Genomic DNA, 1,153,433 nt, shown 5'->3' on the forward strand with positions numbered 1-1,153,433 from the left:
CTTCACTACATGAGGAGCTGGAAATGTAGACTAGCACCACACCAAAAAAGAAAAAAACATAGCTATTGGTGAAACACTGGTTAGGGTTTGATCAGTCTTCTATGGACATTCAGGAGATTTGGTTTAAATTCACAGATTTTCCTGATATGGACATTATATTATGTTTCACAAATGTTCTGTTGCATTCACTCTGTTTTTACTTAATCATAACTGATATTAATTCATTGATTCCTAACTCCATGACAATCTGAATAATTTTGTATATATGTTGACTTAATTCTACCATTAAAAATTTGAGTTAATTATAACAAGAGCAATTAAGTAAGTGCCACCTGGTTAAATTGGAGTGCATTTAAATCCAATTTCAGAAAAAAAAAGTCCACCGAGATTAAGTATAGCATTCCATAACATCCAAGTAAACAAGAATCAAAATTTATATGTTAATATTAAAATAACAATAAACCATTGTAATAAAGGTAAGATTTGATCACAAGATGAATCTAGGAAATCATCCTGCAAACAAATTTTTATATTTATGGGCAAAAAGATATACATCTTATGATGACAAGCTCTAATGATAAGGGACCTCCACTCAAACCTTGCTAATATTATATGTTAACATCTTGAAAGGTGTCTGACATATAAATATTCTTTAGCTTTGTATTCTATTATTTTACAAAATCCTAAAGCCTGGCCCATTGCTTTGTATTTTCAAAACACTCATATCAAAAACTTTCAGTTTCTCATTCTCTTAAAATTCTAATATCTAATTAATTTTACCTGATTCTGCACTAAATACATTAGGGATTTAATTGTTTCACTTCCACTTCTAATTATGTTATTCATTTAAGAAGTTGGACAATGCAGTTGGTCAAAAATACTAATATTTGTTCATCAGCAGATCCATGATATCTGGAGTGGAGTTTCGATTTTCAGCTTCCTTGGAGTGAAATAAATCATAACTACATGTCTCAAACATAAAAGTGCATGCTTTATCTGAGATTCAAATCCTAATTAGGCCACAAGAAACAAAACAACCCCATCAAAAAGTGGGCAAAGCATATGAACAGACACTTTTTCAAAAGAAGACATTTATGTGGCCAAAAAACATATGAAAAAAGCTCATAATCACTGGTAATTAGAGAAATACAAATCAAAGCCACAATGAGATACCATCTCATGCCAGTTAGAATAGTCATCATTAAAAAATCAGGAAACAACAGATACTGGAGAGGATGTGAAGAAAGAGGAACACTTTTACACTGTTGGTGGGAGTGTAAATTAGTTCAACCATTGTGGAAGACAGTGTAGTGATTCCTCAAGGATCTAGAACCAGAAATACCATTTGATCAAGCAAACCCACTACTGGGTATATACCCAAAGGATTATAAATCATCCTACTATAAAGACTCATACACACATATGTTTATTGCAGCACTGTTCACAATAGCAAAGACTTGAAACCAACCGAAATGTTCATCAATGATACACTGGATTAAGAAAATGTGGCACATATATACCATGGAATACTATGCATCCATAAAAAAGAATGAGTTCTTATCCTTTGCAGGGACACAGATAAAGCTGGAACTCTTAATTCTCAGCAAACTAACACTGGAACAGAAAACCAATACTGCATGTTCTCACTCATAAGTAGAAGTTGAACAATGAGAACACATGGACCTAGGGAGGGGAACATCACACATTGGGGCCTGTCAGGGGTGAGGGGTTGGGGGAGGGATAGCATTAGGAGAAATACCTAATACAGATGACAGGTTGATGGGTACAGCAAACTGTTATAACACATGTATACCTATGTAACAGACCTGCACATGTATCCCAGAACTTAACATATAATAATAAAAAAATTTCATATTGAAATAAAGAACAAGCGGATTATTATGCCAATTTACCAAGGTTTGGTGAAACTTAAGTAATAATGATAATGAGCAAAAAGCTCTTTATAAACATAAATATCAACACACAGTGTCCTGCTATCGCATCCTTCTTTGACAAGTGCCCTCGAAGTTTTTTTTGGCTTCTTCAATAACTCATTCACTCATCCACTTAGTAAGTCAGTTGGCAAATCAGATACAGTCACCAACAAACATTTATCATTACCTACTATGTAACAAACAGTATGAACTAGCCATCATGGATAGGAAAGTAAGAGAGATCACAGAATTGCAGTTTATTGGAGCAGAGAGTGAAGTGCGATAATTACTATGGCAAAGGAAGAACATAGCATAGACACCTACTATACTTAGAAAAGGCTTCTGGGCCAGTTGCAGCGGCACTTGCCTGTAATCCCAGCACTTTGAGAGACCAAGGCATAAGGATCAATTGAGCTCAAAAGTCTGAGACCAGCAAGGTAGTGAGACCTCAGGTCTCGCTCTCTCTCTCTCTCTCTCTCGCTCTCTCTCTCTCTCTCTCTCTCTGTGTGTATAGGAAGGAAGGGAGGGAAGGAAAAAGGAAGTTAAGGCTTCCTGGAAGAAGCAAAGCACAAAGATATGAAGGCTGAGTAGTAATTAGAAAAGCAAATAAGAAAAGAATAGTCAAGAAAAATGAAGCAATGTGTTAAGCAGAGGGTGTGGGAACCAGGCAATAAGGAACCTGAAAGTCCAGGGGGCAATGTGGGAATGCGGCAAGAGATGAGGAAGGGAGCTAAAGGGGGCTAGATCATGAAGGGCATAGTAAGAGGTCGAGGAATTTGAGGTTTATTTGGGTTGTGATACATGAAAAAAAATTATTTTTCCAATTTCTATCTCTGACACATATAGTTCATTTTTTGGTTATAAGTTAGCATAAAGACTTATGTACATTTTCTCAATATACAATTGTGCTTCTCATATCATTCCTGCCATTACTATATCTTTTGGACTACACATTCTGCATATTACTTTTAATTATATATTGTGGGGTTCAGTTTCCCTTCTGGTTGTACATATCCAGCGGTGCAGTATCACAGCAGATGCTGTTTTCACACTGACCACGGGGCTATCTGCAGCTTAAATTAATGCTATTGCTTGTAGCTTCTGGTCCATTCCATCTGTGTGTCTATTTTCTCAGCATCCCATGAAGACCCATTTCTCCCTTCCTTTCCCCAAGGCATGATGATGTTCTTTAAGTAAAATTCAGTGAAGGGAGTAGTAATGTCAGGAAACAATATTCATACACACATGTATATAGGCACATGAATTTAAAAACCTTCAATGACTTCCTGTTACTCTAAAAATAAATTCCATATTACTTTAGGTGACTTAGAGATCACTAATAGGACCTTCTAAGTCCTGACTACTTCACCTGATTGCTACTGACCACTACATATGGTGAGGTGGGATGGGCAGGGAGAGAACAAAGAAGCAGAAGAGTGTTCCAGAGAGAGGACAAAGCAAATGAAAACAGCTGGAGATGAAGATGAGAAAAGCATACGCCCATTTGAATCACCAAAAAAAGATTAATGCCATTTTCATATCCTCTTTTCTCTGTCTGGAACATGCTTCTGCCTCATTTTCTACTTGACCCCAGTCTACTCCTGTAAACTTAACTTAAAAATAATCAGAAATACCATTAGACCCAGCAATCCTATTACTGAGTATATACTCAATGAAATATAAATCATTCTATTACAAGGACACATGCACACATATGTTCACTGCAATACTATTCACAATAGCAAAGACATGGAATTAACATAAATGCCCATCAATGATAGACTGGATTTTAAAAAAATGGTACATATACACCATAGAATACTCTGCAGCCCTAAAAGGAATGAGAGTATGTCCTTTTCAGGGACATGGTTGGAGCTGGAGGCCATTATCCTTAGCAAACTAACACAGGAACAGAAAACCAAATACTTCATAATCTTACTTATAAGTGAGAGCTAAATGATGAGAACACATAGGCACACAGAGGGGAAAACCCCACACTTGGGCCTTTTGGAGGGTGGAGGGTAGGAGGAGGGAGAGGATCAGGAAAAATAACAATGGGTACTAGGCTTAATACCTGAGTGATAAAATAATCTATACAAGAAACCCCCATAACACACATTAGCCCATGTAATAAACCTGCACTTGTACCCCTGAAGTTAAAATAAAAGTTAAAAAAAGATCTCCAAGAATCTTTCTTTGGCTTACCTCCATCCTCTACCCTTTTCAAGAATCATGACTGTGCTCCCATACTTCCATAGCACTTTCTTATAATTGATTGCTTAATTTTCTCTCCTTATGTAAGTTCCATGACAATAGTCTTGCTCCTATTCTATTCCCATTAGCTGCAGAATGTCTCAAATATAGCTGGTGCCTAATAAATATATGTTGAATGAATGAATGGAAATAACCACCTATTTAGTACTGACTGAATTACACACTGTACCAAGCACTTTCTATAAATTATCTCATTTAGCCCTCCAGTAGCCCTAGGCAGAATCACTGTTATTATTCCCATTTCACACATGAGGAAACTAAGCCTTGGAATGAAAAACTGGACCAATAGCATATGGCTAATAAGCAATAGAGAAAGGACTAAAATCACAGACTCAGCTTGAGTTCTTAAACTGTATATTATAATAATTTCTCCCTGGGCTTCACTGTTACATTTACCCTTTTGTCACTGCTGTCCTGGGATCGCAACATGTTAAGCCCACATTAAAGGCTTTTGTAGCGACTGAAGAAATTAATACAATCTTAAAATGTTTTAAGTTTTCTTTCTTCCTTTCCTTCTCCTACTAGCTAATATTAACTTTACATGTTCAGTACCTCAAATTCTGTTAATGTGCCTCTACTGTGTGGTTAAAAGACATCTTGTTTCACTTAGAGTTAAAATTTATGCTCTTCTGCTCTTAGTAAATCTTTTTGTTTGCATAATTGCATCTAATGCTAATGTTACTTTTTAAATCAATGTTCCATCTCCAAAGGGAAATTTGAAGTGAGTTGTGCCATTTCTTTTGCAAGCTTCCTGATTATTATCTTTCTACCCTTAAATGATTACATGTATTTTTGAGAGGCAGAGGAAGATGATTGTCTACAAAATCCAAGTTTCCTAAATCCAGGTCTTGCACAAATTCTTGATAAAATTACCAAAAGTAAACTTGCATTAATTTAGTTAAACATTTTAATAATTCTTTGTTGTTGGATTCATTATCATATATATTATAATGTCTCTTAAATGTTACTTTTTAAGAATATTTGTAAAGAAAAAAGTAGACTTGGCGGTTATCATAAAAATCACCAATAAAATGTAATCAGCATTCAGTTGTATCCTACATAACCAAATCCCTAGGACAGATTTAATTTTATTGTTACTACAGAAGTCTTTACTTTGATTTATACGATTATTTTGCCTATCATAGAAATTAAGGAGTTTAGTTACATGTCTTGATTACCGCACAATTAAAATAATTGCTTTTGAACATTACTACAAATGCACATACAGTGCCGAAGCTCAAAGTTATTTTTCTTCCATAGAATCTTATAATGTGCTACTATCAGTAGTACTGCTAAAGTCAATGGGCATTATGCATATGGCAGATAATAAAGAACTATGTAGAAGTAAACATTTGTCACTTTTCTATTACAGTTTATATAATTCTCAAAAATAAAATGTTTATGTTTGAGAAGATTTTGCTGGATTTTTTAAAGCCAAAATTTTATTTTACTTACTGATTTTGATCTATGTATCATTCAAAACAGTATTGCTCACAGACCAACCTAAAGCTTTAATTCTTAGCTTCTAATCTCAGGAAGACAAAGCATAAAAGAGGTATCTGTTTAGCTGAGCATCTGCCTCTTCTTTAGTCGTCTGTACAAGGTGGATTTTCATTTCTGTTTAACATTTCCCTATTGCAGATAATTTATGGGAAAGACATGGTCTTGATGATAATATAAGAAGGCTATATATTGGAAGGGAGGAGGAGAGAGAGAGATATCTTTCATAAGTAACATATTTTATCTAAAATTAAAATCTTTCTTAGGCAGGCTCCATGCCTGGGCCTAGAATAGCCATTGACTGTTCTCCAGTTTGTAAAATAATTATCTGTTACGACATTAAATGAATGAGGGACAGTTGGTATCATTTGATCATATTAAATTTTTTTGTGTTTGTATAAGATTCAACCCACTCCTTAAAAAGTTCAAAATGATGTTTGAAATGTTAAAGTTTTATTGTTATTGTTGGTGGATTCCTTGTAGCTCTCAAAAGTAGAATTCAAAAGAAAATTAGCAAAGACCGCGAATGGTTGAGGAAGTTAGTGCCTGTTTAGTCCACAGGTAAAACCATTAATAAAATATCAATTCCTGAACTTGAATTAAAGGGGGACCCAGTACTGAAGTTCCATGAAATTAAAGTGGAGATTAAAGGTGCAGTTATCTCTGTTTTTGATATGTTGGTCACAAGTGTCAGAATTAGTAGTAAATGGTTTTGGTAAAGACGATAATAAGGAGGGTCACAACCCCAAAACTTTACAAGCATAAATAAGATAATATTTCTTCTTTTCTTGAAATTCATCCAATCACTCTTAACTGAATTTGGTGTAAAATCTAAACTTCTTCCCATAGTATGATAAGTCTTCATAATTAACCTACTTCTATCTATCAAAATGCCTCCCACAACCTTTTAACATGATCCAACATTACTTGTTTACTCCTAACTCCCATAAATGCCAAGCTTGTTCCCACCACAGACCTTGCCCTTTTTGGTCCCTTCATCCCTCTATCTAAAGGGCTCTTCCCTTAGATATGTGTATGGCTGATTTCTTCCTATAATTTAAATCTTAGTTTAAATATCACCTTCTTATAGAAGTCACTCATTTGATTGTCACTTTATTTTTATCTTAGTCCACACATTCTTATTTAGAATAGTATTTATTGTTATGATTTGCTAGTTTTTTTATTTTCTATATCTGACCATTAGAAGATAAACATGATATCTGGAAAAAAAGTATCTGTCCTCTTGACCTTTCTATTCATATATACTTGATATGGCTAGGCTTTGTGTCCCCACCCAAATCTCATCTTGAATTGTAATCTCCATAATCTCCATAATGCCCACAAGTCAAAGGAGAGACTAGGTGGAGGTAATTGAATCATTCATAAGGATGATTCTCCCCATGCTGTTCTCATGATAGTGAGTTCCTATGAGATCTGATGATTTTATAAAGGGCTCTTCCCCCTTTGCTAGGTACTTCTTTTTTCTGCTGCCTTGTGAAGAAGATGACTTCTGCCATGATGTAAGTTTCCTGAGGCCACCCTAGCCAAGCTAAACTGAGTCAATTAAGCCTCTTTCCTTTATAGATTACCCAGTCTCGGGCAGTTCTTTATAGCAGTATGAAAATGGAATAATACAACACATTACATAGAGTTGACATTCTGTAGCTCTTTGTTAAGGAGACCACCTGAATGAATGAACATAATAAACTGAATTAATCTTTTGGGCAAATGTCCAAGCAGAAAATCAGAAGAGTCTGGGAGCAAGTGAAGAGACAGGAAAGCATTCAACATCTGAAAGGATTGGTGGAAGTCAGTCAGGGCATGATCATAACTAGCAGGCTGAATCTTTCATAGACAGAAATTCACAAAATCAGACAATTCTGAAACCTTACATTAGAAGCAAAACTTCAAGCATAATAGGGCTATTGAATTATTTCTAAACAGCATAGATGAATCAGTTAATAATCTATTCCTTAGTTTACTCAATTTGAATATTGCATTAACTGTTTTAGAATAATAAGTTTCAGTTTTTGTAGCTTATAGATATGAGCCAATCAAAATCCTGAAAGATATAATTCTGAACTTCATAATTCCAAATGTTAAATACTGAAAATATGATTCTGCAAAAAAATTTAAGTGTTTTTAAAAGATATTTATTTTTATTGTTAAAGAAAAATGTATTTAAGAAACATGTTAAAATCTACAGAACACATTATAAGGCACTTTAAACAATAAGACAGGTAATAACACATTTTTTGCAAGCACAAACACTAAGATATACTAACAACAGTTTTACAGGTGTAATAGTTATAAGAAGATGAACCATATTCATAAAGAAATATATTAAAAAGCAAAATGTTTTAATGCATGCCAATATAATTAGTAAATTACAATTATAATTAGTAATTTTAGTTATAAAATTACCCAATTTTATAACTTTGGTATTTGAAACCAAATAACAGACAAAGTCTTTTAACAAGATCAATCAAAAACTGTTATGAGTCACCACCACATATGCAGTCACCTAAAGAGCTGAGATCTTTAGAAATTTTATCTTTCACAAATACAATTGTACAAAGTGGACACCCTTTCATTTGTTGAAAAAGTTTTATTGACTTTATGTACACAAATACAAAGATTTTAATGCATTTCATGGTGTCAAATTAGCAAAAATAAATACAAGAAATTTGATCTGAACTCTCTAAAAGCTTTTAAACAATTATTTCTCCTGTATTGGAAATGATGAAAAAAAAAAAGAATTACACAGCATAGACAATTTTAAAAATTAATGTTGGCCATTTAAAATTGTGGGGAAAAATCTATTAAAAAAAAGGAAGAATGTAATACCTAGGAATATATTTAATCAAGGAGATGAAAAAGATGCATAAGGAAAACTACAAAACACTAATGAAAGAAATTGTAGATGACATGAATGGAAAACTATCCCACGATCATGGATAGGAAGAATCAATATCGTTAAAATGACTATATCATCCAAAGCAATCTACAGATTAAATGCAAATCCTATCAAATATTAATGTCATTTTTCACAAAATTAAAAAAATCCTAAAATTTGTATGGAACCAGAAAGGAGCCCAAATAGCCAAAGAATTCCTAAGCAAAAAGAACAAAGCTGGAGGCATCACATTACCTGACTTCAAATAGTACTAAAGGGTGTAGTAAACAAAACAGCATGATACTAGTATAAAACCAGACACACAGATCAGTGGAATGAATAGAGAATCTAGAAACAAAGCCACATACCTACAGCCAAGTGATCTTTGACAAACTTGACAAAAACACACACTAGGAAAAGGACCCTGTATTGAATAAATGGTGCTAGGAAAATTGGAAAGCCATATGAGGAAGATTGAAACTGGACCTCTTTCTTTCACCATATATAAAAATTAACTCAAGATAGACTGAAAATTTAAATGTAAGACCTGAAACTATAAAACTATGAGAAGAATTCCTGGGAAAAATTCTTTTTTTTTTAAATTTTTTATTGGCTTTTAGGTTTTGGGGTACATGAGCAGAGCATGCAAGACAGTTGCGTAGGTACGCACATGGCAGTGTGCTTTGCTTTGCTTCTCCCCTTCACCCACATTTGGCATTTCTCCCCAGGCTATCCCTCCCCAGTCCCCCCTCCCACTGGCTCTCCCCTTTTCCCTTCAATAGACCCCAGTGTTTAGCACTCCCCTTTCTGTGTCCATGTGTTCTCATTTTTCATCACCCACCTATGAGTAAGAATATGCGGTGTTTCATTTTATGTTCTTGTGTCAGTTTGCTGAGGATGATGTTCTCCAGATTCATCCATGTCCCTACAAACGACGCAAACTCATCATTTCTGATTGCTGCATAATATTCCATGGTGTATATGTGCCACATTTTTCCAATCCAGTCTATTATCAATGGGCATTTGGGTTGATTCTAGGTCTTTGCTATTGTAAACAGTGCTGCAATGAACATTCGTGTACATGTGTCCTTACAGTAGAATTATTTATAGCCTTTTGGATATATACCCAGTAATGGGATTGCTGGGTCAAATGGAATTTCTATTTCTAAGGCCTTGAGGAATCGCCACACTGTCTTCCACAATGGTTGAACTAATTTACACTCCCACCAACAGTGTAAAAGTGTTCCTTTTTCTCCACATCCTCTCCAGCATCTGTTGTCTCCAGATTTTTTAATGATCGCCATTCTAACTGGCGTGAGATGGTATCTCAGTGTGGTTTTGATTTGCATCTCTCTGATGACCAGTGACGATGAGCATTTTTTCATATGATTGTTGGCCTCATATATGTCTTCTTTCGTAAAGTGTCTGCTCATATCCTTTGCCCACTTTTGAATGGGCTTGTTTTTTTCCTGTAAATCTGTTTGAGTTCTTTGTAAATTCTGGATATCAGCCCTTTGTCAGATGGGTAAACTGCAAAAATTTTTTCCCATTCTGTTGGTTGCCGATTCACTCTAGTGACTGTTTCTTTTGCTGTGCAGAAGCTGTGGAGTTTCATTAGGTCCCATTTGTCTATTTTGGCTTTTGTTGCCAATGCTTTTGGTGTTTTGTTCATGAAGTCCTTGCCTACTCCTATGTCCTGGATGGTTTTGCCTAGATTTCCTTCTAGGGTTTTTATGGTGCCAGGTCTTATGTTTAAGTCTTTAATCCATCTGGAGTTAATTTTAGTGTAAGGTGTCAGGAAGGGGTCCAGTTTCTGCTTTCTGCACATGGCTAGCCAGTTTTCCCAACACCATTTGTTAAACAGGGAATCCTTTCCCCATTGCTGGTTTTTGTCAGGTTTATCAAAGATTGTATAGTTGTAAATATGTTGTGTTGCCTCCGGTGTCTCTGTTTTGTTCTATATCTATATCTCTGTTTTGGTAGGAAAAATTCTTTTGGACACTGATGTAGGCAACAAATTCATGACCAAGACTTCAAAAGCAAATGCAACAAAAATGAAAACAAATGGGACTTAATTAAACTAAAAAGTTTCTACACAGTAAAATAATCAAGAGAGCAAATAGATGACCTGTTGAAGGGGAGAAAATATTTTCAAATGATGCATCTGAAAAAAGACTAATAACCAGAATCTATAAGGAACTCAAACAACTCTACAAAACAAACAAGATATAAACAGCCCCACTGAAGTGTGGGCAAAAGAAATGAACATATGTTGTGTGAAAGAGGAGATACAAATGACCAAAAAGCATATGACAAAAATGCTCGACATCACTAATCATCAGAGAAATGCAAATTAAAGTCACAATGTGATACCATCATACACTAATCAGAATGACTATTATTAAAAAAGAAAAAAATAACAGATGTTGACAAGGATGTGGAGAAAAGTGAACACCTATACAGTATTGGTGGGAATGTAAATAGTACAGTCTCTCTGGAAAACAGTATGGCGATTTCTCAAAGAACTAAAAATAGAACTACCATTTGATCCAGCAATCCCACTACTGCCTATATTCCCAAAGGAAAAACACATCACTATATCAAAAAGATACCTGCATCTGTGTGTTTATCACAGAACTATTCACAATAGCAAAGGTATGGAATCAAGCAGAATGTCTATGAGTGGATGACTGGACAAAGAAAGTGTGATATATGTATACATATATATATGTATACACATATATATAATATAATGGACTATTAGTCATGAAAAAAGGAAGTTATAGCTTTTGTGCAACATGGATGGAACTGGAACCATTATCTTAAGTGAAACAACTGAGAAACAGAAAGTCGAATACCACATTTTCTCACTTTTAAGTGGGAGCTAAATAATGTATACATTGACACAGAGAGTAGAATAATAGACATTGGAGACTTGGAAGGGTGAGAGGAAGTTGATGGTGGAAGGAAGGTGAGAAATAACTTAATGGGCATAATACACACTATTTGGGTGATGGTTACATTGAGAGTACAGACTTTGCCATTAGGTGGTATATCCATGTATCAAAATGACACTTGTACCCCCTAAATCTACAAAATAAAATACACTAAAAAGTCCTAACATACCTTGAATTTTTGAACAAATGAATTATAGTACTAATTATAACTTACAAGGAGTCAATTAACAAGCAAGCTAGTAAAATAAATAGCATGTACAATAGAGAAAAGTAATGAGAAAAGAGGGAGAGAGAAACCTGGGCACAGGGTAATTGTGCCATTATGTACACTGGGTGCAGTTTTAAATAGAGGAATCCAGGAAGGTCTCAGGGACAAGGTGACATCTGAGCAAAGACCTAAAATGTAGTGAAAATTGAAGTCATGAGGATCTGACTTTTCTGTTAGAAAGAACAAGTCTGGAAATCTATAAGTAAATTTGGAGAAAACATTGTGTAATATCTATTTGTGACCTCACACATGGGTTTCAGTATATGTGAGTTTCACTAATTTGTACTGAGTTTTAACATAATAATAAGAATTGACAGTGGGAATATGAAGGGAAAGTTACATCCATTTTCATCTCATTTGGCTTTTCACGTTGTATTGCATACTTCATATATTTGAATATCAGTTTTTCAGCTGTAGCCCCAAAGATCCCTTTGGACATGGCGTAGTGCATTTCTGTGGAATATGTTTCTTATATTCACAAAAATATACAATAAAAAAGTAACTCAAAAATAAAAAAAAGAAAATTTGACATGTAAAAAAGGCCATTAGGGAGTACTAAACACTGGGGTCTATTGGGGGGAAAAGGGGAGGGCCAGTGGGAGGGGGAGGTGGGGAGTGATAGCCTGGGGAGAAATGCCAAATGTGGGTGAAGGGGAGAAGAAAAGCAAAGCACACTGCCATGTGTATACCTACGCAACTGTCTTGCATGCTCTGCTCATGTACCCCAAAACCTAAAATCCAATAAAAAATTAAAAAAAAAAATTCTAAAGTTAAGGCCATTAAATTTTTCAATACATTAAAAAAAAAAAAGGAAAAAAAAAAGGCCATTACATAAGCTCACTGGAGAATTGGTTAGAATGGACTTGAAAGATGTTAAAGAAGTGAAAAAAGAAGAAATGAGACTGGCTCAGAAATAGACTGCCAGAGCCCGGTAACATCACTTGAAGTTCAAGATAAAAATTAACAATACCAAGAGATGACAAAAAATAAAATTACAAAACAGGTAACAGTTTTCTTGCTCTTTCTGATGTAATGAGTTGGTTTATAATGGCTGATAACAGTTTCAATGAGAATAAACAGTATAATGCTATAGACAAACTCTATATCCACATATAGTTGTAAGTACATACATGTAAAGGAAGAAACATATTCACACCAAGGTCTATACCTTGGTGCGAATTGTTTTCGTCATGTCACTATCTAGTTACTGAGGGTAGAGTATAATAGTAGGTTTGGAGGTGTGGAAACAGGTCTACTACTTGGTGTGAATATAGTATCTGAAAATGGTATCTGAAGTTTTAAAAATGCAAGTGGCCTGGCTATGGTGGCTCATGCCTGTAATCCCATCACTTTGGGAGGCCGAGGCAAGCGGACCACCTGAGGCCTGGAGTTCCAGACCAGCCTGGCCAACATGGTGAAACCCCATCTCTACTAAAAATACAAAAATTAGCCAGATGTAGTGGAGCACAACTATAATCCCAGGTACTTGGGAGGCTGAGGTTGGAGAATCGCTTGAATCCAGGAGGTGGAGTTTGCAATGAGCCAAGATCGTGCCACTGTGCTTCAGCCTGAAAGTCAGAGTCTCAAAAAAAAAAAAAAAAAAAAGCCAAGTGCAAGCAAATAAAGAGATGTCAATTGAAATTTATATTTTTGCTGGAAATTCTGAACATACTCGGGACCTCAATATAATTTACAATTTTCTCTTTTTAAAGCATGTATCCTAAATAAATTGTAAATATTTGGTTGCTCAGTTCTAAGAACAGGCAAGAAATTCTATCAACAAGGACAATATAAAGCTACCACAAGACCCATTTAAGCAGATCATCCCTCAAAATAAAGGTTGGAGAAAGGTATCCAAATAGCTCATTGTACTTTTTCATTGTTTTTATCATGCCACTTTCTAGTTACTGAAGGTATAGTGTAATAGTAGGTTTGGAGGTGTGGAAATGGGTCCAGTGAGATATTGCACAGCTAAATTTTAGCGAGGTTGCATTAAAATCATCCCAATACCCCAGCACATATTCCTATCTTTTAGTTTTGTTTTCCATAGTATATCCAGTAAATAAGTGAAACATCTGGTTTCATGATCTACCAAAAAGTAAGTCATTTGTTTCTCCCATTTTTTTTTTCAGTTTGAAACAGTACTTCAGTTGAAATCTTTGTGTTGTCTTTGAAATTTATAAATGACTGCCACTTTCTTGTTACATAAGAGCAGCCCTTGTTTTTGTAAACTGGCCTTAAGTTTAATTTTATAGTTTAATTTCATACCTTCCCATCGTCCCCTAAACATACACACACACACACAGAAACACACACTCACACACATATATATAAACTGGCAACCTAAATTTTTTGGCAATCAACTACACTTTATGAAAAATGTTATGACAAAGGACATTTCTTTTTCCTTTCATAATTTGATATCATGAAAATGAGATCTTTTTTTATGTATTTAAAGTAATATTACAAGTATTTGAGTTCCATACAGTGGTATTAGTTAGGAATATGAAACAGATACAGAAACAGGGTTATTCTTTTGGAATTATCTCTGCAGAAGAATTAAAGTCACCTTTCAAGGATTTGAGTTATTTGATTAAAATATTTGTAATTTTTGTTGAAAATATTTGCCTATGTTGTTCCCTACAGGTTTTTCCCAAACAGAAGTAACTAAATATGTATCTTAATTAAAAATAAATTTTAGTTGTTTGTTTTTTCAGAAATAAAAAACAAAATTGGAGGAGGAATCTCGTGTCTTATTTTATTTGGCTGCTAGAATGAACTGGAGTTGTAGAATGCCTTTCCATCTATTTGAATGTTATGTGTTTAAAAGTGATTCTTTCATCTGCGTTTTTCTTTTCTTCATTGCAGTTACTATTTGGGAATAAAAAAAATGTTCGAAATAGAAGTTTACAATTTTATTCCTATTTGTGGTTTCATTTTAGACAGTTTAAAACTACTTTGTAAGCCCTGAAAATCAGTATATTTTCCAGAAATTATTTGCTAAATCATAATAAATTAGCAGTGTTTCTGCAGGGGCAAACCTCAGGTCAGCACGTACCTGCTGCAGAGATTAAGTACTTTATGCAAACCCTTACAGATACTTGCTAAGTTTTCATAATGTTTGAGAAACCAGAAGTATGGAGATTACAAGCAAACATTTTAGTAGCTCTAATGCTTACTTGCAGTTGGACGTTTGGCCCTTAAAATATTTAGATGAAAATATAAATTGCATGGCCAGCAGAATGCATTATTTTAAAATTGTGTACTGTTAACTACTTTCTCTTTCTCCTTTTTGTTCTCTCTCTCTGGTAAAAAGATTAACCTCTACTAGTGATGACCAAACCCGGTAAAAATTATAAAGTGGGAAATATTGGGTTATAGGATCCTTACATCTTTTCTCTCTTTTAATGATAATTCCACTCTGTTCTTTTGTTTTTCAGCATTTTTTCCTTGGGCAGTAGTATTTTTTTTTCTTTTTTCTTTTGAGACAGTCTCACTCTGTGGCCCAGGCTGGAGTGCAGTAGTATGATAATTGGCTCACTGCAACCTCCGCCTCCCAGGTTCAAGTGATTCTCCCACCTCAGCCTCCTAAGTAGCTGGGATTACAGGTGCATACCACCACACTTGGCTAATTTTTGTTTTTTAGTAGAGACTGGGTTTCACCATGTTGGCCAGGCTGGTCTCGAACTCTGGACCTCAGGTAATCTGCCTGCCTTGGCAGGCATTAAGTATTCTTAACTCCAGTTTTCCCCCCTCTTCAGGCTTTCTTGAGCAAATTTCCACACCTTTTTATTCTCTCCGATCTTCTTTCTCTGCACCATCTCCATTATTTTGCTTTTACATTTGCTAGAACTCTTCTCTGAAATAATTTCATGAAGAAATCTGCTTACAATGTTTTAAAATGTCATCCTGAATAACATATTAATCATACCATTATGACATACAATGAAATAAATGCTGTGCATTAATAAACTGGAGTTTTAGTATGCTTAACCATTGAAAATATTGTGATTACTGTGTTCCCCAAATTAATTAAAAATATAATTTTATTTTTTGAAATAATACAGAACTTATATGCATGCTTAAATTAAAATTATTTCTCTGGAATGTTCTGACTGACATTTAGGTAAGTTAATTTTCCGGGTTGAATTTTTGGGTTAGTTGGTTGTTCACAGGCTTGGCTGCTGTACTAAATTAGCTTGGCTTGCTACCGACCCAATGCTAAGCAGTTTACACATATTCCAACCTTGCAACAATCCTGTGAAGTAAGATTATCAGCCTTAGATTACAGATGCAGAAACTGCCTTGCAAAACACTTAATTAACTTTCCTTGTTTTCCCACTGAATAAGTGGCAGTACCATAATAAGATTCAACCTGAGACTTCATGGCTCCTGATTTTAAGCTTTTCATATGCTTAATGATCAATTACCAGGCTCCTGGTGTCTTAATTTAAAGGCTAACAGTTTATCCTTAGGTTCTGACTTGCATTTCACACTATTTATACTCACCTGTCTGGCTGGCTCCAATACAGTCTTCCAGTTCTACTGACCTTGCTTGCTCTGCCTGTACACGAAACGCTCTCCAAACAAAACCACCTGCCTTTGCTGGATTGTATCTACACTTACGCTCTCCCTTTGGCCTAAAATGGAGCTTACAGTAACAATCTATTGTATAAAATTATGTTCAGAAGAAAAAATTATATACTGATGGGTCTGGAGAAAGTGGTTTCAGCTGGCAATATGAGGGGTCTAACTTTGCCTCATACAATCTTGTAATCAGTTCTTTGTTTTTAAGCTCTAAACTTCATACTTCATTCTGAGCCTTCAGAGGAACCCAGCACCTCCAAAACTTGCAACATTCCTGATTCCTAAGGAGAAAATCCATTTTTTTTCCTCCAGAGCTCCTAGTCCCACTTTCAAGTCATATTCCACTGATTTTTTTCTTTTTATTCTTTCATTTTGTTTCTTCTCTTCTCCTGTTTTCTTTATCCTTGTAGGTTTTTACCACCACCACAGTCCTCTTTGATTCTCTTTCAGTGGAGTTTCTTTAAGGAGAAGAATGGATGTGGCTATTCAATTTGTCATATTTTATTGGAATTCTAAAATCTTTTTTAAAAAGAAGATAATCAGTGTGGTATAAATTGTGGACTTTGGAGTCAGATTCCCCTTCTTGTTCAAGTCATGGTACAGAGATAAAATGATCATATTTGTACAGTATGCTGGAGTAAGTGACAGGCCTAGAGTGGGTTTTCCCCTACCCCTCCATCTTGAGGTGTCAGTAAATTGTATTACAGCACATCTTAATTCAAAAAATCTGGGCTTTGAGGTTCTGCGCATCCATGAAGTTTGAATCCTGACTGTTTCACTTGCTAGCTGTGTGGCCTTGGGCAAGTCATCTATCTCTATACTAGCTCCATCTGTAAATTAGGGATTATGGTTCCCACTTGTTAGTACTCTTACGAATATCACAGGAACTAATATTTGTTTAAAGTGCCCAGCACTATGTGAGCACGAACTAGGTGCCAAAAACGAAATCTCCAGTTCTGGAGAGGACCAAGAGGTTAAATGGCTTTGTAACTTTCTCTGGATTTAAGTGGTATCTGTGTCTTTGGCCATTAGACATTATTTGATTTGAGACCTTTGGAAGGAATAAAGTAGACTGCAGGTTTCAGGGAAAAGTCTAGTGTCTTGCCTCTCAGTGAAAAGGGAGCTGGTTATTTAAATAAATCTCTGTTTTGTATTAGACTTACCCTGTTCTGTTTAAACATTATCTTTTCTCCACATTAGTCTTTTCCTACAGAATCATTTGTTTACAGCTTCTCAAGCTAAGATCTTTCCCAAGGTCAGGGGCATGCCACTATTTCTCACCTCAGATTTGGAAATACATATCTTTACGTTTAAAACCGCAAATACCGTCACACCAAGACAGAATGTGCTTGCCATAATATTAAGGCAAAAGATCGTATCTGAATCTCACTAAAGCATGAATAATAGCGGAGCATGAAGAATGTTAAACCCTAGTTGGTAATTTATACCACTTTTCTTTTTTACATTTTCCTAGTTTCTTCCTTTCTTTAGATTCATCTTTACTCAGCTCTTCCATTTTATTTATTTATTTAGGTTTTGTTTGCCTTGGTTTTGTTTTCTCATTAGGAAAAAAAAAAAAAAAAAAAAAAAAGCCACAGAAACTCCAAGCAAGCAAATTAGAAGGGAGGAAATGCAACAAGTCCTATCAGTTCTCTGCCTCTTGATACCACTCTGAGTCCGGTCAGCAGGTGAATCCCATCCCAGTTACCTTCTCTGCGCTTTCCAATTTGGCTGGCCTAACCTCTTTCCACTCCTCCTACCCTCTCAGTGGTCAGGAAATCCCGGAGCGGTCGTTGCCCTGGAGCCGCTTATGTTTTTAGTAACCAGGAACTGAGCTGATTTTTAAAAATAAATAAATAGCAATCAAGGGCCTTGCTGCAAGGCACCGGTTTGCTGGTTTCCTGCAGGCCAGAAGCGATGCCATCTACACCAACGATCGTCCAAAGATTAAACCTGCCGCGTACAACTTGCTAGATTGAAAATAGGCAGTTGGGCCCTTGGCCGCCTCCTAGGAGTGCTTGCGCGTTGAAATCGGGAGGACCTTCTGCAGTTTGAGCGCGCTTTCTCCGGGAAGGCAGCGGGGTTGAAAGTGCGTGTGGGGGTTTGGATTTCGTACAGCAGCGCAACTGGCCTTCTGCAAGGGCGCTGTGACACCCCTCCCGGGACCCACTTCGGTCTGTTGCTTCTTCAGCTGCTCCAGGTCGGTTTTTCCCGGCGACTCTAGTGTGGCTTCCAAACTTCTGCGCTCCAGGCTCACTTCGGAACTTGCCCCCGCCTCCCACTCGCTTCGCTGGCGCCCTGGGAAGTTGCAGAAGCCACAGTTGTCGCCCAAAGAGCACCCTCGGAGACCGCGGGTGGCCGGCAGCGATGAAACCGTCTTGGCTGCAATACCGTAAAGTCACCGGCGCCGGGGGGCTCGGAGGGCCTTTGCCCGGGTCTTCTGCGGCCCGGGGAGCCGGTGCGGCCCGCAGGGCTTTCGTGGCCCCGGGTCCGCGGGGTGGTCTCGGGACCCTGGGCTGCAGAGCGCTGTCCTCGGGCAGTGGCAGCGAGTACAAGACCCACTTCGCCGCCTCGGTGACGGACCCCGAGAGGTTCTGGGGCAAAGCTGCTGAGCAGATCAGCTGGTACAAGCCCTGGACCAAAACGCTGGAGAACAAACACTCGCCCTCCACCAGTTGGTGAGTGACTTCTGTGCCAACCCCAACCCCCCATCCCGGGTAACTTTTTGGGCGCCAGGACCTCCCTGGGACCTGGAATCTGGAATTTTATCACGAAAGAAAATTGAAATTGGAGATGTGTTCAGACCCTTCAATTCGTGTTTCATTTCAGTTTCATAATCCGCTCTCTTGCCTTCTCTTGAGAGACCCTGTTACCTGTTGTGAACCCAGTGTCCCATAAACGGGAGATTTACCTGACTGGCAAGGCTCTGCTTGGCACTGGGAATGTTAAGAGGACTAAAACAAGGTCCTGCCTCCAGGGACTGCACAGTCTAGTCCGGGAGACACCAGGTAAACAAAGCAAGTGGTGTAATAAACTAGAATTATAACTAAGTATCCTCACATGGTGGGGAGGGAGGGTTGAGGAAAGACTACAGTAACATCACACCCCAGAAAGGGTTGGAAGGATGGGTATGTCTTCTCAAAGTCGACAAGGCCCTAATTATCAAAGTTCGAGAGGGGAACAACAGCTTGAAATGTGACTGAGACAGTGACTGGAAATGATTGTTGGCTGGAGAGGTGTGAGAGGAAGTCGTGAGTCAGGTGCTAGCCTGGGAAGGGATTTATGTACTGTGCCAAGTACCTTGGACCAGATCTATAGTCCTGTTGGGTATATGAAGCTGCATTACGGGGTACCCAGAAAGAATACAGATAGATATAGGCCAGGTTATGTTAGAAGTCCACAGTAGAAGTAAAGTCTTCTACCTGGAGCTGGAATTATAACAAGGTATAAGCATTATTTTTGTGTCACAGTAAACAGAGACACATCGTAGAATAAATATCAAGCTTGCTAGGATAGTGAGGCTGAAGCACAGTCAGTGGTAATCTCAGAGTGTGGCTCCTTATGTGCCTGTACGCTAAGGATGTGATTGCTTTCATCTGCCAGCCATTAGAGAGAATGTTTCCTGTAAAAGTTTGAAAAATATTCCTCAGCAATGAGGTGAGGGGAATGACATGGTTCGGTTTGCAGTGGACGAATGGCTCTCTGGTCAGAGCAAGGAACCTAAAATGAAATTGGCAAGAACTTGTTCTGTGTCTCCACCATGCCCAGTCCTCTCAGTGTGTGGGGTGACATGGTGTTGCCTTCAGAATCTAAGCACCTTGCCCCTTCATTTCAATTATTTTTTTGATAGTATTTGATTGGTCCTCTTTTATGTGCCAGTGAACAAGGCGTTGGGTGTACAACAATGAGTAAAACCTCCCTGCTTTTTGGAAGTCATAAAGAAAAAAACATGGACTCTGGGGCCAGACTACCTGAGTTTAAGGTCTGCTTCTCACAGTTACTATGTGTTCACAAGCAAGTGACTTAATCTCTCTGTGCTTCACTTTCTGAAATACAAATATGGAAATCATTAGAGGACTGAGTAAAGGATGAAGACTATGTCTTTATTCACTAGACCCTATAAATGTTAGAGGAGGAATAGCTCTCTTTGCATTCTCATACCATAATCATTTTAAGAGCAGGAAACCCTCCTAGTGTTTCTCAGATGAAAACACAGATTACTGCATCACTGTTTCTCAAAGCTCTGTGTACAAATATGTCATAAAATACAGTACTATTAATGATTTTATGTGGCCATCTCCATCATAAACTAATGTGCGGAGAATTCAGTTAAGAAGCCACAGGGATATTCTAAATGAAAAACAGTGAGGGCCAGACCTAAGGCAGGGACGATAAGAATGGAGAAAGACAGTTTGGAGTGATTCGGGAGGGCAATCCGGGATCAGCAAAGGCCCAGGAGAGAGCCTTGAAAGTGGGTGTCAATATGCCCAGCAAGTAGAGCTTAAGACCTGGAGATTTCCTTCCCAGTAACTTGCTCTTTCTCTGTAATATCTAGTTGCTTGTTTACGTTTTCTGAAATTGTGTGTATAAGATGTTGCCTTTAATGAGAATTTTTGTGAAAGGGTCACTATTTTTATAGGTTACTAACATTTGATAACACTGTGTCTGAATTATTTATCTTTTCAGTCTTGAACTCATGCAGCCAAACCTGTCTTATAGTAGCCCAGAAAATCAAAGCGAATACGTGATAAAGCTTTGACTCTATTTCAGCAGCATGATTCAATTTTACCAAGAATTTTGGTCGGGTGAGCTGGGTTGGGAGGGAAGTAGAGGTAGGAAACCAATCTTAAACTTCTATTAGTCAGTAGTTGCGATTCGAATCCATGACTGCATTGGATACCACAGTGAAGATAGCTGACTGGTTAGCAATTTTCTACAAAGCCAAACTCAAGGACAGAGTGAATTTTCTTTTATTTTGCTTGGCTTTATCCCCAAGATCTAAGGCAGAGCTGGCATATAGGTTTTTAAAGTGAGAGCAAACTAACAGGATACATAACTTTGGTGATTTTTGTTGCTATAAAACAAAACACCTCTTTGGGAGGTGATAAGTAGGTTTAGGCACAATTTGGTGTGAAGGAGCTTTACTTATTTATTTTTTTGAAGCTGGGATCTGGAGAATGGAGATATTGATAGCCAAATGCTTAAGCAAAACAAGGCAAGATTGCTATAGCTAATTGTTCTCTCCTCTGTGGAGCTGGCATATGTGTAGTCACAGTCTCTGGCGCCCTTTGGCTTCCCAGAGGCTAGAGGGATTCTTCATTATAAGTTTGTCTGTTTGTTCATAAAGGTAAACTCCCCTCAGAACCCACAGGCTTATCAAAAGCCTCAACACATGAATAGTATTGCGTATTAGCTTTCACGATGGCATAAGCTACCCAATATTTTCTGCATACAGCAATATAGATATTGAATAGAAATCTTTAACGGTGATATATGGAAGGGAACTTTCATTATAGTGAATGACTATTAAATGCATTTCCAGTTTTGTAATTTCTGAGATCTTCAAAAAACAAATCCAAATTATGGGTAGGTGCTTTAGGGAATCACAGATAATTGCCTCGCCTCACAGTTTGGTGGTTCCTGCATATTGTTAACACCTGGCTCTTTGGGTAATAAAGTCTCTCTTAGAGAGACTGCAGCAGAGAACTGCAATCATAGCAATTTGTTTAATCCTGGAACAACAAAGCGGGTGTTTCTGGTTATTTTCTCCTGATGGACATCCTGCTGCCTATACTGAAATTGAAATCCAGCTGCCACTCTCTGCAGGCTTAGTCAATTCACTTTTCTATTATGCATTGTGGTTGACTCTCTGGGCCATCAATTTATCTCTTTCTGTGGAAGTATTACAATCCAATTTTAGTCTACTTTTATTTAAACAACATTCAGTGGCTTCTTATATCCATTTGTTTAGAAATCAGTATGGATCAACAATGACTATAACCCCCAAAAAAGAAAAGACTAAATGCATTGTAGATTATTAGAAAATAACTTAAGCTCAAGTAACATTTCTGTAGTGGAAATAGTGTGGGTTTCTCAACATTCAGGATCTCAATTCCTTACTAGCTGAGAGTAAGGTTGTTTAATCCTGCCAAGTCTTAAAATAGCTTATAAGAATTAAAGGACATCAATCATTCACCCACTGCATGTACAGTAGAGAAAATGAAGGAGATAGTGAAGGAACCCACCATATAGCAGCATGGAAGACATGCATTAAATTTTTACAAAAGAAACTAAAATTTTAGATTTAGGGGTACATGTGCAGATTTATTACATGGACATATTGTATGATGTTAATTTTGGGCTTCTGTTGAACTCATCACCCAGATAGTGAACATGGTACCTGGAAGGTTTTTGACCTTGGCTGCCTCCTTCCTTCCCCCATTTTGGAGTCCCCAGTGTTTATTGTTCCCATCTTTATATCTGTATGTCTCCAGTGTTTAGCTCCCACTTGTAAGTGAGAACATGCATATTTGGTTTTCTACATGATGAACACTATTTAGAGTTGCAGTAGAAGCTAGGAAATACAACCTTTATTGGGGGATATAATAGTGTCGTCTTTAGAAGGATCTTCAGAAGGGTCTAGAGGAAATGATCAACTGAGATCAAAATGAGTAGGAATTCACATGCAAGAAGTTGGGAGAAAATTCTGGGGAAAGAAAATAGCATAGGCAAAGGCCATGAGGTAGATATGTAGTAAGTTCCAGAAGCTTAAAGAAGGTTTATATGGTTGGGGCTTAAGAAATGGCAGAAAATTACCTTGAGATGGGAAGAGAGAGCCATATTGTGAATGGTCATTTATTTAGGATTTTTAACTTTTTCTTGGCCCGTAATACCTGTCACATAATGCATGACCAAAATATAAATTTCCTATTCTTCCTTCTGCATTGGGTCAATACAGGCTTGAGTTCAATCCTAGATCTGCTGCATACCCTGGGAAGGCTTCAATAACTTCATTTGGAAAGTTAGAATCATGATGGTATCTATTTCTAAGGATTAAATTGGGCGAGGGGAAGCTTGTAAAGCATCTAGGACTGTCCGTGACACATACAACTAGATATGATTATCTTTGGAATATGAAAGAAATATTACCATGAACTAATGTGGTCCAATAAGTTTTGCGGGGGAACTGATAGCATTTAAAGTGAATCTTGAAGTCGGACTTAGAAGGAAAGTCATTTCTGTGCAGGGAACAAGGTGACAACAACATAGAGGTAAGAAAAGCCAGGTGTCCTTAGAGGATAGTTCTAACAGACCAGTTGGCTTTCAGTGGCTCTTCTGAGTTGCTGGGCCTTAACTTCAGAAAATAGTTTCAGCCTGGTTTTAGAAGGCTTAGAGTAGCAAGCTAAGGCTTTTGCAATTACTTCTTAGGCTGCAGGTCACAGCAAGGCTGAAAGCCTGCAGATAGGCTTTGACCTACATGTTTTGTTTGTTTAATTTGCTAGCATTTAAATATTGGAATCTTTTATCTAAAAAATCTAAATTTCCTGTAAAAATTCAGCTTTTGATCTTCTCCTTAAAGAAGAAAAAATGGAATATCCGTCAGTAATGGGTCAGTATTCCTGCAAAGCAACACTTGGCTGGAACTGAGGTGCTGCTGACCCTTTAAATGGTGCATGTGCCTGTTTGTTATTCAGGGTCCTCGGTCCTCATCACTATTACATCATACTTTGCCTGTCCCAGCCATTAACTTTTCCATTGTGAGCATTTTTGTTTTCAGGGCCTAGTAAGGCAGTAATGATCCATGGAAACTTTAAGTTAAAGTAGGTGATAGGACGAAAGTATTATCAGAAGCCGAGTTTGACTTCAGATTTTAAGATTTTGTGGTAGGTTGGGAAATGAGGGATATTGGGAAAAACAGAGTAAGGAGGACATAAAATAATGTGACTAATGAACTAGGGTAATACCAAGAGGAATAGAAAGAGAGGAACTTCAGGAATAAAAATTAAATTAGACATAGTGATTTTTGGCAGTGGGATGTAGGAAAGTAAAGACCTTATGTTAACTGCAAGAATCTGAGTTAAATGTCCAGATGAGGAATTGAGGGGCAATTAAAGCTGTGAGGCTGAAAACTGGGAGAGAGCTTGATGTAGAATTACAGATTATGGTATAAATCTTAAAGAGGTGAGAGGTAGAAGCTTATGAAAATTGAAGTGAAAGAGAATAAAAGGGAGGAGAAGAGAAAAATAGTAAGGACTGAACTTTGGGAAGAAATGGGAGGAAAACAAGTCTATGGAAATGGATGAGACATTCAAAGAAAGGAAAGGAAAGAGCAAGATATTTTAGTATTATGTATTGTAAGGGAGAGTAAAGATAAAAATAGTGGTCAAGGGTTCTAGAGATGGTTTGAAGCTATTGAGAATTGAAAAAAAAAAATCTGTGACTCAGAGATCCTTAATGACCGACAATGATATGATTATCAATGGTGAGATCAGAGCCAAAGCCAGAAAAGGGTGTTACAGAGTGAACTGGTATAGGCAAAAACATTCCATGAGGATATTAGACAGTGACAGGAAGATGAAACAGGATAATATATGGCAGTATGGTGGTACCTGGGTCAAGTAAAAGATAGTTTCTTCCTCATTCCTCCCTTCCTGTCCTCTTTTTAGGAAGAAACCTGTGCTTAAATGTGGAAGTGGAGAAATGGTGAAATAGGAATGAAGGGAATTTTGTTTGTTTTGAAATCTACTGCTCAACAGGATTCCTTGTTTTTGCAAGTTGAACTTTGTTATTTTTTTGCTTTAGGTACTAGAAGTTCCTGGAAGAAACAGGATGGAAAAGTCTCAAAATTGGGATAAAGAGTACTCTGTAGATCGGTTTGTTCTTTTTATATGCTACAGTGATTCTAGTGCGCTACACATTTGCTTGTGAGTCTGACAGAGGATAAGGAAGCAGTTAAAAAAGGAAGAGAGAATTAATACTTGTTGAGTCTTTTCTCTGAGCTATCAACTATACAAGAGTCATGTGCTTCCATTTATTCCTTCCCCAAATGGTGCAAAGTTAGTATTACCTTTCTACATGTGAGGGGACTGAAGCTCAAGGCCATACAGCTAGTTTGTAGAGGATAGACTTGGGTTTGTAGTAGTAGCTTCAGTGGCTAAGCACAGAATCTTCTAGAAATATTGAAGCAACTCTTTCAGAAGCCCAGTTGCCAAATCTTGGTAAATCTAAAGTAGATTTTTGGCTACTAAATTGAAGGAGACCAAAGAGATGTGAATTAAATGCAAGAGATAGTTTCTGAATATTTTCACCATAATTGACATTTTTGGGGACAAGTAAGAAGCCAGAATAGGATTTCAGGATTGAATGGTGGCAATGTGTCAATATTAGTATCCTGAAGTTGATGTTTATAGTATGGTTCTCCAGAAGAATGTCCTTATTTGTAACAATTACATATTAAATTTTTCTAGGCTTCTTGGGTATCATGTCAGTAAATGTTTCAAAGGGAAAAACACTTTATCTTGTCATTGCAAATTTTCTGTGAGTTTCAGATTGCTTCAAAAGAAAATAAATAAAAATAGAATGGGGATTTTATGTATCCAGAAAGCAATTTAATCCCCCTATTGAACTTTGGCTCTTTGACAAACAAATGCTCAGCTACATTAACTGTTTGGGAAATTTAGTCTTTGTCAGATATTTTTAGAGTTACATTTAATTCTGGTTTGAAGGTGAGAGTGCTATATAAAGAGGAAGAATTTATTCTCCTTTTGATAAACTCTCAAGTAAATGAATTTATTCATAGCATTGTACACAGTACAGGTATATTTGAAATTTAAAATCATTATTTTATAGATATAAAAATATTTTAAGAAGGTATCTGGTCAGCATGAAAAATTGCCTGTTAAAAATAAGGTCTCAAAATAACCTCATCAGGAAAGACCAATTTTAAAAGATGGGCCTTGTTTTATATTCTGAAGGTCAGCAGCTTGGTGCTGTGCCGTAGCTAATTTTCTCAGCCTGTCATGCTGCTGAACCTTCAGGACAGAACAGAGTGAACTACAGGGATGCTGCAAATACATAAGCAAGGATGGATTGCCTGGCAAATGGCACAATCAGTGAACAATGGTAATTCAGTCAGCTGTAACTTATCAGCTACCAGGTGATGGGGGAAAATCCAAACTCTTACCACCTCCTGAAAGGTGGCATACCTTTCTTTTGTTCATACCATATAGTATCAGTTGAGAGAAAAAAAAAATCCAGTGGTTGGAGTTACTTGCTTCTCTGCTGCTGCTGCTTTTTTTTTTTAAATTCTACTTTCATAAGCAACAAGCAGCGACTCCATGAAGATCATTGTTTTCCATTGTGGTGTGACATTTGCAAAAAAAAAAAAAAAAAAAGGTATGGGAGGCTAATGAATCTTTGCAATTATATATATGAATGTAATAACTTCTCTAAATTACAGTTTCAAGTATATGTGAATATGAAACTCAAATCCTTTAAACTGTGTGGACAGGGAACTTGTTATATTAAAGGTATTAATTATATTTGCTTTTGTCAGTATTTAAGCTGATGAGGTAAGGAACAGTGCATAGAAGGGAGTGGTATTATGCTTATAAGATCTTAGGAAAATTAAAGTTTGTGAATTTTGAGTTTGAAGGAGTCCAGTTGGAAATAATGAAGATAATTAAAAAAATGGAAGCTCTTTCAAATACTAAATTAGATGAGGATAGAGTTTAATTATATGACTTTAATAACTTAAAACATTAATGGCCTTAAGAGGGTAGAAACACAAAGTCCATAGGTCTTTGACGTATGACCCGACTCTGGACAATAGGAACAGCTTCTCCTAAGGTGTTGATGGTAGAATAACACTTGCCAAGTATAATCTTTCAAGATGTCATTCCTAAGTGGAGGCAGTAGTTAAGTAAAACAAAATTTGGAAAGATGAAGAAGAAAGAGAAGAGCAGGAGGAGGAGGAAGAAGAAAATGAATGTTTAGTTTCTACTGTAGACCTGGCCAGTATACATATCTATAGAAACATTTAGTAAGATTAAAAAAAAACAGTCCCTCGATATTATTGACCATTTGTTAAATAACTTTAATGAGTGCATGGGAGCTTAGAAAAGTTCACTTTTGCACTAATCTCGCTTTGCTTTTTCTCCACATTCTTTTTCTTATTTTCATGGACTTCCATTGATTTTTCAATTGAGAGGTATTTTTCTATAATCCACAAATACCTTGACTGTGCCTTCCTCTAACTCTCCCTCCTTAAGTCCAGATGAAGGTTGTCACTGTTATCAATGGAATTTGTTGAATACTCTAATTTTGGCAGATAGGAGGAAAAAATGTTGAGAATCAGGTAGTGGAGAAAACAAACTGATTTCTGGTTGAAAATCTTGGCTCTATTCTTTGAAAAATACCTTGGTCCAAATGATTATAATATGGAAGGATTTATAAAATGCATACTGTGATGGGTATTACTATTTTTTATGTTATTTCTTTTCTCATCTGTTCTCTACTAATATGTAGGAAGATGGTCTTCCAAACATGGGCGTGGCTATGTGATTAGCTTTGGCCACTGCACTAAGAGGAGTAAGGCTTTTCACTTAGTTAATTGACAGAGCTTCAATTCTTAGTTCTTTCTCATCTGTCATGGCCATTGTGGAAGTACATGTAGAATAGAAGCAGTTGGGATTGCTGAGCAAAAATGTATCGGTGACAATGTTTTGAGGAGTCTGCCTGAACCCACAATGTTGGGGCATGAGTGAGAAATAAACATTGATTTTTTGCAAGTTACTGAGATTTTGCAATTGTTATTGTAGGGCATAATCCGGCCTGTCCTTACTAATTCGGGGAGAAATAATAACTTTATATGACTGTTGGGATAATTTAGTGTGCTAAAGTACATAAATATTGTCAAGTATATCATAAAACAGCCAACCTTTTTATTATCTGTTATAAAAACGCTGTTATCATGAAAAGGGCTAACAGCTAACCTTTTTATTGTCTCCACAGTATGAACTAGATACGATACTAAGTGCTTTAATTTATTTAATATTTATAACAACCATGTAAGGTAGGGCCAGTTTTTATGCTTGTTTAAAGAGTTTGGAAATAGAGATACAGTTTCTTAAGAAACTTGCCTAAATTTATAACTTGTAAAACTAGAAATGCCAAATGTGGGTGAAGGGGAGAAGAAAAACAAAGCACACTGCCATGTGTGTACCTACGCAACTGTCTTGCATGCTCTGCTCATGTACCCCAAAACCTATAATCCAATAAAAAATTAAAAAAAAAAAAAAACTAGTAAATAGTGGAGCTAAGATTCTAACCCAGGCAGGCTGGATTTAGCATCTGTGTTCCTATATATACATTCTATTGCTTGTTGATAATAGTCTCAATTAATTTTAGATTTTCTTTATTTTTTTAAACCCTTTTCCACTGAAACTGTTTTAAGTTTTGCTTTTTTAAAGTTGTAAATAGTGATATAAGAAGAGTTTTTAAAATTTGGGTCTACATGTCCAAAACATTCTAGATATGGAATAAAACATAGCTGTTTTTTGAACAAATAAACTTTTAACTTTTTATTGTGTATGACAGTCCTAAAGGTGGGAGGAAGGGAGCTTTAAATGACTTGTCAGCTTTTTAAAAATTTTTTCCTGGATGGTAGAAAGCAATATTAATCTCTTCCTTAAAACTACTCTGTTGGTTTTCTGGCTTAAGGAAAATCTATAATGACCACATTACTAATTACTTGTAGTATGCTTTAATGTCATTTTTATAAGAACATGATATAGATAGCCTAATTAATTTATCTAATTATGAACACTTGGAATTTTCTTCCTCCAACCTCTCAATAAAACAAAAAATAGGATCGCATTATATCTAAGTCATTGGTTTTATTTACTTTTAAATGCATTGATATGTAGTATTTCTATTTGTTTTTCTTTCATTGTTTTTTATCTTGATCCTAATTTCCTTCTGCCTTTTCAAGCGGATGATGTACAGGTGGGCAAACATTGATAAATGGCACCTGTTAAGTGCAGAGATATATTTCTCAGAAATTGCATTGCATCTGGCTCTCTTAGTCCTAATAAGAATATCCGATTTTTTAGGAATCCAGTGCAAGGACAGTGAGTTGTCTCTTTCACCTATGCTATTCCACAGATGTTGCCAAACTTTGGAAAACATATGATCGAAAAGTGTTAAATGCTTCCTTTGAGTGTTTATGGGATGAGTCAAAAGATAATGAAATATGTGGAGAGTCTAATAGAATGAGAAGGAAACTCACGTGTGATTATTCTCTAGCTTGTTACTGAGTCATTCCTTTCTGTAGCCTGATGTATTATCGTCGATAATGGTGACAGTAATAACAAAACAACAACAATGGCAAAGACTAATAGTACTGCTGTTATAGTACTAATTATGAAGAATTTGATTTGTGTCAGACCCTATGCTTTGAATCTTCCCAACAGCGTTTATAATGCAATTTTATAACACTGTAAACAAATGCCCAGAAAGAAAAGTGGCTTGTCCGAAGTCATACAGTGGGAGACTTAATGTTTTCCGCCCAGTTGGTAGCACTGTAGAGTCTAATTTCAGTTATAAGTTGTAACTGTGCTCTCTACCTTCAGTTTTGCATACCAGAACCTAGAGAGTGAGAAAACCTGAGAGCAATGTAACATTCTTAAAATTGCTAATCGGGGATTTAACTTCCCTTTGCTTTGTTCTCTGTTTCTGTGTGTCTTCTGCTCTCCTCTTATCTTAGAGGAATGTAAGTCCTCACTGCTTTCCAGAGCCAACTTGGACATGTCTTTTTTATTTCATCTCCTTTCAGTGTCTCTGAGGATTTTACCTTAAAATCCTTAGTGCTTCTTTCCTAAAAAAGCAATCTTGTTTTCCTTTAAGCAAGTTTGGCAAAAATGCTCAATACTCATCTCCATTTTGTCACTACACAACTAGTGTGTAAACTCACACTCTATTGATACTTATACCAACAAATTGATAAATCTCCACTCAGTAATAGGAGAGTAGGGTTCAGGTCTAAATTACATTTGTTATCTTCACAGTAGAATGCACAGAGCCTTCTGTATATCAGTTGAACTGATATTAAAACTTTAGCATACGCGGATTTACCTTTTTTTTTTTTTTTTTTTTTTGAGACGGGGTTTCGCTTGTTACCCAGGCTGGAGTGCAATGGCGCAATCTCGGCTCACCGCAACCTCCGCCTCCTGGGTTCAGGCAATTCTCCTGCCTCAGCCTCCCGAGTATCTGGGATTATAGGCACGCGCCACCATGCCCAGCTAATTTTTTGTATTTTTAGTAGAGACGGGGTTTCACCACGTTGACCAGGATGGTCTCGATCTGTTGACCTCGTGATCCACCCGCCTCGGCCTCCCAAAGTGCTGGGATTACAGGCTTGAGCCACCGCGCCCGGCCAGATTTACCTTCTTAATCCATCTCCAGCATCTGATTTTTTGTGTAAATTGCAGGTAGACACTACCTGAGTCACCTATCCAATCAGAACCCCAGATAATCCACAAATCCTCTATCAAGGAACCAAAGAGTTTGAAGTTTTGTCATCAAGCTTTGAGTCTAAGTTTTATTTTGAGGCAGTTGGCTTCTGTTGCCGCTCCTTGACTCATTCATTGATCTTTATGCTGTAGTAGAGGATATTTTACAATCCAGGGGTTTCCATTTATCAAGACAAATACATATATATTGCAAGTAGGGAAATACCTAACCTATGTGGTACAGGCCAAGTAGTCATCCCTCAGTGTCTGCAGGGGATAGATTCCAGATTCCCACTCCCTGCAGATACCAAAATCTGCAGATGCTCAAGTCTCTTGTATAAAATAGTGTAGTATCTGCATATAACCTATGCACATGCCCCTGCATACTTTAAATCATCTTTAGTTTACTTATGTAAAACAATGTAAGTGCTATGTAAATAATTGGTATACTGTATTTTTTAAATTTGTATTTTTTAATTATATTATTTAAAATTTTCCCCAAATGTTTTTGATTCATGGTTGGTTGAATCTATACATGTGGAACCTGTGGATATGGAGGGCTGACTGTACCTATGTGAGAATGAACTGGAAAAGTTGCCTCTTTGACACATATCAGATTCCAAGGATTTCAGATTAAGAGTTGGGTTGATATTATGTTATCAGATTGTGATCTTTTAGTAACTATGTTAAAAAATTAAAATCACAGAATGAAAAAAGTGATAGTCAAAAAGTTTCTTATTAGAATCCATTTATCATAAATTATGATAAAATTTTAATATATTAGAGTAAAAGCCTATCTTGATCTGTTAAAAGCTTAAATATTAGAAAAATATAGCACTGATTTTATTATTTTGTTTATTTAAAAATATTTGGTCCTGACTGCTCAAGATCTCCTACATATGTCTAACATAAGCATCTTTTTACTTCGCTTGACTATTTCAACAGCTGTCTGAAATGTAATTTGTAATTACAGGCTTAGCAGACCTAATTTGATGAAATTTTCTCTTATCTTGGCTTACTTAATTTATAAAAAGATTAATTTTCAAGTTTATAATTAGTAAAAGATACCTTTAATAGGGAAAATTTAAAAAAATAAATTATTTCAAAGACAGTATTTTATGGAAATAGTATAATATTGCTATTATATCAAAATCTCCTAAATTCTAAAAGATGATTTTACTCTAAGTGTGTATTCTTGGGTATGTGTGTGTTTGTGTGTGTTAAAATGTTATAGGATTCAAAATATATTGGTACGTAATAACATCACCTCTTACCATAGTTATTTAACTTCTTAAAAGCATGAGTTCTTAAGAATTTAGGGGAAGTTAAGTAACGTGATAATACTCACTTGCCATGCAGAGATAGCAGATCTAGGCCGAAAAACCAGATTTACTAGGCTTTAGAGTGTGGCAGCTTCTCATTGTGTCATGTTTCCTGCCCAATTAATTCTATTTTATCCTCATAATACCAGTGTTACAGATTTAAAAAGCCAGGTGCATACATACATATATACATATTACACATACATTTGTTAGCCTTTTATATGTATACAAGTGGGTTTTATTTCGTTTTTAGTTCCGGAGTTTATTCATTTGTTAATGCATTTATTTCATCTTTATTTTGTTAATTCATCCAATATTTATTGAATGACTTCTATGGACCAGGCACTATTCCAGGCACTAGATGAGAGTACAGATAGAGTTTTAACTCTTTGAAAAATAATGTTATACTTCAAGTGAGGAAGAAGAGTATTTTGCTTATACTAAAATAGTATTCATTTTCCTGTTCAATAAAAGAAGAGTAATAACAAGTGATACGGACTATCTAGTTATTATTTTCTGAAAATAAGAGTAATAAAATCCATTTTATTCTACAATCAGTTCTACTCTGAATTGCCTTTGATTGCTGAGGTGTGAAAAAGTAGAGTACATAGCATCTCATTTTGGTGAACAGTGGCCATTTTCTAACTAATGAATCTTTTAATAGATTTAAAAAAAACAACTAATTTTAATTTTATCCCTTTGTGCAGCCTCTCATTTTTTTGTTAGAAGTGATAACAAGCAGGAAGGCGAGGGAAAGACAAGTCAGAAAAGAGAAAATAAAGGTTTCCTTAGCACCAGCTAGATAATGAGTTCTTGGATAATTGAGCAGGCTGCACTGTATTCAAGTTTCAAATTATCAAAATGTTAATGAAAAATGCTTCATCTAGGAATGTGGTTGGCGATAGTGGGGTAATTGGCAAAGATGTAACAAAGATGTAGTTTGTAACATTGTTCTCAGATTATTTTGAATATAAAGCTAGGAAAAAAGGGATAAAAATTTTGTGTTTTACTTAACATTAAAGTTATGTCCAGTGGTGTCTAGTTGGATTTATCCTTGTGTCTATGTTTATGTTATGTTTGTGTATGTGGATTTTTTTTTTTTTTTTTTTTTGGTGCAAGGTATAGGTTGGAGGTTAGATGGAGATGTAGTGTAATTTATCAAGAAAGAGGTTTGATAAATGCAAGGTCTAGGGCTGAGACTTAAGTTTAAATTACTTTCATTGACATTTATTCAGAAATAAATCTGGATCAGGTGCAGTGGGTCACGCCTGTAATCCTAGCACTCTGGGAGGCTGAGGTAAGCAGATCATTTGAGGTCAGGAGTTCAAGACCATTCTGACCAACATGGTGAAACCCCGTCTCTACTTAAAAGTACAAAATTTTAGCTGACTATGGTGGCGCATGCCTGTAGTCCCAGCTACTCAAGAGGCTGAGGCAGGAGAATCGCTTGAACCTGGGAGGTGGAGGTTGCAGTGAGCTGAGATCACACCACTGCACTTCAGCCTGGACAACAGAACAAGACTCTGTCCCCCTGCTCCCCCCACCCTCAAAATTCTGAAGCAATTCTGATTAAAATTAAGGTTTGTGCCTTTTTTCCCCACTGTAAAAGTAGATATTATTTTACATTTTATTGAAGTAAATGCAGGAAAGCCAAATATCTTGTTATATTAGGTATATTTCCCTTCTTTTTTTAAAATTATAGACTTATAAGAAGTTGCAAAAATAATATAAAGAGTTTATTTGTATCCATAACCCAGCTTCCCCCAGTAATAACATTTAAAATCTGTAGTACATTATTAAAATTGTCATTGGCATAATGCAATGAACTTAACTTGGATCTTGTTCAGATTCACCAGGTTTTGCATTTGTTTGTTTATATTTTGTGGGTAGATGTTATGCCTTTAAAAAAAATCAAGATTCTGTGTCAATCTATTTGACTCTCTGGATCTCTATTTCTGTTCTTATAAAAAAAATAGAATTTATTATCTATATTATTTGGTAGCTCATTATTTTTTCATTTGTAAGAAGTGGTTTTTCCATTTTTTAATTCATAATTTTTATATATACAGAATATTTTAACATATAGGGTGAATATAAAATTATTTCCTAATCCTTTTATATTATATTGGCATTTAGATGGTTTCTCCTTATTTGCTATTATAAATAGGCCGATAGACTTGCATTTTTGGGCTTGGCATTCCAAAGTTTTTTTTCTCTCTTTCTCTCTCCCTTTCTCTCTCTTTCTCTGTCTCTGTTTCTCTCTGTGCATGTGTTTGTATGTTTCTCTTTTCTTCCTTCTGGCAAATTCTTAGCACATTTCAATATATATTGTCAAGTCGCTTACCAAAAAATAAATATTGTGTTTCTACTGTTTTTTTCCTAATGAAATATTTGAAGAATAAATAAAAACAATTTAGAAGACACTCAACACTGAATTTTGTGATCTTAATATTTTGTCACATTTATTTCAGATCTTTTTATCATAAACAGTAAAACATTACAGACACAAGTGATGTTCCCTGTGTATCTCTCCCTATTACATGGTATTTACTGAAACAATCTAAGAATAATTTATAAGGCTCAATGAAAAGAAAAACTTCTTTCTGGACATTCTAAAACGATTGATTATATTCCCCCTCTTTAATAAGAGCTTGTATTCAACATCTTTCCATGGATATGAGTTAAGTGTGAGCAGAATGAGTTAATGAATATGCTCTCTGCCTTCTGGGAGCCTCCACTGTAGAGGAGCATGTCATCAGAACATTGCGGCATGTCATTTGGCATGTGTTATAACCTGAACGAGAAATACAGTTAAGATGAAGATGTAATATGAAAAAAAAATGTATAGTCTTAAAGTCCTCAAGTCTAGAGAACATTAATTTTAATGCTTGTCCATTTCTCTCCTCTTTTTCCCATTTCTCCTTAACCAAAGTAACGTAACACACATCAGCTAGTTGGGTTCCTCCTCCCCTGAATGGTGCTGCTGCTGCTGTTTCCCTTTCTTCTCCTTTTCCTAATTTCCTTCTTTGTTCATCATTTCATTATTGTTATCATCAGTAATACATATTTCTGTTTTCTCCAACAAATACTAGCTGGCACAGGAAGAGTACACCCTCCCTTCCACTAACTCTGGGATCTCTAGGTAATTCTGAGGTTTCTTCAAAGTTATCTACTTGTGGCGCTAGGGTCATTCTGGATGGTAGTTAGGAACCTGCTCTTGTTTGTAGTTTGGTTCTTTATAAGCTCATCATGACATTTCTGATTTGGTTGATTGGGGATCACTGTTCCTAGGAGTGTCCCTAAGTGGTATGATAAAAAGGACTGACTGATGAAGCGTGCTTTCCTTTAAAACTGTACTTTTATGTTAGCAGCACTGTATTTGATTTAAACACACTTATTCTTTGAAACCTAAATGTTTTTATCTTTTACTTTCGACTCTTAATTATCATTTTATATTTTCTATCTTTTTAGATTAAATCAAATCCTATTTCCTCACTTACTTCTTAGTTTTTCCTGCATTTTTGTCTAGAATACAAACAAGATAAAAGGTATCATTAACTTCTTTGAATATACTGTCAGTCACGACTCACAACTGGAGAAACTTTAAGATCCTTAAATTCATTCATGCCCTTTCTCTTCATTGACAGTAGATTCAGTTCAGATAACAGGTATTGATTTCCTGGAAGCTTTTCTTTCTATTCTTTTTCCTGTGGGCTGCATTTCTCACCATTGGCAGTTCACCTAGTTTTAATCCAAGATCTGGCAGAGCTGAAGATGTCTGCATTGTCCTTTCATGTCGAGATGGGACAGTCTGGCTACAGATGGTGTGATGGGACCAGATGCTGAGTATACATACTCATGTAGAAAGGATTGGTGGGACTAAGGAATGCCTCTGTTTTTGTGTCAGGTTTCTCTGTTAAAATAATTATCTGTGCTGTTGAGAGATGTGCTTTCCAAGTACTTTTACAAAAACAATATCCCTAGTGGTAAATTAACATAAGGCTATTATTCTGTTCCAAGTAAGCAATTACCCAATTTGGACAGTTTCCTGGAATAGACAGTTGATACTTCCCAAAGCCAAGTAGCTGTAATTTAGATGCGATATCACTGTGTGAGTAAAGTAAAATGATGCCCTCTTAAAAATACTTAAAGCCCACTCTGTTTCTGTGCAATAGTAGTCTTTGAGCTAGTCATTGTTTTTGCTGAGCACTGACCATTGACCTTTTAAGACTCTTTATTTCCTTTGTGAATGTGTCAGGAGAGTATATTACATTTCACGTTTTTTCACACTTACAAGCTTTTATTTTAAAATAATTATTGAGCATATGTTGTGTGCCATTAATGAATTAGCACATAGTCCCTGCCTACACAAAGCAGAGAGTCTGAGAACAAAAAATTACACAAAAAAGAACATGGGTACTTAAAACCGGACATGCACTCATACCATTTTCTCTTTTTTTCTTTAATATTAGTATACTTTAAGTTGAGGATACATGTGCAGAACGTGCAGGTTTGTTGCATAGGTATACACGTGCCATGGTGGTTTGCTGCATCCATCAACCCATCATCTACGTTAGGTATTTCTCTTAATGCTATCCTTCCCCTACCCGCCCCCGCACCCCCCCCAAGAGGCCCTGGTGTGTAATGTTCCCCTCCCTGTGTCCATGTGTTCTCATTGTTCAATGAGAAGGGAGTGGAAAAGGTTTTCTTTAAAGGACCAGATTGAATATTTTTGGCTTTGCAGACCTGACCCGTTCCATTGCAGCCTCTCAGTTCTGCTATTGTAGAGCAAGAACTGCCACAGAGAATACACAAAAACAATTGAGTGTTGCTGTGTTCCAGTATTGTTTTCTTTGCACAAACACATACTGGACCAGTTTGACATGGGAATTGGAGTTGACTGACCCCAGCCCTAAAACTTTGGATTCTTTGGTATTAGTTTTTCTTACTCTTTTCCTGTTTGCCTCTGACATTTGCCTTTATAGTATTCCATATTTCTCAAACACCTCGTTTCCATCTTTGTTATCACAGACACTTCACTGTTTCAAAACTAAGTGATCACCATCCACTTGTGTCCTGCTCCTGCCCATCCTTCCCATGGCCACACAGCTATGTCTTCCTCGCTTACCTTAGTCAGTCTTCTCATCTGTTAATCTGTGTCATAAGAGTAATTGTCTGACGGGGTTATTGAAAGGAGCCAATGAAACATGTAGAACGTTATGATCATGGAAGGCATGGAACACCCTCACATTAACACAGAATACTTGAGTCTCAGAGCCTGACTGTCTGACACCTAATACCAGTGCATCACTCATTATATGTGGACCTCTGGTAGGAAACTTGGCTCTACCTCAGTTTCCCCATATGTAAATTGAGGATGATAGGATGTGGTAGGCCCTTGAATAACAGCATTTTGTTCAACTTTGTTTTGTTATAACATTGATGTGGAAAAAACAATTCTTGGGCAGAGCCACTGTCTGTGTGTGTTGTTGTTCTCCTCATGTATGGGTTTGCATGTTCTCCCCATGTATGGGTGGGATTATTCTGAGCACTCTGGTTTCCTTCCACATCCTAAGGATGTGCACGTAAGGTGAACTGGCATATCTAAATGGTCCCAGTCAGTGTGTGTGTGTGTGTGTGTGTGTGTGTGCGCCCTGTGATAGGATGGTGTCTTCTCCGGGGCTGGTTCCTGCCCTGTGCCCTGAGTTGCTGAGATAGGCTGCAGCCACCCAGAACCCTGAGCTGAGTAATTAGGTAAATGATGCTCTTACTTGTTCTTATTTATCTTTCTTAAATATAATTACTGTGCTTAGTCATGCTTAGTTTGTATCTCTGTCAGAAAATTTGCCACATTTTGCTCTTATCATAGTTATTGCAAACCAGTCTTCCTTTTGAGAGTGGAGAAGATGTTCCCAGTTATAATTTTTCCCTTTCCTTCACAGTCTCAGATCTAATCAGCAGAAAATTATTATCAAATTTATTCAATGAAAACAGTTTTGAATAGAAAAATTATTATAGATAATATTTGGGATTCTAATCTGTTGTCTTATGAGATAATGAATTTTTTTGTAAAGATTATATATTAACCACAATTTTAGTGTATAGACAATCAAATGTAGCCTTCATCTTTGAATTGTTTCCAATATATTGGCTTTGGGTTGATTTAACTTTAGAAAAAGAGCCTGAAGGGCTTTTGTTTTATTGTTTGTTTATAGATTATGATGAAGACCCATGTATATAGGAGGTCATCAAAGAAATAAATTGTAACATTATTCTAAGAAGGAAGCTCATAACAGAAAGTAAATATAAACCTGAACTTTTTAGTTATTTAATAATAAATATATGCAAAGCGCAGAAATCAGTAACTGAGAACACAGATAAAGTTGCAACATTATGACTACTAAATATGGTTGTGTTGGAGGAAGCTTTCAAAACAGTTATTTCATACAAAGTACAATATGGCACTTTTTGAGAATTTCATATTATAGGCCACACTGTTAAAAATATATTAAGCTTTGTTCTTGGAATGAGAGAGGATAGTGGAATTGAAACATTTTAGATTTTACCAATTTAACTTTCTGTAGCTTGGTAACCCAATTTGAAGATTAAAAGCAATCAGTTACTCTCTGAAGAAAAAACCTATCATGCCATCTGAAAGAAGACTTTTTTTTAAAGTATCAGTCTTATTACCTTTTATAATATTTTAAGAGTAAATACATATTTAAATTAAAAAGTTTTAGCTCTCAGAAATGGGAAGGATGGAAATTAGCAGGGATGAAAAAATTGATGGGAAGAGAAGAATCATGTGAACATTTGTTACCAGTCACTTCTGACACCCAGAGTTTAAGACCATGGAGGACAGGTTCCCTACCTCTTAAAAACCCTTCAGACACCCACACACATTCATTGACTGAGCTCAATGTATGAACCAAATACATGCCCCAGTCTCACTTACTTGATGAACAAGGCTACAGTCAAACATAGAATGGGCTGAAGTTAACATTAGGAAAGACAGAGCAAATTTGGGGTAGGCTAAGGTGAAGAGGAGAACAAATCAGATTCAAGCAAGATTCTTGCAAAGGGCTGAGTCTAGGCTTTTATGCTGGATGTGCATTAGCAGGTATAATGAGGAAAAGGCAAGGAAAATACAAAATTACCTCTTTTTTTTTTTTTTTTTGAGATGGGGTCTCACCATGTTGCCCAGGCTGGAGTACATTGACTATTCACAGGTAGGATTATATGAGAAAATCGAAAATTATGTAAAATAAGAAGTCCAGAAGGAATTTTAAAAGCTATCTTCTTTACAAATCACTTTGGGGAGGCCCTCAGCCCTGTCTCTGAGAGCTCAGATAATGAAGGTGCATCTTTGACTCCTTTAGAAGGACATCTAACATTTCTCTGGTGACTATTTATTTACAGAAGCCAAGATTCTTCTCATTTCATTTGCCCTGGAATGTCTCCCTCTGCCTCTTAAATTATGAAATATGACAATTTCAAAGTTTCTTTGAATTTGCCAAAACTGATAGATCTTAAGAATTTTATATCAGTCAGACTAGCCTAGGATATGCTGCAGAAATAACCCCCAAGCCTTCCTAGTCCATCATAGCCCAGGTATTTCTTGCTCATCCTACAGATTGATCTTGGGTTCCTTGGAAGATATACCCCAGGTCATCTAACCTCACTCAGAGATATAGGCTGACATACAGTGAACATTTGGGATGTCATTGGCCTTTGCATCAGGGAGGCAGGGAGAAGGATACTTGGTAAGCACCCACTGGCTCTTGGAGACTACTTTGCTTGCATTACTTCTCTTATGAGGCCTTGGGCCACAGAAAGCAACATGGCCATGCCTCATTTCAAGTAGGTAGGAAAGTTCAATCTTACAAATGCCTGGAAGGAAGGCAACCAAAATCACAGTGGACAGCAGGAATGATGATTGATAGCATATCTCTCTTTGTGATCTGAAGGTTCCATGTAGCCATTTATTATTGAATTTTCAGCTGTTTGAGGTTGATTCTGTTGAGAAAATAAAAGGCAGAAGCAAAATTTTTATGGCCCAGATTTTAGTTTCATAAAACCGAGTTTAGATGTTGTTAAAAGTGGAAGAAATGCTTCTTTTTACCAGAAGAAAAATTTTTAATTATATTTTTACTTAAATTTTTTTATTTGGTGGTAGTTATGCTGACTATTAAGTTGACGAGTTAGTTAAACCAAAAGCCAAGCAAACTAGACCATTCAAATTTATATTTTTAATTTAAAAATATTTAAATCCCCCATTCAGTATGTAAATACATGCTCAAATAACTCAATTAACACAGAAGTTTATTGTATAAAAATTTAGACTATCCCTTTTCTATTACTGCCCTGCAATTTTTCTCTTACCCAGAATTTACCACTATTATTTTTAATGCATTTTTTAATTTATTGTATTTTAGGTTTTGGGGTACATGTGAAGAACATGCAAGATTGTTGCATAGGTACACACATGGCAGTGTGATTTGCTGCCTTCTTCCCCATCACATATATCTGGTATTTCTCCCCATGCTATCTCTCCCCAACTCCCTACCCCCTATTTTTAATGCATTTTAAAATATTCCTTGTGCATTTACATAATGCAAAACATAGATAAACACAGAGGCAACTTACTCTGGCTGTGTAAAAAGCTAATTTTTTGAACATTGTTTCATATGTGTATATCACATACATGTTGCATTCCTTTTAATGATGCAAAATATGTTTTTAAGCTCTTAATAGATACTGATTATGAACCCTCCTAAATGGCTGAACAAATTTATTTGCTCACCAACATTATACAAGAATGCTGTTTTCTCTTCACTCTCACTATAACTATGTATGATTTTTTATATCAATTCAGAGAGGCAAGTGATATCTTATAATTTTAATGTTCATTTTCTTGACTAGTAGGTTGAGCATCTTTTTTTTTTATACTTGTCATTTTTGTTTTGTTTTCATCAGTGGATATCATGTTGAAATTGTTTGCCTATTGGATTTTTTAGTTTTTCCTTATTAACTAATAGAAACTCTCTATATATTGCAAATATGTCTTTTCCTCATTAAATATGTTGAAAATATGCTCTCCCCATACCCTGACTTTATGTTCTCTTCTATTTTTGCATGCACACCCAAACATGCACACACACATTTGCATATATATATATACACACACTTACATACATGCACTCATCTGAGTGTCAAAATATAGGTAGTTGAGTGAAGTACATTTCAGAATCTGAATAAAGATCCTTTTTCACTTCTCAGTTAATGGAAGTTTTGATTACTAAAATCCTTCTTCCTATGATTGTTTGAGGAAGAAGAGGCAATGAGAGTAGGATTTCTAGACTTTCCGGAAGTCATAGATTCTTGTTCAACAAGTGTTAAATCTTCTAAAAGATCCTCTATGTAGAAACTCCTCCTATCTCAGAAAATTACACACTAGGCCCAGAAAAGTTTATGTGATGTGTTTGCCTGTGCATAGGCGTGGGTGAGGGTGTGGGGAGGTTAAGTAGGGGAGGGTATGTGTGGCTTAATCCTAGTACCCAAAGAAACCAAAATTAAAACTATGTTTCACTTTTCAAATTGAAGAACATTGGCCAGGCATGGTGGCTCACATCTGTAATCCCAGCATTTGGGGAAGCCAAGGTGGGCAGGTCACAAGGTCAAAAAATGGAGACCATCCTGGTCAACATGGTGAAACCCCATCTCTACTAAAATTAAAAAAAAAAAAAAAATTGCTGGGTGTGGTGGCTGAGTGCCTGTAGTTCCACCTACTTGGGAGGCAGAGGCAGGAGAATCACTTGAACCCAGGAGGCAGAGGTTGCAGTGAGCCACAATTGCATCCCTGCACTCTAGCCGGGGTAACAGAACAAAACTCCATCTAAAAAACAAAACAAAACAAAAAACTGGAGAAGATTGAGAGTAATTTGTGTTGAGAGGAGTTAGATGTTAGATTTAGGGAGTGCTGATGATAATATAGATTAATTCAGTATTTCCAGAAAGCAATTTGATTATTCAATTTTAATGTGCACGCATGTGTTTGATTGTGGGAACCTAGCCTGCAAATGTAATTAGAAAACAGTGTGGCCAATATTTGTCTGCAAGAAACATCATCCTAGGATCATTTAAAATAATGACAATGTTGTAAAAGGCAATTAGTAACAACACAGGATTAATTTTATTATTGAACAGCCATTGAATGGAATATTATGCCATCATTACCATAATTTTTGAGAATTCCTCAGACCCTTGGAAAAAACTCATGATGCAGTCCTCAACACAGAGGCAAACTATTAAACTACATAATAAGTATGTTTGTATATAGAAAGTATAAAAAATACTCCAAAGTGTATTTTTTAGTATTTTTACAGTGAGCATTAGTTACTTTTATAATCTGGGGAGACAAACCATTTAAAACCTGCCCACGAATTTAGAGGAAGGGTGGAAAGACAGCACATAGAAGGCATTCAATTGACCTTTACTGAAATGATTTGATTTAAAATGAAATAAGAAACTTGTCATAGTAGAATATCAAATCTCTGAGCTGGGAGGCTTCTTGCAGGTCACTTGGTCTAGTCAGTCACAGTAAGCAATCTCTAACTTAGCCAATTGACATCGGTAGATTCATTACCTGCAACTGCCTCTTGACTGTGCTGATTTGCTATCTCCTGCAGCAGTTCTGTTGCTGTGTAACATTGCCTGCAGATCCTTCCCCCATTTGGATCTTCATATTGCCTCCTCCATGAGTACTCTTATTTATTTAAAAAACTGTCTACAGGTACTCTTAAAAAAAATCCTAGGGTGTTAATATTTTCAATGTTAAACTACTCTAAAATTGCAAACAATTGAAAAAAACATCTAAGTTTAAGTTTGAGTATTGCTTATAGAAGTAGTGTTGTTTGTTTAAGGGCTTGGTTCTGTAATCAGACTGCCATGAGCAAGTTACTGTTATGAGTTTCCTTGTATGTAAAATGGGGTTAATATCTACTTCATAGGGAAAGATTTTTAAAAATTAAATTTGTTAACAAACATGATATGAAGTCTTGGACTAAAGTAAAAGTTTGATAAATGTTATTTAGAGACATCTGGTTTCAAGACAGAGAAAATATACTTCCCACTCATCTTGATAAATACAGTAAAAAACCTAGGACACTCTATATCTTTAAGTCTTGAGTCTTAAAGACTACAAGAAGAATATGACATTCTCTCTGCATTCAGGTAGATTACAGTGTAATGAAGCAAACATCAGAGTGGAGCAATATTGTAAGTTAAGCAATGTGAAAACTACTATGGTGGAGATACCTACATGGGGCTTTCAAACTACTTGGGAAGGGTAGTGGTCAAGTGAAGGACAGCCACAGAAGTGGAAACTGACTGAATTCAAGGAACTGCAAACTTTGTAATTCAGTACACCTGGAGTTGTGAAGTTGGATGAGTGGAAATGAAACTAAGTAGATTAATGGGTTTTGAGTGTTATCTAGAGTAGGGGTCCCCAACCCTAGGCTCATGGACTGGTATCAGTCCATTGCCGGTTAGGAACTGGGCCACACAGCAGGAGGTGAGCGACAGGAGAGTGAGCAAAGCTTCATCTTTATTTATAGCCACTCCCCATGCACAGATTACTGCCTGAGATCCAACTTCTGTCAGATCAGGGTGGCATTAGATTCTCATAGGAGTGCGAACTCTATTGTGAACTGCGCATGTGAGAGATTTAGGTTGCATGCTCCTTAGCTAATGCCTGATGATGTGTCACTGTCTTCCATCAACCCAAGATGAAACTGTCTAGTTACAGGAAAACAAGCTCAGGGCTCCTACTGATTCTACATGATGGTGAGTTGCATAATTATTTCATTATATGTTACAATGTAGTAATAATAGAAATAAAGTGAACAATAAATGTAATGCACTTGAATCATCCTGAAACCATCCCCTTTTCCCACCCCAGGTCCATGAAAAGATTGTTCTTCATAAAACCAATCCCTGACGCCAAAAAGGCTGGGGACCACTAATCTAGAAATATATAGTTACTATCTTGAACTTTATAGAAACATATTAAATGATTTTGAGCAGCATTTGAAATACTTTCATGGACATAGTAATATTGACATTGAGCAAAGCCATTATAGCAGCATAGGGAGATGGCTTGAGTGAATGGGATCAAGTCTAAAACAGGGAGATTAATTAGGATGTAGGCATTGTAATCAAGGAGAGAACCAAACCATTATAGAGACAATAAAGGCAGATGTGACATTACATATAAATGAATATGGAGAGTGAGGGTACAAATCTGACTTTGGAGTTTCTAATTCAGGCCACTGGATGTAACATATTTCCTTGAAATATAGAAAACAGGAGGAGGAGCAGGTTTGTAGTTACGATGGGGCTTTGGAGATGGAAGTGGGGTGAAATGAGTATAGTATTAGGCATGTTACTCTTTTTAAGTAAAGATGTCTGGCAGACTCTCAGCTATAAGGTATGGAGCTCAGAAAAGAAGGTTAGGGTTGGCGATAAAGGTGGAAGCCGAAACCAGAAGAGTATAGACTTCACGCATGGAGAAACTGTTGTGTGAGCAAAGGGATGCATATGGAAAGTGAGATATTACAGACAATAAAAGATGAAGAAAACAAGATTCCACAAACTTATTGAAAAAGAACTGGCAAAGAAGTAGGAGAAGAATATTGCAAATAAATGACAAAGTGAATTCTGTAGAATTGAGGGAAGCCCCTTTTTTGGGTAAAATGTCATGAACATAATTGACTATTGATCACAAAGAATAGAAGAAGTCATAAAGGAAAAGAGAATGATGTTATCAAGAAGTATTCTAGCAAGTAAATAGTTCCCCATCAGAATCTTTTTTTTTTTTTCAGGAAGAAAGATAGACACAGATAGATTTTTTGAAAAATTCTATAAAACATCTTTCCTTATTTCTACCACAGAATGACAACTTTACATTTTAGTGTGTTAGATACTGATGGCTACAATTATACTGTATAATCAGGAACCAGAAAAATCTCTGTAGCACAAACTATTCAGAGTTTATTTCCATGTGTCTGCAGGTTGTCAAGGCATCAGCTGATCTAGGTTGGGGTGTTTGGGAGCATTGCTTCAATACATGAATCTAGCTGAGGTGGGCTCCCTGCTGCTTTTGGGCTCTGTTTCCACCTGCAGACGTTCATTCTTGGTGCCATGTTGAGGAAGGAGCAGTTATACCCTGGGAGGCTGTTCCTGGAGAAGGTAGTGGTGCAGAAGAGCTAGCCTCCGCTTGCATCGTGCCTGCTGACCTTGCATAAGCCAAAGCAAGTACATGGATGAGTCCCAAATCAAGAGACATAGTTTCCACTCATGGAGGAAGGGTCAAAGCGAAGAGACAAAATACGTTTGCTAGGAATAGAGCATTGGGAAGAGGTACTGTTTTTGAACAAACCTGAGATCAATCACATGGGAAATCAGAATCATGATAGTAATTACTTCTGTGCTAGCTGTAGGTAGTCAAATTCACTATTATTGAAATACATAGGGCCATTTGACCCTGATTAAATGATTCTTCCTCCTGCTGCTTTCTGTGGCTATTATTTTTTAATGCTGCCACTATCTCTGTAGCTACTTTTAATCCACTGCTTCATTTCACACAGGGTTCTTTGAGCAAGTACCTGAAAGTGATACTCAGCTATTTAAAAAGAGCTTTTCTCCTTGCTTCAATATACTTTCCTGTTATTTTGCATTGTTACAGTGTTTGGTAGTCTGACTTTTTAAGAAATGGACCATTACTATACTTGCATATTTTATTCTAATCTCCATTTTACTAAAAACGTGGCATATATACAGCCTTTTCTTTTGGCAAAATGAGTTATATTTCCTTAAACAGTTATTCCATGTATCTACGTGATGTCTGTGTTTTCAAAGGAAAACATTGATCAATTAAGAGATGAAGAGCACTGAATTGCAAAGGTTTATAAAAACAAATATTTCATATGAATGTCCCTTCTGTGTTCAAATTATGAAGCGTTTCAAATGTGCAGAAATATTATCTATTCTTTGTGAAATTGAAGGCATCACATTTAACTGAAATAAAAAATACATACAGCTCTTTCAGACAAGAAAAGAATTTTTCAGCAAGTTGTTCTATTTGTAGCAGGTACCAAAACTTCAGTCACACATCTGCCATTTGTCTTTTCATAATCCCTAATGCCTCTCACTACACTTACATACAATTTATTTCATCTATGTAAAAAGGGTGACTTTTGTGATCTATACTCTAGTTTTATTCTAAGCAATAAAATCCACAAAGTCATCAACTGAAAGTGTGAGATACACACACACACACACACACACACACACAGTGGACATCAAAATACATATTAAAATAAAAAAGTACACTGTGTACCATCTTAAATATCTACGTAATTACCTGACATAGAATGCACTAGGAAACATTGTTTTAAGGCCAGCTCTATCAAACAAGAAATATAACTTAGTTAAGTGACAATATATTTTTAAAGCAATCATTCACTTTTACTTTTCAATTATTTTTCAGGTTTGTGGAAGGAATGCTTAACATTTGTTACAATGCCCTTGATCGTCACATTGAAAATGGTAAAGGGGATAAGATTGCCATCATCTATGACAGTCCTGTTACAAACACTAAAGCAACCTTTACCTATAAAGAAGTTCTGGAGCAGGTAATATTATAAACTTTTTATATATATTGGAAGTCATATAGAAATCACTTAAATAGCATACATTCTCATTGTAGAGCCTTGAATTCTCTTAATGAATTGAAACATGTTGCCATGTTTTTCTTTCGATACGTACTGGAAATGAATACAGGTGTGTTAACTCATGTAGACAGTTTTTATATCCTTCAGTTTATGTTTTACAGTGCTAAATGATGCTAATTTAACAGGGAGAGAATGGAAAATTCTGACAATGTGTCAATCTTTCTCTGATTTTTGCTCTTCATTCACATTACCATCACCTTTAGCTGCTCTCCAGATCTTATATTTTTGAAAGAGTCCCCTAACTTCCTTCCCTGTCACCAGACTCTGCTCATGTTAGATGATCACCAGAGTGTTCCTCCTAAGAAACAACATGTTTCTCTCTATGCCACTTAAAAATGTATTTCTTTAAAAATGCTCTTATCCAGAGAGTAAAATCCAGATTGCTGTGGTGTCTAAGACTCTTTGGAATCTGGTCATAGCATTCCTTCCAAGCTTCATTTTCCAAAATTTTTGGCCAGGCACACAACCCTTTTTTTCAGCCTGAATGTTCTGTTTTTCCTTTAGACACTCCCAGGCCTTTGTATATGTTCTTTGAATATGTTTCTTTGAACATATTTCATTCCTTTGGCTTATTTGCTCTTTTGAATTCTTTCTAATTTTTGTAGTTCTTAGGTGGACCATGATATTAAAAGATTAGTTATTTTTCTCTTTTAAAAAAATTAGGGTAGAAAAAGGGTTTCAGAAGTAATTATAAAAAGTATTTGGGAATTGTGAACTGTGGGAAAGTTGTTCAAACTGTGGAACTTTATTTACATATGATTTAAAGAGAGGTAATGGCGTAAGGCAGGGTTTCTCAACTTCGGCACTATCGATATTTTGGATCAGAAAATATTTTGTTGTGGGTGTTGCCATGTACATGGCATGATAGTTAGTAGTATCCCTGCCTCCTGGATGCTGATAACACACCTCCACCTCCCCAAGTTGCAGTGTCTGCACACATTGCTAATGTCCGCTGAGTGGCAAGGTTGCCACTGGTTGAGAAGCAGAAGTTGAGCAGAGTCTGTCATGCTAGGGGTTTGGAAGCATTTGCTACGAAATGAACGCTTTTAAAATTCCATTCTCTCCTTTTGCTTTTTGAACCCATTTAAGGGTTCCATTCCATTTTTAGAAAGTTTCATCAACTCTCTCTGACTCTTTGAAATCATATTCATTTACATCAAGAAGTTATTTCGCCATGCAAGAAATTTCAAGAAAGGCACTCAGACAAAACTATTACCTTTCCAGTCCTGGGTTCTTGCAAATAAGAGAGAAAAGTTTACACCAGCTTGCTTAGGCTGGATATCAGCCTGGTCATAGCAACAAATTTTAACGTCAGCTGATTTAAACATAAAAAAAGAACTTACAAAGAGGGAATACTGAAGAGCTCGGCTTAGAAAAGTGGTACACCCTAAGGGAGAAAGAGCAGTGATGAGGAGTTAAGAAGAATCCACAAATTGTCCAGTAACTTGACTCACTGCCTTGAGTCAATCTTCTAGATTGAAAGAGTAGGAAAATCCATTGTGCTGAACCCCTATTGACTCCAGCGGGGATGGCACCAGGTTTAAGAGGCCAAAGAAGAGAGCCAGGGCCAGCATACAAGACATGGAGTTTTACTGGGGCCTTACATATAGGGGAGAGTCCACTGTTGGCAGGCTGGGCAGAAGAACAGCATGACTTGCCAAAAGCATGCAGTTTCTATAGCATCTTCACGTAGCATGATCACTGTAACAGTCTCCACCTGGCAACTTTCATGTAACCTAAAACAAAGGGCCTCGATCCTGGACTGCAGAGGGCTGAGATATTCCTCAAAAATAAGGAATGGATTTGTGGATTGGCCACTTCTGGATTTGTATTCTTTAGCTCAGTACTCTGAACACAATCAGGTGTGACTGCCATACAGGATCTTTCTCAGGGTATGGTCAAGTCAAGTCATCAGTGTCGGGGCATCTACGATATAGCACCTAGTTGGCCAAACTTAGGTGACTTGCCTAAACAACCAGTCAGGCCAGAGTAATCAGGCAAGAAAAAGAAATAAAGGGTATTTAAATAGGAAAGGAGGAAGTCAAATTGTCTCTATTTGCAGACGACATGATTATATATCGAGAAGACTCCATTCTCTCAGTCCAGAATTTCCTGAAACTGATAAGCAACTTCAGCAAAGTCTCAGGATACAAAATCAATGTGCAAAAATCACAAGCATTCCTATACACCAATAAGAGACTTAATGAGAGCCAAATCAAGAACAAGCTGCCATTCACAATTGTTACAAAGAGAATAAAATAGTAATACAACTAACAAGGAACATAAAGGAACTCTTCAAGGAGAACTACAAACCACTGCTCAACGAAATAAGAGAGGATACAAACAGATGGAGAAACATTCCATGTTCATAGTTAGGAAGAATCAATATCGTGAAAATGGCCATACTGCCCAAAGTAACTTACAGATTCAACACTATCCCCATCAAGGTACCAATGACCTTCTTCACAGAACTGGAAAAAACCACTGTAAACTTCATATGGAACCAAAAGAGAGCCCGCATAGCCAAGTCAATTCTAAGCACAAAGAACACAGTGGGAGGCATCACACTACCAGACTTCAAACTATACTACAAGGCTGGAGTAATCAAAACAGCACGGTACCAGTACCAAAACAGAGATATAGACCAATGGAACAAAACAGAGGCATCAGAGGCAACACAACATATCTACAACCATACAATCTTTGATAAACCTGACAAAAACAAGCAATGGGGAAAGGATTCCCTGTTTTATAAATGGTGTTGGGAAAACTGGCTAGCTATGTGCAGAAAGCAGAAACTGACACCTTACACTAAAATTAAATCTTACACTAAAATTAACTCTGACACTAAAATTACACTTCCTGACACCTTACACTAAAATTAACTCCAGATGAATTAAAGACTTAAACATAAGACCTAACACCATAAAAATCCTAGAAGAAAATCTAGGCAAACCATTCAGGACATAGGTGTAGGCAAGAACCGCATGACCAAAACACCAAAAGCATTGGCAACAAAAGCCAAAATAAACAAACGGGACCTAATCACACTCCTCTGCTTCTGCACAGCAAAGGAAACAGTCATTAGAGTGACTCAGCAACCAACAGAATGGGAAAAAATTTTTGCAGTCTACCATCTGACAAAGGTCTGATATCCAGAATTTACAAAGAATTAAAACAGATTTACAAGAACAAAACAAACAAGCCCATTCAAAAATGGGCAAAGGCTATGAACAGACACTTTACAAAAGAAGACATACATGAGACCAACAAACATATGAAAAAATGCTCATCATCACTGGTCATTAGAAAAATGCAAATCAAAACTACATTGAGATACCATCTCACGCCAGTTAGAATGGCAGTCATTAAAAAATCTGGAGACAACAGATGCTGGAGAGGATGTGGAGAAATAGGAACACTTTTACACTGTTGGTGGGAGTGTAAATTAGTTTGACCATTGTGGAAGACAGTGTGGCAATTCCTCAAGGACCTAGAAATAGAAATTCCATTTGACCCAGCAATCCCATTACTGGGTATATATCCAAAGGATTATAAATCGTTCTATAAGGACACATGCACATGAATGTTCATTGCAGCAGAGTTTACAATAGCAAAGACCTGGAACCAACCCAGATGCCCATCAATGATAGACTGGGCAGGGAAAATGTGGCACATATATGCCATGGAATATTATGCAGCCATCAAAAATGATGAGTTTGTGTCCTTTGTAGGGACATGGATGAACTTGGAAACCATCATTCTCAGCAAACCGACACAAGAACAGAAAATCAAACACCGCATGTTCTGACTCGTAGGCAGGTGTTGAACAGTGAGAACACATGGACACAGGAAGGGGAGCATCACACACTGGGGTCTGTTGGGGGGAAATATGGGAGGGACAGTGGGGGGAGGGGAGTTGGGGGGAGAGAGTATGGGGAGAAATGCCAGATATAGGTAAAGGGGGGGAAGGTAGCAAATCACACTGCCTTGTATGCACCTATGCAACAATCTTGCATGTTCCTCACATGTACCCCAAAACCTAAAATGCAATAAAAACAAAAAAAACAACTCATCAGTGGGGAAGAAATCTCTTGTCCTCTTTTGATTTAATAGTAGGAACTGGCGCCCTGTCTCCCTCTAGGATGCAAACAAGGGGAATTTCAGTCTAATAAGAACGGAGTTCAAATGCTGGGCAGTGCAAGACAAAAAAAAATTATAATGCTGCAAATATGTTGTTTAGTATTGTTTATCAGTTTGTAACTGAAAACTGTATTTTTGGAATTAAGTATTCAGAGACAGAGCTCACATTGGGAGTGGTAAGAAAGGCACTCTGTTACCAAACGAGCTTGTTATTCTTATGAAGCTGTGTTCTATTATAAGAGATAATGTCGATATCTTGAAAACCTATTGTAATATATGTTTTGTTTTAGGATTGCATTTTCAGCTTTTAGAAGAGGTTTAATCTATGATTAAAAATTGTGCCTGTGATTTTGGCATATTGCTGCACTCTCATGACTATACTGGCAAATTTTTATTAGTATACAAATATGTAAGTTTATTTACATTATTGTAAATATAGCATCTATATTCACATATTGAAGTTAGTACATAAACATCAGAGTCAAGGAAAAAGCTTTAGAGAAACATAAAATAAGACGAATTTTTGCCATTCTCATTTTCTGTTGTTGGTTTTCAATTAATTACATAAGTGTATATGACAGTTATACATATATGTTTTGCTTAGAAGCTTTTCTGCTAACTTATCTTGATTTTCTAATATTGAGTGTGGACTTTCAAACCCTTTCAGTGTTTGTGCTGGTTCCCTGGTTTCAGTTTAGCCTGACATCAAAGTACGTAAAAGGACTGTTTCTCTCACCTGCCGACAGCCTCTGATTCCCCAGGCTTTTCTTCTCTAAGGTACTAAAGGAAGAACTGTTAGGAAAGAGAGAGAAGCATTGTATGCTGCTTTGATTACTTGCTTCTGATTCCCTATGGCCTTTATTTTACTAAGTAGAGAAGACAGAGAAAGAAAGATTTAATGGGTAAATCCATTGAGAACAAACATGAAGAAGTGCCTTTGTACATTAGTTGTTTTACTCTCCCATGTTTCATTTCTACCGGGAGTTTCTGACTAGATAATACTTGATTAAGTTAGTTTGTATTTCTTATTTAATTAGTGAGCCAACACATTTTAGGCTACCTCGTCTTAGTAACATGGAAGATTTGAAAATTTTACAGAATGATTCAGAAGCAGAGGTTTTCTGTAACTATCATCTTTTCTATAGATCTGAGAATATTTTAAATATCCCTTTATTAAGGTTTTTGTACAGAGATTTGGACCTAGTTCAGGATCCATCAATCATTCAATAAATATTTGTTTTGTATGTCAAACCCTGATAGGAATAAGATATACAAAATGAATGAACCCATTTCTTATTGTCAAGGAGATAAGAAAACATGTGAACAGGCTATCTCAATGTAACCGAATAAGGGTCATGATAGGGCTTAATGTTATATTCTGTAGGAACACATGTCGAGGCAGACAAGTTAACCAGAGGTAAATAGAGTCTAGGGAGATTTCTGGAAGAATCAATGTCTAAAATTACCCTGATTGTCTACCCTCTGCTTGAAATATTTTTTCCTCCAGATATCTTATGGTCTGTGTTACCTGAATGTTCTGTTCTCAGTGAGATATTTTCTGACCATATTAAATATAAATATTCCTTTCCACACCACTTCATAAATTTATTTTTTCACTTTCTTTTTAAATTTAACATTGATTACTCAGTATCATTCCTTATATTTTATTTGTCTGTCTTCTTTAGTTTCATTTTCTCTTCTAGAATGTAAGTTCCATAAGGGCAGTGACTTTTTATTTGCAGAACAGTCCCTTTCATGTAGTGAATAGTTGTTGAATAAAGAATGAGCCAATGAAAGAATGACTAAATGAAATACTGTTTGAAATTTCTAAGTGAATCTAGCTTCCTTTATTGCAGAAACATCTTTGATTTAAATTATATTAGTAATGGAATCAGCTACTGTCCAAGTAAATTCCAATTCTATCTGTGAAGGATTTTAACTTCTTTACATTCAGCTTGCTAGTTCAAGATGAATATATCCTGCTTGGATTTCCTACACTTATAACTCAGAAGATCTGCATTATGGAAGACATGTATGTTTTCATTGTGTCCTTGCTCTTGTTAGCTCTTTTCAAGTTAGTTGTTGCCATATTAAGCCTCAGTGAAATAAAAGTTACGTGTGAGAGTCTATTTATATGTGTATGTATATCTTATATATATATATAGCACAAGTCATTTTAAAGTATCGTCATATTTATTTTGACCACTAATTTTGTTTTGAATTTACTTCTGTATGTGGCAAGTGTGCTCTATTTTTTATTTCAACAATTATGAGTTTTTATGTATTTATTCACTAAATAAGAATGTGACCCCTGAAGGGCACTTGAACAATTTTCATTAATACATATATACTGGGAAAATTGACAAAACCAGTTATGTACTAAATTTTCCCGATTTAATTCAAACTGTAAGTGCCTATTATCTTAACTAAAGGTAATTTTTTGAAATATAATTATGGCAGTAGTTGTAATTATAAAGGCCAAATAATTTGGAGGAGAAAATTAGTCTGAAATCAAGGACCACATCCCATGATAATTTTTTCTCCCAAACCCTGCACTCAGGGATATTCTCTTCAAAGTCTGTATACCATCTACACAGACATATGTCAGAGTAAGATAATCTGACATTTCTTCATCTGTCATATCAGTATTGCCTTAAGAAAACACTTACGACACAAAATCCAGGACATGCAGAAAGTCAGCCCTGTCAATGGTTGTCTTGTTCAGGGGAAAGGATGCAGAAGCTTGTATTGTTTGTTTTTATTCCTTAAATTTTCTAAATAAACAATAAAAACTTCATTTATAGTATAGTCAGTGCCACTAAAAAGTGTATCTCTAAGTTAAATTACCTTTCCAGGCTTGGTAAATAGGGGAATGATGCTAGTATGAGATAGAAGTTGCAGTCGTTCATGCATTTTTTTCCTAGGATGCAAGTTTTTGAACTTTTATTGATCTATACATTCATATAGGAGAAACAGATCATGAAAATAAATTTTGTTAGATTTTCACAAACAGAATAAATCCATATAAGCAGAGAAGCAGAGTATTTCAGGCCCCCAGAAGCTCTTGTTATGTCTCTGTTTAGTCATTTCTGAGCCCCCATGTGATTGCTCTTCAGACATTTGAAGGTTTATCTGCTTTTGAGCTTTATACAAATTGAATAATACAGGGTACTCTTTTGTGTCTGGATTTTTTCACTCAACTTTCTGTTGATGAGTTTCACTCATTTCCCTGCAAGAGGTTGTAGTTTGGTTATTTGGGTAATGTCTGGTTTGGGGTTATTATAAATGTTGCTACGAATATGTTTGTACGCAAATTTCATTGACAATATTTATGCATTTGTGTTGAGGATGTGCTTAGGAGTAAGATGAATTGTTCATAGGCTAGGCACACATTGGACATGAGTAGATAGTGCCAAACAATTTTCCAGAGTTGTTGCACTAATTTATATTCCTGTCTGCCGTGTATGAGAATGTCAGCTGTCAACACTTGGTGTTGACAATTCCAGACCTTTCCAGTTTTGCCCTTTATGGTGAATGTGTAACGGTATTTGTGATTTAAATTATTTTTCCCTAATGACAAATGAAGTTGAATTTCTTATTCTGTGCTTAATGGTCTTTTGTCTTTTATTTCATTTTATTTTATGTTCGCAGAGATGATATTTTGCTGTATTTCAGGCTGGTCTCAAACTCCTGGGCTTAAGCAAGCCTTCTTTCTCAGCCTCCCAAAGTGTTGAAATTACAGGTGTGAGCCTCCAGAAGGTTGGGAATTACAGGAGGCTGATGATGAGAAGAGAATGGTAGAAAGTGAGGTTAGGGGAGTATCCAGGAGTCAGATCACGTAGAACCTTTCAGGGAATGGTCAGACTGTACCTGATTCTAAGGATGATGGGAACTCCATATTGTCAAAGAAATGACTTCGGCATCTCTGAAGATGAAGTGACTGTAGTGAGTAAGATTGGAAACAGGGAGATGACAAAGGAATAGGCACCCCATAACTTAAATCCCCTTAGAACAGCTGTATTTATTTGCATGTGGGAAATGAAGGGATGGGATAGATACAGTCTGTGCCGTGAGATTCTGGAAGCTATTCTGCATATGTGCCTGGTCTTGGATCCCTGGTTACATCCAGTGTGTTTGAAAGACATCTGATTGAGCCTATTATACAGCCGCTACCTGTAAATGCCCTGCTTCCCTTCCATGCTTTCAGGTCTTTTGTGACCATTTTAGGAAATTGTTTCTGTATAATTTTCAAGTAGAATTCTGGGAAAAGAAGATTATCTGTTGTAATACTTTAGTTCTCTTTAACACACACACATACACTTTAAAGATGATTTTTGTCATTAAACATTCACTTAATAATTGATACACTATCCCCCCTTCGCCTAAATTTTTAAATGTTTCGTCAAAGGCTAAGCTGCTAAATAAGGATATGCAGTAATATAGTGCCTTAAATTTTTTGAAAAATGTATTTCTCTTACATAATAATCTAAAGATGATGAGGTTTAGCTTGGCATGACCCAGGATTATTAAATCTTATTGCACCTTCATCTTCTAGCTCATTGCCTTCATCTGCATCATTGAAGCTGAGTCAAAGACATGTATAACTCAACTCTTGGGAAGGTGGAGGAGGATATAGAGGAATGGACATGCTATTTTAATGTCCACGCAGAGAAATATCATATATGCCTTCCACACACATCCCATTTGCCCATCAGCTACTAGGAAGGATGGAAAAAGTAGTGTAGGTGGAGGGATCCTGATGGGAAGCTAGGAGTTCCTGCCACAAATACTCTTTCATTTCACAGGTAAAATAAATATCAGATCTTACATGTAAATAATTGTAACCTGTTAATACAATAAATCGTAAGTCCAGGGAAATAAATAATTGCTGAAAATGATGTCTCGTAGGTGGCATGCTAGAGATAAAGAATAAAGGCTTCTTCAGTGATGTATTCCTCACCCACATACTAAATACTTATTGTATATTATTTATTGGATTAGACAGTGGGGTCATAAAGATGAAGTAAAACATGATTCTTGAATTTAAGGAGTTTGTAGTTTGCCCAGTGAGAAATACACAAAAGCTATTGAATGTGGTGTGATAATGTAACAACAAAGCTTCCTACATTTTGACCAACCTGGCCACAGTAGTTCAGAGAAGGCTTCACTGTGGAAGTGGCATAGAAGTTGGGTCACGTAATAAAAATAGAAGTGTGTGCCCCATACATACATAACCTTTCCACAGGTGTTCCTTGATGGTCGGAAGAAGATTTATCCAAGAGGTGGATTTGACATAGTTAAAAATGAAAATGGGCACCCTGAGGACAAAACTAACTGTTTTTGTTGGCTTAAGTTCTAGACCAACAAGACCAATTAAGTAGGAAACAATAAAGATTGTTGGTGAATAAAGGAAGGAGACAGAGGAGACAGGCAAAGTTTAGGAGGAAGAGAATAGAAGAAGAGTAAAAGTGTTCTCACAAGTGAGGTGAGGAGAAATGGTCACAATGAACACTTGTACCTGTTATATAGCAGTGTAAGGACAGCTGAATGCGTCAACAACTTTCTGTTTCTGACCTTTAAAAATTAACATATGAAACTATAAAATCATGTGACCTAGCGTAATTTTCATAACAAGTAGAGGATAAAGCTAACTAACTTAAATTGAAGGACACTGAGTGGCTAAAGTGATGCAAATTAATATTTTAGAACCACATTTTGAGGATATAAGACAAAATATTTTTCACATAAGATTTTTTGAAATAGATTAATATGTAGCTATGAAAAATTCCACTAAATTATTTTAATTCATTTGGAAGTTATATGCTTATATTTGTGCACTGTGTAGATATATGTAATAGTTAAGTAAAATGAATTTGAATAAATCAATAAAGGTTACATTCAGTAGAATTATTGTCAAGATTAGAGACCTTAGAGATATTGTTCTCATGCCATGCTTGATTTAAAAGCATTTCATTTCCATTACAAAGCTGAATAATATGAGGTTTATCATGTATAGGTTTTATGGGAAATTTGATATATTTTAAGAGTATTTATCATGAATTCTTGGCACACATGATCTATGTTTGCTTTTTTTATTAGTTACTAGTGTACGCATTATATTTGTGACTTTTTCTTCTTTTTAAATGTGTATGGCTGACTCCTTTGGTTGAGTGACGTAGATGTTTTTAAAACAGACCCAGCTATTGCAATGATCTCATGTCCTTGTACCATTCCTGGGATATTTAGCAAGTTCTCTATGAGACCTTCACATATATTGATTGACTTTCAGGATACATTGATCAATGAAACTGTAAAGGTTAACTGGAACATTGCCCAATGCTGGGAAGTGTGGTTGGTTTACCAGAGTGGTTGTCATGTTTTATGTACTGCCTGTAGAAGTGCTGGGGGTGTTTGTTTAATTAGAACTTTGATTAAATCATTACTGCAGAATTGATCTAAACAATGCAGCAGGATTCCTGTTGATATCTTTTGCATCTTTTATATTTTTCTTTAAGAGAAAGAAGCCTCTAAGAAACCAAATTGGCATTTCTTTTTCATGAAATAGTGAGGCATATAAATGCTTTATAAAGATAAAACATTTTTACACACTTTTGATATTGACTTAAATTATTTTTATTTTAATGTATTATTAAGCCTAGGACTTAATGTCCTCTTTTTGCAACTTAGTACATATATAAAGCCAAATCTGAGTCATAGTATAAGAACAAACCCACAAAGCCAATCAAGTACAACATGACAATATTAATTTAATATTGTGACTCATACTGTTTTGCTGGAGCTGAATGACTGATTGCAAAATGTGTTTGATGCTGTGACCCTGGGGCTTTGAGTTTGGTGACATGTTCCCAGTGTTACCTCAATTCTCTTGTCACATATTCGTAACTGAACTTTCATAGAGCCTTCAATTTCGATTATACAACGTACCATAACCTTATCTAACCTTTACTTATTATTACAAAAGTAAACACAAATAAACACAGTAAAATTGCATGAGTCCTCAGATAATCCAGAGTATACTATATTTCATTACTTAATTAATTTATTTAGAGATAGAGTGTCACTCTATCACCCAGGCTGGAGTGCAGTGTCATGATCTTGGCTTACTGCAACCTCTGCTTCCTGGGTTCAAGCAATTCTCCTGCCTCAGCCTCCCAAGTAGCTGGGACTACAGACACACACCACCACGCCCAACTAATTTTTGTATTTTTAGTAGAGACAGGGTTTTACCATTTTGGCCAGGATGGCCTTGATCTCCTGACCTTGAAATCCTCTCACCTTGGCCTCCCAAAGTGCTGGGATTACAGTCGTGAGCCACTGCACCTGACCTATTATTTTTTAATTATATCAAAATAACACAAAGTTAAAAGATTCTCACAGACAACTCATTGACCCTGAGACTATCTCCACAGACTCTAATTGGAGAAACACTACAATAAACAATTTATTAGATCAAGAGAAAAGGAATCTGGCCTTCATTAACAGTGTAAATTAATGTTCTTCAAAAAATGTTCTTCATTAGCCATTTAATGCATTGTATAGTCATAGTTTTAAAGTAATAACTTTGTTTCACATTTTGCATATTGTATAAACAAATATGCAGGGCAGTTATCATACTATCATATGTTCACTGAAGGAATATAGCCTTATCTAGATGACTTACATATATTTGTGAAGAATTGAATAGTCTTTATTAATAGAGTATAGTAGATTCTATACCTTTTCAAGCACAAATTTGGAAAACTGTGTACATTAGTGGCAAAATTATGGTAGATTTTTCAGAATGCTTGTATAAAGGTATGTGAATGCATAATTGTGAAAAATTTCTTCTCTAATAGTCGAATTTTCTTCATTTTAGTCCAGGTGGATTATATATTTTTAAAATATAACAAAGCTTGCTTCAGCACTTGGAATATTTTCTTTGCAAATACTCTAGAAAATGTACAGAAAGTAATGAACTTTGAATTGTGCTATGTTTTAAAAAAATCATCTGAAAACTCTTTAATAGGGATTTGCACTCTATTTCTCTATATATCTGTGAATGGTACTTTTCTGAGCGGTGTTTGGGTTCCAGTGTGGCCACCCAACTCCTTAACATATAATCTAGCTGAAATACAATGCATTAGCAGTGAAAAAGAATAAAATCAGTATTCTTGCAGTACTCATAACTAAAAGAGGGACATAAATTAAATATTATTGTACATGTTAGTGTTAGAGAAAAGCAGATTAAATTAAATATCTCCTGAGGTGGGATCAGCTGATTCCTGCGGTGAGCAGTGGAGGGAAAGGGTTATAATCATGGTTATAATTTCCAAAGGATGAAGAGAACACTTTGCAGATTTTGCAAGCTGGAAACAGATACATAAGAGGATCCTAAAATTTTGCTTTTTTTGGTAGATAGAAGGTGAAGAAAGGATAGAGAATATATGTAAATTAGGGCTTATAACTTTTAAAGTGTCTATTTTAAACTTCTTGTATTCTTATATAGTACAATAAAACTACATTTCTTAGTATGCATTTTTAGACACAATACCTATTTAAATACCACAGGTTTTTTTTTCAACTTTTATTTTCTATTCAGGGGGTACATGTGCAGGTTTATTACATGGATAAATTGTGTGTAGTTGTTTCTTGTACAGATGATCACAGTACTCCAGTAGTGAGCATAGTACCTAATAGGTTTTCAATCCCCGCCCCCCTCCCACCCTCCTCTCTCTAGTAGTCCCATTGTCCAGTGTCTATCTTTCTCATCTCTATTTCCATGTGTACACAATGTTTAATTCCCACTTATAAGTGAAAACATGCCATATTTGGTTTTCTGCCTCCCTGTTAATTTGCTTTGGATCGCCTTTAGCTGCATCCATCTTGCTGCAAAGGACTTGGTCTTGTTCTTTTTTTTTTTTTTTTGAGATGGAGTTTCGCTCTTGTCACCCAGGCTGGAGGGCAATGCTGCGATCTCGGCTCACCGCAACCTCTGCCTCCTGGGATCAGGCAAATCTCCTACCTCAGCCTCCTGAGTAGCTGGGATTACAGGCACCTGCCACCATGCCCAGCTAATTTTTTGTATTTTTAGTAGAGATGGAGTTTCACCATGTTGACCAGGATGGTCTCGATCTCTTGACCTCGTGATCCACCCGCCTCAGCCTCCCAAAGTGCTGGGATTACAGGCGCGAGCCACTGCACCTGGCTGGTCTTGTTCTTTTTTATGGCTGCGTAGTATTCTGGGGTATATATGTATCACATTTTCTTTATCCAGTCCACCATTGGTGGGTATCTAGGTTGACTCCATGTTTGTGTTATTGTGAATAGTGCTGCAGTGATGGAACATATGAGACCATGTATATTTTTGGTAGAATGATCTATTTTCCACAAAATATTTATTTTCCTTTGAGTATATACCCAGTAATAGTATTGCTGGGTCAAATGGTAGTTCTAAGTTATTTGAGAAATCTCCAAAGCACCTTCCACAGTGGCTGAACTAATTTACATTTCCACCGACTGTTTGTGTGTGCTCCCTTTTCTCCACAGCTCTACCAGCATCTGCTGCTTTTTGATTTTTTACTAATAGCCACTTTGACTGGTGTGAGATGGTATCTCATTGTGGTTTCGATTTGTATCTCTTTAAAGATTAGTTATGTTGAGCATTTTTTTTTTTATATTTTTTGGCCTCATGAAATGCCGTAGTTTTAAATGGTTTTGAAAGTACGTAGTCACTATCTAAGTCTCCTTTCTGTTTATCTTTCTGTTATCTGGGTTAGGTTTTTTGTTTAGCCACACAACTCGTCTCTTACCAGTATCCTCACTTCTCCTCCACTTTGTCGTCCCATTTCACTTCTGCGGCAAAACTCCAAACCTGGATCAATCCAATTTCTTACTAGTTTCATTCCTGTAGCCAATATGTTGAATCCTGTTAAAGAAAAATCCCATAACTACAAATATGGATTCAATATAATTTTATGGTCTCCAGTGTCCACTGGGACTTCAATGCTGCATTTTTTTTTTCTTTAGCATTTCTCTAACAAGTTTTTCTTTTACTGTTCAAAGGCTATTTTAAACTTTTGGCCTTCCCACCTCTGTCCCTCAAGCTTAACGGGGTACATTGATTCAAACCCAGGAATAATGATAAAAATTTCCTTTCACCAGAACTACAGATTTGCCTGAATTCATACACATTGTTTTCTCTTTCCCTCCTTTTAAAATAGAAGCTAATCTTTTTTTTTTTCTTTTGTACCCTGGGGCCATTTTATCAATTCTTTTTAAGGCTTTTGTTCTGTTACCTTATCTAATGGCCATATGGACTACTGGCTCTTTATCTCAAAAATATTCGAAAGTGTTTCCACTACTAGCTGGTTTCTTACCTGTTTTCCTTCACTTTTTAACTTTGGGAAAAAGCCATTTTAACTTCCTCATCATAAGCTAAACCAAAACCCTTTAAAATATGTCTCATTTAGCTAAGGTAATTAGTACTTTCCTCTTATTAATTCCAATAGATGTTCAATATTTTACTTCCTCTCTTTATCATATCTAACATTTTTGTCCATTCAGACAGTCTTCACTTACTTCTGTATACCATTCTGCCCTCATTTTCCTTTCATTCCTCTGTCCATTTTGTCTAATTTTCCTTCTTATATGTTTCTTATTTTGCCTGTTTCTTCACTTATAAGGCAACCTACTTATTCTGGGTTGCCTTCTCTTTCCACTTTACACATTCTTCCTGGGTGATCACATCTGCACCAATGGCCTTTTTTTTTTTTTGCCACATATGGCAAAAAAAATGATTACTCCCAGTGCAACACTGGCTATTCTCAATTCTGTATCATCAGCTCACACCTTTCTCCTGATGCTGAGATCACGTGCAGGGTTGCTGAGTAGATATCTATACATGGTTGTTCCACTAGCATCTCAAATTTAAACATGTCCGATGTGAATGGCATCACTTTCCAGTCATTTGCTAAAACCTGTTAGCCCATTCTTAATATTTCTTAAATACATTTATTTTTATCCCTATGATGTAATAATTGAGTTTATGCAATAATCATCACATTATTGATTCTTGTTTATGCAACAATCATTACATTTTAAGAATTTGGAAAGTACTTTTAAAGAGGATGAACATTTTTCAGTTATTACACATTGTTCTTCAGGTTAGTTTAAACGTAATGGTTGTAACAAGGCTCTGTATCATATCCAACGTTGTTTCTTCGTACCTTTCCAGTTCATCTCACAACCCTCTTCATCCTGAATGTTTGCTCTCTCTAAACTAAACTGCCTTTACTTTTTCAGCCAAATGGGGCATGCCATGATGATTAGAGATTTTGGCAGAAACTTTCCAGTGTGTAAAAGCAGGAGGAAGTTACAACTACCCAGTTATTAATGTCTAGAGTGGAGAGATGTTAAAATGGTAAAAAGTGGAGGCAAACCTTAATTATTCTTTGTCTTTTTGTTGCATGCACCCTACTCCTGTTGTGTGTTAATGACAGGCATCAATTACATATTTTATTCTTTTAGACCTCGGACTTCTCTTTGACATAGAATTATTTTCTCTGTCCAAAAGGGCCTGTTACACAAAAACATTGTTTTAAACTTAAAAAGATATTTTTTTATAAGATGTGATAAATTCTGATGATTTTCTTGTAAATTTTAACATGTTAAAGAAATGGAAGACAATATTCCCTATCAAGACCATGAGCACACATACATAGAAAAATATAGATGTTAACTCATTTTCTATGAAATTGTACTCTGAAAATCACAGTAGTCTTGAAAGCAAAAAGATTATTGAAATATTGGTCATTTTGAGCTTGAACTAAAGGGATTAAATAATTTTCTATTTCTCTCTGCTTGTGAATATATAGTCTGAAAATGACCAAATATTGATTGAAACCCACATGTGAAGAAACTAGTAATGAGAAAAATGATTATTCTAAGTAATGGTATTTACTCCTTCATTTGGAGAAAATTATTTGAGAAGAAATGTGCTAGTAAATATTTTCTGGACCACTGTCAGATAACTATTTTGAATATAAGATAGCATTTTGTAATATTTTTTGAAAAATTTAATAGAATGCCATTCTTAAATATAAATATTCCTCTGTGTTTTAGATAAATAATAAATTTTACTTGTGAATGTACATGTGATGTTTTTATCTTTGGAAGAAAGATTTTTCTTTTCTAAATAACATCTCTAACTTTGCTGCTATCAAGAGACATATCTCAAATTAAATTGATTTAGTTTAGCATTATCTTAAAATTATTTCAATGCTGTATCTAATTAATTCTGTCTAAAAATATTCCATTCCTAGAAGCTTCTTATATGAAAATATTTGTATTCCTAAAAATTATCTTTCAAAAATGATAGTTTTACTACCAGATCTTAAGCAGTTTTAGAATAATTGATCGTTTTCACAAATATTTACCTGGTTGTATGACCAAAAAGAGTAAGTTATCCATTATAGTTAAAATTTTAATCTTTTCAATGGCTGTATGTATGTGTACAGGTACAACAGACTAAATGTGTATGTGTGTGTACATGAACACATGATTAATATAGTACATTTACAAGTAATGTACAGGTATTTTATATAACTCTTTCTATGAAAATTCTGCATATTCTCAAGAACACTTATTTATAATTTTAGCAATCTGTTTCCTCAGATATTATGGTTGGTTTTTAAATTAGTTCTATTTTTGTTACTGTTTAGACAAGTGTTTGCAGTGTAACATTGCTGCATTTTGAAAATATGCCTTCCCTTGTCTTCTTTTTCATAGAGTTTTCTTTAATGTGGTTTTGAAGTTGCCTGTGATCACTGTATTTTTGCTACAGTTTGGATGCTAGGAGTATCTTTTTTTCATACAAGCATAATTTTCCTTAGGTAAGCACACTTGCTGTTTTTGAAGCAAGTGCTAATTTGTCCTGTAGACCATGGCTTTTGGTCACTTTTGACCAATCTTTGTATTTGAGCTGTGAGCATTTGGTCACAAAATTATACTAACCCAAGGACTGGTTTTGAAAGATTTTCCAGATTGAATACATACAATTTTTATTAATTTAGTTTTCATTATTCATACAAATATGTTTTCATTTTATAACTCTGAAATTTAAAGCTTTTACTTCTATCTGATGCATTATGTATTGTTATATATAAACCAAATATGTATTCATCATTTTACAATATATAAATTTCTGTTGTTGCATTTTCTTATTTTGCCATTATTATTCCTGTGTCATTTTTTTCCCCAGACTCCAAATTTCTTTGGTTTAAGGACCTAACATTTCTTTTTCATTTTTGTATCTGCAGACATGACTTCAGTTTAGGATATACAGCAGATACTACATAAGTTGAATCAATGACAGGATATTTATGTATGACTTTAAATTACTACTAAAATGATTCAGATAATTTCTAGTGGTAAGAGTCACACATTGTTATATCTAAATAAACATATTCATTTAGTTTGCTCTAGGCTTCCTTCACAACTCAGTTATTCACACACTGGTAGTGTAGTATCTTCCTGCTAGCTGGCATTGCTCCCCTGGGATCCATATTGCTCTTGGTGTCAGACTGAAAATCAATTTTAGTGGTCTGTGCTTGTATAAAGCCATTAAATTATTAACAAAAAAATGTTAAGAAGGTGCAAAAATGAATGTGAATTGGGTGAACGACACATGGTTAACTTTTCTTAAGCTGAAAAAGTATTGATTGTAAACAACCTATGTTAAAATATTTTCCCTTTTGCTAATAGTAGAAATTGTAACTATACTCAGACATTTATGGTAGGATAAGAATATGTCATTGGATAAAAATAATATCTGTTTTTTCTTTGAGAATTTTCCATCTGAAGTTGATAAAAACAAGGTGAACCCTGAAATAACATATCAAATGCCTTATATATTGAAGTTTCAATAGCACTTTGAGTGGTTATGAACTCATATGTTTTCCTATACAGTTTCTCATACATATATATTTAGATTTACACATTACAATGGAAAATTTAACAGAGTAACATTTAGCCCTGAAAACTACTGGAAAAGAAATTCGTTCTATTGATTCTATAAACCTTTTGTCTGTAGACTAACTGTGGTGTGGTAATCAGGTTATCAAAACTGAAACAAGCAAGGCCAAATAGTCTCCATCTTATGGTTATACGGGCCTGGTGCAGCCTAATTCTATTAAAAATTATTTTCAGTGCAATGGTTGACAACTCAGATTCCTACAGAAAAATCAGTTGTTGGTATATATCACACTTTCTATATGGTTAGGGAACTATGGTGTAAGCACATAAAATAAACAAGACTAAAATCATATATTTTAAACTCAGAATTAAAAAAAGGCAAGATGTATGATAAATGCCCCTGTGAACAGTGAGTTGTATGGCAAACCACTAGGCAATCTCGATTGATTGCCGTTATTCAAGAATACAGGCCTGGTGCTGCTAGACTTTACAATTTTTCTAGAGAAACTGGAGATCTAGATTTGTTTATGAAATCTACTAAATTTAATATGTTGGTTCATTTTCTTAAAATGTGATATGGCCCCAACTTAAATACATCCTGGTCACATTTGGCTGTGGCCTACCATTTTGAGATCTTTGTTTCAAACAAGGTTTTGAATTTTTAAATCTCATTTCTTTCAGAGGGCAGAAAAGTTGTGGGCATCCTCTACCAAAACTGTAAAGTGAGACTGGAGTATTAAGTTGCTGAATCATTGGTAGTTTGGACCTTGGTTGAATGTCATTTTTATTCAACAACTGGCACAATTGAGGATGCTGAAACCACAGCTTTGGATAAGGCTCACTCTTTTCCTTGGTCTTTCTCAGTGTGGTGCCTTAGAAGAAGTGCCCAGTAATGTGATCATGGACAGTGGTCACTTTCTGCAGGGGTTGCACACTGAGCTATTGGGATATAACTTCCCAGTTTTTGTCTTGTTTTTTGAGCTCCATATAGAATTCAAGTTTATGATTTTTATTACTTTGGTATATCTTTCTCATAAGCTTCTAGCACCTTTGAGATTCCTAAAACACAGCACTCAATTGTAGAGTTTACAACACAAAGTAGAATAAAACATTGAGTTTTTTTTACCTTCTTTCACCAGAACCCTTAACCTTGACCACACCTTTCCCCATCTATACAGAGAAAGTGAATAAAGAGAAAAGAGAAAAACGGCCAGGATTCAGAATTCTTTAAACTTGTTCAGAAAGTAGGAGATACAAAAATGAAAGGAACCACAAATAGCTCTGTGGCCTAATTTCTTCTCCCACGCTTCCTCTGTTCATTGTGTTGGACCATCACATTCAAAGGCAAGCTATGGTCCTTCCAATTTCCCACCATGCCCCTACAGGCCCTTCAGCCCCCTGATCTGATTGACAACTGTTTTCTCACTTGTTTCTTCTTCAGGTCCCTGGTTTCCTTGCTGTTCCTTGATTATATCACATATGATCTCCTTTACCTCTTACATGTTTGTACTGCACTGTTGTTCTCTCCGCCTAAAATAGTACATTCATATACACATTTTTTCAATCTCCTACATGTCTTACTAAACTGTTGCTTTCTTAGTTGCCTCTCAGTGAGGTTCCATTGAGAATTACATTCACCCCTTCCCCTGCACTCCAAATCCTCTTTATTCTGCTCTACCTCCTTCCCCCATATGATTAAAGATGTTTTTTACTATAATACATAATTTTTTTATTATGTTTATTGCTTATTGTAAGTATATCCTCTGCTAAAGTGTATGTAGCTGGAGGCTAGAGATTATCTTGTCTTGTTTACCAGATGTATCTGAAAACAGTGCCTACAGTGCCTGGCATATAATAGATACTTAATTTTTTATTTTAAGTAAAAGAATGTTGAACTACTTTCACTAAGGGCTGGGCGTACTTCCCACAGTCCGTTATAATTGCCCATGGGAAGATTTCTTGCAATAAATTATATCATGTGTGGGCTTATGATCTGTTTTGTTTTTATTGCTAGAAAGTACAAAAACATGTTACAGGAAAGAGACATTTGTATGTTGAGGTCTCAGAAACACAAAACAGAACTGTGTATGTTTTATCCAAATACAGAGGGAAATCAATTTGTATAAGTAATTAGTTTAAAAAAAACTATAAAAAAATAATTGGCTTGAGGCAGTAGAAAGAGCAAAGAATATGAGGTCAGATGACCTGTGATCATGTCCTATTACAGCATTTGCTAGTTCTCTGACCTTCTTTAGCTATTTATTAGCTCTGAGCCTTAGTTATCTTTTCTTTAAAATGTGAATATAGTAGAATTTGTCTTATTTGCCCTTATTAGTGTTTAATGATAGGTTTTCTTTATTAATATATACTTGTTTCCTTTAACAGTTACCCACCTATCTAAATTGTAATTATTTTGTTTTTTGTTCACCTGACAGATTCACCTTTTGCAATATATATAGGCTCTACAGGGGCAAGTCTGTGTCTGTCTTTTCTCAGTGTTGTGTTCCCAACTCTTGCATACCATGTCTGGCATATAATAGTTGCTCAGTAAAAATGTTGTGACATGAAGGGTTAAGCAATCTTAAGTCATCAAGTTTGCATGAAATAATAGTAGGTTGGTTTATAATCAATAATTATAACTGTCTGTTTTACTATTAGCATCTAAAGCATTATCATCATCATTGTGTACATGTTACTCAGGCTTCTTTAATCTACTACCAAGAGGGTGATCCTTTTCTAGTATTACTGTCTTAAGTTAGAAGTTTAGTGAAATAATACAAAAAACACTTCAGTGATCTAATGGTTTTGATATAGGTCTCCAAGCTGGCTGGTGTCTTTGTCAAGCATGGAATCAAGAAAGGTGACACTGTGGTTATCTACATGCCCATGATCCCGCAGGCGGTGTATGCCATGCTGGCATGTGCAAGGATAGGTGCCATCCACAGTCTCATATTTGGGGGATTTGCTTCTAAAGAACTAAGTAGTCGCATTGATCATGTAAAGGTAAGTGCTTTATTTTGGGAAATCAAGCTGTAGCTACCTATAATTTAGTCATATATATCTGTGGATAAATCATCTGAGAATGATATATATATATCATGAGTCTGTTTGAAATATCATTGAGGTATTTAAAACAGCACAGTGTCTGACATATAGTATTCATTTAAAAATTCTTAACTATTATTTATCTATGAATTTAGTGCCAGAGTTAGAAAAATTTTAATTGTAAATTGACCAGACAGTAAATATTTTAGGCTGTATGAATGACGTGATCTCTATTGCACCTACTCAGCTTTGCTGTTATATATAGCACAGAAGCAGCCTTAGACAACACATACATGATAGGTGCATATTTTTCAATAATATTTCACAGAAACAGGCTGTGTGCTGGTTTTGGCTCACAATCATGGTTTGCAGACCCCTGATGTAGAGGAAGGAGCATTTTCTTTCAGTCAGGGCAGCCAAAGAAGGCTTCCTAAAGGAGGTGAGATTTGAGTTAGATCTTGGCTAAGGTTCAGCTAGTGGAAGAGAATGACATAGTAGGATCCAAAAAGGCAGAAAAAGATTATGACCTAAGCAGTAGAGACAGGAGATGGTAAAATTCATTTGGAAGGACAGAAATGTAGACTAATGTGACTAAAAGGTGAGAGAAGGTGAGCTTGCAAAGGCAGATTTTGTCTGAACTGTTAACCAGTAAAGCTTTTAGAACATGTGAGTGTCAGGTTTTAAGCAATGTTAAGAGGAGACATGTATTGCAGTATGTGAGCAGGAGTGAAGCTGGAAGGTGAAACAAAAACCATTGATAGGTGTTTTGGGCAATATGAAGGGCAAAAAGGACTCTGCTAGGAAGGTCCTTATCGGAGTAAGAAATGGTTGACCTTGAGAGTTTTACAAGCTCAAGATGAGGCATTCTTAATGGGAAGAGAGCTAATGTATACTGAATGCCCCCTGAGTACTAGGTATAGAGTGAGGCTTTGCATATCTCACTTTATCTTATAATAGGTTAGTTATTAAAATAAGAAAGCAGGAGGCTGAGGCAGGAGAATTGCCTGAACCCAGGAGGCGGAGGTTGCGGTGAGCTGAGATCGCGCCATTGCACTCCAGCCTGGGTAACAAGAGCGAAACTCCGTCTCAAAAAAAAAGAAAAAAAAAAAGAAAGCTGATTTTTGAACAAACCATCTCAGTCCTTTTTTTTTTCTTTTTAAACATGTTGCATTAGTGCTTATGAAGAAAATCTAGGGAAAAAATATCAGTCACTGACCTGCAAATAAAACTTTTTAAAATTGTGATAAGTTACAGGGGAATTACAGTATGTAAAATAAATAAGGATTTGCAAAACTTTTGGTATACCACTTAAGGAATTTTCATTGAAAACACATGTGTACACACACACATACACACCCCTAAGACTCTTTTGTTAAGGAGTTTATGCAATAAATGCTTTTATGGACAAGGCAATTGGGTAGGTCATGTGTAAAGAGAGAAGATGGAGATAGTGGGATATATATATATATCTGAGATAGTGGGATAAAATTAGTGTGTAGTTGAATTAGGAATGATTTTGATGTCATGGTATTCAAATAAATAGGCTAAAGAAAAAGGATTAACGGAAGATGATGGAAAGGTTGTATTTTAACAAGTCAATCTAGACTCAATAAAATCTCCAATAAGACTGTTAATAGAAACGTGAAAGGAATCATTTTATCAGAGGAAGAGTCTAATTTTGACTTTATTATTCTAGCTTTGATATATTCTATATATGCTCCTAATTTGATATGTAGGTTGCTTTTGTTTATTCAGAATTCTAATTTTAGGGAATGCTATCTAGAGCTATTTTTGTGAGTATTATAGATATTAAAATGTGAATTACATTCAGATGTCTGACCTTTAAAAATATAAAAGGAAACATACTTTTTGCTTTTTTTCCCCCTTTTTCTTTTGAGGCAGCTTGATATGGTGGAAAGAGGTTCTGCACCAGACAGAACTGGCCTTCTTTCTGCCTCCACCACCTGTAACCTGGGGCAAGCTATGTAATTGCACTGAGCCTCAGTTCCATGAATATTAAATTATATTCAAAAAGCTGACAGTACTGTGTATGCATATATTTAGCACAGTATAAACCTTTCCTAGATGAAATGTTTTATAACTAGAAATCAGAATTCAGGAATACATGCAATACCTTGGGTCGATTATCTGCCTTCTGAATAATGTATTATCTATCTCCTTTGCTTTGAATTTCTTGGTGAAGAGACAATATACTTAAAAATATGAGGACTTCTTTTTCTGCAAATTAACGAGTTCCACAAATGTTTACTGAAAGCTCATGACATGCCAAGCACTGTGCTAGGTATAAGAAACACAGAAGTAAATGGCATCCGAACTTGGCCGTTTAGAGCTTACTGTGAAGTAAGCTCTAAACAAACACTGACTATAGTCAAACATTTGAGGCGTGTCCAGAATATACTGAAGAAGAGGATTAACACAAGCTGTGGTTCCCTCCAGAAATACATTTTGGCTACACCTGTGTTTGTCCTGAAGAATGACTTACCAAGTTAGCAAGTTGTCAGGTAAATAGTATATTGCATATCTTTTTTTTTTTTTGAGACAGAGTCTCACACTGTGGTCTGGCACCTGGTCTGGAGTGCAGTGGTGCCATCTTGTCTCACTGCAACCTCCGCCTCCCAGGTTCAAGCAATTCTCCTGCCTCAGCCTCCCAAGAAGCTGGGATTGCAGGTGCCCACCACCACGCCCAGCTAACTTTTTGTATTTTTAGTAGAGACGGGGTTTCACTATGTTGGCCAGGCTGGTCTCAAGCTCCTGACCTCCTGATCTGCCTGCCTCTGCCTCCCAAAGTGCTGGGATTATAGGCATGAGCCACCCTGCCCAGCCTAAAGTGTATCTTTTTTTTTTTTTTTTTTGAGACGGAGTTTTGCACTTGTTACCCAGGCTGGAGTGCAATGGCGCGATCTCGGCTCACTGCAACCTCCGTCTCCTGGGTTCAGGCAATTCTCCTGCCTCAGCCTCCTGAGTAGCTGGGATTACAGGCACGTGCCACCATGCCCAGCTAATTTTTTGAATTTTTAGTAGAGACAGAGTTTCACCATGTTGACCAGGATGGTCTCGATCTCTTGACCTTGTGATCCACCCGCCTCGGCCTCCCAAAGTGCTGGGATTACAGGCTTGAGCCACTGCGCCCGGCCGCCTAAAGTGTATCTTAAGGACAGGGGCAGGTCTAGGTTTTGTGGGGCTTGAAACTTAAATCATTTTGGATCTTTCTAAGAAAATAATATCTAATATTTGGGGAATGTGAGTATATATTAAGAATGAGAAAAAAATTAATACAAATTATTGGAGATTTGGGTCTTTTTTTGCTGCAGTCTATGCATTTAGAAGAGAAATATGTAGAAAATCTATGAAATGCCACTACAACCTCAGCAGCAGCCAGTTCTTACTGGGGCCTCTTAAGGGCTTCAAGATTTGCATTTTACTAGTTCATGGCAAATCCACCTGGCTTAATGAATTATTTGAAAGGAACTTACACACTTCATTCCTATAAGTCAGAAACATCATTGAGTATGCAATTTTGAACAGTTAAGTGAGATTTGTGTGGAAGTGGTTAAGTCTATAACAATTAAAATTGGTTTGTTGGTTTACAGACCATTCAATAGAAAATGGAATCATTCAAATGTTTCTTTAGAAATGTTAAATTGCCAGTCTGCAGCTAAAATATTGTGATTACCTTAATTAACATTGTTAAAGCTTTCTCTTCGTTATTCTTTTTTAATTGTAGCCCAAGGTGGTTGTTACAGCATCATTTGGCATTGAACCTGGAAGGAGGGTAGAGTACATACCACTTATAGAAGAAGCACTAAAAATAGGACAACACAAACCAGAGAAAATTCTCATTTATAATCGTCCAAATATGGTAATCTGAATATTGAATTTGATTCTTGCTAATGGTAATATGCTAAGGATGATTTTAGTTTTTACCATTTAAAAGAGACACTTGATTTATAAGCTATTTAGTATACTGCTGAATGTCATTGTTATTTCTAGGAAAAAATATAAGACTTACTGACTTCATGAAAATCTAGCTTAAAACCAAAAGACTAAAGCACAGAAACATGTGAGAGATTAATGAATTGGGTTATATGTATACTGCTATTGTTGTAAGTATTTTTATTAGCTCAGATTATAATAATTATAATGATGAGAATTGACTGCTTACTGTATGATTTTTAAGATACTCTACTAACGAATTTTTTTTAAATTTTCTTGGTAACTCTATTAACTATATGGTAATATTATTCCTATTTTAATAAAAGAGGACTCCAGTGAACATGGAGATAAAGTAACATGCCCGGTTTGAAAGTGCTGGAGTCAAGATTTGAATGCATGCACTAGACTGTATGCTTAATCCCTCAGCTGTCCTGACTCTTGGAGTGGTGTGACTAATTTGCATGCAAATATCTTCTTAAAATTTAGAAAAGTATTTAGGCCAGAAATAGAACTATGCTCAGAAAAACAAAACATGAGTATTCTAAGTGGATAAATTATTCTGTGTTCTATGAAGGAAGGGAGAACTGTATATCAATGAATACAATTTATGATACTTTTCCTATAACTTACTTCTTCACCCAAGCAAATATCTAGCTATTTGTGATGAGACCAATTTGGGTTTCATTTTTTTTTTTCCCAGAAGTGAAATTGCAAGAGTGCAAAGAATCACGTGCAATTTGTAGAACTCTTGACGTTTTATTTGAAATACTTAAATGACATGATCTGAGACAGAGTGTTAAAAATGTCATTTTGATTACCACCTAGCAATTCATGTTACCATTATATTAAATTCCTGTGTAGAGTTTTAGTAGTCTGTGGTTCATGAACTACTGCACTTAATGATTTTAATGTTCGTATGAGCTTGAAGAAGAATTTTAAGTTTCTTTAGATGATCACAAGCATTTTTTTTAAGCTTCTTTGCTGTTTAAATCAGGAAATGCAAAATCAGCAATATAGAAGGCTTTGGGTAAGAAAAGTTTAGAGGAACGGCAGGAACACACACAGAATGTATATATATGAATATATGTGTGTTATTCACATTCATATGTAATTTTTACAGAAATATGATGTACTAAGTTCTAGGCCCAGTGCTAAGTACTTCCAAATACTTTTTTAAAAAATTTAATTCTAACAAACCAATGAAGCAGATGCTGTTACTCACCTTATTTTACAGATAAAGAAACTGAGTAATGGAAAGGTTGTAGCCTAAAGTCACGGCTAATAAGTGGCAGAACTAGGATTTAAACTCCAATTTAATGACTGTAACCAACAAGATATATGCTATGACTTTCACTATAAACATGTTGGATATGGGTATCAATGTTCCTTATTCAGATTTTTCTAATGCAAGTTAATGCAAGTCTCTTCTCTTTCTTTTTAATGGAGATAAACTGCCTGCTCCCCCCAATAACTAGCTTCCTTTCTCTGCTTCTCTCTTTTTCTGCAGATCCTTTCCTCTATTTTGATTTTGAAGAGGTCTATAGAGGTCTCTTGTTCTATTAGACCTGCTGTTTAGGCGGTAATTAAGCCTAGTGGACTGGCTTTGCTTTGAATTTAGAGAGACACAAATTATGAGGCTCAGTAGTATGTCTTACCAGGATTACATTTTTGTAAGAGGAGGTAAAAACTTGGCTGCCACACCTAAGCCTCAGGCAAGCAAAGATGGAATCAAAGCATAGAGTATCAGTCACTACTGGACTCTCCCAATACTGCCTTTTAAGAATTATAACAACTAGGAGAGATATATCTATAGAAGTAAATGCATATTTGTGAAAATATTTTTTTTTCTTTCTTCATTTGTCAGATCTCCTTTGTCCATACCTCTGTTTCTTAGCCTGAAGAGTAACCAATTATTGAAGTCCTAATTTCATTAGAGGCATATAAAGTTATCAACCTGTAATTATTTTTGTGATCACTCAAATTATGTTTTTATTTTGCAGTGTGATGATTTTTATAGATCTCTGTGATGTCAGAAGTTTGGTAATTTGCAAATTTTTAGTTGCTTTATTCATTGTATAAAAAGCAATGTAAACATATGATTTGGTCATAGTCAACTATTTTATTTATTTAAATGGCAGAACCAGTACCTATCAGAGTGAGGCTGGATAAATTAGTTTGGCCTGAAACTTCAACTTTATAAAGGGTCTTCAATTCAGCTATAAATGTGTTTCTTCATGCAGGTATTATATTCATATAGGCATCATATTTATAATATATTAAAGTATTGGCAAATGTACCTATTTAAATATATAAACAATTTTTACCACCCTGATTAATGTGTTAATCAGCCTAGAAAATGGCAGTGGCTTGTTTTTCCTAAAATTTTCTGTCTTTGGGGTTATCTCAGGAATCACCTCCATGAAATGGTTACCTAGATCTCTAGATATAAATCTCATTAATTTTCACTGAGTATTATATAACTTTGCTTGTGCTTGTGCTAACATGTTTGCTAATTATAAACTTCCTGGTATGTGATCTTGAGCTCAGCTAACATTTAAGAAAATGACCAGACTTTTAATTGGCATTAACTCTACTTAAATAGCTGTAGTTCCCCATCAGAGTAAATTTTCCAAGAGCCACTTCCTTGCTTTTGACCCCTCTGCCCATTCCATTGTCACTATTTTTAAACAAGTCTATCTGCTTTCTTTAAAGGTGTATATGTTTAACTCATGACTCTATTATCACATTTTCAACACAAGGCCGGTTCTTGAAACAAAAGAAGAAAACAAATATTTCTCCAACAATAATGAATGACCCGGAAGGAGAAAAACTTGCATCATATTTTAGATATATTACAGACTCTGACTAAATTTCAAAACTGGATTTTAGTCTTCAAAAAGCAAGAGTAGAATTCTTCCCTACTCCTGAAGAATTACTGTTTTCTTATTTGGAAAGGTAGCTGTGCTATTACTCCTAAAGGCCATTGTATGAAGAAAAATTTTAATAGCTTAGTTGACACATCATTATAAAGATGACACTTCCAAAGTAAAAGAAATAGGCTATGAAAAATAAAAATTAGTTTATAAAGTTATTAGTGTACATACATGTGTAAAAACATGAAACCTTGTTAAGCTTTGAGTGTTGATGAAAACAGTCTACTGCATTAGACTGAATTTCTTAAGGCTATCATTAGATTTAAATGAAACATGCCTTTTTGTCAGTTTAGTTGAAATGAAAACCACACTTTTGGACCTTTTATAAACATTTTTGTTAAATCATGAACTTGAACTTTTTAGTCATAAATCTGATGTTTAGTGCCACATAGGCCTAGAGTTTCAGCCAGATGCTCAGACTTAAGTAGATTTAGCTACTTTTTATTCTCTTGATTTCATCTCCTTATTACAGTACATATTCCTATATTTTTGCTGTGCAGGAGGCGGTTCCTTTGACTCCAGGTCGTGACCTTGATTGGGATGAAGAGATGGTGAAAGCCCAATCACATGACTGTGTTCCTGTTCTTTCAGAACACCCACTGTACATTCTTTACACATCTGGCACAACGGGATTGCCTAAGGTACTCACTTTCTTAGGGATAACTATCTATAGCAGCAGATTTAGTTGGCACCAAAAATGTTTGATCACTGACTGGAAATGTTTGCAGACTGTACTTTGAAGTTTAGACTGGTACTTCCTCTGCTTTTATTTTGTTTTTTTCCTGTCCTCAGTCTGGAGTGCAGTGGCGTGATCTCACCTGACAAGTTACTTTATATCTTAAAGAGATGTTATGCTTAATGCTAAATATAAAAAAATTACTATTTAACATCAAATATTTTGTTCTAATTTCTTCCAAAATCATCTCAAATGCCAGAAATATACAATTCCTTCAGTAGATGTTTGATTGAATATCAGTTGGTAATAACATTATATAAAAACATATTTTAAATGAAATATTTTGATTTTTTTAAATTGAGGTATAGGTTTCATGCAGTATAGAATTGATTTTTGATCTAGGGTAATTCAATTCTTTATTATAAATGTGAGTTTGAGAATTGGCCTAGGCGGTTTGAACAGAGGCGGTTTATCCAAAGTGTTGAGCTATTTGATTTACAGCATGGAAGACACTCAAGGATTTTTAAACCTGTTTACCATGAAAGGTGTTTTTATAAAGCAAAGCTGAAAACATAAATATTCATAAATATGTCAAATATCAACAAATACTACCTTTGCCTGGTATCTCCAAATAACACTGTTTCTTCATGACCCTTATAAAGGATAACAGTATCATTTGACTTACTCATCTTTAATCCTTGGTTTAATATTCATCAAATCATAGAATTTTGGTAGGGGAAGAGATTTCACAATCATTCTCATCCTTGAGAACAATGGTTTCTGTATTACAATTAGATTTCTGTAGCATCAGTGTTTTGAAAAATTCATCTCAATCATTTTTAAATAGCGGTTCTATTAGATTAGATTAGCTTTTTGAAAGGAAATTTAAGATGTTCCATATAAACTTGGCTTGTGAAAAAGAACACTTTTGGTAAGAGAATATATTCTGAGGACACAGGTCACTTTTTAGTATATTTTGGTCTACCATTATGCTTTGTACATAGTTGGTGCTCAATAAATCTTCATTGCATTCATACATGGATGCATACACATGAAGATATTTGTTTCATTGTAGAATTGGAGCCTTATGATTTTTGTTACAACTCTAGTGACTTAAAAATATTTCTGCATATCAAAGTCTGGAAGATATATTTATTAAAGCATTCCAAATAATCTGCTGGACACAATTCTCAACCTCCACTTTTTCCAACTCAGTATTGTACACTAGCCACCTGGAGTTCAACTGAAATTTGGCTATAAAATAAAAGGAGACTTGGCAAAGTTATGATCTAATATAAAAGTATCAACATGAGAGAAAACTCATGACCCTGAAAACATAGTATAACTTAATTTTAAAACATTACAGTTTCTTAAAAGCTTGAAGAAATCATAAGAACATTTGTGCTACCTCAAGACTTTAAGTCACTGAAATTGACTGTGACCTGGAGTAGAATCTTATGAAAGTGGCAGAAGAAAAGGTTTTCACAAATTAAAAGCTGACTTGCCAGTGTAGTAGAAATAAAATAAAAGTAACACACAGATGATTAGATTGAAAAATGGTTCCAAATAAGGAAGAACTATAGCTACTCCAGGTTTTTTTCTGAGAGGTTCTTTGCTGGATTCCTTTCAGTGCCTAAACGGAAGATCCTTTGATATCTCTATCATCCTCACTTTCCTCCTAATGTATCATCCTGAAGACAATTTATTTCAATAAATTTGACAGTGTTTGAATTGTGTGGAGATTTTCATACCCACATTAAATTTGACCCAATTTAATGTACATGTACGTGCACTGAGTGCTCCTTCTGTGCTAGAATAGACACAACTAAGAGTAAGGCACAGTCCCTCTAGTCTAGTAGACATGAACACAGGTAATGCAAGACAGAATGGGATCTTTTAGTTGGGAAGATAGGTGCTTACACACAATGGAGACAAATTAGTTTTCAGGCTGTTTAATTAGTTTTGGACTTTACATAGGACAGCTCACTTCATAGGGATGAGTCAGATTTCGTTCTAAGTTAAAAGTCTAAGACTTTGAATCTAAGAACATATGAGGGTGCTTTTGAATATTCATTAAATAGAATTGAAGGATGGGTTGAGGCTAGGAAAACTAAGTTTCTGACAACATGGTGTGTCTTCAGGACATTTCACATGAAGATGCCCAGTCAAGAGTAGGAAATGAGAGTCTGAGCTCAAGAGTTACACATATGGGGTTGAAGATAGGTGCATATAGGTCATTGGGATGCAGGACTGGTGATTAAATTATGTGAGTGTGTGGGCTTTGCAAATTAACACATATAGAATGGCAAAGGCAGGTATTATCTCTTTAGGTTCCTCTTCCCTACAGTGTACTTTAGAATCAAAATTGCTTTAAATTTTACATTACCAACAGATCTTTATGGCACTTCTTTTAACCTATATGATACATATTGGTTTTTATTTATTTACTTTTATAACAATGAATATTATCTGAGGTCTTAGAATATACCTGATACTTCTTTAGATCCACTGTAGCACTAAGTTTAAAATTTGAGCCAGGTAGAGCCTCAGAATATTTGTTGAACATTCTCTTACTTCTTTAGTAAGTAAGCTTCTTGGATGCCTCCTTATTTGTACAATTCCTATTTCATTTTTCATAGATATATTCAAGATTAATAGAACCTAAAATCTTAATGTTGAAATCCACAGAATATAAGTACAAGAAAAATGAACACATATGCTTTAATGAAGCATTTAGATATAAATATCATGTCATCACGTGATTCTCTGCCTTGATCCCTGATCTTAATGAAGAAAAATAATGTTGTGAGCTCAGAAAACTGTTCTGCCTAAAAATGCTTGTTTCTCATAGGCAAATATAAAATACAAGGCAATCTGTTCTTTGGTTGGAATTTGTAGATATGTTTAGGGCATATTTGCATATCAACATTTGCCAACCCTGGATTTGTCGGATTGCTGTATGACAGGTTAATCTGTTTAGCTGCTGTAAATATTCCAGCAACCACATCTGAGCTGCTTTGGATACATTTCTGTTTTGTTGTGGGTTTCTATTCTGTTTGGTGTGAGTGCCTCTATTTGAGATAGTTCAAAATACTACATGATAAAAGAATCCCCCATCTGGATGAGATGTCCTTTCAGGTATGGGAGACTTAGTGATCACAAAATTTATCTGGTTCAGTTTGATATCATAAAGCGATAGTGATAACAACAACAACAAAAAAGCAAAAAAGTTCAACGTCAAAGGAGAATGGGGGAAAGAAACCGAAAGGAAAAGACTGAAAAGAAAGCATGACAAGAAAGTGGTAGATAAGGTCGTTTGTCCTGGTGTGCCCTACTTAGGCAATTTATGTAGCTTTCATTCCTGTTTAAGTGATTTGATAATATTCCCTACCCTAGAAAAAACAGAGTGAAAGTCAAATAAAACACGGTAGTGAACTTTTTTTGTTTAATCTGTGTTATGCTCTTGCAGTTAAAGTGCTGACCTGGTTGCACCTTTGCTCCTTATCTCACAGTTGTTCAGATCGATAAAAAAATTACCTAGCTGCCAGAGTATCCTCCACAGATACAGTTTCAGAGTCTTCTGAAAGCCTATAACAAGATATTTTATGTTTGATGAAATAGCCCAAATGGAAACATTTCACGCCTTCTAAGAAGATTCCAGATTTAATAATTCTACAAGTGTCAAGGATTTCTCCTGAAGAGTATTTGTTAAAATAATTGCATCATTTACACGTTTATACACTCAACTGTTAACTCATTTAGATAGTCAACAAATGTATTAAATGCCTATTCGACACTAGAGACTGTGCCGAAGGTACGAAGATGTTGTCCTCACAGTGCTCAAAAGTGGTAGAGAGAGCGCAGCACTAGGTTGGGGACATTTGTTCTCTGATGAGGTTTCCAGGCATTGAAAGAGCACCAGAGAGACTTTTGACACAAACAATAGGATGGCGGGAAGTTTCCCGGAAGACATGGTACTTTTGCAATGTTTTGAAGTGCTCCTGGTGGAGACATTGGAGTTCATCAGGTTCAGAAAGCGGGTGGAGGCTTATTCTAGAAATAGGTGATACCATCTGTCAGACCACTATCAAACCAAGGTTTATTGCTGATGTATTAATAATTTTTTAAACAATCAGAACCATTCATTTTATTTCTCTGATGGCTGCCATCATTTGGTGATGGGTTTGTTTTCTCAAGTAAAATATTTATTTTCCCCCTTTATTCTTAACTTGTCAGGTTGAATTGATACACACACACACACACACACACACACAGAGATATATCCATACATATACATAAACATATACATATGTACACATACATGTATACATGCATATATTTACATGTGTATGTTAATAGACATTTTACATATGTAAATATATATATATTTGCCTTGTATGATCATTTATTACAAAATAAATGATAGAGGGCCTTAGTGTAGGAAATAGCAAGTTTTGTCATATACTCCAAACTTTTCTGCTCTTAGTATTTTGAGATTTGCCTGTCAGATATTTAAAGACCATTAAAAAAAAATACATTTTTACAATGAATAATCCTAAATTCTTAATCTTACTGCACATTTCAGTCTTCCCTCCTCTTCTACAGTACCTATTATTGCAGTTGTATTTTTCAAGTTGTGGCAGCCAAAACTTCACATGACATTTATACCAACATGTTTTATGTTTTACTTCAATGGCCCCATTTATGGGAATCTGTGACTTTACTTGTCTTCAGAAGTAGCTCAGTAAGCTGGCAGTAATAAAGAACTATCTGTGATAACTTTGTGGTCCCATTTCTGAGTAACTCATATTCAGCCTTTACTTTTACTTGCACTGATTCAATTTTTAAGCCCCATAAACATTACAATTGTTCCCCCCTCCCAAAAGACAGCACCATCACAGTGTTTCCATTTCTATTTCTGAGATAGGATTTGCTTTTATGTCTTTATTCAGGGCTCAGAGTGCTAGTCCCATCTGGATATTTTTCAAGTTCGCCAGAAATCTTTTAGAATTATGACTGATCCTACCAGAAGATCAGAACAGCATATTAGCAGGTTACAGGGTTTTTCTTAGAATTTCTTAGATCATCGAATGACTTTACTTTTAAGGTATATAGAGTAAAAGTACATATAGAAGGTAGTAATAGAGATTCAGAAGTCTAAAATGCATCACATTTGTGTTTTAGGGGTAAGCACTGGTATTGTGTAGTTTTACCCTATATTCATATATACTGTAAAATTGCTATTTTTAGTTTCCAACTAATTTTGCTTACTTAGAGTATAATGATTAATTTTTTAGCATACTTTTTGTGTTTTCAGAGGCTGAATGGGGTTTCTCTTTTGCACTTTAATCATCATTACCTGGAAAGCGTGATTATAAACAGGAAACAAAAATGCTTTTATCATTTTGTTTTTGTCACAAATTAATGTTTATGCTAAAAGAAATTCTTTTGAAATGTAATCTTTGTGATTTTTGTACTTTCAAACCCCTTATAAAAGATGAACCTGGAGAACATGAAACTATGCAGTTCTTTTTCTACACCATATCAAATACTCAGAAATTTTAAACTGTGTTATCCGAGCATTTGTGGAGGCAAGACCAAATTGCAGATCTAGAGTCTAGATAAATAGATGGTAAAAAGATGCTTGAGTAAAATTTGTATACTCAATCTTTAAAAAACAAAAGTAAGTGGATATCAAAGACTAATGAAAAACATACATTACAGTTTTTCTCTCTCCTTCATTTTAATTGTTTTAAAGAGAATCTTTGATGGCAACCTCTAATTATTTTGACATTTATGCCTTTTGGCTGATAGGAGCACAGAGTAAAATAAAAAGCAATAATTGCTAGAGCTAAGGAAAGAATATTGTTAATGAGATATTAAATTTTAGTCTTTACAACTTTAAATGCTTTTTCATGCATGGTCTCATTTTTAAGTCTCATTTGTTTTGGTCAGATGGGTTTAAGTATTCACTAATTTACAGAAAAAGTGACACGGTAAATGTCTTTTGAAGAAGTACTCATCTGAGAGGTAAATAGAAGTTTGAATCCTTTAAATTTATCTTCCAGGTTTTACAACTGAATTACTATTCAGTTTTGTTTTCCCTCACCTTTTATTTCTTGTCATCATTTCTAGTCAATGCTTCTTACCCTCTAAACCCCCATATGATATAAACATTTACCTAGTTACAATATTTAGAGTTACTGATAAAATGGGTTCTAAATGCAGGGGTATGTAGGATGGAGAGAAAATTTTAAAACAATTTTAAGTGAAACTGTTACTGATATTAAGTATCTCCATCTGTCATAACACATGGACAGCATATTGTCTACAGAAAACCTACTTTTTTTAGTCTGTAAAATGAATAGTTAAGTGTTTGCAAATTGATTAATATCAGATTCGTCAATCTGTTGAGCCATAGGAAAATATCTTCTCCGTAGAACAAACTAGCAAAGTGCATCGAAGATAGGATAGGATACAAGGGGAAGGTAACTGTTTTGTTTACATGGGAAAGTGCATGTGTAAAGCCTACTGGCAGGGGGCTTAGGATTTCTAATATTCCCATGGAGATCAAGAGGGCCAGCTGCATGCTAAACATGTCATACAACCTAGAAAATAGCTCTCAAATACCAACAAAGCTACATCTGATATTTGCTAAGAGACCGGGTGTTGTTATTTGTGAATAAAATAATGTTCTGCAGCTTGATACATGTTTTATTAGTGGCACCCAAGGAGAGCAGCAATTTTAGTAACCAATGGAAAGTCAATTTCTGTTTAATTGCCCTGATTTGCGTATGTGTATTAAGGTGCAGAACTATGCCAAAAAGCATAACTAATTGCACAGTTATTGATTAGATCTATGTTTACTTTTTTATAAAAAGCAATTATCTTTTGCATAGAACAGTTATTGTTGCACTAAAACATGCTTCAAAATACATGTGAGTGGAATATACCTTGTATCATTTAGCAGGTGTTCACCTAATCATTCTGAGTATAAATGTTGTTAACTCTTATTGAGCCAATGATGATCAATGTTTTTAATGAAACAATAAATGAGTGTAATTATTACATTTACTATTAGTTCTTATTTATGGTGACCTTCGTACCCAGTGTTCAAATGCTAATCTTGTATTGAGGTTGAATATATTCCCAGTGTTGGGGAAAGCTACTGGAAACTGATTTGTGAAACCCATACTACAGTAATGGAATGATCCATACTTTTCCCCAAAATGCAATATAAGAATCTTTTAATGTTAGATTCAACTAACTGGAATTCATCCCTAAGAGTTCTAGAATTCATAATTAAAGAATTGCTCAGCTTTAAAATATGCTTGCATGATCCCCAGTGAAGCATTTTAATGACATTCCAGTTAGAAGATGACTTTGTTTACTCTAAGCAGTCTGTTATTATTTAATCATCTTAAGAAATACAGGTACTTATGTTAGTCTGTATTTGAGGCATATGACTACATTTTACCTTTCTGTGCACTAATTTTTGTTCTGGATATATATCTGAAAGTGTAGTGTTGATAATGTGTGTTACCATTAGGAAAGTTTATATTGCATTATGAAATCATATTTTCTTTAGAAGACTAATAATGTTATATGAGAACAGATTCTAAAAATGGCACTAATGAGGACAAATTATTTTGTGTTGACTATTGAAAGATCCCCAAAAAAGATTCAAAGATAATTTTTATAAAAGCCAAAGTAATTTGTAGCTAATATTAAAATACTCTAAATCAGGAACTTTTAAAGTGGATGCTATGAAGATAGAGAGTGTTTTCACACATTGTTTATTGATTTTAGCTTCACTTTTTCTCTCCTTAGGGTGTGGTTAGGCCCACTGGGGGATATGCCGTCATGCTAAACTGGTCAATGTCTTCTATATATGGACTTCAACCTGGAGAGGTAATTGTGGTTTTAAATTTACATTACATGACATTTCTCTGAATAAAATATATACATTTTATTATTTTATTTTTTAGGTGTGGTGGGCAGCTTCTGACTTAGGCTGGGTTGTTGGACATTCCTATATCTGCTATGGACCTCTTCTCCATGGGAACACAACAGTCTTATATGAGGTAACACAGTAAAATTAATACCACATATAGATAATATTTATTTTATTAAAACTTTTCATGAAGCAGTCCTGAATAGGATCAGAAAAAATTGGGGTGGGGACAGGGGACGTTATTGTATCTTCTTCCAGTTAAAAATAGAATTCTGAAATAGAAAGGGAATGTAGGAAATATTAGCTAGTTATTTCAATTTTGTTGAACAGTGAATTAAATTCTGAAGAACATACAATAAGAAGCTTTGTATCTATCCCTTACAGATTTTTAGAAAGTATTGGCAAACCAATACTGATTTTAGAGTCCTAGAAAATAGTAATCATAAAACAAATGATGTAGATTCCCTTTTTTTGTGTTTTTATAAGATTAATGGATGTCCAAAGTCATGTTGTCTCAATTTTAACTAATTTCCTTTGTTTCTAATAAAGCTCTCTGTATAAGGCATAGATATATAGACTGACCAGATTTATAGCTGAATAAATAACTGTTTAAAAATTAAGATCCATATATCAGTGTCACCTAGGAATACGATTTCTGTGTGTATAGGAAATTTCCTTCATATGCCTATACCATTTAACTTTATCAATGTCTTGCATAAAGACTTAGAAAACATACCTATCAGGTCTCTAGAAGATCAAAATCTTGGAGGGATAACTGATATGGCAGTTTGCTAAATTGTCAAAATGACCTTGGGCTTTTGGGACAAATTTAACAAGATAGAAAAAAACATAAATCTTTACAGTCTTATATTTAGGTTAAAAAAATACAGAAATGAAAAAGGGAAAACTTGGGTTGGTTGCAGTTTATGTAGCTAAATCTCTGGGTATTAAACTGTCCATAATTTAAACATAAGCTGTTGGTAGAACTGCTATTTAAAAAATACTCACCATGTACAGTGATATAATCTTACTTTACTCTTCCACATTTGAAAATTTGTATTCAGTTTAACTGAAAGGCTAAAAAAAAATCATGAACTTACCAGAAAACATCTTTGAAAGAAGGGAATAACATAAAAATAATGTATACAAGAAAGGTGGGCTGGGCATGGTGGCTCACGCCTGTAATACCAGCAGTTTGGGAGGCCGAGGAGGGTGGATCACTTGAGGTCAGGAGTTTGAGAGCAGCCTGGCCAACATGGTGAAACCCGGTCTCTACTAAAAATATGAAAGTTAGCCAGGCGTGATGGTGCGTGCCTGTAAGCCAGCTACTCAGAAGGCTGGGCTAGGAGAATCACTTGGACCCAGGAAGTAGAAGTTGCAGTGAGCCAAGCTCATGCCACTGAATTCCAGCCTGGGTGACAGAGTGAGACTCCATCTCAAAAAGAGAAAAAAATAGGTGAAAGAATTAGGAATGGCTAGTCTGACAAACAAATAATACACTTAATGTGCAGATATTTTATTTTGATATGTAAAAAGTTGCTACGTATAAAGTATGTAGTCTTGTAACAGAGTTACAGAGAGTTATATTTTGGGAATAATAGAGACAAATTTAAATGGTTGGCAGTAAAACAAACAGACAACTTCTCAAATATAAGGCTCTCTTTCACACAAGTGTTCTGTCAATACCAGACAAGGATTGTGAAGTGGAGAATTTTATATGTAGGGTGTGGAGAATGTATTATATGATTTTAAGTTAATTTGCACTCCTAAAATTCTGTAAGTCAATGAATTTGAAAACACAAGAGGCTATTCTCAATCTTTCTGGAATACTCCAGGCCTCCTCATCACTTAAAGTCCATTTGTGTTCTTTCATTTTTAACTGGCTGGTTTTCTGTCTCTGAATGCTAAGAAATATTAAGGTAGACTTTGACACAAGTATTAGACCATCATATACTACTCTATATCTTGTATATCATGCTTTTATATCTTGCAGACTTGTATGCATTTTGGAATTTATCTCCTATTCTACATCTTTTATATAGTACTTTTGTGTCTTGCAGACTGGATATGCATTTAGTTGTTTGTAATAGTTTAAACAATCTTGACATAATTTCATACCATTCTCTCTGCAATATAATGATTTTATTAAAATAATTTCTCTTGAAGTAAACAAAGTATCAATACTGAATAGTTATATTGAATTGTGGTACTGCTTACACAAATATGACAAAGCCAAAGATGCCAACATATTTATAGTTATAAGTTTCAAGCTGTTTTAGAATTGATATATGTTTTGTGCTATTTACCATGGGCTTCTATTATTTCTTGAGTTTATTTAAAACATGATATTAACACTATGACGGAGGGTTGTTTGTTTCTGTGTTGGAATGATTTGCTCAAGAAGAGTAGAGATGCTCTGTAAATACTTGTTGTGTGAATAATTGAATGAAATAGCTACAATTTAAAACGTTTTCTCTGCAGTCTGACTTGTTTTCTACAACTTATGAAAGAGGCTTTGTAAGTTGTAAATGTCTTTAACTTTCTCTGATAGCAAAGCAAAGTCTTTTAGACCTTCGCTCACTTCTAGCTATGCCATCCTTATTTTCTTCTACACTAAATTCCTTGAAAAAATATCCTGCCCAAATTCCTGAATCTCATATTCTTCTAATTACTCCTCATCTCACCATAGTTTGATTTATCTTCACATCAGTTCATAGAAGCTACTGTAGCAGAGGTCAGCAGTTACTTTATAAGTGACAAAGTCAAAGGGTCTTCTATAATCTGATTTTATTTTTTCTCTTACTGGAATTCGGCCCTGCTGACCATTCCTTTTAGGTGATTTTCTCCTGTCTCTTGAGCTCCATGGTCCTTTGCTAATATTCATGCTGTTTCTTTTACCTGGCGTGAGTTTCCTCCTGTCTTTCTTTCTTGGTTAACTCCTACTCTCTTTGTAGACTCTGCTTAGATGTTATCATCTCTTGAAAGTTTCTTCTCGGGATCTTGGGCTGTGTGCAGAGCCCCTTTCTGTGGTCCTGTTGCTTTCAAGCCTGTCTGTCACTGAGCTGGCCACATTGTACTGAAATGATCTGTTTACATCTAGAAGAGGATAACTTCTAGAAGAGGATAAAAGCCAGTTTCACAGCATAGTGCATAGCACACACCACACAAATAATAAATACTTGTAGAATTGAATTAAACTCTATTCATTTCTTCTTTCAGTCCTTCACAGCTTGTTCTTCTTTTCTTCTGTTTCTTTCACTTTGGTCCTAAACATTAGAGTTTAGCCAGATCATAGTCTTAGCTCCATTTTCTTATTCTGATTATGTTTCCTGGATAATCTCCAAGTAGTTATATTTGAGGATCATTTATTAAATCATGGCTCCTAAATCTCCTGTTTACATCTGACTTTCTTGCTGAGCACTAACTTATTGTTAGACATCTCTGATTAGTCTGTACACATCTTATGCTCAAGATGACATGAACTGAGTTCTGTATCTTTACCCTACCCTGCAAACCATGTTTTCTTCAGTGCACTCTGTGTTTCTGTTAATGTTACCTCCATTCATGCAGTAATCCAAACTGAGAATCTGCAAGTGATTCTTGAGTTCATTTTCCTTACCTCTTACACTCTACTAGTCTTTATATTTTGTTGAATCTATTTATTTAGTACTTATCAAAACTGTCCTCTCTTTTTCATGCCTCCTGACATGTATTAAAGGCATATCATATAAAGCTCAATATGATATTCATATTCATAAATATGAATACACAAGCTCATACACAAATATGTTGACTGATGTCTATTTTACATTTTGGTTTCTCTTATGATTTGTGCCTACACATTCCAGTTGCATATTTTAGGTATCGTATATTTAGATATACTCCCCTCTAATATTGATAAAGCAACAGACAGAAAATCAGCGAAGATGTAGAAAAACTTGACACCATCAACCAACAAGATTTAATTAACATTTATAGAATACTATTCTCGACAGCATCAGAATATGCATTCTTTTTAAATGCCCACTGAATAATTACCAAGATAAATGAAAGCCTGGGCCACAGAACAAATTTCAACTAATTTAAAAATATTTGGGTATTTGAACTTATGTGAAGTCTATTTTAAGACCACAATATTTTCAAACTAAAAATTAATTATACTTAACCAGAAAATCTCCAAACAGTTGAAATCTAATCAACATACTTCTAAATAAATAATCCATAGGTCAAATAGGAAAATCCAGGAAAACGTACACATATACTCACACACACACACACATCTCTAGGTGTATATATCTCAAACTCATTGAAAAAGAAAGTGCATCATATACAATTTTGGGGAACACAGCTAAAGTAGTGCTGAGAGGGAAATTTATAGCACTAAATGGATACATTAGAAAAGAGAAAAACTCTCAAATCAAGAATATAAGCTCCTATCTCAAGAACCTAGGATAAGTGGTGCAAAATATACCTAAAACCAGGAAGGAATAATAAAGAGCAGAAATCAATAACATTGAAAACATAAAAAACAGAGAAAATCAATGAAACACAGAGCTAGTTCTTTGAAAAGATACATAAAATGGACAAACCTCTACAAGACTGACCAAAAAAAAAAAAAAAAAAACAGAAGTCATGAATTACCAATACCACACATGAAACAGGAGATATTATTAAAGACCCTGCACACATAAAAAGGATGATAAGGGAAATACTATGAGAAACTCAACACACATAAATTTGACAACATAGATGAAGATGGAATGGACTAATTCCTCAAAAACCATAAACAAATGAGAAATAAATTACTCGAATAGCCTTATTACTATTAAGAAAATCCAATATGTAATTAAGTAGACTCCCAATAAGAAATTTCCAGACACAGATAGTTTTACTGGACATTTATACCAACGTTTAGAATAGAAGAGGAGTCAGGGGTATTTGGTATTTCTGTATTCCATGTGCCATCTACCAATGTTTACAGGAGAATCAACACCATTACTGTACAATCTCTTTCAGAAAATAAAAGTGGGGGAACACTTTCCTAATCATTTAAGGAAGCTTGTATTGCCCTAATAACAAGTCAAATACAGAAAAAATGGTACTATAAGTGAATGTCTTTCATAAACACATAGATACAAGAATTCTTGACAAAATATTAGCAAATATTGTGAATTCAACAATTCAACAACATGTAAAAAGAATTATACACTGTGACCAAGTGGAATTTATTCCAGAGGTACAAGCCTGCTTCAATATCTCAAAATTAATCAAAGTAATCTACCATATTAATAGGCTAAAGAAAAATTATATTATCGATTGATGTAGAAAAAATTGTTTAATGAATTCAACATTTACTCATAATGAAGAACTATCCAAAAACTAGTAATTGAAAGAAACTTCCTCACAAAGAATGCCTATGAAAAAACCTGCTGCTAATATCATACCTAATGATAAAATCCTGATTGTTTCCCCCCTGTTGATCATAAACAAGGCAAGGATTTCCACTTTGACCCTCTATTCAACATATTTGTAGAAGTTCTAGCTAGTTTAATAAAGAAGTATAGGAAAACAAAAGGCATATGCACCAGAAGGGAAGAAATAAAATTGTCTTTATTTGCCAATGGCATGGTTATTTGCATAGAAAATTACAGAATACACACACACACACACACACACACACACACACACACACCCCATAACTAATAAGTGAGTTTAACCCATACATATGAAAATTTGTTAGGTTTCTGTATATCAGCAATGGCCATATATGGGCATAAAGGGCATCATGAAAGATCCCTGTGGAGATGAACTGGTTTGTATCTTGACTGTATCAATATCCTGATTGTGATAACAGGTTTTTGCAGTTGATACCCCTGGGGAAAACTGGGTAAAGATTATGTGGTATATCTGTATTTCTTACTACCACATGTAAATCTGCTTATTTTCTTGATAATTACCACATTTTCAAACAAATTCATAAAACTAACTCATTAAAACAAACAACAAGAACAAAAATATTTAATCCCTTATCTCCTGGCAGCTACAACATTCTCTCTTTCAGGGCTTGTCTACACTCTATAGCTCTAACAGCAATTGGAGAAGATTACAGAGTAGGTTCCGTATCTTAATCAGAAACTTACTCTACAATCTTCTCCAGTTGCTGTCACCATCATTCCATAGCTACAGCTTTTCCTAGTATTCCCAGTCATCTCTACTTTCCAAAGCCAATGGCCATTTTCAGTCTTCATTGTACTTCTCAACATCTGAAAGTGTTGGCCATTTGCTTCATCCTAATCATTCTCTTTCCTTCTTAGGTACAACAAGCTCCTGTCTAATGTACAACATGCTCCTGTCTCCCTGCAGTTATTCTGATGCTAATCCTGCCCCAGGAACATTGCCTGAAATATATGCTACTTTTCTGTTAGATCTCGGCTAGTGTCACTTCCTCAGGGAAGCCTTCCTTGACCTCCCTGATTAGGCCAAATCACTTTATCACAGTCTTTTGGCATATTGCATTTTCCCTTGGTGGTTTATATAAAAGTTTGAGGTTCATATTAGTCTTTGGGCTCCTTTGATGTGCTTGTTTGCCCTCTTTTCTCTAATTCTACTAGGGAAGGAGTCATCTGTGTTTTTGTCCACCATCAATTCTCAGCTCCTTGCCTTAATGACACATATTCATTATTTAATACATATTTGTTAAACAAATGCCCAGATAATATCAGAAAGAAACATTGATTTATAGGTAAAGAGTTTTTTCCATCAGTGAGTAAGAGTAATTTAATTTTTCTCTTTTACAACAGGACTACATGAACAACTTATGTAAGACAGGCTATATGTTTTATAGACAGATATTTGATTTTATCAATGGAATTGGACATATTTAAATATGGAACACCTGTCCAGCTCAGTCAGTGAAGTATGAGATATTTAAGATAGTTAATTCTGGAAGGAAAATTGGATCAGTTAGAATATGGAAACCAATTCAGAATAATATAGTCTTTACTTTTGAGAGGAAGAAAATAAATGGTATTTCTTTAGAAATCTACACTGATTCCAATAGATCTAACCCTAACCATGTATGAACAGGAGTAGATATTTGGTAGGATGGTATTGCCAAAGAGAAGAGATAAAACCCAAGCAATCTTTTCACCTAAGAATGCAATACATAAACAAATGTAGCAGCCTTCTGCATATGCACATGCATGTCTGTGTGCTGGCAAATGGTGATTATACAGAGATATGCTTCCCAGCCTCTCTCTTCTCTCCAGTATTTCTCCCCTTTACCAGACTGTCATCTGCAGAATGAAAATCCAACACTGTTTCTCCAGGGCAAAACAGTCTTTCTGGGTCCTGCCTTTCTCCTTATCTTTGCTGTGTACCAGTGTGCAAAAGTGTGTGTTGTACACATATTTCGATTTCATAATACAGTAAGCCCAGGCTTCCACAATGACAGTGGTGTGGTTAAGCAAGAAATGAGATTGCTGTTCCTTGGCCAGGGTATTACGTAGGTCTGAAATGGAATGTTAGCGGTTATTGTTTCTCCTTAAATCTGGCTTGAGAGTAAGCCATAAGCCGGTTGGTATAATTGGTCTTGATATAGCAGTTGTCATTTTTATTTAGTAAGTCTTTTTTTTTTCCCCAGTCAAGGAATATAAGTTTGCTTTTGTTTTACATGCATTTGCATTTCACATATTGTATACATTACAGCAGCAAACCTTTTCAATAAATTTTCAGTATGTTCACAAGATTAGTCAGGTCAGATGGCCATTTGTTAATAATTCAAAAATTAACTTTGAAGATATGTGTTATACTCTGCCTTCTCAGGCAATAAATTTAATTAGAGAAAGTTGAGGATTTAAAATTCTGAATTGTGGTACAGGAGTATGGTCATTGGACTAGAAATATTAATATCTGTGTTGTTATCTTGCTCTACCTTTATGTACCTATATGACTTAAATTAATTAAACCTCTTTGGAAATTCATTTTTTAATCATTAAAATGAGAGGGTTGACACATACTCTCTCAATTTTCACTTCTGTGAATCTTCTTCACTCTAATTGGTTTTCTTTAGTAAATATATTATTTGATAACTTATTTTTTAACTGTAATTTATTTCAGTTTCTTTTTATATTTAGGGAATGCTAATTCTTCAAATATATTTATTAAAGAAAATTTTCACTTTAAATTAGTGAAAGCTTTTAGTATTTGAGAGGAAGCATACTAGTTAAGCCTGCCATGGTAGGTTTCTGACACTTATGTTTATCAATCGTTTGGCCTCAAACAAGCTGCTTTGCTGCTTTCTGCCTTAGTTTCTTCTACTATAAATATCAGTAGTAATAATATCTATGGCATTCAATTGGTTAATCTGTGAAAAAAATCTTTAGAATAATTCTCAGGGTATAAGGATATAATTCTTCCTTACAAATGTATTGTTTCCCAGAATAGAATTCTAACATATAAACACTAAACATTAATTCCCCTGTGATCCAGTTGCTTTAATGCTTGAGTATTACTCCACATTTCTTTTTTCAAAGTCTGTTTGTCCTCATAACATGGAAGAAGTCAAATCAGAGCACTGGAGCCTACTCCATTTGGAGCCCATTAATTCTCTTCTAAGCACCAAGAAAAAAATAAATCAGCACACAGGGATGTGTCGATTCAGCTAATACCAATTTTGAAGAATGAGCAGAAGATGTAGAAAAAAACAGTGGTCTCTCCCCTTGCAGATCTATCCTTTAAGCATAGGACGTGTGAGTTAAATAAAAGTTAACTCGAAGGCTTTAATCAGTGAATAACACAGAGAATTGTATGGCTTGCCATTACCAAGGATTTTAATATTTCACTTCTATTTTTTTTGATGGGCATTATCATTACTAGTTTTTCAACTTTGAATAAATGTTTAAAAACTGTTTATTATTCAACTTGATAATCTCTTACTGAATGCTCTTTCCTTAAATTTGCAGACAGAAGGGAGAGTTTAGATAATCCTAATATCACAAGATCCTTGGGGTGTTGCTTTTCCAGACAGAAGCCTCTGCAGCTGGTGGTGCCTTTGAATTTTACTTGGGCCTGCTGGGCTGACTCTGCCCACTTGTCCTGGCAGGCTGTGCTCAGCTTGTCCTACTGGCCTGGATCCCATGCCTGCCAAGGGTGAGCCAGGCACAAAGTGATGAGGGGTATGTCAGTGAGCAAGCATGGGGTCCAGCCATTGCACAGAGCCAGGCACACTGGCTGTTGAGGCTGGGCGGGCAGCTTCAGGAGCCACTATGGACCTGTGTCTAGACAAGGGGAATGTGGTGGTGCATAGAAGCTTGGAGACTCCAGGAACTGCAGAGCCTCAAAGAGGGTATCACAGCCCTGGATCCGGGAGCCCCCAAGTCTGGGTTGCCCAAGGGGCCACAGCTGTTCTCTCCTTCTTGTTACCTTCAACGTGGCAATTGGATACAGGGGCCTGCATTTCAGCCCTGTTTGTGCTATAGCTCTTTCAGTCCAGTCATTCAGTGGGTCCTGAGTTCTTGTTTCATGTCAAGGATGCATGAGGTATATAGACAACTGGGGGATGAGCAAGGCAAAGAGGTGCTTTATTGAGCAACAATACAGCTGTCAGGAGACATGAAGTGTGTGGCTCCTGTCTGCAGGCAAGAGGAGACCTGGAGAGGGTAGCTCCTATCTGGAGGCAGGTCATCTCGAAGACTGTGTAGCCCTCAGCTGAGAGGAGACTCAGAGTGGGTAGCTACTATTCACAGATATGTCATCCCATTGAATCTGTAGCCCTCAGTGGAGAGGAGATCCAGAATGGGTAGCTCCTATCTGCAGGCAAGCTGTCCCTCATCTCTGTTGGTCTGGCTGACTCTGGGGTTTTTATGGGTTTCAGAAGAAAGAAAGTACATGCTGATTGGTCCATGAGCAGCCATGGATGGCCTGGAAAAAGTACCATAAGTTCTCACTCTGAGCTTGGGTCTCCACTCCGAACTGACAGCCTTGCCCTCCAGGTTCAGGCCATCACTGGCTTAAAGGTGCTACTTCCCTAGGGACCTGCCCCTTTCTGCTCAGAAACCTGTCTGTTTCCTGCTATCATCAACTTGTTTGTCCATGGCACCCTGGCTGTCCATGATGAGGGGAACCTGCAGGCCTGGGCTGAACCATCCTCAGCTCCACTTGCCCTCTCACCTGTGGTCATTGGTGCCCAAAGTTCAGAGGGAACCAAGGAGGCAGGATGCTGGCATGTCCACAATGCCTTGAGCATGCACACACTTGGCTGTGCTGTGACATCTCCTGGACGGGGCCACAACTTTGCTACGAAATCAGAGCAGGCGCCAAAAGCAGGGAGAGGTTATGCCACAGGAGCAGACACTTCCAAGCCTATGTGGGGAAGGGGGCTTCCTGGCCTCCAAGAGCAAGGAATTCCTGGGCTCATGAGACAGAGTTTCGCTCTTGTTACCCAGGCTGGAGTGCAATGGCGCGATCTCGGCTCACTGCAACCTCCGGCTCTGGGGTTCAAGCAATTCTCCTGCCTCAGCCTCCTGAGTAGCTGGAATTACAGGCACGCACCACCATGCCCAGCTAATTTTTTGTATTTTTCGTAGAGACGGGGTTTCATCATGTTGACTAGGATGGTCTCGATCTCTTGATCTCGTGATCCACCTGCCTCGGCCTCCCAAAGTGCTGGGATTACAGGCTTGAGCCACTGCGCCCGACCCAAACTTTTCTTTATAGAATGATTGGTTTAGAAATGAACTCTGTACTCTTTATATTTGTTTGGGAATCAAATGAAATAGCGTATTTGAAAATAGTCCTAAAGATTAAAAGATAGCATTTTTATACAGTCATGTATTACATAATGACATTTTGGTCAATGATAGACCCTGTATACATTGTGGTCCCATAAGCTAATGGAGCTGGAAATTTTCTGTCATCATAATGTCACGCAACGCATTTCTCACGTTTGTGATCCTGGTATAAACAGACTTACTGTGTTGCCAGTCGTGTAAAAGTATAGCACATGCATTTATGTGTGGTACATTAATACTTGATAATGATAACAAATGACTGTGACTGGTTTGTGTATTTAGTATAGTATACATTTTTTCTTTTTTAATTGTACTTTAGGTTCTGGGGTACATGTGCAGATCATGCAGGATCGTTGCATAGGTACATACATGACAAAGTGGTTTGCTGCCTCCATCCCCCCAGCACCTATATCTGGCATTCCTCCCTATGTTATCTCTCCTCAACTTCTCTACCCCACTGCTGTCTCTCCCTGAGTCCTCTCCCAACAGACCCTAGTGTGTGATATTCCCCTCCTTCTGCTCATGTCTTCTCATTGTTAACACCCTCCTATGAGTGAGAAGATGCAGTATTTGGTTTTCTGTTTTTGTGTCAGTTTGCTGAGAATGATGGTTCCCAGATTCATCTGTGTCCCTGCAAAGGACACAAACTCATCCTCTTTGATGGCTGCATAGTATTCCAAGGTGTATATATGCCACATTTTCTTTGTCCAATCTATCATCAATGGGCATTTGGGTTGGTTCCAGGTCTTTGCTATTGTAAGCAATGCCACAATGAACATATGTGTGCATGCATCTTTATAACAGAACGATTTATAATCCTTTGGGTATAGACCCAGTAAAGGGATTACTGGGTCAAATGGAATTTCTATTTCTAAATCTTTGAGGAACAGCCAGACTGTCTTCCATAATGGTTGAACTAGTTTACACTCCCACCAACAGTGTAAAAGTGTTCCTTTTTCTCTACCTCCTCTCCAGCATCTGTTGTCTTCAGATTTTTTAATGATCGCCACTCTAACTGGCGTGAGGTGGTATCTCAATGTGGTTTTGATTTGCATTTCTCTAATGACCAGTGATGATGAACAGTTTTTCATATGTTTGCCTCATATATGTCTTCTTTTGAAAAGTGTTTATGTCCTTCTCCCACTTTTAGATGGGTTTGTTTGTTTTTTTTTCTTGTAAATCTGTTTTATTTCTTTGTAAGTTCTGGATATTAGCTCTTTGTCAGATGGGTAGATTGCAAAAATTTTTTCTCATTCTGTTGGTTGCTGGTTCTCTCTAATCATTGTTTCTTTTGCTGTACAGAAGCTCTGGAGTTTACTTAGGTCCTATTTGTCTATTTTGGCTTCTGTTGCCAATGCTTTTGGTGTTTCAGTCATGAAGTCCTTGCCTACGCCTATGTCCTGAAGGGTTTTGTCTAGGTTTTCTTTTAGGGTTTTTATGGTCTTAGGCTTAAGTCTTTAATCCATCTGTGGTTAATTTTAGTGTAAGTTGCCAGGAAGGGGTCCAGTTTCTGCTTTCTGCATGTGGCTAGCCAGTTTTCCCAATACCATTTATTAAACAGAGAATCCTTTCCCCATTGCTTGTTTTTGCCAGGTTGTCAAAGATCAGATGGTTGTAGACGTGTGGCTTTTCCTCTGAGGCTTCTGTTCTGTTCCATTGGTCTATATCTCTGTTTTGGTACTAATATCATGCTGTTTTGATTACTATAGCTTTGTAGTATAGTTTGAAATTAGGTAGCATGATGCCTCCAGCTTTGTTCTTTTTGCTTAGGGTTGACTTGGCTATGTGGGCTCTCCTATGGTTCCATATGAAGTTAAGACAAGTAGCCATCATCTGCTAACTAGTGTATTCAATTGGACACACCATAGTCCTTTTCTCTCCCCTTGCGTAATGGAAAATAACATTTAAAAAACTAGTATACAGTGACCTTCTTTCTGTATATATAAAATGAGAAAAATGATGACTCAGTTATTACTCTGATTCAGGCTATATAATTTGATCATCTTAATGGGAAAAGATTATAAAGCTTATGCTAGCATCTTTTAGATTTCTTCCATGACTGGTTGTTCAAAAATATTTATTTTTGAGTTTATTTTTTCTATGTGTGTTTTATGTTGGAGCTGGCAAGCTCAGTTATTGTCATAGCTCCATCAACAATATTTATTAATGTCTATTGTCAACTCCACATCATGCTAGAAGGTGATTGGGAAATAGAATAAATGCCAGATATGGCCCTTTTACCAAAGGCTCTGACAATATAGTCAAGGAATTAAGATTAATATAAAGAGCAGAAAGTGAATAGGTCAAGACACATCTAAATAAACTCTTACACTTGTAGAAGGTATGAGAATCTTTATAAACTACATGGAGTCATCACCTATGATAAATACTCTAAAATTTAGCATTTGCATGCTGGTTCAAAAATCTGCACTAGTTTTTAGAGGGAAGTTTGTCACTAGTAGATAGGGAGAACTTTGAACGAGACAATAAAAATTTATAACTATTATTGATTCAGTGTTGAGTGATCAGAACTCTTCTAAGCACTTTTTATACATGGTTTTAATTATAAGTACCAACTCACGATGTAGATATTTTAAGTCCCCTATTTATGGCTGTAGAAACTAAGAATCAGAGACAGCAAATAAATTTCTCAGTGACACAAGTGGGACGTTGCTGTGATATTTGAAACAAGCTTCCCTGGATCCAAAAGCAGGATTCCTTTGCCATAATCTGGGCAATTGGAAAGCTGTTGTATAGTCCTGGATACATGGCCAGGATATCAGTGATCAGAACATTGAGGAGAGGTTAGGGTGTCAGGTGTCTATGGTAAGAGATGAAAAGGGAGTTGAAAATGGCTCTGATGCCTTCAGCTAGGACAACCAATATAATGGCAGTTATCAACTGAAATACTTCAGTAGGAGCAACAACTGGTGGAGAGGAAAGCCATACTTTTGGTTTCGGTAATACTGAGTTCGAAGGTTGTACTCAGATATTTGTATGCTATGGCAAAGTCATGACAGTTTGATCAGTTTACTCAGGTAAAGATTGAGAATGGAAACAGGAAATTCTTGAGGCTGAGGAAGAGAAACAATATAAATTGAGTGTTAGAAATTGGAGCCAACAGGAGAATCAGAAAAGCAAAACATACTAAAGAGTGATGAGAAGGTTTTTCAGAGGATGGGGATCAACAGTGCCAAGTGTTACAGAGAAAAGACTAATATGACAACCGAAGAGCACTTTGATGATCACGGTGTCATTTGTCCCTTTTATGAATGTGAGCAAATTCATAGGGAAGTTTGTTGTGTTCATTTTTGGCACGGAGAAATCTGAACATGTTTGAAGATTGTTTGAGGCAAAGCACTGGATGTTCTGGGGCCCAGGTTTTGTGTAACCTCAGGTTGAATTGTAGTATGCATATGGAATAGCCACACCTCACTTCCTGGGCAGAAGTCTGGAAGTATGATTAAGCAAGAACCCATTTAAATTTTTGCTTACCACAAAGTCTCATTAATCACAATGAATAAGAAAAGCCTTAATTTGTTCCCCTAGTGCAGGATAGCTGAATGACTGCACATCAGCATGAAATAACTCAGAGATGAAAACAGCTCTGCTGGAAGCCATGCTGTATGAGCTATACTAGGGGTAAATGCTCTCTGTGACTACTGAGAATGCTAAATATGTCAGAGTTCCTAATTTGCTCAGCACTGGGTCTGCAGAATTAGCAGTTTCAGTTCTCTGCTTCATTTACTTGACATTAGTACTTCCAAAGGTAAGCTTTTTTTTTTTTTTTAAGGGGATTAGATAGACTCTTATCTGCTAGAAAGAAGCAATGGCTTATTCACTGGGGGTTGGCTTTATTATAATACCCCATATTGTCAACTCCCAGAGCTAGGAAGAGACAAGAGAAAAACCAAACCAAAAGGATAGATCTAGACTGTTTAGAATACACACCCTGCCCTAGTTTGTTTTATGCTGTTATAACAGAATGCAACAGACAGGGAGAAATTATATAGAACAGAAATTTATTTCTCACAGTTCTGTAGGCTGTGACATTCAAGATCAAGGTGCTGTCAGGTTCCGTCTCTTGTTCCAAGATGGTGCCTTGTTTCTGTGTCCTCCAGAGAGGAGGATCAGTGTATCTTCATATGGCAGAAGAGCATAAGGACAAGATAGAACAAATCCACTCCCACAAAGCCTTCGTTTTATCAACATTTGTCCATTCATGAGAGCAGAGCCCTCCTAACCCAAACATCTTCTAAAAGGCCCCACCTTCCAACACTGTTGCACTGGGGATTAAATTTTCAACACATGAAGTTTGGAGGCATGTTTCAGACTGTAGCACATACGTATCTTGCAAAAAAATAGATTTATAGATATTTGTGTCTTGGAGCTTTAGCCATGGAGAAGTCTTACCTTCTCAGGGCTGGACACAGAGTTGTATCCTTAACTAAAGAAAGGAGAGGACTCAAGCCTGAGGAATTGCACCTATGTGGGACCTACCACAAGGAGATAGTGAAGAGAGATTGTCAAAACAGCAAATTGATAGAGAGTATTAATCTGAACCATGTTACATTGCTGATATTTGACTGGTTTGATTTACAGAAATGGTGATTCCATTTGATTAAAGCAATGGGGGTGTGGTGGGGAAAGAAGACAAGTTGGTTGGAGACCTCAGATTAACCAATCATAGAAGTGTGTTAAAAGGGTAGTCTTGGCAATTTGCCCATCTTGTGGAACAGAAAATGAACAGATGTTATGGTCTCCACATGTCCATTTGCAGTCTCGCTTCTTCCAAGCTGTTTTTGAGACAAATAGAAAATCTTTGAGGAGCATTTTGTGTTTTGTGTGGCTTTCATATACTTTGATAATGTTTGTTTATAGATTCTTACTCAGAATCCCATAGAAGCGACTTCTTTCTTATAGGGAAATGAACATATATACATACTTTAATTTAATTTCAGAATATCCATGAACTCCTCTGAATTTTAGGTCAGGAACTCTTTATGAAATTAACAGTTATTTTAATTAAATTAACATAAAGTGTTAACATAGTTAACTATGAAATTAACAGTCCTCTCAAGTAGTGATACAACCAACTAAAACACCGGATGAGAGTGATACTCTTTAAAGGTCTCTGGGCAACACAGAAAGAGCTTCTGGGTCAGAGCTAACCCATTTACCTTTGGAGAAAGATTAGTTGTACTCAGGGTTCTATGTCCTATAAATCACAGTGTTTTTGTCTAGTCTAGAGTCTGGTTTTTAGGGCAAGGAATAAAGAATTAAGGACAATGAAACATTTGTCCCCAGTAATTTCCTCTGTATATAGTCATAATCAGATTTCAGTTATCATTATATTCGCTTGTTAACACTTGGATGTATCTCATTTATTTGTAACAAATGGAGAACATAAGAAACAGCCAGTGTTACATTCTAGGCTCATCCATTAGGACAGTCAGACAGGTTGGTATTGAAAACTAGCCTTGTCTGAGGTAGTGCCTATGGAAGGACCATGCACCAGTTCTAAATCCTGGCTGCAGATTAGATTCACTTGAAGGGTGCACTTAAAACACAACAGTGCTCAGCCAAATCAAGGCCAATCGAATCAGAATCTCTGGAAGTGTTGGGTTCCTTCAAAAGCATCCCAAGAAGTTCTACTGTACATTAAGGGTTAGTAGCCACACCAATATTAGATGGTGGTGTGAATAAGATGAAGAAAGGCAGGATGGCAGCCTATCCTTACAGGTGGGGCTAATGGAATGATGGGACTTCTCTAGCATGTAAGAATCAAGGAAGTCAGTCTGATCTGACTCAGATTATATTTGTAAGTAAGTTTCCCATTCTTAAAGCAGAGTCTGCTCTAACACAGTGTCCTTTGTCTGAGGCTCTTAAAGCATAGGGCAATGATCGCAGTTGGCTTTAAAGCAACAGTAATGTTTTGAAAATTGGAACAGAATAATGTGAGTTGTAGAGAGAGAGGCATTGAGGAAGAAACAGCCGATTTTTGAAGAGATTGTACACTCTTTTTTCACATTTTAAAACTTAGAAAAGAATAAACAGTGGAAACTTCACTATCTCTTGTTTCCAGCTTTACAATTTCTCTTCCTTGAAGGTTGTCAATCTTATATGTTATAAGTTATAGTTAATTCATATATAAGCAATGTCTTTTTTTAATACAAATGGAATTTTGTAAACATTATGCATACTATTCTGTATTTCATTTTATTTTTACTAAATAGTATATTCTGGATAATTGCTTATGTTTTAACAAGTTTTAAATTTAAATGTTGCTGTCCCAAGCACTCATCCCTTGATCAAGATATGTGACCTATAGTAGGAACTCAACAAATGGTATTTCCAGTTTTATCACTCTCCTGAAATAAACAAAACGACTACAGCACCTGTCTGCTGAAATAAAATTTGCTACTACTCGATAAAGGATGCTGCTAATATTAGGTCTTCACCTAAGAACTGCCATGGAAACATGCCTTGGGTGACATTTCTCAAAAGCAGTGTTCAGAAAGAGACCAGATGTCTAATCCTGCCACAAAAAAGGCAAAACTGCAGCTGACTCAAAAATTTTTATGTCAGTGTCTGTGAAATCACAAGTAGCCTTGACCTCAAGCTTGAAGAAATGGAATCATAGGATTAATAATAAAGCAATTGATTTTTTTTTGCTCAAAAATTTAACTCTAGTGCTTAATTATAACTTTATTTTGCTAAGTGGTTGTATTTCACTGCTTTCTTGTGTTGAAAACCTAACTTCAGTAGAAAATATGTGAGAAGGTGAGACAGTAACTGGCTTTTGAACTGGGGACTTGTCATCTATAATACATAACAATGAAATGAATCATAACTGGTGGAAAATTATATATGGAAGTTAATATTAAGGCATTTTGGTAGCTGTTTTGGTTTCTGTGCTTTAGACCATTGTTGCCCACATTATAAATCTTGCTAATATTAGCAACTGATGTTTTATAAATCTCTCTGGTAAAATTTTATAATTTGTCACAGCTGAAAGCTTAGAATTTTGGCTTCTTCATTGTAAAAATCCTTTTCTGCCTTTGTTATCTAGGAAGCAACTAATAATGTAGACTTTAGTTTGGAAGAAAGAAATTAAACAACTGGTAACCACATTGATTTGAGCTTGAACTTTAAAGTTGATATTTTGGGCTGCATTTTTGCTTTTGGTGTATATGTTGTTTGTTTAAAATCTCTGCATTCTTAGAATCGTCTTGTTTTTAAACTGAATATTGTCTGGATTATCGCCCCTTATTGAAAACCAAGTTCTGGCATCAGTGTTATTTTCTTAAGGCAGCTCAGTATGCTGAGTGTGTTACTGACTACTTTTAGAAAGCATTGGGAGAGATTTTATTGCTTATGTGTACATGCTTGTCTGTGTGTGCGTGCATGTGTATAAGGGAAGGAGAAAAGAATTTTAAGTAAAATCAATAAGCCACGGAGTCACTTTTATTAAGCTTTAATAATAAAAGATGCTTACAGGCTTTGCTTCAGTTTTCCGAAGCTACTAGTGGTGGTAGGTACTGAGAACATACACGTTCTCTGTTTATTACCGAACCCTTTCTGTCTGTTGGACACAAATGACTTGCAGCATCTATGAAATTTCTAATATCATTCCATACAAACACACATACACACATCCATACTTACGAGAATATATGTTCCATTAAAGTAGGACCTTATCTGGCTTATTCACAAAATTATTTCCAGAATATTTATTAAATATGCCAGTGTTGCCCACTTTATAACTATTTGTTTGTATGTAAACAATAGTTTCTGATGAAAGATCTTGTTCTGTGCTGCATTATGTTATTTAAAGTGTTTACGTTATTCAAGACTTTATATTAATCATCAGGCTATTTCTGAAATGGATAATTTCTTTAATATCACAATTGTTTTAATTCAATACCAACTAGAATGTCTTCAGAAAGAAAAAAAGTAAAATATATAGGTATTAAAGTAATTTTAAAATAAGAAAACATTTTATTCATACCATTGAATTATCTTCTAGGGAATAGACAGTAAAACACAAAGCAATTGAACTTTTTTATGTTCAATTAACTTATGAAAGAACATTGTGAGATTTTATGAATCACTTCTTTACTGTTCTAATAGTAATGCTACATTATCACAATTTTTATATTCCATAAGTATAATATTGATGAAAATTAGTTTGGTACAGGATCAGACTTGCAATGGAAGTTAAAATCCTGTATTTTAAAAAGGATGGTGTAGTTTTTTACTAATACAGTCATGCATTGCTTAACAGTGGAGATATGTTCTAAGAAATGTATCCTTAGGAGATTTTCTGTGTGTACATCATAGCATATACTTACACAAATCTAGTGGTGTAGCCTACTACATAGCTAGGCTATATGGTACAGTCTGTTGCTCCAAGGCTACAAACCTGTGCAACATGTTACTGTGTTGAATACTGCAGGCAATTATAACACAGTGGTATTTATGTAGCTAAATATATCTAAACATAGAAAAAGTACAGTAAAAATACGGTATCATGCCTGTAATCCCAGCACTTTGAGAAGCCAAGGCAGGTGGATTGCCTAAGGTCGGGAGTTCAAGACCAGCCTGGCTAACATGGTAAAACCCTATCTCTACTAACAAGACAAAAATTAGCCAGGCATGGTGGCAGGTGCCTGTAATCCCAGCTACTCGGGAGGCTGAGGCAGAAGAATTGCTTGAACCGGGAGGCAGAAGTTGCAGTGAACCGAGATCATGCCACTGCACTCCAGTCTAGGTGACAGAGTAAGACGGCATCTAAAAAAAAAAAAAAAAAAAGATGTTTCTAGTGATCCATACATTTTTCTTAGAGCAACAATGGACTGGTAAGACACTCACTCTTTGAAAACAGCAGACAAAATTTTGCCTATCACAGCAAGTTTATACTGATGTGTGCCTGTTGTATGAGCAATCCCAGCACAGTTATTCTTTCCTTGAAATCCTTAATTCTTGTAGGGGCTGTCTCATCCGCTGTGGGTCTTTCTGGTGCATGACTGTAGTCTCAGCTACTTGGGAGGCTGAGGTAGGAAAATTGCTTCAGCTGGGGAGGCAGAGGTTGTATGAGCCAAGATCGCGCCACTGCACTCCAGCATGCATGACAGAGCAAGACTCTGTCTCAAACACCAAAACAAAGCCAAAAAAATACGGTATCATGATCATCTAAAACACTGCTATATGGCATAGGACTGTATTTCTAATATTTGATCTGCCCTTATCGTTATCATTAAACATATGTAGTTGGAGGCAGAGTAAAATACTGTGGCCTCTATGTAGGTAGTCTTACATGGTGTATCATTTTAATTATGATACTAATATCACCCTTTAGTGGGTAATTATTTTCTCATGACACTGGCACTGTAGTAGAATTCAATTCTGATTGGCTACAAAGTATCTTTCTTCACTGGAGGTTAAATTATCCTACAGTATTATTTCAGCGCCTTTACCTTATTGAGAAAATATTGGTAAAATGATTTATTCTCATTTAGCAGGTGAGTAAATGGAAGCATAGTCAGCGTAAGTCAGTTGCACAAGGTCAGTTAATAAATCGTTTTCATGTGGGTGAGATCACGTTACCTAAGTCACAGTCTAGAACTCAAGGGACTGATCAGTTCTGAGACATATCAAAAGAGTAAAAATAAAATGTTTACCTTGTTGGTTAGAAATAATAAAGTTGCAGACTCAATTCAGACTGATGTCCTAAAGGTTTCCCTTTCAAAATTTGCGAGTGAAATTATGTACATGTATTACCAAGTTATATTTTGCAGCTTTTTATATTATTTGCATGTGTTGATTTGTATGAAGCAGTAATGAAATACATTGAAATAGTGCTTTAGATGGTTGTGATAATAGAAATGAATTTCCAGTTGCAACAAATACTTTTTTGGTATTAAAAGAGCATAATAGAAGCCAGTAGACTATAAAACAGATTTAAATAGTATTTTTTTTAAGAAAAGAGGAACATAATTACACTAAAGAATATTAAAGACAACCATTTAAAAATAAAAAAATAGTGTCTAATCAATTATCAATGTGTATTGCCTCTAACTTATTGGACAACTGTGCTATACCTCATTTATTATGCATTTCTTTTTCTAAATTAAAAAAAAAATACTAGGTAAAGATATTACTCATTCTTTTGTTATTTTCTGTTTGAGGATGTTGTTGAGTTTGCTACTAGCAAATCCTTTCCTCTTTTTTCTTTAGTTCAGTGTTTCCTACATGTGCTTTCCAGAGTTTCATGGGAAACTGAGATAGAAAATTTAATTAGAGAGGTTTGGGAAATATTAGATAGTTGCCTATATCTTAGAAATTAGTAATGCATTTCAACCCTTTCAAAGTTTCAAGAAATGATCTAAGATTTAAAAAGCCTATTGCCGTTTGTTTACCCCCAAATTCCACAAAAGGGTTTGGCTGTGAAATATGTATGTGTGTTTGTGTAGATAGATATACAGATGTATAGATTATATATCTCACATAATATATATTAACATTCTGGGCATCTTTAGAAACACAGGAAGAAGTAGCAGTGATGAGGATTGATTAGGGAAAGAGGGAGGTGATGTGGCTTGGCCAAAATACATTTTATGAGTTAGAATGTTTGGAGAGTTACTGATTTAGTTCAGAAACTTGCCTGTTTTCCACTTTTTAGAAACATCAAGTAAACCTTTCTTTTGTTTTCTGAATTATATAGTTTGCCAAAATTGTTGGATTTTTATGCATGATTTTCCCCTTTATGCATGATTTTCCCCTGAACATATATAATGCTATTTTGAGTCTGGAAAACATGGACTGTGGCATATCTTACTGGATTATTTTTATTTCATAGGAGTTACTTTTCTTGGAGTGAGACATTTAACTGAAAAGGTCATTGCTCAGGAATCACTGCTTTTTCAGAAGTTTCTGTTTTCTCAAATGTTTTGAGAAATACTGTTGTCACTTTTAATAGTGATCATGAAAAATAGATTAAAGTTAAAAATTCATAAAAACCTCATTTAGTTTTTTTTGGCAGATACAAGAATGTTTTATATTCTTAATTTGAATGTGATATATATTTTCAATTCTTTAATTTTCAGAACTTGATAAAGAAAAAATTGTAACTTGAAAGCTTTTAGGAGCAAACAGCTTCTCTTATGCCTGGGTATTTGGTTTGCTTTATTTATGGCAGAATATGGAAATATTTTAAAACTAAGATTTTTTGAAAACCCCATTTTATTAATATTGCCGTGTTAAATGTATAACTATTGAACTGTCAGTGAAATATGAGACATTTTACCCAGTGACATTTTAAATGGATCTCATTGTAGGGGAAGCCTGTGGGAACACCAGATGCTGGCGCTTATTTCCGTGTGCTTGCAGAGCATGGAGTAGCTGCCTTGTTTACAGCACCAACAGCAATTAGAGCAATCCGTCAACAGGACCCTGGGGCAGCCTTGGGGAAGCAGTACTCTCTGACAAGGTGAAGTCGGGATGCACAGGGCAAATGACATTAGAAACTGCAATCAAAATGAAAAAGTGAATGTTACAATTTTTTCTGGTACTGCAATACTCTTACGGGAAGAGCCAAAAGATACTGAGGGTTATTAAGAATAACTTGTCTAAATATAATTTTGGAATAGTTGGAATTTTAACTCTGCTTAGAGATTTTAAAATATTATATCATGTTAATTTCAGTTCAAATATTACCAAAATATTTTTTTAAAATCACTCCTTATATTTTCCTTAAAAGATAAAATGCCAATTGTGACTTAAAATGCACAGACAGTTGGATATAGATATACTAGTATCTGTCTTTTGAAAACAGAAGAATGGGTTAAATGAAGGGATGACATTTGAATTCATGTACACAGATAAAATGTGAAAATTATAGTCCAAATTAAATATGTTGAAAATTGAAGAACAAAAAGACTTAGGTAAACACACAATAATAGTGGGAGACTTTAGCCACACTGACAGTATTAAACAAATCAACAAAGCAGAAAACTCAGAAAATTCATTCTTCTTATCTTCATATGGGAAATACTCTAAAAACCAACCATGTGCTCAGCCATAAAGCAATTCTCAACAAATTAAAAAAAGATACAAGTGACACTCAGACCACAGTGAAATCAAAATAGAGATTATATAAACAAGCTCTCTCAAAACCATATGATTACATGGAAATGAAACAATCTGCTTCTGGGTGACTTTTGGGTAAACAATGAAATTAAGGTAGAAATCAAGAAATCCTTTGAACTGAATGAAAACAAATGTACAACATACCAGAATCTCGAGTTATAGCTAAAGTAGTGTTAAGCGGAAACTTTATAGCAATAAATTCTCACAAAACAGTTAGAAAGATCTCAAATTAACAACCTAACATCATGCCTAGAGGAACTAGGAAAACCAGAGCAGACCAACCTCAAAGCAAATAGAAGAAAAGAAATCACCCAAATTAGATCTAAACTGAACAAAATTGAGATGCTAAAAAAAATCAAATGAAAGATCAGTAATACCAAATGTTGAGTTTTTAAAGGATAAAGATTGATAGACCACTAGCTAGATTATTTAAAAAAGAGAGAAGTTCAAATAAACAGAATCAGAAATGACAAAGGGGACATTAGCACTGACTCCACAGAAATGTAAAAAATCCAGAGACAATTACAAATACCTCTATGCACACAAGGTAGCAAACCTAGAAGAAATGGATAAATTTCTGAAAACATACAATCTCTTAAGATTGAACCAAGAAACACTTAACACACCAATAAGGATTCTCGAAACTGAATTAGTAATAAAAACCTACCAACCAGAAAAAGCCCTGGACCAGATGAATTCACAGGTGAATTCTACCAATATAAAGAAAAGCTGGTACCATTCCTACTGAAACTATTTCAGAAAATTGAAGGGGACGGATTCCTCCCTAACTCAATCGATAAGGCAAGCATCATTCTGATACTAAACTCTGGCAGAGATGCAGTGAAAAGGAAACTTCAGGTCAATATTCCTAATGAACATAGATGCAAAAATTCTCAACAAAATGTTAGCAAACTGAATCCAGTAGCACATAAAAAAGCTTATCCACCGTGATCAAGTAGGCTTTACTCCTGGAATGCAAGGTTGGTTCAACATACATATGCAAATCAGTGAATGTGATTCATCACATAAACATAACTAAAAACAAAAGCTACATGATTATCTCGATGCAAAAATGATTTCAATAAAAATCAATATCCCTTCATTTTAAAACCCTCAACAAACTAGTCATCAAAGGAACATACCTCAAAATAGTAAGACTCATTATAACAAATCTACAGCCAATATTATACAGAACAGGCAAAAGCTGGATGGATTCGCCTTGTAAACCATAACAAGAGAAGGATGGCTACTCTCACTACTCCTATTCAACATTGTTCTGGACGTCCTTGCCAGATTAATCAGTCAGGAGAAAGAATGAGAAACAGTATCCAGATGGAAAAGAGGAAGTAAAACTCTTTGCAGATCTGATTTTATACCTAGAAAACCCCATAGTCTCTGCCCAAAGGCTCCTAGATCTGATAAATAATTTCAGCAAAGTTTCAAGATACAAAATCAGTGTACAAAAATAAGTAACATTTCTATATACCAATTACGTCCAAGCTGAGAGCCAAATAAAAAATGCAATTTTATTCACATTAGCAATTCCGAGAATAAAATACCTAGGAATACACCTAACCAGGAAGGTAAAAGAGGTCTATAATTAGAATTACAGAACACTACTGAAAGAAATCAGTGATGACACAAATTAATGGAAAGACATTTTATGCTCATGGTTAGGAAGAATCAATAATGTAAAAATAGCCTTACTGCCTAAAGCAATTTACAGATTCAATGTTATTCCTATCAAGTTACCAATGACATTTTTCACAGAAGTAGAAAAAAAAGCATTCTAAATTTATATGAAAAAAGAGTTCAAATAGCCAAAGCAATTTGAAACAAAAAGGATAAAGTCAGAGGCATTATACTACCCAACTTTAAACTATACTACAAGGCTACATTAACTAAAATGGCATAGTACTGGAACAGAAACAGACGCATAGAGCAGTGGAACAGGTTAGAGAACCCAGAAATAAAGTTGCAGATCTACAAACATCTAATCTTTGACAGTTAACAATAACAAGCAATTGGAAAAGGACTCAATTCAATAAATGGTGCTAGGATAAGTGTCTAGCCATATGCAGAAGATTAAAACCAGACTCTTTCCTTTCACCATATACAAAAATCGACTCATCATGAATTAAATACTTAAATATAAAACGTAAAACTATAAAAAAAACCTGGAAGAATGCATAGGAAATACCATTCTGGACATAGGGCCTGGCAAAGATTTCATGATGAAAACTCTGAAAACAATTACAACAAAAACAAAAACAAAAACTGACAAGTACAATTAAACTAAAAAGCTTCAGGACAGTGAAAGAAACTATCAATAGAATAAACACATAACCTAGAGTATGGGAGATAATATTTGCCAACTATATATATCAGAGAAAGATGTAATTTCTAGAATTTATAAGGAGTTTAAACAATTCAACAAACAAAAACCATTAAGGAATGGGCAAAGGACATTATATTAGTCAATTTTCCCATTGTATAAAGAAATACCTGAGACTGGATAATTTATTAAAAAAAAAAGAGGTTTAACTGGTTTATGGTTTTACAGTCTGTTCAGGAAGCATGATGCTGGTATCTGCTCAGCCTCTAAGGAAGCCAGGAAATTTGGCAAAGACATAGGATCAGCCTAAATGCCCATCAGTGGTGGACTAGATAAAGAAAATTTGGTGCTTATATGCTACAGAATACTACAATACTACACAGCCATAAAAAATCTGATGGCCTTCACAGCAATAGGGATGGAGGTGGATACTATTATCCTAAGCAAATTAATGCAGGAACAGAAAACCAAATTCTCCATGTTTATCCTTCTAAGTGTAGTTAAACATTGAGGACGTATGAACACAAAGAAGGGAACAAAAGACATCAGGCACTACTTGAAGGTAGAGCGTGGAGAGTCAGGATCAAAAAGTACTTATCAGGTAATATGCTTATTACCTGAGTGACTCAATAATCTGTAAACCAAACCCTGAAACACACAACTTACCTATTTAACAAATCTGCACATGTGCCCCCTGAACCTAAGATACAAGTTGGAAAAAACAAAGTGAAGAAAAATATTTTATCTTTGTTTGTAATAATGTACTTTGAATAGTCTAGAAATTTTTCTGCTGGTTTATGGACCTACTTTTTTTTTTTTTTTTTTTGAGACAGAGTCTTACTCTGTCTCCCAGACTGGAGTGCAGTGACACGATCTTGGCTCACTGCAACCTCTGCCTCCCAGGTTCAAGAGACTCTCCTACCTCAGCCTCCCAAGTAGCTGGGATTACAGGCGGCTGTCACCACGCTTGGCTAACTTTTGTATTATTAGTAGAGACAGGGTTTCACCATGTTGACCAGGCTGATCTCAAACTCTTGACCTCAGGTGATCTGCCTGCCTCGCCTCCCAACATGCTTGATTACAAGTGTGAGCCACTACGCCTGGCCATGGACCTACATTTTTGTTTAATATTATGTATAGTCAAAGATAATTATAGCAAGTTGCATCTTCAAGGCAAATGCCAATGTCAATCTCATTGAACCTCTTTCAATTAGTTTACTATCCTAAACTAAGATTTATAGTGTATTCAAATCAAACAGTGTGCTTGAATTAAGGTGGCATACATTGTTTAAGTGAAATGCCAGAGTATTTTAATTTTATGTTTCTGTAGCCCAAGGGAATTAAAATAGATACTATGCCCTGAATCCCAGTGTCACTGACTGCCTGTAAACCATGTCAGACCCAGTATCAACATAGGTCTCTTCAGCTAAGACTTCCAAGTGTTAGAAGGACAAGGACAGTAGGATCTCTAAAGCCCTTGTCATAATAGCCTACACAATCAATGTCACTGCCACAAACTCCTGCAGCCAGGCCTCTAAGGAAGGCATCTGCTGTCATCACGAACACTAATCTCAGCTGGAGAAGCTGTATGGAGATGACAACACTGCATTCACATAGTACCAGAACCACTGCACTCTGCCCAACTGTTGCCCGCAGGCCCATCATCAGGTGAAAGTTTTCCCCTGTGAAAGTCACTCTCTGACATTTGGAAGAGGAGACTATACCAGAAAATGCACAAGCATTAATGAGGGAATACCAGAAACATGAAAACACAATTTCACTGAAGAAACATGAGAGTTTCCCAGTATCTGACCCCCAAATTTACAGATGTTTATGTATTTATTGAAAAGGAATTTAAAATAATGATCTCAAGAAAGCCAAGAGAGACAAAAGAGAATACAAGTAGACAATTCAATGAAATCGAAATTGTTCTTGATCTTATGAATAAGAAATTCAACAAAGAAATAGATATTATAAAAAAAGAATAAGAAATCTTGGAGACAAAGGATTCAATCAAGCCAAAAAAATTCAGTTGAGGACTTTAATAAGTAGACTGGATAAAGCAGAAGAAAGAATCTGTGAACTTGAAAACCAGTCTTTTGAAATTACTCATTCACAGGAAGAAATGAAAAAAGAATGGAAAAAGTAAAGACAGCCTATGAGATTTATGGGACACCATTAAGTGAAGTATTTACATTATGCAATTTAAGAAGGGAAGAGATAGAGAAACTGAAGGCTTATTTAATGAAATAGTTTTTAAAAACTTACAACTTACTAAGTCTTGGGAGAGAGATGAATATTTGGATCCATAAAGTTCACAGATCCCAAAATAGATTAGTTGAAAGAGATGTTCAGAGTATCTTTTCTGTAATATGGTTGATAAAAGATATTGAAAAGTGTTGAACAAACCTAAAAATTCAAAGATTCTGACAGGCAGTTAATCTTAAGAGAGGATCATTTTATTCAATTAAGAATGAAGCTGATTTGAAGCTAGACTCCAAAGAGGCACATTATAATCAAATTTTCAAAAGTCAAATACAGACAATTATGAAAGCAACAAAGAACAAAGAAAAGCATCAGATTACATATAAGGGAGTTTCCGTAGACCAGCAGATTTCTCAGTAGAAGCCTTGCAGGCCAGGGGAGAATGGCTTGGTGCTGAAAGGAATAGGAAAAACAAAAACAAAACTGCTAGCCAAGACATGCTGTCCTTCAGGGATGAAGGATAAATAAAGTGTTTCACAAATAAAAGCCTAAGGAATTCATTATTATTAGACCTGCCTTAAAAGAAATATTTAAGGAAGTCCTTCAAAGAGAAACAAAAGGATGCTTATCTAACATGAATACATGTGAAAGTGTAAAACTTTCTTCTAGAGGTAATGATGGTTTATAAATCATACATGCCCCAGTATGAAGGTTAAAAGCCAAAATAAATAAATAGCCAATATGTTGGTTAGAAGCACACAATATAAAAAGATGCAAATTTGACATAAAACACAAATTGTGTATCAGGAGGAGCATAAAAATCTAGAGATTTCGTATGCAACAGAAGTTAAGTTTTTATCAGCTTAAAAGTGTATATTATTGTAACCAAACAGCTTAGCTTCAAACTGTCTTTAAAACCTTTTTTCCCTTTCTTTCTTTCCTCTTTTCTCCCCAGTCTCCGGATATAGCATTGAGAGAAGCCACACACACATTTTCTAGAATGTGCTGTGAACCTCCATTCCCTCACCCTTTCCCACTTTATCCTCCTACGCCTTATGTACATTTATCCACCTAAATGCTTGTTAAATGCACATCATGCTCACTTATCTGATCATATATTTTCTTAGAAGCCCCAGGACATGAATGCTGACACAGAACAGACACCTGCAGAATTCTCTCCCCATACAGGCCACCAAAAATTGTAACTAGCAAAGGGTCCAGCTGCTCACTTCTTGTAGAAAGAAGACAAAATAACAAGAGTGAGGTGTGATAAAAAGAGAGGAGACTTTATTATCCATGCTAGCAAGGGAAAGAGTGGAAATTATTTTGGAAGAATTCCACTCACTGTTCCTCTTGCTAGCACAGATAATTAAATATCTTCTCTTTTTATCTATCATACTTTGTTCTTGTGATTTTGGCTTCTTTCTACAAGCGGCAAGCAGCCGGAGCCTTTACTGGCTACAAGATATTTTATGTAAACCTCATGGCAACCACGAAACAAAAATCTACAGCAGATACACAAATGATAAAGTGAAAGGAATCAAAGCTTAGCACTACAGAAATTATCAAATAACAAAAGTAGACAGGAGAGGAAAAAAGGAACAAATAAGCTACCAAATAACTAGAAGAGAAATAAAATTGCCATAGTAAGTTCTTATTTATCAGTAGTAACTTTGACTGTAGAAGGATTTTATTCTCCAACCAAAATCACATAGCAGCTGAATGAATTAAACAAGATCGACTGAAGCGACAAGACTTAAGGACAGACACAGGCTGAAATTGAAAAGATGGAAGGGGAAAGTCCATGTAAATGGTATCCATAAGAGAGCAGGAGTGGCTATTCTTACATCTGGTAAAATAGACTTCAAATCAAAAGTTGTCACAAGAGACACAGAAGGTCTTTCTTTAATGATAAAGGGGTCATTCATTAAGATAACTCAACCAGTCTAAATATGTATACACCCAATATTGGAGCAGCTAAATATATAAAGCAAATATTAATGAACATGAAAGGAGAAATAGCAATACAATATGGAACTTCAAAATCCCACTTTCACCACATTTTCAATCGGAAAATTAATAAGGTGATACTGGACTTAAATTGAACTTTTGACAAAATTGCCCTAACAGACAGTTAAAATTGATATAAGTTAGAAAAGTATTACCTCTATCTATTTCCTATATTTTAAAGCAACAAGGGTTGTTTGAGTTTATTTTTATACTTCTGGTGCGTAGAATACAAATTTCAGTTTAGAAGGAAGTTTTTATTACATTGCGAAAGCAAATTGCAGCTGATAATGGAGAAATGGTTGCTATCGTATTTGTGTATGTATGACTCAAGTTTACACAGGTAAGTCTGAAGCTACATAAATATGAATGTGCCCAAATATGGAATGATTTTAAGTCCCCTAACAATGTAGAAAGCAGGAAAGCCAGTTAGAAGGATGACATTATTGCTGAGCAAATTTGAGGACACGATACCTCTAAAGGAAAGTAAATTATATTCATTGGTTAGAAAAACTTATACTTTTTTATTTAGTATTTCTTGAATTTAGAAATGCTCAGAGTATCTTTTCTGTAATATGGTGGATAAAAGATATTGAAAAGTGTTGTTGAACAAACCTAAAAATTCAAAGATTCTGACAGGCAGTTATCTTAAGAGAGGATCATTCTATTCAATTAAGAATGAAGCTGATTTGAAGCTCGACTCTAATAGTTGAAAGGGTTGGTTTCTTTCCAGTTAACCTGCATTATTAGGTATACCTCTTCAGGTATGTCAACTGAATGTATGCGTGTTTTATGTCACCTTTTTTCCATTGTGAATTTTGAACTTCAATTTTCCTTTCCCAAGAAATTATTATGACTGAATTTACTATTTAGTTTCACGCCTGTCCATCAGCCACATAGTTTTTGCTCAGTTTCTCAGCTCTTCAATTACTGTTGCCAGTTAGCAAGAGGAAAAGTAGTAAGATAATCAGGCTTATGTCCCTCTATATTTTTCTCTTTGGAGTTTTGATGCGTCAAGTGCTACTGCCTTCAGTTTTCTGATGTATTCAAAAGGTATTTCATTTTTATATTTTTTCCAGCTTGTCTGGTTGTACTTGAGAAAAAGAGAGAGAGATAAGAGAGATAGTGAGAGAGGGAAATTGTTGGGCAAAATGCTAGTCAGCCTTTGACAGAGGAGTCAACTACATGTGTAATATTAACACTAGCATCTTTATATTTTAAACGTGAATTCCAATGTGTAGCAAAAAGAAGAAAATTGAATGTAGGGAAAGTGGAGATAACCACAGGGATATTGATGCCAAGAAATGATGATGATCTGTCATGTGAACCAGAAGTCGATGAGGCATCACTGAAATAATCTATTTTTATTTAACATCTGTTGGCACAAGTGAATAGTAATTTTTGCTTGTTTGGTAGTTTATGGACCTTGAAGGAAATATTAACTTTCATCTTCTTTGGCCCTCACTTTATTCCCCAATAATTCATCAGATTTTTATTTAGCTTTTTATTCATTTCTATTTTGGACTAAAACTAATTTGATAACACTATTATTTTTCCATTTCCCTTTTGCTTAATTTTCAGCTTCATTTTAGTCCTGAGTTGTGCTCAATTTTACATAAAATTAGGGAAAGGTGCATAGGTCTCATGCCCATTATTTTCTCCTTTCCTTTTTTTTCTATTTTGGATATTTAGTTTTTAGTAATCCCGGCTTTAAAGCAGATAAACCTTTCCATGTGTTACCATCATCAGAAATTATCTACACATTTAGTAGTCAATAATAATCTGGGACAGCACTCTCCAATAAACTGATCTCTCCAATATGGTAGGTACATGTGACTATTAAACTCTTGAAATGGGTTAGTATTACTGAGAAATTGATAGTGTACGTGTTTTTTAAATTTTAACTAATTTAAATTTTAAATGTGGCCATTTAAAATTTAAATCTAGTAGCTACTGTATTGTATGGTCAGATCTAGAACATACATAATTTACTTGGGTAAATTTACCCCAAAATTTACTCTACAAAAATGTCTAATTTTACATTATATTTACACAAAATATATATTTTTGAATTTTCCAAGGTAGGCATTTATTTCTTTGTATTATTAATAAAATAATGTCAAGGTTAGTAATGAGGAATTTGACTGTTGGAAAGGTTATACTATTCTTTTTTATATTTCAAACCACTATACTTTCTTGAAATAATAATAAGATACCTTATACCTAAGATAACTACATAAAATATAAATTTATACTAAGTTTTTTTCTTCAATTATTATGGTTACAAAAATAGTAAATCACTTAATGTAGTTTTGTTTACTCAAAGGAATAAGGAGTTAAATAATATTTAATTAAATACTTGTGAGATTTTATTTCATTAATTATATCTTGTTCCTAAATTTTATTTAGATTTATATTCTATGCTCATTAATACTATACAATTAGCAGTCTATAGTTGATAAACTAACAATATCTTTTTGACAGTTTGAGGAATTTTAATACAAAAATAAATGGGTAGTTTCTAGCATATTTTGGGGAAAGAAGTCATCCATATTACTTTGACATTTTTCTAAATCATTAATGACTTCACAATTTTTCCTTTGCATTAAATAAATACTAAAGTTATTTTAATGGAAGTGGAAGAGATTTTCTAACTTTCAGAGGGGCAGCCACTTTTATCATCCATTATGGAATATCGTACCTTTCACTTTATTAGTGTCAGCATGACGATTGCTATCATAATGATATTTTTAAAAATCAGTAAACAAGTTTAGGAGCAAATGCAATATACTGCAAAAACATAATAATAAATACTAAGTTAAAAATATATAATGGTGAAATTTGCCATCAAATAAGAGCTCAGTGCTAATGCACAGTGTATTATTATAATCAATTACTCATATTAATTGTAGTTTATTTGGCAGGGGATGAGGGATAGCCAAGAAAAAAAAGTTACAACTTTCAAAAATGCTGGTAATATCAAGATATCAGCTGTCCCTTGCTTAGCTACAAATTCCATATTTTAATTTTTTAATTGACAATGTCGTACATCATGTTATTTTTTAATTGTGCTTTAGGTTCTGGGGTACATGTGCAGATCATGCAGGACTGTAGCATAGGTACATACATGGCAAGGTGGTTTGCTGCCTCCTTCCCCCCGGCAACTATATCTGGCATTTCTCCCCATGTTATCCCTACCCAACCTCCCCACCCACTACTGTCCCTCCCCAGCCACCCCCAACAGACCCCAGCGTGTGATGCTCCCCTCCCTGTGTCCATGTGTTCTTATTATTCAACACCTGCCTATGAGTGAGAACATGTGGTGGTTGATTTTCTGCTCTTGTGTAAGTTTGCTGAGAATGATGGTTTCCAGATTCATCCACGTTCCTACAAAGGACATGTGCTCATCATTTTTTATGGCTGCATAGTATTCCATGGTGTATATGTGCCACATTTTCCTTGTCCAGTCTATCATCGATGGACATTTGGGTTGGTTCCAGGTCTTTGTTATTGTAAACAGTGCCACAATGAACATATGTGTGCATGTGTATTTATAATAGAATGATTTATAATCCTTTGGATATATACCCAGAAATGGGATTGCAAAGTCAAATGGAATTTCTATTTCTAGATCCTTGAGGAATCACCACACTGTCTTCCACAATGGTTGAACTAATTTACACTCCTACCAACAGTGTAAAAGTGTTCCTATTTCTCCACATTCTCTCCAGCATCTATTGTCTCCAGATTTTTTAATGATCGCCATTCTAACTGGTGAGAGATGGTATCTCAATGTGGTTTTGATTTGCATTTCTCTAATGACCAGTGATGATGAGCATTTTTTCATATGTTTATTGGCTTCGTATATATCTTCTTTTGAAAAGTGTCTGTTCATATCCTTTGCACACTTTTGAATGGGTTTGTTTTTTTCTTGTAAATCTGTTTTAGTTCTTTGTAGATTCTGGATATTAGCCCTTTGTCATATGGGTAGATTGCAAACACTTTTTCCCATTCTGTTGGTTGCTGGTTCACTCTAATATTGTTCTTTTGCTGTACAGAAGCTTTGGAGTTTAATTAGATCTCATTTGTCTATTTTGGCTTTTGTTGCCATTGCTTTTGGTATTTTAGTCATGAAGTCTTTGCCTATGCCTATGTCCTGAATGGTTTTGCCTAGGTTTTCTTCCAGGGTTTTTCTGGTGTTAGGTCTTATGTTTAAATCTTTATTCCATTTGGGGTTTATTTTAGTGTATGGTATCAGGAAGGGGTCCAGCTTCTACTTTCTGCACATAGCTAGCCAGTTTTCCCAACACCATTTATTAAACAGGGAATCCTTTCACCATTGCTTGTTTTTGCTGGGTTTGTCAAAGATCAGATGGTTGTAGATGTTTTGTGTTGCCTCCGAGGCCTCTGTTCTGTTCCATTGGTCTAGATCTCTGTTTTGGTACCAGTACCATGCTGTTTTGATTACTGTAGCCTTGTAGTATAGTTTGAAATCAGGTAACATGATGCCTCCAGCTTTGTTCTTTTTGCTTAGGATTGTCTTGGCTATGTGGGCACTCTCTTGGTTCCATATGAAGTTTAAAGTGTTTTTTTTTCCAGTTCTGTAAAAAAGGTCATTGGTACCTTGATGGGGATAACATTGAATCTATAAATTACTTTGGGTAGTATGGCTATTTTCATAATATTGATTCTTCCTAGCCATAAGCATTGAATGTTTTTCCGTCTGTTTGTGTCCTCTCTCATACATCATGTTTTTAATAGTGAATATTTTTGAAATTCTAAATCTCTAGTTTCATATATAAACCAAAGACATGGGCATTTGAATCACCTAGAGTTCTCTAAACTAATGTATGGCCTAACAGGCATTGGAAATGTGATTTTTAATAGTTGTAAAATTATTTATTTTGGTTGCTTTTTGCCTACACTGTTGAAATCAACCAAACCGATCCTTTTACACATTTTAATGTGTTATCTAAATGTATAATGTCTTCCATCACAGAAGTTTTCTAAAATATCAGAAAAGTGTTTGAATAAGATGTGATTAGAAACCTGGCCCTATTTTTCAGTCCTAGGATTATAAACATTAGGGCATTTATATTTTTCATTTTGGCTTGTTTTTACATAGCATTTAAAGTTACGGGTGTATCAACCTCATTTTAAACATTAAAACTTTACACTAATCTTTGTTATACTTTAACCTACTTTTAATAATTTAATGTTTAAATAATTGTTTCCTTCTGCTCTAACAGTCCTCTCAGATGAGATCATTTTTGACCATCAAATTTTAATCTTAAATTACAAATGTATACATTTGGTTACTTAAATTTTATTTCAAATTGCAAATGTATATGTAATTCATCAAAAAAGTATCTGCTTTTTTTTTCTAGTCTGCCTTTTATTCATTCTTTTCCTTGTTCTCCCATTTTCATCCTTACTTTCTATCCCCCTTCCTTGTTCTCAAAGAATTAAATACTTACAATAATTATTCAAATAATTTTTTAACAAAGACTAGTAATAGGTTATTTTCTACTCTGGAATTCAAAGTGATGCTGCTGTGTCTATATCAGGACATGTACATTTTACCTTTGGCATTTATTGTGCTAAAGAGCTGCCTCTAGATAATTTTGAATTTGCAGTTGAGAAAAATAACCAGTGGGCAGCTACTCAAACATTATTTTTGACAGTGGATTGTACCATTATGTGAAGTCCTATAAAGATGTCAAATTATTAAACCAATTGTATTCTAAATTTTGCAAATTGGTTGAGATAACACTTTACTTATAAACGCATTAAGTAATATATTGTCTTAACTGCATTCAGTGACACTTGCATATTCACATATGCACATGCACACAGATCCATATCAGAATAAATTATAAGCTTAATGATTTGAGCAATAATTCAGTATATAGTATTAAATTAAATTTTTTCTTCATCCAGACCAGTGTAAGAGTTCTGTTGCTCCTCATTTGGCTACTGAACTCTTGAAATGTGGCAAGTCCAATTTGAAATTTGGTATTAAAAAAAGACTGGAAGATATCTTACCAGTAATTTTTATATGCATTGCATATTGAAATAACATTTTAGATGCATGTATTTTAATTAAATATATTATTAGAGCCAATTTGACTTGATTATTCTTATTTCTCTGAATGTGGCTCCTAGAAAATTTTAAACTACATATATTTCTTGGATTTGTAGCTCACATTATACATCCATTGGACCATACCAATTGCATTAGCTCATTTTGCTTTGCTGTAAAGGAATACCAGAGGCTGGATAATTTATAAAGAAAAGAGGTTTATTTTGTCTCAGGGGTCTGCAGACTGCACAAGAAGTGTGGTGCCAGATCTGGTTCTCGTGAGCCCTCACAACATTTAGAGTAATGGTGGAAGGCTCAGGGAGAGCAGGCATCTATTATAGCGAGAGAAGAAGCCAGGAGGAGGAGCCGTAGTGCCTGGCTCTTTAAACCAGCTCTCATGTGAACAAATAGAGTGAGTGAGAACTCACTTTTTACCATGGGGAAAGCACCAAGCCTCCCCACTAGGCCCCACCTTCAACATTGGGGATCACATTTCAACATGAGATTTGGAGGGAACAAATATCCAAACTGTCGCCAATTTAGTTCATCATCATGGCCCTAACTACATTATTGCAAAAAATAAAATGTAATAAGATAATTTTATTCTCTGAATATCTTTACATTTGCAGATGATGATTTTTTTTTCTCTCAAAACGAATGTGGAATAGTAATATCACATTGGATGTTTAACCACAATTTAACTAAAACCTCTTTTGACACCCTTACAGATATAAGGGTATAGATAGCGTCTTCTATAGATGAAAATTACTATGAATAATTCAAAGTGGTTGCCTTTCACATATAGACATTATTTATCAGTGATTCATTTATATTCAAATTAATGATTTTATGTTTTCAATAGCTGTTTACAACCCTGATTTTTTGTAGGATAATGAAACTCACTTTTTTCTCACTACTGAGGTCAATTGCACCTTCAGGGCCAAGATTATCAGTAAAAGTTAGGGGAGATGTTAAAGTAAAATTGGTGATGTGAGGAGTTAAAAATTTGTTCATTTGGTTGTTCCTCTTCTGTTGACATTCATGCTATCTCTTTGAGATACCCTCTCCCCACTCTTCAGACCTCCATTCAGCTACTTTAATCAACAAGTCACGGACATTATCTTTACTCTCCACTGCTATGGTCCTTGAGTGATTTTTAATACTGTTTTGAAAAGAATCCTTCTATCAAAATACTCTTGTTTCCCTCTGTGTCTTTCACTGTTAGACCCTCTTAGCTACCATAAAATCTATCATCTTTCAGAACAGACACATTTTCAGGATCTCTAAGTTAGAGATTGCTTTCTCTCTACAATGACACCCATTTTTTCTCACCTTGCCTTCATTTTCATCAGCTGTTTTCTTATGTGACTTCTAGTCTTTTACCTCACTATTGTATATTTCTTTTATTCTGGTTATTCCTGGCTTGCCGCCTTATGTGACTTCTAGTCTTTTACCCCACTGTTGTATTTTTATTCTATTCTGGTTATTCTTACCTTGCCTTTCCATTATTCCTGCCTACTTGGGAGTGTCCAGATGGCCTTTCCAGCATTGATTTCCCATCCAATCTGTGCTATTCCTGCTTAGCCTCCCAGGCCACTGATTGACTCCATAAAAACCATCTAGCTGTTCTGAAGTCTTTTCACATTTATGTTGTGCTCCAAAAATATCCTAGAATACCTATTCCAGAATTTTGTTCCCCTCAGGTCAACTGTTCCCTCTCAATTTCTACACCCTTAGAAACCAACATGCCTCCTCTTTTACTTGGAAGAATAAATCAAACTACAAACTGGTGTTAATTTTGCCAACTCCCCACCTCCGTGCTTTATCATTGTAAGCATCTAGAAATGTTTAAATACCTAAAAATTTTATGTACTTTGATTGGTCTTGGGGTTATAAAGATGTATGTTCCTAAGACTCTCATAGTTCAGTGTAGGAAATATACAAAAATGAAAGAATTCTAGAATGAGATACATGTTTATAGCAAAGACAGAAACAGAATGTTATTGGAACATTGGGGTGGAAATATTTGAATCTTCAAGAATCTTTATGAAATGGTATGAAAAATTAAGGATATGGTAAAATGTATTACATTGTTCAGGATGAGTAGGCAGGTTTTTGTCAACTGTGTGTCTTTGATAAATTAACTCTTCACACACACACACACACACACACACACACACACACTTTTTTTTTTTTTTAATAAACAAGCCATGAAAGCATTTCAAAATGGGAAAAAAATTCCATGCTCTCAATGAACCACTAATGGGGTCAACACAATTCTATTTTTCTATTTCATTTTTTCCATTCTGTGGTATGGTACTTTCTGCAAAAGATGCTTATTCTCCTGCATCTGTTAGTAACCTTGGATTCCTTTTGATTGAAGAACGTTTTTGTCTTCCAAGGCCACAATGGCATTTACTTCTTTATCAGCTATCTATCCCATATATGTCTTTGGAATAGGAAAAATATGTACTTGAAATCAGAGTAACCTTTATCAGAGGAATTCACAAGAAAGAACAAATTCATATAAGTATTTACTGCCTTAGCTGATACTTATGTATGTATATTTTGTGTATATCCTTACTTAAAATACAGCAATCAAATTTGGAGCCAAAATTAGCAGGGATAATGTCAAGGTGAAAGAGATTTTATCTTTGATATTACTTGAATATGACAGATCTATTATAGAGATCAGCTCAATTGCTCTTTTAAAAACTGAAAAGCAGTGGCTGTGAATTCTACTTTTGAAGTATCTCATTCCAATTTTGTGATGTGTATTTGCTTACATCTGGGGCCAAACAAGAAATGCCTCTCATCATTATACAGTCTGATATATTGATTATATGGCTGTATTGCATCATGATAGTGTGGTTTTATGTTCAACAGTGTTTTAAAAATATAAATGAAATTATTTAGATGTATTTGCCAGGAATAATTTGAATTCACTGTCTCATATTCAGGTTCAAAACATTATTTTTGGCTGGAGAACGATGTGATATAGAGACCCTGGAATGGTCCAAAAGTGTCTTCAGAGTACCCGTCTTAGACCATTGGTGGCAAACCGGTGAGCATTTTCCTAGCATGTACATAAGTATTAAATAAATGTCCCAAAACACTGCAGGGATTGGAGGAAACTTTTGAGCTATGACCAGAAGATCAGGCACAAACTCAGGATTCAAGGGGTTCAGATTTCAGTAAAAATAAGCAACTTTTTATTATTGTGTTATTAATAGTGTATTCATAAGTGACGTTGATGCCACCATTGTCTTGGTCCCTAGGTATAAAGCACTATCTTCTCTTTTTTGTTTCCTACATCTGGTAAGTTACTAAGCCTCATATTTTCCTTTAAAGTATATTTTGGGTTCATCCCACCTTCAGTATTCCCATTGCCTTTGAACTATTGCAGCTGCTTATCATCTGTCCTGATTTAAAGTAACCTAATCACTCATCTCTGTTCTCTCTGCTTTTTTATACACCCTGTACACTGCTCCCAGAGTCCCTTTATGAAGCCTTGTTCCTCTCATAGGACTCTCTGGCCACCTTCTATATTCTGTAAAATCTAATATATTCTACCTAGTATTCAAAGCAGAGAAACTTATTTTTCTTCAAAACAATCATCATTGCATATGTAATTTATTCATTTAATTTATTTTGTTTATTCTCTGTAGTCCTCCCACTGAGTGTTCTTGGGAAACAAATTTTCATATTAAATAAATTGACTATAAACTTTGGAATAAGCAGACAACTACAACAAAAACGCTCCTTCTTCTTTGGAGGGATGGCTATATACATGAGAGTGGGTGCATTGTCTAGAAGCCATTTATCTCCTCACCAAGTATAGAGATTTTAAACAGTTTGACCCACTGAAAGCAACTATGAGCCTTGGCTGTCCTACAACCTTCATATATTCATATTTTGGTTCAGTCCCAGTTAGTTCAATGAATTAGATCAACATTTTTATATAAATGTTTTCAGTATTCTTATCTTCTGTGCTTCTGGGGCAGAATATCCAATTTGGGTTAAAAATGGATCATTACTTCACAAAAAAATAGCTCTGATTAAAAATGATTTTCATGTAAAAGATTAACTGAATGACTAAACCTCAAATTCAGTGTTTGATATTTCTGAAATTTTTGATTCTGAGAAATTATACTTTTTATATTATGTCCTTGAATATTGTTCTTTAACAATGTGTTTTCTGGCTGGGCATGGTGATTCATGCCTATAATTCCTGCACTTTGGGAGGCCAAGGCAGGCAGATCACTAGAGGTCAGGAGTTTGAGACCAGTCTGACCAAGATGGTGAAACCCATCTCTACTTAAAATACAAAAAGCTAGCTGGGCATGGTGGCACATGCCCATAAACCCAGATACTCGGGAAGCTGAGTTGGGAGAATCACTTGAACCCAAGAGGCAGAGGTTTCAGTGAGCTGAGGTCCTGTCATTTGCACTCCAGCCTGGGCAACAGAGCAAAATTGAGTCTCCAAAAAAAAAAAAGTGTTTTCTCCTTTGAAATATGAAATATAAAATGAATGATCAGAGCAGAAGACACTTTCCTTCCATTTTCCCTAAGATGAAAATCAAAAGGTTTCTATTCCCTCCAGTTTTACTAAGGGGAAATTGAGTACCACTTCAATGCTATGTGTAGAAATACAAAAAAACAAGTAGAGAATTATTGCTTCTGCAAGAAAAATATTTACAGTGTTTAAGTATTACCATTAGCCAGGAAATTTTTAACAGTTATTTTCTTGGTCATGAACTGGTAAATGTTTTGTCACCTTTAAGATTATTTTCTTTATCTGGTCAAAATGGAGGAATTACTTCCCACATAAATGTGACCTGACACAAACACTTGCAGAGGAGTTCTGTTTCCTTCTCCAAGGTGACTGTGCCGAAACTCACTGAAGAAAGCCAGCACATTCATAAATACAACTATAAAATTCTTTTACTTTTTCTTAATATATAATAGCATGTGTGAATGTATGTAGTTAGTGTATTCAGGCTTGCAGAAAAGCTCACCGAAGCCTGTGACAAGCATATGAGGTCCCTGGTGATACTGAGTTTCATGAGAATTTGCAATTTTTCTTTAATGTATTATTCCAAGGGAATTAATAGCCACATTGTGTCACTGTGCTGTCATTGTAATCAGGCTGGAGTGACTGTTAAATGCCATAGAAAACATGGATTTTACTAATGACTGATTTTTTTCAATTTCCATTGTCCTCATCCCATTTGATTTTCCAGCATTTGGTATTCTGTCCTGCTAAACTACACAAATACATTTGGATGGGTAGATAGATAGCTACTAGCTAGATCGCTAGATCATTTTGTGCTTTATAAAATAATTTCGATACAGGTGAATCAGAGGTCAACTACTAACAGGAACGTAGTCAGGATCTCTACTCATTTGCATAAAATCAATTCATCATTTTTAAAGTTGTATGTCATGATAAGTAGTTACAAAATGATACTAAAGGGCTGGGCATGGTGGCTCATGCCTGTAATCCCAGCACTTTGGGAGGTCGAGGAGGGTGGGTCACGAGGTCAGGAGTTCAAGACCAGTTTGACCAACATGGTGAAACCCCATCTCTGCTAAAAATACAAAAATTAGCCAGGCGTGGTGGTGCATGCCTGTAATCCTAGCTACTCAGGAGGCTGAGTCAGGAGAATCACTTGAACCCTGGAGGTGGAGGTTGCAGTGAGCTGAGATTGCACCACTGCCCTCCAGCCTGGGCAACAGAGTGAGACTCAAGCTCAAAAAAATACACACACACACACACTCACACACACAAAGTTCAACATTTTCAACCATTCTTCCATAAAGTGCTATCAAATTGATGTTTGATTCTAAGGGAAAGGGCAAGTATGTTATGAGTTATTATGAACTCTTAACAAAACATCTGATATTTCTAGTGCATTCATGAGTTTCCTAGTTTTGTATTTCAAATAGGTGGTAGTGCATTTCTCCAAGAAGTGTTCTAGTAAACACATGTTAATATTTAAGAGAAGGTTAGCTTTAACCAAAGATTTCTTTCCTTTATTTCAAATTTCAAATTTTCTACAGAGTCCCCTTTTCTTGTTATTGACTTAGAAGCTGATATTTTTCACATACTTGTACATTTCTATGAACTTTTCATATAAACTCATATATATATAATTTCATATGTATATGGATAATTCATGAAAATTTGCTCTCTGATTACATTGATATAGGTATACAAATGAGCTGCTTAGAAAGTGAGATATGTAATTTGAAATGAATAAGGTATATGTTAAGTAACTATAATGGGTGGATAAAAATTTGTTCCTTTGACTTGAGTTGTAAGAAGGGACTCTGCAGTCAATTCATATATATGACCATGTTTTATTAATCAGGGTTCTCCAGAGAGACAGAATTCATAGATAGAGATACAGATTTAAAAGAGGAGACTTGTTAGATAGATTGGCTGACTTGATTACAGAGGCTAAGGAGTCCTATAACAGGCCATGTGCAAGCTGGAGACCCTGGAATTCTGGTAGTGTGGCTCAGTCCAAGTCCAAAAGCCTCAGAATCAGGGAAGCTAATGAATGGTGTCACTCTTAGTTCAAGACCAAAAGCTTGAGAACTCAGGGGGCTACTTGTATAAGTCCTGGACTCCAAAAAACGGAGAGCCTGGAGTTGTTGTCCAGGGATAGAAGAAGAGTATATTCCAACTTCAGCAGATGGATACTTCTTTCCTCTGTTCTTGTTCTTTCTGGCCCTGACTAACTGGATAGTGCCCTCCCGCAATGAGGAAAGATCTTCTCATCGTGTGCTCTCAGACTCATATATTAGTCTCTTCTGGAAACATCTTCCCAAACACAGTAAATAATAATGCTTTTCTAGGTTGCTAGGTATTTCTTAATACAGTCAAATTGACACCTAAAATTAATCATCACACATTATTATTGTTACTCTTGTGCTATTTGTATTAGAACCAACAGATTCTAGTAACATCCTTTTTTATTTCATTAATATAGGCATTCTTTGATATCTATTCAAATAAAACCTAATATTCTAAATGGAGAGCTAGTCTGTGGAAAATACAAGAACAGATTAGCACCCTCCACCCCCATATGAATATTTTATTAAATTGTTGCTGTTCAGTACCACTGAAGCATGAAGCTCTTGCTTTGGAATATAATAATGTAAATATTTAATGTTCTCATGAAGGAAATTGGTCTTGTCAAGTTTAGAGAGGAGAGTTGTCTCTATTTGTTTCTAAATCTGTATAAAAGCCAAATTGTCATTCACCCAGATGTTTTATCTTCACAGTAACTCATCCATAAGAAGATTGAAAACATCTGGATTACTGACTGAATTTTTTCATTTTCTTTTTTACCCAGAGATAGAGAAACAGGGGTGTTACAATCATAATTTAAAAAGGGAAAATAAAGAAGATAATTGTTTCATTAAAACATGGTAATTCATGTGCAAAAAAAAGTGAACATGAAAAAAACTATCCTCAGCTGTACAATCCCCTATAACAATAAAACGCTATATTGTTATAGAGGTCAGACAGGAAGCACAATTTTGGAAGAAAAGAATTGCCAGTGCAGTGCATGGTGGCCTTTGCAGGATTTTTGTTCTTGTAATTTAAGATGACTATAAAGGACCTCTTGTTTTTATGAGAAAATGAACTAGTACAAAAAAAGATTTGCTAAAGTTCAGAGACTTACTGTTAAATTCTAAACACATTAGATCTGTTTTTTCCTTTCCTTTCCCTTTCCCTTTCCCTCATTCCTCCCTCCTTCCCTCCTTCCCTCCCTCCCTCCCTCCCTCCTTCCTTTTGCTCCCTTCCCTCCCTCCCTTCCCCTTCGCTCTCTTCCTCCCTTCTTTCCTCCTTACCTCTCTCTTCCATCCTTCTTCCCTCCCTCCCTCCCTTTTATTTTGCTACAAGATATGGTATTGGTTTAGAAAAGATTGTAACAAAACATCCTTAAGCCCCAATTGTTTAATGTTGTTTAATCCTAGGTAAAAACACTTTATTGTTTCTCTTGCTATCACTCAGGTACTTCATGACAGCTACAAAGATAGAATACTCAAGTTCCACAGTGGCTTTTATAAAGGACAACTTAGTGAAGGGTTTATTTCAATAGAATTCACAGGACACAAAGTGTATACTTACCACCAGAAGATCTAGAGCTTGTATGGAAAGGGTTTCAAGTGTCCAGGTACTGATGATATAGTCGAAATGAAGTAATGACCACCAACTGGGGCAGCACTCAGTGCTTTTGTTGCATGTTTTCATCATTTTAATGGAAGATTCTTAGATAATTTTCATAATTCTTAGATAATTTACAGGATTTTTTTAAACTCTAAGGAAGAATTTCAGTGAAATTCAACTCTAAAGAATTTTAAACTCTAAAGAATTTCAATGAGAAAACAGTAGTCATCTAATAAATTGAGACATTGGTGAGGTTTGAAATTATTGATCTTACTTTATCTGCCTTGAGCCATCTTTATTGAGTTCTTAAATCTTGGTATCATCTGAGTATTTTGCTCCATACTTTGTTGAACTGCTTCGGTTTAAATTGCAACTGTAGTTCTGAAGTAACTATAGTCTATCTACAGCCTAACTCTTCTTCCATTGAGAAAGAATCTGATAATTTTAGATTTTGTTAAACTGGATCCAAAGGCTACAGCAAACATCAGTCATGTCAGCTCCTAAATCTAAACTATTGATTCTAAGGGTACACATACCCTTATACCATATTATTAAAAAGTTTTAAGAGCTACTTGACATGATTTCTTACTTTTGCACAGCTTGGTAAGTTAATATTCCTGAGAGCAGACAACTGAGGCAAGACTTTTAACTACAGAAGTTGACTGGGCTGATCAAATTTAATCCTTATTAGTAGGAATGTCTGGAGAAAAGTCATTAGCCCAGAAATTTTTTAAGACAGCAATACATTTTATTTCAAACATCAAAACCACAAAATAGAATAATTACTAAGAGTTAAATAACAGAGATCTCTATGGGAAATGTTATAGGCACAACTATAGCCCTGTCTCATTCCTCCTAAGTAAACTAATTGTAAGACACTTAACTAGGAATTGAGGATTTGATAGGTAAGATATTAAAGTCTAAGTCAATTTTCCCCCCAAGTGTCCTCTTCCATTGTTACTCTTGAATTCTCAGACATTTTTCTTTCATGTGTCCATGCTGATCTACTGAATTGCAGAGATTTTAATCTGTCAGACTGTAGTTCTGAACACTTAAGCTATAATAGGGAATTTTATATCCCTGGAATCAGCATTGAAAACATTAGGCCTCTTGTTACTTCTTTTATTTTTAAAATATTTTACAACTGTGTGTTAGATGTGTGACTTTCTTCCCAAGTTACTTAGCTTGTGTACTGTACAAAATCTTGTATATTTACTGCAAAATGCATTCCTAGGCATAAGCTATAAAAGGCTCTGTATGTTTGATGTGACAATGAAGAAAGTATATTATAGGTGACTTGAGGACTCCATCTTGAATTATTTACAAATCTGTTTCCTATGGTTTGGGTACCAATAGCCATTAGCAAATATTCCTCTGGCTACAGATTGGGGAGCAGAATATTTTCATGTGCTATCAAATGCTTCCTTCTGGATTTTGCTTTTTTTTTTTGAGACAGAGTTTCACTCTTGTTACCCAGGCTGGAGTGCAATGGCGCGATCTCGGCTCACCGCAACCTCCGCCCCCTGGGTTCAGGCAATTCTCCTACCTCAGCCTCCTGAGTAGCTGGGATTACAGGCACGCACCACCGTGCCCAGCTAATTTTTGTAATATTTAGTAGAGACGGGGTTTCACCATGTTGACCAGGATGGTCTCGATCTGTTGACCTCATGATCCACCCGCCTCGGCCTCCCAAAGTGCTGGGATTACAGGCTTGAGCCACCGCGCCCGGCCTTGGATTTTGTTTTTAAACTACTTATTATTGTCTGCTTCTGTATTTTACCCAGTAATTTCTGAGTCTATCAGATTTGTGCTATGTTGGTAGAGTTTCTTTAAAGTACATGCCTGTGTTTCAAAGATAATTCATTGAACTAGTGTGAAATGCAAACTGTAGAACTCAAAGAGCTGGGTTGTGCTCAACTGGCAAAACACAGCCCCATGAACAAGATTGTCTGGGAGATGCCCTAGGCTACTTACAAATAGTAGAATGCAAGTACTCTTTCAGTAATATGAATGACTTACTTCTTTCTGATTCATCTTTGTTTTTCACACGTTAATAGAAATAAATTTATATTTTTCTTCCATTCAAAGAAAGGATATTTTTGAGAAATTTATCATGAGAAGTTGTGATGGGGAAAAAAGCAGTTATATAGACACCGTGTCATCTCTGCAAGATGCCGTGACAGTATCCATCTGGTGAGAAAGAAAAGAAGCCCTATGTCATCATTGTTGCCTGGCAACAGCATTTTTTCCTCATTTAGAGCAGACTTCATTAGTTTAAAGTAGGTGATTTTTACCGATAATTTGAAAAGCCAGAGCTTAGAAGTAAGCTACGTGAATTTTGGTTTGTGGAAAGAATGATCTTTTGTCTAATGTAAGGCATGCTTAATAAGACTTTCTCTTTCTGAAAGTAAATAACTGTTTACAAACTGTTAATCCACCTGACAATGAATTCTCAAACCAAATAGTAGTCATCAAATCATTTTCCAGGCATTATAATGTAAAAAGAATATCATTTAAAAAAATATCATTACACAAATTCGTTCAGAGCTGTAGAATTGTGTTTTAGAATCACTATTTGTGCTCATTATTATGTTAGTGATAATGTTTTGGCAAGACACTAGACGCGGGGAAATCAGTTAATTATATAAAGTTAGTTTGGCCTTTGAAATATCTGTTCTAATTCTCCTCTTACCCTTGTCAAGTATCACATATAATCCACATTGGAAAGGTGAAAATATGTCACATTTTTATAGACCTTCACAAGAACAAAAGTATCTGTACCTTCCTTTGAAACTTTATTGTCTGAAAACTTGATTCCCCCTGTTATATGTAAAACCCCACAAAACAATTCCCAATCCCTCTTTTGCTGTGAATTTTAATTTGGAAGACAGCAGGTGGCTCTTCTCCTTGGAGAAACAATGTGGGTATTGAGAAGTAATGCAGAATCCAGCAGGACTGCCTTTAAATCCCACTTCAGCCACTTATTCTATAGCCATGGGCAAATCCTTGATCTTAAGTTTCTTCAGGACTAATTGAAAGCTTTAAATAAACTGAAATATATATTAACAACCTAGAAGAATTCCTGGTGTATAGTCAGCACTCAAAAAATATTATTATGTATTTTTATTATTTTTTGAGATGGAGTCTCACTCTGTTACCTGGGCTGTAGTGAAATGGTGCCATCTAGGCTCACTGCAACCTCCTTCTCCTGAGTTCAAGCGATTCTCCTGCCTCAGCCTCCCCAGTAGCTGGGATAATAGGCACCTGCCACCACGCCCACCTAATTTTTGTATTTGTTTAAGTAGAGATGAGGTTTCACCGTGTTGGACAGGATGGTCACACACACACACACACACACACACACACACACACACAATTTTCATTTTTTTTTTCTATAAATAGCTCTTTATGAATGTAAAGGCCATCTTTAGAATCCTGGCCTTTAAATAATTCCGACTGAGAAAAACTAGACTTTATAGTCTTTAAGCTCAATTTATGTTTGAGAAAATGTAATCATAGAGATTTTACTTTTCGAGCCAACAAGCTAGTTGACATTAGAACCAGAATGCTCATTGTTCAGCGCTGTCCTGGGTCCTCTCCCAAACCTCTTTTATCTCATGCCTTTATTAATTCAGCATTTCTTATCTAATTGAACACCAGGTTATTTATGGGCATCTCCATTGAATCCTCCACAGTTACAGACAATGTGCTGGGAAGGGAGTAGGATAAGACCAGTGTCTCATAGCTTGAATTAATGGTGTTCCTGCACAAAAAAAGTTAGATTGCTTTGAATTAAGTATCTTAAACTTAAATCGTACCATCTCCTGAACACAAAGATTACATTGATTTTCTTTTACTAGTGTACATCTCACTGTTTCTGCTTTCTTTCTGCTACCTATTCAGCTTATTTATAGTGCACTGTATAGATTCAGAGGTGGAAAGAACGGTTTCTTTACAAATTGCCTCTATGCCCATCATGATGCTGTGATTAATATGACTCAGCAGTACTAGGTTGCTGCATTGATTTATTTCTAAGACTTCTGCTCGCAGCATGGGCTACCGACTTCTAAATCCAAATTGTTTTAATGTAGTTTCTGGAACCACTGTAAAGGCAAAATGGCAGATTGCCAGATGCAGCAGGCGCTCTCATTTATAGAGCTGGACTTGTGAACTTGCCACCACATCTTCCTCTTAACCCTTGCTCACATCTAGTTTTCTTTAACTTGTGAGCCATAACCCTGGGGGTTAACTTGGCCTTTTCCCTTTTGCTTCTGACCCATATACAGTCACCAAGACCTTTTGATATCAAGTATAATTAAAATTTGGTCTTATCTTCTACTGCCACTCACCTCACCAGATGGCCCACATCTATCTGATTTATTGCTTTGGGTTGGAATCATCAGTTTAGTGCTCCAGTTAGCAACTGAAGAGATTTTTCTATGATGCAGTTCTAAGCTAATCGCCTCTGCAGAAACCCCCATGTCTCCCATTGTTCCTGGAACAATATTCAAATTTCCTAACATGGCATGAAAGGCATTTTATGATCTGCCTCTGTTCACTTCTTTCACTTGGTCTCTCATCTCTCTAAGTACACCTGTCTCCTGCAAGCTTCGCTCTGCTGAATAACTTGCAGTCCTTTGACAGTCTAATTTCTGAACCTTTATACATGCTACAATTTCTATTTGGTGTGTCTTTATACCCTTAACACTCCCTTCTCCCAAAGAGAAATACCTTTTAGTGAATAGAATATATTCAGTAAATACTTATTGAATGACTGTCTTTTGAATATAATACTTGGAATAAGAAAATGTTGTAAAGGAATTATAATAGTAATATACAGTTTTTATCTTCCTGGAGTCATCTATGTTTCTTTTCTTTGGTTCATTTTGGGATTGTGATTTGCTACTTACTTTTTTTAGACCCCTGATCTTTATCATGGGAGCCTAAAATCATGTTAGAAGTATGGATATACTAGTCAACAAACATTTCCTGAGCACAGAATGTTAGAGACTGGACTGTTTGATCCTGCTGATACAAATGACTCTCAGGCACACAGCCTGATTTCAACTGCAGGTTAGGAGAATGTTTTTGTTAACTACATGCAATTTTTTTTTTTCGAGACATGCAGTAAATCTTTTAAAAAAAGATTATATAACATTTTAATGGGAAATGTTCCAAGTATTTATTGCTATGTTAAAAAAGCAATTACTCTGGAACCTAGCAGCTTAAAACAACAACCATATCTCATGATTTGGGGGATCATAGGCAGAAATCAGCCAGGGATTCTAGTGCTCTAAGTACTGTTGACTAAAACAACACAGACAGTATTCAGTGATGAATGTGTTACCGCAAAGGGATCCTGATCCAGACCCCAAGGGAGGGTTCTCAGACCTTACACAAGACTGAATTCAGGGCAAGTCCATAGAGTACAGTGAAAGCAAGTTTATTAGGAAAGTAAAGGAATAAAAGAATGGCTACTCCACAGGCAGAGCAGCCCCAATGGCTACTGGTTGGCTATTTTTATGGTTATTTTCTGATTATAAACTATACAAGGGATTAATGTTTCATGAGTCTTCTGGGAATGGGATAAGCACTTCCCAGAAGTGGGGGTTCCGTTCCTTCCTTTTTATACCATATAGGGTAACTTCCTGACATTCCCTTAGCATTTGTAATCTCCTAGCACTAGTGAGAGTGTCTTTTAGCATGCTAATGTATTATAATTAGCATATAATGAGCCATAAGTATGACCAGAGGTCACTTTCACAGCCATCTTTATTTTGGTGGGTTTCAACCAGCTGCTTTACCTCATGCTATTATATCAGCAAGGTCTTTGTGACCCGTATCTTGTGCCAACTTCCTATCTCATCCTGTGACTAAGAATGCCTAACCACCTTGGAATGCAGCCCAGTAGGTCTCAGTCTTATTTTACCCAATCTCTATTCAAGATGGAGTCCCTCTGACATTTGAATACCTCTGACATATTTCCCTTTCCCTTTTATAAGGTAACCCTAATCCTAAGGATTGTAGAGGGATGAAAATCCATCTTCTGTAACTTTTTCAGGCTGAATAGGGGTGATGATATTCCTGCCTATTAGGGTCTCTTGTATTCAGCGAAGAGAGGACTCAGTCAGAAAGCATCTGTATGTTGAGGGCCACTCGTAACTCATGGTTTTCGTCAAAAGGTGATATCTGGAAGATTGAGTGTTCAATTTAAGAGAATGTTGAGTAAAATTATCCTGCATTCCTACACATAGAGTAGAATAGCAATATATTCCACAATAGTAAAGCAAAATAAGTAATAACGATCCCAATAAACTAAGTAAGTAAACTAAATAAGAAGTCTTTCTATGAACTTGGTGACTGTAACTTGGAACCAAACTGATATGGGGTTGCTAGCTGATTCCAATACATATCCAGAATTATAATACTAACCTGGAATTTTACATTCCATGTCCTCCATGTTTCTTCTGAGCTGCAGTCAGAAATTACTAATTTGTTCACAGGAATAAGCAAGGTCAGTCTAAATTGCAGGAAAAAACTCAAAAACAACTGGTGACACTAGAATCTAATAGCAGGTATATAGCAGAGTTCTTGGAAAATAGTTTTTCTCTCTCCAGTCTTACATTTTTACTAAAGACAAATCATGGTAAGACTGATTTGCTTGTAAATCAGACAAATAATCAGGCCAAGTTTAAACTTGGCCTGATTATTTGTATAAAGTACAGCAAGAATAATTATTTTTCACATAGGTTTTCAAAAATTGGCTTTGATTGAACTTTAATTAATTAATTTGCCTATGTTGTTGTTTTGAGGCAAGGTCTCACTTTGCTGCCCAGGCTAGAGTGCAGTGGTGCTTCAGGCTATTGAGCTTCCAGGCTCAAGTGATCCTCCCAGCTCAGCCTCCCCAGCAGCTGGGTCTACAGGTGTGCACCGCCATACCTGGCTAATTTGTGTATTTTGGGGGGTATAAATGGGGTTTTACCACATTTCCCAGGTTGGTATCGAACTTGCGGACTCAAGCAATGCACCTGCCTTTGTCTCCCAAAATGCTGGGAATGTAGTAATGAGCCTCTTTTTCTTTAAATTTTAATTTTCCATTTTTGTGGATAGACGATGTATATATTTATAGCTTGTATGAAATATACAGGCACAGAATGCATAATAATCACAAGTCAAAATAGGTAAAGGATTTTTCATAAGAGTTGTCAAAGTGTCTTTTAGAAATTATCAATATTATACATGCTCACACTTATATAACAAAAAGGATTGAATATCTTTGGTTTATGCAGACCATCTACCCAGAGTCTGTCATCTACCATCCAACTGGACCCTGGTCTTTCTGTCAATCTTGTGAATAATCATGTGAATTGGTCCCTGATGTTTAGGAAGCCACAGAAATCTATTAACCAATTATTCTAATACAGTTCCGTCTGTCTCTGCATTTCCTACTACACATCTAACTCTCTTGCACCCCAAATAAAATAAACATGTACATAGAACCTGAATGGTGTGTAATCATTTAAATAAATTACTTTTATGTTGTTATGATTCATTCACTTTTTGTTCAAAACTTCATTAGCTTACAGTATCACTCAGACTAAGGTCTTAGGATGAATATGAAGTGTTCTTGCATGATCTGCCTCCTCAGTATTTCTCTGACCTTATTTCCTATTAATACTTTCTGTTAATTCTGTGATTCTCTTTCAGTCACATTGCCTCCCTCACTGTTCCCAAACAATCTAGGAATAAACCCAACTCAGGATCTCTGAACTTGAGGTTTCCTTCTCTTATGTTCTTTTTCCCTAAATATCTAAGTGTCACATGTCCTCCCTTCTTTCAGGTGTTGACTTAAATGTCACCTACTCAGGGAGGTCTTTCCTATTCAATACAAAATTGCGACTCCTCTCCATGACATTTCATACTCTGTTTATGTTTTCTTTTTTCCCTTAGTATTTATCACTCTTTTATGCACAATACATTGTTACTTTTGTATAATATGTTGTTCATTGTCTTCCACTTAGAAATTGGGAGGTCTCCATGAGGGTAGAAATTTTGGCTACTTCTGTTTATTATTGTATCTCCAGTTCTAACACCACCACCTAGCACATAATAGCTGCTCAAAAACTCTTTGCTAATAAGTGATTTGTACCACCACTACTGCCATTTGCAAGTATGGGAGACAGGGCTCACTTCCTGTCAACAGGGATTTTTCTTCCTCTACTGAGACAGTCTAGGTGATTTTATTCCCTGCTCATCCTCTTTTACTTGAAAACTTCAGAAGTGCTACTTGTCTATTCCATTCTTCTCCTTTGAAAAAACTATGAAAACTAGAACAAGTTGTTTAAATTTTTTTTGGTTAAGCCTCAGAATGTTTCATCAGTAAAAATAATATTACCTTTTCTCCCTATAGTCTTGTAGTGGGACTAAACACAATTATTTAGATTAAAAGCTCTTAAGTTTTGGTATATAGCATAACTCATATTTAAAAAATATGATTCTAGTTGTCTTCCCTGTTTTTACTTCAGAGTTAGAAATTTTAAAGAAAATTCATTTAGTTAACAACTTGTTATATAATAAAGTAGAGTGAGTCAGTAAAGACATGCAGTGAAGGTACTATGATGTTTGCCCTTTTTTGAAAACAGAGAAGTTTCTCTGTTAGCTTCTAATGCAGTATGAGGATAAATGTGCTAAGGTGACATTCTTCACACCCTTCATTTACCTGTCATCTTCTTCCTGTCTCTTATCTAAAGAAACTATGCTGATGATTTGCTGAAGATTTTGTGTTTCTAAGGCTAGGTGCTTTTGTGTAGATGTCTCTAAATGAATATCCAATGCTCTTCCACAAAGAAAATGCTCTGGTTTGTTTATTGTAGCTATTTCCCAATTACAACATGACATCTAGATTTCTTGTCTCCCTAGATAACTGCTAGCCACGTAATTACAGGCTGGGTAGTATGAAGCAGATGTTTTTAGAACATCTTTGAAATGGGGCTTTGGGAATCCATAGGATTTCAGTTAAGGATTGTAGCATGCTTTTAGGGGCTGTCACTAACCTGAAGCCTATTCTGCACATGGATCAGTTTGAGAGCAAGGGTGTTTATCTCATCTGTATGCATGAGTGTGAGAAAATGTGTATATGTTTATGTTGAAGTTGAGTCAGTGCTTAGGTCCCAGGATGTTCAGAGGTACAAAGAAGGAGGACCAAAGTATCTAACAATTACGATCTTTTTCAGCTCACTTTTATCCTTTCTATGATTCCTTAATATGCTTAGAGTCCTAGGAAGTGTCATTTTCTACATGTCACAGGCAATGCTTCGCTTTGCTTCTCTTCTCTTCTCTTCTCTCCCCCTATCCCCCCTCCCCCTCTCGCCCCTCTCGCCCCTCTCGCCCCTCTCGCCACCCTCCCCTCCCCTCCCCTCCCCTCCCCTCCCCTCCCCTCCCCTCCAGAGTCTTGCTCTGTCACCCAGGCTGGATCTTGCCCCACTACAACCTATACCTCTCAAGTTCAAGCAATGTTCCTGCCTCAGGCTCCCAAGCAGCTAGAATTGCACTAATTTTTGTATTTTTAATAGAGACAGGGTTTCACCATGTTAGCCAGGCTGGTTGTGAACTCCTGATCTCTGATGATCCACCCACCTCAGCCTCCCAAAGTGCTGAAATTATAGACATGAGCTGCCAAGCCCGGCCAGCAATTGTTCTTTTTCTAATCCTCCGAATGGATCAATCAATAAGGTCAATAGGACACTTGAATTACTAATGTGCAAAGTATAAGCGTGTATTATCTACTTTAGGTAACCTCATTTTCAGCACCCTTAAGATTAATTATATAGAAAATATATAATTAATCAATCATATAGAAAAATAAATTTTTCCTAGTTGTCTTATAATGTATAAAAAATGATAAAGGATTAGGATTATAAATGAATAATAACTATAGAAAGATGCTTGGGAATCTCAGGAGGTTTGTATATCAGCTTGCTTAGGCAGTGAATATGGACAATACTTCACTAATCCTTTCTTACAGTCTTGGAGCTTTATTTAAGACTAGCTTATATTCTCACCTTTCCCTACATTTCCCTTCTCCCAGTGTGATAGCAAGAACAGAGTGATAACATCTTCCATGAGAATCTACACTGAGGTGGGACGGAGTAAGGTGCAGCTAGAGATTTCTTGTGGTGGATTTTTGTTTGTTTTTCTTTTAGGCAGTTGGTACAAGAGTCCTTGGTAGGCACACTTCAGATTCTAGAGCCATTAGTTGACAAGCTGTAAAAGCTCTATGTGTTAAGAACTTTAGGTAACTGGAGTGTCCCTGTTGATAAACTAAACTTGGTAACAAATACTTCTAAAGTAAATTTACGTTAGCAGCTTCCTTGCACCAGGGTGGTAAACATACCAAAAGTATCTTGAAAGTGGTGTCTCCTTTCCTAATGTGTCCGAGTAGTTTCTCTTCCCATTATCCTCTTACTGGTTCTGCCTGTCTTCTTTAGGCACCTCACTCTATAAGACTGCTTCCTGTCATCACCCCTCCTCTTGCCTCTCATACCTATTTTGAAGGCTAGCTGAAGTGAGAACCTAGACATTTCTGAAAAAAAAAAAAAAAAAAAAAAACAAGAGGAAAAGCTGTTAATGCTTCTGACCATGCAGATTTCCTTCCTTGCTTTAATTATGTTGTGGGGAAAATCGGCAGGAGTATTACATGTCTATGGATTGCCATTTCATTAAATATCTTCCTTTTTGGGGATCAGGTTTGGAAAATACATGAGAACTCTTTGTTAAGCATCAGAAATGTCTGCTCTGGTTACTTGCTGATGATCCTCAGCAGTGACCATATGGCTTAGCATCTTAAGCACTAGACTGTGACTTAGGAACTGTCTTTTGACGTTCAAGAGTTCATCTTCTGTTACTGATGCCTGCTGAACCACCATCCATAAAATGTGAATAATAAAATGAACTACTTTGGAAGGTAAAGAACAGTAATAAATTCTTCCCATCATTCTAAAGTGATATAAATATGTGGTAAATTACGGTAGAGCACATGGTAGAAGAAACACATTCTGAGCACTTCAGAAGATGGATGCCTTTAATTTTTTGGATTACTTTGGGTATGATGGGTTTAGCAGTTAATTCCATGGGTATATGTACATACAGGTTATGTGTATAATACTAAGCCAGCAATTCCCAAACTCTTCACTATCCCAGTACTGTTTTCCTGCCCTTTCATACATACATATTTCATATTTAAGAGATTATGTTCACTCCAAACTTGCTTTTGTCAATCAATGTTAATAAGTGCATTACTCCATTAAAAAGAATTACTTTCAGGACTTATGGTTATCAGGTAATAGCTAATATTCTGGATGTTACAACTTGAGACACAGAAAAGAAATTTAGCCTTTTCGTCAATCATTGAGGTTAGTTGTGAGAAAGTTTGTGGTTCTGATGGAATAGTCAGCAGACTATAATTTTCTTCCTTCCTGTGTTTTGGGGCTTCTAACGTCCAGGAGCAGCAGATTCTGAACAACTTGATAAAGTATTGCCAAATTCAGCTTTAGATGCAGGTTCTCTAGACAAGTGTAGTTCTTGGGAAATTAGAGCATGATATAATTATATCATGTATATGGTAATGGTAGAAACTGCAATTACTTTTGCATCAACCCAATAATTTCAAAATTTTTTGGGTTACTTATTACAGAGAATAAGGTACAAATAACAAAAATATTTTGGCAGAACTGTAATTAACAATGATAAATAAAATAACTTTAGGTGAGTCAAGAGAAAGTATCTTTTCTAGTGATCATTTTAGCTTTTAAGGTGTGTTATAGAACCGCTGCAGTCACGTTTTTCATTCTTCACGCCTGCTGATCCACAATTGAAAACACTAGAGCAGCCTTTCTTTTCTTTAGAAGAAACACTACTATGTAAATTATTATAAATATGAATTAAGTTTTAATACTGTAGATATATAGGTTAATAATTTTAAATTTTTAAATAATATGTTTGTATTATTCATCTATTCCTAATGCAACTACATTATGTGCCAAACTAGGGTGGGGTAGAGTGTGCATGCACTTAAGAAACATTGTGATTCTGAGTTAAAACATGAAGTGATTAAAAACATTTCTTTCTCCAGAGACTGGATCTCCAATTACAGCATCATGCATTGGATTAGGCAATTCTAAAACACCTCCACCAGGGCAAGCAGGAAAAAGTGTTCCAGGATACAATGGTAAGGAATGACCCTGATAATATGTAATGTTAATAAATTTGGCATTTTCTTGAATCTAGTGTGTATTATGTTGCATGAAATGAACTAGATGCTCAGTAAGAATTTGGATGAATGAATACCTTGTATTAAAAATGAATGCCTTAATTTTTCCTGTCAAAAATAAGGTGGTGGATTTCCAGGATATGTTCTAAATGACTGTCATAACCCCCAAAATAATATCATTTGTAAGATAGGCTAGGAATATGGGTGTGAAATTACTGTGAAGGAAACCCCTGCAGGGGGCCCAGTACTTTATATACATAATTTCATTTCATGCTGAAGTATATTTAATTCAGAGCTATTATTACTATTTTAGAGATGAGGTAACCAACTAGTTAGCAGGCTAAATAATCTTCTTAAGGTAACACTGCTCGTTGGATACTGGGGACAATGCAAACCATTGCCCTCAGAATTTGCTTGCTTTCATTTCAAAAGCTGCGGTTTCTTATTATGTATTACACATGCTGCCTTTTAATTTAGAAGTGAAGACAAAGTTTTTAAACCTTATTATTTAAAAATAAAAACAGGCTGGGAGTGGTGGCTCACACCTGTAACCCCAACATTTTGGGAGGGCAAAGCGGGTGGATCACCTGAGCTCAGGGAGTTTGAGAACAGCCTGGCCAACATGGCGAAACACATCTCTATTAAATATACAAAAATTCGCTAGGCATGGTGGTTTGTGCCTGTAATCCCAGCTACCTGGGAGACTAAAGCAGGAGAATTGCTTGACCCCAGGAGGCAGAGGTTGCAGTAAGCTGAGATCCTGCCACTGCATTCCAGCCTAGGCAAGGAATAGAAAGACTCTCTCTCAATAAACAAATAAGTGAATAAATAAATAGAAACAAGAGGGAGGATTCCAAAAGAAAGCATTTCTTTGATGCTGGCTTTATATGACTAAAGGCTATAGTATTCTGTCAATTTTTGCTTTTAAATATTTGGTAGTAATCATTATTAAATAAGTTCCCTTGGACAGCTCTCCCGAGGTGTATGAATTATACAAGCCATTTAACTTTTCAAACATTGTTTTCTTATTTCTAAATAGGAATAATATTTTCTATACGCTCTCCATGGCTTCTGCTCTGTGTTGTTATGCACAAAGCATTAACCCAGTGTCTACCAGTATAAAGACAGTCTAAGTCTCAGCGAGTAGTGTTACTAATATTTCACAAAAGCCAGAGGACTGACTTGATTTAGACTCACATATTCATTTTACAGACAAGGAAAATGAGGCACAGAGGTTTTGTAGTTTGCATAAGGTCACACAATTTGGCTTAATAGACTTATGAAGAAAACGCAGCTTTGGGAAACAAAATACGATTCCTGACATGTTTCTTATTTGCATATAAATTACAAAATTCAGAGATTTGTCTTTTGCTTCTCTAACATAAAAATATTGGATTTTCCTTCTAGGACAATGACTAGTTACAAGAACATGGATCATTTGGTTGAACCTAGCAGATATATTTATAAAAAGACACTTTAGATTTTTTTTTATTCAGGGCAGAAATAGATATTCTGTGAAGTCAGGACTTCTCTAGCCCTGGAAAGGTGATGAACCCAGATTTTAGTGAAATCCTCTGAACAGTCTGTCATCTCTGCTCCTTTTATCAGAAAACTGGTTTTGTGTTGAGACATTTTTAGGGGTTTCGGAATGTGGAAGATGTTAAATACATTTCTCTGTTAGTATTTCAGTACCATTTTTATATCTAATTGTAAGAAATAGTTAAGCTTTGATGCCCATGGAACTTCAATACAGAAGTTTCTTATTGTCTGAAAGCAACTGGCTTGCAGACAGTACAGGTTAAACATTTATAACCAAGGAACCAGTGACTTTATGACTGATTTTTTTAATGTATTTTTATAACTTTTATAATTATTTAGAGATTAAAACTGTAATGTAATATTCTGTAGTATGATAAAAAAGACAAGATCCTTTTAGGAAATAAAAGAAACCATTGTGATAAAAAATGTTTAATTTAATATAACACATTTATTGAGTAACATATGCAAGCTTGTTGTTTCATATGCATTTTAAAAATACTTCTTGCATAAGCACTATGAGAAAGAAATTTCTCTCATTTCATAGACAGGGAAACTGGGTAACAGAATGTACGCAGGGGCATATAGTGATTTGGCCACTGTACTGATACTTAGGGAAGCAAAAATGTATTAGCTCTGGCCTCTGTGAACTCACAACCTAGTGAGATACAGGTACTTCTACTAACTGTCAATATGGAATTTCAAAACAAAATGCTCCAAGAACACAAAGAAGGAAACAATTTTTTTCTGAGACCCGCATCCTTCTTTTCTCATAGTTGCTTAAGGTAGAATTACCTGGATGAATGGGGCTACATATAGTAATCTATTAAAACCTAGAAGATGATGACTTATCTTCATATTTAGTTTGCACCAAGGGTTACTGAATGTGGATACAAGCTTTGATCTCCTAAACTTGTTTAGGATTTTATCAGGACAGCATAGAAAGTATTGAGATAATATTTGGGAAGATTAAATGGACCTAATTTAAAGCTCCTAAGTGGATATTAAGCTTTAAATCAGAATAAGGCGTTTATGGTGCTTGTAAGCCCTTTATTTTTGTTGTGTATAATATTTTTTGGTGTGTTCGAAAACTTCATTTCCTTTACTTTTAAAAAAGCTGGACACATTTTTAATGCTTCTAATAGACTACAAGGATATATTTAGTGGACATAGACATAAAATTACTGCATATTTGAGATATGATCTCTTCATTTAAGGAATATTCTGAAAGCAAATGTCTGATGTTAGGAATCAAATAGATGTGCTCTTTTTTTTTGTAAGCTATTTTAGTTTATATATGTTCACAGTCTCAAGGAATTAAAAGATTACTTTCTTAAGCTAGAGATTTTTGGGGTTGAATATAAAAATTATAGAAATATGCTTAAGCTTTAAGGCTATTTTTATTCAAATATTTATATTTTACTTTGCAGTTATGATTTTGGATGACAACATGCAAAAACTGAAGGCTCGGAGTTTAGGAAATATTGTGGTAAAGTAAGCAAAAATTTCAATTCTATTTAAAATGGCGAAAATGGGTGTATAATATTGAGAAAAAATGGAGTCATTGCAGTGTTACTGCTAGTGAGGTTGCAGAAAGAACTTGTGTGTTGTTTAAGAATTGTGTCAACTCTGTCTTAATTTAAACAAAGAAGCCCCATAAAATACAATGCATTTAAATGTGATTTTCAAAAACCGTAAATTTTGCATCTTTGTAAATCACTGTTTTCTCATTTTACAGGTTATGTGTAGAGATAAAGTTAACTTACATACAAAAAATATAAACAATTAAATAAAGTTTCTGTACTCTCACCTCCCAGCAATACATTATTAATTTTGTAATATGTATGTCTTTCTACTATTTTTTTTTTTTTGGTATTGATTCAGGGATACATTTGCAGGTTTGTTTCATGGGTATATTGCATAATTCCAGGGTTTGGGCTTCTAGGGAACCCATCACCCAAATAGTGAAGATAGTACCCAACAGGTAGTTTTTCAAGCCTTTCCTCCCTCCCTCACACCTTTCGGAGTCCCCACAGTTTCTTGTTTTCATCTGTATGTTCCTATGTACCCATTATTTAGCTCTCACTTACAAAAGAGAACCTGCAGTATTTGATTTTTTTGGTTTCTGATTTGACCTTCCACTTTTTGAAGAACATTTTATGATGGTGAATCAATTTATCTCTGTTTATTCCCGTTTTCTCTTAACCTTGTCTTATAAGCATATTTAATTTTTACTCTGTTTCTTAAAATTTTTATCCCCATTGTAGGCTTCTTAGTATTTTTTGAATTTTTATGATTATAAATAATACTATATTGAACATCTTTTTAATCTTGTTTTTCTGCTTTTCTGATAATTGCAATAGTACTGAAGAGATTTCTGAAAGTATAATGGCTGGGTCAAACAGTAGCATCTTATAAAGTTCCTGACTTACCAAATACCCCACCTTCTTGTTAACTTTTTTTTAATCATTGTTCATTTGATAGGCAAAATGCTTCCATTTAAAGTAAAAATTTTAAATTTACTTTAATTAAATCAAGACATGTACTTTAAAATTGTAGTGGAAGCACAAACGGAAGTTCATTAAGTTAGAAGGTTTAAAATATGTGATATTTTAATAATTGATAGAGAAGTTGCTTTAGTCCCTGTGATTAGCATGATATTGACATCTTTACTGATAGAGTTTAGTAGTAGAATTCACCACACTGAGCTACTATAAATACAGAACATTGTATATCAGGTTTTAAAAGTTATTTGCTTTCCTATTTATTTCTATTGGAAATCAAAAGAACTTTTTTTTTTTAATGCTGATTATATATTTTTATTTATTTATTTAAAATTTTATTGCATTTTAGGTTTTGGGGTACATGTGCAGAACATGCAAGACAGTTGCATAGGTACACACATGGCAGTGTGTTTTGCTTCCTTTCTCCCCTTCACCCACATTTGGCATTTCACCCCAGGCTATCCCTCCCCAGCTCCGCCTCCCACTGGCCCTTCCCTTTCCCCCCCAATAGTCCCCAGTGTTTAGTACTCCCCTCCCTGTGTCCGTGTGTTCTCATTTTTCATCACCCACCTATGAGTGAGAATATATGGTATTTCATTTTCTGTTCTTGTGTAAGTTTGCTGAGAATGATGTTCTCCAGATTCATCCATGTCCCTACGAACAACACAAACTCATCATTTCTGATTGCTGCATAATATTCCATGGTGTATATGTGCCACATTTTCCCTATCCAGTCTATCAATGGGCATTTGGGTTGATTCCAGGTCTTTGCTATTGTAAACAGTGCTGCAATGAACATTCGTGTGCATGTGTCCTTATAGTAGAACGATTTATAGTCCTTTGGATATATACCCAGTAATGGGATTGCTGGGTCAAATGGAATTTCTATTTCTAAGGCCTTGAGGAATCGCCACACTGTCTTCCACAATGGTTGAACTAATTTACACTCCCACCAGCAGTGTAAAAGTGTTCCTGTTTCTCCACATCCTCTCCAGCCTCTGTTGTCTCCAGATTTTTTAATGATTGCCATTCTAACTGGCGTGAGATGGTTTCTCAATGTGGTTTTGATTTGCATCTCTCTGATGACCAGTGATGATGAGCATTTTTTCATATGATTGTTGGCCTCATGTATGTCTTCTTTTGTAAAGTGTCTGTTCATATCCTTTGCCCAATTTTGAATGGGCTTGTTTGTTTTTTTCCTGTAAATCTGTTTGAGTTCTTTGTAAATTCTGGATATCAGCCCTTTGTCAGATGGGTAAACTGCAAAAATTTTTTCCCATTCTGTTGGTTGATGATTCACTCTAGTGACTGTTTCTTTTGCCGTGCAGAAGCTGTGGAGTTTCATTAGGTCCCATTTGTCTATTTTGGCTTTTGTTGCCAATGCTTTTGGTGTTTTGTTCATGAAGTCCTTGCCTACTCCTATGTCCTGGATAGTTTTGCCTAGATTTCCTTCTAGGGTTTTTATGGTGTCAGGTCTTATGTTTAAGTCTTTAATCCATCTGGAGTTAATTTTAGTGTAAGGTGTCAGGAAGGGGTCCAGTTTCTGCTTTCTGCACATGGCTAGCCAGTTTTCCCAACACCATTTGTTAAACAGGGAATCCTTTCCCCATTGTTTGTTTTTGTCAGGTTTATCAAAGATTGTATGGTTGTAGATATGTTGTGCTGCCTCCGATGCCTCTGTTTTGTTCCATTGGTTTATATCTCTGTTTTGGTACCAGTACCATGCTGTTTTGATTCCGGTAGTGTGATGCCCCCCGCTGTGTTCTTTTTGCTTAGAATCGACTTGGCTATGCGGGCTCTTTTTTGGTTTCATATGAAGTTCATGGTGGTTTTTTCCAGTTCTGTGAAGAAAGTCAATGGTAGCTTGATGGGGATAGCGTTGATCCTGTAAATTACTTTGGGCAGTATAGCCATTTTCATGATATTAATTCTTCCTAACCATGAACATGGCATGTTTCTCCATCTGTTTGTGTCTTCTCTTATTTCGTTGAGCAGTGTTTTGTAGTTTTCCTTGAAGAGGTCCCTTACGTTCCTTGTGAGTTGTATTCCTAGGTATTTTATTCTATTTGTAGCAATTGTGAATGGCAGTTCGTTCTTGATTTGGCTTTCTTTAAGTCTGTTATTGGTGTAGAGGAATGCTTGTGATTTTTGCACATTGATTTTATATCCTGAGACTTTGCTGAAGTTGCTTATCAGTTTCAGGAGTTTTTGGGCTGAGGCAATGGGGTCTTCTAGGTATACTATCATGTCGTCTGCAAATAGAGACAATTTGGCTTCCACCTTTTCTATTTGAATACCTTTATTTCTTTTTCTTGCCTGATTGCTCTGGCTAGAACTTCCAGTACTATATTGAATAGGAGTGGTGAAAGAGGGCATCCCTGTCTAGTGCCAGATTTCAAAGGGAATGCTTCCAGTTTTTGCCCATTCAGTATGATATTGGCGGTTGGTTTGTCATAAATAGCTTTTATTACTTTGAGATACGTTCCATCGATACCGAGTTTATTGAGGGTTTTTAGCATAAAGGGCTGTTAAATTTTGTCGAATGCCTTCTAGGTGTCAGTTGAGATAATCATGTGGTTTTTGTTTTTGTTTCTGTTTATGTGGTGAATTACATTTATAGACTTGCGTATGTTGAACCAACCTTGCATCCCCGGGATAAATCCTACTTGATCATGATGGATAAGTTTTTTGATTTGCTGTTGCAATCGGCTTGCCAATATTTTATTGAAGATTTTTGTATCTATGTTCATCATGGATATTGGCCTGAAGTTTTCTTTTCTTGTTGGGTCTCTGTGGGGTTTTGGTATCAGGATGATATTGGTCTCATAAAATGATTTGGGAATGATTCCTCTTTTTGGATTATTTGGAATAGTTTCAGAAGGAATGGTACCAGCTCCTCTTTGTGTGTCTGGTAGAATTCGGCTGTGAACCCATCTGGACCTGGGCTTTTTTGTGTGGTAGGCTCTTAATTGCTGCCTCAACTTCAGACCTTGTTATTGGTGTATTCATAATTTCAGCTTCCTCCTGGTTTAGGCTTGGGAGGACACAGGAGTCCAGGAATTTATCCATTTCTTCCAGGTTTACTAGTTTATGTGCATAGAGTTGTTTGTAATATTCTCTGATGATGTTTTGAATTTCTGTGGAATCTGTGGTGATTTTCCCTTTATCATTTTTTCTTGCATCTATTTGGTGGTTCTCTCTTTTCTTTTTAATCAATCTGGCTAGTGGTCTGTCTATTTTGTTGATCTTTTCAAAAAACCAGCTCTTGGATTTATTGATTTTTTGAAGGGTTTTTCATGTCTCTATCTCCTTCAGTTCTGCTCTGATCTTAGTTATTTCTTGTCTTCTGCTAGGTTTTGAGTTTTTCTGATCTTGCTCCTCTAGCTCTTTCAATTTTGACAATAGGGTGTCAATTTTGAATCTCTCCATTCTTTTCATATGGGCACTTACTGCTATATATTTTCTTCTAGAGACTGCTTTAAATGTGTCCCAGAGATTCTGGCATGTTGTTTCTTTGTTCTCATTGGTTTCGAAGAACTTCTTTATTTCTGCCTTCATTTCATTGTTTATCCAGTCAACATTCAGGAGCCAGTTGTTCAGTTTCAATGAAGCTGTGCGGTTCTGGGTTGGTTTCTGAATTCTGAGTTCTAACTTGATTGCACTATGGTCTGAGAGACTGTTAGTTATGATTTCAGTTGTTTTGCATTTGCTGAGCAGTGCTTTACTTCCAATTATGTGGTCAATTTTAGAGTAGGTGTGATGTGGTGCTGAGAAGAATGTATATTCTGTGGATTTGGGGTGGAGAGTTCTGTAAATGTCTATCAGGTTTGCTTGCTCCAGGTCTGAGTCCAAGCCCTGGATATCCTTGTTGATTTTCTGTCTGGTTGATCTGTCTAATATTGACAGTGGAGTGTTAAAGTCTCCCGCTGTTATTGTGTGGGAGTGTAAGTCTCTTTGTAAGTCATTAAGAACTTGCCTTATATATCTGAGTGCTCCTGTATTGGGTCCATATATGTTTAGGATCGTTAGCTCTTCTTGTTGTATTGATCCTTTTACCATTATGTAATGGCCTTCTTTGTCTCTTTTGATCTTTGTTGCTTTAAAGTCTATTTTATCAGAGATGAGAATTGCAAGTCCTGCTTTTTATTGCTCTTCATTTGCTTAGTAAATCTTCCTCCATCCCTTTATTTTGAGTCTTTGTGTATCCTTGCATGTGAGATGGGTTTCCTGGATACTGCACACTGATGGGTTTTGGATTTTTATCCAATTTGCCAGTCTGTGTCTTTTGACTGGTGCATTTAGTCCATTTACATTTAGGGTTAATATTGTTATGTGTGAATTTGATACTGCCATTTTGATGCTAGCTGGCTGTTTTGCCCGTTAGTTGTTGTATATTCTTCATTATGTTGATGCTTTAGCATTTAGTGTGATTTTGGAATGGCTGGTACTGGTTGTTCTTTTCTATGTGTAGTACCTCTTTCAGGAGCTCTTATAAAGCAGGCCTGGTGGTGACAAAATCTTTGAGTACTTGCTTGTTTACAAAGGATTTTATTTTTCCTTCACTTATGAAGCTCAGTTTGGCTGGATATGAAATTCTGGGTTGAAAGTTCTTTTCTTTAAGGATGTTGAATATTGGCCCCCACTCTCTTCTGGCTTGTAGAGTGTCTGCTGAGAGATCTGCTGTGAGTCTGATGGCCTTCCCTTTGTGGGTGACCCGACCTTTCTTTCTGGCTGCCCTTAGTATTTTCTTTTTTATTTCAACCATGTTGACTCTGACGATTATGTGCCTTGGGGTTGCTCTTCTTGCGGAATATCTTTGTGGTGTTCTCTGTATTTCCTGCATTTGAGTGTTGGCCTGTCTTGCTAGGTGGGGGAAATTTTCCTGGATAATGTCCTGAAGAGTATTTTCCAGCTTAGATTCATTCTCTTCATCACATTCTGGTACACCTATCAAACGTAGGTTAGGTCTCTTCACATAGTCCCACATTTCTTGGAGACTTTGTTCATTCCTTTTTGAGCTTTTTTCTCTGGTCTTGGTTTCTTGTTTTATTTTATTGAGTTGATCTTCGTCTTCTGATATTGTTTCTTCTGCTTGGTCAATTCGGCTATTGAAACTTATGCATGCTCCGTGAAGTTCTCGTATTGTGTTTTTCAGCTCCTTTAATTCATTCATATTCCTCTCTAAGTTATCCATTCTTATTGTCATTTCCTCGAATCTTTTTTCAAATCTGTCTTCAAGGTTCTTAGTTTCTTTGCATTGATTTAAAGCATGTTCTTTTAGCTCACAAAAGTTTCTCATTATCCACCTTCTGAAGTCTAATTCCGTCATTTCGTCACAGTCATTTCTCGTCCAGCTTTGTTCCCTTGCTGGTGAGGAGTTTTGGTCCTTTGTAGGAGGCGATGTGTTCTGGTTTCCGGTGTTTTCCTCCTTTTTGCACTGGTTTTTTCCCATCTTTGTGGATTTATCCAACTGTCGTCTGTGTAGTTGCTGACTTTTTGATTGGGTCTCTGAGTGGACGCCCAGATTGTTGATGATGAAGTATTTCTGTTACTGGGTTTTTCTTCTATCAGTCTAGCCCCTCCACTGTATGACTGCTGACATCCACTCCAGCGCCTTCTTGTCTGGGGTGCACCTATAGCAGCTGCGGAACAGTGCGGGATGCTACCAGTTTCTTTTTCTGCTATCTTTGTCCCAGAATGATGCCTGCCAAATGTCAGTCTTTTGGATATAGAGGGGTCAGGGAGCTGCTTTAGGAGACAGTCTGTACTTTATAGGAGCTCAAGTGCTGAGCTGTGAGCTCTGTTGTTCATTCAGGGCTGTTATGCTGCCACGTTTAATTCTACTGCAGCAGAACTCATAAAAAAAACCTTTTTTTCTCAGATGCTCTGTCTCGGCGGAGTTGGGGCTTTCTTTGTGAGTGTCCGTTGTGCTGTCCTGCCCAGCTAGGAGGCAGTCTAGTCACTCTTTGCCTGCCGAGGCTCTGCCCTGCTGGTGTGACATTCGCCCTGTTGCTGCAGGCTCTGCCCTGCTGCTGCAGTCTCCGCCCTGCTGCCACAGGCTACGCCCTGCTGTGGAGTCTCTCTGTTGTAGCGGGTTGCCTCGGCAATGGCAGCCTGTGTCAGCAATGGGTGTGTACCTCAGTAGGGGCGGATTGCCTTGGTAATGGCGGACGCCCCTCCCCTACGGAGCTACACCATCCTGGGTTCAGCTGTGCCGTCAGGGACCCTTCCACCTGGAGTGTTTGGAATCGCCATTTTGTTTGTCCCACTGTGCTGCCCCAAACGCTGTTTCCCTGAAATTTCCTGGCCTGGCTCACTGTCCAAGTCCCATTCAGTCTGAAGTTCAGCCCTCTCAAGTCTCAGATTTCCGGTTCACCAGGGCACCCGGACCAGTGCGCTTTGTGCGGAGCGCTGTGTAGCGCCGCTGCGCTACAGCGCCAGCCACTGGCTGCTGGCTGCACCAGCCAAAGCCTCTGCCTGGCATCCCGCATCTCTTTTATACCTGGGAATTTCCCCGTTCTGTAGGCAACAAAGATTCATCTGGAAATGCGGCCCTGACTCACCCTCTCCGCGCATTCACCAAGATCTTCAATCCTGGGTTGTTCTCACTGCGCCATCTTAAGTCCCCCTCCAAATCAAAAGAACTCTTATTACTTGGCATTCTTCCTGTAAAGTAGATATTTTAAATTCTATGAAAATTACATGAAAAGCAGTAGTTAAAAAAGGAAGGTATTTCTTCAGGTAGAGATATTTTAACTTTATAGAAAGCTAATAGAAAGCACAAGTTATGATATAATTCTTCTCATGCTCTTATCAGTAAACATGTAAGCAATATATTACTTTGTTAAAAGATTCCATTTTAAGAAAACATATCCAACAAGATAAAAAAATTAAATATTGAACATTTCATTTGTATTCACAATTCTCTGAACCAGAATCTGTATTGACACAGAGCTGGTTCAAATTTGACCTGTTCAAAGGAAAAGCAGCAGGAAAAGAAGGGAGCCTTGTCAAAGAAATGAGTAACTTGAACATAGTTGTGGGTGGATGTTTAGCTTGCTTAGGGAATAACATGGTTTTTGAGAGCTTTTCAAAGCACTTCAGCAGCATACATTTTTATATAACCTCCTAAATTTATGAGTCATCTTTTCCATCTTCCACAACCTGTTGCAAGCTTTCAGAGGTGATATTTGATGCCAGCACAGTTTTGAACTCCTCATGGGCTTTTTACTCTCATTATGGGATACTTCATCCCCCACCCATTCAGAGATAATAAAATATAGCAGTGTCTTACAAAAACCGTAATTTTTTCTTAGAGCCATTAGTGTTATTTCAAATACTTAAAAGTAACACAACTATTGCCTTAAAGCATTCTATGGTTTAGATAGTCACCAATTCACATTTTTTTCCCTCTGTATTCCTAAAATAATTTTATTGTGCAGATCCAGGTTTCTGAAACTTCATTATAAATTATTTGATGATGTAATATGTTATGACAAACAGTAGAATTTGATTCCTCACTTAGGTTAACAGTGAAACTAGATATTTGAATATATTATAAATCTTTTTGTATTAGAAAGGTAAGGTAAAGTAGAAATAATCAGAAAACAAAGGTTACCACCAAGATTTCTCTCTTTCACAGAACAGATTATGAAAACTTTTTTTCAGGAACTCATTTTATCTATGAAAGCAAGAATTTCCTTTGGAAACCCACATTGCCAGCAGCCATTCCACCCTAACTTATCAACCTGAAAATTATTCACATATCCCAATTGCTGCCTGCAGTATGTGTAGGATGATTTTATGTTTGACATCTGTAACAGTTCCCATTACATATCTGATGACTCATTTGTGTAGGTTCACATTTAGAAATAGGAATGCATGGAAACAAACAAGTAAACAAAAACCAAAAAAACCTTTGGACCCACTTAGATTTTTCGACATTCTTTTTTATGTCATTCTAGAAATCACTGCTTTGTTCTCCTGGGGACCCCTTGGCTAGAAGAAGGTGGTCATTTTAGCAATCCCTAAACTACCATAGGCCTTAGGATATAATAAAAAGGAATCCTGCAGTTTTAGTGTTTTATTGGGTTACTTTCATTCATAGAATTTATCTTTCTAGTAGAAGAGAGAACTTCATGTCCACATGAATGTTAGAAAATTCTTTTCATTTGGAAACCTACTCCAGGCAGTTAATTTAGTAGGAAAGTTATGGTATCTGAATTCCTATGAATACAAAATACTCATGAATTTTAGAGGTGTTCCTATAATTGCATCCAGAGCTCCAAAGTGCAGAAATAAAACTATGAGTCAGTAATTTCCAGGCAACAGAGAGCAGGGCATGAAAGAAAATTTTAACTGCAATTGCCTTTCTCTGTAGCACAGTGCTCACTGTTACTAAAGCCATAGGTCTCTGGCTCTTTCTCTCTGATGGGCAAACATTTTTCTCTGACCAGATCCATTGTTGCTCTTGGAAATGTGGCCTGTTCACCCTGTGCTGTGCCCTGCAGGCCATAGTGGGTGGGGTGTGAGGGAGTTATATGGAATGGTCCCAGTGGCTTTTACTTTAGTGCCTGCCAATTTCTCATTCTTCAGATATGGTTAACAATATCTGTTTACACGTTTACAGCTTTGAGTGATTCAGTCACTATGTTACCATCTTGGGAAAGAGCCAGGGAAGCTTTCTTTTCATCTAGGTGTCCTTTCAGTATAACTAAGCATGTCACATACTTATAATCCTGTTCCTTTCTAAATCTCATATATAGTTTGGAGTATGATATTTTATTAGCCTTATAACAACACTATGAGGTAGGCAATGGACAGACATTATCTTCCTCATTCTAGACATGAGAGATTAGGCAACATTAGTAGTTGCACAGCTGGAGCTTACATTATTACCTAGTCTTTTGTCTGCTCCAAGGGAAAGAAATTATGTTCAGTCTCTTCTGCAGAGATAAAAAGTAACTTCATGTAAAAATCTCAAGAAAATCCTAAGGACACCATAGGAAATACTTATGGTGCAAAGTTGGGATTTACCCCAGATCTCTCTGGGGAACAGGTTTCATTTTATTTCTATTGCTATGGAAATTCCAAATGGAGCAGTGAAAATAGACCATCTTTTTTCTAGGATAGGAAGCATCTAAGAGTTTAATATTTCAGATTCGCCAGGAATGTGTTACCTTCTAGGGTGATGGACATCCTTTTTCCTGACCTAGTTGTTTAAGGATGTCTCAGCACTCTGATGCTTCCCTTCCCTCAGGGTATCCCTGTTGCCTCAGTTATTCACTTTTCCCCTTCAGAATGGTCTCTTAGGAAAGGAAATTCTCTAAGAGAACTCTCAATTCATAATTGGATGAGTTGTACCAAAGCCCTCTTTCACTCTGTTTGGCAGAGTTGGGCAAGGTATCAAGGGTGGTAGCATTTGCTTTCAAATTTGAAGGGTGAGTATAGATATTAACTGGTTCATTTCTTAGTATTTTTGCATCTTTCCCTTCCTTCTGCCAATCCAACATACTTTTACATTCTTGTAACTACGTTAAAAAAATTCTTTCTCTGTAACTTTAGAAAAAGAGCCCCAGTGCACCCATTGTTCCAGAAAAAAGACCCTCACTTAATGTGTAATAATCCTTAGCAATAAGTAGAAAGATGTTAATTTGGAATATTGCAAAAAAAAAAAAAAAACTGCTATAGCTCATATGTACCTAATGTCTATCTGAAACTTATTGATGCCTTTTCCATGTTTTCATTCAGTGATCATATTTTCTTCTCACATGTTTGCATATATGTGTGTATATATATGTATATACATAATACACACATACACACACACACACACACACACACACACACACAGCAGTCCCTATCATCTGTAGTTTCACTTTGTGCGATTTCAGTTACCTGTGGTGGACCACAGTCCAAAATTATTAAATGGAAGATTTCAGAAATAAATAATTCACATGTTTTAAATTGCACACCAGGAGTAGGTGATGCATTCTTGTACTGTCCCCCTTAGTCCCGCCAGGATGTGACTCAGCCCTTTGTCCAGTGCATCCATGTTGTCTACACTACTGACCTTTAATCACTTAGTAGCCATCTTGGTTATCAAATCAGCTGTCAAGGTGTTGCAGTTCTTATGTACAACTAACCTTTATTTTACTTAATGACGGCCCTAAAGCTCACTAGAAGTGATGCTGGCATATTGTTCTAAGTGCTCTATTTTGACATTAGTTGTTTCTGTTCATCTCTTATTGTGCCTAATTTATAAATTATACTTTATCATAGCTTTGTATACATAGGAAAAACATATGTAGGGATCAGTAGTAACATGCTTTCAGGCACCCACTGGGAGGCCTGGAACATATTCCATGTAGATAAAGGGGAAATACTTTGTGTGTGTGTGTGTGTGCGTGTGTGTGTCTGTATGTGTGTATAAAAACAAATGCTTCCAGTTCTGAATCCTTTTTCCCCACTTTTTCTTAGGACTATTGTATAGTTTCCTTTAGGAGTCTCTCTTTACAGATCTTTTTCAATATTCAAATGACCGCATTTGATTTTTTAACATACCACATCTTGCTAGTGAGGAACAGAAAGCATGTTCTTATTTTATTCTACCAATTACCAATTGCAATTTCATGTCTTGCTTTTTAGCCTGATCCTCAGTTAGACTTGTGAATAATGAAGTAGTTTTCTGAAAGCATCTCAGAAAGAACTTGGGGCAAACATACATGCTATTTCCAGCAGGTTCACACCTTGCATAGGGATAAAAACTTCTCTTCCAAGTGCTACTGGCAGGGCAGAGTTTAACCACCTTCTGTAAAGTTCACCTGATGAACACTTGAATGGTTGCATTAGATATTATTTCATTAACCTAATGGAGTAGACATCATTCACTATCCTCCCTATCTGTATTCTAAAAATACCAAATTTCTTCTTCTTGTGCTCACAAAATACTAGGATCTCCATACGTCTGTGACCATTGTTTATATCCTGTTTCATTAATGCATAGCACAGTGCATGAGGAATACCAAACACCTAACAAATATGGATTGAAGGAAGAAAATGAATGTATGTGTTAACACATAAATAATAAATGAATGAATAAGGCAATTGAATAACTCCTCTTGTGTTTTCTTCTCTACTGTTCAAATCTCTGTCCTCTCTCTCTACTGGTTACTTCTGTTCAAATTTTTCTCATCCTAAATCAAACTGCCTCTGTGCGTTAAGCAACTGACATATACATCTTCCAGTCACCTAATTTTTAAAAGGTATAGTCTAACCTTACTGCTCCTACTTACTTTCTGTTTATTCCTTAATCACTGCAGCTCTTGCTTTCCCTACTCCAATGAAATGACAATTGTGAAAAAATTCAGAACATCTTAATTACTGAGTTCCATGATCATCACTGCATCCACTTTCAAACAAATTTTATACTTCATTTGACCTTGTTTAATACTTGGTCATTATTAAAACTGTATTCTAGTGGCTTTTTAGAAAGTGCTTTTTCCTGGATCTCATATATTTCTTTTTCCTCTTTTATACTCTCTCCCTGAATCATCTTAACAATTTCTAAGATTTCTGTAATTATCTGGCTACACATGGTGAGCATATCACTATATCTATCCAGGCTCATCTCTCTTCTGATTTCAGACATGTATTTATTAACACATTACTTGATAGCTCCATTTATGATGCCACAGGTTGCTAAAACTCAGTATCTAACCAAATTCTCTATCACCTATCTACTTTTACAAATCCCAGAATGCGACCTCTCTTGAAAATACTGCTTTTACTACATTACACACTTTGTGTTGGCATCACTATTAATCTAGAATAGAAACTTTAGAGTCAGCTTTGATTCCTCTCTTTTCTTCATCCCTCACATTTAATTTTCATCCTTTTACTGTGGCTTCTTCTTATCTAGTTCATCACACCTGCTTCAGTATTCTTCCTAGAACAAAGGTCCAATAACATCTTTTGTTTTTTAAAAGCCTTTGGTAACATGGCTTTAACATGTCCTACTGTACTAGTTAGGGTTCTCTGAAGAAGTAGAACCAATAGGATGTGTACACACACACACACACACACACACACACACACACACACACACACGTATAGAGAGGGAGAAATATTTGTTTTAATGAATTGGTTCATGCAGTTGCGAAAGCTAGCAAGTATAAAATTTGCAGGACAGGCCAGCAGGCTGAAGACCCAGGAAAAGTTGTAGTTTGACTATGAAGGCAGAATTCCCTCTTCCACCTTGAAGGTCAGACTTTTTTTCAATTAAGGCCGTCAACTTATTGGATGAAGCCCAGTCACATTATGAAGGATAATCTGATTTACCATAAGTCTACTGATTTGATGTTAATTTCATGTAAAAAAATACCTGTACAGAAACACCTAAAATGCTTGTCCAAATATCTGGGTACCCTGGGCAAGCTAAATTGATGCTTAGAATTAGCCTTCACACCTATTCATAATTTTGAGAACTATTTACACACACACACACACACACACACACACACACTGTAAGTGTTGATTAGACTGAGCAGGCTATTTATATTTGTGTGCTCATTATCCACTTTATTTTTTCAAGCCCTTATGCTGTACCTTATATATTTTAAGAAATCATTATCTATTTGCTGGTTAACTGACTGAATGGAAAGAATAAATGAAACAGAGAAACAGAAGAAACACATGAAGGGAAGGAAGGGTTCAGGAATGTTGGTCACACAACATGAAGTGTCTTTCTTTCTTACTACTTTTTCAGCTTCATGAACCTATTCAAGATTGAAATCATAGATCACTTTCTGCATGTCAAATTCTTTGAGCTCACTCTTTTCTCATGTTTCTTTTGTACAAAATGTCTGCACCATATTACATATATTGAATTATTTGTTAGATGCCTCTACAAGATGATTTGAATGATACCAGCACCTACTTTTGTCCTTTCGCTATTCTGGGACCTCATTCTTCTCATTTTATCTCTTTTACTACTTCCCCCACTTCTCACTCTTTTTCTTTTTCTCTCCCCTGTCATCTTTCAGCCCCATGTGTCATATTTAATAGCAATAACCTCTATAATCCAAAGGGAACCAACTAGACATATGATATCCCTCTATAAGGGTGGCTTTAATTCCAAAGAGAAAGTGAAGTGCTGATATTTTCTATTCTTAATGATTAAGATTAAAGGTACTTTCAGGTATGCTTAGGATGACCAATTTTTATCACTGAAGTACATTTTAGGTTGGGCTTTCCATTGAACAGAGAGGTTTTAATATTTGTTTACTAACCTTCCAATAATTGGGTAAAGCCAAAAACCCTCCTGGGAAACACAGTCAAGTTTTACATTAAATTTCTGGGGGTTCAAAAAGTCCTCAGTGTTCATACACCCTATACTGTGTTATTCTTAATTCCCAGGTTCTACAGATCTATATGTAAACTTATTCAGATCTTTCTTGTAAGAATGGGAGATGATATGAAAATGTGTTTTTTCCTTGTTCTTCAGAAACGTGCACATATTTAAAGTTTGGTACAACATCTCTGGAAGCTGGTGTCCTTAAGGCTTATTTTTTTCTGGGAGATGGCTACCTATGCTTTCATCCTGTAGGCATGAATTAATTATAAGAATATACTCTATCTGCTACAAATTGCTAGCACCATAATTTTTCTTGAGAAGCAAGAAGAAATACAGGTTAGCAGGGCATCTTCTTTTAAAAATAGAGGTTGCAAACCTATCTGACTTCTGGAAAGTGTGAGATTTTCTCTTTCTCTCTGTAACATTCTTTCTGTAAAATGCCATCCTCTTGGTCCTGGGTAAACACTCTGAATTAGGTTCATACTAGGCTACCTGGACACTCAGCTCATGTATAAAGCACCAAATACTAACTTATTTGGGTAGAATTACTAGCAGGAGTCTCTGCTATGAGCAGATAGTGTGTTGATGCTGGTGGACCAAAATGTTTGATTTGGGGTAGATAAAATGGGGAAAAAGTGCCTGTTTAATATATGTTTTTTGATATGCATAAATCTCATCATGGGCTGTTCAGATATTTGGATAAGCATTCCTGTATATCAGCAATCAGATGGAATTAAAAAGCAGCTGTTCTCATTGTACCTGGCATGTGCACCATAATTTGCTTCAGACTCCACCACTCTCTGTTGCCCTCAATCCATAAGAAATGTTATTTGCCATTGATGATCACAGATACCTCTTCTTTTTCTTTAGTATAGTAGAGAGATAATTTCCAATACCCAGGTATATGTCAAAAATGGCATCATGAAATTCAGAAAAACCCTATATATTGTGATATATTTCTTGGGAAAACTGAAAATTTTCTCTTATTTAATATGCAAACAGAATGCATCTTTGTCAGGTTTATTATCATTTATTTTATATACAGTTTACTTCACTCACTAATGTTATCTTTCTCTGCCTGTATTGGCTGCAACTTACCACTTTTTCCTAGGGTCCTCTTCACTTCTTAACCTTCAGCATCCTAAAAGTGCTGCTAAATAGATTTTAGTAGTTGTTATAGTCATACTATATTTCAGTATTTAAAAATCGATGATTTTACTTTTTTTTGTAAAATATTAACAAAACAAACTGATGAAGTGAAATTATCTATATGGTTATTTGCAAGTATTTACATAGTAAAATCAGTTAAAGATCCTGGAGCGATTATTGGCTTCAACCTATTGCCTTCACACAGATTTAGCAAACAGAAATAATAACAACAGCAATAGCAACACAACAGCATTTCTTTGGATTCTTTTATGGATTACAAAATACCCTTACGTGCATTTTATGTAACACGAAGTCCAGAAATGCTGATGTAACATATTTCCTCTGTCTTAAAATAATTTTAAATAAAGAGCATCTAGCAAGGAAAAAGTTCTCCCCAAGATTACTACTGGAAGGCTGGACATTATAGAAATGGGCCATATCTGCTGCGCTGCCCAGGGAGGCATCGGCAGCTGCTTCCATTTGTAACAGCATTTTGTTCCTGACAGAATGTGAGAATGAAAGTCAGTGCCATGAAGTTCTAATGTTGAAGTGGCCATGTGACCACACTACTTTCTTTTGCGCTGTCAGACTCGCAGACATTGCTGTGGGGAGTGTGTGTGATGTCTTATGTGGACAGTAGCCATCTCTACTACATTTTCAATTTTCTTGGCATCAGAACTATGCATTTACGAGCGAGTACTTCCTACAAGGAACAAATATGAGAATTTTATTTATTTATGTAAACATAGATAGATACATACATATGTACATAGATACATACATACATAGATATATAAACAAATAAATCTATGAGGTTAAGCCCTTGCCATAAGTAAAACTCCTGTTTAACACTATAAATTAAAGAAGTATAAGGAGGAAGTTTCCTGAAAACAAAAGATACATAGTTCTGTGTATTTTATATACTGAAGGATTTCCATGTGTTTATAGAAGTAATTTAGTGACAAATATTTTGGTTCTTTTTGGTGAGTATTATGCTTTTCATTGAAACGATGATTGTTGCTAATAATTATTTGACTTCGCATATTTGTGCCTTTTGTGCACTTTCCAGAGACTAAAGTCATTCTTCAACAATTCTGCTGTACAGTGCTCAGCTACATATACCTCAATTAGACATGATCTGTCCAGATTTAGGAATTATATTTCAATGCAGGATTTGAATTGTAATTATCCATCATGGTAGAAAAATAATAGTTCTAATCAACCTGTCTTTATCACCACTTTCATCATAATTTTAACGTCTCTGTTTTTATATAAGGTTGCCATTGCCACCTGGGGCTTTTTCAGGACTCTGGAAGAATCAGGAAGCATTCAAGCATTTATACTTTGAAAAATTTCCCGTAAGAACTTTAATATGCTTTTTTAATTTTTAAATGTGCTTTTCTATAATTCTTGTCTATTAAGTTGAGAAATTTGCTCCTAGAATCATAGATCAAAAAGAAACTTTTAAAGGTTATCTGGACTAGTTTCCAGCTCTCAAGGATAAGAATGCCCAACTTACAATTATCTAAATAAATCATTTTTACACTTATTGTCAGTCTCTGGACATAGAAATTTCTTTGTTTTTCTTAACAGCTTTTCCTGGAATTTAATAGTCCTCAGTATCAGGAATGTTTTTGTTACATAAAAATGTTTTTTGGACTTTTTATATTGTTTCTTCCACTGGATTCCTCTGTGTACCAACAGATAAGAGAGCAACAAATCAGAATTATAGAATGTGATTAAGACTCCTTAACCTCTTTTTTTATTGGTTATATGAGCAAAATCCATTTAGCTGCCCCGAAGTCATATTTTTCCATTTCTTCATCTATTTTTGACAGCATTTCTCAAATGTTCTCTGAGTTCTTTATTTTAAAATCTCATTTTAAAAATACAGTTACAGGACAGAAACAGTGTACTGAAGCCCCACACCCAGTGTTCTGGATAACAAAAAGCGCCTTCCTGTTTCACATTCTGTCATTGTGTGAAACTTTGTACTCCATGGCAATGTGTGTTATGTTTATAACAGCATTTCATGATAAACACATCAGGGTCTGCTCACATCATCTTTCTGTTGTCCCTCTACTGCCCCCACAACAGGGACACCTCATCTTCATTTTTCACTAAGTAAAATTCTGAATGATTTTGACTAAAATGAGAATACTGGGTAATAGCTCAGTATTAGATATTCTGATGAGAATACTGAGTCTCAGAAATCTAAGAAACACAATAGTGGCTTTCCAGGATTTGTACTAAAGTCCATGCTCATAAACATAGGTATAACTCAGAAGCATTAGGAAAAAATATTTTTTCTACTTATTTTTCTTCATTGTTCTTATTCTGTGATTTCTAGACCAGCAAAAATGTTCTGAGTGACTAAAAATTAAATTTCATACTTACTATTAAATTTTAAAAATTCCAATCATTCAGAATTTTTACTAAAAAAGTTTGCCAAAGTATTTAGCATTTTATCTTTATTATTTGTTAGTGAAGGACAGATAACCTAATCAACTGGACAAATGACAAGAATTAAAATAGCTTTCTTTAGAAAGAAATGGCAGCATTGAATGACCTTAATAGCTAAGATTTAACATCCCCTGATAGAGTGTGGCAGGGATAATTTGTCAGTATAGTTAACTCTAGTAAGCCCAATCTATCCACCTGACAGGGCAACAGTTAAATCATCAGAGAGCAGGTGGTAGATATGATTGATTATAGCCTGACAATGGCAAATGATATGTGCATGTGGTTTTAACATGATCACCTTTAACACCAAAATCTCCCTCAAAGCCCCTGTTTATGGCTAAACTATGTGAAGTGACTCTGTACTCTGTTTACCTGATCTCAAACCTCTTATTTGAGAAATTAATAACAGTAGCACAGAAGGGTTGAGTAACTTCCCTTGAGTTCACATAGGTGAGAAGTGAGGGAACTGAGACTTGAAACAGAAGAGTTGGGCTCGGGAGTTCATGCCCTAAACTGCTACTCTAGTGTGCCTATCTAATATTAATAAAAGTATTAATTGCAATAAAATTATTGAGAGCTCATGATGTATCCAAGTCTGTCCTCTTTCATTTTTATACACTGTTTCATGTATGTTTCACAGAAACCTTATAAGGCAGAGCTCATTATTCCCTTTAATGGATGAGAATACTGAGTTTCAGAAAGTCTGAGAAATACAATAGTGGCTTTCCAGGATTTGCACTAAAGTCCACGCTCATAAACATAAGTTCAAAATAACTAAGAAGCACTAGGAAAAATATTTTTTCTACTTTTTATTCTTCATTATTCTTATTCTACTGTGATTTCTAGACCAGCAAAAAAGTTCTTTGAGTGACTAAAAATTAAATTTTGTACTCACTATTAAATTTCACTGAAGTTTGAGTCCAATCTTAACCCATATTAATAAACTAGTGCTGTATTGTGAAATTATTCATTGGGAGCTTTAAAGCTGTTAAAAAGTAATACCATTAAAGAAGAAATGTATCAAAGAATTACTTTGCAATACCAAAGTATATTAGAATTAGTATTGAGCTATTACTCCTCTATTAAAAAAAAGAAATTGGGATCATAAACTTTACAAATCTATATTCAAACACTTAAAACATCTCTAAAAACAGTTTAACTTATTCTTGGCTATTAGAGGAGCAAAGAGTTTCTAGTGCACTTCCCAGATAACAAGTAGTTTAATTTCCTAGTCTGATTATGAAAAAAGGCAAATGTTCACAGCAAATCCATTTCATTACACTGTATATTTTACCAAGTTTAAAATGATTACATTATTTAATGGTACACACTAATCAAACATTATTTATTTTTGTTTTCAGGGATATTACGATACCATGGATGCTGGCTACATGGATGAAGAAGGCTATGTGTATGTTATGTCTCGAATGGATGATGTAATAAATGTCGCAGGTCACAGAATTTCTGCAGGTGCCATTGAAGAGGTACTGATGAATATTGGTATTCTATTCCAAGTAGTGTTTAGACACAGAGCTGAACTGAAAACAATATTGAGGTTATTTCACTTGGAAAATACCACACCTTTCATTCGCCGCAGAGGCTAGGTTACTCTTGTATCTCTCTCACTGAATGTAAATTCTCTCTTTTAGATTTTCATATTTTCTACGCTCTCCCATCCCTGGGTGGTAGTGAAGAGTGTTAAACACTTACACATATTTGTTTTTTTATGGGAGAGCCTGTGTACATTTGCTACTTAATACTTGCTACTTGAATGCCTCTAGCTTCTTGATTTACTCGTGTTTAATCATCAGGTTTGCATACCGTCTTTAAGTGGTGTGGGATTTAAACATTTTATTGTACTTTTAAATCCTGAGAATTTTCTTCCAATGTAAGTCACATAAAGCCTCCAGAACAGGTTTCTACAAAAGTGTTTTAAAAACATACTCCTATGGAGTAAAGTCTACTTTATTGTCATACAATACTGTGCGTTTTTATACTTACCCAGTTTCTTGTAACCATCACCAGGGAAAGAGTACAAAACAATTTCAACACTGTCAAAGAATTCCCTCATAATGTCACCTTTGTATTCTGACTCTAGTAACCTTGTTTTTTCTCCATTTCTATGTTTTAGCCTTCTCTCCAATTTTATATAAATAGATTATACAGTACTGTAAACTTTGAGATTGGGTTACTTAATTTAGGAAAATACATTTTAGTTCCTTTCAAGTTGTTGCATTTATTAAGTATTTGCCTTGTTGTATTGCTGTGTAGAATTTCATTATGTGGGTGTACTAACAAGTTCATATGTTTGTTCATCCATTAAAGGACATATGGATTATTTCTAGTTTATAGCAATTATAAATAGGGCTGTTATACACATTTGAATATGAGTGTTTGTATAAAAATGTTTTTACTTCTCTCAGATAAATACCTGTAGTGGGTTTTCTGAGTTATATGTTATGTGTATGTTTAAGGTTATGAGAAACCACCAAAGTGTTTTCCCGTGTGACTGTGATATTTTACATAGGTACCAGTAGTATTTAAGAGTTCATAACATTTTCCTATTCTTTCTAGAACTTGATAGTGTCATTACTTTTTATTAAACCATTCTACTGGGTGAGTAATAGTTTCTCATTGTGCATTTGATTTGCATTTCCATAATAACCAATGATATTGAGCATCTTTTCACAAGCTTATTTGCCATCCATAAATCTTTTTTGATGAGATATCTGTTAAAATCTTCAGCTCATTTTCTTTTTTAATTTGTTTCTTTTTTATTGTTCAGTTTTGTAAATTCTTTATATATTCTGAATACAAGTTTTTTATCTGATATGCAGTGTGCAATTTTTTTTCTAGTTTCTGGATGATCTTTTTATTTTGTTAAAAGTTCCCATAAAAGAGAAAAATAAGTTTTCATTTTGATGAAGTCTAATTTATCACATTTTTCTTTTACAGATTATGATATTGGTATTGTATATAAAAACTCCTGACTGTCACAAAGATTTTGTCTTCTAAGAGTTCAATAGTTTTATGTTTTACAGTTTTATATTTATATTATTTAAATTTAAATTTGAGTTAATTTTTTTAATATAGTACAAGTGTAGTTTGATGAATAATTTTTTAGTGGATGCCAGTTGTTCTAGTTGAAAACACTGCCCTTTCTCCATTGAATTGCCTGTGCATCTTTGTCAAAAATCAGGTAATAATATTGGAGTGAGTCTATTTCTAGAATATCTTATCTATTTCATTGATCTATGTGTTTATATTATACCAATACTATACCGTCTTGACACTGTAGCTTTGTAGTATATCTCAGAGTTGAATAATATGAGTCCTCCACATCTGCTCTTCTTTTTCAGTCTTGTTGAAGCTATACTAGTTCCTTTATGTATTCCGTGTATATATTAGAATAAGGTTTTCTATAGCTACAATGAACCCGTACATAAATATTGATTGATATTGTGTTAAAACCATATATTGATTGGAGAAAAATTGCTATTTCAAACTTACTGAGTTGAATCCACAAGTTTTGTATATTTCTTTCTTCAGGACTTCTTTGGTATGTTCCCTTAATACTTTGTACTTTTTAGCATACAGATTCTGAACAAGTTTTGCTACGTTTATACCTAAGTATTTAATTTTTTTAGCTATTGTAAATAGTATTTTTTAAAACTTTGGTTTCGAATTTTTCATTGCTAGTGGATAGAAATACTACCGACCTTTTCGTAGACTGATATGTAACCTATAATCTTGTTTAATTGGCTTGCTAGCTCTAGCAGTATTTTTGGTAGACTTGTTGAGACTTCCTATGTAAACAATTATGTGTCAATAAAAACAGTTGTATTACTTTCTTTCCAATCTGAATTTTTTTTTATGTCTTTTTCTTGCCTTTTGGAACTGGCTAGAACTTCGAGTATGATGTTGAATAAAACTGGTAAGAGTGGAATCCCTTGTCTTGTTCCTGATCTTAGGGTAAATGCAAGAATGGTGCTAATTGTAGGTATTTCTGTAAATATGCATTTTATCAAACTGAATAAATTGTTTTCTCTTTCTAATTTGCTGAAGTGTTATTTTTAATTATGAATTAAATTTGAATTTTATCAAATTTTTTCTGCCTTTATTGATAGAAACTTTTTTTTAACTCTGTTATATGAATTACATTAAATAATTTTCAGCTATTGAACCAGTCTTGCATTTCTGGGACAAACTTTACATGATTGAAATGAATTATTGTTTTTATACATTGATTGGTTTAATCAATAGTGATTTTCCTTATTCTGAAATCTACTGTTTGTGATCATCATATAGGCCTTCTCCTTTTTGAATCATATTTGAATCTTGATCTGTTTCCACTTTTTCATTTTTAATCTCTCTGTATTACGTTTCCTTTGGGTTTCTTGTAGACAGCATTGACTTAGATAATATGGTCAGTATATATTTGTTTTTATCCAGTCTGACAATCTCCATCATTTAACTAGTGTTTTCAGATGATTTGCATTTAATTATTGATATATATCTGTCTACCAGTTTATTATTTTCAATTATTCTCTTTTTCATTCTCTCATTTCATTCTCTCCTCTTTTCTCTTTTAAGTTCTTTTGGTTCATTTTTTGTAGCTTTTATTAATTTGCTGAGAACGTCTGTGATTCCATTCATGCCAAGAGATTCTGCCCATTCTTCTTGGGTCGTGTTTACTATTTGGTTTTTAATATTCATCTTTGTTAACTTTATCCTGAATGTGAAAATGAGGTGTTTGGGTCAAAGACAGACTTTTTTGATAAGAGTGTCATTTCCCCTTTACCCTAGGTCTTATTATGACCCAATGGCAACTTTTCCTATATGAGTAGCCAGATTCTCCATAAATTAAGGGTAAAAAAATGATTTTTCTGGACTTATAAAAGGGAGCGAGGCAGTCATCCTTCCTAAAGGATCTTCTTAAAGACATAATGTCTTTTACCAAAACTCTAATTGTTTAATATGTAAGTAAAATAGCCCCAGGAGCTAGATAGCTCTGTGTGTCTCCATTTTTACAACCTGGAAATATTTCCAGCTCCTGGGAATTAATCTTTTCTAGCAGGTAAATACCTAAGAAGACAGTGAGCCAGTCTCCCCAGCTCCTTGGGAGTTTATTTTAGTCTGGACTATACACATTTGGCCTTGACAGGTAAATTAAAGTTTTATTATCGTTTAAGATCTGAGCAATTCATTAAGCAAATGACTATAGATCTAATTTTTCTGATGTTTGAAGAGACTCAGCAAGCTAGGGCTTTTTATAGGAGCACTGAGAAATCTAGAGTTTTATTTCTCCATAGTTGAAATAGCTAAGTTAAAATTTTTGATGACTCTAATATTTGGATAATCCTGGGTTTGGTATCTAGCGATTGTCATTTCTTAAAAAGATGTTTAGATTTTCCTGATAACTGTTATGTTTATTTTAGATCTTATCCCAAGTATTATTTTTTTATTGTACTTTAGGTTCTGGAGTACATGTGCAGATCATGCCGGATTGTTGCCTAGGTACACACATAGCAATGTGGTTTGCTGCCCCCATTCCCCCGTCACCTACATCTGGCATTTCTCCTAATATTATCCCTCCCAGACCTCCCCATACTCCTGCTGTCTCTCCCTTGGCACCCCCCAACAGACCCCAGTGTGTGATGCTCCCCTCCCTGTGTCCCTGTGTTCTCATTTTTCAACACCCACCTATGAGTGAGAACATGCGGTGTTTGATTTTCTGTTCTTGTGTCAGTTTGCTGAGAATGAGGGTTTCCAGATTCATCCTACAACATAAGAGTCTGGATCCTATTTAAACCCTTAGGAGTTTTGTTCTTGTGGCTATTTATTTTAGGAAGTAGGCAGCAGAGTTAGGATGAGACTACATAGCCTTACCCACTTTCTATGGATTGTGGTTTCACTGTCAATTTAGTTTTCAAAGCTTTTGTCTATTTGGATATTCTGCATATACGATCATGTTGTTTGTGAACAAATACAGTTTGATATCTTCTTTCTCAATCTGTATACCTTTTACCTTACTTTCTTATTGTAGCAGCTAGTATGATGTTTTCTTTCTTGTTTTGTTGCAGTAGCCAATATGATGTTGAAAATTTAGTTGCGAGAGGAGACAATATAAGCAAAATAAATGACAACAGTGATGCCAGGGCTAGAAGACAGGAATTAGGAATGTTTTGGTATAAGGTACTTGCTCTATCTATGAAGTGTTATTCGAGTGTGGACGTTTTTTGTTCTTCTTAGTTGTTGAATGAAGTGGTCTATTGAAGTCATTTGTGTTCAGGTGATTGATGATACTGTTGAACTCAACTATTTCTTTACTATGTGCCCAGTAGATATGTCAAATTTGAACAGAGGGGCATCAAAGTCTTGAATCAAATAATATTTGATTCATCTATTTCTCCTTCCAGTTCTATCAGTTTTTGCCTGATATACTTTGATGCTCTAAGGATTTTCATGCCTTTTTGGGTTATTGACTTCTTCATTATTGTGTAATGCTCTTTATCCTTGATAAATGTTCTTGCTCTGAAGTTTGCTGTGCTTGAAATTAACATAGCTACTTCTCCTTATAAAATGAGCATGGCATCACTTTCTCTTTCCCTTTACTTTTAATCTATATGTATTTTTATATTTAAAATGAGTTTCTTTCAGACAACATACAATTGAGGCTTGATTTTTGATCCGTTTTCTGATAATCTGCCTTTTAATTGGTATATTTAGATCATTGATGTCAAGTGATCATTAATATAACTGAATTAATATTTACCATATTTGTTATTGTTTTCTGTTTGTTGCCCTTACTCTTTGTTTCTATTTCTGTCTTTCTTTTTCTACATTTTGTGGTTATAATTGAGCATTTTATATTATGTCATTTGCTCTCCTTTCTTAATATATTAAATATATTTTTTTAAAGTTGTTTCAGTGGTTGCCCTACTGTATGCAATATATGTTTACAACTAACCAAGTCCAGACTCAGATAATACTGTATTACTTCATAAGCAGAGCAAATACCTTATAATAACAAAATATTTCTAATTCCTACAGTCTGGCCCTTGCATCACTGCTGTCATTCACTTATTTATACAGAGCATATATGTATATGCATATACACACATTGTTGCTATTATTATTTTTAACAAACTTATCTGTAAGGTAAATTGATAACAAGAAAAATAAAGTTTTTTATTTTACTTTTGTTTATTCATTTCTAATGCACTTTCTTTATTTTTATACAAGTTTCTGACTTATTTTCCTTGTGTCTGAATAACTTAACATTTCTTGCAAAGCAGGTATACTGACAACACATTCCCTTAATGTTTGTTTGTATGAAAAAGTCTTTATTTTTCCTTAATTTTTGAAGGATAATTTTCTGCAGTATAGCAATCTAGAATTCTGTAATTCTAGAATTAATGGTATTTTTTCCCTCTTGATGCTTTGAATATTTCACTCCACTTTCTTCTTTTTTATGTGGTTCCTAAAGAGAAGTCACATGTGATCCTTATCTTTTCTTCTCTCTATAAATAGGTAAGGTGTTTCTGCCTCCACTCTGGCTTTCTGTAGAATTTTTTTCTTTATTTTAGAATGTTTTAATGAAAGGTTTAAAATGAGATTAAATTACACATTTTTCAAAAAAAAAGAATGTTTGAAATTTGAATATGATATGCCTACATGTAGGATTTTTTTTGTATTTGTCTTGATGTTTTCTGCAATTCTTAGATTTATGATTTTGTTTCAGCATTAATTTGCAGGACATTCTCAGTCATTATTTCTTCATATGTTGCTTCTGTTCTCGTTACTGCTATTATGTGTTCGTTACAGCTTTTGTACTTGCTCTGGTTCTTGGGTATTTTGTTCTGTTTGGCGATTTTTTTCCCATCTTTTTCTCTTTGATTCTTGGTTTTGGAGGTTTCTATTGATATAGCCTCAAGCTCCAAGTTTCTTCCTTCAGCCATGTCTAGTTTACAGTTTGGCTGAAGGAAGGAATAAGCCCGCCAAAGACATTCTTTATTTTTGATACAGTAATATTTATAGCATATTACAAATATTTTCTTAGAATTTCAATCTCTGCTTAGCTTACATTAATCATCTATTATTGCAAGTTGTCTACTTTTGTCCATTAACGTCCTTATCATATTATAGTTTTAAAAAAGATCATATTCAGATAATTTCAATATTCCTGCCATATGAAACTGTTTCTAATGCTTATTTAGTGTTTTCAAACTGTGTGTGTGTGGGGCGGGGGGTTTGTTGTTTCGGATTTTTTTTTTTTTTTTTTTTTTTTTTGCCTTTTAGTGAGCCTTGTAATAGTTTGTTGAAATACTGAGATAATGTACCATGTAAAAAGAACTTCAGTATATAGGCTTTTATTGATATAGTGGTAAGATGTGGGGAGAGGAAAAGTATTCTGTAGTCCTATGATTACATGTCAGTTTTTTGATGAACATGTATCCCTAGACTGAACTTCATCAGTTTTTGTAGATATTTTTCCTTCTTGGTTAAAATAGGTTGAATAAAGGGGGCTGGAATTGGATCTTTCTTTTCTCCTATGTCAATTAGGCTCTGAGAAAACTGTAGTAGTTAGGTTCTGTTATAGAATAGTTTCTTTAAAGTATAGACCCTATAAAGAGGAACACAGTGTTTCGTCATACAGCTCAGGTTTTCCAACCTTGGCACTTGTTCCTGTAGATGTTTCTGCTCCAATAAATTGTGTTTTCTTGTATTTACTCTCCAGTTTTGGGGTCAGTGGTTTTCCCTGTAAACTTACTCTCTGACAAATCTAAGAAAAACTGTTTTTTTTTTTTCCCCAGTTTGTATAACTTTCTACTTGTTAAAATGCAGTGGTGAATTCTAAGCTTCTTACCTGTAGTACTAAAACCAGAGGTCCCTCTTCCCTTTTTGGTTCATAAAACTCTCCTTTGCTGTTGTGGGTAGGGAGTCAGGGCTTTGCCTCCCAACAGTTACTAGGATTATTCCAGCAAAGTCTACAGGCACACTGTCTCTGGGGAGAGTAAGAGGTTTCGTCTATTTGCTGGAAGTTACCTAGCACATGGCAGGGTAAGTCAACAGAGAGCCCTCTCAGGAACATCATAGCTGCTGATGCAGAGAGCAAGTGGCATTGGTCCTTTCTGTGTTCTCTTGTATAGGGTAGAAGAGTACACAGGGCTCCATCCTGCAGGATATGTTATACAGCTTGTGTGGAAAAGGGAAGGGGAACACCTTCATTGCTGACATTTACTTGGTATAAGGTGTGGAGAGTTAACAAATTTCCTACAGCTCTGTAGAGAGGGGGTGGGCCCTGCCAACAAAGGTTGGCACTCATCTCAAGTCAGGAGGGCAAAACCTGTTTCACGGCTCCCCTATTCCTTTACCTGGGCCTCTGACCAGACACAGCAGGCTCTTAGGGCTTTTTCTGTCTGTACTCATTGTCAGTTACACATTTTGAGCTGCTTTAGCCTTTGGGCCAGATTATACAGAAAGTAGAATAAATGAACAACAACAACAAAATAACAAAATCCCCAAACTCCCAAACAAATCACAGTGACTTCATCACCAAGTTGTATCTCAAGTTCTGATAGTTCTGATAGAGTCTTCTAATATATATTTTATCCCAGAGTTCTTCATTCTAACTGTGGGAGAGATGTTACTTCATTTTTTTTCTCTAGAAGCAGATCCCAGAATAGTTTTTAAGCAGCTGAATGGAGTAAAGAAACAACAGTTTAAATAAAAGAAAATATTTAAAGTAACATGATTAATAATTCATGGTGATCAGAGTATGCAGAGTCAAAGGTTTATTTCCTCTTTCTCTAATTAAAGGAGAATCATAAAAAATAACTATTGGGTACTAGGCTTACTTAGTACCTGGGTGATGAAATAATCTGGACAACAGACCCCTGTGACATGAGTTTATTTATATAACAAACCTGCTTATGTACCCCTGCACCCAAAATAAAAGTTATAAAAATTAGAAATAAAAAAAGGTTGTACCTATCTTCAATTCAAACATAACAGCTTAATGCTTCTTGTCATGTTGGCATGCATTTTTTAAATGTGATTTTTTGAGTAAAAGGAATTTTATCAAATATTTTAGAACATATGACCTTTGTGTGCTATGATAAGGTTACCTTGTTTTTAAACAACTCTGAATTTTGTGATAACCTGAAGTTGAAATTTTTGCTTCACGTCTTTTGGTATGTTGGCAAAAGATGGTTCTAGTTGCATGAACTTTTAATTTCTTCCTTCTAAGAGATTAATTCCAATATTTACCTGCATTTCCAGCAGACTAAGCCCATCAAAATATGAAGATTATGTATACATAGCTCTTATTATTCGTCAAAACCTTATTTTTTTATTTTTAGAATGAAAAGAGGAGGGTCAGCCTATTCAAATATATGCTGTGCTTCAGTGCCTCTACTGAAATCCATCTCATTGCATGTAACAGCGGAGTAAGACAGGCAGAAGATAAGCAGTTAAAATGGAAAAAGAGAAAAACATGCTGGAATTATTGGCATCTAACAGAAACTTTGTCACTGGGTCTTGGAGTATTTAGGGTGCATAACAGGGCACCACTCAGACCTTAACTCCAAGTCAACTTGTCTCTCTATATGCATTAAATGACTAAGTTTTTATTAAATATTTAGATTTAATAAGAAAATTTTATCTCAATTTAAATCATATTTGTCTTCTCTGACTGTGCAATCTCTTAATGAATTGTGAACTGACACTTTATATTGACATTTTACAAGCTCCTAGCAAAATTGCTTAGCAAATTGATTATTTCCTTCTGAAATGTTTGATGATATACCCAGCTCTTATTAAAATGCCCAAACCTTACTATCTCACTACTTGTCAAGGGTTCCCAGTGGCAAATATCATATTCAGTTTTAATTATTTGGAATAGGAACTGAGGGCCTCAATCCATTGTAAGTTTTATTGTAGAAAAAAATAGACTGCATACTGTTGTTATGTGCAGTGAAAATATCTACACTTTTTTCCAGTTTCTCTAAGTAAACATTTTGTGAGTGGTTGTTAGAAAGACAAAAAAGTATATAAGTTATTGTTAAAAAGTCATTCATGCTTGCAGGGATGTAGAGAAAAGAAAACTTACATACTGTTGGTAGGAATGTAAATTAGTACAGCCATTATGGAAAATAGTATGGACTTTTTCAATAAACTAAAAGTAGAACTACCATAAGGTTTTATAATCCCACTACTGGGTATTTATACAAAGAAAAAGAAATTAGCATATTGAAGGGCTATCTTTACCCCATGTTTATTGCAGCACTGTTCAAATAGCAAAAAAATGGAATCAACCTAAGTGTCCATCAACAGATGAATGAAGAAAGAAAATATGGTAAATGTTCACAAAAAATAATACTTGGCCAAAACATAATGAAATCCTGCCATTTGCAACTATTTGGATAGAACTAGATTTCATTATGTTAAGTGAAAGAAGCCAGGCACAGAACGACAATATTATCTATCCTCACTTACGTATGTGAGCTGGAATAGTTGATGTTACAGAAACAGAGAGTAGAATAATACCAGAGGCTGAGAAGGTTGTGCGCATGTCAAGTAGTGGAGGAACATGCAAAAAGATTGGTTAATGGCTAAAAATATACAGTTAGAAGGAATAAGTTCTACTATTCAGTAGCAAAGTAGGGTGACTATAGGTAATAAAAATGTGTAGTTCAAAATAGCTAGAAATTAGGACTTGAAATGTTTTCAACATATAGAAATGATAATTCCTCTAAGTGATGGATACCTTAAACACCCTGAATTAATCATTACATACACTATGCACATAACAAAATTACATGTACCTTATAAATATGTAGAAATATTTGTACCAATAAATTCTTTAGGAAAAGAATTTAAAGTATAACAAAACCAAAAAATGTAAGCCTATTACCTAAATCAAGCACGTATTCTATTAAAATTATTACATCAAAAATATTTCAGGAAACCCTGTGTTCTTTTCTATTCTCATCATAAGAAAATGGAGCCCTAGAATAGCTTTTATCAACTTAAGAAGACAGTATTCTTGCAGATCCAGTAAAAATGAGGATCTTTTTCAACTATTAAGTAATAATCAAGTTTATTTTGAGTTGATTAATTTTTGAAAACCAAGCATCCAGCTAAACATTTAGGAAACTTTGGTGGAAGCTAAGGAGTTCATAGAAAAATTGTTTCAAACATCTGCTAGTTCTGGACTTGTAAGCTAAAATTTGCAGGAGCTAATATGGTGGTTTTTGCTCAGTTCTCTTTGACTGCTGTGGCTTTTCATGCAAAGAAATCAGGGATTTTCATGCTAGGATATGTACAGAAAACATATTGGGCTCTCTAATTTCACTCTTTCACTTGTAGCTTAAGTTTCAGTTTGTTAAATAATCCCACTAATATTCGTAGGAACTTGGAAATCGAGAGAGAGAGACAAATTTTAAAGTCTACCTGGGATGCTGTTCAAATACCATTTGCTGTTCAAAAGAACATGGGGTTTCCTGAATTATTTTTGAAGGTTGTTATGACCAAAGTGTTACTGTTTGTTTTCCAAGTTAGCTCTTTTGTTTGCTATTTTAGGAATGATTTTTTAACGTTGAACATATTTCCATAAAGTGACTATCCAACTAAGATGCCTTGCGTTTCAGTTCCACACTGCATTAAATGACTATCAGATTTAAGTAGTTGCAATATTGCTGAATATCTCCTGAGTACTCATAGGAATATTAATGAGTATCTGGAATCTCTCTGACAAGTTTCCTACATTACTCCAATGTCAGGAAATTTTTTAAAATCTCTCTTCTTCCTATTGCATAGACAATATCCCATTGCAAACTGGCTCCTCCCATCTTATGAAGGTGTTTGATTTGAACTAATTTTTAAAATTAAGATTCTTAAAAACGTAGTTGAGAAACCTGTGTAGGTCAGCTCAGTGAAGCCTTGAAATATTTTAAATTCATTAAAATCTATGCAAAATTGGCAATATCTTAGAAATAACAGATGACAGGAAGTTACTAGTTCAATGTCATAACATTTATATACTCTCTCTTGTGGTGAGACTTTTTTAGGTACTTAAACACCAGTTAATCACAGATGCTGCATAGATTTTATTTGGAGGGAATGCATGAATCTGGATTTTGATATTTTTCCCCCCATAGGACATTTGGTTGGCTTCTGTCCCTGGAATGTTGCCAAGACATATTTTGACACTTTCACTTTTAATGATTCATTTGTTGAAATCGTCACTTGGCATGCAAATATTATTTGTGGGGCCAACATGAAAAGCTGCCACTCTTCCTTTATGGCATTTTAAAATCTGATAGATGAATAATGTTTTATCCACTATAATAATGAACTTCACTTAAATATGACACAGAATTCTTGAAAATGATCTTGTTCCTCACAATTTTTAAGAATTTATCTGCAGTAGACAAAAATAGGAAAGTCTAATATTATATTACAAAAATGTTGTTATATTATTTCTTCTGATTTTTAAAATACTCCCTGCTTTTACAGAAAAACAGTCAACATTTTCTCATTCACTTCTAAAAGCGCTAAGACTAAGGACAGAAACTTAGTAAAACTTAACAAAATGAAAGGGTGGCAAACTAGAAGTTTTGACATTAAAGTTAGTTAAAACTGACATTAAAGTTAGTTATTGGTTAGGTGACAAAATATATGGATGATGGATTTTTATATCAGTGGTTTGAACAGATACCTTGGCATTTTAGGAACTCAGGTACAGAGTCATGGCACCAATGAACACTAATAATTTTTTTTTGACAATTAAACCTCTGGTTAGCCAGGAAAAATAGACATTCTTTACTCACTAAACGAATGCCTTGTCAGAATTCATGTGACCTAACCTTCCAAGTCTATATCCTATCTGATACAGGTAAAGTATTACTTTTTATTACTAATGACTGACTGTAGTAACTACTAAAACATATATCTGGCAGTAAAATTTGTCTCTCTGATCTCTCTATATGGATCTTAAAAGTAAAAATGGCTAACAAATGAGCTGTTGGGAGCATTTTAAGAGTTTATATAGAAGCAATGGAAGAATATGGTGTTGTATAGTCTGTTCAGTATGTATTTAGCAGAAGCTTTTAGTTAGGCTCAACTAATGGAAAGGGTGTGTGAACATTTTTGCCTAAGCAAATCCTATAAAAGTTAACAAAGCATATCTTACAAAAATCATTTATTTAACATCTGCTATACTTGGCACCGCATGAATCAAAAACTGTGTGGACAAAAACCTTTACAAGCCAATTCTTCAAACAGGATGCTTACAATATGAGATAGAAGCAATAATGGGTCCAAAGTAAGTTATTACACTGACTTTGTACCAAACATTCCAGCAGTTCATCAAGTCTTCCAGTTTAGAGAAGAGAATACTTATTTTCAATTTGGCCTAATTAGAAAAAACAATTATTTATGGAAAGTTTGGGACTTAAAAATGGCATCTACTACCAGATCATGCTGAGTCTTTTTTCTACCTCTCTGGCTGTGTTTGTTTGTTTACTTTTCCAGCTTCTCCTTTTTCATGTGCCCATTACATGTTAGAGTTCTGTAAGACCTTCACTCTTTTCTTCTTCTTACTTTCTCCTGAAATAAGTTTGCCAAAGTCTATGACTTCTATTAGTATCTGTACATTAATGGCATCTCAATATGCATCTGCAGATTAAGCCTCTCCTCAGATTCTGGTGTACAACTGCCTTTACTCTGATGTCTCAACAGCACCACAAAAAAACAACAACTACAAGACTGAATATGTGATCCTTCTAAGCCTTCTCCTCATTAGCAATTTCTGGCTTAAAAATGATGCCAACATCCAACCAGATGCTCAAGTCAAAAACCACAGAATCATCCTTAACTCTCTGTCTTACTCATGTTCCATATTCAATGTATCATCAAATTCTGTCCGTTTTAATGGTAAAGAAATTCTAGTCTTTATTATTACTATCATGACCTTAGTCTACTGTAGTGTCTTTTCAGGTGGTTTTCCTATGTAAACTGTGACACCCACCCTCAACAATTCTTTATTTTCCATGATGATACTAAGACAAGTATCCACTTTGAAGTAAAAGAAGCTAATCTGGAAAGGCTACATACTGAACTATTCCAATTATATGACATGCTGGAAAAGGACCTTGAAGACAGTATAAAGATTAGTGGTTGCCATGGGTTAGGGGAAAGGGAGGGATGAGTGAGCAGAGAACAGGGAGTATTTAGGTCAGTAAAACTATTCTGAATGACACTGTAATGGTGGATACCTGTCTTATACATTTGACAAAACCTATACATGTACAAGAGTGGACCATAATGTAGTAATGTAAACTATGGACTAGGGTGATGATGGTGTGCTAATGTTGGTTCATCAGTTGAAACAAATAAATCGCTTTGGTACAAAATTTTGATAATGGAGGCTGTGTATATGTAGTGGTAAAGTGCATATAAGAATCCTACTTTCTTGTTTGATTTTGCTATGAATCTAAAACTAATTTAAAAAACACAGCTGGGTGTGGTGGCTTATGCCTGTAATCCCAGCACTTTGGGAGGTTGAAGCAGGTAGATTGCTTGAGCCCAGGAGTTTAAGACCAGCCTAGGCAACATGGCAAAACCCCATCTCTACAAAAAATTAGCCAGACGTGATGGTGTGCACTTGTAGAATCAGCTACTCAGGAAGCTAAGGTGGGAGGATCATCTGAGCCTGGGAGGTTGAGGCTATAGTGCACTATAATCAATGCCAGTGCACTCTAGCCTGGGTGACAGAGTGAGATCCTATCTCAAAGAAGCAAACAAAAAACCTCAATATTAAATCTACTCTGATCTTACATCTTCTCCTCACTACTGAAAATGCTTTATTGCCTTTTAAGAGCTGCTAAAATGAGTTGGAAGTTGCTAGCACAGTACTTATCCACCTCCGTTAGCACCGTATCCTCCATTCTCACTCTTTTTGTGCTCTGTTTTCCAGCCACACTGGTCCTTTTGAGGTATCAATGGTTACTGTGCAGTCAGTCCTTCCCTAGGGCTTTTGACCCATCCCCTTCTCCTTGCCTAATAAATATCTACTCATCCTTCAGATCTGCTCATTGTTATTTCCTAAGGAAAAAGTTCTTTGAGGCCTGTATCTTTCTGCCAAATTGATTGCTATTGCTGTGTCTTTCATATATATATATGAAAGATATATATATGAAAGATATGTATGAATATATATGAGATATATATATATATGAAAGACACACATATGTATAAATACATATATATATGAAAGACACAGCAATAGCAATCAATATATATAATTATTCCCCAGAGCTCTTACCACTTTTATTTATATTTAGACATTTAGAATTATTAGATATTCATAATTATTTATTAACATCTGTCTCCACTACTAGACTGTAAGCATCTTGAAGCAATATGCTGACTGTTTTTGATCACCCCTGAGACCAGTGAGTGATTGCAACACAGGAGGCATTTAGCAAATATTTATGGAATGAATGAATGAATGAATGAATAGAAGAAAGAATAAGGACTGCCAGATGTACTGTTGGTTACAAGTTTGCTTACTGTTCTATCTAGCTATTAGAGCTTTGGAGTCACTGAAATATTAGTATTTTAGAAAACATTCAGAACATGCATTTTAAAAAGTCTCATCACCATGTATATATATGTATATATGTATGTATGTATATATGGTCTTAATACTGGCTGTCATAAGCATACCTTCCAGAGGAATCCAAGGCTGCCCTATGGCTAATCATTTTATTTCTGAGTCTATTGTATATGGTGTGTGTGTGTATGTGTGTGTATATATATATATATATATATATATATATATGGTGACAGGACTTTTAAAAATGCACATATATATACATACATATTCATATATACACATATACATATATATGCATATGTGTATATATGGTGAAACTTTTTAAAATGCATGTATATGTACATACATGTATCTATCCATATGTGTATACACACACATATCTCTCCACACATAAACACACACACACACACACACACAGATACATATATATATATCCCTAAGCATCTGCATTTAATGTGGTTAGTCAACACTTGTGATTTCAGATAGATGCCAGTCTTGTGAACTTAAGCAATATAAGTATAGTTCTTCAACAGTGGGGATTATCTGATGTCGAGGCCTTTCTCCATATCCAGCCTCTTTCAAGTCCTGAAAAATCATCTCTGAATGGATGGCCACTAAAGAAATTTCATTGTTTACTAACAGACTCAGAAATAAAATTATTCGTTAGCCATAAGGCAGCCTTGGATTCCTCTGGAAGGTATGCTTATGGCAGGCAGCATTAAGACCAAATCACCATGAGGCTGCCTGTTTGCAGAGGTTTGTTTACACCTGGTATCTACTATACATTTTCTCTGACTTCATTAATAAACAATTGAGACAAACCATTTCCTTACTTTCTGGGTAAGCTAAGCAAGTTATCTTAATTACTGTCAACCTTTAGTGACTACCATGGGGATTCTAACCATTCACTTCAGTAGTTATTATACAAATTACTTATGAATTTTAAATAGGCAGCCATGGATTTTTGGGTTCTCTTACATGTACCTTTTTTCCCAGATGAAATTATGTGTTTGTATATCTATAGCTATATGGTAGATGTATATATATAGAAATATGTATATTCTAAATGAATGCCTTTCCTTGTTACAGTCAATCCTTTCCCATGGCACCGTGACAGACTGTGCTGTTGTTGGCAAGGAAGACCCTTTAAAAGGTCATGTCCCCTTAGCACTCTGTGTGTTGAGAAAAGGTGAGAGATCTTTGCCCTTCTTGAATGCTTGGGCCCAGAATAATGGTTAATTCAGTGCTTACCATCTGAACTTTCTTTCTAGATATAAATGCAACAGAGGAGCAAGTTTTGGAAGAAATTGTGAAACATGTTAGACAGAGCATTGGCCCTGTGGCTGCTTTTCGAAATGCAGTGTTTGTCAAGCAGCTACCCAAAACCAGATCTGGCAAAATCCCTCGATCAGCTTTATCTGCCGTTGTCAATCGCAAGCCATACAAGGTAATTTATCAAAGATATTTAATCTTGGATTGTAAAACATTTTTCTTCATTTCTTTGGCATAAGCAAAGCTCTTAAAAATGGTTCTCAAATATAAATTACATACCTAGAAAACACATAATAATACCATTTTTTTAATGTTAAGGGAGAAATTATATAGCCATTCCTTCTGTAGGGATGACGGTTTTGAAAAGAAACTCAGATTAGTTAAGAACATATGCTTTGATATCAGAACCAACGTGTGAAAATTTTTTTTAAATTTATTTTTATTTAGAGACAGAGTCTTGCTCTATCACCCGGGCTGTAGTGCAGTGGCATAATCACCAGAGCTGCAGCTAAAGGAATCCTCCCACATTAGTCTCACAAGTAGTTGGGGCTACAGATGCATGCCACTGTGCCTGGCTAATTTTTTTTATTTTGTATTTGTAGAGGTAGTGTTCTGTCTATGTTGCCCATGGTGGTCTTGAACTCCTGGGCTCAAGTGATTTGACTGCCTCAACCTCCCAAAGTTCTGGGATTACAGGCCTGAACCACTGCTGCCTGTCAAAATATTTTTGCTCTTAGTAATTGTCAGTTAAATTCAAACGAATTTGTGGAAATTCAATCCTATTGAATTACAAGGTCCATTTTCCTTATTATAGTAATTAATGGCAATTAGTGAATGAGAAAGGAAAATAATTGAGGCTGGCAGCAGTAGATGTTTAAAATGTTCTAATTGATAAATGCTAATTTTGTAATTATTTTTGACATTATTTTAGGAAATCTTAGGCTGATTCAAGCATATGTTTTCTTTCAATTTTAACATTATGTATGCAAAGATATACCTATTTTTATCATTAATATAATAAAAGACAATGCAATAGTAAGGAGTAGTTATGTGAACAAATGCCAAAAAAGAAAAATTTTTTCTATAGAAACACATAGAAGACTCTTAAGAAGAACTCTAACTCTAGAGAAAATAACATCGAGGTCCAATAGTTTTTTGCTAATTAAACTGTTTATTTTTTTTTTATTCTGGAAAACTATAGATAAATATTAATATATTAGGCTCAAAGTTCTCTATTTTTAAACTTTTCCATATGAATATTACAAAACAATGGGGAAAACAGCATTGCATGTAATTGTTTAATTATAGAAAAAGCAGAAGAAATTTAAGGAAGAGTATTCACCTGACCCTATTTTTTTCCCCAGATAACCTCTTCAATTGAAGACCCCAGCATTTTTGGCCACGTAGAAGAAATACTGAAGCAAATATCATGAGTTTGTTTTATTTCTATGTTGAGTCAATTTCAGTTAATTTTTTAATTGTAATTAAAATATTTGAGTTGTTTCTCAGCAATAAATATTTCAGTAGAAATTACTTGCAAACTGAAATGTGAATTGTAAAACTTGGCCTAAACAAATCTAAAGAAAACTTGTGAAAGACCTGTGCCTTCTGTTTGATGGGACCCTGTTAGCATTGTTAATAGTTGCTTATAAGATGGTTCATTATATGTAATCGGCTGCTTTAGAAAAAATGTATCTAGTGTATTATTTTTAAAATTGCACCCCACAAGTAAAACACTTTAATTGAAAGCAACACCAATATAGAGCCACTTCCTGAAACTAAGAATCTGTAGTTTTGATCCAAAATCTAAAACTTGAAGTCAGAAAATAACTAAAATTTTTCTTGTAGAAATTTTAGATATTTTCTAATATTCTTTAGATATTTTCTAATATTCTAGTTTTAAATAGATGAGAAGTTTAGGTAATCATCTAGACAGATGAAATTATTATCTAGGTAGGAGGACTTTTCTAGCTATTCATTTTCTGAGGGAAAGCTGAACACCAGGATTAGAGCTATACCTTTAGGTCATTTGTTACTTAGGCAAGGAAAACCACATATCTGACCTGGCATGGTGGCTCAGCTTGTAATCCCAGCACTTTGGGAGACTGAGGCAGGTGGATGACTTGAGGTCAGGAGTTCAAGACCATCCTGGCCAAAATGGTGAAACCCTGTAGCTACTGAAAATACAAAAATTAGCCAGGCGTGGTGGCAGGCTTCTGTAATCCAGCTACTTGGAAGGCTGAGGCAAGGAGAACTGCTTGAACTGCAGAGGTGGAGGTTGTGGTGAGCTGGTATCTGCCACTGCACTCCAGCCTGGGTAGAATGAGACTCCATCTCAAAACAACAACAAACCACCTGCCTGGCAGACAACCAAGATACCATTTAGTCCAATCTTTTCATGGAGATGAGGGCTCTAGGGAGTACCTCCTAATGTCTCAGGTTCTTAGTTGACTGTGCATTTCTGAACTATTCCAGATTCCTGTGGGAACAAGGAATCAATGTACAAATGTGGTGGAGTGGCAAGAAAAACTCTTAAGAAGGGAACATCAAGGTTTTTACATTAGGTTAAAGACCAAGAAGGTTTCCAGGCAGGCAGTGTAATGTCTAGGTGATTTTGAAGCGAACTTAAGCCACTAGGTTTGAGGGACAAAGGACCAAAGGACAAAAAATGTGAAGACGGCAGATCTCCTGCTCCACCTCAGGGAGCAGCAGCCCCAGAAAAATATGGCCCCAAAAAGAGGCAGGTCTCCTGCTGCAAGATCTTCTGTTTTGTTTTTTGTTTTTTTTCCCACTCTTGTTGCCCAGGCTGGAGTGCAATGGCGCAATCTTGGCTCACCACAAACTCTGCCTCTGTGGTTCAAGTGATTGAACCCCACTTGAATCACAGAGGTAATTCCGAGTAGCTGGGATTACAGGCATGAGTCATCACGCCTTGCTAATTCTGTATTTTATACAGACAGGGTTTCTCCATGTTGTTCAAGCTAGTCTTGAGCTTTCAACATCAGTTTATCCACCTGCCTCAGCATCCCAAAGTGCTGGGATTACAAGCATGAGCCACCATGCCTGGCTGAGCCTCTGGTTTTTAAGAGAGAACAAATAATCCTGATTTTTATGTAAAATCTCTAATTTTAAAATAATAACTCTTAAAAAATATTGCAATGTCCAAAAGTATCTTTGCATTTAAAGTCTAAAAATCTCTTAAATATTTATTTAAATAATTGAAAAGTTAGTTTTGTTAAGCTAATAGGAATGGGCCAGTTAACTAGAGTAGATGGATGTAGGAAATTAAATATTTGATTTACTTAGGGACCTATATGATATCAGTTCTCAAACAATACATTTTAACACAGAAGTATACTGTGCTCATTGTATCTTTGATCGTTCTTCAAGTATTTCTCAATCTTTTAGTCTATCAGGAACATTATTATCAAGAGCAATTATTATAGCATAATACTCTGGGTACATGAAATGTATGTGAGAGTTAAATAGATAATAGATGAAGGTTTATTGTTATAAAAATGATCAACTTATATAAAAACATTCTGAAAATGTTAACTTTTTTGGGACTAAAGTCTGCAAAATAAATAGCTTCTTAAAGCAAATGCCTATTAAATTGCCTTCTTGATTGTTACACCTGGAAAATATATTCAGATAATTTTTCCCTTTAATTACGTTAGTAGCCTGAATTAAAGCAACTAGATAGACACTCTGATTTGAAGCTGTTGAGCTCCTTGAATTGTCTCTTTCATTGGTACATTTTATCCATTGTCACAACTGTAGTCTTCATTAATAACTCGTTTTTAATGTCTTAGCAGTAGATTGTGTTTCCTTATTTTTTTTTCAAGTAAGAGTCAGTTAATTCAAAATGGCAAATTCTTTAGCTGAATGCGTGTCATTGTTCATTTGCAAAGTTTAATTTCAGGCAGATCCAAGAATTGTGTAAAGGTTGCATCTTTGGTCCTCTTGCACATTTTTTTCTGGTAATCAGATCTGAAGGGACACCTCAGCAAGCAGACTTGGGTTATTTTCCAGTTGGATGGGAATGGAAAACAGTGCTTGAGACTGGGTAAGTGGCTATTTTTTGTGTCTCACTGGGGAAATGCCTCTCCTTTGTAAGGTCAAAGAATGTTGTTACTTTTATGTGATGAAAAATTGGGCAAGAAAGGTACAGTTGAATCATCAGACTGCTTAAAATTTGGGAGGTAAAAAGCATTCTATTTTACTACTAACCATCAATCACTTTTGCTAGATAATACTTAAAATGTTCTGAATTAAATGTATCTTTAAAAACAATATGATGTTACTTAAAAAATGCAGTCATATGTAAACTTGTTGGAATAAATTCTGTGTGATCTTTGTTTGGTATTTTCATAGGATTTCTTACTATGAAAGAAATATCTTTCATATTTCATTTTTCCAATATCTTACCTGTGGTAAGATATTGGAAAAAAGAAAATATAAAGTACCTGTGGTAAGATATTGGAAAAATGAAAATATAAAGTACTTTCAAAAGTTATAGAAAAGTATTTTCCAATTCATTGAGTTACTTTGCTTGTGAAAATATATTAAACATATTTAAGTGAGACCTGTCCTTCATTTAAAGACCCGTTTCGTTTATATAAAAGTGTATTTGAAAGGTCCTGAACATTAAAAATGTGAGAATTTATAATGTTAATGATCAAAAGGTTACACGTTGAGATTCTGAGCTTAATCCATGAAATCAATTTTAGAATCTGGTAGAAATTATCTTATAAATTAAAGCATATTTTATGCTTTTTTGAGGGAAATAGCTGGATCTTTTGCATCACTATATGTTAGTATCTATTATAGATGATTAATCTTTTGACATGTTTAAAAGAAAGACATTGATTTTAGTGATTGAGTGGTGTATAATAGTAGATCCGAATCTAGTTATGGCATTATAATGTCATAGTTCCTATATTCTATTTCGTTTCTATGAATCAAGATGCCCATGTTTAGATGAGCTTAGAAAGCTCTTTCTCATTGTTCTGCTCAGGCCACATTTTTAGAAAAATTTAAGATCACTCCCATAAGCAAGTTTAGAACTCCCTCTTGTGGCGGACTCATTTTTGAAGCTAAATATTTGAATCACCCAAACAATTTTCCTGATAGTTTAAGTAAATTGTCGAGCCTTATGTGACTAGAAAACAAAGCTTAAACAGAGAACTGGAAGTATTTTTTTTTTTTATTGACAATGGAAAGGGTTTCTGTTACCATTACCTTTTGACTGAATCTGTTAAACAAAAATAGACATCGAAACAAATGTAATGTACGTGCAAACATAGCAAATTAAAATACAAAAAAAGAAATTACTAATGACAGGTCTTGCGCTTAATAAGATCAAGCAGCAGAAAATCAGCAGTTAGATAAATGGTATTATTAAATAGGTTTTACTTTGAATCTCCCATATAAACAAAGAATAAACAACAGTAACACCACCAAATAAAGCCACAGGGAAAGAGATTACTCTTCTATGCTTCTATACACTATATATGTTAATCATTCTGTCTTTCGTTTATTTCCTCTGATAAACTGACTTCAGGGAAGTCGCAACAAGGCCATCTTGGCTGAAAGCTTATAACATTAGACATGAGTCTGGCTAATGCCCTGTTCCATTGACAAAAGGGAAGGGTTTCTTGGGTTTTGTTTTCTCCAGTGGAAATAAGCCTCAGACTCTGCGGTGGTTGACATTCGCTGTCCAGTACTGGCTGGCAGTTCAAGATATTTGAATGAACATGTGGTTCTAGCAAAGAAGTTTTTTTTTTTTTCTTGGTCCACAGGTAATAAGAGAAGATAATGGTTTTTTAATATAAATTTTTAAATAATTGCTTTTGACCCTTGTAAACAGGTTGGCTTTGTTTTGTATTGAAAAGGAGATCGAGCCATCACAGTGCTATTTCTAAAGATATAGGACATCCCTGATTGCCTTTAAAGCTCTATTTTTTGGCTCCAGTTCCAGGTTAAATCATTCTTTTTTACATGATCAGAGGCAGGTTGTTCAGCTTTAAGTAAGTATTGACTGACAGACTTGAAGGAGAAACATGTTGAAGCATGTTCCATGCTTCAAGGAAACATTGATCTGACTGTTAATTCAAAAACTGTAAAAATGGTGGAATGGTAAAATACAAACAGTACTTAGAATTGTCAAATGTTTGTACTCGAGACTCCATGAACCATATATTTTATTTTTTAAAAAATCATATTTATATCCATTTACATAAGACTTACACATTTAAAAAGAAATGCACAGTAATACATAAATGCCTAGTATATTACAATAAAACATGAAAAACAAGTGGCTTCATTTCATAAAAGCATCTGTTGTACAGAGTTTATGATGTAGATGATGTTGATTATTCAAATGACTTAAGCATTTTATTACAATTGTAGTAAACTAATCAAATGTAACATCTGACCCCCAAAAATCACATTTTTTCAGCTTTTAATAAATCATGACATCATTAGTTTCTTAGAATTCAGTTTTCACAAAGATTTTCACTGCTCGTCTTCTTAGATGGTAGTGCACTTTAGGTAGAGTAGACTGAAAAGACGACATCTAAAATATACAATGGATAGCATTAGTTCACTGAAAAGTCCCAGACTGGGAAATCTCATTCTACTCCTCTGTGGGGTACCTCCATGCAGCCTGCTTATTCCTGTCCTAAAATGTCATGGGAAGGAAATCTTCTAGGATCTAGCCAACAGCTATATCTAATTAACATTTGCTCTTCTCCAATTTGGTTCAGGGGAGCCTAATAAATAATAAGATTTGCTCAACTTTGTGGAAAGTATGGCAGTAATGTAAACAAAGGTAGTTATGCAAATGTTAGCATGCCTTCTGAAAAATTTACAACTTGCTAATTAATAAATTAGGTTGAATTGACCTATTTCATAATATAGATTTATATTCTAGTTCATATATTTTAGAGTTCTTAAAAAGACACCTTTATTTGTGAACAAAAACAATGATAATAAGTCACCTATTTTAAAGGGTTTATGTCAGTAGTATGGCACTGCTGATTCTTTTCAGCCATAATATACTTAGAAAAAGCTCACAATGCTATTACTGACACAAAAGAAACAGCAAGTAGTCTGCTCTGAATTATTGTTTTACCAAAACAAAAATTATCCTAGATTTAATTATTGTAAATGAAAACTGTTATCCCAATTAATGTTAAAAAGTAGGAAATATGAACTAGAATGCCGTGCACAGAAAACAAATTGCAAATAGAGTAACTCTACCCATCAGTTAAGAGCTAAGAAGCAAGCACTATTGAATATATTAAATAGTCATTTGTAAATTAGTGAAGTGTTCAGTTCCTGAAGAAATTATAATGCTACATGTAGACTCTATTATAACCAGTATTTTGGGAGGCCTCTTATTTAGGCAAAGTATTCTACACTTTAAATCATGCCTATAATTAGATGCCAAATTCTATACTGTAATTAAAATTTTAATGTAAGGATTGTACATTCTGAAATTATATCTCTTATGTAGATGCTTTTTATTTTATCAGCTTCAAATATTGATCCAAACAAGGCAGCATATCTGCTCCCATCTTATGCCCAAAAGAGCAACAATAAACTGTGTGGAGCTTTTAGTTCAAGACAATGAAGAAACAGCGCAAGGCAAGCTGTTCCTCTGTCTATAACTGCTTTCTGTTATCCCTGTGCACACATTTGGTTCTAAATATTGCTCTTAAAAAGTATTTCCCAAAATATTCATTGAAAGTGGTAAAATATTTTGGTAAAGCATGGTTTTAGTTCAAAAAATTTATGAACATTTGACATTTATAAATCTAGGAAACCGCAGTTTTATTATTGTTTTCAATGAAATCTCATTTTTATATGGATTTTAAAGTAGCTTTCATTTATTACTATTTCCTTAAAATCAGATGCCTGGTGGTTATCCTCCATTCTTATAATTTCGTTTCTATAAGTCTCAAATACTTAAAATTCATAATTGTTTTCAGCAAGGGTAAATCAAATTGATAAGATACAATGTAATAGTTTTTTTCACAGTTTCTACTTTCTTTATTTTGAGACAGAGTCTTGCTCTGTCACCCAAGCTGGACTGCAGGGGCACAATCTCCACTCACTGCAACTTCTGCCTCCCAAGTAGCTGGAATTATGGGAGTGCTCTATCATGCCCAGCTAATTTTTGTATTTGTAGTAGAGATGAGGTTTCACTATATTGGCCAGGCTGGTCTGCAACTCCTGACCTGAAGTGATCTACCTGCCTCAGCAAGTTTCTACTTTTAATATAAAATCATCTCTAAATCATTTTCCTGTTTGTTGCTATTTGACTCTGTGAACTTGCTTAAATCCCTATCTGCCTACCTTGGTTTTCTTACATAAAATATACACTTAAAACGATAGGGTTTTTTAAAGTGCTGAATTAATAAAATGCTATGCGAATCAATATAAAATGGCAGTAAAAAGTAGAAAACAGTGTAGTGGTAACCCACTAATGTGTTAGGCCTTCATCAGGCAGACCTTAAACCATAGCAGACAGATGGTGATAGGAAATATCAGACTAAGAGTTAAAATACAAAGATTTCTTTTCCCCCTGAAGCAATTCAAGAGTTATCTCACTTCTGTACTGCTAGGGCCTACCAAAGAGTATATAGTGTATGTTGACTAGTCTATGTAGGTTCCACTTTCTGTTGTTGTTTATTATTATTTTTGTCAGCCAAAGGGAAACTACTCACAGCAGGTCAGTGCTGCCTCCTTTGAGTGGCTTGTCAACATGAGTATGTGCGAACAGTGGAGTTGTCTAACCTCTGCAGTCTTGATGAAGCAACTGCAAATGGAGAAAAGGGCTTTAGAGGGACTTGTATGATTGAGTACAAGATTTCAGATGAGATAGATTTATTTTCCCTGCATATGGGGATTCTGAACATATCAGTAGACCTTCTTTCTCTCAGATATAAGCCACTCACATTCCTCTTCTCTAGATCAAGTTCCTAATGAAAATTTATCCCAATGTAATTCATCTGAGCTTTTGAGTTGTCATGTATTCCTCCTTAAATGAAATCTGTAACAGGAGCAGCTCCCCAGGGTGCTTCTGTTTTTGATACAGAAATTGCTCTTGGAGCAGAAAAAATTCACCATAATGAGTGCTCTAAGTATTGAACTTCTACACTGTAATGATGTTAAGTTCCTCATGAATTTTGCTGACATGTTCCACAATATTAACAAGTTGTAAGAAATGTAGATCAAAGATCACAGTTGATGCTGGAACTAATTTTTACTTATAACTATGACCTTGAAAATAAATAATGATGCTAGGTGCTTATGTTAACAAACAGAGTAGGACTATTTTTCATTAATGCCTCCCAAACAGAAATAATTTTGTGACTATTATTTCAAAGTCATCTGTTTTCCTTTGTAAAGTAAATACCATAAGTCTAATGTCCACAAAAGGAAATACTAATTGGGAAATTACTGTGTTTTGTGTTTCTTTAATTCTCTTTTCATGTTTGTGTTTGTTTATTTAAGGCCTTCAGCCTTGATTAGAGGGAAAAAATATCTGATGAGTGTGAATTTCTAAGATAACATATAATACTTGCAATATTTAAACATGTAGGAAGACATCGGAGTTAATTTCCATTTAGTATGGCTCTTTAGTCCAAATACAACCTCTAACTTAAACTGTTTATTTTTGGAGGAGACTAAAGAAACACAATTAATGCCAATGTTTATTGTTCTTCCTAGAGGTGGACATTAGCCAAATTATTATTTTTAGGATGTTATAAATTATTTTGAAAATGTGAATAAAGTGCCATGAGTTCATGCAATAGCAGTGTGAAAAGGAGTCTGGTTTGTGATGAGAGCAAAGCAAATTTCAAGCAGAGCAAACCAACTCAAGAAAATAATTCCAGAAAGTAAGGTCAGAGAATTACACTAGCTTTGGCTAAACAAGCTTTTTGCTTTATAAGCAAGCAATGCAAAACTACTGTACCATCCGTTGTCATTTTTCTTGACTGCCCAGATGTTGTGGTTAACCTAAATCCAGCTGGTAATGTTTCTGAAGACCCAGGCATCATGCTGATTCCGTGTACTTCACGAGGAGGAAACTGCCTTCTCCAGGTTGATCCACGTCTGAAGTTCTTGTCATCACTCTGCCAGTACAGTTATAATGTGATGTTACAAAAACAAGTAAGCAAGTCCGTGGGCGTAAAGCTGTGTGCTTAGAAACATGTAACGCAGATTATTTACGTTTAGTCTGTCAAGTATACATGTGGAATCATGCTTTATCAAGATAGTTCTATGATTCCAAAACAAGACTGTAGGTGATTTGATATATAAATTTTTAAATAAAACTTTTCATACAATTTCAGATTTAAGGTCTTACATCTATACAGTAAATATCTTTGAAAGCCTAAAATAAGCCGCCAATTTTTTCCAAAATAAATACTGGATATACTATGTTCCATTTATGCATAGTTTAAAGACAAAGAGTCACATCTCATTTAATTGGCTCAATAGACTTTTCTTCAAGTTCATTACTATCAAGAAGCTACCCCCCACCTGGACAGCTCCTAAGAGAAAGTAGCAATATAAAAAGTCTTCAATCATTTTTACTGTAATTTTTTGCAACTTTTAAGTAAGAATAATTGTGTTTTAAGGTGTATGAATTAAAAAGAACTTTTTGAAGCAATTTTGAGTAAGGAATAAAAATTCTGTCTTGCAACTTTTAAGCCTAGGCTTTTAGAAATGTTTATCATTTTTCTGATTGAATAAGAGCATGAATTTATCAGAAGTTAGCCTAGTACAAGACTGTAGAGCTTATCTCTTTATAATCTCCACAGGACAAAGGACAGAGTAGATTTTATAATACCAAGATTATCTGTCCTGCCTATTTGAATATGGAATTATTGGCTCATACTTGGATTGTTGAGTTCTTCATAAAATAATTTTAATCAGCTTGTCTTTGTACCAAGAAACACCTGTACTTTGCAACACAGAATTATGCATCTCTTTATTTTCTACTACATACTCAGGTTTCTTTCCCACTTCTTCCAGAAAGATCCTGTAGAAAAACTCAGAAAGACTATTAAAATGTCTACCACTCCACAGCATTTACTAATATTCCTTGTATTCATTCATCTGGGGAGGCTACTTACATGTTTATTATTTTCCAAATCACTTAAATATGCATATATTAGATATAGTGGATCTTATACTCAATATACCTTTCAAATTCTATGATTGTTAAAATGTTATTCATCTGTTTTTAAGGAAAACTCAGTATCAATATATAAAATAATAAAAAGCTTCCTATATACTGAAGCAAGTTTTACCTTCAATTTTCTAAAATTTCCTGGCAAGATATACTGATTTAAGAAATAAATGCATTCTTTATTAAAAAGCTGAATTTGTCAATATTAGTGTTTTAATTTTTTCGAATTTTTAAAAAATGTTGCTCAACATTTTGCAGTCACAGCTCATGAAAATTGTAAATTATTGTTTAGTATCTCTAATTGCTGAAGTGATATTTATATTTATAGTTAATATAGCACTTTCCAAAATTAAATAAGATTGAATATTTAACAACAAACCTGGATAAAATTCTAAATTCTAATTATGGAATAGTCATTTGATTAATTTCCAAGCACTATTCCTTAAAAACAAAGACGTTCCATCATTTTTCTTTTACTCTCTAAGATCTTTTTTGAATAACAGGTAAACTTACTTCATCCAGTCGCCTTTCAGTTCCCAGGGCCAAGAGGTTATTGTATTCTCTTTCAAGAATCTGCCTTGCCTGTTGACATCAAGTTACAGTTACCATCACTGAAATCACATTTTATGTTATAAATCATGTGTCTCATATTTATCTGAGAATGCATTACAAACCATATTTTACTTATGGATTTTTAAGATTTAAGTCCTCCATGTCTATTAGCCATTGTAAATTTTAACCATAAAAACTATTTGGGGCACTTTTTTGTTTTGTTTTGTCTCTGGACAGTAGAGAGACAGCCTTGTATAAGCATCTGAGGTCAAGAGGCTTTGGTCTCACTTTGTACTTTATTCCAATTGAGTATTTTGTTTAATCTCTGAAATATGTAAAAACAAAAAAGTAAATTGGACTGTCAATTTTTAATCAAATCTATGCAGGTAATTCTCAGAACTGGCCAATGATTTTCATTTGGGGAAAGTATAGATAATAAAGATTCCCATGCCCTATCTCTTAATAACTGATTTCTTAGAACTATGATGTGGGTTGGAGGTTTTATTTTTTATTCATCAGGAATTATATTGATTCAAATTATCCAGTTTTGGGAATCACTGGCATATCCAATGCTAAGACTCTGTATAATTCACACATGTAAATAGAAATGACTGCCTCTCAGAGAGACGGAGACTGATGGCCATCTGTCAGGGATTTCGTTTAGTGGAATCTGGCATTCAGGTGGGAGATTGGGCCATATAACTTCTAAATCCCTTTCTTGTTTAATTTTATGATTTTTTTGGTGAGAAATCCACTAGCCTGAAATTAAAATCCCAGTGACATATTTCAAATGTTGAGCTAACTTTCATTAATAACCATGAACACACAGCCAGATTTTTTTTCTAAAAGTTTAGCTTATCATTATATAAACCAGAATACAATAAGACTACAGCAAAAAACAACTTGCCTGGGTGTTCTGTGTTGGAATCTGTAACAATAAAGCTAAGCTGCTGTAGTCAAAGTTTTCATCTAGGGCTATAAGTGAGCCATGCACACCGCTCTCAAGTATATTATTTGCATATTCTCGAAGTCCAATTGCTTGTATCCAGCGAATAACTCGGTCATTGCTCCACACCAACACATCTAGGTAAAGAGATGTATAGTTTTAGGATGCAGTGTTTTGCATAGAACTGCTGGCTGAAATGAGCCATGGGTATCTGGCCAGCTCACACTTATGCTGATTTATCCACACTCTAATGTACCTGGCTCCCTTCATTTGCAAATAATTACTGTTTTAATAATTAACCTTTTCCAGTCTAAATCTATTTTAAAAGTTTTTGTTTTTCAGAGTGTTTGTTACAGCTAAAATTACAGCACTTCAGTGCTGTCCTAGAACACCGTGTCTTTGTTTCTTGTTTTCATACTAGAGCCCTAGGGGTCTGTCTGAAGTTCAATGTTTTTACCACCAGATGGAGACATTTCTTATTTGTGTCTTGATACACACCTCTTCAGTAAACAGCAGATGAGATCGTAATACTGCCTTTCATCAGAAGTGTTTGTTAACCACTACCTAAACATTGACATATAGACTAGAAGATACTTTTACCTAATGTAATACTTAAGAACAGTAAAATAATACAAAATCGTCAATAGATGAATACTTACCTTACTATTATATTTCAGTGCATTTTGTTCCCAATCACATGCTAATGCAAAATTCAAGCACTCAAATGTCAAAAATTGTTTCTGCTTTATGGAAAGTAGTATCCTATCGAGGAACAAAATCTTTTGATTTTTATTTTCTAAAAATCTTTAGAGAAAAATATGTTCCTTTTTTATAGACAAAAACAAATTATATTTTATCAGTTATTTTCTTCAGTTTTTTCCCATTACAAGTTGGCAGAATACTATAAAAACAGTAAAACAGGACTAAAATCGTTCATAAAAAAAGAATTTTAAGAAATTAAAGGGGATATGAGAAAAAACAAAACTATTTTCCTACCTGTAGAATGGGAAAGGAAACTATAATTAAAGTAAAAGTAAGTTTTTCTGTCATTTTTTTCTCTCTAATGAAGTACACAGCTTTTTCAGGAAATGCATAAAAATCTTCCAGGAAATATTCTTTAACTGTTTTAATAAGCCTTTGAAAAGCATGTTTTAAATAACCGTTTTGATGAGTCTTTGAAAGGCCTTATTTGTCCTATTTTATTCATTTATAATCACTTAGGTGCTCTTGTGTATAATACTGAAGCAATAAACTGATAGCACAGACCCACGGAAGTCCCCTCATGCACCTTCTCAGGCACTATTCTCAACAGTATCCAATATTCTGCCTATTTTCATTACAGAATCACCTCGCCTGATTTAATTTTTTAGCTTTTCATACATAAAATCATATAATAAGTACTTTTTTTGTATGCCTTTCATTCAATATGGAATTTATGCTTTGGCAAATAGCAGTGGGGTGTTCATGATCATTGCTATTTAGCATTCCATTGCATGATTATGCCACAGTGTGTCCACTCTATTGTAGATGGACATGTGAGTGGATTCCACTTTGGGTTATTAAGACCAGTGTTGCTTGGAAGGGAAAGGGTGGGGGATGGCAGGGATAAAAGACAACACATTGGGTACAGGGTACACTGCTTGGATGATGGTTGCACCAAAATGTCAGAAAAATCACAACTAAAGAACTTGTTCATGTAACCAAATACCACCTGTTGCCCAAAAGCATATTGAAATAAAAACAGTGTTGCTTTTAATATTGTTATACATGTATTTTGTTTTGTATATTTACATGTTGCAGTAGAATAAATAAGGAATAGAATTGCTATGTGGTTACCTGTTAGCAGATATTGCTAAGCAAATTTCATTCTCAAAATTTAATCTTTTATTGTTAATGTCTGAAACTCTTTACCAATGCTTTGTATTTTTTGTTTTTGTTTTGTTTTGTCTTGTTTTTTTTTTTTTTTTTTTTTGCCATTATGGTAGGTGTGTAGTATTGAGTTGAACTGTGTTACCCAAAATTCATGTCAAAGTCCTAACTTCCAGTACCTAAGAATGTAACCTTACTTGGTAGAAGGTGTTTATAGAAATGATCAATGAAAATGACTTATAAAATGACTTATTAGAGTGGGCCCAAATTAAATCAGACTGTTATCTTTCTTAAATGGCAAAAATTGGAAATAGACAGGCACACATGGAGAGCACTATTGATGATGAAGGCAGGGATCAGGGTGATGTTCTTACAAGTCAAAGAACACCAAAGATTGCCAGCAAATCACCAGAATCCAGGGGCAAAGCAAATAACAGTTTATTCTCAGTAGGAACTGACTCTGCTAACACCTTGGGCTGGAACTTCTAGTCTCTAGAACTCTGAGAAAACAAATTTGTTGCTTAAGATAACACAATCTTTGGTAATTTACATCAGCCCTGACAAACTAATACATGACTATAATTGTAGTTTTAATCAGAAATTTTCATTATGAAACGAAAATGTCTACTACTTTTAAGGTTTGTCAGTTTTTACTTTCTGTATTTTAAATCTACATATTAGATGCATACAAATTTGCTGTATTATTTAAAAATAGCCAACATATTTCTAGTATATTTCCTGTCTTCAAGTCTATATTCTGATATTAGAAGAATCACAGCAGCTTTGGTTAATATTTGCATGTGTATCTCCTTTACTACCAAGTTTTCTATGTTCTTATATTGAAAGTAAATCTGTGTACAGCATATCATTGTTTTTCATCTGTCTTTAAATTGAATTAGTTCTTGCCCTTTTGATATTAGTTAGATATTTGAGTTGAAATCCACCATCTTTCTATTTTTCCTACCTGTTCTTTGTTCCTTTTCTTTCTTGCCTTTTATTATGTTTTCTTACTTTATTCTACCACTCCATTAGCTTTTTTGTTTGTTTTTAGTTGGAGTCTCACTCTTGTTGCCCAGGCTAGAGTGCAGTGGTGCGATCTGTGCTCACTGTAACCTCTCTGCCTCTGGGGTTCAAGAAATTCTCCTGCCTTAGCCTCCCAAATAGCTGGGACTACAGGTGCATGCCACCACACCCAGCTAATTTTGTATTTTTACTAGAGATGGGGTTTCACTGTGTTAGTCAGGCTCGTGTTATCTCCTGACCTCAGGTGATCTGCCTCCCTTGGCCTGCCGAAGTCCTGGGATTATAGGCATTAGCCACCATGCCTAGTCCTCTATTAGCTTTTTATATTTATATTATTATTTTAGTAACGACACTTCAAGCTTAGGATATGTATTCTTATTAGAGTCTACTATAAATTATTCCTTTTATCATTTTCTAGATAAGGCAAAGACTTTCAAACAATTTAATTTCACTTGTTCCCTTCTTGCCTTTTGTGTTATAGTTATGTATTTTAATTCTATGTAAAATTTAAGCCCTGCTGATATTTTTATTATGAAATTTACACATACATTTTTCAGTTCTCCTCCTTCATGTGTGCATTTTTTATTATCTTTATGATCATTTCCATCTGCCTGAATCACTTATTCTAGTATTTCTTTTCTATTTGGTTTTTTCTGGTGAAATAGTCTCTCAGATTTTGTCTGAAAGTGTATTAATTCTGTCTTTAATGCTGATGGACATACTTTAAAGTAAGAAATTAGTTTGATTCTGCATTTTAAGGCTATAATTCCATTTTGCTCTAGCCTTACTTAGTTGAGTGATGTCAGTTATCTTACGTTGCGCCTTTGAAATTATTGTGGACTTTACTCTGCTGATTCTAAGATTTTTGGGGGTGGGGAGTCATGGTTTTCAGTAGCTCTATTGTAATGTGTTTAGATGTGTTTTAGTTCCCCTTTTATTTTTAATCTTACTTGGGGTCCATTGAATATCTTGAGTCTGTGGTTTATCATTTCAATTATTTTCTTTTTATGTCTCCACCAGTATCTTTTCAAATGTTTCTTCTTTCTGTCTCCTACCTCATGATGTCCAATATGTCTCTCGTGATGTTTTATATCACTCATCCTTTTTGTTTCTTGTCATATGCAGGGCTAGATGTTTTCAAGTGATCTTTTATTTCACTAAACTCTCTTCTACTAATAAACCACCTATTGCCTTCTCAATTTAAGTTTTTATACTTTTCAATTCAAATTTACATTTGATTATTTGTTAAACATTGATTCCAGCTATATGAAATTCTCCATTTTGTCACTTATATTCCCTACACATTTTTAAATAAACAGTGTCAGGGTCAACTATGAATATGTTTCTGTTTTCTGATTTTATCATCTTGGTTTTTCTCATTTTGCCCATTATCTGACATGTCTGAGTTTTTCTTTTGTTTGCTCTCACACAACATGGTTGAAAGCCTGCAGAGGCTCTGAATGTCAGCTTCCTCTTGAGAGGACTTTACTTTTATGTTCTTCTGCAGTTACAATGAGAACAGATCAACTTAATTCCAATTAAGGATTGAGATAAATCAATGCTGGATTTTATCATTTCAAAATAGAGCTTAGGAATCTCTTTCACTATAGTAACCATTTTACTACCTATATGAGTTCCATAATATGTTTTAAACCTCAAATATATGTAATAATACTTAACATTAAAATAAATAAATACCCCGATCTGTTTGAGTTCACCCTTAGTCCTAGCGTGTGTTTTATCAGAGACCTCAAACGAAAGTATATTTGGTGGTTATGATCTTTGATTTTTTTTTTTTACTGTATTGTCGTAAGATTACAGCAGTTCTCTTTCTAGATTTTTTACCCTTTGGCTTCCGATTTCTGTTCAGTTTTTAGCTTCTAATTCCATCCTTCTTAGAAGTCCATGAATGTCTCCAGAGGAGTATTTTTTATAGGTCAGGCTTACTTATTGTATTATTGTTATTTTTTAGATTCTTTGCCCTTGACGGCCTGGCAGTTTTGGCATTTCTACATTCCACTCCCCACCCCTGCCCCCCTCTGTTCCCTGCTCCTCTGTAAGATGCAGAAAAAACAGTAGAGAATGACAGGTTTACCATTTCCTTACATTTCTCTCTTTTCCAAGATCATAACCTATCAATTCCTGTCCCTTTTAATTGGCTTCTACTGTTTTCAAATACGTCGTTATTACTATTTATTGATTTATCTAGCCTTTCTATTTCTTCCTGGTGGAAGATTGGTCTGACTTAATGTACTCAAATCTATCAGAAGTAGAAGTTCTTCAAATTAGCAGGTGTTCTTTCTGTCTGTGCCAATCCACAGTGTGAGCAAAACATCTGTACATGAATCTGGCCGCTGTATATATATCTGCCTCACATCTATCGCTCTACTTCACTCCTTTTGTGGGTTGAATACTCTCATTTCAAAAGCAGGTCCCATCTGGACCTGGGCTTTTTGTGTGTGGTAGGCTCTTAATTGCTGCCTCAACTTCAGACCTTGTTATTGGTCTATTCACAGTTTCGGCTTCCTCCTGGTTTAGGCTTGGGGGACACAAGTGTCCAGGAATTTATCCATTTCTTCCAGGTTTACTAGTTTATGTGCATGGAATTGTCTGTAATATTCTCTGATGATGGTTTGAATTTCTGTGGAATCTGTGGTGATTTCCCCTTTATCATTTTTTATTGCATCTATTTGGTTGTTCTCTCTTTTCTTTTTAATCAATCTGGCTAGTGGTCTGTCTATTTTGTTGATCTTTTCAAAAAACCAACTCTTGGATTTATTGATTTTTTGAAGGGTTTTTCGTGTCTCAATCTCCTTCAGTTCAGCTCTGATCTTAGTTATTTCTTGTCTTCTGCTGGGTTTTGAGTTTTTTTGATCTTGCTCCTCTAGCTCTTTCAATTTTGACAATAGGGTGTCAATTTTGGATCTCTCCATTCTCCTCATATGGGCACTTATTGCTATATACTTTCCTCTGGAGACTGCTTTAAATGTGTCCCAGAGATTCTGGCATGTTGTGTCTTCGTTCTCGTTGGTTTCGAAGAACTACTTTATTTCTGCCTTCATTTCATTGTTTATCCAGTCAACATTCAAGAGCCAGTTGTTCAGTTTCCATGAAGCTGTGCAGTTCTGAGTTAGTTTCTGAATTCTGAGTTCTAGCTTGATTGCACTATGGTCTGAGAGACTGTTTGTTATTATGTCAGTTGTTTTGCATTTGCTGAGGAGAGCGTTACTTCCAATTATGTGGTCAATTTTAGAGTAGGTGTGATGTGGTGCTGAGAAGAATGTATATTCTGTGGATTTGGAGTGGAGAGTTCTGTAAATGTCTATCAGGTTTGCTTGTTCCAGGTCTGAGTTCAAGCCCTGGATATGCTTGTTAATTTTCTGTCTGGTTGATCTGTCTAATATTGACAGTGGGGTGTTAAAGTCTCCCACTATTATTGTGTGGGAGTCTAAGTCTCTTTGTAAGTCATTACGATCTTGCCTTATATATCTGGGTGCTCCTGTATTGGGTCCATATATATTTAGGATCGTTAGCTCTTCTTGTTGTATTGATCGTTTTACCATTATGTAATGTCCTTCTTTGTCTATTTTGATCTTTGTTGCTTTAAAGTCTATTTTATCAGAGATGAGAATTGCAACTCCTGCTTTTTTTTTTTTTTTTTTTTTTTTTGCTCTCCATTTGCTTGGTAAATCTCCCTCCATCCCTTTATTTTGAGCCTTTGTGTATCCTTGCATGTGAGATGTGTTTCCTGTATACAGCACACCAATGGGTTTTGGCTCTTTATCCAATTTGCCAGTCTGTGTCTTTTGATTGGTGCATTTAGTCCATTTACATTTAGGGTTAATATTGTTATGTATGATTTTGATACTGCCATTTTGATGCTAGCTGGCTGTTTTGCCCGTTAGTTGATGCAGATTCTTCATTTTGTTGATGCTCTATAGCATTTGGTATGTTTTTGGAATGGCTGTACTGGCTGTTCCTTTCTATGTGTTGTGCCTCTTTTAGGAGCTCTTGTAAAGCAGGCCTGGTGGTGACAAAATTTCTGAGTACTTGCTGGTTCATGAAGGATTTTATTTTTCCTTCACTTATGAAGCTCAATTTGGCTGGATATCAGGTTCACAGCCAAATTCTACAAGACACACAAAGAGGAGCTGGTACCATTCCTTCTGAAACTATTCCAAATAATCCAAAAAGAGGGAATCATTCCCAAATCATTTTATGAGACCAACATCATCCTGATACCAAAACCCAGCAGAGACTCAACAAGAAAAAAACTTCAGGCCAATATCCATGATGAACATAGATGCAAAAATCTTAAATAAAATACTGGCAAGCCGAATGCAACAGCAAATCAAAAAGCTTATCCATCATGATCAAGTAGGATTCATTACGGGGATGCAAGGCTGGTTCAACATACGCAAGTCTATAAATGTAATTCATCTCATAAACAGAACCAAAAAAAAAAGCACATGATTATCTCAATTGATGCAGAGAAGGCATTTGACAAAATTAAACAGTCCTTTATGCTAAAAACCCTCAATAAACTCGGTATTGATGGAACGTATCTCAAAGTAATAAAAGCTATTTACAACAAACCAACAGCCAATATCATACTGAATGGGCAAAAACTGGAAGCATTCCCTTTGAAATCTGGCACTAGACAAGGATGCCCTCTCTCACCACTCCTATTCAATATAGGACTGAAATTTCTAGCCAGAGTAATCAGGAAAGAAAAAGAAATAAAGGGTATTCAAATAGGAAAGTAGGAAGCCAAATTGTCTCTGTTTGTAGATGACATGATAGTATATCTAGAAGACCCCATCATGTCAGCCCAAAAACTCCTGAAACTGATAAGCAACTTCAGCAAAGTCTCAGGATATAAAATCAATGTGCAAAAATCACAAGCATTCCTATACACCAATAACAGAATTAACGATAGCCAAATCAAGAATGAACTGCTATTTACAATTGCTACAAAGAGAATAAAATACCTAGGAATACAACTTACAAGGAAAGTAAAGGACCTCTTCAAGGAAAACTACAAACCACTGCTCAACAAAATAAGAGAGGACACAAACAGATGGAGAAACACTCCATGTTCATGGTAAGGAAGAATCAATATCGTGAATTTGGCCATACTGCCCAAAGTAATTTACAGACTCAACGCTATTCCCATCAAGCTACCATTGACTTTCTTCACAGAACTGGAAAAACCACCTTGAACTTCATATGGAACCAAAAGAGAGCCCACATAGCCAAGTCAATTCTAAGCAAAAAGAACACAGCAGGAGGCATCACGCTACTGGACTTCAAACTATACTACAAGGCTACAGTAATCAAAACAGCATGGTACTGGTACCAAAACAGAGATATAGACCAATGGAAAAGAACAGAGGTATTGGAGGCAACACAACAGGTCTACAACCATACAATCTTGGATAAACCTGACAAAAGCAATGGGGAAAGGACTCCCTGTTTAATAAATGGTGTTGGGAAAACTGGCTAGCCATGTGCAGAAAGCAGAAACTGGACTCCTTCCTGACAGCTGACACTACAATTAACTCCAGATGGATTAAAGACTTAAACATAAGACCTGGCACCATAAAAACCCTAGAAGAAAATCTAGGCAAAACCATCCAGGACATAGGAGTAGGCAAGGACTTCATGAACAAAACACCAAAAGCATTGGCAACAAAAGCCAAAATAGACAAATGGGACCTAATGAAACTCCACAGCTTCTGCATGGCAAAAGAAACAGTCACTAGAGTGAATCGGCAACCAGCAGAATGGGAAAAAAATTTTGCAGTTTACCCATCTGACAAGGGGCTGATATCCAGAATTTACAAAGAACTCAAACAGATTTACAAGAAAAAAACAAGCCCATTCAAAAATGGGCAAAGGATATGAACAGACACTTTACAAAAGAAGACATACATGGGTCCAACAAACATATGAAAAAATGCTCATCATCACTGGTCATCAGAGAAATGCAAATCAAAACCACACTGAGATACCATCTCACACCAGTTAGAATGGCGATCATTAAAAAATCTGGAGACAACAGATGCTGGAGAGGATGTCGAGAAATAGGAACACTTTTACACTGCTGGTGAGAGTGTAAATTAGTTCAACCATTGTGGAAGACAGTGTGGCGATTCCTCAAGGACCTAGAAATAGAAATTCCATTTGACCCAGCAATCCCATTACTGGGTATATATCCAAAGGACAATAAATCGGTCAACCATAAGGACACATGCACACTAATGTTCATTGCAGCACTGTTTATAATAGGAAAGACCTGGAACCAACCCAAATGCCCATCGATGATAGACTGGACTGGGAAAATGTGGGACATATACACTATGGAATATTATGCAGCAATAAAAAATGATGAGTTCATGTCCTTTGTAGGGACATGGATGAACCTGGAAACCATCATTCTCAGCAAACTGACACAAGAACAGAAAATGAAATACCGCATATTCTCACTCATAGGCAGGTGATGAACCATGAGAACACATGGACACAGGGAAGGGAGCACTACACACTGGGGTCTATTGGGGGGAATAGGGGAGGGACAGTGGTGGGGGGGAGCTGGGGAGAGATAGCCTGGGGAGAAATGCCAAATGTGGGTGAAGGGGAGGAAGGCAGCAAAACACTGCCACGTGTGTATCTATGCAACTATCTTGCATGTTTTGCACATGTACCCCAAAACCTAAAATGCAACTAAAAAAGCAGGTCCTAGATCTTTCTTTGGATTTAGGTAACAGGGAACATGGAAGGAATGCCCACGTACCATAGTCATTCTGCAAGAATAAATTTCTGCAAGAAGTGTGATATTTATTGTTCCCCTCAATTTTGCCTCTTTCTTCCCTTGGTCATCAGCAAAGCAAAGGATTTCCTTAATACTCTTTACTATATAGGGAAATTTTATATTATACGTGTTAATTGTCTCTGTGAGTTAGTTCTGAAATGTAGCTTTTCATCTGAGTTTTCCTTAGCTTGTTCCATTGAGGTTTTTGGACCTCAGAAAATGGGATGGGATGTTGGTTAGTATTACATTTGGCTATATAATCAGCTGTAGTTGATAGCTACTGATTCATTCTAACAACTAGTTACCTTACACTTGAACCCTAAAAGCTAGGCAAGTGCTTGTGGGTGACAGCAATAGTTCTCCACTTAATTTTACTAAACACATCATTTTTAAAAATGAATGTGACAATGCTGTCATAAAAAATGTATCCAGTTTTCTTTGCACTTTACTAAATGGGTTTGTAAATAGGGAATGTTTTTTTTTCTAGAATTAGGTTTATATTTTGATAGTCTAAGACATATTATGTGGTCATTATATTTCTGAAAATATGTGCCCATCAAAAATTCCATGACACACCCATAGTTAAGAGTGATCAAATACTTAAAATGATCTGTTTATGAGGTAAAGGCAAATAAAGCATGAATTCAACTTTTCCTCCTCAGAACAAAATGCTTTTTTTATTTTTAAAGTTAGATCCGTTTCCATAAATCTGTTTCCAAGCAATGTATGCCCTGACTTTAAAACTGTGTAGAAATCTTCTTGACTTAAACAATAAATGGCTAGAGATCAGTGTTCACTGCTTCTTGGCAACAAATTAAATGTTAGTATGTTCTTGATATTCACAGAGTATTTTCACTTCAGGAAACTATTCATTAAGGTCAAGGTTAATTAACACTTCAGATAATAAGAGACCCCTAGTCACAGTTGAGAGTTATTCCTGTAAATGTCACCAGATCAGTCATAGGAAACAAGCTATTTATAATCTCTCTCACAGCTATTTATCAGAGTTGTTTGTGTGTAATCATAGTGAATCATGGCAGTTTTCTTTTTCCTCAGAGCTACACTCTAGTCAGCAATTGGCAAATACTAATACAACCTTTGTATGGGGCCAACTGGGTAATTCTTTTCCTTTAGGTCTATCTATATGTGAAACATTTCATGTGGTGAGCAGAGGCATAATAAAATCTAATTGGATAAAAAATACTTCAGAAGGAAAACTACAAAGTGGTATCCCATGGGTAAAATCTATTTGTGTGCTAAGACATTCTCTGTTTGGTCAAATGCAAACTTCCTTCTGGTGTCTTTCTTGGTCCATTAATCCCCAAATTTCAATTCAACTGAATAGCAATGCACTAAAAACAACCTGCAATTTCCTGGGGCCTCAAAATAAAGTGAAACCAAACAACTCTATTTTGATAATGGAAAACACTTTCCTGCTTCAAAGTAATGCATCAAATGAAGTGTTACAAGAAATCCATTGTGAGTCTGTCTACTCTCTGACAAGCCTTACATAGAAAACTATTTTTAACCAATCACTTTCACATGCATTCAAGCCCATTCCATTAGAACTAATGTACTTTCCAAGAACTGCCAATGAAAAAAGTAATTTCTGACATCACAAATGAAAATTATAGAAACCTAAAGTAAATATCTTAAAGAATAAAATTGTGCTAAACGTTAATATTGGAGAAGATGTGGTAGCATGTAATAATAGTATTTTCTTATCTAAAGCCCTAAAAGAAGTGAAGACGAAAACAGAGACTCATGCCTAACTTTGAACACTTCATGTAATGTAGAAACACCCACTGAATTTGATGAAATGCTTGCACATATCAACTCTTGGGTAATAGGAAATGGAAATATAACCAATAAGTATTTTAATATCCAAAATTTTCCTTAAAAATTTTGGTTATATTTTCCTTAATGTCTTCTTTCTTCTTTAAATAACAAAAGTGGATTGATTATTTTTAGCCAAAAAGGCTCATGTATTATCTTAAGTGAAACAGAAAGTTAAATACCTCATGCTCTCATTTACAAGTGGACACTAAATAATACATCCAGGTGAACATAGAGTATGTAGTGATAGTCACTGGAGTCTCAGAAGGGTAGGAGGTTGGGAGGGTGGTGAAAGATGAGAAATTACTTAATGGGTACCATGTACATCATTCAGGAGATGGGTACACTAAAACCAGTACTTCACTACCTCAAATATATCCATGTAAGGAAACTGCACTTGAACCCTTTAAATTTAAACCAAAAAATACCTTTAACTATATCTTATATCCAGGAATTAATGTTTCCTTCAACAATAATAAAAATATGGTCTCTAAGAATAGAATCTAACATGTTCCTCTTTTGAAATTATTCTTTCTCCTGTATACTAAGGTACTTCTGAATATTTAGATGATTAGTTTTTAAAGACAATATTTTTTTCTAACAAACCTGCAATATGGAGTGTCTTTTCTATGCACTGGTTCTTAGGGCAACAAGTTAATAAATTACATTTGCAATCAAATCCTTCAGTATTGTTATTCAAATAAAATACTTTTGTGCACATAGCAGTTGCAGCAATTTATAATGTTCCTGATAATATTACCAGCTAAAATTTTTAATGAACTAGTTTGGTTTATAGGGGAAAATCCTGATATCATTTCCGCATAAAATCACTATATATTTTTTTTAACTATACAATATTATAAAAATAAAATTGCTGGGCACTGAAATGAAATTCAAATGATATAAACCAAAGATGAACTGCCATAAAAATGATATACCGTGTTTCTCTGAATCATACTGAGAATGTTCCATTAAAAGTTTGACAAAAATATCTACAAGGAGATATCTTCAGTACAAGCAGAATGTATAATTAATAGGTTCAGAGAAATAAATCTCAATCAAAAACTCAAGATTATTCCCCAAATGGGATATTCACACTATAATGTGGTGATACCATTTTCTGTATTTTAATTAGAAAAGAATGAAAAAAAAAAAAAAAACCCAGCAACACTTCTAGCCAAATACTTATGCTACTTAATGATCATTGTAACACATATAACATTTTAGGTTAATAAATGTGAAAGCGAAAAACCCAGGGAAAAAAGGCATTTCATGTGAAAGAAAGACGTTACCTTTTATTTCATGTTGGCTTGCTTCCCGTCTTCTTTCTAGTTCTTTTCTGTCATAATTCAACCTCTTTAAGCACATGATTCCATATTGTAAACTTGTTCTATTTTTTTTTTAAATAAAAGAAAACACATAGAGTTTACTCAGCAGGTGGATAAAGTTTTTTGATTAGCCATAGTCGACATTATGCACTGATTCTTAGGGCAAGTTAATAAATTACATTTGCAATAAAATCCTTAATATTGGAGGGAAATATAATTATTCTAAGCACAAAATGTTTCTAAATAATAGGAAAAAGGTTTTCAAAATAAGAAAGACATAGTTTTGAAATCATCATGGATTATATTGTTTATCTATATGTCTTTGTCTTTCATTTAGCTATTCCTACAGTAGGTGTAGGCAAATTAATATTGTATTCATTTGAAAAGAATTTAAAAGTCCCCATTATGGAGACAGTAAGGAATTCACAAGAAATGGATACTCTCTTCTTAAGTTGATGAGAAAAATAACACAAAACATAAGTTAAGTCATAGGATACAGAACCTAAGAAATCACAGGAGACAGAGAAACCAATTAAGGGGTCAGTTCTGCCAAAATAAGGACAACAGCCTTGAGCTTAAAAGGAAAATCTGGAAACCAAAGATGTTCCGAGAGAGAAAATGAGATGGCTTAGTGACATTAGATATAAAGATGCAGAAGATGTAATAGGAAAAAATCTGTAGGCTTCAACAGCAGAGATCATTGATTATCAGTGATGTTTTCCGTGTTTAGGAACACAAGCAAATCTTGATATACACATTGACTAGGCTACACTTACATGTGAGATGCATTTCTAAGCCCTGCATTTTAATAAAAACAATGTTGTGTCAAATACTTCAGAATCAGAGAAAATGGAAAGAAAACTGCACTAGGTATGTGTTGTTGGTTGAATTGTATTGCCCTAAAATTTACATGTGGAAGATCTAATTCTCAGTACTTTTTGAAGATAGTGTCCTAAAAGAGGTAATTGACTTAAATGAGTCCATTAGGGTGGGCCCTAATCCAAACTGACTGGTGACCTTATTAAAAAGAGATTTGGACACTTGGTGACACCAGGAATATATATTCACTGAGAAAAGATTATGTGAGGACACCGAGAGAATGTGACCATCAGCAAGTCAAGGAGAGAGGCCTCAGAAGAAACCAGACCTGCCAATTCCTTGATTTTGAACTTGTAGCCTTCAGAACTGTGAGAACATAATATTCTGTGTTTAAGCCAACCATCTGTGGTGTTTTGTTGTGGCATCCTTAGCAAACTAATTCAGTGATATACTAGGTAACACTGATAAAATCACTATCACAGATATTGGGCAGCTTGAGATTAAACCAATGCTTCTTGATCAGTTTCTGCCAAGTTTTAATGTGGAATACAAAATTATACTATACAGAGGAAATATAATATTATGATACCCTCTGTCAGATGGAAAATTGGGATGAAAAGACCATAGGACGCAATATACAGTCAGGTAGTACCTGCTTTAAGTCAGAGATTAGCATAACTTAAAAATGAAGCTTGGGTATTTCCCAGAACAAAAATCCTGTCATTTGGATAATTCTTTAAAAAATTCATCATTATAAAAATTTTTTTACTAAAGTAATGAAACAGTATTAAAAGTCAATCTAGTGAAGAATGGAAAAACTAGACTCCAGAAGTCTAATGCAATCATATGAAATATGAAGGCCTGAACTTCTCTGACAGGAAGTTCACTCACTACCTCACAGTGTGTACACTACAAGGCAGCTGAGAGCGGTACAAGTTGTTTCTTCTAGTAACTAGAAGTCACTCACCCTAGTATCTACACCTGTGTTAAATGAAAATTCACATGCTTAACAGAGAAAATGTAATTCTTCTATCACATAATAATGATCTTAAAACATAAGAAAACTTATCTAAAGTCTTCCCTCATCCCATTTACATGTATTTAATTACTTCAACTTTACCACCAGACTTCTATCACTTTATAACAATTTGATGACCACAAATAAATACAATTTCTTTTTGTTATGTCACCGTATGGTAGCACTTTTGTTGTCCCTGCCAATAAACACAGTCTAAGTATGCCTGTCAAGCCATTAACCAAAATGGATAGTTTCGTGCCAATGATAAACTCTTTCTCTTTTGCATACAAGTTTCTGTTAAATTATGGATTATTCAGCATAGCAATAGGTTTTCTAAAAATCTTGTTCTATTTATCTCTACCACATTTAATTCAACAGTGTTAACAACTGCATTAAAATTCAAAATATCTGAATAAGTTGGAATCAAAAGCCCCAATTATCCTCTATTTATCCTTATTCTATGTCATCAACATATCTAATTTTTATGCCATCTTCACTTTCAGTCACTGATTAAATGTTGGACAGAAAATAAGCAAATATAGTCTCCCAAGCCCAAATCATCTACAGTTATATTAACTTACAACCACAATCAACTATATGTGAAAAAAACAACTAAAATCTCCCTGACATTGTTTCACGTAACACAAACATAGCATTTATAATGTGGTATTATAAAAAACCCCTTTTCCTCTGCTGGATGGTAAATAACTTGAAAAAACACATTGCCTTTTTTTCATCTGCATCCTCACAGTTGTCTAACACAGTATTGCTTTTACTGAAATTAATATACAAATAAGCAAAGTCACTAAAAGACATCGAAAAATTAAAAAAACACAAATATGTCTTAGAATAACAATTTCTTCTCAAAGTTGCTCCTAGAATGTTTCTAAATTATAAAATTTATAATCACATATTTGTGTAGGGTTGAAACTATGAATATTTGTTTATTCTTCATAATTTTCTAATATAAACACATACAACTATAAAATTATAAACATTGAATTTTCAAAGAATCTGGCAAAAAAATAGACTAATCCCTATGAGGAAAATTTTGTACACATGTATTTCTAAGGACTTTGGGAATATAATATGTTCTAAATTAGAAAGTTCCTGCAGTTTGCTTCATGAAAATATTTTTCAAAGTAGATGTACGCGATGTTTCAAATGACATATATTTTCTATCTATCTCCTAGACATCCATTTTTGTTTTAGTAAGGTATACGTAATATATTGTTTCATTTTTATTATTCTTTAGAAAAAAAAACCTACCGATGAAAACTATCCACCATTTTTAAATGGACACGGAGATCTTTTTTTGTTAGGTGATCTAACATTCTTGCATCTACCAAGCATTCCATAAAGTAACTTCTGTACTGAGGTAACCCCAGGCTGGGAAGCCATTCATTTCCAATCCACTCGTGGTTCATATCTCCATACGCCAGGGTCTGTAGAAAAACCGGACACTAGAATTGTTTTATAGCAGTCAAGTTTCTTAACCAATCAGATGAGATGGTAATTGGAGAATACTACCTATTATTATAACTGATATTTAATTGCTATGATTTGTGAAAATGAAGCAAAAATAATATTCAGATTGTATGTATTTGATTTGGTTTGGTACAAAATGGAAATCTGCATACATTTATTAAAGTATTTGCCTATTAAAAATGATTGGCTATTTACTTTGTATTTTCAAAAGGAATTACATTTTGTCCACATATGTATTTTATTAATAATGAAGTTATTATATAAACTCTGAGCTTTAAGAATCTGTCTTTATATTGATAGATTTATCTCATTTTATTTATATCTGTCATTTCCCTCTTGTCAATGCCATTATTGCCATTTCCCTCTTATCAATGCCACTACTGCCATTGCTACAGTGTAATGGCAAATGTTGATGTGAAATGGTAACCTCAGTAAACAAAGAAAGGAATGAAGCGTTTGAAGAGGCAGAATTTTGAAGCTTTGTATGAACATTGTTGTTACCTAGCAAAGCAAGTAGTCAGCTTTCCAAAAAACAATTGAAAAGAATCAGTCTTTTCTAGAAATCAGTCAAAATAGACTCTAAAAGAAGCAGGGCAGGATGAAAAACTAAGATAACCTAATTCTTTAATATAACAAACTATTCTTACCAATACTGTTCAAAACAGCTAAAATGAAAACCAAAATCAACCATTAACACTAAGCCAATATTTTAAAAGAATTATTATTCTCTATTATTCTTACAGAATTTCTATTTAGTTCCCTATCATGCCCTAAATTCTCAATTCTAAGATGTATTTCTAGTAAAAATCTAACTGTTCCTCTTGTTTTGTGTGTTCTAAGGAATGATGAAATTTTTATCAAAATCATTATCTAATACAATCCTACTGTGTGTTTAAATACAGGTCCTAACATAACTACCAAAATTTTTCTTATATTGAAAGGTTTCAATAAGATTGAATATAACACAAATTTTCTCTTTTAGCCATCCAATATGTGGAAATGTAGAAAAAATGCATAGCTTCCTTAAAAACATATATGTCTGTTCCAAGTATAGACAGCTGTCTCACATGGCATCTCAATAAATGCTAATGACTCTGCAGTCTACAACACCAACACATGCACCTCCAACCCCCTCCTCATAGTTTCCATTATATCTGAAGGCATGTGTAACTCCAAATAAGTCTTTTCTTTCTTTTTGTTCCCCTTTTAGATTCAACTTGAATGCTTCCTGATTAAATATATTCAAGAATGATTTCAAAGAAATTTAAGTTTTGGATCATTCTTTTGGGAAAGAAAGAAAAGTACTCTTTTAAAAGAGGCAAGGTATGAAATGGCAATCATCTTATTTGAAAAATATTGTAATTTGAAAAGACATCTAAAGTGCTAAACAATCTAGAATTACACATGCAGATCAGCCTAATATTGAGCTAAGTGAAGGTTTATAATATTGTGACTTATGACAGTTTCTTAATTTATATCCTCAGAGCCTACTAAATGATATTAAGAGTCTTAAAGCATATGTATCTCCTACCTGGGCCCAGCTTCCTTCCTCAGATTCTTTCTGTGTTAGCAGCAGAAAATGATTAATAAAGCAGGTAAATATAAATTAATTTCAAATCAATATATTTTTTTAGCAGAAGCAAAACTGTTATACAAAATAATTTGTATCACAGACAGATAAACATACAGATTCTTACTCAGACCCACAGTGATCAGTTTTACAGTTCAAAGGCAATTACACAGCAGCTACATAGTTTTTAATTAATTCTAATTTAAATGTTAAATTCATAATTTTGTGAACATTTGATTTGGTCATTCCAAACCTTTTTTTAATTCTTAAATGAATGTAATTTTCAAAATGTAATATGCTATAATAAAAATTTCTGATGTCATATATGCATATGTATATATAATAGGGAAATCTTATACAAGGTAAACTAGTGAAGTGAAAAAACTATATTCCTCCAACAAAGCTTTGTGATAATCAAATAGATTTCAATAGTAGTCAACAAAACAAAACAAGACAAAAACCAAGTACAACAAAACTAAACTAAAAATGAAATTAGTACAAGACATTGGTGATTTTAGCCATAACAAATTTGTAGATAATTTTCAAATAAGGATAACACTGAAAAGACATTAAATTAAAAAGAAGTTGATAAAGATAAAATATATGATATGCCCAACTTTGTTACTTCACATGAAAAAATGATTTTGATAACATTTTATTTTTAAAAGTTACAGAGTCCCCAAGAAATTCTTTAAAATTGTGCTTTTCAATACCAAATTAACATAAAGCTTTTTTGGTTTTTGGGTTTTTTTTTTGGGGGGGGTCAAGCTTTGTATCTAAGATGGTAAAGCACAAGAAACCACATGATCATATTAAAATAAATATTCAATCCATATTTTCTATTACCAATTTAATTTGGTTTAGAAACCTGTTACCTGTGAACATGTCCAATACTAAATGATATTTGTTACAAAAACATCCAATGTTGCAACATGATTTATTACATTCTTGCTTATTGTTTGTATACTATAAGCTCTTATGATATTAGCCACAACCTAATACTATTTCATTTAAAAATTTCAAGAGAGTACCGAAGAATAAAACTGTAAAAAATGTTAGTTATTACTGCATATAACTATCAAAACACACCCTATTTCTCTGGTCTATAGTAAACAAATTAGTTTCCTCATCCAAAGAGCAGCAAAGTCACTTTCCTTCAGGTTCAACAAAGCCATAAGACTAACCGTTTTTGCTGGAGCTGCAAGATTTTCCATTTCTTCATGAGTCACCCAAACGTTGCCTGAAGGCTAGTGAGGAAGCCCAGAGGGAAGCAGAGGAATCCATGGGAGGCAAGCAGTGGTAAAGAAGAAAGGCAGCACCTCTGTGAGTTAACAGCAACACAGCAATACCACAGTGCCCGTGCCCCTACCATGTGCACAAGAGAGACAGCATGGCTGGTTTGCTCAGAGCTCCCTTTTCTTCTACTCAAAAAGATTAACTAGAAAGAGGCATGTTGGGAAGCTCTTGGGGATAGATTTAAAATAATATTTCTGCAATTATGAATCAGAAAATAAACATCATCAAAATATGCATTCCAATGGTATGTGGCTATCAGATCAATTTTTGTAATAATGGTGAACTGATTAAATTTGAACTGTAGAATAATGAATTTAATTTTTTAATCAGAAAACAATGGCACATGCACTGTGTTGTGTTATTACCAAAATTTCCTTTCACATAATTTTGATTCTCAATATCCTCTGAAGGAAAAAATTGGTTGTCAATATAAAGCTGGAAGCATTATCGTAACTACTCTGGAAACTAGCATCAGCTTTTTCCAAATGATTATTTTTTTTGTGTGTGATTCAATAAAGTGTTCCTGCATTCTTGCAGATGAAAAAGAAATGAAATGCTATTTTTAATTTATTTTTCAGCCACACTAATAATTGTCAAATTACAAAACCCATGTATTTCGTAATTCTTCACCAGTCTGATTATAGAGAACATAGTATAAAAGAAAATTCTTTAACAGGCAATATTCTCTTATAAAGTCCCATTTGCTTTCTAAAAAAAAACTCCTTGGTATTAGTTCTATACACTTAATAACACACAATTTCAAAACCAAAGTCGACTGAGTAACATAAAGATCAGGCATATCATTGAAGGTATTGGGCCCCTGGAAACCACTTGCCATCAAATTCCATCATTTCTTTATGAACATTGCAAGGTTTTCCAAGCACATCAATGAAATTTACATCCTACGTATTATTTTATACTTGTTTTGGGAAGGGTCCAATTTCTAAAGAACTGGTGTAGCAAAGTTGTTACCCAAACATTGTTAAGTCATCACCATAATTCACTTTGGGCTTTTCTGCCATTTACCTAGTACCATGACTTTTTCTGTATTAAAAATAATATAATTCAATATAATTTAAAATGTAACTATATATAAATTGATGAGTATATTTGATGTAAGTGAAATCTTATATATGTATATAGATGCATACATAAAGTCATGTAATACATGCTGACGTTATAGTCAGGAATAGAGTACATGCCCAACAATGGACTCATATGATTACAATAGAGCTGAAAAGTTCCTGTCACCTAGTGCTGTCATAGCCATTATGCCATTGTAGTGCAATGCATTACTCACATGTTTGTGGTAACACTAGTGTAAACAAACCTTTGCACTGCTAGTCATATAAAAGTATAGCACATGCAACTATGTGTAGCCCATAATAGTTGATAATGATAATTAATGACTAGGTTACTGGTTTATGTGTTTAACACACCATACTTTTTCAATGATTATTTTACAGTATACTCCCTCTGCTTTTGTTTTTTAAAGAGTTAACTGTAAAGTAGCCCCAAGTAAGTTCTTCAGGCAGTATCTCAAAAGAAGGCATTGATATCCTAGGAGATGACAGCTCCCTGTGTGTTACTGCCCAGTGGAACAAGATATGGAGACAAAAGACAGTGATACTGATGGTGCCAACCCTGGGTAGACCTATAGTAATTTGTGTGTGTCTTCGTTTTTAACGAAAAAATTTAAAGGGAAAAAAAATGAAATAGCAGAAAGCTTATAGGACAAGGATAAAACTTTGGGAGGCCGAGGCAGGTGGATCACGAGGTCAAGAGATCGAGACCATCCTGGTCAACATGGTGAAACCCCGTCTCTACTAAAAATACAAAAAATTAGCTGGGCATGGTGGCGTGTGCCTGTAATCCCAGCTACTCAGAAGGCTGAGGCAGGAGAGCTGAACCCAGGAGGCGGAGCTTGCGGTGAGCCGAGATCGCGCCATTGCACTCCAGCCTGGGTAACAAGAGTGAAACTCCGTCTCAAAAAAAAAAAAGAAATTAATTTTGTTCAGCTGTACATTATATTGGTGTTTTAAGCTAAATATTATTTTAAAAGAGCCAAAACTTAACAAAAAAGGTTTATAAAGTGTAAACATTACCATAAGTTAAGGCTAATTTATTATTGAAGAAATAAAAAGATTTTTTTAATGACTTGTGTGTAGCATAAAAGTATAGTGTTTATAAAGTCTACAGTAGTAGTGTCCTAGGCCTTCATATTCACTCACTGCTCACTCACTGACTCATCCAGAGCAACTTCTAGTCCTGCAAGCTTCATTACTGGTAAGTGTTCTATTCGTGTGTACCATTTTTTATCTTTTATATTATATTTTTACTGTACATTTTCTATGTTTAGATACATTTGGATACACACATACTTACCACCATGTTACAATTGCCTACAGTATTCAGTTTGGTATCATGCTATACAGGTTTGTATCCTGGAGCAATAAATTATACCACATAGCCTAGGTGTGCAGTAGTCTATACCATTTAGGTTTACATAAGTATGCTCCATGATATTCTCAGAATAAAAAAGTTGTCTCATGACTTATTTCTTAGAACATGTATCTGGCATTAAGTGACATATGATTGTAAATATACTTCAGTAACAAGTGAAATTGGGTGGTAAAGATTAATAATTAAAAGCAAATTCTATGCACATAAAAATTCCACAGGCTAGGCATCAAATATATATGTAGAATTATTTTTTCTTCTACTGTTTTGAAATTTAGAGTCTAGCTGATTTTTTTCTATAAGTCCATGTACACCTATGAAATAAATTTAGAATACAAAAGTAATTTATGTCATTAAAAGTCCCTTTCTTGTATCCTCAGCTTCTAACAATGATGCTCATTATAAACAGAAAGTTTCATATAAATATATAAAACATTACATTACTTGGAATACATTGTTTTTACTGACTTTATGAGAGTGTGCTAGGCTGAAAATCACTTTACACTCATCTGTCATATTTCCTTTACACCCAGTTATCATGGAGCTTTGCTTGAATGGCTGTACTGTTTGTTCAAAGTGAGTTTCAGTGATGATTACCTGAAAGTTCATTTAAGCCAATCTTAAATGGCTTAAGCTTGCAAAACAGTGTACAATCAATTTTACACTGATTTGTGTAGCTTCTCCTTTGATTCGTAATCCAAACAATGAAGATCTCACTCCTACTTTAAGAAACTACCTGTATTAATTATCTCACACTAGATTAGATACATGCATAATATCTTTCACAGCTTATCTTTAAGTCTGTGTCTGCCAGTCTATCACCATAAACTGGGATGGGAGAAGATGCTGGAAGCTATGGTTTTATCTGTTTCTTTCTTCACAAAATGAGTATATACCCAGGGCAAATTTTTAAAGTATGGTTGGCAAATTTACAGAAGTTGTATGTTGTTTCTGTGTGATGTGTAGTTTTACTTGTGAACAGCACTGCCTGCCCTATAGTCTTGTAAAACAGCCAACAGAAATAGTTTCTACACAACCCAATCAAGTAGACATTAACTGAAGTTCTAACCAGTTTATTTTATAAGCAAGTTCATATGTAGTAAGTCAATTATTCAATCAGATTGCTCTCTCTCCACCACCACTTTAGGGAATGGAACTTGCATGTAAGTACATCATGAGGGAATAATTTAGAGCATGAGTTTCAGAGAAGAACATCCCTATGAGAGAGGTAGACTGGGAAGCTTTGAGCAACCAAAGGGCCTAAGGATTTAAGTGCTTTGGTATTGGGTATAAGGAGAGTACAAAAAGTAGGCTGGAAAAGTATAAAAAACAAACATTGTATAACTTAGTTGTGGTCCTCTGAGATCCCCTTAAAATTACCTATTCACTGCTCTCAGTAGACTGTGCTGCAACCTCCCAAAAATGTGTGAGCTAAACAATGCAAACCAATAGTCATTTTTTTTGTGGCTAATATCATCTGAGTCTAACATGTAATTTATAAAATTTTAATTATATTATCAAATTAGATACAAGGGGCTTGAGCTATACAGCAGCACTTATCAGTGACCACCCTAGGACATTTCCTAAACATGTCTAAATTTCAGGTTCTGCATCTCTTAAGTGGGACTAAAAGTGCATGCTCCAGATTAGAAAGAAACACTACAAAGTTTATATTATAATACAATATGTTCTTATACAGAGCTGGGACCAGGATGAGGCACATGAGGTCCCAGGGGACTATGATTTAAGGAAGCAATCACTTTCAGGGTTGATATCTGACAATGGAGCCTCTTTAAATTTTTTTTGCTTGAAATGTCTTGCTTGTCTCCCCTTAGTCCACATGTAATAGAACGTTGAGAAAGTATCGAGTGAGAACTAGAAGGAAATTTCTAGAGGATGATAAGAATTAAAACACCTAATTAAATCATTCTGGAAAGAGTTACAACAGAAAAGTAAATAATAAAATGAACTTAAGAAATAACTCATGAAAATTAATCAGGTGAAAATAATGGATACTTTTGCTGTCAGAGATACAGTATAAGCAGCCAGATCTCAGAATAATCTTAAATCTTATCTGGTTAAAGTAACTTTTGTTACTACCTATGTCATTTAAAGTGTGTTTTACTTTGTAATTCTATTACAAAGTAGTAACTTCAAATTACTGTTTACATTCAAATGGCCTGTATCCACATTTCTCCCCTATCTGAATTTTTGTCTCTCATTATTAGATAAATTTTTCTCATTATAATAAGAATGGTATTTATACCTCACCCTCTTTGCAAAAAGGTTGAGGTTTATAAAGACAATTATACCTCACTCTTTTTTCAATAAAGGTTGAGGCTTATGAGGAATCAAAAGAGGAACAAGTAGACTAAAGAATGCTATAAAAAGAAGAAAAACTGATAGAATGCAGGAAGCAGAAGCAGGAAATGTACTTTTTAGCAGCAAATCCACATAGGAGTATGACCTTAGATGAGTCAGTTTACTTCTTTATATCAGTTTTGCCCATTTGTGAAACAGCTGTATAAAAGTACCTTTCTCATAGTGTGGTTGTGAGTCTTAAATGGGTTATTACATGTAAAGCACTTAGAACAGGGCCTGACAGTGAGCATTCTGCTGATGTTGCCTACTACTGTATTTGTATTAGAATTCTGTTAGGCAATCTCCATTCAAGCAAATCTTTAATTCAAGAAATACTCTGTATTTCTCTGTATTACACTGAGCTGGTGAATGCCTATCTTATGCCTTACATTTATGCTCAATCTTGTTCAATTATAAGGTTATTAAAAATCACTTTATTTGTTTCAAACTTTTTATTTCCACTGTACTTGCTTTTAAAATGTTTGATTCATCAATTTAAATAAATGTTACATAAAGCGAAATATAAAACAAATTTGGCTCATATATAAACACTAAGTCAAATTAGTTGGAAAAACCAGAGACAGGAAAATGTTGAAACACACTAACAATAAAACATAACTTTGCCAAAGTATGGGGAAGAAATTGTAAATGTCCAGAAGGATTCCTCATTCGAATGGCTTTTTGAGTTAGCTTGAAGTCATCACTTTAAAAAGAAACAACAGCCTGAGAAATTAAACATGTTTCCAGTAAGATTATCTAAAAGGATAATATGGAACTCGAGACATTGGAAACATGCACAAAAACAATGTTCTAGATGCTCCATCTAAATTTGCAATGCTTGAGCATTTCTATAATTTTTACCTAAGATAAAATATTCAAAGAATATACTTATTTTTATGACAAACTTCTTCAACCAAATTTCAATTAACTGATATCTCCATCTCCATCCTACAAGGAAAGAGACTTTCTATATTAATAGTAGCTTGGGGAAAAGAAACAGAAAACTGGAAATTTAGGGCTGATCCAAAGTAATCATACAAGTGACATTTAGATTTTCGTTTTTGGTGTTCCCTCCCATTATATCTAGGCAGGAAATGAGGCAGAATCAAATAGCAGTGGTAGTCAGTTAGAAAAAAAAAAAAAAGCCCAAGAACCTTATCTTTTTCTCCTCAGAACTTCAGTTAATAAACACAATACACTGGTCTAAGAAATTCAAGCCAAAACCTCAATGTGCAAAATAATTTATATGATCTGAACAAAATGTAGTGTTCTACAAGACATAATAAAATAACTTTGCTTTAAAAAAGCATTAAAAAATCTGCCTTTGTGTTTTTTAACTGTGAATTCTAATATATAATGTTGATTATGACTTTATGCAGCGAATTTATTAATAGCAATTTATGTGGAATTTTAGTTTTGCAAAGCAAATTGTACTGGAAATATATTGGAAATGAGTAAATGCTTCCATGCACATGGAGCAGAAGGAAGAGGAAATATTTAGTAGATATTTTTAAAGCTTAGAGACACAACTTAACTTGTCTCATATAATTTGCTTCAGTATTTGTCAAGAGGCATATATGTTCTGTGAATACAGAGCTATCACACATTAGTAAAAAGATAAATATTCTTATATACTAGAGATAAGTTGGAAAAATTATGAATAGAAAATTAATGTAAATACTGGATAATAGGAATATAGAAACTTGCACATTTAGTAGTGATTTTCAAAATGCAAATTTAAGCAAGGAGATAACCAATGTTGACAAACGGAGGAGTAATAGCAACACAACACAACTTTGGCAATTAAAGTTTAAAAGTATTAAGAATATGCATGCCCTATACACAAATATAGCAATGGAAATGACCACAGTTTATGCAACAATATAATTACAGGCACATATTTTACACACAACAAAAAATTGTGTTGCACCCAACAAAAAGTGTCCAATAGTAGGAATTTGGTTAAATAAGTTATGGCATTTCTACAAAGGAGATATGCAGCAATTAAAAATGATGTTGCAATTGCATATTTAATAAAATAATGCTTCTACTACATTACTAAATTTCCAAATTAATATATAATATGAAATAGTCCATCTATATAAAAAGATAAGAAAAAAGAATGAAAAGGTCTTCATCAAATTTTTTCAATAGTGAAAAAATTAACATTGATAATCTCTGGAATGGATATTTTTAATGTTTTTAAATTATTTTGTCAACTTTGTATTTTTCTGTTTTACAAATGTTATACAGGATCATATATTAATTCAATAAACACATATCAAACTTAAATGCCATAAACAATATATTTTTATGCTTCAAATGTTCATTTCTTTGTGAAGCCTTATCCACCTGGTAGTGATTTCTATTTTCTTGTAGCTCCGTTACATTTTGCTCCTATCACACATTTAGGAGTTAATCTATATAATCTTGTACTAAACCTACTGGTCAACACACTTATCTTCCTTAGTAGAGTTTCCCTTTCTGAACTCAAGGCCACAAATATTTCTTATACTTCGTAGAGTATATGAAATATTTGGGTAGAGTGATTTGTACAATGATTATTTAAGGTGAATATTTACTAAAATTTGCCAGGCACTACTGTTAAGGCTTGGTGGTTGATGGAAACCCAATGCTATCTTTATTTCATCTAGTGTGAGATAAATCAAGAAGAGAGAGAACTATAAAATGTTGTTTATAAGTACCTGGACTGGTACTTATAAACTCAGGAAGGAACCAAACCCAGACTTTGGGGGCTCAGCAAAAGGTTTTCAGAGGAAATACATAAAGGAATCAATAAATGAATAATGAATTGAGGAAAATATGGTGACTGTGAAGTGGGATAAAATTTCGGGGCAAGGGAAGACCGATACAAAGCCTATAATTAACCAAGGGCAAAGAAGTTTAGAAAATTGAAAGTAGTTCCTGACCTGGGGAAATAAAACCTCCGAGGTAAACTGAGGCTACACCATAAAGGCTCTCATAAGCTTTCTTTATTCTGCCCATTCTTTAAACAGTTGAATGTTAATTAATATTGTATAAATTAAATTCCTTCAGTTTGGTTAAATTGTTTTAGAAAAATAGTTCTTAAATTTCTTATTGTTCATTAAGAAATAGATTACACTGGTAAATAAAAATAATAAACTGTATCCTATTTTTCTATCTGGAAGTTGGGACTTCAAATTTATTTTTGCAAGATTCATAATTTTTAATATTTTTGTTTGCATTTGCTCTTGGGAGGAAATTATGGGTATAAATCATTTATGATGCTTCTCACTTAGCTGGAAATTACTCAGGAAACACTTCATCAGAGTTAAATCCAATTTAAAATAACTATTTTAATGGTCTTTTCAGTTTTTTATTTTAAATATACAGGTGACTCTTGAACAATACAGGTTTGAACTGAATTGTTCCACTTATACACAGACTTTCTTTTGCCACTGCCACTCCTGAGACAACATGACCAATCTCTCCCCTTTTTCCTCCTCAGCATACTCAACATAAAGCAAAGACTTGGAACCAACCCAAATGTCCATCAATGATAGGCTGGATAAAGAAAATGTGGCATATATACACCACGGAATACTATGCAGCCACAAAAAAGAATGAGTTCATGTCCTTCGCAGTGACATGAATAAAGCTGAAAACCATCATTCTCAGCAAACTGACACAAGAACAGAAAACCAAACACTGCATGTTCTCACTCATAAGTGGGTGTTGAACAATGAGAACACATGGACACAGGGAGGGGAACTTCATACACCAGGGCCTGTTGGGTGGTGGTGGTCTAGGTGATGGATAGCAGGGGGTGGAGGAATAGGGGAGGGATAGCATTAAGAGAAATACCTAACGTAGATGACAGGGGGATGGATGCAGCAAACCACCATGGCAAATGTATACCGATGTAACAAACCTGTAGGTTCTACACATGTACCCCAGAACTTAAAGTATAGCAATAAAAAATAAAAATAAAAAATAAATTAAAAAGGGAATTAAACTTTCTCCCAACTAAAGAAAACAAGAAAAAAAAAAGATGATGAGGATAAAGACATTTATGATGATTTCCTTCCACAATGCAATATCATTTCTCTTCCCTATGATTTTCTTAATATTTTCTTTTCTCTAGCTTACTTTATTGTATAAATGGAGCACATAATACATACATAATACATGTTTATCAACTATTTTTGTTATCAGTAGGGCATCCAGTCAACAGTAGACTATTAGTAGTAAAGTCTTGGGGGAGCCAAAAGTTATAGGTGAGTTTTTGACTGTGTTTGGGGGGTCAGCATTCCTAACTCCCATGGTGTTCAAGGGATTATTGTATTCTGAATTGTCTTTTAGCTTAAGTCACAATCCAGGTATAGTGAAAAACATTGGCATTTATATTTAAAAATAATATAGGTAAGACTTTAAAAAAATTATATATTTTTCCTACATGTTATTTAGGAAGAACTTAAGATGGAATTATGTAAGAAATATGTAAGACTTTTAAATTTGACCTGGCATCAGAATCTAGCATATTGGAAAGGAAAATGTGTAAACAGAAATGAAGCAACCTATTCAGAACTGTTTAAGATCATGCATAAAAAGTTATACTTAAGTTACTTTTCTGCCTGAAAACAGCAATAAAGCAATATGACCTTTTAAGATTTTATGTACTGCTAAAATTTATCTCTTTCTCCTATACTTTATTATGCTATATAAGGTATGAGATTTGGGACACCTAGTAATTATCAGAAATAATATGGCTTATGAACAAAATATATAACTTAGAAGTGGAATAAAGAAAGAATGAAATATTATTTGAGAGTTTTTTTGTCTGAATTTGCCATCATTCATGCTTTTTTTGTCACATTTTGTTCTTTTCTAGTATTAGGATAGGTAAAAAGGTATGAGATGATTCGGAATTTATAACTGAAAAACACATTTTGAAGAAAATATATTCCAGATATTCAATTTGGTATTTATAAAACATCAAACTCATATAATTTCATAATTATAAAAACTTCTTAAGAAATAGGGAGTTAGAAAAGAAGACATACAAGTAGCCAACAAACATATAAAAACACTCAACATCATTAATCATCAGATAAATGTAATTAAAACCACAGTGAGATACCATCTCACACCAGTCATAATGACTATTACTAAGCAGTAGAAAAGACAACAGATATTGGCAAGGGCACAGAGAAAAGGGAACACTTATACGCTGTTGGTGCGAATGTACATTATTACAACCTCTATGGAAGGCAGTATGAAGATTTCTCAAAGAACTAAAACTAGAACTAGCATTCAACTCTGCCATCTCACTACTAAGTACCTACCCAAAGGAAAATAAATTGTATTTATTTGTATTATTAAAAATAATATCAAAATAATGCCTGCACTCATGTTTTTATCACATTACTCATAATAGCAAGTCATAGAATGGATCTAAGTGTCCATCAGTGGATGACTGGATAAGTAAAATGTATATACACACCATTAAATACTATGCAGTCATAAAAAAGAATAAGCTAATGTCTTTTATAGCAACATAAATGGAACTGGAGACAATTATTCCGAGTGAAATAACTCAGAAACGAAAACTTAAATTGAACATGTCTTCACTTGTAAGTGAGAGCTAAACAATGCGTACATGTGGACAAGTAAGGAAATAACAGACACTGGGGACTCCAAAAGGGAATAGGGTAGTAGAGGGTGAAGTTTGAAAAATTACCCATTGGGTTCAATGTTCACTATTTGGGTGATGGGAACACTGGAAGCCCAAACCTCTGTATTACATAACACATCCATGTAATGAAATTGTATATGTTCCCCCTGAATCTATAAAAATAAAAAATATTAAAATTAAAAAATAAAGTAGTCACTTAAGCTTTGTATTTCTAGTAAGCACTAATGCTTATAGATCTCCTGAAAAATTACCTGGGGGAAAGAGAAAGAAAGTAGGAAGGAAGAAGAAAAAGGGGGCGAGGGAGGGAGGGAAGGAAAGAAAAGGGGAAGGAGGGAGGGAAGGAAGGAAGGAGAGAAAAGGGGAGGGAGGGAGGGACTAAGGAAGGAAGAAAAAGGAAGGAAGGAAGGAGGGAAGGTGGGAGGGAGGGACAGAAGGAAGGAATGAGTTGAAAAAGAGTAAGCTCAGGGTCTTGTTGCTTGGGAGAAAAATCTAAGGTCTAGTCTAGATGCTAGCTGAAAAGTATGCTATGCTAGCTTTCAAGTCTGATATGAATCACTGTTCCTCAGTTGAAAATCTATTAAAAGTAGCAGCAAGGTTAATAAAGAGCAAGTTAAATCTCTTGAGAAAAATTCAAGCTGACACTAAAATGTGTGCTGTCACAATTTTGCTCTGTAGACTTAGACATGCTGCTATTTGTCTAGTGTTGGGGAATGGGAGGAGCACAAACTGACTCACAGTTCGAGATGTTGGAGGAGCTGAAGGACTTGTTAGGGAAACCATCTCCTGGATTGCTAATCGGAGCTTTAAGCGATGCAGTGGATTGCTGATTCCAATTTCTCTCTGAATCTCAGTGTCAGATAAAGCAGACATGATGGCACCACTCTTCACGTTGGCTCGGCAGGCTGCCACATACCATGCAGGCATTCCTAACCAAAGCTGTTAGATAGGAAAAAAAATTAACAAATTGTAATAATAGTTATCATTTTAGTGCCTCTTATGCTAGGAATTATTTTATGTATCATGACCTCAACCCATGAGATAAACTGTTATCATTATTTTCCCCAGAGGAGTTAGATGCACAGAGAAATTCAATGATGTATTTAAAACACCAGTGAGGCAGTGACAGAAACAAGATTTGAATCTGAGACATGGTAACTCCAGAGACTCTATTTTAACTAATTCATATTACTAGTGATAAAAGTAATGGCTACATGACACCAAGTTCCCCTTTGTATGTAGGGACCAGAACAGCTACAAGCCACATTTGGTAAGGTACTCAATTAATGTTTATTTAATGAGTGACTTCAATTTATAATTCTCCTTTGGAATTCTGAGTGAAGAGAAATTCTGTCATGGAAAGAGACAGCTGTGCCTGCTCCAGCCATGTGATTTTGATCAAAGTGTGCAGTGTAGCTAAGCCACATTTCCACCTACCTTCCTACACCATGTGAAAAATGTGTGACATAATTAAATGCTATATATGGAAATGCCTTTTGGAGAGTGATGTACTAAGAAAGAGGTTAAAACTCAAATCACTGAAAAACTAGCTAAACAAAGTAACAAAATTAATTATGCATCAGAAATGAGACATTTTAAGGCTTTCATGCCTGTAATCCCAGCACTTTGGGAGGCCAAGGCGGGAGGATCACTTGAGGTCAGGAGTTTGAGACCAGCCTGGCAAACATGGTGAAACATCGTCTCTACTAAAAATGCAAAAATTATCTGGGCATGGTGGTGGGGATCTACAACTCCAGCTACTCGGGAGGCTGAGGCAGGAGAATCACTTGAACCTGAGCAGGGGAGGTTGCAGTGAGCTGATATCACACTTTTGCACTCTAGCCTGGGGATAGAATGCAAAGCTTGGGGATTCTCCCTCAAAAAAAATAATAAAATAAATAAAAATAAATAAATGAAAGAAATTAGAGATTTCGATTTTTCAAATTTGCTGTGAGACTCTTGAAAGACAAATCGTTAAACCAGCGGTGCAATGCACACAGCATAGGTCTGGGGCACATCTTAAGCACTGGGTAAATACCAACTCAGAGGCATTATATTTCAGCATCTGAATAACATGCATTTAAAAAAGGGATTCCCCCCATCATTAGTTATGAGTAAGAAGTAGGCAACAGAAGAAAAAATAGCAGTTTAAATATTTGTTTTTGAATGTCCAAAAGATTTTTTTTTTTTTGCTATTTGTTGAAATAAACAGATTGAACAAAGGAGAGAATTTTGAGAGTGAGAAAAAGTAAGTGAGATAAAGAAGAAAAAATACAAGGCCATGATCTCTGGATCACAAATCAGAAGACCTGAGCTCTAATTCCTTCCCAGGCATTGGTGAGTCATGTAGCCCATTTAAACTTCAGCCATATCTTCCTCATTTATTAAATAAAGGAATCAAGTTTGATTATATTTAAGGCATCAAGTTAGCTGCCAAGATGATCTCTATCTTATAATATCCATTCCCTTGTATAATCTCCTTCCTTTGAGGGTAAGCTTGGCCCAGTGATTTATTTCTAATAAATAGCTGATGATAAAAGTGATGGCATGTCACTTTCCAGTTTAGGACTTGCTAGTCCTCTCCTGCTCTCTTTTTCTCTCTGAGCTCTCACTCTGGAGTAAGTCAGATGTCAGTAGCCCTATGGAGAGTCCCATATAACAAGAAAATAATGTTTCTGGCCAGCAGCCATCAGGAAACTGAATCATGACCCTGACCACATGAATGAGCATGGAAGTGTATTCTCCCAAGTCCACTCTTGAGATGACTGCTGCCCTAAATGTACCTTGATTGCAATCCTGTGAGAGATTGAGCAGAGGCCATGACAAAGCTATTCCCAGACTCCTGACCCATAGAAATCATGAGATCATAAATGCCAAATTTGGGGGTAATTTTTAAACAGCAATAGATAACCAGTACAAACATTCTTTAGTTTAAAAATTCTATAATATTGAAAGACTACTTGTCTCTTTTGAAAAAAAAAGCAAACAAATGGAACTCTTTGAGTCAGTGTGGACTGCATTGTGATTGAGATGAGAAAGCAGGGGGGAGATCTAAGTATAGTGCATGACTATACAGATTATGCTTTCTTCCAGCAGGTTAGGCACAAAGAACTGACCTTATCTTGACAGGCACATTATATATGACAGAAGATGGAACCTGACTATTAGTTTATAAACAAACTGTTCAAAATAACTAAACATCTAAACATGTCTTCTTTGGACCCTAATGATTTTTTTACCCATGTCTTCTAAGATATTTGGATTTCCACTCTAGTTAACATTACCCAAATGCCTGCCAATACATTGTTACCAATGTCATCCGTAATTAGACCTTAAAGAGTCTTTGATGTGGATAAATGGTGTGTGAAGTATGGAATTCTTGCCTACACAAAATTCGTAACAGACTGTGCACTCAAGGAGGAGGGAAAGGAAATGAAGTTAAAGCTTTCATTCACTGGCTGGGCGTGGTGGCTCACGCCTATAATCCCAGCACTTTGGGAGGCCGAGGCGAGTGGATCACGAGGTCAAGAGTTCAAGACCATCCTGGTCAACGAGGTGAAACCCCGTCTCTACTAAAAATACAAAAATTAGCTGGGCATGGTGGCGCGTGCCTGTAATCCCAGCTACTCGGGAGGGTGAAGCAGGAGAACTGCTTGAACCCAGAAGGCGGAGGTTGCAGTGAGCCAAGATCGTGCCATTGCACTCCAGTCTGGGTAACAAGAGTGAAACTCTGTCTCAAAAAAAAAAAAAAAAAGAGCTTTCATTCATTGGATTACCTAGTTAATTCATCTTGTTTATTCCATTTTATAATTTAAGTTGCATTAGGAGTCACATCATAGGCAATTTCTGTGTACTCAGAAGAGGTTTAATTAGCACAGATTTCACTGTTTGTCATCTCCTATCACTTTAATATCAGTAAATCCTTTTTTTTTTTTCTGAAGGATTTGTTTGTCACTTGCCAAAACAGCAGTGAATTATCTGTCAAACTGCAGCTTGTTTTATCAGAGCAAACTGAACAAAGAACTGCTATCATTTCTGAGGTGTGATTTCTTAAGCATTTTGTCTAGTGATTGATTTTTAAAATATAGTAATTTTAAAGACATGGTTGAAAGAAGCAGCTTTGATCACTAATATCTGACGGCTAATATGCTAAAGTTCCCTGACTGATGTGAAAGAATAAAGTAAAAGCAAAATAGAGGCTTTTTTTTTAGTCAGTCCAAGAAAGAAATGCAAAGCATGTTTTTAAATCTATCTATATAAGTCCATTTTTAAAACGAAAATGGGCTTTAATGTTTCTTATTGATTATTTACTTAGCTCAGGCTATAATAAAATGAAGGTAGATAATTTTATAATCCAAGACCATTTAAAACAATGTGTATAATTACCTCTGTCAGGCAAGGAAGACCTGAATTATTCTTCGCCTCAACACAGGCATATCCTAGCAGCTACTAGCAGCTCACATAGAGAACTGAATAGAATGGGGAGCAAACACTATTGTTAAGTGGCACAAAAGAGCCCTTTGTAGTCAAATATGTAGTTCCCTCACTGTCAAAGTTGGTTTCTGCTGCGCTCCACCCAGTTCAGATATTCCCTGTTTTTCCAGAACAGTATGTTGTACAGGAAATACTGAAAATAGTTCTCTTATTGTAGCATTCAGTTTGGACACAGAAGGGAATAAAGTGGAAGTCTTCTGTTTTATCTCAAGTGTCTAAACCTAGCTGGTTCCTAGTCTTTAGAGAATTAGGTTCAGGAATTAAATTACAGGCAAAGGAATGAGTCTGAATACATCTAGGTGGTCTTACTATAGTGGATTACAGACATGTTGAAAATGGAGAAGGTCTTCTCTGTAACCTGCTAATGAGAAAAGACCCTGGCCTATTTGATGGGAATAGATGGTTTCTTGCAACAACAAAAACTGGTTTCTTCTCCTGCTCTAGAAATGAAGAGGGTGTGATTTAGAAACACTTCCTTTTACCCTGCTGGATGCTTTCTTCTGCTATAATCACAAAATGCGTCAGAGTAAAATCCAAAATTTATTCCCTAGTAAGCAAATAGTCCCTTATGAGCAATTCTAGACTAAGGAGGTATTATGATTTCAGAAACTTGCCTTTACCTGTTTCAAAACAAACAAAAAAACTATCAAATTAGTAGTGACTGATTTAGAAGCCTTCTGGTTTCATTCTCTTACCTCTAGCCATGCGACCACAGTCGGCCCATCCCACTGGGCAAAAGGTAACCCCTTTCTCCGAGCTTCTTCAAGAAGTTCATGCCTGAAGTGTATAGCAAAGATTATTAGTCAGGTATATATAAAAATATGCCTTTGATTATTTTTAATGAAAATGTTTTAAAATAACCAATCATCCTTTATAGGATTTTTATGCTATAATACAGAATAATGGAATTCCTTCTTCCTTTGAGTAATACACACAAATCACCCATTGATTTTGTTAGGAATAAAGCATTGATGTAGAAAAGTAATTATCCCCAACACTTATGCATAAAAATTAGAACATTAAGTGCTAATGGAATAAGAAGTGGAATTATAGTATCAGCAAATACCTTATACCTTTAATGATAAACTGGCCCAGATGTTCATATTCAAGCATGCATTATGGGTTCTAAATGTGGCTCCATCCATCTGCCCTGCTCTCTTTGCCTTACTATCTCCATGGCAAAGAAAATGCTTATATAGAGAGGCAGAAGATAAATTTGGTCCTTTTAGTCACATTCTAGTGATGTACTTGATTTTGGTATGCCCTGTGGGTCCAGGGGTCTATCATAAGAGTTAGTTATTTGCCTAGACTATAAAACTACATCTGATTTGAAGAAACCTCCAAGGTAGATTAATTTTTAACACCAGAAAGCAGTGTAGGGTGTTAAATTCAATGGCATACTTGTTTTTATCTATAATCACTACTGTTTTATTGAAATTACAATACCTTAGTAACAATAAATGGTTGTTTTGATAACAAAAGATGCAAAAGAGTCCTGAAAAATGCATCTATAATTTCACTGACCCTCTTACTGATTTTTAGAATTTACATCCACTTACAATACCAATTTGAGATGACTCATTGCTGAGATAGCAGGTATGTGCTTTCAATGAAACTCAAATTGCTATATACTTGGCCAGGACTATAATGGAAAATACATTCTGTTTACTTTAGTATGCCTTGGTCTTACACACAGATGATAAAAACATGGTATAATAATTGCTTTATTTTGACTGTGTACATTTCATGCTTAGGAATAGTTCATAAATATAATTTACAAACTCCCAAATGGATAATTTAATTATTTTCTATTATTAGTCAATTCATCACTTATTAGGTAGACTATATTAATACATTAAGATAAATAATGAAGAAAATGCCTTTCAACACAGGGTTTTCTGTGTTTGTAATAGATGCTACCAAAAATGCATTCAAAAGAAACAAAAGGACAAAATAAAAAATTTAAGTTATAGTGGCTGAAGAGACATAAATCTACTGCTGTTTCATTTGAGGGATAGCAGTGTTAAGTTTTGCATGTAAGCTATTTAGCACCTGGGAAAGGGGACAGGGATACCTGTGCTCCGAATCTAAAAAGTAGAGGCACTTCCGCACCTAGCATGCTGTATCATCACTCATTCCCTCAGGTCTCCCAGTGACATTTCTTTACTAAAAACCACTTTCAAATAGCTTAGTCTCACTGTGACAGATATATTTATAGAAATGGATTGAAGGACCCAAAAAGAAAAACCTATTAGGTACTTATTGAACACCTGTTGTGAGCTGAGACTTATGCTTGGTGTGGAAAGTAGATATGGATTCAATTTCCCAGGATATCCCCTCTTAGATGGACAAAACAAACAAAAGAAACTTTCTGAAAATACAATACAACAATACACAAACAGCTGCTAAAATGAAAACTTGGTGATGTACATTCTGAAGTATGTCATTTTGGAAAAGGGGTTAATAGACATTGAAGGCATTGTGGCAATGGAGCTGGCTTTGAAGGGCAGGATAAAGGTGGGGATGGCATTCCAAGCAGGATAAGTACTAATGAGGGAAAGTATGGAAATTAACATGAAATATGTGGAAGAAAATTTAGGGTAGGCCTTCACAGAGCTAAGGTATGTTTTAAGAGTTGTAACATTAAATCCAATAGAGAAAGGAACACTAGGAACACTTCTAGTTATGTAATAGGCTAGTGGCATTAACAGGGAAGAAACAAATACAGATTTACAACTGGTTTTTGCTTCACATAGTAAAAAAGCAAGTAAATATGCACTAATAACCTAGGAAGCACATAACATTTTCACAAATGAATTATATGAGTTGTACCAAAACTAGTTTTAAATATTAAAACACTTTAATTTTGAAACTTCTGACCAGTTCCCTAATAAAAATCCCACTAGAAAGGCCAGAGTGATCCTGTTGAGTCGGCTCATGTAACTTCTCCGCTCAGAAATCTCTAATCACTTTCTGTCTCACTGGGAATAAAAGCTAAAGCAGCTGCTACAATCCATCCCACCCACCTCATATCTCAGACTAACTCCCACCTCAGTCAGCAACACTGGCCCCTTTGGAAACAACCCAGACCTCTTTTCTGCCTCAGGATCTTTGCAGCTCATCTGGAATGCTCTTCCCCTCTATCTCCACATGGCTAACTTTCTCAACTACTTTAAATCTTTACTCAAATATTACCTGTTCTCTGAATGTCTCTTCCCCTACTCCCTAAAAACCCCACCAGGAATTTCTTATCCCCATTTTTTGTTTTATTTTCCTCCAAGGTATTGTTCTTCTAACATAGTATATTATTTACCATTTATTCTGTCATCTGCCAATAGAATATAAACTCAAGGAGGATTTGTGTTTTCATATATTCTGTTCAGAGATGAATTTGAATTCTAGAACAAGGTCAGGCACATAAAAGGTACTAAATAAATGTTAAACAAAATGCAAATCAGTGTTTATATTTAGATACTTCTTATTTCAGTAAATTGTATCCTATAATGTTTTGTTTTGTAGTCCAAGTAGCTTTATCTAGTTTACCTTACAACCATGTACAACTTTTTAGGTTTTAAAAACAATTTTTTTTCTTGTATCCTACCTTGCCTTGAGATTTTTATTTCCCACTTTCTCACAATAGTATTGATTCTACCTGATTCCAAGAGTCTGATCTGGTTTGGGATTTCTGGTGAGAATCTGGTTAAGAGGCAACCCAATGTGCTCAAATAGTTCTATTCTATGAACAGAAATACTGATCATACACTTGCTTGGGAAAATATTGAGCAATCTGGCCACTGACAATATTTTCTTTGTTTTTGTTTTGTTTAAATGACAAATTCTAGTAACAGGATGACTTAAATAATAGTATTCTAAGAAAATGAGACAAGGGAGCTCAAATCCTTTGGACTCCAACTGTTAAGGCTAAATCTCTAGCATCTGTCTTAGGGCTGACAATACTTGAAACTGGGGAGCAACTGGTCAGATGTGAAGGATGGCTGGGTTTTACACCAGGACTGTGTACTACACGACAGTAACTCCAGATGTGCTTTTCCTTAATCTAAGACAAGTATCAATTACATAAAAAAGCATTGAAATTCCCAAAGCAATACTGCATTTATTATTCTCAATTATAAAATAATCTGCACTGTACAAAATATAAGAGGCATTATGTCTGGGCATGTTGGCTTGAGAGAGAAGAAATGCTGGAAAAATAAAGCAATGTGGGCAATGCTCTAATAGATGGAAATCACTGAATTTAATACATGATGAGTTGCTAACAGATTATTAAGTGTAGCATTAATTATATAAGGGCATGCTTGTTATCATCAAGTTTTAGAGGTCCTGTCAGAAAAAACAGTGATCTGAACTGCTTAAGAAATCCTAAATGACATACTGATTTGGCACAAACATGCCTTCTGGATATACTGGTGTTCTCCGTTGAACCTGTCCACATATGGAAAGGGATTTAGTCTGTAATGGATTTTCTTTGTAGACAGAATTCAACTTTTTTAAAGGTCAAGAGACAGCTCTTCCAGAAAAAGAATGTGATCACCTACCCCAGTACCAACTTAACTCTGAAAATTACTCTTTCTCTGTAGGCCTGAAGAATAATTTTACTGTGTTTTTAAAAATAATTTCAGAGAATCAAATACTTGACCATGTTTTACCAAAGGATCACTTGTGCATCACTAAATTTGGGGGCATGCATTTAAGTTTTAAGATTCAGAATAGATTTTAGAGGACATCAGCAGTATTTCCTTTTAGAGGAAGTGTCAGGCCTTGAGTTGTTATCACCTGTGTCAAAACAGAAACAAGAAAAGTACCAACTGCAAGAGTCGGTTACTTTGAATCAGTACAACTTCTGAATCATTGTGCATTTTCAAGAAACACTGAAATAAAGCATGCTGTTAATATCCTCCATAGGCCTCAGGATCTCCTATTATTGATGTCAACAAGTTACTGTGACTAGAAAGTGATATTTCAGTAGGCCCAACATGTGGTGAGCATTCACATCTGTGAATAATTTGCAAGCCCATATCTAAATGTGCAGAGGGAAGCCTGCACTTGCTATGCCTGAACTGAGGACAGGAGCAAACAAAGGGTGTGCAATCAAGAAATGACTAGACTCAAGCATTTCTAGATAAAAGATCAAGAGGATCAAAAAATGTAAATAAATCAAGAGCATTTGCCTGGCTTGTGATTTCGAACTTTTTTTTTTTTTTTTTTTTTTTTTGAGACAGAGTTTCGCTCTTGTTACCCAGGCTGGAGTGCAATGGCGCGATCTCGGCTCACCGCAACCTCCACCTCCTGGGTTCAGGCAATTCTCCTGCCTCAGCCTCCTGAGTAGCCGGGACTACAGGCACGCGCCACCATGCCCAGCTAATTTTTGTATTTTTAATAGAGATGGGGTTTCACCATGTTGACCAGGATGCTTTCGATCTCTTGACCTTGTGATCCACCCGCCTCGGCCTCCCAAAGTGCTGGGATTACAGGCTTGAGCCACCATGCCCGGCCTGTGATTTCAAACTTTTAATCCAAACTAATTAAGCAGGCACAACTTTGCTTAAATGACTAAATCCAAATGGAAATGCCTGGATCTTCATCTTTAGGTTTTAAGTCTCTCCTTAACCATTGTAGTTGTGGTCTAATTGGTTTATGAGTAGTGGGCTCTGGAACCTGTCTCTTGCAATTTTAGGCCATCCCATGCCTCCCTGCCTTATCTCCCACCCACTTAGTCTTGATTCTCTTGATTCAGCAAAAATGCTTCCTTTCTACAGTCATCCTTCTCCTGCCCTGAGGCAATATTTACCACTTTTTATACATAGACCCCATAGTACTAAGCATTTTTCCGTATAGTATCTTTTATGTTTTATTGAATTTGTTGGTTCACATGTTGTGCTCCCCTCTTCCATGGGCTTCAGAGCAGAGACTCTGTATGCTCTGTGTCTGAGTTGATAAAAGGGTCAGTCATCTGATTTTTATAGATCTACTATGTGCCAACTTTTGTCTTCAGCAAGCAAAGAATAAAGCCAAGTGAATCTCTGACCTCAAAGACCGTACATTCCAGTGAGGAGGAAAGATCTGTATAAACACATACACAAATGAATAAACAAATGAAGTTGAACCATTGATATGTGCTCTACAGAAGGTAAAACAGACAAAGGCAATAAAGTAGGCAATGCTTATAGTGTTCTGGGGACACAGATGTCTATGACAAGGCAACATTTGAGTAGACACATGTACACTGAAAAGTGGCAGGCAGTAGGGGTATGATGGGAATGTGTTTTAAGCAGAAACACAGTATAAAATTCCTATTAAAGGAGGGGAATTAAATGTTCGAGCAACTGAAAAAAACCAAGAAAGGCCAGTGTGACTGGAGTGAATTGAAGGACAGGGGGGTTGGGGTGGAAGAAGATGACATTGGAGAGGCAGACAAGAGAAAAGCAAGATCATATTGGGCCTTGGGAGACGAAGTGGAGTTTATTCTAAACCCATTAAGAAGCAATCAGAGGGTTAAAGCACAAGAACATAAAATAATTGGTATATTATAAAGATAATTCTGGCCATTGAGTATAGCATGGACTTGAGTCAAGCCAGAATTGTGAGCTGAGGATACAAGTTAGAAGGTTGTTGCAATTTTCAAGTAGAAAATAATGGTTGTTTGGCCTTGAGCTGTGACAGTGGAAATGGTGAGAGGTTACTGAAATGAGGATTCAGGCACACAGCATACATCAAATAAAGCTTAACTGAATAAATGAATGCATGCCAAATTAACTTCTTACCAGCTATATGTTTTTTCTCTACTTAATCAATCTCTTTGAGACTCAGTTTTCTCATATTTGAAGATGATTATAAATTGATCTTAATTTATAAGAAGTAAATAAGATGACACTTATAAAAGCACCTAGCAGCCAATAGGTATTCAACAGATATTAATTTTCATTCTACATTTTTTCTTATTTTCCCAAAACAATTCATTGTATGTGCTACCATCAGATTAACCTCTTTAAAATAAACATATATTAACTTAACAATATAATTCAAATTTCTATAATGGGTTTTAATTTACTATTGAAAAAAGGCCTTCAAAGTCATTCTTGATCTGCCCTAAATTGTATTTCCAGATTACCTATTAGATCTCTTCTCTCTAGCTACAATGGATACTCTACCTCTTTGCACTCTACCTCTTCTGTTCGACTGACTTTCTCTCCATTTGGAATGGCCTTTCCTCAATTCATACCATTCCAATTTTCTCTATCCCTTGAATGATGCCACTCATAACACGTGCAAGACTTTGGTAGGCACTTCATTGCATGTACACAGCCTTAATTTCTCTACACTATAATCTGCAGGCACGAGCCATGTTTCACTGGCGTTTAAACCTTTCATTGTACTAAGCACATAGTGGCTTTGAACCTTTATCTAAAAACTTTGAATGGATGAAAGACAACATCAGCTCTAACATAAGAAACAAACTGAGAAAACTCTTAAATATATAGTTGTCATGAGTTTATTTGCATGTAGAAATGCTGTTTTATTCTTAAATCTTATGGGGAATTTTCAGAATAAAGCTGATTGAATACCATCTTCTAAAAAAATACTGGTCTGATTTTATCATCCTTTACTTACTTTGGTTATATAGCAAATAAAATAATCAACACTATCATGATTTTAAGAGTATTTAAAATTACTTATTAGACAATCCTTTCCATAAATAGCTAAACTATTGGCAACTATATTGGATGGTAAAACTTGAATTTGTTGGTGTTTATATTTGCAATTCTGAAAAATAAAATTCATTAGTTACCTCAAAATGTCACAAACCATAGGGAACAGTATTTCCCCTCTTCATGTGGATGGTTCATCCCTATCAGTGAAAACAGACTTTATTCCCAGACCACTTAGTTTAGGATGCTATTCTAGCACTACCAATTTGTGGTATGCCTGTCTAAATACCATATAGCACTGTCCTCTGCCACTCATGATGGCTATTTCATTTACCTTCTATTCTATGCCTGTCATTTTCCCCTTTATACTTTCTAATGCCTCTTCCTTTACTTTCTATTGTCACTGCCACCACTTTTTTCTCAACCTTTAATTGGCCCTTCTCTCCAGGCTTCTTGCACTGACATTAAAAAAAATCTGCCTGGAAGACAGGCTTTAAAGGAGAGAGGGTGAGAAAGTGTTACCTAAAATCAAATTGCTTGAGCTTGATTCCTTAGCCTGTCCTTTTGGGCTGTGCATCCATAAGAAGTCACTGTATTTTGCTGTGGTTCAGTTTCCTCATGTGGAACCTGAAGCTGATAATAGTACCCACCTAATAGAGTTTTTATGAAGGTTTCATAGAAAATATGTGTAATATGATTACAACAGTGCTGCATACAAAAGCAATGGTCAATAAATGTGAGCTTTTTTCTTTTTTTTTTTTTGGAGGCAGAGTTTCACTCTGTCTTCAAGGCTGCAGTGCAGTGGCATGATCTCAGCTCACTACAACTTCTGCCTTCCAGGTACAAGTGATTCTCTTGCTTCAGCCTCCTGAGTAGCTGGGATTATAGGCATGCACCATTGTGCCCACTAAATATATTTATTTTTAATAGAGATGAGGATTCACCATGTTAGCCAGGCTGGTCTAGAACTCCTGGCCTTAAGTAATCTGCCTGCCTCAGCTTCCCAAAGTTCTGGCATTACTGGCATAAGCCACTGTGCCTGGTCAGCTTTTACTTTCAATATTTATGGCACTGTCCTTTAAAACCCCGTCAGTGGTTCTTCAAATGTCTAAAGAATTATCCTCCATCTACATTACAAAGAAATTCTTGGTTTAATCTTGATTTGATTACCTAATCACCTTTCTTTCTAACCAGAATTGAAAAGTATTTTCACAAATAGTTTGTGCATTACCAATTCTACCTTTGCAAATATCATTTCCCAGAGCTGATAAGTTGATCCTTTCTTTTTCAACTATCAACAACCTTGTGTTTGCTTAACTACTGACTTCCCTTTTACACAAAATATTTTGTGATCAGCCCAATCTACAATTATCCTTTTCTCCTTTAAAATCTGTAAGCCTACAGTGTCAGTCCAGCCATAGAGATCATTGGGTACCAGCACGTGCCTAGGGCCTCATCTCCAACGCAAGAGCCTACAATCCTAAAAATGAGAGTTTTTTCTTCAATGGTATCATGCACCTTTCTTTGGATGCTCTAGCCAAGAACATCTTTGGAATGCTACATTGTAATCCAAAAAAACTCACAATATTGACAATCACCTAGGATCCTTGATTATAGAGTAATTTTTAACTATTCTATATTTTCATAACCTCCAACTGTTCATTGCATCTTAAAAAGGAATAAGAATTCTGCATCACAGTTACCCAGGTTGGCTGCAGAAGAAGATTAAAATGTCATATCTGATATTCAGAAAGACATTTTGTATACTGACTGAGTACTGCCAAAGCTTTTGTTTAAGCCTTCATCATTTGAAGATGATGGTGATGGGCTCCCAGAGTCTCTCTATCTCTCATTTGGTACCTTCTCCCTTCCAACCTCCAGTGAGACCTTCCTAAACACAAATAATTTTGCAAGACTTGCCTGATTAAAAGCCTCCCCACTGTCCCCAAAATAAAGGCCAAATATCTTATAAAAAGACCCTTCATGATCTGGCTGTCTCCTTGGCTTTTTCTGCTCAACTAATACTGAAATATTTGCTATTCCCAAATACCTCATTGTATTTCACCCCTCCATGACTTGCTATATGCTCTTTTCTTCTGCCAAAAGCATCTTTCTTCACATCACAATAACAACTCAAACTTATCATTCAGATACAACTCATGCTTTGTTTTTTCTGTTAAGAGTCAGCCCTCTCCTAGGCATAATTGACTCTCTCTTCTATGCTAATACCATAACTTGTATCTATTATACTTTTACTTATTGTACTTTCACTTAAAATTTGAAATTTAATATAAATACAATTAAATAAATGAATTGTATTACAATTTAATAGAGTAAGCGGTACAATTGAGATGCATCTAATGTGCTCTCCTGTTCAGCTGAACCACTTCATATTCTTATGAGATGTAATATTGTGGTCTGAAGGATCAAAGGTTCTGGATGTAGACAAATTAGGCCTTGGATCACACAAAACAATAACTAATGTGCATTTATCACTTACTACCGATGAAGCACTATACAATTTTGTATGTATTAACTCATTTAATTTTCACAATAATCCAATAAGATACATATTGACACACATTTGCAGATGAGTACACTGAAGAATAGCAGCCACTTGGAGTCATTGGAACCATCAAATTGCAGAATCAGAATTTGAACCCCAAGTCCACAGAGTTGACCCTTTTAATCCCCATAGTATCTCTTAGTCAATTAACATTTCTGAAATATTTCATAAGTCAAAAATGAGGATAATAGTGCCCTCCTCATTGTAAGTGTAAAATAAAATAATGGTCCTCTACTTTTCTTTCTTTCCCTATGGTTCATTTATTTTTAGAAGTGGTATGCATTTATTTGACTTCCTTGTTAATATACAAGGTCTTTACCTTCTTGTCACACATTTCAATCCTCAGCACTACAAAAAACAAACGAACTGTGGCTTTTCTTTTTCTTATTATTCTCTAGTAATATCAGGTTGTACATCTTGGCCAGAGAAAAGTTAGCCTAGTTTAAATAAATGAGATAGAAAAGTTGGATTTGTTGCCATTCATTTCATATCAATTGATTTTGTAATCACCATACAAAATAATTCTCTGGTTGAAAAATTTACCTTCAGAGCTATTGATTTACTATGGCACATAACAAGTACTTATTGATAAAACTGGAATAAATAAATATGTGGCTTGATAAGAATGAAGAATAAAATATAAGTCCAATAATGTGACAATGTAATATATTAACATTGCAGCACAGAAAATAAATCTTCCTTACACAACATAATACAAGAAGGAAATGTATACAGACTTCACACTATTATTAATTGTAAAATGAATATTGTTCCACTAAAATTCAGGTTTAAAGAAGGTAAATAGGATGCAATCTCCTCAAATTTCAACCAAACAATGGGCTTATTATTCAAGAATCCATACCTGATTAATTCTGTGAAAACTAAAACTACATATTTGAGAAGCTAGTTGAAATTCTGGTCAGCAAATGCGAACAAAGTATGGTGTCAACCCAATTATTTTTTTAACATCTGCAAGCTGAAAATGTATGTCTTAGTTAACATAATTATTCTAAACAGAAATATGTTACAAATCCCAATCAGCTGCTTCAGAAGATTGATTACCTAAACATACATATTTAGCTTCCTAAAATTAAGAGTTTCAAATTCAACATTAAAATTGAGTTGATTTGAAAGCACAGCATACTGTGATTTTGTGTATGGGTAAGTATGTGTGCCTGTGTATCCTATTACTGCATATTTTCACATTTAGTGAAAATGTATGAAATGCCATGACACGTTTAAGTAGTGCTTTATTTAGATTCCAGTAACACATGATAGGCTGTTTAGATTGCAAATAATTTCATTACACTGAAACCAAAATTAATTCATATTTAAACCTTTTATCTTCCAGCTTCTCTGAAATGCAGGGCATAGTCTCATAAAATGTATTGTGAATTGAGTTTGGATTTACATAATCTCCTTTCTTACTTTGCTTTGAATTTAATTATTTTCAAAACCATTCAAAAGGTATAAATACCCCCAACACACACACATATATACACAAATGTGATTGAACAGTACAATTACTTATGCTGTTATTGAAAATGAGAGGGGCTTATATCACTCCCCACTAAACAATTTCACTTTTCCAAGATGCCATAGTCAGTACTTTCCAGTCACTTCCTAATAGTAATTGGGAACCTAATGGAGAACATTGTAATTTTTCAGGTTTATATGGATACCACTTAGATTAGATTGCTCTAGTGCTTCATCTAATTTTAAGCCCTGTTTTACTCAGTTTGGAAGTTTTTAATTTCTATAGTTCTGAAGTTACACATACTCTCTCATACCGTTGTTGGGGACAAGTAGATAATATTAGTAAGTACAAAGAATATGTCTGTAACTCAGGGCCACGTAGCAAATAAGTGGGGAGATGAACTTAAACTCTATCTTCTGATTCCTAATTCAGTGTTCTTTTCTCCTCATATCTTCCTATGTCATATTCACTATGTTGAACTAGCTTCCCTGATATTATATTCTCCTAAGCGCTCTTTCAGTGATTGTACTGGGGAAATAATTTTGAGGACTTAAAATGTTTAAGTGAGGAGCATGTGCAAGACAATAAGAAACTGAATTTTAGAGTGAGGACAATTATATTAGTTTTTTACAGTCCATTAATAAAAATGCATTATTCATTTATTGTTTTTCAATATTTTACTCAACAAGGAATGGGGGAATTAGGTTTTATTTCTTGAAATTATTTTTCTCATAAAAATTAAAAATCTTTTATAAAACAGAAGACTAAATTTATATGATGACATAAAAACTATGCTTTAAAATCCAATGTCTAGAATATTTGTTATTTTCCAAAAGAGCGAGCTTACAACATTCATTTGGCCAACATGGTTGACTAGTACTCTAATCACAGCCTGTCTTGAATTTTTAAGAAAACTTTACTAGAGCTTTCCTTAATTTCTTAATATTGTAATGTATCCTAACTGAAGCAAAAACTGTATCACTAAATCATTTTGGTAGTGGCTACTATAACTTAATGTTACATTAAAACTAATAAAACCTTACTAGTTAACAAGTAATATTACAAAGTACATGGATTTGTATTGTCATACAAAATATTTATATAGCCAACTAGTAAGACTTTCCATAGTTTCTTGGATAATTGCATCTCACTGTAGTCATTTTGCTGATTAAAAAAATAACACTGCCTTAAATTTAAAAGTAATACCTTCTTCTCAGTCCAGAGTATTTTAATGAGCTCACCATGTTACCAATGCAGTAGTCTGCACCAATGTAAATATTATGCATATTTAATTTTACTTTTTTACTTTGAAGTCAAATTTGTGTTAGGAATAGATAAATTCTCTAATTTTAGCTCAAAGAGAAGGATTTAAAATTTGAAGCCACTATCTGAGTAATTTGTATTTTTAAAGCTTTAAAAATCAACCAGTAGTACAGGAAACAATGGGAACAACACACATTCAACCAAAACCAAGGATTACTCTGGGCTCTCTAGAGGCAAAAGCTCTGCAGGGAAGAACAGCGTTTAACCCTTTTTAGATATGTACAGTTCTATTGGTTGATAAATAAGTTTGTCTCTTGAACATAACACAGGTGGAGCATTAAGAAAGGTAAAGGCAATTCAGACAGGCAGCACAATCAGTAGTACCTGAGTGGTCTGAAAACAGGATTTTAGCCTGGCTGCTTGCCACACTGACCCCTTAGGGAAACACTTGAAAACTAGGGGGAAGGCAGTGTAGAATGTCCTTTGACATATGTATAATAAAACTAAAGAAATACAAGTGCCCGCACACTCACAAAATTAATTTAAATGTGAACATTTCTCTGAATTAATGATTCCTTTTGCTGTGTGGAAATAAATACACTACACGATTTTCATTTCAGGTCAGAGGCAGTGCAGCTTGTGTTACAACTCGAAAGAGTAATACTTTGAAAAAAAAAAAGGTGGTGCTGAAAATAAACATGTTCAGCAGCCATTGTGATTCAACTTACCCAGATGTGCTTTTCATGAGATGGAGAAGGATGGATGGAAAAGAAAAGCACACAAATGTTAATGGATACACTTCAATCTAAAGAAAACCATGGAATAAAACAAGAGCATTATTTCAGATGTGAGAAAGCTCAGGTATGAGAAAGACATGGTGCCATTTTGTATTTCATCATGACACACATACTCACTGCGTCCAAAAGCATAGTCAGGCTGAGGGAAGTTCTAATAGTTGACCAATAAGTCTATGTCTTGAGTATGAGCCACTCTGAAACATGCATGACCACATTTTCCCAGCCTCAAGTACATCCCAGGAGGAAATCAAGGAAACTTGGTAAGGACATTCTTTACCTCAGGCCACTTTCATATTATTTTACCAGTAAAAATAACAACTTATTACTCAGCTCTTTGATTTTCATACAGCACTTTGATTTTCATAAGCCTACTGCTAAGGCCCAAGAAAAAAGAAAGAACAGCAGACATTTGAAGAGGGAGCAACCTAAAGTGAAGAAAGTCCTTCCTAGTTTGAGGATCTGAAAATCTGGATTCTGGTTCTCATACACAATTTGGTCAAAATCATTAGCAGATTCTGATCTTCAGTTTCCTTCAACATAATCCCTGGCAATAGAAATGTATAAAGTCCATTGAAGATCCATAATTCTATTATTTCAACCAATGCAATAATAATAATTATTATTTTGGTAAATATGTATGGCTACTAATCAGAACATGAGAAAGTATAAAGGTGTGCTATTACTCTTCTTCCCTGGACACATTAATTCTTCCTCAATTTGATTGGCAAAATAAGCATCGAGTTTTGTGCCAATTGTGTCTCTTTCAGTAGTAGAAATACTTAAGTATTTGAATAGGTGTTTATAAATGTTGGTTTTTTGGGGAAAGACCATAAATTATATTGGTTCACCAATATTACCAGAAATCAACACTAAAACAACATTGATACATATATAGCTTTTGAAGGACCCATTTGCTCCCTGGATGTAGTAGAGGCATTGAGAAAATAGGGAAGTTAAATAATTCAACAAAAATCCATGAGAAGGTTGTTTCAAAATTATATTACAAGCATAGTAGCCAAATTATTAAAAATAAAATTATTACTACAACTCATAAAATATATTCAATATAACAAAATAGAAAGCAGAAATTCCTGTCAGAAATTAGGCAAGTTAGAACATCTTATTTTTTATTGCACAATTATTATAAAGAAAAGATTGATATGCAATGGAACACCCTGCACGTGCCTCCTCTGAAGGCATTCATTCAGAGAAACCGTGTACTTTTTATTATATTGGCACTTTGGAAAAAAAATGCATAATTTTGGCCTTAACTTCACAACATCTGTGGCAAGCGCCTTAAATTTTCACATAAACAAAAACATAAATGTTCATAAAAACTGAAATTTCTTGGTACAGGGTACCAAGAAATTTATATGTTTTACATCATACACCCCAGAGAAATGAAATTAAGACCAAAAGGAGACAGTTTGCAGATATTTAAAATAGTTTTTTTTGTTAACATACCTGTTGAGCTCTGAAAAAATAGGCAACTTCTGAGCTTTCCAGGAAAATTGCCAAAAGCATTTGGGACTAGTTATCACCATGGACAATACAATCTTTCTTAGCCTACTAGCTATCTAGGAATCACTTTCCTATAAAACAAGTTGATTAAATGTTCAGGTAGTGAAACAATAATATTTCTCAGATCTTCCTCGATCATTTTTTAAAGCAGGAAACTTAACAGTATAAATACCTTAAAGTATAAAATATGAAAATAACAAAGCATAAATTTAAAAGATACTGCTCAAAAGTACTGCACAAATTTATATTTTTATCAATTTGTATAAATTATTTGACTTCTTATAGTTTTATGAAGTTTCTTCTCTTCTATAGTAAATAAAGTTAAGAACAATTTCGAGCAGTTATCTCACTTTAGGTTATTAAGAATTTCACCTCATGACTTTCAAACAAATATGTTCTGCAAAAGACAAAAATATATAGTTATAAATGACCCATATTTTGTGCTAATATATCATAAACTTCGTATAGGAGATAATATATATTTGCAGAGACTTTTTTCTGTATCAATTAAATTTTTTTATTATAAATATTGATACATTCTTTCCTACAGACATTTATTTACAATAACATCTAGCCTCATTATTTTTCTCTCCATTTCAGAAATGTCACTCTGTTAACAGTAAGAGAGATTCTGTCAAGAATAAATACTCCTCAGTTAAACACGACCATGAGTCATAGGCAATTTGACACGAAAAAGAATAGGTTATGTTACCATCTAATGAATGAGATCAGATCAATTATTGACATTGTTTTCCTTGGCAACATCAGCATATATCCAGATGGGAGAAGAAGAAATTTCCAGCAAATATATGTCTTATATCTCAAAATGAGGGCCTTCAACTTTTCAGTTTCCTCACCTTAATTTTCCAGATATCCTACAAAATGAATGGACCTTCTCCTGTTATAAATTAGTTAATTGTGGATTTAAAAGTTCAAATAAGAAACAATTCATTAAAAGAGTTTTATATTTGGAATATAATTGACTCTTGCTTTGTAAGGTTCAAGTTGGTGATTCAGAAATATTTTTAATCAGTTACTAACATCAAATTGAGTAGTGAATGGCTGGTAACTCAAATGAAAAAGTGAAATGAAGAAAGACTTTTTTTAATAGGTGAAAGTTGAGGATATTTAAATGTTGATGGGAAGAAAAAGACAGGTGAAGGAGTTGAGAGCAAGGGGGGAATTCAGCACAAAAGGACTGAAAATGGAAAGATGATCTGAGTAAGAAGGGAGTAGCCTAGTTTTCTGTAATAAGACAGATAGGACAAGTGTTAGCATGTATTTGGCATCAAGGAATTCAGGATGGTTTCTCTCTCTCTCTGTCTCTGTCTCTCTCTCACTAAGCTAGAATGTAATAAACTCATCAGAGAAGATGGTCTCTAACCAGAGTTGCAGAGAGTAGAATGAACACTGGTCAAAGAAAGCTCTTGGGTTTACTGGGCAGGGCTGAATTTCACAATGAAACTATTTCTAATTTCCCTGTTGTAATTTTCTCCAACAGCACAGATGTTCTGAAATGTACACATGGAGAAAGAAAATTCATTGGTGGGTGTGGTTGTTATACATAGATGTGACCAAATGAAAATGGAGTGAAGAAATTTAAAAAAATTTTCGAGGGGGTTGAAATTATGGACATGATCTAAGCTAAATAAGAGGAGAAAACAGAAAGGGGATAATGCACTGGGAAATGATAGAGCTTAAATAAAGATGATAGCAGAAGTTCATAAAGCAAGACAAAAAGTAGGAAGACCATGAGTAGCACAAAATAATATGCTTGAATTGGTAAGTCTGAAAGCATTTGTGATGATGACAAGATTCAGAACTGGACCATGGAGAATCTGACTTGGGGTTGGAAACAACGTTGAAAGTAAAAAAGTTGTAAAACCAAAAGGTTAGTTTGCCAATGGGTGATCTATATAGATATCAGAGCATACCAGGGTGATGTCAGGATTTGCTTAAAATTCCTGCTTAAAGACAGACAATGGGACATTTAAAGGTAAACGGTTACCCATGTTTCTAGTGATTCTTATAAACAAAAGAAATGGTTCAGAAGTTTAAGTCTGGTACATTCTCACACTAAAAATAGCTTTTTTAAAGTTAATATTGACTTCAAATAACTAAAGTATTTGAGACTACTTTAAAAAGATTAATAAATACTTATTCCTCTAATAATTTTGTTATTCATTTGCTTTGCAAACCTAATACAGTTAAGCCTCAACATATAATTTTGATTATGGAGAATTTGAACTAAGGACATTTATGTTTGTGTATGGGTGTACAAAAATATACTTAATGCACACACACACATTTTTTTAATGGAAGTCTTTTTGCATTGAATTTTTTCTATAAAATCCTGGCAAGAGACTATATATAATTACTACCCTTCTTAGAAGTGTGGAAACAAGAGATTTTTGCTTCATGAATGGCTAATTTGAAATAACTATGGGAAGAAACTAAATCTCCAAAGATCTTATAAAAAAAACTATACAAAGTTTATATGGAATTTTAGATTTATAGGAATAAATATAAAAAATTCTAGATTAAGATGTCAGCATTATGTTTAAATGCACCTTAATGTATTTTTTTTTATTTAAAATACCCTAAGTATTCTCGCTATTAAGACAATCTATTGTGAGTTTTACTGGAATGAATAATTTAGATTGATTCAAGCACACATTTAAATTTCTTACATGACTTATTTATTAGGGAACATTACTACTATTATACATTATTATATCAAACATTGAATCATTATGTGTGGCTAATTATATCAAAAAAGACAATTTTATAAAACAGCTACATTTTATGTTTTGAAATCCCCCATCCCCCCTCTTTAAAAACATATTTGGTTTGAATACATTTGTTGCTCATTTTGAAGGCTAGGGTAGGGGCAGATAAGAAACTAATTATTCTCTAGATGAAAAGAATATGCTACTCTTTCCAGAGTATAAAGAGACCAGGACATTTTTCATTCACTCCCTACATAGGTCATTAAAAGTTATATAGGACATTCCAGGTGCAGTTGAGATTGGACTGCATATCCTTTAAATTGTGGCTCTATTCTTAGATCCTAAATAATTACAAGAAAACTGGGCTCTGGAGATCTACATTTTTGTATATCACAGTACCTGGAAAGGCTATGTTTCTTTATGCATAAAAAAATTGCAGTTTTTACATTGAAGGCTTTGTGAAAAATACAAAAGATAATGCATGTAAAATGCATAGAACAGTGCATTGCCTAGCAAATTACAACTTTATTATACAGACATTACATATAAAATATATATTGTCATTAGCATACAAAGGATGAGGAAAAATAGAGCAGAATATATGCACACAAGGAGATAAGAGTAATAAGAAACAATAAAATAGATACGACATATATCAAGACCTTGAAGTGCAAGATGGGAAAGCGAGAGAGATAAAGCTGGTGATACACAGGGAGCAGATAATGTAGGGATTTATGGACTATATAAAGCCATCTGAAATTAATCCTAGGGCTGTGAGGGACTGACTGAGGAGTTTTAGGGAGCTCAGAAATAAGATTTAGATAGGTCTCTGTAGCTGAAGCATGAAGAATGGATTATAGGAAGGCAAGACTAGAAGTAGAAAGACTATTGTAGTATGATGGCCTGAGCTGGAAAGATGAAAATCAACAGATTTGGAAGATTAAAAAAACGCAATTGACTGTATTTGGAAATAGTGCATGGATGTGCAGAGAGGAAGAATTAGGACAAGGAAGAACAGGAGCAAAGAGGAAGCCCAGGTTTCAGATTTGGTCATGTGCGTAGAAATCACTGCACTAACCCCGATTACATTGTTTCAGGTTTTCTTCTTTATCCTAGAGTTCTTTCCTTATCCAGTTTCTATTTATGCATTCAATTATTTGGGAAATGTATTTTGAATACTTATAATATGCCAGAGTCTCTATGTTAAAACTTTGAAGATTCTCCTCGGTTTAGTTCTCTTCTGAATTTTACAGAGAATCACAGAATCTCAGAGCAGGGACAATTTACAAAGCATGTAGTTCAAACTCTTAGCCAAAAGTTGAATTCTCCGTGCAATAATTCTATTATGTACTTATGCCTGGCAGTTCTATGTTAGACGTACTTACGGTGAACAACTCCTTTTCCAGGTGGTCAATTCTTTCTTTCTACATCTGTGACTGCTAATAATTCTCACTTAGATTCAGCTCAGTTTATCTGTAGTAACCCCTGACTTCTGGCCCATGGTCTTATCACAAGGCCATACAGAACAGGTTTGGTTGTTCATGCTCTTAGCAACATCTATCTTTGTTCTGTATACAAGTCTTTGAAGAAATGGCTTTGTGTCATCTCACTGGTATGGTCATGTTCCTCTGAACATATGCTGGTTTTAATAAATAGACTTTAGATATATTTCCCAGAAATGAACACAATACCCAGCTATAATCTGGTAACTGCACAAAATTTTGACACTGTTACTGCTTTTATGAATATTAAAAACATTAAATTATTTGTCAGGCTTTGCTTATTTGCCTACCTTGCAGAAACTTTTTTCTTAGGAGTTACAGTTAAATTATATATGCTCCCCTATATAGAAGTAATCAGTATGTATAGTACTAAAGTTGGCTGCAGGATTATAAAAATTCCCCTATAAAATTTCATCTTGTCAGATTTGAATGCCTCTGTAAAGATCTTCCTTAAGCATATTCTTTATCTAAAAACTGAACTATGCCTTCTAGCTTCATACTTTGACAAAATCTGATGCTCTGATTTAAATTATGTGTAAAAGTGCTGGGTTATACCACCTTCTGTTTTATTCAGTTATTATCAATTCATTTGTGAAGCCTCTTTGGTTATCTGTCTTTAGCTGGGAGAATATCTTGTAAATAAGAACATTAGGGTGCCTTTAGGCTTTTGGCACTTTTCTCGTTATCTTCAAAGACTTAAAAAAGTGATCATAAAACCTGAAATACTTGAATGCAATAATTAGTTTTCATGTCCATCTCTCTACAAGCTCTTTGAAGAATAGAACTATAAAATTCAAGTATCAGTAATTTAAATCCTTTCTTGGGACATACACACCAAGCAAATGAGTGAAAAATTATCACTTTCATGTTCTATTAATATTAATCCAGAAATTACATGAATTAAGATAAATGATATAAATTTATTTTGAAAATGACATTATCTTCTAATATATGTAATTGCCTTGAGTTTAATTTTTGTTGACTAATTTTATTTCACTCTTTCCAGGTCAAAAATATTTCTCCTGGCAGAAATTATGGAGCCAACACTGGGCTTCTGTTCTATTCAGTCTGTAATATATTAACTTTGCATTGCTGGCTCAAAATGGCAAATTTATACTTTTTTGTGCTATTTTTCCTTCTTCTAAATAGATGGAATATATCTAAATATATCTAAAAGAGAGCACTTTGGTTTTCCTTATCTTTCTTTTTTCTAACAAATTTCAGTTCATTTTGACTCTTATTCTTTGGATATTATCATTATTATTATTTAGGTTCAGGAAATTCATATAATTGTCCTTGGTTGAAGCTAGGCAGGGCTATGCAAGATCATATGGCAAAGCAACAGCAGCTCTATTTTAGTGAAAATAGAGAAAATATGCTTCTGGAGTTCCAAGTAGGAAACTGGAACACATTTTCCTAGAGAAATTTTGAAAGCATTGGATTTAGGTTTTAAAATGTTATTTGTTATTATATTCATTGAGTCACTTGCCCAGGAATTTTTCCATAGTAATTGTGTCTGTACTAAATAAACCCTCGACTAAAGATAAAAAAAAAAAAAAATGATCCAAGCACAAATATCTGCTTCAAAGTAGGCTATAAAAGGACTTTATCTAAGGACTTTATTTTTGGAATGGGATAAAGGAGAATATATGTGTTCTTGAAAAGGCTGGAGAAATCTTTCATCATATCTTATTGTCAAACTTTTGGGAATATCTTGGCTCTATTGTTTCTGGAACCTGTGAGATAATCTAATATCATGAAAGTGAATCCTTCTTTTTGCATTATCTACTCAGACACAGTTTGTTAAAAAAATTTTTTTTTGTGGAGGAAGCATAGACTTTTACTTTCTGTGTATGTAGAATACTTAGATGGGAAAATGTACTCAGAGCTTCTAACACATCTTACAAATTAAGTTCTGGAATACAGATCATTTATAAGTTTAATTTGGTATATAAGCAGTTAAGAAATACATGTTAAGTGAAAGAACATTGTGGAATTTCTGTGATATCTTTACATATAAATATTTTAATCACAATTATTTTCCTTATAGATATGTATACTCGGAACCTGCCAAATGCCAAATATTAAAAATATAGTCTCAAAACACATTAAAGATTACACACTGAAGGAGACTCTCAGGATTGTGATGGGAATAAATTAAATCTATAGAGCTTCACTTTTATGCCTTTGATATTCTAACACAAAAATTTACTGGTAGTGATTAAGTGTGACTGCTTTGCTCTGAGGATAAACTGCTTCTCGAGAAGCAAAAAAAAAAAAAAAAAAAAAAAAAAATCCCAACTGATAGCTGAGTCAGTCGGGATGTTAATTTTATTTTAATGACATTGAAAAATTAATTCATATATGAAATCCATTTCCTACTGTTTTTCATTTAGAATGCATAGAAAGGTCTAGCATATATTATCTATATTGTAACTAAGTATTGAAAATGGTATTAGTATATAACAGTCATATGGTATCTTTACACTTAAGTTACAAAATAGAGATTTCAGCATGGATATGTGCTTTATTAAAAAAAATTATATGGTGTTAAGAGGCAAGAGAAAAACATTAGACGATAAGGATTTAAGCTAAATATTTCATCATTTATATTCCAGGGATAAATTCAGTGGATATTCTGTCAATTTTAATATGTCCACTGCCTATTCAAGACTGTCTTGAGAATTAGGTGAGTTATTATTGAAACAGACATCCTCATCCTTAGTCCCAAAAGTCTCTATAAAACTAAGCTTCTTGGAATCAAAGTTGAGTGTAGAAATGTGAATCCTGAAGGGTAACCGATGTCAGATAGTCCAGTCTGACAAGTCTTTAGATTGAAAATTTAAAGTAGAAAAATGAAACAAAATATTTGAATAGACACATACTTAGGGCATTTCTGAACACAAAAGATGAATCAAAAATAAATAAATAAAACTCTTAGAGAGAGAAAGAGAGAGAGAGAGGAAAAGAAATCCCACATGCTATATACAAAACAATGACAATCAATTGATCATTAGCCATATCTAGAAGTAAGAAGAGTCGTAATTTCAAAGTTCTGAGGGCAAATTAACCAATAGTTCTACACTTTGGGAAATTATCAACTGATGTTCGGTGTAAAATATATTTTCAGGTCTCTAATGACTCAAGGAGTTTGCTGCTTGCCCATCATCACATTTCAGAGATGCTGACATGTGAAACCGGCAGCTAAATATATTCCAGGGGAGAAAAGTAAGAAATTTAATGATATATATAATAAAAATATAATTAACACTGATGATTCAAAAATTTTTCTTAAGCAAGAACATTGATGACATTTAATTTTATTCATTCCCTTGTAAGCTCATAGTTCTTGATCCCTAAGTAACATACTTATCAAATTATAATAGCATAAATGTTATTTTTAATGTGACGTGGGGCTTATATCTGTGCAGTTTAAAGTCTGTGACTGTCAGGTAAATTTAACTATTTGAGGGTTCCAATCGTGCTTTTTTTTAACCATTTACTAAGCCATGTTCTATCAGCTTTATTGAAAATATGACTGACAGTTTAATTTCCAATTGACTATTTTGTTAGTCAACAAGTTCTGAATTTAGGCAAAGAAGAGAGTTTCTATTTATTGTGCCCTAAAATACCCCAAACTAAGTACAATTTGGTGAGCTGAACCTCATTCAGAAACCAGGGTGTTTGGAGGTACCAGGCCATGTAGGTTTTAAGTCTTATGTGACCTTCTTTCACTCCATACAGTGTTATTATAGCTCACTGTAATCTCAAATTCATGAGCTAAAGCAATCTTTCTGTCTCAGCCTTAGGAGTAGCTAGGTTACATGCACATGCTACTATGCCTCTCTAAGGTATTTTTATTTTTTGTAGAAATGGAGTCTCACTCTGTTGCCCAGGCTAGGTCTCAAACTGCTGGGCTTGAGCAATTCTCCCACCTCAGCCTCCGGAAGTGCTGGGATTACAGGCATGAGTCATCATTCTGGCCTATGTGGTTGGCTTTAATTGGCCATTCTGACCAAGAAGCTTTTAGGTTTTTTTCAGTTCTATGAAGTAAGTCAATGGTAGCTTGATGGGAATAGCATTGAGTCTGTAAATTACTTTGGGTAGTAACCACCTTGAACTTCATATAGAACCGAAAGAGAGCCTGCATAGCTAAGTCAATTCTAAGCAAAAAGAACACAGCAGGAGGCATCACACTACCAGACTTCAAACTATACTACAAGGCTACAGTAATCAAAACACCATGATACTGGTACCAAAACAGAGATATAGACCAATGGAAAAGAACAGAGGCATCGGAGGCAACATAACATATCTACAACCATACAATCTTGGATAAACCTGACAAAAACAAGCAATGGGGAAAGGATTCCCTGTTTAATGAATGGTGTTGGGAAAACTGGCTAGCCATGTGCAGAAAGCAGAAACTGGACCCCTTCCTGACACCTTACACTAAAATTAATTCCAGATGGATTAAAGACTTAAACATAAGACCTGGCACCATAAAAACCCTAGAAGAAAATCTAGGCAAAACCATTCAGGACATAGGAGTAGGCAAGGACTTCATGAACAAAACACCAAAAGCATTGGCAGCAATAGCCAAAATAGACAAATGGGACCTAATCAAACCCACAGCTTCTGCATGGCAAAAGAAACAGTCACTAGAGTAAATCGGCAAACAACAGAATGGGAAAAAATTTTTGCAGTTTACCCATCTGACAAGGGGCTGATATCCAGAATTTACAAAGAACTCAAACAAATTTACAAGAAAAAAACAAACAAGCCCATTCAAAAATGGGCAAAGGATATGAACAGACACTTTACAAAAGAAGACATACATGAGGCCAATAAACATATGAAAAAATGCTCATCATCACTGGTCATCAGAGAAATGCAAATCAAGACCACATTGAGATACCATCTCATGCCAGTTAGAATGGCGATCATTAAAAAATCTGGAGACAACAGATGCTGGGGAGGATGTGGAGAAACAGGAACACTTTTACACTGCTGGTGGGAGTGTAAATTAGTTCAACCATTGTGGAAGACAGTGTGGCGATTCCTCAAGGACCTAGAAATAGAAATTCCATTTGACCCAGCAATCCCATTACTGGGTATATATCCAAAGGACTATAAATCATTCTACTATAAGGACACATGCACACGAATGTTCATTGCAGCACTGTTTATAATAGGAAAGACCTGGAACCAACCCAAGTGCCCATCGATGATAGACTGGACTGGAAAAATGTGTCACATATATACCATGGAATATTATGCAGCCATCAAAAACGATGAGTTCGTGTCCTTTGTAGGGACATGGATGAATCTGGAGAACATCATTCTCAGCAAACTGACACAAGAACAGAAAATGAAATACCGCATATTCTCACTCATAGGTGAGTGATGAACAATGAGAACACATGGACACAGGGAAGGGAGCACTACACACTGGGGTCTATTGGGGGGAATAGGGGAGGGACAGTGTTGAGGGGGAGCTGCAGAGAAATAGCATGGGGAGAAATGCCACATGTGGGTGAAGGGGAGGAAAACAGCAAATCACACTGCCACATGTGTACCTATGCAACTATCTTGCATGTTCTACACATGTACCCCAAAACCTAAAATGCAATAAAAAAAGAAGCTTTTAGGTTAATACATAGGCTGGAGAGCTAAGAATCGTAAATACATTCTTAAAGATAAGGGTAAAAGGTATAAAAGAAAAGAGGTAAAATATTCAGGTCTGGTTGTTCTAAATGTATTAGAAGAGGAGAAGATACTTATTTTGTTAAATAGGAAAAGGTACCTGGAGTTCAAAGAAATCAAACAGAGAGTTGTGGATAAGATCTCAGAGAGTCATAGTATCCCCAGAGGAAGTCCACATCGAAAAAACTATGAAGAATTATAATATTAATACTGAGACTAATATTGAAAATAAGTGACTTGACCCTTAAATGTCAGGAGAGCTATACCAGAAGGCTGCAGAGATGTTCAAGTTTTAAAGGGGAACACCAAGAAAATTATTGTGAGGCATTCAAAGAATTACTAGTTGAGTTTTAGTAATTATTATTATTATTATAGGTTAAGTATACTCTATATACATTTGCTGGAGAAATTTATGGAATTAATGCTTTAAAGAAAAGTACAGCAAAGATGAGGTATAATAAAGGCAAACTAGGCAGACCAACAATAGATTGACTTTAGGCCTAAGTTAGATGTTAAAAGACCAGCAACTGTTTAATAATACCCAGGATGGTAAAGATGGATAAACAAGATTTTCATGACTAGTGGGTGGTTTAACAGATTAAATATCATTGATTTCCTATTTCTCATCGTAAGACAATAGAGAGAAATATAAGCAAAACTAATGCCTGAACCAGAAAGCAAAGAAAAAGTAGAATTAATTAAAGTAGGAATGCGAATCTTCTAAACTGCATATGTGTTAAATTTACTGGATGGAAAGTATGTCTCAAATTAAACCTTTGTTTAGGACTGCCAACTTACAAATTTCTGAACTTTGCAAGAATTTGGAATGTCTCAAATGCTGTTCTCTGAAAGTAACTCCCCCATATGGCTTTTTAAAAAATGTACCATAATTAAATCCTCTAGAGAGTTCTCCCAATTAAATTTAAAGTTACAGACTGTCAATTCTAAATAGCTGCTATCCTAGCAAATTTGAAAATAAGATATTGTCTAGTTCTGCTTATCCTCGCAAAGACTAATGAACCTCGGCTATGAATTTTGGGACAGTGAGCGTAGCTCTGTTAAGTACTAAGCCCTGGAAACATCATTTTGCTGGGACAATGGATAGAATGTAGAAACAACCGATAGGATACCACAGGTTGCAACTGTGCATGTACAATCTATAGCATTTGACATTATGAAAAGGGTTGCTTCATTTATTGCTTTTATTTATTTTTAAAATAAAATGTACTTAAAATTATTTTTCATCTTGATAGAAGGCTAGCAAACATGAAATTTGAACACAGATAAGAGTGTAACACATTAAAGTGCACTGAAAGAGGATATGGTTTATTTCAAAAAGAAAGAAAATTGAAATTGTTTAAATGAAATTTTAAACACTTGGAAAAATTCAAGAATAAGCTGTCAACATTTAGAAATATTAATAATTAACAATAACAAAATTAAATAGAGATAAATTTTGAAACCCTGTAATTTAAAAGTAATTTTTCTATCTCTGTTAAAACTCATTATATGAAGACAACTTACTCTCTGGTAATCCAGAAATCAAGGCACAGTGTCATGCAAATTCCAAATACATGTTAAAAATTATCCACATATGTCCTTTGAACACTGATTGCATATTGATGCTCATGGGGCTATTGCTATGGAAAAACCAATAATAAGGGAAATACTTTTGTGCTTTCATTAATTAACTCTGACTTGCCTTGTGAAATCCATTTAAACCTAAATACCATTAATCCATGGGAAATAATCGTACTATGTTAGCCATTTTTCCTTCATAGAATGTTCTTAATATTCTTCTTAATATTAAAAACAAGTATTTTATATAATGCATTTTATAATTACATTTTGCCAATACATATTGTAAAATAAAACCCAAAGTCAAGCATGGTAAGATATTTAAGTGAAGAACTAATATTTGTTTCTGTGAGGGTACTTAGTAGTTGAAAAGTAATTGTATGAAATTAATATAAAATAAACCCAACAGTATATCAAGTTAATAATAGCTAAACTTTAAATATGTTATTTTAAATCATTGTATAATTGAAATGTTTAACTTTTGTAGCTATTTAAAAGGACATTTCAGTTGGCTCCAACAACAACTAACAAAGTATGCAGTGTACTGCCTTAGTATCAGACTTACGTGCAATTGTGAAAACCATTCAGATTGCCATTCTTTGTAAGTATTTCTCTGGGAGAAATGAGAATTAACTTTTAAGAAAAATAAACCATGTTCACTAGTCAGGCTGGGTTTTGATCATTTATATATTTTTAGACTTGAAATAAACTGCCAAAATTTAAAAAAAATTATCAGAGGCAAGTCGTTTTTAGAGGAATGCTTTTCTCAATAAATAGTCACAAAATAGAGAATATCATTACTAAACAAAATTAAGACATCTGAAACCGATTATGATTTTTGAGTGATCAGTAACTAAAGAATAAATAGCTGTTATTGACTATGACTGAGCTTTGACTGTATTGTAGAAATAATAATGTTCTCAAAGTCATTTATTTCTGGACAATATTTCTACTGAATTGGGTTATATGTACATAACTTTTAGTAATAAACAATTAGCAAACCTATAAACAATTACATTAGTGAGTTGTTCTGCAACTTGTAAGTATATACTTCCCATTATTAGTAAACATCTACAAAGCAAGTGAGAAGGCAAAAGATGAAGTCAATTGATAAGCTGTATATTCTAATCCTAAAAGCCTGTTACAAAATGATGATGAGAGCAGTGAATATTCTTTCATAAGGAAGAAGGGAAATGTGGAAACCAAAAACACAATGTTAAGAAATACTTGAGAGGGAGAAAAAGGAATAACCAACCAATAGATTCTGGTATAAAGAGAAATTGATTTACATTTAAAGCACATGTCCTAAAGGGGCCATTTTGTCAATGAAAATGTTACTATGTATTTTTAAAATGTTATTTCTGAATCTACTTGCTTTCCAGCAGCTGCTGCAACTCAAAATTTGCCAATTTTGCAAGTCATTTAAATGTTCCATATTATATGTGAATGAAAAGATACACTATTAATTTCCCGACAGATGCAAAACAATCTGCTCTGAGTCTAAAATAAGTTTATATTCAATCAGTCAGGGAAATGTTTCCCCTTTACTCCATTTTAAAGAGTAGACACTTATAATTGCCATGAGAGAAAACAAAGTTAGATGGTATAATCTCATTTTATCATACCAATCAGGTATTCATTTTAATGTCGGTAGGGTACTGAATTACTTTTAAGAATTTTGAAACAAATCTATGGTCACGTTGAAGAAAATACTTATTTCCACTACAGAATAAATATTTTTATGCTCTTTTAAAGAGTAGCTCATTATAATCAGGAAACATGAGCTCTGAGTTGTTTTAGGTAATATCTGGAAAATACTGGCTTCAATATAGTTCTTTTGTTTCTAACCACTCTCTTTTAAATTCCCTACAAATAATAATAAAGAATTAAAAGTTAGAAAGAGGGGGAAAAAAATCCCCAAACCTACTTTTTCTTCAGTCTTCGATCCTTCTCAGCTTGAGTTCCGAGTTTGCCTAACCCCAGGGACTCCTGAGCTGCAGCTTCAGTCTCCATAAAGCCTCCTGTGAAGAGAAGTAACTAACTATTCAGATTATGTTGCACAGGTTGTGTCAATTCTGAAGTCAGGTTGTTAAAGTTTATTTAAGCAACTGTTTAGTATCTCATTTTAAAATTCTCTTTATATTACTAACCCAACATGCATAAAATGACAAGGATACATACATAGACATACACTGAGAAAATGAAAACAAAACAAAACAGTACCTATGGGGATACAATTTGTTGAACATAATAAATGTGGCCTGTACACTGACAGACACTTGAATATACTGTCCCCAAGTCTTGAAGTCTATCTTTGTGGAAAGTCTATCTTTTATGGAAAATAAGAGCAAATATCTTTGTAGTGTGTGAGATTTGTTTCTTTTTTCAACAATTTGCAATATTTCACATATAATGGGATAAATGATAGCCCATTGTGTAGGAACTGAAGTATATGCTTTCTATTACAAGTTGAGAGAACGGAGAGGCCTTTGCTGACTTTAAAGAGCTCTTCCTGGCCTGTTCCTGGAACTTTGTTCTGCTCTACTGGCTGACTCTTACATCCTTCACTATAAATCTTACTTCTAGAACTTCATGTGTTCTGGGCAGGTTCTTGTGTTGTTTTTTAAACTTCATAATATTTTCTGAAAAAAAAAATAATAAGTCTTTCTTTAAAAGAGCTTGATAAAAATAGTTTTTACTCCATAGGTCATAAATTCTCATTTAGTGTCCATATATAATATGTACATTTTATATAACTTTGTAATAAAAAGAGAAAGAAAGCAAAGTATGATGTACATCAAACATATCTCAAAGGATTCCTAAACACAAAATTAATTCATAAATTATCTATTGTAATTGAAAAACAAGGATTTACTCTTATGTTCTGAAGTCAAGCTAAATAAAAACGCTCACTATTTTTAAATGGGTTAAGGTACATAAATTTTTTTTAATAAAACAAATTTAAATTCCAGGTAAACTAAAGATTAGGTAGGAAGATTTAAGCTAATACAAACGCTTACAAAGACTGTGCAAGAAATTTCCTCAATATATCAGTAAATAAGACCACTGAAGACAGCTTTAACTCTTCTCTCATTGTAGTGGACACTTCCTTACTTTACATTTGCAGGACTTGACCAAGGTATGGTTTCTCTTCAGCAGAGTAAAATATCTTACCAAAGCACCAGAAGCAAATTTTGGTGTTACTGTTTTTAATAATTTATTTTACCAAATAATTTATAGTACTGGACAATATTAATTTTGGAACATTGGTATAAATACATTAATCTCATTTCTGATAACCCTGTTAAACTGTATAATTTTTTTAAAAGTCTCCTTTAATTAAAAACATTTATTGCTGTCTAGATCTAATTCAGAGAAGTGGAGTTTGAAGCTCAAAATTTATTTTACTAATTATGCAAATGTTTAATTAGTAAACATTTAATTAATACAGGTACTTAAAACTTTTTTTATTGTGAAAGATTTTCCTTCTTCATATAGATTAGGAAAGCCTTCCACTGGTGACTAAAGTACTCTTGGGAAACATTTTCAAATGGGAAATTTTCCGTTATGTACCATAAATGAATATTTTCATTTTATTTCTCTCATCTGTATATTTGCTTCACTGTATATCAATAAATTATTATTCATAGTCTTCAAATAATAATAAAATGTTCTCTTGAAATGTAAATGAAAATGAATGAGTCACTTAAAAGTTATAAAATTCTTGACTGGTCCATACGGGGACACAGAGATTGATGAGACAGACCTATTCAGTAAACAAGGAAACATTTTCAACCACCAGGTGGTTGGATGATTCAGGCTTTTATTCCTCCAAACAATATAAGAGCGTTTAAATTCCAATTTAAATTTATTCATGTACCAAACATTTTAATAGAAAAAAATAACATTTTAATATAATAAAACTTGAAAGCAAAGAAAACTCTAGGAATATTTTGAGTTAAATCTAGACATTTTATTTTCTCATAAACATAAAAATAAAAAGCATCACGAAGTTAGAAATACTCAGAGTATTTCAAAATCTAATATCTTGTTTTCAAAGCATTTGATAGATAATTGGAACTACATCCTGCTCAAAACGCCAGATACAAAGGGACTTAAGGCCATTGTAAGAAAAGTTATTTTTAATCATCACATGCAGGACAGTGTGCTTAACCGGGAGGAAAGTCCCAGAAAGTGCATATTTTCGGCCCCATGAAAGCATATCTGGGGGAGGACATTTCTTCACAGAATTGACGCAGCTGCCTCACTCATCTCATGTTTATCTTTCCACATACTTGATCAACTAGCTGGTAAAGGTGACCTTAGCCAAACTTATTAACTCTTTTACCCTATGGATGATTATCTAAATCCAGTGAAAGTCTGTCTCATTCTTATCTAGCCATCAGTAGGCTCATATGGTTATGTGAACTTCAGAAATATCTATTTATCTATATCAATATTTTATTCACTAGCTACTATTAGGCACTCAAAATATGCCTGATCCAAATGATGTAGTGTAAGCATAAAATACACACCAGGTTTTGAAAATGTGGTAGAAAAAAAGGAAGAGATGTAATTAATACATTTTAAGTGATCATGTGTTGAAATGACAGTATTGTTTCTATATCGGGTTAAATTAAATGTAGGATAAAATTAATCCCACCTGTCCTTTTAACTTTTCTCAATGTGGCTACCAGAACATTTAAAATTACATACATGATTCACATTTGTGGCTTATATTAATGTTGGCTAGCACTATATATCAGAGTTTCTACCTGGAGACAGTACATCCACAGAGGAAATGTAAATGTTTACATATCTTGAGAGAGGGTCCTTTTTAAAATATTATAATGATTGGCACATATTGGACACGGGACAAGGATTCTAAACATCCTTCATTAAGTGGAGAATCTGTAGCTTGTTTCTTTTTTCTCCTTTTTTTTGAGACAGGGTCTCAGTCTCTCATAGCTTAGGGTGCAATGGCACCATCAGAGCTCATTGCAGCCTCAAATTCCTGGACTCACCCATCCTCCTCCCAAGTAGGTGGGACTATAGATGTGTGCCACCATGCTTAGCTAGTTTTTCAATTTTTTTGTAGACATGAGGTTTTGCCATGTTGCATAGGCAGGTCTTGAACTGCTGGCCTCAAGGGATCCTCTGACATCGGCCTCCCAAAGCACTGGGATTACAGATGTCACCTAGCTTGTCATTCTCAAAATGACGAGTTCCTCAGAGGAGAAACACTGGCCTGTGGAAGCTAGGGGTTATTCATTCTTCAGGAGGTCTATTAGGGAAGTATGTGGAAAGAACATAATGAACTTCACCCCTTTCTTGGCCTGAGGTGCTCAGGCTTGCTGGCTTGAGCTCCAAGATTCAGTGGATAACTTACATAATAAATTGTTTATTGCCTTGTCAGTGTCTGCCTAGTACTTGTGCCTATGCAAGGCATCATCTTTGCCGTCAATGAAGTTTCCTTGGCTATCACCCAGGCACCTTTTACTTTTGCAGGGCCTTTGAGGCCTTGGAATTGTTGAGGGCAAGACCATTCCTAGGGTGTGACAGGCACAGTCAAGGATTTTTTTTTTTTTTTTTTTTTTTTTTTTTTTGCCAGCCCCCTTTCTGTGTAAACAGGTTTGAGTCACCAATCAGTGAAACAACAATCTACTGATTCAATCTCATACAATACCAGTCTTGCCAGTGGGAGTGAGGGATCCACTTGCCAGACCACCCTCTTCAAAACAACGTCAGACCACTGGCCCAGGATGACCCCACAGATGCAAGTCACTAGGCTCCCTAGGGCATTTGGTTGAGTGCATGCGTGGGGTAGAGTGTCAAAGAAAACCATGAAGGGGAGAAACAGGGACCTAGGCCCATGCTGTTTGGCTGGATTGGGCAGCATGTCCAGATGGCATTACCTCCCTGCTGGTCCCAGTGTCTAAATAGTAACTAAGAAAATTTTGATGCTTCCAGTGATTAGAGCCCAAGTCCAGGGCTCTGCTGGGGGTGACTTGCCCAGATGGCACTGCCAGCCCTGAACTTTCCCAGACATCAGAGGGGATCTTAAAATTTTTCAAGGAAGATGCTACAAAATGTAGGGCTTGCAAAGGCTCACAGCGACAGAACTCAGGAAGGAGACCTACATTCCCAGGTCTATGGATGGAACTAGCTGGAGGTATCATTTGGATTGTGAAGGTGTGAAAGTTGTTAGAATCAAAATGTAGTCACTATTGTTAAGAAAACCCTGGAAAATAGAGCCAGGGAAGGTCATGAACAGAGGGTTTGCATGCTCGTATGCATGATAGCAACAATAACAACTAAAGATCCTACAAAAGCCACAACCTCGCACACAGGCCATTTCAATCTTCTGCAAAAAATATTTCTATAGGGACATCTGTCTGGCAACTGCCTGTCCAACCTCTGACTGGTGGCCCCCGTTATTAATTTGAGTAGCCAAAAGGTAATTATTTCAAAAAATTATGTAATCTTAATTTTCTTGCCTTTAAAAATCTTTGTCTTTCTTTCCTTCCCTGAATATACACATAGTTTACTATGATATACATATTTTTATTGCAATGCTGTATTCGTAAATAAACATCTTCTTTTAGAGAGTATCTCTATTTGTTATCTAGGTCAACAAAGACAAATATTTCCACGTTTCCCTGTCCTTAAATTCCATTCAAAATAACTTATGTTATATTTGTACTTGAGATACAAGTCTGTGAGAATTGCTTGCCAAAACTCATATTGCAAGGTCTCGGTCCCTCCATTTGTCCAGCAGAGGTCTCTGTCATTGTATGAAAAAGGGAGCTATAACTCTACTACAATCTGCTGATGATTGGTAGCTTCATCTTTCTTTCATTAGACCTGTCTTCATCATTAATCAATTGCACTTGGTTTGTATTTAAACACATTTGAATTTATAAATTGTTACTTAAATGTTCAATGTCTATTAGTCACTATCTGGAGACTGTATTTAGAAACAGTGCCTGGTTCATAAAGGGTATGTAATAAATACAATCACAATTGTAGCCAAATGCTACTCTAAACACCATAGGCAACTGGAACACAATGGTTTAATATTTGTGTACCTAAATATAAAAGGGACAGTAAAAATATGTTATTATAATTTTATGGGACCACTGTCATAAATGCAGCCCCTCATTAACAGAAAGGTCTTTATGTGGTGTGTGACTATATTTTTCTACATATAAAATGTGGGTGTCTAATGCTACAAGACTCTTTCACTATGCAGAACATGAGTCATTTCTAATTGATACTTTGTGGAATTTACATTGTAACTCTTGGTTTCTTAGCATCAAGGAACAATATAAATTTTGGGGCAGAGGCCCTGCACAGACACCTAAATTTTATATATAGAAACATACAGTCACACGTCACATAAAGACCTTTCTGTTAATGATGGACTGCATTTATGATGATGGTCCCATAAAATTATAATAGCATATTTTTACTGTACCTCTTATGTTTAGGCACACAAATACTGAACCATTGTGTTACTATCACTTACGGTGTTCAGTACAGTCACATATTGTATAGGTTTTATAGCAACAGGCTATATCTATAGTCTAGGTATGTAGTTGGCTATCCCATATAGCTTGAGTATGTAGTAGGCTATAATATCTAGGTTTGTACAACAAAATCCCCTAAGGCATGCATTTTTTAGAATGTATCCTCATCATTAAATAATGCATGACTGTACTTGTGAGATGATGCTGGTGTACTGCTGAAGCTGTTTTTGTCACTGTGAAATTATTTTTTTTTCATTATGCTTATTATAGTAGGTCAATGAGTTCAGACAATTATAATACAATCTGGCAGATAACCATAAAGGAATTGCAATTTAGCAGGCAAAAAAAAGCTCTTTAAAAATGCATATTGTTTTTCATATGCATTTAAAGGAAACTTGCTAAAGTAGCCTTAACCTAATAATATAAGAATTTTCATATATGTAATTGGGAAATCTAATTATTCAAAGTTAACTTGTTTTTCTGTTTTTATTTTTTTTCATAGCTTTGATATTTTGGCTCTATGTGATCACTCCTTCATCTTGAAAATCTGTCTTAGATTTGTTTCATCTTTTACGATGACTGATAATAGCCTGTTTATCCTAACCATTCACTGTTGACATCAGCTAAGTTGGTCATGTGTGTTCTTTTCTCTTCACAGTAATTATTAATAGGACTCTCGGAATACTTGAGAGAGGTGGTGTTTCCCAGGTGGCAAACCAATGAATATGTTAAGATTGTATAGAGTAGATAATTTCCCCAGAAATAGTAAATGCTTTAATATTTCGGTCTCTTCTCCATGCCCTATCATCATTTTTCTAAGCTGACAAACTGCACCTGGAGCAGTGCTTGTTTGCTCTAATCCTTAACTCTCACTTCTGCTTGGATGCTTAACTCTGGAACTTAGATTATCTTATTTCTGTGATTGGCTCTGCTTCAAGATGCTGCCTCCTGATCTCTGCACTTCCAATTTCTCTGCACTTCCAATACTTCCTGGGTAACTTGATCCTCAGTCTTAATCAGTTCCTTTGCTTCATAATTTGGTTTCACACTTCTGACCCCAGCCAGTACCCACTTACTAATTAACCACAGAAAAGACCACTTCCGTGACATTCTCTGTGGAGCTTGCTCTTTCACATAGCTTCAATACCCTTTTCTCAAAGACAAGTCCTGTTTGAATCTCTAGCTTTACACCTTTTCAAACACATAGGAAAATTGCACTTAGATGACCCTAATGGAATCAAACATATACAGGGTGATAAAGATTAATAAGCAGAGCTCTTTGCAAACATTATGTCTGTATCTTATATTAGAAAAACTACAATGTTTCTGTGTGATGTCTTTTTTTAAACTGTTGCTTTATTACTTATTCATTTATATGGGATATCTTCAAGATGTTATATACTCCCTAAGTAAATAATCATATTTTTAATTTCTTTATGTTCCCACACATGTTCCACAGGGATAGGAACTCAATGAAATATTTCTTGATTGAAATGGTCTCAAGAGTCTCCTTTCTGGAGCATCAGACCAGGAAGTAGAAGCCAGGATTTACTATCAACTCTCTCACTAAGTAGCTTCACTGCCTTCTGAAATCATCTTAATTTCTGTGAGTATAGAATGTAGACCACTACATGATCCTTACATACCTTCTAGAATTGTAATCTTAAAAGTAGAAATGTATTTTCATTGTAAATATTTCAAAGTGCATGAATGGTAGAAAGAAGAGTTGCTGGAGGAAAGACTTCAATATTAGAGATTAATAGATTCAGGATTCCTAGGGTTGAAGTAGATCTTAAAGATCTTCCAGGCCAATCACCTTTCCAACGCTTGGATTCTCTCCACAACAGTTCTTCCTAGTATTTGTCTAGCTTTTGCTTGACAATTTCCAAGTGACAAATAACTCGCTACCTCTTAAGCCAGCCCACTTTGTATAGAATTCTGACATCCCAGTGTTTTTGCTTACATTGAGATGAAGGATAACTTTGTACAACTTTAATACTTCGGTTCTAGTTTTGTATCCTCACTTAACAATGGAAAGGCCAATAGCTCTTCTACATAACAGCTTTTCAAATTTTTGTGAGCAGCTACTTAGGTAGGTCAGCAAGGAGAATAGACACAGCCTGTACTTTTGTTGTCTGAATGTCGTTCCAGTCCTCCATATCTGCCTAATTTTCCCCTCCAACCTTCTTCCAAGGTGATGATGTGCCTGTATAAATACAGTAACCAGGATGGATACCATTGCTTGCTCTGATTTTACCATGGTGGAGTAGAGTAAAAAAAAACTTTCATATCAATTCTTATGTTTATTAATGTGGCCTAAATTTATTAATCAGTATTGACTTTAGAGTCACATGAAATTTTCAAATTTTCTTTAAAAACTTACTTCCAAGAGCTATACTTTTAGAGGAGGATAATTTAGATCCCCCTTACATCCATTCTTTTTTGAAGGGGCGGGGGATAGCATATAGGGATAATACTAATCTTTTCACTTGTGATTCCTCCCATTATCAGTAATCCATCGATCAGATACTGAGCTGTTGAAACATTCATGTCCAAGTGATTTTGGATATGCTGATCAAGAGCAGAGTGAGTCCTAATCATGCCACTAAAAACCTTGTTCTAAGGTGACATTACTCAACTCATCAGCACTACTGGGCAAGGATTATTTAACCAGTTATAAATCCCACCTAACCGTTCCATCACTCAGGCCTCATTTTGACATCTTGTCCATAGGGATATCATGAGTGATGGCTTGCTCACCACATTTCCTTATCTGTTACTAAGTAAATTTGCCAAAGAAAGAAAATTAGTCTGACTTGGCTATTTTTAACATAGCTTAATGTACTTTGTTTCACAATAGATTAATGCCTTCAGATAAAATTAAAAGTCAAGCTAGTTAGAACTGCAATTATTTACGCATGACCACAGATTTTAGGGTTCATAAGCACTGTTTCTAGTTCTGACAGGACAGACAATGTATCAGATAAAACTTTTCTGGGTCAGAAACATAGTGAAGATTTTGTTTCAAGTATAAAGTTTGAATCTGTTTATGTACTATCCTTACTACAAAAATTCCTTGATGCCAACTAAATGCCAACTTCATTTTCCTAAAGTCCACAATTGGTACTCTGCACTTAAGAGTAGTTCAATATGTGTCTATTCACTGAAAGGAGGAATACATAAATTATTTTGGATTGTTTATGTTCTTTCTCCACACACACACACACACACACACACACACACACACACACACAAATTTCCTCAACTCCCTGGTGCATAAATGCCCTCTTGGTAATGCCTGTTTCCTGGTTGAACTCTTTCTCTTCCAGTAAACAGGCAGAAACAAAAATGAGAGTTTTTGAATAGTTCCACTTATTTGTATATTCTATTCACATCAGGTAAACCTTTATTTCATTCATTTTCTTTAAATTTAAACATTACTACACAAAAATAACAACACAGACTTTATAATTCTCACTTTGGTCTTGGTGATTTTTCCAACTGTCAGTTTGTTTTGATGGATGGTATTCCTGCCACTGCTTTTACATGTCAATGCTACTTGCTTCTGTCTATTATTTTTCATATTCTCATTTTCCAACATTAGTATCAAATCTTTTCATATCTGTTTTAGGCAGAAAACTCCCATTTCATATTCACTGCTCTTTCCTTAAGTACACTTCGTCGTCAATATAATTGTGTGTTACCATCCTCTAGAATTACTTTGACAGTATATAGCCTTTGGTGTCCTAACTACTCTTTCATGTTAGTTAAGACTGTACCTATTTCTAGAGTTTCTAGGTTGTAAAGTGATTGACAGATGAAGGAAAAAAGCAGCTGTGAACAACTTAGTCTTGGACATTAAATGTTGGAGAAAGATAAGTCAGTATTCGGAGATGATGGCAAGATCAAGTAACAACTTTTAAAAGTGTAGATTAGACATGAGCATATTTGAACAATAATGGAAATATAAGAGATGCACTGCATATGGATGCAGAATTTGAGGGGTAAGGAGAGATCACGGTCATTGTGCTTTTAAGTCTTAACAGGATGCAATTACATCCTGAATCTATGTTCCAAGAAGTCACCAACATATTGGCCCTGTTGTCATGGGGATACAAACCAAACCTGTTTATGCAATTTTTCATTCTGGGATTTGTGACATAGAAAGACGATGAACAACCAGGCACTGTGGTCCATATCTGTAATCCCAGCACTTTGGGAGGCCAAGGAGGGCAGATCACCTGAGATCAGGAGTTAGAGGCCAGCCTGGCCAACATGGTGAAATTGTATCTCTACTAAAATACAAAAATTAGCCAGGCGTGGTGGCAGGTGCCTGTAATCCCAGCTACTCAGGAGACTGAGGCAGGAGAACCACTTGAACTCAGGAGGAGGAGGTTGCAGTGAGCTAAGATTACACCACTGCATTCTAGCCTGGGTGGCTGAGCAAGGCTCCATATCAGAAAAAAAAAAAAGACAATTAACAAAAATACAAAGAAAGAGATAGCATGACTCTAAAACCAGATCCCCAAGTAAGCTAGAAGAAACGATTCCTCTGTTAGGTGACTTTCCCTAAATTCATTTGTGGCCTTCAGGTAAACTTGGTTCATATATATGCTTTATTTTTCCTGCATGGTACTTAAAAATTGAATTTTAATGCTTTACATGGAAAAACAAATGCTCACTGATTCATTTAAGTCTATAGCACTCCTTCTTATTTTATAACCTATCTATACACTGATAGACATTTTAGCTTGCAAATCTTTCTTCTCCATTATAGGTAATAATAATATGAAAAAGAACTGTAAACTCTGAAAGAATAGAATAAATTTTTTCAAAAAATGTATAAAAACATGAAATCTCCCATTAGTACCACAGCTTTTCTATGCTACTTTTGTAATTTGAGTAAACCAGCCATTTGGAAAGGGTATCATAAGGGATTCTTGAAATAAAATAATTTTGCTTAGTTTCTGTTAGGTTTATTCAGTTGCTTTTCAATACATTGTTTCCTTTGAGTTTTGAGGTTTCCATATTTATACCATCTATGCTAGTAACACATTAGTAAGAACAAACAATGTACATATTGAGTTTGATTCTTCATGGGTAGCTATTATCCATACAGTCACATTGACTGATCCATCCTATCTGAAGTTTATGATATTACCCCAGCTTTTCAAATTATTATATAAAGTAAATAATATATCTTCTCCAAATATTTTCCTTTGTGAATTACTATGAACATCTCCTTTCCTGCTTATCATTGTTGATAGAACCAGTGAAACATTTTCAGTTTTATATACAGTTTTCCTTTTCCACACCATATTTATTTTGTAGGCATGTAGTATAGCTTTCAAGTGAAGTCATGTGTCTCTGCTCTTTTGAGTTAAACCTTTTAAGAGTTATAAATCTTAGCACATGGTTCAGAATTTCAAGTTTGGTACACGGACATCACTATCTCTTTACCATAATACTTCCCCTGCCATATATTCTATTTTCTATTTCCATTTTCACTGGTAGAAGAAAGAACATTAGCAATGCTCCTGTGTTTTACAATTTTCCAGATCAAGACATTAAAATTTCAATCACTAGAGATAATTCCCTAGGGTCTTCAGATGCATGAATAAGCAGCTCTAGGATGTAGGGCCTGGGTTTGAAAATTTTGCATGGTCTTTCCATCCAACTTGGATACGTATTCTGGAACCAAAGCAGACCTAAAATTCATAGCCTTTAACCAAAGTATCAGTGGGCCCATGTATCATTTCCTTTGGTACAAATATGTTTTTTCAGAACCTGTTTATACCTGCATTTTATTTTTATTTCTTCAAGTCTTATTTTCAATAAAGACTTTGTTCTTGTTTTTTTCTGGGAGCTTTGATTCACCATTTATGTAGCTTCTACCTAGCTTCATAAGTGTAGCATTTTGCTCCTGTCTTTCTGATCCATATTTCAGTCCTTAACATACTGCTGTTTCTGGCGTTGTTTACCCTCTACCTCTGCTGTTCTATGAACTAAAGCAATATTGTTCAAAGCTCAGAAATTTTCCCAGGTCTAAAATGTGACCGCAATTAACTATTGCTAGTTTCTGACTTTGGTGGGGTTGATGAGAATGTATTCATAATTGAGTTCATTATTATCTGCTCTGACCTGAACACACAGTCAATGAAAATGAGTAATAAAGGCTACGTTTCTTGAAGGTTCTATATTATTTTTAGACTTTAACTTATATCTTGTATACCTTGATTTTGACAGTATATTGTTCAAAATGTCTAATCATTTAGCAATTTCTTATCAAAGTTAAATATAAAATAAAAATAGAAAATTTTAAGTGATAAAGACAATTAAATACATTTAAAAGTATAAATTATAGTAACTAAGGTGAATATATATGTTGAAATATAAATAAATATAATTATAATGTTAGCAAAATTAATACTTAAAAGTAATTAACCACCCATACTATGGTGACTAACACTGTAATATATTTGATATTACAGATAGTTTCAGAAGACAACCACTAGTTTTCAAATAAGATTTAAAAATTTTTTAAATAATGTCTGGCATGTATATTTTAAATACAAAATAATCTGTCTCTCTTTTTTCCTGATGCAATAATATTATGTATAGCCTAAAGTGTTCCCCTCCTGAGAAAGAGTAATCCAAAAAGATTTAATTTCTTTGCTGGAGAACATATAATCACACACTGGCTGCATATCAGTTTCCTGTAGCTTCTGATGCTTTATGTGGGTTTCAGGCTGTGGAAATCAGGAAAGGCATTTTGGGGTACTATAGTCATCAATCTGCAAACATGCATATTATAATCAGAAATTCTTTTGGTGGTAGGGCAGTAAACTAAGTCTGGGAATTGGGTATTCCTTGCAAATAAGTATTCCTCTATTTAAAAAAACATAGGAAGTACTAAGAAATTTGGATCATTCCATTCAGCACTTACCACTGCAGGCAGGAGTTTAATTCTTTCCCAATAACATAACTGTAAAAATTAATATATAGAAAGACATCCCCCCAAAAGCCAAGTATATATGTATATATAATCATTTCAGAAATCTCACATATTCTTCAGACAATTATGTAAGTATATATCATGTATGTATATCTGTTTATTTCTAAATATATATTTAAGTAGGGTCATTTCAAATGTATTGATCTATATTTTAATTTTATTAGTCACTGATGATAACTAATTATAACACAGTATCTATTGCCCTATTATTTTCCCAACACCCACTCCTCAACCAGAGTTTATTAGGGGGAAGCTATGATAATTTTAAGCAAAGAAATCCTGTTCTTTAATTTTATGTCACACACACTATAAAACTTTATTCTAACTTTAAAATAAATTCTTTTTAAATTTGTAGGCTTTTAAATTTTTTTCAACAGAAAAACTTTTAAATCTACATAGCTAAGCTTTTATACACATTCATGCTCTAAGTAACAGTATAGACAACGGATTTAAGCTGATTTTGAAACACTGGCACTACTATGAATATCACAGTTGTGCGAATTACTAAGACATTCTTTACTCATTAACAAAATAAGGTTTATAGCAATAGCATTTACTTTGTAGGTAACTACCTGTCACAAGAGTTAGCATTAAGTAAATTCTAGCTATTGTTATAAACAGAGGAATAAAAGGACTGAAAGTTTTACAATACTTTTTAACTGTAAACATTATTCAGCTAAATTGGACATAAAAGGCTGATCAAAATATAAATTTTCTCAGGTAGAAAAGAGAAGAAATAAAAAGAAGAGCAATGAAATGAAATGAAAGATAGATGGACACTCTGAAGTGACTGAAATGAGTGGCAGTGGAAAGTCTTAATGCATGCATACTTACGGAGCTGCCCAAGTCGAGCTTTTTCTTTTTTACCAAACAAACGTCCTATTGAAGACTTGATTCCTTTCTTTTTGGGGGCTTTGTGAAGAGAGTCTTGACTGCTATTGGCACTGCCAAGCCCAAGGCTTTCTGGCTCAAGAGAGACAGATAAACTACTGCAAAACACAAAAGAGGAAAAAAACTGCTTATTTTCATGCAACATCCACAAGGTATACACCAGTTGTTTCCTTTATAAATAAATGAAAGGAGGAACAAGTAGACTTGGAATATCATTTTTTCCATATCTTACAATGTTTGCTTTTACAATATTAAAGTGTAATTAAAGTGAACTTCCAAATTTCCATAAGAGAAATTTATTTTTGCTCTAAATGGCTTTTTTCTTTACTTTTCTGGTATAATCTCCAACTAATCAGTGAATATAGGATGATTTTTTAACTGCATGTTAAATGGCCTATTATCTAGCACCTGATCCATTATCTATTTATTTCTCTGAGTTTTTCTAATCTTAAACATGAAGACCTACAGCAAGGAACTGAAATGTAACTAATTGTGAAGTTAAATCTGTTCTTCTAATCTACAGGTTTACTTGATTTTCCTCTAGCCATCTTTCCCTCCCTCAGTTTTAGAGCTAAATTCAGTTAATTTAAAATCTGGGTGCAATCTGGAAGCAATGAACCATGTACCTTTGTGATCACTGTACATGTTTTACTAATTAGAGTGCTCAAATATTATTTCAAATACATGATAAGCTGAAATGCTTTTCAAGCAGTTGATTAAGGTTCAATTTTTGGTCAATCTATTTGACACTGTATTAATAGGAGGGGATCAATAGACATTGCTATTAGTTCCTATAGTTGTTAATTTTATAACACCATGACAAATTACTTGCTTTTACTTATTCATGCCAACTAATTTGAACTCACATTCCCTAACCTTCAAAACAAGAGCTCTTTATATGTTGAAATATACTTTACTCTTTTCTCGGAGAGTGAAAGAAGTAACATTTTGAAGCTGAAGTAACTGATATGTACACATTAGTAATAAATAATAAACAGAAGAAAGAAATGACTGCTAGCACAGAAAGCTCTACTTTTAAAAACATTTATTTTAAAACATACTATTTAGAAGACAGAGTTTTTATTGAAGTATTAATTCTTAAGTCATTATATTTGGTTATATCAATTATGTGTCTAGAGATGCTGCAATTGATAAAACAATAGAAGATACATTTCAGATATAAACTGCATGCTTAGGTATATTTATATCATCAATGATTCTAGAGATCTGTTTGCAATGCTTTATGTATATGGATAAGACAGTATGAAGAGTTGTGAAGACAAATGACATATTTCTCCATCTAGAATTATCTTTTTCTTTAATACTTTAGCCAAGGATTTTTTTCTTCTTTTCTAAAAACTTTCTGACTGAGGAATTATTATTGCTGGCAGCAGCAGTACCTGCAGGGTACAAATACCTGTCTGCTAAAAGGCACAATCATTTACTTTTTAGACTTTCATTGCCCTTATATTGCAATCCAAATTTATTATCTTGTCCTAGAGTCTCCTTAGTTTTTTGTTAATATTTCTAGTAAGTCCTTCCTCTAGCCTGATCTCATTTTAATAGGAAATATCCACTAAAAATAGAAGATTTATTTTTATCTATATTGTCTAATAACAAGATGACAAAGATACAGTTAATTTTAAAATTACAAATTTGACATCAAAATTGATATTTGGTTATTTTACAAGTAATACTGGGAAAGCGAAGCTGGAGAATTTTCTGGTTCAAATCAAATTTTTAATGTAAATTGATAAGCAGTCTATTTGACAATACTGAAGGAAGAGGAATATTTTTGGAAGGATAACATTCAACCTGTAGTCTGCCTGCAGAATCTTACCTTCGAGCATCATTGTGGTAGGAAGAAGGGAGAGTATGAGTCATTCTGATGGCTCTAGGGGTAGGAGGAGGAGAAGTTTCACATTTAATTGTTGCTTTGTCCTCTCGACCATCTTCTTCCACAACTGCAATCTAGACACAAAAAAAAATACATTCAAATAAACCCTTTCTAAATTTCAACTGAAAATGATACAAATGGAGAACCATGAAAGCAAGGCTATTGAGTAATTTTAATACAAAATAAAACAACAAAACTTGGGGCATACAAGTCTTACATGTGTAAATTCCCACTACAGAGCTTGATTTTCATAGTTATTTAAAAGTGGACACATTAAAATAAAAAAAAGTCACAGACCGAATACACAAAAATGTTTGAGCAATAAACACCATAGATCAAGCATTTCCAACCCACAGCCTGCTGGGCACATATAGCCTTAGACAGTTTTAAATGCAGCCCAACACAAATTCATAAACTTTCTTAAAATGATTTATGCATGAACCTTTTTTAAGAAAGCTCATTAGCTATCATTAGTGTTAAAGTATTTTATGTGTGGCCCAGGACAATTTTTCTTCTTCTAATGTGGCCCAGGAAAGCTAAAAGATTAGACACCCCTACCATAGATCAACTAGTAGCTGACTATTGATCTATAGTGTTTATTGATACTGATCTATGATATTTTATAATATCAGAATACAAACTCTTTACCAAAAGGTATTGAACACATATTTGAAAAATTCACGAAAATATAGCATTATACATACTCAGGTTATCAAAATAAGACATCTTTTAAGTAGGGATTTTTGAAATGAGAAGTTGATAAAATATAAATTTGTCAGATAGTATTTTAAATCAGTCAGCCTAATAAAATTTATTACGGGGTGTTTAAAATACGAGTTGTGGTTTGTAAAGAAAAAAAAAAAAAACTCTTTTTAAAGTGAGAATAATAAAAGGTAAGATCATAATCTTTTCAAATTGTTTCATTTTACTACCATGATGGGAAAACTGGCAAAGACCCCATACAGAAAACCAAAAGATGAGATTGGAGGGAATTCCTTAAAGAATAATTTAATTCAGAATTCAGAACAACTCAGGATACTATAAATTTTGCCCTGGAAATAGCACACCACTCACCTATAAGTACACCTTTCATATGCAAACCAACAAATTCACAGCCCATACTGTAAACCATCTTCTCCATCTGGCTTTTACTTTTTTTTTTTGAGATGGAGTTTTGCTCTTGTTACCCAGGCTGGAGTGCAATGGCGCTAACTCGGCTCACTGCAACCTTTGCCTCCTGGGTTCAGGCAATTCTCTTGCCTCAGCCTCCTGAGTAGCTGGGATAACAGGTACACGCCACCGTGCCCAGCTAATTTTTTGTATTTTTAGTAGAGACGGGGTTTCACCATGTTGACCAGGATGGTCTCGATCTCTTGACCTCGTGATCCATCTGCCTCGGCTTCCCAAAGTGCTGGGATTACAGGCGTGAGCCACCACGCCGGCCTGGCTTTTACTCTTAAGAGGCAATATTTCTCTGCCCTAATCACCTGAGGATCAGGCTGAGACAACTAGAGGCAGTCCCTACACTCTGAGGCCAAACAAAATTATTCAAGCTATCCATCCTAAACCTGCTTATCCTGCCTAGTCTTGCCTTTCCAAAAGAGACCTCAAAAAGCCTTCTGCCTACGCCCCTTCTACCTCCTGACCAACCCTGGTGCTGTCCTGAGGCACACAGTGCTCCTTCCTCTTCAGAATTGTGAATAACAAACTATTTTTTGACCGTTGTCTCCTGATCTGTTGTCCTCACTCTATCAAAATAATAATAAAATATTTGAAAACAATCAGCGTTATTTGTGATATATACTAAATAGCAAAACATTTGTACTATATATTAATTAATATAAATATTTATATTAAAATATCAAACTGTATCATCGTTGGTTTAAATATTCAATGGAAAATAGAATATTATTTTTCTTGTAATATATCGTCCCAGAAAGCAAAAACAATTTTATCTTGGAAGTATGGTTTATTAAAATCGAATCTAAACAGTTCAATAATATTTAAATATTCTCAACCTTTTAATGCTTTATTAACATTCAACTAGAGAATATTATCTTAAAGCTTTCATAGAATAAAACAATATTCAACCTGTAATGATGTAAAAGTTATTTACAGTACCTTTCTCCGATGTTTCCTTAGATCACTTGGCTGTGATTGGCAGTAACAAAAATAACATAAAACGGAATTAATTAAGAATTACCCTTTGGCCATGTTACGATTTTAAATAGTGTCTACGACTTGACTATCATTATTTTCTTCATTCAGTTATTTTCTAAACAAATGTATTTTAATTAGTGTAGAAGCACTCCTCCTAGTAGTTAAATTTAGAAAGGGAATTTCTCAGGTAATGTAAGTCAGGGGCATTTCCATAATGGAGCCATGTGTACAGGCATTGGATACAAGGCATGGACCCTGGGGAAGAGAAACTGTGGAATGAGTTACAGTGACTGAGTCTAGCTAGAAGAGTGAGCAAGCTAGAAATAAATGCGACTGCAACTTTCCAAGCTGGGAATGAAGATCCAGTGCCTATACAAGGAGTTTATAAATTCTTGTTTTTGCCCCATCTATGCAAAGCTTTGGGCCTCATTTTGGGCAGATGTGCTGTTCTTGAGGGATCTCAAAATTCCTGGCATCCTAAAATCCTCCTCCATCCCACAAATGCCAAAAGCTCTGGGGCTGTTCCTTTCTTGTCAATGCTCTTTTATAGAACTTTTAAAAATAGTTATTTTTTTATGATTTCAAGTGAACTTTATTCATGTAATGCCTTTGTTCATTTTTCTTACGTAAGAAAAACAATTTTTGTGAAACTATTCCATTATGTTTTGCATTTTTGTTGTTGGAAAATGTGTTGATTTTATCCCATTCAATAGTCTAACTAGATATTGCTAGCATGTTGTTTTTTGCTTATGGATTTGTTGTGAGGTAAAAGTAAATATGACTATGCTTTATTATCAAGATAAAAATACCACAATGTTTATAGATTGTTAAACAATACAAATAATGCAATATATTTTCAATTTCTAATTTTCTGTCCCTAAAAATTTGAATCTTCTGAACATCAAACATAAATTATATCCAACAAAATTATTTTTCCTACAATATTTTCTTCAGGTTAAATAAAATCTGCCCATGTTTCATTATAAAAATAATAAAATTCGTTACAGAATTATATTAGGCGCTAAGGACTTCCTGGATTTCATTTCTTGTTTCTCTGACTTATATATTAAAACACTTTAAATATTTATTTACTCTTCCAAAAATGTCCTAAACATTTTTTCAGTACTCTAATTATAGTGTAATATTTATATTCCAGTGATTTATTTAGGACTGTTCAAGAAAATTCATGAAAACACACACTCTGGGTCTCTCTCTCTCTCTCTCACACACACACACACAGACACACACTATCACAATCACATCTAAAGGATTATAAATATATTATTTTATTGCCATGAAAACTATAGCACCACCAAGAGTTATGATGCTAATGCTTATAAAAATAGAAAGGTAAAACTATGTTGTATAAATGTAAGGAATAAAAGCAGTACAAAAATAAACAAAGTATTCCTGCCTTGAATGCTGACTAAATTGTATTCTGTGGTCCAGGATTCTTATTGTAGCTTTGGTACTAAGGTGCTCATTAATACTATGCAGCATATCTTATATGTGCAGAAATTAAGTCAGAGACAATAACACTTTTAGTTAATAAAATCAGATGAATGGTTCCTAAATTTCTAAAATAAGCAGATCACAATGTAGTTCAGTATGTTTGGTTAGTATATCTCAATACATCATCTAAAAGTTTGTGCTGTATACAAGTGGACTCAGTTCTGATTAGCTGGGCATTGTTCTGGTCCGCCATTTTCTATTCTATTAAAAAAATACTTTTAGTAGGAAATTTTGGAAATGAGCAGAAAATGGGGACTCAGCAGCTTAAAGAGGTAACTCTTTCCTTATTTAAAATTTTTTTTTCTTTTACATAAGCTTTATGGCTTGGAAGTCTCATAATTTTAAGTATATCAATGCATATTTATTACAAAATCATAATTTTATCCCATAAACAGTTCAAAAAGTTTTAATCTTCATAACTGCTATCATTTCAACATACTATATTTCTAGGTAATGATAGAAAAAAAAGACAGGATAGTACATGCTTTTAAATTATGCAAATCTGAGGAAAAATCCAGCTCCACTTATTAGCTGTGTTGAATATGGGCACTCTATTTGTACTCTCAAAACCTCCACTCTTTATTGAAATAATACCCTACTACCTCCAGTTTTGTCATGACAATTAAATAACTAACATCATGGCATTCAGTAATCATCACAGTCATATTTTCCAGAGGATTTATTATATATATATTATATGTAAATAAATATATTTTATAATAAAATACATGTATTATATATAAGTATATTCTTATATAAAAATATATATTTTTTAGAATGGGGCAATTTGATTTTCTTCTCAGTTGCATTCAGGGAACTTCCTAATTTAGGCTTCCAACTTCTAATCCCAAATATAAAGATGGAAGAAGGAATTAATGTATATATGTGAAAAGTGAATATAGAGTCTGAAACAAAATCAGGAATTAGTTGCTGTTGCTTTTGATGGCTCTTAGCAATACAAATATTGCAAGAAAATTACATATTGAAAAGTTATAAAACTCTATCTTGGTGTATTGAGGCAATTATAATACTTAGTTTTATTACTTACTATGTTAAACATACACACAGAGTCAAAAGTTGTTTCCTCAGTATGTCATCAGTAAAAATGTACTTAATGGTTTAAGTCATTCAATTTTAAAACCATTTTATCTATCTATCTATCTATCTATCTATCTATCTATCTATCTATCTATCTATCAATCAAAAAGGAATCTCACTGTTGTCCAGGCTGAAGGGCAGTGTTGCAGTGATACCTCACTGCAGTCTCAAATTCCTAGGCTCAAGGGATCCTGCTGTCTCAGTAACCTAAGTAGCAGGGACTACATGTATAGGCCACCACACCCAGCTAAGTTTTTTTCTTTTTTAGAGATGGGATCTTGCTATGTTTCTTAGGCTAGTGTTGAAATCCTTGCCTCTAGGTAATCCTCCTGGCTCAGCGTCCAAAATCCCTAGGATTATAGCTGTGAGTCACTGTGCCCACCCAGCCATTGAAATTTTTAATGTGCTATTTAGATCTCTGCTCTACCACTGACTTACTCTTTGACCCTAAGAAAGTAACGACACCTGTGTGGGTTATCATTTCATAATGGGATTCATAAATGTACCGATCACATAGGGTTGTTTTGAATAAGAAAGGAAATAAACAATAAAATACACAGAAAGTACTTAGACTAGAACAAACACTCAGTTAAGTTTTAGCTAAAGCATCATTCATCCTAACGGGAGGCAAAGTTTCTCTGGACACATCACCATACCAGTGTCATGACTCCCATCCGATCCATTTCCCTGGCAGGGCTTCGAGGGGTGAGCTTTGGCGTTGAGTGTCCACTGGGGGGAGATGAACTGGCCAGCGATGAAGCTGTAACAGAGGCAGTGATGGAGGTACCTGGGTGGACCCTCGCCAAATTCAGGCCTTCCAGGCTCACACTAGCCACTCTATTCTCAATTTCTTCAGCACGCAACTCTGTAGATTCTTTTTCTTCCTGAATTAGTCTGAAATAAACAATTTAATTTTGATTCATTATATATAATTTAATACGGATTCCTTATTTGCTGCTGCAATGATCATTGGAATTCACATAATAAATCAATAGAAATTACTCTTGAACATTTTACATCAAGTCTAACTTTTTCATATTTTTTTTCTCTAAACAGTGTAACTTTTGGTAAATTACATGGACTTCCTGGCTGCAATTTAGAAAATTGTTTTCAAATGATATATTTTTCCTGACCACTTTCAGTTTCACCCCCTTTGTATACTACCACCTGCTAAAACTCTTTAAAAATCTTGAACCTAGTTCATTTCTACCATTAATCCTAATATTACATTTGATCTCAGGAACCAATAAAAGAGTCATTAGAAGTTCAGCCTTGAGACGGGAAAGCACTAGCAATAGCTTAGAAAAAGTGAAAGATTGTAATTATATGTAAATGTGCCTCATAAGATTCAAAGTCATTAAATCTTACCTCCTACCTAATGAAAAAGTTTAAATGATAGTATCATCAATAAGTGGCCATTCATAATATCATCTAGCCAATTAAAACGTGAGTCTTTTCTTAATATTAACACTTACCCAAGCCTCCTTTAAATAAGTACCACAAAACTTAATAATGTGAAAATATAGTTAGATATATGAATACATAAACAATAAAAAGGTAACTTGAAAATAAAACTAATTAGTGTAAATGCTTTTGAGGAAGCTATTATCCTTTTTCTTTAAATTGAGAAGACAACTATTATCTTTTTTCTTTAAATTGAGAAGTAGCTTCAAGAATATTTATAAATTATTTATTACAAAGGCACAAATAATAAAGAGCATTAGCTAGGTTTCATAAAAATCCTATTTGAATCTTAAATTGAATCTATATACATTTTGTATCTAGTTATAATGAAACTGTGTACCAGTATAGTTTGATAAGGTTGTAAAATTTTCCTGAGCTATTTTGTTCTTAATTACAAATGGTTCATTGTGGTCCCCTATTATATAAAACTCTTACCTTCAAGCTTACGATCACTTCAGAGTTTTCTTTTTACATATTTAGAATGGAGAATGTATTTTTTTTTTTGCTACATTTATTCAATAGGGAATGGTTATCTGGTCTATGTTTACTGTGGGAAGTTGATCTACATTTACTCACCTGTTTTTATATATTTCCCCAGCTTTTTGATTATTAACTCACTGCTGGTGTCTTCACTAACTATTCTGTTAATCTTTCCATTTTTAGGTAGTATGTGTTTGCTGGCCAGGAAAAAAGTACTTTGATTGTCTACTTACATGTCACTGGAATAAGTGATCTTTGTAATTTTAACAGACTGTTAAAAAGTTCTCACAAAGTATGGACTTAAAATCTAATCGAATATGTTTTCACAAAGATTTATTTTGACTAAAACATTATGAGACACATTTACACTTAATTATAATCTTCGCTTAGAAAAAGAACATGAATTCTGTTACTCTCAAAGTTTATTTTTATGAATGCATTTTTTCATTTCACCCGAAGCTCAGAACCACGAAGAAAGGTATAATCAATTAACATAGTACATTTTTAACACTTAAAACACATTTGAAGGAAAGAAAAAAAAACCTACCTTCGCCCTCAAAAAATAAAAATGAAATAAAAGAAGGCATTGTTTTACTTTTATAATACTTGGTAGAAAAATGACTCCTTAGAAAATTTGTCTGGTGATATGTAACATGGTTCTGCTGTACACAGAAATTTTGGTTAGTAACTTTAGGTATTCTATAAATTGTACAAGAGAGCAAAACCTAGAGTAACAAGTTGGGTAAGAGGTAGATTGAAGTTTAATCAAACAGAAAATAGCCAACCATGAAAGAATAGATCAATGAACATTGCTGTGGCAAATGAGTTTGAAGTAATTTGAGTCAGTGAGCTGTGAATAAGCCAGAAAACATGCATGTTTAAATGGCGAAATTAGTTTATGAAAGAAGAAAAACCTTAACCAGAGAAAAATTCTGGTTATTAGCAGACCATCCTGGTTTTAATGAAGATGACTATTTCTTTTAAAAGTGATATAATCACATTTCATGTATTTTTAAAATTTCTTACAAATAAACAACTTTATTAACCTATTGGCCAAGATTGTTAAAGAAATTACTACCGTAATGTTACAAAGCTAAGGGTCTCTGAAGAGAAATACATTGTTATTGAGGGTATGTTGACATCTTTGGTGAAAATAAATATCATGAGAATATAGACTTGATTTCAAACTTGGTGAATTCCACCATTAGTTGAACAGCATCAAAAAGTATTGTTCAGTTATTCAGTTAATATTTATATTTTATATTATTTTTTCTATTTAGAGTAATCAAATATTTATGAAGCACTTTCTAAATACAAAGCAAAGTGCTAAGACCTACAAATAAAAGTGAGCAAAACCAGATACATTTCTTCCTCCTTTATAAAAGTTACAATCTAGTGAAAGTAAAGAACTGATGTACAGTACTATCTTCCTTGAAGAAGTGATGGAGGAGCTGTCCATGGTGAGTAAGGATAACACAAGTGAAATGTTAGAGGGAGTAGAATGAGAGTAATGTTTCAGGAGTAAAAGATGACACAGCAAAAGAAAGATCATGGAGTACTTAAGGAACTGGTAAGTAGGCAAAGTAAATGGTTAGAGAATAGTGAGATAGGTGAGGTATTGTATACCATATTAAAAATTTTGGTGTGTATCCTAAGAGCAATTGAATGATTTGAAAAAGGGGGATTACAAAAGCACATTTATGTTTTTTAAAGTCTTCTCTGGCTGAGGTTAGGTTGTGTTTTATGGAGAACTAGAATACTACAAAGAAACCAGATAGAAATTGTAGTTGTCATACAGGTAAGAAACTATTCTAAAGTACAGTACGGTAATGTTAGGTAGATTTGAATAACAGTAGAAAGAAGCCATTAGATTTAGCTAGAGCCAGAAAGAAAAAAATAAAGGCATTGTTCACAATAGTTAAAACCTGCTCACCAGTTGAAAAAACAAGTTCACAATGGTTTCTGGATATTCAAAAGAACACAAATCTACCTGACACAGTTGGGTTCATCACTACAGTTAGTCAAGGAAATGACAGAAAAAGCTGATGTCACTGGAATTCAAGAAACTATATATTAAATTAAAATGAAATTATCAGAGTGCAAACATTTCTCAACATTTGAAATGTTAATTTGTATAATTTCAATTTAATGAAAACCATCTATTATTGTTAGGGTACTATATAGCAAGAGTACTTTTTTCATATCTAGTATGAACTAATTCATATCATCCACATGTTTTATTGCCTTTGAAATGAAAATATAATAAAGATACTTGTTAGGATATAATATTAAATTATGTCTGGCAGATATATTAAGCCTTTTATATTTAAAGAATGCAAATGAATTTGGTCCCCATTTACTTACTTAGAAAATTTGCACATATATGTCCCCAAAATGAGGCAATTTTTATCGATCAGGCTGATCTGCTATAAACTTCAGCATTAATATGTGAAGAAATGTGTTTTCACTAATATAAGAATATTAATCATAAAAAATTCTGTAAGAATTGCATGTCAGTTTAAAATATGGCAGCAGCCAAACTTGAAAAGTAAGTTTTAGGCATCAGTGAATACAATTAATCAGCCACAAGCATTAAGATTAACTATCTGAGGTGGGTGTGGTAGCTCATGTCTGTAATCCCAGCACTTTGGGAGGCCCAGGCAGGAGGATCATTAGATCCCAGGAGTTCAAGACCATCCTGGACAACAGAGGGAGACCCTGTTTCTACAAAATTTTTTTAAAAAAATTAGACAGGCATGGTGGCACATGTGTATAATCCTAACTATTTGGGATACTGAGGTGAGAGAATTGCTTGAGACTGGGAGGTTGTGGCTGCAGTGAGCCATGTCTGAGTTACTGCACTCTAGCCTGGGTGACAGTGAGAGACCCCATTTAAATTTTAAAAAAATATGAATTTTCATGCAACATATTACCACAGAAATTTAATTTTTATTATTAAGAATGGTGGTAATACCTTTAGCTTATCCCATGTAAAGGCATTAACTTTTTTTTTCTTCTCAAGTGTTCCTGTCAGAGAAGAGGACTGTATCTTGCTTTCAGTATTTGCTTTGCTATGAAAATTTCATCTAGCCCCTCTTCAATTCACAGGTTGAAGCTCTAAAGGACAATGTGACTGTACTTGAAGATAGGATCTTAGGGAGGTAATTGAGGTTACACGAGGTCTTCCATAAATCTTTCCTTGGTAAAGGCTCTAAGATCCCTTAAAAGTATTTAAACATTGGAGTGAAATTAATTTGCTGTTCTGAAAAGTTCAAGATCAAGTTTCCAGCAGGGTTCAGTTGTTGGTAAAGGAACCCTTCCTGGCTCCAGAGAAAGGGAAAGGTGGGAGAGCACTGTGGGGAGAGAGAGTGTGTGTGTGAGAGAGAGAGGCTTAATTCCATAGAATTAATATTTTAATGTTTTTTTCTCGCTCCTCTCCTTCTCTCCCTCAATATCTCTCTCTCTCATTTCTCTCCCTCAATCTCTCTCTCTCCTTCTCTCCCTCAATCTCTCTCTCTTTCTATCCCTCAATCATTCTCTCTCCCTCACTCTCTCTCTCTCCGCCCCCACCCCCACCATCCACCACCTCTTAAGTAGTAAATTCTGCCTCCCACAGCCTGCCTGCCTTTCCCTCTCCCTGGAGCCAAGTGGAAAGCCTTCACCAAAAATTGAACCCTGCTAGAACCTTGATCTTGGACTTCCCAGCCTCAAAAACTGTTAACATTAATAAACTTCAAAGAAATACCCTGTCCCTGATATAAATAGTATAAAATTGACAAAAAGAATGGTAAATTGATTTGACTCCAGTGTTTAAATACTTTTAGGGGTTCTGAATGAACATTAATTTGCATACTATTTTGTACCTTTACTGCAGTATGAAATGTATCTGAAAAATGTATGTGATTATTACAAATACTTTTACCTTAAGTAGTAAATCTTAATTTAGAAAGTGTTTTAAAATTCACTGAAGAAAGTTTTGCCATTAACTCATTATTTTATATTACCGCTAATGTCATTAGTCTTACATGTTTCATGTATGTTCCTTACAAAGGTTGTCCTATATTATAAAAGAGATATACAGATATTCTGGGAATCATCTGAAAATGCACTTTTCTAATTCTGTTCATACGTGGTGAGGTCTGAGACTCTGCAGAGCTATTAAGCTCTCAGTTAATGCTAATGCTTCTGATATAATAATTACATTTTTAGTTCAATATCAGGACTTTTAATTTTTTGAAACCATCAATAGTAATTGAAGTTACCTGATTTCTTTGTTGATGGCATCCAGTTGTTCCTGAAGCATCATGGCTAGAGTCTGGGCGTCAGAATGACCACTTGGAGAGAGAAGATCCATTGAGCTAAAAATTGTTTCTCTGTCATCATCATCAATATCAGACATTTCAGTGTCACTCTCAAAAGGGTGGCTGCTTAGTACTCCAATCTGTTGAGTTCTATTCCACTCATGATCCCCAAGAGATTTCACCTGAAAGGTTAATGAAAAATGCATAATATTTACCATATTGTTCATCTTCAAAGCACTAATCTCAAAGACAGCAACAACAACAACAACAGGCATGCTTTTACAACTGACCTTGCAAAAACTCAACCAATTATTAACATTTTAATTTATTTGCTTCCATAAAATAATTCCTTGACATCTTAAGTAATGTGAGGGATTGTCAGCATAAATATCAAGATTTTAATAGACAAAAAGATGATAAATTTCTATATGATTTATAGTTCAATCACATTCCAAGGTAACAATTACTTTAAAGCATGTATTTGCAATACTTTTCCTTATTTCCAAATACAACAATCTTTATTTGTACTCAAGCATTCATGTCTTATACCAATTAGTCTTCCCATAATTTTCTTATTATAAGCTCAGGCAACAATATTATGACATGAGAAATTACATAAGAATTAGTTTCCCAACATTTATTTACATCGATGGTAACAAAATATTATTTAAAATATTAAAAGTGATATGCAGGTATACTTCACAGAGATTTCAGGTTAGTTCCAGCCCACCCTGATAAAGTGAATATCACAATATAGTCACACAAGTTTATTGGTTTCCTGGTGAGTATAAAAGTTATGTTTATTCTCTACTGAAGTCTATTAATAGCACTATGTTTAAAAAATGAAGATACCTTCATTAAAAATACTTTATATCTAAAAAATGTTAATGATAATCTGAGCCTTCAGTGAGTTTTAATCATTTTGCTGGCAAAGGGTCTTGCCTTGATGCTGATAGCTGCCTGATAAGGGTAGTGGTTGCTGAAGGTTGGGTGGCTTTAAAAATTGTCAATTTTTAAAAATAAGACAACAGTGAAGTTTGCCACATTGATTGATACTTCCTTTAATGAAAGATTTCTCTGTAGCATGCAATGCAGTTTGATAGCATTTAACCCACAGTAGAACTTCTTTCAAAACTGGAGCCATCCTCTAATACCCTGCCACTGTCTTATAAACTATGTAACATAATATTTTATATGTTTTGCTGTCATTTTAACAATGTTCACAGCATCTTCACGAGGAGTAGATTCCATCTCAAGAAACCACTTTCTGTTCATTCCTAAAAAGTAAATATTCATCTGTTCTAATTTTATTATGAGATTGCAGCAAATTAGTTGCATTTTCAGGCCCTACTTCTAGTTCTAGTTCTCTTGGTATTTTACCACATCTGCAGATACTTTGTCCATGGAAGTCTTAGCCCTTCATAGTCATCCATAAGGGTTAGAATCAATTTCTTCCTCTTATTAAAATTGGTTTTTTAAATACAGTCTTGCTTTGTTACCCAGGTTAAAAAGTAGGGGCTTGATCTCTGCTCACCACAACCTCCACCCCCTGAGTTCAAGCAATTCTCGTGCCTCAGCCTCTGGAGTAGCTGGGATTGCAGACACGCACCACTACATCCAGATAACTTTTCTACTTTTAGTAGGGATGGGATTTCACCATTTTGGCCAGGCTGGTTTCAAACTTTCTTTCTTTTTTTTTTTGAGACGGAGTTTCGCTTTTGTTACCCAGGCTGGAGTGCAGTGGCCCGATCTCGGCTCACCACAACCTCTGCCTCCTGGCTTCAAGCAATTCACCTGCCTCAGCCTCTCAAAGTACTGGGATTACAGGTGTGAGCCACTGTGCCTGGCCAAGGTTGATGTTTTGACCTTCTCCCATGAGTCATAAATGTTCTTAATGGCATCTAGGATGATGAATCATTTCCAGAATGTTTTCAATTGGCTTTGCCCCAATCCATCAGAGGAGTCACTACCTATGGCAGCTATAGCCCTATGAAATATATTTCTTAAGTTATCATACTCCAAAGCCAAAATTACTCCTTCATCCATGGGATACAGAATGAATGTTGTGTTAGCAGGCACAAAAACAACATTAATCTCTTTAAGCATCTCTGTCAGAGCTCTTGGGTGGTCAGGTACATTGTTAATGAGTAATAATATTTTGAAAGGAGTATGTTTTTCTGAGCAGTAAGTCTAAAAGGTGTGTTTAAAATATTCAGTAAATCATGCTGTAAACAAATGTGCTGTCATCTAGGTTTTGTTGTTCCAACATAGAGCACAGGTAGAGTGGATTAAGCATAATTAGGGAAGGCCCTTGGATTTTCAGTATGGTGAATAAGCTTTGGCTTCAACTTAAAAGTCACCAGCTGCATTCATCCACCCCTGTCCTTTGAAGCTCTGAAGCCAGACATTTACTTTTCTTCTCTAGCAATGATAGCCCTAGCTGGCACCTTCTTCCAAAGGAAGGCAGTTTCGTCTACATTGAAAACCTGCTGTTTAATGTAGTTACCTTCATCAATTATCTTATCTAGATCTTAATAAATTGTAACAGCTTCTACATCAGCACTTGCTGCTTCACCTTGCACTTTTATGTTGTAATGATGGCTTCCTTCCTTAAACCTTTATGAATTGAACTAACCTCTGCTACCTTCAACATTTTCTTCTGCAGCTTCCTCACCTCTCTCACCTTTCATATAATTGAAGAGTTGGGATCTTGCTCTGGATTAGGCTTTGGTTTAAGAGAATGTTGTGCATGCTTTGATTGTTTATCACTAAATGATCAAATTTGTGTAGACCACTAAAACTCTTCATATTAGCAGTAAGGCTGTTTGCTTTTTTTTTTTTTTTTTTTTGAGATGGAGTCTCACTCTCTCAACCAGGCTGGAGTGTGTCATCTTGGCTCACTGTAACCTCTACCTTCCAAATTTAAACAATTCTCTCATTCAGCCTCCTGAGTAGCTGGGATTACAGGTTCCCGCCACCATGCGCAGCTAATTTTTGTATTTTTACTAGAAATGGGGTTTCACCATGTTGGTCAGGCTGGTCTCAAACTCCTGACCTTGTGATCCATGCGCCTTGACCTCCCAAAATGCTGGGATTACAGGTGTGAGTCACCCAGCCCAGCCCTTTGCTTTCTTATTTCCATCTTCACTGGAGTAGCACTTTGACTTTCCTTCAAGAACCTTTTTTTTGCAGTCACAACTTGGCTAACTGTTTGATGCCAGAGGCCTAGCTTTTGGCCTACTCAGCTTTTGACATTTCTTCCTCACTAAGTTTAATCTTTTCTAGCTCTTGTCTTAGTGAGAGATATGCAACTCTTCCTTTCACTTGAACACTTAAGGCTATTGTAGGGTTATTAAATGACCTACTTTCAATATTGTTGTGTTCTGGGGAATAAAGAGGCCCAAAGAAAGGGAATGTGATGGAAAATGGCTGCTGAAGCAGGGGCACACACAGCATTTATAGATTAAGTTCACTGCCTTGTATTGTCATGGTTCACGGTGTGCCCAAATGATTACAATAGTAATATCAAAGATCACTGTTCACAGATCACCATAACAGATACAATAATAATAACAAAAGTTTAAAATACTATGAGAACAGACTGGGTGCAGTGGCTCACCCTTATAATCCCAGCACTTTGGGAGGCCGAGGTGGGTGGATCACTTGAGCACAGGAGTTTGAGACCAGCCTGGGCAAGATGGTGAAACCCCATCACTACAAAAAATACAAAAATTAGCTGGGTGTAGTGGTACCCATTTGTAGTGGAGGCCGAGCTGGCTGGATCACTTGAGCACAGGAGTTTGAGACCAGCCTGGGCAAGATGGTGAAACCCCATCACTACAAAAAATACAAAAATTAGCTGAGTGTAGTGGTGCCCACTTGTGGTCCCAGCTACTTGGGAGGCTGAGACGAGAGGATTGCTTGAGCCCAGGAGTTCAAGGCTCCAATGGGCCATGATCGCATCATAGCACTCCAGCCTGATTGACAGTAATACCCTGTCTCAAAAAAAAAAAAAAAAAAAAAAGAAAAAGAAATACTGTGAAAATTGCCAGAAGACAGAGATACAAAGCAAGCACATGCATTGGAAATATAGTACTTGGGATCACAAGGTCAAGAGATCAAGACCATCCTGGCCAACATGGCGAAACCCCGTCTCTACTAAAAATACAAAAAAAATTAGCTGGGCATGGTGGTGTGTGCCTGTAGTCCCAGCCACCCAGGAGGCTGAAGCAGGAGAATTACTTGAACCCAGGAGGTGGAGGTTGCAGTGAGCTGAGATCTCGCCATTGCACTCCAGCCTGGCACTTGGCAACAGAGCTAGACTCTGTATCAAAAAAAAAAAAAAAAAAAAGAAAAGAAAATATAGCACCCGTAGACTTGCTTGAGGCAGGGTTGTCAGGAACCTTTAATTTGTAAAAAACAAAGAAACATAATGTTTGTGAAATACAATAAAGCAAAACACAATAAAACAAGCTATACCTGTAATTTTTAAGCCAAAGGCATGCTAATTTACATGGTTATACATTTTTAAATGGATATAAGAAATCTTCCATTTGAATGAGAGTTTTGAATAACCAATAGACCAGTGTTTTTCCAGCTGTTATCTGAATGTATGAGGAAGTTGGGCATAAAAGAGGTCTTAGATCTCTTTTATTCTACTTTTCAAAAATTTGATTTTTGTGATTATATAAAATGATTTCTATGGAAGGCCACATGATAATTCTCTGAGCACTGAGTTAAGAATTAAGAACCAGAATTAGTATTTGTGTTACAATTTGTTTTGGTGTCTAGTAGCGCTAATTAATTTGTCACATAATAACAAGAAAAGAATTGAGATTAACTTAACATAGTCTGCATTTGTTCATTTATTTATTCATGTATTCAACAGAATTAAATGCCTACTATGATGGATTAATTCATATATGAACATATTGGTACCAGTTGAAACCCAAAAGGCATCAAGTGCCTGTGTTCGAATATGGACAAATGGATTATACAGTATTTGGGATACATAAAAGTGGTTGAAAGAACAAAGTATCCTTAGGCACCAAAGGACTATTTTACTTCTCTATAAAATATATTACTCAACAAACTTAGCTTAAACATTTTAAATTAAGTTATTGTTCAAATTAGGCTAGCACTGCTCCTTATCATTCATAGTTCTATAAGAACACAAGGAATAATTTATGTACATTTTCTTCAAAGTGTTTTAAAAATACCAATTTTAATTAAATTAAATTGAATGAACAATGTGAATGCCATTGCTCAAGTGCCCAAGAAAATCAAAAGGTCACATGTTTGGCAATGTAGTATAATAGTTAAAGCATAGTATGGGAAACTACACAAATACAGGCCCAAGTTTTGACTCCATCACTTTGTTACCTGTGCAATGTTGAACATTTAACTTTTCTGAGCCTCAATGTTTTATGTCTGAACTTACCATACAAGTAGTACCCATTTGATAATGTTATTTGAATAAATACATAGGAAATGCGTATTCAACTTCTGGCCTATAGTTGGGCTTTATTTTACTTACAGTTCTTTTATTTAATATCATATTCTGTGTTCCAAATGAATAAATATTCTAGCATTTGAATTATTTCAGTGCTAAAATTCTATCCAAATGAAATGATCTACTTAAATAAAACTAGAGAAGAGTTGAAGTTAAAAGATTAACCTTTGGCTCATCTCTTCGCACACCCATACGGCCTCTCCTTGGTCTTCTTATTACTTTAGTTGTTCTGTAATCAGACTGGCTGTCCACAAGGGATCCCACTGAATACCGCAACTCAGCTGAGGTGTCTAGGTGAGTTCTGGAAAAAAGAAAATATATAAAACAATACAATCTCAAAAATTAAACTTACCAACTGTTTAACTGGCAAGAAAGGAGGAATCCTTAAGGAAACCAACCTCAAGGAAGAAAACCGATGAACTGTTATGACTCTCTGAGGCCTCTTCAGAGACTAATGTCAGAAGTTGCAATCTTAGGTCCATTCCTGAAATTTAACTGCATTTTCTTCTTTTAGAGTTTGTAATACTTATAACCTTTCTGTTTATTATCATTTTCAAATGTAGTAGTAAACTGAATCATATTAAGATCAATAACCAAAATCTATGAGGTTAAATTCTGGCAATTTGGTTTGAGCTCTTTTGTGTATATCATCATATGCGTTATTGATTACTGTATTTATTTTAAATATTTCTTATAAATCTAGCTAAAAATGTGTAAAATTTGGGAGGCCCAGAACTTTTCCAATTTTAAAATTTTTGGAGAAATTTATTCATACATTGCCTATTTTTCACATTCAATTTTTTAATTTAGAGAACCAACAAAGTGCTTAAATTTAGATGCACCCAAGGCTAATGGTCTTTTATTTTTTTTTTTTAAAGAAAAGAGGGTATATTACGAAAAGGATTTTTAAAAAGTTTTTAATAAGTTATTGATCCAAAAGAATAAAGAAAATTTTTTTCATAGATACATTTGATTCTGAAATCTGTTTAAAGATGAAACAGTTGGAAAATTTTAGTTGGAAAATATCATTACATAGTTTTCAATAAACATGGTAATAAAGTGCCCTATAATCAAAGTAAAGAAAAGGTTTCTCCAGGCATATTACTTATATGTGGATTTATAGAAAATTCATTTTATTGTTACAATAACAATGATGACAATAACAGTGGCATCATGCTGTCCTATAAAATGAAATAACAGATCCATCATCAGTAGGAAATACACTTAAAGCTGTGTGCTCTGTTGAATTTGAGGCTCCTGCTGATTGAAAATACTATCTCTTTTAGTTATCCTTGCGAACAAAGACAAGCACTTTCAAATATTTGACATTAAAAAGGGGAGGTGAGGTTTGGGTGTTTGCAACAGCAGAAGACACTAACTTAAGAAAATTAGTGTTTTTCCAGATGGGGCATTAGAACAAATGAAGTAAAAAATTATTTCTCAAATAGGTGACAGCCATTGTTTTTGTAGCAATAAACTTGAGACTTAATCACATAAACAGGTTTTATAATGGATAAGTCACATAAAAGAATCAACCAACCAGGCCATATTCATAAAGGATACAACTCTCTGTCTTTATACAACTCTGCCCAACAGGGCAGAGGCTCTAAGTTTCATGAAGAAAAAGATCAGATTTTAGTCACATTTCTATGCCCAGGAAGGTGTTCCTAGCACATAATAAGAACTTCATAAGTATCTGGCAAGATAATAAATGAATGAAATGATTATAATACAGGCTTAACTATCTTGCTCTGAACAGTCTGGATTCCTTTTGCCTGTGACTGCTTACCTTAATATCCCTTTAGGCATTAGAATGGTGTTTCTAACATTACAACTCATCATCCTAGGAGCATTGTTTTCTTGTTGATTTATCTTACAACTCCAGATGATTTATAAAAAAGTAAAAATGAAGCAAAACAGATCTAATCATACCAATTTTGTGTTTAAAATTATTAAATGTCCTTAAAGGCCATCTATAATTTGGGCCTTTGCCACTTTCCAGCTTCATTTTAAGGTACTCTCTGTCTTGCTTTTCATCCAGCTGTACTGGCTTTCTTTGAATTCCAGTAACTCACACTTTATTTTCATTTCCTTGAACATGCTGTTTTTTTCCGCTGAAAACAGTCTCAACACATTTATGTGGTTAACAGTTTTAAGGTCTCACTTTAAAAGTGCTATTGCCATCTACTATTCTAGCTCCTATTCTTTTTGTTTTAACAGTCCTCAAACTCATCTCTCTCCTCTTTTTTTCCAGTTCTCAGAGCTAGTTCTATAATAGGAGAAAAGAGAGACAATATTATCATCCTATTCAATTTTTAAATCATTCTAGGTGTTCATTATTTTGAAAGGTTTTGGAAGGCCTAAGTAAGTCACAAAACAGGCTTTTTTTTTTTAAGGAATGAATTCTGTAGCTTCTCCTGAATCTCCTGTGACTCTTGCGTATAATCTCATTAAAGAACTTCCATAGATAAGCCAGGTAAGAATTTTTTTAGAGAAAACCTGTTACCCATTGCTCAGCTTCCTAGAGTGTCCTCTATTGTCCTTTTCAATTAGCTAGATCCTACCTTTCTTCAGAGTTGAGCCAGATCCTATCTTTCTTCAGAGTTGAGCCAAATCAAGCCATTTCTAGTGCCTCGAACTCATCTTACTTTCTTCTCAGATGAGATACTAAGAGGAGAGTGGTCACTGACATTCACTTGCCGTAGCTTCTATCTCCTCACCTGCCCACCTGTTAGATCAAAACTTAGTGGATTGAATTTTCACACATCTCCTATTTCCATTATTGTCTTTAAAAATTATTTGTCCTCAGAAGCATGAATGTTCTATAAATAACTGCTGTTTAATAAACGTTCAGTTATCCTGTAACTTATAAGTCTATGTTTAGCTAGCTTACCTTGATAATTTCTATAATACTTTATACTTGTGACACGATTTACTATACATATAATCCCCATTGCTTACTTGTCTTATTTTATCTGCAAAGCAAGCCTGTGAGATAATCAGAAAAAAATACTGTTTATGTATATTTAGGTACAAATATACATTTGTTTAGAACATCATTAAGAAAAATGAGTTTTCCAAAATCAAGCAGTTTGTAATTATCTGTCTGAGCCCTAGGAATGTGGGTTGTCTTATTCTTGGTCTAGGGTTCTTTCTACTACAATCTGTTGTGTCAAAGAACAATTGTTCTACAGGGGCCCAGTCATCCTTCATTCTAGATAAATGTCACATTGTTAGGCTGCCCATGATGCCTCAGTGCAGTAATAGCCTTTTAGATAACACTTTTGAAACTCTGTATTCTGAGACATAAGGTCAAAAAGACAGGAAATGGCCATTTGTTCTTATTAAAATATATTTAATCAATTGACTTTATAATGCTTATTCTACGCATTGACTCCTTTAACATTTTATCAGTTCTTCGTCGCCTTCCCCACCATCCTCATCATAAGTATCATAACCTTGTGAACACATATCATTTTTATATCTGAACTGAAATTATTATTTCTTAAAAATTTGAAAGCATGAAAATTTGAAAAATATGTATGATTTTCTCAATTAATGACTTACATATTTAAGAGTTCTTTGGGTGTTTTTATGCCTGCCAAACTGTTTCTCGTACTAAACTGAGTATGGAAACACTTAAAATATTAAATATTGGTTTTACTAACATTTACATCAAAAAGAATATAAATATTCATGTTGATTTTCAGTGAACTATAAGACACTTTAGGATGTTTTTATTTGAATTTTTATTTGAGCATCTGAAAAATGCTTTACCAAATATTGATTTATTCATTCTACAATATATCTTGAAAGCATACTATATGCAAGACAGATTTTTTGGTGTTGAGATTATGGTAGATATCAGAACAAATGCAAACCCCTCCTCTGGTGGAGTTAGTATTCTAAAGACGAACATAACACCAAGTAAGATGGACTTCTCCTAAAAGCCTATGGTGGTGGAAAGTTTCAAACAGCTGCTATTATTCTGTGTTGCCTAATAAATACATGATTAAATGAGTGAGTCCTTCTAGGGTTTCTAAACAACTTCAAATAAAAAATCCAAAGCACAAAAGAAAATTTTATGTGCATTATTAACATATAGATCTATCTATCATCTATTTATCTATCTATCTACCTATCATCTATCAAGCAGCTTCTTTTGATATAGTGAGTCAAAATAGATGAGTATGACTAAATTTGTTTGAATTTTTTTACCTGATTCATTTCTCTTTTCTTTATTTGCAATTACTTTATCAAAATAGGTAGCTGCTAAGTGACCATAATATTTGTTTAGTCACATTAAGCATTGAACATATTTCTGCATATTTCTACATTAAACACATATAGAAAATTTTATGTCAAATTTAGTTTCTGTATTACATATAGAGAAAAGGGCCGATGTCTCTTCTTGCATTGAGATACAATCTCCCTATACACAGTTCAATTTTTCATTTAAGAATCTTTTAATTATATGTTTATATATAATTAAAAGCAGAATACAAAAGGTAATAATTTAATTTTTTATTATCTGCAGAAAGAATTCCTAAATTAAAAAGCTATTTTTGAAAGTAAAAACTATAAATCAATAAAGAGTCAGAATGTGGTAATGACTAACGAGTAGTAAGAGGTACTGATTTATTTTAGCTGAGGACATAACTAAACCATAAGTGAATTTATGTTGATTTTCAGTGAACTATAAATAAACTTTTAATTTAATGTTACCTTGATATTGTGGGTTCAATTAAAGAGCCAGTTCTCATTTTCAGTTGGTCAAGTTCAGACCTTAGCTTTTCAATTTCTTCTGCTAATCTTTCCTAAAAATCAAAACAAAAAGTTACTCAGATGCCAGTAATATCAGCAACCAATAATGATAAACCAGGGTTAATGGCTTTTTTAAAAAGGGAAAACTGAGGGTATATTTTTATTAAAGGTTATTAGCCACAATAATAAAGCATGCCAAAATTTCCCCCTTGTAATAAAAAATGTGGATAGCAGAAATCAATAAAAATTTATCTACATTCCCTGGCATTCACTAATCCTAAATATTTGAAAATTCCTGAGAATATTAAAACTATTACCAGCTATGTAGACATCACTTAAATATGCAGAGTAGAAATGATATTCAGTTTTAAAAATAAAGAAAATAACTTATCTATGCAGTGAATGAAGAATTTCCATTATTCTATGAGGGTTAAAGGACATACGGATGAAGGAAAAAGACGATTCGATTGAAAGAAAAAAGAAAGAAAAGCAAAAATCATCACCTTAAAAAAGAAAGTGAACAACTTATTAGCTTCATAGTGGCACAATTATTTGTACTTAATAATTTTCTCAAATTGGCATTGTAGGCTCTGGTCTGTAAAAAAATCCCTATCTTTATGTCTTAGAGCCTTTAATTAACTGCTCATGTAAGCATTTATTTTGGTTTTAAGAATTATAACTTTTATATTGTTATATATGTGTAAATGTAACCTTCTAGATTTTTCTATTACTGTTTTCTCCCCTTCCCAGCAGCTAGTGCTTGATATTTTACTTGATTCGAACTTCTTTTTTTCACCACACTTTTTTTTGTCAATGTGGCCTTTGCAATGTTTTTTTCTGTTCTTTTTATATCACTACCATCCTACTCTAAGCCCTTTTTATCTTTTTCCTGAATGATTTTTACAAGCTTCAGTCTCTTTCTTACACATTCCTCTACTAGACATACAATTTTAAAACATATGTACAATCAACTAATGCTTTGCCTTAAAATGCCAATAGTTTCTTACTGACTTTGAAAATTTCTTTGTTCATTGTTTTCACAAATGTGCAGTGAGTACCTCTTGTGTGTCAGGCACCAGAGATACAGTAGTGAGCTGACAAATGTCTTGCCCTTATGCAATTTACAATTTAGTAGAAAAGACAAATAATAAACAAGTAGGATTATAGAAATATAGAATGTTGTCAGAAAAGAGAAAACAGGGGAGTCATGGAATGCTTTTCAATAAAGTGATAATTGAGTAATGACCTAAATAAAGGAGAAAGTAAATAATGAAAATATTAGAAAAGGGCAAGGCAGATAAAAGCAACAGCAGGTGCATATGCCCATTAGTGGAAGTGAAGTAGAGGGCAAGGAATCCAGTGTGGCTGGATTGGAGAGGTTAAATAGACAAGTAGAGGATGGATTTTTGAAAGTATGATTGCAGAACTCATGAAGGGTAGTCCTAAAAGACATTGTAAAGTACTCTAAACTCTCTGACTTTTACTCTGCATGAGATAGGCAACAATTGGAGGATTTTTAAATATTTATTTATTTATTTATTTAGAGACAGGGTCTCACTTTGTTCCTGCTCCTGGGCTCAAGTAATCCTCCTGCCTCAGCCTCCCAAGTAGTTACGACTACAGCTATGCACCACTGCACCTCTCTATTTACTTTTATTTTTGTAAAGATGGGGTCTTGCTATGATTCCTGGATTTTCTAGAAGAGAAGGGAATGATCATTCTAATTGCTGTGAAACAGGTTGTTAAATTAAATTGGGAAGCAGAAAAGAGAGGAAATTATTAGGCAAGAGAGTAATGGTTTGGATAAGCATGGTGTTAGAGTAAAACTGGCTGTGTTTTCGCTATATTGTGAGAGTAGAACTAAGAGGATTTGACATTGGACTAGATGTGGAATATGAAATAAATATAGGGGTCAAGATTAACTCCAAGTTTTTTAGCCAGAGCAACTGAAAGAAAGAAATTGTTTTTATGATTTACTGAGAAGATTGCTGATGTAATAGGTTAGGTGGTTGCTGTTTGATGTGTGGGAGTGGGGTAGATTGGCATGTTACATTTGAGATATCTAGGTGTCCAAATGGGGATATTAAGTTGGCACTAGAATATGTAAACTCTCTCAGGGGAGAGGACCCAGTAGGTAATCTAAAATTTGATGTGTTCAAATTATAGATGATATTTAAATCCAGGAGATCAGATGATGTCACTAATGAAAAATCAGAAAGAAGAAAGGATAGCCAATTAAAAGTTCAAATATTAGAGATAAAGATGGAAAGGGAAACACTGAGAAAAGAGGTTGAACATACAGAGGGTTTTGCTGATAATGGACTATAAGTATAGTTAGTTCAGTGGAAATCTGAGGAATTACAGAAGATGTGGTCAGATTAGCGAATGTGCCAGCTAAGTGGGGTGATAGTTCAGAAATGAGGTACGACTGGAGATTTACTCTCTCCGGAGATTGACATAAGCAAGGATGCAAAGCATAACATGATTAGTACTCTTGGCTGCTTAGGCAGATTGTTGGAGTTACAAGGTTTGGGTAGGTGGCGGGGGAGTGGGTTCTGGGGATATTGCCAGGAGCACACAGATCTTTGGATAACATAACACGCACAATGAGATCAAGTCCAAAATTCGCAATCTGCTCAATAGCTACTTCTTTAAACACATACTAGTCGCAGTAAACTTCTGATGATTCATCAGATCAACCATCTTGGTTTTCTATGTGCTCTTGCAGAGGATTCATCCTCTACCTAGAATGCGCTACCTTTCTCTATTTGTTAAGATTGTATATATACGTCTTTAAGAGGCTACTAAAATGTAATCTCCTCTGTGTTGTCTTTGTGAACTACCTGAGAAAGAATCAGATACTATCTTCTAGGTCCCATATTACATTGTCCTAAAGACCTATCTATCTATCAGGAGATTATGGACACCATGACTGTAGAATCAAATAGTTATTTTTAATTGCATCATAATTTGCAGAATCCAGTAAGGTTAAATGTATAATTGTTCTCTCTTTCCTCTATTCTTAATCTTTTCCAATACCTTCTATATGTCATACTGCCCTCCCTCCCTACCTCCCTCCTTCCCTATGCCATACTGCCCTCCCCCTTCCTCCCCTCCTCTCCTCTGCCCTCCCCTCTGCTCACCTGCCTGCCTTCCTTCCTTCTTCCCCTCTCCCTTCTTTCCTTCTTTTTCCATTCCTTCTCTCTCAATTTCTTCTATCTTTTGTCAGCACACAATTATAGATCACTTCTTAAGTTAGCAATCCTATCTTCTTTAACAAGATAATATAAAATTGCTAACACTAATTTTATAGGATAATGAAGAAGGAAAATACATATTAGCAATTAAAAACTTCACAATATGCCCTTAGCTGCCTCTTATACTACACACCCTCCAATAGTAATAATTGATTCCAGCCAAATTGTTATGCCTATTATTTACGATCTCACACTCAGTACCCATCCTCTCACCCCACCGAGCACCTGTGATCATTCTGCACGAACAATGTTTGAAAGCCTTGCATCAGAGTCCTACTTTTCCTTAAATCTTCAGTCAAATATTTTCTTCCTGAAGGCTTTGTCCCAGCAGCAATATATCAAGGTCTTTCCTACCCATAGCTCTTACTGTCTACCTCACTCATTTGACCATTTGACACTTGGCATCTGCTACCCTGCATCTTCACTGGTTTGTAAAGGCTGTGTTTTCTCTCCTCAATTAATTTGTTTAGCTCCTTTGTAACTAGAATCATGTTTGGACATATATAACTTAGCATAATTCTTATATATAATAGTATTTAATATTATTTCTGCTGAAAGAATATCTAAAACTAGACAAATTAGTGCATATATTTTAATTCTATTTATATAAGACATAAAGTAAGACAAAACAATATTTAAATGAATAAGTCAAGATAGTGCTTATCCTTTAATGGAGGAGTATGACTATAGACTAATTTGGGAGAAGCTTCTGTAGTGCTAATTTTTGGTGAATTTGGGTTGCAAAGATTCATTAAGCTCTCCCTCTCTATGTACCCTTTTCTGCAGGTATAAAAAAATGTTTTACAAAGACAATATACCAAACATATTTTTTCAAATTTATTTCACAACAAAACATTCATCAGTGGAACAGAAAATAAAAATAGAAAAATGAGCAAATAATGTAACTTTCTATTATACCTTATCATGTAAAGATTCTTCAAGATTCTTTCTGAAAGTTTCTGATTCTTGAATTAAAACATTCTAAAGAAAAGAAAACAGCAAAAATAATTAATAAACAGAAAATACTTAAATATATAAATTAATATCCTATCACTCAAGAGTCCTCTTGGATTTCTTCCTTGGTACAGCTATTTTTTGGTTTCCATGGAAACCATGTTTTGATGAAATGTTCAAATGTGAGACCTTCACATTTTAAAAAGTACATAATTTAAATGGGAAATGTTATTTTGTAACACTTGGATGAACAAATTAAATATTACATTTCAAGCTATTTCTGTTTGCCTTTTCTTAGACCACATTTTAAATTAGAAACTATTGGTTATTCTTTGAAAAAGAAGAAATGAGTAACAAACTAAGTCTTAGAGGCATTATAAAAGATTCAGAAGAACTCACTTCTATTATCTGAAGAAAGAAGAAATTATCAAATCATATTATTAAAAAGTTCACTTTCTGGACATCTATTAAAATGTGGAATTAACAATTTATAATGATACCTAAATTATTGGAGAAATAAATTCCAGCTATTCATAAACCTAATATTGCATGTCACAAAGTCATGTGGCAATAGGTTGGCATCACAGATACTTAAAAGAAACCTTTCAAGCCTGTAATCCCAGCACTTTGGGAGGCCGAGGCGGGTGGATCACGAGGTCAACAGATCGAGACCATCCTGGTCAACATGGTGAAACCCCGTCTCTACTAAAAATTACAAAAAGTTAGCTGGGCACGGTGGCGGGTGCCTGTAATCCCAGCTACTCAGGAGGCTGAGGCAGGAGAATTGCCTGAACCCAGGGGGCGGAGGTTGCGGTGAGCCGAGATTGCGCCATTGCACTCCAGCCAGGGTAACAAGAGCGAAACTCCGTCTCAAAAAAAAAAAAAAAAAAAAAAAAAAAAGAAACCTTTCCAGAAAATTATTGTTGTTGTTAAACATTATTTTTTCTACAAAGCAAACAAGTACTACAAGGCATTATTTAAAATAATGCATTCTTTTCCAATTTATAGAGTAAAATTAAACTAAGAGTATAGTAATTGTATAGTGGCCATGTATTTGGAGTTGTATGGGAAGAAGACATGCCTTATGACTTTCTAATAGGTAAATTAATGAAACTACTTTGACATTTTATCAAAACATTTTCCCAATTTTGGTGTATCTTACGTATTAAGGGAAAATGTCTAGCTAAAATAGTGATTGACATTCAATCTAAATTTCCAAAATTATGTGATCATCCAGGTTTTATACCCTACCTTTATTTATGCTCTGGAATTGGTAACCAGCTCACATAACTCTTGCTGGTCTGGTAGCTGCCAACTATCAATGAGACATATGTAACTGTAAATCACATTGCAGACTGTACAGAAGCACTTTTCCTGAAATAACGCAGCTGAAAACACTGGGGTCCTAAACCATCTACTGGGATTGATACTAGTTCTACTGATGACTTAAACTCACTTACATTTTGACTTTTAGACTGGTGTGTACATATCAGTCACTTGAGACATGAATAGTTCAAATCACCTCCACCCCTCCAAAAATATTGACTTTTGTCTCATCACTTTTCTATTTTGCATACCAGGCAGAGGATAAATAAAATATTTTCATCATACAAGCACAGAATATTTTAATACATTTGCCTCATATGAACAAGCCAATATAAAAGATTCATATATCATGCGACATTTTTTTTCATCCAAAATTTGATCTTATACTTATTTAAATAAAAACTATGCATTTATTTTTTAAGAATATATCAGGTATTTTTAAAAACTAAGCAAATGGATCATCTGACCAATAAAATGATTGCAGCTGTATATAAAACAAACATGATCATATGAACACTGCAAAATTTTCATGTGATTTTACCCTTCTATCATTTTACCTTTTCTTCTAGAGCCGCCATTCTTTCCTTTAAGTGTAGTTGTAGGCGTTCGTTGGATTCAGTCAGAAGTCTATCAACAGTATCTGATAATCTCTTGTTATGCTCCTCATTCATTTTCTCTCTTTGCCTAGCCTTAAATTTAAAAAAATGAAATAAAAATCCATTGAAAAACTGTTTGAGGTTATTTTCATAGTTTTGCTAGTTTAAATTGAATTTAATTTTACATCTGTTTTGAATAAATGGTGGAAACTTTTTTCTTCAGAATCTACAGGGCATATTTGTAAGTTTGAAATATAACTGATACTCAATTAAAGGCTTTCTTTTTATACACAGAATATGAATTAATAAACTGATGATGGGGGGTAATAGTTCTTAATACACATACTCTTTGAAGTTCTTGATTTTTCTCTTCAAGTTGACCCTCTAGATGTCTCATACGTTCTTCAATATTTCCATGTCTCTCTTCAGCCTGTTAAGAAATATGATAAGGCACCTGAAGTGTAAGATTTGGTTTACTCTTTTCCTCCAAATAAATTGAAATAAAATGTAAAGCAAGCTACTACCAACTGCAAACAGTTTTTAAAAAATAAACTTTCTTCAAACAGGCAGCTGAACAGCATTGCTTGAAATGTGTCAGCTACAAAGGCCTGTTACATCCAAGCATCAGCAAAACATTTGAGTTATTTATGAGCAATGAAATCAGCCAAATGTAACATGCAGACTGTGCATGGTTTGAACACAAACCTGCCATTGTCCAATTTTAAGCTCCTGAAGCACTGAACTGCACAGATGGTCGATTATCAATAAATAAAAGTAACATAATTTTTATAAACGAAAAGAAAAACTTAGATGGATTCTATTTAGCAATAGAAAGTAAAGTCCAGTAGGACTACCTTCCTACGTATGGAGATCATTTCTTGTAGTTTAGCTTCCATAACATATTGATAATCATCAGATGAGGTAGAAGAGGTTGGATCAGACTAACAAGTCAAGGAAAAGGAGAGGGACAAAATTGAAAAATCAGAACTAAAGACACTGACACCAAACAGAATGTAGCACAGAATGCTTAAAAGAAAAGTGTGACAGCAAATTTAATACTTTAATAGATAGAATTTTATGTGGAAAGAACTACACTGATATTTGGTGAATACAATGCAGTTGATGATTTTAAATAAAAAACAGTAATATACTAAAATAAAAAGCTATCAACCTAAGATATGAAAGGTTAGTGATGGCTGGCAATGAGAGACTACTACAGAATGAATAAAGCAACTTTGAAAGAGTTATATAAGAACTGGAATTATGGGAAACCAAACACCAGAATATGTCTCTGATAGATTGTTAAAAGTTTGTATTTTGGTTTGTTTGTTTATATTACTTAAAAATAATGGAAACAATGTATCACAATGTTGAAAAAAATGCAAGGCAATGACTCAGGTATAATTAATTTGGAACAAAATTTTTTCTAAATCTTGCTCTGTAGAAATAAGATAAAAAACTAAGCCACGGGGTTATTATGAGTAGTCCCCCAATTTAAGCAAGATTGAGTTTCCTCAGCAACAGGAAAACTTACGAAATGACTTCTGGTCTGCGAATGTGCATATGATCATTGGTCTAGAATCTAATGGCCTACTCTCCGATATAGGTTTAATTAGAAATTTTAAATGAATTATCAAGCTGACAACAATTCTGTGAGAATGAGAAATCTTGATTGTCACTCTTCTGACACCAGGGGCCAATTCAAAGCTATTTCTGCATTGATTTGTTGCTGGGGAAACAAAATAGTGCCTAAGTGAATAGGCAGCAGAGTTGCCTTGTGAGCTCATGTTTGCCCAGTGCCAAGGTTAGATACATGTCTTGGAGGTGACTGTCAGGTTACCACAGGTGCAGAGTGTTCAACACATGTGACATTGCTGATTGCAAAATTGCTGGTATGTTATGCAGGGATTACATATGCAGTTACATCAACATTTTAATCATTGAAAGTTAAGTAATTATTATATTTAAGTGACTGTATGTCCGGACTACAAATTTTAACTCCAGAGCATATTCTATCACATTTTATAAGTTCCTTCTAAAACAGTGAAACCTACTTTATGCCAATATAGAATTATATATAAATATGACATGCAGTAACTGAAAAGAAATAGTAACCTATTCATGTATTAATTCAGATGCATAGATACTATTTTATGCAATAAATTCCAATTTTCCCAATTTAATCTATGAAAGCAAACATTTAACATTTCAATTCTGGTGTGCTTATGCAAACTACAATTCAACATTTACATTTTGTAAGGTTTTCCTTTGGATATTCTTATTTTACAAATGTGGAAGATAATAAAGACATAATAAATAACCAATTTCTTTCCTCCATGTTGTCTTCAAATTTTCAAATAGAAGCTACACAGAGTTACCATGATCCCCAAATGTCATAAAATGGCTTTATAGTATCATTTAAAATTTAGAGTTATATTAAGAATACAGTAAGTTGGTCAAATGTTGTTGAATATAACCTAAATTCATAAAGGATTTCTGATCCTTCAAAAGTACATTTTAACATGAGTTAGTGGTGTTAAATTAATTAGATGACCGACTCAAGATATTCCAGACATGAATATTTCAACCGTCAAAACTGCGTCTTCAAAAATACAAGTTTTTAGAGACCTTTAAAACTTCTAGCTGTTTCTGTTTATTATTTTAAAACACATCAAACTTAAAAAAACACACACACAAAACACCAAAATTTTGAAAATTCATTTCAGAGATAAATAAGAATTTTGTTCTATTTAAATTACTATGCTATTGCTGATACATTTTATTGATACTAGAAATAAAACACCTCATTCAAGATGAATTACGTCCTTGCTAAAGAAATATGTATTTTAATTTTTTGAGATGGAGTCTCACTCTATTGACCAGGCTAGAGTACAGTGGCACCATCTCTGTTCACTGCAACCTCTGCCTCTCAGGTTCAAGCGATTCTTCTGCCTCAACCTCCTGAGTAGCTGGGACCACAGGTGCATGCCACCACACCTGGATAATTTTTGTGTTTTTAGTAGAGACCAGGTTTCACCATATTGGCCAGGCTGGTCTCAAACTCCTAACCTCGTGATCCACCCTCCCCAGCCTGTCAAAGTGCTTGGGTAACAGAAGTGAGCCACCACACCTGGCCCAAAAGTTATTTTTCTTATTCAGTCACTCATCTAACCCCTCAAAACAATACAAATGAAAAAGATAATTCTTTTTGAAAGTCCTTTATGTTCTTCAGATGAAAAATCTAATTATGCATATCTTAGTCTATGTTATAGTCATTAAGATCAGTGTTTGCAGAAAAAAGTGAAATATCTATATGTTTATACAGCTATATATAATTTAGGGAATATTTTTTCAAATTAAATGATAAATTTATCTTTATCTTAGAAATCACACATTTCTAAAATTGCCAGATTAGTTTACTGGCATGGTTTGTGACTATAGAAGGATCCAAATTATAAACTCATCTTAATCGTTTTTTTTTTTGTTTTTTTTTTTTTTGAGACAGAATTTCGCTCTTGTTACCCAGGCTGGAGTGCCATGGTGCGATCTCGGCTCACTACAACCTCCGCCTCCTGGATCAGGCAATTCTCCTGCTTCAGCCTCCTGAGTAGCTGGGATTACAGGCACATGCCACCATGCCCAGCTAATTTTTTGTATTTTTAGTAGAGATGAGGTTTCAACATGTTGACCAGGATGGTCTCGATCTCTTGACCTTGTGATCCACCCGCCTCGACCTCCTCTTAATCAGTTTTATCCAACTAGTCACTCCAACACTCTGTAAACAAGCAGCTATTTCAATGCTCTCTAATCCTGCTCTACCTTGTCAAAGGTTTGCCTTTCATTACCTGGTTAACTCTCCTATTTTGACCTACAGGGAGATCAGTTCACTGTTCGTTATTAATTATTTGCTTTTTTAGAAAATAAGGCATTTGTGTCTGCTTCATTGCTCCATCAATTATTTTTGGGTAATTCCTAATGCCATAACTTTAAACTTAAAGTCCAGATACCTACCATACTCCTTCATTGTAGTAGCCTTGAAAACTTAGCAAATATTAATGATTGTGTAAAAATATAAATTGTGTGATTATTTGTGAATTCATATCAAAAGTCAAACATATTTTTAGTGACAAAATGCACTTTTATATAACTTGTAACATATATATATATATACACTTTGAAATGATGTCACTTCCATTTGACTGTTAGAGGTCAGAATACTGCTTTTTAACATTATAGTGCTTATAAAATTCTAAAATATGCAATAGTTGCAGAATCTACTGGCTGTATTATGGCAGAAAGTTTTGAACATTCCTCAGAGTATTACTGATTTTAATTTTTCAGAAGAAATTACAACTATAAAAACCACTTTTTGATTATATGTTTTAGACCTCAAACTTTTAAACATCTAACTTTACATATCTGACAAGTTTTTTAGTGTCATTGGAGAGGAATCAAGAAGTTATGATATTTTCTATACTTCTAATAGAAATTGATGTGAAACCTGTTAATTTGTTGTGTCTCATATAGACAACATTATCATTTTTGTTTACCTCCATGATTATTCTTATAGAAATATTACCATGGAAAATTAACTATAACAATGGCATGAAATTGTTACTTGTTTTGTTAACGTTTAAATAGGCAGGGGAAACCTCACATTTATATAACAATTATTCTTGCTGCCATAAATATGTATGAGAAGAAAACAATTCATTTAATAACAGATCAATATAACAAAGATTACATTAATTTTCATGGATCCTATAGAAAATCTTTATAGATTCCATTTTGATTGCCAGTTCTTTCTACAAACATATCTAGGTTGACCAATTGTTCTAGTTCAGTACCTTTGTTAAGGCTGCAATTCTCTGAGCCAGTTCAGCCTCTACTTCAGGCAATGTTTCAGCCTTTCTCATGGTCTGCTGCAACTTTTGTTCAGCTAGCTCAAGACGTTCTTGTAACTGTCTGTTTTTCTCTTCCATCTGAAATGGGAATGGAAGGAGAGACACTTAAGGAGTCAGAGTTTGAATAGCAAACACCAGACACCAGGGGCTTTGCACCTCAGTCATGATTCTAGATTTAAAATTAGTCACTACTGCACCTAAATGTGTAACGTGTTGATTGTTGTCTTGTTTTCATATACTGCTTATCCATTTTCCTTCGCAAAATTCAGCACATTAAAAAAATGAAAAGGCTCTTACCATTGGCAGCAAAAAGGAAAGAAATTACTCATGAGTATTAATTTAAACAAAGGAAATATAGCTCAGTACTAAGACATTAGATATACCAGCATAGCAAAATACTGAAAACCATGATATTTAGACTGGAGTGGGAAACGTAATGTAGCATTATGATCCAGGCTCTAAAGATAAGATTGGCAAACATTTTCTGTAATGGGACAGATAGTAAAAATTTTAGGTCTCACGTATCATATGGCCTGAATCCCAAATACTCAACTGTGTTATAGCATAAAAACAATCATAGACAATGATCAAATAATTGGGCATGGCTGTGTTCCAATAAGAATTTATTTACAATAGCAGGCAAACAACCAGCTTTGGCTCATGGCTATAGTTTGTCTATTTCTGCTATAGAGCCCAATAAACTTAGAATTCCACTATATTGGCTCTGGTATTTAATATATGTACAAGCTTGGGAAAGGGTGACTGTCTCTGAACTATATTGTCTTCAGTATAATAAATCTACCTACTTCATAGGTGGTGGTTAGAATTAAGTAAGGTAATACATGAAAAGTGTTTAGCACAATTTCTTGTTCATGCCTAGATGAAAAATAATAGTCATTATTTGTATTAAGATAAATAACTTATCTTTCTAGAAAGTAAATTTCATATCAAAAAACATATTTGTTTCAGTATAGAGTTTTACATTTTAGAGAATAGTTAATCAAACATCTGCCAAGAAATAGCCTGATTTATTTACTCCATGTGTTGCAAGAATGATGAGAATGAATGGACCAGAACAAAACCAAGACAGAGATACTGAACCTGCCGTAGGATAGCTTCTTTATTTGCTAACTCATTTTCTAGTTTATCATTCATGTCATGTATGGAGGTAGATTCTCTCTGAGCACTGAGGTAACGCTTTTCAAGGGTCGTAATTCTTTCTTCCATATCTTCTTTTTGTGCCATGGCCTACAATTAAAATAATTTATAAAAAAAGCAAATCAGATTTTCAGATTAATTACTGTCATATTACTTAAATAAAATAGAAACATAAAAACTACTCCATTTTGAAGTAAATACTCATTCCTTTCTTTTCATTGAAAGGAATGTGAGATTTTAGGTGCATTTTCCCAACTTAGCTGTCAGAATTATTTTTATATATTCAGTTAACCAAAAGCTTTCTACTATCTAAGAATGCAGTGGAGTAGTTTTTAAAACCATCTACTGTAGAATTGGCCTTCTTGTAAGACAAGTGGCAGATAAATTAGTTCATTATGCAGTAAAATTAAGTACAATTATGAATAGAGTTGCAATTGATAAAATTGTTAAAATGGTGGCTGCAGTTTCAAATTGTAAAGCAATCTTCAAATAAACAACAAATACCATTCATATTCTTACCTTTGCATGTAAGAAAGAGGAACTCTGTGGTTAAAAAGCAGGAGGAAGGCCGGGCGCGGTGGCCCAAGCCTGTAATCCCAGCACTTTGGGAGGCCGAGGCGGGTGGATCACAAGGTCAAGAGATTGAGACCATCGTGGTCAACATGGTAAAACCCCGTCTCTACTAAAAATACGAAAAAAATTAGCTGGGCATGGTGGCGCGTGCCTGTAATTTCAGGAGGCTGAGGCAGGAAAATTGCCTGAACCCAGGAGGTGGAGGTTGCGGTGAGCCGAGATCACGCCATTGCACTCCAGCCTGGGTAACAAGGCTGTGTCAAAAAAAAAAAAAGCAGGAGGAAACAAAATAGCACATTTGGATCTTATTTACAAAAAATTTACCAATTGACTTAGAAACGTAAGGATTTACCTAGTTATATATCGTTTCAATTACATGAGTTTAGAGAAGTCAATGAACACACAAATATAGGAAAACATCCAGTGCAAGGGGAGAAAATCATGGCATTGATAATATTTTAAACAGTAATTTTTAAATAATCAAATTTGTAGATAGTAATAGGGAGATGATTTTTACCTTACTAACAGCTTACACAGAAATTTATTGGTAGTTAGATAACCTACTTTATTGACAAGATGTTGAGAGAAAATCAAGTGCAGAAGTGAGGCTCATTGGCCTGGAATCGTTTCCTGAGAATGTGGGAAGCTTCTTTGTTTAAAAATCCTGGAATGGAGGAAATAGTGATAGTTTCCTTATGTTATTATCCAGATTAATTTCATCACTTATTCCTAACCAGTGCCTTTGTCACTCTCCTACAGGGTCCAGAGCCAGTCCTGCCACATATAATAATTAGATAAGCAGACAGCCTTTCTTTCAATTTTCTTTCTTCTTTTTTTGAGATGGTAACTCTAATGGAAATATAGGTATAATAAAAAGCAAAATAAGGAATAAAATAAGTAATATCCTAATCTAATAGCAAAACATAAATTTTGTTTAAATAAAGAGAGAAAATACCAGAAGTAGTAAATAAAAGTGTTGAAATTAAAAATCTCAGGGACATGAGATGAAAACTTGAAATGAGAGCCTGTTTGTGTCTATATGTATACCATCTTTGTATGTGCCATTATTTGACTTAGAAAATTTATGTATATATATATGTAAAAATTAAGATTAATTCAAAAGTAATAGATCAGCTGGATGCAGTGGCTCACACCTGAAATCCCAGCACTTTGGAAGGCTGAGGTAGATCACTTGAGGTCAGGAGTTCAAGACCAGCCTGCCTGGTCAACATGGTAAAACCCATCTCTACTTAAAATACAAAAATCTTAGCTGGGTATTGTGGCACATGCCTGTAATCCCAGCTACTCAGAGAGGCTGAGGCACGAGAATTGCTTGAACCTGGGAGGCAGAGGTTGTAGTGACCGAGATTGCACCACTGCACTCCAGCCTGGGCGACAGGGCAAGACTCCATTTCAAAAAATACCAGTAATAGCTCTACCATGAAAATCATCATGTTGTCCCTCGCATTCTGCCCATCATAAATCAGCTCTCTCTCTCATATTTTCTGTCTTTTATTCTCCTTACCTTTACTCCACCCTGCTTGCCGAGAGAGATTCCTAAATGCTAGTCCAATCATATTGCTTACTGGTTTCAATACCTTAATTTCTTCCCCTCCATCTGCAGGGTAAAATCTGAGCTACAAAACCTGGGATAAAAACGTGGTTTTGTGACCTGATACTTCCTTACTTCTGAGTACTGGGGCTAATAATGACGCCCCAAAATTCATGTCCATTTTAACCTGTGAATGTGACCTTATGTTCAAATAAGATTTTATTGACATAATCAAGTTAAGATGAGGTCATATAGGATTAGCATAGGCCATAAATCCAATGACTGGTATTTTCATAAGGAGGGGATTTGGGGACACAGAGATATATGGGGAAGAATAAGGAAGGCAGGCAGAGACTGGAGTTATACTGCTACCAGCCAAGAATGTCAGTGATTGCCAGTAACCATTAGAAACTAGAAGGGGTGAAGAAGAAATCTCACTAGAGCCTTCAGAGAGAATATGACCCTGCAGAAACATTTCAGACTTAAAGCCTCCAAGACAATGAGTGACTAAATGATGGTTGTTTTAAGCCATCCAGTCTGTGGCAATTTGTTGTGGCAGCCCTTCAAAACTAATACACTCTGTGACTTCATGTCTACCTGGAATGTGTTTTGTCTCCTTTGTCTAGCTCAATCCTACTGACCATCAAGACCTGGTTAAAAGCTACTTGGTTAATTATGTTGATACTAAAGTGTAAATGTAAGAAATTAATCTATGAATTCAGCAAAAATTAGCCAGAGTAATTTTTAAGAAATATTATATGCATACCTCTAGATTTTAGGCATCCCAGATAACACCTACTATTTAAAAAACTACTTATTTTCACTTTTGACTTTTTCTGTTTTACATATTTTTTGTCTCAGTGATGGTAGAGTTTTTATCTTAGAGGTTCCTTTCAGAGTGCTTAAGATTGTATTCTGTCAGCTTCATTTTCAAACAGAACTCTGGGAAAATTTTGCAGCTTGAACAGAAAAGTCTAAAGCTAACCTGCATATATAAACTTCTTACTAAATTTTAAGAACAATAAAATCAATAAAAGGCATACACACATTTCTCAAGTACATGAGCATTGAAGTAGTACTTACTTGCTCCAAATGCTAGTTTGGGACACTTATTAACTCTGTTATAAGGGGTCAATGTTGCTCACCTATTCTGTGCTTCACCTTCTTCATATATAGCGTGGGTTGAGATTCTAATATGCATCACATAGCATTGTTGATAAGAATTAGAAAGTGCTTTGTATGGTGTCGCATGTAGAAAACATCCTCAATAAATAATAGCTTTTTAAAATTACTAATCACTATTATTTCCACAGTTAGATGATCTCACTCTATGACATACATTACATGCAGGGATTTTTGTATTTTGTAATTTTGGTACTGCATTTTTGATTCAGTGATTCATGTGGGAGATTCAATTTTTAACTGCAGGCTGTGTTGCCAAAAATGAACTGGATTTACAAGTCAGAGAAATAGTTTTTCCCTCTGTCATTTGAAAATTCTAAAAAAAGAAGCTTCTCTAGTCCCTAAAACTTGCTACCAAAGGAAAAAAAAAAAAAGAGAAAACAAAATAAAGTTGCAATGATCTCTTTACTTGAAGTTCATAAATTGGATTTTTTAATATCTAATAAATATAAGTCTCTGGTAACTTATATCTATTAAAGTTAAAAATATAACTACATGTTTCAGATAATAGAAAAGCCAACACTGATATGTATTTAATTCATTTAATCACATGGTGAAATTCTGAATAAATGTTAATAGGAAGTTGGAAAGATAGGATGGTTTTATTCATGAACAAAATATAATTAAAATATTCCACTGAAAATTTTAGTTATTTGCACAGCTATGTATTTAATGATATATCATTATCCATATACAATTAATAAACCTCTTGATTAAAAACTGGAGAGATAAGCTACTTTTATGAGATTGTCTATTTTTCTAATATGTGTACTGTGTCTAACTTTAATTCAACTCACCTACTCTTCATAGGCCAAAATCAATTTAAGGAGTTTTGTTTGAAGACAAAATGTAAAATAAATTTTAAATAGATTTCTTTTTTGACATAGAAAAATTACATTCTGAAGCCATCAGTAGAACATATTTATAAATTAGGTTGGTTCAAAAGTAATTGCAGTTTTTGCCATTCAAAATAATAGTTCATTTTAGATACCTTATAAATGTCCTCACATAGAAAGCAAAATACCTTTCAATTTTCATTATATGTTATTTTCTTATTTCCTAATTCCTTAATTACTACAACAAACATTTATTACCTATACAATTTATAAATCATACTATGCTAGCAATCCTATAGGAGTACCAAGAAAAAGGAGCTTCTTTTTTTTTTTAACTAAGAAACTTGCAATCTGTGTATCACAACTGTAATCCCAGACCATTGGGAGGATGAGGTGGGAGGATCTCTTGAACCCAGAAATTTGAGACCAGCATGAGCAACCTTGTGGGACCCTGTCTCTACAAAAACTACAAAAATTTTTCAGACATCCGGATGTGTGCCTGTCGTCTTAGCTGCTCCAGAGGCTGAGATGAGAGGATTGCTTGAGCCTAGGAGATCGAGGTTGCAGTGAGCTGAAAACACTATTGCACTCCAGCTTGGGCAACAGAGCGAGACTCTGTCTCTAAAATAAATAAATAAATAAATAAAAATTTAAAAAGAATAATTAAGAAAAGAAACTTGCAATCCAGTTGACCCTGTGTGACCATAGCACAGAAAAATATTATTCAGGAAAATAAAAGCTTTAAGTGTTAAGTAATCTGTTTGCTAAGTATATGATTTTCACATCTTCTTGCTTATTGGAAAAAATGACCAAAATATTGATTATTTAGAGGACAGTTATATTGTAGATGCATTTTTATGATAGTTGCTATCACTGAGTAAATTATTACACTGTGCTTATTTTGGAAGCAGTTCATAGCGGAAGAAGCACAGGTTTTGAAGCCATGCTAATCTTGTTTCTCTTTGGTGCTGGTGGGGAGGGAACTGCACAGGCCTTTGGCAAGTTACTTTATCTCACTGAACCTTATCGTTTTTATCTGAGAAAAATGGAGATAATAATTAGTATTTCCCCTTTTTGGCAATTGTGAGGAATTAGAGAAATTCTATGTAATACACCGGTAATAGTTTTCACATGTGACTGGTCCTTAAACAATCTTTCACAAACCAGGGGCCTGTGTCTTAAGACCGGAATATTTCAGAAGCAGTTTATTTAGCTTTCACACACTGCCGTGTGTGTGTGTGTGTGTGTGTGTGTGTGTGTATACAAAAAAAAAAGGTGATGCATACAGTAATGCAGGCGGAGTATAGGCCCTTTCACAGGTCTCATCAACGCAATCACTTCCTACTGTCTTGCACCTGGCACTTAATACTTTTCCATTGCCAGCATGGCTCTGAAAACATTTGTGTTCACAACTGCCCTTCAAAGGTGGATAACAAGATATATTCCTTTCTCACAAAACTCTTCTAAAATATATCTATGTAGAAATGATGGGGCTGATAATAATGGTTGTATTTAAAAATAATTCCATGTGAAAGGAGAACGTTATGACCATTAGAATGGATCCCCAATAAAAGTACACCTGGCATCAGAGGAGTGACATTTTCCATCTGACTGTGTGCTTTGTTATCTACATTCAGAGATTATCAGCATCAAGAAGTCATTTTTAAATGGGCAGTAAGAAAATGGGAATTGGATCCTGGACCTTACCTCTAAGTGATGCTGGACTAGATAAGCATTAATAGAGCAGTGAGTACTAAAATGAAAGGAAATCAGCTAAACCTCCAGAACCAAGAGAATGAAGACAGAGAGAATGAGCAACAGATGAAGAAGTGAGCCTGGTGATTTGATAGCCAGATATCCTAGTGATTCCTTAACAGGAAATGGAAGAGGGGTTAATCTGCCTTTACTTTATGAATTCTCTGAATTTGAATTGTGGGGAGTAGTGAAGAGGAGAGATGCATCCATGAACTATTAATTCATAAAAGTTGTACCATTATCTGTGCTACAGTGGAGCAGTCTACCACTTCATGGTTCACCTACCTTTTTGTTTTGTTTTGCTAATAGGCATTGTTTTAGTACATATTATGATATCATTCATACTTTCTGATATTTACTTATAAATATCTATTCTTTCAACAAATATTTTTTGAGTGTCTATAATACAATCAATAGCTGTGTAGGTATTCTGAAGACAGCAGTGAACAAAACAAGAACAAAAAATCCTACCCTTATAGATCTTTACAAATAGTTGGGGAGGGAGGCATATGATAAACAAGTTTATCAGTTAAATATATATTTTGTCAGATGACGGAAGTCATGTGAGATGTTTATTTAATCAAAAAGAGAAAGAGAGTGTATATGTGCAAAACCAAGTTCTGGGGACACTTCACTTAGAAAACGATATTGAGCAAAGGCAAAGGGAAAATAAAATGCAACAAAACAGGTCTGGCTTGCTTAAGAGGTCACTCCAGTTGAGCAGTGTGTGTGAGATAGTAGATGGTCTCTAAGATGTCAGGAAGGTCATAGTGGAGAGATTGTATATGGCTTTTAGACCACTGTAAGGGCTTTGATATTACTATAAGTAAAAAATGTAGTCATTAAAAGTCATTTAAGCAGAAAAGTGACATGAACTGACTTACAGGCAGGCTGCTCAAGCTGCTGTGTTGAGCATAGACTGAGGTGAGCTGAAAGCATGAGCAGGAAGACCAGGCAACAGACTATTGAAATAATCCAGTGAGAGATAGTGATTGTGTAGGAAAAGAAAAAGCCATGAAAATTCTAAGAAGAGGTCCGATTATGAATAGTTTGAAATTGCAGATAACAGGATTTACTGCTGAATCAAACTGAGTGGGTGAAAGGAAAGACCTTAAGGACATCACCAATTAGGTACATAGAATAGGGCCAACTTGATGAAGAAACAGCAAATTATATACAAAAGATATTTTAAAAAGGTAAAAATATATTATTTAAAAGAATATGTAAAAATGAAAAAGGGAGTCAGAAAATACAATTTCCACAAATATAAATAATTTTCTTTTTATTTGTGAGTGAAAAGTTGAAAAAGTGAAAAGATTCTAAACTTTCACCTGAGCAGGTACAATGAATGATTTGACAGTGTTACAAATCAAACATTTCCTAGTACCTTTTGTAGTAACTTAAAGTACTGTCTTTTTTCACTTGATCTTAGCCAAGAGGCTGAGAAGTGATTTAAGTACATTTTTTTAAGTATAAGAAGGAACTTTAAGTCTAACAGGAATGCAATATGTAGACAAAGAAAGGTTATGTTATATATATATGTGTGTGTGTGTGTGTGTGTGTGTGTACATGTATATTCAGAGATGTACATTCACATTCATAAACATAAAGCCAAAATAAGCAATGAAACAATTTAAAGTATTTTTTTAGTATTCCTATATGCTAAGAGTATAGCAATTCATGATTCATACCATATTTAGGATTATTTAAAATTAAAACTTAGATTTAGAATATTGTATTAACAGCTTCAGAATGTCTTTGTTATATCAGAGACTTGATATTACACATTTCTTTCCATATATATAAAGCATTCATAAAGTAAACGATTTTTGCCTTATCGAACAAGTTTCATAACTAATATAATGCATGCAAAAGTAAAAGTATGGTCTTTTGAGAAGTAAAAAGTATATGGTCATTATGGGAAATTATGGAAACAGCACCTCAGAAGCAGAATTCAGAAATCAAAGACTGAATGTGACGTGAATCACTTACCTCCCTAATGTCCCTTTGATACTTGGTGTTCATTTCTTCTGTTTTAATGAGATCCTTTCTTGCTGTCTCTGCTTCCTGCTCCACCTCTCCCACCCGGGAAGAAAGGGCTGCTAAACGTTCTTTCATCTGGGCCATTTCATAGTTTTGCTTTTCAAGTAATTCTTGTAGTTCAACTATTTGACTAGTGTCATCAGTTGAGTCTATAGAACCATTGGACAAACGCTGCAGGAATAGAAAAAAAATGGCACTAAAGAATTCACATCTTTTTTTTTTTTTTTTTTTTTTTTTTTTTTTTGAGACGGAGTTTCGCTCTTGTTACTCAGGCTGGAGTGCAATGGCGCAATCTCGGCTCACCGCAACCTCCGCCTCCTGGGTTCAGGCAATTCTCTTGCCTCAGCCTCCCGAGTAGCTGGGATTACAGGCACGCACCACAGTGCCCAGCTAATTTTTTGTATTTTTAGTAGAGACGGGGTTTCACCATGTTGACCAGGATGGTCCCGATCTGCTGACCTCGTGATCCACCCGCCTCGGCCTCCCAAAGTGCTGGGATTACAGGCTTGAGCCACCGCGCCCGGCCCAAGAATTCACATCTTTAAAATTTAAAATGAACTTAAATAAATGAAACTGACACTGCTTTCACACTGAGAAATAAGAACTTCTGAAAAGAACTAGTTTTGCCAGAAAACTAAGTTTCTGAGAAAACTGTTAACTAACATTAAAATATGAAGGTAGATCAGTATTTTTCAAACAGTTTAATAGATGTATTTGAACTGAAAACTATACTACTCTCTATATGTATATAAAACATAGCATAAAACACTGATTCATCTATCCTAAACATTTAAGTATCAGCTACCGTTTTATCAATTAGATATATAACTTACTATCAATTTACAATATTATATTGATATAACACCACATTATTTTTAACTAATAGGTAAGAACTTATAAAATGTGCAATGTTAAAATTTATGTTCAAGATCCTTTGTAAATTTTTAAGTTTTATTTTCAGTGATGCCCAGAAAAAGAACTTACCAAATATTTTTTGTTAAAGATTATTCCTGTTGTGAATCTGACCTAGCTGGAACAAACAGTATAGAAAAGTCTTAATTTCTATATTACTGTTAACATAAAAATCACGTGGCCAGCATGGTGGCTCACACCTGCAATCCCAGTACTTTAGGAGGCCTAGGTGGGCAGATCACAAGGCCAGGAGATGGAGACCAGCCTAGCTAACACAGTGAAACCCTGTCTCTACTAAAAATACGAAAAATTAGCCAGGCGTGGTGGCATGGCCTGTAGTAACAGCTACTCTGGAGGCAAAGGCAAGCGAATCACTTGAACCCGGGAGGCAGAGGTTGCAGTGAGCGGAGATAGTGCCACTACACTCCATCCTGGTGACAAAGCAAGACTCTGTCTCAAAAAATAAAATTAAATTAAATTAAAAAGTGTGTGCACAGAACTAACAGGAAGGAGGGTGGAAAACATTAAATATTTTGTGAGCTGATTTTTCTACTTTCTGGAAGGACTGCCTAGAAACCAGAGATTTCTGAAAGTATGTCTTCAGAAGTATGCCCTACAGCTAAAGTCTAAAATATATAAACAATCCAAACAGTGCAATGGGAAGAAAACAAATCCCCAGATTAACAGGCAAGAGATCTGAATAAACATTTTTCAAAAGAAGACACACAAATAACCAGAGGATATATGAAAAAATGCTCAAAATCACAATGCATCAGGTAAATACAAATTAAAACCACAATGAGATATCACTTAATACTTGTTAGAATGGCTATCAGCAAAAAGCAAGTAAGTGTTGGTAAGAGATTAAGAATGTGGGAAAAGGGAACCCTTGTACACTACTGACAAAAATGTAAATTAGTATAGCCACTATGGAAAAAAAAATGAGAGTCCCTCAAAAAATTAAAATTATCCTATGATCCAGAAATCTCACTTCTGGGTATATAACAAAAGAAATTAAAATCAGTGTGTTGAAAAGATATCTGCACTTCCATGTTCAATGCAGAATTATTTACAATAGCCAAAATGCAAATCAGCCTAAGTGTCTATCAATGGATGAATGGGTAATGTGGTATACATACACACTGAAATACTATTCAGCTGCTAAAAAGAAGGAAATTCTCTCATTTGTGACAATATGAATGAACCTGGTGGACAGTACGCTAAGTGAAATAAGCCAGGCACAGAAAGACAAATACTTCTTGATTTCGATTATCTGTAGAATCTAAAAGAGTCAAACTCATAGAAGTTGAGAGTAGAATGGTGGTTGCCAGAGGCTGGAAAAAGAGGAAGGCTGTGATTAGTAAATGGGAGATGTTAGTCAAAGAGTAAAACGTTTCAGTTATACTTTAAGAATTATGGTCTACTACACAGCATGATGACTATAGTTAATAAAAATACATTGAAAGAAGAGTAAATTTTAAGTGTTCTCACCACAAAAATGATAAGTAGGTGAGTGATGGATATATTAATTAACTTGTTTGAATCATTCTACATTATATACATATATCAAAACATTACATTGTGTACCATGAAATATACGACTATTATTTGTCAGTTAAAAATTAAGAGGCCAGGTACTGTGGCTTGCTCTTTTAATCCTAGTGCTTTGGGAGGCCGAGGCAGGAGACTGCTTGAGGCCAGGAATTTGAGACCAGCCTGGGTGACATAGTAAGACCTCATCTCTAGAAAAAAGATTAAAAAAAATCAGAACATTAGGATGTGGTGGCATACACATGTAGTCCTAGCTGCTCGAGAGGCTGAGGCAAAAGGATGGCTTGATCCCAGGAGTTTGAGGCTGCAGTGAGCCATGATCATGCCACAGCACTCCAGCATGAGCAACAGAACCATAAGGCGGAAGGAATGAAGGAAGGAAGGAAGGAAGGAAGGAAGGAGGGAGGGAGGGAGGGAGGGAGGGAGGGAGGGAGGGAAGGAAGGAAGGAAGGAAGGAAGGAAGGAAGGAAGGAAGGAAGGAAGGAAGGAAGGAAGGGGTTACATGTGGTTGCTTGCTCTTGTAATCCCAGTGCTTTGTGAGGCTGGGTGGGAGGATCACTTGAGGGAGGGAGCAAGGGAGAGAGGGAGCATAGGAAGGAATGGAGGGAGGGAGGGAGGGAGGGAAAGGGCTACATGTGGTGGCTTGCTCTTGTAATCCTAGTGCTTTGTGAGGCTGGGGTGGGAGGATCACTTGAGGCCAGGAGTTTGAGACCTGCCTGGGCAACATGGGGAGACTCCATCTCTAAAAAAAAATGAAAAACCCGAAAAATTAGCCAGGTGCAGTGGTGTACACCTATAGTCTCAGCAACTAGGGAGGCAGAGGTGGGAGGATTGCTTGAGCCTGGGAGGTCCAGGCTGCAGTGAGCCATGACTGTACTATCTCACTCTAGCATTTCAGCCTGAGTGACAGAGTGAGACTCTGACAAAAGAAAAAAAAAGTATGCTCCATAGCCTAGCTACCGTGGAGTTTTGTGGTGAGGACAGTACAGCAATTTGAGAGAAACAACTAAGAGAAAAAGAATGTAAGAAGAAACAGGAAAGTACAGAGAAAATTAAACGGAAGTATAGTCATTTCTGCTCATTTTGAGCACTTGTTTAAAAGCATGACTTTGTTTCAACATGATAGATATATTAGGAAACAATTTCAATGTAATGTAAAGTGTGTATGTGTGCATGCATGTGTGTGTGTGTGTGTGCACTCACGTACCTGCATTTTAATATGCAATTTTCTTCCTAAGCAGCACTGGCTAAATACAGAAAACTACATTTGGCTGAAGGAAAAACAAGCCACGTAGGAACACTTAGAATACACAAATGCCCGTTCCTCAAACATCTAAAACTGACCTCAGTTCCCCATATACCTTAAAAAATTTGCCCATCTGCACCTGTGTTACAACTTCCTGTTGATTTCAGAAATCGTTTCTTCTACCATTTCACCATAAAGTAAAGCCTTCAAGTCTTCTAACACTCACTTCCACAAGCAAACTTCAGCTCTTTTTCAGGGTTAAAAAAAATACTTATCACTATATTTATGCAATTTCCAACCATTTAACGTGTGTTAAAACTGTTACTATTTTTATTAGTTTTTTTACATTTTAATGTGACACTAATAAAAGTTTTTAATGTTGTGCCATAAACCTCATTTCCCCATAAGCCCATCTTTTTTATTGCACAATATGCATAGCTCATGATTTTTAGGAATGCAAATGACATAGAGCAGATTGGACTACAGAAGAATGGGAAGAACAGAAAGCATCATGAAAGCAGCGTGAGAAAGATAAAACACAGAAAAAGGAAATGCAGGCAAACGGCAAGAGGTACTGATAAGTCCAATAACCTAATAAAATGTGAGAGTGTGGATAAATAGCTGAGTGAATCAAAATTAAAAGAGCAGAGAAAGATAGAGACAATTGTCTTTTTAAAGTTGACTAGAGGTATTTCCCAATGTGAGGAGGTAGAAGTTCTATTAAATCTTACACTTGTCTGGTTACTTGTAGCTTGTATACAGAGTTTGAAGATATTTAAAATTATGGCAAACCTGTCCAAAATCATATCTGTTATCTCAAATTTGGAAATAACAAGCTGGCAACTGGTTCTATCCTTCTTCCGTAGTCCAGATATTAGATGCTGCCTAATGATTATAAACTGGCCTTTCTGAGTTCAATGTACAGATAGCTGTGTAATGTAGAAGTTCACAATTCTCTTCCTCTAGGAGCAATTCCTAGAGAAATGCTCAGCTCTGATCCTTCAACCAGCAACATCGCCACCAGAAAGAAGAGAGATTAAAAGGGGGATGTGATCAATGAATGGCAGTAGAAACTCCAACATTCCTACATATTCGTAATATCACTTACCACTTTTATTAAATAGAGTTTGGTACCCACAATACAGCAGTTCTATGTTCAGATATGGGACGATATCTTCAAAGAATTAAGTCTGTAGATTCAACTTGTATCTTAAGAGATAATTTAGTAACCAACACTAACTCCTTGGCAATGTTTACATACTATAAATAAAACTATAATGCAATCATACTAAATAATTCAAAAACAGTTCTTAAAAATAGGAGAAACTATTGTATTCTTGGGGTAAACAAATATAACTTGATATGTTAATACAATGAAAAAAAACACATTACTGAGCCTTCCAATAAAATGAATGAATCGCAAAAAAGTATGCTGAGAAAAAGAAGCTAGATGCAAAGAGTACATAATGTGTGATTCAATTAATATAAAATTCTAGAAAAGACCATTCAAATCTATAATGCCAGGAAAGCAGATTGATTGTTGCCTGGGCTAAGAGGTGGAATGCGGGAGGTGTGGGGTTGACTTCCAGGGGGCATTAGAGTACTTTTAAGGGTTATGAGGATGTTCTTTATCTTGATTCAGATGCTTACGGAGGCATATATATTTATCCACATTGACAGAATTGTGCACTTAAATTGTATGTTCATTGTACGGTAATAAATTTGCTTTTTTAAAAAACTACAAAAACCATGAAAAATAAATTTTTATTTTGAAAAATGTTTTATAGAATTAAAAATTATATTTAAGATTCTAGAGGTCTAAAGAATTTTGGAGAAATTGAGACTCAGGTAATCACATAGAGTTGATCTGAATTAAAAGGCAGAACTTTTATTCCCAGTTTAGTTAATTTAGTTAATTTACCCCATTTAATTTAAATGGGCTCCAGGTAAGATAAATTTAACTAACTATAGATAGTAATCAGACAATTAAAATAAAACATTTTTAAATGTTAACTTTTTAAATTACATTAAGCAGTAAATGTTCACTGCATAGTCTTTATGTTATTCTGTTGGGATTATCCATGAGAAGATTTTAAAACTCAATTTTTATTCTGTCATGTTTATGAAACTTTTATTTGTAAAAAAAAATAATCTTAATTTTTATCACTAAATATATTGTATAGTAAGCTTACTATATGTCTTAATATCAGAATAGAAAGTTATATTAAAACTGTGATTTATATCTTATAAAAAGAATATCTTGTTTTTGTTCCAAACCATTATTACCCTGACATGCCTTTAAAATAAATTGTGGAACTTTAAATGACAAATGGCAATATTAAAAGTCAATACTTATTTTAAGCAGCATTACTGGGATATAATTTACATGCCATAAAATGCACCCTTTAAACATGCAAAGTTAAGTAGAGTTTAGTATACTTACAAGATGTGCAAATATCAACAGAAGTTAATCTCGCATTTTTTCACCCCTAGTGGAAATCTCATACTTATTAGCAGTCACTCACACACCTCCAGCCCCAGACAATCACTAACTACATTCTGTCATACAAATTTGTTGTTCTGGACTTTTCACGTAAGTGGAGTCGCTGAACATGTGTTCTCTCATGACTAGTTTTATGCACTGAGCATGGTGTTTTTGAATTTTATTCAAGTACTGTGGCATGTATCCATACTGAATTTCTATTATTGCTGAATAGTATGCCATCATGGGGATATACTACATGCTATTTATATATTCATCAGTTGATAGACATTAAGGTTGTGCCTACCTTTTGGCTACTATAAATAATTGTCATAAACTTTTGTATATAAGTTTTTATGTGGACAAATGTTTTCAGACAAATGGATTCCTAGGAATAGAATTGCTGGACCATATGGTAATTCTATCTTTAACAAGTTGAGGAACTGTTTTCCAAAGTGGTTGCACTATTTTACATTCCTACCAGCAATGTATGTTCTAATTTTCCACATCTTCACCAAAACTTATTATCTTTTTAGCTATTCTAGTGAGTGCGGAGTGATATTTCCTTGTGGTTTGAATTTGCATTTCCTAATGACTAATGACATTGGACATCTTTTCAGGTACTTATCATCCATTTGTATATATTATTTGGAGAAATGTCTATTCAAATGATTGGGCTTCATATTAATTGGATTTAAATATATTTTTATTGATTTATATGAATTTTTGACATATATTTTTACCCAAGTCTTTCATCAAACATATGGCTTGCAAATACTTTCTTTCAATTTTGTAGATTATCTTTTCACTTTCTTTCATGATGGTGCTGTTTGAATTTCAAAAGATTTTAAGAAAGTCCAATTTATCTTTTTTTCATGGCTTGTGCTTTGGGTGTCATTTATAAAAAATCAATTTCCAACACAAGTTCATAAAGATATTCAATTTGTTAAAACAGTAAAAAGTATATATTTGAAATTATTAATTATCAAATGCAATAAAGACTTGCAGGTTAAAATTTAAAATATATAAATTTTTACTCATTCATAAATATTTATTGAACACTTTGTGTAAGATGGAAGATAATTAGGTTTTAGAATTTTTTTAAAGGTGATAATACATTTTTGACATCAAAGCAATTCTATGAAGAAGAGAATATACAAATAAACAAGCATATGCATTGCAATTAAGTATTATCATATATTTTTATTTTGCTTTATATTTAGCTTGTGAGAGCAGAGAATATCTTTGTAATATTCTTTGAGTTAGGTCTTAAAAGATGATTAATTATATTTCAAGTAAGGGAAGGGAGAGGAGTACTTATTCCAGGAACAAAAAATAACATGAGCAAAGGGAGGGAGGTGGACATTCCCTGCAGAATGATTGCGAATAATAATTCCCTCTGAATAATTATCCTGTATTCAGAGCAGAAAATATGTGCTATAAGGAAATGGTAAGATATGAGACTTGAAAGGGAAGGCCAGCATAGATTACAATGCCCTTTGTTTTTCCATACTGAATAAACTTTGGGTACCACATAGAATGACAGAGAGCTGTCAAAGGTGTTTGAACAGAGAAGTAACATGTAAAACTCTGCAGGTAAGCTGCAACTCTCTCATAAACCTGGTAATTCAGATAAACCCTTTCCTATCTGTAATGGACAATTTTTGTTTGTTCAATATCCATTTTTCTTTTTCCCACTTTTTCACAGCTAGAGTTGCCAGATGAAATAGAAAATGTACACTTAGATTCCTTCAATAAACAATGAAAAACTCAAGTATAAAGATGTCACATGCAGTATTTGGGTCAAGCTTCCACTAGGGGAATTGATTATACAAAGAAAGAATTGAGCTAAAACCTGCAATACAAGAATAAATCATGCAGTTATCTGGCAGAGGAAACAGAAATATCAAAGACAAAGAGACACAAGTGGGTTCTGGATTTTCAGGGAGACCAGTGTTGCTAGCTAGAATCGACTAAATAAAGCAAAAGGGTGGGAGTGGATATAGATGGAAATAAGATGTGGGTTCTTGAGATCATTTTAAGACTGGCTTTTACTCAAGGTGATATGAAAACTATAGGAAGATGTTGAGCAGAGGAGTAGCATGATTTCACTTACATTTTCAATGGATCCTCAGTCCTCTTATAAAAGACAGGACAAACAATGAATTCAAGAAAATAAATTAAGAGGTGAAAGATTATGCTGGCTTAGACCAGGGTAATAGAACTAAAGGTTATAAAATGGGTCATATTCTTTGAATGGATTGAATGTGATATGTGACAAGAAGCATAGACTCAAGGATGACTGCAAGATTTGTACAATTAGAAAGATGTAGTTATTTTTTGAGAAGAGAAAATTTATAAGAGAAGCAGATTTGTGGTGAGGATGCGGCAAAATCATGGACTGGGTTTTGAAAACAAAGTTTAAAATGACTTATTAAATGTCAAAGTAAAGGTGTCAGGCAGGAAACTGTATGAGCTCACAGTAAAGAGTAGTGAGTATGTGGTTGTTTTCTGCAAGCAGTTATAACACTGGATGAGATAATCTGTGGAGTGAAGTAGGGGATCATCAAAGATGACTAAGAATATCTTTGTAGAACTCTCTTCTGTTGTTACTTTATCAGAGAGGTCTTTCACCCCTGCCATATTATATATTTACAAAATATGTTTGCTGTCTATCTCACCTACCAAAATACATATTCATAAAATTTCTATCTCTATTAAAAGTTTAAATTTTGATCTATATATTCTTGTACACTCAACTGCAGCAATACAGTTTTCATATTTGGCTGTCAAATAGACTTTCCAAACTCAATATGTTTAAAACATGTGTTCAAAAAGTGTTTCTCCTCCAAATCTGTTTTGCCTTAATTCATTCTCAACTCAATTAGTGACAACTCCAGTTTTTCACTTTCTCCAAAAGTGGTTGACTCATCCTGAGTTCACCCTTTTCCTCCCATCTTTTATACAATCTATTAGAAAAACTCTGTCATGACCTCCCCCATTGTTACTCTTGTCTAGGTCATCTACTCTCCTTTGAATCACTGTAACAACCTTGTAACTGCTCCTTTGTTTCTAACCTTATTTCTTATTTTCCTTGTAATAGCAGTCAGACTGGTAAAAGAATGAAAATAGTTCTTATACCATGGTGATCCTGTTATACTGTAGATAAATCAATATTCCCATGATAAATTTTAATAATTATCAGAAATGTAAAACATGGAAATGTCCCACATAACAGCATGAAATAAACATGTTAATTATTGATAGAGAAAAACATTTATCTGTCAAATTCTTAAATTATCTGTATAGTCTGAACATGTGTATTTATTATTTTCTTTAGAGAAACCCATCAACTGAAAGCTTTCAAATGTTTTTATTTTATAATCTCTAAAATAACACTGGAGTGGATCTATCTTCCTGGATGAATCATAAGTAGTCCTTTTAGATGTGTAAATATAAGTCAAGTAGGCTCCCACATCCAAAGGAAGGATATTTAATAGAATCCTAACAAAAGGTGCCTCTTCTACTATGTGGCACATATGCACCATGGAATACTGTGCAGCCATAAAAAATGATGAGTTCATGCCCTTTGCAGGGACATGGATGAAGCTGGAAACCAACATTCTCAGCAAACACACAGAACAGAAAAACAAATATTGCATGCTCTCACTCATAAGTGAGTGTTGAACTATGAGCACACATGGACATAGGGAGGGGAACATCATACACTGGGGTCTGTCTGGGGTTGGGAGACTAGGGGGAGGATAGCAGGAGGAGGGAGAACTGGGGAGGGATAACATTAGAAGAAACACCTAATGTAGATGACAGGGGAATGGAAGCAGCAAACCACCAAGGCATGTGTATATATACGAAACAAACCTGCATGTTCTGCACATGTACCTCCAAACTTAAAGTATAATAAAAAAAGAGAGAGGAGGAGGAAGATATTTGACATAATCACCAGGAAATTTCAGGAGGGAGAGGAAAAAACAGATTGCTCCCCTTTCAATTGTGAAGTTCAATATTTTTCTAAATTCTCTGGTAGACTAAGACAATTGACTGGATCACAAGGAGTTCCAGGAGTCCGCAAGGAGAACGTACCATGAGGGAAGGAAGGGTATGAATTTAAACTAGGGTCCAACACCGGGTGGTGGTTCTGGCATGGAATCTGGAGGACCTTCCTGGCTCAGTCATCTTGAATTTGGGAACATGGGTATAAACCTAAACTTCAACTTCAAATTTGGAGAATAGAAAATTCTTCCTGAAGAATCACTTCCATAGAGGTTTTCACTACTGCTGGTGGAACCTCCAAACTAGGCCATTTACTGGCATAGGATAGTTTCATTCAATCATTCATTCATTCATTGTACTTTAAGTTCTGGGGTACATGTGCAGATCATGCAGATTTGCTCCATAGGTATACATGTGCCATGGTAGTAGTTTGCTGCATCCATCACCTGTCATCTACATTAGGTATTTCTCCTAATGCTATCCCTCCCCTATCCCCCCATTCCCTGCTATTCTTCCCCTAGTCCCTTAACTCCCAGGCCCCTCCCTGGGAGGGTGTGTGATGTTCCCCTCCCTGTGTCCATGTGTTCTTTGTTCAACACCCACTTATAAGTGAGGACATGTGGTGTTTGGTTTTCTACTCTTGTGTCAGTTTGCTGAGAATGATGGTTTCCAATTTTATCCATGTCCCTGCAAAGGACAGGAACTCATTCTTTTTTATGGCTGCATAGTTTTCCATGGGGCAAATGTGCCACATTTTCTTTATCCAGTCTATCATTGATGGGCATTTGGGTTGGTTCCAAGTCTTCGCTATTGTGAATGGTGCCACAATAAACATATGTGTATATGCATCTTTTATAATAGAATGATTCATAATCATTTGGGTATATACCCAGTAATGGGATTGCTGGAAAAAATGGTATTTCTATCTAGTTCCTTGAGGAATTGCCACACTGTCTTCCACAATAGTGGAATTAATTTATACTCCATCAACAGTATAAAAGTGTTCCTATTTCTTCACATCCTCTCCAGCATCTGTTTTCTCCTAATTTTTTAATGATTGCCATTCTAACTGGCGTGAGGTGGTATCTTAATGTGGTTTTGATTTGCATTTCTCTAATGACCAATGATGATGAGCTAGTTTTCATATGTTTGGTGGCTGCATAAATGTCTTCTTTTGAAAAATGTCTGTTTATATCCTTTGCCCACTTTTTGATGGGGTTGTTTGGATAGTTTCATTTGGCCTCTATGTCAGTGGGTTATTGCAATGGTGCATAAATGGCATTTGATTTTGAGGGAATATTTGTTTCAAAAGTGATACTTTGAGAACTGGAAATATGCAATAGTAGTTTTTTAAAAACTTACTTGTTACTTTATCATGTTTTCCAGTTATCTTTTCATTAATTGAAAAAAAAGATGCCTTTTGATCTGATCAAGTTTTGAGTTTTTAGATAACTTAAGCAGAACAGTGGCCCCAAGAGGCTGCTACCTGACTTACTGTTATTCAGGTCACTTGGGCTTTCCTATATTTTAGATAGCCAAAAGAGAGCTCAACTTACCTGTATTCAGGTCAGAAAAATTATATATGTAAAGGATTGGTGGTAGAAATAATAAATACTAATCAAGTGGAAGAAAGTTTAATCTCTTTTCTATTTTAAAAAATTTCATTTCTGTCAGAGAAGCATGCAAAAATTTAAATTTTTAAAAATCAAATTGTTTATCCCTAGGAAAAGAAAAATGGTTCCAAAAGAATATCTGCCATCATTCCCAGCAAACTAACACAGGAACAGAAAACCGAATACTGCATGTTCTCACTTGTAAGTGGGAATTGAACAATGAGAACGCATGAACAGAGGGAGGGGAACATTACACACTGGGGGCTGTCAGGGGGCAGGGGGAGAGAGAGCATTAGGACAAATACCTAATGCATGCAGGGCTTAAAAACTATATGACAGGTTGACAGGTGCAGCAAACCACCTTGGCACATATATACCTATGGAACAAACCTGCATGTTCTGCACTTATGTCCCAGAACTTAAATTAAAAAAAAAATCTGTCAATGAAATCCACTATTTTTGAAATATAGTACATCATATTCTGATAAAACATCTTAGCAAATCTCTAAAAGAAATTCCAGATCTGATAAAAGGTATCTACCAGTTACTATGATAAGCATCACATTAATGAATAGCGCTGTTATTAAAGTATATACTTTTAGAAGCTTTATAAGTTTTAGACAATAAGAAATGAAAATTGAAAAGGAAGAGAAGAGAAAATTAAATCCTCCCAATTTGTTAATTACTAAGAAAATACCAAGAGTACAGCAAACTCTTAAAAATAACAGGTTTGCAAGTTTGCTGGAATCCATATCAATGTTGGAAAATCAGTAGCATCTTTATATACCAGTATTCATTTATTAGGAAGAACATAAGAAGATAACAATCACAGTGACTATAAATGCCTGAAAGTAAATCTAATCATCTATAAGGTCTCTATGGGAAAAATTAAACCATTTTATTGAAGAACATAAATTATACATAAATAAATGGAGATCTAAGCCATATGTACGCATGGTAAAACAGTATGCAATAGAGGTGATATCTTTTCCAAGTTAATTTATTAATTTAAGCAATTCCAATGCAAATGTTATTGGGGCACAGAAAACAATTCCCCCAAATATGACTTTGGCTTGCTGAGTGCTTTGAAAATTGAAAAGCCTCAAAAATAATCCTTACAACCAAGATCTGTGTCCTTCCTCTCTCTCTCTCTCTCTCTCTCTGGAATTTCCTTATCTGACTAAAAACACCTGTTTCCACAAGAAATGCAGTTGTCTTAAGATTCCCCTCTTTAATAATCTTGTCAAATAACCTATTAACCACTAGAGAAGAGAAGAAATTGGGAGTCCTCATACCAAGACAGACTTATGATCTGTTCTTCAGAGGGCAGCTCCCAGATATTACCCAGGGTACTTAATCTGCATAATAAAACAATCTTTGTTCCTGTGCAGTTTTTCTCCTTACTTTCCATTAATTTCTCAGTCCCACCCAGCTTCCAAAAAGAATCATTTACAAAATTTTTGCCTCATAAATCCATACATCTTTACCCTATGACGAGAATATTTAAGCATCAGCCCTCTGGCTGAGCTTCCAGTCTCATACATACATTGTATATGGCAGTCATGTCCATATGCATGTTAAAATAAATTTTATATGCCTTTTTCATATTAATCTACCTTCTTGCAATTCATTTTCAGCAAACCGTTAGAAGGCTAAAGAAAATCTTTCCCTTGGCCCCTATAATTCTACCAAGGTTTAAATTTGAAAAGCTGATACTGTATTTAAGCTCTAAGTATCAAGATTTATAAAGTAAATAGTTAAAACAGTGTGATATTTATTTATTATTCTTGAACTTGTATTTATTAAGTGCTCATTATGTTCTAGGAACGATTCTAGGTACCCAAGCTTCATCAGAAATAAAACAAAGATTCTAACCTTTATGGAGGTTATTCTCTAACTAGGATGGCAGACAATATATTACCAATATTATAAATAAAATAAAGTATATAAACACATACTGTGCTATAATACATTGCTATGTTAGAATATGTTACGACATTTGAACAAAGGCTGGATGGAAGTGAGGAAGTTAGCCACGTATCTGGAGGAAATGCATTCCAAAGGAAAGAGCAAATCAACGGGAGGCCATTGTGGCTGGGGTGGATTTAAAAATGTAGTCAGAGGATAAGGACAGTGAGATTACGTAGAGCCTTGTGCAAGTGGAAAGCAGTTGCAGTTTTGGGCAGACGATTGACGTGTTCAGATATATGTTTTAAAACATCACTCATATCAAAATAACACATGAACACTATAAATGTGTATAATTAGTATGTATCCACAGACATTTTTTAGAAAATGAAAACAAACAACAATTACTCTGATTAGACTGTAGATGGCCCATGGGAGAAGCAGAGAGACCTCATAAAAGGTGATTGATTACAATAATTCAGCTGAGAGATGACAATGGTTCAGAACAGAGTGAACAATGGATGTGGTGGGATTCCAGATATTTTTTGACGGGAGAACAAATTAAATTTCTTTATAGTTGAATGGAAGGTGTGAGAGATAGGGAAGATGTGAGGGTAATGCCAAATTATTTAGCTTGAACAACTGGAAATGTAAAGTTTTCATCATGTAAGCTGGAAATGATGGAGCAAGTTTTGTAAGGGGGATATCAAAGAGGTAAGTTTTTGATATTTTAAGTGTGCAATGTCTTTTAGATATACAAGTGGAGATGTTCACTTGTGGCTGGATATATGTGTTTGGTTGTATGGTCTGAACTAGAGGTAAAGATTCATAAATTATTAGCATATAGATCAGATGATATTGATTGAAATCATGGAGAGAGTATAAGTAGAAAAGATGTGGAGGGCTGCACCCTGGGGTGCTCCAATATTAAGAAGTCAGAGGAAGGAAAAAAAATGGAGACATAGCCACTGGTAAGGTAAGAGAAAAACAGTGTAGTTTCCTATAATGCAAGAGAAGAAAGTGTATGAAGGAAGAAAACAATTACCTATGTCATATACTGCTGAGACATCAACTATAGCAAGGGCTGAGAGCAGGCCGCTGTATTTAGCAATATAAATTTAGTGATAACTGCAGTAGGAGTGGTTTTTGTGTAGTGGGGCAACACTTTATTGAAATGGGTTTATAAAGGAATTAAAAATGTGGGTCCAAAAGATATATTTTTTTAAGTTGGGAAAACTTTGTATATTATAGGAATATAGTAGACTGGGGTGCCCAAACCCCAGGCCATGGACATGTACTGGTCTGTGGCCTGGTAGGTGTCAGGCTGTACAGTAGTAAGTTAAGGTGGGAGAAAGCTTCATCTGTATTTACAGCCTCTCCCTATCAATTGCATTACTGCTTGAGCTCTACGTCCTGTCAGATCAGTGGCAGCATTAGATTCACAAAGAAGTGCGAACCCTTTTGTTAACTGTTTATTTGAGGGATCCAGGCTGTGCGCTCCTATGAGACTCTAATGCCTCATGATCTGTGATTGTCTCCCATCACTGCCAGATGAGACTATCCAGTTGCAGGAAAACAAGGTCAGAGATCCCACTGATTTTACAATACAGTGAGTTGTATAATTATTTCATTATATATTTCAATGTATTAATAATAGATACAAAGTAGAAAATAAATGTAATGCACTAGAATCATCCTGAAATCATTCCCTACCTCACTCCACCCTGAGTCAGTGGAAAAATTGTCTTTCACAAAACTGGTCCCTAGTGCCAATAAGTTTGGGGACCACTGGAGAAGACAAAAAAAAAAAAAGAAAAAATGATGGCAAAGAAAAGAGCAGTAAAATTGCTTGGGAAATATACTTGATTAAATGATTGCTGAAGACATTACACACAGATGAAACAAGTTTTCTTTGACAAGCCATTTTTGAAATTTTGGTTAGCCTATGCTCAAACCAATAAACTCATCCTCTTATAAACATGGACAGGTTTAAGACTTTGCTTAAAGTAAATGATCTTCTATTTTGAAATCCATTAAATCAGGTACTTTTTATGCTGCCTTTTCTTTCCATAGTTCACTTTTTTTTTTTTTTTTGAGATGGAGTTTCGCTCTTGTTACCCAGGCTGGAGTGCAATGGCGCGATCTCGGCTCACTGCAACCTCCGCCTCCTGGGTTCAGGCAATTCTCCTGCCTCAGCCTCCTGAGTAGCTGGGATTACAGGCACGCGCCACCATGCTCAGCTAATTTTTTGTATTTCTAGTAGAGACGGGGTTTCACCATGTTGACCAGGATGGTCTCGATCTGTTGACCTCGTGATCCACCCGCCTCGGCCTCCCAAAGTGCTGGGATTACAGGCTTGAGCCATAGTTCACTTTTAATCTTTTACCTGTTTATCTCAGATCCTCCTGTTCATGTGCTATATGACTTTGAGCCATTGATTCTTGCCCTATAAACCTCACAGGGTTGTTGTTACAGAGGTCAAACAAAACAACTCATGTAAAGGTTATATTTCTCATTCTTACATACCTGTAGCCCCTTTGTTAATGAGGTTTTGAGACAAGTTTGAAGAATGAGTTGCCTAACTTTAAAGGTCAAGCACCAGCGTTCCTTAATTCCATATTAAGGCATATCCTAAGGAACGTTCATTCTGGCATGTGCTACTACCCTGTGGATAAAGAGCAGCTCTGGAAACACTACATACTGTATTTCTTTCTTGAGGCTTGACAATATTAAGAATTAAAATATGAATACCATAGTACCACTTAAAAACTGTACAGAACAATATTTCTTAATCTACTTCTCCTGGGAATTTCATTTTTAGGGGGAGTGGTTCCCATGAGACACTGATTAAATTACTGGGGAACTTACGTTTCATGAGAAATGTCGAGATAGATAAATTCTATCAAAGTGAAAAATAAAATTAGGTCAACTGAAGAACTTCTGAATGACAAACTTAAAAATTCTCCTGGTCTGGTTTAACAGATCAGACAAAACAAAACAGAGGAAAAATAACTTGTTCTTTTGTACATCACCAGAAGACTACAGATTTCTTGGCAGAAAATTGACCCTCAAATTATGTCACTAAGACAAAGGTAAATGAACAAATTTCCAGTCAGCCAGTCTTTTAAAGTCTTTGGAAATATCCTTTTTCAGAAAAAAAAAAAATGTTTATTCTGAATCCCTCAAATCCTGGCTAATATAAACAATACTTATTATTGAAAACAGAGGAGTCAATTTCACTTCATCTTTCCATCCAATAAGGTCTTAGTTAACACACAATCACCCAGTCACTGCACTCAGATTTGTTTTGAACCTAATGAGTTCCCACATAACATTAGAAGATTTTTATTTTTGCCATTGCATATAGAAGATCCCTAACCTTTGTTTATGTGCTTCCTCTCCAACTCAGCTTCTAGAAAACTAATATAAGATAACTTCATGTATATGAAGATAGGCCATAGAACAGCCTAACCCTACATCTTTTGGTTCCTTTTCTAGCCAGTAATTGACTTCTGGGCCAGTCCAACCCATGCGTATAGTTGGACCTGCTCTTTCAAATTTGGCCAATTCATAAGCTTCACTCTGTTTGGGGTTTCATTGCTTGACAATTCAATTGAAGAATAAAGGAGAAACATGCAGGTTGTTGTTTTATTAGGAATTAAAGTACAATATATAGGATCAATACACAAAAGAAAATACTCTGTGAGTGCAATCCAGTTGTATATAAGCCCGATTATAACTATCTTTAAGACAGGGAATCGATAATGCATAAAATGAGCTACAGTTGACAAGACTGAATCTTTAAAAGAATAGTTGTTGGCAGTAGTTAACATGAATTGAGGAACACATAAAAATGAAAAAAAATCAATATACTGAAGACATGTTTGTGGATGATGACTTTTAGTTAGAACTTACCGAGAATCATTAAAAGAATGGCATTTGTGATAAATGATGTTTATTGGTATTTTTAAATAGGATGAGATATATTTATAAGTCAAACTTTTAATTGTATAGCTGATACAAAGATTTGTGTGAGACTGCAAATCCTCATACTATGATATCTCAATATTTCACACTAGCATGATGGAATGAAATTCTTTGTCTTCACTGAGCATCACATTGCTCATATAGCTATACTGGCTTTTTCTAAGTACCTATTTTTGTCATTGTGCATTCTAAGACAGCATTGCATTGATAAAAGTCCACAAAACCCTTAATTTTGATAAAGGCACATCCCATATTCCATTTTTACAACACTTTGGTTCAATATCCTTTATGAGCAATAGTCTACAGTGAGAATACTAGACAAATAATTATTAAATTTACTGATCTGAGGATTATTCTTGCCACTGATTCTTCATTTTGCTTTATGTACTTTTTGTCCATAATTCTTCTGACAAGAACTTAAGAACTAAAAACACGCAAACAAAAATCTATTTCTGATTTTACATTTATCCAGCTTTCACATTTCCATATTACTGTTGCTTAAATTATTATGTTGCATTTTATTTTAATTTAAAGAACCGTCATGAATAAATGTCAGGTTTAGAGAGGAGAGAAGAATAAGAGCAACAACTTAAAAAAGGAAGCTTTAATTTAGTTCATTTAGTAATTAAGCTCAAAGTGGGAATGATAAGCAAAGAGGCCTGGGAGGCAAGAAGAGGCCAGCAAGCTTGGGAAGAACCTCACGTGACATGTCGAGGATGTGACTTATCCGTTGTATGGTCACTGAAAGGCCACCCAACTCCACTCTTCAATCATGAAGTACTAGTGTCTCAGTCACTAATACGTGAGATGTATAAAAATTCACTGCATATAGTTAAATGTGACTATTGTTTTGTGAAAGTTTTACCATATGGTTGACTCCTTGTACTTTTTCAGGTCTCAGTTCAAATCCCACCATCTTAAAAAGATCTCCTTCTTTAATGTCTTTGCCACTCACCTTGTAGAGGGTCCCTTGATCATATCTATGCCCTTTTAATACTGTATATATTCGTTTATTGCCTATAACCTCAAGTGTCTTGTTCATCATTATATTCCCACCACCTGGAACAGGGCCCATTTATTAGCACCTTTAAAAAGGTTGCCACTAAATATTTATTCGATTGGAAACACAGTATTAATAAATAGAAAAAGCATTTATTGCTTGTATACAATATGCCGAAGATCATGAAATTCTTTGAATATAGTGTTTCTATTCTTACAACTCTGTAAGTTGGCAAGACTATTTTATCTGAAACTGTTAAGACTCGGAGGTATTAAAGGGTAAGGGTCAAACAGCTAGTAGCTGTCAGAGATGGGAACTTCAAAGAAATCGCTAGTCCATATTGTCTCTCTGATACCCCTCAATGAGGATTAATCTTGTTTTTAAACTCTAATATTATTTTTGATACCACAATGTTTATCAAGTTCTATGATATTAATTTGGACATGCTTATTTCTCAATGTAGATTCTTGTCAATTATTATTTTTTTTTTTTGAGACGGAGTTTAGCTCTTGTTACCCAGGCTGGAGTGCAATGGCGCTATCTAGGCTCACCGCAACTGCCGCCTCCTGGGTTCGGGTAATTCTCCTGCCTCAGCCTCCTGAGTAGCTGGGATTACAGGCACGTGCCACCGTGCCCAGCTAGTTTTTTTGTATTTTTAGTAGAGACGGGGTTTCACCATGTTGACCAGTATAGTCTCCATCTCTTGACCTAGTGATCCACCCGCCTCGGCCTCCCAAAGTGCTGGGATTACAGATTCTTGTCAAATTTATTACAGACTATATCTTCTGAATCACTACCATATCTAATATTCTACTAATTTGCATCAGTTAGCAAATATTTTCAGCTGAAAAAATAATTGGAAGTACAGTTTATACAAGCCATGAGCATCATTATCTCCTTTACAAGAGAAGCAGCATGTTTAGTTTTGAAAATTCATAAATTCCATCTAGAAAAAAACAGGAAAAAAGTTATGGGAGCCTGGTTCTAAAAAGGTAGAATTTAGTGTTCTGAAAATTTTTATTGTCCTGTGAATATTTATGTTCTTCCAAACAATCAATTAAATTTAAGGCACAGAAATATTTAAACTCATTCCATTAAGTGTATTTGTTCTATTTATTGTTTTCATTTAAAAATGCTAATAATTACCAGACTTTTCCATGTGTAATAAGGCCTGTTTCAGAGTGTGCTTTTATGAGACTATTTTTGTTAACTTTTTTGTCACAGAGTTCTCAAACCACTGACACAAAACATTTCCTGTTGGCTAATAACCTATCCTGACTGTGTAATTTAAGTAAAATAACAGCCCTAAACAAAGGATAATCCTAATGACTAGGATTTACAAATCACTTTCTTATTCTATTAGTAACTAACAATAGTTTTATATTTTTGTCCTGATCAACCACTTTTCAATTTACAAACTAATACTACTGTCCATCATTGATAATCTGCCAAAATAAGTATTCTCTTTTCTTTTGTTTGAATATAGCTTTTTAAAAGTTCTCAATAAAAAATTAAGTATTAGGCGTTAAATTACAACCCTTTGATAACATGTTGTTTTATGGCATTAATATACCTCAAATAATCATGTCATGGAAAATGATTTTGATAAAAAATCCTCTATAATATTATGTGTGTAACATGGGAATATTTATATAAGGACAATGAAAATAATAATCTGGATACTGTTTTATGTTTTATCAAGAAATGCCAGGTAAAGAAATGTGGTATAGCTGAGCACAGTGACTCACACCTGTAATTCAGCACTTTGGGAGGCCGAGGTGGGTGGATCGCTTGAGCTCAGGAGTCCAAGACTGGCCTGGGCAACATGGTGAAACCCTGTCTCTAGAAAAAATAACAGAATTAGCTAGGCGTGGTGGCTTGCGCCAGTATTCTTAGCTACTTGGAAGGCTCAGTGGGAGGACTGATTGAACCCAGGAGGCGGAGGTTTCAGTGAGCCAAAATCATGTCACTGTACTACAGCCAGGACTATCTCAAAAATATGTAAATAAAAATAAACAAACATGGCATAAATAAAACTTCCTATTACAACACTTTATTGGATCATCCTGAGAAATCAATCACAGGATTCATATGAATTGAAACAGTTTACATACATTTTTAATTTAGACTATATATGACATATTGTACATATTTTAGGTTCATATTAAAGGATATGAGCATGATATTAAAATAATATATCATTATTTAAAGCATTTAGAAATCACTCTTCTTGAAATTCAAGGATGCTAAAAAAAGAAATGAATACCAGTAACCATAATGTTTAAAAATCTTTAGTTACACCAACACAAGCAGTGAATGACTTAGCAGTGGCATACAATTTCTTTTCTGCATTGGCTGAAATGCCTTCACTAAGAATTGGAAGTCAAAGAAAGTTAAAGACAAGTGCTTTAGGTCACTAGTGACTCAAAAATCCTCCATATGTGTACTTATATCTGTGAAGATCAGTAGACAAATATCAAATATGCATAAATCCTCATCCTAATTCTGTAACCAGTTTCTGAAAAATAATCTGACATAAACTGTCTTACATTCTATAATGTCTACATATTCTAATATTTAGAGGTTATATTGTTAGAGTAGGTAGTTAAGCAACTAACATGTGATGGTCAGGTAGTTGTTAAACTACCTCTCTAAAACAATAATTGGTTGCAACCAGTGCCAGGGGAAGACCATCTCTAATAAATAGAGAACACCTGAATCTGGTGAGCAGCCGTTTTCAAATAAGATCTCAGGAGTTGGGCCAGTGGGCTTACACATGTGCAAAGAGAAGCAAAATGGCAGAATTTAACTGGTATATGAACAGAACATTCCTCTAAGAACACTCAACTAGTAAGGTAAAAATGCCTCAAGTGAGCATATATACAACTTCAATAAACATGCTGTGCAGTGCTGACAGGCCACTGTACATGCAGACAGTGCACCCCAAGGGAAGAATCAAGGGAGAAGTAAACAACCCCAGAATCAAGCCAGTATATAAAACCCTGAGTCGGAGGTCAAATTGCATACTTCAATCTCTCAAGTTGCCCATTTGGCCCTTTTAAACTGTACTTTTATTTCCTTTTCTTTCTGCCTTAAAACTTTCCTGCTCTAAAACTTGCCTTGGCCTCTCCCTATGCCTCAACCCCCTTGGTCAAATTCTTCTGAGAAAGCAAGAACTGAGGTTGTTGCAGACCTGTATGGATTTGCTGCTGCTAACATTATCTTGATGAAAGAATACTTGAAAAATATATGTATGAGCATTCTCTGCCCTCCTCCTCCAGAAGAAGAATGCTTTAAGTATGAAATAATCTGTTCAAGGATAAACAAAATCTCAAGTCGTTCATGTCTGCAAGAGGCATATTTTTTCATTTCTGGACTAGATTAGCATAAATACAGCATTATTTAAAAAAATGATAATTTGTAGCCTTCTATGAAAAAGACTAGATGACCATAAAATCTATTTTTATAACCAACCAGTTGTGGTTCTATAATTCTCTGAGGAGAGGTATACTACTAATGACACCATTAAAATGAAAGAGCAATATCAAATTACATGTTGATTTCCTAAACAGAGTGCTGAGTTTGCAATGCTTTATTCAAGAGCTTGGTATATCTACTGAAGCAATATCAGCTTATTTAGTTGAAGGAAAGAGAAATAATTTTATTCTAATCTCAGATACAGCTGTTGAAATACATCAAATTGTAGTTTATGTCTTATATTTTACCTAAGATTTCTATAAAATACATAGATAAAAGCTAAATTCATGGTCTTAAATGAAGATCCATTTGTCAGCCACCAGAATTGAAGTTTTTTTCTGGAAATTCATCTGATTTTCTTACTTTCTTTTGCTTTTCTATATGAAGGAAGAAACATAAGAAGTTCCTCTATTTTTTCTACTAGTGCTATGTATTTTAACGTCCAGTCACTCGATTCTTAATCACTAGGCTTTAGAAACTCTTGACATTTTCAGTTACACCAATTTAGCTACCTGATTCATGTGGTCTTCATTTAGGAGCTTAACAATTCAATCATTGTTACAGGCAAATGATTCTCCCGAGTTTCCAACACAGGATGTGTGAATGCCTCTGTAATTTTCATCTGATTCTGGACCTACCAATAACTTAACTTCTTCCTCTCATGTTGGAAAGAAGTGTTCCAGCAAGAAACTTTTTGTCTCTTGCTAGTGGAGCAACAGAGTGCTAATTTCCTTTGTGTGGGCCTAAACCTCACCCAAAAGGAGAATCATTGCATTATAAAAAATAGTGAAAGTCCTATGACTTCAAGTATCTTTTATGTAATCTCTCATTAACAAGAGTACTGCTGAGGCCTCAAACAATGCAAGAAAAATACTAATCAAAGATTACCAACAATTTTTCAGTCACAAACAACAAATTAGTCACCAATTGTATGTAATATTACTTACAATTCAAAAGTGTCGTTCTGTACTTAAAATAGTCCTGCATATATATGTACTTATAGATATGCCATATATATACACACACACACACAAATTTTATATGTACTTTACTTTATACATCTTATAAATTCAATTATATTTAATTGAAATACTTTTAAGAGAATCAATTAAGAGCAAGTAGAAAATTCAAATATGCGTATGTGCATATACACAACATATACACATATGTATATATTTAAGAGAATCAAACTGGGAACAATAAATGAGAAGGAAATCATCATACACCTTGAACCTTTGACCAAAGAATCCAACATATACTAAAAAAGTTCATTATGTGGTTTTTATATTTCCTTCCAAATAATATAAGAAGTAAACATTTCCATGTAAGAGCTTGTGGTGTGTGTCATACCTTCTCATGGATTTTCTGGCCAGGTTCCAACCCTTCAAGATGTTCTGACTCTGTGGATCCCTCGCTTGATGCCATTTTTCTTTGTATATGAACATTTTGTTCACGCAAGGCAACAATCTGCAAAATAAAAGCACTATGCCTTTAAACTCTAAATAGAGCATAAAATAAAAAAAGAAAATGAATTTACTTCAGTGTGGTTAAGAACTAATGAACAGTAACAAACAATCAGAAAGTGAACATTACATTCTACTGAATTACTACACAAAATATATTTTTAAATGTAGGTCAGTATTTTAAATAATTGGAAAAAAAATCATAAAATTTCTACTTAAAAGAGGTTAAAGCACTGTGAAATTTACCTAAGAAAATATTTTCTAGTTGGAAATGTCTGTAAATTAATTATATATATGTATTCATGTATTGTTAATTCAGAAATTATTTTTTAAATCCGTTTGTAGTATGTAATAAAAATCTTTCATTGGTCTGTATTTGTAAAGTATATAAAAAACATAAATTAAAGATTGAAGGTTAAAGACTATGAGCACAATCATTTCTCCTACATTGATAGCCCATTTGCAATTTAATATAAGCAGATACATAGCTGGACTTAAAAATTATTTTGTAATGCTGTCATGAGCATGTATTATTAAATTTATCTCATTATTTTAATGTCCATTATTTTAGTACTGTAGTCCACATTTAATTTGCAAACACAAATTCAGAGAGCAGTTAATTCTTGTAAACTTTCAGCTCAATTTTAAAGACATAATTATTTCAACTAAAAAACAAATTTTTGGGTAGTTATAGCATAAGTGATCCTAGTAATATACAGAGTGAAAAACAGTATTCGTCTTTTTAAAATGGTGTTTTAAAATAAATTTGCTCTCTCTCTCTCTCTCTCTCTACATATATATGTATCACTTTGAAAATATTTTACATTACATTAATGCTGTAACATTTATTTCATGGCATATTTTATTGTATTATCAACTCAGATATTAGTCAATATCAGTTCTTGGAGAAATAACTGTACATAGTATTTAATGCACAATAAGATCTGAATCTTATTAAACTTATATGTGAAAATTACGAGACCAACATGTCACAAGACAAATAATCATTAACTAAAATAAAAAGGTAACAAGGGATTGGGTGTTTGCCCTGCTGCCTGACACTACTTCAATGCCATATTTTCCACTATGTGTTCATGAGATCAGTTGATCTTGCTATATGATCTCTGGCATTTGAGCAATGGGTATATCCTTTGGTAAGGGTATATGAAGAACAACTAGGTATATGTTCTTCTTTCTCTTGTGTAACTGTAATCACCAAATAATTGGCTCCCTCACTCTCATCCATCTACAATCTATTATCTACAAAGCAGCCAGATACATCTTTCAAACTTAAATTATATTGTGTAATCCCTCAGCTTTCTGAAAAACAAATGTTTGTCCAGTTTCGGTGGCTCGTGCCTGTAATCCCAGTACTTTGGGAAGCCAAGGCAGCTGGATTACTTGAGGTCAGGAGTTTGTGGCCAGCCTGATCAACTGGTGAAACCTGTCTCTACTAAAAATACAAAAATTAGCCAACATAGTGGCATGTGCCTGTAAACTCAGCTACTCAGGAGGCTGAGCCAGGAGAATCTCTTGAACCTGAGAGGTGGAGATTGTAGCGAGCTGAGATTGTGCCACTGCACTTCAGCCTGGGTGACAGAGCAAGACTCCATCTTAAAAAATTAAATTAAGTTTTAGAAAAATGAATGCTTTCCCAATTTATTTAGCCTAAATTGAAACTTCTTAACAAGGTCTGTGCTATTCTACATGATCCCTTTGCTTCAGCCACACTGGTCTCCTTTCCATCTCTCAAACATAACTGGCTCTTTCTTACACAGAATTGAGGAATTTGATGATCTTCCTGCCTGAAAGATTCTTCCTCAGCTACCACAGGGGGCACAATCCCAGCTTTCAAAACTCAGCTGAAATACAACTCCTCAGAGAGAATGTCTCTTGTCATCAAACACTTTTTACAGTATATCCCTGTTTATTTTCTTGCATGTAGCACTCATTAAAGTCAATTATTTTATTTCTTCGCTTCCTCATTTTGCTTATTTATTTAGCTAGCACAAGTCCTAATAATATCTCCTGAGAAAATAAATTTCAAATGAATGCTTCATTAAAAACTGCATTTTCATATGAAGTAGCACATCAAATTATTATGTGCAGAGTATTCACTAGAAATGTGTTGAATTAAATAATAAATGGATATGGGAAATCAAATAATCTAAACCTAATTAATTCAAAAATAACAAAAGATAAAGATTTGGAGTGCATACGAAACTTCAGTAACATCCTTTTCTCATTAATCAATATGGAAATAGATTACATCAAAGGAATGACAAGAAGAAAATAGTTCCTGGAAATATCATTTTAATATTACACTCTTAACATGTTACTTTTTGCATACATATTATGTTACAATTGATACATATTGAGATTTTATTATGAATTAAAAATTTTTAAATATTCAAGTATCATTTGTTGACATTCCACTAAGACAACACCTATGACTAACAGACATGCTAATACAAAGTACCAGGAAATTTAAAAATCATATGCTTTGTCTTCTATTATGAATCTACCCAGAAGTGAAGGGAGACATTGAAAAAAATATTTAAAGAAGAAATTTAACTCTCAGCTAACAGATTAGCTTATGTTTGCTTAATAAACAGATAACTTTCAAATATGTCCTAGTGCCTGAAATAAAGCAGGCCATCTATAAAAGTTTATTGAATGAATCAGTGAAAAGATGAATTAATGTCCTCATTAAATAATCATCAAAAAATCAAATTCATTCAGAAAAAAATTTACAAATATAATCGATCCACTATGATTTTTAAAATCCTAAACTTCGAGTTTGATACAAAGTTTATACATGACAATTAATTCCAAAAAAGACATATTTTCAACCACTAACATGCAACCTTTGTTTTGAAAAAATGAATCACTTCTAAAAAGGTTGGCTCTTGAAACAGAAGAACGAATGTGACATATTTTATATTCTCTATCACTCTAATATGCTGTTTTCCCCCAACAATAAATTATCCTGGGTAGTTGGAAAAGCAAAGCTTCAGCATCTAATTTAATTATGGGTGTTAATAAGTGGATTATTTTTCACACTGTGGAAAGGATGAAAGTTAGTAGCTGTCTTCTAAAAATTCACCTTTTGGGGTTAAGGCTTTTCTTCAATTTGTTTTAAAGAGTGAAGAGGTCACCTAGAAATTGCTGGAGCCTAAGGTAGCACAGACTTCATTGGGAAATTCTCTTACCTGGTTTGAGAAGTGAAGACAAGAGATGTCTAGGGAACCAGCTTGGGACAGTAAATAGAATGAAAAGCAGATGATGGTCTCAAAACATTCCCTAGCCTCTCACTGAGATGGAATATTGTCAAAGAAGGGGCCCAAGCAATTTGCCTCCAAGAAAACTAACATAGGTCTGGATATCTCACTGCTAAACAACATGACCTACTTGCTACAGTTTAAATGTTCCCACCAAAACTTGTGTTGAAATGTAATTGCCTTTGTGATGGTATTAAGAGGTAGGACCTTTAACAGGTTTTTAGGGCATGGGGACTCTCTCCTCATAAATGGATTGAGGTTGTTATCTCTGGAGTGGGTTATTTATCATTGGAGTGGGTTCTAGATAAAAAGATAGAGTTTGTCCCTCATTCTCTCTCTCATCTTATATGATTTTATACTCTTCCATCCTTCTACTACGGCATAAGCATCTTAAAAGCTCATGCCAGATGCCAGTGTCATGCCTTGGACTTCCCAGCCTTCAGAACTTTCAGAAATAAATTTATTTTCTTTAAAAATTACACAGTCTGTGATATTCTGTTATAGCAACACAAAACAGACTAAGACACTACTCCAAATAAGATTACATGTTGAGTAGGAGGAACCACTTATGTACAAGTCCCATTGTTTACCCAGTTCTTATATAATTGTACTGAAAACCCCACTATGTACAAGCACTGTTCTAAACTATTTTTATCTGGAAAAGGGGTATGATTCATATTTAACAAATGATCAGATTAAGATAAAGACAGATTAATAAGAAGAACTACTATGGTTTGAATATATGCCCTCCTCCAGCCCCCAACATTTGTATGTTGAAACCCAGGGCCCAATGTGATAGTAGAGGTCTTTAGGATATGATTACATCATGAAGGCTCTTCCATAATAAATAGAATTAGTACTGATATAAAATGCCTCAAGGGAACTAGCTAAGTAAGCCTTTTGCCATCCATCTTCTGCCATGTAAGGACACAATGTTCAGGGTGCCACACTGGAAGTAGAGGGCAGTCCTTATCAGACACCAAGTCTGCAGATACCTTGATATGGGACTTTCCTGCCCCCAGAACTGTGATAAACATATTTCTATTGTTTATAAATTATGCAGTCTCAGACATTTTGTCACAACAGCACAGATGTATTAAGAAGTAAGCGTCAAATAAAAAGTAATTCCGTATTCTTATTGTTCCTACTCTGTAACATTGGCTCAAATGGCTTTGCTTTGATATTTTTGGTCTATTAAATCAGGAGAAGTTAATCGTGGGCTGGGCTAGGAAGCATAAACATTTAATTTCAAGGGCTGATACCCTCCTATGCTGGAACCCTTTGTACATCATTCAGATTAGACACCTCCCTGGACAGATTCACATATAGGCTAAGTTTTGTACATATTTTCAGTGAGTTAGCAACCCACTGAAGGCTCATGGAACTCTGTTCAAGATAAGCATTTCATAGCTGGTTTTATTGTTCAATCTTTATTTATCAAGTGTCTGTTGACATTTGCTTTTAAGTATCCTTTCACATTTCTTTTGATAATAACATCTTATATTTTCACTGGAGAATTTTCCTTTCTTATTCTAATCCCACAGAGACTGTCAATCAAAGAACCAAGAGCCCATGGCAAATGGGTGGGCACAAGATCCAAGCCAGGGATCAGAATTGTATTCCTTTACATGTTTCTGGCTGAGCTTTGGGAAACAATTTTCTCTATCTGCTAAGGAAGGTAAACTGATAGAATATGATGGGAAACTCTTTACCATTAATTCCTACTCATGCAGAAAACACATGGAAGATATGAGGCCCTAACAATTGCTTCTGGTCCTGATTCTAGGCATCCTTAAATCTTTCCTATCCTTGGCATTTTAGTAATATGAACCAAGCCCCAAATTTTCCCTTTTGTGCCCAAACTCATTTGGAATGGTTTTCTGTCACTTGCAAATGCAGCAGGAAACATGGAAGACAACACAGAGCATGCAATATCTAAGTGAGGATTTTGGAGAGCAACTAAGAATTTACCAGACAGACAATGGTAGACGATTTTTTTTAGGTGAATACACGATCACAGTCATTTTGTGTTTCTAGTAATTTGTGTCCCTAGCACTGTAAGTTGTTTAATATTCTTGTGGCAAAAAGTACCTAGAAAAAGTTGGAAGAATGAAGAAGAACTAGCAGAGCAGAAGTGTTTCCATTGTCTCAGACATCTGTGTGCCTTTTCTCTTTGGCTTATTGCTTTGTCTTGACCTTTATTTGTGTTTTCTGGTTGCTCATAGCTCATAACAGCCTGACCCATTCCTTCTAGGCACTCCCAAACACAGTGTATTTTCAAGCAAATCTTCTAAGTTTCATTCATATCTTTGCCTCTTGTAAGATTGATTTTGGCTCTGACAAGCTCTGACCCTATACAATAGACTACTGGTAGTCTTTGTGGCTGCAAAATTCCTTAGCCCTCATTTTTTTTTCTATCAGCTTGAACACTATCATGTTTTGCAATAGACCCTCTTCTAGATTCTTGCCTTTAAACAACTGTTTTTCATCACTATCCTGGAGAGATTCATTTATTTCAAAAATATGCATTCAGCACTGATGACATACCAGGCATTAGGGAAATACAATGGGGGGAAAAGGCAGAAATCTTTCCTAATAGAAACTGTATTCTCATTTGGAAAAATAAATTATAAACAAAAATAAGTAGAGCATAGTTTTAAATGGTAATAGAAAAAAAAATCAAACCAAGTGAGGGATGCTGTGAAGTATAATCTAATCACAAATTAGGTGATTTCTGAGTATCGACTTGAAGACAAGAGGGAACAAGCAATGTGGGTATCTGGGAGAAGAACATTCCAGAAAATGTAAGTAATACTGAAAAAAGAAAATGTGGCACATATATACCATATAATACTATGCAGCCATAAAAAAGGAGGAGTTCATGTTATTTGCAGGGACATGTAGGAAGCTGGAAACCATCATTCTCAGAAAACTGACACAAGAACAGAAAACCAAACATTGCATTTTCTCAATCATAAGTAGGTGCTGAACAATGAGAACACTTGGACACAGGGAGGGGAACATCACATACCAGGGCCTGTTGGGGGATGGGGGGATTAGGGGAGGGATAGCAGGGCAGTGGGAGTTAGGGGAGAGATAGCATTAGTAGAAATACCTAATGTAGATGACAGGGTGATGGACGCAGCAAACCACCATGGCAAGTGTATACCTATGTAACAAACCTACACATTCTGTACATGCATCCCAGAATTTAAAGTATAATCATAAAAAAATAAAAAACAAATGTTGAGATTTATGAAAATATTTTTGGGAGTTCCTTAAATAATGTGAAATGTTCTTTGTAAAAGAGAGCTAAAAAATTAGTGCAAGGTGAGGCCCTGAAAACTTAAGAAAACATGTTATCATGAAGAAAGTGTGATTTGGGAGAAAAATAGGCTATTAAATACTTTATATACCCAATAAAGTGTTTAGGATTTCTCAAAGGTTTAAGAAATATTAATATATTTATTCAACAAATATTCATTTGATCACTGTTATAAGTATCAAACACTCCTGAATGCAGACAGTTTCCTCTTCTTGTGGAGATTACATTCTAGTTAAGGAGGAAAAGAAAAAAAAGGAAAAGGAAGCAGTAAGACTGCAATAGCAAAATAGCAATTATTTATTGAGCTCTTATAATGTGCCAGAAACAGTGCTAAGCACATTTGCATCTTTTCACAAACTTTGCATCTATATTATTCTTTCTTTCCAGGTTTGAGATTTCTTGAAAACAGACCCTGAGACTATTACTTTTCATGGCAAAAACCACAATTGCTTTTGTACCAACCTAATAGCAACGGGGTACAAGTAGTTTGAGAGGTGATTCCTGGAAGTATAATATTCCTTAAATATGCTTGAAAGGCTGAGGATGAGTCCCAGCCCATGTAATTGTTGTAGGTTGTAAGATCTTAACCTCAAGTTCAGGTTCTTCTGATTTCAAAAGTAGGGATAATAATGTCTACCTTACATTGTATTTGCTCTGCAAAATGCCTAGTCAAATTTGATGTTCATTAAACACTTGTTATGTAATGATAATGACAATAATGAACTGACTTTGACAATAATGAATTGACTTCCACTTACTTCTTTAGTTTGATCTTTCTATTTATATTGCTTGATCTAGCTTACTGAAAGCCTTGCATCCCACACATAAAAAGTTCTGCCTTGGCTGTGAGTTTTTATATTCACCTGAGTTACCTTTCCTCCTCTTTAACTGTCTCTTAGTCGCTTAAAGTCTTTCAGATGAATTCTGGGACCATATCTTCCCAAGGAGTTACATAATTCCTTAGTATTCTCCAGTAACTCATGTCATGCAAACTATTACTCTATCACAACTGGTTATTAGTTTTCTCACCAACCATTTTGACACACTGCCTTGAGACTAGAAACTGTATCTAATTCATTATTTACTCCCAGTTTTTAGGACATTGGCTGACAAACAGAGGCACTCTAGAAATATCTGTAGAATGTCAAATGATGACAGACTATATAAATGGAAAAAAAAAGCCTATGAAGAGTTGGAAAATTGAACAGAAACGTACACAGGATTTATATATGGAGAAGAAAATTAGTTATCCACATAGACGTCTATATGAACTTGAAGACCTTCCAAGTGTTCATTTTATAGGATTCAAGGTTAAAAAGGATTCCTGGAAGAGCCCATTGGGGAAATAAAGAAATAAAAGAATGGGAAATATTGCAATGGCTTAAGACCACTGCCCTAGAGTGAGGAGGCAGGTAAGGTAGAAATCATAAGCAACTGTAAAGGAGGGTAGAAGTAGGATCATGGAAGGGCGGTTTAATGAAAGTCATAGAGATGTTTTGTAAATTCAAATTAATAGCCAAATTCATGTCTTAAAATATATTAATAAAACGTATTCACGAGTATATTGCAGCTTAGGTAATATGACTTACATGCTTTGAGGCACATTGTTTATGTGCTTTAGATTTAGGAGGAATTGGTGTTTGTGGACAGAAAAATGGAATTCTAAGAGTATCTAAGAAACTAATTTCTGCCAATAGAACTATCTAACAAAAAAAAAAGGGAATGTAAATTAATTTAGTTTTCACTTCACTTTATCTTTCTGAAATATTAACATACACAAAGAAATGGGAGTTGAGAAATTAAATTTCTAATTAAGAACTTTAACCAATAATAATAGCTATGTCTTTAATATATGCCCCATGTGGTATAAAGCAATTTACATATATTATCTCACTTAATCTTTCCAATAACCTTGTAAATTGGGTATTTTTGTTATTTTACAAATGAGAAAACTGGCATAGAGAAAATATGTAATATACTTGAAGTCATACAGAAAAAGACAAAACAGAGAGATTTCTGATTCACGTCTGAATCCTTCAAAACATTTAAAAAATACTATGCTATAATGCCTTTTGTAATCAATGAAATGATTCATTGATATATAATCCAAATATTTATCAAGGCCAGGACTACAAACCTGTGGTCTGATGGCAGGGGATTTTTCTTCCCTGAGTTGGCAAACAATTTAAAAGATGTTTTCAGAAACATTCAAAAGATGTCTTCATTTATTCCCAGAAATAAAAAAGTCTTGGTTTTTACCTTATCAATTATTGTTATTTATAACTCTTATATAGCATAGGCATATAACTTTATCCTGAAAAAATTTAACTTACTTTAAAAAATAAAATACATCTACATAAAATCTTTCATGCTATTTCTACAGGGATTTTCATTCTTATGTTTTTAAATTAATATTTGTCTTTACTTATTTAACAACTTCCAGTAAGTGCCCACATCTAATTAACAAAGATTATTTTCATCTATTTTTATCCCAAATTCAATCAACAATTCCAAGGGTGACACTTACTGAAGTCTCTCTACACCAAAACATAATTTGCTTCTACAAGATGCTTATTCTACTTTCAGCTGAATTCTATGCTTAGGTTACAATGAAGTTGCAACATACATACACAAACAACAACAAAGGAACTAGTAAAGCAGTAGAGTTTTACAATTTACAGTTAAGTAACTCTTCAGTCACAATAGTTTGCATTTGTGTTGCTATGTATTAATTGGGAGACCATAAAGGTTGAAACATTTATTTGAATTTACCCATGTTAAAACCCATGGAGAGCAACTTCATGTAGTCTGTGCTGTTTGATCACCTTGCATATAATTTCAATTTAAATGGTTTTCATTAAGCATGGGTAGATTCTGAAGGCTTGTGAAACTGAACTGCTCCAATGAATAATCAGATTGTTTTGAGGTGGGAATCAGAGATTTGTATTGTTAGAATATATCTTGGTTCAGGTAAAAGAAAAGTTTAATAATTTAATGAATAAATTCATTTATCCTAATGAATGACCAAATAGCTTTGAGGTGAAAGCAACAGTTTCACTTTCTGGTTATTTAGAATTTTTACTACATGCAATACTTGTATTCAGTCAACTAATATTTATTGGGTGAATAAGAATACTCTACATTTCTTTATTTTTAAACTTGCTATCCCAAATTTGGCTGACTAGTACTACCAATTCCTATATAGATCAATTAACTAAGTGCTAAAATTTAAATTCACCATTACCAGTAAGTTTCTGGTGACCTTTTAATTGAAAATACATCATATGAAAAATACATCAGTTTGGCTATTTCCAAATTTAACATCTAAACTGGTTTTGTTTATATCTAAATACATATGGGATTAAAATTCAGCTCATTTCTAATGATTAAAAATTCCTCTTAAAATTAATATTTAAAGATTTTTGAAAACCTTCCTAGAACAATAATTGGAATGCAAAACTGTTATTTTTAGTTTTAAGTTTAAAACAGAACAATTCAATAGCCAAAAAAAAGAACTTCAAATGTATGCTTATGTAGAATGTTTTGTTTTTGTTTTTGCAAGAGATGCTTATGCTATTTTAAGTTAGAATTTAGATTTTCAACAATAGCAACCTCACAGTAGCTATACTTTGTCATTGTTATTAATATGTAATTCTAATGAAAATTACAACTTTGTACTAACATATCTCTTTTTATTTAATCAGTATTTCAGTCAATACATTTTCTGACACTTGATAATGCTTTATTTTCATTTATTTTGACCATTTCCATAGTTCCCAAATAATTAATACCAAAAGCAATGGAAACAAAAGCCAAAATAGACAAATGGGATCTAATTAAACATAACAGCTTCTGTACAGCAAAAGAAACTATGATTAGAGCAAACTGGCAACCAACAGAATGGAAAAAATTTTTGCAGTCTATCCATCAGATTGCAACAAGGGCTCATATCCAGAATCAACAAGGAAGTTAACAAATTTACAAGAAAAAAATAACCCATCAAAAAGTGGGCGAGGGATATGAATAGACATTTCTCAAAAGAAGACATTTATGCAGCCTACAAACACATGAAAAAAAGCTCATCATCACTGATCATTAGAGAAATGCAAATTAAAACCACACTGAGATACCATCTCATGCCAGTTAAAATGGCGATCATTAAAAAATCAGGAGACAACAGATGCTGGAGAGGATGTGGAGAAACAGGAACACTTTTACATTGTTGATGGGGGTGTAAATTAGTTAACCATTGTGGAAGACAGTTTGGCGATTCCTCAAGGATACAGAACTAGAAATACCATTTGATCCAGCAATCCCAATACTGGATATATACCCAAAGGATTATAAAACATTCAATTATAAAGACATATAAACACATATGTTTACTGTGGCACCATTTACAATAGCAAAGACTTGGAACCAACCCAAATGCTTATCAATGACAGACTGGATAAAGAAAATGTGGCACATATACACCATGGAATACTATGCAGCCATAAAAAGGGATGAGTTCATGTCCTTTGTAGGGACAGGGAAGAAGCTGAAAATCATCCTCAGCAAACTGACACAAGAACAGAAAACCAAACACCGCATGTTCTCACTCGTAAGTGGGTGTTGAACCATGAGAACACAGGGACACAAGGAGGGGAACATCACACAATGGGGCCTGTTGAGGGGTGGGATCTAGGGGAGGGATAACATTAGGAGAAATATCTAATGTAGATGATGGGGGGTGAATGCAGTAAACCACCATGGCATGTGTATACCTGTGTAACAAACCTGCATGATCTGTACATGTACCCCAGAACATTAAGTCTAATAATAAAAATAAAATAAAATACTAGCATCTTCATTAGAGAATGTAAAAGGCTACAGAAAATACAAAACAACTTAAGTTGGCCAGAAGAATTAGTGGACATTGTTAAGGTACAAGACTGCTATTTTACTAGGTTAGCAACTATGAGTGGCATACTATCGAAGAATGGTAATAAAAACAGCAGAGGAAGCTGTCAATACAGGAAAGTGAAAGAATTAATCTAGAGTATGAAAGCCAACACATTTCTAAACAGATTTTTCAAAAGTGTCAGTGGTAGGACAACACATTTTTAACCACTTATATTTATCACTGCATGAAAGCAAGACTCAATTTAGAATATATATAAGCAAATAAATAAACAAGGAAGGGTAGAAACTATTCATTAAGGTCAGCGACACTGAGAAGGCACTACCAAGTGTAAAGCAGCTGCAATAATTCAGTGTTGAGTATTGGCAGTAACTGAGTTAAAAGTTTTGAATTTCATAAAGAAAATATGGCAAAATCTCCATCACCAAGGAAGATGTCCTTGCTAATAACTTCTCACCTTCTTGAAGAACACAGCAAAATGCTATTCAAAAATTGAAATAGGTGTCACACAGTGAAAACAGCAAATAGAATTTACTGCAGGTATTGATTATTACAAAGTACTTCTTGGTACTTTGTACAGAATGGACGCTCTCTTCATTCATACTTATTCCTCACAATCACTCCCATAGGGCTCTTGACCCTCTGAAGTCAGAGGTATCAAAATCTAATTTGGTTTGGCTTCAGCTAAGGGCATAAACGACAACTAACTGCAGTAATTAATTATCCTCCCAACTAAAATAAAAGGGAAAAGAAAATTAAGGATACTGAGCTAGGCTGAGAAGACAGTGAATGCAAACTAAATAATCTAATGCGTCCATACATGATAATTTTACAAAGCAGGAAACATGCTCTGGGAACAAGAATACTTATTTTCAAAAGTCTCAATAAATGTTCATTTTTAATGCTCATATATGACTAGAAGTTTCTATTTCTTTTACTTTATGTGTGCTGAGAAGTGTTAAAATACTTTTAGAAAACACTTGTTATAGTATTAAATTTAAAAAAGAGAAATCTACACAATTCTAACCACGTCTTTGTCTTTTGTTTATTCAAGTGTGTTCCATTTGCTGTCGAGAACCAATATTCTGCTTTAATAATCCAAACACACTATAATCTCATCAATTTGAATCTTTTAAAATGTTACACTGAAAAGAATATCTGTGAAGATGGACTTATTGATTTCTTTATGCTGCTTCTAGCATCATGAAATTTGAACTCCTCAGCCACGCGTGGTTAACACTGTAAGTACATGTGTTTTTCATTTTTTTCTCCAATCATGGCAGAAGTGTCAAAATTATAGGCTGTGTCCTAGATGTATTATTTTAGTTCTATTATGGTAAGGAGAGAGTTTTAAGGAAAATAAAAGCATTTCAACATGTTTAAAAAGTGCTTGAAAAAATGTAGAAGGCAGAAACAATATCTATTTGTCATTCTTGCATATAACAAAGCAAGTCAGGGCAATAAAAAGGATTTATTCATTTAGTTTCTTTCTTAGAAATAACAAAAGCATACTAAACTCATTTTTCTGTCCATTTCCTTTTAAAGTAATCCATTTACTTGAGTTCTAATGGTAATTATCATGTTATAGACATCAGTACCCATTTCTTTTTTATTTTTATGTGATTTTTGAATGTGCACATATCAAAATATGTCAGTATGAGAAGGGAGCCGAACTTATGCGGTCTTTTCTTTATATCCTTATTATTATGAGTAAGAAAGTGAAGTTTACAGAGAATGAGTGATAATTACCTTCCTGTCTCCAACAAATTGCCACCTAGTCAGTCTTACTGTGGACAGGACACTCTACCTCCCTAAATCTCAGTTCAATTACCATTAAAGCAGTTGGACAGTATTATATCTAAAAAGATAAAAATGATATTAACAATAACAATAATGATATTTACAGAAAGATTATGCAAACCAGTTTTATGTTGTTTGCATGTATTAATTCATTTGAACCTCACAACATTATAAGTTATTATTATGGTTGAGCTAATTAGGCAAAGAGGAAAAGGAAATTGCCTATGGTTACAAAGCTAGTGAATAGCAGAATGACTTAGGGAAAAAGTAAATTTCACTGGGTGGGCATTATAGCTCCTCTTTGGAGTAGGTTTGCCTCTTTCCTTTCTTTTCATCAGCTTTCTTTTTCCAGAGTAAAATATATTTATTGCAACCAAGTAAATATTCCCTTTGGAATAAAGAATTTTTACATACCACTTTTCCTTATTTGCCAACACTAATTTCTGACTACTCAAAACTGTCCACTTTCCAAAGAATATTTCATACGTTTTCTTTACTCCTTATTTCTGTTTGTGTCAGACCTGCAGGCTAAAAATTGTTTTTACATTTTTGAATGGTTGTAAAACATTGAAAGAGAATAATATTGTATAAATTATAAGAAATCAATTTTCAGTGTCCATGAATAAATTTTTAATTGGAAAATGGCCAAACTCATTTTTTTACATATTGCCTATGATTGTTTTCACTCCACAATAAGTAAAGTAGTTGTGACAGAGATCATCTGGTTCATAAAGTTGAAAATATTTACTAGCTGGACTTTTATAGAAGTTTCCAGATATGTAGTCTAGTCGTTCTTGTCTAAACATCTGGTTCATAAAGTTGAAAATATTTACTAGCTGGACTTTTATAGAAGTTTCCAGATATGTAGTCTAGTCGTTCTTGTCTATCTCTTTAAGAAAAAAAATATTCAAATGGATACAGTTAAAGTCAGAACTATAATTCAAATTCCTGATGTTTAGGTATACACATTGTTTCTAACTTCATTTAAATCAGTACAAAGGAAAAATGACCCCTGGAAAAGGAATTATTTGATAGTGATAATGTGTTTTTTCACATGCTGTTTTGTCTACTTATGCCTAACAGCAGAGATTCAGATAATATAATGACATTGGTTAATATTAAAATGGAAACAACTGAGAGAACACAGAAAAAATATTTAAAACTAAATGCCAATTACATTTGCAATATTCTCTATCTATAGCCATGAAATTTATTTCATAGAATTTATCAGTACATAAAATAGTTTTTAACTTAAATATTTCTAATATAAGACCTGTGAGGAAAGCAGTTTCCTCTTTCTTGGTCACTGATATGCTTTGACATCCAAAACATTGCTTGGTATCTGCTGAGTAGATGGTATAAAGATCATGAACTGTGCAGTAGAACTGATTAAGATCATGAACTGTGCAGTAGAATTCTAGTTCTACCACTTATTGACACTACAAAAGTAAACCAGTTGCTCAACTATGCTCTGTTTCGATTTTCTTATCTATGAAGTAACGACGTTTGCAACATCAGTCTTAAATGTTATTCATGTAAAAAGAAAATCAGTTAAAATATACAAAGCACTTACAAAAGAACCTCACATTTTATAGGGAATCTGTGTTATTATTGTTGCTTTCATAAATATTTATTGAATGAACGTTCTTACAATAAACATAAAGTCTCATGTTATTGTCTTTTTATACATTTTTATTTATCATTTTTCATGACATCGAATTTTTCTGTTTTTCTTTCATTATTATAAAAATTTTAACTTTTCTAAAACAGAATCTCAAGTTTGGCTTTTGCTATTTCTTGTATTGTCTGAAAGATGTCAGTGTATTATTGCAATGCAAATAATCAATATTTCATTCCCTAGTTATAATTTTACTTTTTATATTCAATTCATTTTTAACCTTAATTATGTTGGATATTCAAGTTTGAGAGGGAATAAAGTGACTACTTGATATAAATAAGTTTTAAAAATGAAATATCTTGGTCATGTGCATTTGCATCCATATCTAAATCCATAGGCATGCCACATGAATCTGTATTCTAGACCCCAGTGCCACCAGTGTTCTATGTATGTTCACACTTCAGACACAGGTATCAAGAAGGATCCCCTCCATCACAACTTCTCCTGTGGATGAAAGGAAAGCAGGAGGACTTCAAAAGCTTTCATGACTGGGGATGCTGCAAGCCATTGCTTCCTTCACAGACATCCTCAGCCTTGCCTACTAAAAAAGCTGTAATCTTCACCAATGCTGACCTTAGCTGATGGAATTACTTGGAGTCTAATTACTATCCACTCCTGGAGCTGGAATAGCTATTGTGTCCCTTCTGAGAAGAAGCTTCCATAGCCCAGGTATGATGGCTTCATACCTTCCCACAGATGAGATCTTTTTTTACTGAAGCCAGTACATAAAGTTTGGAAGAGGGGACAATTTCCTCAAATGTGCCAACATCAATACATGTCTACAAGAATATAAAAAATCAAGAAAACACCACAAATGCAACACAATAGTTTTCTAGTAACTGACAACAAAGAAATGGACAAGGAATTGCCTGACAAGGAATTTAAAATAATTATTTTAAAGAAGCTCATCAAGCTACAAGCAAACACAGATACATAACTTGACAAAAATCAGGAGAACAATACATGAAAAAACAAAAAGTTCAATAAAAAGGTAGACTAAAAGTTCAATTAAAAGGTAAAAAGAAAGAGGTAAAAAAGAGTCTCACAAAAGTTCTGGAGATGAAGAATAAGATGAAAAATAAAATACAGTGCTTCAATAGCAGACTTGATCAAACAGAAAAAAGAATCTGAAAATTCAAAGAAAAGTCTTTTGATCTTAACCAGTCAGAGGACAGAAAAATGAAAAATAGTAGAGAAAACCTATCAGATCTATGGGATACCATCAAGTAGGCCAGTTTATACATTATGGGAGTCCCCTGCAAAAAAAACAAGAAGAATAAAAGAAACTGATAGACAGCATATTTAAAGAAAAAACAGCTGAAAAATTCTCAAATCTCATGAGGGAAATGGCATCCAAATTCATGAAGCTCAAAAGTTCCCAAATATGATCAACCCCAAAACATTGCACTGAGACAAATTATAATCAAATTGTCAAAATTCAAGGAGAAAGAGATTTTAAAGCCACAAGAAAAAAAAAAAAAAAAAAAAAAAAAAAAAAACCAACTCATTATGTGAAAGGGAACCCCTGTAAGACTATTAGATTTCTTGGCAGAAACCTTGCGGGCCCAGAGTGAGATGATATATTCAAAGTACTGAAAGAAAATAGCTGGTTATCAAGAACAATATATCCAACAAAATTACTCTTTAAAAGTGAAGAAGGAATAAAGTCTTACAAGTAAAAACTGAAGGAGTTTATCAACAACAGACCAGCCTTAAAAGAAATGCATGAGGGCGTTCTTCAAATTTTAATAAAAACATGCTGAATAGCAACATAAAAGCATATGAAAATAAAAATATTACTAGTTAAGGTAAACATATAGAGAAATGCAGGTTAAAGTAACATTATGATTGTACTGCATAAATTACTTTTAATTCTAATGTAAAGGTTAGAGATACAAAATTATTAATGAGTACACAATATAAAAAGAAACTTTGACTACAAAAACAAAACTCAGGCAAGTTAAAGGGGGGAGTAAAAGTGTAGAGATTTTGTATTCAATTAAAGTTAAGTTGCTATTAATTTTAAAAAAGATTGTTGTAACGACAGGATATTTTATGCAAGTTTTGAGCTGATCACAAAAAAAAAATACCCATAATACACACACAAAAGATAAGAAGGTAAAATCAAAGCAAAGAACTAGAAATAACCCATAGAATTAAAAAGTAGATTGTAAAAGAGCAGAGAGAGAATGAACTGCAAAATATACAGAAAAAAATTAACAAGATGATATTAGTAATTCCTCTCCTGTCAATAATTACTTTAAATAAATTAAAATCACCAATCAAGAGGCATAGTATGGCTGAACAGATTTAGAGAAAAACATAAGAAAACAAGATTCAGTGATTTATTGTTTACAAAAGACTCACCTTAGATATAAAGACACACAACATTTGAAAACGAAAGGCTAAAGAAAGTTCTGTCATGCAAATGGTAACCAAAAGAAAGTTGGTGGCAACTATGCTCATATGAGACAAAATAGACTTTAAGTCTAGAACTGTCTCTAGAGACAAAAAGGTGATTATATAAATAGGTTAAATCAAAGGAACATATATATATTTATATGTGTATATTTTCACATATACACACATATATAACATGTATATTTGTGTGTGTGTGTGTGTGTATATATATATATATATGTCATTTTCATGAGATCTCAGATGGAAATGAGAAACAAGGTATTAGAAACTACAGTAAATGCCATCCTTTTTACATCTTTGCAAAGACTGGTAGAATTGTGTCAATATTCTTAGATTTTATGGAATGAGGAACGTAAGAGTAAGAAACTATGGTATCTGGTGAAGGAAATATCTAAGCAGTATCTGGTGAAGGAAATATCTAAGCAGTATCTGGTGAAGGAAATATCTAAGCAGCAAAGCAATGGAAGCAATGGAAGGAATTCAGGGGCAACCCATTAAGATAAGCAAGTCACTCCTTACATTGATGTTGGCAGGCAAAGAGAGATCCTTTACAGGAGCTCTTCTAGTAACCCTCAGATCTCATGAGACTTATTCACTATCATGAGAACAGCACAGGAACAACCTACCCCTGTGATATAATTACCTCCCACCAGGTCCCACCCATAACACGTGAGAATTCAAGATGAGATTTGGGTGAAGACAAAGCCAAACCATATCACCATTCATTAGGCTCTACCTTCCAAAACTGCTGCATTGGGATTAAGTTTCCAACCTATGACCTTTTGGGATATGTATTCAAACCATAGCTTTCTGCCCCTGGCTCCAAAATTAACAAATGTAATACAATTAGACATGAAAGAGGAGACATTACAATGAATGCCTAAAAAATAGAAAGGATCATTAAGGACTACTATGAACAATTATACCCCAGCAAACTACAGAGCCTAGAAGGAATGGATAAATTCCAATAAACAATCTGCTAATACTGAAAAAGAAATAGATAATATGAACAGAAAAATAAAAAAAAAAACATAAGGAGATTGAATCAGTAATCACTCCTCCTACCCCCAATATGCCCATGAACTAATGGGTTCATAGATGAATTCTACCAAACATTGAAAGAGGAATTGATACCAATTCTTCTTAAGCTCTTCCAAAAAATAAAAGAAGCAGTAACACTTAAAAGCTCATTTTGTAAGGTCAGGATCCCCTAATTTCAAAATCAAAGATACTGTAAGAGAATAAAATTACAGGCCAATATTTCTGATGATCAAATATGCAAAAATCCTGAACATAATACTAGCAAACCTAATTCAACAGAGCATTAAATGTATTCTATGCCATGAACAAAGAGAGATTTATCTCTGGAATGCAAGGATAGTTCAACAAACGCAAATCAATCAATATGATACCATATATTAACAAAATTATTTTAGAAACAGAATTATCTCAACTGATACACAAAAGGCGAGTGACGAAGTTCAGCATCTATTTATGAAAACAACATAATTTTTCATATACAAACAACAAACTATCTGAAAAGGAAATTAAGAAAACAACTCGTAACAATTGCAATGAAAATAATAAAATACTTAAGAATAAATGTAATCAAAGTGATAAAAGAATTTAAAATATATTTTAATATATGTGTGCATCCTAGAAAAACCCATCATCAACAATTTTTAATTGTTATAACATTATTACATATTTTATGTTTATTTTGTAAGGAAATTTCAGAATTATTTTATTTAGCTCTCAAAACTATTATATTAGAATTTTGATTGAATTCATCAATAACTTGGGAAATAATAGATATCTTTACAATATCTAGCTCCAGATACAAAAATGTAGCTTTTGTTTCCATGTATTTAGGACTTTTTGTATTTTCTATCTCACAATGGGATTTGCTATTTTAGCTAAAAGTTTCTACATATAATTCAGTGTTTACATATGCAATAAATCCATATGTCTATCTGTACAGTTATTTGAATGAAATATGCTTTTCTCTAATGCTTTCTATTTACTGCTGGGGTGGGAATACTACTGATATTTACATATATATTTTTATGTTACTTTATTAAATTCATTAATGAATTCCAAATATTCTTTATGTTTTGTGTGTTCTAGAGTCTACTTGTTGCACACTAATATTCATTCTCCCATTCTTTAGCAATAGAACTTTTGTATATGGCCATGAAAATAGAGATTGCACATCCTTGTCTCTTTTACAGCTTAGAGTGACCAAGTTTTATTCACTGGCATGTAAGCAAGAGCCATGTGTGCTATTTCCTGATCTTGCCCCTAGAAGTTTTCTTTATATGTTTTAGAGCTCCCTATAATACTTGCTGGCTGGAAGGAGTGCCATCTGTGACAGGCACTCGACATACATAGCAGTGAGGGTGCAAATCTATCCAATTCCATGGTTAGACAAAAAAAAAATAATATGCTTCTGGAAATAAGCGGTGATTAACCAAAACCTGGAGAAAAGTTTTTAAAAGGGTTAAAGGAAGTGAATACATCACCAAGAAAAGGAAAATGGCTCAGGCATTTACTATGTGATTCAGGTGAATTGCTTTAAGCTTTAGAACCATATGTTTTCTGCATCTTTAAAATGGTGATAGTACTCCCTGCTTTAAAGGCAATATGATAATTGCAAGATCTCAATACATTTTCACTGTTAACAATAGCAATGACCTCATAATGTGGGGATCCATAAACTTGAAGGTAAGAAAAGGTAAGTAAGTGGTTGGAGCTTCCTGAGAGTGTGATAAACAACACTAAAATAAATATACTTGACCCAGTCTTGTGCCTTAAAAAGAGTAGTTGCCCTTCCTAAACTTGCTAATGACAGTATTAATTGTTTTGTAATTTTCTTTTAAAAGACTATCTATTTCCCTCTCTGCCATGGCCTTACCAAACTTCCACAACACATTTTCTGATTCTGCTACAAGTTATTTCCCTCCTTATCACCCAGTGATACTGTTTTCTAAGTGAAAAATGCCATTTTGGCTTTATCAACATGTTATTAACTCATAATATGAGAGATCATCAGCACTAACTATGCATGAAAATCTTCAATTAAAATAAAAAACTAAGATGATTTATACTTGTGTGGTAAAGAATTTGACCTTACCCAAAGGAAGTTAGGCTTTGCCCTCAGCCTTAAGGAGATAATCTTGTCATGCCCAGTAGAAGTGTTATTGTTGAGGAAGAAGGCAGGATATGATAGATTTTAAGGTGGGGCTGACTACACCTGATAATCCAGGTTGGGGGACAGTTAGGCCAGATTGACCAACTAGATGATTTAGGGAGCTTTCTCTCTCAACTTCAAGGCTGTGATGAACCAAACAGGTAATCAATCAATCATGCTTATGTAATGAAACTCTAACTGAAACTTCAGACATCAAAGTTTGATTGAGGTTCCTTAGTTGGTAGTATTCTGTCATGTGTCAATTCTAGAAGGGTAATATGTCCTGAGGATAACAAAAGCTTCGTGTTTGAAATCATCCTGGACTCTGACCCTTTGTTTCTCTTGCTTTGGCTGATTTTGATTTGTAATCTTTACCTGTAATAAACCATAACTATAATATAATAGATTTCAGTGAGTTCTGTGAGGGTTTCCAGTGACTTATGAATCTAAGGGGAGATCCAAGAATCTTCCGAACTTGCAGTTGCATGAGAAGTGAGGGAGGTCCTATAGAGGACTGTGCCCTCAGATGTTGCTATTTGGCTAAACTCTGGCAAAAGTATATGGTAAATGCCAGCTGATCAAATTATAATTTTTTTTTGCTGCTGAGTTTTTAAACAGTAAAATCATTAGCAGTCAATTATTAATTTAAAAATTAAGGCAATTAACATATGTCCTTCCACTCCATTTTATTTGTTTATTTATTTAGTGTTTCAAGAGTTCCCTTATTTGGAACTTCCACATGTTTCAATATTTGAGGGCTATTGAACTCTCTTGTTAAAAATGACACAGGAACAAAGAAGTGCTGCAGAAATCATTTCATCTTGTTTAGTACGACCTGAGGCAACTCATTTTCTATATTTAAACCATAATAGCCACTATAGTGTTCTCATGCCATTTATTGTGGGACAGTTCCTCAGTTACTTATAACAAAGTTTATACTGTGATACAACAATCAAATTTATCTTAATAACTGTAAATATCTGGGTGCTTTAATTAATCTTTTATATAGAGTTAAATGTTAAATTTTATCCCAGTATTTGGCATTTTTAAAGGTAGCTTAATGTGATTAATTGATTTAATACATGCAATATTAATCTGTTTCTTTCATTACACTGTCTCTTTCAATGTAATGGAGTTAAAAATTTTGATATAATTCATGTATATATAATACATATGAAGATATCATGATAAATTCAAATTGCTAAAAGATGAGGAAGCTATACCAGTTTCATATATGAGGAAATATCATTGGGAGAATGGCCAGGTGGCACAGTGGCTATATTCAAATTGAGAGTCAGACATCTTAGATTTGGATTCCTGTCGATTAGTAATAACACTCAGAACAATTCACTTAGCTTCTATATGACTCAATTTCTTAACTTTTCAAAATGCTAGTAATAATTATACTTTTCTCATAGGTTAGTTATGATTAACTAAAGAATGTGTGTGGGTGTGGGGCATGGTTACAGTACTTATAGTACCAAGTACACAGCAACCTCCTCTAAAATTGCAGATGCTATTATTTTTATCAAATATGTGGATAAGTGAATTGCAATTTCATTTATAAGATGCATATAGTGCTGCATAATTACTCTATGAACAAATAAGGTATTTGTTTATTCAATAAAGATGATTTCAAAAACACAAAGCAAAGGAGATTTAGTCATGGGTATAATATAAAGTACAAAATACTACTATCATTTCATTTATTATCACATTCAAAGTATGAACAGAAAAGCATTTTCATTTGCCCAACTAATGACTAATATTGACTTTTGAATCTAATAATAGCAATTCAACTTTAGTATGTCACATTTACAAAATGCTTCCCTGTATATTGTCTCACCCAAATATCATGACTTCTTTGAAAGATAGGTCCAAAATTTACTAATGCATTTCATTTCACAGATTTAAAAAAAATTCTAAGGCACAGAGAAATTGAATTAATTGCCAGGAGTCACAGAATTAGTAAATGATAGATCTATAACTCAAACTTGAATCTTCTGACTTAAGGTTAATGTTCTTTAGTTCTTTTTTCAACTTTGTATCTTGTCACTCACTAAAGTTCAATATTTCACCTAAACTCCTAAGCAATAAATAATTTTTCTCGAGTTGTTAGCTTAAAAATAATAATAAAGATGGGTAAAATAGGTCAATTTATGATGCTTATGATCCAAGTATTAATATCAACTATGATCTTGCTATTAATAGAAAAAGCAGTTCAAAAGCTCCACATGCAAAAATGTATGCTACCGCAATTAAAAAAATACACCTGATGATTTTATCAAAGAAAATATTCTAATCAAAACAGGAGAGAGTCTGAAAGATTTGCAAAGAAGCTTCAAATCTTTATACACAATAGGTGACACTTTTAACTTCTATTTTAGATAACTGCTTCACACAAGACTTGGAAATAGTACAAATAGAAGTAGCAAACAATTTTGTTACCTCTCTTCTTTGTTGGATTTGTAACATGTATTGTTATAAGATACCTTGATTTTCTTTTGTCTGGGAAAGAGTCTTTGTATTATAACACTATAATTATCAACAGTAAAAGAGATATTTTCTACTGATAATAACTTGGATAATTTACAGTTTCTTCACTTATCTTTATAATACAATATCATCACAAAGGACAATCAAGGGGTATAAGAAGAAATCATAGGTCTTTGTAAATAACTACTGGTTTGACAATACTGAAACTTTTAGTTTATCAATCTAAAATTAAAAAAAAAATCCAATGTTCAACCATCATTCAACTTTTCCAGGAAATTAAAAACCACAATTTTCCAACCAAAAATAATATATTTCCAACAGGAAATAATACTTTCCCAATAAGTGAGTCTTTTGGACACTCATAACCGTTGGAAGCAAGCTAAAAACATAATAGCAGAGAGTTTTGCATTATCTTCAAGGAACATAAGTTCAGAGCTGCAAGAGTGTTACTGTCCTATGCAAACACTGTTGTCATTAAATGAATACTGTCATCTGGTAAGTTTAGCCAGGATGACTTGTTTCAATTGTTAATAAAACAAAAAAACAAACAAACAAAAACCATTTTTTTCTGACTTTCTGTTAGAATGTTAACTTAAAATTTGGTCAGGGAATTTACTAATTTACTAATATGATTCCTAATAGTTAAATAAGCTAATCAGTTGAGTTAGAATATGTAGCACTGCAAAGGAAATTAGAAAGTCATTATGAGTAATCACTTTTATAAAGCAATGATAGACATACAAAATTAAATCTGATTTCATCTCACAGAACTGAGAAAGAGATAGAATTAAAAGAAACAAATGTGAATAACGGGCAAAGATCCATCAAGAGAAATGATTTTCAGTTTTAGGATTCTGAAATAATTTAACTCAAGAGCTTTTGCAGTGGTCTCTTTTTCTACATCTGGAGCTTTCTCTCACAGATATGGCAGTTTTAATTTGAAGAGAAAACTGACTTAGTCATTTGATTAATTCTTCAAATAAATGATCTTATAACTTCAGAGGAGTATTTCTATTAATTCCCTCTAGGCAAATTCCTTAACAGAGCATTGTTCAGCAAATCTCCTATTTTCTCTATGTTTTTCTGGATCATTATCAGCTATTTAAGTTTCTTTTAAACTATTCAAATACAGCTGAACTACTCATGGATTTCAGAAGTTCCCTAATTTTTACTCCTGTCAAGTTTCAGAGAAACATTTTACCACCTATTCCAAGTGGCCAAAGTAAACAAAGACAACTTTAGCTCAATATCTGTATCTCTTCCTTGTGAATTATGATGAATAATATAACTTTATAGATTTAAATAAGGAAATGCCATGGGAGAATCCATGTTGTTTCAGTTGGTAAGAACTGTGAAATACTGGCTTTTACTTAATTTGCTGAGGTTACTTATTGAGAACCTCATCTGGGTCTACCCATCCCATCTTAAAATTTCTTTGCTTAGTCTTACTGGCTCCTTGCTGTGATCTACATTGTCTTGTTTACAGTCTGCTTAGCTCATTAAAAATAACTCTGTTCTCACTTTCCTTAGCAGATAACCCATTTCCTTCAGAAGAATCCCTAATAAAAAAATCCTCTCCAAATCAAAATCTTCATTCATTACTACACTACATGTTCTGTTTTCCTTCCTTCATTTCTCAGAGAAAGGAGTTCTATTACTTGCCATGGATCTTGAAATTATGCTTATTCTCCACTCTGCTGCCATCAATAATTTCATGTCCTTCATTTGTGGCTTTGTTCTCAGTGTCTATAAGCATTTTCAATTCTGTCCCATTATGAAAGGCTACCTCTAAATACTGCCCGGAATCATTCAGCATATACTCTTGCCTTCCTTTCGTTGCCAAGTTTCTCAAAAGAGTATTACCTTCCTTCATTTTTTCTAAACGTACATTCTTTTAATCACAGCTATTCTACATTCATTACAGTTTACTGAAACTATCTTTGTAAACATTTCCAGTGACCTCTTAACTATAAATCAAATCATTTCATATGAGACATAATCATCCATGCCTTCATGAAACATTGGATACCTCCAATCTCTATGCTTAAAACTCTCTCTCACTCAATATCTTGCTATCTTGCTACTGCTACCTCTCTTTACATTCAGTGACTCCTGACTTGCTTGAGTCTGATATCTCTTCTTCCTTGATTCCAGCCTCTTCTTTGCTTTTAGGGTAGTTTCCACCTTTGCCTTTATCTATTCACCTTTTCCAGTTTTCCATTTATTTCGATGCATTTAACAGAGTACTGGATCTTAACCTAACTCAAAGGATTTTGGGGATGATGACATGGAATAATGTATGTGATGCAATGGCTATAATCCATGGGCCTATAATGCTCACCAAATGTGTGTTGCTGCCTCTAGCTCCTTTCACCATTCTGATCCAGTATTTTTCTAAATGTGAATGGTATTTGATATGCCCATGCAAGTTCTTTAATTTTTCTTTAGGAAAATAGACTTCAGAGATAAAGCTGGTTGTAGATGAGGTACAATAAATGTTAATTCCCTTGGAAAATTCTAATTGAAAGTTGGTAAATTCAGTGGTTGGAATAAGCATGCACAGAATAAAGGCAATAAAAAAATATAGTTCAGCCTACAACTACACTTGCCAGTTCTTTTTATGTATAATGCAATCATGTGGAAAAGCTTTTAAAATAAGCATGCCTGTGTATTCACTGCAAATTAGTCTGTCATTGAATTTTTACAGGAGCTTCTGAATAATCCATTTTATCTGGCTTAATTAAATAATTTAAAAAGTGTACAGGTTTCTGATAAAAGAAAACACATTGTCAGGATGTAATCTATTTATTCCCCCTTGCACTTTCCTTATTGTGCTTTTTGTGGCTTTCCAATTTTAAGCAATAACAAAAATACTCTGCAAAAAAAAAAATAAAGACTTTATTATATTTTCTGTGTCTAAATTGCTTGGGTTGGCTTTTTTTAGGACAATGTCCTGGAACACATATTCAATATTAACAATACAATCTGCCTACATGGGGCCATTCAAAAAGGCCTAAAATTACAGTAAATTTTCATTATGTATACATTTATTTACAATATTTTGTTTGATTTTTAAACTTTGTATTTGCCATTACTAAAAGAACATAAGAAAAGCCACACTGATTAATACCTGTGGTCTACTCAGTGCTGTATTTTCTGACACTGGCCCCTTGACTCTTTCAAGAAATCATAAAGATTCTTTTAAATATATCTTTAAATACAGGATTTTGGCCATCTAATACATTTTTTACCTTTAACTTCTTAAGATACAATTAGTCAATAAAATAAAAAATCTGATCACATCTCTCTTCCCTGCCTAAAAACTCTGGTGGCTCACTGCTGTCTGCAGGACAAAGCCCAATTCTAGCTACCCCTCACTCAAATCTTTCCCTCTCAGTCACTTCCTCCCCAATCTTACATTTACTTGCCTCCTTTTTCTTCCTCCAAGTCCACCTGGTGAACCCTTTATACTCACTTTTGTAGTACCATCTGTTCATCCATTGTATGAATATACCCATACAATGAATTACTTTCATTGGTAATATTACTAACCTTTGTACCTCCTTTTATTTCACATTAGACATACTGTATTATAATTACATTTAATATGATAAAACAAGACAAAGTTAATATTTTTATCATTGTTAAGTGTGCCCTTTAAGTACTATTCAATGGCATAAAGTACATTCACATTGTTAAGCAACCTTACCACCATCCATCTTCAGAACTTCATTCATCTTCCCAAACTGAAACTCTGTATACATTAAATACCAACTATTCATTATAATTGCTTTTTTTTTTTTTTTTTTGGAGACAGAGTTTCACTCTTGTTACCCAAGCTGGAGTGCAATGGTGCAATCTCGGCTCACTGCAACCTCCGCCTCCTGGGTACAGGCAATTCTCCTGCCTCAGCCTCCTGAGTCGCTGGGATTACAGGCACGTGCCACCATGCGCAGCTAATTTTTTGTGTTTTTAGCAGAGACGGGGTTTCACCATGTTGACCAGGATGGTCTCGATCTCTTAACCTCGGGATCCACCCGCCTTGGCCTCCCAAAGTGCTGGGATTACAGGCATGAGCCAAACAAATAGTTAGGGTCTTGCTTTGTTGCTGAGGGTCGTCTCAAACTCCTACATTCATGTAATTCTCATGCCTCAGTCTAATGAGTAGGTGGGATTTCATATATATGCCACTGCACCCATCTTATAATTACTTTTTAACATGTCTATCCCACATACCAGCCTTCAGAGCAGAACTAACTTTTTACTAATATGAGTTTGTTAACATATTTATACCTAGTACTTAATAAAATGCCCGGCAAATGGAAGATGTCAAATATCTGTTGAAGTACCATGATTAAAATTACATATTATATTATTAAGCTAACCAAGCACATCAAATTATGCCAACTTTCCCATTCTTTGCCACTTCAGCCTTACACTTTGCCAAAAGCAAAACATAACAAAAATAAATTCACAAAAACATACCTTTAATGGTTTTCACTTTACCAAAAAAAAAAAAACTAGAAACAAGACCAAAATATTACCTTTGGTGCTTTCTCATTTCATAAAGCATAAAATCTACAATTTTTTAGCCCTCCAGAATTTGGATTGCATCAATCTCTTTACCCTCCTCTTCTGCATTTTTTCACATCCTGACTGTTATCAATACAACATTCCTTATTCTTGAAACAGGCAGTTTCAGATTTTCTTAATCATTCTGTCTCCTCAGCCTGAAGTATTTCCTACAGTTTTGAAGTCAAATCATAGTCTTCCTTCAAGGGTATGCTCAAATGCTGTCTTTTTAGGGAGAAGTGTTCTCTGACCGCTTCTTCTCTGTTCCCATCTGTATTTTGTTTGTGCCTGTATTTTGTATTTAGTTTTGCACTAAATTACATGTTTGTTATATGTGTTTATGTCTATCTCTTTCACTAGAGGGCAAGTTATACGAAAATTTACATGATGCCTCACTTATTTTCTTTCTTTCCATTTTTCCTTTCAGAGACACTTGAAATCTTCTTCACATGGTAGAGATTCATTAATTAAATTGAAAGAAGAAACGCCTTGTTCATTTGAAACATATGATCATCAACATATTGCTGTTTATTGAGCATAGTGAATATTGTTCAAACAGTTCAATTAAGAGAGCAGTCAAGGAACAACATGAAAACACTAGTCAGAATGAAGTGTATATAATACAATTTGACAAACATATATCGATTAAGAGGTTCATATCACTGTTACTGAGTGAAGTAAATATAAAGGAGAAAGATGAAGTCTATCTTCTCAGTAAACTAACGAGACAGGCTTACACAAGTATATAATTATCCCTAATACTTGTGCAGTTGTAATAGGTTCTGAAGCAATGAGCTTTAGCAATTTAAATTAAGAAGACTATTGACAAAGAATTATAAAATATTTCACTAAAGAGGTGACATCTGAGCTTGAGCTTACATGGGGAAATATGTTTTCAATGAGTGAATTGGAGTTGTGGAGATATTCTAGAAAAGACTTTAGCATAAGTAAGATTTAGAGTCATAAAAAATGTTGGCTTCTTTAAAAGACAATGCACTCCATGATTTAACAAGGCCTTAGAATGACTCAGGCAGAACAGTAGGGGTAGTGGAAGTTAAAGCAGAACCTGTAGGTTAGGAATATTAAAGGAATTTTTGATGGCATGTTACAAGTCTATGTAACATATATCACTATATTGCTGACATATATTCATATAGCATATTATACCATTATATTATCAATGTATTAATATGGTATATTAATATATTATGGTATATATTACATTATATATAGTATATAATATTACATTATATATATGATATTGCATCATATACTATATTAATATATGCCATATTACAATTTACTAATATGGCATATATTAATATAATATATTGTATATATTATAATGTATTAATATATACAATATATCTGTATGTATATCTGTATATATTACAGATGATAACATATTACAAAATAATTAATGTAATTGGGACTTCACTTAGCAAGCTTAACCTTGCAGAATTATACAGCAAAAGGGATAAGCAATAAGAACAGATAAAAGCCTACTGTAATATTTCAGGTGAGAATGCATAAAGATCTGAACTATTGCAATTTTAATACATATGGATGATGAGAGTAGACAGATATGGGGAACATTATAGACACAATTATATATATAAATTGAAACAACCTGAAAGCAGAGTTAAGACAAATTCAAAGATAACCACATTTTCAAGTAGGAGGGAATAGTAGTACATTAGGAGAAATAACTTCTGTGGTCTCATGTATAAAATAATAGTAGTATGTACCTGCCAGCATTAGTGTACTGACTTGTATGTATTTAGCATGTATGAGGGATCATTACTATTAAGTGCTCCATAAAATGATCTAGTATTAATGTCATTATACAGAATAAAATCTGACTCTAAAACAATGTTATTGTTTTGTTTATAAGACTAATGAGAAGTTAATAAAAAATTCAAACACTAAAGAAACATAGGGGATATATACTTGCAAACAATGGAGACAACAAATAATAATAGTTTGGTACTTATATCTAAAACTTTTTCTATTCCTGTTATAATGAATTATTTATGTTTGAAAAATATTGAGAGTATTCTATGAAACTTCATTCTTTTTACATAGCAGAATGTTTTGGAGCTCTTTCCAGAAAAGAACGTATAGTAGTTTTGTATTCTTTTTAATGAGGCAACTCACTTTATCACATTAATGTGCCATATAGAATCTAAGAGGACATCAGGAAAACTAGGTGACGATTCAGGCCCACCAGAGCACAAGATACTTTTGTGTAAATTAGAAAATGTACTCTCTATAGGTGGCTATGTCCTCCGGTGCATGTCTGCCCTGAGCTAGATTTCAGCTCCCACTGACCCCGCTGCTAGATATTTGTAGGAGACAATAATCTGTACAATCATTAACAAAGCCCTGTGGAAATGCCAAAGGGATGCTTGCAATTTTTTTGTGGAGCTTAAAAACCTTGAACTATAGATTTTGGTTTCTTTTCTACAGAAGTCATGGTTGAATTCCTGGATTTCTGTGAAGAATAGATGAAGGATCTATGGAAGAGATTATAAAGAAAATAGTAGGTGATAACTGCAAACCCATCTGTGAGAATAACACAAGGTGGTGGGAGGGTGGAAGAGGGAGGGAGGAAGCAAGGGGGAAGAGAGAGAGAGAGAGAGAGAGAGAGAGAGAGAGAGAGAGGAGAGAGACTGATTCTATGTATAATAATGATATATAGATAATAAAGTCTATTAAAATGATAAAATGATAGAATAAACTGTATAGTTTTTCAGATTCTACATATGCATATATGTGTATATATGAGTACATCAAGATATCATTTAAAATCTAGATCTCTTAATTCTCCTTTTTGATTTTGGAAATTGAATTAACTCAGAAAAAAGTGTTTAGATAAATTTTTATATCTAAATTGTCTCTGTAATTACCAGAAACTAAGGAATCAAACAGATTCTGATAATGTGGCACCCTTACTCTTGAAGATGGCAATATGAACTCAGAAAACAAATAGATTTGAATTTCAAGGGATGCTTGTAAATAAATTTTAAATTTAATTTAAAATCAGAAGCATTTCCGGGCATGGTGACTCATGCCTGAAATCTCAGTGCTTTGGGAGGCTAAGCTGGGCAGACTGTTTGACCCCTGAAGTTAAAGACCAGTTTAGGAAACATGGCAAAACTCCATCTCTACAAAAAATACACAAAAAAAATTAGCTAGGCATGGTGGTGTACAACTGTAGTCCTAGCTACTCAAAAGGCTGAGGTCTGAGGATCACGTGAGGCTGAGAGGTAGAAGTTGCAGTAAGCCTTGATTGTGCCACTGCACTCCAGCCTGGGCAACAGAGTGAGACCCTGTCTCAAAGAAAAAGAAATTTGTTAAATCTGAAGCATTGAATAAAACTTTCTCCAGCTCCTTGCTCATTTAGCTATATGCAGGACTTTTGCTGTGGTTCCCGATTATTTTCATCTATGTTACATAATTTTGTTTGGCTCCATAAATAAATATACGTGTGTGTATATATTTTTTATTTTAATTAATTTATTTTTTTGAGATGAAGTCTTGCTCTGTTGCCAGGATGGAGTGAAGTAATGCAATCCTGGATCACTGCAATCTTTGCCTCCTGGTTTCAAGCCATTCTCCTGCCTCAGCTTCCCAAGTAGCTGGGACTACAGGCACATGCTACTACACTGAAATAATTTTTGTATTTTTAGTAGAAACGGGGTTTCACGATGTTGACCAGAATAATCTCAAACTCCTGACCCTGTGATCTGCCCGCCTTGGCCTCCCAAAGTGTTGGGATTACAGGCATGAGGCACTGCATCTGGCCAAGATTTTTTTTAAACTTTCTTTTTCATGAAAATGTGCTCTTTGTTCTTAAAAATACCTTTGTCAGTTATTACCTCCAACATTCAAAAGCCACCTAGTTCATATTCCTAAAGATGCTAATATTATGAATTTTTCTAAAAGTATTTTATCAGGTTTATAAACAGAACTTGTTATCATCAATATGTGACGCTTTCCTTAATAGTGATTTCTTATATCAATTGCTGTTACTATAGAGAAACAAGAACTCAAACTGTCAGTGCCTTCTGAATTTTTTCAAATTTCATTTTGAAATATCTATTTTATTAAAAAGTTAAAGTTGACTTTTTTCATAATTACTCTCTTAAAAGAATCACTAATATTTATAAACCATTTATTATTAGAAAATTAAAGTAAATTTTCTTTGTCGCTGGGCTTGTGATTTTCTAAACAGGAATTCAAGTTAAGCCACACGGACATTAGTTAAAATCAAGGACCAAATGGAAAGATATGAAAGTTAATAATGAGCACAATAATTACTAACAGGCATGATTTTACTTATGCAAATGATTTTTCATTGTATAGATGATTTTAAACAAAACAAGAAGCATTCAGAAAAGTCTGTCATAGATATATAGGAATGTTAAGGAGTAAAAACTTATTTTATCTATGTAAAATCAATCAAATGTACCACACTGTGTATAGGAGACTATAATAATACAATAGTACTTGGAGGATAAAACTATATTTCAGGAAACAGTCATAAATCTTTACTTTTGTTCTCAAGTGCTGCTGTTTGGTTTTATGTATAATTGAAGTAACTACTTAGTTGCTAGGTCTGGAGCAAATATTCAGAGCTTCACTTGAATTTATGGGACACTTTTATTTCAGCTTACTTTAGCCTATTGGTCTCATCACACCTTTGTTTATGACAAACAGAAATTCTATCACTGTCATATTAAGCCATGCTTTTGTATTAGTAGCCACCAAATTTTTTGTTTGCCCTTATCAATAAAATATTTTGAGAAATGCATGCAAAATAAATGTACATTTTATCACAAATAAAATTCCCAATTAACATTAATAAAATGTAAAATGAATACACATTTAACTTTTTTTTCCCCTGATAATTTCAGGAACAAATACACCCTGTCCTACAGATAATTAATCTACTCCATCTCGTTAAAAGACTGAGTTATCCTTGTCATTACCTATTATTCTAGAGGTTCTTTTCTTCTATAATGATTGAGAGGTATCAATCTCTTATTTCTTTTTTTTTTTAAATCATCCTGTTTACTAAGCTGAATCTGGTATAAAAAAGCTTTTTTTTCCATTTTAAAAATGGTTATTTCACCATTTATGCTTTCAACACTGCTAGCCTTTAATTAACATAGAATTTACTCTCCTTCTAGCTGAAAGTCCTTATTCTGAAGTTTAAATTGTTATGGCTGGAACAAACAAAAGCATATGTACACTCATTTAATTAACCTAGCTTATTTTAAAGAACAAAGGAGTTTTACTGACAAGATTTATTGAGTGGTTTGAAAATGTGTATTTTTCTGTATGCATAATGTATATGTAAACATTATCTTGTAAATCCCTTTATAAGACATATAATCACTGATATTAGCCTCTCATACCTTTTTATAAATCTATTTATGTTTTTTTTTTAATTCATCCATAATAGATGTACATACTTTGGGGGTACTTGTGATAATTTGATACATTCATATAATGTGTAAATAGCAAATCAGGGTTTTGGAATATCTACCACATTAACTATTTATCTTTACTTTTTGCTAAGAACATTTAAATTACTGTCTTCTAGCTATTTTGAAATGTACATTAGATCAATGTTACTATAATTGACCTACTGATCTATGGAACAATAGATTATATTTCTTCTATCTAACTGAAAATATGTACCTGTTAATCAACCCTCTTCATTTTTCCCTCCCCTCTACCCTTGGTTATATAAGAGTGGGAAGATTTTGCTAAATTATTTTAGTATGTCCAATACTAGCAATACCAATACTATATGACTGAAATAAACTTCTAGGAAAAAAGTAACTTTATGAATATCAGAGAAAAGAAGAGATTTTAACCTTATGAACATCAGAGAAAAGAAAAGACTATTTTAGTGGCTGTCACAGGTTAAATTTGTTTCTCTCTCTCTCTCTCTCTCTCTCTCTCTCTCTCTGTATATATATATATGTGTGTGTGTATGTATGTATATATAAATACACATACATATACACATTTATATATAAACACATTTATTTAATATGTGTGAATAATTATCCAAGATAATTTGTGTACTAAAACATAAGAGAAGCAAAAGCTTCTGAAGAGAAAATAACTCTTTAAATCTTAAAAAGATGATGAAAATACTTTTTTTGGAGCTGTGAATAATAGCAGAAGTGGATTCAATGATGTCACTAAATATGGGTACACTGCTTTTAGAAGATAAGAATAGGCAGGGCCTGAGGGGAAGTATATTTCTCCAAGGGTTAACTTTTATTTGTAGCATTTTCTAAGTTTAACAGTTATTTGATATGTGTTCCAATTTTGGAGCTGTGTTTTCCTTCTTGAAAGGACTGACGTTCTGCCTGCAGTCTTCTAAATCTTCATCTCTCTAGCTCACATGTCACTAGCTCTTGATAATTTTCCTTTGGTCTAGTACTGACACATATAAATAACCAAAAATCAGAAAACAAGACTTTGGCAACTAATTTCAACAAGCCTTGTTCAATGGCATAGACAGAATGTAATTTATTTTTCGTGACAGTTTTAATAAAAGTGACGTGAAACACAAGGGATGTAATGTGAGCAATATTGCACCTCAAAAGAGGAGAAAGTGTGGCATGTTACCTCCTGATTAGCAGCAGCTAGTTCTTCTTCCAGTGCAGAGACTCTTTCTAAAGAAACCCTCAGTCGCTCCCTTACCTAGAAGAAAAATCAAAATATGTGCAGTAATGTACATCCCATACATATTAAACTGTGCTGAACCCATCATTAACATCATCAGAGACAGTCAATTTGGCAAATTTTTTAAGTATTTATATCCCTAAGTGCTCAGAATACTAAACCTGGCAGAAACACAATGAATACATTGTCACCTCATAGTGTCCCTGTATCAAGGGATTTCCTTGTAAGCAAATCCTTTTGATGGTTCCCTGATAGAGCTTCAGATGGGGTTGGAGATTGACTTGTCTTGTTCTGAATTCTGATTCATAGTAAGTAGAGACAAAGTTCAAAAGTATATTATGAATATATCTGAAAAATAGTGACTGATTAAGCATGACAAATAGAGAAAACAATAGCCCACCTTTTTCTCTATTTCTGTAAAATAAGTAAATTTTCATTTGGCACTTAGTATCTAACTTCAAAAGTCCTTCACCTAAAGGAAAGGCCTTTTAGAACCTGAAAAATGTTCATTGCTCCTGTGTTTTGTATTAATTAGAGGTCTACTTTGTTTCTGAGGAATTATAAAGTACTTGAGTATTGTGGAACTTTCAACAAGTTTCCAGATACCAAAGGTTACACCATGGTATTCTATAGAACCAAAATCTCTGTATAGTTTGGTTTGAAGTTATATAATTTATAATTGTTTCTTACTTAACTGAAAATCAAATTAAGTATTTCTTTGATTCTTGCTTTCTTATGATATCTAAAATTGTTTCTGTTATTATGTGTTTAGATCTATAGATATGTCCTGTTATGTACATTTCAAAAGTAAACATTTCAGAGAAAGAAATATTGCTGAATTAAAATGAATGACTACAATAGTTTAATTTTCCTTAAAAAAAATCGACAAACTTTATAGCTTTAACTTAAGATGCAATTCATGGTGGACTTTTGATTATTTATAAGTTAATATAGGTTTTTCATGGGAATGCTACAGCGTTTGTGCAGTTAATATGTGTTTTAATGCATAATTATATTCCTATAAGCTTTCATTTTTTAATTTACTGACAGTATATTTTAATATATGGTATTTTTCTCCTCTAGTAAGATTTAACAGGGAATGTGAAAACTCAGATACATAAAAACATTTAAGTTGGAATTATAAGATTATTTTTTCAGTTAGCAAACAAACAAAAAGTCAGTAATGTCCTATTAACCCAGAATCTAATTAAGATTTTAAGAAATCTAAATTATATTTCAGTATTTTATTACAATAACACATATATTCAGATGAATGGATGCATTTAAGCCCTGAAATAGACCCTGAATCAGCAATAAAAATGTCCAAGTGGGGATTTAAATATTAATTATATTTTGTTATATTCAATTTCTCTAAAAATAGTAATACACACATAAAGGACATTTGATGTCTAAAACAGTTGCACAGGATCTTTCATAATATTGAGCTAGAGATTAACTGCCAAGTGTTATTTCGGTTAGACAAACATCCAATTGTTAACAAAATATGTAGAACTAATGCCGATTAATAACCAAACACTAGTTACATAGCAGGAAATCTTTGACCATTTTATTTGGAGAATACTTTTTATGAATTTTGAATACACACAAAAGAAGTAAATATATATCAAAGCCATGAAAATGAGTAGGATAGCTGATATGTGGAATGCATATATCAAAAAAGGTTTCAGCAGATGTGTGATGTTTAACAGGATTCCCATATTCCATAATATCAACTGTAAAATACGGGTATTTTGAAGAAGGCCTAGTAAACCTGGTTGATGAGAACAGCAATATGAAGCAATCGAAATATATTAATAATCTTGCCATATACAACATTGATCAAATCACACTTAAACTACTGTAGAGAGAGGACGTTACCGTATTTTAAAATACTAACACATTAAAATCTTTCTACAAGAGTCATTCACATCATATAAGAAATAGTTGAATCTAGGCTATATGGTAGGTTAAAATATCTTTCTGACTTTCTTTTAAACTCTTAAGACAGTTCCAAACTGTTTTCTACTTACTACAAGTTAAGCATTTATATTCTCATTATAGTGAGTTTTTCAGGAATAAAAATTAACAAGTTTATCAAACAATATGAAAATAAAATAATCATCCCTCAATACATTTAGATTATTGGTTTACAAATTTTGGTTATGTTGTTAACAAAGTAATAAATCTAAAACAGTTTTATAAGAAAATTTTAAAAATCTGAATATATTTTGAGTTACATTTTAAATTCAAAAATTGAGGCTATAAATACCTATACAGGGGCTTTTATAGAAAACTCATATTTATATGAGGATGAATTATTCTCTGTGTCTTTAATTTTGGGGTAATACTCAGAAAAATAAAATATATTAAACCTTGTCTCGCACTTGTCTCTGCAATACTTACTTAGTAAGGAAAAATTGTTGGTGGGGTGAGTTTTCTTCCCACGATATGAAGAATCCTAACATTTTACCTTGTCTGTTTGGCTTCAATTGCATTAAAAGAAAAAAAAAAACGGCTTCTCTGAAGTCTTTCTTGTTTTCTCTCTGCTTGGAATATCACACTGGCAGAATGACACAATTTATTTTTCTTAATGGATTTTATGTTCTTGTGAAGCTATCTAGAAATGATTGATAAGCCATAAATAGTTTCAATTTTTCCTAAATAGGGGTACACAGTTGATAGCTTTATCTCTATATATAATTTTTTTGATTTTTAAAGTGATTAAACCACTTTCAATTAATCTATTGTCTGTCTAGTCCTCAAGTTAAAACCTATTGTTTATTTACAGACCTATAGTGCAACTCTATTATTTATATGCATCTATTTTTTATTTCTAATTTCATTGATTACATCAATTTTTGTTTTGACCCCAAAAGCTGTTTCAAAGCCATAGAAATTTTTATCCCTAAAGATTAAAATAAGTTTCTAAAAATGACACGTGTTCAGGATAAAGAGACCTTGATGGAAGAAATACACATTCCAAACTGAAATTAATATATGGCAGGGTTACATTTCAGGAATTATCACTCCTATGACAGAAAATATTTTTGAGGAAATCTCCTCAGATTCGAAGCTCTAATTCATTTTTCACACTGTGACATTTGATAATGAAAATATATATGGAAGGCATATATATTTAATTTGTTTTGGTTTATATTTCCTATACATGTCCAATGTTTTTTTTTTTTTAATAGTCAATGATTTCTGAGTAATTGAAAAAGACAAGTATATGTCTCATGTTTTCCAACCCATGGAATTGGTAAACACATTGTAGAGTGATTTCAAAATTACTGTTGGTTTTAGCTAATTATGAATATTCTACCCTACAACTCAGTGGATATATAAATAAGTGAACATTAATAATTAAAATTATGAATCACTGCAACTATCTACAGCTATGCTCAATCCTTGTAAAGCTTATTTAGTTCTGCATATGTACTAATCCCTCTAGATTAAGTTGTTTGTTTCCTGTCCTCAAGGCGTGGTTAACTATATTTTTTACTGACTTTCTAAGTATATTGTATTTACTTGTTTATAGGTTTATATTTGCATCCCTCCTCAACCCTGTGGGAAGCTGTGAGTTACTCTTGAGGATATTGTCTATAAAGGCACTTAGACACATATTAGTCCCTTGATAACTAAATGAAATGCTATTTTAATGAAGCATCTGATCAACAATAATACCAAATCTTTACTTGGTTTGAAAGTTTTATCAAATGCTGATATTTATTCCTGTTAAGAATAATATTTATAAATATTCACTGAGGACTTTCCATATGCTAAGCACTGGCTGAAAGCTTTGCATATCAGATCATATCTAATCCTCATGACAACTCTGAGGTCAGTACTAATATTATCATAGTTCAAGATAAAATGCTTTGAGAATGGTCAAGTCACTTGTCCAGATCGTCTGACTCCAGAGCTCCAACTCATAACATTTCTTCTTTAGGCCACTGAGAATCACTTGTTGATAATCAGTCCAGTTGCCCCTGAACTCACCAATGTTCAGGAGACCTCTGGTGATTTAATACATATTATTATAGCTCCTAGGGCAACATGATAGAACAATACATTTAGTTATGCTAAGCCCACTGAAGTTCTGTAAAGTAAATTATTTCTAGATTAAATGGTACAACAACCATTTCCTTCTTAAATGTACTCACATGATCAGGTTATTTGTCTTAAATGCTGTTCATTATCTCTATTCTGATAAAGAATCATTCTTTTGTAAAAGCATCCATCACTTAAGTAATACGATAATGCTTACAGGGAACATCTCAAATCATAAATTTTCTAGCATCTTCATTTAAGTCATTTAAAACTCTTTTCTCTGAATGGGTCCTTCTTTTCTTATGGCTCTGGGTTATTTTCTGTATTAGTCCTGCTGCTTAGAATATCCTTCTCTGCTTAAAAAATCCTTAATCATTCTTTATTACCTGGATCAAATGTCACCCTCTCTTGAAGACATCTTTTCCTTTGTCATTACTCATACAGTCACAACTTATTCTGTGACTATATATTGTGATGTAAATTCGTCTTTTTAGAATTGTTTTTCATTGATATGTGAATTCCTAGCACTGACTCTGAACTTCTCAGTCATAATAAGAATATCTCATTTATCTTTGTGTGTCAAACATCTGCCAAGGAGTCTGATACATACTAAAAATTATATACATATAAACTCTTGCAAATTCTTAGCAATGTGCTTTTATAAAAAGAGAGGAAATATAATATGAAAATAAATATTATTAAATAATTATTTGATGTTATATTTAGCAAGAATTTTTATATAATCTTCATTTTTTATTCAAAATAATTCTAATATTAGTTGCCTCTCATTGCTAAAATAAAAATGAGATACAATTTCTTAATACTCTAGAAAACAGAATTATAGTTATCCTGTTGTACACACTCCACATAATCCCGTTCTCAGAACATCTGAAAAACCAATGATAAAAATATAAATGTAGATAAATATTAAACAGAACAAAAATGTCTGCATGCTTAAAAACTAGATATAACTGGGAAATAATCCCTAGTTTGGATTTTAATGCTCAGAACTTGTCAGATACTTTACAATGAAGTGTCCCAATTTCCACTCTAACTCCTAAAGCTTTATTACTTTTTAAAAATTCAGTCTTTGAAATCTCACAAAATTGAAATCATTTCATAAGGCTTCCTAATCTCCAAAGGATTTTATAATCATATTGGTTTACATATGTCAGTATAACTTAGTTGAGTAGCAGCTAAGAGAAGCTTACAGCTACTTTTAAAAATATCTAAACAGATTTTTCTACTAATATCTTATGATGTTACATGCAGAGGTTCTTCAAATGAATATTTAAAACTAAGATGTTAGACACATTAGAAAATCAGATGCTTCTAAAATAAATGTCTAAAAGTTAAAGTACATCCAATTTGTACTTCAAAATAGATGTAATTTTCACTTAGTAGTCTCTTATTTTGGAATCTATAGAGAATGACCAGGGTTTGAAAGAGAGAGAAAGAGAGAGGATACAACATTTCGAATGTCATCTGAACTAGGGCTATAATGTACCATAATAGAAGTCTAATTCTGATAAGCCATAGATTCAGTGGTTTACAAAAAGAAGATGGTTATGAATATTGCCAATTTACACACAGTAAACTATTTCACTTTTAAAAATGATTTTTCATATAACTCAAATGTATGCCTCAACTGACTGACTTTAAGAGTCAGGTGAGTCAATGGATAAAGAGAAAGAGCTTGATGCTGATGACAAAAACATAGTTAAATTTGAATCTTTTATCTGTACTATACCTTTTCATCCAAGGCCTTGTGGTGCTCAAATAAAGATTTCAGTGCCTTGAGAACTTCCACTTCACTGGATACTCCTGAGGGAGACTGGGCTTGCCGCTTTACCACCGTCATTCTTAGTGACCTTTCATGTCGTGACACAAGGCACTCCAAATGCTCCAGTAATAGCTATTGGGTTTAACAGAAAATGCAATTAATCTTATGAATACAAGTCACCAATACTTACAAAATGATTTCCTCCTTAAAACATTACAGGCTTCCATAGTATCTAATGTTAGCTGCAGGTTACACTTCAAGTGGCAGCAAAAATGCACAAACCTGTTTAAAACAGGGCTTATAAAACACATTAAAGATAATTTGTATTCGATCTTATAACAAATTACTAAATTTAAAAGTGTAATGCAAATGTTATGCAGTCCCCTAGCAAATTTAATAAATTCAGTATGGATTCAGTAGAAATAGTACACTTGACAAAATAAGTATGACAATGATAAAAGAACATTGCTTGATGCACCATGATCTTTTTAGAGGATGGCAGTAAAAGTCAAAATTTATTTCACTTACATTTGGCCATTAAAATTATTTGAATGGAATAAAATAAGCATAATCATTATAATGTTACTTTAACTTAAATAATCACATGGTTTTATTCACAATTATTCTTTAGATTATAGAAAAATATATGCAAGCAATTAGAACACAGTAACTGAGATTCTCAATTGTCAGTTCAGGAAAGAAATTTAAGGATATAGTTTTAAGTTGTTTACATTAGAATCTATGTTTTCCCCAGGGTAGCCTCTGGGGCCATTACAGAGGTCCAGTGAAAGTCCCTGAATAGTTTTCAGGCTGTTTCAGTCTCTACACTCTTAGCTTTTGCCAGTTAATTTCTGCTTTCAAATGTTTTGTGAATTGGGGTTTCACACTTGTTTTCATTTCGAAAGAAGTTTTACTAGTAAAAACAAAAATACATGAGAAGAAACTGTTCGGTTATTATTAGTTGTTATAATTTTACTAGTGAAGAACCACATACAACTGGCAAGAATTATAGGGAAGTTCTTCAGAAGAATAGTGAAAAACATAGGCTAACAAGTGGTGTCCACTTAGGCAAAAAAAAAAAAAAAAAAGAAAAGAAAGCAGAAATTATCCAAACAAAAGATTTTTTTTTTTTTTGAGACGAGTTTCGCTCTTGTTTACCCAGGCTGGAGTGCAATGGCGGGATCTCGGCTCACCGCAACCCCCGCCTTCTGTGTTGAGGCAATTCTCCTGCCTCAGCCTCCTGAGTAGCTGGGATTACAGGCACACGCCACTATGCCCAGCTAATTTTTTGTATTTTTAGTAGAGACAGGGTTTTACCATGTTGACCAGGATGGTCTTGATCTCTTGACCTCGTGATCCACCCACCTCGGCCTCCCAAAGTGCTGGGATTACAGGCGTGAGCCACTGCGCCCGGCTCCAAACAAAAGATTTAAAAGCAGATATAAGACACTAGAGGTAGAAAAAATAAAGAAAACAACTTTCTTTTTTTCAAGATTTTTTTCTAAAAGTTTAACTGTAATAAAAACCAAAAGTTTAAAATTTTGGTTTTCACTATACTGGTGTTAGATTCAGTGTCACTCATTAGTATCACATTTTTTTGGCTGGTTTCTCTACATTTGCTGTCACTAATTATGTCTCAAAGTGTCAGAAAACTCTGCCATTATTGTGCACAAAGAACACTGTTATCTGAGACACTAAACATGCATAAATTGATAGATAAGAGTCATATTTAAGGGTCAAAATAATATTAGTTGTTTTTCAGTATGAAATTGACCTGATATTTTCAAGGAGCCATTTAAAATTTATCCATCTCTGATTATATGATGGTATTCTATTCTCTTGAATTCTGTAGACACATGTGTCCATTGCTTAAATCCAAGCTCTTTTACATAGGTTATGGAGATCTGCCTGAACTCCAGTTTTTCCACTGTCATCTGATGTCAGTCTTTCCCTAGCAAACTATGTTCCTGCCTTTCTGGCCTGCTTTTAGGTCCTCAGTATGTCAAGCCTTTGCTTATGCTGTACCCTCTGCCTAAAGTACTCTTTCTTTGGTTCCTCATTTGAACAGCTCTTTCTCATTCTTTAAGTCTCAGCTTAAACATCATCTCTCAACAACGCATTTGCTCACTACTATCTAAAGTAATTTTCTCCTTTTCCCCACTTCCACAAGTCTCTATTTCAATCCCTTACTATTTTTTTTTCAGAATATTTCATGATGTACAATTTATAGAAATTATTCTACTAAATTTCATTCGATTTTTCCATTGCAATAAAAGCTCCATGAGAGTTGGCACAGTGTCTGCCTCAATCCTCTTGATCCTCTCTTTATGTGGGTGTTAGCTCAATTCCCAACATCTATAGGTATTCAATTAATATTTGTTGAATGAATTGAAACATTAATAAATGAGTTAAATTTACATACCTCATATAGTTTTATAGGACTCATACAGGCTTGGCTTATATAAAAGCTAAGCCTGTGGCCATGGTTAATTGGCATTATTTCCTAAAAGCTTAGGCTAATTAACATTATTATGTCCATTTATCCTTCAATCTGATGACATAAATAATGATGCAAGCTTTATAATACAATGAAAATTGTTTTTTCCTAATTGTAAATTATAAGGATCTTACTTAATATATTAATTCAATAAACATATCATCATCTAATATTGCACAGTACAGTGTAATATTTAGAAGTGTAAAATGCCCACCCTCTAGGAAAAGAAACAACAATGAAACTATAAAGAACATCTGTTATTAGAGACCAACTAAATCTTTTGATCACACTCTTCACATTTGACCAGTGGAACTTTTAACTGCTTCTCCCTACATTCATGCCCTCATTGTCTCTTTACCCAGCTTAAAGTTAATAATTCAGTATTTGTAAGCACTCTCTTTCATGATCCCTAAATTTCTAGAATCTGATCACTTGCCACTACATCCACTGCTAACATTTGGGTCCAAGACCTATAATCTCCCCTTGAATTATTATAGTAGCTCCTTAACTGGTCCTCCTGCTTTCAGCCTTTCATCTTCAGGCTATTCTCAAAACACATTTAAGTTAAAATTTGAGTTAGGTCATTTATACCCCCACTCAAATTTTTAATGTCTTCTTATTGGACTCAAGTGAAAGCCAAAGTCCTTAATACTTCCCAAAGGGATCTTAATTTTCTGAACTCATATCCTATTTTTCTTCTTGCTCACTGCAGTATAGCTACGTTGGCTTGGCTACCTTGCAGTTTTTTTTGTGTTTAGTTTTGTTAGTTTTGCTTTTAATACCTTAAACATCCATGTCCCCACAACAGGGGCTTTGTACTTCTAATTTTCTCTACCTAAATCATTCTCTTTCAGATATCTGCATAATTCTCACTCCACTATCTCTTTCATGTTTTAACTCAAATGCCACTCTTCAATGAAGCTTTCCCCAGCTACCTACAACATTGGATATCTCCTTTCTCGCTTTGTTTGTTCTTCTTAGCATTTGTCCCTATCTAATGTCATATTTCTTTATGTATTTATCTGGCTTACTATCTTTCAAAATTTAATGTAAGATCAATAAGGAAATAAAATTTTTTATCTATTTTGTTCATGGCTGTATCTTTAGTGCCTATAAGATTGGCACATGGTAGATGCTCGTGTATGTTTACTAAATGAATAAATAAGTACTGATTAAAGCAAATAGTTTGCATCTTTATAGGCAATATTCTTCAGAGAAATGGATATCTGGGATAGGTTTGACAGAACCAAAGGTTAAATTAACATAAAAGAAGGGAGACTGTCTTCCTTGGTACCTGGGGATGAGATAGTTACATAATCACCTGATCTATCTGGAAATGGGGTGTCTGTGTAAGACTTTGATGGATTGAGTCACAGCTACAATAGACCATTTTGAAAGACATGAGGAATACAAGGACAATGAAGTGAGTGGAATGCTTTGAACTGCACTGAAGAGTTTAAAGAAAGAAAATGGCAAGCTTAAGGTTTTAAATTCTAGGTCAAGGCTCAGTCAGAGAACCCAAGAGGTGCTATGGCTGTTCAGGATAGCCTCTTATTAAGATCCCAAAATATAACAGAAAGAAGATAAAAAGCTTGCTCTAAGGGAGGTCACTGAATTACAATACATGATGAATTCACAGCCTTACCTGAAATCTTATGTGGAAATCTTGCCATCACTCTGAGAAAAAAAGGCAGGCACCCTAAGAACTGTAAAATGGACATTTGGCAAGATTCAGAGGCGTCTGAGTTACTCTGACACTCTCAATTCCAATGAGTTTTCCTGCTTCTGTGATGAATCCAGTTCTATTTGTCTTAATGGCCATGTTATGACTTCACTTAAAGCAGTTGTTTTATAAGAAGAAGCCTCTGCACTTCACGTCCTACCACGAACACCTCTTTCTGCCTCCAGATTTCTAAAATATTAAGAGGTAAATAACAAGGTCTAACCTAAAAAAAGAGAAGGCTTTCAAATCAATAGACCTGTATGTTTTTGCTAATTTGTAATTTCAGAAATCTAGAAGTGTATTTAGATGCTGATATTACTGAAACAGAAAGAGGGGAACAGCATTTTTGATCTCGTTAAATTAATCAATATGACTATATTTCTCAAATAATCTGAATTTAACTTTGATGTCAAATACCAGAAAGTGGTTATAATTGTTTGCTTCATGGGTTAATGAAAATATAAACTCAGTGGTGGCCTAAAACAAGTGAATACAGGCTAGAAATTCAACGGGTAGAGGGTAGAAGGAAACTGGATTATGGAGTTAAAAAATGGCAAATTTAGCTCACCCCCTTGCTGTTTCCTTTGAGAGGACCAAAGTGACACTATCTTCACTAAGGCACTGGGAAACAGATTGGAAAGAAGACAACAGAGGACCTACAGCGGTTCTTTACAGATAAAAAATAAAAATTGAGAGATGCTAGTCCTTAAAGGAACCCTTTGATTTCTCTGGGGATGACAGAATTATGCAGTGGCAGTGACTAAGTAATAGTATTTAACCACTTAAGCTAAGGTATGTGAGGTTACTATAACAGACAGAATGGTTTGATCTGTTGGGATCTTTGTGATAGCTAACTGATTATAGGGTTGTTCATAAGACAGCAAGAATTAGGTTGTATTACTGAAATAAAAATATTAATAAAATCTGTAGACATGAAGGAAGAAAATTTGACTTGATTCACCTGCTAAACTGTCTTGGCCTTCTCCAAATCTTATACCTGAGTGAGTTTACAGTTAGAGACTTTTTAAAAATTAAGGTGAGGTTGTATAGCACCAACTTTTTTATTCTCCTGCTATTGAGAGATGGCAGTCTATGTTCCTTCCACTTAAATTTGGGTGGATTTGTGACTGTTTTGACCAACATAGAAGTCACATTTTGTGATTTCTGAGCTTAAGTCCTAAAAGGCCAGGTAACTTCCAACTGGTAGACCAGAACATTCGCCCTTAGGTCCCTGAGCTATCATCAAAGAAGTCTAAGTTTTCCAAGACTATCATGCTGGAGAGGCATTTGTAGGTTCTCTTGTGTAAAGTTCCAACTGAGTCTGCCTGTCCTTCAGTGATTCCAACTCAGGTGCCAGACATGAGCATGAAGAATGCACTTCACAAGCAAATATTTCTGACCCCAAATATTTCAGTTATCCCCTGCAAATGGTTTGCTGAAACAGATGTTCTTCTGGCTTTGGGAGCTGATTATTAATTTCAGGAGTTTTATGAGTGGGTGGTTAAGCACAATTATTATGCTTAAATTATGTAAGCTTATAACTAAATAAAAATATTTTTAGAAGATAGTAAACATTTGCAATGTATGAATTCCTAATTATTTTTATTACATTTCACTATTATATATGCTTCTTAGGTTGTTTACATCTATTTTACCTAAAAGGTAGAAATACTATATAATGGTTAAGTATTATTAATCTTTTTCCAACTCTGCATTTAGTAACATCATGTTGGTAGCTTGAAATCAACCACGGTGGAAGTATTTACACCAGAGAAATTGGCAAACCTCAGAGATCAGTGCTTTTATTTCCCTAACAAAAGAAATTGTTTACCAGAACATCATTGTCACCTGTCATCTTGGCTAAGACCCCAAATATTACAGAGCAAAGAAGGGTCATCCACACTGTTCTATTTTTAAATTCTTGGCCCATGAGAGTCTATAAGCATATTGAAACATTGTTTTGTGTCATTAAGTTTTAGGGTAATTCGTTAAATCATGATAGATAATATGAAAACCTTCTCCCAAAGGATCTGTAACTGTTTATCAGGGTCAATTTTGATAATAAAATATCAAAATTTCTTGAATATTATATCTGAGCAAGGACTAATATTTTGGTCCTCACTCTATAAGAGACTTTCGGTAACCTGGTGAACAAACTGTAGGTATCAGCCTATTTCCCTTGCCACCATGTCTTTTTTCTCAATGTGCATAAAGAAGTGACCATGGTTTCAGGGTCATAGGCCTGAGAAAATGGGATTCTCATGATTAAGACTGATGGAGTTACCACCACGGCTGAATGGCCCAGTGGCTAGCTGCCGTCATCTAATTTGGGCCCTTTCATGATACAGTACAGCTGGAGACCAGGTATTTTCCATGAAACAAGCATATTACATCAAATCCTTTCTATTAAAGAGAAGACAGCTTTTCCTCACTGTGATAAATCCCTTTATTGGATATGAATTTGCCTTTTCTAATGCCTATACTTCTACCAGCAACACCATTTGACTGAGTTTTTGCTTACCGTCATGTTATCATACACATTACCTCAAACAAAAAAACTGATTTTACAATGAAAAGAGTAATACAGTTGATGGATGCTCCCAGGGACCTCTGATTTTATCACACTATTACATCATCTAGAAGTAGCTGATCTTACAGAATGGTTAAAAGACCCAAGACTGTTTTAATTCAAGCTTGGACACAACACATTGCTAAGCAGAAATGCTATCATCCTGGAATTAGTATATCCTCAGAACTACTGATAGAAGTAAGGTACGGTTTCTTTCTGGAAATAGCCATGGGTTCATATATGTAGGTCCAGAAATCAAGGCTTAGAATTGGAATTTATAATTGCCAACTAGGACCTGTGACCAGTGGAGAAAAGAGGATCATTCCTTTTTTGTTCACACACACACACTCAATATATATATGCTCACGTATGTTTGTGTGTATATATAATGTATGTTAATACATTATTCTTTTTGTTTTCTTTACACTTTTACCATATGTTACCCATTAATTATCCCCATTTTCCACCTCTCCCCGTGACTGTTCCTCACAATCTGAATCCCATCTTCCCAGTATAGAATCCAAGAAGCATTTCTTGAGTACGTTTACCACTAGGGGGCAGACATTTGACTGAAGATCAGTCAACCAGAACCGACCATCCTGGAAGTGAGTCTGAAGGGAGCAGACAGGAAACCTGGTAATGGCAGAAGCTGCATGTTTTCTGGGACTGGGCTTGTAAGAAAAATTTACAAAGCTAAGAAATGTGGTCCTAGAGACTGCCTGAAAGTTCAGTTTAGAGATTTATTATATGCTTAAATTAATGTCTTTTTTTTAAACAGTCAAGGTATATACTGTTTTGTGCAATTAGGAATTCTCATCTACATAATAAAAACCAAATATGTTTTTATTAATATAAATAGACTCCTTAAGATATGAACTATTTCACTATCCTCAATACAAATATTCTACATAATATATACTTAATACTTGTTGAATTGGGTTAATTATAAATGTAAATTATTCAGGTTGAAGAATATGGACAAACCCGTTCTCATCTGGCATATATCTATGGCCTAATTTAAGGTTACAAATAAAGGTAAATAATTAAGAGTACAGAAAGAGAAACTTAGATAAGATACCATTAACAGTCTACTAATTACACACCTTAACCGGGAGCTACAACTTTAGCCTAATATTTAATAATTCTCACAGAAAGTACAAATGGAATTGTCTTTGGTATGCTCAAAGGATTGTAGGGACTATGTGAATGGCCATGAATCCTACATTGTAATTTTCTTTAAATGACCACAGTCTATATGTGTATATACATACACATATCATATATTCATACACGCGCGGACACACACACACACACAACCTCCCACATCATGCATCACTGGGAATTTTTTGGACTAAGTTTTGCCTTGAAAAGCAAGATGACCTAGGTAATCTAAATCCTTCATTTTACTATTATTCTGTAAGTATTTCTAAAACTATATAACTACCTATTAGATCTTAATTCGATACAACCTTGTGAACAATTATTTCCAATTACAAATGGTACTGAAATAGAAATACATTCTTCCCCGTAGACTAATTTGGCTGCTGTAATATGGTCATATAGCATGATATTAACATCTGAAAATAAAAACCTTTAAACTGGTTGCCTTCATGCTCAGTCCACTTCATATCTTTTACCCTCAAATATTGTTTAAAATTCCGTATGTTTCTTATGTACATATTTGATTATGAAATTGAAATAGCTGTTGGGAGGGCATCTGTCTTATCCTATTTACTCTTGTATTTATCATATCCTATCATAGAACTTTCATAAATAACTATACATGCATATGCATGTACACTCATGAAGAATCTTCATCTGCTTTCAACTGCAAAAGTCTTCCTTTTCTGAATTGGACTATATATTCTACCCACTGAGGAAATATGATTGGAGGATATTATTAACTTGCATAGGCAAAGATTTGTCAATAATAAAATATTTTTCTTTAGGAGTGATGGGTGAATAATTGTATCTCAATATCTGTTAAGGTAATTCCTTTGGCTCAAAGGTAAGAGCAGGGTAAGAAATGTTTCAAATGCAATTAAACCTTCTTTTATGATCCATGAGACTAAGTTCCAGCTTTATTATTTATAGCTAGATATTGTTTCTCAAAATCATAACTTGATATTAATAGTTACTCAAAGCCATAAGTTTTTTGAAGTCACACAACTGTTACAATCTAAAATATTATGAATAATATAAAACATCCTTTGAGATCTTTAGCTATAAATACAGTTGAAACAACTCTGACAATAAAAGTGTTCTTTATGCTCATATTCACAGGCAATATCTATATTAAAATTCCAAGTTTTTCTTTACATTTTTACTAATTCAGGTAACTTTATCAAAACATGTCTTATTAATCATTTTGAGTTGAAATAACATCAGAAATAAGTTATTTTCTATAAATATAACTTTCTGTAAATATATGCTTGCCAAAGTATAGTCAGAAGAGTTTCAGGAATAACAAATTTTGTTTTAATACTTTTTCTACATTTTTATCGGCATAAAAATATTAAAAGCTTGCTTGTATATTTCTATATTCACTATAATTTTTTGAAATTTCTATTTTTGTGTAATTATTTATAATATTATAATAATTTTATTTGGATATTCTTAATTACTTGAGGCAGTTAGATTTAAGAGCAACTGCAGTGATGACTGATTTTCTTTCATTCACTCATATTTTTGCAATGTTGACCAGGTAGTTTCTGCAAAGAAACCATAATATATGGCCACACATTTCAGCTTTCACATCAGAATAAAAACATAGCACACTGACTTTCCACATGATCGATACAAAATAAATTAGGATTGAATTATAAAAATTTAAATAGGCCAGGAGCAGTGGCTCATGCCTATAATCCCAGCACTTTGGGAGGTGAAGAAAGGCGGATAACTTGAGCCCAGGAGTTCCAGACAAGGTCAGGCAACATGGCAAATCCCATCTCTACAAAAATTAGCTGGGTGTGGTGGCATGTGCTTGTAGTCACAGCTACTAGGGAGGCTGAGGTGGGAGGATCACCTGAGTCCAGGGAGCTCTAGGCTGCAGTGAACCATGATTGTGCCACTGCACTCCAGCCTGAGCAACAGAGTGAGAATTAAAAAAAGAAAAAAACAGAAATTTGAACAAACTCTGTTTTTCCTTAAACATAATACTTTTGCATCACGTGTGAATTGTGCATGACAAAGAAATATGATTTCTTAAATACATAGTGTATAGGGTAAACTGAGAATAAAGTAGTGGACTCCCTGGGTGTTTCATGTATAAGCCATTTATAGGCCTGTAACAAGTTACTTTTTTTTTTAATTGCATTTTAGGTTTTGGGGTACATGTGCAGAACATGCAAGATAGTTGCATAGATACACACGTGGCAGTGTGTTTTGCTGCCTTCCTCCGCTTCACCCACATTTGGCATTTCTCCCCAGACTATCCCTCTCCAGCTCCCCCCACCACTGTCCCTCTCCTATTCCCCCCAATAGACCCCAGTGTGTAGTGCTCCCTTCCCTGTGTCCATGTGTTCTAATTGTTCATCACCCACCTATGAGTGAGAATATGCGGTATTTCACTTTCTGTTCTTATGTCAGTTTGCTGAGAATGATGTTCTCCAGATTCATCCATGTCCCTACAAACGGCATGAACTCATTATTTTTGATTGCTGCATAATATTCCATGGTGTATATGTGCCACATTTTCCCAGTCCAGTCTATCATCGATGGGCATTTGGGTTGGTTCCAGGTCTTTCCTTTTGTAAACAGTGCTGCAATGAACATTTGTGTGCATGTGTCCTTATAGTAGACCAATTTATAGCCCTTTGGATATATACCCAGTAATGGGATTGCTGGGTCAAATGAAATTTCTATTTCTAGGTCCTTGAGAACTCGCCACACTGTCTTCCACAATGGTTGAACTAGTTTACACTCCCACCAGCAATGTAAAAGTGTTCCTATTTCTCCACATCCACTCCAGCATCTGTTGTCTCCAGATTTTTTAATGATTGCCATTCTTACTGGTGTGAGATGGTATCTGAATGTGGTTTTGATTTGCATCTCTCTCATGACCAGTGATGATGAGCATTTTTTCATATGTTTGTTGGCCTCATGTATGTCTTCTTTTGTAAAGTGTCTGTTCATATCCTTAGCCCATTTTTGAATGGGCTTATTTGTTTTTTTCTTGTAAATCTGTTTGAGTTCTTTGTAAGTTTTAGATATCAGCCCTTTGTCAGATGGGTAAACCGCAAAAATTTTTTCCCATTCTGTTTGTTGCCAATTCACTCTAGTGACTGTTTCTTTTTCTGTGCCGAATTGTGGAGTTTGATTAGGTCCCATTTGTCTATTTTGGCTTTTGTTGCCAATGCTTTTGGTGTTTTGGTCATGAAGTCCTTGCCTACTCCTATGTCCTGAATGGTTTTGCCTAGATTTTCTTCTAGGGTTTTTATGGTGCCAGGTCTTATGTTTAAGTCTTTAATCCATCTGGAGTTAATTTTAGTGTAAGGTGTCAGGAAGGGGTCCAGTTTCTGCTTTCTGCATATGGCTAGCCAGTTTTCCCAACACCATTTATTAAATAGGGAGTCCTTTCCCCATGGCTTGTTTTTGTCAGGTTTATCAAACACTGTATGGTTGTAGATTTGTTGTGTTGCCTCTGATGCCTCTGTTCTGTTCCATTGGTCTATATCTCTGTTTTGGTACCAATACCATGCTGTTTTGATTACTATAGCCTTGTAGTGTAGTTTGAAGTCCGGTAGTGTGATGCCTCCTGCTGTGTTCTTTTTTGCTTAGAATTGACTTGGCTATGCAGGCTCTCTTTTGGTTCCATATGAAGTTCAAGGTGGTTTTTTACAGTTCTGTGAAGAAAGTCAATGGTAGATTGATGGGGATAGCATTGAGTCTGTAAATTAGGGCAGTATGGTCATTTCCACAATATTGATTCTTCCTAACCATGAACATGGAATGTTTCTCCATCTGTTTGTGTCCTCTCTTATTTTGTTGAGCAGTGGTTTGTAGTTTTCGTTGAAGAGGTCCCTTACGTTCCTTGTAAGTTGTATTCCTAGGTATTTTATTCTCTTTGTAGCAATTGTGAATGGCAGTTCATTCTTGATTTGGCTCTCTTTAAGTCTGTTGTTGGTGTATAGGAATGCTTGTGATTTTTGCACAATGATTTTATATCTTGAGACTTTGCTGAAGTTGCTTACCAGTTTCAGGAGTTTTTGGGCTGAGACGATTGGGTTCTAGATATACGATCATGTCGTCTGCAAATAGAGACAATTTGGCTTCCTCCTTTCCTATTTGAATACCCTTTATTTCTTTTTCTTGCCTGATTGCTTTGGCTAGAACTTCCAGTACTATATTGAATAGGAGTGGTGAGAGAGGGCATCCTTGTCTAGTGCCAGATTTCAAAAGGAATGCTTCCAGTTTTTGCCCATTCAGTATGATATTGGCTGTTGGCTTGTCATAAATAGCTTATATTATTTTGAGATATGTTCCATCAATACCGAGTTTATTGAGGGTTTTTAGCATAAAGGGTTGTTGAATTTTGTCAAAGGCCTTCTCTGCGTCAATTGAGATATTCATGTGGTTTTTGTTTTTGGTTCTGTTTATGTGGTGAATTATGTTTCTAAACTTGCATATGTTGAGCCAGGTTGAATCCTACTTGATCATATTCATCCCCAGGATGAATCCTACTTGATCATGATGGATAAGCCTTTTGATGTGCTGTTGCAACCAGCTTGCTAGTATTTTATTGAAGATTTTTGCATCTATATTCATCATGGATATTGGCCTGAAGTTTTCTTTTCTTGTTGAGTCTCTGCCGGGTTTTGGTATCAGGATGACATTGGTCTCATAAAATGATTTGGGAAGGATTCCCTCTTTTTGGATTATTTGGAATAGTTTCAGAAGGAATGGTACAGCTCCTCTTTGTGTGTCTGGTAGAATTTGGCTGTGAACCCATCTGGACCTGGACTTTTTTTGGTGTGGTAGGCTTTTAATTGCTGCCTCAACTTCAGGCCTTGTTACTGGTCTATTCATAGTTTCGGCTTAATCCTGGTTTAGGTTTAGGAGGACAAGAGTGTCCAGGAATTTTTCCATTTCTTCCAGGTTTACTAGTTTATGGGCATAGAATTCTTTGTAATATTCTCTGATGATGGTTTGAATTTCTGTGGAATCTGTGGTGATTTCCCCTTTATCGTTTTTTATTGCATCTATTTGGTTATTCTCTCTTTTCTTTTTTATCAGTCTGGCTAGTGGTCTGTCTATTTTGTTGATCTTTCTAAAATCTAGCTCTTGGATTTATTGATTTCTTGAAGGATTTTTTGTGTCTCTATCTCCTTCAGTTCTGCTCTGATCTTAGTTATTTCTTGTCTTCTGCTAGGTTTTGAGTTTTTTTGATCTTGCTCCTCTAGCTCTTTCAATTTTGACAATAGGATATCAATTTTGGATCTCTCCACTCTTCTCATGTGGGCACTTATTGCTATATATTTTCCTCTAGAGACTTCTTTAAATGTGTCCCAGAGATTGTGGTATGTTGTGTCTTCATTCTCGTTGGTTTCGAAGAACTTCTTTACTTCTGCCTTCATTTCATTGTTTATCCAGTCAACATTCAGGAACCAGTTGTTCAGTTTCCATGAAGCTGTGCAGTTCTGAGTTAGTTTCTGAATTCTGAGTTCTAACTTGATTGCACTATGGTCTGAGAGACTGTTTGTTATGATTTCAGTTGTTTTGCATTTGCTGAGGAGTGCTTTACTTCCAATTATGTGGTCAATTTTATAGTAGGTGTGATGTAGTGCTGAGAAGTATGTATATTCTGTGGATTTGGGGTGGAGAGTTCTGTAAATGTATATCAGGTTTGCTTGTTACAGGTCTGAGTTCAAGCCCTGGATATCCTTGTTAATTTTCTGTCTGGTTGATCTGTCTAATATTGACAGTGGAGTGTTAAAGTCTCCCACTATTATTGTGTGGGAGTCTAAGTCTCTTTCTAAGTCGTTAAGAACTTGCCTTATATATCTGGGTGCTCCTGTATTGGGTCCATATATATTTAGGATCATTGGCTCTTCTTGCTGTATCGATCCTTTTACCATTATGTAATGACCTTCTTCGTCTCTTTTGGTCTTTGTTGCTTTAAAGTCTATTTTATCAGAGACCAGAATTGCAACTCCTGCTTTTTGTTTTTTTGCTCTCCATTTGCTTGGTAAATCTTCCTCCATCCCTTTATTTTGAGCCTTTGTGTATCCTTGCATGTGTGATGGGTTTCCTGGATACAGCACACTGATGGGTTTTGGCTTTTTATCCAATTTGCCAGTCTGTGTCTTTTGATTGGTGCATTTAGCCCATTTACATTTAGGGTTAATATTGTTATGTGTGAATTTTATACTGCCATTTTGATGCTGGCTGGCTGTTTTGCCCATTAGTTGATGCAGATTCTTCATTGTGTTGATGCTTTTTAGCATTTGGTATGTTTTTGGAATGGCTGGTACTGGTTGTTCCTTTCTATATGTAGTGCCTCTTTCAGGAGCTCTTATAGAGCAGGCCTGGTGGTGACAAAATCTCTGAGTACTTGCTTGTTTGCAAAGGATTTTATTTTTCCTTCACTTCTGAAGCTCAGTTTGGCTGGATATGAAATTCTGGGTTGAAAGTTCTTTTCTTTAAGGATGTTGAATATTGGCCCCCACTCTCTTCTGGCCTGTAGGGTTTCTGCCGAGAGATCTGCTGTGAGTCTGATGGGCTTCCCTTTGTGGGTGACCCGACCTTTCTCTCTGGCTGCCCTTAGCATTTTCTCCTTCACTTCAACCCTGGTGAATCTGATGATTTTGTGCCTTGGGGTTGCTCTTCTTGTGGAATATCTTTGTGGTGTTCTCTGTATTTCCTGGACTGTACTGGCCTGCCTTGCTAGGTTGGGGAAATTTTACTGGATAATATCCTGAAGAGTATTTTCCAGCTTGGATTCATTCTATTCATCACATTCAGGTACACGTATCAAAGGTAGATTAGGTCTCTTCACAGAGTCCCACATTTCTTGGAGACTTTGTTCATTCCTTTTTGTGCTTTTTTCTCTAATCTTGGCTTCTCATTTTATTTCATTGAGTTGATCTTCGACTTCTGATATCCTTTCTTCTGCTTGGTAAATTAGGCTGTTGAAACTTGTGCATGCTTCATGAAGTTCTCGTGTTGTGTTTTTCAGCTCCTTCAATTCACTCATATTCCTCTCTAAGTTGTCCATTCTTGTTATCATTTCCTCAAATCTTTTTTCAAGGTTCTTAGTTTCTTTGCATTGATTTAGAACATGTTCTTTTAGCTCACGGAAGTTTCTCATTACCCACCTTCTGAAGTCTGATTCCATCATTCATCACACTCATTCTCCGTCCAGCTTTGTTCCCTTGCTGGTGAGGAGTTTTGGTCCTTTCTAGGAGGCGAGGTGTTCTAGTTTTGGGTGTTTTCCTCCTTTTTGCACTGGTTTCTTCCCATCTTTGTGGATTTATTCACCTGTCTTCTGAGTGGTTGCTGATTTTCTGATTTTGTCTCTGAGTGGACATCCAGATTGTTGATGATGAAGTATTTCTGTTTCTTAGTTTTCCTTCTAACAGTCTGGCCCCACTGCTGTAGGACTGCTGAGGTCTGCTCCAGGCCCTGTTTGCCTAGGGAACTCCTGTAGCAGCTGCGGAACCATGAGGGTTGCTACCAGATTATTCTTCTGCTATCTTTGTCCCTGAATGATGCCCACCAAATGTCAGTCTGATCAGTCTTTTGTGAGTTGACTCTTTGGATATATGGGGCTCAGGGAACTGCTTGAGGAGACAGTCTGTACTTTATAGGAGCTCTAGTGATGAGCTGTGAGCTCCGTTGTTCATTCAGGGCTGCTAGGCAGGTACGTTTATGTCTGCTGCAGCAGAACTCATAAAGTTCCCCCTCTTTTTTTCCTCAGGTGCTCTGTCCCAAGGAGTTAGGGCTTTATTTATGAGTATCCACTGCACTTACCTGCCAAGTGAGGAGGCAGTCTAGTCACTGCCTGCCTGTAGTGGCTATCATGAGCTGCCGTGGGCTCCACCCTGTTGCCATGGGCTCTGCCCTGTTGCCGTGGGCTCCACCCAGCTGCTGTAGGCTCTGCCCTGCTGCCATGTGTAATTCCTTTTAGCCCTGTTTATATGGGTGTGGTTAGAACTGCAGTGGCAATGGTGGCTCGCCTCTGTAGTGGCAGACTCTCTCTGTTATGGCGGGTTGCCTTGGCAATGGCATGCTTCATCAGCAATGGCAGCGTACCTCCATAGGGGCTGTGTGCCTTGGTAGTGGCAGATGCCCCTCCCCCATCAAGCTGCACTGTCCTGGGTTCAGCTGTGCTTGCCATGAAACTCTCAACCCCAAGCGTTTCCAATTGCTGTTTTGTTTGTTTTTGTGGGGGTAGGACCTGCCGAGCCTGATCACCTGGCTCCCTGCCTCAGAGCCCTTTTTTTTTTTTTTTTTTAAGTTGAACGGTTGACTCTCTCCCAGGTGTTCAGTCACCTGCTGCAAAAGTGCCGGGATCTGTGTGATTTCCCGTGCAGTGACCCACTGTGCCGGCTCAAACCACATTGCTGTCCGGGAATCTCCTGGCCTGGCTTTCTGTTTAAGTCCCGTTTATTCAGATGAATGTGCTAATCTGCCTTCCAAAATCTCCAATTGCTGGTTTAACAGGGCAACCAAACCAGTGTATTTTGTACGGAGTGTCGCTGTGCTGCGGCCTCGGCCCAAACAGCTGCACCAGCCCAAACAGCCGTGCCAGCCCAAACTGCCACGCTCGCGGCCCATGGGGCTCTTACACCTGGGTATCTCCTAGTCTGTGGACAATAAAGATCCATATGGAAATGCGGCATCCACTCACCCTCTGCAGATTAACTGGGAGCTGCAATCCTGAGTTGGTCCTACAGCGCCATCTTCCCAGTCCCCCCGAAAGTTACTTTTTACCTTAGTTTTCTCTTGAATTAAATGGGGATAATGAGATTGCTGTGACAATTGAGTTAAAAATATAAAGCATTTATAAAACACTTAGATTTTAATGTTAGCTATTATATTATCATTACCCCTCCCTACCTTTATTCCACTCCCACTGGAACTTCTATTTTCTATTTTGGAAGATGGTATAATTCATTCAAATATCATTATACAGAAGGACTCTTTCTGATCTATTGTTTTTGATAATACTCAAAATTAATACAAATGACCCTATTCACACATGGTTTTGTGGACTGGCTTTAGCTTAGTTCATGAACATATGCTAACTCGTCTATGTAAAGAGAACCAGCCACAAGTTGATCAGAACCTTGGAAATTGGAATGCTCAATTACACTTTATTTTTTATTTTATTTTATGTATTTATTTATGTATTTATTTTTTTAGATGGAGTCTCCATCTGTTGCCCAGGCTGGAGTGCAGTGGCGAGATCTCTGCTCACTATAACCTCTGCCTCCTGGATTCAAGCAATTATCCTATTTCAGCATCCTGAGTAGCTGATATTACAGGAATGTGCCACCATGCCCAGCTATCACTTACACTTTAAACTTGCTTGCAACCTGACACTAATTAAAGTTTCTTTACATGTGAGAAAGAAACACTACCTTGTTGTTTGTCTCTATGATCAGCAGACAGATGTTTATAGAAAGAAGAAAAGCACAACATCTAGAAAGAGAAACAACTATATGGAGCTATAAAAATGGTTTTCTTTAGCAACATTTGACAAGGCATTTGGTGGGAAGAGAAATATATTTGATTTTCAGCCCTGGATATACTACTTCTGGGGACAGAGAATGGTGAGAGGTGGTTATGTAACTTAAGAAGTTATTATATAATCAATATTTTGTACAAGGGAGGTTTCATAAATCTGTTTCCTTGATGTAGTCAACAACGACATCCTCCACATCACTGCTTTAAAGAAGGTAGAAAAATATTTTCCAGCTTTATTTATATTTTAAAAGTAACTATTATGCATGGTCAAAATCAATGCCTTCAATATCTGTTATTGCTATTTTCAAGGAACTTTGTATTTTTCTCATTTTGACTCCTGACTACTTCACGTGTGGCTCACCTTCCTCCCTTTATTATCTAAGAGTCCTTCACAAATGCAATAGCCACAGGTATTTCTGGGCCTCATGGGGATCAATATGATGAAAATTGTATGGATTCTGTCACCAAATCTCTTAGCTCTCTACAATTAGTCACAATTAGATACTCCATACTGCAGTGGTCTGACTGTGAAAGTAACGTTCTAGCTGTAATAAGTCTTTTAGTAATCATGCTGATGGCCTCATGGTTAGTGCATAGGCTCTAGATTTAGACTGCCTTACCTTTCAAATTCCTTTTCTGCTATTTACTAGCTTCGTGACTTCTGGCAAGTTATCTGACCTTTTCTGAGCTCACTTGCCTGTTCTGTAAAATGGAGATAAATTTATAACATCTCTAGACAAGTGCAGAAAAAAGTAAGGTGTTAAAGAAAAAATGTCAGTTAATCCTACACAGTTAATAAAAGAGTGTCTGGTGCATTTTAAATGTAAGCATTAGTTATAAACCTAACCAAAGCTTTGTATTTCCCTGCATTCTCAGCTTTCTGCTCCTACTTTTACATTTGATTGTACTGTGTTACATCAAGGAATGAAATCTAAAGTGCTAAAATATAGTGGAATAGGGCAGAATAAATGTCATGGTAAAAATAAATTTTAAATTTTCATAAAAATACAGTGTTAAGTTAAAAAATCAGAGTAGAAAATATATATAGAGGAGGAGGGCAACAGAAAAAAATCATCTGACACCTGATAATATGATCTAAACTGCCATTGTTATGGCCTGTTTGAGGCAATCCATTTGCCTAGTTCATCCAAGTATCAACAAAAACCAATTCAATGTATGCATGTATGTGAATTCTCTTTACCATAAAATAAGACCCTGATAAATAAGGATATAAATTCAGTTTGATGATATATCCATTATGCAAGCAACCCTAATCTCTCATTAAAGGCACAGGGTCCCAGTTAGTAGAACTGTATTTTATATTATTATCGAAGACTCATAAATTGAATAGGTCATGAGCTACTGCAATTTTCGGGATTAATCTGTTATAGTCATAACCCTTAGACTATTTTTCACCAACTTAATATTTATGTTGAACTTACTACATTCACATAAAAGTTTTTTCTACTTCCTTTTAGTAAACTGTACTAAATATGGGTAATATGGTAATTTACATATTTTATAAAATTTAGTGATTTTTTTCTGAAAGAAAATATAGCATGCTTTATCAAATTCTGAACTTTAATCATATATGGCATGTCATGTGCTTGATGAAAATACATGAGTTTCCAAGGATAGAATCTAGCAAATTCCATGAGTTTCATGAAATCAGAATATCACAACTGGACATCTCCTTGAAGATTTATTAAAACCTAAAGGTACTCCTTGTTTAACGGGCAAATTTTTTTTGTTGATTTTTTTTCTTGACACTTTTTCTTCTTTTTATTTATTATTATTATTTTTTGAGACAGAGTCTTATTCCGTTGCACAGGCTGGAGTACAGTGGTGCAATCTTGGCTAACTGCAGCTTCTGCCTCCCAGGTTCAAGCGATTCTTCTGTCCCAGCCTTCTGAGTAGCTGGGTCTGCAGGTGTGTGCCACCAAGCCTGGCTGATTTTTGTATTTATAGTAGAAATGGGATTTTACCTTGTTGGCCAGGGTGGTCTCGAACTCCTGACCTCAGGTGATCTGCCTGCCTTGGCCTCCCAAAGTACTGGGATTATAGGATGAGCCAATGCACCCAGCCTTTTATTTTTATTTGTTTTTTCTTTTTCAAATAAATCTTTTGCTCGGAGGAGGTGAGGACAAAATCCAGGCCACTCTTTTGTAGCAATCCATAATTTAAGCTTCTGTTTTTCTCCCAAACTCTCCTCTTTTGCCCAGCCTCTGAGAGATTATCCTAACCCCAAAATAACTGTGAAAGTTTGAAATCCATTATTGAAATCCAGATCTTCTTTCTAAAGTCAAATAAAGTAAAAGCCAGAAGGAATGTGAACATTTTGTAAAGCAACATAGTGATTTAGTAGCTGTGACTATAATTTAGGTTTCCTGTCTTTTTGTTTTGAGTTTTGTAGTATATCCTCCTTTACTTTAAGTAACTGACTGTGAGTTAGAATCTGCTTAAAGTATTTCTAAATGCATATATTTTCTATTTTATATGTGTATTGGATGTAATACACTAAACTAGAAGTGGCATTAATTCCAAGAAGGCTGCTTTACACTTACTCTTGTGTTGTTTCTTTCAGCTTTAAGTTCAGAGATTTCCTCTTCCTTTTCTAGAAGCTGTTCCCTGCAGGCATTTAATTCTTTTGTCAGTGCAGCAAATTCCTGGAAAAGTAATAAAAATATTTGAAGAAATATTCAAGATTCAAAAGCAGAAATAAATAAATGTACAAATTTCAAAATGAAAAGAATGGGGGAAATTGACCTCATTGACTGGTTAACATATATTGCTGTTATGAAGTACCTTAATTCATTATTCAAAATATGCTAATTCATATTTATTATATACATTTTTTTTTTGAGGCGGAGTTTCACTCTTGTTACCCAGGCTGGAGTGCAATGGCGCAATCTTGGCTCACTGCAACCTCCGCCTCCTGGGTTCAGGCAAATCTCCTGCCTCAGCTTCCTGAGTAGCTGGGATTACAGGCACTCGCCACCATGTCCAGCTAATTTTTCTGTATTTTTAGTAGAGACGGGGTTTCACCATGTTGACCAGGATGGTCTCAATCTCTTGACCTTGTGATCCACCCGCCTCGGCCTCCCAAAGTGCTGGGATTACAGGTGTATTATATACATTTTATTACAATACACTGCTTAGATGGTTGCATATATAAAGTATATTTCAAAATATATCAGCTACATCACACTGAATCTAATGTTGATAAGTTATTCCTAGAGTAATTTAAATATTTGAGTTCGCCTAGTTTTGTGAACAGCTCCAAAAATCGTATACTTTAATACCTATATAGTAATGTTTATACAGAATACAGTGGGTCTTCAGAACAACAGCACCTGTTAAATGTGCTATTTTGAGATTAAGAAATTTATTTTATTTGTTAACAAGATGATGCAGGGGAATCTACATTTTTTTACAAAATGATAAATATGCCTAAGATTTGATAACATTATGTAAGATTTTCTTATTAATTTGTGTATGGTTCAGTTTTTCCAAAAGGTAAGCTTCATGTGGACAGGGACTTTGACTTGTTCACTGCTACACCACCAGTATCTAGGACATAGTGGGAGCTCAAATAATATTTATTTTTAGTTAATAAAAATAGGTCACATTGTCACCAAAAAATTGGGGGTTCTTGAGAATTCTATCTTCATGTGGTTAATGACACTATGAAGTAATCTTCACTGGCCTCCTTCCCCTAAATGGGATCAGAGATCATTATGATATGGTATTTTTACTAACGGTGCAAAGTTTCTTTACACATAGAAAAGGTTATTTAATAAGAAGACCAGGAAATTAAACTATTCTGCTATTCTACATTATAAACAAATATTTAATTTAAAAATATATAATAATAAAGCTTTAGAGTGATTTTCAGTAGTAAAATTGATGCTTATCAAATATTTAAGTATTTGAGAAAACTTAGCTCTAGGCTGAGAAGGCACTCAGAAGATGAAAAAAATAATGAAGGAGGCAGTTTTGGTTAACCTAACCTCTAGTAAGGCAAATTTAATGAAAAGTAAATGAATATGATTATACAAAGTTGGGGAAGATATGGAATTTATATTTTTGTTTGCTTCAAACCACTTACTTTGCTTAGTTTCTATAAATGGCTTCGGCCCAAGTGAATACTTCAAAGACCTTAGAGTAGACTTTAGGGCTAGATTCTAGATCAAAGAGTTCGCTGTTACATTTTGGCTACATAGGGATAAATGTTTTCTCCCCTGATTTTGCCTGCTTAAATGTTGCTAATACTCTGAGCATTTTATTTAGGTAGTAAATGGAAATGGAACAAATATAAAGCAATAAACCTATCTCTAGAAATAAATTGTTTTTCATATATTGCATAATTTTGATAGAGAAAAGAAGTGATACATGAAGATTCTTTCTTGCATGTTAACATAGGCATTTAGAAACAATCTTATGCTTATGTATATTATGACACTAAGATAAAACATAAATAAAATCTGTATTTTACCATCATGCTAATGATAAAAAGTATATGTGTCTGTTAGAATTTTAACATTAGGTATCTCTAGGTGTGAAATTATGAATGTATTTTGGTTTTTGGCTTCTTCCCATGTATTTCTATCATCAGACTTTCTACAATGGAGAAATATGCTTTTGTGCTTTGAAAATAAGAGAAACTATAATTGTGTAAGTTCACTAAAACAATCAAGCTTTTAAAACAGAAAGCAGAAATTAGTCAAGATGTTATAAGTTGACAGAAGACTTGGCCTTTTTTATTATCATGGCACTGATTCTGAGTAGGCTAGTGACTCCATGTATTAAGATTAGTCTTACATTTATTAATTTCCTTGCAAATATCAGGTGCTACTTTCACATTCATTATACCATCTCGCTCTCTAAATACCTAAGGAGGGATTCTCACTCCCCTCTTATAGCTGAGGAAACTGACTAATGATAAGCTGTAAGTCTAAGTTCACAAAACTCACAAGCCATAGGGAGTGAGTCAGCTCTGAACATAATTCTCCACACTGCAAGTCTAGTGCTTTTCTACTATTTCATTTTGGACCTAGTTGTTAGTTGGGTTTATATTATTCAGATTTGGAGTACATTTAGAGGTGCCCTTTTTCCTTACCTGAAACATTAAATAATGTTACAATTGATAAGGCTTGGCTCTCTGCCCCCACCCAAATCTCACATTAAATTGTAATAATCCCCATGTGTCAAGGGCAGGAACAGGTGGAGGTAATTGAATAATGGGGGTGGTTTTCCCTCATACTGCTTCCCTGATAGTGAGTGAGTTCTCACAAGATCTGATGGTTTTATAAAGGGGAAACCCCTTTCTCTTGGTCCTCATTCTCTCTTGCCACCACCATGTAAGAAATGCCTTTTACCTTCCATCATGATTGTGAGTCCTCCCCAGAAACGTGGAACTGTGAGTCTATTAAACCTCCTTTTCTTTATAAATTATGCAGTCTTGGGTATATCTTTATCAGCAATGTGAAAAATAATGAACACAACTACAATTATGTTGCATGATCCCCCTTAGTTGGTCCAATCAGAGTGTGGGGAACTAGAAGGTCCAAGGCATAGTATTCCTTCCGCACAGAGCAAAAAGTGTTAGACAAGTATGTTCTATGTATGTATTTGAGACCACATAGAGGCCGAAACCTCACATGGAGGTAATCATTAAACATTTTTTATACTTTGACAGTTATCTTTTCTATACCTACTCTCTTTACCATAAACATGAACTGAGCCTCATAACATCTTACAAAGATATCAATAATAGCAAATATGGTTAACATTGATTGTGACCTTACGGTATGTATGTCATGTCCTCTGCCAAGCAATTTATATTAATTACCTCAACAATCCTAATAATACACTGTAAGAAACTACTAAAATCTCACTGAGGCCTAGAGAAATTAAGTAATTTGTTCAAAGTCACATACCTAGTCAATGGTGGAGCTGGGCTTTGAACCCAGACAATCTAACGCATGCTGGGTGATTATAATAGGTTGTTTCTTTCCCTAACCACAGGCTTTTCCCTTTTGATTTGTGCTTCAATTTTTGAAAAAATTATCTTTCCCAAGATCACTAAACTTTCAGAGCTTTTTACCCTCAAACATGTCAAATTTAAACCAACTTTAACTTTCAAAATTCACACCACTCCAAATGTTGATCTTTCATAACTAATTAGGTTTAGTACGTATAGAACAACAGCAACTATTAATACCATTTTGAGTAGTTGGCACTTTGTTTTGCCATGCCCCAAGCTAACCATTTCACTTGAATTATACCGTCTACTCCTTATTTTTCAGGTAAGGACACCGAAGGTTAGCAGTGATGAATAACTTGTTCAAACTCACAGCTAAATATGACCCACTGTGTCTGAGTCTAAAACTTTTTTATTTCTGCAACACTGCCTCCTTCTGGCTGAAAATAAAAACTTTCTTATCAAACGTCTCAGGCATACTGAGATTATCATCCTTCTAACTATCCAGCCATTCATACCACATTTATTGAACACCTATCACATATCACACCCTGTGCTAGATGCTGAAGATATGAAGATAACATAGCACAGTTGTTGCAGTTGCCCTTATAGAACTTTCAGAATTCACATTTGAGGACCATCAGCGATCTCTGTCATTAACAAGCAGTCTAAACCTGTCACCAAAGTGCCACACATGTAGTAATTCTAGTCTATGCCCTTTAGAAGTCATATTCCCTCAAAAGCGTCCTTGTTAGATGGTCTGTCTTCTTCACCTACTGTCAAAAATTTCTCTTTCCTATTTCCATTTCTACCTTTTCATATTTTCAGCTTTTTCCCTGTTTCTTTTACATAGTATCTACTATGCCTCGAATACTCTTCATCATCCTGCTAAGTCATTTTTAAAGCACTAGTTAGCCTTCTTAATGCTTTAAAATATCTAATTGTATTTTTTATAATAGCCGAATTACGTGTTTGTCTCCTGCACGTAAAGAGTACAATCCTTTAAGGCAAGGTTGTTAGTGTTTTTTTTGTTTGTTTTGTTTTTTTTAGGGGGACAGAGTCTTGCTCTGTCATCAGGCCCAGGCTGGAGTGCAGTGGCATGAGCTTGGCTCACTGCAACCTCCGCCTCCCAGGTTCGAGCAATGCTCCTGCCTCAGCCTCTCAAATAGCTGAGACTACAGGTGTGCATCACCATGCCCAGTTAATTTTTGTATTTTTTAGTAGAGACGGGGTTTCACCATGCTGGCCAGGATGGTCTCAATCTCTTGACCTCGTGATCCACCTGCCTTGGCCCCCAAGTTAGTGTATTTTTTATATCCTTAGGTCTTAGCATAGTTCCTAGAAAACTGCATAAACAATAAATCCATGGTGTGATAATAAATAAATGGCTTGCTTTCCTCAAAGTTCAGACTTTGATACCAAAATAATTTTAAAAGTAATTATTGGAGTTCCTTTTTCTGAGATAATTTTCTTAACATATAAAAGATATAATATTCTTTTTTAATTTGTAGCTGTTGTTTTGTCTATATTGAAATATACTATTTGACATAGCAATGACATTGTTGTCTGTCATGCTTTATAGCATATATCAGGTAATATAGTGACTACTTGGAAGCTGCCAAATTTAACACATTATTCAGAAAATCTGCTCTGATCCTGGTAGTTTCTGCAAAGAAATCTGCAGTATACCTCCAACCTAGGAATAGGCTAGCCCTCGTGCTGAAACTCATTATCATGAAAGCATAATTTTGTGATATAAATATTTGTGCTGAATGCAAAGATGGTAGAATGAATGAAAGCATGTGCACCTGACAGAAAATGAATGCAGCAGAAGAAATAATGAAAATATTTCTATTCCTTAGTGATTTGGGCCTATTGCTCTGAATAATTCATGCATTCAGATTTATTATTTGTTCATTGGTCTTATTCATTCTTTGAGTGAAAATGTGTATTTAACCAATATGTTATTTCTCTAGTCTAGCATTTCTCAAAGTATGTTTTTAGAACAGTATTTCCACAAGATTCCCAGAAAAAAAAATTCACTTGGAACAACCTAGATTTCCATATATAGAAAAATGTATGAATTAAATATAGTAAATGTGCATGATGGAATATTATGCAAAAGGAAGAATAAATAGGTTTGATCTTTGTATAGCAACATGGAAAGATTTCAAAAATATAATTTTGAGTGAAAAAGGTATGAAACAGAATACAATGTATAACACAGAGTATTATCAGAAGCTTAAAGCAGTGAGAAGTAAATGTTAGAATGAACCTTTATTCATACTTCAACATGTCTGAATTAAAAGAAATCTGTAGAAAGAGCTAAGTGTGTTTGAATCAGTGAGATAAGAGAATTAGATCAGTCACCAGCTCCTAAGCATACTCAACAACTTTTCAGACTATTTTGTTCTCCAACCAGTGCCTGCCAAATACTTTCTCTTTCCAAAGAGTAAAATGACTTTCCCCATTTATATTTTGCCCATTGGAATTTTAAAGAACAGTCAAGATCTAGACCACACAGTGCCATCACAGTACCCTCAGAGCAAAGGGAGGGGTGCTCTTCTCCTTCTTAGTGTGTCCTCAGGCACATCACAAACACATTTATATGAGCACGTGCTACGTAGTGGACCCCGTTCTTAGTGCTGAAAAGAAGCAAGTTAAGGTCCCTACTCTTGATATGTTTATATGCATTCCAGGAATTAATCATTTAAACTACTTTTATTCTGAAATGAATCTTTTCTAGCCATTTCTATCCCTCTCAATGCCAATTCAGCTCATGGTATAAAGCATTAGTTTCTTTTTTAAAAAAAGAGGAAAATAAAATAACTTTTTTTCTTTCAGTATCTTAGTCTTTTGAAAGTATCATTTCTTATATACTAACACAAGTTATCTAACTTCTGTGCACTCCTAAATTTGTTATGTCTCTTAAATCACATAAAATCTAAAGTTCCTCTATTTCAGCTAATATTCCCTGTTGTTACCTTTTTACTTATTTTCTTCCCTCCTCTAATCATTAATAAAAAACACAGTCTCACTTGTCTTCAAAGAAAATACAGGGGTCTCACTCTGTTGCCCAGCTTATCTCAAACTCCTGACCTCAAGTAGTTCTCTCACCTCCACTTCGGCTTTCCAAAACACTGAGATTACAGTTGTGAGCCACTGAGCCTGGCTCTTTTCTTAAATATCATTTCTTAAGTACTAATTATATGCTAGGTACATTGTTAGGAACTTTACATTTGTTATGTTGTTTATTCATTATAGCAGTATTATTATTCCCAGAACACAGATGAGAAAAGTAGAATTGATTGTTTCTGACAAGACCCATTCTATTACATGGCAATGCTGGTGCCAATATTCCTGAAGCCTGTCATATCCCAGAGCAAAGATAAGCTGTCATGTATCTTATCAGTGGCTTCAGTCTTTTATGCTGACTTCTAAGCTAAGGATGAGCTTGAGTAAGTCAAGTGTCTATGTTGCTAACATATCAAATGACAGGCCTTAGGTCAATATGTTGTTCTTAGTTTAATACAAATAAGCGTCTCTCATTTTGATGTCTGCATATGTTATTTGCAAAGTGAGAAATACAGGGGCAAAGCATAATTTCACTCAGTTCTTGTGCCTATTTACGTTCTGAAAGAGTAACCTGGACAGGAAATGAAAGAGTATATAACTTCTTCTAAGTAACCTTCCTCTTCTTTTCAAATTATGCCTTTTCCACCTGGTAAATCACTATAGCCTCTCAGGCTACCTACTTTCAGACAAAGAAAATTCTATTTTTATACAGGTTCATCTTTAAACTCATTTTCTGACATTTAATAATAAACATAATAGAGCTTGAACAAAAACCCTTCTAACTTCCCTGACTCATTTCAGATGGTATGCTTATTTGAGGAGGTTTAATTAAGAAAATAAATGACGTATTTTCTCATTTACTAAATGCTTGAAAGGACTTGATTTAATAGGGTGAGTCCTCTCCTCAGGAAAGCAGGTCAGGAAAAGCTGCATAATAAGAGGAAAATTCAGTCTTTCAATTTTAAGTCAATGACACCAGTCTCCAGAGAAATCTGAGACAATCCATTCATCTTGATTATAATTTTAATCCTCTTTACCTTTCAATTAAACCTGCATTTTCTAATCTTGTGAGCCACTTAATTAATGAACTGACAATGGCCTTATTTCTGCAGCCATCTATCTGAATAAGTCCTGCCTTGAAGAATTGTGAGTGCAGATCAGTTTGAGAGAGAAGAGGAAAAAGAAATGGTGAGTTGGAATTCAGCTTCACTAAACACTGCCAACACCCTCACCAACCACAAAAAAGCATCTTTTAAGTTTATTCTTCAACCATTTGTGCAAATCAAAAATAGCTCTCAGGAAAGCATATGGCATGGAAGCATGCTGATTTGACCATCTAGCATTTCAAATAGAAAAAATTAACTGCCTCAAAATGCTTATTTTATAATGACTTCCTTAGGCTATGCCCCTCATTTACTGTATTTTGGTGTTTCCTCCTTAAAACTTTAATAATGCTTCTAGCAATTCTATTTGTAATACTCAGTGGAAGGCTTTGGATTTTAAATCTATATTTGCATATAATTTCACATAAATTTACATGTAAAAAGATATGTATATTCTTCCCCAAACCACAGGACATAGTTTCTAGAACCAACTAATAACAGAAGTATTACATTTGAGAGATTAAAAACAAAGCAACAACAAAAATATATTTCTCAAATTTTATATCTACACATATCTCAATATATTAGCTGGTAAAAATGCAGAAGAGTCTTTAGAAATTCAGTTTGGAAATCATTTAGTTTGGGAAGAAAGGTATATAGAAATTAATACTTCATCATTATATCACTATATATGTAACAAATATCTTTATTTTATTATGTAATGAAATACAGTGCTAATGACCTCTGTTTTTATAATTGCCTTCTGGTCTCACATGAGCCCAAGGAATGCTGTCATCCAAAATTACCGTATAAAACAACCCACGTCTCATGGTCAGCCCTGGGCCAGACAGCTTGAAGGAAGAATTGGCTGCATAACTAATGCAATGTGACAGGCACAACTGGACTCAGAACTTTCACAAAAATCACTGGGTAAGAAGACTGCTCATGTTAAAAAAAAACAAACAAGGTTTAAATTCCATGTGCATTATATTTTGTGTCCCCCTTGATTTGTTATGTATCTGTATTCCAATTAGAGAGCTTTTTGGTCTTCTTCCTAAAACTGCATAATAGAAGACTATGTTAATGTATTATGGTGACCTGGAGGATGCAAGCCTATTTGAAATCCAACATGATACAAAAGTCATTCCCTTGGTAGATGTGTACTTGGGTACTTGGTAACTTTTGTTTTAAAAATCTTCTAATCAAGGTACCTAGAATCTTTCAAAAGGTGGATGGTTGTAGAAATCAAAATTGTCAAGCAGTCTCAGGCTGTCTGACCATGAAGCCGTAAATAACTAACCATGTTCCCACTGAAATGTACCTATCTTATATCTCATTCCTACTCGGCTTTGTGGACACTAACTTCTCAATATATGTATAGAGCTGCCCCAGGTACTAGGCTCTCTTTAACAATAGCCTGCTAGAGATGATTCAGCTCGGTTTTTTGTTTTGTTTTGTTTTGTTTTGAGACGGAGTTTCGCTCTTGTTACCCATGCTGGAGTGCAATGGCGCTATCTCGGCTCACCGCAACCTCCGCCTCCTGGGTTCAGGCAATTCTCCTGCCTCAGCCTCCTGAGTAGCTGGGATTCTAGGCACGCGCCACCATGCCCAGCTAATTTTTTGTATTTTTAGTAGTGACGGAGTTTCACCATGTTGACCGGCATGGTCTCGATCTCTTGACCTCGTGATCCACCTGCCTCGGCCTCCCAAAGTGCTGGGATTACAGGCGTGAACCACCGCGCCCGGCCCTCGGCTCGTTTTTTAACTCCTGGAGAGCCGCAGTGTCGCTACATATCGGTTAGGAGCATATTTGGAGGCAAGGTTGAGGCTGTTAGTATCCCCACATTGGCCGTTCTGCTGACACTGTATTTCTTCTGTGGGCCCTAGGCACATTTGCCTTCATGGGCCCATTCATCTATTGAAAATATTATATACATATTTGTAAAAAAAAATATATATATATATGCAAAATTTTAAGAGATTAAAACATTTACCTGCCCCCCGAAAATATTGTGAACCCCAGACTCTGCCAGTGCACTCCCAGTGACATGGGTAAACTGGCCTTAAACTCTGCCTTTTCATGGAAGTTGTGTGTGGCATAATCCATACAGTACAGATTCCAGAAGGAATTGGAGTTAGGTTCATATCTTGGCCAATAACAGTGAACTTCTGAAGTGTCAGTTATCTGGGTCATGGAGGTAGCATTATTTTTTCTTATAGTATTCATGTGGGTAAAATGAGATCATCAGTATAAACAAAATTAGCACAGGTCCTGGTTACAGTAGATGTCCAACAAATGATGTATATGCTCAGTTTTCTTTAAACCATATGTGGTTATTCTACATATAATTTTGATTTCTTATAGGACCCAATTTTCCTTATTATAATAATATATTTCATTAAATGCTTCAGGACTTGCAAAAACCATGTAGTTTTTTTCTTGAATTTGGAGTAATTAAAATGTAACTCAAGAGTCACCTATCCAAGGCTCATTATTACTCATTGCCCTTTTTATTTGGAAAGCCCTGATACTGAAACTAATTGTATATCAGGGATAAGAGGATTATCCTCAAGCATAACAATAAGAATGAGAGAGTTCTACCATATCTTTAGTGAACTAGTATGGCAGAAGTAATTGACACTAGTGTGATACAGTAAAAATGCTCACCATATTTTTAAAAGATAATGTCTTATTGTACCCTTCTGTTCCTGTGTTCCCTTAGTAATTCTTGCTGATCAAAAATTTATATTACTACTAAGACACATCAAGTGACATTCTATAATGCTAATGTCTATAAAGGTAGAATCTATGAGGAAATTCTCTAGATATCGTAAAACTGTCCTTAAAAGCTTCCTTAAACATGTCTCAGACTTTATCTTTCATTATCCTCTCCTCATCTCTCTGATTGCATCTATTATCACTAACCCAGGGCTCATGCACCTCTCAAGATGTTTTCTGGTATCTGAAATGCAATGATAGTATAAAAACATATTTGAGAAGTTTTTAATGAACCCTTGCATTGCTTGCTCCGAGATGCTGTCTGAGAGGAGCCCAGCTGCCTACAAGTCTGACCAGAATCTAGGGTTACATCCTGAAGTCTTTCACAGATTCTCTGACCCAGATGAGTGGGATGTAGCCTGTTGAATGAAGCTCCCACCTCATCCCTTAGCTCTGGCTCTAAGTTTGAGTAACTGCCTTAGTCCCAAATCCTGTCCCACTGCATATTACTAGAATGAGAGAGAAAAACCCAGTGGCTTGGAAGCACGACTGAAGTTACTCTCTCCAAGTTTCTTTTCCCTTTGACCTGCTCCACATCCCCTTCATTTTTCTCCAAAGAGAAAAAAATAAAAGAAAACCTTGTTCCGGTCTTATTGTATCAAGTATATGAAAGAAGAGAGAGGGAGGTCATTAGGAAGCAATTCTAACAGAGGAACCAACTTAGTTCTTCAGCCAGCTAATGCTCTTGTCCTCAATTTCAGCTCATCTTTATGGAGAAGGAAGAATCTTCAATCTCTACAAATGCCCAAAATATTTTTTTGCTTATTTGATGCTTCATGAATGTGTACATTAAAACTCGACATTCTAAGTATGTTAGTACAATCACCTGGCCCAGTAAGCATTGTAGTTAAAGCATGTCAGGGCTGAGTCATTGCCAACCAAATACTCTTTTGGCAGGAAAAGCCAATTTTCAACAGAGAAAAAAATAAAAGAAAACCTTGTTCCGGTCTTATTGTATCAAGTATATGAAAGAAGAGAGAGGGAGGTCATTAGGAAGCAATTCTAACAGAGGAACCAACTTAGTTCTTCAGCCAGCTAATGCTCTTGTCCTCAATTTCAGCTCATCTTTATGGAGAAGGAAGAATCTTCAATCTCTACAAATGCCCAAAATATTTTTTTGCTTATTTGATGCTTCATGAATGTGTACATTAAAACTCGACATTCTAAGTATGTTAGTACAATCACCTGGCCCAGTAAGCATTGTAGTTAAAGCATGTCAGGGCTGAGTCATTGCCAACCAAATACTCTTTTGGCAGGAAAAGCCAATTTTCAACAGCTCTGACAGTGTAAAGCAGGAGGTACATTTGACAAGATGCTGCATATTAATTTAAAAGGCTTTAGCATCTGGTTAGATAACACCTGCTGTGGCAAACACTCCCAGACACACAAAATAGCATTCGAGCTGAATATTTAAATCTCCCAACATAGCTACACAAAGCTCTAACTCTAAACAAAACAAAATCACGTCTCTCTAGCAATCAGTTATAATTACATAACCAAAAATATTTGGGTTACAATATTGTTTGCTGTTCACTGAGCTGAAATGCTGTAGTGGGTGCTATAGAAGTTGTAAAATTTATTGAAACATATTTTTCTGCCTTGGAGAATTTTGCTGTGTGTAACATTTAAAATTGCACACTGTAGCTGAGAAAATAACACTTTGTGTTCTAATATGCTATATCAATATACAGCTAAAGCATTTCATCAGTGGTGGGCTGGGGTGAAATCGTGAAATAACAGAGAAAAAGAAGCAAACCCTGGAAGAGAAAGCTGGAAAGGCTCTTCTAAGCACTGTCTCTGTGAAAGTACATCCCAGCCTAAGGGCTGTAGTTGTTTGGGAATAGGGGTGTATATGTGTTCTGGAATTGTTAGGACACACTTACATGACATGGTGTCATCAAATGTTCAAATAACGTAACACTTCCTAATTCCATAGATACTAAGGGATATTTTTACATGACTCGAATTTTCTGTGTCAATTACCGTAGAGAAGGATCTTGCCCTTGTCAGCCTAGGTTGGACACTGGCTCGCTTGACAGCTGAATTTCTCTCTGGACATTTTAAAAATCAACAATTTAATCATTCCCCTATTTACTCCACAAAATATTACTGGATGCATAATATGTAGGAGATCCTGTGAAATTTTTCATACACTATAATGTGTACAATGGTAAAAAAAAAAGACATAGTAAATAGAAGTAACTGAACAATAATTACAGTGGAATGTGATAAATGTTGAGGTAGGGTTATATCCAGGGCATCCAGCATGCATCCCTATAGGAGGGTATGTGTGCGAAGGGAGCATCTAAGATGAAATGTAAAAAATGAGTAAGAGCCAGGTAAAATACATGTTGAATGAAAATTCTTCCAGATTACGGGAACATCATGAACAACGTTCTAAAATTTTAAAAAAGCCTAAGCATACTAAACCTATAAAATTCTTAGAGCAAAACACAGAGGTAAATCTTTGTAATCTTGGATTAGGCAATGGTTTCTTAAATGTGACACCAAAAGCTCATGCAACAGAAGATAAAATAGATCAGATTCCACCTGCTATGACTGAATTATGTCCCCAAATTCATATGTTGAAGTCTTAATCCCCAACATGGTGGTATGTGGAGATGGGAACTTTGGGAAATCATTAAGTTTAGATGAGGTCATGAGGGTAGGGCTCTCCAACTTTCTTTTTTTTAGAAGAGAAAGGGACACCAGAGCACTCTCTCTGCCATGTGTATGTGAGGGCACAGTCAAAAGGCAGCCATTTGCAAGCTAGAACGAGGTCTCAGCAGAACCTGTCCATGCTGAAACCCTGACCTCAGGTTTCCAGCCTCCAGAACTGTGAGGAAATATATCCTTGTTGATTAAGCCATCCAGTCTACAGTATTTTGTTATGGGAACCAGAGCTGATTAATATACCATAAAGTTAAAACATTTAAACTTCAAATAGAATCATTAGGAAAGTAAAAGACAACCCACAGAATGAGACCAAACATGAGCAAATTATATACCTGATAAAGGACTGGTTGCCAAAAATATATAAATAACTATTACAACTCTATAATAAAAGACTAGCAAATTTATACATGAACAGATAATCTGAACACATAGTTCTCTAAAGACATACAAATAGCCAAAAAGCACATGGAAAGCTGTTCCACATCATTAATCATCAGGAAAATGCAAGTCAAAAGCACAGTGAAACACGATTTCACATTCCCTAGAAGGGCTATAATAAAAATCCTAAATAATAACAAATATTATTCTTAAAGAAGTCAGTCCCAAAGGACCGTATTATTTCATAATCCTGTTATTGTGCAATGTCTAGAATAGAAAAATATATAGAAACAGAAAATGCAATAGTGATTACCTAGGGCTAGTGGAGTTGGGGAGACTGGAGGAGGTGATAGCTAAGGAGCTCTGGATTTCCTCTGGAGTATAAAAACATTCCAAAATTAATTGTGAAGAGGAACAACAACTTTGTGAATATACTAAATGCCAATGAATTGCATTTTTAACGGCTGAATAAAATGGAATGTTTTGTTTCAATAAAGCTGTTTAAACAACAGTAGTTCAGTTTGGATGCAGTGGAGGGAAAGCTATGTTAGTTATTTTCATCTTTGGTAAAAGGCAATAATAGGTACCATGGAAGGAATTTAAGCAGATGAATGACATTATTAACTTTATCCTCCTTTTTATTAGTTTAGCAACCACTCAAAGAAATTAAAAACACAAAATTTCTGGATGTGCTAGTTTAAGGGCCAGACTCTGGACCTCACCAAATTAATCAAGGTAATGTAATCCTGAAAAATACATTTTAGTAACCAGTATGCTTGTGGACACCTAATTCTTTAAACATCAACAGCATTTATTGATTGTTGCCATTGGAATTTTTTCTATCCCCATCCTTACAGCCATCTTAATGTCCCCTCCCCAAGAAAAAATGATATTAAAAACAAATAACACTTCACATTAAAAATATGCCATTTTTCTCTCCTGCTCCTATGGGACTTCCCTTGATATAAGTATCTTGCTGGTCAGTAGAAGCAGAAAGAATCTCAGAGGACTACTTTCTTGAGAAGCCTTTTGTAAGACACAATTTTCAAAAAGAAAATATATATAAAATTACACATTATCTTAATTTTTGCAACTGTTCATAAGTAGTTTGCAAAGACTCAAAGTAGGAATAACTTGATCATTCTCTATCCTACAGCTATTTACTCATTTATGAAACAAGTCCTATAAATCTTGAATTGCTACAGAAACATATGTGTACATAAAATTCCATGTAGGGCCAGGTGCAGTGGCTCACACCTGTAACTCCAGCACTTTGTGGGGCTGAAGTGGGTGGATCACCTGCTCTCAGGAGTTCCAGACTAGCTGGCCAACATGGTAAAACCCCGTCTCTACTTAAAATACAAGACTTAGCTGGGTGTGGTGGTAGACACCTGTATTCTTAACTACTAAGAAGGCTGAGGCACAAGAATGGCTTAAACCTGGGAGGTGGTGGTTGCAGTGAGTTGAGATGATGCATTGCATTCCAGCCTGAATGATAGAGAAAGACTCAGCCTCCAAAAAAAAATTGCATGTTGATAGCAAAATATATAGCTGGGTACATAACAAATTGATTTTTTTGCTATTTTATACTATCTTCCTACAGCTTCATCAAATAAACCACATGTGTGATTACACTCTGTACTCCTTTGCCTGAGACATGAAATTATCATGACATTTTTTCTTGAAGCAGCCCCCATAATATTCCTTGATGCTGTACATTAGGCAGCAACTACTTAACCCAAACTGGCACCAAAGATGAATTTTATTGTCCATTCTGTTCTGGAATTATAAATTTTTAACTTCTCCTTCAAAATGTATAAAGCAGAGCTAATAGTCCAAGTTAGAAAGATCTACTGCCAAAAAATGCCCAACTGGAGAATCATGACTTAGTTTAATATTTACTTATATTAATATATTACATTCAAATGACTGGCTGTTGTCCATATTATGCACAGAAATCAACACAGGATAATCACTTTATTTGACTGCAGGTCCATAGCATTCCTTACTCATTGTTTTTATTTACATAAGCTAATGTTACCTGGGAAAATGGAAAATAGCTATGAGTCAAAGTGTGTATTCAGATGTTTTTTTTTTCTCACAGTTTTCTTCAATATTATATTTCAAGAGGAAGACTCTAGAAAAAAATGTTTAATACCAAGGGAAAAATATTTTCAACATTTCCTTCATATGAAATTGTATTCTTTATTTTAAAATTTTAATTAATTTATTTGGTTAGTTTTGAGATAGAGTCTCACCACTCTGTTAACCAGGCTGTACAGGCGTGCCCCACTATGCTTGGCTAATTTTTGTATTTTTAGTAGAGAAAGGGTTTTGCCATGTTGATTGGCCTCAAACTCTTGGCCTCAACTGATCCAAACACCTCAGCCTCCTAAAGTGCTGGGATTACAGGCATGCACCACCACACCCAGATGATTTTTGTATTTTTAGTAAAGACTAGGTTTCACTATGTTGGCCTGGCTAGTCTCAAACCCCTGACCTCAAATGATCTGCCTGCATCAGCCTCCAAAGCGTTGAGATTAAAGGCATGAACTATTGCGGCCAGCCCTCTTGTGGAGTTTTAAAATTTTCTTTCGACAATCCCAAATTTGTAAGTATATACTAGTACCAGTATCATTTTGTTATAAATTAACTGGCCTAAAATTGTCTTTTGATTATCATCTTTTGATTATTATGTTTTAAAAATTCCTGTATTATACTTCATAAGCAAAAAGTGTTATTATTTCTAAATCTCTGTTTTCCATGAATTAGAAAAGGTTTAGGCTCCTTCTAATGAACTATAAGTTTGCTAATTTTGCCCTATTGCTTTGTATAGATAACTTTTAGAATCATTTAGGTGATAAAGTCACTAGCAGATACAAAAGAGGGACCCTGACTGATTGAAAAATCTAGATAGATGTTGAAAATGTGGATTATTGAGAATAAAATGATACAAAAGTAAAATGGTCTGTTAAGATTAATGAGATTTTTAGGTGAATTATCTCAAATTTTAATTATTTATACTACTCTTCCTTGATTTTAAAAAATAATCTTAGATAGTCTTCAGAATACTGCTTAGACAGAATACTAGAAGTTTTAATTCTATTCTATCTTATGAACTTCTGTAAATAGATGGTAAACTCTGTGAGAACCAGAACTAAAACTTTCTGGCCTTTATTATTCTGCCAGCTCCTTACATGGGGCCTGATGTAGAGACTCTATATTTGTTAAAGAAGGAACATGGTAAAATGCTCACGTTTAGTAATTAAAGTTTAATGCAAACTAGCAAGCATTTTTATTTAAGAAAAAAAAATGAACAACAACAAAAAAACTTGTTCCTGATAAAGCTATTGGTGAATGAATCTTAAAACATGGCATATCTGTTTCAGTATTTTAAAAGTGTCATTCTCTAAGCATTTTAAACTTATGTAATGTTTAAATTTAAAAATTTGAGAATATAATTTGCTAATTATTATTTCCTCTGGTTCCAGCACAAGGCAACATAGTTCTATAATTTAAAATATCAGCTGGCAAGCTTGTATTTGGTTATCGTAATCCGTTGAGAATTCTGTAAGTTCCACCTGAAGGCACTTTCTTCAGAGAGAATATACATTTTTCTTCTGCTAGGCACTATGAATCAAGGACTACTTTAAGTTTAAAGTGTTAAAAATGTACACCCTAATCATTTTTAAGACAGCATTGCAGTAACTTTATTTTTCCTCCACCTTAGCTCAGGCTTATATTAATGGTCATACTGATGTCTTTTTATTGATGATAGGTTTCTTCTAGGATAGTCTGTCTCTTTCAGAGTGAAACTCCTTAGGGGCTCTGGATTTATGCAGGAGTTTTCGTTTGACCTCCTTTCCTTCCTAGGTTCAAGGTGTTGTCTCTTCTGCTTTCAATGTACCCAGCGGCCATCAAACCTCAAGTTTCTAGTTTCTGGAATCAGCAAATATCTTCAGGGTGCTCCAGCTTTCAAAATATCCTGGGCTAGTGTTTAATGATTTGGTTTTTCATGAGTATGATGTTGAGAGCTTAAAAGCATTTGTGTTAGATTTAGTTTAGGTTTTTGTAGTGAGAAGTCTTTCAGACTTTCCTATTTGCCACAGACTCAAAAGCAGAAGTTGAACATGATGAAATATTTATGTAGAGTTCTAATACTGAATGAATATTAAAAGCACTTCAAGCCCTTGGAGACTAATTCCTAGAAATTTGTTTTTATTTTTTCTCTGCCAATTACCTAGTTTGTGAGGCACATGATTAAATGTGACATAAAAAATAAATTCATAAAGAAAATGCAAGAAATCTATATTTATGTCACATAAATATGAACTGTATTTAAAATAATTCAGTCAACTAAAACAAATGCACATTTCAATAGTTAAAGTACTCTCTGTTAAGTTTGGTCTGCATTGTGAAAGACAATGTGGCGATTCCTCAAAGATCTAGAACCAGAAATACCATTTGACCCAGCAATCCTATTACTAGGTATACACCCAAAGGAATATAAATCATTCTGTTTTAAAAATGCATACACTATTAATTGTTCATTGCGGCACTATTCTCAACAGCAAAGACATGGAGCCAACCCAACACCTATCAATGATAGATTGGATAAAGAAAATGTGTTACATATAGACCATGGAATACTATGCATCCATAAAAAGGAACGAGAACATGTTCTTTGCAAGGACATGGGTGAAGTTGGAAGCCATTATCCACAGCACACTAACCCAGGAACAGAAAGCCAAACACTGCATGTTCTCACTTACAAGTGGGCCTGTCCAGGTGGTAGCAGGAGAAGAGAGAGCATCAGGAAAACTAGCTATTGTATACTGTGTTTATTACTTAGGTGATGGGTCGATGGGTGCAGCTAACCACCACGGCACACATTTACCTATGTAAAAAATGTACACCCACACATGTACCCTGAAACATAAAATTAAAAAAAAAGAAATCAAAGGAAATTTGGTCTGAAGAAGGACAAAACCTCAGAGAGAGCTAACTACCTCCAATCATTTGAAAGGCTTTTACCTGTAAACTTGGAAGAGTTCCTTTGACAAAGAATGATTATAAGGTCAGGAAAACATGTTTTTACTAAATGATAAATTCCACCATTTATTCTTTGAACATTTTGAAAGTCAGTGCCACGTGTGAAAACCTGCGCTGGTCTTGTACTGGTTTCCAAAGGTAATGCTTCCATCTTTTGCACATTCGGTATGATATTTGACCTAGATTTAATAGTCCAATGATTCATGTAATGAGTGAAATCGTAAAACCGGGAGTTGTTTACATAACTGTATAAAACTGTGCCCTCTCCAACCTGAAAGCACAGGACCACCACAAGCTGTATCTGAGGATTTTCTTTTTATTTACGAACTAATTATCATGGAGGAATAATCACTTCCTGTTCCACTAGAAATTAACTCCAAGGCCTTTCTGCCCGTAAAGCCAACAGTACACTCTCACTTGTTTCCCATTTCAAATTATATCCACTCATGTTGTCCAACATAAACTATCTAAGATTCTGAAAATAAGAGCAAAAGTCAAATTAGGATAGTCCAATAATAATATACCAGCAGGAGATTCCTAAACCGGAAATATATCTTCTTTAATTTTAATATTTCAAGTAAAAATTTAAAATACAAAGATTAAATCCTTTTACAAACAAAAGCCTTCAAAATCTAAATGAATTTCTCAAATTCAACCATTATGTGCTTTCTTCAGGCTTAAAAAAATTCTTCCCGGGCGTCATCAAAGAAAATGAGGTAGCTTTCCTAGGATCTCAGAACCATCTTTCTCGTATGAACCACTTCAAAGTTTCCAAAGAAATAACAAGAAAATTCTGCAGTGTACCTGATAGATATCCAACAAGCACACCACTAAAAAGACACAAACATTTCTAGATAAAACACTTTTTAATACATCATTAAATTTATAGGAATGAGGAGAAATCTCCAAGTCACCACTCCTCTGTCAAAATAAAACCAACTCATGAGCTGAAACATAAATAGGGAGTGGTTAATGGTGAGTGATGGTAAAAGGTGGGGTTGCCCATATAATTTCCCTGACCAGAATAGCTTTGGATCTCTGGTGAAGATGGGGAAGCTGAAATTGAGATTTCTGCATTACATCTGGAATCTGTTTCCAGCATAACAAAATGCAATTCCCCTTTCTCCTAAGGCGAGTATCTTCAATTCTTATTATTCATGTCAATCAAATATAAATTTGGGATTATCATGGCGGATGGGAGGCAGGACTATTTTGCAGCTCTGACTCGGATGGACAGAACAGAGTGTGGAGGCTAGCATTGTGAATTTTAGCTCCAAATCAACTGCAAAAACAAATCAGGATTACCAAGAGGACCCACAGACCCTCTGAAGGAAGCAGACTGCTCCTGCAGGACCCAAGAGACACCCCAAATACTGTGAGTGCCTCAACTGCGGAAGTGGGAAAGGAAGATCCTTCTCTCCCAAACATACATCCCCACTGGAGAAACATTAAGTCTTTTTGCGGGAGACGTTTCCGACCTTACCTGGAGCTGAGTCAATTTAGAGAGCCCAGCAAAATAGAGGGTAGAAGCAGCAGGAAAGACCCTGAGAGCTCACTGGGTCCCCAAGCAGACCATTCCTGCCTGGCACCACTGGGATCCAGGGGTGGGCGGCCAGAGGAGGGGAGGAAGGGCGGGGAATACTACAGGGAGAAGGAACTTTCTAGTTGAACCTTGTAACAATTTGAACCAGGTGAGAAGCCTCCTGGCAAGAACTCAGGAGAGTGCTGCAAATCCGGTGTGCAGACTCCACAGGTGGGGGAAGAACCAAGCCCTTTACTTTTGCAGCTGAGAGGTGGGTATCCAGGCTCACACCCCACCTGGAAACAGACTGGGAGCTGTTAAGGGGGCATGGTGGGAGTGAGACCAGCCCTTAAGTTATGTGGGAGCTGGGTGAGACCTGTGACTGATGTCTTTCCCCCACTTCCCTGACGTCCTGCATGACTTAGCACAGGCAGCCATAATCCTCCTAGGTACACAACTCCATTAACCTGGGAACCTTACTGTCCTCCCCCATAGCAGATGCAGCAAGATCCACCAAAGGAGAGCCTGAGCTCAGAGAAGCCTCGCCCTGCCTCACCTGATGGGCCTTCCCTATTCACCATGCTAGCTGAAAACAAAGGGCATATAATCTTGGGAGTTCTAGGGCTCCACACAGAGCCAGTTCCTCTCCATTCTACAACAGCTGATGCTTTCTGGAAAGCACTATCTCCTGGCCAACAAGCACAAAATACAGCATTAAACCACCAGAGCTAAGAACGCTCACAGAGTTTATTACACCCACCCTGCCACCTCCACAGAACAGGTGCTGATATCCATGGCTGACAGACCCATAGATGGTTCACATCACAGGACTCTGTGCAGACAACCCCCAGAACCAGCACAGAGCTGGGCAGACTTGCTGGATGGCTAGACCCAGAAGAGAGACAAAAATCACTTCAGTCCAGCTCACAAGAAATCACACCCATAGGAAAAGGGATAGAGTACTACTGCAAGGGAACACATCATGGGACAAAATAGTCTGAAAAACAGCCTTTAGCTCTAGTCATTCCCTCTGACAGAGCCTACCCAAATGAGAAGAAACCAGAAAAATAACTGGTAATATGACAAAACAAGGCACTTTAACACCACTCAAAAATTACCCTAGTTCACCAGCAATGGATCTAAACCAAGAAAAAAATCCTGATTTACCTGAAAAAGAATTCAGGAGGTTAGCTATTAAGCTAATCAAGAAGGCAACAAAGAAAGGCAAAGCTCGATGCAAGGAAATCCAAAAAGAAAAATGATATAAGAAGTGAAGGGGAAAATATTCAATGAAATAGTATAAAGAAAAACAATCCCAACTTCAGGTGATTACTGGACACACTTATAGAAATGCAAAATGCCCTGGAAAGTCTTAGTCATAGAATTGAACAAATAGAAGAAAGAAATTCAGATCTCAAAGACAAGGTTTTCTAATTAACCCAGTCCAATAAAGACAAAGTAAAAGGAATAAGAAAATATGAACAAAGTCTGCAAGAAGCCTGGGATTATGTTAAACTAACAAATCTAACAATAATTGGTGTTCCTGAGGAAGAAAAATCTTGGAGTTTGGAAAATATATTTGTGGGAATACTTGAGGAAAGGTTCCCTAGCCTTACTAGATACCTAGACATCCAAATACAAAAAGCATAAAGAACACCTGGGAAGTTCATCATAAAAAGATCATCACCTAGGCACATTGTCTTCAGTTTATCTGAGGTTAAGATGAAGGAAAGAACCTTAAGAGTTGTGAGACAAAAGCACCATGTAATCTATAAAGAAAAACCTATCAGATCAACAAGAGATTTGTCAGCAGAAACCCTACAAGCTCGGGGGTATTGGGACCCTAACTTAAGCCTCCTCAAGCAAAAAAAAGATTATCAGCCAGTAATTTTGTAATCAGTAAAGCTAAGCATCATATGTGAAGGAGACATATGACCTTTTTCAGACAAGCAAATGCTGAGAGAATTTGCCACTATCAAGCCATCACTACAATAACTGCTAAAAGGAGCTCTAAATCTGGAAAGAAATCCTGGAAACACATCAAAACAGAACCTCTTTAAAGCATAAATCACACAGGACCTATCAAACAAAAATAAAAGTTGAAATTTTTAAAAAGAAAAAAGGTACACAGGCAACAAATAGCATGATAAATGCAATGATACCTCACATCTCAATAATAACACTGAATTTAAATGGCCCAAATGCTTCACTTAAAAGATACAGAACCAGAGTGGTAAGAGAAGCCATCCTTGTTTTGTGCTAGTTTTCAAAGGGAATGCTTCCAGCTTTTGCCCAGTCAGTATGATATTGGCTGGGGGTTTGTCATAAATAGCTCTTATTATTCTGAGATACATTCCATCAATATCTAGTTTCTTGAGAGTTTTTAGCATAAAGGGATGTTGAATTTTATCGAAGATCTTTTCTGTATCTATTGAGATAACTGTGGTTTTTGTCTGGTTCTGTTTATGTGATGAATTACATTTATTGATTTGTCTATGTTGAACCAGCCTTGCGTCCCAGGGACGAAGTCAACTTGATGGTGGTGGATAAGCCTTTTATTTATGTATTTTTTTGAGATAGAGTTCCACTCTGTCACCAGGCTGGAGTGCAGTGGTGCAGTCTCGGCTCACTGCAACGTCTACCTCCTGGGTTCAAGCGATTCTCCCACCTTAGCCTCCCAAGTAGCTGGGACTACAGGTGTACACCACTATATCCAGCTCATTTTTGTATTTTTAGTAGAGACAGATTTTACCACGTTGGCCAGGATGGTCTCGATCTCTTTACCTCGTGATCTACCCACCTTGGCCTCCCAAAGTGCTGGGATTATAAGTGTGTGCCGCCACACCCAACCTGGATAAGCTGTTGGTAATGCTGCTTGATTTGGTTTGCCAGTATTTCATAGAGGATTTTTGCATCGATGTTTATTAGGGATGTTGGCCTGAATTGTTTTTGTTGTTGTGTCTCTGCCAGATTTTGATATCAGGACAATGCTGGCCTCATAAAATGAGTTAGGGAGGAGTCCCTCTTTTTCTAGTGTTTGGGATACTTTCAGAAGGAATGGTACCAGCTCCTCTTTGTACCTCTGGTAGAATTAAGCTGTGAATCTATCTGGTCCTGGGCTTTTTTTTGGTTGGTAGGCTATTAATTACTGCCTCAATTTCAGAACTTGTTATTGGTCCATTCAGATTCAACTTCTTCCTGGTTTAGTCTTGGGAGGGTGTATGCATCAAGGAATTTGTCCATTTCTGCTGGATCGTTTTAGATTATTTTCACAGAGGTGTTTATAGTATTCTCTGATAGTAGTCTGTATTTCTGTGGGATCAGTGGTGATATCCCCTTTGCCATTTTTATTGTATCTATTTGATTCTTCTCTCTTTTCTTCTTTATTGGTCTGATTCGCTGTCTATTTATTGTTGATCTTTTTTTTTTAAAAGAAACAGCTCCTGGATTTATTGATTTTTTGAAGAGTTGTGTCTCTATATCCTTCAGTTATGCGCTATATTAGTTATTTCTTGTCTTCTGCTAGCTTTTGAATTTGTTTGCTCTTGCCCCTCTGATTCTTTTAATTGTGATGTTAGGATGTTGATTTTAGGTTTTTAGTGCTTTCTCTTGTGAGCATTTAGTGCTATAAATTTCTCTTTAAACATTGCTTTCACTGTGTTCTAGAGATTCTGGTATGTTGTGTCTTCATTCTCTTTGGTTTCAAAGAACATCTATGTTTTTGCCTTCATTTCATTATTTACCCAGTAGTCATTCAGGAGCATGTTGTTCAGTTTCCATGTAGTTGTGCAGTTATGACTGAGTTTTTAAATCCTGAGCTCTAATGATTGCACTGTGGTCTGAGAGACTGTTATGATTTCTTTTCTTTTTTATTTGCTGAGGAGTGTGTTACTTCCAGTTATGTGGACAATTTTAGAATAAGTGTGACGTAGTGCTGAGAATAATGTATATTATGTCAATTTGGGGTGGAGAGTTCTGCAGATGACTAGAAGGTCCTCTTGGTTCAGAGCTGAGTTCAAGTCCTGATTGTCCTTGTTAATTTTCTGTCTTGATCTGTCTAATATGGACAGTGGGGTATTACGGTCTCCCAATATTGTGTGGGAGTCTAGGTCTCTTTGTAGATCACTAAGAACTTGCTTTATGAATCTGAGTGCTCCTGTATTGGGTGCATATATATTTAGGATAGTTATTTCTTCTTGTTGCATTGATCCCTTTACCATTATGTAATGTCCTTTTTTGTCTCTTTTGATCTTGGTTGGTTGATCAGAGACTAGGATTGCAATCTTGCGTTTTTTGCTTTCCATTAGGTATATATTCCAAGAGGTAAATATTCTTCCATTCCTGTATTTTGAGCCTATGTGTGTCTTTGCATGTGAAATGAGTCTCCTGAATACACACTGAAGAGTCTTGACTTTTTATCCAGTTTTTCAGTCTGTGTCTTTCGATTGGGCATTTAGCCTGTTTACATTTAAGGTTAATATTGTTAAGTGTGAATTTGATCCTGTCATTATGACGCTAGCTGGTTATTTTGTCCATTAGATGATGTAGTTTCTTCATAGTGTTGATGGTCGTTACAATTTGGTATGTGTTTGCTGTGACTGGTACCAGCTTTTCCTTTCCATATTTAGTGCTTCTTTCAAGAGTTCTTGTAAGGCAAGTCTGATGGTGACAAAATCTCTCAGCATTATTTGTTTGTAAAGGATTTTATTTCACTTTTGCTTATGAAGCTTAGTTTGGCTGGACATGAAATTCTGGGTTAAAAATTATTTTCTTTAAGGTTGTTGAATACTGGCCCCCACTCTTCTGGCTTGTAGGGTTTCTGCCAAGAGATCCGCTGCTAGTGTCATGGGCTTCCCTTTCTGGGTAACCCAATCTTTCTCTCTGGCTGTCCTTGATATTTTTTTCTTCGTTTCAACCTTGGTGAATCTGACAGTTATATGTCTTGTGGTTGCTCTTCTCAAGAAGTATCTTTCTGGTGTTCTCTATATTTCCTGAATTTGAATGTTGGCGTGTCTTGCTCGGTTGGTGAAGTTCTCATGAATATATACTTATGTGTGTTTTTTAACTTGGTTCCATTCTCCCTGTCACTTTCAGGTACACCAACCAAACATAGGTTTGGTCTTTTCACATAGTCCCATATTTCTTGGAGCCTTTGTTCCTTCCTTTTCATTCTTTTTTCTCTAATTTTATCTTCATGCATTACTTCATTAAGTTGATCTTCAATCTCTGATATGCTGTCTTCCGCTTGATTGACTCAGCTATGGATACTTGTGTATGCTTCACAAAGTTCACGTGCTGTGTTTTTCAACTCCATCAGGTCATTTATGTTCTTCTCTTAACCGGTTATTATAGTTAGCAGTTTCTTTAACCTTTTTTCAAGGTTGTTAGCTTCCTTGTATTGGGTTAGAACATGCTCTTTAGCTCAGAGGAGTTTGTTATTACCCACCTTCTGAAGCCTACTTCCGTCAGTCAATTCATCAAACTTATTCTTTGTCCAGTTTTTTTCCCTTGCTGGTGATAAAGTATGATCCTTTGGAGAAGAGGCATTCTGGTTTTTGGAATTTTCAGCCTTTTTGCACTGTTATTTTTTCCCCTCATCTTCATGAATATATGTACTTTTGGTCTTTGATGTCAGTGACCTTCAGATGGGGTTTCTGTGTGGACATCCTTTTCGTTGATGCTGATGCTGTTCTTTTCTGTTTGCTAGTTTCCATTTTAACAGTCAGGCCCCTCTGCTGCATGTCTGCTAGAGTTTGCTGGAGGTCCACTCCAGACCCTGTTTGCCTGGGTGTCACCAGTGGTGGCTGCAGAACAGCAAAGATTACTGCCTGTTCCTTTCTCTGGATGCTTTGTCCCAGAGGGGCACCTGCTTGATGCCAGCTGGAGCTCTCCTGTATGAGGTATGCCCTCTCTTACCACTTCTATTCAACACAGTATTTGAATTTCTGAGCAGGGCAATCAGGGAAGAGAAAGAAAGAAAGGGTATTCAAATAGAAAGAGAGGAAGTCAAATTGTCTCTCTTTGCAAATGACATAATTGTATATTTAGAAAACCCTATTGTCTGAGCCCAAAATCTCCTTAAGCTGATAAGCAACTTCAGCAAAGTCTCAGGATACAAAATCAATGTGCAAAAATCACAAGCATACCTATACACCAATAATAGGTGAACAGAGTCAAATCATGAGTGAACTTCCATTCATAATTGATACAAAGAGAATAACATACCTAAGAATACAACTCACAAGAGATGTGAAGGACCTCTTCAAGGATAACTACAAACCACTGCTCAAGATAATAAGAGAGGACAGAAACAAATGGAAAAACATTCCATGTTCATGGATAGGAAGAATTAATATCATGAAAATGGTCATACTGCCCAAAGTAATTTATAGATTCAATGCTATACCCATCAAGCTACCATTGTCTTTCCTCACAGAACCAAAAAAAACACTTTAAATTTCATATGGAACCAAAAGAGCCCATATAGCCAAGACAATCCTAAGCAAAAAGAACAAAGACAATTCTAAGCAAAAAGAACAAAGCTGGAGGTACCTGACTTTAAACTATACTACAAAGCTACAGTAACCAAAACAGCATGATACTGATACCAAAACAGATATATAGACCAATGAAATAGAACAGAGGCTTCAGAAATAATGCAACACTCTACACCCATCTGATCTTTGACAACCCTGAAAAAAACAAGCAATAGGGAAAGGAATTTCTATTTAATAAATATTGTTGGGAAAACTGGCTAGCCATACGCAGAAAACTGAAACTAGATCCCTTCCTTACACCTTATACAAAAATTAACTACAAATGGATAAAAGACTTAAGCACAAAAACTTATACCATAAAAACCCTAGAAGAAAACCTAGGCAATACCATTCAGGACATAGGCATGGGCAAAGACCTCATGACTAAAACATGAAAAGCAATGGCAACAAAAGCTAAAATTGACAAATGGCATCTAATTAATCTAAAGAGCTTCTGCACAGCAAAAGAAACTATCATCAGAGTGAACAAGCAACCTACGGAATGGAAGAAAATTTTTTTCAATCTATCCAGCTGACAAACGGCTAATATTCAGAATCAACAAGGAACTTAACAAATTTACAAGAAAAAAACAACTTCATCAAAAAGTGGGCAAAGAACAGACACTTCTGAAAAGAAGACATTTATGCTGCTAACAAACATATGAGAAAAGCTCAGCATCACTGGTCATTAGAGCAATGCAAATCAAAACCACAATGGGATACCATCTCACACCATTTAGAATGGTGATCATTAAAAAGTCAGGAAACAACAGATCTTGGAAAGGATGTGGAGAAATAGGAACACTAGTACACTGTTTGTGGGAGTGTAAATTAGTTCAACCATGTGGAAGACAGTGTGGTGACTCCCCAAAGATCTAGAACTAGAAATACCATTTGACCCAGTAATCCCATTACTGAATATATACCCAAAGGGTTGTAAATCATTCTACTATAAAGACACATGCACACATATGTTTATTGTAGCACTGTTCACAGTAGCAAAGAATTGGAACCAACCCAAATGACATCAATAATATACTGGATAAAGAAAATATGGCACATATACACCATGGAATACTATGCAGCCATAAAAATGGATGAGTTAATGTCCTTTGCAGGGACATGGATGAAGCTGGAAACCATTATGCTCAGCAAACTAACACAGGAACAGAAAACCAAACACCATATATTCTCACTCATAAGCAGGAGTTGATCAATGGGAACACATGGACACAGGGAGGGAAACATCACACACCAGGGCCTGTTGGGGGTGGAGGGTAGGGAAGGGATAGCATTAGGAGAAATTCCCAATTTAGATGACAGGTTGATAGGTGCAGAAAACCACCATGGCACATGTATACCTATGTAACAAACCTGCATGTTCTGTACATGTATCCCAGAACTTAAAGTATAAACAAACAAACAAACAAACAAAAAACAAAAAACAAAAAACAAAGAAAACTGTGCTAGGATCAAAAAGAAAACAATGGGTTCCAGTGCTACAGTTCTGCTTACAGTTTAAGAAGACACATTTTCAGGATATACTATGCTGCATATTAATTCTGATAAAAATTAAAATGTATTTTCTTTTCTTTTTTTTTTTTTTTTGAGATGGAGTTTCATTCTTGTTACCCAGGCTGGAGTGCAATGGCACGATCTCAGCTTTCTGCAACCTCTGCCTCCTGGGTTCAAGCAATTCTCCTGCCTCAGCCTTCCGAGTAGCTGGGACTACAGGCTGCATCACCACGCCCAGCTAATTTTTGTATATATTTTTTTTAAGTCGAGACGGGGTTTCACCTTGTTGACCAGGATGGTCTCGATCTCTTGATCTAGTGATCCACCTGCCTCGGCTTCCCAAAGTGCTGGGATTATAGGCATGAGCCACCGCACCCAGCTGAAATGTATTTTCTAAAATGAGATAGAATAATTCTGCCACTCAACTGTGCATATTAAAAAGTGATGTAGAACCCTACATTAAGCAATTCATCATTGCTGGCAGAATTGCAAAACGGAACAGTCACTTGAAAAATATTGTAGCATTTATTTGAAATGTTAAATACAGAGTTACCATATAACCTAGCAATTCCACTTCTAGTTGTATACACAAAGGTAATGAAAACGTAGGTCTACACAAAAGTTTGTATATGCATGTTCATAGTAGCATTATTCATAATAGCCAATAAATGAAAACAACCCAAATATCTATTAACTAATAAATGGATAAATAAAATTAGTATAGCCATATATTGGAATATTAATTGGAAATATGAATAAATGAAGTATTTATATACTACAACAAAGATTAATCTTGAAAGCAAAAGACCACATATTGTACAATTTCAGTTACAATATATGAAATGTCCAGAACAGCAAATCCGTAGAGGAAGAAAGTAGCTCGGTGGTTGCCAGAGCCTTGGAGTTGGGACAAATGGGGAATGATTGCTAATAGATACAGGTTATTTGGGGGAAGAGGGTGATGAACATGATCTAAAATTAGACAGTGGTGAAGGTTGCTCAACGCTGAACATGCTAAAAAACATGAAGTATACACTTTAAAAGGTAAATTCTATGCTATATATTTTTCCTTAATACAGCTGTTATGAAAAACTATAAGGAAAGAACTATATAAGGTATATAAAAATCAAACTGGAAAAGAACTTTCATAGAAGGTTCTATTTCTGAAGTTTAATAACTTCAATTCTATAAGTTATATATTTCAATTTTAATTAAATTTCTTCTGTACACTTGGGAACTTATAACTTTATAAATGTAATCATTTCAAAGCACTTTATAGAATCACCCTTCTCCCCACCCCCCCCTTTTTTGGGGGATTTGGTCACTTATAAAAGTAAATTAGCTCTTGCCCTTGTGCAGAAATTTGAAGTATCCCTCGGGGTAGTAATCACTTTTAAAATGCCCTACTATTTCATTCATGGTGCTGTATTCTTAAAGGACACTGAAAAAAAAAAAAAACTCATGTGGTATTGCCTGGGTGAAGGTCATTTCCTTATTAATAATTCTACAATATTCTGGTACTTTTAGAGTTTCATTTTTCTGCCCTATGTAAGACCAAATGAAAAGCCTACAATGCTGACAGAATTAAAGTCAAAAGCTCTTGAGGTGGATGTAATAAACAAATAAAAGAAGTAGTCCTCACTATTTTGAGTCCCGCACTGTACTAGACACTTTGAAAGAAGGGGTAGTTTTAACTACAGTGATGCGGATTACCTAAGGGGGAAAACAAAGCTCATAAATAGTTATATACATTGAGACAGAGGCTAGTGATGAAGATGTGTGCAAGTGTTTAAGAACACTGTGGAGAAGGTGGGATCAATGGTGACTGTGAGAGGCAAAAATACCCTCAAAGATATTAATATTTTCATGTTGTACAATAATTTTCAAAAATTTTCCAGACTTCATTTGCCATTATGTTTTAATACAATTAAAATTCACATTCTATAATTTAAGTATACTCACACAAATTCACATAATAGCAGTATTCATTAGAGTACTATGAATATGAATAACCATTAGAATTGGGAGTACACATAATACACCAGACCCTTATTCTAGCAAGAAAAGCATTTGACCGAATTTAATCTCAGCTTTTAAATCTCTACTTTGGCATAATTTAAAATTTTTGTCTGTTAAATATCTTTCATTAAATTAAAAATAGCATTGCTAATTTTAAATGTCCATATTTTTATTAAGGCCGTAAGTTTTGCTAATTTTCATATAACAAATTATGGAGATGAAATTTAGACACATGTATCAAAATGTTTTAAGATGTTTACTTTCTTTGAATCAGTAATTCAAAGAAACTGATTCAGTAAGCAATATGATTAAATTATTAACAATATGATATATAGCTATAATATTTTTTTCAAGGATATTTAGAGACACAAGAAAATGCTTATTTTATATGGTAGGTGAAAATGATAGGCTAAAAAACTACTTTAAAATTAATGATTCCAATTATTTTTAAGGCCAAAGGGAAATAATTAGCTTGAGATATATTTTTAAAAGCCAAACTAGTAAATTATTATAGGGTTTATGAAGTTTTTGCTCATCTTAAAATTTCTAACTAAAAGTGATACTTCTATAAATGTGAACCCAATGCATTATCTAGTCAATATATATACTTTCAAGAAGATACCTCATAATATTTTAGTTGATCTCTTATTTATATCATTTTTGTGCAGTTTATATTTTTCTTTTGATGATAATTTAGTCTTTTTTAAATTCCTTGATACAGTTCATAGAGTTCTTTTCACATATTACATATTCAATAAATATATATGCATTTTAAAAATCCTTAACTTACCTATAAGTTAGTTGTAACTGTGTCGCTTCCAATATATTTTTCCTCTAGTGCTAAGAAATAAAATAATACTTTCCCCAAATAACTCAGATACACAACTCTTACCTCAAATTTATCACCTGTCTTTGTGAATAAAAAAATATTTATTTAAAACTCTGTGCTTTATGAACTTCAGCCTAGATCTCAATGTTGTCTGCTAGAACACAAATGAATCACAAATTTATATTAAAATTTGTTTTACAAAAGGTATTTCAAATTTTGTGCAAGAAATGTGTAACACAAGTCACTAGTAAAAAAAATCACTTAAAATACAAGCTTTATGAGACAATAAATATATTTTTATCATTATTGATGGTAAAATGTGAAATTCTGAAACTGAAAATAATTTGATATCCTTTTTAATAAAAATTGAATGTTAGGGCCGGACGCGGTGGCTCAAGCCTATAATCACAGCACTTTGGGAGGCCGAGACGGGTGGATCATGAGGTCAAGAGACCGAGACCATCCTGGTCAACATTGTGAAACCCCGTCTGTACTAAAAATACAAAAAATAGCTGGGCATGGTGGCGCGTGCCTGTAATCCCAGCTACTTAGGAGGCTGACCAGGAGAATTGCCTGAACCCAGAAGGCGGAGGTTGCAGTGAGCCGAGATCGCGCCATTGCACTCCAGCCTGGGTAACAAGAGCGAAACTCCATCTCAAAAAAAAAAAAAAAAAAAAAAAAAAAAAAAATTGAATGTTAAATATATAATAAGTAACATAATTTTTGGAACTAAACGACTTGGCAATTTCAATTAAAACAGACTACCCCATCTGCAATTAAATGTATTAAATTATAACACAGTTAATTCCAGCATATATGAGGTCATTCTGATTTCTATTTTGACTTTACATTTCATTTAGCTCATTGTACACAATCTCTGATATATTATTATACACTTTTAGAGTTATAAATTAATTTTTAAATGAAATGCCACTCATAGGATTAATAATAGTAAATATAATTTCTAGGTACTCAATATGTATCAACTTATTGAATATAAACAATAAGCATTTGGTGTTGCTAACTATGATGATCTCAATTTATATGTAGGGAAATTGTGGAACAAAGAGTTTGAGCCATTTAGCCAGTGCTAAATGCCTTCATGTCTTACGTGGTAGACATGCCTTCATGTCTTATGTGGCAGAATTAGTACCTGAATCCAGCTACCTGGTAACGAAATTTCAGTTTAATCACTAACACTGTACTGCTACAGTTGCTTAATTATTAAAATACAAACATTTATGCTGTGCAGATAATTTTCTGGTATTAACACATATATAAAAGGTTTAAAAACATAGTATTCCTAGAAATTATATTATTTGTACAATTTTTGGGTACAAATAGCCTTAGTAAAAAAATTCTATTTACTATGAACATATGCCAATTTTTTTAACTGCAGATTTTTAGTGATAGATCTATTCAATAAATTTACACAAATATTTTCAAATTTAAATGCTGGATATTTAAATCAGCTTGTCATTACACCCTAAAACTAATAAGCATGCCATTCTTTATCCATGTAACTCATATAATCAACAGTAGGACATTAGCTATACAACTTTAGCTTAGAAAAGTAGTACTGTATCCACTTTTGGCTGATAGTAATCAGTATAATAATAATAGATGAAAACATTTTTAGTCCACTTCAAAAAATAATTTTTACATAACTGTCAACTCTAATTTTTTGATGAGGAATACAAGTGAAACTAAAAGAAAAATATAAGATATTAATTGAATGTGAAAACATATGCCAATCAACTCCATGTCCTCCTTGCAGTCAAATAATAAACCATATAGAACTTGAAACCAGAAACACATTAATTCTTTCATTATTTTGTAAAACATAGTGTGATCTCTGTCCTTAGGAAGCTTCCCTTAGGGAAGGAAAACATGTGGTCTTGCCTAGCACAGTGTGTTAAGCTTTGGAGCATCTGGAATGTCCACTGGCCTTGACTGAACTGGCCTAGAATATCCACTGGAGTGAGTTTGTTATTGGTCTATTTACATGATGGAGAAAGGTGAACCTTGGAAAGGCAAAGTAGTGAGGAAGTTAAAATCTCCAGCTCTGGAATCAACTGCTTGTTATTTGAATTTCAGCTCCATCTTTTTTAACTGCATATTCTTGGGAAATATAGTTTATGTTTTTGTGTTTTATGAATCTGTAAAACATTGATAACAGAAACAAACACAGTCTCATTGGATTATGGTGAGGTTTAACTAAATTATTCAGGTTAAGTGCTTAGACAAGTATGAGCACTTGGTAAGTGTTAACAATGAATTATTATTATTATTATTACTATTACTACTACTGGAACAAACTCAAAGTTTGCATTTTTAAGGATGGGAGGGCATTGTCACAGGTGATTCTAGGAATAAGCTATATAGCTTCAAGTCCTGCCAATCTATAGGTACCTATATATATTGCCACATAGCAATGGCAGTAATAAGCTTCTATGGCTGATAACTAACACCTATGCTTTCAAAATTCTATCAGGCCCACTCTTAAGAGTCTTTCACATTTAATTCCAGTTATTTCTTTAAGGTAAGAAACAAACGGTGTGGGCATGTCATGAAAATGACAGATGTTTAATGGCCAGTGTGATATTTGAAAAAGCTGACCAAACTAGACAGAAAGAATAATATAAATGACCATAGAAGGCAAAAGAAATCTATCATACTTAAAGGCAATTTGAAATGTGTGTGAGGGCAATGAGTTCCATAATCTTATTTTATGATTAACATCTGCATTTCCATTTAATTTTTTATTCACTATCACTTTTAAATTATTGATTTAAAAAGCCATGTAATATACTTAGTGAATACATTAGTTGTGGCTGCGAATTCCTTTATTTAAACCAGAGAAAGTAGTTTTCCTATGGAATATTATTATTACAACAGTTAGGGAGGTTTGATGGTCTATCTTTTATTGTCTTTTCCTGTTATTTTATTTTTCTTTTTATATTTGCCTTTGGAAAATAGAATCCGACAAATGTGAAGCATTTATCATATACAGAATACGACCATAATAAAGCCAGAATCAACTCCAATTTTTGACGAGTAAAGTGTTCTATGTTCTCATCTGTTTCCTCTCTCCACCAACACAATTCTTTTCACCTGACATTTTATCATTTTTAGGAGGGTTTTCAAAGATCATATTCTGTGCCTCCCTGCTCTATTATAACAGGGGATTTCACTGAAGTTACCCCCAACACACATACAAATATACCCACAGAGAGACAAAGAAACAATACAAAGATATCTCACTGTCTTTCTGTTACAACATCCAATTGATTATCATGGTGCCTGATAGCATGTGAGTGAATTCTGTTGCTCACTCAAAAGCCCACGGGCCTTACAGCCTACTCCTAAGACACTGATTTTCCTTATTTTGCATTGTTTCTTCTGTTTAAGATGCTCTTCCTTGCCTTGTCTATCTGGAAAACTTCTCTTTATCTTTTAGGGCTTTGATTATATATTCCCTGTTCTAAGAATCCTATGATCTTCAGACAAAATTTGGAAACCTCTCCTTAGGTTTCCCATTGATGAGAATATCTATTTATGATGCTATAATTATTTGTGCAGTTGTCTAGTCCCCACACGAGAACACATGACTCTGAAAGGATGGATGGTCCTTTCATTTTTTTCATCCTTCTCACAACAATGTGTCTGAGCAGGGCAGGGTCTCAGTGTGTTCGAATGAATAAGCTACCGAATGAAACAGATGTACACAATTAGGCACAGTACAATGATTCTAAGATTGCCGAGGTCAGCTACACAAACAAGTCTCTGACCTATTTTGACAAATTAGGCCAAATCACCAATGCCCAACTTTTCGTGGATCAGATATACTGTTTATCATATTCTCAATATGTGTTGACATTGTAATATTGAGAGATATACAAATAATAAACTATAGTAATGAGAATTATTAATAACTAAGGTAGTTCATTAATTTTCAGGCAAAGTATCCTTTAAGCATTGGAAAGAGTTTAAAATTTGGTTCCCTAGTTTCTAAGTATTCTAATATCTAATAACATATGTATATCTCTAATATATATGCATATATATTAACTAAAATATTCATAATAATTATTTTTAAAAAGTATTTTATAAAATATTTGGGAGAAACAAGACAACTCAAGAAGCATTCCCCATGACCAAAAATATTACTTTTAGCCTTCTTTATTTGAATGTTTGCATTTGTACATATTTCAATGCACCAGTTTAAAGCAATAAAAATAACACAGACAAAAATTATTAGACACTTTTGATTATAAATTGGGAGAAAAAAAGTAGTTTAAAAATTAGACTTTTTCCTACTTTTCTCTTAATTTGTTACTATACTCCACTGCCACACATTAAAGAAAAAAATATATATCTTTGAGAAAAGTTTAATTTTCACTTGAAATAATGCAACTATTAGTTATTACTCCATATACTTGTGTTTGAACAGTTTCTATTAGGTGTAATCTTAGCCAGAATACCTTATAGTGTGTAAGCTATATATGAAAAGTGAAACTATTATATTTGTTATTTGAAATGTGTCTATATAGCACACTTAATTCAAAACATTTATGAGTAGATGTTGACAAGTGTGTCCTTTTAACTTTTATGGCATAACTTACTATTTATATGCTACCTGTATTTCAAGATCCATTCTGTGTTCTAACACCATAGAGAAGGCTAATTGGAAATTCCCTCAAATAGAAATGTAAGTTATCTGTCTCTATCCATCTCTCTATTTTTATATCACCTTTTCTTATTAAAATATTTCTTTTGTATGTATCCAATTAACCCACTGTAATATTTTCCCCATTATAAGACCTAGTATTTCTCTTCTTATTAAGAATAAACACCTTAGCAGTATTGGGTGCATAGTTGATATTAAGTTAAGCTAATTTAGTAGTTGGAAATACACAATTCAAATTTACTATGTGTGCAAATCCACAGATATGTCTACTGGTAGAGTTTTAGGAGCCATAGGTCAGCCTTTGGAAAATTCCGAATTAGTTTTTTGTTAATTATTTCCTGGGCATATTGCTTTGTAGGATATTTCTAGAAATGCAACCCACTGAAAATGGCCAATCTAAACATTATAATTTCAGCATAAACATTTGCCTCAATGGAAGTACTTAATTGCCAAATGGACAGAAATGCATGCAGGCTGTCAGCATCATGCTTTTCGGTGGTAGCATCTTTCACTATTTTGCCACCATGAATGTTTCTAAATGGTCAACATACTACTTCTTCTCAATTGGATGTTTATGTTTGAGAAAATGCAAAAATAAGAGCACAAAATGCAATTAGAGGTTTGCTGAAGTTTGTGTATTTAGCTCCTATGGCATTCTGGATTCCAGATTTATATTCATTAGGTATAAATAAATGCTAAGCACCCTAGACTGCAAGAGGAAAAGCACAACAACAACAAAAATCTCTTCATACCTCTAAGACTTTCAAACAGTCAGATTCTTTTCTTATAGAGTCCCCTTCTGCCTTTCCAGAACACCATTGTCTGTTCAGTCTTATCAGTCATTTCCTGCTTTATGCCTACTTTTTGAGTACTGTTTATGCCACTTAGGCATTTGCTTATACTGGTCCCCATAGATTTTTCTCCTATTTTAACATTCTCAATGGGCTCAACTTTGTTTGAAGCATACCTCCTCTAAGTATCTTTCAGTTGAAGCAAATGACACACTAATTTGTTAACTCTAAGGCATTATTGAAAATTATTTCTTCAAGGCCTCTGACTTTACTTTTTGCCTCATCTTCTACCATTTCACATCTGAACACAATGCTCCTTTTACCTGTCCCTCAATACTCTCGAGGAGAACTGTTCCACCTGAAATATCCTGTTATATGTCATCTTCTGAAATAAGACTTCCCTTTTCACTCACTCTGCAGTAGGTTTCTGCAATTCATTTTTACCAATTATGATCTCTCTCTACTCTCAGGCTTTAGGATAGTTACCTTTTAATGTTTCCAGTATTGCTTTTTTTGCTTCATCTCTACTCTATTGAAATAATTGCTGATCCAGGTTTCCTACTTTCAAACTTTCTTGTATTTAATTCATTTTACATCTATATTACTACTCATCCCAGAGCCTTGTTTGGCCATTTTATTTCCTCATCCCCATTTATTTCCTCATTCTCCCACAAAAATAAGTCACCCCACCATTGGATAAATTCTTCATGTCTAGAAGATAAAATGAAATGTCTTTAGTTCTTGCTAGAGAGTGAATGTGTCCCCTCAAAATTCACGTGTTGAAGCTCTAAGCCTGATTTGATGGGAATTCGAGGTGGGGACTTTGGGAGGTAAGACTGTTAGATAAATCTATGAGGGTGGGGCCTTCATGATTAAAAGAGGAGACATGAGATCTCTAAATCTTATCTACTTAATTTAAGGCCTAGTTTAAGTTGTACTACTTCATTCACCACTTCTCCAATTAATAATCTTTCAATTTTTCTTCATAATTACTAAGATCTAAGCAGAAAGAGTTTTGTGTGCCTGACTTTGTAGACTTACTAAAAAAGCTTCAATTTTTTTAAGGAAATAAAAGCATAATGTAACCATTACAACTGCTTATGTTTGATAAAATAAAATCTGCACAAAAGTCCATCAAATGTCTCAATTATTTCTTTTTTTTTTTCCAAAAGTTAATCACATTCAGACACATTTATAGACTTTCTTTAAGAGGTCCAGGCATTCTGCTAGAAAATGGGATTATAGTAGCTGACTTAATTTATTCAAAACATAAAAATCCTTGCCCTTAGGACATCCTTGCAGGGATGATAGTGGGGTCTGGAGAAGCAGATATTAAGAAGACAGGCAAATACAGAGTGTGTTACATGGCGGCAGGTGCTATAGAGGTAAATAAAACAGGAAGGGATGGAGCTGCAATCTAGATAAAGATGGCAGAAAACACTTAGGAACAGTGCGGCATTTGAGCAAAGGCCCACAGACAGTAAGGGAGTGATATGTGAGTACATAACGGGTAGGTGGAGTGTTTCAGAGATGACAGGGTACTTGGAGCAGAAGGAGCCATGAAGAGGAGACCACATCTCAGAAGTTACTTAGAACTCAAGTATGTGGGACTCTACAGGCCACTATGAGAACCTGGCTTTTGGGAAGCAAATAAAAGAGTTTGAGCAAAACGTGACATGATCTTATTTCTATATAAATATAATCCTTTCAGGTGCTATTTGGGGAACAGACCTAAGTGAAGCAAAAGAAGAAGTAGAAAATCAATGAGAGGAATATTGCAAGAATCTGTAAAGAGATAATGGTGGCTTGACCCTAAGTGTTAGCTATGAAAGTGATTGAAGCAGACAGATTATGAATATGTTTTCAAGATAATGTCAGCAGGTGGAACAATTATATGTGAGAGAGAGTTAAAGAGGAAGGTTGGAGATGATGGCAGATGATTCTGGATTTTTGCCAAATCAGCTGGAACATAAGAATAGAGACTGGAAAAATTATGAGAAAAAGTTTGAAATGGGAAAGGGAATTAGGAATTCAGTTTTTGATATGCTAAATTGAGATGTCAATTTAGATAACTAAGTTAAGATGTATATTTTTGGTGTCTGGAGTTCGAGAGAAGGATTAAAGTTGGAGACACTAATATGAGAATCATCAATTATAAAAAAAGGTACTTAAATATCTAATTTAGCCCAAATTGCTAAAGGTATGAGATAGACTTAATACACAGGGAAGAGGCCCAAGGACTGAGTCTTGGTACACTTCTCAATGTTCATATGCTGGGAAGACAAGAAAGGAGCTAATGAAAGATACTGAGAGAGTGGCTATTACAGGGATTAGAAACACCAGAGAAGTGTGTTACTGGGAGCCTGGAACATGTTACAAGGAGGAAAAACCCAACTCTGAGAAATATCCCTGAGGACTAAAAATCGGTCACTAGATTTATCAACACAGAATCACTGATGTTCTTAATAATGTCGGGTTCACTGGAGAGATAGGAGCAAGAGCCTGGGGAGATGTAAAAGAGAGAGGAGTTACAGAAGAGAAAATTTGAAAATAATGGGCATTCAACACTTTTTGAATTACTTTTCTGTAAAGGAAATGATAGAAATCAGGATGGAATGTAACCAGTAGCACAGATGAAGTTGAGTGTTTGTGTGTATATATATATATACACACACACACACACACACACACACACACACACACACACACACACATATATATGTAAAACACTGGGAAAAAAATAACAGCATTTTGAGCATAGAAACATAGATGAAGGTAGGTGGGAGATGTGGTGTTCAGAGATGCTGTTTTCTCAGAGAAAGAAAGAAGCAGAGTCGGTAAGAAAATAAAAATGAAAAGTTATTATTAGAAATTTGAGAAAAAGCAAAGTTTTAAAAGTGTTTAGGACATCAGTCTTCAAACATATTTGTTCAGTTATTCCATAATAGAAATTTAGCAACCGTACCTCCTCATACATCTGTAAATTAACATCTAAAGTTTGTTATTCTATGTTTACCTGGCTGCAAAGTATGGAATTTCTGATATAATGTAAATTTTGGCACGTATCAAATTAAATCATAACATCTTTGCTATTTTATAATCACCATTTTCCATGAATAAACAAAAACATAAATTCTTAAGATAATTTATATTTTTTCCTTTCCCTTAGTTGTAGTTTCATTTTTTACAATACAAAAACATTTTTAAACTTAAAGCCACTTAATGATCACCTAATTCTCTGCAATAAATACATTTAAATACATTTATTTTAAAATGTGTAGAGCCAGGTGTGGTGGCTCATGTCTGTAATGCCAGCACTTGGGAGGCTAAGGCAGAAGGATTGCTTGAGCCCAGAAATTCAAGATCAGCCTGAGCAACATACTGAAACTCCATCTCCTCACAAAATTAAAAAAAAAAATTAAAAATTAACCAGGCATGTTGGTGAGCCTCTGTAGTCCCAGCTACTCAGGAAGCTGAAGCAGGAGGATGAGTTGAGCCCCAGAGTTTGAGGCTAGAGTCAGCTATAATTGTGCTACTGCACTTTAGCCTGAGCAACACTGTTAAGATACTGTTTCCAAAACAAACCAAAAGCAAAGTAAAATATTATAAGACTCCAATTTTAAAATGTTCTTTGTGTTTGAATTCTCATAAATTATTAGTTGGAAATGTTAAAAATACATATTACAAAGTTTAATATTTAATCATGAAAGATAGAAAGTAAATTTTATTGGCAACACCAAATATAATGACAAAGATAAGAAGTGATATTATGACTTAATTGAGAAATACTGCACAGATGACAATGTGGTATTTTGTTTTATTGTTTGGAGACTCAGGAGTTTTTATAACAGAGCAATGCATAATAAAAGAATCTGGGATGAATGAAAGTGATGCATCTCATCCCTGCTCTGTTCTCTCTTTTATTTGAAGGAAATAAGCATTTTAAAATAAGATATAAGAAAGGTGACTCAGCTGGATTCTCCAATAGGCAAATTAGTTTTAGGAAAGGAGCTCATAGAAGTTTTAAATTATCTGCATGCAATGTGTGATCCTTGATTTAATTCTGGAATGAATTAAGAAAAAACTATAAAGAATAAGAATGGTTTGAGAGACAATTGCAGAAAATTGCCAATATATTAGATAGTGCTATTATATCGTGAAATTTTGTGGGTGTAATAATGGGATTAGGTTTATTATAGGAGAAAGTCCTTATGATAATGAGAGAGGCTGAAGACTATAGGAATGATACATCATGTTTTCTACTACTTACTTTCAAATATGTCAGAAAAATGTGTTGAAGAAAGAAATAGATGAGGTAAATGTGGCAAAACAATCATAAATCCACGTGAATGAAAGGAATCAATAACAGTACTTTCTGTATACTCTGTCAGCTTTAATATACAAGATCAGAGAGTCCAATGTTTCTAGGCTCCAACCCTCTGGGATAGAATGGAAAAATTCAACATGTAGAAATACAAGTGAAGGAATATGCTGAGTAAATGTATAGCATGGGAGGGCAATAATGTTACATTTATATGAGTAAGACCAGAAGGATGGTTTAATGTGGTAAAAATGGGAGCCAGCTTTGATGCATTAAAAATAAATCTGAGAAGTTCAGTATCCTATGTCACATACCACAGTCTACTCTTCTTGACTATGGCATGCCCCAGAGCAAATAAAGCAGACATGAGAGACATTAAAATGGCTTTATCCCTACTGACGCTCCTTCTACCTGGAAAAAGGGGTTATGATTTTTTATTACTGATTAAAACAATCAGCAATAAAAAGTTGTCATAATTAAAATTCCCAAATCATAAAGGTAAAAATATATGTCCTAACTCATGCTTGGTTCCTCATGCATATGAGCTGCTTGGCAGCAGTTCCACCTCCCTGGAGACAACCAAATACTTTACTCACCAATGAGAGTTGTGACTACAGAAATAATCCTCTTACTGATTGTTCTTCGTGATAAATAAAAATGACAATAGAAGCAATTGCACCAAGCCCACATTTTCAGGTTATTTCATGATTATTTGTGGCCCATGAGATGCTTCTGAATTTCTAAGTGAGACTAGTGTCTTCCTTTCTTATCCTTCCAAGATTATTTGTAAATTACTCCTTTCAATTAATTGTTTTTTCATTAGGGCAAGGTCTTCTTATATACTCTTGGCATATGAGTTACATAGGAAAACATAATAGAGATAGAAGTAGGAAAAGGGTCTCCTTCCTTCCCCATGTTAGTCTTTATCTAAGTGATTTCCCTTATTTTGTAGCTGCTTGTTGTCTTATTTTGTTTGTGTGTCTGTTTTTTCTTGAGACAAAGTTTTGCTCTTGTTGTCCAGGCTGAGAGTGCAATGGCATGATCTCAGTTCATCCCAATCTCCGCCTCCCAGGTTCAAGTGATTCTCCTGCCTCAGACCCTCATGTAGCTGGGGTTACAGGTGCTTACCACTACACCCAGCTAATTTTGTATTTTTATTGGAGACAGGGTTTATCCATGTCGGTCAGGCTGGTCTCAAACTCCCAATCTCAGGTGATCTGCCTGCCTCGGCCTCCCAAAGTGCTGGGATTACAGGCATGAGCCACCATGCCCAGGCCTCATAGTTATCCTTTTTGATGTTCTGAAATATAACCTAAGTTCTAGTTATAAAGAATTTCCTTCACCTTCCATGAGCACTGCTCAGTCTCCTTTTCCATAATTTTTCCTTTCCCAGGCACTTCAGCTAAATTGGTTTGGAAAAGACATAGACAAGGAGGAGGGCAAAATATCCCAAATGCGAAACAGCTGCTGTTCTGCAAATTTACAAACTTGGCATGATGCAAGAGAGCAAGGTATAGTCTGTGCCGCAGAATTTTTTTCTCAGATTTAGTTTAAAATAATTCTAGATGTATAAAAGAGTTGCAAACATACTACAGAGGGTTCTCGTATACTCTTCACTCAGCTTCACCTACTGTTAGCATCTTACATATTCATGTTACATTTATCAAATAAATTAAAATTAGTGAAAAACTACAGACTATCTTCAGATTTTTCAAGTTTCCTACTAATATTATTCTGCCCCAGGATCCAATTCAGGATACTATATTGCATTTCATCATGTCTTCTTAGTCTCATCTAATTTGTGACAATCTCTCAGTCTTTGTGTTTCATGATCTTCACGTTTGAAGAGTACTGGTCACATCATCTAAACAGTATCCCTCATTTTGGATTTTTCTTGTATTTTTTTCATGATTACTCTGTGAATTTTTTGAAAGAATAACACAGAGAGAATGTTTCCTTCTTATTGCATCCTTTCAGGGAATACAGTCAAGGGGATTTTAAAATGCATGTTTTCCTTTGAGAAAGTGGGGTAAAGAAAAGACCTGTGCATCAAGCAATAGAAGAAAATCAATATTCTGTTTTTACAGGCAAATCAATATTCTGTTTTGGCCTGCTGGCCATAACCCAGTACTATAAACTGGCAGGTAGGGGGCTGCGAGAATGTCAGTACTTCTGCCACATTAATCTTTACAGGCTCTGCAGCCCCTGCAGATAACTCATGGGGCAGCCTTTGCCAGGACATACATCTGCCTCTTCACCATTCTCCTGTAATGTGTCTTCAAAGGGTGCACCATTCCACATCTACTCTCTATCTTTTACTACCAACCACTACAAAAACTAGAAGGAATCCCTAACTGGTGTTTTTTCTTTTGTTCCAGTTAGGAAAATTGCTGATAATCTCAAAAAAGGCCTATTAACTCTCATTCTCTCTTTCATTTTCTCTTCTTCCTCTCTTTTACCCTACATCTGAGCAGGTGGGCCATGGTCAGAAGCGACACATTCAGGAAGTCCACACTCTTTCCTAAAATTAATTCTCAAAATGTAAGTAGAGGTTGAGCTAATAATAATTATATTTTTGAGGAACAGAGAAAGAAGACAAAGGGTAGAGGAATCACCAGTTGCAATGGCCTTCTAGGATAGCTTTGTACTGTGCTAAACACTTTTCATCAGATCCCATTTAAATCTGAGATGCCCATAAGGTAAGTATCATTTTCCCTATTTGACAGATGAGGAGAGTGGAGTTTAGTAGAATTTTAAAAATTCTTTAAGGTTAGCCATTTAGTAAATGGGTAGAGACCGCAGATCACAGTGTTTTCTCTCTCCCTCAGCTGGAAGTATAAATTATTCATACTCCCTCAGTATGGGTTAAAGCCAGACATCTTGTTAGTGCCTCCTAAAAACTTTTTTTGTTTTTTTATGTGAGATTCTGTGTCTGGGTCCCCTATGATTTCCTGTGCCTAAGTATCTACTTGATAATCTCCCCAAAACACTACTCTTCAACGCTCTTGTGTTGCTATTTTCAGTCCTCTCCAGGAACTCTTAAACTCAAGGACATGATCCTCATGCACTGATAACTACTTCAGCCAATTCAACTCTGACCAGTTCCTTAAAGCAGGGAGCCATCTGCTGTTATTTTCACCACTTATAAATATTCCAGGCCTCATTTTCTCCCAGCACATAGTGAACATGCACTTCTCTTTCCCCTTTGAAATTAGATGTGACCATATTCAAATCAAAGTCCTACCCTTTTGGTAGTTACAAGACACACATAAGGATACTGTGGCTTAGAAAGGTTGAATAACTTATTTAAGGTCACAAATCCTGCAAGTATCAGGGTTAGAATTTAGGTCTCTCTGGCCCAAACTCTGACCTCACAACCACTGCAAGACACTCTCCCCTATCCCATGGACCCTGCTACTACACTACCCCCTCTCCATTTTAGCCTCCACATATAGTAGAGTGCTTGGAACACAAAAAACATTTCATAAATTATGCTTAATGAAGTTATTTTCATGAGTTTTTATAGATTATGGGTTCATTTGTATATTTTGCCTAAAATTCTAACCACTTCAGTTTGGAGAACTTCCAGAGCAAAGGGCACACATCCCAGGCATAACACCACTTTGGGTATAGAGCAACCAACATCTTGTCAATCCAACAAAGTTCCTACACTGATACACAGTAGAGAGAGCCCAGTTTTTAAAGTTCTAAAAACTATAACAAATTACTTGTTTTTAAAATGTAATTTAAATTAATACAATCAGATTTTTGTGTTAGTTAGGTATTATAGTATGTTGAAATGCATATATCCCAGAGACATAGAGTTTCAATGTCAAAAAGTCATGCATTGACATGTGCTAATGATGACACTATTCTGACCAGCTCTGTGACTTATAGCTCTGAACCATGGGGTTTCCTGATTTTTATCTGTTAATTTAACCCTGATTTCCAGCAGCAGCTTCTCTTTGTAAATAGACTTACCTCTTCTGCATCTGACCTCTGCTCCTCATAATCAGATTAACTCAGATAAAGCTGCTTCAGGGAAGAGGTCAAAACCATTGCCAATAATAGTAGTTGCCCTACTTCAGTCTATTTTCAATACAGTAGCCAGGAGATCCTGTTCACACCAAAGTCCAATCCGCCCCACTGTTAGCCCTCTGCTCATAAGCCTCCAGTGGCTTCTGACCTCACTCACAGTAAAAGCCGAGTCATCCTTTAGCCTACAATCTACACGATTTGAACTCCCTTCCACTGATTTTGTCACTGATTTTTAAAAATCTGAATTCATTCTCATAGCTGAAGTACACTTTTTGCTTTAAATATTCCAGGAATATTTCTACTTCAGGGCCTTTGGACTTGATGTTCCCTTCACCTTTTCCAAGATAGTTATTCCTTTGCCTCAGTCAAGCCTTTATTCAGATGCCCCCTTCTCATCAAGGCATCCTCTGATCTCCTTATTTAAATGTATGACGCCCCTTCTTTGCTTCTTTGCTTTTTTTTTGGAAATGGAGTCTTGCTCCATCACCAGGCTAGAGTGCAGTGGCGCAGCATCGGCTCATTGCAACCTCGGACTCTCTGTTTCAAGTGATTCTCCTGCCTCAACCTCCCAAGTAGATGGGATTACAGGCACATGCCACCACGTCCAGCTAATTTTTGTATTTTTAGTTGAGACGGAGTTTCACCAGGTTGGCTAGGATGGTCTCAATCTCCTGACTTTGTGATCCACCCTCATCGGCCTCTGAAAGTGCTGGGATTACAGGTGTGAGCCACCATGCCTGGGTCCTTCTTTGCTTTATTTTTAACCAGAACATTTACCACTATCTAGCATATTATATTTCTGTTTAAATTATTTTGTTTATTGTCTACATCCCCTGAATACTGGATAAGCTCCATGATACAAGCATTTTTCTCTATTTCGAACACTGTTGTATTAAAGAGCCTTAAAATTACCTGACACTTACTAGATTATCAAAACATATTTATCAAGTGACTGAAAAAGTAATTGAATAGACACACCATAATTGACTTTTGCAAATGTTTGAGGTATGTATTATTATAACCTAATAATACTAGCTATCTAATAAGAGCTAATTTTATGTGGTTATATTTACTAAAACTTTACACTTTTTAAAGAGATTTATCATTAGTACTTTTATTTTTAAATAAAAATTTAAAAAGAATATGCTAAAGGCAGTATTGTTGTCAAGGTGAAAGTTGGCTCTTAGGCAAATGGAAAACTCCTAACATTGCTATTGTCAATTTGTTGCTAAGAAATCAAAGAAGGAAAAATTGAAAGCCACGTATGCATAGAGCTAGAAGACATTAATGTGGCTTTAAAGAGGAATATTTCTGAGCCCTGGTGCTGGGAAAGTTACATAAAATAGAACATTTTCTCTCAGAAAAAGGGAATGCAGCTTTTGGAACACTTCTCTGTTTTCCAGTGGAACACCATATTTTCACAGAAACCATGCCCTGACCTGATCTATAATTTCAAGAAAATTGATCAAATGATTTTTTCTCACATGAGAAGATCACACTGCTGCTGCCACTACCAGCATTTCACCACTGATAGTTTGAATACTGACCCCGAGAGAACCAAGTAGGTAGTTGCACTTTTTTGTCCAGCAATTATTTTGCAAGAAAAATTTATCAGCAGTTGCTACCTACATAAAAATGATATGGAACTGTAAGCTTGCCATTTAAGAATCAGCCTTGGCCAGGAGCAGTGGCTCATGCCTGTAATCCCAGCACTTTGGGAGGCTGACATGGGTGGCTCATGAGGTCAAGAGTTCAAGACCACCCTGGCCAAGACGCTGAAACCCCATCTCCACTAAAAACACAAAAAGTAGCCAGGCATGGTGGCACATGCCTGTAATCACAGCACTTTGGAAGGCTGAGATGGGTGGCTCATGAGGTCAAAAGTTAAAGATCACCCTGGCCAAGATGCCGAAACCCCATCTCCACTAAAAATACAAAAAGTAGCCAGGCGTGGTGGCACACGTCTGTAATCCCATCTACTCTGGAGGCGGAGGCAGAAGAATGGCTTGAACCTGGGCGGCAGAAGTTGCAGTGAGCCAAGATCACACCACTGCATTCCAGCCTGGGCAACAGAGCAAGACTCCATCTCAAAAAAAAAAAAAAAAAAAAAAGGAATCAGCCTTTTCCCTAAAACAAAGGCAAATTGATTACAGATTAAGAAACATTTGTGCAATGTAGAAGCAGTTTTCAATTCTGGCTGCATGTTTACCTGGGAACTTTTGAAAATATTAGTATGTGATATTTCATGTCTACATTCCTCCCACTTCCAAAGATATTCTGATTGAGTGGGTCTTGCTTGGTAGGTTCTAGTAATTGGTAGTTTGGCATGTTCCTCCAAATGATATAATGTGCAACTAAGTTTAAGAGAAACATGTGTAGTGGGAGAAAAACGTATATAGGTATTTCTGCCTAATACTCTTCATTGATGATTCATTCTAAATTACAGCAAGTACCCACTGTATGCTAGGAACTGTGCTATGGGAATAAGTTCATGGAGTTTAGACTTTAGCCTGGAAAAAATAATATTGAGCAGAGAAGCAGAAAGTACAACTCAAATTTTAATACCACTGCTACATTCATCTCAATAACACACTATTGATAATTTCTTTCCTTTTATCCTCACTCAAGTTAATCTAATTTATTGGTAATCGTTTATCTAAATTATACATAAGATCTAGTATAACTAGACTGTCATCTACAACCTAAGGCAACTTGTACCACTCCACTGCTTCCCTAGTTGGAATGCCTCCTCTAGGAGAAAACACACCCTCCATCAAAAGCCATATGTCTATGGAAATTTTAAGAGAGAAAAAGGAAGACAAAGAGAATTTAATTTCACCTAAAAGCCAGACAAAAACTCTTCACTTCAAAACCTTGTGTATGGATTCTGTTCTCTAGACTAAACATTCCCACTTCCCACAAGCAATACTTTTTTCTCTATGATAAGTCCTTTCTGTCTCTCCCTTCCATTTCCACTGCCATGGTCTGGACCAATTCCTCTGATGAGCACTGTGGTAACAACCTTCTAACTGATATTTTATTTTATTTTATCTTATTTGATTTATTTTATTTTATTTTGCCTTTTAGGATCTTGACCCTCCAAATAGTCCTTCACAGTTCCAAGAATGTCTGTAAAATTCAGATATGATCATCCACACAGTCCAAAAAACAAAAACAAAAACAAAAACCAAACACAAAAAGTTCTGCCAAATCTCCATTTTCCACGTGATAAAGACCAAATGGTTTTCCCACTGACTGCATAATAAAGACCAAGTGGTTTAGTATAGCATACATAGTCCTAGAACCCGACTCTGTTCAAAATCTTCAGTACAGCTCTAGCTAACCCAGTCTAGACATTTGTGATTACTCATTCTTTTGTTATTTGCTAAAAAAAATAAGTTTTATTCAATGAGGAAATAAAACAAAAAAAAAAACATTTTTAGTCATTTAAGCAATTTTTGATAACCTTATAGATAAACTGTGAATTAAAATCTATAGTCTTTGTACAGGAATTAATTTTCTCTGGTCCTTAATAAGTTGACTACATTGCTGATTTTTCTCTACTTACAAAATTTACATTTAAAACTTGACCTAAAAGCCTAAATAGTCATGTAAATGCATATGTATAAACAAGGAAAAGCTATTTTAAGCAAAATCTACAATGTATGAAAAACTGGGGCAAACTACTAAGTAATGCTTAGTCTTAAAACTCATTAAAAACAAAATCTTTCATGTTGCTGTAGCATACAAAAAATTCAAAGGGAGCAATTTGAGAAAAACAATATATGTAAAGTAAGATTATTAGAGTTAGATGGTGATATATTAGAGACATGTTATTATTTGCTGTGAGAAACTTTTATGTGGAGTTCACGAGAAAGAAATTATAAACTAATTATGAATATATTAGGTATTTCCCATAGATTTAAAAGTCTTAATCAATGCAGAATCCTCTTTCTCTGAAATTCTTGAAGCTCAGAGATTACTGGATTATAGAAAGAATGGGCAACTTACAGAATGGGAGAAAATCTTTGCAATCTATTCATCTGACAAACGGCTAGTATCCAGAATCTACAAGGAACTTAAACAAATTTTCAAGAAAAAACAAACAATCCCAACAAAAAATAGGTGAAGGATATGAACAGACACTTCTCACCAGAAGACATTTATGTGGCCAACAAACATGAAAAAAGTTAATCATCACTGGTTATCAGAGAAATACAAATCAAAACTACAATGAGATACCATCTCACACCAGTTAGAACAGCATTCTTTAAAAAGTCAGGAAACAACAGATGCTGGAAAGGATGTAGATAAATAGGAACACTTTTACACAGTTGGTGGGAGTGTAAATTAGTTCAACCATTGTGGAAGACATTGTGGTGATTCCTCAGGATCTAGAATCAGAAATACCACTTGACCCAGCAATCCCATTACTGGGTATGTATCCAAAGGATTATAAATGATTCTACTATAGAGACGCATGCACATGTATGTTTATTGAAGCACTATTCACAATAGCAAAGACTTGGAACCAACCCAATGACTGGATAAAGAAAATGTGACATATATACACCATGGAATACTCTGCAGCCATTAAAAATGAGTTTATGTCCTTTTCAGAGACATGGATGAAGCTGGAAACCATCATTCTCAGCAAGCTAACACAAGAACAGAAAACCACACACTGCATGTTCTCACTCATAAGTGGGAGTTGGACACATGGACATGGGGAGGGGAGAGAACACATGGACACAGAGAGGGGAGAGAACAGATGAACACAGGGAGGGGAACGTCACACACTGGGGCCTCTAGGGCGGTGGGGGTCTAGGGGAGGGATAGCATTAGGAGAAATATGTAATGAAGATTATAAATTGATGGGCGCAGCAAACCACCATGGCATGTGTATACCTACTGTCACAAACCTGCACACTCTGCATATGTATCCCAGAACTTAAAGTATGATTTTAAAAGAAAAGAAAAGGAAGAAAAAGCCAAACTACTCAAAAGAATGCCGAAAAGAAGAGGTTCACTTGAATGTGTTGAGAGTAATGGTGGAGGGGCTATGAATGCTTCATTTTTGCAAAGAGATAGAAAATCTTGATGATTAATCAAAAGGTCAGAATCCATTATTTTATTTCCTTTAGCCAAGTGTTTTTCCCAGGATGCTGTTTTTTTGTTTGGTGTTTTATTGAGCTCTTGCTTCTTCTGCAAGTGAGTCTAATCTATATGTAGCTCTAGAGCAACGTCTAGCAGTTGATTGTTATTTTCTGGCATCTGGCTGCAGGCTTGTCCACTACATTTGGAGGGTCTAACACAAAAGTGCAAGTGGAAGTTCAGTGCTGCCCCCTCTTCTTTTCCCTCCAGTTCCATTCCATACAGTAAGGTCCCTCTGGAATATGTATATACCCTGACCCACATATCCCAGCTTCTCAACTACAAGCAGTCTCCCTTTGGCTCTATGGTCCTAAGAGTACACAAGTCAGAGATGAGGGTTGCAGACAAAGGAGGAGGCCCACTCAGTCTCTGGAAACAGGCTTGGAGCAATGAATGAGGGGTTTTCAGGCTTCCCAGTAACCCTGAAATGAAGATGTTGTAGAAGATGGAGATGGTGTAGAAGAAGTAATGGGATACTGAATTGGGTCTAGCCTCTTGGCCATCTGTTCTAGTGGTAGGGAATAAGATCAAAAGAGGACCAGAGCAGGCTGAAGCAGAGCACCCAGCAGGGTTGCCTCCATGTTCTCAGGTCCCCGAGGTACAGGATGGAGTACCACTAAGTCATTCAGCAGCTGCTATATCATGAAAACGTCATGCTGGTGAAAGAAACCAGGATAAGGATGTCAGAAGTTATAGGCAAAGTTACATTGGGGCTTGCAAAATATTCTTTGTACTCACCTTTCTACAAAGACATCAGTTATAACTTTCATTATTTGCTTATGCATACTCTTCCATTAGAATACTTCTTTTCTTTCTTATCTATCTGAAAATTTTCCAAATTTTCTTTTCCTTTTTTTCCTATTTTTATAGAAACCTTTATTTTAACTTCAGGAGTACATGTGCAGGTTTGTCACATAGGTAAATGTGTGTCATGGAGGTTTGTTGTACAGATCATTTCATCACCCAAGTATTAAGCCTAGAAACCAGTAGTTATTTTCCTGATCTTCTCCCTCCTCCCACCATCCACCTTCTGATAGGCCCCAGTATGAGTTATTTCCCTCTATGCGTCCATATGCTCTCACCATTTAGCTCCCACTTATAAGTTTTTGATTTTCTATTCCTTTTGTCAAGGGGAATGCTAATCTTCTCTCCTTTTACACAATACTCTATTTAATTTTTGGAGGAAACTCCATACTGTTTTCCATAATGGCTGTGCTAATTGCCATTCCCTCTTATAGGGCCAGGGTTTACTCTTCTCCCTGCCAGCACTTGTCATCTTGTATCGTTTTCATAGTAGCCATCAGAACAATTTCTAGGTGGTATGTTATTGTGGATTTGATTTGCATTTTCTTGATCATTGGTGACATTGAGCATCTTTTCATACACTGGTTGGCCATTTGTATGCCTTTTTTGGAGAAATGTCTATTCAAGTCCTTAGCCCATTTTTAGCATGACTTAATAGGTTTTGTGCTGAGTTGTAGGAGTTTCTTATATACTTTAGATATTAACCACTTACAGATATATGGTTTGTAAATATTTTCTTCCATTCTTTAGAATCCCACATCAAATTTCTACTCTGCATGAAACTTTTGCCAGTCCTCCATCAGCCGAATTAACTTATGTTTAAAGCACCTTGCACATAACTCTAACTTAACACTGCTACACAGCATTACGTTTATGTATATGTATTTTCTTTATTAGAATATAAGCTCAATGAACACATGGATTTTGCTCATTCTTTCTTTACCCCAAACCAAATACAGTGTTTGGTATATACAAAGGATACAACTAATTTTTGATGAACTGAATTAAACACATATATTAAGTTTCCTATTTCTGCACTGTTTTGTTCATCTTTTTCTTGAAACTAATTTTTATCAAGATCTTTTGTGGAAAATGTGACATAATATTCCAGGTATCATATAACTAGCATGGTCTAAAGTAGACAAATTATGTGTATTGATTCAGCCAATTATTTAGAATCCTTTATTTCTTCAAAGGGCCAGATAGTAAATAATTTAGGCTTTTCTGGCTATACAGTCTCTTTCCTGGCACTCAGCTCTAATGTTATAGCATAAAAGCAACACAGATAATATGTGAACAGTAGGCATGGCCGTGTTCCAGTAAAACTTTATTTACAAAAACAGGTGGTAGGCCAGATGTGGCCCTGATCCATACCAGCACTTCTTAAACATGGTTACACAAGAGGATAAGTACTAATGCCTTAAAGCATCCAATTATATACTAATTAACTTCTCTCATACACATCCAGAATGGTGATAGTTATGTACTATCTTAGGAGAATTGAGAAAATAGTTATTCAAATACTTTTGTTTTTTTTCTTCTATGGTTCAGATGAGCAAATGCTAGCTGACAGAAATCCTTACCTAGAAACTAGACTTCCATTCATGGATAAGCTTAAGATTATATCATATTTTTAACACAGACTATCATTAGTTCATATTGATTTTCTTTTCAAACAAATCTGCTTACATCTTTTACACTTCAGTTGTTTTATTATATCGAAGTGGAAACTGCATATTTATCATTATTCTTTTCTTGTAGGTTTTATAAAGAAAATCTCCAATTTCTTACATAATAAAGCAATCTTTTTCTTATCTATATCTTATAAGCTTGTAACTATAGATACAATTAAAACCCAGACTACAATTCTTAATAAAATGTCTGGGAAATTATTTTGATTGAATTTTATCTGTACCTCTGAAGTAAATTTTTATAGCCAATACTCCATCTGTTGATATTATCAAGGCCCGAAACTTGAAATCTCTAATAACTCCTCTTTTATTTTTTATTCAGTTTATTAGAAAATTTTGTTGTATTTATTTTTCAAAACATATCCAGAATATTACCACTTGTCAACTTCTTTCCAGCAACCATGCTAGTCTGAATCATCTTTATCTTTCCTCTCAATTACTGTAGTAACCTCATACTGATACCTGCTTCTATCCCTGTCTCCTTTAGTCTATGTTAGGCATACTAGCTACAGGAATCCTTTTAAAACATAAAACACATTTGTCTCTCCTTTGTTCAAAATGCAAAGTGTAATAGTTTTAGATGGAGAATAATTAATGAGAAACTGCAGGGACCTGTCCAATCTCACACAGACTGGTTGATCTCAGCACTATTGCAGAAAAAAATCTAACATTGAATCTGAAGCCCTGTTACATAACCAAAGATTTCTAAATTTATATCCATGTGCTATTTGTTTTCTTAGTATTAGAGATTAAGAAAATAATAATACCAAAGAGCCTCTACTCCTACTTCTGACATAAATAAGTGCTACCTTAGATCTGGATTCTAGTAGTCACATAATATTAAACTTTAGGGTGAGGCATTAAGTTTATTTTATATATATGTGTGTGTGTGTGTGTGTGTGTGTGTGTGTGTGTGTGTAATATATAAATATGTGTATTCTTCATCTCTGAAATAAACTTTATGGTACAAATACTATGTCTCTCATGTATTATCTGCAAGGATCAATTGAAATAACATTTATGGTAAGAAGTTTGTAAAACTTAAGTAATTATAAATAACAAGAGTTTACTTTCATAGGTACTTTAAAGAATAGAAATAACATCACTTTATTGGGGTCCAAACCAAAGCAGAACCTTTTGTCCATTATCAGTGAGATGTTTAGATGTGTAGATGGCGAAAATCTAGATTGTGCCCCTTCTCAGTGGCTCACAGACTTCCAAATATTACATAGAAATTAAAAAATGGTAAGATAAAGAAGGTTTTCCATTTTAGCCTTCATTTTTATGATAAAAGACTTTCAAATTTTATTATTAAAGAATTCCATTTTATTCTCCTCCAATATTTGGTCTAAAAGTTGAAACCAAGGTAAAATATCAGGTATAGAGCCCAAGTGAAAAGGCTTTTATTTGCAAGGATTTATTTAGGGTCTTTTCTTTGTCCCAAGGAGCTTTGGAGCCTTGGTGCCCTTGATAGCTTTCTTCGCCCATATCCTCTTGCTTTAGGAAATACTTCTAGGCTTTGCTTTCTTAACCTGTTCACTCCACCTAACCCTTTTTTTTTTTCTCTTGATTTCTTTTTGTGTGGACCTGAAATTATATAAAGTCGTCTGGTGTGAGACTCAGCCTAGTTTCTCTCTGTCCCCATTTCAAAGCTGTGGATCACCTCTACTCACTTCTACAACCACATATGGTTTCTGTGGACCTAGAACAGATTGGAATTCTGGGAATCTAGCTTGAACAAGAAAGGAAGTTAGATGCCATCTTTGAAGAAAATATTCTCTCTTTTTCCTGAATACAAAGGACTCAGCATCATTTTGGTGAGAACTTAACCTTGCTTTTCTTCATCAGAAGTAAAAGGTTAACCTTTTTTAAAGTTCAGAACCATTCTATGTTATCTATTATGTGTTAAGGGACATGGGAATTTAGAAGAGGAAAATATAAATGAACATATATAAAAGATAAAAGCAACCTCACCACTCCAATTGCTTAATTTCCTATGCCTCATATTTTGGTTTCTTAGTTGGTAGTTTCCAAAAGTTATCTTTAAACATATTTCAAATGTCAGTTGTATTTTAGCTTCCAAAATTCGGATATTTTCTAAACAGCCATTATATATATATTTCCCTAATAGCATATATACAAATAAACAGATAAGGCACATGCATATAAATGTGTGTGTGTGTGTGTGTGTGTGAGCTGCAATCATACTTCCCACAGAAACCATACATTTCTCATGAGCTTCTGTGATTTTAACCTTACCAAACTTGTTTTCATATTAATTTTTCCAATTAATCACATAAAACCTCAAATTTGTTTTACATTTGAATCTGGTAATTGTATAATTTTTATCAGAAGAGCAAAAAGCTGAACTAAGTTTTAAAACAAGTATATACAATATCATATCTAAAATTTATTCATTAGTTAGGTATGAGACACTGTTCAAAGCTCTTTACAGATTGTATTTCTTTAATTGTAAAGACAATATCATAAGATAAGTTTTATGATTGTACTAATTTTAGCAATAACAAAGGTGTTACAGAAAGTCACAAATGTGTGTGGCATGTATAGCAGGTATTTAAACAGATGATAACCCTGAGTTAAGAATACTCTGTGGAATTTCTGATTTGTGTGGGGGAAAGAATTCTCACTCTTAACTGTTTTTTTAAATTAATATAGTGATGTACTAATTTTGTATATTCATCATAAAAGAAAAAATCTTCAAAGAAATTGCTATTACAAACAAAATATTCATGACTAGGAAGCATAGAAAATAAGGCCATGTCTGAAATCATGTTCACCCACATGAAACATTAAACATTAACTCAGAGTCAGCCAAGGAGGCTGATGTGCAACTAATTAGAAAACATTCTAATTAGTTTTCTTTATAGTTTTCCTTGTTTTTCATCTTTATCCTTTCCTTTTTCTTCAAATGCAGTAGTATAGAAGTGGTGAAGTTTCATCCACACAATAATTTACTAGGAAAAGGAAAGCCATATTCAATAATATTTTCATTGCAAGATACACAACAAAAAGAATTCTGTTAATTTTCAAGCAAAACAATGAAAGTTGAAAACTCCCTAGCATACAGAAACGATTCTGAAAAATGTTGGGTCAACCTTGTGACCATTTTTGACTCATATCTGGGCATTTTCCAATAATGTCACGAGATATCATTTGCATTTGAAAAAGAAAAAATCCCTCTCACCAGTGCTATCAGACACTTTGTGATAAGACTGTCAATTAGCACCAACTTTTGGAAAATTATTTGTTAAGCAAATAATGCATCTTCCAGGAAAACATTATAAGAAAATAATCAGAAATGAAGATCAAGAGTTATAAACAATAATATCTATAGTTAAAATTGATTACAATGCAATTTCTAATCACGCAAATTTGGATAACATAAGAAAATATTCCTAAATAATGTGTTTTCAAAAAGTACTGTACAAAATTATATGTACCAGTAGATTTTAAATACATAAAAATACATTCAAAGTTACATCAAGTTATTTCCTCTAGACTGTAGGTTCTGTGAGGGGAAAAACAAAAAATCAACCCTGTTATTTACTTTTATACCTTTGGGATCTAAGTCAGTATATGGAACATACTCAATGCTCAGTGCAAAAAAGAAGATGAATGTGTGTGTGTGTGTGTGTGTGTGTGTGTATGTGTGTGTGTGTAATGGGATGCCTGTTAAGTAGTCCTTTAAGAACCTAACATTTCCAAGTCCTGAGCTGATGGTGTAACTGAATAGACCAAATATTTCTACAGGAAGCAGACAGTGTCTATTCAAAGAAAGAGTCCTTTCTGCTCCTCTTAGTTTTGTGAAATTGGCCAACAGAATGTTTAACTTGAAGAAAAAAAATGATAATAGTTTAACAACAACTTTATAGAATTCGTATGCAGTTTATATGCCACAAGGCATAAAAAATATTTAGCATATAAACACATAGCACTAAATAAATAAGAGGTGCAGTTACTCCAGTAAATGGAATCTCCCAAGGCCTACTGAGATGAACTGTATGATTTTTTTTGTTTTTGGTCTGCTTTTAATTTTTTTTTTTCTGTAGTATCTGTCAATGTCAGCCCCTTAGCTAACAATGTATCTAATACTTTAGTAGAGGCTATCTTATCATCCCTAACTTAAAATTCCTTAACAGTTCCCCAATCCCTTCATTACAAAATCTAAACACCTCATGCTGATAGAAAACATACCTAATGTCCTGGTCAGCCTCTGCCTCTCCTTTCCCATCTCCCAGTGCTATCTCTTATGTACCTGCAGCTAAAACAAATTACTTACATTCTCTGAGCATTCTACCTTCTAAACTTTGTGATGCTGGACCCAGTTAAAATAGAATCTTTTTTTGATCTAAATTCTAATCTTCACTTAAAATTAACCCATTTATTTTTATTGCATTTAAAAAATAATTTTAGCTTTTCTCAGAGAGGTTTATTATTTAAACTTTTTTATTTTTCATTTTTATTTCAAAATTTTTGTGGTTCAGGTAGGTTTTGATTACATGGATGAGTTCTTTGGTGGTGATACCTGAAATTTTGGTGCACCCATCATTCAAGCAATGTGCAATATACCCAATATGTCATCTTTTATCCCTTACTCCCCTCTCATTCTTCTCTGAAACTCCCAAAAGTTTATTATCTCATTCTTATGCCTTTACATCCTCATAGCTCAGCTTCCACTTATTAATAAATGAGAACCAAATATAATATTTGTTTTTTTATTCCTGATTTACTTCATTTAGAACATAGTCTTGAGCTTCATCCAAATTGCTGCAAAACACATTACTTTGTTCCTTTTTATGCCTGAGTAGTATTATATGGTGTTAACTAAAAAGCTTCTGAACAGCAAAAGAAATAGTCAGCAGAGTAAACAGACAACCTGCAAGGTGAGAGAAAATATTTACAAATTACACATCTTACGAAGGACTAATATCCAGAATCTACATGGAACTCAAACAAATTAGCAAGAAAAAAACAAATAATCCCATCAAAAAGTGGGCAAAGGACATGAATAGACAAATCTCAATAGAAATTATACAAAAAACCAACAAATATGGAAAAAATGCTCAACATCAATAATTATCAGGGAAACACAAATTTAAACCACAACAAGATACCACCTTATTCTTGCAGGGATGTCCATAATTAAAAAGTCAAAAAATGGGCCGGGTACGGAGGCTCACGCCTGTAATCCCAGAACTTTGGGAGGCCAAGGCGGGTGGATCATGAGGTCAAGAGATTGAGACCATCCTGGTCAACATGGTGAAACCCCGTCTCTACTAAAAATACAAAAAAATTAGCTGGGCATGGTGGCGCGTGCCTGTAATCCCAGCTACTTGGGAGGCTGAGGCAGGAGAATTGCCTGAACCCAGGAGGCAGAAGTTGCTGTGAGCCGAGTTGGCGCCATTGCACTCCAGCCTGGGTAACAAGAGCGAAACTCCGTCTCAAAAAAGAAAAAAAAGTCAAAAACCAATATATATTGGCATGGATGTGGTGAAAAGTGAACACTGTTACACTACTGGTAGGGATGTTAACTAGTACAACCACTACAAAAAACAGTATGGAAATTCCAAAAAACTAAAAGTAGAACTACAATTTGATCCAGCAATTCCACTACTGGGTATCTACCCAAAGGAAAAGAAGTCATTATATGAAAAAGACACATGCATCTGCAAGCCTAAAACAGCACAATTCTCAATTGCAAAAATATGGAACCAGGCTAAGTGCCCATCAACCAAGTGGTTATCTTTTTATTTTGAAAGAATTTTAGATTTATAGAAGAGCTATAAAGATAGTATATAGAGTTCACATATATTTTTCATCTTCTTTTCTATGATGTCGGCATCTTATGGTATGTTCACCAACTAAGATATTAATACTTGTGCAACAGTTTACTTTTATTTTTAAAAATGATTTTATGGGCCTGGTATGGTGGCTTATGCCTGTAATACAAGAACTTTGGGAAGCCCAGGCAGGCGGATTGCCTGAGGTCAGGAGCTCTAGACTACTCTGGCCAACATGGTGAAACCCTGTCTCTACTAAAAATCCAAAAAAAAACTTAGCTGGGCATGGTGGTATGCACCAGTAATCCCAGCTACTCAGGAAGTTGAAGCAGGTGAATTGCTTAAACCAAGAAGGTGGAGGTTGCAATGAGCCAAGATTTCACCACTGCCCTCCAGCCTGCATGAGAAAGCAAGACTCTGTCTCAACAAACAAACAAACAAACAAAAAGACATTATGTAGTTTTCCCAATCTATGCCAATTGATTTGGAATTGAGCAACAACATACAATAAAGGTAGAACAATCAGGCATACATAGTAATCTTTCTCTGAAGATCAGTGCCATATGAATGTTTATTCTATATTTTCCATTAGCAAATTATGAAATGAATCCAGATTTGTCATCTATGACATTCAAATGGCAATAAATTAGCAGCCTGCTTTATATAGGATTTTCCCCTCAGTGCCAGAATTAAACCTTATTGCTCTGCAAAAAATGAACAAGCAAGCAAACAACAAAGTTATCTTCAAGTATTTGTATTTTATCTTCATATCTACCCATATGATTATTTTTGAATCAATACCACAAGAGCAGATTGATTTGGAATTGTGACGACAGACAGAAAATCTTTCATGTCTGCCTCAACAGAACTTCCAGAATTTAATTAAAATTTATTCATTGGTTCTGCTCTCTTCTGTCCCATCCAAGATTCCTCCCTTAACCAAATATAATACACAAGGTTAGTGCAATAAGCAGAATTGCTTAGAAAATTTCCTCTCTCCTATTAATCGTAGCCACATGTCTACATTTACTGATGTTAGCATTTAAAATACCTTACCTTTCTTTTATTCTAAAAGCAAACTAATTTAGGTAATAAGTAAAGTTCGAAATTAAGGTCTTCCACTGTTATATTCTATCATAGACAATTCAAATATTAAGTTGCTAAATAACAACATCTGTAATTTTTCTTCTGTAAGCATCTGAGCCAATGAATTAACTTTAAGTTATTTTATTTTGACTCTTTTAGACTAGGAGTGTATATATTTTAATTAGGATATTCATAAATATAACTTTAGGACATTTTTGGAGGTATGCACTGTCTTATAATTTATCCACATGCAAGTAAACTGATTTACTAAGGCTGAAATTAGAAATAAAACACTTTAAGGGAATTTGGTATTCTTAAATCATACAATTCTGATACAACTAGATGAAACTTTTTTGACACATATGGCCATTCAAAATAATTACTTTTATGCAATGATAAAGTTTATGTCTATTTCTTAAAATAATTATTTTATTTATTGTTTAAATATACTGTGCTTTCCTTGATAAAAGATTGGTAAAAATATATTAACTCTTTTATTGTCCTATGACATTTTATCATTTAAGCTGTCATTTATGTTTTATTATAGAGAAGAACCTCTGGTGGATTCTTAGAGACTTTCTTCTTATCCACTTTTTTTGCATTTCTTAAGTGTTGTTTTCTGCTATTATATTTAATCTGTATGATCATATATAGCTCAAATAAACTTAATGAGAGAGAATGTATGTGTTTCTATTATTGGACCTGACATGAATTTTATATCACTAGTATGCATCTGGTATTTTTGAAAAATGAAGATATATAAAATCATCATAATAAAAAATAAACTACCAATTTAAATTATACTTTATTTGTAATGAAAAGTATTTGAAAGATGCTGAAGTAGTCAATACTAACTGGAGTAATGAGGGATACAAGGTTATCCGTCTCTTTCCTACCAACTACATGTACCAAAGAGTAAATCAAAAGAAAGCTTCCCTGTGGGATAAAAGCCTGCTGTGGTTCAGAAATCTTGAAGATTACCCAACATAGATATAATCACACTCTGATAAATGCAAATAACATACAAATCTAAATGCATATTATTTATATTGATAAATATGCTGTGTTTACACAAACTAATAAAAATGTAAATAGCAAAAATTACAAAGATTTTGCTACAATTGTTTTAGCTTTATCATCAATTTCTCTGATTTCTGACTTGGGTTTGAATTTATCTGCTCTTTAACTACTCTGATGGCCAGTCCAGGCTACTGAAGACTCTCACTTTCTTTACTCATCAGCTTAGTTGTTTATATTACACCTTCTTAGTATGTGCCATCTGGATGTTTTAAAGTCAAGTCAAATTCAATGTCTTCAAAACTTACCTTCCCCACATTTTCTCTTTTTGAATATTGTTTGATAAATACTGGATTATTTAACAATTTTATTTTAAAATCAGAAATCTGGGAGTCATTCATATTAATTTTTCTCATGAGTATGTGCAATAAATCACCAAGGCCTACAAATTCTACCCCAAATAGATTTCCAGACTCTCACTCTTTTATCTCCTTTCTCACAGTTTATCATCTCTTACCAAAATTCTTTATTGAATTTCCACTATACCAGCACATCACATACTTGGAATGCCCCTAAACTCCGAGCATGCCAAATTTTTTTGTATCTCATGCCTTAAATAGTTTTAAAGATATTATGTATTTTTTTCCACACGGGTTGTGAGAATTAAGGAAAAGATGATCTCTAGATTTATAATTCTCATATAGATTTTCTATTTGGGGAAGAGTAGAAGAGTGGAAAAGTGTATGGATTTGTTTCAGATAGATTAGTTTCATCATTTCAAAGTTCAAATACTATCTCTATGCTTGTTTAAACTTGGCCAAGTTATGTAACCACCAGTAGATAGATTCTACTTATTTGTGAGAGGAGGATAATACTTCCTGAAAAGAGTTCTTGCTGAGATTAAATCAGATGTAATATCCAATGCTCCTGTCTTCATTTATCAACTCTTCTATCCACGTAGCTTTCAGTTACCAGACATTTCTAATTATAATTTGATATATAAAATAATATTTGACTTTGTTGTTATGGGTTGAGTTGTGTGTTTCACCACATATATTGAAATCCTAACTCCAGTACTTGTAAGTTTAAACCTATTTGGAAATAGGGTCTTTGGAGAAGTTAAGATGAAGTCATTTGGTTAAGTCCTAATCCAATATGACTGTGTCCTTATAAGCAGGAGAAATTTGGACAGAAACAGACACATACACAAGGAGACAATATGAAGACACAGGAAGAGGTCATCTACAAGCCAAGGTATCTGAAGCAATCAAACGTTCAAAAAATGAACCAGATGCTCCCACACAGCCTTCTGAAGGAACCAACCCTGCCAACACCTTGATTTTAGACTTTGAGTATTCAGATTATGAGATAACACATTTCTATTGTGTAAGCCACCAGTTTGCAGTACTTTCGTATGGCAGCCTCAGCCAACTAATACAGTTGTTTTATTGTTTTACATAAATGTGCCCACTCTTAAGTTAACTTTGGAAGGTTAACTAAGGAAAGAGCTGAATCAGAAACACAAAGATAACTTATCATATTACTTAGTAAAATACCCCAGGAAACTAGATGATTCATGAAAGATGTTGATAATGTTAGACATGAAACCAAGAGGAAAGTAAGTTTAATGAATTTCTCTTGCATTCTACATAACCAAGAGAAGAATTCATGATTAGAAGGGAAGCAAAATAAAATATGCATATTTTTTCCTTAACCCCACACTCCACATGTACCAGATAGAATTCTATGTAGTTTTATCTGTGTGTTTTGTATTGTTCAGAGTTCTAGTAGAAGAGACCAAAATTCACTCAAACTAGTGGGAAATTTGTCACAGCATGGTAAATGCCTTACCAAATCACTGGTAGGGATGAAAAAATAGACTTTAAGCCAAACATTACATAATTCTAAAACTACACAGCAGAACAAGGATCCAGGAGACTTGCTGTCTCTTCCACAATTAGGAAGCCACCAGCTTCAGTTCTCCATCACTACTGCCACAATGAGGAAGGTTATGTAGCAGTAGCAGCTTCAGAACCACAACATGTATTCTACAGCCTGCATCAGTGAAATGCATTCCACATGCCTCTCAAGATCCTCAAAGTTGCTGATGAGGTAAAAAAATCCACATTCCTTTGACTGTGCTTGTTGGCATATAGAGCAAAAGGCACTGATATATGGCTTTCTAAGAAGGCAAAAGATTGCCTGAACCACAATCACATTGGGGACACGAGTTGTAAGAGAATCTTGAAGATGTAGATTGTAGCTTTTCATATTCTGCAATTCTTCAGGGACCATTAAAGGGAGACTGGTATGGTGTTGAGCACCAAGCCACTATACCCTCCAAATAACACGGTAATGTTGGTTAGTTGTGAAACTCACTTAGGTACCTGATGCAACCTCAACTTTAGGAATTCTTACTCTTCATTACCACATACAATCTATTAGCTTCTTTCCTGAAAACCTCCAGTTTTGAGGCTGCAACTCTCAGGAGACACTGTCTGCTACCTTCCCTTGTTACAATAATTTACAGATGCCCCAGATTTACTTCCTTAAAGATTTTAACACCTGGATCATAGTCAATTTCACTATTCCAGTCAAAATTCTTGATGATCCAATACCAACATGGAAGGATATTGACCATCTCTTTTACAATGACTTGATCCTCAATCATACCTCAGCCATCTACTTTCAAGGTCATATCTATTCCTGTATGTCCTGCTAGTAAAAATAAGTACACACCAATTCCAAAATCTCAACCTTAAACATCTTACTCAATATACCATCTTTTCTCCATTTCCAATACTTTTACTCCCTCAAATAGCCACAATTCAGTAATTCTTCAAAGCTAGGAGTACCAAGTCCACTTCAGACCACTCCTCCATGCTTTCTCATGCTCTCACATCCCTAGCTATTCATCTAAGGTAGTACAACCCATCATTGTAAGCACTTTCTTATTGACACCTTCACCTTTCTAAGAATCTTTTTCTCTTCCCCAGAACTCCCTACAAACTTTTCCTGACTTCTCATTTCGTAATCTATCTACCTATCTATCTATCTATCTATCTATCTATCTATCTATCTATCTATCTTTGAATAGTTGCCTCTTTTCCTACTTGATTAATTACACCAGGTAAATAAACCATGATAAAGACTCTTTTGTTCACTGCTGTTGTCTCTTATAGTAAAATGCTGGCTAGTATGTAATAAGAGCTCAATAAATATTTACTGAGTAAATTAATAACATAATAATTTTTAAGGTAACTAGAATACTGTGTGTCAGGTTAAAGTGGCTGAAATACTTTACTGAATGAATGAGTTGTATGGAATAAATTCTAAGATAAAACAAAACTTTAAAGTCTATTTGCTCTACTTATTAAAGGTAAAATAAAAAATCAATTTTGTAAAGCCAATAATATACAAAATAAACAAATATATTCTATTCTTTTTTGTTATATATCATACTTTGAAACTTTTCTTCCCTTCTCAAAGTATTTTTCCCCTAAATTTCCTATGTTTTAAATGAAAATTACCTCAATTAAAGTAACAATATAATTTTCCAAGATTAAAAATATATGAGATAACTAATTGAATAAACTCTTACATTGGTCCGTTAAAATGACTATAGGTTATATTAATGTTGTGCTGGAACTGATTATCTTCAAACTGACTCTATTCTCCTCAATCTGTCTTTAAAGAAGGGCATTAAAAGACTTGAAAATATTTAAAGACTCATTTTAATGCTGACTTTCAGCAGTCACAATGTAGTTCCCAAATTATTAATTACATCAGTTTAATCAACCATGACAATCTGTTAATAGGAAATGGAGAAGAAAATTAAATTAGTAAAAACTATTTAAATTGATTATCTAATTATAGAGAGACCCACATTACATAAGCATGCAATAGGAGAGCCTACAGAGGCTCTATTGCATATGTGTAACTTTGCTTACAGAGATGTTGCTTCCATTACTGTCATGAACCATTTAGTGATCTACAGTATATCAAATAGCATGGAAACATGTACTTAAAGAAATGTCTCAAGAGCTTGTGTAACTAAAATGCTCCTAACATCTTTCGCTATAGAAGCAAATCACACAAATTGCTATTTAGAACTTATAATAATGATGATGGATTAATTTTAAAATGAAATTTTATGAGTTTATATTTAGGCCCCCTTATCCATGGAGGAATACTTCAAGCCTCTCATCTATGTCTGAAAACAGGTAGCACCAAATTTTATATACATGTTTTTTCTAAACATACATACATGTAGTAACATTTAATTTATAAATTAGATACAGTAGGAAATTAACAAAAATAAAAGGACAATTATGACAACATACTATAATACAAGTTATGTGGATGTGGTCTCAGAAAATATCTTATTGCACTGTTTCACTCTTCTTATGATGATGTGAGATGATAAAATGTCTACGTGATAGGATTGAGTGAGGTAAAGGTATAGGCATCAGGATTTAACACTGGGTTACTAGGACTTTCTAACAATATGCTAGAAGAATGAACATCTGCTTTAGGTGATTCTGGATCACTGATCTATCACGATGTTGATGGCTGGATGTCAGGAGTAGATGATGTTGATGCCTAATGCGCAGATAGTGTAGACAGCAAGGATATGCTGGACAAAGGGAGGATTCACATCCCAGACAGAACAAAGCAGGTTGGCATGAGATTTCATCATGCTACTCTGAATGGTGGGTAGAAATTTAAAACTGATAAACTTTTTATTTCTGGAATTTTCCATTTAATATTTTTTAACTACACAACTGACCTTAGGTAACTGAAACCACAAAACTGAACTGAAGGTGAAACCATGAATAAGCAGGGACTACTGTACATGTAATTCACAAAGTATGCAATAAACACTTGTTCTTTCCTTCCTCACCTTTCATTCTTTCTTTTATTTCTCCTTCATTTCTTCTTTTGACAAATATTACTTGACACCTACTACATGCCAGGTGCTTTGACAGGTCTGGCAGAATAGTACATAACAAGACAGACAAGGTGACTGAGATCTGAAGGATAGGAAGTAGTCAGTTAAGAGAACAGCTGAGAGGAAGAGGATTAGAAGGTGGTGACTAGCCTTCCTGAGAGCATCCCTACACATTTCTGCTGGTGAGAAACGCCTGGTGTATTGTAGGAGCGAGGGTGCCGAGCACAGAATCAATAACAGTGCATGTGTCAGAAGGAGAGAGAGGGTAGGTAGGCAGGATTTATACTATGCAGTGCCTGGTAGCCCAGGGAGTGGGTTTGTTCCTATTAGAACTGCAATGGGAAGTCATTGTAGATTTTTTTAGTGGCCTGGGGAGGGCAGGTGTCACATGATATAAGCATGTCTCTCTATTTATATGTTGCCCTATTTTGTATATAGTGCTAGGGAATCATATAATACAAAAGTTATGCCATGTTTTTTAAAAAGTGAGGTCCTAAATACCCACAAAAGAATTATTAAGACTGTAGCTCAATGATTAAAGTTTATTTCTAGAAGTTTCAGGAGTCACAAGGAAAAAAAAAAGTGTGGTCTAATGATGACTACCAAAAGATCAAAGCAAGTTTTGAGCCTTCTGCACGCCCTGGGTAACAACCCCTTACAAATGCAGTTTAAAATAGTAACTGTGATGAGTAGTAATTTGACATAATTAGCATCTAACTGAGCTGGTGAGGGTTTATTCTGATCTTTACTAAACATTAATAGTTTGGAAAAGATCCATCTGCAATGTATCATCCTTAGAGGTAAGGGTAGTGTACATATGCAGTAAGGCAATATACTAACATTTTCTTATTTGAGAAACAATTTTGAAAAGTAATGTCATCCAAAGGAACAAAGTTTGAAATGTTCATAGCCTATTGTTAAAATCATTGCACATTTTTTGTAAAAAGCAGTGATCTTATATTATGAAACTAAATTGCATCCAGGACTGTTCAATTGTGTATTATAAAGTTTACATTATAGATTATTACATAAAGATAGCAGCAAGGATTAATTTTTGCAATTGTTCTTTTTCCAACCAAACATGATCATAAAATACATTTACCTATGGGAATAAAGATGAATCAAATAAAATATTTGAAATATGGCATTGTACATATCCTTGTTCCATAATAGCTTTTTCAAAGTATTAAATCTATAGATGTGACAGAAGAAAAAAATATAAAAAATCTGAAATTGGAAGAGAAACATTCATTATTCAAGATACTTAAAGCTAGCTATTGAATTACTTCAAAATAATTTGTTGTTGGCTACTTTTGTCTTCTTGACCTCACTGTCTACACCTTACCAGGGAATAAATAAGTACTCTCCTATGTGTACAAACACCTTCTTTTTAGAAATATTAACCATCTACTGTGGATTTTATAGATACACTACAATATTAGGAAATAACTATATATGTCTTACGTGATCAGAAAAATGTTAAAAAATTCACTCTCTGGAAAAAAAAGGTTTAAAACGTTTTATACATAGTGATTTAAATATAAAAACTTGAATCAATCAGTACTATATCTCTGTAAGTATACCACAGGAATATTTGTAGATGAGAAATTACATATGCTTTCTGTCTTCAGGCCCCTGCTAGCTTAATGCTATAATCCATCCTACATTGCTGCAAATGTATCTTTATAAAAATTACAGCACTACTACTGCTACCATTCTGTGCTTTACTTCACCAAATTTTAACCTAATCATTTCTCTGCAATCCAATTGTTTCCCCCAAAGCCCTTTTCCAAGACAAATAACTCTCTTATCTATTTTGATTCTTCACAGAATGCTTGCTTTGACTGCATTTTCCACCAGCTTGCTTTGACTGCAAAAACTTTATTTAGAATGTATAACTGTCCTATCATAGAGATAATATTCTGTGTGATAACTTCCGTAACAAATAAATCCTGAAATTTCAGTAGAGGTTTTTCTACTCAGTGTACTGGGGGATTTTCTCCTCACACCTACTCAAAGACCCAGACTGCCATCTTTAACATGTTGCTTCTAGTTTGCACAAAGGATCAACACTCACCTATCAGAGGATTACATGAGGTGTTTTTTTGTTTGTTTGTTTTTGGCTAGACCAGAAATTGATATATCCTATTCTTGCAACTATTTCATTGTTGATAAATCTGTTATGTGGCTTCTCCTAACAGAAAGGAAGGATAGGATATAATTATAGCCAAGAATCCAGCAAGAAAGAATAGTTTTGCTAAATAGGTAACCAGTCTCTCACAGTCCCACAGATTTCTCATATAATATGCACCGGAGTTTGTTAGCATTTTTTCTAGTTAGTAAAGAGTTCCCTATTCCTCAAGACGCTTGTACAAACCACATCTTTCTTAGAATAGACCACTCCCTATGTTCTTATCCTCATGAGATGTTTTAATCTTCATATGGTTGACCCATTCCAAAACGTATCTTCTGATTAACAAATAAGTATCTCAACATAAATGTTCTTTACTGTCAACTTCTTCTGCTACTCATATTCATGGACACATATGCACTTCACTTTGTATAGTTTTATAATTTGAATAGCTGAATTCTTATTAATTATTGAATACTGCATCCTTTTTTTCATCTGGATGCCTCTAGGAAATTTTATTGTTTTTAAGAGTAGAATCCTCTAATAAAATCTTCCCTGAACTACCCTTCTCATTACTGGGGGTGGTATCTGTACACTGTTGCCAAAAAAACCTAGAGCTTACCTCTACAATGTGAGGAATGCTTAAAAAATGAAAATTCTCTACTAATCTAACATGATCTTAGACTGAACTTTTGTACCCCATACATGTTGCTAAACACAAATTAACCACCAATAGCTACTAAACTTCGGCCATAGTCTTGCTTTTCCTGCATCTACTACAATGATTAATGAAACATCAGTTTCCTTATACCTTCCAAAAATATAAAAAAACAAACAACTCTTAGAACAAAACTGAAACTTTAGAACTTTGAACCAAAAGAAACAGTCACTAGAGTGAATGGGCAACCAACAGAATGGGAAAGAATTTTTGCAGTCTACCCATCTGACAAAGGGCTGATATCCAGAATTTACAAAGAACTCAAACAAATTTACAGGAAAAAAAAACAAACAAGCCCATTCAAAAATGGGCAAAGGATATGAACAGACACTTTACAAAAGAAGACATATATGAGGCCAACAATCATATGAAATAATGCTCATCATCACTGGTCATTAGAGAGATGCAAATCAAAACTACATTGAGATACCATCTCATGCCAGTTGGAATGGCGATCATTAAAAAATCTGGAGACAACAGATGCTGGAGAGGATGTGGAGAAATAGGAACACTTTTACACTGTTGGTGGGAGTGTAAACTAGTTCAATCATTGTGGAAGATAGTGTGGCGATTCCTCAAGGACCCAGAAATAGAAATTCCATTTGACCCAGCAATCCCATTACTAGGTATATATCCAAAGGACTATAAATCGTTCTACTATAAGGACACATGCACACGAATGTTCATTGCAGCACTGTTTACAATAGCAAAGACCTGGAACCAACCCAAATGCCCATTGATGATAGACTGGATTGGGAAAATGTGGCACATATACACCATGGAATATTTTGCAGCAATCAGAAATGATGAGTTTGTGTCGTTTGTAGGGACATGGATGAATCTGGAAAACATCATTCTCAGCAAACTGACACAAGAACAGAAAATGAAATACCACATATTCTCACTCATAGGTGGGTGATGAAAAATGAGAACACATGGACACAGGGAAGGGAGTACCAAACACTGACACAAGAACAGCAAATGAAATACCGCATATTCTCACTCATAGGTGGGTAAATGAAAAATGAGAACACAGGGACACAGGGAAGGGAGTACCAAACACTGGGGTCTATTAGGGGGAAGAGGGGAGGGACAGTGGTGGGGGGTGGAGCTGGGGAGGGATAGCCTGGGGAGAAATGCCAAATGTGGGTAAAGGGGAGGAAGGCAGCAAAACACACTGCCATGTGTGTACCTATGCAAATGTCTTGCATGTTCTGAACATGTACCCCAAAACCTAAAATGCAATAAAAAAAGAAACAACAACAACAAAAAGAACTTTGAACCATCTAGTTACCTAGACACCTTTCCCTCCTTTATCTGCCTTTAAAGAGCTTACTTATTTTCCACCAAACTCACATATTACACATTATATGATGCCTCTGCTGCCCCCAGCAAAGCTGTGGGAGTGACTGACTCCACCTTGTTTTCAAAAGAAGTCCTGAAGAACATCAGTGCCCATGAAGAGAAATGCCATGAGGGTGGGGCCATTTCAGACAGTCCCCACTGAGTCAATGCCCAATGGGGTCATAGGGGTGGTTCTACCCTCAAGACCTTAGACTTGTAGAGTAACCAGAGTTCTATTCCAGCCCAGAAGAGTTCTGGTGTGAGCTGTACCAAGCAAAACCAAGCTGGTGCCTGGAGCCCTGGAGGCAATTTGCCCAGTAAAGCTGAGGAGATGGAGCCTCTACCCCAGTGTGTCCAGAAGGAGACCTCTGCCCTGGTAGGTATCTAGGGCAGATAATTGAGTCAAAGAAGATTCTTCCAAGACATTTCAATTTTAGACTTATCACTTATTTCTTGTTTCCTATTTCTTTCTTTTCCAGTGGGAATGTCTTTCCTTTTCAGTCCCACCATTATATTTTGGAAGCATATAATTTGTTTAATTTCACTGGTTCACAACTGGACAAAAATTTGCCTCAGAATTAATTATATCTTGAGTCTTACCCATATCTGATTTAGGTAATATTTAGATGAGACATGAACTTTAGACTTTTAAGTTCATATTAGAACAAGTTAAAACTTCTTGGGCAATTGAAATGAAATGAATGCATTTTACTTTTGAGAGTGACATGACTTTTTGGAGGACATGACTTTTAAGAGGATATATTTAGAATGAAATGGTCTAAATATATCCCCTTAAAATTCATATGTTGAAACCCTAACCTCCAATGTGATGGCATTAAGAAATGAAGCCTTTGTGAGGTGATGAGCTGGTGAGGGCAAATCCTTCATGAATAAGACTAGTGCCTTTAGTAAAGGGTCTGAAGCTCCTCACCCATTAAAGCTGCCATGTGAATTTACAGTGAGAAGACCACTATCTATGAACCAGAAAGTGAGCCCTTACTAGACACTGAATTTGACGGTACCTTATCTTGGATTTCCAAGCATCCAAACTGTGAGAAATAAATTTTTGCTGTGTATAAGTTAACCAGTTCATGGTATGTTGTTATAACATCCCAGATGGACTAAGATACCTTCCTTAATAATTCTCTGCCCCTATAGATAAAGTCAATTTGGTTCCTGTGATGGATAGATGCTATGGACAAGGTCAAGACCCTGGTATTGTTTCCTCTGGTGCTCACTTTCTATACATCCCCTCTTGTGTTATGAAACTTGTGACTTGCTCCTAGCCAAGGTGAAGGGGTCAAAAGATGTTTGCATGTGTCATGAAGATCCCAAATAACTTGCTTTTGGGTTAATGAAAAGGAATATTGTTCTAGATGAGTTTGACTAAATCAGGTAAAAAGTGTTTTTGAAAAAAGATCTGAAGCACCCTGCAGGTAAGGGAAACTTTTCTGCTGAACTGGAAGAAAAGTGTAGGTGACCATGAGGGTCTCAGTACTACAATCACAAGGGTCTGAATTTTGGCAGCCACACTATGAGCATGGAGGAGGACTCAAAGCTCCAGATAAGGACTCAATCTGGCTTCTGAAACTTTGAGCACAAGACTCACCTAGATTGTGTCTAGATTCCTGAACCAAGGAAACTGTCTGATAATGTGTGTTGTTTTAAGTTGCTAAATTTGTGGTGATTTATTTCTCACCACTGGAAATTAATACAGAAACCTTAGATATGTTCTTCTTGTACTGTTTGGTAACTCCATTACAAAACTGGACATGAAACCACTGCTGCTCATTGGTGACTTTCTTCCCAGTGAGACTCCAAATTCCATAAAGGCAGAAACCATATCTCATTTATAAAATTCAGTAATAAGAACATATTTTATTTTTGGCTAGAATAATATAGACACACAACAAAATTCTTATAAATGTTCCCACAATTCTTGTTTAAGTAATCATCATTGGTTAAAGAAAAAAAGTAAAATTAGAAAATCAAAAGTCCTTATTAAAAAAAATCCAGGTCTCAGGTCTCAATAGTGGGCATTGATGAGTCATTTTCTCCTTTCCAAGTACTTAGATAATAGAGTAGGTATTTAGCCTTCTACATGCACCCTCTGTACTTTAAGGAAAGCCAGTTAATCTACTTTCAGATAACTCTTTTAGCTTGAGACAGCATTTTTTATTTCCCTAATCTCAAACATCAACTTAGCCTCTTTCAAACCCTTCTAACTAATCTTAGCAAGGTCCACATGAACACACCACTTCCCCTAGTCAAATATATGCATAGTTCCTTCTTCACTTCCTTTTTTGAGTTTTGTCCAAATGGAACCTTCTCAGGTAAGCCTTCCCTCATATCTTCAGTGTTCCCTGCTTTAATTTTTTCTTTAGTGCTTAATGCTTATTTAATTTATCTATTATATATTTCTGATGGACTGAATACTCATGTTCCCCCCAAATTCGTATGTTGGAACTCTATCCCCTAATGTGATGGTATTAGGAGGTGGCAACTTTGGAAGGTAATTAGATTAGATGATGTCATGAGGGGTTAGTGAACTTACAGAGGTCCTGAGACAGCCTGCTTCCTGCTTCCATCATGTAAGGACACAAGTAAGTACCACCTATGAGTGAAAATCTGCTGGGCTTTCACCAGACACCAAATCTGTGGACACTTTGATCTTAGACTTCCTAGCCTCCAGAACTGTGAGAAATAAATTCTGTTGTTTATAAGCTATTCAGTTTGTGGTATTTTGTTGTAGCAGACTGAACAAAGTTATACAACATTTATCATCACCACCAATCACTCCTACTAGAATGTAAGTTCCATGAAAGAGGGCTTTTAATTTATTATATTCCCCTCAGTATTTCAGTTCCTAGAATAGTACCCTTGGTAGATATTCAATATTTTTTTGAGTGAATGAGATAGTTCCATTGATCAAGTGAGCAAAAATTAGGGGAGTCACCACCAGTAGACAGAGGCTATGAGGGTACACCTTGAAGCAGACAGGTCAATTGAGAGAAATCAAGAACTCAGATAGTGAAATGGGTAACAGGAATTCAGAATATCAACAAAATGATTAGGTAAAAGGCACAACATTACATGTTCCAGAATAGAATCAAATGAAGTATCAGCTTTCTACTGAAGAAAATATCCATACACATTTTATATAATCTAGAGACTGAATTTATTTCAAACCTGGCTGATTTATAAGTGGCATCAGGCAAATATAACTGACTTCAAGGTAAGAGGGGAAACAAAAGGAATTCCTGACAAGAGAATTGGCTTTCCATTCGAATTACTGAATGCATGTGTTCATCTCTAAGCAGTAATGCTTTATAATTGTCTATGACCACAAAATATAATTTAAGTTCACCAATTTATAAATTGGTAAATAAATGAAAAAATAATGCCAATATTAGAAACTATCTACAAATGTGTTGTGAAAAGCATTTCCATAGCAACATCAGAATAATTGTCGCTATAATCAGCAGTAGAGAAAATGTGCTAAAGCCAAGCTTTATTTTTCTCAGCATCATGGGACTGCAGTGCTCACCCACACAACAGAATCGGCAGCATGAAAAACAACAGAAAATGATATTTTAGCTATAAAACAGTCATTGAGCACTCTATAATTATATAAAAATCAATGAGTATAAAAAATATACTAACAGCTTTGAAAAGAGACATTTATTACATTTTTTTAGTGTCAGTAAAATGTATCATATCCTAATCTGAGATTATCTTTTTACAATTAATGCACTGTAGCTAGAGACCCAATTTTAGAACAAATGCAAGCTCATATCAAACATCTTAATTTGTATCTCATTAATGCAAGTAGCAAGACCTCATCTAAAATCAAGAAAGGCTCAGTCTGTCAGAGTCAATGTGTTAGAGAATTCAATGTGACAATCCACAAAAGAATTATTTTTATTTTAATGGATATTAAACAAAGAAAATACTACCAAAATAAGTAATTTTCTGTGTCACATAAAGATATAAGCCATGACATATAAAAACGAAGTCATCATAGGTTTTTCTAGCCTATCAAAAAGACATCTGAGTCTATTTGTTCATTTACTTTGTCAGCCTCAAGTGATAAAATAATATCTTAATTTTCTTGAATTTGTATTTTTCTGCTATTTTCAATCTACTATTAGAGAGGTAAAACCCAATCCAATAGTCCACCAGGAAGAAATAACCTTCCAAGGAAAATATAAGCTTTATATTTATTCCAAGTAAACAGAGACAGAGAGAGAGAGACAGAGAAGGAGGGAGGAAGGGGGAGAGAGACAAACACACAGAGTGGGGGGGGGAAAGAGAGAGAGAGAGAGAGAGAGAGAGAGAGAGAGAGAGAGAGAGAGAGAGAGAGAATATGAGAGAGAGAGAGAGATCTACATACCAGGATTGCCCCAGCCACTGAAAATACAAAGGTGAACAAGGCCATTTTTGTTCAATGTCAGCTGAATGCCTTTAGAAATTGTGATTTTTCCAATAGGGGGTTGGCTACCTTCAGCTCCTCTGGTCAAATCCAACTGACTACTTGTTGTATGATTCAGGTGCTAAATATGTTTTTTATACTTTTATTAATTGTTCCACATGGAGGAGAACAACACACATTGGGGACTGGAGGGTGGCAGGTGGGAGAGAATAAGGAAAAATAACGAATGGGTACTAGGTTTAATATCTTGGTGATGGAATAATGAGTACAACAAACCCCAGGCACAAGTTTACCTAGGTAACAAACCTGCACATGTAACCCTGAACTTAAAATAAAAGAAAAAATAAACTATGAAGACCAACACATACAATACTATAATCTAAAATAATAAGAAAAATATCTTTAAAAGAATATGACGTGACTTGTGAAAATTATATCAAATTCAACTTTCCATATCCATGAAGATGTTTTATTGGAACACAGCCATGACCAACATTCTTTCATGGATTGTCTGTCACTGTTGAGCCACAAGAGCAGAGGTGGGTAGCTGACACAGACTCTATAACTTCCCAAAGCTCAAAATATCAACTGTCTGGCTCTTTATAGAAAACTTTGCTAGCTACTATGGAGTTAAGCAAAGCTTTCACAGATATTCAGAATACAAATGGATACAATTTTAGTAAATTTGGAGCTTCAAGAAAGGAGGCAATTTTAAAAGTAGGCAGAATTCTGACAGAATTCTATCTGTCAGAAGAAGAATAGAACTTAAATACCCTCTCCTAAGAGCCATCAAAATGCAACATCCAATCAAACGATGTAATAGCCTAGGTCAGAAATGTAAACTATGTGAATAAACCTGGAATTTGTGGACTACAGGACCCAAAGAGCAACATTTTTAAAAAATTGTTCAAGTTCATGATTTTAAAAGGAGGTTCAGTATGATAACTGGAATGAACAGAAAAACCACTTGGAATGTCCACAGCTATTGAACTCCTGCTCAGCCATAATCTCCAGTTGAAAAGCCAGCTCAGTCAGCTGAAAAGGGTACAGTCTCCATAGTGGTAAACGGTAAATAGTAACCCTGGATAAGCCAAGAGAAAATTGTGGAGAATAGAAAATAGAAAAAAAGAACTACATTATATTAATATATCTGTTTAAAAAGGAATCTCTACAAATTTGAATATTATGTATTTGCAATGTTTTAGACATTCTGTCCTTATTAGAGATAGAAGTCGGACTTGTGATTGAAATTTAAAATGATTTAGAATTGTGACTTTAAGTAGAAATCTTACTATGTTTCTATGCAGTATTTACACCATTAAGAAACCTCAGACTTAAATATATTAAGTCAACTGATTTACATTTTAATGGTCTATTGTTTGACAGACAACATCATTATAAATTCCTTAATTTATTCTTAAACTTTTATAAATTTAAGATGCAGGAAGTTTCAATTCTTTGATCTGAGTTACAAAAATAATTTCAAAGTAGTAACTTGAATTACTTTGCTACCAGTTTACTTATGCCTAATGAATAGAAGCCATGCCAGTAAATCAAACTGGCATAAATAGTAAAGAATTTATTTATCCAAAATACCTATTGAGTAGTTAGTTGTAATGTGTCTAGAATTCAATGTGGCACTACATATTCGAGATGAATGATAATGTGCCTGCCCTTCAGAACACTATAGAATAGTGGGAGAGAGAGAGAATTAAATTACCAGAGTAGAAATATGGTAATAGGATAAATGGAGTATACCATGAAATCACAAATGCACACAAAAAGGAAACAAAACCCAACATCAAAAGATCACAGAGGACATTCTGGGTGAACTAAAGCTTACGTGGAATGCTGAATAAAAATGAAGAATTCCATAAAATATTAATAGATCATGTTTAGACAAATTACAAAGAAAAAACAAAACAAAACAATCATGAGGAAGAGGATGATGATAATTAATAACCGACAAGTGAGAAGGATGATTCAGATATTGTCACGTGAGGATATAGCAAGATATGAGATAGAAAGGAAGACAAGGTCTACTGTCCCGGGAACTTTTTAGAATATTTAATGGATAGATTTTCTTCTAAGGATAATGAGGAGGTTTTAAATATTTTTTTATTTCTTTAAACAAGACAGTAACACAGGTAAGGTACCCTTGGCTGGAGTAAGACTGGAGGCAAAGAGATGAATTCAAAGACTTTAATAATAATGGTACTGGTAAGAAATAATGAGGACAGTAGAATCTGAAAATGAGAAATTCAAAGAGCAGCTTATTAAATCTCTTATGCAAATAATTTAGAATTAATTAATTTGATACAGGAAATAAATATAATGGACACATTTCTTGATAAATGAACTGCTTAATTCCTAAAAGGTCAGAATGATCTCAATGTAATATATAGCTGTAACCCCAAACCACAACCTTTGGCCACACTTACTTGGATCAAAAATTGTCTTTGCCAATTTAAGCAGAGTGCCTAAAAATGTTTATAAAATTATTACTTGCATTTCCCTCCTCAACATATTGGTTGAAGCAGTTTTCACTGATGGAATAAAATCCCTTTTACATTAATCAAGAAGGCATTTCCATTTAACAAATATCATTTATCATTTTTTTTGTTAGTAATGTGTTTCTCACATATTTTGATTTTGGCTTAAATTTAGCTGACAGCCCAACTTTGTATCATAATGTTGGTGTGGGGCACTTAATGTTCTAAGTAAAGTTTCAGAGCTCAGTCTCATATCCAGTATTACCAGTATCTTGGTAGAAGAAAGGGATTTAATAAAATGAAATGTTTAACCATGAAGGAAAGGGCATTGAATAAAATGTTCAAAATGTATTTAGGTATTGAAATATATCATGGCTATAAATGACAACACAATGTTTTAATATAAAAAGATAACATCACAACATTTTAGTATAAAAGGGTATTCCATAAATGTACTTACATTCTTCAAATATTACTAACAATTTTAGAATTTATCAAATTTATGCATATATTTTTAAATAGTTTATATATTCAATACCTTTCTTATCCTATTCTTTAAGCCTAGGTTATTCAAAAAAAGCACAACCTAGAAGATCAAATTTATTCCAAATTAAGTACTGGTAGACTATACTGAGTTACAGACTTTCTGCAGTAATTTTCTACCACTTGAAAGTTTCCATGTTTGAAAATTTGTGAATTTTGGGGGGCAGAAAACTGAATTTGTGTGCAAAAGTTGCTCTGAATTAGAAATAGTTTTATGTTACAAATATGTGAACAATGAATTAGAAATCAATATTATACCAAAAATACTCTTTAATTATAATGGTTTCTAAATTTATATGTATATTTCCCAAAGTCACCATCCCATCCTAGTACATTTGCACAATAATATCATATTTGTCTTCAAATTATCACTCCTTTGCTAGACTTTTTGCCAAAAAGAAATGAATGGATAAAGAAAATGTAATACACACACACACACACACACACACACACACAGTCATTTACAGCAACATGAATGGAAATGTGGGTCATTATGTTAAGTGATATAAGTAAGGCACAGAAAGACAAATATTGCATGCATCACTCATATGTGTGAGCTAAAAATTTACTCTCATGGAGGTTGAGAGTGAAATGGTAGTTACCAGAGGCTGAGAAGGGTGTGTGTGTGTGTAGAAAGAGGGAGAAAATGAGAGGTTGATGAATGGGTACAAACATAGAGGTAGACAGAAGGAATAAGTTCTAAAAATCAATAGCAGAGTAGGGTGACTATTGTTAACAAGAGTGTACTGTGTATTTCAAAATACTAATAATTATCAGAGAAGACTTGAAATGTTCCCACCATATAAAATCGAGAAATGCTCAAGGTGACAGATGTCCTAAATGCCCTGATTTGATTATTACACGTTCTGTGCATGTAACAAAATATCACACCTACTTCACAAGATGTACAAATATTATGTATCAGGAAAAAATATTTTGAAACACTATTAATGCATTTTCCCTCTTGGAAATTATATTGGTTCCTTTTTACTTTTTGTTATTTTTTAAATGTCTCCAAGGGACCCTAAAGACTAATAATTTACTGTTAAACATTGAGTTTTGAATTTATCTAAAAAATTCACAGCAAGACCCACTTTCAAGAGGGATAGGAAAAACTTTTCCAGAAACAACCCAAGAACCAAAGCTGAGATGACAATTCATGAAGTCAGAAGGGAGAGCAGATAAAGTGACTACACACAAGAACTCTTTCGGAAGTAGAGGAGGAAAGCAAGAAGATGAGAAAAAGAAGAATAGAGATGATATGCAAATGGCTTGCTCCCTGCTCAGTGTTGAAATTCTGACGAGGGAGAAGATGGAGTAGTTTGAAAGATTCAGGTGGATTGGAGAAATGGATAATTAGGGGGAAGTGTCCTGCTTCCCACAGTATAGTCCTATCAAGTCCTAACATCTTCAGAGAGGTTCCAGTTTTAGTGGGTGCTATGACCACCATGAAACAAGAAGGTTTCAAATAAGTGAACAATAAATTGGAACTTGTTGTTATAGCAAAAAACCTCTTAGACTATAATGGCATATACATATAGATGTCTCAATATAGGCAAATTTGCCTATATTGGGTAAAAGGTTGTCTAGCTGAGTGGACATGAGAGTAGCCTCAGATGGTCTGGTACACAACAGCTTGGAGTATAAAATGTGTACTTAAAATCTTCAGGGCAGGCCGGGCGCGGTGGCTCAAGCCTGTAATCCCAGCACTTTGGGAGGCCGAGGCGGGTGGATCACGAGGTCAAGAGATCGAGACCATCCTGGTCAACATGGTGAAACCCCGTCTTTACTAAAAATTACAAAAAATTAGCTGGGCATGGTGGCACGTGCCTGTAATCCCAGCTACTCAGGAGGCTGAGGCAGGAGAATTGCCTGAACCCAGGGGGCAGAGGTTGCGGTGAGCCGAGATTGAGCCATTGCACTCCAGCCTGGGTAACAAGAGCGAAACTCCGTCTCAAAAAAAAAAAAAAAAAAAAAAAAATCTTCAGGGCAATAAACAGCAAAGGGTATGTAGAAGAAGTTCTGAGAATGCTGGTGGACTTCAAGAGGACTGGGTTCAGGAAAAGAGGGTCTGGAGTTTGGGAACTATTGATTATTGGCAAAGGCCAGATCTACAGTCACCAGCACTGGATTTCAGAACAACACTTGAAAGACAAGATGGTACCCACCATATCTCAGTGGACACTAGGTCATGATGCTCAATATCCTGAAAGGCAGAATCTCACTGTAGTAGGTGCCACGAGATCAGGTTGAGACACCTAAAATGAAGAACATCTAACTCAATACCACAAAAAATACATGTATTTCCCTCTCCTTCTAGATACTATCTTGGAAAGGAAGGAAGGAAAAAAGTTCTTAAGATAGAACCACCCCTCAGCAAACACACACACACACACACACACACACACACACACACACTTACATACAAACACACACACACACAACTACTGAGGGTATTTCTAACTAAAAGAGACTGAGATCTCTTTATGACATTCATGTATTGCTTTATATGAGGAAATGAGAGTTTAGGAACAAGAAGATATCCATCACAGAAAACAGGAAAATTTATAGGAATTTATTCTTTTATTTTTAGGAATTACGTGAAATTTTTCCTTGTTATAATTATAACCTGACAAACTCCTTCACTCATGCTGCCTTTATTGCAACTGTGTGCAAATCTACCTTTTCTGAATATAACACAAGGTAACATCTAGGAAGAAAGCATTAGCAAACTGTGCTATTAGACTCTTCACTAAATCAGGCAGGTCGTAAAAAAACAAGCAAAGCCAGATTTCCAAAACCATTCCTCAGATTCATTTTCACACATCATCAAATCTAAATTTTCAGTGAATATATGAGTGTTATAAATATAGTCAGCATGCCAGCATGCAAAGAATACACTATGAGAATTAATTACAAAAGCACTTAAAATTCATCAAAATCACAACAAAGCTGACAACTATTATTTACTTCCATATCAGATTAGTTGAGGATTAACATGAAACAAGAAAAAAATGTGTTATCTGTTCTGAACTATCTACATGGTAATCATCTCTGGCTCAGCATAATTTCCAAATTTTACTCTAACATACTCATGAATACTTAATATTACATATAGCATGTACTTTTATCTGAAAATTGTATGGTGCTTTACCATAAAAGTAATAGCTTTTAATTATATTTTCCAAACCACTCGAATGTCACATTAAGAAATATCAACAACCTTATTTTAGATGCCAACCAAAGAGAAGTATTGCTTCCCCAACGTCTTTATTTCAGAGAATTAAAAAATTAAAACTTTTTCTTAAATATTCAAAATTTTAAATTTTATATTGAAAAAATCAATTTATTCAGTTTCCCAAAGGAATAACTAAAAAATGTGAAAGGCAAATAGACTATTGAAGATTATTCAATTAAAAATAAATATATTTGAGTTTATTACAAATTACTCAATATATGTATGTGTATATATTCCATGCATTATATATAATGCATTATATGCTCTCTCTATATTTATACATATATACATATATTTATACATATATACACATAAATATATTGAGTAATATATACATATATATGTATAAATATATGTGTGTGTATATATATATATATATACATATATATATATTTACACATAGAAAAGGGAGAGAGTTTTGAAGAAAAGAATGAAATAACTTCACCATTGGAAAATTCCCTCTGAGGTGTGGTAAGGAGAAGAAGAAATGAAGAAATGTTTCTTGTGTTTTAGGATAACATGACATAGCTAGAAAAATAGGCTATATTTCAAATATACCAGTTAAGACTAATGAAAAAGTAAAACATTTTTTTAAATCCATGATAAGTTCCCTACCAGTTATTTACAGGTTTATGGTTTTACATCTGTAAATATTGATTTATTAAGTATATACTGTTTTAAGAGTATAATATAGCCCTAAAATCTGGCTGGGAAGCAGAAAGAGAAATAATTTCAAAAGAAATGAAAAATAAGCATCTTCCAACAAAGCACTTAAACATGTATTTTGTAGGCAAAATGAAAAATTTAATCTGGAACATTTTTAGAGAAACCAGGCAACAGAAGATATTCTTTGATGTAATTAAGGTTTAAAAAAATTCTGCTGGGACAATTATGTAGTATATCAATTTCAGTATTTAAACATTTGACTTTTCTCATTATCTCACAAATCCTCCCCACTGACAATGGAGACACCATCTCCTTACTTCAACATTTACAAGCAAAAAAGAGAAAGAAATAAAAGAAGAGAAAGAGGTAAGGGAGGAAGTGTAAAAAAGAACAGTATGGCCCTAATTACAATCAAAGACATCCAGAAATACAGAACTGAAAAATCAAGTCTTTCTTACTCTGTGCCTTTGCCATGCAATGCCAAATAAAATAACTGTGTGTACTTAGATTCCCTCTTGCCTTTCACAACAATGTTTTGTGGACCATCTACTCATCTAACCCAATCCCTGAGATGCCTCCCTTATAACTCTTGTTAAATTTATTTATTCTAATGTCAACACTTATTCTAATGTCAACAGCCCTCAACTAGAGTGCATATCAAAAAGTATTTTAAGAATTCCTTCTTCCTGTTAGACTGTTAATGAGTTCTCCCTTTTACCATTTTTTCCAGGGCCTGACACCATACCTGGCCTGCTCCATGTCTGACCTCTGCAGATGTTCAGTCAGAACAAAAGATGAGCTCTAAGGGAGAAAACTGGTTGGCTATAAGGGATCTCAAGGTGTAACATGTTCTTACTGAATCTTCCCTAGAACAATGCCTTCCCTGCAATCTTTTGTGGTTAAATATTTGATTTTTGTCAGTACACTAACAGTGGATCCGTTTTTAAAACTTAGACATATTATTAATATTTATAATCTGATAATAAGCAAAAGTCACAAAAAGTAAATAGCAGGCTTCACTGCATAGTAGTTAAGAGCACAACTCTTAAATTGTATTGAATCAAATGTTACCTCCACTAGGTTGTAGAGTTAGAAAGTTATTATAGCCCAGTGAACTTGCTTCTTCTCTTGCAAAATAAGCACAAAAATCATTACCTCAAAAGTTGGTTGTGAACATTAAAAATGGTAAGGCGTGATGAATACATAGCACAATTACTGCATATTCACAATAAAGGGCAAATGTTGATATTATCATGACAATATTTAAGAAAAGTTACAGATCTTGATGATCAATCAATTCCTCCATTACGTGGATGTTTATTGGTATAAGACACTATGCTTAATGCATGGATATATTATTGTACAAAACATGATGGAGTTTAGGTTCTAGTGTAGATAGAGATACACAATAAAAATACACAATAAATATGTTTTATGTAACAAGAGAGAGGTCATATGCTTAGAGAAATATAAAGAGGTTGTTCAGGAAGATTGGAAATTCTGAGGATGAGGGAAGGGGAATTATAAATTTGGAAATCCTAGTAGGTAGCATAGAGAAGATGATATTTCACCGAAAGCTTGAAAGAAGTGAGCATATGGGTATCAGGAGTAAAAGCATTTTATTAGAGAAAACAGCAAATACAAGGGCCCTAAGGTGTAATGTACTGCCTGTTTTGTGGAACAGGATGGGGGCTGGCATGGGCAACAAGTAGTGAACTAGGGAAAAGAGAGTATGAGGTAAAGTCAGAGCTGAGTCATGTCCACAGGTCATTCTAAGAATGTTGGCTTTTAATTGGAGTAATATATAGGTAGTCTGGAGGGTTTTGAGGACAATAATAACAAAACATGAGTTTTAGCATCACATTGGCTGCTGTATTGAGAACAGACCATAAAAAACCAGGGTAGAAGCAGAGTTTAGGATATGTAGCTAGAGGACTATTGTAGTAATCCAGATGAGAGATTATGCTTAGACTAGGGTGGCAGCAATGGAGGTGGTGAAATGTGATCAGATGTCTGTATGGGTTGTTTTGTGTGAAAGAGAGAACTTGAGGATGATTTCAAGATTTTATACTAACCCACTAGAATTGAATTGCCATCAGTTAAGATGGGGAAGACTCTGAGGGGAGCAGTTTAGAGACAAAGTGCAAGAGTTCTACTTTAAGATTAGTCAAGTGAGATGTGTATTAGAAATAGAAATGGAGACATTGGGTAGGTATTTGCATATATGTGTCTGAAGGTCAAGGGAGAAATATGGGGAGGAAATAAACATTTGAGAGCCCTTGACCTACAAATGGTATTTAAAGTCATGAGATAGGGTGACATTTGATGAGATCACCAAATAACCAAGGTCTGCATTTACCATATTTCAGTCTTAGAACATCTGAAGAAGAAAAGAAGCCAGCAAAATTTAGAAGGAACGGTGACTTGGGAGAAGAACTTGATGTAATTTCCCCACAATTAGCATCAATATTGTCATAAGAGACCTTATTAGAAATGGAATCCTGTTACCATGCTTTAATGAATCAGTGGGGCCCAGAAATTTGTGTTTTAATAACTTCCAGGTGATTCTTATACATAGTAAAGTTTAAGAACCACTGCTGTAGAGGGACAGTAGAATTTGGGATAAAAATGTAAGAGCTTTCATTAATCTCCTTAAATGTTAATACAGTGTCACTGAACCTCTGAAGAATCACTCTACTAGATACAGAACTATGTAGTCACTTATTGAGCTCAAACTCTAGCACTCTATATTTAGATGCTACCACACTTAAGTTAATGTTTTACATACTTCTATATTTCTTAATTTCTCATTTTCCATTGCTGTTAGGCATAATTGCTTAGAATAAGTTTTATTTCCTCAATTTGATATCACTAACTTCAATTTCTTTCCATTAAATCTGATTAAAGAAACTCAAATTTAACTGAGGTTTTAACCATCCAGGGATAATTAGCATTCCAGAAGAGGGGTCTGTTTATCTGCATAAACCTCCACAATGTAGGAAAACAGAGAGAGAGAGGAGAGAGAATGACAAAGAGATAGAGACCAATAGATATTTGTGTTTATAGTCCATTTACAGCAGATTCTGTACTTCTCACCAACTCCTGTACACTTGCCTTATCAAAGCAAACAAACCGAAATAAAATGACAGTTAACAAGTTAATAAAAACACCAAACAAGGGAATAAATAAATAAACGTTTTGAAGTCTTCTTCAATATTTAAGTAGAAATATTTATCAAAAGACTTAGCAATTAAGAATGGAAAGAGCTATGTTTTATATCAACTCAACAACTGATTTGGGGAAAGTGATTTAATCCATCAGAGTTTCTGCATGTTTAACCATACAAATGTGTACAGCTAGTAAATAATCCCTGTAAACTCACTACAAAGGCTAGGCTTGGTCTCTTATATGGGAAAATGCTTTGTCAGCCAAAGAACTACGCAGAGATTAAATTGATGTTAAAATGCATGTAAAAATGTATCTTTTATTAGAGGAAGAAACTTTAGGACAGGGAGAATTTATCAATTTTAAATTTTAAATCAATATAGCTCTCAACTAGGATTCTAAAAAGTATTTCAAGGGAAAATTGCATATACATAGTCTTTTGTTAATATATCATTAGCATTGTTTTATTAATACAAATGGAGTATTCAAAACAAAAATTCATATATTTAAATAATTAGTTATCCATACTCAAGTATTATTACAGTTTAGAATTCTAAGGTATTTTGGCCTACTTAAATGAAAATAACATGTAGAAGAGTATAGAAATAAAATGGCATACCCGATATCTATCTTAATGATAGATATTTAAGAGGTATTTTCATACTACTATATTATATTTAGATCTCTCTTTAGGAAAACAAATACGTCACAAAAAAATTAAAGCTAATGCCTCCTCATTTCATTTCTCTTCATCTCTTTCCCCAGAGGTGCCTGCTATCCTGAAACTGGAATCTATTATTCCCATGCAAATTCTTGCACATTATATACATAGGTATTAACTTATAAATAACACATATTATCATTATGTGTTTAAACATTTGCATAAACAACTTTTTAAATTTAACATTAAGGTTTGAAATTTTTCAGTGTTGATACATATTGTTAAATAGTCTTCTATTATAAAATAAAACTATTTAGGCTCTTACATAGAATCAGTTAGGCTGTTTCCACATTTTCCCTCATATTACAAACAGTTCATTGGCAGGAATTTTCTTTTTTTAATGAGTCCTATTCAAATGAATTCAGCTGTGGGAAATTGTTCGTGGCACATTCACATCTGACAATTCTGTTCATGGGCTCCTCCTCAACAGCTGTCCCTACTAACGCAAGATAATTTTATGTAAAGTTAATGTTTCCGTAAGAAGGTCTCATGAGAGGAGTTGTCTTCGCTGGTGGGAAGTCAAGAGCCAAAGGAAAATCATAAACTCTGATTTATGACATAAAGTAAATCAGTTTTGGTGGCTTCCCAGGTGATTTTACAGCTTCTATGCCAATTTGGAAAAGGCAGCCTCTTCTTTTGTTAAAAAATAAAAAAGACTGGTGAAAAAATGGTTCCTACTCAACAAATAGTTTTCTTTCATTATATTAGTTAGACAGATTATGTTTTTAAAGCAATCAAAAAACCTGCTAATAATTTCTTGAATATTTGGCATTTTTTTGATCAGGCTGCTGGACTAAAAAGACTTTTATTTATTGAATTGTCTTCCTTAGAAGTTGACTGGCTCCAGGCTACAAGTTAACAATTCTGAAACCACTGTACCTGTATAATGGAATTAGACAATTAAGTAAATGGTGGCTGATGCTGGGAGCCACCGTTCTCATATTGGAAGTTACAGACAAGCAAGCTATAAGACTAGAATGATTGGTGTGTTACTGGATTGATGTTAGAAACATCAGAATGAACTCATGTTCAGTTTAATATAGATGTAGATGGATACTGCAGTGGGCTGATTGGAGACTTCCAATAAAATGTATCTGTTCTAATCCGTGGAATCTATGAATACTACCTTATATGGCAAAATATATGATTTAACTAAGAATCCTGAGAAGAGTTTATTCTGGTTTTCTTGTATTATTGTCCACTGGAGGAGCACATGCACTCACACATGTCCTTTTAGACAGGGCAAGAGACATCATTGAGACAGATGTGGAGGCAATGTGACCATGCAAGCTGAGATTGGCGTGAGTGCAGACACCATGGAATGCCTACAGCCACAGGAGGCTGCAAGAGGCAAGGACGGCATTCTCCTCTAGAAATCTTGGGAAAGGAGCATGGCTCCTAGTACCTCACATTAGGACTTCTGGCTTCCAGTCTGTAATGGAATAAATTTTTATAGTTTTAAGCCACTGAGTTTGTGATAAATTGCTACCACAGGACAGACATAGGAAACAAATACAATATATACATAGAAGTTTTTATAAATATGTACATAGGCAGTAGTTAGAATATACATATGTTTACTTTGCTCTATCTGCTGAGTGATCCCAGAAGTAATGGGACACCAGTAACAAAGATAATGCAGACTAAAATAACCTTAAAGTTTCCCTCAGCTTGACTAAATTTTAACAAGCTTCTTCCTGACATCTCTTTTCTGAAGTTTTACCTTAGACATTCTGTGAATATAAATCTTTCTATGCTCCTTTGAGATATGAATCTCTTTAATAGCCTCTAGCCAGTTTTATAGTCAGGAATGTCTTTTTCAGGGATCTGGAAGCCATTCCTTTGCAATGTAATCATAAGATAGTTTCCCCATCTTCCAGGCTCTGGGAGGATGAGACCCTAACTTCTCAGGGCATGATGGTTCATGTTGTAAAACTGCCTCCTGCCATGAAGATCAGAGAAAGTTTACTTTTCCACTGGATGAAGAACATTTGTAAGCAAAAGTGGCCTAGGCTTCCCCCATCCCAGCTCTTAAAACTTCTTCCACCATTTGTTTTAAGGAGTACTGAGCTCAGATTAAGTATTAAGTTGTCGCCTGTCCATGACTGCAATTACCATGAATGAATCTTCCATTTACTGCTTTTAGTGTTTAACTTTGCCAGGTGCAATTTTGGCTTTAACAATACCTAGATCCTACCTAGAGCCTAGCTGATTCTAGGACTGGGGTGGGAAATACCCAAGACAAGCCTGGAACATCTTGTAGTGCCAGAAAGTGCTAAAAACAACAGCAACATAGCAATAAATAAACCACACACCAACACACACATACGCACACACAAAATGATGGGGTCTGTCAAAAGGACAGTGGGTAATAGAGCTCCTAATGGCCAAAGTGTGCAAAATTTGAGAAATGGAATAAAGTAGTATTGGATTATGACTCAAAGGATAAAACAAATATCCATGAATCCATACTCACATAAATAAATGATGATATGAATGAATAAATGTGAAGAATATAGGAATGTTTCAAAGGTTTACAGAATTCAAAATAATTTATATGGATACACTTCCTTAAGTAGGTGGAGCATGACTCCCTACTCTTTAAAGGTAGACTGCAAATAATGACTTTCTTTCAAAGAGTACAGTTTGGAAGTGGGAGAGAAAAAGTAACTTTATCGTGAAGAAACCTGACAAACACTTCCTCAGGCAGGCGATCAAGGCTAACTGTAATATTGACAGTGACATGTAATATTGACACTATGTACTCTTCATATGATGTAATGTTAATGGTGCATTGCTTCTGTGGCCTTCCTCAAATTCATAACCCTAATCTTATCATGAGAAAAATATCAGACAAATACAAGTTCAGGGATATTCTTTCAAATATGTGACTAGTGTACTTCAAAACTGTCAAAGTCATCAAAAACAAGGAAAGTCTGAGAAATAGCTAAGATATGGTGGCTAAATATAATGTGGTATCCCAGAAGAGATCTTGGAACACAAAAAGGACCTTAGGAACAAGCCAAGGAGATATGAATAAAGCTTGGACTTTAGTTAATAAAAATATATCAAAATTGGTTCATTAGCTGTGACAAATGTACCATACTAGTGTAAGATGCTAAAAATAAGAAGGACTTGGTGTATATGCTTTCTGTGCTATCTTCACAATTTTCTGTAAATCTAAAAGTATTCTTTAAAAAAGCTTATTAAAAATGGATCTTTATTTTTGAGTTGGTTTTCTCAGGAGAAAAAGAAATAAGGTCCAGGTTTCCTACAAGAATGTTCATTCCCTTCTCCAGCACTGATGGTAACAATCTCCAAGATGAGAATGTGCTCAGGCAGCTTGGCCTTAATGGAGTGATAGTGTACCTTGTGCCCATTATCTAGAGCAGTTTTTATGCAACTATTGCCAGTAGGATGAAGAAGAGCTGCTATAGCTAATGGGACAAACCCGCATGCTTCTAGCACAGCTTTTGAATGTCTCTTTAAACACTCATTTTGTTCATAATTATATGACTGTACCTAATTTGATTTTACATGAAAAATTATACTATTATGTAATTATTCCATTTTAATGTAAGACTGAAACAGACTGTTGCCTCTATTTTTGAGATTCCACAGAGAACTGCATGCTTTTGCTATTATAAGACGACTGTTGAAGTATTTGAATATTGTCTACTAGGAATTGGTGCAATATGGAGGTTTCAAGCATTTCCATCAGCACACAATCAGTCACAACAACCTTCTAGATGATTATTTTCCATATTTTCCTATACAGGGGTGCTTCCAAATCACCGTGGTCATCACTAAAGAATTCCAAGCCCCCAAGCTCAAAAACAATCAGAACCCATAAGGTAGCATATTTAATAGTACAAAGTTTGGGTTAAATGCTTAAAGTATAGTAAACCACAAATAATATAACACCAAAGAGAATATCATTGAGGTAATGACTCATAAACTAAAACCATCTAAGATAGAAATTTTTGGTATTTGCTTTCCATTTGTACAACAACTTCATTCTTAATGTTTCTTATGACTTCACAGGATTTAGAAATTAAACAATACATTTTCAGCCTTCCACAGTAATCAATACTTTCAAAAACTGAGATATACATATGCATGCTACACTAACATATAATACACAAGTATTTGCTTGTATATTAACTCTCAAATAACACTTTTCAATATTCTCTTTCCACAATTGTTAACAGGAGGCACTTTCTTTAAAGAGAAAGTGAAGAAAAATCAGAAATTTTACAATAAATGATTTCCTTCGGTTTTCTATTTTATCATCTTCTGATGCTGCCATATCCTGATGGAGTTCTGGTTCTCAGGTCAGAGTTTGAGCTGGGCCTCCACTAAGCAGTAAGTTGACTATTCTATGAGCTAGATAGAGTTCAATTGAGTATAAGATGGGGGGTAGCACCTGTCTGAAAAGGGTGTTGCTGCAATACTGCTGCCAAACAAATACCCCAATATTTCTCTAGTTCCCATGCCAGTCCAGAACCCTGGTCCAGAATTTTCATATGCTTGTCCTGCAAAAGCACTGTCAAAAATAGAAATTGTACCATTGCTGGAATTCTGCAGTCCTGTGAATGCAGAATGAAGACTGGGATTAGGGGTCCTGTTCAGTTGGTAAATTTCAGATAACAGTGGGAAATGCATGATACTCAGAATACGGTGGCAGAGAATACAGACCATCACTAAGGAACAGTTTATAAACTACAAGGTAGTAGGACCACAATGGTAATCAATCCACTGATGCCACAGGAATCTTCAGAGTACCACTAATAAAAATTATCTGAGAGGCCTGGTACCATGGCTCACGTCTGTAATTACAGCACTTTGGGAGGCTGAGGTGGGTGAATAACCTGAGGTTAGGAGTTCAAGACAAGCTTGCCCAACATGGTGAAAACCGTCTCTACTAAAAATACAAAAATTAGATGGGCATGGTGGCTTGTGCCTGTAATAATCCCAGCTACTCAGGAGGTTGAGACAGGAGAATCACTTGAATCCAGGAGGCAGAGGTTACAGTGAGCCAAGATCACGGAACTATACTCCATCCTGGTCTACACAGTGAGACTCTCTCTGTAAAAAAAAAAAAAAATTCTGCGAGAAAGAGGTAAGCCTGTGAAGCCTGTGGTGTTTTCCAGACTCTTAATGTCTTTAGGCCAAGTTCTAAGACCATATAGCCTGAGTTATATTCCAAGCCATAGGAACCTCTTTGTACATATAGGTCTTCAGGAGATTCATAGTATTCACAGCTCACCACTGTTTTTTTCCAAATTTATGTGCAATATCTAAATCACTCTTACATTCTTACAAGGTCTCTCCAGCCCAGTGTTGAGCCTGAAATTACTGGAGGCAAATGCAGACTGTGGTGGTGCATGCTGCTGTGCAGTTATCCCAGGAGCTCCAGTAAAAGGAAAGTCACTTCTACACTGTTTTAACATACAGCGAATTTCCAGTCATAGAATTATCATGTACATCTAGGAAAAATCTATTTTATTTAAAAACATTGCAGAAAGTCCTATTACCAGTCACTCAATTTGCCAATATTATACCTCATCTATTACATCCACAGAGATCTTAGGTATAAGTAAAATACCTAATGAATTCACTATGCCTGGTCATGCCTGAACATTTGCATATTAAAACACATGCTAATTATTATGCATTGAATTTCTCTTAAACTTTATTTTTTTTTACATTTCACAGAGACTTGGCTTTTAAAAAATATTTCTTTAGATGGATCATGTTTTGTAGATGTTTAGATTTAGGAAGTAAAAGAGCATTGACTTAGACAGCAATGGATTTATGGTAAGTCAGAGTAGTTGGGCCCGAAAAGTCTGAGGATCACTGGTCCAGAGAACGTCTAATTCTCTGCATGTTTTATTGTCTAATAGGGAAAGAGTTACTAGGATGTGACTTCTCAGCTCCTAATAATGCCCTAAGCCTGGCAGTGAGAAGTATGGCAGATGCTGGGGGTGGGTGTACTGGAAGGGAAAAGAAAATAATATTTTCCAGCACCTAGATTTTGCTGGTGGCAGGAAAATTATTTGCCCATGACAAATTGAATTTATCTTTTATGGAAATTGTGCTCATTTTATAGAATTACACTCACTTTAGCTGGAAACCAAAGTTATATTGTATAAGTTTCAATTAAATTCTAATTTTATTACAAAAAACTCTATTGATTAATTATACATTTTAGATAATATCGAATTCAGATATCAAAAGTCCAGCCTCAAGCTAAAACAAAATTCTGCATTCTTTGCTGTAGGGTAACTATGAACTTAATGACTTTTTTTTTTTCCCTGAGACGGAGTTTCACTCTTGTTGCCCAGGCTGAAGTGCAATGGTGCAGTCTTGGCTCACCACAACCTCTGCCTCCTGGGTTCAAGTGATTCTCCTGCCTCACCCTCCTGGGTAGCTGGGATTACAGACATGTCACCATGCCTGGCTAATTTCGTAATTTTAGTAGAGATGGGGTTTCTCCATGTTGGTCAGGTTGGTCTCAAACTTATTGACTGTTTAAATCAATCAGTGCTATATTTTATTTAAAGAGGTAACAAAAAGAGAAAAAACAAAGATAATTTGGGACTTGGGTGAAATTCCACCATAATCTGTTGTATGATTCTTTGAGACTCTATAAAAATTCCATGTGACTAATATTTTAACAAGAAAAATAGGAATAATTATTGATATCTATAGCAACCATAACCAGTACCTAGAAAAAAATGTAACAAACGAGGGAGTAGACTAGAACACTAATGTGGCTTTCTGGCAAATAACTATCCTTTCCTAAAAATAACGAGAAGAATATTCAAATACTTACTTTTCTTTAAATAATGACAACCATAATTCATGATTCCCTTAGCTGTTGTTAGGATTTATGAATGAAGCCACTAAACTAATGTTCATTGAACATATGCCAGGTGCTATAGCAAGTGCTTTGGATACTGCATTTCAACCAGCTTTCCAAACAATGGTGTGAGCTTATCACCACTACATATCTGAATTTCTAAGCCAAAACACAGAAAAGTTCAGTAACTTTTCCAAAGTCTATATAATCAAGAAACACCAGTGTAGGAGATAAAACCCCAGACTGATTGACTCCAAAGGCTGTATTTCCAAACTCTAAGCTCTATCTACTGCCTATAGATAGTAGGTGATTGGCAGCAACATGGGAACTTACATAGGGAAATATATGGGGAAACTTTAGTCATCTAAGGCCTTCCAATAACTTTTCTTTTTTTCAAAAGAAAGCAAGAGTGAATTTATTTGCTGTTTTAATTAATATTTCATAACAGGCCATTAAGAAGCCTGCCTGTCTGAATTTGTAAATTTTCACATAAAGATTCTGATTTTTAGGTTTTTTCCAAAGCTGCAGAATAATAAACTATGATATATTCAAAACAATGTTTCCCTTTAAATATTTTTGTGGAGATGGGGGTCTTACTATGTTACCTAGACTGGACTTAAAACTCCTGTGCTCAAGCAATCCTCTCATCTAAGTCTCTCAAGTAGGTGGAACTATAGACATGCACCACCCTACCTGGTTAAATTGGGAAATATTAATGTCAGTGGTTCATCTATAAGTAAACTTTCAAAAGCCTAATTTATAATATTTAAAGTTTGTATGTAAAAATACACATAGCATCTAGAATTTGACATATTTCCCAAATACAATGTAATGCCAGATGATGAAAAAATCCAAAAGAATGCAACAGAATAAGTACATTGAATAAATGTTAGGCAGATTTTATTTTGCATTTTAAAAAGTATTCTTTTTGCCCAATTGGAATAGATATAAATTATGACTTTATATAAAGAAACAGCAGATACTTATTATGGAATTATGCAACTAAATATGCAAAGACAATATCTGTGTTATTTCAAAAGCTTTCATTGGTAACCTTTCTATTAGCAAAAATATAAGGAAGCTTAGTTTCCTGCAAGAGAAATAAAAAGTAAAAATTAATGTCTCTGAGCCATAGCTTGCCTCCACACAAGTAGTGAATCATTTCTCCCATCTGTCCCAACACGAATATATCCCTTAGACATATCTGCCTTTCTGGGAAGAGCGTTGAAATGTATATTTATTATTACTTTCATTTATATACATTTCTAGCTTAGCTGCTATCTTCCTAGAGCCTTTGGTTCTTTTATGATGTTGAGTAAGAGTTATATGCTTTATTGGAAAGTTACAAGTCACTGTCATTCAAAATTAGAAACAAAAATCTTTGAAATGATTAGAAGATAACATATATTCTAAGAAAAAGAAAATCTACTTTTAAGATACATAATGATACATATCAGAGACAGCACAAGAATGGATAGAACTTTTGGTTTCACTAAAAATATGACCTAGATGTCAATTAGGGTCTTCTTCATTTTGAGAGGTAAGTACTATTGACTGCTGTCCCCATATATCATGGCCTATGGGAAGTCTAATGCATTCCTCTTTGATGCTTTTAAGTATATAAGAGTTTTATTCTTGCAACAACCTGGTCACTCCAATGTTCTTATCTCACTAAATCCTTGAAAATGTCCTGTTCCCTTAGATATTTTCAAAACATCATTCACATAGGCATTTGCGTGCTTACTAGGTAATAAACAATAAGTCACAGATCAAATAGTAATATGTATAAATAATTAGTATAAAAAAGAAGAGTCTAAAATATCAGAATATAAGGCATTCTTATTTTGAGATTTTTTTTTTTTAGTCACATTTTCTACTCACTGGCAGCTTATTGCTTTCTGGCTGGTCATTTTCCTGCTGAGGTCTCTATTCTCCCTCCACAACCATATATCCTAATTAACATATTATATGATATATAACATATTGTATTTTTAAATTTCCATTTCTCCCAGCTTGTCTAAACCATCCCCAGATAATTTTTATCTTAGCAAATAAATAAATAAAGTTTTTAAAGGTATATTCCAAAGCAAAGATAGCTTTCTCTCTGAAAGGACCCTTTAAACTTCCTGTAACAATAAAAATTTAGTATAAATATTGTCTTCAACTCAAATAAATTGACCAATTACTTAGCAGGAAGCACTAGAGATTTAGAGTAAATGACAAAATCTCTGCCTTTTCAAAACTCAGTCTACCTGGGAAGATGAACAAATGAAGAAGGTTACAGACAGTGCACTAAGTGTTATAATAGAGTTGTATAGGGTTAAGGATCAGGGAAAATCCAGTAATTAGAGATCTGGGGGCTTGCAGGAGGATTCACATAGAAGGAAACATCTAAGCTAAGATTTTGAGAATGAATAAGAATTTGCTAGGTACTTGGGAAATTAAGGCATTCCAGACACAGGGAAAACATTTGTAAAAGCATAAAGATAATTTATTTGAAAAATAGTAATTGTATGTCTTTGACAGGGTATATATAGAAGCGATGTGATCCAATTAGGCAGAAGTTATGGGATTCAAGTGATGGATTTTGAAAGTCTAAGTAAGACAGGCTGTGGAAGTAAAAAGTAGAGGATTTGAAACAGATTTCCTGTTGGAAGTTTGGTTTCAAGGAACTCAGGTTTCTGGCTGAGGCATCTCTGCAGAACAGTATTAAAATATATAATGGTGATTTTTAGTTTGGCATTTTATTTATGCTGATATTGATGTGCATATGAGATGTTGGAGTTAGTTCTTTAGTAGAACTAAAGAATCAAAATAAAGTCAAGGTGCCTTTCTTAAGTCATTAAAACAGCAAAGGCAAATATGGCAATAAAGATACAAGGATAAAACATTTAAGGAAGAATACCAGTGGACTAATGACCAAACACTGGGGGAAAATCTATATTTAATGGCTAAAAAGAGGAAGAATCTGAGATGGGAAGAGGTCTCGGAAGGAAATTGGAAGAACCAGGTGATAGAGCTTTCTTAGAATCCTAATGAAAGAATTCAAGAAGGAGGAAATTATTGAAAGTGATAAATTATGCAATGAGATCAAATAAGAAACAGAGTAAAAAATATTTATTGAATTTGGCAAATAGAACAGAAAATATAGAGAAAGCAAATTTATTGGCATGAGTAGGATAAACAGATTATAGTGAGTGGAAAATGATCAGGCTAGAAATATATGCTCAGAATTTGGTGTTGCTGCCAACACATCAAAGCCAGACAGCAGGACTTATTTCGCATGTAGCAGATGTTCAACAAAGTTGGTGGTATAACTGAATGAAGAGATTAATGGCCAATGAAATTCTGGGGTGAGCCATATCCAAAATGAAATATGGATCATATGGTTTACTATCAGGTGCTGCATTATTAAATTTAGTTAATTTCATTATATTACAATGCTATAATTTTGAAAGGAACCTATTTTGTCATTAGTAAGTACAATCCAACCTCCATGACCACATAGAAAAAAATATTTAGAAAAAACAATTAAAAATAACAATATAACAATTTAAAATACAAATAAAAACAAAGTAGTGATTATTTACATAACATTTACATCGCATGATTTACATAGTATTTGTATTGTATTAGATATTATAAGTAATCTAGAGATGGTCTAAAGTATAGTGAAGGATGTACATAGGTTATATGCAAATAAGGCTATTTTATTAAGGGATTTGAGCATCCATGGATTTTTGGTCTTTGCAAGGTAAAACAAACCCCCATGGATAGCAAAGAATGACAGTAATCTATTTTTGAAATCTTACATTTTTATGGTTACTTATTTCTGTATCATCATATTCACTTCTGAGTGTGTGAAACTCTTATTTTAGAAGTGATTTTTATACTGTATACATAAATGTCTCTTCAAATAAGTGTATTCATGTATCTTTTCACCACCTCCTTAATTACACTCTGTTTTATTTACTTACTCTCAAAAAGAATAAGGAAACATCATACTCTGAAATCTTAATTTTTAATTGGATAACTATAACTAGATTAATTATTTTAATTTTTCTCTTATTCAACATGCTTTTAAAATAAATTACTATTTATTTAAATTACTATTTAAATAAATTAAACTAGTATTAAATAAACTACTATTATTAATTAAATAAACTAGTATTTCAGTATAACCATTTCAGTATAACCAATTTAATTTTTAAAACTTAATTATTTAACTTCCATAATGTTCATATATATAACATTTATAATTAATTTAAAAACAATGTTCACATAATTTTAATATTTATTATGGTTACTATTATAGTAACCAAAGTAATACTGTATAATAATGAAAATGATTGAACTTTAGAAATAAATAAATAAATGGCAAAGTTACTTTATAAGGTTAATCAGAACCTCAAAAATTATAGATCGAAGAATTAACACTGTTAAATATACAAGCATACAACTCTATGTGGGGGAGAGGAGAAAGTAAGAAAACCTGATGAAGTAAATTATTTCCATATTACATTGTGGCCCTTGTAAATATAAAGTTCCCTGTGTAATATACACATTTTTTTCTGAAAAGACTTAGTCATAACAATTAATTATAGAGACAGGTATTTACTTTGTATATATAAATGCAATTAAATTGAAAATATTATTCTAGAAGCAATATATAGGTTCCTGACTTGCCAAAGATGTTAAAATTGAAATGTCAAGAAATAGTACCTTCTAGTATCTAAGTTATCAATCATGATGACTATATCAATAAAAACTAATTATCTGTTTGAACAATATAATGGAAACTATGAATATTTTGTTATTTAATATTTGGTGGTTTAAGTATTAAAAATTCACATGTGTAGCTCTCCAAAATGATAATTCAAATAAATCCACTGAGTTCAATTAATACTCTAAATTCAAATTTTTACTAAATTTTATTTAAGTGAAAAAGTAGTCACATATTTAGAAAATATGATCCCATTAACTCTAAATGGTAAAATAGCTTTAGTCATTTTTGATGATGTAGGTTACCCAAGGAAACTCTATTACAGATCTATGCCACCTACACTCAGTCCATCGACAACAAAGCAAGTAGTTGTAATGTAGCCTATTAAAACTCAAATGAGTAATTCACATTTTTCCATAAAATAAATAATCACTAAGTCTTCTGCCATGCACTTTGCTCATCACCAAGCACACAGAAATCAAAGGCTGATTTTTCTTTTTTCCCTAAGGAAATAGCCACAGTTCATGTACAGTGTGTGGTATGACAGGAACACATAGATACATAAAATTATGGAGAAGCAGCATTAATCTCAGGGGTTGAGAGTCCAGAGAAGGTATCTCAGGGGACCTGTAATCTGAGCTAAGGTTTGAAGAATGAACAGGAGTTAGCTAGATAAATAAGGGAAAGAAACTGAAGCATTCTGGGCAAATAAATAAAAATAGAAAAAAAAAACAAGAAGCATTAGAATGTAATTAACTCCGACCCAGCAATCCCATTGCTAGGTATATATTGAAAGGATTATAAATCATTCTATTATAAAGAAACATGCACATAAATGTTTATTGAGGCACTGTTTACAATAGCAAAGACTTGGAACCAACTCAAATTCCCATCAATGATAGACTTGATAAAGAAAATGTGGTGCATATACACCATGGAATACTATGCAGCCATAAAAATGGATGAGTTCATGTCCTTTGCAGGGAAATGGATAAAGCTGGAAACCATCATCTCAGCAAACTGACACAAGAACAGAAAACTAAACACCACATGTGTTCACTCATAAGTGGGTGTTGAACAATGAGAACACATGGACACAGGGAGGGGAACATCACACATTGGGGCCTATCGGGGGTGGGGGATTAGGGGAGGAATTGCAGGGGGTGGGGAGATAGGGGAGGAAGAGTATTAGGAGAAATATATGATGCAGATGATGGAGTGATGGATGCAGCAAACCACTATGGCACATGTATACCTATGTAACAAACCTGTATATTGTGCACATGTACCCCAGAACTTAAAGAATAATTTTAAAATAATACTAATTAAAACTGTCTGGAATATTAAAGGTGGCAAATTGTATTTTTCAAAGATAGATATGAGAAAATAGCCTATCTTTGCATACTCTTTTGAATGTTAGCTTGTCCTACTCCCAACAAGATGTAGAATGGACTTCATTTCTTTGAATCCTAGCAGGCCCTGTGAGCACTTTAACCCATAGCATGTGGCAGAAGTTGATAACATAACTAATGTAAGCACAGCACTTCAATAACCTAACAACTTCTACCTTCTACTTCTTGTACCCCTAATCCTGGACCTAATGTAAAAAGTTCAGGAACTGCAAGACTCTGCTGAAGAGAGGGGCCACAGAGGAGCACTGACCTTACTAAACACGTGAAGGAAGAAACCATCCTTGTTTGACACCTGCCCACCAAAGACTTTGCATGATGTTAGTCCCATCTACTTTCCAACTGGAACTGCATTGAGAGACTCTCAGTGAGAATTATCCAATCAACTCCCTGATCAGATAAAATAGTGATAAGGTGTTTTAAGCCTCCATGTTTTGGAGTTTTGTTCAACCAAAGTAAATAACTGAGATATAAAGTGTGTGCTTTGGTGGTGATAATAGAGTAGGTGGTAAGAGAGCTGGATAAGTGACTTGAAACCAGATTAAGTATGGTCTTTATAGCATTTAAGATTTTGGTTTTAGTTTTAAGGGCGATACTAAGGCAAAAAGAAATGAATTGATTTAATACAACTTTTTTTCTAGAAATGCGGTTTTGATCCAATTTGTACTTATATGTTACACCATAAATTAAAAGAAGTGGGAACTGAATGCAGAAACTTGGTTGAAGGGTGCTTCAGTGATTGCACTAAAAATGATGAGCCTCCACTAAAATGGCAGCAGTAGGAAGGAGGGATACAAGTGATGTCAAGATTGACATAGGTGATAAAATTTGTAGGACTTGGTCAGTTGTATAGGAGAGATGTACTTTTAGGTACTTAATTAGTAAAAAATGACAGCAACTGAAATTTTCCTAAGCAAAGTGGCATATGTTTTCAGGATAGTGGTACTTCTCTTGGATCCCAAAGATTGAGATGTGTCTTGGTCTCTGGGACAAGTGGAACTGAGAACTGAAATGTCACTTTCCACTTTTCAACTCCGCTCCTACATAAATCTTTATTTTCTCTGTACAATGGCATCTTCCAATTTTCCTATCATAATAGAGGAATACATGGCCTCCAAATTAACCAAGATTTACATCTAACAGTCTTAAGATCCAACAAAGTCTACTATCTCTTTCTCAGATCGAGAAACAAATGTTCAGGAAATCTTCTGACCAGATATTTGAGAAGAATTGATTTTAGTATGCTCATGTCTTCAAAGCAACAAGGGGAGTTTGAGGTGTAGTTAATAGTTTCATAGAAGAACAGTATTATATTCCAAGGAAGGAAGCACAATTTTTGATCCTAGATCAGGTAGAAGTTTATAGTTCTGGGATATGAAATAGAAATGTTTTCTGAATTAAAAAGCTACATAGCTATTTCAGTACAACAGCTGAGACTATTCAGAAATGTATACCAAAGTTTTTCTTGTTCAGTACCATGTGAGTTCATTTCAAACTCTCAGTAACAGAGCTGAGCCAACCTAATAATTATTGATACTCTCTTCCTCTAAAAATGGACATTTTGGGGAGAATAGCATCTCAGAGTACAGTTTGTAAACAAACCTCGAAAAAGTTTATTGAATTTACAATAATATTTTTCAGAGAGTCCACCTCTAAATACTGTACAAACAGACTTTTGTGGTCACATAAATACTGAAAGTGCTACATATTATGTCTGACTCCAGGTATTCACTAAATAGATTTAGAAAATTAAAAGCTCTGAGAAATAGAAACACATATGCTTCTAAAACTAGTATTTTCTAATGTATTTGACAAAATTTTTAATAATCTTTCTAATCTCCCATATTATATATTGTAGGAAATTCATATAAAGTAATATTGATTTAGATATCTAAGTCCATGATTTCAAAATTGAAAGTTTTTGTCCCAATTTAAGACATACGGTAAGTAATCCAGTATAAGATATAATAATGTATATAAATCAACTCACTCATACTATTATTCAAATGTCATTTTATTGGTATAACTATAATTAATAAATGATGTTTATGCATTAATCTTTTTCCATGTTTCCCGGTAGGAATTAGACTATATTATTCTGAAATTATTTATATTGGTAATTTATGCATATTAATAGGCATCATTTTAAAACAGTGACAGACTTTCATGAAGAGAACATGGGTTTCTTTATTTAGTCATGGGTTTCTTTAAATTAATATTTTCACCATTTGTGATGACAAATAAAATTATAATTTATTTTTATAGAGGATAAAAATCAAATTAGAGCTCAAACTGTTAAGTCAGTATATTAATAGAGTTGAGATTTTAAAAATCTAGTATCTTAATGCAAATGAATAAAAGAAAACATACAGAATCCCACAACTCACACCTGTAGATCCATAAAAAGGTACAGACTTGATACATATTACAGTTATGCTTCTTCTGGGTACTTAAATATGGCTCTAACAAAATATAATAGGTCATGGTCAAATTCAGTGGTTTCTGAACCTCGTTGCCCATTAGGATAATTCAGATTAAAAAAAAAAAAGAGAGACTCTTGGGTTTTAATCCTCTAAATTAAGAGGTAGGTGAGATGGAACTAAGAAATGTTTATGTTTAAAAGCATCTCTGGTGATTCTGACATCACAGGTCTGTAACTGGCCATGATAATATGGGAAACACAAGACTGGGTGTTCTTAGATCACTTGCCTACTATTTCCAAATACTGTAAATATGGTGTGTTATGTTATATGTTCCAACTTTTCAGTTATCTTTACTTATTCACAAAATGAAATGTTACTATTTAGACCAATACTTTGAAGTGATGATAGCATAATAATATTCTTGACAATTGCATGGTGGTCATTTTAGCAAAATCAATCAAATGAATACATAAAAGTTTACGGCTGTCAATTGAATAATACTTCTTATTGTGAATAATGCAAATGGGTTTATTGAGGTCCTAACATTTTAAACTACATACTTGTCAAACTTAATTAATTCTGTTTTTGTAACCACCTACAGAATGTCTTACATTTTTAATGCAAATTATAAGATATAAAATTCTGAACTATTTGTCACAAACTAAATATAAAATATATCGATAGGACTTAATAGGCTATCCTACAAGTGAGAGCTAATTGCCAAAAGTGAGATTAAGTAGGTTGAAAAGTGGTGCTGGATGTCAAAGAGAAGTAGGAAAATTTGCACAAGTTTTTGATCAATATTTTATAAGGTTATTATAGTTCAATTTATCTACCCCCTACATTAACTTCTGTGGCTGGTGGAGTGAAAAAAAACAAGCAAAATTTTATCAATGATAATCAACTAATTTAAGAGAGAAATTCCACATATAGCCTAAAACCTGGGGGCTACCCATTGTTAGAATCCTTATCACTGAAATTCACAATCAATCTAAGAGAAGCTAGAATGTAAGATGTACAAGAGGACTGCATATCTTTCACTTCTTGCACATATTTGTATTTTTTATTAGCAAAAATGTTGCAAATTAATTAATTTTGGGTTTCAATAAAAGTTCAATATTAGTTTTAATAAAAGTCAAGCTGTTAATTTCTTAACTGCTGAAAATATTTTTTAAATATTTATAGAAGTGATCTAAGTTATCCTGATGACTGGCATTTTTTCCCCCAATGAGACTATCAGCAGAAAAAGGAGAACTTAAACAAGAAATATTTATCAGGTCTCATTCTTATATGCTTTTACTGAACTATATTTCTCTCCCTGATTGATAGCTATGCATTAGAGAGAACAGAAATATATCTTATTTCTATACACAGACACACACACATACGCACACACACACACACACACACACACACACAGATATACTTATTATCTATGGAGAGTAATTTCTAAATAAATATTTATCTAGAAACTTGACTAAACTCCATGGGTGGAAGAATAAAATCTTTTATTCATCATGATATTACCAAATCCCATTTTCTGATACAGTAAAGACTCCCCAAATCTTAAACAAAAGATGTTTACCTCTTTTCTACTAGAGGTATCCAATGTCAAACTTACTTTGATTAGAATCCCTGCATTTTTTCTTTCCCATTGACCAGAGTGGAGAAGGATCTTTAAAATTAGTCAACTCTAGGAAGCTATTTAATAGCTAGCTAGAGTGAATACTTTCTTATTCAAAGATCTCATCATTAAAGCTATCAATCGTTCTGGGAAGCCCCATTATTTCAGCAATTTTCACCAGCTATCATTAAAACCAGTCTTTGTACAGGAGAATAGGTATAGTAATTTCTTTTTCTATAATTTAAGCTAATTCATAAAAAATACACTAACCTAGACCATTACTCAAAGTTCCATACTTTCAGGTTATAACAGCTTTCTCAAATTAAATGACATTTAGCTCACTAAATGTGTAATTTACTTAAAAGTATTAATAGTCTTGAGAGAATTAGTGCTTACACTAAAAATGTAATTACAAACTCTGTGGCCATAAGTTACTTTTCTAATACCATCTGAGACTCAGAAAATGTGTCGAAAGGAATGCCATGGCCTAATTAGCATGGCACAACTATCAGAGACTCTCTCTGGAATTGGTGGCCTGTCTCAAGTCGACCATTATAATAAGGAAAATAATGTATTTTTGAGTGATTTTTGTTATTCTTTTCTTTTCCTGTTTTTGAGTTATTTTTGTTATTCTTAAGATATTCTATTTATACTCAAATCACCCTAAAAAGATAAGATTCTACGAAGTTTATCAAATAAAACTTTCTGAATTCCCAGCGCATTTCTCAAAGGAGAAATTATTTACACACTCTGCTTTGTGTGTAAATAATATCATTATATAATGCCTAATTCTTCTAGCAACTAAGCTGAAATATATAAAGAATCATATTCAAGCTTTTACACATTCTTTGTACTTCTCAAGTTGTGTAGTTTGGACTTAAGCCAGTACTTAGAATGAATGGAATATTGATGTAGTTACTGTGATCTACATTTCTTTATCCTAAGAAACTACATTTTCATACATTACAATTTGATAGGAGCTTGCTGAGAATAATTAGAAAATTCAGATAGTCAAAATACAAATAAATTAATAACAATTACACCACCTGAAAACAGCATTCCCATACTTTCACATGGAATATAGGATGACCCTAGCACTTTGGTGGCAGTGGAGACACAGCCCATCCAGTGTGATCACAGAGCTGTAGAACGATGCACATCAAAGAAACCAGGACAGCAGAAGAAGATAACAGTTACTCAAAGAATTTGTTTGGAGGAATTCAAAGATATCACTGGGGACTGCAAAATACTTGACAAGGTGGCTAAGTATTTGTAATCTTGTAATGCCAGACGTGGGCAGAGCTAGTTAAAAAGGGATTACTACTTTCAAATTTCTACTCTGGTTGAAGTGGCATGGGGAAGCACACACTATGATACATGTTATGAATATGTGTGTTTTTTCATTCTGCATCACAGGATGGCATGAGTGTATTTTCTACAAAAGTGTATTGTGTATTTAAAAGGCCAAAATAAGTCCCTTCTGAACTTTAACAAGTAAAATACTTACTCTGATAAGTTCTTGGAACAATATGTGGCTATTTGGCAAGCTTAATCTATTTTCTTAAATTAATCTCAGAGTTAATAGCCCTGAAAATTAAAAAATCTTTGAACCTTTGAAAAAGACCTACTTAGTGCAATAGCTGAAACAATTTAAAGACACACAGAGAAAATATCATCCTTTATTTCTCTAAAGGAGTTAAGAATTGCTTCAAAATATTCTAACTGATAGAAAATGTGGGTAATATCAGCTAATCATATTTAAATAATAAGAGGGTTAAAGGACCTTGTTGCTCATTATTAAATAGGAATGTGGTATGGTGGAAGCAGTGTGTGTGTTTGCACATGTGCATGCATGTTCCTGTATGTGTGTATACACATATAATAGTAAGGATATTATAAGACAATAAAAGATGACACAATATTGTCATTCCACAGTTGTTGTATGTTATTGGTCCTTCAAAAGATGCATATTTTATTTTGTTGTGTTCCATTGGAAGAAAAATACTTTTTATTCCAAAGATAAGTTAATGCTTTCATGTTTCATCATCAAAATTATGACTTTGATCTAATCATATTTTATAAACATATTAAAAACTATACCCTTATAAACATACCATTAGAAGAATCTTTTTTTTTTAGAAATCATCCATTCTAGACTTAAGAATGTGTTCAATTGCTGTTGTGTCAAGGATCTCACAAAAACATCAAAAAGAAAAAAATTTTATATTTAGGCGAGATGTTGTAAACTTCTTTGAAATTTTAAATGCAAGATACTTATTAAGTGATTTTACATTTCATTTATTTTTCTTACCCAGTGCGTTTTACATGATGCTTACTTAGGTTTTTTTTTTTTTTTTTTTTTACAATTTTCTGGATCATTTTCCCCACCTCAAATAATTTGATATATATCATTTCAAATAAATTAACATCCTATCTCAGTGGACTCATTTGGCTTAAAGAGAAAGTTCAAATTGTAATTTGTGGGCTGATTCAAGTGGCCTCCTCCATCCAAGATATAACATATGTTATTACACTTTGTACTATAGACATTAAAGAGTTATGAGCCTTCATTCTTATTATTGCCTTTTTAACTGAGGCTTGAATTGGCTTATATCTGTGATCCATAGTAAAAGAGATACCATAGAGTGGAATGTAAGAGAAACAAAAATATGGTAGAAATGGTACAGAAATTAGAGGTAGTATGGTAAAGATGTTTAAAATGTTATCAAAAGTATAGGTGTGTCTTCTTTTTAAAAATCAGAAGTGAGAGAGAGCAAAAGAGACAAAGAGGAAATCCTAATTTCGCATTGTATTAGTTGTAGAACTATATGTGAAAGGTGGCATGTAATCATATGTCATGAGTTTCACATTCTTACATGACCTCACCATCTGATTGTTTTTATAGAAATACTAGCAAAGAGTCATATGTGTTTTAAAAAAGAACTAGGAATATTCATTAGCATGACTTATTTCTTTTGTAAATAAAAACCAAATTGGCTTATTTAATAAATGTCCAGTAAAAGCCTATGTGTCAGGCAGAGAACAAGACTCTCTCTCTCACAGAAGACTTTTACAGATCTTAAAATTTTGATATAGATATTTTAACTGAGCTTAAATGTGTTGAAAAAATGTGCCCTTACTACTTTTGAATGTCAGGTTACCCTAGATTTATAAACACTGAAAAGCATGGAATAGAAGAAAAAGGTCATATTTGGAAATTCAGAGACCTAAGTCTAATTCTCAGCTCTAGTACAGGTGCCTCTGATTCTATTAATATGGAAATGAGTTGTGAATGAACACGAAAGCTTAAATTTGCAAAATTTAAAAAAATAAGTCTATCTGAAAATAGCTGATAAGTTTTAATCTCTTGAAAACTCTGATCAGGAAAGAATAGATATCAAGAAATCAACTTTTATGCAAAAGACTGTGCAAATTTTAAATCAATGAGCTTTGTTACTAAATGAAAAACTACTTGTATATGTACGTGTGTGTATATTTACATATATAAATACATAGTTTTTTACATATATAAATATTATATATATATAAATATACACATTTATATACTGTGTATTTATATATAATCATATATAAATATCATGTATTTATATATATACTATGTATTTATATATATAATATGTATACTGTGTATTTATATATATAATCTTAGCTATTTTTATGCAGTGATTTACATAATTCACTAAGTTTAAAAGTGTAATAATCCAAATTTTTTCCTATGATTCATTTCAGATAACAGCATATATTTCTATTGTGATTTACATGGGAAGACAGACTGTGCAGAGGATATGAGGTGGCAAGAAGCAAAATGCATGAATAGAATATGCTGTCTCCTATGTCCCACTTTTCCCTTATGATATTGCAGCAAATTTAATCGTACTAGTTTAAGATATAACATTTTAATTAGCATAGCTAATAATTAAAAAAACTGTTTTGGAGGCTTTTTATGTGATAAGCAACTATGATAATATAAATAAGAATTAGATACAGTTCATGCTTCAAAAACTTACAATCTCTCATGCAAAGAGAATAGAAATACAGTAAAGAATTAATGAGGTAAGTGTAGAGATTGTGATGTGCTAGGGTAATACAGGAGGGAGTCCCCCACCTAAAATACTTTAAAGAAATCTGTAGCTATGTAAGAAAACCTCCTGTCCAAAGGGTTCATATAGCTATCTTCCTATTCCCTGCCCTCCCTTTGACAAATAAATTTGATATTCTCTGAAGTGTTGACTGAGGCAATTTTACAAACCACTTTTTCTTAATTATAGCATAGGATTTGGATGGAATTAGTAACAGATGCCAGCTGCCAACTTTGGTTTCCTATGTAAAAGCCACTTGTTCTCAAAAGTTCTCCTCTTTCTAGGCTTGCTTCATTTTTGTTTTCTGTGTCTGGTTTAAACTTTCCCATATATTCTTAAAAAAATTAACTGCTTAATTTAAGAGTTTATTTATGTTGTCTGCACTGAATAGCTTATTATCTTTATCTCCTTATCTACCTGGAGTATTCTTTTTATGAAGTTTTACCAAACAAAATTCTAACTAGACTTTCTTTTAACCTTAACAAAGACACCATGTTCACATTTTTTTGCTAATGTTATTAAAGAGATACCATCAAAGTTAAAAATAATTTATTAAGTTAATATTTACAGGACTTCTTTTATTCCAAAGTTGTTTTATCTCTTAAAAAGATGGGATTTTATGTTTTTCAGATCTAGTTTTATAGGTCTGCAGCAGATTGTCTGTTGCTAAGCATTGCAGAAAAAGTAATGTGACTTAGAGGGCACAAAGAGAAAATTATAAAATCCAGTGAAAGAAACATAAAAATTGAATACATCTAGAAGTAGTAAGTTATAAGGAGAACAAATTATGCTACTTTAAGCCAACAGTTCATTGTCTTCATGTTCTTTGATTGTAAAATCATAATTTAAGTGAAAAATAATTAGGCCAGTACATAAAATGAAAATGATTCTGAAAAGGTAGCCCATTGTTTTTACTGCCAAGTGATAATTTATTTTTATTCGATGGATAGTCACAGGGAAAACACTATTAGGGGAAAACATTGAAAACTGGTATGTAGTTAGAACTGAAGATGATATGTAAATAAGTTTCACTGATGAATATTTCAAAAACATGTAGACATTTAGTAAGAGTATGTTGATTGTACTATAACCACTTGCTGTGGACATTTCCGATAGGATAATACAACATTCATTCTTTCATGATATTAGGCAAGGAAAGATATTCTTGCAAGTCACTACCAATGGCAACAGATGATGAACATTGTCTAAATAGAGAAGTAATGGCTCTCATTTTTTGCCTTTCCTTTCTAGAAGTGACTGTCTCCATCTTGTCCTCTTTTCTATATATATATATATATGTTCTTGTTTTTTAATGATCTTTTCTAAGAAACTTCACCATATATTCTTTCCCAAGGATATCAGTATGTCTATGTCATTATTTCTTTTACCTACTCTGGTGTGTGGCTCCACTGCTTACCCTGGGTCCTTCCAGCATCTCCAATGGATCCTGAACCTGACCTTCAAACATTATACACTACTGATAGCACTTAAAACTTTACAAACAAGTGCCTTTCATATATGTACAACCTCTATTATACTGTCTTAGATTTCTGTTTTTCACAATTACCCTTCTTAAATAGGTAGTCTATCTTCACTGTTTCCACTTGTTTTTCAAGTGGAAAACCTTGTGGAACTTGCTTGTGGAAAAACATGTTTACTCCTTACTCATTGCAATTCGGCTTCCTTCTGAGTGAATTAAATCCAAAATCCCTTCTTAGTTCACATCTAATATTTTAAATATGTGACATAATATGTGACACAGTATGACTCAAGAACAACTGTCACTCAACATGAAGGTCTGTTGAGAAAACAGACTACAGCTCATCAGAGGAAGTCAACGCATGCTATTAAAATCAGCCAATTGAACTGCTTTATTCTAAATGTAAATATCTCAAATCTTGGCATCTATGATGATACACTAGTCAGTCTTTATTCATTAATGTGTTCACTTAAAATATATAAAGCCATTATCATGCAGCAGGCATTATTACAGATGCTAAGGTAAAAAGCTGAGAATCGTATTGTCCCCACATTTGTGAGGGGGAAAAAGTACACAAATAATTGTATTAAAATGTGTTATACTATAATAGAGATATTTGCCATTACAGTATGGTATCATAGAAGATGGGTAATTTATAAAAAAGCCTTTAATACAAATCATTGTTTCCAAGTATATAAAATCAACAAAAAGTATTCTACATAAATCTTTGTATTTAAAAGGGAATAAAAAATTGGCTTCTAAAGATTTGTGTATGAATGACATGAAACATCACTCACTCATTCTGAAAAATAGACAAGTACGAACAATTATTTTGAATTGTATCATTAGTTCTGATTAACATTATACATAGAAATCATTCATCTTCATTGAACATTCATGAAATTGATCATTCGAATAGCACTTCAAAACCAGAGTATTTGAAATTAGAAAATTTACAGAACTATAGATTTTTTAAGCTGAAAGAAAGGTATAGACTATTTGGTCCAGACTCATCATTTTACAAAGAAGGAATTGATGCTCTGGAAGACACTTGTGCACAAATTCTCTGAAGCATAACTGAAATAGAAGTGAGGCTGCTCTGCTGCAAGTGACCTTTCTACAAAAATACAAATTGACCAAAATAGTGTATCTATACTATGAACTGCTATTAAGGATGGAGTTCTTTTGTTGGTTTTGAGGTTTCTGGAGTTGGCTGCTTAATATGATTAGACCCCAAAATGCTAAGGACTCTACTTTTAATAGTGTGGAGAATACTGATAGCCTTGGCGTGAACTGTTTAGAGTTATACAAAATAAATGCATTTAACATTTCTGATTCCCTAGTGGTGAGAGATAAGTAGGTTAGTGACTCTTTGCATAATTCCTTTGACCATATGTGGAGAACCAAGGAACATATGATGTTTGTTGGTTGCTACTAAGTTCAGTGGACAAAGTGATGAAAGAAAATGATTAACTCAGGGATGCTAACTCCCAGCTTCAGAAGCAGATACTGAGACTAAAATCTGTGAAGACTGCCCTGAGTAAGAGTCTTATTTCCTGCAGAGAAAGAGCTGAAATTGTGGGAAAACAGACACAAGCTCTTATCATGTGAGTGGGTGATCTGCAATAAAAGGTGCATGCACAGCCTTGGCAGGTGCCTACTGTTAAAGTGAGGGCATCGATTGAAAAAGAAAGGGACTGTGCAACTTGGAATGGGAACATCTGGGAGGACCCTGATGAAGCTGGAGGTACTGAGTTTATAAACTATGATGAACCTTTTTTGCCAGAAGAAACAGCTTCCCCATCCCCAGTAGTGGTAACATCCCCTCCCGGACCCATACTGCCATCAGCCTTTCCACCTCTGTCTGAGGAAACAAACCTTGCGCTGCCTGAGACAACAGTGGTGGCCTCCCCTGAGGCAATTGCCAGGCAAGATATTAATTTTCCTCAGGAGCCACCCAAAAGACCCTTGTTTGCTTCTAGACCTATAACTAGACTGGCCTAGCCTCCAAGTCTACATTTTACTTCTGTGATGCATGCTTTGGACTACAAGTTCTTGAGTTTTGGGTCTCAGACTGGCTCTCCTTGCTCCTCAGCTTGTAGATGGCCTATTGTGGGACCTTGTGGTCATGTGAGTTAATACTTAAACTCCCTTTTCTATATCTATCTATCTTATTAGTTCTATCCCTCTGCAGAACCCTACTGCAACTGTATACACCCCTTTCTGAAAGTATTTACAATAGCCTGACAAAAATATTTTAACGAGGACTGTGTGTGTTTTGCCACCACTTGATTTTCTCCAATTATAAAATTATACACCAACTCCTAAACATGGTGATAACCTCCCAGGAATCCTCAAATAGATGTTACTTAACATAACTGAGATTGGGTTGACCTAAAAAATGAAAATAGGAAAATCAAATTCCTAGAAACAGTTTTCATATCTTATAAAAATTATAAAATTTTTATATCCCCAAAATGTCAGGAATAATGCAACAGATATTTTCTTTATCTGTCATCTGACCACTTCACTTTAGGACAAATCTACAACTATTACTTTTCTTTGCAATAATTATTTGCTGAAGGCAGACCAGAATTTGATGTACTCAAACCTGTCACATAAGCATGTTTACAGGAAAATTACATCTTCTCCATGGGAGAGAATTAGGTTTTAAAGTTAGCTCATAAGGCAAAAGTCAATGTATTCAAAACCACCCTAGATAGTCTCTCAGGGAAGCACCACACTTGAGATCAAATACTGAGTCCCACTAAGTTCACTCCAGGCAGTTTACCTCTAAAGTTAGAATATATCACTCCTCCTAGGCAAGAGCAGATAAATGACCTTCTCAGCCATAAGGGCTTTGTTGTATGAAAAGTACATGTACTTTTTTTTTTTTGAGACGGAGTTTCGCTCTTGTTACCCAGGCTGGAGTGCAATGGCGCGATCTCAGCTCACTGCAACCTCTGCCTCCTGGGTTCAGGCGATTCTCCTGCCTCAGCCTCCTGAGTAGCTGGGATTACAGGCACCTGCCAACATGCCCAGCTAATTTTTTGTATTTTTAGTAGAGACAGGGTTTCATCATGTTGACCAGGATGGTCTCGATCTCTTGACCTCATGATCCACCACCTCGGCCTCCAAAAGTGCTGGGATTACAGGCGTGAGCCACCATGCCCGGCCGTACATGTACTTTCTAATGTATGAAAAGTGTCTTTATCAACTAGGATTACATTCAGTATTACAGAGTGATCACTTCATGAGAAGCACAAATTTTTCCATTCTCCCTATTCACATTCTCTAGGGGGATATACACTCATTGTGATGAACTCCTTTACAGTTTAAGTGGTCATTTATGTCCCCTATTTTTGTTGTTGTAGAACATATGTGACTGTATTTATACAATATACATGTGCAAATGATGCCATTCTACTTACTACATACTCTTTCTCATATATCTATGTGTATATACTGATATAGATATATATCAGTACTCAACTGTACATGTATGTATAGCATAAGAAATGTTTTATGGTATAAATTTGTTTCAGGAAACAACTGCATTTTGTAAAAATATAATAGTAATGTAGTTTCTAAAATGTGTAATTGTTGTATAATAATTTGTTTGATCTTTGTCCCTTCCCAGGAGGGACTTTCTAAACCCTTATAATTGATAGGAGTGTCTTTATTATTTTTACCTGATTTTATGCTATTGAGGTGACTCACGGTGTACCTTTAGGTAGTTTTAGGATAAGAGATGGTCTTGTCAAAAACATAAACCATGTGATTAGTGGGCTGGAGCTTTGATCCATGTAATATTTGCCTAAACTCCTGACCTCCAGCAAGAGGAGGCATCTACAGATTGAGTCCAGTCATTTGGCCAATGATTCAACTAGTCATACCTGCATGATAAAGCTCCAACAAAAACTTTGGACACCTGAAGTGAACTTACTGGCTGATGATATGCACTGATGTGCTGGGAGTATGATACATCCTGAGAACAAAAAAGCTTTGAATTTTGGACCCTCCCATGTGTCTCTTCATTTGGCTGTTCCTGATTCGTGTCCTTTCTATGGAAACTATAATTACAAGTATAGCACTTTCCTGAATTCTATGAGTTGTTCTAGTGAATTACTGAACCTTAGTGGAAAATGTAAACCTTCACATTTATAGCCACTTGATCAGAAATGTAGGTAGCCTGGCAACCTCAGAGCTTTCAATTGGTGTCTGAAGTGAGCAGAGTCTTGTGGATGCCTGTATCATTACCCTGTAAAGTCTGCACTGATTTCAGGTAGTGTTTGAATTGCATTGCAGTAATCATGTCCCTAATGTGACTACCACTAGGTTTAAATGAACAGAGTTACTTGTTTGTTTAATATGCAATTCATCTAAACTTCCTCAAGAAGCTGTACCCACTAGGTGGTGGATAAAACATTAATTTAATCCAATCTGATAATTTAAACAGTTTCTTTAGATAAAGCTTTGATTCCCCAGGACTTTTATATTTCCTGCCCTGGCCACTATCTGAGATAAGAGTGCAGGGTATGGGTCATACATAAACTCATAAAAAGGGACTAGAGTCAGAGACCTAGAGTATGCTGTCTTCTGCATCTTTGTAACCAAGGCACTGTCCCTTGCTTGTCTGATAATGGGCCTCCTTTCTTGCATTCAAACATTCATCTGGGATTAATATAACTAGGGATCTCTGTTGAAGCCTGGTCACCATTGCCAGTTAGATTTTCCTTAGCTAAGCCCCTAGCTTTATAGAGCCTCCTGAATGAGTGGCCTGTCCTCCACATTTACTGCCGGGTTAAGGTGATATTTCCTATGGCTGGCCCAGTTTCAGGCTTTCTGGCACTCAGATCAGCAGCTTTCAGCATGTCCTCTCAGGGAGATTTGTTCTGAGAACTCACGAGTCTTTCCATCCTACAGGGGATACAAGGAAGTACCAAGTCTCATAGTATGAAACAAGAATCCATGATGAGAAACCCTCCCTCTACCTTAATACGCCTTTCTTTTTTATCAAATATATCTTATATCGGCTTCATGCCTGGCCCTCCTTTCTTCCATCTCCCATCTTGCTGGAGAGGTGCAGACTCTCTACCTTATTTTCTACATCATTATTCAGTGTCAGAAGTCAAAAGCTACAAATGCAACCATGGTACAATGGGGAAATTAAAACAAATCAGATTAATTTTTTCAAAATGTTATCTTTTGTTAGAGATAAATATTCATATTTATTTATTTATTTAAAGATTAAAACACATATGTGGTCAAAATAGAAAACCACCATTTTCGTAAAAGTATATTAGATATTTTTCTGCTTTCCTTCATGATGGTATTCAAATAAGACTGCTGAAGACAAAACAGTATTTAAAACATTTAATTTAGTCATCAGCATGCATTCATTATGAATCATGATTTTTAAATGATATTGCTGAAAACTTAAAGTAATGTAGTTGTGTAAATCGTATCTTCTTTCTTTAATTTTATATTTCGGATTTATTTGGGTTGGAGCCAAATGATAAAAGGCTCACAATAATATTATTTAGCCCAATGGAATCCATTGAATAATAGAGTTCCTATTTTTTTATCTTTAACAAATAGAAGATATGATCAATAACTAGCATTAGATTTATTACAATTTGAAAATACTTTATACCATATTTGTTCTGCTGTACAAGTGAAAGATAAAAATGCTATTTTAAGATAAGAATTGTATGTAACTTTTATCTTCCCTAACAAAAAAAGTAATGTACATTTACTCTACAACAATTTGAATGTGTGAATAAAAAGTAAAATAATCTAAACTTTGACTACTACAACAAAAAAGTCTTTACTAGTTTCCAACATGTAAACTCACCGAATCCTACTGTTCAGAAGAACAAAACTGGTTGTTAATATCTTTCTGGGTATACGTGCAGATTGTTTAAAATACATTCATCCAAAAACCTTTATAAAAATAATATTACACTGTAGAAGAATATTGTGTCCTATATTTTAAATTTAACACCAAATAATAAACAAAATTAGAATATTAAACTAGTTTGGAACATTTTCATTGTGGAATTAGGGAAGAACAATATAATGATGCCAATAGCTTCTATTTAGTGTCACTTAATCAATACAAGAATGCTGCAAAGAGCTTTATATATGCTAATATTTTATTTAATACACAAAATAGGAAGTAGCTGCTATTATTTTTCCTTTTATTTATTTTTTAAAGGTAGGTTAGAAATGATTAAGTCAACCATCCAAGTTTACAAAGCTGGTAATAAGCAGTGAGGACATTTAAACTCTTAACTATCTGCAATTTAAACTCCAAGTTTGATGCCTAAGAGAATGAGCCATACCTATAAGCTCTTTCTCCCATGTTTCTACATCTAGACACAGGCTAGCCAGTTATCCTGAATTATTTCAAAACCCAGCAAAGCAAGTTTTCACTCTTTTCTCCTTCCCCTTATTTACCAATCTATGCTCATTGCAACTTCCTATTTCTCCAATATGTGATGGCTATCCATATGGTTAACTTCATTTACAAGATCTCAGGAATCAAAGATGATGTACTGAAAGATAAAACTGTTTTGACTAAACCCAGTGATAATAGAATGAAGGATGCTGTTTTTTACCCGACAGTTATATTTAACATTGATTTTTATGTTTTCCTCAAATATTGATAATATACATTTTTAAATTCATTGGCCCCAATTATCCCTTTGCGAGATCCATACTAAAGTTTTTTCTCCTCCCCCTTCACTTATTGCCAAACTAAATTTAGAGAAAGACAAGTGCTGTGTTGCCAAATCATAAAATGTGTTTGGGTGAGGTGATGAGAGTTGGTTTGTGAGCAGTAAGGGCTGGTGCTATTTTTGACAAGAGAAGTGTAATATACAATACTCTGTAAAGATAAACTGTTGCATGTCTTTTATGCAATCTTGGTTTTCAAATCTATTGTGTATTTTTATGTGATCTTAGTTTTAAAAATTGATCAATTTTTTAACATTCATCAATTGTGGGCATTTTTCTTAAAAAAAGGGAGAAATTTATCTCATTCACTTAAAAAAGTTTCTATTGATTAATATAATCTTTAGGCACAAATTTATATATTACTTTCAATATAGTAATTGTAATGTGGATTACAAAAACATTTCCACCATGTCTACCAGGAGAGATCCTCCCATAAAGAAAGCTAGTTTGAAACTAACTGAGGATATAATCTCTTACTGGTTTATATTATTTTAAAATTTTGACTGACTAGATTCATTCAAATCTAGATTCACAAAGTATTTTCATTTACACAGCAACATTTAACTACATCACCTAATTAAAAAATCATCTAGAACATATCTTCTATTCATCATGATGTACCAACATGAGTTTGATTTTTTCCATATTGAGATTTTTTCCCCTACTGTACTATGCTATTATTACAGGAAATAGCTGTAATATCAGCATTTGCAGAATCTAATTAGAGCATGCCTATGTGGAGAATGATTCCAGGATTAAAAATTCCTTGGGTGAAAAGCTTTAAAATATTCTTCCAAATCAACTCTGATTTTGAATTTAATTGTGGTAAACAATTACTGCTTTTAACACTTCTGGACTACATTCTGGGCATTCAACTAGGCTTGGGAGTGGAAAAGGAAGAATGAAAAAAGTATTCCAGTAACTAGTAAACAAAAACAGAATATTAGAGGAAAAATATTCATATTCATGCTACCAACTCTCCCTGCTCCTGTTTAACCTTGCTTCAAGCAACATAACCTAGCAGCTTACTTGAAGAGTCTACTATGTTGGCTCATGGACTTGGAAGCAGACTTCTTGAGTTGAAGACCCAGCCTTCACTTACAAGTTGTATTACCTTAAGCAAGTTACTCATCTGGAAGTAGATTAAGTAGCAAATAACCTAGCACACTGGATTATAAAAAAGGTCAACTAGTTAATATATATGGATAAACTATGACAGAACACACAGGGTACACAAATATATGTGTTTCTAAAATAAAATAATACCTTTTCATATTGAGATTTTCTTGTCCCAAGGTTATAAAACACAAGGAAAATTTCATTCCTTGTGTTTTATAACCGTGAAATAATTATATCCATTTAATACTCATTCACATATTCAAAAAATATTTACAGAATACTATAACTGTTTCTCACTTTTTTTCTGGTCCTATAATAATTTTGTCCAAGGTGACAAGAAATAATATTTGTTGACACACTGTAGGTATCAAGAATCAAATAAAAGAGAAATTCAATGTATTCCACCTACTTCTTTCATATACTGAAGTGGTATTCCAGATGAAATGTCTAATTCTGTATCCCAGCCAAAGTGGTAAATCCAATGCTGGATTATATAGTCTTGATATGCAAGAGCCCAAAAAAGAGAACCTGTTTTAGGGTATCCCCCAGGATATGACAGATATGCAGATCTGTCTGATCACCTTGTCACTCTGCTATAGCTATACCGGTCTCCTTGCTTTGTTAGGACACATAAAACAATCTTCCACCTCAGGAGATTCATATTTACTGCTCCTTGCCTAGAGCACTTCCCTTCCCCTAATCTCCCTACTCCTATCTTCCCTCTGACACACAATCTGCTTGACCCATATCCTCATCTCCTTCAGGTGTCAACTCAAATGTCAAGTTCTCAGTAAGCCTTCCTTGGACCACCCATTATAAAATAGCAACCACTCCCATATACTCAGCATTTTTGTCCTGCTTTATTTTCCTCCCTATCACTATCATCTTGTAATATAATAAATAAATATTTCCTAATGTATTATTTTCAATTTGCATATAAATGCATATTTTCTTTATGTATCATTTCCCACAGAGTATAAGCTCCATTAGAACAGTCACTCTATTTGTATACTCAATGCCAAAAACAGTGCCTACCACATATCACATGTCCACACATTTAATAAACATTAGAACAAATGCAGTTACTTTATCTATTTGCATGTGTCTTGGGCTATTTGCTTTCTTTAGTGCAAACTAAATAGAATCTGCAGCAACCTGGATTATGCCCAATGAGCACTATAAATTAGTGGTAGTTCTCCAGCAGAAATGAGCCATCCTGGTGCTCAGATCTGTTTTTTAAATTCTTAGAAGAAATGGCTGATTTCAGGTCTAAAGAAGGCAAGCCTAAGATAGGGGTAGGGGTGTGTGTGTGTGTGTGTGTGTGTGTGTGTGTGTGTGTGAAAATAAGCATTCAAAAACTAATGGAAATATATCCAAGGACACACGGATCAGCTTGACAGAGCTTTCACTGACAAAATTTGGGATAGCTTGTATACTAAAAAGAAGTGAGTGTAATTTATTTTAATGCAACAAAGAAAGTAAAACACATAAGTGTATCGATATTGGGGGAGAGAGAGAGAGAGGGAGAGAGAGAGAGACTCATTTGCAACACTGGAACTAGCACAACTTGATGGGTACCATGGAAGATAATAATAAGTTTAATCAAATGACATGTCCAAAATGTCAAATCTGACTTCGGATTTTCAGTGTGTTGCAGATCAATTGGAGGAAACATCATGTGTGTACCTTCCATAAGCTCCTAACATATAGGGTGAAGGCCACAGACAAGAGAAGAGAGAGCACCATGCAAAATAGTAGCGTATCTTATTCTGTATTTTCTTATTAATGATGCCCTACAGAGTGGGTACATAGCTGTCATTCACATTCTCTGCAGTGGTAAGAAAATAGTCAATTTCTTGCTAATGACAACACAGAATTGGTTTATACTTACAGCTTATATTACCATTCTGGAATGCTAACAACCTATATATTTTCACTTAAAAAATATTCGTAGGTTTCCATTCTGCTTCTCAAACTATATTTGGCATTAGCAAGACTATATTCTCAAAGAAGAAAATGGAGAATCAGTAACTAGGTTCCACAGGCCATCTCTAGTTCTAGGTTCTTTCTGGTAAATGTGAATATCCACACTTAGATTTCAGTGCTTTCTGATGATTCTGATATTGGTGCTTGGTCTAACCACCACAACATGAAGTATTCCTCTATCTCCCTAACTAAAAATGTATACTCCCATTAACAAGTATAAAAAAAGAGAACAGCATGCCTTTAATCACTGATGCCAGGGACTTCAAAATTATTAATTAAAATGCTCCTGTAGAACGGCAATTAATCCTAGTCCTCAATCATCCCTAAATTACCTTTAAAATATTTATTGCAATTAAAGAAGCATTTATTGACTCCAATGTCCTACTGTGGTCAGTAGTTCTTTCTAACTTAAATACAGCCTAATACGATAATTGAAAGAAAAAAAGAAACAATTTGTAAACTGCTCTAGGCTGTAAACACTTAAAGTAGGATTTGTATCAGTGACTTTCACCCTGTTATTAGAGTTTTGCTTAATATGTCCAGATCTGTGATCATAATTTTGGCTTGCATATAGACAGATGGTACTCAATTACACATTTAATGCTACATTTTCTAATGTAACAGTACAGAAATAGTTATCAGGGGCTACATATCCATTTTCTGTAAACACTCAGGAGAAATAACTTTCACATTTCCTCTTTTATCATCTACTTCTGTGCAGCCAGAAGGTTGCATGCCATGCCTTACCATCTGTTAATGTATTGTTTGCTAATATATTTTTCTTTAATCAGGGAATTGATGGGAAATTCTGGATAAGATTCTATTTAATAGCAAGAGATGTTTTTTTTTTAAAGAATTAGATTATACTTGAGGATTAAAATTACATGAAGCATTTCTGACTTTCTTCTTAATATTTCAAATGCCTCATCAGAGTTTTTATATTCCTTGCATTTTTTTAAAGAAAGAGATTACAAAAATTCCATTAAATAAAAATGGTTAGAATTAGAAGAAATGATACTTATTTCTATGCCACTATGTTCACCTTCCCAGGTGTAAAAGACTGGATCCTTATATTAAGGCCAATTGAATGCATTAAAAAATGGAACAATCTACTAACTACATTTTAAGTCATATCTCCAGAATACCCATTGACTTTTCAGTTCCCATGAATAAAATATGTTAAATAAAATTTTACCTGTAGATATCATGGTGTTTCTATAGATGTTTTATTCTTATTGGAAGAAAAAAAAAACACCACTCTTCTGAAAAGGCTTGCATTCAATTAGTCACACCTGTAATTATAGAAAGTCCTAACTTAACTGTTACTTTTGTGGTTCACCTTGCTCTTGCAGATGCAAAGTTTGTTTGCTGCTGCTGTATGCCTTTGTGTTACCAAGGGTTAGATAACATGTAACCAAAAAGACTTTGATGTTTCTCCTCTTTTCATAGAGGGGTATTAAAACTAATTTGATTGCTAAATAAATTGATGTTTCTCTTAGCTCTGAAAAGTGGCAGAATATTCTTTGTGAAGCAAAAGAACACACACAGATCCCTCTGCAATTTCTGTAGAGAATGGATAATCATTTCACAGAGATGAACTCTAAAATTAAAAATGCAATATTTGTGAGACCACTGACTTATAAGTCACCTAAGAATGTTATATTTCTATCTCTTGGTTGATTTATAAATGTACGCTTATTCATTACTTTTCTTTTTTTCTTTTCTTTCTTTTTTTTTTTTTTTTTTTTTGAGAGGGAGTTTCACTCTTGTTACCCAGGCTGGAGTGCAATGGTGTAATCTCAGCTCACCTCAACCTCCGCTTCCTGGGTTCAGGCAATTCTCCTGCCTCAGCCTCCTGAGTACCTGAGATTACAGGCACGTGCCACCGTGCCCAGCTAATTTTTTTTCGTTTGTATTTTTAGTAGAGATGGGGTTTCACCATGTTGACCAGGATGGTCTCGATCTCTTGACCATGTGATCCACCCACCTCCCAAAGTGCTGGGATTACGGGAGTGAGCCACCACGCCCAGCCTATTCATTACTTTTCAATATCCCCTTCTCCACAATGGAAATAGTTTCTGAAAGTGAAGATACATGTATTTAAGACATCTAGAAACTATAGACAATGAATGTAATTATTCCACCAAACGGAGTATTTCTCTTACCACTCCTCTCATCAGTTAGGTTTTATGACAAGGTGGATAGTTACAAATCCATTACTACTGCTGAACAGCCAACCAATGCAAGAATGGTGCTGGATAATAATTTGTATTCAAAGTATTTTTAGAAATTTAAAGTCCCAATTCAGCTTATGAGTCTTAGATTATAAATATTGGCTATGATTATTCCTTACTTAACAGATATTTATGAAACATTTATTTTTTCATCAGCACTATGATAGACATCAGCAATATAAAGGTGAACAAAAAACATACATGGGCCCTGCTCTCTGGAAAGTTCCATTAAAACAGAAAAAAACCAATATACGTAAATGTATAATTATATACTCAGATAACTTGTATGAAAGAAAAAATATGGGGCTATAAACCTATAAAACAGAGGAATATGATCATATCTATTTGGTCAGCAAAGGCTGTTATATTAGTTATGATGATGTTCGACTGCATATGTAAGCATCACAAAATAAGAGTGATAGAAATGAGAAAGAAATTTACTACTCTTTTATAAAAAAGACTACTGAATATAGGTGGTCCAAGATCATGCATGGAAGCTGCAAGTTGATAAAGTCCATGCTCCTTTTCTATTGTTTCTGCCATTTTAAGTGTGTGCTTCCTCTTTCTCATCAAAGATGGCTGCTTGAGCTCCAGCAGTCAAGTTTGCATTCCAGTTAGTAAGTAGAAGGAAAGCTTAACATAACCTGTTTGCTTACATTAGCAGGTGAACACTAAGTCATATGGCTATCCCTAGCCATCCCATTCAGTTTCCTTACAACTGAAAGGAAGCTGGTATGGTCATGTGAAATATGCCTGATTAAGAACAGGGTAGCCTTCAATAAAAGAGAAGAAAAGAATGGATATTTGGAGTCAAGTAGCAGTACCTGCCATTGATGTCTTGAGAAAATGACTTTGATTCTGAGGTTTGAATGATGAAGCGATGTTAGCCAGATGGAGTGAGGAGGGGAAGAGTGAAAAGCAGTCCAGGCAAAGTCACAATCCACATGGCTGCACCAGCCTCCCCTGCAACTGAATTTGAACTTCCTGTATCCAGCAGTAATTATGCGGTGGACAAAACTCTCTTTCAGTAGATGCTATTTTGTGAGCTTTAACACATAAAATTGAACTTAATACTATCAAATAAAACAACCTTTGCTGATCCTTTAGATAAGGCCCATGTATTCTATTTTTACCATTTTTATTTGCTTTGTTTTATTAATAGTAGGTTTACTTTTAGCATGAGTTTATAATAGCATTTAATATCACAAACCCAAAAGTAAATAAATCTCCATCAAGACTAGATAAATGTCTTTAGAATGAATAGAAATTTTATAAGTAGTTTCTTGAAGTATTTCTTATTATTGAACTATACCAAAGATTTTGAAAAGTTTTAGATAATTATATTTCATATTTTAGAAAATCTGAAAACATATTTTAACACAAATTAGTCAACTGCTATGATTTCATCTGAAACTATTCCCTGCTATTTTTTGTGGGGGGAAGGGATTGATTGATAATTTATTCAAAATAATTTTAAATGCTGTTAAGCCAGTCATTTGTTTTTGACACATTCAGACTCAGCATGAACAATTTTATGATACAGCTGAAGATACTAGAATTTCATATACATATAATATTTCAAGTATAAATTAATCAAGCTATAAAGATAAGAGAATACATGTCTATCTAATTTTGTTACTCAGATAATAAAATGCTTTACTAAACAGGCTATTCTTCTCTGGAGATTTACTTAATGAGAATTCAAATTCTTTCAATAGAAAATGTTTCCAAAAAAGACAAACATTAGAATATCTTGTCTTTCATAAAATAATTATCCCAATTAATGAGCTTAGTAATATTAAAATTCCTCTGCTTAGAGGAAAACTGGACATTGTAGTAAAATATTCCACTTTAAAGAAGTTTATTCTTTTATTTTTTTCCTCCACATTTTCTCTTTGGATTGGTTCTCTCCTGTACCAAATGTTCCTATCCTATGCACAAGTAGATAGAACCTTCAATCATATTTTTCCTAGTTAGAAGAAACCATTGGCAAATGCCACAAAGCATTCATTAAACCACCATAAAGTGAGATATGACCATATGAGCAAGTTGTCAATAGAATCCAAAGAAGAGAAGGTAGGGTACCTGCTGACAAACAACATAGAATTATACTGTGTAAACTTTTTAGAAAAGACTTTCAGGAAGAAAGTTTCATTAAATTGGTTTAATGTGAAAGGTATTGATGCCTTAACATTAGAGTATTTATGAAGAGAAAGTATTTAGGTTAAGTGAGGGGCAAAGATAAATTGGGTGGAGAGGAAGAGCAAGTTGGTGTGTCTAGGAAGGCTGTATTAGCAATAATGCAATATAGATTGACATAATTGATTACCATGAACTTGTTTACTGACAACAAAGTTGACTTTCAGCTTTCGTAGTTGTATCAGTTACCTATTGTTATATAACAAATGATCCCAAAATTTAGTGGCTTATGGCAGTGATTATATTTTACCTCACTCACTGTTTTTCTGGGTCAGCATTTGGGGATGGCTTAGTTGAATGTTTCAGCCTTGGGATCCCTCATGATGTTTCAGCCAGTGGTCAGCTTGAGAAGTATCATCTGAAGTCTTGCTGACCATTACTAGAGGGTCCACTTCCAAAATGTTTCATTTACAGGACCAGCAAATTAGTGCTGGCTACAGGCTAGAGGCCTTTGTAACTTTCTGTGTGGGCATCTCTACAGGGCTGTGTAAGTGTCTTTATAGTATGGCAGCTGGTTTGTGAGCAGTTCCAAGAGAGCTAGGTAGAAGCCAAAATGCCTTCATGATCTCATTTCAGAAGGCACAAACTGTCAGTTGCACCATAATATTCATACGATGTGACCTCTAATTTAATAAAGGAGGGTTCTACACAAAGGCAGACATATCAGGAAGTGAGGGTGCTTGGGGGTTGTCCTGGAGGTTATCAACCAAATTAGGTATTATCATCATCATCATCATCATCACCAGAATGATAAACATTAGAATATCATGTATTTCATAAAAAATTATCCCAACTAACCAGCTTACTAAAATCAACATCCCTCTGCTTAGAAGGAAACTGTAAGTTATAGTAAAATATTTCACTTTTTAAAATAACTTAAGAAGTTTTTTATTTTAAAAAATCCATGATGAGGATGATGATCAGCATTTTTTATTATAAAAAGGCTACTACTTAGTAGCTTACATAATTTCTAATCTTCATACAATTTCTTTATATCATTTCCAATTTTTATATCATTTCTGTGAGATAGGTTTTATTATTTTCATTTTATAGTGAGAGTGTAGTTAAATAACTTGCCCCGTCACATGGTTAGTAAGTTACAGTGTTCATCTGATGCAAATCTCACACTCTTTTAGCCATATCATAATACTTCTCAGAAAATAGTGTCTGCTCTGGGGTGATTTTGCTAGGTATCATAAGTGCTTGTATAGTAATTGGTACACCTCTTAAATAAAGCACAAAGTGCAGGAGAGGGAGACATTAATCACCCTCAATAATTTGGGTACTTTATTATTTCACAAAATAATTAAAATACATTTAAAAACAATGCTCAGGTTACAAATATTAGAATACAATTACCAATTTTCTAATTGAAGGTAAATGAAATTTTTTTGTGTGTGTGTAGAGACGGGGTTTCACCATGTTGACCAGGATGGTCTCCATCTCTCGACCTGGTGATCCACCCGCCTCGGCCTCCCAAAGTGCGGGGATTATAGGCAAGAGCCATCATGCCCAGCGGAAAAAAAATCTTGAGAGAAGTTTGTAGTGACTAGGTAGTCATAAACAAGTTCTTTCTTTATGGCTTTTCTAATATCACCATTTTTGTAAAATTTGCAATTCTGAAATTTTATAAAAGCAAAATTGACACTTTATAGACCTTATTATTGAGATTTAGCTAAAGGCAAAAAGATAATGACCAAATCCACTAGGAGGGATTATTCTTGATACTTGAGAACTATGTACTCCAGGAATAGAAACCTCATAACACCCCTCTAGTAAAGAACATTAATTGTTTTAATTAAGTTCTAATTTGAAATCAGATTATTTAAAAGCTAGTCACATTTACTGTAGTAGAAAATTTAAAGCTTTTATTTCATTTTAAGCAGATTCTCAGTGATAGATAAATCATTATTTAAGAAGAGATGAATATCATTCTCGACATGGCAATATATTGAGCCTGAATTTGGAAATTCCTGGACAAACATATGCCCTAAAGGAGGTATAACCTAAAGGTCATTATTACAGAGAGCCAGTCCACAATTTAATTAGTTTATTTTCATGCAAAAAAAAAAGGAGTTTGGAATCCTCATAATTGATTCATCAATTGGAGTTACAAATGGGCTTATGAAGGAAATAATTAAATGACTTCATCACACAAATCAAAGCCTATTTTCCTAAAACATAATTATTTATAACTGAAGGAAGACTTTGTGAATATCTACCCCATTCAGCAGTCATTCTTCACATAGAAAGTACCTTTAATAGTGCTAAAAATACTCCTTCTCTTGTACACTATTTTCTAATTTGTGATCTTTCTGCACAGGCACCACTTGAGATTCAGATTAAAAGTGCAAATTCCTTCTCTCTTACATATTTTCTGAATCATCTCTGGAGGTAGTCTCGGTAGTCTGCATTTTGGATAATTATGCATTCTGAAGTTTGAGAATCATTGTAACAATTCCAAGGATCTTTTACTCTGATCCAAGAGAAAGAGAGAAGAGATGAAATAAATTGCAGCCAATAAAATCTGAAGCTCAAAGGCAATTTCCAGAGAGAATCTGAATTGAAAGTAACAATTAATTATATTATTGAGAAATAAAGTATTTCAGTCAAATATATGATAGTTTAGTAACAATATTAATAAAATAGTGCTGTAGGTACACCTGTTTTGCATTCGTGCATGTCAAGCCCCATGGTGGGTTCTTTACATATGCAATTTCTCACTTCACCTTGATGAAAATCCCTTGAGGTTGGTATTCCTCTCTAACCCATTTTACAGATGTAAACAATGAAGTTAGAAAGATTAAATCCTTTGTCCAGAAGGTGGTAGAAAATGATTAACACTCAGCTCTGTATGACTTCAAATGCTATATTATAAGAATTTATAATTCAATGCTAATAACTTCAAGGAAAATGTTAGCTATTAAAAAAATTGAAGTTGATTTGAATACCATGGTATTGTAGAATATCAAACAGATTGAAATAGAAAATCTAAGTTTTATATAGTATTCATATAAAGTACAGATAGCCTGATATTAAATATGCATTAAATATGAATAAATATATTTATTTTAAATTTAGAAATATTTTAAAAATTTATGTTAAAATCTTTACCAAAATAAATTTCTTTCACCTATAATTTCTCTCCACCAAAAAACCAAAACAGCAACAATTACATATACACATAAATGATAATTATATTTTGTTGAATACTTCATATTCCATATACCCAACATCAACAGTAATGAATATATAGCCTATATACTGCTTGGTACAACATATGCTTTGTGACCTTTGAGATAATTACATATATCCTTTATTTATTTAGATATTTATTGAACACCAACAATTTGTTCATCTAACAAATTGTATTTTGTTTCCTTAAGGAACTCACAGAATGATGAGAAAACAGATATGCATAATTAAATCAGATTTGTGGTTATTATTATAATAGAGGTAAGCACAACATTATATGGGACCTCAACAAGAGTAGTGGTGACCCTAAATTGGGGGCCTGTGACACCTTCATATATTGTGCTGGAAAGTGTGAGATTTTGGAGCACAGAAATAGAAAATGGGGAAAGGATGGCACTGAAAGAAAAAGAAAGTGTTAGAAGAAGTGAGGGCTGTAGAGATGTAAGACACTTTTTTGGTTTTTTTGGTCTTAAAGGAAATCTAAAATCTCCTTGAGCACAATCTGTGGTGTACCTTGTTATAGTAGGTGGGACAGTGTTGGGACCAGGGTTGAGCAAGCTAGGCAGGAGGCCAGCAGATGACAGCACATATATGATTAAACAAGGTCCAGATTGGGCTGGCCACACTTTCTCTGCCTTGAGTACAGGGCTGTAGTAAACTATCTAGTGATGGATGACATTGTGAAGAGACTGTCCTTCAGCTGACTCTAGTACAGAGATCTTCAAAGTGCCTTTGATTCCTCCAGGACTTTACTTACAGGTCCTGTTCTCTGTGAGGTCTCTCCTTCCCATACCATTTAAACTTCACACTCTAACACTCCCTTCCCACTTCCTATGTTCCCTATTTCTCCTTAGCTTTTATCACTGCCTAACATGCTATATATCATCCTATTTATTTTGCCTATTATCTATTTTATCCTATTAGAATATAAGCTTGGCTGGGTGTGGTGGCTCATGCCTGTAATCCCAACACTTTGGGCGGCCAAGGTGGGCGGATCACCTGAGGTCAGGAGTTCGAGATCAGCCTGGCCAACATGGTGAAACCCCATCTCTACTAAAAACACAAGACTAGCTGGGCATGGTGGCACATGCCTGTAATCCCAGATATTTGGGAGGCTGGGGCAGGAGAATTGTTTGAACCCGGAAGGCAGAGGTTGCAGTGAGCTGAGATCATGCCATTACAATCCAGCCTGGGCAACAAGAGTGAAACGCTGTCTCAAAAAAGTGAAAAAAAAAAAAAAAGAAAAGAAAAAAAAAAAAAACAAAATATAAGCTCCATGTTTCACTTCCTTGCTGCAATTTATGGTAACTAGAATAGAACTTTGTACATAATAGTCATGTAAGTCAAAAAAATCCTGATGTTTTTGGTTGTCTTTCAGTGTTTCCATATCATTCTAATACATTTTTAGTTTGTTTAATGTGCCCGTAAGTTTCCCTCAATTGAATAGTGTTTTAAAATTTATAAAATGCTTTCAAATATATTTTCTCATCAACCTTGGAAATATATTTGCTATTTTTATTACTTTAAAATTAAACTGAACCTCAGGAAAGTTCAGTATTTGCATATTCACGTTTCATGTTTAGATATGAGGTCCAAATTTGTATCTCCTGCTCCTTGCATTTTGTACTATGCCTCATGTAGAAAATCCCCAATATGGAGATTTGATTAAGATTCCATCTTTAATGATTACTTCACTCCAATAATCATCAGTTTATATTTATATCCAATTGAAACATTTTATTTTCAATCACTTTCATGTTTCTCGCTGGACATAGTGAACAATCATAATGCATTCAAATGAAAAGAATCTTGCTTTTGAATAGATGGAATTGAGTTTCTCTTCCATATTCTTTTCCTCAGGCTACATAATGTCTGTGATTTTCTCCATCCTTTCTTCATAAGATCTATTTTTCTCTTAGTAAATTATGCTGGTGGCATTTCATATTAAATATTTCTCTGTATTTTTTGAAAATGTAATACACAAATTGCTGTATTAATAAAATTAGATTAATACAATTTTAAAAATAAGGCTCATTTCCTAGACCTATGATTGTATTTGACCTTTCCCCACAAAAGCACAAATTCTCCTACCTTTGGTTTAGCTTATAAAAAACGATGTTCCTCTCATTATCATCTACAATAGTTGATATGCTCACATTTCCTTCAAAGCATGTTTTATACGGCTACTTATTCTTTCTTATTAGATATATGCAAAAGTTAACATAAATTTGGGTATTACTTAATAGTACAAAATATATCAACATAATTCCAGTTATAATATTCTACAAGGTAAAAAAATCTTCATATTTATACTATCAAATAATATCTATCCATTTCACACATATCTTTGGAGTGCCACATATGACAGAATGTCCTGGGAATCATCACTGAATAAAATATATTTTCTTGGAATTTTTGTCCGTGACATGGTGCTATAGCAGCATTAAGCAAAGTATGAGTGTGTCTGTGTGTGCGTAACACAACATGGACACAGGGAATGGCATAACTAAAGACCTGGAGGTCTAGGGTCCACAGCATGAAATTAACTTCAAGAAGATAAAGAAAACTAAAATTCTAGGGAAGGTCTGCCATGGAAAAGCTCTGTCTAGGATGGTGCCTCAGATCACAGCCCATTGGCCAGCCATAAACCATGGCTGGTATGTATGTACTTAAAAAAAAGAGCACTTCTTTAGTTATGTTTATGTAATAGAATTATTTCAAAATTGCTCATGACTTTTTAAAGAGTAAAATTCTTCCTCAGATTCTTTCTCAATTGACACATTTAAAATTAACTGATTCTTTTAGCACAATATAACTGCATCTTACAATTGTCTATTCAAATATTTATTCTAACCTTTTATGTACGACAAAAACTGCTCCCTGAAAATATGGTTCACGTCGAAAGCAAGATCTTGATAAGTGCCTTCCTGAATGAAAGAATAGTGTTTGCAAATATTTGGACTATATTATTGTTAAAACACGTGATTCCTTATATGTTAAATATTTTACATTAAACAGAATCATATTAAAACAAATAATATAGTCAGACATTGATAAATTATAATGCTTGAAATACAGTGAATGTATAATATTTTATTTATGATGCCATGTATCATTTAGGATTTCAAAGACAGTTTCTTTTTCAGCATCAACCAACTAACTACACCTATGGCTTCTTATAGTCGTATTATAACCTCAGAGCTGGATTATCTTAAAAAGAGCAGAATAGTAATGTGCCAAAGAAGACATAAATACAGGATAAAAGTATGCTAAAGTTATACAACATCTAATGACAGGGTTGGGTTCTGAGACGTATATAATTAGGTGATTTTATCATGTGAATATCATGACACAATACACAAATCTAAATGGTGCAGCCTACTACACTTCTCAGCTATATGGCATAGCTTATTGCTCCTAGACCACAAACCTGTACAGCATGTTACTGTACTGAGTACTGTAGGCATTGTAACATGGTAATTATTGTATATCTGAATATATATATAAGGCCTATGCAAAACTTACAGTAAAAATACAGTATAAAAGAATAAAGGCTGGGGGCAGTGGCTCATGCCTGTAATCCCAGCACTTTAGGAGGCGGAGGTGGGCAGGTCATGAGGTCAGGAGATTGAGAGCAGCCTGGCCACATGATGAAACCCCATTTCTACTAAAAATACAAAAATTAGATGGGTGTGATGGCTTGTGCTTGTAGTCCCAGGTACTTGGGTGGCTGAGGCAGGAGAATCACTTGAACCCAGGAGGTGGAGGTTGCAGTGAGCTGAGATCACACCACTGCACAACAGCCTGGGTGACAGAGTGAGACTTTGTCTTGAATAAAAAAGAAAAAAAGAATAGGGCCGGGTGCGGCAGCTCACACCTGTAATCCCAACACTTTGGGAGGCCAAGGTGGGTGGATCACGAGGTCAAGAGATCGAGACCATCCTGGTCAACATGGTGAGACCCCGTCTCTACTAAAAATACAAAAAATTAGCTGGGCATGGTGGTGCATGCCTGTAATCCCAGCTACTCAGGAGGCTGAGGCAGGAGAATTGCCTGAACCCAGGAGGCGGAGGTTGCGGTGAGCCGAGATCACGTGTTGCACTCCAGCCTGGGTAACACGAGTGAAACTCCGTCTCAAAAAAAAAAAAAAAAAAAAAAAGAATAAAGACTGGTACATCTATATAGAGCACTTACCATAAATAGAGTTAGGAGGACTGTAAATTATTCTGGGTGAATAAGTGAGTAAATGAATGTGAAGGCCTAGGACATTACTGTATACTACTCAAGGCTTAGTAAATGTCGTACACTTGGGCTACACTAAATTTACAAAACATGGTTTTCTTTCTTCAATGATAAATTAGACAGCTTACTATAACTTTTTTAATTTATAAACTTTATGGGTTTTTTTCCACACTTTTTGATTCTTCTGTAATAACACTTAGCTTAAAACACAAACATATTATATAGATGGACAAAAATTTTCTCTTTCTTTATATTCTTATTCTATAAGCTTTTTCTCTATTTGAATTTTTTTTTTACTTTTTAAATTTTTTAATAAAAAATAAGACACAGATATGCACATTAGCCCAGGCTCACACAGGGTCATGATCATCACCATCACTGTTATCCACCTCTACATCTTGTCTTACTGGAAGGTCTTCAGGGACAATAACACCCACAGGGCTGCCATCGACTGTGTTAATAATGATTTCTTCTGTAATACTTCCTGAAGTACCTGCCTGAGACTGTTTCATAGTTAACTTATTTTTTTGTAGTAAGTAGGAGAGTACACTCCAAAATATCAATTAAAATATGGTATAGTAAGTATATAAACCAGTAACATAGTTTTTTACTATCATTATCAAGTTTTTATGTACTGTACATAATTGTGTGTGCTCTACTTTTACGTGACTTAAAACATAGTAGGTTTGTTTATACCAGCATCACCACCAGCATAATGCATTGTGTTATGACGTTATAATGTGTATGATGTTATGATGACCATCACATTATGATGGCTATGATGTTATTATGTAATAGAAATTTTTCAGCTGCATTGTAATCTTATGGGACCACCATTATATATGCACTTTGGTATTGAACACAATGTCATTAACTGGATGTATGACTGCATATACCAACATTACACTGTAGTTCAGAACTGTTGCTTTTGCATTAATTTTATTTTGTAGAAAACAACCAACAGATACAATGTTTTTCATGAAATGTCTGTCTTTTCTTCACCAAAATAATTATAATCAAGAATATTTGAGGTAAAATAATTATGTTCATTGTTTCTGAGTCATTGCCCAATTTTCCATTTAATGTTGCTAAGATTTGGTTTTTGATATAACTTAAAATATCAGTTTGTGGTATCATTTTAATGGGCCAGTAATATCATTGACTCTTGTTGACTTTCAGTGACACAAATTCATCTGAATCTTTACATCTTATATGGAACAGTTAGCATACAAAGTCAGCTATTCTCTTTTAATTTGTAGGTATATTAAATTATATTTTAAAATTAGCTAATTTCACGAACTGGCAATTTTAATGTACATATTTATGCATATAAAACAAAGATGATGATAAAAGTCATCACGAAGGTTCAATATGGTAAACTCCAAAATGAATTATATAATACTATTTAAAAATACACAAGAAATGCATTTATAAAAGAAATATAAGAATACTTTCAAATGGATACTTAGTATCAATATTCTGCAAGCTTATATTATATAAGCACAAATAGTTTATGTAAAATTTATGACCTTGACAAGTCAATATATTTTCCTAAGCTTTCCTATTTTATTTTATTTTTTTTAAATTTTTTATTGGATTATAGGTTTTGGGGTACATGAGCAGAGCATGCAAGACAGTTGCGTAGGTACACACATGGCAGTGTGCTTTGCTTTTCTTCTCCCCTTCACCCACATTTGGCATTTCTCCCCAGGCTATTTTATATATAAAATACTTAAAGTGGTACCTGTGCTCACGTAACATTAACTTTTTCTAAATTTAAGATAAGCCAATAAAAATATTATTTGTGAGATAAATTATGCTATAATTTAAAAGGTATATTCATCATTAAAACAATAGCTAACCTTGATTGAGTTCTATCTTTATTGGAAGTAAAGACTAATAAAAGATTTTATAAATATTCCATTAAGCATTTAGAATAAACTTTGACCTAAATACTTTTATTCTTTTCCAATGGTTTAGGAAAGTAAAACTAGACAAATAATCTCACTTGCTTATAGTCACACTCAAATACTAGAATCTGGTTTTGAATAATGTATTTAATTCTAATGGTTATTGATATGGCTTGACTCTGTTTTCCCCATCCAAATATCATCTCAAATTGTAATCCCCACAAGTAGAGGGAAGGACCTGTAATTCCCATGTATCAAGGGAAGGAAGTGATTGAATTATGGCTGTGGTTCCCTCAATGCTGGTCTTGTGATAGTGAGTTCTCATGAGATATAATGGTTGTATAAATCCTTGACAGTTCCTCCTTTATACTTTCTCTCTCTTACCTGCCATCATGTAAGATGTGCCTGCTTCCCCTTCCATCATGATTATAAGTTTCCTTTGGCCTCCCTAGCCATGTGGAACTGACAGTCAATTAAACATATTTTCTTTATAAATTTTTCAGTCTTGGGTATTATTCTTTATACCAGTGTAAAAACAGACTAATACACGAAGGCTGTTAACTAATATGAAGTTTTTTTAGAATAATCCTTGTTATGTGTAAAATATTTTGAAAATATAAAAGGAAAAGCAATAAAAATGGTAGGAAAGTTAACTATGAATGAGAATTAAAAGTGGATTTGGAGATACAATTATGTAATTGGAATTACCCATTTTATAATAATATTGTCTGTTTGTACATTTAAAGTCAAAGCATCTCTGTTTCTCTGTCTACTCTAGAGAACAGAATAATATGCTATTGTGACTTTTTGATAATTTTCCTTGGGGCAACTCTAAGATTCTTGAGTGCAGATACCTGGTGGTTTGCTCAACATTGTTAGAGTCTGGCATAATGGTGACTTACAACAAGGTGTGTCAAAATTAGAAAACTAATTTTAGTCCAAAATTTACATATAAATTCATTTATTTATCCAAAAGGCATAGGAACTTTCTAAATGGCAGGCATTATGCTAGCTGTCAATAAAGAAGTGAGCAGTTAAGTGAAATAAATTATATGCTCTCTATGAATTTCTAGTCTAGCAGCGCTGAGAGAAAAGTGAAAAACTAAATGTAGTGTAATAATGTAATACACCTATCTTTATTATGGTAAGTATAAGAACAGAAGAATTTATCTGGAATTGTTTCAGGGATAATGTTCCAGGATGTGGTTGAATGGGAATGTAAGCTTCCAAAAAATATTAATAAAATAAAGCTAATATACACATTTAGGAGTCAGGAATATCTAACTCTAATTAGCTTCAGGGGTAGTATTCAAGGAGGGGTAATAAGGAAACAAACTTCCAAAACGTGTTTACAAAGTAAACCAAGCACACACACTCAAAATGATGATAATTCTGTGTAAGTGAACGTATTCAAGGGTTTCATTCCCCACTCTATTCCCAATCTCCTTATTCTCTGTCAAAGCCATTTTATCTACTTCCATAGCTTCCTCTACCCAGCAAGCAGATGTCTCACACATTTACATCTACTACTCAGACAGACCTCTTTCCTGAGAGCCAAACCTGTGTTTCCAACTGTCTAATTAATCTGTTCAAAACTGAACTTAATATATTGTCTTACAAACTGTTCCTTCTCTATATTCCTCTCTCCTTCACCAGAAGCTTTAGAGGTAAACTTAACCCTTCCTCTTTTGCATCTTATAATATTCAGCAACTTAATAAATTCTTGTGAATTATGTTTATTATATCCATTAAATTATTTTCCCCTTTAATCTGAACTTTTATTAGCTCACGTCCCTGTCACCTGTAGTGTGATCTATGGACCATACCTCTGGATGTAGCCACTGCTTTAGTAGCTGCTTTATTGGGTTCTTTCTAACCACTTGGACTGTATTCAGTGCATTAAATATTTTATCTCAAGGACTTCCCAAGTCATTACACTATTTCTAATTTCTTTCCCCTCCAGATGACACCTGAAACATAGAGTTATTTTAACTAAGTATAAGTGAAATAGTTGTATGCCCAAACCTGAGAATTTTAAAAGCATTTATGTGATTTTAAGGAGGTTACACTAAATCAGAATACCAGCAATAACTATATGACACTAAGTAAGACATTCTTCTTTTTAATTTATAATTCAATTTATCACCTATTTACCTATTTAATCAAGGTTTTGTATTAGGCACTCTGCTAGGTTTTGTATTAGGTTACTACTCTGTTGGCGAAGTAACAATGAGAATAACAACATAGCACCTGCCCTCATGTAACAAATAGCCTAGCTAACATGTATGAGGTAGACACTTCTGCAAAAGAAAGAGTCATCACTTTTTATCTGGAACCCCAGGGGCTACTCATTTATTTCTATGGTTGGCATCACTGATATAGAGAGAATTATTAAATAAACAAAGGTGTTTATTTAGAAAAGACTTTTTCCTTGAGCTGCCCTTTATATCTTTCAGTACAATTTCAGGATATAAGTTTATTGGCAATTTGATTATAACAAATATGTATTTCCAACTCGAAAAATACTATCAGTAAAGATTAAATGAAGGGGTATAGTTAAATAAAAGCCTTAAATTTAAAAATCCAGTGAGGTAATGCTTTGAAGTTATGGAAACAAATTTCTATAAATGTCTGCCCTAATAGATCAACAGTATTGGAAATTACACAGTTTAGAATACTTTTGTTTCTACATGTAATAATTAACAGCTTAGGTAGCAGAATATAATGGAACGAGCACAGATTTTTATGATTGATAGCTCTGGATTCAGATAAAAACTATATTACTCTTTCTTTGCATTATTAAAGATTATTTGGGTACCTTTTATGGACCTTCATTTTTTCATCTATAAAGTGGGAAATCATGACAACTCATCTGAATTTGTAATATTTTTTGAAATCTACTGAATTGTTTCCTCTGTTCTAGTTCAATTCCCAGCCAAGGAGACATTCAGTATTCTAACAGCAAATCTAAGCTTCTTCACTCCTCACTGAAAATTCTTAAATCCAAAGTCCAAGGTCTTAGGGATTACAGTCAAAGCTATCTTTATATTTTGGAAGTTTCATACTATATTTTTAGCCATTTCCTGTCTCTAGGTTATGTCCTAGTTATGTTAAACATCTCTTGTGTTATTTCTGTCATTCATAAGCATGAATGCATACATTTGGGTGACAGAGCAAAATATTGATTCTCTCACTTAGGTGGCAAACTCTGCCTATATTACTAGGTAATCTTGGAGGTAGGAGGTCTTTTTTTTAACAGTTGTATAGTGTTACTTTGCCTTCATTAATGTTATCTGAACACATAACACATGCCAAGCATTCCGAGAGGTATTTCCAGATGGATTTAAAATTTATCAACCATAAGAAGTTATAAGGTCCTCTCAATAACAGACAAACAATGGCAGACTCTAAAGTAGCAACAAAATGATAGAATATAGAAAATCCAGTTCTTTGATGAAAAACCAGAATTACTTCAACCTCATTTGATTACACAGATATGGTCCTATCCATATACTAATTACCAGTAGTATCTTTTCTTTCCATTTTTTAAAATCTTTTGAGAAAGGGTGATATGGTTTGGCTGTGTCCCCACTCCACTCTCATCTTGAATTGTAACTCTCACAATATCCATGTGTTGTGGGAGAAACCCAGTGGGAGGTGATCGAATTATGGGGGTGGGTCTTTCCTGTGCTCTTCTCATGATAGTGAATAAGTCTCACCAGATCTGATGGTTTTTAAATGGAAGTTTCCCTGCATAAGCTCTCTCTCTTTGCCTGTCACCAACCATTTAAGATGTAATTTGCTCTTCCTTGTCTCCCACCATGATTGTATGGCCTCCCAGACATGTGAAACTGTAAGTCCATTAAACCTGTTTTTCTTCCCAGTGTTGGATATGTCTATATCAGCAGTATGAAAATGAATTAATACAGTAAATTGATATCAGGAGTGGGGTGTTGCTGAAGATACCCAAAAATGTAGAGGCAACTTTGGAACTGGGCAGCAGGCAGAGGTTGGAACAGTTTGGAGGGCTCAGAAGAAAATGTGGGACAATTTGGAACTTCCTAGAGACTTGTTGAATGACTTTGACCAAAATGCTGATAATGATATGGACAATGAAATCCAAGCTGAGGTGGTCTCAGATGGAGATGAGGAAATTGTTGGAAACTAGAGCAAAGGTATGAAGTGACTCTTGTTATGTTTTAGCAAAGAGACTGGTGGCACTTTGCCTTGTCCTAAAGATTTGTGGAACTTTAAACTTGAGAGAGATGATTCAGGGTATCTGGTGAAAGAAATTTCTAAGCAACAAAGCATTCAAGAGGTGACTTGGGTGTTGTTAAAGGCATTTAGTTTTAAAAGGGAAACAGAGTATAAAAGTTTTAAAAATGTGCAGCCTGACAATGCTATAGAAAAGAAAATCCCATTTTCTGAGGAGAAATTCAAGCTGGCTGCAGAAATTTGCATAAGTAACATGGAGTTGAATGTTAATCAACAAGATAAAGGGGAAAACGTCTCCAGAGCATGTCACAGAGACCTTTGTGGCAGCCCCTCTTATCACAGGCCCAGAAGTCTAGGAAGAAAAAGTAGTTTCATGAGCTGGGCCCAGGGTCCTTCTGCAGTGTGCAGTCTAAGGACTTGGTGCCCTGTGTCCCATCTGCCCAGCTGTGACTAAAAGGGGCTAAAGTTCAGATCCAGTTGTTGCTTCAGAGGGTGGAAATCTGAAGCCTTGGCAGCTTCCAGATGCTGTTCAGCCTGCGGGTGCACAGAAGTCAAGAATTGAGGTTTGGGACCTTCTGCCTAGATTTAACAGGATGTATGGAAATGCCTGGATGTCGAGGAAGAAGTTTTCTGCAGGGGCGGGATCCTCATGGAGAACCTCTGCTAGGGCAGTGCAGAAGAAAAATGTGGGGTCAGAGGCCCCACACAGTCCCTACTGGGGCACTGCCTAGTGGAGCCATCAGAAGAGGGCCATTACTGTCCTCCAGACCCCAGAATGGTAGACCCACTGACAGCTTGCACCATATACCTGGAAAAGCCATAGACACTCAACACTAGCCCATGAAAGCAGCCAGGAGGGAGGCGGTACCTGCAAAGCCACAGGGTCAGAGCTGCCCAAGATCATGGGAACCCACCTCTTGCATCAGCATGATGTGGATTTGAGACATGAAGTCAAAGATCATTTTGGAGCTTTAAGATTTGACTGCCCTACTGGATTTCGGATTTGCATGGGGCCTATAGCCCCTTTGTTTTGGTCAATTTCTCCCATCTGGAATGGCTGTATTTACCCAATGTCTATACCTCCATTGTATCTAGGAAGCAAGCAACCTGCTTCTGATTTTACAGGCTCATAGGTGGAAGAAACTTGCCTTGTCACAGATGAGATGTTGGACTGTAGATTTTTGAGTTAATGCTGAAATGAGTTAAGACTTTGGGGGACTGTTGGGAAGGCACGATTGGTTTTAAAATGTGATAACATGAGATTTGGGTGGGGTCTGGTGTGAAAAATTATGGTTTGACTGTTTCCCCACCCAAATCTCATCTTGAATTGTAACTCCACAATTCCCATATGTTGTGGAAGAAACTCACAACATGGCATGATTGAATTATAAGTGTAGGTCTTTCCTGTGTTGCTCTCATGATAGTGATTGAGTCTTATGAGATCTGATAGTTTTAAAACAAGAATTTCTTTGCAAAGCTTGCTCTCATGATAGTGAATGAGTCTTATGAGATCTGATAGTTTTAAAACAAGAATTTCTTTGCAAAGCTCTCTCTTTGCCTACCATCATCCACTTAAGATGTGACTTGCTCCTCCTTGCCTTCTACCATGATTTTGAGGCCTCCCCAGCCACAGGGAACTGTAAGTTTACTAAACCTCTTTTTCTTCCCAGTCTCGGGTATTTCTCTATCAGCAGCATGAAAACAGACTAATACACAGGGTATCACTCTGTCACCCAGGTTGAAATATACTGGTGCAATCTCAGCTCACTGCAACCCCTGCTTCGCAGACTCAAGCAATCCTCCCACCTCAGTCACCCGAGTAGCTGTGACAACAGCTGTGCATCACCATGCCTGGCTACTTTTTTTTTTTTTGTATTTTTGGTAGAGATAGGGGTTCTCTATGTTGCCTAAGCTGGTCTTGAACTCCTGAGCTCAGGAGATCTACTTGCCTTAGCCTCCCAAAATGCTGAGAACACATGCATGAGCCATCCTGCCCAGCTAAGTATCTTTTTGAGTAAAAGTTCATGCAATTGAGGTTTTCAGTTTACATATTAGTCTCCTATTTCAGGTGCTAATCCTATCTGCCAAGTCTGAAACTAAATACAAATAAAAATGTATAAAGTTCTCTTGATATAACAAGAAAACACAAATTAATAAAAATGGTAAAGATGTATTAAAAAAATCCTCAAAAAGCCTTTGGTTAGCTTCCATAGAAATATTAAAAAACAATAAAATTAAAAATTTTCCTTGGTAACTCATGTACCTGTTATATATATATAATATATTATATTTATTTATTTATATTTATTATATTATATTTATATATATATTATATTTATTATATTATATTTATATATAAATATATATATAAATATAAATTTATATATAAATTTATTTATTTATATATATATTTTTTTTGAGACGGAGTTTTGCTCTTGTTACCCAGGCTGGAGTGCAGTGGTACGATCTTGGCTCACTGCAACCTCTGCCTCCTGGGTTCAGGCAATTCTCCTGCCTCAGCCTCCTGAGCAGCTGGGATTACAGGCACGCACCACCATGCCCAGCTAATTTTTTGTATTTTTAGTAGAGAAGGGGTTTCACCATGTTTACCAGGATGGTCTCGATTTCTTGACCTCATGATCCACCTGCCTCGGCCTTCCAAAGTGCTGGGATTACAGGCTTGAGCCACCATGCCCAGCCACCTGTTATATATTTTTAAGAACTTTGTGTGATACATAAGCAAATTTACATTTATACATCTTTAGATACTGTACCTATTAATAGTTATATCTCACTAATTGCCTATATATTTAACAGAAAAATAATTTGTTGCTTACTGTGTTAAATTTTAATAGGTAAATTATTTATCTTTGAAATACATTTTCCACCTTACAGACATATTGTTGGTATCCATGTGTTAGGGTCACAGCTTAATAAAGTCGTCATGGGAATTATAACCAAGCATAAGATTTGCTTTGGTAGTGGTATGGACAAATAAAGAGGATTTTTTTTACAAAAGGCATTTAATACAGAGTGCAAGAATGAGTGAAGGCTTCATGAAGGAGGTGGCATTTGAGATAAGACTTAAGAAAAATTTTCCAGTGGACATTTTGAGTGAAGAGGCAAAGACAATCACACAGGAGAGCATGCAAACAACTTTCTAGGAAAAAAGTAGAGTGTGTTTCCCTTATCAGGAAGGACTTTTTGTGCCAAACTGGAAGATAAATGTTATCTTTTAAGGCAGGGATCCTAACTACTGGTAATGGTCCATGGCCTGTTAGGAACCAGACAGCACAGCAGGAAGTGAGCGGTGAACAAGTAAGCAAAGCTTCATCTATATTTACAGCTACCTCCTTTACTCGCATTACCACCTGAGATCTGTCAGATCAGCTGTGGGATTAGATTCTCATAGAAGTGTGAACCCTATTGTGAACTGTGCATGTGAGGGATCTATGTTGCACTCAACTTATGGAAATCTAATGCCTGTTGATCTAAGGTGGGATAGTTTTATCCTGAAACCATCCCCTCTCCTCTCCATCTCAGATTCATGGAAAAATTGTCTTCCACAAAATCAGTGCCTGATGCCAAAATGGTTGGAGAAGAGAAGTATTTTAAGCATGAAAGCAGAAGGTTACTATGTTTCCATACTTACAGTAAAGCTTCTTTCTCTTGTTTTCAGTAGGTATCAAGACTTAACCATTTCTATACATAGTTCTGACAGATAATTTTATTAATGCTAGAATTAAATGGCCATATATATATATATATATATATATATATATATATATATATATATATATGAAATAACTCCTCTATGGGCCCAGGAGATAAAATTTCTATCAGAAATTAATCCTTTGGTTTGAAGAAATGGATTGCAAACTTTTTTGTTTTGTATGTGATATTAACAGTTTGTTGTTATTTATGAAAGCTTTCACAGAGCACCCATAAATAAAAAATGTAAATGTAGAATAGAGAAACTTTATAAGCCTCAAAATAATGTTTCTTGCCCTGGTGGGGTGGCTCCCTCCTGTAATCTCAAATGCAGGCTGAAGCCTATGTTGGAGGATTTCTTGAGCCCATGAGTTCAAGACCAGCCTGGAAAATATAGTGAGACCACCATCTCTACAGAACATTAAAGAAGTAGCCAGGTGTGGTGGTGTGTGCCTGTGGTCTCAGCTACTTGAGGGGCTAAGGTGGGAGGATTATTTGAATCTGGAAGGCTGAGGCTGCAGTGAGCCTTTATTGGGCCATTGCACTCCAGCATGGGCAACAGAGAGAGATGCTGCCTAAAATATGTATAATAAATGCTGGAGAGGATGTGGAGAAATAGGAACACTTTTACACTGCTGGTGGGAGTGTTAATTAGTTCAACCATTGTGGAAGACATTGTGATGATTCCTCGAGGACCTAGAAATAGAAACTCCATTTGACCTAGCAATCCCATTACTGGGTATATACCCAAAGGATTATAAATCGCTCTATTACAAAGACACACGAACACATATGTTCATTGCAGCACTATTTACAATGGCAAAGACCTGAAACCAACCCAAATACCCATCAATGATAGACTGGACAAGGAAAATGTGGCACATATACACCATAGAATACTATGCAGCCATAAAAAATGATGAGTTTGTGTCCTTTGTAGGGACATAGATGAATCTGGAAACCATCATTCTCAGCAAACTGACACAAGAACAGAAAATCAAAAACCACGTTCTCACTCATAGGCGGGTGTTAAACAATGAGAACACATGGACACAGGGAGGAGAGCATCACTCACTGGGATCTGTTGGGGTCAGCTAGGGGAGGATAGCGGGGGGTGGGGAGGTTGGGGAGGGATAACATGGTGAGAAATGCTAGATATAGGTGACAGGGGGATGGAGGCAGCAAAACACATTGCCATCTGTGCCATGTATGTACATATGCAACAATCCTGCATGATCTGCATATGTACCCCAGAACCTAAAGTACAATTAAAAATATATATAATATAAAAAATATATTTTTCCCTATTGTTGCTAGCAACTATTGACAAACTCCCATGAAAGTTTAGGACTGTGCAGATATGGTTTGAAAACAGGTGGATGAGGTATTTAATTTCTAGAAAATGAGGAGAGCCATGGTATTGACCATGACCTCTGGGAGGAGGAATACATTAAGTCATAATTTACCACTCAGGAGTGTTAGTAGAGAAAATAATTGGTGTTATTTGCAAAGATAAAGATATGATTTTTATGAACAGAAAAGTAACAAAATTCAATGTGCTAATATATAAAGTAGGTTTTCCACTTGTATATATTTGAGTCCCATACATTGATACTTCTAATGCATAAAAGTATTACACATATTATTTTCCTCTAGTAGTGCTTAATTTTAACTTTCATCAATTAAAGGGCATTTTAGAAACTACACTCTAGAAATTGACTTTTGATGAAAAGTCACTCATTAGACACACAGTGCAAATTGGGTGCTGACATCATCCAGGGTCCAGGAACCTCTAAATAGAAAAATGCAGGCACAAGTATATTCATAGTAATACAAAAGTGATAATTCACACTTAAAGAAACTAGTTTAAATTAAGTGTTACATGGTCTATACAAAAAACCATATGTATATGCTTAGAAGTAAGAATGTGTTTGTCTAAATTAAAGATGCAATGAAAAGCAAAGTCTTGTTCTAAGAATATCCTTCTTCTTCTTATTTGTTGCCTTTTCACCTTTGAACTACTTAGGTCAAATACACTGTAAAGCTTACTCTTAAAATGTGATAGCATACCATGTCAGAAAAAAATGACAGGTTAGTTTGGATGTTTAATGAGAAGATGGAACTAAAATGCAGTATTATTCATGCTTAGCGCTCTTAAATATATTTGCATATGTTAACTCTTGTGCTAGAATAATTTTAAGGAAGTAAGCATTAAAATCCCAACTCCTTGATGCAGAATCATTTTAGAAGTACATTTATGCCATTTCATAATGAGAACCATTTTTGAAAATTTAATCATTTTCTCAAGATAGTTTTTGACAAATGGTCTGTTACTTTGCAGCATCTAATTTGTTTTTACAGTATTTCAACCAAAGAAAATATGCTGCTGCCTCAATATAGGTTAATGTATATAGGTAAGAAAATCATTTAATTCTTTATAATTAATATATAATTCTAATAATCACAGTATAATTCTAATAATCATTTAATTTTTTTCTTTGAAAAAAAAAACAAGAGTTTACTACTATAAACCTTTATCTTTGTGCTTTAAAAACCATCTTTCTTTCTTTCTTTCTTCCACCAAAGGCAAAAACCAAATAATAATAGCAACAAAAAGATAAACATGAAAACTTAAACACATATTGTCTGTTACAGACCTCAGGATCAAATATTTTAGGAAATTAAAAATGTAGGTGAATAGAGTTTATATTTGGCAAAATTTATATATTATCTGAATTCCTAGAGTTTTTACAAGAATATGTTATTATCAACAAAAAGAGAGTATTTAAAAATTGTTCCAGTGTGTTTCAAAGAAAGTTACCTGCCAAGAAAGGTATTGGTAAGATCTTTACTGAAAGAATTGTAAAAAGCCTCTGTCGTGACCGAGCATATGGAATGCACTGACCCTTAAACTTTAAGAGACTGAAGTAGAATACCCAATGTCAAAAGCTACCCAAAGAGCCAGCTGCAGGATATTGTAAGAGGTGTTTATATGTCAGTGTACAAGGGGAAAGAGGAGAAAAAAAGTAATAATTCTGTACAACAGCCCCAGGGCACTTGCATTTTGAATCACTGCCACAATAAGCAGATCACCACTAGGAAGAGAATACATTTTGTGAAACCACAGACTTGCACTATCAGTAGACATCAGTGTAAAACAGACGAGGCAACAGGATTAAAAATAGAAGTATAGGAAGGAGAGAGAGAAAGAGTAATTATATCTACTGCCTACAGTTTGCAAAGGCAAGAGACTTATAATTCAGATGTACATTTATTTAGAGCTCCCTTAAAAAAACTCTGACTACCTTTATTATATTAATTTTCTAGGTCTTTATATTTATTTTTCCAAGTATGGTATAACTATACAGTCAAAATAATTAAATATCAGGCTGTTTATGTTTCCATATGTAAACTATACAGAGAAAAGAATGTCATGTTCCTTTCTCATATAATGATAATATGACTGAATTACAAAGTAAACCTTAGTAATGAAAGATACAGTTTGAAGATAAAAATAAGATAGAACCTGATTTAGTTTAGACCTAGTCATTTTCTAGACTGATGGCTGATTTATTCACAGGCAACTGAAACACATTTAGTAGGTAACAGTTTTTAACTGTCATTTATATTATAGATAATTTTGACTTTTTGATAACACAGAAAACCTTCCATCCTAATGAGTTTCTACTCTATTTCAAATTGGAAGCATACTGAATGTGGTTCTTAAATCTCCTATATCATTTATTGCCTTTATATTATATACATAAGAAAATTAAATAATAGGAATTATGTCAAACTGTGTATATGAAACGCAAAATATTTTTCTGAGCCCAGAGGATTTCATTTGCAAAGTTCATAAAATGTGTTTTAATTCTACTATTTCTGTGATGCCCAAGGGAAGTAACTCTACAATGTTTACCATATTTTATCCATAAATAACAATATCAAGAGTCACAACACATCTCATAAACTCTCAAGGATGACATTGTAGCAGATTTAAAAATCCCTGTGGAAAATTGTGTTCACTATTTTTTTTAAATTCACAGAGATGCCTAATGCCATCCTATTTCCACATTTTAAAGCAGATTAAACTGACATGCACATTATTCATTCCATACATTCTCTTCAATACTGCCATACTTTTTAAGTCTTTCTTCCTTATATAGCCCTTTATTAAAAGTTTGACAATATATTAACTTCCTAAGAAGTGAAGCCATTTAAAGCACACTTACTTGAAAAGTGTAAAACCGGGTCCCATTAGGAGGATGCACTTTAGGGGAGCCAGAAACGGTGTTCATATCCGAGAAAATCATTTCTGATCACAGAGACAATATAATCCACAAGGAACTACAGATGCAGAGCAGAGCTTAGCGTACAGATAAATCCGTGCATGCACTGAGGGAGACTACAGGGTAAAATGAAATCTGCCCCATCCTTCTTAGATACACAGTGACAGCATTTTAAATCTTTCTTCTACATTTGAAATCTTAGCTGAAAGATCATCAGCCACAAGCCTTTTGTGAAGCTAGTTCTTTAGAACATACAATGTTTTTTTAAAAAATTAAAAACACAGAAGGAAAAAAGCAAGAACCAACGATAAATGGAGCTTGTGCAGAATCTGGCAGTGCTGTGGACCTGCCCATCTGTTCTCAGTGATAATCACCTCCCTCCACCACAGTCTAGCAGAGTGATTATGCTAAATATCCTGGTTAACCAATAACATACAGTTTCATTTCAGGGAAGCATGCACAGTGTAATTCAGAGGACCTCTTCTGACTAACCTGAAGCATGTTTCATATACTGTTTAAAGCTCCATTTAGTAACAAATTGCTGTTTTATCGCTCTTGATTCTGCATCTTTCTAAATCTTTTAGTCATTCCCAGACTTTTCAAAAAGATTCAATTTTTTTTTTACAAAGCCCCCCTTTTTTTTTTTTAAAGGAGATAGTTCTTTTACAATTTATAGATCAAAGTATATTACAGCTGTTCCAGCTGGCTAGGACATTGAGAGGCAATTGCATACAACTCAGTAAGACTCTATATTTTAGGAGTACTATCAAACAAAAAGTACTAAATATTTTACACTTTTCTGAACTCCTATAGAACATCATAAATATCAGTGTAATTATTATTATCTCATTTTCCCCATTTTAGCTAAAAATAATTATGTTTGACAATCAGTGCATCAAAAAGTACCATGTATTTGTTTTAAATAATCACAACTTTATTTCATATACATATATACACACAAGAATTAACAAACATATTTTATATATATGAAGACTTCCAACCCAAAAATCCAAAAATATTGATTGCAAATGTGTAGGTTTTATTGCAAAATATGTTCTTTTTGTATATCTTTAAAAAATTCTTCAATTTGTATTAAAGATTGTATTCAGATGACTTGACAACTTTTAGGGGTAAAAATAAATGTTCCATTTACACATGGTTCAAACGTGGAGACTTTAGGAGGAAGGGAAACAGAATAAGCCAAAAGCAGCGTATTTGTGAATGTATCTAAGATGACATAGTTATACAAAATAAAGAATCCCCTACTTTAAACCTGGCTGTAAAGGATTATGGTGGACACTTAAAACCTAAATCATTATTCATTAGTATTTCTGATTTTCCAATTATGCATGAAGTTTATAATATCGATGGAAAGTGTACAGAAAAGTGATCCTCAATTCCGTAGATGGGACTCCTACATTCTGACAAATTATGTGTGTAGGTAATTATTTAACTAGCAAACTGCTAAATAAACCACAACGTTATTTTACTAAAAGTTTTATTTGTGAATTTCAGAGGTATAGAAAATCTTCAAAGAAAGTACAGAGAATTCCTATACATCTCTCATTCAGTTTCTCTCACTGTTAACATTTTTCATTACTACGGGACACTTGTCAAAACTCAAAAACCTAATGTTAGTGTATTGTTGTTAACTAAACTCAATACTTTACATGGATTTTACTAGTATTGCCATCAATGTGCTCTTTGTGTTTTAGGTTCCAATTCAGGATACAATATTTATTAAGTTGTCATCTGTCTTCAGTTTCTTTTGGTGTGTGACAGCTTTTCTTTGTTTCTCATGACCTTGATGGTCTTGACAAGCATTGAGCAAGTGTTTTGTGGGATATCTTCTAATCCCATAATATCACACATTTGCCTGATTTTTTCATCCTGATTACACTGGCCTATGAATGGATAAGCACACCACAGAGGTGATATGTACTCAATCACATCATATTACTGGTACATGACATCCATGTAACATTATTAATGGTATCAACCTTCATCATTTGACTAATGAAGTGTTTGCCTGGTTTATCTACTGTAAAGTTACTATTTTCCCCTTACCATACTCTATTCTTTATGAAAACTAGTATGCCCTCAACAGGAATGTAAGAATTGGTGAAATTAAGCTTGGCCCCTTAGAAGAGAGAGTACTTACATATACTAAATAGATTTCTTTTACAATGGCTGGCCTCTTTTTCTTTGATTATTTGCTTTTTCAATCATTTATTTATAACAGTATAGACTCATATATATTTACACTCTAGTTTATAATTTAATATTACATAATTTAGTTTGTTTTTCATATTGTCCCAGCTTTAATCATTGGTAGGTCCTTTACTTCAGGTTGTCTCCCATGTCCCTTGACATGCCTCCATCCTTTTGTTTTTAAAGCACTCAATGATTATTTTTTAAAAACTGACACAAGAACAGAAAACCAAACACAGCATGTTCTCACTCATAGATGGGTGTTGAACAATGAGAATACATGGACTCAGGGAGAGGAGCATCGCTCACTGGGGTCAGTTGGCAAGGCTAGGGGAGGGACAGTGGGGGGTGGGAAGGGATAAATGCAGGATATAGATGAAGAGGGAATGGAGGCAGCAAACCACCTTGTTATGTATGTACCTGTGCAATAACCTTGCATGATCTGCACATATATCCCGGAACCTAAAGTACAATTAAAAAAAAAAGAAAAAAAAGAAAGGTTTTTCCCTCATATAAATCACTTAAGATTTGCTGAAACTGTTCATTTCCTTAACTATAACTCATTATTATTGTGAGTAAACTTGAAAAAAGTTTTACTTCCAGTAATTCTTTAAGCAGCCATATTATTCTGTATTTCAAATTAATATGTTTCCCTTCCTATATCTTAGTCCACATGGGATTCAGTCAAATGACCATCAAATTTTTAAAATGACTATATACGTTTACTAGCTGTAGAAATCAGTTATGTATATGAAATATTCCAGGTATGTGTTAGGCTCTTTTTCTTGTGGTTAGTGGGGACATGTAATTCACGTTCTCCAGAGAGCTATGAGTAGAAATAATGTCTCAAACACAAACCTCAAGGTTTTTTTCATGAGAGCCAAGTTCAAAGAAAAAAGTGTTCACCAAATAGATATATAAACTCCATGTACTTTTTTTTTTTAATTTTTTTATTGCATTTTAGGTTTTGGGGTACATGAGCAGAACATGCAAGACAGTTGCGTAGGTACACACATGGCAGTGTGTTTTCCATGTACTTTTATGCTTACCTGTAAACTGGTTCTAACACAATTGAGATCAGAAAATTTACCAGATTCCTTATTATTATAGAGGAACTCATAAATCAAATGTTTTTGGTGAAATATCACATATCCTTAATATAATCTCATGTATTTACTGTATTTGCATCAGCCATCAAACTACTTTATTTTAGCTGGGCATTATAAAGCTTTCTAGCCAATAAGAATACACTTTTTAAATATTTATTTGGTGGGGGAGGTGAGGAAATTAGTATGAGTTAATGTTAAAAGAGGCAGGCAGGAGAAATAGTACTACTAATATATAATTATTTTAATTACAATGCTTTATTCTAAACATTACTGAAATTGCCAAAGTGTACAATTTTTCTAGAACTTTTTTTCATATGACTATTTTTGATAATAATGTTATCTTGTAATTCTGAACGTCTATTTGGAAACAACTCAACTTTTTCTTCTGCCTGGTAGCAATAGGGAAGGTGTTGTCCAGGTCTAAAAATTGCCAAGATGTGGAATTCTTCCTTGTCCATTGCGGTTGAGGCCAAAGCTTATATATCACATTATAGATCTATCATGCTCATTCTGAAAGCCATGAAAGTTGGAGTTTCTGGAGGATGGCGAAGTCTCCGTCTCACTAAAAAACACATCCCTTTAACTGGTATTAATTGCCTAAAGGAAATCATAAGTATTAAATTTAGTCAGGAACATTTGACACCTTTTTTCTGTAGGAAAACCCCCATTCAGTCAGGCCCAAGAAGACTTGATGGGCAGGAACTGAACGGTCTTGGAGCAGGCTCAGAGCTGCGCTGAGTTCCATGACTAACATTTTGTTGAGTACTGTAGTTTCCACACTTCGTTGGTTTGCACCCTTAGATGTGTATAGTCTGAAAAAACTATAAAATCCTCTTTGTCAAAATTTAAATATATTAAGAGATTTAAATTACAATACATTGTAGGTATTGACAGATGATACTCATTTAAATGCATCAAATGAAATTTAAATGATATAGCAGTTTAATGCCCATCTTCTACTAAAAACCTAAAGAGCTCATAAAAATGAAACTGTTATACCATCCATTTTGTTTCTTCAAGTTACTTTCCTTTTCTCCTGTACATAATTTTATTTTACTATATTATACTCTCTTACTACATTGTGTGCTTTAAAATATTTTATCAGTAATATTATAATTTGTTACTGAAAACTATATATATAATGTATATATACACTTCAAATATTTTTTCTTTTTAAATTTTAAATGACTATATGGGTATAAGTGTTAAAAATCTTCTCTTAGAAACAGTAGCATTCACAAATATTATTACCATACAATGTACCAGAACAGAATAAATATATTAAAATTATGATAAACATAGAAAATACAATATCATGGCCTGGTGCAGTGGTTTGCGCCTGTAATCCCAGCACTTTGGGAGGCCGAGGTGGGCAGATCACGAGGTCAAGAGATCGAGACCATCCTGGCTGTGGTGAAACCCCGTCTCTACTAAAAATACAAAAAATACAAAAGGATTTTTTATGTAGCTACTAAAGTCATTCACTTTCATACCCAAATCTACATTTTAAGTGCTTTCTTAATTTGGTCCTTGAAGTTTTGAGACCCTGGGGTAATGTGAAACAGTTAAGATTCATGAGAAATATACACTCTGAAAGAGAAGATTGATTTAAATGCAGGCAGAACTCCTTAATTGGGGTACTGTTCTCAGAATAATACATTTTAGAAAAGGGTGCATATAGAAGAAGAAAATGAATCCCTTGCAAATGTGCATGTCCTTGTATTCCTTGGACAGTCTTCATATCTTAATTTTAAATAATTATCAAACATCTATCCCTGTAATCAAACACATTTCAGGTGGTTGATAAATATTGACTCAATGAATGTGCTGCTTACACAACACGGCTAAGTAATTGCTTTAAACATAATTTCTAATCAATATGACCCAAAATTAAAAAACAGCTTGTTCTTAGTCTCATTAGAAATTCAAAACTTCTGCATATGCTCAGAATGTAAAGGAAAAAATTCAGTGAGCACACTGAGTTCTTTGTTTCTTAATAAGCCTCAGTCTCCTCATTTATAGAATGGGAATAGTAATGCCTCGCTCAAAATCTTTGTAACATTTAAGTAAAATTAAAGTAGTAACACCCTAATTTTTTTCCATTCTCCGTTTCAATTTTCTTTTCTTTTTTTCTTTCTTTCTGTTTTACAGAGAGGGTCTTGTTCTTGTCGTCCAGGCCAGAGTACAGTGAGTGATATGAGCACAGCTCATTGCAGCCTTGAACTCCTTGGCTTAAGTAAGCCTCAGTCTCCCTAGTAGTTGGGACTATAGGAGTGTGACACCACAACTGGCTATTTTTTTTATTTTACTTTTTAAAGAGACAGGATCTTACTACATTGCCTAATCTGGTCTCAAACTCCTGGCCTCATGAGATCCTACTCCATCAGCCTCCCAAATTGTTGGGCATGAGCCAACGCACCCAGTCTCTTCTTCACCTTTATTTATATGAAAAATACAAAGAATAAATTGTCAAAAGCAATCTTATTCTCCAAATTGCTAGTGCTATTTGATATAATAAGTTTCAGGAAGTTCCAAATTTTATAAGAATAAAACACTAAGTAAATACAGTATTTATAAATTATGTTCAATTACTCAATTAAAAAGAGAATTCTTTCACCATAATGTTTGTTTGGATTTTATTAAATTTTTTAAATGAATTGGTAATTAAAGAGGAAAGTGTCACCAAAAGAATTCTAGAAGTGGGGACTTGCTCAAACCATTCACTGGAACAGTTACAGTTACTTAGAAAAATGAAAATATGCCAACACAAATATGTAATTTATACATATATGTATTTTTATTCATTCATTTAAAATAATAGTTTTTAATATTTGTACTTAGCAAAACTGATTTTAAATGTGTTTTGTTAAATAAATACATATTTATTAATAAGACAGTACACTTAGCCCTAAAGAGCTATGGTTAGTAATGACATATAGTGGATAATTTATAATGTAACTGGCACATATTTGAGGGGAAAAGAAGAATGATCAATCATTATTCCAGATAAAGACATAAAGACCGTCCTTGGTAAACCAGAACTCGGTCTTGTGCTAACCATGGTCTTCCTACCTATGGTAAACACAAAAGTATGCTTACATTTGAGGAGCATTTATTATATTGGAGGAACAACACAGATACACCTTTTGAAAAACTACTTTAAGAGCAATATATACATCAAATCCATTCTAAGGAATAAAAACAAATTTGGGCTTATTGATTAGGTTAACTTCATGGGCTACATCACCTCCAGGTGATGTAGAAAGGAAATCTAGAAAGGAAGAATGAACATTCAGTGTTTACATGTCAGACCTGCACATGTGGCATTTAATTTGAGCCATACACTGTCAATTGGCCTGGATAATATATCGATTTTCCATATGAGAACACTGATGTTAAAGAAAGCAGAATACCTTTTTCAAGGACAGAATCACTAAACGACTAAAAAAATTGCCCTGTACATTACAGCAGCCCCTTACTATCTTCCTTTCTCTCCCACATTTATTCATTTATTTGTTTATTCAACTAGGCATTAATCAAAGACTAACTGCCAAATGCCTTAAATTTTTCTGGTATTATTTCCAGACTTTGGGGGCAGGATTATCAAAGATACAGTATCAGTGCTTCAGAAACTTTAAATTTTGTTGGAGAGACATCAGCTAAGGAGAGGTAGTTAAGTAGCAAGACACCTGTACTGCAATTTGACACATGCTAACCACTGACTTGATAAAATGTATAATGAGTTCATCTGGAAACTACTGAACTCCAGGTTTATGTCAGAGCAACCCTGGCAAAAGCAGATGCTTAAAGGCTTTCCAAAGAGAAGAATCAGTGTTTGAAATGAAATGAGATGGCATGGAATGGTCAGAAAAATATGGCTGAAAGCATTTCAGGACACAAGAGATAACTGTGTTAGGTATGTGTTTGTATTTACACACTTTTTTTTCAAGTAAAATTAGTAAAGACATTTAATCTGATCATCACCCTTTTCCTATAAAATCAAATAAAATTAGAACATCCCTGTTTGCAAAAAAAAAAAAAAAGATATGAAATGTTGAGTCACATTTTCACACTTTTGGTTAGTATATCTTAACATCTTTCTTTAGTTTGCCAAATAGCTTTCCAAGATTATTTTGGGTTATCAAGAAACTTCATTCTTAGTTTGATTGCTTTCAATTTATCATAAAACTATTTTAACTGCAAACTATATATATATATATATATTTCACTATATATATATATATATATATATATATAGTGAAATTGTACCTATGTATATATATATATATGGTACAATTTTAAACCGCAAATAAAATTTAATGTGCTTATGGTACCAATTATTAGTTTTCAGGCAATGGCTACCACCTTACATGAAGAGTAAATAACACACCCAATTTAATCTCTACAAACAGATCATTACCAAAAGTTTCTTAAGATGTATCTTTTCCTAGAGAGGTAAACTATGAAGTTGAGCTTCAGAAAGTTTAATACTAGCTATCTCAGCCACCTGAATTTTTTATAGAAAGGAATTAAAAATGAAGCAGTAAAAGGATGAGTAAATTATACTTACTTAAAAGGGAGTAAAATAAAAATCCTGAAGCCGGACATTTGCTCTTAATAGACTTAAGAGAAGACCCCAAGAAATATCTAATACACTCTTGTGCCCTTAGGAATAATTATTCCTATGCCATCTGAAATGCATGTTATCAGCTTGGTGTTTTAATATGTTCAAAAAGGACTTTAAAGCCTATGCTTTTAGATCAGGAAATTCAGCTCATACATATTTATAACCCTTGAAAATAATTTTATTTTAAGAAATAGTTGTAGAATATATTCTGTGTTAAAACAAGCAATTTGATATAGCTTTTCATTCATTTATGGGTACTGGGTATAAAGCTCAAAAGTTTGCTAAAATTATAAGAGTTTGGGGGGTTAAAGAAATACACTGAAAAGGCTGCTTATTTTCTGCTAATTTCTGATAAATGGTCAGGGGAAAATGATCATACTAGAAGAACAACGCGGGGAAGAAGAGAAAAACATCGTGGGGAGAGAGAGAAAAAAGGGAAAGATGAAAGGAGGTAGAGGAGAAAAATGAAGATGAGAGAGAAGAGGGAGAGGAAAGAGGAGGAGAGGGGAAGAGACAGATATTATTACACTTTGCATGGTAGCACTACAGGAAAACAAAGCATTTTCCAGGCAAACATGCAGTTATAATTCATGCCATATGTAATGAAATTTGCAACTCAGATGGACAATACATCCTAGTAAATTTATACGGATAACATTTGAAAGCTGTTAAGTATATAATACCACTAGCTTATCTGTCTATATATCTACCTACCTATCTGTTTATCTATTATCTGTCTGTATATCTATCATCTATCTCTATCTAATCTATCTTCATATTTATCCATTAACAGTATCTGTACCCTTAGCTTTATATCATGAGTTCTACAGTATGTAGTAAAAATGACTTTGCAGATAGTCAAAACCCTGAGTTTACTTTATGATTATTTTCTCAACTTTTATTTATTTCATATTCAGGGGTTCATGTGCAGATTTGTTACATGAGTGTATTGCATCCAAGTAGTGAGCATAATAGCCAATAAGTAGTTTTTCAACCCATGCTACACTCCATCTCTTCCCTCACTGGTAGTCTACAGTGTCAATTGCTCCTATGTTTACATCCCTGTGTGCTCAATGCTTAACTCTTACTTGTAAGTGAGAAAATGCAATATTTGGTTTTCTGTTTCTGTGCTAATTCACTTAAGATTATGACCTCCAGCTCCATCCATGTTTCTGCAAATACAGGATTAATTCTTTTGATATGGATGCACAGTATTCCATGATGTATATGGACCACATTTTCTCTAACCAGTCCACCACTGGTGGGCACCTAGGTTGATTCCATGTCTTTGCCTTTGTGAATAGAATGACACTGAACATATGAGCCCATGTATCTTTTTGGTATAATGATTGATTTTTGTTTGAGTATGTACCCAGTAATGGGATTGCTGGGTTGACTTGTAGCTGTTTCAATTTCTTTGAAAAATATCCAAACTGCTTTCCACAGTAGCTGAACTAATTTGCATTACCACCAAGAGTGTATAAGCACTCTCTTTCTCCACAGCATCATCAGCAACTATTATTTCCTGACTTTGTAATAATAGCCATTTTACCTGGTATGAGATAGTATCTCATCATGGTTTTGATTTGCATTTCTCTGATGACTAGTAATGTTGAACATTTTTTCATGTTTGTTGGCCACTTGTATGTCTTCTTTTGAAAAGTATCTGTTCATTTTCTTTGCCCATTTTTAATGGGGTGATTTGTTTTCCTTGTTGATTTAAGTTACTTATAGATTCTGCATATTAGGCCTCTGTCAGACACATAGTTCACCAATATTTTCTCCCATTCTGTAGGTTGTTTACTCTGTTGATAGTTTTTTTCACGTGCAGAACTCTTTAGTTTACTTAGGTACCACTTGACCACTTTTGTTTTTATTGTAGTTGCTTTTGGGGACTTGGTGAAAAATTTTTTGCCAAGGCCAATGTTGAGAATGGTATTTCTTGGGTTTTTTTTTTAGGATTTCTATAGTTTGAGGTCTTATATTTAAACCTTTAATCCACCTCTAGTTAATTTTTCTATAAGGTGGAAGGTAGAGGCCCAGTTTCAATCTTCTGCATATGGCTAGTCAGTTATTCCAGCGCCATTAATTGAACAGGCAATTACTTCCTCATGGCTTGCTATTGTCTTGCTAGTCAAAGATCGGATGATTGCAGGTGTGTGGCTTTATTTCTAAGTTTCCTATTCTGTTCCATTGGTTTATGTGTGTTTATACCAGTACCATGCTTTTTTGGTTATTGGAGCCTTACAATATAGTTTGAAGTTGAGCAGTGTAATGCCTCCCATTTTTTTCTTTTTGCTTAGGATTGCTTTAGCTATTTGGGCTCTTTTTTGGTTCCATATGAATTTTAGAATAGTTTTCTCTCATTCTGTGAAGAATGAATTAGTAGTTTGATAGGAATAGTGTTGAATCTGTAAATTGCTTCAGGCATATAGACATTTTAATGATATTGGTTCTTACAATCCATGAGCATGGAATGTTTTCCATTTATTTGTGTCATCTCTGATTTATTTCAGCAGAGTTTTGTAGTTCCTCTTGTACAGAACTTTCAACTCTGTGGTTAGCTGAATGCTATGTATTTCATTTTCTTTGTGGCTTTGTAAATGGAATTGTATTCTGTATTGACTTTCAGCATTTCATTATTGACGTATACATATATTTCAGCCTGAAAATTATTGATGTATATATAATTGTTACTGATATTTTTGACATTGATTTTGTATCCTGGAACTGTGTTAAAGTCACTTATCAGTTCTAGTAGCTTTCTGGCAGAGTCTTTAGAGTTTTCTAAATATAAAACCATATAATCAGTGAAGAGAGATATTTTGACTTCTTTTTCTATTTTGAGGCCTTTTATTTCTTTTATTTGAATGCTCTGACTAGGACTTCTAGTATTGTGTCAGATAGGAGTGGTGACAACGGCCGTCTTTGTTTTGTTCCAGTTCTCAAGGGGAACAGTTCTAGCTTTTGCTCATTCAGATATTGATTGTATGTTTGTTATAGATGGCTCTTATAATTTTGAGGTATATTCCTTTGATGTCTAGTCTGCTGAGAGCTTTTATCATGAAAAGGTGTTGAATTTTACCAAAAGCTTTTCTGCGTCAATTGAGATGATCATATGGTTTTTGCTTTTAATTCTGCTTATGTGATAAATCACATTTATTGATTTACATATCTTAAACCAACCCTGCATTCCAGGAATTAAGCCCACTTGATTATGGTGAATTAGCATTTGGATGTGCTGTTGAATTAGGTTTTCTAGTGTTCTGCTGAGAATTTTTACATCTATGATCATCAGGGATATTGGCCTGTAGTTTTATTTCTTGCTTGTGCCCCTATCAGATCTTTGTATTAGGCTGATTCTGGCTTCATAGAATGAGTTAGAGAGGACTCCCTACACCTCAATATTTTGGAATAGTTCCAGTAGGATTGGTACCAGTTCTTCATTATATATCTGGTAGAATTCAGCTGTGAATCCATCTGGTCCAGAGCACTTTTGGTTAGTGGGTTTCTTACAACTGACTGAATTTCAGAACATGGTATTGTTATGTTCAGGGTTTCAATCTCTGCCTGATTTAATCTTGGGAAATTGTGTGCTTCCAGAAATTTATCTGTTTCTTCTAGATTTTTAAATTTGTATGCTAGAGGTGTTCATAATATTCTCTGAGGATCTTTTGTGTTTCTGTAGGATCAGTTGTAATGTCATCTTTGCCATTACTGACTGTTCTTATTTGGATCTTCTATATTTTTTGCCAATATAGCTAGTGGTATGTCAATCTTGTTTAATTTTTTAAAAACCAGCTCTTGGTTTCATCAATTTTTAAAATATATTTCTGCATCTCAATTTTATTGTTCTCTAATTTTAGTTATTTCTTTACTTCTGCTAGTTTTGGGGTTGGTTTCTTTTTTTCCCCCTAGGTTCTTTAGGTACAAAGTTAGAGCATTAATTTGAGCTTTTCTAACTTGTTAATGAAGGTATTTAGGGTTATAAGCTTTCCTCCTAACATTGCTTTAGCTGCATCCTAGAGATTTGGGTAAGTTGTATATGTATTTCATTAATTTCAAATAATTTTTTGATTTTAATGTTCACTTAGGGATTATTCAACAGCTAATTGTCTAATTTCCATGTATTTGTGTACTTCTTAGATTTTTTTTTTTGCTATTGATTTCTACTTTTATTGCACTGTGATCCAAAAGTGTGCTTGGTATGATTTTAACAGTTTCTCTATCTCTGCTGTCATGTAAGTTTTAAAATTCTTGGTGAATTTTTTTTTAAGGACACTGATAACAGTCTTCTTATCTCTTCTGTCATGTAAGGTTTCTGCTAAGAGTTCTTCTGCTAGTCTGATAAAGTTCCCTTTGTGTGTGACTTGATCTTTATTTCCAGCTGCCTTTATGATTTTTTGTTAAAAAAAACTATGTGCCTTGGGGACAATCAGCTTATCTAGCTGGGGTTCCTGTATATTGGATTTTCATGTCAACATTTCTAGTGACATTAGGGAAATTTTTGTGGACATTTTCAAATATATTTTCCAAATTGCTTATTCTCTCTCTTTCTCTGTCAGGAATGCTAATGAGTCATAGATTTGTCCTCTTTACATAATCCCATATTTCTTAGAGGTTTTGTTCACTTTTTTAAAATCCTTTTTGTCTTAGTTGCTTCAAAAACTGGTCTTCAAGCTCTGCGATTCTTTCTCTGGCTTGGTATATTCTGCTGTTAATACTTCAAATTATATTATGAAATTCTTATAGTGAGTTTTCCAGCTCTAGAAGTTCAGTTTGGTTCCTTCTTAAAATGGCTATTTGACCTTTCAAATCTTGGATTATTTTACTAGATTCCCTGGATTTCTTGGATTGTGTTTACTTTCTCCTGAATCCTGATGAGCTTCTTGCCATCCAGATTCTGAATTCCATGTTTGTCATTTCAGTCACTTCAGACTGGCTAAGAACCACTGCTGGGGAGCTAGTGGACTTGTTAGAAGGGTATACTGTCTTTTTGAGTTGTCTTTTTGAGTTCTTGAACTGATTCTTTCTCATCACGGAGCTTTGATGTTCCTTTAACTATAGTGTAAGCTGAGTATGGTCAGTTGGCTTTGTTTGTGGATGCTTTCAGAGCACCAGAAACAAAGCCAACTACTCTATGTAGGATCTATGTAGGATCTTTATGTGTAGGTGAATTCTTGGACTTGTATTCACAGATGTATATATTAGGATAATTTTTGATCCTGTCGTTTGGGCTGTGATCCAGTAGATGGCCCTGAAGAGTAATGGCTCGTAGCTAGGCTGATGCCTAGCCTCCTGACTCTTGTACTTCGTGGCATTCCCAGGTTTGCTATGCAGTGGTTGAGGAAGAAAGATGGTTCACTCACCATGTCCAGTCTCAGGCCTCAGGGGAGCCCTCTGTAATCACCAGCACTGTGCCTTGGTTTCTCTCGCAAGGTGTTCCAGGCTGCCAGGCTCTCTTAGGCAAAGGTTGTGACAGGGAGATATGCCACACCCTTTAAGGACCAGTCCTTCAGAGGGAGGCATGCCCCACTCCTACCTGGGCCCAGGGACCTAGCATCTCGCCCTTCTCAGTGTTCTGAGGTGGGGTTTCCTCCCCTGCAAGGAGGGTTCCTCCCCTACCCGAGTGCTGGCACAGCACTGAGCTGTTCACTGCAGCCTTTGGGCACTGGACATCCTGTGGTTCAGGGTTGGGTTCTAGCTGTGCTAGGATATCTGTTGTGCTCCTTTGCTGTTTGGAAAGCATTCATATAGAGCGATATATTCAGCAGGGGTGTGGAGATTGTGCTGTGCACCCATTCCCGCAGGGCGGCTAGCCACAGGCCCTGTGGGGGTCGGGGAATAGCATGTGGAAGGGTTTGCAGAATAGATGTGTCTCAGTCACATTAGTTGGGAAGACTGAGCCAGACTTCTTCTGGCTCAGAAGTCAGCTGCAGCCAGCGCCTCTGGGGGAGTGGGGAGGAGGGCCCCAAGTGATAGGCATTTATGGCTGTTTTCACCAGAGCTGCCAGTGCACAAATACTCCTGGGCTCCATGCTGTCTGAAGACTTGTCTCTGCCTATACTGTGGAGAGATCTCCTGACAGCTCACATGTCCATAGGGGATGCAGGGTCCCCGTCACTAGGTTCCCAGAGGTCCATGGGGATACTAAGCCAAATGTTGTTTTCCTCACTCACCTTTTTCCCATGAGCCATTAGTAGTGATCAGGTACTGTAAGTGGGGTTTCCAGCTTCCTTTCTATTCGTCCTCAGTTTCAGAGTCACATCACATTCCTCTATCAGCTTTTTCTCTCCAAATATCTGCTCAAATTATGGTGGCTGACTTAATAATTTGGTTTCTCTTGGTGGGAGCAGTACTTTCTGGCTGCATCTAGTTAGCCATCTTGTCTACCTGAGTAGACTTGTCATCAACAATTTTTGTAGAAATTACATTTAAGCTCCAGAAGATATTATTTCTTTATCTACCACTCTGGATACAAGATGACTACAAAGCTCCAGATTTCTAAATAATACCTGGAGGAGTTTTAAAACCATGACTTTTATAAACACAAAAAGAGTTACTTGAGCAATTTGGGGCCCACTATATGACATGAGAACCACATACAGATTATTAGATGTTGAACTTCAACTTGCACACTCCCTACATGCTCATCTAAGTATTATGCAGTGCAGTTTTGATGTTAAATTTCAACCACTTTTTGTCAGAAACTGTTAAAATTCTTAGGGATTTCTGACTCAACAAAATATTTCTTCTCTGAATAAATTTAAATTATCCACTTTATTTACTGTTCAGTGTCCATATAAGTTCTATGATACACTGTGCAGTAACCATTAAATCAAGGTAACCATTAAATAATTATCTGTCTCTTATACATAATTTGGGTTTTTTAAATCTACAAGCATAATTCCTAGCAACAGGTGGAGAGGTAATAAGCTTCTTGAATGTTAGTTGTGGAATCTATGGAAATTCTATTGTATCACTACCAAGGACTAGAACAATGTATAGCATGGAGTTGGTATTCAATAACTGTTTAGAAAATGTTAAAGACATCTTCCCCTGGCTGTTTTGCTTCTCTCTGTGTGTGACTTGCATTTTAATATTAATTATCTCATTTGACTTGCTGAATAGTCTTGAGAATCAGAAAATCAGAATCAGATTTTGGTGACTCAAGAATGAGCAAAATAATGACCAAATCAAGATATTCTAACTACCAAACCATATTATTTCTATTAATTCATACTATCTAGTAGTTTAGATTATTTTTTTAAAAATTTTTTTATTATACTTTGTATTCTGGGGTATATGTGCAGATCATGCAGGATTGTTACATAGGTATATACATGCCATGGTGATTTGCTGCCCCCATTGCCCCTTCACCTACATTAGGTATTTCTCCTAATGTTATCCCTCCCCAACCTCCCTAACCCCGTTACTGCTCCCTTAGCCCCCCACACTCCAACAGACTCCAATGTGTGATGTTTCTCTCCCTGTATCCATGTGTTCTCATTATTCAACATCCACTGATGTGGTGTTTTGTTTTCTGTTCTTGAGTCAGTTTGCTGAGAATAGATGGTTTCCAGATTCATCCATATCCCTGAAAAGGACATGAACTCATCTTTTCTTGGCTGTATAGTATTCCATGGTGTATATATGCCATATTTTCTTTATCCAGTCTATCACTGATGGGCATTTGTGTTGGTTCCAAGTCTTTGCTATTGTAAATAGTCCCACAATGAACATACATGTGCATGTGTCTTTATAATAAAATGATTTATAATCCTTTGTGGATATATCCAATAATGGGATTGCTGGGTCAAATATTTCTATTTTTAGATCCCTAAGGAATCACCACACTGTCTTCCACAATGATTGCACTAATATACACTCTCACCAACAGTGTTAAAGCATTCCTATTTTTCCACATCCTCTCCAGTATCTATTGCCTCCAGATTTTTTAATGATTGCCATTCTAACTGGCATGAAAACTGGCACAGACAAGGGTGCCCTCTCTCACCATTGCTATTCAATATAGTATTAGAAGTTCTAGCCAGAGCAATCAGGCAAGAAAAGGAAATAAAGGGTATTTAATTAGGGAAAGAGGAAGTCAAATTGTCTTTATTTGCAGACGTTATGATTGTGTATTTAGAAGACCCCATCGTCTCAGCCCAAAATCTCCTTAAGATGATAAGCAACTTCAGCAAAGTCTCAGGATACAAAATCAATGTGCAAAAATCACAAGTATTCCTATACACCAATAACAGAAAAGCAGAGAGCCAAATCACGAGCAAACTCCCATTCACAATTGCTACAAAGAGAATAAAATACTTAGAAATACAACTAACAAAGGACACAGAGGACCTCTTCAAGGAGAACTACAAACTACTGCTCAAGAGGTTTGTAGAGAGGACACAAACAGATGAAAAAAATAAGAGAGAACACAAACAGACGTAAAAACATTGCATGCAGATGGTTAGGAAGAATCAATATCATTAAAATGACCATATTCCAAAGTAATTTACAGATTCAACGTTATCCCCATCAAGCTACCATTGACCTTCTAGACAGAACTGGAAAAAAACACCTTAAACTTCAAAAAAGAGCCCTCATAGCCAAGACAATCCTAAGCAAAAAGAACAAAGCTGGAGGCATCATGCTACCTGACTTAAAACTATAGATTGTTCTAAAAATATTTTTATGGATTGTTTTTAAATATCTTTGCATACTTACATGTATCAACTCACTGAAACACACACAGTGTGCTAACCTCCTGCACACATTCACAGAGTATTGGGGAAAATATGACATTAATGGAAAGAAATATATGTTATAAAAAAAGAAAGCAGATATTTTCGTGCTCTTCAATGTATGCTTTAGCATACATTTTATTTATACCACCTCAGAAGAGAAAGATGTAAGTGATAAGATGAAAAGAAGAATCAGGACAATAACCAATACTTTTCAAGGACTTTAAGGCAACATTTACATGGGTAGCATGGAATTACATTCAAAAGCCCATGTTTAAGATTAGAAAGATTAATGGTTTACAGGAACAAGACATTAGGCAAAACTGTGGAATAGATTAATGCAATCTTTAGGCCACCTTATTTCTTACTTATCAAGATCTCTATGCCACCTTGGTGGCAAATACATTATTTTCTCCTTAATTTTACTTTTTCCAAGAATTTTATTTAAAAGACTAATCCAATCACTCTCATTTTATTTCTACTAAGAGCAATAACAATGGCCCTATAGTTTCCATTTGTTAAATATTATATGCCAAATATGATGTTGCTCTTTATAAAATCTTCTAGTAAATTCTCTAGAAGCATAATGATAATAATGATAAACCTTCTATTTATTCCTCAGTTATGCATAAAGAGTCCTGGAGAAATTATGCAACTTGTATAATAGCACATAAGTTGGTACTTAATAGGCAAGATTTTGGTGACTGAATGAACAAGCAAAATAATGACCAAATCAAGATATTCTAACTACCAAACCATATTATTTCTATCAATTCATACTGTCTAGTAGCTTTGATTGTTTTAAAAATATTTTTTAAATATTTTAAAGAAACATTTATTGATTGTTTTTAAATTTAGGAACATGCTCCTTTTCATACCTACGTGTATACCTACATGGAAAATTTCCTTTGAATTAGATAGATCCAATTATAAGGCACAGTGTAAATCAAAATTACATATTGGTACTGTTTTATGTGACATTTTATTTCTGTGTGGAATATGCAAAAATAATTGACTTCATACATAAAATAATTTTTAGGTGATTGTCTATCTGATTAAGTCTTTAATATTGTGGAATTGTTCAGATTTTCCTGATGGAGCAGATGGGTTGGGAAAGACAGAAAGGTAATCAAAGACAGATGCAAGGTCTTTGGTCTGAGCCGTTGCTCAAGTTTTGGCCTAAGCAATGGAAGGTTAAAATAACTGAGATTGGGAAGGATGTCGGGGTAGTAGGTTTAGGAAAAATTCAAGTGCTCACTCCTGCACATGTTCAGTTTGAGGTTCCTTTTAGTCATCTAAATAGAAATGTCACATAGGCAGGTGGATATATAAATCTGGACACCACATTAGCATATGGACTGAAATGTAAAAGACTGAAATGAGGTCATCCAGAAAGTGAATACAAATAGAGAAATGGTCCAAACTGGAGGCCCAGGTGTATTCCAACAATCAGAGTCCTGGGACACCAGCAAAGAAAAATCTGTAGGAGCAATTGCTAATATTGGAGAAAGACCAAAAGAGCAGTGTGACCTAAATTGCTCACATTAATCCAGTAATTAACATGAATGTTTCTCAGAGGTCAACTAAGATGAGGACTGAGAAGAGATCATCAGATTCAACAATGTAGTCTGGCTTTAGTGAAAGGTTAAGAAAAAAGCCTGATTGAACTAAATTTAAAAAGAAATGGTAGGAGAGAAATTGGAAACTGTATTTTTATGCAGAACTGTTTTTAGCACATTGTTTCAAAGGGAAGCAAAGAAATGGGCAGTCCCTGGCAAAAAAAAAAGGATAAATAGGAATAAGAACATGTTGTGCTGAAAGAGAGGCTCCAGTAGAGGATGAAAAATTGATGATGTAAGATGAAAAGTGGATAATCTCTAGAGCAATTCCCTTGAGTAGATGAGAAGAGAGAATCTACAAGAGAAGTCACTGGATTTGGGTGAAGAAGGGTACTACCTTTGATAATTGATGGAAAGGCAGAGCATGTGGGTTTATATGCTGGTAATTGTGGTAGTGGGAGTCTGCACATTTTTGGGAAATCAGGAAGCCAGGACATCAGCTGAGAATGATGTTGGGGGAGAGAATTTTGGATGTTTAAGAAGTGAAGGACTCAATTCAAGGCTTGAGCATCTTCCTATGTCTATAATAGTATATTGTAGAAATAATATGATTTTCTATCTATATCATGATGTGAGCAAGATTGAAAAACTGATGTAGTATAACCTTATCCACAAAATCTGCTAACTAATATTTGCTTTTTTAGAGGTCTTTTTACCTTTCTCTCCATCAAATTCTATGTTTTTTTTCTACGCTGATGCTCTCTTCTAATTCTAGGCAATGTGACCAGTTTGGTATTATTAGAGCAGTCCAATAAGTATATTATCTATTCTAATGACTATGTAAGAAATAAAGGGGTTAAATATCACTTAGAGAATGACCCCAGCAAAACTTCATTTTTACATATTGACACTGAATTATTAAAAATGTCATGGATCACAACCACTTAACTAGAAATGTAAACACCTAAAATACTATGATCAAATCACAATTTTGCAGCTTGCTGATTAGGAGGCCATATAGACACAGAATTAAATTTATAATGTCATGGTAAATTATGGATATATATTAATTTCTTTAATTTGTCTTCCTGTACTTGACATTTACTACACATTTACTTAAATGAAAGAACCATAAATATTAATATTTCATATTAAATGCAGAAATTCTTATTATGAATGCTTTCCTTTAATATCAAAAGGGCACACATTCAGTAACATGATTACAGTGCTTTAGACAGCATTATACACACTGGCAGTCACCGTCATGCAAAATTAATATTAATTTGATTGAACTGATTCAGTGCAAAGAATTAGATATTTCTCTGAATGCTGATTGCATTATTATTAAGTCAACACCCAGTATAAAAGCATGGACTCTAGTGTCAAAGAAATTCAAGTTCAAATTGCCACTCTCCTACTTTTTAGATGAACAAAACTTTGACTTAACTTCTTAGAGTCTCAGTTTTATTCTCTAAAAAGTGGGAATTAAAGTAGGTTTTAACTTACTAGGGCATTGTGAAAATTAAAGAAAGTAATGTATGTAAAGCACTTTATGTCATTGTCACCCTCTTAGTCACTCAAAATAAAAAAATAACTTCGTCTTTCTAAATTTATTTTCCCCCAGTAGATTGTGCTGACTTTGTCTCTTTCTTAATTGCTTTTCTTTTGTCCAAAATTATCTCTTCACTTTTATTCAAGATCCAGCTCCAGCTTCACCTCTGCTACGTCATCTCTTCAGTGTAAAGGAGTGGTTCTTTTTATTCTCCCACCACTGGTCTGTAGATCTGTTTTAGACATTCTAAGGTCTGCAGTATGCAAGTTATTCACATGTTATTGTGCCTGCCCCTTCAACTTAGAGCTCCTAGAGAACTTGAATTGTGTTTCTCCTATTTCCACTTGCTTCCCACACAGTAGTCTATGATATCTGTAAACATGTAAATCAGGCCACTCTATTTTCCTAATCTTAATCCTCCAATAGTTCCCTGTCACATTTCTGAGAAAATCTGAAGTCTTTTCCATAGCATACAAGCTGTACAACATTTGACCCTGGTCCTCTCTCTGTCCTCACTTTATTTCACACTATCTCCTTACATACTATCCTCAGGTAACATGAGTATCCTTGCAGTTCACAGAACATAAAGTCAGTTGACACACAAAAGACCTAATAAGCACCAGGTATAAGTTGAACACTATTCTAGGAATTTAGGATACATTTGTGAACAAAATAGACAAATACTCTTTGGTGTAGAGTTTCCACTGTAAAGGGAAGTGCAGAAACACATATAAAAAGTAAATGAGGCTGGACGTGGTGGCTCACTCCTGTAATCCCAGCACTTTGGGACGTTCAGGCGGGCGAATCATGAGGACAAGAGACCAAGACCATCCTGCCCAACATGGTAAAACCCTATCTCTACTAAAAATACAAAAATTAGCTAGGTGTGGTGGTACATGCACATAGTCCCATCTACTTGGGAGGCTGAGGCAGGAGAATTGCTTGAACCCAGGAGGCAGAGATTGCAGTGAGCTGAGATCATGCCACTGCACTCCAGCCTGGCACCTGGCAATGAAACAAGACTCTGTCTCAAAAAAAAAAAAAAAAAAAAAGAAAAAGAAGTAAATAAAACTTTATATGTGATGGGGGAAAAGGAAAATTAAAAGAAGTAGAGCAGGTGTGGAGGGACAAGAACTAGAGCAAGGGAGAAAGGGATTCATGAGCTGTGATTTTAAATCCACCATTAAGTATGTTTTCTAAAGGCATTTGCAATTGCTGATTTTTTTTTTCCTTGCTTTCTCTCCAGTTCACCCAGTGGTTCCCTCCAACAGTTAAGTTACTGTGCAAACAAAAATGTCTGTCATCACTTATGAGAGTCCCAGTCAAAAAAATGTAAAAAGGCATGCTCCACTCCCACACTAAGCTCTCTACTTCCTTATTCAGCTTTATTTTCTTCATTGCATTTTTACTATGAGTAAATGTGTGTGTGTTTGTGTGTGTGTGTATTCTATGAAAAAGTAGATTTTTTTCCATTTTATGAACTGTTTTATTCCTAGTACATTGGACTCAGTTTAGTAGAGTTGCCAATAAATATTTATGAAATAAATTACTGTAAGTAATAGCTTCAGCTAATGATTATTAAATGTAAAAGTTAGAGAAAAGAAAACTGAAATTTAATAATTAAGGCATTATTTCTGAATAATTGAAAGAATTATTATTTTAAAACCTGCTTTGTATACCCATGATACTTTTATTCATTCATTAACTCAACAATTATTAGTGGAGTGAGATTATTCATTCATTAATTCAATAATTATTAGTCAAGTACCTATAATAATCTAGGCTTTATATTAAGCATTGAAATTCAATTCAAAAGACAGACACAGTTAATTTTTTAAAGGCATTCTTAATTATTAAAACTCTGTATCTACAATATTATAAAAATAAAACACAAAAATTGTTTACGAAGATCATCACACTGCCTCCTGTGGTTAAATCACCATTCAGTAATAGCCCTAGAAAGTTATTTTTTTTTTGTCTATGCTATTTACTACATTCCTCTCTTTGACCTCCAAGTGAGGTCAAACATCCCTCTCTGGTAATGAGCTCAGAACATGTGAATTGGTAAATGTGCCTTTTATTCTTAGGAACTCTGGTCCTGAGTCCAATGATACTCAAGTGATGAGTGAAATAGCTCTATAAAATGTGGTTAATCTTACACGTTAGATATGTAACTTTTCAATTCAAGTTGTCATAGAACCCAGGAAAAGCACTCCACTTAAATCCTAAAAGATATAAGCATCAGTTTTTTAATCTAAATTTCTACCTGGACATGGCCTGATTTCAATAATGTGCCTACTTGAGTTAATATCTTCACTCAGTATCAATTTACTGCAAGATAGTAAAGAAATCTGTAACTTCCTACTTGGGAATATAAATAAATAATTTTTCCAGATCAAGAAATTTGAGTAAGATCTTCATTGTTTTTGCAAATAAAATGCTAACCACAATTTTTTGGAAATTTTAGCATTTCTCCCAGGAAGAAAAAATGCAAACACATTGGAAAATGTAAGTTTTAGCACTCAGCTATTAAGGTTTAATATTCCTGATACTCAGCTGCAAAGGTTTAATATTCATGATACTAAATATTCTCAATATTTCCCATTGTCACAAACGAATCTAACCATTCAAGAAGAAAGGCAATTCCAGTAGAGATAAGTTGACTGAGTAAACTAAAAATAATAATAAAAAAATGAAGACTGCCTTATTGGAAAAAGATCAAACAGAAATGTATCAAAAGTAAAATATTCTAGAGTTAAATCATAATTTACATTTTAAAGAAAAAAGTTCATTCTGGGAAAACTCCAAATAATAATGATTTACATGGTTCAACTTTTTCTTCTGGATCTGGAAGGGATGTTATAATGGATGTTTTAATGCATCATTTTTTGTATTTTGGCAATTAATCTATAACTAAAACCAAGAACCGTAAGATATAAACAAATGTCCAAAGCTTAAGGTGACAGACAGCCAGAAAGGCATGCCTGGGGGCAGAGAATACCTAACAAACTATATGAACTTTTATGTCTACTATTGATTTTAAACTGTTTTCTGTCTGACGATGATCTTGTGCTGTCCCAAAATTAGCAGTGAAAGTCTGTATTAATGACACATTGGGGAAATAATGCAATGGAATGCATTCATGCAAATATTAAAGAGGCTCAGCAGAGAACAGAATCTGGTAGGAGTGGGGCTGAGATTATCTAAGGTAATCAGAATTGAGCCTGAAGTATGAATCTGAAGTAAAGATTTCAAGCAAATATAAACATTCCTCTGAGATCTTCTAAAATATTAAGATCACTGAGAAACCCATGTAAAATCAATACACTGTTCAGACATTAAAAGAAAGAATAAAATGATGTTCAAAAAGTCATTTATTCATTTACCAAATATTTTATTTTCTAAAGCTATGTGAATCGTTGTGCAATGAAATGTGAGTAAAACAGAAAAAAATTGTCTTCATAGAACTTATCTTGCAATGGAATAAATAAGCAATTTATATATCATGTTAGAAGAAAACAGGGAGAAAATCAGAGAGAAGGGGTAGGGGAGTTGAAAAGATATCTTAGGGGTAATTAGGAAAACCATCAATGAGATATCAACATTTGAACAGACATGAGGTGAGAAAGGGAGTCATAGAGGCCTTAAAGAGCATAAAAGACAGAGAGCAGAAGACACAAATCCAAAGATGCTAGGTAGGCAGTATACTTAGAGTGTGACTGAAGAACAATGGGTGGTTTATCCAAACTGAGTAAGTGAGCAACAGAGTAGTAGGTGATGAAAGCAGAGACATAACAAGAATCTAGATTATGTTGGTTCTTCCATGGCATTAACTGGACATTGGTTTTTATTCTGATTAAGATCAGCAAGTAGGATGAATGAAGCTTTGGAAAGATCTGAGCAGTGGGATACCATGATTTAATAACTGACCAACATTTTGAAAGGATCATTCTGGCTTTTGGGTTGAGAATAGTGGATGCGGAGGGGTACTTCAGAGGGGAAGAAGCTAGTGGGCCATGTAGATGAAAACTAATGGTGGTTTATATACGGTGGTAGTGATATGAGGCATATCTGTACTCCAAAAATATTTTGAAGGTAGAATTGGATATAAGGGAAACAGGGGTCAAAGACTACTCCAAGAATTTTCCTAAAGATATGGAAGAATCAAGTTGTTATCAGCAGAGATGGAAAAAACTATAGAAGTATCAGGTTTGGAGGGAAGATCCGGACGTCAATTTTCAACATGTTGAGTTTGAGACATCCTTTAGATATACACATGGAGATGTCAAGTGGGTAACTGCGCATATTATATTGAATTTCAGTGGAGAGTACTACCTATAGATATAAATTTGGGAATCCTCATATAGACTTAAGGGAGTAAGTATGGGGAAATAAAATAAGGGATCCAATGACTATGCTCTGTAGCACCCCAATATTAAAGACTTCAGAAAAATAAGGCAGTAGCAACAAATGAGATTAAAAGAAGGAGCCAGTAAGCATTATACGAGGATTTGGTGTTTCACCAATGAAGTGGCCCATGTTTAGGCTCCTGACTGAAGCATATTCTTCCACCCTTTGGATAACTTGGATAGCAACCCAGGTAGAATGAGAAAGAAGGTGATGTTTCCCAGACCAACCCAATTGGGCACATCAACTTGGTTGACCAATGAAGGACAAATTATCACATGATAATTTTCATATTCTAACTTTAAAAGAGGGTCTGAGTGGGAGCATAATAATAAACAACATGTGCTTGCAATTTGATACAGGACTCAATATCAATACCCCAAATAATTTGGAGTGTTGGATGTCAGTAATAAAGAAAATGGTATAGCTTCCTAGAGTAAAATGTTGATATAAGCCTGTGTTCAGTAAGTTTCAGGTTTTTCCTCACATAAGAATGAATTTTCAATGAAATTTATATGCAGAAACCCAAGATATAAGGCATATAACAGTGAAATTTGTTTGAAGCAGAGGTAAAAAAAAAAAATCAGAAAACAACCTGCTCAGAGTTATCACTGGAGCTATCCTTGAGGCATCTTGACATATCCCTAGAGCTTGGGTAAAGCTTATAAAAATAGCTTTAAAACTACTGCCAGAAACCTAAAAAGAAAGGAGTTCAGAGATGAAAATAACTGGTGTTGGAAGTCGTCAGAGAAGGTCTACATAGTAGTCAGAGAAAACCTGAACCCAACAGAAGAGAATGTTCCCTAGCTTTCATTACAGTGTTTCTCCCTCTGCCCCTACTCCTCAGATTACATATTGGTTGAAAAACCTCTAAAACTACACATATTATCATACTGGAGATAACCAGGTCATTTAGCAAAAATTTTACGTAGATTTTTGTTTAAAGAAAGGTAAAAAAATTTATAGACCAGAAGAAAATTAAACTGATATGAATGAGAATATACACATACAGCAAGGTTTAACCATTTTAGGAAAACATTAAGTGTATGATAAGGGGGGAAATGCATTTACATGTTTTTGGTTTTGCTTTTAAGAAAGAAAAACAAGATAGTGTCTATTCTCTTTCTTCCATAACTATTTTGGGAAAAAATTATTGCAGCAAAAAGCAGGCATAATAATGAATCTACTATGACATCTGATATGCATCTATTTTAACCAATGGGAGATTAGCCTTCCAGACAGCATTAAGTGGAAGTGTGAATAGGAAAACAATCTTGAAGGGTCCCTCAAGAGGAATATTACAGTTTATTTAGAGATGTGAGTCTTTCAAGAGGCATTCAAAACAGTGAAAATAGAGATGCTCAAAATGTATAAAACCAATTAAAAAGAGAGAATACAAATAAATGTGTCATGAGAAATACAAACTGGTATTAATAATGTTCATTAAAATGATTAATATCTTAGGCAATTTTCATGACCTAAAATGATATATCATTAGCCTCTTCCTTCACTACCTAGAATTGGGACATATTTGCATAAGACTGAAAAATGTATCACTAGTTTACAAATGTAAGCAGTTAAATGATCTCCCCAAAATGTTGGGGTAACTTACATTTGTAGTGTAGGACTCTCACTGCTTCCTTTTTTTCAGAGCACATTTGTAGTATACTCATGATTGCATCCTTAGAGGTATGTGGGTAAAGTTCCGTAAACCAGATACGTGAAAGATGAACAAATGTTCTGACAATCAAGGTAAGTCTCCAAACCTTTTCTTACACAAATCAAATGAAAAAAAAAACTGGCATAAAATAGAATTATATCATGTTTTCCTCCTACTAAAATTATGGAAGTGCTATATATGGAATAATTTTGTTTTGCTCATTGTTGTAACTTCAGTGCTTAGAACTTTGCCCCACATAAAGTACCAACTAAATGATTATTTGTAGAATGAGTAAGAATCAGTTAGCCAAAGCATCATCACCATCCAGACTGGTCAATAAAATGTCCAATTTAAACAAGGTGCTTTGCATGATGGAATTATGGACTTGTATAAGTAGGAGGCCCCAAAATAGATACACAGTTTTTAGAAAAAAAAATAGTTATCTTCCAATTATAGATAATGCACTTCAGTTTTTTGTAAAAATAGAAACATAACAATATATGATGATCAAAACAAGCTACAAGAGTTAAGAAAATAATTTTTGTAATTTCACCTATCCAATAATTAGCAGGGATGATTAAGGAAGGAGGAAAACCTTAAAACATAGTTAGGCAGCATTAGGTTTGTCCACTTACATTAAAAGTAAGCCAAAGCAGGTAAAAAAAAAGAACATGCCAAAAAAATCATGGGGTAGTTAAAATTCCATCTGCAAGTAGCCTAAAAGAGGAACAAATATTCAACTTTAAAATTTTTTAAATCAACTTTGAATTCTCAAAAGTACTCTCTCTCTCTCTCTCTCTCTCTGTGTGTGTGTGTGTGTGTGTGTGTGTGTGTGTGTTGGTGTGGATGATGTAAAAAAGAAAAAGAAAAAGCTCACATCCCAATAAGTCAGTTTATCATAGTTACAATCAATCCTTGTGACAATTATCTTGTAATTATCATTTAGTATAAAATATAAATGTTCATTTAATAATTTTTAATTCTTATACAGAAACATTTGGTCATGGTTTGATAATATATCCTTCTCGTATACACCTGGATCATTCTTTTCCTAACTTTGTTAGAAAACTTATAATTGTATTCCTTATATTAGAATTATTTGTATATTCATATCCCTCAAATGACTGTCAGTTCTCTTCAAGACCATAGATAATGGTTTATAAATATTCAGCACTAAGATATTAACAGTTAAATCATAAAATATGGCAGGCAAATCAATAGTTTAGTTTCTACATTGTAAATTGACACCATACACCCCGAGAGACTAAAAACTCTTACTCATTACTATTTTCTATGCCTAGAAAGTATTAAAACAGTATTTACTGAATAGCTAAGTATTAAGATTTATAAACTGAAGATGGCACTGTGAGGTGAGATTCTGGAGGCAAATTGTTGTCCTCAACAGGCCCTCCCCCTGCCAGCACAACCACAGAAATCCTGTTCTTTCTGAACACGTAGTATTAAGCTATCTATTTTCAACTGGAACTCTTCATATTTCTCGATAAAGGCCCCCTGTTACCATATCCAACAGCCAGTCTAGTACTGGATGTGGTGATGCTCCTCTTTTATCTTGGAACTGAAGTAATTAGACTATTTTTTGGTACAAAGAGAAACCTCTGCCAATGAAATATGCCACTTTGTATTAGCATGTCTTTGACCTTCTCATCTACCACAATGGCCTCCTATTATCTGCAGCCCATTGTACTCCACGTGGACCTGGAAGCCACCATGAACAGAATCTTATTCTGTGGCTCAGAGCTGCTGCTTGAGATGCTCAGCCTAGCAAATTATCCAGTATACACAGGATTTGAAGTACAAAAACTTCAAGAAGAAGCCCATCACATTAATACTACACATGCTTCTGATGTTTCACACCTGTGAAAATCTGTGGGTCAAGCTGTCTTGGGAAAGGTTCTGCAGTTTTTCTTTAGCACAGACAACCCAGAAAATCCAGAGTAGATTTGCAAATCCAGAAAATATACAGTAGATTCATACTGTTAATCTCTATATACCCCATTCCTTAATTATTAACTTCTTAGGTTCAAGACCAGTCCAATCCTATAATCTGTATATTACTCTAGCATTAACCAGTCCCAGGTTAGTTTAATATGTAAATATATATATGTAAAAATATATATATAATAGTGACCTGGACATATACATATATGCGTGTGTGTTTACATATGTGTGTGTGTGTGTGTGTGTGTGTGTGTATAATATTTTCTAGTGACCTGGACAAATGTATATATATCATATATATTATAGTAATGGTAATATATATTATATGTATAACATATATATAACAAAATAATGGCTTTTACAGCAACTTGGATGGAGCCAGAGGCCATTATTCTAAGTAAAGTAATGTAAGAGTGGAAAACCCAAAACTGTATGCTCTCACTTATAAGTGGAAGATATGCTATGAGTATGCAAAGCCATACAGAGTGATATAATGCATTTTAGAGACTCAGAAGCGGGAGAGGGTAGGGGGTCCAGGGATAAAAAAATTACACATTAGGTACAATGTACACTACTTGGGTAAAAGGTGCACTAAAATCCCAGAATTCACCACTATGTAATTCATCCATGTAACAAAAATCCACTTGTATCCCAAAACCTATTGAATTAACAAAACAAAAATAAATAACATAAGTAAATACATAACTAAAAACATATTGCAGTATGGAAAATATTACTACCATCCCCAAAATAAAATAAACTGATTTTATTATATATAAAGACTATATATTATATACACACAGTATGTTTGTATGAATAAATATAAATTACATATATGTGTGCATGTATATATATACATATTTATATCTGCATAACTACATAAATATGCAGTCTATAAAGAACAGGGTGCTCCTTAGATGTCAGAAATGTATCTTTTAAGCTCATTAGAACCATGAGGTGCCTAGTGGCTAAAACTATGTACTTACACACTTTAACTGGGGTGATGATCAGGGCCTAAACATAACAATCTCTGTGACTCCAATATGTTGAAGTTGTCTGTAATTTGTTTGATTTGCATAGACATGTTCTAAGCACTTGGAAAGAGCTGCAAATGAGGAATTTTTGCAAGACAGAAAAAAAAGTATATAATATATAGTATAATATATATATGTGATAACCTGACTAGGACTTTGACAGCATGAGTTGAATCCGGCTCTGATACATTGTGTAATATCTATTATATATCACTGGGTAAGATATTTAATTTTTGAAATCATGACTTCTAAGGCTGTTAATGAGTTTTAGTGACACGAACCTGAAAGAAAGGATTCCTGAAATCATTATATTTGGACATCTTATTTAAGGATAATTAGTATCATAGGTAGTAAACTATTTATTGATTTCATTTACATATTATTTCTACTATCTGCCAACATTTTTCTAAACATTATTATAATTTCCTGATTTATTTACCCTTTCTTCTAATTTTACCTCCCATAGCTATTTCATATACTATTAAATATATTATAAATATGGCATATTATTAATATACATAGTATATAGCCTTTGATGTTTGTCAAAAAGAGAAAAATGATGCATAAGTCATAGAAAGAGAAAGGGACAATTCTTAGTAACAATAATTATCAGATTTCCTTAAAAAAAAACAACCACAGGGTTCTTTTAAGTTGACAGAGATGTCCGGTTTCCAAAGCAGAATATATCAAGCTAGTATTTGTTATTCCTTTTCTGAGTTTGATTCATAGGTGTTCAAGTTATCAATTCATGCTGTTATTTACAAGTTTGTAGATTAATCTCACATATATGTGTAGATTAATCTCACATATATCCTTTAATTAAAGGATCATTAAAGTAGATGATTCATTCTAGGTAAAAAAGGACTTTCAACCTATCCAAAATAATTATTTTCTGTAAGCTGGAAAATAAACTATTTTCAACCTTTTCCTGTTGTTCATCAAAGGGATATTTTCTACTAAAGTATCCTATTCCAACTTATAAAACCCCAAATTTTAAGGCCACATTATATGATCTGAGGCATCACCCAAAATATAATTGCATAAAATATTTGATCTAATATTATTAATACCTCATTAAATTTAAAAAATGGCATAATCTTGAAAATTAAGGCATGCAACCAAATAAATACATGATGTGATATAAATAGAATTTATCTCTTGTGCTGTTTGAGTCACCCTGCAGTATGTCTGGTTGGATGGGCAAAGTACTGCAAACAATAACAAAATTAATAAAACTGGAATTGTGTGCTGCACATTATGTTCTTGGCAGGAATTAAGGTGATGCTATTATAAAGGACACCTGCTTCCAGAAATTCAATTACAGGACTCTACCACATTATTTTCCTAGGAAAAAAAGTTAAAGTACATTTTAGATGATGTGTATTATTTGGGGGATTGTTGGGGTAGGAAGTTAGATTGAGGAAAGATTTTTGAGGTACTCAGTATGCCAAATCATTCTTTATTCTCTAAACACTTTCCTCTTGATGTAAAATTTAATCATTTTTGCTACATAAATAGAGAAATACACAAATTAGTAACTGATCTATTTTACCTATGGAAAATATTTTAATCCATAAAGCATCCTTTTTTGCCTCAGGTCTCCTTTGATGTGCTTGAAAGCAGGTAATGGCATTATCAATGATTATGTAAGGGTCTCAAAATCCATGACCATTTTTAAACAAGAGTCATTTTGATAGCTGAAAGAAGAATGATGGTTATCAGAGGCTGCTGGTAAGGGTAATGTGATAGGGATGTACAAAAAGGGGCTGTTTAATGGGTACAAATTAAAATGGGTATCTATTTACAATAGATAATAGGGATAAAATCCACTGTTTGATAGTACACTAGGGTAACCATAGTTAACAATAACTTCTTGAATATTTCAATATAACTGGAGGAGGGGGATGTAAAATGTTTGTAACATAAAGAAATGATAAATGTTTGTGGTTATGGATTTCCCAATTAGCCTGATTTTATCATTACAAATTTTATGCTTATTACAAAATAGCCCATGTACCCTATAAATACATGAAACTATTATGTACTCATATAACTAAACTTGTTTAAAAAAAGAAAGAACGTCACTCTTCTAGGAAAGTACTGACAGTCTATTGCAACTTTTTCCAAGACATCATTACTAGGAAGATGCCATCTGATTCCCATGTTACATATGGGAAATATCTGTTACATAACTCTCAATACCACAATCTTAAAGGTCAATGTAGACATTGATTTGCCTCAGTTGATTTTCCAGTTTGGAGAAAATTAAAATTAATTAGTTGAAATGGAACCCTTTTATTCATTCTGACAATAATGCTAAGTTCATGATCAAAGATACCTAACACCCACATACTAAATACTGCTGAGGTTTTCCACGGAATTTCAATTACTTTCATAGGTTGCCCTCTTGTGGCCATCTATGATGCTACTAACAACAAAATGAAAACATTTCATGTCTTTTTTTCCATCTGGTAAATACTTCGAGGGTTTATTAACACATGGCACCTTAAAATTCACTTAATAATATGTCAATATAAAATTTACATGAATGATATTAAATATGAATTATAATCAAAATCTTGATTGCTGAAAGTTCAGTATTGGCTATAATAAAATTATTCAATAAATATAATACCTAAGTATATGAGAGGTTGCTATGATTATTAGTTTCAAACCATGGGTATTCATTGATTCATAAAGTTTATATGAGGCTTTAATTTCTTCAAATAAAGTTCCAATGTTATATTTAATGTAATTACAGGAGAAATAACATTTTAAGATATCATACTAATATTTTTAAAATTTCTTTTTTTGAACTTACATATTTAATCAACTGAGCACCTCTATCACCAAAGATGATTTAAGTAATAACACAATTACAATCAGGCATTTAAGGTATTAAACATCAATTGATCCCAAGCTACCTATTTAAACTTTCTAGGCCTCAGTTTCCTCATTTGTAAAAGATGAAGTTTGAGCCACATGATCTTGACTAACGTTCATTTTTTTTTTTTTTTGAGACAAAGTCTCACTCTGTGCCCAGGCTGGAGTGCAGTGGCATGATCTCAGCTCACTGCATCCTCCGCCTCCTGGGTTCAGCGATTCTCCTGCCTCAGCCTCACAAGTAGCTGGGACTACAAGCATGCACCACCATGTTTGGCTGATTTTTTTTTGTATATTTAGTAGAGATGGGTTTCACCATGTTGGCCAGGCTGGTCTTGAACTCCTGACCTTGGATGATCTGCCTGCCTTGGCCTCCCAAATTACTGGGATTACAGGTGTGAGACACTGCATCTGGCCCTAACATCTATTTTCTATGTGTCCTACTTCTAGTTAGCAAGAACTGATTAGCAATCAACAACTGCTTTCTCTTTTTTCACTTCCTCCAGTGATTTCTAGAATGCAAATCAAAGTATCTATTGAGTGTTCTTTGTTTGACTTCTGTCTCCTGGTCACATTTGCAGGTTTCAGAAGCCATTCTTCTTAGACCAAAGGGATCCAATTGCACATGAGGCCTATAGCCTCCTGTTGTTTTCAGCGCTCAAATAGTGAGGAATGGCCCAGAGCCAATACAATGGAGGCAAAAGACCACAGGCAGAGAGATGCTGAGCAGAGCCCCCTGGGTAATCTAAATTAGTTGACCTTTCTACCTCTTCCAGAAGGGATATGTGCCAAAAAGATAAGTTAAAAGCGCTCTGTATGTACCATCACAATGAGAAATGAGCATAAATAAGATCATATGAATTTTGAAAATTTTATGTAACATGGATTTCAAGTTGCATTTTTACACGTAATATGAATTTTGTTCATTGTATAATATAATCAACTACTTTAAAATTTTAGATTCCATCGAATGAGCTTCAATATTATAGTCTAACTAGATATGAACTTAAAATGTAGGAATCACTTAAAATATATTTTTGGTATGAGAAGCCTTTAAGATTAAAAATAACTTATTAATGACCACTACATTTATTCAGCAAATCAATAATTAGTCTTTTTAACAGTTGGAAACGCTCTTAATTTTTTTGGATTGGGGAAAGGCTGGATCTTTTATCTTCAAACATCATCTCTCTCATCCATTCACTACCATCTATATTCAATACCCTCTCTCCCACAGAGTCAGGCTTGTGATTAATCCATAAGGAACTTATGGAAGGAGTACTCAATAGATCATAGAGCCACCAAAAAACATGAGGCATCTGGCTTGAAAAATACAACCAAGGATGGAACGCTTAGGAGTAACCCTGTGTCACACTAAACATTACCAGCACCCATCAAGCGAGGACACTTGTCACAGAACACTGAATGTTACTGATTTTCCAACTTCCACTGCACCCCACATTGTCCCATTGGGCCTTAGGTCACTGCTGCCTCTAGGAAATGAACACTGCTTCTGCTAGTGAGCCACCAGACAGGATTTTTCTGGTGGGCAGAATTATAGCTTCTCAAAGAGGTCCACATCCTAATTCCTGAAGCTTGTGAATATGTAACTTTATATGGTCAAAAAAGTTTACAGATGCTAATAAGTCACTGATCGTGAGATGGAAAGATTATTCTGTATTATTCAGGGGTCCCAATGCAATCACAAAGTTTCTTATAAAAGAGAGGCATGAGTTCAAGGGTGGGAGAGTGATTTGAAGATGTTATCCTGCTGGTTTGTGGCAGAAGGGGCCAGGAAGACTCTTTTCATATGAATTTTGAAAATTTTATTTAACATGGATTTCAAGTTGCATATTTACATGTAATATGAATTTTGTTTATTGTATAATATAATCAACTACTCCCACCATTGATTATATTATACAAGAAATGCAGGAAGACTCTTGCAGTACAAAAAGGCAAATAAATAGATTCTTCCTTAAAGTCTCCAGTGGAACACAGCCTGGCTAACACTATGATTTTAGCCCAGTAAGACCGATGTCAAGTTTCTCACCCCAAGACAACTAAGATAATAAAGTTATGTAGTTTTAATCTACAAAATTACAGTAATTTGTTGTAGTTGCAGGAAGAAACATGTACAATTGTCCAATGCAGATGCTCCTTTGATCACCAGCTTTCAATTCCAGTCCTTACTGGGTGCATCAAACTTGACAGGCCCAAAATAGGCAGCTACTCCCTAACTATATATTGTGGAAAAGCCAATATTTTTGTTGCTTCTATAGGACATATAGGTTCCACTTCCCTTAAGAAGTATATGATGAAGAATTCACTGAGGGCACGGAAGGTACTGAAAAGCCCCTCAAAAGGACAAATATCTCCTGTTATCATACTTTATTATTACTCTTTGGTCTCTGCTATAATCAACTTTTTTCTAGTCCTAATGACTCTAATGAACTATTTCCATTCTTTGCCAGATGAATACCTTCAATAGCTCAAACCAAGATCAAAAAACTTCAGAAACCAAGACTTTCAATTTAGTTCTCAGAGATAAATGCTAATTTCCATGGTAGCTCAACCTATAGCTATTTTAAACATAATATGAAAAGAAAAATAAATATTTTCAATATAATTGCATAATGCTACATTTTTTTTTTTTTACAAAAATTGTGCTTCCAGGCCTTGTAACATTTATATGTAAAGATTTCCATGGAAAGGCTATAGATTTTTTTTTTCAGACAGAGTCTAGCTCTGTTCCCCAGGCTGGAGTGCAGTGGTGCAATCTTGGCTCATTACAACCTCTGACTCCCCAGGCTCAAGCTATCCTCCTCTCTCAGCCTCCCAACTAGTTGGGACTACAGGTGCTTACCATGATGCCTGGATCATTTTTGTACTTTTAGTAGAGATGGAGTTTTGCTGTGTTGCCCAGTCTGGTCTCAAACTCCTGGGCTCAATCAATCCAACTGCTTCAGTTTCCCGAAGTGCTGGGATTACAGGCATGAGCCATTGTGCTTGGCTGGAATGGCTATCAAATTTTGTAACCTGATTCCTATTATTAGATATTGATTTTTAATGCTACTAGCAATATTATACCAACAGCACATTTCTAGTTATCATAGTGAATATAAAATTTGGATTATAGAATTGAATTTGTCAGTGTTGTCTGATGAAAAACATACTGCTCTAGAGTCAGGATCTAAATTCTGGAACACTGAATGAATGAATGGTCTTGTGAAAATCATTTTTTTTTTGAGCCAGTTCTTTTTGTTAATCCTCTACCTTACCTAACCCCAAGGTCTGATGATTCACTAAAAGGAAGGGAAAATAATTTACAGGTTGTACAAAATTATAAATTGTTACATAGAAATACAGAGAAAAAGGAAAGTTCAAAGTATAAATTTTTCATTCTATTAAAACATTTCTTCTATTGATACATGTGGATCTGACTCAAGAATTCTAGAACCTTAAAATTGGAAGATAACCATCTCAACCAAGTTGCAACATAATTTTCACAGTGTTCAGGCTTCGGTAAATGAGTTCATCATTTGCAACTATATCTAAGAGCAAGACTGGCTTTCACCTATTGGACTTACAGTCTCCTAACACCTCACCTCAAATATAAAGTGATATTATTCATTAGATTTTCCTCGTGGGTTAGTAATATGTCATGTAGTGGCATGACATAATGCCTTTAGTGACTTGACGTAGCATCTGGCACACAATGACTATTTAGTACGTGTTAGCTACTAATATCGGTAATGTTAAGGACAAATCAAATATGTATTAAATGTATAGCATTTGTATCAGTTCTTGGGGAAATTTACTATGTTCACTTATTCTAAATATTTTACTTTTATAAACCATTAACATATACAAAGGCCAGGTATTTTTAAATAGATGTCTTATAAAAATACAACTCTAGAAAATATTCATTAGCAGAAAATGCTGATGTGAGAACTTGTTTTGTGTGTTATAATTTTAAGTGTTTTGTAGACCATGAAATACTCTCAACATAAAAGGAAGGTAAAGAAATCAACTGCCTCATAAACTATAGTTGTCTATTTTTTCATTATAGTAATCACAGACCTCACCCCAAATCATCCTATAAATATTTGGCAATGCTAATTTTTTTATTCCATCAGATGAAATTATTCAATTTCCCTTAAAAATCATTCTTACATCATTTGAAAAGTATATAATAAATCCTACTATATATGTATATGTATAAATATATATAGGATATAGATATTGAGAGACACAAAATATCACCTCCTATCTAGATATTTTCAAGTGTATATTGCATTAAAATTCTTAAAATGCAAAAGTAGTTTGCAAAGAGATCAAGTCAATATACAAACATAATAGTTTGAATGAGGGGAAAACTCTACGTTGAGCTGAAATTCTTTGCTGCTTCATTCTTGCCCTCTTCGCTTTTCCAATTTTCTTGCTTTATCATTAGCTTTCTTTAACTCATGATAGGAATTACACGATATCTTTAAATTGTTACCTCTGCCAGAGATAAGAAAGGAAATATGCAAGCTACAAATGCAGTAGCTTTTTTAGTGTCTGAGATAAAGAAGCAAACCATGATGTGTATAAAGCCTCCCATTTTAACTGGCAAAGGCAATCTTCTGTGTCCTGAGGGGATTTATGTAGCCATAGATACTCTGAGCTGCTGTACTCTTCTGTTCCCAGCCATGTGGACCCTGGCATTCTGATGGGGCTCTAGTATAGTTCTTGGTACGCTGATTTTCAGTGGCATTGGAGTCCAAACTGCAATCTCAGCTTAGTTTCTGCCCGACTAGGTAAAGTAATGATTACTGTCTGTGGAATCACTCTGTCGGTGGAATCACTCCACTTGGATTATCACATTTAATATTCATGCCCACCCTTTTGATGTAGTAAAAACTTCATCATAATCATGTCTAGTAAATGAAGAATGTGGCACTTGTGCTCAGGCTTCTGTCTGATTTCAAAATCTGTGACTGTGGCTATTTTTATTACAATGTCCTTCCATCTTAATGAAGCTATTGGAAAAGAAAATATTTTACAATCTCATACACTTGGAAAACATCTGGAATTTCTCTTTCTTATCCAAAAGATATAAGAGTAGCCTGTAGAAAGGTTTAGGAATGATTAGACAGAAAAAGGTTTATTTTACCTTATGAAATATTTAATGAAACATGCTAGAGTCATGTGCTAGCTACTGGGTTGGGTAGTAGAGATTTGGTGATAAATTTCTCGTTGTCCCCACCATTTAGTTGCTGACAATGGTGTTGGGGAGGCAAACACACAAACAATGTGATACAACATATTCTAGAGATCACCTGGGGACACAGGCAAGACAACTACATTATAATCATGTCTAGGCTAGGCAGGATGGAAAAAAAAAAAAAAAAAAAAAAAAAAGATCCAAAGAGGCAACTTCTAAACTGGTCCTTTAAAGTTAAAGAGGAGCTTACCAGGCAGAGAAAGGTAAGTTAGATACAGAAATAGAACATTTCAGGCAGGAGAAATTTTATGAGCAAAGGAAAGAAACTAAGGATCACATTTATATAGATAAAAATTGTATAATGAAATAAAGTAGATAATGAAATTAAATGGAGAATATTAGACAAGATAGGAGAATATAAAATTAGGCATAATTCCTCATTAGAGGTATTTAAGGTACTTTTTTGTTTTGTTTTGTGTTTGGGGTAGGGGGCAGAGGAAGGTAGGTAATAGAGAGGTTGCTTATATTTATATTAGGAGCTCAAGAGACTATATGCCAAAAATGAAAGGACCAGGTGCTTAAAACTCTGCCAGACAATGCTTTGGCAATGCTTGGAGGTAAAACGGCTATTCAAAAGCACTCTCTTGTATTAAACCGGTGTTAACTTTGTAATGGCTTAGAATATAAGTAAAAACGTTACATTACTTTTTTCCAGTAATGCATCTTTTACTGCATTCACCTGCCTCATCAAATATAGATCCATATAAAAGAACTTCTTGCATTTCCAGAAATGTCTGTAAAGCTGCAATAGCAAGTTTTATTCTTATGAGCTGCTCTGTATAATTGGTTAGGTTCAAGGTTGGCATCTTTTTGTAGCTTGCAATATGAATTTTGCAGCTAAGGATTTAAAAATGTGGATAAGGCAAGAAGTCCCCTTCATTCTTTCTCGAAACGTTCCTGCTTCAAATGACTAATCCTGTTTTTTATAAAACCAGAATGATTTCTGTAAGCTTATTTTGTGGAATGAAAAAAACATTTAAGCTTTTTCATTTTTATTCTTTACAGCACAGAGCACATTTCTGGCCTTTGGTTGAACTGATGAAGCATTCCAATCCAGTTGTAACTTTGCTATTCTGCAGAGTTGGAAAGTCTGCCAATATCTTCCTGCAAGTGAGCTTTTCCCATGTCTAAAAGATAAATTCTGTGTGGTTAAAATTAGTTCATTACCCCAGCAGCTTCCGTACTGACCTGTTGTGAAAAGTGGAATCATTTTCTTTGAAGGAACAACACTGCACATGGTAAGTTTGAGAGGTATTACTTATCAAAATTGGTTTTGAGAACTTCATTAGGCACTGTAATCACTTTTGCTTCAACCATTAAACATAATTCTGAAAATTCCAGAGGTGACGAAAAGTCTCTATTATTTACCCATATTTTCCCCTTGCTTGTTTTTTCTTCTTTTCTGTTGTTCCAAATTTCCTTGTTATTTCCCAATAGTATGGGTAATGTGTCCTTTAAATTTTGCCCTAAATATTGTCTTTATCAAAGAACACTACATAATAGCTCTAACTACCAACATATCTTTATTATCATTAACAGGTACTAGGAGACATTATTTTAAAACATCTTGCTTGCATTTTCAGAATGTGATACAACACATATGAAACAATGGGAGCAACTATGAAAATGTTTGAATTTTATTCTAATGGGTTTCAAATAGAAAATCTATTGAAATGCCCTCTTTTCCTCTAGAATCTCTACTGCTCATCCACCAAATGTAAATCAAGAGGGGCACACTTTAGAGTGAGACTCTCCTGAAACTTACTGACTTTCTTTATAAGTTTCTGCATTTTAGGCAGTATACTTAATAAATTTGTTGCTTTGATTTCAAAAATATATGAGCTGTCACTCATCAATACACACATTATTCTATTAAATGAATATATATACATACTCACTGTTTCAGTTACTATAGTTGTATAAAAATATGTGACAGAAAATAATTTTATTAAGTTTGTGGATTCTTTGGGTCAAGAAGATCACAGTGGTGATGTCTTACCTTTGTGCAAGAATGTCTGTAATCTCAACTAGGAAATCACAAAATGACCTCACACCTGATGTCTATAGCCTCAACCAGGAAGACATGAAATGATCTCAGACCTGGCAGCTGAAATTATCTGTGGTGGCTAATGCTGGCTTTCATCTGGGCCTCCAGCCCTCCTGTCAGCTGGAACGGCACCACCACACCTGACTTATCCATGCAGCCTCTTTGTGTGTGTCAGTTTGACCTCCCTCAAAAAAAAAAACAAAAAAAAAAAAAAAAAGGAAGAGACAAGTAGAAGCGAGATTGCCTATGACTTAGCCTTGGAAGTCTCCTAGCATCATTTCTGCCAATATCACAAGTTCTCAGATCAAGTTGGAAGGAGTATCAAAATCACATTTTAAGAACATGTGAAATAAGAGATACTACTGTGGCCATTTTGGGAAAATACAAACTCTCTTTCTTCTGTCTCTCTCTCTCTCTCTCTCTCACACACACACACACACACACACACACGCACATGAAATGTTTGAATTTTAGAAACAAAGATGCCTTGTATTAGCATTTATTTATGCAAAACATTTTACTATTAATCTCTATACCTACTTAGATTTCTATGTTTTTTACTTTTTTTTTCCTGTTTCAGCCAAAAGTGATACTGTTAAATGTGAAAGAATCTGCAAATATATTACAAAATAATCTTTTATCCTGATATAACATCAATCTGATTGTATCAATTATAACTCTCTGATATTACAAAAAATCACAGAAAGAAACAGCTCACAAGATGATTTTCCAAATCCTTAGCATGCGATTTTGTTTTGTTTGTTGTTTTGAGACAGTCTTGTTCTGTAGCCCAGGCTGGAGTGCAGTGGTGCAATCTCAGCTCACTGCAACCTCTGCCTCCCAGGTTCAAGCCATTCTTGTGCCTCAGCCTCTTGAGTAGTTGGGATTACAGGCATGCATCACCACACACAGCTAATTTTTGTATTTTTAGTAGAGATGGGGTTTCACTATGTTGGCCAAGGTGGTCTCAAACTCCTGACCTCAAGTGATCCACCCACCTCAGCCTCCCAAAGTGCTGGGTAGAATGAAATGTATTAAGATACTTCAAAACTGTCAAACTATCTTTGCGCCATTTTTCTTAAAATGGAAATTTCTCCCTCTAAACCTTCACTATTGTATAACTTATTTCCTAAAACACATCTTAAAATTTAATTATGCTAATTAATAATTTAATTTCCTAAAACACATCTTATAATTTAATATTGTTACTCATGCAGTTTCCTTTTTCTAGGTTGGTCTTTCTTTTCCTAAACTGTATTTTCCTTTACCTACCTGTCAAATATTTGGATTCTTCCATACCTAGCTCAAGGTATAATCATCTCTACCCCTAGCTCCCCTCACATGGAATCACTTCATACAAATAATCTTTCACAATATATAGCATTGTAGCATTGTAACATTTGGTTACCTGCCTGATTCCTCTGTTACACTATGAGCCTTCTAAGAGTAGGAATTAAGTACTAAATAATAACATATGTTTGTCAATTTATACTGAATATTTATATGCCATGAGAGATGCCATAGCAATGGCAAGTGAGATGCACTTGGCTTCAGTCACCTCAAAGCCTGTAGGCTAATAGGGAAAAAGACAACAGTAGATATATTTCTTCTTTGTCCTGCATATGTACCATGTGACATATTCCATGGTTTACTCTTCCACAAAAAGACACAGTTTCAAATTATCTAGTTTTATTGAAAACAAAGAAAAAGAATATGTATGTCTTTAAAAGGTATACATATAGATTGTAATGAGATATATTTAAAAAATGCTTACTATCTATGAACTATACTATCTTTTGCTCAATCACAAAAGAAGAAAATGTATTATTTTTCCATATTACCAAACTATTTTTACTAGTTCTTGCTTCAAATGTCCTCTGCTTTGAAATTCACAAATGTGAATAAATTCACTATTTATTCCCCATTATTGTTCCTTCTCCTTGTCATCCTTTTCCTTTCCTCTCTAGTCACTGATTGTCATTTACTATTACTTTAACTCTTAGAAAATTTCCTTATTTCAGTATCAATTCTTATCATCCTTATTCTTTATGACTTGAAAATCTACTCAAGATCATCTGACTAGATGGTAGGACTATTTACTAAAATATAGAATATAGGAGAAAATGAGGGTAGTAATTAATTTGTACTTCAAAGTCTTTTATGACATCCAAGTAAAGTGGATCTAGAGCTCAGAAAAAACCTAAGGAATAAATAATTTAAATACTTATAGATAAAGAGATAAATTTATCTTCCTAGTAATGGATAATTATTATAGCCACACATACAGCCATAAGTTAGGTGATTTTTATGAAGACAAAGAAGTAGAGAGTTGAGGATGAATCTTGAAGCAATATTGTTTACTTGACATATATAAGATGAATGCAATATGATCACTTTATAAATTTGGGATACGTACATAAGGATTTCTTTGGGTCCTATACCTAGTATGGTAAAACAGAGACTGTAATTTCAGATTTCTTTATTTTGCCATAAATTTTCTTTCCCACTTTAATATACTTCAGAACTTCCTCTTCATATTTCTTATCTAATGTCCAGTCACTGTTCTCTTCCTTCCTTTGAAGGAAGTGCTTATTACTAAGGGAATTGTCAAAAGTCTTTAGTATGTCAAATATGAAAGCTAACAGTCTTTTTCATCACTCATTATCTCTCTCATGAAGAAACAAGATAAAACTAGAAAAGCAATAACAACTACCAGATGAGTAGTGTAGGAGTATGCTTAACTAGTATAAATTTCCCCCTACATTTTTTTTTTTTTAAAAAACATGTTGCTCTGGATCAAATTTCCAAATACCATCTGCAAGAAAAACAACATTCAGCACATCTCTGACTAAAGAAAATAGAAGCTACAATAGAACAATCACTCACAAGCCTAGAAATATCCCCAACATATCAAAATACCACCCACAGCCTAGAAAAATAAAACACAACCACCCATATTCCTTCCCACTTCCAGCATGACTCAAACACACACATTCTTTTTAACCACAATTACAAAAAATATCTCCTGAGTTAAAAAAATTATAGTATTCCTAAAGTCAGCAATAAAATATAATGTACTATGCAATTACAACAGGTGAAATGTTTTTTGGATTTAAATAAGGAAAGCTGAGATATATGTGTTTTACATAAAAGTTATTAATTTTTTCTTAATTGATAAACTATCATCTTTCACATAATATATGCTAAATCAATGTCTTTTGAACGTAACTGAAAAAGTTATAATATTTCACTGTAGAATTCACACTGATATCACAATACTAAATTATATAAATTAGGGCAAAGTTGTTGATAATCTAGACAACCTCTGTCCTATGGTGAGCCATATAGGAAAGAATCTCCATTTAAGAAGCAAAACAATTACCTTAACAAAATGAATATAAGTTTGCTTTTGAAGGCAGCAGATGATGCCAAAATTTCTTATATAAACTGCAATTTAAATATTATGATTTATACCTGGTAGTGCTAAATTTATCTTCACCTATCAGGAAAGAATGTTAGTTTTTGAAATATTTGAAGTTAGGGAAAACTTAGTTATATTTAATATCCCTTAAATGTGAATATGTTTATATATCAACATGTGGGTATATATCTACATTTAATATCTATGTAATATTAGAAAGATTATCATAAAATTGTGGAGTGATTTATATCATGAATCTTGCATCTTATTGTTATTCAATTAAAATACTCTCTAAAAAATTCTTTACCTATACTATACATTGGACTGAAATAATCAAACATAGAAAGCAGGGGATACACAATAAGTCTGTAGAGAAATAGGATCCTAATAGTTGGTGATGATGGGAGTGGCTGAAAAGAGAATGAGTCAAAATTCAGTGCCAGAAAGACAAACAAAAACAAAACATCATCTCATCCTACATATCTAATCACACCTGCTTATTATTCATAATATAATCTTCAAAATTCAGCAATATTTAACTTTGGTTGCTTGTTGTTTTCCTTGCACAGACTTTTGCTCCAGATTTTCTTTATTCTCGTGTTTTCAATTATCATCTTGATATAGAGATCTTTATCAGTGACTTCTATCTAAACTCCAGTTTAAAGTGTTCCATCATCCATTTCCACTGACAGTGCAATTAAACTTTGTCCAAGACCATTAAATTCAAGTGAGTTTTCTCTTCTGAGATGTGTTTTCATTATAACCAGGATACTATTCATAATACTACCAAGAAAATCCTACAAGTAATAAACTCCTACAAGTAATAAACTCATGCCATTTTGAGCCTCTTACAAGTAATAAATGAATCCTACAAGTAATAAACTCATGCCATTTTGAGCCTCTACCACATCAAGTACCTAGTTATTCATTTTGCTTGTACTATTTCATAGTTTCTCAATTATCCAATGAGGTAGCAATAATCATCTCCAGTTTTTTTTGTAAATTGAAGAAACACATGAGACCTTAAAAAAATTAAGTGGCTTGTAAATAAGGCCAGTTGTTAGGGAAGGAAATTAGTGATGAAATAAAATAGATTCTCTATTGACACATAATTGTACATATTTATATGATACATGTGATATTTTTATACATGTACACAATGTGCAATTATCAAATCAGGGTAATTAAGGATATCCATAACCTTAAACACTTATCATTTCTTTCTATTGGAAACATATCGAATTTTTTCTTCCAGCTATTTTGAAACATATAATAGGTGTTAAATAGTTAATAGTCTGGAATGGATTTCAATCTAGGTAAACATTACTGCAAATATTTAACCACATAAATTTTATTATTTCTCATTAACTGAGTCACCTAGTTAAAATAAGTTAACGGCCAGGCGTGGTGTCTCATGCCTGTAATCCCAGCAGCTTGTGGGACCGAGGTGTCAGTCTGACCAACATGGTGAAACCCTGTCTCTACTAAAAATACGAAAAAAAAAATTAGCTGGGCATGTTGTGAGTACCTGTAATCCCAGCTACTTGGGGAGGCTGAGGCAGGAGAACAGCTTTAACCCAGGAGGCAGAGGTTGCAATGAGCCAAAATCGCACCACTGCGCTCCAGCCTGGGTGACAGAGCGAGACTTACTTTTCATTATCAGTGAAAGTAAGTCGAAGTAGAAAGTTTATTTGAACTACATTTGGCCATAAAAATAAAGAGATAAATACTGCTATAACCAAACAATCCTGTTGGGCAGGATTATCTGAGTTATGCCCCTTGGGAAAAAGTAAGGATATGTAGGTTGGATGATGTGACAGTGAGACGGTTTCTTAGACTGCGTAACTGAATTTGGAGTCACCTGAAGGTAGCTTACCAAAATCTGGGTCAACAAAATCCCATGTTTGAAAGAATATATAATTTCATTATAAAAGATTTCATTATTGTGCGATTTGACATAGAAGAGTGATATGACTTGATGTCTGCAAGTAGTAAAGTAATTTGGCATTCTAAAGCATAGAGTGATCTTGAAAGAGTTAAAATCACTGTTCTTTTTCTGATTGGGAGAGGGATGCTTTCTAGTACTGGGCTTTCTATTAAAAAAGGAATAGCAACAAACTTTTCCCCAATTTTTTGATAGCTAACTAAGATGAATTGATGTCAAATGTAAAACATTTGAAGAAGCAACACCTTAGCCAACAAAAATGTGAAGGATTTTTTTGAATTAAATTCCATGAAAATATTATGTGTATTAAACATATGCTGTTAAAAAAACAGATAATACACCATAGAAAGATTCTATATAAATAATCATTTTTAAGGAAACAGTAGTGTACTGTATTATATCTTTTACATTATGATAAAACTTACTTTTGCTAAATAATCTATTCCTTTATATAGGTCAATGATGCATTACAATAGTGTACTGTCTGAAAATCAATCAAAACTCACTCAGGCAAATAGAAATCATGTTTACATGAATATACCTGTCCCATCACTGGTTGTACATAAGTTGGTGAAGACACTGAACATATTCCCTTAAATTTGGATTCCTTTTTTAAAAAAATAAGGCTTTTCTGGATTAGGTCATATCAATAGTTCCTTATAACTCTGTTATTTTAAGCTAAATATTAGTTATAAGAAATAATATTTACGTAAAAAATCCTTAGCAAGTACAATTTTGCAGAGGACTTTTATTGAGTCATAACATGAAAACCTGACAAGATTTTCAAATTCTATTTTCTATCTTTTTAGTTTTTTCTTAGAAGTAGTATGATGCTTTCTTTCTACACTCAATAATTTTAAATAAACTATAAGTAATTTAAAACACTTCTGTTAATATTTGTTTTCCATTTGATATAACATGGTTAAGCATGTGTTCCCACAAGGTGGTGCTCTTTATTTAAAAATTACAACAGGAAGCAATTTTGTTCTATATTAGCACAGTGTTCAATGATGATACAGATTCAGCATGATTTTAAGGGGCCAGATGAGCAGTGAAAATGCATACTGAAAAGTTATTTTCGTTTGATTTCTATCTTTTTAATTCTAAAAGCACAAAACATTTTGGTGGCAATTTTCAGTTATTACGATTTTAGAGGTTTTAAAAGATCAGGGTTAACATTTATGTTATTCTTATTTTAAAAGAATAGGAAAATGCATTGTAGCCATAAATAAAAACACAGAGTTGAGGAATAGTAAAAAGAAAATTTTGACTGAAACAGAAGTTCTTCTCTGGAAATAAAGGAAAGCTAGAATATAACATAGAAATACTATATTTAAACGTTCTAATATTAAGCTAAGTACAGAGGACTCATATACTAAGTACACTTTATTAACCTGAATTCAGGAATTGGAAAGGGAAAGGAAATAAGGAAAGAGGGAAAGAGGCAGAGCACAAAGGAAGAGAAGGAAGAGAAAGAAGGAATGGAAGGAATGGATGAAATGAAAGGAAGGGAAGGGAAGGGATGGGATGGGATGAAGGAAAGAAAAAGAGAAAAAATAGAAAGAATTTAAAAAAATAAATTGAATAGTGATATTAATTTTACTAATCATATTTTTCAGATATTATATTTCCTGAGTGTGCAGTCCCACAGTTCCTTCAAGACTCTTAGAGTGTTACATTTCACCCTGCTGAGGCCCAACTGAATGTTCAAAATTTTACACTATTTGCTTACACCACCCATCAGGACAAACCAAATTATTTCTCTGGTAACCAACTAAAGGAAGAATAATATGCACCAATACTGAAAAAAAAAATAGGTGAGAGTTCTATTTCCAGTTATGATGTAAAAAATTATGAAGGGAATATTGCTTCCAGGTTAATAAATGAGCAAAAGCTAGGTAATCTAGACAAATATTAATTTTTTCTTAAACATTCAGCAAGCTGAATACTTGAGATCCCTCTGAGATGAACAAAATTCCAAAGGTTGACAAGCTCCTCTGAGGAAAGACAGGACACACAAACTTCTTAATTATCAGCAGAACATGGAGCAGATTGAAAGCAGCCATAAATGTGGGTAGGAGGAAGGCAACTAACATTTTTAAAATTCTTAAGACCTAGCATGGGCTATCATAAGAAATCAGAATTCCTGAGGGTGCCATTACAGGGGAGCCTGCACCTGCTTGGCCGCCAGCTCTTTTACAAGATGGGCTCAACTGCTCCTTGAGATAGGCAGAAAAAGAGAACAACAAAATCTGCTACTAGGGAAAGGGCAAGATCCTCTCTAGTATCCAACATTTAGTCCTGCTTTGATAACCAAAGCCATCTGCCTATAGGAGAGAGACCAGAAACCCTTCCACAAGACTCAGGCAAAGACTGGCTGCACTTGGCAAAGTGACAGGGGACATTCTTATCCCCTCCTTCCAGGCTAAGGTCAGCTGCCATTAAGAGAGGCATAGAAGCCTTCCTCAACCAACACTGTATAGGAGGAAAACCCATCTGCTACTGAGAAAAGAGCAAGACACTTACCTACTAATCTCAGAAATGTACAATGATGTAGTGTATTGCTGCTGAGGAAAGGCAGGAAATTAGCCTGTAGAAACACCAAACCCTTCAAGGCAGGGGTCAGCTGTCTTGGAGGACTAAATAAATTGATTACACCCTAGATGCACCCTGGACCCTCTAGAGAAGCGGAAGGGAAATGAAAAAGACCCAGTGCTGAGGTTTGGTGCAGAGAGCTAGCGTAACACTGAGACTGGAGGAGTAGAACTATGAAGTCTCAGTCTCCCCTTCCTCTTGCTCCCACCATGAGACTTGCAATAAGTAGCAAGCCACAATAGTCTATTGCTAGGGAAAGCACAATAATGCAAAGAGAAAGCCCCCACTCTCCTTTGCACACAGACATGAAGAGACTTCTGAAAGTTAAAAATGGAACAGGAACATTAAGACAAACCTTTTTACATTCCAATACTCATGCAAATTACAACATTGGTGCAGTCCATAAATGGAAGAATTTTAAGACCGTGTTGCACTGAATGTGTCCATAGTGACACTAAAGCCCAAATCAAGCTCCACTACTTTCTGCTAACTCAAGCTCCAAGTTACTGGCCTGGTAGATAAAAGGGAGTGGACACTTAGAAAGATAAATATTTACCTCAGTGTCCTCTGTGTTTTTTCACCAATGCAATGTTTAATATGGAAGGGAAGGAGGGAAGGAATTAAAGAAGGAAGAGAGGGAGATGAAAGGAGGCAGGATAGAGGTAGGGAGGAAAGGAGGAAGGAAAGGGGTCCTAGTGTAAATCAATAAAAGAGTCCATAGAACCAGAAACATAAAAATTCAAGATCATGATCCTTTCAGGCAGGGATTTTAAATTAACAATTATTGATACTTTGAAGGAACTAGCAAAAAAAAAGTGGGCAGTATGTATAAACATATGGGAAATTTCAACACTAATTTGGAAACTATAAGTATAAGAAACAAATACAAATACTAGAAAAGAAAAATTATCAGAGATTTAAGCATTCCCTTGATTGGACTTAGTAGGAGACTAGACATAGTAAAGGAAAAATCAGCGAACCTGGAAATAGGTGTATAGAAGTTAACCACACTGAAACATATTCAGAAAAAAAAAAAGGAAAAACAGAAAACAGAACATCCAAACCTGTAAGACAGTATCAAATAAATTTTCCAAAAAATAATGAGAAAAGACAAATCATATATTTAAAAAGTTCAGAGAATTCTAAGAATGAGAAGAGGAAAAGCATAACCAGCTAAGTCATAGTAAAATTATTAAAAACCAGATAGACAGAAAAAATCTTGAAGATGTCATCAAGAAAAAACAAGGAACAATGATTAAAAATTAAAGGAGGCTTCTGTCAGAAGCACTGATAGGTAGAAGACTATGGAGCAACACTTAACCAAAAAAAAGAAAAGAAAACAACTCTATCCAGAATCCTATAAATGAATAAAATACTTTTATCCAGAATTATATAAAAAGTATAATACCTCATGACCCATTATGTTTTAGTAAAAGAGTAAGGTTATTTCAACACCTGAAATCAATTTATACAATTCGTTAGAAAAGAAAACACATTATTTTCTCAGTCAATAAAAAGCCAGAAACACAAATTAATAAAATCAAAACCAATTAATACACACGAAAGAACTTTTAGCAAACTAGGAATATAAAAAAACTTGTTTAGTTTGAAAGGGGAAAGTTATTAAAATGGCATGAAATGTAACAAAGTAGAATATTTTATAGAAGACATGTATCTGTGTAAAAGAAGCTATTAGAACTAATAAGTATATACAGTAAGATTGCAGAATACAAGATTATAAATATCTACAGTAAGTCTATATGCTATCAATAAAAATTGGACATTAAAATATTAAAATAAACTGGACTTAATCAAAATTATAATTGTCTGCTCTTTGAAAGTCAGTGTTAGAATAAATAAAAACACATGCAACAGATTCAGATAAAATATTTATAAAACACATATCTGATAAAGGATTTGTCTATTCACTATATAAAAAACTCTGAAACCTCCATAACAAGAAGATTAAAAAATAATTTTAATGGGCATATTGATAGCCAATAAATGCATGACCGCATGCTCAATATCGTTACTTAACAGAAAATGGAAAGTACAAACTGAATAAGATAGGACATATCCACTAAAATAACTAAAATTAGGAGTGACAATACCAAGTGCTGATGAGGTTATGGAGCAATTTAGAATTCTCATACATTGTAGTTGATGACGTCAAATGACATTTCATTTTGGCAAACAGTCTGCCATTTCCTATAAAGATACAGTCATCAGAAAATATAGAAATTCTACTTGTAGGTATCTGCTCAAGAGATTTTAATATATATTTTTAACATTCAGAGCAGATTTGTTCATGATAGCTGAAAACTAGAAACGGCCTTAATATCCATCAAATGGCAAATGGGTAAACAAACTGTGGTATATCTATATAATAGAAAACTATTCAAAAAAAATGAACTATTTTACACTGCTGATACTGCAAAACCATTGTAGAATGTCAAAAGCATTATACTAAGTGAAATAAGTCATATTGTGTGATTTCTTTGATATGAAATTTCACAATTGTCAACACTATCATAATAAAAAGTAGACCAATGTTTGCTATGGTATTAGTATCAGTATACTCTGACTGCAAAAAGGATCCAGAGAAATTTTTAGGGCATGGGAATGTTCCATATATTGATTGTCTGGTGATTAAATTACTATATACATTTTTCAAAACTAATCAAACTGTATATTCTTTAAAATGTGGATTTTACTCTTTCTTTATTGTATCTGAGGAAAAAAATTAAATATATTAGACAACTTGTACTATCAGTCTTTAACATCTCTTTCTCTTAAAGGATTTAAAAAATAATAATATAACTATTTTTTTCTTATGGATTTCAAATAAAATACCTAATATATAAGAGCATATCTACCATGTATAGACTTATATCCTATAAGAAATAAGAGAGAGGATGTTCTTGAGCAAGAGAATGAAATTTAATGTATAATTTAGAGAGAGAAAATTAGATTAGGTATTCAGAAATGATTGCTAAGGTTGCAAGGTAGGCAGGGAGTTAAGTTTAGAAACCTATGTAATATTTCTCAAATAATCAATTTTTTTCTCCTTAATTGCAAGTGGAAGATTAAGAATCCAGAGAAACATTTGGTCTGAAGCCAGAGATTTTAGATTTAGCTACCTGCAATGGAAGCTATGATCATTCTTGACCACTGTAAAAATGTAGGTATGAACAGAGAAGCATATGACCAAATACTGAATTTTAAGACATGCTCACTGAGTACAGTGGGAGAAAGGAGTCTCCAGGCAGAAACAGAACAGTTTTAAATGTTACTGAGAGGGCAAGAGAAGTGAAGAATGAAATTAGGTCACGGGATTCAATTATTACAGATACAAATATAATTTTCAAGCATTCTGTTTTAGATGCAGGTTAAAAATCTTTTCACATAAAATGGAGAGAATCATAGTTGAGAGACTGTCATAGGAGATATAATGTACTAATTTGAGGAATCTGGTTATATAGAAAAGCTCTAGACCCCAACTGGGAAGATAACATAGTTTCATAAGAGGGTCTTCAGCATAGGGGACATTAAAAGCAGGGAAAATGGAGTTAATGGAAAGGAAGAGACTGCTGGAAGGAAAAGGAATATCTAAAGGTTCAAGTTCCCCAAGGAGCTGGGAGAGAAATGAGAACAGAAACATGAGTAAAAATCAAGAGAGATGGAAAAACTGGAATCTATTAAGATGTAAAACAGAGATTTATTCTTGCTGCAGGCAGAAACACTGACAAAAAGGTTTTTTTTTTTTTTTTTTTAATTTGAGTCAATAGTTGAAGGTCAATGTATCTATATTGTATTATATGACCAGAACTTAAACCTGCTATTTTCTTTTTTCCTTTTCTTTTCTTATTACTCTCTCTTTTCCTCTACTTGACTCTTCCTCTCAAGGTCAGCTTCTGATGTAATGATTCAAAACTTTGTTACTTCAGTGATATTATGACTGAAGTTTACAGGAGTCTCAGTCTTAATTATAGTTACCAAAGGATTATCACAAATCCTCACATAACAGTGAAATGCAGGTTTATTTTTACAGATGAGAAAACTGATGCTCTGTGAGAATAAGTGGCTTGTCTAAAATCAAAGAGATAATAAGTGATAAAATTGGAATTAAAACCTTGGGTCATTCATTATGACTTCATTCCTCTCTCATAACCACAGTATTCAATAAATATCTGTTTTGTTCCTTCCCTCATATTATTGCTTTTTGAAGAAAGCATCTCCTATTGGATTAATTCCAAAGAGGAGTTTCCACAGTTAACAGTTTTGACCAGCCAAAAGAAAACCAGTGACCTTAATTCCATTACTGCCAATAACAAGATATATAGGCAGGATATTTGGTCTTTCTGAACCTTGATTTCTTTATTTGTAAAGTAAGATGTACAGTTATACAGTCTGTAAGGTCATTTCTAGTTCTACATTTCTATGAGTCTAAAAGTGGGATGACTGTGAAAGACCAGTTCTACCTTGGGGATGAGCCAAATTTGAAACTGGCTATTTGTTTATAGCTTTCTTTACTCTTCACTTGAATTTTACATATAAATACTATTTTTGAAAACCCATACTAAACTGGCTACAAAATTTAAAACAGAATGCCATTGAGGCCTTCTGCTCATGAAGCTAATAAGAAGCAGTTTGAACTATTGAACTAGAATTGTGGCCTTACCAAATTATCATTAGCAATTTGCTTCAGAATTCCACTTCTAGCTCATCCTACATAGTAAAAAATTAAATAAATAAATAAAGACTAAAGACACAGAAATGTCAGAGAGCTACTTAGAATGTATTGCTGAGAAAAATTTTCTCTAAGATATTAGGTAAAAAGTCCTGAATGTAGTCATTTGACTAATGAATCCTCATGTATGCAAAAATAAATCAGTTGTATCAATGACTGGGGGCAATAGAATGTGGCTCTCCACTTCCCTGTTTTTCCTTATATGAGATTCATATATTTTTCTTCTCACAGCTATGTATTTAGTGTCCTTTACTGCACATTTTTCTTCTAACTTTCTTCAGTGTTGGTTTGGTCTTAGATTTTTCTCTTCCTCTCTTTCTACTCTCTCTCTCTCTAGATGGTCTCACCATTCCCATACCATTACGTATTATTTACATACTGTTATCCCTGAAATTTATATCTCAATCCATATGAAGAATTCATACACACCAAACGAAAGAACATTTCCCCTTTTTCCCTACTCCCAACCCCACGCAAATCTCTGTCTTATGTTCCCTGTTTTGGTAAATGTCATGAGCATCTATCCAGTAGTTCCCCAGACTTAGGAGCCATCTTTAATTTTTTCTCAATAAACAAACTGAATCCATAAGCAAGTCCTCGATTCTAACTTCATAATAGATCTCAACCCAATTCATTTCCCTACTGCTATGACCCTAAACCAAACTGCCACCATTTCTTACCTGGACTCCTGTATTAACCTAGCCCTTTACCAGATTCTTTTTGCTTCAGTCCTTGTTCTATTTCACTTAATTTTTAAGAGCAATGAATATAATATTTTTAAAATATAAATCTTGCCATGTAATTCCCTCACATAAAACTCTCATGTCATTTTCCATAGTACTTGGAATAAACTGCAGACTCCTAAAGAACCTAGAATGATGAGCTGTTGCCTCTCATTCCAATCCCATTTTATGTCACTTTGCCTTTAGCTTACTACATTTCTGTCACAGTTAGATCCTTTGTTTCTTGTCTCAGTATCCTAGGGATGCTGTAACAAACTACCACAAATGCCAGTACTGGATCCCAGAAGTCAAAACCAAGTTGTCAGTAGCTTTGTTTCCTTTTAGAAGCTCCAAAAGAGCATCTCTTCCATGCCTTTCACCAAGGTTCTGGTGGTTGTTAGCAATCCTTGGCATTCCATAGCTTGTAGAGGTATCATTCCAATCTCTGTCTCCTTTTCACATGGCATTCTCCTGCACCAATCATTAGATATAGGACCCAATCTATATCCAGGATGATTTCAATATCATTAACTAATTGCATCTATAAGGACCATATTACCAAATAAGGTCACATTCTGAGGTTCTAGTGGATGTAAATTTTGAGGGGACAATACTTAACGCACTGCATTTCTTCTGCTATTAGATCTCCCTAATCTTCAGATGGTCTACCTTCTGAAAACTGCTTCCTCAGAGAAGCCTTCCTTGACTTCCTTCCTGTCTTAATCAAAACTCCCTGTTGTTTCTGTCGCAATGCCAGCCAAACATGTATGATTTCACTAGCATATTTTGAATATGACATATATATATCAATACATACTATAGATATGAGTAAACATATATAGTAAATATATGTGCGTAAGTGTATCTACTTTGTGTTATCAGCTAAAAATATGAGAATATTTCTTAATTTAACTGTCATGGCACATGCTGCAAAAAAAACTAGAAAGAAACAACTGGAGTATTTAAGGAATGGAAAAAAATAACAAAATCATCTGTAGAATGAAAAGTAGTAGAGAGGAAGAAAAAAGATCTTCAAATTAAAAATAATAATAAAATATGAGAAAATAATGTAAATGTAAAGGAAAGATGTAGAGTGATAACACTTTGTATTATATAGCCGTTTTTTTAAAAAGTCTGTTTTATACTCATCTTTTTTTAGTCTGAGGGATAGTAGTCCCAATATTAACAAATGTAAAATAAACAAAACATAATTTTAAGTAAAAACTTCAAGACACTTATGAACATGTTAAAAGCCTACTAACATAAAATCCTAACTAATTTGTATCAATAATGCATGGGTGTTGCTGATGTGGTTATTGAATTAAATTTATGCACAGAAGAACCAAACAAAAAAATTACTTCTTAAATCTTTCTTCTAGCATATTTTCCTGTCTATATAATCAGTATATAGACCTAGCATTTCTGGAATAAACCCAGCTACCTCCTGAGGTCATATTCTTGTCTATTGCTTCATTTAATTAACTAATTATAAAATAAACATGAGCTTTGAAGAAGACCTTAAGCTCCACATCAGAAAGCAGCCATACCCACACCTAATTGCAGTGCATTAAACACTAAGCAGAGGATTCATCTAAGATGTTCCCAGACTCTGAGAAACTAAGATTGTTACTTTAAGCCATTAAGGTTGTAGCAATTTGTTACACAGCAATAGAAAACTAACACACCTAATGAAACAACTTGGAAAGCGCTTCTTCTTTTTAATTGTCTGTTCGAGCTTTTAATAGATGGTATAATTCCTTCCTTAAATGATTGTAGAATTCACGGGTGAAACGATCTGATCGGGAAGTTTTCTTCGGGAGAGAAGATTTTCTTTATTTTATGTGAAACATCACCTGAATTTTTTATTTCTTGAATTAACTCGAAGTGTGTTTTCTAGGAATTTGGCCATTTCATCTACAATTTTAGATTCATCAGTATAAATTCTGTGCAAAATATCCTCTTATCTTTGATTGTCTGTAGGACCTCTGGTGATAATACTCTTACTGAGTTCTGCTTTTGTTTATCTGCATCTTTTCACTTGCTTTTGTGACTAATCCAACACAGTTGTCAATGTTAATTTCCCCCCAGTGTCAACTTTTGGCTTTGTTTATCCTCTATACTAAATATTCCAGTATATTTTATTAATTTCTGCTACTAACATAATTTTTTTCCTATACAGTTTAGGTTTTATTTGCCCTTTTTTCACTAGGTTCTTAAGCTAAATACTTATACAATTGACTTTTAGCCTTTATTTTTTCTAAAACATATTTTTAAAGCTATAAATTTCTCTCTAACTTGGGCTTTAACTGCCTTCCACATGTATCGATATGTAGTATCTCAAAATAGATTCCAAAAAATTTTTCTTATTTTTACTTGAATTATTTTGTGGCCAAATGGGTTAATTAGAAGTATCTTTCTAAAAAAGTAAGCACTTTTTAGTTATTATTTTTAAATTTTTCATTTTCAGTATTAACTTCTAGCTGAACTCTGCTGTTAAAAGAAAATGTATTCTGTATGATTTCATTTCTTTGACAATTATTGTGTTTTTCTGTCTATGGCCTATATTTGGTCAATTAGGGGATAAAGTAAGTGCTCCATACATATCAATGAGGCCAAGTTTATTTATCACATTGCTCAGATTACTATCTTTATAGATTTTATCTTCTAGTCCAATCAGGTATGGAGAGAAGTAAGATAAAATGTTCTACCATGATCGAGGCTTTTCTTTTCTCCTTTTACTTCTGTTAATTGTTTTATACATATTTTAAATGTATGTTGTTAGATGCATAAACATTTAAAATTTTTCTTTACCTAGCACACCAACTTCAATACTGAAATCTCTTTTCATATTAATTATTTGAAAGTCCATATTTATTGACATTAATGTAACTATGCAGGCTTTTTTTAGTTAGTATTTTATATGGTATATATTTTATATCATATTTATATTTTATATCATGTTTCAACCTTTATTTAATTCTCATATTTGTTCTCTTTTATCTGTTATTGTCTGTAGGATCTAGCTGTCTGTAGAATCATATTTTAGAATTTTTTGTAAATACATAGATTCAAAAACATTATTCTTGAATTTTATCTTGAAATAACCATTTTTCTACTTATATTTAATGCAATTGATTACATGCTTTTGTTTAAAAGTTAGAGCAATGATGTTGGTTGTAATCAGCTTTTATTTAAATTCTTGGCCTTTTAGAGAATGGTGAATTAAATTAGGTGAAATCCAGTATTGAATAGGTGTATGAGGAACATTTCTCTAGACTTCACCACTACGCAATATGTCCATGTAACAAAGCTGCACTTGTACCCCCAAATCTATAATTTAAGAAGATAAATAAAACTAATTTTTGCAGGAAAAAATTATAGAAGAAAAGTAGTCATTAGAAGACTATTTTTAGTCTTAAAATAGGGCATAAGACAATAGAAGAAAAATAGTCATTCATGTAGAGTAACCATTGTAATCTGCGATAAAGGAAAGGAAATTTTTTAAAATAGGACTTTTCTATAGAACTTCTCAGCATGCTTCAATCAAAATATAAATTCTTTCTATGAGTAAAATATAAGAATATCTAGAGAATTTGTTATATAAATAATTAGTTACTTTCAGAGGACCTTGGTGAACTTTTGGTAAAATATTAAAAATTTAATATATAAAATTTTTAACTCTTTTCTTCCTATAATACTTATAACCCTTCCAAATGTACTTTAATGGCTTCAAATATCTTTTTGAAAAATAATTTTATACCCTATCATAAAATCTTTAGGGCATATTCCTATTATGCGGTATTCTTGAATCAACATAAATTTTAATCATAAGTAAGAATTCTGCAGAATATCAACGTTATTGTGAATATACAATCTGATCCATTTTTAAAGTGCTCCTAGTGGTTACAATTAATTTAAGTGAAAAAAATGCATGAATTTCATGTTTTGCTGATTCATGTTTCCCTGACTGTAATCATTTAAAAAGACTGTCTAGTTACAGATGAAAAGCTAGAACAAGCTATTTTCCTTCCAGGTAAGTGCTCCTTAACACAGAGACACAGCTTCCCTGGAAGGCTAACGCTGCCGCCAATTTTCTGGAGATTCAGGGAGGGGAAAGGGAAGAATCTCAAGCCAAAGAGGTTTGCAGTTTCCTACAAAGCCAAAGTTTAATGAATACTAATGACAGAACAGGGGCAGATCCTCAGAAAACTAGCTCATTTCTTATTTTGCCAAAATAGATAGAATGCAATACCAATTTATTGGGGTTCCTGGAGAAGCAACAGTAGATACCTTGGACGGTACATGTCCTGTTGCCTCAGGCTATCCTGGAGATTTACCTTCAGACTGTACTTCTTTTTTTTTTTTTTTAAAGACTGAGTTTCACTCTTGTTACCCAGGCTGGAGTGCAATGGCGTGATCTCGGCTCACTGCAACCTCCGCCTCCTCGGTTCAGGCAATTCTCCTGCCTCAGCCTCCTGAGTAGCTGGGATTACAGGCACGCGCCCCCATGCCCAGTTAATTTTTTGTACTTCTTAGAGAGCCATCTTCATTCTTTCTGGAATGACTCAGCAAGCATCAGCCATAATCTAGCTGAGATTGAACAGGCTATTAGGCTACATAGTCACATGGAGGGTGTTTAGGGTTACCTAGGAAAAGGTTTCTAAGAACAAATTTTAATTTTATATTCCAAATAAATTTGCCAATTAAATGCAAACTGATGTACCTTAAAGAAGTTACAGTAGCTAGCTTATGTAGTTACTAAGCTTTGTAGAATTGAAATACTTTTGGACCAAGAAAAGAAAGATACCTGATTTACTTCCATTCATAATGAAAATCTTAATTTAATGCAAATGAATTCTTTAAGACCTAGATCAACATTTACCTCTCAAAACAAGTATTCCAAAAAATAAATAAATAAAACCCCCAAACCCAAATTACCATGATTATTTCCATGTAATGCAAAATTAATCATTTATGTACTCATTTTTACACTTAAGTTTTAAAAAGAAATTATTGCTAACCAGTTAGAGTGCGAAAATTTATAGTAAAGGGTCAAGATTTTTGATTTTTATAAAGTGCTAAGAATAGTACTAAGTGTACAACAGGCATTCCTAAAGATAAGATAAGAAGATAAAGTGAAGCCTTTATCTTCACTTCATATTTTTCACATTTTAATGAGCAATTATATGTATAAAGTTGTATTCATCCACCTGGTTTTTTTCCAGAAAAACATCTAATTTATAAGCATCTTTGATAAAAAGTAAAAATAGTTTCACTTATTGGGTTAGTTGAGAACATTTTATTTAGAAACCACTCTCTTGTTTATTAAGAACTTAAGAGATTAAGAAATCTGTTCCATTTACTGTATAAGAACATACATATATGTATGTGTATATATGTGCATAGTTATACATATATGTAAATATGTCACGTTTTATATGTTTAAGTGTTGTATATAAATGTCTTCCAGCTTGTATACAAATAAACAAATGTATATCTAATAAACGTAAATACAAAGAAAAGGAAAGAGGAACAAAAGATCAAAATACAAACATTTGCAATTTCTGCGGTTAAAGTGATATTTTCATTTTGGACATAACTATGATGGATATTTTGGGGAGCAAAAACACTTGAAGTAAAATAATTTATATCGCACTTTAAATGATTTTACCAGAATATTGTATATACATTAATATTTATTTTGCATATTTTGTCCTACTTCATTAACATTGATTTTCCTTCACATATCTTTCTTTAAATACCTTTTTGCTTGTACATTAAAATTAACAGTACATCAAAAGGAAGACTCTATTTCTAACCAAGAGTTATTTCAATACTTAGAGCTTCTCAAATAATTTGACAGACACAGCAAAAAATCATTTCTAAAATGTTTCCTATCATGTTAATCATCAGAATGATGAAACAATATGCTAAGAGATCTCAAAAATGCTTCCCACATTTTTAACACATAACACTCAGTGTTATCATAAACTTAATTTCAAGTGTTTCGGGTGTTAGCCTGAAAGTTCCTATTTCATTGCTCACTTCTATATTTAACATAATTTAAATTTTTGATTACAGAAAACTACATTTGAAAGCACCCTCTAAGTAGTTTGATTGTGTTGAAATATAGACGCTTAAGTTGTTCTAAATCATAGCAGTTATACTGGTAAACATTTAGAGAGGACTTGCATGTTTCAGGCAGGTTTGGAATACTCTACATGTGCTGGCTCATTAAATAGAATCACCTTGTAAAAGATCCTATTTTCATCATCATTACATAGTTTATGAAATAGAGTCACAAAGAATAAAGCTAGTTTGTTCAAGGTTGCACACTATTAAGAGGTGGTGTTGAAAATCAAATTGAGGCTGACTTTCTGGAGCCCACATTCTACACCACTACTTCTTAATGCTATTTCCCAGAGATTACAAGAAATTAAAAACAAAGGTTTATATAAAATATAGTTTGCACACAATATTGTGTACTTTCTGTAATTTCATTAACTTTTAATAAATTGTAGTCTGAACTGACTCTATGTGTACACTTGATGCTAATTATTTTGGAAACTTTCCTGGCAGTTACCCTTTATCATCTTTGGGGTACATACAAAATGTTAATCCTTCTACATCATCATGTCTCTCTAGTCCCTCCTAGTGTTGTGTTTTTTCTCCTTTATCTACGTTCCACCGTATCATCCCCTCAAACTTTTTGCTGGGCCTTTGAAACCCCTATTTTACAGAAAACAATTCCTATTTTATTACTTTGTTGAAGGAGTCCATCATCACTTTACCTTACCTTCATGTGTAGCATCAAGAGGATGCTTTTCCAAATTCCTCAACTCAATTAAATTCAGAAGGTAGTGTTAGCACCTTTTCTGCACACCATTAGAATTTCCAACCCATTACTCCTCCATTCTAAAGTAAAACCATCTCTACTTTGGTGTTCACACCATCTCACTATTCCTCCTGTTACTCCTCCATTATTAATAACTAAAAATGACATGGCTTTTTAACATGTAAATGAGGTTAGTTAATGAAATGACTTCAATTCAAACAAGCAACTACAAACAAGTAACAAATCTCAAATAAATAACACCTTCATTTTTCATCAATCTTGTCATTAAACATGTTTTTTCATATTTTTCCTTCTGCATGTCTGGACTTCAGCTTGAGCAGATTCCTAACTTTTCAGTCAGTTAGAGCTACAACAATAAATCTTATCATGGTATCCAGATCATTTTCAAGTTAAGAATGTCCAGTACAGCAAACTACCAAAATTTAAGTTACTTATTTAACATAGATCTTTTAGGATCACTCCACCTTGAACTACTGGAAAAGAGGAAGATGATTCACTTTTTCACCTGCATTTTGTTTGCTTCCTAGGTCTTTCTTCTAGGTTGGGGCAGGGATTTGAAAAGGAGTTACAGGAAAAAAGGCAAAGTTTTATAAGACTGGTGACTTCCATGTTCCAGGTTCCAAAATACTAGACTTCCAAATTGGGACTTATTAGAGGATATTTTGGAGGTCCTCCAAGGGGGATATCCCATGCTACACAGATTACTGACATAGACTATTTGCTCTTTGCCTTCCGCCACCTCCTCACATTTCAGTTTATATTCTTGGCAGAACAGCTGACATCCTAATGATCCTTAATACTGGGTCCCATTACTCTAGCAAGCAGTCATCATATAAAGGGTTCTATTATCTTTCTACTTCATCAATCTGGCCCATGGGAAGCTCATGTTCCTTTGACATACCAAATTCTTGTTTGTAAATACCACTCTTACTGCTGTTCTTTCTCAGTGGCCTAATTTATGTTAGCTTAACCAGACTTCCACCTCTCAAATTTACTGGAGAAGAAGGAAATATCTGATTCAGTGGCCATGCATGTCACAAAATCCAAGGAATGTACATTAATTTATTTCTTCCCTTACCTTATATATCTCTCCCATGGAATCACTTGATGATTCACTGCTAAAAAAAATATTGAAATTCAAAAATACCACTGCTTCTTTCTATGAGTCATTGCTTTGGGTCAACCCTGATTTGGCTAAGGAGATGCGCACACTTCTCTCCAGAGAGTAAAATTCCTACAGTACTCCCTACCAGCTGACAGCCCTCTGCTAATCAGTCATCTGGTGTTCTCTATGAAAGGATAATGGTGGTGATTCATACAGAACTGCTGCTGCCATCATTACAAGTCTGTGGTGAATATGTCTAACACTTCTCCGAAGAACGTGGGGATACTTATCAATGGCACTATGTTTTGGGGCATTAAGGAAAATTTTGAATCAACAATGGAAACCTCATTTCACATTTTTTTTTAACTTCTGTATTTTTTGAAGTTTTCAATTCCTGGTTCACAATATCATAATCTGAGACCTGTTATCATTACAATTCTTGTTTAATTTATGTTTATTAAATACTTATTGAAGACATACTATATGCCAGCATCGGTGGTCCAGCAGTAAACCAGAAAGAAATTTCTGTTCCCATAGGTTTTATATTCTACTGATGTTAAACAACATAACTAAGACATACAGTATTCTAAATATGTCCCTTTGATTTTCTTTTCTGTTGTTTCTTCCAGTGGCCAACATTTAAAGGTCTCCTTGAGTCCTATTTCTTTCCCTATCATAAAATTCTGTTAATACTGGTTTTATAGTTTGTTTTCATTTGCTATTATCATTCTTACTACCACTACTATAGTCTGAGGTTTAACTTTGTAATTTTATTCCTTGATCTCTTTTCTCATGAAGTATGCTGCTAGAGTTATCATTGTGAGCACACAAATATGCCCATGTGCATTGTGTGCTCATGAACATTTGTTCTAATTCATTCATTCATTCCTCAATAGTTATAGAGGAACTCATATGCCAAGTATTATAAATCTTTATTCTATAATAGTGAAAAAAAGAGACAAGACCTATAACCATGTAGAGTTTATATTCTAGGAGAAAAATATAAACAATAAATATATAGTGTCAGGAAATATAGTATTGGGTATTCATGGAAAACTCTCTGTTAAAGTGACAATTACACAAAGTCCTAAAGAAAGTGAGGCAGTAGGCCACGAAGATATCTGAGAGGAGAGCATGACACAAAGAAGGAAAAATAGCAAGTGTAATGTCCCTTACCAGTAATAAACTTTCCTGGGTAAAGGGACAGCAAAATGGCTAGTGTAGCCTAAGTGGATGAGTTACAGAGAAAAAGGTAGAAAGTGAGTTCTTACAATCACTGTAAGGAAAGGAAGTAATGAAGAGTATTAGAAACTATCGCATGGGCTCTGGGAATTTTGTTGTGATGGGAAGTTAACACAGTTTTAAGCCTATATGTAACATGATCTAACTTACATTTCATAAAACCTGTCCTTCTTGGTTCATAGAGACTGGACAGAAGGGAAAGAATAGTGACTTTAAACACAGTGGTAGTTTTGGAGGGGTAGTAAGAAGTCATTGGATTCTAAATAAATTCTGAAGACAGAACCTACATTATGATTTTAAGTGTTTGAATTTTGAGAAGGGTGTCATGAAATAGCCCTTAAATGAGAGGGAAAATGGTGAGAGGTTTGTAGGATTGACAGAGGAATCAGAAGCTCAGTTTTTAACTTGTTATGTTTTAAATTCCTATCAGATATACAAGTGGACATGTCAAACGTTTAGTCGTACACACAAATCTGAAGTTTAAGGAAGTGATTAACAGAGAGATATTCCAATGAGCATCATTTCCTCTTTACTTCATCATCCATGTCTATGACCACAACCTGGAATTTATTAGTACCTGGAAATGTTTTGGTTCTGAAATGCTTAAACCAAGCACACAGGTAACAACACAACACACTCAAATATTTTCTCCTTAAAATAATTGTGCCTCAGCCTCATCTTCTTTATTGTCTATTACTTCCTCTGACTTGCTGCATAACCAAGCTGTTTGCAATAGTTTTCTACAGGTACTGAACACAGTTGTTTGTCTTCCATTTAATCTCTCATGGCCCTGGAAACTTGACTCTACCTAAATTAGTCTACTACAATTACTCTCACCATGATAATTTCTTCTTGTTAAATACAACAGATATAGTGTTTGAATTCTCCACATCATGAAACTGCTAATAACCCTTCTGCCCTCCTCTCTTTACCATGGTATTAATGATTCCCACATTTCTGGTGTTCCATCCTTGAACCCATCTCTGTTTTGTCTTTTTTGAGGCACATTTTTCCTCTGACCTTTACTTAAGTGCTTTTCTTTCTCAGGCTTTATTCTGATCTCTCTTATCTTCTAACTCTGTATACATGTTTTTTGGGGTGATGATGTCATCATCTCCAATAGCTTCAATTAAGTCTTCTACATGTCCAGATAAATAACTTTAAATGAGATCTCACCTTTAAATTTCCAAATCATTCATATATTCCCAACTCGGCTCAACTTAGCATGTCTAAAATGGAATCTCTTATTTCTCCCTTAAAAATGCTATATTTCATTGGTTTCTTATTATGAAACCAATCCACTCAATTACCAAAACAGAAAGTTCCAATATCAGCCTTGACTTCTCAATAGGCCTTGGTCTGGTTCCAAATAACCACCTATTGTATGTTCACTATGTTCTCAATATCTTATGAGTCAATCCATTCCTTTTCATTTTTATTGCCAGGTTTTTATTAATCATTTTTTATAGGTTTATATTAATCATTTAATGTTTTGTTTTTTGAAAAATATTGAATTTCTCCTGTACTACTGCCCTCAGTTATTAGAATAATCTAGGGAGATATACAAAAAAGAGTCACCATTATCTTCATCACTATCCTTTGGATGAATGACTGCAAGTTATTTCACTGACCTCTTTGTTTTAGTTTTCTCTAATTTATTCTCCAAGTGGTAACGAGAAATGTTTCAAAGGAAGGATCTCACTGACTTTTGTTTACAGACTTTAACACTTCCTTATAAAGTACAAATTCCTTGCATGGAATGTATCATATTCTTGCCCAGGCTTAATTTTTTAGTCTTCTATCTCACGCTTATCTCCCATGTCCAGGTTATTTTATACTTTACCACATGATATTATTTTCTCATTTTTTAGTTATACAGATACTGTTTCCATTGCTTAATATACCATGCTCCCCCTATCACTTGGCAAACTTTAACTCATCCTGTAATTGTCATGTAAGAAATGACGTTCTTCTATTTGCCTTGCTTGTTTCTCCAGCCCCTTTCTACTTCCATCAATTGGATTATATGACACTCTTACTTGCTTTCATCTCATCCTGTACTTACAGGATATTATAATTGGTTTCTGCCCAACTGTCCATTCAAGTATATTGTAAGATTTCGAAATGAGTGACTGTGTATTGTTTATCACAGTATCTCTAAAACCTAACCAAATGCTATAGTATAGCCTAGCACATAGTGTATATTCAAATATACATTGAATTTGAAATAAACAAATAAGAAAATGAAAGGAAATAATATGACAATATAAGGTTCAGGTTGAAGGAATTTAAATTAGATCACAATTCAGATTCATTTTACATTATTCTCTTATCTGTTGAAGCAAATAAGTGGAATATTGTTGCTTTTGAATAATCAAATTAAAATCAGTTTTGGAGATTTTAAAAACTCTAAGAGCATTTACAATTTCAAATGTATATAACTTGGTCTAAACAGCACCCTCAGAAAACTGAAATTGTTTTAAATTATGTGATGTGTTTATCCAAATTGCTAAGGACCATCAGGAAGACCATAAAATGGGAGCAGAAAGTACAATTCTGTTTCCTCGATGGGGAAGAAAAACCTAGTAGAGCTTAAGAATGTTCAGGACGCTGTGTATATCAAGCATATGAATTAGATGGGCAATGACTTATTTACCACACTCTAGAAATAAAGAGAACCATTAGCATTTAGAAAAAAAAAAAAAACTTGGAACATGTAGAAGCATTAAGTTCTGTAGGAACCAAATTTATAGATCTTATACTCCAAAGTAATAAATGGAAAGAAAAGGAAGAAACTGAATACCTTTAGTGGTATTCTTGCTATAATTGCTACATGCAGCAATGAAGAAGATTTAATTTAAATCCTGATAATAACATTTTGTGAAATACAATGAAACATCTTCACATTTGACCAATATATGCTACAACAAAACATGTTCTTGAATGTCTCATGTAGTCTCTTTATTAGATATTTGTCAATGTCTGCCTTTAAAAATATCAGAAATTATAAGAAAGTAAATAGCTACTTAGTCAAAATATTTTCTTAAAACAAATTGCAAAGAGAAACACCTCTCATCTTGTATATACAAACTCTGCTTGAGTATATATCACTAAACTTAACTTGCGAAGCCGATCCACTAAATCCTACCTATTCACTTACACCTAGTCCATAGTTTACGAAGAATCCTGACACCAGGGCAGGGGTTGCCTCAAAACTTACACCTCCCTCCCACTGGCTCATGGGTTCAACACAGGCAGGGATCTTTCACACTGCTGGTTACACACTGACCTGCACATCATAGCTCTCCAGATAGTAGGTTCATACTTTACAAATACATAACAGAGTTCATGCATTGTACCACAGTACTTCACATCCAAAGTCCTCTTGGCTGTCTGTAGTAGAGATGGATATAGTTTACCCTGGCCTTGCCAGGGGTTAGCTGACAATATGGGATACTTTGATTCTTTACAGTCCCTAAGTTTTTCACATTTTAAAATTGCTCATATTTAAAACATAAAACACTATGACAAAGTGGTATATTTACAAAGTACTATTTAATAAGTAATTTTATACTTCAGATTTTGATTATCTAGTTTCTTTTCCTTATGTAAATAAATTCTATGATTTTACGCTGGAGGTTAATCTGTGATCCAATATATATATATATATATATGAATGGGAAACATATGCCAAAGGTAGAATATCTTTTGATATAACTTTTCAAAGACAGCTTTAAGTTAATATTTAACAGATACTACTTTTTTCTTCAATGATAAAAGCATTTATTTTCTGAGATAATTATGTGATTGGAAAAATCACATAACTGCAAGTTGTGTTTGCTACTACAATTAATTTCCAGTTTCTGAATTAAAATCCTTTTCAGAAACAGGCCACTGTAAAATTTTTTGAATCACCCTTGAAAATCATAAATGAGTGCTTTTCCTTTTCATTATTAGCATTAAAACTGAGACTATCAAAATTTTCAATAAAATCTATTTAACTTATAGTTAAAAATATTAATGTGAAATTATCCAGGAGTTTCTCAAATTTATTCTTACCAGATATGCAAATTTACTTATGATATCATTTGCAAATTTGACACAACCTTTTATATATGCCTTACCATTTGAGATAACCAACTTCACTCTTTTTCTAATGCTTCAGAAATAGCATTTATGTGTACCCACAGCAAAAATTGCAATTTTAAATATACCATTTACATTTAAAGATACCTCTGAGATTTCTATTACACTGGCAAAGAAATTACTCCACAGCTATGAATCCTTGTGAAAGATCATTCACTCAAAACTTGATGTATTCTGTTCAATAAATAAAATAAGACTTTGAATTTCTTAACAATAAAAACATCATCATATAATGGTTTCTAGAAAAAGCATAGCTTTTGAAGTTGACAATAGTATTTTGATGATCAACTAAAATGATATTTTTTAAATAAAGGAAAAAATACACTTTGGGAGTCCACGTTGGGCTAACCACTTGAGGTCAGGAGTTCGTGACCAACCTGACCAACATGGTAAGACCTTGTCTCTACTAAAAATGCAAAAATTAGGCAACCGTGGTGGCCCATGCCTGTGATCTCAGCTACTTGCTAGGCTAAGCAGAAGAATCTCTCGAACCCAAGAGGCAGAGGCTGCAGTGAAAAGAGATCATGCCACTGTACTTCCAGCTGGGTGACATAGCGACACTCCATCTCAAAAAAATAATTTAAAAAAACTTTTAAAAAGGCAAAAATAATTTTAAAATGTTGAAATTGATTTAGATTATATATGATTTAATCTAATTTTCAGTTTTCTAACTTGGAGGCAAAAACAATAGCTTCATTCATAGCTTTATTCGTAAATGATGGAAGTAACCCTAGATACTATTGGACTAAATACTTAGATAGCCTAGATACTTAAGGCTAAAGTAAACAACTGTTACATAGATCCCAGCAGTTTGTTCCAGATAGATCCTTAACAGTGGGAGACCCTAAATTGATATGTACTAATGATACCCTAGATTGCCTAAGCCCTTACATACTCTGAAATTTTCACATTTTCCATGCTACGAAATGTTATAAAATAAGCACAGTCATTGAAACTTGAGAAAAGATAAGTATAAAATAATCATCATGGTAAAGTACAGCCAAGAAAAAACTCCTATAATCTTCACAATATTATAAGTTGTTTTTAAAGAAAAAAAAAATCTCTCTCTCTCTCTCTCTCTCTCTCTCTCTATATATATATATATATATACACACACACACACACACACACATATATTTATATATATACTTGTATAAATATATATATTTAGTTTTATAACTCATGCCTATTCACTTATTTACTGGGAATGACACTGATGAGGTTTGCCTTCAGGATACCATTTTTCCTTTCTGTGACCATTTTTTCCCCTGCAAAAGGATTCTTTCAACAACTAGGCCACATGCCCACTCAATCTTTCATGTTTAGAAACATGCTTTCTTAGAGAGTATGACAAACTAATTGATTTTAACAGGTAAATAATGGATAAGATTTTTATCACTACTTGCAGAAGACAGATAATTCATTTTGCTTTGAACAAGGGACAAATCCTTTGAAAACCGACTAATCTCTAACTGTAGAATTCTTCTAGGAATCAGTGAACAGGTAAGGGAAGTATTTTGAAGGAAATAGATCTACTTTTCTGATATAAGTTGAATTCTATAGACAAACAACATGTAAGGCAGAAGGGTAAAATCATATCACATAAGCACTCACCTCAATACTTAAGTAAAAGACTGGCCATTAATCCTGTCAATATACTTTCTGGGTTGACCTACATTTCATCTTGCCTTACACTGTAATGCAATAGGTTCAGGGGATAAATATAAGCAGCAGTCTGTAGCCAATATATTTTTCCACATTAATTCTTATGATAAAAATAAAAAGAGGGAAAAGGATTATAATATGTTGGTTAGCCATACTTTAGGAGCAACTTGATGAAAATTAGATTAACACCATGAGACACATGAGAGTGAGACAGGAGAGAAAGAGCTGTAATTGAAAGTTATCTCTTTAACAACTCACTGGTGTTTTAATGGAGTTAAAGTACTTCACCTAGATGCCTATGTGAAGAATAGCTAAAAAATGATAACACTGGGGTTTGTGTGTTCCTCATTACATTTCAATTTGCTAAATAAAAAAGCAAGTAATGATAAAAATATATGCATTGACTTTTTGGAGATATAAGTCGAATCTGTCTTAGTACTTTAGATATACTCTTTGAATTCATTTTCGATCTCAAGCATGAAGTCAAGGGAATGTCATCTATCAATGTTTTCTGACATCAGACATCACAAAACAACTAAGATGTTTCAATAATAGACCATTAAGCTTTTGTTACTGCTTATAAATGATAATTCTTAGAAACTTTAGAATACTGTTTCTAATTTTCCAGAAGCTTCCTGAATTAAGTAGAAAAGAACAGTATCAAGAGTCAATACTATTTATCACACAGACATAATTTTTCTAAATAACCAGAAAATATATTGCAACCCAAATACTATACTCATATTTAGAAAAATAAACTCTCAAGTTCATGTAGCCTATTAGTAGAACATAAATTGCTAAGATATTCAAATGAAAATTTTATTCCTATTTTTAAATCCAATAAATGGAGATAAGTTTTTAAGAGTTTTTAAAACACCAGACCACACCTCAAAGCAATTTCATACTTCTGTATTAATTATTATAATAGCTATATTTCTAAAACGTACCTGCATATGACAAATAATATACAAGCAACTGGCTGACGGTCTGGTGTTTACACAATTCAATTCATCAACAGTTAAATTTAATGAAGACTCTAACTTACCGGTGGATCAGCCCCCTTAGAACCAGCCAGCCCTCCTGTTAGGGATTCGATATCCTGAAAAGGGAAGAAGTGTTGATCGTAAAATGCTACTCACAGCATGAAGAATCCCCCTGTCCCACAATGCAATAATTTATTTAGCTGCAAAGTTGGGCACATCAGGTACTTCATTATTATTTTTTGCAATCTTGGACACTGTAATACTACGCAAATAGTCTACATCTAAAGATCTAGATATTCTCTCCAACTCTGGACAGTCTATAAAAAGAAAAACATATAAACAGATATTTTTGAAATATGCAGATGTTTCATCTTTGAAGAGCTGAAGTGAGAACAGAAAAAAGAAAATTTAAGAAAACTTCAGTTTAACATATTATTTTCAAAAATATTAACCCCGTGGAAAATATTTAACCTACAAAACTTTAAAAAATGTTTTATTTTTAGTTTTTATGAGTACATAATAGTTGTGATATTTATGATACACATATATTTTGATGCAATATTTGATGTGCAATAATCAAATTTAGGTTCATCACCTCAAACATTTATTATTTCATTGTGTTGGAATCATTCCAAATCTACTCTTCCGGCTATTTTTAAATACACCATAAATCATTGTTAATGATAGTTACCCTTTATGCTATTGAACATTAGATCTTATTCATTTTATCTTACTGTATTTTTGCACACATTAACCAACTCTTCTTTTTTCACTACCTCCCAACTAGCCTTCCCAGCCTGTGGTAACCACCATTCTATTCACTACCTTCATAAGATCATTTTTTTATAGCTGTCACATATGAGTAAGAACAGGTGACATTTGTCATTCTGTGCCTGGCTGATTTCACCTCATATTCTCCAGGATCATCAATGTTGTTGAAAATTTTTTAAATTATATCTATGGTCTACTCTTTCTATACATAGAAGATAAAAATATGAAGAAATTAATTTTTAATCTTTAATCAGTAATCACTGAAGGTCATGCTTGAATAATGATTTATAGTTGTTAAAGTTACAAATGGAGAAATAGGTGACAGTGTGATAGGCTGTAGAGGCTGTGACCTGTTTATAGTGACAACTACAAGTCAGCCTTATCAGTTCTAAGGCTTTGTTTCCAGAGTTACTAATGAATTACGTGACCCAGAAGTTGAAATTCTGGGTTTTAAAGTAAAATCACCCAGGTTTTTTGTGTTTGCAACTGATTAAAGTTGTAAACCATCCCTCATCCCTCCAAATGAAAAAACACAACTCGGCTCAAAGGCTGCTGGAAAGGAGTTTTGGGTTACATTGAATGGTTACACTTTTTGGCTAAAAAGGTTCTTTCTTATGACTCTGATCATCTCTTATCTGTTTGCATCTAGTTGGAAAGACAGGGATGATGAAGAAAGGAGAAATATGTTGCAGTGAGAAAGCAAAGAAAAAGAATAATTAAGTCACAAATGAAGTAATAGAAAATGAAATACCTATGATTAGGAAAATGGCCAATACTTTGATATCATTGAGAGGACTTAGGCTACTAATTCACTTAGGACTTAACCAGATCATTTTCCCATGACATTTAAAAAGTGAGAACCTTAATTATACAATATGGGGCTGAGATGAGCATGTGATGGAAACATTCAAGGAAAAAGACAGGGAGGGATAGTGTTATCACTGTTTTCATCTGAAAATGCTAACTTTGAACAGGAACATAATGGATAAGAGATTTATTCATGCATATTCTATTAAAGGTCATAAATGACAAGGAGTACTTGTCAAGAAAATTATTAAATGGTCTCCTTTCTAATGGAAATGTATGTATATTTTTCTCCACCCATAATCCTTTGGAAGAACTACTCCTTCCCTCTCCCATTCTAGCTACAAAAGAGGCTAATAAAAATTGATTCAAATAATGCAGGGACCTGCCAGAGAATTAAGGCAATATAGAATCTGGGACACATAATGGTAGAGTTTAAGTTCTTGATTGTATCATTTAAGGAATGTTTGAAATGAGTGATTCTCCTGTCTCAGCCTCCCAAGTAGCTGGGATTACAGGCATAAGCCACCATGCCCAGCTAATTTTGCATTTTTAGTAGAGATGGGGTTTCTCCTTGTTGGTCAGACTGTTCTCGAATGCCCATTCTCAGGTGATCAACCTGCCTCTGCCTCCCAAAGTGCTGGGATGAGCCACCATGCCCTGCTGAATGTAAGGTCTTTAATGAGGTGATTAAGGTGACTGATCCAATATGACTGATGTACTTTTAAGAAGAAGAGTCATCAGGATGTGTGCACGCTGAGTGAAGGCCATATGAGAACACAAGAAGAAACCAGGAATTTCCAAGCCAAGAAGTGTGTCCTCAGAAGAAAGAAAATCTGGAAACACCTTTATCTTGGAATTGTAGCCCAAGAACTGTGAGAAAATACATTTCTATTGTTTAAGTCAGTCCATGGTATTTTATTATAGCAGCCCTAGCAAACTAATGCATTCATATTTATAATTTGGGACTAGTTTATAGATTCTTTGGGAAAAGCTGTCATATTTCAATATAGAGTACATGAGTTCATTAAGCAGTCTATAAAAATCATTATCAGTGGAATCAATGTGAAATAGTAAAACAACAATTTCTATTGAATGGTTATATTTAAAATTATTTCAAGTCCTTAAAATATTTAATGAAGTATTAGGTATATGTAAACATTTTACAAAATTTATTGTATTCAAAATATCAAAATTAAGCATTTCTTTCATCTCTTTTATAGAAAAATTCAAAATTCCCCTCACCCATTCCCCACTTTCTCTTGATGTGTCCTGTTGTGCCCACCACATCACTGTGACTCCTCTTATCAAGGTTGAAAATGACATCCAATCATTCAAATTTAATTTTTCATGTTCTGTCCTCATATTTCTTGATCGCTAAGCTTCAGTCGACACAGCTGACTACTCCATTTTTATTGAAATACTTTTCCCTGTTGGCTTACATTTATTTTCACCCGCTAAATGATTTTATTTAGTACTGTGGCTCTAAATATAATGTATGCTGATAAATTTTAAATTTCTATCTTCAGCTTCAATTTATCCTCTGAGACCCACACTGCCACTCCAATCTCCACTTAGATGTATGTATTATAGCCATGTAAAATGCAATAATACAAAATTAAACTCTTGATTCCATCATAAGTCTTCCCTTAAATTAGGTTCCCATCTCAGTGACTGCACTCTTATTAAATGGCATCACCATTCACCCAGTTGCTCAGGTCCAAATCCATCAGCAAACCCTACCCAGGTCTATTGTAAAAATACTACTTGACTTTGACTACCTCTCACTACCTTCATTCATATAATCCTAATCCCTTGGGTTATATCAATAATATCCATCACATAAACTGAAAATCCATATATATAGCTTTCTAATTGTTGTCCATAAATTTCTTATCTCCCTCTCCCCTATATATTCTCCACATAGTATACAGAACTATCCATTTAAAATATAAGTTAGATTACATTACTGCCTTGACCAAAACCCCTCCATGGTTTCCCAGCAATCTTAGAATAAAACACAAACTTATTGCTCTTCCCTGCCATGCCCTCAATGATCTGGGTCTAAACTATCTTTCTGACCATATCTTTTGCCATTCTCCATCCCTTTTGCCTTCTCGGACACCATGGCCTCATTACTATTCCAAAAAATATTCAAAATTTGACTTCTATCTCAGGGCCTTTACACATGCTTTTCCTGCTTCTTAGCGTGCTCATTTCTAGATTTTCTAGTCCATTGTGTGTTGCTATAAAGGACAACCTAAGTCTGGGAAATAGAGAAGAGAAAAGAGGAGAGAAGAGAAGAGAAGGGAAAGGAAGGGGAGGAGACGGGAGGGGAGGAGAGGGGAGGGAGGGAAGTTAGTTTATTCAGTGCACAATTCCGAGGCCAGAAAGTTCAAGATTGAACGTCTGCCTCTGAGTAGGGCCTTAGGCTGTCCCCACCTATTTCAGAAGGCTAAGGAGAGCCAGCTATGTGAAAGAGTGAGGAGGTGCCAGGCTCTTTGTAACAACCAGCTCTTTGGGGAACTAATAGAGAACTCACTCATCCCCAAGGGAGGGCATTAATCTACTCATGAGGGATCTATCTCATGACTGAAACATCTCACATTAGGCCCCACTTCCAACATTTGGTGTCAAATTTCAACACATGGTTTGAAGGGGAAGAACATCAAAACCATAACACTAGATATCCTCCTATTTAACTCACTCGCTTCATTCAGATCTTAGCTTACATACCAAAACCTCAGAATGACCTTCCCTAATTGTCTAAATCAGTCAAGGTTCCATGTGAAAAAAAGGACAAACTCAGAGACTCTACAGAAGAGCATTTAATAAAGGATGATATATAGCAGTATGAATAGTTTACAGGGTCCAGAGGAATGGTGGCACACAGGAACTAGCAAAAGCTAGACATTGTAACCACCTTTAAACCTAAAAAAGTTACAAGAACCATGTTGCCAAGAGTCCAGCAAGTGGTGAATACCTATCATCAACCTATAGATCACCTTGCTACACAGCGGAGACTCAATAAATACTTACTGAATAATACAATTACTGAATGAATGAAGTATGTCATATTATTTTTGCATATAAAAAAGCTGCGTCTCAGAGTATATATGGTGAAGTGTTTCTTATTTTTGTATAACTGTATCACTTTGAAAGCATGGCTCAAAGCAATAATGTTTGCACAATAAATCTTTATAGAATGGCTGAATGAATAAACTAATAAATTACTTGCCCCAAATCACACAGCTGGTGAATGCTGGAAAAAAGCTTTAAAATCCCAAGTGCTATAACCCCAAGCCCAGTGTATTTTCTGTTCCATCATATATCACTAATGAGACATCCTCCTAAAGAAAAAATCCCTCAACTATGTGTTTTCTCATCTCTTGAGGTACTAAGTTTCTATGTATCACATGGTTTCTAGTACATCAGAAGGAAAAAACGCAAAATGATTTAATAGTTAATAAACAATACATTAAATTTATCCTCTGGTTAAATACTGCCAATGCTTCAGATTAAAGGTCTGACACCTGAATCATTGTACAATCAATAAATCAATGCTTGAAAATTAGACCTAACATGTGTGGCTGGCATTAATAAATGATTCAAATATATTAAACTAAAAATCAATAATGTTTATTTTTATGTAACATTTCGTAGTGTGTAGGTTCATAGCATTGAGAGTAAGAGAAGACAAAATTAATTTAAATGAATCATTCACTTTTTCACATAAGGCTTAATGGAAACAATCTTTCATCACCGAATACCAGCTCCTTAAGGCAAGCATCCAAATAATGAAGCTGAGTTTGTTAATAAGGCATCTTCCTCCTCATGCAGACTTAAGCGGTTAGTGTTTCCTTGGCAACATTACAGGGTGAATTTCCTGGGAGGCAGAGAATAAGCAGGAAACACATAGACCAATTTTATAAATCTTTCCTATGTAAGCCAAAAGGTGCCCTATTTACTCTTTAAAACAACAAAAAAAGGGGAGATATCTATTTCTTCACTTTGATTATAGGCCAGCCCAAATCTGAATTTTCCTTGAGTCATACAATTAATTCCTTCAAAAAAGAGCAATGGGGCAAATTTTGTGGCTGAGACACTGTGCTGTTCACAGGAGGACACAATGAGGAGTAAATCAAGGTCACAGTCATAGCATTCAGAGACATGACACGCTCTCTGACTTTAAGGATTTTTCAGTCTAAAAGAACATAAATCTGCAGAACAACAAGAGGAAGAATTTTGAGAAATATGGTGTTAAAATTATAACAGACAGGGGTTGTGGTGGTAAATTTTATAGAGTAACAATTAGTTTGGGTATTTCATATTGCCAGAATTGTACTTACTTTTGAATGAATACCAAGTAAGTTTGTCCAGGAACTGGTTGAGTAACATAATAATTAAAATTTATTAAGCATTTACTGAAACAGACACCATGGCTAAGAAGAGCTCTACTGCGGCATTAGGTGACATCCTAACTCTCTTAGCCATTATTATTTTCACCATTTCAAAATAATGAAACTGGGTCGTACAGAGTTTAAATGACTCAGCCAGGCACAATGGCGCATGCTTCTAATCCCAGCACTTTGGGAGGCAAAGGCGGGCGGATCACAAGGTCAGGGGATCAAGACCATCCTGGTTCACATGGTGAAACCCTGTCTCTACAAAAATAAAAAAAAAATTAGCCAGGTGTTGTGGCACATGCCTACAGTCCCAGTAGTCCCAGCTACTTGGGAGGCTCAGACACGGAAAGCGCTTGAAGCCAAGAGGCAGAGGTTACAGTGAGCTGAGATTGTACCACTGCATTGCAGCCTGGCAACACAGCAAGATTTTGTCTCAAAAAAAAAAAAAAAAAAAAAACAAGAAAACCAGAGTTTAAATGACTTAACAAAAGTCACACAGCTAATACGTGTTCAGACCAAAGAGGCTGACTCCAGAGGCAATGATTTTTAACAATGATGCTTTCTGAATAAAGTGAAGTGTGAGAAAAGAATAGGGAGGACCTCTTGGCATGCCACTTGGTGACTTGGAAGAAAACATAAATTCTTATTGACTGTCTGACAAAGGAATGCAACAAATTACAGGCAGAAAAATTCTGAGGTGGCTGATAACATCTGATGGGAGAATGATTATCCTTGATTGATCTGTAAATATGAGCTGATAACATTAGATTTAGCAAAAAAGTAAAATTCCTAAGATCTCGGCTATATATTTCTAATTACAAAGTCTTCTGTCTGAATTCAAACCTAAATAAGAAATATAATGTGTATCAAAGACACAAGTGTTTCAACAGTGCATAGCATGGGGCTTTATGAAGAAAGTGCCAAAGATTCAGGTTCTACATTTTCCACTTCATAAATTTTGTGTGTGGCTTTTTCTTGTCCATTCCTTTTCATATGGTTGAAGTGATAAAGAAACATTTTGCTAACTCCTGACTCAGTTTCAATCTACTTCTCTTTTCCAACATTTCCACATTGATGCATCCTTGCCATCTCAAACTCAGTATATCAAAATAAGACATCATCTTCTCTCTTTTTCAGCCATTACTGTGCCCAACTGCCAATTTCCTATTTCTGTTGATATTTTCAATAAGCAGTTAGTTATCCAATCCAGATTTATGAATATCAAGAGTTTTCTCTCGCTTGTATTCATATACCAATCCAATCTAGTTTTCCTTGTAAACATCTGCCTAATAGATTGTATTCTTTCATTAACTGCTACATTTACTAGCTTAGTTTGAAACCTCCCCCCACCTCTGGCTTTTTCCAAAATAGTGTCTTTGTTGAGTTCCTTTTTCCACTCTCACTCTTACATCATCTTTTCTTCAAATCAGTTCCCAAAGGGTGACCTGAGGACCACCACCAGCAGCTGCTGCAGCAATATCACACAGGAACTTTTAAGACATGCAATTTCATGGGCCCTACTCCAGTCTGACTGCATCCAAAACCGCTTAACAAGCCCTTCAAGTGAGTCTGATGCAGGCTAGGGTTGGAGCACCCCTGCCCCGGAGTGATGTATTTTAAATGCAAATATAGACAGGTTACTTCTGTACTCAAAATTTTTAAATAAGGTCCCCATTCCTAAGAAGGAATGATAATCAAACCTCTGCACTTGTGGTTTTCCATCAACCATCATTATACATTTCTGAACTACTTTTCTCACTTTACCTTTTACCATTTTCCCGAAAGAAACCCTGCACTCTTATAATGAATCCTGCACTTCCTTATTGTGACAAGTGTTTTCTTACTTTTATGCTTCTGCACCTAAGACTTTTCTGTCCAGAAAGCCACCCCTACCTTATGGATGTTATTCATCCTTTGAAACTCAGTCTAGGCACCATCTCCCCTCAGGAAGCTTTCCTGAGTCCCTCAGACCAAGGGGAGGGTTCTACTCTCGCACAACAGAGGTACTGTCCCAAGAAAGTTTGCCTAAGGAGTAGTCAACAGCTCTCCAATTTTACTTCAAGCCTGAAAAATGCAACACACATGTAAAAACAGACAGCTTAGTGATCAGGAGAACAGGTTCAAGCCTGGCTTTACTACTTACTGTCTGTACGACCTTAGGCAAATTGCTTTATGTTCCTTACATAAAATAAATCAAAGTATGTCCTAGTACCCACATTAGAAAAATATGGAATACATATTATAATAATTAATTTTGATAATTCATGGAAAGCTACCTATGGATAACTTATAGCAAACAATATTAATTATTATTCATGTAATAATACATAGGTACAGTCTAGTTACACATGCGTAAAATAAAGATAGGCTATGGATACAGATTACATAAAGATATATTTTATAACAGATAAGCACTAGAATACAGGCAAATAAGACCAAATATAGACTAATCTTAGGTATAAATCCCATTAGATTTCTAAAGATTATTTTGCCTAAAAAAGAAGTAAGCCTAAGATTCATTTTATTTCCCCAGATAGCCTCATATCATTTATGCATTTCTACAGCTTTGGTTATTACAAATTTTTCACCAATGTCATACTAAAGTAAATTATTTTCATTCTTCATAATAAAAATGAGCCATATTTTTGCTATACAATAGAAACTATTTATTGGGTAACATGCACACCATGAATCCATACAAATTTATTCCTCTTTCAACATGTTGATACCACATGTTTATATGCCATGATTGTGGGCAGCTTTAAGTATGTTAGAAATGTGTTATAGCCACTGACAGGAAGAATTCAACATTTAAATGAGAGTATCAATATTATAATCCTAGATACACACAATTTACAGGAGACTCACTTGTTCAGTGGGTCAGAGGCTGTATTACTGTGATTATAATCTACAGTTAAGTCTTCAATTACATGATGTGTGGATATTCTCCTATCTGACACAAAATACAAGCAAATAACTAGAAAAATATAACACCATATACTTTAATTTTAAAAATCAGGTTTTATTTTCAACCCAGTAAATAATAGCCTAAAATACTGGGTTTAAAAAGAAATAAAACTTGGAGATTAGCCTATCTGAGGTGATTTTTATAAGAGGAAAGAATAAAATATTGTCTTTCCCAACTGTTAATAACTGCAGTTCCACTGACTGTGATACCTTAAGGCAATATATCTGATTCATAAATAACCACAAGGCAGAATTTTTTCTGAACTGAAAGCAAAAACAGGGCAAGTGGTTAATGAAAAATCTATCTATCTATCTCTATTTGTGTATATATATATATATATATATATATATATATGTATGTTTTTAAAATAGATACTGCTAATAATAGATATTTCTAATACATATTTATCTAACCATATTTCTCCCTTACCAGAATTTAGGTATTAAGCCAATTAATACAAACAGTTTTAAGGTAATCAAAGGAGCTGGCAAGAAAATAGATGATATATTCAAATTCAAGTTCACACTTCTAGAAAAAATTGGCATAGGATTTTCAGCTGAATATTAAGTATTTCCTGCTCATACATTAATTTTGGAAATAATAGCCATGGAGAAATTGGATAGAGCTGGGGGAGACATCGTAGCTTAACTTAAAACAAAAGCAAAAACAAAAAAACAGCAATTAGCAACACTATCCAAAATCAGATATGCAAAATTTTTAAAGGAAGTCTAATTTTAGAAATATACAGAAAAAATCTCTTTGCATTGTTGTTTTCTTTGGGTAAGAAATTTATCAAGTTATAAATTATAATAAGTGAATTTCAATTTTATTTTTATTTTTTAGTTCAGTTTTTGAAATAAGTGATGATCATAATGTTAACAAGAAATAGCAAAAGAACATATGAGATCTCTATTTCTCTTCTGGGCAGCTCCATTTCAATTGATGCTACCAGAATTCTAATATGAATAAATGTTTACAATACCAAATAATACTATTAAATAAAAATATAACTGACTGAAATCAGAGCATCAAATGCACTGATGCTTTGCTAGTCAAGTAATTGAGATTATAGCATAATGTAGGAGTCTTAGATCACAGCATAGTGCTGGAGATTTAGTCGATTACAGAATGCTCTACAGTTATTTTATGTTCTACAGACAGTCTTGTTCTTTTTTTCATCCAATCAAGTTCCCTCCCCCCAAAAACAACTAAAATCAAGCTTCAAAGTCTCTAATATTCTTTAATTTACTGGGATCAATTTAGAATATTTTATATCCTTATCTCTCCTTTCCTTTATATTTCTAGGACATATTTTTCATTACTTATTCTTCCTCCCAAATGTAACTGACAGCATTCAAATGAGCCACACAACTAGGTAAGAATTTCAAAGTGCATACAATGCTAAGTTCCTTGGTGTTAATGCAGTGGCAAAGTTTAGATGTTTCTTTTGCTTGAGAGCAATCAAAACAGATAATACAGACAGTCCTTACTTAGCACGAAACAGTGATAAGTGTCTTTACCTAGCATGACTCCATGGTAAACCAGTTACCATAAAGCAAGTATATGGCTTCCCTGGTTCTGACATGTACTGGTTTCAGTAAACACAGTATAGTACCATTCAAAGCAAGAATATGGTGACATGTAAATGGTAGATAAGTCTTCATTCCTTTGCCTCCAGCGTCCCTTAAACTGGATTGTGAATCTTGAATGCATAGTGCAGTAGCTATATAACATAATATTAAAATTGGAATATTTCTCAATTTTAGCTTTGGTCCAAAGACCAAAACTAATATGGTGGTGCCCAGTATTTCCACGTCCTTAAGCAAAAAACTATAAGTCATGTGAAAATACTGTAAAACAGATTCTGCCAGAATTGATAAACCTAGTCTCTTAATGAGAGCAATATTGGCATAATAGGCAGGAAATTTCTTCATGAAAATATATTAAATTTCATGATTTTTGGCATCTTTAGATTTAGGCATCAAAGCCTATTCCTGTCTCTCACTACTCAGCTTCCCACTCCTCCTCCCCTAACACACAGAGGTGTATATTCCTGAGGATCAGATTTGAGCTGCACAGTGGGCAGTGTATCTTGAAGTGCTTGACCTAAGGGGATTGTCTAGAAAGGTAAAGCAACATAGCCCATGAGTAAACTACTAAATTCCACTCTATGTGAAGAATATATTACTTTCCTATTGCTTCTGTAATGAATTTCTATAAATTAGTGACTTAAAATAACACAAATTTATTCTTTTACAGATCTGAATGTTAGAATCTAAAAATCAAGGTTTTGCCCAGGCTATGTTCCTTCTGGAAACTTCAGGGGAGAATGCATTTCCTTGCCTTATCCAGCTTTTAAAGGCTGCATGCGTTTCTTGGCTTATGACCCCTTCCTCCATCTTTGAAGAGCATTACTTTAATCTCTAGTTCTATCTTCACATCTCTTTTTCTAACACTAACCCTTTTGCCTCCTTCTTATGAGGAATCTTATACTGGATGTACCTAGCTAATTCAGAATTCTCTCTCCATCTCAAGATTCTTAACCTAGTGTTCTCACACCCACAATGTCCCAAAGGTAACATAGCCACACGTCCTGGGATATAAGATGCAGACATTTTGGGGATAATTTATTCAGCCTACCAAAAGGGGGAATTAAAAATGTAAGCCAGAACAAGCTTAGTATGAATGTAAGAATACCTTGGATTCAAACCAAATGAAACTTCCTTGACCAGCCCAGCCAGGAGGGACCTCTCCATCCACTGAACTTTTATTATATGTATTTTCATGTATATATTGCCTTATATTATCATTCTATGTACTTTCTTTCCATGTAAATTCTAACTTTCTTAGCATAGGTTTATCCATACCTCTCTATATTCTGTAATCTTTCAATAAATACGTTGATTCAACAACAGATAAAAGGAAGAACACTTTCAGTGGGCAGTTTCCTGTGTGTGGGTGGACTCTGCCTTAAAGCATCCTGTTTCAGTACCTGAAATTATTTTGATTATACACTGTTTTCTGTTCTGTGGCATTGAATACTCAGGCACAATGATAAGATAATACCTTACTGGAATTAGTCACCAATACTAAGTGAATCATTTCAACAGATTTTGCCTGATGTTATGAACCTCCTGCAAACACATTAGGAGGAAGTACATTAAGTTAATCATTCTTTTATTGTCCAGATTGCATTTGTCAAGTGTCTTTCACATAAGATTAACTCAGCAATGACCTAGTAATGGAAAATAGCTAAAAACAAACTTTAACTAGCTGTGGAAAAGAGATAAGTAACTTTTGACCAAGGGAAACACCAAGAAACTGTATTCAGCAAGGAAGAAATTGTCAAAAAGGGAGAGAGAAGAAAACAGTATGTCTTATTTTATAAGATTCTTTAGGATGCCTTTGGAAACTGTAGTAGGAAGACTCTAAAATGGTTCCTAGAGATTCTTACCTCCTGGTATTCATGTCCTTGTGTAATCCACCTCTTGTAAGTGTGTAAGTATAGACCTAGTAAAAAATATGGTAAGTGTTGGGATGTCTTCTTAATCTCTTTTGAGATTGGATTACAAAAGACTGACTTTCTCTCTCTCTCAGACACACACACACACACACACACACACGTGTCTGGGGGAAGTTGCCATACCATATCTCTTATGGGAAGATCAAGGTAGTAAGAAACTGATGTCTCATGCCAATCACTAGCCAGAAACTGAAGCTTGCTAAGCTCAGGTTAAGTGAATTCAGAAGTTGCTCCTCCCATAGTCTGATACTTTGGTTGCAGCCTTTTGAGAGATCTGGAGTCTGAGGAGCTAAACTGTGCCAAATTCCTACCCACAGATGTTTTGAAATAAGACAGTTTTAAGCCAGTAAGTGTTCAGGTAATTACTTACACAGGAATAAATAACTAATATTAGAGTCAATATTCATGTTTCTTATCTATCATTGGGTTTTCTATATTCACTATACAAGTGCTCATTATACAATAAAATATTTCACAAGATGAATCTTTTTAGACCAATGAATTCATAAAAGAAATAAGCAATTTTCTTGCTCTAGATTTTATGGTCTGGTATTGCAATTATAATTACACTTCTAAAAGCAAAGCATTGTTGGAAAAACAACACTAAGTGATCAATTGATTGATGTTGACAATTATCAATATGAATCATAAAAATTGTACACATAACTTGTACTATATCTGCTTCCACACATATTTTCATAGTATTGGTAAATTTCGAATGTATAAGAATGATTAAATTTCTAAGAAAAATATTTTGTATAACTTCTAGATGGAGTTTTGATACCCCAAAGCCATATAACCATCAATAAAAATATAAAATTCTATGGTGAAAAAGCAATTCTTTTTAATTATTTACAAATATCTTAGGCAAGTTGACAATAATGTTTAAAAAGCACTGCAATTTTTAGTTGCTGAATATACCATCACAGCAGATGATTTATACTTTTTTAAACCTGAAATACTTTCTAACATAAATACTTTTCAGTCAATATCTCTGACCATATAATGAAAATATCTATCCCACTAATTTTTACCTAGTGTTTTAGAATAAATGCAGCAGTTTAAGTCTCTTTTCAGGAAGCAATATAAAGTGTATATGATGTAATATGATACAGCCTTATGTATCATAAGGTTAGATGTTTGTCCCCAACCAAATCTCATGTCGAATTGTAATCCCCAATGGGGGAAGTGGGGTCTGGTGGGAGATGTTTGGATCATAGGGGAAGATCCCTCATGACTTGGTGCTGTCTTGGTGGTAACAGTGAGTTCTCATGAGATCTGCTCCTTAAAGAGTCTGTGGAACCTCCCCTTTCACTTTCTCTCTTTCGATTACTCCTGCTTTCACCATGTGATGTCCCTGTTCCCCCTTCACCTCCCACCATGACTGAAAGCTCTCTGAGGCTTCTCCAAAAGCCAAGCAGATGCTCACACCATGTTTCTTATAAAGCCTGCAGAACTGTAAGCCAATTAAACCTCTTTTCTTTATAAATTATTCAGTGTCTCATATTTCTTTGTAGCAATGCAAGAAAGGCCTAATACAGAAAATTGGTACCAGGAGTTTGGAGCATTGCTACCTGGGGCACATTTCAGATACCTGAAAACATGGAAGGGACTGTGGAACTGGGTAATGGGCGGAAGTTAGAAGAGTTTGGAGGGCACAGAAGACTACAAGGAAGATAAGGGAAAGTTTGTAATTTCTTAGAGACTGGTTAAATTGTTATGACTAAAATGCTAATAGTAATAAGGATGGTAAAAGGCTTTTAATAGTAAAAGGTCCAGGTGTCAGCATCTTAGATGGAAATGAGGAACTTATAGGAAACGGAGCAAAGGTCACACATGCCATGCCTTAGCAAAGACCTTGGCTGCATTCTGTTCCTACTGTAGGGATCTGTGGAAGTTTAAGCTTGAGTGATGTTTAGGGTATCTGATGAAAGAAATTTCTAAGCAGCAAAGTATTCAAATGTGGTCCAGCTACTTTTAATAGCCTATGTTCAGATACAGGGACAAAAAAATGACCTAAGATTGGAATTTATGTTTAAAGAAACAGTACATAAAAGTTTGGAAAATCTGTATCTTGGCCATGTGATAGAGAAAGAAAAGGATTTTTTTCGGGAAAGAAATTCAACCAGGTTGCAGAGCAATCATTTGCTAGAGAAACTTATATAACTAAAAGGGAGTCAAGTGCTGACAGCCAAGACAATGAGAAAAAGGCCACAAAAGCGTTTCAGAAAACTTGGTGGCAGTCTCTCCCATCCATCACAGGCCTAGAGGCCTAGGAAGAAAGAAAGCCTTGGTGGCTTCCATGTGGTGTTAAGCCTGTGGGTATACAGAATATAAGAGGGAATGAGGTTTGGTGCTGTCTTCTGCATAGATTGCAGAGGTTGTTTTGAAAAGCCTCAGCACACGGGCAAAAAGCCTGCTGCAGGGGCAGAGCTTCCACAGAGAGCCTCTACTAGGGAAGTTCCCAGGGAAAAAGTTAGATTGGAGCCTCCACACAGGTTCCCCATGAGGGTACTGCACAGTGGAGCTGTGAGAAGGAGGCTACCACCCTCCAGCAGAGAATTGTAGATCCCACCAGCAGCTTGCATCCTGTGCCCGGAGAATCCACCAGCATTCAGCAATCTGGTGGTTAACCTTACAAAACCACAGACGTGGAGCTTCCCAAGGCCTTGGGAATCCACCACTTATACCAGTGTGCTCTGGATATGGGATATGGAGTAATATGAGATTGCTTTGGAGCTTTAAAATTTAATGACTATCCTCTGGTTTCCAACTTGCATGAGGCCTAAATCCTCTTTCTTTGGCCAATTTCTCCTTTTTGAAGTTTGTTTGCCCAATGCCTATACCTGCATTGTATCTTGGAAGTAACTAATTTATCTTTATTTTTCAGGAACATAGGTGGAAGGGACATTACCTCTGATGAGACTTTGAATTTTTGAGTTAACACCAGAATTAGTTAAAACTTTGAGGGACTGTTAACCTCAAATGGCAGTAACCCTAAATTTAAGTTGATTAAATCCCCCAATCAAAAGATACAGCCAAAACCTAATGGTATGCTACATCCAGACCCATTTCACATCCAAAGATACACAAAGACTCAAAACAAAGGGATGGAGAAAGATTTACCAACCAAATGGAGAGCAAACATAAATAAATAAATAAAAAGCAGGAGTTGCAATTCTCACATCTAATAAAATAGATTTCAAAGCAACAAAGATATAGTGGTAAAAGGATCAATGCAACAATAAGAGCTAACGATCCTAACACCCAGATACATAAGACCCATAAAGAGATTTAGACTCAATGACACAGAAAATTAATAAGGATATCCAGGACTTGAACTCAGATCCGGAACAAGTAAACTCAATAAATATTTATAGAGCTCTCCATTTTAAATACACAAAATATTGATCAGCCATTATTAATACCCATTTTTAGAATAAAGCTACATTCCCGTTTCCTCTCCCTTTTTTTCTTCCTCTTTCTTCCTCCCCTTCACTCCTTTTTTTTCTTTCTTTCCAAAAAATAAAAATAAAATAAAATAAAAAAATAAAAACAAAAATAAAAATTTGGGGGACTGTTGAGAAGGCATGATTATATTTTGTAATGTGAGAAGAACATGAGATTTAGGAGGGGCCAGCAATAAAATGATATAGTTTGATTATTTTTCCCCACCCAAATTTTGTGTTGAATTGTAGTCTCAGTGCTGAAGATGGGGCCTGATGGGAGGTGTTTGGATCATGGGGGCAGATCTTTCATGGCTTGATGCTGTCTTTGTGATAGTGAGTTCTTGTGAGATCTGGCCATTTAAAAGTGTGTGGAGCCTCCCTATACCCCCTCACTTGCTCCTGCTTTTGCCATGCGGTGTGCTTGTTCCCCCTTCACCTTCTGTCATGATTGAAAGCTCCCTGAGGTTTCTCCAGAGACCAAGCAAATGCCAGCACCATGCCTCCTGTAAAGTCTACAAAACTGTGAACCAATTAAACTTCTTTTTTGTAAATTACCCAGTCATGAATTTCTTTATTGCAATGCAAAAATGACCTAATACAAGATACTTTTTAAAATCTATATAAATTATTTCCCTTTTCATAAGCATTTGCAAATGATTCAGCCCTACTCTCTTCAGAAAAACACAAGCCAAAAAATAAAAATATATTTTCATTAGTGAACTTTTCTGCTCAAATGACCATCTCTATACGCCAGTTGGTTTTTGCTTCTTCTGAATGCTTTTGCATTTTACATTTCCCAACTCTGGTTTCCTTTGGCAATTCCCTGACCTAATTTCTTAATTCTCAGTGCTGTGTTATATAATTGTCTGAATAAGCAGTGTCCCCCTGCCACCGCCAAATGAGACAAATTTATCCTGAATTTTGCAATCAGGAAATCAGCAAAGAGGTTAATTTGGTATCAACATACTGTGATTTTTGTGTTGTATAATTTAGTGTTGGTATTAATACATGAGCTTTAGACCTAGAATGCCTAGGTTTGAGTATTGGCTCTGACACTATACAGATGTGTAACCTTGGGCTAGTTACGTAAGAGTTTTGTGCTTTAATTTCCCACATATAACACTTAGATAACAATAATACTTGCCTTTGATGATAATTGGGAAGGCAAATAGCAAATGCAAATAAGGGTTAAGTAGTAGCAGCACGAATAGCAATAGTAGCAGCAGTAGTAGACATTGCAATACTGTCTTGATGTGCTTTGTTTAATTTTGATTTGCATACTGGCAGGAAGAAATATCTGGGCCTGTCAATTCCTCTACTGGTTCTGTGGCTGTAGGCTCTTAACTCTCATCATCCGGTAATGAAGAATGTGGTAGCATAATTTCATTAGGAGGCACTGGGACCAAGTGGATGGTGAGGAAAAAGACTTACATATTGCATTTTTGCATATTTAAACCTTGCTTATTTGATTTACAAACTCATGAAGCACCCTAGTCTTGCTTATGAAGCAAAGACATAAACCAAAGTTAACAAATCTCACAATATTTTTATAGATTCAATGGAGACCTCAGCAAAACTTTTTTCTTTATAAAACATATTACTATGTTTTCAGTTGTTCATACTTTGCTTTTGACTGAGCATTTTCTTAAGACATGTGATGAGTTCTTTACCCAGTAAAGCAATTAAAGATTTTTTGACACTTTGTTGGTGATAGGCAGAAAATAAGTTAACCTATTAAAACGCAATCCAATTAGTCTTGACCTATATGATCCTCTGCTACATTTTTCTCTACTAGATGATAAGATATTCTTTGATCCTTAAGGCTTATGCACTTGAAAAGAAATAGAGTCCTACCTTTTGACCTTAATTTCTTTTCTCTTGAGAGATGGATTTTTTTGACATGTGAAATTAGAGAATATTAATCTTAAATTTGGGTTTGAATCTAGCAGCTTCTTTGTCATTGTTGAAATGAATTATAAACAGAAAATGCCTACTGAGAGAAATGGCAGGATTACTAGAAAATGTAGATCTCCCTGAATTTCTAAATTTTGTTTAATTAATTTGTTTTAACTGTGTAATTAATTAAACAGAAAAAGTAAAACATCTTTCTCATTCTTTTCAATTAAAAGGAGTGATCATAAAGTGTATACACTCCAAGTGACATATTTCTCAGTAAATCTTTTTTAGGCCCCTTAGGCTACTGTGATTCATTTAATGTCACACAGTATGAGAAGTCACATAAATTTATGATACATTGTCTAAAAACTGATTTAGAAAATAAAATTATGCATTCTATTTATAATTATTTTCCTTTGCAATAACTGTCAGCTCAGACTGGAGAAGTATATCTAATTTATTTGAGGAAGGAAAGGGGAAAAAGCCAGGGAAATTAAATAAGTCACATTTAAAATTATGAAAGTTTTATAAGCCACTTCAGCTAAAAAAATCTATACAGGAATATGTCAAACTATTTGATTAAGATTTACATTATTCAGAGCAGGACAATTTAAATTCTTTAGGAATAACATTTGTCCAGAAGCTACAAGGTAGCATAGTTTTCCTTAGTAAACTGAAAAATCAATTAGTAAGAAAACTTTTCCAAAATGTTACAAATACTATCATATGTCTGTCTCCTTCACTATTTAGAATGGTTTCCTCTAAGGGAAGACTTTGCTTTGTTTACTAATCTATTTCCAGGCACCTGTATCAATCAGTGTCTGCATATGATAGGTTCTCTCTCAACAATTAGAGTTGAATACCTAGATGAATATAACTATTTCAATTCAAGTCAGGCTAGAATGATCAATCAAGGAAACATCCAGAATTAATTTTTTAAAAAACAAATTAGGTATCATGTTTGGAACCTGAATACAGTAATACTATAGCCAATGTGATAAGAATAATCTTATACAGACACATTTGTTGAGCAATATTTTTAAAGAAGCCACTTAAAATGTAGCAATATAAATGTCACCATGGATATAAGTATTCAAGAACAGAAATATTAAGGTGACAAAAATAAAGATTCCAAGCCTTACTCTGAGAATTTCTGATTTAGTAAGCCAGGAGTTGAAAAACTTTGTTTCAAAGAAAGAATATTTATTTATGTAGAATTGCTATGGGTTGAATGTCCCCTCCAAAACTCATGTTGAAATATAATTACCATTGTGATGGTATTAAGAGGTGGGACTCTTATGCAGTGATAAAAACATGAGAATTTTGTCCTCATGAATGGATTAATGCTGTTGTTGCAGGAGTTCCTAATAAAAGTGAGTTTAGCCCCCTTGTGCCCACTCTCTTAAACATGCTTTCCTCCCCTTCTGCCTTCTACCATGATATGACACAGCAAGAAGGCCCTAGCCAGATGAGGACCCCTTGACCTTGGATATCCTAGCCTCCAGAGCTATAAAAAATAAATAAATTTCCCTTATTTATAAATTAGCCTGTGTTATGCTGTTATCACAGCATAAAATGGACTTAAAACAAGAATGATTTTGAATAATGAGCCACAGGAAAGAACATGAAGAATTAGAAGCCTCAGGATATAAATATTTTGTTTATAATTTGAAGTAAACCCTTTGTTGCAAATGAGTTTGCATACATTTTGGCCATTTCCTATGCCTGTTGAAGGGTAGGTATGAGATGCGCAATTTGGGAGTGTTACTAATTGTAACCTGTCTAGTTCTTTGTACACATACACACACCACAAACACACACATCTAGTGGAAACAAAAGGTTCATTGATTTCTCCTTTAAAATAGTGGTTTTGAGTACACTTAATATGAATTATCTATTATATGTTCCATGAAAATTAACATATGTTGTAATAAAATGCTATTGACCACAACAGGCTTTATTATAAGTACTGGAAAAGCTAAGATATTTACTATCTGTGAGTAGCTTTGAAAGCAGACATTTCTACTAACTCAGAAAAGCCTTAGATCACATATTTCACTATTAAGAAATATGCAGAATCAGACCACACATTTATTAAAAAACCACAGAACAATTTTAAAAATAAAACACAGGATTAAAGAAATTGTAAGAAGTTAGTAAAGTAGATATAGAGAGCATAACACACTTCATGTTAAATACTTATATCCTCAAACATTAGTAAAAGATAAAACAGGATCACCTTAATAGTGACTTAAAATTGATTTGTTTCTATAGGAGTTTAAAAATTTGATAGTGTTGAGTAAAGACGTTGGTAAACATTTGCTCTAATATTTTGATAAATATATTGATACATCAAAAGCATTTTTAAATTTTCATGATTTTAATATTGTATAAACATGGCTTTTTGCAGGGATATTTGCTTCTTGATATAATTTTTTTTCATCATTCATCATGAAGATTTTATGTAACCAAAATTATGCAGTGGTAAAATTGCTTTCTTTATAGTAATAGTAATATTATAAGCTCTTATTGAAGATGTATAAACATAAAATAATAATATCCTCTCTAAGACAAAAAAAAAGCTTCATTCTTGACTATTAAAATTAGATTTAGGTTAGTGAAGTATAATCTAAATGAAAGAAAAAACAAATTTTGCATTCTACCATTATGTCATAAACCTAAAGGTTTGCTCTTAGTGGATTTTATCACCATGCTTGATGTTTATCTTATAATATTAAGCAATATCAATTATTGTCTCTGAGTATGCATTTCTGAACCCTGAATCATCCTCCAAGTATCTTCTTCTCTCTCTATGTCTCTCTAGTCTATGTAGAACTAAAAGAGTAATATATATTTTTCTTTCTCCATATCTAAACTTACTCAATTCCTGTCTCTGTTTCCACCATTCTATTGAATCTTATTTTGCCAAGAGCAAAATAACCTTAATCTATTGATAAATAAAATTCTTATTGTATGTTCATACTACTATAATCCAGTTGACTATTCAATCCTTGAAATTTAACTTATGAAACCTGTCTTCATCTTTCATGAAAATATTGGGCTTTCTATTATCCTATGACCATATGTTTTCATACTGTTTCATGGATGCCTCTTCACCTGAACTCCCCTGAAATGGTGGTGTTCTTTAGAGTTTAATCCTTGACCCATCTATCTTCATACTCTGTAATCCCCTTGGATGATCTCATCCATTCATAAAGTCATAATCACTAGCAATTCTATGTACTGATGATATCCAAGCCTTTATCTCTTCTAGTGTTTATTTTCACTGAGACATTTCAAACATGTTATATATAATATTTAAATGAAAATATTTTTAAATTAGTTCCTAATCAAATAAAGTTCTACAACTGTATGTCTACAATTTTCAAATTAAAAAAAAACTTACAATTTCCACTTTCATGCTTTACAAAGTTTATTTTTTTACTAAATATAAAATTTTTCATAGCATGCAGAAAATTAAATGAATTATAAGAATAAAATATGGAACCTGAAAACCCTCTCTGACCAGAATAGGTTTGGTTTTTGTTTTGTTTTGACAAATTCCAAAGCATATGGTTCTGGGAAACGTATTTCCAAACAATTTTCTAGAATTATTTAAAGATTACTAGTCCCACTTCTGGTATTGTGCACTGTGTCTGAATTTATACACTGACTACATACAGTGTTTAGGATAAAAAAGTGAAATGATAACAAAAATATCACAAAAATATTCCAGAGAAAAATTACCAAGAAAGACTATGGGTAAAAAAAAATAAAATCAGTTGGATATAAATATTGATTACTTGGATATAAATAAATAAGTTGGATATAAAAACTGAATGAAAATAAAAATTTTGTGTGGAGATAAACTTTACTAAGAATGCTTATAATTTAAATTTTTTATATTTATGTACTATAAAAGTTTTTTTAAATGTCATTGACAAGTTGTACCCAAATTTGATTAACAGGTTTGGAAGATAAAGAAGAGACAAACCACTGAGAAGTGAGTAAATTTAGTAAGGACTTTCAGCAAGTAAAGGTGTACAAGATTTTAAGACTGACAGCTTGGGTTCCAGAGTGAAGTGGCTTCCTTCCGTACATACAGGTTACATGGAAGGTTACTCAGCCACTGTGAACTGCATTTTTCTCATCTATGAGATGCAGACCTTTGTGGTGCACACTACAAAGGGTTGTTGGAAACATTCAGTGAAATGCTACAGTGTTTGACATTTAGTCACCACTCAGAAAATGTTATCTATAACTAAGTGTAACTGCTACAGCTGCTGCTATTACTACTTGCTATAGGTGGGAGGTTGACCTGGTGCCTCCATCTATCTATCAGGACTGGGGTCAAACTGATTCATGTATTTAGAGGGAATTAGGAGGGCACCATTTTGAAGAAACCACACAATGTTGAAACACTGTTAATACATCCATCCACATGATTTTGATCCCTGAGACAAGAATTTATGGGTTTAGAGACAGTAGAATTTAGGGGTTAGAGCCTGGGCTTTATGTCAGGCTACTTGGGCTGAAATTGTGGCTCTAAAACTTTCTAAAAGCATTATCTTAATTAAGTTATGTGACTTCATTCTTTATAAAATGAAGATAAAAATAATAACTAAATGGGTTGTTGTGAAATTTAAATAGCACATTTTATATAAATCACTCAATACTTTACGAGACATAGTCATTGCTCAATAAATAAATATCAATCAGTACCTAATATTCTACTATTCTTTCCTTAAGTATGTTATAAAAATAGTAATGTTGTTCTCCATTAAAATTGTCCAAATAAAAGCTTATTACTTATGCTTCACTTCATCAGTCATATAACTGTTCTGATGAACCCCGAACTGAACTCTTTTTCTCATTTCAAGTAACCTATAAGAGTAAACTAAACACTTTATGGGTACACTTAAAAAAAAAAGCAAGAAGAAAGTGGCTGCAACTTAGATTTATAAGAATTAGGTAAGTGAGGAAAGAGAAAAAGAAACAGCAGGCTGGAGACTAGAGAATGTGAGAGAAAATGTGGGATGTAAGCTGGCATTTCTTATCACTTGCTCCTAGCAGCTGGCTGCTGGAAAGGAGTAAGAAAAATAGGGCAGCCAGCAAACACACAGGGCATAAGTTCTACTTCTGAGACCCACCCCCATCACCAATGACACTGTGACTGCTGGTGTCTAGTGCCGCATTCCAGCACAGATTATGCTGACGTAGTTCTGTACACACGTCCCTTCAACATACAAATGTGTTGTAGCACTTCCCAGTCTAAATGTGTCTTTTCTTGGTCCATTTTCTTTCCTCAGTTACTATAAATTTTTCTATTGCCATTGACTGCCAAATTTTTCATGTTGTCTTCACTAGTTTCTCCACTGTATTACCCAGTTCACTCTGACCTAGCTTCAAATTCCATCACTCCAGTAAAATCAGTCTTGTCTATATCACCAAATTATTTTAATCCATCTCATTAAATGTCAGTAGCAATTCCTAAAGTTGTCCACAGTCTATTTTTCAAAACAGGGGGTTGATGATCACAGTAAGGATTCTGGGTTGAATTTAAAATGTACAGAAAGCCATTGAAAGGTTTTTGGCAAGGGAAGGCTCCAACGACACTAGGCTCTCTGGGCTTGATTCCTACTTCTCTGGTTCCTCTTTGTCAAATGAAAGTCTAAATTCCAGTTGTTATATATTAAATCCTTTGTGCCATGAAAAAAAAATAATATTTTGAAGCTCTAAACCCCAATGTAATCATATTAGGATGTAGAGTCTGTGGGAGGTAATTAGGTTTAGTTACGGTTATGAGGATGAAGCCCCTATAACTGAATTAGTGCCCATATAAGATAAGAAGGGGGCACTGGAGCTTATTCCCTCCCACATGTGAGGACACAGCAAGAAGGCAGCTATCAGCAAGCCAGAAAGAGAGCTTTTACCAGGAACCAAATCTGCTAGCCTTTAATCTTGGACTTCCCAGCCTCTAGAATTATGCTAACCTACTTTGTATTAGCCAGACAGACTCCATCTTGCTGAGAGTCAGACAGACTCCATCTTAACCTCCGCCTCACCCCTCCTGCCATTTCTCCTTTGAGTGCATATCTGGGTCATGTTCCTGTGTTGGATCATGCTGTTCTAAGAACTACAGAAACATATAACCATTGTAACCATATCCTACTTTGCAAGCCCACTTATTATTGTGAATACCCCCATTGATTGATTGTATGACAAGTACTGACTATATCCCTTGGTAACCAGCAATCATGGGAACCGCTTGTGTATACCCTCCTTAGTAATCAACAATCATGGGAACCTCCTGCCTCCTGGTTACCAGCCTCCCTATCTAACTTGCTTGTTTTCCTTCTGTAAGTTCTGCTTCAGCTAGGCTTCCCATCCCCTTTCTTAAGCAAGGTACAAAAAGGAATCAGGCCCCTTCCTCAGGGCCAAGAGATTTTGAGCATGAGCTGACACTCGGAGGCCCGCAATAAAGGACTCTCAATTGGAACTCAGAGTATGGCTCTTTCCTTCTAACTTGCTTGGGTATAACAAATTATGAGAAATAGATGTTTGTTGTTTAAGCCACCTGGTCTGTGGTATTTTATTGCAGCAGCACGAGTTGACTAAGACGCTGGTGTTCCCTAGCACTTAGTCACAGATTTCTCTTCTTTCTCTATATTTCTTCTTGAGGGATTTTTATCCAGTTTCATAACCTTAAAGGCTATTTACTGTGAATAAATTTCATATTTGTACTTTTATAAATTATCCACTGAGCTCCAGATTTTTATAACAATCTGTTTATCAGACATCTTATCAGGCATCTCAGACACCTCATACTAAATGAGTTTTAAAATTCTCTTTATTTTACAGCCCCCTGATTCTTTCTTTCTTAGAGTTCCCTATCTGAAAAAATCATTACAGCGAAAGCAGAAAAACTGCTAGTCATCCTTGATATTTTTACTCTTCCTCAATCCCCAATTCCTATCCCTCAAATAGTCCTTCTGACATCAATCCAATATATAGCATCTTCTTTTTGTCACCATTGCTGCTTATCTGTCCCAACTCACTAACTTGTATCACAGAAACTAAAACATGCCCCTCATTGTTATTACGTTTACCCTCTTGCCCTCCTTCTCCACTTTCTTCTGCAGACTTCTCTGTTAGTGTGGATCATGCCCTTCATTACTCAATACTTTTGAAATAAGCCCAATTTCCTTATTGTGGCCTAAAAATCCCAATATAATCCCATGCCTTGGCTACACCTCACTTCCACCTTCATTTCACGGCTCTTACTAGTTCACTGAGTCCCTACGTGTGCTGAGCATCTCTCTAATGCCACTGTGTACCAAGCTGTATCTTACACATGATACTCCTCCCTGGAATGTTCTTTCTTCTGCTCTTAGTAGGGCAATAGTTTATTAGTTCTTAAAACCTCAGCTTAAATGTTGCCTACTTACAGAGTTCTTATTCACTTCGAGTAACTTGATTTGACTTATTAGTCTATTCCTCAACCAATTTGTTCCTTTGTTGAATTAAGATAAAATTATTTTATACCTATGTGTTGCTTACCTGTTTGTTGTTTTGATTTCTCCTAAAACTAAGAAAACACAGGCATAGGGTCTTGTTTCTTGTATTCACTAAGGGATGGTTAGTTCTAGTACATTTCCTGGACTCAATATGTGAAATGAATAAACTTAAGAATGAAAAAGGCATTCAACAAATACTTAAATAGTTGAGTAGGGTGTGTTAATTATAAAATTAAAAAGATTAACTGTTGTTGAGTAGTAAAGTTTCAATATTAAATAACTGTAATGCAAAAATATTATAGGTTAATTAACAAGAATTTATTGAAGTCATTGCCTATTCTGAACCCAAAATATTCCTTGGTATTATTGAAGAAGGTTGAGTAAAAAATAAAATGGTCATTGATTTTAAAGATTGTAATATTTTAGAGGAGCTAAAGTATAAACACACAAAACAATATGAAAAGGATATGGAGACTGGCCTAACAAACAGGATGAAACCCCATCTCTACCAAAAATAAAAAAATTAGCTGGGCATAGTAGCAGGTGCCTGTAATTCCCACTCAGGAGGCTGAGGCAGGAGAATTGCTTGAACCCGGGAGGAGGAGGTTGCGGTGAGCTAAGATTACACCACTGCACTCCAGCCTGGGAAACAAGAGTGAAACTCTGTCTCAAAACACAAGGATATATAAAATGACTTCATGATAAGAAAAATACCTGTGATATATATAATAAAACTTAATTATAGCATATGAGACTTGTCTTTGATGGGAGTGAACTTAAACACCCAAGCTCTCCAGAAAGTGAGCATCCGTGTGATCAGATAAAATAAAATCGAAGTACAGACCTCCCTAAAATAGGAAAATCAAATTACCCATATACGTGCACATACGAGGTTCATTTGCCTTGAGAAGTTTTAATAGCCACAATTCTGAATTTTTGTCTAAATTACCTTTAAAAAGTCAAGAGACATTACTTTGTGATACCAACTTAAATGTAATATATAAATATGTATTAAGAACCTATCTTGTGTTCAGCCTCTACCTGGTGTATTGTTACAAAAATGAAAGATACAGGACCTACTCGGAGTGTTCATGTTCCAGTGGGAGGAAGAAAGAAGGAAGATAATCCTATGAACCCCAAATCGATATATACTGCAACAAGTGGTATGTAAAGGATATAAACACGGGCCGGGCGCAGTGGCTCACGTCTGTAATCCCAGCACTTTGGGAGGCCGAGGCCGGTGGATCACAAGGTCAAGAGATTGAGACCATCCTGGTCAACATGGTGAAACCCCGTCTCTACTAAAATTACAAAAAATTAGCTGGGCATGGTAGCACGTGCCTGTAATCCCAGCTACTAAGGAGGCTGAGGCAGGAGATTTGCCTGAACCCAGGAGGCGGAGGTTGCGGTAAGCCGAGATCGCGCCATTGCACTCCAGCCTGGGTAAACAAGAGCAAAACTCCGTCTCAAAAAAAAAAAAAAAAAAAAAAAAAAAAAAAAATGGGGGGGGGGCGGGATATAAACACAATCCTGTGAAGTCCCCACTATTGAGGAGTCACCTAATTTTGCCTGTAAAATCTGAGATGAATTGACAGAGGATATCCCATTTGAGCCAGGCATCAAAATAAGTAGTTTTGGCTGATGATAAAAAGTAATCAGCATATTCCAGATAGAATGGTTTGTTTTTCCCCTCAGGCCTATGGCTTTTCAAAGTCATAGAAAGAAAATGGTATATTTGCAGAATATGGAATGGAATCAGTTCAGGTCAGGGGGTAGAAATAGCTCAGCAAATTAATACAATAGATTATTGGGGCATAAAATATTTTGTCCACACTGATCCAAAGATCCCTACAGAAAGGCAAAAATGCAAAAACTCAAACCAAACAAGGTGACTCAGCTGATTATTTTGTCATAATGCAAAACTGTCTCATTAGCCCATTGAATTTTCTACTGCATTAATCATTTCTGCTGAAAAATAGGTTCTCTTTTGTAGAAACTATAGGAACTTGCTTGAGTCATTAATTAAGACATGTTCTAAAGTTTCAGTATCCAATTCAGCAGCTGCTAGTTACAGATGGATATTTAGCACTTGAAATGTGGCTATTTGCCACATGTTGAAATGATATTTTGGATATACTCATGTAAACAAAAATATACTATTAAAATGAATCTTGCCAATTTAGCTTTCTTATTTCAAAATGTGACTTCTGAAAAATTTGAAACTGCATGTGTAGCTCACATTGTATTTCTATTGGACAATGCTGCTCTAAAAAGTTTATGAAACAAGTTAATACTATTTTTCAGGAATAGGACAGCACCAACTTAGAAGATTAGACATTGTCCAATACTGAGTTCACAAAATTCTTTCTGAAACAATATATAATATAGGTAAAGAAGCATAAAAGTTAGACATTATGTACAATGTAAGTATTGTCTTATCCATGTGGGAAAGCACTGAGCACTTTTAAAAATGTGGTTTTATCTAGGGAGGCTAACTTCACATTTTCAATTACATTTGAAATGCATTTACAGTATTATGCTACTCTAGTGGAGAACCTCATAACTATTTTTATTTTTATGAAGCTAATTATTGTGTTACTTTTATTACTTCCACAACCTTAAAAATTATCATACAAAAATGATTATATTTTTTATTTATGTATAATACTTTCCATTTGAATTTATTGATTTCTAATATAATGCTTGTTTAAGTTAAAAGTAAAGACAGAAATCTAAATAAACATCAGGTGGAAATATATAGTAATAATAAACATTGTGTGTTATTTTTATGTTTTTAATTTTAAGAAAAAATTTAAAATGGAAGATGGGATATAATTTAAAACCAAGTTAAAAATGGCTTCAGATACTCAACATCTATTTGTAAACCAAACAAAAGACTTTGAGACCCATCCACCAATTGTTGTAAAATTTAAAGAGTGCGATTAGAATTTACTTGTAAGTTAGTGAACCTCATGTAAAGTGTTTTCTTAAGTTATTTTGAAAAAAATTACTTGTAAAATAATTATAACTGAGATTTATGTAGCTGAGTTAACATGAAGCCATCGTGACATGCAATAGCATTAAACTAATTGGATAGTTACACTAGTTCTATGAAGTGTCTTAAAACTGATTGTTACTATCCACTGTGTTTAGGGAATCTCTGTTAATATAAGAGACTCAGTTTACAGCCTTCTTCAAATGATGAGGAATAAGACAGCTGTTAAAATGCATGAGATTACACTGTAATAGTATTCTTTACCCAATAATAAGTCAGACTACAATAACTAATAAACATAATCACTAGGCCCTTAATGGAAGATTTCTGCTAATTTTGAAAGCTTTACAATTAGCTGTGGGTCAATGAACCTGAATCCCTGTTAAATTAAACTGTTAGGGAAGACAAAACAGTGTTGTTTCAGGCAGGCAATGCTAAAGGTTCTATCTGAATTTTCTCAAGGCAAGGTAATTTTAAAGATAAAATTTTTTTCTCTTTTTTTTGTTACTATAAAGTGAAGTTCTGCTTCATTTATAAATTGTACTATGAGGTGGAGGGGGGAATAGGTGAGGGACAACCAGGGGTGGGGAGTTGGGGCGGGGGATAACACGGGGAGAAAAGCCAGATATAGGTGATGGGGAGGAAGGCAGCAAACCGCATTGCCATGTGTGTACCTATGCAACAATCTTACATGTTCTTCACATGTACCCCAAAACCTAAAATGTAATTTTAAAAAACCCTCTTTTATTCTTTTATTTTTTATACTAACGACCTACCAGATCCATGGAACTGCCAACTTTTCATACCTTCTCTCTCATCCTTCTTACTGTTCAGGTTCAGGGCTTCTTTCTGTCCAGCTCTGCAAGCCTATTCCAGCCTCAGAATTCTTACTTTTGCTGTTCCCTCTTCCTAGAAGGCTCTGTTCCTTGCTCCTCTCATAAATGGCTCCTTTTCATTTAAATCTCAGTTCAAAGACATCAATCCAAAGCTCTCTTTTAAAGTGCTCACCAGTTCCCTTAATGTAGGAAAGGAATTATTCCTTTCTTTTTATCAGATCCATCATCAAACTTGGATTTGCTTTGCTAATTTTTTGCTTAATTGTTAGACTTTCTACTATGGAAACTATACTCCATGAGAGCAAAAACCTTTGTTCAGCTAATTACTGCCATAAACAAACTACCATTAACAAATTGTTGGTACACACACACACACACACGCACAGGCATGCATACCACACATACACACACACAAATAGACTCACACAAATAGACCCAAAAATAAATATATTTGTAAATATATAATACATGTTTTCTCAGGATAAATCCCTGTAAATTAAATTGCTAAATAAATAAGAATATACATATTTTAAATTCTGGCTCATATTACCATACTGTCTTCCCAAAATATTTTACCAGCTTATTCTTAAATAAGCATTATATAAAACTGACTATTTCTCCATGATCTTGCCCATATTGAAATTATCAATATTGCCAATTCAATAGGGAATAATATATAATTTCATTTTAATAAATTATTTGTGGCCTTTGCCTAGTCTTCTATTGGAAAGTTTATTTTTTGTTGATTTCTAAGATCTAGTCACATATTAAGACTTTAATATACATAGAAAAATTACTCTCAGTTATAAATATTTTTCCAATTTTTATATGTATTTTATATATTTTTTGGCATATACCTTTAGATGTTTTATAGTAAAATCTGTTTTTTCTTCAGAATTTTTGAGTTTAGTATCAACTTTAAAAATGGGCACTTTCCACCCAAGACTATGAAAATTGGACACTCTCCCTCTCACACACACATACACACACACAATGCACATATAATACTATCAAACATATACATGCTATATATTATATTTATATATTTCCAAGAAATGCTGTAATCTTTTAGATTTATATATTTAATCAAGATGTTTTAAATTTTGCTTAATCAACATGTACTAATTACAATGACATGTAAATGATGTACAGTATAATACATGCAGTATAAATATAAGTTTATTTCTTATCTGAAATGTTTAAAGTCAGAAGTGTTTGAGACTGCGTATTTCTTAGGATTTGGGAATATCTGCATATACATAATAATATCTGTAGCTAGCATCCAAGTCTAAACACAAAATTCATTTATGTTTCATATACATCTTATAAACATATACCTGAGATAATTTCATATATTTTTAATAATTTTATGCATGAAACAAAGTTTTGACTGGGTTTTGACTGCAACCTATCACATAAGTTCTGGTATGGAATTTTTCACTTGTGGCATCATGTTAGCACTCAAAAAGTTTTGGGTGGCAGAGAATTTGGGAATTCAAAACTGTGAATTAGTAATGCTCAACCTGTATGTGTATCAAGTTGTATTTTCTTTAAATACTACTAAGGTTTTGCTACTTAGAAATAAGATCTTTGGCCAAGCACAGTACCTCACACCTGAAATCCCAGCTCTTTTGGAGGCCAAGATGGGAGAAGCACTTGAGCCCAGCAGTTCAAGACCAGCTTGGCAACATAGAGAGACCTCTTCATTACTAAAAATCAAAAAACAATAGCTGAGTATGGTGGTACTCATCTGTGATCTCAGTTACTTAGGAGGCTGAGGTGGGGGGATTGCTTGCACCTGGAAGTTCGAGGTTACAATAAGCCATGATTGCACCATTGCACTCTATCCTGGACAATAGAGTGAGATTCTGTCTCAAATATTCAATCAACATATAATTAATTGTTATGGGAGCTAGGGATAGAAAGTATTACCTCTCTCAACTGGCTTTGATTATTATAAACACACACGTATACACAGAAACACACATATCTACCCTTTAACCCACAGAAATGAAATGCCAAGTTTTTCATGCATTGTAAATCCTCATATAAACTAAATTATATGAACTAAATATAGAATACTATCTATCTATACCTATCTAAACCTATCTATATATGTAGTCATTTCTAGATTCTCTATTATCTTCTATTGTTTTTATAATTTATTCCAGTATAATTATTGCACTATAGTAATAACACTTTTATACCTGGTGGTGGGCAATCTCACCCTTACCACTCAGAATTGTCACATTTCCACAGTTTTTGTTTGAATTAATACAAGAATAATTTTCTACTTAAGACTTGCCTGTTAGTGCTCAATGTCAGCTTGATTCCATTAAAAGGCACACAAGTGTATCTTTCCATCTCTCTGGTGAAGCCTCTTTTTTTGGGATGGGATATACTTACTTTTTTTTTTATTAGGAGAAATGTTTTCAAATGTCCCTCAGCAAACCAATATGGTACCTTATCAATGTTCCAGTGAAAAGTTCCAAATCAAACTAAGGAAAATCCTACTATAAGTGCTCAAATAATCATTTCTTATACTTCTCACACAATGAAAAACAAATAAAATTCTTCAAAATTTTTCTATTGCATGAGAAAATAATAATTCAACATCTTGCAAAAGAAAACGAGACTATATTATAATATTTTACAAAAGTCATTCTCATACATTTTATACTTATAGATATATTTTTTAAACTTTTATTATTTTAAAGAATTAACATCAACTATATTATACTAATGTGTTCAGTGTAAAACAACTTAGCACCACTTTTTAAAAAAGACATTTCAATAACTACTATGCTGGTGGAAAGGAAAAGCAAAATCTGAGTTTCACATAACATTGGTCTCATTTTCATCCTTATGTTAAACAAAAATCTATAAACAAGATCAGATAAATCATTTTATAAATTTGGATGTTGAGACTTTTATAAATATGCCATTATAAGAGTTTAAGACAAAGTACTTAATATTTTCTATTGATGTTTTAAAGAGAACCTCACAAATAATATTGTTTCTATATGGGAGGAAAATGCTAAAGTCCCTTAATTGCAAATGTAAGGTTCCCAGCTGACATTTCTGGTTTATAAAAAGACACATTAAAAGTAGGGTTGCCTAAACTCCTAAATATAAACTTAGAGTAAGAGTTTAGTAAGTATCAGTTATAGAGACTATGTGTATAGGTTGCATTTTAGAATTGCTTGGTGTTTTTAGGCATGACTAATGAACAGCCTACTCTCAAATATATTCTGAAGGTAGATAGTTTGAAACATCGTGATTTAACAGGTTGCTTACTGGGTGAGTCAGCCCCTTCACTCTGACTCTAACAATAATATAAAGGGATTTTTTTTTAAAGTGGGACATCATTTTTTTTACATCAACCATAATAAAAGACTGTTGCACTTTCAATTGTTCTGTCTTTAACTTGGACCATCGAACTGCCACCTTGTCAGTGTTCAAGATCTCCTTAAATGTTTTGATATTTTCAACCACATCTCCAAGAGAAGAGATGGTGTGACTAGAGTCTCACTAAGCAACAAAAGTTTACTTTATTTTATAAGTTAACTGTTCTAAAGGCAAGTGCTGGAGACTACATCTCAAAGTCTAAAATGTCATCACTAACTTTTTTCATTTTCTTTCTCTTCTTTGCTCATAATACAATTCAATATCATGCTAAATGTTTACCAGTATGAGACATAGCCATGATTAGTATTTTTGAAATGATTTTGATGATTCCCTTTAATACTTTTGTATAAAATTATTAGAAAATATCTTAAATAATAACACAACTTTTTCTGAGGGCTGATTGAATACTAAGAGCTTTAAGTGCTTTAAGTGCATTAATTTAATTAAGCTTCAAAGCAAACTTATGAGACTTGTACTATTTGTATTTCTCTTTGACAGATGAGAAAATTGACACGCCAAAAATCAGGAGAATTGCTCACGGCCACCCAGCCAAGAGTAACAGAGTTGGGACTAAAAATGAGGCAGACTGCTTCTACTGTCCACTCTAGAAGAGGATGATCTCTAGTTAGATACAAAGTGCTTAATAATTTCTATTGATAGGTTCTCAAAGAGAACCTTGCAAATAATGTTGTTTCTGTATGGGAAAAGAAATGCTATACTACCTTTCATATAACTAATACTCTTCTACAGCTTCCATAGTCTGAAATTATGGCAGAGTCATAATGAAAATTAAAAAGACACCATTTCCTTTACTCAGCAATACCAATTTATTCAGGTATACAGCAACCCCAATTCAATCACTCCTAGTTCTGAAAGTCCCAGTGTGCTAGTGGTGTCTCATAGGCTTGGATACTATAGCATATTTTTCAGGTCACTGCCATGAAGTTCCTTGCTGTCTAATTTTACTCTTGGGTTAACGTGGTTCATTAACTTATCAAAAATATTGATTGTGTCTGTAACTATTTCCACCAGTGGGAAAATGGCAGAGAACAAAACAAAATCCTTGTTCTTATAAAGCCTATATTATAGAGAAATGTGAAAAGTGACAATTTGCCTGTTAGTAATAAATGCTGTTAATAAAAAAGTCAAAGATAAAGGATTTCATCTCGTGCAGAATGGAAGGGGTAGGCCTCAATAATAAAATGACATTTTGAACAAAGACCTTAATGTAATGAAGAAACGATCTAGGAAGATCGCTGGAAGAAGACTATTTTTAGGAAGAATTCTGAGGACCATCCAGGAAACCAGTGTAATTGGAGGAAAGAAAACAAAGTGGTGAGTAGTACGTGCTCAGAGAGAGAGAGGTGGTCAGACCAAATGGTAAATATGTACGGAAGCATAAATATGTCCATATATATATATATATATGTATAAATAAGTATATGCATTCATACACACTTTCATGCATTCAATTTCATGCATTCAATTCTATGTATTGCAGAACCAAGATGATTAAGTACTGGCTGATATATTTTGTGAGAAAAAGAAAATTAAATCTAGGATGACTTCAAACTTTTGTTCCAAGCAACTGAAAGAAGGGAATCTATTACAACATATGAAAGCCTGCTGAGTGAGCTGTTTCTTAGGAAGTGAATGAAAATTGGGCACTCAAGTTATAAATATTTTAAGCTTGATATTCCTATTTAATGTCCAAGGAAGATATTGAACAACCAGTTGCAAGATGTGAGTCCTCCTTGAGGAAGAATAAAACATCTAGAGTTGCCAAATTGTGAATTATATTGAATGCCCTGGAAGGGATGAGAGAACCCACAGAGTGGCTGTAGAATGAGAAGGTAGAAGACCAGCCTTAGGTTATGCTGATATTTTGAGGCTGGGAAGATAAGAAAGAGATTATTTTGTTTGAAACAAAAATAAGATTAGAATAAGATAGACCCTGAAGGAATAGAGCATCTGAATATCCTTCAGACAATATCCTATAATATGTTTAGCAAAAACGCTTTTCATAAAACATAAGTGGGCCAGGCGCGGTGGCTCAAGCCTGTAATCCCAGCACTTTGGGAGGCCGAGGCGGGTGGATCACGAGGTCAAGATATCAAGACCATCCCGGTCAACATGGTGAAACCCCGTCTCTCTACTAAAAATACAAAAAATTAGCTGGGCATGGTGGCGCGTGCCTGTAATCCCAGCTACTCAGGAGGCTGAGGCAGGAGAATTGCCTGAACCCAGGAGGCGGAGGTTGCGGTGAGCCGAGATCGCACCATTGCACTCCAGCCTGGGTAACAAGAGCGAAACTCCATCTCAAAAAAAAAAAAACAAAAACAAAAAAACAAACAAACAAACAAACAAAAAAACATAAGTGGTTGATTTCATGGAGACATTGTACTTTAATGACAAGTGTGGTAAGACCCTTTGACTTTAGCAATGAACCAAAATGAATATAAGGGATATTCTTTTATGCAAATAAAAGCTCTATGTATGAGGACACATATGTTAATGCTTGATATGGAATTGCACCAAGAGCATATGTCAACACTTAACATTTTGAAGAAGTAGTAATAGAGAATTTGATATATAATTATCTGTAAACAGTCAACGGATGTTAATTAAGTGGAAAGTTTGTTCTAATTTCCCTGAGTCATTCTTCTTCATATTAAACTGGCAGATGAGAAGACTCCAATTGTTAAAGATGTACTCTTTGGTCCTAATCTTACAAAATGGCACAAGAACCCTGGAGTATTTATTCAAATTTCTCAATATGCAGAGCAGGAAATAGAAATAATGCAATTTATACATAGGGTTCTAGTCCTGAGAGCACTCTTTGTACATTTGATAAGACTGTGAACTGTTTATCTTCATTCACTTCTTCTCCCATTTATTAATCTTAAGAGAATTTAATTTTATTAATAATTGCATGTTAATACATATTAATAGCTAAATTAGTATGTGTTTTTAAATTTGTGCTTGTGCTCCATGGTTTGTATATGGAACACTTAATTATTTTTTAAGTAGGAGATTACAAATAAAATTACATTTTCTCAGATGATATCAGGTTAAACCTCAGGTGAAGAAAAGCTATTGGATATGGGCAGGTTAGGATATGGTCAAGGTTTATGTGCTTTTTCTCAGCTTTCTTCCCCCAATAAGATTAAGGTGAGGTCCATAACAATAATCAGAAGAAGACATTTACTCTCTGTTTCCATGAATATAAACTTTAATGCTTGGGTGAATAATGAGAAATATATTTGTTATTTTAGAATGCTTTGCAAATTTGATATATAAAACTTAGGCAAGGAAATCTATATCATATAAAGCAATTGTACAATTACTGATAAAAGTATATTCACATGAAATTTAGAAAAGCTAATGGCATATGCTCTCTTGATTTCATTTTATCTTGTCTGTTTTACTATTAAAAATTAAATAAAATAATATTTAGACTATTATTATCAACGCAATTATAGTTTCTTACATATGACTGACCTTAATATATGATCAAAATTTAAAAACTTTAAATCACAGTCCAATTAAAAACTTTAGTTAAAACTGGAATAAATTTCTTTATTAAATTTTATTTAACAACTATTTAATAGATTTATTGAGTAAATAAACTAATAACATGTAATATTGATACAGTTTCAGAAATAGTTTTAATATTAATAGGTAAGGCCATAACTATTAATAATGGCTAATTATTCATTACCATTAAGTTCCTATTTATCCATATATGATATAGAATAAAAATTTTTATAAATATTAAATTATAATCTAAATATTTTAGATAAAACAAAGTTTGTTCTAGAATGTAAACCAAAGCTATAAAATTAATTTTACTGATTGTTATCCACTGTATTGACTTATTTTCTATGTGAACAAAGAGCTGGATCAGCAAAACATTTGGAAGAGTTGTAGTTTATACTGCCAAAGAAGAGCATAGAGCTAATTAGCCTATACAGGAAATAAGCTCATGCTTTTCAACTCATTAGAACTATAGTCTAAATACTCACAGTAAAATTGCAATGAAGTCATAAAATTGTCATGACATTCATTCAAATATCAAGTATAATCCATGGTGATTGAGATTCTATTTTTCATCTAAAAGTTCTTCAACTAGATAGTAAAATACAAAGACACGCATACACACACACACACACACACACACACACACACACAGAACATTCTCTTCTCTTCATACTGTCTGTGGAAAACATGAAAGCAAAAGTAAATACCTAAAAATGCATGTTAGAAATGATGCTTTAAAGGTAGTTTTGTTACTGGACTGACAGCTGTGAAGTCAGAAAGAGTTCTTAGAGGATTTGTTATGTTTTCATGTATTCCATTTTTAAAAATTATTATTTCTGTTAGCAGATTTGTGGTAAAAATGTCTTCCTGAGTAAGACAGAAAATGTGCCCAGAAAGAGATGTGGATGCTTGGGATAAATAAATGTTACCAGCTAGACACATGGCAGCTGGTAACCAGAAAAATAAAATGAAGTTTCCACCAGGAAAGCAGGAAAGAAAAAAGATTTTCCTGAATGGAATAAGTCAGAAAAAAAACTCCTCCAAAAACAAACAAAAAATGACAAGGTACGGCATCACAGGCCTTGTTGAACTAAAGATACTTCATTGTCTGAAGTGATGTGATTATAAGAATCTGAGAGATAGTGGGATAGCATGGGAATTTAATTTGGGGTCAGCAAACTTTTTCTGTAGTAGCCAGAAAACAAATATTTTAGGCTATGTAGGCTACATAGTCTCTGTTGCAACTATTTAAATTTGCTTCTGTAGCAAGAAAGAAACCATACACAATATATAAATGAATGATTATGGCTGAGTTCCAATACAACTTTATGGATGCTGAAATTTGCATTTCATATAATTTATATGTAGCATGAAATAGTATTCTTATTTTGTTCTTTTCAACTCTTTAAAAAGGTAACAAGTGTTCTTATCATATGGGTGATGTCAAAATTTGGCCCATAGATCATAGTTTGTTAACTTCAGGCTTAAATCATCATAGAACTGCCGGAAATCCAACACTGGTGGATAATAATAGTTATTTATGTTAATGGGCTTCTTTTTAATTGAATTGTAAGATGCTTGCAAGTGAAGAGGGTAAAGCTGCTGGATGTGCTTATTTTCCTTTGTTATTTGTTTATATGACTATCTTCACCCAGATACATCATGAGAGCTCAATTCTACCTAAAATAGTTAGGGCCTTAAAAACAAATACCGTCATTCAAAATCACTTAATTGAGCACCAACATATGCCAGGCACTGTCCTGGGTGCTGGGAAGACGGTAGTGAATGAAAGAGACAAATTAACCTCAAGAAGCTTACCTTTCAGAATGGTGTCTTAGGACAAGTTCCACATAAGAAGAATCTAAGGTTTGGATTCTTGTACAAGTGATTAAATGGCAAAGTGCGCTCAGGAGGAGGGGAATGGGTAAGCAGAAGAAGGCAGAAGAAAAAAAAAAAACTAAACAAGAATATGGACTTATCTTCAGACTAGTGTTAAATTTATCTCACAGAGAAAATCTGAAGTAGAAACTGTACCACAATTAGCTGTAGTTTGAAGCAAGGGGGCTAGACTTTGGTACTCCTGTCATTTGCCCTAGAGACACCTCCTATTTGACCTGAGGGTAATTCTCCCAAGACAGGGAGATAGGAAGATACCTGAGTGATCATTAGAAAGATCTGGGCATGGAACTAACATCATCCAATGCAGAAGGGTGACAAATAATAAATACAGATATTAAACATTTTAAATATGTCAGGTAGTGACATGGCTTTGTGGCTAGAGGAAGACAAAGAAAGATACAGGTAGAAGGATTGATTATTCTTTTAGATCAAGTCGTCAAGGACGTCCCCTGTGATGACGTGAAATTTCAGAACAGACATGAGGAAACTGAGTCCCAGTCGTGCAATTATCTGAGGGAAGAGAAGATTTAAATCAAGACAGAATTACCCTTGGAATGTTCTAGAATGTGTGAGAAGTGGGATGTGGCTGAAGTGTTAAGGATGAGTGGAGAGGCAAGAACTGAAGCTATCTGAAAGGGGTCATTACAAATTATATAGGGGCCTTGAAGAGCATTGCATGTGTTCAGATCGTACCCTAAGAAACAAAAGCACTACATGCCACAAGTATGTACATCATACTTGTAGAACCAGACCGGCTCTCAAAAACCATCTGGTCTAACTTCTCAATTTTAGGGATCTGTACAGTGGAAAATCTCATTGAAGATAAAAGACAAGGACAGAGTTCTAAAATACATGGAAAGTGACTCCCCATTTAATATATTTGAAGAAAATGCTGCTATAAATATTTGAACTATTTCTACATATTCTGTTCCTTTGTTTAAGTCCTGAATCTTAATGTCATCCCATCAATGGCAAAACTGTGAGAGGATGAGAGATAGCTGGCTGATACACAGAGGATGCAGGCTCACTGTCTAATGTTGGCTTGGCATTTATTCTAGTCGTAATTTCAGCATGTTAGGGAAGGGAAATAGTGATAATAGTTTCAAGGAAGTGAGGCATATATTCTTTACATGCAATGGTCAGCATGTAAAGTCTATAGTCACCAAGATGACTGTAGATCCATAAATTGTTATTTCCACCAAATCCAATGCAAAATATTTTATGCTTAAGTTGACAAATAAAAGACTATTCTTGGAAAATAATCATTAAGTAGTTATAAAGCAATTTAAAAATAACACCACATATAAATTCCCATCAACAATATTGGTAGCTTATGAATTCTATTAGTTTAAAAGAAATATTCCACTTCATATTAGTACTGGACCTCATAGAAATATTTATTAGTGGGTTGCGCTCTCTGCTGTTGTTGTTGTTGAATGTAGTAACTATACCCAATGTTTCTAATATTTCAAAATTATTTTTTATTTTTCAATCCAAAGTCATATCTTGTTTTCTTGAAAGAGAATTTCTTACATTTCCAGCTCTACCTTAAATGGTCCATATCTTTACTTTGATGTCAATTCTCCTATATGCAAGCTTCTGACCTTAATTCTGCTTCCTGATTCTTTGCTATTAAAAACTTCTCAGTGTGGTGATTACCCCTGACGGAGATGTCCTTGAAACAGAAGCTTAATTTTCATCTCCTGTGTCATACTTCTTCTTCTTCCTCTTTTTAAATATGTTGAGCTACCAATAACATTAAAAAGAAATTTAAGCCAAAGTAAAGCATTTGGAGGAATTAAAAAGTTTTAACTGAACATCTTTATATATCTTAGTTTAATTAAATCTATAATTAAAACAGCATTGAAGCATACATCTTAAAAAGATCACAGATTAGAAATTCAGTTCTTTCCTGAAATTACAATAATATATACATATTCTAATATCTAGGTGAAACCAAGACATTTTAAAATGTGTTAAATTCACTGACCTTAGAAAAAAATAATATATTTCTGATAAATAATATGATGGCATATTTAGCTTAATTTACATAAATATACTTTTAAAAATATGTAGAATATTTCAGTGTGATGGAACATTTATTCCATTTGCTTACAGTTAAAGAATGATGTTTGTCTTATTAATAAATTATATCCATTCTATATTTAGAGGTAGTAAATTTAAAATATATATAATTTAAACATAGTCTGGCATTCCCTACCTTAAGAAGTCAAGTGTAATTCTTGTGAAATAACCGGTAAAATTGTATCTATTCTATATGTATTTAGAGTTAGTAAATTAAAATAAATGTAATTTAAACATAGTCTGGCATTCCCTATCTTAAGAGGTCAAGTGTGATTCTTATGAAATAAACTGTAATATAATTGGTGAAGAAGCATGGCCTACGTCTGCTCAGGTTTTACATTACAAATAGAATCAACTCCCTAATTGTTGCTCTCTTCTGTGCAGAAAAACTTGCTCTCAACAGGATTCTTTAATTAGGAAAAGAAACATTTCTGTAAAAGGCTCTTACTAATTATACAGTAAAATGCTTTTGGGGGGAAATTGCTTTAAATTACTGGCACTAAATACATTTTGATCTGCATGTCATATGCATATACTAACTTCATTCTTATGCAGCCAAGAGCTATACACTTATGTGTATAAGTGGACCTCAAATGGACAGAAGATAAAATTTCAGTCAAAATGTCATCTGTTGGTTTTCCTGCACAGCACTTACTCACCCTTTCTGGTAAAGAGACCTCAACTTCTTCGGAATGCTACCCATCTTCATCACACACATTAGGACCACCAAATAAATAACTGCACCCTTCTAGCCAAGGTATGGCCCTTTGACTCAAATTAGGCTGCCTCAATTCTCTTACCTGGGGGTAAATTTTGAACAAAGTACCAGGAAGGTGGAAAACAATTAGAAGTAATTCATCTTATGTACAAACACCTCATAATTGTCCCTTAGTTCCTGCTGAATCCTTGATCCCCATTTTTTTCTGACATATAACTATTTGGGTTCATTTTTGTGACTGAGCTGACTTGTATACTCTTTAAAAAAATTTTTTTTGGCTTTAGTTAGCCAGAATCAACTTTTGTTACTTACAACCAAAGATCCCTGACTAATGAAAGCTCATAAAAATGATAAAATATTCCATGTTCAAAGCATGTAAATTAAAATGTTTGAAATGTTTCCAATACCAAATAAATTAAAATTGGCACATAAGATGAACCATAAATCTTAAGCTGGGAAGTACAACAACAGACCGGCAGGTGATTATGAAATGCATCAATGATAACATCCTAGCAAAACAAAAAAAATGAGCAATTTTTATTGCCTACCTGAAGCTATAACATTAATATTACACAAAGGAGAAGTGTAAAGCCTCTATTAAAAAGTAGGCAAGGACTTCATGAACAAAACACCAAAAGCATTGGCAACAAAAGCCAAAATAGACAAATGGGACCTAATCAAACTCCACAGCTTCTGCACGGCAAAAGAAACAGTCACTAGAGTGAATCGGCAACCAACAGAATGGGAAAAAATTTTTGCAGTTTACCCATCTGACAAAGGGCTGATATCCAGAATTTACAAAGAACTCAAACAGATTTACAGGAAAAAAACAAACAAGCCCATTCAAAAGTGGGCAAAGGATATGAACAGATACTTTACGAAAGAAGACATATATGAGGCCAACAATCATATGAAAAAATGCTCATCGTCACTGATCATCAGAGAGATGCAAATCAAAACCACATTGAGATACCATCTCACGCCAGTTAGAATGGCGATCATTAAAAAATCTGGAGACAACAGATGCTGGAGAGGATGTGGAGAAAAAGGAACACTTTTACACTGTTGGTGGGAGTGTAAATTAGTTCAACCATTGTGGAAGACAGTGTGGCGATTCCTCAAGGCCTTAGAAATAGAAATTCCATTTGACCCAGCAATCCCATTACTGGGTATATATCCAAAAGACTATAAATCGTTCTACTATAAGGACACATGTACACGAATGTTCATTGCAGCACTGTTTACAATAGCAAAGACCTGGAATCAACCCAAATGCCCATTGATAATAGACTGGATTGGAAAAATGTGGCACATATACACCATGGAATATTATGCAGCAATCAGAAATGATGAGTTTGTGTCGTTTGTAGGGACATGGATGAATCTGGAGAACATCATCCTCAGCAAACTGACACAAGAACAGAAAATGAAACACCGCATATTCTCACTCATAGGCGGGTGATGAAAAATGAGAACACATGGACACAGAAAGGGGAGTACTAAACACTGGGGTCTATTGGGGGGAAAAGGGGAGGGCCAGTGGGAGGGGGAGGTGGGGAGGGATAGCCTGGGGAGAAAAGCCAAATGTGGGTGAAGGGGAGAAGAAAAGAAAGCACACTGCCATGTGTGTACCTATGCAACTGTCTTGCATGCTCTGCTCATGTACCCCAAAACCTATAATCCAATAAAAAATTAAAAATAAATAAATAAATAAATAAAAATAAATAAATAAAAAGGGGTGCAGAAAGGGCTAAGTTTGGAGAATCTTTCATGTTGATCCCAGAGGTTTTCCTAGAATAATTTCCCTGATCAATTATCTTTAATGATGGTTCCACTCTCTAGGACTATATATTTTGCTTTGCATGTGTTCTAAGCTTTACTGCATTCCTCAATGCACTTATAAACTCCAGTTGGGAAGGGATTATGGTTTATGTTTCTATATCTGATAGAGTGATTATTCAGAATTTGTATTCCTTTAACACTTAATACACACACACACACACACACACACACACACACACACACACAAATATATATGCACATATCTAGGGGCAATTTTATCTCTATAACTTCCCCCAGTGATTAGCTAGCTGCTATTAAGACATTATTTCAAAATAACTGGGGTCTCACAAAGCATAACCCCACAAAATCCCTATTTCATCTCCTAGACATACTAATTCAACCTGAGAGTGAGTATAAGTTTATAATAAGAAAAATATTATTTTACTAAAAGCCTTTTATAAAAGCAAAATAACTTCTTTTTGCCATAATTTCAAAAGAGCATCCACATATTTTTAGTCACATAAAATTTATGTTTCAGGGCAACACCTGAATTATAGAAACTTCAACAACAAACTATTTGCATCTTTTAAAACAAAATTTATTTATATTTAAAATCCAATGTCTTTATACAATTATAGAAGATATAGAAGAGAATTTAGCACAATAGTTGAATAAAGCATCCTACAAAGCCTGTGACATGCCTAAAAAGAAATGCACACAATAAAATATATAGTGAACTATGAAGATTAAAAATCAATACCAGAAGGAAAAAAGAGGATTAGGCCACATGAGCCAACCTACTTAGTCTCTGTTGTTGTTTATACATTACTACTCAATGACAAAGGTTGTTATGAATAGTCTGGTGATCAGGATAAAGAGGAGAATATGATCACTTATACTTTTCAGGGTATCTACTCTCACGACCACAAACAATTGGCACAGCCTTGCTTGAGTATGTCTAAATGGCCAATTGCTCAGCTCAAACTCATTGTTTCATGAGGAAATGCAAACCCACGTCATTAGATTACCCACATTTTAAAAGACAATTGAGTTACAAATTTTCAATGTGAAATCTTCCACATTGAAACTTGGAAATCAATTCAGATCTGGTAGGTTAAAAGTACTTAGGGGCCAGGCATGGTGGCTCACGTCTGTAATCCCAGCACTGTGGGAAGCTGAGGTGGACTGATCACTTGAGGTTAGGAGTTTGAGACCAGCCTGGCCAACATGGGAAGACCCCATTTCTACCAAAAACAACAACAATTAGTTGGGCACGTGGTGCATACCTGTAATCCCAGTTACTCGGGAGCTGAGGTGGGAGAACCACTTGAACCTGGGAGGTGGGGGCTACAGTGTGCAGAGATCATGCCACTGCATTCCAGCCAGGGCAACAGAGTGAGACTCTGTCTTAAAAAAAATAATTAAAGAGTACTTAGGTCTAAGATCAAACTGTGTTAACTTATGCCTGGGCTTTATCTTTAACTATTTGTTTGATCTGGTGTATAACAAGCATTGTCTCTAAACAATGTCTAGAAAAAGACAGGGTAAAAATAACATCAACCTCATAAGGGTTTAGTGAGGATTTCAGTGAGATATAACAGTGTCATATATTTTAAGCACATATTACATATTATTATTATTTAAAACAATGTGCTGTAAAACCGAAATATATCTGCAGTGGTGGTATAGCACATTAGCTGAGATATCTGATTTCTAATTATTTCTAGTGTCCAGAAAAAAAAATATGTGCTCATAGAAGACTTTCTTTATATCTAAAATAATGTTTTGTATTGTACAACCTCATATAGATTATACAATACATAAAGTAGATATAACTTATGAGTCTTCAATGTGACTCATTTCTCACTCTTTCCCAAGTCCCACGTTCCTCTCAGTCAAAATTAATCTTAACAAAAAAATCAAGTAGTCATGAACCTTGCCATAATATTAGAAGACAGTGTATGACAATCATCATTAAGAACTTAATGTCAAATATATCAACTTGTCTATGACATAGATTTTTCTCTAAATGAGATCTACTGTCCTTCAATCATATATTTATAAGAGTTTTTTTTTAATGTACATATTAGTACTATATTATCCCCAGGTCTAAATAGGCAAGATATAATATTGACCTTTCTAATATAGTATTAAAATTACAGACAGTTATGCTTTTATAGTTTCTTCCCAAAAGTTAAAAAGTGGGCTTGTCTGACATTTTAGAACCCCAGAAGAGATAGGAAACCTATCTCAATTCTATCTCAAGCTTCAGTTTCCCACAGCAAAATCCCTTGAGGAATATTTCCTGTATTTTCCTCCCCTTTGCCTTCTGGAATGCAGATCAGGGCTCTACCTTAGGCAGGTTCCAGTTACTACAAAGAAAGTTTCATATCATCAAAATATTTAATTTATGTTCCAAATCACCTCATTTCAACCCTCCTAAGGATGACTCCTGTTCTGGGAAAAAAAAAAAAAAAAAAACATTTCAAGGGATGTTTATCTGAGCAGGTTGTGCTGCCTTGCTGCAATATGATTTTTATTGAAAATTTCTCTTCTGAGGGTTCATGAGGATGCATTGTGCAAAGAGTAAAAGATACTAATTACCTCTTCAACTTGCAGGTTCTGAAAATGCATGAATTACACACACATCAATTAGCAATAGATAATACCAAAGAACAGGACCTAGCCTAAGGATTTAACCTTCTATGATATGCCTAACTTCAATTTAAGGTGTAAAGGCACAAATGCATATATTAAAGTATATAAACAAATATAATCAGGAGCCTGTGTTAAGAATAGGTGTGTTTTTACCTTGCAACTTCATATTTCTCTGATCTACTAGCTGCATGCAAACCCTTTAAAACCCATAATTAACTTCGCAAAATACTGACTAGTTCACTGCACTCTTCCTGCCTGTATTTGAATATAAAAGATAAAGGGGACACAGTTTGCCAGTCTACAGAAAATGCACAGTCAAGCTGCACAAACTGCCACATAATTTATGGTTAGGATTAAATGAAATGATATATGACACATATACGATTAGTTCAGACACAGCTGAAAGAATGTTAATAAATCAAAAGTTAATGAACTTTTTTAAGATTCATGAAAACAATAGCCAAATATTATCACCCTGTAGAAAACTCCATATTTTGATTTTGGGGAAAATAAATGAGATACATTCTTAGCTGTCATTATTGTCACCTATTCTGTCATTGGTATTTTAATTCTAACACAGTTCCCAGGTGTCCATAAAAATAATTAAACTTCTTTCATAAAAAATAATGTCATCACTTTATAGAACACAATTATCTATACACATTAAAAGCTTCCAGTAGAGTTCATTAAATTCTTGCAAACACATCTATTGTAATGCAAATTATAGAATATAAAGATACTCTAGAATTTCTACCTACAAATCAAGCTCACTGAGAAAACTCTGTATATTATAATGGGATAATTCCTTCCACTTAATTTATTCTGAAGGAATAAATTAGAGGGTAAAATTAAGAGACAGTTCTCCTTCATGAATGTAAATAAAATAAATTATAAATAATATTTTCTTTTAATTTTATCTAAATTATCAACTAAAATGTTTGAGATTAAAGCACATTTTGGGATAGTTCAAAATATTATTGCTTCACTCATTTCAAATAATGGAGCTATCCACAAATAGAAAAGTAAAATAGGGAAAAGATCACTGTTTTCTAAGAGAATATTCCCAATCATCATTTAGCTTGGTTATATTTCTTTATCTCTAAATGTGAATAATCTTAAAAAAGCAATATTAAAAGATTTATAGGATATAGGATATCTTCTTTTTAAAGGTTGTATTTGACATTGTTAATAGTGATTGTTAATCATGCTACATAAAGTTTTAAAATAACATTGTGTTATGCCTGACTGATAATGTAAAAGCTCTATAATTATAAGCAATAACAAGATGTTATTAAATTGCATATATAATTGTAAGCCTTTATTTATCTATCTATCATTTTTATAAATTTAGGAGGTACAAATGCAGTTTTGTTACATGGATATATTGTTTAGCGGTGAAGTATTGGCTTTTAGTGTAATACAACTCAAATAATGCACATTGTACCCATTAGGTAATTTTTCATCCCTCAACCCCCTCTCACTCTTCCAGTTTTCTGAGTCTCTGGTGTCTATTATTTCATTCTCTATGTCCACATGTATGCATTATTTAGCTCCCAATTATAATTGAGAACATTTGATTTTCTTTCTCTGAGCTATTTCACCTAACTTAAGATAATGGCCTCCAGCTCTATCCTTGTTGCTGCAAAAGACATGATTTCATTCTTTTTTACGGCTGAGTAGTATCCCATTATTTTATATATACCACATTTTCTTTACCCAATTATCTATTGATGGGCACTTAGATTCATTCCATATCTTTGCTATTGTAAATATTGCTGCAATAAACATAAGAGAGAAGTTATTTTTTGATATAATAATTTCTGTTCCTTTGGATAGATAGCCAGAAGCAAAATTGCTGGATTCAATGATAGTTCTATTTTTAGTTCTTTGAGCAATCTACTTACTGTTTTCCATAGAAATTGTACTGATTTACATTCCCATGTACAGTGTGTAATAGATCTTTTTTCTCCACAGCCTCACCAACATCTGTTTCGTTTTGTTTTGTTTTTACTTTTAATGATAGCCATTCTAACTGGTGTAAGATGATATCTCATTGTGATTTTAATGTGCATTTCTCTGATTAGCAATATTGAACATTTTTTCATATGCATGTTGTCAATTGCCAATATAATTAATTCAGCTTTTTCTCAGTTATGTCAGATCAAGGGAACAAAAATAAAATAGCAATTTAGAAAAACTTACATACTAAGATTAGGTCTACATAATCTATACATTTAATTGTATATAATAAGTTTTCCCCCCAAACCCTTAGAAAATATATACATTTTACCATAATAGAAGATACTTTAAAAAGCAACAATTTAAAAACTGACTACTGTGGAGTCAGTAGAGACCACAATTTCTGATCACAGTACATTAAAGAAAACACTAATAAATTTAGAAAAGAAATAAAAATTTCCCCATCAGTTGGAAATGAAAAACTGTTAATCAATTATTTAGTTCTTTTAAACTGCAGAATATTAATATACTGCCTATCAGAATCTTTTGGAGAGAAACCAAAGAGTTATCAGAAAATAAATTAGAGCCTTAAAGCCCATATTAATGAAGAAGAAAAATTTTAAATAAATGAATTAAACATCTAACTAATAAAGTTAGAAAAAAATGCAAACTTAGAAAAAGCAGAAGAATTTTAAAATGATAAAAACATAAATTGATGAATAATAAAACATATATTACAGAGATGATAAAAGAAATAAAAGTAAGTTGAAAGAAACAATCACAGAAAATCCTTTAAATAATCTAATCAAGAAATAAGTGGGAGAAGAAAGGATGGAAGCAAAAAGTAAAAAAAAAAAGATAAAAGATAAATAATAGATACTATAAAAAACCTGAAGAGAATCTAGAGTGCTTTCCAGTAATCTTACTGTAAAACCTAATCATATTTTTTTTTACTCTCTTAGGAAACTATTTCACCTCTTTTAGACTCAAACCTCTAAGTCCTCTCTCAATGGATGCCCTTGCTCCCTACTTGAGGCAACCAGAAGAGAACTTCCACCAACTCCCCAATCACATCTTCACACCTATCACCATCTCTATTGATATCCTTTAACATTTCATTAACTATCATAGAAAAAATAATGTACTTTCCTACTAAAGCCATTCTATATCTTCCCTCTAAAACTACTCAAAAACGTTACTCCAGGAAGTCTCATTCCTTTCTCATAAATCACAAATGTATGGCTCTCAAATAGATTATTTCCATCAGCATGTGTCATTAAAAACATCCTGATATTCTATCTGGAGGAAAAGAAAACTTGCTTTCTCTTAACCCCACTTTACTCATCAGCTACCATTTGTTTTTCTCTTCCCATTTTTAGTAAAATTCCTTGAAACAAACCCTTTATTCTTGAAATCTATTCTCCTACTCCTCTTCTTTTAAAATCACTGAAACCTGGATTTGCCCACCCTGTGTCACTGAAAAGCTGCAGAAAAATTGCAATATGCTAGAGACTGTACAAGTTTGGGAATGTTCAAAGTTGAGTTAGATACCAGCTTTGCTTCTGTGAAGTTTCTAATGTAAAACAGTAATCACTTTCCCTAGAATTACAAACAATTCAAATCAACAGAGAAACTACCACTAAGTACCAAAACAAAACAAAACAACCCACAGATGGCCCACATACTGTTATTCACTCAAAAAAGATTATATGACCTGTCTCTTATTGTGTGAACTGCAGTATCTGCATTTGAGGTAAGTGAGGTTTCCACACCATTGCCTTTACATTCAGCTTTGGCCAACAGAATGTGAGTAGAAGTACTGCTGTGATGCAACAAAATCTCTGTGAAACATTGACTGACTTGACAATTGCTCTTTTCAGTTCCTACTGCTTTAAGACTGGCATGTCTCTGATTGACGCTACTCTTTAGCTAGATCTTAGAATAAACAAGACATGTGGGACAGAGCCAAAGCCAAGGTAGCCAATATGGTGCAAAAAGGAGAAACAAATCTTTGTTGTTGCAAACCACAGAGATTTGGCTTTTGTCGTTATGACAACATATTCTAGCAGAAACTAATTGATGCAGGCCAATTTAAGTGCCTGAAAAACATTAGGCTGAAGAATTCTGGGTTCCTTCTGTACATTGCAGACCATGTCATATCAAATCAAGATAATGCTATTTTTTTCTTTGTCACAACCTTATTTATATAACTAAAGGTTCATGAGCACCTTCTGAATTAATAGTACTGAGAGTCAAAAATAAATTCCTTTCCATTGTATTTAACTTTCTATTGGCTTATTTAGCTCTTCTGTTTGCTACTTCTTGGCTGTTTTGAACATTAATTTAAGAAAGGCTTTCAGTAACAACCAAATGAAGAAAACCTAGAAGGAAAGAAAAGTAATCTAATTGCGTTGTCATTTAATCCTATTAACATATTTAAAGGATTTCTCCTTGTTTCTTTGCTGTTTATTTGGGGATCTCTACCTTTGCTACTCAAATAGTCAAATAGAGGCATCTGAGAGCTTGTTAAATATGAAGGCTCTTAAGTCCCACCCCAGACCTATTGACGAAGTATCTGCAATTTACAAACTCTCCAGCCTGATTCATATGCACATTAAAGTTTGAGAGGCTGTGCTTGTAAAAGAACAAGATCGCCTTTTTACTAGAGGTCCTGTTTCCCAGATCTGGAGTTGTTACCACCATGATCGTCTTCTTTTTTTTATAAAACGTTCAGGTCCTGATGTAGGAGATTTACATAATACATTTTGAGAAAAATCAACTTAGGCTTAGCTGATTGTGTCTGAATCTCCAGTTCTGACACTTAGTACTAGTTGTGTGGCTCTGTGAAAACTACTTATCTAAATCTCAATTCCTCTATCCATGGTGAAGATACAACCTATTTCTATTTCACAGATTCATGAGGTTGTAACAGTTAGTGTACAAAATAATCTCACTGTTAACTGGAAAGGAGACTAAAAAAATGCAAAGTTGAAACATATTAGGAGCACATTAAAATTTGTTGATTAACATGATGAATGTGTAAATTAATACCATTCAACTCTAACGCAAAAAGAAGAAATAACACAAAGGGATGACACTAGGCTATGGGAAAATATTGCCAAAGGCAGACACAGTTCTCTGCTGGTTTGGACTATTGCCTTCACTTTTGGTTGGTTGTTGTTTATATTTTATATTTCTCCACCAAGTCCTAGAGTAAGAAGGCTATGAATGGAATGCTTAAGAGTGTCTTTTCTTATAGGGCTATTTAAAATAATCATTATTTTCAATCATATAAACATAGCATCAAAAATATCAATCACACAAAATAATACAATATAAACACAAAGTAAAAATCTTCCTTCCTGAAGCATATTTATGCTTGGTCTTACTCCCCACCTTCAATCACTTATGTTTCCAGGTTTTCTGTTATTTTCTACTACAGTATAATTTTAAACATTGCAAGCTGAGAAAATTAGTACAGCTATACTTCCTTCTACCTCCTGTCCCTCTTCCTCCTTCAGCTTCTATTACCCAAATTTTAGTTAAAACTATAGTTCTGTAACTATATCTAGATTTTCCCTGTATTTCTTACAGATTAAAATTTTTAAAAATGAGAACACTTAAAATTTTATAAAATTACTATTGTTTTGCAGAACCAAGAAAAAATATTGGACAAATACAGAAGACAGATTTCCTTACCATTAAAACTGCTTTTTAGTAGAGCAGTTAAATTTGATAACCTAAAAGAAGAATCCTAAGGTGACTTCCATAAAAAGAATAAACTTATTTCAAAACAATCTTACCTATTTAACAAAATTCAACAATGCAATAAATGATATTGAGAGATAGGTGGACAGATGGGCAAATGGGAGGGAGGAAGAAAGAAAAGACATTTTTGAGGAAGTTCTCAACTATCTGTAGTCAACTCTGAAAAGATAATAAAACCACACAATATGTATACAAAAAGAACATATTATCGTCTATATATATATGTAAACATCAAGACACTTTCATTATGAAATGTCAAAATTGTTTTAAAAATGGACTCTTAACCAAAAAACTGTTAATTTTATTAACTTAAATATGTATTTCAATAAAAATATTAGAAAAACAAAAAGAACTCTTTAAAGATCTATTTTGACAGTGTCTAAATATTGTTATATCTCCATTTTTAGAATGACTACATTAGCATTTCCATCACTGAAATTAAATAAATGGATTCATATAACTAATTAGCACTTAGAAGGTACACTCTTCATGGTCACATAGGAAAATTTCATAAATGATAAAACATTCAAGAAATCTCAATTTATTTTTAGAGCAAGTCCTGTGGATACTTTTGAAATACATCAACCCCTAGTGACAAGGTTGGACAGATCAAAAACAACTGTCTTTCTGTACCTACATTGTACTTTGCAGGGAATTCCTGACTTTGATATTGTGAATAGTTTCAGATAGGCAGCACATACTTTAATATTGGAGATATTTTTAAAAGTAGCCCTAAGAGCAGTAAACAGTACAGCCCCCAAGGATATCTACTCCATAATCTCTGAAACCTGTGAATATGTTACATACATAGCAAATGGAACTTTGCAAATATAATTAAGGTTATGAAATTTAAAATAGATCCTGGATTATGGGTCTAATCATCTGAGCCCTTAAAAGTAGCAATATTTCTCCAGCTGGAGTCTCAGAGCTGCAGCAGAAGTCAGAGAGATCTGAAGCAAGGGAAGGAACGGGTTAGACTATCGCTGGTTTGAAGACAGATGGGGAAAAATTAGAATAAATGCAGGTCACTTAAGGCACTTAAGAAGAAGTTGCCCACCATAGCCAGTAAGGCCAGTAAGGAAGCCGGGATTTCAGTCCTACAACTGCAAGGATTGAATTCAGCCAACAGTTGGAATCAGCTTGGAAAGGGATTTGTCCCCAGAACTGTCAGAAAAGAATGCAGCCTTTGCTGACACCTTGATTTTGGCTCTGTGAGAGTCTAAGTAAAAGACCCAGTTGACTCAAGTTGCACCTGAACTTCTGACCCAGAGAATTGTGAAATAATAAATGTGTTAAGGCACTAAATTTGTGATCATGTGTTACAGTACCAGAAGAAAAACTAATAAAATATGTTCCTTACCTACTTTGCATAGAAAAACACTTTCACATATTATGCTCCTATTTTGAATATGCCAATTTTCCATGATAAACTGAGCCTGGCTAAATTATGTCATTATTAAGAACTATTCAAATCCGAGTTTATTAGTCTGCTCTCATACTAATATGAAGAAATATCTGAGTCTGGTAATTTATAACAGAAAGAGGTTTAATTGACCAAGAGTTCCACATTGCTGGGGAGGCCACAGGAAATTAACGAGCATAGCTGAAGGCAAAAGAGAAGTCAGTGCAAGAAGGGGAAATGCCAGATGCTTATGAAACCATCAGATCTCATAAGAACTCACTGATTATCACGAGAATAGCATGAAGGAAACCACTCCCATGATCCAACTACCTCAACCTGGTCTTGCCCTTGACACAAGGGGATTATGGGGATAAAAATTCAAGGTGAGATTTGGGTGGGGACACAGAGCTATTATTTCTGGTTTCACAAAACACACACTTGGACCGGAATTTACTCTGTCCTCAATGGAAAAGCCACTAACCTTGGTATGTCTGCTATATGTTAGATAATAAATTAGGAGATGTGCAAATAATATTTTATGTAAAGGTCACCATGTTTTGAATAAATGTTATTACCCTAAACCTGACTTAATCTAACTACCAGGTAACACTTGTTTCCAGGGGAATTAGTCTGGAAGGCACCAAAAGAGAAGTACAAATGGGTCCTTGTTATGACAAAAAACTAGAAATTTCTGAGTTAGGTGTTTAAGTGGTACCCTTTATAGAGTATGGGGAATCTCTATAAAAAATGTAGTAGTTTTAGCTTAGAACGATTACATCTCTGGTGCTCCTGCCATCCTGGTACTGCTGCTCTTATTGCAACTGCCAGAGCTTCCCCATGCTAACATCACTTTTTCTACTATCCACTACCCTACTACAAGGCTCAGTTGAAACTCAGCCTTAGTCTTCAGAAGCCCTGTTTTGGATGCTGTTCTATGGGTCCTATGCTGGCTGCTCAAAATGCTTTGTTCTCTTTCTTCTTTTCTTGTCTGAACTCAGCAGTTAAAAGAAGGCTATATCTGGTGTGTCTGGAAAGATTGAGATGGAAATGTAACTTTCCAGTGTGTTTTTTCACATCTGCACATAAAAATGTGAAATACCTGAATTGGAAGATTCAGCATTTTTTTCCTAATTTTTCTTGGCTATGAAAGTAGACCTCATTTACTTTGCAAAAATGAAGATTTGAGACACAGGGAGGTACAGTGGGTTGACATAACTTAAAACCCAACTTCAAACATAGCAGGCAAATGCATTTTCTGTCTCAAGTTTCACAAGAGTCTTATTGTGCTTACATGTCACCAGAAAAAAAAAAGTCTTAACATTTGCTTTTAAAGACACTTCAGTTAATTAAAAATATGTGTTTGAAATAATATTAAAAGTGATATATCCGTATACAAATATATCAATTTAAAGTGGTGGTTATGCGAAGTCTAGAAAACAGACTACCTTGGTTAGAATTGGAACTTTGCCACATACTATCTTTTGTAACATAGAGAAGGAGAGTTAATCCTTCTATGTCAGTTTCCTTACTTGCAATAGGGGAATAATAACAGTATCTCTAGTCATAGAATGATGGTTCATATATGTGTGTGTGTGTATATATATATACACACACACACATATATATATATATATACCTTAGAACTATGTATGCCTGGAATTCAGCAAGCTCTTAAACATGAGCTATATATTCTGGTTCTGATTCTAGTCACTAGTCTAAAGAGTCAGCGGTGCAGGGGTAGATGGGGAGTTCTAAAAAATTGTAGTAAAGAAAATATGACTAAAAGATGAAAGTTAATTATTAAAAACTATGTCACAGGATGATATGAGAAGCACAGGTTAATATAACATGGAATGTGATAATATATAAAGTCAATAGGAAATGTGTAATGACTCAGAAAATATATCACCACTCAAATATCTTTCTTAAAATGGTTATCTAGAAATATATTTCTTCTGGCAAAGTAATGAAATCAAAGGTAAAATGTGAAAATGAATTAATGGTGATTACAGGAATGATAGAATTATTCAAACAAATTAAACACTATTAAAGAGCATTTAAATAATTGCTAATAACAATTTCATATCTAAATGCAACTATAGACTACATTTTACAGTAAAAATATTGTATGCAAGTTTTTAATAATAACACTTCATGTTAATACAAATTGGGAAGTTCAGTGTGGGGGACAAAGCAAGGAAAAAGAAGTATTCAATTCTTCCTCTTTATATGTTGGATAAGAAAATGGAACAATTAGCTTCCTCACTATACTAAATGAAGACATATGAATGATGTTTTTAAAAACACACACACAACAGGTTTCACTACTTTAAAAATAATGTGTATTTCTTGCATATACTGCAGAAGAGAAAAGGCAACAAAACCCACTTCAACAGCCAAAGCAAAAAAGCAAAACAGTATCAAGGAAATAAAAAGAGAAAATTTAAAATAATGAGAGAAATAATTTCTCATATTTTAAATGAAAAAATGCATTGTATAAAATTACATATAATATGCTTCCAATTTTGAGAATAGCATCTTTCTCTTAGTGTAAAAGATGATAAAGACCATCAACCTAAATCAAATGTTAAGTAATTATAGATGTAGAAATTTCAATATTTCCTACAAAGCACACAAAAAAGCAGTACAAGGAAACAACTTCCAAGAACAGACCCAAAATTAAACATAGGCAATATGTAACTCAAAGTAGAAAATCACCAAAATATGTGTCATAAGCTGTGTTGAAAATCAATTTAGAGCAGATCAGCAAAAAGCAAACAACTTTCTTAGTTTTGTCTAGCCTTGGGTTTTTGACAAATTTATTACTGAAATATTTTATAAATTAATATAGCAATCTTTTGTCTCTATATAGTAGAGTTATATATATATATATAACGTTTAAGTTTATAATAGTAAAGTACATAAAATTCTAGTTCTAAAGTGTAAGACATAGTTCTTAAAAATACCTCTTTTTTTCCTTTTACTAAAGTTTTAGGTTAAATAACTTCTTTGGAAATATAAAACAAGCAGTGTTTTATAAAATACATCAAGTGTTTAAATCCTTGTTCTTGACCTTCTTTGACTCTAAAATTTTAAATGCTTTAAAAAAGACTGCATTTTAAAAGTGCAATGGTTATAAATTTTCAGTTATGCAATAGAAATAATTTCAAGAAATCTGCTATACAACAGTGTGCCTATAGTTAATACATGTGTTTAGTATTAACTGTATAGTAATACACTGTTAGTAGTTTGGGAAGATATGCACATGTAAGGTAAAATCTCTATAGTTAATACATGTGTTTCTATCACAGTAAAAATATAATAAAATAAAGTGAGGGAATCCTAAATTTAAATCTTACCTCTGTCACTAACTAGCAATGTGAGAATAGGAAACATACTTTTCTGAGATTTTTATCTATATATAAAATGGAATTAAAGAGATTGATTTTACAACTTTTATGGAGATAAAATAAAATGTTTGAAGATGGCAGTGAATATATTGATCAACAGATGTTCCTTCCTATTCTACTACACTGAGTTATTTGCTCTTATTCATTTTCTGTCAAACTTCTATCATTGTCATATTTCTATCACATATTAGAGTAAATATTGGTTTAATCATCAGTCACCTCAGATTAGCTAAGCATTCCTGAAAGGGAGAAGCATTTTTCACCTGTCTTTTTTGTTTCTATAAGCCATCATGATAAACTACATTTTATAATGTAACCTACATGTTACACTGCCACCAGGATAACCTACATGTCTATCTTTTTTATTTTCATAAACTAGGTAACACACCTGCTACACATATATTTTATTAAAATCTTCTGATTTGAGGTCTGTGTCTTCTGAAAATGTGTAAAAGCCATAAGCATAGGAATGAATAAGGTAATCATGTCCTAGATTATCATGGTCTCATGTTACCACTGTTTCCTATTCCAGGGTGCATACTGTGCCCAAATCGGAGAATGCTGTGGGGAAAGTGATAGGTACCGTGGAGCTCACAGTTAGAGTTCCTCTCTAAACTCAAGTGAACCTCTTCAAGCACCTAACAATTGTTAAGTTTAGATAAAGCCTCACACAACACTGTTAGTGGTTTGGGAAGATATGCATATATAAGGTAAAATCTTCATGATCTGAGAGATTATATTGCATTTAGAGAAAAAAAATACATATAATGACACTGAGCAAGCCAGCATTAACAACCAGTTTAGACTTGTATTTTAAGTTATGAGACAGAAGAGAGGAACATAAAGGGAAGGAGAGGCTTGAAGACATAATAAGAAGTTTAATCATTCATTTTCCACATTAGTGTTTTACAAATGTAATTCTATGAATTATCTAAGGTGATTTTTTAAAATATAAAATCAACATTTCCATAGAAGATGTAATCATCCACAAGCACTATGAGCAATTCTCATTTTCAGTCAAGCTTGTGAAAACTTCTCTAAATGATTGGGAGGCATGGTAAGTGATTTTTTTAACAGCTTAATTGAAAAATAATTTACATATCACACAATTCCTTGTGTTTAGTATAGAATGCTATGATTTTAGCAAATGTATAGAGGTATGTAATTGTCACCACAATCCACTTTTAAGACATTACTATCTCCCCAAAAAAAATCCCTACCCATTTTCTATCACTTCATATGCCCACCTCCAGCCTTAGGCAAAGTTTAATTTCCTTTCCATCTTATAGCTCTGACTTTTCTGGAGAGTTGATAAATAAGGAATCATATAATACGTAATCTTTTATGATGGGCTTCCTTCACTTAGCATGATGCTTTTGTAAAGTTTCATTCCTGTTGTAGTGCCTGTAGTTTGTTACTTGTTATTGCTGAATAGCATTCCATTGCATGAATACATAATATTTTCTTTATCTATTTACCACCTGAGGGAAACTTGTGCTGCTCCCATGTATTGGTAATTATGAATAATGTTTCTATGAACATTTGTGAGCAGAATATATGTGAAGTTTTGTATTCATTTCCCTGGGTTAATTTCTAGGAATAAATTTTTTAAATTCAACTACTAGATGATTTTTATGGTAATTGTACCATATTACATGCCAATTAGCAATGTATGGAAGTTCTTGATTCACCACAATGTCACTAATTCTGGGTGTCATCTTTCGATTATAAACATTCTAGAGGGTGGGAAATGTGGTTTTAATGTGAAATTCCTAACGACTACAGTGATTGAGGATATCTTCATCTGTTTATTGACATCCATTGACCAACACTAGTGAAATGTCTTTGCAAATCATTTACCCATTTTTCAATTGGGTTTTTCTCTTCTCATTGACTTGTGAGAGCTCTTTATAAATTTAAAATATAAGTCCTTTATTAGAGATACATTTTGAAAATATTTTCTCCTAGTTGTCCTAGTATACTTACTTTCTTATTAGTGTATTTTGAAGTATAAAAGTTTTTTTTTATTTTGATGAAGTTTAACTTATCATTTTTTGTGGACTGTACTTTTAACACCAAGTTTAGGAAACCTGTGCCTAATTGAAGGTCTCAACAATGTTTTCCTATTAATTTTTTCTGAAGAGTGTATCATTTTGCTCTTACATATTGGTCTATGGACCACTTTGAGTCAATTCTTCTTGTGCATCTTGTTTGTAATGATCTAAATTAATCTTTGTGTACTTGAATAGCTAATCATCCAGGCCTAACTTGCTGAAAAGACTATCTTCTCCACACTGAAGTGGTATATTTGTTGAAAATCAATTGACCATAAATCTAAGGGTTTATTTTTTTACTTTCTATCATTTTACATTTCTATCCTTAAACTAGCCTGATTACTGTCCTTTTAGAGTAAGTTTTGGAATCAGTAAATGTTAAGTTCTCCAATTTTGTTAATGTTTTTCAAGATTGTTTTAACTATCCTTGGTCCTTTGCCTTTCCATATAAACATTAAAATCACCTTATCCCTTCCTGTAAAAAAAAATCCTGTGATATTTTAATAGAACTTTGTTGAATTTATAGACAAATTTGGGCATATGCAACACCTTAATAATATTGATTCTTTTAAAACATAAATGTCTCTCCATTTGTTTAGATGTTTTTACATTTCTCTTAGTAGTATTGCATAGTTTTCACTATCTAAGTCTTGCATGTATTTTGTTTAACTTACTGTTAAGTATTTCAGTACTTTTGATGCTATTATGGATGCAATTGTTTTTATTTTATTTTTGATCATTTTTTGGTATTGTACTGAAGTACAATTGATTTTTGTATATATATCTTTTATCCTGTGACCTTGCTGAATTGGTTTATTCATTCTGCTGGAGTTTCTTTGTGGACATAGAAGCATTTTAAGAAAGGCAGTAGCACAGTCAGATTTGTATTTTAAATAGATAAGTATGCAGCTGTGGAGGAATGCATTTGAAGAAGAAAATGCCAGAGGAAAGAAGACTTGTTCAGTACTGTTGGAACAATTACTGACATCTAGAATACTCATAGGAATATATAACAAGACTAGGAGTACACCAGCAAAAATTTTGAAAACAATAACTGCTTATTTTTTCATATAAATGGATATGTTTATTTAAAAAAATCATTTTAAGTTATCTTTTCTTTGTGTTTGTGTTTTAGATAAATTCTTGGTCTGTCATCCAGGTTGGCGTGCAGTGAGGAGTAACCTCATACTCCTGGACACAAGGGATTTGCCTGTCTGCCTCCCCAGCAGCTGGGACTACAGACGTGTGCTACCACAATTGTCTCATTAAAAAAAAATTTTGTAGAGCAGTCAGGCTACTACATTTATTGTGCTTATTAAAGTTGCAGACTTCTTCCAGTAGTGGCAGACTGTGCCATTTGGACCAGCTCTATTGATAAGAGCGACTAGAAAAATTGGATTATTTTTTATTTTTCATTTCTTAATTTTTTGAGATGGAGTTTCACTCTTTTTGGCCAGGCTGGAGTGTGGTGGCACAATCTTGGCTCCCCGCAACCTCTGCCTCCCGAGTTCAAGCAATTCTCCTGCCTCAGCTTCCCAGGTAGCTGGGATTACAGGCATGCACCACCACGCCCAGCTAATTTTGCATTTTTAGCAAAGATGGCATTTCTCCATGTTGGTCAGGCTGGTCTCAAACTCCTGACCTCAGGTGATCCTCCTGCTTCAGCCTCCCAAAGTGCTGGGATTATAGGCATGAGCCACTGCGCCCAGCTGAAAAATTGGATAATTTTTTAAACAAATTTCAATTTGCTTATGAATTAAGACAGCAAAAAAGATAGTGAAGATTTTAGAGTTTGTGATTTAGGGAAACCTAAGCCCTCAGGCATTTCGACCTGATTTTTCCCTAGTTGTGGAAAAGAAAGAGGCTGGCTCAGCATATTTGGCAAATTCACAAGGCTGAAGAGATAGGAATTGAGGTCAAGCCCTTTCAAGATGCAGTGACCTCAGTGAATCTTCCTCACTTGGATGTGAGACTCCTCAGAACTGCACCATAGAAGAAATAATTTCTGGAGAATAGATCTTCAAAGAGATTATCTGTATTGAGGTGATAAAGATCAACATTTATCCAGACCTTTGGCCAAAACAAATAAATATTCCCTCTAGATGAAGATAATATTATTCTAGAACTAAACAAATAAGATGAGTGTAACACAGTCAAAAATAGATATGTACATGAGATAACCAGACAATAGAAATGAACAATAATTCACCAAAAGACACACGAAACAGATCAAAGGAACTCCTTAAATTCAAGTTATGAGAAAGGCTTAAAATGACTATGTTTATAATGTTAAACACAATCCTAAACAAAACAAGAGAAAATTGGAGAATTTTAATCACAACAAAGGGCTAAATAAAAATAGTGCTGGGAAAACTGGCTAGCCATATGCAGAAAGCTGAAACTGGATTCCTTCCTTACATCTTATACAAAAATTAACTCTAGATGGATTAAAGATTTAAACATGAGGCCTAACACCATAAAAAGAGTAGAAGAAATCTAGGCAATACCATTAAGGACATAGGCATGAGCAAGAACTTCATGACTAAAACACCAAAAGCAATGGGAACAAAGGGCAAAACAGACAAGTGGGATCGAATTAAACTAAAGAGCTTCTGCACAGCAAAAGATACTATCAATAGAGTGAACTGGCAACCAATAGAATAGGAAAAAAAATTGCAATTTACCTATCTCACAAAAGGCTAATATCCAGAATCTGTGGAGAACTCAAACAAATTTACAAGAAAGAAAAACGTTAAAAAGTGGACAAAGGATATGAACAATTTTCAAAATAAGACATTTATATAGCCAACAAACATATGAAAAGAAGCTAATCAGCACTGATCATTAGAGAAATGCAAATCAAAACCACATTGAGATACCACCTCATGCCAGTTAGAATGATGATAATTAAAAAATCAGGAGACAACAGATGCTGGAGAGGATATAGAGAAATAGCAACTTTTACACTGTTGGTGGGAGTGTAAATTAATTCAATCATTGTGGGAGACAGTGTGGCGATTCCTCAAGGATCTGGAAATAGAAATACCATTTGACCCATCAATCCCATTATTGGGTATATACCCAAAATATTATAAATCATTCTATTAAAAAGACAAATACACACGTATGTTTATTGCAGCACTGTTCACAATAGCAAAGACTTGGAACCAACCCAAATGCCCATCAATGATAGATTGGATAAAGAAAATGTGGCACATATACACCATGGAATACTATGCAGCCATAAAAAGGATGAGTTCATGTCCTTTGCAGGGACATGGATGAAATTGGAAACCATCATTCTCAGCAAACTGACACAAGAACAGAAAACCAAACACCACAGGTTCTCACTCGTAAGTGGGTGTTGAACAATGAGAACACATGGACACAGGGAGGGGATCATCACACATCAGAGCCTGGGGGGTGGGGGGCTACAGGAGGAATAGCAGAGTGTGAGGGTATTAGGGTGGGAAAGCATTAGAAGAAATACCTAATGTAGATGACAGGGCAATGGATGCAGCAAACCACCACCATGGCACGTGTATACCTATATAACAAACCTGCACGATCTGCACATGTACCCCAGAATTTAGAGTATAATAAATAAATTAAAGTTAAAAAATAAAAATTAAATAAATAGATTCAACAGCAAATTAGAAACAGCACAGAAAATTACTTAACTAAAATGCAGGTACAAAAATAAAATTCCAAATGAATCACAGAGCAGTAAGGGAATGGAAAATACTGAAAAACAAGTAAGAGGAGTAGAAAATAAAGTGAGAACTAGCATTTGGGAAGTGGCATTCCAAAATGAGGGGGGAAATAGAATGTGATGAGGCAGTATTTAAGGAAGCAAGTAAATATTTTTCCAAACCAATGAATGGCAGAAATTCACAATGTTAATCTCTATGCACACGAAGAAGGAAATAAAGGAAAATAAAAATAAATACATTTTAAGTACATTATAGTAAAACTTCTTCTAAAAAAAAAAACTATCTAAAACGGCCAAAAAGAAAACAAAAACAAGGAGAGTTTACTCTTAAAGCAGCAACAATTAAATTGACAACTGCCTTCTCAACAGCAACAATGAAAGTCAGAATAAAATGATATGTCTTAGTGCCAAGGGAAGATAACTGCTAACCTAAAATTCTATCTCCAGTAAAAATACCCTTCAGGAATAAAGGTGAAATAAATATATTTTTTGAAAAACTTAAACCCGGAAAATTCCTCATCTGCAGACCTACACTTAAAGAAATATTCAAGTTTGCTTTTCAAGTAGAAGAAAAATGATCCCAGATGAAAAACCAGAAAGAATGAGATCCAGAAAAAATAATTAGTAACATAAATGGAATATGTGTGAATAAATCTAAAGGAATTTTGCCTGATAAAAGTATAATGATAATATATTTCACATCATACACATGGAAGTATAAGGCAGAAAAAGTATATATTACATTACACTTTGCTGAGGATGTACATTGTAATTTTTAGGTTAACAAAAGAATAGCAAGAGTGTAAAACTTCCAGAGTAACAGAGAGAAAAATGCAATTCAAAAAAAAAAAAAAAAAAACACAGAGGCCAGGCATGGTGGCTCATGCCTGTAATCCAGCACTTGGGGAGGCAGAGGTGGGTGGACCATGAGGTCAAGAGAATGAGACCATCCTGGCCAACATGGTGAAACCACATCTCTACTAAAAATACAAAAATTATCTGGGCTTGGTAGCGGCTCCTGTAATCCCAGCTACTTGGGAGGCTGAGGCAGGAGAATCCCTTGAACCCGGGAGGCAGAGGTTGCAGTGAGCTGGGATTGTGCCGCTACTCTACAGCCTGGGAAACAGAGTGAGACTCTGTCTCAAAAACAAAAACAAAAATAAACCACACAGAATTGATAGGAAAAGTAGAAATCTCTTGGTAAGACAGATTAAATACAAATATACAAGTATTTACAGTAAATATAAAAATACCAAATAATTGAAAAAGAAAGATGATCAGGCTGCATACAAATAAAATTCAGTGACTGTTTGTTATTTGTGGGAAACAGATATGAGAACATAGACACATCAAAAAGTAGAAATATAGAAATGGCACATGATACAAACATTAACAGAAAAGAAATCTCCTATACTATTACTAGTAGTAATAAAATCAGATTAAATAGAATTCAAGGGAAAATACCAGTCCAGAAATAAATAGAATGTTTCATAATGACAAAAGGCTCAACTGGACATGAAGTTATAAACATGATATAGTTAAAACTAATAGCAGCTTCAAAATATATTCTAAAAATAAAAGAACCACAAGAAAAAATAGAAATTTTATAATTATAGTAAGAGACACTAACACTTGTCATTATTCTGACTCAGAACTTTAGCTGTGGAAATGCAAAATGAAGTTACATTTTCAAAAAACAAATTAAATTTATTTGACAGTTACCAAAACTTGTGATTTCACAAGTCACATATTTTCTATAAAAGGGATACTAGCAGACAAGATTTTCTAACTCGAGCAACATCAATTGCCACAGATTATTTGTCCAGATGGAATATAGTTCAAAGTACCGTATTCTGATGGCATGATGGGTCAGACAATTGGCTAACATATTAAATGATCTTTTTGTAAGTATTTTAAAATAATTTTCTCTTTATACAAAATTACCAAAGATAATATACTTTTGGTATTATTTAGAACTGATTTTTTTTTTTTGAGATGGAGTTTTACTCTTGTTGCCTAGGCTGGCATGCAATGGTGAAATATTGGCTCACCACAACTTCCGCCTCCCAGGTTCAAGTGATTCTCCTGCCTCAGCCTCCCAACTAGCTGAGATTACAGGCATGCACCATTACACTTGGGTAATTTTATATTTTTAGTAGACACAGCATTTCTCTATGTTGGTCAGGCTGGTCTCGAACTCCCGACCTCAGGTGATCTGCCTGCCTCAGCCTCCTAAAGTGCTGGGATTACAGGCATGAGCCACCACACCCAGCCTATTTAAAACTGATTTTATCATTTTAATCTTAGAAATAGATCATGAAGTAGGATTCTTATGGGAAACTTTCAAGTTGATTACCAATGTTTTAATCAAATTTGGTCAACTAATCTATTATAGGTCAGCAACATATAAATCCATCTAATAAACTCTCACAAGAATAAGTAAAAAAATTTGAACTATAATATCACATATCTTAATTGAAGCAGATTACACTAAAAGTGGACATAAAAGAAAAAATCATAGGTAAGAATAACGCATGAAAATTAGTTTACTGTAGAACAATATAGTGTCAAATTCTAATCACATCAATTCCTAAACAATTTCTTCTAGTTAACATCAAGATTAACATGGACTTATAGATTTACAAAAATAACAAAAGCCTCTTCAAAATAGAAACCTTCTTCTGGCAAATATCTTAGGAGTAACTGTTAGTCTTTGTACTTGCGTGGAAGACAACCTGAGGCCTCTTGACCTAGGAGAGAAAGCAGAGCTGGAAGCCAAGAGCAATGAGATTTGATTTTCTTGCTGTAGCACCTATTCAAAGTTCCATGGCCAACAATTTCACTTTTTGAAAAGCAAAAAAGATTAAAAATGTTGGTTTTGGGGAAACTTTGTCATAATTCAAGGCCCAAGGAAGAAATTACCGGTCATTCCGAATCTTAATAAATTTTAATCACATTTGAGGGAAATTAGTAGATCCTTTTATTAATATTTTTAAAATTATTAGTGTCACAAATAAAACTCTGCAATGCATATTGTAACTTAAAATTCGAGCCCTATGTACCTCTGACCTACTAATCTTCTCTTAAATAACTTAATTCTTATAACTGTTAAGTAAACAAACAACAAACATTAAGGGTCTACTAAGGGCAGGTAGCATTAGCTAATACAGAGATACTATTTTGTAAAGTGATTAATTGCAGAGATCAATGCAAAGATGTGTGATCTACTTAATTAGAGTGTGATAATCATGTTTTAAAAATATGTCCACAACCATAGTTCTAAACTCTCTTTTTCACAAGCTGAAGAATCATGATGGTTGTTGCTACCTTGCCCTTGATCTGTGAAGCTCTGAAGTGAACTATTTAGGAAAAGTAAATAGTGTGAATTTCAATCTCTCTGTTACTGCATATAGAATTTATCATCAAAGATTCATAAAAATAAATGAATCATAAACATGCTAACATTAAGTACACCAAATTGGACTATACATTTTAGTGAAAAAATCTGGGGTTACTTAGAAACTCATCTTGATAATACTAATGGCCATTTTTACTGTTGGTATCATTCCTTCTGAGAGAATAAAAATAAGAGCAGGCCAAAAAAAAAAAGAAAAAGAATAATCCAATATAAACTGTTCCAAACCAAAAATCTATTCAAAATATTCTACTGTTCATTTTGTCCTTCCACAAAATCAAAGTTGGATATAGATAATAAATAGTGGCGGTAGTATTCTGATGTCATACACTTTTTTTGTGAAAAGTGACTTAGTTTAAGAAATAAATTTCTTTGTGAAAGAACATTAAAAATGTGAAAAAATGGAATGTGAAGTCCACAGAAATTGCGTTAATATCTCTTATAAATTCCTTCAAAAAATCATTTACATCTGACTCTCAGTGCTATGATTGTAACATATTCAAAATGTCATCACCACCTCTTGATATAAAACCCCACTTCATTCTAGAAGGGGATTTGAGATGCAGTGTTAATGCTAGTCTCAAATATAATGACACTCGATTGTAGACACTTTAGCCATAAGGCTCCATAAATTATATTTGTTTTCTTGTTTTCATTAAGATTTTTAATATATGATAATTTTTTTAAGATTGCATGATTTGCTAAATAAGCACAGAGTAGATATAGAGAATGTGTTCAACTGAAAGAATAATCTTTGTTTTCATTTATTTAGTATTTTTTCAACAAGTACCAAATGCTAGATATTGCAGGCAGAAAATACAGCTGTGAACCAAATATAAAAGAATCCCCTTACTCAAGCTGTTCCAACCTGGGGTCAGTCCGAGGGCCAACGAGGCTCAAGATGGCTTTGAATGCAGTCCAACATAAATTTGTAAACTTTCTTAAAACATTATGTTGGTGATTTTTTTTAGTTTATCAGGTATCATTAGTGTGATTGTATTTTACATGTGGCCAAAGACAATTCATCCTTCCAATGTGGCCCAGGGAAGCCAAAAGGCTGGACACCCCTGCCTGACTTCAGAGAGCATACAGCCCAGTGGAGGAAGAGAGAGATAAGAGATAAGTAAGATAAAGAAATAAAATATATACTAGGTGGTTATAAGTTCTTTAGAGGAAAAGTAGAGAAGAGGGGTTGGGTATATTAGGAAGAGGGCTGTAATAATTTAATAAATTTAAGTAGGGTGATCCGGCATGGCCTCACTGAGAAGTGAATATTTGAGTAAAGACCTGAAAAGGTAAAGAGAGCAAGCCACGTGGTTATTTAGAGGAAACTTTTCCATGCTACTGCAGTCCCTAAGGCAGCTGAATGCCTGATACGTTGGACAGCAAGAACACCAGGATGGTGGAAGAGAATGAGCTGGAAAACAATAAGAGATGTTATCAGATAACTAAAGGGGAATTGCAAATGTTAACTTTGTAGGCCTGGTTAAAGACCTAAAGACCTAGGCTTTTCCATTAAGATGGAAATTACTTCAGAGATTTGAGCAGATATGAAACAAACTCTGACTTACTTTTTATCTGAATCAGAATCTCTCTTATTTCTCTGAATTACACCAAAGAGCTACAAAGACACAAGCAAGGAGAACAGTTAGGAAAATTTCATCTAATTCAGGTAAGGGATGGTGACTGACTAGGATGGAGTTGCAGAGGTGCTTACAGTGGTTCCATTTTGCACATACTTTGAAGAAAACACTGAGAGACTGCTGCTAAATTGAATAGAGAATGTAGAAGAAGTAAAACATTGAAGTTTTGGGCATAAGCCAATGGAAGATTGATGTTGCTATTAATTGAGATGTCAAAGACTAAGTGAACATCATGAACTCAGTTTTGTACATGTTAAGTTTCCACATTAGACAATAAGTGTATGAAAGTCAAAGGAATGTCTGGAGAAGAGGTGAAAATTCTGGAGTCATCAACATTTAGATAATATTTCAAGCCAGTAGATGGATGAGATTATCAACAGTGTCAATAGAGATGGAAAAAGACAAGGTTCAGGATGCAGGCCCTGGAGTAATCAAGCACTAAGATGCCAGGATGATGAGGAGTGACTAATAATAAAGACTGAAAAGTGGCCAAATCCAAAGGAGGAAAATCAGGCAAGTGGGCTATCCTAAAGCCAAATGAGGAAAGTGTCTCAAGAAAGAAGGGGAGATTCACTGTGTCTAATGTTGCTGATAAAGTTAGCATGAATAAAGACTGAGAAGTGACCATTGTATTTAGCTGCTAATGTTCACAAGAGCAGTTTAGATAAAGTTGGTCTAAATTCATGTTCTCTCAAATCCACTCCAGTCAGGGTGAATTCAGGTTGAATGCTTGAATCCAGGAGTAGATTCAAGAGAAAATTTGGGGAGAAAAATAAGAACAGATGTAGACAATTCAAAAAACAAAGAAATGAATAAAACCTTTTGCTGTAAAGGAAAGATAAATGGGGTTGTATCTTGGTAGAGTGGGGGGGGGGCTGTTAATGGCTTTTTGTAAAAAAAAAAAAAAAAAAGAAAGAAACGTAAGAACACATTTTAATGCTTTCAGTTGTAATTTATTGGAGATGGACAGATTTATAATATAGGAAAAAGAATGCAGAAGTTTTATCCTGAAATAGCAAGAGGGGATAAGATCTAGGACACAAGAGGAAAAGTTGACCTTTTCTAGGAACATGTACAGTTCATCATAGAAGAGGATAAAAGGCAACAAGAGCCCTACAAATAACAGCCAGTTTCACTTAATTTACAAATACATGTGACAGCAGAATTTAGGCAGTGCCTTCTTATTTGCCATTATGTATTCCTAGAAACCATAACTGACCAAAGATGAAATAAAATAAAATATAGATAGCAACACTATGCCATAAGCATAGAACCTGACACAGAGTAGGCCCTAAAGTATTTGTTGAAAAATAATAATTATTTATGAAATAGTTTAATACAGCTAAAATGTTTGGCCTTTATAATCATTTAAAAATAGCAAAAGAATACAACAAATTAGAGAGGTTATAGTTCTTTTGTATATAAGAAAATAGAAAATAGTAAATTCTTTTGCATGTAAGTAAATAGAAACCTCAGAAGTTCAGTGGTTTTCCAGTGTCATAGGGTTTAGCAAAAGTTAAACTGAAATCCAAGTGTTCTACTTTCTAGTTAAATACCTTTTCATGCAACCTATACAACCTATACTTTCTGGCTTATAGAAAGGATCTAATAGTCTATAAAGTATGCTCAGTGCATAAAAAGGCACATCTATAGTATCATAAATATCAGAGTGGGGATCCTTGAATAATTAAATTCAGCACAATTATATGAATTCTAATAATCATTTCAAATTTCATTAATAATAATTTGTTTGTCTTACTAAAACTTAGAAGTAGTCATGAGAAATGCCTTCTATGGCCCATGTGTCCCAAACAAGTTTTCCAGAGAACTTTTAATATCAATGAACATAACAAGATGAAGAAGAGGGCTCAGGGTAAAAACAAAAGTATGTCATTAATGGAATCCTGGTGAATACCACTTATAAATTGTGTGGTGCTAAAGAAATTACCTAATCTCTCTGTGCCTTGGTTTTATTATCTGCAAAATGGGAATAATAATAATAATAATAATGGCCTCATTGGAAAGTTCAGAATATTAATCAAGATGATACCTCTACCTAGTTTAATGAATAAGCAGAATTTAGTAGCCATTTTATCCCTTCTGATTCCCTTAGGTTAAGAAATTAATATGAATCCAAATTTCAGACAGCTGTCCTAGCTTCTCTGGTATGCTTAGACAATAAAATATCGTTTATTTTACAATGAAAGAGTCTAGTCATTATTATCTAGACTAATAATTTTTTAATTGCATTTTAGGTTTTGGGGTACATGTGAAGAACATGCAAGATAGTTGCATAGGTACCTACGTGGCAGTGTGATTTGCTGCCTTCCTTACCTTCAGCTATATCTGGCATTTCTCCCCATGCTATCTCTCCCCAGCTCCCCACCCCCTGCTGTCCCTCCCCTAGTCCCCTCAACAGACTCCAGTGTGTAGTGCTCCCCTCCCTGTGTCCATGTGTTCTCATTGTTCAACACCCACCTATAGTTGTGATTCAATACAGGATTACAAAATAGACAGCCCTGAGCTCCTATCTAACCTAAAGTTTCTCCCCTTACACTTGGTTCAGGCTTTCTTCAAGCCCTGAAGTCTGCATTGGAGGGTAGGGGTCTGGTGGTCTCTTTACTCTCATATCACTTACTCACAGCAACTGTTTCTGACCACTTCAGACTCAGGGCCTGTGAAAAGAAACTTGGCAGGTGTGGGGAAAGACCACAATGGCATGTGGCTGACCCTCTTTTCACCACTGTCTGGGATTTCTGGAATGGCAAATATAAAAGAAATTACCCTTTTTCTCTTCTGGAGTGTATCTGTGGCATTCTTAAACAACCTTTATGTCAGTTCTCTTCTCTGGAATCAACCCTCCAAATTTGTTGCTCATAATTCATCATCTTGGAACCTAGGCTTCTGTGGGTCTACTCACCTATGGGCTTAAGATAATCCTAAGCAAGCTCCCCTTGAGAGGCCCCAGTTGCTCTTCAAACATTGCCAACCTTTGCCTTGACCTTGGAGAACCATGAGGACTTGCCTGCCTTTTGACTCCTTCATCTGCTATAGAAGCAGGGGCATCCACAGCCACTGTAGCTGCTTTTAGTTCAGATTCTCTATCCTTTAGTCTCTGGAGGAAACCTGTCAAGCTCTTTGAATGTTTTTCCTGAATCCCATCTCACTTGGCTAAAGTGAACAGGAATTGCTCCCATTTCTCATTTATAGAGTGGTAGATTATGTCCAGCAAACCAACAGCTCTCCAAAACAACTATATTTCTCTTCTAGCTTTTCCAACTCAACCTTTGTAGAGCCCGAATGTGCAGTTTGAGTTAAGACTAAACTGACTAATTGGACTATATCTTCGCATCTCCTGGAAATAAAGTCTTGTGTCTCATTTAGCTTCATATCAAACAGAGACAGAGAGAATCACTCCCATTTTAATATCTGGGTGTTTAAATAAAACACTGAATGGCATAGTGGCAGTATTCAGCAATATTAGCTATTACAATTAATCTTCTCTTTGTTATTGAACATTTAAGAAGTAACTACATAAGGAATTGCCCACAGGAAAAAAATTGAAAGGAACAAAACAAAATATTTAAGAACTAAGACAGTATAGTATCATGAAAGTTAAGAAGATAAGATTCATTTATCTATTTTTTTGGAGAAGGGCAGTGTCAAATAAAATAAACCTAGTACAATTATTAATTGGTTATTGGTGAGAGCAAACATTCTGAACAGGGGGTTAGAGGAAAAATCAGACGGTAGCATAGAAGACAAAGAAATTGAGATGGTGAGAGCTGACAACCTGGAGAGTAAGTTTACAGAAAAAGAAAAAATAATTTGGAAACTAAAGGGAAACAGAGTCAAGGGGCTGTTTTTCTTGTTAATTATACGTGCCATCATTTTAATTTTAAGAAATATATTTGAATATCTTGTACAATAGCCAGCTTAGAGGAAAAGTAATTGAAGATACTAGAGACAGAGGGAAAAAATAATCAAAAAGAGGTAAAAAGAACAGTTCAAGGATTTAGAGGCGAGTATTCATATACCAGAAGGACAATGCTTAAGACTGGAGAATGTAAGTAAATGAAGACAAGTATGGGTATAGATAAGTGTGTAGAAGTATTTAGGAAAATAATGAGGATTGAAGGACAATATACCTACTAGCCTAGAAAAGGAGTGGTTATGGAGAATTAAGAGCATGAGAATTTCAGGATGAAATAATTAATAGCGTTGCTTAACAAAAAGAATTCAAGGAACATGGAGAATGTGAAAGGATCACTAGGTTTGTAAAACATTGGTATATACAATTGTACTGTATTTTAGGAAAACAAGGATGATAGAAGCCTGATTGTAAGAGTTAAAAAAGAAAAAGAAACAATGAGCAATACAGGCCACAAGTGGATATCATTTCACTTGTCTAGAAGAAAAATAACTGGAGAGAGAAATACACATTAAGAAAATAGGATGACTACAACAGGAGATAAAAGATGGAGTACCTTTCACTTTGACAGGGATAAAACAGTGTGCTGGTATTAGGTTTCACAGACAATGAAGGAGCTCTTTTAGTTATAATCTCAGCACAAAAGGAAGGGATGTTGTTTGATGTAATCAAGGAAAATGTGTGACTGGCCATTGTGGAAGTGAAAAATTTAGGGAAATGTAATTAAGAGCTTTTTAAAGATAAATCAAAAGGCCTTTAAAATTTGACAAAGATTGAGGAGAGTAAGAATTTTTAGTGTTCTTAATTTGTGCCAGTGTTCATTATTACCCAGTAAAATTGTACAGTTAAAGTTGGCTAAAGATAATGATGACAATATCTGTAATGATAATAACAGCAACAATAGCTACATTTAATACTTGTTGAGCCTGTACTACCTGTGAGGCATTGAATTGATCATTTGACGTGTTCCAACTCATTTGTTTCTCACAATGATCTTATGAGGCAATTTTTATCATTATTTGAAGTAAGCACTTTGACCAAGTTTATTGAGCTAGTAAGCAGCAAGTCCATTTATACCTAGGTAGTATGCATTCAGAATAAAAGTGCCTTCACGGTAGAATCTATTATTCTCTACAGATTTACCCAAATAGTTTGAATTTTAGAATGTCAAAGGATATATACATATACATATATAATATATATTTCCTCCATAAGGAGATATATATACATATATATATATATCTTATATATTTCCTTCATAAGTAGCCTGTCTTAATTCCTCATCAAGATGTACACTAGCACATCCCAAATTATATATATATATATATATATATATATATATATATATATATATATATATATAAATCTGGTATTTAAAATGCTCAGGGTTTCTGAAGCACATACTAATACCTCCTTTCAATCACTCCTAAGGGTAGATATCATTTAATCTCTTCAATTAAGGAAACAGAGTTTGAGAGAAATCAAGTGACTTTCCAATGGTCTCCCAGCTAACAGAGGAAGGACCCCCAATTCAAATTCAGATCTGACTCAAGTCCAAAGCCTTGGCCATTGAGAACATTACCCATCCCTGACCATTCTTTCTCTTCAATAGTATTTATATTTCAATTGTCTTTTCTGGTTTTCTGGTCACATTTCTATATCGAATCTCTATATTTCACCCGAAGGTTATCACTATCTGCTTTCTCTTAACATGAAAATGACCCAAATAACTCTTTTAGTGACATTTGTGGTAGATCAGTTGAACCAATAGTCCCAGTGTTTCATTTATCCTGTAGCCACACACTTTGCCATGTAATTCTGTTCTGCTTTCCACTCTCTCTGGGTTTGGCCAAGGAATATTACCAAAATGACTTAAGCAGAAGTTTCAGAAGCATCTTCTCATTCCTATTCTGCTCTTACACTTCTCCCATGATCATGAGAACCAGCTGGGTCTAGCCTACTGCAGGATTAGACACATGGCATAGAGGTGAATGGCCCCAGTTGGCTCAGTCAATGCCATCCTGGGTCAGATAATAGCCAGCTGACATAAAGCTCACATAGGCAACCTTAAGCTAGCCAGTCACATAAAAGATAGCCCAATTAAGATCAGCCAATTCAAGATGAGCTGAATTCCACAAACCCGTATTTTTGTATGTTATTGAAGTTTTGTGCTGTTATATAGCATTATTTAAGCAATGGATAACTAATGAATATATATAATCCATCCAAAATCAAGATTAGAGAGTAATTTTTATTCATGATCTGGTCATCAGTTCACCTACAATTCTGCAGATTATCCTACATAGTAATTCCTATCCTATGTCTACACTCCACAGGCACTAATAGAACTTCACTTTCATCCTACAACCTTTCATCAAACAAATTTATTATTATTATTAATTGCTACTTAATCTTTTAAAACAAAACAAACAAAAATCCCCACGGAGTCTCCTTTGTGCAAAGTAGAGACCCTAAGCCTAGCCTGAGAAGCAGAGCAAAGGCTGAATTTCAGTTTCCCAAATGTCCTTCAGCAAAGTTCTATCTACACAACTCTACTGCCCCACATGGAATATCTCAGAATCTTTACCAACCTTTTCTCAAAAATATCTTTTTAATATTACCTTCCACATGAAACTTTTTGTAGTTAATCACATATCAACTTCATAATTCAAATCCTTGCAGTACTTCTATAATCTTCCAGTACTATAATTATTTGGGCCCATTTACGTATTTTTTCAGAGCAACTCGATTCCCTAAACAGTCTGAGAGCCAAACTGTTTTCCCCTTCCCCTTTACAAATATATGTAACTATTTAATAATACACAATGTACCCTCAATATATGCTAATTAAGGTGATGAAAGGAAATTTTAAACTTTTAAATATGACATTTTGCAATAGGAAGCACACTCCCTTTACCTCTCCTCTAAATATTCTCAACAAATATATTAGTAACTGATAAGTATTCCCCTTCTTCTAAAAAATGTCTAGGATTGCTAATTTTGTCAATATTCCTAAATTATTCTAATTATTCTAATGATTATTCACATACATATATACAAATGATCATCTTTTAGCATTCTAGATAAAAGAAATGCAAGTAATTCTATATTTAATGTTTTATATATTAATTAGTTTTTACTTGTCTCATTTTCTTTAATCATCACAAGTTACCCCATGAGGTGTTAGTATTAACCACATTTTGTAGCATGGAAATCAGAAATTCTGACTCAAACTAGTGATGTGTAGCTGGATCACAGTACAAACCAAGTGATCTTCCTATTTCAAGTTTATTATTGTTTCTACATCAAAATGCACATAAATTTAGTTCCGCATTTACTTTAAAAGCCATTTTTATGGGCCTAGTACTTTGGTGGTTTCAAGGGCTTTGCATTATTGAGATCTGTTCCTGTTCTCAAGGAGCTTATACTTTAGGGTGGGGAACAGGCAACATAAACAGATAATTTAATTAAAATATGATCAATGATAAGAGTAAGGAACACAGACAAATGTACTTAGAGTTCAGAAAAGAGTTCCTGGAAGAGATAAACTTTTGGCTAGGATGGGAAATTAACCAGACAAAGATATTGAGGAAGAACATTATAGGTAGTGAGATGAACACGCATGAAGCAAAAAGAATGGAGTTTGCTGGGCCACTGCAAACAGTGTCATATTATTCAAGCATATGATATGACATATTTACAAAACTAGAAATGTTAGGAGATGGATCAAAGAAGTTCAGAGTTGGGTGCCCTAAAAACAGAAGAGTAGAGAGATTTGAGAATTATTTAAGAGGTAAAAACAGTATGGCCCACTGAAGACTGAATTCAGAGATGAGGAAGAAAGCACCATCTATAAGAACTCTTAAGGTGTCTAGATAAGGAGTTAGAGCACATGTAGGTTGTGAGTTGGAGGCAGATGATGACTGAATTTGGAGCATGTTGAATCTGAGGTTCTGTGGAACATTAAAATGGATCTGTGCATTAATAAGGTAGAAAATTGAGGAGAGAGCTTAGAAACATCAGGCCTGGAGATGCAGAATTATGTAAAATTACCATAACTCTTTAAACACAGATATACCCAAAGGCATAATGAAAAACTAAACAATATGGCTATAAAATAATTTACATGGTTAAGATTGTTAAAAATGATTGCTGCATTTTTAACTGTGACTTCACTTTCATCCTACAAAAAAGTGACTAAAGTAAAACTCCAATCACCAAGACCTAAAAGCACTGAATGGGCAATTTAGAACATCTATGTCACAAGTTTCTCTCTTTTTCAATTGTATCCTTTATTTGCTGAAATAATTTTCATTTTTCTGTTTCTCCAGTGGTTTTCAATTTTACATGCTTTATTTCTGCCTCAAAACTCAAATTTATGATAGTCATTTTGTCCTTCCAGCTAAATGTCAAATGCAGTGCCACCAATCAGTGGTCCATTACTGTAAAAATATTCATAAAGATTCAAAGATAGCAATTAATGAAGAATATTCCCCTATTAGTTGTAGAAAACTTATGGCCCTAAAGATACAGACTAGGTTATTAAACACTTGCTTTTAAAAAAATAAGAGGATTATCACTAAGGACCTGTAGATTTCTAGGTATACACTGATATTTATAATAGCGACATACAAATAGATATTGAAAAAGAAATTCTCAAAGTATATTTTTTTCAGACAGACTCTGGCTCTGTTGCCCAGGCTGGAGTGCAGTAGTACAATGGTTCTGTTGCCCAGGCTGGAGTACAGTGCTGCAATCTTGGCTCACTGCAACCTCCACCTCCTGGGTTCAAGCAGTTCTCCTGCCTCAGCCTCTCGAGTAGCTGGGATTACAGGTGTTCATTGCCATGCCTGGCTAATTTTGGTATTTTAGTAGAGATAAGGTTTCCCATGTTAGAGACTGGTTTCAAACTCCTGACCTCAGATGATCCACCTGTCTTGGTCTCCCAAAGTGCTGGGATTACAGGCATGAGCCACCATGCCCAGCCCCTCAAAATATTTTTAAAATAGATTGGAAGTATAGCCATCTAAATGTATAGATTCATAATCCCTAATCTATAATTCCAAAATCCATACACTCTGAAATTGATATTTTATTTGTGAATATATAATGAACTTGAAGGGTGGGAAAACCAGACCTATACTTATCATAAGACTATTTACAGTATTTTTTCTATGCAGTAGGAATATTCATAGAATTCTCTTCAGAAAAATTTCAGAAGCATTGGGAAATACGGGTGCTGCCCATAGTCCTTCAGGAGAAGTGTTCTATAATATACTACTAACACACACACACACACACACACACACACGGTGTGGGGGACAGAGAAAAAACAGAGAGAGCAAGAGAGAAAAAGAGAGAGAAAATCAGAAAACTTCTGAGCTCCAAAACACAACTGGCCCAAAGAGGTTTAGATAAAACGCTGGGCAGTGTATTTAAAAATTAAAATTTAATATTTTAAAAGAGCATCATAATTTAGATACTCCAAACAATTGAATAGCCAGAAATAAAACATTTTCAATCTTGTGACTTTAAGAAGAGATTTACCTCCACAATACAGTTATATGTAAAAATAGTTTTCAGTTTTCTCCTTTTTTTCCTAAAGTATCTGGTTCTAGTGCTTTATTTTTACAACATTTTAAAACAAAATAGTCACCTATTATTTTACAGAAGAAACATTTAAAAACCCCAAATTACTTTTAGTAAGCATTTGGTAAGATTAGTATTTAAACTGAAGACTTCAAGCTTGAGTAAAATATAGCAGACAAATGTAACAGGGATACATACAAAGTCTTACAGAGACTCAGAGTCAACTTCTAAGAAGGCCTAGGAGAGGGGAAATGGGAACATACTACAGCATCTATGCAAGTCAATTAGAAACTTCAGTTGACTGCTGTCCCAGTACACACTGAAGGTATATTAAACTTGTCTTCGAATACAATAAAATCCTAGTGTAAGCTAATGAAACACTGTATCCAGAAGAAATGACTGCCACATTTTCCACTTGTCATAGTAGATGAGGAAGAGTGTGACTTGTTCTGGGACCACTTTAACAAGAGAATTAACCAACTCAAATAATCCTCCAAGAGAGTGAGCATAGTGGTTATAGTTCTAGAAATCACCTTATGAGGAGCAATTGCAAAGACTAAAATGTCTTCTTGGAGAAATACAATATTTGGTATAGTTATCATAGCTGCCTTTTGAAATGAGTCAAAACATTTTGTGTTATGGCACAAACCAGGGTACTATTAAGTGAGAGTTACTGAAAACATTATATATTTTAATATTTATATTGAATATTAAAATTCAATTTAATATTGAAGATAAACTTACTGAAAATGAAAAGGACTGGAATGGCAGTTATTCACATAGGGTTATGAGATTACCTAATCAGGATTCAACAGGGGGTTCTTAGTAATCCTTTCCATTTTGAGAGTCATAAATACCTCTGTGAGTTAGCTTTAGCAGTTTATCAACTTTGAATATATAGTTTTCAGTATTTATAAAAATATCTTTGCTACAAGCCATAACTTTGTGAAGAGAATTCAACTCTTTAACATTTGGTATACTGTCTTTTAAGGAGAGGGCCAACCAACCTTATATTTAAAAGAAAATTATAGTTTAATGAGAGTGACTATCAAAAATCTCATTCATTTTTATGTTTTTTCTCATATCTAAAATAGGCACAATTATGCTTTTCTTAAATAAGTAAATTGACTCTCATCATTAACTTTTTACATAAATAGGCTGGCGGTCCTTAAAATTTGTTTTTCAGTTAAATACAAAGATTTACAGAAATGTATTTAATAAAGAACTAATCTAACCATGTTACATTTGTGAGAAGAAAGCTTAAATTTTTCCCTTTCACCAATCTCTAAAATGTTTTAAAAATAAAAAGAAACCAGATAAAGTATTTTTTCAGGGGAGCAGATGATAGATTAGCACTTCCAAGAATTTTAAAGCAGATATTAGGCATTTTAAAAACTAAATAAGTAAAACAATAGTTGGACATGAGACTTCCAAAGTACTGTCATTTTCAAAGACAGACCACAAAACTGAAAATGGAAAATATATATTTCCAAATGTCATAATTGTGTTTAAAAGGTAAGAAAGATAAAACTATCTCCACATTCTGGTCATTAAAAGCTGATCAACAAGTGGTTTTCTACCCCACTAAAACATATCAATTTTTAAGAAAGACCGGATAAGAATTCCAGCTTCTCATACAAACCCCCAACCACCATCAATAGTCCATGATTTTGTCTGAAGCAAGGTTTCAAGTGAACTAATTATCTATTCCTAATTTGTTCTCACCTCAATGTGCATATCACTTATGTTAAGAGGAAAAGTAACATTAGGAATGGGAGTTAAGTGAATTTTATTTAAATTTTATTAAACTTTCAATTACAATAGGAGAAACAATGGCTGCTAGGAAGCATACCTGTGGCAGGGCTGAATTGAGCTGTCTCTGGAGTGAGTCTCGGTCATAGATGACATCCTGAAGTCTTTGCTGGGCAAGTGACAGGCTTTCTTGGGTCTCCCGAAGGGTGTCCAGAAGACGATCCCTTTCGTCTAGCATATTCACCATCAGCTGCTCAAAATGGGAGTCTGAGTCCGAGCCACTGCTTTGGGACCCCCTTTGGCTCATTGGGGTGTCCTCGTTAATCGTGGGCATCACTTCACACATCATTGCTTAAAGAAAGTAAGGGAGAAGAGTCTTAGTAAAGAAATGATTTCCAGTAGTGTCATTTGGACATCAATTCACTAAACATTTTACAGCTCATTTGCATAATTGTCTCTATTTCCCCTACCTGTGGCCCAAATCCTACCAAGTAAACTGTTTTGACCTCAATGAAATATGATCCATTTGCTTCCTTCAACCTAAATGCTTTCTCTTTTCATGACAACACATTTGCCCCACCTCCCATATGCAACTTGGCTTTACCTGTTTCTCAAAGTTTTTATTTATGATTTATCCCACCTAATTCAATTTACATAAACATGTTATTTTAATTATTAATCATCTTTCTTATCTGCAAGTTTATAAATCTCTTACAGTGAATATTTTTATGTTACCTTTATTTGTTTTTATGTATATTGGCAATGGCAAGCAATACCATTGGGTAGGAAGTAAATGACTTTTGAATGACTTGGGTAATTCAACGAATTAATGTTTACTCTTTCTTGTAGAAAATCTACAAATAATTGAGTATTCATTTTATATAATAATCAGCTTTTACTTTGTTTTTTAATCAACAGATTTTTTTTCCAAACTGACTAGCTTTAAGCTTTTTGACATTACATTTTCCATTTTATTACTTTTATATGCTCTCTCCCTTAATTCCTACGTGGCCTACACAGAGTAGATAAGTAATATTGACTAAATTACACAAAAGCCTTATGAAATAGACTGAGGTACATAAATTTGTTTAGGGTATTATACTCATCATTACACTTAATACTCCTTTTTTCTTCCTGTTAGCTGCATGGTCTGGTTTTCATCCAAACTAGCACTCTTTCAAATATTCCACAAAACAGATGTCATAAATTATATTAGCTAATGTAGTAACTTCACATCTCAGCTGCTAATCACAGGTTCCCAGTCATAAAATAAATGAACTGTTCAGAATATTTTCAAATTTGATTTAAAATAGAAAAAACACACATAGGTGTATGATTAAACAATTATGTGGCATCTTAAAAATCAGAAATCATCTCATTTGCTCTTTCATCCTCTAGCCTATGTTTCAAAGAAAAGTCAAACTCATCTCAATTTTGGTTGTTATACTACAGCCAGCAGCTATTAATTAGATGGGTTTTGCAAAAGGCAGATGTAAAGAAAGGCAGGTTTGGCTGTTGATCCTGAAGCATTCTTTGCTTTTCATAATGTAAGGTCAATTAATTTTTCTGTCCACACACTCCAGTCCTTCGGGAAGATATTTCTGGTGATATTTTCAAATAGAATCTCAAGATTTAATAGCTCAATAGTAAATTACTTTTTATATGGGTCTTCATATAAATTGGGATATTGAGGAGCAAAATTAAATTATCTGTGAATGATCTGGTTAGGGACTCCTGAAAACTAAGAGAAACTTTTAAAAAGTATGTAAGAAAAGCATTTTGTGACTGATAACCTATATTAAAAAATTAAGGGGGCTGAGTGTTGTGGTTCACGCCTGTAATCCTAGCACTTTGGGAGGCTGAGGCAGGTGGATCACCTGAGGTTAGGAGTTTGAGAGCAGCCTGACCAACAAAGTGAAATCCTGTCTCTACTAAAAATACAAAAAGTACTCAGGCATGGTAGCAGGTGCCTGTAGTCCCAGCTACTCAGGAGGCTGAGAGAAGAGAACTGCTTGAACCCAGGAAGTGGAGGTTGCAGCAAGCTGAGATCACACCACTGCACTCCAGCCTGGACAATAGAGCAAGATTCCACCACAAAAAAAAAAAAAAAAAAAAAAAAATTAAGGGGTCAGTGAATATTAGGAAAATTTAAAATACTTTAAATTTTTGCTCATTGCTCAAAACACTGAGCTACCTGAAGGCAGGAATTTAATTTGTTCAGTTTTGTATGCACACTAAAATAAATAAGAGTAGACACATAAAATGCATATAAGCACACACCCCCAGATACCCACACTTGCTACTGTTATACACTTAATGGATAAAACTATTTCTTGCATTTATCTCAATTTGATTTTCAGTCAAAGACTATCACAAAGGTGGAAAACACAGACTCTTTTGAACTGTGTTTTCACTTCAAATTTTCTTTACATTAATTGAAAAGTAATTGGACAACAAAAAGTGTTTCAACACATTCAATTATTTAAAATGATTAGTTTGCAGGCCATGCATGAAATCTCACATTGAGCAGCTATGTCATTCTAAGAAATCATTACCAGAAGCCAAACTTTTGATACTTAAGCTTAAAACAAAGTACTGGGAGAGCAAATCATAGCATTGTGACAATTTGTGCCAAAACACTCATTCTTAAATCTGTATTTAAAATTATGTCCTTCCTCAACAAATGTTATTAATCTTTTTCTACCCTGAATGACTTAGAACAACTTTAAATTCCAAGGCAAAGCGTAATGGCAGTGATTACCCCCATACAATTTTCACCTGAATATAATATCCTAACAACCCCTTATTGTTACCATGGGATATTAAGCATTCACAAACTTTAGGCTCTTAAATCAACATTAAAGATGATCTTTGATTTAGTCAGTCAGAAGGTGCTATGAAGAAAAGTGGCTTAGGGACTTAGAAAGTCTATTAAACTACACTCAAAAGAACTTGATTTGATTCCACTTCTAAGGTGCGTGAACCAGGACAAGTTACATGTCAAAACTTTAGTTATCTCTTCCAGGAAAGAAAGCCAATAATCTATGCTTAGGAAAAAAAAGGATCTAATAAGTTACCTGACTGAGAACACACATGAAAACATATAAAGGGAAATTACAAATTTAAGTATTTCTATTATAAAGTGATCAATATTAATCTTTGTAGAAATAATATTTTACCTTTATGACTCATACTGCCTAAAGGTTTAATTTGAGTAGATACTTTGGAACTCTTCAAATCCAATTTATAAAAATCAAACTATTCAAAAGTTACTTAGGAAATAAGATGAATATATGCTGCTTTTTCTTAACAGCCAACCCAAATGAGTAAATCCAAAGTCTTCTTATCAAAATTAGAAAAAAGTCTACAAAAAAAAATGGCCACTTTTATGAACTACTTGGTTTATTTCATTATAACTCAGATTCTAACATAAATTACAAAATATTTAAACAACCCTTAAAATGCAGTATAAAATTTCTTAAATGCACATTTTAAGTATTGAAAGCAATTAAAGATACACATTCAATGTAAGAGTTAAACGCCCTTTTAAAGAATGGATGATATCGGAAGCAACTTGCACAGTCCAGAAGGCTATGGTCATTCAGTGTCTACCGCATCTCACTCAGATAGATCACTTTTAACTTTTATAATCAGTTTTAATACTAAAAACTGCATTCATCACATAATTTCCGAAAAGCCAGAAAGGGCAGCCTAACAATTTGCTTTTATATTTGCCTTTTCATCATTCCCTCCTCAAAATCAGTTTGATATATAAATTATGTTATCTTCATCTAGGTATTGATGCTTTCTTCATTAAATTACGGAAGGTTTTGAAGTCTAGTTAAAGACATTGTTAATTTTGTTGAAAAAGGAAAAAAGTAATAATAAACCTGATTGGCTTAATTATCCCAGTGCTTAAATTTAGCTGGAAGAATTTTATATCAGGAAAATCGACTCCTTTATTCTTAGCACATAACCTTGACTGTCTTAAATTTCTCAGATTTCAAAATAAAAGTTTGAATGCCCACTGGAGTCCTCACTCAAGGGCTTTCAAGATCCGATGTGTTCCTTAGTAATATATGCCATCCAAGCAGTACCTCTTCAGATATAAGAGTGCTACAAAAAGCTTTTTTTTTTTTCTGTCAACAAATGACTTTATTTAATCATATCACTAGGATTTGGGCCCTACTAGAGGTAAGAATGTAATTATTCTCTATAGTGAGTTTCTTCTGAAAATATTTAGTCTTAAGAACCATCCCAGCTCCACCTCAGTTAACCTACAAGGAGTAATTCAGTGAGAGAAATCCTAGCCATTGTCTGATTACATTACATGAATATTCCCCCTCCTATTTAACTCTTTGAAAGCCTCTGTCCTCGGGAAATATGATTATCACCTTTAATGGACGCATTTTACACTTTCTTTACCTAGTGCCTTTACAGACTGCTAAAGAGCCAGCTCACCCCACACTACTGGACAGTTATCTCTCAGCCACACCCCCCGCCACCTTGAAGAAGTTGACTTCATCATTTCCACACTGAAATTGTTCATCCTGCCCAAGAAGACACAGCCAAGAAGGCAGGAGGCAGAGAGATAGGAGATGGAGAGGATGAGGTGAAAGCAAAAGGTACTTAACAGTAATCAACAAGGAAGAATTTGCATCTCATCTTCCCTGGGGGCGGGGTGGGGCCGGGGAGGTGGTCAAAAAATACAGCGAAAGGAGACAGTGAAACTCAAAGACAGCTTCTGTACCTAATGCCTGTGATTTCGGGTCCTTGCTTCTTCAATTGATCAATGACAACCGCAGTCTCCGGCTTGAGGAGAAGGGAGGCTCACACCCAGCACTCCTGGACCATTTCCCTAGCAACGGGAGGAGAAAGGCAGCTCAGACACACGCGTGCCCCGGCGCCCTCCCGGAACGTGCCCCGGCCCGGTGGCGTGGCAGGAGCTCGGCATCTTCCCGTGGCTCCGTCAGCAACCAAAAGGAGAAGCGTCCATGGGAAAAATGGCATATTACAAATTTTGCTTTGGGAAGCAGAGCCCGGTTCAGACCATTGTCAAAGGAGGAGAGGGGGAGGCGGCTCTTAAAGCAGCCGCGGCCCCTTTGCCAGATCAGCCGCAGCTCCCCGCGTGCAGCTGGAGCCCAGGGGCGGGGACCCAGGACCGGGTTTGACTTTCAGAAACTTAACCAAGCGGCGCCGCTCCCTCCCCGCGCCCGGGCCACCCGGGGTGTGTGGGGCAACCCTCCCGAGAAGAGCTTGGGGAAAAGGCGTGAGAAGTACCTGGGAGGGAAGTTTCCACTCAGGCCCGGCTTCTGGAGCCACTCTGGAGTTTAAGGCTAACCCTCAGAGTTGGAAACCTGAGGGGAAAACTAGTCCCTAGGGATGAAAAAAAAAAAAAAAAAAAAAAAAAAAAAAACCAGGACAGGTCTCCTCCTGGCCCACAGCCTGTTTCGCGTGGCTCATTTCACTTAAAGGAGGCGCTTCTTCTCCGGAAAGGCAAGCAGCAGCCCCCCCCCCCCCCCGCCACACACACCCATTTTCCTCCGCCCAGCCTTTCTGCAAGCCTCCTCGCTTGCTTCCGTTGGCCGGGAGAACCAACCTGCTGGGAGCCGGTGAGGACGCTACGGCATCTTCTCTCCTCACGCGCCTCGTGCGGTGGCTGCTACTCCTCCTCCTCCGTCTCCTCCCCTCCTCCTCCTTGGCAGCCGCCACCTCCTCTTCCTCTGGAACAAGGGCTTCCCCTGGAAGCTGCTGCAGTGGTTTCCACCGGCCCTTAAATAAATTCTGAAGTAATCACGTCTTTGCTCTCCTCCTCACGCACACGCGCCCGCGGATACACTCGTCTCCCTCAGAGCCGCTCCCGGGCCGCCGAGGCTCGCGCGGCTCCCAGTGCCCCCTTAGAAGGCGAGGGCCAGAGACGGGCAAAGTGGGAAGGAAAGGGATACACGCTCCCCCGCCCGGGCTTCCTTCACACAATGGGCTCTACAGCCTCTGCGCTCGTGTCAGCCCGCGCCGGTGGGGAAGGGAACGGACTTGGGCACCTTTTGGCTCCCGGGTCTTCTGTGCTCGTCCTTTCTTTAAGCAGCTTTCTTCCCACTGGGCCAGGGCAAGGTAGTCATAGTTGTAGGGACCTGAGCCAATCTAGGGTGTGGCGGCATCTGTCATTTCTCGTTACCTCTCCAGTTCTCCATTCATACTGTTTTGGTGATGAGAATTGTGTGTTAAGTATTCCCTGCCCGAGGAAATTTTAGCTTTGAGCAGAGTCTGGTCTCTCCACCGCGTTCCAGTCCCCCCTGTATCTCCACCTCCCTTTACCTACTCTTTCTTTCCGCTGCCGCTGTCCATTCATGCAGACCCATCAGGGACCGAGGAAGCAGGAGACAAAATCAGTACCTACTCTGAACAGAAGGGGAATGTTTCTGTGAGGGAGAGTCACGAATCCTGGGTTTGGTAAAGAGGACATGCATGAAGGAATTGGGGAAGGATTAAACGCGGAGTATAATTTGGGGGCTAGGGCAAATATTCTGAGTGTGCTACAAGAAATCCAAAAGCTATGCTTTGCTTTTGTGTAAAGTCAAGAGTCCAAAGTTAAAAAAGAACTAATATATAAATACCTGTTCACTTAAATTTAAGTACATTCTCCAAGAAACAATCTTTGTTTCTGGGGGAAGTATTTAATTCAGTTAGTCACTTCACAGTGGAAAGTGGGATCAAGCTCATGTATCTACCGCCTGCTATTCTAGACTGTTACTTAAATTCTGCAACACAATATCATCCTACAAGATGTACAAAAATAATATGAAAATTCATTAGATGTCAACTGGAGCACTATCTCTCAAACATGACGTGCATACAGACCATCCATGGGTCTTGTTAAGTTACAGATACTGATTCACTAGGATGAGGGTGAAACCTGAAATTCTACCCTTCTAATGACTCCCAGATGGTACTATACTTTGAGGAGGAAGGGTCTAGACCACCCAATCAACCCACAATTTGATGGGCTTAATTACCCTTAACTACAGAAAACTCCTCACCTCACAGGATAGCCTAGTCTATTTTCAGACAAACTTCGTATTGAAATAACTTCAACATATTAATCAGATATCAGTACTCATAACTTTCACTCTCTAGAATTCTACACAAAACATTAAAATTCCTTATATATGAGAGAGATTCTTATTTTTAAAGATAGTTATTACATCTATTTGTACAAGAATTCCTTCCTTATTAAACCTTGGTTTGAAATTCCTTGGCAATCAACGTTTGTTAAGTACAAGCTCAGATGTTCTTAGTGTTTCCAAAAAGAGTTTTGATTGCCTTGAGTCCCATTCATATGTCAAATACAAGTTTTAACTGTAAGTAATACCCACATACAGTTGACACAACATAGTTAAAGGCTAACTTACGGTAGATATCGCAGAAAGGAAAAGGTTGATAATGGGAGGCAGAAAAAGAAATCACAAGTTAAAGGATATTTTGGTAAGAAGATACAGTCTTAATTAATTTCAGCTGAGAAACTCTACATTATCACTGCTAACTTCACTGCAAATTATGTAACTAATACATCATATTAAAACTGAGAAAGATTTTAAAGTAACAATTTTGCATAAGGCATTAGGTCATCCAATGCGCATGAAAAGAGTAACCAACTAACCAACTACGCCAGTTCTTCTAGTTTAATGGCCCTTAAAGTTAGTGTAATATTGGGATTCAGGGGTTCAGGGTGTCCTCAGCTCCCCTGAGCAGATGTTTCTCCAGGTTCTTGGTCTCCTGCCCTCTCAAGAATGAGAGAGGGGACCACTGCGCAGTGTTCAGTAAATGCCTGACTCAAAAGTGTTTGTAGAAAGTGATTTATTTAAGGAGAGAGAGAAACAGCTAACTATCATACTGAGTGAGAGAATCCAGAAAGATGGAATCTAGGAGAGGAAAGCAGCTTCCACAAGAGTGTTAGGGAATAGAGAGAGACACGGAGTTTAGGAGGAGAGGACAGGCTTCCACGAGAGAGTTTGGAAGGGGAGTCCAGAGGGAAAATCAAGGAGAAAGGAACAGGCTTCCACGAAGGGAGTGTTTGTGGAAGGGGACCCAAACATGGAGTCAGAAGGGTGTGGAAGAAGTGGACTTTTAACCTGGGAGAAACCCCCACCTTCTCTAGACCCCAGGCCAATGAGAGGAGTTCCTTAGAACTTCTGCTGGAGTGATTGACTCTTAGTTTCTTCCCAAGCCCTGGAAATTCAAACAAAAACTGTTAAATCTCCTGGATGGAGTGAGACGGGAGGGGGACATGGCTCTGGGAAATTCTTGCCCTTAAAACTGCGCCCCCTGGTGGACCCAGAAAGAGAACACATTCCCTCATTCGCATACAAGAGAATCTCCAGAAGGGATTGTTACAACACAGATTGCTGGACCCTATCCTTAGAGTTTCTGATCCACTACACCTCTAATAATTTCCCAGGTGATACTAATACTGCTAGGTCAGGGATCCTACTCTGAGAACCAGTGTGTAGATACAGCTGGAGAAATTTGGAACAAAAGAAGCACAGAGCAAGAAAAAGAGCTGATAAATATTTGTATTCAAAGAAAAGACGTCTCCCATACAAATATAAATCTGACTCTATTGCTTTTGATGCCCAATCAATGATTAACATGAGATATGCTTGTCTTCTAAATACTCAACCAGATTTAGGTAGAAGTAGTGAAAGCCATTATTAGTCTTAGTACCACTCTCAATCAAAATATTTAGTCCATACCAGCATATAATATTATAGTAGCCACATGTACTAATGCTTCTTCTTAACATTTTATTTTAAATATGAGCTTTTTGTCTATATACTTCTGTGATGGTTAATACTAAAGGTCAACTTGAAGGATGCAAAGTATTGATCTTGGATGTGTCTGTGAGGGTGTTACCAAAGGAGATTAACATTAGAGTCAGTGGGCTGGGACAGGCAGACCCACCCTTAATCTGGATAGGCACCATCTAATCAGCTAATAGTGCAGCTAGAAATAAAACAGGCAGAATGTGAAAAGACTAGACTGGCCTAGCCTTCCAGCCTACATCTCCTCTTGTACTGGATGCCTTCTGCCCTCAAACATCAGATGCCAAATTCTTCAGTTCTTGGACTGGCTTACCTTATTACTCAGCTCACAGATGGCTTATTGTGGGGAAGTAATAATTAATAAACTCCCCTTTATATATATATGTTTCATATATATAGTATATATATATAAAGTATATATAGTATGTATAGTGTATATATAATATACTTTATGTATATATACACACTATATTGTATACTACTAGGAGATACACACACACACACACACACACACACACACACACACACATATATATATATCCTATTTGATCCATCCTACTAGAGAACCCTGACTAATACAGATCTTGGTACCAGGAGTGGTTTTAGAGAAGTACAATATTAAAAATGGAGTTATTTTATTGGTTTTGGTGTCTCTGGAGTTGGCTGCTTAATATGATTAGACCCAAAAATGCTAAGGACTCTACTTATAATAGTATGGAGAACACTGACTGTCCTTGGTATAAATTGTTTAGAGAGTTATGCAAAATAATGCATCTGACACTCCTCATTTGCTGCTCCTGAGAGGCAAGGAGTTTAGTGACTCTATACATATTACCTTTGACCATATGTGGAGAACCAAGGAACATAATGAAGCTGGTTGGTTGCTCCTAAGCTCAGGGGGCAAAGTGATGAGAGAAAATGATGAAATTCTAACTCCCAGCTACAGAAGTGAATACTGAGCCTCAAATCTGCTGAGATTGACCTGAGTGAGAATCTTACCTCCTCTGAAGTGAAAGAGCTGAAATTGTGGAAAAAAAGACATAAGTTTTTACCATGTGAGTAGATGACCTGCAACAAAAAGTACATGCACAGCCTCACCATGTGGCTACTGTTAAAGTGAGGGCATTGATTGGAAAAGACTAGGACCCTGCAACTTGGAATGGGGACATGTGGAATAACCCTGATGAAGCAGAGCCATTGAGTTTGTGAACTATGAAGAAAATTTTTTCACCAGAAGAAAGAGTTTCCTCATCCCCAGTAGTGGCAGCATCCCCTCCCCAACCCATGTGCCATCAGCCTTTTCACCTTTGTCTTAGGAGATAAACCCTGCACTATCCGAGGCAACAGTTATGGCCTCCCCTGAGACAGTTGCCAGACAAGATAATGTGATTCTCCTCAGGAGTCACCCCAACACCCATGTTTGCTTCTAGACCTACAAGTAGACTAAGTCCTTTCAGGCCCCTAAAGGTAAGGTTGAGAGTATGACCCATTAGGTGGTGTGCTACACTCAAAAATAACTGCTTGAGTTTTCTAATTTACATAAGCAGCAACCTGGAGAACAATCATGGCAATGGATATTAGGGGTGTGAGATAATGGTAGAAGGAACATAGAGTTGGATCAGGCTGAATGTATTGATTTGAGCCCACAAAGTAGGGACTCTGCATTTAATGTTGCAGCTTGGGGAGTTAAAAAAAAGTTCCAATAGTTTATTTGCTTGGTTAGCTGAAATGTGGATTAAAACATGGTCCTCTGTGAGCAAGCTGGAAATGCCTACTCTCCCTTGGTTAATGTACAGGTAGGAATGCAAAGGCTTAGGGAGATTGGGGTGGTGGAGTGGATTAGTCACTTTAGACCCAGCTGGGAGGGTCCAGAAGATATATCCTTGACAAATGCTTTGTGAAATAGATTTGTGAGGACAGCACCTGTATCTTTGAAAAGCCATGTAATTACTCTTCTCTGTATGTCAAATCTAACAGTGGGAACTGCAGTCACTCAACTACAAAATTTAAAGACAACGAGAATAATTGGATCCTGAAGAGGGGCCAAGTTTTGGCACTCAAATATCAAAGGCAAGGTGGGCATGGCTGCCATAATGAACAGCAGAGGCAAAGCAGCAATCAGAAGAATCTGACTTGTGTAAAGCTCTAATGTTTATTTGCTAATTAATCACGCTGTTTCTAAATGTGAAATTGATAGGAAGCCTACCACATTCCTACCTAATTTATAAGAGCAGACAACTTCTAGGTCAAATGGACCGAAGTCTAATTTGAATTATTAAAACAGAGAATCATGTTCCCTCTATCAGTTTCCAGGAGCCAGTTTATAGACCCAGAGACCCTTGAATGAGGGGGGGCCAGGTGCCCTTGAGGAAAGACCCCGCCGCACTACTGAAAATTTAGGCTGTTAATCTTTCTCCTATCCTTTCCCAAGGAGACCTCTGGCCTTTTACCAGGGTAACTGTGCAAGGAGGAAACAAAAATTATTAGATATTTTGGGGACTACTGAAGACTAGCTCTGATCTGACATTGACTCCAGGGGCCTCAACATGTCACTGTGGTCCTCCGTTTAAGTAGGGGCTTATGGAGGTCAAGTAATTAATGGACTTTTAGCTCAGGTCTGACTTACAGTGGGCCCAGTGGGTCCACGGACTCATCCTGTAGTCATTTCCCCAGTGCCAGAATGCAAAATTGCATATACATACTTAGCAGCTGCCCTAACCCTCACATTGGCTCTTTGACTGGTAGGGTGATGGCTATTATGTTGGGAAAGGCCAGATGGAAGGCATTAAAGCTGCCTCTACCTAGAAAAATAGTAAATCAAAAACAATACCACATCCCTGGAGGGATGATTACTGCCATCATCAAGGACTTGAAAGACACAGGGGTGGTGATTACCACAATATCCCTCTTCAACTCTCCTATTTGGCCTGTACAGAACACAGATGGACCTTGGAGAATGACAGTGGATTATGATAAGCTTAACTAAGTGGTGACTTCAATTGCAGCTGCTGTACCAGATGTGGTTTCATTGTTTGAGAAAATTAACACATCTCCTGGTACCTGGTATGCAGCCACTGACTTGGCAGATGCCTTTTACTCCATTCCTGTCCATAGGGCCCACCAGAGGCAATTTGCCTTCAGCTGGAAAGATTGAGAAATATACCTTTACTGTCCTACCTCAGGGGTATATCAACTGTCCAGCTTTGTGTCATAATCTTACTGGAAGAGAACTTGAGTGCTTTCACTACCACAAGATATCACACTGGTCCATTACATTGATGACATTATGTTGACTGGATCCCGTGAGCAAGAAGTAACAAACACACTGGACTATTGGTGAGACATTTGCTTGCCAGAGAATGGGAAATAAATCCAACTAAAATTTGGGGACCTTTTACCTCAGTAAAATCTTTAGTGGTCCAGTGGTGTGGGGTCTGTAAAGATACTCCTCCTAAGGCAAAGGATAAGTTGCTGCATTTGGTCCCTTCCATAACCAAGAAAGAGGCACAAGGACTAGTGGGCCTATTTTGATATTGGAGGCAACACAGTCCTCATTTGAGTGCATTACTCTGGCTGATTTACTTAGTGGCCTGAAAGGCTGCCAGTATTGGGTGGGGTCCAGAATAGAAGAAGGCTCTGCAACAGGTCCAGGCAGCTGTGCAAGCTGCTCTGCCACTTGGGCCATATGACCCAGCAGATCCAATGGTGCTTGAGGTCAGATAGGGATGCTGTTTGGAGCCTTTGACAGGCCCCATAGGTGAATCACAGCGGAGGCCTCTAGGATTTGGGTGCAAGACCCTGCCATACTCTGCAGATAACTACTCTCCTTCGAAAGACAGCTCTTGGCCTATTACTGGACTTTGGTGGAAACTAAACTTTTGACCATGGGTCATCAAGTCACCATGTGACCTGAACTGCCTATCATGAACAGAGTGCTTTCTGGCCCATCTAGCCATAAAGTGGGTTATGCACTGCAGCTTTCCATCATCAAGTGGAAGTGGTATATACATGATCAGGCTCGAGAAGGTCCTAAAGGCACATGTAAGTTACATGATGAAGTGGCTCAAATGCCCACGGTCTCCACCCCTGCCACCCTGCTTTCTCTCCCCCAGCCTGCACCAATGGCCTCATGGGGAGTTCCTTATGATCAGTTGACAGAGGAAGACAAGACAAGACTAGGGCCTGGTTCACAAGTGGTTCTGCATGATATGCAGGCACCACCCAAACGAAGACAGCTGCAGCACTATAACCCCTTTCTGGGACATCCCTGAAGGACAGACATGAAAAGAAATCTTCCTAGTAGGCAGAATATTGAGCAGTGCACCTAGTTATGCACTTTACATGGAAGGAGAAATGGCCAGATGGACAATTATATACTGATTTATGGGCTGTGGTCAATGGTTTGGCAGGATGATCAGGGATTTGGTAGAAGTGTGATTGGAAACTGGTGACAAAGAAATTTGGGGAAGAGGTATGTGGATGGATCTCTCTGAGTGGTCAAAAACTGAAGATATTTGTATCCCATGTGAGTGCTCACCAACCAGTGACCTCAATAGAAGAGGAGTCTAATAATGAAGTAGATAGGATGACCTGTTCTGTGGACACGACTCAGCCTCTTTCCCTAGCCACCTCTGTCATTGACCAATGGGCCCATGAAAAAAATGGCCATGGTTGCAGGGATGGAGGTTATGCATGGCCTCAGCAACATGGACTTCCACTCACCAAGGCTCTCCTGGCTATGGCCACCGCTGAGTGCCCAATTTGCCAGCAGCAGAGACAAACACTCAGCCCTTGATATGGCACCATTCCTCAGGGTAGTCAGCCAGCTACCTGGTGGCAGGTTGGTTATACTGGACCTCTTCTATCATAGAAAGGTCAGAAGTTTGTCCTCACTAAAATAGACACTTACTCTGGATATGGGTTTACCTATCCTGCATGCAATGCTTCTGCCAACACTACCATCCACGGATTCACAGAATGCCTTATCCACTATCATGGTATTCCACACAGCACCACCTCTAACCAAGGCACTCACTTCAGGCTAAAGAAATGTGGCAGTGGGCTCATGCTATGGAAATCACTGGTCTTACCATGTTCCAAATCATCCTAAAGCAGTTGGATTTATAGAACAGTGGAATGGCCTTTTGAAATCACAATTATAATGCCAATGAGGTGACAAAACTTTGCAGGGCTGGGGCAAAGTTTTCCAGAAGGTGGTGTATGCTCTGAATCAGTGTCCAACATATGATACTGTTTCTCCCACAGCCATGATTCAAATGTCCAGGGATCAAGGGGTAGAAGTGGAAGTGGCATCACTCACTATCACTCCTAGTGATCCACTAGAACAATTTTTGCTTTCTGTTCCAGCAACATTCTGTTCTGCTGGCCTAGAGGTCTCAGTTCCAGAGGGAGGAATGCCACCACCAGGAGATACAACAACAATTCCATTGAACTGGGCAGATTGCCACCTGGACACTTTGGGCTCCTCCTTCCTTTAAGTTAACAGGATAAGATGGGAGTTACAATGTTGGCTGGGGTGACTGACCAGGACTAGCAAGATGAAATCAGTCTACTACTCTACAATGGAGATAAGGAGGAGTATGGATGGAATATAAGAGATTCATTAGGGCATCTCTTAGTATTACCACACCCTGTGATTAAGGTCAATGGGAAACTACAACAGCCCAATCCAAGCCCAGACCCTTTAGAAATGAAGGTTTGAGTCACTCCACCAGGAAAAAAACTATGACCTGCTGATATGATCACTGAAGGCAAGGAAATACAGAATAAGTAGAAAAAGGTTATCATCAACACCAGCTATGCCCACATGACCAGCTGCAGAAATGGAGGCTGTAACTGTCTTGAGTATTTCTTCCTTGTTTAAAACATGTTTGTGCAATTTTTCTTGTACTAAGAAAATATCTTCATTTTATTTCCTTTTTCCTTTATCATGTAACACAGCATTTATTGGCTTTATATTAACATTTAAATATTGTGTTACTTCATGTAATAGTATTTATGTAATATTGCATTACTTTATGTAATAGTATTTTGTGTTGGGCATTGGTGCATTTCCAGTTCTATGAAGGATAGTTGCATTATGTTTGGCGTAATTATGACCTTATTATTGCCTTTATTTGAAGATCATGTATAGTCTCAAGAGATGTGTATGGGTTCAAGTTGACAAGAGGTGGACTAGTGATGATTAATACTGAGGGTAAACTTGACTGGGTTGAAGGATGCAAAGTATTGGTCCTGGGTGTGTCTGTGAAGGTGTTGTCAAAGGAGATTAACATTTGAGTCAGTGGGCTGGGAAAGGCAGACCCACCCTTCATCTGCATGAGCAACATCTAATCAGCTGCCAGCATGCCTAGAACATAAAGCAGGCAGAAAACTGTGAAAAAACTAGTCTGGCCTACCCTCCCAGCCTACAGCTTCTCCCATGCTGGATGCTTCCCGCCCTAGAACATCAGGCTCCAAGTTCTTCAGCTTTGGGATTCAGACTGGCTTCCTTGCTCCTCAGCTTGCAGATGGCCTAATGTGGGATGTTGTGATCATGTGAGGTAATACTTAATAAGCTCCCTTTTATATATGTATATATCTCCTATTAGTTCTGTCCCTCTAGACAACCCTGGCTAATACAACTCCTTAAATGGAATCTGTTATACAATTTATTTTTACTTCAGTAATCCTGTCCTCCTATCCATTTAGATAGTTTGAATATCACATGGTATATTAGAAATATAATAATATACAAAAATAATAATGATCACTTGATTTTATTTAAATCAAGGATGGACTTATTTGTAAAGATGAATTTTAATAATATCAGGCACCAAAGAAAATTGGTAATGAAATGGACCATGAAAATAACAAAAATTTAGTAAATAGCAATAATTTACTTTTTAAGTACAAGAATAATTTTTATGCAAATAGAATGCAAGTAATGTTAGTTGTAAAAGACATGTTGATCTCAATATTACCCCATTGCAATGGTATAGTTACCTATTTACCAAAATATTTTTCCTATAATGAAAATGGTTTATTAACATTTAAACATGAAAAACGTTAAAAACAAATGACATTTTATATATTTATGCTTAAAGCCGATTTTAAAATTTAAGACGGATTTATATACAGATAATTAAAGCAACTATTAAAATACTCTTTACCTATAGTCTTGTGAGAACACAAATTTTATTTTATTTCCATTAAAAATAAAGTCATATGATATTATCACATTGTATTATTAGGGTGGTCAACAAAACAACCCTAAATGTTTAATATGTCAAACTCAAGTGAAGTTTATTCTTTACTTTCTCAATATCCCAAGGTGATAAATGATCAGTGGACAGCTTTCTCCTTTATAGTAATTCAGGCTTATTTCTTGTCTGCACCTTACAATCCCCTTGAGTTTTGTCAAACAGTGAGAGGGGAAAGAGAGGGTGTAGGAGGCATACTCACTTCATAAAAAACCTTGGCCCACAGGTGACCAGATTTTTCTCAAGTACCACTGGTAAGAAAACTCACATGGCAACATCTAATTACAAGAGAAACTGTGAAAGTAGCCTAGTCTTCTGTCTAGAAAAAATAAAAAGATTTTGATTAAAACTTAGCCATATTGTTTGTCCCATATATTGTTTGTCAAAATAATAATGGAAATGAAAAGTATGTTAGCAAATGTTATGTTTTAGCTTTCTGTGATGCATAAATTTAAGAAACATATTAAATACAATTAACTGGAAAACAAGAATAAAAAATAAGCACCCAATTCTGTTTATCATAAAGAGTAAGCATTGCTTATCATGTAAGTTTAGTATGTTTCTTGTGATGTTTATGCTACATGTTATTCTTCCTACCTGTCTAAAAAAGCAAACTGCAGAATATTAAAGTTATGCTAAGCACATCGTTACTGACTCTTGTGCCTCCACTCAAATTTATAAGCATCACTTCTTAAAAGATAAACTTTTGTGAGAGTCTATATTAATCAGCTTTTATTTATGCATTTATATGAGATTACTGTAAACTCTAGCAACTTGACAAATATTTACTGACATTTCAATTCACAACCAAGGATATCTCACTGTTCTCAAAAAGCAAAAACTGTTAGTTATTTTTTGAAGTCAAAGTATGGTAAGAGAAGACAAGTTTCAGGGAATTTTATTTTGCATCACTCAATACTATCTGACATTAAATCTAAGAGGAATAGGAGAGAAAAAAACAAATAAATAAAAATGACAATGCCTTCTAAAATATTTTCTCTTTTATAAAGGAAAATAAAATTTCATAAGAAAAAATCTTTCACATCCATCTTCAGACTTGGTGACCATACACTTATAAGAAGTCTGATAAAAAGGGAAGAGAAATGATGTAAATACAATTAACAGTTGTTTTAAAATCGAAAGTATTCTAACATGAAGCTTATAATCAGTTTTCATTTTTCACTCTACTCAAATTTAGAGACCCTCAGTTAGTAATTTAAAAATCACAAAATTTTATACTGAGAGCCTTAGTCTAATTTCAACCTTACAGATTAGTAAAACACCCATAAATAGGGTGAACTTAAGTATAAATTCCTGTATTTTACGGCTCAACTATCAGAAGAAGCTAGACAGGTACTGCATGACTTATAATGCCTACTTTTAAACTTCTATCAAATATAAATCATCCAGCTATGACTCAAACTGATTTATGATTACCGAATCACTTTGATCATTTGCACTGCTGATGCCTAGTGAACATTTTACTTGATTAACTAGCAACAAAAATAACCTGAATGAAGTTGAGATCAGTGAGTGTTACTGTTCTTTAGAGGAGAAATCACTGGGAAAAAGGTCACTAACATGACAATTACTCCTTCCTTAGTATTTACCATTTAAAGACATGTGCAAGCAGTCACAGATAGTAAACTAAACCATATGAATAACTGATATGAGTAACTTTTACTTTTGAAGACTTATTGAACAATGAAGAATTCAAATGCATGCTTTACAAAGACAGTAAAGAGAAGTCAGCAAATTCAATCCCAAATCACTACTAATTTTAAGAAGTCCTAGACAGTTGTGATTAGGTAGAACAACTTCTCCAAAATAACAGTTTATATAAGTAATTGAACAATTGGTTCTTAACTTCTTCTCAACCATAAATAGGGTGAACTTAAGTTCATATATTATGAATATGAAGACTTAAGATATAGAAGATAGGTCAAGACCAGATGGGAAAATGACATTCTATAGATCCATTACTGAGTAAAAAATCATTCCAAAACTTAGTAATTTAAAACAATAATCACTTTATTCTTAATCATGGTGTAAGTGGGTCAGAGCTTGCCTAGGTAGTTCTGGCTTGAAATCTCTCATATAGGTACAGTCAGACAGTGACTAGACTGGGAAGTGTCAGGGTGGGAGTCAGCTAAAGTGGTAGGAGCTGTCCAGGAATCTCTCTTTTTCTCTGCATGTGTGCTATCTTATGGATTCCCTGTGTTTTATTGCTAAATGGGATAGCTCAGGCTTCCTCACAATTATGGCAGCCCAAGGGTAGTCAGACATGACAAGATAAGTCTTTAAGAGCAAGTAATGAGCAAGGCAGAAGAGCATGTAGTGAACAAGATCACAAGCAGTGACTTAGTTTTGGAAGTCACATGTAATTTTTGCCATACTCTTATTATGAGGCAGCTATCACAACCCACCTGGTTTCAAGGGGAAGAAATATAAATCCCCTTCTGTCAATGAGAGCAACTCCAAATCACACGGTAAGAAGTATTGTTGCTGACATTTTTAGAAAATAAAGTCAGACACAGCTGGCTATCTTTGTGAAATGTGCATTTGCTATTTCAAATATTAATTTTCATAGTTAAGTTTGTAGTTTGTAAAAGATGAGCAAAGTCTTTTAAAATATTTTAAAATAAAATACTTAGATAAAATACTTATCTAAGTAGCTAGTAAGCAAAATATTTGTTAGACATAGGCAGAATTCATGGGAATTGTAAAGTATAAAATAAAATGCAGCAGAGCATGTGTGTGTTAATCATGGACAGAAAAGCACAGAAAGACTAGAGATCCCCAGTGTTCATGAGACATGTGAGTAGTATGTATTTGTATTTGTTATATATGAATATACCTGATAACAAATACACAGGAGATTCTAAGTACTTAGGATACACTAGATATACATGAAAAATTAGCATTCAAGAGGTCTTTATTTGGCCATACATTGGTGACACAAATTATAACCATATATATCTTCCACCCAAGTAACACAGATAAAACCCATCACTATACATCCAGCTAATTAGAGAGCTACATCTACCAGCCAGAGGCATTTGTCCCTGCATCTCTCTAATAGAATGTGTGCCACTGACTCAGGATGCCTTCTGCCCTTTCGACCCCTAGCAGATGTTTCAAGGTCCCTCAGTTATGGGCCTTGTAACCATACCATTCATGTGGAAGGCTAATGGGACAGAAAGAGAAACATGATGTAAAAACACTGAGGATCCCAGGATGTACATAGTGTGGTTCTTCCATACTGTTTGTGCCCCATCCTAAATGTGATAACTGACTCCATCTCTTTTCCCTTGTTTCTATGTGTTTTTAGTAGGCTTGAGAAAATACAGCATTTGATCATTTTAATTTGTTCTGTGAGGTCTTCTACCCTGTGACCTCTAGGATGAACTTGCTGGTAAGGTACTTTGGAGGCTTCCATTGTATCAGGGTGATGTCCCACATGACACTTTATTTTGGGAAGTGGGAATGCAAAACTTGGGTTCTTATGACCCAAAATATTTTCTCAGATCTCCCTTAATTAGTCCAAAAATAAATACAACGAACAAAAAGAAGAAAAGAAGGATGGGTGCAGTGACTTGCATCTGTAATCTCTACAAAAAAGAAAAGAAAAACCAATAATTAGCTGGGTGTGGTGGTGTGTGCTAGTACATAGTCTCAACTATTTGAGTGGCCAGGGTGGGAGAATTGCTTGAGCCTGGGAGGTTGGGGCTGCAGCGAGCCATAATCATGCCACTGCAATCCAGCCTGGGTGACAGAGCAAGAAACTATCACCAAAAAAAAAAAAAAAAAACCCTCAAAGCAGGCACTAATCAACCACGTCAGCCAACTTCCTGGCATTTCTGAAGTCTTGCCTAGTGAAAGAAACCCAAATCACCTCAGAGATATGTAAGTTGTGGCAGACTGCTGTCACAAAGCAATGCCAAATTTCAAGTGAGTCCAGGATCGATTTGGATGGAAGGACAGGAGCTTGGGACTCCTGGCAAGCTAGCAATAAAATCTCATTATGGTCTTTTAATTAATCTTGAAATTATGCAAACTCACATTTTATGTAATTAAATTTTAGTGATCATTTTACCATAGTTAGCAATTATTTGTTACAGCATACATTTGTGTTTGTGCTTTATTTTCTCTTCATTTACTATACCAATCAATTCTTTGAGTTTTGGGATTATTGAGACTTATTTTATAATATAAATAATGTATTGATTTATAATTCTTCATTTCCTTGCATCATGTGGGAACCAGCTACACAGGGAGTCAGAGTTTCCCATTGAGACAAAGGATATAATGGAGGTGATGTATTTAATCTATTTGTGGAAGTTCAGAAACAAGGATGAAAATGTGTTACCAAGGAAGTTTGTGGATGAATGGCATGGAAGGTTAAAAGTAAGGACAAATAACTAGAAGCAGATAAACTATGGCTTGCATAAGGAATGGTGGATGGTGCCAAGTTGGCTATAGCACAGTGGTGGGGGAGGCTTTGACTGAAAAAAAAAAAAAAAAAGAATAAAAATCTAAGCAAGACATGCAAATCTTGTTAAAGTGTTTTAAGATGTATCCTGTGGGTAATAGGGAGCCTATTAACATTTTAAAACAAGGGCATGTGGTGTATATTTTGGAAAAGGCAGGATAAAAATTGGGAGATAAGAAAGGATAGGTGATATAAATATTGAACCATCCTTCAATGGGATATGAAACAGAGATGAATATATTTGGGTAGAAGCAAAATGAATTCAGCTTTGATCATGTTAAGTGTTATTATCTGACTGTGAGCCATGTAATTAGAGATATTAAAAGAAGTTGAAATATCAATTTATCAAACAGAAATCTAGACTGATAAGAAGTGTTGGGAAATCATTAGTGGCATTTGAAATGATGGAAGAGAGTAACATTGATAATTAAGAGGGTGTAGAATCAGAGAAGGTGAGGAAAGGAATCAGAACTTCAATGACCACTAACATTTAGGAAATTCTTCTAACAGGAAGTAGGCAGAGATGAGGAAGGGAAGGAAAGAAAGAGAGTAGTCATGGCAAGAAGTAGGGAGTGGTGATGAGTGTGAGATATTCTTGAGAAATCAAGTAAGATAAAAATTGGAAGACATTATTTGGATTTAGCAAAAACATATTATATTTATTAAGGGAAGTTTCAGTAAAATGATGATTGCAGAATACAAATCATAATGGCATAAGGAGATTACAGGAGATGTATAAGTGGAAACCATGGCTGTTCAATAAATTTAGATGCTAGTCATGAAAGAGATGGAGGCAAGTTGAAAAGAGATAATAGGGATTTTTTGTCTTGGGAGTCAATAGAGCTCTATGCAATCCTTAAGTAGGGTTTAGAAAGTTCCAATCTCCCCTGAATTCGTATACAAAGTTTTTCATGTAAGTGCATAAGCGCATCTCTTTGAGATGCATATTTGTAGTATGAGATTTTTTTTTTTTTTTTTTGAACCGGAGTTTTGTTCGTTACCCAGGCTGGAGTGCAATGACGCGATCTCGGCTCACCCCCACCTCCGCCTCCTGGGTTCAGGCAATTCTCCTGCCTCAGCCTCCCGAGTAGCTGGGATTACAGACACGCACCACCATGCCCAGCTAACTTTTTGTATTTTTAGTAGAGACGGGGTTTCACCATGTTGACCAGGAAGGTCTTGATCTCTTGACCTCATGATCCACCCGCCTCAGCCTCCCAAAGTGCTGGGATTACAGGCGTGAGCCACCGCACCCAGCCTGTAGTATGAGATTGTTAAGGCAACCAGGGATCAAATAAATTAATAACCATAGTTGTATGCAACATATTTGATACCTGTTAGTATCATATATTATATATAAAATTTTTAAACCTGTATAGAGCTGAATTTTTACATAACACTGAATTATTATGACTAGTTTTGTTCAGAACAGAAAATAATCCTATCTTGTTACTTTATTATAATGTATAATTTGCTATATTTTACTATTTCCTGTTATTCACAATCCTCCCTAAAGAAGAGTATAAGTCATCACCTGTTGCCATGTTCATTGCACTACCTTCTATGGATGGAGTAGTCTTCCCCTCTGTATTGATACATGTCTGGTCACGTTGTCTCTGTACATGGAAAGTAAGCAGAAGTGACCATGCCATGTATTAGCAGAAATGTAAAACATCATTTCAGTTTTTCCAGGACTCCTTTCCCTTTGCCACAGATCTGAGATAGTTGTTGTATCTGAAGCCTAAAAAACACATAAATATTATCTTCAAAAATCATACTTTGCCTAGTATGTTCATATTACAATTTGGGGTTATTGATGCTATTTTCAGGAGTTTGCCCCATTTCTATTCCATGTAATCAGTGTAAAAAAGGACTGCATCAAATGTTTTTTTTTTTTTTTTTTCACAAACCAAGTATATATTGAGTCACAACAATATGCTGATTAAAAAGAAATATATAATAAGAAAACTGGGCCTGCATTCCTTGGGGAAATGTGGAAGGAATAAAATAAAAACAAAAGAGACTTTAGCATAAAAAAGTAAATGTATAATTAACTGACATTTTGTGCAAATCAAACCAACAATGTTTTCAAAGAAGGTAGATATAAATTTGGATTTAAATGGTCTTTATGAATTATGTTGAGAGGAAGGTATGAGTCAATGGAGTGAACAAATACACAGAATTTATTTGGGCCATGTTGGAAGTGGACAAAAGGTTAAATGATGAAAATCATCACCTGACAAGAAAAATGTCATAGATACAGAGGAATCAGGCATCTAAATTATAAAACATGAGATTACCTTATTCAAACAGGTGACAATAAAATTTTAGTTAAAGAAAATAATCAAAGTACATTTGAAATAAAAAAAGGGAAAAGAAAATTATATTAGGTATAGAAATAGGTAACAGGGAGAAAAGTAAAAAGAAATTAAATTAGAAATTCAAGTTGATACTTGATACTCTTTTGGGATTTGGGCAAATGCAGCTTAAAGGGGCACTGACATATCCAAATAGCCAGAAATATAGACCATTTTTCCCTGTTACTAGTTACTTATTTATGCATTTCATTTCTTTTATTCTCTATATTTTATTGAGCATCTATGATATGCCAAGCAATATTATAGATGCTTAGGATGTAGCAATAAATAATAGAATGAAAGAAAATTCTTGTTTATATGAAGCTTACATTCTAGTGTTCACTGATTTAAAAATATTTATCATAGATCTTATTTTCATCAGACAATGCATCAGTATTATGGTATATCACTTATAAATATCAATTGTTACATAATGCTTTTAAAACCATGGATCCTGTGGGGAAGGGGGACAGGGAGAATTTTGACCCTAGAAACATTTCACAAATATTGTACTTTTAAAATTCCCTTCACTTTGCCTCCATTCCTATTACATCATAAAGAAACTTAAGTACAAATCACTCCTTTCTGAAACTGTTCTTTATGCTCCTATTGCATTTGTTTGCAATGCATGTCTTTATATTAAGATGCTTCTACATTTAATAGTTCACAAGGACATAACTTGGAAAACTATTCTGAAATTTTGTACACCCAAAATTTTATTAATGACTACTAGCTCTGGCAGAACCTAAAGAAAGACAATTTTTAAATATATATATTTTTCATTTTATTTATTTGATGCCCCATGACTAGGATTTGAAGGAAGGCAGTCAATTTTAAAGATTAATTTCTGTTCAACTGGATTTCAGTGTTCTAATTAAATAATTCAGAAAACAGACAAAACATACAGAGAAACAAAGACAAACATATTTTTGCTTTCTAAAAATATAAATTTATTAATCCACCAAATATTTTAGGTGTTACAGGTATTAACAATATAAATTTTCCTAAGCAAATTATTAGAAATAAATCTCATAATCTCTTCCTTCAAAATGCCTGTGAATAGAATTGCATAATTAGGTACCTTATTAAAACAACTTAAAATGACCTGCAATTAAAGCTTAAGCATTATTAATCAGAAACTTTTAGACTGATTTTTAATTTTACTTTAAAGTTGTTAAGGCCACAAATAAAATTTATTGAGTATTTTTTAATTTATTACAGAACATCTCTAGATTAATTGAATATATCTCAAAGCAGATTTTGCTTTAGTGGCAACAGCTGATATTTTTTTTAAAAAATTAACAATTGAGTATAGCACATTTAATTTGAGATCATTTGGCCCTGAAATTGGCAAAATTAGATATCAATCTATGCCTTACTCAGATCATTACAATTCAATATACAATGAACTTCCTGAATATCTATTATCTACCTCTTGATGCAACTTACTAAACTCCTATTATAAGATATTTTAAAAAATAAAAATATCATGTATAATGAAATAATAAGCTTGTGGACATAGTTATATCACAAGATCTCTCTTTGTATGTTTCTCCTTTGTCTCAAAGTTAATGTATTTAAAAACAAATTTAGGGGGTTTTTATAATTTTTTATTCCTAACTCCTTCCAGGTGTCCTTCTGTATGCCATACCATCCTACCAGTAACTAAAATACTCCACTTAATTATAATCTCCACTTAATTGTAAAATTTGACCCTAAAACTAGTATGACGGTAAGATTTGTTGAATTTTAACTATAAAATATTTCTCAATATTCTCCTTTTTTTCTCACTGTGACTTAATATCTCAAGCCATATTATTACATAAGTCATTTAACTTTCTTTACTAATCTTGAAGGAATTCAGTAAGTATATGAGGTCAGGATATAAAAAGGCTCTTGGGACAGGAAACATAGGAATATACACCAGTGAGATATAAGTGTAAATTATACGTAAATATGTTAGCAAGAAGAGCATTTAAATCATCACGTCTACACATAATATGTGAGACTTAAGCAGGCAAGTAGGGGCAGCAGGCTGGGTTGCCTGGCAGCATGTTAGGTTCACTCAGCTATAGACAGAAACAAGATTCCAGCCCATGAAGGGGTACAAGAACAAGATAGGATACCTGCCTTAAAAATCCTGGCCAGGGTATGAAAAGAATAGAACATAGTTCTGAAAGCATCATCTATGCAGATTGCCTGTTTTCAAACCCTGTTTCTGCCACATCACATGCTGACTTTAAGCAAATTATTAAACCTTTCTGTATCATCCATATCATTATGTGTAAAATAGGGATAAAATAATACCTACATCTGTGGATATAAGATTAAAGGAGATCATTCATATACAAGGCTTAATAAATGTCAACTATTATTAGCATCAGTAATTTCAGACTTGAGAAACCAGGCAAAACCTCATATTTGCAGCAGAGATAAAAATTAGAGGTCACTGTAAAGCTAATTTGTATAAGTAGATGAAAGTCAGGGATGGTGTTGATAGATAAACATGCCTTCCACTAACCTCTCAATTATGCAGTTTCATACAGAAAATACAAAACTAAATTATATAGAATTTTTGTGAACATTTAAGTTCCCAACTATAAAGTAAGCTAAAATTTTAGCTTATTAATACATTTATAAGTGTTTTCTAATACAGTTATCTTCATTGCCTCTTTACAGGATTTAAGTGTTTGCTTAGGGTAGATTTTTAAAGTAAGTATAAGAATGCTTTATATGTTCATTTTGGGTGGAAATACATTACAAATACCCTTTTTGAACTTCATATCTAAATCCCATGGTATGAAGCTGAAACAACTTGTGAGAAGCAATGCTAGAAAATATTTTCTTAGATAATATTGATTTTCTCACAAAACAATATGAAAGCTCTTTTAAAAAGCATAATACACATGGCAACATATTATTACTATAATTGTTTCAGGGCTACATATGTTTTAGATCTATGGACAATTTCTTTCTATTAGAAACCTTGATTCAACAAATATGTATTGTGCCAGACACAGAAAATACAGCAATGAATGATATATTGTCTTTGAGTAATTATTTTAATATTTGTTTAATTCAGATAAGCACCTTATTAAAACAAGCAATATCTGCTTAAACTGTTCTGGAAAGAAATTGTACATGATGAACTAGCACTCTAAAATGCAATAGAGTAGTTGACAAACTGGACTTAGTCAAGAAAAGAAAAAAACAATAAATGTTATTGATATTAGAAAGAAATATACAAACACAAATTGCTCACTTGAATAACTTTTCATAACTGCTTTTCTCTGCTTCTAGCTAGTATTATTAGTTTATCCTACTTCACCAAGTTGTCATTTATTTGATGGAATATTATAATAGTCTTCTGCCAACATCTGATACCATAAAGGATAATGATTATGAGAAAATATTTTCATCTCCAAGTATTAGGATTTTCAATGTCCATAGAATGGACCTTTTTCAAAGTCTAAAATGAAACATGGGCTGCCAAAAATGATTAGCTCATAAGACACTATTTTTAAGTTAAATGTGATGAAATTTTTATACAAAAGTCATGTTACAGGAAGATAAGAAAAGTTCTCTAAGATAATTTGAATATTTGGGCTCATTTCATCAAAAACTGAATATTAAAATTGTATCAGGAATAAAACTAGGAGTTTCTCTTTCTAATATGGAAAAATTTAATTTAATTTATCATTCTTACCACAAAGTTAAAGTTAATATTTCTGTGGGAAGTGTTATATATCAAATGTTCTATCACACGTTCTAATTTTCATAAGTTAGAACATATGAAATTAAATCAAATGTCCTAGTTTTTTATCAAATGTTCTAATTATAATAAATAAATTATAATATTCCATATAAATGTACTTTACATTCAGACCATATATAGAGATTAAGCACATTTTAAAATTGGACATGTAATTAAAAATATGACTAATAAAACAGGCATTGTCATAACATTGTAAAATCAGCATGCAGCTAAAGAATGATAGCTCCCACTTATCAATTACCATCTTCATAAAATGTTTACACCCAATCACTCCACATTTAAACAATTGTCGTTTTAGTATAATATCCTTCTACCTATCCATCTATGCATCTCTTCCTGTCTTCCTCTACCTCTCTGTATAGTTTATGTTCATAAGAATAAGAGTTATTTCCTACATATACATTTATATTTGGAAAAGTTCAATCTTGCTGTATGTTATCTTACAAACTCATATTACTTGAAAAGCCTCCTATGTAATATTTACACTTCTTTATTTTTTTTTGTCTTTTACTGGAATTGTGTTTTAGTCATGTAAATTGCCTTCTGTACTTCTGCCTAAAAGTCCTTCAAAAGACTCAATTTTTAATTGCTTTTCTGTCACCAGGAGACACTAAGTTATTCAAGTGGGAAAACTATTTCAAGGATACTGGGTTGCAATGATGTAATCTATTTGAGAATCTTTAAGAAAAACCTATACTTGGTGAATGATGGCATGTTTTAGGAAGGACTGACCCCAATGGCAAATCTGGCTAGAATTAACAAAATACCACTAGCTTAATAGGCGGTAAACATTTACGGACATCAACAAGAACAATCCAATATTCTCTTTTTTTGTCAATTACCTCTCAAAGGACAAAAGAGCTTTACAGATGGACAAGGTGATTTAGTTTAGACTAATTTACAATTATTATATTGTAATAATTAGAGATTTAGTGTTAGATGAAGTAGTTTGTCCTTTAGAAATTAGATCAAGATATTGAGGTTAACCTTCAAATGGTGACCTTTGTTCCTTGTCAACTGTGGCTGTTTATAAGTCTTGGTTTGAAGGTTAATGACATTATATTCATTATGCTGTCAGTTTTCTAAGATAAATCAATTCTTAAATGATATCACTGTAGTACAAATTTTTCACATTAGAAGCCATCCTGGCCATGCACTTTATAATTTAATTATTGTAAACGAAAAATTCATTAAAATGTCGTCACATTAAATAGCACCTTTAAATTGAGTGTTACCAATACATTTTTACATTCAGATCTTTGAAAGAAAAGAGTAAAGTGATTCTAAAAAAAAAATTAACTTAAAAAATGCAAAAAAACCCACATAGATTTTAAAAACTCATTTGCTTATCTTTGTATCCTAGATTACAAAGAATTTTCTATATATATTTATGCAGATAGTATACATACCTATGTTTTTGTGGAGCAATAAAACTAGCTAAATATACTGTCTTCGAACATTTTCAAGTATTATCAGAGAAGTGGTAATAGAAGGTATGGTGGATGGAGGTAGAAATACACTTGTTAGTTTCTATTTCCTTCGTGTGCAAATAATTACTCACATGTAAGGAATTTGAAACTATTATATGAACTTCATTGTAAGGCTAATTCTTGCCTAACATGAATTGACACCAATCTTAATACCATTGTGAACTAAAAAAAAACACATTCTTATTAATAATAAGGCCATAGTATTAAATTACTTTTATTTTTATATGGCGGCTTAAAATCATCTATGATTAGCTCAGAAACATTTTCCAAAATTAGATAATAAAAAACTGATAAGAAAAATCCATAGTAACTCAAATATATGATGGAAATTTAAAAATGTCATGTTTGGATCTATTTCAAGATGTTATTCATCTGACTGGGTTATTATTAGATCATAATGATCACATTTCAGCTTATAGAATGTATACACATTTTTTAAAATCTAATAACTTTTACCCGGGAACTCTGATTTGGCATTTTGAGAGTTAAGTAAGAGGCTTTTTTCTTTTTTTTTGTATTTGAATATAATTTTGAGACTAACAGCAAAATTATTGAGAAAAAGAATATTCTCTGCTGTGTACATCACCATTTGTTTGGCAAGTAAAAGGAAAATTAAGTTATGATCTTTGAAGATTTTGCTCTGGAGGGTTTTAAGTTTAGACTTCACATTGCAACTATTGATTTAATCTGTTATATTACATTCTTATTCATCAATGTAAGTGATATACAATTTAATTTCACTGTCACATAATATTCTTAAATGTTATTTAGTAATGGAGCCAATGTTCCTTACTTTCCTCCTTTTTAGAACATTCACTTTCTTCCAACTACGATAAAGGTAACTGCATGTGAGCCTGATGTATGCTTTATAATTTCCCTGCTATTACACAAACAAAACTTGATGAGTGGGACCTAATTAAACTACAGAGCTTTGCACAGCAAAAGAAAATATCAACAGAACAGACAACCTACAGAATGGGAGAAAATATCCACAAACTATGCATCTGACAAAGGTCTAATATCCAGAATCTATAAGGAACTTAGTTCAACAAATACAAAACAACACAACCCCACTAAACATGGGCAAAGGACATGAACAGACACTTCCTAAAAGGAGACATACACATGGCCGACAAATATATGGAAAAATTATCATTAGTTATTATTAGAGAAATGCAAATCAAAACCACAATTAGATATGTCACACCAGTCAGAATGGCTATTAATAAAAAGTTAAAAACAAAACAAAACAAATGCCAGCAGATAAAAGGAAACACATACACAGCTGATAAGACTGTAAATTAGTTTGGTCACCGTGGAAAGCAATGCGAAGATCTTTAAAAAACTTAGAACTACCATTCTACCCAGGAATGGCATTACTAAGTATATATCCAAAGGAAAATCAATCATTCTAACAAAAAGACACATGTACTGATACGTTTGCTCCCACACTATGCACAATAGTAAAGACATAGAATCAACCTAGATGCCCATCAACAGCAAATTGGATACAGGAAACTTGGTACATATATACCAAGAAATACTGTGCAGCCATAAAAAGGAATGAAAAAATGTCTTTTGCAGCAACATGAATGCAACTGGAGGCCATTATTTTAAGTGAACTAACACTGGAACAGAAAACCAAATATTGTATTTTCTCACTCATACGTGGGGGCTAAACATTGCATACACATAGACACTAAGATGGGAACAATAAACACTGGGAACTACTTGAGTGGGGAGGGTGGGATGAGGCACAGGTTGAAAACCTACCTATCAGGTACTCTGCTCACTACCAAGGTGATGAGATCATTAATATGCCAAATCTCAGTGACACAAAATTTACCCATGTGAAAAATCTGCACATGTACTCCCAAGCCTAAATAAAAGTCAAAAGAAAAGAATAGCAAGAAAATATAGATGACCCAGGAAAAGATTTTGCTTAAAAGCTAATTGGTATTAAATGTTTAACATAAACATTATCCAGATGCCAAGAATTTGTGAGAACATTTAGCTTGCAAAGAACAAATTAAGTTACGAAAAATATAACACAAATTTTATCTTGTTGCTTCACTTTTTATCATGTCTTATGAAACCTTTTCAAAGGTCTTTAAAATAAACATGTTAGAAATAAAAAAGAGAAAAAACCAAATTTTGCCCTTGTTTTATTTTATTATTCATGTTAAAGCTTATCTTAATAAAACCTCATCTTAAAATGTCCCTGCTATTGACTCAACTTGAATATTTAACATTTTTCCCATTGGTTTGCCTTCTTTATTGTATTTGTACACAGCAACCTGAGAATATATACCACAGATATATAAATTACAGGTACATTGATTGTAGCTATCCTTTTTACACCACATTTTAGGCACCATATTATTTTAACAATAAATTATCAGCAAGGAATCCAAGCAAAATGATCTCTGACCCTGAATAGCAATAATAGTTGTAACAGTTGTAACCACAGTATTTAAGCCTCAGTACTGACGGTTTATCTTAATGTTTCATCATGTAATTCATTCTTCAAAATAAATAATATTTTAAATTAGAGGCATTGCTTTGGCATAGGAATCTATATTATCTCTTGTAAATAAAACCATATTTTTAACACATACTCACATAAAGTTCAGCTATATTCCTTTTGTATTATATTCTATGATTTCACATTCAAATTATCTTGATATCAAAAAGTCCTGCTGTTTTGCCTTTCCCCACTAGAAAAGGAAACTAACAATAGAAATGTTCAATGATGAAACCATGGTTACAGTAGACTTTTTTTATGTGTTAGTCAGAGATTCTATTAATTTGTGTTATGTCCTTCATATAAAGCATATTCCAGTATTTTAAAGGATTCTCTAATCTTGAGGGAGAAATAGTAAGTGAGTGGGTTTCAGAAGCTCGACTACCTATATTAAACACTATTGGAGCTTCCTAAATAAAATAGAAATAAATTAAATATACTGTTTCATTTAACATATGTAAAATAGCGGCTTCCCAGGTAAAACTTATCATTTCAGTTTGACAGCACAAAATCAAAAGCATTTCTCATAAATACAGAGCTATCTTTCTTTACATTCATAAGAAAACAAACTCTGTTTAAAATACCATAACCACATATTTTCTAAACATAAAGCACATTTAGTGATTTTATTTAACGATGAAAGCTTCTGGCTTTTGACAATTGCTCATTAGCTACAAGGAAAAGTTATATTATTTATATATGAAATCCAACTAAAAATAATTGTAAATGTATATATCATTTTAGTTGTATGAATTTAAATAAAGGTATTAAAATATAATGGGATACAGATAGATATATTCATATGCATAAAAGTAGATACATAGAAATAAATACACTCATATTTTATTTTGAATGTAATATATATGGATTTTAAAAAATAATGGCTTAATGTGTAATGTTTCTTGATATCTGAGAGAATTGTGTAGATCGGCCTGTTTTACAGGAAATGAAAAGCATCTGCCCACTCTAACTTTAGTGACCCAGCAGGGACTGGGGTGAGCAGAGAACCCTAGCTCGTCTTCCTCTTCCACTCAACAGGAAGCCAGAGGTCAAGAAACCTAATGGATGAAATTTTCAGAGGTCTACATAGCACAGAACTTGGTGGAGAGAGATGGGAGTGGATCTGGAGGGTCAAACTGACATCAATTAATTCTTATACCACATCTGTTTAAAAACATGAAGAATATTAACTGTATTTGAAAACCCTAATTTTTAAAGCAGGTTTCTTATGGATGGGCACTAACTTGTTTTTGGTTAACAAAGCTCCATGAGATCTGTGGAGGGAAAAGGGAAAGCTTTATTTTCCAATTAAAAACAAAAACAAAAGCAAACAAACCAAAAAAACAAGGGCCGGGCGCAGTAGCTCACACATGTAATCCCAACCACTTTGGGAGGCCAAGGCAGGTGGATCACAATTAGGTCAGGAGTTGGAGACAAGCCTGGCCAATATGACGAAACCCCGTCTCTACTAAAAATACAAAAATTAGGCGGGTGTGGTGGCACATGCCTATAGTCCCAGTTGCTCGGGAGGATGAGGCAGAAGAATTGTTTGAACCCAGGAGGAGGAGGTTGCAGTGAGCTGAGATCGTCCCACTGCACTCCAGCCTGGGCGACAGAGCAAGACTTCATCTCGAAAACAACAACAAAAACCCTGTAGACTGGGGAGACAGGGCCTTCAGTACAAGTGAAAATTTAAAATAACAAAGAAAGGGTCTGGCTTAAATTAAAAAAGCTCTCACCCAAGTACTTCGCCAGGTTCATTTATGCAAATGGAGGTTTCAAACCTTTTCAATTCTGATTGGTTAAAATAGTCAAGCCCTAACTGAGTTGTTTCTAAGCCCCAAAATAGATCAGGTGTTTATTTCAAATGGTTAGTGGGATGTGTTTCCGCCTTCAGTTTATCTTGTTTCGGGTTGTAGAACTCTTCTGGCTCTGCAAGGTAAAGTAGAATATTTGTAAAGAGCTGCTTTTTCTAGGAACCCAAGTGTATGCCAGGACTCTTTCTCATCCTGCTCTGCTACCTGGTTCTGCTTTTAAATTTAGAGCATCTTTATTAGTCACAGGGAGTCTCTCTGATCTGGAGAGGTTGGGGTCTTATTTTACAGTTTTATTTCACATCAGTTTATGCATAAAGATAGCCAGTGCTTATAATAGTCAAACTAATGTGAAAATCTATTCTTCCTCACTTGCCTATGTAATAGATCTTACAAAAAAATCTTATAAAAATCTATTCTTCCTCACTTGTCTTTATAATGGATTTCTACAAGCAGAATTTCTAGTTTAAAAATATTGTTTCAGCTGGGCGCTGTGGCTCACGCCTGTAATCCCAGCACTTTGGGAGGCAGAGGCAGGCGGACCATTTAAGGTCGAGTTTAAAACCCAGCCTGGCCAACATGATGAAACTCCCTCTCTTACTAAAAAATACAAAATTATGGGAGGCCGAGGCGGGTGGATCACGAGGTCAAGAGATCGAGACCATCCTGGTCAGCATGGTGAAGCCCCGACTCTACTAAAAATACAAAAAATTAGCTGGGCATGGTGGCACGTGCCTGTAATCTCAGCTACCCAGGAGGCTGAGGCAGGAGAATTGCCTGAACCCAGGAGGCGGAGGTTGCAGTGAGCCGAGATTGCACCATTGCACTCCAGCCTGGGTAACAAGAGCAAAACTCCGTCTCAAAAAAAAAAAAAAAAAAAGAAATTAGCCAGGTGTGGTTGTGCAGGCATGCAGACCCAGCTACTTGGGAGGCTGACAGGAGAGTCGCTCGGACCTAGAAGGTGGAGGTTGCAGTGAGCCAAGATCATGCCAATGCACTCCTGCGTGGGTGATAAAGCGAGACTCTGTCTCAAAAAAAGAAAAAAAAAATAGTTTCAATATTTACTGCCTTATTACCAAAAGTGTTCAATCTTGTTACATTAAAACCAAATGTTTGAGAGTTTCTATTTTACTTAGCAGTTGTCCACACTGATGTTTTCAACTTTTTTTAAATGTGTCATTTAACATAACTATGTATTCATAGATTTACTGGTCATTGGCATGTCATTTTCTTATGTTAATCATTAGATAAGTTTTTTCAGACTTTTATCACTTTATTTTCTTTTTGTATTATGTAAACCTATAATGCATTTATTTTAATTTTACAAAAGTAGGATTGTATTATATTATTATTCTGCAATTCTGACTTATTTCCACAATAACCTGTCTCGTTCGGGCCATTTTAAGACATATGGATTTCCCTTATTCTTTCTATATTAAATTATATCTCAATATATTCTATCAAGAACAAAGCCTTTAAATATATTTTGTGTAACACATTAAATATATTTAATGGCTTTGTTCTTGATAGAATATATTGGGATATTATTTATGCTCATTGTATATTTGCATAAATTTCAATATGTTTGGAATTTATGCAAATGAAGGATTCAAACTTGTTCAGTTCTGATTGGAATAGTCAAGAAACAAAATACATGTGTGACAAAATATACTTAATTGCTTCGTTCTTGGTAGAGTATATAACATTTTCAGTTATAAACAATCCTGAAATAGTCATTTTTACACATATATCTGCAGTTTTACAGTGTTTTTATTTTTCCATTAAGTTATTAGTCTCTTAATTTGTGTGAAAGTTTGGCATAATAAGGAAGCTGACTTTCATCTGCCTTATGTATCACATATACTTTTATTTGTTTATTATTTGTCTTTTGCCTTTTTGGAGAGAGTATTTTAAGTTCTTATGTAAATAAATTTATCAATCTTTACCTGAGGGTTCCTGTATTTTATGTTATGCTTCAGAAAATACGTATTATTTTGTGTGGTTCTTTTCCCAGCTTTGAGTAGTTTTCTCATAGGCATGCACTGATGAGTATTCTCTTGGGAATACTCCAGGGGAATCCACTGTAGAACCCTCTCTTGTTGGGTATCTGACCTGCTGGACTCCATCCACCTCAACTCAGGAACTATGCCAAGGTCTACTTAGTACCCTGTCTTTGGGCAGCACAGCACAAAAACTCTCTCAAAGCAATAATTTGGGAAAGTACATATCTCACATATCTCACAACTTCTAGGGATCATTGTGCTTCCTTGATTAATGTCCAGTGTTTTGAATACCATTGTTTTATAGATCTTGTACATTTATTTTTTAGTGGTCACAGTGGTGAGGTAAATCTAGTCTCATAACTTCATCTTGACCAGAGCAGAAATCGACACATAGATTTTTGACTTTGGTTATTATTATTTTATAGAGATTTGGTCATTTTGATGTTGAATTCCTCTCTGAACCAACAGATCTCAACTCCTCATGTTGTTGATTTTGTATTTTATGTGATTCTATTTATATTTATATATGTTTCATTACATATTAAAATATATGCATATAAATATTCACATACAATCTGGTTGGAGTATAGATTTTGTACAAATATTTCTGGGTCTTCAACGTTTTTGAAAACTTTTCATAACTCAGTTATAGGCATTGTAGATTTCACTTCTTCCAGTGGAATGTGTGGGAAATCATCAGTTTAGGCTCTGGAATCGGTCTTATCAAGGCATATTTTGGAGCTAGTACTTTGAAGAGATTTCTAAATATCATAGAGCTCTCTGAGCTTTATACTTAACTGCAAATTCTTTCTTTTCTACTCCAGTTCCCTGTTTCACTATCAAATTCTCTTTATAGGTGGAGTTCTTTCCTGAAACTCTAACTGCATGGTTCCCAGACACTTTGACTAGTATTTTCAGTTTCCATTCTCCTGTGGTGGCTCCTGCTCCTTGACACCAGCTGCTCTTTGTGTTGGAGGAAATTAGATGGCCCTAGGAGCCAGAAAATGACCCTTGCCTGGTGTGTAAAGCATTGCTATGGACCAGAAATTCCTGTCGACAAGCTCTGCCCTTTGGAAGTCATCACCATTCCTAGTTACCTTTGGTTCACAAGCACCCTTCATTCCTTATCTCCTCTTTAGTTATACTCTCCTCTATACCAATTAATTTTCCTGTATACTTTACACTCAAGTTCATCTGAGATAGGACATTTCTCTTAATACAGTGTAGAATGGCAGAATTAATTATTCTTAACACAAGTCATACTGAAATATCTTTTAAGTTACTTTTTTTTGCCTTTACCATAATATTGTATGACAAGTCAGCAATGATGAACAAAAAGATGCTTTGAGAATATTTGTTTTGTTTCATTACAAAAACAATTATTTAGTTTTGTGCTAAGTCACTGGAAGAGTCATTTCATAATTAGGATTTTCAAGACCAAATTAAATGTTTTTGAACTAAAAAGGAGTGAGCTATAATTCATATTTTACATAGCAACTAGTCTATTATAAGGATAATAAAAATGTCAAGTTGGCAATTAGCAATTTTTGTTGTAATATTCTACTTCAATTTTAAATAAATATTTCCTCACAAAGAGGCTTTGGGGCTGGGTTGTGTAGGTGTATCATTATCAAACTTTATGACAAATCAAAATAAAATTTTACAAATTTGTAAAACCTATCTCATATGTTTGCTCTCCTAATTGTCACAAGTTTTGATAGATAGAATTACTCTAGTGATCTAGAAAAAAACAATTAAAATATATTTGCATAGGGTTACACAACTTACAAAGGGTTTGCACATATGGATAATTAGTATATAAGAAAAGGACTAAAACAAAGAAAAAATTATGCTCCTTTTGTTTATGTCATTTTTTGAAGTTATTTTTAGTAATGAAACTAAAATCACATATTAAAATATTTCAGCTTCATAGAAAGACATGTATAAATGCAAAAATCATTTCTGATTCTTAATATGTGTACAGATATAGTATCTTTTATATCCATTCTTTCACTGCATAAAAAAATATTAGTTTCTGTCCACATTGTCTTTCACAACTATAAAGTGAACCATACTGTATGGTTGTATCTATATAACTGTAAACATAAGCTAAATCATTGTGACTAATGAGAATTGGACTCTCTGTGTCCATGTGTTCTCATTATTCAACACCCGCCTATGAATGAGAACATGAGATGTTTGATTTTCTGTTCTTGTGTCTGTTTGCTGAGAATGATGGTTTCCAGATTCATCCATGTCCCTACAAAGGACAGGAACTCATCGTTTTTTATGGCTTCATAGTATTCCATGGTGAATATGTGCCACACATTCTGTTTCCAGGCTATCACTGATGGGCATTTGTGTTGGTTCCAGGTCTCTCCCATTGTAAACAGTGCCACAGTGAACATATGTGTGCATGTGTCTTTATAATAGAATGATTTATATTTCTTTGGGTATATACCCAGTAATGGGATTGCTGGGTCAAATGGAATTTCTATTTCTAGGTCCTTAAGGAATTGCCACACTGTCTTCCACAATGTTTGAACTAGTTTACACTCCTACCAACAGTGTAAAAGCGTTCCTATTTCTCTGCATCCTCTCCAGCATCTGTTTTCTCCAGATTTTTTAACGATCACCATTCTAACTGGCATAAGATAGTATCTCAAAGTGGTTTTGATTTGCATTTCTCTAATGACCAGTGATTATAAGCATTTTTTCATATGTTTGTTGGTTGCATAAATGTCTTCTTTTGAAAAGTGTCTGTTCATACCCTTCTCCCACTTTTGGATGGGTTTGTTTTTTTCCTGTAAATCTGTTTCAGTTCTTTGTAGATTCTGGATATTAGCCCTCTGTTAGATGGGTAGATTACAAAAGTTTTTTCTCATCCTGTTGGTTGCCAGTTCACTCTAATGATTGTTTCTTTTGCTGTACAGAAACTCTGAAGTGTAATTAGGTCCCATTTGTCTATTTTGGCTTTTGTTGCCAATGCTTTTGGTGTTTTAGTCATGAAGTTCTTGCCTATGCCTATGTCCTGAATGGTTTTGCCTAGGTTTTCTTCTAGGGCTTTTACAGTGTTAAGTCTTATCATTAAATATTTAATCCATCTGGAGTTAATTTTAGTGTAAGGTATCAGGAAGGGGTCCAGTCTCTGCTTTCTACACATGGCTAGCCAGTTCAGTTTTCCCAACACCATTTATTAAACAGGGATTCCTTTCCCAATTGCTTGTTTTTGTCAGGTTTGTCAAAGATCAGATGGTTGTAGACGTGTGGCATTGTTTCTGAGGCCTCTGTTCTGTTCCATTGGTCTATGTCTTTGCTTTGATACCAGTACCATGCTGTTTTGATTACTGTAGCCTTGTAGTATAGTTTGAAGTTAGGCATTGTGTTGCCTCCAGCTTTGTTCTTTTTGCTTAGGATTGTCTTGGCTATGTGGGCTCGCTTTTGGTTCTCCATATGAGGTTTAACATGTTTTTTTTCCAGTTCTGTTAAGAAGGTCATTGGTAACTTGATGGGGATAGCATTGAATCTATAAATTATTTCAGGCAGTATGGCCATTTTCAGGATACCGATTATTCCTAACCATGAGCATGTAATGTTTTTCCATCTGTTTGTGTCCCCTCTTATTACCTTGAGCAGTGGTTTGTAGCTCTCCTTGAAGAAGTCCTTTACATCCTTTGTTAGTTGTAATCCTAGGTATTTTATTCTCTTTATAGCAATTGTGAATTGGAGTTTGTTCTTGATTTGATTGTTTGTCTGTTATTGGTGTATAGGAATGTTTGTGATTTCTGCACATTGATTTTGTATTCTGATATTTGCTAAAGTTGCTTATCAGCTTAAGGAGATTTTGGGCTGAGATGATGGGGTCTTCTCAATATAAAATTATGTCGTCTGCAAATAGAGACAATTTGACTTCCTCCTGTCCTGTCTCTGTCATGCAGGCTGGAATGCAGTGGCTCAATTAGCTCACTGCAACCTCCACCTCCCATGTTCAAACGATTCTCCTGCCTCAGCCTCCTGAGTAGCTGGGATTACAGGCATTTGCCACCACACTTGTCTAATATGTCACATTTCTAACATAGAATATAGAGGGTTTTTTAAAAGGTTTTTTCTAGAGTCACTACATTATGTACCTTAATAATAAAGAACCTTGCTTTTATCATCTATGGCACATAAACATTGACTTCAGTAGTGGGCATAAGTAATGGACAGATGAAATGACACAGTCAACTGTAGACAATAAACTAAATCTTTATGGAGTTACACTGCTGTATAAAAGGTGAAGTAATGACAGAATGGAATTAAAGTTTTTAAACAGATTCATTTTTCAATTCACATATATATCCAGTTTTATGAATTTTTAAACATAAAACAAATTCAAGCTAAGTTGACTTTCAAAAGTTCTCATTCAGAAACTGTAAAAATTATTAGAAAGAATCTTGGATTCTATAAAAACACTTGGGTGCAAATTTTATAGAGATTCAGAATTCTAAATGAAAGCTTATTATTTTGTGCTAGAATTATATTTATCTGAACACTTTAGTAACATCTTGGTTACAGGTTCCATGAATATTTTGCGTCTCCAGCAATGATCACTCAATTTCCATTTGAAAATTCTGACCTAATTATAGCAGCATTTTATAAAACTTAAAATTGATTACTACCATGATCAACTTTTCATTTATTTAATGCATTTTATAATGAAATTCACTTCAAATTACTGAAGGCTTGCCTTCATAACTTATTATTTTATCTCTTCTTAACAAGCTTTTTTTTTCTGTTGGTTCTGATTCACTTTAGTTTGCTTCACACATGTACAAATGCATTCATTAGAGTATTCACAATTAAGTATCACATAGACTTCACATTTATGCCTGTTCTCTGGAGCTCTATTCCTGTTTCGATAATTTCTCTCAACCTCTTTCTTTTATTATCAACCTCTCCTCTTCTTTTGCTTGATTATTACAAATATATAAATGTACTAAAGTCTTATCCATCTTTTTAAACCTCTCCTACCATCCATATACTCTATCAATTACTACTTCATATCTTCCCATTTATAGTCAATCTTCTTGATATGCATCTGTAATATCTCAATTTCATTAGCTCCCTCTCATTCCATAATTCACATCGACATTTTCTAATGAAGCCCACCCTTGACTTCATGTTGCTAAACCAAATGGGCACTTGACAAGTTTCCTCTAACCTAAGCTCTCAGAAACATCTGACACTGTTGATATATACTGTTTCTCACAACTCTCTTCCTTTGGCTTTCCTAAAACCATATTCTGTTACTTTACCCTTAAACAGAGTAACTATATTTGTTGTTATTTTTTAAGGAGAGTCTTGGGTTATGCTTAGCGTTGTGGTGTTACATCCAGTTTTATATTTGTCCATCATTTTTCATTTTGAAGTAAAAGGTAATAGTTAAGTCTTACATTAAATATGACAAGATTTATTGGGTAAATTGCTACTTTAAAATTTCCAGATTCTGCTATAATCTTGCCTGGCACATGAAAAATGTTTACATTAGACAGGATTTTAATTTTAATAATATGTTAAGAATTATTATTATGACATTGTCATGTTAAAATATTCTTGAACATAGTCTAATGTAGACTTCAAAGTATATTTACTTATTTTAAATAGGACAAAAGATGGAGATAGCATGACTAGCCTCTAATTAATTATTTCTGTGCCCTCCCCTATAGGAAGCTTAAACTCTCAAAAAACATCGTAGTAACTGAGTGTTCAAAGTCATTGCTTTGGAATGTACTTGCTTTTAGAGAATTTAAAAATTGATTTTCAAATCTTTTTATCTTTCTAACTATACTGTGATGCTTTTACTTCTCTTACATCCTCTGCCACATACACACTAAAAGGCTATCCTACTAGTTAACTTGTTTCTGGCCTATTACATTTTACCACTGATTTCTTATAATAGAAGAAGTGAAAAATCCACTCTTGGAATGTGTGATTTACAACCATTTATCTCCTTGTTAGGACCACTAGGGGATAGACTGTGACTTGCAGGGCTCATATTTATTAAAGTTGATAATGAGGAGTATACATTTGCTGATGGGCATATGTCCTTGAATGCACAATGTAAGGGTTACTTTTAATACTCCAAAAATACTTTTTATTCTCAATGTTTGAGTTTAGAGTTCTGGAAACTCCAATTGCTTTTTGTGAAGACTTATATAACCATATTAATACTAAACTGATGTATTCATGAGACCGAATTGAGGACAAATTTACTGTTTTTTCCTATTGCCCAGAACCTTCAAGACTCTATGTCAAATACTTCATTTTGGTCCTTTAAACAAAATATTGCCAAATGATAGAATTATTCTGACCACCCTTTATGTATTTCCATTCATCTAATATCTTTAAAGTGATTTGACAATAGGGAAATTTTTAAACTTTTTTTTTCTTTTTTTTTAAGACAGAATTTCGCTCTTGTTGTCCAGGCTGGAGTGCAATGGCACAATCTCGGCTTACTGCATCCCTGCCTCCAAGGTTCAAGCAATTCTCCTGCCTCAGCCTCCTGAGTAGCTGGGATTACAAGCCTGCTCCACCATGACTGACTAATTTTGTATTTTTAGTAAAGACATGGTTTTTCTATGTTCTTCAGGCTGATCTCGAACTCCCGACCTCAGCTGATCTGCCCACCTCAGCCTCCCAAAGGGCTGAGATTACAGGCATGAGACACCATGCCCAGACTCTTTTTTCAACTTATACACAGAGATTGCAACTTTTCAGAAAATGAAATATATATTTGGAAATATAGGAAAGATAACCAATAAAAATTACTGAAAATATGTATCACTGCACTTTGACAACTATAAAGCACTATGAAAATATAGAATAATACAGTTACTATTTTTACTCTGTTGGACATTAGAATATATATCTTTTCTATATCTGTGAATGTAGGAGGACTTGAGTGAGGGGAGTTAGGGTGTTAGAAGGGAGCAAATCCTTAGGTTCTTGCTGTGGATATTACATATCCCTTGTGAAACAGCCTGGATAAAGCTGTGTATACCCTCTCTCAGCTCTGCAGCTAAGCCACATGCTTCAATTGCCACAGCTTCTTTGGTCCTGTTTTATTAAATTCAACACTAGCACCAGGGTGTGAAGTAGCTAGGGAAATAATTTGGAAAGGTTCTTATTCATAGTTCCAATTGGTTTTCTCTGGATTAATAAGTAGCTCAGTGCAATTTAATTTATTTCAAATCGATGATGCTTACCTATCTATCTATGGAAGAAAATTATTCTTATCTCTGTTTAACATTTGGTGAGAGAATCGTCTATTTGTGCTGCTTGCTCCCTTTGGTCCTTAAGTGCTTTTAATTTCAATGTGGACAGGATTATCTGTACAATTCCAGCCTTTAATACGTTGTTCAATTTTTGCAGTAGCTTTCTAACCTCCAGTAACCACTCCTGGTGTATTGCAGCAACTGCTTAAGGGAACTGCCTAAGACAATGATTTCACTGTGGTGCTTTGGGCTGAGAAAAGGGTACTAGTTTATTAATGTTACTGAATCTTTCACTTGGCTTTTAAAATTCTCCAGCACTGACTGTCCTGGACAATCATTTGGAAAAATTACATAATATGATAATATACTTAATTATTCTTTGTTCCATATTCATTTGTTCCATTATAATTCAATATATTAAATTATTCTTTGTTCCAGATATCTCCAATTATATATCAAGCTGCTTAAGGAAAAACTATAGATTTTTTTTTTATCTCTAGCTATTATTTAAATCTTGCCTGGTATGTTCTAAGAATATTATCTCTAATTACACAGCATCTTATGCTAAGTATTGTTATCATTATCTTATATAAGGAAAACTAAGTCACAGAGAAATGTATGGCTTGTCTCAGTCCACATTCCTGAGTAAGTGGCAAAGCCAGAATTCAAACCCTTGGCTACGAAGCCTTCTCTCCCTACAGCACAACATACTGCCTCCTAGTAATCTGTATTGGTATTGATAATATTTGATGTCTAAAAAAATTATCAACAAGAAGATGAAAGAAAAACTACTGAGTTTGCTGCTGCTTTCTCTGTTTGCTTAATTTGCTTGATTATTAGAGCAAGGTAGGAGAAGCAAAGACAAGAATTTAAGCAGATGGCAGGAAAAACATCCTGTAGAACTGGGCACACTGCACATTGCTCTTATATGACACATTTCCCGTATCAGTAAGATATACAGAAAAAGTAATAATAATAATAAGCCAGCTGAATTTAGATACCAATTTATAAGGTAATTGAGGGGAAATGAGAACAGAGATAATCATCACATAATCATTAACATTCTCTCTGGGCTAATGGAAGAAGTTAAAAAATCTTGAGACCATCTTCCTTGAGTGCAGAATAGGTTTTCCAACAGGTGATACCAATGCTTACCAGGAATTTTAGGGTGTGTGTGTTTTCATAGACACACAGAGGGCAGCATATATAAAGAATTTCTCTGAAGCCCTAGGTTCATGCTGTATAATACAGGTGTTCAATACACATTTCCTACATGTTTATAGAGCATTGTCCCTGATTTCCTGTGTAATCGATTAGAAAAAAATATCTTTAATCCCAGTTGCAATAGGGTAGAATTTTCTTTTCCTTTTTCCTACTGGAAAGTGGTAGACAAAAATTCTTCTGTTTAAAAAATAACTCCTTTAGTATTTAACTTCTATACTACCTAATCAGCCTTTGACAACCAGCCAAAGGCAAAATTATATTTTTGGTTAGAAGATCCCACACAGAATAAGTTATCTGTCATTTTATAAAATGTCTCAATTAACAGCATCTAAAGTTCTTGATTTTGAAAATCTTAGTTGAAATTCTAAACAACATATTTCATCAGGACTCTAGTGTTGACACTCAAAATCTGTGTTAATCATCTCGCCCCTTTCCCACCTGCAGGGGCACTAGTGGCATTCTTTCTAACTAGATTAGTTCTCACCTATGATAATAATGCGGAGGATCTTTGTCAATGTACGTTACATGAGTTTCGCATGCAGACAAAGTTGTGGAAGTGTTGAAATTTTTTTGATAGAAATTTTGTTTTAAGGCCTTTCTTTCGTAAGGACAGGATTGGTTTGTCAAGGATAGTAGTTCATTGAATTTTATTACTTTCTAATACTATAGGAGAGGAAACAGAGAATAAAGGAGGAGAAGAAAGTCTAGTGGTATACAGCAGTAAACACAGTTTTTGAATGTAACAGCAGCAGTAGTATCCTCCTGAAGGTGCAGTATTCCATTTCTTTTTTCAAAAATACATGTCAACATTTAAGGCAGGCAAATATTAATATTGTTATCAATTCTTACCAGTATTCATTTTTCTGGAAACAATAAAAACCAAATTCCCCTAGCCCAATTATGTTAGTGAGAGGAAAAACCAAGGACGTGGCTAAAATACGTGAAATAGAACAAAACCTACTTTGTAAAACAACATGGCAAGTTACCGTCTCTATTACTAATGTAAATATAAACAACATGAATTTGTTGTAGCAAAAAGAGAAAAAAAGACTAACCCAGTTTGGATATATTCTGGCATAATTCTTACATGTCCACAGTTTAGAGAATTATAGCATATTGAAAATATGATATTATTTTATTTATTCTAATAAACATGTCACTGCAAGACTATGTCAATTTCTGAATTAAAAGGAACATAGAAAATTAGATAAAATGTTATTAAAGTTAGGAAAATGAATTGGGCTAACTTTTCTTTTTAAAGTATGATATCATGAAGAATAATAAATGATTTTTCTGTAATTAACTAAAAATGCAACTGAAAATTGCACTGTGTAGACATGTTAGAATTGTAGATTGCACAGATGTGATGGGGTCCTCATGATCACCTCTGCAGTTATTTGTGCCCATCATCAGTAATCTTCAGAACTTTTTCCACATTTCACCTAAAGTACATACAATTCTAGGAAGCAACAGCTTGCAATGTAGATTTTATTGTGAGATTCATTGTAGTCATAGAGCAGAAATTAATAAAAATTGAAACACCTTCTGTTCCATTCTTTTCCCTTAACTTTTTCTTTCCCTATAGGGATCTCCAACATTAAGGCTACAGCTTTTTGACATCTAGAATCTGTCAGCCAGGCCTCCTTATTTCATGCTTTCTTCTTATAGCATAATTCAATCATCCATCTACCTCCAGACTCTTGCAAATTTCCTCATTCTTATCATCCAGCTCAGCAAATAAAGCATGTTCCTTATAAAACATTGTAGCTTGGAACAGTAAATATTTTTTCTATTACAAATAAAATAAGCTATTTTAATTCACAAATAAATTATTTGAAAACAATGATGTTTAAGCATTTGAACAGGAGAGAAAAATTGAATTTATGGGACAGATTTATAGAAATTTATGGGAGCAGATTGCTTAAACCAGCTACCAAAAAAATAAAAACAAAAACAGAACAGAACAAAAAACTCAGAAATACTGATGAATGAGATACGGAATTTCTTCCTGGAATCTTTATTAAGTTCTGCTGCATGGTAGCAATGTTCTCACATTTTCAATAAAATTTTAATAACATTTATTTATCAAAAAAAGATTTAAAGAGTGTAAAGCCAAGCTTCAGACAGATGATATCTGTAATACTTATATCTAAAAGATACGTATCTTTCAGAATATTTTAAAATTTAAAAAAATCTAACAAGAAAATGATAGATAACCCTTTTAGAAAAACAGACTAATGACAAACAAGCTCTCCACAACAAAGTACATTTCAAATGGTCTTAAAAAATATGAAAAGGTGTTGCATTTCTGATTGATCAGGGAAAAGCAAATTAAAGAGCACCAGTGAGTTACTATCCTACATTCAAAAGCATCTCTGGGAAAATGTGGCACATATACACCATGGAATATTATGCAGCAATCAGAAATGATGAATTCGTGTCATTTGTAGGGACATGGATGAATCTGGAGAACATCATTCTCAGCAAACTGACACAAGAACAGAAAATGAAATACCGCATTTCTCACTCATAGGTGGGTCATGAAAAATGAGAACACGTGGACACAGGGAGGGGAGTACTAAACACTGGGGTCTATTGGGGGGAAAAGGGGAGGGCCAGCAGCAGAGTGGGGGGGAGCTGGGGAGGGATAGCCTGGGGAGAAATGCCAAATGTGGGTGAAGGGGAGAAAGGAAGCAAAACACACTGCCATGTGTGTACCTATGCAACTGTCTTGCATGTTCTGCACATGTACCCCAAAACTTAAAATGCAATAAAAATTAAAAAAAAAAAGCATCTCTTAGATAGCCAACAATGAAAAGTGTTGGTGGGGACAATGAATACAATTGCAACTCTCAAACACTAATGATGATGCATAAACTGTTATAATCTCCTTGGAAAACTGGCGGTATCTAACAAGATGACTGTAGCCAGTTATACCTTGCATCTCCTCTGTTCCACTTTGAGGAACAGTAATAATTAAAAAGTGAACAGAAATGTGTAATGTGAGATTAATGCTACATATTCAAAGCAGCACTCTTCATAAGAACTCTACATTGGAAATAACCATCAGCAGAATAGGTAAATAGTGTTATATTCTTAAAATTGAATATTACACATCAATGAAAAAGAACAAATCACTGCTGATAGAGAAAAAAAGACTTTGCTGGATGCTGAAGGGTGAGGAGGGCCTAGAAGAATTTTACTGAGTAAGAGAACAGCTCTCAGCAAGAAGCAGCCAAATGCCTAGGCAGATAGGGGTTTGTCCCCATTGAAACCTCACTGCCAAGCTGAAGACAGTTTAAAGCCTAAAAGCCAAGCTACAAGTTAAGTCCTTGGACTGAATTGAGAATTTGTCCTCTTTGGTGTGCTTTCCTCTGATTGATCTCTACTCTTTGCCTATTTTACAAATACTTACTCTTTCCTAATTGGTTTTTTATACTGTCATGCTCACCTTTGAGTGGTTTCCTCGCTTTAACCCTTTTTGCATACTCACAAACCAGTTAGCACACACACACTCCATACTGAGTCCATAAAAGTCCCCAGACCCAGACATAGAGAGGGACTTTCCCATTTTTGGGTAGGATCCCCTCTCTCCTGAGAGCTGTTCTGTTACTTAATAAAATTCTTCTTGGCCCTCCTCACACTTCAGCATCCAGTATATCCTCATTTTTCTTGAGCATAGTTCAAGAGTTTGGGAACTGCCAAACATGGGTATAAACTATAACACAGGTGAACTGGGTTCAGTCAACCATGCCAGCATGGCTGACTGAGGCTGGGGTGGGGAATCATTGAACTGGGGTTTCTGGCTTGTAAAGTGACCAAGAAGAAAAATGCTGAATCAGTGCTACATACAACATGGATAAATCTCAGATGCACTATGTTGATTGAAAGGATCCAGGCACAAAACAATACATACTATATGAATCCATTCCTATAAAATGCAAAAAATTTAACAAACCTAGTTCATGATTATGCAATTCAGAGTTGTAATTATCTGTGTAAAGGCAATATTAGGAGGAGGTATGAGAGAGGCTTCCTGAGGTGCTGGGTCTCTCTTATATTCTGATACAGGTAGTGGTTATATAAATGTGTTCACCTTTTAATAGTAAATCAGGCAATACAGTATGATTTGCTTTTTTTGTATATACAATATAGTTTGGTTTTAAAAGTTTCAAAAACTTAATTTTATAACCTTTTACATTAATTTCCAGCCTTGTCATTCCAGTAAAAGCAAACATAAGGTCTGCTCCTTTGTTTTCTGTGTTCAAGACATAGGCATATCATTTTATTCACTTGTTGCTGTGAGCCCTATGTGGAAATTTATAATTTGTCTGTGTTTATGCACTGGTATTAATCTGACTTTGTAAGTAATTGTAAGGGAGAAAGCAGAGTCTTTTTTATTTCTTCTTTTTTCTTTTACTTTCATGAAGGGTGATGAGCATAGTAACACATATAACACATAAACACACAGGAGTATGTAGAAGCTATAAAACACAATGTTACAACTGGAGGAATGTTAGATCTTACATATTTTAAACCATTAAATTAAAGGTAAAAAAAAAAAAAACCATTTACCCACAGAGAAAAAGTGTAAGGCTACTTCTATCTTTAATATTTGTGGCTAATTAGCAACTTTTAGAATGGCTGTATCAAGGAATCAAGATGTACCAAATCCCATTTCATTTTATCAAAAATATTGCGATATGGGATAGAAGTTCAGGGAAATTATGGAAAATTGATACACTATCATTGGTCATTTATTCTGCAAAATCATAGTTCACCCCTACTAAAACATTTCTTGAGGGGGCCACCCATGTGGTACAGTAAGCCTATGTCTATGGTCATTAAGGAGTCCCCACTGCCAAAGAATCCCACCATAGAACAAATATACCATATCACGTAAGAAGCAAACTCACTTGTAAATAAATATTCACATTTTGAAAATAATACATTGATAGCAGAAAAATTAGACGGATGCATGCTTTCTCTTCACCACTACCCCATTAAGAGATCTAAACCAGGTTTTTCATTTTAAGAAGATCTTAAAGAGAGTTTAAAGAGCCTTGTAAGGCAGGTGAGGCACTAACATACCTTTTATACACAATTGTTTCAGGTTTATCTAAGGGATTGCAAAAAGTTGTAAAACCCACACGACACAAAACAACCAAAAGCTTCTCAGCTCTGTGTAGACATCTCATGATTTGAGTCTCTGAAGACTTATCAGTTAGTTTCCTGGAGCTTCCCATGAAAATGAAAATTGTACTAATAAAAGAAGCACCTAATGTATGTTTTTCCTTCTATTAAACCCAAATCCCCCTAGTGGCAAAAGAAGGCTAAGTACCCCAATAGTATATGGAGGTATATATTAAACTATTAAACACAATGGTATGTGGAGGTATATATTAAACAAGGGGCAAAATTCCTTTGTATTATCATGTTTTATCAAACATTTGTAATTTGGAAATATTCTTCTGTGAAGCCTATCTATGTTTCTTTTAATTTTCACCATTTAAAGTTTCTTAAAATTTACCTATCAAAAACTCAAAGCACATATTTTTAATTGAGTACAATTGATGCTGTAAACAAGATATTCCATGTGTTTCAGATTCTGATGTTACCTACTCAACTTTGATTCTTCCTTTCTGTCTTACAATACAACTATGATTTTGTTTGTAATAGCCAGGTACCAACTAAAAATACTTCTCCCAGTCAGGGAAGGCCATCCAACTGATTTTCGTTTTATGTGCTATAAGAAGTAATTTAACAGTTGAAAATTCTGAGTAAGTTACTATTTTTCTGAAAAAGAGAAAGTGGGAAGGGAATGAGGTATCAACAGCTCTTTCTTACTCTTTCCCTCTTTTCTGCCTGGAGCATTGACATGAGGCCTGGAGAATGAACAGCGACATCTGTAAATAATGAATAACTTGGTAAGAATCTAGAAGGACCCTGAGTGTCACCAGCATTGTGACTGCCCACACTTAGTGCTGCTTAATGCAACTTCCTGCAATATTGTGAGCCACCCAATCCAGTAGCCACTAGCCACATGCAAAGTAGTTGAAATGCAGCTAGTGAGACTGAGGAATAAATGCTTAATGTATTTTTAAACTTAAATTTAAATAGCCACATGTGGCTAGTGTTACTATATTGGATGGCACAATTACACTTACATCACTATTTGATTAAACCAGACAGGCAAGTTTCTTTAACAAGTCACTGGTTGCATTCCTACCTAAACCTAAAGTGTTTATGTGGCTTTAAGTTCTCTCTTAGCCTCGTCACACACACCTACTCTGAAAACCACTATCAGACCACACCTTAGTGGGTTTGAACTACTGATAACTGAGAGTCTCTTTATAGGCGGACACAAGATGGAGCAGAAAAATAGAAACATGAGGTACTGAGGAAATATTGATTAACCACAGGTAAGCGTGGATACCTGGGGGGAAGCTGCTGCTTCCTGAATGTAATCTGCATTTCGGTTTTCATCTGCATTTCGCAGGCAGCCAGACAATGCAGAAAGGTGTGGTTCCTGGCTGGTTCAGCCTTTCCTTCTCAAAGAAAACTGGGCCTCTGCTTCCCCTCAAGGGATATGTCAAATCCTACACATTATGCCACTCTGATTTTTCTCACTTCCTGTCCAGATATAATACCTCTTCTGACTTGGGCTTTGCTTTCTATTGGGGAAGAAGAGGACACTGAGTAGACAGAAAGCCCCGAAGGATGATAAATTAGACCACATATGTTTAATTTCTTCTCATTTTCCAATTATTTACCTGGAACAAAGGAAGAACAGGGACCAACCTGACAATCACCCAGAAGGAGCAGAAGGCTAACTTTGGAAAAATGAGAAGATTAACTACTGCTGTCATCCTGTAAGAAAGGAACACGGCATCAAAAAGTCCCGTCTTTGAAGAAAATGAAAAGAGAAGGATCTGCGCCTGAGTATCCCAATCATAACCATAAATACGACTTTTGCGAACACAAAGTAAACATCACTTTGGTGATCAGATTCACTCTAGGCTGCTAAGGGAGACACAGCCCAATAGATTTTTCTACAGGTAACTTGTTAGGAACTCTTCATTATAAAACAACAGCAGCAGCAACAATAAAACCTTTATTGTATCTATGAAATGGATCATTACTGTCTTTCATTTTAAACATAGACCTCCCCCTACATGTTCCCCCAGTCACATGTACTGACCTCAAGGATATTTTGCTCCTGTGGTGACTATGTCTGCCTGCCTTCCTGACCCATCCTGTAGCAGTCATCTGCGTAACTACCTGTCTTCCTTTTGTAGTTGCTTATTTTCAATCACAGGGTTCCTTCTTATATACTCACTATATAAAATATATTAGAGCATAAAAACATTTTTAATGTATTTTTCTTTTTAAGTAGAGACTATGGCAAACAGTCACAAGTAGACTTATGAAAGTGTGTGTGTGTGTGTGTGTGTATGTTCACAAGTAGAATTCTGGACCTGGCCATTTCAGTGAAGCATACAACTAGAGAAAATTAAATAGATGAAGAAAAACCCAGCACTCTCTAATATGTCAATTCTATATTACTTAATAATATCCTGCAATTTAAATTATATTGGAAATGAAATCATAATGGGTCAATAGAATAGACACAAGGAACATAGAAAAGCCAAAAAAGAAATTTAGATAATTAAATGATTTGCTATAAAGGCTTCCTTAACTGTAAAGTTAAGAGCAGCTCAGTTGGCATCTATTAGCCACTTAATAAATAAGAATAATGAAGTCATATTAAGTACTTACTATGTGCCAGGTACTACTAATACTTCATATTTATTGTCTCAATTGCTCCTCTTAATCAACTGCTATAAAAGTGAATATAGTCAAGGTAACATTTTATTAGCTTTATGAAGAATTAATGCGATGTCATAGTTCATCAAAATATATTTTAGTTTATAATTATTATTTATGAATAATAACCCAAAATGAGACAGTGGGCATATTAGAATTTTAAACTATAAGCACATAAGATTAAAATCCTTATACCACTTTAGGCTCTACCACTGATTTATCATGTTTACAGCTATGCGTGTGTCTTTGAAACTACCTGTAACAATTTGCCCCATAAGTTATGAGAAATTGTCTCTATTGGTAATTGTACTACAATATTTGAGTGATGAGGAAGAAACAAAGTAGAAAATACTCTTGAATAAAAAGTTGTTGATCCAAAATATAAAGCACTGGACTTGATTTTGTGTGATTCTTAAAGATAATTGAAGTGGAAGAATAAATGGTAAATGATTCAATCTTTTTCCAGAGCTAGTGTAGCTTTTGTCCGGATTTTCATGAAGAAACACATAGCAATGAAGACGGAGTAGATGGAAACTACGGAGCAAAACAGTAAGAGAAGAAAATCTAGTTAGAAACAACTTAAAACCACTTATTAATGTGTCTCACAATTGCTTCACAGTGCTGGTTTCTGCAAAGAGAAATAGATACAGAAATAGTACAAAGCCTGAAGACAAGGGAATGAAAAGATATTTTACATTAACATTCCTGGAATCATGTGCTGCAAAACAGGCATTTTCAGGAAGAGGAGTGGATGTGATGTGTCACAAGTGTATAAATATTCCAAGTTTGTGTAATAGTAGAATTTTCAAATAAGTTTGTGGTTTTGTGTTATGTTGATGACTAACACTTCCCAATGATAGACTCATTCACCTCCAATACTCCAATTACTCATGAAATCAGGAGCATATAAATCTCCAGGGCTGTAGGAGAGAGTACTGATTGTGATTTGCCACATTCTGGGAATAATTTCCTCTGCTACACAACAGATGTGCCAGATTCAACAAATACTCTGACTTGCCCCATATTTTGAGAAGTAAACCAAACACAGCCACATAGGAAGGTTGTGAGTGTAAGGTTCGGGTACAGTCCCACTGCACAGTGACCTCAGAAAGACAGGATCTGCACCAAAACTGTGACCCTGCTTTCTTCAGTTTCCCGTCATTACTAGCCCCCTCTGTACCTTCAGCATTTGACCTGGACGCTAAGCACTCAGTAATGTAGCTTGCCCCCTGTGAGAACATTTCCAAATAAGGAAGCCAGCCCTGGGATAGGAGCGCCACTGGAAACTGGGGCAGTCATTCTGAGGCTGGCAAATGAAATGCCGTTTATTTCTAAATGTTCAGGGGGGAAAAAATCCACCCTTAAGAGTTGAAAGAACAGGCAAAAATGAGAAGGATAAGAGATCATTCCTTAATCTTGCAGAACCACGTTAGCTAAAGGCTGCCAGACAATGGAAATTTGGCAAACACTTTGCACATCAAACTGTCCTCAAGCTGAAGATCTGAGAGGAGTGTTCTGGCAGCATTTTAGGTGTACCTTGAGAGATTCCAACGGGAGAACACACATCTTATCTGTGCTGAACAGCAAACTACTGGAATAGAGCACTCATTATTCCAGAGTTAGGAAACTGGCAGTGGTACTGAGATGTGGAAGTGGCCTTAGGCTAATGAAAAGACTACACAAGCATAATGTACATTGCCTTAAAAATATAGCAGAAAGTTTACTCCAGAAATGTAGCAACTCTGGAGATGTAAGAAGATGTCAGACAGCATTTACTATGTGTTATCACTAAAATGTAAGAAAAATATGCTATCTGAACTAAGAAGAAGAGGGAAAAAAAGGGAGGAAAAATAAAACGGAGGCAAGATGAGCATGATGACAACTATATGGCATTTAGAACTTGAAAACTTGGGTTTAATCCAGTCTCCACCATACTGATTATCAACTCCATGATGTGGTTCACCACTTAGCTTTATAGGATTATTAGTTTCCTCACAGACAATAGATGAAACTAAAATAATGCTAACATTTACAAAAATAGTACAAAAATGCAAATGAAAAGGACAGGATAATACCTATTAGAGGTTTAAAAGGTCTAATAAAAAGTAACAAAAGGAGATCTATATATATCACAGTTAAAACATAGTTAAAATTTTTAGGTTTCTGAGAAAATATAAAGTTGTATCCTAACCTTATTATTCTATAATAATACCAAGAAGTTTGAAGAATTGTATGTGAGGTATATAACTGCAAAAGGATTCGATGGGCTTAAAAGTAAACGTGTACGTGATTAAGGGGAAGGAGAAAAGCCCCAAATAAGATAATTTATAATGGAAAAATGTAAATTTTATTGTATGTGTTAGACATAAATACGTATTAAAAACAAGAAAACCACCATAAACAAATTTAAAAGTAAAAACTAACCAAGGGAAATATAATAATATATCAAAGTCAAAAAGATGTTTTAATATATGAAGAGTGTCCACAAATCAATTGCTAAAATCCCACTGATATCTCCAATTTTAAAAATAGATATTTCAGTAGAAAATTCATAGATGAAATATAAATAGCTAAGAAACAATAGTTTTCAATCTCATTATTATGTTAATTATGTAAATTAACACTTTATATTACCTATCAAATTCTCAAAGATTAAATAAAGATAATGTGGCTGAAAATGCACAAATTTGGCACTCTTATTCCTGCTCTTTTCTGGGAAGCAATTTCATCTCGTGTACTAAAAAAATAAAAAATAAAAACTTGAAAAATATTGCATACCCTTGAAACTAGTGTGCCCCTTCCTAGTATTCTCTCTATCTAGAGGCAATAAAATTTCTGACAAAGATTAATGCATAGATCTATTCATTGTGGCATTACTTTTAATAGCAAGATATTAGAAACAACTTACATGTTGAACATTTGGAAAGCGATTGAATATATATTGGCACATCCATCTACTGTTTGAGCGATGAGATTGGGCACATCGTTAAGTCCTGATCTTCTCCCTTTTTGTGTCTTACTTTTTCCAAACGATTTGACTTAGCTTTTGTTTCTTCAAACGCACAATGGGATTAATAACATCCATCATAGGGTAATTTTGTCGAGAGCAAGTATTAATATGATCATAATTTTAAAGTGAAAAATGCTTAAGAAAACTTGTCAACACAATGCTTATCTGAATCGAACTGTATAAATTGGTCTGAACATTTCTGAAGAAAATTTGTACATAAAATTTAGACTATAATTTGTTACTTATGATCTTAATTCTGCATGCATTGTTCCTTCCCTGTATCTAACCTAAATTTGGATCTTGGATTCTGTAAACTGAGCCCCATCAGGTGTTTGGCTGGGAGTTGTCATCACAAAACAACTTTCTAAAATGTAGAAACAAATGTGCACACAAGTGGAAATAGGAATGTTGTCCCCAGAGAAGCATCCAGAATTATTACAGAAGCCTCTTTATCACCAAGTACTATTTGAGTGAGCTGACTAAATAGGCCACCTAACTGGGATATGAGTCCACTGAAAGAGTGAGACTCTCAAATGTGGAAGGTAGATGAGTGAAAGCAATTCTATAATAATAATATGAAGAATTTATGTTGACTCAGACTGTAAGTGGTAGGAATGACTTTTTCAATTTTCATTTATTACCTAATTCCGTTGCTTCTATTATTAATGCCATTTTTAGACAGGAAGAAACTGAGACACAGAGATGACAAATGACTTACCCAAGGCCATACATCTAATGTTTGGCTGAGCCACAACCATGTTAATAGTTACAACGACAACTAGAGTGTAACAACACTCTCGAATGTTTACTATGCACTAGGGTCTGTATTGAATACCTTATGAAACTTACCTTCATAAAATTTTACATAACAAATTCTGATATATGTGCATTATATGGGCTGAGTATCCATAATCCAAAATGCTTAGGACCAAAACCCTTTTGAATTTCAGATTTTCTTTTCAGATTAGGGAATATTTGAATATGCATAATGAGATACTTTGGAAATGGTACTTAAGTTTAAACATTTATGTTTTATATATACCTTATGTACATAGTGTAAAGACAATTTTATACAATATTTTAATAATTATTGCATGAAATAAAGTTTGTGTACATTGAACCATCAGAAAGCAAGTGTCACTATCTCAACCACCCACGTGAACAATCTGTCACCATAACCCTTGACTCTGAAATTTTATGCTACTGGTAAACAATAACTTTATTACACTTATTCACACATAAGCATCAGAGTACTTAGCAGTAAAAAATAAGACACACCATTAATATAGTAAAAAAATAATGTGTTCAGGGTAACTAAGAAGAACAGTAGCATCACAAGATTACCAGCAGCAGCTGTTCAATAGCAAACAATGGCAGGATTTTTCCTCTACCTACAATGTTGTGTTTTGATTAAAAGGTTATTACATGTTGTATTTTATTGTTTTAGGTGAGCAGAAACATCAGAAGGATTTGAAGGACCAGAAAGTGAGTCTTCTAGGGATGTTTAGGCATTCCACCGGGTAGCTTCTTAAAATGTGTCCGCCAGAGTCATCTGCCACATTAACAACAGTTTTTGTCTTAGAATTCTCTTTTTGATTTTATAAAATGACACAATTTCTTAACCTGTCATAAAGGGACACTGCTCTAGTCCTTCAATAAGCTCACCACACATTATAGGCACTTTTCTTTGCTGTGTTAACAATGTCATCTTCATCATCACTATTATCATGATCACCTTGATTCAGAACCATTTTGGCAATTTCACCATCAGTCCACGAAAGAACAACCGGAGCTTTAATACTGAGGTTAAAAACTTAACTTCAATATTCACTTTTCCGAGCTTACTGAAGGACCCTGAAGGTATGTTTTTTTGCATATCTGAAGAGGTCAGGTAATACTTTTTTTCTCACTTGACGTACGGAATCCATCAAAGTCACCACCTTATTCATCATCATCATCACTGAACATAGTCACAAACCAGAGATTGGGTCAGGCCTGCACAACTGTGACTTTAGTCACCATGTTCCAAACATTGGCAGTAGCCTATACAGCATCCAATATGGTAAACTCTTGAAAAATCTTCCACATCCATGCCTCTGTTTACTGCTGCTAGCATGCCGCTCAAGAAAATGTTTTTATATTTAATCTTTATTGATCTAAGCACACGCTGGTCACATGACTGAACTAATTGAGTTAATTTGAGAAAAAAATACATAGCATGAACATTATTTTGCATGAGAACTTTAGTTAGACAATGAGCAGAATAGTTGCCAAGGAGTAACAAAATTTTGCAGTCATCATCAAGTCCAGCTTCCCTGCAGTGAGCATGAGCCACTGGTACAGAATGCTTATAAAACCAATCAGAAAAGATGTTGCCAGTGATCCATATCTTTCTACGAGCACAATAATTAGACCGATAAGAAACTGAATTCTTGAAAACAATAAGGATGCAAGCTTTGGCCTATCACAGCAAGTTTACATTTGTGCATCCCTGCCGCATTAGCACATCACAGCACATTTATTCTGTCATTGGCATTAATTCTTGAAGGGTCTGTTTCATTAGTTGTAGCTAGTGTCTTTTGGGCAAATAATGTCAAGTAGTTGATGTTTTGTCAGCATTATAGCCTTGTTCCAGCATCAAACTTTCATCAGCAATGATGTCCAACTCATTAATGAATTGCTCCACTGCTTTGTGATAAGCAGAGGCTTTATCATCAGAAATCCTTAAAAATTTAATGTCTTGTATTCTTAAATTTCTGCATCTAGCCTGTTGAATTATCACAGTCGACTTCAATTTTCAGTTCATTGTGCTAGATCTTTGTTTCATGATCAGCTTATTAAGTGGCACACATTCACTGCAGCTCTGATGTATACACTACTTCAATACATGATTGAGATTTTCCCTTTTTATTCTATTAAGTTTAAATAAAATCACTAACTTCTGTTCATTGCTTTCCAACTAGAACCTCAAGAGTCTATCTTTTTTTTTCTTAAGGTTATATATGGTGGTCATTTCAGCACTAAAATCTTCTGTAAGATGTTTCACACTTAACACCATTGTCCACTTTCTCCAACACTTTGACTTTCTGTGCTACAAATAAACATAAATGCTTTATCTTTTCCTTATTTCTGTTACCCATAGGGTTATCTATAGACTTTCTTGGTATTTTCAACAATATATTTATACCACAGAGCAGAGAATAAGAAAAAGTACCCAGTGAATAATGCATATAGGTCTTGTTTCCAAGCAGGGCATCATGGGAACTGGCACTTGGCATGCCAAACCCACACACTTGCCATTTTATTACTTGTTGCAGGTGTACATGAGAGAAAAACTGTAGCTTTATTATTGATGTTAAAAAACATCAATATTTACTTCTTCCAGAGTACTGAGGGACCCTGTGGGTATATTTTTTATATATCTGAAGAAGTCAGAGCATTTTCTTAGAAAATCTTGGCATGCTTGAAAAAGATACATCACGGCTAAAGAAAAATTGGAGGTCTCTTTTTTTTTCCTTTGGGAATAAATTGTATTGTGCATCTGCATTTTGATGGTGATTTGTCATTTGTCACATGAGATCAAGTGTGGAATTTTCTACTTGTGGTGTCATGTTGACAGAAAGTTTCAGATTTTGGAGCCTTTTAAATTTTGTATTTTCAAGTTAGGGATGCTCAATCTGTACTTTTTAGCACAATTTAGTGACTATCAATATCAAAGCCTGAAATTGTAAACCATTTAGCTATACTTTCTTCCACTCAATCCACAGGAAGATCAAGAGCATAGCCCTAGAGCTCATAGTTTTCTTTAAGTAAAGATAAACACTGAGGGTAAACAAACATCCTAGAGCTGATGGAATGTAGCTTTCTTCTCCTGGAATCCTATCATCCACACAAAGATCTTTGTGTACTTTCCCAATTATGGAACTTAAAGAATAAACTAACATGTATAATGTGGGATTTGATGGGGCATCAAAAGCTTGTTTATTCTCAAATATCTCCTTAAATTACATGCACCATGTATTAACACTAGAATTAGTCCTGGCCAGGTGCAGTGGCTCATGTCTGTAATCCTAGCACTTGATGAGGCTGAGGCAGGCAGATCATAAGATCAAGAGATCAAAACCATGCTGGACAACAGCAATGATGTCCAACTCATTACTGAATTGCTCCACTGCTTTGTGATCAGCAGATGTTTCATCATCAGAAATATTTAAAAATTTAATGTCATGTGTATTCTGAAACTTCTGCATCCAGCCTGTTGAATTTTCACAGTTCACTTCAATTTTCAGTTCACTGTGGTAGATCTTTGTTTCATGATCAGCTTATTAAGTGGTACATGGTGAAACCCCATCTCTACTAAAAATACAAAAATTAGCGGGTGTGGTGGCAGGCACCTGTAGTCCCACCTATTTGGGAGGCTGAAGCAGGAGAATCACTTGGACCCTGGAGGCAGAGGCTGCAGTGAGCCGAGATTGCACCACTGCACTCTGGTCTGGTGGCAGAGTGAGACTCATCTCAAAAAAAAAAAAAAAGAATTAGTTTTATGAGGTAATAGAGTACAGATACCCTAGGAATCCTATTAAAATTTAAATATATTACCTGATGTAGTAGTTTCCTTGGCTGCTATAACAAATTACCAGAAATTTGGTGGCTTAAAATTGCACACATTTATTCTCTTACATTCCGGGGGTCAGAAGACCAAAATCAGTTTCACTAGGTCAAAATCAGGGTATTGCTATTGCCATGCTCTCTTCAAAGACTGTAGAGGACAATCTTTTTCCTTGATGTTTACAACATCTAGAGCCGTATTGCTTGTATTTCTTGGCCCATGGCCCCTTCTTCAACCAAGACAATTCTAAGCGAAAAGAACAAAGCCAGAAACATCACGCTACCTGACGTCAAACTATACTACAAGGGTACAGTAATCAAAACAGCATGGTCCTGGTACCAAAACAGAGATATAGAACAATGGAACAGAACAGAGGCCTCAGAATCAAGGCCACACATTTACAACCATCTGATCTTTGACAAACCTGCCAAAAACAAGCAATCAGGAAAGGATTCCTTGTTTAATAAATGGTGTTGGGAAAGCTGAACTGGCTAACCATGTGCAGAAAGCAGAAACTGGACCCCTTCCTGACACCTTACACTAAAATTAACTCCAGATGGACTAAAAACTTAAACATAAGACCTAACACCATAAAAACCCTAGAAGAAAACCGAGGCAAAACCCTTCAGGACACAGGCATAGGCAAGAACTTAATGACTAAAACACCAAAAGCATGGCAACAAAAACCAAAATAGATGAATGGGATCTAATTAAACTTCAGAGCTTCTGTACAGCAAAACAAACAATCGTTAGAGTGAACCAGCAACCAACAGAATGAGAAAAAAATTTTGCAATCTACTTCTCTGACAATGGGCTAATATCCAGAATCTGCAAAGAACTGAAACAGATTTAAAAGAAAAAAACAAACAAACCCATTCAAAAGTGGGTGAGGATATGAACAGACACTTTTCAAAAGAAGACATTTATGAGGCCAACAAACATATGAAAAAATGCTCATCATTACTGGTCATTAGAGAAATGCAAATCAAAACCACATTGAGATACCATCCCAGTTAGAATGGCGGTCATTAAAAAATCTGTAGACAACATATGCTAGAGAGGATGTGGAGAAATAGGATCACTTTTACACTGTTGGTGAGAGTGTAAATTAGTTCAGCCATTGTGGAAAACAGTATGGTGATTCCTCAAGGACCTAGAAATAGAAATTCCATTTGACCCAGCAATCCCATTACTGGGTATATATCCAAAGGATTATAAATCATTCTATTATAAAGACACATGCCCATGTATGTGTCTTTAGCAAAGACCTGGAACCAACCCACATGCCCATCAATGATAGACTGGACAAGGAAAATATAACACATTACACCATGGAATACTATAGAGCCATAAAAAATGATGAGTTCATGTCCTTTGTAGGGACAAGAATGAATCTGGAAACCATCATTCTCAGCAAACTGACAGAAAAACAGAAAATCAAACATCGCATGTTCTCACTCATAGGCGGATGTTGAACAATGAGAATGTGTGGACACGGAGGGGAGCATCACACACTGGGGTCTGTTGGGGGGGATAGAGGAGGGAAAGCAGGGGGCAGGGAGGTTGGGGAGGGATAACATGGGGAGAAGTGTCAGATATAGGTGATGGGGGGATGGAGCAGCAAACGACATTGTCACATAGGTTCCTATACAACAATCCTGCATGTTCTGCACATGTACCCCAGAACCTAAAGTGCAGTAAAATAAAAAAAAAAGCCAGCTCTGTGCCATCATGCTTCAGTGGCACACTGTCTTCTGCATCAAATCTCCCTCTATATCCCAATTTGGGATTTCACTTAGGTCCCATCTAAATAACTTAGGATAATCTTCCCATTTTAATTACATCTGCAAGTCCATTATGCTATATAAGTTTAAAAAGTTCCCAAAGATAAATACTTGGTTATCTTTGGGGACTGTTATTCAGCCTACTATATCTCAGAAAAGTGATTATTTTTAGACAGTAAAAGAAATAAGAGCCTAAGAGAATGGGAGACAAAACAATGCATACTATCTAGAGTTATAGCCAGTGATAAAACTGCTTAGATCAGTTCGGAGTGTCATAAATAAATAGGGGTTTGAGGTTACTAATTTCTTTGGGAGGCTATAAACTACTATTCTATTTCTAATATTATCTTTTAAATTTAAAAAGTTTAAATTTAAATGTTTACCTTGTGAAAAACTGGAACCCTCAGACACTGCTTGTATGATGTAAAGTGTTACAGCAGCTTTGGGAAATGGTCTGGTTTAATCTTCAGAAGATTAAACATAGAGTACCATGTGACCCAGTAATTCTAGGTATACGCCCAGGAGAAACGAAAACATATACACACAAAAACATGTACACAGATGCTCATAGCACCATTTGATTTATAATAGGCAAGAGTGAAAACAAGACCAATGTTAATTAACTGATGAATGGATAAAGTATGGTTTATTTATACAATGTAATAAATATTATGAGGCACTAAAATGAAGTACTGATAAATGTTACAACATGGATGAACCTTAAAAGCACTATGTTAAGTAAAAAAAAAAAAAAGCCAGTCACAAAGTACCACATACTGTATGATTCAATTTTTAATAAATGTTTAGAATAAGCAAATCCGTAAAATACAGTTTAATTAGTGGCTTCCTAGGGTGGGGAGGGGAGGGCTTTGGGAAAAAGTTGAGGAGAGACTGCTAATGGGTGCTAGGTTTCTTTTAGGAGTGATGAAAATGTTTTATTTTGTTAAACAAAAATGAAATATGGCCGGGCGCAGTGGCTCACACCTGTAATCCCAGCACTTTGGGAGGCCAAGGTGGGCGGATCACGAGGTCAAGAGATCGAGACCATCCTTGCCAACATGGTGAAACCCCATCTCTACTAAAAATACGAAAAATTAGCTGGGCATGGTGGCGCATGCCTGTAATCCCAGCTACTCAGGAGGCTGAGGCAGGAGAATTGCCTGAACCCAGGAGGCGGAGGTTGCAGTGAGCCGAGATCGCGCCATTGCACTCCAGCCTGGGTAACAAGAGTGAAACTCCGTCTCAAAAAAAAAAAAAAAAAATTAAATATGATGCAAACTGACCCTTGTCATAGTTCTGCTTATCCTGAAAAAGTTATAGTACATAATCAGATATATGATAATACATTAAACTATTTGTGATTAAGAATATTACCTGAAGAAAAGAGCTAAATGGCACATTTTCCTGAATCAGCTTCATTCTCATTCATACGTCTTCACATTTACTATTCTTGTATTCTTTTTGACGTGATGACAAAAGAATTTCTTTACTGAGGTTTGAATGGAATTTCAATTGAAAAATAATGCTTATTTTACTTTCTGGTGAAGAAATTAATAAATATAACTGAAAATATCTGCTTACTATGATTTTGACTAAGAATTATTATCATCTCAATCCATAAGAAACTTTTGTCATAATAGATCAGACTTAATATTTAATTAGACTAGATGCTACATAGTATGTAAAAATTGTACATTACTAGTTAATATGTTTATTCAAAAATCACAAACATTTGCTTTACAGGAAGTCTTAGAATTACAATATAATTTATAATTATAAATGTAGAAGTTTAGTTCCAAAGTTCCTTTACGTTTGAACTCATGCCAAAAGATAACCACATGTCAGTCTGTCAGATGCTGGCAGTTGGCTCACTCACAACTCACTGAAAGCCTCTTCTTTGGACACTGGAAAGCTAAACACTTTATCCTGGTATCCTTTACAACTGCCTGATGAAGTCGGCCAGGACACACAGGTGTGGCCAGTAGAATGTGGAAGGACACCACAAACTGTATTTCCTGAATGAAAAGTCAAAGTTGCTTGAAAAAAAGGCTTTTTGTATTTGATCTTCTCCTTTCTCCTCCCCTCTGTCCAGAATTTGAACATGATGATCAGAAGTACAGCAGCTCTCTTAAGGCCATGAGGAAGAAAGCTGTACATTAAGGTTGGAAGATAATGACAACAGATGAAGTCTGGCTTCCTAATGACACCCTTAAGCAGGTTTGCTAGCCCTGACCACCTACCTTCCAGATTTTTGGTTGAAGAAATTTAATTACCTTATTATTGTGATAGAGCAAAACATCATAGAAGTGTGAAAGTTAGAAGTAGTAGTAATGTTTGAAAAAGTATTTTTAATACAAGGCAGATTCTTTTCCTTTCTTCCTATCACAGAAAATGTGATAAACAAAAAGTTATTATTATTACTTTACTTTTAGATACCCGAATGGCAGAATTTTGCTATAGTATAACAAGTATAAGTTTTGCTTATTTTTGTTAAATATGTATTAAAATGAATCAGAGGGATAATCTGAAAGTTATGCTGTAAGTTATGACAGAGTGATGATAAAAATATACCTACCATTGTTTTTAATGATGCATATTTCACATAAATATGGTTTCTTCCTGAACTTTGGTCAGAAGAGTTTCCTTATCTCAGAAAAATAAAATTAGTTTCAAAGGTGCTAACATTGTTTCAAGGATACTAATAATGGGTGGGACAAATGTTCACTTTTTAAATTAAAAATATAAATTTTATATTTCTTGAAGGTATCCTATGGTTTATTTACATCATGTTTCTGCATTCCCACCTGAAAACAAGGGTTGGGAATAAGGTAAGCGAAATAAAAACTATTGAAAGACACAGTTTGTGTATTGTGGTTAATCTTTTGCAAATAATGACCCAAATGCACTTTAATTTTTCCTTTAAGTCGTGTTTGGTTTTCTATTTCTTTTTTTTTTTTTTAATTTTTTATTGGATTATAGGTTTTGGGGTACATGAGCAGAGCATGCAAGACAGTTGCGTAGGTACACACATGGCAGTGTGCTTTGCTTTTCTTCTCCCCTTCACCCACATTTGGCATTTCTCCCCAGGCTATCCCTCCCCACCTCCCCCTCCCACTGGCCCTCCCCTTTTCCCCCCAATAGACCCCAGTGTTTAGTACTCCCCTCCCTGTGTCCATGTGTTCTCATTTTTCATCACCCACCTATGAGTGAGAATATGCGGTGTTTCATTTTCTGTTCTTGTGTCAGTTTGCTGAGGATGATGTTTTCCAGATTCATCCATGTCCCTACATACGACACGAACTCATCATTTCTGATTGCTGCATAATATTCCATGGTGTATATGTGCCACATTTTTCCAATCCAGTCTATTATCAATGGGCATTTGGGTTGATTCCAGGTCTTTGCTATTGTAAACAGTGCTGCAATGAACATTCGTGTACATGTGTCCTTATAGTAGAACGATTTATAGTCTTTTGGATATATACCCAGTAATGGGATTGCTGGGTCAAATGGAATTTCTATTTCTAAGGCCTTGAGGAATCGCCACACTGTCTTCCACAATGGTTGAACTAATTTACACTCCCACCAACAGTGTAAAAGTGTTCCTTTTTCTCCACATTTATTCACATCTCTAGAGCCAAGCCAGGAAATTTATTACTTCTAAAAAAAAAAAAGGGTAAGACCTTACTCTCTTTAGCAAAACATTGGACTTTAAAACCTGGGTCTATGGAGAGAGGAAGAATTTTCAGGCTTTTTGAGTGCCAATTTAATATTTTAAGGGACAATCATAAGGGGCATAGCTGTAGCATAGAGAAGATACCACTTTATCCTTTGACAGCTAGTGCTTAAGACTTTGTTTACAGTAGAAAGAAGTTAGATCATAGCGAATAGAAATAAGCTAGTTCTTCTCTGTCTCATGGGATTATGAAAGTATAATAAAGAGATAGAGAAGAAGGTGAAATTAGTTAAATTTGTGTTCTAATTCCTCTTTTCCAGAATTTACTTGGAAGGAAGTGTCAAACAAATGAGACAGGGAGTAAATCCTGCTTCATTTTCTCCTGGAAATATGGAATAACTTTCTCGTGGGTATTCTGTTTCACATCTATCTTGGAGTGCCCATAGCAGAATAAATGGTCATACATTTATGGTTAGGCAATGTCACTAGGGTTTGACTCTCCAAAGTTCTTTCATGAATTGAGATGGAACACAGAAAGCAGCTGAAGATGCTGGCTGCTGAGTTTTCCTGGAGTAGGTTGGGAGGTCATTTAAACAGATGTACCACCCAAGTGGGGAGTCACAGAGGCCTGGGATGAAACTAAGTCTTCCAAGGAGCACCATCTTGCTTTGACCAAAATGGAAATAAACAGATGATGAGTTTTATTGGTCACTGATTTCAGACATAATTCTCAGTAGCATTATGCCCCAGAAACCTATACTGAGACAACTACTTCCTCTGTCTCTCTCTTTACACACACACACACACACACACACACACACACACACACACAATGTTAGCATACATATATAAACATACTTTAAGATTAGAAGAATGTTTTCAAAGATTAGTTTCTGGTTCTGTATATTTTATACATTTTTTTCTCTCCACCACTACCCACCAAATACTTCTAGTTTCTGATGCCATAAAACATCTTTATTTTATAATAAGTCCCTTTGCCTTGTATCTCTGTATCATGAGTAGAGTAAGTTGCCACTGGGACAGTAAAAGTAGTTCTGGAAAGCCATTCCTACAACAGGAAACAACTCTATCCCAGGAGAACAACAACAACAAAAAAAGCAGGGTGGGGTAATGGCCCACCTAGGAGCAACAGGGAACCTAGGGAATGTCTACCACCAGCCAGGGGAAGTGATGAGTGATTGTGCAACCCCAGGAAGTCATGCTTTTCCCATGGACCTCTGCAATCCATGGATCAAATCCACCAGAAGATCCCCTTGTGAACTTCCTCCAAGCTATGTGGAGTCTTGGCAGAGAAGCTGCTCTGGCACACACAGAGACCCAGGAGCTTTATATATAAAATATACAAATCCACACATACCTTTAGGAAGAGGGTGGAATTCAGGGACCTAATCAGCATCATTCTGTGGTCCCCACTTCCATAGCACCTCACAGGATAAGACCCATTGGCTTGGAATTCTCGCCAGGCACTGGCAACAGGGAGGAGCCTACCTGAGACCAGAGGGAGCCATGACAGAAGTAGGCTTCAGACAGTGGGTAATGACAAACTTTGCTGAGCTAAAGCAGCATGTTGTCACCCAATGACAAGAAGCTAAGAATCATGATAAAACAATACAGGAGCTGACAGCCAAAATGACCAGTTAGAAAGGAACATAATTGACCTGTTAGAGCTGAAAAATACAACATGAGAACTTTACAATGCAACCCTAAGCATTAATACCAGACTGGACCAACCAGAGAAAAGAATCTCAGAGCTTAAATACTATCTTTCTGTTAAGATAGGCAGAAAAGAATAGAGAAAAAAAGAATGAAAAGGAATGAACAAAACCTCTGAGAAACATGAAATTATGTAAAGAGACCAAACCTATGACTAATTGAGGTACCAGAAAGATGAGGAGACTTGAACAAAGTTGGAAAATATACTTCAGGATACCAACTAGGAGAACTTCCTTAACCTAGCAAGACAGGGCTACATTCAAATTTAGGAAATGCAGAGAATTCCTATAAGATAATCCATAAGAAGATCACCCCAAGACACATAATCAACAGATACTCCAAGGTTGAAAAGAAGAAAAAACTTTAAGGGCAGACAGAAAGAAAGGGCAGGTCCCCAACAAAGGGAATCCCAACAGAGTAACAGCAGACTTCTCAATGGAAACCCAACCAGCCAAAAGAGATTTAGAATAAATTCAACATTTGTTAAGAAAAGAATTTCCAGCCCAGAATCTGAAATTCAGCCAAACTAAGCTTCAGAAACAAATAAGTAAAATCCTTTTTAGGCAAGCAATGCTGAGGAAATTTGTTACTACAAGACCTGTCCTGCAAGAGCTCCTGAAGAAAGCGCTAAATATGGAAAGGAAAAACTGTTACCAGCTGCTACAAAAACACACTGAAGTATATGGACCAGTAACACTATGAAGCAACCACATAAACAAGTCTGCAAAATGACCAGTTTGCATCATGATGACAGGATCAAATCCACACATAACAATAAGAATGTAAATGGGCTAAATTCCCCCAATTAAAAGACACAAAATGGAAAGCTAGATAAAAAGACAAGATCCATCAGTATTTGATCTTCAAAAGACCCATCCCTTGTGCAAAGACACATAGGCTCAAAATAAAGGGATGGAGAAAAATTTACCAAGAAAATGGGAAAACAGAAAAATGCAGGTGTAGCAATCCTAGTTTCTGACAAAACAGACTGTAAATCAACAAAGATTATAAAAAGACAAAAGGCATTATATAATGGTAAAGGGTTTAATTCAACAAAAAGAGCTAACTGTCCTAAATATATATGCACCCAATACAGGAGCACCCAGATTTATAAACCAAGTTCTTAGAGATCTTCAAAGAGACTTACACTGCCACACAATAGTAGTAGGAGACTTTAACATCCCTCTGACAACACTAGACAGGTCACTGAGACAGAAAATTACCAAAAATATTCAGGTCCTGAATTCAGCTCTGGATCAAGTGGATCTGATAGATATGTACAGGACCCTCCACCCCAAAACAACAGAAAACACATTCTTAACAAAGGTCTAATACCCAGCATCTACAAGGAACTTAAACAAACTTATAAGAAAAAAAAACCCCCATTAAAAGTGGGCAAAATACATGAACAGATACTCTCCAAAGAAGATATACATGTGGCCAAGAAACATATGAAAAATAACTCAACATCACTGATCATTAGAAAAATGCAAGTCAAAACCACAATGAGAGGCCAGGTGCAGTGGCTCTCTCCTGTAATCCCAGCAATTTGGGAGGCTGAGGTTGGTGGATCACCTGAGGTCAGGAGTTCAAGACCAGCCTGGCCAACATGGTGAAACCTTGTCTCTATTAAAAATGTACACACACAAAACAAAATTTAGCTGAGCCTGGTGGCAGGTGCATATAATCCCAGATACATGGGAGGCTGAGGCAGAAAAATCACCTGAATCTCGGAGGCAGATGTTGCAGTGAGTCAAGATTACGCCATTGCACTTCAGTCTGGATGACAAGAGAAAAACTCCATAAACACACACACACACACACACACAGGCACACAATGAGATATTATCTCACACCAGTCAGAATGACTATTAATAAAAAGTCAAAAAATATCAGATGCTAACAAAGTTGTGCAGGAAAAGGAACACTTTTATACTGTAGGTGGAAGTATAAATTAGTTTAACCACTGTGGAAGACAGTGTGGTGATTTCTCAAAGACCTAGAGGGAGAAATACCATTTGTTACAGCAATCTCATTACTGGGTTTATACCACCCCAAATATAAATTATTGTATTATAAAGATACATGCATGTGTATGTTCATTGCAGCACTATTCACAACAGCAAAGACACGGAATTAACCTAAATGCCCATCAATGATAGACTGGGTAAAGAAAATGTGGTACATATAAACCATGAAATACATGCACCCATAAAAAAGAACAAAATCATGTGCTTTGCAGGGACATGAATGGAGCTGGAAGCCATTATCCTCAGCAAACTAACTTAAGAACAGAAAGCCAAATACCACAGGTTCTCACTTACAAGCGGGAGCTGAATGATGAGAACACATGGACACATGAGGGTGGAGAACAATATACACTGGGGCCCATTGGAGGTTGATGAGGGGATTCAAGGTGGAAGGAGGGAAAGCATCAGGAAGAATAGCTAATGCATGCTGGGCTTAATACCTAGGTGATGTGATGATTTGTGCAGCAAACCACCATGATGCACATTTACCTATGTAACAAAACTGCACATGTACCTCTGAACTTAAAATAAATGTTGCATATAAAAGAAAAGAAAGAAGAAAAAGAAAGAAGAAAGAAAGAAGAAGAATGAAAGAAAGAAAGAAGGAAAGACAGAAAGAAAGAAAAGGAAAGACAAGAAAGAGAGAGAGAAAGCAAGGAAAGAAGAAGGAAGGGAAGAAGGGAGGAAAAGGTAGGAGAAAGAGAGGGAAAGAAGAGAAAGGAAAAGAGAAAAGGAAAGAAGATAAAAAAGGAAAAGAAAAGAAGAACCTTTTACGAGAATGAGAATGAAGCTCAAAAATATATCACATCAAACCCAAACTAAATATAGTTCTAATTCAACTCTTCTTTTCTATAATACCTAGCCACTCTCCTTTCACAGAAGCTATAACTGAAGTACTACTGGAATAGAAAAATACAGTGTTTTTAACTTATTGTATCAAAATATATTATCTGTTTGATATATAGATTTTTTTCATCAGGTTTTTTTTTTTTTTTGTAGGGATCAATCACCTCCTTTGTCAAATGCACTCCTAGGTGTATTTTTTTAAGCAATATCTAAATTGCTGTTTAGCCAATGGGAATGAGTTCTTAATTTGGTTCTCTGATAATTATTGGTATATAGCAATGATACTGAGTTTATACATGGACTTTGTATCCTCCAAAACACTTCTAGGCTTGATTAATGACTTTTTTCAAGCCTAGAAGTGTTTTGGAGGAGTCTAGAATTTTTTTCATAGAAGACTGTATGTTAAGTGAATAGATCTCATTTGACTTCCTCTTTTCCAGTTTGGATGCCTTTTATTTCTTTCTCTTGCCAGATTGCTCTTGCTGGGACTTCTGGTACTATATTGAATAGAAGTATTGAAAGTGAGCATCCTTGTATTGTTCCAGTTCTTGGTGAAATGCTTTCAACCTGTCTCCATCCCATATGATGTTTGCTGTGATTTCAGATTATGCTACAAGGCTATAGTAACTCAAACAGCATCATGCTGGTATAAAGATAGACACATAGATCAATGAAACAGGAAACAGAATGGAGAACCCAGAAATAATGCCACAACTTTAATGATATTGACAAAGATATACACTGGGGAAAGGACACCTTATTCAATACATGGTGCTGGGAAAATTGGGTGGCCATATGCAGAAGAATGAAAGTGGACATCAATCTCTCACAATATCCACAAATTAACTCAAGATTAATTAAAGTCTTAAATGTAAAGCCTGAAACTATTAAAAATTCTAGAAGAAATTCTAGGAAAAACTCTTTTGGACATTGGACCAGGCAAAGAATCTATGACTAAGTCCTAAGTCCTTAAAAATAACACAATACCAAAAATAGATAAGTGGGACTTAACTAAAAAGCATCTGTGAAGAAAAAAATTCAACAGAGTAAATGAACAACCTACAGAATGGTAGAAAATATTTCAGACTCTGAATCTGAAATATGGCAAGTATTCAGAATCTACAAGGAACTCAATCCAACAAGAAAAAACAAATAACTCCATTAAAATATAGGCATAGGACATGAACAGGCATTTTTCAAAAGAAGACATGCAAGTGGCCAAAGAACATGAAAAAAGCTCAACATGACTAATCATCTAAGAAATGAAAATCAAAACCACAATGAGATACCATCTCACGTCAGTCAGAATGTCTTAATAAAAAGTCTAAAAACTGCACATGTACCCCTGATGTTGGCAAGGATGTGGAGAGAAGGGAACACTTATACACTGTTGGTGGGAATGTAAATTAGTACAATTTTTATGGAAAACAATATGGAGAATTCTCAAAGAACTGAAAATAGAACTACCATTAAATCCAACAATCCCACTGCTGGACATCTACCTCTCCAAAAAACAAATATATCAAAAAGACAACAGCACTTGTATGATGATCACAGCATTATTCACAATAGCAAAGTTATTGAAAGCAACCTAAGTGTTCATCAACAGATGACTGAATTGAAAACTGTGAGATAGATAGATATAAATATATAATTTTATATTATATATTATATATCTTTATATATATACACACATGTGTGTATATGTGTGTGTGTGTATATATATTATATGTAATATATAAAATTATATATTTGTATATATCAAGTAATACCTATGTGTTCATGTGTGTGTATATATATGTGTGTATACATACATCCAAAAGGTAGGACGGGTGGGAGAGATGTGACTCGTGAAACTATCTGTTGGGTACAATGTACACTATTTGGGTGATCAGTACACTAAAAGCCCAGACTTCACCACTACACAGTATATCCATTTTTAGATGTTCAGTGATAAATTTTGTAATAGAAACATAAGTACCTGTGCAGAAATGTGCAAGCAGTTATACCCTTCTAAATCTGGAAAAATAAATACATTACTCCTAAATTTTAAAAGATAAATTTAGACCACATGAAAATATTGCAATATTGTGCAATAAATATTCTTCTGGGTGAAAGGCTAAAAAACATGAGAGACTGAGCATTTGTTTTTGTCTATAGTATATCAGCCTCTTGAAGACATTGTTTAGATTATCTAAACAGAAGAAGGTTAAAACTGGATAAATCTAAAATATAACATTTTCTTACTGAACAATGAGTGTAGATTGGATAATGTTTCACATTAAATATGTACGACATTTAAATAAACTACCTGCCCTTCATCTTATATCTATTAAAATCTTACTTGTTTTTTGTTTAAGATCTAAAATAATTGCCAATTATTTAAAATCTTCCCTGATCAGCAGGGAAAATTGAACTCACCCAATTATAAATTCCAGTGATACTTGCTTTGTACTTATTTTGTGATACTAATTACTTGCCCATTTCTACTTTAGTTATTGATTTATATGCATTATCTCTAGGGCGACCACATAATTTGTCGAGCTAATAAGGCCACCTTTGATAATAAGAAAGGCATTAATTAAATCAGGATGGCAGGCATATACGATTATTCCTTGATATGCACAGAGGATTGGTTCCAGGACCCCAGGGTATATCAAAGTTCACAAATGCTTAAGTGCCTGATATAAAAACGGCATAGTATTTAAATGCACATCCTCCTCTATTCTTGAAATCATCTCTAGATTACTTATAATCCCCCATACAATGCTAAAATTATATAAATAGTTGTTATTTTGTATCATTTAAAAATTTCTATTATTTTCATTATTTTTTGCCAAATATTTTTAATCAGTAGTTGATTGAATCCATGTGGGTGAAACCTCGAGTGTGGAACCCGCAAATACGGAGGGGTGGCTCTACTTAGACGGCCTTGCAGAAACCATACCTTTACCATCTGTATTTGAATGAAAGTATTTAAAGTACATGGGTTAGAGCTCATATTTCTTTTTTCCTCTATGATACTTATCAATGCTGATTAAAATAGAAAAGCAGTTTAACAGTATTTCTTAGATTATTGCTTTATTTTAGACATTTCCTTTTATTTGAATTCTAAATAGTTTAACTTTCCATTTATGGACAATAAAGTCACGACATGGACACAGTTTGTATAAATAAGAACTTCATAGACACTATAAATGAATAGAAATTGCTCAATGCTTGATTCAATAAATATACACATTCTTATATGTAGACATATATCACAATGAACACATGTCACCCTGAATCCTGGAACAAATATTTCTTCTTTTATTTGTTGGCTTGCAAAGCGATTTTGAAGGATTTGGACTCCAAAAAAAGACAATGCCAACAGAATTTATTAGACTTAGATAGATTAAGAAAAACAGATTTGATTCAACACATTCCAGGCAATTGTGATTAATTTTAATATCAGAGCCATTTATTTTAATTAATATATAAGAATATATTTCATATTTCTGTCATCAAAATAAACCATAATTTTTACTATATTTTAGAACTCTAAAAAATACCTTAAAGAAATTCAATAATTATCAACAATCTCACATTGAATGAATTTTCTATCATTTGAAATTCAGCTTAGATTTTGCATGAGATTATAATATGAAGTCCTGGATTCATCACATAATATTTTCAGTACTTTTTTTAAGCTACATTTTATTCATTCAATCAATATTTATAGTTGATTGTAATTTAATAAAGGTAGGTCATTTATTGTGCTAAACACTAAGAAAAAATAGTGAAAATATTTAATCAGAAAGAAACATCTTAAGTATCACTAAAATTTTTTATTGAGATTTAATTTTATATTTAGGGATTAAAATCTATAAACAATTATTAATTTTAAAATACTTGCATATTGTCTAAAATACAGCAATGACAATTAAGTATAAACATGATTTTTACTTGCTTTGAAAACAAACTTGGTTATCAGTGGAATGAACTTACCCTATATTATAGCTGACCTTATTAGGTCAAATTGTATTCATTGTTCTTTAAGCTAGCAATTAATTTCAAAGCTTATAAGTTTCAGATTACTTTCTTTGGCTAAAAAAATTCCTTCAGCTATTTTCATGTTAAATATTATGCTGTAGACTATATGATTAGCATGGACATATAATTTTGGAATTAGGCCAAAATAAACAAAAATATATACTAGATAGAGTGTAATTCAGGGTCCCAGAAGGTGTGAAAGTTGCAGATATCAGGATGAAATTACTTTTAGAAGACCCAGACAAAACAGTGCTGTGAAGACACCAAGGAGAGGAGGCTAGTGCTTATAAGTGTGAGATCAGAATTGTTTTCAAGGACTTTCTAAAATCTACCAGGAATTCCTTGACATTCTTCACACATCTCTTGCTATGCAGGCTTGCACATTTTTGCACAGGTACTTATGTTTCTATGACAAATTTTATCATTGAACATTCTTTAGAACTGTAGTAATTCAGATAGAATGCTCTCAGAAGGACATTTTTCCAGTGCTGTCATTTCCACCAGTGAACAGAAGACTACTTGCCTTGGTTCTTTGGAGCCAATGAACAGTGTTTCGAAGCATTCTAAGTATCTTAAATGCACCTCTTCCTTTTTTCTAAGAAAAGCTTCCCTTTACCTCTATCTCACTGGATGTACTGGTGACATCTTGCATTATAATCCTCATTTCTCTCTTTTTTCTTTTTTCTTATACTTTAAATTCTGGGGTACATGTGCAGATCCTGCAGGATTGTTATAGAGGTATACATGTGCCATGGTGGTGGTTTGCTGCATCCATCCCGTCATCTACATTAGGTATTTCTCATAATAACATCCCTCCCCAATCCCCTCACTCCCTGCTACCCCTCTTCTCTCCCCTGACCCCCCAAAAGGTCCTGGTGTGTGATGTTCCCTTCCCTGTTTCCATGTGTTCTCATCGTTCAACATCCACTTATGAGTGAGAACATGTGGTGTTTGATTTTCTGTTCTAGTGTCAGTTTGCTGAGAATGATGGTTTCCAGATTCATCCATGTTCCTGGAAAGGACATTAACTCATGCTTTTTTATGGTTACATAGTACTTCATGATGTATACGTGTCACATTTTCTTTATCTAGTCTATCACTGATGGGCATTTGGGTTGGTTCCATGTCTTTGCTATTGTGAACAGTGCTGTAATGAACATAACGTGTGCATGTGTCTTTATAACAGAATGATTTATAGTCCTTTGGGTATATGCCCAGTAATGGGATTGCTGGGTCAAATGGAATTTCTATTTCTAGATCCTTGAGGAATTGCCACACTGTCTTCCACAATGGTTGAACTAATTTACACTCCCACCAAGAGTGTAAAGTGATCCTATTTCTCCACATCCTCTCCAGCATCTTTTTTCTCTAGATTTTTTAATGATCGCCATTCTAACTGGCATAAGATGGTATCTCAGTGTGGTTTTGATTTGCATTTACCTAATGACCAGTGATGATGAGCTTTCTTCATATGTTTGTTGGCTGCATAGATACCTTCTTTTGTAAAGTGTCTATTCATATCCTTTGCCCACTTTTTGATGGTTTTTTTCTTGTAAACTTGTTTAAGTTATTTGTAGATTCTGGATATTAGCTCTTTGTCAGATAGATAGGTAGATTGCAAAATTTTTTTCATTCTGTTGGTTGCTGATTCACTCTAATGATAGTTTCTTTTGCTGTGCAGAAGCACTTAAGTTTAATTAGATCCCATTTGTCTATTTCGGCTTTTGTTGACATTGCTTTTGGTGTTTCAGTCGCAAAGTCCTTGCCTATGCCCATGTTCTGAATGGTATTGCCTAAGTTTTTTCTAGGGTTTTTATGGTGTTAGGTCTTATGTTTAAATCTTTAATCCATCTGGAGTTAATTTTTGTGTAAGGTGTAAGGAAGGGATCCAGTTTCAGCTTTCTGCATATGGCTAGCCAGTTTTGTCAACACCTTTAACAGTTAAGACAATGTGGTATTGACCTAAGAATAGTCAAATAAATCAATAATTACAATTGTTAAGTATACTTATACATAGTAGGCCATTTTATTTATAAATAAACAGGCCAATGGCAGTCAGTGAGGAATGGGTGGTATTTTCAATAATGGTATCAGAAAATTAGGTATAAAAAAGAAATAATGAATCTCTACTCTTATGTTCACTATAATACAAGAGAAATTACATTTTTATAGTCAATTCAACTGAAAATGTAAAATCATGAGACTTCTAGACAAGAACATGGGAATACATCTTTATTATTATAAGGTAGGCAAAGATTTTTTTAAACATGACATATAAAAATAATTAAAATTGCTAAACTGTATAACATTTAATTAAGAATGTCTGTTGCTCAATAAGTGTCATCAGAGTACATAAGTAAGACAGTCTTATATTTACAGAATATAAGAAAGTACTTATAATAAATGCACCTGAGAAGGGACTTATATCCAGAGTACATGAAGAACTATAACTAAACTATATTAGACAAATAACTTAATTTCAAAAATAAAAGGCCAAAAACTAACCAACCACTTAACAAAAGTGGTTCAATAAATATGGAAATTTCCACATCATTTATTATCAAAAAAGTTAAAATTAGGTTGGGTGCAGTGGCTCACATCTGTAATCCCAGCACTTTGGGAGGTTGAGGTGTGTGGATCTTCTGAGGTCAGGAGTTCGAGACCAGTCTGACCAACATGGAGAAACTCTGTTTCCACTAAAAATATAAAATTAGTTGGGTGTAGTGGCGCATGCCTGTAATCCCAGCTATTCGAGAAATTGAGGCAGGAGAATCGCTTGAACCTGGGAGGCAGAGTTTGTGGTATGATCATGCCATTGTACTCCAGCCTGGGCAACAAGAGAGAAATCCCATCTCAAAAAGGAAAAAAGAAAAGAAATTAAAATTGAAATCATAAAACACCCATCACAGTAGCTAACATTAAAAGGAATGAATATTTCAAATGTAACAGAGATGGAGTAGGTAAAATTTTCACTCTGCAAGTGGTAGTGTAAGTTGCTACAATCACTCGGCAAAGTTTTGGCAAAGGAAAAACCTGTATTTACCCTAGACTCATTAATTCTACTCTTAGACATTCTTAAGAGTGCACATTTGTACCATTGGAGTTGTTCTTAGCAGCTTTATTTAGAATAGCCACGTATGAAAAATCATAATTGGCCACCACCAAGAGAACAGATACACAGATTATGTACATGCAAACTCACGGGAATGCTATACAGCACTAAAAAAGAACTAGTAATAACCACAAAAGCATAGATAGCTCTCACAGACATAATTTTGAGTAAAAGAAATAACTTGATGATTCAATTCCTATGAAGTTTAAAGACAGGTGAGTTAATCAATATTGTTGGATAGGAGAATACTGAGTATCTCTGCAGGAAGGTATTTACTGGGATGGAGCACAGAACAAGGGCACCTTCTGGAGCTTGGTATCTTAATCTGAGTCATTGTTGTTACATCGATGTAGCAATATTTAAAAATTTTTATGTTAAAATTCCTCTAGCAATAAACTTTAAATTAGTATAATTAATTGTACATATGTATATCTCAGTTTAAAAGTTAACACATATACATGAACACAAAGATAGATATGATAAAAATGCTTTGAAAATACAGAGCTGAAAGCTATTACTTTGGCCTGTGGAAGCTTAGATAAGTCCAGCTGATGAAGCACCTAGCTAAACATCCCATCCCTATCACATACTTCATCTGTAAGACTAAGATAAGCAAGTCCACTAAACACTCAGTCTGGTTAAATATTTTATGCTGATACATAATGACTCCCCCTTCTAGTTCCTTCACGCTTTGTAAGGCCTTACTGACAAGACTATGAATCTTTTTAAATGTGTATCCTGACATAATGAATTACTCTTGAAGATAAAAAAATTTTTAAATAAATTATCTCCTTTCTGCACAATAATTACTAGTTTATCTTATAAAATGAGTATTCTTAAATCTTATTTCATTTTCCTTCAAATAATGAGGCAGTTGTTGCCCTGGATGTGGTTTTTAAATAGGAAATTAGTGCAGAGATTATATCTTCAGAAACCTACTTTTCAGGATCCCTACCATTCTTCTATCTATTTCCATATTATTGATCCCTCTTAAAACACTTACATTATTTTGTCTCATGCTTAATTTTTCAGTACTAATGGACTCCTAGTTAAATTATATAAATGAATAAATTAAACATAGTTAACATAATACTTGATGCTAAAATTAGAGAGGAAGAATCTGTGATTCTACAAAACTGAAAATAAAGACAATGTAATTAAGTTCATATTTATTTTTTATTTTTAATTATTTACATTTTGAGACAGGGTCTCTGTGTCAGCTAGACTGGAGACCAGTAGCACAATCATGGCTTGCTGCAGCCTCAACCTGCTAGGCTCAAGTAATTCTTTTATCTCAGCCTCCCAAGTAGCTGAAACTACAGGCACATTCCACCACACCTAGTTAAATTCTTTTTTTATTTTTACTTTATTTTTTGTGAAGGTTGGGTCTTACTATGGTGTCCAGGCTGGTTTTGAACTCCTGAGCCCAAATGACCCTCCTGCCTTGGCCTCCCAAAGTGCTGGCATTACAGGCATGAACCACTCTGCCCAGCCCAGTAGTTGCTTTTCTAAACACAGTTACGTAAGAAAAACTTTTAGCATCATGCATTTCAATCATCAAGTGAAATGTGTTCAATTTCTTAAATCTATGCAAAATCTGTGTCTTCTGTTTCATATACTTATATGGGTCAATCTCTTTTTATCCTTTTAAAAACAGCTTCATTGAAGTATAGTTAATACCCAAACATTGTACACATTTAATGCATACAATTTGATGAGCTTGTACATATTTATACATTGCAAAATCATCACCGCAACCAGGGTATCAAACATATTCATTATCTTCAAGAGTTTCTTCATTCTTCTTTTAAAAAAAAATTTGTGGTGAGAAGTCCTTTTCTTTGAGATAATCAAAACAAAATGTTTTGAATAATATACTTTTGTGAAAATAATTAAAGCTATAAATATAATTTAAAGGATGTTAATTATTATTTTCTTTTAAAACATTAGTTTTGTTCAGTCTTAATGTGCAGGAGATAAATAGAAGAGTAAGTAATAAATTTACAAATTACTTCAAATGTGAGCAATTCTATTTGAATACCAAAAATAGTCAGATTGAGTCAGGAAAAATAATTAACCAACTGGAGTTGGGCTTTAGTTTTGTGATCCAACATAAAAATTTATGCATCTAAAATATCACTCAAGATTACTCTCATTTTAAAATAATTTTGCTTACTATTTGTCTTCTTTTCAAACTGAGTTTCCCATTCCAGTTAAAAGTTTAAAATATGACATTAATACAGAATTAATTCTTAACATTTATCATATGTGTCTATTACTATGTCAAAGATCTTACCAAGATACAGAAATTAAGTGAAATTGATATGAGCAGTAATTTTTAAGAATCTAGATTTTGAGACTCGGCACAGTGGCTCACGCCTGTAATCCCAGCACTTTGGGAGGTCAAGGTGGGTGGATCATGAGGTCAAAAGATCGAGACTCTCCTGGCCAACACGGTGAAATCCTGTCTATTGAAAATGCAAAAATTAGCTGGGCATGGTGGCGTGCATCTCTAGCCTTAGCTACTTGGGAGGCTAAGGCAGAAGATTCAGTTGAACCAGGAAGGTGGAGGCTGCAGTGAGCTGGGATCACGCCACTGCACTCCAGCCCCTTGACAGAGGGAGACTCTGTCTCAAAAAAAAAAAAAAAAAAAAAAAAAAAATCTAGTCTTTGAAACATTTATTGTCTATCACTATTGCCGTTCATATTCTCTGCCCCTCTAGAGTCATGCCATTAACTAGAATAATACCTCTTAGTCTCCTAAACAGAGAGCCTGCTTCTTGTTCCTGTTTTGATGTTATATGTTCTGGTGCTGATAAGTGTAGCTTTAATAAGTGAAGTGATTTGGGACTCTGCTTAAAATGCAGACTGAAATGGAGATCTATAATCAAACTGAGGGAAAATAAGATGGTAAAACTTTAAACTGCTTTTCAGTACCCTATTTTTTTCATCAATCCCATATATTCTTCCCCGAACTATTTGTAAATTCAAATATGATCATACTACTTTACCTAAAAGGCTTCAATGATTTCTCTTTGATCCTGAGATCAATTTCAAATCCTCAACATGACTGCATCACTGTATAGAGACTGCATTGTTATCAGAAATTAAGATTAACAATTGATTACTTGAGTGAAGCAAACAGAAAGAATAAAATATCAGCTGACTTACGTGTTTTAAACAATACCAAGTAAAGTGCTTTAAAGAGTGTGGTGGCCTGACCTATGCTCTTCCTCTTCTAATACAAATTTTAATGATAACCAACCCTGATAGTCTTCTGGAATTAAAGTGAAATTGGCACACTAGGCAACCTTGGTTATGCAAACCTCTTCATAAACACGAGCTAAACAAAGATTTTTAAACACCGCACTGAGAACATTCAGAACCTCTCAACTATAAAACCTGGGGCTTGGCCTCTACTTCTTGTTCCTATTTTGTTAATCTAATGTATAACTTCTCACTGACACTGCTAACCACTTCCATGCATCTTTTGGTATCTCGTAGGCTGTGGAAAAGTCAATAATACAACTGTCATGTCACTGCACAGCAGGAGCCCCAAAGGTCTTGTAGTATTTCTTACTTATTTTACTTCATGCTGTCAGTGAAAGGGAGGTGTTTATTATCTTACACCTGGAAGGGTAGTGGAAAGAGAGAGATAATTGCTGGTTGTCTTTTTATTTTACATGCATTTTAAAATGAGAACTTTATGTACTTCATGTGTATTGCAGATATTACTAGAAAATGTTATGAAAAAATGGGCAGAGTTCAGTCAATCAATTGCATTGCAACTTATTCTAAAGCAACTATTAGTTGTAATACTTCATTTAAAAGAGAAAACTCTAAGATATATACTAAATCAGATGGGATTACTGGATTATTATAAATCAAGAAGAGCTGCATGTTGCTGACTGTGATCTTGAAAGAGTCCTCATAGACGTAGCACTGCATTTTGGATTTAAAAGATGCAGCAGTGTTTAACAGACAGACATGGTAGTAAAGATACTTCAGACAGAGGATGGCTGTAAGAAAAAACTCAAAATCTGTATTGCTGTTAACGAGCAAACCAATTTTCTTAGTCTCTGTAGCAATACAAATGCTCAAGATATAATCAAATGTTTTAAGAAACACTCATGCTTTTCATACCAAGAAAATTTCCATACATTTTCTTGATGCATTCCAATACATGGGATTATACAGCTCTTGGCAAAGATGATTTTATGTATGTAAATACAATAGCAAATAATTAAGCTAAGTAGTTAGATAAGTACTCTCTTCAATCTCTCTAATTACTTCAGAAAGAACATTTTACTCTGTTGCCTATTGTTTATACCTTTGTATAATTGACAATATTTTTTTTTCAAGTAACACTGAACTGGCAAAAACTTTATAATTGTTAAATCATAATGTTAATACAATTTATTAATTTAAATAAATTAATAAAATTATTTCTATTAATGATTATATTTTATTGTGGAGACTGATGCTTTTTTATTTAAAGTTGTGATGTAGAGTTTTATATTTAAATAAGTTTCCTTAAGAAAAAAAGCAAATTAATTTAAAGACAAAATTTAACTAATGTAATTTGCAAAATGGCAAAAAATATAAAGGTCGTATGTAAGTGTTCGATTTAGGGAAATAGTGTGTTCAATATTTGGAAGCAATAAAGAAAAAATGTTGAACTCACCAAAACAGTGATCAGGCATTTCAGTGTATCAGAATAAGGACTACTTAATTGTTTTTCAAAGACATCAGTTTTCCAGGTGTCCTCTAAAATGCAGCATTTATTTAATCCCAAAGTTTAACTCTTTATCTTTTCAACATATGAATCTACCTGGGAAATTTTAGAGTGGGTCATATATTTTTTCTTAAATACTTCTCATGAATTCTACAGTTGTTATGTGATCATGTCTGTTGTCTGACCTCACCCTTCCAAATGAACTTATTTCATACATATCCTTATTTGGCTTTTCTCTCAAAATATTCTACAGTAATTAGAGGAGAAATGTTATATAAAATATTTTTAGAGACTAGTAAGTTAACTTTATCTTACTTTTATAAGAGCACTTTTAACTATGGTGTGTTTTTACTTACCATAATAAATTTGATTACTTTGGGTTGGACAAATATTTTCTACAGTTTTTTTTTTAATTGACATTAAAGTATAGCTATTATTTATTTACTTCAGACCTTTAAACATTCAAAAAAGAGTTTAAGTATTCTGCAGCAACCGTTTCCCTATTTTTCATGCAATATTAACTTCTTATATATAATGGATATTTTCAAATTACGCTTAAAAACTCTTAGTTGTATTTTGCTTCATGTACATCATTTACTTGGTTAGAATGAAGATTGTGCTAACAGTTTAATACTAAATACGTTGTTATTTATTTATGAAAACTTGTGAGACACAACTCAGCCATTACTTTTACTTCTTTCTTATATCAATTCCTACATCATGCCTTATGCTTCTAAATTGGGTTGGACATTAACCTGCGAATAGGCATTCAGATAAAATTTATTGAACATTAATTATAAATTGAAGCAATTTCAGAGTCACAAAAATACTAAGTGTTACAAAATCAGAAGGAGGCAGAGTCTCTGCCATTAAGTTTTTAAATGCTACTTTAAGAAACACAAAATATAAGCATGGGAAAACTTTAAGGAAAATTAACAAGCAGCTTGCCATTTAATATGCATTAATTAAAATGGTAGTTGAGAATTTCTCCACATCCTCTCCAGCATCTGTTGCCTCCAGATTTTTTTTTTTTTTTTGAGATGGAGTTTCTGCTCTTGTTACCCAGGCTGGAGTGCAATGGTGCGATCTCAGCTCACTGCAACCTCTGCCTCCTGGGTTCAGGCAATTCTCCTGCCTCAGCCTCCCGAGTAGCTGGGATTACAGGCACGCGCCACCATGCCCAGCTAATTTTTTTTTTTTTTTTTTAGTAGAGACGGGGTTTCACCATGTAGACCTGGATGGTCTCAATCTCTTGACCTCGTGATCCACCCGCCTCGGCCTCCCAAAGTGCTGGGATTACAGGCTTGAGCCACTGCGCCCAGCCTTGTCTCCAGATTTTTTAATGATCGCCATTCTAACTGGCGTGAGATGGTATCTCAATGTAGTTTTGATTTGCATTTCTCTAATGATCAGTGATGATGAGCATTTTTTCATGTGTTTGTTGGCCTCATGTATGTCTTCTTTTGTAAAGTGTCTTCTTTTTATATCCTTTGCCCACTTTTGAATGGGCTTGTTTGTTTTTTTCTTGTAAATCTGTTTTAGTTCTTTGTAAATTCTGGATATCAGCCCTTTGTCAGATGGGTAAACTGCAAAAATTTTTTCCCATTCTGTTGGTTGCTGATTCACTCTAATGGCTGTTTCTTTTGCCATGCAGAATTAAGAGTAGGGAAATTAAAAGGCAGTGCATTCTCAGTGAAAATCCCAAATATGCCACTAATTATCTGTGTAATCTTGAGCAAGATTTTCACGATTCTATATCTCAGTTTCCTCATCAGTAAAATGTGGATAACATTGACATATACTAGACAGGGCTGGTTACCTCTTCAACAAAATCTGCTCTCCCCTTCTTAATCAAGTTTTGCTAGGAAGCATTAATGGACCCTCTTTCTCACCTCCTACTGTAGCCAGATGTAGCCATGTTTCTAGTTCTTGTTGATGCAATCTGAATAGAAGTAATATTTGTCTCTTTAACTTTAGATTGTTAAGAAGAACAATTTTCTCCCTTAAAGGGAAGTTGCCTACCAAACAGGAATAATCCCCTTTGACTATATAATTGAGTCATTGTTTTTGCACTATTTGCTATAGTAGTTTACTATATTCTCACAACTGACATAGAATTGTTGTGAAGAACATTTTAACACATAGCCTCACTCATAGTAAAAGCTTAGTAAATGTTAACAATTTATAAGTAATGCTTTTACTGGAACTATTTATTGATATTTACTTAGTTGTTTTAACAATCAGTTCCTTCTATAAGAAGCTAAAGGAAATATCAATCAACTCTAACTTGAGAGAATATAGACAATAAATCCAACTTGCTAAGTCCATAATATGAACATGCTATTTGATTCATAAAATATTTATATTATCTAAGGTAAACATGTTAATCTGTCAATAATGAACTTTCAGTTTCTCACAACAAATGCCTGCTTCTTTTGCATTTATCACAGTATTTAATACACAAATACATGAATGATCCAAAATAGTAATCTTCTTTAAACCAGCTTATAGTAACTTTGTATACTGGCCTCAGGCAATGCAGTAAAAATGAATGGGTAGAGATTCAGCAATTGTTTCCCAGTCTTTAATATTGAAGAGACTCGGGGGGAGGACTCAAGATGGTGCTGTGAGAACAACCCAGGATTGGAGCTCTCGTTGAATCCGCAAACAGGAGAGTTGGAGCTGCATTTCCAGACTGATCTTTGTTGCCCACAGAATGGGGAAACTCCCAAGTATAAAAAAGACATGGGACGCCAGGCAGTAGGTCTGCCTGGCGAAGCTGGCAGGCGGGGCAGCGGAGGCTGGCCCTACCCAGCAATCCCCACAGGGCACGCTTGTCTGGGTTCCCTGTTGAACCAGCAACCTGAGACTTGAGAGGGCTGGACTTGAGACTGAACGAGACTTGGACAGTAGGCCAGCCCAGGGGATTGCAGGGACAGATCATTTGGGATACCCAGTGGGACGAACAAAACCGCGATTTCAAACTATCCCGAGCAGACGGTCCGAGACGCTCTGTGGGGGAAGGGAATCCACCATTACCGAGGCAACCCGCCCCAACTGAGATACACGCCCACTGCTGACGCAGCCTGCCGTTGCCGAGGCAACATGCTACAACGAAGAGACTCCGCCGCAGGGCATGGCGGAGACCACAGTAGAGCCTGCAGGAACAGGGCAAATCACACAACAGCAGGGCGGAGCCTCGGCAGCCAAACAGTGGCTAGTCTGCCTTCTAGCTGGGCAGGACACCTCATCGGACATCGAAAAATAAAGCCTGAACCCCCCAACACAGAGCATTTGAGAAAAAAAGGTTTTTTTTTTAATGAGCTCTGTTGCAGCAGAATCAAACATAGCAGCCTAACAGCCCTGAATGAACAACAGAGCTCACAGCTCAGCAATTGAGCTCCTAAAAAGTACAGACTGTCTCCTCAAGCAGCTCCCTGACCCCTCTATATCCAAAAGGCTGACATTTGGCAGGCATCATCCTGGGACAAAGATAGCAGAAAAAGAAATGGGTAGCATCCCTCACTGTGCCACAGCTGCTAGAGGTGCACCCCAGACAAGCAGGGCCTGGAGTGGACCTCAGCAGTCATACAGTGAAGGGGCTAGGCTGGTAGAAGGAAAACCAAGTAACAGAAATACTTCATCATCAACAATCTGGGTGTCCACTCAGAGACCCAATCGAAAAGTCAGCAACTACGCAGATGACAAGCGGATAAACCCACAAAGATGGGAAGAAACCAGAGAAAAAAGGAGGAAAACATGCGAAACCAGAACACCTCGCCTCCTAGAAAGGACCAAAACTCCTCACCAGCAAGGGAGCAAAGCTGGACAGAGAATGACTGTGACAAAATGATGGAATTAGACTTCAGAAGGTGGATAATGAGAAATTTTGTGAGCTAAAAGAACATGTATTAAATCAATGCAAAGAAACTAAGGAACTTAAAAAAAGATATGAGGAAATGATAACAAGAATGGATAACTTAGAGAGGAATATGAATGAATTAAAGGAGCTGAAAAACACAATATGAGAACTTCACGAAGCATGCACAAGTTTCAATAGCCAAATTGACCAAGCAGAAGAAAGAATATCTGAAGTCGAAGACCAACTCAATAAAATAAAAGGAGAAACCAAGATAAGAGAAAAAAGTGCAAAAAGGAATGAACAAAATCTCCAAAAAATGTGGGACTATGTGAAAAGACCTAACCTACGTTTGAGAGGTGTACCAGAAGGGGACGAAGAGAATGAATCCAAGCTGGAGAATACTCTTCAGGACATCATCCAGGAAAACTTCTCCACCTAGCAAGACAGGCCAACACTCAAATGCAGGAAATACAGAGAACACCACAAAGATATTCTGCAAGAAGAGCAACCCCAAGGCTCATAATCGTCAGATTCAACAAGGTTGAAATAAAGGAGAGAATACTAAGGGCAGCCAGAGAGAAAGGTCTAGTTACCCACAAAGGGAAGCCCATCAGACTCACAGCAGATCTCTCGGCAGAAACACTACAAGCCAGAAGAGAGTGGGGGCCAATATTCAACATTCTTAAAGAAAAGAACTTTCAACCCATAATTTCATATCCAGCCAAACTGAGCTTCAGAAGTGAAGGAAAAATAAAATCCTCTGCAAACAAGCAAGTACTCAGAGATTTTGTCACCACCAGGCCTGCTTTACAAGAGCTCCTAAAAGAGGCACTACACATAGAAAGGAACAACCAGTACCAGCCATTCCAAAATCACACTAAAAGTTAAAGAGCATCAACATAATGAAGAATCTACAACAACTAACAGGCAAAACAGCCACTTAGCATCAAAATGGCAGTATCAAATTCACACATAACAATATTAACCCTAAATGTAAATGGACTAAATGCACCAATCAAAAGACACAGACTGGCAAATTGGATAAAAATCCAAAACCCATCAGTGTGCTGTATCCAGGAAAACCATCTCACATGCAAGGATACACAAAGGCTCAAAATAAAGGGATGGAGGAAGATTTACCAAGCAAATGGAGAGCAAAAAAAAAAAAAAAAAAAAAAAAGCAGGAGTTGCAATTCTCATCTCTGATAAAATAGACTTTAAAGCAACAAAGATCAAAAGAGACAAAGAAGGCCATTACATAATGGTAAAAGGATCGATAAAACAAGAAGAGCTAACGATCCTAAACATATATGGACCCAATGCAGGAGCACCCAGATACATAAGGCAAGTTCTTAATGACTTACAAAGAGACTTAGACTCCCACACAATAATAGTGGGAGACTTTAACACTCCGCTGTCAATATTAGACAGATCAACCTGACAGAAAATCAACAAGGATATCGAGGGCTTGAACTCAGACCTGGAGCAAGCAAACCTGATAGACATTTACAGAACTCTCCACCCCAAATCCACAGAATATACATTCTTCTCAGCACCACATCACACCTACTCTAAAATTGACCACATAATTGGAAGTAAAGCACTGCTCAGCAAATGCAAAACAACTGAAATCATAACAAACAGTCTCTCAGACCATAGTGCAATCAAGTTAGAACTCAGAATTCAGAAACCAACCCAGAACCGCACAGCTTCATGAAAACTGAACAACTGGCTCTTGAATGTTGACTGGGTAAACAATGAAATGAAGTCAGAAATAAAGAAGTTCTTCAAAACCAATGAGAATGAAGACACAACATGCCAGAACCTCTGGGACACATTTAAAGCAGTCTCTAGAGGAAAGTATATAGCAATAAGTGCCCATATGAGGAGAATGGAGAGATCCAAAATTGACACTCTATCGTCAAAATTGAAAGAGCTAGAGGAGCAAGATAAAAAAAACTCAAAACCCAGGAGAAGACAAGAAATAACTAAGATCAGAGCTGAACTAAAGGAGATTGAGAAACGAAAAGCCCTTCAAAAAATCAATAAATCCAAGAGCTGGTTTTTGAAAATATCAACAAAATAGACCACTAGCCAGATTGATTAAAAAGAAAAGAGAGAACAACCAAATAGATGCAATAAAAAATGATAAAGGGGAAATCACCACAGATTCCACAGAAATTCAAACCATCATCAGAGAATATTACAAACAACTCTATGCACATAAACTAGTAAACCTGGAAGAAATGGATAAATGCCTGGACTCCTGTGTCCTCCCAAGCCTAAACCAGGAGGAAGCTGAAACTATGAATAACAAGGTCAGAAGTTGAGGCAGCAATTAAGAGCCTACCACACAAAAAAATCCCAGGTCCAGACGGGTTCACAGCCGAATTCTACCAGACACACAAAGAGGAGCTGGTACCATTCCTTCTAAAACTATTTCAAACAATCCAAAAAGAGGGAATACTTCCCAAATCATTTTATGAGACCAACATCATCCTGATACCAAAACCCGGCAGAGACCGAACGAGAAAAGAAAACTTCAGGCCAATATCCATGATGAACATAGATGCAAAAATCTTCAATAAAATATTGCAAGCTGAATGCAACAGCAAATCAAAAAACTTATTCACCATGATCAAGTAGGATTCATCCCGAAGATGCAAGGCTGGTTCAACATACGCAAGTCTATCAACGTAATTCACCACATAAACAGAACCAAAAACAAAAACCACATGATTATCTCAATTGACGCAGAGAAGGCATTTGACAAAATTCAACAGCCCTTTATGCTAAAAACCCTCAATAAACTCGGTATTGATGGAACGTATCTCAAAGTAATAAAAGCTATTTATGACAAACCAACAGCCAATATCATACTGAATGGGCAAAAACTGGAAGCATTCCCTTTGGAAATCCGGCACTAGACAAGGATGCCCTCTTTCACCACTCCTATTCAATATAGTTCTGGAAGTTCTAGCCAGAGCAATCAGGCAAGAAAAAGAAACAAAGGGTATTCAAATAGGAAAGGTGGAAGCCAAATTGTCTCTATTTGCAGACGACATGATAGTATACCTAGAGGACCCCATCACCTCAGCCCAAAAACTCCTGAAACTGATAAGCAACTTCAGCAAAGTCTCAGGATATAAAATCAATGTGCAAAAATCACAAGCATTCGTCTACACCAATAACAGACTTAAAGAAAGCCAAATCAAGAGCGAACTGCCATTCACAATTGCTACAAAAAGAATAAAATACCTTGGAATACAACTCACAAGGAACGTAAGGGACCTCTTCAAGGAGAACTACAAACCACTGCTCAACGAAATCAGAGAGTACACAAACAGATGGAGAAACATTCCATGTTCATGGTTAGAAAGAATTAATATCGTGAAAATGGCTATACTGCCCAAAGTAATTTACAGAATCAATGCTATCCCCATCAAGCTACCATTGACTTTCTTCACAGAACTGGAAAAAACCACCATGAACTTCATATGGAACCAAAAGAGAGCCCACATAACCAAGTCAATTCTAAGCAAAAAGAACACAGCGGGGGGCATCACACTACCGGATTTCAAACTATACTACAAGGCTACAGTAATCAAAACAGCATGGTACTGGTACCAAAACAGAGATATAGACCAATGGAACAAATCAGAGGCACCGGAGGCAACACAACATATCTACAACTATACAATCTTTGATAAACCTGAGAAAAACAAGCAAGGGGGAAAGGATTCCCTGTTTAACAAATGGTGTTGGGAAAACTGGCTAGCCATGTGCAGAAAGCAGAAACTGGACCCCTTCCTGACACCTTACACTAAAATTAACTCCAGATGGATTAAAGACTTAAACATAAGACCTGGCACCATAAAAACCCTAGAAGGAAATCTAGGCAAAACTATCCAGGACATAGGAGTAGGCAAGGACTTCATGAACAAAACACCAAAAGCATTGGCAACAAAAGCCAAAATAGACAAATGGACCTAATGAAACTCCACAGCTTCTGCACGGCAAAAGAAACAGTCACTAGAGTGGATCGGCAACCAACAGAATGGGAAAAAATTTTTGCAGTTTACCCATCTGACAAAGGGCTGATATCCAGAATTTACAAAGAACTCAAACGGATTTACAGGAAAAAACAAACAAGCCCATTCAAAAGTGGGCAAAGGATATGAACAGACACTTTACGAAAGAAAACATATATGAGGCCAACAATCATATGAAAAAATGCTCATCGTCCCTGGTCATCAGAGAGATGCAAATCAAAACCACATTGAGATACCATCTCACGCCAGTTAGAATGGCGATCATTAAAAAATCTGGAGACAACAGATGCTGGAGAGGATGTGGAGAAAAAGGAACACTTTTACACTGTTGGTGGGAGTGTAAATTAGTTCAACTATTGTGGAAGACAGTGTGGCCATTCCTCAAGGCCTTAGAAATAGAAATTTCATTTGACCCAGCAATCCCATTACTGGGTATATATCCAAAAGACTATAAATCGTTCTACTATAAGGACACATGTACACGAATGTTCATTGCAGCACTGTTTACAATAGCAAAGACCTGGAATCAACCAAAATGCCCATTGATAATAGACTGGATTGGAAAAATGTGGCACATATACACCATGGAATATTATGTAGCAATCAGAAATGATGAGTTTGTGTCGTTTGTAGAGACATGGATGAATCTGGAGAACGTCATCCTCAGCAAACTGACAAAAGAACAGAAAATGAAACACCGCATATTCTCACTCATAGGTGGGTGATGAAAAATGAGAACACATGGACACAGAAAGGGGAGTACTAAGCACTGGGGTCTATTGGGGGGAAAAGGGGAGGGCCAGTGGGAGGGGGAGGAGGGGAGGGATAGCCTGGGGAGAAATGCCAAATATGGGTGAAGGGGAGAAGGAAAGAAAAGCACACTGCCATGTGTGTTCCTACGCAACTGTCTTGCATGCTCTGCTCATGTACCCCAAAACCTAAAATCCAATAAAAAATTTAAAAAAAAATATTGAAGAGACTCAATATCTAAAATAACCCAGTTGTGAATTAGATAAACTGGTAATGTTATGTTAAGTAATCCAGTCAATAATCAATAAGCTATCAATTGTATTGGATGCATAAATGTAATTTCACGTAGAAATTACTATTTGACAGACTATCTCAGAAATATTATTTTTTTTAGAAATTCTTTTTGTCTTGGTTAACATGTTCTTAGTCATTTTCACAATATCAGTAATCAGATTCTTGTTTTATAAGTAACAGCCTTCCCTCACAAGCCATCATTCTCCAACTCTAAAATTATATAGGATTTTTGTCACTCACAAACCAGATATCTTTCCACTGGTTTATAATATTTCACAACTAATTAAATGGAAAATTATTTTTACTTTCTGTTTTATTCTATAGGAAGTATTATAACTCCAAACCACGGAAAAGAGTTAATAAATTCAACCAAAATAAGAATATATTTTTGCACAACAATGAAATGTTTAAATGTATGATATTTGCCACTTGATACTTTTTATAAGTTAAAAAATAATATTACCCAATAGGTGCCTTTTAAGCCCTCATCCTTCACCTTACCTTCCCCTCTAGTATTCCCCAGTGTCAATGGTTCCCATGTTTGTGTCCATATGTACTCAGTGTTTTGCTCCCACTTATAAGTGAGAACCTGTGGTATTTAGTTTTCTATTCCTGTGTTAATTTGCTTAGGATAATGGTCTCCAGCTGCATCCAGGTTGTTGCAAAGGACAAGATTTCACTCTTTTTTATGACTGTATACTGTTCCATGGTATATATGTACCACTTTTTCTTTATCCAATCCACTGTTGATAGGCAGGTAGGCTGATTTCTCTATCTCTGCCATGTGAATAGTGATGCGAAGAACACACGAATACATGTGTCTTTTTGGTAGAACAATTTATTTTCCTATGGGCATATATCTAGTAGTAGGATTGCTGAGTCAAATAGTAGCTCCATTTTGAGTTCTTTGAGAAATATCCAAACTGCTTTCCACAGTGGCTGAACTAATTTACATTCCTGCAAACAGAGCAAACATTCACTTTTCTTTGTAACCTCTCCAACATCTGTTATTTTTTAAGTTTTTATTATTTATTTTAAATATTAAAGAGTTCATTTGAGCAAAAACAATTCCTAAATTGGACAGCATTCAAAATCAAAAGAAGTTCACAGAGCTCTGCTACAGTTGTTTGGGCAATGTGATTTTAAGAAAATATATTTGATTTATTAAAGTGGAAATTCTGTAGTTAGAGGTTAGTTGGTGGTTTCTGATTGGTAAAGTCTTTAGTTTTGTTTTATTCTTTACATTGGGCTTTTGGATTGCTTATATAGGAACCCGAAGTGCTGGAGCTATCTCAGCCTGATGGCCTCCCAATTAAAAAAAATTGTAACATAATTAAGACAATGGTCTTAAACATTTCTATTCACTCTCTCTCTCTCCTTTTAAAGTATATGCACAGGTTTGTTTTATAGGTAAATTGCATGTCTCTGGAAGTTTGTGTACAGGTTGTTTTGTCACCCAGGTAATAAGCACAGTACCCAATAAGTAACTTTTCAATCCTCATTCTCCCTCACCCTCTATCCCCAAGAAGGCTCCAGTGTCTGTTGTTACCTTCTTTGAGCCCATTTGTTCTTAGCTTTTAGCTCCAACTTCTAAGCGAGAACATGCAGTATTTTGTTTTCTCTTCCTGTGTTAGTTCACTTAGAATAATGGCCTCCAGCTCCATCCATGTTGCTGCAAGGGACATGATCTCATTCTTTATTATGGCTTCATAGTATTGCATGGTGTATATGTATCACATATTCTTTATCCATTGATAAAGAATGGATACAATTCTTGGGCATTTAGGTTGATACCATGTCTTTGCTATTGTGAATTTTTAATAATAGCCATTTTGACTGATGCAAGATGGCATCTCATCATGGTTTTGATTTGCATTTCTCTGATGATTAGTAATGTTGAACATTTTTTCATGTTTATTGGCTACTTGTATGTCATCTTTTGAGAAGTGGCTATTCATCCCCTTTACCCACTTTTTTTTTTTTTTTGAGATGGAGTCTTGCTCTGTTGCCCAGGCTAGAGTGCCATGGCCCAATCTTGGCTCACTGCAACCTCTGCCTCCCGGATTAAAGTGATTCTCTTACCTCAGCCTCCCAAATAGCTGGGATTACAGGCACCTGCCAATGTGCCCAGCTAATTTTTGCATTTTTAGTAGAGATGGAGTTTCACCAACTTGGCCAAGCTGGTCTGGAACTCCTGACCTTGTGGTCCACCCGCCTCAGCCTCCCAAAATGCTGGGATTACAGGCGTGAGCCACCGCTCCCCGCCCTACCTACTTTTTAATGACGTTATTTATTTAGTTTTTTGCTTGTTGAACTGTTTAAGTTCCTTTCAGATTCTAAATATTAGACCTTTGTTTGATGCATAGTTGACACAAGAAAAAACAAATGTTGGTGAGGGTACAGAAAAAGAACACTTACATACTGTTAGTGAAAATGAAAATTAGTACAGTTGTTTTGGGAAACAGAAGGTAAGTTTCTTAAAACGTTTAAACTAGAACTACTATGTAATCCAACAATCTAACTTAAAAGTATATACACAAAGCAGTTGAAATCCGTATGTTAATGAGACATCTGCACTCCCATGTTCATTGCAACATTATTCACAGCAGCCAAGATATGGATCAAACTAGGTGCCCATCAGTGAATGAATAAATAAATTGGATATATTTGGACACACAATAGAATACTATTCATCTTAGAAAATAAGGAAATTCTGTCATTTGTGACAAGGTAAATGAAACTGGAGAAATTTATGCTCAGTGAAATATGCCAAACACAGAAAAATAAATGTATGTATGCTCTTACATATATATGGAAACTAAAAAATGTGAATTCATAGAAGCAGAGAGTAGGATGGTGGTTAACAAGGAAGGAGGGCCAAAGAGAGGGGATAAGGTAATGTTGGTCAAAGGGTATAAAGTTTCAGTCAGACAGGAGAAATAAGTTCTGGATGTCAATTGTGCATCATGGTGGGTATAATTAACAAAACATATTGTATACTTAAAAATTGCTAATGGAATAGACTTCAAATGTTCTCACTACAAAAAGTAATAAGTATGAGAGTTAATGGGTAGGTTAATTAGCTTGATTTAATCATTCAACAATGTGTACCTATATTGAACCATCACATTGCACATCATAAATATTAATATACACAATAAAAAAGAAATAAAAATTTAAAAATAAAATAATATTAAATCATTTCTCAGCCAGGCATGGTGGCTCATGCCTGTAATCCCAGCACTTTAGGAGGCCGAGGCGGGTGGATCACAAGACGGGTGGATAGTCAAGAGATCAAGACTATCCTGGCCAACATGGTGAAACCCCGTCTCTACTAAAAAATACAAAAATTAGCTGGGCGTGGTGGCATGCGCCTGTAGTCCCAGCTACTAGGGAGGCTGAGGCAGGAGAATTGCTTGAACCCAGGAGGCAGAGATTTAAGTGAGCCAAGATTGTACCACTGTACTCCAGCCTGGCGCCTGGTGACAGAGCAAGACTCTGTCTCAATAAAATAAATAAATAAATAATAATAATAATAATAAAACATTTCTCATGAACACCCTCAGACAATTGTCTGAGGAACTGAAAAGAAGTACTAAATTTATTTTTCCTGAGTCAAATTTTGGAGTAGGGAAGCTTTCTCTGTTTTCTGTCAAGGATTAACATGGTTCTACAGATTTCCCAAAATGATCTGCTTATAGAAGAATATATTTAGATCCAAATGGCAATATAAACCAAGGATCAATGAATATAAGCATAGTTTAATAGAAAGCAAATATAAATAAAAAATTTTCCAAAGTTGTTTGTAATTAATTTATATGTAAAATTAATTCAAAAATTAAGTAAAATTAATTATAACATTAATTTAAATTAAATAAAATAACCAAGTTACATATACCTTTGTAATTTAACATTTAGAAATAAATTATAAACTTCCACACAAGCATATTTATAACTGAGGGGCTCCTGACCAATTGTTTTTACTAGAGATATTTACTGGAAAATTAAACAGCTTCAAATTTAATATGACTGAAATCTTAACTTAAAAATTACAAAGAGATAAAATTATGTATCCCTTAAAGAACAACAAAAGAGTTGTATTCCTTAAATATTGCTTAATGTCTTGAAGATCACAAAGAAAGCAATCCCAAACACTTCTTATAAAATGCAAGACAATGTGCATGAATGCATGATAATACAGCCTTTTGGTGTTTCAGTGTGAGTCTATTACATCTGAAACTGATTTATCCAGAAAACAAATTCTTTTATAAAACTAGAGATCTCGAAGAGTTAGGGTAGTTAATTCATAATACATCCCATCAGAATATCTCAGTCTTATAGTTCTTACACATTCCAAAATCCAATTCTTTCCCAACATGTAGAGAAAATTGTGTTCCTAAACAAATAATGTCTGTGTGCTCTATTTTGTCTTATTATTTTATTCAGAATATAGCCTGTTCCTAGTGTAGTCAAATGTAAAAAGGAAAAAAAAACCTACAAGGAAAGCAATAATTTTGAAGAACTACATGGGGTCTGAGTGTTTATTCAACTTCAATTTACAGAAGAAAACCAGGAAACATGAAAATATTGGAGGAAAATCAAATGTGACTAGATAGGAAAAGATACTTTTGATGGAGCAGTGATTTTGGATTTATTAAATGCTTGCTCTTCCACTTAATTGGGAAGCTTCTGCTAGTCTGTCCTTTCCATCTGAACTAGAAAATGGAAAAAGCTACATTTATTTCACATGTGTATATGCCAGGTATCTTTGCAAGAACATTAAATACACTAAATTATTTAATCTCTGCAGGAACCTATACAAGAAGATATTACTTTATTATTATTCTGTTCACCATTTAACAGATAATATTATATGAAATAATATGAGTTAATATTATTGACAGTTATAGAGCATATAATTTGTCATCTATTTTGGAATACCTTAAGAATGAAAGTATGAGTAATTAGGATAGATACAAATTAGGGCTGTCACAGGCAAACCAAAACATATGATCATCACACTCGTATAAAATAATGGAGTTAAATATAAGTGTTCTTTTGACACTGAAAAAATAGTACAAGTTTGAATTTATATTTTACTAGTTTCTAATACTTGAGACTGACTATGTGGTATCTAGGTAGCAGTGTCAATATAATTCTTAGCAAAGTTTGTTTTATACTTCAAAGAAGCAGAAAAACAATTTGGCAGAGGACAAAGATATGAAAAATACAGAGAATTTTGTTTCCTTTAGATGTACAGAAATTGTGAACTTTAAGATAAAATTGCTTAAGTCTGTATAGGAACTGTAGCTATTGCAGAGGTTTCTTGATCTTCTCAGCAATGTCAGCACAAAATAATTACTAAAAGATATAATCCCTTTGCTTCACACATTTGTTCAGGACATATGTGAAATTCAATATTTCTTTTTACTTAGGTCTAAATACTCAATAGTTAACAGTCACAATTATTCAGAGAAATTGACTCATCTGACATTTACTGCCTACCTACTATATGCCAGGCATTTAGGGATGTTGAGAAGATATAGTCAAATTCTACCTAGGGGATACATGTAGAGAAGGAGAGAAGAAGAGTCACTATGCACATAACCAAATAATCATGACATATCAGCTTTAATAATTGTTATAAAAATAGATTATTGAAATAGTGACTTAAAGGGAGCAGAGTTTTTCTGGGTTGTAAAGGAATTCCTGCCACACGACTAAATACTTGAGCTGGAATTTTAATGATAGGGAACAGTCAATTATGAGAAAATTGGGGAAAGTATTTGGTGCAAAGGAAAAAGCAGATGCAAAGGGCTGAGTTGGAAACAAATCTAGGTAGGTGAAGGGGAGGAAGAATCCAGTGAGCTAGATAGTAGATGCAGCAGGAGAGCATGGTCCCAAGTAAAGTTAGGGAGTTGACCTTGGCCAGAGAGCACAAGAGTTTGGAGCACAAGCGTACCATAGTACTTACTGTGGGTTTAATCTAAGTGCAAAAAACTTCTTTAGAGTCTTTTTTTTCATATATATATATATATTTTTTTAATTGTACTTTAGGTTCTGGAGTAAATATACAGATCATGCAGGATTATTGCATAGGTACACACATGGCAATGTGGTTTGCTGCCTCCATTCCCCTGTCACCTACATCTGGCATTTCTCCCCATGTTATCCGTCCCTGACTTTCCCACCCCTCCACTGTCCCTCCCTTGGCCTCCCCCAACAGACCCCAGTGTGTGATGCTCCCCTCCGTGTCCATGTGTTCTCATTGTTCAACACCATCCAATGAGTGAGAACATGCAGTGTTTGATTTTCTGTTCTTGTGTCAGTTTGCTAAGAATTATGTTTCCAGATTCATCCATGTCCCTACAAAGGACACAAACTCATCAGTTTTTATGGCTGCATACTATTCCATGGTGTATATGTGCCACATTTTCCTTGTCCAGTCTGTCATTGATGGGCATTTGGGTTGGTTCCAGGTCTTTGCTATTGTAAACAGTGCTCAGTGGGTAACATTATTTGATTTTTCTTTTAGATGCATCACTTGGCTATATATAATACAGATAACAGATTATGGGAGGGCAGAATGGAAACAGTGAGATAAGCAGATAGCTAAACAGTGGCTTCCATTTGTGTGGGGTATTGGAAATGTAAAGTAGTGGGTTTGGTTGGTATATATCTCCAAAATTGAAACAAGAAAGATTTACTGAAATCATAGCTCCTTTTTTTTCTATCATAATTGTGGCCTCATTAATAAGCCCAGTTTTTAATTTTTCTGTTATAGTTTGTTTTTGTTTTTTACCTGTCACAGGATTCAGGGAGTCAATTAACAGATTTCTGGTGCTTAGTGAACTGTCTACAATTGTATGCAAAATAATTGAGTGCATTTATTTATATATACAATGTTGAGAGGAAGAGAGTTAATTACTATCATCAGGTAATCAGAGGTCTGTGACCCAAAGTGAGGTAGGAACTATTGAGCTTATTTTTCTAAATATTTTTTACATGCTTTTCCATGACATGTTTATTTTTCTGCCTTTTTCTCTTAATATCTCTGCCTGGTAACTTACATTTTAATAATACTGAACTGCCTCATCTTTTTCCAAATACACTGATATTTCTTGCTTCAATATCTCTTCTTTATTATAATGCTGTATTATCTGCCTCAGTATTTTTGGTTTGGCAAATTTTCTTTATCCTTCAATATTTGGGTAAGATATCAAATCCTGTAAGAAGTATATTGAGCCTAATCATTCCCTTATATGTCCTCAAAGTTTATTGAAAATATACTGTGGTTTAAAGCTTTAAAATTTAGGTAGAACATAATCCCCGATTTGTGATACACTCTAGGTTGAAGGTAGCTTTTATTTCATTATGGAATTTCCAAACAATAACATCTTATTTTCATTATTTATTATTCATTATGAAATACTTAACATATATACATATATGTGCATGTATGTGTGTGTATGTATATATATATTTCAAGCTCATATGAAGGTCCTGTATTTCTTCTTAATAATTTCAGTTTATAACAATTTATACCCAAATACAGGAGAAGAACTGTGTTTTTAACTTGTGATTGTTTTGAGGCTTAAAAAATTAATTTTTAGACAATTCTAGTTATACTTTTTATTTGGTCTGCCTCAGTGTTTTCTCAATATGACATTTCAATATAAACCAATGTGCACAGTTACTAATTTATTTAATATCATTCATATGATATAATGTATATTTTAAGCAATTTTTGAAATTACAAAAGTATTATAATCATGTTACAGAAGAAAGGACAAGAAGTAAAGTCGCTCAAAATGCTACCAATTTAATACAGTGTGATGTGATGCTGTTCCTCAATTTAAGATTTCTTTTGTCCTTTTTCCCATACTTACATTTTCTATCCCTTTTATCAACTTAAAACTCTAACAAGTATTTTCCTTTTTGATATAAATTTTATAGTGCTTAGTTTTGAATTACAATCAATATTCTTATGGAAATAAACTATTAATTATGTAAAAATTTTCTTATTAGAGTCCATTTGTGCATTCATTTTTATATTGGTGTTATTTCATTACACAACATTCACAGTACTGTTATTACTGAATCAAAAATAATTAACCAAAAATAGCTGTTGATATAGATTGCCTTTGCCTAATGTATTTCCAATACAGTTATATAATTACAAAGTTGCATCAATAAAGGATTAACCTCTGTAGATCACATTTTCCCATATATTCACTATATCTTATTTAATGGATGCATAGAACGTGATTTTGCTTTCCTTTATTTTGCATTAGTATGTTTGTGCAACTGAAATAGAATATTCAAAAATATACATTTAAGTACTAATGATATTTCCTCTTTTGTCTACTTCCATTCATCTTTTTTTTTTCTCATTAACTTGTAAAAGTTATTTTAATGACAGTTATTTCTACCATACTTGGAATTTTGTCTTAAAATGTGTTAACACATTGAACACTAATTGATCTATTTTATGTCACACGCACTATGACAACAGGTTTGTATACACTGGCTCACTCAATTCTTAACACTAATTATGAGAAAGGTTCTATTGTTAGCCTCGTTTCACAGATAGGAAACTGAGGTATACAACAATTAAGTAACACTTAGGAAAACAGTATTCCAAAATCAAGCAAACTGGTCTTCTCGCTTCGACTACCTCCTCAGAAAAATCTAACACCTTATAATGATATATTTCTTTTGGTTTATCTTTGAGCAGAGTTACTTAAGGCTCTGACTATGAAGAATTCCACTGTGCTTAATTTATATTTTTGTCCTGTGATTAGAAGAGGGAAGTACTAATTTCCAATCATTTTACACCCTGTGAAGTATATGGAAAAGAAATACATTACAATTCCTGACCAACATGATGAAACTTCATCTCTACTAAAACTACAAGAATTAGCTGGGTGTAGTGGTGCACATCTGTAATCCCAGCTACTCAGGAGGCTGAGGCAGGAGAGTCACTTGAATGTGGGAGGTAGAGATTGCAATGAGCTGAGATTGTGCCACTGCACTCCAGTTTGTGCAAGTGAGTGAGACAGAGTCTCACTCCTCCACTGCACTGGAAAAATGTAAATAAATAAATAAATAAATTATAAATCTTTAAAATCTAAACTCTGCCAGCTTCTGGAAGCATGTATACAGAAGTTAGATACTTATCATTTAATACAACATCATCTCAATTACATAGTGTGCAACATGAATAGTACCTACTAACCTTGCTTACACACAATACCACAATTGTGCATTGTGGCCCTGAGTTGGTATAATTTTGTATCCAACTACTAACTTATAAGATACAATAAATGTTGTAGCTTATCTATTAGGTACTTTTAGTGATGTCATGTGGGGTATTGAGACCTCAAATATTCATGGTCCTGGACTGTGGTTGATATGCTACATGAAGACATAGAGAATTGCTTTGTTTCTCTTGAAAATATTTCTTAAACCAAATATTCAATGTAAATAGTGAATTTAATAATAAGCCCATAGGAAGTATCAATCAGTATCACATGGATGAAAAAAAAAACAAAACAAGATTTTGAATTAGAAAGACTAGAAATCCAAAATTTGTCTCTTATTGTGTGGCCTTGGGCAAGTAAATACCTTTCAGTTTCCCTATGTTTAAAATAGGGATAAAAAAAGATCAACCTTCTCTCAGTTATATTGTGGGGATCAAGTGTGACATTTAATGTAGTAAGAAAACAAGTTAGAGATTAAGTGTTGAATAAATGCTGGTTTTTAATGTAAAATAAGGCCAGAATTCAGTAGTAATCTCAAAACAGTGCCTTTAAATGATATCTGGTTGGTTTGAATACAGAGCTTTTTCAGTTTTATTCTTGAGCCTCTGCATTAAAGCCCTCTGATGTCTTCTTCACTTCAGTGGATATACATATAATAAATTAGGCCACTGTGAAAAATACACACTTGACCTGGTTGTCAGTGAATTATAGCTTGTTTCAGTTGGAGAATGTTGGGCCCCCTCCCATTAGCTGTTCTTCAGTTAAATCAAAACTGAAAACATAATTATTTCAGTTTATTTTCCAGATTGCTAAATGTGATGACTTCATGTATTATTAAGAGCAGCAGCTGGTAACATCTCAGAGCATGAAAATCAGTTAACCCACTATGATTAGGTTTTCTTCTTTCTTTTCAAGTGGACTGCAGTCTTCTTATTGCTCCAAAATGAAAATATGTTCAATGTAAGAATCAATGGTTTATCATTAATCAGAAAGATTGTGCTCTGTGGTAAGTTAAAGAGTGTTTTCAGCTGATAAAATAAGAAGTCATAGCATATTATAATATTTTGATATATTTAATTTAAACACAGGACAATACTTTAGAAATACAATAAATGATTTTAATGCTGATTTGCCTACCTCTGTCCTCCAAATTAATTACATTATAATAAAGATTAAGGCCAACTGTGGCAACATTTCTAGTTTAGTACAATGAACAGAAGTATATTTTAGTTTTGGTATTGACATGTGTGAAATATAAGACTTAAATTTTTTATTTTAAAAATAAAATAATTTTTATTTAACTAATGGTCTAAAATCAGGATGGAAATTCTTACATAAAAATTTACATACTTGGCTGGTCACAGTGGCTCACACCTGTAATCCCAGCACTTTGGGAGGCTGAGAGGGTAGATCACTTGAGGTCAGGAGTTCAAGACAGCTTGGCCAACAATGGTGATACCCCGTCTCTACTAAAAATACAAAATTAGCCACACATGTTGGCAGGTGCCTGTAATCACAGCTTCTCCAGAGGCCATGGCAGGAGAATTTCTTGATCCAAGGAGGCAGAGGTTGCAGTGAGCTGAGATCATGCCACTGCACCTCAGCCTTGGAGACAATAACAAAATTCCATCTAAAAAAAAAGTAACATACTTAATAAAATCATAACATTTTTATTAGAAATTTCACTAAGTCTATATTGATGGCATTTATGCTGTTACTAGCAGAAACAATTGTTTTCTGTTCTTTATTTTATCTAGTTCTTTTACAAGAACCAGGAGGTGGTAAAATAAACTTTCAATCCGATTATAGAAATAATAAATATTTAATATCCAAAAATTTGACTTTCCACATTTATCACCTACCCTTTGATTACAAAATAATTATAATTGCTTCTATAAAATTTACAGCATAGATTATTCATGTTTTGTAAGCATGTTTGTAAATGCAAAATTTCTACTATTCTCCTGGGACTCTTTTAAATAGCAGATGTATATTTCATAAGGCTCTTCCAGTAAGAAAAATGTGACTATTAATAAAGATAAACTCTAGTCTCTTTCCTAGACTATGCCAATTATTTTATTTTGATTTTATTTTTCATGGTGTTCTGATATAATAATATCACATTCATGATAATATTATAAAAATTCTTATTTTCAGAAAGGGTCATACCTAAAACAATAAATTATCACCATCTTAGTCACATTTTTATTATGTCTATGAGGTAAAACAAAAATCAAAAACCAAGATACTGCTGAATTTTAAAACTCACATAAATATTTTAAAAGCAGGAAACTGAATATTTCCATTTGGAAAGCCAAATGAGAGCTCTTAGTGGCCAAAATATTCCAAATGAAATTTGACTATATTTTAAAGAACTTGATTTTAAGTGTTATTCAACCATATTGCTAGCTATTTTCATTTTAAGTCATCCATGTAGTTGGTTGCTCATGTTTCTACATTTTGTAAATTATTTCAGACCAGAGAATCTGGTGTTATTTTTATAATATCCTCTGAGAATAAACCGAGTTTATTTGAAAGTGATATAAAAAGTATTGTGAGATTGCTGGCTCATATGATAGTTCTATTTTTAATTTTTTGAAGAACCTCCATAATGTTTTCCACAGCAGCTGCACCATTTTACATTCCCACTAACATTGTACATGGGTTTCAATTTCTTGACATTCTTGCTAACATTTTTTACCTTTTGTTTTTACATAATATCCATCCTAATAGATGATATCTCATTGTGGTTTGAATTTTCATTTCTCTGATGATTAGTGATGTTGACCATCTTTACATGATATTGAGCATCCGTTGGTCATTTGTATGTTCTCTCTGAAGAAATATCTATTCAAGTCCTTTGCCCACTTCTAAACTTGATTGTTATCGAGCTGTAAGAATTCCTTAGATGTTTTGGATTGTGCATATCTCCTCATGTGATAATATTTCTTTTGAGCATATATGCCTTGAAGTCTAATTACTGGTGAATATGTGAGTTTTCAGTGTCAGAATACAATGCCAGAATGGTGTGTGAAATGATTTATTCATTTAGAAAGTACTGAAATTATATTGTGCCAGAAATTGTTTTATACTTTTGAAATACATCAAAGAATGAAAATAGAGTACAGCCTTCATGGAGTTTGCTTTTCAGGTAAAGAACACAATCACATCAGTAAATTGCATAGTATACAGTATATTAGAAGGTGATAAGCATTATGGGAGAAAAGAAAGCATTAATAAGTTTAAAAGGATCGGGAGGACTGCTGAACAGAGGCAGGTTGCATTTTTAAATTGCACTGAATATGTATTTGAGCAATACTTGAAGGAAGTAAGGATGATGGGCATGCAGATATCTAGTAGAAGAACTTTTCAAGTAGAAGGAACAGTGAAAGCAAAATATATTCTTCAAAGAATGCCATTGTAGCTGAAGGAGTGGTTATGCAGGAATGAAATCAGAAAAATCAGTGGTCTATGGTGGCACCGATTATATGGGAGCTTGTAGGTCATCATAAGGATTTGGGGTTCTTACTGAGAATAAAATGGGGTTTTCAGCAGATATTAGGCATGATCTAACTACCATTTTAAAAGGACCATCCCTGATATTATGTTGAGAATATGCCATGAAGGGGCAAGGAAAGAAGCAGGGAGTCCAGAAAGAAGGCTCTTGCAATAATTCAGGTGAGAGTTAATGGTGATTTGGGCTAAGGTTTCATGTTGGACTTTGTAGAAAATGATTGAATTTTTGCAACATCTGAAAGGTAGACACAAAAGAATTTCCTAAGAGAGTGTATATGGTATATTCAGATTTTCAAAAAGACAAAGATAGCTCCAATATTTTTGGCCCAAGCAACTGGAAGTTTCAGTTGCCATCAACAGAAATGAGAACTCTAGGATGAAAAGTTTGTTGAAGAAAGTCAAGAGCATAGTTTTGGACATGTTTGATTATTCAAGTTTAAAATGCCTATTTAGTATTTAAGTGAAGATGTCAAGTACACAGTTTTATATTCACATCTGGAGTTTGAAATAGATGTCTTGGCTGGAAATACAAATCTGAGGGAAGATGGAGTATCCAGGATAAGACCAAATGGATGTGAATGTAGGTAGAGAAAAAAAATAGAATCAAGGAATTTGGGTATTCAAATATTTAAATGTCAAAAAGTAGAGGAGAGACTAATGAAGAACAGTGAATGTAAAGGTATAAAAAAAGAAGAGTGAGGTGTGCAGAAAACTGATGACAGAAGTTTATTAAGGTGTATTTAGTGAATAACTTTGTCAAATGCTGCTGACAGGTCATATAAAATGAGATCTGAGAATTTACCACCAGGGTTTAGCAATATGCAAGTCACTGATGACCTTGACAAGAATACTTTCACAGAAGTAATAGAAATGAAAGCCTAATTGGAATGATGTAAGAGAGAATGATAGCAAAGAAATACCAGTTTATAATTTCACCAACAGGATATGAGATCCAGCATGGTATGAGAGAAATAGTCATGTCATTTGTTATTTGCATCTGATATAACTTCCTATAAACAGGAACTTTATAATATAGACCAATTTATTTAGTATTTTTGTACCTCAGATTTCCTCATTTGTGAAAGAGGGAATAAAGCATAATTTTTATTATTGTTATGAGTATTGAAAAAAAGCAAGACATAACTATTGTAGATACTCTACTACTCTACCAGGCACAAAGTGGATGACTGTTAAATATTTTTCTCTCTTTCTTCCCAGAAGATGAAAGTACAAGAGCCTTAGCCATATTGTATCATATTTTAGGAAAGAGGATGGACACAGGCATGAGTGAAACAAGACAAAGTTTTGAGGATCATGCTCAAACTGACTTTGTGAATGTGAAACTAGATGAACAAGATGATTCTTCAGAATCATGCAGAAATACTGGTTAGAGGGATGGAGACTGGAATTAGACATTTGTAAATAAGCAAAAATATTACTGTAGTTGTAACGAATATCAATAAAATTTGAAAAAATTAAATAAGAACCAGGACGGATGCAAGTTCTAAAGGGTGGGGAAAATCATGGTAGAAACAATGTTTTTGGTGAGAAAGCAATAGACAGGCAACAAAATTTTAAGCCTCTTAACAACTTTATGACCTTGGCTTGATAGATCCCTATTTAGTATTTGATCTTCATTTTCTCTACCCCTGTCTTTTAACACAAATACAGTTCTATACAATCTTCAGAACATCTTATTTTCTTCTTCCAAAAAAGGATATCCTTTCTTTTTTCTAAGGCATGTTTCTATTTCTGTCCTTGATGCCCATTTTTTTTTTTTGTGCCTTTAATTGTATCCTCTCCAAGGTTGTCTTCACTTTTTCCTCTCTGAATTTATCTTGGAAATTAATAAATAATGGATTAAACTTCTTATGTCATGATTCCAAGGACAATCTGTAACTTCAGTGACTTTATCTTTTACCTCTATGATGGACACTGTGAAGTTCCAGTCTCACTTCAATGAAGAATTTGACTTGTCACTCCAATTCTGAGGTGTGTGGTCAGTACATAGCCTTCAGTAATCAGCCATTGCAGGGTCTCCCTGTAGTGAGGCCTCAAAGATTTAGAACTGAAATACCATTTGACCTAGCAATCCCATTACTGGGTGTATACCCAAAGGAATATAAATCATTCTATTATAAACATACATGCACACATATGTTCATTGTGGCACTATTCACAGTAGCAAACACATGGAATCAACCCAAATGCCCATTAATGAAAGACTGGATAAAGAAAATGTGGCACATATACACCATGGAATACTCTGCAGCCATAAAAAGGAATGAGATCATGTCCTTTGGAGGGACATAGGTGAAGCTGGAAGCTATCATCTCAGCAAAATAACACAGGAACAGAAAACCAAACACTACATGTTCTTACTCATAAGTGGAAGTTGAACAATGAGAACACATGGGTTTAGAGAGGGGAACAACACATACCAGGGCCTGTTGGAGGGTGGAGAACAGGGGAGAGAACGTAGAGGATGGGTCAATAGGTGCAGCAAACCGCCATGGCACATGCATACCCATGTAACAAACCTGGACGTTTTGCACATGTATCCTGGAACTTAAAGTAAAATTAAAGAAAAAAAATTGAAAACACTAAATAAGAAGCAGGAGAGATGCAAGTCCCAAAGGGCAGGAAAAATTATGATAGGAGGCCGGGCGCAGTGGCTCACGCCTATAATCCCAGCACTTTGGGAGGCCGAGGCGGGTGGATCACGACGTTAAGAGATGGAGACCATCCTGGTCAACAAGGTGAAACCCGTCTCTACTAAAAATACAAAAATTTTTGTATTTTGTAAAAATACAAAAATGGTGGCATGCGCCTGTAGTCCCAGCTACTCGGGAGGCTGAGGCAGGAGAATTGCTTGAACCCAGGAGGCGGAGGTTGCGGTGAGCCGAGATCGCGCCATTGCACTCCAGCCTGGGTAACAGGAGTGAAACTCCATCTCAAAAAAAAAAAAAAAAAAAAAAAGTATGATAGGAACAATGCCTTTGGAAAGAAAGCAGAAAACAGGTACCCGAGTTTAAAGCCTCTGCTTTTCCTCTAACTTTATGACCTTTGGTTTAGATCCCCTTTGATAAAAGAGGGAAGAAAAACTTCATTAAAAGAGATAATTGAGAGCTTCCTGAGACTTCTCCTCAGAAACAAGGACACTACTGCACATCTAATGAAGGTAAAATACCAAAGACATGTCAGATAGTACTTTTGAGATAGCAGGACAAGGAAAGGATGGAAATAATGGCTGCTATGCCAAAGTAATCTAATAATAGAAGTTCCTGAATAAACATTCAGTAAGGAGTCTGAAAGTATTTTTGAGAGGAGAGTAATATTGATACACTTTCTTCCATATATCTTGCCTCATTTGGATTAAATACAGATTGGCAGCAGTCAATAAACTCACATAAGCAAGCTAGTTGCTTCCTCTTTTTTTATTATATTAAACCACTGGACCCAAATAAACTCAGTTCTGAAAATGCAGAATTTCTTGGTGTATTGAACTGTCACAACACTCAGGGGTATTACTATTAGGATAAGCATGAAAACTTGAAAATGGGACTTTTCTATTTAAAAACTTTCAGTGGCCCTATCATTATAGACAGAATAAACGCATACTCCTTTAAGAAATGGAAATCCTTCAGAATCAGTAGCCTATCTCCCCTTTAAGGTACTTCCTTAATACGACTGGCCATGATCTATCAGGAAACAGTACACTCACATTGGGTACTTGTAGAGAGTTTAATAGAAGTGTCAGATACATGTTAGGTATTATAGCAAAAATAATTGAGAAGAACTCCTTGCTGGAAACATCATGATAAAAACATCAATAAAAATTATTGTTGGCTTATGAAGTTTCTTATGGTAAGCTACACACACACACACACACACACACACACACACACACACACACACCCTGCTAAACTGAGATGCAAATCCATTAGAGGGTAAGCTGTATATAGTCAGTTTACATGCAAGGGATCAGTCCTGATAAAGCACAATGCAATTTAAATATAAATAAAATTTTAAAAATTATCCAGATCTATAAATTATGCTCAAAACACAAATGGACATAGCTATTCTTCCATCCTTGCAACCTTTTTTCTACCAAATTTTATTAGATAACTGGTTCTATAAAAAAGGATTTGACTTCATATTTGTAGACATATTTATTTTGTTTTTAATGAAAAAGTAGTGGGAAAGGAATGATTTATTTTGCCACCAAAGTTTGGCATTGTAAAATATGGGGTCTATAATTTAATATCCAGTGGTAATGGAAAGCTCCTAAGGTGGAGAATATGTGATTTGAAAGGAGCAAAGCATTTATGGTAACCAATATGCTTTCACTTATATTATTGCGCTAAATAGACCTTTGAAGTCAGCAAGGCAGAACATATTAATCCTTATTTTACAGCTGAAAAGTCAGATATTTAGAGTGTTTGCAACTTGTTCAGTGTCCCATAGTTTATTAACAGTAGAGCTAGAATAAAAATCTTGAAGACTCCTAAAATCAGCCTCTCAGAGTCTTTCATACAATTCAGTTTAATTCAACCAAGCAGCCATGAGCATCAGGTACTGATGTTCATTTAAAATAAGGTGAAAAGAAACTTTAAGCTTTGAAAATATATAAACTGGTTTGAGAAGAGAAATTTACAGATTTAATGATATAACTCACAAAGTCATTCTGAGCCTTAAAAGTCTTTTAGGGCACACAGCACTGTAAATAGAAACACAGGTAAAGCACTGTGATGAATGCATACTAATAGAGATCACATGCAGTATACAATGCATAGTAAACTCTCACTTAAAAAGTTTTCAGATTTCTTAGCAAGACTTTTCCCAAATAATTTATGGATTAAAGCATTCTGCATTTTGTAAGCATTTCTTTTGATATACTAAGTCATATAAATGCAGAGAAGAAAATGGTTATTAAATGAATATAGAGAAGATGCATATCATTGTTTATGTTACCTGGTGTCAGTGCTTAATTACAAATTACAGATTACAGATGCTCCTCAATTTATGATGAGATCACAGTCCAATAAACCCATCCTAAGTTGAAAATATGCTATATTGAAAGTGCATTTTTGTCTTAAAATATTTTCAGTTTAGGATGGGTTTATCTGGACATACCTCATCTTAATTCAAGGAGCCTCTTGAATGCCTTATCGCTTTGTACCAACATAAGGTGGAAAAATTGTAAGTCAAACATCATAAGTCTGAGAGCATCTGTACATGGTATTTAGAAATATCTCTACAATGTGGTGGAATTACCTTTGATATTTTAAGCTTTGGATATTACTATTATGTTCTTCAAGGCTTCTATGGAGTTAAGTGTAGAGTATTTTGCCTTCAATATATGTGCACTCAGGATGTATAGATATTTTTTAAACTAAGGTATTCAATTAAGGAAATCATAGGTATTTTGTTCCCTCCTCCTAACCCCCAACCCCCTAAATAACTTAAATATAATATTAGTGCAAAAGCTTATTATTTAATATATTATAATATTCCTTAGGAAATGTATGAGTACATGTTTTATCTTTTTCTAATGGTTGTTAAAAACTAATACAGACTCATTCAGATAAATGTAGAAGTGGGGATGAAAACGCTGTATTTTTCTTGAAGCCCCCTTTCTGGCTCTACTTCCATCAGTTACAAGTTGACGCTGCAATGTACATAAATGTATGAAGTAAATTATATACTTAATTTTATTGAGCACTATTATATGAAAATATAAACAAAATATAAGTGTAATGATAACAATTATTGATTGCTTATCATCAGCAATACACAGTGTTTGCTAAGGGCATTACTTATATTATCTCCTTCATTTAATTAACTACTTACAGTTAACTATCTCCATTTTTCACTTGAGAAAACTGGAGTTTACAAAATTAAGTAACATACCCAATATATATGCAGTAAATGTGAGATTAAAATTCAAACTTTTCTATTTCTAGCATCTGATTTTTATGCCATATACTTTATCACCTCACAATATCTAGATAATTACCTTTAACATTGCAGAAAATAATTTTTTTTGAGACAGGGTCTTGCTCTGTCACCCAAGCTGGAGTGTAGTGGTAAGACCTAGTTTCACTGCAACCTCTGTTTCCTTGGCTCAGGTGATTCTCCTACCTCAGCCTCCTGAGTAGCTGGGACTACAGGTGTGTGCCACCACACCTGGCTAATTTTTGTATTTTTTTCTTTGTTTGTAGACACAGGGTTTCACCATGTTGCCAGACTGGTTTCAAACTCCTAGATTCAAGCCATCAGCCCACCTTGGCCTCCCAAAGTGCTGGAATTACAGGTGTGAGCCACTGTGCCAGGCCCAGAAAATAATTGTTAAGAAAACAGTTTTTCTTCCCTTCAGAATACTGGAACTAACATAGACTAATTGTCCATATACAAAAATAATTTAAAATTTTTCATCTGTTTCTTGGGTCACTTTTGTCTAACAGAGATTATTTTATTTCATTTTAATGCTATTAAAATATTAATACAATGTGAAGCCCTAGTTTTAAAATATCATTTTCTTTTTTTTTTGTATTTCCTTATTCTTTTATTTTTTATTTTTTATCTTTTTTTTATTTATTTTTATTTTTTATTGCATTTTAGGTTTTGGGGTACATGTGCAGAGCATGCAATACAGTTGCATAGTTACACACATGGCAGTGTGCTTTGTTTACTTTCTCCCCTTCACCCACATTTGGCATAGAAATTCTTTCCAGTGTCTGGATGGATTTGTTGTTTGTCTTTTGATCACATTTCAAACTCTATCTTCTCTAAGAAAGCACATGCTCTATAGCAAGTATTGCCAAAATTAATGTTAATTAACAAAGTTAATCAAGGAAATGTGTATTTAAAAATTAAGCTCCTATTTCAAATTATCATGCAAAATATTTTTACAGAGATATATTTAATAAGAAATTAATATCTCTGTAATCCCAGCACTTTGGGAGAACAAGGTGAGAGCAACACTTGAACCCAAGAGTTTGAGACTAGCTTGGGAAACATGGTAAGATCCCATCTCTACAATAAGAAAAAAGAAAGAAAGAAGATGAAATTAATATCTCTGTGATATTTCACCATTAAGAATTCTAGGAGTTGTCACAGCTAAATGACTAACCTTGAAAGATATTAGTGTATAGGATCTTCAGCTAAATTTTTCAAATCCTTTCAACATTAAAATAAAACATCATAAAGGAAGAATTACACTCATTATTTTGTGAAATATAAAATAGACAAAAACAAAATTATATGGATAGGAATTCTTAAATATACATAATGAATCATGAAAGCACTGATAAGATGAGAGAATCTCACAGAATCTTTTTTGCATCTTTTTATGGATAAAATCAATTGTTTAGCTTTGCCATGGGAGGTCTTCTCCTTTGGGGCCAAAAAAAAGCAAAAATTTTTAACCTTTCCTTTATTCCAAAATTTTAACCATAAATGAAAACATTCTTTTTGTAAATTTCTATGACAGGGTAGGATTTATTGAAAGCTTAAAAAAGAATGGCCAAAGAAAAGAGCCGAAGTTTATTAGTTACTGTGCTAGAATCCTTAAAATCATTTCCTCATTTGCAGTAGATGACATTTTCTCTATTTTATAGTTAAGTAAACTGAGGCCAGAGAAACATCAACTAGAATAATATGGCAATTGTGTGTCTTCCTTAAAAATAAGAAGAAGCATGATGGTATTTGTTAGTATACTTGTAAATTTTGAAATTTGTTTTTAGGCCTTGAACTTGCCCTGGAGATCTTTAGATGGCATTCTTAATCTTTAAAGGAATTTTTGACGATAACCTCCTGATTTCACTTCTTTTAATTATACTAGGGGGTCTCTGCCACTACCGTATAGTAAGGGCATGAATACAAGTTTTAAATTTTTATTAGAACAGATTTCAAGAGATACCAGGAAGCCTCTAAGATTCTATATTGCATTAGTAACATTTTATAAAACATTTAAAAATATATTTACACTATTTTACGATTGGTCTCTTATTTTCCACATCACAAGGTCTGAAACAAAGATACAAGGATTCCTGCAGGGATTTGAGTTCAGGAGCCGAACAGTTCCAGAATGTGTTATGTTCTCTGTTTCCCTCACTTAACCACACTTACACTTCAATAGTCTGCAGACTTCCATGGGCACAACAACAACAAAAAGTTATAGTTATTGGATAATCTGAATTTAACAGATGATCTGATCTGTGAAGAGAAACTGTCTTCTGTTTTGGAGAAAGTACATTAAACATTTGTCTCCAACTAACCCATCAAGCTTTTTAAAAAATATCTCTATTTTCGCTCTTTCCTATACATACTCTGCAGTTTCTCCCACACAAAATATTCATTTAATTGTTAATGTAATTCAATTTAATATCCCTAGCTAAAGATATTAAATGATAAGGATGCTTTTAATGTTATTTAGAATAAATAGTGACAGTTATTAGTTGCTATAGCAACCTGAAATTCTATTTTAAAATATGACATTCCATTTTCTCAGAAAGCATTTTAATTAAAACATATTTGTTCTTACTGAAATGAATATCTAATCTAACGATCATAGCAAGAGGCCATGTGATATAAATCATAATATAAAGAGTACATAGCACTAAAAATGAATTGAATTTGGAAAATAATGTCTTTTTATTTTATGGCTATGTTACATATTTATGGGGTACATGTGAGGATTTTTGTATGCATAGAATGTGTAATGACCAAGTCAGGGTATTCGAGGTATCCATCACCTTGAGTATTTAGTCATTCATATGTGTTGGTAATGTCAAGTCTTCTCTTCTAGCTATTATAAAATATACAATATATTGTTGCTATCTATAGTCATCCTAGTCTGGTAGGAAACATTGGAAATTATTTCTTCTTTCTGTCAGTTTATACTTATTCGCTAACCTCTCTTCACTTACCCCTCTCATTCTCATACCTTTCCCCACCTCTGGTATGCTCTTTTTTTTTTTTTTTTCATTTCCTCTAGGTGCAATATGAGATTGATAATTTGAGATCTTGCCAGCTTCCCGAATAAAGTGTTTAGGGGTACAAAATTTCTTCATAACACTGCCTTAGCTGTATCCCAGAGATCTTGGTAAGTTGTGTCCCTATTTTCATTAATTTCAAAGATTTTTTTTATTTCTGCCTGAAATTGCGATGTTCACCCAGAAGTTATCTGGGGTAAGTTATTTAATTTCCATATACTTGTGTAATTTTGAGAGATTATCTTGATATTGATTTCTATTTTTATTGCACTGTGATCTGAGAGTGTGCTTGGTATTATTTAAGGTTTTAGAATTTATTGGAACTTGCTTTATCACTAAGCATGTGGTCACTCATATGTTTTGTGTACAAATAAGGAAAATGTGTACTTTGTGATTGTTGGGTGAAGTATTCTATAGATGTCTATTAGGTTCAATTGGTCAAGTATTGAGTTGAAGCCTAAAATTTGTCACTTTTCTGCCTCAATGATTGGTCTAATGCTTTCAATTGGGGTACTGAAGTTTCCCACTATTATTGTGTGGCTATCCAAGTATTTTTGTAGGTCAAGGAGAACTTTTTTAAATGAATCTGGATGCTTCAATGTTGGGAGTATATATATTTATGATAGTTAAGTCTTCTTGTTGCAATGTACCTGTCATCATTTGATGACCTTCTTTGTCCTTTTCAACAGTTGTTGATTTAAAGTCTGTTTACCTGAAGTAAGAATAGTGACTCCTGCTCCTTTTCATTTGCATGGTAGATCTTTCTCCATCCCTTTACTCTGAGCTTGTGAGTGTTATTACATTTGAGATGGGTCTCTTCAAGACAGGAGACAATTGAGTCTTTTCATTTAGTTTGGCACTATATGTCTTTTAAATGAGGATTTTAGCCTATTTACATTTAGGGTTAGTGTTGACATGTGAGAATTTGATGCTGTCATTGTGTAGTTAGCTGGTCATTGCACCATTGCTTTATAGTGTCTGTTGGGTATGTGCTTAAGTGTGTTTTTGTGGTAGTGCACAAGTTGTTCTTTAAATTTCATGTTTAATACCCTTTGGAAGACCTCTTGTAAGGCTGGTGTAGTTGTAATGAATTCCCTGAGAAGGATTTTATTTCTCGTTCCCTTATGAAGCTTTGTTTGATAGGATATGAAATGCTTGGTGGAACTTCTTTCATCTGAAAATGTTGAAAATAGTCCCCTAATCTCTGTGGGCTTGTAAGATTTCTATTGAGAGGTCAGCTGCTGCCTGATTAGGTTCGCTTTTCACATGACCTCACCCTTCTCTCTAGTTGCCTTTAAGATTTTTTTCTTCCACAGTGATGTTGGCGAATCTGATGGCCATGTCCCTTGGATATTGTATCTTGTATAGTATCTAGCCAGGGGGTTCTCTGTGCTTCTTGAATTCGCATGTCAACCTCTAGCAAGACTAGAGAAATTTTTGTTGACTGTATCCTCAAATGTATTTTCCAAGGTGCTTACTCTCTCTCCTTTTGCAGGAATGCCAAGGATTCATAAGTTAGGTTTCTTTACATAATCCCATATTTCACAGAGGTTTTCTTCATTTTTTTAAATTATTTTTTCTTTATTTTTATCTTACTGAGTTGACTCAAAAACTGGTCTTGAAGCTCTGAGATTTTTTCCTCAGCTTGGTCTATGCTGCTGTTAATATTTCCAACTGTCTTAATGAAATTCTTGCAGTAAATATTTCAGTTGCAGAAATTTAGTTCAGTTCTTTCTTAAAGTGGCTATCAATTGTTCAATTGCTTATTTTGATTGCTTGGATTCCTTGAATTAGGTTTCAACTTTTTCCTGAAGCTTGGTGAGCTTCATTGCTATCCAGATTCCGAATTCTAGGTCTTTCACTTAAGGCACTTCAGTCTGGTTAAAGGCCACTGCTGGGGAGGTGGTGGGCTCATTTGGAGATAAGAAGACACTCTGGTTTTTTGAATTGCCAGAGTCTTGTGCTGATTCTTTCCTATGTGAGGGGACTGGTGCTTCTTTAATTGTGGTGTAAGCTGAGTATAATCAGTTCAGTTTGTTTCTGAATGCTTTCAGAGGGTCAAGGTTCTGTAAAGGATCTTTATTTGTGGGCAAATTCTTGCACTTGTTTTCAGGGGTGTATATCAGCAGAATAATTTTTGGTGTTGTGGTTTGGGCAGTGACACAGTAGATGGCATTTAAGAGTAACGGCCAGTAGAAAGGCTCTTAGCCATGTGGCTCTTTAGTTGTATTTCTTTGTGTTTGCAGGCGTGTTGTATAATGGAGGTTAGGGGAGATAATGATTCCCTCACCAGCTCTTCTCCTGGGCCTTCAGGGAACCCTCCTTTGATGACTGGTGCCATGCTTGTGTTTTTTTTATTAGGTGTTCTGGGCTATGGGGTTCCCTAGGGCAGAGGCTGTGCATGGAGATAGGTCACACACTTTCTGGACTATCCCTGCAGTAGAATGCACACCCTGACCCTGAACCAGCCCTTGAATCCCCATTTCTTACCCTTGTCAGTGCTCCTAGACTGAGAGCTTCTCCCTCACTTGATTGTTGGCTGCAAATTTCCACTCAGCACTCTTGAGCTGCACATTACAACCCTGGGGCACAAAGTTGGCTCCAGCTGCACTGGGGTATCTGCAGTCCTTTTAGGTCACCAGAAAAGTACTCAGATGGAACAAAGCAGTCAGGATGGGCATTGGATGCTGCACTGTGGGATGACTAGGCAGGATCCCTGGGAGGGGCTGGGATGCAGCAGGGCCTGCAGGACAGATGTGCCTTAAGTCCCACAGGAAAGCCTGTGCTGCTGTTCTCTACTGCCTTTCTGGTAATCTGGGGCTAGAGCTTCTAGGAGGGAGATGGGGATCTCTGGGGAATGAGTACCTATGGATGCAATTTACTGAAGTTGCCTCAAGATCAGAAGTCCAAGGGCTCTGTACTAGCTGAAGACTTATGTCTGCCTGCTTCCTGGGAAGATCCTCCTGCCAGCCCATACATCCATGAGGTATGTGGGTTTTGCTGTAGCTAAGATCCCAGAGGTCTGCCACAGAAGTAGACTGTCTCTCATTCTCCTCACTCGCTCCTTCCCCAGGAGCTGTTTAGGGCTGCAAAGTGTTCCCAGCTTCCTGTCTCTTCAGCCTTGGCATCAGCATCACCTCTCCATCTACTCTTGGTGTTTTCTCTCTGTAGATCTGCCAAATTTATGTTGGTATACTCAATAATTTCATCTCTTTCAGTGGGAGTGGTGCTCACTGGCTGCATCTAGTCAGTCATTTTGTACCCCTCTCTATGTTTTCTTTTGAGAATTGCCTATTCATGTCCTTTGCCCATTTTTTATGAGATTAATTGTTTTCCTTATTGTTGAATTAGAAAAAAATGTCTTTTTTAGTTGTTTAACTGTTTCACTAATTAGGTTAACTTAGTTCTATTACCATTACCTTTAATTGAATAGTCTTATACCCTTGATTTACTGAATCTAATAAATTGCTGTTACTTGACTACCGATACTATTTCATTTATTTTTCTCTCACTCTGAGTTTTGTAAGCACACTAGAGAAACAAACATTTTTCATGATCAATACTCAACTCAGATATTCTTCTTTAAGATTTTTGGACTGTTTTCCTCTCATAAACAATTGCTAACTTCTCTTTGTAGCCCTGGTGTTCCTATATAGATTGCTAATATGTTTAGAGGACATTGTTTTCTCTTAACTGGATTGATATGTCTCAATGGAAAGGCTACATTTATTTTCCAATACGTAGCTCTGCACTTAAAATCATGGGCTCTCAATAGCAGTTTTAATGCCTAATGTGTACACATATGCAAGAATAAACAAGAATAAACTAAATACTGAAAAGTAATGTTATAAAGACATAAATTTGAAAAAGTTCATGAAAAGATGAAAAGATTTATTCTCATAAACTGCATTTGTGTATCTCAACTTTGTCTCAAATATTTTCTTGATCTTTATTTTCATTTCAGAATTCTAAAATACTATTTTAAAAGAGTTTTCCCTGTGTAGTTTAGAACTTACTGTTGAGAGGAAAAGGTGGTTATAGAATAGTACATGTAACATGATATTATACAATGTACTGTATATGAAAATAGCATGTCTGTGCATGTGTGTGTACTTAGCATTCTTGAACAAGGTCCTTCAAAGTAGTAGTGGTTGTTATATCAGGTTGTTAAAATTTTATGTCTTTTTCCCTAATTTCCAATTTTTAAACTTATTTGAATTTCTAGATTGATTGTATTTATTTTAAAAATACATTTCCTAAATGAAAATAGATTATCAATAAGCAAATTAGATGACAATATATCAGTAAATATGCAAAGCACTGAAATTGAATAGTTTAAAATGATAATAGTATTTTCCTAGATAACCTGAAGACTATAATACATTTTTGTATTTTATATATTTTCCAAAGAAATATTAAATCACAAATATTTCTCACAATGAGTAAAATATAACCTATAAAATTCACAACAAAAAATGTCCTGGAAACAAAATTCCTTATCATGCTTAAAAAGTTTCTAACTGGTGACCTCCAAGATTCTTAAACAAGGTAAAGTGTATACAACAATTTTAAAAAAATGAAATAATGTCCTTTGCAGTAATATGGATGGAGATGGAAGCCATTATCCTAAGGGAACTGAGAAACAGAAAACCAAATACTGAATGTTCTCACTTCTAAGTGGGAGTTCAACAATGGGGACACATGAACATAAAGATGGAAATAATAAACACGGGGGACTCCAAAAGAAGAAAGTGTGGGGAAGGAGTGAGGGTTCAAAAATTACATATTGGGTACAACGTTCCCTATTTGGGTAATGGGCACACTAGAGGCCCGATTTTCACCAGTATGCAATATATTCATGTAACAAATAAGAGAATGTTCCCCAGCATCTAAAATTAATTAATTAATTAATTAAAATCCACCAAAACCTTAAACAAATATTTCTCAATGATGGTACTGGATTTCAGTTGACATAATAAATTTAGCCCATACTTCCATGTTCTTATGCAGAATCCCTTGGCTCTGAAGATACCAGTTAATGGGAACTGTCAGAATCACCATCAGATATTTGGCAATAGACATGATCTACATATCTCAGACTCTGGTTAGAATCTTGGGCATTTTTTCCTCTTCTGCTCCATTATTTCTTCCTTTCCTGTACTAAATGAAGATTGAGGTTCATAAGTTTTACCTGCAAGCACCTGATTATCGTCATTTGTTCTTTCTCTTTAAAGGTGTCCTCAGTCCCTGAGACAGTAACAGGTTGAAACATTTCCTCAGAGATTTTGAATGCAAATCTGTTTCCATCTTCACAGATTAGACATGGTATGTGCATTTGAGTGTCCCCTTGAGTGTCTCTAGCCATCTCAATAAGCGCCAAGAACTCCAGGTGGGTAGAATGTTAAGAAGATAACTCCCAAATATATTTGGTTTAGAATTTTTCTCTGCTGGTCTTGTGTATGCTAGCAATGATCTCTTTTCCTGCATCTATTGTTGCTCAGTGGAGAAGCAAAAATATCACAGAAGAAAAAAATAGATTAGGAATACTGTTTTGCTGAGCTTCATGAAAAAAACCACGATTTACAATATACAATATTGTTATTATTTCCCATGTTTCATGTCTGCACTCATAATCTAGCCTTGTGGCTACATAAGTTTTATTCTGCACAGACTCAAACAGCAGGTCAAACACATTCACAGAAACAACCTATTCCCCAGCTGCTTTTTCCAAATTTATTTTGTGAAATATATTTTTTATTAAAGAAACATACTTGCTATAAGTGCATGACTCAGTGGAATTTAACAAAAAAACATGCCTCTGTTGTAATACCTGGATCAAGAAACAGAATATTGCCAGCCCCCTAGAAACTTGTGTCCCCTCTAAGTCACTGTCCCTAAGGCTATAGTTCTATTGGGTATATTTGTAGGAGTGAAATTGTTGAGACACATGTTTACATCGATTCTAATATTTAAGAGATTAAATCACTTTTGTCTGTTTTGTGCTATATATTAATGGAATCATAAAGCAAAAATTCTTTTATATTTTCAAAAAAGAGGCAAAGTGTAATGCCCAGTAAAGAAGGAAGCATAGCTCATCAACATTCCCAATAATTTTTAGATTCTAGCAATAAAGGTTGCAGTAGAAAATGATAATTTTCTTTTACATATACATATAGTTACATATAGTTAATATGGCCTTCTGCTTCCCACATTATCAGTGACTAAAAGTGTTGATAGACCATTCTGACTATAAGTCAACCACAGTATATCCTAAATAGAATTTTATCATGAGGACAGTTGATTTTGCAAGAGGTCATGAGGTCTCTAATTACTCTCTTCACAATGAAAACAAAAAGTGTGATTTGGTGCTGGAATAGTAGATAGCTCTAAAGAAACGGGTGGCTCTGAGAACATTTGCCACTGATAACACTGCTGAATGGGTATTCAGTGTCAGATGGGATGAAGTAGAGCAGCAGAGTCTGATTTCTTCACTGACTGTGAATCTCTGAAGGCTGAAATTATCTGAGTTTGGATGCCAGCAAATGCAAAAGCAAATCCTCTCTGGAAGAAAGATTTTCCAATTTGTGTAATGCTAGATTCTCAATGGATAAAATAAAAAATTAACCAAATTCTCAATGGTCAACAAAAGAAGTCCATCCACTAACTCAGAATTTGAACAGATGTTGGATTCAGTAATACAATATGGTGACTATAGTTAACAATAATTAATATATATTTTAAAATAAAAACATGAAAATGTAATGTGTCTAACACAAGGAAATAATAGCACATAAGGAGATCAATACCTCAATAACCCTGATTTTATCACACATATTGTATAACTGTATAAAAATATCACATGTATCCCATAAGAATATACAAGTGCTTCCTCTGTATCCATGATAAGTAAAAATTTTTAAAACGTTAGTTTTAGACACCAAAATTTAGAGATATTGAAACTGTAGATGTTAGAGAATAGCTACAGAGGTAATATTTTTTAAAAATTTAGTCTATAACAAAATGAGGAACTTCTAGAAATAATCATATGTAATTTTTCAAAATAGAAAGAACCACTGAATTGCTTAAATAGTAGATTAGAAAGAGCCAAAAAGAGAATTAATAAACTGGAATATATATCCCAAGAAAGGACTAAAATACATCATGCAGCTAAAGAGATGAATCAAAATGATATTAATATTTATACAGGACAAAATAAGAGATCTAGAGAGCATTGGATTGCCATCCCAGAAGCTGGGAATAAAAAAAAGTAAGCAGTGAAAGCAAAAAATACTCAATAAATATTAAATACATACTAAACAAAAGGCAATATTTCAAGAAATAATGGTTCTGTTTCCTGAACCAATTTTATGTTAAAGTAATACATATTTATGAAGCACGTTTTCTCTAAAATCAGAAGATACTGCTTGCAAAGAGAAAACAGCTCATTTCTAAGCAGTTAACAAGATTAACAATGGAGGTCAGAAGGAAGTAAAACATGTTTCAAAGTATACACAGTAAATTAGTGTTACCATAGGAATATATAACAAGCAAGATCATCTTTAAAAATATGAAGTTGGGATGGTTTCAAACATAAAGCAAAAGTTAAAAGTGAAAATATATTAAGCATAAAATAAATAACCTGAACAGGGACAAAAATTTTACCTACAATGACAAATGTAGCTTGGTTAAATTCCCTATTAAAAGACAAGGTATAACAAGTACAATTTTTTTTTTTTGCTGTTTTTGTTTGTCTTAGTACACAATAAATTACAAATATGAGATAATTCTTTTACCCAATGTAATATCTAAAATATTCTCTCCCTGTACAACATCTGCTATTAAGATCAAATCGTGAGGTATCATCCTTTCATATTTGTGTAACTAGAATTTATGCAAATTAGGTTATTATCATTGTCCACATTTTGCTACCTTCTAGCCTTAGTAAAATGACTTTAGAACCACAGCACTCACTCCAATTATTATTCCCCAAACTATTATTTCTAGAGTTCACCAATGTGTATTATATGTGATCTAAATGACATCCTCTAACATCTCGCTCATTTCCATCTTGATGCGAAGCTCTCTTAGACACTAAAGATGCTTCAGTTCACAGGGTGCCAGAACTTCAGTGTGCTCCTTACAGAAATGGAAATAATGCTTTTGGCCACCCGAGATCTCACTGGTCCCCAAGCCCGGAGGCAGCATTGTCTATACTCTGTCTTTCCTAAATTCCTTGGAAACTTTTACCTTCACTTTTAAACAAAGGTATTCTTTCTAGAGATTTCTAAAGTAGCAAATGAGAACAAGTTTGAGCATAAACCATCCAGTTTCTTCTCCTCATCTAATCTGTCAATCAATGCCAGCAGACACTTCTCACAAAATTTCCTCCTCTCCCACATCACATAGTACCCATATCCTAACAACATATCAATTAAAATCAAGCAAAATACTTTTAAACAGTAATACTATTTAATGGTATGTTATAAGAACTGATCAGTCAGGGTAAGTGCCTGAAAAATCAGGAAACTCAGATGATATGCTGTATCGGCATATACTAGCTGTATTAGTTCATTTGCACAGTAGGTAATTTATAAAGGAAAGACATTTAATTGAGTCACAGTTCAACATGAATGGGAGGCCTCAGGAAACTTACCATTATGGAGGAAGGTGAAGTGGAAACACCTTTCTCACAAGGTGGCAGAAAACAGTGCTGAGCAAAGGGGTAAGAATCCCTTATAAAATCATCAGATGTCATAAGAACTCACTCATTATCATGAGAACAACATGGAGGAAACCACCTCCATGTTTCAATCACCTCCACCTGGTCTCTCCCTTAACAGGTGGGGATTATGGGAATTACAAATCAAAATAAAAATTTTGGTGGGGACACAGAGCCTAAACATATCACCAGCTGAGTCATACCTAGCAATACTGTAAGTATTAACGAAATTAGGTTTCATCTTATCATGGCTGAGCAGGTTGTCAATGTCTTTCCTTGCATAGTTTTCTTTTTGTCATTATTGATGGTTCATTATCCTCCAGTGTGCTGTCAAAAATGAGAACTCAGAAGTTTTTGATACTTTGATGGTAAAATGATTTACAATCCCAGTTAAAAAAAAAGTTACAACATTACAGTATCTGTAGAAGGGGAAGCCTTTTTTTAATTGGATCAGATCTACAGTTTTTTATTTGCTGTAGAAACAAAACACTATTGCTTAAAAGGCCACTGGTCTCTTATTGTCAGTTCAGTGTGTGATAAAATAACTTTTTTGATTTTGGCAATCATGAGAGTGATAAAATTATATATTGTTTGGACATCAGCTAGCATAAAAAAATGGCATGGGCCATTGTTACTGGCACATTGATTAGTGTTAGAAGCAAAATTGATAGTAGGAAGTAAGCATTTAAGACTGGTGTATTACTCAAAAGACAGGAAGAGTGGAAGAAAAATACCTCCATGTAGTTTATATTTTGCCAAAAGTTTATTCATATCTCTTTGGATTACATCTCTTGTTACAAAGGCAAAATTAATAATTTAAATCCTATATGTATATAAACATATATATCCAAACCTACTGGGTACGTTTTAAAGGTCAAGGGTATGTTTAAAGGTGAGTTTTATAATATATTCAAGAAAGAGATTATTTCAATTGCATGCAACTTCTTTCTGAGGATGGTAAATTGAGTGTGTTCTTCACAGTTTATGAAGCTATTTTAGTATTGATACCAAATCCAGAAAAGAACTGTATGAGAAAGAAAATGTACAGACCAATATGATATATAATCATAGAAGAAATATTCTCAGGAAAACAGAAGAAAATCTTATTTAGCAATTAATTAATAACAAGTAATACAAAATAATTTAACCTCTGAGTATCTCTTCATCTGCCCTACTTTAATCATAAGAAAAAAGATAATCTCAATAAATAAATACAAATATTAAGGATGATTAAACATGCATTCTTAGTAAACAAATTAAATAAATAATAACAAACTTCAGAAAACTAGTAACAGAAAACTACCTTTTAAGTGGCAAAGATTTCTATATAAACCCCTAGCAAATATCATATCCAATGGTGAAATACTGAAATGATTCCTTTTATTTACTCCTGTTTCAGTCCTCTGTCATTATTTATTTCAGCTGTTTTCTACTTTTTTATATTCTAGATAATGCTGTGAGAAACATTCTGTTACAGTATATTGTCTATTCCACACTATTTTCTTATAATAAGGTCCTGGACATTAAATTGTTCAAAATGTGTGTAACTTCTAAGACGACTGGTACATATTTCCCAATTGTTCTTGATTTTCCTTGACAATGCCTCAATTTAAAACATTTCACCATCTGTTTCTAATACTCTTTGGCAGCCTTATCTCTCCTCAAAATTATTTTCCAATGTTGTGAGTTTACTTACAGCCCCAGAATCTGGTATGTGCTTTCATATATCCTTTTGCCATATGATAAATTCACTGTCGTCTTTCAAAGCCCAGTTCATAGTTACATCTCTCTCTTTTTTTTGGAGGAACCTCTCTGATTTCCATGGCAACATCAATCTGCCCTGCCATTGTGTTCCCTTTACTGTTGCCTCAGGTTATTTGTACAGTTATCACATTGTACTAGTTAGCTGTTTTTCTGCCTAAGTTACCAGTTTCTTGTAAGCATTAACTATGCTATGTCCCCCTCACATTAAAGCCCCAGCAAAGACTAGTGTAAGAAACATACTAATCAAACTCCACAGCTTCTGCACGGCAAAAGAAACAGTCACTAGAGTGAATCGGCAACCAACAGAATGGGAAAAAATTTTTGCAGTTTACCCATCTGACAAAGGGCTGATATCCAGAATTTACAAAGAACTCAAACAGATTTACAGGAAAAAAACAAACAAGCCCATTCAAAAATGGGCAAAGGATATAAACAGACACTTTACAAAAGAAGACATATATGAAGCTAACAATCGTATGAAAAAATGCTCATCATCACTGGTCATTAGAGAGATGCAAATCAAAACCACATTGAGATACCATCTCACGCCAGTTAGAATGGCGATCATTAAAAAATCTGGAGACAACAGATGCTGGAGAGGATGTGGAGAAAAAGGAACACTTTTACACTGTTGGTGGGAGTGTAAATTAGTTCAACCATTGTGGAAGACAGTGTGGCGATTCCTCAAGGCCTTAGAAATAGAAATTCCATTTGACCCAGCAATCCCATTACTGGGTATATATCCAAAGGACTATAAATCGTTCTACTATAAGGACACATGCACATGAATGTTCATTGCAGCACTGTTTACAATAGCAAAGACCTGGAATCAACCCAAATGCCCATCGATGATAGACTAGATTGGGAAAATGTGGCACATATACACCATGGAATATTATGCAGCAATCAGAAATGATGAGTTCGTGTTGTTTGTAGGGACATGGATGAATCTGGAGAACGTCATTCTCAGCAAACTGACACAAAAACAGAAAATGAAATACCGCATATTCTCACTCATAGGCAGGTGATGAAAAATGAGAACACATGGACCCAGGGAGGGGGGTACTAAACAGTGGGGTCTATTGGGGGGAAAAGGGGAGGGCCAACGGTGGGGGAGCTGGGGAGGGATAGCCTGGGGAGAAATGCCAAATGTGGGTGAAGGGGAGAAAGGAAGCAAAACACACTGCCATATGTGTACCTATGCAACTGTCTTGCATGTTCTGCACATGTATCCCAAAACCTAAAATGCAATAAAAAAACAAAACAAAACAAAAAAAGAAATGATAAATGTTTGAGGTGATACATATTCCAATTACTCTGATTTCATCATTACACATTGTATGCATGTATCAAAATATCACATTTACCCCATACATATGTACAATTAGTATGTATCAATAAAAATATAACATTTTGAAATAAAAAAAGAAACATATAATCCAATCTTAATACATGTTTTTGAATTAGTAAAAGGACCATATACTTACCCTCGTTCCCAAAATTAGATCTAAATTCTCTGACCCAGTTTTTATCATTACTTAGGGCGGTAATACTGTTAGCATTCAGATAAGTGCCAACAGTAGTAAATCTCAACTCCAAAATTGAGACAATATTCAAAAAATTGAATTAATTTATAAAAAATTATGAGGACTTTTAAATTATAAATTTAATTCACATTTTATTAGGGGCTGAATTAATGCTTCCATTACAAGTTTAGTCATGTTTTCTGTTGGAACTGTGCCCAAAAACAACTAATTTTAACATCTGATCTTGAAGAGATAACAACAGATTTCAAAATTATGAAGAATATCATGAGAATTAAAAAGCACTTCTGAGATTAAACTACCTTAGAATATCAAACATAGTACACATTGGTCTCTTTCTTTTAAAAAAGAGGTATATTTAAGCACATACTGAGTCTTTAACAGACTCAGTTGCTCAAAAGTCAATGTTAACAGCTTTATAAACTGCAACTGTTTGTTTGGTAAGGAAAGTTTTATACATTAATATCAGAAGTAAATTACCTCTGTTCCTTTCTAGGAACTGTCCATTTTTATTATCCTCTCCACAGCCCAATCACAGACTTCTGTAACAATTGGTACCCATTGCTTCTGATTGCATCCTCCATGAACACTTAAATATCCTATGTGCCACCTCCACTTGGAACTCTATTCCCTATCCAATCTTTCTTTGTTAATGTGAGAATAAAATTATTAATCTCTCACATGATAACACAGCTTCCCTCTGCCTAGAAATATTATAGAGGTCTATTAGGTTGGTTGGTGCAAAAGTCATTGCAGTTTTTGCCATTATTTTCAACCTAATATAAACAAAAAAGTCTTTATTTATAGAAATCTAATAGTAGAGCAGGCATGTTGGGCAATCATGTTGTGTCAGGTAAGGCTTTGGACATAGCTTGAAGATGTGATTATAAATTCACATTTTCTAAAAGTCAGGCAAGGAATATATATGAGCAATGCAGACTTTGTGTTGCAGATTTGAGTGTGAAGACCACATAATGGCACCCTGCAGCTGCTCCATTTGTTGCCATGCAGGATAGCAAGCATGAAGACTGGAACCCCAACTTTCAACATTTTGTATAAAATCAAACATTTTAAAGTTGTTGTTTAATAATTCAATATTTTTGAAATTTTGTAAGGAACAAAGGAAAGGTGCCTCTAGGATAGATATGAGTTTGCAACTTCTGCGACATAAATTGTGTCAAGCATATTCTGCTTCTGGGAGGACATATTCTAACTCCTAATCAAATGTACCCTTTGGGTTGAGAAATTTCCAAGTGAAGTGCTCAAGTTAGGAATCCAATCCAGTACCATGTCAGATTATTTATAGCTATTTAGGGATAAGAAGTTTGAGTTTGCTATAAGAATTTAAAGGAGAATGGAAAAGTCAAAGTTTGTTTTAAATGTAAGAAAAAGAGGCTTTTGCTACAGAAATTTTAAAACAGTGGATGAGAAACTTTAAAAATATCAGTGAAGTGTATTTGACAATAATCTGAGTTATCAGTTGTCCCAGCTCCTGCATAAATAGTTACAGGTTATGTTCACCTTTCTCAAGTTATATGTCTAAATTTTAATTGGATGTGAAAATGTTCAATAAGTGTTATGTAATATTCTTAAGAGTTTACACCAGTTTAATCATCACTGACATTATCTCTTGTCAGGAATAAATACAGTTATAATCCTTACAAATTAACTTTTATCTTTCAGTATTTTAAGTACTATTTAATCCATATAAAATGAATACAATCTAATTATAGAAAAAATAAACATAAAGCAAAAAGAACAAAGTCAGAGGCATCACACTACCAGACTTCAAACTATACTACAAGGCTACAGTAATCAAAACAGTATGGTGCTGCTACCAAAACAGAGATATAGACCAATGGAACAGAACAGAGGCCCCAGAAGCAACATCACACATCTACAACCATCTGATCTTTGACAAACCTGATAAAAACAAGCAATGGGGAAATGACTCCATGTTTAATAAATGGTGCTGGGAAAACTGACTAGCAATGTGCAAAAAGCAGAAACTGAACCCCTTCCTTTCACCTTTCACCTTACACTAAAATTAACTCCAGATGAATTAAAGATTTAAACATAAAACTAACACCATAAAAATGCTAAAAGAAAATGTAGGCAAAACCATCCAGGACATAGGCATAGGCAAGGACATCATGACTAAAACACCAAAAGCATTGGCAACAAAAGCCAAGATGGACAAGTAGGATCTAATTAAAATTCAGAGCTTCTGTACAGCAAAAGAAACCATCATTAGAGTGAACCATCAAGCAACAGAATGGGAAAAAATTTTGCAATCTACCCATCTGACAAAGGGCTAATATCCAGAATCTACAAAGAAATAAAACAGATTTATAAGAAAAAAAAAACAGATTCAAAAGTGGGTGAAGGATATGAACAGACACTTTTCAAAATAAGACATATATAAGACAAACAAACATGAAAAAATGCTCATCATCGCTGGTAATTAGAGAAATCCAAATCAAAACCACATTGAGATACCATCTTATACCAGTTAAATGGTGATTATTAAAAATCTGAATACAACAGATGCTGGAGAGGATGTGGAGAAATAGGAACACTACTACATAGTTGGTGGGAGTTTAAATTAGTTCAATCATTGTAGAAGACAGTGTAGTGATTTCTCAAGGATCTAGAAATAGAAATTCCATTTGACCCAGCAATCCCATTACTGGGTATATACCCAAGAACTATAAATCATTCTACTATAAAGACACATGCACATGTATGTTCATTGCAACCCTGTGTACAATAGCAAAGATCTGGAACTAACCCAAATGCCCATCAATAATAGACTGGACAAAGAAAATGTGGTACATATATCCCATGGAATACTACACAGCCATAAAAAATGATGATTTCATGTCCTTTGTAGGGACTTGGATGAATCTGGAAGCCATCATTCTTAGCAAACTGACACAAGAACAGAAAACCAAACACCGCATGTTCTCACTCATAAGTAGGTGTTGAACAATGAGAACATGTAGACTCAGGGAGAGGAGCATCACACACTGGAGGAAGTTGGGGGTGTTAGGGGAGGGACAGTGTCAGGTGGGGAGGGTGTGGAGTATGGGGAGGGATAAACATGAAGAGAAATGTTGGGTAGAGTATACACCTAAAGTAAAATTAACAAAAAAAAAAAGAACAATTTAAAGGTAACCAGATTAACCCATAAACTCACAAGTTAATCTATAGTGTTACACACATGTATCAATATTGTTTTAGGTTAGTAAATAAAAATATAAACCATTTTTTGAAATAGCAGATTATCCAGATGCACCATCATTTTAAAACAGAGTTCCTAATTTATATACATTTAGATTCTGAATTTTTACTATTATGAATAGTGCCTTATTATGTATAAACTCATATATGGTTTAGCACAAAATATGGTAAACTGAATTTCATGGGCATTTGTGTGGGAATTTTGAAAATTTTTGATACATAGCAAATTTCCTTATGGAAATTCCTACCAATTTTAGTGCTCTGACAATAGAAGTACTCATTTCCTCACGTTTGGCATTACTGTTTTTAAAAATTATTTATTTTATTTTTATTTTTACATTTCTCTATTATATTTTTTATTATATTTTAAGTTCTGGAGTACATGTGCAAATTGTGCAGGTTTATTACATAGGTATACTCATGCCATGGTGATTTGCTTCATCGATTGAAACAGAAATACCATTTGACCCAGCAATCCCGTTACTGGGACTATACCCAAAGGATTATAAATCATTCTACCATAAAGACACATGCACACATATGTTCACTGCAGCACTGTTTATAATAGCAAAGACTTGGAACCAACCCAAATGCTCATCAATGATACACTCAATAAAGAAAATGTGGCACATATATACCACGGAATACTATGCAGCCATAAAAACAGATGAGTTCATATCCTTTGCAGAGACATGGATGAAGCTGGAAACCATCATTCTCAGCAAACTGACACAAGAACATTTGACATTACTCTTAATTATTGGCTTCTTAACAGGTTAAATATTGTAATGTTGTTTAATGGACACATCTTTGATTTTGTAACACCAAAACTTTCCTGATATCTGTTGGCCATTGTCTCTGATCCTTCATTTTTAGTTTTTGTTTGTTTGAGACAGGATCTTGCTTCATCGACCAGGCTGGAATGCAGAGTATAGCTCACTGCAGTCTTGAACTTCTGGGCTCAAGCCTCAGGCTCCTGGAGTATCTGGGACAGCAGGCAAGTGCCATCATGTCCATTTTAAACTTATTTATAGACATGGGGGTGTTGCTATTTGCCCAGGCTGGTCCCAAATTCCTAGACTCAATCAATACTCCCATCTCAGGTTTCCAAAGTTATCCTCAAAAAGCGGGATTACAGGCATGAGCCACTACACCTAGCCTCTGACCTTTTATAAATTTTCTCTTATTCTGGAGTCTCCATTGGCTTCTTTTTTTACTGATAGAAGCTCTTTATGTATATTTAGTTTATTCATATCATACATGTTATATATGTTGCAAATATTTTCCCAAAGTTGCAATTTGTCTTTTATCATTTAGGTGTATTGTTTCATCATATATAATTTATATATGCATGTCATCACACGTATTAGTTCTCATTTAAATACACTCTTTGCAGGATAATTAGAATTTCCCATCCCCCAAATATCTGGCTGTATATTCACTTTTATGACCTTCATTATATTTGCAGTTAAATCTGTAGTCTCTCTATAATTAATATTCTTGGAAATACTGAGGTATGGGTATAACTATACTTCTGAAAACTGTTAGTTTTCAGAGTTTCATTTACTTTTTTCTAATAGTTTTATTTCATTTTAAATTTAATAATCTAAAGAGAATTTAAATGATTTTAAACATATAACCAGTTTTCACATCAATATTATAAATGAATGTATCCATTTTCTACTCTTGAAAAATCCTTTATCATAGAAAATATTCTTACCTAGTGATCAAATAATATCCAGATTGTGTGACTACAGCTCAATTCCTTATCAATAGAATTACTCACAGAATTGTTTTCAGGATTTTGGTTTAAGGCATGTTCAAGGCTTAGGACAGTGTCTGGCTTATAGCAAGTGCTCCGTACACGTCAGCTTTGATGATGAAAGGGATGTGTCTATTTCTGCACTATGTATTAGATTTAATTAAGCTATTTGTGTACATTTTAATAACTAATAAAGTGAATCATTGCTATGGCTATCAACCCACATCTTATTGCTTATTGTTACCCCTTTGTTTGTCCAGAAGAAATTAAAGATAATTAAGTTACATGGTTAATGATTTTTTACAGGTTTTCCATATTTTCTACTAGGAACATTGTGGTAACTTGTGTTTTTCCACAATATTATCCATTACTCAAATTATTTACAGTTCATGGGAATACTGTTAGAAATAGTAATATTTTATAATGCTAAAATATCTCATGTGATTATATTTCCTTCTGATTCTAAATTCTGTGCATCTGATTTCCCTCTTTAATATATATATATTTATTATATAATTTTCATCTAATATTCAGAGTATGCTGAAAACTCAGATTTTTATCATTTACTTTATGAGTTATAAAATAATTTATTGTATAATCTGTTTTAATATCATTCACTGTGCTAATTATCTACTGTAGGCAATTTATATAGTGAAAAAGTAATGATAGATAAAACTATTGATGCCTTAGTATGAATCAAGGCATTGTCACAAAGATTAAAACTGTACTATTAATCTTTGCATTCTTTACTGGAATGTACTCGCAGAAAAGAAGTCAGTTCTACTTAAATGTCTTTAATGAAGCAGGAAAAATTATTAATTTTATTAAATATTGAGTAGTGAATGTGTATATTCCCAATATTCTGTGTGAAGTATGCAGAAATGCATAACATATTTTTACTGCATACCTAAAGAACTACAGTTGTCTTAAGGAAAAGAAAACTTGTACAGTTATTTGAGTTGAGAGCTTAATTAGCTGCTTTATTTTCAAAACAATATTTTCACTTGACAGAACAACTGGCAGATAAACCATGGTTATTCAGACTTAGATACTAGGCAGACAATTACTTGAAAATGAATGGAGTAAGCCTGTCACTTCAAGAAAACAACTGACAGCATTTTTTGTGAAAGATAAAATTTGATCCTTCTAGTAAAACTTAGGCCTTTGGAAAATAGCTATTTTAGATGCCATGGGCAAGAAGTTACAATGGGAAGAGATAACATTTGAGCAGATAGCTGAATAAAGTGAAAAAAATTATATGATGCTCTGGGAGGAAAGCTCATGCAAGTATTAAAATAACTGTCTTCATAATATCTACACTGTCGTAAACAATATAAATGATAAACATTTCTTGAAGATTAGCAGTAGAACTATGAACAATTGTGGTATCTCAGTGAACCATGATACTAACTGAAAATGTTATAATGTGAAGAAAATTAACTTCCCTCTTTACATTTATTATGGCCACACATATTGGTGGGTCTCAAAGTAGCTGGTAAGTTAGGTGGTCAGTATGCCAGCACTATGCCTGCTACCACTTGATAACTAGGTGTTCAGTTCTACTCTGATATTGCTGTACTCAGATATGTCACTGGGTGATTGACAAGCTATTTCCAGATCTCGAACTTCTTATGCTTCCTAACAATTCAACCATGTTTATATTGTCTTGAACTATGGGATCAAATACTATATTGACTGGCACAATTTGTATTTCAGTATAAACATATAAGAAAAAAACTAAGCAGTAACAAATTATAAAATTCCTATTAAATGCCTAGCATTCAACTAGGCATGTTACATTTTGCATCCCATTCATTTATCTTAACAACTCAATGCAGTATTATTAACTCCATTTTGTAAATAAAAACTCAGATACACAGAACATTTTAATAACTAATAAAGTGAATCATTGATGTGGCTGTCAACTCCCATTTTCTTGCTTATTGTTACCCCATTGTTTTTCCAGAATGAATTAACTTGTACTAGGCCATTTACATTGTGACAGATAGAAAAATAATATGCATCTAGAAAGAATGACACTAAATCTTATCATCTTTCTAGCTTTTCTTCTTCATAAAATCAAAAGTTCCTTAATATAATGTTTATGTCCTTTCCTGTTTAAAAATTTGGAACCTCTTTTCTACTGTCCTGGGGATTAAAATTAGCTCCTAAACATTATTTACATATTCCTTCAGATCCTAACCCTCCACTTGTCCCTGTATGTTAATATTCTCCTTTAATGTGCTGTATTTCCAAATATGAAATATGCTCTTCCTCTAATGTGCCATGTTTTTCTCGTGTCTTGGCCTTTATTACAGATTGAATCACAGGTCGAGTTATAAAAACTAGGAAGTCCTAATGGAGTGTTTTAAAGGTAATATTTCTTTCAAGCTTTTGTTCTGGAGCTCAAACAGCTGTTATTAACAGGAAAAGAGAGTCAGGCGGCCTTTGGAAGTTCAACTTGTGCTTTAATCCCCTCACAGAGAGAAGCCATCTATTTGCTCATGATTAATAATTTTATAGTTGTCTAGGTCAGTGCTGTACAATTGAACATTCTGTGATGATGCAAATGTTCTACATTTGCACTGTGCAGTAGAGTAACTACATGGGGTTGTTGAACAAAAGTGTGGCTAGTGTAACCAAGAAACTGAATTTTTCATTGCATATTATCTTAACCAATTTAAATTTAAAGAGCCATAAGTGACTAGAGGCTCTCATGTTGTACAACTGTGGTCTCGGGAAGTATAACACAAAATAATTAGCTAAGAAGAAGGGGCAGTGAGAGACAGCAGCACAAGGAATTTAAAAACTACAGCTAATTTCTTTCCCCATCACTGAAAGCTCATGGTTTTTTTTTTTAATGTGACCTCTTGAATCCTCTGATAAAAATAATAAACAAATGATATTTAACTTAGAACAGCTTTTGTTAGCAAAGTGAATCACTACTTCAAATAAATAATAATGTAGATAGCAGACAATTTTTCTTCTCAAAATGCATTTAAATTATGCATATTGGAATAATATATAATTTAGTAGGAATGCATGATTAAATATAATTCCAGGGCTTTAGAAAATAATGAACTTTCAACATTTTAAATTTTCCATTGGTGTGCTTTCTTCAGTGTTTTTCTTCCTATTTGCCTATATCTTTGCCATTATAATCTTATATCAGATGTTATGTTACATCATAAAAAAATTTGTATTCAAAAAAATAACTTCATAAAAATATATTTTAAAAAGGAAACATAAATTACACTCAATAATGACTATACATAGTCATGATAATCTAAACACTTACTAATAACTCAAAATTATAATTTCCATATTGGGTAGAAAAAAGGGACTGTCCTTATCTGCCATAAAAGGAGGTCAATACATGTTATCCAAAGATATAAATTAAATAGTAATTAGCATATTACATGAATATATGCAGGTAACTATCATAACAGATAGCTAAAAGAGTAAGAAGTGATTGACAACAGGGATTAGCAGTAGAGAGTGAGAATTTTAATACTATGTAATTTTACCTGTAAATCCATGTTACCTTGATAAATATTTTTCTATAAAAGCAAAAATGTGGAAAGAATCACTGGAGAGAAAAATGCAACAGTCTATGAATCCAATAAAAATATGTGGAATGAAATATTACAGTATGCCTGACCTAGTAATCATTCTAACACTTAATTTTATTATAATGGCTGGATATATGCAAAGAGTACTGTCTAGGCAGAAATGGAATTAAATGAGTAATTTTGTTTATAATCTCAGGCTTCAGACTCTTTGGGCCTAAAGCCACGATAGAAATCATCTATTCATTTTTCTTTGCTCTTTCGAGTCAATCTACCATTCCCTTTATGGCACAAAGAGGCAGAGGCATGAAGATGCACAGTACGGCAGAAGAGAGGTGCCCAACTGCAACCTCACCAACTTGCCTATCATTTGGCAGGTAGGAATAGCCAAAGTAGAGAATTCTAATTCTGTGAGGAGAAAATCAAATTATCTCACTAATAAAGTGCTTTGAGTTAATAAAAAAGTCAGATTTTCTTAATAACTACATTAAGCTATTTTTTCTTCTTTTTCAAATATATCATTAAAAAATTCAGTATTGTACATTAAGCTATTTTAAATGTCAACACATTTAAATTAACTTTAAAACTTTCCACAGATTTTCATTGAACGTAGATTTGTTGTGTTTTGTTTTGTATGTTGCTCTCTTTTTTCCTTATTTCATTTTATTTTATGAGATCCAGGGTACATGTACAGGATGTACAGGTTTGTTACATAGGCAGATGCATGCCATGAAGATTTGTTGCACTGATCAACCCATCGCCTAGGTATGGGTTACCATAGCTAAAATGCATTAGCTATTTTACTTGATGCTTTCCCTCCCCTGCCTCCCCAACAGGTCCCAGTAGATTTTAAAGATCTCGTGGTTACATCTTGTAAAATGTAGCTAGATTACACAAATTAAAATGAACACCCACAACATTTAGTAGAATAATCTTTATTTTACTCCAGAGTGGGAAATGTTGTTCATACTTGAACTCTCTGAAGCATAAAGAGGCAGATCCTTATTTTAAGTGATTTGTGAACAAACTGTTATCATTGGACTGGAGAACTGTAATAGCCTTTCATTCCCAGATGTGTTCTGTTGTGGTGTGATATTATGGGTATTCATTTGAACTTCTTTATAGTTGTAGTCAGATATATTAATTTCACAATAATATTGAAGATATTCTTAGCAAACCTTTTTTACAAGGTTTTCAAGTTACCTCTTTTTCCTATCCACAGGGTAATCCTACTTCCTATTCTGCAAAACTCCAGGGCAGCAATAAGCAGACCCTGGAATTGTGCAATGTGGATACAGGTCTGTAGATCTTTGGAGGGGAGATATTGTCACTGAGCCAAAAGGCTTGGAAGGGATAAAAACTGAAAACAGCTGGTTGGGCACTATATGCCAGGAGTGAAGAGATGTCTGACAAACAGCTTAAATATAAATCTGGAAGATAAATGTCATAGATAGTTGACACAGAAAAATTTAAATTAAATGAATTCATGGAATATGTAAGCTTTTTTTACTTTTCATAGTCATGGTGGGTATAAGTTAGAGAAAAGTAGATTCCATATGAATTTATTTGATATGACCCAAAGGATATTTGGCCTTTAACAACATCAGCTTGACTTGGTATTATGTATTTTGTACTGTTGATAAGGCAAATTACTAAAGTACTGAACTAAAATTACTAACTATGCAGTTTAAAAATTATAATTATGGTTTGATTTAAATTATATATCTGTAAAAATTAAAATTATTACTTTTTGAGTTTATATCTGACCAAAGCCTCTTTCCTCATTTGAATTTTAACTTCTCGGCAACAGAGAGCTCACAAGACTCCCTATAGATACTGATGTAATTATTTTCCCAGTAATTCTGCTCCAGCTTATTAAGAATCTTCTGGGATGCCATGTGGTCATGATAGAGACTACATCTTGCTTAGGTGTGAGCCTAAGAATCCCAAACAGAAGACTTAAATGCAGGCCTATTTAATAGCAGATAATATTTAAAAATCATTAATAGCATCATGTGTATTTACCCTTCTAAAAAAAATACACACTAGCATTAATTAAAACAACACAGAATTTAGGCCGGGCACGGTGGCTCACGCCTGTAATCCCAGCACTTTGGGAGGCCGAGGCAGGTGGATCATGAGGTCAAGAGATCGAGACCATCGTGGTCAACATGGTGAAACCTCGTCTCTACTAAAAATACAAAAAATTAGCTGGGCATGGTGGCGCATGCCTGTAATCCCAGCCACTCAGGAGACTGAGGCAAGAGAATTGCCTGAACCCAGGAGGCGGTTGCAGGGAGCTGAGACCGCGCCATTGCACTCCAGCCATTGCACTCCAGCCTGGGCAACAAGAGTGAAACTCCGTCTCAAAAAAAAAAAAGAAGAAGAAGAATTTAAAGCCTACCTTTAAATTAGTTGTTGAACATTCCACAGCTTTAGATTTGGCTATTTAGATTTGTGATTATTGTCTGAATTTAGCAAAAGTAAGCCATTTATAGCAATCCGAAACTCAGGGATCCCACAGGTAATCACTGGCTATTTTTAGAATTCTTGTTCTATAATTTATCTTCTTGCTTGCATCATAAATTGAGCTGTATTTGAACCATACCATTGTATACAGAGAAGTCACTCAGTTAACATAAAACAAAGTAAATGTATTTCTATTACTGTAGTAGGTTTGGAAGATGTACTTGAATTTTTATGAAATGATAATAAATCAATCACAAAGAGCCACATCTTAACAAAGTTATAACTAAATTATTTCCTAGTTATTGATGAAAAAGCTGAAGCTGGAAAAGGCTAGATATACGTAGCAAAATGACAGATTATATGCTATTAGTATTTGTCAAAATGTTACACTATGTACAAAATGCCATACAGAATTGTACTAGATTTGGCCAAGATTTACTGATAATAAATCTTGGCCAAATAATAATAAGTACCATTTACTGACCATTCACAATGTGTCAGACATAAACTGTTTTAAACATCTGATTTTCCTATAAGAAAATGCCTTCTGTATCAGTCAAGTTTCCACTGGGAAATAGATGGAATATTCAAGTGAATAACTGAGGAGATTTTGGTGAAGGGCAAATTGCAAAGGTATAGGGAAGGTTAGGGAATCAGAGAAAGAGGATGAGAACCTAGGAATCAAAACAGATGACTTACCACTAAAGAGCAAGAATGGGAAGCAAAGAAGCAGTTACGAGAACCTGGGGATCCTAAAACTTTTCAAATGGTGTTATGGGACAGTTGTGCCTTTAAGTAGACAAATATAGCTGCTAAGGAGGTACTGCAAGGGCAACATATACCTAACTTACATTTCCTGACATTGCTCTGATAGTGCCTCCCATTCGCAAATTTCAGGCATTAGATAGTCACAGTGCAAGGGAGTTCAGATATTCGATCCAGCCTCCCACAGCACAGAATGGACAGGTATAGAACAGATTTGGCATAGTAAATGGAGAATTTCTAGCACTGCTGTAATCATCCATCAAGGTTCTTCTTGCTGACTGTACAGATAAAACCAATTCACTAAGGCAGTGTTACTGAAGTAGGGAAAGAGTGCAAGATATCCAGGGCTAGACAAGTGACAAGGCAGAGGCTTATTACTCAAATCAGCCTCCTTGAAAATTCAGACACTAGAGTTTTTCAAGGATAGTTTGGTGAGCAAGGGGGGCTAAAGAATGGAGAATGCTAATTAGTTGAGTCAAGAATGAAATCATAGGGGACTGGAGCTCTTTTCTTATACTCAGTCAGTCCCTGTGCAGGGGGTTATTGGTCCACCTGCTGCCAATTGGTCTATAAAGGATGCAAAGTCTGAAAAAATATCTCCAAGCCAGTCTTACGTTTTACATAACAATGTTATTTATAAGGGAAACTGGGGAAGTTATAAATGTTGCGGCTATTGACTATGGGACTTCTGAGAGGTATGTAGTAAAAAGAAGGCGAGTTATAAAACAATGACTGGTTAGGCCGTGACTGGTTAAACTATGCCTACCTCCTAGCAGAAGAGACAATGGCTGATAGGAATTTAACTATATCTACATCATAGCAGAAAACACAATAGCTGGTTGGAACTGAACTATGTCTATATTTTCTCAAAATTTAGACCCTATCACAATTCTAGCCTGGTGGCTCTTCTTAATTTTATAAATGTGGTTTCAGTCCTCAACCAAGGAGCAGATTAGTTGTGGGAAGAGGTTGTTATCATCTTTGTTTTAAAGTATAGACTAAATCCTGCCTAGTCAACGTGGAATAAGCAAAGACAGCTTGTGAGATTAAAAAACAAGATGAATTCAGTTATGTCAGATTTCTCCTACTGTTGCAATCTTTGTAAAGGTGGTTTCACTATGTTTCTGGTAATTTTTTAGGCTCTGCAGTGTTAGAAAGAAACAGAGGAAAAATATCTGGAGCAGGATATTTATATTCTAACAGAGTTGTGAAGAAAATAAACAAAATACATAAAATATGTAATATGCAACAAGATGATAAGTTTTATGGAGATAAACTAAGAAACTAAAATAATAAAGGAGAGAATAGAGAGTGCAGAAGTTGAAGGTAAGTGACTGTAGTTTTTAAATAGAATAATCAGGAAAGGTATCGCTAAGGAAGTAATATTTGAAGAAAGAACTGAAGGAGGAGGCTATATAATCATCCAGGGAGTACCAACCGAAAAGAAAGCAGCTGAGGCACAAAATATGATTTGTAGAATTTGTTTACATCAATGTGAGGACAGCTGCCCAAAAGATTCAGAGCCAAATAACCTTGGATATGATCTCCATTTGTCCTTTGTTACGAGAACATTTTCAAAGACAAAAGAATGGTCAAAGAGGACAGGGAGTAGACTGATAAGAAGTTGTCAGGAATTCTCATTGGTTTACAGAAGTAACATTGATTTGTGATTAGCTATTGATATGGTTTAGCTCTTTGTCCCCACCCAAATCTCATCTTGCAGCTCCCATGATCCCCACATGTTGTGGGAGGGACTTGATGGGAGATGACTGAATTATGAGGGTGCATCTTTCTAGTGTTATTCTCATGATATTAAATGAGTCTCACTAGATCTAACGGTTTTAAAAATGGGAGTTGCCTTGCACAAACTCTCTTTTTGCTTGCTGCCATCTAGGTGAGATGTGATTTGCTCCTCCTTGCCTTCTACCAGGATTGTGAGGCCTCCCCAACCATGTGAAACTGTAAGTCCAATAAACCTTTTTCTTTGGTTGAGATGTTGATTACCACCTGTAAAGATCTTTCCTGCAGACCCTGACTCAGTGATGGATTAATGAAATACACCCTCACACAAATTACAGTGATTTGGGTGGGCTAGGAATGATCATCGGCTGCTCTCAGAGGGCAATTGCAGCTAACCAACCACCACTCCCTGTTCCTCCTTGCAGTTTTTCAGTATAGATTTAATAGCAGAGGTTCCAAGTCAACACACTTGTGGATAATTAACATGGTTAAAAGAATGGCATTATGAATGCTAAGAGGTTTTGGTTCTGGGGCCCAGAACAAACAACACTGCTGGATAATCCCACTTCAACATCCCCCATAGAGAGCCATCTGGCACTACAAAGTTTACATGAGTAAACAGAGTAGAGACAAAGGAATGTGGGGTAAACAGACTTAACTGGGGAAGCTTTTATTATCCTTAATCTATACCCTATGACTTAATGTTCTAACATAAGAACTGGCTGCCTTCAGCCCTTCAGCCCATTCCATAAGTTAAAAAAAGCCTTTTGCCCTTCCAAAAGGTTTGAAACTATAATCGTATAGCTTCCCTAATATTTCCCTTAATGTTTTTCAACCATCCTGAGTGAATCTCAACATTTGGCAAATTGCTGAATCTTGGGTATATCTTTATCAGCAGTATGAAAATGAACTGATACGGCTATACATTATTAAGCTATAGAGCAGCATTATTAGGTTAATTCATAGCTACCTGTGGCAATAGCAAGAAGTTTCAATAGATGAATACATAACTTAAAAGGGCATAAGTAGGACTGTCTCATTTGAATGTCTCTCTGGGCCTGATCATTTGAAAGGGCTTACATTTATCAGATAAAAATTGTTTTGTTTTCTCAGAAGAAAACATTCCAAATACAGGAACTAGCAAGCACAAATTTCTAGGTGAGAACATGATAGTCATGATGGTATGTTAGTGAAGTAGTGAAAGAGAAAAGAAAGCTAATGTGGCTGTAGAGAAAGAATGGGACAGCATGGAATGGTATAAGGCTGGCAAGACAGGTAGAAGCTAGACAATGTAAGACCTTCTGTGGTCTTATTCTAAAAGCAAAGAAAAGCTATTGACAAGTTGAAAGAGGAGGTGAATGTGATTATTAGATCTACATTCCAGAAAGATCACTCCAGCTGTAGCAAGGATAAGAGATGAGAATATTTTGGTCTTAGTAGGGGGCAGATAGCTGAGAAAAGAACAAGGGAGAGAGATGTAGGCAGTCCAGGCGGCTGTAGCCATACAAATGTCAAATGAAGGCAGCTTGGAGAAGAGTAGTGGCAAGACAGATGGATGTAGGAAGCCTCAAAAGATATATAAGACGAAAAGTAATGTGCTACCATAAACTGCTGCATATAGAGGCTGCCTGTCATGAGATAGGTAGCACTGGAAAAGATGATGTTTGTCTTTAATTCAGTTTTCAATGTGTTAAAATTTTCAGACCCCCCAAGAGAAGAAGCCAGGTAAACTGTCGTTATTTACTTTGGAACTTAAAGAACAGGCCTGGATCGGATATATAAATTGGAGTCACCTAGTTATCTTTTTTTGTGTGGTAAATAAACTGCAGGCATAGGTGTAATTGGGTTGACAATGTATATGGAGTGAGAAACTAAGAGTAGAATTTGGACCAAGCTTTGAAGAGCTTCACTTTGAGTAGCTTCAAATTTAGTAACAGATAGAGAAGAATTAGTTTGAAAAGGCATATATATATATATATATATATACACACACACACATACATACATACATAATCTGAGAAATATTTTTCAAATTTGTGACCCCATACCAGAATGAACTAAAAATAATAATCTATTAATTTAAGCCTGAATGAGCTTATAAATAATATGAAGCTATACCTATCAACTGATTCCAATTTCAGTGTTCTGTTTCTTCCCATTGAGATGTGGACTGGATCTTAGTCTTTCAGAAAAAATAGCTTTTATCCCTGCTTTCTGCAAGTTCTCATTCATAGTCCTTTGTTGGCTTTCTTCATTTTTTATCTCAGATATTTGCAGAAATTCTTTCTGTACCTAATAAGCTATTATTTTGTCTTATAAAACTATATTTATTTCAAAATGTCTTCAATTCCAACCTTTTGGTCATATATAAGAAAAGACAACCTTAGATTTTGTCCTTCTTTGTTCAAAAATATCACTCATTTTTTCTGCTTCTCTCTTCCAAGGGATTTTACAGACCTCATTTTCCTTTATGTGCTATACCAAGAAATTTTCTTGTGTACTGCTGCCCAGAATTAAAAAGCAAAACAAAATTAGTGGGTTTCAAGAAGCAGTAAGTATAAAGTTTTAGGCCAAAAAAGAATAGAACCTTTTGGAAAGTAAATTGCATATCAATTATAAAGGAGGGAAGAAAAACTTTCATGATAGGTATTCTTCACTGAATTGCCTGAAATAATTTTTTGTCATTCAATGGTTATTTATGTCTTAGTTTACAACAATTTGCAGTTAATTATGCCAACATTCTCACAAAAAATCCTCGGTATGTAGAGTTCCTTTCTTATTAACAGACAAATTTATTACTTTCCTCAATAGTTGGGCACTCATTCCCCCTCATTATTTAAGAACACAGATTGGCTGCTTATTCACCCCGGAATAAACAGACCTCAAAGCATTTTTCCATTTATATGGGAGCCCTACTTTTATGAAAGTGTAGTGTTTTGAACTAGAACAAAATGTAAAATGATCAGATTCTCTGAAGATTAAACAGAGGGTTAATTCTGAGGTAGTAATATGTTACTTGTCCCTAAACACGTTAAGAACATGCTTTACAAAATATATTGCTGTTTAATGAAATCTTCATTTCAGGCCCAATAATTAGAACATTCATATATAGTTGACCAATATTGCCTTTCCATAACATTCCTCTTAACTCAACTACACTTTAGACAGGTTTCTTCTCGGATGTAGCCCCCTAACCTCCCTTCTTAGGACATTTGCTTTAGGAAAACTTGCCCTCGTATGTTACTTCTCTGTCCTTTTGAGCTGGAAATCTGCTACAACCCAGAAATGTCTCTATCAAGTATGATGGTGTCATCATTAAAGAATAGGGTTTCTATCTCAGTCTCCCTGGGCTGGTAGAAACCTAAGTACTGTTAGTGCTAATGAGCAAAAACAGATGGTCTAATCACACTGATTAATCCCACCCCTTTCCAAGTCTTTCAGTACTTTTTCACTCATCTACCTTTTGCTTCAGTGGAGTTGAGTTCAACCCTTCTCTTACACAGCAATTGTCTCTCTCCCTTAATTGTAAAAGTCTTGAATAAAGTGTTTTGTGATGGTTTAACTAGTCTGGTGCAACTTCTCTCTCTCTCCTTTTTTTTTTGAGACGGAGTCTCCCTGTTGCTTACACTGGAGTGCAGTGGCATGATCTCCACTCACTACAAACTCTGCCTCCTGGGTTCAAGTGACTCTCCTGCCTCAGGCTTCTGAGTAACTGGGACTACAGGCCCGTGCCACCACACCCAGTTAATTTTTGTGTTCTTAGTAGAGACGGAGTTTTGTCATATTGGCCAGGCTGATCTTTAACTCCTAATTTTTGTACTTTGAGAGTTGGGGTTTAGCTACATTGGCCACGCTGATCTCGAACTCACGATGCGCCTGCCTCGGCCTCCCAAAGCGCTGGGACCACAGGCATGAGCCCCCCCGCCCCCCTCCCCACGCCCAGCCAATTTCTTCTTAACATGGGAAAAACTATACAAATATTGGGTCAGATCAGCAAAGATCCTATCTTGACTTGTAGCTTTCAGTTCCTCAGTTACACAGTGCAGGTGCAAAATTTAATGAGACTATGATTCTCAAAATGTTCCTGACCAAATTCATTGGTCTCTTATGATCACTCTGAAGTTTTAAAATTAAAAGCAATAGTATGATCTTATTTTTTCTAAATATAGTGTCCAACACTCTCTTTTAAATTCTTGCCACATGCATGAGTAATTTTACCCCAGGCAATTTGACAGATACTGCCCATACTATGAAACCTCTGGGAACCTCATTTTCATGGTTAACACTGAGCGTCAACTTGATTGGATGGAAGGATGCAAAGTCTTGATCCTGTGTGTATCTGTGAGGGTGTTGCCAAAGGAGATTAACATTTGAGTCAGTTGTCTGGGAAAGGCAGATCTACCCCTAATCTGGGTGGGCGCCCTCTAGTCAGCTGCCAGCACCAACTGGATATAAAGCAGGCAGAAAAGCATGAAAAGGCTAGACTGGCATAGCCTCCAAGCCTATATTGTTCTACCATGCTGAATGCTTCCTGCCTTAAACATTGGATTACAAGTTCTTCGGGTTTGGGACTGGGACTGGCCTCCTTGCTCCTCAGCTTGCAGATAGCCTATTGTGGGACCTTGTGATTGTGTGAGATGTGTGTGTGTGTGTGTCTGTGTCTATTAAAGAGTATTAACATATATATAACATACACATATATATACCCTATTAGTACTGTTTCTCTAGAGAACCATGATTCCTACAGATTTTGGTACCAGGAATGGTTCTAGAGGAATAGAATATTAAGGATGGAGTTTGTTTGTTGGTTTGGTGGTTTTTTGGAGTTGGCTACTTAAGATGATTAGACTCAAAATTGTTAGGGACTCTACTTCTAATAGTATGGAGAACACTGATACTCCTGGCATGAACTGTTTAGAGAGTTACACAAAATAAATGCACTTGACATTCCTGATTCATCACTCATGGAAGGCAAGGAGTTTAGTGATTTTATACATAATACCTTTGACTGTATTGAAGAACCAAGGAACATAATGAAACTGGTTGGCTGCTACTGAGTTCAGGGGGCAAAGTGATGAGAGAAAATGATGATCTCAGGGATTCTAACTCTCAGTTTCAGAAGCACATACTAAGTCTCAAATCTACTAAGACTGCCCTGAGTGAGAGTCTTATATCCTGTAGAGAAAGAGCTAAAATTGTGGGAAAACAGACACAAGCTCTTATCATGCAAGTGGCTGACCTGCAATGAAAGGTGCAGGCACAGCCTCACCAGGTGTCTACTGTCAAAGTAACGGCATTGATTGGAAAAGATTGGGACTGTGCACCTTGGAATCTCCAGATTCATCCAAGTCTCAAATGGCAAGATTCCTTTTTATTTTTTTTTATTTTTATTATACTTTAAGTTCTGGGATACATGTGCAGAACGTGCAGGTTTGTTACACAGGTATACACGTGCCATGGTGGTTTGCTGCACCCATCACCCCGTCATCTACATTAGATATTTTTCCTAATGCTTTCCCTCCCGTAGGCCCTCACCCCTAACAGGCCACTTGTGTTCTGCATTTTCTTTACTTTTTTTTTTTTAACCGTCTAGACTTCTTTTTATGTTTTTAAACAGGGTTCTGCTATGTTGCCCAGGTTTCAAATGGGCTCAAGTGATGCTCCCATCTTAGCCTCTGTAGTAGATGAGACTACAGTCTCAGGCACAATCTACCACACTGGCTTCATAGTATAGACTTTTGATCCTGCAATTGTTCTCTCTCTCTCTCTCTTTCTTCTCCATTTCCTGTATTTCTCTTTTCTTCCAGAATATCTTTCTTCTTGACATATAATCTTGCTTTTTTTAATATCTTAAAAAACAAATTTATCTTGCCCTACATTTTTGTATCATTTCTATTTTTTCTACAGAGCAAAAATTTGCTATACTTGCTGTATATGCTTGCTGACCTCTAATTCTATACCTCATCTAATTTTTTATATCTTATCCTCAGATGTTCAGCTATCACTTAAACTATTCATTTTGTGGTAGCTGATTCCAATGTTCAATGACTGGTTTCCAAAAAGCTTCTTCCATAAAGTATTTAAGACTTTTCTTCATATAATACAAACTAATTTCTCTTTCATATGAAAGTTCTCAAATCTTTGATGGCAACCATTATGTCTACTTTTAATTATTTCTTCTTCAAACATTTCTCATGTAAAGCATACTTCAGCACTCCAATAGGTTCCTTGTGCAAATATCACTTTTTCTATATCCAGTGAAATTTGCCAATGCCTCTAATAAAAGTTTATATTTTAGCTAAAACTATTCAGGAAATGTTTTAAATTTAATTAAAAATTAACCATTTTATTATTTTCTTTAAAAATATGAATAAATTTTATATTATTAACTTTTTTTAGGTTAGGTTAAGCCTAGGGTAGAACACAGTCCTACTGAAAGTTATAATAAATTACCTCATCTCCAAAAAACTAATTTTGTTATATTTAAATAACTAGGGTCAAACGTTTCATTTTCTAGAATTTGCAGAGTAAGGAGAATATAAACATGAATGAAGTACAACAGAATCAAGTACGAATTCATAGAATTCCTTTTATGTAAAATTTTAACCAAAGGGTTGGTCAAAACCAATCACAAAATGCACATAATGAAGCATTTAAGAAAACAGTTTATCATTAGAAGTGCAATTTAGAGCTTAAAAAAATGGGATATAGAGAGAAGATGGCATAATGTTGCTTATAATGCCTATTAGAATTTACCCTGTATGACACATCACTCTAGGTCGATCAATTGGTTAAAGGCTGTAGATACAGAAAGACTTCCAGAAAGTGTTAGGGATTCAAATAAGCTGAATTTCTTTGATGCAGTAAATACTTTCTCTAGCTAGAAACCTCAGATTGCTTTTATATTTGCAGATCATGTAAAGATTTAACAAAAAAGATTAACTGAATTATTTATCATTCCCTTTATTCTTTCTTCACTTCTTTTTACTATAAATATATTATGTAGTGGTACATTTTAGGGACACTTAGTGGTACATTTATGTAAGCACAATCTAAAAAGCTTACATAAAATTTTAGATTATTTTTACTTTGAGAACATAATTATAGGACTTTTATTCAATGATTTCTTTAGAGGTAAAACTATATATTATGCATATAGAATACATGCTCATAAATTATATTTTTTATATTATATATACCACATATATGTATATATATATATACAATCAAATTAAAAAACAAGTTAAAAATAAGTCAGCATATTTTATAAAGAGAGAAGTTATTTTTAAAAATTCAAACCCCACCCTAGGCTTAGTGTAACACCAAATGATAATCATATAATTTATTCCTATTTTTTTAAAAGGTATATAAAACATATAGCTCTTAGATCAAATTAAAATATAGTATTTTTACTATAATACTAAAATATAGTATATTTAAAAATAGAATTATCTAAAATAATTTTTATTACTAAAAAATACAAAAACAGCATTTTTTAACATAGGATTATCTAAAATGCAAATATATACCTAGCATATAGTATACCATTTGCAGATACTAAATGGTATCACTTTTGAAGACACTACTTCACTGTCTCCTGGCTCCCATTTGTGATGTTAAAAAGTCTTAACTGATTAACACTCATTTTTTTCCTCTACCCTCCAGCAGCATTTATAATCTTGTTTTTGCCTTTACTGTTCTGTATTATCACTCAGATGTATCTGGAAGTATGTTTCTTTTTGCTTTTTCTATTTGAGGTTTTGGAATATGAAATTTTGATCAATTCAGGAAAATTCTTAGCTAATATTATGGAGAATATATTTGGTTCTTTCTGTTCCTGGGAATTATTTTTTTCTTTCTATTTCGTGGCTCACATTTGAAGCTGGTTTGATGACTTACTTGCAAAATTTTTAAATATTTAACAATTTATTTTTATAAGTCAGAAAACTGTTTCCAGCACATCATTGAATATACTTCTACATAGGGAGTATCTTTCTCTCTGTTCATTAAAGCTTAATGAGCAGTTTTAAGAAGGAAAGTTTACTGTCCAAAAACTATCATTCATTTGTAACTGTTTGTATTTCCCTCTGAGTTTAAGATCTCTTTGTTTTTGATGCTCTCAAGTTTTACCATAATGGGTCTAGGTATGACTTTGATTTTTTGATTTTCCTTCTTAGGAACCAATTTTCCTTCTTGAATATGAAGATTTATGCTTTGATAAATACTAGGAAATTATCCCTCCAAATCTTACTGCTTTTCATTCCTTTTAGTGTCTTTTTATGTAATTTCTATTTATGTTAAAACCTACATTTATATTAATTTCTCAGAAATTAATCTTCAGTTCTGTATTTTAGATAATTTCTTACAATCTATTTTTCAATTCAATAATTCTATTTTGTGTTGTGATTAAATGGCTGTTCAATCCAACTACTGAGCTTTGAATTTCAATTACTATATACTTCAATTCTGCAAGTTTTCTTTTAAAAAAAAAAACACAACTATTTTTTATGAAACATTGCCATTTTTTTTTTTTTTCTTTCTGGATAGAGAATCCCGCTGTGTTGCCCAGGCTGGAGTGTAGTGGTGCAATCTCTACTCACTGCAGCCTTCACCTCCCAAGACTCAAGTAATCCTCCCATTTCGGCCTCCCAGGTAGCTGGGGCCACAGGTGGATGCCACCATGCACAGCTAATTTTTGTACTTTTTGTAGAGACAGGATTTCACCAAGTTGCCTAACCTGGTCTTGAAATCCTGGGCTCAGGCGATCCTCCCACTTCAGTCTCCCAAAATGCTGAGATTGCAGGCCTGAGCCTCTACCTGACCTTAATGTTTTCCTTTAAATTTTCTTTATTTTACACATACTTTTTTTTTGAGTCAGAGTCTCACTCTGTTACCCAGGCTGGAGTGCAATGGCATGATCTCGGCTCACTGCAACCTTCACCTCCCAGGTTCAAGCAATTCTCTTGCCTCAGCCTCCTGAGTAGCTGGGATTACAGGCACGTGCCACCACGCCCAGCTAATTTTTGTATTTTTAGTAGAGACAGGGTTTCAACATCTTAGCCAGGCTGGTCTTGAACTCCTGACCTCATTATCCACCCACCTCGGCCTCCCAAAGTGCTGGGATTACAGGCGTGAGCCACCGTGCCCTGCCTTTACACATACTTTAAATAAGTTTATTGTTAAATACAATAAACACCTGATAATTCTATTATCGGAACCTCCCATGTCTATTTCTGTTATTTGTTGTTTTGACTGACTCTCACTCATATGTAGTTGTTTCTTCTTTAGTTTTGTAATTTTTTTTTCTTTGCGATGGAGTTTCCTGTTGTTACTAAGACTGGAGTGCAATGGCACGATCTCGGCTCACCACAACCTCCGCCTTCTGCGTTCAAGCAATTCTCCTGCCACAGCCTCCCAAGTAGCTGGGAATACAGGCGTGTACCACCGTGCCCAGCTAATTTTTTTTTGTATTTTTAGTAGAGACAGGGTTTCACCTTGTTGACCAGGATAGTCTCAATCTCTTGACCGCGTGATCCACCCGCCTCAGCCTCCCAAAGTGCTGGGATTATAGGCGTGAGCCACCGCGCCCGGCCTAGTTTTGTAATTTTTAAGAGTGAGTTCTGCTTTATTTGGGCTTCGTATTTGAAATCCTGAGAGACCCTGAATTCTTCACAGATAAATTTTAGTTTTGCTTTGTCTGGGTGCCCTGAGACCACTGTTAATATTAATTTCTTGGCTTTACCCAGGATGATTTGAGTAAGCTAAATTTGAACAGTATTTATTTTGAATAAAGGACCTATCTTTTCTTCTAGAATCTGGGTGAGACAGACACACTTTCCTGTCATATTTTTAAGCTGAAGTGGATGTTGTTCTAGTTTACAATGATTGCTTCCAGCTGTAAGCAGATGTTTTACAATCACCTGCCCACCAAGGCTCCAGGTGCTGCCCTTTCTTTAAATTTAAAATCTCCATTTTTAGTGGTAGGCAAATGACTCAGATTTTGTCAATCAGTATATTCTATCTTTCATGTTCATAGTGACTGGCTCAGAGTTAAGTCTTGTCACCTAAGCATGAAAAATAAAACTTAATACTACCATCAGGTTGCTTGATGTGCAGGGTTTTTTGTTGTTGTTGTTGTTGTTTTTGTTTGTTTGTTTGTTTGTCTGTTTGCATTGAACTTGCTAGTGAGAGGCTGATGAAGGCCTGAGCAGTGGAGGAGCCAGCATATGTGAGAATATTGTTAACAGATGGATGCCGAGAAGAAAGGTAAAGAATGAAAATTTTAAAAACAATTTTATTTGAGCCCCTAGGTTCACCATACCTGAATGGCTAGATTTTCAATTTATGTGAGTTGAAGTCTGCTTGAATTGGGTTTTTGCAACCTGGATATGAAATTTTATCTGGTATAATTGCATAATAGCTATTCTCAGTCTTTCCCCTTATTTCTCTTTTAGGCAAGGGACAGAAAGTATGAATTTGAAGGCAAACAATAGAAAACAAGAAATAATTTACTATCTTGTAGGCAACCCTGTGATACCTAACTCAGATACCCCTTCTGGGCTGAAGGATTAATCAACTAGCCACTTGGCATTTTGTTAGCAGATAATTCTCAGTTGTCAGCCTATATCAGTCAGGATTCAACCAGAGAAACAGAACCAGTAGTATGTATATTTGTGTGTGTGTGTGTGTGTGTGTGTGCGTGCGCGCGTGTGGGTGTGTGTATGTAGATGTAGATTTATCTATATGTATATCTATATATAGATATAGATACACACATTTATTGCAAGAAAATAGTTTACACAATTGTGGGAGCTGTCAAGTCTAAAATCTGTAGGGCAGTCCACAAGGAAAGCCAGGCCAATTTTCTGGGTATAAACTGAAGCTGCCATTCACAGGTGGAATTTATTTTTTCTCAGAGAAGCCTCAGTTTTGTTCTAAAAGTCTTTCAATGTACTCAATCAGACTTGAGCAGACTATCTAGGGTAATCTATCTTACATAAAGACAACTGAAATCACCTTCCCAGCAACACCTTTGTTAGTGTTTGTATGACAAGACTGTAACACAGACAAGGTAATACATAAAACTGAGCATCATGTAGCCTGCTTTGAGAACTGCCTGAGCTGAAAAGAGTCTCCTCACCCATGGTCATGGCCCCTTCCCAGACCACCATGCAGGTCCATTAAAGCCTCAGTCCCTTGCTTCAACTCAAGAAAACTTTATAATGTTTTCTGGTTGACAGAAGCCTTTGTTGAGACTGCAAATCTTACTTTGAGCAATCTTACTTTCTTGCTTTCTTCCTCAGGCATGAAAATACTTCTTAAAAAACTTTACATGCAAATCCCTTCTGAGAATTTCCCTCTTGGGAAGCTCAATCTGTTACATGACCCAACATTCTCTTTACTTATCTTCCTAAAACACACATAAACAATACATTTTGTGTGTTCTTTTAAAAGCTATTATGAAATAGTAAGACTGTAATCCCCAGTGTATTCTAATGCTGAGACTATATCCATGTGGTGTACCATTTTATCTCAAGGACACATACAGCATCTGGAGTATAATGTGTTCAATAAATGAATATAAAAAATAAAGAATTAGAGTTGGTTACCACCAATAGTTAAAATTTACATTCATAAAAATAGGAATCAGAAATTGTTTCAATCAGCGTCTAAATTTAAAATAATTGTACTATTGTTGTACAAAACATAAGACATGATGTTCATTTTAAACTGAGGGAAGATGATGGAATAAATTTAGTACCACATTAGAAATGACCAGTATATCAAGAATTCCCAAATTAGCTTGTGATGTTTTGTTTCAATAAATTTAGATTCTGGTTTGCTGGAGTGGAAATGACTCTGAATTTAATGATGCTACTTCATTCAATTCTCTTAGTGCCTTTATTATGAATATAATAACTCTATTATTATAATACTTAAATTATTTCTATTTGAATGGACAAGAAAGTTATTGGAACTAAAAGAAAAAAAATGAGATCATACACATTGCTTCATCTTAGAAGAGGTGAGTATTGTACCAGTAATGTTGATGACAGATGCTTACACGTTGCTAAAAATGCTGAGAAAGAATTCATTCCGGATAAATAACAACTTTTATGTAGATACATTCATTTACCTCTCCTGGTTGTGATCGTTGTTAAACTGAACAAAACAACACAAATTTGGAAGGGAGTGTTTATACCACAAACGTTTGCAAATGCTACAAATCAGGGCTTTTTTCTGAGGAAGCTGGTTGTTTCTACGCACCAGCACACATCCTAAAGCTCTACCACTTACTCAAGGACATTGTTACATCAATTTTTCTTTCTCCTCATCATGCAATTTTAATTAAATAAAAAAATAGGCAAAAAGGATTTAATGAAAAATGCAGGAAGAGTAGGTTAACCAAGTTTATATTAATTAATCTGTTCAAGGTAGTAAAACAGTTTTCAAGCATGTGGGGATTAGATAGCAAAATCATCACATATGTTCAGACATTAGTAATGCAAGTCAGGGATAAAATTGTTTTTTGCTAAGAAGTTTGTAACTTATGCAAAAAATTTCATTTATTTCGGAGAATTAGAACTAGAAAGGGTAACCCAATTTTTCTTTGTTGCTTTATCTAAAATGCAAAGAGTTTATTTTACTTATAACAGGCAGACATGATGTCATAAGTAAAGGTTAGACAGAAAAACTTATTCATAATGAAAGCAGGACACACTGTCAATTTTCTTCCACACACAGCACTCCTGTGTTCAGAACCCTCCAAGAGCTACCAGCTTCCTTCTTGTGATCATGGTATCTCCCCTGCCAGGTAATTATACCAGCTTCCTTCTGAGGAAAGCAAAAATTCTTACAAAGTCCCCATATAGAATGCAGCCATTATGACAATGGAACTTTGTTTGCTTTGCCTACTGCTATTTAATCAGCCAGTAAAACAGTTCCTGGCACACAGTAGGTGTTCATTAAATATTTTTTAACAATAAACCAAAATTATGACAAAAATGACCAAAGGCTTGTTGAGTTAAGATGTGAGTCTATTATTACTTTTTTCCTTGATTATAGATTTTCTGTGAACATTATCTAAACAATCATTATCGTCACTCAATAGCTTCAAAGACTTATAATGTGAGTTCAGTCTATCTGTGGAGTTGAGATAATTAATGAACACATTGTCAAAAAAGAAACAGTCCCTCAATATCTGGAAAATTTAATCATTTCATGAGCATGCTATAGGAAAAGCTTAGTGAAATTATTATACATTAAAATAGATTGAGATAGAGATAGAGATAAAAATAATAAACTTATACCAGGAATACTTTTTTTTAGCTTTGGAAATCAGAATACTGTAAGAAGAATGGAAGCTAAAGTGCTTATGATTCATCTTATATTTTTCTAAGTGATTTGATTGCACACTCTGATTTTATACCCATAATAATACTATGATTCAGGTGTTTCTTATTATTCTCATGTTAGAAATAACTTAAGTTAGACCTAAATAATTCTTAAATCCCAGCACTTTGGGAGGCCAAGGCAGGAGGATTTCTTGAGCTCAGGAGTTCAAGACCAGCCTGGGCAACATGGTTAAAACCTGTCTCTACAAAAGCATACAAAAACTAGCCAGTCATGGTGGTGGGCATCTATAGTCCCAACTATTGGGGAGGGGAAGTGGGAGCATCACTTGAGCCTGGGAGACAGAGGTTGCAGTGAGCCAGTGTTGTGCTACTGCCCTCCAGTTCTGGTGACAAAGTGAGACTCTATCTCAAAAATAACTAACTAAACAATTTTAAAAATTTGCTTTAGCAGTCAGAATTCTCCAAAGATATAGAAATAATAGGACACATACATACATACATATTGAGAGATCTATCTTAAGAAATTGACTTTTGCAATTGCAGGGACTGACAAGTCTAAAATTTCTAGGGAAGGCTGGCTGGCTAGAAACTCAAATAGGAGTAGATATTGCAGTTTTGTCTTGTTTTCATTTGGTTTTGATTTTTCAGCTCTATTTAGATGTAATTGACAAGTAAAATTTGTGCATGTAACAAGATGTTTTAATATATCTATACATTGTAATATAATTGCCACAATCAAGTTAATTAACATGTCCATCACTTCACTTGGTTACTTACCTGTGTGGGTTTGGTGAGGATATTTAAAATCTCTCTTAGCAAACTTCAAATGTATAATGCATTATAATTAGCTATAGTGAACATGCTGTACATTAGGTCTACAGAACTTATTCAATTTATAATTGCAAGTTTGTACTCTCTGACTGACATCATCCCATTTTTTCCCATATCTGACTCCTGGTAACCATCTTCTTACTCTCTACTTTTATAAATTTGATTTTTAAAAAGTCCACATCAAAGTGAAATAATGCATTATTTTTCCCTTTGTACCTGGCTTGTTTCATTACCATAAGGTCCTCCAGGTTCATCCATGTTGTTATAAATTATAGGATTTCCTTCTTCTTCAAGACTAAATAATATTTCACAATAATATTGTGTCTGTGGATATATGTATCACATTTTTATCCATTTATCTGTCAAAGAACACTTGGATTGTTTCCATATCTTGGTTTTTATGAACAATGCCACAATGAACATAGTCATACAATTATCTCTTTGATATATTGATTTCATTTCTTTTGGCTATATACAGAAAAGTGGGATTGCAGGATCATAGGTAGTTCTATTGTTTTGTTGTTTGTTTTTTTTTTTTTTTTTGCAGAAACTCCATACTGATAATCACAATGGTTGTACTTATTTACATTCCCACCAAAAATGCACAAGGGTTTCCTTTTCTCCACAACCTCTCCAACACTTTATCTTTCATCTTTTAGATAACAGCTATCCTAACAAATATATCTTAATATCTCATGGTTTTGAATTGTATTTTCTGGATTAGTGATGTTGAGCACCTTTTCATGTATCTGTTGACCATTTGTATCTTTTCTTTGAAAAACAAGTCTATTAAGATTATTTTCCTATTTTCGAATTGGATTATTCTATTTTTGTTTGTTTTATTCTTTGCTATTGAGTTGTATGAGTTCCTTATATGGTTTTACTACTAACTCCTTAATGGACATATTGTTTGTCAATATTTTTCTCCCATTCCATAGTTGTCTATTCATTGTGTAGACTTTTTTCTTTTGTTGAAAAGAAACTCCTTTTATTTTGATTTAGTCCACTTGTTTATTTTTGCTTTTGTTGCCTGTGCTTTTGTTGACATATCCAAAAAAAATCATTGCCAAGATCAGTGTCACAGAGCTTTTCCCTTTTGTTTTTTCTTAGGAGTTTTACTACTTGGATTATTATGTTTAAATATTTAGTTAATTTTAAGTTGATTTTGGAGTTTGATATAAGATAAAGATCAAATTTTAGTTTTTTGCACATGGATATCCAGTTTCTCGAACACGTTGTTTGAAAAACCTATTCTTTGCCCCATTGTGTGTTCTTGGCTCTTTTGACAAAGATTGGTTGACTGACTGTATATGTGTGGGTTTATGTCTGGACTTTCTATTCTGTTCCATTTTTCTGTGTCTATTTTTAGCCCAGTATTTGGTTTTGATTACTATAGCTCTGTAATAATGTAATTTGCAGTCAGGAAGTATATGTCTTTAGCTTTGTTTTTGGTTGATGAACATTCATATGGAAGATAAATGGCACCGTACTGCATCATGAGTGGCTCAGGTAACCTATAACAAAGAATTCTCAATTTTTCTTTCTATTCTTTACTACATTGCTTTCATTCATTTCACCTATTTAGAGCTGTAAGCACCCAATAAGTTGTAGCTATTACTACTGTGAACATGTTATTATCCATTAGATGGATTTAAAAAATATATTTTATCCTTCATTTAATTCTTCCCTAAAGCTATTCCTGTTTTATGTCCCCCTGCATTTCTAGCTATATTGTTTTTTTCTCTTAAAAATGTATTTTAATATATTTTGCATGGTAGGTAACAAATACTTTCAGTTTTGGTTTGTTTGAGAAAGTCGTTATTTCTCCTTCACTTTTGAAGGATAATTTTGCTGAATATGTAAATCTACATTGGTGATCATTCATATTCTTTTTGCTTGCATGTCTTTTGAGGAAAAGTCCAATATAATTCTTACGCTTAGTCCTTAGAGATAAGGTATTTTCTCCTCACCTGTGGGCTCCTTCAAGATTATATTTTTGTCTTTGTTTTTCTGTAATTTGAATGGAATATACATACCTACATATAGATTGGCAAGTATCTTTTTTGCTTGGAACTCTGATCTTTTTTAAATCTGTGATTTGGTTTGTGTTATTAATTTGGAAAATTCTCAGCCATTATTGGTTTAAATATACTTCAATTTCTCTCTTTCTTCTTTTTCTAGTTTATCCATTGTGCATTTGTAAATTTTTTTGTAATTATTCCACAATTCTTAGACATTTTATTTCAAATTTTAATACAATTTTCTTTTTGAATTTCAGTTTTGGAAGTTTTTATAGACTACTATTCAAGCTTACCAGTTATTTTCTTAGCTGAGTTCAGTCTATTTAAAAGGACTTCAAATATATTCTTTATTTTTGTTTCCATCTCACTGCTTATATTCCTCATCATTTGCACATTTTTCTATTAATAATAGTTATTTTAAATTTACGGTTTAGTCATTTCAAAATCTCTGCCATATTTGAGTCTGGTTATGATGCATGTTTTGTTTCTTTAGATTGTGTTTTTGCCTTTTAGCATCCCTGTTAATTTTTTTTCTTGAAAGCTAAACATGGTATTTGTGAAAAAGACACACAGATACATTATCCTTAGTGTGAGGTTTTATGTTGATCTGGGTAAGAGTTAAGCTTCTTGCTCTAACTTTGGAGTCAGGGGACAAAATTTCCTCTGGATTCCCTGCATTTATATCCTCTCTGCTGCCTTGGGTTTCCTAAAGAATCCTCCTTAAACAGAGTGTGAGGCTGGCAGTCCTTTCAGTTGTAATCCCCTGTTATCATGCAGAAGCCTGATTGATTTGGCGGTAAAGTGTGGAAACGAGGGAAGCATTTTACAATCCCATGATTTGGTCTGAGTCTTTCAGTGAGCCTCCATCCCAGGAACGTGATCTTCATAAGTGCTTCTCAGCTATCTTCAGCCCTTTTAGATGAGACAGGAAGACTGGACAGGGCTGAAGTTGGATATTTCCCTTCTTCCAAGTCAGTTATGTACCATTATATGCCAAACAGGTTAGACTTTGGTAAAATACTTTCCCTTGAAAGCAAGCCTTTGTTAAGAACAGAGTGCTCTGGGAATATTTCAAAATCATTAGTTTTCTCCTTTCCCTGACAAGAGCATGAGGTGATTATTCTCTTCATCCTGAGAACTTGGTAGAACTCCTGGAGGTAAAACTCATGAAAGTGTAAGCCCTCTTTCAGGAGTTTTTAATCTCTTGAGCTGGTCCATGTTATGTCCAGTGTGTCTTCAATATACTTTAAGTTTTCCTACCAGTTGCTGGCTCAAGTGGTAGCTTCTGATTCAGTAAACTGGGATTCTCTGTTCTAGTGTGTCTCTCCAGTTGTGGGGGCAGTAGTTTGCCATATCACCTCTGTTCTCTGATGATTCTAAGAAATTTAACAGTTTTAGTGTTTTTCTAGTTGTGAAGATGGGAGCAATGACATCTAAGTTTTTAATATGTCAGACCAGACACTGGAAGTAAAAATAGAAGTGTTTAGGTGAAAAGGATTATTATTGAAAAAAGATAATTCAAAACAAATTTGAAATGCTTTCAGACAAAAAAAGGAAAAACTACAGATAAAAATTATGAGAACCACATTTATGTGTGTGTATATATATATACACATATATATTCATGGGGCTCAGAAAGCAATGCCTCAAAGACTGGCATGTTAGCATGCTGAGAGGTCTTAGAAGCTGCCTTAAAATCAAGGTCCTTCTAACATAGTCCTGTTATCCTCCTCCAGCAGAGGCAGGGACTCTCTGGAAATTTCTGATTCAGCCAAGAAAGTTTCTTTCAAAAATGAATGTACTTGTCTGAAGATTTCTTCCCTGGGGAAATCTCATCAAATATGCAGGAAAGATTCACACTCAGAAAAGAGTAGACTGGGAGTCATTATCATGCCCAGATAAACTTTTCATCTAATCTGAGGGCAGCTCCAACAGATAACCTAAAAAATTTTATCTGTATAATAAGACAATTTTTTTTGCTATGAACCATTGTCTGAGCATTGGGTCTATTCATTTCTCCTGAAAATAATTTACTTCTACACCAACCACTTCCTATTCCCTTATGAAGAGGACATTTAAGCCTCAACTATCTGGCACCTCTTTGAGTTCATAATTTGTATGACATGCACACATGTACATGTAACATTAGTAAATCCACCATGCTTTTCTCTTGTTGACCTGTTTATTGTTATAGGTGTGTCAACTGTGAACTTTTTCCATGAGGAGGAAAAGGATCACCATTTTCCCATGCCTAAATCCTGTCTGAATGCCTTGAAGCCCTACATGAATATGCTATTATCACTAATTCATGGTGTTGTGAGTTTTCCTCAAAATAATAGAAGGGAAGAGTATATACGTGTTTTCATCTTCCATGGCTCATTATCTCATCCATATACCATGTTGAAATAAGCTAATTTAAGTTTAGAAGTATATTTACTGGAAAAGAGATTAAATTGACATTTACCATAAAATTTCTATAAAAGAAGTGAAACAACAGCATGAAAATAAATCTTGACAACTTAGGAACTGATAACAGTTACCCAAACTATATATGCAAGAATTTTCAAATATTTGTTGCTGGCAACAAAGCCCATTCTTCAAAACAATGTAACACAGTAATACACATGAAAGACAGAAAAAGTGGACTGGCTATGCTTAGAGCAGAGGAGGCGGCTCACAGTTAACCATCCTTCATCACATCTTCTCTTTCTGTGTTACATTTTCTCTTTGTCTTATATTCATGTGGCATCATCTATACATCTCCACATTTGTAGGAGCATATTTTTAGAAAGAAATTACTTAGTAATAGTCCAAATGTTATTGGATAGGCCATCATTTCCATCAACCTTGGAGATTCAAAGATCACATATTAATAGCATTAAAACCCAGATTACTATTATCTGAGAAATTGAATATTATAAGATTTAGAGAATTATGTATCTGCCATTTGCAACTGGAATATTCACACATACATCTCCTCCAGGGGAATAAGATTTGATTCCGTTTTGATCAGTTATGTTTTCTTAAAGCTGTATATCAACTGCTTTCTTGACTGCAATTTTGGGGGATGACCCTATTTAGATGGTAAATCCTGTTGCAAGGCTAACATTTTAATGCCTACACCAATAAGTGTGTCTGAATGTGACTGCACCAAGAAAATTAAACTTCTTACTATAATTTTTTAGATCTATTTATCTATTTTCTCTAACTCTCAAAATACATGTAAAAGTTAATGGACATTATCCCTGTCATGTAATTATGGGTAACTCATTTTCTTCTTTACATTTGCCTATATTATAAATATATGCAGTGGATATATTTTCTACTTTTTTATATAAGACATTAACAAACAGTAAATATTGTGATGTTAATATGTTAAAATGTTAATATGTATGACATGAGACAGTTGGCCAACTGCTAGGAAAATCTAAAAATAAACAGATACAGCTTTTAACTACAAACTTAACCAAATAATAAACTCACGTAAAAATAATAGGCTAAGCCAATTAGAGAAAAACCATGATGATTTAAACAAATTTTATGTAAGCTTCATGTGAAAGACAATATGGCACATGGCATCTTATAGAAAATTAATTTGACAGTTACAAAAAACTTTCTTCAAGAGGATGAAGAAAGAGATTCCAATGGTATTTTTATACCTCTGTTGATAGGTATTATGAAGCAACTATGTATACAAAATTGAAAAAAACTCACTCATGATGTGGAAAATCAATAACTGCTTTCTCAATTTATGTATACTCCTCTTTTGAAGATGTCTCATTAAAGAATACAGAAATGAAAGCTACATATGATCTGTTCAAGCACTGTAAGAATAAATTAAGATAATTACTTATACTGACTTTGGTAATATTCCAATAAATATTTGACAGACAAAACAGAAATTGCTCATTATCAGTGATACATATTTAAACAGAAATTATTCAATAGTATGCCGCATATAATGATAAAATTGCATGATAAATATTATAGAACATATGATATCCAGAACAAAGAGAAAATCATTATCTAAAAAAAAATCTAAACTTATTAAAATGAAAATAACCAGATTTTATAGTTGATAAAGCAATATAATCTATCTAACCATCTGTTTGCTAGCAAACATTATATCAGACCCTATGTATATATGTTAATATTTGCTGATAGTGCCTGAAATATGGCATCACTCAACAAATATCAGTCACCTACTCCTCTACTGTGTTCTGATTCTACATTCTTATATCTTATATCTTATATAAGCCGTTTTCCTCTTTAAGAACTCAGATAAAATCTTTCATCTTCTACTGGATTTTGCCAACATGCCAGGATCATAGCAATCTGGCCTCACTTGTCAATGTGCACTCCCTTTTTTTTACTATATGTTATGTATCATCTATCTGTTTGATTTATGAGTAATTACACTCTCAACCTTCTTTTAAGTATCATAAAGAAAAAAATTAGATGTTTTAAATGCATACGCTTTAGAATAGTATGGAATGCAAAATTACTTGGTAAATATTTATTAATGAAGACCAAATATGAGAAAATGTCATTCATTTATATTTAAGAATTTATATGGAACTTGGACCAAGATTCTTAAGGTCCCCTAAGCCTAGGTTGTGTTTCTCTAGATCTACTTTCTCACTTGCTCCACTGTTTTTTCAAGCAATTTCAATCGTTTCTACTTCTGAGCTTCTACTATAAGCCAAGCTTTTTGTATACATCATCTCTTAGTTATCACAGTAATACTATGAACTATAAATTACTAATCCTAGATTGCAAGTTAGTAAATCAAAACTCATAGAAGTTAACAAAACTCTAAAGGCTCAAGGTAGCAAAACCTAAATTAGACCTCAGTCTGCCTGACTTCAAAATAGGGTTTCTTCCAATCTACTACAATATCTACTTGTGCTTAGGCTATCAAAGTCTGGTTTTATTTCAGGTCTCTCTTCAGTGTGATTTGCACAGGCTTTTCATAATTTTTACCATGGTGCACTCTGGATCATAAATACATTACTTCCTCCCCTGACACACATACATATACATATACTCACACACACAAAAACTCCAAGAAGTAAATATTTGTTTCAAAAACAATGCAGTAATAAGAAGGAAAATATATACCTGAAGATTCCAAAAATTTACATGAGACTAGTAATCATGATTATGCAAATTATTGGTATAACATTATTAGATTCACTTTAATGAATGAATTAAATTTCTCATTCTCATTTTAACTAGCACTTCCTTTTCCTTCCTGAGAATAAGAAAAAAGCCAATTACTAAGCCTCATCCTCTTCAAGGCTACTCAAATAGCCAGAGGAACTTGCAGTCCAAACTGAAATTATTGTTCATACTTTTTCAAAATCTTAATGTCTAAAATGCCTTCAGGGGTGTGTATGTGTGTTTGTTTGTGTGAGTGTCTGTTTGCTGAACCCCCAACAATGACTGATCTTTTTACTGTCTCCATAGTTTTGCCTTTTCTAGAGTGTCATATAATTGAAATATACAGTATGCAGCATTTTTAGATTGGCTTCTTTCACTTAACAAAATATACTTAAGGTGTCTTCATCTCTTTTCATGTCGTGATAATTTCTTTTTATCATTGCATAATATTTCATAGTAGGAATGTACCACAGTTTGTTTATCCAGTCATCTAGTGAAAAACATCTTCATTACTTCCAATTTCTGTCAATTATGTAGAAAATTGCTATAAACATTCATGTGCAGGTTTTTGTGTGGACATAATTTTTGAAATCATTTGGGTAAATACATAGAAGTGGAATTACTGAATTATACATTAAGACTAAATTTAGCTTTCTAAGAAACTGCCAAATTGTATTCCAAAGTGAATATACATTTTGCATTCCTACCAGCAGTGAATAAGATTCTATTGCTGGCCAGGCACGGTGGCTCATGTCTGTAATCCCAGCATTTTGGAAGGCTGACACAGGCAGATTACCTGAGGTCTGAAGTTTGAGACCAGCCTGATCAACATGGAGAAACCCCATCTCTACTAAAAATACAAAATTAGCAGGCCTGTCATCCCAACTACTTGGGAGGATGAGGCAGGAGAATCACTTGAACCCAGAAGGCAGAGGTTGTGGTGAGCCAAAATCACGTCAACTCCAGCCTGGACGACAAGAGTGAAACTCCATCTCAAGACTCTGTCTCAAAAAACAAAAACAAAAAAACAAACAACAACAACAACAACAACAAAAACAAGATCCTATCACTCCATATCCACACCAGGATTTGGTATTGTGAGTGTTTTGGATTTTAGCCATTTTAATAGATGTGTAGAGATAAGACTGATAAGACTAAATGTTAATCAGTTTTTTGTTATTGTTGTTGTTTAAAGTGTTTTTTTATTGTACTTTAGGTTCTGGGGTACATGTGCAAATCATGCAGGATTGTTGCATAGGTACCTAGATGGCAAGGTGGTTTGCGGAATTAGAATAACAATTCAAAGTGTTTTTTAATGTTATCTCTACTGCTTCAGGTATAAAATTAGTTGTCTCTGCAAAGATTTCATGGTCTTAAGTTTTATAATTTCTAGTGCTGTTAACTCTTCCTTGCAAACTCAGAAAGTCCTTTTATTATTATTATTTTTTAAATTGTACTTTAGGTTCTGGGGTACATGTGCAGATCATGCAGGATTGTGGCATAGGTACACACATGGCAATGTGGTTTACTGCCTCCATCCCCTGTCACCTACATCTGGCATTTCTCCCCATGTTATCCCTCCCCAACCTCCGCACCACCCTCTGACTGTCCCTCCCTGGGCCGCCCTGACAACAGATCGCAGTGTGTGATGCTCCTCTCCCTGTGTCCATGTGTTCTCTTGTTCAACACTTGCCTATGAGTGATACCATGCAGTGTTTAATTTTCTGTTCTTGTGTCAGTTTGCTGAGACTGATGCTTTCTAGCTTCATTCATGTCCCTATGAAGGACACAAACTCATCATTTTTTATGGCTGTGTAGTATTCCATAGTGTATATGTGCCATATTTTCTTTATTCAGTCTATTGTTGATGGACATTTGGGTTGGTTCCAGGTCTTTGCTATTGTAAACAGTGCCACAATGAACCTACATGTACATGTGTCTTTATAATAGAATGATTTATAATCCTTTTGGTATATACCCAGTAATGGGATTGCTAGGTCAAATGGAATTTCTATTTCTAAGTCCTTGAGGAAGTGCCACACTGTCTTCCACAATGGTTGAAGTAGTTTACATTCCCACCAACAGTGTAAAAGTGTTTCTATTTCTCCACATCCTCTCCAGCATCTGTTGTCTACAGATTTTTTAATGATCGCCATACTAACTGGCGTGAGATGGTATCTCAGTGTGGTTTTGATTTGCATTTCTCTAATAATCAGTAATGATGAGCATTTTTTCATATGTTTGTTGGTCTCATATATGTCTTCTTTTGAAAAGTGTCTTTTCATATCCTTCACCCACTTTTGGATGGGTTTGTTCATTTTTTTCTTGTAAATCTGTTTTAGTTCTTTGTAGATTCTGGACATTAGCTCTTTGTCAGATGAGTAGATTTCAAAAACTTTTTCCCATTCTGTTGGTTGCCAGTCCGCTCTAATGATTGTTTATTTCACTGTGCAGAAGCTCTGGAATTTAATTAGATCCCATTTGTCTATTTTGGCTTTTGTTGCCAATGCTTTTGGTGTTTTAGTCATGAAGTCCTTGTCTATGCCTATGTTGTGAATGGTTTTGCCTAAGTTTTCTTCTAGGGTTTTTATGGTGTTAGGTCTTATGTTTAAGTCTTTAATCCACCTGGAGTTAATTTTAGTGTAAGGTGTCAGGAAGGGGTCCAGTGTCTGCTTTCTGCATGCTGCTAGCCAGTTTTCCCAATACAATTTATTAAACTGGGAATCCTTTCCCCATCGCTTGTTTTCATCAGGTTTGTCACAGATCAGATGGTTGTAGGTGTGTGGCATTGCCTCCAAGGCCTCTGTTCTGTTCCATTGGTCTATATGTATTTTCTGCACATTGTTTTTGTATCCTGAGACTTTGCTGAAGTTGCTTATCAGTTTCAGGAGATTTTGGGCTGAGATGATAGGGTCTTCTAAATATACTCACTGCAAATAGAGACAATTTGACTTCCTCTTTTCCTAATTGAATACCCTATATATTTTTTTTCTTGCCTAATTTATCTGGCTAGAACTTCCAATACTATATATAAAAGGAGTGGTGACAGAAGGCAACCTTGTCTAGTGCCAGATTTCAAAGGGAATTCTTCCAGTTTTTGCCCATTGAGTATGATATTAACTGTAGGTTTGACATAAATAGCTTTAATCATTTTGAGATGTATTCCTTTGATACCTAGTTTATTGAGAGTTTTTAGCATAAAGCGCTGTTGAATTTTGTCGAAGGCCTACGCTGCATCTATTGAGATAATTATGTGTTTTTTGGTTTGGTTCTGTTTATGTGGTGGATTACATTTATAGATTTGTGTATGTTGAACCAGCCTTGCTTCCCTAGAATGAAGACTACTTGATGGTGATGGGTAAGCTTTTTGATGTGCTGTTGCTTTACATTTGCCAGTATTTTCAGCAAGTCTTTCTTAATCTCATTGCTCCCTACAATAACTGATCAAATGCAATCAATGACCAACATACACATTAGTATTCTGTCTTCCAACCTCATTCCCTAAAGCTAAGAGTTCATTGTGTACATGATCTGCCTCTCATGTTACTTTAGGAGACAGGTTTGCCAAATATTTTAGCATAAGATAACATAACAACATAACATAACATAACATAACATAACATAACATAACATAACATAAAACATAACATAACATAACATCATAACAAACATAACACTGATAGTTACTGTATTAGTCAAGGTTCTCTAGAGGGGCAAAGCTAATAGGATATACATACATATCCTATTTATTAAGTATTTTGACTTAATACTTAATAAACTCATATCCATATCCATACACACACACACACACACACACAAATTTATTAAGTATTAATTCACATGACAGGCCATCTGCAAACCAAGAGCAAGGAGAGCCAGTTCAAGTCCCAAACTGAAGAATGTGGAATCTGATATTCGAGGGCAGGAAGCATTCAGCACAGGAGAAAGATGTAGACTGTGAGGCTAGACTGGTCTAGTCTTTTCAAGTTTTTCTGTCTGCTTTATATTTTGGCAACATTGGCAGCTGATTAGATGGTGCCCACCTAGATTAATGGCAGATCTGCCTATCCTAGCCTGCTGACTCATATGCTAATCTCCAATGGTAACATCCTCACAGACAACCCAGGATCAATACTTTGCATCCTTCAATCCAATCAAGTTGACTCTCTGTACTAACCATCACAAGTCCACCCCTTGTCAACTTGAACCCATTCACATCTCCTGAAAACATAATCTTCAAATAAAGAGAATAATATGTTCATAATTACATCTAATACAACTATCCTTCCTACAATCAGAAATGCCCCAATCCCAAACTGAAATACTATTACAAAAAGTTAACAACACTTAAATGCTGATATGAAGTCAACAAATGTTACATCACATGATAAAGGAAAAAGGAAATAAAATGAGAATATTTTCTTAGTAAAAGAGTATATGTACCTAAACATGTATTTAACAAAAGTAGGAGGAAATACTCATGACAATTACAGCCCTTGTTTCTGCAAATGGTTATGTGATCATAGCTGGTATTGACCAGCTCTTCTGTGATTGGGCTCAAGCAGGTTCCTAAGGCACAAGAAAGTTACATAAGGAAGTGGCCCAAATGCTCCACTCCTGCCACTCTGACTTTTCTCTCCAAGGCTGCACCAATGGCCTCATCAGGAGTTTCTTATGATCAGTTGACAGAGGAAGAGAAGACTAGGGCCTGGTTTATAGATGATTCTGCATGATATTCAGGCACCGCCCAAAAGTGGACCACTGCAGCACTACAGCCCCTTTTAGGACATCCCTAAAGGACAGTGGTCAAGGGTAATCTTCCCAGTGGGCAACACTTTTTCTTCTACTACCCATTCTGTATTCCCTTTGCCTTCCAAGCACTTCAACAGGTCGTTTTTTTCCTTGAGGAATGACTCAAACCTTCATTCCTGAAGGGTCTGGGTCATTTGTAGTCCTGCCTGGATTGGGCTGTTGTGTTTTTCCATTGACCTCGATCAAAGGGCATGGTAATACTAAGAGAAGCCCTAATATATCTCCTGTACTTCATGCATACTCTTCCTTATCTCCTTTCTGGAATAGTAGACTGATTTCATCTTGATAGTCCAAGTCAATTACCACAGCCAAAGCTGTAGCTCTCTTCTTAGCCTGTTGACATAAAGGTAGGAAGAGCCCAAAGTGTCCTGGTGGTAATCTTAAATTCCAGTTTAATGAAATTGTTGCTGTATCTCCTATTGGCAGCATTCCTCTCTCTGCAACTAAGACCTCTAGGCCAGTAGAACATAATGTCTTGAGAACAGGAAGCAAAAATTTTGCCAGCAGATCACTAGAGGTGATGGTGAGTGGTGGCACTTCCACTTCTACTCCTTGATTCCTGGATACCTCAAGCCTTGCTATGGGAGAAAGAGTACCATATGTTGGACACTGATTCAGAGCATACCTTCTGGAGAACTTTGCCCCAGCCCCGCATAGTATTGTCACCTAGTTGGCATTGTAATTGTGACTTCAAAAGACCATTCCTCCGTTCTATCAATGCAACTGCTTCAGGATGATGGGGAAGATGGTAAGAAAAGTGAATTCCATGAGCATGAGACCACTGTTGCACTTCTTTAGCTGTAAAGTGAGTGCCTTGGTCAGAGGCCATGGTGTGTGGAATATCATGTCAGTGGATAAGTTATTCCATGAGTCCACAGATGGTAATATCGACAGACAAATCCATAACTGGAGTAAGTATCTATTCCAGTGAGGACAAACCTCTGCCTTTTCCATGATGGAAGAGGTCAAATATAATCAACCTGACACCAGGTAGCTGGCTGATCACCTTGAGAAATGACACTATATTGAGGACTCAGTGTTGGCCTCTGCTGCTGGCAAATTGGACACACAGCAGTGGCCATAGCCAGGTCAGTCTTGGTGAATGGAGGTCCAATGTTGCTGAGCCCATGCGTAACCTCCATCCCTGCAACCATGACCACTTTGTTCATGGGCCCATTGGGCTATGACTGGAGTGGCTGGAAAGAGGCTGAGTGGTGTCCAGAGAATGAGTTATCCTATCCACTTGATTATTAAAATCTTCTACTGCTTAGGTCATCCATTGGTGAGCAGCACTCACATGGGATACAAATACCTTCACCATTTTTGACCACTCAGAGAGGTCCATCCACATACTTCTTTTCCAAATTTCTTTGTCACTAATTTTCCAATCATGATTCTTCCAGGTCCCTGACTGTTCAGCCAAAACATAGACTACAGCCCATGAATCTCTATATAATCACATATACGGCCCTTTCTCCTTCTGTGAAAAGTGCACAACCAGGTGTACTGCTCAAACTTTTGCCTACTGGGAAGATTTCCCTTCACCACTATCCTTAGGGATGTCCTACAAAGGGACTGTAGTGCTGCAGCAGTCCACTCTTGGGTGGTGCCTGCATATTGTGCAGAACCATCTGTGAACCAGGCCTAGTCTTCTCTTCCTCTGTCAACTGATCATAAGGAACTTCCTATGAGGCCATTGGTGCAGGCTGGGAGAGAGAAGACAGAGTGGCAGGAGTGGAGCATTTGAGCCACTTCCTCATGTAACTTCCTTGTGCCTTCAGGACCCACTGGAGCCTGATCATATATATGCCATTTTGATTTGATGATGGAATACTGCTGTACATAACCCACTTTATGGCTAGATGGGTCAAAAAGCACCAAAATCATGATAGGCAATTTAAAGATCCAATGGTGACTTGATGACTGAAAATCAAACATTCAGTTTCCACCAAAATCCAGTATAGGCCAAGAGCTGTCTCTCAAAATGAAAGTAGTTATCTGCAGAAGATAGTATGGTCTTGGTCGAAAATCCTAGAGGCCTCCACTGTGATTTACCTATGGGGCCTGCCAAAGGTTCCAAACAGCATTCCTATCTGCAACTGACACCTCACTCACCATTGGATCTTCTGAGTCATATGGCCCAAGTGGCAGAACAGCTTGCAAAGCAGCGTGGACCTGTTGCAGAGCCTTTTCCTGTTCTGGACCCCACTCAAAACTTGGAATCTTTGGGGACACTTGATAAATAGGTAAAAGTAACACTCCCAAATCTGTGGCCTCCTAAATCTAAACAGGCCCACTAGCCATTGTGCCTCTTTCTTGGTTGTAGGAAGAACCAAATGTAGCAATTTTTCCTTCACGTTAGAAGAAATATCTTTTTAGTTTTTTGAGACAGAGTTTTGCTCTTGTTACCCAGGCTGGAGTGCAATGGCGGGATCTCAGCTCACCGCAACCTCCGCCTCCTAGGTTCAGGCAATTCTCCTGCCTCAGCCTCCTGAGTAGCTGGGATTACAGGCACACGCCACCATGCCCAGCTAATTTTTTGTATTTTTAGTAGAGACGGGGTTTCACCATGTTGACCAGGATGGTCTTGATCTCTTGACCTCGTGATCCACCCGTCTCGGCCTCCCAAAGTGCTGGGATTACAGGCTTGAGCCACCGCACCCAGCCTAGAAGAGGTATCTTGACAGGCCCCACACCACTGAACCCCTAGAAATTTTACTGAGATAGAATGTCCCTGTATTTCAGTCAAATTTATTTCCCATCCTCTGGCACACAATCATCTTGCCAATAAGTCCAGTGTGTTTGCACTTCTTGATCACTGGATTCAATCAATATCATGTCATTAATGTAATGAGCCAGTGGAACATCTTGCAGAGGCAAAAAGCAGTCAAGGTCTCTTGGAATAAGATTGTGACACAGAGCTGGAGAATTGATATACTGTGAGGTAGGAGAGTAAAGGTATATTGCTGGCCTTGCAGGTGAATACAAATTGCTCTGGTGGGCCTTATGGATAGGAATGGAGAAAAAGGCATTTTCCAAATCAATGGCTGCATATCAGGTACCAGATGTGTTAATTTGCTCAAGCAATAAAGCCACATCTGGTACAGAAGCTACAATTGAAGTCATCACTTAGTTAAGATTACAACAATCCACTGTCATTCTCCAAGATTCATCCATCTTCTGCACAGGCCAAATGGAAGAGTTGAAAGAGGGGTGTAGTGGGAGTCACCACTCCTGCACCTTTCAAATTCTTGATGGTGGCACTAATGTCTGCAATCCCTTCAGGGTTGCAATATTATTTTTATTTACATTTTTTTAGGTAGTGGCAGCTCTAATGGCTTCTAATTGGCCTTTTCCAACATTATAGCCCTTACCCTACCAGTTAGGGAGCCAGTGTGGTGGTTCTACCAGTTGCTAAGTACATCTATGCCAATTATGTATTCTGGCACTGGGGAAATGACTGCAGGATGAGTCCAGGGACCCACTGTACCCACTGTAAGTCAGACCTGAGCTAAAACTCCATTAATTACCTGACCTTCTGTATTAGTCTGTTTTCACATTGCTGATAGACATACTCAAGACTGGGTAATTTATGCAGGAAAAAATGTTTTAATGGGCTTACAGTTCTACATGGCTGGGAAAGCCTCACAATCATGGCAGAAGGCAAGGTGGAACAAATCACATCTTACATGGATGGTAACAGGCAAATAAAAAGATTGAAGAGGGAAACTACTGCTTAGAGAACCATCACATCTCATAAGACTTATTCACTATCACAAGAACAGCATGGGAAAGACCTGCCCCCATGATTCAATAATCTCCCACCAGGTCCCTCCCACAACACATGGGAATTCAAGATGAGATTTGGGTGGGAACCCAGCCAAACCATATCATTCCATCCCAAATCTCATATTCTCACCTTTCATAAAGAATCATGCCTTCCCAACAGTCCCACAATGTATTAACTCATTTCAGCATTAACTCAAAAGTCCACAGTCCCAAGTCTCATTCAAAACAAGGCAAGTCCCTTCTGCCTATGCACCTATAAAATCAAAAGCAAATTAATTTCTTCCTAGATACAATAAGGGTATAGGCATTGAGTAAACACAGCCATTTCAAATGTGAGAAATTGGCCAAAACAAAGAGGCTACAGGCCTCATGCACTCTGAATCCAGTGGGGCAGTCAAATCTTAGAGCTCCAACATGATCTCCTTTGACTCCGTGTCTCATATTCAGGTCATACTAACACAATAGATGGGTTTCTATGGCCTTGGGAAGTTCCACTGCTGTGGCTTTGCAGGGTACAGACTCCCTCCCAGCTGCTATCACAGGCTGATGTTGAATATCTGCAACTTTTCCAGTTGTGCTGCGCAAACTGTCAGTGGATTTACCATTCTGGGGTCTGGAAGACAGTGGCCCTCTTCTCACAGCTGCATTACATAGTGACCCAGTAGAAACTCCAATGTGGGGACTCTGACTCCACATTTCCCTTCCACACTGCCCTAGCAGAGGTTCTCCATGAGAGCCCTGCCCCTGCAGAAAACTTCTGCCTGGACATCCAGGTATTTTCATACATCCCCTAAAATCTAGTTGAGGTTTGCAATCTCAATTCTTGACTTCTTTGCACTAGCAAACAAAACACCACGTGGAAGCTGCCAACTCTTGAGGCTTGCACCCTCTGAAACCATGGCCCAAGCTCTTCACTGGCCCCTTTCAGCCATGGCTAGAGCAGCTGGGATGCAGAGCACCAAATCGCTTGCCTGCACACAGCATAAGGACCCTGGGTCTGGCCCATGAAATTACTTTTTCCTCCTAGGCCTTTGAGCCAGTGATGAGAAGGGCTTCTGTGATGACCTCTAACATGCCCAGGAGACATTTTCCTCAATGTCTCAGTGAGGAACATTCGGCTCCTCATTACTTATGCAAATTTCTGCAGCTGGCTTGAATATCTCCTCAGAATATGTGATTTTCTTTTCTATCACATTGTCAGGCTACAGACTTTTCAAACTTTTATGCTCTGCTTCCCTTATAAAACTGAATTCCATTAATAGCACCCGAGTCACTTGTTGAATGCTTTGCTGCTTAGAAATTTCTTCTGCCAGATACCCTAAATCACCTCTCTCAAGTTCAAAGTTCCCCATGTCTAGTAGAGGGCAAAATGCCACCCGTCTCTTTGCTAAAAGATAACAAGAGTCACCTTTGCTCCAGTTCCCCAAAGTTCCTCATTTTCATCTGAGAACACCTCAGCCTAGACTTTATTGTCCATATCAGTATCAGCATTTTGGGCAAAGCCATTTAACAAGTCTCCAGGAAGTTCCAAACTTTCCCACATTTTCCTATCTTTTTCTCAGCCTTCTAAACTGTTCCAATCTCTACCTGTTACCCAGTTCCAAAGTCACTTCCACATTTTCAGGTATCCAATACCAAAGCTCTACACGAGTCAGACTATTCTGATGTCACTTTGTCTCTGTTGAACTTTATAGTAGCTATGTTCACCTTGCCATTGACAGTGGAGTCCTGCAACTTGGCCTCTGACATCTCAGGATCCAATTATTCCCATTAAATTTAAATTTTGTAATTGCATGACTGTGGTTCCCAATGTTTGATCTGACATACAGAGAAGAGCAATTACAAGGTTTTTCAAAAATGTAGGTGCTGCCCTCTATTTGCAAGGCATTTGTCAAGGGTATGTCTTCTGAACCATCCCAGCTAGGATGAGTAGGTCTACAGTAACTAATCCACTCCACCATCTGAATATCCCTAAGCCTTTACATCACTTCCTCTACATTAAACCAAGGGAGATTAGCCATTTCCAGCTCACTCACAGTGGGCCATCTTTTAATCCATATTTCAGCTAGCCAAGCAAATAAACTATTAGAACTTTCTTTTACTCCCCAAGCTGCAACATTAGATACAGAGTTCCTATTTAGTGGACCCAAATCAATAAATTTTAGCCTGATCCAACTCTATGTTTCTTACACCATTATCCCACACCCTTAATATCCATCCATATGCCTGTTCTCCAGATTTATGATTATGTAAATTAGAAAACTCAAGGACCTCTTTTTGAATGTAGTGTGCCTCCTCATGGGTCACACTCTCAACTTCACCTCTAACAGCCCACCAGGACTTTAGTCTAGTTATAGATTAAGAAGCAAACAGGGGTGTTGGGGGTGGTTCCTGAGGGGAATCAACATTATCTTACCTGTCAACTGCCTCAGAAGAGATCATCTCTATTGGCTCAGGGTTTTTGTTTTCAGATAAAAATGGAAACATTTTGGGTCAGGGAAGGGATGTTGCCACTACTGAGGATGGGAAAGCTGTTTTTCTGGCAAAAGATGTTCATTTGAGTTTATAAGCTCAGTGTCTCCAGCTTCATCAGGATCTTCCCACACACCCCCATTCCACATATCAGGGTCCTATTCTTTTTCAATCAATGCCCTCACGTTAAAACTAGACACCTGCCCAGGCTGTGCATTCACCTTTTGATGCAGGTCAGCCACTCACATGGTAAGAGCTGGTGTCTGTTTTTTCCACAATTTCAACTCTTTCTCTACAGGAGACAAGACTCTCACTCACGGCAATCTTCATGGATTTGGGACTCACTATTTGCTTCTGAAGCTGGGAGTTAAAACCCCTGAGTTCACTGTTTTTTTTTTCATCACTTTGTCCCCTGAAGTTAGGAGCAACCAACCAGCTTCATTATGTTCCTTGGTTCTTCAAATATGGTCAAAGGTATTATGCATAGAGTCACTAAACTTCTTGCCTTTCATGAGCAGTGAATCAAGAGTGTCAAATGCATTTATTTTGTCTAACTCTCTAAACAGTTCACACCAAGGACTATTAGTATTCTCCATACTATTAGAAGTAGAGTCCTTAGAATTTGGGGGTCTAATTATATTAATTGGCAAACTCCAGAAACCCCAAAACCAACAAAGGAACTCCATCCTTAATATTCTGTTCTTCTAGAACCACTCCTGGTACCAAAATCTGTATTAGGGTTCTCTAGAGAAACAGAATTAATAGGATAGAGACATATGTAAAGGCAAGTTTATTCAGTATTAACTCACAGAATCATAAGTTCCCACAGTAGGCCATCTGCAAGGTGGCGAGCAAAGAGAGCCAGTCTGAGTTCCAAAACTGAAGAACTTGGAGTATGATGTTCAAGGGCAAGATGCATCTAGCACAGTAGAAAGATGTAGGCTGGGAGGCTAGGCCTATCTAGTCTTTTCACATTTTTCTGCCTGCTTAATAGTCTAGCCATGCTGGAAGTTGCTTAGATGATACCCACCCAGATTAAGGGTAGGCCTCCCTTTCCTAGCCCACAGACTCAAATGTTAATCTCCTCTGGCAATACCCTCACAGCCACACCCAGGATCAACACTTTGCATCTTTCAATATAATCAAGCTGACACTCAGTATTAGCCATCAAAGTTATCATACAAGATGTATTGCCTTTTATCCAGCCACCAGCTCACAAGTGAACATAATATATTACGTTTTAGTTTTTACGGAGGCTTCCGACTCCCTTGGTCTAATTCCTGCTTATGTGAAAATTGACTATTTTATACATGACGCCCAAATCAGAGTAATTTAAAGCAAAGTTTTATTTTTCACTCATGCTACACATTCATATTGGGTCAGCAAGTGGTTTTTCTGTACTTTAACCTCCTTTAGGGTTGTAGGCTGCTGGAGATTTCAGCTCCTGAAATATTGTGGTTTGCCTCTACAGAAAGAAAATAGCATGACAAAAGTGATACCTGCCTTTCTGCTCACAATTTATTAGCTGAAGAAAGTGACATGGCTATGCCTATCTTCAAGAAAGCTGAAAGATGCAATTCTTCCTCATATCCAGAAAAAGGAAAACCAGAAATACCAATAAATAGCACTAGACATCATCACAGTAGCCTAATCTAATTTTAGAACAATAAGAAAATCCCCACAAAATCATATTAAATAAAAAGCTTAATAGCACTAGTTGTCAACACAGTACCCAAATCTAATTTTAGAACAATAAGAAGGTTCTCACAAAATCATATTAAATATTAAATCACATGAAAACTTAATATTCTTAATATTAAAACAATAACATTCATTTAATATTATCTAATTTCCTTTACTTTGTCATATGTATCTATCTCTTTGAGGTCTTATTGTCAAAGAGCCATTTCTCATTTTTAAAGCATTTCACAGATCTTGCAGATTAGACTTTTCTAACACCACTGTGGACCAGCTGCAGTGGCTCATGCCTTTAATCCCAGCACTTAAGGAGGCAAAGGTGGGAGGATCACTGGATCTTCCAGAGAGGCTCAAATATTACTAAATTTTTTTAAATTGCAAACTTCTTTCTTTATCTCCATCTTTCTCCTTTAAGAGAGATAAACAAAACAATATTACCTAGGATAACTTCGTCTTGATATATAAATATAGAGGCCAACTACAATTAACGTAACAAAGCTAGACTTCTTTTCATCAATTTCCCTAGATATCAAAGTGTCTCTAACCTTGGCAATCTGAAAACACATTTCAAGGAGTTTTGCTTTTTTTCCCCATCCATTAAAAAGAACCTATCAAACAGAAATAGGGTTCCAGGATATTTTAAGAATAACAGGGGATAAAAGCAGACAGCATGAAAAAAAATTAGGTGAACTCAGTAACCTATCAGACATATAATAAAATGCCTATTCTACAGAGTTGCTTCTGGGTTTCCAAAAGAATCAGAAAATAGGAATTATTCTCTGCTTGTTTTTCTTTGCTTGTTTTAAGAAAGAAAGATACAGAAGTCAAAGGCTAACACTAAAAAAAAAAAAATCCCAAGGGTTTGAGCAAACAGACCACATTTTAAAATAATAGCAATGTAAATAAAGCACTTCGTTTTTAAGGCTAAGATACATTGCTCTAATAGTCATGCTCCATTTAAAACTTGCAGCTGTTCAATCTATGATAATTTATTTTAATAATGCTGGTTGTTCCAAAATAAGAAAATTGTATCAAACTACTTCAATTAATTCACATGGAAATGAAACTTGAAGGTAAACATTTAAACATATTCCCAATTATTATAATTCTTTATTCACCCAAGACACCATTCTGAAAATTTAAATGAACCTGAACAATGTATGTTCATTAGTTATAACAATAAACCACACTGGTGGGGAATTTTGGTGACAGGGGAAATTTTTGCTTGAGTGTGGGCAGGAGCAGATGGGGAATTTCTGTAACTCCTCTTCAGTATTGCTGTGAATCTAAAATTGCTCTAACAAAATAAAATCTATTTTTTAAAAAAGAACATTAAATACCTATTATCTGATTTTCTTTTTTCTTAGTACTGTATGACATATACTACAATCCATGCCAAATTCATATTGTTTCCTTCCCTGAGGAACAGAAATGTTTCAATAAGTTCCTTTTCTCTAAAAGCTCTTTCTTCTTGTACTCTGGATCCTGGCCTCTTATAATTTGTACACATCATTCATCTATCCATTTATGTATCCATCCATTCATATAATTTACAAAATTGAATTGACATCCTACAACGTACTCGGCACTGTGCTAAGTAAACATTGAGGATACAGTAATCCTAAGGAACACCTTTAAGAAGATAGGAGAAATTAGATATAAAGTGTAACATGCAGGGCAATGAAGCCCTGGCTTCCATTCCAGTTCCCATTCTCAAACTGGAACAGAATAAAGCTTTTATTTTCTGGGAGAAAGGGAATCTACAGAAGGAGACTATAAAAAAGCAAGAAAACTGCAAGTGGTGGAAGAGATTTTATGTTATTAGCATTTACTAGGCCCAATAGATGAAGGGTGAAATAACTACGAGTAGTCTTGGAACTACAAGTGCTGCCCTAGAAGTCACAGCCAGTTTTAGGTCTTAGAATAATTTTCCAACACATTTACACCAGGGTGAAGAGCCACTGCTAGATGGTGCCAAACTGCAGCAAGAATGAGATGGACTGGGGCCTTGCAGACAGACCCCTGGAATTCAGTATCAGCAGCTGAAGACTCAGACTGCATTTCACTAGTTTTGCAATAAAGTAACCCCACATACTAGGTTATTTCATTGTTGTAACCTATTTATAACATTGTGGTGGAGAAATTTGCCAGGGAGTCACTTTTTTCCATTGGGAAATAATGCAAAAAAGGAAAGGAATAGTGTTGGTTGCAAGGAATTGAGGAGTTTTCTGCCTCATGAATTTATTTTCTCTGTGAATTAGGAAGAAAGTTCATCTTACAAGAATGGGAGGCAAATACATTAAAACATACTCAAATCTTTAAGACTTTAAATCAATACAAAGTAAAGCAAAATCATTCCCTTTTCTTTCTTACCACTCCCCAACAGATACTGTCTTTCTTTTCTGCTGTTATGACTCTAATTGTCTTTACTTGCTGAATGGTCCATGATTTTATTTCCATTGAGTGTGTTTTGTTTGTTTTAACCAAGCCTGTCATCTATGGCTCCTGTGTCTCTCAGTTCTAAATTTTAACATCTTAGAAATGGGAATCTGATGGGGCCAGCCTGGCTCAACTGGAGCCACCTAAAACATGCAGCTGTGGCCAGGAGTCAGCATCATTTGGTCTAAATGGCCATTCCTGAGTACAGTGATAATTCCTGGGAAAGGGAATTGCTATAAGTCAAATAGCCAGACAAGTACATATCTATGACACTCTCGGCTTTCCCCATGGCCTCTGTGCTTCCTTTTCAGGTAGTTCTTTCTCAGTTCTTACTAGGCTTCTCTTCCTCAGCCTTAAATACTGGGGTGTTTTGGGATTCTCTTCAAGGTCCTCTTCTCTTCTCTCTCGGACCCTCTCATGAATGATTTTATCTTTTCGCAAGAAAACAATTCACAGTTACCTGGTAATGACTCCTAATCCTGTACTTCTTATACAGATCTGACTCCTAAATTACAAGCCTGTAAAATATCACAGATAAAAGAGCTGAGAAATGAAGAGAAAAAAATCTTCACATCAGAAGTGTCAAAATCCTGGGTTTAGCTGGCCTGAAACTAGATCTACTCTATGATGTTTTTTAATAAGAATTATTTTTGCTTAAGCTAGATTGAGCAAGCTTTTGTGACTTGCAACCAAAAGAATAATTGACAGATTAAGGGATTTTGTTAAGTGAGCTCCTTCCTCAGTGTTTTTTCTTGCCATTTGTTCATACTTCCTTTCTTGGTTACCTCTCTCCTTTTCTCCCAAAGTCAGTCTAATGTCAACTCCACAAAATGTCCTCAATAGGTTATTGGAAACTGTGACTAAGAAAAATGACACATATTAAAACCAATTTTACCATAGGCCAACTGATACATGAAAGAGTTAAGTTTCTATGGCATATTTCTTGTCATAAAAACATTATCAAACTTAAATAAATTTCCAAAACACTTCTAATATTAAACACTGAAATAAAAGTAAATGTAAACATTTAAGAAAGATTCATGACAACATGTGAGATAATTATTTCCTTAATTTTTCCAGTTCAGAGTTGAGGATGGCCAGAGCCTATCCCCGAGATTTAAGGAGCAGGCTAAGAACAACCTCCCTCTCCCCTTGCCCCAAAAGGATGCCACATTCCATTGCAGGGTGCACTCAGGCACACCCACATGCACTCAGACCGGAACCACTTAGACACGCCAGTTCACTGATGTGTACATCCGAGGGACATGGGAGGAAACAGGAGTACCCAGAGAAATCCCACACAAACATGGGGAGAAGCTAGCAAATTCCATGCAAATCTTGGCTCCACCTGGAATACACTTTTTTTTTTCATCAATGTTAAACCAATCTTCAACAGAACAATGTTATTTCAGAACCTACTGAATACCTTTGAAACAATTTATTACATATAAGCATTCAGAAGGAAAAGATTAAGAAACAAAATAATATGAAAATCAGAGGCTCAGAAGAAAGAATATAAGGAAAGAATAAAGGATAGAGACTGAAGCCTTAGTCCCTGGTTTAGTTTTTCTTAGATAGCTGAATAACCTTGTCCTAGTAACCTGCGTTCCCTTGGCTTCAGTCTTACCAGGATAAAGAGGATGTTGGCTTTCATAAAGCAAACTCCAACTCACTCTTTGTATTGTATTGTGAGTGTGTCATTTATTATTTAGTGCAATCAGGAGAGAAATTAATTGATACATAATGAAGGCATATGTTCAACCTTAGGCAACATTACAATGAAAAGTAAAGGATATATTTTTTTCCAAAGAAAATTCCACCCATCCTCTGAAACTATCAAATATATATATGCAAGGTTTACTCCTCTTAAGAAAGAGGATATTGTGGTTATTCACAGATTGTAGTTTATGATGTTCTGCTATATTTTTCTTTACTAAATTATGTCTTATCACTTCCTTCAAATAGTTAAAAATTTAGAGAACTGGGCTATAGTTGGGAAATAATGAAAAGCACTAGGTGACCTAAAATTGTTTAGAACGCATTCATGTTCTATTAAAAGAACGATAGTAAATCAAAGAAGAGTAACTAAAAATGTTGCCTGGGGCTACTTTAAGTTAATGCGCCAATGGCATGCACGGGATTCACGTGGTGCTTTCTCTAACTATCATTTTTCTCTTTCTACTCAAAGGGAGATGCAGCAGGATCCACTTAAACATTAGTCTTGTCAAATCGATGCTGGATTTCTCTTCTTTCCTGAAGGCAATTATACTAGCACGATATCATTATTATTTTTGAAGAAACTGAGACTAGCTCTGTGCTCAAGATGCCAAAATAATTTAGTCACTGCCAAATGATAGTTTAGCATTTTACAAACATAGCTTTACTTGGACTAGTTTGAATCTTTTGAGATTGTTCAGAAATAAAATATGAGCCACTTGCTCTATCAAAAAAAGCAATCAAAGTGAAATGAAGTCAAGCTTCAATACAAATAAACGTTAGGACAATAGTCTTTTGAGGATAGAATAACACCAAGCTCACTACTGAGAATTATTTTAAGAATAAAGAAATGCAATTTAGTCTATTTATTGGAAGAATATTCTAGTGAGACTTTAATAATGGGGGAAATAAACATACCTAGGCTTAGGTGCTTAAGCAGAGTATTATCCCATCAAACTTCTGGCAATAATGTTGGTTTTTTTTTTTTGAGACAGAGTCTCACCCTGTTGCCCAGGCAGGAATGCAGTGGCACAAATTTCAGCTCACTGCAACCTCCGCCTCCTAGAGTTTAAGTGATTCTCCTGCCTCAGCCTCCCAACTAGCTGGGACTATAAGCACCCACCACCATGCCCAGCTAAATTTTTGTATTTTTTGTAGAGACGGGTTTCACCATGTTGGCAAGACTGGTCTTGAACTTCTGGCCTCAAGCAATATGCCCACCTTGGCTTCCCAAAGTGCTGGGATTACAGACATGAGCCACTGAGCCTGGCTCTGGCAATGAATTTTTTTTTTTTTTTTTTGAGATGGAGTTTCATTTTTGTTGCCCAGGCTGAGTGCAACAGGGTGATCTCAGTTCACAGTAACTGCTGCCTCCCAGGTTCAAGCAATTCTCCTGTCTGGCAATGAATTATAAAGCTAACTTTTTTCACTCCTGTTATGCTGCCTTCCTTCATTGACATAAAAATTACAAAGAATCTACTACATGCTGGTGTTTGCTGGTCATGTGGAGGATGAGGCACCTACTTTGAAAGGCTGAAAATTGTTGTGACAAAGTTATTTGTCGAGTGCAAAGAGAGAAGAAGAGTAATGTCTGCCCAAATTCAGAAACATGGAGGTGAGTGGCCCAGATGAGGAAATTATTTGCCAAGGTCTTAAAACGTATAGGAGTTAAGCCACATGAAGAAGGGAGCCCAGGCCATTCTAGGAAACAGGATACCATTTCTGAATGACAGTTTCAGGAAACCACTGAAATACAGGTTACATGTACAAGAAGAGTGAGAGAGGAAGTTAACAAGGAAGGGCTCAGATCATTGAGACTTGTAAGTTAAGCTCAGAAGCTTAAATTTAATCTTGGACACTATGGGAGTCATTGGGAGAATGTAAGGAAGTAGAGTAACAAGATTTGCATGTTATAAAATTTTCTGTATATGCAGAGTTTAATCTATTCATAAATCAACAAATATTTATTAACATTTACTGTAAGAAATGTGCAGGATGAAAATGCAGCGATAAGCAATAAAATCAGAGTCCCTGCCCTCAAGGAGTTTATAGTTTTCCAATAGAGACAGATAATTAATTGTTTATTATTCGAGAATATTTTGTAATCTATTTCAATAATCATGGTAAGAAGTGAGGAGGGTCACAATTAAGGCAGTAGTAACATAAGTAGAAAATAAAGGATGCATTCTTTCTAAGACAGAAGTAGAAGTAATAAGATTTAGTTATTCTGATGACCAAAACCCAGATATGATTTTCTAGTAATAACTATGTTGCTGATAAAGAGATTTCGTCTATTGAATGGACATTCTATACCAGGTACTTAAACAACCACTCTATTTTATTGAATGCTTTTGGAAACTCTGCAAAGTATATATTATTTGTGAATTTTATCAGAAAATGAGGATGTGATAGATTTCAAAAATGATGGAAACACTTTGCAAATTCTCCCATCAAGAGATGGAACCTACTTCTTGCCTTGATCAATAGACCACATTGGGAATGTCATTCTACCAGCTTGAGTCCAGGCATGTCTTGTGTGGACTTTTTCTTTGTATCCCCATTATGCAGATCAAGTATAAGTGATAACAGGACCAAGAAACAGAACTTGGAATGGACCTCATGCATAAAGCTTTCCTAAATTTTGTAAAACTTATTTTCAGGTTCCTCAGAAAAGATCCTACTATTTACACAAGTCTTAAATCACATATTCTTTGTTTCGTGGTACACATTACTCCCCACATTTACCATCATGACACCTGAATTCCTCAAGAAACTGATTGCTTATTTGGATCAGGAGCAAATGCTAATGTACCTGAATAAATCAAGGTGTACTGGTACCTTTTAGGATCCTCTGTCATGTTCTTGGGGCACAAGTGATGAACCTCTGATAGTGCTTCACAGATCTCTATAAATGTAATTCTATGGCCTTGTAATAGTTTACCATCAGGACCATGAACCAAGAATCCTGCTCTATGGAGCCATTCATGGAATAATATATCAGAGCTAGAAGGGGAATTAAAGAAAATATATTTTAACCCTGTTCTTTCAAAGATGAGAAAATTGAAGTTCAGAAATATTGTCGCCAGCACAAGGTCATATAGTTCATTAGTTAGAAAGATGAAATCAAATAAAGTTCTTCTAAAAACTCTGAATAATACTACTGCAACTTAAAAATAGTGCTGCCTCCAATGAATAATTGGTTAATAGCAGGGAAAATCAAAATGGCACTTTCCTCTCCCTAGGAAATGTCAAATCCTACAACATTAAAGTAAAACTAAATGAAAGGACTCTAAACAACCAAAGTACAAGAGAACATATTTTTTAAAATGGAACAGTATTTCCTTAACAAGCCACATTTCAACACTTTTCTTGAAAAGCAAAAATCAATTGTTAGATAGTTCACTAGTGAGGTAAAATTCAGTTGAGACTATTTTTAAACAAAATTAAACATTCAATAATAGGGTTTAAACACTTTGAAGAAGTTCTTTTTAAAAATGTTGTAGAGGCATAATTAATGCCAAAAAAAGAAACATTAGAAGTAAAATAATTGTGATCATTCTCTTTCCCCAGGTAGAGTAATTCCAATAATTATTTTATGCTGAAATAATAGTAACAACTTCTGAATTTTAAACAGTAACTCTTTTTCCACCTGCAGTTTAATAAATATATTTGAATTACCTAACAATATCATAAATTCAACTTTTTCTAAAGTTCTCGAAATTGTGCTCATAATTGTCTCATTCTCACAATGGCAGTTTTGGTAATTTTTATAATTCAGGGATAAAAGGTTTCAAGAACTTTTTGAAAGTTACATAGGAGACTTGGAGTAAATATGAAAAATAGAACAAAGCTGGTGATTCAGCAGCTATATTGTGGGATGCCCTTTCAGCCAACACCTTTCTAGGAAGCATTCTCAGATCCAGACTGATGGAGTGGGCAGCCCTCTGTGCAACTTGTGACTTTCCAGCTAGCACAGTTGATGAGAATAGAAGTGAGCATATATTTCAAAATAAGATAATCTTATATTCTCTCTTGGAAATTTATGATTTTAGATTCAGGGAATCAACTTATTGGCATTGGTTCTTGGAGTTATAAGGTATTGTTCAATTGCTGTTAGAACCAGTGTCATGGAAACCTAGATTCACCATGAGTCATCGAGGGACTCAAAGACAATCCTATCTGGAGAAAAAAAAGAATAAAGTTGAACATGCAGCCTCCAGCCCCAGAGAAAGAGTGAGGGAGAACAAGAGAACAGAACCTTGTTAGTCTTTCGGTACATATGAAGCCAGCTGTAGTTCTAGCAACTGGGTTCCTTGACATTTCTCTGGTTCATAAGTTCTTCACAGACATAATGGACTAGTAAATTAGGTCCTTATTTTGGAACAAATTGAGAGATTTATTTGGAAACATGACAGAGATCAAGCTGTCAGCTTTAATTGGGGATGAAAGCTAAGCTGGAGAAGGGCAAACTGCTAATAATTCACCCCAGATTTGTCAGATTTACCTACCTGGTCACAAGCTCCGTAAAAAGTCACAGCATAAAGGCAAAGATAAAACATCTCTCTGCAGTCAGGCAGATTTCAAAGTGAAAGGAGCAAGAAATAGGTGATCTATACAAATGCAGTGTGTCCTTCCAAATTACCAAACAATAAGTGCTGCCTCCTTCTTTGTGATGCTGGGTCTCAAATATTATTAAACATTCTTATTTAACTAGTCTGCTTATCACCTGGACATCAGGACCTTTGAAAACTTCCAAGTGATTTTATTGTGCAGCCTGTCACAAGAATCTCCTCTCTAGGGAAGACTTAGTAGAGAAAGAAGTAGCCATCGTCAATCTTTCAAGCCTTTTGCATTCTTACCTACTGAATTTGAACATCTTATGTAAGGCCATCTTGAGTTATAATTGTCCCTCTCAGGTAAGCATGTCAGCATTTTTGTCAGGATTAGTTTATTTCCATACCCAAGAGGCTCCAATCAAAATACGAATGACTTCTCCCTGGATTATCTGTGATCCTCTAACTCGTAAGGTATATCCCACAAAGAGCTCATAGCTCAGTCCAAATTATAACCATTACTATTTCCTAGCTAAATTACATCAACCTATATTTTATTATATCTCATCAAATTTTCTGCAATAAGATTAAATAACTTTGATATACCAATGATAAAATAACAGCTAAAATACACTCCATATTTGTTATGAATTTCCTTCCATTAAGAATTTCACAGAAAGATTTAAAAATGCTCAAAGAAATTCTACATTTAAGATATAAATATCTTATTTAAGCAAAATAATTTTAAGCCTAAATAATTTAAAATATCTCTGAATTTCTTATTACATTTAATCTCTGTGAGAAGTCTTAATACTTGAAGCTATACCTATTGCAAAAACTATGAATGCCATAGCACTAATAAAATTGAACTTAGCCAAAGACTCTCATGTACCTCATAAAAAAAAAAATCAAAGAATTCTGACTGGGTACAGTGGCTCACGCCTATAGTCCCAGCACTTTGGGAGGCTGAGGCAGGTGGATCATCTGAGATCAGGAGTTCAAGAACAGCCTGGCCAACATGGAGAAATCTTATCTTTACTTAAAATACAAAAATTAGCTGGGCATGGGAGTGTGCATCTATCATCCCAGCTACTCAAAGACTAAGCCAGAAGAATCGCTTGAACCGGGAGGCAGATGTTACAGTGAGCTGAGATTGTGCCACTGCACTCCAGCCAGACTGGGTGATAGAGCAAGACGCTATCTCAAAAAAAAAAAAAGATAGAAATCAAATAATTAATACAACATATCATAGTTTCATAGTCTTGGTCTATTTCTGACACATTTAGATAATCAGCCAAACCTTAAGACCTAAACATTTCTTCCTAAATGAAGACGTTTCTTCACACTTAGTGTTGTCATTAACCAGTTCTCATTCCTAAATGTATACTATAATCGCCTTGTGCACTTTTGAAAAATAATGCCTTACCCAATAAAAATTAAATCAGCATCTTTGAATGAGGAATTTGTAAAGATGTAATTTTTAAATCTCTCAAGATTTTTCTTCATTTTTTATTTTTAATAGGCTTTAAAAAAGAGCAGTTCTAGATAATTGAGTGAAAGTAGAGGTGGTTCCCATCATGTATTAGTGTGGTACATTTGCTACAATTGATGACAAAATTTTGATGAATAATTATTAACTAAAGTCTATAGTTTACATTAACATTCACTCTGTGTTCTATATTCTATGGGGTTTAACAAATGTATAACATATATCCACCATTACCTATGATACAAAACAGTTTCACTGGCCTTAAATTCCCCTATGTTCCAAAAATTCATCCTTTTTTTTCTCCACTGGAACCTCTGGCTGGCAACTGCTGGCTTTTTCTTTTGTTCTGTCTTCATATTTTTGCATTTTCCAGATGAACTACCTAGCTGAAATCATTCCATATGTAGCCTTTACAGATTGGCTTCTTTCACTTAACAGTATATATCTCAGGTTTCTTCATGTCTTTTCATGACTTGAAAGTTCATTTCTTCTTATTACTGAATAATATTCCAGTGTATGAATGAACCACAATTTAGTTAACCACTCACTTATTTAGGGACATATTCACTTAGGGTATTTTAATGTCCAGCCAGAGTTAACGTCTGCCATAGACCAAAGCAGAAACTCAATAGTATCTGAAGGAAGAAGAAATGGGGAAAATCTTTCTTTTAGCCATAGTAAGCTGTCAGACAATCAGTTGCATTGCATAAATACTTGTGTGAAACACCATTGGGTGAAAGTTCTCATTAAGGGGTTAATATTTTTCAATAAGCACCTATCATTTTAGGGGAAGCCACCTACTCAAACTGTCTTTTCCTGATACCATTTGAGCTACTGCTGCCTTCTTGCAGAGTCTAGAAATTCACACTCCTAGCAGCTCCAGTCACCATATGTTGTTTTACTGCCTCCCTATCTCACCTCTAAATTTAATTTAATCCCTCTTAATTCCATTTATTTTTTTGAGCTCTGTGCTTTCACACTTCCTTGTGAGCAAGCATTTTAGTCCTATGCCTTAATTCAGTCCTTTAATAAGGGTAAGCTTAGAAATTTTTGAAATCTGTGACACAGGAAAGAATTTCCCTAGTCCTCTCATTTATTTGAACTGGAGAATCACCTTCAGCATATTTCTAAAGTAAACTTGCTCTGTTTTTTTTTTCTGTAAATTGTGACCCCTGAAGTCTAAGATGTACCAGATTTTGTCATATGCTTCCCAATACATTGTCTTGCTCAGCTTTTGAAATTCCCATATCTTGTGAATCACTTTGGTTTTTCTTGTTTTGTTTTCAAACAGCTTTATTGAAATATAAATTTTTTCATATGCCATACAATTTGGTCATTTAGAGTATACCATCTAACATTTTTCAGTCTACTCAATGTATTGTGCAGACATCAGCACAATTAAATTTTAGAACATTTTAACCTCTTTAAAAAAACCCTGTTCCCATTAACAGTCAGTCCCTATTCTATTCCAACCTTAAGCAATTTACTAATATACTTCATTATTCTGGCCATTTAGTGCAAATATGTTCTTTTGTGACTAGATTCTATAACTTAGCATAATGTTTTTAAGAGCCATTGTGCCATAGCATGAATCAAAACTTCATTTTTTTTAACTGCCAAATAATAATCCATTGTATGGATATGCCAGATTGTATTGACACATTCATCAGTTGATAGACAATCAGGTTGTTTCCACTCTTGGGCCACTGTGAATAGGATTGTTATGAATATTCATAAACAAGGTTTTGTATGGATATATATTTTTATTTCATTTGGATATATAAATTGGAATGGAATTGTGGGTCATATGATAACACTATGTTTAACTTTTGAGAAACTGCCAGACTATTTTTCAAAGTTACTGCACCATCTTACATTCCCACCAGCAGCATATAAGAATTCCAATTTCTCCATATCTTTGCTAAACATACTGTTATCATCTTTTTTATTATAGCCATCCAGGAAGTATAAATGGCATGTTATTGTGGTTTTGGTCTGATTTTCACTAATGATGTAGAGCAGCTTTTCATACGTTTATTGGTCACATGTATATCTTCTTAGAGAAGATATCTATTCTAATCCTTCGACCATTTTAAAATTGAATTACTGTCTTTTTTATTGAATGGTAAGATTCATTTAAATATCTGGATACAAGTTATTTATCAAACATATGTTCTCTCATTCTGTGTGTGTTTTTTTTTTTCCCTTGAGGATATAATTTGAAGCACAAAAGTTTTTAAATAATGCAGTTTAATTTAATTTGTTTTCTTTCCTGCTTGTGTTTTTGATGTAGTACCTAAGAAAGTTTCCTAACTCATGATCACTAAGATTTACTCCTACATTTTTTTCCAGGAATTTACAGTTTAAGCCCTTATATTTAAGTCTATGAGGCGTTCTGAGTTTTTGTTTGTTTGTTTTTATTTGTTTTTTGTTTTGCATATGATTTGAGGTAAGGTTCCGATTTTATTCATTTGAATGTGGTCATTCAGTTTCCCCAGCAGTGTTTGTTGAAATGACTATTTTTTCGCTATTTAATTTTCTTGGTACAGTTGTCAAAAATAAATTGACCATATGTTTGTAATTATGCCAGTACCACACTGTCTTGATTACTGTAGCTTTGCAGTAAGGGTTGAAATCAGGAAGTATGAGCCAAGATCGTTTGACTATTCTGGGTCTCTTTCATTTCCTCATGAATTTTAACTTCAATTTGTCAATTTCTTCTAAAAAGCCAGCAAGAATTTTGACAGGGATTGCATTGAATATTTTAATCAATTTAGTAAGTATTGGCCATCTTAACATTATTAGTCTTTCAAACCATGAACATGACATGTCTTTCTATTTATTTAAGGGTTTTTAAATATCTTTAAGCAATGTTGTATATTTTCTAGGGTACAAATTTTATATACCTTTTTGTTAAATTTATACTTAAATATTTTGTTCGTTTTATGCCATTATGGTTGAAAATGTTTTCTTAGTTTCAAATGCATAATTTTCATTGCTAACCTTTAGAAATAATTGATTTTTAGAAATTGATCTTTTATTTTTCAGTCTTCACAGATTTTTAGTGTAATCCTTAGGATTTTCTGCATACAGAATAATGTGATCTGCAAATAGAGATAGTTTTACTTCCTCCTTTCCAATTTAGATGTCTTTTATTCCCTTTACTTGATGAATTGTCTGGGCTGGAAACTCCAATACAATGTTAAATCAAGGTAATAAGGTTGAACATCTATGCCTGATTCTTGATCTTAGGGTGAAAGTATTCATTCTTTTGTTATTAAGTATGATGATAACTGTGGATTTTTTGTAGATAGTATTTACTAGGTAAAAATGAGGATTTTTATCATAAAATGTAGTTGTATATGTCAAAGGTTTTTGAAATAACTGCATAATATTTTGTCTCTTATTCTGTCAAAATGGCTTATTACATTAATTTTTGGATGTCAAGTCAACCTTGTGTTCCTAGGGTAAATCCTACTTGTTCATTGTGTATAACCCTTTTAATATGTTATTGGATTTGGTTTGCTAGTATTTTAATGAGTAATTTTGCAAATAGATTCATAAGTGATATTAGGTTGTAGATTTTTTTTCCTAGTTTTAGTATCAGGGTAATATTGCCTTCATAGGGTGGGTGGGAAAGGATTTCCAACTCATTATTCATTAAAAGAATTTGTAAAGTATTTATAGTAGTTTTTCTTTTAATGTTTGATAGATTTCACCAGTTAAAACATATGGTACTTGGTTTTTCTTTCAGGAAGGTTTAAAATGATCAATTCAATTTTTCACTTGTTATAGATTTATTCAGAATTTCTGTTTATTCTAGAGTAACAGTCAGTACTTTGTGTCTCCCAAAAAATTGATTCATTTCACGTAACTCATCTTGTTGGTTCATAGTTGTTTATAATAATATTCTCTTATAATCTTTTTTTTCAGTAAAATAAATAGTAATATTCCTTTTTTCATTCTTGACTTTAGTAATTTCAGATTTCTCTTTGTTTTATTCTTGGTTAGTCCAGCTAAAATTTTGTCAATAGTTATTTTTTAATATATTTTTTAAAGCTTCAAATAGATACTCCTGCTTTTCTTTCATTTATAGTTGTGTGGTTTATCTTCTTCCATCCTATTACTTTCAAACTATTTATGTCTCTTCCAGACAAAGCATTATTGGATCATGGTTTTTAAAAGCCAACTTAAAAGTCTCTGCTTTTTGGTGAGATTGTATAACCCACTTATATTTAATATTATTGCTATGTTTAGAATTATATCTGTAATTTAGCCATCTGTCTTCTATGTGTCACACATGTTTTTCTTTATTGACATTTTTAATACTAAGCAGCTTATGTTTAGTGTAGCAGTTTAAATTATAATAACTTTTTAATTATATTTTTAAATATTTATTAGTGGTTATTCTAGGACCTAGAATATATGTATTAACTTATGAGCATCTAATTTAGATTTATACTGATTTAATACCCATAAAATATAGAAACTTTATTCCTATATAGCTATATTTCCTCCCTATATTTTGTGCTATTACTGTCATACATACTACTTTTATAAAGTTAACAAACTGAACAATACATTGTTATAATTATTAATTTGTATAATTTTAATTTTTAAAAAAATTAAATAGAAGCAAATATGTAAGTATAGAGTTTGCTATATTAACATTCTTATTTACTCTTTCTGGTTCTTTTTATCCATCTAGTGGTGTGAGATAACACTTGGTATCATTTCCTACCAACATAACTTCATTCTCACCCAATTCCTTTGAACAGTGACTGTCAAATACATGACATTTCTTTGTGTTACATGCCAAATTGTTATATTATGCAATTGCTTTTTAAATCAGTCAAAAGAAAAAAAAAACAAGAGCATGCAATCATACTATATTTTTCAATTAGCTACATAATTATCTTTATAGGCACTCTCTGTTTTTCTTGTAGTTTTGAATTATTGTCTATTGTCACCTGCTTTCAACCTGAAGAAGTTAGGTTACTATTTATTTTAAGGTGTTTCACTAGTAACAAACTCTCTCAATTTTTGTTTCCCTGGAAATGTCTTATCTTACCCTTATTTTTGAAAGATAGTCTTGCCAGACATGAATTTACTTTTCACTGTTTTTACTTTTAGCTTTTTGTATATGTCATTCCACTACATTCTGGCCCCTTCTTTCTGATGAGCAGTCAGCTTGATGTAATGATGCCTTTTACTTTTTCACCTTTCAAGATTTTCTCTTTGTCTTTTAGCATTTTCACATGATATGTCTTGCTGTTTTCTCTTTGTACTTATTGTGCTTGGAGTTTGCTAAGGTTCTTGGCTGTGTACATGACTATTTTTCATCATTTTTAGTAAGTCTTCAGTTTTTATTTCCTTGATTATTTGTCTTTTGCTTTCTTCTCCATTGGTAGTCCCATGAAACGTATGCTGGTGTGTTAAATGGTGTCCCACATATCTCTCAGGCTTTGTTAATTTTTATTTATTCTTTATTCTTTCTGTTTCAGATTGCCTGATTTGTATGGATCTGTCTTCAAGTTTACTATTCTTTTCTATTGCCAGCTCATTTCTACTCTTCAACTCTTCTAATAAATTTTTCATTTTAGTTATGTTAATAATTTGGTATTTTTTAATAATATAGATCTTCTTATATGTATTCTATACTTGATAATATATTGTTGTTGTACCTTCCTTTAGTTATTTAAGCTTGATTTCTTTCTGTTCTTTAAAAGTATTTGTAAATGGTGCTTTGAAGTTTTTGTCTACTAAGTCCACTATCAGGGCCACTTTAAAGAGACATTCTATAGCCAATTGTTTCTTTATTTATAAGTCACACTTTCCTATTTCTTGATATAATGTCCATTATAAGAAATGGACATTTCAGACCATTTATTTTACCAATTCTGGATACCAGTAATTCTTGGAATTGTATTATTTGATCTTTTAAAATTTTGCTTAGTTGTTTGACTGAAATAATTCTATGCAGAATATTTCCCCTACAGGAAGAAGATTCTGATGTCTCTACTCACATATTCCCCCTTGTTTTTTTTTAAAGCCTAGCCACCCCAATATATCTAGCCACTAATTTGTCAAACATTATACGTGAATCTCTTTAGCCAGTTAGATTTTTACTCTTTATCATTAATGTGTGTTTGTGGTTTGGAAATTGCTAACTGTTCAGGGATTTTACATGTCTCTGCATATTCAACCAGGAACAGTAGCTTAGAGGGTCTCTCTCTGGTCACTCCTGGGAGTGTGCAGTCTTGGAAAAGCACATGTTTTTTGAGAATGACAGGAATGACTATGTTATTATTTAGAATACTGGTTTATTAGGAGTCACCTCTAGGTCAAAGCAGCTTATTATTTTGTCAGTGTTCAGTCAGAGGTTGTGTTTAAGCTTATTTGCCAGTGAAGCTTCAGATATGTTGATTTGGGAGTCTTGGAGATGTTTTTAAATCTACCCTCACATGTAGATTTCATGTTTCTGTGTGGATAAGCCTATTACACAGGCACAGGCCTCCTCCAGCATTGTCTACATCATAGAAGGGCTTTTATTTGGTGTCTTTTTCTCTGATTGTCTCTGGTAAGCTTCTGGCTACTTTGCCATTTTATTTGTATCAGACCTACCAGTGTCTAAGCTTTGGGCCTTAAAATAATGTCATTGTGTTTTTTTCATTATCACAACTCCAAAAGATGAATTATTACTTTTATAATAAGGAAACCCTTTCCTTTTTGTTTTTACTAATAATACCGAATCCTCCTTTGTGAGCATTAAGGCTCCAATCTGTAAAACTACATTCAGAAATTTCTAATTAACAATTCCAGATTCAATGTGAGAGGGTGAGTTGAAATTGACTTTGAGGAAGACTATTTAGCCTTTTATACCTGGAATAAACTACTTTGTTCTTTTAAAAAATATTTTGACTTGAACTTTAGATAGGGGTAGCCAGGCAGAGTGGCTCACACCTGTAATCCTAGCACTTTGCCAAGCTGAGGCAAGAGTACCACTTTGAGCCCAGGAGTGACAGACCAGCCTGGGCAACAAAGTGAGGCCTCCATCTCTATAAAAAAGTTAAAGAATTAGCCAGGCACAGTGGCTTGTGCCTGTAGTCCCAGATACTCAGGAGGCTGAGGTGGGAGGATCATTTGATCCCAGGAATTTGAGATTGCAATGAGCTATGATTGTGCCACAGTGCCTCAGCCTGTGTGACAGAGTTGACAGAAAGGCTGTGTGACAGGCTTTCTCAAAAACAAAAATGAAAAAAAGATACATAGGGTAGAAGGTGTAAATGTGCAGATTTGTTACATGGGTATTTTGTGTAATGCTGAGGTTTGGGGTTTGGATCCTGTAACCAAGGTAGTGAACATAGTACCCAATGGGTAGGCTTTTAAGCCATGCCTATCTCCTTCCTTCCCCTCTCTAGTAGTCTCTAGTAGTCTATTGTTTCCATGTTTATGTCCTTGTGTGTTCATTGTTTATCTCCCACTTAAAAATGAGAACATACAGCATTTGGTTTCCTGATCCTGCATTAATTCACTTAGAACTACACACTCCAGCTGCCTCCATGTTGCTGCAAAGAATATTATTTCATTTTTTTCTGGCTGGGTAGTATTCCATGACCTGTATGTACTATATTTTCCTTTTTTTCTAAAAAGGTATAATTTTTATTTTTATTATAAGTTTTTTAAGTGAATGAAGGTGCAATGTTTTCCTCTAAATTGCTTAGCATGATAAATAAAATTCTGTTTTGCAACAAACATAGTGCATCATTTTATATTCCTGTATTAGTCACGTGAATATCACTTTTTTCCTTTTTTGATTAAGCCAAAGAAATTTATTTTTTCACATCCCTGGAGGCTAGAAATTCAAGATCAAGGTTTAGATCATGATTTGGTTTCTGGCAAGGGCTCTTTCTCTAGCTTGTACATGGCCACCTTCTTGCTGTGTCCCTTTTTTCTGTGTCCTCACATGAGCCTTTTCTTGGTTCATTTGCACAGAGAGAGGAAGTGAGTTGTTAGGTGTCTCTTCTTACAAGGTCATTAATCCATAGGGAACAAAGTCCCATCCTTATTACCTTGTTTACCCCAAATTGTTTCTTCCAAGGCCCCCCTCTCCAAATTTAGTAACATTGGAGGTTAGGATTTCAACATACGATCTTGAGGAAGACATAAAAATTCAGTCTATAATAGTGGACATCAACCTCATGATGTTATATAAGACTGGATATCCATAATGTTAACATTTTGTTTTTCTTTATTTTCTTTTCTTTAGGTTTGGGGTATGAATAATTTTGTCACCCAAGTACAGAGCTTAGTATCTGTACAGTTCATTTTTCAACATTTGCCCCATTTCCTGTCCCTCTACTCTAGTGTTTTCAAACTTCTATTGTTCTATCTTTATGTCCATGAGTACTCAATGTTTAGCTTGCACTTATAAGTGAGAACATGTAATATTTGGTTTTCTGGTCCTGAATAAATTCACTAACAAAGGCTTCCAGCTGCATTTACATTGCTACAAAAGATATGATCTCATTCTTTTTTATGGCTGCATAGTATTTCGTGGTGTATATATACCCCATTTTCTTTATTCAGTCCATCATTGATGGGCACCTAGCTTGATTCTGTGTCTTTGCTATTAAAAAATAGTGCTGTGTTGAGCATGTAAATGCATGTATCTTTTTGGTAGAATTGGGTGAACTAATTTACATTTCTGGCAATAGCATTTAAGTGTTCTTTTTTCTTTGCAGCCCTGCTAACATCTATTGTTTTATGAGTTTTTATTAATATCCATTCCGACTGGTATGAGAGTATCTCATTGAGGTTTTGATTTGTATTTCTCTGATGATTAGTGATGATGAGTAGATTTTCACATTTGTTGACTGCTTGTATGTGATCTTTTGAGAAATATCTGTTCATAGCTTTTGCCAATTTCTTAATGGAGTTATTTCTTCTTCCTGATTTGTTTACATTCCTTATAGATTCTGGTTATTAGATCTTGTTGGATACAGAGTTTGTGAATATTTTCTCCCTTTCTGTATGTTGGCTGTTTACTCTGTTGAAAGCTCTTTTTCCTGTGTAGAAGGTCTTTAGTTTAATAGGTCCTACTTATCATTTATTCTTTCTGTTACAATTACTTTTGAGAACTTAATCACAAATTCTCTCCTGAAGCCCATGTTCTAGGTTTTCTCCTAGAATTCCTTTTTTTTTTTTCAGACAGGATCCCATTCTGTCACCAAGACTGGAGTATAGTGACACAATCTCAGCTCACAGGCTCAAGTGATTCTTCTGCTCAGCCTGGAATTACAGGTGCATGTCACTACTATCTGGCTAATTTTCTTCTAGGATTCTTATAACTTAAGATACTACATTTAAATCTGTAGTCTGTCTGGAGATAATTTTTATATATGGTGAAAATTAGGGGTTCAGTTTTATTCTTCTGCATATAGTTAGCCAGCTATCACTGCATCATTTATTGAATAGGGAATCCTTACCCCATTGCTTATTTTTGTTGACATTATAGATTAGATGGCTGTAGGTTTGTGGCTTTATTTATAGGGTCTGAATTCTATTGCATTGGTCTATGTGTCTCTATTTGTATGAGTACCATGCTATTTTGATTATGATACCCTTAATCAATCAGAGGTCCTGGAATTGAAAAACTCACTTAAGTAATTTCAAACTACAATTGAAAGTTTTACCAATAGACTGGGCCAATCAGAAGAATTTCAGAGATTAAAGACAAGTCCTTTGAATTAACACAACATGACAAAAATAGACAAAATAATATTTTTAAATGAGCAAAATCTTCAAGAAATGTAAAGAGATCGACTTGGAGGACTCAAGATGGCACTGTGAGAATAACCCAGGATTGGAGCTCTTCTCGTTGAATCCGCAAACGGTGAGTCAGAGCGGCATTTCCAGACTGATCTTTGTTGCCCACAGAACAGGGAAACTCCCAAGTATAAAAAAGACACGGGACGCCAGGCAGTAGGTCTGCCTGGCAAAGCCGGCAGCCGGGGCGGCGGTGGCTGGCCCTACCCAGCAATCCCCACAGAGTGCGCTTGTCCGGGTGCCCTGTTGAACCGGCAACCTGAGACTTGAGAGGGCTGGACTTGAGACTGAACGAGACTTGGACAGTAGGCCAGCCCAGGGGATTGCAGGGATTGGGATACCCAGTGGGACGAACAAAACCGCGATTTCAAACTATCCCGAGCAGACGGTCCGAGATGCTCTGTGGGGGAGGGGTGTCCACCACTACGGAGGCAACCCGCCCCAACTGAGATACACGCCCACTGTTGACGCAGCCAGCCGTTGCCGAGGCAACCCGCCCCAACTGAGATACACGCCCATTGCTGACGCAGCCAGCCGTTGCCGAGGCAACCCATCCCTACTGAGATACATGCCCACTGCTGACGCAGCCTGCCGTTGCTGAGGCAACACGCTACAACGAAGAGACTCCGCCGCAGGGCGTGGCGGAGACCACAGCAGAGCCGGCAGGAACAGCGTGAGTCACACAACAGCAGGGCGGAGCCTCGGCAGCCAAACAGTGGCTAGTCTGCCTTCTAGCTGGGCAGGACACCTCATCGGACATCCAAAAATAAAGCTCAAACCCCTCAACACAGAGCATTTGAGAAAAAAAAAAAAAAGGGTATTTTAATGAGCTCTGTTGCAGCAGAATCAAACATAGCAGCCTAACAGCCCTGAATGAACAACAGAGTGCACAGCTCAGCAATTAAACCCCTATAAAGTACAAACTGTCTCCTCAAGCAGCTCCCGGACCCCTCTAAATCCAAAAGACCAACATTAGGCAGGCATCATCCTGGGACAAAAAGAGCAGAAAAAGAAACTGGTAGCATCCCTCACTGTGCCACAGCTACTAGAGGTGCACCCCAGACAAGCAGGGTCTGGAGCGGACCTCAGCAGTCGTACAGCAAAGGGGCTAGACTGGTAGAAGGAAAACCAAGCAACAGAAATACTCCATCATCAACATTCTGGGTGTCCACTCAGAGACCCAATCGAAAAGTCAGCAACTACGCAGACGACCAGCAGAAAAATCCACAAAGATGGGAAGAAACCAGTGCAAAAAGGAGGAAAACACCCGAAACCAGAACACCTCGCCTCCTAGAAAGGACCAAAACTCCTCACCAGCAAGGGAGCAAAGCTGGACGGAGAATGACTGTGATGAAATGACGAAATTAGACTTCAGAAGATGGATAATGAGAAACTTTTCTGAGCTAAAAGATCATGTATTAAATCAATGCAAAGAAACTAAGAACCTTGAAAAAAGATTTGAAAAAAGATTCGAGGAAATGATAACAAGAATGGATACATTAGAGAGGAATATGAATGAATTAAAGGAGCTGAAAAACACAATACGAGAACTTCGCGAAGCAAACACAAGTTTCAAAAGTCGAATTGACCAAGCAGAAGAAAGAATATCTGAAGTCGAAGACCAACTCAATGAAATAAAACGAGAAACCAAGATCAGAGAAAAAAGCACAAAAAGGAATGAACAAAGTCTCCAAGAAATGTGGGACTATGTGAAAAGACCTAACCTACGTTTGATAGGTGTACCAGAAGGGGACGAAGAGAATGAATCCAAGCTGGAAAATACTCTTCAGGACATCATCCAGGAAAATTTCCCCCACCTAGCAAGACAGGCCAACACTCAATTGCAGGAAATACAGAGAACACAACAAAGATATTCCGCAAGAAGAGCAACCCCAAGGCACATAATCGTCAGATTCAACAGGGTTGAAATAAAGGAGAGAATACTAAGGGCAGCCAGAGAGAAAGGTCGGGTCACCCACAAAGGGAAGCCCATCAGACTCACAGCAGATCTCTCGGCAGAAACACTACAAGCCAGAAGAGAGTGGGGGCCAATATTCAACATTCTTAAAGAAAAGAACTTTCAACCCAGAATTTCATATCCAGCCAAACTGAGCTTCAGAAGTGAAGGAAGAATAAAATCCTTTGTGAACAAGCAAGTACTCAGAGATTTTGTCACCACCAGGCCTGCTTTACAAGAGCTCCTAAAAGAGGCACTACACATAGAAAGGATCAATCAGTACCAGCCATTCCAAAATCACACTGAATGCTAAAGAGCTTCAACATAATGAAGAATCTACAACAACTAATAGGCAAAACAGCCACTTAGCATCAAAATGGCAGTATCAAATTCACACATAACAATATTAACCCTAAATGTAAATGGACTAAATGCACCAATCAGAAGACACAGACTGGCAAATTGGATAAAAATCCAAAACCCATCAGTGTGCTGTATCCAGGAAACCCATCTCACATGCAAGGATACACAAAGGCTCAAAATAAAGGGATGGAGGAAGATTTAACAAGCAAATGGAAAGCAAAAAAAAGCAGGAGTTGCAATTCTCATCTCTGATAAAATAGACTTTAAAGAAACAAAGATCAAAAGAGACAAAGAAGGCCATTACATAATGTTAAAAGGATCGATACAACAAGAAGAGCTAACGACCCTAAACATATATGGACCCAACACAGGAGCACCCAGATACATAGGGCAAGTTCTTAATGACTTACAAAAGAACTTAGACTCCCACACAATAATAGTGGGAGACTTTAACACTCCACTGTCAATACTAGACAGATCATCCAGACAGAAAATCAACAAGGATACCCAGGGCTTGAACTCAGACCTGGAGCAAGCAAACTTGGTGGACATTTACAGAACTCTCCACCCCAAATCCACAGAACACACATTCTTCTCAGCACCACATCACACCTACTCTAAAATTGACCACATAATTGGAAGTAAAGCACTGCTCAACAAAGGCAAAACAACTGAAATCATAACAAACAGCCTCTCAGACCATAGTGCAATCAAGTTAGAACTCAGAATTCAGAAACAGACCCAGAACCGCACAGCTTCATGGAAACTGAACAACTGGCTCTTGAATGTTGACTGGGTAAACAACGAAATGAAGGCAGAAATAAAGAAGTTCTTCGAAACCAATGAGAACGAAGACACAACGTGCCAGAACCTCTGGGACACATTTAAAGCAGTCTCTAGAGGAAAGTATATAGCAATAAGTGCCCATATGAGGAGAATGGAGAGATCCAAAATTGACACCCTATCGTCAAAATTGAAAGAGCTAGAGGAGCAAGATCAAAAAAACTCAAAACCCAGCAGAAGACAAGAAATTACTAAGATCAGAGCTGAGCTGAAGGAGATTGAGACACAGAAAACCCTTCAAAAAATCAATAAATCCAAGAGCTGGTTTTTTGAAAAGATCAACAAAATAGACCATTAGCCAGACTGATTAAAAAGAAAAGAGCGAACAACCAAATAGATGCAATAAAAAATGATAAAGGGGAAATCACCACAGATTCCACAGAAATTCAAACCATCATCAGAGAATATTACAAACAACTCTATGCGCATAAACTAGTAAACCTGGAAGAAATGGATAAATTCCTGGACTCCTGTTTCCTCCCAAGCCTAAACCAGGAGGAAGCTGAAACTATGAATAGACCAATAACAAGGTCTGAAGTTGAGGCAGCAATTAAGAGCCTACCACACAAAAAAAGCCCAGGTCCAGATGGGTTCACAGCCGAATTCTACCAGACACACAAGGAGGAGCTGGTACCATTCCTTCTAAAACTATTTCAAACAATCCAAAAAGAGGGAATCCTTCCCAAATCATTTTATGAGACCAACATCATCCTGATACCAAAACCCGGCAGAGACCCAACGAGAAAAGAAAACTTCAGGCCAATATCCATGATGAACATAGATGCAAAAATCTTCAATAAAATATTCGCAAGCCGATTGCAACAGCAAATCAAAAAACTTATTCATCATGATCAAGTAGGATTCATCCCGGGGATGCAAGGCTTGTTCAACATACGCAAGTCTATCAACGTAATTCACCACATAAACAGAACCAAAAACAAAAACCACATGATTATCTCAATTGATGCAGAGAAGGCATTTGACAAAATTCAACAGCCCTTTATGCTAAAAACCCTCAATAAACTCGGTATCGATGGAACGTATCTCAAAGTAATAAAAGCTATTTATGACAAACCAACAGCCAATATCATACTGAATGGGCAAAAACTGGAAGCATTCCCTTTGAAATCTGGCACTAGACAAGGATGCCCTCTCTCACCACTCCTATTCAATATAGTACTGGAAGTTCTAGCCAGAGGAATCAGGCAAGAAAAAGAAATAAAGGGTATTCAAATAGGAAAGGTGGAAGCCAAATTGTCTCTATTTGCAGACGACATGATAGTATACCTAGAAGACCCCATAGCCTCAGCCCAAAAACTCCTGAAACTGATAAACAACTTCAGCAAAGTCTCAGGATATAAAATCAAAGTGCAAAAATCACAAGCATTCGTCTACACCAATAGCAGACTTAAAGAAAGCCAAATCAAGAGCGAACTGCCATTCACAATTGCTACAAAAAGAATAAAATACCTTGGAATACAACTCACAAGGAACGTAAGGGACCTCTTCAAGGAGAACTACAAACCACTGCTCAACGAAATCAGAGAGGACACAAACAGATGGAGAAACATTCCATGTTCATGGTTAGGAAGAATTAATATCGTGAAAATGGCTATACTGCCCAAAGTAATTTACAGAATCAACGCTATCCCCATCAAGCTACCATTGACTTTCTTCACAGAACTGGAAAAAACCACCATGAACTTCATATGGAACCAAAAGAGAGCCCGCATAGCCAAGTCAATTCTAAGCAAAAAGAACACAACAGGGGGCATCACACTACCGGATTTCAAACTATACTACAAGGCTACAGTAATCAAAACAGCATGGTACTGGTACCAAAACAGAGATATAGACCAATGGAACAAAACAGAGGCACTGGAGGCAACACAACATACATACAACTATACAATCTTTGATAAACCTGACAAAAACAAGCAATGGGGCAAGGATTCCATGTTTAACAAATGGTGTTGGGAAAACTGGCTAGCCATGTGCAGAAAGCAGAAACTGGACCCCTTCCTGACACCCTACACTAAAATTAACTCCAGATGGATTAAAGACTTAAACATAAGACCTGGCACCATAAAAACCCTAGAAGGAAATCTAGGCAAAACTATCCAGGACATAGGAGTAGGCAAGGACTTCATGAACAAAACACCAAAAGCATTGGCAACAAAAGCCAAAATAGACAAATGGGACCTAATGAAACTCCACAGCTTCTGCACGGCAAAAGAAACAGTCACTAGAGTGGATCGGCAACCAACAGAATGGGAAAAAATTTTCGCAGTCTACCCATCTGACAAAGGGCTGATATCCAGAATTTACAAAGAACTCAAACAGATTTACAGGAAAAAAACAAACAAGCCCATTCAAAAGTGGGCAAAGGATATGAACAGATACTTTACGAAAGAAGACATATATGAGGCCAACAATCATATGAAAAAATGCTCATCGTCACTGGTCATCAGAGAGATGCAAATCAAAACCACATTGAGATATCATCTCACGCCAGTTAGAATGGCGATCATTAAAAAATCTGGAGACAACAGATGCTGGAGAGGATGTGGAGAAAAAGGAACACTTTTACACTGTTGGTGGGAGTGTAAATTAGTTCAACCATTGTGGAAGACAGTGTGGCGATTCCTCAAGGCCTTAGAAATAGAAATTCCATTTGACCCAGCAATCCCATTACTGGGTATATATCCAAAAGACTATAAATCGTTCTACTATAAGGACACATGTACACGAATGTTCATTGCAGCACTGTTTACAATAGCAAAGACCTGGAATCAACCCAAATGCCCATTGATAATAGACTGGATTGGAAAAATGTGGCACATATACACCATGGAATATTATGCAGCAATCAGAAATGATGAGTTCGTGTCGTTTGTAGGGACATGGATGAATCTGGAGAACATCATCCTCAGCAAACTGACACAAGAACAGAAAATGAAACACCGCATATTCTCACTCATAGGTGTGTGATGAAAAATGAGAACACATGGACACAGAAAGGGGAGTACTAAACACTTGGGTCTATTGGGGGGAAAAGGGGAGGGCCATTGGGAGGGGGAGGTGGGGAGGGATAGCCTGGGGAGAAATGCCAAATGTGGGTGAAGGGGAGAAGAAAAGCAAAGCACACTGCCATGTGTGTACCTACGCAACTGTCTTGCATGCTCTGCTCATGTACCCCAAAACCTATAATCCAATAAAAAATTAAAAAAAAAAGAAAAGAAATGTAAAGTGACCGAATCTATGAATTATTTGCATTTTTGAGAGAGAAGAACATAAAGCAGATGACATGAAAATAACTTTCAAAGTTTGAGAAAACTTTCCTAATCTTTCTATAGAAGTAGACATCCAGATACAAAAAATACAGAGAATAACTGTGAGACACTAAACAAAACACACATTACCAAGGCATATAGTCACCAGACTTTCTGAGGTAAATGCTATAGAAAATATATTAAAGGCAGATAGAGAAAAAAGGCAGAAAACATACAAAAGACCTCTCTCAGGCTAATAGCATTATTCTCAGCAGAAACCTTTTAATCTAGGAGAGATTAGGGGCCTCTTTTCAGCATTAAGAATAGAATTTCCAGCCAAGAATTTCATATCCCCCCAAAATAAGCTTCATGAGCAAATGAGAAACAAAATCTTTTTCAGATAAGCAAGTGCTAAAAGAATTTGTTGTTACTTAATCAGTCAAATCAGATATCCTTAAGGGAGTTCTAATTATGAAAACAAAGGAGCAATACTGCTACCATAAAAACACACTTGAGTACATAGCTTAAGTACATGGCCCACAGACCCTATAAAGCAAAAACACAACAGAAACTACAGAGCAAACTGCGAATAACTTCACAATAGGATCCAAATCTCATGTATCAAGTTTAACCTTGAGTTTATATGCCCCACTTAAAAGTCACAATGTGGCAAATTGGATTAAAGAATGAGCTGTTAATCTGCTATCTTCAAAAGGCCCATCTCACATGTAACAACACCCATAGGCTCAAAGGGTTGGAGATAGATCTACTATGCAAATGAAAAACAAGAAAAAACCAGGGGTCACAATTCTTACATTAGATAAAATAGGCTTTAAACACCACAACCAATAATAATTATAATGAAAAAACAAAAAAGGACATTATGTAATAATAAAGAGTTCAATTCAACCAACACATAATGATGTTAAATATAAATATAATAAAATATATTAATATATATTTATGAATCTGAGTGTTCCCAAATTAATATATATTTATGAATCTGGAACACCCAGATTCATAAAACAAGTACTTTAAGACCTACAAAAACACTTAACCACCCACATAGTAGTGGGAGATTTCAATACTCTACTGATAGCATTAGACAGATCTTCATGGCAGAAAACTAACAAAGAAATTCTAGACTTAAAATTGGACCTAATAGATATCTACAGAATATTTCACCCATCAACTATAGAATTTACATTGTTCTCATCTGCACATGGAATCAAGGCAGAAAACAAAAAATTCTTTTTTTTTTTAAGAAAGTAAGAAAGAGAAAGAGAAAATGGGGAGAGAGAACAGGAGTCTTGCTCTATTGCCCAGGCTGGAATGCAATCTAGAAATAGGTATTAAGAACCTCTTTTATGCTGATGATTGTGCTTAACAGCTGAGACAGAAAGGAATAAGGAAAGAAAATAACAAACAAACAGCCAACCAATATTTCATTTAAATCTGTGAAATGCTGTGCAAGTGCTGAAGAGTGATTTGCTTCCATTTATGTGGTCACTTTCAAAATAGGTGTAATGTGATACTAAAAAAAAAAAAAATGTATGTTCTGTGGACCTGGGGTGTAGAATTCTATAAATATTCACTGAGTTTACTTGTTCCAGGTCTGAGTTCAAATCATAAATGTCTCTGTTAATTTTCTATCTCATTGATCCATCAAATATTAACAATGTGGTGTCAAAGTCTCCCGTTATTAGTATGGGAGTCCAAGTCTCTTTATAAGTCATTGAAAACTTGTCTTATATATCTGGGTGCCCCTATATTGGGCATATATATATTTATGATCATTGACTCCTATTGTTTCATTGATCTTTTTATCATTATGTAATGTCTTTCTTTGTTTCTATTAGTCTTGGTTACTATTGTAGTCTATTTTGTCAGAGACAAAAGTTATGACTCCTGTTTTGTTTGTTTGTTTTTTCTTTCCTCTCTATTTGATTGGTGAGTCTTCCTCCAACCTTTTGTTTTGAGTCTTTGTTGTACTTGCCTATGAGATAGATCTGGATACAAAGTGCCGATGTGTTTTGACTTTTTAATTCAGTTTGCACGTCTGTGTCTTTGATTGGGGCATTTAATTCATTTAAATTCAGGATTAATATTGATATTTGTGAGTTTACTATTGTCATTTAATGCTGGCTGGCTATTTTGCCCATTAGTTGATATAAATACTTCATTATGGAGATACTCTTTATCTTTTGGTAAGTTTTTGGGATGACTGATATTGGTTGTTCCATTCTGTGTGTAGTGCTTCTTTCAGAAGCTCTTGTAAAGCAGGCCTGGTGGTGATGAAATCTCTGAGTGCTTGCTTGTTCATGAAAAATTTTATTTTTTCCTTCATTTATAAAGCTTAGTTTGGCTGGATATGAGATTCTGGGTTGAAAATTCTTTTCTTTGAGGATATTGCATATTAACCCCCACTCTCTTCTAGCTTGTAGGGTTTCTGCTGAGAGATCTGCTGTAAGTCTGATAGGCTTCCCTTTATGGGTAACCTGACCTTTCTCTCTAGCTGCCCTTAGAATTTTCTCTTTTATTTCAACCCTGGTGAATCTAACAATTATGTGTCTTGGGTTACTCTACTTGAGGAATATCTTTGTGGTGTTCTCTGTATTACCTGGAGATGAGTATTGTCCCACCTTACTAGGTTAGGGAAGTTTTCCTGAATAATATCCTGAAGAATACTTTCTGGCTTGGATTCATTCTCTTCATGACATTCAGGTACACCTATCAAACGTAAATTAGGTCTTTTCACATAGTCCCATATTTCTTGGAGACTTTGCTCATTCCTTTTTACTTTTTCTTCTCTAATCTTGTCTTCTCGTTTCATTTCATTAAGTTGGTCTTCGACCTCTGATATCCTTTCTTCTGCTTGATCAATTCGAATGTTAAAACCTGTGCATACTTCTCAGAGTTCTTCTATAGTATTTTTCAGTTCCATTAATTCACTTATATTCCTCTCTAAATTGTCTAATCTCATTAGGATTTCATCAAATCTTTTTTCAAAGTTCTTAGTTTCTTTACATTGGGTTAGAACATGTTCTTTTAACTCACAGAAGTTTCTTATTATCCATCTTCTGAAGCCTAATTCTGTTATTGGAATGCACTCATTTTCCATCAGGCCTTGTTCCCCTGTTGATAAGGAACTGTTATCCTCTATAGAGGGAGAGGCATTCTGATTTTGGGTATTCTCAGCCTTTTTACGCTGGTTTCTTCCCATCATTGTAAATTTATCCACCTGTTGTCTTTGTAATTACCAACTTTCAAATTAAGTCTCTTAGTGGACGTCCAACTTGTTAATTCCCAGGGCCGAAATGTGAGCAACCCACTGCACTGGCTAAAACAGCAGCATCAAGATTCTTGGTGCTTTTCTGTCTGGGAGTCTCCCGTCTGGCTTCCCTCCTGAATCCCTTCTTCAATCAGCTCCAAACGTCGGCCAAAAGGGGAACTAGTCCGGTTTACTCTGCACCAAGAACCGCCGGGCCGGGACACTGGCAAAACTGCAAAGCCGGCTGCAAGAGTTACACTGGAGACCCGTGGGGCTCCTCCGCTGGGAATCTCCTGGTACTTGTGCAAGAAAGATTGATCTGAAAGTGTGGGGTCCTCTTGTTCTCTGCGCTTTCACTGGGAGCTACAAGCCAGAGCTGCTAGTGGTCAGCCATCTTGGATCTCTCTAAAAAAAATTCTTTGAAAAAACTGAAAACTGAGAACTTACCAAAATCTTTGATTCAGTAAAATCAGTTGCCAATGAAAAAGAGTCAAACTCTGTAAAATATTTTAAGAGATTTATTCTGAGCCAAATATGATTGATCATGGCCCATGACACCACCCTCAGGAGGTCCTGAGAACTTGTGCCCAAGGTGGTCGGAGTACAGCTTGGTTTTATGTATTTTTAGGGAGGCATGAGACATTAATCAAATACATTTAAGAAATACATTGGTTTGATTCAGAAAGGTTGGACAACTCAAAGCAGGTCTTCCAGGCTATAGGTAAGTTGGAACATTTTCTGGGTGACAACTGATTGAATTTATCTGAAGACCTGGGATCAATGGAAAGGAATGTTTGTTCAGGTTAAGATAAAGGATTGTGGAGACCAAGTTTTATTGTACAGACGAATCTCTCATGTAGTAGACTTCAGAAAGAGAGAGAGAGAGCAGGTTGTAAAATGTTTCTTATCGTACCTAAAAGGGCAGATTATCTCCCTGACTTGGAAAGAAATGAAGGAAAACAAAGGGGGAAAAGGATTCTCTATAGAATGTGCATTTTTCCCAGAAGAGCCATTGCAGAACAATTTCAAGGTATGGCAAGGGATGTATTTTGGGATAAAACATTTTGAGTTTTTCCCTTGTTATGTCTGAGTCAGACTGGAAATTAAGTCATGATATACAGGGTTAAATAAAACCCATCTGATCAGAATTTGTGGTTTGTAGGGCATAACTCCTTAGACCTCTTAGAAAGGAATTTGGGCAAGATAAAAAATCTGAGCTTGGTCCTCACAGTGTTAAGAGCGAAGTTTATAGCACTAAATGCCTACCTCAAAAAGTTAAAAAATCTCAGATTAAAGACATAGCATCACACCTAGAGGAACTAGAAATGCAAGAACAAACTAATGCAAAAGCTAGCAGAAAAATATCAGTAAAATCATTGTGGAAAAAAAATAAAATTGAGACCAAAAAATTCATACAAAGAATTAACAAAACCAAAATTTGTTTCTTTGAAAGGACAAACAAGGTTGATAAACTACTAGCTAGAATAACTAAGAAAAACAATATCTAAATAAGTGCAATCAGAAATGACAAAGGTGACATTACAACCAATCAGGCAGAGTTACAAAAGCTCCTTAGAAATTATTAGGAATTCCTCTATGCAAACAAATTAGAAAATCTAGAGGAAATTGATAAATTCCTAGAAATACATAATCTCCCAAGATTGAATCAGGAAGAAACAGAAACATGAGCAAACCAATATTGAATTCTGAAATTAAATCAGTAATAAAAAACCTACTGATTAAAAAATGTCTCAAACTAGGTGGATTCATGGCTGAATTCTACCTGATGTACAAAGAAGAGCTGGTACTATTTCCACTGAAATGATTTCAAAAAAATTGAAGAGGAGGGTCTCCTCCCTAATTCATTCTATTAATCCATGTCACCCTGATACCAAAACATGGCAAAGACATAATGAAAAAGAAAAATACAGGCCAATGTCCCTTATGAACATAGATGTAAAAATACTCAACAAAATACTAGCAAACCCAATTCAACAGCACATCTAAAAGCTAATTCACCATGATCAAGTAGGCTTCATTACTAGGATGCAAGGTTGGTTCAACATAAACAAATCAATAAACATAATTCACCATATAAACAATTAAAAACAAAAACCACACGATCATTGCAATAGACACAGAAATACCACATGATCATTGCAATAGACACAAAAAAATTCAATAGTGCTTCATGATAAAAACCCTCAAGAAAATTGAATAAATGTACTTCAAAATAATAAGAGCCACCTATGACAAACTCACAGCTACGTCATATTGAATGGGCAAAAACTGGAAACATTTCCTTTGAAAGATGGAACAAGACAAGAATTCTCATTCTCACCACTCTTATTCTAAATAATACTGGAAGTGCTAAATAGTGCTATCAGGCAAGAGAAAGAGATAAAAGGAATCTAAATAGGAAAATAAGTGAAAACTATCTCTCCTCACAGATATTATGATTCTGTGCCTTGAAAACCTGAAAGATGCCACCAAAAGTCTCCAAGAACTGATAAATAACTTCAGCAAAATTTCAGATTACAGAATACCTGTACAAAAATTAGTAACATTTTTATATGCTAATAATGCTCAAGCTGAGAGATAAATCAAGAATGTAGTCCCATTTACAACAGCCACAAAGAAAATAAAATACCAAGGAATACACCTCACCAGGAAGACAAAAGATCTCTACAATAAGAACCACAAAACACTGAGGAAAGAAATCAGAGACAAATACATAAATGGAAAATTGTTCCATATTTTTGGATTAGAAGAATCAATATTGTTAAAATGACCATGCTGCTAAAATTGACAAATTTAACACTATTCCTCTAAAACTACCAAAGTCATTTTTCACAGAATTAAAAAAAACTATTCAGGTTTTTTTTGGCACCATATGTGTTTTAGAATAGCTTTGAATAGTTTTTTGACATATGTGTGCCCAAAAAGAACCTGAAAAGCAATCCTAAGCAAAACAAACAAAGCTGGAATCATTAGACTCCCCATTTTCTCACGGTAAGGCTACAGTGACAAAAGCAGCATCTTTTTAGTGCAACAAGAGACACATAGACCAACGGAACTGAATAAAACATTCATAAATAAAGTCACACATCTGCAATCATCTAATCTTCAACATGGCCAACAAATGCAAGCAGTGGGAAAAGGATTCCTTTTTCGTTAAGTGGTGCTGAGATGAATGACTAAGCATATGCAGTATAATGAAACTGGACCCCTACCTTTCACCATATAAAAATTAATTTAGAAAAGACAATTGAGAAGATGGCATGGTAGGAGCAACTCAGGACTGCAGCTCTCAGTGAAGGCGCAGAGGGTGAGTTCAAGCCGCATTTCCAGATGTATTTTTGTTGCCCACAGAATGGGGAAATTCCCAGGTGTAGGAGAGACACAGGACACCAGCGCAGCTGTTTCTGCCGGTGCGGCTGTTTCGGCCGGCGCTGCAGCGCAGCGGCACTCCGCACAAAACGTACTGGTCTGGGTGCCCTGTTAAACCAGCAATCTGAGATTTGGGAGAGCAGATTAGCATATCCATCTGATTAAATGGGACTTGGACAGTGAGCCAGACCAGGAGATTAACGGAAAGCGACATTTGAGCCCGCGCAGTGGGTCACTGAATGGGAAATCACACAGATCCCGAGGCCCTATCAGCAGGTGACTGAAACACCTGGGAGAGAGTCAACAGTTCAACTTAAAAAAAAAAAAAAGGGGGTTCTGAGGCAGGGAGCCAGGGGATCAGGCTTGGTGGGTCCCACCCCCACAGGGACAAACAACATGGCAATTCAAAATGCTCGGGGTTGAGAGTTTCACTGCGGGCACAGCTGAACCCAGGATGGTGCAGCTGGGTGGGGGAGGGGCGTCCGCCATTACTGAGGCATTCCACCCCTACTGAGGTACACTCCCATTGCTGATGCAGCCTACTGTTGCAGAAGCAACCCGCTATAAAAGAGAGACTCCACCAACAGGGCAGAGCCCACGACAGCAGGGTGGAGCCCACAGCAGCAGGGCAGAGCCCATGGAAACAGGGAAGACCCCATGGTAGCAGGGTGGAGCCTCAGCAGGCAAATAGTAACTAGACTGCCTCCTAGCTGGGCAGGACAGTGCAATGGATACTCATAAAGAAAGCCCTAACTCCCCAACACAGAGCATCTGAGGAAAAAAAAAAAATGGTTTTATAATTTCTGCTGCAGCAGACATAAATGTACCTGACTAACAGCCCAGAATGAACAACAGAGCTCACAGCTCAGCACTTGAGCTCCTATAAGTACAGAGCGTCTCCTCAAGCAGCTCCCTGCCCCCTACATATCCAACGAGTCACCTCGAAAAAGACTGATCAGACTGACATTTGGTGGGCATCATTCAGGGACAAAGATAGCAGAAAAAGAAACTAGTAGCATCCCTCACTGTTCCGCAACTGCTACAGGTGTACCCCAGACAGGCAGGGCCTAGAGTGGACCTCAGCAGTCATACAGCAGAGGGGCTAGACTGTTAGAAAGAAAACTAAGAAACAGAAATACTTCATCATCAACAATCTGCGTGTCCACTCAGAGACCCAATCAAAAAGTAGGCAACTACTCAGATGACAGGTGGATAAATCCACAAAGATAGGAAGAAACCAGTGCAAAAAGGAGGAAGACACCCGAAATCAAAACACCTCACCTCCTACAAAGGACCAAAACTCCTCAACAGCAAGAAAACAAAGTGGACAGAGAATGAGTGTGACAAAAGACGGAATCAGACTTCAGAAGGTGGGTAATGAGAAACTTCTGTGAGCTAAAAGAACATGTACTAAATCAATGCAAAGAAACTAAGAACTTTGAAAAAAGATTTGAAAAAAGATTTGAAGAAATGATAACAAGAAAGGACACCTTAGAGAGTAATATGAATGAACTGAAGGAGCTGAAAAACACAACACGAGAACTTCACGAAGCACGCACAAGTTTCAACAGCCAAATTGACCAAGCAGAAGAAAGAATATCAGAAGTCGAAGATCAACTCAATAAAAAAGTGCAAAAAGGAATGAACAAAGTCTCCAAAAAATGTGGGACTATGTGAAGAGACCTAACCTACGTTTGATAGGTGTACCAGAATGTGATGAACAGAATGAATCCAAGCTGGAAAATACTCTTCAGGATATTATCCATGAAAATATCCCCAACTTAGCAAGGCAGGCCAATATTCAAGTCCAGGAAATACAGAGAACACCACAAAGATATTCTGCAAGAGGAGCAACCCCAAGGCACATAATTGTCAGATTCAACAAGGTTGAAATAAAGGAGAAAATACTAAGGGCAGCCAGAGAGAAAGGTCGGGTCACCCACAAAGGGAAGCCCATCAGACTCACAGCAGATCTCTCGGCAGAAACTCTACAAGTCAGATGAAAGTGAGGGCCAATATTCAACATCCTTAAAGAAAAGAACTTTCAAACCAGAATTTCATATCCAGCCAAACTGAGCTTCATAAGTGAAGGAAAAATAAAATCCTTTGCAAACAAGCAAGTACTCAGAGATTTTGTCACCACCAGGCCTGCTCTACAAGAGCTCCTAAAAGAGGCACTACACATAGAAAGGAACAACCAGTACCAGCCATTCCAAAAACATACCAAAGGCTAAAGACCATCAACAAAATGAAGAATCTGCATCAACTAATGGGCAAAACAGGCAGCTAGCATCAAAATGACAGTATCAAATTCACATATAACAATATTAACCCTAAATGTAAATGGGCTAAATGCAACAATCAAAAGGTACAAACTGGCAATTTGGATAAAAAACCAAAACCCAACGGTGTGCTGTATCCAGGAAACTCATCTCACATGCAAGGATACACAAAGGCTCAAAATAAAGGGATGGAGGAAAATTTACCAAGCAAATGAAGAGAAAAAAAAAAAAAAAGCAGGAGTTGCAATTCTCGTCTGATTAAATAGACTCCAAAGCAACAAAGATCAAAAGAGACAAAGAAGGACATTACATAATGGTAAAAGGATCGATAAAGCAAGAAGAGTTAATGATCCTAAATATATATGGACCCAATATAGGAGCACCCAGATATATAAGGCAAGTTCTTAACGGCTTACAAAGAGACTTAGACTCCCACACAATAATAGTGGGAAACTTTAACACTCCACTGTCAATAATAGACAGATCAACCAGACAGAAAATTAACAAGGATATCCAGGGCTTGAACTCAGACCTGGAACAAGCAAACCTGATAGACATCTACAGAACTCTCCACCCCAAATCCACAGAATATAAATTCTTCTCAGCACCACATCACACCTACTCTAAAATTGACCACATAATTGGAAGTAAAGCACTCCTCAGCAAATGCAAAACAACTGAAATCATAGCAAACAGTCTCTCAGACCATAGTGCAATCAAGTTAGAACTCAGAATTCAGAAACTAACTCAGAACAGCACAGCTTCATGGAAACTGAACAACTGGCTCTTGAATGTTGATTAGATAAACAATGAAATGAAGGCAGAAATAAAGAAGTTCTTCAAAACAAACGAGAACAAAGACACAGCATACCAGAATCTCTGGGACACATTAAAAGCAGTCTCCAGAGGAAAATATATAGCAATAAGTACACACAGGAGAAGAGTGGAGAGATCCAAAATTGATACCCTATCATCAAAATTGAAAGAGCTAGAGGAGCAAGATCAAAAAAAACCTCAAAACCTAGCAGAAGACAAGAAATAAGATCAGAGCAGAACTGAAGGAGATAGAGACATAAAAAAACCCTTCAAAAAATCAATAAATCCAAGAGCTGGTTTTTTGAAAATATCAACAAAATAGACCATTAGCCAGACTGATAAAAAGGAAAACAGAGAATAACAAAATATATGCAATAAAAAAATGATAAGGGGGAAATCACCACAGATTCCACAGAAATTCAAACCATCATCAGAGAATATTACAAACAACTCTATGCACATAAACTAGTAAACCTGAAAGAAATGGATAAATTCCTGGACACCTGTGTCCTCCCAAGCCTAAACCAGGAGGAAGCCAAAACTATGAATAGACCAATAACAAGGTCTAAAGTTGAGGCAGCAATAAAGAGCCTACCACACAAAAAAAGCCCAGGTCCAGATGGGTTCACAGCCGAATTCTACCAGATACACAAAAAGGAGCTGGTACCATTCCTTCTGAAACGATTCCAAATAATCCAAAAAGAGGGAATCCTTCCCAAATCATTTTATGAGACCAACATCATCCTGATACCAAAACCCGGCAGAGACACAACAAGAAAAGAAAACTTCAGGCCAATATCAATGAGGAACATAGATTAAAAAATCTTCAATAAAATACTGGCAAACCGATTGCAACAGCACATCAAAAAACTTATTCATCATGATCAAGTAGGATTCATCCCGGGGATGCCAGGCTGGGTCAACATACACAAGTCTATAAACGTAATTCACCACATAAACAGAAGCAAAAACAAAAACCACATGATTATCTCAACTGATGCAGAGAAGGCATTTGACAAAATTCAACAGCCCTTTATGCTAAAAACCCTCAATAAACTCGGTATTGATGGAACATATCTCAAAGTAATAAAAGCTATTTACGACAAACCAACAGCCAATATCATACTGAATGGGCAAAAACTGGAAGCATTCCCTTTGAAATCCAGCAGTAGACAAGGATGCCCTCTCCCACCACTCCTATGCAATATAGTACTGGAAGTTCTAGCCAGAGCAATCAGGCAAGAAAAAGAAATAAAGGGTATTCAAATAGGAAAGGTGGAAGCCAAATTGTCTCTATTTGCAGACGACATAATAGTACACTTCGAAGACCCCATTGTGTCAGCCCAAAAACTCCTGAAACTGATAAGCAACTTCAGCAAAGTCTCAGGATATAAAATCAATGTGCAAAAATCACAAGCATTCCTATACACCAATAACAGACTTAAAGAGAGCAAAATCAAGAATGAACTGCCATTCACAATTGTTACAAAAAGAATAAAATAGCTAGGAATTCAACATACAAGGAACATAAGGGACCTCTTCAAGGAAAACTACAAACCACTGCTTAAAGAAATAAGAGAGGACACAAACAGATGGAGAAATATTTCATGTTCATGGTTAGGAAGAATCAATATTGTGAAAATGGCTATACTGCCCAAAGTAATTTACAGAATCAATGCTTTCCCCATCAAGCTACCATTGACTTTCTTCACACAACTGGAAAAATCCACCATGAACTTCATATGGAACCAAAAGAGAGCCTGCATAGCCAAGTCAATTCTAAGCAAAAAGAACACAGCGGGGGGCATCACACTACCGGACTTCAAACTATACTACGAGGCTACAGTAATCAAAACAGCATGGTACTGGTACCAAAACAGAGATATAGACCAATGGAACAGAACAAAGGCATCAGAGGCAACACAACATATCTACAACCATACAATCTTTGATAAACCTGACAAAAACAAGCAATGGGGAAAGGATTCCCTGTTTAATAAATGGTGTTGGGAAAACTGGCTAGCCACCTGCAGAAAGCAGAAACTGGACCCCTTCCTGACACCTTACACTAAAATTAACTCCAGATGGATTAAAGACTTAAACCTAAGACCTGGTACCATAAAAACCCTATAGGAAAATCTAGGCAAAACCACCCAGGACATAGAAGTAGGCAAGGACTTTATGACCAAAACACCAAAAGCATTGGCAACAAAAGCCAAAATAGACAAATGGGACCTAATGAAACTCCACAGCTTCTGCCCGGCAAAAGAAACAGTTACTAGAGTGAATCGGCAACCAACAGAATGGGAAAAAATTTTTGCAGTTTACCCATCTGACAAAGGGCTGATATCCAGAATTTACAAAGAACTCAAACAGATTTACAGGAAAAAAACAAACAAGCCCATTCAAAAATGGGCAAAGGATATGAACAGATACTTTACAAAAGAAGGCATATATGAGGCCAACAAACATATGAAAAAATGCTCATCATCACTGGTCATTAGAGGGATGCAAATCAAAACCACATTGAGATACCATCTCATGCCAGTTAGAATGGCGATCATTAAAAAATCTGGAGACAACAGATGCTGGAGAGGATGTGGAGAAACAGAAACACTTTTGGTGGGAGTGTAAATTAGTTCAACCATTGTGGAAGACAGTGTGGCGATTCCTCAAGGCCTTAGAAATAGAAATTTCACTTGACCCAGCAATCCCATTACTGGGTATATATCCAAAGGACTATAAATCGCTCTACTATAAGGACACATGCACACGAATGTTCATTGCAGCACTGTTTACAATAGCAAAGACCTGGAACTAACCCAAATGCCCATCGATGATAGACTGGATTGGGAAAATGTGGCACATATACAGCATGGAATATTATGCAGCAATTAAAAATGATGAGTTTGTGTCGTTTGTAGGGACATGGATGAATCTGGAGAACATCATTCTCAGCAAACTGACACAGGAACAGAAAAGGAAATATCACATATCTTCACTCATAGGCAGGTGAGGAAAAATGAGAACACATGGACACAGGGAAGGGAGTACTACACACTGGGGTTTATTGTGGGGATAGGGAAGGGACACTGGGGGGGGAGCTGAGGAGCTATAGCCTGGGGAGAAATGCCAAATGTGGGTGAAGGGGAGGAAGGCAGCAAAACACACTGCCATGTGTGTACCTATGCAACTATCTTGCATGTTCTGCACATGTACCCCAAAACCTAAAATGCAATAAAAAAATTAAATGTTTAAATGTAAGAACTTGAATTATAAAAATCCAAGGAGAAGCCTAGGAAATACCCTTCTCAACATCAGTCTTGGCAAGGAATTTTTGGCTAAGTTCCCAAAAACAACTGCAACAGAGACAAAGATTTATAAGTGGGACCTAATTAAACTAAACTGTTTCTGCACAGCAAAAGAACTTATCAAAAGTAAACAGACAACCTACAGATTGGCAGTAAATATTTGCATTCTGTGCATCCAACAGAGGTCTAATATTCAGAATATATAAAGAATTTAAACACATCAACTAACAAAAACCAAATAACCCAATTAAAATATTGGCAAAGGCCACAAACAGACACTTCTCAAAAGGAGACATACAAGTGGCCAGCAAACATGAAAAAATGTTTATCATCACTAGTCATAAAAAAATGCAAATCAAAACCACAATGAGATACTATCTCACACCAGTCACAAAGGCTATTAATCTCAAATTAAATTTCAATCTAAAATGGGTCTCTGGTGCCACCTGGAAGTAAATTCTCTTTGTGAATAAAACCCTAAGCCTTATTGTGTAAATTTTACTGAGAAAGACAATTTAAGCAGGTGAAATAATTTATCATCTTAATGTCTAAAAGCCTTTTAAAGAAATCCCGAGGTAGGCAGAATTCTAAGATGCCCTCCACCTCAGATTTCCAGGCCCTGGTGTGTACACACCTTCTTCCAGTTACTCAAACACTAATATATGTGTTGCTGTGAAAAGATTTTGCAATTGTAATTAAAATCCTTATTCAATTGGCTTAAATTAGGAAAATTATCCTAGGTGGGTCTGACCTAATCAGGTAAATAATCAAAATAAGATGAAGTGCTAGAATCTCCTTTTTAGAGAATGAATAATGTTTTATTATATGTTTATACCACATTTTCTGTATCCATTTATCTATCAGTAGACATTTAGATTTTTATTTTGGCAATAATAAATAATCATTCAAGGAACAGGAGAGTACTAATTAATTTTGGGGTACGGTGTAAGAAAAAGGTTCAGTTTCGTTCTTTTGCTTGTGAATATCCACTATTCCCAACAGCATACAACAACATGAATGCACTTGGAGATTATTATGCTAAGTGAAATAAGTCAGTCACAGAAGACAAATGCTGCAAAATTCCATGCACATGAAGTATCTCAAATAGTCATACTCTCAGAAACGGAAAGTAGAATGCTTATTCCTAGAGCTGGGTAAAGGGAAAATGAGTGATTTCCGTTTCACAAGTATATAGTTTAAGACATGCAAGATGAATCATTTCTAGAGATACGCTGCTCAACATTTTGCCTATAATTAATGACACTGTATTGTGCATTTAAAATTTTGTTGTGTAGGTCGATCTCACACTAAATGTTCTTACTACAAATAAATAAATACATACACAAACAAGTAAATACAATAAAATAAGATAAAGTGTGGTACAGCTATTATAAACAACAGTATAGAAATTTCTAAAAATAAAAATAAAATTACCATATGACCCAGCAGTCTTGTCTTCTAGGTATATGCCCAAAGAGAATAAAATTGCTACTTGTAAAGCTACCTTCATTCTCATATTCATTGCATTATTCACAGTAGCCTAGATATAGAAAATGTTATGTGTGTGTATATGGGTTTGTGTGCATGTGCATGTGTGTGTGTCTGGGTGGATCTGTGTGTTAGCAGGGTATTATATAGCCTTTGAAAAGAAAGACATTCTGCAATTTGTCACAACATTAATGTACTTGGAAAGCATTATACTAAGTGAAATAAACCAGCGAAATAAAAATATTAGATAATCTCACTTATGTGTAGAATATACATATGAGTTCAAATACACAAAGATACAGAGATAGAAAGTAAAACAGTTTTTACTACCAGCTGGACATGGGGAAGAAAATAGAAAGAGCACATTAAAAAATACAAAACAGCAGGTATGTGGGATGAACAAGTCTACAGATCTAATGTATAACATGAGGACTAAAGTTAATAAAACTATTTCATTGGAGATTTTTGTTAAATAATTAGATTTTATTTGCTTTCATCATTTAAAAAGTAGTTATATGTGATGATAGATATGTTAATTCACTTTAGTAACCATCTTACTTTATATATTTCATAACATAATGTTGTAAATCTCAAATATACACAATAATGTTTATTTCAAAAAATAAGGTGAAGAATAAGAGACATGCTCTCCTGCTGGCCTAGGAGAAAATGGAACTTGTCATGAGATTTTTGTACAGCTATAAAAAAATGAATTTTACCCACAAACTAAATGAATGTCCAGAGGTCTTCAAGTTGAAGATAAGAATGCAGCCCCAGATAACACTTTGATTACTAACAGTTTTATTTTAGCTGTGTGAGAACCTGGCAGAAAATCCAGCCAATCTGTGCCATGACTACTGACCCATGGAAACTGTAAGATAGTAAATTTGTGGGTTTTTTGTTTTGTTTTGTTTTTTGCTACTAAGCTTGTGGAAATATGTTACACAGCAATGTAAAACTCATCCATTCTCTTCTCTATAATTGAATCCTTGTTCCTGTGGCACCAGATTGCTAAGGGCAGTATTGTAGTATTGTCCACCTGCATTTGTTAAGGCAGCTGGTGTAGTTCTACACATATAAAAAGATCGCCTTTTCTGCATAAAAGTCACTCACCTAAATACAAACTGCCACAAGCCTATAAATAAAGTCTTCATAAAGAAGGGTAAACTGGTAAGTTCATAAGCCTATTTCCTCAGCCCTTAAACAAACTCCCCAGGCTTCACAGTAAAAAATAAACTGTAAAACCAGAAATATTAACTTTAAGAAACATATAAGGCTGCTGAGGGAGAGAGATCCAAGATGGCTGATCACTAACAGCTCAGGATCGTAGCTCCCAGTGAAAGCTCAGAGAACGAGAGGACGCCACACTTTCAGATGAATTTTCGTCACTCACGGACCAGCAGATTTCTAGTGGAGGAGCCCCACGCGTCACCAGCGTGACTCTTGTGGACGGCACAGCGGTTTTGCTGGCGCCTTGGCGCGGCAGCTCTTCATGCAGAGTAAACGGGACTGGTTCCCTTACTGACCGGTGTTTGGAGCTCCGGGAAGGCAGAGCTGCTTGTTGCAGACTCAAGAAGGAAGCCAGACCAGAGATTCCCGAGCAGAAGAGCACCATCAGTCTTATCGCTGCTGTTTTGGCCGGCGCAGTGGGTTGCTTGAATCCCAGCACTGGGAATCAATAAATTGGACGTCGACTCAGAAACCTAATTGGAAAGGCGGTAAATGTAAAGACGACAGATGGATAAATTTATAATAAGAAGGAAAAACCAGCCTAAGAAGACTGAGCATACCCAAAATCAGAACCCCTCTCCCTCTACAGGGGATTGTAGTTCCTCATCAGCAATGGAACAAGCCCTGATGGAAAAGGACTGTGTTCCATTATCTGAAGTAAGCTTCAGAAGGTGGATGATAAGAAACTTCTGGGAATTAAAAGAACTTGTTCTAACCCAATGTAAAGAAACTAAGAACTAAGAACAAGCCAAAAAGTCTAGAAGTAACAAGATTTTACACACATCTGTGCACATATATGCAAGATTATTTTGGATACTTATAATAAATATATTCCAAGAGACAAGTTTGAAAATATTTAACTGACTGATGAAAAATAGTAAAAATATTTTGAAAATTTTTCCAAAAAAAAAAAAAAAAAAAAAAGGCTGCTGAAAAATCAAGGTCAAAAGCTATGGCAGGTCCCATTTGCTAATTTAAGGCTTAAAAGAGCCATCAAAGCCCAAACTGAAAATTTCCAGACATTGGGAAATGTACAAATTCCCAGGCCTAATAATACAATCAGATAACAGATTTATAAAATTCCTAAGGATCAAGGTGTCTGTTTTAACCATGATTACTTTCATTTATAAGTGTGTGGCATGTTTGTGTGTGTCCATGTATTTATATGTATAAGCATGCATTAGCAAACTCTTCAGGAGAATAACCACAACATATAAAATAAGCCAATAACTTCTATCATGAGACCAGTACCATATTTATCATTTTAGTAGAACATCCATTAGATTTTAAATTGACCTCTAAAGAAACTCACTGTTAGGCTAAATAACATAATTAATATTTCCTCCAGTGGCAAACATAGTTCTTTTAGCATATCAGACATTTATGTTTTTTAAAATTTTATATTTCCATAGGTTTTGGGGGAACAGGTGGTGTTTGGTTACATGAGTAGGTTCTTTAGTGAGATTTTGGTGCTCCCATAACCTGAGCAGAGTATAATACTCTAGTCTTTTATTCCTCACCTTCCTCCCACCCTTTTGCCTTGGTCCTTGATACTAAGCCTCCCATTTGCAGTCTATACTTAATGAGTAGGGAGTTATGTTCACCCTCCTAAGACTGATGTATAAAAGCCTCCCATTTGCAGTCTATACTTAATGAGTAGGGAGTTATGTTCACCCTCCTAAGACTGATGTATCTACATAGTTAATTTGCAATTCTTCTCCGTGGAAGATTTGTTTTCTCTTCCCCACTTATGAATGGATTAATTATTAGTTTTTATCAATGTGGACTTATATATTTATTTTATACTGTGAGTTATAATCTGGTAATACTTTATTTTGCTGCTCAAATTTCTGCAGTTTGGGATGGATCTTATGTAATATAAACGAAAATCTTTATTTGGTTAATAATTTTGTGATTTAATTCATTCTTAGATGTATTATGTAAGGAATGAGGATTTTAAAAATATTTCTTTTGAATTTAATATCAAGGAACCCAAAATAAATAAAATGTAGGAAAAAACTTATTGATAAGTGAGTTAAAGAACAATAATGTTGCAGGAGTAAAAACATTTATTATATCCTCAATTATTCTGGAACTCACTTTTAAAATCCATTAAAGTTATGGCACTATAAATTCATGTTTAGGGCTTTCTAATATTGATATCAAGGTTTTATGTCTTTCATTTGATACTGACTACTACTTTCCAAAAGACAGTATCATCTTATTTAGATTTAGATCATTTGGTAGTCTTAAGAGATTGTCTGACGATACCAGCAAATACAAAAGCAAATGTCATTGATAAATTGATTTGAGATGTGAAGAAACATTTTCTTTAATCTATTATGCATAAATCATTGTTATAGGCACACTAGATTTAAAAAAAAAAGGTGATGGTACAACTTAGAGTTCAAAAGCTAGCAAAAGCAATAAAATATATCCCACAAAACAAAAATATAGCAAAACACAGGTGCCAAAGGGAGATGTGACCAAAATATGAAGTGTCAAAAATGAGGAAGAAAGAGTGTAGGAATTTAACAGTATTGACTCCTAATTCTATTCCCACTACCTTCTCCTATTGGGCAAAATTAGAATTTAAGATCATTCAGTTATTTAAGAAGCAGGCTGCTACAATTACATTGATTGCAGAGCAACCAGGGAAATTAACTTTAATATTTTTCAATTCATGGTCCTTACAGTCAGTCAGTATAAGAGGAGTACATTCTCTATGTACTTAATTCAACTAGTGCCTAATCATATATCTTGTGTGCAATGTTTGTAAAGAGATACCACAACAAATTCCTATGCTCCAGACACAATATATATGTAACACATCGTAGCACTGCAAACTCAGGAACTCCAGATGGTGTTACCACAACATTGTAAGACTGAATTACCAAACCATGTAAACCAAGACATTTCACTAATAAGAGCAACATGTACAATCAGTCAAAATGCACAAAACAACATAAGGAATAACTACTCGAAAAGGAAAAATATTTGACAAATGTCAGAGATAAGAAAGTATATGGGGATAAGTGTAAATATCATCCAAAATGCTGATAACTCCAACATCTAAATCTCCAGTCCCAATCTTTTGCACAAATCTATACCCCTACTAGCCAACTCTACATGGCTGCCAATGAAACATTTCAAATTTAACATGTTCCAGACAGCATTCTTGATTACTCATGGAGTCTCCTATCCCAGAATTTTCCTTATCAGAAAATGATGGTATCATTCACTAAGTAGGTTTGGTCAGAAAACTAGAAGGAATCTTTCATTCTTTTTTTTTTTTTTTTTTTTTTTTTTTTTTTTTTTTTTTTGGAGGAAGGCAGGAAGGGAGGGAAGGAGGATGGTAGGGCGGAAGGAAGGGATGAAGAAGGAAGGGCAGAAGGGGGGAGGGCGGGAGGGAGGGAAGGAGGGAGGGAGGGAGGGAGGAAGGGAAGGAAGGAAATCAAGCAATGAGAGAGACATTGCCGACCTGGATCTAGAGGTTTACAAGTTGATTTCTTTTTTTTTTGAGAGAAGGAAAGAAAAAAAAATAAGTAAAGGAGAGGAAGAAAGAGGAAGAGAAAGAGGGAGAGTAAACGGAAATATTGCTTTATTCTGAAAAAAATTGGGTATTAATAATGGCCAATCAATGTTTCATTTAAACTTATGAGTAGGTGTGATGTGGTATTGACAAGAATGTATATTTTGTGCATTTGAAGTGGGGAACTCTATAAATATTTATTAAGTTTACTTGTTCCGGATCTGAGTTCGAGTCCTTGATATCCTTATTAATTTTCTGTCTCATTGAGTCTAAGTCTTTATGTATCTGGGTGTTAGGATCGTTAGCTCTTGCTGTTGCATTGATCCTTTTACCACTGTATCTTTGTTGCTTTAAAATCTATTTTATCCGATACGAGATTTGCAACTCCTGCTTTTTATTTATTTATTATTTATTTTTGCTCTCCATTTGGTTGGTAAATCTTTCTCCATCCCTTTGTTTTGAGTCTTTGTGTATCCTTGCATGTGAAATGGGTCTGGATGTAACATGCCGTTGGGTTTTGGCTGTGTCTTTTGATTGGGGGATTTAGTCGATTTAAATTTAGGGTTACTGCCATTTGATGTTAACTGGCTGTTTTATCCATTCATTGATGTAAATTCTTCTTTATGTTGATGCTGTTTACTTTTTGGTATATTTTTAGAAAGGCTAATACTGGTTGTTTCTTTCTGTGTGTAATGCTTCTTTCAGAAGCTCTTGTAAAGCAGGCCTGGTGGTAATAAAATCTCTGAGTTCTTGCTTGTTCATAAAATATTTTATTTTTCCTTCAGTTGTGAAGTTTAATTTGGCTGGATATGAAATTCTGGGCTGAAGGTTCTGTTCTTTGAGGATGTTGAATATTAGTCCCCACTCTCTTCTGGCTTGTAGAGTTTCTGCTGAGAGATCTGCTGTAAGTCTGATAGGCTTGCCTTTGTGGGTAACCTGACCTTTCTCTCTGGCTGCCCTTAGTATTTTCTCCTTTGTTTCAACCCTGGTGAATCTAACGATTATGTGCCTTGGGGTTGCTCTTCTTGAGGAATATCTTTGTGGTGTTCTCTGTATTACCTGGGGTTGAATATTGACCTGCTTTGCTAGTTTAGGAAAATTTTCCTGAATGATAGCCTGAAGGGTATTTTCCAGCTTGGATACATTCTCTCTGTCGCATTCAGGTACACCTATCAAACGTAAATTTGGTCTTTTCACATAGTCCCACATTTCTTGGAGACTTTGCTCATTCCTTTTTATCCTTTTTTCTCTAATCTTTTCTTCACGTTTTATTTCATTAAGTTGGACTTTGACCTCTGATATCCCTTCTTCTGCTTGAACAATTCGAGTGTTTAAACCTGTGCATACTTCTCGGAGTTCCTGTATTGTATTCTTCAGTTCCATTAATTCACTCATACTCCTCTCTAAGTTGTCTATTCTCAATAGGATTTCATCAAACCTTTTTTCAAAGTTCCTAGTTTCTTTACGTTGGGCTACAACATGTTCTTTTAACTCACCAAAGTTTGTTATTATCCATTCCTTGAAGAGTGATTCTGTCATCAGGATGCGCTCGTTCTCCATCAAGCCTTGTTCCATTGTTGATGTGGAACTGTGATCATCTTTAGAGGGAGAGGCGTTCTGACTTTGAGTATTCTCAGCTTTTTTACGCTGGTTTCTTCCCGTCATTGTAAATTTATCCTCCTGTCGTCTTTGAAGTTACCAACTTTCAGATTAGGTCTCTTGAGTGGGCGTCCAGGTTGTTAGTTCCCAGGGCCAGAGCAGCAGCGTTAAAACTGGTGGTGCTTTTCTGCCCAGGATTCTCCTGTCTGGCTTCCTTCTTGTGTCCGTAGTAGGCGACTCTGCCTTCCCGGGGCTCCAAACCTCGGTCAGAAGGGGAACCGGTCCCGTTTACTCTGCTCCGAGAGCTGCCGCGCCGAGGTGCCAGTGAAACGGCTGCGCCGACCACGAGAGTCACACTGGCGACCCGTGTGTTTCCTCCACTGGGGATCTTCTGCTCCGTGAGCGACCAGAATTTGTCTGAAAGTGTGGCGGCCTCTAGTTCTCCGCGCCTTCCCTGAGAGCTGCAATCCCAGGATGTTAACGATCGGCCATCTTGGATCGTCCGGAATCTTTCATTCTTATCTTTTGATTATACTAGAGCTATAAACATTTTCATTCACAAATTTGTACCTTAAGTAGGTACCTAGAATAAATTATTCTTATCTTTTCAACATAGAAATTTGATGTCCATAGTAGCTAGTAACCCGTAGAGCTTGGATGTAATTATACAAAATATGAATACGTAACTTGGGAGGTAAGGCAAGAGGATTGCTTGAGCACAGGAGTTTGAGGCTTCAGTGAGCTATAATCTTGTCAGTACACTCCAGCCTAGATGACAGAGTGAGATGCAGTCTTAAAAAACAAAAAATATATGTTTGCAATAGCAAAGACTTGAAACCAACCCAAATGTCCATCAATGATAGATTGGATAAAGAAAATGTGGCACATATATGCTATGGAATATTATGCAGCCATAAAAAATGATGAGTTCATGTGTTTTGTAGGGACATGGATAAATCTGGAAACCATCATTCTTAAGAAACTGACACAAGAACAGAAAACCAAACACCGCATGTTCTCACTCATAGGTGGATGTTGAACAATGAGAACATGTGGACACAGGGAGGGTCACATCACATACTGCGGTCAGTTGGTGGGGGATAGGGGAGGGACAGCAGGAAATGGGGAGGGTGGGGAGGGATAATGTGGGGAGAAATACAAGATATAGGTGATGGGGGGATGAAGGTGGCAAACTACATTGCTATGTAGGTACCTCTGCAACAATCCTGCATAATCTGCACATGTACCCCAAAACTAAAGTACAATAAAATATATATATATATTCATATATATATATGAATGCCAAACTTACTATTCCTGAGCCCAACTTCACCTTGAATTAATTTATCATACATTGGTTAAGTATCTAATTTATTCTAGATCCCAATCAATTAGCAAGTTTTATCAACCTCTATTTAAAATATATCACAAACCTTATTTCTGACCACCTCCACGTTTATCACCCAATTGCAGCCAACATGATCTCTAGACAGCACTACTATAATCATCTAATGGTTTCTCATGTTTCCACTCATGCTTCCCTCTGTAATTTATTTGAAATCTCATTCTGAGCCATCTTCTAAAAACATGAGTCACATCATGACACTTCTCTGCTCAAGTCCTGCAATGTCTTTTAATCACACATAAAACAAAAATCCAGAGATTTTACATTCATAGCTGGAACAAAACTGAATAACCTACTATTTCCAAACATTCTTCACTTGCTCATTATACTAGAGCTATAAACATTTGCATACACAAATTTGTAATTTAAGTAGGTACCTAGAATAAATCAGATACTTAACAAATGCATGATAAATTAATTCAAGGTGAAGTTGAGCTCAGGAAAAGTAAGTTTAGTCATTCATATATACATTATATATATATATATATATTTATTTATTTAATTGTACTTTAGGTTCTGGGGTACATGTGCAGATCATGCAGGATGGTTGCATAGATACATACATAGCAATGTGGTTTGCTGCCTTCATTCCCCCATCACCTATATCTGGTATTTCTCCCCATATTATCCCTCCCCACCCTCCCACTTCCCACTGTCCTTCCCCTAGCCCCCACCAACTGACTGCAGTATGTGATGCTCCCCTCACTGTGTCCACGTGTTCTCATTGCTCAACATCCACCTATGAGTGAGAACATGCAGTGTTTGGTTTTCTGTTCTTGTGTCAGTTTCCTAAGAATTATGGTTTCCAGATTCATCCATGTCCCTACAAGGGACATGAACTCATCATTTTTTATGACTGCATAATATTCCATGGTATATATGTGCCACATTTTCTTTATCCAATCTATCGTTGATGGACATTTGGGTTGGTTTCAAGTCTTTGCTATTGCAAACATATATTTTTTGTTTTTTGAGACTGCATCTCACTCTGTCATCTAGGCTGGAGTGTAGTGACAAGATTATAGCTCACTGTAGCCTCAAACTCCTGTGCTCAAGCAATCCTCTTGCCTCACCTCCCAAGTTAAGTATTCATATTTTGTATGATTACATTCAAGCTCTGCCAGTTAATAGCTACTGTGGACATCAAATTTCTATGTTGAAATTCTAACATGACAATATCTGCAGGTAAAGTCCTTGAGAGGTAATTATATCATGAAGGTGGAGTCCTCATAAATAGGGTTAATGCCTTTATAAACAGACACAGGACTTGCTTTTTTCTGCTCTTCAGCATATGAGGCTACAAGAGAAGACTGCCATCTGCAAAACAAAGTCTCTGTGGTTTTCACAGTTGATCTCATCAAACACTGTATATGTGGGTGCCATGATCTTGAACTGCATGGACCCTAGAACTATAAGAAATACTTTTCTGTTGTTTAAGCTTTCCAGGCTATGATAATTTGTTATAGCACTCAAACTGATTATTGGCCAGCACTTAGTCACACAGCTACATCAACTGCAGAGAAAGCTGGGAATATAGCCTGTATATGACAATCATATGCCTAGCTAGAACTTGGAAACTCAAATATTAAAGAATTAGATAATTAAGAGATATTGTTGGGCTTCTAATATTTGTCATAAATTCTGTGCCATATCTTTCTACACTTAGTAACCCATTGTGTTTGTCTTCACTTCTTCTCAATATATCAAAAAATTACTTGTTTCTTTGTCACACTACATCCAATTTACTATTTCCTTAATAATCAGGCTTGGTATAGGTATTAGAAAACACTTAGATTAAATTAATTTGTATTATATAATTTGAAGGTGTTATACTACATATTATATTAGGCAATTCTTGCATTTCTATAAGGAACTACCTGCGACTAGATGATTTATAAGAAAAGAAACTTAATTCACTGCTGGTTCTGCAGGCTATACAAAAAGCATAGCAGCATCGGATTTTGGGAAACTTCTGGAAGCTTCTAATCACGGCAGAAGGCAAAAGGGGAGCAGGAACATCACATGGAAAAAGCAGGACAAACAGAGAGACAGTGGGGTGGGAGGTGCCACACAAATTTAAACCACTAGATCTCATATGAACTCAGAATGAGAGGTCATTTATCACCAAAAACATGGTCCAAGCCATTCCTGAGGGACCTGGCCCCCCAAGATCCAAACACCTTTCACCAAGCCCCACCTCCAAAAATGGAGATTATATTTAAACATGAGATTTGGGTGGGGACTAACATCCAAATTATATCACATATTATATTACATGTTAAAGAATATTTTCATTTAAAATTTTATTTAATTGGAGCATACTAAAGAGTCTAACACCAAACATGGCAATAAATAGAAAGATATAAATTAACCATAAAGGAATTTAGCTTGATTTTCCAAATCCATGTTTCTCAACATTATGATCAAGAATTTTACTTCTTTGAATGGGCAAAGAATCTATATGTTACCACTTTCCATTTCTCTGTCTTTCACAATCTGGGGTGAATTTTGTTTTGGAATAAACCATCCTGTCTTGGAAACCAGTATCTACACTTTGTGAGTAATAAAAATGAAGGCAAGGAACATAGTAATTGTTATAGAAAATTCATTTCATAAAAAGTACTTACAGTCAACAAAGAATACACAATGGGGAAAGGATAATATCTTCAAGAAATTGATCTGGCAAAACTGGATATCCACTGATATGGTTAGGCTTTGTGTCTCAATCCAAATCTCATATTGAATTATAATCTCCACAATCCACACATGTCAAGGGAGAGATTAGATGGTGGCAATTGGATCATGGGTGTGGTTTCCCCCTTGTGTTCTCATAATAGCGAGTAAGTTTGCATGAGATCTGATAGTTTTATGTGTTTGGTAGATCTTCCTTCATTCATTCTCCTTCCTGCCACCTTGTGAAGAGGGTGCCTTGCTTCCCCCTTTGCCTTCTGCCATAATTGTAAGTTTCCTGAGGCCTCCCCAGGCAAGCTGAACTTTGAGTCAATTAAACTCTTTCCTTTATAAATTACCCAGTATTAGGCAGTTTTTTATAGCAGTATAAGAATGGACTAATACATCCACATAAATAAGAATAAAATTGAAAGCTTATCTCACTCTACCTACAAAAATTAACTTAAAATGGATTAAAGACTTAAACATTAAGACCTGAAATTGTAAAAATGATAGAAAAAAAAAGAGGAAAGCTTCTTGACTTTGATCTGGGCAATAATTTTTTTTTTTTTTTTGGCTATGACCTCAAGAGAATAGGTAACAAAACAAAAATAGACAAATGGCATTACATCAAACTACAAAGCTTCTGCACCACAAAGAACAATTAACAGAGTGAAAAGACAACATACGAGTGGGAGAAAATATATGTACACCATACATCTGATAAGGAGTTGATTTCCAAAATATATAAAAAACTCAAACAACTTAATAGCAATAAAACAAATTAAACTTGATATTTTTTAATGGGTAACACATCTGAATAGACATTTCTCAAAAGAAGATACACAACTGGCCAACAGGTGTATGAAAAAATGCCTAACATCACTAGTCATCAGGAAAATGCAAATAAAAACCACAATACACATTTCAAAATAACAAAGTTACCAGAACACTGACAACACCAATGCTGGTGAGGATGTGGAATGAACATAACTCTCATTTATTTCTGGTGGGAAAGAAAAATGATTCAAAAATCCACTTTGGAAGATGGTTTGTTGTTTCTCTACAATATTAAATATTCTTTTACCAAACTATCCAGCAATCACTCTGGTATTCACCAAAAAAGTTGAAACTTATTCACACAAAAATCTACACACAACTATTTATACCTGCTTTATCCATAGTTGCCAAAACCTGGAAGCAAATAAAATGTCCTTCAGTAGGTAAATGGATAAACAAAATGTTACATCCAGACAATGGTATATTATTTAGGGCTAAAAAGAAATAAAATACCAAACCACGAAAAGACATGGCATAAATTTAAGTGCCTATTACTAAGTGAAAGAATCCAATATGAAAATACTACATATTGTCTATTCTGCCTAGATGATATTCTGTAGAAGTATATCTATGGAGACAGTACAAAGAATATTGGTTGCCAGTAGTTAGTGGGAATGGAGGGATACATAGAGCAGAGGGGTTTTTAGGGCAGTGAAACTACCCTGTGTCATAATGATGAACATATATCAACATAAATTGGTCCATATCCATTAAATATATAACACCAAGAGTGAACCCTAGAGTAGACTATGCACCCTGGGTAATAATGATATGTCAATGTAGGCTCACCAGTTGTAATATGCATACCACTCTGATGTGTGATCTTAATAACAGGTAAGGCTATGCATGTGTGGGGCAGATGAGGTTATGGAAAACTTTGGTACCTTCAGCTTCAGCTTAACACTGCTGTGAACCTGAAACCACTCTACAAAAGAAAGTGTATTTTCTTAAAAAGTTGTAAACTCACAAAAGGTGGATGAATGTAAAAACAGTTATACAGTTCACAAAGCTAGACCACCACCTGCCATAGTGTTAATATCTTCCCATTTATTGATTCAATTTGTTTAAACTTATAGAGGATACAAAATAATCTCTAATGGGAGAAATAAGATCAGTACACAATTATTGATGAAGAAAGATGATAGAGGAGCAGATGAAACAGAATATAAAGAAATACAGAGAAATAATTAGAGTTGATACATACATTCATTATCTTGATTGTGGTCATAATTCTTTGGCTTATATATGTCAACATTTATTAAATTTTACACTTTAAATATATGCAGTTAATTGTGTTTCAATTATACCTGAAAAATGTGTTTTAATACATTTTTAAAAGCAGCCTCAATACTATTATTAGATTTTAATGTGACAGAAAATAGGTGAAAGTTACCATCATGAAACAGCTCATCATCTCATGTAGACTTATGAGCATATGTCTGAAATGTGAATGGCATCTATCATTTGTGTGTTGGAATTAAAAGCTGGAACCTCTGTTTCAGACTATACTTGAAGTTGGGACCATGTACAGGATAAGACATGGTTCTTTTACTTCAAATTCTCATAGGAATTGCAGACAATGGCACTCATCATTCTCCATCTCAAATTGTGAATTTCTAAAGGAACACAGTATTCTAGACTCATAAACTATTAGAGATGAAAGCAATTTGAGTTCACCAAGTCATATATAGCTATGTTCAGAAAATGGGATTTTCTAGACAGGCCACAGTAAACTCACAAGAGCACTCAGAAATACATCGGCATAGTTGGAACTGAGACTCACCTCTCTGGCTCCTTTTGTCTCCACTCTATCAGTGCATGATTTCCCTTTTACTAAACATTATATCACAAGTATAATCAATGGTTAATATATTTGCTTACCAACTGATGATCCTAATTGACAAAATGTACCAAAGGAGGCCCTCCAAATTATATTCTGTTCAAAAGATTGAGGGAAAAGGAGTTCACAAGAATAATAAATAATGGGAAATCCTGGACTTTCTATTTAATTTCCTTTTTTTCTCTTTGAGATTAGACACATTTACTTATAAATATTTTAAAATGAACAAACAAACAATGTAGAGCCATTTATTTACATAAAATAAGAAAAATTCATTTGCACTGTGGTGGGAAAAATATCCAGAATGGATTGCTAAAATGTCAATTTATGAATTAAGACTATTAGTAGAGATTAAATCAGCCTGGTGAACAATCAGTGGGAGACTTTTGAGAAGCTCCATGCTATTTATAGTAACAGCTCTGAGCTTTGCTGTTCATTTATATTAGGTAACAAAATTACTACTGCAACAGAAGCACTTTATAGGATCTATGGCACTTGGCAGGAAGGGAGAATTGATTCCAAGCCAAGGAAATGACAGCACAGTATAGCTGGCGCTGACTTGAAGGGAGAAAAAAACAGAATGGATAATAATAGATGCATATGGGCAGTGAAGAAAAGTGCAATCAGCTTAGATTAATTACAAGCTCAGTACATGTGCAAGGGACAAATTTTGAAGGAGACTGAGATAAAAAAGGATAGGCATTTAAGGTGGCTATAGGGAATTGACAAATATATACAAAAAAAGAAAGAAAGAAAAAGAAAAGCCTCTAAATTCACATCAGCAAGGACAAAAGACCTGTCATAAGAGACATGCCATGAATAGTTCTGTAAGCAGGAAGAAGTAATCAAAGTAATCATAGACCCTGGCACATGGAGAAACATTTAATCTGCCCAAGGGAATTACCTTTAGTTCTTGTCATATGTGATGTTCATTTTTTGTAGGTCATTTTGGAAAAGATATCATAGTGAACAGGATACTGATGATCTACTGAGAAAACAAATGCTAAAAATATTAATAAAAATGTAAGCTACAAACTAATTTCTAATAGAGCCAGACTCTTATATTCTAAGCTCACACATTAATTAAATTCACCCTTCTAGATCATAGTCCGTACTTATTAGTATGAAGAAAACAAAACCAACCAATCTCTTTGGCCAAAATCAATAGCACAAAATGCAGGAATTTTGATTATATGAGAGATCCTCATTCAGAGCATGACTATTATTTTAGATGTGATTTCATTAAGACTGTGTTCTCTAAGGCAGATACATAGCAAGTTCTGCAAGGGGGAAAACTGCTAAAGATAGTTTAAGAGCAGAAAAGTGTGTATAAAACCATATAAGCTGAGAAAGATTCATAAAAATTACAAATATTGACAAAAAAATCTTAGCAGAGGCCAATTAATGTAGAATAGAAACATACATTTCCACATCTCAATTGATCGTGATGCTATCACATGCTATTTACAAGATGATTTATGCTCAGAATGATGACTCAAAGTCATTGAACTAATAAAAACTCATCTTCTGTGTACTCCACACCAAAGCCAGGAAAGTGAAAAGTACATTATTGAAAAGTCTCCATGCAAAATTATTAAACTAAAAAAAATTATTGCCTTGAGTATAGAAGTTATCTGGAAAATTCCCTTATGTGAAGCACCTCATTGATAATGAGTTATTTTCTACACAGGCCACAGTAAATTCACCAGAAAAAAAAAAAAGAAATACATATTAGTCATATCTCTTTTGTGCAGAAGTGAGAAAAAACCCAACTAAAATGATTAAATAATTACTTGACCCACATAGCTGAAAAGTACAGTGGTAGCTTTCTGTTCAAATACAGCTGGACAGAGGTATACAGAATTACCAGGAGTCTATTTTTGTTAATCTCTTGACTCAGTTCCTTTAACTTTTTATTTTAAAATACATTTAGAGTTTCAAAATTTGGGAATGGTATTAGTCTGTTCTCACACTGCTAATAAAAATATAACTGAGACTGGGTAATTTATAAAGAAAAAGAGGTTTAATGGACTCCACAGTTCCACATGGCTGGGAGGCCTCACAATCATGGTGGAAGACCAAGGAGGAGCAAAGTCACGTCTTACATTGCAGCAGGCAAAAAAGCATGTGCAAGGGAACCCCCATTTATAAAACCATCAGATCTCATGGATTTATTCACTACCAGGATAACAGTGTTGGGGAAATTGCCCCCATGATTCAATTATCTCCAACTGGCCCCATACTTGACACATGGGATTATTACAATTCAAGGTGAGATTTGGGTGGGGACACGACCAAACCATATCAGAAGAAATACATTATGAAGAGTTCACATATATCCTTTCCTCAGTTTTCTCTACTGTTAAAAACTTATATAGCTATAATTTCTAAAACCAGGAAATTAACATTGGTACAATACTACAATTAAACTACAGACCTTATTTGAATTTCATCAGGCACTTTTTTCCCTGAAAGTCTTTTTTTCTTTTCTAAGACCCAATTAAGGCTGCCACATTGCATTTAATGGTTGTGTCTTTTTCATCTCTATTTGTGACAATTACATAGTCTTTTCTCACCTTTCATTACCTTAATATTTTTTATGAGTACTGGTCCATTATTCTGTAAATGTGCCTCAATTTGAATTTGTCTGATGTTTCTTTATAATTAGATTGAGGTTTTGTACTTCTGGCAAGAATATCAGAAGTAGTAATTTTTCACCTCTAAGTAGGTATTATTGGGGGACCACATGCTTATATACATTATTTCTATTGATGTTAACCTTGATTATTTGGTTAAGTTTTCTCTATCAGGTTTTTCCTGATAATTGGGAAATTAACATTTTCCCCTTTGCAATTGATAAATGACTGGAGGGAGCCACTTGTTAATAATCATTTTTCTCCTCAAACTTTCACTCAGTGATTTTAACATCTATTGGTGAATACTGACTGTGTAAACCAAAAAGTATCTGAGACAGGACTCAATCAATATCGAAGTTTATTTTGCCATCATTAAGGACATGCCTTGAAAAAAAGGACACAGAATCACAGAAACAGTCTGTGGTCTGTGACTTCCTCCAAAGATGAATTTGAGAACTTCAATATTTAAAGGGGGAAAAGTAGGCTGGAGGGGAAGAAGTGTATGGTAATCCATAAAAGCAATAGAAAGGGAGCAGGTAGGGGAATAGTCAACTATTTATTCCTCTCCCACTCAGTAAATTGGCACTTTACACAAGATAAGGTGAACATAGAGTAGTTATGTGGAGAGATTCACCTTTTACCTGTAGGTGTCTGCTTAGGGAAAAAAGGAAAAGTAATTTCTTGTGTGACTCAGTTTTCAGCTCAATTTTTTTCCTTTAGGCATAGTGAATTGTTTCCCATGTTTTTATTGTCTTTTCACAACTGCAACAAATATTCTGTGATGTTTGCCTTGGCGATGTTTCTTCTTCCCTAGATTCATTTTCAGAAAGACATTTCTGAAGAAATAGCAGCCAAAAGGAGCTCTAGACTTTAGTTCAACCAGCTCAGCAATCCCAAGATAAAGATCACACCTTTTGCCCCCAGTTACAATAGTGCTACCAATTGTTTCCTTTGTGTGGGCATGCACTATACAGTGCTAATTTGATCACCGTAGCCAAAGGGAAGGCCACTGTCGCAGACAAGGCCTGGCTTATGTTCCTCTGTCCTGAGTTGCAGGCTGGGGTGGTCATGCTGAAACCACACAAAATGAGAATGGAGAGGAGACTTCTTAGGTTAAAAAGAAAACACCATGGGCGCGGTGGCTCACACCTGTAATCCCAGCACTTTGGGAGGCTGAGGCGGGTGGATCACGAGGTCGAGAGATCGAGACCATCCTGGTCAACATGGTGAAACCCCGTCTCTACTAAAAATACAAAAAATTAGCTGGGCATGGTGGTGCATGCCTGTAATCCTAGCTACTCAGGAGGCTGACGCAGGATAATTGCCTGAACCCAGGAGGCGGAGGTTGCGGTGAGCCGAGATCGCGCCATTGCACTCCAGCCTGGGTATCAACAGCGAAACTCCATCTCAAAAAAACCCACAAAAACAGTGTTGTTACCAGAAGACAGAATTGATGTTGTACAGATAAAATCAACAAATATCCACTGCACTATGATACAAACAATTATTCCTGATGTGGCCTGAGACCTAAGTTTGTGAAAAACAAGTGTTATATCCACTAATATCCCAAAATATAAGCATTTAATTGTACCTGATAATTACAACGTAGAAGAATGCAAGTTCTTGGTCACCTATTTTAATGTTTCCCAACCTACACAGTAACTATAATTTAAGATTTCCCAAATGCCCATTGATAATAGACTGGATTGGAAAAATGTGGCACATATACACCATGGAATATTATGCAGCAATCAGAAATGATGAGTTCGTGTCATTTGTAGGGACATGGATGAATCTGGAGAACATCATCCTCAGCAAACTGACACAAGAACAGAAAATGAAACACCGCATATTCTCACTCATAGGCGGGTGATGAAAAATGAGAACACATGGACACAGAAAGGGGAGTACTAAACACTGGGGTCTATTGGGGGGAAAAGGGGAGGGCCAGTGGGAGGGGGAGGTGGGGAGGGATAGCCTGGGGAGAAATGCCAAATGTGGGTGAAGGGGAGGAGAAAAGAAAGCACAGTGCCATGTGTGTACCTACGCAACTGTCTTGCATGCTCTGCTCATGTACCCCAAAACCTATAATCCAATAAAAAATAAAAAATAAAAATAAAAAAAAAAAGATTTCCTTCTACTCTGCCCTTGACAAAAACAGAAAAAAATAACAATTGTTCCTGCCATTAAACTAGACTATTAGTAAAATGCATGGCACTTAGATAACTGCTCAAAAATGCCATTGCTATTATTGTTAAGGCTATTAATATATTAAACCTGATACATATTTGTGAAGTACCTGTTTTATCAAGACAATAATAGATTATAGAAAATTGAAATAAGAAAGGATAGCTGATTATAAAGAATACAGTCAATACTGTGGGAGATAAAATACGTAGAAAACTCTAATACCAGGTAGAATGTAACAAGTTTCTATATTAGATGCATAAGAAATGTAGCTACATGTGTATGTGTTTTAAATATTAAGTACCTGCTTAATCTTTTCTTCTTCAGGCAAAACAAAACAAACAAAATCCAAATGACCACAATTTCAACTAGATTTCCTTAAAAGATTATCTCCCAGATACATTTAACTTCGGATATTAAATTGGATGTCACATTAACCAGCAACTGAATAAGCAGATTAAAGGATACTTGACTTCATTATTTTTAATATCTTAAGTGAAAATCATAACAAATAATTCAGTGAGAGTGCTATTTTTCAGATTTTAATACTATAGTCCCCTTATGCAAAACAGAAGGCTGGCTCTGCATTTTTTTTCTTTACGCACACAAAAGTCAGATTATTTGATTTCTTTTTCACAAAAGGCTTTGCAGTTTAGAAATAGCTTTTGAATTAAATGACCAGATTGTTGCTAAGCAACAGTGTGAAACAATTCTTAGATATGGAGACATGTCTAAAGTATAAGCATGCAAGGCCTATGGTAATGTCTGGTGTTTTGTGGACTCAGCTCACGTTATTTGCAAAAATAAATATTTTCTATATTATCTTTCAAAAATGGTTTTATGTGGGTGAGCTGGTATATTCAGAGAAAGGATGGATTGAGGATAAAATAGAAAGCAAAATCCCAACCACCACTGGGTTAATTTTAATTTTTCAGTTCCATTTGGCCCTGTTCACCTGCCAAAATATAAAATGTTTCTAATTACTTTCGGTGTCTTTGTTGTAACTCGTGAAGCACTTCTAAGACAACAATTCAGAAATTCTGTATTAATGACCCTATCCTGGAGGTAAGGGATTTTACAGATAATATTTCTGGAAAGTATAACAAGAAGCTATCCACTGACTTGATAACATGTCTTTCAATTTATTAATTACTGCATAATAAATGTAATTTATTATGAAGGTACAGCATTAAAAATTCAGTAATTATATAATAAATGTTGGGTTTTGCTAATACTGCAAAGACCAGAACATACTTGTCACTTCTTTCTTTCTCTTTCAGTGCCTTAGTTACTTCTTAAACTAAAGGAAGACTCACTTTTCATATAAAGTTGTAAGTAGTAAATCTGTTCCTTTGAAATCGAGAAAAAGGCCTTTGCCTATGAAAACACTGTTCAATGTTTGCAGAGGTAGCTGTATCATAGAGTGAATATGGCAACTGATGTGGCCATCACCGTCAGAAGCTGAGTGGATGCACCAGCCTCAGGACACTACCTGTAGTCCTCACTTGGGAATGTAAACCTCAGCTATTGCAAGTAAACCATTCTGCTTCATTCACATAAGAACATTTCCTTCACAAAAGTCATATATATAAGACAAAATAAGAACTTACCTAAGAAAACAGTCACTGGGGTAATTACTGTGCTAAGCTACTTTCTAAAGTGGTTGAGTACTATAGACATTAGGACTAGGAAAAAACAAGAAACAAACAATTGCGATTAAATTTTTCTCTAAGAGACACAGACAGGAATTTGTTCTGCTCTTGAGAGAGAAATGTATGGAAACAAAGACAGAATAGTAAGAAAGTCAGAAGAACCAGAAAGACGGTGTGCACCAGGATGTTATTAAGAAGCATCCAACAGCAACTGTCTCCTGTCTAGTTATTTCTAATACTTCAATGTACAGCCTTACCTCCCCCAACTCCAGCACCTCATTATAATATCCTCCCCAATCAATCTTTGATAGAACTACTTTAGTTATGAGTGTTTTCTTGTAGGATATTTCCCCCTAAGTCTTGTGAATGGGGTAAGTTGGTTGGAGTGAAACACAACATGTACAAATACTTGACCCTAAACATAGAGAAACCATAAGCACAGAAGCCTCAATAAATTCATGTAATATTTGGAAAAAGGGCTTATGTTTCCACAGATCATGGGATTGGATGTTTGAACCTATCTCAAGTGACTTCAAAGGAGCAGGAGACTCTACCCAGAAAGTATCTAGTATATTGATAAAAAGGTTAAATATGTCTTATCTGAAGTGTTTGGGACCAGAAATGTCTAGATTTTAGATTTTTTTGGCAAATTTGAAATATTTGTATATACATAATGAGATAGTTTAGAGATAGTACCCACATCTAAACACATAACATTTATTAATGTTTCATATACACCTCATACACATAGCCTGAAGTAATTTTATGTGATATTTTAAGTAATTTTATGCATGAAGCAAAATTTTGACCATGGCTATGACGTGAGGTCTGCATGGAATTTTCCACTTACAGCATCATGTCAGCACTCAGAAAGTTTTGGATGTTGGAGCATTTCAGATTTTGAATTTTCAGATTAGGAATGTTCAACCTGTAATATTAATAAGTTTGATCTTTTGGATTATTTATCCACATAATTTGTTTAACTGCCATTTTCGATAAATATATAGGACAAATATAAGTTGTCACATACTATCGAGATATAAAACACAGGCAATAATATGTTTGCTGCGGGAATGACTTGTGCTTCCTGCATCTTTGAGATATGGATCACTGCCTGTTCAAATAAAATCAATCTGAACTCTAATTACATGATTATGGTCACATTCAGACTGCTTTTTATACCTGTAATCTGAGTACTAGTTAATAGGGTACTTTATATAAAATATAAACCAATTGAAGTGGTGGTTAGTGACTTATAATAAAATAGTAAGCTTAGATCCATGGCAAAAGGTAATAACCCAGAAAGAACAGAACACATTTATACTTTTCAAAAGGTCAAAGCAGCCCACTTTAGAATAGCACAACTTGCCTTCTTCATGCCTTACCTAACACTGGGTATTAGTTTGCTTTTGTTGTTCCCAGACCCAAATATTTCCTTACTCAGAAAGCAAAATGATATCACAAAGATTATTATATACATAATCCTTTCATGATTCATAAACTGGAAACACATTTAAAATTGAGGCTAAATTATTAGGAGGAATAAGGCGACTAAAATGTTTCCTTGGGTTACAAAGGGAATAGTTACACCTTCATAAATCATACATCATTAACTATGCAGTCTAGCAACCAAATCATGTGAGAGAAGATGTGACAATTCTTAATATTTTAACAAATATCATTAACTAAGAGGTAGACATTTTCTATCTAACTCAGAAACAAACTTACCACCACATCTCCAGTTGCATTTTTTTAAAGGAGTTGAGTGTAAACTGTATTTATAAAGTAAAATTTTCTGCTTGGCTCACATCTACCTTACTGTGATTCTTGGAAACATTTTCAAATACAATATGTTCCTAGGCAACTGCAACAAAAGAGTTCTATGTATTTAATTTTATAAAGTGCTATAAAGTTGCCCCAGTGATACTGTCCTTGAGTTTGATGATATAAAAATAATGCATGTTCTTACTTCGACATATTTATTAGATACAGCTAAAAGTATCGAGAATAAACTTTACTGTGACTATATTAAACTTAACCTCCAAAGGAATCAAGAGACATTTCCTCATGAGAATTCTTAATTTAATATAGAGAAGTAATTTAGCATAAATTGCAGGATATGCATAGTGTAAATAAAGAACTAGATTAGGCAGAGAGAAATATGATGATTATACCCAACAGTGCACATATAGACCTATAGACATGCATACATACACACACACACACACACACACACACACACACACACACACTGTAGACCACTTTTCCACAGAAGGATTTTGGTTACTGCAAAAATAGTAGAGACCTTAAATACTATAAAGATTAAAATATCTTTGGTAAGTAATGAAAAAAATAATTTCATTACTGGAAATTGTTATCTTATTAAATACATTATAGAAATGGTTTATAAGAAGCCTGTCCAACCCCTGGCCTGTGGGCTGCATGTGGCCTACAACACCTTTGATTGTGGCCCAACACAAATTCATAAATTTTCTTATAATATTATGAGTTTTTTTGCAATATTTTAAAGCTCATCAGCTATTGTTAGTGTATTTTATGCATGGCTTAAGACAATTCTTCTTCCCCTAATGTGGTCCAGGGAAGCCAAAAGATTGGACACCTCTGGTCTACATATATAATTTAAGAAAATAATCACACATATAAAACAATTTTTAAAACATACTCAAGTCTCATTTCTGTAGCTCATAAATTTGATGTGGACGGGTTTCCTCTGTTTGCATTTATGTTTTACTTCCAGCTGGCTATGCACTGTATGACAATGCTCATTTTTGCTTACCTTATTACACACATTTATCTTCACAGTGTGTATCAATGGAATAAAATGACAGATAGTCTGCCTAGTGTTTCCTCTCATTATGTGCTACTTGACCATACAAATGGTAATGGAGGTAAAACAGATACACAGGTCTCCAAAGCTACATCAAAAGATGTAAAAACTCTTTGATCTTAACATCTTAACTGAAGCTCTGATAAGGAACACATTACTGTATAATTTCCTTAAGAGTAGGATGAGCATGAATGAACACCTGTCTTTTTCATTGTTTTATCCTGACCACCTAGTTAGGTAAGTATGTAGCAGATGCACGATAAAAATATGCTGCATTATTTATAAGTGTGTATAGTGGTTCAGAGATGCCAACTCTAACCAGTTGGAAAATGATTTTTATGGATCTATTTTGAGATTTTAAAAATATCAGATTCACTTTTATTCATGCCAAACATTTAAAGAATAGACTATAAAAAGATATTTAAGACAATTCTACTTTCTATTTTTAGCAATTTCAATAACACACCTTTTGAAACTAAAGGAAAATATACTTTCTTGCAAAAATACCATGTCATTTGAGTTATTTACAGATTGCTGAAAGCTCTAAGGGCTGAGATATTGTATTAGTAATCTCTTCCCTAGCACTCTTAACTGAAATATTCAGGTTCTCTGTAAGAGTAGGGTTTCTTGGGGAGTGTTTATACTTCTCTGGAATTACTTAGAGGGAGTGATTGCAAAATATTGTGAATACACCTAAAATGGTTAATGTGTTGAATTTTATATGAATTTTATTGCAATTTTAAAAATTAAAAACAAAAAAGTAATTTGAATGGAGAAAGCAATTTATTAAAATTTTATAGTAAATTCTTTAAAACAATTCCAACCTTTAAAAAATTGCCTGCCAATTGATTAATAAAATAATAAGGTGTGGCAGCCACTCACTCAGAGCCTCTGCTGGAGAGAGCATAATTGACATACACATCCAGCTACTATGTCTTTGAATTTCTATATTAGTCTATATTAGAATATATTAGTCTGCTAGGGCTGCATAACAAAATACTACTGACTGGGTGGTTTAAACAACAGAAATTTATTTTCTCACGGTTCTAGAGCCTGGAAGTCCAAGATTAAGGTGCCAGCAGGATTGGTTTCTGGTTTGGCCTCCCTCGTACACTTGCAGACTTCACCTTTTCACTGTGTTCTCATATGTCTTTTGTGTGTGTCATGCACAGAGATAGAAAGAGAGCAGCCTGAGGCTTAGAGAATGTCTGATCCACAAACATGCAAACCCTGTAACATGGCATCTGTATTAGTTTTCACACTACTGATAGAGATGTACCTGAGACGTGGCAATTTACAGAAAAAGAAACAAACAAAACAAAAACAAAAACAAAAAACAGGTTTAATTGACTTACAGTAGCACATGGCTGGGGAGGCCTCACAATCATGGTGGAAGGCAACTCTCCATAGCAGCCCCACCCCAACAAACTTCTGCCTGGGCATTCAGGCATTCCCATACATCATCTGAAATCTAGGTGGTGGTTTCCAAACCTCAATTATTGACTTCCATATACTTGCAGATTGAATACCACATGGAAGCTACCAAGATTTGGGGCTTCCACCCTCTGAAGCAACAGCCTGAGCTATGTCTTGGCCCCTTTTAGTCATGGCTAGAGCAACTGGGGTACATAGCACCAAGTCTCTAGACTGTACGCAGGAGAGGGATCCTGGGCCCAGCCCATGAAACCATTGTTATCTTCCTAAACCTCTGGGCCTGTGATGAAAGGCCATAAATATCTCTGACATGCCCTGGAGACCTAACATTCAGCTCCTCGTTACTTATGCAAATTTATGCAGCTGGCTAGAATTTCTCCTCAAAAAATGGGATTTTTTTTCTATCACATTGTCAAGCTGCAAATTTTCCAAACATTTATGTCATTTCCCTTTTAAAACTGAATGTCTTTAACAGCACCCAAGTCACCTCTCAAAGGATTTGCTGCTTAGAAATTTCTTCCACCATCTCTTTCAAGTTCAAAGTTCCACAGATCTCTAGGACAGGAGCAAAATGCTACTAGTCTCTTTGCCAAAACATAGGAAGAGTCACCATTGATCCCGTTCCCAACCAGTTTACCATCTTCACCTGAGACCACCTCAGCTTGGATTTCATTGTCCATATCGCTATCAACATTTTGGTCAAAGCCATTCAACATGTCTCTAGAGAGTTCCAAACTTTCCCACATCTTTCTGTCTTTTGAGTCCTTCGAACTGTTTCAACCTCTGCCTGTAACCCAATTCCAAAGTTGCTTCAACATTTTTGGTTATCTTTACAATAGCATCTTACTCTACTGGTACCAATTTACTGTATTAGTCAATTTTCATGCTACTGATAAAGACACAACCAAGACTGGGCAATTTACAACAAAAAAGTGGTATAATGGACTTACAGTTCCATATGGCTGGGGAGGCCTCACAATCATGGCAGAAGGCAAGGAGGAGCAAGTCACATCTTACATGGATGGCAGCAAGCAAATAGAGAGAGCTTGCACAGGGAAACTCCTCTTATAAAATCATTAGATCTTGTAAGACTTATTCATTATCATGAGAATAGCATGGGAAAGACCTGCCCCCATAACTCAGTTAACTTCCACTGGGTCCCTCCCACAGCATATTGGAATTCAGAGATGCCATTCTCTGGCCCGGTTTTGCTGAATTTCTGATTTTTCTCTAATACTTATCAATGTCCAGAAGTTGTAAGCCAAATTATCTTCATGGTGTATCCCTCTTACTGGTGCTAATAGTGACAATACATTAGCCACCAGTGGCAAAGAATGCTTTCTATGTGGAGAGTGTCCCAGCATGCTTCACAATACAGGATGTGAGCATATCTTCTGTTATTTCTGTGCTAAGAGTAGTTTATTGTTTGACACGTACTTTACTTGTCCTAAGTGGCACAGAAGTACAGTCTGTAGCCACTCAAATCAAGCATTGACATACCAGAAGTAAATGGTCTTTAGAAAATAAAATTGTGCCCTCTGAGAAAAAAAATTCACTATGTTTAAATTCTTAATATTAGTCATCCTAAATATACCATTTATGTATCCTTTATAAGAAAAATGCTGACTAGCCACTGTCTTCTCTTCCTTTCCAGGCATGACTAAATTCTAATCACTAGAAACTATGTGATTCTAAATATATTATGTAAATGTTAATGTATTATGTTAATGTACTTGGGTGGGGACACAGCCAAACCATATCAGCATCCAACCAGCAGACCCACAGCAAGGAGATATGGGAGTAATACCGTGCCCATGGGATTAACTAGTCATAATACAACCCCCATCATCCAGAAATAACTAGCTTCATAGAACAATGGAATGACTGAATCTCTGGCTTGGAGGCAACATTTGAAGAAGATGGGTGGGCATCCTTCATGATGTTTTATGTGCATGAAATCAGGAAATTCTATATGATGCATCAATAGGAAGATTGCATGTGTCTGGGAACTGAGGGGTAGAAACATGACTGGACCATCCTACAATGACCCTTACCATCACTACTGATGACTCCTTGGAGAATTTTCATTCCTCTTGAAGTCCATTCTGAAATCTGTATTGTTTGCTGTTCTGGTCCACAAAGGTCCTGCCAAAAGACACAGCAAATGTCTCATTGAACTACAGATTATGCCTGCTCTCAATGAACTTTGGATTTCTTGTGCCCAAGAACAAGCAAATAAGAAGAGAGGTAATTGTTATGGGAAGGATAATTGTGTTCAGCAGAAGGAAGTCAGGGATGCTGCTACACAATGGGACAAACAGGAGTCCACATGGAACCCAGGTGATCCCACTGGGTGTCTTTGATATTCCCTTCCCCCTTTGTAACTGTGATTGAACAGGTGCAGCAACTCCAGCCTAGGGAGGGCATAATTATCAAGAACTCAGACCCCTCAGAAATGAAGGTTTGAGCAACATAATCCAATAAGCCACTGAGGCCTGATGAGGTAATATCTGAGGGTTCAGGGGATTCAGAATAAACAGTGGAGGAGGGAAAAGTTTACTAGTTACTGCCTCTAGATCAATAGCAGGGGCACAGGGTATAGTTTAAACTACCCTAAAATCTAAAAGATTGTGGGATAAGAGGCCTATGAGAACCATGGAGGATCTGCTCCTGGAATATGCATGGAGAAATAGATGCGTGTTGCATAGTGGGAAGGTCTTGGTGACCTTGATAATAAGTGACAGCATAACTGATGGCCAGTCCCAGCGGCTGTGTCTCTAATATGCCACTACCGGAAAACATTCAGGACCTGCCTTTCAGGATTAGACTCTTCCTGTCTAACACTTTTTCCTTCCTGCTCTTCTTTACTGGAATCAAACCTGCATCATGATCTCAAGATTCTCTGTACCCTCTCTAGCTCTCTCTCCTTTGTCTTGGCATGAGTATCACTATAAGGCACAGGCATTATTGTACATCTCCTGCATATCTCATCCCATTGGCATATACTTCTAGGAAAACCTAGAAAAACTCAAGGAGATATTGACACAAAGTATCAAGTCATAAAAGGAAGATAATAAAAGACTGGAAGAAAGGGAACAATGATTAACAATAGAGATCATAAGGGATTTTTATACTGTTGTATATTTTTACTCCTTGTAAAATTGTCTAGAATGGGCAAATATTTTTGTAATTAAGGCCATGGAATAGAAATGTTTACAGAAAGATTGAACAGCATGTTCAAAGACAGTGTGGACAGGAGAATTTTAGGTGAGGGGAAGGAAGATTCCAGGGGACACCCCTAGGGCAAATTACTTTCCAATCTGCCCAGACAGTGATTCAGACAAACAATAGGTAGAGCAATGTCCACCTGGATCCTCTGCTGAGAGGGTAGATTCTTCTTTCTCCCCTCTGAAAGCTACAAAGGCCATCTATCATATTACCTGGATTCAAATCCTTGTTCCACATTAACTATTGCTAAGTTATTTTCCTCAGTCTCCTTGTTTGTAAAATGGAACCATAGTTGCCCTGCCACAGAAATTTGTTTGGGGAATAAATAAGATTAATGTGCTTAGAAGAGTGCCTACCACACAATATAAACTCAATTCATATTGTCATTTTCTCACCATGGTTTCTCACAAATTATCTCATGTACTTTGAATAAAATATGAGGTTAAATCATCAAGTAGTTTTTTCATCAAATATGTTGTAAAACAGGAAAAAAGACAATAATATTGAGTTTGAAAGGTAATTTCACTCTAATGATTTTCTGGTTTATATAATCACAGTGTGTAACTCTAGGTTTCAGAGCTTGATGATTTTGAGGTAAACTTTAAAATAATGTAGACAAGCAAAATCTATATAATTTTCAATTAAGAGATTCGAGTGGAAAATTCACATGGTTTTCAAGTGTAACAGTTGAGATTTGACAGAGTGAAAAGTAAATCTTACAGAACACCTTATTTTGCTATATTTTTGAGCCTTCTAAAACTGATAGTGTTATATTTCCAGGATTCAACTTTTCCATGGAAAAAAGTCCACTATCACTGGGTGGAAAAGCTTTGGAAACTCTGTCCTCCTCATCCAAGCTGCCGAAGGGTAGAGGAAGAAGATCTTCCCAGGATGGCCACTCACCACCTTGGTAAAGCACCACTGAGATTCATATCTAGAATTGTTCTATATGTCAGTGCACTTTGGTTTCTTTCTCAATTATTAAAATAAGGGATTGAGAACTGATTATGACACAACAGGTCTGTCATAGAAACAGGAGATGAGGCAATCAAAAGACAAACTAGCTCACTCCTTTAAGTTTACATTGATCAGAAGAAACCCAAAGTCAACAGGTAAACTAATAAACTAGTTGTTGTAATCAGTTTTATAACATAAATAAAAGAATAATGTGATGGAGTATGATTGCATGAGGTCACAGGAAAGTAGTCTAGAATAGACCAATGTTCAGCAAAGGCCTCTTAAAAGGTGTATTTAAGCCAAGTTTGAATATGGAGAAAGAATTAGCCATTTAAAGATTCAAGGGGAAAGTTTCATGAAAGGAAGGAGTAAGTGCACCTGTTTGAGAGGGAACCAATATTGGTTATAAGAACAATAGAAGGAAGAAATCTATTAGAACCAGATAACAAGAGACATAGTGGTAGTGAGGGAATGTGTTCTCCTTCCGGGTCCACAAGGGGGCGGAGTTAGGGCAAGAACTTCCCAGTGCCATGCCCCCACTCTCATATCTCTCCATCCAGGAGATTTAATGGTTTCTGTTTTAATTTTCATTGGCACAAAAAAGAGTCAAAAGTTAATCACTCCAGCAAAGTTTGTTTTGTTTTGTTTTCCCCTTTTATTTTTTTTAATTGCATTTTAGGTTTTGGGGTACATGTGCAGAACGTGCAAGATAGTTGCATAGGTACACACATGGCAGTGTGTTTTGCTACCTTCCTCCCCTTTACCCACATTTGGCATTTCTCCCCAGGCTATCCCTCCCCAGCTCCCCCCCACCGCTGTCCCTTCCCTATTCCCCCCAATAGACCCTAGTGTGTAGTACCCCCTTCCCTGTGTCCATGTGTTCTCATTTTTCCTCACCCGCCTATGAGTGAAGATATGCAGTATTTCATTTTCTGTTCTTGTGTCAGTTTGCTGAGAATGATGTTCTCCAGATTCATCCATGTCCCTACAAACGACACAAACTCATCATTTTTGATTGCTGCATAATGTTCTATGGTGTACATGTGCCACATTTTCACAATCCAGTCTAACATCAGTGGGCATTTGGGTTAGTTCCAGGTCCTTGCTATTTTATACAGTGCTGCAATGAACATTCTTGTGCGTGTGTCCTTATAGTAGAATGATTTACAGTCCTTTGGATACATACCCAGTAATGGGATTGCTGGGTGAAGTAGAATTTCTATTTCTAAGGCCTTAAGGAATCGACACACTGTCTTCCACAATGGTTGAACTAATTTACACTCCCACCAACAGTGTAAAAGTGTTCCTATTTCTCCACATCCTCTCCAGCATCTGTTGTCTCCAGATTTTTTAATGATCGCCATTCTAACTGGCATGAGATGGTATCTCAATGTGGTTTTGATTTGCATCTCTCTAATGACCAGTGATGATGAGCATTTTTTTATATGTTTGTTGGCCTCCTGTATATCTTCTTTTGTAAAGTGTCTGTTCATATCCTTTGCCCATTTTTGAATGGGCTTGTTTTTTTCCTGTAAATCTGTTTGAGTTCTTTGTAAATTCTGGATATCAGCCCTTTGTCAGATGGGTAAACTGCAAAAATTTTTTCCCATTCTGTTGGTTGCCGATTCACTCTAGTGACTGTTTCTTTTGCTGTGCAGAAGCTGTGGAGTTTGATCAGGTCCCATTTGTCTATTTTGGCTTTTGTTGCCAATGCTTTTGGTGTTTTGGTCATGAAGTCCTTGCCTACTCCTATGTCCTGCATGGTTTTGCCTAGATTTCCTTCTAGGGTTTTTATGGTACCAGGTCTTAGGTTTAAGTCTTTAATCCATCTGGGGTTAATTTTAGTGTAAGGTGTCAGGAAGGGGTCCAGTTTCTGCTTTCTGCACATGGCTAGCCAGTTTTCCCAACACCATTTATTAAACAGGGAATCCTTTCCCCATTGCTTGTTTTTGTCAGGTTTATCCAAGATTGCATGGTTGTAGATATGTTGTGTTGCCTCCGATACCTCTGTTCTGTTCCATTGGTCTATATTTCTGTTTTGGGACCAGTACCATGCTGTTTTGATTACTGTAGCCTTGTAGTATAGTTTGAGGTCCGGTAGTGTGATGCCTCTTACTGTGTTCTTTTTGATTAAATTGACTTGGCTATGCGGGCTCTCTTTTGGTTCCATATGAAGTTCATGGTGGTTTTTTCCAGTTCTGTGAAGAAAGTCAATGGTAGCTTGATGGGGATAGCATTGATTCTGTAAATTACTTTGGGCAGTATAGCCATTTTCACGATATTGATTCTTCCTAACCATGAACATGGAATGGTTCTCCATCTGTTTGTGTCCTCTCTTATTTCGTTGAGCAGTGGTTTGTAGTTTTCCTTGAAGAGGTCCCTTACATTCCTTGTAAGTTGTATTCCTAGGTATTTTATTCTTTTTGTAGCAATTGTGAATGGCAGTTCGTTCTTGATTTGGCTCTCTTTAAGTCTGTTATTGGTGTATAGGAATGCTTGTGATTTTTGCACATTGATTTTATATCCTGAGACTTTGCTGAAGTTGCTTATCAGTTTCAGGAGTTTTTGGGCTGAGGTGATGGGGTCTTTAGGTGTACTATCATGTCATCTGCAAATAGAGACAATTTGGCTTCTACCACTCCAGCAAAGTTCTAAGGAACTCCTTTCATTGGCCCGGGGTCTTAGAGAAGGTGGGCGTTTTTCCCAAGTTAAAAAATCCCCTTCTTCCACACCCCTTCAGACTCCATGTTTGGATCCCCTTCCACGAACACTGCTGTGGAAGCTGTTTTTCTCTATCCTGGATTTCCCCTTTGAGTCTCCTTCCACACTCTCTTGCAGAAGCCGGTCTTTCCCTCCTAAACTCCATCTCTCTCTCTCTCTGTTCCCTTCCAGTCAGTGTGGAAGCCGCTTTCCTCTCCTGGATTCCATCTTTCTGGATTCTCTCACTTGGTGTGAGAGGAGCTTTCCTTCTCTGGCTTTCCCCTCTGGGAACCCTTCTCAGTGTGAGAGCAGCTTTTCATTCTCTCACTCAGTGTGAGAGTTAGCTATTTCTCTCTCCTCCTTTTTCTCTCTTTAAATAAATCACTTTCTACAAACACTATTGAGTCTGGCATTTACTTTTATGAGTGCACTGTGCCATGGTCTGCTCTCTCATTCTTGAGAGGGCAGGAGACCAAGAACCTGGAGAAACGTCCTCTCAAGTAAGCTGAGGGCACCCCGAACCCCTGAACCCCAATATAACAGGAGGAAGTGAGGTCAGAGGAGGAAGTAGGAATTCAGGCCAGGGAAGAATTACAAGTTATGACACTGAGTTTGAGATTATTCTAAATGTACTGGGAAGCTATTGGAGGATTCTAGGCAGTGGAAATGGTTTCTCCACCATCTTAGAGAAGTTAGTTCGCCCATAACACTTTAACTCTTTAGCAATTTGACAAAACTTAAGTTATCTGGAAAGTATTTTAAATTTTAGTTCATAAATAAGGATGAATGTACGTATCATCAAAGCAACAAAGTTTGCAAATGATCAGATATAGAATTCAATGATAATATTGCATGCAAAAAATTTTAAAGACAATATCAACTAAGATAGACTTTTGAGTTTTCTTTTGAGAAGTTATTGATTTTAAAATGTCCTAAAAATAAAAAGCCTTAAGCCTCAGATGTTAAATGAAACCCCATCCTGCTCATAACATTCTTCTTACCTCTACCTGAATGGAAGAGCAGAGTAGACAGTATTGTCTACTTTAGAAATGTCCAAGTTTAGAAGATTCAATTTGTTTGTGTGTTTGTTTTGGAAGGTCACATTTCATAGGATTATCCTAATGCTTGTAAGAAACAAGCATTTGAGAATATTGACATCAGGCTGGGCACAGTGGCTCACGCCCATAATCCCAGCACTTTGGGAGGCCACGATGGTGGATCACGAGGTCAGAAGTTCAAGACCAGTCTGGCCAACATGGTGAAACCCCATCTCTACTTTAAAACACAAAAATTAGCCTGGCATGGTGGTGTGCACCTGTAGTTCCAGCTACTTGGGAGGCTGAGGTAGGAGAATTGCCTGAACCCAGGAGGTGGAGGTTGCAGTGAGCAGAAATCATGCCACTGTACTCTAGCCTGGGTGACAGAATGAGAGTTTCTAAAAAAAAAAAAATCAGTATCTCAACATCTACAGCCATATTTTCCAAGTTTTCTTCTGATTGACACAACATACATTCATTCTGGAATGTGCTTTCAAGAAATGTCATCATATGCTCAGGAAACAACTCTAAAATGAATCCCACCTAAGGTAATGTATCTTTGAGTCAGACAAGCTAAAGGTTCCCAGGGAATCTTACATGATAGTTAAGTCTCAAATGTAGCTGTTTTATGTAATTTAGAACTTGTCAGTTGGAAGGGTGCTGACTTTATGTATGATTTGTTTATATGTTTACATTGTTTATATGTTGCTTTGCTCCAGAAAGGACTTAAAGAAAATATACTGTGAAAGACAAAGGCCTTACAGCAAGGTAAAACTAGTCTTTTTTTAAAAAAAGAAGACAAACAAAGTAAAGAGAAAATAGGGATGAGGAAGTAAAATGGAGCCAGCATGAGCTTAATACAAAACATATGGCATTAACCTTTGTGGAAGGTTCAAAGATTGGCTCCAAGCTTTCCAGAAGAATTGTATTTATTCAGCCACATAATTCTTAGGGTCTTAAGACAAAAAAAAATAATAACAACTAGCTTTGTCAGAGGTGTTTGAACCAGAGCAACTCCATCTTAAATAGGGGCTAGTTAGAATAAGGCTGAGACCTACCGAGCTGCATTCCCAGAAGGTTAGACATTGTAAGTCACAGAATGAGATAGGAGGTTAGCACAAAATACAGGCCATGAAGACCTTGCTGATAAAACAAGCTGCAGTAAACAAGCTGCTAAGGACCACCAAAACCAAGATGGTGATGAAAGTGACCTCTGGTAATCCTCACTGCTACATATCGGTCAGCACCACGACAGTTTGCAAATGTCATCGCAACACCAGGAATTCACCCTATATGGTCTAAAAAGGGAAGGCATGAATAATCCACACCTTGTTTAGTATATAATAAAGAAATAACCATAAAATTGGGTAGCCTTCTGTAGAGTGGCCTATATAGTAGCCATTCTTTTATTCTGCTACTTTCCTCACTATACTATATGGATAGAAGAGCAGAGTAGAAAGTATTGTCTACTCTAGAAATGTTTAGGTTTAGAAGATCCAATTCGTTTTGTTTTGTTAAGTCACATTTCACAGGATTATCCTGATGCTTGTGAGAAACAAGGGTTTAAGAATATCAACATCAGGCCTTCATTCTTCCTTGCACAAAATCCAAGGACCTCTCTTGGGGTCTGGATTAGGACCCCTTTCCAGTAACAATTTATCCAGGGAAACAATAACTCTTCTGAGATGAGAGCAAAATGTATCCTGCAAATTCTCATAAAAGATCCTTTTTAATGCACTAAATGACATTCTCAATAACATTCTCACAGCGCATGTAAGCTTCATGGCATTGTTTTTATAAGAAGATAGATGAATAAGTCTTCTATATCTATACATGCTGCAATAATAATATTTCTTTTTTTGGGAGAAGATCTCTCTGTCACTCAAGCTGGAGTAAATAATAACATATTTTATTTCTTCTTATTTAAACTGCTTTGTAGCTTTAAGAACAAATAAACAGTTTAGTTTTGGGCCACATGAGGTTGAGAATAATGTCTATGAATGGGCAAAATGCTTTTTACTAGGATAGACACGTTGACAAAGGTTGAAAAGATACAACAATATATTTAATGACACTAATTCAAAGGAAGGAATGATCACAGTATGGAGGGATGTGTGGGAGAGAGATTTACTTCCTTAAGTTTCTATTATTAGTGAATGGGAAAATGATGGCTCTAAAATAGCATAGAAACGTGGTCTAAAGGGTGCTTGGGGTCAACTCCACTTCCTTCATAGAAGAGGTTCTAAACAAGAAGAAAAAACAAAGAACACAAATGTTCATATTATTATCTGGGTCTAAAACTCCCTTAAGATTCAGATAAAAACTGCTACACACCCACCCATTGACTGAATGAATGTGGCAAACCTTAGCTCTCAGCCCACCCTGGTTTTAGAAAAATGTTGATGTTGAGGTTCTACAGCAGGAAAAAAATCTAAAAACTTAGATTATTGCTTTGCCAATCTGAAAAAATAAGAATAGAGCTAGCAAATGGCAGATGCCTATGTGTGGAAGGTGAGTTGAAATGGTGATTGCTGTGCTATAGCAGCAATGGGTCTGCTAAGGATATTGGCAAGTGTATCAACAGCAGCTGGTAAAAAAGGGGGCTCAAGGGATCATTATCAAAGACCATGACATTGGCACAGCAGAAGGAGACAGAATATGCCTCTACTGGCCATCTCAATCCTTTGCCTTTATGCAGCAATGCCAAGAATTCAAGTACTAGGAGGCACAGAGAAGAATGGATAGAGGATGGAGTTACTAGATTTTGTGTTTAGAAGTACAGAGTGAATAATCCAAGACCCAGTATTCTTTCTGCAATATGTAAACAGAAAGGAAGGTAAGAAGGGCAGATATTCTACTAAGTCAAATTGAGAAGAACAAAATAAATTCTTTAGATACAAATCAATTTAATACATTCTACAAATACAGTGAGTTTTTATAAATTAGTTCTCATTGTTTAAAATGTATATATTATACTACATTTTGTGCTTCTCAAAAATAAAATCAGAAGATCAACACCCACTTATAAATGAGAACAGGTGGTGTTTGGTTTTCTGTTCTTGTGTCAGTTTGCTGAGAATGATGGTTTCCATCCATCCATGCCCCTGCAAAGGACATGAATTCATCCTTTTTTATGGCTGCATAGTATTCCATGGTGTATAGTTGCCAGATTTTCTTTATCCAGTCTATCACTGATGGGCATTTGGTTGGTTCCAAGTCTTTGCTTTTGTAAACAACGCCACAATGAACATACGAGTGCATGTGTCTTAAATAGAATGATTTATAATCCTTTGGGTATACACCCAGTAATGGGATTGCTGGGTCAAATGGTATTTCTAGTTCTAAATCCCTGAGGAATTACCATACTGTCTTCTACAATGGTTGAACCAATTTACACTCCCACCAACAGTGTAAAAGCATTTCTATTTCTCCGCAACCTCTTCAGCATCTGTTGTCTCCAGATTTTTAAATGATCACCATTCTAACTGGCATGAGATGGTTTCTCAATGTGGTTTTGACTTGCATTTCTCTAATGACCAGTGATGATGGGCATTTTTTTCACATGTTTGTTGGCATAAATGTCTTCTTTTGAAAAGTGTCTGTTCATATCCTTTGCCCACTTTTTGATTAAATTTTTTTGTAAATTCACATGGACACAGGGAAGGGAACATCACACAAGGGTCTGTTGGGGAGTAAGGGACTAGGGGAGGGGTAGCAGGGGGTGGGAAGATTGGGGAAGGATAACATTAGGAGAAATACCTAATGTAGGTGATGGGGAGATGGATGCTGCAAACCACCATGGCATGTGTATACCTATGTACCAGTCCTGCACAATCTGCACATCTACCCCAGAATTTAAAGCATAATTTTTAAAAAATAATAAAACAATAATCAGAAGATCTGGCAATGCTAGACTCTGAGTTTTCTAAGCAACAGTCATACCCTTGCACCAAACCCTGTGGTATTTCCAGCATGGAGGGCAGTTTATCTTCAAGCCTGAGCAATGTTTCTTTCCACTAGCCAGGCTGACTAGTTCATTGATAATACCTGCCTCATTTCTACAGTTATTTGAGTTTGTACCTGGACTTGTGTATTATTTTATTCACCCAGTGTGGCAGTCATAAGGTGCACCTCAGAGATCTGCAACTCTGAGAACCTTAATTAGTCAAAGGCATCAGCTGCTGCACTCTGAATCTAACATATTTTCACCAAGGCTGTGCCTTTCATTGGCTTCTCTGAGCCAATGACTGAGTACTTGAAGATCCTGAAACAAGATCATTGCTATCATTCCTGAAGAACACAGGTCTTTTCTGATAGCCAGCTTTGGCTCTAGGACTCTCTGATAATCATTTTGAACCTTCTTACATTGCAGAGCAAGCTGTTTTCTTCCAACCTTCTTTTATAATGGGTCAGATTTTCAGGGACCAGTTTTATCCAGGTCCCTCCCCATTTCTGTTATGGAGGCTTTTCCTCTAATAAAAGCCTTGCCTGGTTAAGCCCATGTAAATATCTACCTCTGTTGTACCTAGACAAATATAAGAGGTACATAAGTTGGGTGATCAAAAAAAAAAAAAAAAAAAAACAGGCCATAAGATAGGTAAAGAGACTGATTCACTCATCACTCAACAGTTGGGTTGGAAACGACATCATTCTCCTTTATAAATGAGAAATGGATACTCGTTGGCATAAAGTACTAGTATTGCCAGTGATGTTACCTGTAATGATAGAACAAGGAAGAAGGAAAAAAGGAGGGAGGGAGGGAAGGAAGGAAGGAAGGAAGGAAGGAAGGAAGGAAGGAAGGAAGGAAGGAAGGAAGGAAAGAGGGAAAGGAGGGAGGGAGAGAAAGGAGGGAGGGAGGGAAAGAAGGGAAGGAAGGAAGGAAGGAAGAAGGGAGTGAGGGGAGGAAGGAAGGAAGTCTCAATGAAAAGGAGTTCCTTGGCAGGTGAAATGATGTAAGCATTTGAAAAATATTGGCAGAAATACCTACAGACAATGGAATTGGCTGAGTGCTGCTACATTTTATTGATTTCCTGAAGAAAGATAATGAGTGATTAAGAATTATTAACAACTAGTTAATATCTAAGTGGACAGCCAGAGAGCTATTGTGATAGGGATGCTTATGACCTACAGTGGAAGGGCAGATACAGTGGATCAACAGAATGATTTAATTGTTGAAGCCACAAAGCTCAAGGTAGATGTTTGAATGTTAAATCAAGATGTCTATTATACGAAGGGCCCTAATAGAGAAAAACTGAGAAACTAAATACAGTTTGGGTACATCTGGGTGGAGACTCTGAGTCTTTACTTGCTTGGACTCTGGTCTAGCGAAAGAGGGACCCATTCTTCTCTGGTAAGAGCTAGCACTTCACTGTGCTGAAATATGTTGCAAAAGCCTCTCTCCCACGAAGCAGCTGGTGTCCTTCCACCTCCTCTCCTCACCACCAAGCTGGTGCCCAGTGTCAAAAACCCGCATAACCCAGTGGGGCATGTACTGAGTCTTTTAAGGGAAGACAAAGACTATATGCAATAAGCAATTGCAAAAATATGCTGTCATTAATGAACAGGATCCAAGAGAGCTATCCTGAGATTGAATTTTAAGAGTGCTTGATTAAGAGTGCCAGAATTTAGGTATAGATAAACAAGAATTCATTGACTGAAGAAGTATCACTTTTTCTTGGAATTTGGAATTGAATATTCAACCACAGATACCATCAGTGCAAGCGAAATTGTTTCTTGGGTAGCTCTTAGAACCTTGTTGTAGGGGGATAAGAAACAACACACAATACTTAGTGAAGTATACTGTGTTACACTGGTAGATGGTAGACAAACAAATTAAAAGGCTAACAAAAGTGGACATGCTAAAATGGATGTGTTATATAACAGCAGAAGGCCCACTGGAGAATCCAGAAAAATACTATTCACTTAAATATCTAAAGAATTTTCTACCACAAATTTTCTAGCACAAACAAGATATCTTAGTTAAAGGAAATAACCAAACTTTTTAATTACCATTAGTGAAAAGTTCTAGAATGACTTTGACAACTAAAGGCCCAAAGTTTCATCACATTCTCTTATTAGAGTAGGAATCTATGGAGAGGAAATAAAGAATGGAGTCCTGGCTAAATTCCAACTCACAGTTTGCCCATTGGGCCTAGGAACCCAACCCGTGGTCAGTTCTGCAGTCCCTAGGAAGTATTTGTATTTGGCATACGGGCCATACAAATTCTTCATTTGAAGAGTAACAGCTATCATATAAGGAAAGGCCAAATAGAAACTTCTGAAGCTATCCACCCTCCACTCATCCACCTTCAGCCAAGTAGTAAAATAAAAAATAACATCATATCCCGGGAGTTATGAGGTTATGTAGAGATTAGCGTTACAATTAAAATCTAAGGATACAAGGGGGATGCTCCACATTGTATCTCTATTTAATTCACATGGGTGGCCCTGGCCCCTGAATAAATGGATAGTTATGGAGAATAGTTATAGAATGTATCAGATTTAATGAAGCCATAGCAACAATAGCAGCTGCTACTCTTGATGTGTTACCATTGCTGCACAAATTATAAAAGCCTCAGATATATGATTTGCAGCTATTAATTTGGTAAATATGTTTTTTATACCATTCCAATTAGGAAAAAGAATAAGAAATAGTTGACATTCATACAGAAAGGATAAAAATTTTCATTTATGTGTTTGCCTCAAGGCTATCTTAACTCTTCTACTCTCCATCATAATCTAGTCGGAAGAGACCTGTACCACCTGGACATTGCATAGAATATCTCACTTCTCTCTTACACTGCTGGATATCATGTTGATTGGACAAGAAGTGCACGAGATGGCTAGTATGCTAGAAGCTGTTGGGAGACACATGTACTCCAGAGTATGGGAAACCAACCCTAAGCAGTTTCGAAGAAGTGTCATTCCAGTGAAATTTTTAGGGGTCTAGTGGGCAAAGTCATGCTGAGTTTCTCCACAAATAAAAAGACATTGTATTTCCTACCAAAAAGAATGAAGCCGTAGTGTCTGGTAGACCTCTTTACGCTGTAGAGCCAACACATTCCACATCTAGGAATTTTGCTCTGGCTGACATACTAGGTGAAACTAAAGCTGCCAACATTGAATAGGGCCTGGAGAAGGAAATGATGCTGTAGTACGTGAATGTCTTGATGCAGCCAGCCTTGCCACTTGTATTATGCAATCTGGCAGACATTATGGTATTGGAGCTGTCAATGATGCGAAAAGACACAATGTGGAGCTTATGGCAAATTCATAAGAATAGGATGCAGGCCACTGGAATTCTGGAGTAAAGCCAAGTATCCAGAGGAGATAATTATACATTTTGATAAGCTGAGAAGCAACCCTTGGCATGCTTTTGAGAACTGGTAGAAACTAAATGTTTAACCAATGTGACTCCAAGTAAATATATGTCCAGAACTACTCATTATGAATTAGCTTATTTAAGACCTGCCAAATCATAGAGTATTAAAACAGCCCTATCAGCAACCCATCTCAAGATGGAAATAACACATCTGATGTCAAGTATAAGTCTGGACTAGAGAGGCCTCAGTGGCAGATAAGAAGAGACATATGAATATCAACATTATAGACTCCATTTACCAGGGTAAATCTACCTACTTATACCTCTGATTTTCCAACTTGTTAAAACAGACCAAAACTGAGCTCCAGATATGGCGCCCTTCTTTAAGTAGATTGTCCAGCAAGTTTGTAACAAGTTGGCTACATCCACCCCTTTCAGTCCTGGAAGGGCCAGTGGTTTGTCCTCACAGGAAAACATGCTTATTGTGGGATGGGTTTTCTTCTATTCTTTGTACACTATCAGGCAATGTTACCACTGAAGGGCTTATGCAATGCCTAACACATACATTTGGAATCCCACACAGCATAACCTCTGGCCAGGAGACTCATCTTACAGTATAGAAGGTATAAGGGTGAGACCATGTCCATAGGATCTATTGGCCAAATCCTACATCACACTTTCCAGAAGCAGCTAGCCTCATGCAATGCTGTACCAATCTTCTAAAGATAGAACTAAAAGAAGCACCCTGGAGAGATGATGTATTATCCTTCAGGACATAGTATATTCACTAAATCAAAGACCATGGTATAGTGCTGTATCCACAGTAGGAAAGATATACAGGTATACAGGTCATTCATTAAAGGGTGGAACCATGAGTGATCTCACTTATCTATCCTTCCAAACAGCCATTGGCAAATCTTGTGCTTCCTGGTCCCATCACTCTGAGTATTTTAGTGTCAGAGGTCCCAGTGCCCAAACGAGAGACACTTCTCAGGAGACACTACAAGGGACCACCTGGGAAAAGGAGGAGTAATCTCCCTGATCAGCAGAAGTTAGAGCTGCTTTTGCACAATGAGGACAGGGAATAGTATACGTGGAAAACAGGTATTCCACTCATGCACCTTGTGGTGCACCTTTGCCCTATTCTTACTGTGAACAGACATATACAGCAATTTTAAAATAAGAAAGGTATGATTATCAAAAGGTTCAAGACCTTCACTGACTTGGGGAAAAGCAAAGTTTGATAACGACCTATATTATTATAGTGGAACCGATCTCTAGCCATACTCTAACCGCTATAGCCTTTTGACCCAATTCTAATTGCCACACATAGTAAACATCTGACCTGTACTCGAAATATTATTTCTCAAGATATTGGCACAAGTACCTTATCACCTCTTTTTGCCTTTATTCAAATATTGCTGTCATAGAACTTCTCTGACAGCTCAGTTTAAAACATCGTTTCCTGGTTATCTGTACTTAATTTCTGCTCTATTTTTCTCCATTGTGCTTATTATCACCTAAAGCACAACATAATTCACTTATGTGTATATTATCTCTTTCTCTAACACAAATATAGGTTTAAAAGGACTCGGATTTTTGTTCGTATACTGCTGTATCTCCAACCACTAGAACAGTGTCTGGTATATCTTAGAAAATCTTACTCAATTTATTAATGAATTGGTATCACTACAGAGAGCAATTGTTGTGTGAAACAATGTATGTGGAAGCTAGACTCAAAAGGGTACAGTGTAAAGTGGACACTGAGAAAATATTATCACCGTCATTATCACAACAACTAACATTTATTGAATGCTTATTATATTCTAAAAAATTTGCAGCTTGTTTTACATGCATTTTCTTATTCAAATTTCCCAACTCTGTGGCCTGGATTTTAGTCTTGTTTCCATTTGTTCTCTGGCTTAGAAAGGTTAAGTATCTTCATCACGATGGAGGTAATAATTGGCAAAAATGTTCTTCAAACTAGATTTGTCATCAAAGGCTGAATTCATAACCTGAATTCTCAGATGAATGTGGAAATCAGAGAACAATTTTAGAACTTTTTACTATGCCAAATAAATGGAAGAGGACAGAACAATATTAAAATAATTCAACATTTCTCCCCAGGCTATCCATCCCCAGCTGCCCCCGCTGTTCCTCCCCATTCCCCCCAATAGACCCCGATGGAAGGCAGCAAAACACACTGCCATGTGTGTACCTATGCAACTATTTTGCACATTCTGCACATGTACCCTAAAACCTAAAATGCAATTAAAAAAAAAAATAAAATAAAATAATTCAACAATAAGAAATTCTAATGTTTATTAGTAAAAACAAAATGCATGGTTTAATAAAAATGTAGGTAATGTTTTTACAAAGATCAGAAAAAATACCAAAACCTGAGATAATAAAGCCTTAAACTACATTTTGTACATGTATAATTTTCTTTCTTTTAGAAGATAGATAATGACTATATGCTCTTCCACCAGTTTTTGAAATCAATTTTAAAGGAAGCCTAATTAAAAGAAAATTACAATAATAGCAAAATCATCACAAAGACAGTTATTAGCAATATTCTAAGCCAATAAAGAAAATAGAGATTTTATGGCTATATAAAAACACATGTTCTAGAACACCACAGCATGAACTTTTCCAATCAGTAGCATGCTATTTAAACACACACATACACACACACACATGCAAACACCAAAGGTAAGTTTATTGTGCTTTTTAAATTTGGCTTATGACGTCTAATTGAGACCCAGGTACATGATGTCATAGAAAAATCTGCTGGGTGAAAAGAAGACAGCTAAACAATTTCAGCTGCTTTAAGAAGAACATTCAAATTTCAAGGACCATTATTCTGTTACTTGAATGAAGAGCAGATGAAACTCTACAGAAAGGCAGAAAACCATAATCACAGATATGAAAGGTACTTATGTCAAGGCTAGGAAATAATTGGCAAAATGTTCTTCAAACTAGATATATGGATTGTATATAGAATAAGCTCAGTTAACATGAAAATAGGGTAAGTATGCCTTTTAAAATGGTCCAGTACATTGTTTTATCTGTATTTTTATATTCATTGAAAAATTTTACTACCTGAAAAATTGCAGAAAACATTTATCATGCTTTGATATGCACATATTAAAATTCTAATTTTATCACACTGCTGGCTCATTGATTCATTTATTTCTACAAACGTGTGCATACACACACACACACACACACACACACACACTAATTGAAAACTTCTTGAGTACTAGGTCCTGTGAGTTTTGATGTAGAAATAAATGAGCATTTGTCTTTGCCTTGTAAATCAAATAGCAGCAATACACACATGTAAGACAAATTGAAGTACTATATGAGAAATGGAGTAAGTATAGATAGAACCAGGGTCCTAGATGAAAAAGATCTGATTTTATAGGAAGGATTTAGAAATTATGTAAATTTGGGGAAATAAAGGATATTAGGTGATAGATGTTTGCCATAGAATTTTTTTCTTTTTTGAGATAGAGTCTTGCTCTGTTGTTCAGGCTAGAGTGCAGTGGTGCAATCTTGCCTCACCGCAAACTCTGCTTCCTGGGTTCAAGCAATTCTCCTACCTCAGCCTTCTGAGTAGTGGGAAACCCAGGCACACACTGCCAAGCCCAGCTAATTGTTTTGTATTTTAGTAGAGACGGGGTTTCACCGTGTTGCCCAGACTGGTTGAGAACTTCTGAGTTCACGCAATCTGCCACCTAGGCATCCCAAACTGCTGGGATTACAGGTGTGAGCCACCGGCTGGGCCAGTCATGAAAAAATCTTGAAACACTAAAAAGTCACAATGAGACATTTAGTATGGCCAGAACACAGGCTGCACAGTGAAATGAGAGGTAGAAGAAGCTATTGGAAAGTGATGTGTTTCCATCAAGCAACAAAGGAAAGACAAAGGACATTTTAAATAGAAAAACAATATAATCAGTTTAGGTATTAGGTTGGAGCAAAAGTCATTGCGGTTTTTGCCATTGAAGGTACTAGCAACCTAGTATTTAGAAGATTAATATAGAGGAGTGTGGGATATACTGGAGTTATTGGAGATGAAAGACAGAGACACCACATGCTACAAGTGAGCCAGAATGGGATGTGGTCTAAGACAAGTTTCATACACTTCTCTAAACTGAGGTGTCACGTGTTTGGGTTGTTATAAGTTGCAGCGAAATTAGGCAGATAATATGGATGGCATTCAAAACATACTTGTTGAGTGATACACATCTCTCCTTATCTGTACGTATTAATGGTGCAATTCTTTCAGCCATTTAAGTTTGTGGGCTCTGGTTTAAATTTAGAAGTAACAGAAGAGTTAGAGAGGAGAAGTCATGTTTTTCCCTTGCTGTCTCAGTTAAAGCTGATTTTCCAAGAACAGCATGATGGGGTGATGTTTTCTTTCAGCATTAATAAACACATTAGTGTTTTCCCATAGTTCAGATAATAATTTTGAACAATATTAGAATAATGAATATCTATGCTCTAAGGCCATTTTAAATTATAAGGGTTTGAATCCCTGCACTTTGGGATATCTAGGCAGGAGGATCACTTGAGCTCAGAAATTCAAGACCAGCATGGGCAAGATAGGGAAATCTTGCCTCTACTAGAAATCAACAAAATTAGTTGGGTATGGTGGTGCACACCTGTAGTTCCAGCTAATTGGGAGATTGAAGTGGTAGAATTGCTCGAGCCTGGGAGGTTACAATTGCAGTGAGCCTTGATGTGCCATCCCATTCCCACCTAGGCAACAGAGCTATATATTATCTCAAAAAAAAATATATATATATACATACATGCATACATACATACATATAGATATATATTCTCCTACCTCATATATATATAAGAATATATATATATATATATATTTCACTGTATACTATACATTTAATTATTGGGTTTATTATTGATGTCCTCTGATCCTACACAAATTACTTAGCATTTAACTTTTAAGTCACATTCCCTGGCAAACAATTACTAGAAGAAGCACAGAAAGATGTATCACAATCAATGAGCCAATTTTAGGTCAAGCAGTCAGTGAAATCCAAATGTGAGAAATCAATCCACAGTTTGAAGAAAACAATGGAAAGCCTGATGCAAGTTTATTTTATGATAACTACTTTGTCCTTCACAGTGAGAAATAGTTGAGAACTCTGGAGGTTATCATTAAAGGTACAAAATCCCATTCATCCTGCACTTTTTTAGAGATATTGATTTTGATGGTTACATTTTGCAGTGTACTTTGAAACCAAAATCTTCCCCAAATAGCATATTCTATCAGTTCAAGACAGAGTGAAATGAAACAAATGCTGTAATTCTGTGTGTGATCGCTAAACTGACAAAACAATTACCCAGTTATTTTCTGCTGTGAGATGGTCTGTAATTGCAAATGACAAAAAAGATTTTTTGTTGTTCTATTTTGTTTTGTTTTTCACTTTTCTATTGAAAATGAAAGTGAAATCATTTTTCCATTAAAATTATCTTCAACAAATTTTTACTTTGACAGTATTCATAAGAAGAGAATTAAGATTTTTCAAAGAAAGAGGTGGTCTCTTTTCACAGATGAAAACACCATTTCAACCTAAATTAAGTTGCTACTTGCATACATTATTTGGTTACATTACAAAATTCTTAATGTGAGAAAAAACATGTAATAAAAAATATAATTTCGAAAAAAAGGATGAGGTAACTGGGAGCTAAGGCACAATTCAGCACAATATAACTAGAACTGCAGCACCATTAAACACTCTTAAAAGATGGTTTAATTAGATTGACTCCTTGCAGTTAAAAATGAGTATTTGTTCATAGGATGATTAATATACAACAGTTTTTATTAATACAATTTGTTCATAAACCTTGATTATATATTGCGTATTTTCTGGTTAATTAATAACTGATAAATCTCCATTTCACTTTGTATAGATATGGTTTAAAAAAGCAGAAATTTACCATTGCAATGCTGGAAAGGAGTTATAATTTTACAACCAAGAAAATTTATGACAATCTCCTGAATATTAATATATAGGGAAGGTTTCTCTCTATGGCTGGCACTTAACATGCTCTCTTATTTAAGCCTCACATCAACTTCTGATCCAGTACCAATACTGGATTTACTTAGAGGAAAACTGAGGTATAGAGAACTCAAGAAACCTACTAAACTTAACATTAGTCAGGTTTTCACATTGACATTCAATTAACATTTGAATTTACATAGTTTAAGAATCTAAATTCTTAAAGAGTATACCATACTACCTTATAGCTCACAATAAAAATTACACTGAGAGAGTTATCTAGCATTAGAAAAGTATAAAAACTGTCCATATTTGAAATCTCTATCACAAGACACTTTTTTGTTTTTATTAGGTTAGTGCAAAAGTAATTGTGGTTTTTGCTTGATGGAAAAAATCACAATCATTTTTGCGCCAACCTAATACCAACATGTACTTTTCAAATGACTTGTGAATGAGTGACAAAGTTTTAACTTAAAACTGATTAATATTCAACTATTTGTTTAGTGATCCTATTAACTAATTAACTTCAGTCATGAGTTCCTTAAGGACAGAGATACGCTTGTTCTGAGAAATACTTGGTGAGGTGATTTTGTCATTGTGGTTGGTATAGTGTACTACATACTTAGTCTACACAGTACAGCCTGTTGCTCCTAAGCTGCAAACCTGTAACCAGCAGGTTACTTTGCTGAATATTGTAGGCAATTGTAACACAATGGTAAGTATTTGTGGATCTAAACATAGAAAATGTACAGTGAAAATACGGTATAAAAGATAAAAAAAAAAAAAAGCACACCCGCATAAGACATTTGCCTTGCATAGAGCTTATGGGACTGGAAGTTGCTTTGGGTGAGTCAGTGAGTGACTGATGAGTTAATGTGAAAGCCTAGGACATTACTACTGTAGACTTTATAAACATTGTATACTTAGACTATATTGAATCATAAAAATTAAAGTGTGCTATGATTTTACTATGGCTACAATGCTAAGCAATAGAAAATTTTTACCTTCTTTAAAATCTTATGGGACCCCTGTCATTGACTGAAACATCGTTATGCAGTCCATGACTGTAATTGGAAGTTATGAGTTTTCTTCTGCATGAATCTGTCTCACATGCCTTATGATAGGCTAATTTTTAAAAAGTAAGTCCATTTTTAGTTTTAAATTTTTAAAAACATTTTGACAAGTGTATTAGTCCATTCTTATGTTGCTATAAAGATTTGCCGAAGAATGGGTAATTTATAAAGGAAAGAGCTTTAATTGACTCACAGTTGTGCATGGCTGGGGAAGCATCAGGAAACTTACAATCATGGCAGTAGGGGAAACAAGCACTTCTTTCTTCACATGATGGCAGGAAGGAATAGTGCTGAGCAAAGACAGAAAAATCCCTTATAAAACCATAAGATCTTGTGAGAACTCACTATCATGAGAATGGCAGCATGGGGGTAACTGCCCCCATGACTCAATTACCTCAGGTCCCTTTAGGATATGTGGGATTATGGGATGATATGGTTTGGCTATTTCCTCACCCAAATCTCATCTTCAATTTTAGCTCACATGATTCCCACATGTTTCGGGAGGGACCTAGTGGGAGATAATTGAATCATGGGGCAGTTTTCCACTGTTCTCCTAGTAGTGAACAAGTCTCACGAGATTTGATGACTTTGTACAGTTTCCCCTTTTGCTTGGCTCTCATTTACTCTCTTGCCTGACATCATGTAAGATATGCCTTTTGCCTTTTACATGATTGTGAGGCCTCCCCAGCGATGTAAACATGTGAGTCCATTAAACCTCTTTTTCTTTATAAATTAGCCAGTCTTGGATATGTCCTTATCAGCAGTGTGAAAATGGACTAATAGATGGGGACTCCAATTCAAAATGAGATTTGGGTAGGGACACAGAAAAACCATATCAACAGGTTTATTGAGTCATAGATATACAAAAACTCACAAAAAAGCACATGAATTTGGACCTCTACATATATCCATGATGCCATCACCACAATCAAGGTATTAAATATATCCATTGCCTCCAAGAATACCTTGTGTCCCTTTATGGGTTTAGATTTTCTGCATGTTTTGATTTTTGTGTAATTTTTGTTGAAGGGATAAGAATACTTAATATGAGATCTACCATCTTGAGCTTCTAATATTGTTAACTACAGGTACTATGTTATACAGCAAATCTCTATAACTTATTCATCTTATACAATTGAAATTTTACACCTGTTGAGCAACAATTCCCTATTTTACCCTCCCTCACCAAGCCCTGGCTAATATGGTTTGTCTCTGTGTTCCCACCCAAATCTCATCTCAAATCTTAATCCCCATGTATTGAGGGAGGGATCTGGTGGGAGGTGATTCAATCATGAGGGTGGTTTCACCCATGCTGTTCTTGTGATAGTGAATGAGTTCTCACAAGATCTGATGGTGTCAAAAGTTGCAGTTTCCACTGCAAGCTCCGTCTCTCCTGTCACCTTGTGAAGAAGGTCCCAGCTTCCCCTTCTCCCTATACAATAATTGTTAGTTTCCTGAAGTATCTCAGCCATGTGGAACTGTGATTCAATTAAACTTCTTTTTCTTTATAAGTTACCCAGTCTCAGATAGCATCTTTATGGCAGGGTGATAACAGAATAATAAAGAGAATTGGTACAGGCAGAGTGGGGACCGCTACAAAGATAAGCTTAATGTGTGGAAGTAACTTTGGAACTGGGTAACAGGCAGAGTTTGGAATAGTTTGGAAGGCTCAGAAAAAGACAGAAGGATATAAGAAAGTTTGGAACTTCCTAGAGACTTGGAGAACAGTTTTGACCAAAATGCTGATAGCAATATGGACAATGAAGTCCAGGTTGACATGGTCTCTGATGGAGATGAGCCACTAATTGGAAACTGGAGTAAAGATTATTCATGCTATGCTTTAGCAGAGACTGGCAGCATTTTGCCCCTGCCTGGAGATCTGTGGAACTTTGAACTTGAGAGAGATGATTTAGAGTATCTGGGGGAAGACATTTTTAAGCAGCAAAGCATTCAAGAAGTAACCTGACTTATTCTGAAAGTGTTCAATTATATGCATTCACAAAAAGATGGTTTGAAATTGGAACTTAGCAAAGCATAAAGGTTTGAAAAATTGCAGCCTGACTACATGGTAGAAAAGAAAACCCATTTTCTGGAGAAGAATTCAAGTTGGCTGCAGTATTTTACATAAGTAATGAGGAGCCAAATGTTAAGTCAAGACAATGGGGAAAAAATGTCTGCAGCACATGACAAAGACCTTCATGGCAGCCGCTTTCATCATAGTCCCTTAGCTCTGTGAAGGAGAAATGGCTTCATGGGCCAGGCCCAGGGTCCCACTGCTCTGTGCAGCTTTGAGACATGGTGCCCTGTGTCCCAGCCACTTCAGCTCCATCCAAGGCTAAAAGAAGCCAAAGTAAAGCTTAAGCCATTGCTTCAGAGTGAAAGTCCCAAGCATTTGTGGCTTCCATTTGGTGTTATACCTGCAGGTGTGCAGAAGACAAGAATTGAGCTTTGGGAACCTCCACCTAGATTTCAGAGGACGTATGGAAATTCCTGGATGTACAGGCAGAAATCTGCTGCAGGGGTGGAGTCCTCATGGAGAACCTCTGCTAGGGCAATGCAGAAAGAAAATGTGGGGTTGGAGCCCCCACATAGAATCTCCACTGGGGCACTGCCTAGTGGAGCTGTGAGAAGAGGGCCACCCTCTTCCAAAACTCAGAATAGTAGATCCACTGACAGCTTGCACCACGCACCTGCAAAAGCTACAGGCACTCAATGCCAGGCCATGAGAGCAGTGGTGGGTGCTGTACACTGCGGAGACATAGGGGTAGAGCTGCCCAAGGCTGTGGGAGCCCACCCCTTGCATTGTCATGGCCTGAATGTGAGACATGGAGTCAAAAATTTTGCAGCTTTAGGATTTAATGACTTCCCAGCTGGGTTTCAGACTTGAATGGGGCCCATGGCCCCTTTGTTTTGGCCAATTTCTTGTTATAGAATATTTACCCAATGCATGTTCCCCCATTTTATCTTGAAAGTAACTAACTTGTTTCTGATTTTACAGGCTCATAGGCCAAAGGGACTTGCCTTGTCTCAGATAAGGCTTTGAACTTGAACTTTTGAGTAATGCTGAAATGAGTTAAGACTTTAGGAGACTGTTGGGAAGGTGTGATTGGTTTTGAAATGTGAGAAGACATAAGGGGTCAGGGCAGAATGATCTGGTTTAGCTCTGTGTTCCCACCCGAATCTCATCTCAAATTCTAATCCCCACATGTAAAGGGAGGGACCTGGTGGAAAGTAACTGGATCATGAAGGTGGTTCCCCCATGCCATTCTCATGATAGTGAGAAGATTCCCATGAGATTTGATGGTTTTAAAAGTGGCAGTTTCCCCTGCAGTCTCCCTCTGTACTGCTGCCTTGTGTGGGAGATGCCTGCTTTCCTTTTGTCTTCTACTATAATTTTAAGTTTCCTGAGGCCTCCCAGCAATGTGGAACTGAGTCAATTAAACCTTCTTTCTTTGTAAATGACTCAGTCTCAGGTACTATCTTTACAGCAGTGTGAGAACAGACTAATACACTGACAAACACTAGTCTATCCTTTGCTTTTAGGTTTGACCATTTTAGATACGTCCAGTAAGTGTATCTAAATGGCATAACTGTATCTTACATATAGGAGGTATCTAAAATGGTCACACTTCTGTAAGTATAATGGTTATACTCCTATAAGTGTATCTAAATCATGAAGAATATATCCTTTTCTGTCTTATTTAACTAAGCATAACATCTTCTAGTTTCACTCATGTTGCAAATGTATACACACACACACACACACACGCACACACACACACCACATTTTCCTAATTGATTTATCTGTAGATAAGCATTTGGGTTGTTCTCATATTTTGTTACTATGAATAATGCTATCATAAATATGGGAATACAGATATTTCTTTAAGATCTTGATTTTTTTCTTCTTTTTTTCCAGGTACACATTCTACACTGTTTTTCATAGTGGTTGCACCATTTTAAATTCTGACCAACAGTGTATAAGAGTTCCAATTTCTTGTGCTTTTTATTCTGCACTCGACCAACATTTTCATTGTTTATACCTTCTCATGCTTAATTCAACTCACATAGTTCCACAAATGCAAGATTTAAAAATTGTATTAATGAAGCAATATCTGCCACAGATATTCAATTATTATTGGATCTTTTGGGTCACAAAGCCCAACGAGGCACCACAAGGATACCCACCTAGAGTGGGCATCACACAATACACCTTCCCCACAGAGCCCTCTCTTGCTAGAACACACTCAAAGTTTATTACGCATTACTTAGTGAATAGGTCAGGGCAGCACACTGAAATGTGGCCTATATTACCACCAAAATCCAAAGAGGCTCAACAGGTGTTGCTCTTCTTTGTTCACAGGTGAGTTGCATATGATACAGAAATTTGTCTTTTACTTTAGAGAGAAGTCTGGCATGCTCCAGACTTCCTGGACTCAAGGATCAAGATAGATATAAACATCTTCCAAATTTTATGGAGGAATTTTTCTCTCATTCTCTACTGTTTGGATACTCCCTGTTTCATGATTAACAAATCCAATGAATCTGGGATGTAAATAAAATACAGAAAAACCAGCATATTCTTTAGTGCTACTCCAATGGGGGGAAAAAAACCTAAAAAATAAAAGGAAATGTTATGGTATTGATTTTTTATAACAGAAAGAGTTCATCAATGGGTTTGATAGTTTATTTTAATTGGTTTCCTAAAAAGCCATAATGAATATTGCCCAGTTATCAATAATAAAAACAAAAACTTCAACATTAGTGAACTAGCTCCATTCAAATATTTTACTTTTTTTCTAGACAATGAAAATAAATAGATAATGTCTACAGCTAATTTATGTCTTTCAAACTTATGGGAGGTTGAAAAGAAGTAAAGGCACATCTGATGGGTTGATTCTGATCTAGGTTACATTTATATTAAATGTTTAGTAATTCTTAAATGTGCAACAATGTTTCCTAATAAGTTTTCCCCAGTTATTCCACTCAAGCAATATATAGCACAAATTAGAATATGATGGAAACTTTAATAAATTAAATGAAATAAAATATTGTATTGTATTTTTTTCTTTTTTTGAGGGCATTGGGAGCTTTCTTAATTCAAGTTAACATGCAGCTCAAAGTTGCCAGACTAATATTTCATGGTGCTGTTTAGACTCTACAAATATGGTTACAATTTCAATTACATTTTCATCATATATAAAGTTTAAGAATAAGCAAATTATTTAATCACTCATAAATTTGGAACTTAAAAACAGTTACAAAAAGGTGCTCTAACATATATTAAACATGATACCATTATTTACATAAATTTATATCACCAATAGTGATTATTGTTGAAGACAAAACTCAAAGTAGCTATTTTATTTTACTGTAAGAGGTCTTATGATATCATTATCTCACTAATCTACTTCTCTAAGAACAGTATCAGGATCACAAATAAAACCATATGTGATTGTTGAAGGAGGTCAATAATGATTATGATTAGGTGAATTACAAAGATTTACTGGAAGACTGGCTTTCTTTCCATGTATGTATGTATACACACACACACACACACACACATATATATATACACTATGTAATAGAGACTATGTGTACATATAGTCTTATGTATATGTAGAATATACCTATACACATACATGTGTGTATTTTATATATATTCTCTAGTCATGGTTTTTCTAATACATATGAAAGCTAAAATCCAATGAAATGAAGTAAATTAGAGCCCCATTCATTGAATTTGAATGAGTAGCAGTTTCATAAAGTACAATAGTTTTATCATAAACTAGAATCTAAAAATATCAAAAATGTAATGTGTCCTAATACATTTTAAATGTGATACATCATTTACATAAATATATTAAAATAATTTAAAATTTTATAAATTATATTCTAATAAAACATAAGAATTTTAAAACATTTCTCGAGTAAATAAATATATTTCTATTAAATAGATGTAAGTGTAACTAAAGTTATGGTATCAATTTTATAAATTAAATATTGCAAAAAGCATATTTAATAAATGTAGAATGTAATCCATAAAGAAAATAAGATTTTAAAAATTCAAATATAATTTTCAATAAACAACCATGAACATTATGCAGAAATTGCCCATTCTGTTATTTTTTTTCACCATTTTAACTTTTAGTTTGTGAGTTAGCAGGACTCTATTTTGAGCTGACCAAAGATATCTTTGAATTATATATAGAATGAGCAGGCATATGACTTAAATGAGATATTTCTTCTCTATAGAATAAGCTGTGCCATTTATAGTAATTCATAAGATCAACTTCCTTTTCATATTTAACAAAATTCTTGAACAAATATACAGATGAATCTAGAACACATAATAGCATATTAAAAAGGACACGTAAGGACAGAAATAACAACTGGAAAAAAATGTGTTTATGGTGTCTTTAAAAATATTTTTTGAAAATAAATTTTACCAGGTAACTTTGCAACATCAGGTTTGCCAATTAATCTATTGAATAATAATCATTTTTAATATAAAATCAAAGTATAAAATAAACTTTTATGAGAAAAATATATAAAACTTTTAAATATTAGAAAGTAAAAATATATAAATGTTTGGCTAAATCTGGGACACATTATATTATACTATAAAAGTAATCAATTTGAAATAGTAAATATAAAACAATTTAAACTTGATGAGAGCAGGGACTAGTTCTGTTTCACTTGCTTCTGCATACTTATTGTCCCACAGAATACGTGACATTTTGAGGTCATGTATAGACCTCAATATCACTTTTGATATTAACATCCCATGTTTTAAGACAGTATATTAAAAAAATACTTCCAATAAACAAATGAACAAAGAAAACAGAGAATTCACCATCAATAATATTTCACTTAAATAGTTTCCACGGGATGAACATCAGGAAGAAGGAGAATTGTCTGAGTAAGTGGGATTTGGAAAGCATAATGACAAACACAGATTTAACATTCTGCATAAAGTAATAATAATATCTAATTTGATGAGTTATAATGGAAATAAATAAAAAATAGAATAGGTGTAAATGATATGATTAGAAGTAAAGTACTCTAAAATTCGTAAGCTGTTCGGGAGGAGAATGATGTTGATTAAGCTTTTTGAAGTTAAGCACACATGACAAAATTCTAGTTAACTTCTGAATAAATACTTCCAATGTACTAGAAGGAAAATGAGGAGAAATCCTTCAGTGAAAGATGGTACTTAAAACATTTGCTAAAATTCAGCATTATTTCATAAAAAAGCCCTCAACAAATGAGGCAAAGAAGGAACATACCCCCAAATAATTCCATCTATGACAACCCACAGCCAACATCCTACTGAATATGCAAAAGTTGGAACCATTGCCTCTGAGAAATGAAAAAAAGACAAGGATGCCCACTTTCTCTACTCCTATTCATCAAATTACTGGGAGTACTAGTCAGAGCAATCATGCAACATAGAGAAATAAAAGACATCCAGACTGAACAAGAGGAAGTCAAATTATTGGTTAGTTGGTAATACGATCTTATAGTTACAAAACCATGAAGACTCCTTCAAAAGACTCCTAGATTTGATAAATGAATTCAGTAAAGTTTCAGGATACAAAATCAATGTTTCGAAATCAGTAGCATTTCTATACACCGATAACAATAAAGATGAGAACAAAATCAGGAAATCAATTCTATTTACAATAGCCACAAAAAATACATAGAAGTATCTTTAACCAAAGAGGAAATACCTTTACACGGAAAACTACAAAACATTATGAAAGAAAATTTAGATGACACAAACAACTGGAAACCTATTATATGCTCATAGATTAGAAGAATTAATATTGTTAAAATGACCATACTTTCCAAAGCAACCTAGAGATCCAATGCAATTCCTACCAAAATACCAACTTCATTTTTCACAGAATTAGAAAAAGTAATCCTAAAATTCATATGATAGAAAAAAACCCCAAAGAGGCAAAGCACACCTAAGCAAAAAGAACCAGAGCTGGAAACATCACATTACTTGACTCTAAATTATACTATAAGACTACAATAACCAAAACATGAAACTGGTATAAAAATAAACATATGGGTCAATGGAACAGAATAGAGAAACCAGTAATAAAGACACATATCTGCAGACAAAAGATCTTTGACAAAGTCAACAAAAACATACACTAGGGAAGGATACCCTTTCCAATAAACAGTTCTGGGAAACTGAATTGCCATATATAGAAGAATAAAACTGAACCTCTATCTTTCACAATATACAAAATCTACTCCAGATGAAATAAAGACTTAAATGTAAGACCTGAAACTATAAAAACTAGAAGAAACCCTAGGGAAGTCTTCCAGACATTGCTTTAAACAAAGAATTTATGACTAAGACCTCAAAAGTGCAAGAAACAGAAACAAAAATAGACAAATGGGCTTAAACAACTAAAAAGCTTCCATTCATCAAAAATAATAATAATAAATGGAGTGATCAGACAACCTGCAGAATGGGAGAAAATATTTACAAGCTATGCATTCAACCAGGTGACTGATATCTAAAATTTACAAGGAATTCAACCACCGCCACCACCACTACCACCACCACCACCACAAAACAAATAACACCATTAAGAAGTGCTCAAATGACATGGATAGACATTTCTCAAAAGAAAACATACAAATGGCCCATAAGCATATATAAAAATGCTCAACATTACCAATTATCAGAGAAATACAAATTAAAACCACAATGAGATATTATCTAGTGAGAGGGCCTATTATTAAAAAGTCAGAAAACAACAGATGTTAAGGATGATGTGGAGAAAAGGAAATGCTTATACCCTAAGGGTCGACATGTAATTAATGTAACCTCTATGGAAAACAGTATAAAGGTTTCTGAAAGAACTAAAAATAGAACCACTATTTAATCCAACAATCCCTCTACTTGATATCTAACCAAAGGAAAAGAAATTTCTATATCAAAACATACCTACAGTCATATGTCTATTGCAGTACTATTCACAATAGCAAAGATATGGAAACAGGATAGGTGTCCCTCAGCAGTTGATTGGCTAAAGAAAATGTTATATATATCTCACAACTGAATACTCATCAGCCCTTCAAAAGACTGAATTCATCTCTTTTACAGCAACAGAGATTGAACTTGGGCCATTACCATAAGTGAAACAACTCAGAAAATCAAATACATGTTCTCACTTATAAGTGGGAACTAAATCATGTGTACACATAGACATAGAGGACATAATAAGTAGACACTGGAAACTCAGAATGGTGGGCTTGTTGGGAGGGTTGATGAATGAGAAATTACTTAGTGAGTATAACAGATGTTATTCAAGTGATGGTTACACCAAAATCCAGACTTTACCACTGTGCAATATATCAACATAACAAAACTGCACTTGTAGTTTTTTAATTGATACAAATAAAAAATTTAATGTACCACAGAACTATCTGTGACCTCCAGTGAAATATCTGTAGAAAGAAAAGAGAAGAAAACTATATCTGAACTTTGCAATGTCAAGAGTTATAGACGAGTAGGAAAAGGCAAAAGGGCTGAGAAGGATATTAGCAAGACAGGAAGAAAACCAATAAAATGTGTTTTTTCTTCTTTTTTTTTTGAGATGGAGTTTCGCTCTTGTTACCTAGGCTGGAGTGCAATGGTGTGATCTTGGCTCACTGCAACCTCCGCCTCCTAGGTTCAGGCAATTCTCCTGCCTCAGCCTCCCGAGTAGCTGGGATTACAGGCACGCGCCACTATGCCCCGCTAATTTTTTTGTATTTTTAGTAGAGACGGGGTTTCACCATGTTGACCAGGATGGTCTCGATCTCTTGACCTCGTGATTCACCTGCCTCGGCCTCCCAAAGTGCTAGGACCACAGGCGTGAGCCACCGCGCCCAGCCAGTGGCTGTTTTTAAATGGAAACACTAAGAATTCATGTATATATAAATTCATATATATATGGAAATTCATGAATTTCCATATATATATATGAATTTATATATACATTCATATATATATATGAATGTCCATATAGATATGAATTTATATATATATTCATATAGATATGAATGTATATATATATGAATTTATATATAAACATGTTGTTCAAGTGATTTTTATATCAGCATTTATATGTATATAAATGCTGTTCATTTATATATATATATATATAAACAGCATACATATACATATACATTTACACATACATATACATATATATGCTGTTCTGCAGCCCCATGAGTGATTCCCAGGCAAGCATGGTCTGGAGTGGACCTCCAGCAGTCCTGCAGCAGAGGGGCCTGAGTTTAGTAGAAAAACCAAAAACCAGAAAAGACCTAAAGTAGAGAAATCCACAAAGATGAGAAGAAACCAGTGCAAAAAGGATGCAATCTCCAAAAACTAGAACACCTCTCCTCCTCCAAGGGATCACAACTCACCAGTAAGGGAACAAAATTGAATGGAGAATGAGTTTGATGAATTGACAGGAGCAGGCTTCAGAAAAGTGGATAATAACATAAATCTGAGCTAAAGGAACATGTTCTAATTCAATACAAAGAAACTAAGAACCTTGAAAAAAGTTAAAAAAAATGCTAATGAGAATAACCAGCTTAGAGAAGAACATAAACAACTTGATGGAGCTGAAAACACAGCATAAGAACTTTGCAAAGCATACAAGAGTTTCAATAGCCAAACTGATCACGCAGAAGAAAAGATATCAAAGATTGAAGATCAACTCAATGAAATAAAATGAGAAGGCAAAATTAGAGAGAATAGAGTGAAAAGAAATGAACAAAGACTCTGAAAAATATGGGATTATGTGAAAAGACCTAATCTATGTTTGATCAGTGTACCTGAATGTGATGGGGATAATGAATCCAAGCTGGAAAATACTCTTCAGGATATTATCCGGAGAACTTCTCCAACTAGCAAGGCAGGTCAACATTCAAATCCAGGAAATAGAGATCACCACAAAGATATTCCTCAAGAAGAGCCATCCCAAGACACACATATTCTTAAAATAAAGGGAAGGAGAACGATTTACCAAGCAAATGGGAAACAAAAATAAGCAGGATTGGATAAAGCAGACTTTAAACCAACAAAGGTCAAAAGAGACAAAGAAGGGCATTACATAATGGTAAAAGGATCAATACATCAAGAAGAGCTAACTATCCTAACATATAGCCACCCAATACAGGAGCACCCAAATACATAAAGCAAGTTCTTAACAACCTACAAAGAGACTTAGACTCCCACACAATAATAGTGGGAGACTTTAACACCCCACTGTCAATATTAGATGGATTAACAAGACAGAAAATTAACAAGGATATCCAGGACTTGAACTCAGATCTGGACCAAGCAGACCTAACAGACATTTACAGAACTCTCCACCCCAAATTCACAGAATATACATTCTTCTCAGCACCACATTGCACGTACTCTAAATTTGACTACATACTTGGAAGTAAATCACTCTTCAGCAAATGCAAAAGAATGGAAATCATAACAACCAATCTCTCAGACCACAGTGCAATCAAATTAGAACTCAGGATTTTAAAAACTCACTTAAAACCACACAACCACATGGAAACTGAACAACCTTATCCTAAATGACTACTGGATAAATAATGAAATGAAGGCAGAAATAAAGATGTTCTTTGAAACCAATGAGAATGAAGACACAACATACCAGAATCTCTGGGACACATTTAAAGCAGTGTCTAGAGGGAAATTTATAGCACTAATTGCCCACAACCAAGCAAGGAAAAATCTAAACTTGACACCCTATTGTCACAATTAAAGAACGAGAGGAGCAATATCAAACAAATTCAAAAGCTAGCAGAAGGCAAAAAATAACTAAGATCAGAGCAGAACTGAAGGAGACACAAAAAAACCCTTAAAAAAATCAATAAATCCAGGAGCTGGTTTTTTAAGAAAGATCAACAAAATAGACTGCTAGGCAGACTAATAAAAAAGAAAAAAGAGAATACCTGAATAGATGCAATTTAAAAATATGTTAAATTTATAGTAAGCATTGGGAACTGAAATGAAACAGAAAAGTCTCCATTTTAAAAATGCAAGGAGAGGAGGGTGCTGTGTTTTGAATATTTGTCCTCTCCAACACTCATGTTGAAATTTACTTGCTACTGTAACAGTATTCATAAATAGGTGACACCTATAAGAGGTGTTTAGTTCATGAAGGCTCCACTCTTATGAACAGACTAATGATATTATTGTGAGAGTGAGTTTTCCCTCTCTCTCTCTCTCTCTCTCTCCCTCTCTCTCTGTCCATCTGTCATGTGATACCTTTGCTCCTTGCCAAACATTGGCAAGTTGGAAGTTTACTCCCAGAAGAGTTAACATATCACTAAAGAAATTTTGTTTTAATGGGAGTGATAAGCAGAGTAGAAGAGAAGCCAGGAAGAAGAGCCCAATAGCTATTTCAGTGTCACACAGCTGAGTCATGCAATGCCAAGAGAGAGAGCAAGTCAATTTCCAGTTGGATCTGCATAAGATGGGAAGCTTGATGCCATAACCTCAGATATGTAAGGTGACTCTAGCACTCTCTGTGAGGCTGTCAGTATAGCTCCAAGAAAATATTTCTTAGAGTTCTATTGGAAAAGTTCGGAATAACAGCAATATAGAGTGTGGAGAGTAATTCACAGAGACACACAAGTAAACACAAAGGGAAAATTATGTCATAATATAAACTTTCTTTAGAAACTATATAATGGGCTGGGTTCTGTGGCTCATGCCTGTAATCACAGCACATTGGAGGCCAAGGCAGGCAGATCACTTAAGGTCAGGAGTTCAAGACCAGCCTGGCCAACATGGTGAAACCCTATCTCTACTAAAATTACAAAAATTAGCCTGGCATGGTGGTGCACGCCTATAATTCCAACTACTCAGGAGGCCGAGACATGAGAATCACTTGAAACCTGGGACACAGAGGTTGCAGTGAGCTGAGATTGTGCCACGGCACTCCAGTCAGGACAACAGAGTGAGACCCTGTCTCAAAAGAAAAAATAAAGTAAAATAAATAATAAAATAAAAAGAGACTATATAATGTATTTAAAAGTGATATTTTCAGATTAATATCATAATAAAACCCAGACTTTGCTATTTATATGCTATGTGAATTTTCACAGATTACTTATCTTTCTGTGATTCAATTTCTTCATCCACAAAATAAGATAAAATTAGTAGGTTTAGTTATTATTAAATAAGTTAATATATGCAACTCATTTAGAAGAGGGCATGGTAGACAGTAAGCACTCAATTATTTTATTTATTACTGTTATTCACACAGAGAATATCTTATTTGAATAATATGCCCCCTACAGGAGTCTGGTAGAGTATTAAAATAAACTGCAGTTAATGTCAAATTATTCTCAGCAAATTGATTATAGTGAGAAACTTGCCAACAGTAAAATATTTAAATGTGTTCATTAGAAATATGGCCACCAGTACAACTTAATATCTATATATAGCATATTATTTAAAAATAATTATCATGGTACACCCATATTTTGCTTTAAAATATTTTGCTTTTGAAATGAGTAGATACATACACACACACACAAACACACACACACACACACACTTGTAAGCACATAGAACACTTCTGAAAAGATACAAAAATCTATTCATATAGATTACCTCTGAGAAAGGGGACATTGTAGGTATGTAACAGGAAGAGACTTTATCTTGTATTGTCTTTCAAGTTAGAATTTTTACTAGAGATTCTAATGGCATTTCAGTATAATAATATATAAAAATAGTTTCTTTCCCCATATAGAATTATTTATTTTGAATTACCATATGTATTTTCTGTTTCAATGAAATTGTTTTCTCTTGCTACAGAAGGCATAATTAGGTAACAAAATATGCATTGTACTAAACGTGTAACCATTAAGCGAACTTTTTAATTTTGGAATTAGCTGCACTTTGTTCTAAGGTAGTGCAGGGAAACACCCTATTTATTGACAACCTGCCAGAACAAGATGAAAACCAGAGCACTTTACCAAAAGGAGTATTCTCTATTTTAGGTTATTTTAAAGTATATAGTTTTATGAATCAGAAAGCTATTTTGGGAAGCCTGTACCACTTTATCTCTGACATCAGTGAGTCAAAGTATGTTTGGTACAAATGCAAGACACTTATCACTAGGTGATAACAGCTGTCTGTGGCTCAAGGTAGCAGAGGATCCAAGAACAAAGAATACAGTTGTATTCACAGGAGAAAGAAAACAAAAAACAGCAGTATATTCCAGTGCAATTTCCAGGAAAGTTGTGAAATAGCTTTTTTTTAATAGTGTTAAAACTGTTGTCAATGTATATTTTAAAAACACACTTTTATCTTTTATTTTTAGCATATTTACATCAACCATTATCTAATTTTAAACTTGTCATACAAAGTTTCTTCAAAGACAGCTATTTTAAATTGTTAGAGTTAGCATTAATAATGGGGGATATTTTTACTTTTACTTGTCTCCTTTAAAAAGGAACTTAAAAATATAAATTACTGTTTTGATAAATTTGTTATCCTATTTTGCAGAAACTGTGCAGAATTAATTGCTTTGTCTCTATCAGACCATTCAAGCCATGTTTGTTTATTAAAACTGAAATAATTTCAGTAATTTTATAATTATGCAATGCCAGGAAAAGATGCTGTCTTCTGATTGTACAGAAAATTTAAATGGTCTAATCCATATTTTTCTGTACTTCTAAAGATATAAAATTTACTTTGAAAGAAACCACTTTTTATTATTTTATTTTTAATTGACACAAAGTAATTGTACATATTTATGGGATATATAGTGATGTTACAATACTGATAATGGGTAGTGATGGGATCAGGTGAATTGACATATCCATCATCTCAAACATTCATCATTTGTGTTGGAAACATTCCATATCTTCCTTACAGCTATTTGAAGTTATATAACATATTACTATTAACAATCATCCAATAGTGGTAGAGAACACTAGAAATTATTTCTATCTAGATGTAATTTTGTATTCTTTAACAAACCACTCCCTACTTCGACCTTCCCTTCTCAGTCTCTAGAATTCTCTGTTCTACTTTTTACTTCCATGAAATCAACTTTTTTATAGACATATTTTAACATTCACTTATGAGTGAGAATATGTGTATTTAACTTTCTGTTCCTGGCTTATTTCACTTAACATAATGTCCTCCAGTTCCATTCATGTTGCCATGAATGGCAGGATTTCATTCTTTCTGTGGCTGAATGGTATTTCACTATATTTATATACCACATTTTCTTATTAATTTGTCTGTTGGCAGACACCTATGTTGATTTGATATCTTGGCCATTGTGAAGAGTGCTGCAATAAACAGGGGAGTGCAGATATCTCTTTCACATAATGATTTCCTTTTCTTTGAATAAATTCTCAGTAGTGGAATTGCTGAATTGCATGTTAGTTCTATTTGTTGTATCTTCAGGAACATGCATACTGTTCTCAAAAGTGGTGGTAGTAGTTTACATTGCTACCAATAGTGTCTAAGAATTCCCTTTTTTCCACATTCTCAGCAATATTTCTTATTTTGCTTTGCTTTTTGATAACAGCCATCCTAACTTGGATGAGATAATATCTCATTGTTTTGACTTTCACTTCCCAAATGATTAATGACAAACTACTTCCTAATATGTTAAATGTAATGGGTCAGCTGTAGTATTTTCCATCCTCTGAAAGTGGTCATGAATAACTCATATCTAACAATAGTATTTAAAATACATCTCCTAAACTATTATTTATTTAAACAGTATCTTTCTCTAGCATGGTAATGATAAGAGTAATTATTAATAATATAAAGTGTAAAAACTTTATATCATTTCATTTTCAGTTAGCTTTTAAATAAATTATCTTTTCAAGGAATCAAATTAAGACCTCTATTGTATTATCTTTAGTTTAACAGAGGATTCAAAAACCACGAAATATAGGCACATAGTTTTAAAAATCAAGTAAACACAATTGGAATGCCAACATAATCTTTTTTATTCATCAGTAACTCAGCACATGAGATCACTAAGAAAGCAGACTATAATTCCCTATATATATACTAAATTATAATCAGTTGGATATTAGGAGAATGGGAAAAGAAATATTAGGACCTTAGACTCCTTTAACTCCATTTAACTCATATTTTTTTTCTCTTTATGTACTTTATTTCTCTGTATGTTTTCAGTCTCACAAGGCATTAGTAGCAATTTACTAATTAATTTTTTCAGGATTTGCTTTTGGAAACATCTTTATTTCACCTTTATATGTAACAGATGTTCTGATTATAAATATTCTAGGTTGATGGTTATTTGCTTTAAGCACTTTAAAGATATTATTCCATTGTCATTTGACCTCCAATGTTAACTGCTGAGAAATCAGTTGAATTTCTAATTGTTTCTTATTTAAAGCAATCCTTTCCTTTGACTGCCTTTTAAATGCTTTTCTTGTATAGGTTTTAGAGAAATTTTACCATAATATGCCTAGCTGTAGTTTTATGTTTATGTACTGTGCTGTGGTTGGTTAATAGAATTTTTGAATCTGTGGTTTAATATTTTTCATCAGGATATACAATGTTCCCAAAAATGGGTTTACAATTATTTCTTCAAACGTTATATCTACTATCATTCTGTTTCTTTTCTCATTCTGTTACTCTAAATTCAAGCATTTTTTATGTATTCTATGCTTGTCTTAATATATCTTCTGTACTTTACATCTTTTTATCTTAGCACTTTAGTCTAAATATTTTTTTCTACATTTCAGTTTATTCACTTTCAACCATGTCTATCTAAACTGTTAAACCCATCCACTGGTTTCTAAATTTCAATCATTATATTTTTATTACTACAATTCTATTTTTGTTTTTCTTCGTATCATCATCTAAGAAGTCATTTTAAACTCTGTGTGGGTTAACTTCTATATCCAATTCTTCTGTTTATCTGCTTTTTGATCTGTTATCATCTTGATTTTCATTTAAATCCTGTTCTTTCAGTTATATTGACTAAATGCTGAAATTAATATTGTATAATTTGAAACTCTTGCTGATGTTACCTTCTTTCAAAAAGGTTTTCTTTTTGCTTTTGGCAACCACTTAGTGCACAAAATGGTTGAGGTGCCTTGTACATTATCTTGGACCACCTTACTTTAGTACAGCTGAGGTGTACAATCGTATGCATAATGTCAGTATTCACTTTAACTGTAAACATCAGCATCTTGGTGCCTCTTTGCCTAAAATCTTTCTTCAACGTCATGGAAGTCTGTTTGAAAATTATTCATAGGCATGGTCTTGAACTGCAGAGGAAATAGTGCTTTGGGGAATAATAGATAATCAACAATGGATAGAAGTCAGCACATAAATACTCCAGCTTTCACATCCTTCACTAAATGATAATTCCAAAGTAATTTATGTATGGTTCCTCAGAGAATTACCTGTTGGTTTGAGATACAATTGTCTTCAGTAATAATCAGATCAATAAAACACTCTTTATTGATTTTTCCCTCCTCCTCTGATATTTTCTTTCCATTATCTCTTTCTGCTTTCAGAATAATGTCTCAAGCAGAACATCCAGGTTTTTGTGTCAGTCTTTGCTTTTATATTAAACTAAGGTAAGGTAGATTGTCTTAATCCAATCATAAATTGAATAGATTTGAAACTAGGCTTTAATCTTTAGAGGACAGTCAATGTCCAGTTCACTCTTTCCTCTAGATTGAAGGCCTTTGGAAGACTAAAATTGCCTTATAGTTTCCAATTTTCCTAGCTGCTGCTTAGTGCTCAGCATCTCAACCTGTTTCTGAAGTGATAAATTTCTCAGTTCCTCTCCAATGCCTTTAAATAGATGTATTTGACAGTGTCTCTGTTCATTCATCAGTAGATTTACCTGTTTGCTATTGTCCAACCTTTCTAATCTCACTGAGAAAGTTGGTATAAATTTATTTTCACATTAAAAAATATTCAAAGCTAATGTAAATATGTTGCTCAATATAGCTTCTTAAACCTGAATTGCATAAACTTTTCAGTAGTATTTTAAAATAGCAAAATATTGCTTATTTTTGGAAAATTATAATGCATAATCATTACACAATATCACGATACATTTTCAAAGCCAAATCAATATTTCCTTTATACCAATTATGGAATTTGTATTATTTATTACAATATATTTTCTAGAAATAGGAATTAAGTATCTTTAAAATCATAATATGTTAAAAATAATACAATTTTGTAGAGTACATGCTGTTTTGTAGACTATAAGATTTAAGGCATGAAATAATTATATGTTAAGGTCTCTGAACAATTGCTTCTAGATGAAAGTTATTGGTGTTACACAAGAAATCTCATGGCACTGTGCAATGTACGTTCATATTTAGTTCTGACAGCAAGCAGAAAATAACTCTTCTTTCCAAAAGAGGTTTAAATAACCCTTTAATCATTAGTATCTGCATAATGCTGACCACTAGGGAGAAAATAATTATGTCAGAGGGGAAAGAATAGTTACTAAGTGCTCTTATAAGAAAGATGTTGACATATGTTACAGCCATTTGAGGTAACAAATAAAGTAATTACTATTTTTGCATAGACTATTGGAGTCATATCACACCTTTATAAAGTCTGTGAACTTTGAGCATTCGTTGCAAGTAAAGCAGAAAAGGTGCTAACTGTAGGGAAATAGCTCCTCCATGGTGTTCTGGTTGCCTTGTATATATTCACATAGCCAAAGACTTGATTCACAGCTTATTTGAATCTTGGCAGAACATCTTATGATAATCGATAATCTTACAATAGGGAGGGATAGGAGGCCTGAATAGAACTGCTATGAAGCCATCTTCTACTCCTCTCCCTATCTTCCCTGGGAGAATGTCATGAGAAAGTTTCTCATCATCTCTGTGTTTTGATAAGTTCTAAAGCTTTCTGCCCCACGCCCCTCAGAATTAGAGTGTCAGAATATAAAAATACTTAGGTGCAAGCTATATCTGGCTCCTTAGCAATGATGCATCCCACAGATGGCATTGCACTCATCTGGCTCCTGGTTGTTTTAACTTATCATTTTTAGTGTGTGGGACAAAAAACTGGTACCTTGGCTTAATCTTGTTTTCACTGACTATATTAGAAATAAACTGTATAAATCTAAAAGTGTCTCCTTGTATGTTTACCATATAATTCAGGCCTTGGGTCTGGGCTTGCCTGTCTTGTGTGTTTGCTTCAGTAACAGTATCTGCAAACTGAGTGTGCCACATGAGATAGCATGAAGCATACAGAAACAGTCCAGGAGAACTGAGACAATAAACAAATTAAGGTAGTTTGCATGGAGATCTATTGGTCATCACATAATTCATTTTTGTTGATTATAATTATTACTTTTAAATAATAAAATGGAAATTCAAGAGAAAATCAGAATAATATAATTATAGGAAAAGTCATTAGTATATAATAGAGCTAAGCTAAAATATAGTTGTTTTGCAAAACTTATATTTCAGTTACTTATACACATATCTCTCAGTATCAGTTAACTATGGTCACAATAATGCTATATTAAAAAAATGAACACATTGAATCTCAGCCACATAAAACAATAAAATTTTAATTAGCTCACAAGTTGATGGGTAGTCTAGGATTGGTCATTCTAGTCTACACTTAGCCAAGTCTCAACCAGGCTCATTGTCTCTGCTGATCTCAACTAGCTTTATTCACTGGACTAATCTGCAGTCAATTTGGCTGGGTTGGATCTGAGGCACACATCTGTGATTCTCCTCCTGGGAACAGACAGAGTGCTGGCCTTGCATGTTTCTCTCATGTCAATTTAGAGGCTGAGAAAGAAGACCCAATTACACAAATGATTTTCAAGCCTTGGTTTACATTACATTTGCTAATGTCTAGCCAAAGCAAGTTCCTGTTAAACCTAGAACCAAGTGATGGATAGGTACAGTCATCCCAATAGTAGGAGGACACTGGAAAGATAGATGGCAAAGAGCGTGGATGTATAATTCTACTACTGGAAAGGGACTGAAAAGTTAGAACAATAATGCATTCTGCCACATCTATCCTAGCCGAAGTCACTCCATCTGAAGACATGCTTCTGTTGAGTGAAATCATGTGTACTCAAAAGTCTGTATCCAAATCAAAAAGCAAGACAATGAATCTGTATGTATGTGGAAACAAAAACACTTAAATTGCCTGTGAGTCTGGGAAGAAAAAGTAAAATTGACTTGTCATCCTGTATTAACTTTTCATCCAACAGAATCATGTTTTGTGCTTCTAAGTGTATTATGTATTATGGTTATTACCTCTCCTACATTTACCCACATTATTAAGTTAAAAAAAAAAGTCTTCACATAGGTGAAATGCTTTGAAAACGGTAATTGAACTTAAAACCTCTAGAAAAGCCCACACATTAGAAAAGTTAATAAATTGTATATATAGAAGAAAGAATATAAAAGTTGTAAACTTGGATATATATACGAACAAGAAAATAAGCAAAAATTTTTTTTGTTTAAAAAAAGTGTGTTCAATTCTAGAAAGCTTTACCATATTACCAAAGTACTTTTTTTTTTTTTTTTTGAGATGGAGTTTCGCTCTTGTTACCCAGGCTGGAGTGCAATGGCGCGATCTCGGCTCACCGCAACCTCCGCCTCCTGGGTTCAGGAAATTCTCCTGCCTCAGCCTCCGGGGCAGCTGGGAATGCAGGCACGCACCACCGTGCCCAGCTAATTTTTTTGTAATTTTAGTAGAGACGGGGTTTCACCATGTTGACCAAGATGGTCTCGATCTGTTGACCTCGTGATCCACCCGCCTTGGCCTCCCAAAGTGCTGGGATTACAGGCTTGAGCCACCGCGCCCGGCCCAATATAAACTTTTTAAAATAACTGGAGAATACCTCGTGCCATAGATCAATAGCTATCAATTAGCATAGAAGGTCATTAAGCATCAACTATAACAGAATATGTTGAACATATTAAAAAATCTGAAGAAGGTAATAGAGAGGGGAGTTAAGTTGTTGAAGAATATGAGTTTCAGTGGAAACATTGGACTGATCAAATGTTCTAAATGTTCAAATGTATATACCTTGAATATCATATAAAAGGTACTCCATGAATAGTGATGCAGGGAGAGTTTTTGCCAATGGATTGCAATAAACTTTGATAGTAGAATTACAGTGTAAAATAAACTTTAATGCTTGTTACTAAGGCACTCAAGTCAACTTAATTTTCACTGTTAATGTAAAAAGGAACCAGTAATACTTGCTATCAAATCTTAAAGAAAAAAGTATTTTAAAGATAAAATCATTTATGACCATAACATAACCTAGACACTTATTTTCTCATTTTTTCTTATCCTACTTTAAACTCTGGGGTACCTATGCAGAATGTACAGGTTTTTTACATAGTTATACACATGCTGTGGTGACTTACTGCATCCATCACCCTGTCATCTACATTAGTTACTTCTCCTAATTCTATCCCAACCTTAGTCCCCTACCCCTGACAGGCCTTGGTGTGTGATGTTCCCCTCCCTGTGTCCATGTGTTCTCATTGTTCACCTCCACGTATGAGTTTTCACTTATGAGTGAAAATGTGGTGTTTGGTTCTCTGTTCTTCTGTTACTTTGCTGAGAATGATGGTTTCCAGCTTCATCCATGTCCCTGCAAAGTACGTGAACACATTCTTTTTATGGATGCATATTATTCCATGGTGTATATGTGCCACATTTTCTTTATCCAGTCTATTGACACTTATTTTAAAAAAATGAAATTACAAATAGATTCTGTTTGTCAAGACCTGCATCTAATTAGCAGAGGGATCTCAACAAGAAATTTATTTTAATTTTTGAAAAGCATGTTCCATTATCTAAGGCTTAATATGATGGCTGATACATAAGCATTCTGTTTTAACTTTTTTTTTATTGTACTTCAGGTTCTGGGATACACGTGCAGATCATGCAGGATTGTTACATAGGTACACACTTGACAATGTGGTTTGCTGCCTCCATCCCTCCGTCACCTACACCTGGCATTTTCCCCATGTTATCTCTCCCTGACCCCATCCCCTGCTGTCCCTCCCTTGGCCCCCTCCAACAGACCCTAGTGTGTGATGCTCCCGTCCCTGTGTCTATATGTTCTCATTGTTCAACACCCACCTATGAGTGAGCACATGTGGTGTTTGATTTTCTGTTCTTGTGTCAGTTTGCTGAGAATGATGGTTTCCAGATTCATCCATGTCCCTACAAAGGACATGAACATATTTTTTATGACTGAATAGTATTCCATGGTATAGATGTGTCACATTTTCCTTGTCCAGTCTATCGTCGATGGCATTTGGGTTGGTTCTAGATCTTTGCTATTGTAAACAGTGCCGCTATGAACATATGAGTGCATGTGTCTTTATAACAGAATTTGGGTATATATCCAATAATGGGATTGCTGTGTCAAAAGAAATCTCTATTTCTAGGTCCTTGAGGAACTGTCTTCTTCCACATTGGTTGAAATAGTTTACACTCTCACCAACAATGGAAAAGCATTCCTATTTCTCCATATCCTCTCCAGCATATGTTGTCTCCAGATTTTTTTTATTGCATTTTAGGTTTTGAAGTACATGTGCAGAACATGCAAGATAGTTGCATAGGTACACATGTGGCAGTGTGATTTCCTGCCTTCCTCCCCTTCACCCACATCTGGCATTTCTCCCCATGCCATCCCTCCCCTATTCCCCCCAATAGACGCCAGTGTGTAGTGCTCCCCTCCCTGTGTCCATGTATTCTCATTGTTCATCACCTGCCTATGAGTGAGAATATGTGGTATTTCATTTTCTGTTCTTGTGTCAGTTTGCTGAGAATGATGTTCTCCAGATTCATCCATGTCCCTACAAATGACATGAACTCATCATTTCTGATTGCTGCATAATATTCCATGGTGTATATGTGCCACATTTTCCCAGTCCAGCCTATCATCAATGGGCATTTGGGTTGGTTCCAGGTCTTTGCTATTGTAAACAGTGCTGCAATGAACATTCGTGTGCATGTGTCCTTATAGTAGAACGATTTACAGTCCTTTGGATATATACCCAGTAATGGGATTGCTGGGTCAAATGGAATTTCGATTTCTAGGTCCTTGAGGAATTGCCACACTGTCTTCCTCAATGGTTGAACTAATTTACACTCCCACCAGCAGTGTAAATGTGTTCCTATTTCTCCACGTCCTCTCCAGCATCTGTTGTCTCCAGATTTTTTAATGATCACCATTCTAACTGGTGTGAGATGGTATCTCAATGCCATTTTGATTTGCATTTCTCTAATGACCAGTGATAACGAGCATTTTTTTATATGTTTGTTGGCCTCATGTATGTCTTCTTTTGTAAAGTGTCTGTTCATATCCTTTGCCCACTTTTGAATGGGCTTGTTTGTTTTTCTCTTGTAAATCAGTTTTAGTGAAAGGGCTGATATCCAGAATTTACAAAGAACTAAAAGAGATTTACCGATTTTTTAATGATTGCCATACTAACTGGCTTGAGGTGGTATCTCAGTGTGGTTTTGATTTTCATTTCTCCAATAATCAGTGATGATGAGCATTTTTTCGTATGTTTTTTGGCCTCATGTATGTCTTCATTGAAAAGTGTCTGTTCATATCCTTCACCCAGTTTTGGATGGGTTTGTTTTTTCTTGGAAATCTGTTTTAATTATTTGTAGATTCTGGATATTAGCCCTTTGTCAGATGGGTAGATTGCAAAAAATTTTTTCCATTCTGTTGGTTGCTGGTGCACTCTAATGATTGTTTGTTTCTTTTGCTGTACAGAAGCTCTGGAATTTAATTAGATCCCATTTGTCTATTTTGGCTTTTGTTGCCAATGCTTTTGGTGCTTTATTCATGAAGTCATCACCTATGCCTAAGTCCTGAATGGTTTTGCCTAGATTTTCTTCCAGGTTTTTTCTGGTGTTTGGTCTTATGTTTAATCCATCTGGAGGTAATTTTAGTGCATGGTGTCAGGAAGGCATCCAGTTTCTGCTTTCTGCACACTGCTACCCAGTTTTCCCAACACCATTTATTAAACAGAGAATCCTTTCCCCATTGCTTGTTTTTGTCAGGTTTGTCAAAAACCAGATGGCTGTAGATGTGTGCCATTGCCTCTGAGGCCTTTGTTCTGTTCCATTGGTCTATATCTCTTGTTTTGGTACAAGTACCACACTGTTTTGATTACTGTAGCCTTGCAGTATAGTTTGAAATCAGATAGTGTGATACATCTGGCTTTGTTCTTTTTGCTTAGGATTGTCTTGGTTACGTGGGCTCTCTTTTGGTTCCATATGAAGTTTAAGGTGGTTTTTTCCAGTTCTGTGAAGAAGGTGATTGGTAGCTTGTTGGGGATAGCACTGAATCTATAAATTACTTCAGGCAGTGTGGCCATTTTCACAATATTGATTCTTCCTAACCATGAGCATGGAATGTTTCTCCATCTGCTTGTGTCCTCTCTTATTTCCTTGAGCAGTGGTTTGTAGTTCTCCTCAAAGAGGTCCTTTACATCTTTGTTAGTTGTATTCCTAGGTATTTTATTATCTTTATAGCAATTGTGAATGGGAGTTTGCTCATAATTTGGCTCTGTTAGCCTGTTATTGGTGTACAGGAATGCTTGTGATTTCTGCACATTGATTTTATATCCTGGGACTTTGCTGAAGTTGCTTATCAGTTTAAGGAGATTTGGGGCTTAGATGATAGGGTCTTCTAAATATACAATCATGTTGTCTGCAAATAAAGAATTTTACATCCTCTTTTCCTAATTGAATACACTTTATTTTTTCTTGCCTAATTGCTCTGGCTAGAAATTCCAATATTATATTGAAAAGGAGTGGTGAGAGAGGGCATCCATGTCTAGTGCTGGATTTCAAAGGGAATGCTTCCAGTTTTTACCCATTCAGTATGATACTGGCTGTAGGTTTGTGTAAATAGCTTTTATTTTTTTGAGATATGTTCCTTTGATACCTAGTTTATTGAGAGTTTTTAGCATAAAGGGCTGTTGAATTTTGTCGAAGGCCTCCTCTGCATCTATTGAGTTAATCATGTGGTTTTTGTCTTTGGTTCTATTTGTGAGGTAGATTATGTTTATAGACTTGCATATGTTGAAGCAGCCTTGCATCCCTGGGATGAAGCCTACTTGATCGTGATGGATAAGCTTTTTGATGTGCTGCTACAATTGGTTTGCCAGTATTTTATTAAAGATTTTTGCATATATGTGCATCATGGATATTGGCCTAAAGTTTTTTTTTGTTGTTGTTGTTGCGTCTTGCTGGGTTTTGGTATCAGTATGATGTTGGTCTCATGAAATGATTTGGGAAAGATTCCTTCTTTTTGTATTGTTTGGAATAGTTTCAGAATGAATGTTACCAGATCCTTTAGTACATCTGGTAGAATTCAGCTATGAACTCATCTGGACATGGACGTTTTTTGGTTGGTAGGCTATTAATTGCTGCCTCAACTTCAGCCTTTGTTATTGGTCTGTTCAAAGTCTCAACTTCCTCCTGGTTTGGGTTTGGGAGAGTCCAAGTGTCCAGGAATTTATCCATTTCTTCCAGGTTTACTGGTTTATGTGCATAGAGTTAGTTGTAGTAATCTCTGATGGTAGTTTGTATTTGGTGGTGATATCCCCTTTATCATTTTTTATTGCATCTATTTGATTCTTCTCTATTTTCTGTTTTATTAATCTGGCTAGCGGTCTATTTTGTTGATCTTTTCACAAAACCAGTTCCTGGATTTACTGATTTTTTTAAGGGCTTTTTGTGTCTCTATCTCCTTCAGTTCTGCTCTGATCTTAGTTATTTCTTGTCTTCTGCTAGCTTTTGAGTTTTTTTATCTTGCTTCTCTAGCTCTTTCAATTTTGATGATAGGGTGTCGATTTTAGATCTTTACTTGCTTCTCTGGTGGGCATTTATTGCTATAAATTTTCCTATAGATTCTGCTTTCAATGTGTCCCAGAGATTCTGGTACATTGTATCTTAGTTCTCATTGGTTTCAAATAACATCTTTATTTCTGCCTTCATTTCATTGTTTATGCAGTCAACATTCAGGAGCAGGTTGTTCAGTTTCCATGTTGTTGTGCAGTTCTGAGTGAGTTTCTTAATTCTGAGTTCTAATTTGATTGCCCTGTGGTCTGAGAGACTGTTTGTTATGATTTCTGTTCTTTTGCATTTGCTTAGGAGTCATTTACTTCCAATTATGTAGTCAATTTTAGAGTAGGTGCAATGCAGTGCTAAGAAGAATATATATTCTGTGGATTTGGGGTGGTGATTTCTGTCAATGTCTTTTAGGTCTGCTTGGTCCAGATCTGAGTTCAATTCCTGTATATCCTTGTTAATTTTCTGTCTCACTGATCTGCCTAATACTGACAGTGGAGTGTTAAAGTCTCCCACTATTATTACGTGGGAGTCTAAGTCTCTTTCTAGGTTGTTAAAAACTTGCTTAATGTACTTGAGTGCTCCTGTATTAGCTGTGTATATATTTAGGATCATTAGCTCTTCTTGATGCATTGATCCTTTTATTATTATATAATGCCCTTCTTTGTCTCTTTGACCTTTGTTGGTTTAAGGTCCATTTTATCAGAGACTAGGATTACAACTCCTGCTTTTCTTTGCTCTCCATTTGCTTGATAAATCCTCATCCATCCTTTTATTTTTAGCCTATGTGTGTCCTTGCATGTGAGATGGGTTTCCTGAATACAGCATATGGATGGGTCTTGACTTTTTATCCAATTTGCCAGTCTGTGTCTTTTGATTGGGGTATTTAACCAATTTATATTTAAGGCTAATATTGTTATGTGTGAATTTGATCTTGCCACTTTGATGCTAGCTGGATGTTTTTTGCCTGTTAGTTGACACATTTTATTCATTTTGTTGATGGTCTTTATGATTTGGTACATTTTTGGAGTGGCTGGTACTGGTTGTTCCTTTCCTTGTTCAGTGCTTCTTTCAGGAGCTCCTTAAGGCAGGCCTGGTAGTGACAAACTCTCTCAGCAATTGCTTGTCCATAAAGGATTTTATTTCTCCTTCACTTATTAATCTTAGTTTGGCTGGATATCAAATTCTAGGTTGCAAGTTCTTTTCTTTAAGGATGTTGAATATTGGCCCCCACTCTCTTCTGGCTTGTAGGGTTTCTTCAGAGAGATCTGCTGTGAGTCTGATGGGGTTCCCTTTGTGGGTAACCCGATCTTTCTCTCTGGCTGCCCTTAGAGACCCAGGAAGAAAAGACTGTCCACCAGATCTTTGAATTCAGCCACCGATGAACCTTTGGCATTTACTATTTTACTTGCTCCTTTACTAGCTCATTCTTGTTCACCTCTCATCAGCACCAATGACTGTAAGCTCTATCTCCATCCTTTCACAAACAAGCTCTACTTCCCCTCAGTTGATAAGTAGCTACAATTTTAACTAGACTTAAATACATAGATTAAAATAAAAATTTTAATCTTCAATATGAATTTTTAAAATACTACTTCATTATTCATATATTTTATATCACATTACAAGTATTTTGCAGTAAAAAAAGAATAATGTTTCAAATACAGTTACATTCTAAAATAGGAGTTAGGGCTTCAACATATAAATTTTGGGGGGGTGTATTAGTCTGTTTTCATGCTGCTGGTAAAGACATACCTAAGACTGGGAAGAAAAAGTGGTTTAATGGACTTACAGTTTCACATGGCTGGGCAGTCTCACAATCATGGCGGATGGAAGGAGGAGCAAGACACATCTTACATGGATGGTGGCAGGCAAACAGAGAGCTTGTGCAGAGAAACTCCCGTTTTGAAATCATATCTCATGAGACTCATTCACTATCATGAAAATAATGCAAGAAAAAAAACTATCCTTGTAATTCAATTACCTCTCACAACACGTGGGAATTCAAGATGAGCTTTGGGTGGGGATACAGCCAAACCAAATGGAGGGGGTGTGTCATAAATCATCCTTTTATAAAGGGGATTATTTCTTACATTGGCAGTTAAATTCCCAAATAAACAATGGGGTAAATAAAAAAAAAAAAAAGGATAATGTAATTTGTACCTACTACCAGATAGCACCATTGAATTTTTCTCCAAAAATACCTACAAATGACTTTATTAAATATTATATCAATAATTAAATGTTAAATAATTGGTCTTTTAATTTTTTATATTATACAGAAACTCATTAGAATTTTATATATTTATTTGAGTTCTTACAATAATTTTTGGAAAAATCTTAGAGAATTTTAATAGCCTCCTATTAATCATATAAAAAACAAAAATAATAGAAAGACTTGGTTGGTTAGAGTCAAGGAAGAGTGGAACACAACGGTTTTCTAAAATATATATTTTGTTTCAGTTTAAAACCATGTTTCCACTGAAAATTGTGTTAGTCTACATAAATCTTTAGCTTTCCTTACACTTGCTAGGCATCAGACGACTAACAAATTAAAAAAGTAAAGACTTTCAGCCAATTTTATGAAGTACCTCCATAAGGCAAGCAGCCTCTGAGGTCCCTATTTATAGAACCATGCAATTGTAAAATAGTCATAACAAAATTACTCTATTAACCATGAATCAATAAGCACAATACTTTTGTGATTTCTTTACAAAAGAAAGAAAGACAATTAAGGTCCATTTATTTATATTTTCTCAAATGTAGTCTTCTTTGTCACCAAACTTGAGCAGTCTGCTCAGCTACTAAGATTGCTTTTTTCCTACTTGTTAAACGCTTCTAAATCTTTCCTCAACATAATACAGAGAATATACAGTGTTAAACTGACTTTAGCCTAAAGCTGACTCATAACATATTTTAAGTTCAGCCTAAAGATTTCTTCATACATAGTGAGCCTACCTGGATGTAAGCAAACTTCAACCTACTCTTGTACCATCACCAAGTTTGAGCTAACCAAAGGTGGCCAATATTCAAACTATGTTCAAATAAGACAAACACTGAGCTTTAACCAATCTTGCTGTCTATGTACCATTCTTTCATTTTCTGTACTGTCACTTTCCATTTTCTGTCCATAAAACTTCCTCTGCCAAATGGCTCTGCAGGAATCTCTGAGCCTACTCTAGTTCAGAACATTGACTCATGAGTGAATTGTTCTTTGCTCAGTTAAACTCTTATGGTAGGTACCTAAAAGTAGAATAAACACACTGGTATTTGGCAGAGTTAGACTCTTTTAAAAATCCTTATGAAGTACATAAAATTTACTCAGGATATAAAATTGGAACTTCCTGCTTTAGTTCAATAATTTGGGAATTTATGTGGTAGTTTTTTGTAGCTTGTTTAGGCCTGAAAAACTCATGCTCTTACAGGAAGTAAAGATCTTAAACATTCTGTGAGATTTAAATCAGTTCTAGCAGAATCTCAGCAATGGATAGCAATAGTGAAGATCAACGATCAGCAAGCACATTTTTTTCTCTCTGGTTATGAAAAGAAGCATCACATTTTTTTTTCTGGCTATGAAAAGAAGTAACCTTAAAAAATTGCTATGAATAAAAATTGCAAGCACATAAAATATTCATTCACATTCCCCCAAGAAAATTTCATTTATGGCATAATAATTTGTATTTGACCATCTGCCTCTGCCTCTGCCTCTGAGGATTTCTACTTATAGCTTATTAACCTAATAACCAATGTGCAGTAAGTTGAAGGTATTGTTTGCCTTACTGGCAATTATTTCATTTCTAATAAGTCCCTAATAAATAATTTTCTGTAGTTGAAGACATTGTCTAAACTCACCCAAGACTCAAGTTTATATAACAGACTTTTTCTGCATTTTATCTAATGAGATATAATTGATACACAAAAATCTGCACACATTGACTGTGCAATTGATGAGTTTAGACATTCGTACATATCCATGAAACTCAGGACCATAACAAAGGTAGTAAATATATCTATCACCTCCAAAACTTTTCTTGTGTTCTTTTGTGCTGTTTGTTTTTTGCTTCTTTTTTATTCTTTTTCACAAGAACAAAACATGAGCTCTATCATCTTAAAGTATTTTAAAATACACAATACTGTATTGTAAACTATAGATACTATGTTGTTTACCAGATCTCTATAACTTACTCATTTTTGTAAAAGAAACTCTACCCATTTAAAACAAAAAAAAACCACCTCAATTTCTCTCTTCCTCAATACCAAGCCCCTGGCAGCCACCATTCTATTCTCTGCTTCTCTGAGTTTGACTTTTTAGATACCTCCTATAAGCAGAGAGTCATGTAGTATTGGTCCTTTTGTGACTGGCTTATTTCACTTAGTACAATCTCCCCCAGGTTCATCCATGTTGTCATAATGACAGAATTTCTTTCTTTTATGAAGCTGAAAAATAGTCTTGTATATATATATAGCACAGTTTCCTTATTCTTATTCTTACATGGCCATTTCCTTATTCTTACATGGACATTTGCATTGTTTCCATATCTTTGCTGTTATGAATATTGCTCCAATGAACATGGGGTGCAGATACTTCTTCAAGATTCTTATTTTAATTATTTCACAAGGGTATGAAACTAGAAATTAATAACAGGAGGAAAATTGGAAAATTCACAAATATGTAGAAATTAAACAACATACTCCTAAAGAAACAATAGGTCAAAAAGAAATCCAAAGAGAAATTAAGACGTATCTTGAGCCAACTGAAAATGAAAACACAACACACCCAAACTTATGGGATACAGCGAAAGCAGTACCAAGAAAGAAGTTTATAGCCATAAATGCTAAACTTTGAAAAAAGAAAAATTTTCAAATAAACAACTAAACATTGTACCTCAAGGAGCTAGAAAAAGAACAAACTTAAGACCAAAGTTAATAAAAAGAAGGAAATAAAGGAACAGAAATAAATGAAGACTAGAAAAACAATAGAAAAGGTCAATAAAACTGAAATATGATTTTCTAAAAAGATCAAATTGACAAACTTAATTTTTTTAGAAAAAAGAGGAGTCAAATAAATGAAATTAGAAATGAAACAGGAGATATTATAACTGATACCAGAGAAATACAAGGAATTGTAAAAAGTATTATAAAAGTTTTATACATCAACAAATTGGATAACCTAGGAGATGATACAGTCAAGAAGAAAACCACCTACCAAGACTGCATGCTGAAGAAAAGGAGAGTATGAACAGACCAGTAATGAGTAAGGATATTAAATCAGTAATCAAAAACCTTCCAACAAAGAAAAATCCAGGACCAGATAATTTTAGTGGTGATTTCCAACAAACGTTTAAAGAATTAATGTCAATGCTTCTCAAATTTTTATATGTAAAAATTTTAGATTTAAAGCTAATCTGCAAAAAATAAATTCAAAAGTTAGTTTTAAAATCATAGTTTCTTTTAGGACTACTTTTGGAGGACCAAAAAAGTAAGTTCTACTTCTAGTTCAGAAATAAGTTTGTCCCCAAACTATATAGAAGCCAGATATATATATACACACACACACACACTCACACACACACATATATTTGTAAATTTATATACATACTTATATATAATGAATATATGACATTTATTTGCAAAAATATAATCACATTTCATCTTTCAAACCACTCAAAATATGTGTATTTAAAGATATGTGCCCTTCATTTAAATAGAGGTAACTATTATATTTGTAATAGTCCATCCAATAATGTAATATGTGGCAATGAGCTGTGCTATGTTGTTTATCTGGCTAAATAAAGCTGGGCAAAATCAAACAAATAGCAGAGTGCTGTACATAGGTATTAATGCTTATAAAATATATTGCAAATTTAATACCACAGAGGAGAAAATATCTGTGTGTACAGACTACTTACCAATATAGACTGTTATTTCCTGTTCCACTAGAGATACCTAATGAAACATTCTGGATTGGAATATAATTCTTCCCACTTTTTGCAGAGGATGACATTCATTTTGATTTTATAAACTTAATTTTAAAAAATAACATTTCTTATTGAAAGATATATTAACTCAACAAAATGTATCAGACAGCATATCCCATAATATACTGAACTTATTCGTATCTGAGACAATAAGATGCTTGTGTTAGCCTCAGAACATTGCACAGTGCTGTACTTAAGTAGCATTCAATGAGTGCTAGAGGAATTGAAAATTGTCCACTACAACATATCTCATTACATTTTAAAATCAAGATCATAATATAGGAAAAAGGGCAAGACTTAGAGTCAGCATGCCCAAGTTTGAGTGCAAACTCCGATATTTACCAGTGTGATGTCAGAAACATCGCTTAGCCTCAGTAAGTCTCAATTTTCTCTTCCATATAAGGATTAAAATAACTTTCTAACAATTGCTGGAAGAACAAAAATATGTAGAGAATATAAAGGTGTTTTGTAAAAGGTAGTATCCAAATCCTCTTTAAACATGATTGAATAGAAATAAGATATCAAAAAAATTAATCCACCAAGATGATGCAAAAATTCTAATTATTGTTACTATATCACTGATGTTTGTCATCTATTGTGCTCTGGAGTAAGCATTACTTCAAATTAACAGTAACTTAGTTTAAGTAACTGAGTAATACTGGCACCAAAAGAGTGCACCAAAATTAAATAACAGAAATATTCCTAGATTGATCATTCATTCACTCACTGTAATTAGTTCATTTGTTTCCCCTTTTTTCTATTGGCAATTCTTCTGTACATTTTTATTTCTTGGACATTAGTGTACAAAAAGACAAAGATTTCCATTCATTAGTGAATATGTATTAAATTATGGTGAAATCATGTTTTGATTACATTATGTTTAATTCTAATCTAACGTTGATCTTGTACATTTTACCTGTGGGAATGACAGAAGAATCTGACAGAAAAAAGAAAACGTTAATGCAACAATATGGAAAGATCCAAGGTTAGATAGCAATGGGAAAATAAATATTAAATAAGATTAAAAGATTATAAGTAGCACTAATGTCATATAGCAGCAAGAATACATAATAGCAATGTAGTATATATTTTTAAAAATTATTATATCACATTTTACCTTTCAGGTAAATATTTATAGAAGCAGTTTATTAGGTTTGAACTAGCCAACCCCACTGTGTAGAATGAAGGCCTGCTGGTTTCCTGAAAACTTGTGTCTAAATAAATATTGTTTGTAAATAAAACCAGGTATGGCGCAATTGTGACACTTCAAAAATCTCAAACAGCCTTTACATGTTGATCATACCTGAAGGCTATCTTAATGTATAATATGTTTTCTGGAAATCACCTTTAAATACTGTTTATAAAATACTGCATTTCCACTATATAACAACAGGAATTAACACCTATAATTATAATCATCTTTGTATTTATTACACTTCAATATTTTCTTCAAAAAATTGTAGCTTCAGATTACATATGGCTGGTCCCGTTTTTAGTCTCCACACTCCTGAACCTATTCATTGACTCAATCACAAGCTCTTGTCAGTTCCACCTCCAGTATTTTTCTATTCATCCACTTAACTGTGCTCTCTGCTTCTGATTATATCATCTTCCCTAACCCAATGCATTATATAAAGTGCAGCTAAAGTAAAATATTGTCTCTCTATCCACATTTGAGTATCTTATTCCACCCTAATGCTTCCCTGCAGTGGCCCACTGTTCTTAAGACTTTAAAATATACTAATGCATAACAGAATTTGCATTTCCTTCAAAGAATGGGTAGAGTCTCTAAAAATTGGAAAATCACACCGTAGCAGAGTGTTGAGAATGAGTATTTTTAAGAAATACATACTTTTCTTGTTTATTCCTTCATCTCCATATTCTCCACATTTTCTCTAATTTCAAGTGCCATAAGAACAAGTGTTATATACAGTTTATTCACTAATATGCCTCCAGTTTCTCAAATAGTACATGGTACTTGGCAAATACTCCATAAATATCTGTTAATATTAGATGAATAAAGGAATGAATGAATGAAATGTAACCCTAGGGATGTCCTGTCAACTGCTTCTCACTTTTTCATAGATCCCATCCTTCTACAAATTGAGGGTCAAGGAGTGCTTAACAGAGAAGCCTCAACTATCTGATGTTAGTTACAGTTAACATATCTAACATCAGATTATATCTATATATTAAGAAAAAATTAAACTGGGATCAACAGAAAACACTGAGTATTAAAAGACTGTGATCTTAGTATTGACTGTCGAGATCATGAGCCAGTAACTCAATGAGCTGGATTTTGTATTTCCTCATCTGTAAGATTAGCAGGGCTAGGAAGTTGGTCACTCAGATCATCTCTGTACACTTATCTTCAATGACTCTAGAAATTACATTGTTAATTTGTTTCCATTTTTAGAAGAGATATTCTTTCCATTAATGAGTATCTACCCATAGGAAAAGAAGTAATTATATGAAAAAGACATTTGCACATTTACGTTTACAGCACCACAATTAACAACTGCAAAATTATAAAATTAGCTTAAATGCCCTTCAATGAGTGGATAAGGAAAATGTGGTATATATACATCATGGAACACTACTGAGCCATAAAAAAAAAGAATAAAATAATGGGATTTATAGCAATTTGGAGGGAGTTGGAGACAATTATTTTAAGTGAAGTAATTCAGGAAGGGAAACCAAATATCGTATGTTCTCATTTATAAGTGGGAGATAAGCTATGAGGACAAAAAGGCTTAAGAATAATATAGTGGACTTTGGGGACTTGAGGAGAAGGTGGGAGGATGGTGAGGGATAAAAGACTACACATTGGGTACAATGTAAACTGCTTGGGTGACAGGTGTACCAAAATCTCAGAAATTACTACTAAAGTACTTATCCATGTAACCAAAAACCACCTGTTCCCCAAACAACTATTGAAATAAATAAAATAAAATAAAATAAAATAAAGAAGAAAAGCACAATAGAAATTTTAAAAAAAGGAAAGTGGGATATTTTCATTTAGTCTATAATTGAACATATAAGCACTTTGTGAAATAAGACATCCTTATTTGTATCTTTTTATTTATGGCATACAACAATAAAAATATATTTTATATAAATATAAAATATAGAAGTAGAAAATATAACTGTAGAAAATATGCCCTAAATGGAATTGCATTGACTGAAGTACCTTCTTTTTTCCTAATTATGAGTTTTAGGTGAATGTTTTTATAATTTCCATTCTAAATTATGCTCCCTAACCAAACCGCTCAAGATAGTCCAATTTACCTTAAAGATGAATTAAGTAGTATTTGTTATACAGCAATGAATTAAGGTATTTTCTATATATCTTCGGGAATTGAATAATACATTCATTTCTATGGACAAAGAGCTTCATTCCTGTTTATTAAATTATTAAATTGCCAACATTTAATGGCCCATTGTATTCAGTTTTCTTAAGCTAATTAAAAACACATAGGAGTTTTTTTTTTCACTGACTTTATAGAAATCCCTGATTAACATGCCAGATTCCACAGCTCTTCAAGCCTGATTAAGGCTCCCTGGAGTTAATGTCCTTTGATCAGTTGTTGCAGAAGAACTCTAGTAGATTGTACAAGCCCTGCATAATCATATTATTTCAGTCCTATTGGGGAACTACTGCTGTAAGAAAAGTCAATTGCCTTGATAAAAAAAATTTATAATTTTAAAATATCCAGATAATGTCAAATTTTAAATGCAGGTCAGTGATACAGTATTCCATGACATTCTAGTTATAAAGTCTTCATCTCAATATCTTCTCATGCAATTTATTGTCATCGAAGTAAAAGCTTTCCCACAGTCAGGCTAAAGGGAGAGATGCTTTGATTGGTGGAGCTTGAGTTTATGGATAATATTAAATAAAAATGGAATATAAGGAAAATTATAAATTGCTTGAGCCATTTTATTTTTTATATTTATTCTTATTTTTGAGATAGGGTCTTGCTTTGTCACCAGGCTGGAGTGCAGTCGTGCCAACATGGCTCACTGTGGCCTTGAGCCCCTAGGCGCAAACAATCCTGCCACCTCAGCCCTACAAGTAGCTGGAACTACAGGCATGTTATACCACACCAGGCTAATTTTTCTATTTTTTTGTAGAGACAAAGTTTTGCTAGGTTTCCCATGCTGGTCTCAAATTCCTAAGCTCAAGTGATCTGCCCTTCTTGGCCTTCCAAAGTGTTGGGATTATAGGTGTAAGCCATCGTGCCCAGAAAGTCAATTTATTTTTAATTTTCACATCTCTTTAGGTTATGCATTCACTAATTAAGGTTATCATAAACATTCATGGATATCAGTCAGCCAATGAAGCAGTATGTTTACATCTAAGTACAGACAATTAGAGCAACCTATTACACTGTGCCACTTGGACTGAAATGGACAACTATAGACAACACTGTTAATTCCCTTGCAGTATCTACTCTCCTCATGTTATGTACTAACAGAACCATAATTTAAATTATGGAAACAATGTGACATCCTAGTGATGGATGATAACAAATCATGGCCATGCTTTTCCTTGATATCCCAATCTGCCTCGAAGTTGGGATGTATATGGCCACTGGCTCTGGTCAAAAAGACTTAAAGGGGAGTGTGATGAAAGGGCTTCTGGGAAATCGATTTTTTCCCTGGTAAAAAACATATGTACCTAGGACATAGGTACCTAGGAACCATTATCCCTTTGCCATTATTCTGCATCAATTTATTCAATATAGCAAAAGATTTCCTAAAGAACTACAAAAACACTTGTCTTTACAACTTATAGAACCAACTTCAGGCACCATCTATTTATAGAACATTTGTTCTGTGAAAAGAAAACTTAAAAACATACCACTGCAAGTTGGGCTTTCTATTACTTGCAGCCAAGTCTCACTAATATATGCTAACTGTTCAGAATTAGCATTCTAACCATTCTTGATAACAAACTAGCACCTCTTGTCTGGATTAGTCATCTAATCAGTTTTATTACCTCCAATTTAACCCACTTGCCATGAGATGATCTTTTGATAATCCAAAACGCATCAATTAATATTCTCTTTAAAATCATTCAGTGGCTCCCAATTCTGTTATAATAAAGTAGCCTGGATAATGGGCACATTGATGGCCTCTTTAGCTTTATTAATCCATTTATTAATTTCAAAATTATTTATTCATTATACATGTATAAAGGATTTAGTAAATATGGGGCCAATGGAATTCTATCTCTAGTGTAGTTTTCTCTTGAAAGGAAGAAATGACCCATTATTTGAATGACAATTATAAACCTTGCCCTTCATCCTAGCTTAGAAACTTTGTCCGCTGATTAAGCTCTAGTCTTAATTCATCATGTGTAGAAAATAATAAAATATAAATTGTTGATCTTCTGCATCACATCAGAATAATTTCAAAAAGAATTTTTCTTGTTTTACAAATATTTATATTACCTATAAAGATACTGAGATTTTATTGTGTCTCATTAAAATTACACAAGTGAGTACTGAGGGTCAGTCTCCAAACATCCATTCTTAGGCTTCTTACATGAATCTAAATGTCTCTGTAAGAAACCAAGAAGTTGCAAGTTGAATTATTCAGTGGTTCACTTACCTAACTGTAAACATAAGTTACCAAACTGTGTCAGTAAATATAGCTGCTTTTAGAGCTGACACCAGGAAAGCAGTAGAACAAATATCACCAACAATATAGTCAGTTAAGAGGAACAATTGCAATTCTACTCTGATATCAACTGAAGCATAAGAATTTTGATATTAATTGAAACAAACCAGTCACAGAAATGTACATTGGTAATGCCTCAGCTAACATGAAGCAGTAATAAAATTATATACACACTTAAAACAAATTTGCATATAAGATAAGATAAAGTAACCAAAATTTACATTAACATATGTTTTCAACAACTTAAAATAACTATTTCATCCACATTCTTGTACTTCAGATGATGTACAGTGTTAACACATTATGACTTGAAGCAGTTGTTTTTTCTCACCAAGCTTATATAGAAATCAAAAATAGATTCTCAATGCAAAAAATAAGTATATATATAAGTGTCTTAGTCAGTTTAGGCTGCTAAAACAAATAAACCATAGACTGGATAACTTCAGCAAAAACATTTACTTCTCAAAGTTCTAGAGGATGGAAATCCCAAAATCAAGGTGTCAGCAGATACAGTGTCTGATGAGGGTCAAATTTCTGGTTTACAGATGGGTGTATTCTCCTTGTATACTAACATGGAAGAGAGGAGATTAAGAATTAGCTTTCTTCCTCTTTGCATGTGGGTCACTAATGTCATCTTGGGGACTCCACATTAATAATCTAAGTATCTCCCTAAAATCCCACCACATTAGTCCATTGGAGTTAGGGTTTCAACATATGAATTTTGACAGACACAAACATTCCGTACACAACAATCAAATCTATGGTATAGAAAAATGTTAATACATGTTATCTTGTAAAAATATACACACTATTAAACAAATTTGTATTAAGACTCATTTTGCATAAAGACGGATAAACTCCCCTCCTGTTCAGCAACTTTCTGTAGCAAATATGTATTTAACATCCACTGTGAGATCTATAAAAATTAGACCAAGTCTTATATCTACATGATGCTTTACAGTTGTGAAAGCTTTGTTTGTGAGGATAAAATGAGATTGCTTTCTCATTTTATCCTCACATCAAATCTATATCTATATTAAATATAGATGTGTGTATGTATATATATAAATTTAGGACCAATACTCCAAATATTTTAACAGAAGCTCCAACTGAACTGGAAAAGATTAGTATCTCTATATTACGTACTTAAATCTTTGGTAGATTTATTTAGCAGCTTTGTGTAATGTAAAATCACAGTAACTGGAATCAAACAGACCCACATTTGCATTCTGGCTATAAAATGTTTTAGTTGTACAATGTCATCTAAATTTTCTAAGTAAAAAGGAATTTGCCAGGATTTGTTGACATTGTTGACAAGATTAAATTGGTTGCCATATGTAAAGTGCCTAGCACAAGGCCTGGAATATAGCAAGCACCCAATATGCTCCCTAACAATTCCTATTCTATCTCCTCTTTTCTTCCCTTCTTAAAGATGTATGTATGGGTTTAAGAGAATAATAAGTATTTCCTACTTCAATGAAAAATGGCAAGTTTTTGCAAGCTTTTCTGAGTTTACCCTAAGAATATATCTTAGTTATTGAAAATTTATTGTGCTGAACCCCTGGCCTAGTTTGTAAAACCAACAGACAAAAGTGAATACTTTGCAGGCATTTTAGTTATCTACTGCTATACAGCAAAAAACCCTCCAACTTAGCAGCTTAAATTAACAAACATTTATTATCTCACGAGACAATTGATGAGGGTCAGACATAAAATAGGGCTTAGCTGAGTGGTTCTGGCTCAAGATCTCTCATGAGTGCAGTCAAGCCAGCCAGGGCTGCAGTAGTCTAAAAGTGCTGAGAATCCATGTCCAAGTTCACTGAAATTCTTCCCTTCCCGGGCCCCTCTACAGAGCTACCCAGACAACATGATGACTTTCACTAGAGCAAGTGATTCAAGAGAGTAAGACATCAAGATAGAAGCTGCAATCTTTTACAACCTACACTTGGAGTTACACAAGAAGACCACTTCCGCCATTTGCTCGAACAGAGAACCCCCTGGCACAATATGGGAGGGCCTATACAAAGGTGTAAATATGACTAAGCTGGGGAACCCCCAAGTGTATCTAGACTTAAATGGATATAATAAAATTAGAGCTTTGCTTAAATATTTATTTAATTGGTAATGTGTGAAAAGACTTGGGCAATACTGGCATTTTGTGGCATTTCACTCCTACCTTACAACAGTGACGTTTTCAAATACCTGCTACTGTTTTGCCCTGTAATCTTGACTTAGCATAAAATATATGCCTCTAGAATTTCCTTGTTACTCAGCACACCTTGCCTGGGTCACTGGGAAAAGTAGGGTTCAGTTTCACAAGGTGTATACTGGCAGTGCCCATTTGGTAACCAACTACCAAAAGGGCACTAATGATCCGAAACATTTAAGCAAACTTCTTACACTGTCTTGCATCTGCCGAAGTGTAAATACTTCAGGGGTTCTCCAGTTTATTCATTCAATAATTGACAGTAATGTACACTCAGTGATTGGCACATAATAGGTATTATAAATATGTATTGATTAAATACACTATTTTCTACCATTCTTTATGCAAAATGCCTGTTTTATGTTAGACATTTGTGCAAATATAGCAAGGGTCAATAGGCATTAGAGAAAACTAAAAATCTATAAATGTACAAAATCTTAAGCACATATAAGAGAAGCAAAATGTTTCTCCTGCATTGGAAAGTTGGATTTCCAAATGACTGTAATTTAAGAAAAAAGTGAGTTTTTCTGCATCTTTTAGAAAGGTCAATAAGTATTCATAACAACAAAATCCTCTCACCTTTATTATAGTATATGTATGTAGTTTCAATGAAAATTATTTTAGGACTCAAAAACTGAAATTAGGGTAATTTAAAACCACTTCAAATATGTCATGAACTACCTCTTTTTCAGTCTTGTCTCATAGGTACTATAATTTATAATTCATGATTCTGGCAAGAAATTGAGAAAGTGACTTTGAGGAATCATTTTAAAGGTAATTTTAAGCTGACAAATTGTTCAAAGATATGATTGGAGAATTTAAATATTCATAAATGTTCCCTATGCTTTATTATTCTATGTTATTGTAACCTATACTTAAATAATAATCTGAACTATCAAACACAATGAATAGAAAGCTAAAAGGGTGGTTAACTGACTTAAAATATTACTTTGTGACCTTATTGTATTAAAAATAGTGAAGGGAGTAGAGGGAGGTTTAATAAAAACATTGTTAGGTAATGGTTAAACAAAGTCTTTCCTACTGCTAAACATTTATTTTAAAAATTAAAGCATTATCTTTAGAACATAATGGCTAAAAACAGCTTAGTGGCCAGAACAATTAAGTTTCTTAAAATTTACTGTAGTATACAACTAAAAAAAAAACCCATTTTTGAAGTTAATTCTTTCATTTACTCTGCTTTTCTCTTGATCTATTTATCGTCATAATAATTACTGCCCCTTAACCTGTTACATATTTTTTGTTTTATTAGTGTGTTGTCTGTATCCCCTTCATAGAACATGAACTCTATGACAGGACTCTATAATATACACTGTTTTATATCCAGATCTTAGGCCCATACTAGGTGTTTTATTAATATTTACTAAATGAATAAATTAATGTTATATGCCATGAACTAGGTGCTGAAGATGCAGTAATGAACAATATAGACCTGGTCCCTTCATGACAGATCCCATAGTTAACTGAAGGTATAAGCAAGTAAGCAGAACAGACCAATGTCACAAATACTGGGACAGAGAGCAAAAGCAGCAGTAGCAATTCTGGAATTCAAATAAAGCTTTCTGAAATGGAAACTCAGACTTGAAATATATCTAGAGATTAGCCAAGTTTTTGAGAGTGAGGCAGAAAGGAATGAACACTTCTCAACATAAGGGGAACTGTATGTGCAAAGGCCCAGGAATGAGAGAAAGAATGGCCTGAAACAAAGTGTACACAATTCTACTTTGGAGTTAAAAATAATGGAGGAGGTATATAAGTTGAGATGTTTCCAGGAGACACTTTTAGCACCACATAACAGAAAAATCACCTCTAAATCCTGAGCTAAGCTGGTTGTGCAAACACTCAGACCAGGGACTAGTTTATTCTTTCCTTTTCTCAGATCCAATTTCTAGCCACTGATTTCATTCTTGGTATCCCAGCCTCCATATTGATGGTCTAAAAATGACTGCCGGCAGCTTTCAGGCTTACTTTCTTCTCCTTCTCATCCAGCACAGGAAAAAAAAAAGGAAGATGATTCCTACTTATAGCAAAAAACTTGAGATTCATTTGGAATGACTCAAAAATCACATGAAAGGCAGGTATTGGAATGGCCTAGCCTAGGTCTCCTCCTCTGGAGCCTAGATGGAATCAGCTTTCTTGAAACCACCAGAACCAACAGAAACTAGGGGTTCTGGGTAATGGGAAAAGGAAAAATAAATTCATGGTAACTAGACTGTCATATTTACCATATAACCTTAGATTATATCATAAAAGCAATGAGGAGCCATGGAATTAAGCAAAGGAATAACCCACTAAAATCTCTGTGTTAGAAATATTCTTTCTGCAATGTGAAGAATTAAGTCAACAGAATCAATATTAGAAACAGGGAAACTGTTTAACAGGCCGTTGCCAGGTGCTGGCAGATAGGTAGACTGAAAAGAGATGATCCAAGATTACACTTCGCATAGACAGACATTGGCAAAGATGTGGACTTAAAAGTTAAAGAAAGAGCATAAGCAACAGTGATTCCCATGTATTCTGACTGGTCATGTATAGGGACCAGCCCTATATGGTTCTGTGATCCCCTCCCTGCTTGTTCAGAGACAAGAAACTGTAGAAATAAAAGATACAGACACAGAGATAGATAAAAGAGAGTTTGGGCTTGGGATCCACTGCCAACCAAAGCACCAAGACCTGCAGTGGTAACGAATGTCTGGATACTCTGACTTTTATTGAGTACAAAGCAGTGGGCAGGGAAGGTAGGGTGATGTAATGGTGGTTGGCAGTCGGGTCAGGTAAATCACGTCTTGGAGATAGGGGGCCCAATACTTCCAAGTAGTCAAGGCAAGGAGAAAACCTAATGAATCAGTGCTCTTCATATATTTGTTTGAAATGTCAAGGACATTATTTCTTATCTTCTGGGAAAAAAGAAACCAGGTGCAGAAGCAGGCATGAGAGTATACATGGAATGTGACCACTGAAGCACAGCGTCACATAGAGACAGTTAAGCCCCCAGATGTCTGTGGGCTTGCCTGACAGCCATCAGGCCTTACCACAAGAGTTTGGAGAAGCGGAGTTTTCTCCTAGCTTCCTCAGGAAGGAGATGTCTCGGTCACTTTGGACATCTCCTTCCCTAGCTGGCTAAACAGCAGGTGCTTTCATGGCACTGGCGCTGCTGCACTGCCAAGGCATCCTCCAGCAGCCCTTATGCAGGTGTGACAGAGGGCTTAGAGCATCTTGCCTTAGGATCACTTGTTCACAATGTCACCTCAGTTCCATGCTTCATAACCCAATAGTCATTAGTAAAATTAAAGGTCATATCGAGTATATATCTTCATGATTATAAGTAACTATAAGATTATATATGATTATATAAAGGAAAAACTATGTGCCTACATTTCTAATTCTTTCCCAAATCAATATCTATATGGGAACAGGCTGAGGCTTCAGACCCTTGCCATGGCACTTTTGGGGTTCTCCCCTGCAGTCATATATAGTTATATCACAGAAACCAAGGAGAAAACAACCTGTGATTGGAAATGATGCATTGGTTCTGGATATGAATTTGAGAAGTCTCCAGATTACAACCATGAATTTGTTTCAGTCCTTAGGGTCTTTCCATTTCAAAAGATGTCATGTAATTCTAAAATACATATTAAGTACCACCCACTATGATGGTATAAAAACAGAATAAGAATCAGATGCATCCTGATTCAGTAAATAAAAAAGCAAGCATTGGATTGGATAATACCAAAGCCAAATAGCGACACATGCAAAGAGAAAACAGAACAAGATTATAAATGAGGTCTATCAGATAAAAAACATAGTGTTACACATTTAGTCTAGATGCTTGTAAATAAGGTAACATTTTTGTGTAGGATAATGCCTACCTGATACATCACTTGGAAGAAGAGGGCTAGGCAGTAAAATTAGAAGCTGCAGTATGAAGCTGATTCAGCAGCAGATGTGAGGCAAAACTTGTTTCCAAATTTGCTCGAATCACAGAACCTGATTAAGGAGGAAGCTGAACCCCAGTTAGACAATAATGAAGTAGACAAAAAGGCATAAACTGTACTGCATAATAAATCAATGAGAATTTCATGGTGGAAGAGTGGAGAAGAAAGGGGAGAAGAAGAAGGAGAAAAGAAGAGGAAGAAGTTGGTGGAGAAAGAAGGGAAGAGACCAGAAGACACACACACACACACACACACACACACACACACACACACACCATGTCAACAAGGTAACCAGAGGATAACTTCCTTGTGGTCCAGTGGCTAAAGAGAATGCTTTAGAACAAGGAATATTTAATATTTATTTCTAAGCTATTTTTATTGGTACAATATTAACCCCTATTCTCTCCCCACATTTTCAGGAGAGTCTGATGCCCTGAAATGTTATCCTATGATGATATTGAGAAGAATAAGAAAAGGAGTGGTTACGAGATGCAGGGTTTTCCTTGCAATCACTCTTTCCACCAGTTCTTGGATAGAGTACCACCATCCTCTGAAGTGAATGAGTTCTTCTTCAGAACCACTTGGACAAGAGTTCCAGGTTCCATTTATTATGGCAGGTTCCCTTGGGATTAGGTTTTATTAGAAACAATTTCAAAGTGAAACTATCTTTATGTAACATTATTCATTCATGTACTCAATGAATGCAACGAATAGCAAATTGAAAGGCTACCCAGAGCATAAATGAGTGTTTCAATGAAGCAATTGCAGTGTAGAACTGACCTAAGAGTGACTGTGACACAAAGAGTGAACATAGTTGCAATAATGGTGGCCGAACTTAAATGGAGCAAGTTGACATTTTTGTTATACTAGAATATTTTTATACAAAATATACAAAGTTTTCAAAGCAATGTTTTCATCATCCTCCAATATTTTACATCTATTTTAAGGACACAGGACCAAGGTTCTAATTCTAACTCTGCCACTCTGTGTTTTGAGCAAGTCATGAGATGTAGCCACAGCTCAATTCTCTCACCGATACCTTGGGGAGTTTTGATTGAATGACTGCTCAAGTTTCTTCTTAGCTCAACAGCCTGTGGTTCTGATGCCAATTATATTAGTTTTTTCTAATGTATGGCATTTCAATTATGGTTGTGGCTTTTTAAAAGGACTTCTATTAAGTAATTATTTTAAATAAGACAAAATTCAATATAAGATGTGTCAACCAACAAATGGCTTTCTTAAAAAAAAAAAAAAAAAAAAAGATGCATGTTTCTTTCCAGAAAAGAAAGACCAAAATGGCCTACTGAAAACAATGATCTTTGACAGTCAATAACATCTTTTGCTATTATCCTTCTTATTATAGGATTCTTAGGATACTTCTCCAAATTTGAATGTTCTAATAGAGAAGTTGAGAAAACAATTATTTCTAATTTCCATGACCAGTATCTATGTGATATAGGTTTATCATAAAACTGCTATTAGGAAATGTATTGATTTACATTTATTATTAAATTACCATGAGTGAGAGCTGGTTATAAGCATGAGCATAACCTTAACACACTCACTGAATCAAGGGAGCGTATAAACAATATCTGAACATCCAAATAATAGAAGATATTTTAAAGAAAAATTGCAAGTATAGAAAAAAACAATAGGGCTACAATGATTGAATTATCTCTATAAGGTGATGATAATACCTAGTATAGACAGTTGTAGGAATAAAATAATGTTTGTAGAGCATTTGGTGGATGCAATTATTCAGTAAATTATTTCACTGAATCATTCCCCTAAGACTACATATCCCTGCAAAGGACATGAACTCATCCTTTTTTATGGCTGCATAGTATTCCATGGGGTATTACGTGCCAATCTTTATCATTCTCACCAAACAGATACAAGAACAGAAACCCAGACACCGCATGTTCTCACTCATAAGTGGATGTTGAACACTGAGAACACATGGACACAGGAGGGGAACATCACACACTGGGTCCTGTTGGGGGTGACATTCTTCATTGATAATGTAAACCAAATGCACATAGCACAAAAATAGCTGAAATGAGCACAAACGAACTAAAAGTCAGTTAATGAGATTACAACCAGTTACAATTTCAAGATATATCAAAAAGCATAGAGCTTAGAGTAATTGACAATTGCAAACTTTTTTTCTTTCTTTTTTTTTTGAGACAAGGTTTCACTCTTCTTGCCCAGGCTGGAGTGCAATGGCACGATCTCACGTCACTGCAACCGCTGCCTCCCAGGTTCAAGCAACTATCCTGCATCAGCCTCCCGAGTAGCTGGGATTACAGAAATGGAACACCATGCCCTGCTTAGTTTTGTAATTTTAGTAGTGATGGGGTTTCTTTATGTTGGTCAGACTGATCTCGAACTCCCAATCTCAGGTGATCCACCTGCCTTTGCCTCCCAAAGTGCTGGGATTACAGGCATGAGTCACCATGCCTGGAAATTGTAAACATTTGAAATTTGGAGACTTTCTGTTATCAGAATTCAATTCAAACAAGAAAAGTAAGCAAAGAAGAGTTAAAGCAAAGCTTCTCTCACCCTTTGAGTATAGTTTGCCTTTACCAGATCATTCAGTGCATGATATTTTGATATTTTTCACAAGTTTGATGGTGAGAACCTGCAGAAATGAATCCTATTCACCAACTGTTCTCCATGCAAGACTAACAAAATCTGACAGATGAACATTATAACAATCAAAAGCATAAGGGCCGTTACCACTGTTTCAGGATTTCTAAGTAATATATACTTTAGGAGATGGAGATTTCATTTGGAAAAAAACCTTTATTTTTTAAATTAATAGATCAGAATTGCTACTTATTTGTCATCACTAATGAAGGAAATTATACCTGTTGTTCGACTATGTATCCTTCATGATCAAACTTTCACTTCACATCTATTTACATTCCCTTTTTCCTTATAAAAGGAAACAAAGTACACACTCTAATATCCACCATCCTATGCCAATTAGCCTGATGTTCACTTTCAGGTTGAATCACAGCGATACATTGAAGAAAATTATGGCATCCTCTGCAGAGGAGATTCAGCTAGAATGAGCAAGTTTCACACTTATTATTGAAGTTGATAGCATCATCTTGGGTAGCTGGAAATACAGTGGAGATTATCAGACTCCTGAATTTATTTCAGAAGATCATGCTGACAGCTGCCCTCCTAATCCAGTCATATGCAAGGTGAGAGACATGTAGCTGGAGCTTTGATTCACCAGTAGTGTGCCTTCACATACCAATGACATTTTAAATACAAACAAAAAATAAAAAGGGAACACACATTTTCGTCATTTTCACCTCAAGTTCAAACAAGATCATATACTTTCTTTTATTCTCTTCTGGAATATGCCAAACCTCTGAGAGATATTTCTAGCTTTTAGCTTTCAAGAAATTATACATTTTTTTTCCAAACGGTGGTTGTTACTTTAAAACAAAATATTCCAGAAACTGAGGGTTTTATGTATGTATAAAATAATAATCTTAACCCTGAAAAATTTTCCAAGGTAAGCTATAATATGAAAAGTAGTCTCAGTATATTTTTATCAATATGAATTCAAATCCTATAGCTAAATTAAATGTACAATATTATACTGCTTGTTATAGAATTTGCATACCTTCAGAAAAAAATCATTTTTATGTGTTTCAAAATTATTAAGTTATGCTTTCTCTAATATTTGAGTCTGAGAGTACTTTTTTTAAAAAGTAGATGAAAGAAATGGAAACAACTACAAAGAAATTAAGTCCTCTTAATTCACTCCTTAGATATTTTAATGGGAACCCAGATGTTTGTCAGAATTCAAGGACACTGCATACTTAGGAAAGATTAAAAATCCTAGGAACTCCTATTCAGACCTTGGCAAGCTTATTAGGGTACTACCAATAAAACCACTTAATTTGACTATCTCAGTGAAATCGATCAAGTTCTCCACAAATTTATTAAGTATCTACTGCATGTAGACACTAAGCTGGACACTAGTGCCTGGAACTCCATAGGTGCCATTCTGAAGGGAAGAAAGAAAAAAAAATTATAGGAGATGAAATGATATATATTATCCAGCAGACCAACCAGACAGGGCCAGAATCTACCATTTCTAAAATTAACTTTTTAAGTCATGATAGAGTTATAAATCATAAAATAAATAATAAACTAAAGATCTGCCTGTAGAAAAACTAAAATAAAAACAAAACATACTTTTTAATTTATGGGTTAATTCATTCATTTTCTCAACAAATATATATCAAGTGCATCTCTGAGCCAAACACTCATCTAAGCACTTAATATAATTTATCACATTAACACTTTAAAAAATCTTATGAGAGAATTGTGATATACAGATGCTATTCAACTTATGAGAAAAACACTAAAATTAGTAATTAGTTGAAGATATTGTAAGTTCAAAATGCATTTAATACACCTAACCTATAGAACATCATAGCTTAGCCTAGCCTACCTTAAACAAGTCAGAACACTTACATTAACCTAAAACTGGGCAAAATCATCTGGCAGCATACAACACTGTTGAGTATTGGTCGCTGGCACTTGAGATTGTGTGAATGTCTGGGAGCTATGGCTTGCTGCTACTGCCCAGCATTTCAAGAGAGTATCATACAGCATATTGCTAGCCCAAAATTTTGATCTTTTGATGGCAATATCAAATTTGAAAATTCAAAGTATGGTTTCTCCTGAATGTGTATTACTCTCACAACACTGCAAAGTCCAAAAACTGTACATGGAACTATAGTAAATTGTAGATCATCTGTATGCTTTAAATTTGAGGAAGAAGAACACCCAGAAGTTAAATTCTGTTATAATTGACTAATTTCTCATCTGCGTGGCAGTCAAGTTCCAATCCATTCATGTTTGAAGTATTTATTCAGCATTTGGCAGTGGTAAAACAGACTCACTACTGTCCTCTTGGAGCTCAAGATGGACCAGTAACTCCTTTACATCCAGGCAGTCTCTGCTCTTTGGAGTAAAATAAAGGCTCCACAAAGCTCCAGGATTCATGCCTATGAGGTCATCCCAGGGCTCTGGGCTGGGCCTTGCTTCCTGGAGGGTGACCTGGAGAGAGAATTCCTCCCTTCGAGCCAGTGTCTTATTTTGTTTACAATTACAAACAATTAGTCTTTCAGAATAGCCTGGCAAGCTGATTGTGTGTGATGCTCACTCAGTTCAGGCAAAGGGTGAATTCAGGACTCTGGACTAACACTGGTGAACTTCTTATCATCTGGCTTGGGCTCAGGTGTTGGATCTCATGTTGAATCATATGTCAGATCTCATATACCTGTGTTCTGACCACAGTGCTGCCTCTGGTCTGCAGTATCTGAGGGTGATGAGAAGCAAACTTTCCTCTGTGAGCTTCCTATTACTGGCACCCCACGTAGGCTCAATGCCACATGAGAAGACATGTTCTAGAGTAGTTGCACCCATCTCATCCAAAAGCTTTTGAGATTGTTGCACTAAAGAAACCACAAGTCCCTTCTGATCAGCGCTCTCATTTGCTTCTCATAAATATGGTGATGGATGATATCATGCTCTTCCAGGTCAGTCTTAACCATGTTGGACAATGAACAGAAATTCTTTGCTCAAATGATATCACTCTTCTCATTTTGTCCATGGCTTCTCTCATAGTCTTTCTGCTGTTGGCAATATAGGAAAGGCACGAGTATGCTCAACACTGAATGATATTACATACCAGACTTAAATTAAGCTTAAAGAGTTTAAGAAAACACATGGTTAGAAAATGTGTTGTCTTACTTTTATGCTCTAAGAATCCTAATTTAATATTATGAGAAAACAAATTATCATTCACACTTTTCTGCATACTGTAGGTAAGATTGCCATTTGTGAATATCATTAATAGAGCACAGTAACAAGTCCTAAAGGGTCACTGGAAGCCAGTATTCACAGAAGCACAATGTATGATATATAGAGAGTATTGAGTAATAATCTACTTCATGTTAAATAAATGGTATTAGGAAACTGCAGAAGCAAGGTGATTCTGACAAGCCATTGCATTGTGAGTAATAGCAGTGTTGCTACCTTATTCTTAGGGCAAAAATCAAGAACAAGAAAAGATGGTGACTAGCCACTACGAAGAATCCCCACTTGTACTGAGGTTTGACAATAATGAATACGCACCTTTTTCTATCTATTATTTTAGGTTTTCAATGATGAATTCCTGCATCTCAAATAAACCCAAGAATTTTATAACATATATTTTAACAAAATTGCTTACATGGGTTCAGGTTACAGATTTCCCAGTGTTCTGTACTTTACAGATATGCTCTGGGTAGAGACAAATATTTCCCACAAAGTAGATAATAATATTGTGATATATGATAAGAAGGAAAACAACAAAAGCATTAGAATTTCCTGGTATCTGCTGCAGTATGGGTCTCTGAATCATGTTTGAGCTGAGAGGTGAAAGGTCAATGGGATTTTATCAAGGAAAGAAGAAAAAAAAGGAGAACCATATATATAATGCTCTAAATACAGGAGTGTGGAAAGCCCAGTGTGCATGAAAAGCAAGAAGTGAGAGAGTGATTTTGGCAGCCGTGCAGTAGCCAGGGCTGACAAGGACGTGAGGACCCCATTAAACAGTTGACACATATTCTTTTTTTCTTTTTATTGTACTTTAGGTTCTGGGGTACATGTGCAGATCACGCAGGATTGTTGCATATGTACACACATGGCAATGTGGTTTGCTCCCTGTCACCAACATTTAGCATTTCTCCCCATGTTATCCCTCCCCGACCTCCCCACCCCGCCACTGTACCTCCTTTGTCCCCCCCAACAGACCTCAGTGTGTGATGCTCCCTTCCCTGTGTCCATGTGTTCTCATTGTTCAACACCTACCTATGAATGAGAACATGTGGTGGTTGATTTTTCTGTTCTTGTGTCAGTTTGCTGAGAATGATGGTTTCCAGATTCATCCGTGTCCCTACAGAGGACATGAACTCATCATTTTTTATGGCTGCATAGTACATGTGTATATGTCACACATTTTCCTTGTCCAGTCTATCATTGATGGGTATTTTGGTTGGGTTCAGGTCTTTGCTATTGTAAACAGTGCTGCTGTGAACATACATACATGTGCATGTGTCTTTATAATAGAACAATTTATAATCCTTTGGGTATATACCCAGTAATGGGATTGCTGGGTCAAATGGAATTTCTATTTCTAGATCCTTAGGGAATCACCACACTGTCTTCCACAATGGTTGAACTAATTTACACTCCCACCAACCGTGTAAAAGTGTTCCTATTTTTCCACATCCTCTCCAGCATCTGATGTCTCCAGATTTTTTAATGATCAGCATTCTAACTAGCATGAGATGGTATCTCAATGTGGTTTTGATTTGCATTTCTCAAATAATCAGTGATGATGAACATTTTTTCATGTGTTTGTTGGCCTCATTTGTCTTCTTTTGAAACGTGTCTGTTCATATCCTTCTCCCATTTTTGGATGGGTTTGTTTTTTCTTGTAAATCTCTTTTAGTTTTGTAGATTCTGGATATTAGCCCTTCGTCAGATGGGTAGATTGCAAAAATTTTTTCCCATTCTGTTGGTTGCCAGTTCACTCTAATGATTGTTTCTTTTGCTGTACAGAAGCTCTGAAATTTAATTAGGTCCCATGTGTCTATTTTGAGAACATCAGTGTTTACATTTCTGTCCCTGGATTATTTGACTTAACATAATGCCCTCCAGTTCTATCAGTATTTCTGTGAATGACAGGATTTCATTTCTTTTTTTGACTGAAAAGTAGTTCTTTGTGTATATATACTATATTTCTTTATCCATTTATCCATTGATGGACATTTAGGTTGATTTCATATTTTGGCTAATGTGAATAATTTTTCAACGAACAGTAGAATGTTAGCTACAGGTTTATCAAGTATGAGCCTTTATTATATTAAGATACTTTTCATTTATACCTGATTTAGTAAGAGTTTTTATCATAAAGAGATAACAAATTTTATCACAAAATTCTGAGATTGAGAATTATCATATGGTTTTTGTACTTCATTCTATTAACTTGATATTTGATGCATACTGATATGTGTATATTGAACCATCATTGTGTTTTTGTTATGAATATTACTTGATCATGGTGTATTACCTTTTTGATGTATTGCTGGATTTGGCTTGTCAGTGTTTTGTTGAGGACATTTGTGTCTGTTTATCACAGACATTGACCCGTAGTTTTCCTTTTATATTTCATCTTTGTCTGGTTTCATTATCAGGAGTATGACATTCCTTTAAAATGAGTTAGGTAAAATTCCTTCTGCCTCAATGTTTTGGAATAGTTTCAGAAGACTCAGTATTAATTTTTCTTTAAAGGTTTGATAGAATTCAACAATGAATCTATGCAGTCCTGGACTTTTCTTTGTTGGAAGTTTTTTATTACTGATTCAACTTCATTATTTATTAGTCTGTTTGGGTTTTCTATTTATTCTTAGTTCAATCTGGGTAGGTTGCATGTATCCAGGAATTTATAAATTTCCTCTAGATTTTCAAATTTATTGTCATATAGTTGTTTATAGTAGTCTCTAGTGATCCTTTGAATTACTGTATTATCAACTGTAATGTCTCCTTTATCATCTCTGATTTTATTAGAATCTTCTTTTTTTTCTTAGTCTAGCTAAAACTTTGTCAATTTTGTTTACCTTTTCAGAAAACGAGATTTTATTTTGTTTATTTTTTTATTTTTTGTCCCAATTTTTACTGATTTTTGCTTTGATCTTTATCAAAGCAAAAATATTTCTTTTCTTCTACTAATTTGGGGTTTGGTTTGATTCTGTTTAATTTCTTGAGATGCAAAGTTAGGTTCCTTATTTGAAGTCATTCTACTTTTTTGATGTAGGCATTTATTACTATAAACTTTCTTCTTAGTACTGTTTTTACTCTATCCTATAGGTTTTGGTATGTTGTGTTTCCATTGTTATTTGTTTCAATAAATTTTTAAATTTTGTTCTGAATTTTTACATTGGTCCAGTGGTCATTCGGGGGTATGTTGTTTAATTACCATGTACTTTTACATTTTCCAATGTTTCTCTTTGTATTGATTTCTAGTTTTATTTCATTTGTGTTCTGAGAGGATACTTAATATGACTTTGATTTTTAAAAATTTATTGAGACTTATTTTGTGATTCCACATATGGTCTATCCTGGAGAATGTCCCATGTGCTGATGAGAAGAATGTGTATTCTGGAATTGTTGGATAGAATGTCCTATAAATGTTTACTGGGTCTATTTGGTCTAAAGTTCAGTTTAAATCCCAAATAGGCTAGCCAGGCAATTTCTCAGATTGAGGGCACATGTGTGCATATGGTAGGTCACCTAACTTGGGGTCTGGTTCACTAGGGTTGGGTCTACACTGCTGTTACTATGGCCAGAAGCACATGCACATGATTGCTCAGCTGACCTGGGGGCATGGCCACCTGGGGCAGCCCATGGAACAGTTTCTCAGGCTCTTATTGGGGTGCATAGGGATGTTGGGAGGGCCAGAAACCAGGACTATTGGCCTTGTTGGGGGTACAGATCTATGGGTACTGGGGTGCTTCAGGGTTCTTTCTCAGGTCTCAAGTGTGAGTATGCAACCCCTTTGCTGGCATGGGGGTGTAATAGCTCCTTGGAAGCTCATGGGCCTCTCCAACTTGGGAAAGGGTTTTCAGCAGTTTGACCAACTCAAGGGAAGGTTCACCTTGTGTGAGACTGGCAGATTGGTCCTCTGGCTGTTGGTTCTGCATTGGTTTCCCTGATATATGGGACAAACTCACAGTCAATCCAGGGCCCAGATACTAAAAAGGTTGGGTTATGGCATTCAGTCACCCATGTAGCCCATGTGGGCTTGCTATAATGAAGGTGGAGCCCCAGTGCTGGAGAGGGGCAGTGGCTACTGGCCCCCAGAGCAGAGTGAACTCCAGAGGTGGTTCTTATCTAGGGATAGCATCGTGCTGCAGCAACTTGGCTCACAGAGGTAAAGGTGGGAGTGGGGAGTGCACATCTCATGGCCCTAATTTAGGGCAATGTGTCTGTGCAAATTCCTGGCAGCTCCATGGGCTGCCTAAGATGGGCACCAAACTGAACTTAGGACTTGTGAGGACTGTGGAATTCTGTTGTAAAAACTAAAGTGCTTTTAATGGCAATGAGGTCTGGTGGGGATTTCCTGCTTAACTTTTTCCTCTCAACAGGAAGTCCTTCTGACCTCCAGATAGATTCCATCCAAGTGCTATGGATGAAACTGCAGAGGCTGTGTGCCTCCATGTTCCCCTCCTGGACATCCAGTTACCACAGGTACATCTCCTTTCCAACTGCACTCCAGCACTCTTTCTTTGACACTCCAGTCAAAGCTTAGCTGTTCATGTATTGCCTTAGCCCTTTCTTGTGGGGGAAATGAATGCCAGCCATCTCTAATCAGTCATCTTGCTGACATCTGATCAATTTTGTAGATCTAGAAAACATTGATACCACTTCCCCATAACAACTTTTAGAATTAAACAGCACTATTTATTTATGGTATCTGGCATTTATAATTACTTTATGAATACAGATTCTCAATTCTTCTCTTAGGTTTCATGCTTTATAATTTAAAGTATGTTTCTGCCTTCTAACATTTATGTTAATTGAATAGGTCTGTTTGCTTGCTGTCTACATCAATCAGCAATTGTTTGAGAACTGAGAGCTGTTACTCAGCTTAGATGGCACCTAAAATTATTTTCAAATATTTAACATTTATAATTAGCTCTCTTAATTTTTGATCTATCTAAAGAGAACATCTTTTAGAAACCATTTTGTGTGATGTGAACTAGCCCCTAGATTATATAAATTGATCCAATAATATTTGTATCAGATAATTTGTAATAGAAAAGAGAATGAGAGATGTGGGCGGGGTGGTAACTATCTGACAATATTTGATTCTATGATGTTCCTATATGCATGTTTCTTGCTTTCACTGAAACAGTACTGCATCCTCTTACTAAACCCCACTTTCCTGTATAAATTAGCCTACATTTTTACATTCACAACAAAAATATTCCAAGATTACTAACAAAATTAAAATGTGTCTAGACTATTTGATAAAAACAGCAATAACAATCTCCCCCTAAAAATTCTCCAAGTCCTGCCATCATATAAGTTTAGGATGTGGATTTCCATATTCTTCTTGGTATAGTATTTTTTAAAATTTCCCAGGTGCATGAAATAAGCAAATATATTCAAGTGAGGCTTCATAGGGTTTCCACAGGTAAATCTCTGGTGAAAATAAGCATAATATGCAAATGTACATAATATATGAAGAAAAGAAAACATTGTGAGTGAAAGTCAGTGGAAGCCATGTCTATTTTAATTATATTCCTGAAAACTTCAGACACTAAAATTATTAGTTGAAAATTATTAAATATGTATTTTGAATAATTATACACATAATAATACTGTCAGAAAGAAATCTACAGAAAACAAGACCAGGCAACTTTGGAAAGAATCCAAAGACCTTGTAGAGATTGAAAATACAGTAACTGATATAAAAAATAAACTTCAGTGGGTTCACTAAGTACTAGACTAGACATTGTTAAAGAGATAATTGGTAAAATGGAAGTTAGCAATGAAGAAATTATCTGGAATCAGGCAGAAGGTGATAAATGTTTTGTGAATAGACATTAAGAACTCTAAAATATGGTGTAATAATGTCAAGTGTAAAGCATGGAATGAGGGAGGGGCAAATTTTTAAGAAAAAATAGCTAAAAAATTTATAGAACTAATGAGGAATATCAAATATCAGATCGCAAAGTATAAATACAATTTATATCGTTTTCAAAGAAAATGAAACAAAATCAAATTTATACTTTGATACATCATAATGAAACTGAAGAATGGTAAACACAAGGAGAAGTAACCAAAGAGACAAGACAAATTACAAGAAAAAAATGATAACAATTATATAGATGGCAGAATACAGCAGCAAGAGAATTCAAAAGACAAATTGTACCTTTTAGTGATTGAAATAAAATAACAGTTAACCTAGAATTTTATAGCTAGCTAAATGATCACCAAGAAATAAGAATGAAATAGAGACATTTTCAAATAGATGAGAATTGTGTAAGTTTACCTACACCACATACTCACTGAAGAAAATTATTTTTAGGAATGCATTTCAAGAAGAAGAAAATTGATTCCACAAATATGCAGACATGCAAGAAAGACAGTATCTCTGCCTGGAGTCAGCTCTGATTCATAATGTGTGCCAAAATTATTTGCTAGAAAACTAATACATTATTTTTGTATATAACTTGAAATTAAAATATGGTTATTGGAGCACAAATTTTAGAACCAAAAGAATGTATCACAATTTTAAAAATTATCAGATTATGAATTTTTTTTAAAACTACAAATAAGACCAAAGAAAATTTCTTTTTTCCGTGCTGGTTAACAGTTTTCAGTTCCTTAATATGGATAAACTGGAGATTGATATGAGAACTTGTTTTATATCTTCCTTGTACTTTTGTCTTACACACACACACACACACACAAAGAGTCTTCAGGCACTGTTAGTTCTTTATAGTTTTAAGACTTCAGGCACTGTTAGTTCTTTATAGTTTTAAGAACATTAATCTGGCCACAATTTGTGTCAACATCAAATTCATAACATCTCAATGAATACTCCTATTTCACAGGCAATAATAAGCATCAAATCAGAATTATAGGAAGTTGTAATGTGTATTAATTTCTTTTCTAATTAAAGAACAGGATACTTCTGAGCAACCTTTTCTATATTCCTGTCAAATTCATTGTCTAAATCACTAAACTGAATGAGATGGAGTCAGTGCTTTTATGCCTTTCATTTGCTGAATCTTTCCTATTCAACATGATTCCTCAAAGATTATATTTGGTGCCCTCCTAATCACCTCGCTGTCCTAACATGTAATTCAGCCAGAGAAGCCCAAGACACAACTCATTTGAGCAGGTAAGCTAATTACTTCTCACATTTTCTGAATAGATTCTTTTCAATTTGAAAATAAGTTATCTTAAGGAAAAAGTTTCTTTATCTCTTGAATATTCATTAATATTCTTCCCTTGGCCAGCCTTAGGCCTAAAATTCTCTTTATCTTCTTAAGGCAAATCTAAATATAATGGTCTTTCTAGTTTTTCTGAACATTTTTGGAAGCATCAGCTCATTTAAGTTGATATTCTTCCTGATGCTATTCTTAAAATTTGTTCTTAAAACTTTATACAGACTAAAATTTTACCTCAAGAGAAATTTCATTTGTCCATTCATGGCTTACTTGGATCCTTTGTATAGTTCAAGTCTTAACAAGTATATCATCAGTGTGATATGCAAAATGACTCCCCTAAAGATGTCCATGCCCTCTTGCATTGCAAAAGGGACTTTGCAGACATAATTAAAGTTACATATCTCAAAATATGGCAATTACCTTGGATAATCCATGTGTACCTAATCTAATCACAAAAGCATTTAAAAGCAGAGGGTGTTTTCCTAGATAAAAATGCAGCAAAAATAAAAGAAGTCAGAGAGAGTTCACATTATAAGAGGGACTGAATCTGCTGTTACTGGAGAAGGGGACATGGAAAGCATCAGAAGAAAGATAGGCAACCTCTAGTAGCAAAGATCAACCCTCTCCTGGCTAATGGCCAAGAAAGAAATGGGGAACTTGCTCCTACAAACTCAAGGAAATGAACTGATTGGCAACCTAAATGAGATCTAAATAATATCTTATCCCAGAAAAGAGACATTAATTTTGATCTTGTTAGGCCTTGAGCAGATAATTCAGCTTAGCCACACTGTGTCCATACTTATGAACCACATAACTGAGATAATAAATGGGCATTGTTTGAAACCACTGATTATGTAGTAATTTGTCATAGCAGAATTAAAAATTAGTAACACCACGACTCTCCTCCCTTGTGACCCTATCTTTTCCCTTACTTTTATTAAGTTGGCCTTCAGAATACCAAAATTATATATCAGCACAGCACAGCCACCCTCTCTTTGCTACTCTAACTTCCAAAATGGCATTTTTTTCTTCCTCGAGGCTTTCCATCTCTTCTGTAACACCAGTTCTTTTCAGGAAAGGGTCAAAATTAGAATAGCAGTTTCTGTATTTGTTCTCTCCCTCTCCTGGGAAATGAAGTCATCAGCAAGGCAAGTCCAGAACTTGTCGGATACTCTGATTTTAGCCAACCGAGACTTCTAGCAGATGTCCAGAAAGTCTCTCATTTTGCTTCTGTGCCAGTTCTGCAGTTTGTGTCAGGAACACATCATCCATTCCCTCCATCTGTTAGTCTGTCACCTTCAAATTTAAAAATTATAAAGAAGCAACATTTATGTATTTGGCTCTGTGATTACAGTGATGTTACTTTGGTGCCTCTCTTTTTACATTCTCACAAATGTTGCCTTTGAAGTCATTTTTAAGTATATATACATATATATGTATTCAAGGTATAAAACATGATGTTTTGATATGTGTACATTGTGGAATGGTTAAGTATGATTTACACATGCATTCCCCCACAAAGTTATTTTGTGTGTGCGATGAGAACACTTAAAAAATCTATTTTCTTAGCCATTAAGTATATAAGACATTATTAACTATAATTGCCATTATCTACAATAGGTCTCTTAAAATTATTCCTCCTGTCTAACTAAAATTTTATATTCTTTGAGTAACATCTCCCCAGTCCTACCACCCCCACAGCCTCAGTAATTACTATTCTACTCTCTGCTTTTATTAGTTCAACTTTTTTAGATTTTACATATAAATGTCATCATGTGATATTTGTCCTTCTGTGCCTGGCTTATTTCACTTAACATAATGTCCTCCAGTTCCATCCATGTTATCTCATATGACAAGATTTCCTTCTTTAAAATTGATTACTAGTGTGTGTGTATATATATATATATATATATACACACATACATACATACATATAGCATATTTTCTTTATTCGTTCATTGATGGACACTTAGGATAATGCTGTATCTTGGCTGTTGTGAATTTAATGATGTGTTGAACATCAGAGTGCAAGTATATCTTCAAGATGCTGCTTTTGTTTCCTTTGGCTACATACTCAGAAGTGCAGTTGCTGGATCATAGCAGTATTATTTTTAATATTTTTGAAGAGCTTTTATACTGGTTTTCATAATGGCTGTTCTAATTTACATTCCCAACAGAAGTATACAAGGGTTGCCTTGTCTATATATCCTCACCAACCTTTGTTATATTTCATTTTTTTGAATATAGACATTCTAACAGGTATAGAGGTATCTCTCATTGTGGTTTTAATCCCTGAGGATCAGTAAAAATAAACATATATTTTCATATATCTGTTGGCCATTCGTATTTCTTTTTATGAAAAGTGTTTATTCAGGTCTTTTGCCCATTTTAAAATCAGGTTTTATTTGTTTTCTGGCTAATGAGTTGAGTTCCTTATATATTTTGAATATTAGCCACTTACAAGACGCACTATTTGCAAATATTTTCTCTCATTTCATGCATTGCTACACCCTGTGACAGTTTCCTTTGCTATACAGAAGTTTTTTTATTTGATTAATTATATATGTCTATTTTTGCTTTTCTTAGAAGCTGTACTTTTGGGGTCAAATTAGAAAATGCCTAGACCAAAAATCAGTCTATTGTCTAGACCAATGTCATCAAGCTTTTCCCCTTTGTTCCTTACAGAAATTTTACAGTTTCGGGTCCTACACTAAACCCTTTTCCTGTATACCCCCACAATACTAACCAACAGTGCTTGAGGCTGCAGTGTTTACCTGGAAATAACTTTGCCATTAAATATCTTGCTTTTATTATTATTTTTGCATTGCTCTATTATGTCAGCTTTAGAAACAAAGAATATCATTCTATTTATAGCATTCTGTTTTTAGTAGTGGTATATCCATTTACGTAATATAGTAATTCTTGATTGCTGAAAATATGAAATCCTAGAAAATGTTGCTGTTCTAAGTGTGATGCTATGTTGCCAAAGTTTCATTTGATGAATCTGATTTTTCCAAAACAGATGATTCTGATAATTCTGACAATTCTGACATTAGTTCTATTTAGAAATAACTCCAAGAACAGTTTTTATATTTTATTTCCACGTTGAAAATTAGCCAAATTTGCTTTGGCTTTAAAGAGCATGTTTATGTAAAATTAAATCAGCATTGACAGTAAACTACACTTTTTTTTTCTAAATGGGAAAAGGGTCTTTATTCCATTTTGAGTTGATTTTTTTTGTATGTGCTGTGAGACAAAGATTTAATTTTATTCTTCTATATGTGAATATTTAGTTTTCCAAACACCATTTATTGAAGTGACTGTCCTTTCCCATTGTGTTCTTTTGTTCCCTTTGTCAAAAATCCATTGATCTTATATATGTGGATTTATTTATGAATTCTTTATCCTGTTCCACTGGTCAATGTATTCATTTTTATGTCAGTACCATACTGTTTTGATTACTATAGCTTTATAGTTGATTTTACAATACAGTAGTCACAATGCCTCTGGCTTTGGTCTTTGTGCTTAAGATTTCTTTGTCTATTCAGGGTCTTTTTATGGTGTCATATGAATTTTAGGGTTTTTTCTAATCCTATGAAAAATGTCATTGGAATTTTGATAGGAATTGCATTTAATTTACAGATTACTTAGGGTAGTCTGGACATTTAAAAAATATCAATTATTAGGGATGGGCACGGTGGCTCATGCCTGCAATCCCAGCACTTTGGGAGGCTGAGGCAGGTGGATCACGAGGTCAAGAGATCGAGACCATCCTGGTCAACATGGTGAAACCCCATCTCTACTAAAAATACAAAAAATTAGCTGGGCATGGTGGTGCGTGCCTGTAATCTCAGCTACTCAGGAGGCTGAGGCAGGAGAATTGTCTGAACCCAGGAGGCGGAGGTTGCGGTGAGCCGAGATCGCACCATTGCACTCCAGCCTGGGTAACAAGAGTGAAACTCCGTCTCAAAAAAAAAAAAAATCAATTATTCTAACAATTTATTTGTGCTTTTTAAAATTTCTTTTATCAGTGTTTTATAATTTTTAGTGCACAGATCTTTCACCTTCTTGGTTAAGTTTATTTCTAAGTATTTTATTTTTCTGTAGCTATTATAAACGAATTGTTTTCTTGATTTCTTCTCCAGATAGTTTGTTGTTGGTGTCTAGAAATACCACTGATTTGTGTATGTTAATTTTGTATACTACAATGTTACTAAATTTATTAGTTCAAACAGTTATCTCATGAAATCTTTCAGGTTTTCTATAGTAAGACATAATATATGTAGACATAATGTCCATAAACATAGACAATTTAATTTCTTTTTTTTTCTGAATTGGATGCCTTTTATTTGTTTTTCTTGCCTAATTGATCTGACCAGGACTTTCCGTAATATGTTGAATAGGAGTGGCAAGAGTGAGCATCCTTGTTTTGTTTCTGAGCAGAGAAAATTCCTAAAACTTTTCACCATTGAGTATAATATTAGCTGTGAGACTGCCATACATGGCCTTTATTATATCAATTTACATTTCTTCTGGATCTAATACTTTAGAGCTTTTATCTTGAAGGAGTGTTGAATTTTTTCAAAAGCTTTTTCTGCATATATCAAGATGATTAAAGGGTTTTTGTTTTTCATTTTTAATGATGTAAGTTATTGATTTGTGTATGTTGAACTCTCCTTGCATCCTAGGGGTAAATTCTACTTGTTCATAGTGATCATCCTTTTATTGTGTGTTTATATTCAGTCTTCTAGTATTTTTATTGCCGATTTTGAAGTCATTTTAATATTATTGTAGACTTGGAATTTGCTAGCTCGTTAGTCCTGCTTGTCTGGCTGTAGGACCTCAGTCTCTCTTCTGGGTTAACTTTGCTTTCTTTGACATTTCTAGGAGACTTACAGCTATCTCTAACACATTTAGGAATCTGTCCTAATTAATTCTGATCACGACGCTCTAACTTAAATTTTAATTACCACTATTGACCCTATTTAGACAACCTGATTCTCTCTGCCACTCCATTCATTTGCTAGACACTTCCCAGAGCACTACACCTCTTCTGTAAAGTCTATAGCTAATATTGTAGTCTATAGTCTACACTAGTTTAGTCTAATCTAGTACCTAATAAACACATATATCTATTAAATTTAAATTTAAATACATTAAAATTTAAAATTTACTTCCTCAGTTGTAGTAACCACATTTCCGCTGCTCACCTCAATTACTGCCAGTGGCTACCACATTGGACAGCATGGGGGAACACTCACAGTTTGTTGGAGTTCTATTTGATAGTATCTGTCTATAGAGAAGTATCCTCCTCCTCTACATTCTATTCCTTTACAGGGATCCCAAAAAAGCTGCTATACAGATTAGAGAGAACAGAAGGGCTTAAATGTTTGCTTATGATTGCTAGCTTTTGAGTGTAACAACATAAAGAGGAATCAGATTTCATCCTATATGGAGGAATTTTTTAAAATAATTTTTTGTTTGCTTAAATGTATAAAAATTAAGCCATACTAATGACCAGCATTCACACTGTTGAGTGTACATCATCTCAAAATACATCATGAATCAAAAGGCAACTCTCATTGGCACCTGGCTGGGAATATTCTGTTTTATTAAATTTTTGTTGCTAAATAAAATAAGTTGCTGGATAAAGGTAGTTGAACTTTTCTCTGCCTGGATATCAGGAAAAAATCTGCCACTTCTTACCAACACTGCATCCCTCACCATATCTCTTCTGATATAACATCTTCAGGAAATGTGACATGTGAAAACTCAATCTGCTTTACTGATAAAAAATAGAGAAACATGCAAAAAAGGACTAAATCTTTGTTATGGAATAGAAAAGCTGCATCTTGTGTTGTATCCATCACACTCAAAGGACTTCTTGAAACCAAACCATATTTCTCTGGTTCTCCCTGCAATAGATTAATAAATGGGTATGAAATCAGCTGAGCTAAGGAGCCATTTACATTGTCTTCTTGGAACTACATGTATTCCAAAGAAGAAGTATGCCTAAATTTGTAATAGCTTCCCATCCACCTAAGAAATAAGTGTGGGAAATGGGAAGCTGGGTTGCTTGTGCCATCTCTGCTATTCTATTTGTCCACACTATTGAGTGTTTACATTTTGTCTATTTTAAAATGTTTAACTTGATTTGGTTGAGTAAGGTTAGTGAACTAGCAAAATAGACTTGAAGATATTGACATTAACACCCAGAAGATATTCTGCTTCAAGAAGTAAATTTAGGTACTGCTGTAAGGGATTTTGCAGAAACAATTAAGAACTGAATTAAAATAAAGCAGAATGTCTGGGCGGGCCTGGCTTAATTGCATGAATCCTTTAAGAGCAGAACGTCTCCTGCAGCACACTGGAGAAGGGAAAGTCAAAGAAATTCCAAAAGATGAGAATCCAGGACTTGAGAATTTTTGTTGCTGGAGGGTGCTATGTGTCAAGGAAGCTGGGTGGCCTCTAGGAGCTAAGAGTGATCTCTGACTGAGAGCTAACAAGGAAAAGGAGAAGTCAGTCCTTTAACAACAAAGAATTTATACAAGAAAGATTATGGAAACATATTTTTCCCCAGAGTCTCCAGACAAGAAATCAACCTGGCTGACAACCTGATTTCAACCTGTGAAACCTGGAAGAGATAATTTGGCCATGATGTGTTGCATTTCTTACCTCATGGGACTGTGAATTAATAAATGGGTGTTGTTTTAAGCTACTAAATTTGTGGTAATTTGTCATACTGCAATAGAAAATACAGACAGATAATACTATTACTTCTCTGTCGTCTCTGGCCGACTCAGAGTACACAGGTGAGTTTAGTTCAAGTAACAGCCACTAGCATCCTCCAAAGTGCTCGATTCCCAATCAGTCTCACACAAAGCAAGTCTTACTCTGCACCAAGCTTTACTACTAACTCACAAAGACAAAAGAAAGGAGTCACATTTAATGCCAAATCAAAACCTCTGGTGCCCTGATGCAATCAGATTCAGGTTTCTAAAATAACTCCACTCCTTTTTTATTATTTGTGCAAATGTGTATGGTATATGAGAAACTGTTACATGTATATCATGAATAGTGACCAAGTCAGAGTATTTAGGGTATCCATCACCCAAAACATATATTGGTATAAAAATAGAAACATAGATCAATGGAACAGAGTAGAAAACCCAAAAGTAAAGCTTCATAATAACAATCTCTGACAAAGCCATCATGAACTTACATGTGAGAAAGGACACCCTCTTAAATAAATGGTGCTGGGAATATTGGATAGCTATATGTGGAAGAATGATACTGGGCCTATATCTCACATCACATGCACAAATGAACTCAAAATCGATCAATGACTTACATGTAAGACCTAAAGCCATAAAAATACCAAAAGAAAATCTAGGGAAAACCCTCCTGTGCATTGCTTTAGACAAATAATATAGAGCTAAGAACTCAAAAGCAGAGACAACAAAAGCAAACATATACAAATGGGGCTTAGTGAAACTAAAGTGCTTCTGCTCATCAAAAGAAATAATATACAATCTGTTGAATGGGAGAAAATATTTGTAAAATATTCATCAATAGGAGACTAACAACCAGAATACACATCCACTCTTGAATGCATTTTGATGATAATAAAAAAAAAAATGCCAACACAAAAAAGTTCAGGACCAGGTGGATTCACAGCTGAATTCTATCAGTTGGCCAAAGAATGTCGGGTACCAATCTTACTGACATTATTCTAAAAAATAGACAAAGAGGGAATCCTCCCTAAATCATTCTATAAAGCCAGTATCACCCTAATACCCTAACCAGGAAAGAACATAGCAAAAAAAGAAAACCGTAGACCAATATCTCTGATGAACATAGATGCCAAAATCCTTAACAAAATACTAGCAGCTAATCAAATGCAACAGCATACCAAAAAGGTAATCCACCATGATTAAGTGCGTTTTATGCCAGGAATGCAGGGATGGTTTAAACATATGCATGTCAATAAATATGATACATCATAGAAATAGAATTTTTAAAAATCACATGATCATCTCAATAGATGCAGAAAAAGCATTTGAGAAAATCCAGCATCCCTTTATGATTAGAACCCTCCGCAAAATTGAAATAGAAGGGATATACCTTAAGGTAATAACAGCCATCTATGACAAACCTGGAGTCAACATTACGCTGAATGGGGAAAGGAACTTTCCTCTTGAAACTGGAACAAGACAAGTATGCCCACTTTCAACACTTATATTCAACGTATTACTGGAAGTCCCAGCCAGTTCAATCCAAGAAGAGAAAAAAATAAAGGGCATCCCAAATCAGTAAAGAAGAAGTCAAACTGTCACTGTTTGCCCTTGATATAATTGTATACCTAGAAAACCATATATACTCATTCAGAAAGCTCCTAGAACTGAACAAATGAATTCAGCAGTTTTAGAATACAAAATAAATGTACCCAAATCAGTATCTCTGCTATACACCAACAGCAACTAAGCTGAGGCTCAAATCAAGGACTCAACCTCTTTTACAATTGCAAAAAAATTAAATACTTAGGAATATATCTAACCAAGGAGGTGAAAGACCTCTGCAAGGAAAAAGACAAACACTTCTGAAAGAAATCATAGACGACACAAACAGATGGAAACACATCCCATGATCATGGATGGGTAGAATCAATATTGTAAAAATGACCATACTACAAATTCAACACAATTCCCATCCAAATATCACCATCATTCTTCACAGAACAAGAAACAACAATCCTATAATTTATAAAGAACCAAAAAGAGACCACATAGCTAAAGCAAGACTAAGCAAAATGAACAAATCTGGAAGCATCACATTACCCGACTTCAAAGTATTCTATAAGGCCATGGTTACCAAAACAGCATGGGACCAATATGAAAACAGGCATGTAGACTAATGGAACAGAATAGAAAACCCCAGAGAAAAGCCAAATACTTACAGCCAACTGATCTTTGACAAAGGAAACAAAAACAGAGTGGGGAAAGGAACCCTCTTCAACAAGGAGTGTTGGGTTAATTGGCAAGCCACATGTAGAAGAATAAAACTGGAACCTCATTTCACACCTTATACAAAAATCAACTCAAGATGGATCAAAGACTTAAATGTAAGACCCAAAACCATAAAAATTCTATGCATTGGCTTAGGCAAAGACTTCATGATGAAGAATCCAAAAGCAAATGCAACAAAAACAAAGATAAATTGTTGGGACTTAACTAAATTTAGTCTGGACAACAAAACAAACAATCAGCAGAATAAGCAGACAACCCACAGCATGAGAGAAAATCTTCACAATCTATACATGTGACAAATCTATACTTCACAACCTATACATCAGAGAAAAATCTTCACAAACTCTACCTATGCTAATATCCAGAATCTACAAGGAACACAGACAAATCAGCTAAGGACATGAATACGCAATTCTAAAAAGAAGATATACAAATAGCCAACAAACATATGAAAAAATGCTCAACCTTTCTAATAATCAGGGAAATGCAAATCAAAATCACAATTCAATACTACCTTACTCCTGCAGCAATGGCCATAATTAAAAAATCAAAAAATAATAGATTTGCAATGATACAGTGAAAAGGAAACACTTTTACATTGCTGGTATAAATGTAAACTATCAGGGTGCTTAGAGAAAGACCATGAGGAGGGGACAGGGTTAGGCAGGTCTGAGCTTAGACTTTCCTTGGGACAGCTTGCTGTGGCTGCTGTGGAGATGGGAGTATGATCCTCAGGTCAATAAAGTTGTGTTCCCAGGAGGATTATAGCTGTCCCTGCTACTTCATTCGGTCCCCAGGGAAGTGGGGAAAAGCTGGCAATGACAGGTCTCACCCAGCTCCAACACAGGCTGAAAAGCCAATCTCACACCCACCATGCCTCCATCAGCAGCAGAGTTTATTTCCAGGCAGCTGGTGAGCAGGGCTCAGAACTTGCCCTGGGCTACAAGCCTCCTCTCTACTGATAGGGCAAGCAGAGCTTTCAGGTTTCCTGCTTCTCTCCCTGTCTCAGCTTCTGTGCTGGTGTCTGCACTCCTGGTTCACTCTCTCCCCAAGATTGTATCCAAGAAACTTCACAATTTGGTCGAAATTGTTATGAAGTTCAGCTGGAAGTTTGCTTTTCGCTGTGGTTTTTCCCCAATTCTACTGGCAGCCCTTCCAAGGACCCCTGTGAGACAAAGTCAGAGACGGTTTCCCTGGGGACCAGGAACACCCTCCAGACTCTTTCACAGCTTCTTCTACCCACGTATTTCACTCAGCACTCTAAATTCATCTCAGCTCCAGGTAAGGTCAAATCCTTCTCCCATTATCTCCCTGGACATTCAGTTTCCCCAGGGAAACTGTGTGTTTAGGGGCAGATGATTCCTGCTTCACCCTTTGACAATTTGGGCACTCAGTTTTTCAGCTGTCTCCCAGAGCCAGCAACAGCAATCCACTTCCTTCAAAGGGTCTGTCAATTTTTTAGAAGAAAAAGTAGAGTACAGAGCTGGATAAGTAGAATGATACTAAGTTTCTGTTACTGGAATTAGTGGCAGTGGTGAGTGTTGTGGGTTTGTTATATCAGGATATATAAGGATTGATAAGGTTTATGCCCCCTCCAATATCAATGTTGAAATTTAATTTTCAATCCAACAGTTTTAAAAAGTACAGCCTTTGGGAGACTATTAGATTATAAAAGCAGAGCCTTCATCAGTGGATTAATGCTTTTATAAAATGGCTGGAGGAAACTAGCTAGGCACCCTTTGCCCTTTCAACATTTTGCCTTCTGAGGACACAGTAACAAGGTATCTTCTTGGAAGCACAGAGACTAGGCCTTTATCAGACATTTAACCTGATAGCACCTTGACCTTGGACTTCCAGTCTTCGAAACTGTGAGATAATAAATTTCTGTTTTTTATAAATTGTCCAGTGTCAGGTATTTTGTTATAGTGGCATAGACTAAGGATAGATAGATGAGATATCTGAAATTCACTAAAATTATGCAAATGGTTTCTATGAATAGGAAGATTATGATTAAATTCTTTTGTAATTTATATTTTTTAAATTTTCAGCAATGAACATGTATTACATTTTATAATCAAGCAAAAACAATGTTATTTTTGCAATTCCCTCCAGAGACGTTTTCATGCTATCTCACTCTAGTTGTCAAGGAGCAATTGGTTGCCAAATACCAGGAAATTAACAGCAATTATCACCAGCTGGCTAGCTGCTAGTAATAGTCACTGGACTGTAATCCACCCAGCATGAAATAGAAAACCTTGAAGGAATAGAGTGGATGATTAATCAAACTTGAAACATCAACTTCCTGGGAGAGCATATATCAAGATGGATTATTCACTGAACATTAGACATCATTCCTGAGAATCCCGTAATGATTTCAGCAGCATCAGTCCTTTAAAATGGACTGCTGAAGTCCCCCTTAAAAATTGGAAGTTTTATTTACTTGAAATAACTTTAAAAATTCTAGCTGAATATGAAATACCTTACTGGCTAGGTGGTGACAATTATACACACACACACACACACACACACACACACACACACACAATTTTTTTGAGATAGGGTTTCCCTCTGTCATCCAGGCTTGAATGCAGTGGCACAATCATAGCTGACTGCAGCCTCTACCTCCTGAGTTCAAGTAATCCTCCCACCTCAGCTTCCTGAGTAGCTGGGACAACAGGCACATCCCACCACACCTGGCTAATTTTTTGTAAAGACAGGGTTTTATCATATTGGCCAGGCTGACCTCAAACACTGAGTTCAAGTGATCCACCTGCCTCAGTCTGCCAAAATGCTGGGATTACAGGCATGAACAACTATGTCCAGCCAACAGTATTTTTATATGAGCTATTTTTTAATTAATCATAATTGGATTCAAGTAAACAAGGGACAGCACATGGTTTTACCATGTTAGTGAAGATATAATACTTCTCTAAATTTTCTACAATCCAGGCAGATAAACTGATATATATGTTAATTGACAACATGAGAGAATCTATGTTCATTGTGAGGATTTAGGAAGATGAGATGCATTGCTCTCAAACTCTTTTTTCAAATTCTGATCAATTAAACACATATAAGATGTAAAGCAGGCAGAAAATGGAAATCAAGGAGAGCAGTTCTATTTGTGAGCAAGTAGGCCTCCTATATACTGACTCAAAATTAGACAGACTTACCACCCTCTCTAAACATAGCCTTATATTGCCCTTTTCAGAATCTGCCACTGAAAAACTAGCATCACCTGAGAATTTTTTTAAGATGCAGATTTATAGGCCTGCTCTAGACCTGCCAAATCAAATCTCCATGGAGGGGGGCAGCTATCTGTTTTAAGAATATCTCTAGGGAATTTGGACTCACATTGAAGTTTAAAAATCATTACATTTTTAGAGGGGGAGAGGGAGAGGAGGAGCTAAGCTATGTAAGCACATTTCTTTTTTCTCAATTCATTCCACATTTGTGATGAGAAGTAAGGAGGAATAGGAGAAAGGGTAGGACAGATACATGATTGAAACTTCCTCTAGAAAGAAGGAACTATCAAGAATGGAATAGAAGCATCCGCCTACTAATCTGTTTCAGCTATTGGTTCTCTTAATCCATTGAGTTTAAACATTAAGCCTATGGTTAAATCAAGGCTTACCTGTCCCCTTTGATGTGAGCTACAAAAGAATCACAGTAATTCTGCTCTCCCTTTCAAGAGGCCAACCCTACTCCTTACCAGACTTTCTTTGTTTTAGTACCTTCCTGGGACCATTGGTGGACACACTAGACTTTGTTTCTTGAAAATTTTTAAATGACTTTGAATACCAATTAGTAAAATATGTTGAGAAAATTTTGAGATTTACAACTGGCCTTTCTAAAATGAAAAGTTTAGGGCTGTAACTGATAATTATGAAATGTACAGGGCTATCTACGTAATGCTTTTAATGACAAGGAAAAAAATCTTTATACTTATCTCCAGAATTTTAAGGAACTTAAACAGAAGTTTTATCTAAAAGTCTCACAGCCTAACATACAAATCAAGTTTCAAGAATCTGATTTCAGCTTGAAGAATTTCAGCTAATGAATTACTTGGCCAGGCAACTACTCTTTTTTTCTTTTAATTAAACCAGAGAAATTATCTATGGTACAATATACTTTTAATAGTCCAATAATTCATGTAATGAATGAAATTGTAAAACCTGGAGTTGTTTATAAAACTGTACAAAACTGTACCTTCCCAACCAAAAAAAAAAAAAAAAAGCTCAGGTACAGATGGGTTTACAGCCAAATTCTACCAGACATACAAAGAGGAGCTGATACCACTCCTTCTGAAACTATTCCAAACAATAGAAAAAGAGAAAATCCTTCCCAAATCATTTTATGAGACCAACATCATCCAGATACCAAAACCTGGTGGAGACTCAACAAGAAAACTTCAGGCCAATATCCATAATGAACATAGTTGCAAAAATCTTCAATAAAATACTTGCAAACCAATTGCAACAGCACATCAAAAAGCTTATTCATCACGATCAAGTAGGCTTCATCCTGGGATGCAAGGCTGGTTCAACATATGCAAGTCTATAAATGTAATTCACCACATAAACAAACCAAAGTCAAAAACCACATGATTATCTCAATAGATATAGAGAAGGCCTTTGACAAAATTCAACAGCACTTTATGATAAAAACTCTCAATAAACTAGGTATCGATAGAACATATCTCAAAATAATAAAAGCTATTTATGACAAACCCACAACCAATATCATACTGAATGGGCAAAAACTGGAAGCATTCCCTTTGAAATCTGGCACTAGACAAGGATGCCCTCTCTCACCACTCCTATTCAATATAGCATTGGAAGTTCTAGCCAGAGCAATCAGGCAAGAAAAATAAATAAAGGGTATTCAATTAGGAAAGGAGGAAGTCAAACTGTCTCTATTTGCAGACGACATGATTGTATATTTAGAAGACCTTATAATCTCAACCCAAAATCTCCTGAAACTGATAAGCAACTTCAACAAAGTCTCAGGATACAAAATCAATGTGCAAAAATCACAAGCATTCCTTAAAGAAAGCCAAATCAAGAACAAACTGCCATTCACAATAGCTACTAAGAGAATAAAATACCTAGGAATATAACTAAGAAATGATGTAGAGATCTTCAAGGAGAACTACAAACTACTGCTCAACGAAATAAGAGAGGATACAAACAGATGGAGAAACATTTCATGCTCATGGTTATGAAGAACCAATATTGTGAAAATGGATATGAACAGACATTTTTCAAAAGAAGACATATGAGGCCAACAAACATATGAAAAAAATGCTCATCATCATTGGTAATTAGAGAAATGCAAATCAAAACTACACTGACATACCATCTCACACCAGTCAGAATGGCGATCATTAAAAAATCTGGAGACAACAGATGCTGGAGAGGATGTGGAGAAATAGGAACACTTTTACACTGCTGGTGGGAGTGTAAACTAGTTTAACCATTGTGGAAAACAGTGGTGATTCCTCAGGGACCTAGAAATATAAATCCCATTTGACCCAGCAATCCCATTACTGGGTATATATACAAAGATTATAAATCATTCTATTATAAGGACACATGCACATGAATGTTCACTGCAGCACTGTTTACAATAGCAAAGACCTGGAACCAACCCAAATGCCCATCAATGATAGACTGGATAGGGAAAATGTGGCACATATACACCATGGAATACTATGCAGCCATAAAAAATGATGAGTTCATGTCTTTGGAGGGACATGGATGAACCTGGAAACCATCATTCTCAGCAAACTGACACAAGAACAGAAAATCAAACACCTCACATTCTCACTTATAGGCCAGTGATGAACAATGAGAACACATGGACACAGGGAGGGGAGCATCACACACTGAGGTCTGTGTGCAGGATCTAGGAGAGGGACAATAAGGGGTGGGGTGTTGGGGAGTGATAACATGGGGAGAAATGCCAGATATAGGTGATGAGGAGGAAGGCAGCAAACTACATTGCCATGTATGTACCTATGCAACAATCCTGCATGTTCTTCACATGTACCCCAAAACCTAAAATGCAATAAAATATATTTTTTAAAAAAAACTGTGCCCTCTTCAACCTGAAAGCACAGGACCATCACAGGTTGTATCTGAGGATTTTCTCCTTATTTACAAACGAATTATCATAGAAAAATAATCACTTTCTGTTCCACTAGAAATTAACTCCAAGGCCTTTCTGCCCCTAAAGCCAACAGTACACTCTCACTTGTTTCCCATTTCAAATTATATCCACTCATGTTGTCCAACATAAACTATCTAAGATTCTGAAAATAAGAGCAAAGGTCAAATTAGGATAGTCCAATAATAACATGCCAGCAGGAGATTCCCAAACCTCAAATATATCTTCTTAAATTTTAATATTTCAAGGAAAAAGTTAAAATATAAAGATTAAATCCTGTTACAAACAAAAGCCTTCAAAATCTAAATGAATCTCTCAAATTCAATCATCATGTGCTTTTTTTTAGCTTAAAGAAATAAAATTCTTCCCAAATATCTTATTATGCTGGGTCTTAGAGAGAATTTTTGTTGATTCTATGGAATTGGATTTACTCCCAGACTGGGGGTTGTCAAAGAAAATGAGGTAGCTTTCCTAGGACCTCAGAACCATCTCTCTCATATGAACCACTTAAAAGTTTCCAAAGAAATAACATGGAAATTCTGCAGTGTGGCTGGTAGATATCTGACAAGCACTCCACTAAAAAAACACAAACACTTCTAGCTAAAACACATATTAATACATTGTTAAGTTTATAGGAACAAGGAGAAACCTCCACGTCACCAAAATAAAACCAACTCATGAGCTGAAACCTGAATAGGGAGTGGTTAATGTAAGTGATGGTAAAAGATGGGGTTGCCCATATAATTGCCCTGACCAGAATAACTTTGGATCTCTGGTGAAGGTGAGGAAGCTGAAATTGAGATTTATGCATTACATCTGGAATCTGTTTCCAGCATAACAAAATGCAATTCCCCTTTCTCCTAAGACAAGTATCTTCAGTTCTTATTATTCATGTCAATCAAATATAAATTTGGGGTGATCATGGCAGATGGGAGGCAGGACTGTTTTGCAGCTCTGACTCAGATGGACAGAGCAGAGTGTGGAGGCTAGCACTGTGAATTTTAGCTCCAAATCGATTGCAAAAACAAACCAGGATTACCAAGAGGACCCACAGACCCTCTGAATGAAGTGGACTGCTGCTGCAGGACCTGGGAGACACCCCAAATACTGTGAGTGCCCCAACTGCGGAAGTGGGAAAGGAAGATCCTCCCCTCCCAAACATACATCCCCACTGGAGAAACAGAAGGTCTCTTTGCCAGAGAAGTTTCTGACCTTACCTGGAGCTGAGTCAATTTAGAGAGCTGAGCAAAATACAGGGTAGGAGCAGCAGGAAAGGCCATGGGAGTTCACTGGGTCTCCAAGCACACCATTCCTGTCTGGCACCACTGGGATCCATGGTAGGGCAGCCAGAGAAGGGGAGCAAGGGTGGGGAACACTACAGGGAGAAGGAATTCTCTAGCTGAACCTTGTAACAATTTGAACCAGGTGAGAAGCTTCCTGACAAGAATTCAGGAGAGGGCCACGAATCTGGTGTGCAGACTCCACAGGTGGGGGAAGAACAAAGTCCTTTTCTTTTGCAGCTGTGAGGTGGATAGCCAGGCTCACCCACTACCTTGAAACAGACTGGGAGCTGTTAAGGGGGCGTGGTGGGAGTGAGACCAGCCCTTAAGTTGTGTGGGAGCTGGGTGAGGCCTGTGACTGATGGCTTTCCCCCACTTCCCTGACGTCCTGCATGACTTAGCACAGGCAGCCATAATCCTTGTAGGTACACAACTCCATTAACCTGAGAACCTTACTGTCCTCTCCCATAGCAGATGCAAGATCCACCAAAGGAGAACCTGAGCTCAAAGAAACCTAGCCCTGCCTCACCTGATGGGCCTTCCCTATTCACCATAGTAGCTGAAGACAAAGGGCACATAATCTTGGGAGTTCTAGGGCCCCACCCACAGCCAGTTCCTCTCCATTCTACGACAGCTGATGCTCTCTGGAAAGCACTATCTCCTGGCCAAGAAGCACAAAATAGAGCATTAAACCACCAGAGCTAGAACGCTCACAGAGTTTATTACACCCACCCTGCCACCTCCACAGAACAGGTACTGGTATCCATGGCTGACAGACCCATAGATGGTTCACATCACAGGACTCTGTGCAGACAACCCCCAGAACCAGCACAGAGCTGGGCAGACTTGCTGGATGGCTAGACCCAGAAGAGAGACAAAAATCACTGCAGTCCAGCTCACAGGAAATCACACCCATAGGAAAAGGGATAGAGTACTACTGCAAGGGAACACATCATGGGACAAAATAGCCTGAAAAACAGCCTTCACTCTAGACATTCCCTCTGACAGAGCCTACCCAAATGAGAAGAAACCAGAAAAATAACTGGTAATATGACAAAACAAGGCACTTTAACACCACTCAAAAATTACCCTAGTTCACCAGCAATAGATCCAAATCAAGAAAAAAATCCTGATTTACCTGAAAAAGAATTCAGGAGGTTAGCTATTAAGCTAATCAAGGAGGCAACAAAGAAAGGCAAAGCTCAATGCAAGGAAATCCAAAAAAAAAAAAAAAAAAAAAAAGATATAAGAAGTGAAGGGGAAAATATTCAAGGAAATAGTATAAAGAAAAAACAATCCCAACTTCAGGTGATTATTGGACACACTTATAGAAATGCAAAATGCTCTGGAAAGTCTTAGTCATAGAATTGAACTAATAGAAGAAAGAAATTCAGAGCTCAAAGACAAGGTTTTCGAATTAACCCAGTCCAATAAAGACAAAGAAAAAGGGATATGAAAATATAAACAAAGCCTCGAAGAAGCCTGGGACTTTGTTAAACTAAGAAATCTAACAATAATTGGTGTTCCTGAGGAAGAAGATAAATCTTGGAGTTTGGAAAATATATTTGTGGGAATACTTGAGGAAAGGTTCCCTAGCCTTACTAGATACCTAGACATCCAAATACAAAAAGCATAAAGAACACCTGGGAAGTTCATCATAAAAAGATCGTCACCTAGGCACATTGTCATCAGTTTATCTGAAGTTAAGATGAAGAAAAGAACCTTAAGAGTTCTGAGACAAAAGCACCATGTAATCTATAAAGAAAAATATCAGATCAACAAGAGATTTGTCAGCAGAAACCCTACAAGCTCGGGGGGATTGGAACCCTAACTTCAGCCTCCTGAACCAAATAAATTATCAGCTGATAATTTTGTAATTAGTAAAATCTAAGCATCATATGTGAAGGAGACATATGACCTTTTTCAGACAAGCAAATGCCAAGAGAATTTGCCACTATGAAGCCATCACTATGATAACCGCTAAAAGGAGCTCTAAATCTTGAAACAAATCCTGGAAACACATCAAAACAGAACCTCTTTAAACCATAAATCACACAGGACCTATCAAAGAAAAATACAAATTAAAATTTTTAAAAAGAAAAAAGGTACACGGGCAACAAATAGCATGATAAATGCAAACGTACCTCACATCTCAGTAATAACGCTGAATATAAATGGCCCAAATGCTTCACTTAAAAGATACAGAACCGGAGTGGTAAGAGAAGGCATCCTTGTCTTGCGCCAGTTTTCAGAGGGGTACTTCCAGCTTTTGCCCAGTCAGTATGATATTGGCTGGGGGTTTGTCATAAACAGCTCTTACTATTCTGAGATATGTTTCATCAATATCTAGTTTCTTGAGAGTATTTAGCATAAAGAGATGTTGAATTTTATTGAAGGTATTTTCTATATCTATTGAGATAACTGTGGTTTTTGTCTGGTTCTGTTTATGTGATAAATTATGTTTATTGATTTGTATATGTTAAACCAGCCTTGCATCCCAGGGACAAAGCCAACTTGATGGTGGTGGATAAGCCCTTTTTTTTTGAGATAGAGTCCCACTCTGTCACCAGGCTGGAGTGCAGTGGTGGAATCTCAGCTCACTGCAACCTCCACCTCCCCAGTTCAAGCGATTCTCCCACCTCAGCCTCCCAAGTAGCTGGGACTACAGGTACACACCACTACACCCAGCTAATTTTTGTATTTTTAGTAGAAACAGATTTCACCATGTTTGCCAGGATGGTCTCGATCTCTTGACCTGGTGATCCACCCACCTTGGCCTCCCAAAGTTCTGCGATTATAAGCGTGCACCACCGCACCCAGCCTGGATAAGCTGTTGGTGTGCTGCTCAATTTGGTTTGCCAGTATTTCATTGAGGATTTTTGCATCAATGTTCATCAGGGATATTGGCCTCAAATTTTCTTTTTTTGTTGTGTCTCTGCCAGGTTTTGATATCAGGACAATGCTGGCCTCATAAAATGAGGTAGAGAGGAGTTCCTATTTTTCTATTGTTTGGGATACTTTCAGAAGGAATGGTACCAGCCCTCCTTCTTTGTACATCTGATAGAATTAAGCTGTAAATCTATCTGGTCCTGTTTTTTGTTTTTTGTTTTTTTTTTTTTGGTTGGTAGGCTATTAATTACTGCCTCAATTTTAGAACTGGTTGTTGGTCCATTCAGGGATTCAACGTCTTCCTGGTTTAGTCTTGGAAGGGTGTATGCATCAAGTAATTTATCCATTACTGCTGGTTTTTTAGATTATTTGCACAAAGGTGTTTATAGTATTCTCTGATAGTAGTTTGTATTTCTGTGGGATCAGTGGTGATATCCCATTTACCATTTTTATTGTGTCTATTTAATTCTTCTCTCTTTTTTTCTTTATTGGTCTGATTCGTGGTCTATCTATTTTGTTGATCCTTTTTTAAAAAAAACAGCTTCTGTATTTGTTGATTTTTTGAAGAGTCTTTTATGTCTTTATATCCTTCAGTTATGCTCCATATTAGTTATTTCTTGTCTTCTGCTAGCTTTTGAATTTGTTTGCTCTTGTCCCTCTGATTCTTTTAATTGTGATGTTAGGATGTTGATTTTAGGTCTTTAATGCTCTCTCTTGTGAGCATTTAGTGCTATAAATTTCCCTTTAAACACTGCTTTTGCTGTCCTGGAGATTCTGATATGTTGTATCTTCATTCTCATTGGTTTCAAAGAACATCTTTGTTTCTGCCTTCATTTCATTATTTACCCAGTAGTCATTCAGGAGCATGTTGTTCAGTTTCTATGTAGTGTGCAGTTTTGAGTGAGTTTTTAAATACTGAGTTCTAATTTGATTGCACTGTGGTCTGAGAGACTGTTTGTTATGATTTCTTTTCTTTTTCATTTGCTGAGGAGTGTGTTACTTCCAGTTATGTGGACAATTTTAGAATAAGTGTGATGTAGTGCTGAGAATAATGTATATTATGTCAATTTGGGGTGGAGAGTTCTGTAGATGACTAGAAGGTCCTCTTGGTTCAGAGCTGAGTTCAAGTCCTGAGTATCCTTGTTAATTTTCTGTCTTGATCTGTCTAATATTGACAGTGGGGTGTTAAGGTCTCCCAATATTGTGTAGAAATCTAGGTCTCTTTGTAGATCTTTAAGAACTTGCTTTATGAATCTGGGTGCTCCTGTATTGGGTGCATATATATTAAGGATAGTTAGCTCTTCTTGTTGCGTTGATCCTTTTACCATTATGCAATGTCCTTCTTTGTCTCTTTGGATCTTGGTTGGTTTAAAGTCTGTTTGATCAGAGACTAGGATTGCAGCACTGCTTTTTTTGCTTTCCATTTTCTTGGTAAATATTCCTCCATTCCTGTATTTTGAGCTTATATGTGTCTTTGCATGTGAAATGGGTCTCCTGAATACAGCACACTGAAGAGTTTTGACTTTTTTCCAGTTTATCAGTCTGTGTCTTTCAGTTGGGCATTTAGCCTGTTTACATTTAAGGTTAATATTGTTAAGTATGAATTTGATCTTGTCATTATTACACTAGCTGGTTATTTTGTCCATTAGTTGATGCAATTTCTTCATAGTGTTGATGATCTTTACAATTTAGTATGTATTTGCCTTGGCTGGTACCAGTTTTTCCTTTCCACGTTTAGTGCTTCTTTAAAGAGCTCTTGTACGACAAGTCTGATGGTGAAAAAATCTCTCAGCATTACTTGTATGTAAAGGATTTTATTTCACTTTTGCTTATGAAGCTTACTTGGCTGAATATTAAATTCTGTGTTAAAAATGATTTTCTTTAAGGACGTTGAATATTGGCCCCCACTCTCTTCTGGCTTGTAGGGTTTCTGCAGAGCAATCCACTGTTAGTTTCATGGCCTTCCCTTTGTGGGTAACCCAACCTTTCTCTCTGGCTGCCCTTAACATTTTTTCCTTAATTTAAACATTCGTGAATCTGACAATTATGTGTCTTAGGGTTGCTCCTCTTGAGAAATATCTTTGGGGAGTTCTCTGTATTTCCTGAATTTGAATGCTGGCCTGTCTTGGTAGTATTGAAAGTTCTGGCCAGGGCAATCAGGCAAGAGAAAGAAGTAAAAATATTCAAATAGGAAGAGAGGAAGGCAAATTGTCTCTGCTGATGAAATGATTGTATATTCAGAAACTATCATTAAAATGAACTGACAACCAAGAGAATGGTAAAAAAATTTTGCAATCTACTCATCTGACAGAGGGCTAATATCCAAAATCTACAAAGAACTTTTAAAAAATTATGAGGAAAAAACAAACAACCCCATCAAAAAGTGGGTGAAGGATATGAACAGACACTTTTTAAAAGAAGATATTTGTGCATTCAACAAACATATGAAAAAAGGCTCATCATCACTGGTCATTAGAGAAATGCAAATCAAAACCACATTGAGATACCACCACATGCCAGTTAGAATGGCAATCATTAAAAAAATTGGAGACAAGAGATGCTGGAGAGGATATGGAGAAATAAAAATGCTTTTACACTATTGGTAGGAATGTAAATTAGTTCAAGCATTGTGGAAGACAGTGTGGTAATTCCTGCAGGATCTAGAAAGAGAAATATTATTTGACTCAGCAATCCTATTACTGGGTGTATACCCAGAGGATTTATAAATTATTCTATTACAAAGACACATGCATGCATATGTTCATTGTGGCACTATTTACAATAGCAAAGACTTGGAACCAACCCAAATGCCCATCAATAATAGGCTGGATAAAGAAAATATGACACATACATACCATGGAATACTATGCAGCCACAAAAAGGATGAGTTTGTGTCCTTTGCAGGGACATGGATGAAACTGAAAACCATAATTCTCAGCAAACTGACACAAGAATAGAAAACCAAACACCACATATTCTCACGCATAAGTGGGAGTCGAACAATGAGAACACATGGACACAGGGAGGGGAATGTAACACATGGGTCTGTCGGGGGTAGGGGGCTAGGGGAAGGAAAGTGTTAGGAGAAATACCTAATGCAGATGACAGGTTGATGGGTGGAGCAAACTATCATAGCACATGTATACCTATGTAACAAACCTGCATATCCTGCGCATGTATCCCAGAACTTTAGGTACAACAATTAAAAATAAAAATAAATTTTAAAAAAGATACAGAACCAAAGAATCAATAAGAACTCACTAACCAACTATCTGCTACCTTTAGGAGACTTACCTAACACATAAGGACTCACATAAACTTGAAGTAAAGGGATGGAAAAAGACATTCCATACAAATATACACCAAAAATGAGGAGGGGTAGATATTCTTATACCAGACAAAACAAACTTTAAAGCAACAGCAGTTGTAAGGGAAATAGGGGTACTTTATATCACACACACACACACACACACACACATATGAGGGACAAGATAAAAGGTATTGTCAAACAGGAAAGGATCACAACCTTAAACATATACACACCTAACACTGGAGCCCCAAAATTTATAAAACAATTACTAATAGACCAAAGAAACGAGACAGACAGCAACACAATAAAGTGGGGGACTTAAATACTCCACTGACAGCATTAGTCAATTCATCAAGAGAGTCAACAAAGAAAAATTGGATGGTTTATACCTTGGAACAAATGGGCTTAATAGATATATAAAGGACATTTCATCCAATAACCACAAAATACACATACTATTCAATAGTACATGGAAATTTCTCCAAGATAGACCATATGATAGGCCATAAAATGAGCCTTGGTAGATTTAAAAAATTTGAGATTTTATTAAGCACTCTCTCAGACTCCAGTGGAATAAAACTGGAAATCAATTTCAAAAGGAACATTCAAAGTCATGCAAATACATGAAAGTTAAATAATTTGCTCCTGAATGAGAGCATTGGGTTAAAAGCAAAATCAAAATGGAAATTTAAGAAATCCCTTGAACTGAATGACAATAATGACACAACCTATCAAAACCTCTGGGATACGGCAAAGGCAGTGCTAAGATGAAGGTTTATAGCCATAAATGCCTACATTAAAAAGACTGAAAGAGCACAAACTGGCATTCTAAAGTCATACCTCAAGGGACTAGGGAAACAAGAACAAACAAAACCGAAACCCAACAGCAGAAAAAACAAATAACCAAGATCAGAGAAGAACTAAATTAAATTGAAACAACAACACAAAAGATAAATGAAACAAACAGCTGGTTCCTTGAAAAAATAAATAAAATTGGTAGACCATTAGCAACATTAACCAAGAAAAAAAGAAAAAATTCAAATAACCTCATTAGGAAACAAAATAATACCACTGAAATACAAGAGAATATTCAAGGATACTATGAACACCTTTATGCACATAAACTAGAAAACTTAGAAGAGATGAATAAATTCCTGGAAAAATATAACCCTCCCAGTTTAAATCAAGAAGAATTAGATACCCTGAATAGACTAATAACAAGCAGTGAGATCAAAATGTTAATTAAGTGTCCAGGAATTTATCCATTTCTTCTAGATTTACTGGTTTTATTTGCATAGAGGTATTTGTAGTAATCACTGATGTGTAGTTTGTATTTCTGTGGGATCGGTGGTGATACCCCTCTGTCATTTTTTATTGCATCTATTTGATTCTCCTCTCTTTTCTTTTTTATAACTCTGGCTAGCAATCTATTTTGTTTCAAGAAACCAGCTCCCAGATTTATTGATTTTTGAAGGGCTTTTCGTGTCTCTATTTCCTTCAGTTCTGCTCTGATCTTAGTTATTTCTTGTCTTCAGCTAGCTTTTGAATTTGTTTGATCTTGCTCCACTAGTTCCTTTAATCAGGTGTGGATTTCAGATTGTTCCTCACTTCTCATGGGCATTTAGTGCTATAAATTTCTGTCTAGACACTGCCTTAAATGTGTCCCAGAGATTCTGGTACATTTTGTCTTTGTTCTCACTAGTTTCGAAGAACATATTTATTTCTGCCTTCATTTCATTATTTATCCAGTAATCATTCAGGAGCAGTTGTTCAGTTTCCACGTAGTTGGGACTTAAACTAAAGAGATTTTGCACATCAAAAGGAACAGTCAGCAGAGTAAAGAGACAACCTACAGAGTGAAAGAAAATCTTAACAATCTATACATCTGATGAAGAACTAATGTCCAAACTGTACAACAAACTCAAACAAAGCAGTAATAAAAAATAAAAACAATTCCATAGAAATGTGGGCTAAGGACATGAATAGAAAATTCTTAAAAGAAGATCTACAGGTGGCCATCAAACATATGAAAAATGCTTAACATCACTAATGATCAGGGAAATGCAAATCAAAACCATAATGTGATACCACCTTACTCCTGCAAGAATGGCCATAATAAAAAATTTTTTAAAAAGGAGATATTGTCATGGATACAATGATCAGGGAACACTTCTACATTGCTGGTGGGAATGTAACCTAGTACAGCAACTATGAAAAACAGTGTAGAGATTCCTTAAAGAACTAAAAGTAGAAGTATCATTTGATCCAGCAATCCTACTACTGGATATCTACCAAGAGGAAAAAAAGTCATTATACAAAAAGATACTTGCACATGCATGTTTATAGCAGCACAATTCACCATTGCAAAATTTTGGAATCAACACAAATGCCCATCTATCAGTGAGTAGATAAAGAACTGTTATACACACACACACACACACACACACACACACAATATATGATGGAATACTACTCAGCTATAAAAAGGAATGAATTAATGGCATTTTCAGCTACCTGGATGAGACTGGAGATTATTCTAAGTGAAGTAATTCAGGAATGGATAACCAAACACCGTATGTTCTCCCCAATGTGTGAGGGCCAATCTATGAAGTAGCAAAGACATAAGGATGATACAATGGACTTTGGGAACTTGAGGGAAGAGTAGAGGGGCAAAGGATAAAAGACTACAAATAGGGTGCAGCATATACTGCTTAGGTAATGAGTGCAGCAAAATGTCACAAATCACTAAAGAACTTAATCATGAACCCAAATACCACCTGTACCCCAACAACCTATGGAAAAATCTTTGAAAAAAAAATAAAACTAAAAATTCAATCAAACATGAGTTTATAATCAAAGATGACCAAATTCAGAAGAAATCAGCAGGAATAACAACAAAAGAACAACAAAAGCATAATTAGACCTACTAAAACATTCTGCTTTGGTTTTGTTTTTCAAATAAAGATTTATTTTATCAATTGTTCTATAACAAACTGCCCAAAAATTCTGATTAAAATCAACCATTTTATTTTGTTCGCAACTTTTGTGGGTCAGCAATTTGGGATGGTCTCAGCTGGTCGTTTCCTCTCTGATCCAGTTGATATCAGTGAGACTGCTGGGGCTAGAGAAACTATTTCCAAAACGTCTTTTTTAGTCATTTTAATTTATATGGTTGGTGCCTCAATGCTGCTTGACTTCTCTTTCTCTCCACATGCTTTATCCTCAAAGACCTGGCCACTCAACTTGGGCTTCTCACAGCATCATGGTTTCAGGATAATCACCCTTCTGTTAATGTTGGTTGGCTTCCAAGTAAGGTTTCCATGTTCACCAAATAAAAATACAGAACTCACACTTAAATTCGAATTTAAGAAAAACAAAAACTATTTCCAGCATAAACTATTACCCAGGACATACTAATGTTGAAAAAAATACTATCAACACTACTTCAGAAAGCAAGCAAGCCAAAGTCTTCTGGGATAGTTAAGGGCCTTATTTGGAATTGAAATAGTGTCATTTTCACCACATAATATTGGTCAAGCAGTCACAGTGTCTACCGAGATGTAAGGGATCTTGAGGAAATGAGAAGGTCACATTGCAAAAGGGCATGTGGGATGGGATATATTGTGGTGACCATATTTGGAAAATACAGTCCACAAAAATAAATATAAATATTCAAGAAAATATTAAGAAAATGAAATATGGAATCACAAAAATGAATAAGGTGATACTACTAAAAAGAGCTAGATCTTTCAAAAATAAAAATTATAATAATTAATTTTTTTTTTTAATTTTTTATTGGATTATAGGTTTTGGGGTACATGAGCAGAGCATGCAAGACAGTTGCGTAGGTACACACATGGCAGTGTGCTTTCTTTTCTTCTCCCCTTCACCCAGATTTGGCTTTTCTCCCCAGGCTATCCCTCCCCACCTCCCCCTCCCACTGGCCCTCCCCTTTTCCCCCCAATAGACCCCAGTGTTTAGTACTCCCCTTTCTGTGTCCATGTGTTCTCATTTTTCATCACCCACCTATGAGTGAGAATATGCGGTGTTTCATTTTCTGTTCTTGTGTCAGTTTGCTGAGGATGAAGTTCTCCAGATTCATCCATGTCCCTACAAACGACACAAACTCATCATTTCTGATTGCTGCATAATATTCCATGGTGTATATGTGCCACATTTTTCCAATCCAGTCTATTATCAATGGGCATTTGGGTTGATTCCAGGTCTTTGCTATTGTAAACAGTGCTGCAATGAACATTCGTGTACATGTGTCCTTATAGTAGAACGATTTATAGTCTTTTGGATATATACCCAGTAATGGGATTGCTGGGTCAAATGAAATTTCTATTTCTAAGGCCTTGAGGAATCGCCACACCGTCTTCCACAATGGTTGAACTAATTTACACTCCCACCAACAGTTTAAATTTTTAAAAATCTTGAATGGTTAGATTGAACAGCAGATTAAACACAACTAAGTAGTAATAGCTTGTATTATTACCACAAAATATTTACTCCCAATTCCTGTAAGTGAATTATACATCTCATTTTTGCCATAAATTGTGTGATGCCTCCAATGTAGGAATATACAGACCTGTGTCATTGATGTTGGATTTGATATATCACTTCCTTTGGCCAACAGCATGTGAGCAAATGTGACATTCACTGTGTCCAAGCAACAGGTTTAATAGTCATTGCTTATTTTGTGCCAGCTCTCTTTCTCTTTTCCCTCTTCTATGAAAATATCATGTTTTACATAAGCAAAGATTCTTCAGCCTGGATCCTATATTTTAAAAAAATGTAGAACAGAACCATCAGTGATCTGAAGTGACCAGCAGCTTTCAAAAAAAAAAGAGGGAGAGAGAGAAAGAAATGATATTTTTAAGCCACTTATATGGCAGGGGAGTTTCGTACAGCATAGACTTGTACCTTGTCTGACATATCACTCATCATGTATGAATAGGAAGATGAACATATTTCCTCCAAATACGATAATTGTACCATGCCAAAATTTGCCTTCTAATGTGGGAAGTCTCCTTACTGGAGAATAGAATCAGTAATAAATTTCAAACCACTGGTATAAACTAACTAATATCTTAGTGAGACTAAACTATGGGGATAGAAGCTTCTCTATTCTACCCTCTTTCACCCAAATAACTGACTCCTTCTCAGTGATTTTGACAATAAGATTTTACCTAGAATAACATCTGTTTAATGGAGAATAGCCACTTTTCTAAGTTCAATAAACTTGGGAGCATGACTATATTTATGTATGTTCTACAAGATACTTGGACATTTGAAAAGTAGTCACATTAGAGAGTCCGCATTCAATTTATTAAACTTCTGAGTTTCCCTTGGGTGCAGCTGCTGAAGAAATCCTAAATCACACCTAACACAGGAAATCCCACTAGGGATAGAGAAAGAGAGCAGGATAACCTTTGGATTTTAATTTCTTTGAAACCAGGGACAAGAGCGTTTGATATTAGATTATAATTTATTTGTATTTTTATATTTAGTACTTTAACCTGTAAGAGGATTTAATTCCATTGAATGTCAATTTCTCCTCAAAAATTGATCATTTGAGGAGTTTATGTTGAAATTGGGATATCTTTATATTGATAGTTTATTATTTGCATAATTTAGTGTTGTCATCTGATGTCATGAAGTACAAATAGGCTTTGTTGAAACAATAATGCTGTAAACAACCTAAGAAGGTAAAAAGATATAGAAATGAATTTTCAGTGTTTGTTCAAATACAATCTAAGTGCTAATTTAATACTAGACCCTTTTGTCCAATTTCAGAGACTTCTGGCAACAAAATTATACCATCTATTGGTGGTTCCAGAAAAAAATGCCCAAAGAAACAGTGGGTTTATATTGAGGAAGTAGCCTCATAAAGGTAGAAGAGGGACTGTCTTGGTAGGCTACTTCTGATTTTTCCCAAAGGGATACAAACACACCACTGGTAATCTATAGACATATTAATTAAACTCGGTTGGTTATAAGAACAAGAAAAGCTAAAATATTAAGAGGACTGGACTCTGCTTCATACTCTTAATGTTAATTTATATGTCACAGGAGCTCCAATATCATTGCATCTCTTCATTCACTCCACCCCCACAACTAATCTATGAATTTGTGAAAAGTGATTGTACACATTTAGCCCAGCCATTTGCTCTTTTTTCCTGGTAGACAATGTGTTGCACTCTGCTGTTCTATTCTATAAATTGCATATAGGAGGTTCTGCCTCTACCAAAGAACTAGGTAGGAATGTTTTAGTTATGTTAAATTAGGCAACAATGAGATAACAAAATCTCAGTGGTTTCACATAGCAAAGTCTGTTTTAGATCAGCAGCTCTCCAGGGCTACTGACTTCTCAGCAATGACTCAGAGATCCAGTAGTCTTATGCCTTGCCATTCATTGACCTTTTTAAACAGGTGGCTTTCTGATAACTATTTGGCAAGACAACCTGAGATTTGAAAGATAAATGAGATTTAGAATTTTAAATATTGTGATAAACATTTTTACTGTACCTCCATTCCCCAAAGTAAAATTGGCAAATAATTTTTCTGCAACTATATCTTCTTAATGAAACAAAGACAGGACAGATATGAAAACATTCGTGAATTAACCCAGAGGTCATGAGAGTCTTTAAAGGTAGGTCCTCAAATAGAAGTTTGCTGGATTCTGTGTAATACAAAACCATTATTTTTCATGATGGCTTAAAAACATCATGTTGAATAAGTGGGAAAGCCATGCAAATACAGACATATTTCACTGGACAATGTGAAAATGAAGAGACCTTGAATGAAATTTGTTTTTGTTTTTTTTTCCTTCTGGGTAGTGGGATTACAGGCACCCACCACCACACCTGGCTAATTTTTGCTTTTATTTTTTTTAATGGACCTTGAATGAAATTTGATATGCCATTGTTTACTAACAACATTCTAAAACTCTCAATTTTATCCATTGTAAGGCTTATTCCTTACATGTGCCCTCCTTAGAATATGATACTAGATGGCATATATATATACATACACATATATGTAAAACCTTCAATTGGAAGTACACAAAGAAAATAGAACTTAGTTAGTTACTTTGAATGTCAAGTCTGCATTCACTGCAATAATAATCATCATCCTAGGTTGTCCATAAAACTTGGTAAATGCCAAAGTTTTTTTTTTCTGGAAACTGGTATCAGATCATCATCTCACTTCATTTGATGGCTGTGTGTGTGTAAGCATGCCAATTATTCTTAAACACAAGTCCAAGCCTACAAGATTCCAAACTTGGTATTCATTTATCTTTGTAAACATTAATTTGATATTTACAGGGAAAATAAATCAATGACTTTTTTCTGCAGTGATTGATTATCTTCTAAATAAGAAGCCATAAAGTACTAAAATTCAATTAATAACATTAAGCTTCAATATGGGCATTATACATAAAGTCAATTCCTTGATTAAATGTTTATTACATAGTGATTTTCTTTATAATAAGCAGAAATATGTTCAAGAAGCAATATAAATTTTGTTGTATAAGCAGACAACTTTTAGGGTATTTCTTGTCCTACCTATTATTTGTATTAAGGTTAAGTATATACAACATGTACTACTGTTTCACAAGATGGACTCAATACATTTACAAAGAACAAATTACCTCGATCCAATGTTGTGTCTGTACTAGTTCATATTCAAATCTTCTAAATCTATATTAAAATAATTATTTTTCTGACTTCTTCATTAGAGAAAGCCATTATATTGGTAAAATGGCAAGTGACGGAAAAACAATTCAAACTAGAAGAAATAAAATAATGGAAGAAAAAAGGAAGAGAGGAAAAAAGTGAGGGAGAGAGGGAGGCAGAGAGGGAGGCAAAGAGAGAGAGAGGAGAGAAGAAGGAAGGGAGGGAGGCAAAGAACACTACTTGGCCAATAATTACGTTGTCTAGGAGCATATCTTTTGCTCTTCAGGCACAGATGGTGTATTTGTCCTAATTTCTGTTATTCTAGAGAAACAGACCCAGTAGGGGCACACACACACACACACACACACACACACACACACCTATGAAAAGTAAGAACTGATGGGAGCTGACAAATTCAGGAAAGCTGGTAGTGTAATCCCGTCTGAGTACAAATGCACAGAGGTGGTAGGGCACTGTTATAAGCATTGGTCCAAGCTCAAAGGTTAAAAAATCAGGAGCATCAATCTCCAAGAGCAGAAAATAAATGTTCCATCTCAAACAGAGAGAACAAATTTTCCCTTCCTCTGCCATTTTTGTCTATACAGACTCTCAAAGATAGTGCTTACCCACATCGGTGAGGACGATCTTTTTCACTCAGTATACGAATTCAAATGTTAATCTCTTCTGATAACTTCCTCACAGACACACCCAGAAATAATATTTTACCAATTATCTGGTCATCTCTTCACCTACTCCAGTTGGCACATAAAATTAACCATCACAGATTAATTCAGATGTTCAGATACCAGATCTTTCTCTCTCTCTCTCTCTCTACTTCCCACCCCTTATCCCTATTACTATCTATCTACCTACCTAACTGTTGATCTGTATTTCTCTATCTTGGCTCTACTTGCAAAATAAACACTGGTGACACAATACCTACTTCATCTTTAAAACTTGATCTCAATTTAAGAAAAATAAAGGCAAGAAATAAGTCCACAGGAAGTTCTGATTGGCTTGTCTTAAATCATATGTCCAAACAAATTCATGACTGCAACATGAAATTTGGGATCCCCTGATTGGCCAGAGTCAGTATCACTCATTCTTGTTACTAGATTTAACAGAGAAGTGGAAGTGAAGGAAACATGGCTTAAAATAGTAAAACAATATGTAACATTATTTAGTGTCAGGCATATTTCTTAGTATAATCTCAAGGATTAAATAATATAATAAACCTGATACATACATACTATTTTGTTTCATTTTTATAGATGAGGAAATCAAGGGATAGAGTAATGAGGACCAAAGCCAAGACATAATTCAGGTGATGTGACCTGATTATATTGCTATTTAATAAACATGGTTGACAGATAAAAATATTTTTGCAAAGGTTTCCACAAAATACTTTATCCAAAAATAACAAGATTTCTATAAAATCTAAAACTCTAAGCCAGGCACAGTGGCTCATCCTTGTAAACCCAGCACTTTCAGAGGCCAACATGGGTGGCTCACCTAAGGTCAGAAGTCCAAGACCAGCCTGACCAATATGGTGAAACCCAATCTCTACTAACAATTCAAAAATTAGTTGGGCATGGTGGCATGCACCTGTAGCCCCAGCTATTTGGGAGGCTGTGATGGGAGAATTACTTGAACCCAGGAGGCAGAGGTTGCAGTGAGCTGCAATCATGCCACTGCACTCCTGTGTGGGCAACCCAGAGAGATTTTGTCTCAATAAAATGAAAAAAATAAAAAACTCTAGAACTAAGATTCCCTACTATTGTTACCCATATTTCTTCTCTCCAAGGCACTGGCTATATTAACTTCATAGTTTTCCAATATATCCATAAGATAAAATGTTTTACTCTTCTGATTTTAACCATGAAAATCACATGGGGAAAAAACTCACAAAACCTTCATGATGACTTTGATCGTTTTGATACTTCAGTGGAGGAAGTACCTACATAAATGGTGGAAATAGCAAGAGAACTAGAATCAGAAATAGAGGCTGAAAATGTGACTGAATTGCTGCAATCTCATAATAAAACTATGATGGTTTCTTACATGGTGCAGAAACTCTTCAGTTTATTTAGGTTGCATCTGTCAATTTTTCCTTTTTTTTTTTTTTGCAATTGCTTTCAGCTATCACCATGGAATACTATGCAGTCATCAAAAGAATAAAATCACGTCCTTTGCAGAAAGATGGTTGGAGCTAGAAGCCATATCCTAAGCAAATTAAAACAGGAACAGAAATCCAAATGCCACCATATGTTCTCACTTTTAAGTGGGAGCTAAACATTGAGAGAATGTGGGAAGAAATAAAGGAGCAACATACACAAGGGCCTAGTGGAGGGTGGAGTATGGGAGGAGGGTGAAGATCAAAAAACTACCTATCAAGTACCAGGCTTATTACCTGGATGGTGAAATAATCTGAACACCAAATCCCCGTGGTATGAAGTTTACCTGTGTAACAAACCTGTACATGTATCTCTGAATCTAAAATAAAAGTTTAAAAAAAAACTTTAATGGATGAGGAGTTGCTTCTTCTAGAGGAGCAAAGAAAGTGGTTTCTTGAGATGAAATCTCCCAGTGAAGATGCTATGAACATTGCTGAAATGTCAGTAGATAGTGTAAATATAACTTTTGCATGTACTGGAAAACCAAAAACTTTGCTTTTTTATGCTATTTGTTTTGTTCAGGTGGTCTGGAACCAAACCCAAAACATCTCTATGGTATGTGTGTATTTAAATATCTATATACTGTGTACATGTACACATATTTATATATTTTACATACATATCAATTCTTTCCATAAAATAAATATAACTGGTAGATATGTTATAAATATGCATATTCATATGTAATTCTAGTAACAATATTTAACATTTATTTAATGCTTACCAAATGCCCTAGGTTCTATTTTAAGCTATTTATGCATATAATTTCATTAACTTTCCCAATAATTTTATAAGTTATATAGTTTTATTATATCAATATCACATACTAAGCAATTCATATATTCACATAGCTCGTATGTAGTGACACCAGGATTTGGATTCACAAAACATAGAAAACAGATACATTTAACAGACAATGGTTAGGAAAAAAAAAAAACAGAAAAAAATTGGTGTAAATAAGCTATTAACAATCAAAATGTATTTTCAAATTTTTTTTAAATTGCAAAAAATTGAGACATAGGGAAAAAATATTTTATGTGTTTTTAAAAGTCAGCCATAGATGTCACCTTGTAAATTAATTTATAATGGTAAAATTGGTGGTTAGATCTAATAACTGTTGTGTTTCCCATTTCAGCACAAATACAAGTGTTGAATTTTAATCAAAGGAAAACATTATCCTACTAAATTCCATGCCTTCTATTTTTAGCATGTAAACAGATTTCTTCTTCATAATGTTAAAATGAACACAAGTTCCTTGCTTCTCTTATTTGAAGAACATAATTTTAGTCTGATTTCCTTTTATAACCATTGTATGAAAAATAAATTTATTATTTGAAAAGCTCCTCTTCTGTGGAGTTCTCCAAATACATAAACACACTCACACACACACATTGCCATTATGAAGGAATGTATAATGTTGAAAATTTGTTTGCATTTATATAAGGGAAGAGCTAATAATAAAATAGAGTATATTATGCATAAACATTTCTAAAACTCTGATGATGTAGATAGCACTCAAATAGTTATACAAGTAGTAAAATCCATTGGTTAGTTACTTAAGTATGCTACACAAATTTTATGGGGCTTAATCATATAAAATATGCTTAAAATTTGAATTGACATTTATTACTTAGCAACTGATTTTCCAAAATGTTTAGAAAATCAAAGAAATATTTAAAGAACACCTGTACTTATTTTAAACTAAAAATAGATAGATTTTCAAATATTTTATTACCATGAAACAGTACATCAGCTAGAATTCATTTTACTGTGTACGTTAGAAAATTCAAAATAAAAGTGCTTTTTTCAAAGACACAGAAAGCACACTAGCCATAAAGGAAAATTGGTAAATTGAACACTAACAAAATTTTAAAACTTCTGTTTATCAAAATACATTAAGAGAATAAACAAAGGAATTACAAACTGGGGGAAAATTTTAATGCCTTTATAAGACATATTACTCATATCCATAATATAGAAATATATCTTTTGACCATATAAAACTTGGATTGTCTATATTTAAAAACTAGTAATGTAAGATACAGTGAATTCCCTTTGAAAATTTAGCCTGTTAACTTCAAGAAGGGGAAAATTGTTAAGTGTAATAACTTCTGGGTTCCTCTTCAAAGAACCAATATGTCAGTATGTTCAGCTTTCCTGTCCTTTGTTCTCCTTTTTAAAGTTTAACTTCCTTGTTGTTTATGCCTCCTTGCCCCTAGTTTCAGTAAACACTCCCCTCCTGACCTCCATACTCACATATTCAGAGTTCTTAGTCATCCTCAGTCACCTATTGTGTCCTTAGTCACCCTTAGTAACTTACTCTGTAACTGTCCTTTTCACCAAAACTGTTCACCCTACCACTCCCACTCATAACCCTGCTCCCTTCAAAATAGCCAACTGAAATTAGCTTAGACTGTGTGGTCCAACCCTAGCCAACAGGGGAATGACACAGCAGTAGGGACTAGCTATGTTAGGGATAAAAATGCCTTAACCTCCCTTGTCTAGTGTGCTCTCTCCATTGCTCCATCTGCAGGATGCACCCTTCTATAGAAGTCAATTTGCCTTGCTGAGAAAATTTATGTGGCAGTGCTATGTCTTTTGTGGCACCAAAAATTTGTTTCTAACATTAAGAACAAAATTATAATTTTTAAATGGGCAAAAAATATGAGCAGACACTTCAAACAAGAACATAAGCAAATGGTTAATACACATGAAAAGTGTTCAACATTATTAGATATAATTTATATGCAAATCAAAACCACAAAAGACACTAGTACACTTCCATTAGGACAGTTAAAATTAAAAGTATTAACAATATCAAATGTTGGAAAGCCATTAGAACCCCCCAAATTGCTGGTGAAAATGAAAAATACTACCACTTTGGAAAACTGCTTGGCAGTCTCTTTAAAACTTTAAGATTGGCCTGGAGTTTTTTGTTGTTGTCATTGTACCGCTGTCAAGTTTTGGTATTAGAATGATGCTGGCCTCATAAAATGAGTTCGGTAGGAGGTCATCCTTTTCAATTTTTTGGAATGTTTTCAGTAGAAATGGTACCAGCTTTTCTTGTACCTCTGGTAAAATTCAGCTGTAAATCTGTCTGGTTCTGGACTTTTTATGATTGGCAGGCTATTTTTTAATTAATTAATTAATTGATTTTATTGCACTTTAGGTTCTGGGGTACATGGGAAGAAGATGCAGGATTGTTGCATAGGTACACACATGGCAATGTGGTTTGCTGCCTCCATCCTCCTGTCAGCTATATCTGGCATTTCTCCCCATGTTATCTCTCCCCAACTCATTATTCCCCACTGTCCCACCTCTAGTCCCTAACAAACCCCAGTGTGTGATGCTCCCTCCCTGTGTCCATGTGTTCAACACCTGCCTATGAGTGAGAACATGTGGTTTTTGGTTTTCTGTTCTTGTGTCAGTTTGCTGAGAATGGTTTCCAGGTTCATCTATATCCCCACAAAGGACAAAAACTCATCGTTTTTTATGGCTGCATAGCATTACACGGTGTATATGTGCCACATTTCCCCTGTCCAGTCTATCACTGATGGACATTTGGGTTGGTTCCAGGTCTTTGCTATTGTAAACAGTGCCACCATTAACATACGTGTGCATGTGTCTTTATAATAGAATGATTTAAAATCCTTTGGGTATATACCCAGTAATGGGATTGCTGGGTCAAATGGAACTTCTATTTCTAGGTCCTTGAGGAATTGCGACACTGTTTTCCACAAAGGTTGAACTAACTTACACTCCCACCAACATTGTAAAAATGTCCCGATTTCTCCCATCTTCTCCAGCATCTGTTGTCTCCAGATTTTTAAAGATCACCATTCTAACTGGTATGAGATGGCATCTCAATATGGTTTTGATTTGCATTTCTCTAATTACCAGTCATGATGAGCATTTTTTCATGTTTGTTTGCCTCATATATATCTTCTTTTGAAAAGTGTCTGTTCATATCCTTCACCCACTTTAAATGGGTTTGTTTATTTCTTGTAAATCTGCTTTTTTAAATTCTGGATATGAGCCCTTTGTCAGATGGGTAGGTTGCAAAAATTTTTTCCCATTCTGTTGGTTGCCAGTTCACTCTAATGATTGTTTCTTTTGCTGTGCAGAAGCTCTGGAGTTTAATTGGATCCCATTTGTCTATTTTGGCTTTTGTTGCCAATGCTTTTGGTGTTTTAATCATGAAGTCCTTGCCTATGCCTATGTCCTGAATGGTTTTGCCTAGGTTTTCTTCTGGGGTTTTTATGGGTTAGGTTTTATGTTTAAGTCTTTAATCCATCTGTAGTTAATTTTAGCGTAAGGTGTCAGGAAGGGGTTCAGTTTCTGCTTTCTGCACACTGCTAGCCAGTTTTCTCAACACCATTTATTAAACAGGGAATCCTTTTTCCATTACTTGTTTTTGTCCAGTTTGTCAAAGACCAGATGGTTGTAGATGTGTGGCATTGTCTCCAAGGCCTCTGTTCTGTTCCATTGGTCTATATCTCTGTTTTGGTGCCAGTACCATGCTGTTTTGATTACTGTAGCCTTGTAGAAAAGTTTGAAGTCAGGAAGTGTGATGCCTCCAGTTTTGTTCTTTTTGCTTAGAATTGACTTGGCTATGTGGGCTCTCTTTTGGTTCCATATGAAGTTTAAAGTGGTTTTCTCCAGCAGTAAGAGGATCATAGGTATCTTTATGAGGATAGCATTGAATCTATAAATTACTTTTGGCAATATGGCCATTTTCACAATATTGATTTTTCCTAACCATAAGCATGAAATATTTTTCTATCTGTTTATGTCCTCTCTTATTTCATTGAGCAGTGGTTTGTAGTTCTCCTTGAAGAGGTCCTTTACATCCTTCGTTAGTTGTATTACTAGGTATTTTATTCTCTTTATAGCAATTGTTAATGGCATTTTCTTCTTGATTTGGCTCTCTTTACATCTATTTTTGGTGTGTATAAGAATGCTTGTGATTTCCGCACATTGATTTTGTATCCTGAGACTGCTGAAGTTGCTTATCAGTTTCAGGAGACTTTTGGCTGAGATAATGGGGTCCTCTAAATATACAATCATGTCATCTGCAAATAGAGACTGTTCAACCTACTTCTTTCTTAACTGAATACCATTTATTTCTATTCCTTGCCTGATTGCTCTGACTAGAACTTCCACTACTATATTGAATAGAAGTAGTAAGAGAGGGCATCCTTGTCTAGTGCAAGATTTCAAAGGGAATGCTTCCAGTTTTTGCCCACTCAGCATGATATTGGCTGTGTGTTTGTTGTAAATAGCTTTTATTATTTCGAGATACGTTCCATCAATATGTAGTTTATTGAGAATTTTTAGCATAAAGGGCTGTTGAAAATTATTGAAGGCCTTCTCGGCATCTATTTTTTTCTTTCTATTGCATTTTACATTTGGGGGTACATGTGAAGAACATGCAAGATAGTTGCATAGGTACACACATGGCAATGTGATTTGCTGCCTTCCTCCCCTGCACCTATATCTGGCATTTCTCCCCCGGCTATCTCCCCCCAACTCCTCACCCCCTGCTGTCCCTCCCCTATTCCCCCCAATAGACCCCAGTGTGTAGTGCTCCCCTCCCTGAGTCCATGTGTTCTCATTGTTCAATACCCACCTATGAGTGAGAACATGTGGTATTTCTTTTTCTGTTCTTGTGTCAGTGTGCTGAGAATGATGGTCTCCAGATTCATCCATGTCCCTACAAAGAACACAAACTCATCGTTTTTGAAGGCTGCATAATATTTTATGGTGTATATGTGCCACATTTTCCCTGTCCAGTCTATCACTGATGGGCATTTGGGTTGTTCCAGGTCTTTGCTATTGTAAACAGTGCTGCAGTGAACATTCGTGTGCATGTGTCCTTATAGTAGAATGATTTATAATCCTCTGGTTATATACCCAGTAATGGGATTGCTGGGTCAAATGGAATTTCTATTTCTAGGTCTTTGAGATATCACCACACTGTCTTCCACAATGGTTGAACTAATTTACACTCCCACCAGCAGTGTAAAAGTGTTCTTATTTCTCCACATCCTCTCCAGCATCTGTTGTCTCCAGATTTTTTAATGATTTCCATTCTAACTGGCGTAAGATGGTATCTCAATATAGTTTTGATTTGCATTTCTCTAATGACCAGCGATGATGAGCATTTTTTCATATGTTTGTTGGCCTCATGTATGTCTTCTTTTGTAAAGTGTCTGTTCATATCCTTTGCCTACTTTTGAATGGGCTTGTTTATTTTATTCTTGTAAATTTGTTTGAGTACTTTGTAAATTCTGGATATCAGCCCTTTGTCAGGTGGGTAAACTGCAAAAATTTTTTCCCATTCTGTTCTTTGCTGATTCACTCTAATGACGGTTACTTTTGCCGTGCAGAAGCTGTGGAGTTTTATTAGGTCCCATTTGTCTATTTTGGCTTTTGTTGCCAATGCTTTTGGTGTTTTGGCCATGAAGTCCTTGCCTACACCTATGTCCTGAATGATTTTGCCTAGATTTCTTCTAGGGTTTTAATGGTGCCAGGTCTTATGTTTAAGTCTTTAATCCATCTGGAGTTAATTTTAGTGTAAGGTGTCAGGAAGGGGTCCAATTTCTGCTTTCTGCACATGGCTAGCCAGTTTTTCCAACACCATTTATTAAACAGGTAATCTTTTTCCCATTGCTTGTTTTTGTCATGTTTGTCAAAGATCAGATGGTTGTAGATATGTTGTGTTGCCTCCAAGGCCTCTGTTCTGTTCCATTTGTCTATATCTCTGTTTGGGTACCAGTACCATGCTGTTTTGATTACTCTAGCCTTGTAGTATAATTTGAAGTCCAGTAGCATGATGCCTCCTGCTGTGTTCTTTTTGCTTAGTATTGACTTGGCTATGAAGGCTCTCTTTTGGTTCCATATGAAGTTCAAGGTGGTTTTTTCCAGTTCTGTGAAGAAGGTCATTGGTAGCTTGATGGGGATAGCATTGAATCTATAAATTACTTTGGGCAGTATGGCCATTTTTATGATATTGATTCTTCCTAACCATGAACATGGAATGTTTCTCCATCTGTTTGTGTCCTCTCTTATTTTGTTGAGCAGTGGTTTGTAGTTCTCCTTGAAGAGGTCCTTTACATTCCTTGTTAGTTGTATTCCTAGGTAGTTTATTCTCTTTGTAGCAATTGTGAATGGTAGTTTATTCTTGATTTGGCTCTCTTTAAGTCTGTTATTTGTGTATAGAAATGCTTGTGATTTTTGCACATTGATTTTGTATCCTGAGACTTTGCTGAAGTTGCTTATTAGTTTCAGGAGATTTGGGGCTGTGATGATTGGGTCTTCTAGATATACAATTATGTCATCTGCAAATAGAGTCAATTTGGTTTCCTCCTTTCCTATTTGAATACTCCTTATTTCTTTTTCTTGCCTGATTGCTATGGCTAGAACTTCCAGTACTATATTGAATAGGAGTGGTGAGAGAGGGCATCCTTGTCTAGTGCCAGATTTCAAAGGGAATGCTTCCAGTTTTTGCCCATTCAGTATGATATTGGCTGTTGGTTTGTCATAAATAGCTTTTATTATTTTGAGATACGTTTCATCCATACCTAGTTTTTTGAGGGTTTTTAGCATAAAGCACTGTTGAATTTTGTCAAAGGCCTTCTCTGCATCAATTGAGATAATCATGTGATTTTTGTCTTTGGTTCTGTTTATGTGGTGAATTATGTTTATAGACTTTCATATGTTGAACCAGCCTTGCATCCCCGGGATGAATCCTACTTGATCATGGTGGATAAGCTTTTTTATGTGCTGTTGCAATTGGTTTGCCAGTATTTTATTGAAGATTTTTGCATCTATGTTCATCATGGATATTGGCCTAAAATTTTCTTTTCTGTTGTGTCTCTGCCAGGTTTTGGTATCAGGATGATGTTGGTCTCATAAAGTGATTTCAGAAGGATTCCTTCTTTTAGTATTGTTTGGAAGAGTTTCAGAAGGAGTGGTACAAGCTCGTCTCCATATGTCTGGTAGAATTCAGCTGTGAACCCATCTGGACCTGGGCTTTTTTTGGTTGGTAAGCTATTAATTTCTGCCTCAATTTCAGCCCTTGTCATTGGTCTATTCAGGGTTTCTACTTCTTCCTGGTTTAGGCTTTGGAGGGTGCAAGTGTCCAGGAATTTAACCATTTCTTACAGGTTTACTGGTTTATGTGCATAGAGTTATTTGTAGTAATCTCTGATGATAGTTTGTATTTCTGTGGAATTGATGGTGATATACCCTTTATTGTTTTTTATTGCATCTATTTGATTCTTCTCTCTTTTCTGTTTTATTAATCTGGCTAGTGGCCTATTTTGTTTATCTTTTCAAAAAAACAGCTCCTGGTTTTATTAATTTTTTGATGGTTTTTTTGTGTCTCTATCTCCTTCAGTTCTGTTCTGATCTTTGTTATTTCTTGTCTTCTGTTAGTGTTTGAGTTTTTTAAATCTTGCTCCTCTAGCTCTTTCAGTTTTCATGATAGTGTGTCACATTTAGATCTTTCCTTGCTTCTCATGTGGGCATTTATTGCTATAAATTTTCCTCTAGACACTGCTTTCAGTGTGTCCCAGATATTCTGGTAAGTTATGTCTTTATTCTCATTGGTTTCAAAGAACATCTTTAGTTCTCCCTTCATTTCATTGTTTATCCAGTCAACATTCAAGAGCCAGTTGTCAGTTTCCATAATGTTGTGTGGTTATCAGTCAGTTTCTTAATCCTAGGTTCTAATTTGATTGCACTGTGGTCTGGGAGACTGTTTGTTATAATTTCCATTCTTTTGCACTTGCTGAGGAGTGATTTACTTCCAATTATGTGGTCAGTTTTAGAGTAGGTGTGATGTGGTACTGAGAAGAATGTATATTCTGAGGATTTGTGGTGGAGAATTCTGTAAATGTCTTATGCTTGCTTGGTGCAGATCTGAGTTCAAGTCCTGGATGTTCTTGTTAATTTTCTCTCTCATTTATCTGTCTAATATTGACAGTGGAGTGGTAAAGTCTCCCACTATTACTGTGTGGGAGTCTAAGTCTCTTTGTAGGTAATAAGAACTTGCCCTATGTATCTGGGTGCTCCTGTATTGGGTACATATGCATTTAGTATAGATAGTTCTTCTTGATACACTGATTATGTAATGCCCTTCTTTGTCTCTTTTGATCTTTGTTGTTTTAAAGTCTATTTTATCAGAGTCTAGGATTGCAACTCCTGCTTTTTCTTTTCTTTTCATTTGCTTGGTAAATATTCTTCCATGCCTTTATTTTGAGCCTGTTTGTATTCTTGCATCTGTGATGGGTTACCTGGATACAGCCCACCCATGGGTTTTGACTTTTTATCCAATTTGTCAGTCTGTCCTCTGATGGAGAATTTAGCCCATTTACATTTAATGTTAATATTGTTATGTGTGAACTTGATCTGATTGGCAGGCTATTTATTACTGCCTCAATTTCAGAACTCATTATTGGTGTATTGAGGAATTCAGTTTCTTCCTAGTTCAGTTCTGGGAGAATTCTATGCTCCCAGGAATTTATCCATTTCTTATAGTTCTTCTAGTTTATGTATATAGTGTGTTTATAGTATTCTCTAATGGTTGTTTGTATTTCTTTGGGGTCATTGGTGATATTCTTCTTGTAATTTCTGATTGTCTCTCTTTGATTCTTCTCTATTTTCTCCTTTACTAGTCTAACTACTCATCTATCTAGTCTATAATTTTTTTTCAACATAAGCTCCCAGATTTATAGATTTTTAAAGGGTTTTTATGTCTTTATTTCCTTCAGTTGCACACTGATTTTGGTAATTTCTTGTCTTCTGATAGCTTTGGGATTTGTTTCCTTTGGTTCTCTAGTTTATTTTTAGTTGTGATGTTAGGTTGTTAGCTTGAGATCTTTTTAGCTTGCTAATGCAAAGGAACTGAAATTATAACAGTCTCTCTGACCACAGTGCAATAAAATTAGAACTCAAGATTAAGAAACTGACTCAAAACTACACAACTACATGGAAATTGCACAACCTGCTCCTGCATGACTCCTGGGCAAATAATAAAATTAAGGTAGAAATCAAGAAGTTCTTTGAAACTGTGAAAGGAAAATAAATCTTGGAACTACCAAATCACTAAGCTAATGGGAAAAGTCAATCTAGGAACTGCTTAAGGCAAACCTGCTTCCCATTCCAATTCAATGTCATTCCTCTGAGATTCACCTAAGATAAATGCATATCTGATTGCTTCCACTCCCCTGTTTTTTGTGTAAAAATTCAGATTAGCTGAACCAGACTAAATTGCATATTAGGTGGAAGGCTCATCAAGGACTCAAAATAATGCAACCTTTTGTCTCTTATCTACTTCTAACCTGGAAGCCCTATTTCAACTTGTTCTACCTTACCAGACTAAACCAATGTACATCTTACACAATTGATTTATGTCTCATGTCTTCCTAAAATGTATAAAAGCAAACAGTATCACCAAACACCTTGGGCACATATCTCAGGACTTCCTGAGGCTGTGTCAGTGGTGCATCCTTAACCGTGGCAGAATAAACTTTCTAAGTTGAATGATACCTGTCTCAGATATTTTGGGTTCACAAAACTAATGAGAACAAAGAGATAACATACCAGAATCTCTGAAACATAGCTAAAACAGTGTAAAGAGGGAAATTTATAGCAGTAAATTCCAACATCAAAAACCTAGAAAGATCTCAAATAAATAACCTAACATCACAACTAAAAGAACTAGAGAACCTAGAGCAAACAAGTCCCAAAACTAGCAGAAGACCAGAAACAACCAAAATCATAGCAGAACTGAGGGAGATAGAGACACAAAAAAATCCTTCAAAAAATCAACAAATCCAGGAACTGGTTTTTTTCTTTTTAATAATAAAATAGATAGACCAATAGACTAATAATAAGAAAAGAGATAAGAGTCAGACACCATCAGAAATGATAATAAAGGTATTACCACTGACCCACAGACATACAAACAACCATCAGAGAATACTATAATCACCTCTCTGTGCATAAACAAGAAACTCTGGAAGAAGTAGATAAATTCCTAGACAATACATCCTCCCAAGACTGAGCCAGAAAGAAATTGAATCCCTAAATAGACTGATGAGTTCTGAAATTGAGGCAGTAATAAATGGCTACCAACCAAAAAAAAAGCCCAGGACCAGAGAGATTTGCAGCTACATTTTACCAGAAGTACAAAGAAGAACTGGTACCATTTCTACTGAAACTATACCAAAAAAATTTTAAAGTATGGACCCCTACGTAACTCATTTTATGAGGTCAGCCTCATCCTGATACCAAACCTAAAAGAGATGCAACAAAAAAGGAAAACTTCAGGCCAATATCCCTGATGAACATCAATGCAAAAATCCACAACAAAATATTGGCTAACCAGGTCTAGCAGCACATCAAAAAAACTCACCTACCACAATCAAGTTGACTTTATCCCTGGGATGCAAGGTTAGTTCAATATATACAAACCAATAATTGTAATCCATCATATAAATAGAACTAAAGACAAAAACAACATGAATATTTCAATAATGCAGGAAAGGCCTTCAACAGAATTCAGCATTGCTTCATGTTTGACATTTTCAATAAACTAGTTATTGAAAGAATATACCTTAATATAATAAGAGCCTTACATGACAAACCAACAGCCAATATCATACTAAATGGCAAAAGATAGAAGCATTCCCCTTGAAAACAGGCACGAGACAAGGATGCCATCTCTCAGCACTCCTTTTCAACATAGTATTGAAAGTTCTGGCCAGGGCAATCAAGCAAGAGAAATAAATAAAGCGTATTTAAATAGGGAGAGAGGAAGTCAAATTATCTTCATAGAAAACATAATCCAAATCTAGAAAATATTATTGTCTCAGCCCAAAAGCTCCTTAAGCTGATAAGAAACATCAGCAAAGTCTCAGAATACAAAATCAATGTGTAAAAATTGGTAGCATTCCTATACACCAACAACAGGCAAGCAGAAAGCCAAATAATGAATGAATTCCCATTCACAATTATTATAAAAAGAATACAAGGCCTAGGAATACAACTAAGAAGGGAAGTAAAGGACCTCTTCAAGGAGAACTATAAATCATTGCTCAAAGAAATCAGAGGGAACACAAATAAATGGAAAAATATTCCATGCTCATGGATAGGAAGAATCAATATCATGAACATAGCCATACTGTTCATAGTAATTTAAAGATTCAATGCTATTCCCATTAAACTAACATTGACATTCTTCAAAGAATTATAGTAGAGAACTGTTCTAAAATTTATATGGCACCAAAAATGAGCCCAAACAGCCAATGTAATCCTAAGCAAAAAGTACAAGACTGAAGTCATCACACTAACAGACTTCAAACCATACTGCAAGGCTACAGTAACCAAAACAACATGGTACGGATACAAAAACAGGCCCATAGACCAATGGAACAGAATAGAGAAGTCAGAAATAAGACCACACACCTACAAACATCTGATCTTTGGCAACCCTGACAAAGTCAAGCACAGGGAAAGGATTCCCTATTTAATAAATGGTGCTGGGAAAACTGGCTAGCCATGTGCAGAAAATTGAAGCTGGACCCATTCCTTCCACACTACACAAAAATTAATTCAAGATGTATTAAAGACTTCAATGCAAAATCTAGAACTACAAAAACCCTAGAAGAAAATCTAGGCAATACCATTCAGCACATAGGCAGAGGCAAAAATTTTATGATGTAAATGCCAAAAGCAATTCCAATAAAAGCAAAAATAAATGGAATTTAGTTAAGCCAAATAGCTCCTGCACAGAAAATGAGATTATCATCAGAGCGAGCAGACAACCTACAGAATGGGAGAAAATTTTTGTGATCTATCAATCTGACAAAGGTCTAATATGCAAACTCTATAAAGAACTTAAACAAATTTACAAGAAAAACAAAAAATGACCCCATTGAAAACTTGGCAAAGGACGTGAACAGACACTTCTCAAAAGAAGATATTCATGTGGTCAAGAAACATGAAAAAAAAAAATGCTCAACATCACTGATTACTAGAGAAATGCAAATCAAAACCACAATGAGATATTATCTCACACCAGTCAGAATGGCAATTATTAAAAGGTCCAGGAACAACATATGCTGGCAAGGTTGTGGAGAAAAAGGGACACTTTTACACCAGTGATTGAAGTGTAAATTAGTTCAACCATTGTGGCAGACAGTGTGATGTCTTACTCAAATTGAATCCTCAAAGATCTAGAGGCAGAAATACCATTTGACTCAGCAAACTCATTACTGGTATATGCCCAAAGGAATATAAATCATTCTATTATAAAGATACGAGCATTCACAATAGCAAAAACATGAAATCAACCAAAATGCCCATCAGTGGTAGACTGAATTAACAAACCGTGGTACATATACACCATGGAATACTATGCAACCAAAAAAGGAATGAGATCATGTCCTTTTCAGGGACATAAATGGAGCTAGAAGCTGTCATACTCAGCAAACTAATGCAGGCACAGAAAACCAAACACCACATGTTCTCACTTATAAGTGGGAGCTGAATTATGAGAACACATTCACACAGGGAGAAAACTACACACGCTGGAGCTTGTTGGGGGCTGGTGGGGGTAAAGAGAGCATCAGAAAGAATAACTAATAGATATTCTGGACTTAATACCAAGGTGATGGCTTGATCTATGTGGCAAAACACCATGGCACACATTTACATATGTAACAAACCTGTACATCCTGCACATGTACCCCAGAACTTAAAATAAAAGTTGAAGGAAAAAACTTAGAGATATATTTACTTCACGGCCAACACTTTTCACTCCTGCATATTTATTTAACAGAAATGAAAATAAACATCTACATAAATCTTCTGAAAAAAATAGCCAAAGTTGGTTAAGGCACTAAAAATTATATTCATTTATGTATTTTTATTCATGTGTCCATGGTATAGCCTGGAGTTAACCAATAACCAAGGCTCATACCAACTGGCTGACTCATTTTATATACTTGGTGCTGTGTACTTGTTGAATGTCCCATCCATAGTAGATAGTCTCTTACAGGGATAACATGAAATCAACATTTTTTTCCAACTCCCATATAACCATAGTTATGCCTCTACTCCATTCCTTTTTTGTCTCTGATCTACCAATCTGTCTCCTTTCAGGCCCCTGACCAACTGGTCAGACCATTTTTAATTTTGATGAATCTACAGATATTCTTATCATGGGCTACACTAATGTGCACTGTACAAAGATCTGACAATTGAGATATTTTTTTCTTGCAACTGCTTTTCAAGGCCATCCCTGAATGACACTATTGTACAGTTATCTATTTCTTTTCTGGCACCCAAGATACCAAGCCAACCTATGCAGTAACCATGCTCAGGAATGTTTTTTTCTTCTCTATCAGTTGCTTACAAAGGATCCCCATGAACTCCATAGATATGTGTTGGAGAAAATGATTAGACAGCAGTGGTAGAGGAAGTGGAGGTCTGAACTACCTGCTCTTGCAGCTTGTTCATGGCATCTGGTCCTGCTCACATCCCTTCCAACTTCTGATATATTGGAACTAGCCTTGCCCAACTTTATGACTTAGTAGTTTTTATATGTCTCATGGTGGACAATTCTAGATAACAATCATTTGCTGTCTTATGGTCAGACACTTTACTTTTATCAGGGCTCATACACATTTTAGAAATTCATCTTTTAAAGGTATATAATTATCCATTGCAGGTAGCATGACCTTCTTCTAGAACTCTAGGAATGTGTATTATATTTTTCCCAACTAGAGATTCCCATAGATTTGACAGGACATCATTCCCCCAGTATTTATATTCTTAATACTACAGAGCCTAACTGTTACAAGTGTTCTTGCTGTCTTAGTTTTTCACATTAGTTCCTCTTGTTTAACTGTGCTGTAGATTGTATTTGAAACATTGTCAGTAGAAATAATTTGGATCCTAAAATCTTTCTTTCTCCAGGCAGGATTTAAGTGTACTACTTCTAGTCTCCTGTGGCACAGGCACAGTGGGATTACCTTAACCCAACTTCAGAGATAAAGATATTTCAACGTAAGCTGCGGTTCCTGAAAGGACCTCTTTGTTTCTACTTTATCTTCACATGTATACAAAGCCCTAAGAATTTTTAATGTGTTTGTAAGTGTGCCCAGGACTCTAATATCTGTCTTAATTTCCCTGAAAAGTTGCTAAAGCTTCACTAGCACTTCTAACACCCCATACATAGTATATACTTAATATGCATTTATATTAAGTGAGTGCATGAATGACTGAATGATGGACATTCAAGTACCAATAGTGATAATTGTAATTGATAAGCATCACTGATCCACAAGGCAAGAAATATGTATGTATGTATGTATGTATGTATGTGTGTGTCTGTGTGTGTGTATTTTACACAAATTGTAGAACTATAACAGCTTTTTCTGGGATGTTCATTTTCTGAATAATCCCTGCTTAGCACTTATTACATCCAAAGATACAAGTCTCTTCTACGATAAAACAAGCTCATATTTCAGTATGAGATCTTAATAGTAAAGGAATCAAAATAATACCCATTAAAATATTTGTATAATTATCTGTCAATATTGATTTTAACCACTGTAAATATTCACTACAAACATGAATATGCCAAAAAAGTGATATTATGTTTTTATATCAAAATAAGAAAGGATTTAGGGGAGCTTTAATGTACTTTAAACAAACTAATGTTTATACTTTTTATTTATCTATTTTTTGTTTATTTTAATATTCCATTTTTTATTTTAGATTCAGAGGATATGTGTACAAGTTTGTTACTTAGGTATATTGCATGATGCTGAGATGTGGGATATGAATGGTCCCATCACTTAGGCAGTGAGAATAGTGCCCAATAGGTAGTTTTCAGACCATACTGCCCTCCCTCCCTGCTCTAGTAGTCCCCAGTGTCTATTGTTCCCCTTTTTGTGTCTATGTGTACTCAATTTTTAGCTCACACTCATAAGTAAGAACCTGCAGTACTTGGCTTTTTGTTGCTGTGCTAATTTACTTAGGATTATAGTCTTCAGATGCATCCATGTTGCTGCAAGGGACATGATTTTGTTCTTTTCTAAAGCTGCATAGTATTCCATGGTGAATATGTACTACATTTTCTTTATCCAATCTACTGTTAATAGGAACCTAAGTTGATTCCATGTCTTTTCTATTATTAATAATCCTGCAATGAACATGTGAGTGCATGTGACTTTTTGGTAAAATGATTTATTTGCTTTTGGGTATACACCCAGTAAAGGGATTGCTAGTTCTGTTTTTAGTTCTTTGAAATATATTCAAACTGTTTTCCACAGTGGCTGAAGTCATGTACATTCCCACCAACAGTGTATGGGTGTTCCATCACCAGCACGTTATTTTTTGACTTTTTAATAACAGTCATTCTGACTGGTATAACTGGGTATCTCATTATGGCTTTGATTTGCATTTCTCTGATGATTAGTAACAATTAGCATTTTTCATATGTTTATTGGTCACTTATGTTTCTTTTGAAAACTGTCCATGTCCTTTGCCCATTTTACAATGGGGTTATTTGCTTTTTGCTTGTTGATCTCTTTAATTTCCATATAGATTCGGGATACTAGACCTTTGTCAGATGTGTAGTTTGTGAATATTTTCTCCCATTTTGTAGGTTGTCTGTTTTCTCTGTTGATGGTTTCTTTTGCTGTGTAGAAGCTACTTAGGTACTACTTGTCAACATTTCATGCTAATAGATTGGAAGAATCAATATCATTAAAATAGCCATACTGCTATTCAATACTATTTCTATCAAACTACCAATGCCATTTTTCACAGAATTAGAAAAAATGGGCACGATGACCAACTAGATGCAGCCAGGAGGAACATCAGCCACCAAAGGAACAGAACATAAAAAACACTGACACACTTCTAGCAGATGTTCAGAAGGAAGGCACTGAGAGTGAAGGGAAGGTAGACACAGATGCTAGGTTGAAGAGGAAGAAAACTAGTAACCCAGTACAGGGCTACCACGTACTAGAATTTATTCTTGGCCCCCAACAACTCATGTGAAAGGGGAGAGTTGAGCAGGCAAGGAACAACCAGATCTTGCCATGGACCTCTGGAGTCCCAGCAAGAGGAGACCCCATGACTGCCCCAAAGCTGCTTACAGAAGTGGTAGGAGCAGAACTCCAGCCAGTGCGGAGCTCAGAGGGTTTGGTGTGGGAGCATCTGTAGTGGTATATGGCCAGGGACATCCATTCCCCTAGGGTCAACTTGCTCCCAAAGGAGACTTTATCTATAGGGGGAGTATCAAACCTGAATTCTGGGAGGCAATCTTGCCCACGAGACAGGGTCAGTCAGATCTTGAGCACCCTTTAGTCTGCTGGCCGCTCCCAGAGGCCCAGCTTGGCAGTGCCTGTTTGCAGTGCAGCCTTGCGTGCCTGGCAGGGACAGGCTGGGTACCTCCAGAGAGCCTGCATCATAGCTCCTGCACTGGCAGAACACACCTGACCAGTAGAGCGCTCCAGCAGAGTGGTTCCCTCCCCTAACTGCAGACCCCCTACGCCACTTTACCTGCACACATTCACCCAGTGCCATCCCCCACGTATCTTTGCCTCTCTGTGTGTTCATGGGAGGGCCTTGCTACCAGCAGGCATGTGCATGTGTATCTTTCCATGCCACTGGGGTCTGCATGAGTGCACCCTTCTCCCCCTCCCCCTGCTGCATCACCATTGCTATACAAGTGTTGGTGGGCACAGAGCTGGAGCTCATCTGCTCTGCCTCTGCCAGCACTCCACCTCTGTACCAACACTGCCACCAGCATGAAACTAGGTATGGAAAACCATGAACCTGCCCCTACCCAGAGCAGCCACCGCCACCCACATGAATGCATACAGAGGACACAAAGTTCTGCAGTTACCAGTGCCCCACCCACATGCTAACGCAACCACTGGCTCAAATGTGTGCATAGTCACTGATGGAGGCCTCTGTCTGCTCTGCCTCTCCACTATGCTGCCACTACAACTATTGTAAATGCTGAAATGGAAACTGGCACTTAGGTACCTTTTAGCATCCTGCTGCAGCCAACAGGCATGCATCCTGCCATGCTGCCACCACTGCTGGCATGTGCCAATTAGGATTGATACCACTGCCACCACCCTATTAAGGGCTTTGGCTGGCACCACCCATTGGAGTGTTTTGACCAGCAGCTCAGGAGCACCTCAGCTCCTCCAGTACAGCAGGTACCTAACCTTGAGGAGCCAAAGAAAAATATTGGGGCCAATATAAGTCCCAAAGCATTAGAGCACACAGCCCAGGAGTGCTGAGCTGAGCCTTGGCCACTTAAAATCTTCCAGAAATGAATTCAGTCAGTTGAGTCCATCTTTTATTACAATCAAATCCACAAGGTCATCAAATAGGATAAAGGAAAAATACATTCATCCCCAAAAGAGCAACCTCAAAGATTAAAGGAACATAAACCCACAAAGGTTAGAAAGAATTAGCATGAGAACTCTGACAACTCAAAAAGCCAGAGTGCTTTCTTTCCTCCAAATGATTACACTAACTCTCCAGCAAGGGTTCTTAACCAGGTTGAGATGCCTGAGATGACAGAAATAAAATTTGTAATATGGATAGAAAGGAAGATCATTGAGATTCAGGATAATATTGAAACCCAATCTAAGGAGGGTAAGAATTACAGTGAAATAACAAAGGAGCTGACAGACAAGATAGCCAGTATAGAAAAGAGTGTAACTGGCCTGCTACAACTGAAAAACACACTACAAGAATTTCATAATGCAATCACAAGTACTAACAACAGAATAGATCAAGCAGAGAAAAGAATCTCAGAGCATGAAGACTGGTAAGACAGTCTGACAAGAATAAAGAAAAAAGGAATGAAAAGGAACAAACAAAACTTCCAAGAAATATGAGATTATGTAAAAAGACCAAAACTATAACTCATTGTCATCCTTGAAGAGATAGGGAGAATGGAAGCAACTTGGAAAACATATTTCAGAATATTATCCAGGAGAACTTCCCAAATCTAGCTAGAGAAACCAACATTCAAATTCAGGAAATGCAGAGAAACCTAGCAAGATACTTCGCAAGAAGATAATCCCCAAGACACATAATCATCAGATTCTCTAAGGTCAATGGGAAAGAAAAATTTTAAAAGCAGCAAAAGAGGAAAGACGGATCACCTACAAAGGGAAGTGCATCAGACTCACAGTGGACCTGTCAGCAGAAACCCTGCAAGTCAGAAGAGAATGGAAGCCTATATACAACATTCTTAAAGAAAAGAAATTTCAGCCAAGAATTCAATATCCAAGCAAACTAAGTTTCATAAGTGAAAGAGAAATAAGATCCGTTTTAGATAAGCAAATGCTGAAGAAAATCATTACCATCAGACCTGCCTTATAAGAACACCTGAAAGAAGCACTAAATATGGAATGGAAAGACTGTTACCAGCCTCGACGAAAACACCCTTAAGTACACAGAGTAGTGACATTGTAAAGCAACCACACAAATGAGTTGGCGTAATAACCTACTAATGACATAATAATAGGATCAAATCTACATATATTAATACTCATCTTGCATGTAAACAAGCTAAATGCCCCAAATAAAAGGCACAGAGTGACAAGCTGGATAAAGAAGCAAGACCCAATGGCATGCTGTCTTACAGAGTCCCATTTCACATGCAATGACACTTATAGCCTCAAAATAAAGGAATGAAGAAAATTAAGTAAATTAAAAGAAAACAGAAAAAATACATAGGTTACAATACTAATTTCATATAAAACAAACATTTAACCAATGAAGATTAAAAAAAAAAAAGACAAAGAAGAACATTACATAATGATACAGGGTAAAATTCAAGAAGAATACCTGACTATCCTAAATACATGTGCACCAATACAGGAGCACACAGATTCATAAGAGAAGTTCTTAGAGACTGCCAAAGAGACTTAGACCTTCACACAATAATAGTGGGAAACTTCAACATCCCACTCACCCACTGACAGTGTTAGACAGATCATCAAGGCAGAAAATTAGCAAAGACATACAGTATCTGAGCTCAACACTGGACCAAATGGACCTGATAGACATCTATGGTATTGGGATTCACTCAGAGTGGTTGATAAAATATTAAGGAAAATATTAGGGAAAGTTATAAGATACAATCTCAAACCTTTTGGAAGGCTGAAAGGTTTTCATTAACTTATAATAATGAAACAGGTTGAAGGCAGCCAGTTCTTACCTTGGAGCATTAGGTCATAGGGTGAAGATTGATAATAGAAGCCTCCCCACTTAAGTCTGTTTACTCCATATTCCTTTGTCTCTACTCTAAATAGCTTGTTTACTCATGTAAACTTTGTGCCTGATGGTCTTCGCAGGGGAATGTCAACCAGGGGATTATCCATTAATGGTGTTTGCTCTGGGCCCTGAAACCAAACCTTTTATCATTCATAAAACCACTCTTTTAACCATGTTAATTATCCAAAGAGTGTTGACTTAGAACCTCTGTAATTACATCTATCTGTATAAATGCAAGGAGAAACAGCTAGTGGGGGTCAGGTAGTTGCAATTGCCTTCTGAGAGCAGTTGTTGACCTCCCTAGCTTACTTGTTCACCATATTTGTGTATTGAGTGTATTTATTCATCCATCACAGAATCAAGGTTTGCAGGACAGACCCCTGAAGGTGGTGATCAACATCTCAGGTGGTGACCCTGGTGTGATCATTGTCACACTATAGAAATCTTCACCCAAAACCAACACAATATACATTCTTCTCATTGCCACAAGGTGTATACTCTAAAATTGACCACATGATTGGACATGAAACAATCCTCAGCAAATGCAAAAAACAGAAACTATAGCAAACACTTTCAGACCACAGAGCAATAAAAATCAAAATCAAGACTAAGAAAATTGCTCAAAACCATACAGCTGCATGGAAATTAAACAACCTGCTCTTGAATGACTTTTGGATAAATAATGAAGTTAAAACAGAAACCAAAAGTTCTTTGAAACTAATGAGAACAAACATACAACATCCTAGTATCTCAGGGACATATCTAAAGGCAGTGTTAAGAGGGAAATTCTTAGCACTAAATGCATGCATTTAGCAGTTAGAAATATGTCAAATTACAACCTATCACAACTAAAAGACACGCAAGAACAAACCAACTCCAAAGGTAGTGGAAGAGAAAAAAAAACTCAAGTTCAGAGCTGAACTGAAAGAGACTGAGACAGACAGACAGACAGACACACACACACACACACACACACACACACACATACATTTAAAAAAATCAATGAAGCCAAGAGTTGTTTTTTGGAAAAGTTAATTAAAAAAGATAGACCACTAGCTAATCTAATAAAGAAGTAAAAAGAGAAGATCCAAATAAACACAATTAGAAACAACAAAAGGGATGTTACCACTGACTCTATAGAAATACAAATAACCATCAGAGACTCCCAGAAACATCTCTCTTCACACAAACTAGAAAACCTAGTAGAAATTGATAAACTCCTGGACACACACACCCTCCTAAGACTAAACCAGGAATAAATTGACTCCCTGAACAGACCAATAATGAGCCCCAAAATTGAATTAATAATAAATAGCTCAGGATCAAATAGATTCTCAGCCAAATTCTACCAGATGCACAAAGAAGAGCTGGTACCATTTCTATTGAAACTAGTCCAAAAACTTTAGAAGAGACTCTTCGCCAACTCATTCTATAAGGCCAGTATCAACCTGATACCAAAATTTGGCAGATACATAACAACAACAACAAAACAAACAAATTTCAGGCCGACATCCTTGATGAACTTTGAAGCAAATATCTCAACAAAATATTAGCAAAACAAATCTGGCAGCTTATCAAAAAAAAAAAAACTAATCCACCATGATCAAGTAAGCTTTATGTCTGTCATGCAAGCTTGGTTCAACATATACAAATGAGTAAATGTGATTTATCACATAAACAGAACTAAGGACAAAAAGCACATGATTATTACAATAGACACAGCAAAAACTTTCAATAAACTTCAACATCTTTTCATGTTAAAAACTCTCCATGAACTAAGTATTGAAGGAACATAACTCAATATAAAAGGAGCCATCTATGACAAACCCACAGGCAATGTCATACTGAATGGGCAAAAGCTGAAACATTTCCCTTGAAACCTGGCACCAGACAAGGATGCTGTCTTTCATTTCTTCTATTTGACATAGTATTAGAAATCCTGCCAAAGCAATTAGGTAAGAGAAAGAAATAAAGGGTATCCAAATAGGAAGAGAGAAAGTCAAACTATCCTGGTTTGCAGATAACATGATTCTATATCTAGAAAACCCCACAGTCTTAGCCCAAAAGCTCCTTAGGCTAATAAAAAAATTCAGCAAAGTTTCAGAATACAAAATGAATATATAAAAATTAATATCATTCCTATACACTTACAGCAGCCAAGAGGAGAGACAAATAATAAAGGCAATCCCATTCACAATTGCTATAAAGAGAATAAAATACCTTGGAATAAAGCTAACCAGAGAGGTGAAAGACCTCTACCATGAGAATTATAGAACACTGCTCAAAAAAGTCAAAGATGACACAGATGAAAAAACTTTCCATGCTCATGGACAGGAAGAATCAATATAGTTAAAAACTATCAATGACATCCTTCACAGAACTAGGAAAAAACTATTTTAAAATTCATATGGAACCAAAAAAGAGCTCAAATATCCAAGCCTATCCTAAGCAAAGAGAACAAAGGTAGAGGCATCATGACACCTGACTTCAAACTTTAGTACAGGGCTACATTAACTTAAACAGCATGAGATTGATACATAAAAAGACACATAGACCAATGGAAGAGAATAAAGATTCCAAAAACAAAGCTACACATATACAACCATCTGATCCTTGACAAAGCAGACAAAAACAAGCAATGGGAAAAGTGTTACCTATTCAGTGGTCCTGGGATAACTGGCTAGCCACATGCAAAAGATTAAAACTGGTCCCCTTCTTTACACCATATACAAAAATCAGTGTAAGATGGACTAAAGACTTACATGTAAAACCCCAAACTATAAAAACCCTGGAGACAACCTAAGCAATACCATTCTGAACACAGGAATTGGCAAAAGTCTCATGACAAAGACATCAAAAGCAATTGCAAAAAAAGCAAAAATTGACAAATGGGGTCTAACTAAACTAAATAGTTTCTGCACAACAAAAGAAACTATCAGCAGAGTAAACCAACAACCTATAGAATGGGAGAAAATATTTGCAAATTATGCCTCTAACAAAGGTCTAATATCCAGAATCTATAAGGAACTTAAACAAATTTACAGGCAAACAACAACCCCATTAAAAAGTGGGCAATGGACAGAAACACTTTTCAAAAAAAAAAAAATACATGTGACCAACAGGCATATGAAAAAAAGCTCAATATCTCCTCTTGTTAGAGAAATGCAACTCAGAACCACAGTGAGATACCATCCAAACAAATCAGAATGGCTGTTATTAAAAAGTCAAAAAATAACAGCAGCTGACGAGGTTGTGAAGAAAGGGGAATGCTTGTACTCACTCGTAAGTGGGTGTTGAACAATGAGAACACATGAACACAGGAAGGGGAACATCACACACCAGGGCCTGTACGGGCCGAGGCAGGGAGGTGGGGAGGGTAGCAGGGGGTGGAGGGAATTGGTGAGGGACAGCATTAGGAGAAATACCTAAGGTAGATGACAGAGGGATAGATGTAGCAAAGCACCATGGCATGTGTATACCTATGTAACAAACCTGCATGTTCTGCACATGTACCCCAGAACTTAAAGTATAGTTTAAGGCCTTTCTCATAGATGTAACATTCAGTGACTCTGAATCTCTGCCTTAGAGAATATTATGGTCCAAGTTAATTTTCATGTTATTTGCAAGATAAGAAAGTTGGTCTATCCCCACATATACAGTATGGTATGACTATGCTCAATTACGTTAGAAAAGATTGAATTCACTTAAGCAATGAGTTTATGGTTCAAAGAAAGGACAGAAATCTGGCAGCAGTTTTAATTATTGTTTCTCTCATTTTCTTTCTTCCCCCCACCCTGCCTCCTCTCTCCCTCCCTTAGCTTATTAACTTAGCATTAGCCCAGTAATCCAGTAACCTAACCATAGCTACTCAATAAATTTGCTGATTAGATAAAATTAACCTCCAGGTAAAGTCAATATAGAGTCCAATGCATAGCTTTACCTATGCATAACACAAATATCTTTAACATATGGGGAAAAATTAATGAAGAACAAAACAGTGGTAGAATGAATCATTCTAACATTTTCACAGCTTTTTGTGGATATCCATATCCTTTTAATCAGCTATGAGCCATTTACCTTTACCAAAGTAAAACACAATGAAAACACTAAAAGGAAAGACATGTAGTTCCAACCAGTCATAGGCCTTACACAAGTTATTTCCTTCTCTGAGACTAATTTTCCTCATTTATAAATTTGGAAAATGGGCTGGACACCATGGCTCATAGCTGTAATCCCAGAACTTTGGAAGGCTGAGACAGGCAGATCACTTGAGGCCATGAGTTCAAGACTAGCCTGGCCAACATGACAAAACTCTGCCTCTACTAAAAATACTAAAATTAACCAAGCACCTGTGATCCCAGCTGTTCTGGTAAGCCGAAGCATGAAAATCACTTGAACCCAGAAGGCAGAGACTGCAGTGAGCTGAGATCACACTACTGCACTCCACCATGGGTGGTAGAGCAAGACTCTGTCTCCAAAAATAATAAATAGAAGATAGATAGATTAGATAGATAGATAGATAGGCAGATAGATACATAGATTGATTGATTGATTGATTGATAGAAAGATTCTAAAAGTAAATAAATAATATGCAGAAGATAATAGTAGTTCTTCACAGAATTGCTATGGTCATTAAATTAGATATACATTTAAAATGTTCAGAATAATGCCTGGCACACTTAAAGTACTTGATGCAGGTTGTCATACTTTTTTCATTAATTTTAATGAGAATTCAATAGAATCTATATTAAAAATCCCTTTAAACTACAGAGCACTATTATTAATATGGTTAGAAAACTACTTTTTTTAGGTTTTCCAAAGTGAAAGCATGAAATAAAATATTTATAACTTCAAATTATCATTTAAATTTGTTCTTTTCAAATGCAAGATGTTGTATGAGCATTAGTCATTTTAGGCCATAATATATCAAAACATTCATATTTAGTAGAATCCTAAAATTAAAAATATAAAAGGCAGCATAACTACCTGTAGTCAAAATGGCCACTGGCTGTTTAGTGACTTCATATCTCAATGTCTTCATTTTCTTACCCTCAAAAAGGGACCTTTAGATTTGTCTGTTACTGGCTTGCTCTACAAGAATTAACTGGAAACTTGACTAAAATTCAGACTCAGACATTCTCCAGATGTGCTGAATCAGACTCTTAAAGCTTGGGGTTTGGGAAGGTTTCTTGTTTATTCTGTTTTGCAGCTAAGTTTGAAAATTATTGGACTGAGTGATGGCAACTAGAGAAGATGCCCCTATCATTAGGATCATGACTGCACCTTGTCTCTGTTGACTCTGGCCATACGTACTGGTTATATTCCAGCATTAAAGATTCTGGATCCACACTTCTTGAGTTGCAATTCAAACATTGCTGCTTACTTCAGCAAGCTACCTATAGTGTCTGAGATTCTGTCTGAAAATAGCAATATCAACACTGGGAATTTGAATTCTGTCAGTACTTGAAGGATCAAGGTGGTGTTAATTTCTAGGCAGAGATGGCAGGGAAGATACTCACCTTAATTCACTGATGTGCTTTTTTCACATGAGCTATAAAGTAGCACTGCTTTCCCCAGAGTTTCATAAATTATCTCAAGAAGTCAGCTCCTTTAGTCTCTTTATCTAATTTTCCCCTCCATAAAATCTCAAAATCTGTCCATTAGACCATGATAAGGACCAAAGTGCTGATACTATGGTCCTTCCATGCTATGGCATGGAAACCTTGAAAACATTATGCTCAAGAAAAGAAGTGAGATATAAAAGATCATGTGTTGCCCGATTCCACATATATCAAATGTCCAGAAAAGAAAAGTTAGTGGTTGACTAGGACAGGGATTAGAAAGGACAGTAACTGTAAATAGGTACAAAGTTTCTTTTGGAAGTGATAGGTGTATTCTAAAATTGGATTGCTGCATAACTGTATATATACTGAAATCACTGAATTGCAAACTTAAAATAGGTAAATGATATAGTATGTAAAGTATACCTTAATAAACCTATTTTTTAAAAAAGAAAACAAAAACAAACATAACAATACAAGAAGCTCATTTTGTCCAAAATCTGTGGAAAAATACCCCAACAGTTGTAATGATAAGTGACCTTCAGTTACCCATATGGAGATTGTTCAGAAAGAAGGGAAGTCTTTGTAACAGAGCAAGCAAATGTTTCCTCAAGCAAGAAACACTTGAGAGTTACCCACATAAGTTTCCCAGAAATAATTTTGGGTAGACATTGATAGAGTTGTATGTCCTGCGTAACAATATGGATGTGACAGCAGAAAATTTCAATTGCTGTTTCTAGCTTTTGAAATTCATTGATTTTCAACCTTCTTCTTCTCAAATATATACATTTAATGCTACAAAATTCCCTGTCAGAAATGCTTAACAGTATCCCATATATGCCCAAATTTTGATATGTTGTACCTTCATTATCATTCAGTTAAAATTATTGTTTCAGTGCCATGTTATTTTATAACATCCCATTAGCCAAAGCAAGGCACATGGCCATCCCTGAGTTCAACGGAGTGAGAAAGTAGATTCCTCCCATAGAGGTTAAAGGGTCATCAGTGAATATTTCCTGAATGCCAGTCTAATTGACTACATTTCTAAATGGCAAAAATAGAAGGAATTCCACATAGAAAGAAGGAGTGCACGAAACTACAAACCATGGTGTTTGGGAAAATGATGTTGGAGGTAAGCAAGGACATTTGTCTTTTCAAGCACTTTTAGTGTATTGGTAGCAATTGCTTCTCACCTCTTTTCTCGGCTTACATCATTGAAGTGTCTGAGTACACATGGACACAATGAAGAGAACAAGAGACAGCAGTGCCTACTTGAGGGTGAGGGGTGGGAGGAGGGTGAGAACGTGAGAACCAAAAAAACTACCTATCAGGTACTACACTTATTACCTGGGTGACAAAATAATCTGTATAGAAACCCCCCTGACATGCAGTTTACCTAAATAACACACCTGCACATGTACTCAAGAACCTAAAAGTTTTTTTAAAAAGTCCATGTTAGCAGAATTTTTGGCATCAAAAAGCTGGAATGTTCCTCAAGAAATTTTAAGACAACATGTCAGGTTAAAAAAATAACAGATCAAATAATTTTAAAGTATTTTTTCATTTATTTGCTTAATTTTTTTTCAAGTTGCCTATAATATCATATCTAGTACATTTATAATGAGGCTGTCGTAAAGACCTGAATTGTTCATGAGAACCTGGGAGTTCAGTGCCTTCTATATACAAAGTTAGCAGGCTTGCTCCAAGTACCTGAAAGAATAATCTAGAACGTCGTTTTTGTTTTGCAAAGGTATCACATAGGTACAGTCCATATTGTATTTCACTAAAACATGGCATCCATAAAGAAACACTCAAAAAGAATTCTAAATTCTTTTTTAATTGCTGATATGACAAAAAGTACAATAAACAAAATAAGAAAGAATTTTTTAGAGTTGTCTCTGAATTTCTGAAATTGTTGTTTCCGAGAGAAACTTCTTTAGTTTCTTTTAAACTGAAAGAGAAGACCCAATCTACCCTTCACAAAAACTGACTGCTAATATCTTGCTAGGTTTCTTCTTCTATAAGATCAGTTAATTCAAATATTTCCAAAGCTTGAGCATTGTGAGTCACCTCCAAATCTTGGAACATCTCTTTTTCCTCATGTATTAAATAAACTTTTGTGGACTTTTTATGTAAAGATTTCTGGAGAAATTCAAAGAGGTATAATCCTGGGTATATGTAATTCTAGACCCTTCCTTCCTTTTCCTTCTTTCCTTCCCTCCTTCCCTCCCTCCCTCCCTCCCTTCCTTCTTCACTTTTTTGACAGGATCTGGCTCTGTCACCCAGGCTGGAATGCAGTCAAACAATCTAGGCTTGCTGCAATCTCCCCCTCCCAGGTTCCAGTGATTCCTGTGCCTCAGCTTCGGGAGTAGCTGGGATTACAGGTGCTCATCACCACGCCCTGCTAATTTTTGTGTTTTTAATAGACATGAAGTTTCCCCATGTTGGGCAGGCTGGTCTCAGAATCCTTGGCCTCAAGTGATTCGCCTGCTTCCACCTCACAAAGTACTGAATTACAGGCATGAGCCATGGTACCCTGCCTAACTCTAGATAGTTTTTATTTAACATGTACATTTTTTCATTTACACGAGTACATTTCAAGACTATGACACTTTTAAACAATTCACCACCTTTGTGCAAAATACAAAAACACACTTTTTTCTGCAGGAAGACACAATCTGAATTTTAGTACCAATTTCAATGCTCGTTTGGGTGCAGTAAACAACCTAAACAACAGTATGCTTCAGTTCTTTGTGAAAAATTATTTTCTTCAGCAATTGTTTATATTTAATACCAATCTCAAATAGGCTACTTTGCTTAATAACAAAAAACGAAAAGATGTTAATGCTAAGCTAAAAGTTTTCTGTAGCATGAAGTGACGAGTTATGTTTTGAATGCCTTCTCTCTAAAACTAAAAATGCATTAAATCATCATGAAATGAGTACTTAATGGAATTTAGAACAGAACAGCATGTGTGTGTATATCAAGGAGGAAACCCTTAAAATACACTTAATAGGGGTATTTACACATATTAAGCCTAAATTTGATGAGTTGGAAAATTACAGTGGACCTGTGCATGAGTATGGTCAATCCCCACTTTGCTGATAGAGAGTTCCAAGAACCTCATTCCAATCGTTTTACCATCTACATTTAATTTTCCTAATCTTTAAAATGAGAATTTCAACCTGCCTGATTTCTTATATTCCCTCTAGTTCACAGATTATTTGATTTTTATCAAGGGAAAATAAAAGTGTCTGTTTTTGAATTATATATTTGAATCCTAGAGAATTAGCATTTTGAGTTGAAAATCAACCAAGTATGAATAACAACTAGCAAACTAAATTTTAAAGATGTGTGGGTGTTTCATTACCTAGCGGGGAAAAATCACATATTTTGCAAATCAAAGACAAAATGACATTTGCATGGATCAGGAAGTCAAAATGATAATTTTATTTTCCAGATGATGCAGTATTATGAAAAGAAGGGATACATGATCCTTCCTAGAAAAAAAAAAAGCATGTTTTTCTGGTTACTTAGTTACTTCAGGTAAAACTCCTGTTTTCAATTGACTAGAAATGTAATTATTATGCAGGCGATGACATTTGCTAGAGATGTAAAAAAGAAACTGAATTTTAATATACAATTTCTTTAAAGCAAATGTTCCCAAAGATTAATTTAAAGTAAACTTATTTTTAAAATCTAAAGTGTATAGTTTTCTAGTATTATGTTCGGATAATGAATACAAAATCATGTAACTTTCTAATGGAAGATCAATTTTAATGATTTGTCAGCATTTAAATGATACAATTATATTCACATAGATGGTCATATGCCACTTTTCTCTTTCAGCTTATGACTACAATTTGGTTTCTTTATTCTGGCTCCAAGTAATTCTATACAATAGGATAATATGATCCAAGCCCAAATTTGTATATAAAGATGGGGAAAAATTCTATCACTTTTATTTTGCATTGTTAACATTATAGGCAGGAGAAAAGAAGCAAAATATATAAGTACCTACTTTTTTTGTGTTTGCTGTCAATAAATAGTTGTCCTTGGACATTCTCCATTCTTTGTCTGATTTAAATATCTCAATGAACTAAAATCTCCAAAATACAGTCAAACAAAATACCAAGCAAATGCTCACCCTCACAGAAGAAAGAGGTGATCTTCCTAGATGTGTTCTCCTTTTCCTAATAATTTTAAGAGTATCATTCATTCCTTCTTTCACTCATTTATACACAAAACTTATTAAAAACTGGCAAAAACTGCTACATGCACACTCATTTCCTCCTCCTTTTAGATACATAAGGAAGTATCTCCCAGATCCTCTTATGCTTAGATGTGACCATATGACTGAGTTCTGGTGATTGGCATGTGGACAGAAGTGATGTAGTCCACTTCCAGGCTTGGAAAATGAAAACCTTTCATACATGATCCTGTTTTTCCTTCTCAACCCAAGGACCAACTAGAGAAAAATATGCGGACAAAGAGGAAACAGGAGCCTCCAATTTCAAAGCAAATGACCACATGGAAGGTCAAATAAATAGGAATCTAACTATAATCTAAGACCTGAATGAGAAATACACTTTTAAGGTGTTAAGACAGAGATGTCAGTGTTTAGTCAGTGTAGCAACTACATATTGCCTTGCCTAACAGAAGAAATTTTTCTCCAGCTGTGGAGAAATTTTGAGGTCTAAGGAAAGAGAACTATGAGGATTATTATTTATTCATTCAAAACATGATTTAATATGCATAATTTGAGAGTTGTTGAAGAACTGAAAATTTTCCACAGTCCTCTGATGACCTTAGCCCTCAACTATCCTCATTCTCCTCTCTTGCTAAACTTATTACCCAACTAATGATATTAAACCATAAGAATAACTTCTCCCTCCTTCAAGAACCATTTTTGACCACACGTTCAGGAAATTATTGGAATATTGACTGACACCTTTTGTTAACAATCTATAAAACTATTTTTTTTTCTCCCAAAGAGAACCCTTCTTGGGGTATTTATGAGGTTCCAGCATTCTCAATAAGAGCTTATACTTAAGGTGTTCTAAATGACTTCCTTCTACACTGTGTTGTAGTCATTGGCTATATTAGAGGTAAAATAAATAAGAGAGAGTCACAGTCCCCAAGATGCTTATCATCTACTGGGGGACACAGACTGTTCAGTGTAATCACTCCGGCAATCCAGTTATGCATAAATTGTCATAGAATCATAGATAAGTGAGCAATTAATTCCCTAGAGCCCCTAATTAAAGCTATAGGAGACAATTCTGGTAAGGGAAGGGTCTTTCTCAAAGAAAAAACTGAAGTACAATAACAATCAGTCACCAAAAATGGAAGTGTCTCTGAGACAACTCAAAATTAGTGAATGGAAAACAAACTTATCTCTACAGTCTGAATATGACTCAGTAAATATCACCTAGAACTGTATGAGCCAGAAATCAAGGAGTCATCTTCAGCCCTATTTTATCCTTCACTGCCCCTTATAACAAGCCACACCTTTCAAATACATCTCAGATGTATCTACCACTCTACATAGCCCTGCCACCATCATAGTCCAAGCTACTATAATCTCTCACCAAAGTTATTTTAAGAAACTTACTGCTGATCTAATTTAACATCTTTCTCCCCTTCCTCCCTGCTTCCCAATTAGTTATCCATACAGGCAATAGAAGGATTTTTTTTTAATTGCCAATGATATGGTTTGGCTGTGTTCCTACCCAAATCTCATCTTGAATTTGTAGTTGTTTTCATAATTTCCACGTGTTGTGGCAGGGACCCAATAGGAGATAACTGAATCATGGGGTAGCTTCTGTCATACTATTCTTGTGGTAGTGAGTAAGTCTCACGAGATCTGCTGGTTTTATAAGGAAAAACCCCTTTTGATCGGTTCTCATTTTCTCTCTTTGCCTGCTGCCATCCATGTAAGATGTGACTTACTCCTTTGCCTTCCACCATGGCATGAGGCCTCCCTACCCATGTGGAACTGCGAGTCCCTTAAACCTATTTTTCTTTATAAATCATCCCATCTCAGGTATGTCTTTATCAGCAGCACAAAAATGAATGAATACAGCCAATATGAGCATGACACTTCCCTCCTTGGAACTTTCTAATAGCTTTCTATTGTGTTTAGCTTAAATATTACAGTTCTTAAAATGAGTTACAAGGCTCTTCAGAATCTGAATTTTTTCTAACTGCCAATCATCAACTTGTTCATGATCCACAACACACCCCACTCCTGCCTCCCTTGCTTTATAAATTATAACAATATTGGATTTATTTCATGTCTTTGAGAAGGCCAGGCTATCTCCCACCCCTGCACACATGCTGTTCCCTCATTTTGAGCAGTCTCTCTCAAGCCCACCATCACCACCACACTCCTTATTTAACTAGTTTCTATATGTCTTGCACCAAAGTAGAGGGTAGGTACTAGGGGAGCAATCTTCCCCAGGTATAGGCAATATGGGGTACTTTGCTTATGAAGAATTTAAAAATAACAAGAAAATAGTTTAAAAGTTGGTCTTTTTTATTAAAACTATGTTCTGACAATTCTATACAGCTTAATAATAAGTGTCTTCACCATTGCTTAAAACCAGGAGGCGGAAGTTGTAGTGAGCTGAGAGCCCACCATTGCACTCCAACCTGAGGGACAGAGCGAGACTCTGTCTAAAAAATGAATAAATAAAAATTTTTAAATAGATAAATAAACTTCTTCTCCTAACCAGGGAGACCACTTCCACCAAGTCATACTGTATGTTTTTGAGAAATGCAATAATATAGACAAAGAATTGATCAATTGCTAAAAAATAAGAGAGCAAAAATAGACAAGTACAAGGATACCAAAGAAAATGCACAATCACACATAAAGAAGAGATAAAATTATGAGTCAATACTTCACATAAATACATAACAAATTTCAAATTTAAATCAATCATTTTCTTTAAAAAATACATACATATACGTATACATATCTTTACTCTTGCTATACATGTATTAGCATCATTAACATTTATTCATCATCTTTCCATAAATGCAAATTTAAGCTGACTGAAGGCTGGTACTTCATGTGTCTTACCCACCACAGTTTTTCTTATTATTAGGCCTGTGCCTGGCACAGAGTAGGCATATAATGAAATTCTTACTAAATCTATGAAAATATATCCCTTGTTTATATTTTCTAATGCATTTTTAAAAATCTATGTTCCTTCCCACCAAGTTACAGATCCTAGAAAAAAACCTGATGAGTAATTTAAAAGCCTTGATTAGCAAAAACAACATTAAAATTGAGTCACTGAAGAAAATTTGGAATAGATTTCCTCAATTCCTAAAGAAAGGTTAAAATCATATCTTACTTTAATTTTCTTCCCATCTGTAAGATAAATGCACTTTTCCACAAAGACTAAGGCAAGTTGCTATCTATCCTAAATTAGAGAATTGAGCTTATTTAAGAGAAGAAACCCTATTAACTGAGAAAATTAGTATTGTAAGGTTCATTTCTTCCCAGATAAAAATAGAACTACTATTAAACTCTCATAGAAAGCACATTCCTAATAAGAATTCTACCAACATTGCCTTCAAAAAGAAAAAAATCAAGAAAGTATCTTGACATGGGCTTCATTATAAATAATTATTAGCATACTATTCAGCATTCTAATGAGTTGTTTGTAATGGTTTCTTTCAAAGAATTGCAGCACTTAACTTTCTGAAAAAAGATATTATTTAAAATAGTTTTTGTTCCCTATTACAATGTGTAAAATTTGCTTTCTTTCAGAATATCTAAAAAGAAAGCAAGTAGACAACTTAATAGAGTATGCACTACATGTTTAGGCAAACCAAAAGTAGTCATAATTTTTTCTCAGTGAAAGATAAAATGGCTGTTAAAATCTTTTAATACTCTGTCCATCAATTGTAATCTCTCTACTTTACCTCTCTCAAGCTCAGCAGGTTCTAGTGCCTGGAGAAGGTGAGCAAAGTCTTGGGCGCTGATGGGAACTAAAAGAAAGATGGTATGAACAAGAGGCAAGATAAGAGCAGTAGAGAACTGAACTGAATATCAAAACCAACGCTTGAATGTAAAGAGACCGTGGTCTGAAAAGGGCTGCAACTAGTAATGGAGATGTTTGTTCTTCAGAGGGCAAGCTAGTTTCCAGAGAAACTGAGAAGCCAAATGGACAAGTTGAGTTCTCTCTTTATTATTGTAGCTGAAAGCATACCACCTTTTGAGAAGACTGGGGAACAAACAGGAAACAAATAAATTGCTTACAAGTGAACCACTAACCCATGAAGGCACCTCTCTGCCTCTTACTGGAGGTACCAGTGAAGCTTAAAGCCTTTCACTTATTTACCTTAGTTAAAGAAACTGAAAAGTGGTACTGTATGCAGACAGACAAAACAAGCTGATGCTTAAGTAAATCAGATTGTTGGAGAACGAAAGTATCATCTTAGTTCCCCCTCCTCCCCACCACACACACTCCTCTCAAAAAAACAATTTTTGGAAATTAAAGTTCAATTCACAAAAAAATGTTTGGAAAAACAAAACATATAACAATTTTTATTCGACATTGTACTAGCAGATATAACCAGTGAACTAAGGTAAGAAAAGTAATTGCAAGATGTAAAAAAGGGAAAATAAACCTCACATACAGATAACGTGATTGTATTTTTAGAAATTCCATAAGAGTCTACAGAACATTATTTTAATGTGTAGGTTAATATAGGCAAAACTATCCAGGACATAGGAGTAGGCAAGGACTTCATGAACAAAACACCAAAAGCATTGGCAACAAAAGCCAAAATAGACAAATGGGACCTAATCAAACTCCACAGCTTCTGCACGGCAAAAGAAACAGTCACTAGAGTGGATTGGCAACCAACAGAATGGGAAAAAATTTTTGCAGTTTACCCATCTGACAAAGGGCTGATATCCAGAATTTACAAAGAACTCAAACGGATTTACAGGAAAAAAACAAACAAGCCCATTCAAAAGTGGGCAAAGGATATGAACAGACACTTTACAAAAGAAGACATATATGAGGCCAACAATCATATGAAAAAATGCTCATCATCGCTGGTCATCAGAGAGATGCAAATCAAAACCACATTGAGATACCATCTCACGCCAGTTAGAATGGCGATCATTAAAAAAGCAGGAGACAAAACAGATGCTGGAGAGGATGTGGAGAAAAAGGAACACTTTTACACTGTTGGTAGGAGTGTAAATTAGTTCAACCATTGTGGAAGACAGTGTGGCGATTCCTCAAGGCCTTAGAAATAGAAATTCCATTTGACCCAGCAATCCCATTACTGGGTATAATATATCCAAAAGACTATAAATCGTTCTACTATAAGGACACATGTACACGAATGTTCATTGCAGCACTGTTTACAATAGCAAAGACCTGGAATCAACCCAAATGCCCACTGATAATAGACTGGATTGGAAAAATGTGGCACATATACACCATGGAATATTATGCAGCAATCAGAAATGATGAGTTCGTGTCATTTGTAGGGACATGGATGAATCTGGAGAACATCATCCTCAGCAAACTGACACAAGAACAGAAATTGAAACACCGCATATTCTTACTCATAGGCGGGTGATGAAAAATGAGAACACATGGACACAGAAAGGGGAGTACTAAACACTGGGGTCTATAGGGGGGAAAAGGGGAGGGCCAGTGGGAGGGGGAGGTGGGGAGGGATAGCCTGGGGAGAAATGCCAAACGTGGGTGAAGGGGAAAAGGAAAGCAAAGCACACTGCCATGTGTGTACCTACGCAACTGTCTTGCATGCTCTGCTCATGTACCCCAAAACCTATAATCCAATAAAAAATTTAAAAAAAAAAAAAAAATTTAAAAAAAAAGAAAAAATATAGCAAGATATTGAATACAAAATAATTTAAAAAGTCATTGTGTTTCTATGTGCCATCATCACATCTATATGCCGTTACCAAACTTTGCAAAATAATTTTAAATAATACTTCTTACATCAGTATCAAAAGTCAAATACACCCATAGACTGTACAACATTAAGATTGAATCCTAGTGTGAGCTATGGACTTTGAGTGATAATGACGTGTCCATGTAGATTTATTGATTGTAATGAATGTACTATTCTGGTGAGATATATTAATAGTGAGGGAGACTGGGCAAGTATGGGGGCTATGATTACATGATGCTTCTCTGTACTTTCTGCTGAGTTTTATTGTAAACTGAAACTGTTCTAAAAAATTCTATTTTTAAAAATCAAATATGTAGAATAGCGTCAGTGCAAATAAATGTCCATAAAAAGATAATATTTAATCCTTCCCTACCTGTCAGATATACAAAAATTAATTTTAAGCAAAGTGTACTTGTGTAAGAACAAACAGTAACTTTTCTAGAAAAAAGTAAAAGAGAATTTAAAAAAAAATTTAAGTGCTGGAAAAGACTATTTAATTAGGGGGAGCATAAACTGTGAAAGAAACTATCACATCAATGACAAAAGGCTTGTATCTAAAATAAATAAAAAGCTTTTACAAGTCAATAAAAAGTAAGACAATTCAGAAATACAACTTATAATAGGTAATAAACACAAAATTAATCATCAGGGCAAGGCAAACATTTAAATGAGATACAACTGCACCAATGCTGGTGCAAGTAAAATTGGAAAGCCTGACAATCCCACGTATTGGCAAAGTTATACAGCAATAGGAGCTCTCACACTCTGCTGGTAAGAGTATATTTTGGTACAAACATATTGGAAAACTATTTGGCTGTGCGTGCTAAAGTTTAACATAGGTATATTCTCTTATGCTGATATTTCACTACTTAATATATGCCCCAAAGAAATTCATACGTATATGCGTCAAGAGACATGACATGCCTAACATATGTATTTTCATAAGAACATTATTTTTAAGAGCCCCAAACTGGAAACAACTCAAATATCCAACAATAGTAGAATGAATAAGTAGATTTTAATGAATTTTTCCAGTGGAATCCTAGACAGAAATAAAAGTAAACAGAAAAATTATATAACAAAATTTTAAAAGAAATCAAAAACATAAAATATGTTTTATATTATGAGTACACTTAAAATATTAGTTATCTACACATATTTTATACTGTATACAATGTTGTATGTTCTTGTACAAGATTACTGTCTATGTTTAACAATTCAATTGCATCCATTTCAAAGACAGGCAGGAGTCATTCATCATTTGAAAAGCCAGAATAATGATTTCATTTAAGATAAGGAGGGAATTAGAGTGAGAAAGAGCAATAGATGGGCTTCTGGGATTCAGATAATGTTCTGTTCATGTTTCTTGAGTTGTTTGATAGGAAATGGGTGAGTTCATGTGTGATTATTCAATAAGCTACACATATTTTATTTGTGCAACTTTCTGTACTGTTTTATGTTTATTTAATGACTGCAATTATAATTCATTATTTCCAAAATTTATTTCTTGGGGGGAATTTAGAGAGCTCATCAGACAAAATACAAACATATAACAGAATTAAATAATATAATTTTAAAAATTATATAATACATGCACAAATACACAATATTTTAAAAATTGATTATAGACTATAACATTTTAATATTACTATATATTTTTAATATTTACATAGGTATATTTTATATTAATATAAATTTTTCATGTTTCTGTGTATATGGTCTATATAGATAACATATGTATATATATACATAGATATACATAGACAGCAAGAGAGAGAGAGCAAGAAATGTAAAAATCCACCAATATGTTTGGGGCATAACCAAAGTCATATTCAAGCAAAAATGTATAAACTAAGAATCACTGCTATTAAGAAGATAAACTAAATTTAACCAACTCAATATTCATTTTGATAAAAAAAAAGCAAAATAAAAGAAAAAGATAAGTATGAAAGCTAAAATTAACAAAATACAATGCTTGATAATTATTCTAAATTGGAGAAAGTCATATTAAAGATCATATGAAAAATAAATGCCAAAGAATATTCGAGGAATTATTAAACAGTAATAATAAGAGAAGAATAGCCTTACCTTTATCAAAATGATTATAATGCCTTACCAGATGTTAAAATAAATATAATCAAAACTATGTGGTACTTGCATGAGATTATGCAAATAAGTGAGTGAAATAAAATAAAGATCCCAAAACACATTGTTTACATGCACATATAGTGTCTTAATTCAGGGAGAAATAAGATATGTTATTTAATTAGTGGTGTTCACACAGTTGGCTTTTCCCCTCAGCACCACAAGTCACAGAATTTTAAAAGTAAAAAAAAAAAAAAAAAAAAGAAAAAAAAAATTAAGCCCAAATGGATTAAATACTTAAATATAAAAAGAATAAAAAGTATTAAGTGCAAATTTAAGACTGTATTTCAAATCTAGTGTGTGAAAAAGCTTTCATAACCACAATAGGGAATGGATATTTTACAGTTTGATATGAAAAAATTGAAAAGAAAAAAGATAATGAAGTATATGATTAGACTGGAATTTCTCAAGATCAACACTATTGACATCAATACTATTGACATCTGGTCCAACTGTGGACCAGATATATCTTTGTTAACAGAACCCATCTTGAGCATTGTAGGATTATTAGCAGCATCCCTGGCCTCTACCAACTAGATGCCTGAAGCACTGCCTCTCCACTCTCTTCAGTGATAATAATTAAAAGTGTTTTTAAATATTGCCAAATGTGCACCATTGTCATAAATATATTTCATAGAATATTATCCAGTCCCAAAAAATACATTAGCTTCTCTAATCATTTTCATCTAGCTCAGATGGATTATCGTAGTATCAAAGTACTGTGTACTCTAACATGAGATAATATGAAGAAAGCATACATAATAAAATCATATTTTGTGTCAGAAAAGAAAAAATTATTGTATCTGTGTTGTTCTTCATTCTTTATGTTTTTACATATAAACATATTTAATTATTTAAATAAATATGGAGTTTTAGTTTATAAAACATAAAGCACAATATGAGATGTCCAATGGAAGTTTTTTTATTCTTTTGGAACTCCACAAAGATGTTTTGTTTTGGGTTTCTATTTTTATTTTTTAAAGCTTAGTTTAAAGTAAGAAAGATAAGCAGACTTAAAGAAAATACTAGGTAGATTCTGTAATTTTTTTTGTCACTGAAGCACCACCCATATTTCGCAATAATGTTTTATATCCTAGAGTATCCACAATTGTCCTAATTCCATTAAATTGTATTTCTTTAGAACAAATGACATTTAATTACCAGGTGTTTTGACACTTAAAAACATTTTAATAAATAAATTCACTGTTTACCAAAAGTATATGTTTTATCGTCATGATGCCCATTTTGAACCAAAAACAGTCATTGTCTGTAGTAATTATAAATATTTGTGGAAGTTCTATGGGAAAGACATCAAAATATCTGCCACTGTAACTGAAGAGAAGATGCTCTTAAATTGAATTTTTATTTAAAATTGCTAACATTTTTACAGAATCCACTGTATCTTGTGACTTTCTAGGACAAGTTTTAGATAAAAGAATTTAAAATTAATGAGTGTTAAACTACTTGTCTAAGAATACATACTTAGTAAGTAGTGAGATTGTAATATCAACTTACCTCTACACAATTCTAATGTGTAAATAATTTTATTAAACTAAATCTTAGGGGAGAAAGCCTACCAGTTAGATTCTCTGTTCCAGCCTTGTAGAGATAAAGTGAGATGCATAAAGAAGAAGGCTTCATAAAAGAGAGGTTCTGAAATCCTCAGGAATCACTTGCTATAATGATTATTAGTGAGGTGCCTTTCCAGTCTCCATTCTTCCATTCCACTATCCCAAAACCCAACAATTTATTTTGGAGAAGTATCTCAGTTTCTAATTACTTCACAAAAAATGACCACAGAAGAAGCTCTTCTGAATGTCAGAAGAAATTTTCAAAATCCACTCCTCTATTAAAACAATGAGAAAACTGGCACAAAATAATGGTCAAAATCTGATTTTTCAGAACTTTGGAAATTGACCAAAGCCTTGCAACAATTTAAGGAGCATGTATTTGAGAAAAAAGGTTGAATCTCAGTAAGAACTAGAAAGTTGGCAGATTTGAGTCTAGAGCAAGTTCTTTTGAAAATCAGATTGTTCTATAGAAGCCACCTGTAAGTTCTTGGAACAATGATGTCAGTCAATAATACATTTAACAGGTTCCCAATCAACATTCTTTCTTCCAAGTGTGATTCAAAGTTCTTTAGAGTAAGAGAGAGAAAGAAAAGAAAAAAAGAGAAAAACAGTTAAAAACATCAAAGACTCATTGAAGTCAGAACATACTATAATGAGTTATCTTATATTTTGGGGGGTAAAATAATCTCCTTATGGAGGAGATTATCCAAGCATGGCCACTGCCAGAGAAATATAACAGAAGCTTTTCAATCTAGTTTTGCAATGTACTAACTGGAATGACGCTCAAATAGCCACCAGTGGTCAAAAAATCCATTTGTTTCCCTATAAAATGATGTTTTGCAAATTCAAGAGATTGTGTTTTGGGGAGTCAGGTACTGTAGATTATTTTACCAGTCCTTTACTGTTGATAAAATTCTCCAAAGATTAATTGCTACCGAAATGTTTATCATTTATTATATATAATGGATCCAATTATTCATCAAATTATTTATTTTGATTAACCTTACCTCCCTTGACTACGAGTAGTTTTGAAAAGTTGAAATGATTTGGCTATGTAGCCATACAAAAGCTGCAACCTATTGTGATAGATTATTATATAAGCCACCCTCAATGAGTTACACTTTCCAAATTCATAAGGTCCCCTGCCCCGCTGACTCTGGGCTGTGTCATATGACTTGCTCTAGCCAATGGAATATCAGCAAATGTGACACAAACAGAGGCTTACTAAGTGCTTATCCACGGAACTTTCTTTCTTGGACTATTGCCTCCATCATGTAGAGAGAGTACCAGCCTTGAATTAATCCTTAGGTGAATACACCTATATGAGTGAGCCCACAAGAAACCAGGAGAAGAACCATCCAGCTGAACCACATCAAAATAATAAATTACAATATAAAATCACTAAAATTTGAAGTTATTTGTATGAAGCAAAGATTACTAATAGAAAATTGGGTACTGGAAATTGGGAGAATTTAGAACATGTGATAGTTTTGAAACTCAGCCATAGGCAAAGGCTTCAAAGGCAACAAGATTGTGGTAGCAAAAAAAAAGAGTCAAAATGAAACCAATGCTAAAGACTAAAAAACAACATGGCGACCTATGTTCTGCAGTAGCAAAACAATGAGCAAAACCAATGCCTACAGTAACTCTAATATACAAAATTCTCTAATGAACTCGAGGATTTAGATTGACTGTACAAGTAGAATGTAGTGGCCATTTTAACTAGATTGCAAGCATTGAATTTTGAGGGCTACACAAATAGAATTTCAGGCCCCACATTATCTTGATATTAGGCTTGTAGTTAGAAATTCTTAAGGAATAGTTTTTCGTATTCCACCAGAGAAATATCCATGGCAGGCAACTACTGTCATTGCACCTTTATGTGATATGTTCTTTGTTTTGTTCTGGTTCACCCAATGAAGGTGTGTCATCCTTTGGAATCCTGGCTTTTAGGAAGGGCTTTTTCTAATACCTACCTATGTTTTTCTTCCCATACAGGCTATAGAGGATGGATAGATGTTACCAAAATTAATTCTATTTCAATAATACTTTACTTTTCTGTATTCACAGATTATCCTTATATAGCTGATTATCCTTATATATCCTTATATATCTGATTATCCTTATATATCTTATATATCCTTATATATCCAAAAGTCTGTGAGACTTTTGTTGCACTTTCTCATTCATTCATCTATGAATTTATGAAGGCAAGAATTACTTTGTAGGACCTGAATCTTAAATACTTTGGAAGAGACTCTTTAAGAAAAAGAATACAAAATAATAAATTCAAACTTGCTAGGACTTTGGAAGGAGCCCTAAAACTTAAACTTCTATTAACTTTGGGGTAAATCTCCCTCTGTCCTCTGGTTTACTGTTTTTTTATTTTTAGTTTTAGTTTTAGGGTACATGTAAAGGTTCACTGTATAGTGATATTGTTTGTCTCTGTGTCCCCACCCAAATCTCAACTTGTAGCTTCCATAATTTGTGAGAGGGACCTCGTGGGAGATAATTGAATCATGGGGGCAAGTCTTTTCCCTGCTGTTCTTGTGATAGTAAATAAGTGTCACAAAATTTAATGGTTAAATAAAAATAGCAGTTTCCCTGCACAAGCTCTCTTCTCTTGTCTGCCGCCATGTGAGATATGCCTTTCACCTTCCACCATGATTGCGAGGTTTCCCCAGCCACGTGGAAATGTAAGTCTAATAAACCTCCTTTTGTATATTGCCCAGTCTTAGGTGTGTCTTATCAGCAGCATAATACAGTAAATTGGTACCAGTAGAGTGGGGCACTGCTGAAAGGATACCCAAAATGTGGAGGTGACTTTGGAACTGGGTTACAGGCAGAGGTTGAAACAGTTTAGAGGGATCAGAAGAAAACAAAAAAATGTGGGAAAGTTTGGAATGCCCTAGAGACTTGTTGATGGCTTTGGCCAAAATGCTAATAATTGTGTGGACAATGAAATCCAGGCTGAGGCGGTCTCAGATGGAGATGAGGCACTTGTTGGGAACTGGAGCAAAGGTGACTCTTATGTTTTAACAAAGAGACTGGTGACATTTTGCCCTTGCCCTAGAGATTTGTGGAACTTTAAACTGGAGAGAGATGATTTAGGGTATCTGGTGAAAGAAATTTCTAAGCAGCAAAGCATTCAAGATATGACTTGGGTACTGTTAAAGGCATTCATTTTGTAGGGAAATCTGAGCATTAAAGTTCAGAAAATTTACAGCCTGACAATGCAATAGAAAAAATAATCCGATTTTCTCAGAAGAAATTCAAGCTTACTGCAGAAATTTGCATAAGTAATAAAGAGCCAAATGTTAATCCCCAAGAAAATGGGGAAAATGTCTCCAAGGCATGTCAGAGGTCTCCATAGCAACCTCTTCCACCGCAGACCCAGAGATGTAGGAGGAAAAAGTGGTTTCACCCACTGGGCAGAGGGTCCTTATGCTGTGTGCAACCTACAGAATTGCTTTCCTATGTCCCAGCTGCTCCAGCCTTGGCTGAAAGGGGTCAGTCTAGAGCCTGGGCCATGGCTTCAGAGGGTGCAAGCCCCAAGCCTTGGCAGCTTCCATTTGGTGTTTAGTCTGCAGATGCACAGATGTCAAGAATTAAGGTTTGGGAACTTCCATCTAGATTTCACAGGATGTATGCAAATGTCTGGATGTCCAGGCAGAAGTTTACCACAGGGGCAGGGGTCTCACAGAGAACCTCTGCTAGAGCAGTGCAGAAGGGAAATATGGGGTTGGAGCCCCCCACAAGGAGTTTCTACTGGGGCACTGCCTAGGGGAGCTGTGAAAAGAGGGCTACCATCCTCCAGATCCCAGAATGGTAGATCCACCAGCAGCTTGCACCATGTGCCTGGAAAAGCCACAGACACTCAATGCCAGCCCATGAAGGCATCTGGGAGGGAGACTGTACCATGCAAAGACAGTGGGGCAGAGCTGCCCAAGACCATGGGAGCCCACCTCTTGAATCAGTGTGACCTGGATGCAAGACTTGGAGTCAAAGGAGATCATTTGGGAGCTTTAAAATTTGACTGTTTTACTGGATTTCAGACTTGCATGGGGTCTGTAACCCCTTTGTTTTGACCAATTTCTACCAATTGGAATGGCTGTACTTACCTCCACCCTGTACCCCCATTGTGTCTGGAAGTAACTAACTTGTTTTTTATTTTACAGGCTCATAGGTGGAAGAAACTTTCCTTGCCTTGGATTAGACTTTGGACTGTGGACTTTTGAATTAATGCTGAAATGAGTTGACACTTTGTGGGCCTGTTGGAAAGGCATGATCAGTTTTGAAGTGTGAAGATATGAGAATTGAGAGGGGCCAGGGATGGAATAATACGGCTTAGCTCTGTGTCTCCACCCAAATCTCCCTTTATGGCTCCCATAATTCCCACATGTTGTGGAAGCGACCTGGTGAAAGATGATTGAATCATACAGGTCAGTTTTTTCTGTGCTGTTGTCATGATAGTAGATAAGTCTCACAAGATTTGATGGTTATATAAAAATAGTAGTTTCCCTGCACAAGCTATCTTCTCTTGTCTGATGCCATGTGAGACATGCCTTTCACCTTCCATAATGATTGTGAGGCTTCCCCAGCCATGTTGAACTGTAAGTCCAAAAAAACTTCTTTCTTTTGTATATTTCCCAGTCTCGGGTATGTCTTTATCATTTAGCAGCATGAAAACAGACTAATACACACAGGTAAACACATGTCACGGAGATTTGTTGTGCTGATTTTTTCATCAGCCATGTATTAATCCCAGTATCTAATAGTTATCTTTTCTGCTCCTCTCCCTCCTCCAACCTTCCACCCTCAAGTACACCTCAATGTCTGTTGTTTCCTTTTTTGTTTTTATATGTTTTATCATTTAGCTCCCACTTATAAATTAGAACCTGTGGTATTTGTTTTTCTGTTTTTGTGATAGTTTGCTAAGGATAATGGTCTCTAGCTCCATCCACGTTCCTGCAAAAGACATGGTCTTGTTCATTTTTATGATTGTATAATATTCCATAGTGTATATGTACCATATTTTCTTTATCCCATAGGCCATACCAATGGTCTATATTCTTTAAAACATTTTATTCCTAAATTGTAGTATATGTATGAAGATGATTTCTCTAGGCATCTGATGTATTATATTGCTGGAAATGTAAGTGTGGATGCTCTACGGTGTGTATTTTCCCTACTGGGTTGTAGCTTCATGAGCACAACTGGGATGTCTAGTTCACTGCTATATGCTCAGCAATGCAAACTGGAAATACAATAAATGATTAATGAATGATTGAATTGTCGAATTGAATAGATTTATTTTATTGGTCAGACTTTTCTAGACAAAAAAAATAAATAAAATGAAAAATAAGGGAAAAAGATTTTTAACCAACATAGGATTAAGTGAGCAAAGGTAAAAATTAATGTCAAGAACCCAAATGTACATTATTGTTATCTGCCAGCTAGAAAATTGGCAGATCTAAGTACAGAGGCAGTTTTTTAGAAAATCAGATTGTTCTATAGGGACCACTCTCAAGTTCTTGGAATGATGAAGTCAGTTAGTAATAGACTCAACATGTTTCTAATCCATATTCTTTCTTCAATATTATGACTTAGAGCTCTTGAGAGTCAATAAAAATACACAAAGTTATTTTGTAGAGGAAAGTTGACTCTGTAGATATGCCTGCTACCCACATCCATGACAAAGTGAGTTGGCTATTTGTCAAGTAAGAATATAAATTCAGGTTTTAGAATTATAGGAGAATGACAGCATTTCCCTGTCACATATGATGGCTAATGTTGTCAAGGGCACTCATTAAAGACTATCTTAAAACATGAATATTTGAGAAGCACAGGTCATAAGGTGGCAAGTAATATTCATCTGGATTTGGTAGATGCTATCTCTGTAATAATTTAGACATGAGTTACATGAACAGTCATATTATTCAAGGCACCACAGGAATGACTTGACGGAGTATTTGCTATGCCCTGTAATTCAATACTCTGTCCTCAACTTTTAAATAGGAAAAAAATATTTATTTGAACGTGGTTTCTCACTTTCATGCAAACAAAAATGAAGACATTATGAACTGTACAGGCTGCTCCCTTAAACGTAGATCTACATAATATATGTCTCACTAAATTTATATCCAAGAAATAATTTGCCCCTGAAGCGGAATTTTTATGCCTCTTATATCAACTATGAATATTACTTAGCTCAGTATGATTCTTTTTTTGCTTTAGCTGCCAGAAAACTAAGCCAAATTGTGTGCCTAGCAGTAGTAATGAGGTCATATGAGAAATCTATTGGCATAAACTCCTTATGTTTCTCTAAGGTTTATCTATTCTTTTTTATTTAGTTATTGAATTTAACATAATTTAAAATTGTGTATTCCATATTAAGTCATTTGAAAGTAGGTGAGGTTGAAATAAGAACATAAGCAATATATGTTTTAAATAACTATATTAGGTATTATGTCTTTCCATAAACATAAATTAGACTGATCTCATCTATCAATTAAAATTTTCTAATGTAATTCAACTATACGATTCATATTTGAATATATTCACCTATTTGTTCTTTCTAAAATATTTAATGAGTACATTCATAAGACCTATTTAAGAAAGACTGTCAGATATTGTGGTGGGAAAGTAAAGTATACAGATACTCCCTAATCCTTTAAACTAAAAATCTAGTTGGACAGATGACCATCTAAAATGTAAGTAACCACAGAGGTATACAACTGTTAGAAAAAGCTTCAAGGTGTTCCAGAAAATGAGAGCATTAATTCAATCAGCTCTACAAGGGATCATTTTTACATTACTTGAGATGCATTCCTGACAGTTTAATTTATCCTCCAACCAACAGATTAGGATTCTACTGGTATATGGCATTATCTTTTCAGTATGTTTCAGAAGTGTTCAAATGATAGAGCCAGTTAGGCCTAGGGCACCAGCCTTATCAACCTGGCTTAAATTAAAAGCTCTTTTGAGAAAAAAAAAAAGATTGTAGTTGCTAAAAAACAAAAAAAAAGGAGGACAGCAGACTAAACCAAATGGATTGAAAGGGGCTGCTCAAACTGAGGAAAACATAATGTAGGACACTGGCTGTCAATAAGGGAGAATACAAATAGACTTCTACTTGCTCTGCCATACAGTGCTTTCATCAGTGTATAACAAATCAACACAATACTAGGCAGCACATGATACAATATGCGTATATATGACTATGTTGTTTTATCAGATCCCATCACTAGAAACATCAAGAAGGTGTTTTTCCCAGTCTTGCTCATTATAGTATCCCTAGTGCCTGGAACAGTTCCAGATGCATAGTTGATAAATATTGTTCATGGAAAGAATAATTACACAGTAAGTGATTGATTCAAAGAGTGAATGATGCAGCAGTCTGGAAGAAAAGAGGATCTTTCAATGCTGCAGTGTGATCTTAAACCTACTTATGCCTGAGGTTGCAATTTTTTGAATTTTTGCAATCAGACCTTAGCAATCACCTTGAGCAGTAAGATATAAATAACTCCAATAATGGAATGCTAAATCTAAATGGTTAGATTCCCCTAAGATAGACAAGTATTTGAGTGCAAGTAGTTTCTTTGGGAGGTGATCACAAAGGTACTGGTAAGGACAAAGAGAAATAAAATGAGGAAAAGAGGGAAACCAATAGGGGTATATTATCAAGTAGGTTTCCATGGCAGGTCACCACTGTGAACAACTGGGGAACTGAGAGAAATGTGAGAATATAACTCAGAATTATTCTTTCTGAGAGATAGGAAAGATGGAGTATTTATCCTTCAACTTCCATCCATGATTGGCTGAGGGTACTTGGAATATTCACCACTTGCCAGGACTTCCTTCCTGCCCTACCTGGACTGATAGGCTTCCGACAGAATAAAAATACTTGAACTAGAATGTAGTAAGCATCAACTGGAATAATAAATGCAAATAACATATGAGGAGGCATCAATAGTGTCTACTAAAACTGTTAATAAAATAGAGTTAAAAGTTGCAGTTTCAATTACCTACCTGAGTCTCATTAAAAAATGAAGATGCAAATATATGGAAAGAAAAGGAAAACAAGACATAATACAAATTAGACATATATAGGATACCAGGGAGGAAACCAAACCTAATGGAGTGGAGAGCTGGTGGGAAATGAGATTTGAAGATTACATATCACAAGGATCATAAAATCACCTAGGACTTTAGAGTTCATCTTGAAAACAACAGGAGAACCCTAGAAGATTTTTGAATAAAAGCATAATATGAATAAAAAGTATAACATAATTATTAATCTGTCAGCTATAAGCAGGAAGAGATGGAACACTGGGGTCTTTAAGTGTTCACCAAACAATGTTATAATTCTGGCTTGAAGAACCTGGACTAGGTTGATGGGAAATGACAAAAAAGTACATAGGCAATTTATTATCTTATAATTCATCCATGCAACAAAAAACTACTTGTATTCCAAAAGCTATTGAAATTTTCAAAAATTAAAAATTTATAGAAGAAGCCAATGAAACAAAAAAATAAAAATTGTAAAACAATGTTTCCTGAGTGGCCTAAAATGTAAACAGAACAAAACAGATTATATAAATGAAGACCAGAAAAGAAGGAGGAGGAGCCAAAGGCTGCCAGGATTCACATCAGTAGGTCATAGCAATTGCACTTTCTTAACTCCTAAATTTTAACTTAACATTTACACATTTTTTTTTAGAAAATTATGAAACTTGTGCTAATTGCCTGGTTCTAATATCCTTTCAAAAACTTGAAGTGAGGTATTCTTGAATCTTTGTTGATATAAATTTTTGCCAAAAATTAACAGATGAATTTGACACCCAAAGGTTTTCACCAAATGACAGTACAGGAAAATGGCAGAAGATGTGCAGTGGCTTCCTGAAGGTGCCTAAAGAGGTTCAAAGGCTTTGTTAAAGATGGCAAGTCTGAGCAACATATACAACTTCCCATTGTGTTAAAACTGAACCAGTTCTAGGAAGAGAAGCCAGGGGTCAAGAAGCACTTATAAGGATTTCATACATCTGCGATCAAAATGGGAATAACCTGTCATCAGGGGCCCTGAGGTAACAGAAATAAAATTAATGCCCAGCATAGTGTAAGGCAGAAAATGAGTTGGAATTTCAGTAAGTCAGGTACCTATATCAGAGCTGGCTGGTAAAAGAGATTTGATGAGTTACTTTAACACAGAAATCAGTGAGAAGATACCTAACACTGGCCCATGCCTTACCCACACTTGGAACTTAACAGAACCATGTTATAAAAAGCTGGCTGATGTTTGCTTTTGTTTCACAAACTTTATTTGTACTATTTCTTTTAACTGCTAGGCATAAATTTGGTAAGAGGTCATGTTTTATAAGTAGAAAACAGGTAAATACACATTTTAAAGTAGTTATTTAAATAATACGTACATATGGTATAAAAGTAAAAAATAAAAGTAGAAAGTTTAGAGAAAAATGTTCTTCACATTCCAGTCTTTCATTGACTCAGTCGTCTTCACATCTGCTGCACATCTAATGGTATTGTATATATCCTTTTAGATACTCTTTATTCATCTATAGGTAAGTACAAAAATGTATGTATTCTTGGTAGTATTCTATTCGCACTACTTGGCACTCTGCCTCTTAATAGTAAATGTTTAGAAATATTTGCATATTAATACAGAGACAAGTACCTCAAATTTTACAAATCAGTAACATTCTATAAATTTCATCGTTTTTATTTTGCACAATTTTGGATATTCCTTAAAATTTGCTTGCATATATGAGAATGAAGTTATAGGATAAATCAATGGATGTGGGACTATTAAGTAAAAATATATACAACTAAGTAGAAGCTTAAAGAATTCAACACAATTCCAATAAAATCACCAAGAGGCCTCTTTTTTTTCTTTCTGATTTTTTTCTTTCTTTTTTTTCTGCCTGTCTGTCCTTATTTCTCTTTCCTTCCTTCATTTCTTTGCTTAGTCTTCCTTTCTTTTTATGGTCATGAAGGTATAAATATTCTGATCCTACATTTCATATTACCATATAAAAAATCTCAGCCTGAGCACAAAGAACAATGAAGATGCACCAGTTCTACCAGATATTAAAACACACTGAAATATACAAGTAGTAATAATAGTCTGGTACTGGCACAGAAAGATAAAGTATCAATGGGACAAAATAGAAATTTCAGCAGTAGATGCAAATTCACACAAAAATGTCATCTGTGACAAAATTTATGATTTCAAATCAGTGAAGGAAGATGGACTATTAAGTAACCATCTGAAAAGAAAATAACATTGGGTCCTCTATCTGATATTATTACAGAAGTACTGATAGCACGCTCAAATTCAATAAGAGGAGGAATTTAATAAAGGCACTATGTGTAAAGCTTTAGAGATACTGTGCAAGAAACCATACTAAGATAGTAGCAGAAGGATTCTCTTACCATACATAGGCCTGAAGGGGAGAGAGTGGTTAACACCAAGAGACAGAGAGGGATGTGTGAAAAGGGACATCAGATGACAGCAGTGACCTTAGGTTGAAAAATATAGCTAGGCCACAGGGACCCCACAACAAGGGAGTTACCTCCCTCTGAGCCTCTGTCACTCATATCTCAATTGGGCAAATACAACTAGAAACCAGAAGGCAAGTGATATTCTCCCGCAAGTTTACTTCCTTGATTTGAGAAGAGTGTAGAAGGGATAAGGGTGGATATAGAACCAGTAGAAGATAGCACCTCATGGTCTACATCAGAATAAATTCCAAAAAAGAACAATAAATAAAAATAAGGAATAATTATTTTATGATTTGGTTTGTGTGAAGTGTTTCTAACTATGACTGATCAACTAGAATTCATTTAAAATTAGTAAGCTCTCCTGCATTAAAAAGAACATACTTCTGTATGACAAAAATCACTGCAATCAGAGTAAAAAACACAGTGATAACTTGGTGGAGGAGAAACTACATCTAATATCACAAAGTGCTAAAGAGCATTAAAAAATCAATTTTAAAATACCAATTAAAAATTGACAAAGTATATGAACATATAGTTCAAAAATATGCAATTTACTCTCAAACATATAAAATATATTCAACTTTACTTCCAGTAAGATAGATGCAAATTAAGTCTTCTCAGAAACACCATTTTTCATTTAACAGATTGGCAAACATTGCAAACTTGGGTGACATGATCTATTGCTTCGTTGCTGGTAGGAGTGCATATGTGTAAAAATCTTTTGGAGGAAAATTTTGCATTATATATAAAAATTGAAAATGGATGTGTATTTTTCACCCTAACTCACCAATTAAAATTTTTTTATTGAGTCCAAAAATTACCTTCAAACATCGAGGAACAAACAAATTCTGAGCCTCAAAGGAATGCTGTATCCATTTCTTAACCATGAAAGACAAAAAGTGACAATATTTTATATTCCCATATCATTTGGATGTTAGTAATTATAAGTGCATAACTTTGGTAAATCACAATAATGACATAATAATTAAGAAAGCTGGTTCTGAAATATTTTCTATATTGATTTCTTCCTATGTGCTTTTAGTCTAAATATTCCTACTATTGATTCCATAACTAAACAGGTATGTCACATGTTTAGTTGAAGGGTCTTGGAATCCTTGGATAAGATTATAAAACTCTTCATTTAATTTTGTAAATTAAGAGAACACTGTCTCTTCTTGCTACTGTATCAAGAAACATTAATTAAATACCTATCCTGTGACAAGCTCTGTGCAAAGTTCTGGAGTCACAAACATGAATAAGAAAGCATCCTGTGTTGACCTTTTAGACTACTAGCAAGATTTAAAGAAAAAAAAGTTCTAGTTACCTGGAGCTCTACATCAAGCCCATCCCAAAGCTTACTGGCTCAAAGCAACAATATTTACTTGACTCACTAGTACGGAAGTCAGCATACACTACAAAGGCTATTTATTTTTGGAGAGATTGTTGTTAAACATTTAAGTACTACTGAATAGTTGGCATTAACTAAAGACAGTATCCAAATTAAGAACTTTTTTTACTTTATTACAGTTCGAAAGTCATGCTCATTCAGTAGGAATCATATTTTGAATTTTGAATTTTGATATTTTTTTCTGGGATGGGCAGCAGCAGTGAGCCCAAGATCCTAGTCAGCTAGGCAGTCAAGGGGTGAACAACTGATACTCTACAGCATTCTGTGTTGCCACCATTTTTTGAATATTGTGTTTTGTGTTTTCTCATTCTATCATGTCTACAAAACATTCATTGATGTACAGCACTCAATATCTAATTATAAAATATAGGTATTATATTAGATGATTTTTCCCAACTAATATTAAGTGTTCTGAGCATGTTTAAGTTAGGCTAGGCTAAGCTATAAAGTTTCATAAGTTAAGGATATCAAATGCATTTCAAATTATGATATTTTCAACATAACAATAGGTTTATCAGGATGTAAATTCATCTTAAATTGAGGAGCATCTATATATAAAATGTGCAACTAAAAAAATCACAGATGAAAAACTACAGAGGACAAATGTACCCCTTAATTTTTCAAATGTTATTTGGAGTTGAGCAAAATCAATTGTATTGGCCTTTTGAAATGCTCTCACTGAGCCACCTCTTATATACACCTCTGTTATCGTACTGTGTATTTATACATTGTGCAGTAAATATGTACATAAAATATTTAAACATGTTTATTCAAAGTACATATTATTCATTTTCCCTTTTCCTAGATGTGCCAAGAAGGAAAACTAATAATGTTTGCCTAGCTAATTGCATCTACTTCAGGATATCTGGAGATTGTCATTTGGCTATAGGTTTTGTTTTCAGTATTACAGATTTTAATTTTGCATTTCTGTCTTTACAGACTTTTATTGAGAAGAGGAAAGAAGTTGCATTGAGAGCTTCTAGCCAGGTGTCATTTCACATGTTATATAAATAGCAAGTGGCTTTGCATCTATTTTAAATTTTAAGAATTTTTTTGAATAAGGCAAGCATATTTCATTTTAATTGAGATTCATACGTGTGTGTGTGTGTGTGTGTGTGTGTGTGTGTGTGCGCGCGCGCATTTTTTTTTTTGAGATGGAGTCTCACTTACTCTGTCACCTAGTCTGAACTGCAGTGGCACAATCTTGGCTCACTGCAATCTCTTCCTTCTGGGTTCAAGCGATTCTCCTGCCTCAGCCTCCCAAGTAGCTGTGATTACAGGTGCACCACCATGCTCAGCTAATTTTTGTATTTTTGGTAGACAAGGAGTTTCACCATGTTGGCCAGGCTGGTCTTGAGCTCCTGACCTCAAGTGATCAACTGCCTCAGCCTCCCAAAGGGTTGAGATTATAGGCATGAGCCACCACACCTGGCCTAGATTCATATTTGGAATTAGTGAGTTTAGTCTGTATGTGCACAGAATTATTAGATATAAACCCATTATATCAGAAAACTGAATGTTTTTAGGGCAAATAAAGGGCTATACTGTTAAACTCCTTTACATAAAGAAGGCACGTGATTGAGTGATTCTAATATGCAATATTATTACATTATGGAGCGTCAGCAAGCAGGCTAAACTGTAGCCTTTAGGCATGGCCATAGTTTGACTGCATGCCGATACAGAGCTGACACATTCAGAGCTGTTCCTTGACACCACTAGCTAGTCTACCCAGGGAACACATTGCATGGCTTAAATGTGACACTCTTCTATGCTTTATATGTCTTTGCACATTTAATCCTCAAAATAACCCTATCAGGAAGGTGCTATTAACTTTGTTTGCAGATTAAAATATTGATACAAGGGAATGAAAATAAGCTTATCCAAAGTCACACAAATCAAAAATAGCTGAATTAAAAGTAGATCACAGGACTAGATGCAGTAGCTCATGCCTGTAGTCCAGCATTTTGGGAGGCCAAGGCTGGTGGATCACTGGAGCCCAGGAATTTCAGACCAGCCTGGACAACATGGAGAAACCCCGTTCCTATAAAAAATACCAACAAAGTAGCCAGGCATGATGGTGTGCACTTGTAATCCCAACTACTTGGGAGGCTGAGGCAGGTGGATTGCCTGAGCCCAGGATGCAGAGGTAGCAGTGAGCCAAGATTGTACCACTGCACTCCAACCTGAGTGACAGAGTGCAACCCTGTCTCAAAAACAAACAAAAAAAAGTAAATCACATGCAGCCTCTCTCTAGAGCCACATTCTCCATCCTTCTTGGCATGTACAAACAGGGTCTAACCCAGAAGACAGTACTTGCTGAAACCTGTGTTGGATGTCTGAACATAACTGACTCCTCCATTTATAATGAAAAAATGTTAAATTTGGTGCACTTCATAAAGACTACTATTGCAGGGTCAACAAAGTTTAAATTTCTCCTTCTGTTTCTTGTAAGTAATTTTGAGGGTGGCCAGGTTGGTATTGTTTAAATATTCCCAGAGATTTTCTTTTTTAATGTTTCATCTTTGAATATTCCAGGGTACAGTCATACATTTGACAAAGTCATGATTTAATTATTCTGAGAGCTGGAGTCACCATTTTCATTTCCCCTATCTCACACGTTTTGAAATCTCCATATAAACATGCAGAAATCTTTGCCCATTCCCTGAGATCCACGGGGTAAGCTTGCTTAACCTGGCAGAGTGACAAAGGAGAAGAACCTTAAAGGCCACAGCAAGTAACTTCTAAATGTAAAATCTATTTCCATAATCACTTTTTCTCTTCTTTAAAGGTTAGGAAATTGCTTTTGTTGGATTATCTATTTAGTAGTTATAATAAGCTAAGCCCATATTGATTTTCTTTCTAAAATGATATATTATGGAATACTTCCCAGAATTTTTAACATTTAATTTATACTCACCAATTTTATAAATCTAAAATTAAAAAAAAAGTTAAAATGAAACTAGAATAATGTCACACTTACTACAAGATTACCTATGTTTAACACTTCCATTGACTAGTCTTGTGCTTCCCTTTACATATTATACCTTTTTTTCTTCTTCTTTATAAGATAACTCTTTATGTTACTCAACAGCTATTCACTGACAAATACCATGTACCAGGGACCATGCTTGGGGCTGGGATAAGGGGGTGAGGAGAATCTAGGTCCTGTTTCAAAATATTTCATATCCTCACAGAAGGTACAGGCAAGTAAATATTTGATTATAATACCCAACTGTGGTTGGCAAACTAAAGGCTGGCCACAGTCATCTATGTCCTAATATCTGGAACTTGTCCTAATATCCGGAACAGTTACATGCACAAGAGGAAATAAGACTGTAAATAGTATTAAGTTTGCTAATAAACTGACCTTAAAATAGAAAGAATAGCCAGGACTATCCAGATGGGCCCAGGGTAATCACAAGGGCCTTAATGTGGGGAAAAGAGGCCACAGAAAACAGTCAGAGGAACGTGTGACTGAAAAAGAAAGGCATGGAGTGATGCAAAGATAGAGGAAAGAGGCCTGAATCCAAAGAATCAGAATGACCTTGATGCGGTTAGGCTTTGTGTTCCCAACCAAATCGCCTCTCCAATTGTAATGCAAATTGTAATCTCCGTGTGTGGAGGGAAGGTGCCGGTGGGAAGTGATTGATGGGGACCCACTTCCCTCGTACTGTTCTCCTGTTAGCGAGTGAGTTCTCATGAGATCTGGTTGTTTGGTTAAGTGTCTGGTGCTTTCCCCTTCTCTCTCTTTTCTGCTGCCCTCTTGTGAAGAAGGTACTTGCTTCCCCTTTACCTCCACCAAGATTGTAAATTTCCTGAGGCCTCTCCAGCCATGCAGAACTGTGAGTTAATTAAACCTCTTGTTTATAAATTACCCAGTCTCACGTAATATATGTATAGCAATGTGAAAACAGGCTGATACAGACCTCTAGAAGCTGAAAAAAACAAGGAAAACAGATTTTTCCCTAGCACCTCCAGAATGGAACACAGTCATGCTGACCCCTGGATTTTAGCCCATTGAGATTAGTGTAGGACTTCCATCCTACACAACTATGAGATAATACATTTCCATGTCCAAGTCACTAAATGTGTGGTGATTGGTTACAGCAGCTATAGGAAATGAATGTATCACTGAAAAACGCTAAAATGGAGAAACCTCATATAATACTAAAGGAGGCCAGAGGGGATATCTTAGCCTGGAGTGAAAAAGTGTGTGCCCCAGGAAAAGAATACAATAAAGATCAGAGTTTTCAAATCTTCCTCTTCTGGTCTTTAAAATGTCAAGATGATCTCATGGAGGTACATGTTGGATTGTTGTAGATTTTAAAAGAAGCAGGAAAGCCAGAGCCAGCCTTAAGAAATATTTCCTTCTTTGAAAGGGAATTGATTTTTTTTTATCATACTTTAAGTTCAGCCGTACATGTGCAGAACCTGCAGGTTTGTTACATAGGTATACATTTGCCATGGTGGTTTGCTGCATCCATCAACCCATCATCTACACTAGGTATTTCTCCTAATGCTATCCCTTCCCTAACCACCCACCACAGGGCCCAGTGTGTGATGTTCCCCTCCCTGTGTCCATGTGTTCTTTTTGTTCAACTCCCACATGAACTCATCCTTTTTTATGGCTGCATAGTATTCCATTGTGTATATGTGCCACATTTTCTTTATCCAGTCTATCATCAAATGGGCATATGGGTTGGTTCCCAGTCTTTGCTATTATGATTAGTGCCGCAATAAACATACATATATCCGTTTTTTGATAATGGCAAAGTATGTCAGGAAATTACATCTCAATGATGGAAAATGGTTTTAATAGTGAAAAAATAAATGGAAAAGGTGTTTTTCTTTCCATTCAGTTAAATAAGAATAAGTACGGTCTGGTGAGACATTTTAATTTTTTTAAAGAGGGGTAATATTTGACTTTGTGTTATTAAAGTCTATATTAATGGGGTCTTAGAAAAACATTAAATTTCACAAAATATTGCCAATTCAAAGTGTATAGGTACAGGTACCTGTGATACAAAACTAAATCAGAGACATCTTCAAAAAATTAAAAACAAGAGAAGCAGCATTGCAGCAGCCTGGCCTATAGCATACATACAGTGAGTTACAGATTACTCATGGATATTACAGAGAAAGCAAATTGCAATCATGTTTATTATTGGTGCACACCACAGTGATGAAGTAACATTTTTTTGTATTTGAAGCAGTCACAACTATTGGATATCAACTACATTTCTGGTATAATAAAGCTTTTAAAAACATAAACATGATAAATAATGGCAAAACAGAGATATCTCCCCCATCGCCTTCTCCTGCACTATCTGAAGAACAAAACAGAATAATTCCTGAGACACAGTTCTCTCAGCACCTCAAAGAAAACCTCCCAGAATGAGTGAAAGGAGAAAATTGTAAAATGGTTCCAAGATGTTAGGCTGTAGAATTCAGGAAGGCTATGATTCAAGTGTCTATACAGGAAAACCATGAGAGACTTCATGGCAATAAAAGGAAAGTAGCTAAGAGATTACTAGAGAATAAATGGTGACAGCTATAATTCTATAAGGAACTGTAGTTAGCTCTCAAAAATGCCATTTAGGGAATTCTGTGAGTAAATATTTCTCCATAAATTGCCTGTTAAATCACCATCTCCTGGTTCAGGCATGGTGTTTCATGCCTGTAATTTCAGCAATTTAGGAGTCCAAAGTGGGAATATCACTTAAGCCCTAGAGCTTGAGACCAGCCTAGGCAACACAGGGAGACCCCGCCTCTTCAAAAAAAATTTTTTTTTAATTTAAAATGAGCTAGGCATGGTGGCATGTGCCTGCAGTCCCAGCTACTGGGAAGGCTGAGGTGGGAGAATCACTTGAGTTGGGAAGGTGGAGGCCGCAGTGAGCTGTGATTACTTGCCACTACAGTCTAGCCTGGGTTACAGATGGAGACCCTGTCTCAAAAAACAAACAAACCAACAAACAAAAATTCCCCTCTCCTCCCCCAGATGAATATATTTTTGAGAGGAGTGGTCTCAGGTGCTATTTGCCAATGGATCTTAAGCATCAAGTGTATAATACCTGTCATATAATAGATGTCTAATCAGTGTTCAAAAAATACATAATTATTTAAATATTTTGACAAATATGTAATGACATTGAAAATTATTCCCAGTGAAATAATAGGTGGGAAAAAAAAAGAAAAACAGTATTCGGATAATCCATGATCCCAATTATGTTAATACACATACATAGCAAACAGATTAAAGGGAAAAACTAAAAACATTAGCTGCAAATATTTCTGAGTGGTGGGTTAGTGAGCATTTTAAATTGTCTCTTTTATATTTTATTTTTCACAGTCTTAAAAATAAGTCTGTACTACTTTTACAATTAAAATTTCTAGAGTCATGTGGGTTAAAAAGTAATTACTTCTCACAAGAACCATGTCATTTTCTTAGAATCACTTATATTAGTATTATGAAATTTGGACTTTCTATCCTAATGTGATTTCCAGTGCATTTCCTGCACAGGAAATGGAAAACCACTAGAGTTTTAAAAACAGCTTTATTGAGATGCCATAGACATAAAAATAATATATCTACAATGTATACAACTTAATATTTTGATATATATACACCTGGAGCCTAGTTACTAGAAACTGAGGGGAAGGGGAAATGGAGTGATGTTGATAAAAGTTATGAAGTTTCTATCATGCACATGAAGGAATTCTGGAGATCTAATGTACAGTTTGGTGACGATAGTTAACAATACTGTATTTTATGCTTGAAATTTGCTAAAAATATACATCTTAAATTTAATCTTCACACACACACACAAACATACACATAATGGTAACTATGTAGAAATGATGGATATGTCAATTAGTTTAATTGTAGTGATCATTTACAATGTGTACATATATTGAAAACACTACATTTTATAGAATGGGTTAAGCAACCTCTTTTGACCTGTTTTCTTTTCCTTATCCAAAGTTCTGAACTGACACTAAAAACACACTTGTATTTCTATAAATTCAAGGCATTCCACATATGGTTTTACAGTCAGGCAAGAAAATTTGCATATACTTTGATGTAATTTAACTAGTAATATAGTCCTGAGAAGGCATTCATTCATTCACTCATTTACTCATTCAGTCATTGATTTATGGACATAAAATAATGCACCCTCAGTCCTGAATGGTGATGATTCTGTAGCCGAAAAATGATTCTATTCCATCATTGTCCAGATTCTCATATAAACTTGTCCAGGTTTTCAATATTGTTGGCTTAAATAATTCAGTTTGTTTCCTGACTGTTCTCCCTGTCACCTGATTGTCTCATTCTAATCTATCCTTTTGCATTTTCTGAAGCTTTTTTTAAAACACAGATTCATTACATGGCATGTTACAGATACATTATGACTTTGGGGGCCAGAATCCTGGATTAGAAGCTGATTCTTCTAATTACTCTATTGGTCATCAGTATTATCTTTGGAGTCATATAGTCTCTGGTTTTCAAATCCTGTCTCTGATTCTTGCTAGCTATGTGTCCTTGCACAAGTTATTTAAAGCTTACTTTCCTTCTCTATAAAATAGGGCTAATTAAGCCTATCTCATAGTATTAGGTGACATAATGAATGAAAACTTCTGGGCTCATTACTGATCACCTATGAGTTCCTTATGGCTGTAATCAAAAATTACCACAAACTTGGTGTTTCAAAACGACAGAATTTTATTTTCTTCCAGATCTGGAAACCAGATCTGGCTTCACAGGCCAAAATGAATGTATCAGTTGGACCATGTTCTCACCAAAGATTCTAGGGGAAAATATATTCCTTTCCTCTTTCAGTTTCCAGTGGCTGCTTGCATTCCCTGTCTTGTGCCTGCATTACTTCAGTCTCTCCCTGGCATGATCACATTGCCTTTCCTCTTCTGTCTGAAATCTCCCTCTGCCTCTTTCTCATGTTACTAACAAGGAAACACAAAAATTAAGAAAGTAGCCCACGGTCTCAAGATGTAAATAATTCAGTATTAGGTGAGCCAGGTAGGACAATCAGGCTGCATAACTCTAACCTTTAGCATATAAAACAAGGTATCGTGTGGTATAAAAGAAGATAAATAATAGTTACAGTAAGAGCAAATCTTATGTGGTAGGTCATTTCAGCTGGTTATTGAAAGACACACAAGTTATTAACACATATATCAAACGTCCTTTAGCTCAAAAAACAGATTATTTTCACCATATTTGGGGAAGACAAGGGTAACTATAAAAAGTTGCTAGTGTTTAAGAGGAGATGAATAGAAACAGAGTGTAAGAAAAAATATTAAAAAGTTTAATTGGGTCCAAATGATTAAGAGTTTTAGAAGCCACTCTGGAATATTTACAATATCTTGCCTGAAATTATAAACATTAAATATTGAGTATTTTTGTAAGACTGCAATTTGATGATTGCCTTTTATAGACTGAAAAAGGGAGACATTGGAAGCAAGGAGACAGCCTAGGAATTTGTTATAACAATGCAAATAAGAGATAATGAGGGACAGAACTACAACAGAGACTGTGGTAGCAGGAAAATATTAGAATGTGTAGTAACGAATAACTAATTAATAGTGAATGGTGGTAAGTGATGAGATGGAAGGAGATGGGAAAGTGAAAACTGAAGATGATGCCTAGATCTTTCTGACAGTGTTACATTATCAAAATTCTCTTATAATAGTTATATTCAATCTCGCTAAGGAGGAAAAAGAAAATGGTTGTGGACCATACAACTGTTCTCAGACAGCAAGAATGTACAAGTTGATTAAATTTGCAAGAAGGCAGAATAGCCCAAAGTTCAGGATTAGAGCATCAAACCACCAGACCACAAACCAAGATCCTAAACCCCCTAGGCAAAATAGCGCAAGTTATACTTTCCTGCTCCTCATACCATGGGCTGATTTTCAAAGCAAAATCAGGCAAATGAAGTAAAGGAATCCCATTCAGCAAGACTTCAAATATTAACAATGCTTTAGACAAATTGTCTAAGTACAATGCCAACTCCATGTTTTCTTTTTCTAGTGGTTAGGCCTACAAAAGCTAAAGTAATCCATTGTATTGTTGAATACCAAAAAGAAAAGCATCTGAATGTTATTGATGTATAGAAATGGTACTAAATTTTGTACATTGACTTTGTATACTGAAGCTTTACTCAAGTCATTTATCAGTTCTATGAGCCTTTGGTAGAGTCTTTTGAGTTTTTATATCATCAGCAAAGAGAGATACTTTGACTTTTTCTTTTCTTATTTGGATGTTTTTTATTTATTTCTCTTGCCTAAATGCTCTGGCTAGGACTTCCAGTACTATGTTGAATAAGAGTGATGAGAGTGGGCATTCTTATCATTTTCCAGTTCTTACAGAAAATGTTTCCAGCTTTTGCCTGTTCAGTGTAATGTTGGCTGTGGGTTTGACACAGATGGCTCTTAGTATTTTGACATATGTTCCTTCAATGCCTCGTTTGTTGAGGGTTCTTTAAGATGAAGGGATATTAAAATGTATCAAAAGCTTTTTCTGTTTATTGAGATAATAATATGGGTTTTGTTTTTAATTCTGTTTATGTGGTGAATTACATTTATTGATTTGTACATATCGAACTAACCTTGCATCCAGGAATAAAGCCTACTTGATTGTGGTGAATTAACTTTTTGATGTGCTGCTGGATAGAGTTTGCTACTATTTAATTGAGGATTTTTGAATCTATGTACATCAGAGATAATGACCTGAAGTTTTCTTTTTTGTGTGTGTTTCTCTCAGATTTTGGCATCAGGTTGATGCTGGCTTCATAGAATCAATTAGGAAGGATCCCTTTCTCCACGATTTTTTGAAACATTTTCAGTAGGATTGGTACCAGTTCTTCTTTGTATGACTGGTAGAATTCAGCTGTGAATCCATCTGGTCCAGGGCTCTTTTTGGTTGATGAGTTCTTTATTACTGATTCAATTTTGGAACTCAATATTGGTCTATTCAATGTTTCAATATCTTTCTAATTCAAAGTATGCACCCTACATAAGACTAATATCCAGAATATATAAGGAACTTAAACAGATAAAAAAAAATAGCCACATTGAAAAATGGGCAAAGGATATAAACAGACACTTGTCAAAAGATGGCATCCATGCAGCCAACAAACACATGAAAAGAATGCTTATCATCACTAATTCTCAAAGAAATGCAAATCATAACCAAAATGATATACCATCTCACATCAGTCAGAATGGCTATTATTAAAAAGTCAAAAAATAACAATGACTGGCAAGACTGTGGGGAAAAGGGACTGCTTATATACTGCTGGTGGACATGTAGTCCAGCCATTGTAGAAAGCAGTTTGGAGATTTCTCAAATAACTTAGAGCTACCATTTGACCCAACAATCCCATTACTAGGTATATATTCAAAGAAAAATAAATTCTTCTACCAAAAAGACACATGCATTCACATGTTCATTGCCATGCTATTCACAATAGCAAAGACGTGGAATCAACTTAGATGCCCATGAACAATGGATTGACAATGTGTTACATATATGCCGTGGAATACTATGAAGCCATAAAAAGAACAAAATCACATCATTTCTAGCAATATGAATGCAGCTGGAGGACATAATCCTAAGCAATTTAATACAGGAATGGAAAATCAAATACTGCATGTAACCATTATAAGTGGGAGCTAAAATATTGAACATGGGAATAATAGGTACTGTGAACTCCTAGAGAGGGGAAGGAATAGGGTATGGATTGAAAATCTACCTACTGGGTATTATGCTCTTTACTTAGGTGACAGGACCCTTACCCAAACCTCACAATATCGCATATCACACAATATGCCCAGGTAACATACTTACACTATACACACTGAATGTAAAATAAAAATTGAAATTAAAAAAATTCTTTCGAATTTGGTCTTAAATGTATGCAATTGTCAACATTCAGATCTCAGTATTGACCTTATAACTCCAAAGATCTATGAAAATAATGCATAAAAATGTGGATATATGACATTCTTCAAAATAAGGAAGTTCACACCAAAGAGACAAGGACGTCAGAGAGAGTACTTGACAGAAAGAAGGAAATACAACTCACTTCCTCCAAACTGACTGTGGATAGAGACAACCACTGATTCTAGTTATAATCCCCATGAACCAAATTGCCTCATCCTAGGAGTAAAATAAAATAATCACAAAAAATTAGTGTTTCCAAACGTATCCTCCTGAATTCTCTCCCATTGGCACCACCACCACCAGCAGCATTAATCTGCCTCCCAAATAGATCTATCTTGGAATTCCCAAAGGAGAGCGCTTCTATGTTCCATGGACTAGTCTTAAAAAGCCCAAGGCATTTTATGATTTTCTTCTGTTCTGCTCTGACACACTGTGGCGATATTCCTTGTCACTCTCCAAACCATGGGAATCTTTACTTCTATTGCTTGGTGGCACCTCTACTTGGCTATAAATTCCCATGTCTAGAGAACTGATAACTCTAAATCTAGTTACATCCACAGTAGTGCTTATCACTGAGGAAAACATTAAAGCAGTCTTCTATAGCTGCATAATCCTCAAACACCAATGCTTTAGCCTAGGGTCACCTTTATAATATCCTGAATCCTTAGGGATTGAACTGAAGTAGAAGCTAAGTGACATATTCTATACTTAACTTGGAATCACTCCTGGCCTTCATTTATAGCCTTTACTATATAAATTAATAACTTTTGCATTTTTACTAGAAACTTACTAATTTTGGGATTTTTACACAGGCACTGTTCTAACAGACTTTCAATAGATTATCTTACTTAGCCTTCATGACAATATTATGAGCTAAATATTATTATCCCCATCTTGGATGAACCAAGATCTTCAGAGCTGGCATTTCTTGCCCAAGTTAATACGGGCGTTAACCAATGGCTATATATCCAAACAGTCTCATGCTGGACTACTTTAAACTACCAAACTACTTCTCATTCTTTAGGATAAACCGAGCTGTCCCTAAAATGTGATGGCTATTTGGCAAAGAACAGATCAGCCTAGGACAGATCCTACTTGTCTCCATGGAATCATATGTAGAAAATTATGCCTCTGCTGATCATTTGCATGATTGTAGGAAAACATCCTTTTATATGGCCTGAGTGATGCCATCACCTTGATGCAAAACCATCATGATTATTGATGTTTGACCTCCAAGGTGTTCTTCAGAAAGGTCTATAAACAATATCTGTACCATAGATAACCCTCACAAAGACACTTATCTAACCTCCCCCATTATCACAAGTCTTTGCAAGAAAGTCTGAAGACATGCACAGCTGCCTATGTTTTACCCTAAAAACTTGCTATACACGGATTACTTTCTGGAAGGTGAGTGTGGGGATCTACCATCTCACAACTGCCTGAGATATTATTACTTGTGTGTCTCTAGTAAATGTTTCATTACCAGAAACTGGATGTGTTAGCCTCGTTCTTTGGATTCTCAGCTCCTGTAGTCTTTGGGCTTAGGTTTGCATATGCCTGCTCACTGTGGAACAGTAGTCCTTGGAAAAGTTCTCCTGAGAGTGTCTAGTTTCCAAAAATATGACCAAAATGGCAGGCTCCTCTCTTCCCTGGATGGTAAGAAATCAGATTTGTCTTGTTTTTCTTTGCCTTGCAAAGAATTAATGCATCCCAGTATGTTCCTGAGATGGGAGACAAATTTCTGTGATCTTTGCTTTGATACTTTTACTTAGTATGTCTGATCACAGTGTTTCTACAAGTCCAACAATCCTTTGACAGAATGTCTTTCCTTCAGTCATAAGGGCTAGTGTCTGGGTACAACATAGAAAGTGAAGTATCAGTGAGCCTGGGATATATTAGGCTTCGAGCTTCTAGAGAAACCTTTCTCTCTGCTAGTTGAACTACTGAATATGCAATGAAAGGTGATGTTGAATGTTTCAAAATAGACGTGCCACTTTGCCTTATAGAAACTAACTTGTTGTGTGTGCCTGAACAGGAGTAGTCTGAGTGAAAAAGACCAAAGTAAATGTAAGAAAAAATTTATAATAAATAGAGAATACAGAGCAGGAGGAGAAAGAGGAGGAGGAGGAGGAGGAAGAGGAGGAGGAGGAAGGAAGAGGAGGAGGAGGAGGAGGAGGAAAGAATAATCAATAAACAAAACCTAATATTCTCAGAGAGATAACAGAAATACATTTCTTTACAGAAAGAACAGGATATTATGATTAAGAAGCAAATTGTAAGAAAAAACTCCTATTAAATATATACATATACTTGTGTATATATTTGTGATTTTTAAATCTAAATAATAGATTGAGAATCACATTAATAATTCCAAAATAGTAGAGCAAAAATGAAGTAAAGGAAGAATAGAAGAGAAAAAAATAGAAATTTAAAAATCGTGATTCCACAACTAATAAGCAGAACAAAGAAAGGGAAAATAGGGGAAAAATTAAGAGAGGAAATTATTGAAATGTTATCTTGTAAATTTCCCCAAACCTGAAGGAGTAGAGCCTCCTAACTGAAAAGGCTCACATAATTCCCTACAGAAAGAGAAATAATAACAATGAATGACAAAATGCATCATCATAGTATCTCAGAACATGATGGATTTTGAAAATTCTAAAAATGCTTTAAAAATTAAAACAAGTGACCAAAAGAATTTATAAATTAGTTTTTAAATAGATTTAATAACACTGGGAAGATATTATAGCAGTGCTTTAAAAATTCCAGAGGAAAATAATTTTTAGTCTAGAAGTCCAAATGCAACTAAATGCATCAATCAATATACTTTCTTAGAAACTCAATAGAAGACACACCCCTCAGGAAGGAGAGAGACTAACAGAGGAAAAAGAAAACAGGAATTCCCATGATATGGGAAATGGAGGTCTCAAAATGGCGTTGTGCATTGGGTCTGGAAACTTACCAGTCCAGATAGGAGTAGGACTGAGTTCCCTGGGTTGATGACCACCATGGAAACAGCAAACTGATCATTACTTTGTATGTTGACATTTTGGAAACCACTTTTAATATGCTTGTATGGCTTCAATGAAGCATAAGGGAAAATATAAATACATAGAAAATTAGGCCAACAGACATTATCCTAAGTGAATTAACACAGGAACAGAAAACCAAATACTGCAGGTTCTCACTTTTAAAGGAGGTAAATTTTCAGTGCACATGGACATAAAAATTGCAACAAAAGACTTTGGGGTTTACTAGAGGCAGGAGGAAGGGAGGGGGACAAAAGTTAAAAAACTCTTGAGTACTATGCTCACTACCTGGATGACAGTATTAATCATACTCCAAACCTCAGTATCACACAATATACCCATATAACAAACCTGTACAGGTACCCCCAAATTTAAAATTAAAGTTGAAATTATTTTTTAAAAATAAAAGAAAAAAACAAAAACTAAATAATATTGATTCTAAAAGAAAAGATGTAAGACTGTTCTAATAACTGAAAGTGAAAACAGTTATGGAATTCAATTGTGGTATCATGAAGGGAACTCATTTTCAAGTGGGGGAAAAGTTGAATATAAAGCAAATAATAGGGAAAATTGGAGAAATAACAACAACAAAAAAATTTGCAAATACAAAAATTATTCATTCTAAGAAATCAAAAGTTACCCTTCTTGACCCTGCAGTGAAAATACTTACTTAGTCCTTAAATATAAACAGTAATGAATGGTGTAACCTAAACTGTAATGTAACCTTATTAAAAAGAAGGAGGAGAAGGAAATAAATGTCAAGAAGGATGACACAACAGAATCTCTCCTCGACTATACAAAGAGATCTTTGATAAATATGTGAAATTAAGAGTGATATGAGAATATTTAGAGGAACCAAACAGATAAATACCAAGGAAAATTAAAACATCAGAAAGAGTTGTAAGCAGCTTTCTCTGAGCAGCAGAACCAAGGGTTGGTGCAGGAAAGAGTTTTTCCCTAGAAACTTCTGAGAATTGCTTGATCCCAACTATGTTTCTACTTTGAAAAAATGCAAACTCTAAACTGCTATGAAGTTTAATAATTCTACTGTTTATAACAGACAAGTCCAATTGTTTTTATTCACTTAAAATATAAAAGCTTTTAAAGGTACTTGAAATGAGTGATATAGTCAGTGTTGTTTTAGTTTTTCTTTAACTTCTAACATTATTTTTAATTCTCCAGAAACTCAAAATAGTTAATAAATGTACTGCAACTGATAATAAAAGTATCAGAAAAAAGAAAGCATCTATCAAAAGATGAGTAACCGGGGCAGGGACAGTAGGAGGCTGGAGAATGACTGTAACCACATGATATTCCAATGTGGGCACTACCGTGTCATTATTTTTAATATTTATTGAGTACTTAACATCTACCAGACATCATACTAATTATTTTATACACATTATTTCCACGACATCCCTAGATAAATACTATTAAAACTCTTTCTCACACTAATGACTTTCTACCACATTGCCTTCTTTTATTTCCTTCTTAGCAACTATAACTCTCTGAATTGATGTTGTCTTTTTGTTGGAGTCTTTTTATTTGCTTATCGTTTGTCTACAATGTAAGTTTCATAAGAGTAGAAATTAGTCTGTGTTATTTATTACCTGGAGCACAGTAGGCACTCAGTAAATTTTGCACAATGAATGAGGTTGACAAAATCAAGCTGCAAAGAGGTTAAATTTGTTACTCAAGATGAGTACTTAAAACAGAAATATGTTCAGATGCTGAAAGAAGTTTAAAATATATAAAAATAATTGTTGAAAAATTATGTATATTGTCCAATGTGTATTTGTATATGAAATATGAAAGTTTGAAAGTATATAAGACAATAGTATTGAATATCAGAATAAAGGGGCTTTTTTTTCTTCTTTCTTTTATTCTAATCTATCTACAGTTAACATAACTTGAATAATAAACATAATAAAATTTTATAAAATACTTTTTAAAAAATGACATGCACTTGAGGACCAAATGTAACACCATGGCCTCATTATCATAGCATGATTAATTAAGCAACTGAGATAACCGATACTCAATGTCAAAGGATTGAACTCTTTATAATGAATCTTCTTAAAACATACTGAGCCAGTGCTTTGGGAGGCCAAGGCAGGCCCAAGGCGGGCAAATCATAAGGTCAGGAGATCAAGACCATCCTGGCTAACACAGTGAAACCCTGTCTCTACTAAAAATACAAAAAATTAGCCAGATGTGGTGGCACACACCTGTTGTCCCAGCTACCCAGGAGGCTGAGGCAGAAGAAAGGCTTGAACTCAGGAGGCAGAGGTTGCAGTGAGTCGAGGTTGCACTGCCTGGGTGACAGAGCAAAACTCTGTCTCAAAACAAACAAACGAAAAAACATACTGAGGGTCCAGTGCAGAAGTTGAATCTTACACGATCAAAGATCACCTACTGAAGTTATGTATACAATTATGTATTGCTTGGGCTTAGGGGTCCCATCAACTATTGACTGGCAATATTCCTCCCTATCAGATCTTGAAGAAACCAAAGGTATCCTCTGTTCCATTTTCTCATCCAAGTCAAAGTCTACTTGCTTTAAGTTTCATATTTTTGCTTTCTTCCTCAGTTTTGCTTTTTTTTTAAGTATAGTTGAATTTCTTTTTCTTGCTGCTCTTTGTTCTTTCTGCATCTCTTCTCATGAAACTGTCATCTTTCAAGACCTAAATGAACTGATTAGTGTGGTCATGAAAATTCCTTTATAACCTTCCTTTATAAATCAATCTGTTCCTCTCTAAAGCTAGTGTTGATGGCCCAGATTCAGTTTGCCACGCACTAATAGAGAGATTGTTTACTTAATGGACTGAAACATAATAAAAATTTTTCTCCTCACCTCATTTGACCTACAAGTAAGCTTTCATTTTCAGCTTTTGCTTCTTCTCACTGCCTTTTTTGTCTTGCGTGTAATATAAATCTGGTTAGGCTAGCTGGTGTGTCAAATCCTGTTAAGAAAATAAACCATTTCTTCTCATAACACATGTTTTTAGATAATTAAACCAGTAGGGAGCATTTACCCAATGTTATGTATTATTGCTCAATTTATAAAATTAAATGTTTGAATGATTATGTATATATAATATGCACACACACAAAACACCAGGGTAGGGGTGGGGAATACTATTATAAACTATGTTCAATTAAGAATCAACTGTCATGTAAAATGTAAGAATATATTTTCACAATTCACTAAAGCACATTTTTTATAGATACACACAACAGCATATAAAATGTGTAATAATCCTACAAAGGCTGAATGAGATGGTAGAGAATGGAGCAGACTGTTTTGTTATCCATGTAGAGCAGCTGTGTGATCAACTCCCCAACTGCCTTTTGGGAATGAAGCCAACTCTGAGACCAGGCACACCAGGTGATAATCTAACAGATGCAGCAGGAGCTCCACCTACTCACTGCACTGAAACACAGACATTATCACCTAAAAACAAACAAAATAGCAGCCAGTGTGCAGAGAATAGTATTAAACAAGCAAAACAGAAATGGACATCAGGTCCCTTTTAGAAAGTCAGGATTTGATGGCCTATCAAGTAAAGAGAAATAGCAAATTAAATAATTTCTTCATTTTTAAAGAAAGAATCTGCCTCTTCTCTTGTATTATACTATTTATAACTTAATCAAATAATATAGATTAGGCAACCTATAAACATAATTCCACATGCAGATTAAGTTGCTTTCCTACCTTAAATATTATTTGGAAGGAAATTAAGTGATTTGAGTAGAGGAGAATACAGATAACATGTGTAATGGAGTAAATAAATTACATTAGATGCTGTAAGTAGAAAAAATGTGACCTTATTTTATTCTTAGGAGCCAGAATGCCAAAGGTCTATTTTCTCCTATTCAGACAGTGATTTTCAGAATGGCCTACAGCATGTAATAACCTTTCTATTTTAGTATCCTTACTCCAAATATTGGGATGAAATGTTTTATTAGTTTATCACTAAAGTGGTGAGGTGATGAATTATTTTATTTATCAGTATTGATACATTTTGTAAAAGTCATTTTGAAATTCTGCCAAGAACCAGCCATCCCATTTTCGATAATCAGTTGCTATGTTTTAAATGATTGTCAAAATTTATCATTATTTATTTTGTTTTATTTTTTCCATTGGTAAGAAAACTTCTGAAGGAAAGCCTTTTCTGAAGGAAAACCTTAAATGCAACTTAATGAAATCAATGCTAATTTTTGCAAACAACATATTTACTTAAATGTTTATTTTTATTTTTATTACAACATAATGCAAATTTTAACAAGACAAATCAAACATTCTGAAAATTAGATCTGATGGATTCAGTACCTTCAAAGGTTTGATGCATTGTTCAGCATTTTTCTTGCAAAGGGCTAATCTTTCTCCCAATATCTCACATAGCTAAAGCTAAAATGAAAGTGCAACTTTCTGAGGCTTTCCCTATGGAACAATGTGTATCACATAGCAACAGCTGCCGAGGAGAACACTACACAGCCAGCTTCAGTCTTTTCCCTCTTGTAAAGAGGATTATATCCAATTGCAGGAAATGTATGCAACATCAATACTGTTTTAAACATGTTCTATTTGTATGTCTGTGGCTATTTTACTGCATTTAATAACTATTAATTGTACCTTACATTTTGCATTTCCAAAGAATTTTCATATCTGGTTAATAGCCCTATTTGAGCATGTATGATTACTCCCATTTTACATCTGGGAAAGCTGAAATTCATAGGATGTAGGTGTCCCGATGACAATCAGACAGCTGGACTTATATACAACCAGAACTATAGTTATTACTCAGCTCTCTTTTTACATACTTTACCATAGTTCATGTGTATGTTAACAAAAAATAAAAAATAATAGGAGTACAACCTTACAAACTAACATGCTATTTTATAACCAACTGGGTCATATGTATTATGGAGAGAAGCACTATGTCTATTGATTGTTCTAATTTCTATGTAATCATAGTGCAGTTTGCTTTTTGTCTTGTAAATGACGGTGGTTTGGAACTGCTACTAATTGCTAATGCTCCTGGATACATTTGGCAGTAGCCTCAGGCAAGCAAACCCACAACAAGCAAATTAAATTGTTAACAGTAGTTTTCTCTAAAAGCTTACAGTATGAATGACAATGGGATTGTAAATCTCAAATAATTTAAATAGAAATATAAGTGATTATAAATTATGTAAAGAAACAAACAGCTTACAGCTTATAGTACAATGGACAACAATGAGAAGACTCAACTTCACACTGGAGTTGAAATATGAGCTTTGTGGAAAAAATAAAAAATCCCTGAATTTGAAAGATTTGCCATTTGATATGAAAGTAAACACTGCATAATCAGGCCAGGAGGGCATTCCAGGCATAGTGTGTGAGATAATCATAGGCAGATGTGTGGTAAATGGATCAGGAATTTAGTTTACTCAAAAACAGCATCCATCTCATTAGGAGTAACATAAATAATGGCCAAAAAAATGGGAGATACCAGAATGGCCTCATCTACAGCTCTGGAGCAGTTTGCTATTTTGTATTTCACTTTTCCCCTTATTCATTTTGTTTTATGCCACACATATTCTCTATATAGTGCCAACTTTCCTCACATTTGGTAATTTTTGCCACATAAACTATTGGTGGTGAGCCACAAACAAGGTAGACAGCTGAAGAAATGGTACACAAGGAAGTACATAGACATGTTAGAAATAAACTTTCAGTGCTGCAAAAGAAATAGCACTTGAATACAAGTTTTCTCCGCAAGGCAATTTACTTCTATACAAGGGTGCTTCTTGTGGATGAAGCAACGGTGGAAGCACACAAGGGAGGGGAAGGGGTTCTTATCCCTGACGCAGGTAGCGCCCACTGCTGTGTCGTTCCCCTATTGCTAGTTGGAAGGTACATTAGTCTAAGCTAATTCCCATTGGCTATTTTAAAGAGAGCAGGGGTATAAGTGAAGGGATGAGCAGTTTCCACAGGAAATATGGTTATGAAACAGGTGACTAAAGGTGACTCAGGTCAGAGTAGGTGACCAGGGGTGATTCAGGACAGAGCAGGTGAACAGAAGAAACTCAGGACAGAGCAGGTGATCAGGGGAGACTCAGAACAGAGCAAGTGACTAGGATGAGTCAGCACTCTTAATATGTGAGTTAGGAGGGGGATGCACAAGGGGGACATGTGGTTTCGGAGAGAGAAATAGGTGCAGGTAACTATGAGAACAGATATGAACTACTGATTAGAACTGGCAGGAAGGTTGTTTACTGAAACCAGGGGCAAGGAGATGAAGAGAATGAGGAAGTAAAACTAAATGGAGAATGAAGAACAAGGAAACTGAACATACTGGCATACTGGTTCTTTGAAGAGAAATATGGAACTCACTGTATTTAACAACTTCCCACTTTTAAATTTTACAGTTCTTTCACTTCAGATTTCCTTAATATGTCTTGGCTTAGTTGTTCTGCTTGATTCTCTAAAAGAAGAAGCTTCTCTGAATAAGGTGAAGGAGAGTTAAGAGAAGTTTTAGTAAGTGCTGTTTTTACGAGTACACCAGCCCAAAGATGCATGGTATGACACAACACCTGACAAGAATGAGTACACCTACTATGGCTGCAAAAGGGGTAAGAATTGAGGCTGTGATTCCTTTCCATTCACTGAACCATTTTTCTTGCCACCCTGTGAATGTGTCATTTACCCCTGAGTTTTTGGCTACTCATTGGACAGAGCAGTCAGACCTTGCAATGCCTTTGTTATACTCCACTAGGGGCAGAACTGTTTAGGATGAAGGTACAACATTGAGTTTTAATTATGAGGCAAACTCCTCCTCTTTCTGCTAATATTGTGTCTAAGACTATTCTGTTTTCCCAAGCCATCTGGCTAGTAGCTCCTAATTGCTCAGCTATTCCTTTAACAGCATCTCTAGTGCAGTAAATAAACTGTTGTTGGTTGTAATAAACATAATTTATGCCATCTATGATTTTATTAATTGTCACCCACCAAAATATTGACTCAAATCCTGCAGCTGCTTGATCTTGGGCTTTAAATTTATTTGGTACTCCTCATGGAACTCCAATTGCATCTAAATAAATGGGAGAGTTGAAAGACCTATAAAGGGCTTCCCTTGTTTTACGATGTTATATTTTTCCTCTCTCTGGTTGATGAAATGCCAAGGTGAAAGGCATAGCCAAGTGGACTAGAGCACAAGTGCCATTCTACTTACTTAGCAGAGTGTCCAGTAAGGGTCCACCACAATACCACCATACATGTGCTCAAGAATGAAAAAGGGCTGACTGGTTGGTAAGCTCTTGAAAGGTCTTAAGCTCACTGTATCCTTTCACTTCTCCAAGGAATGCTAAGTTTCCTCCTTGTCATGAGAGACATAAAGTGAACTTAGTGTCAGAAGATGGAAGCTGGGTAACCCATAGGGTGTCGAACTTCAGGATATAGCAGAGAGAGAGCTTGGCACAACTTGTCACCCAAGGCTCTGGAATCCTGGAAAAGAGCTACCACACAGCCTATGCCTGGTTGACTGGAGGACCATTCTAGTGGAAAGGGGACAATTTGGGCCTCTGGCCTGCTGTACACACAAGCATAATGATTGCTTCTGTTTGACGTGTGGATGGAACATTTGATCCATTCCAACCAGGCATTTGTATCTTGATATTCTGTCTCAATTGCTAAAGTTTGTTTTAGGGCTTTGACTTTTACAATAGCTACTTTGGCCTTGTCATTAGATGGAGGAGGAACAACAATTTTGTCATGGGAAGTTCTGGAAGAAAGCTTAGGGGAAGGTGCAGGCAATTGGGGAGCAATGAAGCATATTTCAAACAATCTGATAGGGTCTGCTCCTAAAACCTCTGCCTCCATTTCATAAAACTGGCTTAAAGAAGGAAACCAGCTTAAAGAAGGGGGAGAGCTTTGAGGTTTTAAGATAATCACCTGGACTGGATTGCCCTTAGTTTAGCTGACAGTTAGGGGAAGCTGTTTTTTGTTGTTGTTGTTTTTTGTAAAATGAACGTATGGTTTTAGAAAATCACAAGTACTGGTTGCGGCAATCCATCCTTGCTGTTTAGTGGTCCACAGAACTTTGGACCAACTATGGCATAAAAATCTTGTTTCGGGAGGGCAAGACTCCCAGTTGACACTGGTGTCTTCATTGAAATCTCCCAGACTAAATGATCTCGATTTACTAATGTCCCATTTGAGGAGAGCCAGGAAGGACAGAGGTACTTTTCTGAAGTGGAAAGCTGTCTTTGACTTGACAAGTCTCCACAGGGTAAAACAAGGCAAGCATTAAATGTAATCGTTTAAGGTGAAAATGACTTGGTTACATTAATAACTAAGTAGTCAGCAATAGAATGAGGAAAGAAGGAGTAATAGAATAGATGAAAGAGTCTTAAACTTTTCCTAGCTTTAGTTTGGTAGTTTTTCCCTGGGACGATGGCCCATGGCTCTGGAGGGGGCAGCACTTTCTTGACTTGGGTGTGATGGATCCATTTTTTTTTTCTGCTGTCCAGACTGAAGTTTTAGTAGTTAGGAGCACTAAGTAAGGTCCTTCCCAGGCTGGTTTGGGCTTTCTCTCCTTCCAGCTTTTGATGAGGATGTGAGCCCCAAGGCTAAAGTTGATGTACTGGGAACTCCATAGGTGGAGCCTGTGCTAAAAGACTTTTAGTTCTCAAGGAAGAGAATGTGGAAGATAAAGAATACAATTTCTGAGACACTGATCTTTTGTTTTGAACTTGGGAATGTTGGCAGTGGAGTGCAAATAGGGCAACCTCTACAATATTTCATAAGGGGATAAGCCAACATCTCTCTGAGGAGCAGTTTGGATTATCAACAGGGCAATGGGAAGGTATCTAGTCCATGGCAACCAAGTCTCTAAGACTAATTTGGTTAGGTGGCTTTTTTAAGTTATTCTTTCCACTCTTCCTGATGAAGGTTGATGCCAGGAAGTATAATATTCCTATGTTATATCTAGTACCTGGGCTAATTTTTTTAATAACATGTACATTGAAATGAGTCCTATTATCTGCATCAATGTTTTCTATTAATCCAAACCTGTGCATAATATTTTCAACATATCTCTTGACTATATTATTAGCAGTTGTACTTGAAGAGGAAACAGCTTATACACCATTACTAATAAATGCTTTAAATAATCAATTACAGGCATCTCCGTGGAATCAATTTGGATACTATGGAATGGCCTTAAGCTTGCACTCCTTGCCCAGAGGGGTAATCTTTTTATAGTTCGCTTATTAGTTTCCTTACATACTAAGCAACTGTTTATAACCTGTTTGGCCAGGGTATAAATTCCTATGCACCATAAACTCTGAGGACTGTGTCACTCATGGCTTGGGGCCCCCAGTGGGTCCCTCGATGAAGATGGGAGATGACTTCTTTCATGAGGGGTTTGGGTAACATTTCTCTTTGGTCTTGTAACACCTATTTTTATTAGTTTTTCTTTTTCAGTGCAAGAGAAAATAGGAATCACAGTAGGAGGAGGAAGGTAGAGAGTTAAGTAAAAAATAAGCATTTTAGAAAAATCCGGAGCCTGTTTTGCCATCTGATCTGCTAGGTTATTTTCCTCAAGTTTCAACAGAAAGGCTTTTCTGGTGTCCGGGGACATGGACAATAGCTATTTCTTCTGCAATTGAAGGTTATTCAACACTTGGGTGATTAGCTCGTTATGAACAATGCCCTGACCTTTACTTTTGATGAGATCTCACTCAGTCTGAATTTTCTAAATGTATGAATCACTCCAAAGGCATACTTCGAATTGGTATAGATGGTTCCTGCAAGTACTTTAAGGCTTTGCTGAGTGCAAACAGCTCACAAGTTTGGGAAGACCAATTATGAGGCAATTTTCCTATTTCTTTAACAGTTTCTCCATCAATTACTGAATATCCATTGCACCTTTTCCCCTCAATCTCCCGGGAGGAACCATCTATAAATAAGTATCATCCAGTCCTGACGGAAGTTTCTCCTAGGTCTGGTCAAACCTTTGTGTGATCATCGATTATATCTAAACATTTGTGTTCTCTCTTTAGATTTGGATCCCCTGTTAGGAAACCTGCTGGGTTAAGCGAATTATCAGTGGTTTATGTTAAATTATCTTTTTCTAACAGAAAAGTCTTATATTTTAAGATACTTGAGTCAGTAAACGACCTTTCTACCCTCTGACTTAGGATGGTTCTGCCCTGGTGAGGTGTGCCCACAATGAAGTTTCCTCCAAAAGTTTTTTTCTACTTTCTTCTGTTAGCAAAGTAGTTGCTGCTACAGATTGAATGCATTTGGGCCATCCACAGGTTACTAGTTTAAGAATTTTTGATAAGAAGGCTACAGGTTACCAGTGGCCTCTATGCTTTTGGGTAAGTACTTCTAAGGCTACACTCTTGTTTATACTGACAAAAAGATGGAATGGCTGCTTTAAGTAGGGTAAAGCTAGGACACGGGCAGTTACTAATAGGTACTTTAACCTTTTCACCTGTCGGATTTCTGGTGAGGGGGTTTGGCCCATCCTGCATGAGCCTTTTGTATAAGGGTTTTGTTTTTAGGGCATAAGAGTTTATCCATAGATGACAGTATCCAACTAATCCTAAAATTTTCTAAGTTCTTGTTTAGTCTCTGTCAGGGGAAAGGATATGATGCCTTCAATTCATTAAAGATCAATTTTCTGTTTACCTTTGCTAATTAAATAACTTGTTCTAATATTTGATTAAATAAAATGGAGGCTCTGTAAACCCTTGGGGCAAGACTGTCAATTGGTATTGTTGTTTCTGACTGGAGTAAGGGTCTTCTTAAAGGCAAATAGGTCCCGGCTGTCCTCTGCTAATGGACAAGCCCAGAAGGCATATTTTAAATCTGTTACTGAATACCACTTGTGACTGTACAGGATCCTGCTGATAATAGCAAAAGGGTTAGGAACAATAGGGTGTGTAGTTTGGACTATTTGATTAATAGCTCTAATGTCTTGCACTAGCCAGTATGACCCATCTGGCTTCTTCACTGGAAGTATTGGAGTGTTATAAGGAGACAGACAGGGTTTAAGAAGCCCATCACAGAGAAGATCTTCAATAATAGATTTTAAAGTTACTTTGGCTTCTTAAGTAATAGGGTATTGCTTTCTCTTCACTACTTCCCTATGGGTTCTTAATTTAACATGAATTGGAGGAATCTATAACGTTCCTTGATTACCATTTTTTGACCATACCCCAGGACAAGTGTGTTCTTTGTCTGCAATGGTGAGCAAGCTTATGGAAGGGAGGAACTTTCTATGATTGATTTGGAGGGCTAAGCCTAATTTTACTGTTAAATCTCTTCCTAATAGATTTGTTCCCATTTAACTGAAATTTGATACTAACTGACTGGTTTTTATATTTCACTTATGTCTCCTCTGTAATTTTTTTCTACCTTTGAGTCTCCTAGCTTTACTCTTTCATATTCTTTATATTGCCTGGAGAGTGGGGGTCTAAGTTCTTTATAGTTTCTGGCCCCTTGGGTACTTTGTAGTATGGTGGACAGCAGAATTTTTGCCTTCTGCTTTTGATTTTCTTCATCTCTTCTTACAGATACTTTTTGGGCTTCTCTTTGAAGCTCCTTTAGGTCTATCATTCCAGTTCTCTATCTTTTGTAATTTCTTGTTAATATCTGGCCAACTATTACTTACAAAACGAAGCTTTAACATCCCTCATTTGAGCGGGGGGGGGGTGCCTTCTAATTCTAGACCTGCATATTTTCTCATTTGCTCTTTGAGTCTTTCTAGGAATTTCATATGTCTTTTTATTATCTTTCTAATATTTTACAATTAGGCCTAGGGGACTATTAGGGAGAAATTATTACTAGCTTTATTCTTTTAATCTCCTACCTTAGTTGGGGTATTTCCCATCTTGATGGTTTTGTGGTGAGGCTCAATTTCCCTTACTGAAAATTTCTCACCATTTGAGCTGAGGCCCAATGTCCCCTGGAAATTTCTCACCTTCCCTACTACTGGAGGCTTGTGTGAGGCTCAATCCCACCGTAGAGATTTCTCGCCTCTTTTTAACCTCCAAGACACCCCAACCAAGAAAAACCCTTTGGCTTTTCTTCCTTTGGTATGTCCCGACCAAGGAATACATTACCACCCCCATGGCTTTTTTTACCTTGGTCCCTACCAAGGAATACTTCACATCCCCCATGGTTTGTCTTACCTTAGTCCCAACCACCATGGAAATACTTTGTCGCTTTTTTGACATTTCTTACCTTGGTGTATGCACAGTTACCTGGTCACCACAGTATATGATGATCTTTCCCCAAGTTGTTGGTCTGTTTCTTCCTGCATTGCTGAGCATCTGGGTTTTTTCATCACATTGAGTGGGTCTCAATTCCTTACCAATGAGGTCACCACAATGAGGCAGTGGAGAGTGCCTCCTCACAAGAGAGGTCTAGACCCTCCCCAGAGGACAATGGGAATCCCAGATTGGCCCCCAAATTTTACTAGAAATAAATGTTGGGCCACACAATCTAAGCTAATTCTGATTGGCTATTTTAAAGAGAGCAGGGTTATGAGCCACAGTGGCAGGGTGAGCAGTTTTGGCAGGAAAGATGGTTACAGAACAGGTGACTAGAGGTGACTCAGGTTACAGCAGGAGACCAGGGGTGACTCAGGATGGAGCAGGTGACTAGGATGAGTCAGGAATCTAAATATGTGGATGATGAGGAGGAGGATACACAAGGGGGACATGTGGTTTCAGTGAGAGGAATAGGTGCAGGTAACCAGAAGAACAGATGTGAACTACTGATTAGAGCTGGTGGGAAGGTTGCTTGCTGATACTAGAGATTAAGAGAACAAGGAAGTTAAACTTTGAAATGGAAAATGAAGAACACAGAAACTGAACATACTGGCATGCTGATTCTTTGAAGAGAAATTTGGAACTCACTGTATTTAATAAACACACACACACAATACATACCAGACCCCTATTTGTTCAGTTCATAGACACCTTTCTTTCTTTTTTTTTTAATTTAAAAGATAAGTTGTTTCTATTGCATGCACTGAGACAGTCTCTAATGGGTACATGTGTTCTTTAGAGCTCTAGGAAAAATCAGTATTAACCTTTCTAAAAATATACCAAAAAGTAAAGAGCATCAACATCAACAAGCATCAACATGAAGAAGAATTTACATCAACGAATGGATAAAATAGCCAGTTAACATCAAATGGCAGTAACCCTAAATTTAAGTCGACTAAATCCCCCAATCAAAACATACAACCAAAACCTAACGGTATGCTACATCCAGACCCATTTCACATCCAAAGATACATAAAGTCTTAAAACAAAGGGATGGAGAAAGATTTACCAACCAAATGGAGAGCAAAAATAAATAAATAAATAAAAAGCAGGAGTTGCAATTCTCGCATCTGATAAAATAGATTTCAAAGCAATAAAGATATAGTGGTAAAAGGATCAATGCAACAATAAGAGCTAACGATCCTAACACCCAGATACATAAGACTCATAAAGAGATTTAGACTCAACGAGACAGAAAATTAATAAAGATATCCAGGACTTGAACTCAAATTCGGAACAAGTAAACTCAATAACTATTTATAGAGCTCTCCATTTTAAATACACAAAATATACATTCTCCACCTAAATACACAAAATATTGATTGGCCATTATTAATACCCATTTTTAGAATAAAGCTATATTCCTATTCTCTCTCCCTCTTTTTCTTCCTCTTTCTTCCTCTCCTTCACTCCTTTTTTTCCTTTCTTTAAAAAAGAAAGAAAGAAAGAAAGAAAGGGGTAAGTGAAAGGTCTGTTCCAGGCCTCTTTCCTTGACTTGTAGACTGTCTTCTTCTCTTTGTGTCTTTACATTGTCTTCTCTCTGTATGTACCTATGTCCAAAAAAAAAAAAGAGATGGGCAGAAAAAAAATAACACAGAGATGTGTTAGGTCAGAAATGTGATGTGTCAGGTGATGAAATTTGTAGCCATAAAACAGTACCTGTGAGAGCTGAATGTAGTTAGGCAGGAAAACATGTATGAGATATGTAAGAAAAGGAAACTGCTGATGCAAAGGCCATGTGTTAGCTTCCTGAGGGTACTGTAGCAAATTCCTTCAAACTGGTGGCTTTAAACAACAAAAATTGATTATCTCGGGCTTTTAGAGGCCAGTCTTAGATCAAAGTTTCAGCAGGGCCATGCTCCCTCTGGAGGCACTTGCAGATAATTCTTCCTTACTTCTTCAGCTTGGTTTCTGGCTGCATTGCTCCAATCTCTTGCCTCTGTCTTCACATTGCCTTCTCCTGTGCCCCAAAGTCTCAGAAAAGCCATGGCCCTGTTGATACTTTGATTTCAGACTTCCAGCCTCCAGAATTGTGAGACAAGTTTCTGTTGTTTTAATCCACCCAGTTTTCTGAAATTCTGTAAAGCAGGTCAGGCAAATTAATACAGGCAGGTAACTGAAGTAGGTGCAGATAAAACACAGACACCTTTCAACATCATCAACTGTCAATGCCTCTATCTTGTCACATTCACCACACCCAATCTGACCCCATACCTATATCCACTTTTGCCTGCTTAAAAGTCATTCAAGATTTCCCGAACCCTCACAACTAGATAACAAACGCCTGCTAAATGTTTTGATCATCTCCATAATTGTCTTCCACCACAGATAGTCATTATATAATTTTGCAATTGGAAATGGTAATTGTATACCAATGTAATTTTTTTTTTAAAAATATGCCAGTGGTTCAATAAAATTCCTTAGTTATTTTTGGACTGTGGGCTTTATGAGAAACAGTAAAAGGTGTGTTTTGGTTGACACTACTTCAGCATCTTGCACAGAGTGGATTAATACATACTTGTTGAATAATTGAGCTTGTTCCAAGGATAATTCTCAAGTTGAGAGGGAATTGGAGGTGTGGAAGAGAGAAGAGCAAGTAAGATAAACAAGGAAACTAGATTCACTCACTCATTGGTACGTGTGTAATTGTTAATTCAATGGCTAATATGCCATTTTAAATATAGGAAAGTTTTGTAGTGAACCCCTTTACTATTTTATCATATATCAGAGTCCCTCTTAAAATGAACCTTATTTTATAGAGCTGAGAGCATAATTTCCTTATTTGCATGATTACAGAAATTATGTAAATGATTTAAAGTTGCCTATATTATTGAGTTTACATGTTATAAGTGTTGTTTTGCCCTTGGCCATGAATGAAACCCACAATTATGATACTGCTTTTCTACAAAAAATTATCTGTGATCTACATAACTGTAATCTGCATGGTCCCCCATGTATTCTCTGGGAATAATAGAAAGAACTTGCTTATGGGTAAGAACACAGACTGTCAACCACAAATTAGTGCAAAGAACTTCAGAAGCCTAAACAAAGCTATTGAGTCAGGAAAATAGGATCTAGAGGCAGGGAACGTAAGGCCTATCGCACTTCAGCTATGACAGGAAATATCCTCTTGGTAGGGTGCAGGCCAAGTAAATGACTTTATAACTTTACTTCATTCTCTTCATTTGCATAGGCCATACCCCAAGTAAAGGGTATTTAAACTCCCAAATATTCTTTAACAGGGCCTTTGAGCCCCTATGCTCAGGCACACTCCCACACTGTGAAGTGTACTTCCATTTTCAATAAATCCCTTCATTCCTTCCTTGCTTTGTTTGTGCATTTTGTCCAATTGTTTGTTCAAGATGTCAAGAACCTGGACACCCTCCACCAGTGACAGTATGACCAGGAAAAGGATGAGTAGAGAATCTGATTTAGGAAATTCAGAGAGGGGTATAAAACTCATGTAACATAGCTTGAAAATGTGGGTTGAGAAAGCAGCACAAATAGGCTTGAAAATTTTAGACTAATAAAGATACAAATAAGAGCTAGCCCAAACGAAAGTAGTATTTTATATTCATGCTCAATTGGAATCTTCTTAACCTAAAATGTCAGTGAAAAATTAATACATGTAGGGTTTTCCTCCCATCTTTAGCCTTCTACCAAGAGAAATGGGCACCTTGTAAGTTGCTCTCAAATAGGAGATTATTTAAATTGCAAACAATACTGCTTGAAAAGCATTATGAAGAAGAATGTGTCATGCAATGTAACATTTACTTTTGAAAACATATTTGTGGGCTGGGCATGGTGGCTAACGCCTATAATCCAAGCACTTTGGAGGCCAAGGTGGGCGGATCACCTGAGGTCGGGAGTTCAAGACCAGCCTGATCAACATGGTGAAACCCCATCTTAAAAAAAAAAAAAAGAAAGAAAACATATTTGTTAGGTATCTGTTATATACCTAATGTATAGATACAAATGTTTGACTCAGATGGACCAGTTATTGTCTTCATAAATCTTATATTCTAGCAGGGAGTGATAGACATGAAACAAAGAATTATACAATTAGTCATTTTATAACAATATAATGTTAATGCTGGCTGAATGCAGTGGCTGATGCCTGTAATCCCAACACTTTGGGAGGCTGAGACAGGAGAATCACTTAAGAATCACTTTGAGACCAGCCTGGGCAACATAGTGAGGCCTCGTCTCATTTAAAAAAAAATAGCAAGGCATGGGTTCACAACTGTAGTCCCAGCTACTCAGGAGGGTGAGGCACTTGAGACCAGGAGTTTGAAGTTACAGTGAGCTATGATAGTAACATTGCACCCCAGCGTGGGCAACAGAGCAAAACTGTGTCTTGAAAATAATCTTTTTCAAAATAGCGTTAATCTTATGGAAGATAAGTAGAGAGCATTGTGAAAGGCTATTACAAAGACACCTGACCTGGACTGGGAGGAGGTGATCCATCCAATCATCTTGAGAGTTATATTTCAGTTGAGGCCTGAATAATTAGTAAAAATTAATTAATATTATTTGGCCATACAGCATCTAAATCTCTGTTATTTATTTGATAAATATGCCACCTAATGAGTTTTCAAGATGTCAGACTCCACCCCAGCCAACAGAAACTAAAAATGTCAGTTACTAATTTTCCCAATATTCTTTATGGTTAGAGCATGGCTATATTTATATAGACTCTGCCATCAAGACATAACCATAAAAGACCAAATGGGGAGCAAGTGTTACAAAATGAATAGGGACTAGAGGGAATGTTGACTGTAGGTATCAGCTAATGCAGCAATAATGAATTCCTTGGGCAACAGGCTTGGCACGGCTTTTGAGGCTTGGTGTTGAGGACAATGTTGTCTTCTCTGCACAAAGTCTAGAATGATTGGAGATGTGGCTCCTCGCTGCATGGTCACCAGCTTTGTCCTCTAAAGATCTCCCAGTAAGTCTATGAGCCTCCTAACATCTTTTAATAATTTTTTTCTTCTTAATTTAGAGTTGGATTTTGTTATTTACAATTAGGCAAAGAAGTGGGAGAGAGTGAACAAGAGATTCCTGGTGGAGGTGAGAGTGAATGTATGCTGTAGCCCAAGCATCCGGGGTAGGTGTGAGGGAGTGTGTGACAGATGAGGCCAGTGCAATGTGCAGGGAAGAGGGAAGACAGGGCCTTGAGGCCATGAAAAGGATTAACAATGAGAAGTCATTAAAGGATTTTAAGCATGCACAAAACATGATAACATTTGCATTTTAAAAAGTGACTCAAAGATGGGAGATTATATGCTTGAAATTACTATGGATAGACGAAGGAAATGACTAGAAATGCAGATCAACAGCTAGATTTAAAACATGCTGTGAAGTAAAATAAATCGTCTTTGGCAAGAGGTCAGATGTGTAAGAGTAGAGCATTTTACTTACACAACTTGTTACTTGTTCAACAAAAGTGGATGACAGATGGAGTAATTTTCATATGAATGTATTTGTGGCTGATTTGATTTGCATTTGTTCTACTAAGCCAAATGTAGTCAGGGGAAGCACATTGTACACAGGCTGATATTTCTACTGTTCTCCTGGCCCAAAATTAATAGACTAAATTTCTCTTCGTTTTATGTTGTCATTCTTTGGTAGAGTATAACATTGTGTCATTTCTTCAATATCAATTTAATCCACTTTTTCTTGTGATGGCAAAAAAGTTGAAGGCATTAATTGGTTCTAGAAAAGTACCAAAAGACATTCACAAGCTATATAAATAAAAGGGTTGAGAATCAACTTGGTTGACCCTTATTGTGTCTCTCAACAGTGAAATCCAATTATCAGTAATAGAAAAAGAACAGGAATTACTTATTCCTACTATCAAGTAAAAATAAGTAAAATGTTCTAACAGTTGAAAGTTCTTCCACTGTCTTCTATTTATAATGCTGCAGAACTCATCATCTACAGGTTCCTTGGCTATTTTCAACCATCAGTGGAGTCCAAAGTCTCATCACACTTCCTCACTGGGACTTATTTTATCTAACTGTAGGCTCTTAACACACGCAGGCATAGGGCATGATGGTGTTGGTTTGACTAAGTCTTCCTTGAAGGTAGAAACCATAGATGCTATAATATGATATGCAGCTTCTCTGGCACACATGAGTTCAATAGCCTTTATCATCAACCTGAATGGCTCATACTTGCATACTCTGGCCCCATATTTTTAGTTCTCCAATTTCCATCCTTTTGTAAAATTGATACACTGCGTTTGTATTCTGACTTCTCATCTAAAATCTCTAAGTCTGACCTATAAGCTATATGTGTTCTTGCTTAATATTATGTATCTGGCTCCTTATCTTTTCTAGCACCAGTCTTGATCTGTGGTATAATTCTCTGGTACTCATATGTGAAATTTCTATTCCATTATGGTAATAGGCCTTAGGAAAAAAAATTTCATTATCATCTCAATTAGGTTATGTATGCCCATCCTGCACAGTTTATAATAGGCCAAAAATTATATATAATAAAAAGCAACTTTCCATTTGGGTGCAAGGAAGAATATAGAAACAGGTAGAACACAGAGAATATTCACAGTCGTGTAGCTATTCTGTATGATCCTATAGTAGGAGATAAGAGTCATTATACATTTATTAAAACCCATAGAATGTACTACCAAGAGTGAGCCATAATGTAAATTATGGACTACAATTAGTAATAACTTATCTATATTGGCTCATCAGTTGTAACAAATGTACCACAGCAATGCAAGATGTTAATAATAGGGGAAGCTGCTGGGTGCTGTGAATGGCATATGGGAAACTTGTATACTTTCCAACCAATTTTTCTGTAAACCGAAACTACTTTAAAAAATAAAGTTTATTTTCATTGAAGTCTGGGTACTTTTTAAAACTTCTTTAAATTTAAAAATGAATCTTATTAATTTTTAAAAAACTAAAACTCTGCCTTCCATTTTATGTTCCAGCCACCTAGTTTGTTTTTCTATAAGCAATATGTTCACAGAATGCTTTATATTCTATCAATTCATTAAAATTCATAATGACAATTAGCCAGCAACTATAAGTGCAATTTTTAAAACTGAAAGCATAGTTTACTATGAGAAAACAAAAATGCTCTTTGCCACTATTCTTTCTTTCATTCTATCATAGCCCCAAGTTCCTTTCCACCCCAGAGGCTTTGCTTAAGTTTTGCTTCTACTTGAATAAGTCTCCAGCCTAGATGAGAATCCATTATTCACTTTCACTTTTCAAGATGATTTTCTTGGTAGTACATATCATAATTAATTCACATAATTATTTTCTGTAATATCTGTTTATCCTCAAGGACAAATCTAGCAAACTGGTCTTCCATGGAAATATTTGCTTAAATGCAACATTTTAAAAGTCATAAATTAGGCAGATGTAAAGGTTATTTTTAAATAATAATACAAACACCTTAATATACCTATTGCACAATAACAAATCTGCTTTCTCAAATTACTGTCATGTGGTTTCTCCTAGAAATTTGATGTGACCCACCAGATTCTAATGTGAATTCTACACAGACGAGGAACGACATCTGTAGAATTCTAGGTTGTGTCTTTCCTCAGTTCTTTATACACTAATATCATTAGGCAGGGCAATTACATGGTATAACCTCAGGGGCTTCCATTTACATAGTAACCTAGAGCATAACCCACACTAACTTACAAAAGCAGTCCTGAGAATAGGCCTTTGGTAAATATTAAATGAAATAAAAGGGCAGAAATTATTAAATTGACTTGTGCTGACCTTTTTCTAAACAGAATAATGTAAAGTTTATTTAGTGTGTGTTCGAGTCAACATTATTTCTATTCATATCAGAATAATGTGGTATGTCAGGTCACTGTTCCCAATTCTTCAGTATTACCCTGTAATAGTAATACCCTGCAATAGAACGTCCATACTCTTTGACATGTGGTTTATCAGTACCTTCCTTTTGATGTGGTACATATGTTTCCACCCCACTAAAGTTTGGCTCAGCTAATTGATCACCAAGGAAGGTGGAATGGAAGTGGAGAAATGTACATCAAATACTGTGAATAACTGAAAATGTCATTATGTCATTTGGCTTAGCCTTCTGGAATTTTTACCTTCTGCCACAAGAAAAATGTGCCCATGTGTCTATTTTCTGTTCAGCCTGAATGAAGGAATGGAGCATGTAAGGAAGACCTAAATCCAACCAAAACTGGTATTCCAGCCTAGGGAAATCCAAGCACAGAGAGGCTCAGCTAAGACAAACCAAACAGCAGTTGATCTGGAGACTCATGAGTGAGAAAAATTAATGTTTATTATTAGAAGCCATTGAAATTTTTGTGGTTACTTATTACCAGCATTATCTCAGTTAAGAAAAAAAATGAGAAATGACAATGTGTATTTCAAAAGTTCTAAAAATAATTAAAACATTCATGCTCCCTGCCAATGCCCTCAGCAATGTAAAATAGTTCAGCACTAATTTTTAATTTTGGTGAGTTAATTTTTTTTTGAATTTGTATACTCATTTTTAAAAACAGGTCAATATTTCTTTATTGCCATTTATCTAGTCTGCCTTTGATAAAATAAAATTCATTTACCTCTATGCAATCATTCAAAACTGTCATTCTGAAGGATAAAAATATATATTTTGAATGATTGTAGAATGTTTATGTTTTAAACTACTTAGTTTTATAATAAGCACCAGTGAGTGCTTCACATGATAAAAACAGCACTTTGGAATGCTCTAAATTCACATTAAATATGTTTGTTCAATATATACAAAAAAAAGAATAAAATCAAAATACAGAAGTTGTTTATTATTTAAATCAATTGTCATATGTTATAGGTATAGGACTGAAGCCAAAATAGTAGTGATTTCTATTTACTGTGATAGGCAGCATCATAAGGCATTTGTGTACATGATTTCAAGTGTTCTCCATAGCCCTGTAGAAGAGACATTATTATTTCCACTTTAGAGCTGAAGATACTGAATCTTGAGAAGGTGTGAAGTGATCTCCATGAGAACGTGTATCCACTATACCAGGGCTTCAGTAAAAAGATTTGTCTGACATCACAACCAGAGCCTGACTCACACACTGCCCTAAGGTCATTTCCCTTTTAATACTCCCAAATACCCACATATTCATAAAAATGTTTGCTGAGTTGAATCAAAAGTGAACAGGTACATAATTCACCAGGAGATAAGTTAGAAAAAGCAGCCAGTTTGCCTCTTTAATAATGTTTCTCCTATGATAAGAGTAAAATGGTTCCCTCAAAGTCAACAAGGTGATCAGTATTGTTTTTATTTAGTGCTGACTTTCTCTGTTTGCTTTTTAAAATATATATATATATAATTGCATTTTAGGTTTTGGGGGACATGTGAAGAACATGCGAGATTGTTGCATAGGTACATACATGGCAATGTGGTTTACTGCCTTCCTCCCATTTACCCATATCTGGCATTTCTCCCCATGTTATCTCTCCCCAACTGGGACACTTACCAGGTCCTCAGCATCCACACCTTTTGCATTGGTCAACTTCTTAATCCAAACATTCTGCCTTATATAAATAGTTCTGCAACCTAGCATGGAATAATGATTTTCCAGGAGCAACTCCTTTAGACAATTAGAAGCATCTTCTTCACAATTTTTTCTTGTATTACATGCTGCCATATGGCAACAAGAATCTAACCGGCATAGCATATGGCAAACTTGCCATGCATGGGAAAACATTAAAGAAAAAATATAGAAACAAGAGATGTTGCCATTGCTCATACCACTGCATAAGAAAATTGCTTGCCACTGGTGCCAAAGCATAAGTAGTTTAACATATCTCTTACGTGTGATTTCTATTTTATGTTTAGTCTCTGTTACTAAGTAATATCCTGCCAGTATTGATCCCTATTTGGATACTAGTTGAACAAAAATGTTTTTCTACCTCATTAGTGGCCTAGCATGGCCAATCCAGAATGTTCTTTCTCTCCCCCTTGGGAAGCCTCTTCTATTCTTAATTTTAATTTATATTTATATCACCAATAAATTTGTTTCTCAGAGCCGATATTTTCAAACCATTCTCAATTACTTATTCTCCCTCACCTCTCATGCCCAACCAGACAAAAAAAAATTCCATACATTTTATTTAAGAAATGCCTTTGAATCTAGCTTCTGTTTTCTATCCTCATTGCCCTTATATTCACACACTTATTCTTACTTGGAAAATTGGAAGTACTTTCTCTGCTTTCTCCAACCTAGACCTAGTCTTTCCTCTCATCAAGCCAAATTCAAGCAGCAACTAGAGTTACATTCCAGAGCACAATGCAGATCAAGTCACTTCTGTCTTTCAAAATTTGTTAGTTTGAGAGATATTAAGGAATTAGACCTAAACTTGCTAGTATAAACACATCAATGCTTAATCATCCAATACAAATGAATCTCATTTTCATGATCACTACACTGCCAGAAGACCATTTTTCTCACCTTTTCCTCAGACACATCTGATGATCTTATATCTCTGTATCACCTTTAAACTAATCCTCCTGTGCCCTGGAAGGTCCTTTATCCACCATCTTACCTTGCAAACTCCAGCTCATATGTGAAGTGTCTTCCCCAAGGATGATTAATTGCTTCTTCCATGGCTTTATAGATTTTAGAGTATACTGCCTGTTATCTGTTTCTAAGTCTGAGTGAACCTTTCTGTGAAGAAGTTCAGGGCAGAGATAAACTTTATAATGTCTGACAACTTAAAAGGTACTTAGTGGATAACTGCTGAATAAATAAAAGAGCGAATCAAACAATTAGTGCTTAACTGAATCTGTTTATTAGAGTTCTAATTTAAACACCTATAGAGTTATTTAGAGTTGACTTTGAAAACTGTAAGAGAAATTAGTTTGAGGGACCTGGGGATTGATCCAATGTGCTAATCATCACCAACACCTACACATGCTATCTGGAAACCTGAGGACAGGCCCATCCTGCCCACAACTGCCAGCACTGGTGCCTGAGGACCAGCCCCAGCAAAGCCTCTACCACTGGTGTCCCTATCCTCAGCAAGGCCTCACCATGGTCTCCAATAAAAACTGCAGTTACAGATACCACCAACACTAATGACTGCTGAAGAAATCATAATGAGACTATACTACACTGCCAAACCAGAATTGAAGCTAAAGCACTCCCACCAACCAACACTACAGATACATCTAAAAAAAGTCACTGTGGAATTCAATTCATAGAATTAGAAGATGCATAGATATCAGTGTAGGGAGACAAGAATTATGAAAATGCAAGAAAACATGACACCTTCAAAGGAATACAATAATTCTCCAGTAAAAGATCCCAAAAAAAATAAAATATTTGAAATATCTAAAAAAGAATTCAAAATAATATTTTTTTAAACTCAGTGACATACAAGAGAACACAGTAAAACAATATAAAGAAATCAGGAAAACAATTCATGATTCAAAGGAGAAATTTAATGAAGACATAAATAACATTTTAAAAAACCAACAAAAATTCTAAAACCAAAGAATTGCTTGGTTTTAGAATTGAGAGGTTTGACAATAGACAAGATCAAGCCAGAAGAAAGAATTTCTGAGCTTGAAAAGAGTTTGTATTTATTTATTTATTTCAAAAACCAGTCAGAATAAGAAACAGGAAAAAAGATAAAAATGAAGAAAGCCTATGTTACATATTGGACATGATAAAATTACCAAATTTTAAAATTTTGAATGCTTCAGAAGGATAACAGATAAATAAAGGAAAAAAAAAACCCTATCAAAAAAAATTGTAGCTGTAAATTTCCCAAGTCTTTTAAGAGATACAGACATCCAGATACAAGAAGCTCAAAGATCTCTAAATATATTGGACCTAAGATGGTTTATTCCAGGTAACATTATATTCAAAATTTCAAAAGACAAAGAGTAATTTCTAAAAACAACAAGAGAAAAGTATCAAGTAACATATAAAAAATTCTCATCAGACAAGTAGCAGATTTTTCAGCAGAAACCTCACAATACAGGAAAGAATGAATTTTGTATTTAAAGCACTGAAAAAAAACTTCTGGTCAAGAATATGCAACTCAGAAAAGCTATTCTTCAAAAATGAAGGTAAAAGTAAGTCTTTTTTTCCAGATAAACAAAAACTTATGCATAACCACTTGATCAGCCCTATAAGAAATACCTAAGGACACTTAAGGATACTTATTTCCTACATTTGGAAATAAATGAACAATATCTACCATTGCAAAAACATGCCAAAATATAAAACTCACTAGTAGAACAGATAGACAAATCAGAAAGACAAAAAGCCTAACACTACCACTATAGAAAACTACCAAACCACAATGATAAGAGAAGAAAAAGAAATAACAAACGAATGAATGAACGAACAAAAGAAAGAACAAAACAACCTGAAAACAATTAACAAAATGAGCAGAATAAGTCCTCACCTATCAATAATAACCTTGAATGCAGATGGATCAAATTCCCCACTCAAAAGATATTCACTGGCTGAACAAATGAAAAAACAAAACCCAACTATATGCTTCCTACTAGAAACTCACTTTCCCTGTAAAGACCTATAAAGATAAAAAGTGAAGGGATAGAATAAGATATACCACACAAATGGAAACCAGAACTAAACCTAACATTTGGAGTAGCTATACTTACACCAGATAAAACAAACTTTCCAAGTTACTTGGGAGGCTGAGGCAGGAGAATTGCTTAAACCTTGGAGGCAGAGGTTATTGGTAGCTGAGATTATACCACTGCACTCCAGCCTGGGTGATGGAGAAAGACTCTATCTCAAAAGAGAGAGAGAGAGAAAGAGAGAGGTGGGGGGGACGGGGGAGAGAATAAGAAATATTATTAAGATTGCACAGAAAGGGGAACACAAATACTGTTGGTGTGAACATAAATTAGTACAGATATTATGAAAAACAGTGTGGGGATTTGTCAAAAAACTAAAAATAGAACTATCATTTGATCCAACAATCCACTACTGGGTATTGATCCAAAAGAAAATGAATCAGTATATCAGGAAAATTTTCACTCCTGCGTTTGTTGTAACATTATTCATAATAGCCAAGGTATGGAATCAACCTACGTGTCCATTAATAAATAAATGAATAAAGAAAATGTGCTATATATACACATGGAATACTGTTTAGTCATAAAAAATAAATATCCTTTTATTTTCAGCAACAGGAATGGAACTAGAGATTAATGTGTTAAGCAAAATAAGCCAGGCATGGAAAGACAAAGGTTGCATGTCCTTGCATGATGATTAACAGAGGCCAGGAATAGTGGGGAGGGGAAGGATGAAGGGAGGCTGGTTAATAGGTACAAACATACATTTAGATAGAAGGAATAAGTTCTAGTGTTTGATAGCATAACAAAGTAACTGATAATGATAGTTAATTGTAGTTATTGATAGTTTATTGTATATTTCAAAATATCTAGAAGAGTTGAATTGTTCCCAACAAATATTTGAGGTGATGGATATCCTAAATACCCCAATTTTATCATGACACATTGTATGCATGTACCAAAATATCACAGGTACCCAATAAATATGTACAAGTACTATGGATCAGTAAAAATGTAGCCTTTATTACAAAGTAATACTTTTTAAAGGAAAAAAATTGGAAGAAATATTTATTTGTGCAGTATCACAATAATTTTGCACAAATAAACTTAATTTATTAAAAGGATACCCCAAATGCAGTTTAATATCAAGTCATTATCATAATATACTAGGTCTTCTAGATAGTCATAACTGGAAGCTAGAAAGTATCCTCCCCACACATTTTATTTTTGTCCTCTTATTTAACACAACAGTAGACCTAACAAGTTAGCTGCTACAAATTGCTAAAATTCCTCTGAATTTCAGATTCAATTACAAATACTATTTGTTAAATGCTCACTATATATTCTACACTGTGCATGCAACATTTACTTACCCTTTTACCTTTAAGAGGCTAATTTTTCAATCCTAGTCCCTACTAATAATTTTTGTTGTTATTATTGTTTTTCCCTTCCAGCTGTTTTGATTGCCACTCTTGCTGCTCCTACTGTGCTGCTATTGCAACACTGCCTTGTTTTCCTGACTGCACATTCACGTGTGACATCAACTTACATTGGATATAGGTTCCCTCAAACTCCCACGTCCCTGTTTTGTTTCCACAAACATCTTTAAGGCTAAATCCTTTCTCTCTGGGCCCCCTGCCTTTTAACATTAGCCTTAATCCTCCTGGTGCTCTAGAACCTCCTGTTTATACACACCCCCACATAGTTCAAGATGATATTGGTCATTTCTTTCTTTCTGGTCTTGCTAATAAGTCTGGCTACACTAGCTCAAATATTAATTTGCCACCCACTAACACACCAGGTCACACTATCCCTAATTCTGTCCTGCACTGTATTCTGACAGTATCTCCATCTCAAACATCAAATTACTGATATTACAGAAAAGCCTCAAAGCCCTTTTTAGGTACTTTAACTTCCTCCTAATTTGTACTAATCTTCCTCAATACCCTCAATACATAAATTCCAATGTGTATCTACCAAATTCCTAATTTTCTTAGTCCATTATTAAATAATCAACATTGATAATAAGCTTTCAATAACTGATAAAAGTAATTGTTCTAAAGGAAGAAATTACAAACACCTTCTGTATATATTATACATTCTTTATAGTTTTGTGTGACCCTCAAGTAAAAGAAACATATTGAGTTTCACATAAAGGAAATTTTTTTAAGTGCTACATCAAACTTGAAGCTGCTAAAACAATTATCACAATAAATAAATGTCCTTTTTTTCTTTGACTATTGAATACATTTCTCTTGCAGGGATAAAAAAGATCCCCATGGTTTATATTTAGATATTTCTTTGTTGTTCAAGGTTCAGTTTTTATTGTAAAAAAATTAAATTTACCAAATTTACTTGCACACAAGTAAATTTACCAAAGCCCTTTATTTCTTGAAAAATATATGCAATCCCCCATTTATAATTATGTCTTTTCTAAAAGTTTGTAACATGATTATTTAGAACTTCCTTTCTTTCAAAATTTTAAAATTTATTTTTAGTTTTTAAGGATACATAATAATTGTGAATATTTATGAGGTACATGTAATATTTTGATACATGCATTCAATGTGAAATCAAATCTGGGTAATTGGAATATCAATCACCTTAAAAATGTATTATTTCTTTGTGTCAGGAATATTCTAAATCTTCTTCTCTAGCTATTTAGAACTAAACAATAAATTATTGTTAACTATAGTCACCATATTGTGCTACTGAACACTAGATGCCATTCTTTCTATCTACAAACCTCTCTTCATCCTATCCCACTACATTTCCCAGCCTCCAGTAACCATCATTCTATTACCTCCATGAGAACAAATTTTTCAGCCCCAATATATGAGAACATAAACTGTTTCTCTTTCTGTGACTGGCTTATTTCACTGAACATAATGTCTTCCACATCAACCTGTGTTGGTGGAAATGACAGGATTATATTCTCTTTTAAGACTTAATAATGTTCCATTGTGTATATTTACCATATTTTTTATCCATTCATTTGTTGATGTACACTTGGGTATTGTGTTCCAATAAACATGGGAATGCAGTCTATTTAATACACTTATTTCCTTTCTTTTGGATAGATACCCAGTAGTGGAATCACTGAATCACATGGTAGCTCTATTTTTAGAATTTTGAGAAACCTCCATACTACTTTCCATAGTGGCTCTACTAATTATATTCCCACCAACAGTATATGAGTGTTCCCTTTTCTCTGCAAACTTTCCAGAGTCTCTTATTTTTTTCTTTTTGGTAACAGCCATTCTAATTAAGATGAGGTGATATCTCATTGTGGTTTTAATTTGCATTTCCCTAATGATTAGTGATGTTGAGCATTTTTTTAATATACCTGTTGACCCTTTGTCTTCTCTTAAGAGACATCTATTCAGATCTTTTGCCCATTTTAAAATCAGGTTGTTTGGGGATTTTTTGCTCTTCAATTTTTGTGTTCCTTATACATTCACGTTCTCAATCCCTTGTCAGATAAATAGTGTGCAAATATTTTCACCTATTCTCTGGGTTTTCTCTTCACTTTATTGATTGTTTCCTTTGTTCTGCAAAAGCGTTTTAGTTTAATGTAATCCCATTGGTCAATTTTTGCTTTAGTTACCTGTGCTTTTAGGCCTTACTCAAGAAATCTTTACCTAGTCCAATGTCCTGGAGTGTTTTTCCAATGTTTTCTTTCAGTAATTTTATAGTTTTGGTATTACACTTAAGTTTTTAATCCATTTGCTTTTTTTATATGGTGAGAGACAACAGTCTAGTTTCATTCTTCTGCATATGAATATCCAGTTTTCCCAGCACCATTTATTGAAGAAGGTATCCTTTCCACAATGTATTTTCTTGGTACCTTTGTCAAAAATGAGTTGGCTGCAAATGCATGGTTGCATTAATCAGGGTTCTCTAGAGGGACAGAACTAATAGCATACATGTATATATAAAGGGGAGTTTATTAAGAGTACTGACTTACAGGATCACAAGTTGAAGTCCCACAATAGACTATCTGCAAGCTGAGGAGCAAGGAGGCCAGTCCAAGTCCCTCAACTTCAAAAGCAGGGAAGCCGACAGTGCAGCCTTCAGTCTGTGGCCAATGGCCTGAGAACCCCTGGCAAACCATTGGTATAAGTCCAAGAGTCCCAAAGCTGAAGAACTTAAAGTCTGACATTCAAGGGCAGAAAACATTCAGCATGGAAGAAAGATGAAGACTGAAAGACTCAGCAAGTCTGCAATTTTCACCTCCTTTTGTCTGCTTTATTCTAGCCACATCAGGAGCTAATTAGATGGTGCCAATACAGATTGAGGATGGGTCTGCCTCTTCCAGTCCACTGACTCAAATGTTAATCTCCTTTGACAACACCCTAGAAGGCACACCCAGGAAAAATACCTTTCATTCTTCAATCCAATCACATTGACACTCAATATGAACCATCAGAAGCCCACCCCTTATCAACATGAACACAGACACATCTCCTGAAATCATGCATAATCTTCAAATAAAGACAATGATAAGATCATAACTACACTGAACATAACACAGCTATTCTTCATACAATCTGAAGCACATTAATCTTTAACCTAAATTCTATTACATAAGTTAACAACACTTAAATGCTGATAAGAAATCAATAAATCTAATGTCATATAATAATGGGAAATAAAATGAAGATTTTTCATAGTACTAGTGTATAAATGCACAAAAATATTCTTATCAAAATAAGGAAGAAATACTCATGACAATTACAGTCCTGCTTTCTGCAACTGGTCATGTGGTTATAGCTAGTATTGTCGACTACCTTCTACTACGTAATCCATATTCCCTTCACCTTCTGCAAGCATCTCAATGGGTTGTGGTATTTTACCTGGTGGCCTAAACCAAACCTTCATTCCTGAAGGGTCTGAGCTACTTTTAGTCCTGCTTGGATTGGGTTGTTGTAGTTTCCCAATGACCTTAATCACACAGCATGGTAATACTAAGAGATGCCCTACGGGATCTCCTGTATTCCATACAGATTCTTAGTTACCTTCATTATGGAGTAGTAGACTAATTTCATCTTGATTGACCAGGTCATTCATCCCAGTAAACACTGTAACTTCCTTCTTAGCCTGTTGCCTTAGAGGTAGGAGGAATACAAAGTGGCCAGGTGACAATCTAAACTCCCAGTTTAATTAAATCACTATTGTGTTTCCTGGTGGCAGCATTTCTCCCTCTAGAACTAAGACTTCTAGGCCAGAAGAACGTAATGTTGTAGAAACATGAAGCAAAAAATTTCCTAGTAGGTCACTAGGGGTGATGGTGAGAGGTCCCACTTCCACTTTCACCCCTTGATTCCTGGACTCATGACTCCTGGCTATAGGAGAAACAGTATCATATATAATTAACCTGCCACCAAGTAGCAGGCTGATCACCCCAAGGAATGGTGCCATGTCAAGGGCTCAGTATTGGTCTCTGCTGCTAGCAAATTGGGCAATCATGGTTGCCATAGCCAGTTCAGTCTTGGTGAGTGTAAGTCCATGTGGCTGACCCCATGCATAACCTGTATGCCTGCCACCATGGCCACTTTGTTCACGGGCCCAATGTGTAATGACAGCGTGGCTGAAGAAAGAGGTTCAGTGGTGAATGAGACATCCTATCTACTTGATTATTAAAATCCTCCTCTGCTGAGGTCACCTTTTGGTGAGGATTCACATGAGATACAAATAGTGTCACAATTTTTGACCACTCAGAGAGGTCCATCTACATACCTGTTCCCCAAATCTTTTTGTCACCAAATTTCCAATCATGCTTCTTCCAAGACCCTGATGATGCAGCCAACCCATTGCGTTCAGCACACAAATCAGTACATAATTGAAGATCTGGCCATTTCTCCTTACAAGCAAAGTGCACAACCAGGTGCCCTGCTCAAAGTTTTGCCCAGTGGGAAGATTTCCCTTTGACGCAGTCCTTAGGGGATGTCCTAGAAAAAGGCTACATAGTACTGCAGCTGTCTACTTTTGGGTGGTGCCTGCATATAATGTAGAACCAACTGTAAACCAGGCCCTAGTCTTCTCTTCCTCTGTCAACTGATCATAGGGAGCTCCCCATGAAGCCATTGTTGCAGGCTGGAGGAGAGAAGGTAGAGTGGCAGGCATGGGAACCATGGGCATTTGGGCCCCTTTTTCATATAACTTACTTGTGGCTTCAGGACTTGCTCAAGCCTGACCATTTCCATTTAATGATGAAATGCTGCTGTGCCTGCCTTACGTTGTAGCTAGATGGGTTAGAAAGCATTGAGTTCATGATAGGCAGTTCAGGTCACCATGTGACCTGATGACCACAGTCGAACCTTTAGTTTCTACCAAGACCCAGTAACAGGCTAAGAGCTGTCTTTCAAAAGGTGAGTAGTTATCTGCAGAAGAGGGAAAGGCCATGCTCCAAAATTTTAGTGGTCTCCACTTTGGTTCACCTATGGGGGCCTGACAAAAGCTCCAAACAGCATCCCTATCTGCTACTGACATGTTAAGCACCCTTAGATCTACTGTGTCATATGCCCAAGTGGCTATATGAGGTCTCCATCTTGTTTTACGTTCTTGGGAGATTGACCTTGTAACCTTGGGAGACTGACCTTGTTAGTTACAAACTTTGCTACAGATCTCTGAATAAAAAAAAAACTGGATGAGGTCTCCATCTTGTTTTAAGTCCCTGAGAGCCTGACCTTGCAACCATGTGGCAGTACTTTCTTTTAGTCTCTGCCATTTTACAATGGTGGTATGTATTCAATCCTGGCTTAAGGAATGAGTACTTTCTGGTTAATATATGGGTAAATTTTATAATTTGCTGATTCTCTTTCCCTCCATGAACAACTTCTAGCTTCCTTTCTTAAATATTCCATTATCTGAGTTACCTTTAAAGATTCTAGATTTTGAAATAACTGCTTACCATCTCTTTGAAAATAGCTTGTACACTCACAGTTAAGTCATAACCTTAGTTGAGGCTTGTTGGTTTCACCTGCAAGGTTACTTTTGGTAAAGTCCGAAAGCCAGAAATATTGGCCACTGGGCATGGCTAAAGTTGGGTAATAAGGGATTTTAAAGGATTTTTTTTAAAGAGCTAATTAAAAGTCCGCTTAATTAAAAATGGATATCCAGGCCGGGTGCAGTGGCTCAAGCCAGTAATCTCAGCACTTTGGGAGGCCGAGGTGGGTGGATCATGAGGTCAAAAGATCGAGACCACCTTGGTCAACCTGGTGAAACCCGGTCTCTACTAAAAATACAAAAAAAATTTAACTGGGCATGGTGGCGTGTGCCTGTAATCCCAGCTACTCAGGTGGCTGAGGCAGGAGAATTGCCTGAACCCAGGAGGCGGAGGTTGTGGTGAGCCGAGATTGCGCCATTGCACTCCAGCCTGGGTAACGAGCGAAACTCCGTATCAAAAAAAAAAAAAAAAAAAAAAAATGGATATCCAAGCTATAGGTATATTTAAAAGGCCTTTATGTCATTTCTTTTCTTGGGTGTTTTTTTACTGGAAAAATTATTTATTTTTCTTCTCAGTCAACTAAATTATTTTTCTCCATTTGTCTTGTCATTCTTAATGTGGTAACTTCTGATAGTCTGATATTGCTTGGGCAAAATAGAGAAGGTGCCATCGACCCCATTTTGGAACCCCAATAATTAAAAGCAGTTATATCCTTCTCAAAATCTGTTTTAGTTTCCCCGCTATACTTGCTTAGTAGTCTCAAGCTCTGTTTCTTAAAAGGCTCCACTCTGAGGCAAGTAACCCAATTAAGACATTTGCAAATGAAAAATCTTACAACTAATGAATCTTCTTCTGTCCATTTGTGTAGTTATATTTGTGTTATGTGTGTAATTTTATATTAAAAAGACTCTGATTGACTTAAAGAAAAAAGCACTTAGATCAAATATTTTTAAAGAAAAAATAAAAGCAGTAATTACTTTTAGTCCATGTGACTTAATCTTTAAGAAACAAAAGTTTTAAAGATTATTGGTAAAATACAATTGTCTTCAAAATGTAAATATGTGGTCTAAATTATGCTGGTGAGATTGTAAGTGTGCTAAATGCTCTAACATCATAAACTGATTCTTTGGCTTTTGAAAATTGCTTGACTTGCCTGCTTTATAGTTTTATAAGGCATGGAGACAGATGAAATTAGCCACACATCTAAGTATGTTGGAAAGAGTCAGACCTTATCTGTGCCTAGAATATAATTAATATAATTAAAATAACTTACCAGGTTTTACATTAAGATTAAAAATTGCCAAGAGTCACCATTATAGTATGTAATTGAGACTACTCAAAATAGACTTATATGTAAGGTGCTTAAAGAAAGTAATGTGTTTTTGGTAAAACTTTATAAGAAGGCATGGGAATGTAAGTTTTTGCCTAGTTTAGAGGGTTAAAGGAATGTTTTAAATCAGATAAAATAAAACTAAAGGTTTAAACAAATTGTGGAATGTTTGCAAAAATTAATCTTATAAAAGAAATTCTGTGCATAAACATATTGGCTAAATTCGAAAGGGTATTATTTTGTTTTTCCATTAATTAAATATGGTAATAAAAGCACAACAAGGTTTTCTTAAAGCACTGATCTGATCATTAACAAAAATTGGTAAAGGGACTATGAGAATCCCACTTTATGGTCAAACTGATTAAGACTGGATTGATTTGTCTATAAGGTTTCATTAAAAATAAATAAAATAGTAGCATTGATATTAGTAGTGGACTAATGGAAAGGTAAAATTTGGCTCTTTCTCAAACAAGATTTTCATGTAATATTAGAGGATAATGAAAGACCTTTATTTGCCCTGAAATAAACTACCAAAAAAAAGAGAAGTGAAAGACAAGACACAGATTGTTTGGAAAGCAATGTCGTCCCTCTTAATGAGAAAAGGTTTTTGCCTTTTTTAAAAAATTTAGTCATTATTTTGACTAAATAAATGACTTATGATAACCAGAAATTTTATTTCATAATATCAAGTGTTTTAAACCTTTAGCTTCTTGAAATCAAACTTCAGATTCAAGGTTGTCTTTCCTGATCTCTAAATTTTTGATATTACATGGGGCCCCTGGAGCATCCAAAAGAGAAGTAAACAGGATTATTTGACACATTTAGTTACATGGAATTGCCAAAATAAAATAATGCTTAACCTTCTTTGGGTTATATTTTAGTGAATAAACTAAGACGTGTTTAAAATTATATGGGATTTCTGAAAGTCTAATGTCTGAATATAATTATATTGTTATTTTAACATAATTAAGAAATAACTGGGGGGACCAACTCAAGATAGCGCAGTGAGAACAACCCAAGATTGAAGCTCTCAGTGAACATGCGGAAGGTGAGTAAGGGCCGCATTTCCAGACGGATCTTTGTTGCCCACAGAACGGGGAAATTCCCAGGTATAGGAGAGATGCGGGATGCCAGCGCAGCGGTTTTGGCTGGTGCAGCTGGCGGTCGGCACCGCAGCACAGCGGCACTCCACAGCGCTCTGCACAAAGCGCACTGGTCTGGGTGCCTGGTTGAACAGGCAATCTGAGACTTGGGAGGACAGATTGGCATATCCATTGGATTGAACAGGACTTGGACAGTGAGCCAGGTCAGGAGATTCCAGGGAAACCGCGTTTTGGCCAGCGCAGTGGGACAAACAAAACGGCAATTCCAAACGCTCCAGGTGGAGAGTTTCAATGCAGGCACAGCTGAACCCAGGATGGTGCAGCTCGGTGGGGGAGGGGCGTCCGCCATTACCGAGGCAATCCACTCCTACTGAGGTACACTCCCATTGCTGATGCAGCCTGCCATTGCCGAGGCAACCCACCACAACAGAGAGACTCCCCCGCAGGGTGTAGCCCATGGCAGCAGGGCGGAGACCACAGCAGCAGGGCAGAGCCTGCAACAACAGAGTGGAACTCACACCAGAAGGGTGGAGCCTCAGCAGGCAAATGGTGACTAGACTGCCTCCTAGATGGGCAGAACAGCGCAATGGACACTCACAAAGAAAGCCCCAACCCCCCGAGACAGAGCATCTGAGAAAAAAAGGGGATTTTTTATGAGTTCTGCTGCAGCAGAATTAAACGTAGCAGCGTAACAGCCCTGAATGAACAACAGAGCTCACAGATCAGCACTTGCATTCCTATAAAGTACAGACTGTCTCCTCAAGCAGCTCCCTGACCCCTCTATATCCAAAAACTGACATTTAGCGGGCATCATTCTGGGACAAAGATAGCAGAAAAAGAAACTGGTAGCATCCCTCACTGTTCCACAGCTGCTATAGGTGCACCCCAGACAAGCAGGGCCTGGAGTGGACCTCAGCAGTCGTACAGTGGAAAGGCTAGATTGGTAGAAGGAAAACCAAGTAATAGAAAGACCTCATCATCATCAATCTGGGTGTCCACTCAGAGATCCAATTGAAAGTCAGCAACTACTCAGATGACAGGTGGATAAATCCACCAAGATGGGAAGAAACCAGTGCAAAAAGGAGGAAAAAACCTGAAACCAGAACACCTCCCCTCCTACAAAGGACCAAAACTCTTCACCAGCAAGGGAACAAAGCTGGACAAAGAATGACTGTGACAAAATGATGGAATCAGACATCAGAAGGTGGGTAATGAGAAACTTCTGTGAGCTAAAAGAACATGTTCTAAATCAATGCAGAGAAACTAAGAACCTTGAAAAAAGATTTGAAAAAAGATTCAAGGAAATGATAACAAGAATGGGTAATGTTGAGAGGAATATGAATGAATTGAAAGAGCTGAAAAACACAACACGAGAACTTCGCGAAGCATGCACAAGTTTCAACAGCTGAATTGACCAAGCAGAAGAAAGAATATCAGAAGTCGAAGATCAACTCAATGAAATAAAACAAGAAACCAAGATAAGAGAAAAAAGCGCAAAAAGGAATGAACAAAGTCTACAAGAAATGTGGGACTATGTGAAGAGACCTATCCTATGTTTGATACGTGTGCCAGAAGGGGGGGACAAAGAGAACAAATTCAAGCTGGAAAATACTCTTCAGGATATTATCTAGGAAAATTTCCCCAACCTAGCAAGGCAGGCCAACAATCAAATCCAGGAAATACAGAGAACGCCACAAAGATATTCTGCAAAAAGAGCAGGTTCACCATGGTTGAAATGAAGGAGAAAATACTAAGGGCAGCCAGAGAGAAAGGTCAGGTCACCCACAAAGGGAAGCCCATCAGACTCACAGCAGATCTCTCAGCAGAAACTCTACAATCCAGAAGAGAGTGGCGGCCAATATTCAACATCCTTAAAGAAAAGAACTTTCAACCCATAATTTCATATCCAGCCAAACTGAGCTTCAGAAGTGACGGAAAAATAAAATCCTCTGCAAACAAGCAAGTACTCAGAGATTTTGTCACCACCAGGCCTGCTTTACAAGAGCTCCTAAAAGAGGCACTACACATAGAAAGGAACAACCAGTACCAGCCATTCCAAAATCACACTAAATGCTTAAGAGCATCAACATAATAAAGAATCTACATCAACTAATGGGCAAAGCAGCCAGCCAGCATCAAAATGGCAGTATCAAATTCACACATAACAATATTAACCCTAAATGTAAATGGGCTAAATGCAACAATCAAAAGACACAGACTGGCAAATTGGCTAAAAAACCAAAACCCATCAGTGTGCTGTATCCAGGAAACCCATCTCACATGCAAGGATACACAAAGGCTCAAAATAAAGGGATGGAGGAAGATTTACCAAGCAAATGGAGAGCAAAAAAAAGCAGGAGTTGCAATTCTTATCTCTGATAAAATAGACTTTAAAGCAACAAAAATAAAAAGAGACAAAGAAGGTCATTACCTAATGGTAAAACCATCAATACAACAAGAAGAGCTAACGATCCTAAACATATATGGACCCAATACAGGAGCACCCAGATACATAAGGCAAGTTCTTAATGATACAAAGAGACTTAGACTCCCACACAATAATAGTGGGAGACGTTAACACTCCACTGTCAATATTAGACAGATCAACCAGACAGAAAATCAACAAGGTTATCCAAGGCTTGAACTCAGACTTGGAACAAGCAAACCTGATAGACATTTACAGAACTCTCCACCCCAAATCCACAGCATATACACTCTTCTCAGTACCACATCACACCTACTCTAAAATTGACCACATAATTGGAAGTAAAGCACTCCTCAGCAAGTGCAAAACAACTGAAATCATAACAAACAGTCTCTCAGACCATAGTGCAATCAAGTTAGAACTCAGATATCAGAAACAAACCCAGAACCACACAGCTTCATGGAAACTGAACAAATGGATCTTGAATGTTGATTGGATAAACGATGAAATGAAGGCAGAAATAAAGAAGTTCTTCAAAACCAATGAGAACGAAGACACAACATGCCAGAATCTCTGGGACACATTTAAAGAAATCTCTAGAGGAAAATATATAGCAATAAGTGCCCACATGAGGAGAGTGGAGAGATCCAAAATTGACATCGTATCATCAAAATTGAAAGAGGTAGAGGAGCAAAATCAAAAAAACTCAAAACCTAGCAGAAGACAAGAAATAACTAAGATCAGAGCTGAACTGAAAGAGATAGAGACATGAAAAACCCTTCAAAAAATCAATAAATCCAAGAGCTGGTTTTTTGAAAAGATCAACAAAATAGACAAACCACTAGCCAGATTGATTAAAAAAAAAAAGGGAGAACAACCAAATAGATGCAATAAAAAATGATAAAGCAGAAATCACCACAGATTTCACAGAAATACAAACCATCATCCGAGAATATTACAAAAAACTCTATGCACATAAACTAGTAAACCTGGAAGAAATGGATAAATTCCTGGACTCCTCTGTCCTCCCAAGCCTAAACCAGGAGGAAGTTGAAACTATGAATAGACCAATAACAAGGTCAGAAGTTGAGGCAGCAATTAAGAGCCTACCACACAAAAAAGCCCAGGTCCAGATGGGTTCACAGCCGAATTCTACCAGACACACAAAAAGGAGCTGGTACCATTCCTTCTGAAACTATTCCAAATAATCCAAAAGGAGGGAACACTTCCCAAATCATTTTATGAGACCAACATCATCCTGATACCAAAACCCAGCAGAGATCCAACAAGAAAAGAAAACTTTAGGCCAATATCCATGATGAACGTAGATGCAAAAATCTTCAATAAAATCTTGGCAAGCTGATTGCAACAGCAAATCAAAAAACTTATCCATCATGATCAAGTAGGATTCATCCTGGGGATACAAGGCTGGTTCCACATACGCAAGTCTATAAACATAATTCACCACATAAACAGAACCAAAGACAAAAACCACATGATTATCTCAATTGATGCAGAGAAGGCCTTTGACAAAATTCAACAACCCTTTATGCTAAAAACCCTCAGTAAACTCGGTATCGATGGAACGCATCTCAAAGTAATAAAAGCTATTTATGACAAACCAACAGCCAATATCATACTGAATGGGCAAAAACTGGAAGCATTCCCTTTGAAATCTGGCACTAGACAAGGATGCCCTCTCTCACCACTCCTATTCAATAGAGTACTGGAAGTTCTAGCCAGAGCAATCAGGCAAGAAAAAGAAATAAAGGGTATTCAAATAGGAAAGGTGGAAGCCAAATTGTCTCTATTTGCAAACGACATGATAGTATACCTAGAAGATCCTATGGCCTCAGCCCAAAAATTTCTGAAACCAATAAGCAACTTCAGCAAAGTCTCAGGATATAAAATCAATGTGCAAAAATCACAAGCATTTCTCTACACCAATAACAGACTTTAAAAAAGCCAAATCAAGAAAGAACTGCCATTCACAATTGCTACAAAAAGAATAAAATACCTAGGAATACAACTCACAAGGAACGTAAGGGACCTCTTCAAGGAAAACTACAAACCACTGCTTGACGAAATCAGAGAGAACACAAACAGATGGAGAAACATTCCATGTTCATGGTTAGGAAGAATCAGTATCATGGAAATGGCTATACTGCCCAAAGTAATTTACAGAATCAATGCTATCCCCATCAAGCTACCATTGACTTTCTTCACAGAACTGGAAAAAACCACCATGAACGTCATATGGGACCAAAAGAGAGCCCGCATAGCCAAGTCAATTCTAAGCAAAAAAAACACAGGGGGCATCACACTACCGGATTTCAAACTATACTACAAGGCTACAGTAATTAAAACAGCATGGTACTGGTACCAAAACAGAGAGATAGACCAATGGAACAGAACAGAGGCATCGGAGGCAACACAACATAGCTACAACCATACAATCTTGGATAAACCTGACAAAAACAAGCAATGGGGAAAGGATTCCCTGTTTAATAAATGGTGTTGGGAAAACTGGCTAGCCAGGTGCAGAAAGCAGAAACGGGACTCCTTCCTGACACCTTACACTAAAATTAACTCCAGATGGATTAAAGACTTAAACATAAGACCTGGCACCATAAAAACCCTATAAAAAAATCTAGGCAAAACCATCCAGGACATAGGAGTAGGCAAGGACTTCATGGCCAAAACACCAAAAGCATTGGCAACAAAAGCCAAAATAGACAAATGGGACCTACTGAAACTCCACAGCTTCTGCATGGCAAAAGAAACAGTCACTAGAGTGAATCAGCAACCAGCAGAATGGGAAAAAATTTTTGCAGTTTACCCATCTGACAAAGGGCTGATATCCAGAATTTACAAAGAACTCAAACAGATTTACAGGAAAAAAACAAGCAAGCCCATTCAAAAATGGGCAAAGGATATGAACAGACACTTTACAAAAGAAGACATATATGAGGCCAACAAACATATGAGAAAATGCTTATCATCACTGGTCATTAGAGAGATGCAAATCAAAACCACATTGAGATACCATCTCACGCCTGTTAGAATGGCGATCATTAAAAAATATGGAGATGACAGATGCTGGAGAGGATGTGGAGAAATAGGAACACTTTTACACTGTTGGTGGGAGTGTAAATTAGTTCAACCATTGTGGAAGACAGTGTGGCGATTCCTCAAGGCCTTAGAAATAGAAATTCCATTTGACCCAGCAAACCCATTACTGGGTATATATCCAAAGGACTATAATTCGTTCTACTATAAGGACACATGCACACTAATGTTCATTGCAGCACTGTTTACAATAACAAAGACCTGGAACCAACCTAAATGCCCATCGATGATAGACTGGATTGGGAAAATGTGGCACATATACACCATGGAATATTATGCAGCAATCAGAAATGATGAGTTCATGTCATTTGTAGAGACATGGATGAATCTGGAGAACATCATTCTCAGCAAACTGACACAAGAACAGAAAATGAAATACCACATATTCTCATTCATAGGTGGGTGATGAAAAATGAGAACACATGGACACAGGAAGGGGAGTACTAAACACTGGGGTCTATTGGGGGGAAAAGGGGAGGGCCAGCAGTGGGGGGGAGCTGGGGAGGGATAGCCTGGGGAGAAATGCCAAATGTGGGTGAAGGGGAGAAAAGAAGCAAAACATGGGGAGAAGGAAAGAAAAGCACACTGCCATGTGTGTTCCTACGCAACTGTCTTACATGCTCTGCTCATGTACCCCAAAACCTAAAATCCAATAAAAAATTGAAAAAAAAAAAGAAGCAAAACACACTGCCATGTGTGTACCTGTGCAACTGTCTTGCATGTTCTGCACATGTACCTCAAAACCTAAAATGCAATAAAAAATTTAAAAAAAAAGAAATAGCCAAATTTCTCTGTTTTCTTTGTCAATCATGTTTTTGACTGTAACTATCCAAAGAGATTTCATAATTCACATACAACAGTTGTCTTGTTTTGATTCTTTTCAAAAGCTGGCTTATAATCAGCTATAGGACTTTGACAGGTACTCTCAAATGCTAATTATTTGTTTTTCAGTCATAAAAACATTTTATTTTGAGCTATTTACAGCTTTTAACAATTAAGGATGGTATACTCCTTCCTGTGAACCAAATTTGGAGCATATTTGTTTCTCTCATCTTGGTTTCTCCAGAATTTAGAAACTATTAGTGAGTATTCACAATGACTGGACTGCTGTTTCTGGATGAAACTGTAATCCAGAGTCAAAACTTCTATTCCTATTTGCCTGCCCTTGCCTGATTGGTTCTTTCTGAACAATGCTTTGTAACCAATAAAATGTTGCCTTTTCCAATACTACCTACAGCCCTCCCCTCTTCTGTCCTGTGCCTATAAAAACCCCAGACTCAGTCACACTGGGAGAGACAACTCAACTTCAGGTGAGAGACCACCTTTCCATGCCTTCTCTACTGAGAGCTGTTTGGTCACTCAATAAAATTCTCCATCCTCATCAACTTCAATTGTCAGCATAACCTCATTCTTCTTGGATGTGGGATAAGAATGCAGGATACACTGAATGTGGTTACTTGGAAGGCTGTAAACAATGTGGCTCTCTGTCCCACATGACAGGAAGCAGCAGCAAGGCTGAGCCAGACATAGAACCATTAGCTGGAGTGGGACAAGGGGCTGATAGAGCTGATAACATGTCACCGTCCATCAGGTTGTGAAAAGTGGAACCAGAAGTGCTACTTAGCATGTTGTAACACCCCTTCTGGAGTTTAGGGGTCATGGGCATCCCTCCCTGGGCATCACCATGTTCCCCTTGGGTCAATATGCCTGGTCTAGCTGCAAGCCTTGCAGGGAGCCTGCCTTTATGTCAACACTTGGAATAGTTGCCCAGACCCCACACTCACTTGCCCACACAATCCCTCCCACCAGGGGTTAAACACGCAGCCATGGCAGTTGTGGCCTGAGACAGTGTGCAAGCCAGACATGGCCTAAGTGGGCAGAGTTGGCAGGCCACCTTCTGTGGCAGGTAGCATGGCCGAGCAATGCCCAGGCAGGGGTGTCACCAGCCAGAGCCCTTCAGCTGACAAAGTGACCAAGAAGCCTTCACATCAATTTTAAATGGTGTTGCTTTCTTGATTTATTTTTCATATTGTTCACTGTTGACATATAGGAATACCACTGATTAGTGTATGTTCATTTTGCATCCTGCAACTTTACTAAATTTGATTTTTGGTGAAGTCTTTAGGGTTTTCTAAATATAAAATCATATCAGCTACCAACAAAGACAATTTGACTTTTTTCCTTTTTCGATGTCCTTCCTTTTTCTTTTTTCAAGATAATAATGCTTTATGTTTGCTTCTGCCTGACAAAAGTGAATTTCACTGAAGTGTGGCTAAAGCAATACTAATGTTGCAGGATAGCCACTGACAGAACCCCTGAGACACTGAAGTGAGAAAGGAAGAGACTTTCATTCAGCTAGCTGTGGAGCATTGGTTGACTTGTGTCCAAAAAGAAGCTGAGTTCCCCAAAAAGCAGTTTTTTCCCTTTTTAAAGACATACAACCCAGTGAGAGCAGAGATAAAACTGTGTCATTGCCCATTGGCTGGACCTCTGACCTCACAGTCTTTGGCTTTCATTTATTTGCTAATTTACATGTAGTGTCCATGGGAAGGAAAGCGTTACAGAAGCTGAATGAAGGCAGCAAATCACTTAATGACAAAGGCATCTCCAAGGGGTGGGGGGTGCAGTTTGGTTGGTACAGATGGGGAGTACATGACTCAGGGAAGGTCCTTGGGCAGTAAGAAAAAGATTTGCAATATTTTCAAGGCTGGTAGATAACACAGGTACCAGTTATAGAGGGGCGGGTTATTTTTTCAGTCCTTGGGCCTGGCTGTGGTTGGGACAGTGGGTCAGTGTTTCGCCTGACTACTGACTTAAACTTTGTGCAATTTTATCTCCCCTCCCCACTTTTCTAACAGAAGACAGGCAAGGGAGAGAGATGGTGTCCTCTCTCACTAATACCATTGTTTCATCTTTATGAAGCCTCAGTTTATATTTTTTTTTCATGGCAGCGTAGATTGCAGATTAAGATTTAGGTGAAATAAATATATTTCTTTCTGCTAAAATACTGGTGGTAGTTAAGGTCAGGGAAAGAAGGTTGGCAATCACATGATCCTGGACTTCATACTGTAACATCTCACAGAATATGCAGAACAGAACTAATCCTATACATCAAGCATTTCCCAGGAGTTAGAAATTATGACTCTGACAAAGATAGATCATAAATACCTTTTTCATTTTGTCAGTATTTTTTTTAATTTCAAAAAATCAAGTTGAAGTTTTAAATCTAGGCAGTCCAACTTTGGAAATGAGAGAGAGGGATAGAGAGACATAGACAAGAAAGATGAGGTAACTATCATTTTCTCTCTCTGTATGCTTCTAGGTCCTACTTGATGTTAAAAGCACAACTCAACTGCTAACTTCAATCAAATTCTAAGAGAAAGAATTGTGCCTGTCTTCTGAAGAATATAGTAGGTAAAGATTTAATTAATTAATTAATATCCTTCATAAAATCTCTGATAACTATCTAAAAATGAGTTCATCTTTCTCTTTTTTTTTCTTCGAATTCATCTTTCTCTAAATTTTCATTGCATTTTGCCTATCTCCTCTTCTGATTTAATACTTTCTATGTGGTATGTTAGTTATTTATGTGGATGGCATAGGGCCCTCATATACAATTTCTTTGAGGAGAGGGTTTATGTATGATTTGTTTTCTCTTACAACAATCAATCAATAAATATTTGTTAAAAGAATAAACATCTGAAAGATGTGAGCAAGTTAAGTTTTGTCTTGCTTTTAAATTTATGTAGATAATTGAAACATGAGAATTTTCTACCCATGTAAGCACTCTCTTCAGAGTACAGACTAGCAAAAAAGTTTATAAAATTACATTCTACTTCCTGAAGACAAATGTATTCTAAAGTAGCAATTTGACTCCCCAGAGATTTTTTGATAAACAGGTTATCAAGTTTTCTGTAAGAACTACAGCATTTATGTGTCTTCTCTTACAATTATAGAAATGACACCTCTAAGAATCATAATAAATCTCTTATAGTTTTAAAAAGTGGGAAAAAAATAAGAATTTTTCTCAGCCAGTATATACATGACATGGAGCTTATTGCCCATTTGCTATATCTTGTATTAAATAGAAAATCAGAAAATTATAGAAGGAAATAATTCAATGTTAGGGCACTACTCACAGAGAAACCAGACTCTAAATATTGGAACCATAACAGAACATGACACATGAAATCAGAAACAAAATTGTAATATAAAAATTATAATTCTATTTGTTCTTTCTAACCATAAAAACATATCCAGATAAAACTTTAAGAGTAAAGAAATGAGTGTTAGGGCATACAAAAGTCATACTTTGCCATGTCATATTACTTACTAATCACCATCAAGAGTTTCTAATTCCCTTTTTTAGCACTTCTAATTCAAATTCCCAGAATTAGTTATTTGCCTCTAGACTGAGGCAAACACCCATCTCTACCAGCAAACTGATAGGAACAAAAGCATAATACAAAGAACAAAGTTTATGATGAGAAAATGCATTATTAAAATAAATTACCACGTGATGCACATTTTTTTAAGTGTAGAAAATGTATTCATCTTGTTCTCACTCTAGGTAGTTCAGTTCATTGTCCAATTTGTGAGCAATTCAAAAAATTCCTCCCTCATTATTATTATGGAGAGGCCCATTTATCAGAAACAGAAAAAATAGAAAGAGTGACAGTGAGATAAGAAAATAATTCCATTTTTTGTTGCAGCCAATTTGTTAAATATTGTCAGGGGAAGGAATTGAACTTATGATTAAATTAGTATTTTGGTTATCAGTGGAGTTTCTTTTTTCTTTTTTCTTTTTTTAAACTTTTATTTTAGGTTCAGGCATACATGTGCAACCTCACCAGCATCTGTCATTTTTTGACTTTTTAATTACAGCCATTCTGACTGGTGTAAGATGATATCACAAGGGAACACTTATATCTTGCTTGTGAGAATGGAAACAAGCTCAGCCATTGTGGAAAGCAGTTTGGTAATTTCTCAGAGAACTTAAAGCAGAACTACCATTTGACCCCGTAATCTATTCATGGGTATATAATCAAAGGAATATAAATCATTCTACCATAAAGACACATGCATGTGTATGTTTATCACAGCACAGCACCGTTCACAATAGCAAAGACATGGAATCAACATAAATGCCCATCAATGGTAGAATAGATAAATATTTCATGTTTTTCTTATGCGGCATTAAGAAAAATGTTCCAAATCATACAGAGCAATTTGGAGGAGGAATAAGAACTGAGTAAATTGAAAACCAGACCACCTATCCCCAATCCTCTATTCATACCTCTGGTCTAGCCCCACCACCTTTACTCTTAGAAGGCTGCACAAAACACACTCCTGTACACAAAGTGAGAAGTAGAGCATAACAAATATCTATGCACTTTAGCACTGTGGGTTACCATAGTAGCAAGGCACTTCAGGTACATTGCTGAAGTGTGTTTGAAATTGAAATATTAACTGAAAGAAACTAAGGCTGTTTCTCTCAGATTAAAAAAAAATAAAGCTTACCAATAAATATATTGCTGTGGGGCTTAGCTTAGTGAAAGTTTTTAGATTGTCTTCCTTGAAAACAACAATTGACAGGAAAAGCTATGCAGTTACAAACAATCCTACAAGGAGATGTACAAGCATTGTTAGTAGAAGACAATCTAAAACTGCGAAGAAAGCAACTTTATGACCGTAATCCCTGACTTGCTGAGAAATCCTGCATTGATTTCATCAAAGATATCATGTTTTCTCATATGTTCTGTGAACCATCTCACTCTGGTACTTTGCTGCTGAGTAAGCCTTTTGCATTTTATTCAAGGATATCCCCATGAAACCCAACCAAGATGGCTAAAATAGATTCTCTTCTCATACTTTCAGTAGATTCTCATACTTTCAGTATGCTCTGAAAGTAATACATAGCAAATTCCACTTACCTCTAATATATTTCCTAAGGAGAGGATACCTAAATCTAGAAATGACTAGGGCATGTGTGAAGTCAAATGATATTTTCAGAACACACAGCCAATTTTTCAGACTAGCATATGTTAGAATTTGATTTATCTGGTTGATTGTTTAAAAGGGTCTTTCTAGTCCATTATCCTGGACAATAAATATAATGATAGTATAACTCACTTCAAGACTTTCAGGGTTATTTTTTTAATTACTGAAAGGGTTTATTTTATTCTAGGGCATTACAATTAGGGAAGAGGATAAGAACTATAACCTAACCAGAAAAATTGATGAGCCAAAATATTTTATCCTTAACTATCCTATATAACACAATTTACTGAACTTCATTATAATCACCTCTCTAGATGAGTCACTGGTGAGTTTATTAATAGCTGAATTTAAAACTATTATGATTCAACTGTATTCAAAACATTTATTAGGTGCCTCTTATATGTCCACTCTAATATACTAGACAGGTAACTTTTATGTGCTGAACATGATAGAGGCTCTACTACCTGATAATGTGAAGTTTTGCTGGGGATATGTTATTACCTTCCTCCCACCTTTTTTCTTTTTTTATTTCCTTTTTTGCTCCATCCACTGCCATCCTCTTTCTTCCTTCTGGCTTTTACCCATAAGTTCAAGCATAAAAATGCGGTTAAAAATGTATTGGCTGGCCCTGCTAAAGGTTAAGGATGCAAAAAGAAGAATGAAATTTGTTCTTAATTTAGGGGTGCTCATGCCCTAATCCTTTCAACTTGTAAATATATTACCTTACATGGAAAAAGATATTTGACAAATGTGATGAGATACTTGAATAGGCTACTATTTTTCAAAGAAGTGATAGAAGAGCATCAAGCTTGGAAGGACTAGCATATGCAAAAGTACAGAGTCTTTAAAAATACTCCTATTTCTTTCATATAATATTTAGAACAATATAAATTTCAAAGTCAAGCTTCCTCTATTCTCTACTATATGGCTTCATACCAAGATACAACCACTATTAACAAATTCTTTTTTTTTTTTTTTTTTTTTGAGAAGGAGTTTGCTCTTTTCACCTAGGCTAGAGTGCAATGGCGCTATCTTGGCTCATCGCAACCTCTGCCTCCTGGGTTCAAGTGATTCTCCTGCCTCAGCCTCCCCAGTAGCTGGGATTACAGGCATGTACCACCACTCCTGGCTAATGTTGCATTTTTAGTAGAGATGGAGTTTCTCCGTGTTGATCAGGCTGGTCTCTAACTCCCGACCTCAGGTGATCTGCAGGCCTCTGCCTCCCAAAGTGCTGAGATTAAAGTCATGAGCTACCACACCCAGCCAACAAATTCTTATGTATTATTCTGTTTGATTTCAGCTGATATACAAGCATGTATTTACTTACAAAGATGGGATTATACTATGCATATTGTTGGGCTGCTTTATTTTCATCTAAAATCATGTATTAGATACATTTAATATCATGATATATCATTACATTAACTATAATATTCCAGTCTATAGATACATCAAAATGTATTCAATCCCGTATTTATGAGTAGGTTTTGCTTTTACAACTAAGGCTGCAATTTTCCTTTTGTTTTGTTTTTAAGATGGATGTTACTCTGTCACCCATGCTGGAGTGCAATGGTGTGATCTTGGCTCACTGCAAACTCTGCCTCCCTAGTTCAAATGATTCTCCTGACTCAGCCTCCTGAGAGGCTGGAATTATAGATGCGTGTCACCATACCTGGCTAATTTTTGTGTTTTTAATAAAGACAGCATTTCGCCATGTTAGCTAGGGTGGTCTCAAACTCCTGACCTCAGGTTATCTGTTCACCTTGGCCTCCCAAAGTGCTGGAATTACAAGCATGAGCCACCACACCCTACTAGTCTGCAATATGTCTTATACATATATCTTTTCTTATAAAACTGGCTTATTGAATGAACTGAACTTATGAATAAAAACAGGAATATTGTTTTGTTATTATCTTACTACTACCTTTAACAGCCATTCTCAAAGTATGATCCCTGGACTATCAACATCAACATCAATATCACCTGGAAACTTAGAAAATATTTTTTTTAAATAAGTAGAAGGAGTACACTCTAAAATAATGATAAAAAGTATAGCACAGTAAATACATAAGCCAGTAACATAGTCATTTATTATCATTGTATTAGTTTGTTCTCACACTGTTATAAAGAACTGCTTAAGAATGAGTAATTTAGAAAGGAAAGAGGTTTAATTGACTTACAGTTCTGCATGGCTTGGGAGGCCTCAAGAAACTTACAATTATGGTGGAAGGCAAAGGAGAAGCAGGCACCTTCTTCAAAGGGCAGCAGGACAGAGTGAATACAAGCAAGGGAAATGCCAGGTGCTTATAAAACCATCAAATCTCATGAGACTCACTATCATGAGAACAGCAAGGGAAAAACTGCCCCCATGGATCAATTACCTCCACCTGGTCTCTCCCTTGACACATGGGTTTATGAGGATTACAATTCAAGGTGAGATTTTGGGTGGGGACACAGCCTAGCCATATCATTCTTCCCCTGACCCCTCCCCCCACCAAAAAAAAAAGAAGTGCACATTCTAAGACCTGACAGACCATCCTCCAGACCTCCTGAATCAGAAACTCGGGGAGTGGGACCAGAAGTCTGTGTTTTAACAAGCCCTCCAGGTGATTGTGATGCATTAAAGTTTGATCATCACTAGCCAACACTCCTTCCATTCCTAGTCCTTGAGGACATTTCAGGTAAATCCCTTACCTTTCTCATCTCATTCAATTTCACTACTTGCTTTCAGGCATTAAAATAGCTCATAGAGAAATTGAATAGAAATTTTAATTTCACAATCAATTCAAGGCTTGAACCATGACTTAAAAGGAGGGAAGGGGGAAGACCATACTTTTTACTTTTCTTTCTTATTCTCATCTGAATCTGATACTGTTGGATCTCCCTTTCTACTCTCAATAACTAAGGTCTAAAAGAAGAGTTGGAAAAAATAGAAACCACTTGTTAGGTGATTTGTGCTGTTCTAATCCAGCAATCAGGGTCTTTAATGAGGCAGGAACCAAATGTGGATTATTTGAAAGACCTTCACAGGTATCTCTAATTTGCACAGTTCCCAGACAGGAGCAGTGTACTCACATAACCTCTTACAACTTTTTGCCCCATCATTCTTGGGGCACAGCTCTTGGCAATGCACTGCACAACCTCTTGTTGTTAGAATACTCTTATCCCAAAACCTATAGTTTAATTGATATTAGGTTGAAATGACTCAGAGTGAATTGTCTTCAACAGCAATCAGTTAATTGACAGCAAAAGCATACATCTATGACATGCTGATTGTTGAGAGTACAGACTATTCCTCTGCTATCTTTTCTCTTTGCCAGTATCTAGGGTTTAAAAACTCCTAATAAAAATTAATCATTTCCCTACTGAAATCAAAGCAAACTGACATATATATAGAAGTCAAAAAGATGAAGATGGAGATTAAGTATTAGTATTATTATTGATGAAAGCTTGTTTGAAGGAAATAGCTTAGAACTGTGCTAGTAGTACTTGTTACTACATCAACCCCAAATTAAACAGAACTCTTGCCTAGTCACAGGCATAGCTGGCAAACTGCAGGACTCTTCCCCAAGGAGCGGGCTTCTTCATCTTTGGCAGAAAAGTAAATGATAAAGCATGCATCTTGTGGTCAGGCTGATTCCCAACGAATGAAGAAAGGGTAGTTAGTGTAGTCAGAAACTTTATGCAGGCTTATCAGATAAATTCTCCTCTTTGCAAATAAAGAAATGAAGAGAGAAGCAAAATGTTACCTAGATCAGCATTGTCTTACTATATATACAATATGAACCACAAATGCTAGTCTCTAACTCTACACAAATTGAGTTATCTAGTAAACACACCAAAAAGGAAAAAGAAACAAGTAAAATTTGCTTTAGTAATATGTTTTTATTTAACCCAGTATTCCAAAATATTATCATTTCATAGTATAATCAATATGAAAATATTAATAATGTCTGTTACTCTTGTTTTGTACTAAGTCTCCAAAATTTTATGTGTGTTTGATATTTTCAGCACATTTCAATTAGCACTAGCCACATTTAAAAATACTCATGAGAGGTACAAGGCACTGGCTACCATATTGGACCATGAAGATATAGTTTAATGCTTTCTACTTTGAAACATAGGAGAAAGGGTTGTATTTTTTCCCTACAATCAGCCAGATTCCACAATTCAGTATTATTGCCCCCAGCACCTTTCACCCTGAGCTCCAAACACCAAAATTAAAGAGATTCCAGTTCCCTAAATTGGTAATTCGCTAATTTATAAATTGTAACTTAGCAAGCATTCTGCTATGAAGTGTGATCTTGTTCTCCTATTATTTTTACTGTCACCCCTATTACAACAAGCAGATCTTTTTTAGCCCTTTTTCTTGGATGAGAGGGAAAACACATCTACAGGAAGAACCATAGGAACAATTTATGTTTTCAAGCTCTGTTGATGAGCGTATGTGTTGGGCAACAATGATGCGTCGTGAAGTAATTATTACCACCAGAAAGTGTTCATTGAATGTTTTGCACTATATTCTTGAATATATATATATATATATATATATATATATATATATGAAGAATACATTTGTGAATGTGTGACTGCTGAATCAAAGGAAATGTACTTCTTAAAATAGTTTTTATAATTTTACAGATGCTCTTAATGGGTCATTGTAACACTATCCTCAACCCCCTTCTCCTTTGTCACCTCCCACTAGAGCAACTGGAAATCAGATATTGCTTTCCCAGTCTCCCTTAAATCTATGAATTGCCATAAGACTGTATCTGGCCCTTGAGACAAGCAAAAGTCTTTTGAGGGGATGTGTCTAGAGATCTCCTTGCTTTTCGAAAAGCTCACGTGGCCCTTCTCCCTTTCTCCTTTTCTTTGGTTGGCAACAGGGAAAAATATGTGAATAAAGAAAATGTGTGAATCAGATGTTTGGAGCCCATGGGGTGACATGCATGAGGAGCAGGCTAATGAAATCACAGAAGAGCTGGTCCTGGTTATCATCAACCTGCTGAACCAGCAATTAACTACATATTGCTTGAAATTTTTTTTTTAAACCTTATGTGTCCAAGTCACTTTGTGAAATTTTCTGTTACTTGCAGCCAAAATATTCCTAAGTGGTTAGTCTGTTGACAAAAGCTCTCCAAAAAATCATACCAATCCAATTTTTTCAAAGAAATAGTATATAAGAGCGAATTTTCATCCAGTATATCCCTGCCAATACAAGATATCATAAAGAGTTTTAGTTTCTGCAGTCTCATAGGTGAGAAACAGTAACTCACATTATTTTAATATCCAAGAACAGAGATTTATATTTTTGTTGTGTCACTTCACCTGAAGAAAAATACAGTCTATATATTGTATTTTAAAAGTGATAATCTGCTGCCAAAATATATCATTAGTTTAAAAAAAAACTTGAAAGACTTTAAATTATAATGATATGTATTTAGAAGCTCTAATAATATTTATAACCTAACAATAAACATTTTCCTATTATATATCTTATACTATATATATATATATATGCATCAAAGAAACCCATTTTAACACAAATATTGCATATACTACTTGCCTCAGACAATGGGAAAACATGTGACAGTCAGTGAATAAACTTTGCCTATGAAATCACCTAAAATTTCCAGAGAACTTAAAACCTTATATCCCTTGAAGATGTCCCTTCTCTTGATCTTGCTCAAATAGTATATTTTGTGCACCACAGCTATTATTGCCAAGATTTTAAACTCTTACAGGCTAACAGTGGAACATTTTTTTGTTCCAAAGCAAATTCATTCTTTTTATATAGTTAAATTTTATGAAAAAGGTTTTTTTGTATTCTGGGAATCCTTTATCTCACTTTTTTCCATTTGTTCTATTATATATATGAGATGAAATATATTCAGAGATTAAAATTAATTTCAGTTCTATAAGGCCAGAAATGAAATTGTCATACAATTAGTAATCATTCAATTTACTCTACTGAAAACTTCATATATAAAGAGTCAGCATTTATGACAAATCTGGTTTTTAGCATAAGCAATAAATATACGTGATTATCTATTAAGGGTATTTACTATTTTCTTGAAATTTTACATTATCTTACATCAACAAAATATTGTGATACTTGAGATGCCTGGAATACGACTATTTTCCATATGTAATAAAAGTTTCTTATTATTGTCATAATTATCACAATCAGAGCCTTATCCTAGCTGATTATGATGAGTATGCAATCAGTAGTAACAACAGCACAGAAGTTGCCTCCTATACCAACAGATATTGAACATAGATAATTAGAAGTTTCACTGGAATATCTCTAGAGGGAGCCACCTATTTGAGCCCCTCCTGAATGGGCCTTTGTTATTTCAGAGCTTTCCTTGACTCTTGTCCTCCAGGTCATTTCTACCTTGAACGGAGGGTCCTGTTAAGTATCCTCAGATTCCCGAATGATGCATGTTGTCTTTTCTTCTTTCTCTTAGTCTTATTGCTTAGAGACTGGCCTGTCCCCATTTTCCCCTTCTAGCTTTCAAAATGTTTATTATGGGTTGAGGATCTTTCCGATATTATCCTTCTAAAATCATCACAGTGTAGAAACTCGATTGTGAAAGTTCTACACCATTTTGACACTTCTCTAGAACCTTTATATTTGCCAGAAAATAGTCCAGAGTTGACAAATACCTATTAAATCAAGTAACATGATGAGCTCCTTCACTAGGATTACTGTTTCTGCCCTATTTTGTTCTACATTCTGTTAATTCCCCATTCTCTCTTGCTTAGCCATTCTTTACCTTAATTAAATATAAAAAAGCAATATAGAATACTAGTCAAGAGTTCCTGGGCTCAAATTCTGACGTGAAAATTTACTATCTGTGGCTCTGGGGAAATTTCTTAAACAAGCAGTAACTATTTTCTTATCTGTAAAATGAGAACAGTGAGAACATCTAATTGATGGTGTTATTTGAAGAAGTCAATGAGTTAATAACTGCAGAGCTCATAGAAAATAATATGGAATGTAGACAGTTCTCAATATTACTTATTAATAATTTAATATAACATGAAGCCACTTAAGACAAACCTAGGATACAAAAGTCACAAAATTATTTTTACTATAGAATACCCTGGGACAGCCTATACTTAAGAGAATAAGGAAAGAAAAAAAAACAGATTCCCGATGTATGTAACAGTGGCAAGAAAGGTAAGAAATGGGACAAGAAGTCAGTAAGTTCAAATTCACCTATTGAAATTGTTGTTTTGCAGCTTAAATATTGATAATTTCATATAGAACAATCAAGCCAAAATTAAGCCAAAAGGATGGCTGAAAGATTACTGAATAAAAATGTCACATTTATGCCCAGACCATTCTAAAACTAAATAAAGATTAAATGACAAACACCTGAGTGAGAAGAATTATGCTGAGATAGTATAAAGAAAAAGAATTGCTAAATGCCTTAACTCCAATAAAACAAATAGAAATAGAAGGGAGGATGGTCAGCTGAATTCAGGTCTGAGTGCCACATTGTGGGTAAACATATGTTAAGTTCTTATCAGACTGTAAAATCACTGTATGAGATTATAATTACTTCACTGATACGGTGCTGGTAATGCAATTCTGTAATAAGCTAAAATATGATGCATAGTAAGCTTTTAGATGAAAAGTTTATTCTTATTGAACTTCTGGGTTTGATTTGTTTTGTTTCGTTTGTTTTTGTTTTTGTTTTTGTTTTGAGACGGAGTTTCGCTCATTACCCAGGCTGGAGTGCAATGGCGCGATCTTGGCTCACTGCAACCTCTGCCTCCCGGGTTCAAGCAATTCTCCTGCCTTAGTCTCCCGACTAGCTGGGACTACAGGCATGTGCCACCATGCTCAGCTAATTTTTGTATTTTTTTTTTTTTTTTTTAGTAGAGATGGTGTTTCACCTTGTTGACCAGGATGGTCTTGATCTCTTGACCTCGTGATCCACCTGCCTTGGCCTCCCAAAATGCTGGGATTATAGGTGTGAGCCACCGCACCCAGCCTTATTCTTACTAAACTTCTAATTAATTAAAAGTATTGGAAGAGTCTGGGAGAACATCATAATTACTGTCATTATTTTTCGTGTTCAAACTAGAAACTTATTGTGTTAATAGAATATTCCAGGCATAGGTAAACTCAAACTTGGCTCAATTTCCTGCACCTCAAATTGGGAGAGAAATAGCTCTTCCCTAGTCTCTCTGTTCCATAGAATCAAAATCCCTTACCCTCACCTTCAGCATCCTTCATATTTTGGCTCCCTCCCTTATTTTATTTCCCTATCATTTACCACCATTAGCTGGAGAGACCACATCATTTATTATCTGAACTGAAGCAACTCCAACAAGAGAAACATAGGTCTCTAAAATAAACTAGTATAAATATTTGAAATAATATTTATGTGGTAAAAGTTTGGTTTTATTATACTGGTGGACCTACACAATATATTTTCATTTAAAACCCCTTTTAAAATAAAACTCTACTTAGAAAGTAAAAATAACATATATAAATGTACAAAAAGGGAGAAAACTACTTTATCTTGGCTATCAGAATATTAAAAAATAACATAAGCAGTATAAATCTTATTGGTACATATGCATGTACTTTTAATCAGCTTCTTACTTGTGTTTGTCCCAAAACTATGTCACTGGTGTTTTTCCAAATATGGTATTTTAATTGTCTTATTTTTTTTTTTCATTAAATTCTCTGCCATCTTCTTCAAAACCAAATATAATGTGAATAATTTGAAATCATTGATATCTTCAATAGAATATTTTCTGAAATTACAATAATTTTTATCAGAAAATATTCTTCTTACAGGGCTAGCACAACTGAAACACTCAAAGTAAATTCTACCAAATAAAGGATATTCTTAGTTCAATATTTTGTATTTAAATAAATAATCGCAAATATTTTGCAAGCACATCTTTTTTACCTGCAGTCAGAGAATTTGCTTTGAAAAATATTTTACATAAAAAACTGATCAAGTAAGTCATTGCTATTTATAATTGTTTTAGATGTTTTGCCAAATTTAGATCTTGCTAAATTATAGGCCTTCTTAAGCTTCATTCTATTCTTGTACAGAATCTAAATTAGTCCAAGAAAATGGAAGTTCCATCAAAATCGGCTTATTCCAAAAGCAATTCTAGAATTTCAAACTAAATCTTACATGCTGCTTGAACTCGTACTAACTTGTTCACTTATTCCTCTGCTTTTATATTGACAAATTTCCAAATGATGCTGCTTTAAAGCTTTATTTTCAGTAATTCTGTTCATAAGAATTATTTTCACTTATTCTCCAAAAGAGGGAGACTCTTGGCTTTCCATTTGTTAAATATTTAATTCAAGATTTCTCATTGATTTTCAGGGAAATGCAATCAAGATTTGGAGAAGTCATTATTTAAAAGTTTGCTACCACAGTAAAATACTTAGGTTGAATGACAAGGCAGTTCCTCAAAGACTGAAACATTTCTGAAGTCTGTACAATGCTGGACAGCAAAGAGAGAAAACTTATTGGCATACTGAAGGATTTAGTTGTACACAACACCAACTTTGTCACAGACATCTTAGAGTTGTTACTCTAAGTGTTTATGCATTTAAAATATTCATCAAATTTTGACAACTTAATGTGTATCATAAAAACACCAGGTAAATTTTCACTTTGCAGTTTTCTTAATTTAGTTATAGCTCTCTTTTAATGACAATACTGTTCTCTACCAAAAAAATTTACAGTATCACTGCAATAACCATTTTAAATTGAGTTTCAAACTTATAAACTAAATTTACAATAGCAATATAATAATGTTAAGCATATCAATATCAAACATATCAACTTTGAGAGAATGAGTTTCTAAGATATTTACTTTGATTCCATAAAATTAAGTTTCTTAAAAGGAAATCATTATGGAAATTAACTGATTTTAAGCACCTAATGACGTTTATGTGAAAACTAGCATCGTTTAAATGCCTGAAAAATTCTGCTAAATGATCTGATACATTAACACCTAACATTCCACTTTCTGTATATGAAAAAAAGCTTGGGATTAAAAGTGAGCAAACTTAATTTAAAATAATAATTTTTAATCTAGATTTGCCTTCTGGAGCTTCAAATATCTAGTAAAATTTCAAACACATGATGATTTATGTTTTTTCAGGATATTTAGATTTTCAAATTTCCACTTAGTCATAGATATATTACGGCCTTCATAATGGATGATAAATATTGACAAATATTTGTATAACTTACATATTCTTTGTCAACTTTATTAAGAGACAGACCATAAGATTTTGTTATACATGTTTATTCTTTCTTTTCT

At 35.1% G+C, this 1,153,433-nt stretch overlaps 2 protein-coding genes and 2 pseudogenes across 55 annotated transcripts; 2 read left to right on the forward strand and 2 right to left on the reverse strand.

Annotated features, from left to right (window-relative positions):
• The first annotated feature begins 18,676 nt into the window (after positions 1-18,676).
• ACSS3 (acyl-CoA synthetase short chain family member 3) lies at positions 18,677-182,242 on the forward strand. 5 transcript variants are annotated; one of them, XR_013521949.1, is made up of 19 exons: positions 18,677-19,094; positions 46,797-46,941; positions 67,969-68,157; positions 71,945-72,079; positions 75,587-75,727; positions 83,593-83,673; positions 83,751-83,846; positions 105,846-105,997; positions 122,246-122,349; positions 139,601-139,696; positions 142,705-142,768; positions 159,558-159,639; positions 162,106-163,943; positions 164,650-164,678; positions 166,220-166,261; positions 168,234-168,277; positions 178,458-178,557; positions 178,640-178,815; positions 180,005-180,236. XR_013521949.1 is itself a non-coding variant. In XM_002752792.7 (16 exons), exons 1-16 carry the CDS (start codon positions 18,784-18,786, stop codon positions 180,071-180,073), a joined length of 2,064 nt encoding a protein of 687 aa, XP_002752838.4. In that variant the 5' UTR covers positions 18,677-18,783; the 3' UTR covers positions 180,074-182,242. The 5 variants fall into 5 exon arrangements, 2 of the variants coding, with proteins under 2 accessions (XP_002752838.4, XP_054094666.2); XR_013521948.1 differs by lacking the exons at positions 166,220-166,261; positions 168,234-168,277; XR_013521947.1 differs by lacking the exons at positions 166,220-166,261; positions 168,234-168,277 and having other exon boundaries at positions 162,106-164,678; positions 180,005-182,242.
• A 1,586-nt stretch (positions 182,243-183,828) lies between these two features.
• On the reverse strand, positions 183,829-690,137 carry PPFIA2 (PPFI scaffold protein A2). Of its 50 annotated transcripts, XM_054238673.2 has the most exons (34): positions 690,007-690,137; positions 689,158-689,265; positions 684,508-684,758; positions 606,580-606,633; positions 394,862-394,963; positions 374,787-374,951; positions 368,930-369,004; positions 334,497-334,613; positions 310,909-311,130; positions 302,962-303,108; positions 301,804-301,938; positions 297,811-297,897; positions 297,303-297,386; positions 296,918-297,049; positions 294,999-295,061; positions 290,785-290,876; positions 286,225-286,360; positions 280,509-280,729; positions 274,959-275,196; positions 271,654-271,683; positions 269,476-269,606; positions 267,579-267,733; positions 254,128-254,221; positions 226,090-226,171; positions 221,639-221,839; positions 210,294-210,356; positions 209,071-209,100; positions 207,321-207,514; positions 204,179-204,276; positions 191,306-191,481; positions 190,360-190,428; positions 188,626-188,785; positions 187,373-187,464; positions 183,829-185,217 (listed from the first exon to the last, which is right to left on the reverse strand). In XM_054238673.2, exons 3-33 carry the CDS (start codon positions 684,754-684,756, stop codon positions 187,406-187,408), a joined length of 3,861 nt encoding a protein of 1,286 aa, XP_054094648.1. In that variant the 5' UTR covers positions 684,757-684,758; positions 689,158-689,265; positions 690,007-690,137; the 3' UTR covers positions 183,829-185,217; positions 187,373-187,405. The 50 variants fall into 50 exon arrangements, with proteins under 50 accessions (XP_054094648.1, XP_078193109.1, XP_078193108.1 ...); XM_078336983.1 differs by lacking the exon at positions 297,811-297,897 and having other exon boundaries at positions 207,321-207,496; XM_078336982.1 differs by lacking the exon at positions 297,811-297,897.
• Positions 445,857-445,923, reverse strand: LOC118144700 (U6atac minor spliceosomal RNA; annotated as a pseudogene).
• On the forward strand, positions 565,450-565,776 carry LOC118144423 (transmembrane protein 216 pseudogene; annotated as a pseudogene).
• Positions 690,138-1,153,433: the final 463,296 nt, after the last annotated feature.

Source organism: Callithrix jacchus, chromosome 9, assembly GCF_049354715.1.
Source record: "Callithrix jacchus isolate 240 chromosome 9, calJac240_pri, whole genome shotgun sequence".
Classification (NCBI taxonomy): domain Eukaryota; kingdom Metazoa; phylum Chordata; class Mammalia; order Primates; family Cebidae; genus Callithrix; species Callithrix jacchus.

Coding starts and splice junctions, on each gene's coding strand:
- ACSS3 (XM_002752792.7), top strand. CDS start 18,784: ATGAAACCGTCTTGGCTGCAATACCGTAAAGTCACCGGCGCCGGGGGG. Junction 46,942..67,968: donor ATAAAGAAGTTCTGGAGCAG/GTAATATTATAA, acceptor GTTTTGATATAG/GTCTCCAAGCTGGCTGGTGT. Junction 83,847..105,845: donor ACACAACAGTCTTATATGAG/GTAACACAGTAA, acceptor ATCTCATTGTAG/GGGAAGCCTGTGGGAACACC.
- PPFIA2 (XM_054238673.2), bottom strand. CDS start 684,756: ATGATGTGTGAAGTGATGCCCACGATTAACGAGGACACCCCAATGAGC. Junction 267,734..269,475: donor TACCACAATGATGCTCGAAG/GTAAGATTCTGC, acceptor TGTGTTTTGCAG/TAGTTTATCTGTCTCTCTTG. Junction 254,222..267,578: donor AGCTCGACTTGGGCAGCTCC/GTAAGTATGCAT, acceptor TTCTCTTCACAG/GAGGCTTTATGGAGACTGAA.